General features: G+C 37.2%; 3 protein-coding genes, 4 long non-coding RNA genes and 1 pseudogene across 12 annotated transcripts in view; 3 read left to right on the top strand and 5 right to left on the bottom strand.

The window, feature by feature from the left end:
* STXBP5 (syntaxin binding protein 5) overlaps nucleotides 1-106032 on the bottom strand; it is a 184727-nt gene extending 78695 nt beyond the window's left edge. For all 3 annotated transcript variants that reach the window (XR_004029379.1, XM_003255850.4, XM_003255849.4), the window contains exons 1-9: nucleotides 105775-106032; nucleotides 104395-104492; nucleotides 74208-74289; nucleotides 70292-70392; nucleotides 46173-46307; nucleotides 44569-44632; nucleotides 39687-39770; nucleotides 28697-28820; nucleotides 16120-16198 (exon numbers count right to left, since the gene is read on the bottom strand). Coding sequence is in view for 2 of the 3 variants with exons in the window: in XM_003255850.4 (XP_003255898.1) it covers nucleotides 16120-16198; nucleotides 28697-28820; nucleotides 39687-39770; nucleotides 44569-44632; nucleotides 46173-46307; nucleotides 70292-70392; nucleotides 74208-74289; nucleotides 104395-104492; nucleotides 105775-105930 (923 nt within the window). In the remaining variant the exon portion in view is untranslated. The remainder of the gene's footprint in view (nucleotides 1-16119; nucleotides 16199-28696; nucleotides 28821-39686; nucleotides 39771-44568; nucleotides 44633-46172; nucleotides 46308-70291; nucleotides 70393-74207; nucleotides 74290-104394; nucleotides 104493-105774) is intronic.
* A 22943-nt stretch (nucleotides 106033-128975) lies between these two features.
* On the bottom strand, nucleotides 128976-150767 carry LOC115834467. Its single transcript, XR_004029385.1, has 3 exons — nucleotides 150709-150767; nucleotides 144168-144296; nucleotides 128976-129240 (listed from the first exon to the last, which is right to left on the bottom strand). It is a non-coding gene; the product is annotated as an uncharacterized LOC115834467 (long non-coding RNA).
* A 26734-nt stretch (nucleotides 150768-177501) lies between these two features.
* LOC115834466 lies at nucleotides 177502-453309 on the top strand. The gene is made up of 4 exons (XR_004029383.1): nucleotides 177502-177593; nucleotides 450806-450931; nucleotides 452588-452612; nucleotides 453125-453309. It is a non-coding gene; the product is annotated as an uncharacterized LOC115834466 (long non-coding RNA).
* LOC105739575 lies at nucleotides 308809-449752 on the top strand. Its single transcript, XR_004029384.1, has 9 exons — nucleotides 308809-308911; nucleotides 337976-338001; nucleotides 347784-347959; nucleotides 399467-399622; nucleotides 399740-399853; nucleotides 405667-405764; nucleotides 433232-433451; nucleotides 446975-447188; nucleotides 449539-449752. It is a non-coding gene; the product is annotated as an uncharacterized LOC105739575 (long non-coding RNA).
* A 1000-nt stretch (nucleotides 453310-454309) lies between the features above and the next one.
* Nucleotides 454310-483535, top strand: LOC115834465. 3 transcript variants are annotated; one of them, XR_004029382.1, is made up of 8 exons: nucleotides 454310-454423; nucleotides 459567-459632; nucleotides 460187-460400; nucleotides 460495-460693; nucleotides 469857-469950; nucleotides 470087-470261; nucleotides 473404-473495; nucleotides 483232-483535. It is a non-coding gene; the product is annotated as an uncharacterized LOC115834465 (long non-coding RNA). The 3 variants fall into 3 exon arrangements; XR_004029380.1 differs by having other exon boundaries at nucleotides 483189-483535; XR_004029381.1 differs by lacking the exon at nucleotides 459567-459632 and having other exon boundaries at nucleotides 483189-483535.
* Nucleotides 483536-493019: 9484 nt separating this feature from the next.
* Nucleotides 493020-691365, bottom strand: ADGB (androglobin). Of its 2 annotated transcripts, none has more exons than XM_030809809.1 (36): nucleotides 691228-691365; nucleotides 674536-674698; nucleotides 665267-665359; nucleotides 656273-656344; nucleotides 653529-653738; nucleotides 646113-646252; nucleotides 643555-643641; nucleotides 637980-638227; nucleotides 633658-633786; nucleotides 625414-625508; nucleotides 615948-616122; nucleotides 614433-614523; nucleotides 605678-605807; nucleotides 591419-591452; nucleotides 590083-590269; nucleotides 589557-589620; nucleotides 585654-585756; nucleotides 582799-582940; nucleotides 580926-581040; nucleotides 578348-578515; nucleotides 573754-573889; nucleotides 573002-573139; nucleotides 570422-570515; nucleotides 566475-566609; nucleotides 565800-565953; nucleotides 560979-561166; nucleotides 554408-554592; nucleotides 543956-544155; nucleotides 539047-539158; nucleotides 526027-526202; nucleotides 523440-523616; nucleotides 522525-522627; nucleotides 519846-520067; nucleotides 513024-513114; nucleotides 512311-512494; nucleotides 493020-493445 (listed from the first exon to the last, which is right to left on the bottom strand). In XM_030809809.1, the coding sequence occupies exons 1-36, from the start codon at nucleotides 691299-691301 to the stop codon at nucleotides 493263-493265; spliced, it is 4998 nt and encodes a 1665-aa protein (XP_030665669.1). In that variant the 5' UTR covers nucleotides 691302-691365; the 3' UTR covers nucleotides 493020-493262. The 2 variants fall into 2 exon arrangements, with proteins under 2 accessions (XP_030665669.1, XP_003255896.2); XM_003255848.2 differs by lacking the exon at nucleotides 493020-493445 and adding an exon at nucleotides 507940-508122 and having other exon boundaries at nucleotides 691228-691301.
* Nucleotides 670251-670374, bottom strand: LOC115834512 (annotated as a pseudogene).
* A 40388-nt stretch (nucleotides 691366-731753) lies between the features above and the next one.
* On the bottom strand, nucleotides 731754-747461 carry RAB32 (RAB32, member RAS oncogene family). The gene is made up of 3 exons (XM_003255847.3): nucleotides 747038-747461; nucleotides 736945-737222; nucleotides 731754-732252 (listed from the first exon to the last, which is right to left on the bottom strand). The coding sequence occupies exons 1-3, from the start codon at nucleotides 747285-747287 to the stop codon at nucleotides 732103-732105; spliced, it is 678 nt and encodes a 225-aa protein (XP_003255895.1). The 5' UTR covers nucleotides 747288-747461; the 3' UTR covers nucleotides 731754-732102.
* Between the last annotated feature and the right edge of the window lie 106355 nt (nucleotides 747462-853816).

Genomic DNA, 853816 nt, shown 5'->3' with positions numbered 1-853816 from the left:
TTTACTTGATTAAGTAGAATTTTAGTAAAATCCCTTTTAATGATATTGGGTGTTAACCAAGACCCTTCTCATTTTGGAAGACAGCCAGGTTAGAAAGACATCAGTTTGGAAGCCTTCTAGTTTGATTAGATTTTTTTAAGAAACTAGACACTTGATGGAGTAAACATGCTTTCTGCCAATGATTACCTTCCCAGGCCTGCCTTAACAATAATTTCAGCTGAAGCTGTTTCCATATGATGCCTTCTTCAAAAAGTGCCACTTCTATCCAAAAAGCCATTTGTATAACTAATTAGTTAAACTCAGTTCCATACTACTACATATTCATTCACTGAAGTATTTTTAGGACCTGTGTTCCAGGGAATAAAGCAGTGCTCCTACGTCTAGTCTAGGCAGACAACACACTGTGATAGGTATTAATATTATGAAGATGAATACAAGGCTTAGTGGTAGGCTGACTGTGAGGGCAGGGCCACAGGAGCGATGGTGAGACAGCATGACAAGGACAGACCCCAGAAGGGATGGCAGTTGGGCTGGGACCTAAATGAAAAGGAGCCAGCCATTCAAAGAACTGGGTTTGTGGAAGGAGGTCTACTCTAGTCAGCAGGAGTAGCCACCGCAAAGACCAGAGGTCAGAAACGAGCTGGCTGTACCTGAGGAACTAACAGGCCAGTGGGGCTGCAGGACAGTGAGTAAGCCAGGACATGATAATGGGTGAAAGGACTCCAAATCATGCAGACACATCCTGTTTACTCCATTAGGATCTCTAGAATGTGTCTCCTCCTTTTCATCTCCACAATTACTTTTGTATGATAGCATTCACTTGAGTTGTTCATTGACAGATGTACTTTTCCTCGTTTTCTGTTTAGTCAGTTCCTGTTCCTCCTTCAAAACTCATTCCAATCATCATCTCCTTAGAGAAACCTTTCCCAGCCCAGCCACCCTGACAGAGTTGGGGGCCCCCTCCATGTTCCTAGCTACCTTCTGCATACCTCTACTCAGCATTACCACACTTCACTGTCATTGTTTATCTGCTTTGCATGTTTTAGTTTTGCATCCCCAAAACCACAGCTAGGTACCCCAAGGTGCTTGTCAAAGAAATACTTAAAATACCACTAACCCTACAGCTGAGCTGATCACTGCCTCACCAGACTTAATGGACTGGAAATGCTGGAGCATGGGGCCCAGCATTTCAGATGCTTCCCACACATGGCCAGATTTGGGGAACATACCTACAGCAGGGTGAAATTTAATTGCTGTGCCATTTTAATAACTGTTCTGCATAATTAGTACCTATATTATTCAATATCTCCATGTATTTAAAAAATTGGGATTTAAGCTCTAGTCAATCTCATATGACATTGTCTACACTACTAATTGTCTGCATTACTGATTTTACCAAACCCTCAACAATTTTTTTTCAAATGGAAATGTACAATTCCATTTTAGAGGGAACACTTAATAACTATATATTTGGTAAGCAGAATTATACCTTAGCTCTTGAGAGCTACCTGGTAACTAATACCTAAACTTTACCACTCTATTCCTAGTGCTTAGCAGAAAGTCCAGAGACATATGTATTTACTAAATGAATAAATAATTATTGATTTTACAAGACCCTATATCAAATTCCTAAAATTCCGAACTCAAATTTCAAATATAAACTATTAATACCTAATTTGAGAAGTCTAATAGAAATTCACACTCTCCTATTCGGTATTATTTTTCACACAAAATAAAAAAGTTTAGATTTATTTTGCAGATTATATGTCAATTAAAATAGGTTCATATGCATAAATTGTTAGAGTAAAAACCAAACTTGTGAAGGACACTCAAAAAATATTAATAATTTTTTTCTACTAAGTTTTTTAATCTATCAAATCAAAATGAAATGATCCAAAACAACATTTTCAAAAATCTCTCTAATAGAAGGGCTGAGAGGAAAAAAGAAATAAAATTGAAAATATCAGAAGATGAATTTGAAGTACTTGTCTAAATACATGCTGTCTTGAACACTGCTTTCCAAACTGTGGTCAAGAAGTATTTAAATTTTTTTTAAAATTTGTTGAAAAGCTATGCTTTTGTAAAACAAACAAACACAAACTGTGAATGTGCATGTAAATGCTGCAACAAGGTCAAGTGGCACTCAAGTGTCTACATTCAGTCTTGATTTCTGTACTTATCTTGTTTCAGATCATTTAGCACACGCGAACTCTTTACAGCCATAATTTGAGCAACACTAGCCTAGCACAAAAGTTGAGACTTCTAATACTATTACTTGACTTATTCTATCACTGTGGGTTTGTGGGAGGAATGTGAGGATGCTATTGAGGATCTCAATCCAAGCCTCATACCCCCTCACACTCTGGATGTAATCTGAAACCACATAACTCTAGCTAGATACGATGGGGATACAGGCATTGGGTAAATTCCAATTTCTCCCATTCCAAATGGGAGAAATTGGCCAAAATTAAGGGGCTACAGGCCCCATGCAAATCCAAAATCCAAAAGGGCCATCATTAAACCTTAAATTTCCAAAATGACCCCCTTTGACTTCATCTCTCACATCCAGGTCACTCTGATGGAAGAAGTGGGTTCTCATGGTCTTGACAGCTCTGCCCCTGTGGCTTTGCAAGGTACAGACCCCGGTACAGATACCTCCTGGTTGCTTTCATGGGTTGGCGTTGAGTGTCTGCAGCTTGTCCAAATGCACGGTGCAAGCTGTCAGTGGATCTACCATTCTGGGGTCTGGAGGATGGTGGCCCTCTTCTCACAGCCCTACTAGGCAGTGTTCCACTGGGGGCTCTGTGTGGAGGCACCGACTCCACATTTCCCGTCCACACTGCCCTAGTGGAGGTTCTCCACAAGGCTTTCACCCCTGCAGCAAACTTCTGCCTGGACATCCAGGGATTTCCAAACATGCTCTGAAATCTAGGTGGAGGTTCCCAAATCTCAATTCTTGACCTTTGAGTATTTGCAGACCCAACACCACATATAAGCTGCCAAGGCTTGGGGCTTGCACCCTCTGAAGCAATGGCCTGAGCTCTATGTTGACCCCTTTTAGCCATGGCTGGGACATAGGGCACCAGGTCCAGAGACTGCACAAAGCAGCAAGACCTTGGATCTGGCCCTTGAAAACATTTTTTCTCCTAGGCCTCTGGGCCTGTGATGGAAGGGACTGCTGTGAAGGTTTCTGACATGGCCCAGAGGCATTTACCCTATTGTCTTGTTGATTAACATTCAACTCCTCATTACTTGTGCAAATTTCTACAGCAGGCTTGAATTTCTTCCCAGAAAATGGGTTTTTCTCCCCTAGCACATCATCAGGCTGCAAAGTTTCCAAACTTTTATGCTCTGCTTCCTCTTGAACATTTTGCCACTTAGAAATTTCTTCCACCAGATACCCCAAATAATCCCTCTCAAGTTCAAAGTTCCACAGATCTCTAGGACAGAGGCAAAAAGCCACCAGTCTCTTTGCTAAAGCACAGTAAGACTCACCATAGATCCAGTTTCCAACAAGTCCCTCAGCTCCATCTGAGACCACCTCAGCCTGGACTTCATTGTCCGTATGACTATCAGCATTTTGGTCAAACCCATTCAACAAGTCTCTAGGAAGTTCGAAACTTTCCCATATCTTTCGGTCTTCTGAGTCCTTCAAGTCTCTAGGAAGTTGCAAACTTGCCTACATCTTTCTGTCTTTTTCCGAACCCTCCAAACTGTTCCAACTTCTGCGTGTTACCCAGTTCCATAGTCACTTCCACATTTTTGGATATCTTTTCAGCAGCACCCCACTCCTGGTGCCAATTTACTGTATTAGTTAGTTCTCATGCTGCTAATAAAGACATATCTGAGACTGAGTAATTCACAAAGAAAAGAGGTTTAATTGACTCACAGTTCAGCATGGCTGGGGAGGCCTCAGGGAACTTACCATCATGGTGGAAGATGCAGCAAATATGTCCTTCTTTGCATGACAGAGAGCCAAGCAAAGGGGGGAAGCCTCTTACAAAACTATCAGATCTCATGAGAACTTACTCTCTATCAAGAGAATAGCATGAGGGATCCACCCTCATGATTTAATTACCTCCCACCAAATCCCTCCCACTTCACATGGGGATTAAGGGAACTACAACTCAAGATGAGATGTGGGTGAGGACACAGTCAAACCGTATCAGTATTGACAAAATAAAACAAAAATCATCCTATACTGATCAGATTATTTATGACATTGGTATATTTTATACTCACTTCTTTAAAGTATACACAGATACTACTGAAAAGCAACATGGCAATTTGTTAAGAGCCACAGAAAAACCTCTTTCCTTCAAAATTTCACCATGGGAAATTCATTATAATGAAATAATTCAACAAAAGATTTTCATTACTGTATTATCTATGACATCAAAAAGGAAAGCATACTCACTCCTATATTTGTATTTACTGTGTAAAAAACCTGATTATAAAAATCAATAAAGACATAATTGATACCTGTATCTCACCAAATACACGTTACACGCCAGTATGCATTTTCCCTTGTGAATCCACCAATTTGGAGTGCAATGGCACCATCTTGTCTCACTGTAACCTCCGCCTCCTGGGTTCAAGTGATTCTCCTGCCTCAGCCTCCTGAGTAGCTGGGATTACAGGTACATGCCACCATGCCTGGCTAATTTCTCCATTTTTAGGAGAGTCAGGGTTTCACCATATTGGCCAGGCTGGTCTCGAACTCCTGACCTCATGATCCGCCCACCTAGGCCTCCCAAAGTGCTGGGATTACAGGCATGAGGCACCATGCCCGGCCTTGTTTTTCTTTCTTTTAATGTCCCTACATCCTGGCTTGTGTTGGAAATGATGCTAATAAGGCACTCTCACAAATTAATCCTTCCTACAATATATCTCCTGGCCTTCCTTCTGTTATCATTCTCATCAATTGTTCTGTAGCCCCAAACTATCAAACCAAACTATCTTAGCCTCAGAGCGTATTATGCTGGCTTTCTTTTTGTATGTGTGTGCCTGTTCAGAATCTCCTAGTCCTCTTTTCTACTTGTTTATTTTGGTGTCTTTCAAGATAAAATACCAGTGTTGGGAGTTTTGACTCTAAAGGGTTTGGAACTGGCAGGAAATCATTCTGTAGGTGCTAACAGTAGGCATATAACAGTAGGCTTCATTATATATGTAATATCAGTTTAAATTCAACAGTGATGAATTAAAAAACAAATATAGGGAATATCCTAAAAATAGAGGGGCAAGGATTTTAGCACTTCAAATTGAGTCATGGATAAGCCCAATCTTGGGCATATACTTACACAGCTACTAAAAGAGGTGTTCTTGTGTCAAAAGACAGAGTTATCAATCTAGTAGACATAATTTTCTGGCAATACGGGATTGTAACACAAAGCTGTAATAGTCACCTTTCCCCAGACAAGTGATTAAAAATACAGCAGTAGCAGGTCTGAAGTCACAAGAACACAAAGTAGTGTGGTAATCTCACCATGTGAGCTGGCTTGATTGCTCCCTGTATTTGACCACTTACTACAGGTAGAATTAGCCACTAGTTTATTATACAGTGTAGGGAGAAGACTTCAGAATTGTGCTAAGCAAATGAAAGTCAAAATGTTATCTTAAAAACAAGAAAGTGAATGGCAGTTTATCATAGTTAGGTGTGAGATTTGGGGATTAAGACTGGGAGAAAATATTCTAGTTTTGAGAGAATAAAGATAATATAGATAAATTTGGGCTGGGTTGTAGAATGACTATTTCTGAAGACAGTGATAAAGTAAAAATCAATCATTTAAGGTTAAAACTTTTTGACTGACATACCAAAAGTAACATGAAAAAGGGTTAGGTTAACTGATGAGGCACTTCAAATTGTAAAAGTCCATAGACTCAAAGAGATCTTCACTCATTAGATGAAATTACATACAAATATGCCTGTGGACTTTTTCTTAACAGATGTAAGACCAAGTGCCATAATCACAAAGGGAACATGGGAGTGCAGATATTGCTTCAACATACTGATTTCATTTCCCTCAGATATGTACCAAGTAATGACACTGTTGGATCATATAGTAGTTCTATTTTTAACTTTTTGGGGAACCTCCATATGATTTTCCATAATGGCTTCACTAATTTACATTCCATCAATTGTATGTATAGGTTCCCTTTTCTCCATATACTAACACTTTTATCTTTTGTCTTGTTTGATAACTGCCATTCTAATCAGAGTGAGGTGATATCTTATTGTGGTATTATTTGTATTTCCCTGATGATTAGTGATGTTGAACATTTCTTCATATGCCTGGTTGGTCATTTGTATTTCTTCTTTTGAAGAATGTCTGTTAAAGGTTTTCTGCCCATTTTTATCAGATTTTTTTTTTTTTTGGCTATTGAACTGAGTTCCTTATATATTCTGTATATTAATCTTTAGTTAGATGTATAGTTTACAAATATTTTCTCCCATTCTGCAGACTGTCTCTTCACTCGGTTGACTGTTTCCTTTGCTCTGAAGAAACTTTTTAATTGGATGTAATTCCATTTTTCTATTTTGGCTTTTGTTACCTACACTTTTGAGGTTCTATCCAAAAAAATCTTTGCCCAGTCCCATATAGTGAAGCATTTCCCATGTATTCTTCCAGTAGTTTCATACTTTCAGGTCTTACATTTAAGTCTTTAACACATTTTTTAGCAGATTTTTGTATTTGGTGAAAGGGGTGTGGTTTTAGTCTTATGCATGTGGATATCCTATTTTCCCAGCAGCATTTATTGAAAAGCATGTCCTTCCAATTTTTGTTCTTCATATCTTTCTTGGAAATCAACTGGCTACAGATACATAGATTTATTTCTGGGCTCTCTATTCCGCACCATTGGTCTATGCATCTCTTTTTATGCCAATACCATGCTGTTTTGATTACCACAGTTTTATAGTATATTTTGAAGTCTGGTAGTGTGATGTCTTCAGCTCCGTGTTTTGTGTTTACTTGTTTGGATAAATATTACTTTCACTATTCACATTTTTTGTGGTTTCATATAAATTTTAGAAAGTTTCCTATTTTTATCAACAATGTCATTGGTTTTTGATAGGAAATACATGGAATCTGTAGCTCACTTTGGTTAGTATGGACATTTTAAAAATATAATTCTTCCAATCCATGAAAAAGATACACTTCCATTTGTGCTCTTCAATTTCTTTCCTCAATGTTTTATAGTTATCAGTGTAGAGATCTTTTATCTCCTTTGTTAAATTTAATCCTAGCTATCTTTTTTCAGTAGCTATTGTAAATGAGATTTTCTTGACTTCTTTTTCAGTTAGTTCACTATTAGCATATAGAAATGTTACTGACTACCGTACGTTTTCTATCCTGCAACTTTACTAAATTCACTTATTAGTTTTGACAGTTTTTCAGTTGAGTCTTTAGGATTTTCTATATAAATAAAACGTCATTCTGTTTGCAAAGAGGGATAATTTGACTCTCTCCTTTCCAATCTGGATGTCTTTGTCTTGCTTAATTGCTCTGGCTAAGACTTCCAGTACTATGTTGGATAGAACTGGTGAAAGTGCACAAGAAATTCCCTAGGATGAATCCCACTTGATTGTGGTACATGATCTTTTTAATGTACTGTTTAATTCAGTTTGCTAGTACTTTGTTAAAAATTTCTGCATCTATGTTGGTCAGAGAGGTACTGTTGATAGTTTTCTTTTTTTGTTGTGTGTTACTGGGTTTTGTTATCAGGGTGATGCTGGCCTCATAGAATGAGCTAGGGAGAATTCTCTTCTCTTCAATTTTTTAGAATAGTTTCAGGAATTAGTATTGGTATGAGAATAATGTTGGTTTCATATAATGAGTTTGGAAGAATTCCCTTCTCTTCAATTTTTTGAAACAGTTTGAGGTGGGCTGATATTCTTCTTTGTATGTTTACTAAAACTCAGCACTGAATATGTCCGGGTCTGGGCTTTTCTTTACTGGGAGACTACTTTTATTACTGATTCAATTCCCTCACTTGTTATTGGTCTGTTGAAATTTTCCATTTCTTCCTAAGTCAATCTTGGTAGGCTGTATGTGCCCAGAACTTTATACACTTTTTTTTTAGATTACTCAATTTGTTGGCATATAATTATTCATCATAGTTTCTTGTGATTGTTTCTATTGTACGGGTCGTAATGTTTCCTTTTTCATCTCTGAATTTATTAATTTGAGTCATCTTTTTTTCTTAATCTTACTAAAGGTTTGATTTTGTTTAACTTCAAAAAACAAACTGTGTTTCATTGATATTTGGTATTTTTATTTAGTCTCTATTTTGTACAAATTGTGTTTCATTGCTACTTCGTATTTTTATTTAGTCTCTATTTTGTATATTTCGGCTCTGATAATTATTATTTCTTTCTTCCTACCAATTTTGGGTTTGTTCACTTTTTTCTAGTTCCTTGAGGTGCAGTGTTAGGTTGTCTGTTTGAGATTATTCTGCTTTTCTGATGTAAGCATTTATTGCTATAAATTTTCCTCTTAGGACTGCTTTTGCTGTATTCCATAGGCCTCAGTATATTGTGTTTTCCCATGTTGTCTCAAGAATCATTTATTTTCCATTTTCAACGTCTTTATTGACTCATTGGCTATTCACAGCATGATGTGTAATGTCCACGTATTTTTAGTTTCCAAAGTTTCTCTTGTTATTCATTTCTAGTTTTATACCACTGTGGCCAAAAAAGCTACTTGATACGATCTCTATCTTCTCATATGTGTTAATACTTGCTCTTGACCTAACATATGATCTCTCCTCAAGAATGTTCCATGCACAGTGGAGAAGAATATGCATCTGCAGCTATTGGATGGAATATTCTGTAAATGTATGTTAGATCCACTTGGTCGACATTGCAATTTAAATCCATTGTTTCTTTGTTGATTTTCTGCCTGGATAATATGTCTATTGCTGAAAGTAGGGTGTTGAATTCCTCTACTACTTACGTATTGCAGTTTATCTCTCCCTTTAGATGTAGTAATAATTTCTGTGCTCTAGTGTTCAATGCATATATATTTATAATTCTTATATCCTCATGCTAAATTGATCCCTTCGTTGTTACATAATGACTTTTTTGGTCATTTTTTACAGTTTTTGATTTAACGTCTATTTTATCTGATATTTTATAAACCTGCTCATTTTTGGTTTCGGTTTGCATGAAATATCTTTTTCCATACTTTCACTTTCAGTCTATGTGTATCTGTACAAGTGACGTGAGTCTATAGTAGGTAGCATAAAGTTTTTCTTTTTACATTCACACTATATCTTTTATAATTGGGAAATTTAATCCATTTACATTCAAGGTAATTACTGACAGGTAAAACTTACTCTTGCCATTTCGTTAACCACTTTCTTGTTTTTCTGTATCCTTTGTTATATTCTTCCTTTCTTGTTGTTTGGCTTTGTGGTTTGATGGTTTTTGTATGGTACTAAGCTTTGATTCCTTTCTCCTTCTTGTTTGTGCATCTGCTGTGATTTCTTTCTTGATGGTTATCATGAGTGTAACATAAATAATCAAGTGGTTATAACAGAGTATTTTAAGCTGGTAACAACTTAACTTTAGCTGCATAATAATATTCTAGACTTTTACCCTTCTCTCAACATTTCTCAACCCTTCTCTCAACAAAGTAACATTTTTGTTATATATCTCCTTATTTATTGGGTGCTCCTTAACAACTACTTGTGGCTGTAGTTATTACTGACTATTTTGACTTTTAACCTTCATAGTTGAGGTTTGAAAGATTTACATAGCATCATCATAGTATTGGAATATTATGAGTTTGATTACAAATTTATCTCTGCCTGTGAGTTTTATAATTTCTGATGTTTTCATGACAGTAATTACCTGCTTTTCACTTCTTGCTGTAAGACTCAGCGTAATCATTTCTTGTTAGGCCAATCTAGTGGTGATGCATTATCTCAGCTTTTGCTTGTCTGGGAAAGAGTTTATTTCATGTTCATTTCTGAAGGATAGCTTTGCTGGGTATAGTATTCTTAGCTGACAGGTTTTGTTCTTTCAGCATTTTGAATATATCATCCATTCTCTACTGACCTGCAAGGTTTCTGCTGAGAAATCGTTGATAATCTAATGAAGATATCCTTACATGTGACAAGACACTTTTCTCTTTCTGCTTTTAGAATTCTCTTTGACTTCTGACAGTTTGATTATAATGTGTCTTGGAGAGGACCTTTTGAATTTAATCTATTTGAAACTCTCGAGCTTCCTGGATCTGAATATACATCTCTATCCCAACTTGAGCAATTTTCAGCTACTATTTCATTAAATATGTTTTCTGTGCCTTTCCTCCATCTCTTCTCACCCTCTACAATTATGTGAATATTTGTATATTTAAATGCAACTCTCAAGTTCCATAGGTTTGCTTCATTCTTTTTTATTCTTTTTTTTTCCACCCTCTGGCTGGATTATTTCAAAAGACCTACCTTCAAATTCAGAAATTCTTTCTTTTGCTTGATGTAGTCTGTTGCTGAAACTCTCAATTGTATTTTTCATTTAAGTTCTTCAGTTCCAAGATTTCTGTTTGCACTTTTCAAAAATGCTAACTTTGTTGAATTGCCTTTTTCTGATTTTGTTGAATTGTTTATCTGTATTCTCTTGTATCTTGCTGAGTTTTGTTTTTAATAAACCATTATTTTGAATTTCTTTATGGGCATATTGTAAATTTCCTCTTCTTTGGATTCTGTCACTGGAGAATTATTGTGTTCCTCTGGGGATGTCATGTTTCCTTGCTTTTTCATATTTGTGTTCCTACACTGAATCTACACATTTGGTTGAACAGTCACCTGTTCCAATTTTATGGAGTAGCTTTTTAGGGAAAGATTTATTCCTGCATATGGGTCTTATGCTAGTTGGGTAGGGTGTGTTGGTTTTGGTGCTGGGTGGAGACATCATGTAGTCTCCATGCAATTTCTTCAGCTGTAATCCATGTCAGCAATGTCTGTGAATGCCTTAGTGGCTTAGGCTGCAGATGTCTGTGGCAAGAGTGGTACAGCTTAGCCAGGTTTAGGCTTGATGGGCTGATTTTCAGGTTGACTTGGGGGGTGAACCTACTAAAGGCAGGTTTGCTGAGCTTTTTTTTTTCCTACTGAAGGCACAGGTTCATGCCAGTTCAACTGGTTCAGGCACTGATCTGCCAGGTGAGGGTCTGCTGGGCTGTTTTTCCAGTGAGGAGCAAGGACATGTAGTACTGCAGCCAGCCCAGGGCTGTCTCCCTCATTGTACAGGACCATCTGTTTTTTTGGGGGGTAGCATGCTGCATAGGTGTGGGCACCAGAGCCACAACTGTTCCTGGCCACAGGCACTGAACAGCTGGGATCATGGCATTGTAGTCACCCATGTGAGCATGGTGGAATGACAGTGGAGCCTGAAGAGTGGACAAATGAAGTGGCTACTGGTCCCCTGAGGAGACCACTCAAGCACTGGCTCCAATTTCAAGATGGCACCATACTATAGCAGCTTGGATCATGGGGTGGTGAGGGTACACACATTGTTCATTCTCTGGAGCAATGCAGCTTCATGGAAATTCCTTGAGGCTCTACAAACTGGGCTCAGGGCCTATGAGTACTGTAGAATTCTATCAGAGAAGGACTGCATGTGCCTGCAGTGGTAACAGGGACTGTTGGGGGCCTATGGCTTACGTTTTCCCCATAAGGGGAAGTGCCTCCTGGCTCAAAGTGGGAGACAGGGCAGCAGAGTCAGGGTGTTTTGCTCCCCCTCTATGCTGTCATCCTGGGTTGCCATACTCCACGGGGAATTGGCCACTCACTTTCTGCGCTCCATCACTTTTCTTCAGAGGCTCTAGTCAAATTTTAGTTGTCTGATCTTTTTGGTCCTTTTGTGTGTGCGTGTATTGGGGGGATGGTGATTAACACCGGGCACCTCTAGTCAGACGTCTTGCTCAAGGATCCAATATTCGCTTTTAGGTTCCATAATAAAGAGGTGCTTCTCCCAAAGCTGGTAATTATTTGAATGGTGATCATTTTTGAATGATCTTCTAATGCTCTGTAGCTCAAAACTCGAGAGTTCATCTGAGTACCTATTTGAACCCATCCAAAGTTGTTTCTTGTTGAAAATCTGGCCCCACTGACAACTTCTTATATAGTCTACTAGTGAAAAGAAAAGTGTAGAAGTAGAAATGAAAAGAAACTAGAGTTTAACAAACACCTATAATGTGCCAGACACATATTATTTCATTTAGTCCTTCATGAAGAATTTCATAAAGTGGGAATTACTGTCTCTGTTTTATTAAGGTAAGGTAAAAAGGTCAGCGAGGTTAGGTAACCTACCAAAGATAATACAGTTAGTAAGTGGCAGAACTGGGATTTGGACCCCAGTCTAATAATCCAAATCGTCAATTATTTCTACTAAATCAGGGACTTTCAAATATTTTAATAATGCCCCATAGGAAGAAGTGCATTTTACTTCATAATGCAGTATACAGACAAATATATACCACTGAATAAAAGTTTCAGGAATCAATACTTACCCTTAAAGTATGCAGTGCTATTTCCTATTCTAGTTTATAAGTTAGAAATTGATGGTCACAACTGGCAAAACTATTTTCACAACCCACTAATGAACCATCATATGTAATATCTAAAAATTTTTTTTGACATCAAAAAGGACTAAAATATTTTTTTACATCACAGCCTTTCTCTTTCAGATAAATATGATTCTCAATTTAGGAAGGAATACTAGATTCTTCAGTTATAAAATTTAGTTAACCTTGCCACTTGTACACTTGCTTTGTGGAAGCACGATAAGTGAACAACTGCATTTTAGGTGTTTGTCAGAGGTAATCAAACATCTGGGACAACCAGTATGTGTGAGACATATACCAGTGGTGTATGTGAGACAACTGGTATAAACAGCACGTTACAAGTGCTTTATATATTTATCTAATTTTTTAACAACTCAATGAGGTAGACAATATTATTATTCCCATCTTACAGATAAAGCAACAAGCAGAGAAGGCTTATTTGGTTTGCCTAAGATTACACAATGAGTAAACACCTGAGGTGGGATTCAGACCCAGGTAGTCTGACTCCAGAGTTCACACAACACTGTGCTGACTGCCATTCACCATGGGACTTCATACCTGATTCACATTAGTTTCTCAAAGAAACAACTTCAATGGAATTGACTTAACATTTAACTTCTGACTTCTTATAAAGAAAGAACTGGTTCCATAATAAAACTGCTACTAAAATACTTTATTTCCCTATGCTAGAGAACATCTGGTTTCTCTAGATCTAAGTTTTATTTGCTTTATTTCATCAGAAAATAAAAGCTATGTAACATCTCAATTCCATTTTTTGTCAGAATTTGCCTTTACCTCAGAGTTAAGGTAAGCATTTTTAATAGTTAGCGCTTTATCACTATCTTTTCAATACACCTGCCTATCTTCTTCTTCACATTCAGCACCACCATGCTTTCATTGAGGTGAATGTTTAATGTGGGTGACATATATTCAATAAATAATTTCATTACTAACGATACGTATGGGTTGTAGAAAGAAAAAGTACTGGATGTTTTCAGAGTATATTATTGGAGGACCTAACCTGGCCAATGAGGCTAGAGTATCTTTAAGGTTGCATATTTTTGCTGAGCCACAAAGGATGATAGGGAATCCACCTCAAATTATTTCTAAGCAAAGAGAAGAAAATGTAGAAGACCCTGCGAATAAAAGGATGGCTTTTTATAAAATTTGGTAACTTGCCAACAGGAACTGTACAATACATTCTGTTGGCATCTTCTTATGATACCTGATAGGAACAGGAAAAAGATGAGTGCTGCCCAGCTTAATGAATAGAGGCTGATTCTGCTCTAGGTGGAGTGGGTAGCACAGTTCTCGATTTTGGTTGCATAGTATAATGTGGAAAGCTATTTCAAGGAAAGAGGCCAGGGACTGACAGAAAAGAAGAATATGTTGAATTTACTGAATTTCCCATCTTAGGTGACAAAAGAAATTGAGAAAGTAGAGAACACTGTTACGAAATGGTGATCTTACTGATCCAGTTAACAGTATAACTATGTCATTTAACGACAAAGGATACCTTCTGAGGAATGCATCATTGGACAATTTTGTCATTGTATGAATATCATAGAGTGTAACTTACACAAATCTCGATGATATACCACATATCTAGGCTATATTGTATAGCCTATTACTCCTAGGTTACAAACCTATATAGCGTATTACTGTACTAAGTATTGTAGGCAACTGTAACACAATGGTAAGTATTTGTGTATATAAACATAGAAAAGGTACAGTAAAATACAATATTATAATTTATTGGGACCATCATTGTATATACAGTCCACCACTGATCATGACGCTGTTAGGCAGTGGATGACTGTATTTACAAATGCCTACAAAAGAGCAACATTTTAAATTTCCATTTCTAATTCTATGAAAGGAAAAGTATTACTGCCATCTTGAAGAAACCTGAACTCATAAATATTAACATTATTTAGGAGTAAAAACTGGAACAGGTGAAGCACAGAGGAAAAAATCTTCCCTGAACTGTTGCCTTTGTTGCCAGTCAATATTTGTTAAAATAACTAGATAAGAATAGAACTTAATTAGTCACTATTAATTTAAATATTTAGCCAATTCATTTTGTATTATAATCATAGATTTTTTTTCAGGTTTTCTTCCTGTTTTTCTTCCTTTGCTACCATGCTTTTCCTATTTTAATTCCTTTGCCATAGGACAAATGTAACAAATAAAAATCAATTGGTGGCAGGGGATTTCCTTAGAAATAGAGTTTATTATATACCAGGAACTGCTTGAAATGTTTTACATACATTATCATCTCAATTAGTCACAACTAATGTCTGATATTTTATCCATCTATGTCATAAGTGAGGAAAATGAAGCACAAAGAAGTCAGATAACTATGCTACAGGTCACACAATGAAGGATGCAAGAGTCAAACAGATGCTACACCTCTTAGAATTCACTTAATCTATTGTTGGAATACAGCTATTGTTGGAATATATCTGTTGGATCTCAACAAAGGCTAAAAAGAAGGAAGGAAAAGATAACGACATTTTTATATATATTTTAGCCTGGTACCTTTACTCAAATGAGTTGAATTGAAATGGGAGGGGAGATTAAAAAGTGAGTGGGCCAGATGTAACAACCAGTGGTTATAAACTGGTATACAAAAAATACGCCAGTGTTTCTAAATGTTAGAGTGCATCAGCATTTCTTGTAGGTCTAGTTAAAACACAGATTGCTGAGTCCCAACCCCAGAGTTTCTGATTCAGTAGGTCTAGGGTGGAATCTGAGAATTTGCATTTCAAACAAGTTCTCAGCTAATGCTGTTGGCCAAGGGACCACAATTTCAGAACCTCTGCACTATACTATATATATTCCCTGTCCAACTTAGCTATAGCAAATAAAAGCCATAGTAAATAAAACCATATACTTTTCCTGGGGAACTAGAACATAAATAAAAGGGTTTCTTTTAGAAGTTAAAGAGATGTGGAATTTTCAGATATTTTTTTCTTTATATTTTTTAATCTAACATTTGACACAAAAATATATGTAAAATATATAAATGTTGAAGCAATCCAATTTTCATACATAATTCATATAGTTACAATCAATGTCTTCAACTACAACCAACAAACTCCCTTTAATATTAAACTGTATTTATTTTCATAATTGGCAGATACTCATATGAGATTTAATTTCTGAAGAATACATATAACTTTCATAACACATATAGTAAAAATAAGTTCAATTTTAAATCTTTTTTTCTTCATTGCTTACTCCACAATGATCACTAGTGAATAAACATTACTGCTACTGAAGACTGATCTAGAGAAGGTACAAAGTTTAACAGGAAAAATAATTCAAACTTTCCAAGATAATGTGTAAAAGTACTAAAGACAAGAACACAAAAAAGTATTTTATCCTAAATTTACCAATTTTACTCCTTTTGTTAAATAAAAAAAAGCATAAAATTTAAGAATGGTGTAGACCATTCTAAAATAGGCTTTCAAAATTAATGATAAAATAGCCTTCCATGCTATTTGAGGAATTATATACAATGAACATTGGCAATGAAGTAAAATCTTACCCAGATCTAGTCGTTTTGAATTCCACCTTGAGGATAGGTTTGCATGGTTCTGGCTTCTTCCCATCCTTTAACTGTTTTCCTAAAATATATTTTCCTGCATTAAATTCTAAAATTCTAAGTTACTCTACATTCTTACATTGATAGTTTATAAAATCAAAGTGAAATATAATGAAATCCACCATGAAACACTTTAAAGTGATTCTGAAAGAGGCATTTAATACACAGTAAGATATTTTTTAAACGATCAAGCAAAGTTACCATTTGAAATTCAGTGCTAAAAAGCAAATATAATTAATAACTTGGTAAGAACATTTATGTGACAAAATTCTAGCAGGAGAAACTGATAGTTTTTCCAATGTTCTTAATTGCAGATAAGCAAAATAGAATTTCAACTTGCTAAATGAATTCATTTTAAAACAGCAAGATTTGAGAAAAATAAATCTACATCACATTTTCACCTCAGTGTAACAGGCTGTAATATTAAGCCTTAGGCTAATAAAATCATTTATATTTATTCTCCTTAAGTAAATACATCCACTGTAATACCCAAAAGACTGCTAAAATACACCAACCTCTATAAAATGTGTCAGAGACTCATTTTGTCAAAGAATTCTAATTATTTCTTAAAATGTTGATTTCAGTTATCTATTTCTACATTCACTGCAGAAACTATGGAAAAGTAAAAATTGAAGAAAATAAAACATTTATTTCCCCTATTTCAGAGATTAACCACTGTCCACATTATAATATTTCTTCTGGCAAATCAACTAACTTGGGAATGGTCTGAGGAATTCCTGACACTCACCCCTAACCTAACACTTCTTACCCTCTTTCACAGCTTTACTTTTTCTCCATAGCACTTGTCACATTCTAGTATCCTTTATATTTAATTTCTTTGTTTACTGTTTGCCTAACTGGCATGTATGTAAATTCTAGGCAAGCAAATTTTTTTTTTCTTTTTTTTGAGACAAGGTCTCACTCCTGTAGCCCAGGATGGAGTACAGTGGCATGATCATGGCTCACTTCAGCCTCAACCTCCTGGGCTTAAGTGAGCCTCCCATCTCAGCCTCTCAAGTAATTAGACCACGGGTGCATACTACCACGTCTGGATACATTTTTAAAAATTTTTTGTAGAGATGACAGATGGGGTTTTACCATGTTACCCAGGCTGGTCTCGAACTCTGGGCTCAAGGGAGCTGCCCGCCTCAGTCTCCTGAAGTGCTGGGATTACAGGCATGAGCCACCGCAACCAGCCAGGAAAGTGAACTTTTTTAGTGTATTTGTTTTCTGTTGTGGTATCCCTGGTGACAAACATTGTTTAGCATATAGTATATCTGGGTAAAGTTTTATTCTAAAGAGGTTGTGCCAATTTATATTTCTATCAGCAGCGTAAGACCGTATTTTGCCATATCCTCCCCTAGCAATGTTTTTTTTTTTCATTTTGCTGATTGTTAAATAAAAAGGGTAACTTACTTTAATCTGATGTGTTTGGATCCCTAACTGGTCTTGTATACTTCTTTTAAAAAATAGCTTGCTGTTCTTTATCAATGCTTCCATGTCATCTTCCTTGTATTAGAAAATAAATTTTATATTCCAGGTTTATTAACATTCTGTCAATCCTGTATGTTGCAAATATTTTCCCTAATGAATTCTTACAAATTAAAAAAAATTGTACAGAAATACACATCTAAATAATCGTCTATCAGCCTTAATATGTTGCAATTTAAGAAAATATGAAATCCTAAAATATCGATTCTTCCAAAATTAATTTATAAATTTAATGTAATTAGAATCTCAACAGCTTTTCTTGAATTTGGACAAAATGATCTTAAAGTTCACCTGGTAGACTAAATGCCTATGAATGGCTAAGTAAACTACCAAAAAGATCAACTTCCAAGATGATACAGTGAATACTATAGGTAGGCAGACAGGCATGAGTGGGGCAGGAGAGGGCTCTAGAAATGTCGGGTGATGGTTCGACAATTATCACACTGCCTCACTAAAAGTGATAAATTGGCAGTCGGCGCGAGGGAGAACCCATTTCTTGATGGTCCACACCTGCTGCACTAAAGCGTTAACTGAATGCAAGCGCCAGGGAGACGCAACTTCCCAGGCATGGGCAGTAAGTAACAAAATGGTGGAGTATGACCTTCGTGGGGGCACTCCACTGGAAAACAGAGGAAAGCCTCAGACGGACATGTGTACGAATTCTTAAACACACTGCACGTGTTCACCTACCATGGGTAAGAAGGGCACCACACATACAGCCCACCCTAAGGGAAGAATCAGGGGAAAGGGGCAAGCCTATGAAGTCCTAGGGTCAGAGTTAAACACTGCGCTTGTTCTCCAAGTTGCCCACCTGGATCTCTTTCAAGCGTTTCTTCCCTGTTCTAAAGACTTTTTAATAAACTTCCACTCCTGCTCTGAAACTTGCCTTGGTCTCTTTTTCTGCTTTATGCCCCTCAGTTGAATTCTTTCTTCTGAGGAAGCAAGAATTGAGGTTACTGCAGACCCATACAGATACACTACTGGTAACTCAGATATATGCCACCAGTAACAGGAGGACCTCGATGAACTTGCTCTCCCACAAAAATGAAAGTACTATTAAAACAACTAAAGTTAAACACTTTAAAACTCTGGAGAATGACCAAGCCACTAACAAGATGAAAAATCATCTACCCAATAGAAACTACTGAACTTCAGTAACATGAGGGGTTCAGGGACAGGGAACTGTGATATTTTTAAGGAAGGTCTATTTCTATCCCCTGGCTACCCAGCTCAGTGGTAGGCTAGCCATGAAAATGCAGTAGTATCAGCCAACAGAGAGGACTGAAGTTTTCTTGGAGCTCTGTTAAAACTACTTTTGCTACAGCACAATCAACATTTTGTGTGAACTTGCAGCTCCCTGGAAAACTCTATTCCCAAAGTGCTGTGGCTATCTCACTTGACACAGACCTCAAATATGGGAGACAAAAATCCCTACCCCCAGGGCATTCCAGAATAATAGCAATCTGTTGGAAGTATTACAGCTGCCTAAGGCTATAGTTTCAGTTGAGGCAAATGGAACTCAGGCAGAACTTTAAAATAAAAGCTCTGAGAAATAGACACATTCATGGGGGTCTAAAAGGCTGCCTGCCCAGGAAAGAGTGAGGAAAGGAGAAGGCCCCAGTCACTCATTTCTGGCCAACTTTGAGATCCTGAGCAAATAGGAACTTAAAAAAAAAAAAAAGTAAAATGACTTATAACACCTATTACTGGCAAGGACATTGGAAAAGGGATACTCATACATGGCTGGTAGAAATCTGAAGGATATAGCTTCTTTGAAAAATGGTTTGAGAACATTTATTAGAAATAATAAAACTTCAATATTTAGGGGTGGAAACTGTACTCTGAACCATTTATTCCATAGAAACAAAAGGACCAATTCCTATGGCATATGTACAAAGATGGTAGCTGCAGTATAATTTGCAATGTTTAAGAAATGAAAACAAAGGGAATGCCCATTAATTTGAAATAGCTGAATAAGTTGTGATATAAACAACTGGCTCTTACACAGCCATTAACATAAAAGAAATGCCAGAACATTTGGAGGAATCTTCCTAAAGTACAGTGATTAAGATGCAAAAAAGGAGTTACAAACAATCCAGTTCCACTCTTTAAAAGTTATTTTAAAATGTACAATTATTACTGAACTATAGTCACCCTATTGTAACTCAAAGGATAAATGTTTGAGGGGATTAATACCCCATTCTCTATGATGTGCTTATTTCACACTGTATGCCTGTATCAAAATATCTCATGTACCTCATAAATATATATACCTATTATATACTCACAAAAATTTAAAAACAATTTAAAGATGCAAAAAGACTAACATAATCCTAATTTTTGTAAAACAATGATCAGAAAAATAATCTCATGTTTATTTGTGTGTATGTGTTAATATACATGATTTTAGAAATATCTATATTTTAGAAGAATATCTGTAAGATTTTTGACATAGCTTACCTGGCGGGATAAGAAAGGAGATTGGGCTGCTAACATGGGAAAAGGCTGAGGGAGAAGGAACTGGTATGATAGGATCTCATTTATGTATAACGATACATGTGTATAAAAAAACTATCAGTCTTTCTGGTCACTCCCCTCTTTGGTTTTATGCTTGGAAAGTTCTTCCCTACACCAAAATCACATAAATCTGCTTTCTATTATAATTTTGAATAGATTCATTTATTACATTATTTTCTGATGTGTATTTTGATACAAGGAAGACATTTTCCTCTTAATAAGCTATCAATCATCTGAGTGCCAGTTTAATAGCTCTACTGAGCTATAACTGCTAAACACATATTTAAAGTGTACAATCAGATGAGTTTTGACATAAATATTTACTTGCCAGCTCAATTTATTGAACCATCATTCTCTCCTCACTAGTATGAAATATCACCCATATTAAATTTTTATAAATATATACCTGTACACTAACTGGTAATGGAACATTTAATCCTGTCTTAATTTAAGATCCTAGAGAATAATCCCTTTCCCCTCCTTATGAAGAAATGATTGTACATGGAATCTTGAATCTCTAGCAGCCCAATTTACAAAAACCAAGAAGTACAGAAGTGACCAAGGAACTGGAAAGAACTGCCAGGAGAAAGGAAAGGATTGTTGAGGTGGAGAGAGAATTGCAAGGAAAATAAAAGGTATCAAAAAAAGGAGGCTTAAATCTGAAAAGTAGTCCCTTGTGTTATACAAGGAATAAATTAAGAACTTCAACCTCTATTCCAATCTATATAGAGACGTATATGACCTTTCGGTAAAAAATTTAAATGTTTGCTCTGAAGAAGGTCAGCTGGCTTTTATCCTCTTTCTACCATGCAGAGTTCTAGCGGGAGAGTCAGGCTGACAGAATTTAGGATTATAGACACAAATTTTACATTTAGGTTCAAACATGATTTTGTTTTATGAAGTGAAACAATTATTCAGAAATAACTCCTTGAACTTATTTCAATATTCAACATCAATCTTTCAGAGGTTGGAACAAATTCTAAAGGACATTTGATGGTATTTGCTAAACCCTTCCAAGTCTGAGCTTCTATATCTTGCAAAAAACCTGGCTAGGTACAAAATTCTTAACTTTCTTCTTGCTCAATAGTCCTTTGATATTGCTCTATTGTGTTCTAACATTCAGACTTCTAAGTCAGTCTGATTTCTATTCCTTTATAAGTTAACTTTTATTTCTGTCCCTCTGAGAGGATGCTAATAGAGTAGTTTCATTTTCTCTGTAAATGAAAAATGTTGCAGTGTTTAGAGTGATCATCCTGTATTAATTCTGCTTGAAAAAAACAACAAATCCTTGATCTGCATATTCTGATATCTTTCCAACTAAGATGTTTTAAATAATGTCCCTAATTACTGCTTATGGTCTAGATAGGTTTATTCATCTATAATTCTAGGCTAAGCATTTTCTAAATCAACTCAAATAATAAGGTACTACCCATGATTTTAAGCACATATAAATGGAAAGACATTTAGAGGATTTCACCACTAGGTGTCATTTTACTTCTTAAATGCTATGCCACCAGAGGGACAAAAATATGCTTGTTCTTTTAACTATCCGTGAACTACCTTGACCAGTCAGTTAAAAGATCTGATTAATTATAAAACCTAACTTAGTAACTCACATAAACTTCCATGCCACATCTGATTTCTCCTTCTTACTATGACCTATTTCCCCACCCCTCAAACTACCAAGCCACAAATAATTGGTTTAAGTCTTATTGATTCTAATTCCAGAATTTCATTCATACATGTCCATTTCTTCCCATTTCCTCTAATGAAATTTCCATTATTTATTAATGCAATAGCTTCCTAATTAGCCACCCTCTTCTGCCTCCAGCCCACCTGATGTACTATCATTAAAGTGATATTTTTAAGATGTAAACTTAATGCTTCTCACTATAAACTCAATTACTAGGTCTCCAAACTTTTTATCATACTTTGATATATAATCTTGCCTCTGTACATGGTTCTGTTTTCATTTCCTGCTCCTTGCCCAAATGTGTTTTAAACTCTGGTCATATTAAACTATTAGCAGTTTTCCAAGAACACCCCACTTTTGTTTATGTCTTTGTACCTTTGTGCCTTCTAAGATAACTTTGCCCTGCTCTTTGCTATCTTATACCACCACTACCATCCTTTAAGACCAACTTCATATACACTGAATTTGTGAAATAGTCCAACACCTTTTACCCAAAACCAGTCACCACTTATTTGTTTCCATATCATGTTATATATGCCTTTATCAGTACTTATCGCAATGCATTATATTTATCAGTTTATAGATCATTTTTATTCACTTGACGATGAGCTCTTCAGGACATATCAGTATTTAATCTCTGGTAGGTGGGAGGTGCTCAATAAATGTTTATTCAATGTATAAAGATTTATTAAAAATGAATAAAGATTACTGATAAAAACAGTTGCTTTCTAAAGTTTTAATTTTGCCAGTTAGGATGAGGAACATATTTTAAGTGTTACGCTTGTTACACTGCAGTTATGTTCTCAGTCTAGCGTGGCTATCCAATAGGGTAGCCATAAGTCTACCATGCACTTAAAATGCATGGACAGCGGGGCACTTAAAATGTAGCTAGTCCAAGTTAAGATGTGCTAAATACACATTAGATTTCAAAGATTTAGTACAAAAAAGAATAAAATATCTCAATTTTATACGTTGATTACATGATGAACTAATATTTTGCATATTTGGGATTAAAGAACATGTTATTAAAATTAGTTTTACCTGTTTCTTATTACTGTTTTTTAATATGGTTCCTAGTAAATTTAGAATTACACACGCAGCTCATGTTACCTTTCTATTGGACAGTGATGTTCTAGAAAATAAAAAGACAAACTGAAGAATCGCATTGCTAATAATACTAGTCTGAAATGGGGAGGAGGGTTGTTCCCTCCTAAATGAGCGTACAAAGTTGATTTACGGCTGGACTTGGACCCCTGAATATCTGTTTTTTTACTTTTGGCCAAGAAAAGGACAGTGGGATTTATGATGTGTTGTTCAAGGCCCAAAACTTCCCTGGTAACCACCAGTGTATAGTTTTGCTGAAGGTTGGCAACCAGCCTAGTTGATTTATTAGCAAGACTGGCTTGATCATTACAAGGGCCTTCCTGAGAGTTTCTCTGGAGCTCTTCAGAAGCCAGATCTTGGTGACTTGAGGTGGACTCAGCACAATCCTCGTGTGTAAGTGCTCACTGGGAGCTCCTATAGGGGAGGGATGTTTCAGTGTACCTGCCTGCATTCTCTTTCTCCTCCTGTATCATATCCTTCGCCTTTAAATCATGGTCTTGTTTGAGTATGCTCTGTGGAGTCTGGTAAGTCTTTTCAAATACATAAACTGGGGAAAGGTTTGTGATGAATCATAAGGAACTGAGGTATAATTTTATTATTTACTGAATGTTTTAGGTTTCGGGTGAATCTTAAAAGCAGATTAATGAAATTCTTTGCACGTCTCATCCTTAACATATTAAGCTGACGTACTTAGGTGAATTTGAATTTTATTTTTCCCTCAGTGACCTTCAACAGAATAAAAGTTCCCCAATCTTGGTTTACTTTTTGATAAGTAGATTGATTGCATTGATGAATAAGCTTCAGAAACTAAATTTAAAATATCATTTCCTATAATAAAAATCTATGGATTTTGACTGTCTAGCACAAGCTTGTCCAACCCACGGCCTGCAGGCTACATGTAGCCCAGGACAGCTTTGAATGTGGCCCAACACAAATTGGTAAATTTTCTTAAAACATTATGAGATTTTTTTTTTTTTTTTTTTTTTTGTAGCTCATCAGCTATCATTAGTGTTAGTGTATTTTATGCGTGGTCCTAGACAATTCCCCTCCTTCTAATGTGGCCCAGGGAAGGCACCCCTGGTCTAGCATCTCCATTTCCTTAGGAAACCATCTCATTCTGGTAAAGCTGACAATCACAGAAAATCTTACTCTGCAACACATCACCCCCAACCCTGCGCTACAGGGGAGGTCCTGTGAGGCCCTGGCCCAGCAAATTACAAAACCAAGATGAGTGCTTCAGGGTAAGAATGTGAGCCACGCCAATACTGCCGAAGTTATTCCCTCCTAAGTAATGAAACCCTATCTGCCATGGGAGAGAAACAAGCCAAAAGAGAAACAGCTTACTCCTAGACGTACCATACAGAGATGCAGAATCTATGGCCCACTGAAAGGAAATAACTGCAGAGTCGTTATATGGAACCAAATCCTGCTTAATTTTCACATATTCACTAAACTTTGTAGCTTAAAAATCCTATTCAATCTTGCCATTTTACAAATAATAAAGCTTAAGTCTCAGAGAAAAGGAATCTCCACAAAGTATTTCACACATAGCACTTACAATTAGATTACAGGTTGTCTGACTGCCAGGGAAATGTTTGAGACTCACAAAAGTGAGATTAAAGGGACCTATCACTTTCTGTTTGTTTTTGGTAGTCAAAAATAACCTGTTGAGTCTTAAAGTGAAGAAAAGTGCTCATCTTTAATTCAGTATTTCTAAAACTTCTTTCACTATGACATACCTTTTCCACCAAACAAATCATCAATATAAGAAAAACTGGTCTTTGTGGAATATACTTTGGGGGTTCACTAATCTATTCTACCAAGTAAATAACAAGTTCCATACACACATTTCCTAGAGCCGTATATGAATAGCACATCATAATTTCTGGGTAATTTCACTTACATTTTGATTATCTGAGCCACAGCTAAGAAAAGTGCCTATCACACAGTAGAACCAATAAATATTTGTAGAATGAGTAAATACAATCCTCACAACAACTGTATGAGACTAGGTCAAGTTTCATTATTATTTGTATTCATGGATGAGAATATTAAGGCTCAGAAATGTTAAATGACTTCCTAAAGGTCACAGAGCCAGAAACTATGGAATTAGGGCTTAACTACGACTCTTCTGGCTTCAAAATCCCATGTTATATAAATGCAACATAATATCTTCTGAACAGATTCTTCAAGGATATATTAACCTATTTTTAACACTAAACACCCTAACACTAAAACTCATCGTAACGTACTGGTAGGAGTCTTAAATTATAATCAGCTCTTGACAATCAAACTGTAACTGTTTGGTTAGAAATTAAGAGCAAGAAACCATAACAGACAATAGTAATGGGAAAGTAGAACAAAATTTCAATCCATCAAAACAGTTAACATAACGAAAATGATATACCACAAATGTCATCTCTATGGAATAGATGATACCCTTGTTATGGTATGCAGAATGTAGCTTTGTACTTTAATGTATAAAAATGTACTCAGCTGGCCAGGCGTGGTGGCTCATGCCTGTAATCCCAGCACTTTGGGAGGCTGAGGCGGGTGGATCACCTGAGGTCAGGAGTTCGAGACCAGCCTGGACAACATGGTGAAACCCCGTCTCTACTAAAAATACAAACAATTAGCCAGGCATGGTGGCGGGCGCCTGTAATCCCAGCCCCTCAGGAGGCTGGGGCAGGAGAATCGCTTGAACCTGGGAAGCAGAGGTAGCAGTGTGCCAACATCGCGCCACTGCACTCCAGCCTGGGTGACAAGAGCAAGACTCTCTCAAAAAAAAAAAAAAAAAAAAAAAAAAAAATACTCAGCTTTGTCATGAATTCAGTTGTAGAGTCAACATGAATTTAGCTTTGGTTAGTTACCTGTCACTTGGTAGTTTTTACTGCCAAAAAGAAAGCTGGAAACCCTATTACACTTGAAAGGAATTCAGATTTTCTACATGTAGTTTATATAAAATAAATATGCCTTGCTTTATATAAAATTCTGGCCATCTACTATTAGACTGCTACACTATACACATATACCATCCTAATTTTTAAAACCAGCCACAGAAAAAAATCCATTTTATTTACATTTCATTTGGATTTTAATTTTGAGAAAACATTAAGTCATATAGTGTCTTTTTTTATTTAAAAATAATTTTAGCTAGTGACCCTTTTCTGCTAAGACAATATAAACACTGTAGAAACTAACTTATACCACTTCCTAGAGTCTGCTCTCAATGACCAAAGCTTGTAAAATAAAAAAAGATTAAGACCAGCTAGACAATCATTATTTGGCAACCACCACAGTAATAGTGAATTCAGCTAAGAAACCTCAACAGATGCTAAAACTAGAGGGGAAAAGTTTGATGAAGTATAATATGTTCATAGAGTCTTGGGGAACTTCCTTCAAATCAAAATACTTAACAATTATAAATACACATAAAATTTATTTCTCAATTTCAAAAGTAAAAAGAAAACCTTTTTAATAATGGAGAAAACTAGCAGAAGATAGAACTTTAACCAAAGGATCAGGATATGAGATACCACCAATATGGGACAAATCAAAAACGAGTTCCACTTGAGAGGATGCAAAAAGAACACCTCAATCCTTTTGGGATACTCCTGCTAAAAACGTGCAATCTAAATCTCATCGTGAATAAACATGAGACAAAACCATACTGAGGCACTTTCTATAAAATAACTGACCTATAATCTTTGTAATTTACCATATATGAAAGTCAAAACGTTCAGGAACTGTTCCAGTTTCAAAAAGAAACATGACAACCAAATCTAATCCACATAAAACTCTTTTGAATAAAGGCAAAACTTGGTTACATAGAAAAATGTCCTAATTAAAAAAAAAAAAAGACCATGCAATATTTGCGAGTGAATCAGCACCATATTGACAACTTAATCTCAAACAGATCAAAAGAAAAAAAGACCCTTTGTACTATTCTCACAAAACAAGATAAAAACAGATAATCTTCAAGCTGCAAAACTAGCATTATATATTTCTATCATCTTTGACATGAGTTTCATTTTCTTCTGGATTTGAAACGAAAGATTTTTGAACTAACCACACCTTATTGGTACTTTTTTGTTTATCTGGATTCGTAGGTTCCAGCAGGGTTGGGAGATTCTAAGATTATGGGAATTTTTAGGAGTGTCGAGATGAGGAATCTAGATACTAATAGAAGGAAGGAACAAAATATAGTAAGAAAAACTTGAACCTACTATCATAAGAAATATCCTCTAGATACACTCATAAATAGATGTGTAGGGAATTTAAAGTAAGTGCTTTCCAAGAAGATGATTGCTGTCACAAAGCAGTGGTAAAGTATTTCACAATATGTGGTTTTGAGAACTGTTATTTTTCCCAGAAAACAAACAAGCCTAAAATCCCATATGCCACAGATAGATAAAACTTGTTTTTAATTTTACTGTTTCTTTCATTTCTATATTGTAGTAAGTCAAAATATATCAACTTTTTAAAAAAGTAGGTATTCAAATTTTAAAGCAAACAATGAAATATTAGCAATAGCTACAAAGATACTCTTGAATATACTATCAATTTATAGAACAGTTCCTTTAATATGAGTTCTCTAAACTTGCCAGGAAGGATTCTCTTGGGGTGATGGTGGAGAATGCAGATTAATAAAGAAATACAAATTCTAAAACAAAAAAGGTGGCCTTCGTAATCTGTTTTTAATAAATATTCTAATAAAAGTTTCTTATAAGTTTTGTAAGTACTACTTATACAGAAAATCGTTAACACAGCAGGTCTGCAACTGCTATCCCTACAAAGATCTGCTTACAAGGTTGGCCTTTGGCTGATGTCTAGGAACTTGGTTTTCAAGAAAACGCTCATTATTCCCTGAGGAGGGTGATTTACTCTGCCTAATTGGTTTGTACAAAGAATATAGTTTATGCTAAACCCCTGTCTTGCTTCTGGGAGTCTAGAATTGTGGTATTTGCTAAAGCAGAGGATGCCTGCATGACTGACCCCAATAAAAACCCTGGACTCCAAGGCTCAGGTGAGCTTCTCTGGTAGACAATATTTCACACATGTGATAACAATCCCTTGCTAGTGGAATTAAGCATATCCTGTGTGACTCCCTAAGGAAATAACTCTGAAAAGCTTGAGCCTGGTTTCCTCTAGACTTCATGTGTCTTCTTCCTTTGCAGATTCTGCTTTATGCCTTTTTGTTGTAATAAATCACAGCAATGAATATGACTATATGCTGAGTCCTGTGAGTCTTCCTAGTGAATCATTAAACCTGGGGTGATTCTGAGGACTCCTGACACCGTATTTTAATATATAAAATTACCTTCTACAGGGTTCCAAGTATTTCAAGTTCACTGTTATTTATATATTAACAACAGGCAACTGATAGCTTTGAGATGGAAAAGAATGTAAATCTTGCATCATTTTCATTCACAAAACTATTATTTTTTGGACTACTGGAGATATGACATTCAGAAAGTAACATAACATTTTCTAAAATTTCAAATTTGCAATTTCAACTGTTAAATATGCTTAATCTGAAATTTTATTAACTGGTTGTTAGATACTATTTCTATAAGTGTAAATATTTTTAATTCCCTAAAAATGAAAGGAAACCCACCCTTATCCTAAAAATCAAACAAATCAGAATGCAAAGTCAAACAAAACAGTTTACTGTACATTACAATTAGGTGGTATTTAAAATTGTTGCATTCTTACCATGTGGAGTGATTGTCTGTACAGGTTTAGCAGGGGACCTTACATTCCATATAGTCAAGGTGCCATCTGAATGACTGCAGATAAATTGTTTTCCTTCATGATGCCAAGCAACAGAGTGGATAGCCTATAGAAGGATGAAAAATACCATTTAAAAAATCTATTTAAATAGCAAACTATTTGTAAATGATCTCATAATCTACTAATTTTCATTTTTAACTTTTCTTTATTTCCTAAGGTTAATATGTGAACTTAATATTTCCATAATAATTTGGCCCTCTTGTAATACAAATGAGATTTTTCTTCATACTAACACTGTTTTAATTCTCTGTACTTACTTTACTCCTTAAATCAGCATAAAGAAGGCATGATAGTGACATCTACGGACAAGTTCAGTAAAACAAAATGTTTTCTTGCATTATTTTTAGCATAAACAATACCTAAACATAAATTACCAAATTATTACAACCAATGTCCCAATGGAAAAACTAGTTGCAATGACAAGATTAGAATAAAATGTGTTAATTGACCACACTCCTAAGAGCCAAAATATGGATCTGGAATTAAGATCAATACAAATGCTTCAGGTTGAGCTACAAGACATGCTCCTCATCTCTCACAGTAATTACTGAGGCAATTTTGATCTCAGGGGACCCTCTTCTGATAAGAAATTTATTTTGTACTTCTGGGTCACTTAAAAACTATTTGGAAAATATTTTTATATCACCAAAGTATGATACCCCTCATTTTTTTGCTCTAATATTATTTAAATTTTGGTATGTAAAAAAAAAATTTTAAATCACTCTCCCATGCGTCCTTTGAATTATTTCTTTTCAACTCAAGTTGATACAATTTTAGTTCTTAATGGTCAACTGACTTAAAGCTACCCTACTGGAATGCAAGAATTGCAGAGTATAGCGCAAAAATCATATAACTGAAACTCAAAACTTCTGTCACATATAAAGTCAACATTTTCTATCATGTCATCTATTTATTTGGGTTCTTTCTATACTTAAAAATTTAAGCTAAATATTATAAAATATCTTAGCATAAAATCAGACAGATACAGATAATCAGCTATACTTCTGAATGCCAATATTTAATACAATGTTTTCTATTCAGAGTACAGATGGTCCTCAATTTACGATGAAGTTATACCCTGATAAACTCATCATAAGTCAAAAATATCATAAGTCAAAAATGCATTTAATGCTACCAACACAGCAGATGATCCCTTACTTACAATGGTTCAATATGCAATTTTTCAGCTTTAAGATGGTACAAAAGCAATATACATTCAGCAGAAACCATAATTGCATTCTAATTCCTAAGGAGCTCCTTTCCTTTTTATGTCTTGATAAACCAACTGTAAAGTCAAAAAAATCATAAGTCGAAATATTGTAAGTCAGGGACCATCTGCATCTCTTACAAAATTCTAAATAAAATCTTAAAACGATAATAAACTGACATATACATATGACATTTTGAAAACTCAATTTTAAAATAAGCAATCCCTTAGTAGCCTTTACAAGTAAAATTATTTCTGCAAAAACATGAGCAGCGCTAAAAAGCTTTTAAACGTTTTTTAAAAAATTGATAAGGGAAAATACAAAAGAGGTCTACAGTGCTATCTGGAACCTATAGATAAAAACATCTTAATAGTATCATGTATAAATGTATATCATGTATATAAATATGTATCATATGTAGAGAAATATTTCTACTTTGCTAAAGAAAACAATGTGTATCTTTGTTTAAAAGTGCCTTCTATTTATAAAATATTATTAAATTATTAGGCATTCCAAAAACAAATACTATCTAATTACTGAAACCAATGATTCACAATTATTTTGGACAATAGAAACAAATAACAGAAAACACCCCACAAAAAAGCAAAGAAATAACCAAATATGGACATGCAACAAACATGCACTATTTATTTATACAATTTTCTATATGCAAATCCAACTTGATACAAGATGCATTTTCTTTCTAATACTAAGTATATATGTAGAACATATGTAGTATCACGAGTATTGAAAAATATGTATACAGTATCTACCATGTATAAAACATACAATTTATACTTTTTCTTTAGTCTTCTTGAGAAAATGACATAGAAATTTACATAAAGTGAGAAAATCAAATCTCACCAGCAAATCTGACACATGCTCAAAATCAGAAGCAAGGTGGGTTAGGAGCAAATCTGAATAATTCATGGGAGAAGATATGAGATATAATGTAGGAAACATAAATTGGGGTTGATAAATTTTGTGTGTAAATTGGCTTATCTGTTTTTCCAAGGAGAAGATATAAAATTTCCAGGTGATTAAGAATATTTACTTGTTTATGGCCGGGCACAGTGGCTCAGGCCTGTAATCCCAGCACTTTGGGAGGCCAAGGTGGGCGGATCATGAGGTCAGGAGATCAAGACCATCCTGGCTAACACGGTGAAACCCCGTTTCTACCAAAAAATACAAAAAATTAGCCAGGTGTGCTGGTGGGGCGCCTGTAGTCCCAGCTACTTGGGAGGCTGAGGCAGAAGAATGGTGTGAACCCGGGAGGTGGAGCTTGCAGTGAGCTGAGATTGCGCCACTGCACTCCAGCCTGGGCGACGGAGCGAGACTCCATCTCAAAAAAAAAAAAAAAAGAATATTTACTTGTTTAAAAAAACCTGAAAATTATACATATATATGAATAACGGGATCATGTTAGAAAGAGGAATAAAGGACAGATGAATGGAAAATAGAACACAATAAATAGAAGACATACAAAAGTCATGGAGGGCAAGATGAATCCAGGGTAGAGAAAAAAAAGTGAAGACAGAACGAACGCAGATGATATAGCTGTTCACATAATCCACAAAACAACAGTGCATGCAATTCTAAAAGCTCTTTAAAAGATGTAGTATCTGACAAAAATCATAACTATAAAAAGGTTCATGAAGATAATTAAGAGTCTGACATCAGTATTTTCATTTTTGATAAAATTAAAGAAAAATCAAAAGCACTGCCTACTGTGACACATTTTTCAAAAGCAGTAATATTTAATTATTAGGCTTTCACAAAAGTAGTACTATGATGCTTCTGCTATTCTTATTAGACAAGACAGCATCTTGTAGAATAATTTTCTAGGAAGACAAAACAGGCTAACTGCTTACCTATCAAATTTTACATTCACTAACTCAAAACTGTATGGAAACTGAATAAATTCTCTACTTACTGGTTTTGCAAACAAATCAGTATTGTCAGAATCATTTCACAGTAAATGTATATATTAATAAATCCTAATCCAGCTGCTCTTACATTACACATATACTAATTAATATTTTTAATTTTATTTTAAAATAATTTTTCTTATAGATGTTATTTTAACATTCTATTTAAAAGCTGCATTGATCCCCAATGTAACTATCTATTATTGTCAAAGCCCTCAGAAAAATGCCAAAAAATGACAAAAGAAAATGTATAATATAGACTTTCATTTAAAATTACATTTGCAAATACTTGAAAATACTCTGTAGTTTTATTATTATTATATAATCAAATAAAGTACATGCTTATAGCCCGTATGATTTCTTACATGTATGAATAATACATTAAATTGTACAGCTTTTGTCCTAGTATTTTAAACTTGTGAACTTTTCAACATTAGTTACACCATAGACGGGAGACAACCATAATACTATATAATTAAATGAGACAATTATTGAATCATACATTTTGTAAGGTAGTTGATAAAAGTTATTATACATTGGACATTAAATGATTTATAGCTTTGTTTCCTTTCTCTCTAAAGATTATAAACAGTTATAAACTGAAACCACTGCCCTTTCCATTAAAAATAACCTCCCCCAACCCCATTGCACTCCAGCTTGGGCAAAAGAGTAAGACTGCCTCTAAAGATGAATGAATGAATGAATGAATGAATGAACACATAATCCAAGTGGAACTTTCTTCCATTATTTTGAAAATGTGACCAAATTATTCATTGTTTTAAGTACTGTTTTACCTTTAGGAAAGTGTATTTGTGTGTGTGCATGTGTATGTCTGTAAAAATAAGCAGAAAATAAGCTGACTTAAAAGCACCAGTCTAAATATGGGAGAAAAAAACCCTTAAGGGAATAAATGGTTCCATGAATATACATAGTGCAAAAAAATAATTCATTTAAAGCTGTTATGATTCCTGTGCTGTGAGTTGCAAACATATTATTTCAACTTTTTTTTTTTTTTGACAGAGTCTTGCTCTGTCGCCTAGGCTGGAGTGCAGTGGTGCGATCTCATCTCACTGCAAGCTCTGTCTCCCGGGTTCATGCCATTCTTCTGCCTCAGCCTCCCGAGTAGCTGGGACTACAGGTGCCCACCACCACGCCCGGCTAGTTTTTTCGTATTTTTAGTAGAGACGGGGTTTCACCCTGTTTGCCAGGATGGTCTCGATCTCCTGAAATCATGATCTGCCCGCCTTGGCCTCCCAAAGTGCTGGGATTACAGGAGTGAGCCACCACGCCCGGCCTCAACGTTTTTTTTTTTTAAAAGGTTTCTGATGGTCTTGAGACTTCAGTGTGCCTAGAGAGCTAGCAAAACACAAATTATTGTTTCTTCGTATTATACTACCAATATTTCTGATGCTTCTCAATCTACCAGGAAAAACCAACATGAAACCCAAATACAAAAGTCACTGATAGATGATGCTAGACATATGACAAAGAATAATCATAAAATAAAGAAGTTCATAAGTATTATTGTCTTAAAATATCAGTAATACTGCATTTCTTTCCTGCCACACTGATTACTACAAAAGGAATATTGATACTTTATTTTCAGAAACAGGGTCTTGCTCCATCACCAGGGCTGGAATGCGGTGTCGTGATCAGAGCTCACTGCAGCCTTGAACTCTGGGGCTTAACCTATCCTCCCACTTCAGCTTCTTAAGTAGCTAGGACTACAGGTACATGCTACCAGGCCTAGCTAATTTTTTTTTTTTTTTTTACTTTTTGTAGAGGCAGGGTCTTGCTATGTTGCCCATGCCGATCTCAATCTCCTGGCCTCAAGTGATCCTCCTACCCCTGCCTCTCAAAGAGCTGGGATTACAGACATGTGCCTTTGCACCTGGCCAATACTTCATATTTTAATACATTATAGCTTAAAAAAATGGAATGTCCACTAAAGAGATAAAATTTTATATAGATGAAGCATCATCTGTAGAAAGTATCTGTAAAATATTAAGAACGCTATTCAAGCACACTCAAAATCTATCACTGAGACACAACCAGGGGAGAGTAGAGTTTGTCAATTAAAAAAATAATAACTATGGTTACAAAGCAACAAAAGCTCAAGAGTGCAAAGATACATTTCTGTTCCCATTACTCCCACCCATGTGAATCACCCTCAAGAGATTAAATGAACAATTAAAGCTGTACTGAGTAGAACTTTAATTATATTAGAAATGTTCTAAATTGTTATGTCATTTAATACATTTGTGCCTGTGTAATAAAAATGAATTTGAATACAGTAATATACCATTGAATAGAACATAAATATTAGGGGAGGGGAAAGGTAGTATTTTGTCAAAATCTTAAATTTTTAACCCTCACTAGTGAGGAAGAATTATGCCTATAATAATTTGAGTATCTGAAATTGTACACCTGGCAAAAACGGCACTGAGAATCAAATTCTATGACAGAATAGCATAAACTCATGGAAACAAAGCCAGAAATTTTTACTCAGTTTACATTACAACAAGTTAATTTAGAAGTTAGAATTTATACCTAACTAAGCACCACTGTCATTTAAAACACATGATTTTCATTTTGTATATTAATATGTGTTAAGAATAAGTTTTATGACAGGCATCTGTGTTCACCAAGGATACTGGTCTGTAGTCTCCTTATAATTTTTTTTTCCAGTTTTGTTAAAGGGTAATGCTTGCCTCATGAAGTGAGTTGCAAAGTGTGCCCTTCTCTTCTATTTTTAAGAAGAGTCTGAGTACAACAGGTATTATTTGGTAAAATTCACCAGCAAGCTTTCTGAGCCTGGTGTTTTCTTTGTGGGAAACATTTTCATTACAACTTTGATTCTTAAATTACAGAGCTACTTAGGTTAAGTATTTGTTTCAGAGTGAGCTTCGGAACTTCCAAGAAATTTGGGATCTTTCAAGGAAATTCTCCATTTCAACTAAATTGCTGGATTTATTGGCATTAAGTACATATTTCGTTATCAGTCCCTCTGTATTTCTGTAGAAACTGGAATGATATCCTTTTTCACCTCTACAATGGGTAATCTGTGCCTTTTTTTTCCTCACCACTCTGACTACATGTTTATTAATTTTATTGATCTTCACAAAAATCCAGCTTTTAATTTTATCACTTTTCTCTATTTTTCTGTTAGCTATTTCGTTGATTTCGGCTCTTTATTATTTCAGTTCTTCAGCTTACTATAGATTTAATCTGCTCTTTTTCTTCTAGTTTCTTGTGGTGAAAGCTGAGGCCACTCACTTGAAACCATTCTTGTTTTCTAATACAAAGCATTTAATGCTATAATGGATAATTTAGCTGTATCCTACAGGACTTGGTAAATCTTTTTTTCTTTTTTTTCAGTTCAAAATAATTTTCCTTATGTTTTCTTCTTTGACTCATGGGTTATTTAGAAGTATGTTGCTTCCCTTTTCAATATTTACAGATTTTTCCATCTATGTAACTGATTTCTAATTTATAGTATAGTAAAACAACATTTTATATGAGTTTAATCTTTTAAAATTTATTGAGATTGATTTTATGACATTAAATATAGTATGTCTTGGTGATGTTCCGTGTACAGCTGAAAAGAATGTGTACTCTGTTGGTGGGTGAAACACTCTGATACCTACTTGTTTGATATTAATATAGTCATTTCGGCTTCCTTTTGATTACTGCTAATATTACTTTTTCCATCTATCTTTTTTTCCAACATATCTGTATCTTTAAAAGGGGGTTTCTTACAGACAGTATGTGGTTACATCTTGCTTTTTTATCCAATATGATAATCGCTGTCTTTTAATGGGGTGTTTAAACTATTAATCTGATTATTGACATAGCTAGATTTAAATCTACCATCTTGCTGTTTGTTCACTGTTGCTTCCATCTATTCTTTGTTCCCTTCTACCTTCCTCTGGATTGAATATTTTTAAAATCTCAATTTATTTCCTACTTAGCTTAACTTTCTGAGTTGCTGCTGTTGCTTTGGTATTTCCTTTAGGATTTACAATACATATCTTTACCATAGTCTACCATCATATAATATTACACTACTTTATGTATAAAATAATAATCTATTAATGGTCCTCTGTCTTCTGACCATGTCTTCTGACCATTGTGCTACTGTTGTCTGTTTGTTAACTCTATGTATGTCAAAAATCCTACATTTTTATTATATTTGGCTTGGATAATTAATGATCTCTTAGATTTAGAAAATAAGAAAGTTTTTATATCTATCACATATTTGCCATGTCCAGAGTCTTTCATTCTTTGAGTAGATCCAAATTTCCATCTCATAACATTTGTCTTCTGCATGCAGGACTTCTTTTAACATATCTTATAGTTGAGGTCTGCAAGTGATTCTTTCTTTCAATTTTTATGTCTATAAAAGTCTTTATTTTGCCTTTATTTTTGAAAAAAAAAATTTCACCAGGTATAAAATTCTAGGTTGACAAATTTTTCTTTCAGTACTGTGAAGGTGGTGTTCCACTGTGTTCTCGCTTACATTGTATCTAAGAAAACAAAATTTGCTGTAATTTTTTTTTTTGACAGAGTCTCGCTCTGTCACCCAGGCAGGAGTGCAGTGGTGTGATCTCAGTTCACTGCAAGCTCTGTCTCCCAGGTTCACGCCATTCTCCTGCCTCAACCTCCAGAGTAGCTGGGACTACAGGCGCCCATCACCATGCCCAGCTAATTTTTTGTATTTTTTAGTAGAGACGAGGTTTCACCATGTTAGCCAGGATGGTCTCGATTTCCTGACCTCGTGATCCACCCGCCTTGGCCTCCCAAAGTGCTGGGATTACAGGCATGAGCCACCGCACCCAGCCTCTGCTGTCATTTTTATCTTTGCTCCCCTGTATTTAATGTGGCTTTTAAAATTCCTCTAATTGTTCTCACAATCTTCTCTATTACTAGTTTCTAGGAATTGAAAATTGTGCTTTTATGTAGTTTGTTTCGTGTTTCTTCTGCCTAGAGTTCATTCAACTCTTAAAATCTCTGAGTATATAGTTTTAATCAAATTTGAAACTTTTGATCATTGTTTCTTCAAACATACTTTCTCTCCACTCTCCTCCTAGGATTCAAAATACACATATTAGTCTGCTTGAAGCTGTACCACAGTTCACTAATGATCTGTCCTTTCTTCCTCCATTCTTTCACAACAAGTTGTTTCTACTGCTATTTCCTGAAGCTTATTAATCCTTTGGCAGTACTGTTCAGAGTATTTTTCACCTTATTTTATTTTTCATCTGTAAAAAATCCACTTGTGTGATTTTTGCCTTCCATGTATTTCTTCAACATGTTCATGCTTTCATCTACCTTCTTAAGCATATGGAGTCTATTTAATAATACTTGTTTTAATATCCTTGATGCCAATGGTATCATCTTTGTCATTTCTGAGTCTGTTCTATTTTCATTTTCTTCTCATTACAGGTTGTATATCCTGGCTTTCTGCATATTTCATATATTTCTATTTGGATGCTAGACATTGTAAAATTTATATCGGGCTACTATTCATACTCTTCTGAATGTTTTTGGGTGTTTTTCCTAGGATGTAGTTACGTACTTAAAAACAGTTTAGTCCTTTCAGTCCTTTCAAAGTTTGCATTCAAGATTTGTTAGGATAAACTAAGCCAGCCTTTAGTATAGGCTAGTTTAGTTCCACCACTGAAACAATAGCCTTCTGAATACTCTTTCTTATACCCTGTGTATTACAAAGTTTCTCTACTCTGTTGGGAATGTGAACTATTCCCAGTCCTGTCTGTACTACAGAAATGGTTCTACTGTTTCCTTTTTGGTGGATGTTATCCAAGCCTTATACCCATGCAATAATCATATTCAACTGACGACTCAGGGCAGGGGTCCTTTTGTAGACTTCTACAACTCTCTTTCTAAGCTCTTTGCTCTCTAACACCTTGCCTTCTAAGCTGAAGACGTCTTAGTTTCCCCAATTTCCCAACTCTGACTTTTCAACTCAGGGAGACTTCTCAGTTTCCACCTAGGTTCCCTCTTCCTGTTCCAAGAACTGGAAAATCTCTTCAGGCCATTAGCTAAAGCAATTGAGGGGTTTACCTTCTTTGTTTCTCCTCTCTAAAAAATACTGTTCTACATGACCTGCTGTCTAACTGCTGAAAACTGTTGTTTCATATATCCTGTCCAGTTTCTTTGTTTAAAGCAAGAAGGTAAACTAGTCCCTGTGACTCCATAGTAGCTCAAGCCTAGATCACTATTTAAAATAATAAGCAAAACCAAAATGTCCAATTTTTAAAATCTGCTTTCATCTGCAGACCACAACTATGGATCACAACTACACAGAAATGACAGGAACTCTATTTATTCAAAACATGTTTGTTTAATTTGAAGATCCTGACTAGTGAGCAGCAAAAAGTATACAGTCATAAAAACAAAGGGAATTCCCTTTCAGTCATGCCTAAAAACATAATGTACAAACATGTGCAAAGTATTCAAGTGTTGCTATAATTACTCAATAGACTCTGATGTTTCAGTAACTGAACATACCAATATGATTATCATTAAGATTATGATGTATTTTATCTTAAACGACCACTTACACATTTCCTAGATATAGCTCTACTCACTGAATTGGAAACCATGAACATTCCTGATGTCTAAATTATGGCCACCAGACATGGCACTGAAAGAAGTCATAGTTTCATAGAAAAATACCTTGTTCTAAATTTGATTCAGAAATATACAGATTAGTAGGGAGGAGGTACACTGACCAAAGTTAGGATAATGTGAAAAGCAACAATAACTTCAGTGGACTGAAGTATATCAAGTATGTTTAAGTTGTTGAGCACATAGTGAAACTAAAAGTAAGAATAAATTGGTCATCATGGAAACTATTAGAGAACAACCCCTTAGGATGAATACTAAAACAAAGGGAAAGAATCACATATTTATCCTGCCTTTGCTATATGAGCTGTCCTATTATATAAACAAATAGCAGATAAGAGGAACGTTCTCTTTACTGAAGTGACCTACATAATAAGTAGAGAAGGAAAGGCAGAATTAGAATGTCTCCTATTTTGCAACTACTATACAGTAACAGATCTCGGCCTCAACCACCGCTGGCTTCCAACATCTGAAATAGACACTAAGGTTCCACCAGCTAAATGAGTATCAGTATCATCTATGAAGTAGTCTTGCCAAAAATGAAAAATAAACCTGCATTTGATCAAGCTTCAGTAAAGTATCCAATTTATAGGAAATCTGAGGGCAAAAACAAAAAAACACGTTAAAGACAATGGGGATGCAGCCAGAAAAAGCCAGCATCTGGAAGACTCTATCTTCAACAAATAAATGCCAAAAAAGGAGAGGTAAGGTAAGGAAGGGAAGTGAGGAGCAAATGGAGAGAAAAGACTTATCTGTCAATCACAATTAATCCTTACTGGTTCTTAAAGTAAGTGGATTATAAATGTCTATAGTATACTATCATTCGTACAAAAGAAAAAATAGAATATATTTATGAATTTGCTTGTAAATGCACAGAGTCTCTTTGGAAGAACATGAGAGAAACTGGTAACATGCTACCTGTAAGGAAACTAGATAACCAAATGGCAGGTGGGAAGAAGATTTTGGTTATCTTTTGAATTGTGTGAACATATTATCTATTGTAAAAAATAAATTGTGTGTTACTGCAATTACAAAGCTTGCCTAAACTAAAATTACCAATTAAGTTTTTAGAGAAACTGCTTTATATTAGAGAAATGACCATAGCTTTTACTCGAAAAATAATATTACCTCATCATATGTGTATCTGTAGTCGGCTTTCTTTGATTTGAGGTCCCACAAAACTACTGTTCCAGATTCAAAGCCAATCAAAAGCTGTGATAAAAGAAAAAGGCACATTACCTAGGAATGATATCAATTATAAAACATTTGCTGGCAATGAAAATAACTACTATCATTCAAATGCGTTGAGTACAAATGTATAATATAAACAAACATCTGCATTGCTAATTAGTAATCACGTAAATGACAAATGAGAATACTGCATGGCATATTTATATGTCTTTGATGATTAGGGATTCAACATACAACTGACTTTTAAAAACAAAAACAGTACATTTTGAAGTCTTCAAAACTTTTGAATGTATTTTCAAGTTTACAAACTTTTCAAACTCTACACATTATGAGGTAATCTCATCTATTCCATCTATATGTTCATTAGTTCCAAATCATATCCAGCCTACATCCCTCTGGTGAGATTCAGACACATAATTCCAGTGGCCACATCTCCACTTACCTACACAAAAGCCTCAAAGTAAATGTACCCCAAATTGAATTAATTACATTCTTCTCTAATCTGCTTCTCTGGAATTCCCTGTTGCAGTGTCTCTCACCATTCCTTATCACGTCTATTCAGTGGCACCAGCTAGAAACCTGGAGGTCATTCTTAACTAGTCTCTCCTCCAGCAGGTAAAATCACCATGTAAATTTAAATTACATTCTATTATCTAATTTACTTCTCTCCATCTCTGGTGCCTCTTCTCTGGTTCAAGACACAAAGATTCCCTTTCGGGTCTCCTTGACTCCAGTCTTGCTCCTATTTTAACCCATTTCTTATTGTAGCTAGAGTAAGAGTTCTAGAATACAAACCGAATGGGGTAATGTATGCTTCTGTTTAAAACTTTCAAATGCCACACCATTATTTTTAGGATAAATTGCAAATTCAGTAATATGACCTACAAGATCCATCATGGTATGACGTCTGTTTACCTCTCCAGTTCCATCCCTTACCACACCATGGCCACTCAATACACTACAGTATATTCTTAAGTTCATACTCTCTCTCACCTTTGAGTCTTTGTACATGCTGCCTCGCTACCTGGGCCACTCCATTTGAATGTCATCCTTTTTGCCTGACTAGTCCTACTTATCTTTCAGATGTCATTTTAGTGATCATTTCCTCTGGGAAGCCTTCTGTGACCTACCAAATGTAAGTCAATACCCTTCCTATGTGCTCCAATAACACTTTACTTTTTTTTTTTTAATTTGAAGGACCACCACACAATATACTAATGGACTTTTCCTTATTTGAATTATTGTGCAGTCTGTAAAATTGGTATATCTGGGCAAGGATTAGTTTTTATCTTGTTTACCACAATACCTCTAACATAACACACAGGGCCAGGTATGTTGTAAATACTTCTTATGAAATGCATCTGTTTCAGAATGGAATACATGTTCCTGCCTCACAAACTACGTACACTGCCCACAGTGTACCACAGTGTACCCCCAGGCCCCACCTCAGTATTTTCCAAATCTCAGTATGAGATTTCCTCTGCTTAAAACCTCCTCTCCTTTCATTCAATAAGCAATCCTCTACTAATATTTTAAGCCTACATTCAGTGTTGCTTCCTGGTTAAGTCTACCCAGTTCCTCTAGACAAATTAAGATGCTCCTTTTCTTAAGCTAGTACCATGCATTTTCATCTATATGTCTCTAATATCTAATACACTTCCTAATACATAGTAGACACACAATAAATATTTGTTTAATAATCAGAAAAATGATTAGTCTATATCTGTTTGGGTAATCTGGGGATATAAACAAAATTTGGGCAGAACCAGTAATTTTAATAGGACAAATTTAGAAGATTCCAGAGTACAGGGGCAGCTGGAGGGGCTAGCTATCAAAACTAACAAAATAAGTTTTCCTACTTTAGTACAGAATACAGTCAATTTTTCTAACTTTCCTCTTCTTTCCTAGGCAATCTGAGATACATACATCTTTTGGAAAAAAATGGTATTTGTTTCCTCTCTCTTTTCCCAGTCTTTTCAAATATCTTGGACATGTGATACAGAATTTGAGAATAAGGAAAGAGAAGAAAAAGAATAAAATGTAAGGGTTGATGTACACTGTAAACAGCACTGCACTGCTTAGAACCTAAGTAACCTGAGTTCTAGTATTAAATCTGCCACTTAATAGCCATATAACTTTAAGGAAATAATTTTATCTATCCAGACCTTAATAACTTAAGAGGGTTAAACTTTAACCTCTCTAGCCAGCTCTAGTATTCTAAGGATATTAGAAATATGTGACAACAGGTTAGAGTTTTATGCCCATAATCTTCTAGCTTTTCAATTCCTTTCTCTACAAAAGCAAGAGAATAATAAATATTTAAAAATAGAAAACTAGAGTACTTAATTAAAATTGGAAATTCTTCAATGCTTATTCCTACTAGAATCTTTTATAACCCACAGAGATGTTAATTAGCTTACATACTAATGACTAATTCCCGTCTAATTTTTCTCTTTGAAAAAGCATTAGTGTGTATGTGGAATATGAATACATTTCTCTATAACATATATAACCAATCTATATCTAGAAAGAAAGCTTAGCATAACAGAGAGTACTCCTGGGTTGAAATTAAAGAAATTGGTCTTCGAATCTCAGATCCGCCAAAGTCTAGCTCTGTATCTATGGAACACACAATGTCACCCAGTCTCTGCTTTATAATTTGTAAACTAAGGGAAATTGCTAATTTACAATTTGTTGAAAAGATCAAATGAAATCGTGTATATAAAGTGGCCAGCACAGTGCTTGACACATAGAATTAAATAAATGGTAGCTATTCCTATCATAAGTCTAACCTATCTAATGTCTAACTTTCCTTGGGCCAAGACCTTCACTTAATGTGGCAGTATCCACCTGTAAGGCTAGCATTGAAGGAAATTGCCCTGTCACCTTACATCACTTTTCAATGACAAAATGTCTAGGAGTTCTTTGCAAACAGGAAAGAGTCTAAAAGAAACCAAAGTTTAGATAATATAGTTTATTCTAGCACCCTAATATTTTTAAATTTTATATATATACATATATATATAACTTATTTACTCCATCCTCATTATTTATGGAATGAATTATATATATAATTCATATAATTGTATATCGAGTAGTTGGTATTTTTATTATAAGTTAGATGCTATGGAAAATAGAAACCCGTATAAACATTACCTTTGTGCTCAAGGAGTCTTTCAAATTCAGGGGAGGTGAGATACGCACACATTTCTAATACAAAGCATTATGTGATAAATACCACAAAATTTCATAACTAAAGTACTAATAAATGTGAAAGAAAGAAAAAGCATTTTCTGTCAGGATTATCAGGGAAGAAATCACAAACGAAAAATATTTAATCTGGGTCTTAAAGTGTGGGTAGGAATTCAACAGAGAGATGGAAAGAGAATTCCAAACAGAAGGACTCACATAAACAAAAGTATGGAAACATCAAAGAGCACTTCATAACTGAAAATATAACTATTTGCTTCAGCACAACATTCAGGTAAAGATATCCTGAAAAATAAGGAAATCTAGGGCTATATTTCAAGAAAAACTGATTTTATTTGTTAGATACTACAGACCCACTGAAAGCTTTGAAACAGTAGAACAGTAAGATTAAAATGGCACTCTAAGCCAGGCACAGTGGCTTGTGCTTATCATCCCAGCAGTTTGGGATTACAAGGCAGGAGGATCACTTGAGCCCAGGTGTTCAAGACCGGCTTGGGCAACATAGTGAGACTTTTAGGAAAATTAAAAAATTAAAAAAAAAAAAAAAAGAAAGAAAAAGAAAAGCAAAAAGCACAGGAAGAATTAAAATGACTTGATGACCAATTAGAGGTGGAAAGGAAGTTTTGAATCCTCCTACCATGCCTCCCATTCAAAGACTTGGCTTTTAAATAAGTATCTTGTATAAAAAGAAGATAAAGTAAGATCTAAGTTACTTTATATTTGCTTTATGTAAAGTTTCTTTCAAAGCATACAATGCTATAATTATGACCTAACTCCAAATGGTCTAATTATCCTTTTGTTTACCCAATGGCAAACTGAGAGAACAGTGTTAAACAATATGTCAGCTCAACCTCTCCCACAATTGAGGAAATGAAAAACCTGGTTAAACTCCTGCACAAAATCCAGAGGTTTCACTTTACTGATTTCTGATAGCAATAAACTTCCTGGTATTTACTTAGCTTAAGATCATAAAATTATACAGGTAGAAAAATATCATTAAATAGAACTACCTGAAAGACCGGTTTGAAATAGAAAATAAATATTCATCCAAAAACATTTATTGTTTTAAAAGATTTAAATAATCTAAATTAACAATAGCTAGATAGTGATTACATGAAACTGGTTTCAGAGTATTAAAAATTAAATAACATTAAAAAAACTCTACATTATTAATTAGAACTATTTATGACAAAAAAATTTAGGGGAGATGAGATATCAAGACAACTATAACATAAGGCAATCTGTGATTAGTGCTACAAAAATTGTACAAAGCATTCAAAAGAGGCCAAAAACCAAAAGAAAACGTTTTACCAGGATTAACAGAAAATCAGGGAAAACAGTCTGAATAAGCCAAATAGAAATTAATAACCTGTAATTATATGCATTAAGTTTGACTTATGTTTTAAGGTTTTTTTTGTCCTTTAAAATTGTAAATGATTCTAATGCTTTCATTTGTTCTTCATAATTAATAATAAGCATTAAGTGTATATGACATACAACCTTCAATGGTAATCTCAATTTGTAATAAGTGTGATCCTGAAATAGTATGTTTATTGAAAAACACTAAAATTTGTGCATTTAATATATAATTTTTTACAAAAAATTCTACCTTTCCCTCGTCCATTGGATTATCACTTATATGGACCACAGGTCCTGGGTGAGATTTAGATGACCTGAAAAAGAAAAAGTTAGTAAGATTTTCTCTTCAATTAAAAATTTTAATATGGCTACATATTTTATTCCAATAAAAATAAATAGAAAATAAGTTATATTTATAAGGAAAGAAAGGATTTCAGCAAGTGATAAATAATAGGCACATAGTTCTTAATATGGATCAAAACAGGGATCAGGGAAGAAGTGGTGACTCATATAAATAAGCAAAATTCACAATTAAGTACACCTTCTGCATAGGAAAGAATCTTCAATTTAGTCAAAGATTTGAGTACAGGAAATCTATTGTCAAGGCAGAATTCTCAAAATTACTGTTTTTGAATAATGCAGCACCTATCTTATTTTACTCAATTCTAGCCTCCAATTTAGGCATCCCATTTAGTTTCAATAGAAATAGAAAAACATTCTATTAAAAAAAAAAGTAATGCCACTGTATCTGCTCAGTGAAAAAGAAGTTCTACAAATAAGAATATGGTTGAACTGATGCCTATAGAGTAAAAATAAGCACACCCCTAACTCAGAAACTCCCAAGTTTGACAGATCACTCCATTTCATGAGAGCCATCTGTGAAACTATACAGACACCTGCACTAGGCCTACCTACTAGATGTCATGATCAATTCAAAGAACAGACCATGAAAACCCATACTACCAAAGGACTGATATATGATAATAACATTCTTGCTACAGGAAGAAAAATCAGGATTAATACACTATTACAGCTATACTAACACATGACTTAAGAGATATGTCACAGAATTATCCTTATCTCAAAAAGAGGTAAACACCGTGGAATGCAACAATACAAGACCATTTGCTTAAAAACAAAAAGAAACATTCAAAAGGGTCTTGCCGATATCCTTAAACTTTGATTTTAGTGTTCCAGAAATGTAAGAAGAAACTTATAGAAAGAGATAAGATACAAAAAATTTAAGACAGAGTGAAGAGTTAGCACTAAAGATCCTTAGGGCCCTATAGTTTAACCTAGTTTTTGTTACTAATATTAGTAAATGAAAACAATCATTATTTATCAAATTTATCAAAAATTAAAAATTTATCAAAATTCAGTAAAATCAAAATTAATTTGATAATATATTAACTTTAGCAAACATTATATTTGATGATTATTAAAACACATCGAGTAGTAGTGTAAATCAGTGTTTTCCAAACACTGGTGGCAACTCATTTGTGGGTCATGACCATCATTTGAAAGAAAAATAATTAGAAGATAAAAGAACAGAAAAAATTAGAGTGATTTTCATTAGTAGGAATGACTGTTTCCTTAAACTAGTGTTACAGTGTACACAAATGTAAATATATACATATGTAATGTGCATATATCTCTATATACATACGCATAATTTAAATTTACAAATTGCCACGTCAAAAGAATACTCATAAAAAACTAATAAATCTGTACTTAATATTAAGAACATCTGTCACATATTTAATTCCATACAGATTTACTGATTGGCTGTGATGTAATGGTATTATTATACATAGAACTGATGCTTTCAGATACAAAATATTTGTTCAAACTCACAGTTCAATGGCTTTATTCCACATAATGACGTAGCCTGAGAGTGTGAAGGACTCCACATTGACAATATGTATATTACCTCGTTCAGTGCCCACATAGAGCCACTTACTCTGGAAAGGCAGATGGCAAAATGTAACCCTGCAAGAGAAAAATATACTCAAAAAAGAAATTTGAAAAATGGCAAATTTTACTGATTGCATTACAGGGTTGATTATGATATATAATTCAGAAACAGCAAAACTGGGATATAATCATCAGATTTATCTACTCATTGTGACTAATATTTAATTATGCTAATTCAGCTTATACATCAAACATAAGGCCTTACAGCAAATAGATAGCATGGCATGACAGAAGATGAGTTTTGAAGTCAGAATGTGTTTCAAATCTGGCTGTCCTCCACTAACTGTGTAACCTTGAGCATACCACAAATTTACCCTTTAGGCCATAAGCTATGATTTCAACATCTACATCACCCCTGAGTACTACTGTGTTTCTCAGGCATTACTAAGCACACTAATCCATCTCAGTACCTGTGCTTACTACTCCTTCCAGGCAAAATGCACCTCCTTGATATTTTTCTTCTCTTCAAAGATCCAATTCAAATACCACTTGCATTTAAACTGATGTGATACTTTTGCATCTCTATCGGGCTTGCCTTATATGATTGTCAAGGTCCATCTTTCTCATTAACCTGTGGTCCTTTTGAAGGACTGAGATCCCCTGTACTCAGCCTTAGACAATGTTTCTGAAATATATTTGAACTATTTCTTCCTATGTTCTGATGATATGGCAGGCCTTCATTAACAAATTACAATAATTTACATGCATTTGCTAAAATTTATCATTCTGACAACTGCAGACAGCTTTCATATTGGCTCATTTAATTTCAAGGTAAAGAATGAATACCATCTTGTCCTGTTTTTTTCTCTTGTCCTTTTCATAGCACTTATTTTTAGTTTAAAAAAAGATATCTTGTGAAAATCTATAATGCTTATTTTTTTTCCTACAGACCCTCCATTTCGTCTCTCAGAATAGACTTTACAATTTAAATAAATAGCACTTAAAATAACACAAATGATAATAATGACTGCCAGACTGTCAATACTAACATTAGGCACTTGGCAAAGCATACAGAGTATTTTATATTTCCATTAACACACAATTTTATTACAGAGATTTTCAAGACGAAAACACTTACCAAATAAATACACATGCAACTCACTCTCATTCTTTCTTAGAGGTAATGTTCAGTTAGATAATTACTTAAGCTTCATCTACTTGTAATTTCTGTTGAGTGTTTTATATGATAACATTCTCTTTCTAAAGAATTTATGTACGTTTAACCAAGTATAGACATGTCTACTGAATAAACAAAATCATTTGATAGTACTTTGTTACTCACAAGGCTCACTTTCTCAATATTAGCTACCATCCTAAGATTTTTTTCCTCAGTCAACTATAAAACTTACATGACTGCGATACTTTAAGCATCACTATGTTTTCCAGAAGTGAGAAGAACAAAATATTTAGTATTTAATACATTAACAAGAAACTTAAACATTCACTTAACCAGTTTGGCACCAACACTTCAATAAGGTCTCTAGAATGACTCATATATTTTTTAAAAATGTATATAAATAATGGGAGTGTATTTGTACAAAGCACCACCAAACTTAAAAATTACTCTGCTCTATAACTACTGTCATCATTTAAGTAAACTGAGGAGAGAGAAAAGTTTTATGTTTGTTAAATCACAATGAACTCAACAATTTCTTAACTGGCAAATTGTCATGGCTCTGAACATGTAGGAACAGGAAGAGTGGAAAAACTAAACTTCCAGTTGCAACCAAACAAAATAATACCATGCCAGTGATATTAGAATCGTTACCTTATGGAGGGTTTAAATGATAAAATAATTAAAGAATATGAAAGGTTTTATATAATAATAAATTAAAAAATATATTGACTACTTAAAAGGAGTAATGTGTTAGAGTACTTAAAATTATGAGTTATGGGCCGGGTGTGGTGGCTCACGCCTGTAATCCCAGCACTTTGGGAGGCCGAGGCAGGCGGATCATGAGGTCAGGAGATTGAGACCATCCTGGCTAACATGGTGAAACCCCGTCTGTACTAAAAAATACAAAGATTAGCCAGGTGAGATGGTGGGTGCCTGTAGTTCCAGCTACTTGGGAGGCTGAGGCAGGAGAATGGCGTGAACCTGGGAGGCGGAGCTTGCAGTGAGCCAAGATCCAGCCACTGCACTCCGGCCTGGGCGACAGAGCAAGACTCTGTCTCAAAAAAAAAAACAAAAAACTATGTGTTATGCATGTGCGTGTTTATACAGAGAGAGAGACAGACAAGACAGAAAGGTATTGTTATTCAATCATTTTAAGAAAGTAATCCACAAGAAATCTTTTCTTAAGGAAATGTTTGAGTCACATGCAATAGAAATCTAACATTTTTTAGTGAAAGTAGTCATGAAACAAATGGCACTGAACAGCTTTGGGACAAACAGATTTCAAACGTAGAAGATTTCAGATTACATTCCCCTCCCACACTGACTCTAGGATTGATCGTGTGGCTTGCATTGGCCAATGAATTATTAGCAGTTGTGCCACAGGCATAGTTTGAAAAGTCCTTGCAAGGAAGAGGGGCTTGGTCTCTTTTTTAATACTTTCAGAACCCAAGTGCCATGTGATGAAGCCCAGACTAGCCTGTTGGAGACCCTGGCCTGGCCCATAGCCAGAACCAACCACCAGACATATGAGTAAGGCAAGCTAGATCATCCGACCTAGTTGTGCAGCCAGATAACTACAGTTGTGTAAGTGACTTCAGGGCAGGGGAAGGCCACTCCTGCTGAGCCAACCCAGGTTGCCGACCCAACAGAACTATGAGCCAACAAAATGGCTGTTATTTTAGCCTCTAAATTTGGGGATGTTCTCCTATGCAGAAATAGAAAATTGACCTATTACTAATAAAATAAACTCAACTAAAATAAAGCTAAAAAACATATAGGAAAACAAATTCTTATAGTTCTAGAGTTAAGAAGACCCCAGCAAAACTTTTCAGGAATGCAAACAGTGTATATTTCATGAAGCTAAAATACTGCCTTGGATCAAAATCAACTCTTCACTTGTTTTTCTTAAAGATTAATTTTTTCATTGATGATAATAAATAACAATGACTTATATTTTTACGTATATCTTTTACTAATATCAAGAGACCAAGATAAGTTTTGTAGTGCTGGTGTCTATTAGTAAAACATAAAATCATACTGAAAATAGTAACATTATTTAATAATATATATAGTTGAAACCCACATGAGAAACTTTAAAACTTAGGAAACACTAATAAGCTTATTTATTTTAATATTATAAGAACAGCACATTAAATTGAGACTGAAAAGTTACCTTAAAATGGATAAGCTGAACCAAGAGAAAAGAAAACGATTGAAATAACGTAACAGAAATACACAGATAATGAAGTTGAATCCCCTCAGTATGCCACTAAATACAACTTGTATTCTTGTGGTATACTGAGGGGATTCTTGTAGAATACAACTTGTATTCTAAATCCCTATACTGCACTTGACTTAAACGTATCTTACAAATAGTGTTACTGGGAATATGACAGTTCTGTATTTGCTTAAGGAATTTAAAATATGTATAAATGTTAAGTACTAGGGAGTAACACATACATCCTATTTGCTACAATATTTAGCTGTGACAGCAGCCTGTCAAATATTATGTAGTCAAGCACCAAATTTGGAAGATTTTATTATTACCAATTTTCTTTGACAGAATATGTACAGCTTCCTAAGTAATGTTGAAATTAACCATTAGATTAACCCAACATAATAGAAAATGTCATCTCATTTATATTCTCAGCAAATATCATAGTATCTTACACCTAATGAGTATTCAGTGAGTCTTTATTAAATAAGCAAGTGAACTATACAAAACATGGGAACCTATTATAGTAATTAATAAAACAATCAGATATTCCCAGTGTACTCCTTCTCCATCCTTACGTCCTGAGCCTAATTTAAACCACTATCATTGATCGTCAAATCCATTCTAAACTGACACAAGAGTTATCTTTTTGAAGCCAAGAAAGTTCACATTATCTACTTGAAAGACTCTAATAGCTTCCTCCCTTCTACCATAATGCTTCTTAAACCATGTTTAGTGAAACCATATTTAGTGACATTTTGTGGTACCTATATCTAGAAAAAATGGGTAGAGATACACAGTGTGCAGGATTTGGTCACTTGGTACTCAGTACCAAAGTGCTGGGATTGCAGGATTTGCACTTCCTCCCATATGTCCTTCTATACTGCAGATACTGGAAAACTAAAACATACTCCTCCTTTCAGCTATGGTTCTAGATGATATTACATTTCTACTAATTGGATGTGTTTGAAATGTGTAGGCAGAAGTGAGGCAGAGACCATCTTTCTGTTGCTCTCTCTGCTGACAAGGATGTTTACAGAGATCTGAACGGTAGAAGACACTTACGGAGGAGCAGCAGTGGGGACCAAACACAGTGTTCCAAGTCTGCCCATGAGCTTCATGTGGTGAGAGGAGGTAATCATAAAAGCAGCCCTGTTTCCTATTCCCTGAATTGAAGCTATGGCAATACGTTCTAAAACTCAGTAAGTCTGTACCCTTACAAACATTTTTTTAAACAGCTAGGTTCTTGTGTTAAATCCTCTTATGTGTAAAATATCTGCAGTGGTTTCTGTTCCTGCATTGAAATACAGCAAGGAAATAATCTGCAATTTATATGATAGTCTATACTCCAAAAAATACCTGCTTATAATGTATCTTAAGATGACGTTATTAGATTAATTATTTAAAGCTGAAAAAAGGTTGAGAATCTAACTTTCTTATATTGTACAGAAGGCCTTTTCATGGCTGGGCACAGTGGCTCACATCTGTAATTCCAGCACTGTGGGAGGCCAAGGCTGGAGGATCACTTGAGCTTAGGAGTTCAAGATGAGCCCGGGCAATATAGTGAGAAACTTGTCTGTACAAGAAATGTATGGCTTGGTTTGGAGATTCATGCTTGTAGTCCCAGCTACTCAGGAGGCTGAGGCAGGAGGATTGCTTGAGGTGGGAAATTGCTTGAGCAATGAGCCATGACTGCACCACCCCTCCCTCCTAAAAAAAAAAAAAAAAAAAAAAAAAAGGAAGAAAGAAAGACTTTCATGAAGTAGACCTTTCTTGCTTTATTTGCTCTTGACTACCCACCCAGCAATGTTCCTTAAATAAGGGAGACTGCTTCATGACTTTGTGACTCTGAACATAATGGAAAGTTCCTTTGCTCTTTGTCATCTAGGAATTTCCTAGTAATCCTGAAAATCTGTTCATATTGGCTCTTTTGTAACCTTTTACCTAAAATTCACAAAACAGGATGATGCATCTTTCCTCCAGTTACCCTTTAAAATTTCACATAGAAAATTTCATTACATTCATATTATGCTTTCCACTGCATTATAATCTTCCATTTTATCTCCCTTAGTCAATAACAACTTCTATGTCTCTCCACAATTTATCACAGTATTTGCAATGACCAGAAACAAACAGGAAATAGGAAAGAAGCAGATATTATTTGGTAATTTTCTTAATTGTACCTGGTACTCTCCTGCTATGAAATGAAAATTTTAAACATGCATTAATGAACACAGATTTTAAAAAACGTATTTAAAAAAATGTTTATAAAATATGTTTTTTGGGCCAGGCGCGGTGGCTCACGCCTGTAATCCCAGCACTTTGGGAGGCTGAGGCAGGCGGATCACGAGGTCAGGATATCAAGACCATCTTGGCTAACACGGTGAAACCCTGTCTCTACTAAAAATACAAAAAAATTAGCTGGGCGTAGTGGCAGTCGCCTGTAGTCCCAGCTACTCGGGAGGCTGAGGCAGGAGAATGGTGTGAACCTGGGAGGCGGAGCTTGCAGTGAGCCGAGATAGCACCACTGCACTCCAGCCTGGGCGACAAAGCGAGACTTCATCTCAAAAAAAAAAAAAAAAAAAAAAAAATATCTTTTTTGGAATATATTTTAAAAAACAGCGGTCAAGAGAAAGCAATTTATAAATCTCTTGCAAGGATTTATTTGTAGTCCCATATATCTTTTCTGAGAAACTGTCATAGCTACTTTATAAAAATATTGATATCTATGTCACCCAGAAGTATAATATTGTTCCACAATATAAGCTTTAGAGATCTTTGAATGTTGTTTTATATTTGTACTGATTTACTATATTCCTTATTAATTATATCTTAATTTTTATAAAATAATTTAAACTTTTAGAAAGATATCCAAATAAATCACAATATTAACATTTCTTGTGAAATGAGACCTTAGCATAACAGTATTAATAACTATCAAAATAACTATCAACTTAATATCAGGTGAAACAGTGAATATCAAACAGGAAAATCCTATGTCTCAACTAAAGAAATAATTAATAACATATGAAAAAACTGTTCCCTGTTGTATAAGGGATTTCTTAAAGATGTGTTTGTAATTATCTTGGGGAATGTAAGATGCCAGGACATTTTTACATAACAAATGCTATGATAAACTGAAGTAACCTGGTATTCATCAGTGCACTGTTAAACTGTACTTTCCAATGAAAAAATCTCACTTTCTTTTTTCACTTTCATATGAAATTATCCCTCTATTGTACTTTACTGGATAGGAGTATTCAAAATGTCTTACAGTCTATGGCTTATGTTTTATTATTTAAAGTTTCTCTCTCCACACACATACACATATAAACACATCACCCTATTTGTACATATATGTAAACTTACTATCTTAAATAATTTTTGTCTTATTTTACTGTTTGCCTCTCCCTCCCCCAAAATTTACTCTCTCCATAAGTTTTATTAACAACCTGGAACATACGTTTCCACATTTTCATTTTCATAAAAAACACAAATATGATGAGAAATTCTGAGTGGGAAGAAAGTTATTTTTAAAAAGGAAGATGCATAAATTTTTCTGAATCTTGTGATCCTCCAGCCTTGGACTCCCACAGTGCTGGGATTACAGGTGTGACCCATCGTTACGTTTTCTCTTGTTCTTCTTCTTATCCATCAGTACCTGGTAGGTGGGGTTCATCTTTTAACTGTCGTAAGTATACTGCACAAAACTTTCAAATTTTAATACAAAAACTTTATCTCCCTTACATACCTTGTGCTTTGCATATATTGCTAAGCACTCCTTGCCAAGGTCTTACAGATACTCCTTACACCATTTTCTTCTATGTTTTAATTTCAGTTTTTCTGTAGATGATTCAGTTAAGTATTTAATTGGCTTGCAATTTATTTTAACTGTGAGGTAGAGGCCACTCTTCCCCATTTAGCTAAGAATTGTCATAGTGTCTTTTATTTACTGCATCATTTTCTTGCCTGCAAAGCCACCTCTATCATATATTAAATGTGTCTCTCTCTTGATATACACGTTCCTGAACACTGTACACTGTGTTTTGGCCTATTTGCCTGCCACTTGTAATCAGTAAATTATTTTAATTTCTAGAGCTTTATAAAAATTTGCAATATCAAATAAAGTAAGTCCCCCCATCTCTTACTTCTTTTGCAAAATTGTCTTGACTATTCTGGGTGTTTCTTTTTTCCACATGAATTTTAAAATCAGTTTATTAAGTCCCGTGAACAATTTAAAAGTTTTGATTGGAACACTACTAAATACTAAAAATGTTAAATTTATAAATTAATTTGGATGGAAGTGATGATTTAAAATTTGATTATTCCTTCCTGTGAAGTCATTCATCTACATTAGATATTTTTCCTCATGCTATTTGATTTTATTTTTCAAAATAATTTTAATATTTTCACCATATAGACAGTATATATTTTTTATATAATCTGTACATTTTTTCCTATTTCCTTCCATTTGCTTTCAGACTTTGCATAATTATGCTTTAAGTATATCTATTATAAGCAATTTACAGCTACGTTTTGTGGAGTATCTTTTAAGTCCAATTTGCAAATCTCAAAATTTTAAACAAATTTCATACATTTACAATGTTTTTCATTACTGATTAAGTTAACCTTTCTTTCATCTTGTTTAACTGTCCTTTTTATTTCCATCGTTTTATGTCTTTTTCTGACCATTACTGATTTATTTTCATTCTTTTTTTTTGTCCTCTAATGGTCCTAATGTTTTATATTTTCAATCCTTTTAATGGTTACTTTTAAGACACATGCTTAACTTTATAGCTTTTACTAATGTCTAAAAGGATGGGGGGGAATGCGAGTGTCAGGTAAGTGCTTTATTTTTTGAGTTCTATCAGAGATGATAATGTCGTCAGAATATAATTTGCAAAGTGTTTTTAAACCTAACAATTGGGCCAGGAGTTACATCTTTCAATGTAAAGATATTTTAGTTTTACGAAATTTTCTTCAGTTATGCCTTTGATCATTACTTCTCCTACCACTGTTTTCTCTTGCCTTCTCCACACACACACACACACACACACACACACCCTGAAAACCCTATAATTCTCAGGCTGAAATCTCTATCCTTTGTCCTTTGTGTCTATCACTGTCTCTCTCATTATATTTATTACATCACTGTGAAGCGTTTACTCTTTTTTAATTATACTTTAAGTTCTGGGATACATGTGCAGAATGTGCAGGTCTGTTACACGGGTACACACATGCCATGGTAGTTTCCTGCACCCATCAAATCATCATCTACATTAGGTATTTTTCCTAATGCTATCCCTCCCCTAGCCTCCCACCCTCTGACAGGCCTCAGCGTATGATGTTTACTTCTATGTTCTCATTGTTCAGCTCCCACTTATGAGTGAGAAAATGTGGTGTTTGGTTTTCTGTTCCTGTGTTAGTCTGCTGAGAATGATGGTTTCCAGCTTCATTCATGTCCCTGCAAAGGACATAATCTCATCCTTTTTTACGGCTGCATGGTATTCCATGGTGTATATGTGCCACATTTTCTTTATCCAGTCTTATCACTGATGGGCATTTGGGTTGGTTCCACATCTTTACTATTGTGAATAGTGCTGCAATAAACATGTGTGCATTTGTCTTTACAGTCAAATGATTTATAATCCTTTGGGTACATACCCAGTAATGGGATTGCTGGGTCAAATGGTATTTCTGGTTGTAGATCCTTCAGGAATCACCATACTGTCTTCCACAATGGTTGAACTAATTTACACTCCCACCAACAAAGTAAACGCATTCCTATTTCTCCACATCCTCTCCAGCATCCGTTGTTTTCTGACTTTTAATGATCACCATTCTAACTGGTGTGAGATGATATCTCATTGTGGTTTTGATTTGCATTTCTCTAATGACCAGTGATGATGATCTTTTTTTCATACGTTTGTTGGCTGCATAAATGTCTTCATTGGAGAAGTGTCTGTTCATATCCTTTGCCCACTTTTTGATGGGGTTGTTTTTTTCTTGTAAATTTGTTTAAGTTCTTTGTAGATTCTGGATATTAGCCCTTTGCCAGACGGATAGACTGCAAAAATCTTCTCCCATTCTGTAGGCTGCCTGTTCACTCTGATGACAGTTTCTTTTGCTCTGCAGAAGCTCTTCAGTGTGATTAGATCCCATTTGTCAATTTTGGCTTTTGTTGCCATTGCTTTTGGTGTTCTAGTCACGAAGTCTTTGCCCATGCCTATGTCCTGAATGGTTTTGAATAGGTTTTCTTCTACGGTTTTTATGGTTTTAGGTCTTACATTAAAGTCTTTAATCCATCTTGAGTTAATTTCTGTATAAGGTATAAGGAAGGGGTCCAGTTTCAGTTTTCTGCATATGGCTATCCAGTTTTCCCAACACCATTTATTAAATAGAGAATCCTTTCCCCATTGCTTGTTTTTGTCAGGTTTGTCAAAGATCAGATGGTTGTAGATGTGTGGGTTGTTTCTGAGGCCTCTGTTCTGTTACATTGGAAGATCTGTCTATGTATCTGTTTTGGTACCAGTACCATGCTATTTTGGTTACTGTAGCCTTGTAGAATAGTTTGAAGTCAGGTAGCGTGATGCCTCCAACTTTGTTCTTTTTGCTTAGGATTGTCTTGGCTATACAGGCTTTTTGGTTATAAAATTTAAAGTTTTTTTCTAATTCTGTGAAGAAAGTCAATGGTAGCTCGATGGGGACAGCACTGAATCTATAAATTACTTTGGGCAGTATGGCCATTTTCACGATATTGATTCTTCCTATCCATCAGCATGGATGTTTTCCATTTGTTTGTGTCCTCTCTTATTTCCTTGAGGAGTGGTTTGCAGTTCTCCTTGAAGAGGTCTTTCACATCCCTTGTAAGTTATATTCCTAGGTATTTTATTCTCTTTGTAGCTATGGTGAGTGGGATTTCACTTATGATTTGGCTCTCTGTTTGTCTCTATTTGTCTAGGAATGCTTATGATTTTTGCACAATGATTTTGTATCCTGAAACTTTGCTGAAGTTGCTTATCAGCTTAAGGAGATTTTGGGCTGAGACGATGGGGTTTTCTAAATATACAATCATGTCATCTACAAACAGAGACAATTTGACTTCCTCTCTTCCTATTTGAATATCCTTTATTTCTTTCTCTTGCCTGATTGCCTCAGCCAGAATTTCCAATACTATGTTGGACAGGAGTGGGGAGAGAGGGCATCCTTGTCTTGTGCTGGTTTTCAAAGGGAATGCTTCCAGCTTTTGCCCATTCAGTATGATGTTGGCTATAGGTTTCTCATATATAGCCATTATTTTGAGATACGTTCCATCAATACCTAGTTTATTGAGAGTTTTTAGCATGAAGCGGTGTTGAATTTTGTCGAAGGCCTTCTCTGCATCTATTGAGATAATCATGGTTTTTTTCATAGGTTCTGTTTGTGTGATGGATTAGTTTTATTGATTTGCGTAGGTTGAACCAGCCTTGCATCCCAGGGATGAAGCCGATTTGATCATGGTGGATAAGCTTTTTGATGTGCTGCTGGATTTGGTTTGCCAGTATTTTACTGAGGATTTTTGCATCAATTTTCATCAGGGATATTGTCTTGAAATTTTTTTTTTGTTGTGTCTCTGAAAGGTTGTGGTATCAGGGTGATGGCTGGCCTCATAAAATGAGTTAGAGAGGAGTCCCTCTTTTTCTATTGTTTGGAATAGTTGCAGAAGGAAAGGTACTAGCTTCTCTTTGTATCTCTGGTAGAATTCGGCTGTGAATCCACTTGGTCCTGGGCTTTCTTTGTTTGGTAGGCTATTAATTACTGCCTCAATTTCAGAACTTGTTATTGGTGAATCTGACAATTATGTGTCTTGGGGTTGCACTTCTCGAGGAGTATCTTTGTGGTGTTCTCTGAATTTCCTGAATTTGAATGTTGGCCTGTCTTGCTAGGTTGGGGAAGTTCTTCTGGATAATATCCTGAAGAGTGTTTTTCCACTTGGTTCCATTCTCCCCATCACTTTTAGGTACACCAATCAAACACAGGTTTGGTCTTTTCACATAGTCCCACATTTCTTAGAGGCTTTGTTCATTCCTTTTCATTCTTTTTTCTCTAATCTTGTCTTCTTGCTTTATTTCTTTAAGTTGATCTTCAATCCCTGATATCCTTTCTTCTACTTGATCGATTTGGCTATTGATACTTGTATACGCTTCATGAAGTTCTCATGCTGTGCTTTTCAGCTCTATCAGGTCATTTATGTTCTTCTCTTAACTGGTTATTCTAGTTAGCAATTCCTCTAACCTTTTTTCAAGGTTCTTAGCTTCCTTGCATTGGGTTAGAACATGCTCCTTTAGCTCTGAGAAGTTTGTTATTACACACCTTCTGAAATCTACTTCTGTCAATTCGTCAAACTCATTCTCTGTCCAGTTTTGTTCCCTTGCTGGCAAGGAGTTGTGATCCTTTGAAAGAGAAGGGACATTTTGGTTTTTGGAATTTTCAGCCTTTTTGCGCTGGTTTTTCCTCATCTTTGTTGATTTATCTACCTTTGGTCTTTGATGTTGGTAATTTTAAGATGGTGTTTCTGTGTGGATGCCCTTTTTGTTGATGTTGATGCTATTCCTTTCTGTTTGTTAGTTTTCCTTCTAACAGTCAGGCTGCAGGGCTGCTGGAGTTTGCTGGAGGTCCACTCCAGACCCTGTTTGCCTGGGTATCACCAGCAGAGGCTGAAGACCAGCAAAGATTACTGCCTGTTCCTTCCTCTGGATGCTTCATCCCAGAAGGGGCACCCGCCGGATGCCAGCCAGAGCTCTCCTATATGAGGAGTCTGTCGACCCCTGCTGGGAGGTGTCTCCCAGTAAGGATACATGGGGGTCAGGGATCCACTTGAGGAGGCAGTCTGTCCCTTAGCAGAACTTGAGCACTGTGCTAGGAGATCTGCTGCTCTCTTCAGAGCCGGCAGGCAGGAATGTTTAAGTCTGCTGAAGCTGCACCCACAGCCGCTCCTTTCCCCAGGTGCTCTGTCACAGGGAGATGGGAGTTTCATCTATAAGCCCCTGACTGGGGCTGCAGCCTTCCTTTCAGAGATGCCCTGCCCAGAGAGGAGAAATCCAGAGAGGCAGTCTGGCTGGGCTCTGTGGGGATGGGATCTGCTGAGCTAGACCACTTGGCTCCCTGGCTTCAGCCCCCTTTCCAGGGGAGTGAACGGTTCTGTCTCACTGGCATTTCAGGTGCCACTGGGGTATGAAAAAAAACTCCTGTAGCTAGCTCGGTATCTGCCCAAACAGCTGGCCAGTTTTGTGCTGGAAACCCAAGGCCCTGGTGGTATAGGCACCCATGGGAATCTCCTGGTCTGTGGGTTGTGAATACTGTGGGAAAAGCATAGTATCTGGGCTGAAATGCACCGTCCCTCATGGCACCATACCTCATGGCTTCCCGTGGCTAGGGGAGGGAGTTTCCCGATCCTTTCCGCTTCTGGGTGAGGCAACGCCACACCCTGCTTCAGCTCACTCTCTGTGGGCTGCACCCACTGTCTAACCAATCCCAATGAGATGAGCTGGTACCTCTGTTGGAAATGCAGAAATCATTTCCCTTCTGTGTTGATCTTGCTGGGAGCTGCAGATTGGAGCTGTTTCTATTCGGCCTTTTTTTTTTTTTGAGACAGGATTTCACTCTTGTTGCCCAGGCTGGAGTGCAGTGATGTGATCTCAGCTTGCTGCAACCTCCACCTCCCAGGTTCAAGCAATTCTCCTAAAGCATTTATTCTTAAGCAAATAAATGAATTTTGATTTTAAATACAAGAAGTAGGGAGAAGAATAGATATAAAAATTGATATTAATAAATTAGATACCAATAAAAGAGTAGAACTGTCATGATACATCCAACAATGGAATACGATTTTTCTATTAATTTCTCTGTCCTGGAGTAACCAAAGAAAAAAATTATCTGCTCCCAAACACACCCAGCATGCAGAGGTGGGATGGATATAGGTTACTGGTTACAGTTCTCCCTTGGTATCCATGGGGGATTGGTTCCAGGAGCCCCATGAATACCAAAATGCAAAGACATTCAAGTCCCTCATATAAAATGGTATAATATTTACATATAACCTACACAAATCTTCCTATATACTTTAAATCATTTCTAGATTACTTATAATGCCAATACAATGTAAGTGCAATGCAAATATACTAAGTTTTTTTAATTTGTATTTTTCCCCAAATATTTTCAAGCCATAGTTGGTTGAGTCCAGGGATACACAACCTACAGATATGAAAGGCTGACTGTATACAAATTCCCATTGAAACTGAGAGAAAGTGGAAGGTAAAAAGGAGTTTATTAGTCCATAACAGTCTTGAAATTTGTTTTGGCAAATGGTGGATTTTTCTTAGGATTCAAGGCCAGGGAATAATTCTCTGTGGGTCTAAGCTCTACTCTCTTAATCATTGTTCCTTTTTCATGTAAGTTACCACTTATTTGCAGCTGAGTTCTTTTATCAGCCTGCTTCTGGCTACAGCTTCCTTTTATTTTGTACTCTCTCTGTCCTTTTCAGTCCAAGCTGGCAATGTTTCTACTGATGCAACCTTCTCAAGAAACTTGCAGGTCTTAAATATATTTTATTGGGTTTTACTCCATTAGACAAAAGTCACACTCACAAATCTTTTTTCGGATAACCCTTTCTCTATTTTGGCTCCTGCTGAAATGCCTGTGGGATGATACTTTTAAAAACTTTCTAGATGCTCTGGTTTCTTGAAAAGATCTGTGGAGTACACTGTTAATCTCTTAAAAAGGGCCCTCTGTGTGACTGAATGCTCTGACCTTTTGGTCTTTAAGGGGTTTTTAGTGAAAAATTATACAGGTGCACTCTCACATTTTTCTCTGTGCCACACTTTTAGAAACAATCTCTCTTTCGCCAGCTGCATCACAGTAGGAATTCCCCAAATTGTCAAGTCCTGGTTCCTTTAAAACTTCTTCACTCAATTTCTCTCTCCTCTTGCATTTTATTATAAAGCAGCAAGAAGAATTGGCTCGCACCCTCAATACTTTCCTTGGAAATCTCTTCAGCTAAATATCCAAGTTAATCACTTACATACTGTATAGGGGACAATTCTGTTAAGCATTCTGTTCTCCCACTATACAACAAGGAACCACTTTCTCCAGCCTCTCCCTAGCAAAAGACTTAAGTACTGAGTCCTACAAACAGCTTGTTTTGGGCAATATGTGCTTTTCTATCATACTCCTTCATATTAGGTTTACTGAAGATCCTACTGAGGATCCTTCGTATTCTACTGAGGATCATCTTCAGTTCCCAACTAATTTGGGAACTGAAATACATCTGGCAAAATGCCTTCACCAAGGTAAGTGTCTGATTAATTAACAAGGAATAGGTATGTGCACATCAAAGGGTAGATACCTTGGGGCCCATCTTAGACTTCTGCCTACCACAGGTATATGTTTAGGAGTAAAATTGCTGGGTCATGGAGGATGTGAATACTGCCCAAGAAACTTCTGAAATGACTACAACACTTAAAACTCACATAGTAAGTTATGAGAAGCTCCGGCTGCATCACAATCTAACTAACATTTTAGCCATTCTGATGAGTAGTTGTCGTTTTAGTCTGCATTTTCCTGATGACTGACTTGTGTCTTCTTTAAAAAAAAAAAACTCAATTATTTCATCATATGTTTTCATATAAACCTCTAAAATAACATTCACTCATATTGTAATACACATTTGCAGCTCTACTTTAATGTAAGCTATTCATGCATTAATAAAAAGCTCATCCTGTTTATTGGTTCATTGGCAGAGCTAAGTAGTTTTTTTTTTTTTGAGATGGAGTCTCACTTTGCCGCCCAGGCTGGAGTGCAGTGGTGTGATCTCACCTCATTGCAACCTCTGCTTCCCGGGTTCAAGCAATTCTCCCGCCTCAGCCTCCCGAGTAGCTGGGATTACAGGCGTCCACTTCCACGCCTGGCTAATTTTTGTATTTTTAGTAGAGACGGGGTTTCGCCATGTTGGCCAGTCTGATCTTGAACTCCTGACCTCAGGTGATCTGCCCACCTTGGCCTCCCAAAGTTCTGGGATTACAGGCTTCAGCCACCGCACCCGGCCAAGCTAAGTACTCTTATATTCGCCTTTGGTTATATACCTCCTCCTTCCATATAATCTTTTAATGTCTTTTTATATAATCTTTTTATACCTTTAATACATTGTAAGGCCCTTTTGGAACTAGAACAGTCTCTTTAAATATATCTCCCCTTTTCCTTGACAGAAGAAATTCCTGTCAGGAAGTTGTAAGAGAGTGTTTTGCTGAGTACCAGCCCCTAAAAATCTATATAAGTATAACAAAGATTTTAAATTAACTGCACATGTTAAACAAGGACAAAATTAATCACAATATTGAAACAAATTAAAAGATGCAAAATTGTAGGAGAAATTCTGACAAGGAAAAGGGTAGAGGTATTAAAAGAGGCTCCTTACTATGGATAATTTTATTCTAGGAGGTGATCCAATACTGCCTGAACATCTTTCCTTTAACGGTTTCAAATTTATCAAATCATAACTGTCTTTCCTCTGAATATTAAGAGAATTTTTCTTTTATTTTAAAATTGTGCTTGAATACGTGATACTCTATACCTAGAATTTCCAAGATGACTCATCATTTCCATGTCACCAACCAATTCTCTTTGTAGATCAGAATTAGGTCCAGGGTAGTAGATCCCCCCGTCTTCCCAACAGGATTGGGCACCATAACATGCCTATGTTCTAGTCCTTAATTTCATCCCATCAAATCACTCTCATTTCTAATGCCTGTACACTTTTCATTAAGCTGTTTTCAAAGAAAAGTATTTTGATAATATTATGCGACTACCAGAGAAACTATAATTCTGGGTCTTTGTTTCAACACTGTGATTAATTTTTTCCTTGTTCAACATGTACAATTAGTTAATTCAAAATCTTATTAAGACCTGTATAGATATTTTGGGGGCTGGTACTCAGCCAAACACTCTTTTACAACTGTCTAAGGTTATGCCCTATTTATGTGGATACTGAGCAAATTACAAGCTTTATAAATATGCAAAGCACAGTACTGTAATAAAATAATAAGGGTATAATGTAATAAATGAGTTTTTGTTTCTATATACATTTATTTACGATACTGGGAAAATCTGATGCTAGGGTGTCAACTCATTGCTACAGTACATTATAAGCACCAAATCTCCCCTCACTATGCTGGAATCTGAACAGATTAACTTCATTTGTCATACAGTTGTTTTTTTTCCATGAGAGGACTTTGAACATGAATTCTCCATTGATATTTAAGTTATAAAATCTTGATTATTAATGTATTTCATATAATAATTTTCCTTCCGTTTCATTACTTTAGAATGAAAGCACACTTATGTTATTCTCTAAACAATGATGCATCTATCATCAAATAATAAAAATCATATAGAAACTGTAAATCAGCGTATTAGAATAAAGAAAAAACATGTCTTTAGAAATATATTAACTTTAATATCAAGATTCAGCTTTTCAGGTGTTTAACATACTTACAGGGGAAAATATTCTATAAAATTTCATTAAGGGAAATTTTAACCCCTGAGAATAAATAATTATTTATGTGAAAAGGTTTTACAAACAATAAAGCATTATATAAATCAAGAGGTATAAATATTAGACAATAATATTAGGTCCTAAAAAAGTCCACATATAATTTAGTTTTCAGTCTTAAAATGCTTCACATATCGTTAGTTATAAACTTATGCAAAAACTTAACGTGATTGAGAATACTGGTCATACTAACTCATGGTGATGAAAAAAGACTAGAAGACAGTTGTAGCTTCTTATCAACCCATGACTTGCTCCTATTTAAACTTCTTTAAAGGAAAAAACAACGTATAAGCTAAATGGAACATATTCTGATACTGCAACTTATCTATTTTACTTATCAAATTCTCAGTTTCTATGGGAGCAAAGAACCTCTCTTTCGCATGTATAAACCTAATGGCACATATTAACAAGGCTCACCAATATCAAGGAAGAGAAACAAAGGTGATATGTGTTTCCTAGAGCTGCTAAAACAAATCACCACAGCATGGGTGGCTTAAAACAACAGGAATTGATTCTCTCACAGTTCTGGAGGCTAGAAGTCTGAGATCAAGGTGTCAGCAGGGCGCTGCCGTCTCTGAGGACTCTAGGGGAGAATCTGTTACATGCCTCTCCCCTGGTTGCTGGTATTGGCAGCTATCCTTTGCATTCCTTGGCTTATAGCTGCATCACTCAGTTTCTACCTCCTTCATCACGTGGTATTCTCTGAGTTTCTGTGTCTGTGTCTCTTCACCTCTTCTTATGTGGACACCAGATTAGTCTCCACCTTAATAATCTCATATTAACTTGACTACATCTGCCAAGACCCCGTTTCTAACTAAGGTCACATTCATAGGTACCAGAGGTTAGGACTTCAAGATTATCTTTTTTGGGAAAACAATTCAATCTGTAACAGAGGATGGGTAAGTAAAGTACACACCTCTAGTATTCTACTATGACATACTGCTGCTACCAATTCCTTTCAGGCTACAGAAGATTGAGATGCTGTAGCTACTACTATCGGCAAATTTGTCCCTGTGATAAAAATTATACAGCAGACAAATTCCTGAGCTGAATCTGGCAATTGGTATAATAAGCTACATGCTAATTAAGGAGGATATTTAAAATTGTATGTTTTTCCTCAACTTTCCAAGTATATTTACTTTTTCTTTTGTTTGCTGATTTAAAAAAATTCCATCTTGCATCCTGGTTGGTTTTAGCCTACTTGTCTTTTACAGCTTAATTGTGTGCTGCCCTCCTCAATTATATGGTGAAGTCCTAACCTCCAGAACCCAATGTGACAGTATTTAGAGATAGTGCCTTCAATTCAAACAAAAATTAGCCGGGCGTGGTGGTGGGCACCTGTAATCCCAGCTACTCGTGAGGCTCAGAAGAATCACCTGAACCCAGGAGGCAGAGGTTGCAGTGAGCCAAGATCACGCCACTGAACTCCAGCCTGGGCAACAGACCAGGATTCCCTCTCAAAAAAAAAAAAAAAAGGCAGCTCAGCAAACCTCAAGCAGTATAAATATGAAGAAAATAATAGCTACGCATATCATTGTCGAAGTGCTAAAAACCAAAGATAAAGTGATAATTTTGAAAGCAGCCAGAGAAACAGGACTCATTTCACACACGGGAGTAAAAATTCAAATAACCACTAATTTCTCATACAAACAAAAAGGAGGGCAGAAAATCGTGGGATAGCAACTTCAAAGTGTTGAAGGAAAACCACTGGTAGGTCATAAAACTCATAATCAGAAAGTCCACTACAAATGCTTCAAATTAATTACAAACTGTCATTTCATGTAATTTCAAAATCACCAAATACTATATTTCACTGATTCTAAATGCTATTGACTCTAGGGTATGCCATTATTTTTATTTAGTATTAATAAAATTCACAAAACATTTTCAATTAATCATAAGACACCATTCATTAATAAAAACATTGCAATTTCAGAGACGTAAAAATGTTAAAAGTACAAAACAAGTAAATGCTAAATAAAGTCAATAGTCCTCTTTCAAAAAGCCAAATCAAAATCCCAGCAAGCTATTGTGTGGATATTGACAAACTGATTCTAAAGTTTATATGAAAAGGCATAAAACCCGCAATAGTCAACATCATACTGAACAAGAAGACTAAAGTTGGAGGGCTGACACTACCCATCTTCAAGACTTGCTATAAAAATACAGTAATCAAGTCGATCAGTCATCCCTTCATATCTGTGGGGGATTGGTTACAGAAGCCCCTCAGATACCAAAATCCAATAACGCTCAAGTCCCTTATATAAAACTGTATCGTATCTGCATATAGCCTATGCACATCCTATGCACATTAAATAATCTCTTGATTACTCCTAATATTTAATACAATTTAAATGCTAAGTAAATGATTGTTATCTTGTATTTTTATTTTTATTATCTTTTTATTTTTCTCCCAAATATTTTCAGTCTGCTGATGGTTGAATCCAGATGTGGGTCCCATAGATACAAAAAGCTGATTGTATTAGAAAAATAACAGACAAATAGATCAATTGATCTATCTTAAACAGAATAGAGAACCAGAAACAGATCTACTTAAATACAGTAAATTGCTCTCTGATAAAGGAGCAAATACAATTCAATGGGAAACAGATAATCTTTTCAACAAATGGTGCTGGAACAACTGGACAATCATAAGCAAAAAAAAAAAAAAAAAAGAAAAAAGAAAAAAACTCTAGACATAGAACTTACATATTTCAAAAAATTTAAATCAACATGGATCACAGACCTACATGTAAAATGCAAAACTCTAAAACTTCTACAACATAACACAGGAGGAAATCTAGGTAGTGATGTTGAGTTTGGTGATGGATGTTTTAGATACAAACAGCAAAAGTGTAATCTCTGAAAGAAAAATTAATCAGCTAAACTTTATTAAATAGGAAATATCTGCTCTACAAAGACACTGTGCAGAGAATAAAAATAAAAGTCACAGACTAGGACAAAATATTTGTAAAATACCTATCTGGTAAAGGTACCCAAAACATACAAAGAATTATTAAAACCTATCAATAAGAAATAAACAGCCCAACTTAAAAATGGGCAAAAAATCTGGACAACTCATCAAAGCAGCACGTGAAACAAAGAAGAATATGAAAAGATAACCCATATTATGTGTCACTAGGGAACTGCAAATTAAAGTAACAATGAGGTAACACTACACACGTATTAAAATGGCTAACGTCCATAAACTGGCAATACCAAATGTTAGTAAGGATATGGAGCAAAAGGACCTCTTACTCAATACTAGTGGGAATGCAAAATAGTATAGCCATTAAGGAAGACAGCTTGGCAGTTTTCACAAAGCCAAAGATAGTCTAGCATATGATCCAGCAATAGCACTCCCAGGTATCCAACTGTGTTGAAAATGTACATCCACAAAAAAACTGCATGTGAATATTTATAACAGCTTTATTCATAATGGCCAAAAAAAGCAAAAACTAAGATATCCTTCAACAGGTGAATGGAAATACAAACTGTTACTGATAAAAAGAAATGATTTAGCAAGCCAGAAGACTAGTAACATTAAATGCATATTGCTCAGTGAAAGAAGATAGTCTAAAAAAGCTACATGCTATATGTATGATTCCAGTTACAGTCATGTGTCACTTACAGATGGCTATGTTCTAAGAAACTCATCAGCAGGTGAGTTCAACATTGCGTGAACATCATAGAGCATACGAACCTAGATGGTATAGCCTACTACACACCTAGGCTGTATAGTACAGCCTATTGCTCCTAAGCTACAAACCTGGAAAGCATGTTACTGTGTATTACATATTGAATACTGTAGGCAACTGTAACACAAAGGTTAAGTATCTGTGTATCTAAACATAAAAAGATACAGTAAAAATGTAGTATAAAAGATTAAAAAATAGTACACCCATAGAGGGCAGTTATCATGAATGGAGCTTGCAGGAATGGAAGTTGCTCTGGGTGAGTCTGTGAGTGGCAAGTGACTGTGAAGGCCTAGGACATTACTGTACCCTAGTATAGACTTCATAAATACTGGACACTTAGTCCAGACTAAATTTATTTTAAAAAATTTCTTTCTTCAATAATAAATTAACCTCAGCTTACTGTAAACTTTTTTACTTCATAAACATTTTAAATGTTTTAACTTTCTGACCCTTTTATAATAACCCTTCACTTACAAACACAATGTAAAACTATACAAAAATATTTTTTCTTTATATCTTTATTCCATAAGCTTTTTTATATTTTTAATTTATTTTTACTTTTACTTTTTAAACTTTTTTTTTTAAAAGAAAACTAAGACACAATCACACACATTAGCCTAGGCCTACACAGGATCAGGATCATCAATCTCACCGTGTCTTCCACCTCTAGATCTTGTCCCACTGGAAGGTCTTCAGGGACAGTAACACACATGGAGCGATCGTCTCCTATGATAACAATGCCTTCTGGAATATTTCCTGAAGGACCTGCCTGAGGCTGTTTTTCTTAAATAAGTAGAAGGAATAAACTCTAAAATAATAAAATGTATATTCTAATAAATATATAAGACAGTAACATAGTCATTCGTTATCATTATCAAATATTATGTACTGTACACAATTATATGTGCTATACTTTTAGACAACTGGTAGCACAATAGGTTAGTTTATACTAGCATTACTACAAACACGTGAATAATGTATTGCACTAAGATGCTATGATGTTATGACAGCCATAACATCCCTAAGCTATAGGGGTATTTCAGCTCCATTATAATCTTTTGGGACCACCATCATATATACAATTGTCACTGAGTGTAACATCATTATGCAACACATGGCTATATATATGACATTTCGGAAAAAGCAAAAACTACACAGACAGGAAACAGATAAGTGGCTGACAGGGGTTGAGGATTAGAGAAAGAGTATGGATAAACAGGTGACACATACTGGTTTTTAGGTCAGTAAAACTATTCCACATGATACTGTAATGGTAGATACATGACATTATGCACTTGTCAAAATACACAGAATTGTTCAACACAAATAGTGAACCTTATTATGTTATGAACATTAGTTAACAACAATGTATCAATTTTGGTTCATTAATTGTGACAAACTTACCACACTAATGCATGTTACTATCAGAGAACACCATGAATGGGGGGATTGAGTTGGGGGAATGAGGGTGGTATATGAGGTATATGGAAATTCTCTGTAGTATCTGCTCAATTATTCTATAAATCTAAAATTGTTCTAAAAATAAAGTCTGTTAATTTAAAAACTGTGCAAGTTAAAATTAAAGAAATGTGATATGGTTCCCTTTTTTGGATATCATAATACAGTAAGAGTTAGAAATAGAGAGACAGACCTAAGACTACAACTACAAACTTCAAGATATCCCATTTTCTGTTTAACAATCAAATACTTACTAAGTACCTACTATGTCAAAAAAGTCACCAGTCACCTCGTCATGACTTAGCTGTGATTATACCGATTTTTCCTTAGATCTCCCAACTCTCTAGTCTCTATGCTTGCTTTTTACCCTTTGCCTTATTCCAAGTTTCATTTCTCCCAAACCACGTTTCTCACTAATTCCATGAAATGTCATGAGAATCAAATAAGACAGTCTAAGATAAAGCCCTAGAACTCACAGGTTTCCTTCCTCTACTTTAAGTTCACACTTCTTACCTCTACTGTACAGTTGTTATAACTATATTGTTCTCACATTCTCTTCTCCCGCCTTTATTGTCAACAGGTTTTAATCAAAATTTTAGACATTAAACACTAAAACTTGACTGGAAAAAAGTAGCCACTTAAGAAAACAAATCAACTTTTCCTTAGAAATTAAAATACAAGAATCAAGTACTTCCCTTTTGGTATTCCTACAAGATTCAAAATTTTAAAAATTTCCTCAAAATATATATTAAAAAAGATTGTGCTTTTAATGCTAACTACATAAATATTATATACATACATATATACAACTACACATGTATATAAAATAAACAATATATGTCTCTAAAAACTATTGAGGGAAGGGACTATATCCTTACTCATATTTCATGCCAAAATAAGTTCCATATAAGTCAAAGATTAAGTATAAAAAATAAAACTTTAAGAGTACTACAAAGGCTAGGCTTGGTGGCTCATGCCTGTAATCCCAGCTCTTCAGGAGGCTGAGGCGGGCAGATCACTTGAGGTCAGGAGTTCAAGACCAGCCTGGCCAACATGGCGAAACTCCGTTTCTACTAAAAATACAAAAATTAGCCGGGTGTTGTGGTGCATGCTGTAGTCCCAGCTACTCAGGTGGCTGAGGCACGAGAATCGCTTGAACCTGGGGGGCAGAGGTTGCAGTGAGCCCAGATTGTGCCACCGCACTCCAGCCTGGGCGAAAGAGCAAGACTATGTCTCAGAAAAAAAAAAAAAAAAGAGTACTACAAAAACACATAGGGGACGATGGTTAAAAAATTGGGGTGAAAAAGTTTTTCCAATCAAAGCCCCAAATTCACAAGTCATATTAGAAGAGATTTCTATGACGAAGCTAACCTACTACTACAAATTTATCTTATGGATATACTTGTATATGTAGACAAAGACATATGTAACATAACATCACAACAGAGTAAAATGAACAGCAGGCTGAAAATCATTATGTGTCCACTGATGAGGACTGGCTGAATAAATCATGGCACTTATACAGAACAGAATATTATGCGGTTATGAAAATGATTCAGGAGATTTAAATGTGCTGATATGAGACAATCTATGGGATATGTTAAGTAAATACAAGTTATAGAAAGATATGTAATAGCTTCCCTTTTATGCAAAAAAAAGCAAGGGAGCTATACAGAGATTTTTTCTTTTATACATACACTGTAAATCCTTCCAGAAGGACACAAAAGAAATTTATGTGGTTGCCTGAAGAAAGTAAGATGGTTCTAAAAAAGAAGCAATCTTGCTTTTACTGTATATCCTTTGAAGTTTCTGAATCAGTTTTTAGATTGTGCATAAGGTCCATCACACACAAAAAATCAAAGACTGAAATTCAAGAAAATATAATAGTAAACATCCTATACATAAGACAACTGGGAGAATTCTTACCTTTCTCTGCAAAATTTAAGCGAATGTAGTATGGCAGGCCTCTTCTGACGTAAATTCCATAAGTGTAAGGTGTCATCAGCCAAGGCACTCACAAGAGCTCCCTTAAAAATCAAGTATAACACATTTCATATATATTTTATAAACATGAATTCTATGCAATAGTTGCCAGAAATATCTCCTTCCCAAATTTCAAAACTTTCTACCAACAGATTTAGATCTAAGAAACATTTGCCTCACTAAAATTCAAAATAGCAGATGTAAAAAGTGTACATGTATTACATGTATGTAAATATGTTAACTTCTTCAATAATTTAAAGTATAATTTAGTATCTTATAAGCCAAAAGTATACTAGAATCTAGTGGAATAGTATGGTTAAGATCTAGTTATTTAAAATTAGAGGTCAGACTGTAAGTTACTTTGTAACTATTATACATACTTCCTTGATTAGCAGAGCAAAATATGGTATGAAGTAACCTCCTCATTTCATTTGGCTTAAGACAAATTCTTATGGAAGTACTATACCCAGATCATAATTCTACTACTAGAATGGTACGGAAAATAAACATAGCATTTGGCACACTGTAACATCCATGTCTGAAGGTTTGAAATCTGACTAATTTAGAATGTTAAAATATCTGATACAACTAAATATTATTATTTATAGGGAAGAAAAGGCCTGCCAGTATTTGAGAATCATTTATGTGGCTCATTCTCACCCAAACCCAACAAATCAGAATTTCCAGAGTGCTATGGTTTAGACGTGGTTTGCAATGCCAAAACGCATCATGTTGAAATTTAATTGCCAGTGAAGTGGTGCTGAGAGGTGGTGAACCATCCCTCATTTGGGTCATAAAAGATCTGCCTCTGTGAAGGGTTTAATGCAGTCTCCAGGGAGGGAGTTTTTTCCCTCACAGGATGGATTAGTTCTTATGCTAGTGAGTTGTTATAAAGTGAGGCTGACCTCTTTGCTCTCCTGGCAGGCACCAGCTTCCCTTTCTGCTTCTCTACCACGTTATGAGGCAGCATGAGGCCCTCACCAGAAGTCAGCCAGATGCAGCTGCGCAATCTTGGACTTTCCAGCCTCCAGAATCAAAAGTTAAATAAACTTTTCTTTATAAATTACCCAGACTCAGGTATTCAGTTGTAGCAACAGAAAACGGCCAAAGACATAGAGCAAAGACCTATGGAAGTATATTTTGAAAAACCTCTGAGATGATTCTGATATAAAATTGTGAATGCAATGTGATAATTGTGAATAAAATTAAGACTCTCTAAACTAGAGCTGATTTATCAAGACATCTGAATGTTTTTCCTCAAAGGACTTAGAAATCTATCATCAATACTGAAAGAATAAGACAGGAGATGTAACATGCAGAATTTACACTAATTTCAAAAAAGATTTGCAAGACCAATCTTTCAGGGTATTGTAAGAAATTGTAAAGTCTCCCCCTTTCAAAATAAGAGTTTCTCATCTACTCAGAAGAATTAAAACAGCTGTCAGGACAAGATTTATATTAAATTATCTCTCCAACTCCTTTCCACCTTCAAAATTTTATGAGGGCTACCCTAGTGTGTAACTTCTGTTGCCAGGACAGGACAACTGGAAAGCAGAAATACATAAAGTCCACACTCTCTCCATTTCACTAAAAGCATCATCTTATCTACATCACTTTGAAGTAGAGAAACTCAAAGGATTTAGGGTGTCAAAGATTTGTACTGCTATTTCTTATTTCCATCAAATATCAGGCCATGTCATCTTCTTTCTTAATGTTTACCACATCTTAAAATCTCAAGGAAGAAGAGAAGACATACAGCCAAAATAGCAGTAACAGCTAACCTCTTCTTATGGTGGCTCCTTCATCTATACAGTATATAGTTTTCCAAATCTGAAAGCAAACAGGTGCGCCTAATTGTCAGATTTCCACTTTTTAAAACAAAAAAAAGTAACTTTATGTATTTATAATGTATTTATAATTTAACAGGTCAAAAAAAATGGCCCTTCCAAAGAAGTCTATGATCAATCTTACTGAAGAGAAAAAGAATACTTAATACGAATAAAAACAGCATAAATTTAAGATCTCTAAAATTTAGGTGTACAGTAAATGATTTGCCGTATTTTATTAACATTGGCTCAAATGTTGCTTTAAAAAATAATCTTAACACAAGTATAAAAATGAAGAACAGGCCAGGCATGGTAGCTCACATCTATAATCCCAACACTTTGGGAGACTGAGGTGGGCGGATCACGAGGTCAGGAGTTAGAGACCAGCCTGGCCAACAGAGTGAAACCCTGTCTCTACTAAAAATACAAAAATTGGCCGGTGTGGTGGCAAGCACCTGTAGTCCCAGCTACTCAGGAGGCTGAGGCAGGAGAATCATTTGAACCCAGGAGGCAGAGGTTGCAGTGAGTCAAGACCACACTATTGCATGCCAGCCTGGGTGACAGACTGAGACTCCGTCTCAAAAAAAAAAGAGAGAACAGGTTAATAGTTGCCAGGGACTGAGGGTGAGCAGGAGTTCAATTATAAAGGGATTCCCTTAGTGCTGAAGGTACTTCTTTATTTTCCCTTAGTGCTGAGGGAACTGACCTGTATCTTGATGTGGTAGTCCTTACATGCATCTGTACATGTGATAAAACTGAACTACACGCACAAACACACAGATGAGCCCATATATGAACTAGAGAATCTAAATAAAGGTCTATAGTCTAGTTAATAGTATTGTTTTGATGTCATTTTCCTGGTTTGCTATCGTACTACTGTTATATAAAATGTTACTACTGGGAGAAGCTAAAAGAAGGGTACACAGGCTCTCTGTGAAACTACTTTTAAACTTAACCATGAATATAATGATTCCATAATAAAACATTCTTTCAAGGAGGAAAAATAATCTGAGTCTTCATATATGGCTTCGACAACTTTCTACAATTAAAAAAAATTTAACATCTTAAAATGCCTAATATACAGTTCTATACAGGATACTGAAGTTTTTAAAAACACATCCTCTGACCTTGAAAAATCTAGACAACTGCAAATTATTTGGCTTACAGTTTTATGGAGGTTTTTACGTTGTCATAATTATCTTTTTACACCCGTGATGCCTTTCTTAAATCCCCTGGTATGAATAAAACATTTATCAAAAGCCAGAGGTATTCAGGAATTTATTTTCTCTTGCATACATTTGAGAAATTATTCCATGGAGCCTAAGGGTTTAGGGACTAAAATAATGTCCACAATCTATCCTCATATCTAAGGAGATCAGAGCCTTTTCTGAAGCAATTTCTCTTTCTTCCTTCTACGACTAGCTTTCCCTCTCTATCAATACTTGCAGTAAACATCTATTGTCAGAGCTGCTCCTATGTTCTTAAAATATGCAAAAACAGTGTTTCCTATGCCGATAAAATGCTGTTTTCTCTAGCTCCTTCTATACTTTCAAAAAGAAAGGCAACATCAATTACTTAAAGCAATTAAGTGACACATTTGGGTGTTATTTAAGAACTCTGGGCAGTAATCACTTTCTAATGAGTGGATGTTGGTTTCTTGGTTGTATTTCAAAGCAATTCATTAAAGAACACTCTTTGATTTGTAATAAGCTCAATCTTTGAAAAAATATTTTACTATAGATTTCTATGTTACACAGTATTCAATATCCCTAAAATTTAAATGCAGGACCTTTTACCAAAAGCATTTACCTTAGGCCATTCAATTTACAACCCTGTTTTGAGAAAACATTTTACATTATTTATGTAACTGTCCATGATGGTACCTTAAAACGAATTACTACTATTTATGATTCATTATAAATTAATGTTTGTTCAAATATTTAAATAAAATGTGAATGCATATAAGAAATCTGAAAGACTAGAAGTGGCCATATTTTAGATATAAGTAGAAATGATTAAAACAATTCACTAACCTCATTAATCAGGAACTGGAGCTGGATTACTGCAGCTCCACTGTCATGCTGGCAATAACATTCTACTCCTGGACGACCAAAGCTGTAATTAATTCCATTAAGGAATTTATGGTATTTGTTTGGTTTTGTGAAACTGGTAAGTTATATAATAGTCTGATAAATATTTCAATGACCTCATATTCAATACAGGCTATTTACTGAAGTTGAGATTTAGAGTTAGGTTTGTTACACATCAATCTAATAGTTTCTGTTGAGAAGTCTCAGAGATTACAAGTTCAAACAAAATAAGCAAATTAGAAGACAATGAATTATTAACATCAGCAACATATTAAAACAAGATAATATATAGGTAATACATTTTATGCTGGTCTAAATTATTTTCTTCATCTTAAAATAACAAAAAGACACAAAGTGGTTGGATCTATAGAACATCCAATTTTGCTGAAGTCAGCAAACAAATCTGAAAAGTAGGCAAATGTCATTTTGGAATGTTCTTTTAGGAACAGTAATGATTTTACTGTCATTTTTCATTTCTGCAGTGTAATTTTTAAGTAACACTAAAAATATAATGAAGAACCACATAACTATGTTTCTAATTGAAACATGATTTTGTTTCACCAAATGAACGTGTCTATCTTTTACAACAGGCGTGGATACTGATTAAAATGAATTGGCATACAATAATAACAGCAAATATTTATATAACATTTTCCACGGGTTAGGCATTATTACGAAAATGTTATTTCCATCAACTCATTTAATCCTCGTAACTCACGAAGAATATGTTATTTTCCCCCACTTAAACAGATAAAGAAACTGAAGTACAAAGAAATTAACCTGCCCCAAGTCATACAACTAGAAATAGCGAAAATAGAATATAAATAAGCATTCTGGCTCCGGAGTCTACACTCTAAATTAATAAAGTATGCTGAGTAAAAACATCAAAACAGAACAGAAAAACAAAAACTGTACATTTGTAGAACTCACTATGTGCCAGGCACTGTTATATGCATTTTACCTTCATAAACTTGAAATAAGAAGGTAGTCATTTTAACCGGCTGCTAAACTAATCTCATTTTGCCAGTTATTAACTAATGCCCTAAAGTAAAAAGCAAAATGTAAAAATAAAATTTGGTGGGATTTAATAAAATTATAGTTGCCGGTATATAAATTCACACTTGGGTATGGTCTGTTTCTATATTCTATTAATACATGCCACAAAGTTCTTAATGAAAAAATTGTGCCATAGGTTTAATTCCTATTGGCTATGATTTTTTCCTTTGGATTTCTAGAAATTTTCTAGATGGTATTCATTTTCAAAAGTTTTTTCTATTTATTACTAGCAATTAATTATATATTTTATAAATTAACAGGTTGAGTATGTTTAGCTCACAGTATCCTACTCTTCAAACACCTAGAATTATTGTTAGTAGTAGTAGTAGTAGTAGTAGTAGTAGTAGCAGTAGTGGTATTTTTGCTATACCAGTTGCTCAAATACAACTGCAGGAAACTAGAATTCAAATTAATAGTACTGGCAATGTGCAAATCACACTGTGACAGGCCATAAAAAAGAAAAGTCTGTATCTCTGTTCACCCATTTTTTTTTTTTTCCAGAAAAAGAAACTGCCCTTCTACCCAGTATAGTGACTCTAATTCTAATTTCTTCAGCTAAATTATTCTTTCTGACACCAATCAGCATATTTTATAATTCCCATTTTACATGAATGTTAAACCTCTCTTCTGAGACCAGATCGGAATCAATGAATAAGCTGATTTTTTTTAAAGTGAGTTACCGTAGAAAATCATAAAAATTATACTTACCATTCATATTATTTTATCACAAAACATACATAATATTGCTAATCTTTTGATATTAGGCAAAGACATTTTCTTTAAGTATGAATCTATTAACTAAAAATCAGAGTTGTTTTTCTTGAGTAAAACATAGCTATGACTATCCAGGTATACGATTTCCAGTTTAACTTCTTAAAAGGAACTTTAAAGACAATGTCAACCAATACGAGTGCAGCATTCATATACAGTCTTACTATTTCTTTTCCAGTCATTTATAGGTATGCACACCAAATCAGGAGGGAAATTTTAAGTGACTGAACTTCATGAAGTCTTTCAAATGCATTCATCTTAGATGCTTGTTTAAAAGATGCTTGTTTAAAAATCTCTCTTAGGCCGGGCGTGGTGGCTCACGCTTGTAATCCCAGCACTTTGGGAGGCCGAGGCGGGCGGATCACGAGGTCAGGAGATCGAGACCACGGTAAAACCCCGTCTCTACTAAAAATACAAAAAATTAGCCGGGCGTGGTGGCGGGCGCCTGTAGTCCCAGCTACTTGGAGAGGCTGACGCAGGAGAATGGCGTGCACATGGGAGGCGGAGCTTGCAGTGAGCCGAGATTGCGCCACTGCACTCCAGCCTGGGCGACAGAGTGAGACTCCGCCTCAAAAAAAAAAAAAAAATCTCTCTTTTGGCATTTGTACTTCATTTTATAGAATATTAAGATGATAAGATGATCTACTTGATTAGAATATCTAATATAATAGACATAAACAGATTGGGAATACAGAAAAACTGATTCTTGGTAAGTAAAGAATAAGCAACAGGTCTACTAATTTGAGCCTTCTAAGAAATAGTTTACTGGTGTTGAAATTTCAAATTGCCACGAGTGTCAATCAATGTTTTCTCCAAAGAGAATGAAAAATGTCTATAAATTCAGGAAGTCAGTTACACAGAGGTCAAGAGACGTTTTACTCTTAGGCTACGTATGACACTACTCTAAACAAAAAATGTACTTTTAAATCGATACAACATAGTTCCTTAACTTCTAGCTAACATGATAAAAATAACTTCTTAATAAACAATAAGAACCACTTACTGAGTAACTACTAAGTGGTTAGGCACTGTGCCTTAAATACATAATTGCACCTAATCATCACAGTAATTCTGAAAGGTAGTTATTATTCATGTTTTACAGGCGATATTTCTAAGGCTCAGAAAAATGATTATTTCTCAAAGTTACTTATTTCATTCCCTTTTCCTGTAAATAAGGCAGTATTATACAGCTGCAGCTAGCCCCAAGGGGTTCTACCACCAAAACTGCCCTATGGAGTGGAAGAAAAATTCATAAGTTATTACTTCATAACAAAAAATTTAAAATTAAGTTTTAAAGAATAGATAATGCCTACTTATAATCTTGAGATACTAACATAGAAAGGACACAAATTTCAGAGCAAGTAGTTCCCTATCCTGGTAGTTTATCAGAATTCTGGCCCCAATGCAAACTTGCTAAACCCAAATTTCCAGAGGAGATGCCTGGGTAGGTTGTTTGTTTGTTCAATTATTTATTATTTATTTACTTATTGTACCACAGGAACCATCTGAGGCATAATGAGACTGGAAGACCTCTACTTTCAAGTTAGTTCATATGCCAGCTCTGCAATTAGATGCTGTGATCTGGAGAGAATTATTACAGGTCTTAACTCTCTAATCTATAAAATGCATATAAAACTGCTCTAGACTAGCTTGCAGAATTGCAGTGAGGATTAAACTACATAGAGTGTACTTACCAAATGGTATCCATTATTATTTAAGACAATGTATTATTCACTACGTTGGCTAGAACTAAATGTTCCCTGACAGTGGACATACCATTATAATACAAGAAAATGTCAACATTGAATTTATTAGATCACAAAACATTCATATCTTTTCACATCTATAATTATTATTCCTTGCACACATGATTTTCCTAATACTGACATTATTGAGTTAACATTTTTATTAAAGTGTTTTTTTTGTTTTTTTTTTTTTTTTTTTTTTTGAGACGGAGTCTCGCTCTGTCACCCAGGCACCCAGGCTAGAGTGCAGTGGCGCGATCTCGGCTCACTGCAAGCTCCGCCTCCCGGGTTCACGCCATTCTCCTGCCTCAGCCTCTCCGAGTAGCTGGGACTACAGGCGCCCGCCACCACGCCCGGCTAATTTTTTTGTATTTTTAGTAGAGACGGGGTTTCACCGTGGTCTCGATCTCCTGACCTCGTGATCCACTCGCCTCGGCCTCCCAAAGTGCTGGGATTACAAGCGTGAGCCACCGCGCCCGGCTTTATTAAAGTGTTTTATAGTCAAACACTATAATGAAGATCTGCTTAGTAAGTGATTTCCACTTACTGTGGCTATGTTCACAATTAAATGAAAAAAATTAAATGTCTGAAACTAAAATGAAGAAAAACCAAAAGATTATACACTGAACATTCCTGCAAATTTATTAAGTGAGGAAATATTCACTTACTATTCTAATATTTGTTCTTTTATATATGTATGCATCAATTATAAGGGAAAGGTAAATATCTTTTTCTGTCACTGTATCTGAGCTTGTAACTCTAAACGTCAATGTATTCTTTTGAAGATAATACAATATTTCTATCTCAGATACATTTCTGCTCTCAATTTTTCTATTGCTTGACTAACAGCTATGATATCTACCTAATCCCACTAGTAATTCTTGTTTTTAAAGAAAATCAGTTAATTTATCTGACCCATGATACACGTCAGATAATTCCTGCACAGCTAGACTCATGGTCCATGTCCAGACAAGCACCATTATCACAGGCATATTTATGAAGAGAAGATGTATGAGACAAAGTTAAAACAGATCAGGAGCACAGTCTTTGAACACAAGGCTGTATTAATTTAGACATGACCCTCTATGTAAGCAACAGGAAAAAAAGAAATAATTACAGAAAAAAATAATATGATAAAACTAGCAATTAATGAATAAGCAGGAAGAGGTATACAGGACACATGAGCCAGAGAAACAAATGCCAGAGCCAGTAAACTCTTTTTTTTTTTTTTTTACAGTAGTGTATATCAAATTCAAAACAAGCATTAATCTAACTGCCTAAATGGCTTTTTCTGGTTGATTGGTTGGGAAGGGAGGAATAAATGAGGAATTGGGAGGCCTTTAAGTACGTCACCATCATCATCACCAGCATCATCACTGAAGCTGAGATTTACTGAACACTTAAGATGTGTCAAGTACAATACTACATATGTATTATCTCACAATAGTTCTCTATGATAAGCTTTGTTTTTACAAATAAGGAAACTCAGGCGCAACGTTTAAGTAACTTGCCCAAGGCCACTCACTTAGTAAAGAAGCTGAGATCTGAACCAAGGCAGTCTAATTCCAGAACCCACAGTATAAATTACCAACCCTTATAGCATACATGCAAACACACACATGCACACACACACACAGCAAAATATATTAAGAGACAATTTTCACATGTAAATGTTATTTCCTGCTTTATTGTAAATCATCTTAAAACTGGAAAAGGAACATATATTTATAATCAATGTTTCACAACTGAGTACTTAATAAACCCAGATTGGTCTAATTCTATAAAACCAGACCAAATGTAACTTGTAGTAAGTGAACATCATACACCAGTTAGATAGTAAACAATATGCTGATTTAAAGAATAATATACTAGAGTCATTTTTCATGTTAGCTGAGGGTATCACGTTTAAAAATTAATTTTAATAATGAAGCAATATGGCCCAGCAAGATAAGCAAAAAGCTAGAATTCTGTATTCTAATTCTAGTTGTAATTTTGAGACAACCTCCTTACAAATATCTCCACGTAAAAAATGATCAGCCAAAAAACATTTTAGAGCCTATAGCTACTGAGAGGAACAATACTTGGCAAAATTAAATAAGAAACAGAAATAAACAAACAATCTTATCTTTAAAAAGTATACGGGATCAACGGAATACACGACGTTAGAATACAGAGCACAACCACATATCTCAACGGGTGTAGAAAAAAAATCTGACAAAAATCAATACCCTTTTATGATAAAACTCTCAACTCAATAAAACCAGAAATAGAAGGGAATTTCCTCAACATGACAAAAGGCATCTATGAAAAACTCACAGCTAACATCCTTCCCAGTGGTGAAAGACTGAATGCTTTCCCACTAAGATAGGGAAAAAGACAGCATGTCCATTCTCATCACTCGTCTATTCAACATGGAATCTAATGTTCTAGCCATGGAAATATGCCAGAAAAAAAAGAAAGTGTTCAGAATAGAAAGAAAAAAGTAGAACTATCTTTATTCATAGGTGACATAATCTTATATATAGAAAATTCTAAGAAATCCACTAAAAAAGCTGGAATGAATAAAAAAGTTCAGCAAGGTTGCATAATACAAAACCAATATACATAAAAATAATACTCTGGCAATGAACAATCTGTAAATGCAATTAAGAAAATAATTCCACTTACGGCCGGGAGCGGTGGCTCACGCTTGTAATCCCAGCACTTTGGGAGGCCGAGGCAGGCGGATCATGAGGTTAGGAGATCGAGACCACGGTGAAACCCCGACTCTACTAAAAATACAAAAAATTAGCCGGGCGTGGTGGCGGGCGCCTGTAGTCCCAGCTATTCGGAGAGGCTGAGGCAGGAGAATGGTGTGAACCCGGGAGGCGGAGCTGGCAGTGAGCAAAGATTGCACCACTGCACTCCAGCCTGGGCAACAGAGAGAGACTCTGTCTCAAAAAAAAAAAAAAAAAAAAAAAAAAAAAAAAAAAAAAAAAAGAAAATAATTCCACTTACAACAACATCATAAGGAATAGAATATTTAAAAATAAATTTATCCAAAGAAATGCAAGACCTGTAATATTAAAAACTAGAAAGTACTGCTGAAAGAAACCCTAAATAAATGAAAAGATACCCCATATCCATGGAACAAAGACAATATTATTAAGATGGCAATAATCACCAAACTGACCTAAAAAACCTAAACAATCTCTATCAGAATCCTAGCTGTTTGTAGAAATTGACAAGCTAGTACTTCCATATCATTACATGTAAGTATATCTCACTAAAGCTGTTAAAAAAAAGAATTAGCTTGTATGAATGATAAATACTAACACCTATTATTACCTATATGAATAGGTAATAATAAAAGGCAATGAATTTAAGGCAAGCAAACACTGGAATTATTCATAAAAACAAATTAAAACATATGATAGTCTTAAATATATTTTTGTCTGAAACGTTTAAATATTTTTCATAAGCAGTGAATGAATTTAAGTATTTAGCAACCTAAATGAAATGCAGCACAGTAGGAGGAAAAACCAAGACTACGGTTTAGCATTTTTGCAAGCTACTGATTACCTTCTGTCCTGCATTTGACTTAAATTTATTTCACCCACGATTTAAAAACAAGACGTATTTAACAGATGAGAAACAACAAAGAAAATTCAATATTCTTGTGAACAAATAAGAACATTGATTATGTAACGAATTAGTATGGTTTTAGAAATACATGTAAGTAAAAGTCCCAAGAAAAATATCTTTCCCTTGTAAATTACAATCATTCGTGTTTCTCACTAATAATTTAAAAACTACATTAATTCCTAAAACATGCTGATGAAAATTTCTCAGGAAAAATTTTGGATATTATAATGACTGAAAAGTAGTGAAAAGAGGTTTTTGGTCCAAGATACCAAGCTGAACAAATTTGTATGCTGTCATTTTGTTCCAAGATCCCTTTAAAAAAGTAAAGCCAAAAAATGAAGGACCAGAAAATATAAAAGAAAAAGTAAGCAATATAAAGGATCATTTTAGAACATGTAACATCCAATAAGAGAAAGCAAAGGAAAAGAAGAAGAGAAAGGTATTAAAGAAATAATAGAAGAAAATAGATTTTACTCAGCTTCTAATGAACATGGGTCCTTAGATGGAAGTACACAAAATGATAAACAAAATTAGTCCCAACCTAAATATACCACTCTAAAATGTTCCTTAAGGCTTCCTACAGACTTCCAGGTAAAAAGAAACAAAAAAACAAACAAGTGACCACCTGCAAAGAAATGATCAAATTGCTAGTTTGCTAGCAATATTTGCTAGTTGCTAGAAAACAGTGAAATAATGTCCCTGGAGTTATAAAGACATTCAAGCAAACCCCTGACAAGATCTAATTATAGAACAAAGACTTTTAGATATTCTTATCATTCTTTTTGGAAGTCATTTAAGACTATGCTCCAATAAACTGAAAGAGTAAATCTCACACACACACACACACACACACACACACACACACACACACAAAGGCAATGACGGAAAATCTAATAAACACTGAATTCAACTCAGAAAAAAGATGAAAAAGCCCAGGAGAAAAACAGTACAGTTGACATAAACAACACTGGTCCAGCTTAGAGAAGAACAAGGAGGTATTCACTGGAGGCAGGTTCATGAGAACAAGAGGGCTCCAGAGATGTGACTCCATCCTTGAGAAGCCTCAGGCATTTAAGCATGAGATGACAGCAGCCAATGCATAAGGGAAGTGGGGGAGAAGGAAGAAAAGCAGCCGTACAAGAAAAGAAATGTACTCACAAGATATCACTTGACTGTGGAATAAAAAAGTCATCACAGGAAAAAAAAGGCATAATACGTACTGTTCACCCATTTTCAACTTTTAGAATCAAACTAAACGTTCATATTAATTACACGTGACTACAGTTGGCAAAGGAAAGGAAGAAGAAAAAGGAAACAAACATGGAAAAGTGATGGGTTAACTTTCTCATTTTATAGTGGGGAGCCAAGAGCTAGTATGCATAATTGACAGAGCAAGAAATACAGAATTAACTATAAGATACTTATTGAAATTTACAAAGGTAACAAGGAAACAAAGTAAAAATAGGGACAAGACTACAGGAGAGGGGAGATATGAGGCAAATGCTCATTTATTAAGGCAGGAAATCAACTGATAATTTCTAAAGTTGAGGAATCAAAAAACATTGGCAAGAGATTTTATTTAGAGTTAGCAACATGACCAGAAACAGTTAAATGGATCCTTCTGGGGAGCAGGGGTAGGCATGGGCAAGGTAGGGCATATACTTTTCATCACAGCCTCCACTACACTATGCTACTTAATCTTTAAACCATGTATATACCTTTGGAAAGGTGGTTATCTTTAGTGTGTTTCTAAAGTGGAGAAAAGTAGCAGTACAGAATCAGACATACAATTATTGGGTTTATTTCATTATGTTATTGTATCCCTCTAACTGACTTATACCATTAATACTAGAAAACTTGAATCAAGACCTCTCTCTAGACCCACACAAGAGAACCTTGTTTTCATTCCTCACATTCTGGAATTTTAAACCACTTACTTAGTCTCTCTCTCTTCCCCATAACCACTAGTTTCTTTCTAACCCTACCTGCTTTCATTCACTACTATACAGACTTGTGTGGCAAGAAAAATGGGCACATTAAGGGGAAACAAATCACAGCTTCTTGTACTAATGATCCTAATTAGCCTCCATGTTCACTCATTTAGTAGCTCCTAGGAGGTAAAGATAGCAAGCTATAGAATGATATTCCTTAACCATGTTTGCTTAACTCATTCAATTTTTCTTATTTGAGAACTTTAATAGGCACTGAGGGTACAAATCTCAAAAGTTTAGCAACAGAATTATAAAAGCAATATAACAGTTAAGTCTTCAGTTACTCCAAGTAGATAAGAATTTCGTAGGTAACAATATTACTTGAATATACAATATTACTTGAATATTACTTGAAAAAAACTTTTCAATTATTTTCACAAACATCAGTTCATTTGAAATTTTAGCATGCCTTATGCTATTCTTATATGTTCATGCCATTCTTTGATTTCCCTCCTTGCTCATTATAGTCATACTGAATTCTGTACCTACTTCCTTTTCCTTCAGTTGGGACCATCTTTGGCTGAATTATACAACTATGTTTGACAGCCTATGCTATACTTCCATCCTAGAGTGTGGAAGACTTTCAAACAGTCTCAGGTAATAAGAACATGGTAATCTGCTCTCTTTACTCTCAAAGGTTGGAAAACCATATGGCACATAGCAGACACTCAATGAATGAATGAGTTTTCTTAAAACCTAAGAAACATGTTTTACGTCCAGTAATATCTTTTTTTTTTTTTTTTTTGTAAGGGTATCACTCTGTCACCCAGGGTAGAGTACAGAGGCACAATCATGGCTCACTGCAGCCTCAAACTTTTGGGCTCAAGGGATCCTCCTGCCTCAGCGTCCAGAGCAGCTGGGACTACAGGCACTTGCCACTATGCCTGGCTTTTTTGTTTTGTTTGTTTGTTTCGGTAGAGCCAAGGTCTCGCTATGTTTCCTTGGCTGGTCTTGAACTTCCAGAGTTAAGCCTCCCAAAATGCTGAATTACATGCATGAGCCATCATGTCCGCTCCAGTCATACCTTCTTAGGTAAGATTAGTTCACTTTTCAGAAAACCAATAAAAAGTACACAACAGTGGAAAAATGTTCTAATCCTGTCACTATCAGGAAATTGGACTCGATTTTCTCTAGGATCCATTATAGCCCTTAAAATCCCATAAATTACATTTCCAGCCCATTCATTTTATCTTCAATGATTTTTTTAGGTTGTTATTACAATCACAACAATATTTCCTCTTATTGCTTATTCTTCCTTGTGGGATTTGTACTGTCAGCAAAGTAGAAACAAAAAATAGTAAAAGAAACAGGCCATGGGCCCCCAGTCAGTGATAAAGTCTGAGAGTATCGCTCCTGGGTAAGTTTTCACTACTGTCACTACCACTGTATATTATGAAAATGTCTGACACACATATTCTGACAACCTCTACTTTTATGAAGAATGAGACAGTATCAAAACTGGTATATTCGTTATAAATTATTAAATTTTTTAAGATTAGGTATCTTTTCAGAGAATCTGTTCATCAATTATTTTCAATGAGGAAAAAGGCAAAGAAAAGTAATATTATTCTAATCTCTACAGAAGGGACATATTCAATTTTCCAACGTAGGAATGGAAGACTAGAGTACACATAAAATAGAAAGCAACTGGAGAACTGTGATATCCTGTGAGGTTTCTGGAAATACATTTATATCTTGCAAAGTTTAAAGATAAGAATAAGGATCATGATATTTTCTATGAACTACATTTAGAAATGACAATAAATTATCCTATAATAGTGTATGTTTAATTACATATTCTGTGAAAGTAAATTTCTTTGAGCAGATATTCTCCTACTAAACCAAGAAAAAAATTTAAGGGAAAACTGTTCCTTCTTACCACAGTAAAAAAGGTAAACCCAACAGCACAATTTTAATTCATCAGAAACACTAAAGGTTAACCTCTCTTACCACTTCTTTCAGTACATTCTTTTATACTTTTGGCAAAAAGGGTAATTTAAATCTTTTTAAGTATTTTGATATGCCTTCAAAATGTTACTACTCTGAATTGCCTTACTACTCTGAATAAAAAGTCAGTAGACGATTTTTACTTTTAATGGCCCAAGTCTTGAAGAGATTTAACCATAATGTGATTATTTTTCAATAACAAAGTTAAAATCTAAATACCACTGTAATGGGACCAAAGAATATTGATGGAAGCATTTGTGAAAAGAGGGTGAGCTTTAGATTAGGACCAATACTGTCCTTTATTTTGTGTGAACATAAAAACAATTAAAAAAAATTGAGCATCATCAGAAACCTTTGATTTCTTCATCCACACTGTTATAGGGGATAAATAAAAGCAGCAGTACATGATATATTTATCCTACTAATGATAAAAATAATAAACTTTCTGTAAGTAGCAGGTTACCAGGAAAAAATGAAAACACATTAAACGATCTGTAATAACTAAAACAATCTACTGGTGCTGTAGTTTTCTCATCTGTGAAACGTCATTTGCATTCTTAACCTGATCCATGTGAGGATCACCTGCAACTTAATTTTTTTATTTTATTTTAATTTAGTTTAGTTTAGTTTGGTTTATTGTATTTTATTTATCTGGTGACACAGTCTCACTCTGTCTCCCAGGCTGAAGTTCAGTGGTGCAATCACAGTTCACTACAACCTCTGCCTCCCGGGTGTGAAAGTGATTCTAGTGCCTGGGCCTCCCAGTAGCTGGGATTACAGGCATGCACCACCACGCCCGGCAAATTTCTGTATTTTTAGTAGAGATAGGGTTTCACCATATTGGCCAGGCTGGTCTTGAACTCCTGGCCTCAAATGATCCGCCTGCCCTGGCCTCCCACAGTGCTGAGATTACAGGCATGTGCCACCGCACCTGGCCAAGCCCTGCATGTTTAAGAATAGACTTTTCAACCATAATTAGACTTCAAGGTCTTTTATATTGCTCATTCTCTTGACCAGTGATAAACTGCTAGGAAGGAAAAACACCATAACTCAAGACCTGGAACTCCAGCTCCTTTCCAAATATTTCATGTAACAGTTTCACAGCCCTGTCTCCAAAGGCAGTGGCAGAACAAAAAGGCAGTGTATTTCCTCATGGTTACACCACAGATCTCAAGATGTTATGACTGCTTTAAAACGACATCCTCTCTATATACAGTAATTAACATGTTTCTTTTCTACCATCTGCCTAAGAATACTGCTACCCAGCCTGTCAAACACTTAAACCAGTATTTCTCAATTTTGGCTCTATATCACAAGCATCCACAAAGATTTAAAACACAAAAAATTACAGATGTCATGCCCCTTGCCAGACTCACTGAATCAGAATCTCTAGAGAAGAAATCCAAGCATGTTTGGGCATTGTTTGTACATTTTGGTTTTTTCAGCTCCACAAATTATTCTAATGTATAGCCATAGTTGAGAAACACTGAGAAACCTTGTGGACATAAGTATAATTAAGCATTACTTTCCCTAAACAATCTATTTATATACATATAATCTATTAAATAACTTCTCAGATTTCCTTTTTTTCTAACTGAATAATCATGAATTCCCTGTCTCCTCCCAGGTCTCATTTTCCAAATGTTTAATAATTTCCTACTCTCATCTAAATTAGCTTCTGACTGACTTAATAGAAATATGCTCAAAACAACAGTTTAGTAAGTCTTTACCAAAGATGAACATAATGAAGAACACTTCATTTTGTATATTATGGGCTATGAATGTGCTTGCAATCCAAAGCCTTTGCCAACTGATTAATTACAGATTTAGAGTACCCCTATTCTATAGCTGCACCTACTTGATAAACGTTAGTTTTAAAACCTCTTTTTGAAGACCACGTATGTTTTCACCAATAAAAATTAATATCAACTTCTCTTTTCCAGCGTAGTGTGTAAGGAGCATGGAAATCATCATTTTATCTTAACAAGAAGTAAAAAGCTGAAGAAACTGGAAAATCAACAACTCTTTTTAAAGATCTGTAAGAGAAGTGAGACACAAGACAAACCACTGCCCCCTCAACTGGAAAGACAGACAGGTGGATACACAGAATCACAACTTGCTGAAAGCAGAAACCCATAAGCACGAACCTCTGTGAAAACCAGTGTCTGGGTAGGGAAGCAAGCACTGTAACTGAGGAATAGTTGAAGGCTCAAAATGGACAAGTCAGAAAGTCAAAAACTCCAGGGGAACCCAGTCATAGAGATGTCCCCACATCTTTGTGAATTTTACCTCTAAAGCTTGAGCAGGTTCTCGCAATGAATATTGGAGAAAATTCCCTCATGCTACCAGCAGAGGGAAGAGAAAAGGCAACCATTTTTAAACATGTAAGAGCATATTCTGTTCTTAACAAAAAGGACTGCCTTCAGAAATAACACTTTTACCAGAGCCTAACCTGCTGAGGTTTTATCAGAGACCAACTAACCTGAGAGAAGAAAAATCACTCACTCCAGTGGGCCCAAGCTTTCCAAGAAGAGGAAGAGAAGTACACAACGACAGCCCACTTTAGCCATCCTATTCCACCTAAAAGGGAGTGGGAGGAAATGTGGGAAGAAGAGATTAAGAAGCACTCCTAAAGTTCACAGTCCAAGAGCACAGACTCACTAAAAAACTGACACCTAATGACAGGACTATAGCACACTTCCCTTCCCCCCACACCATTACCAAAGGCCTATTTGCAGCAGTTCCTTTTACTTAGTGCATCATGTCCAGATAACAGGAAAAAATTAAAAGGCAAAAAATACAGTTGGAAGAGATGGAGCAAGCCTCAGAATCAGGCTTCAAAATGGCAGTAATGTTGGAATTATCAGACTGGGAATTTAAAACAACCATGATTTATATGCTAAGGGCTCTAATGGATAAAGTACACAATACCAAGTAACAGATGGGCAATATAAGCAGAAAGATGGAAATTCTAAGAACCAGTCAAAAAGAAATGCCAGAGTCCAAAAACACTTTAACAGAAGTAAAGAATGCCTTTGATAGACTCAATAGTAGTCTGGACACAGCTAAGGAAATAGTCTCTTAACCTGAGGATACCTCAACAGAAATGTCCAAAATTGAAAAGCAATGAGAAAAAAGACTGGAAAAACAGAACAGAATATCTGAGAACAGTGAGACAGCAAGAAAACGCATACATGTAACAGGAAAACCAGGAGAAGAGGGAACAGAAAGAAATATTTAAGCAATAATGACTGCGAATTTCCTCTAAATCAATGTCGGATACCAATCACAAATTCAAGAAGCTAAGAAAATACCAAGCAGAATAAATGCTAACAACAACAACAACAACAAAAGCTACACTTAGACATGTTATATTCAAATTATAGAAATCCAAAGATTAAAAAAAAATCTTGAAAGAAGCCATTGGAAAAAACACCTTACCAACAGAGGTGCAAAGATAAAAATTATTTCTGACTTCTCACAAGACACCATGCAGGCAAGAAGAGAGAGAAATAAAACATGTAAAGTGCAGAAAGTTAAAAAAAAAAAAAAACTGCAATTCTGTACATTGCAAAATTAGCCTTCAAAACTGAAGGAGTAATGAAAACTTGCTCAAACAAAAACTGACGAAATGACCTGCGCTGCAAAAAACGTCAAAGTTGTTTTTTTCTTAAAGAAAATGACATAGATCAGAAACTCAGCTCTACATAAAGGAAGACAGCATCAGAGAAATAAATAGAGGCAAAAATAAAAACTTTTCTATTTCTTAATTGATCTAGTAGTAATAGTTTGTTCAAAATAATAACAACAACAATGTATCCAGTTTATGTATGTTTATATATATAAACACATATGCCTATATATAGGTGAAATGAATGACAGCAATGACGTAAGTGATGAGAGTGAAGAATTACAATTTCTTTTTGTTATTATAAGGTACTCATATGACCTGTGAAGCAGTATAGTGTTCTTTCAAAGTAGACCCAGATTAACTGTAAATATATACTGCATATTCTAGAGCAACTATTTAAAAAAATAAAAAAAGTACAACTGATATGCTAAGAAACTGATATGCTACGAAAGGAAAGAAAATGTGGTACCATATAAAACGCTCAATTAAAACCACAAGAGGCATAAAAAGAATGGGAAACAAAAACAAGAGCGACAAATAGAGAACAGTAACAAATATGGTAGGTATTATTCGAAGTATATCAACATTCGCTTTAAACTTCAATGGTCTAAATGCACCAATTAAAAGACAGATTGTCAAAGAGGATCTAAAACTAAGACCCAGCTATACGCTGTCTGCAAGAAATTCACTCTAAATATAAAGACACGTATAGAAGTAAATAAATGAAGAAAGATATGCCATGCTATCACTAATCAAAAGAAAGCAAAGTAGCTATATTAATTTCAGACACAGACTTCAGACCAAGGAAAGTTATCAGAGATAAAGAGGGGCATTACAAAATGAAAAAAGAGTCAATTCTCCAAGAAGGCACAACAGTCCTTAAGGTGCATGCACCTAAGAACAGAGTGTCAAAATATATGAGACAAAAACTCATAAAACTGCAAGGAGAAATATATGAATCCGCTATTACAGTTGTAAAAAATCCCTCTATCAGAAATGGACAGATCCAGCAGGCAGAAAAAAAGAGCCAACAGAGCTGAACTCAATACCACCCTTTACCAACTAGATATAAGGGACATCTACAGTCTACGTTATCTAATAACAGCAAAATACACATTCTTCTCAAACTCACATGGAACATTAACCAAGACAGAATATATTCTGGGCCATAAAATATACCTCAAAAAATTTAAAAGAATAGAAACTATACAATGTCAGCTCTTGGAACACAATGGAAGTAAACTAGAAATTGGTAACAAAAAGAGAGCTGGAAAATCCCAAAATATGTGGAGATTAAACAAAACAATTCTATTAATACTTGGGTCAAAAAAGATATTGAGATAATTTTTTAAATGTTTTGAACTAAAAAATGAAAACAACTTATCAAAATTTATGCGAAACACAGAAAATAGTACTACTTAAAGGGAATTTATAGCATTGAATTCATATACATTAAAGAAGAAACAGCTAAAATCAATCACTTCCACTTTAAGAAACTACAAAAAGAAGAGGAAACTGAATCCAAAGTAAACAGAAGAAAATAAATAATAACAGTTAAGGAAGAATTCAGTGAAACTGAATATAAGAGATCAAAAGAGAAAAATCAACAAAACTAAAAGCTGCTTCTTTCAAAAAAAAAATCAATAAGCTTCTAGCCACACTAAGGAAAAAGAAGAGGGGACACAAATTACTAACATCAGAAATGAAAGACAGACATCACTTTAATTTCATGGACGTTAAAAGGATAATAAAGGAATACTAAAAACAAATCTGTGCCCACAATTTTGATGACACAGATGAAATGGACCAACTCCTTAAAAGATACAATCTACCAAAACTCCTACAAGAAGAAACAGACAATCTGAATAGGCCTGTATACATTAAAGAAACTGAATCAATTAATAGATTCCCAAAACAGAAAGTACCAGGACCACATGGGTTGACTGGTGAATTATACCAAGTGTCTAGTCTCTTTCAGAAGATAAAAGCAGAGGAAATATATCCTAACTCATTTTACGAGCCCAGCATTACACTAATATGAACACCAAAGGCATTACAAGAAAACTAACATCAATCCCTCTCATGAAGATGGATGCAAAATTCTCAATAAAATTTTTACCAAACTGAATTCAATAATGTATAAAAAGAATCACACAGCATGACCAAATGGGATTTATACCAGGTATGTAAGTCTAGTTCAACATTTGAAAACCAATTAATGTAATCCATTACATTAACAGGCTAAAAAAAGAAAAATCACATGATTATATCAACTGATGAAGAAAATCCAACACTCATTCCAGATAAACACTGTCAGTAAACTAGGAAGACAGGTGAAGTTCCTCAACTTGATAAAGAACATCTATATAAAAACTACAGCTAACACGCTTAATAGCAAAACACTCAAAGCTTCTCCACTACAATCAGAAACAAGGCAAGGATATCCCTCTTATCACACCTTTCAACACTGTAATGGGAGCACCAGCTAATGCAATGAGCAAAGGAAATAAAAGGTATACAAGATAGATTAGGAAGAAAGAAAGAAAACTTTCTTTGTTCATTGATAACATGATCAACTATGCAGCTATCAGAAAGAATTAACAGAAAAATGCCTGCAACCAATATGTGATTATAGCAAGGTGGCCAGGATATGCAAGGTTAACATACAAAACTCATTCACACCAGGCGCAGTGGCTCATGCCTGTAAACCTCAGCACTTTGGGAGGTGAGATCACTGGAGCCCAGGAGTTCAAGACAAGCCTGGCTGACATGCCAGGACCTTGTCTCTACAACAAATTTAAAAATTAGTTGGGTGTGGTGGTGTGTGCCTGTGGTCCCAGTTACTCAGGAGGCTGAGGTGGAAGGACTGCTCGAGTCCAGGAGGTCGAGGCTGCAGTGAGCTGTTTGTGCCACTGCACTCCAGCCTGGGAAACAGAGCAAGACTGTATCTAAAAAAGAAAAAAGCAACATAGTCATTCGCTTTCTTATATACCAGAAAAGAACCAGTGGAATTTGAAATAATTAATTTGAAATTATTTGAAATTTATATTAGCACCCCAAAAAATGAAATAAATATAAATCTAACAAATATGTACAAGATCTACATGAAGAACAGCACAAAACTCTGGAGAGTGAGAATATTCTGTATGATACTATAATGATGAAAGACATGTAATTATGTTTGTCTAAACATATAAAATGTACAAAGAATGAACCCTATCATAAACTATGGACTTCGGATGAAAATGATGTGTCAATGTAGATTCAATGCACCACTCTGCTGATAATGGAGGAGGCTACGAATGTTTTGGGACAGGGAGTATACATAATATCTCTGTACCTTCCACTTATTTTTGCTGTGAACCTAAAACTGCACTAAAAAATGAAGTCTATTTAGAAAATATATTAAAAATGAAGATAGCCACATCATCACGATAATAAGAGTAGGCAAAATTAATTTTTACTGCTTACTCAATGCTAATATTCTGCTAATCTCATTTAAGTAAAACTACAAAATGAACTATGTCTGCAGTAAAAATTTAACAAAATGCTAAGAATAGCCCTGAAAAATGTGTACATCAACATTTAAAACTTTAAGTCCAGACAATTTTAACATTTTACAAATGTCCAACAGTATTTGAAAATTTAGGTCGGTCAACTGCTTTTCTGTTTTAATGTGAATAAAACAAGCACCAAAACAGAAAAGTAATTGCAACATTCAGACTAATACATAATTATAGTATTCACTGGGTTGGAATAAGCCTCTAGTTACCTCCTTCCACTATTATTTTTAGTAAGAATTTTTTATTATTTGTAAACAAATTAGAGTGGTTGAAAACAATCATTCTTAATATTCACTGTTTTGGAGTTAGGACTGTTTTTGAAGAGGCAAAAATGAATTATATTTATTATCACAGGCAATTCTTTAGAACAGCTTTTGATAGATAAATATACTTTTAAAGGAACCACTTGCTCAAACTACTATTTACTATGTAGTCATAAATAATAGCGGTCTGGGTTAAATGAACAAGAAAGAATGTAAATTCTCACATATAAGTAAAAACAGCTTTTTATCCCAGCATCCATTCCCGGATGCCTAATGGCTAAGTTCTTTTCTCAAGTATGTTAAGTGAATTTTAAAAGAAAAATACAACACATTATGAAAAATACAGTACAAAGACTGAACAGATGGAAAAATCTGTTTCAACACTTTTTTTTTCCTTTTCAAAAGACAAAAAGAGACAAATGCACAAAAGGAAAACCATCTAGCAGAAAGTACTGCAACAGCTGATGCGGCCAGATTTATAGTCACCTTTGACAGAGTGCTGCTGTGAAAAAGCAGAGGTACCGCCATCACAAGAAAAGATTATGTACTTTCAAGAAAGAGCAGGATTAAGCACTCAACAAACAACTTCACAAGGAAAAGCTTCAAAGTTCCAGACTGCACTTATTTGAAAATAAAAAACAAGACCAAACACTATTATTGAAACCCCTCCAATTGTTTAAAACTTGCTGTTTAACAATAACGATCATGTAAGTTCTAGGACTCGTCATATATTTTACAGATAACAAGCTGTATAAAGCAAACCTTATTTTTCAAATGAAGATTAATGTAAAACAAAAATTATCAGCTATTTTTTATTTAAAAACCTTTCTGGGTGAATGCTCATGTTAAAATCATAGCTCCAATAAATATAAAGAAATATGCTCAGCATGTTATCATTTCATTTATTTGTCTCATATATATTTTTACATATACTTCCAAAAGAATACTAGTTGGAGAAATGGAACCAAGTAAAAATTGGCCTCATTTACTAAATAAAATTATATCTATATTTACTGCTACTGGAAAATAATGCAAAGAGTGGTCAGTGGGCAACTATAAAATATTTTCAAAAAGTAGATAAAATTTCAGTTTCCAATTAAATTACCATGTATGTTCTTTCCAACAAGAGGCATGTAATACATCTGATTCTAAAGAAAGTGGCCAAGAATCTGAATTTTATTCTAGGAGCCTTATGAATTTTTGTTTGTTTGCTTGTTTTTGAGACGGAGTCTCACTCTATCGCCCAGGCTGGAGTGCAGTGGCACAGTCTCAGCTCATGGCAACCTCCGCCTCCCAGGTTCAAGTGATTCTCCTGCCACAGCCTCCCGAGTAGCTAGGATTACAGGCACCTGCCACCACGCTCGGCTAATTTTTATATTTTTAGTAGAGACGGGGTTTCACCATGTTGGTCAGGCTGGTCTCAAACTCCTGACCTCAAGTGATCCTCCTGCCTCAGCCTCCCAAAGTGCTGGGATTACAGACATGAGCAACCGTGCCCAGCCGTGAATTTTTAAAAAATACATTATTCATTTTTCAGGTAGTTTTTTCCCAGCTATTTCTGACAAACATCTGTAACATCAAAAAAGTCACAATATTTTAATAAAATGCTTACATTCACTTTTATCTTTAAAGGCATCTATCTAAATGTACCTACACATATGTATATGATATTAAGAAAGATATTAAGAAAAAGCTACAAAGGCAAGTATATTTTTAATTAAAATTAGGAAGTCAAGCTAAACACCTCAATAATTGAGCTAATCATTAAACTACCCTCAAAGGATGCCTAATTAAGCTACCTTATTATACTAATCATAATTCAACAGAGATAACACACCTCTCACAAGATTAAAAAAAAAAACCTATAAAAATAATTTACTTTGATATATAGAATTACTACGTATTATTAAAAATTACTGATTCTTGACTGGGCGCAGTGGCTCACGCCTATAATGCAATTACTCTAGAAGGCTGAGGTGGGTGGATGGCTTGAGCTCACGAGTTCAAGACCAGCCTAGGCAACATGAGAAAACCCCCATCTCTACAAAAAAAATACAAAAATTAACCAGGCGTGGTGGCGTGTGCCTGGAGTCCCAGTTACTTGGGGGACTGAGGTGGGAGGATCTCTTGAGCCTGGGAGGCAGAAGTTGTAGTGAGCCGAGATAGCACCACTAGACTCCACCTGGGCGACACAGCCAGGCCTTGCCTCAAAAAAAAAAAAAAAAAAAAACCAAATTACTGATTCTTTTAAGACTCTTTTATTTGTGACAAAAGGTTAAATTTCAACTAGTAACAAGCGCTATTAATGAAATTTAAATATAAAAATGTATTTCTTACTGAATGTTCTTCTCTGTATATCCTTTAAAAACAAGTCAGGCTGATAAACTAAGGCAGAGATTGGAAAACTTTGGCCTGTGGGCCAAATCCAGCCAACTGCTTGATTTTATAAATAAAGTTTTACTGACACATACTTATTCGTCAGATATTGTTTATGGTTGCATTTGTGCTATATATAAGCAGAGTTGAGTAGCCGTCACAGAGACCATAAAGCCTACCATAATTTGCTATCTAGCCTTTTATAGGAAATGTTCGCTCTTTAAATGTCTGCACACACACACATACTCATCCACCCTATGATCCTTACTGAAGGACATAAAGTTGATCATTTAGGAATCTGTATGTTCCTTCATCTTTTATAATTTATACACTCCTACTGTCTAATTTCTGGACTCTTGATAAAGGAGAGGATACTGGCTGATTTTGCTGATTTGCATTACTTTGGACTGCACGGTATCTTTTCATACCCTATAACATTCTTCATAGTTTATTTTAAAAGAAAATGCCACTCCGTATTACAGCTATAATTTCCAAAAGGTCTATTTTTAGACATTTAATGTCACATATTACTTATAAAGAAATGGCAATATAGAAATCAAAATTTTAAAGGCTCAACTAAGAAAAAGATTGCTGAATAGGATGGAAGTGGGGATGGAATCAAACCAAAACATGTATCACAAAGACAAAGACACTGGGTTTTAAACATAAGAATTATTTAAACAGAGAAAAGTTTATTCTAGACTTAAGGAATCACTAAACACATGGCCACTGTGGAACACTGACTAGTAAGCAGTAAACTGTCTCAACAATTCTTACCCCTACCTCCTTCACCTCAGCTTACCTTCCACTCATGGCCAAAAGAAAAAAGATAAGTTACATGGTCAACAGAGCTAGTGTCCAAAATTTATTTAAAAGTTAATATGAGGAAAATAAGAGATTAAACCAACCAACTAGAATTGCTAAATCTGAAAGCAGATGATGGCAATATACTTAAATTATTCAGAAATATTAAAAATGATAATACAGATATACAGAAGATCATGAAAAAGTCCTTATTTTTATTGCTGCTAATAAAAATCAGAAATGTGTTCAAATTAAAGTGCAAAATAATTGTATTGTATAGAAACCTGAATGTCTCTACAGGAAGTCTGAGTAATTAAATTAGAAAGCACCGTAACTTCTCCTTAGAATAATGTGTGCTGCATATGACTAAGGGAAGAGAAATGTATCAAGTACCTTTTGGCAGTTTTTTATTATTATAGTTTTATGAACTCTTAGTTTATTTCATAAAAATCAAGTCAGTAATCACTTTGTTTTGCTTCCCAAGAACTTTTGTAGAACTATATTATGTTTAAAATCTATCTTAATTCAAATCCAAAACTAAAAGGTATTAATAGTGAAATGCCCTTTTCTTTATATCAATCTGTTATACTCTTAAACAGATAAACATCTGTTTAGGTCAAACCAAAAAACTATTTCCTTATCTGCCATCCCAAAATACCAAGTATACCTTCTGATAATGCTAATATAGCAAATCAGGTCAGGAAACTTCCATTTAAACATCGAAAACAAATACACATTCTGATTATTACTAATTATTACTGCTACACTACTGATATCCTAATTATTAATTTTCTTATTGTAGCTCGGCATAGTAGCTCATAATCTTTAATCCCAGCTTGAGCCCAGGAGACCAGCCTCAGCAACATAGTACAACCCCATCTTTGCAAAAAAGAAAAAAAAGAAAAAGAAAAAAGAAATACATATATATATATGCACACACACACACACACACACACACACACACACACACACACACAAAATTATGTGAGCCAGGTGAGGTGGCTCACATCTGTGGTCCCAACTACTTGGCAAGCTGAGGCAGGAAGATTGTTTGAGCCTGGGAGGTCTAGGCTGCAGTGAGCTGTGATTGTGCCACTGTATTTCAGAACGAAAACCTATCTCAAAAAAAAAAAAAAAATTCTTCTTGTAAGTAATTGCCTCTTCCAGTGCATAAAGGTAAAGCCAAATTGATCCAACAATTAAGCTTATCTTTTCTTTAGTGATAATCAAGCCTATAGTCTAGTTACTTACATGTACATGCCCAACAATTATTACTCCAAGTTATTATACAATACAATTACCAAATTTAGTACTCAAATTACATACTAGCAATTCAAGGGAGATAGTCTCTATAATAAATCTCTAAAGATTTTTAAGATCATGTGATTAGGAACTAAATATTCTTGTTTAAGTTAATTTATTTTAATTTTACATCCTGACATTTAACAACCAAGAAGGTAAATTTTGTTAATGGTATTAAAAAAATGGCCTGGTTTCCTATTTCATAATGAGACCTTATCTGTTATACACAGAAAATGCTACAATCCACCATCTTAGTATTCAATGTGAGCTACTGTTTCAAGGAAAGACATTTGTGTTAGTTCATTCACATGCTCTTTCCTGGTCCTTTCTGTAAACAAAGTGTAAACAAAGGTTTACACTTGTGCTTCTACTGACTTGGATTATGAATGTAGTCAATGAACACAAAGCTGAGGGAGCCACAATGGTATGGAGTCTAATACTTCATTCTCTTTAACAGGAACTCAGAGCAATCAACCAGAAGATCCCTTTACAGGAACACAGTCCAAAGAATTCCTGAATCCCCCACAGAAAAAGAAATACTAAGGTCCAAAAGTTGGAAGGATTCTTGGAAATAACACATCCCAATTTCCCCATTTTACAAGAAAGGAAACTGAAGCACAGAGATTTTAGTTCACTTATACAAAGTAAGTGTGAAGATTATTGGAAGAATCTCCTAATAATAAGGTAATTCTTCCAAAATGCCTTTACTTTTTCCTTTAGGATGGCAAAGTTAGGTTGTAATTTCAAATGAATCATACTGAAAACCAAACAGAAAACAAAGAGAATATCCAACAGAGACAAAAACTCATCTTACTTAAAGCAGAAAGGCTTACAAAGCACGGACTTGATTCTCCAACAGTTAACATATTCTTTTCAATTCCATGGTTTCTATCACATTTGTTTCCCTCCACAAGAAATCCATTGCAAAATAAACTGTTTCCAAGCAGATTCCATTTCTGGTTGTACTGAAATAAATGTGCCTATTCCTCCTGCTGCAGTAGTCCATGCTAAGAATCACAACTTATAGCTGATACAGCACTCATTCTTCCTTTTATGCAATGTCCTCTTGAATGAGGAGCTAAGAGTTGAGATATGAGCTGAGTATTTCAAGCTCCTTGTTTCTCCTGCACAACTACAATTCCAAATGACCAGAACTCTTCCATGAACAAAAAGGATGGAGGAGGAGGAAAGTGGCTATGAACAAAAATGATGGGGAGGGAGAAGAGTGGATAAAAATCTGGCGTGGTGGCTCATGCCTGTAATCTCAGCAGTTTGGGAGGTTGAACTCAGGAGTTCAAGACCAGCCTGGACAATATGGTGAAACTCGGTCTCCACCAAAAAAAAAAAACAAAATAGTGGTGGCACACACCTGTGGTCGCAAATACTTGGTAGGTCAAGGTAGGAGGATTGCTTGAGCCTAGAAGGTGGAGGTTAAAGTGAGCTATAATTCTGCCACTGCACGCCAGGGTAACAGAGTAAGACCCCGAATCAAAACAAACAAACAAACAGAAAACACTGGCTAAATTCTAAACTAATTATTTTACTTTTAACTATTTCAAATGAAAATCATTTCCATTTTTTTGCCATGGTATAATTATGTTTTATAGAATAAAATTAAGTAGCAAGTCAAAATATTCTAATGCTATCTTATAAGTACAGTACAGAAAGTCATTAATCAATTTAGCATTTGCCATATGTGAGAAACTTTTGCATACATTATTATTACATCTAAGTAGCAATTTTGAAAACTTGTGGTTGAGAAGAACACAACCATTTTTTTTTTTTTTGACACGGAGTCTTGCTCTGTTGCCCAGGCTGGAGTACGGTGGCACAATCTTGGCTCACTGCAACCTCTGCCTCCCGGGTTCAAGCGATTCTCCTACCTCAGCCTCCTGAGTAGCTGGGATTATAGGCGCGCACCACCACACCAGGCTAATTTTTGTGTTTTTAGTAGAGATGAGTTTCACCATGTTGGTCAGGCTGTTCTCAAACTCCTGACCTCGTGACCCGCCTGCCTTGGCCTCCCAAAGTGCTGGGATTACAGGCATGAGCCTCCGTGCCCAGCTGAACACAACCATTTTAAAAACAAACTCAAAGAAAAGAACAAGGCTTTTCAGTATCTTTTCCTCAAAGTTTGTTATTAGCTACAAAAATAAATGAATTGAAGGCCTTCCTACACAGTTGCCACTCAGTATTCGCTGATAGAAATGAAGGACCTGAAAATTAAAGCCACAGAAAAACTCTCATATTAATAATAATCACGTATTATAATAATGTAATAATCATGTATCCACAATATTCCTTCATGATCGTAAAAGCTACACACACACATTTTATTAGATTTAATCGTGACAATAACTTCACAAGCTAGGTAGGGTTATTATTCTTATTTAACTGGTGAAGAACTTGGGCTAAATGCAGTGGTTCTCAACCAGGGGCACCTGGAAGTGTGTTGGAGGGTCTGGGTTGCCACATTGACAGGGGAGGCAACATGGGCATTTAGTAGGTGGGAGACGGGGATATTAAATATCCTCCAATGTGCTGGACAAACTCACAGAATTATCCTGCCCAAAAAGCTACCACTTTGAGAAACACTGACAGAAAATAAATGGACAATGCCAAACAGCTACTAATGACCTTAAATATAAATTCAATAACAAAATTCTGGAAATCACCAAGGACTAGCCAAAAAAAACCAAAACAAAACAGTGAAAGTATATCAAATTCTCACATTAAAGTAAGAAGTCTAGGCTACTCTGTCAGAATGATAATACAATAAAAGTTAAAGATAACATAATTTCAAACTCAACATTTCTCTGCCACTTCTTTGCCAAGTTTTTCACTTCGCTTGTAATTGCCTCATTACTTTACTTGCAAAACTTTATCATCTTTAGTTACTCCCTAAGATTTTATACAAACAAGTCAAGCCCTTCTCCAATTCCCATTCTGCCAACCCTGTTTTGGATTCACTTTACTACTTATATGGATTAATAATTTTCTGTGAAGTTTACTTGGTCCATTCTTTTCATCTATGATACCACTACCCCACTAATCATGCTAAAAAATCACGCTTTCTTCCTGTCAGCATCTCCTATTACGTAACTATTATTCCTAACTGAACATCATGCAGATACCTCAGGTTAAAATTCAAGACCCTCAACAGCCTCCTTATTTTCTCCTGCTAACTCAATTATTCCAACCAGCCTCATTAGTATTCCTCCAAACTCGCATAATTCCCTTTTCCATGCTTTTGCCCATACTGTTTTCCTTGCCTAGAATAATTTTCTCACTCCTTCCTCCCTGTCATTCTGAATCCTTATCTACCAATGTATAGAAATGTTCATCAAATGCAACAAATTTACATGTAACCTGACTTTGTGTAATGTAAGTAGAGCCCCAAATAATTCTCAAATTTCAATTGCTTATTTAGTTCCAGTCCTTCGGTTAGAACTGCAAACTTTTTGAAAGGAAGGACCACATTTTCATTTCTTTTGTATTACTCCTCTAGAATACATAACTACTTGAAATCATAAAATTTTTCCTTGAAGAAATCATTTAATACTGCACCTTCATTTTTATAGTAAGGAAAAAAAAAACCTAATTCAAGGACATGTAATTATTTAGTGGAAAGAGAAGAACCAGAATTCAGGCCACAATTTATAATCTAATGTTGTCTGACACTCAAGTGCTTGTTAAATCAACTCTAAGGTAAAAAAATCATTTTGTAAGCCCGTCTCCAGCAACATTACTCTGCATTATAAAAGACAATCCATGCCTCACCAAACAGAGATTGTCTATTTCACTGTATTTTCCACCAGTCAAGAAGACAATGAATGAGGTTCTTCGATAATAATTTGACAATTCATTTTTAAACCTCAAATTTTTACACAAGTTCAGTAAACCTGAAATTCCATTTTTCTGCTCAGTCCTTGAAATATTCATATATAAAATGACCTCATTGTGTTTGGAAAAAAAATTTACTTTAAAAATAAGATCAGGGTAACCCATGATTACATTAAAGTATGAAGCAATTTGAAATTTTAGTAGTAAATCAGAAGTCTCGATAAAGACAATAACATTATTAAAAATACCTTCATTCTTCAATCTCATATTCTCTCCAGAAGCCAAGAAGGTTTAGCATTCAGCATATTTATATCATATGTCATTTGCTATACATTAATGTAGTAAATACATTTAATTTATTTTGCCTCATTATTTGTTATGTATTATTAAAGGATTAAGATTTTTCACTAATCCTTGTCTACAAACATTAGCTATCAGATATATCTTTCTTGTTTGGTTTTTTGGTTTTAACCCAGAGTAGATAAATCAATTTAGTACAGTCTTCTAACATTTAGGAAGATATTCATCAGTCAAATTACATACACATTTGGAATTGTAATAGCCTAATTTTACTTCTGAAAACATCGCCTACTTTTCAATCTGCAAGGAAAATACTTTATCTAGAAGTCTATTTTCTGTTGTAATGATACCTTTTAGGATAACTGTGTTACAGACTATAAGAGTCTAATATAAGAAGAGAATAAAGGATCAAAAGAAACCAATTACAATAGGAAAATATACAAAAGATCCAAGTCAAAATATACACATTTGTAGTAAATCTGCATGTTAACCAAATGTGGAGATTTGGAATTTAGGCGTCCAGTTTCAAAAATAACAAACAAAGAGACACTAACATATACCTGAAAGCACATATATGGAAAATGAGATAAAATAAAAAGGGCTTAGTCATTTTCTATAAATCAGAACCATAATAAATAAAGCTCATAAGCTCATCTGCTACTTAAACCCAACAGAAGGAATGACTAGGTGGTATTACTGGCAAGCAAGCCAATTTATCACTCTGGAATGTTCATAGAAATCTCATAAAAAGGCAAAGTAGAAAGTAATTTAGTAAATAGTTTTCCATACTTCATTCTTAGTAAGGAGGTTCTAAAAAAACTTTAGAGTATAACTGCAAACTATAATTACAGGTTCACTTTTATTCACATAATATTTAACTATAAAAAGTATACCAAAAGTTATATACAAGTGACAATTTTGGCCACCTGATCCTTGATTTTAATTGGCAATTAGCACTAGGCCTAACACTTTACACCTTTTGTGCCAACTTGCTAATTACTCAAATGCATTAGGGTAAAAGTGTCTAAGAATCTGGTTTCATAAAATCAGCCTTGCTGGTGGTACTCACTTATAATTATACTAAATTATAAAAGGGCTAGATTAGCTGTTACAAGGAAAAAAGGTTATTTATCAAAAGAATGTCGAGACCACACTGGGAAAACAATAAAACCTAAACTCATTTTACAGAAAAGCAAAATAATGGAAAAATAGCTGATTTAATTCAACTTTACTTTCCTTCTTCTAGTCCAGTTATGAAATTCTTTGTTGGGAAAAAAAAGAAACTGCTTTCAGTTCCAAAGAATGCATCTAGATCCAACGCTGTACTAGTCTCATCACTACAGAGTTTTGCTGAACACTCAGGGCCCACACTGACGAAATAACTTCATTCCCATCTTCACACAACAACCCTAAACTAGATGGTCTTGATCATTGAGTTCAGGAATAAAAATATCTAACAATTGAAGCCAAAAAATATTCTGGTCATAACTATCTAGATATTTGGGCAAGAGCACTTCAGACACACTGTATCAGAAATTAACAGATTCAGATCTAGCCTGGTCAGGTTTTGTCATTTATAAAGGTATGACTGCTTAGTATTTACTATGTATAGTAGATTTTACTTAGTAACACAGTTCAATAGTCCATCCTAAAACTTCTATTAGCATTTTGAAGAGAGCACATTAAGTCACAAATAAAACTTGAGGCATTATCTTTACATATATATATATATATATATATCTTTATATGTATCACATAAAACTTCTTTGAAATAATGACTTTAAAATGTAAGTAAAATGCCTGGCACATGTTTAACTCAAATGCAGGTTCCCTTGCTCCTTCTCAGGAACCAGAAAAATCTAAAATGTCAAGGGGTAAAGCTCCTCCCCTATCCTATATTTCTTTTTTTTTTTTTTTTTTTTTGACAATAGTAATGTCTATTGAGATCATCTAGTGATTTATTTTTTCTATTTATCACCAACATGTTACTCATTAATATGTAGGAGGTAAATATCCTACGGATGGATAAATTCAAATCTTAAAGTTTAAAAATAAGAATATATTTAGGTTAAGTATGTTTCAAAGTCACAGTAAAAGAAAACACATTTCAATATAAAAATAGAAAGTGAGTCGTCTGTACTGTTCTCACTAAAAAATTATCTTGAAAAAAATCTTTTGAAGTATTTGAAAAAAAATGCTTGATAAAACTACTATAGTTCATACATAACCAGGAAAAGTAATTACTTCTATACTAGTAGTTTAATGTATAGTAACCTAACAGTTTTTACAAATACATAACAAATGTAGACTGTGAGAGAAAAAATATATCAAGAGAAAAAATTTATCCCCATGCATTTTTCAAGAAAATGCTCTAAAAACTGGTAGAAATATTAACCATTTATAACTATTCATAGAAAATTAATTTGCTACACTTATCTTCTGCTAATTGTTTTTCTACACGGACATGCCAAAAATAACCAAATTCAGATTGAAATCCAATCTCTAATTTATTAGAATAGGTCATAATTATGTTCAATATCTACCATGCATACTATTTTTAAAAGTAATTGTCTTTAAACCTCATCCTTAACATACCCCATTCATCAGACCCATAGTATATAAGCAGATATATTTTTCCTTAGAAACTTCTATCTCCTTACAAATAAAATAGTTATTATAACAAAACTTTAGACCTCTATTTAGATATATGTTTAGCTACTATAAACTAAGAGCTGAGAAACATCACAGCAGTATATAAGCTGAATTATAATCAAGGGAAAAGCCAACACATGATTTCTCATAGTATATATCTGATCACACCAACGGGAAAATAAAATTTTCTTTGGAACTAATCAGCAACACAGAAGGACTGGGGAAAACAAAGCAGAAGTTAAAAAACTTAAAGAAAGGATACAGCCTTAAAGCACCAGTCTGAGTTCCCACTGCCAGGATCTTCTGTACAGGATCAAAGGCCAGGGCTGAGGGTTGATAGGGAAATCCATGGCGAACAGTCTAGGGATGGGCAAGTGACATCACAGCAACCAAGGCAGCAAGCGAAATTTTAAAATAGAAAAGTCAATAGAGGCGTTAGAATTTAGAACCACTACCACTGATGCAAAACACATACACATGCACTTACTGCTTTTGAAAAAATAAGTGAAACCTACATTAACAAAGTTATTCACATAGAACCTGAAACAAACAAAAATCTAGTCCAGTGATATACTTTAATTTCGCTTTTCCATAATACTGGTATTCCATAGAAGAAAATATTTTATTAATATTCTATACTATTACATCCGACAACAGATGACTAAAGTTTGCAATGGTCCAAAATTCTGTAAACCCATTAAATGCAATTCATACTTTATTTTGGCAGTATTCATTTCATCATTACTTTATTTGGATGCTAACGCAAGTACTTCTAAGGAAAAGCTGTCATATAATTACTTTAGTCAAGCATTCAGTAGAGCAATAATCAAACCTCTATCCCAACATTTTACACTTGTAACAGAACGAAGATGAGTACATGTATTTTTGCAATTTACTATTAAGGCCATAATCATTTTAGGGCATTAGACCTATATATATATATATATATATATATGCACACTTTTAAGAAACTCTGACATACAAATACATGGCTATTTATGAGAAAGGCAGGTATTAAAACCGAGGCAAGTTTGTGTTTCTCATTAAGCAGCTGGTGAGTTAATTCGCTGCATCATTCTTTCTGAATTACAGAACGCTATGGCAATTATCGTGCCATTAACAGGCAAAAATCTCGGTACTTTTTAACAAACATAATGATAAAAAGAACCCTGTGATTTCATATCTCAAGCCACTCACACCACATTTTAAGGGAAAAGTGATGAGCAAAGGCGTGGTAGAACAGGTTTGGCTTTTTGATAAACAACATTCATTAGACACCGTTTCCAAAGGAAACTTCGAAGTTGGTGAATCATATTAAAACGCTTGAATATAAAAGCTTCCAGGTTATTATTGGCAGTGTCAGAATATGAATTAAAGGTCGGATAATAGTTTGTAGCAACCTTGAACTGATTGCTGCATGTGCAAAGGGGAAAGAGAAAAATCAACGAAAAGGAGTAAGGTATCAATCTCCAAAATAACCCACAGAAGAAACGTTTGCCAGGGGAGGAGCGAGCCTTTTATTAGAGTTATTATTATTATTGGCGTTCTCTTCCCTTGCATTCCCATGTAAAGCCCGAGTTGCCCCCTTAAAACAACCCCAATTTTTCAATGACGGCGTCGCGGGGCTGCGCGCTCAGTTCACCTTGCAGAGCTGAAAGTGCTCGGACTGGAGCGTTTCCTGGATCTCCGGCTCCCGGTTCCCAGGCGGATGCTGCTGCTGTTGCTGCTGCTGCTGCGACGCCGACGACGAGCCGGCGGTCAGGCCGTCCAGCACCTTCCTGATGTTGAATTTCCTCATGGTATCGGAGGGGCTCCCCCGCAGCCCAGGAGGGGAAGCACAGGGGGTCCCCGGGCGGGGGAGACTACCCGGGGCCGAGGGCAGCTTCGACCGCGGAAACGGAGGAGTGGGAGCGTGAGGGGAAGGAGGCAGCTGTGGGTAAGCAAAAGATAATCCGAACAGGAAATACTGCGACGACAAGAGCGGCGGCCCCAAGAACCCTGGGCGGCGACCCCTCTTCCTCTGAGGCCGCCGCTGCTTGGCGCGGCTGCTGTGGCGCGGCTGCTGTGGCGCCGCTTCAGCCGCCGCCGCCTCCCCGCTCCGCGGCCCGGCAGCAGCAACAGTGGCGGCGGCGCCCGAGCCCGCTCAGCTCAGCCTCACCTGGCCGCGGGCGAACTCTGCGCCGCGCCGCCGCCCTGGCTCGCCCCCGCCGCCGCCACCGTCGCTGCTGCGTCCATGGCCCGCGGCCGCGCTGCTGCTCGCCCGCCCCGGCCCCGCAGTCCCTTGGCGCGTCCTCCGGCTCCTTCTCCTCCTGCCGGGGGTCGCCGGCTCTCTGTCCGCGGCCGCCGCTCGGCCTCCCCGCCGCTGCCCGCCCGGCCTCGCACACACGGCGCCTGGGGTGGGTCCCCGCGCCGCCTGCCTCGCTCCGCCTCGCTCCTCCGCCGCTGGACCGGCCCGCCCTCGCCGCTCTCGAGCCCGGCTGCGTTCCTCAGGCGCCGCCGCGGCCGTCGGCTCTCCCCGCCCAGCCGCTCCCCCTCGCCTGACAGGGCGCCTCGGCACACGGCACCAACGCCCACCCCGAGCAGCAGCGGCAGCCGCGGTTACAGCGCGGGCCGCGGCGGTGGCGGCAGAAGGGCCTCCCCGGAGCCGGGCTGTGGGACCTGCGCATGCGCGCCGCAGCCCCGTTCCCCCACCCTGGCCCTGCAGGCCCCCAACCCCCCAGCCGGAGCGAAGCTGGGGCTTAAATTATCTTCTGCGAAAATCCCAGACGCTGGCTAAATTTCTCCCACCCCAGTCGAGTTGCCAGAGTATGCAGCTGCTTCTCTTGCAGCTGGCATAGTAAAAATGTTGACGACTAACAAGCAGCAGGAAACCTTTCTTTCCAATTCAGTCATTACAGCAGGGCTTGATGCTTTCTCCCCGTTAATGGGGTGCACGCTCCTGGCCTCTGGCTGCAGTATTATTGTTCTTGCTTTATTGACGGGCTTTGTTTTCGTTTGATTGGATTTGAGTTTTGAAAAAGAGCGTCTAGACAACGATATGTCAGTGGCAGGAGGATGATGGACTTAGGTACCAGGAAAAGGAGAGAAACCTAGACGGGAAAAAACGAGTTCTTTTTCCTGCAGCTGTTACTGTTGGTGGAAGCTGTGTCTGGCCTTAGCAGGTAGCTGCTGGGATGGAAGAGGCTGCCAGCGGGGAACGGCTCCAGGGCCGGTGTCAGCCCCGGCCGATGACACTACCCCGCACCCAGCCGCTCGCCGGGGAGGAGCGCGGGTGGCAGGAAACGCCGCGCTGCCACTCTTTTTCAGAACTTTCAATCCGTCCTGACGCTGATGAGCCACTCAGTAATCCCCTGGGAGCTTCACTCTTGAACGGGGAAAGGGGGATAGGATGAAGTTTTTGCTCAGATCTTTCCGCTGCCGCACTGTCCATCTCGCGTGGATGCTTGGAGAAAAATGCCTGGCTCAAGTTGGAAAAGACAGAGCTTGTGCCGGGGAAACCCCCCGGAGAGTGCGTTCAACAGGACAGGTGGACGGAAGCACAGGTACTTGATTAGGAAGGATGTGGAAATAGGAAAGACGTAGGGAAGGAGGGAAGTACACGAAGACTAATCCTAATTCGGGGAGAGGGGGACAAGTTCCTGGCGAATGACTCCTCGCGCGCTCTGGTCTGCGGAAAAGCCACGGAACCGCCACAAAGGGTTTTTTTAAGTTCCAAACCTGTCAGAAGCACCCGCCCTCTTATTTGTGATTGGTCGGCTCCCTCTCCTTTAGGGAAATTTTCGTCACCCTACTGGTTAACTTAACCAGCATTCAAAAGCAGTCAACGAACCAACTACGACTGGGCCCAGGGATTTCGGGAAATGTAGTTCACTCTGCAGCTTCCGCATCCCAGGACGATGTCTTGCATTTGGAACCTACAAAATTTTGATTTGTCGTTTAATATTTATTGAATTAGTTGATTCACTGGGTGCAACGACCAAGAAAACAAATTTGAGGACATTCTTAAACTATTTCCAAGTGGCTCTGAATTTTTTATTAATTTAGTTCTCTAACATTTTGTTGTCAGGCGTTGTGCTAGGTACTAAAGACACGAAAATGCAATTCTTGCTTTCAGCAAGCTCACTACGGTCTAACGGAGACGACTTTTAACATAAATAGTAATTGTAAAACGATGTGATGAGTTCAATGATGGAATAATGAAGGAAGACGGCAGAGGGCCACTTAACTAGCCAGGAAGGCTTGGACATGGTGACGCCCACCATAGATCACGCCAGATAAGGAGGAGCAGACCTAGCTAACAGGAGGCAAAGACCATTGGAAGACAATGGGGAAGAGAGCCTCAGGATTACCTTGAGAGCTTTTTAAAAATACATGTGATTCCACAGGGGGAAATTGCAAAACAGACAGATCACAACCCCATAGAATTGTATGATCTGCCTTTTTACTTACCTAGGTCTAAAATAAATCTATTGGATAATTTTTCATCATTGGGTTATAAAACTTTCTAGAAAAAAAAGACAACTTCTTCTTGAGAGGACTTGTGCTGTAGTGGGAAAATATAGGCTTTGTTGTCAGCCAGCCATGAACTTCAGTCCAGGCCATGGTAATATGTGTAATCTTGGGCAAATTTTGAATTTTTCTAGGGATCAGATTCCTCAGGTTTAAAATGAGATTAATACCACCTTCTTCTTAGAAATTTATGAGAATGGACTGGCAGGGGAAAAGAAAGAATATGAAAAGTTTGTACTACATTGCCTAGTACTCTGTATACACTCAAAAATGTCAGTTTCCTGTTCTATCAGGGTCCTTGAGGTAAAGGGGACTTCAAAAAGTCACTAATTTAAGCCAGTTGCCTACTTCTGACTCTAGAATGTTTGTTTTTATTTCTATACTTATGTTTTCCATCAGGTTATGAACTCATTCTGACATCCTCAGAATTGCAGTTTTTAGTGGATACCTGGAATTTAAGATGGATATAGCTTACCTTTGTGAATTTGCAGTCCATCCTCTGTGCTCAGAGACATGGGGACTTATCCACAAATCCAAATGGCCAAAACCAACAATGGCCCAAAATAACGACCTTTATTATAGCAAAGGTAAAATAATCGATCCTCAAACTCACAGTAGTTCTTATAAGTCAGTTAGAATTAATCACTTTGTTTTTTCAAATTAGAACGGAAATTTTAAGAATTTTATTTGGAATTAATTAAACATTTTAAGTTTAGAATTAAATAAATTAAAATAAATAATCTATATTATTCATTTTTAAATTGAGCACAAAACAGAGAATTTTACCCATCATAATTTCTCAGAAAAGTTGTGTTTATTTACTTTATTTGAATGAATAAGTATGTTGATTTCAAGCAATTCAATAGCTTCTGCCTTTAGGTGACATTCTCCTGAATGAAATTATTTCTTACCTGTTTGAAGAATGGACCATAAGGTGATGATGTAATAGTATACCACTGACAAATTATAAATATATATCTTACATTTAACTGAGTCAAGGTGGCACTAAAAAATATTCTGCCAACACAATGAAAATAAAAAGCCAACTTTTTAAGAAAACGAAACTACACATACACTAAAAGAATGTTAGCATATGAAATTGACAGGCGCAGAAGACTAAAGACCAAGAATTCATAACATTTCTGAATCTATCAGTCCTCATTATCCAGTTTAAAGGTTACCAGACTAATGCAGGCCCTGGTACAGATCGCAAAGGTAAGCTGGATGCTGATAGAGATGGAGAAGGCAGAAACTGAAAATAAACATTTTAATGAGAAATTATTTAATGGCAAAAGCTTTCTGGAAAGTAGAACAAATCTACCTCACTTGCTAGCATTCATTTTTATTGACTTAATTTCAGTTTGTTGAGTCCCGAAGGATGAGTGCATGACAATAATTAATTCACTACATAGTTTAATAGAATATTGAATTGAAATTATTTGGAAATTGCAGCACAGATGTTAATTAGTTGGTTTGTCTAGTTCAAGCCACCTTTTCTGAATGGGTTCCCTAGCCCCTGCTAAATGACGGGTCCGGGCAACTCTGTTTTAATCAGGTCCCCCTGTTTCCTGGTCCAAACCACTAGGATCTGAGGCAGAAACCAGAAAATAAGGCAAGCCAAGAGATCATCTTCTGAGAATTTAGAATTGGATTACAAAATTACAAATTAATCTGAACGAGGAGAAAGCCATGTTGTCCTAGGGCTGGGTAGTGTGTTTTATTTCCTGCACACCACAGCTGAGTGTACCCATTCTTATACAGAGCTTGGGAGGATGGAGCAGACACAGAGATGACAGAGAGTGACCACCAGTGACCCAAGGAGGTGGAGAGTGGAATCTTGGTTTCTGACTTTCTGGTTCCTGAATCTTATTCTTTATGGAACCTTGAGACATTCTTTCCTTCTTTGTGTTAAGTAGTTTGATTATATTTCTGGTTTTTGTAATCAAATATTCTGATAGCAGTTTAGATACAACTTGCATCTAATTGTAAAAGAAAGTAGAGATCATTGTAGCCATCTGTCACTCGCCATTTTTACCTTCTACTGTCAGTTCTTCCTACAGTGAAGAGATGGCTGCAGTAATCCAGCAAGGGGTTGGTGGCTTGAACCAGAATGGTTAAAAGTGGTTGTAGTGCACAGGGGATTGGATTCGGGATTATATTTTAATGGTAGAGCCAAAAGGATTTGCTGATGGTATGGAGGTATCAGAGACAGGAGAGGTAAATATGATGCCTCGAGTTTTGGCCTGAGCACTTCAAAGTGTGGTACTACAATTTCATTTCCACAGTTGTGACTCCTGAGTAATTTCTGGTTACCATTTGTTCCTCAGTGGACTCAACAAATATCATTAGCTAAATGCACAAGACTCATCTGGGAACAAGCAGAGTCTACTATATTATGATTTTTATTTTTTTAAGATGGAGTTTCACTCTTGTTGCCCAGGCTGGAGTGCAATGGCACGATCTCAGCTCACCCCAACCTCCGCCTCCTGGGTTAAAGCAATTCTTCTGCCTCAGCCTCCTAAGTAGCTGGGATTACAGGCATGCACCACCACGCCTGGCTAATTTTTTTGTATTTATAGTAGACAGGGGGTTTCTCCATGTTGGTCAGGTTGGTCTTGAACTTTTTTATTTTTTTGTTGCCAAGTCTTGCTCTGTCACCCAGGATGGAGTGCAGTGGCGCGATCTTGGCTCACTGCAACCTCCGTCTCCCAATTGCAAGTGATTCTCATGCCTCAGCCTCCTGAGTAGCTGGGACTAGAGGCATGTGCCACCACACCTGGCTAATCTTTGTATTTTTAGTAGAGATGGGGTTTCACCGTGTTAGCCAGGCTGGTCTTGAACTCCTGACCTGAAGTGATCTGCCCACCTTGGCCTCCCAAAGTGCTGGGATTACAGGTGTGAGCCACCACGCCCGGCCCATTGTGACATTTTATAAGCTCTGGCCTTTGTACAAAAACATATCAGGCAGATGTTAGTGAGCCTTCACTATTGCAGAGATTACCTCTGTAATTTAATATTTAATATTATTTGTAAGGGTATAATTAAACTATAGACGAAAATGTCTAGACAAAGGTCAGAAAGTCCGAGTGAAGAGAAAATTCCAGAAGTGCAAAACAAAACTAATAGAACCAAATGTACAGTTAAATGTAAATTAGTAGGCATTAATATATAATATTAGTGAAAAATAACGTCAAATTCTAAAAACCTAGATCCTGATTGGGCAATCAGAAATTGCTTGATACATCCTCATATTTCGAGTGCTATTCCTACAATGGGAACGGTATTTCTAAAATGGGAACAGTATCTGAGGTAAGAAATAATGCTCCCACTATTCTTAATTTTAATATTTTAGGATTTGAATGTTATTGTAAATACATTGAACATTTTGCTAAATTTTTCCCAAAGGGTTCGCTTTTCTTTTCAAATAACTCATTAAAATTTGATTTGTGGACTGAAGAGCAAGCAATAAAGCTTGTTCCTTATGGAATTACTCACAGCTAATATACTGTGGTAATGGAAGAAGCTTGAAACAGCAGTATAAGTTAATATTTTGTTCCTTCTTCACCTTAACTGCCTCTTTCCACTGCATCCCGCATTCCACCCCTGGATTCAAACCCATATATATATATTTAGACAGCAACTAATCGTATATCATATTACTTCTGAAAAGTATTCTCAAAGGGAAGGCCAAGCACACCAAGTGTGATTCTGAGGGCTCTCGCCCAGGCTGGAGTGCAGTGGCCCGATCTCAGCTCATTGCAACCTCCGCCTCCCTGGTTCAAGCGATTCTCCTGTCTAAGCCTCCTGAGAAGCTGGGATTACAGGCGCCCGCCACCATGCTCGGCTAATTTTTGGATTTTTAGTAGAGATGGGATTTCACCACATTGGCCAGGCTGCTCTTGAACTCCTGACCTCAAGCGATCCTCCCAACTTGGCCTCCCAAGGTGCTAGGATTACAGGCATGAGCCACAGCGCCTGGCTATCTTTTTTTTTTTTTAATTAAAAACTATGCAGCATGCAAAGTAGTACTCTTCATCTGAAAAATAGGTCAGTAACTAAATACTGGCACACTAATAGAAAACTGTCCGCTTTTTCCCCTCAGAGAGAGTTGCCTGACAGGGCAGCCTAGTGAGACAGTGTGAGATCGATGTAACAGTGCTTGCCATCGTAGGCTCTGGGGCTGTGTCACCCCTCTTAGTCACTGAACTGTGGAACATTTAGATGCAAACTCTTTTCTTTCTGGTCAACCCTAAAGATTACCACATAAGAAATCAAAAAGGACCAAAACAAAAACCTTAACATAAGAAGAGTGGGAACACTTCCTCTAAAGACCCATCAGAGCCAAGAGAATCATATTAATACTAACAATGAAAACATGCAAAGATGCTAATTAACTCTTAGAAGTTTTTTGCAGAAGGTAGGAAAGCATAGTCTGTGTCCATGGGATGGAGTTCCTCCAAATAGGACTAGGTATGTAGTTTTAAACTCAGAATGGATTTTTAAAAATATGTTTGTAGGAAACACTACACACTTTGTCCAAAGATAATGTGCCTACAGACCTAAAACTGGAGTACCTGCTTCCCCCAGCCCGGGTCAAACAGCTTCCATTTTGGGGTAAATTTCTGGCCTCCTAACTACCTTTAGGCTTCAGGATCAGCTGCTCTTTTTTATGGCATTCTATTATTCTATTTTCACACTTCTCTAGTCCCAATTCTACCTTTAGTATCCATTACACTGTTCCTGATCCTATGACCAATGGCACAAACTAAGTTCCTTTAGGAATGCAATTTTTTTTATAAAAATCCCCATTAAATTACCTGGTAACATGTTAGTAAACCAAAATGTTAGTAAAATGAATATAAAAAATATGGACTATACCCCAAATAAAACTGGGCCTTTTAATTCTCAGCATACTCTTTTTCTCTCTTTCATACACACACACACACACACACACACACACACACACACCCCTAGCTCCAAAGCCTTGGAGAACAATTTAGATATTGTTTTAATTTGTTAAGGCCACTTTTGAAGGAAGATGAAACACTTAGCATAGAAAAACATCTCTGAATTCTCTTCACCGTTTTATCAGCTTCCCCACCACCTTCTACCCCAACTCAAGGCAGTTTTTCAAATACTCCCCCGCCATCCCCATGTCCCTCTCTCCTCAGAAAGCCCAGCCTTTGCTGTATGGCTTACTTGCTGTCTCCAAATACCCCCTCATCTCACCTCCTAGACTGTTCCGTTCCACATATTTTCTTATGTAGCACTATCTACTCCCTTCTCCCTGACACTCAGCTAATAGCCTTAGCTAATCAGGAAGGGAAAAAAAGGTGAATAGGTCAGAAGCACAAAGAATGAATATTCTTTACAAAGGAAGGACAAGCAATGTAACTACTTACACTTTGGTATTTTAGTTCCAATCTATTCCTGGCCCATAAATAAATCCAGAGAAAAAAATAATCATGATGTTGGGGACACAAAATGATTAAAGTCTATACAGCGAGGGAGGGACGGAAGGTAATAGTGCAATTTCCAAGACAGAGGATCAAAAGTCTGAATCTTAGTGTTTGTTTACCTGCCAGCAGGGTGAGCATTAGTATTTCATCCCACAAACATTAACTGCGGGCCTACTATGTGACAGGTATCTTGCTGTATGTTGTGGGGAATACAAACCTGATTCAACTTGGTTTTGGTAACCAATAGGATGGCAATTTAGTGGTAGGGAAGCAGAATCCCCGAAAGGTAAGACAAACCCAATGTCAAAGGCATGTTTTTGTTCTCCTGAGGATAATTACTCTGTCTCATTTCACACTCTGTAGAAACACTCTCCCACTGGGCACATACTCATCACCACGGTACTTGGTCCCAGAGCACGGGCCTCCAAGGATAAAACTCTTAGGGTTGGAAAATGTGGAGGGTGGAGGAGGCAGGTCCCTGAAATCATTCAGTCCTTGTTACTCATTCAGAACCTCTGACTACTCCCACTAAATTTCATCCAGGTCAGCATGACCCAAATATTTCTACCAAGACTTAATCTCCTTGTTCAACAGCCCCCCAGTACAACTTCCCTTCCTTGGTTTCCTCATAACCGTAATGATGGTGTAACTTCAAGGTGTGGCTTCATAATTAAAGTAAATGGGGGTTTTCACATTTACATACAAGATAGTCACTATTCACCCTTCAGCATGGAGTGCCATGCCTCTTTCGATTTTTGTTGTGATAAAATAAGCAATGATCCTTTCATTCCAAGAGTATAGGAAGAAAAAGAAAGGGGATACCAGGCTGTTTCTTTGCTTTACATCATTTTTTAGCAGCTAGATAGGACTGCACTTTTGAGAAGAAGTGAAAACAAAGTAGTCTGAGACTATCAGTCAACCAAAAACATTTTTGATTAGGGCCAATAGATTTGTGAGGGTAAAGGCAACACCGTGAAGATTTTAGTGACACTGTGGGTTACGTCTATTGATGAGTCACATTCTCTGCCCTGTATTATTTCAAATGATTCATATTTACTTTTCAGTCATGAAGTTTGTTTTTTCTAACTTAATATAGGATGTGTCCAGTGACTATAAGAGCATCCAAATTTAGTAATCTGTAGTTTGCCTAAAATGTGCGTATCATTGATACATAAATTCCTAGGCAGTGGCTGCCTCTTAAGCTAGAAATGTTCTGCTTATTCATGATGAGAGGGTTTGTTAAATTCAGGAAATTGAGGAGGAAGTTCCATGAGAACATTATCATAGTTTACCAGTCTAGTGGTTTCCTTAAAGAGGTGTCTCACTGCGATTGAGACATAGAGGAGAGGTACCCACCCGGTGACAATATTGGTGGCAATGTGCTACCTACTTCAGTATTTGTTTTTTTGTTCAACTATTCAAATATTTGCTACTGATGCTCACTCTTTTGTATTTCTGTTTCTTATGTCATGACATAACAGTGAGGTCTCAGACCGCTAAGGCAGACATACCTAGATCCTGTTGTTAGCAGTGGTGAGTCTGTATGGGTCTGCAGCAGCTCGGTTCTTGCTTCTTCAGAGGAAAGAATTCAACTGAGGGGCATAAAACAGATAGACTGAGGCAAGTTTTTGAGCAGGAGTTCATTAAGAAGTTTTGGGCCAGGTACGGTGGCTATCTCAGCACTTTGGGAGGCTGAGGTGGGTGGATCACCTGAGGTCAGGAGTTCGAGACCAGCCTAGCCAACATGGTGAAACCTCATCTCTACTAAAAATACAAAAATTAGCTGGGCATGGTGGGGCATGCCTGTAATTCCAGCTACTCAGGAGGCTGAGACAGTAGAATCGCTTGAACCTGGGAGGTGGAGGTTGCAGTGAGCCGAGATCACGCCACTGCACTCCAGCCTTGGCAACAGAGTGAGACACTGTCTCAAAAAAAAAAAAAAAAAAAAAAAAAAAAAAGAAGTTTTAGAGCAGGAATAAAAGGAAGTAAAGAACACTTGGAAGAGGGTCAAACAGGCAACTTGAGAGATCCAGGTGCCCAGTTTGACCTTTGACTTGAGCTTATACACGTTAACAGGGTTCTGGGCTTTTGAATCTCCCTGCTCTTGATTTTTCCATGAGGCAGGCTGTCCGCGTGTACAGTGGCCTGCCAGCACTTGGGAGGTGAGCATGCTCAGTGTGTTTACTGAAGTTGTGCACATGCTCATCTGAGACGTTTTTCCCTTACCAGTTGAGGGTTCCTAAAGGAACGTCATATACCATAGACCACTTAAACATTGCTATTTTGCCTCTTACTGTGAATGTTTGAGCCCACTCAACCAACTGAGATCTTTTGGGAAGCTGCTGATCACTGTCTTCAGGTGTTTTCTATCTGTTGGGATGTGGCCTTTCCTTAGCACCGGCTGCAATCAATTATTATTATAGAGAGACAGTTTAACAATTTGCCTGACCATCACCTGACATTCCTGGAAGGAAGGTTAGGTTGGGTTGGGGTCGAGGCGGGAGGCCTCTCCCGCTCTGCTTATGTCTGCCTACTGCCTACTCTAACATTTCACTAGCTAAGTAGAGTCAGACAAGTCACTTCATACTTTTCATTTCCTCATGTGTAAAATGAGCATACAAATACCTAAGTAAAGTGTTGTAAGATTACATAGTATAAAGTTCCTAGCTCAAAACTTGTCACATGTATTAAGTGGTAACTAATAAAATCATTCTCTTTAATGTCTATAACCATTCTCTAGGTGACTTAAGATATTAAGATGACTTAAATATTATCCAAACATTGATGACTCCCAGATTTGTATGTTTACTTCAAACTTCTTCCCTGGACTCCAGATTTGATTTGTGTATGCTTTTGATTTATATAAGAAGCTTATATCCAAAAGACATGTAAAATTTAATGTCCAAATTAAATTCTTCACTTCCAACTTCAATCTATACCTTACACCTCCCAAAATCTTCCTATGTCTGTTAATGGTGATTCTACCCTCTCAGATGTTCAGGCTCACATCAGTAACCTCTGATCACCTGCTCCCCTCACTTCTCACCCCTGGCCATCACACACATACCTCTATTTTAAGTCCGTTGGCAAATCCTGTCAGCTCTATCTTTACAATATATTCAGAATTCAACAAGTTCTCACAGTCTCCACCCTCATACTTTGGTTCAGGCCAGAATCATTTTTCATCTGGGTGATTGCAGTATGTGTTAAACAAACCCCCTTTCACCTAGTCAAGTTTTTGTTGTTGTGGTTTTTAAAATTTGAGACAGGGTCTCACTCTATAGTGCAGTGGTGTGATTATATCTCATTGCAACTTTGAACTCCTGGGTTTAAGCAATCCTCCTGCCTCAGTCTCCTGAGTAGCTGGGACTACAGGCATGCACCACCACAGCTAACTTTTATATTTTCTCTAGAGATGAGGTCTGTCTATGTTGTGCAGGCTCATGGCCTCAAGCCTCCCAAAGGACTGAGATTACAGGCTTGAGGCACCATCCCTAGACCCATGTCATCTACTCTAAAGTGTGTGATGAAGTTAAAATATGTCATGTCAGTCCTGTACTCAGCATCCTTATCTCCCTCTAAGTAAAAGTCAAAGTTCTTTACAATGACCTGTAAAGGTGCTATAGGATCCAGTCCCCACTCTCTACTCTGTCTGTCCTTATCTCCTCTCCCTCTCCCCTTGCCCATCCCAACATAGCCACGCTTGCTTTCTTGCTGTTCCTTGATGATATCAAGCAGCCTCAGGGCTTTGCATTTGTTGTTGCCTCTGTGTAAACCAGCAGTCAGCAAACCTTTTCTTTAATGAGCTAGATAGTAAATATTTTCGGTTTTGTGGGCCACATACAGCCCAAGTTGCAACCACATTGCAACAGTGCCAGTGTTGCACAAACTGTGCAAATACAGCCGTAGATAATATGTAAACAACTGTGCTTGGCTGTGTTCCGGTGAAACTTTATTTACAAAAACAGGTAGTGGGCTGGATAATCCCTGGCCTATACTTCTCTTCCCCCAGATATTTGCAGGATCCATTTCCACATTTTATTCTCATCCTTGACCATTTGTGACAAATTGATGATGTGAGAAACCGACATTGATGTCACCTCATCAATATAGCACTCCTTGACTTTTTCTCATAAACTAGGAGTAATTTCTGATATGGTTTGGCTGTGCCCCCACCCAAATCTCACTTTGAATTGTAATAATCCCCATGTGTCAAGGGTAGAGCCAGGTGGAGATAATTAAATCACGGGGGTGGGTTTTCTCCATACTGTTCTTGTTGTAGTGAATAAATCCCACGAGATCGGATGGTTTTATAAATGGGAGTTACCCTACACAAGCTCACTTGCCTTCCAGTAAGATGTGGCTTTGCTTCTTCTTTGCCTTCCGCCATAATTGTGAGGCCTCCCCAGCCATGTGGAACGGTGAGTCCATTAAACCTCTTTTCTTTATAAATTACCCAGTCTTGGGTTTGTCTTTATTAGCAGCATAAGAACAGACTAATACAATTTCCCTTCCCCCGACATACACACATAGGCACTTCCCATGTTCACCCCAGTCCTCCTGCCTGTACTTATTTTTCCCCTTAGCTCTAACCACTACCTAAGGCACCATACGTTTATGTGTAAAGGACTTGGTTTTCTTCTCTGTGGCATCCCTGAGGCAGAGGACAGTTGATCAAGGAAAAATGAATCAATAGACTCTGGACCAGAAGGCAGGAGTTCCTTTTAGCTCCAGTGTAGACAACATAGCACTTACCACGTAATTTAACCCCTCCATTTACAAACATCTCTTTGTAAAATGGAGGAAAGTAAGACATGCTGTAGAAATCAAACAGTAAATGCCAAAAAAGTCCTATTGAAAAGTAATCAAAATGTAAACTTTGTTAGTTGTTATACCCTAATTAGGAAAACTATAAATACTCTTCAAATCAAAGAGCTTTGAATAAATCTTTGATTTGAAGAACTGACTTATTTAAAGTTCTAAATAACCAGAGTAATTTTCTCTTTATGGTAATGTTCTCTACTTCAAACTTTAGAGAAAAAATGTAAATCTTCAGGAGTAATTTGAAGATCCAATGTAATTGTGTTCTCATTTTCCCAAACATCCTTTAATAATCTAAGCATCCACTGCACAGGTCAGGCACATGTGATCATCTGGACCTCCATTTTATAATTTCATAACTAAAAGTTGTTTAATTTTAGTTAATTAAACCTAAAGTCTTATCACTGAGCCACCTGTTTCTCTCACTGATTTGACTTGCAAGCTACGATTTATATTATCTCTAAAGTGGAAATATATGCCAGAATATTATTGTCTAATGTTTATGACTTCTAGTTTCTTGTGAATTGATTATCATATTAACTCTTATTCTAAAGTGAACAAGTTTCAGAAAAATACAAAGCTCTGTCCAACTGCAAACCCTCATCTTCCACAGAAAGCCTTGGCATCTCCAGATATAGTGCAATGAGCATTCCCTATGCCTGGGTGGAGAATCGGGATGCTATTGGCTAGGAAGATACTTCAGGGATCAGAGAACTGGGAGTGTGACTAACCCAAAAATGCAAGCCAAAACAATTCTGGCAGAGTGAAGCCCATTTTACTGGTTGCCCCTGAGCATGAATTGCTGTGTCCAATTAGCAAACACAGGATCTGAGATTTTCTTGGCTGCCACACAACTCAGATCGCTGCTTTAGTGGCAGCCAAATGATTATCCAGGAGCAAATTACGGAGAAGGACAGAGATCCCCCAAACAGCCTGTTTGAAACATTATTATAGCAGCAGGCACAAAGTTCGCAGCATGCAGGTGAAACTTCCTTCACTTTCAAATGCTAAAATTAATTTCTAACTTGAAGGCTACTCCTCATTTTTTTTAACCTGTTGTAGAAAAATTAGACTCATCATATCAGGTAAGCTAAGGGATTTTTTAGCCATTCCCAGTTTTAAACTCAGTCATTTCAAGATGTTTGCTTCTTGCCTTTCTCACAGTGCTGCCATGGAGGTGAATGGAAATGTATCGACTTCTTAGCCTTGGTTCATCCTGCCAGGTTCTCAGCACAGGTTATGAACCTCCACCTTTCAAGGTCAGGGATGGTCTTGGGAAGTTTACTCAACTCTGCAGCTGAGATTTGGCTGAGATGAAGCCATGGACTCAGATTTCTAGTGGGGAACGCCCATCCCATAGCCATCTAATATGATACTTTATCTGATTTTAAGACCCACACTAGGGCCAAGAAGCCTTTCTCCAATCCTCTCCTCTCTACTGTAGTGCTATGTTCTGACTTTATTGGCCACGCCAACTGAGTGGAGTGGGTAATTTCTTCTCTGGGAAGCTGATAACTTCCTAGAACAGAAGACATAGGTTTGTTACTCTTAGATCACCAAAATGAAAGGGGGCACAGACAAAGAAGATACTTGAAGAGATAGATATTGTTATGGACTGAATGTTTATGTTCATAAATTCATATGTTGAAATCCTAACCCCTAATGTGATGGTGGAACCTTGGAAGGAAATGAGGTCCTGAGGGTGAAGCTTTCATGAATAGGGTTAGTGTCCTTATAAAAAGGACCCCAGAGATGTCTGTCTCTTTCAACCAGTCTGCAGTCTGGAAGAGGGCCTTTGCCAGAACTCGACCATGCTGGCATCCTGATCTTGACTTCCAGCTTCCAGAACAGTGAGCAATAAATGTCTGTTGTCTATAGGCTACTCTGTCTATGGTACTTTGTTATAGTAGCCAGAGCTAAGACAGATATGTTTGTGAGGTGCCCTTCGTCAACTCTCCATCCACCTGTGGAGGGAGCTTGAGGTATAGAGCTCCCCACACTTGCACCTAACATTTCAACTTTTCCCTTCCTTTCTTCATTGCTCATATTTGCCCAGAGAGGGCAGAAAGAGCAGACTATTCTTTTTTTTTTTTCCCCCTCAATTGCATTTGTCTGCTTCCTAAATCTTTCCATTTTAAATTAAGGATTGAAAATTAAGACGTTGCCCCTTTTGTTTGCCAGCAAAGTTTTCATGATCTCCAAGTGGGCCAAAAAGGGACCTGCTTCTCTGAGCCCAAAAGCAAGGAGGGTCATTGGAGGGATGGACAATAAGTGAGAGAAAAATCATGCTCCTTACTACCTATTTCCTTATCCTACCATATTACATTATATTCAACATTCTTGTAACATTCTCATTCTTATTTTACTGTGACATAAATTTATAAAACTCTTAAAAAGAAGGAACTCATTGATTTTAGTTTAAAATATTATAAAGATCCTAAGAGTTAGTTATCCACATTCAGCTTGGCTTTTTCCTTTATACTTCCATAAGTACCACACTTTTTCTCCTTTTAAAGGGGAAAAACATGTCATGCAGGTAGTCTGAAGTCATGAATTCACATAAGGCAAGTGATGCTGTCAGCAGGATAACATCTCACTTTTTTTTTTTTTTTTTTTTTTTTTTTTTGAGACAGAGTCTTGCTCTGTTTCCTAGCCTGGAGTACAGTGGCACAATCTCAGCTCACCACAACCTCTGCCCTCCCAGGTTCAAGTGAGTCTCCTGCATCAGCCTCCTGAGTAGCTGGGACTACAGGTGCCTACCACCACGCCTGGCTAACTTTTGTAGTTTTAGTAGAGACGGGGTTTCACTATGTTGGTCAGGCTGGTCTTGAACTCCTGACCTCAGGTGATCTGCCCGCCTCGGCCTCCCGAAGTGCTGGGATTACAGGCATGAGCCACCGTGCCCAGCCTAACATCTCACTTCTTAACATTATCAGACCGAGCCCCTCTGACATAAATGACCAAACACATACCCCTTGAATTGACAGTGCAGTCATTTTTGTGTGAGCACCCAGCTCCTCCACACAGCAATGACCTTCCAAAGAACTGAAGTCACTCACCTCTCCAGGGCCTTATTATTCCCCTCTCATTTTGCCTAGGAAAAGGGGTAAGTAGGGATAAATCTCAGAATGTATGGCAGGTAAGCATTATTTATTTTTCTCCACATTTCAATTTCAATCTTCCATTCCATTTTTAAAAAATTATTTAAAGTATTCTAAAGCATTTTGTAAAATTTTTGTTTGTAGCTTTGTGGAAATGGTTAGAATTTAGGGATATACCTTATTAATGAAAATTTCAAGATTCTGAATCAAGGTTATAGATAGTATCAATAGCAAATATTCTATTAATTCAGTTTGACTTTGTCTTTCCTCCTAGGTTTAATTAAGCACTCACCAGAGATTAGTTTTCTTCCCTTCCAGTTTTCATTGTATTTCATTTTGTTTCACTTGTCCAAGACTTCAGTTGATTTTCTACCTAAGTACTGGAATACATATAATTCCTCCTAACATTATCTCTGCCTTTGTGACTTTTTTTGCTGTTGGCACTGAATTTTTGCCTGCTTTTTGATCAGTGACTTTTCTAAATCAATAACTTTGAAAATGTTATGTAGATTCCCATTGCTTATAATCCAGACAGTCAGAAAACTTAACTGACTCTAACAATCCTAAGACTCAGCATCATCTGGTGGTAATAGTAATGTTGCTGTCACAGTGGCCGAGGCTGACATCCCCAAAGAACCCTCTTAATAAATCTACGCTGAGCGTCAGCACAGCAAACCAAAACTTTATATTAGGCTGATGTCCTACCAGCTGTCAGACCTTAACCTCATTGGCTCTGTTCCTTTGTCCTCTTTCACTCCATTTTATGAAACCTGTTCTACCCTTAGAATTACTAGTGGTGAAAGTTGTCTGGTTGCAGTTACAAACATGCTCATTGTACTAACATTTTGTAGCAGAAATATTGTAATGAAGGAAATGAATGTAATTTCCTTCTTCAGGAGTTCATCATGCAGCTTATTTCTTTCACCTGAAATAGAAATGTATTTTTCCTAAAATACGCAAGCTTAAGTACATTGTCATTATACTTGAAAATTGGAAACTTACAATAGAAGTCACAACACTCCAATGAAGCCTGAGAAGACTGCGTAATAAAGCTGATGTAATTCAAAATTTACTTCTGTTTAATAAGGCATAATATGGGGTGGTTTCACATGTGCTCCTAACTTACATAGTTGGATTGCAATTTCTAATATTGAGTGCAGACAATAAATCCATAGTAGCAGTTATCAAAATGCCTTCCCATTGAGAGTTGCAACTATGATCCCCACTCTCTACCTCGAAGATCCAACATGTTCCCTCTCCCTAAGCAAATTAACACAATTCTCCCTCTATCAGGTTATCTTACACCTTCCTACAAGCCATTACCAGGCTACTTTTTTTAATGTGGAAAGTTCTATTCCCAGAAACCCAGACTCATCATTGTACAAATAGCAAAAGTATTGTCCTCAATGATACTTTTCTTAGTAGATTGACAAGGAAATGACTATTTCTTCATATATATGTATTTGTTTGCCTCCGTGTTTTACTCTGAGCTGGCCATTTCTCACACTACGTACTTTGATATTTGTGTTTGTTGATGTTGAGTCACTTTAGCCTGAGGGTGGTTGTTCATGTTGGTTTATCATTTTACAATTGAAGTACTGTTCTCTAAATTCTATTGGATGATGGACAGAGTTTAATGATTTTTATGGAATGCCTACCAGGGAGTTTCATCTAAATATATTCTTAATAAATGTGCTTTTGATACTGGTATAGCAAGGTAGGTGGTACTTATTTCTTTTTTCTAATTAGATGTTTTCAAATGCTAACTGTACACCTACCTGGCTTCATCCATATTCTTTGCAAATATGAGGACACAAGCTAAACATCCTCCCGATCAGAGAGAAGATACGTGCTCTATCCTGCCAGCATTTTCCAGAAAATCAGCCTGACAGCAAAGGATGAATGCGTTAGAAGAGAGTAAGTAAGCTCAGTGCTCACCTTGGTCAGGGCTAGCATCAGTCTTCCCCACTCCCTTGGTGAAAGTTAGCCCTGAGCTGCCAGGCCACTTCCCTCTGCAAGTTGCATGGTTCCCTGACATGTGTCATGTACAAATATAGGGGGGCTATATTGATCCTGAAGTCACCAGTTCTTCAGTGAAAGGGAAGTGAGATTTAAACAGCCCGTTGTCATGTGGACATTTTCACATGAATGCCATCTAGGCACTAAGTCAACATGTCTAAAACTAGGCTGCTCATCTCTTCCCTTGAACATGTTGCTTTTCTTATGTTCTCTCCTTCGGAGAAGACTACCACTATTTGTCTCTCACCATCACATTCATTAGTCACTAAGCCCCAGGACTCTTACTCCTCAATAGCTCAGGGTCCGTTTCCTCTTCTTCTCCCCACTGTACCACTTGTCCTAGTTTGAGCCTTCATTATTTTCACTTAGATTATTGCAATATTGACTTCCTTATCTTCCTTTCTCTAGTATGGAATCTCTCCTTGCTACCCAGGGATTATTTATGCAATGTAAAAATCTAATCAGGGCTGGCGCAGTGGCTCATGCCTGTAATCCCAGGACTTTGGGAGGCCGAGTCAGGCAGATCACCTGAGGTCAGGAGTTCAAGACTAGCCTGGCCAATATGGGTCACCCCATCTCTACTAAAACTACATAAATTATCCAGACATGGTGGTGGGTACCTGTAATCCCAGCTACTCAGGAGGCTGAGGCAGGAGAATGGCTTAAACCCGGGAGGTGGAGGTTGCAGTGAGCCAAGATCATGCCACTGTACTCTAGCCTGGGCAACAGAGAAAGACTCTGTCTCAAAAAAACAAAACAAACAAAAATCTAATCAGGTCATGTCTGTATTCAAAACTCTTCACATCTCTTCACTCCCTGCCTCTGGGATACAACTTTTACTCTCTATATCCTCACCACCTGGTCCCTGCATGCTCCTCTAGTTTATCTTGGGTCACTACTCACCTTGCATATTACTTTCTAGAAATATTTAAATCTGTCTTCCCCAGCCCTGATTTTGCTAGTGCTGGAACATGTCTTCTTTCTTAACATTCTATTAATCTCAAGTCCTATCTCATCTGATACGCGATGCCTCTGTCATTTCCTTAAAGACTGGGTGCCTACTTATCGATGTCCCCATAGCCCACTCTTTTTATTTTGTAACTTTTATAGGACTTCTGAGCAACTCCAAGTAATAGCATTCATTCCCTAGTATATAAAGTAGATGCCTCCCCACCCCCAACCCCCAGAGTTAATACAGCACACAGCATCTATGTGAGTAGAGGGTACTCCTGTTTGCATGCCTGTGTCTCTGATAGGCTGCAATCTCTTAAAGTACAAGAATTTACCTTTAGTTGTTTTTATTGTTAGTAGCTAGCACCAGTGTCCAACCAGGTGTTCTGTTAAATGCATAGTGAATATATATATACACACACACATATGTATCTATGTATCTCTTATCCATCTGTCAATCATCTGTCCATGCATAGGCACATGCATATAAACATTCCCCTAAAAATAATTTTCCCTCCTAAGGAATGTAAGCATACAATATATGCGCACATATTAAAATTCCAATTCACTTCAATCCAATTGGATCAAATCTAATCCAAATTAAGTTAATCCAATTAAATCTCTTCAATGATTTCATAGCTTAAAGTTGGAATGATTAGAGAATTGTGTTAGAGTTTATAGGAAAATTCCATTTTCACTTTAAAAAATTGTTTTTTAATTAATGAACTATGTTTTTAAGAGTAGTTTTAGGTTCACAGACAAATTGAGCAGAAAGTACAGAGCTCTGATATATCCTCTTCTCCCCACCACCATGCAAAGACCTTTCCTGCTATCAGCATCTGGCGCTAGAGTGGTCCATTTGTTACTATCACTGAGACTACATTGACACATTATCCCCTAGAGTCCATGGTTTACATGAGGGTTCACTCTTAATGTTTGGTTTATAGATTTTGACACATGTATAATGACATGTATCTACCATTGTAGTAGTATCTTGAATCACTTCACTGCCCTGTTTTATTTATTTTAAATTTCTTTATTCAAATACATTACTTTTGATTTTCTTTTTCCTGGATCTTTTTATAAATGGTGGATATATTCTACTTTCCCTAAAGTGGTTTTTTTTTTTTCTATTTCTTAGAAGATGGCACCAGTGGTGTCCTTGAAAACCTGTGTGAATGTAGCTGTGAAATGAACAATTCCTCCCAAACCCCCAAATCCCTTTTTTATAGAACTCACAAGGTGGAAACTCTCTTGTAGAGAGAGAGTGGAACTCTCTCCACTGCCTGCCTTATTTGGTGACTGCAGGCAACGAGAAACTAGTCTCCCAAGTAAGTACCTTTCTTATGTTGGCTTATCTATTTTTCTTCTTACCTTTTCAAAAGCTACATGTAATTTTCTTTTTAATGGTTCTTATTGGCTTTTTAAAAATTACAAAAGTAACTGCAACTAACATGGGAAAGTTTGGAAAATAAAGACAAGATACACAAATGTAAGCCAAAGTCACCTGGGATACCCAACAATAAACATATTAACATTTTGATTCATTTCCTTCTGTTTTTCCTATATATACTTGCACAGATGTACATGTCTATAGATATGTATATTTGAGTCACGCTATCTAATCTTGCATTCTCCTGTTTTTAACGCAACATTGTATAAGAAGCATTTTCTTAACATTCTCTGAAAATATTCTATTGTATGTACCATGGTTTATTCAATCTCTATTATTTGAAATTTAGGTTGTTTGAAGTATATTTTTGCCAGTATGAATAATATTTTTGTGGACAAACTTTGATATGCAATGATAACTATTTTTTAGGAATAGATTTCTAGAAGAGCACTCTTGGGTAAGAGGCTAGCCACATTGACTAGTATTACCTCTACTCCTTTATGGAGTGTTTGCAGTCTTGAAGGTCTTTATGTCATTCACATGTAAGTAAGAAGGACAAAGACAAGTAGGCACTATTTTTGTGAATAGGAGCCACTGGGTTCAAGTCCCAGTTCAAATCCTTATAGGGTGTGTGGACAAGTTTTTCAATATCTTTCTGCTTTAGTTTCCTTATATGTAAAATTGGGGTAAAAATGATTTCTTTGTAGAGTTCTTGCTAGGAATATAAATATACTAAATATATGTGATATGTTTTAAAATTCATTTAGTGACTGGTGTAGTTGAATTATAACGCTAAGGCCAGAGTACTCCATTAAGAATTCTTTTGCATTCCATGTTAGCTATAGCAGTTGTGTCCTGAGGATGAAACTGCCCCAAGATATTGTCATGCCTATAGCATATTTTTAGCTTATTTAGGATCACATTTAGTATCCTAAAACATAACTTTTAGATCTGGACTTCTACTTTTCTTTCTCTTTGAAATTCCATTATTGAAAGCTGACTATGTAGGTGATTACTGGATGATGGTCCGATCACCTTGGTTGGTACAAGTTAAAACATAAATTATATCGAACAACAACCAGGTTAAAGTAAACAAGAGTTTAAAATCTTTTCCATTCTTTAAATTTGTACATAGCAGATGGAAGTTGCTAGAATAATAGATTATGGATTTATTATTTTTCATTGGAAGTATTTACCAGACTCGGGAAACAAGCTATTGCTAACTACTGGGGTCAGATTCAAAACTTTCTATTTTTAGTTTCTAATTTTAACATCTTTTACTTACAGAAAGATTGCAAAAAATATTATAAAGACCTCTATATCCTCTTCCCAGACTCAGCAGTTCTTAATATTTTGCCCCATTTAGCACGTGTTTCTTTCTCTTGGTGTCTTCTCTTTTGCACAAATACTTCTGTATGTATTTCCTAAATACTGTCTTACATAACCAAAGTACCTCCTTCGAAACCAGGACAGCTAGAATTGATAAAAATATTGTTATGTGATTCATAGATTCATAGTTGTTTTTTTTTTTTTTTTTTTTTTTTCTCTCGAGATGGAGTCTCGCTCTGTCACCAGGCTGGAGTACAGTGGCGCAAACTTGGCTCACTGCAACCTCCACCTCCTGAGTTCAATTATCCTGCCTCAGCCTCCTTAGTGGCTGGGACTACAGGCATGCGCCACCACACCCAGATAATTTTTGTATTTTTAGTAGAGATGGGGTTTCACCATGTTATCCAGAATGATCTCGATCTCTTGACCTCGTGATCCACCTGCCTCAGCCTCCCAAAGTGCTGGGATTACAGGTGTGAGCCACCGTGCCCAGCCATGGTTCATAGTTTTTACCCAAATTTCACAAATTCTTATAATATCTTTTTTTGATTCTGGATACAAGTAGAATAAGACTGTGTTAGTCGTCATGTCTTTTTAGTTTCCTTGAACTTGAAATGGTTCCTCAGCCTTTCTTTTTCTTTCATGATTGTGCTTTTGAAGAGTAAAGCCAGTAACTTTGTAGGATGTCCTTCAGTTTGGATTTCTTTGTTTCCTTACACTATCTTCAGGTTTGTATTGGTTGACTAAGGAAAAACACCAAGCTTTTAAAGAATTAAAGTTGGTTTCATTCAAATATCTTACTGATGCCTATACCCTGGGAACAGCACTTTAGAGAGGTTTTATCAGACTTCTCCAGCACAGGGTTTCAGCCCACTACTTAGACACAGGTGCTGGGGGTTCAGTACATGCAAAATCACATCAAACTTCCTCAGAAGTTACGTTAATGCAGAATCACATGAAGGTCTGGGTGTAAAGGTTATAGAATACAGAGGTACAATCACTAACCCTATCAGACATTATCTCATGTGTAGGAAGAGGCAAGGACTAGCGTCATTTGTATCTTAAGGAATACAGTGATTCAGGCAAGAGACACGGGGGGTCTTGTGATCTATTCTTTTTTGTCTTCAAAGCGTCTTTTCAGAGAGCTGCACATCCCAGAGTCAGGGGCTTTGTGAAGTTATCTTGGCAAGCAAAAATGAACAAATGTGACTTTTTACGTTTGCTACTTTGTCTCATGTATTTTTCATATTTTATTTTTTTTAGACAAAGTCTTGCTCTGTCGCCCAGGCTGGAGTTAGTGGCATGTTGCAACCTCCATCTCCCAGGTTCAAGCTATTCTGCTGCCTCAGCCTCCCGAGTAGCTGGGACTACAGGCGTGCACCACCACGCCCAGCTAATTTTTGTATTTCTAGTGGAGATGGGTTTCACCACGTTGGCCAGGATGGTCTCGATATCTTGACCTCGTGATCTTCCCTCCTCAGCCTCCCAAAGTGCTGTGATTACAGGCATGAGCCACTGGGCTCAGCCTAAAATGTCAATTTGTTTAATTATTAGTGACATTAACTTTGATTATTTAAATTTGTTTGCTAAGTCTACTGTAAAGTTACTATTTTTCTCTGTAATTAATAATTTATAAGAGATTACTCTGAAACTATATAAATATCTTCTTGCTCATCAAACATGATTTCATCCACCAGTTTTAATATCCATTAAACTGGATTCTGTATATTTTTTTTAACATGTCCCCATTATTGTTTTAATACTTTCTGCACAATAAAATGTTCCAGGCACTTTTTACAGTTTCCAAGCCCCAGCCCTAAATGTGGCCATTTCTTTACGGATCCCAGATCCCTTCTAGTGAAAAATGGTATTTAGAAATAGATCTGAGTGTTTGATGTGCTCATTGCTATTGTGTTGTTTTTGCTAAGAAATGTACACACACACACACGTTTATAACTCTATCAAATACATATTTGTAGTATGTAATATGTAATTATGCATAATGAATTCATACTGATACCTCAAATTCCAGTTCAATACCATAAGGATCACAACATTTTAAAAAGTTAGAATGAATGGGACTTGACATTAATTGGATGTGGTGGGAAGGCAGAAGTCAAATGTGATTGTAAGTTGTAAATATGAGAATGGCATGCCTAAGAGCTGAGTATACAATGTTTTGTGTACCATTGGTTTTTGTCGTATGTGCTAACAATTTAATAAAGCCTAAGACTGCTTTACTTTCTTAGCAATTGTATCATAGTGTTCTTGAATATTGATCTTGTGGTTAAATAAAACTCAAGGTCTTTTCGTATTAACTGTTGAGCAAGATCTTCTATCTCTTATGAATTCAGATTTTTAAAACTATACAGCACGTATGCCTAGGAAATTTTATCTTGTTAATATTAAACCATCATTCTTTTCAGACCCCTATAATCCTGGTTTAGCCAATCTACTAGTTGTCTCTACAAATCATCTGTTATGCAAAGGTTTTATAATATGCTTTCTATGTGCTTCAGCTGATCTCCTCAGTAGATAAAGCAGAAGGTCAGGAAGGCAAAGCTGCAGCATGCTGTTAGTGGTGGGGGTGATAATCCTGGAAATATAACTGGAATTGGGGTCATTTCTCACCACAGTATTATATGTTATGAAATAGACAATTGGAAGTCATGTCACCAAAAGCTCAAGAAAAAAGCAAGGTAAGAAATATGTCTCCTGAAGTTTTAAAGAGATGAGGGAATCTAGAATCCAAATGATGTCTCTCATGTAGCCTGAAAAGGACTAATAAGATACATGAGTTATGTCCTTGTCCTTTTCTTCTCAGTTTACTCATTCTTCCTAGGTTATCTAATCCACACTTCCCTGGCTTTAACCTCCCCAGCTACTGTCCTATAGCAAGGATTGCTAGAAATTCCTTTTTCCATGATAGAATTTTAGCTGATTTGTATCAAGCAAGCTAGGGAATACATTTCCTGACCCCACTGCAGTAGACATAGACACCTGGTGGTTCTCACATATAGGATATGATTAGGACTATGTGCAACTTCTCCCTCACTTAAGAGGAAACCTTTGGCCTCAAACTTCTATGCTATTCTCCAAGCAGAGACACGAGAGAGCTATGGATAGGTATATTGAAATACCTGTAGTTTTTTCAAGATGCCAAACTATTTCATACATCTTTATGCATGTTAATTCCTTTGTGTGAAACTCCTTGTTTCATTGTCTTTTCCTTTTTACCCATTCATCTTTCAAATCTCAGCTCCTATGTTACCTCCTTTAGAAACTTTACATGATGGTCTCTGATGTGGCTTAAATGTATGTTCTGTGTATTTCCAGAAATCCTGTGTTTTTCTTTATCGTGGTAACTAGGATAATGTTTGATAAACGTTAACAGTAGACATGTTTTTGGTGTTTGCCTGGCTCATATTCTTTTCTTTGGGTATTATCCTGACTTAATGGGCTTTAGTGGCATTACTTATATAAATCTTTCACCATGATTATCACATCTGATTAGAACATGCCCAAAGACTAGGCTGAGACTAGTTGGTATGTCTTGAAAATTTCAATGAAGAGACAAAATTATGGCTGGTAAATATGGGTGCTAGACTTGTAAAGCATGGAAATTTGGGTCCAGAGTCCATGCCTTAGGAGGGAAAAAAGACAAAAAAAAATAAGCTTACACATACAAAATCGGACAGAATATAGAAAAAACAGGAACAATAAAAGTGAATCTTCAAAGAGAAGCGTAGAACTGATGCTTGGAGAGAAACGGAACAAACCATTCAACCTAACTGAGCAAGAAGCAGCTGTTTTATGAATTTGAGCTTGGATTGATTCACTTCAGTACAGAAGTCTTTGTAGATGTCAGAGAAAAGAAAGTTTATATCATACTTTAACTTTCTTTTTAACTATAATTTTTATAATAACCCAAATGATACTGATTAATAAAGTAACCATTGGAATTGTGGTGCTGGTCTTTTGCACATTTTTATCTTCAAAAATTAAAAATAACAAATTGATTTTCCTTTTTGGCTCAGATGAAGATTTTCATATACAGTCCAGAATACAATGACTGATAACTAATGATCATACGCAAATCAATTCTTTCTGCAGTCAGCATAGAATGGCAAAAATAAGCTGAAAAAGTGTTCTGTGTCTCAAATAATGTTATTAAATAAATTATAAATCAAGGAACTAGGGGCCAGGCATGGTGGCTCATGCTTGTAATTTCAGCACTTTGGGAGGCTGAGGTGGGTGGGTCACCTGAGGTCAGAAGTTCAAGACCAGCCTGGCCAACATGGTGAAACACTCTTTCCTAAAAATACAAAAACTAGCCAGGCATAGTGGCATGCCTGTAATCCCAGCTACTTGGGATGCTGAGGCACAAGAATTGCTTGAGTCTGGGAGATGGAGGTTGCAGTGAGCTGACATTACACCACTGCACTCCAGCTTGGGTGACAGAGCGAGACTCCCTCTTAAAAAAAAAAAAAAAAATCAAGGAACTTAGCAACTAGCCTTCTGAAGGTCAGCCTTACAATTTTTTGAGGACTCAAGCCTAGTATTTCAGAAAATGTTTTCTTTTATGTTTATGATGTGGTTTAAAGCTCATATTTTTGCTTTGTTTCTCTACCTTTTCCTTTCAGCTCAGTTTTGTATTCCATATAGATATATATTTCTAGAAAAATTCATAAAAGTTCTAAGACATAGGAACTGAAGGACTAGAAATTAAAGTGTTATTTGAAGGGGATTCTGCTAGAAAACGTTAGATGAGTCATCAGAAGGCCAAGGTTCTAGACTCAGTTCTGCTATTTAGTTATATAATCTTGTGTAAGTCAATTGACTGGCATTCTCCCTTCAGTTATCTCATTCCTAAAGTAAGGATCATAATCTCTTTCATGCCTATCTTGGAGTTGTAACAATCAAATGTACAGTTTGAAAATGCTGGGGATTTATATGTAAGAAACCCTTATCAATATCTGACAGTAGAATTATTGGCAAGGGTTGACTGCAGTGAGTTCTCATTCCAAAGATATTATATCGCTGGTGGTTGGTTTTGTCTACACAAGGAAGGATGCTTCCAGTTATATGCCACGGTCCTCAAAAGCATAGGATCTTAGTTTTCTCAACTGTAAAATTGGATTTAATAATTATACAAGCAAATGGTACTGTAAAGAGCTTAGCACAACTCCTGGCACAAAATAAGGGCTCAAAGAAAATTAGATATAGAAGTAAATGTTAGCTCTGTTCTTTGACCCAGAATGGGCTTTGGAGAAGGGAACTGCTGATAAGAAGTGTGAAGCTGACCAGGTGTAAAATGTGGTCCCAGGTGTAGAGTTTCACAGCAAGTCATTTCTTTGCATAACACCCCAGGTATGAAAGAACCTGGTTCCTTGCATTTTTCTCCTGGGAGATTGGTTGTTACTGGTCATTAATTCCTGCTAAATGTCAGTGAATCAGATAGCATTTTCCTGGCCTTCATTTCCCAACAAAATTTTAGATACAGGACTTTTTAACCAATGTTTTGATGAAACCTGTAGAACCAATCAAGCACAGATTTAGGATACATTTAACCAGCCCTACCTAGTTTAAGTTCTTTCCACAAACATTTACAGAAAGCTATTATTGAAATACCACTTCTGTCCTAATATAATGGCAAAGAAAATGTAAGATGACTTTAGATATAGATATTATATTATATGACAATGTACAAGAAATACATGGGAAAGTAATAAAAACATGTATGATGAACACTACAGATACACAGTATCTTAAATGGACTACTGACATTAGTTCAGAAGAATAAATTTAACTTCTTCAGCTATTTAGACTATTAAGTTAATTTTGGCTGTTCCAAATACATTCACAATTGACTGTAAGACATCATGAGTATAGTAGAAGGCAGGGCATCTAGTTGACTACAAGGCTGTCATTGAGAAAACAACTCCAATGTGGCAATATTAAGAATCATGAACTATGAGCTACGAATACTAGAAATATAATATGCAGAGATAGTACCCCATAGCAGTAATACAAGAGCAATGTAATATTATATGCATTTTCAGAAAACAAGGAGGAATAGCACCCTTGCAATGAAACACTGGGCATGCATCCTTCAGAATTTACCAATCATTGTTTTAAATTAAAACATATAGGATTTTTTTTTTGTCTTAAAATCAAACCTGAAGAAAAACCCCAATTCACCTCTAGAGTGCATAGAGTACCAGGTTTGTACCAAAAGACACTGATGGGAAACAGTGTCCCCAGGACAAAGAAGAGTGCCAAACTTAAGCTAGAATTCTTGATTATCTGTGGACCTTCTATACTTGAAACACCATGTCCTGGTTCAATGCATTTTAAAAGCTGTCATGTTTCTAAATATGATATACAATTTAAAATCTAACCTGTATTAGTGCTTAATTTTAATTATGGTTTTTCTTTTAGGGTAATAAAAATGGTGGGATACAAAAACATTACCTTTAGACGACAATTTCTGCTATTCTTTTGGTTTGAAATGCTCTAGCATCCAAAGTCTCTTTTAAGAAACACGGCAAGATTAAAAGCTTGCTGTACTTCTGTTTTCAGCATACTAAAAGACAACTCCTTACACCCAAAATAAGCGAAATGCTTTCACTAGTTTTGTTTCTTTTTTTTTTTTTTTTTTTTTTTTGGTGAGACAGTCTCAAATAAAAAAAAAATTCTCTGTCACCCACGCTGGAGTGCAATGGTACAATCTCAGTTCACTGCAACCTCTGCCTCCCGGGTTCAAGCAATTGTCCTGCCTCAGCCTCCCAAGTAGCTGGGATTACAGGCATCCGCCACCACCCCTGGCTAACTTTCATATTTTTAGTAGAGATGGGGTTTCCCCATGTTGGCCAGGCTGGTCTCAGACTCCTGACCTCAGGTAATCCGCCCTCCTCGGCCTCCCAAAGTGCTGGGATTACAGGTGTGAGCCACCATGCCCGGCCACCTTCACTGGTTTCTAAGACTAATTATTCGGTAGTTCTCCAGGATTCAAAGCTACATGAGAAATCACTGAGGGCAAATATGTGAAAGCCCATTTGGAATGTACAGAGAAACAATTCTTTAAAGCGCTTAAGAAGTCAGGTTTGAGATTTTTAAAGTATATAATTTTTTGAGTATATTAAGTAGAAGTGTTTGTCTCTATTACCGTAATTCCACTTGTGTTAATGTACATAACAGATCCTGATCGTCAGTGGTTCTCAAACTTTAATATTTATAACCATTCCCTGAGTTCTGAATTAAAACAACATGCTCCCGAATTCTAAATCTCCTCTCCATCTTGTAGGGCTGGGCTCAGGGATCTCCAGTTTTAACAAGGCCCCGGGTGATTTTTCTGCAGGCGGTTTACCCATCATATTTGAGAAACTCTGAGAATTCTGAAATAGATATGAGAGGAAAACAGTTTATGTTCTAAATTATCCAATTTTGATATATGCCTAGCAGCTCCTAAACACATAGTACAGGATAGAAAAATTGTTTTAATCAGTTAACATTAGGTTTGAGCAATTGTGCACCCAGTTATAGATTTTGTGTAGCATTTCTTCGAGCTTTGATTCTGTTGTTAAATGTGTGTGTGTGTGTGCATGCATGTATGCAAGCATGCACATAGACTGTTATTTTTAATGTGCCTTTCCATCTTGGGAGATTCTGTGCTTCTGCATGTCTGCTTCTTGGCTTCTGGGTTGGATTTTGCATGAGCATAAGACCACTTCCTAACAGCACTTTGTGAGAGCAGAATGGAAATAAGTGTTCTTCTCAATCTTCATAAAATCAACCAGAATTATTTTTGAGAGCCCGTGATGGTCTTCTGCTTTGGAAAGAGAGAATTTGGTAGAATGAAAACGTAGGTCCTATAATTTTATGTATTTGTAGGAGTACAGGAAATAAAGTTACATAATCATTGAAGGGCAGAGCACATCTCGAGTTTCATCAGTGGGCAAATATATTTATGCTACAAAAAATGAATTTTGTGTCAGTTACTATTTACAAACTTATATGATTAAGTAAAATAGATTTAGATGTGATATGACCTTCTGTTTTCTCCATTTCTAGGCATTTAAAAAGGTTTTTGGTACCTTAAATAATTAAAACTGCCAGAATAACTTAATGTGAAAATGAACTTGGGGAAAACAGCATGGCAGCTTATATCTAGCACTAGCATCTGTCAATAAGTTTCATGCTTCAGTAACCCATAAAAGAGGAAAATAAAAGTCCTTTGATTTTTCTGCCTTGCAACTCTGAAACAGAATGTCCCTGACTTTAAAATGGATGATCTCCAAAAAGAGAAAAGCAAAAAGATAGCTTGACATGCTATTAACTCCTAGTATTTTTAGTATTTTAAAAATTCACTCTATATCTCTTCTCAGAGAAATATGCAATGATGACATTTCCAAGAAGTGATGGCATCTGGTGCTAAGGACAAAGAATGGGATTTTGCCACAGGGATCTTATTCTCCCACATGTTCTGTCTGAAGGAGAAAGTTATCTGAGGCCTTATATGGTGAGACATAAACATGTAAAATTTTGTTATTTTTCAACAACACTATGACTTGTGAATAATAGCAAATAAATATTGCTGATTTAGATATTAAGTACTATAGATCTATGTGTGTATATATATTTATATAATTGCCATGATAACTGTCATTATCTTCATCTTACAGATGCGAAACTTTGGCCTCAAAGAAATTAAATCCCTCGTCCAAGGTTACATAGCTGGTAAGTAACAGAGCTTGGATTCAAACTCATGCAACGTGACTCCATAGGCTATGTTATTAACTAGTATATAACACTACCTTTCAATGTAAAATTAGTTGTCCTGATAAACGGACATCCGGGAGGCTGTACAGTTAATCCATCTATGTTGGCATTACTGAGAACATTCTTAGATTTACTTTAATGTGATTTATTGCTGATACATTAGAAGCCAGTTCAAATACAGAGTGAAACGCCCCCCAGCAGCTGAATCTGGCACTATAAAAAGGAAGTGAGCTGTGGTAGAGACAGCCCACAGACAAGCCTGGTTTGGTCTTTGGTTTTGGCCTTTATAGTATCTTACATTTTAATTAGTTGCCAAAATAAACACAATAAAATTTAAAATCCTTGTATACGAACCTGAATTTCTGTTCTCTCCGAAAATTAGAGCCTTTACATTGGGCTTGTGTTGCCAGCTTCCCACAGTCCCCACCATCTGGTCTCCCAGAAATGGGTTGAGGGTCACTCTGATCCTGTCTACATGGGTTCCTCTTCATTTGTGTATTTTACCTGCCTGGTCACTTCAACATTTGATTTCGTGGTACTTGGACAAAACATTGTTCAAGGAGTAAATGGAAACAAAGTAATTGTTGCAACTTGTAAAAGAGAATCTCAGAAGGGGGGGCTTTTAGATTAGAAAGGCATTTATTCCTGCTGCATATCCAAGAGGAATTAAGGGATGAATGCTGAGCATTATCATGAGCAAAAAAGAACTAAGAGACAGATTAAAACATAAAACGTAAAACATTAAGACTTTTATGGGGACCATAAAAGTTAATTCTGGCCCTTTTCTAATTTTCTGTGTGCCCTCAAGCAAGTTTCTCAGCTTTCATGGAGAACAGTGTAATTTCTAAGTTCTGGGTTCTATTATTCACACTATACAATAATAAAAAGAAATATTTTCATCTGTGTACTGTTCCAGGGAAGATCAAAATGTTAGCAGAATGAAGAGAAAAAAGATTCCGTAGCAATATCACAAATCCCTCTTTCTCCCAAGGATGAAAAATTACTGATTCTCCAAAAAAAAAAAAAAATAGTATCCATCAGAGTAATCATGAGAATAGACACTAATTTCATAATGTCTGCTGGACAAGAAATGGGCAAACTTGTTTCTCTAATGTGCTGCTGCTATTTTTACCATGATTAGAAATGTGCTCAGTGGCTGGGCACAGTGGCTCATGCTTGTAATCCCAAAACTTTGGGAGGCTAAAGCGGGTGGATTGCTTGAGCTCACAAGTTCGAGACAAGCCTGGCCAAAATGCAAAAACCCATCTCTACAAAAAAATGCAAAAATTAACTGGGTGCGGTGACGCTATCCTGTAGTCCCAGCTACTTGGGAGGCCGAAGTGGGAGGATCACTTGAGCACCAGGAAGCTGACATTGCATTGAGCCAAGATAGCGCCACTGCACTCCAGCCTGGACAACAGATTGGGATCCTGTCTCAAAACAGAAGCTTGTTCACCAAGAGCTATCCCATGCAGAATTCCATAACCAAATATGCTTTGGACTGTAACTTTAAAATGTTTACCTTTGTCCAGGATATATACAAAGTACTTTATGCTTTTAAAACATTTGCACCGTTAGGATCTGTGGAGTCATATACCCAAACCTCCGGGTATTTAGTTGTTGGTTCATTCATATATTCACTATCAAGGTATTTACCCAGCCTGTACCACATGCCAGGTTCTCAGCTCATTATTGCAACTTATAACCTGACTGGGGATATGATTAAAACAATGAGGGATTTTCAACATTACTATGGAGAACCCTCTCTGTGCTCATTGTTGTATTTAGAAGTTTGAATCAGGTTCTTGATATTAATGAAGAAATGTTTCCTCACATTTGAGTTCCAAAGTGATTAGCAAAGTAGCAAGTATCCTAAATTTATGTTGCCTTCAATGTTGTTTGTGACCCATGCTAGGAAAATGTCTCCACAGCAGTTTAGTATCAGTCTGCCGGCACCAAAGGGGAAGTGATGGCAATATTTTAATGAAATGATTATCTTCTTCATGAAAAATTGCCAATTTGCTTTTCCCCCTCTATTATTCCTCAAAGTCTGTCTCAGACCCTTTGAAGCTCTGTTGCATTCTGTTTGGCCAATTGGTGCATGTCCCCTTGGCCTAGCGGCTTTCTCTTCCTTGCAACTTGACTTTTAGTGTGTCAATTTAGAGAAGTGTTTTAAAGTCGAGTATACCAAAGCTTCCTTCACACAATATACAGATGATGTCCTCGGTTAAGGTTTTATAATATCTTCAATTATTTCATCTAATACCAAAAAAGGAAATCTGTGATACTACTTAGATCTCTTAAATTTTCAGAATTACAATTCAGACAGAACCATTCAGCGATTATTTATAAGCCTGCTTCCTTTCCTTCCAAATGTTAAACCACAGTTAACAGCACCTTGGTCACTTGTAAGTGAGTGGCTACAACCAGTTCCAATTGAGATTACCAGCCAGAAGTCCATTAACGGCCTAATGAGAACAATTTATTTGTTTTTTTTTTTTTCTTTTTTTTTTTGCGGCGGGGATCGAATTTCACTCTTGTAGCCCAGGCTGGAGTGCAGTCGCACAATCTCTGCTCACTGCAACCTCCGTCTCCCAGGTTCAAGCAGTTTTCCTGCCTCAGCTTTCCAAGTAGCTTGGATTACAGGTGCCTGCCACCACGCCCAGCTAATGTTTGTATTTTTAGTAAAGATGGTGTTTTGCCATGTTGGCCAGGCTGGTCTGGAGCTCCTGACCTCAGGTGATCTGCCCACCTCAGCCTCCCAAAGTGCTGGGATTACAGGTGTGAGCCACAGGGCCCGGCCTAATGAGAACAATTTGTATCAACTAAATAACACTGAAGACACAAGAGGGAAAAGGTTAACACTGCCATATGGGGGTCTTAGTGAGTTAAATGAAAACTATGGTTCACTCTTTCCTCTAGCATCCGGGGTGAAAATTAGAAATATAAGCTATGTTGACTAGAAGTATTTTTGCATTTTTTCTTTTCACTTTATGGCTCAGCACATATTCATTTGAAAACTATTCTCTGCTTTTATTTCACAATCAAAAAGTTTCTTCTGTGATTCAAATGTACTTGGATGGAGTGAGTAAGATGCCCATGTATGCATGTGGGGGTTGGAGGAGGTGGGACTGGAATCCCAAAGAGAAGGAAATCAAAATAGCTCCAAATGTGTCTTTTTTCAGCCAGTTCAACCAGTGAAACACATGTTTTATTGCATATTTAACAGACTCCCAGACTGGTATCTAATAGGTTCAGCCCTGTCAAAAATCTATATAGCTGGAATTCTTACAAGGTGGAAACATTTTTTGTAGGGATTTATTTTCTTTTCCCTGAGAAAGAAAAGTGCAGGTAATTCACAACATACTATCATCTTCAACATTTGTGAGCATATTTGCATAAATATATTGTTCTAGGTCTTGGAGATACATGAATACATGAGAGTGTAAGGCATCATTTGTTTATGTTTTGCTTTTCAGCCACCCAGGAGCTTACAATTTATGTGAGGAAACAGACTGTATACATATACAGATAATTAAAAATATGTATGGTAAGTGCTGTAGACAATAACAGTATAGACCACGGTGAGATCAGAAGCTGAAATGAAAAGTTCCATGGAGAATTATTAGCATTTGACATTTGCTGAGGCTTGATGCTCTAAGGCTTAATATCAACCAGAAAAAATGACTATTCAAAAAGAATGAAAGAGAATACAGTGGACAGAAAACACATTTGAGTTCCTTCCCTTCAATTTCTCTGTTAGGGATCTGACTCTTACCTTCGGTCAAACTAGCCTAAAGCTGCTCACTGTGACTCTTGACATTGTCTCCAACTAATTGCTCTAGAATAAGGGTTGGTAAACTTCTATAGAGAGCCAGATAGTAAATATTTCAGGCTTTGCAAGATATGTGGCTTTCTTTTTTCACAGCTGCTCAATTACACAAATGTAGCATAAAATCAGACATAGACAATATGTAAAAGCTGAAGAGGGTCATACACCAATGAAACTTTATGGGCACTGAAATGAGGATTTTATATAATTTTAATGCATCATGAAATATTTGATTTTTTTCCCAGTCACTTAAAAATATAAAAACCACTCTTAGCTCATGAGCTGTTCAAAAATATGTAGTAGATAGGATTTAGCTCACAGGCTATAGATTAATGACCCTGGCATTGAAAGACTTCAGCATTTACCAACCCTTACCCTCACTCCAGTCCTATTCAATTTCCTCATCTAACTGATAGAAACCAGGTCTAGGTGCTATATAAAATGTAGGTAACTTGGGATTTTCAAAGAATAAAGCCAAAATTGATGTCTTGACTTATTTGATGGTATATGATTTATTATAACTTCAGGTCAAAAGAAGTCTCTGGATAAGTTAAGCATCAGGGACTGCTGTCCAGGGAGAAGTCGAGTAGCTAGAATGTATGTTGATAGAAGCAGAGTCTATATACCCAGTAGGATATCTGAGTCTCCTTCCTCTTGGCAACTAGGCTTATGCCCTTCAATGGGAGACCAGATAATTCTTCTTTGCAGAAGAAATGGGCCAAAAGAAAAGACTTGATACTAGCACTTGTTGATTCTATAATGAAAATTCTTCAGTGCTCCATTTTATTTTGAAATGTGAAGGTAAATCCTAAAAGAAACAGCTTTAAGTGTACAACGTGGATGCCTGAGGGAGGAAAGACTTGGGGATGGAAAGAGGTGAAACAGAGAAATACTGATTTTATTTTAAGGACTGCAATAGTATTTGAATTTTAAAATCATATGTATGTATTTTTCATAAACATAAAAATTAGAAAAAAGAAAATGAAACCCTCTGGTGGCTCCCTTTGCCTACAGAATAAGTTTAAACAATTTGGCTTGCCACGCAAAACCCTCTGCAACAGAACACCTTTTTGGCTTCACTGCAGTCACTCCCCAGCACACAGGCAGGACCCTTCTATCCAATCCTCTTTTTTTTTTTTTTTAATCCCTGTGTTCTTATTCCTGTTGGTTTCTCTCTTGAGTGTCCTTTTCTCACTATCTTTTTGGTGAACTAGTTTTTTAAGTATCAGCTCAAATATTGCCTCCTCTTTGCTCCTTTCACAGACCCCATAGGAATCATTAATTGGTTCATTCTCTGTGAACTCAGCAATTTTGACACGTGGGTACCACAGCACTTAGCATGGAGGATTATTTATGATATCTCATTCTGGTTACACTGTGAGGATCTCAAAGCAGGGATCATGTCTGATTAATCTTTATATCACCATTTCCTAGCACACAGTAGTTGCTCAGGTAATGGTTTTCAACCTAAAGATGGATTTGGCAACAGTCAGCCTCTTAATGAAGGGAGAATTTACATGGTTAGTCACTAATTGGATTTAAAACATGAGAGCCCAAGTCAAAGATTATTCATTTAAATTCTTTTGAATAGCTGATAACTAGGAGACAGTGCCACTGATTGACCGAGAAGGAGGGGAGCCTCTTAGGCAAATATGAAAACTTTGGTTTTATTCTTCCTGAGCTATGGATTGATGGTGAGCTATCTAGTATTTCTTAACAGAAGTTAGAGAAGCCAGTTGAATTTCAAAAGAAACCGAAGAAAAAACATTTTGCTTTCATTAATATATCAGACTATCTGTGAATCTAAGATATTTTATGAGATTTCTGAGGTAGATCATTACATTAAACGGTCATTCTCAACTTCAGATATGCATAGAATCATCTGGAGTGCTTGTAAAAATAGAAATTCCTTGAGCTCCGCCCCCCAAGATTCTGATTCAGAAGGACTGAAATGGAGCCCACGACTGCATTTTCACAGGCACCTTTTGATGATTCTGATGTACACAGCCAAAATCAATTATTTGAGGAATATTGGCACAGTGGAAGTAGGAAGGGGTTGAAAAAATGAGCTTGGGAGAGATTTGGAAGGCTGGGAGAAGACGTGTGCTTAAGGAGAGAGGGCTAGACTGCTGCAATTTGGAAATGGCTTTGCTGCTATCTGCAGAAAATAGAAAACACTGGAATTAGCATTCACCAGTTACTTTGTCTTCAGAATGACTTTTAATTCATGGCTTGAATTTTAAAATGTCCTCATGTCACAGAGATCATAAAGAGCTTACCATAAGGACTGAGAAGATATCTGGGAACTCATGTCACTTTTCAATTTTTGACTGTTAGAATCCTGTGATTCTAAGTATCATGCTGTTTTCTTCCACTTACCAAATGCTTTTTCTGTAATTATAATTTCAGATTTAATGCCCTTTTGTTAAGAAAATTATATAAAAAGCCTTTATATATTTTTTTACTACATAAAAATCTCTTTGGTGATGACTCATCTTTATGTGCAAAAACCAAAGAATCTAAAATTGCATGAATTACTATTGAAAAGTTTGCTTTCATTGCTAACTCTGGAAATGAATGAAGCCTTGTGAATATTTTCCTTTAGCAGTCTAAATTCCATTTTTACTCTAGCCATAGCGAGTTCTACAAAGGAAACAAGTCCAACTGAAATTTGTATGATAAAATGATAAATATTAATTTATTTCAGTGAATTATAAATACATGTATATTAACCAAACATATGTTACTGTTAAATTTGCCAACTGCTTCATTGAAGTAAATGATATTAAGCATGAAAACTATCATTGCCTGCTTGTTACATGTGGAAATAAATGAAGACCAACAAATGAGAATAAGCAGGGGCTATTTATTCAGGGCTTGTTAGAGCAAAAAAAATCAGCAACCATCACTTGTGTTTTGGCAGAGACTCAAAGGGAGGCAGAGGAGTGACAGCATTGTTATGGAAGAAAGAGATATTCACTTAGCCTCTGATTGGAGGTTATTGGCATGAGGAAGCTGTCAGAGGGCTAACTAGAAGTGGGGCATCCCTGTGATTGGCAAAGGGAGCATATTTGGCTTTCTCTGATTGGTCCTAAGTTGGAAGCCAGGACAAAAATTAGGGAAGCTGTCAGTTATTAATCAACCCCTGATTGCTTTGGGCTGATTGTTAAATGGGTTATTGTTTGGCCTCTGGGGCTGGTTGCTAGATATAGTCATCTGACTTCCTACAAGTCAAACTTACAGATAGTAGAATGGCTTCCTGGTATGGTTACTGTAGATAAGAGGATGGTTTCCTGAGCTGGTTACTGAGCCAGAGTTCTGTTTTTATATATGGTCTGGCCATTGTGTATTTGTATACTGAGTCTTTCATACATAATATATATGATTTCTAAAGGAAATTTATAAAGTTGGCTAGAACTTAGACTTAAGAACAACAGAAGTTGAAAATAGACACATTTATTATGTAAAAAGAAAATAAATTAAAAACCTATCTAAACAGTACCATAGATGTTTAGCCAACATCTAATGTTTATTATGTTTAACACCATTAGATGTGAATGCATATATTTATCAGAAGGTCGGAAATGTTATGCAAAAAAAAAAAAAAAATGATGAAAAGCCCAAGAGAATCACTAGGATAATGAATGAATAATACAGTTTATTCCTACACCCAAATGCGATGCAAAGAAAGCAGGTTTTTATTTTTTTGTGGTAGTGTCCACGTGTGTGTGTGTGTGTGTGTGTGTGTGTGTGTGTGAATTTAGGATTTTTAAGATGAAGAGCCACCTCTTCAATGATTAAGAATGATACAAGAAGGAAATAAAAATGTTTCCTACTAACAGGTCCTGGGGGGTAGACAACACACCTGGAGGCCACATGCACGCTGGTCAGGGAGCTCAGGCAGGGAGAGAGAGGCAATCGTGGGCCAACACCTTTTTTAGGTCCAGCACTGTTATCCAACCATGTTTCCTGTGGAGAGTTTAATTGGTGGGTTTAAAGCAATCAGGGTCCAGTTCCAGGAGGTCACTCTGTGACTGAGAAGTGGTCACTGTGGCGTATCTGCACGGTCCATGTGGGGTGTGAGCATCAGCAGGGCCTGTCAAGGAGGCTATACCTAGCTGTCCCATAGGTATGTGATTACCAGGAGGCAGTTTTGTGTGGCAGATATCTGGATCAACCACATTGAGAAACTGGGAGGAGACGTAGATCTGGACACTGTGCGAGGAAGTCCAGCTTATATTCAAAATGGATGCAGAGGCAACATAGAATTACAATAATTCACTATGGTGAGAGATAGCCTTTACATGTGGGCAGGAACCTGAGGTGGCAAGCCAAGGCGAGTAAGCCACATTCCCTTGACATCCATATTCCAGAGAGAATTCTAAGGAGTTGGAATTCGGAATTTTTATTTCTAAATTCTAAATTTACCCTCTCGATGGCTATGATGGTATATTGTCAAGATAGGAGGATATGATGTATTTTATCAGTTTATTAGCTCACTTTATAATTTTAAACTATTCCAACATTTGGCAAGTGGCCTCCATTGTTCTACAAGTATTATGGGTAAGCCTGAGACAACCTCTACTGTTCTAGCTGGTCACCCAATCAGAACCTGTTTTTCCTTTTCCCTATCTCAAGCCATCACACAGTGAAGTCTGTCTATGGAAAACCCAGTTAGAGGGCTGGATTAAAAACAACTCTTCCCAAATACCTTATTTCTGGCTGTAAGAGAAACATACCCATCTGTGTCTAATAAGGATGATAAATTGTCCCACAGATTAAATTTCTTTAAATACTTTAACATGATTCTGTTCAGTTTTTTTGTTTTAATTCTAAATGGAAAACAGATGACTAGGAGAAAGGGCCTTTCATTATCCAATTTTGTTTCTTTTTAAAATTGGAAATAATATTATGCCTACTGAAAAGTTGAAAGTAACATACAAATAATTTTTTTCTTCACTGAACCATTTGAAAGTAAGTTACCCATACAAAGTCTCATCAACTCTAAATATTTCAATGTTTATATCCCATATCCTACAAACAAGGACATCCTTCTACATGTACGAAATACAACATACAACCATCAAAAACAGTTGCTATGGTTTAGATGTGGTTTGTTTGTCCCCCACAAAGCTCATCTGAAATTTTATCCACCATGTGACAGGGCCAGGCCTAGTGGGAGGTGTTTTGGTCATAGGGGAAGATCCCTCATGAATTAATTGGTGCCATTCTTATGGCCATGTGTGTTTTCGCTCTTGCAAGACTGGATCAGTTCCCACTGGAGTAGGTTGTTATAATGCAAGTTTCCTTCATAATAACATGTTTTCTGCCTTCTCACATGTGTCCACTTCCCCTTTGACCTTCCTGCCATGGTTTGACCTAGCACATGCCCTCACCAGAAGCGAGGCAGATGTGGCTCCATGTCTCTTATACATCCCAATCTGCAGAACCATGAGCTAAATAAGCCTCTTCTCTTTATAAATTACCAAGTCTCAGGTATTCTGTTATAGCAACAAAAAATGCATTAAGACACCACTAAATTAACATTACTACCTTCTAATCTTCAGACCCCACTCAGGTTGTGCCCATTGTCTCAATAAATAACACATAAGACCATGAATGATCTGGCCTCTGTCCATCTCACCAGCCTTATCTCCATCATCCCCGTGGCTCAGATGGCGTCTGCTACCCACAGTCTTTTCGATACCTCAAATGCATGTGGTTCTTTTGCATTGGAGGCCTTTGCATATACTGTTTTCTCTGTCTAGATGCTGACAATTCACCCACTAAATCCTACTCTTCTTCCAGTCAAACTAGTCATGCCGTTAGAGAGGCCTTCCTTAACTTCCCTAACCTAAATAACGCCCTTTCCCTCCCTTCCACGTTCTTATAAAAGCTGCACTTCTCTGTCATTGCGCTCTTCATGGTGTGGAACTATGTTCTTATTTGTGAGATTATTTGTGAAATGTCTAATTCCCCTTCTCTGTGTTCTTTGAGAACAAGGATCATAGTATTTTGCTCCTCATATTTGGAGGGTCTAACATACTGTCTAGCATCTAGATGCTCAGTAAAAATTTTGAAATGAATACATAAAATGAATAAACTGTCATTTTCTGTTCAATCTTATACAAATGAAAGTAATATTTTGATCAGGCTTACAATGACTGAATCACATTTTGGACTTCTCAAGAGAGAAAGATAATGAGAGATTGTGTCAAAAAAAACCAAATAGATTGACTTATGATCTAATATTAAATACAATTGTTCCATCAGACAACAGGGTATGCATACATGTTTCCTTTTAAATGTGCCTTTTATACATTGAAGGTGTGGTTATGTTTTATATTGCCTGCTATTATGGTTTATTTCAAAGTAATTTAAGGTGAGACTTATAATGAGCATAGATTCCGGTAAGATGACACCGAGGAGTGTTTTGGTCTTTTTGTACATGCAAAATTATTTGAGGAGCACCTTTATTATCTTAGAGACATGCTATTGTAGAAATGATCATGGTATAAGTCATAGAGGATATTTTATAATGCAGCAGAAATTATAAACTATACATGAGAAAAATATAAGCACTATACATTTTTAAAGCAAATGTTTAAAAATTTTACTGTTTTTAAATAAAAATTGAATACATTTAATGAAAATGTATTATTCAAATAATTTCTTGCTGAAAATGTCCTTTTTTATGTGCTGTGAATCTTTAAAGATTTTGACATTTCATTAAGCTCTATCCATTTAACCTAGAAAAACTGCGAATACTAACCCTGAATCACAGCAAATAGGAAGAGAATTTGATTTATTCTACTTATAAGGAGAAGATAGAAGTAATGTTTCATTCTTATTGTTTTCATGGTCATTATATGTATACTAAGAGGTTGTACTCTAGTATAAGGATATATATGGATGTATTTAGAATTTGTACTTAAAATACTAAGTAACCCAATTAAGTGTAAATTATAAAAAGTACAAGAGTAGATCTGTTGATGAATTTTATAAATATTTTCTATAATCTGAAATGAGTTATGAAGGCAGAAAAGAAATTTTTTCCCACCCTATTCCTAAAGATAAAAAAGATGGAGGTGGGTCATTACTTTCTGCTGTATTTTAGAATCATCATCATATAACATGAAAACTATCAGTGACTCATACACAATTCTTTTCGGGCAGCACTGTGTGTGCTTGTTCACATGAACTGACCCTCAACTGACAACTAACAGTAAAACATATGTCATCATGCTTTAAACGAATATGCTTTGAGAAGAGGTAGGCTTCTCTATTCCGCCCCCCACCCCACCCGGAGTAACAAACTGAGTGCATTTAGAGCAATGCACTAGTGAATTAAAATGTGGGCAACATAAATAAATCTGAATTGTTTAGTAGCTGCATTAAAATATGTAAAAAACAGGTGAAGTTAATTTTAACAATTTTATTCAGCCCACTATATAATTTCAACATGTAATGAATGTAAAAAATTATTGATATTTTATATTCCTTTTTAATAGAAATCAGGTATGTTTTTTATGCTTACCATTTATCTCAGTTTGGGTTACCCACATTGCATGTGCTCAATAGCCACAAATTGCTAGTGGCTAACATACCGCACTGTGCAGGTATAGAGTTTATACAAGAAAGAAAGGGAGGAAGGAAGAAAGGAAAGGAGGAGGGAAGAAATTAGGCTTGATTCTTTCAAGACAGTAGCAATATTTTTTTAAAGTGAAAAGTGTACATTAATTGTAGAATTAAGAGCTGAAGGCAAACAAGGAACTGTGTAGCTTTGGTTTCCTACCAATGTGTTGAGTGTCTTCCATGGAATATGGAGTATTTAAGGGCAGGGACTCTTCTTGTTCATCTCGTTACTGTCAGAGCCTAGCACATTGTCTGGCATATATTAAACACACATATTTGTTGAGCATGTGAATAAGTGAATCAATGGCACTATGATACCCTAAATATGTTTATTTTAAAGATTAAGGATACCCAGCTAGTTATTTCCATATTAGCAAGGGATTTAGGCAGAGTATGGAGGATATCAATTTCAGAGATAGGAAGAGAAGTTACAGTTGACACCTTCATCATCAATATTTGTGAAATTCACTGAAACAAACCAACAAGTATAAAAGTGAGACCATCATAATACAGCATGCTTTTAGAAAACAATCTTTTAAAAAGATGTCTCTTAGGTAGAATTTCATCATTTTACCTAATTTTAAAAGATTTTAGCCAAGTCCCATAACTAGATGACTAGATTAAATCTGTCATAATAAAATTTTATATTAAAAGACTTTCAAAAATATGCTGCTGTGTCTCTAGTTCATATATTGTTATTTCTTTCTCATTTTCTTTTTCACTTAATGTATTAATTTTGTAAGGTGTGCACTTAAATTCTGAAAAGGATTGAGTTCCTCAAGGAGAAATCAAATTCCTATTAAACTTTGTGTCTCAAAGAAAAAAATTGCTTGGGTTTCAAGAACAAGTGAAGTATGTATTTCACATTTAAAGGAAGACTTGCAATGCCCTCATCTGCTTTCTGTCAAACTAACCATATATCACTTTATTATCAAAACAATTTTGCTGAGTGTGACCCTAAGACATCTTTAAAAATAACACTTATATTTTTCTTTCTGATGTAAAAAACAACTTCTCTGCCTGATAAAACATTTGCAGAAGATTCTAAAGAAAGAAATAATAATTACCCACAATCTCATCATTCAGAGATATTTTAATATTTTAGTGTATTTTTCCAAAATCATTTTAAAGAATATAAATCTATATTAACTTTATAAAATTTGGCATATTACATCAGTTTATATCTTGTCATATAAGAATTTTCAAAATATTCTTTGAAACTAAGAATTTATTGATGACAGAAGATACCTATGAAATTTGATACATGTAATGAAGTAAAAACATGATATTCACATATTTTACTTTGGAAGAAAACATTGACAATTACTGGTAAATAGCTGCTTCTAAAACTATCCTCTCCTTCCTTCAACTTGTCAATACTTCACTTAACCTTTCCATCCATGCTTAAGCTTCAAAATTCAGAGGCTTAAATGTTAATGGTATAAAGGTTTCAATGGTGTTGATAAGTTGTTCTGAGTAGACAAGAAAGTGTGTTTTGTTGTTTTGCTCCTGAAAGGGAGGAGAAGATAGGAAGGTAAGAGGAAGCCAGTCAAATGGCAAAATGCAGTGTGGTGTGGATTTCTATCTTTTCATCTTTTCTTCTGTCAGCTCTGATGATTACTAGATTTCTACTTAACTCAGAAATGTTCGGGTGAGTGTGATTTTTATGAAAACTGGTGATAATGCTTGATGCCAAGTGTTCCTGTTTAGGTTGACATGGAGTGAAATAAACACTGTAAAGTAGATGCCTGGGCAACGGATAAAACGTTTTGAAAGGATAAGCCCTCAGGAACTACAAAATATGATGGGGAGGGTTTTGGGTCACTACCAGCCATGTTGTAGTTAGGTTCCTTGTCTTGAGTCCCATGGATTTCTCTTTGAAATGGACAGATTTATGTTTAATTTTCCTCTATTTTCCTACAGTAAGCTATCTCTTTCACACTCCTCACATTCCCATCTCTGAGATCTATCACCTTTGATCTTTCTAGCTCAGTAATTTTTGAGCCCTTTTCTTCTTGCACCAGCATTTTCTCTGCTTGGAAAAGCCTTTCTGTTGGTGGTTCCTGTCTCTACCTATCTGGCAAAGGCTCCTGGCTTTTCCAGGTTCTGACTGTAACTGGATCATGATCACATTGCTTACTGTGTTCCTTCCTGGGTTCACAACATACAACTCATCCACTTAAACAAATGGAAAGAAAACAGCAATGCTTTCCAGACCTTGTGTTTGTATTTTAGTCTTAATTCAAATTTATCATTTGTCTCTACCACACCCCCTTAACTTATTTCGTTCAAGCTGAAAATTACTCATGGTTTATCACATTTTGGAGGGTGAAGGGAAGAAAAAGAATTTACAAAGTGTCACTAGATGAATTAGTCCTACAGTTTAGTTTGAATTCCTGGTCTCAATTTTATATTTTGTCTAGAAAAAGAAGCGTTTAAGAGTTCATTTTTTTTAAGTGTTTATGGTGGAGAGTTAGAGTCTTATAAAGTGTCTATGCTACAAATACTATCAGGAGAAGAACTCATCATGCAAAAATGGTTGCACGTTTATTCTTCCTTGGAGAATTGTTCTTCACCAAAAACCCTGTTGCAAGAAGCAGTTAGGTACAGTTAAGAGCTTGTCGTGCAGAACTCAGGTTACTTCATATCCCTTTCAAGAAGCTGTGGTCTGCCTCATCAAAATGCTTTCTAACGACTGCGAACAGTAAATTTCTCCACACAACATCTTAAGAAAACTTATACTTACTTGGAAATTTGCTGTAAGAGGATTGCTGGTGTGGATTTGCTGAACAGAAACCATTTCTGGCTTCTAGAAAAAAGAAAATAATGAAGAAAATTTGCCTTAACCACACTCGGGCTTAGCTATTTTCTCTGAATGTTTCTATTTACTTTACCAGAATATGTTAAATATTTATTGAGTGGCTACCATGTTCACACACTGTGCTAGAAGCTGAAAGAAAATAAGACAAATAGATTCCTTAGGGCAAGATCATGGGATTTGTATTTATGTATATTTGCTTAGTATCTTGGTGCTATCAGCTAAGCCTTTAATTTTTTTTATACTGCATTTTCATTGCTTTACATGCTGGCTTTCACTAATAAAATGACTTGTGACTTGGCAGATTATTTGTAAATTTTCTTAGCCAGCCTGCAAAGATAATATAAAAGAAAAATTCCATTTTAGGAAACTCATTTACCTTGTGCTACTAGGATAAATTGGTCTTCCATGCTTAGACAAAAACCAAACAAACAAAAATAACAAAATGAAAAAAATAAACAGTGTAAGGCTTTTTACTTTTTCTTTCTGTGAAAATTACAGTAGGTAGTACTAAGAAAATAAGCACCACATAAGAAATAACGATTATGTCGAACAAAAGAAAATATATGATGATTTTCTAATAATGGATTTTAGGATTATTGTATAAAAGAAAACATTAAATGTAAGGCTTAGGTAGTTATGGTGTGCTACAGGAACAAAGTCCTGTATTCTTGGGTAAGAACTTTATTCTCTTGTGAATTAGTTGATTGGCTTGAAAGACTGAGCTGTATGAACTAAGCTCTATGCACAAAAAATAGAAAATAGAGTTCACTTCCTCCTATTTGCCTTTAGCTGAAATTTTACAGTTAGGCTGTCAACATTCATGATGTTAGTCCTTCAGTCAGCCAATCAGTTAGTCTTTTGGTTACATTAAATCTTATACCTAAATTGTTTTTTTAAAAATGATCAACTTATTCAGAGAATAGTTGAAATTTTGGTTTGTAGTTTGAGTATTTATGCCAATTAATCAAACATATAATCTAGCACCTATTGGGTTAGGTTGATTTATAGGTATAATCCAGATGTCAGATAGGAGAAGAAACTTTCCTGCTTTTAAAAGAAACATGTAATATTCAGAGACTTTCCCATTGCAAAGGTCTTTTGTAGTATTTAGAGAAAATAGGTAACGCTAAGCACAAAGCAGTCTTGTGTTCTTTTTCACAGGCTTTGTGTTTTTATTTTGGTAAGTTCTTGAAATATAACATCCTATCTTTATATTGCATATCATATTTTTTCAAACTTTTACATATCATCTAATATGCTCCTCACGAGAACCCTATCAGGGAGACAAGCCAATGTTCCCCCAAATTTGCCTGGCAAGTAGTAGAGTAAGTAGTAGAGCTCATGGACCTGGGCTTTAAGTTTAGAGTTCCTTAAGTAGTGTTATACAGATTGGTCCTCTACGTTGTTTTAATGCTGGAAATTTCTTCTAGTGAGACACAAGAAATAAAGAATTGATAAGCTTTGTGAGATGTACCACCAAAACACAGACCTACAGAAGATTTTCTTTTCTTACAAGCCAAACTCTTTAAGTGCCTTAAAATAGCGCAAGACATCTGAGTCAAGGTCTTAAAATAGCTGAAGAGAGGTTCCACTGGATTACAGGAATCTCCTGCCTGTAAGCCTTACCCAGGAATACCTGAAGTGACATCCAGAAAGTTCTGAAGAATGCAAAAATAATTACTCGATCAGTCCCTTCTTAACCTGTTTCTTTGGAAATGACTCCAGAATATTTATGCACTATTCCTTACTGGTGCCCTTCTGGGAACAGGACGTTCTTGCACTGGTATATGCTCATGTGGAGATCTGAGGATGATGCTAGTGGAACCAGAGAGAGAGAGTGAGTTACACTTGTGACTCATCACAGTTTGATATCACATGAGTGTTCCCAGTTTTTGCCCTCTTCCTGACCTACTCTCTGTCTCTGTCTCTGTCCTTGCGTTTATCTAGAGAGTGTTCTTTTACCTTTTGTGATGGGAGAGGAGAAGAGTGAGAAGGACTCCGAGGGTTCAGTAGTTTTGGAAAGCCTTAGGAATAGTGCTTGGGTTTGGTGAACATGGATGAAGAAAAGGAAAGGAGATTGCAGATGAGTTTGAAAGGATGCTTGGTCATCCCATCTTACTCCTCCTTAGTCCCAGTAGAGAGCCTATACACCTGGGCTGAGCTGCAGCTGAGGATGGGGCAGGTGGGCAGGTGGCTGGGTGTCAGGGGTTCTAGGCTCTACAGTTGGCTGGACAGGAAATGCCAAGTAATCTCCTCTTTGTACTGGACCACAGCTTGGAAGCTAGCACTGGAGAGTGCTGGGGTAAGGAATTAAATGCAGAGGATATTAAGAAGATTCTAATGCAGAAATCTGTATATCCTCAGGCAGAAGATCAGTATCAGCCCAAGTTGAGTTAGCCTGCTCTTTCTGGCACTGTAGGAGCTGAAAAGGGCCTTAATGGTTTGCCTGATGCCTCTCTACTCCTGATACTGTGAGGGCAGACAGAACAGGAAGCAGAGAGGCTTTTTTCTGCTCTCTGAGAGCAAAAGATGAAGACATCAGCTGGGGTTAGGAGTGGCAAAGACATGGTGAAAGAGAAAGGCCTTTATCATTCCCCTCCTCTTCCCTTTCCTGTGCCATTTATTCCCTTCTACATTCCCACTGCATTCCTAGACCTGACCTGTGCTGAGAGAAGCAGAGAAGAGAGCTGGGAGCAGTCTTTGAGTGGGGGGTGCCTCAAATGCATTATCACATTAAGTCCATCTCCAACCTTGGTGGTAGGTTTGTTTGTTCCAGACGTATATATGTGGAAATAGATTCTGGGATGCAAGGAAACCTGCACTAACCACAAAGTAGAGATACCGGATCTCCAGTACATTGATTTTGCTGTGCTTGTGGAGTGAGGTTGCTGGGGGAGAATGAGGAGAGATTCTGGTCCAAGCCAGTGGAGAAGGAAGGAGAGAGACAGGAAATTCCAAATATTGTACTGGGAGAGAGAGGAAAGTTTATTCTTTTCATTAGCCATAGATAAATTGTTTTTTGCATGTTCTGTATGTATGTATTTGGGAGTTTACCTGTGTTTATTATCTCCCTCCATTAGCCTATCAGCATCTTGAGGAACTGTGTTCCTTTTACCTTCTAGCATTACACCCTCTGTAGTGATAGAAGAATGAATATTGAACTTGAGAACTGTCCATAAATTTATTATCCCAGTGCTATCGGTACATATGGAATGAGCCAGAAAGAAAATAGCAGGCATTAGGATTCCCAAATTGCTGCACCAGGCAGTTTGTAATTGTTGCTTTTTGGAATACAAGGAGCAGGAAATAATTCTTAATGGAGGGGTTGGGAGGACAGCAGTGACAGTACTTGTTACCTCATTTAAAAATTAGCCCTACTTGAAATTTATTAATTTGGGTTATACTGAGACATAATGAACTGTCTCAGAGATGAATTAGGTAGAGATGATGTCCTCAGGTGGCGAGGCATTTATCTTTTAACAGAAAATTGTAATGAATTCAAAACTAATATTAAAAAAATGTTATTCCTGCTCCATTCAGTGTCTATTCAGTAGAAGAGAAAGGAATGAAATTACACCTGGCTCACAGTGACTTGAGTCTAACCCTTGAGTCCAAGTATTTAAGAGTAAGTATTAAGGTCAATGCCATTGATGGAGAAAATACTGAGAACTACAGTTCCTTGTCTTGTATTTGGTCCTTACGACATTGTGCATTGTATTTTTCATCATGTTTTACATGCACCTGATAGCTTTCCTGTTACACGGTAAGCAACCTGGGGTAATTCTTGTACTGTTTTTCTGTACCCCACAGTCTTTTTATATGGCACATGCCCAATATAACTACAATACAACCATCAAAATAAGGATGTTAACGATGACACATTATTGCCCTCTAATCTTCAAACCCCATTTAGGTTTTGCTAATTGTCTCAATAATGTCCTTTATATTAAAAATGTATGACACTTAAGGACATGCCTGATGTGACACCTGTTTACCTGATTTAACAGCTTCTTTCTCAATTTCCATTCTATGTGAAAACTAAACACTCCACACAAAATAAATTGCAGCTTCTAGCCAGGTGTTAGTCTTAATACAGAGGCCGTATACAAGATGTTTAACCAGGCACACCCTTAAAATTCAATCCTGTTTGTGTTTGCAATGAACACACAGGGTTGAGTCATCATGCATTAAAAAAATTTAGTAATACAGTTCAAACAATCTTCAGGATGTTCTCTTCCCAGGAAGCTTCAATTTTGAGGCTACGTGTCTACTCATGACAGTATCACAGTGCTGACTGGAGAAAATTCATCAGGCTCAAGAATAGATGGCTCCAGCTGGCTGTCAGACAACTGCACACTGATTGTCCAGGGCAGCCACTGCCTGGAGAGAAAATAAGAGTGAGTGAGAGTAGGCAGCCCTGGGGTCTGTTTTTTACCTTGCCCCTTCCCTCTGCTACATGGTATGAGGGGGATTGTGTCCTTGTCCCTAGAAAACACAGAATTGTGTTAAGATGCCTGCCTGTGTATAAAATGAGAGGTTGAACACTGGCTGCCCCAGAGTGAAGAAATTGACAGAACCATTATGGAGTGCCACTATGGGCTAAGAAGGGCCAGGCATGGTAGCAGGGTGAAATCTGGATGGAATATGAGGCAGGGTGACAGTTTATGTAACACTCTCTGTTTTAGAACACTGGAGATGACAGAATAGAGTACAACTTATCTCTCCATTGTAGTTCTGAAATACTAATACCATCTAGTCCGGCTGATTCAAGTCCAATTTTTAAATTATTCAACCAGATATCTTTTTAAACTATCTTGCTAAAAAAGAAAAACTTTTGATGGAAATGTATGTTTTTTCTTCATTGGATAATATGTACAACTGCCCTCATTTCTTTTTTTTTAAGCACCTCGGTTATGTCAGGACCATGTTCCATGCTAGGCATTCGAGGGTGAAAACAGTCCTTGTGCTCAAAAGTTCAAAGAACTTGTCATGTGTCAAGGAGAGAAGGAAGTAATTCATACAGCAGTAGAGGAATGTACATGTGTCCAGGCTGGCCTGGAGGTGGGATTTATAATTTACCAACAGTGGCAATTTTAGTTTTACATTTCAGAATAATTTTTCTTTTTTCTGCTTGCTTGTTTAGCTTATTGATCTTAAGGAGGGCGTTTACTTTATTTCTACTCTTAGAACCTAGTGTTTTCTAAATTTGGTTGGTGGCATACCTATAAATACTTGGAAGGGCCCCTTCTCTTTGTAATGTGTGTGTGTTCTTGCCTGTATAGTGAGAAAGCAGGATCACAGCACAGGCATTAGCCAGAGCATGGTGAGGGGGATGCCTGGCTGGTCTGGGAATTGGATCAACAACAGGCTTTGTACCTCTCTGGCAAGCTGCAAATTAAGCCTTTGCCCACAGGCCTCTGACTGCATGGACATGAGGATATTGGAGCTGGGGTGATATGAGGTGTGAAAACAGGAAAGGGAAGGTGAGAACGGGTGGAGGGGGTAGTAGTTTTATAGAGGAAAATCAGGTGCTTTTACACTGTTTTTAGGAGAAGGGGGAAGTGGAAAGTGAACTCCAGAGTCAGACACCTTTGGTTCAAATCCTGCTTTCTCCTTGGGCTGACCTTCTTGGACAAATTACTTGATCCTTCTGAACCTCAATTTACTTGTATGTAAAATGTGGTAGTTAGAATGTCAAATAAAATATTCACGTAAGCTCCTTAGTGGTTGTTTGCTAATGAGGAGGAGGATGAGAAGGATGATGATGAAAAAGATGATAATCACAAAAATGTGGGATTCTCATGGTGGATGAGGTAGACATGGTCTCTGCTCTCCCAAGATGTATAGACAAGCAGAGAGGTAATTACAGTGCAATAAGATAAATGCTATTGCAGGGGAAATAAAGAATGTTCTTGGAGCTCATAGGAGGGGTCTCAAATCAACATTTGGGAGATCAGGGAAAACTTCCCTGAGGAAGAGATATCCAAACAAAAATTTCAATTCCAGATAAGTAAGTGTAATCCAAACAAAGGAGAAGAGGGCAGGTTAGGGAAGAACAAAAGAGCATATGAGAAGACACAGAGGAGTGGAGAACAAAGTGATCTCAGGTATCAACGAACTAGAGGACAGCTAGAAGGCTGGAGTAGGCAAGTGCAAGATGGGGAGTGACAAGAAATGAGCCTGAAGCATGTGTAGCAAAGTACAGACTTGGTACAGACTTGGTACTATATTCTTGCAGGCTTGGGGAGCCCCTGTGAAGTTTTAAGCAAATAATAAATGACCAAATTTACATTTTTTGAAAGCTTCCTTTGATGGCAATGTGGAGAACATCCAGAGGAAGTGAACTGGAGAGTAGAAATCAACTTGGATTGTTGCAGTAATCCAAGGGAGGGATGATAGTGGCTTGAACTAGAAACTGATATCCACTATAGAAAAGGCAGACAAATAAGGAATATATTTAGAAGGTAGAATGAATGACACTTCACAGTAGACTCGTGTGGGGCAAAGAAGAGAGAGCTTAGGATGAAACAAGGTTAAGATAAGATTCTGGTTTTGACAATGGGGTCCACTAAAATGCTTTTGGCTGCAAGTAGTAAGGGAATCGTAGGTCAATTATTTACACCAGCGGTTCTCAAAGTGTGTCCCATAGTTAAGCAGCACAGCATCACCTGGGAGTAAGTTTTTCTAGAGTAAGCTCTACTCTAGAGCTACTGAATGAAAACCTCTGTGGTAGAACTGAGAAAGTTCTAAGAGGCCTTTTAAAGTGAGTGAGTCTGATGCATGCTAAGTTTGAGAGCCACTGATTTGCAACATCATTCGAAAGAAGAGTGGCCTGAGGAACAGGACTTCAATTCTGCTTCTCCACCATTCTTTGGATTCCAGTTTACGTCATATCATGTGTTTTTTTTATTAGGCAAACTCCTGCTGAAAACACAAGAAGCCCACAGCAGTTTCGGGTGTCAATCCAAGCCCAACAACATTGAAGGGCAACCAAGGAGCAAATTCTTCCTGTATCTTTTATTTAGAGCAAGACCTTTCACCAGAGCCCTCCAGCAGACTTGTGCTCACGTCTCATTCACCAGAATTGTATCACATGCTCATGAAAACCCACTTACTGGCAAGGGAAATGACTGACATTATTGGTTTAAAGTACTTTCAACCAAGCAGCACACATCAGGGCAAAAGTTTGTGGATCTTATACAGGAGGGTAGAAATCTGTACCAAACTGAGTTTTCTTCTGGGTGTGGTGGGAGGAGAAGAGGTCAAGGATGGATTTTGGATAGGTATCCAACTACATTTGCTACTGCTGTGGCGCCAGTTACTGGGATATAGAAGCAGAAGTTACGGGAATAATGACTTCAATTTTAGATGTATTGCATTTTGGACTCTATCAGACATACAAGTGAAGATGTTCAGAAAGCAGTTGATTATAGAGATGTGAAGCTCTGGAGGAAATTCTTAGCTGAAGACTATTTGAGAATCATAAATTTAGAGATAGCATTTGCAGCCAAGGGAGCAAATGAATTCATCTATGAAAAGTGTATATACAGTAAAAAGTGGAGAGTCACCAGGAGATCTAGTGAGGAAAATCAGCATTTGAGGGGAGGAATATGAGGTGAGTTTGATGAGGGGGCTCAAAACATGGTCCAGAGAAGCAGGGAAAAAAACTGAGTAAGGAGTATTAAGGAAACCAAAGAAAGAGTATTTTATAAGGCAAGAGCAGCCAACTATTTCAAATGCTACAAAAATTTCCAGTAAGATAAGGACTGAAAATTGTGAATTGATTCAGTGGAATAGGTGGGTGGAATTCATATTTCAGTGACTAGATAATGACAAATGGAGACACCAAGACAGTCCTTTACTGACATACAACCCAATGGACAACGAGTTTTTACAGATGAGAAATGAGATAGGAAGAAGTCTTGAAATTATATTTAGACAGTACAAAACCAGTGTAAAGTTAAAAAACTTTCAATTAGGAAGGTTTTATGGTTGCAGCATCATTTAGATGAATAGGGAGAAGAGTTGAGGCATTTGTTCCCTGGGAGAGAGCTAGAATGAAATGGAATGAGGCCAAGCGTACTCCATGAATAAAAGGAAATGAGTGAAGAGAAGAGGAGAGGATGATACTGAAATTTAAGAACTCTGGGAGCATATTATTAAAACATGTAATACTAATAGAAGACAATAAGATGTTTGTGTAGAAATTATTGTAATTGCAATTGGAAGTTGGTGAGATTAATGATTAATCCACTGTCTTAATAGACAACTTTTGAAAACCATGTGGTACGGTTTAGATGACAATGGTAGTCCTCTAAGTATAATCTAGGGATGACTAGATTTTACTATGACAACTTCGTAGGAAGGGCTTGGCTCTGCATATACTTCTAAATTGCCCTCTATAATGATGCACAATCATTAACTAGATGTCCTTGTTGTCTGTGCCTCCAACGTTACCAAATGAAAGTAGCCTTTAAGTACTGAATGATCCAACTGAAGGAACACTTAGTCCATGTCATTTTATGACATAATGTATCATTTAATGTAGAATTACGTTTTTTTCCCAGAATAGTTCTATTTAAGTAATCTAACTCATCAATTTCTATAAAGACAAATGTGAAAAATAAGATTTTTTTAAACCTCATTTCAGCCACAGAAGACTGAAATTAAAAATAAAACTACTTGATAGGTGAAAAAATGCAAAGATCACAATACAATAATTAGCAAATGAACTTGCTTTTCACCCTAGCATTTTCTGAGTTTGTTTTTCTGTTGGTGGTGTAGTATACTCTCAAATTTAGATGCTTCTGTGTTTTTCCATTATGAATTCATTCTCTGTAGAGAATTTTTTTTTTGTAGTGTCAGCAAGTAAAAGTACAGTCACAAAATGTTTCTTCTATCATCAATCATCCTGGATGAGAATTTAAGTACAAAGTGAATACTCTTTGTATTTAAGTACAAAGTACATTTTTGTACTTAAAATTTACAAAGTACACTCTTTGTATTTAAGTACAAAGTGAATACTCTTATGCAGCCTGTTTCTAATAAGACCATTGGCTTGCATTTTGATATATCAATTTTACAAGTAAAATTTAATATTAATTTATTAGCTGTATCTTACAATTTGTTGTCCTAATTTTAAAAATTTTGATTTTTTTAATTTAGATCTTGGAGCTACCATTTAATAGTGTTTCTTTCAAGTAGTCACCCAAGTACGTGTATGCTCATATTCAATTGTTCTTCATATTTGCAGAAGATTTTCCTGTAACGTTACCTGCAGTCATGTTTCATAGTTGAAATGTTGAAATGCCCAATTTCCTTTAGTAGTTTTTTCCTCAGTTAGCATGCAAAATTGAGTTGTCACAAAATCAGTGTCAATATTGGTGAACTGACTGTACTTTATTAGTTCAATTTTGGTAAGATTAATTTGCTACTAGTAGCGATGTGTATTAAAAATAGCATCCAAAAATATATCCCTCCATAAAAACAACAACAACAACAAAACCTGGCAAATAGAATAAACTTTTTCAGATCTTGGGAAATTAGCCAAAGGCTTGTAGTAAACCAGTAAGCATTTATTTAAGAAAAGCTGATGAATGTTGGTAAGAACAGCAAGGTTTGTGGTGTTTAAACTTACCTTAGTCTCATTTACCACTTATTAACTTAGAAACAGCCTTAAAAAAAAAAAAAAAAAAAAAAAAAAAAAGCCTGTATTCTCAGTACCAAAAGGAGCAGACTAGAGCTGGAGCTCTTTCAAAACTTCATTCCCAAAGAATTAACATTATTTGATCTTTCAATCTGTCTGCTCATTCCCTAGAAGACCCAACTGGAAAGGCATGTCCTTAATTGACCCGATTCAAGCTTGCTTAGTGCTAAAATCTTATGCCCAGAAGAGACCATTTGTTGAAAACATTTATAGGCAAGTGTTTTGACATCATGGTGCCAGAGGTGATGGCTAATACTTGGGGCAAACAATAGACTACTCAAAAGGCTTGAAAGACAAAATCGAGGAATGAGGTATCCATAGGGGCTTTGAAAATCTCTGACGTATTCTTGGGAATCTAAAAAGTCATACACGTGTTTAACGCTGAGTGCATACCCAGGAAGGATCTGAGAAGGCCCTCAGCAATTAACTCTGGCTTACCTTGAAGCTCTGCACAAGCAGAAAGTGGAAGTTAAGGCAGACTTGTAAACTAAATGTAGGAGACATGCCCCAAAATGCATACAAATCTCCTCTCTATAAAGACTGGGGGATTTATGGGTTCCAGGTACTTAAGAAATTACTGTTTACTCATTAGCTGATCACTAAGCTAACTGAGTAGAGATTGCAGTGGCTACATGTGACAAAGAATAAAGACTACTGAATTAGTCCAGAAATATCACTAAACAAACAACAGTAATAACTGGTGAATTCTACCAAATATTTAAAGAATTGGTAACACATATTCTTCATAAACATCTCCACTCCTCAAGAAAAGAGGAGAAAACACTTCTGAACTCATTATGAGACTGTTCTTACTCAGACAACAAAACCAGACAGAAAAGCAAACTATAGACCAATATATTTTATAATGTTGATGCTAATATCTTTAACAATATACTAGAAAACTGAATCTAAGATATATAAAAAGAAGTATACACCTCAACCAAGTGAGATTTTTATTCCAGAAATAAAAATGCAAGGGAGTTTCAACATATGAAAATCAATCAATGTAATACACTATATTAAGATAACAAAATACAACGTGATTATCTCAATAGACAAAAACCAAACCAAAGCAAAATAAACATTTGACAGCATCCATTTCAGGATAAAATACTCAACAATCTAGGAATTGAAGGGAACTTAATTAAGGGCATCTACCAAAAACCTACATCTAATATCATAGTCAAGGTAAAAGACTAAACGAATTCCCTCTAAGACCAAGAACAACACAAGAATGCGCTGTGATGGTTAATTTTATGTATCAACTTGACTGGATGTCAGGCTGCCCAGATATTTGGTTAAACATTATTCTAGATGTGTCTGTGAGGGTGGTTCCAGATGAGATTAACATTTGAATAGGTAGACTGAGTAAAGCAGATTGCCATCCCTGTTGTGGATGAGCCTCACCTAATCAGTTGGAACCCTGAATAGAACAAAGGATGGGGTACGGGAGAATTTAATGTCTCTACCTGTTTTTGGCTGGGACTTTGGTCTTCTCCTGCATCTGGACAGGAACGTATACTATTTGCTCTCTTGGTTCTCACACCCTTGTACTAGGACTGGAGCTATACCACTGGCTGTCCTGGGCCTCCAGCTTGAAAGACAGCAGATCATGAGATTTCTCAGCCTCTATAATCACATGAAGCTCTTCCTTTAATAAATCAGTATCTCTTTCTCTCTCCTTCTGCCTGTCTTAGAGATGAATAGAAGGTATAGATTCTTTTTCTCTGGAGAACCCTGACTAATACAAGCCCTTTCACTCCTCTGCTTGCATCACATTTTCTCTTATCCCACTGGCCAAAGCAAGGTATGCAGTAGGATCAGAGTCATCATAGGTAGGGACTCTTGAGTGCAGAGAGGGATATTAAGGCATTCATTTTGCAAAAATTTACCAAACTGGGCAAACTTCTTATGTATTCTACATGGTAAATCCCATAATTTCTGAGCAACTGTCCATGGATGGTAGTAGTGCCTCATGTTGGGTGTTTCCCTGAAAACTAGGAGCGTAACTTGAGTCGATCTTCTATATTCCTTAAATCATTTTAAAGCATGGTTGCTCCAAACATGTTAGATACCAGACTTATAAACCTTTTTCTCTGGGGAATTAGAAATGGATGAAGATGTGTTTAATTATGAAATGTGTCTGACAATGATCTGAGTTACTAAGATGGCAAACCTGTATGTTTCTAGTATCTAGGTTGCTTATAGGTTTCAGATTTAGGTTCTGAGCTACATTAGGTACCACAACTACACAAGTTGTACCATAACAACAATAACAATATTAGCAGTAGCAGCAGCAGCAACAACAGCTATCACCAATTGAATTATTGCTGTGTTTCAGGTACTATTCTAGGTGTTTGAATTGATCAGTTCAGTCTACACACAACTTTATTAGATTGGTCTTATTTTCATTTTTGAGCTGAGGAAATGGAGGCAAGGAGAAGTTATGCCAGAAGTGTGAAGTGGAAAGGACTTAATAGTGTTTTTCTTCAAGACATGGTGAAATAACGTTTTTTGCTTAGTACTTTAGTCTGTCCTAAAATCATCCCAGTTTTAATAAAAGTTCTATTAAGACTTTAATAAAAAGTGTAGATAATTGCATACTATTATTATAGAGAAAATAATTGAAATATATCAATTAGATTGCAGTTAAAAGCATAAAATGGAGACAGTTCATTTCTGTTTCATATAACTTCTGAAACACTGCTTTGAAAAGATCAAAGTCAAGATTCATCTATAAATAGAGCTCATGCTTCTTCCAAATATAAAATATAGCATTGTATTATGAAGCTCACATGAATTCAGGAGAATTAAAATAATTAAAACATTTTAAATATTTACATATTATTTACTTAGTATAAGAATGCATACCTGAATTTCTTTTTCCCTGGTAAGAAAACTCAAAGGCCAGAGTAAGTGAAGAGAGATATAACTACTTTATAATATCAAATATACAACTATGTTTGTTAAATTCCACAAGTGATGCAAAAAGTTTTTCTTCAGTTTGCTTTAAGGTAGGTCAAGAAAGAGGGAAAGTGACGGAGACTCAGATGGCACAGGTGCCAGGGCATCACTTTTTCTAAGAAGTTAGAGAAAACATTGCAGAAAGGAAGCACTAGGCCTGAGAGGAAGAGGTAGAAAGTGAGGAAAATGGAAAATATGAAAAAAAAAAAAAAAGGAACAAGAAGAGAGACCCATAAACAGAGAGGTGGAAAGGGAAGAAGATTAGATTGATAGACAGAGGAGAAAAAAGAAGAAATGATATTTGGATAGATGTATGGCAGTAAGGCCCAGATCCAGAAATGAACATGGCAACTTTGCCCTGTGGGAAAGCTGATCTCAAATTACTTTTCGTGAATGGTCAAATACATATATGATTTTATGAGTGGTCAGATACAATCTAATGAAAGAAACTGAGACGAATTAATAGAGGATTTATTTGGGCCAAGGTTGGGGACCGCAGCCTGGGAAACACCAGCAAGTGCGCTATTCAGCCTTTGTCACAAGAAGGTTTTTAAAGGCAAAAGGGGACAAGAAGTTTACTGATATAAAGGTGTTAGAAATTCTCATTGCTTTACAGAAGTAACATTGATTAGTGATTGGCTATACATTGTTGAACCATAAGGTATGCATTATGGTGTCCAGTGTAGGGCATTTTATGGCTAATTGGCATCAGTCTAGAGCTCACATAGCAAATGAAGAGGAAATTATTTTGCTTAAAGGTGGAGAGATGTTACCTGCTATCACATTTTAATGCCTCTCTGGACCTGACAATTGAAATGGGCTCACATTCCTCAGATAAAAAGTTTCTTTCTCAATTTTAATGTCTCAAGTCAAATATCATCTCCTCAGAGACCTTTCCAGACCACCCAATTAAACCTACCCTTCCAGTCACACTTATTTATCTTCTTAATAGTGCTCATTATTTTCTGAAGTGATCTCCATTTACCCATCCACATGTTTATCCCATATCTCTTTTCTCCATAACATAAGGGCTTATATCGAGGTCAGGGCCTTCCTTGTTTTCCAGTACATTTCCAATGCCTAGAAAATCAAATGTTTGTTGAGCACCCATGCTATGCCGAGAAAAGTTCCTGCCATATAGTAGGTGCTCAATTAACATTTGATGACTGTTGAGTAGGAGAAATATATATATATATATATATATATATATATATATATATATATATTTACTTTTCTTCATGAGCTCAAGACCATATACCTTAAAAACAATTATATGTACAATATCTGGAAAAATGATTCTACCTTTTACTATTCTACAGAAGTTTTACTAGTCTAAAATTTTATAGAGACACAAAGGATTGGGAAGATGATTAATTCCTTAAAGAGCCAGGATATTTATAATAAGTAAAAATACAGTAACTAGGATTTATATAGGGGAATATGGAGTGAGTAGGAAAAGTTGCGAAGTGTTATTTTCGGGAAAGAATTAATAGAACATTATTCACTATGAAAACTTTTCTTTTTTTAGAGATGAGGTCTTGGCTCTGTTACCTAGGCTGGAGTGCAGTGGCACAATCATAGCTCACTGTAACCTCGAATTACTGGGCTCCAATGTTCCTTCCACCTCAGCCTCCCAAGTAGCTGGGCACCACTACACTTGGCTAATATTTTATGTTTTGTAGAAATGAGCTCTCACCATGTTGCCCAGGCTGGCTTTGAAATCCTGGCCTCCTTCCTCAGCCTCCCAAAGTCACTACTAAATCTTAAAAGGGGTTCCTTATTCCTACTATTTCCCCAAGCCAGACACCCCTTGCCTATCATCCATCATGCTACCTTCCAGCCAATGGATGAACTCACAGCAATCCTGGACTTGACAATCTACAGATTTCTTCTCATAACAAAACAGGGACTCTCAGGCTGTATAAAAACAACAGCTGTTTTTCTCTAAACTTATTACATGTTAGATAATTTTTAAAAAACAGAAACTTCAGTTTGCTTAGCATTCTTCCACAGTGGAATGAGTATTTTTCTGTATACATCTGCATGAGATTGGGGCTTAAAGAAAATCTCCTACTCCTCAATATCACCTTTACTTTTCCCCTTTTTGGAGAGGCTTGCTCATTTCTATCATCACTTTTTCACTCCTAACACCATTTTGCTGAACAATAACATGACATAAAAAACAATGTGTCAGGAAGATAAAAATTTTAAATGTTTAAAGAGTTTAAACAGAAAGACACGGGTAATTTTGTGAATTGTCAAGAGTCAAGTAGTTTACTTGTATTAGTAACTGTATTAGAATCAAATCTGTGACATGGAGAGGAAATAAGTAGAGGATCGCTTCACCTACCAAAGATACAGCCATCTGAAGAGCGAAACCTAGAGGCTATATAGAGTTTTTTGGTTGTAGAATTTAAAAATGAAAATAAAGGAGTTCAATTAGAACTATGAAGGGATACTTTGGTGAACTGAATTCAGTTACATAAAGAACCAAACAAATTACCACAAGTAATAGTGTTTATTTTTATTTTTTATTTTGAGATGGAGTCTTACTCTGTCACTCAGGCTGGAGTGCAGTGGCGTGATCTCAGCTCATTGAAACCTCCGCCTCCCAGGTTCAATTGATTCTCCTGCCTCAGCCTCCTGAGTAGCTGGGATTACAGGTGCCCACCACCATGCCTGCCTAAGTTTTGTATTTTTAGTAGAGATGGGGTTTCACCGTATTGGCCAGGCTGGTCTTGAACTCCTGACCTAAGTGATCTGCCTGCCTCAGCCTCCCAAAATGCTGGGATTACAGGCATGAGCTTCCATGCCTGGCCAATAGCATTATTTTAACCTAAAGTTGCAAAAAAATTTTTGGAAAATGTTGCTGATTTTGAAACTTGTTTTGAATCTTGTTTTGAATCTTGCACTCAGTAGGCCCATCAAGAACCATCATGGAGTTGAATATGGACCAAGGATTGGGAAGGTAGAGGAAAGAAGGATTCCAGAGTAGTCCAGTCCTTGAATTTTCTACAAACTTCCCTAGGAGAAGTCTTTGAAAGGATCCGTATTCAGACAGCAGAATTTGATCACTTTGTATGTAAGGGTTCCTTTTAGGATAGGTCTGGTACGGTTGTGAAAATTAAGGCATTAAATGGATTACTTGGTTTATCCCAGGGCAGACACATTCCTGAGGTTAGAATGTAAAACAATCTGGCCTATCCCTTGGCCACTCAGAATGAAGGTAACCAAGGTCAAGTCAGATTTAGAGGGCTTCTAAGGGATAGAACAAAATGCCTAAGGCCAGACCTAATCTAGAGTCTCTGGATTGGCTATAGAATCAAGCCAGCTACCAGAACTGGAGGTGAGGCAATGTGTAAACAAGTATTATGAAACTATAAACTATGTTGTCACCTCATTCCATGGTGACCTAGCATCTCAAATATATATAATATTGTTTTTACATTTATTATTTATTACATTTATGGACTCAAAAAGACCCAGCAGCTTAACAGGATATAACCTCAGTTTATCAAGTCCATATGTCATTTGATAAAACCTACAATAGCAATTGACACAAATGCTATGGTTCAAAGAGTTTGAGTGCCACAAAAATATTTATCTTCCTTCTGCAAGTAACTTTTAGAACCTATAAGGAGGCGACTCAACCCAATACAAAACAAACCAACCATAGATCTCAAACTTTCAGGTACATAAATGTTTTGTAAGATGTGTGAACTATCAAATATATTAAATAACTATAAGGGACATAAATCAGGTCCACTTGCTTCTTCCATTGCTCTCAGAATACACATTCTAGGAATTTTGGCAGGGTGGAATTTTGGTTGGAAGGAATTTTCAAATCAGAGTTTCAGTCTGGACACAAGGCTAGCGCTTTTTGCCGGTCACCAAAGGAAGCCTTTTCCTACCAGTGAACAGGGCAGGAGCACTGAGCCAATCACCAAGTTATGACGCTATATACTTTACTAAGAAGGGAAAAGGGGACACTCACACTGAATACAATAATAGCACATAACCTCCAAACGTAGGTTAAAGCTGGCTCAGGATGGTATGTATGCAGAGGCATTTGGTATTGGGGGAAGGCCCACTGGGCTTTGGGATAGATGAGTTGGCTTTGAACCTTAGTTCTGCAACTTAATGGCTTTGAGCTCTTGAGAAGTGGTAACATTTCTGTCTCTCTCCTTTCATCTGTATTTCCATCTGCCCCATTTAAGTCAAGGATTATGTCACTATGTGTTTTAGGGCACTGTGAAGAAGCATAAAATTTCTAAGTTATATTATATGCATATCAGATTCTAGATATGCAAGGCCTGAGAAGATTGAGAGGGAGATTATGGTGTGTGACTCAGAGCGTGCAGAGGAAAGATGGATAGATGAGACACTCATGTGCAAACAGTTCCCTCAAGTACAATGTTACAGAGGGAGCTCAGCCACCTGGCTCTATTGTTTCTTCTCATCTCCTTGCTTGATCTTCACCTTCTTGCCCCTAAAACATAGCCTTCACAAAGCCTTCAACTCAGCAAGGTGCATTTATCTTACAGTGTTTAGTGAAGGGTAACTTTGTGGGAGCATATCAAAAACTACTATATAACTCTTAAAACCTGCATTTATTTATGTATGTCTTTCAGTTTTCCCTGTTCTAGCTTGGATTTATACCTTCACACTTTTAAAAGAATATAGTACCATATAAAATCTATGTATGATGCAGTTTACTAGCAGATTTACTTGAAAAAAAATAAAATGTGTAAATTTTAATTTCAGAAGGGAAAGAAGTAACGACAGGAGGCATTAGGTAATGTAATATCTTATTTTCATTGAAAAATCACATATGGATTTATGTTATTAGGAAGTCAGTGTAATTTGTGACTGACCTCTTTTGGTAGCTTTTCATGGGTTAAAAGGGAAAATAGTGGAGTATTTAGAGTGTTAGGAACTGCTGATTGAGTATAAAAGCCACTGACATCCACAAGATTTCTTTGTAGACAAAATGAAGTGGACGGTGAAGATCAAGTTCTAGGAGGGTCTAACTTTATTCATGTTGAATATCATTATGGACTCATAGATTTATTTTTTACCTTGGATTATAAGCCAATACTACTTTATTTTGTTGTTCAAATTTTCCAGCTTTGACCATTAGTAGGTCTTTTAGTTGGGTACTCTGTTCCTTTCCATAACCCAGAGTTGTTTCTTTCTTTCCTTTTTTTGAGCACTTCCTTACTTTCTAGCACTATAAGATGCTGTAGGCCCATATTAAATATTTTCTGCACCAATCCTAGAATCAGCCTATTCTCCAAAGAGCCCTGATTCTTTTGATTGGAAAATGGTATTAGAAAACAAGATCTGGGTGTCAGGTGTGTGCTGTTGGTAATGGGATGTTGTTGCTTCTAGGACCTCTCCACTGACAGAGGAAGGGAATACATTTGTGGATACCAACTCATTTATATATATGTATCTATAATTGCTCCCATGTATAACCATCTGTATCTGCATTAAGCTAAATATGAGTTCATACTGATGTCTCTAACTCTAATCCATGACATGGATCATTAGTAGGTTCTTTCCCTTGCTTATCTGCAGATCTCACACCAGCACTGAGAAACCTGACTGTATCATCCAGTTCTTATTTACTTAATTGTTTAATTTTAGTATATCTATATCAGTATAAGAATTGCCCATATTCCTATGAGGAACAATATTATTCCCTAGAGTACACTGCTCATGTACAATTTATTTTTCCTTTAGCCTTACACATTTCTCTCATTTCCAAAGTTACTTAGATCACCTTTCCTTCTCACCCCATTCAGTGAGTTTGTTTCATACATTTTTGTTTGTTTGTTTTTTAGATGGAGTCTCACTCTGTTGCCTAGTCTGGAGTGCAGTGGTGCGATCTCAGCTCACTACAGCCTCCGTCTCCCAGGTTCAAGCGATTCTCGTGCCTCAGCCTCCAGAGCAGCTGGGATTACAGGCATGCACCACTACGCCTGGCTAGTTTTTGTATTTTTAGTAGAGACGGGGTTTCATCATGTTGGCCAGGCTGGTCTTGAACTCCTGACCTCAGGCAATCCACCCGCCTCGGCCTCCCATAGTGCTGGGATTACAGGTGTGAGCTACCACACCTGGCCGTGTTTCATACATTTTTAATACATTAGATTTATTTTATACATTGGTAATACAGTCAGCCTTGTCACATTCTGTGTTCCATCCTGGGGTATTCGAATCTCCAAAATGGTTTTGATTTTTAAAATTTGCATACAGTAAGGTTCACAATTTATGCTGAAAAGTTCTCTGAGTTTTGACAAAAGCATCGTGTCATGTATTTATCATTACAATATCATACAGGGTGGTTTCACCACTCGAATAAATCCCCGTGCTTCATGAATTCAACCGTCACGTAACACCTCCCAAACACCTAGAAACCACTGATGATTTGCCCATTGCTATAGCTTTGACTTTTCTAAAATGTCAGATAATTGGTGTCTTTTTCTTTATCAGTATAGTTACTAGCCTATATTTATTAAGTATTCACCATGTGGCTTTTTCTATGCTATGTGTTCTTCAGGTACTATCTTATTTTAATTCTCAGACCAGCTGTTTACAGGAGGTACAATTATCATCCTTAATTTACAGAAGAGGAAACATAGAATGGCTATGTATCACTCCTAAAGTTGCATACAGCTTAGAAAAGGACTTGTCAGTTTAAAACAAGGGCCATTTGGCTTTGAAACTTGTATCCAACCTAGTATATTATACTGCAAAATTCATATTCAGAATAGAGAAATAGTGCCTGCTTCAGAATGCTCCTTCATGTGTTATATTTTGATAGTTCTGTACATAAAACAAGGGGACTTTTTACAACTCTAAAGATGTATTACTTTCATAGGAAAATATGTTAATACTAGGAAGGAAGGAAGGAAGGAGTAAGGAAGGAGAAAGTATATCAAGTGCAGGAACAGGTTCTGTCACTCTGTTAGGTTCTGCTTAAGGTCATGCATTATCTTGAGAGGGTACACAGCAGTGAACATTCTGCTGACTCAGAGCAGCCCTTGAGTTCTATCAGCCCTGGAAAAGGTAAGTCCAGAGGGGCAGATTTCATAACTTTTGCCCTAAAGAGGCTGTGGTGTTCAACACATTATATTTTATTCACATTGCCAATTGACTCGAGAACATAGTAAATTTTGAAAGTTCTAGTTCTTTACCTTCTTTGGTAATGTGGCTATTAATACAGATTGCAACTATGATTCATGCCATGTTTTTAATCTTTTCACAAAACCTCAAAGAAGGCTTTTCCACCATGCTTCCCATCAAACCCTTAAAAGTTAGCCAGTAGATGAATTATTGATTGTTGTTAAAATAAAACACTTTCTTGATATTTGAGAATGTTTTAATGTGAATTTAACCTATGAACCAATGGGTAAACAATTCATTCTGAGTATATAGATGTGTCGTGGAAGCCCAGAATAAAAAATTTAAATGATCACTTATGAATCTGGTATTAGATTTCTGATAGAAAAGTATTCTCTCCAGAAAAAAAAAAAAAACATTAGCCTTCTTTTAGCAAATGATGGCAACATATTAGGAAACACAAAACGTAATATCTATGTAAAATCATTTGCAAGTGTTCCCTGTGAGGCCATAAAATCACATCTGGAATTTCAATCATCTAGGTATTCTGTTGTGAACTGGCATGACCATGGCTTTACACACATGGCATCCTGAAAGAGGGAATTACCTTGTTCATTAGCAAGAGGCTTAGATTGGTTATAACGTTTCTCAAAGGTACTTGCATTGGTTGGCTGGGGCCGCTGCAACAAAGTACCACAAACTGGGTGGCATAAACAACAGGAATTTGTTATCTCACAGTTCCAGAGGGTAGAAGGTTGAGATTAAGGTATGGGTATGGTTGCTTCCTTCTGAGGGCTGGGAGGGAGAATCTGTTCCAGGCATCTCACCTAGCTTCTGGTGCCTTGATGGCAGTCTTTGGTGTTTTTGCCTTGAAGGTACATCACCCTGATTTCTGCCTTCATATGTACATGGCCTTCTCTTTGTGTCTCCTTCATGATTCTCCCTCTGTGTATGTTTGTGTCTGCATCCAAATTTTCCCTTTATATAAGGACATCAGTCATACTGGATTAGGATCCATCCTTGTGACCTTGTTTTAGCTTGATTATCTCTATAATGACCCTCTTTCTAAGTAAGGTCATATTCTAGGGTATTAGAGCCTAGGACTTCAATATGTCTTATATGGGGGACACAAATTAACCCATAACTCTACCACTGAGGTTTATTCTGCTAACACAGAGCCAATAGCCTGTAGCATGCCCTACTTAAGGTCCTTTTCCTCGGTCTTTCCATTTACTCTCCGTTCAAACAGCAAATTTCCTGGATGAATTTGGCCTGCAGAATGAATTGGGGGAGAATGAGGATGGGATTTACATTAGGCAAGAGGCTGAGATGGTGTGAGTGAACTAAAAACTCAAAAAACACATGATTCTGGGCAACTTATACTGAAGCTGTTCTTTGACTCTCATGAAAAGATGGAACCTCTGAAAGTTTTCGCTAGAGCATATTGGTAAAGAGGTCACACTCCGGATTTGGGCCACCTTGGTAATAACCCAAATCCACCATTTCCTTTGGCAGATTATTTAACATTTCTGCGTCTCAGTGCCCTAATTTTAAAATGGAAATATTAATATTAATATCCATTTCATAGGATTGTTTTGAGGATTAAATGGGATAATCTGTTGAAAGAGCTTAGTACAATGCCTATCACATAATTAGCACTCAATAAATGTTATTCAGTGTTATTACTGTTATTTTATTTTTCTAGTCTTATTATTTTTGTTGCCCAAAAGTAGATATGAGTTCTCCTCTTAAGGAGTTTGTATTTTATGACCTACAACTTGAATATGGATGTAAGAGTCTAAGTTCTCTTTCCTATTCTCAGTCTTTATTTCTCTCTTCTCTTTATTTTCTCTACCTTGAAAATTTCAGTTTCATCTATTTCTACCAGTTACATTTTCACCTCTTGATATGTTATTCCTAAATCCTTATCTTTGATTCCAAGCACTTTTATGACATATTTCATTTCCTATTTTGGATCGGAATTCTCTATGTATTTCTGATTATTAGGAGTCAAATGAAATAATCTTTGTATCACTCACAGTGCCTAACAGAGTGCCTGACACATAGTAGGTGCAAAACAAATATTTGGGGATAAATGTATGAGCTAATGTTTCAGAATTTAAAGTCAATCTAGATGATTCAGGACCCAAAGGGTTTTCCAGACTTAAAGGGAGAAATGATTATTTTCTCATTTCTTTTTTGTTTTGAAAAAACAACTGGTCCTTTTCTCAACTTCATGTGGATTTAGAGGTACAGCCAATTAAGGTGTCTGGTTATCACTCTGGCCATAGGCATGGGTCCATGCCCAGGCTGAGTTATTCACAGATGCCCTTATTTCTGGCACAGTGACTTTTTCTCAGATAGGTGTATGATCTGTTTAGGATTCAATCGTCTTGCCTGAGATTTCTCCATGGATAGGAAGGGAGAGAGACAATGAAAGAGAGAGAGATTCTTATTTAATTGGGGTTGCCAATCTGGTATAATATGAAGTTGAAATTATCACCAGCTTTGTCTTTATCCTACACAAATGGCTTGTCTTTAGCTATAAAGAATAAGGTAAACTCTCAAAAAAAAAAAAAAAAAGGGAGCGTGAGACTTCCATTGAATCCAGCTGTGACTGAAACCAGATCTACCCACGGACTTCCCAATTACATGAGCCAATGAATTGCCTTTCATTTTTGCCTAAGCTAATTGTAAGTTAGATTGCTCTCATTTGCAACAGAAAGAGTCTCAACTAATACAAATAATTAGTTTTATTTCTTACTGTCTTTGCTTGAAAGTTCTCATTGAAAGTCATACAAACATAAAGTTAATTATTTTCTCTATGTAGACAAGTAGCAAAATCTTATTCTATGTTTTCTTGTTCCATGGATTTTTAGTGAAACAAACAGAAGGATCTGAATCTGTAATTTCAAAGGAAGCCATAATTACACAATTAGCGATGGAAATATTTGTCTTATAAGCTACCTGAATAAGCTTTCATTGTCCTGGGACAGGACATCAATAGGTATTACTAAATACCACGTATGTATATTGTACTGCAGCAGATTCAGAAGACAGTCTCTTCCCTTAAGGAGCTCACAATCTAGCAGAGGAGATAAAGCATATGCACACAAACAAAAAAAAAATAGAACAAACAGTACAACTATCCAATCAATAATTCATGCTGGACTTAGAAGCGTGTTTAGAATTCTAAAAGGGAAGGGAAGGAGAGGTGTGGAAAAGGGATGAGGAATTTCAGTGGTGACATGGAGTAAATAAAAGCAGAGATGGAAAAGTGAAATGCTTACTTAGAGGCCAGTGATTCATCCATTTGGCTTGGGAAGGGATACCTGCAGAGGACTGATGGATCCCAAGACTGAACAGTTAGACTGTGGTCAGATTTTTAAAAGCTTGGAATTCCAGTCTAAGGAGTTAGATTTCAGGTTTAAAGGAAGGAGAGTGGCTACAGGTATTTGGGTGGAGTGAGCTGCAATGTGATCAAGCTCTCTTGTCTTAGGTGTTTCAGGATATAGGGCTATAGTGATCTGCCCTAGGAACTCTTAAGGCAGAAGCTAAAGCAGAGAGTCATGCCAGGAGCTATTGAGACACATAAGGCATGACACAATGAGAGCTCAAATATGGTTAGGGCCAAAGAGAAGGGCAGGGTGAAGACACATGAGAGAGGAAGCACATTTGGAAGAATGGACAGAAGCCAAGTCTAGACTGGAGCAGGAAGATGAGGCAATGGATTTTGAGCTGAGATGAAAGGTTGAATTTTGTGGGGCAGAGTTAGGAAATTTAGGAATTTTACTGTTTGAACACTGCTGTAATTTTATATTTATTTATGTTATCATTTGAATAATGTTCTTCTCTCATTATAGACTATACGCTCCTTTAATTTGTGGACCATTTCACTATTTGCTATAGTTTTATATCCAACGTTTAGCATGGTACCTGAAACCTAATAGTTGCTCAATAAATATTTGCTGAATGAATGTTTAGTATGGTATGTAAACTGCCATTCAGTATACACATTAAATTATTAATATATTTATTTGAGCTGAAATTGATATAGTGTTTGAATCATTTTAGAATGTTAAAGCAACTCTGTAAGAAAAGTTATAGAACCAATATTTTCCCCAGTTTTATTGAGGTATGATTGACAAAAATTGCATTTATTAGGGTATATATTGTGATGTTTTGGTATATGCATACACTAAAAAATGATTACCACAATCAACCCATGTAACATATCCATTACTGCACATTGTTAACATTTTCTTTCTGTGGCAAGAACTTTTGAGTCTACTCTCTTAGCAAATTTCAAGTTTACGGTACGTTATTAACTATACTAATTGTGTTGTACAGTAGATCCCTGGTACTTATCCATCTTATAGCTAAAAGTTGGCATCTTTTGACCAATATCTCCTCTTTTCCCCACCCCCAAACTCTCTGGTAACCATCATTCTACTTTGTGTTACTATGAGTTTGACTTTTAAGATTCCACATGTAAATGAGGACATGCAGTATTTGTCTTTCTGTGTCTAGCTTATCTCACCTAGCATAACACCCTCAAGGTTCATCCCCGTTGTTGCAAATGACATTCTATAAAATTACACTTTTTTAGGCTAAATAATCTTCCATTGTATATAAGTACCACATTTTCTTTATTCAAATGTTGACAGACACTAAGGTTGTTTTCATTATTCACTGTTGCAAATAATGCTGCAATGGATATGGGGGGGGTGCAGATATCTCTAAGATATTGATTTCATTTCCTTTGGATATATACTCAGAAGTAGGATTGCTGGATCATAGGTAGTTCTGTTTTTAATTTTTAAGGGAAACTCCCATACTGTTTTCCATAATGGTGGTTTTCCATAACATTCAAACCAATTTACCATCTCCACAGACATCACACAAGTGTTCCCATTTCTCTACATCCTTGCCAACACACTTTTTCTTTTGACTTTTTGATAACAGCCACCCTAACAAGTGTGAGATAATATCTCATTGTGGTTTTGATTTGCATTTCCCTGATGATGAGTGATGTCAAGCTTCTTTTCATATACTTGTCGGTCATTTGTATGTCTTTGGGGAAATGTCAATTCAGTTACTTTGCCCATTTTTTAATTGGGTTATTTGACTTTTGGCTATTAAATTATATGAGTTTCTTATATGTTTGGATATGAGTCTTGTATGAGCTGTACGGTTTGCAGATATTTTCTCCTATTCTGTAGGTTACCATTTTATTCTGTTGATTGTTTGCTATGCAGAAACTTGTTTATTTTTGCTTTTATAGCCTGTGCTGTTGGTGTCAAATCCAAATAATCATTGGTGAGACCAATGTCAAGGAAAATTTCCCCTATGTTTGTCTTCTAGGAATTTTACAGCTTCACATCTTATGTTTAGATCTGTAAATCATTTTGTGTTGATTTTTGTGTATGGTATAAGAATAATGGGTCTAATTTCGTTATTTTGTATGTGGATATCCAGTGAGGTAAACATCATTTATTGAAGAGTCTATCATTTTCCTATTGTACATTGTCATTTGTAACCAATAAAGAAGGAAATGTTTTCAGGTAAATATTTTCTGAATTGCTAAATGTTAAACTAACAGCAAAGTTAGTCATCAAAAGTGTTCTTGGAGTCAGCCACAGGATTATCATCTGCTTTCTGCTTCAATGAATTCTACATAAAAAGGGATTCTTGCTCAGTAAAATGATGATGCAATTTTCAATTTTGGTCACAATGAGCAACAGGGAATTATCTTTAATTTCTGTTTAAACATCATAAACATTTGGAGTTAGCCCTGACTTAAAATGCCAGCTGTGTTCTGAACTAGCCGTGTGACTTCAGGCAAGTCACTTTATCCCTCTGAGCTTCGATTTTCTTACCTGCAAAATGGGAATAATAGTACCCACTTTCCTGCTTGTATTGTTGTGAGGATTACGTCATCTAGATAATTTATGTGAAGTCTTTAGCATGGTGTCTGGCTCATGGCAGATACTCAGTAAATATTTTTAAATTGTTGTTTGCACTTTTATTGCTATAATTATTAACTCGACCTGTGAGTTTTTCATAGAAAGGATTATGTCTTAGGCATCTTATACCTTATGTCCAACATGTTGTTGTAACCCCAACACCTAGCTCAAGCATGTTTACAATTGAGCTAAGATCCTCTTGAGAATGCTAAATGAGAAGAACAAAGGAGCTGTGTAATAAATAAGTTCAGCCTTTGTAATTATTCAGCCATGTGCTTCTAATTCAGGTTAAAAAAATTTGAAGGCCAAAGAATCTTTTTAAACATATCTTACAAAGGAAGGTAGATTTAACTATTTAAATGGAGTCATTGGCAAACATGTTCTAGGAAAATAATAATGAACTTGTGCAATCAAAAGGTGATCTTTACTATTGCTTTGTTAAAAATAGTCTTCTCATCTAAAACTGTTTTTATATATGCAACTTTGTGAGATCTTTTTATAATTCTTGTAATGGAAAAGCTAAAATGACATGTTATTAGGAATTTATCATAATATATAATATATAACATTACCTGACTTATGGAATGACTAAATATGTGGAATAATTAACTATGTTATAGTGAGATTCTCTTCTTTGTGGATTACATGAATGCTTTAGAAGGTCAGTGGCATTACTATTTCTACTGGAGAACTTTCATTTTTAAATATATTATAAAAATGACTTTCAATAATGACATAAAATGTAAAACTTTTTTTATTACAGGAATTATAAAACATGTTTGCACCAACTATTATTGTAATTTGTAATGCCAGTTATTTTGCTACTTTGCTGAAGTCCCCTTTTTTGAGCCTACACTGAACCTGTAATACTTATGGAAAGAGTTACCATAGCAACCTATATTGATGTCACAAGCTCAGGCTTCTGACTTCATTGCATAATGCAGTAGCCACTGGATTTGCAGCAGAAACACTGCTACAGAACAAGTGTCTTGGTTCACAGCAAAGAGGACAAAGAAAACAGCAAGTTTTAGGGGGTTGAATCCTGGATTGTGAGTCAGATTGCCTGAGTTCTTATTTTAACCCTGCCTCTCACTTGTTGCCTTGTTTTGAGTAATTGTGTTTACATGTGTGCACTGAGGTTTGAAGCAAGAAAGCTTCCATCTCTAGGATGGACAGAGCAGAGAAAAATTCAGGATATCTAATGTTTTGCATTTGGTAGAGAGCTCAGTAAAGCTAAAACACCCTAAAAATAACTTGGCAGGAAAGGAATTACTAATGCTTTGTAGTAGGTATCTAGCTAGCTCACAAAGATAAAAAGGACACTTTGAAATTAAAAAGCATCTGGCTGGGTTTTTTATTTTTACTTTTTGAAATGGTAATGGGTAAAGGACAAGATTAATGTCCTAATCTTAATTTTAGTAAGAATATGGAGAACTTGTACATAAATATGTCACTATATCTATATAACTATATTAACATAATGGTCTATTTAATGGGTATGATGCTTCTTATGTTTATACTGTATACATTAAAAAATAAATGTGTTCTAATTGTGTCATATAAATGTTGACTCTTATTAGAAAACAACTGAATAAGTGAAATGGGCTTGCTAATTTAAGATGACATTTTAAACAAATCCTGATGATACAGTTCTTAAAAAGATCTAACCTCTTCATTGGAGCCTATAACCTGTTCATTATTTCCATTGGTCTGGCTTCTTGTTAAAGACTAGATTTTAGAAATGAGATATGAATATTTTGGGATTTGAAAAGGCTCTTAAACAAATCAATTTCCACACCAGACACTAAGGTGAAAACATGATGTCTTTTTGTTTTTATTTTCTCTAAGGTAATAAGGCTAGACATTTTGATAAGGAGAACTATGACCCTTTATAACCTTTCTATTCATATGCTTCAATCATTCCAAATTATCAGCCAAAATATCACATGATGTAAACCTCATTAGCTCAATTCAATGTTGAATAGCCCCAATGAACACACAGTTTGTTATGTCTTAGGAAATTTTTAAGTTACTGTTGAAAAATGTAGAGTGAGGTAGAAGTTGGGGGCATATTTTTGAATAAGCACATAAATGCAAGTAAGCTCCACATTATAATGCAGCACAAGCATTTGTATGAGGTGCAAAACCATCTTTTCAGAGCCAGAATTTAGTGTACAGTGTTTTATAGACTAAGAATGCAAATTATTTCTTTCATTGTAGGCATCATGCCTATCAAATTAGCTAATGTAACCTTTGTTTTTACTAGCAAAAACGTGTGTTTGTGTGAATTTAATTCAACAGATTTTTATTCACTTTATTGACATGAAAAGGTCCTGAATGTATATAGTAACATTTTGTAAAAGAACAGGTTGGCCCCCATTTTTTTTTTTCATCTTAAGTGAGTGAGCAATATTGGTAACTTTCTGGACTCTATGTAGTCCAAGTGCTAAATTCCACCATTTCCTAAATACAACTTCTACGAATAGCAGAGACTCAGCACCCACTGCAAAATCATGAATATCAAGGAATCATACATATAGAAGGAGCTTTAGTTTATGGACCAAACTGAGATCTGATAGATTTAAGTAACTTTCCCAAAGTTAATTGGTAGAAGAATCCATACCTCAGCCAAGTACTTGTTCTATCACATTAGACTGTATAGATCCTGCTGGACAGCTTCTATCCAGAATCACCTCCTTGACTAATCTTGAAAATTCTGTACTGTCCATTTCTTGAGATCTGTTCTTTTAGCGAAGCTTGTGACTATAAACTAAATTTGGCTATTGATAGTTATTCAGTTAAATTTACTCAACATTTTGAAATGTCTGTGTGTGCAGAGTTTTATAGTATATAAAAACAGCATAAGAGTATTTATAAAACTCTGGTGGGGTGATATTACTTTGAAGAGTAAATCAACCAGAAAACAAAATCAGATGCACAGTAATGCTATCAAAATCATACGCATAAGAGTTAAGGAAATTCCAGGAAAGGGAATAATCAGAGGCAATGAAACCATGGACTTAGCCAAAGAACATTTCTTAGTGGTGTAATATTTCTTACCTTTTAAACCTTCTTCTGCCCTGTCTATTGCTCCCCCTCTCACCCTGTGTTTTTTTCGTCATAGAAGTAATCCATGTTTACTGTTGAAACATTAGGTAGAAGAGTTGAGCAAAAATAAAAGGATAATTCTATGATCGAGAGATTATCTACAGCATCTTCTGCATGTCTTTTCTCAAAATGTTTTAATCTCACCTGTAGGATCAAACATTATTTTTTTTAAATGGGAGCATATTCTGCATATTACTTTGTAACTTTTTCTTCTTACATAACAATATTGTGTAACAATTTTTCTGTGATTATAATTAGAGATTTATCTGAATTTCAGTTACATAAAATTCTATATATGGCTGTACCATAATTCATTTAATCATTTTGCTATTTTTAGACTGTAGTCAATTCCCGGTTTCTTGCTGACATAATTTATATATAAATTAAAACCTATATATGGCCAGGCACAGTGGCTATAATCCCAGCACTTTGGGAGGCCGAGGCAGATCACTTGAGGCCAGGAGTTCGAGACGAGCCTGGCCAACCAGTCTCCACTAAAAAAGCAAAAAATTAGCTGGGTGGGGTGACATGAACCTGTAGTCTCAGCTACTCTGGAGGCTCAGGCAGGAGAATTGTTTGAACTTAGGAGGCGGAGGTTGCAGTGAGCCGAGATCATACCACTGCACTCTAGCCTGGGTGACACAGCAAGACTCCATCTCAAGAAAAGCAAACAAACAAAAAACCCCACCTTTATACAATCTTGAACACTTATTCAGTTTTTTATTTAATTGAAAATTATTTTGTTCAAAGTTTTTGAGATATAATTGACATACACTCAGATGTTTTCTGATTGTAAAACCATAGAAGGGGAATAGCTGAGTCAAACGGTGTAAGTTATTTTAAGAATTTTGATACATGTTGAAAAACTGATTCCTAGAAATACATCAGTTGATGATGTCGTAAGAATGAGATGTATTTCCCTGCTCCTATGCTACTACTGCATATTAGCATAATTTTTAATCATAACAAAGTGCTAGAGAAAAAATAGAACTTTAATAAAATTTGTGTTGTTTTTGTGAGATCTTCTGATGTTGAACAGCTTTTCATATTTGAATTTAATTCAATTAAAATTCAAATTTCTTCTTTTAATTGACTATGTATATTCTCTGGTTAGTTACCTCTTGGGTGCTGGTCTTTTTTTTTTATTATTAATTTAGATGGGTTACTTTTATAGTAAGGTATAATTGATTGCCACATACCATGCTAATTAGTGTTCTAGTTGGCCATTTGTCTTTTAACTATGGCTTTCATTTATTTGTTTCATGTTATTTCATATTTTTTACATATACAATGTATTAGTGTTCTCTTTTATGGTTTCTTCTTTTGGCATCAGCCTCCAAAATATCATACAAATATTTGCCCATTTTTTTCACAGCATTGATTTTCTTTTCATTTATTTCTTCTAGAATTTATTTTGACTTAAGAAGTGAAATATATTCAAATATTTATTTGAATATCTTTCCAAGTGTTTTTCCCCACCCTTCTGAAATCCAAAGTTTATATGTAATTTAAAACATTATGTTGCATGATCTAATGTCAGTATCACAGTTTTATTTAATTAATTATGTTTAATAATTAAATAATTGCTTACTTGCTTAAATAAAACAATTGTATTGTTTAAAGCTTTTGGTATCATACTTATAATAATGTTGTAAAAAGAATGATAAAACCTATGCTTTCTCCAATGGGTATACAAAAAGGGGATATGGCACTAGACTATTTCCTTTCATTTGCTCTTTGAATCCAAGACTCACAATTTTATCTTTGTTGTATCTAGTTGAAATTAATTAATTTTAACTGCTATATTATATTTTTTATTGACTATATAATAATATGTTACCTTTTCAGGAGGCGTTGATTAGTTTATTTGTATTCAGTGCTTTACACGAATCTAGTAAGATGATTTTATGGTTTTTATTCTTAAGCTGTTAGTGAAGTGAATCACACTGGTAGATTTTTCTAATGATAAACTACTTGCAGTTTTGGCATCAACTCAACATAGTCATGATAGTATCATTTTATAGACTATGGGGGTTCAACTTAGTGATATTTTTATTTAGGATTTTCACATATGTGGTCTCCAAGGAGATTTTCCTTTCTCATACTATCCCTAGTTTTGATATGAGGATCATACTTGCCTTATAGGATGAGATTGGAGCATTCCTTCTTTTTCTTTTTTCCTGGAAAGGAAATTTTGTCTGTTCCTCTATTTATGGTAGAATTTTTTGTAAAACTGTTGGATTTTGCAGTCGTTCTTGTTGTTTTTATTGCTTGTTTTGAAGAAGTGTGACTCCTTGAATTACAGTGGAATTGCCTGTAAAGCTGTGTGAACTTTTGTTGTTCTTATTCTTGTTTGTTTGGGGGAGGGATGGAAGAATATGTAATTTACTGGTTTCAGTTCCTTAGTGGTTATATAAATCTATGTATGTATGATTTTGTTTGGAAAATTTCTACTTAGTTTTGTTTGGTAAATTATATTTTTTCTAGAAATTTGTTTTATTTATTTTCAAGTATTTATTAGTTTTGTCTTTTGAATGTCTGAGAGTCATTTTTAATGTTTTATTTGTGTCTTCTCTTTTTTGTCAGTATCACTAGAGAAAATTTTTTTCAGCCTTTTCAAAAAATAAAATTTTAACTTCCCTTGGCTTAAAATAATCATGATTTTATTACAGTTCATGATTTTGTGGGTCAGAAATTCAGATAGCATTTGCCTAGGTCATTCTTTTGTGCCATGTGATATTAACTGGGTTTATCTCATGGTATTTGCTGGTGGCTAGTCTGATCTGGAGAGCCTAAAATAGCTCTACTCACATGCCTGGTGCCTTCATAAGAACAGCTGGAGGGCTGAACTCACCTCAGTTTTTCCTTCTGCCCATGCAGCACAGGGCCACACCACAAGTCCTCTCCAACAGAGTAGTCAGACTTCTTACGTTGCAGCCAGTGCTCCAAGAATGTTCTGAGAGACAGAAAGTGTAAGTTCCAAGTTTTCTTAAAGGCTAGACAAAGAACTGGCAAAGCATCACTTCTGCCATATTTTTTTTTCAAAGTAGTCATAGAATGAAGATTCAAGGGAAAGGAAGTCATGCCTCTTCCCATTGAGATTAGTAACAAAGAATCGGGGCCATCTTTACTCCATCACATTGATCCTGTGTTCTGTGAGTAATTTAGAAACATGGTTATAAAATTCTAATCACGTGTATCCTTAACAGTGTGTCTCCTTGGGACCTGGAAGACATATCCATCAATTGCAACATATGATTCTAATTTGGATCCTGACTTGAACAAACAAAAATGTGAGATAATCAGGAAAATTAAACACTGACTAGATATTTGAGACTTTTTAAATAAAGGTATATGATGATATTTTGGTTATGTTAAAAACAAAAAGTCCTTGATTCTATAAAGTTACAAACATTTATGGATGAATTTGCCTCAGAGAAATATCAATGGGAATGAGTAGGTAGATTGGCTATGAATTGAATAATTGTTGAAGCTAGCTGAAATGTACATTTGCATTCCATATACTATTTCATCTACTCCTGTAGTTGTTAGAAATTTTCATAAAAAAGTTAAACATTTATCTTATTGATAATGATTTCTAATTTAATTTCATTGTTATCAGAAAAAGTAGAATACACACTTCCTCACTCCCACAAATATGCACACACATGTACTTATATACATACATATAAATTAAATGAGACTTGCTCCTTTAGACCTTCATATGTTCAATTATTCAGTTTTGATAAATGTACTATATGTGTTGGAGAAAACTATGGAATGTCTTTAATCTATTTGTATGTACATTAAATCAAGTTTAGTAGTCCTAAATTTTCACTTTTTTATATACTTTTTCTGCTTAAACTGTTGAGAAAGGTGTGTTTAATCTTCATATTTTTATAATGATGTGTTAATTTCTATAGTTCTAGAAATGTTTTGCATTGTGTGTAATTTGAGGTTATCTTTAGCGTCATATTACATGTCTAGTTGTTATATTTCATTGAGATTTAAAGCTTTAAATAGTATCACTTCTTGCTAATAATCTATTTTATATTAGAGACTATCTTTAGAATGTTGATATAGTTTTCCCAGCTTTTGTTGAGTTATTATTTACCTGCTCTATTTTTATTTTTTATTTTTAATTTTTTAAAAAATTATTTTTAGTTTTAATGGGTACCTAGTAGGTATATATATTTAGGGGGTACACAAGATGTTTTGATATGACATGCAGTGTGTAATAATCACATTTTGGAGAATGGAGTATTTGTCCCCTCAAGCATTTATTCTTTGTGTTACAAACAATCCAATTATACTCTTTTAATTTTCTTAAAGTGCACGATTAAATAATTAATGACTACAGTCACTCTGTGAAACATACAAAAACCAGTAGCATTTCTATATGCCAATACTGAACAATCTGAAAAAAAATCATACAAGTAATCCCATTCACAATAGCCACACATAAAGTTAAATACCTAGGAATTAAAAAAAATGGAAAGATCTCTATAATAAAACTATAAAACATTGATGAAAGGAATTAAAGAATATACCAAAAAATGGAAAAATATTTCATATTCTTGGATTGGAAAAATCAATATTGTTTCATCAAAATGTCCATACCAACAAAAGCAATCTACAGATTGAATGCAAAATACCAGTGACATTCTTCACAGAAATTAAAAAAAAAAGGCAATTTAAAAATGTATATGGAACCACAAAAGACCCAGAATAGCCAAAGTTAATCTGAGCAAAAAGAACAAAACTGGAAGAATTATATTACCCGACTTTAAATTGTACTACAGAGATAGCTCTATTCTGTTCCATTGTTATATGTGTCTGTTTTTATGTCAGTACCATGAAGTTTTGGTTACTATAGCTCTGTAGTATAATTAAGGTTCTTTTGCAGTTCCATATAAATTGTAGGATTTTTTTGTTCTATTTCTGTGAAGAATGTCATTGGTATTTTGATAGGGATTACATGGAATCTGTAGATTGCTTTGGGTAGTATGAACATTTAACACTATCTTTCCATTTTTTGAGGTCCACTTCAATTTCTTTCATCAGTGTTTTGTAGTTTTTATTATTGTTATTATTGTAGAGATCTTTCAATTTCAATTGTTTAATTCCTAGGTACGTAATTTTATGTGTGACTATTGTAACTGGGATTACTTTTTTTGATTTCTTTTTCTATTGTTCACTATTGTGACATAGAAATGCTACTAATTTTTGTATGTTGATTTCGTATCCTTCGACTTTACTGAACTTGTATATCAGTTTTCTTAGGTTTTTGGTGGAGTCTTTAGGTTTTTCCTAATATAAGATTATATCATCTGCAAACAAGGATAATTTGACTTCTTCCTTTCCAATTTGGATGTCCTTTATTTCTTTCTCTTGTCTTAGACTCTCTAGATTTTCAGTACTGTGCTGAGTAACCGTGGTGAGAATGGACATATATTTAAATCATTTTCTGTCTTATTTTATGTATGTCCCTTAAATAGAGCATATAGTTGAATTTGTTTGGTTAGTTTTAATTTTTTTTGTTTTTTAAGTGACAAGCTTGGCCTATACATATAAATATTGTGATTAGTGACATGTTTTTCTTTATTTCTGTGATCTTTCGTTTGTCCTTTGCTTGTTAATTTTTGTTTCACTTACCTTTTTCCTTCCCTAAGTCTCTCAGATTTTATCTGAAAATACTAGAAATATCTTTAAATTTACTCTGAATCTTGAAGAAATCTTTTAGATATAAAATAGTAGATTAAGAATCATTTTTTAAAAATTTCCTGAAGAAATTATTCCATTTCTAGCTTCCATGGTTTCTACTGAGAAGTCTGCTTTTATTTTAATTGTCATTCCTTTATAGATGGTCTATTCTGTCTCATTAGTTTTAAGTCTTTCCTTTAAGTTGTGGGATTCTGCATTTTTCTACAATATTTGTAGGCATAGATATCCTTCGTGTATCTCTCCAGAAACTTTCGTCAATTCTGGAAAATTTTCCAGTATAATATCTTTGAATATTCTTCTCATTCATCCTTTATAGTATTCCTTTCTGAGCTCTTCTCATTTGAGTATTCATGTACGCTTATCTTTCTTCCACATGTTGCATTTTCTTTTTTCTGTCTATTCTTTCTGTAATTTCTTCAGAGAAATCTGCCAAATTCCTAATTGTCTCTTGAGTTATACCTAAACTGCTAGTTACTTCATCTAGAACATTTTATTATATTTATTTTCATTATATTTTCCATTAGGTCCCTTAACCTTTTTTAGGTCGTTTTAATATTTTTTAGGAATACAGAGTTTGTTGAACACATGGAATCAAATATTGCTTTTTTAGATTGAAAGTTCACAAATTGTGTTCTGAAAAAGAAGAATTCCGGGTGAATTTCTATTGCAAAAGTATTAAATGAGTTTAATATTATTGGCTTGATGTGGAGGGAAAACATTTAATATTACATTTATCCAAAAAGTAAAAATTATCACTTTTTTCATAGAAAACTAAATGATTTGATGAAAACTATTAGAGAAGAATGGCAATTATGAATAATACGAATGCAGTTAGGAAGAGACTAAGATTAGAGAAACCAGGTTAGAAGCTCTTTTTCAATTAACCTAGGTATGGCAAAAGGGCTGAATTGATCTGGAAAGGAAAGCTACTCTCTAAGGGACTTAAGTTTTGGTAGCATTTAAGGAGTTAAAGGTGAGAGAAGGAATCAACGTGCCAGTAATAATAATGCCGATGATGTCATTACTACTACTGGAATATTTTATTTAATATTCTTTTTATGCACTGAGAATAAATATGAAGTTGCTAAGCTTTACAGCCTAAACAAGCTATGTCTATCATTGCATTCTGTATCCAACACCTCTTATATCCCAATTCACAATCTTTCAGCTTCATATCTTTTTTGTTTCAACTGCTGCTGCAGTAACCAGCTGTGCGTGGGTTCAGAATGATTTCACTTGGAACTTGACAGTGCCTTACTTTAAGGCCAGCCATGTGCTTCTTACCTCTCAATCCAGGACTCCCCTATTGAAAATGAAGTTTGAGTAATCTTACTTAGTACAAATGCACAGTCTGGAATTTCAAGGGATTTAAGTCCCAGTGAACAAACTTTGGACTAATGACTAATAAGATAAATGATAAATACTTTCCCTTTCTTCTCAGCTATCTATGGCCTTGAGGTGCAGTTGATGTGGCTGTCCATAGGAAAGTTCTATGACATGAAGAAGGGTAAATTAGTGCTAACTAGTTTAGCAACACACTCTCCAATCAGCTTCTCTTTCTTCTCTACCTTGTTTTCTTTTACACTCACTCTTTAATAAAAAATAGTAGCACATAAATCTTTACATTATGCTGTGCTTGCTGAGGTGCTGAGGCTAAAACACCTGCCCATATCTCAGCCTGTACTGAAGGGACATGGCTATTTCCTTCACATTTTTCAGAGAAGGATTGAATAGGGATGGACATCTAACACAAAGGGTGACGTACAATTCAGCAACTAAGCTAATTATTTTACTCAATGTGTACAAGGAGATGGGAGTCTGCTTCTTTAGTTCGTCTCAGTTCCACTTAACTCATGGATTATGAGCATCTAGCTAACTGGAATGTCAATCTATGATATATAATAGATTAAATACATAGAGATTATATATACAATATGATTTTTTGAGACAATACAGATCTTAAACTCAAGCCAGCTGATTCACCCAGGACTCAACCAAAGAATCAGCAATCTGTTCCAATAATGGATGGGAAATGGCCTATGGTGGCCTTACTGAGAGACTGTTCCAGTGTTATACCTTTCAAAGGGGTTTTTAAGGGTAAATTTGATATGGGAATTTTACTTTTAATTATGACTTTAGAACCAAGATGTTACCTTTATAGAGTACAGAATTTTGGGATGTGAGGAGATCTCTGCCAAAAAGAATAAATGTTAGAATGGCTTAAGAAGAAAGAGATGTGATATTGAAGCCAATGTTATGATGGATTGCCTTAGCCCTACTTTTCTAGCATTAAGGAAGATAAACAGAGCTACTAAGATGGAAGACACAAAGTTGCTTGAGGACCCCACATTTTTAAGTAGAGAAGTTTCTTTCCCTCCCACTTAGCTCCTCATTTCTGTAGCCCAGATCTTGTTCAGGCTTCTTCACCTTGTGGTCCAGGTAAAGGCATTTGAATGCCAACCATGTTCCTTATTAAAAATCTATAACACTGGCCGGGCGCAGTGGCTCACGCTTGTAATCCCAGCACTTTGGGAGGCCGAGGCGGGCGGATCACGAGGTCAGGAGATCGAGACCACGGTGAAACCCCGTCTCTACTAAAAATACAAAAAAAATTAGCCGGGCGTGGTGGCGGGCGCCTGTAGTCCCAGCTACTCGGAGAGGCTGAGGCAGGAGAATGGCGTGAACCCGGGAGGCGGAGCTTGCAGTGAGCCGAGATTGCGCCACTGCACTCCAGCCTGGGTGGCAGAGCGAGACTCCGTCTCAAAAAAAAAAAAAAAAAAAAAAAATCTATAACACTGTCAAGAAGTAGTATTATCCCCAGTTTACAAGCGAAGCTGAGGCTCTGAAGTCTAGGTGATTTACTCAGCTAATAAGTGAAGGAGTTAGAGTTGAAATGTAGGCAAGTCTAACAATAAAGCTTGTCCTCTTTCTGGCACGCAAGACCCTGTCTTTTATGTTGCAGACTCTCTGGTCTTATCAGTTTCTTGGGGTTGACTTGGAATGCCTTTTGTAGGAAGTAGGAGAGGTCATGTATTTCCCCCCTTATATGATAAAATTTTCCTAAGAGTCCTTAAATTATAACGCTGCCATCCTTTCTTTATGGCATTGCCAAAAGTGGAATGAGGTAGTGGGACCAGAAAGGAGGCTAGAGGCCATGCCCTGCAACAGTGGCTCAGCTACACTTCCCTTGATATCTGTTTTGACTTCAGAATCCTTTGTCTTATAATTTTGGTGGCATTTAGGTAAAGCCTAAATGTGAAAGTGGATGGTTTAGTTTTCCTGATGGAAAATTTGATTTAGCTCTCCAGTATGTTGCTTGTAGCCTGTTTGTAGATATAATTGTTTACTTAATGAGGATGCATCCTTTCAAAGCACTGCCTTTAAAATGAATTTCCATAGATTTACATAAATTCCCTGGGGATCACTATAATGTGAGCAAAGAAAGAATTGCCCAGCTGTGCACTGACTTAATGGAATTATGATGCTTTAGGGCGTGGGCTCTGAAAAATATATCTGGGGGAAATAGTCACTCAAACTGTTGGAGAAATAATTCCTTAAGTGAATTTTCTCTCATTCCAATAGAAGATTTTAGAAGCCAGTATCAACCCAAGGTTTTTAAAAAAATTTGTCTTAAGAAAAGCTTGTGAAAATGCTGTTCATTTAAGAAATAATTGGTTTTATTTGAGAATGGATGTTAATATTTTGTTATAGCAATTTTCAGGTAGAGGCATTGATTTTAAAATAATCTGGTTTAAAATGAAGAGAATTAGCTAATGCCCAATATTTCATGCTGTCAAAACTTGAAACTAGCAGCATCTTCAGTACATTTACCCTTAAATGTAATGAGGGTTCCACACCTCATCAGGGCCAGAATTTATTAGTATTGATTTCTATGTCCTTCACACCTTAATCCTTGTTGGTAATGTTTAAAACTCCAGGAGGTTATCAGTTTAATGGGCTCAAGGGTTTTATCTATTCAACTTACTTTGCATCTTTCTTTAGATGGTGGTGTCTCAAACAATTATGTGGTTTTATACTCTGTGGCTGGTTCTATAGGTCAGTTACAATAATATAATAACAAGGGTAAGATCTTACGATTCCCTTGGCATTGGAACATAGTACTGTGAATTATGTCCCTTTCAAGATAATATCTCATCCTTAGCCAGCTGTCTATAAACGCATATCTTTGGTTTAAGGGGACTTATTCAAGAATATGAATTGATCAGTAATAGTTTATATCCTGTGTTGGAAAAACAACCACCAATATTGAGTCAATAGGTTCACTTTTGTGTATGAATACATAAATCCATCAATAAATATTTAGCAATATATAGAAAATTCTCTGTGGGAGAAGCAGAATATTAGATATTCTTTTCATGGCATCAAGGAGTGTTTACCATCCATACCAAAAAAAAATAACAATAATAACTAACAATAACAATAACATGAAATAACAATAATATGAAATAACAATAATATGAAATAATAATATGAAATAATAATATGAAATAACAATAATAACTGACACATATTGTACATTCATTATGAACAAAGATTTTTCTTTCATTATTTCATATAAACTTCAAAGCAACCTTATGATATAGGCATGCTGATTATCCCATTTTACAGAAGAAAATAGAGGCACAGAGAGGTTAAATTACTTGCTTCACAATTAGTGTGTAGGGTAGCTGGGCTACCAACCTTGAAACTTTGACTCTATACCTTATGTTCTTTTTAAAATTCAATTCTTACTTTTTTATAATAAAATATGCTTATCATACCATTTTAACTATTTTTAGTGTGGATTTCAATGGCATTAAGTATATTCACACTGTTTTTGCAAGCATCATCGCCATTTATCTCCAGAACTTTGCTCATCTTTCCAAATTGAAATACTGTGTCTATTGTGCAATAACTCCTAATTTCCCTCTTCCCTCCAGCCCCTGGCAAACACCATTCTACTTTCTGTCTCTACGAATTTGACTACTCAAAGTACCTCATGTAAGTGGAATCATATACTATTTGTCCTTTTGCATCTGTCTTATTTCACTTAGCAGGTCTCTGGAGTTCATCCATGTTATAGCATTTATCGGAACTTCATTCCTTTTTAAGGCATGGATAATACTACATTTGTTTATTTGTCCATCAGTGGATCCTTAGGTGGCTTCCACCTTTTGGCTGTTGTGAATAATATGCCTCTATGAACATGAGTGTTTCAATGTCTGTTTGAGTCCCTACTTTCAATTCTGTTAGATGTGTCTGTTTTCTGTTGCTGTAAAAGAATACTATAGACTGGGTAATTTATAAAGAAAAGAAACTTATTTATTACAGTTATGGAGGCTGGGAAGTCCAAGGGCATGGCACCAGCATCTGCTTGGCTTCTGGTTAGGGCCTTTTTACTCAGTCATAACACGGTAGAGGCAAAAGGACTAGAGAGGATGCAAGAAAGGCAAAAGCCAAGAAAGCTGAGGAAGCCAAGCTTGCTTTTGTAACAATCCACTCTGTGACAACTAATCCATTTCCTCAAAAACTAAACAAGTCTTTCAAGAAAGACATCAATCTACCTTAAAGACCTGATCACCTCTTAAAGGCTCCATCCCCCATCACTGTTACACTGGCAATTAAATTGCAATGTGAGTTTTGGCAGAAATGAACCACATCCAAAACACAGCAGGATATATACCCAGAAGTGGAATTGCTATATCCTGTGGTTATTCTGTTTAATTTTTTGAGGAACTGCCCTACTGTTTTTTATGGCGGCTAGAGCATTTTATATTCTCACTAGTAATGCACAAGGATTCCAAGTAATTTCTCCACATTCTGGCCAAGACTTTTTTGTTTTTATTTATAGTTTTCACCCTAATTTGTATCTTATTGTGGTTTTGATTTGTATTTCATCAAGGATTATTGACTGTTTGTAAATCTTCTTTAGAGAAAGGTCTGTTTAAGTCATTTGCTCTTTTTTTTTAATGGGGGGAGTTTTATTGTTGCTGAGTTGTAAAAATTATTTATATATTGTGGTTATTAATCCCTTATTAGATACATGATTTATAAATATCTTCTCCCATCCCATGGGTTGTGTCTTCACTCTGTTGATAGTGTTCTTTGATGCACAAAATTTTTAATTTTATAAAGTTCAATTTATTTTTTTTTATTTTCTTGCCTGTGTTCAAACCATATGCTCTTAACTACTACACTGAAGCATACAATCAAGATTGTAATGTACGAAATTATTTGGTACCAACCATATCTCCTGATGATGAAATGAGAATGAAGGTCTGCGTTGTTGAGGAATGCAATGAAGAAAGCAATGAAACCTAGTACATTATAGATGTGTTTAGGGCATGTTTCTTGGTGTGAGTTTATTTTTCCACAAGAACTGAAAAAAAAAAAGTTGATTGAACAGTATGGCACCTCCCTGTCCTTTCTTATGTGTTTCTTGGGCATTTAATAGAGGACAGAAGGGTTGGAGAAGGGGTGGGTTGCCTGGTGGTGAATAGGTAGAGTTGCCCATCTCTTAGCTGAAGATACATCGTCAGGATGTTTTCTGGTAGAGATTTTATTAAACTGAATTTAAAGCAGTAAAACAAAACCTCTCTGCAGTCTCATTCACTCCCTGCCACTGGAAGCTCACTTTTCCTTGGAGCTTAACCAAGACAGAAAGTGAAAGAGAAAAAAACAATCCTTTCTCTTGCCTTTTCTTCTCTCTCTAGAACAGCACTAAACTCTGTCCCCTGGGTATTATTGGGACAGAGGGGATAGACAGAGAACTGATCCCATATTGTGCTCCTTCGCCTGAAGAAGGTGTTGTGGGACTTCAGAGTTCTTTGCTTCTAACTACATACCCCGATTTTTGTGTTTTTTTTTCCCTCTGCTTTATAACTTAGCCCTCTTGCTCTTTTTTTTTTTTTTAATTTGTGAACTTGGGATACGTGGAAATTAAACTTTTTTTTCTTTTTCTCCCTATGTGGTTTGTAGATTATTAATTTCATGCCTCAGACTCAGAGGTTATGCACAGATGCTGTAACAATAACAATTGGCAAAGTAAATAATAAAAAACATCGTCCTTCCCACGCAAGCATAGGGCTAAGCCTCAAGTACTCACATTGTAGGCACGTGCTTTCTCTAGGCTCTTAACATTCTCTACATTTAAGGTAACCATAAAAGGGGTTTGCAAATGTAATGGTGATGGCTTCCAAGCTGTCAGGAAGTTTGCAATACGAAGAGCTCTTTTGTAAGCCTCCTGCTAAACCTCCATAGCCACAATATTAGATGTAATAGTTTCCTCTTCTTGCAATGGCTTGGGTAAGAGGGGTGAAGATTGTGATGCTGCTTGATTGAGCAGCAGAGGAGATGAAGATAGGAGAGCATAACGAGGGTCTTCTAGGCTGACCTGACTGAATTTCATATGATGATCTCCCTGCCAATATAGAGACTCAGTGGTCCAGTAAACCCAGAGTTTACTCCCTGTAAACTCAGGGTTGCAGTGTCCTGGTCATCTATGGACTCCAAATGACTTCATTTCACCTTCCAAGGTCTACTCTAGCTTGACTTCAATTATCTTACACAAGGGAACAATGAGGTCTCTGTTCCATAGCAAAGGCCAATAAGAAGATTCATTTTGAAAAATAATTTTAATAATACTATTATTCATTGTGCTAGGTGTTTAATATTTCATTAAATTCTGAGAACAACTATATAAAGATTTTATCATTCCCTTTTCCTAAGGAAATTGAGGCTGGGGAGGGAAAGGGAATTTGCTCACTGTAATTCCATCTGTGGCATGCAAAGCTTGTAGTCTGAGCAGGTCTCCCAGGTTCCACAGCACCTCCTCCTTCCCTTCTTTGCCTCTATCTCTTCCTAGTCTTCTCTCTCTGGCCTTTGACTGTTATTCCTTTCAAACTGTTGTTATAGATTCCAGAAACCAAAGGAGAAACAGGGATGCTTTATATGGGACTTGTTAACTGAAATTAGAAACAATTACTGCCTTTTGGAAGAGAGAGCTGCTGTTCCTTCAGCATTTTAGAACATAAGGTCGGATATAATCCAGACATTAGTTGATGGTCCTGTCCGCATGATAAATGAATCTAGTACACACTCCGTTTGATGTCATTGTTGTTTCATCCACTAGCACAGTTGACTAAGGAGATGTGAGATGCAGTTTTCACACTGCTTATGGAAACCACTGGGTGAAAGAATTGCTGCACAGGTGGAGATATGATCATTCAGTTGCAACTAGGGCAATTTGCAAGAGAGAATTGCTGTTGCTCATGCTGAGGCCAATGACAGGCCTTGGATTCTCACTTCATGGCAGAAACTACTTCCTGACACATTTTTTCTTTCTGCAGCTCAGTCGTTGGCTTATTCTTACTTGTTTTTATTAGAATAATGATTTTTTGTAGTGTCAGTTTCATAGCACAATTATTATTCTGCCAAATCCAGTAATCATGTCAAATTAACAGCATTATATATTGATTTTTAGAGAGAATAGGCTTATTGAGCTTTATTTGTTCTTGAATAGGCTAATTTGAAACCCCCCAAAGCCCCAGTAGGGTTAGACAATGCTACTAGTATATATAGTTATCCCAATAATTTAAAAAATGTTGTATTTTCTTAAATATAGCATAAATATCAGAGTTCTAATCATTTTTCAAATGATGCTTACCAAATAATAAGAAAAAAACTCAACTTTTTGCCTGTTGAGAATTATAGCAGAGGTGCTTGACAACTTCCTTGGCATCTTGAAAAAAAATTATAAAAAATCTTTTTCTTGAAAAAAAATTTACAACCAGGTAGAAAGTGTTTCACTTAGTAGCTGTTATCATGAGCTATTAACAGATATAAAAAGAACAACCATATCTATTTCTTAGATGGTCACTAAGTACCAGGAAAGGAGGCAGAGGACATGTCCTTAAGCTGTAAGGTATTTCTAAAGTTAGTGCTTTGGGTGGGGAGTGGGCATCATCTTCTTCGTCATCATAACAATAATAGCAAACAGATAGCATACCAAGGTAGTAGGCACTATTATGAACAATTTACATGTCCTAATTCATTTACTCCTCATGGCAAACCAAGGAGGTAGAAACTATTCATGTCCCTACCTCACAGTTGAGGATACTGAACCATGAAGAGGTTAGGTCACTTGCCCATGATTACACAGCTACTCAGGAGAGCCAAGAATAAAACAGCTTGGTTCCAGAGTTTATGCTCTTACCCACTACCCTAGATGGCAACATTTATTGAGGTCGTATTATATGTCATGTCATGCATTATGCTGGGCACTGTGAGGGGAGTGATAAAACTCATTCAAGGGATTTATAGTCGAACAAACATGTATATAATCTCTCTCCTTCCTACCTTGAGAGGTCATTTTCAAAGTTTCTGATGGTAAGGAAAAAATTTCCCCAACTACCTGTGATTTATGTGGATTTATGTTAACAAAGAAACACTGCTGTCCATGAATGAAGTGTCACGAGGATGCTCTCAAAGTTAGAATGAAGCCTTAACCATCACTGCGCCAATGACCATGTACTGAGCGCTTTCACAAAGTAGGCATTGCACTAAATACTCGTATGTAGTCTCACAGAATACCCACAACTACATGAGCCAGGACTTTAATTCGAAAGAATCACCATCTCCAGCCCCACCCCTGCATTTGTGCTTTTGGGTCAGTTTTGTTGGATGTACTTCTACGCAGTATTCTTGCAATGTGCCTTGAGTCACAGGGAAGTGAAAAATATTCTCCTGTTGGTTTCATGGTTTCAGCTGTGAGACATCTCTTCTTACATAAAACCCAGAAATCATGTCCCACATTCAAGACAGTCTGTTTTTATAAATTTTGTAGGGGGGGATAAAAGCCAGCTAATTTCTACACTCCACTGATCCTGTTATTTTCATGATCACACTTCCCTGCATTTCTAGTTTCAGTTAGGGCTGAAAACAATGTGCCAAATTGCAGGAGTGTCTATTCTCAGAGTGCTTCCCTCTCCGCAGACAGATAGGAGGTGGTTCTTCGTCTCACCCAGATCCAGAGGCTCACTGGACTTCTTGCTGTCTATTAGATATAGTAGACTCTTAGAAAATGAGCAAGCTTTAGAAACCTAGCTAGAATTTGAGGGGAGTACTTAAAATGAACTTCAAAAACATTTAAAGGTTTGCCTTCTGATGCCCTTTTCTGGCTTCAGCAGCTAGAACCATGAAATGTTAAATTGGACAACACTGGGCTATAAATATCCATGATTCATATTTGAATAGCTAAAGATTTCATCATAATACAAACAGTTCAGTTAAACTCTATGTGAAATGGTGAAAAGACCCCAATCATGAAGACTCTCTCATCTGCGAAGACCCATCTTTAGCTGTTATAAAACCCCAGTGTCAGTATTTGATAACCTTGGCCATAAAGTTTGAAGAACATTTCTTTCTTCTGCATTGCCTCCTTATATATAAAATGTCTGCACAGGTGCAAAGAATACTAGACAAACAATTGAGAGAGAGGAGCTAAGGCGAGGACACTCTTATTTTATACTTTTGTGTATTGGAATTCTTAAAAAACAAATACATTTTACTTTTGAAATTTTAAAAGTACTTTTAAAATAAAGAAGTTGCCAGGCAAGGTGGCTCATGCCTATAATCCCAGCACTTTGGGAGGCCAAGGCAGGGGGATGACTTGAGGTCGGGAGTTCGAGACCAGCCTGGCTAACATGACAAAACCCCGTCTCTGCTGAAAATGCAAACAGTAGCCAGGGGTGGTGGCAGATGCCTGTAGTCCCAGCTACTCTGTAGGCTGAGGCAGGAGAATCACTTGAACCTGGGAGGTGGAGGTTGAAGTGAGCTGAGATTGTACCACTGCACAATCCAGCCTGGACAACAGAGTGAGACTCCATCTCAAAAAACAAAACAAAACCAAAAACAAACAAAAAACCAAGTAAATTGTTTTAGATTACTCAAAAGAAAAGAAGCATATGCCTTCTTTGTTCTTTGTTGAGAATAAAAAACAATATTCTCAGGGAATGTTAGCCATTCCCTCTCATAGTCTTAACCTTCACTTGAACACATGCCTAAATTTGCATAACCAGTTACTAAAATAATTTTCACATTAAAGCAACCATTTTTAAAGGTCTTTTGTAGCTCTTTAGTTTCAGTCCAATATCACTTATTGTCTTTAGTTGTCATTTCTCTCTTAGACTCATTGAATCATGAATAGTCTCTCATTCTTTTTCTCTTTCTCACCAAAGCAATCATTATTTACCTGCCATACTACATGACAAAATAGTTTGAGTGATTTTATAATTATACGTTTCTGAAGCTGTGCTTTTCGTTGCCAAAAGTCAGAACTGCCAATCTAATGCATATTTTTATATGTAAGAAAAAACTAAAAATAGGTGATTTTTTAAAAGTTTGTCATTTTATTGCATCACCCTTAGTAAAATTATAGCTCCAGAGCAGATACTATGAAAACATTTTGATAGGGCAGTTTTCTATTAGCAGTATCATGTTCTTTTAATGTAAATATCAGAAATATCTGTATTGCCGACAGAATATAAGAGAAAAAAGTAGGCTAAAGCCTTTGGCATCTTTAAATTAAATTTGTTTCTCATGATTACAGAAATGCAAGAACACATATGATTTAAAAAAGAAAAAGCAGTTGTTATCTATAAAAAGTTCCTGGTCTTCTCTGCCAATGTTTGGAGACAGTTTTAGCTGGGAGAAAAGTGAAGTTTATCTTCACAGCATCTGTTCACCTTTCTTTTCCCTTTCCTAAGTTGCTATTTCTGTTTCTGGAATATTTATGCATCCATGCTCTCTTTTGGAATGCTTCTGATAACCTCATTTCCACTTAGATGTTCACATCTGATAGCTTGTTGTTTTCTTTCCAGGGAATATATTTTTAAGTAAAAAGATTAAATCTATAATGGTTGACTATTGAGTGTAAGTGAACAGGATAATCTGGGAGATGGTCATTTCCCAATGCCTCAGAAGTGATAAAATGAATATATATACGTATATATATACGTATATATATATAAAAATTAGAGTGTGCTTTACCTATCTTGGTATTCCAGTAAAACACACTTTGAGAGAAAGCATATGAGTTGAATACATCTTCTATGTATTAAATCCTGGTGATAAAATTGTCTTTTCTTACATTTTATTTTTGCTAATACCATTATTATCATTTTAAAGTTCAGGTTTTAGCTTACAATAATTTAGAATTACTCTGAATTTAATTTTTAAAAAAGTAGCCCAAAAAATATTTTATTTCAATACCTTTGTATTTAAAACATCCAGAAACTTGGAATGGTTAAAGCATCTATTCTGAAACATTAAATAATATTAATAATAACAAGAAAAATATTAAGAATGTACAGTGTGCCAAACACTATGCTAAATTATTCTTATGGATTATGGTTTTTAATATTTGCAGAGAACTGTAGGTTGTGGGAATTATTTTGTCTTTTCCACAGAGGAGAAACCTGAAGCTTAGAGAGTCCACGCAATTGGTTCAACTGTCAAACCAGAAAGTGGCAGAATCAGAATTTGAACCTCATTCTGTTTCCCTCCACAGCCCTTGTCTCCTAATCGTTACACTGTAGATCTAACTACATGTCTTGCCCATCCTTATTAAATGCTGCCTGTGTACCAGGCACTGACCTCAGATACTTATATACCTTTTCTTTCTCTTTAAATCATGCTTAAGTGGGCTGTCCAATTTTACACAGCTTAGGAGTAGCAGAGCCAGGGCTCAGATCCAGGTCCTATGATTTAAAGTTGAGTAGTGTTTCTACCACAGGAAGCTAACCTCTCAATCAAGCCAAGTCTGATATAAAGCATGGCGAAAGTTAGAGGTGGGATCTTCAGTGACTATCCACTCCAAAAACTTTCGGGCTACCTTTACAACAAAGGGAAGTATATAGTTCTCAATTTTGCGCTTTCTGAGCAAGGCATTAATGTAAAGTCACAACTAAACTTAATAGTTGCCATGCATAATTTCTAAGTAAAATATTATCCATTCTATATATGAAACAATTTAGGTGAGGATATTTTGTTTTTAGCTGCCAGGAACTGATTTACTCAATGTTAAAGTTTAACTGTTTAGGGTACTGTATTTCCAATAATGAATGAGGAGCAGGAATGTTTTTGTGTAATGATACAATTGATGCAGGGCAGGCAAGCCCCAAAGTGCAGCTCAGCTTGCTGAGTTCTTGGCTTTGCCCAGGACAGAATTCAAGAGCAAGCCAGAGGTAGAAGAACAGGCATTACTGAAGAGGCAGTGATCCGCCTGCCTCAGCCTCCCAAAGTGCTAGGATTACGGTGTGAGCCACCAAGCCCGGCACACATTGATTTTTAAGCAATCACACTTTCCAGGCCGGGAGCGGTAGCTCACGCCTGTAATCCCAGCACTTTGGGAGGCTGAGGCAGGTGGATCATGAGGTCAGGAGATCGAGACCATCCTGGCTAACACGGTGAAACCCTGTCTCTACTGAAAAATAGAAAAAAATTAGCCGGGCGTGGTGGCGGGCGCCTGTAGTCCCAGCTACTCGGGAGGCTGAGGCAGGAGAATGGCGTGAACCCGGGAGGCGGAGCTTGTAGTGAGCCGAGATTGTGCCACTGCACTCCAGCCTGGGCAACAGAGCGAAACTCCATCTCAAAAAAGAAAAAAAAACCCACACTTTCCAATGCAGTTTAAAATGTAATCTAATCGTCACTGTATTACATTCCTAGGGCTCCCATAACAAAGTACCAGAAATTGGATGACTTAAAACAACACAAATTCATTGTCTCACTGCTCTGGAAAACTAGAAGTTTGAGATCAATGTATTAGCAAGGCCTTGTCCTTTCTGAAGTCTCCAGGAACAAACCCTTCCTTGCCTTTTGCAGCTTCTTATGGTTCCTGGCAATCCCTGGCATTCCTTGGTTTAGAGCTGCACAACTCCAATCTCTGCCTCCATTTCCACACGGCCTTATTCCCCTTGTCTGTGTGTGTCCTCTCCTTTTCTTATGAGCATATCATCATTGGATTTTGTACCCATCTTAATCCAGTGTGACCTCGTCTTAACTAAGTACATTCTGGGGTTCCAGACATGAGTTTTGGGGTACACTAATCAACCATCTACAAAATGTTGGTGTGTGTTCAGGCACTTGTGTGGCACTCAGGACACAATGGTGAGCAAAAATCAACGTGGTTCTCATCCTCATGGATATTACAGTCTAGCATGGAAATTATACATCAAATAATTGTGATATCAAGAGTACTGAGTTTATTAAATTATTGGTATTTCTCACAGTTTATAGCATTAATAATCAGATTACACCCAAACTCTCATCTCCAAATACCATATACCACTAAAAGAAGCCAGGGGATTTTGGTGAAAGGTCTGATTCACAGTTTGGAGTAGGAAATAGACTAGATATCTATCTTGTTACAGAAAGGAGTAAGGAAATCAACAAAGACGACTGGGTTTGTATCAAAATGTCTTAGGAGCCAACTTGAAGAGGCTCCTACTGGCCAAAGATGGGACAATTTAAGCATCAACAGGAAAGCATCAAAACCACATCAAAACACATCATGTGTTAAAATTCATGAGTACAAAATGATATTTAAACTTTGGAGGATGCTACGGAACCCACTTATTATTCTAAAAACTTATTCTTTGTGAAAGGATCAAGCATTTAACTTGCTTTTCCTGAGTAACATCTTCAGAATAACCAGAGCTGGCGAAGATAGATTTCTATCCGTAGGTGTATGTGAGCTAACATATGATGAAGGGATGACAAAATAATACCATATTTTAAACCCCTCATGAGATAATAGATCTAGGCACTGATCACTAATGGCTAGTAACATCACCGAAAGACAACTGGATATGATGTGCCTCTACAAAATATTCTGTCCCAAATTTGAACCGGAATTAAGTCATGCTTCTTAGGTCTAACTACCAATTTACAGGAACACATTAAATGACACGATAGAGAGGCAGCAACAAAATCTTAGAATATTATGAACCCTGCAGAAATCAATGATCTGGTTTCCTTAACAAGTGAATTGCCAGGAAAAAAAATTAGGGAGTGAGGGCCTTTTAATGGAAAGGGATAAAAAACTGTCAAACAAATGCAATATGTGGTTGGTTTGGATTCAAATTCAAACCAGCTCAAACAAACAAACATGTATTAGACAGAGAAATTTGAACACAGTATGAATAGTTGATGATGTTAGAAAATATTACTTTCTCTTGGAGTAGCAAGGATGATGACATTTTAAGTATGTTTATTTCATTTTTTTTTAATTTTGAGACAGGATGTTGCTCTGTTTCCCAGGCTGGAGTGCAGTGGTGTGATTACAGTTCACTGCAGCCTCAACCTCCCAGGCTCAAGCAATCTCTCACTTCAGACTTCCAAGTAGCAGTGACCACAGACACACACCACTATGCCCAGCTTTTTAAAAATTTTTTAATTTTTTATTCTTTGTAGAGATAGGGTCTCACTATGTTGCCCAGGCTGGTCTCAAACTCCTGGGCTCAAGCAGTCTTCTCACACTGTTGGGATTACAAGGGTGAGACACTGTGCCTGGCCTGATATTTTGACTGTGTTTAAAAACAGAGTTCTTATCTTTTTGAGGTGCATACTGTAATATTTATGAATGAAATGGTATAACAGTGGAGATTTGCCTCAAAATATTCCACTTGTGGAAAAAGGAAGAAGCAGATGGGAGAAAAGATGAAACAAGCAGGAGCCAAGAGCTGGGTTTTGTAGCTGGGTGACAGGTGCATGGAGACATCATACTTTACTTTTTTTTTTTTTTTTGGTATTCTCTCTTTTGTCAATGAGAAGTAAAAGAAGAGAAAAAACATCAATTAGAAAATAGAAAAGAGCCCTCCCTGGTGAATTCCTGCTTCTCCTCCATGTCATCATAGGTGTTGATGGTGCTTGCCTCTGGATAATGCTGACTTCCTCTAGAGGGGTCACCAAGGTAACACTCTATTCTGTTGCGTCTTCAGGCAGGGAACATGGCAGAGTTATGAGGTCGGGCTCCCTTGAGGTCTTTTAAGTATTGAATTATGAATTACCATAGGAAACTGTGAAAGGTGATGAAGACCACAGGAAACTGTGAATAAAGCTGTCTACCTTTGATTTTTTTATTTTTATTTTTTTATTTGTTCTTTTTTTGTTTTTTCACTTACATGCTCCTTAAAGGAAATGGAATAGAGAAATCCCAGGAGAGAAAGTATATGGTACATGTGAAAATGGACACCATGTTTCTCTTTTTCCTGGGCGTGAAAAACTTAGGCTAAAAAATAAGTCAACAGTGTAAACAATAGCTACTTGATGTTTTTTAAAAAACATTGTGTAAATACTATCTTTGAGTGAACAATGTTTGCTCATAACGTTACCTATATCATTGTGAATATTCCTTCTTTTCCTGAAATTAATTGCTACTTGAAACTTAAGTCAAATTAGAGTTGAATATTTGTTTTTAAATTACTTAAGTTCTTTCTGCATTGTTTGATGACTCTATAAGAAAATTTATTATCGTAGAGTCTGTCAGAAATATCTTCTGTTGAAAAAGATTTTATTATGGGTTATATATACTGCTGTAGGCACAGGAGAAAAGACGATGAAAATATCAGTATCTACTTATTGCAATTCATTAAATACATGTGGCAATCATAAAAACAAAATCATAAACTTATTAAGATATACTATCAATAAGTATGCCTTAATAAAATATAAATTGCATCAATCAGGCAAGAAAGTAAATATGCTGACAACACCTACATGTATTCCAGCTTTAACCTTTCTCTTGTGCTCTAAAATGACAAATTGACTTTTGGACATTTCCACCTCGATGACCTTCCCACAAACAATGACAAATCAATACACTTAATTGAGTTCAATTCTGCTTTTATATATTGAACCTCTTTCAGGAGATGTGTCAGGAGCTGAAGACACAGAGATAACTAAGATCTAGCCTCTGATCTGGAGAGGTCACAAATAAAACACAATTGGTTTTTCACCAAAACTTTCACTTTCTTTTGAGCTTCCTGTCTTAATTGATGGCAGCACACAATCCCCAAAGCTAGAAACGTTTGAATCATCTTTGACACACTTTGCCTCACAAGCAGCATTCAACCCATTTCCAATTCTTTCTGATTTTGCTTGTAAAAATTATCTGATTCTATATCCTCTCTTTCAGTTCTGTTAGTGACTCACTTTGCACTTGATTATTTTTCTCCCAGACTATTGCAACAGCCTCCCAGCTGATTCCTCTGCTTTCAAACTTTTCCCTTTCCCCGCACCCATCCACTGCCCCACCAGAGTTGCTTCATGCAAACAAAGATCATACTTTATCACTCTGCCGCGATACAACCTTTCCTAAATGCATTCTGTGCATCTTTGAAATCTGCAGGAATTTCTGCAAGGGGTCACACGAAGGCCCGCAGAGGACATGCGGATGATCCTAGGGAGAGAAGAGCCCTTACTCTATTGAAAGGGACAGAACTACCCCACTCCAGCCCTGTGGCAGTGCAAGTCCAGTTTTGTCTAAATTTTTTTTTTCCATCAGAAGCTAGAAATTCTGATTTCTTATTGATATCTCTTTGTTTTAAAATGTTGGCATGTATTTTAAAAGCACTTTGTGGGCTAGTTTGTGACCCCCTGCTTTTGTGCCTGGAATCGCACATCATTTTGTAGTGTTGCAAACTTCTATTCATCTGTTCTCAGGACACAGATCAAATGTCCCTTCTCTAATCCTCATCTAAATTAATAGTTCGGTAGTTTAAACTTCTGTAAATTAAGAGAGTTTATTCTGCCAACGACTCAACAAAAAACTAGCAAAAATGGTATGTTAAATGATATGTTACTGATAAGCCAACCCAGGCATTGGATGGAGAAAAAGAGCACAGAAATGGATAAAAATATATTAATTGTCTTAATTATTTAATATAAAAGTAACTATTTTAAAAAATGATAAAACCAAAATGCTCAAAGACAAGATGTCCAGGACTGCTTTGGTTTTCTTCAGGTAACTAAGGTAGTCATGAGAATGGAAACATAGAATAATTGTTGATTTTGTTCAAAATATATAGATAAGTAAAAGTAAGCAACTAAAAAGACAAAATCTATAACTTCAAAACTAATGGAAGAAAAATGAAGAAAATAAATTATATATGCAGTGGAAGATGAAAAAAAAGATGGAAAAATCAAGAAAAAAGGGTGAACAGAAAACAAAATAGTACACATAAGTTCAAATACATTCGTATTTATAATAGATGCAAATAGATCAGAGTCTTCTATTAAAATATAGAGTTTATCAAAGTAGGTTTTAAAAAATTCAGCTATAACTTATGAGATAAACTTAATGCAAACTATATTAAAAAGGTGAAAATACAAGGATCAAAAGAGATGCATCATGAATATACTAACCTAAAAAAGTCGATACAGCAATATTAGTATCAGTCAAAAATAGAAATTTAAGGCAAGGACATTAATAGTGAAACAGAATGATTTTAAATGATGATAAAATGAACATTCCATCAAGAAGGTAGAATAACAGGCCAGACACGTGGCTCATGTTTGTAAGGACTCTCAGCACTTTGGGAGGCTGAGGGGGGAATGATAGCTTGAGGCCAAGAGTTTGAGACCAGCCTGGTCAAGATAGTGAGACTCTCATCTCTACACAAAATTTAAAAAAAAGGTAGAATCATGAACTTGTATACTTCTAATAACATAGCCTTGAGCAACCAAGTACAAATTGATTTAGAGGAGAAATGGATGAATCTGCAATCACACTGGATTATATATATCTGTATCTATATCTACGTCCATCTATGTATCTTTTATCTATCTATCCATCAGAAACAGACTAAATGTGCCAAAGGTTAATGAGGATTAGCAAATCTGAACACAATTGACAAGGTTGATCTGTATAGATTATTATACACATATGTACATAAAATCTCCCATGCAATATTAAAGAATATGCATTCTTTTTAAGTTTACATTGAATGTTTATAAAAACTGACCATGAAAAAAGTCATAGCACAAGGGAATATCTACAATTTAAAGAAATTGAATTCAAAGAGGCTAGAATCTCTAAACAATGCAGTTAGATTAAAAACAAGACAGTTTTTAAAATCTATTTTTTAAAAAAGTGCTTTGATATATTTGGAAGTAACAGCATAAAAATTGAGGTCCAGCTTTTAATTCTTTTCCAATGTGTACCAATACCATTTATGGATTAAAAATGTTACCTTTTTATGTGAACTATTTCCACGTGTATTTGGGTATTTTATTGAACTCTGTGTTAGACCCTATCAGTAAAACAGTACCAAATTAGCCTTGAAGCTCTGTGATATGTTTTAATGGGCTAATTTCACCTTATTATTCTTTGTAAGAATTTTCTGGAATGTGTGTTTTTCCTGATTACTTTAAATATTATCTTGTAAAGTTTCAGAAAAAAATTAATTGAATTTTAAAGTTGACTGCATGAGATTTTTCTATCAGTTTAGGAATAATTGCTGTTTTTACAATGCTGAACCTAACCTTTCTATTCAAAAACAAGACTTGTCTTTCAATGCATTTAAGTCATTTTTGTTCCTTAGTGGCATTTAAATGGTTTTCTTATATAGGTCTTGTGTATTTCTTGTTAACTTATTTTTAGATATTTTAATTTTTTGGTTGCTGTTATTACTGGCATCTTCCCTTTTATTACATTTTTCTTCATTTTTTTTTTTTGCATTTAGACAAACAGGAACTAATGTCTGTTGTTTTTAACTAGGTACATTATTGAATTCTCTAATTGTTTATAGTCTCTTTCAGTTGGTTCTCTTAGATGTTCCTGTCTTAACTCTTATTCGTTGCTCTTCCCTCACTGCATTAACTCATTACCGCCAGAAAACAATGGTTAAAGAAGTCAAATAGTAGTGGTGCTGGTAGGATCTTTCTTTTGCTCCTTATTTTAGTGAGAATGCTTCTACCGTTTACCACTAAACACTCCCCTTCCCAGTTAATCAATAACAAACAAACAAAAAAAGGCAGCCTTAAAAATCAGACAATATAATTTTGACCAATTAAGACCAAATTATCTGTTACATCCATACATATAAATACTATAAATTCACCTGATAAACTTAATTTTCAGATTGGATCAAAAGACCAAACTAAATACTTAATACAAAAAACAGTAATTCAAAGAGGTTAAAAAGGCAGACAAGAAAATAGAAAGTAAATGCTAAGCAATAAAAGATGGAGTTATGATATTAACATCAGACCCTCAAGGCAAAAGTATTGAGACACAGAAGTGTATTTTAAGAATAATAAAGAGGAAAATCCACAAATGGATGTGACTGTTTTAAAATGTATGCAATAAATACCAAAATGAGAAGCCAAAGCTGGCATCAGGCTCTACCATCTTTGTGAGGTGTGTATACCCTATACCATGATCAGGGAAAACAAAACCAAACCACAAAGCTTTGTCTTAGATAAACCACAAAATATAAGAACAATGAGTTTCCTCAAGAAATAAAGCCATGAGGCCCTTTCCTGTAGGTTTCTGACCCCATGGGAGACCAACTTTATCTCTGACATCTAAAGATATACAGTAATTCCTGCAGATATGATAATCATGTGAGGGAGAACATCCTTTCACCATCAAGGAGAAAAATGAACACACTATAACTTCCTGAGTATTTTTTATTGCTTTGAATATTGGCTCCTTCCTCTCTTCAGGAAACTCAGTTTTTCTGAAGGCTGGGCTCCCCTGAAAACATTACAAATAAAAATATTGTTCTTAATCATCAAATTTTTCTTTGAATTTTAACTTTTTTCTAAGAAATAGGATTTTGCTCTGTTGTCCAGGCTGCAGTATAGTGGCAGGATCATGGTTCTCTGCAGCCCTGACCTCTTGGGCTCAAGCAATCCTTCCTCCTCAGCCTCCCTAGTAGTTGGGGACCACAAGTACATGCCACTGTGCCCAACCAATTTTTTAAAAATTATTTTTTGTAGAGATGGGGTCCTACTACATTGCCCAGGTTGGTCTTGAACTTTTGGCCTCAAGCAATCCTCCCACCTAGGCCTCCCAAAGTGCTGGGATTGCAGGCATGAGCCACCACACTCAGCCCAATTTTTCTTTATTGTAACATCAAAGAATATAAAGCATGAAAAGTAGAAAATGTAAGGAGAAATGGACAAAAACAGGATGATGATGCAGTATGAACTCACCTTTTTTGACTCATGACAAATTAGGGAGATAAAAATAAATAAAGATGCATACCATTGGAAAAAGAGCATTATAGTGATATTCAAAAATATACTTTTGTTACTTATCAACTTCATCATTGTTGATTGCCCATAAGAAAGATGAAGATATTGATGGACTTCAACTGCTTTCTCCCACTAACTCCACATTTTTAGTTGTTTGTATTGCTATTGTTGAATAAGTTAAATATTGCTAAATTATTTAAATTTGGCATTTCCTTTATAACTCTATTTTGCACACATCTATTTACTGCTCATCGCTAATCCCTTGGCATGGACTCTCCAGTCATCTCTTACCTGGTTATCAAGTAGCATCCTTTTTTGCAAGAAGCACTTGTAGGTCCTCTCTCCTCTAAGTTCTCAATGGTTTGAGAGTCTCCATCTAAGGATACTGTGGTTGCTGAGAGTGTAGGGTTGGTAGAGAGGCTGCTTAGGTTTGAATCTAGCTTTGCCACTCACTATGTGACCTTGAGCAAGTAACTTCGCTTGAATTTCTTTATTCTTAAAACAAGGCTGTCTATATGTGTTCTTGTTTGTTGGCCCAGTCTGTTTCAGCCCCAGATTCACTCTCAGCCCTGCCCTACCCTATTCTATACCCTGAGGGAAGGCTGACCTCTGCTCTTGGCATCATCTGGCCTGGTTTACCCACTGGCTTCCAACTGGGTTTGGCCAATGGGAAGCACTTGCAGCGAATCAGAGGGTGGGAGGAGAGAAGTGGGCATTATTTCCCTGATTTCTCCCCACTTCAGGTGCCTGTCTTGGGGAGTAACTGTACCCCTTGTGAGGATGGTTCTTGGAGGTGACTACTTCTTCAAGGATCCAGTGCTCCTTGGGTGCTGATAACACATTAATGGTATTCCACTGTTCCTCTTCCCTGGATACCTCACCAGGCCTTCTTCCTTGAACCCTGACTAACTTTCTAAGCATTGCCTTTATTAAAGTTTCTTCATTTGAAGTATTTGGGGCAAACTGTGTTACCTGTCAGAATCCTTATTGACACAGTACTCAGGGTCAGGAATGACCTTAAAAATAGAATTCTGATAAACCCTGATTTCTCAAGGTTGCTTAATACCCTAGGCAAATTCATGGATGACCTCTATTCTTGAGAACACACAACACTAGCAGTAGGTATGTGATGTGGCATCATTATCTCTTCAGTGGTCATCCTAGTGGTGTGAGTTGGAGAGCCAGCAGAGGACAAGGCTTTGGAAAGTCACCAGACTGTTGTACCCCTGATACTGTCACAATGATGATGACACATGTTTCAGGTGGTATAAGTTACTTGACTGTGCCAGAGAGCTTGTGTAAAGATAAATATTAATATATTACTTTATCTTCAAGACAAAAGTAGAGAACCAGAAAGGTTCTGTGGAGACCTTGAGAGAATCCCTCCCTTATTGCCTATAGCTGCAGCACAGACACGAACATGGATTAGACCAAAATCGAATTATGTGGTTGCAGAATTACAACTCTAGTTAAATGCACAACTTTCAGAAATCTCTTGTGTTAAAGTTAGAACCCAGGATGAGAACAAATGAGATTCTGAGACTTAAGATAGAGACATTTGTGCAGACACAATTGTGTACAGTGGTTGCTTACTATTTGCTGAGCAGGTAAATGCCCACTGATGACTATTAACTGAGAGATACTCTAGTCTGAGTTCACCTCCAGGTCCCATTTCTTTCTACCTATTTGACCTGGGAGAATCATATCCTGAATCTTTCTCTGCTCTAGCCTCCCCACCTGTGCCTAGATGACTATAGGTCCAAGTTTCATATCCGTAAGTTTCAAATTCAGAAGGCTCCAAAAACCTTACCATTTTTGTAAATTTGGCACAAACTCATTTGGTGGGAAAAACTGACCTGATCTCAACTGATATGAATTATGTATAGAATTAATTTTTCCATCATAGTGTGAATAGTCATAGACTTCACTGCAACAATTAACATGTTTGGATACAGGGGGCTTCTTCAGGACTTGTGAATTTTATGTCGTATATAGCACATCTATCTCATTCCCTTTCTAAAAGCTGAAAAAAAATTGAATTTCAGGAAACATTTGGCTCCAAGATTTTTGAATATGGAATTGTTTACCAATAATAGTACCTAACTTATTGGGTGGTTGTGTGGACTCAATGAATTAATACATGTAAGGCTGTAGTGACAGGCACACAGTAAATAATAAATGTTCACTTTTTAAGTGAATACTTTTTAAGTATTATAAAACCTTTGCCCCGCTGATATTGTGGGAGTGAGAACTGTTTAACTCCTTTACCATCATATTTGAGACTGCTTATATCATTGAGAACTTGGCATGAAGGCTGGGTAAAGTGGGTTGTGCCTGTTTTCTGTTGCTAGAGGGGCAGGGAAGAAAAGCAGAGCTGATCAAGGCTTGGTTTGTGAATCTGATCTTTGCTTTCACTATTCCAAGTTGTACTAAAGCCCTGGCCAGAGTTTACTACAACTATCTTGAGGTCTTGTCCAAGGCTGAGGGAGATACCCAGCTTGGGGTGGAGCCTGGAAACTGGTTTGCACAGAGACAAGATGCACTTCTGCCTCTTCACGTGTGTCTCCTCAACTGCTGTTCCTACTTCCAAAAAATAGGTGAAACTTGTGGGCTGAACTCACAACATTATCATTTGCTGGGAGAGAGTAGCACTGCAACTGGGGTCGTTTGTGTTGCTTCTCACCCTGGGCCTCACACACCATCAGTGGAGTTTATTCTATTTCTCTTCTGTTCATATTTTTTGTGTGTTTGATCTTCTGTTTTGCAAGATACATATATTTTGTTGGCTATAATTAGCTGTAGGTGATTGTGAATAGACTGCATTTTGTCTGCAGCTTCGTTCTCAGCTAGGAAAAACAACAACAACAAAAGACACAAATAGCTCTGGATATTTTTTTTTACTGATTGTGGAGAGACACTGGTGGGTTTTTATGTTTCTTTTCTTTGGCTTTGGATGCCTTTAGTCTTATTCCTGCTTTGGAAGTATTACACATATGTATGTTATGCATAGGCCCAATAGCATGGACTTCCCCTTCCCAAGGCTAATCTGGCTACCACTATTGCTGAGTGTCAGACCTATCTACAGCACAAGCCAATACTGAGCTCCTAGTATGGCTCCATTCTTTAGGGGAATGAGCCAGACACTGGTTGAACATGTTGAACATGTTGGCTTCTTACCATTATGGAGGGGGAAGCTATCCTTACAAGAGTCACATTCTGGATAGAGATCATGCTTCTCACAATGTGAGCAGAAGCTGTATCTCTTCCTTTGTTTGATGACTACTGATTTTTATTTTTATTTTTATTTTTTTGAGATGGAGTCTCGCTCTGTCACTCAGACTGGAGTGCAGTGGTGCAATCTTGGCTCACTGAAACCTCCGCCTCCCAGGTTCAAACGATTCTCTTGCCTTAGCCTCCTGAGTAGCTGGGATTACAGGCTTGCGCCACCACATCCAGCTAATTTTTGTATTTTTAGTAGATACGGGGTTTCACCATGTTGGTCAGGCTAGTCTCAAACTCCTGACCTCGTGATCTGCCTGCCTTGGCCTCCCAAAATGCTACGATTACAGGTGTAAGCCACCGCGCCTGGCCCCGATTTATTTTTTATGTCTTGTTTTACCTAAAATTTGTAAGTTTCTTTAGTTGTGCTGGGAGAGAATCTGTGATGGTTTCACTCTGCCAACTTACTCTGAAAATCTCCTCTACTGCATTATCTGTTAGTAAGAAGGCATGTTGCCCTAGAGGGCAGTTTATAGGAATTCATGGATAAGTGTAATTAGACACAGGGTAGTTAAATTTGTGTGTGTGTGTGTGTGTGTGTGTGTGTGTGTGTGTGTTTGCGTGCAGAAGGAAGATGGAAGAAGTCCACAGATTTGAGCCCTGCCAAGTGGCACAGCAACTTTACCCAACTAAGATGCACCAATCATTCCTTCCATACATTCATTTATACTACTCATTTTTCTTGAGCACTTACTATAAGCTGGGGATCTGCAGATAGAGCAGAAGGATAAAAGAAACATAAATTCCTAATTTTATTTCTATTGGAAAAAATAAGCAGGCAATAAACAAATATGTACATCACGTAGCTTATTAGAAAATGTAAGAGCTATGGAGAGAAATAAATCAGGGAAGGCTGAGAATGCCACGGACAGGGGGAGGTTGCAATTTGCCCTACTTGGGGAAGTCCTCACTGAGAAGCTGATAGTTGAGAAGATTTAAGAAATAGAAGGAAGCAAATCATGCACATTTCTGGGGAGAAGAACATTCCAGGCAGAGAGAATAACAAGGTAACATTTTCTTTCTCCTCCTTTCTTCTGGATATAGCAGAAAAAAAATCCCTTTAATGATCTGAGCTGTTCAGAAAATTGTTTCAGTTCTTCACTTTACTATCCATGAATTGCATAGCCTGAAGGGGCTGCATACTTTAGAGCAATTATTTATAATAAAAATTTTAGTATGTCTTTTGGCTATACAAGAATGAGTATGCATAAATCAGTAACTGTCAATACATGTTCTAATAGATTTAACTTGGTGCTTATTTTTGAGTTACCACCTGCAGGTGGTTGGTTTGAAGCCCAGGCAGAGGAGCAGAGTGGTCCTCTGCAGAGACATGCTTTGTGAGCTTGCAGAAGATCTGCCAGATTCTTTCAAGCAAAAGTGTCTTGCTCTTTTCTGTTTGTATCTTGTTCCCTCTTTTAATGGCCAAATGGTGGTCCAGATTTGAATTGTGACTTCTTCTCTAGTCTTTGCAATGATCTGCTTTAGAAAGCAGAGGAAGATAATGGTTTGGGTGGTTTTACCGGTTGATATCAATCTGAAAGTAAATTATTCTCTGGAGAATATATGCATGTTTCTTTTTTTGAGAAGGGATTTAATAAATAACTTTCAACCTCTGTCTGGTTCTTCTTGAAAAAGACATCAATAAAACAGTATTTGGAATTTAAAATAGTGACCTAAAAATAGCTGAGAGACTATACTACCATTTGGGAAAAAATCACTATAATATTATATTTTTTCAAATCTCATTCTGAGCATTACATAAAGCAAAACCAATTCACAATAACTCAGTATATTCTCAAGTGAAATCTCTAGTCATTTCCAGCTCCAGACCCTGGAGACCTCATTATATTGGCATCCGAAACAGACCTGCCCCAAGCTGTTTGCAAGTGAGTTAAACAAGCAGCACAGAGATGGCCATGCAGATATATTCACTAGTTGCTGGTACATATATTCACATGTACAAATACATCCCATGCACCTCACTTTATGGAATACATATATTTTTGAAAAATTGTGTTCTAATTTGATTGTATCTTAAAAGTTTTACACCAATGATTCTCACAGGGCACACTCCTCGACCAAGTTTCTCAGAATCACTGGTCTTTGTGGAAATTCTAGGTTGCACTCCAGCCCTATTCTATTATATCCTTTGAGGAAGAATGTGTCTTCTCCTTCCAAACTCCTGGTTTCCACTGAGGGTAAGAATCTCCACTCTAAGGCATTACTGTTCTTGTTTGGAGAATGTGATGGGTCACAGAAATGTTGGCATGAACACAAGGTTGAAAAGTATAGTGAGGCTTCCTTCTCTGTAGTTCTACAGAATCTGGTCTGAACTTCAATCTTAAGGCACTTACCACAAGACAGTGTAATTCTTTGTTCCATATGTATAGACCCTACCTACTAGAAGCATCTTGAAGACAGAGTGGCAATTGCTCACTTTGTAATACCATTTACATAGCAACTGCTCAACAAATATTTATCAAGTAGATGAATGAATAATTTTGAAGGTACTACATTTTGACCGGGCATGGTGGCTCATGCCTGTAATCCGAGCACTTTGGGAGGCCGAGGCAGGCGGATCACCTGAGGTCAGGAGTTCGAGACCAGCCTGGCCAACATAGTGAAACGCCATTTCTACCAAAAATACAAAAATTAGCCTGGCATGGTGGCACATGCCTGTAGTCCCAGCTACTCGGGAGGCTGAGACAGGAGAATCACTTGAATCCAGGAGGAGGAGGTTGCAGTGAGCAGAGGTCATGCCACTGCACTCCAGCCTGGGTGACAGAGTGAAACTCCATCTAAAAAAAATAAATAAATAAAACCAAACAAAACCAAAACAAACACTGCATTTTGAGAAATCAAAGATTAGCTTGAGCCTTAAGGGATTTAAAATTAATTAGCAGAATTAAGCATACTTATGTACAGAGGAAAAACAAATCTTGGGTTAAAACACATCAGTTTTCTAAGAATGAATCCTACTACATGAGACACCATTTTAATTTGCTGAGCACCTTGATGTATTTGCATATGCAAATATGAGGCTGATGCTGATTTTGAGATTAAAACCTGGAAGGAATTGAATTGCTCCACCAAATAGAATTTTTTAAAAATGGGAGTTTCTAGTAGGTGTTCCAGAAGGGAAGGGGGAGGAATTGAGGATGACAGATGGGGATGGGTGAGAGCAGAGAGAAACCAACGAAGTAAAGATGGGAGCTGCAAAGTGTGAAATGGCCTGTGACACCCCCGATATAAATCCCTAGATTTTAATATCCATGTTACTCTTTTTGAATTGCTATGAAGTAGACCCTTGCTCTGTCTTCTCAGTTATTTAGTAATGACTGTTCAATCCAGATCTGTGACTACAAGGTATACACGCTCATTTGATATATGATATATGTACATATTTCTGAATCAATATGGTACAAAATAGCAACTGACTAGGCATTTTTATAACTGTGATATAAATCTCTTCTGTTTTTGAAACTTTTGGTAAAGTTTGTCATTTACACAAAAGCTTATGTGAGTGGGGTTTATTTGCTTATTTGGTTGGTTTTGTTTTGTAGACATCAGGAAAGGGGATGAGTTCCACTTCTGGATTGACCAGAGGCAGAATTAGAATAGCAGCATAATAGAAACAGCATGCATAGGAGAGGAAGATGACCTACATCTGAATTAAGTCCACAGAAGAAGGGTTTCAGAGCCAGAGATGTCTGTGAGCACAAAATTCCCCCGGGAGTTGATTGGAATCTTGTGGTATGTCAGGGACTGGCAGGAGTGGTGTTTCAGACACACTCGGATAAATCTTAATGGGTAGATAGGATCTAGCTGACATCTGAGTTACGATACATGAAAAGAAGAAATTGAAATTACAATGCAATATATTATAAGTGGCAGATAAATGGCAGATAGAATAAATAGTACAGAAGTTCAAAGTCAGGGAAGCCATTTGAGCTGAGGCAGATGGAAAGGTTGCTTGAAGGAGTTAGGACTCAATGTGAATCTTGTGAAAGAAAAGATTTCTGATAAGGGATTCTTATTCATAATATTTATTATGCTAACCCTCTTTTATTTTCTCATAAATATTTATTTGGCTTCTAGACTATGTCAGGTAGTATGCTAGACTGTCCAGATATAGAGATCATTAAGACATAATCTTTGTCCCCAAGGAACACAAAACCTAAGGGCAAAAGTGATTTCATAAGCAAGTAATGATACTATCTTAGAATAGAATGAGTCCCATACTGATATATGAGCAAAACCCTATGAAAGAACACATGGGGATAATGCTTTCTGCTTGGGTTATTTTAGGGAGGATTTCACCAAGAACTTGATCTATGAACTGGGCCTTGTGTGATGCATGGACTATGACTCATTAGAGAATAAGAAAGGGTATTTTAATCAAAAGGAATCTTGTGAGCAAATCTAGGAGACTCGAAGCATGTGGGTAGGTAAAATATGGCAAAGTCCAATGTGGCTGAAGAACAGGGAGAGTGTTAGGAGAAGACAAGGAGCTGAAAAGTTTGGCATCATTTATAGGTAGCAAGGAGTCATCACAGGTTTCTTAGTTGGAAAGCATAGTTGAATTCATTTTGGAGAAATGATTGAATGGGGACAATGGCAACAAAAGAAGATAATTTAATGGCTACCATTTGCCTGTATTTACTTGCTAAGTACATTCTAAATATTTGACACATATTAACTACTCACAGCAATGCTAAGAGGTAGATCCTATTTTTTTTAACTTTTATTTTAAGTTCAGGGGTATGTGTGCAGGTTTGTTATATAGGTAAACTTGTGTCAGATTATTTTGTTGTACAGATTATTTTGGCATCCAGGTACTAAGCCTAGTATCCAGTAGTTATTTTTTCTGCTCCTTTCCCTCCTCTCACCCTCCACCCTCAAGTAGGCCCCAGTGTCTGTTGTTCCCCACTTTGTGTCCATGAGTTGTCATCATTTAGCTTCTACTTATAAGTGAGAACACACACTATTAGGTTTTCTGTTCCTGCATTAGTTTGCTAAGGATAATGGCCTCCTGCTCCATCCATGTTCCTGCAAAGGACATGATCTCATTCTGTTTGTATGGGGGCATAGTATTCTATGGTGTAAATTTACCACCTTTTCTTTATCCAAGGTACATATTATTATTAATCTCATTTTATAGATGAGAGAGCTATACTGGTTCTGTACCAAGTAAGTGGTGGACTTAGGTTGGATTTCATCCTGTCTGATCGCAGAATATATACTCTTAAATGCTACAGTGAACTGCTTCTTAAAATTATGAAACCAAGGCAAAAGTTCAAGATGGAGATTATGAGATTTTAAACTAGAAAATTATATACAAGAATGGTAAAATGGGGATGGAGCCCAAAACCACTGCAGGGTGTGGGGGAAAGAGGTGACAAAGATGAATCAGTTTTCTTATTTGGGTTGCCAGAATATCAGGAAGATATTAACCCAAAGAGACACACCAGTTTACTAAGAAAAGATGAAAAATACAGCCTTTCAATATGTCAGTCTTTCAATTATGCCCTCAACAAGTGTCTAACCAAATGGTGGCATTGATACTACTATTTTAGTATGTATGGATAACCTCAAATTTGTGGAAAGAATACAAGGCTGATGTTACAAACCGTTGGATTAAATTTAAGTGTGTGGTACATAATGCCAAAAATTCAAGTAGAAAGGAAAGATTCAGTTAATCAATCAATCACTCCATTGTTTGGTGTCACCTAATGAGAACATCTGGAAGATCGAATGAATTTCACTTTTAATGTAGTTTCTCTGCCATTATGTAGCTGCCATATTTAAGAAATGAGGCCAACCTCAGAGATATGTATGCAAAGAAGCAGGCAATAATAGCATCTGTGTCTGTTTCTGGAATGTAAAAACATTCTTAGCCCCTGGCATGTGCATATAGATTGCTGAATTTCATGAAATAAGAAAAATAATAATGCTTCATATTGGTATAATGCTTTACATAGTTTCAACACTTTCCCAGAAAAAAAAAATACAAAAGCCAATATGCACACATATTCCAAGATGATTAGTATGAGAGCAGCATGTCTGACTAATTATTCTTTATGTGTTTCTTGAATGTCCACAGTGTATTTGGAACTGAAATAGAGGGATTAAAGGGAGTTCAGTAGAGTCAAATCACACGTTGTTTTGCTCCTTGAATATTTTCTAAACCAGCTGGGAGAATGTTAAGATGTTTTTATTTCCTACAGGCTGACCTATTTAGAAGATAACCTCCCTTTGCTGAGTCCTATGCTTATACATGCTAATATGCTTTCTACTTGTTTAGTTTTTAAATTTGCTTATTCACTTAGTGTTTGTTGAAATATTGCTTTTTTTTTTTTTTTTTTTTTTTTTTTGAGATGGAGTCTTGCTCTGTCTCCCAGGCTGGAGTGCAGTGGCGCAATCTTGGCTCATTGCAACATCCACTTCCTGGGTTCCAGTGATTCTCCTGTCTCAGCCTCCCCAGTAGCTGTGACTACAGGAATTCACCACCACACCCTGCCATTTTTTGTATTTTTGGTAGAGACGGGGTTCTGCCATGTTGGCCAGGCTCGTCTTGAACTCCTGACCTCAAATGATCCACTCTTCTCGGCCTCCCAAAGTGTTGGGATTACAGGCATGAGCCACCACGCCCGGCCGACATTTAACTATTAATTGAACATCTATAGTATGTAATTTATTGTTATAGGCACTACTGCAAGGCTTAAAAACAAAAAGAAAAAACAAGTATGGTAGCTTCTCTCCTTAAACTTAAGGCTAGTCATGCAGGCAGAAGAGTAGACCAGGGAGGAGCTCTCTGTCCCCTGGGTTTTGCTTATCCACAAGGCGTCTTTGTTCAGCTATTTTCCAGCATCTTCACTCAAAAAGTCCTAAACAAAAATTGCAAACAGTGGGTAACTCTTATAGTGTGGGAAACACTTTATAAAACTGAATTAGTGAAATCAACGTGTAATAGATATGATTAACTATTAGGGGAAGTAAACCAAGAGATTGCAAGTATAGTTACAAAAGGCAGACCAAAATAATCTGAGAGGTAGTCCCAGGGCTGAGATAATAGGATGAGAAAGTACATATAGGCTGGGCATGGTGGCTCACACCTGCAATCCCAGCACTTGGGAGGCTGAGGTGGGAGGATCGCTTGAGCTCAGGAGGTTGAGAACAGCCTGGGCAACATAGGGAGACGCTGTCTCTTAAAAAAATAAATAAATAAATACAAGAAAAGAATGTACATGTAATTGGTGGAAATTTCAAAGGTAAAAACTTGAATTTATAAAGCCCATACTTAATTTTAATTTTTCTATGAAATCTGAGGGTTTTTTTTTCATGAGTTGCCACTTTCATCAGATAGCAGAAAACTAAATTTGCTCTCATCCAGGTGAACTTGGTCAAAGTCATGACCGAGGATCTGTCAATATACTCTGTCAATTCGAGGTTTGTTTTGCTTCCCCTTATTGGGTCTTTATTGAGTTGTGTTGTGTTTGAGTTCCAGGAGGTTTATATCAGGACCACTGCATTAATGAAGTGGGAAGATCTGCTCTGTGAGCGTTCTCTGTCCCCTTTGTATGTCCTCTGGTTCTTGTGGTTGGTTGATCTGTTCCTGATTTCCCATGTTCCTGGTTGCCAGGTCCAAGTGCTCTGAAGTTTCCTCCCTTGAAATGCAAGACCCACTCTCAACCTGACGGACTTCCTCTTAGAGGACTAGGGAACTGTTTTCCTTAAAATGCTCTAGGGGTGCCAATGACTTTGCCAGTCAGCTTGTAGGCTCATCGTCTAGCTTGCTGAGTCAACAATGGACATTTTACTGTTCCTGTGCCATTGATGATGGAAAAACCAAATTCTGCCAAAATATATTTAAAGAGATTTATTCTGAGCCACCATGAGTGACCGTGGGCCAGGGATACACAATCTCAAGAGATCCTGAGAAAGTGTGCTTGTGGTGATCAGATTACAGTTTGTTTTAATACGTTTCAGGGAGACAGGAATTGCAGGTAATATCATAAATAAATACATGGAAGATATACATTGGTTTGGCCCAAAAACGCAGGACATCTCAAAGTGGGGTGAGGTGTGCTTGTAAGTTATAGGTTGGTTTTAGGGATTAGTCAGTTGATGGTTGAGAGTTAAGCTATTGTCTAAAGATTCGAAATCAGTAGAAAAGAATGCCTGATTTAAGATAATGGGGTTCTGGAGACCAAGGTTCTTATTGTGTAGATAAAGCTTCGTAAGAGGCAACCCTCAGAGAATAGATGGTAAATGTTTCTTTTCAAACTTTTGAAGGCATCAGACACTCAGTCTCTTCTAGACCCAGGAAAGTCATAGAACAGAGAAGCATGGCTGTATGAATGGAGATTCTTTACAGATGCAAATTTCCCCTACCTTAATCTTCTAGCCTTGCAACAGCCATTTCAAAATATGTTAAAAAATACGTTTTGGGGTAAAATATTTTCATTTCCTTCAGGGTCTGCTATCTGTGATGTGATGCTATACTACAGTCAGGGTGGAAAGTAAGCCACATTATATATGGCTCACAAAAATCCATCTAATGAGATTTTGTGATTTGTAGAACATGACTCCCCAGACCCCTTAGATAGGAATTTGGGCAAGAGAAAAGAAAAAGGTCAGAGTTTAGTCCTCACCATGCTGGATGGAGGGCCTCCTTCATGAATTCTGAAGCCTCTCCAGGCTATATTTTGGGAAGGGAGGCACACATCTTCTCTGTTCTGAGATACTCACAAACTTACCTGGCTTTTCTATGTTTCCATACTCTAGGCTCAGCTCTTTTTAGGGGGCCAGAGCAGGACTCTCTTTCTTGGAGAACCATGGAGCTAACTAAATTAATTTATTTTTTCCATGTCCAAAGATTTTTCTTCAGTAGCCCAGAAATCTTTTCTCTCTGACAGGTTGGAAGCACTGAAGAGACAATCATCTTTCCAACTCCACTTACAAGTCTGTCAGGGTTTTGGCTCTTTATGTTTAAAGCCAAACTTCTGGCACTTAAAAACCTTTATTCTATTTTAAAAAAGCTTGATTCTTGCAAATCAAAACCACCTTAGCTTTCAAAACTATTGTTTTTGTTCTCAGTTTCAAGATCTATTTATAGACTAAATTGGCTCATATTCTCAGATACATCTATATTTCCACTGAGGAGACAAATGCCAAGTGATTCAATATGTAAAAGGTTCTAGGACAATGGGCAAAATGCTGAAAAGAAAATGCCTGGTTTTCACAGAATTTTATTTCTGCACACTTAACTCCATGTTAAATGTCTTTCTCCCTGTGAAAAACATAGGTGAATACTCCCTTCCACCCAATTCAGGCATTATTCACTCAAGAAAATGGAATTGAAGTATCTGTCCAGCATCTCTTTTCTCCAGATGTGTACTCCCACATATGAGGGAGGGTAACTGCCCAGTGGGTTCGTTTTGCCCACTGCCCAGAAAAAGCTGATTTATGAGACAGGAGAATTGCAATAGAGAAAGAATTTAATTCACTCAGAGCCCACTGAACCAGAGAGTGGAGTTTTATTGTTCCTCAAATCAGCCTCCCTGAAAATTCCCAAGGCTACAGTTTTTCAAGGATAGCTTAGGAGGAGGAGGTGTTGCTAGGGAATGGGTGTTGCTGATTGGTTGGTGGTGCAATCATAAGGATATGGAAAATGGTCCTTGTGTGGGCTGAGTTCACTTCTGGGTGGGGCCACAGAACCAATTGTCAGGTTCAGGTGGAGCCATTGGTAGTGAGAAATGCAAAAATCTGAAAAGACATCTCAAAAGGCCAATCTTAGGTTCTTCATATGTGATGTTATCTGCAGGAGTAATTGGGGAAGTTGTAAATCTTGCGACTTTTAGAATAATGACTGGTAATCATTTAAGCTGACACCTTAGCAGGATACAAGCTCCCCTCATCCTCCTAACCTGGTGGCCTTTCTTTAGTTTTACAAATGTGGTTTAGTTTTTGAGAAGGGCTGTCATTTAAACTATAAACAATTTCTCCCAAAGTTAACTTGGCCCATGCCCAGGAACGACTGACTGCAGTTTGGAAGTTAAAGGCAAGTTGGAGGTGGGTTGGATCAGATCTCTTTCACCATCATAATTTTCTCACTGTCATAATTTTTGCAAAGGCGGTTTCAGCAGTACATGAATGTGGGATCATCTCATCTTCTGCTCCTGGCATTAAAGTGTTAGGTAGGAAACTTGGTTTTTGGGTAAAGTTGTCTCTTTTCTTAGCTAGGAGCACTATTTTTCTGAAGGGTCTCTTGATTCAAGGTTTCCTAGGTGACTCAGACATGAAGGTAAGAACAGCTTTCTTAACAGGGAAAAAGAAAAGAGGAACAGCAACTTTTACAGAAAGGTAGCACGTGACTCTCTTGGTCTTCTGCCCAAAGCCTTCCTTTCTGCAGAGTCATGGCCCCACCTTTGAGCCCCAGATTGTCAAGGTCAAGTTGGCAATGAGACATAGTCAAGTCTTGGCTCTTGAAGGAACAATTTGACCCCCTCCCTGTCCTTTTCTGATTTCTTAAAACCTCACAAGCCTACTAAGATGTGTATTATTATTCACAATATTCCTATACACAAAGCAAAAAGTGAGGATCTTGCCTTTCAAAAAATCTTAGCAGCTCTTTTACAACATTCTTCTGCCAGACTAGGCTTTGCTCAATGCTTATTGCATAAACTAGGCATGCTGGAATGGTTCAGTACTTTCCAGGGAGGAGATTTAGATTTTTTTTCTTTTTGCATTTTTAGCATTTAAGAGTATTTTTGATGCTCAGTTAAATTTAGGTTTTGCCTCACCCACTCCTTTCTATCCTCTCCTAAAGTAGAAGAGAAAGGATTATGTATTGTCAGAACATCAGGGGAGAAGGACTTGGCATCAGGGAGAGGAGTCTGGTCCACTGTGTAGGCATTCATGTACTTTGGCTTCCAGGGAGAGTTGCAGTCTCCGTTGGCCTTTGGTCATTCATATCCATCCAGGCTGGCGTCTGAGAGACGATGGTTAAGTAGTCAGACTGTGTGTCTTCTGTGTCACAACCACACTGCAATCTACACTGTTACATAACATGATATTTGCCATTTTAACAATTTTCTAGTGTTCAATTCAGTGGCATTAATTATATTCACACTATTGTGGAAGCATCACCACAATCTGCTTCTTAAACCTTGTCATCACTCCGAAAAGAAACTCTGCTGGCATCAAGCAATAACTCCCCATTACTTCCTACCCTAGGACCCAGCATCATCTGATGTCCTTTCTGTATCTATATATTTGCCTATTTTAGATATTTCTTATGAATGGAATCATAATATTTGTCCTTTTTTTATCTGGCTTCTTTCACTTAGCTTAATGTTCTCAAGGTTTATCCATGTTGTAGCATGTATCAGAACTTCATTTCTTTTTATACCTGAAAAATATTTCATATATATATATCCCATACACACACACACACACACACACACACAGATATATAACCCCCACCCCCCAAACACACACACACACATTCATCTATTGATGGTGGCCATTGGGTTGTTTCTGCCTTTGGGCTATTGTAAATAACGCTACAATGAATATCAACATACAAGTATCTGTTTGAGTTTCGGTTTTCACTTTTCAGGGGTATTGTACCTAAAACTGAATTGCTGAGTCTTATGGTAGCTCTATGTTTAACTTTTTGAGGAACTGCCAAACTACTTTCCATAGCATCTGCACTATTTTACAGTCCCACCAGCAATGTACGAGAGTTTTTATTCCTCTATATCCTCACTAACACTTGTTTTCTGTTTTTTAAACTACTGCCATGCTAGTAAATGTGAAATAGTATCTTATTGTGGTTTCAATTTTCCTTTCCCTAATGACAGAAGATGTGGAACATCTTTTCATATATTTATTGGCCTTTTGTATATCTTCTTTGGAGAAATATCTATTCAAGTCCTTTGCCCATTTTAAAATTGGGTTGTTCTTCTTTCTTTTTTTTTTTTGGTTGTGTTTTAGGAGTTTAATAAATATTCTGGATATGAACTCATTGGATATAAAATTTGAAAATATTTCCCCCATTCTGTGGGTTGTGTACATTTTCTTGATAATGTTCTTTGTTGCACAAAATTATTTTAATTTTGAGGAAGTCCAATTTACCTATTTCTGTTGTTTTCGATGTCATATCGAAGAATATTTTGCCAAACTCAGGTCATGAACATTTATCCTTATGTTTTCTTCTAAAAGTTTTATGATTTTAGCTCTTATATTTAGTTGATCCAATTTGAGTATTGTGTAATTTTTGAGTATTATATGAGATAGAACTTCATTCTTTTGCATGTAGAAAGTCAGTTGCCCCAGCATCATTTGTTGAAGAGATTATTTTTCCCATTGAATGGACTTGACACTCTTATCAAACATCAATTGGACATGAGTATATGTTTATTTCTGTACACTCCATTCTGTTCCACTGATCTATATGTCTATTCTTAAGCCATATCCTCCCAATTTTATCTCATTTTGGACAGGCAAACTGCACTTTAATCTTTCTGCTTTGTTTTCAACTCTATTGCTTATGTATAAACCTTTGCCTGCTAATTTAGATTTCGTTATTGAATTGCCAAAGCCAAACATATAAATAAATATAAATTCAATAAACTTTCCTCTCTCTTTCTCAAAAATATCTGGCTCTTTCAAATGGCAACCCCTTAAACTATACTCTCTACTGGGATTGTTTCAAAATCTATCTAGAATCTCATTTAATTTTTAAAACACCTCTGAATTAAAAATTCCTGGGTGGTCTTTTATCTATCCTTCTTTGAGGTAATGGCAGGCAATGGAGACAGTTTCAAGGGGAAGAAGAGGCCATAAGTAACTGATTGGCAGTCAGGGAAAATCTGGTAGTTATAGTGAATCTTGTACTACCACACTATCATTTGTATTGCCTTGCTGAAATGTAATATGAAAAAAAAGATCATTGCTTAGAAGAATAACTTACAAAAAAGAATGGGAATGAGGAGGGAGAAGGAACACCAGTAGAAGGGAAAGAAAAATAAGGAAGATAGAATATTATCTAGGACATCCCATGAATAACAGTGTCAAGATTTTTAACATGAATCTATACCTTAGTATTTCATCCTATGTGAAATTTAATAGGGATGAAACTTAATAGATCACTATGATAAAAAAAAAACTAGTAATGAGGAAGAGCACCCATATTTGCTTTTTCCTTTTTGGCAGAGTTTACATTCTAACAATACGACAATATGACATCTGCTTGTCTATAGAGCCTCAGCTTGCTTGTTAGCCTATAAATTATCAGTGGATTAATTAGCACCTGTGAGTCAAGGAAATGGTCCAAGGTCATATGAAAGTCTCAAGATGAAAACAGTTGAATTTTCTTGGTGCACTTTGATATATATATATATATATATATATATTATTTTTTTTTTTTTTTTTTTTTTTTGAGATGGAGTTTCGCTCTTTTTGCCCAGGCTTTAGTGCAATGGCACAATCTCAGCTCACTGCAACCTCTGCCTCCCGGGTTCAAGCAATTCTCCTGCCTCAGCCTCCCAAGTAGCTGAGATTACTGGTGCCTGCCACCACGCCCCACTAATTTTTTGTATTTTTAGTAGAGACGGGGTTTCACTATGTTGATGAGGATGATCTCGATCTCTTGACCTCGTGATCCGCCTGCCTTGGCCTCTAGAGTGCTGGGATTACAGGTGTGAGCCACCGCGCTCAGCCATTATACTTTTAAATGATAAATTGGCGGGGCACAGTGGCTCATGCCTCTAATCCCAACGCTTTGGGAGACCCAGTGGGTGGATCATCTGGGGTCAGGAGTTCAAGACCAGCCTGACCAACATGGAGAAACCCCTTCTCTATTAAAAATACAAAGTTAGCCAGGTATGGTGGCGCATGCCTGTAATCCCAGCTACTTGGGAGGCTGAGGCAGGAGAATTGCTTGAACCCAGGAGGCAGAGTTTGCAGTGAGCCGAGATCATGCCATTGCACTCCAGTCTGGGCAACAAGAGCGAAACTCCATCTCAGAAAGAAAAAAAAAAGATAAATCTGGATCCAGGGTAACACTTACTTTGCATTTTAAAAATATTTTAAGATAGCATTTAAACAACAACAAAAATGAAGATCTTTGTTATCCATGAATGATATTTACCAGGTCATTCACAATTGCCATTGTAACATCACAAACATGTTGTGTTGTCCACCCACATGGTTTCCTCCAGCTCTGATGAGACTGTGGGAGATGCCTCGGAGAATATCAATGGTAAGCAACTCTCACCTAATTTTGGAGAGTTTGACTTGTTCTTTGACTGGTCACCACTTAGAAAGAAATTGCTATAAATCTTAGACGTTTACTCTGATATCTCTGTGGATATGTATACAGGTATATTTTCAGGGGGAAGGGAATGAGGGGAAATTTGAGGAAGAAAGTGAGAAATCAAGTAGTTGTCTTGATTTAGACTTTCCCGAATTTTGTGGTTTTTCTTAGAAACACATGGTCTAGCGCAGAGGTTTTTCTCATGAGTTGACGAATCTAAAGATTAATCGACAAGCTTCAGAATTGCCAAAAAACTACCTAAAATAGTATAAAAATTTTTAGTATGAGAATAGTTTATCACATATGTGAGTTTTTCTGGATACAAGGTTCATAGACTTCACAGGTGTTCCTGATTCAAAAAAAAAAAAGCTAAGATCAAGTCTAGAGCAAAGGCGGCAGAGAGGTTTTATCTTAATCATCAAGGTAAGTTTTTAAATAGTGGATTCTTGGAGCACTATGTTGAGAATGATTTTGAGATTCAGCAGAAAAGGTTGATAAGCAATATCTGTGTTTACTATCCTTAACTTAAAGTGAATTTTTTGCTATCCTTAACTTAAAGTGAGTTTTTCCAGAATACTCAGCAATTGTCTTTGTTCTTAATTCCTAGGATCTAAGGAAAGTGCAATACAAAAGGGATATTTCAGCTTCATCTGTGGATGAATTTTAAATTTGTTTTTAAAATAATTGAGCATGGATTTAGGTTTTTAGTTTTTTTCTTTCTTGATACTTTCTGTACTGGAACCATTTGTCCTGCTTCAGCAGTATTTAAGACAGGTGCAACTATAGTATAACGTTAAGAAATATTCCATGGCAGTAAATTCAGTAGTTAAATGCATGAACACAGTTCTTGATTAATGTAATAGCAAGTGAATAGCAATGTGAGTATGCATTAAAGACCAGAGTTTGGCCATATGTGTCTACAATTTTGAGAATATGACATGGATAAACTATGAAACTCTAAAACTTGTATACAGGAGAATTCGTAATAGAAATGAAATGAGCCCTACACTTATTATTGCCTGAGTCACTCTGCTAATCATTTAGAGACCTGGGAACCATAGAAACATCCTTCTTTGTTCACTCAGTGCTTCTGGCTTCCTTGATGTCCAGAGGAACTCAGATCTTGAAAAGAAGAGGACTTTTGCCCTCCATTCTGTCTTCATAAGGAAAAGGGAGAAGTCGAGAGTGAACAAATGGAGACACAGTTTAACCTTTATCTAACTGCATGCTTCATTTAGAAAGATGCTTGCAATTTGTGTAGAACTACGGGGATTCTCTATTCTTCTCACTTCCAACTGGCAAAAGTGAGAACCTGGGAGAGGCTTTGGAAGAGGAGCACCAAGCCCTTTATATGAGGCTTCAGACAGTCAACAAATATTCACTCATCACAAATTGGGGGCAAGATATTGGGCTTGGTGCTGCGGACATGGACATGAATTAAACATGGGTCCTGCCTCCAACGCTCTTAAAATCCAGTACAAGACCTAAGATGTGTTTGCCAATCACTCCAATAGGAGGTAGAAAGCCAAAGTGCCATAGGAGAGGTGAATTGTTTCCAGAGTTCAGAGGGAGGATGATCTTAGTACATATAGGCGCCAGCCAGTCCTTCTGGTTTGCTGGCTGGCTTTTTAAGTCTGTGCATTTATGATTATGGGGCAACTCCTGGTTGGTGCTCTTTGCTTAGCTGCATGAGTAGCCAGAGTATGCATACTCACCTTCCTGGCCTTGTAAGAGAAACTGAACTCATATTTTTAAGTATTTATAAGTATCTTATATGATTTGGCTCTTTATTTAATATGAGCACTGTTGAATCTTTATGGCAGAACATTTTTTTTTTAGATGGATTTTGGCTCTTTCACCCAGGCTGGAGAGAAGTGGTGTGATCTTGGCTCACTGCAACCTCCACCCCTCAGGTTCAAGTGATTCTCCTGCTCAGCCTCCCAAGTAGCTGGGGTTATAAGCACCCGCCACCACGCCCAGCTAATTTTTATATTTTTAGTAGAGATGGGGTTTCGCCATGTTGGCCAGGCTGGTTTCAAACTCCTGACCTCAGGTGATCTGCTTGCCTCAGCCTCCCAAAGTGCTACGATTACAGATGTGAGCCACCTCGCCCAGGACATGGCAGAACATTTTCGTGATTTGTTGTCTTAGTAAAGTGTCATGTTCATTTTATTTTCAGAAGAGCCAGGAGTTTACGGGCTGCATTGACAATAAATTATCCTCTCTAAGCATAAGTCAAAGGGTAGAAAACAAAGAAAAATATTGTGGTACTGTGGTAAGTGCCTGCTGTTTATAGTTAAATACACAGTTTTTAATGTTTTTGAATATGTTATTTATCTTATAGATTCAAATTCTACCAATTGGAAGAAGGCAAATCAGAGGAAAATCAATTATTTTGTAGCTTTCTCAAAATAAAAATGTTTCCTTTAGTATGTATAAATCACTAATTAATATCAAACAGTGATCTCTAGGAGAATTGGATAATTACCATTTTCAATAGAAATCTTGTAACACGTAATTTAAAAATAGTTCTTTAAACCTATAACGATTTATTACTGAATTCAGCCAAAGCCCACTGAAGGAATTCTAGAATTCTTGAGCTTTTGAGAGGATCATACAAGGAAAAAAATTACCTACTGTGTATCTGGGATGAACCAACAGCCATCCTCCTTAAGTTATAGGACACCAAGAGAAAACCAGGACGCGAGGAGTTAATATCCACTCCAACCTCATCTGTTCCTTCATGTCATTCTTTTTCTCCTTGTCCTTCTTTTGGAAGCAATCTCCACCCATAGACTGACAACTTTCATGTAGCTGTCATTTTTGAGGAATGCAGGCAAACCAGTTTTTAGAGATTGCTAAGTATGACTCCTATCCACAATGACCTTTATGCTATACATTTATGTTGGAAAATAATTAAAATGAACAGAGTCGACAGTGTGCAAATAATGCGGTATAATTTGGTTTGGCTACATTTGACCTTCTTTGTATGCCATGTTTCATTATTTAGCTTCTTTTGCACACAGAATCTAGTCAAGCATTCATGCATGTGCATGGCAAGAAATAGATTTGCAGGATGTTTGACAGCTCAGGGAAAGTGATAAAGCAATGTTGTCAAACAGCAGCACGAAAGGCCTAAGAAACACTAAGTGAGTCGTCAATAAGTGGTAACATCACTATAAATTATCAAATCAAAACATCTTCAATGTGAAAACAATAAAGTCGTGAATTCCTAGAATTCTTAGAACTCAATCACTTAAAATCTTAAGGATTTTAACACTTCAGAGACAAAATGGAAAGTGAAATTTGGATTCTCTTTCTTTTCTTTCTTTTTTTGAGATGGAGTTTTGCTCTTGTTGCCCAGGCTGGAGTGCAATGGTGCGATATGGGCTCACTGCAACCTCTGCTTCCCAGGTTCAAGCGATTCTCCTGCCTCAGCCTCCTGAGTAGCTGCAATTACAGGTGTGCGCCACAGTGCCTGGCCAATTTTTGTATTTTTAGTAGAGATAGGGGTTTCACCATGTTGGCCAGGCTGGTCTCGAACTTCGGACCTTAAGTGATCTGCCCACCTTGGCCTCCCAGAGTGCTGGGATTCCAAGTATGAGCCACTGCACCTGGCCTAGATTCTCTTTCTATTGTTAGTAGATCCTGTGACATTGGCCAAGTTATTGAATCTCTTTTTTATTTTCCTATGCTGTAAAATGTCACTGATGATACCTGCTCTACCTACCTTTCAAAGTGGCCATGAGGGTCAAAGGAGAGGGTGTCTGGGGAAGCGCTTTGCACACTCTAAAGTGCTGTGCAAATACTAGTCATTCTATCCAGCCTCCTGCACAGAGAATGGGGGCTCAATAAATACTTGAGATGTCAATGAGCCAGGTGTGGTGGCTCCTGCCTGTAATCCTAGCACTTTGGGAGGCTGAGGTCAAAGGATTGCTTGAGCCTAGGGGTTTGAAACCAGCTGGGCAAAAAGTGAGATCCTGTCTCTACAAAAATAACAATAAGGAAATTAGCCAGGCACTGTTATTCAGGAGGCTGAGATGGGAGGATCCTTTGAACTCAGAAGTTCACGGCTGGAGTGAGCGATGATCCTGCCACTGCACTCCAGCCTGGGTGACAGAGTGAGACCCTGTCACACACAACAAAAATGAATGGACTGTGACTCTAACCCACCTTAAAGTTTTTGAAACCATTAAAAATCATGATGTCAATAATCATCATGCTAAATTTGAAAGTCAGTTTAGTATATTTTAGGGAATAAAATGAACAAGAATGGCAAAGGAATCATAGCGTAGTTTGGTTTCTCCAAACATCTGTAATTAAAGGTCATAGATGAGAATGTCATTCTGACATACAGACTTTGGATAAAAAGCATCATTTTGACTTAGCAATGTTTCAACCTAAATCCAAAAGCTTCTGGTTCCTCTGTAATCTTCATCTCATTTCCTTGTGGTTAAAAATAAAAGCAGTTTGATCCACAGTCCACACATTTCAAACAATAAACCACACGTAAGTTATTTTGCCAGGCCCTTAGAAAATATGGCTTTGGCCCATTAGAGACTGGAAGTGTCCTAAGCAAGACATTATTATTTTTTAAAGAGTGACTCAAACAATCAGCTGAGTGAGGAGATAAGGATTATAGGAGGTAATTCAGGGAAGGAGCAGCAGCATAGGTAAGGTCTGAGCTAAATTTAAGGAGCTGGGCATGTAGAGGGTTGAACAAGGGAGTATTGACTGTTTCATTTTTATACTAGTTATTTTCTGATGAAAAATTTTCAAAAGTAGGGCCGGGCACAGTGGCTCACACCTGTAATCCCAGCACTCTGGGAGGCCAAGGTGGATGGATCATGAGGTCAGGAGATTGAGACCAGCCTGGCCACCAAAAATACAAAAATTAGCCGGGTGTGGTGGTGTGCTCCTTAGTCCCGGCTACTCGGGAAGCTGAGGCAGGAGAATTGATTGAACCCAGGAGGCAGAGGTTGCAGTGAGCTGAGATCATGCCATTGCACTCCAGCCTGGGCGACAGAGCTAGACTCCACCTCAAAAAAAAAAAAAAAAAAAAAAAAAAAAAGAAATCAAAAGTATTCGGAACCTTGCCTTTTGAGAAGAGAACTATATTATGTTTCTATCAACATTTCTGTTATTTTTGTTGCCATGGCTTGTTTTCACAATAGATAACTTCTCTTTGAAACAGTAGAAATCTTGAGTCCTTGCTGAATTTCAGAGCTGACTTAAGTATTGCATTGTGATTTTTAAATCTTATTGATATTAGCATTGACCCTCTAATTGATGGCAATATTGAGATGCATATCCAACTTTTCAAAAAGCCCCCAATTTCATCTGTCCACTGCTAACTTTTACCAAGATTTTCTGTGAACATGACTTTGTTGTTTACAACTCAGCATGACCTCAGGTAGAATTCCAGAATGAGCTGTGGTGGCCCTTTCACCCCATCCTGTGCCAGATGTTCCTCTGAGATTCACTAGATGTTTTGCTACTGTTTTAAAAGCACTGGTGAAATTTTACACCATGAAAGTCCAGTTGTGTATTCATTAGCACTCTCTGAGCAAGCAAATGCAGTATGCTCTGATTCAGTTTCATGGATTCAGCTTTGACTTTGTGTAGGTTTATTCCAATTTTGAGTTGCTTTATTGAGGTAATAATACTCATTCCCCTCCCCAAATTTTGCTTCATTGGCCTGGATGATTGCAAATGGCAGCTCCCTACAGGGAATTCACACCTTACTGCCCTAGAAATCAGGAGTCTCTTAGTAATTCTAATAACTGACTGTTCTTTATATACTAAATGACATGGCACATAAACACCTTTTATTGCCAGTTTTAGGTAAATCACTACAATCAAACACCAGGGACTCATTTGGATGGAGAAGTAGTGAGCAGGAAGTAAAATGGAAAAATACAAAGAGAACCTTCAGACCTTCAGAGATTGAATCTGAAAGGGTCAGAGGCCCCATGCCAAATCAAATTCATGTTGAGGAGGTTTGTTCCAGTTTCTCGTGGTTCACAATTTGTCTCTGTTTTCTGCTGTGGTTCTTAGGAGTTGTCAAGCTTTACCTCAAATCTTTCTCTTCTCTCCTTCATGATTGCTCCTCTGAGGTTCCTGCACAGTCTAGCCTAACTTGTGGATAGGAAAAGTAATCAGCTGATTTTCCTATATTGACAATAAAACTGGTTTGAATTCTTAAATTATTACAATTTTTGATCAACATGGCCATGAGGATTATCTTTGGCAAGAGGAAGGGTTGATCCCGATCTGAGTTCTGTTCTATGTTAGCTCATTTTGGGGCCTCAGTTTCTTTATAAAGTGGAGCTAGAAATAACTTCATGGGGTTATCAGAAAGATGAAACATCCTAATGTAGGTGAAAGTGCTGTATATACTATAACATGCCGAATGAAACTTACTTTACAGTCCAAAGGAGGCAGGCTTACTGTTACAAGTAGCCATTGCTTGGAAGAGGAAGCCAGGCAGCTCCCCTGCGTTTTATTATTTACATGAGAAGAAACACAAAGGGATTTGCTGGAAACATCTTTTAATTAGGACAGAACATACTAGTTCAAATGGAACATTTCCCTGAGATGTCTCCCTGGGGCAGGCTGGTTGTGTTGTTAAGAAAGCATTGCCTATACCAGTTTCTCCTACCACAGATGGTCAAGAGACTGCAGGAGTCAAGAGACTTTACTGATAATCTCCCATCAATCTGGTTTCCTGGATACACTTGTTCAGTTCCCGTTTATGGGCATTCTCCTCTGAAGTTTGGAGGCAACTGGAGTCTGTGCAGCGTGGTTGCCCTGTTTCTCTCTTCTTGGATTTGTACCTGCCTGTTAGTGACACAGTGTTCCTTTACAAGGTGTGTGCTGGGCATGTTGATGGCTCCAACAATGGGGCACAAGGCCAGCCCCACCAGCACTTGACCTACTTTGATTTGGCTTTGATGCCAGTGTTTTACCCGTCATGCCAGCGGCATCTCAAGTATTAATGCTGTCTTAGATTCTGCTGCAGGCCCTGTTAACTTTTAAAGTTATTTTTTCTTCTTAGCTAAGCAAGCTTCTTATGGCTACAGAGTATCATTTAGTTTAGGGTGTAGAGAGTATTTATAGCTACTTATTAAATATACCTATATTTTACTTACTGCTGCAAAATCATTATGTTCAAGGGCATAGCATTTCAAGGAGTTGATTGATTTATTGGGGCTAAATATTTATTTTTTTAGGCACAAGATTCCCTCAGATACCTTCTTTACTACTAATGTTGTTTTTCAGTCGTGCTTTTGGAATCTGACTCCCTGGACTGAAATCTCAGTTCCATTTCTTACTAAGAAAACCCAAGACACAGAATACAGTGAATATACCAGTGAGGTAGACAGCTTTTTCTCTCTCATGAGAAAGAGAAAGCTTAGGTATCTCAACTTTTAGTAGTCAAAACTTTTGCACATTTTTTTGGGGGGGGGCTGTAATTTGGGATGCCCAAATGGTGTTCCAGCTGCCATTCATTAAAAATGTATTCAATGCTTTTAAGTGTTTGGTGGGCAGGAATATCTTGAAGAAGCTTATGATTTAGATTGGGTTTATGAAATGGATTCATCCAGTATGCATGGATTGAGGGCTGCTTTGTGCCTGACCAGGCACTTTGGCTCAGACATACAGAGTATAGGTGTATTAGTCTGTTCTCACTCTGCTATGAGGAAGTACCCAAGACTGGGTAATTTATAAAGAGAAGAGGTTTAATTGACTCAGGGTTCCACATGGCTGGGGCAGCCTCAGGAAACTTACAATAATGACAGAAGGCACCTCTTCACAGGGTGGCAGGAGAGAGAATGAGTACAAGCAGGGGAAATGCCCGATGCTCATAAAACCATCAGATCTTGTGAGACTCAGTATCACAAGAACAGCATCGGGGGAAACCACCCTGACGATCAGATTACCTCCACCCGGTCCCACCCTTGACAGGTGGGGACTATAATTCAACATGAGATTTTGGGTGGGGACGCAGCCAAACCATATCAATAGGACTCTCCCTATTCAAAAAGCTGCTTGCTCACATTTGAGACACATTCTCTGCTGATTTCCCTCCTTCTTCAGTGGCACCCTTTCTTTGCTGTATTTGTATGAACTTACTAGGTGGTCTCAGCTCTAAACCCTGACTACTGAAGCTACACTATTTTCACATTATGTCTTCCCTTAATCTTCAGAATGACACAACCAACCGCCATGTGCTGTGATGCTATATTATACATTTACTTAGTCACCTAGTTTCTTCCCTCATCTGGAATCTAAGGGCCGTGATGGCAGAGGTTGCCTGTTCACCTCTGCATGCTACCTAGGATATGCTATGCATCAAAGATGAACTCTCAGTAAAAAGTTTCTTAATGAAAGAATCCCTTTGTCTAGAGCTTTCCAGTGTACAGTGAGATACTGTGCTGTAACCTTTCCATATTTACTCCCCATTTCCTGGCTAACTTCTCTTACTGTGGAAACTGTCATGCCCGGTGCTTCTCCAGGTTGTTCTGGGCATGAGACCAAATGTGCAGTATGTGCACCAAGATAGCAGATTTTTAGAGACTTTCTTTGACCTGTGGGTCAGAGACTTGGGTGTGTGGAATTCTGTAGGGAGTTGTGCTTCCTCAGAAGGTTTCACTGTCTGACTTACAAAATTCTTTGCACTCAGAAATGGAGTCTTCGTGCCTTGCCATCTGGTGTCAGTGCTGGATTGTGAAGTGTGGGCTTCCAGATGGATGCTCTGTGCCTGGATGCTGACCTGAGAGTGCATCAGGAAGGGCTCCGGGGAGGAGAGGTGGACCTTGATGGATTTTTTTTTTCTATGCTCTGCCCTAAGCAGATCTTCTTTTTGATTTTGGTTGTGTTTTGCTTTCCCATCATTTTCTTCTTTATAAATGCTTAGGAATAATTTTTTATCGGGATTTCATGAAATAAAATCTTCCATTCCAATTTTTATTCTCAAGTTTTCCTGGTTCGTAGATAAGACAGCCTTGCAGAGTATAGGAAGTGAGAAATAAGCATTTGGGGAAAAATAACAGTGAACCTCCTATGACAAAATCGTCTTTTCCTCTGAATTTAATCTTCTATTAAATATAAAAATAGGTTTCAGATGGCATGTCCCTTCTACGATATTGATCACTAACATCTACGTGTGCATATTATGGGCTAGTCAGTCACTTCTAAATGTGTTAAAACATATTATCCCAGTTAATTTTCACAATAATTCTAGGAGGCAGGTTTTATTATCCCCATTTTAGAGGTGGGGAAACTATAGAGACACCAAAAGATTAAGTGCCTTCCCAAGGTTAGCTAGGTAGTAAATGGGTTTGGTGGTTCTAGATCTGTGTTCTCAGAAAGTAAAGTGTACTATGATTTCTATAGAGCTAACTGATGTTTTTATGGATTTTAGGTGAAATGTTGGTGACAAATGAACTTTTCTGGTTCTTCTGACTATAAGCACATATTTTGTGCAAAACCTTATTTAAAAGCCTTTTAAAAATTGCTCCCCTGCTTCCAGTTAAGACAAAATTTCCTAACCTGACATTTGAAGTGTTGCTCATTAAAAACCATTTTGCCTTTTTTATAATTTTATTACTTTTCCAGTCAATTTTGTCTCCTTTATTTAAGAAAGTTAATGGAAGAATTTTAAATAATACAACGTATTGGAAACAATTAAAAATTTCATAATACTGGTACTTATACTTTCTAAATGTGGCATTATTTGTAATGATAAAAATAGCAAGTATGATTTGAAGATATAATTTATGCAAAATACTCTTTATATGTGAAGCTATTCAATGTCATTTTAAAAAATGAATTAATATTTATTTCAATGTAATTCTGCCTTCGTGAATTTCTTAAGCACCTGCTCTGTACTAAGTGTTAGGTTTAGCACTCTCAGGATATTAAATAATCTATGACATGGTCCAAGCTCTGAATGAGCTTAAAGTCTTATTAGACAAAAATTTTATGGGAAATTATAAATTGCAAGTTTGTAATGAAAAACAACAAAGCAATTAAGCTACAAAAAATGAAATAAAGATGTTTTCCTTGTTTATACTCTCGAATTCCTTCAGAAAAGGATTTCAAACACTTTGGATCAATTATGCTATTTTTCATATCTCCTTCTATATTTTTTACTCATTCATCTGTTCATTCAATATTTATTGAACAAATATGTGTAGAAGATGACCATAGATTCTTTCAAGGAATCTTGACATTCTGTGGAATAGAGTTTGATAGCCATTTTGATAGATAATAAAGATATTTACCATTTGGAATATCAAACAAAATGATGGCTTCTGCTTTCATTAAATAATTTTAGGCTGGTGTCATAGATAAAATTGTTTTAAATAAATCCATTGGCACATTAGAGGACCTCTTATTTTAGAAGCTAAATTAGGCATTTGGCTTTTAAAAATACTAAGGTGCTTTTCTTGAAATCAATGAAGGGGAAAAAGGAACAATCCACAGTTGATTATAATGCAATGATGAGTGCAAAAAATAGAAGTGAGCAAAAGGTGCCATGGGGGACAGGGAGCACAGAGACCATGTAAAACAGCCCAGAGAGGTCAGGAGAGGTTTCTGGGCAGATGAAACCTTAAAGAAGAGTGAGAATAGGCAGAGACAGAATTCCAAGTCCCTGAACTGAAGGAGAGTGTGCCTTATTTAGGCTCCTTATGTGTGTGTGTGTGTGTCTGTGTGTGTGTGTGTTTGAGAGAGAGAGAGAGAGAGAGAGAGAGAGACAGACAGACACCCCACACACACAGGGGGGTGGTGGAGGAGAGAGAGAAAGAGAATGTGTTTTGAGGGAGTTGTTAAATTATTTATATTGAAGATTTAGATTGAGTTCCTCATTTTACAAAAACCGAAAATTGTTTAAGTCACTCTTTCTTAGTTCTTCCAAGGATGGTGCATACCTGAATATTCTAGATGCCAAGGAGAGAACTTAATTAGTATGCAATGGATGCCCTAGAGTAGTATGAAGACTTAATTCTCTGAGGAACTCCAGGTGAGAAAGGGCCTAAGATGAATGAAGGTGATTGTTAAATGTGACTCTTTGGTATAAAGTTTTTGAATTAAAATCACTTTTACTTTTGTTTTTATTTTTATATTTTTTCTTATTAATATTCTGAGGATTTCGGAATATTGCTTTTGAGTTGATTGCACCCCCGTCTCCCTCTCTTTTTTCCCTCTTTCCCTCTTTTTACTTTAGAAGAGTCCTCCAAAGAATTGGCCAATTAGAACTTTCTTCCCTTGCATGGGCCGAGTTTTTGTCCGAGGCCTTAATTAGTATAAAATTCTATACTGTTGTGCCAATTTCCATCCTCTGCATTAGATTTAAGAAAAATTTTCATAGCCAGAATCAAAGTTCTGGTCTCTGTCATGGTAAAGATGAAGTATTGATTGGCCCCAGAGTGGTGATTTTTAAGCTCATTTGAGAAAGGAGACTTTCTTTTCAAAGTGACTGACTGTCCAAGGTACACTTCTGTAACAATTTTCTAGGCCTGCAGAGTAAAGGAAGCTTTTTCTTTCTCCTTTATATTTTTTTCTTTTTGTAAAGGTGAATGTCTTCAAATGTCTTCCAAACAATGTGCTTTGTGTCTCTTTTTACATTTTTGCAGTTCTGGTTCACTTCTTACTTTGCTGGAGAGGGAGTTAGTGAGTGTCTCCCATAAATAAGTCATTTCTTTTGAGGGCAGATGAGATGCAGCTTCTGCCCTTCAACTCTGCCATCATGCTTTCTGCCAATCAGAAGTCTTCCTTAGAGAAAGCTTCCTGCTCTTTGTTTCAGGAGCTTCCTGGCACAGGTTAGGAGTAAGTAGTGCTAGTCCACAAAGTTTGGCCTACACGTTGGCATCGTTTTCCTTACAGTTCTGTGTACAGGCCAAGAAATAAAGCTCTTGTGACCTCCTTTTAATTGTGCCATACTGATATAAAGAGAAAAGATTCACTCTTTTAGAGAGATGCTTGTTTCTTCATCTAAGCCTTGAATATAAATTTTCCACAAAACATGCCACTATCTAGGGAACTAGAGCCCTATGATTTGTTTGAAATTTGGTTAAAGATACCAAATTTCAGACCTTGAAGAGACAGCATGGTCATCCAAGCAGGATGGTCAGTTTGATCAAAATCAGGAACAATCATGACATATTTCCAGGACTCTTGTTATGTGGATCAGACCACATATCCCTCTAATACCATTCAACTGCACTTGTTTGTTTAAGAAAAGAAGCAAAAAAGAGGAAGAAGACTTTTGCCAGTTGAGTACAGCCACTGTTAGAATAGTGACTACCGTTTTCTTTTCTTAATGATAGAGAAGCAAATGACTTGCTCACATGAAGAAACTGTTGGTCCATTATTATATGGGGAAGGCTGAGTTCACTGGATTCATCATAGAAATGCTTATGCTCCTATGTACAAGCAGTCTGGTTTTATGGGCCTCCTACATGGGTTGTAGGCCTGGCTAAATACAAAATGCAATCCCCTTGTGTTTATCCCCTTGTGTTTATCTTGACAGTTTCTGTGGCCACCATTGCTTTTAGATAAATCTCGTTGTGTGCTCTGAGCTTCTAAATGAAAAGTTCCTTTCTGCCAGCGTACTGAATAAACAGTACTCCTGCTTCTGGAATCCTTGCGAGTTATTCTGTGCATCAAACAGCTGCATCAGCTTTATCGGAAATGAGTTTGTTCCTCGGCTGGTATTTCTCATTGAAGGCCATGTTTAGCATGGCCTTCGTTTTGATAAGCAATGCAGAAAGCTTCATAAAAGCACAACTTCCCAAAGTCTTCTTTCTTTCTAAAGCATGTAAGTTAGATGCTGATTTTCCAAATATTTATAATAGTAAATTATATGCATTTCCCTTTTTGAAATTTTATGCTGCATAACTCTGTTACCATTAGAAGGACCAATCCTTATTTTGGATCTCACTTTCTTTCAAGTCATCAGGAGTTCCATATAGAAATTGAAATGAGAATCAAGGCTCTTGCTGTTAGATTAATTATTCTGAGACCCTACCTGATATATAGATATGGAGTAAATTTTAAATGAAAGACTATATTCAAACATCTCAGTGAAAATGATATTGCCACTATTTTTAATTATTAATGCATAAAAATTTCATCTTATGTTTTCCTTTAATGCATTGGCTTAAAATATGGAAATTACAAACTAAGGGTAATGTATGTTTTGGCTGTGTCTCCACTCAAATCTCATCTTGAATTGTAGTTCCCATAATCCCCACATGTCATGGGAGGGACCCTGTGGGAGGTAGTTGAATCATGGGGGCAGTTTCCCCCATGCTGTTCTCATGATAGTGAGTCAGTTCTCAGGGGATCTGATTTTTATTTTTTATTTTTTTTTTGGACAGAGTCTCGCTCTGTCACCCAGGCTGGAGTGCTCTGCCTCCTGGGTTCACGCCATTCTCCCGCCTTAGCTCCTGAATAGCTGGGACTACAGGTGCCCGCCACCACACCCCGCTAATTTGTGTGTGTGTGTGTGTGTGTGTGTGTGTGTGTGTGTGTGTGTGTGTGTTTTAATAGAAAAGGGGTTTCAGCGTGTTAGCCAGGATGGTCTCAATCTCCTGACCTTGTGATGCACCTACCTTGGCCTCCCAAAGTGCTGAGATTACAGGCTGAGCCACGGGGCCTGGCCACTCTGATGGTTTTATAAGGGACTTTTCCCCCTTTGCTTGGCACTTCTCCTTCCATGTGAAGAAGGATGTGTTTGCTTCTCCTTCTGCCATGATTGTAAGTTTCTTGAGGCCTCCCCAGCCCTGAAGAACTGTGAATCAGTTGAACCTCTTTTCTTTGTAAATTACCCCATCTCAGGTATGTCTTTATTAGCAATGTGAAAATGGACTAATATAGGTAAATTATTGTGATTTTATTTATAATAACTGGAAGCTATATATTTTTCTTTTTGTGGTTTAAAAAAATATATACAGCCCTGTGGTTCAATCAGAAGCCTGTTACTTTTACATTTCCAAATTTATAATCTACTACACTTATGTGACTCCAGCGAGCATTTATAAACAGCAAAGATCTTGTACTTAAAAGCACTGAATCATTTTTATCCACAAAAGAAACCTATTAGAGGATGTAATGAGATTTTGAAAATTAAAAAAAAAAAAGCTCAAGCCATTGACTTATAATGGTTCGCACAACAGATCACATTAGATGAAGGATGCTTGAATCTTACTTTTCAGTTTCTAGGCTATTATTTGTTCTTCCAGATTTCAGGAGGCAAAGCGAGTGAGAAGACAGGCAGGAAAGGGACACCGGGAGCTTCTGCAGAGATGACAACTCCTCTCCTCTAAAGGGCACTGTCATTCCCAAGGGCACTGCCAATCCCAAGGCTGCAGTCCCTATGGGACTATGGCTGCTTTTGTGGCACCCATGGGTGAAAACCTGGCCTCAGCTGGCATGGAGGCTCTCAGTCAGCAGCTGCTATACCTCCTCTTATTAGCCCTGCAGCCCAAACTCACCAGGCAATTTTCATGCTTTGGTTCAAGTGCACATATCAGTGTTTGAAAGCATATCAGAACCTTGACCTCTTGCTCTCTCATTCGGGTCACTCATGACTTTCAGTGGCTGAAGTGCTGCAGGATATTTCTTGGCTACTGTGCCAACTGAGGACCTTCATGGCCAGCAATGCATGCCTGTCTGGGCCTTACTTGGCCCTGGGCCTGCCACTGGAGGCACCCGACCCACTTGGCCCACCTATGTTACAGATTGTACCCATGTTTGGTGGTTCCTGAGCTCTTGTCCCACATCCAAGAAGACTGAGGTTATGCAGACAATTAGAAGGATGAGAATGAGTGGAGAAGAATTTTATTGAGCAACATAATAGCTCTCAGCAGAGAGGGGATGCAGGGTGGTTTTTCTCTCTGTGTGGCTGGGTCCAGGGCTTTTTATGGACTCAGAATGGAGAGTGTGTGCTGATTGGCTTGTGAGTATGCAAAGAAAGGCTAAAGCAAAGGCACCACTCAAAGATGGGCATGGCAGTGTAGAAAACCAATTAGAAAAGGGTAGGTATATGTAAAATAGCTGAAGAGTGGGTTTCCATCAGAGGTAAGTGTGCCAAACGGGAAGACAATTTTTTAATCTGGTACGTGGATTTGACTTGTAGCTTGGCTTTCGGGCTTTACACTGTCTTCAGCTTGGAGGTGGAGTTTCACTAGGGACCTGCCCCTATCTGCCTAGGCATTTGTCTGCCTCCTGCTGCAATCTATACTTGATGGATGGCTATTGATGAAAAAAAGATCAAGAGTTTAGTGGAGGTATTGATGAAAAAAAAAACTATTGATGAAAAAATGATCAAGAGTTTGGTGTCTAAGCATTTTCACATTCAAAGAGTGATTGAGAAGAGAAGTCTATCCTGATTTTCTTTTCTTCCTTTCTTGTATTCCCACTCAGTTTAGAGAATCCATGAGTAGTGTATAATTCTCCTTAGGATTTGTTTTAGGAAAAAGGCCAAAAATATTGGGATTGAGGTGAGCTTGTAATTGGCGCAAAATATTCTATGCCATGCAATCTGCCCTCTGCTTTTTTAGCAAAGAAAATAGTAAATAAAAATGATGATTTCCTGAATACTGATATCATGCATTGTCCTATATGTTTACTCTGCATTATCTCTTAGTTCTTGCAAGACTCCTGTGATAGCAGCTGCTATTATTATCATCCCCATTTTAGAGATGAGGAGATGAAGCTTAAGAGGGGTTAAGTAACTTGCTTAGTATCACAAAGCTAGCACATAGTTCTCTTAGGGAAAAAAAGGCCTAGTTTGTTTGGGAAGTTTCACATTAGTATATTTTCTGATTTCATTTTTATTTTGATACTTTCATGAATGTAAACTAGACCATCATTGAATATCAGTCTAGAAGAATCTGAAACTGGACAACAGCATTTGGTCAGTGTACAACTAAATACACCTGCTTGAGGTGTGATGTTACAAAAACACGTCTGTGTCCAGGAAAGCCCAATTAATTAGTCAATAATGATTGAGACACTGGGCATTTCCTAAGGGAGTATTAACCAGCTGGGAGGAGTTAATGGACCAAACCATGCTACAGGTCATTAACTACAGCAGTAATTATTCCTGGGAAATATCTTCTTTTGAAGTTGATTCTCTGGCTTGAATATGCATATTTAAAACAGTTTGATTCTTCTTATACTGCATGGACTGAAGAGGCTATAATAAGGGAAAGTCTATTAGAGGCACTGATTGTAGTTTTGTAAAGCAAAATATGAAAAAATTATGTATGTGTAAAAAGGGAAGCGTAGTTGAGTACTTCAGATTCCATATTATTTTTATATAAACTGGAGTTTATGTATCGTCTCTTTTTTTCCCCACCACTTTGGGAAACATAAGACCCTAGAAATAAGATCAAATAAGTCTGATTTACCTGTGGAGCAGCAAAGCAGTGCTACCCAAAAAGTATACAATCAGGAGAATTAAGACCAAGGGTGAGATGGGGCAGGGGAGAGGGGAAATAAACAGGGAATTGAAAATGTCAGTTTCAAAGTAAGTCAGCAGAAGGAATTGGCAAAAGGGAAGAAGTTAAGGGAAAAGAAAGAGAAGTATAGGTGACCTCACAGAGTGTTCTAGTCACTTGATTTTTTTTTGTCCTTTCTCATTTATAAGCTCCTTACACAGTTTCTATCTTCAATACCTATTGGTTTCAGGTTTCTCACAGAATCTGTCATCATCCCTTCCACTCTCTTCAAATACCCTGACCCACTCCCCATCACCAGGAACTTCATTTCCATTTCCAGTGGAGCCAAGGTTTGAGCACCCCAGGCAGGCTGGTAGCTTGGAACATTTCAGACCAGTGTTGTTTAGATTGAGGGTCCCCAATCCCTGGGCCATGGACTGGTACTGGTCTGTGGACTGTTAGGAACCAGGCCACACAGCAGGAGGTGAGTGGAGGTTGAGCAAACATTACCGCCTGCGCTCTGCCTCCTCTCAGATCAGCTGCGGCATTAGATTCTCATAGCAGCACAAACTCTATTGTGAAATGCACATGGAGGGATCTAGGTTGCACAATCCTTAAGAGAATCTAATGCTTGATGATCTCCGGTGGGACAGTTTCATCCCAAAACCATCCCCCTACCCAGTCCGTGGGAAAATTGTCTTCCACGAAACAGGTCCCTGGTGCCAAAAAGGTTGGGAACTACTGGCTTGGATAATTATTAAAGGGAAAGGAGGGACTGATCAACCTTTCTTCCATTATTTTAAGCAATTCAGCTATGGCCCCAGACGTGCACACTGCATTCTGCAAAGCAACAGCTCTGCAGATCAGCAGAGCCTCCCCTCCCCTTGTACAAAAGAAGTTTAGTAACCGATTTTGTTATTACTGTACTAATGCCTCTTATCCCTACCACCCATCAAAAACTCATCTTTGAAACAGTTACCAGAGTTAATTTTCTAAAATAAGAATTTGATCATGTTATGGTAGGCAAAAGAAATAGCATGTTTAAAGCTGTGGGTATATTAAAATCAAAACACATTTTTGGGTAACCTCAAGTAGTTGTCCATGGCTGGATATTGGGTTCTGCAGATGAGACCAGAAAGGCACTGGGGGAACTATGGGCCTTCTTGGCAGAGGGAAGAGTGTTTCACTTTTCTCCACCTCAAGAAGGAATTGAATTTGCCTTCCTACCGTGTAGAATACTGCAGTTTCTCTGTGAGAAGTTCTAGTAAAACTGATTTTCTCTAGTGACATGCTAATACCTCGTAGAGATTGGTCCCCTGAGAAGCTTTAAGCTGGCTTTCTTTATAATTTTACTAACCAAGAGGGAACTCCCTCATCTTCCATTGTCTCTTTTTTGTTTTCAACTCTACTTCCAACTCATCTATCTTTCTCTCTCATACACATTTAGAAACTTAATCCTTTAAAAGTCGATTCTAATTTGTCACCTATGCTCTTAATTTCATCATTTTCTGTATTCTCCAGAACTGTGAGTGATCAATTATAACCTCTATTTATACAAACACTGTTTATAGTCTGTAAACAGGCTCATTTTTCAAAATGAAAAACAGTGTTATTCTTTTGAGCTTGTGCCCCCATAGCCATAATCTTATCTATCTTCTTGTAAAGCCACAGTTTTGGTAACAATAATAATTCATATTGATTATTAAATATTGGCTACGTATCAAGCACTTTAACATCTATCCTTTTATAGTCATTTGTCATAATAGTCATTTGTAATTAGTGTAGTTTCTATTTTACACATGGAGAAACTGCCACCTGGAAAGGTTAATTAGGCCTCACAGAAAAGAGGTATCTGAACTAGGATTTAAAGCCAGATTTGTCTGAATCTAAAGCCTTTTAAACAATGTAGTATAGTTTCCTGACAAGCCTATGTTTGTTCTTTGCACTTCCGTATTTTCCAGAACGTGAGAGGAGAGTGACATCATCTAGTCGCCAATCCCATGGCCACTCTTCAGTCTTTATTGGTCTTAATTATTCTGCAGCATGTGGCATCCTGAAGCACTGTTTTCTTGTGGTTTCCATGACACCATTGTGTTCTGGTTATTTCTTATTTTAACCAGTTCTTCTGTCTTCTTTGCTGGCAAGTTTTACTTCTCCTGCCCCATGCATGGTAGCGTTCCTTGGGTTCCAGCTTTGACAAGGATTTCATCTGCTCTCACAGTGCCAACTCCAGCATCCAGAACTGTGGCACCAACTTAGACCTTTCACCTGAATTTCAGCATATTCTTTCTAGCTGCTTACAAGATTCTTGGCCAGACTTGGTGGCTCACGCCTGTAATCCCAGCACTTTCGGAGGCTGAGGTGGGCAGATCACGAGGTCGAGAGATTGAGACAATCCTGGCCAACATGGTGAAACCGGTCTCTATTAAAAATACAAAAATTAGCTGGGTGTGGTAGCACGTGCCTGTAGTCCCAGCTACTTGGGAGGCTGAGGCAGGAGAATCGCTTGAACCTGGGAGGTGGAGGTTGCAGTGAGCCGAGATAGAGATTGCACCACTGTACTCCAGCTGGGCGATGGAGGGAGACTCCATCTCAAAAAAAAAAAAAAAAAAAAAGAAAAGAAAAGAAAAGAAAAAAGATTCTTACACGTGGACATTTCACACAGAAACTGAAACTGAAAATGCAACAACTAGGAGGTTGAACCCATTATCTTCTTCCCAGAACTGCCTTTTTTTTTCTTTTTCTTGGTGAATGGAAATAGCATCCTCCTCTTACTACATTTTGAGCTCTGTTGGCTTCCTAGACGCCTTCTTGGTCTCCGCAACTAACAAATATGTTCCATATCTTTACTATTTTTTTCTATATCTATTTCCTTACTATATGTTTTATATCTACTAATTTTACACCCTCCTCTGTACTTTTTCAGACTTTTGTCATCTTTCTCCTGATCCATTGTTGTGGTCTTCTTCCAGAATCCTGTACCCCTTATCCCTACCACCCATCAAAAACTCACCTTTGAAACAGTTACAGAGTTAATCTTCTAAAATAAGAATTTGATCATATTATGGTAGGGAAAATAAATAGCATGTTTAAAGCTGTGGGTGTATTATAATCAAGACACATTTTGGGGTAACCTCAGGGAGTTGTCTATGGCTGGATATTGGGTTCTGCAGATGGGGCCAGAAAGGCACTGGGGGAATGGATCAAGATGTCTCCAACACCACTCTCTAAATAGGGGGTCAGCAAATATTTCCTTTTTTCTTTTTGAGACAGAGTCTTGCACTGTCGCCAGGCTGGAATGTGGTGGTGCAATCTCAGCTCACTGCCACCTCTGCCTCCCAGGTTCAAGAGATTCTCCTGCCTCAGCCTCCCAAGTAGCTGGGACTACAGGCACATGCCACCATGCCCAGGTAATTTTTGTATTTTTAGTAGAGATGGAGTTTCACCATGTTGGCCAGGGTGGTCTCGATCTCTTAACCTCGTGATCCGCCTGCCTAGGCCTTCCAAAGTGTTGGGATTACAGGCGTGAGCCACCATCCCCGGCCAGCAAATGTTTCCTTTTCAGTGGGGCTTTGTGGGCCATGTACAATTTCTATCCCATCTTATTCATCTTATTATCTCCATCCTTTGAGATGTGAGGAGCATTCTTAGCTGCACACCTTGCACAAACAGGTCATGGGCTAGATTTGGCCAGTAGGCCTTAGTTTACTAACTCCTGCTCTAGAGATTGGATATCATCTATGGTAGTTAGTAGGCAATGAAGGGTTTTTGGCAGGGAGTGCACCAATCAGAAGGGAACTGAACTTTCAGGTGAGGCAGAGTGACACAAGGCCCTGCTCTATTTGGAACACTTTACTCTTCCTCTAAAGTGGTGATAGTGGAAGCCATGGGGTGGTGACCCCTCTGGCATCTTCAGCTCCCAGCACTTTCTCCAGCCAACCCAACCCACAAGGGAAGGGAACTGGACACTGTCTTAGTATAGATGAAGAAGTTGTTGATGCTGGGAAGTTCAGGGAATGCTTCCCACTGGCAGTGAGTCATTTAGTAGAAACTTATGAGAACAAGAGTTAAGAAGTTATACAAAAGGCAGAAGTAATGGTAGTTGTAGAGGTTCGCAGGCACTAATGACCATGACTTGTCACTCTGGACTGATTTATTTTTAGCCATTTGAAACACCTAAGGAGATGCTTAATAGAATGCACCATATTGGGATGTTTTCCTGTTGGCACTGAGAGAGATCAATGAGGAATCACTATATTTGGGTGAGCATGCTATTAGACACTTCATTGGAACACACTTGCTTTTTCCTAGAGTGTGGAACTCTCAATGTTAGTATTGTAAAAGGCAAAGTAATCAAAGTAATGTCCTTGAGCTATAACAATGAATACCCTGAGCTGTAACAATGAATGAAAGCAGAGGTTCTCACACTCTGCTTTCATTGAATGGGATCTCAGTAGATATATGTTGAGTGAATAACACATAAATTCTGGAGTGGATGCTCATGGTGGATCTTGGTGTTCAGAATGCCTTGGCAGTTTGTTGCTGGGCTATGTGGATTTATTCTTCTCTAAGTTGATTCTAGTGAGTTTGAAACGTCTTGTGATGCCCCTATACCAAATATGGCACTAGGGAACCATGTTTATGAAACTCGTATTCAATGTAGTCTTCCACCCCTTTTGGTGGTTACCTTAATGAACATTTCTAATATACATATGTTATATATAGAAACTCATGCTCTATTGCTCTTATTAATATACTATCATAAAAAGATGAACTTTAAATTCTATACTGAGAATTTCTCTAAATTTTATGTGTATTTCCTTAGGGGATGCAAAGCGAAATTCTGTTTCGGGGTGTTCTGAATATGCTGGATTATCTCTCTTATTTTTTATTTATTTAAATTTTTAGAGGTAAAGTTTTGCTGTGTTGCCCAGGCTGGTCTTAAACTCTTGGCCTCGAGTGATCCTCCTGCCTCAGCCTCCTGAGTAGTTGAGACTATTAGCACATGCTACCATGCCTGGCTTATTGTTTTTTATTGAGTCATAATTTACAAACCACAAAATACATTTATGGAGTGGTTTTCCTTCAACTGATTCCTGGCAGAGTATTATTATCATATTTTTCATTTGTACTGACTTTTGTCATTTATAAACCATTTTACCCACATGGTCTCATCTGACCTTACTGCAGGTACTGTTTCATGAATCTTACATGCCATAGCTTATAAATGCACCTTTAAAAATGTACCACTATGAAAGCAAAAAATAATTCTACTTAACCATGACAAAATACTTTGAGTCACTTATAAAATTTATTTTATGCCTCTTATAAATGTGCTTTCAATCTTCCCTTCAGCCATAGATGAGTTCCCTAATTATTCCATGTGACTTATGACTGGAAGTGCCTCAAATAGGTGCATTATTATAGCAAATAGGTAAAAGAACTAGGTAATAGATCAAGCAAATTTACCTTGTTGCTACATCCCACATTAAATTCCTGAGTTCTCAGTCTGGAGGCTTCCATACCCAGGTTCAGCAGAGAGACGGCTTGAAACAAAGAGACTGTGAATATAGCTAGGAAGAACTCTGGAGGTGGTGACAGAGACATTACCAAGTTCTCACCTTAGCAATTCCTTAGCTTTATACTTCTGGAATACCAGGGCAGCCCTAAGCAGCAGCTTGGTCCCAAACACTGATGTGGAGTATTGAAAGCAACCATGCATGGTGATATGCACCTCAATTTCAGTTGCTAATATGGAAAGAGATGTGCATCTAATAACCACCAAGGTTATTACCATTGGTGGTTTTATTACCATTATGTAAATGAGGAAATCTAGTTGCAGGGGTTTTACTAGTAGCTAGAAGAGGCAGTACCAGGAATTACGGTTGCTCTTTCAGAGGTAAATTCTATGCTTATTAGACTCTGCCATAACTTCCTCATATGTTCAGGCTATTGATCTGAAAGGTAAATTCAGTTTTCAAAGAGAAGACCAATAAAATTTGCTTGGATCTTATGGAAATTCCTTGCTTTTTTCTTTTTCCCATAAATCACTCCTCAAGAAATTCTAACCTACAAGACTCAGCTTAAAACACTCAAATGGATGGGGACATGGAAAGTCATTTTCTTTGAGCCTTTTCACATCTTTCAAAACCTACTTGAACCAATGCTGTGTGCATGTGATGGTACCATCCCACAGCTAAAAACAGAGTCTATTTCAGTGATGCCTGAAATTGACAGAAAATGAAACAAAACCCCATATAATGACAACCATTTAAAAGTCTCTGTCCTCTAGGAATCAAAGGACTCAGCACATGTCACAGAGGAGGACTGAATCACAAATGAAGTAGATTTAGAGATACCTCTTTAAAGTAATGATGAAGCACTGATTTTTCTAGTGTGTCCCCCAGCACCGGTGATAGTAAGTCACTTCTAATTACCTTTTCCTTTCTGGGCTATATGTAGATAAATGCTTGTGATATTAAAATGCCTTGTGGGCTGGTTATTTAATTGCTACAGAATTGATTTCATGAAGAGAAGAAAAACAGATTAGATCCTAAGATGTAAATGTGAGACTTGACAGACTGCAGTGTGTGCTCAAGTCTATCAATAGAACTGCCAGCCCCCAGTCTCTAGCTGGCTGTGATGGATCTTTGCAGCACAACAAGAACACATTTGACAATTACAAGAGCAAATGCAACTGTCCTCCCCTCCAAAATAACAAGGAATGGTGCATTTTTGTGTTCTCATTTCTCTTGCCATCTAGTGTGTTATATACATTATCAAAATAATTTTAGATTTGAATGGCTTTCCTGTTTGCTTATGAAGCCTTAATGCTTCCCTTTTGCTCTTTTTTCTTTGTTAATTCCTTGCTTCAATATCACAGGTGGTGGTGGTATGCTCTATTTTGGACGCTAGAGAAGTAGGTTTTGTATTTTTTCTGTGTCTCATGACTACAAACTAGGAAACACACAAAATACATTTTCTCTGATCTTGCTTCAGAGAAATCTTGGCATTTCAGATGAGATACCCACATAACAGAAAACATCAGGCTTAATATTACTTTAAAATTCATTTACCTAACATTTATTTGTTTAGCAAATGTCAGTTTAGTATTTACATTGTGTCAGGCACTGCTGTGTGTGCTGTGGATTCAGTGATGCATGAGACAAAGTCTTTGCTCTCACTTTCCCTCCTCTCTAGATGGGAAACACACCAAGAGCAGAAATGTAACAAATTCCCCTCAACTTATGATGGGGCAATGTCCCAATAACCCATTGTAAGTTGAAATATAAGTAAAAATGCATTTAACGCTTACCTTGACCTACAGTTGGGCAAAATCAGCTAACACAAAACCTATTTTATTATAAAATATTGAATATCTCATGTGATTTATTGAATACTCTACTGAAAGTGAAAAACAGAATGGCTGCATGAGTACCTGATGTACAATTTCTACTGAATGTGTATTGCTTTCACTCCATTGTAAAGTTGAAAGATCTGAAGTCAAGCCGTAGTAAGTCGGAGGCAGTCTGCATTAGGTCATGACAAGTGCAATTAAGGTATATTTTATTAATATATTTTCAGGTATATTTTTCTTTATTGCAATTATGAAGGTAGGGTAGCGTATTGATCTTCCTGAACTGCCATAACAAAATATCATAAACCGAGTGGCTTAAACAACAGAAATTTATTTATCCCCATTCTGCAAGCTAAGAATTCCAAGATCAAGGTGCTGGCAAGGTGGGTTTCATTCTAAGTTTTCTTCTTTTGGCTGGTAGTTGGCTGCCTTTTCTCTGCGTTTTCTGAGAAACCCTTTTTTGTGTGCTTCCAGAGAGATAGAGAAAGAGGGAGAGAGCTCTCTAGTGTCTCTGCTTATAAGGACATTAATTCTGGCCGGGCGCGATGGCTCACGCCTGTAATCCCAGCACTTTGGGAGGCCGAGACAGGCGGATCACGAGATCAGGAGATCGAGACCATCCTGGCTAACACGGTGAAACCCCGTCTCTACTGAAAATATAAAAAATTAGCCGGGCGTGGTGGCGGGCGCCTGTAGTCCCAGCTACTCGGGAGGCTGAGGCAGGAGAATGGCGTGAATGCGGGAGGTGGAGCTTGCAGTGAGCCGAGACCGCGCCACTGCACTCCCGCCTGGGTGACAGAGCGAAACTCTGTCTCAAAAAATAAATAAATAAATAAATAACCCTGCATATGCTCATATTGTTATGGAGACAGGGTCTTGCTATGTTGCCCAGGCCAGTTTTGAACTCCTGGCTTCAAATGATCCTCTTGCTTCAGCCTCTCAAAGTGTTGAGATTACAGTCTTGAGCCACTGTGTTATGCCTATCAATATGTGGAAAGCATATGTGTAAATAGATAGCATAAAGGTAAACTTAGGATATAAACCCTTTAGCACTTCTGACAAAGTAATGTCTGAATTAACGGCATTTTCCTTAACCAATTTCTTTGCAAAGTGTTGAGATATATGCTAGTCAATCAGGTATGCTCTTTACATCTGTGCAACACCTCGTAACTACGTACTCCAAAAGAATGAGGGAGACATTGTTTTTCCCTTTCTTTTTTAGGCTATAGTAAAGTTCCACATTTTCTGCATAAATGGAGGAAATTACATGAGACTCTAAAGTGAAATTCACGGAGATGTGGGAACGGTTTCTTACAATGCCTAAAAGATGGTTAAAGATTAGGGAGAGTGACCTTGTAGGGAAAAGTTCAATGAGCACAGAGAAGTTCAATGATTCGGGAAGAGCAGTGTGGACAGAGCCCAGTGGCCTCTAAGGTCCTGCAGGCAGCTTGGCAGAAGCTGATCAGATGATCTGGATTTAGTGTGATTTTCCAGGGCTAGGAAGGGAAATGTCCACCAGCCACCCATGAAAACCAGCTAGTGCCTAAACGTACGGGAACATTTCTGGCCTAGTTTTTTTCATTGCCTAATGTGCTGGGCTTACAGTAATGTATTTCATAATACCCATGCGCCTGGGATATTTTGGGTATTAGGCATGAGGGGGATGAAAAGGTTTCTAAAGTGACTCACTTCCTTTGCTTTGTTAATATTTCTTTGGAAGTTTAACCTTAATATTTATTCAAAAATTTGTAAATGATTACCAATAAACCATATTTCTTATAGTTGATATTTAAATGCTCTCACTCTGTACTTAATTGACATCAGCTGGGCAGTTAGAATTGAAACAAAAAATCTGACTTCCTGATTTGTAGAAATTCAAATCCCATAGACAAAATTTCCATCTATCGCTATATAATGATGAATGAAATATAAATATATTTACCAAGGGCAACTATATTGTGAATGTGTTTTAAAAATTAAAAATGTTCTAATTGGTGGCCTTTTCCCTGCCAGGACTTTATATTTTGGAGTTGAAATAGTAGGTGTTATTCAATGAAATAAATATGTAAGAAGATATATTAAATATTGAGTACTTTTCTCCCCTTCAAAAATTAGATACTGCTAATACTACAGCTATAAAGCCATGGTAACCTTTGGATAAAATATTGGAATTACAGGGTTAAATGCCAGTTCTTGTGCCCCTGTAGTGTAGGGCTGCCAAAGTCTAGGCTAGGGAGTGAGACAGCCAGTTCTTGAAGAGAAAATGGGAGTAGTGGGGCTGGACGATGCTTTCAAAATTTCTCCTTAAAAACAATGGGATTGATATTTTTCTCCCTTAAGGGAGTGAAGAGGAGAAGAGAGGCCAGGAGTGCCCTATGAGGGCAGCACCCTCCATATGGAAAGAAATACTAAGGGTGGGCAGAAGCAACGTCTCCCAAGAGGAGGAAATCTTTCTGCCTGCAGTTTATGAATTGCACTTGGGCTGTGCTGAAGAGTAATGAAATTATGAGGTCATGCAGCCTTGGTGGTATTCAAAGAAACACACAATCTAACAAATGGATTCCTAACAGCAGGGATGCAGTGACTTCTCCTTGACAGAAGAATTACCTATGGAAGGCATCAAATTTTATTTCACAGAGGTTGAATCCCGATGAACAGGGAGGATACTCCAAGTACTGATGGTTTTGCCTGGAGGCCGTCATTCCAGCTTGCACAGACTTTGAATGCATCAGCTGTACCAGATGCATTTGTTTTTCGCTTGGTCATTAGATTTTATATTACTGCAGAGACAAATAAAATAAAAATCATTTCAGAAAAGCTTACTAGGCTGACATTTTTGTTATGAATAGCCTACTTTTTACTAAATATGAATTTACATCATTGTAAAAAAGAAATATTCTGGTGACTTACCATACAGGGCAAAAAGCCCTCTACTCTCCCTCTTATATTTGTTTCTAAAGGAAAGTGAACATATTTAGTTTAGGAGATAACAGCTGCAATACATTAAAGATTGATAAGTACCCTCCGTTTTTCACATTCATGACAGTGTTGATCAGGCCAGTTAGCTCAATTCTGAAGAATAGTTTTCCCCCTTATATTCACATGCTTGTGTTCTCACCATAGGTTTTATTCTCATCTCATACAGCTGTCTTAGAGTGTATCTCACTGGTCATAGGAGGATAAAAAAGGAGGAACAAGAAGGCATTATTGTGTAATAGAAAAGCATGAGACTTGGAGTTAGTTGAGAAAGGAAAGAGAAATGGACAGGTGCCCCCACACTGTGCCAAGCATCTTCCCATCATTTATCTTATTTGAAAGCATGTGAGTCTTATAGGCAGGGGTTGCTACCATTGAAGCTAAGAGGTCTCCACTGATTTGCTTTGGGCCACAGTAGGTATCAGGATCCAAATCCACCTCAGTCAGCTTCTAGAGTCAGTGCTTGTTCCACCTGCCACAGCGCATCTCAGGGGCTGAGTTCTGTTTAGTAAGCCTATGAGCATTTCTGTAAAGTAGGAATAAGTACCAACATCAGATTACTATTGTTAAAATAGTATATCATGATATATGTGTTGTGCTTTGTAAACTCTAAAATGCCAAACAATGGAGATGATGTATTGTGGATTGAAAATTTAGCATGCATGACTCTTTTTTTTTTTTTTTTTTTTTGAGACAGAGTCTGCTCTGTCACCCAGGCTGGAGTGCAGTGGCGCGATCTCGGCTCACCGCAACCTCTGCCTCCCGGGTTCAAGTGATTCTCCTGCCTCAGCCTCCTGACTATCTGGGACTACAGACACGTGCCACCACACCCAGCTATTTTTTTTTTTTTTTTTTTTTTTTTTTTTTTTTAGTAGAGACGGGATTTCACCATGTTGGTCAGGCTGGTCTTAAACTGGGGAAGGTAACTTAAAATACTTATGCCTCCAATGTGATATAGTTCACTAGAACCATCTTCATAACAAAAACAGAAAATGGTAATTAAGATGCGTATTATTGCCAATAGCAGTTTGTGCATAGAAAGCTAGAATCACTAAGAGGAGAACCTCCGAAGCAACTATGATGCTTCCAATTGACTTGAAAACCATCGTGTACACAAGTATGGTTTTCATAGGTGGGACACGTGGCCATAACATAGGAAAATATTAGTATGATTAAAATGTAGCAAGAGCAGAGAAATGTCAGTGGGTGGTGTTAGATGTAAGATTTTTTTTCTAGGTACTGTCAGGGAAAATCTTGTGCTTACTACTTTCCTAAAAAGAAAGAGGAGAGTAAGTGGGGGAAACACACACACATACTTTTACCCTTTAAAGACATATCCCTTCATTCATACATAGTAATCAGACACTACCGACTATTTCTGGCTCACAATCATTTGCAAATTGCCTGGCTACCACTCACCTTGTTTCATCCTTGCCTACACATTCGTCAGCCATCAGAACCACCTACAACGGTTTCCACTCAGAATAGCATGGTTACTAACAAATCCCCTCAAAGGGAAAATGAATGTGTGCAGTCGGGTGACACCCTTCCTTTTTCCTTCTTCTTCCCCGTGGCTGGGGCCCACTTGGCACTAAGCGTCCTTCTGTCCAGATGGTACACTCTTTTCTGCTCCTGCTTTATCACATTCTCTGCCAAAGCACCGAGTGCCAGTTTTCCGGTGAGAATCTGCTTGCAGAAAGTTAGCTGCCTAGGTTATGTCACCTTCTTTGTAGCCTACTGGGGTTACAGTGAGACAATGGCTAGGAACAGAGAAGAGAAAGGAGGTAGGCAGAGATGGAGTTTGTACAAAAAATAAAATTACTAGAGAAATGGAACGCATTCACTCACTTGTGTGAACTTTATTAAGTTATTTTGACTCTCTGGACTTCAGTTGTCTCATCTCTAAAATGAAGGAGTTGAACTGGATGATATCTATTGCTTCTCACCTCTTAACATTTTACAAGCTTGTGACTATTTAGTTTATATTGCTTCAGTTGATGCATAGGAGTGAGCTCCATTGTGCTGAAAACCTTCTACATGAAAGTGATGACTGTATTACGGCCAGCCAGCAATTTGGGGGAGGAATAAATAAGTTTCAGATAAGTGTGGGTGGTAGCTTCTTTATAGCAAAACTAGGTCTGCCTGATGAAACATTTCAGTGAGGCCCTAATTCCAGACTGTCGTGTTCTTCAATGTGGAGAAGAGTTTTCTATGCAGGTGCAGGTTTCTTGTGATGTAGACAATTAGTCTCGTGTTGCTGATGCAGGAAAGGATGATTTACTGGGTTTTACTCTAACTTTGGTTTCAGGGACATAGTGGTAAACAATTTTGAGCCTAATAGCCATACAGCAGGCTGTGCAATGGCTCACACCAGCAGACTACAAGCAGTCTTTCCACTAGAGTGCCAGATTATGGCTACCTGCCTTTCAATTATTTTTGCTGAGGTGGAGACCATTCTGAAAGGCTTTCAGAGGGGTCTGACCTCACCCTGTTTCCTACTGTGGCCATCAGAGCAGCTGTGAGAGTACTACTCAGGAGCTCTGGGCAGGTTCTGGAGCTGTACAGGATTCCAAGATTCCAGGGAAAAGTCTGCAGCATTTTTATAGGACTCCAGGCTCTCACTCAACTCCATGCTCTGCTGTGTGGCTATAAATGTTTCTATGTAGATTCTGTTATATACTATGTAGAAATAAAGAAGAATGCTTGAGGTAAAAAAGAATACTGCTGTTTTGATATTGAGCTTTCACACATCTGAATTATGAGTCATTCCTCCATCAATATGTTCTAATAACTATTTTGAATATGTAATAACTACATATTATGTGATCTCCCCACCTTTGTTTCCTATTAAAGTTTCTGCTTGGAGGGTATGGGTAGAACTTGACAGAAAAACAGAGTTTTTTTTTTTCTTTTCAAGTATGCTGTGGTTCTGCATACAATTATGTATTAAAATGGGTGGTGGTCTTTTGTTTCCTATACTTTTCATTTGATACATATTTATTTTTCCTTGTGGCACATACCCTGGTGTGCACAAGAACAACTCAGATCACAAAAATTATATATAACCCAGAGCTGGGGAAATTTTAGTATTAAAAGTATATTAGTCTGCTCAGACTGCCACAACAAAATACCATAGACTAGGTGGCTTAAATAACAGAAATTTATTTTCTCACAGTCCTGGAGGCTAAAAGTCCAAGATCAGGGTTCTAGCCAATTCCATTTCTGGTGAGGGCTCTCTTCCTGGCTTACATACAACTACCTCCTTCCTATGTCCTCATATGGCCTTTTCTCAGTGCATGCTTGTTGGAAGAGAGTGCACGCTCTGGTGTCTCTTCTTATAAGGATGCTAATCCTATTACATCACGGCCCTACCCTTATGGCCTCATTTAACCTTGATGACTTCCTTCGAGGCCCTTTCTTCAAATATAGTCATGCTGGGGGTTAAGGCTTGAATATATAAATTTTGGTGGGATGCAAACATTCAGTTCATAACAAGAAGTACACTTCTCAGGGGAAGTAGCGTAGAGTTGAAGATGATGCAGTTTAGTGGCTAAAGAGTATGGTCTTTGGAGTCAGTTACATCCTAGTTTGATTTCTTGTTTTGCCACTTACTGTGTGACCTTGAGTGAATTCATTCACCAAATACTGTTTTAGTATCTACTGGGTGTTATTTGAGGAGTTGGAATAGAGTTGTAAATACGACAGAAGTAACAATGCTGTTCATGGAAATCCTTAGAAGAGTAGATGGAGCATGGGAAGTATTCAGCAAATGCTAGTTTCCAAAATTTTTTGGTTAGTTCAGGCCTAGTAGAAATAGGTTCTATTTTGTTTCGAATCCCTTGGATTTCCCAGGAATTGAGTCAACTCCTAGTGGGACTATGCTTCAGCAAACATTGTACAGTTTCTACAAGGAGAGTGGTTATCCCTGTGGTGTATGCCTATACTTGTGTATATGAGAAGGCATGTGTTCAGGTGGGGAGAAGGAAGGCTGGTCACAGATGGCAGGGACAATAGAGCTGGATGTAAGCAGAGACTAAAAAGCCCCATTGTGCACTGACTGATGGGGCTTAGCCATTACAGATTGTGCTATAGGAGAATTTGTTCCCTGATAGTCTCTTGAAGTCACCCATTGTCTCTGAAATTGTTTCAGGTGAAAGGTGAGCCACAGGAGGTTCTTCTATTGGAGATTCTGCCTGGATTTTCCCAGTCTGTCTTAGGGAGTCTCTCCAATTCTGAGGTCATGTAGATTTCTTTTCCCACCTCGATCAACAGATGCATATGCTCATGTGCACACACTTGTGTGGACTTATTCAAATATGTACACACACACACACACACACACATTTAAAAACTTATGACAGAGGTTTTTTAGGTGTAAGAGCATTGAGGGTATAAATATTACAATCAACTTTGTTTTCTGCTAAGGGAAAGAAATGATTCAGCAGCGTCCTCTTGCTGTTTAGAATCACAGATAACATCTTTTAATTCTTTATTGATTTTAAAATTAATTTGTTATCATAACAATCTAAAGGTGTTTTAAAAGCTGTCCTCTAGAAACTAATAATACCTCAAGTACAACCACTGACTTAGAGTTTTTTCAATCACTTGAAGGTTTTCTAACCTCCAAATTAATTCTGGTGGCATCAGAATGCTGTAGAAAGGGCATCGGGCTGAGGGAGACCGGAGGAATTGGAGGGACTCTAGTCTTCCATCTGCCCCAAGCCAGGAAGGACCTTGAGAAAGTCACCAACAGATTCCCTTAGAAGCAGACTCTAGTCTTCCAGTTTAATTAATCTCCCTGGGACTTAATATTCCTATTTGCAAAATGAAGGTGTTAGAGTAGATGAGCTCAAATGCTCTTTCTGGTTGATCCTTAAAAGTGGCCAGACTGAAATGTCACAGACATTATGCTTTATGTGCATTATCACATTGGATTTCCTCATGACACTTGTCACTCACATTATCCTCATTTTGCAGACAAGGAAACCAAAGCCTAGAGAAGTTAAGAAATTTGCCCTGAGATCCTACGACAAGTAAGTGGTAGTCATCCTCAGACTGCATTCATAACCATTACATGATCTTGTTCAATAAACTAAAAGAGCCCTTGTTTGTCCAGACCTGAGCTTGGCTATAAGAGGATGCGATTAAACATAAGACAATTTTCTGCATTCTTGTGTGTCCAAGTCAGATTTGCGAAACAGAAAAGAAACAAACATACAAAAGGCATACTTGAAAGTGATTAGGTTTTTAACTGCTGTCTAAACAATAATTTGGCAAAGGAAGAGATCAATTTGGGCTTGAAGTCTTCAACATGGGCATGGGATTAGGGGGTGGTCTTCAACCGTGGGTAGGATTTGAATAAACAAGAGATTTTTAGGAGAGTGCTACAGAATGTGAACATAACAAGAGAAAAAGCGAGACAGAAGTTCTGTCTAGTACAGGTAGTAGCTGGGCTTTCTGTGAGTTATGGAGGTCTGTGTTATGAAATTAACTTGGAAAGATATAGGGCTGGTCTAGGGATGAGATGGTGGGAATCTAGGGAGATCATTCCAAGTGATGACTAAAGGACAAAAGTAGATTTAGGGACAGTTTAGTTATAGGGGATGCAAGAAAAGGAAATGTCAAAGATGACTCAAGATTTTTTCACTGGATTTCTAAGAAATGTTAATATTGCCATACTGCTGTGTGTAAGACATAAGAAAGGATTTTTGGGTGAAGAAAAAGCAGGAAGATAGACAGAACTTTCTGGGAGCTGGAACTTACAGTGGAAAGAGACATGAAGAATGGAAATATTTTATATTCTTATTTAGAGGAGTGTGTGTGGGTTGTTTGTGTGTGTGTGTGTGTGTGTTGTGTGTGTGTATGTTGCTTCTGTCTTTCCAAAACTTTTGTAAAGTCTGCTCTACATACAAAGGATTTTGGAATGCTCCTTTTTGTTTCTTTTATTTTTGTTTTTGGTGGAAATCAAGGAAAGGGGCTATATTACTCATATGGTAGATTGATATTGTGCAGAACAGGAACAGTTTGTGGAGATACTGAGTTAATTTAGGTATGGTTTAGAGCTAGATGGAGCATGAGAACCTACCGTTCCCAACCCAAATACACATCCCTACCTCACCCCTGCCCTTCTTAACGTTTGCATTAGACTTTCAATAGGATATGGAATGGGAATTAGTTCAATTTCACCTAGACCTAAGGTAAAGGATGAAGCCCTCAGCAGATGAATGTGTTAGATATGGAACTGTAATCAAGAAAAGTAGACAGGAAAGCCATATCTATGAAAAGCAATCTAAATGAAGTAAAACAGTTCTAATCCTATGAGATCCATTCATGGCATGATTATTAATAAGTTGGTTTATTTAAATGATCTTCTGTGTCCCTTTAAACAAATCCTTTGGAACTTTAAAAAGTAAAGAAGCTAGGATAAGCTCAAGGTTTTCTAATGCATATTCTGCCAGGTTTTCAGGGAAGTATATATTTGGCAGTTGACATTTATTGAGTACCAGTTACAATTAAGGCATTACACTTTGTCTTGTGGGAAGATACAAAAAAATCATGTCTCTGCTTTTGCAATCTAGGGTTTACTTCACACGTGGTGATCCTTTTCTATTGACAGAGAAGATACTAACTTGGAATTTTAAATTTTGAAAGGAAGTTAGATGACTATACTACTCTTTCCAAGTCTGCAATGCTTTTTTTTTGTTTTTAAACAAGAGATATTCCAGCAGCATCCTTTGTCCTCTGTTTCTAACTTGAATCTCAGCAAAGGTTGAGGACATTCTAGAAAAATCAGAGCTGGTAGTGCTTATAGTGACTAGAACTTGAGTGTGTGTGTGTGTGTGTGTGTGTGTGTGTATTGGGTAGAAGGAGAGGAAGGAGGGGCATAAAAAATTAGTATAGAAAATTGAGAGATGACAATTGGAATTTTCAAATAGAATGAAATATTTATAGGTCTTAAAACATTTTAAACTGATTTAGAAAACTGGAAACATTGCTAAATCAAATTTAGGTTTGCAAGTTATTGAGTTGTGTCCCATACTTAATTTTAAAACATTTTCTTGGCTGGGGGTGGTGGCTCACACCTGTAATCCCAGCACTTTGAGAGGCCGAGGCAGGCAGACCACCTGAGGTCAGGAGTTTGAGACCAACCTGGCCAACATGGTGAAACCCCATCTCTACTAAAAATACAAAAATTAGCCAGGCGTGGTGGCATGTGCCTGTAATCCCAGCTACTAAGGAGGCTGAGGCAGGAGAATCATTTGAACCCTGGAGGTGGAGGTTACAGTGAACTGAGATTGCACCATTGCACTCCAGCCTGGGCAAAAAGAGCAAGACTCCATCTCAAAAAAAAAAAAAAAATTATTTTCTCCGTCTCTATTTGTCCAAATGATACATTCAGTATAAGTCAGCTGTATAATTTCATTCACAGAATAAAAGTATCATAGACTGGCATAAAATTGTTTATCTAGTGTGACCATCATCTCTATGACTTTTTCACTCATTCTAAACCTTCAAGAAGGAGAAACTTCTCCTTCAGTGGATCCTAGGATATCATTGGAAAGCTTGGACTATGTAAAAGATCCTGAATTGAGTTGAAATTTGTCTTCCTGGAGTTTCCATTTATTTATGCCAATTGATAACTTAGAAACACAAACAAAATAAGATAACCCCGTTCATAATACAGCTATGAAAAGTTTGAAGCTCTCTACCATGTCAAACCAATCTCCATTCGCCTCTTCTGTGTGTTTCCTCTTCTCCAGGCTGAGCATCTGCATTTCATTCTTCCTTTCTTTGTCTGGTATGACTTGAAGTTCTGTCATTGACTAAAAAATATCCAATATGCCCATATTCTTGTTGGTGATCATTTAAATGATCTTTTTTGTCCCTTTAAACAAATCCTAAGGTGACCTAGGAATGCCTCACTGAGGAGATAAGTCTTAAGTAAAGACTTAGGAACATGAAGGAATGAGTTTGTGGATATTTGGAGAAAGAGAGTTCCAGACAGATGAAAGAACAAGTTCAAAAGCCTTGAGGTGGGGCAAAGCTGGTATGTTAAGAAAATGAAAACAAAATAGCAAGGAGGCTAGTGTGGTGGAAAAGGAAAAGCTAGAGCAGAATTAGGAGATGAAGTCACAGTGGGGTTAGATCATTAAGAACTTTGGCTATGAACCTGAGAGCAATGAGGAACTGTTGGAACATTTGGAGCAGAGGAGTGACTTGATATTGCTTTTAGCAGAAACACTCTGGTTGCTAGTGCTGGTGTTGATTAGATAGAAAGTGAAGCAGGAGGACCAGCTAGGAGACTACCGCAACAATGTAGGCAAGACATAATGGTGGCATGTGGACTGGCATAGCAGTGGAATCTGTGAGAAACAGTTGAATTCTGGATATAGTTTGAAGCTAGAGCTGATAAGATTTGCTAGTGAATCAGAAGTGGGTTGTGAAGGAAAAAAGTGGTGTCAAGGATAACTGCAAGACTTTCAGCCTGAGTCACCATTTACTGAGCTGAGAAGGGTGGGTATAGGGAGTGAGGAGCAGGTCGATGGGGGATGATAAGGAGTTCAGCTTTGGATCTATCAAGTTCGAGCTGCCCATCGCCACATGAGTGGAGGTCTGGGTTGGAGATAAACTTGTGAGAATTATCCGCACAGAGATGGGATTTAAATAGAGGCGCTTGAAGGTTATCACCAAAAGGGAGAGAGTGATGTAAGAGAGGAGAAGATAGTCGTGAGGGCTCCTAGGTGGTTGACCCACACAGAACTGGGCACACTGCTTCCTCTCCTCCTACGTATCCACTTGGACTAAAGCCCTTTAAGATCACTTTAGTCTTCTGGCAGCTCTACCATAGTGTGGACTTAACACTGAGCTTTCTGTTTCTGACTTGCCCAGCCTACCCTCTGAGTCTTTCTCCTGTGCGCTACTCCTAACCTGCATCCTCCGCCATCCCTCCACCTCTGGGTTATATCCACTGTGCAGGGGCTGATGGACCCCCACTAAAATTCGGTTTGGATGTCAAGACTGATAATGCTATTCTCCAACACCAAGGGTATGAAAAGGTTTATTACTTACAAAATAGAAGTCTCAGAAATCAGGATAGGCTTCTCAAGGAAAGGATACTGGCTCCATATTTATATTGTGGAAGGAGGTTGGAGCTGGGTCAAGGTACCCACGTGTGGAGAAGGGCTTGTGTGGTTTGTATCTGCTGCAAGAGCCAAAGAAGGAAACACCCAGGCTGTTTTAAAAGCTTTCCCAGAGGTGAGGCAAAAGGGAAGAGTGAGGGGTGAGGATTAAAGTATGGCAGTAGTCAAATATCAAAAAATGGTGTTAGATACATTATTATATCGTGCTTTTGTGTCATTAATATTCTGGACTTGAGTTCAGGGATCATCCATTTATCCTTATTCAACTCACTCTTGTTAAATGTAGCCCATTAACCGAAGCTCCTAAAATCCCCTTGGATCCGATTCTGTGAAAGAGTATTTTTGCAATACTACCAAGCCATTTATCATTGTAAAATGTAATGATGATAACCTTAACATTTTTAATGATTGATTTAAAAATGCTGAATATGACAAAGCTAAGAAAGCACTGCGGCACCCCACTCAACTATTTCCTCCAGGTTGACATAATCCATTAGCTACCCTTTGAATGTAGCCAGTCACTAATTTGCTACATTAAACTGGCATCCAAACCTTATTATTCCAGAGTGTCTCAGAGAAGGTTATTGTGTTAGTCTGTTCTTGTGTAGCTATAAAGAAATACTTGAGGTTGGGTAACCTATAAAGAAAAGAGTTCTCATTGGCCCACGGTTCTGCAAACGGTATGGGAAGCATGGTACTAGCCATGGCTCGGCTTCTGGGGAGCACTCGGGGAGCTCTTACTCATGGCGGAAGGTGACAGGGAGCCAGCATGTCACATGGTGAGAGCTGCAGCAAGGGGGAGGGAGGTGCCACACATTTTTAAACAACCAGATCTCACATGAACTCACTCATCACCAAGGGGATGGTGCTGAGCCATTCAAGAGGGGTCCGCCCCCATGATGCAAACACCTCCCACTAGGCCTCACCTCCAACACTAGGAATTACAGTTTAACATGATATTTTGAGGGGACAAATACCCACACCATATCAGTCATAAAAAACAATGTTAATTCTCTTACATAAATCCAGATGATTTACCAGCTTAATAGTAATAGTAGTATCAAAGGAAGAAACGTGGTTATATTTACTTTGTGATTAGCTACTCAGAATGCTGTTGGGAATCCATCACAAATATACCTCCCTGAAGCTTTCTGAGTTGAGTTTCATCTATTTTTGGTCTCCTAATACTACTGTTAGTACCCAGAGATCTAAATGGCAAACTATTTTATACTGTGTTTATAATTCATCATTATAAGGAGATATGAGTTCATTTAGAACATATAGGTGCTGTCCAATAGTCTTTACCCTCATTGGGATTCAGTTTCTTCCTAATAAAGTTCAGCTGGGGTTTTGGAGGTTGAACACCATTATCTTTATATCATCATTATATCATTAATCCAAAGTTACAGGCCTTCTTTTGCTCCATAAGTTACTTTGGTATTTTTAATCCTCCCTCCTCCTAATCTCATCTCATTTGGGACTCTAGTGACTCTGATGTCAATCTAACTTGCTCTACCATTTTCATCCTCAACGTTCATTTTTTCTTTCACTCACTTAATAATACTTTCTATTTGCTATGATCCTAGCACTGTATTAACAAGATGATGAATACAAAATACATGAATACTTTTCAATTGTATTTTTCTTTAAAAAGTATCTGAAGCTACATTTTTGTTTAGTTTTCTTTCCCCTTTCCTCCTCATTTTATCATTTAGCAATTGCTCTCAAAATTGTATTTTTGAGAACATCATAACACTTTTGAGTCATAATCTCCTTAGGAGTCTCATGCCATGAATAATGCATATCTTTTCTCTAAACATTTTGCAGACATTCATCTAGTCTAGGGTGTACAACTCGTGATGTCCAGTTTTCTTTTCCTTGGAAAAGTCAAAATTCAAGACAGCATGGTCACTTTCTTTTAGATTTCATGTTACTTTCACTTCATCAATAAGTTCCCCTTCTTGTCAGAGCTAGGTCCAAAGTGGTTGTTTCCTCTGGCTATTTCTTTGTCGTTTTAGAGATTAAATTGTCATTAATGATATTCAAGAACCTTTTACATAGTTGGCTTTTAGCTAAATAAGTTTTTTTGTCTATTCATGGCTGGTTGATGTCTTGGTTCACTGCTGATGAGAACAGGAACCTCGCCTGTCTTGTTCACCACTAATTCCTGCATCGTGGTGGGGCCATATGGCCAGTGATGCTACTACTTAGTGCTTTCTAGTGTGCTCTGCCTTCGGAAAATGGGGGTGTCTATGCAGCATTAATCTTTTCAAACTTTAACACCAGTCTGCTTCTCCACTTAAAAATCTGTTTCTTTTGAATAAGACAAATCCTTCCCTTATCGTGTTCTAATGTAGAGGGCAATCACATCACGTTTCAGAGATTCATTGTTTCATATTTTTATTGATTTAACAAATATTTATTGAGTGCCTACATAAGAATAACAGTTACATTAAAAGCTATTGTGATTGAACATCAACTGTGTGTCAGGCATTTTCTAAGGCATTCTACATGAAGTAACTAACTTGATCTTTACAATCCAACTGAGATGCAGAGATATTGAGAGAATCTTCCAAGGTTAACATTTTAAATGGAGGAATGTGACGGTATTCTAGGCACTGGTGATTGGGCAATGGACAACATGGGCAAGATTCCTCTTCTAAGGGAGTTTACATTTCAGTGAGAAGAGTAAATGATAAATGAATTTTAAAAAGATACTTTGACAGAATATGTGCTATGAAAAGAAAATCATGATTTGCTAGAGAGAAAGTGCAGAAGAAAATACCTTTTATCAGATGGCCAGGGAAGGCCTCTCTGTGGAGGCAACAGTTTAGCTATGGTTCCACCAGGATGTTTTCAGTGGCATGTAACAGAAAACTGAACACACAATAGTTTAAATAAAAAGGGAATTGTTATCTTACATAAAAAATGCCTTAAGCCAGGCATGGTGGTGCGTGCCTGTAGTCCCATCTACTTTAGAGGCAGAGGTGGGAGGATGGCTTGAGCCTAGGAGTTCGAGACCAGTCTGGGCAACAAAGAAAGATCCCATTTCTTAAGAAAACAAAAGATGTCTTAAGGTAGAAGGGCTCTGGGAATAGTTCATAGGGTAAAGATGTAAGGAAATATTTGTTCTTACATGCCTATCTCAGCATGTGGACTGGCTACCACCTTGCTCAAAAGATGGAATGACACTTCTAGACATTCTGTCCTCATCCACCTTAGGCAAAGTTCATAGGCAGAAAGAAACAGTTTCTTCCACAGGTCTCTTTTTTTATCAGCAAAAAAATTGTATTGGTCTGTTTTTCATGCTGCTGATAAAGACAGACCTGAGACTGGGTAATTTATAAAGAAAAAGAGGTTTAATGGATTCAGAGCTCCATGTGGCTGGGGAGGCCTCACAATCATGGTGGAAGGTGAAAAGCATGTCTTACATGGCAGCCAGTGAAGAGAGAATAAGAGCCAAGCAAAAGGGGTTTCCCCTTATAAAACAATCAGCTATCATGAGACTTACTCACTATCATGAGAACAGTATGGAGGAAACCATCCCCATGATTCAATTATCTCCCACGGAGTCCCTCCCACAACATGTGGAATTATGGGAGCTACAATTCAAGATGAAATTTGGGTAAGGACACAGACAAACCGTACCAGAAATCTTTGTTCCCAGGAGACTTCATATTATACCATATTGGCCAAAACTGTGTCACTTGCATGGGGAATGACGTTACCATGACAGGTGCAGAGTCTAAGTTTTAGTTAGCCTGATTGAGAGTCAGTCACTGGAGCTTGGGTTTGCATCACTTTTCCTAAGTACAAGAACAAACAGAGAAGGGTAAACAATTAAAAAATTGGGTACAAAAAAGGGGATAGATTGTTGTACAAAATGAAGTAGAGATTCATTCTTCTTCAAAGGAAATTTCCTCCCAGTCTAATTGAGAACAGATAGTAACTTCTCTTAGAAGCAAAATTTACTCAAAGACCTGTGCTAATATTCTTAAATATCTGCTAGCCATATTTGAGAAATCAATATACTCTGTGTTCTTAGCTCCCATATTTTAGCCTAGATATTTGTCCTGGCATGCCTGAACATGTCCAAGCAAGCATTAGGTCATAGCTTATTCCTCTTTCCTTATTTGGAAGTGTTTTTGCCTCTCTCACCATTCCACAAGTTACTTCCTCTTTTCCTTTGTTCTCCTCTGCCTTCGCCTCTTTTAGGAAGTTTTACATTTCTAGCTGATTGGGACAAGTACAGAATGTGAGGTCTTGTTCCAGCCAATGGAAACCAGACACAGCAGTAGGGTGGACGCGTCAGGTTATAAATGACCCTGTCTCCTTTGTTGGTGTGTGCTCTCATGACAAGATTGCTAGTGAGTGGCACCCTTTCTGCAGAAAGTAAACTAGCCTTGCTGAGAGATCCTTTGTTTCAGTGTTGATTTTTCTGAGAACCTGTCCCCAACAATTGGGATAGGCAATTGCTAGTGCCTGTAATAAGCCTCATCCTGAGAAATGAGAAGGTGTCCACCATATGAGGATCTGGGGGAAGAATTTTCAGAGAAGTAAACAACAGGTACAAGTCCTTGAGAGCAGGAAATAGCTTAACACATTCAAGGAACAGAAAGAAGAGTGTTTGTCACATAGTCACCTGGGATCACAGGAAGTAGGAAACTGGAAGAGGTGAGAAGTGAAATGTTGTGGTGTTTGAATGTGGGCTTAGGAGCTATAGTTTCTGGGTTCAAATAACAGACCTGTGTTTATTTGTCATTTCACAAATTATCTAAGTTAGCTGTGTCTCAGTTTCCTCATCATTAAAACACATATAAATAATAATATAAACTCATGAAATTGTTGAAAGATAAGAAAATAAACAATTAGAACAGGGCATAGAATATTGTAGGTGCTCAATAAATGTCAACTATCATTATTGTATCACTGGTTCAGGGTTCAGATCACATAGGATCTTGGAGGCCATAGGACAAGTGTGTCAATTTTATTTAAATTCAACCATAAAGCCGTTGAAGTGTTTTAGGCGGGCAGTGATCTAATATGATTTAGATTTTTACAGAATAGTTTTATTTTTCCTGCTATGTATAGATTAGAGTATAGGGAAGTGGGGAAAGAGTAGATGCAGGACAGTTAGTAGGATTTTACAGTAAACTAGGTCGGGGGGTTTGACTAGGGTGAAAGCACTGGGGAGGGCCAACAGAACTTAACAGCTTACACTTGAGCTTGTGGTTTAGGGAAATAAGGAATTCTGAATGTTTGACATGAAAAACTGGAAAAATCGTGATGCCCTTTATAGAGATAGGGAAGGGCCCCATAGGATTCATAAAACTGCCAAAGGGGTCTATGGAACAAAAATGTTAAGAACCCTGCTTTAAAATCCTTTGTCCGTGAATCCACTCTTCCACATTTCTTTAGAGTTTTTCTTTTATCCTTCCTGTCTTCTTGATAACTCACTTTCTCCCAATGTACAAACTTGATCTGGTGATACATAAAACAATTTGTGAAGATGATTTAGGTCAAGCTGGTTTACCATATAGCCGAAGTGAGAACACAATGAATTTAGCACTAGCTTGTTGAATATGTCCCAGAGCTTTCAAAGCCCAGCTGTTCAAGTTCAGTAAATGACTCTCATGAAAAGTGATTGGTAGTTATGTTCATTTTTATTTCTCCTATCCTTTCCTTCCAGCTGCTAAAGCCTAATGTTTACTGTAGGTCAAAATAATTTCAATTTCTTTCATTCTCAAAGTCAAGTTAAAAGCAGATAGAATAGCCATCTCAGTTTAGCCTGATTGCATTCCATTGACATAGTCCAAATGGCCTTCAGTGATGGGTAGATACATGCCTCTCTCCTACCTGTCCCTCAAAGTGTCCCGTGAGGATACAATCTATGTAGACATCCATTTTTGCATACCACATGGACTTTTTTTCCAAATGTTTTACTGAATATCAACATTTAATAAGGGAGTTCATAAAGTTCCTGCAAATAACTCAAACCTTATTGCATTTTGATGACAACAACAAAACAAAACCTTATAAATTATACTTTTTTACTGGCAAGGTCCACTCTCATGTTTGTATGGTTCTGCAAGTACTATAACTCAGAGGAGAAATTTTTTGCTATACCTAAAGATGATATCATTGACATGCCACTAGTATTTGGGCACATAAATGATCTTTCTGTAGTGATGATGAAGTGAGCTTTGAACTACCTCTTTCCACTTTTCTTCCTTATGGTAAAAATCACTATATCGCTCAGGACACTTTTTGTTGCAAATTATAGAAACCCAACTTGAGCTAGTTTTGGCAGAAAATCTAGGCATAAAGATCAAAGGAAGAGTTTTACAAGGCAAGGAACAGAGCAGTTTTGTGAGTCTCAGGAGCGAACAGGCACTGATGTTTGAACACTGCCTAGGTTCCTTTTCTTTCCATCTCTATCTCTCATCTTTTTTTTTCTCTCTCTCTCTCAGCAGAACACCTTCTTCCACTGACAGCTTTGAGGCTGTATCTTTCCAGCTTTAGTATCAGAAAGGAAAGGAGTCTATGTCTCAGCTCCAAATGGAAAAATCCTAAAAAAGCACACTGATTGGTGATGTTAGGACAGAAGCCCAACAGCCATCAAATCATTGCAACAAGAAAATGAAGGGTACATCGTAAGATAGTAGCCCTCAGATCATGACTTTAGATGAGTAAAGGGGTAGTTCCCCAACAGAGTGGGGGTTGCTGTTCTCAGAAGAGAACTCTACTCAACAAAAACAAAACAATTTTTAAAATGGCAAGTGTTTACTAAAAGAACCCATTTGCAAGATGGCTGGAAGGAATTGGCGTTCAACTCAGCAACTAGGGAATAGATTTACTGGTTCAGGCGTGGTACATGCCTCTCCTTAGTTTTCAGTCTCAGCAGTTAAACTCATCGGATAATTTTCTTAATATACTTAGATATCTAATTCAAGATCAGCACTTTTCCAGCAATCATGTCTTATTGAATTGTTTTGTTTTCTTTATGTCTCTGTTTTAATTTAAAGAAGTTTTTTTTGTTTTGTTTTGTTTTCTTTTATTCATTGCCTATCGGGTGGTCCAGGGAATTTCCTCTTCAAGAAGCCATCTAGTATATAATGAACCTAAACTGCTTTGGGGATTAATCAGTATTTTCTATATACACCAATAACTAGTTTATAGATGAGCAGAATTATTTGGACTAGATAATAACACATATTTGGAAGAAATTTTATTTATAGCTGGCATAATCCCTACATTTTACCAACCAAGTCAGATTCAGAGAAGGTAAATGATTTGCCCAAGGTCACACCTCTCTTTATGAAAAAAGCCAGCACTAAAACCCCAGGATGGCCTGATTTCTCTAGTTTTTTATCTTTTCCATTACATCAGGCTTAGTGAAGAAAAGTGAATATAAATTCAACAAGAATGCACATGAATATAAGGTTGGGTCATCCCAGTTCATGTTGATGAATACCTGCTGCCATTAGGACTTAGAACATCAAGGGCAAACAGGAGGTAACTTGTACAGAGAGAAGCTTTCCTCGCTCATGTGTGCAGGACCTTCAGTATTGGGAATATTATGGACAGCATAAAAGAACTTGCAGAGGAGATAGATTCCGTCTGTCTTCTTTTGACCCATGTCCAGCCAGGTTCTACTCACCATGTATCTCTCCAAGCAGCCTCTCCTTTGCTTTGCCACCGATGCAGCAGCTCCTTATTTTCCCTGTTTCCCAAACAGCCTCCTTCCAACCCATCATCACCATAGTGATCTGTCTAAAATGCAAATTGGATCGCATCAGGCTCCAGCTTAAAATAGTTCAATGCCTACCCCTTCCTTCAACCAGACAAGATAAAATTCATTCTCTTTGCACCATCATTCCTCTCTGCCTCTATTCTCAATTCCTGCCAAACCTGGTGTCTGATTTATTAAGATTCTATACCGACCTACTAATTAGAACTCCTAGAAATTAGGGCTATGGAACCTTATTCATCTTGACATATCTAGTAATGCACAAGTATTTATTGAACTGGATTTCTTTTGAACGAGACTAGGTCTGAAAATCAAACAAAGCTATTTACTGAATAAGTTAATGTTTTTCTGACAAAACCACAACTATAAATAATTGCTCTTATATATTACTTTTTGGTCTTCTGAAACTAGACTCATTGCTATTATAATACTATAAGCAACTGATGAAATAAATGGAATTTGAATTTTGCAATCTTGATTTGCAGCTTGAGGGAATATTATGAAACTTAATGCAAGGCTAAATCCTGACTAAATGTGGGCAAGGAATTTTTCTTATGTGGTTTTTGATACTCTGGGACTATTTAAGTTTTTTGCTCTTTTGAATCTCTTTTCATGCACTTCTGCTGCAATTTTATTTTTGAAAAAGAGTGAATGGAATTTTAAAAAGAGCAATTGCTACTAAGAGCAGAAGACTGTAAGCCCTGGTATACACAGAAATCAAACCATGCTGGAAGAAAGATGTAATTCTGTGAGGGCTATCTGGATTGCAGTTCACTGATTGCAGTGTCTGTGGACCTCCCTGAAGGTGGGAAGACCTGCTACCCTGGTCAGCTGTCAATAAGAAAGTTAAAGCTGAGGATGCGCTTTCCATTGAAAGAGTGAAGATTATTTCTGAGATTGTTAGCGAATATGTTTCTTAAGACATATGTGAAATAGGAGAAATATTTGTGTAACTTTACTACCCTCAGGTCTCCTTTAAAATAGTGTCATTAAAGATGCCTCTGAGGCCAGGCGCGGTTGCTCACGCCTGTAATCCCAGCACTTCGGGAGACCGAAGAGGGCGGATCACCAGGTCAGGAGATGGAGACCATCCTGGCTAACACAGTGAAACCCTGTCTCTACTACAAATACAAAAATTAGCCGGAAGTGGTGGCAGGCGCCTGTAGTCCCAGCTACGCTGGAGGCTGAGGCAGGAGAATGGGGTGAACCCGGGAGGCGGAGCTTGCAGTGAGCCGAGATCACACCACTGCCCTCCAGCCTGGGAGACCGAGCGAGACTCCGTATCAAAAAAAAAAAAAAAAAAAAGAAAAAGAAAAAGAAAAAAAATGCCTGTGAATGGTATTATGTAGGGACATTAAGGAGCCTAGAGAAATGTGGGCCTGATTAAGTGGCGCTAACTCAGTTAGAGGAAGGTTGAATTCAGAGAAGTTCAGCAGTAGTCGAAATTGCTGTCTTCAGGGGTAATATTTTTGTATGATCAAAATAAAGAGTGGGGATAAACTTGAAAGATAGGGGGAAAGTTTTGACTGTGGATATAACTCGGCATCAACTTCAAAACATCAGATATTAGCTTTTCCATAGCAAGACAGATTCTGGGTTCTGTCATTCTGATACTAATTGCATTGGTCTAGATTCTTTTTGGAACTGAGTGGGGCTGAGAGCTGTCATGGTCAAGCATCAGTGACTCTGGAGTAGGTAGGAAGCAAAGAACAATATCCTCATTTCCAATTCATTGACCTCTCTGTCCCCATTACCTGGACCACGTTTGGTACACAGAGGCATGTTATAGAAATTTATTACAATAAATCATCTTACCCTTTTCATCGTATATGTAGTTTAGAAAACAGATGGAGCTTGTTGTTTCAAAGAGATACTTTCTGAGACATTCTTTTTTTTAATTTTTTGAGACAAAGTTTTGCTCTGTCACCCATGCTGGAGTGCAGTGGCGCAATCTCGGCTCACTACAACCTTTGCCTCCCAGTTTCAAGCGATTCTCCTGCCTCAGCCTCCTGAGTAGCTGGGATTACAGGCACGTGCCACCACGCCCAGCTAATTTTTTGTATTTGTAGTAGAGACGGGGTTTCACCATGTTAGCCAGGCTGCTCTTGAACTCCTGACCTCGTGATCAACCCAACTCAGCCTCCCAAAGTACTGGGATTACAGGAATGAGCCACTGTGCCAAAGACATCTTCCCTGCCTCACCATTGGCCTGTGTGACCTTAATGTCTCCTGGTTATAAGCATCTATTTCCTCAATCAAGTTATTTTCCTTTGTCTAGATATCTTCTGTTCTGATGGCTTCCACACACATCAAGGCTGGTGGTACCCAGTCAACAACTCCATCCCTAAATATTCCCCACAGACACATGACATATCTCAACCAGTCTGGTGTAATTTTCATTCGACTCTCCTCTTCTTGTCCCATCCTCTACATCCCTGGACCCTGTTTCTATTTGGTTTCATGATTCTTTTCAAGGATGCAGGCTTAAAAACCTCGGAATCTTTATTTATGTTTTTTAACTCAGCAGAGGCTTACATTTCCCCATATCCAGTGAGTTAATATGACCTGCCCATCTTCCTTCAGACTCTTTCTTATGATTACTTCTTCCTTTTTACTCCTCTGCAATCACCCCCGCCCAAACCCTCTTTGCCTCATATGTAGATTATCACAGCCTCCCACAAGCTTCTCCTGTCTGCAGTCTTTGCCATCCACAAATCACCTGGCATTTTGATGTAGACAAATTTTCCCTACAGAAATTTTCTCAAGTTACCAGCTTGCTGACTTGTATGCAATTTTAGGTTGTGCTATTTTGCAAAGTGCTTTGCAAACCAGTGATCCATTGTTCCTGAAAATGTATAAAGCTCGATCCTTTTCTCATGACTTGGTTTATGACAGAGCTCTTGCCTGGAAACTCTTGCCTTTTTTCTGCTACCTGTCAGTGCTTAGTTATAACATCTCTTACCACTTAGTTAACTTTTTCTTTTTTGGGGGTATAAGGAGGTCTCATTATGGTACCCAGGCTAGAATGCAGAGGCTATTCACAGGGACCATCATTGTGCAATGCAGCTCCAAACTCCTAGGCTTAAGCCTCCTCTTGCCTCAAACTCCTGAGTAGCTGGGACTCCAGGCATGCATCACCACCCCTGGTTTCCTGTAGTGAACTTTTTTTGTAACTCTTTCAGTCTTCACTGAACTCATCCTTGGCTAATCTTCATCTTGTAGAAGCTGTGTTGTTTTGTATGGCTTCCTTTTATTTGTCTATAATAATATTATGTTGTCAGATATGTTATAAGCTCATTGATGTTAGAGACCTTGCCTCACATGTCACTGGTGGTCACCTTGGTACAAGTCTAAGTATGCACAACATTCTGTGAGCTTAATAAATATACCTTTTGCTTAAAAATATGCTGTTAGTACAATTTAGTCTCTTGTTTTTAATTGCCAAACACCAACTATTTTAAATCTCAAAAAGATAGTCAATGTTGTTTGCAGCTGTTTTGTGGTCCTTACGTTCTAGAATCTCTTGGTCAGGCTTCCCAAAGGATAATGGCTAAAGAAAGAAGAGATTCCCTCTGTATTTTAATAAAGAATTGCTGCAAGCATGCAGAGCTAATGTTAATTCCATAACGTACTTTACAGAGAAAATTTTAGTAGGAATGATTCAACATCCAGTGTTTTTATAGTCATCGCTTTTATTCTTGCATTTCTGTAATTGAAAATTAGTGAACTCTACTTACTACTCTCATATCCAGTGATTTCAATGCTCATCTTTGATCACTTAGTAGTAGCAGTAGTAGTAAATAATAGTAATAGTAAAAGTAGTAGATGTTAAGAGTATAAGTAAAAATAGCAGTAATATTTGCCATTTATGACTGTGATCCAAGCAGTGTGCTAGCTATGATGCGTAGATGATTTCATTTACCCTTATAGAACCCTATGAAGTGTTTTTGTTCACCATTATAAGGCAGGAAACTTACTCAAAGAAGATAATAAATTGCCTGGAGACTACAGGTATTTGTAGACCCGGACCCAGGCTCAAATCTGTCTAATTTCAAAGCCAGAGTTTAGAGTAATATTACTTAGCAAAATCAGTGGGAAAATTTATTATAGACTTTAAAAAATAAACTATAGGCTTTTATTTACGTTTTGTTGGTGCCTTCTCTTATGCTGTGATTATACCCTATTGTATCCTGAGTTTTTAAAGGTACTAATGTGTGGTCTACACAATCTTGGAGAGTGCATTTGAGCAATTCAGAGATCCTGTATAGGATAATCAACTCTTAAAACCCACTAACCTTTCATCAGACATTCAAGCTTGAATTCTTCAGATATTTCTATTCGTGTAAGCGGGAAATGTGATATTGCAGAATTCACCTTAATTTTGACTTTTCCAATTTTAAATAGCAAGTTTATTCAAAAAATTTTTATGAAATTCCTGGGCATTCATGATATAAATAATTTACTAGTTTTTTTGAGTCCATTAAAGACTGAGACTGTGGAACTGAAGCTATCTCCCTGAGTTAATCCTAGCAGGAATGTTATCATTCTTCATTTATTTAGGATTTCTGTCGGCACATGTTCTTCATGGTGCAGCTGCTGTGTATGTTGAAGATGTAATGTGTGAAGCTGGTCCGTAGTTGAACCAGTTGCTGTCTGGCAAGTCTTATTTGTGGTTCATTTCATAGTCCTATGTGATGTGTGCATGATTTGTTCTTGGCACTGACTCAGAAAATGAAAACTAGAAACATTTAACATATAAATAAAGAAGTGTTTTGCACTGGTCTTTTGGAAGTGTTAAAGATATTTGGCTATTTCAATAGTATATGCAGTTTATTTTTTTTCATCAGATAACACTGGTTAAGAGTTAATAGGAGTGTAGAAATAGTGTTCTCTGACTTCACATTGTAAGCCAAAAATAAAATTCTAAGCCCCCCAACTGACTGAATAGACCCCTCTCTAGGCCAACAGGATTCCAAAGAAACCAGAAAAATGAGTCCAGGCCATGATAGGCAGCGGGTAGGTAGGTCAAACAGGCCTCATTATGCCCTCTCTCTCTTGGAGTTTAGACAAGAGTGACCAGTATTAACATTAAAATAGAGATCCTAAGACTGACAGAACAGAGTCCTCTAGCAGTAAGATACCAAATTCCAACTTGACTCTAGTATAACATCACATGACAGGTAAAGAAAGAAATAAAAATATTTTACCCCCAAATATGTTTCCCTGGCGTATTTTGAAATGGCCCTGCAAAACTGTCTCTTGCAGTAGAAATCTGCATTCTCTAGAGCACCTCTTTCCCTTACTAGGTCTTTTCTGGAGTGTCTGGCGCCTCTTAAAAGTCTAAATAGAAAGTATTTGGCATCTATTGTCTCTAAAGGCAGCCACATATGAGACTTAATCTATATAATAAGATCCTTGGTCTCCACAATACCTTTTAACTCAGACACTCATGTTTACTGATTCCAAGTCTTTAGATAATAAGTTAACTCTTTCAACAGATTGCCAATCAGAAAAACTTGAAATCCACCTATGATCTGAAAGACATCCCCCACCCACACCCTACTTAGAGATATCCTGCCTTTCTAGGACAAACCCATGTTTACTTCACATGTGTTGATTGATGTCTTATGTCTCCCTAAAACATACAAAACCAAGCTGTAACCCAACTACCTTGGGCACATGTTCTCAGGACCTCCTGAGGCTGTGTCATGGGTTATGGCGTTACCAGAAAGGGGTCCCAATCCAGACCCCAAGAGAACGTTCTTGGATCTCATGCAAGAAGGAATTCAGGGAGAGTCTGTAAAGTAAAAGCAAGTTTATTAGGAAAGTAAAGGAATGAAAGAATGGCGACTCCTTAGACAGAGCAGCCTCCAGGGCTGCTGGTTGCCCATTTTTATGGTTATTTCTTGATTATATGCTAAACAAGAGGTGGATCATTCATGCCTCCCTTTTTTAGACCGTATAGGGTAACTTCCTGATGTTGCCATGGCATTTGTAAACTGCCATGGCGCTGGTGGGAGTACAGTAGTGAGGATGAGCAGAGGTCCCTGTCGTCACCATCTTGGTTTTGGTAGGTTTTAGCCGGCTTTTTTACTGCAGCTGGTTTTATTAGCAGTGTCTTTATGACCTGTGTCTTGTGCCGACCTCCTATCTCATCCTGTGCCTAAAAATGCCTTAACCATTTGGGAATGCAGCCCAGCAGGTCTCAGCCTTATTTTACCCAGCCCCTATTCAAGATGGAGTTGTTCTGGCTCAAACACCTCTGACAATGGTCCTCACATTTCACTCAGAATAAATCTCTTCAAATTTTTTTTTTTTTTTTTTTACAAAGTTTGGCTCTTTTTGGTTAACAACATCTCCCTAGGATTACACAGCTCTAGGTCCTCCTTTGAAGGAATCTCTAGTGGTGTCTCAGGATGCTGAGGAACAGTTGAGTTATGATGGTGAGAATGATTCTGGAAAACTTCTACAAATGTGTCCCTTGACATTGCCAAAACTCTACTTTGCAATATTTGTGGATGCCAAAGCCACAGCTGCAGGGAAGTCCAAAGCTGCTCTTGTCTTTGAAGGCAGATCATCTGCTGCCCAGTGTTGGGCCAGGTGTCCTACTAAATGGAAAAGCTTCCTCCTTTCTCTGGAGACACATACTTCCCAGATTCTATTCAGAGCTATTTGTGTTCCTGATGGCTGTCAGATACTTCTCTTTTATCACAATCATTTATCCTAGTTTTGAGCCAAGTTCATGGGCTCTGAGGCTGAAGACATATCTGTGTATCTGAGGAAAGGTAGAGCCTGCTTCCTTTAAGTAAATTATTTTATAGAGCTCAAGCAGCATTTAACCAACAGGACTGTTGCTTATCCTCATGGGGATGTGTTTTTCTTGTGGGGCTGTGCTCACTGGAGGATGCAATACTTGAAATTGCTTCCTCTGCTTCAGCCTGAGGGCAGATTCCTACCCAAGAGAAATTTGGGTTTGTCATGCAAATTAACCTCTGGACATGAGTTCCACAATCCAGATTTGCCTTATTTCCAAGTTAGGTCTGAGCTAATTCTACAGGTTATTGTTGGTTAGGTATTCCTGAGCCCTGTATATGTTAGCTCAAAGTGCCTTCTTTTGTGAAATACAGTAGCCATTATGTTCTAGTTAATGTAACAAGAAGCTAAAGTAGATTTGTATTAAGTGGCCTTGGCAATAACTTTCTCCTTTCTCCTGTGCCCTGTTTTCTTTATTCCTCATTCCTCCTTTGTTTTCCTCCCTCTGTCTCTTCCTTCCACCCTCTCTCTTTTCCTCCCTGTCTCCCTCTCTATCAGCTCAATTTTCCTGTTTGTGAGTGGGGTGAGTTTCAGTCAAAATTCACCTGCCTCAGTTGCAAACACAGCATTGCTGTTGTGCCCCTTCACTTTTGGATAACATTTAGTGATAACTGATATCGTTAGTGTTTCAAATCTGTAACAACTCTACTTCTCCCAGAAATACTGCCTATGCCCTGCTAGTTATTGTAGGTAAATACTGCTTTCTAGTTGAAGTGAATCTATCCTCATGTTCCATCATGGTCAGAATCACACAGCACATTATGCATTCCGGCTTTTCTCAAGTTATGATGTTTGGTATTGTGATGTGCTGCATTACACCTAATCTTCATTTCTGTCATAAAAGCAGCATTGGAAATTTGAAGAGTCAGACTTGTGGCATTTGTGAACATTTATATACAATTTTAGAATTTTTTTGACAGAAGAATTAACTGAACATTCAATATTGAGTAATGAGCAAACTTCATGCACAAAAAGAAACTGTTCATGTATTAAATGTCAACCATGTGTCAGGCACTATTCCAGATGCAGGTGTACAGTGGGGAGCAGATCAGCCCTGGTACTCCTGGAGCTTACAGTACAGTAGGAAAGACATTCATTGAGCAGGTAACCACAAGTACAGGATGCCTTGTGAGCACAGAGTTGGAGGATATAAGGGAACCATTCCCGTTGCTGTGAAATATTGAGATAAACAATGCAACAGATTAATCCAATGGCAAATATAAATATTCAGTTAGATAAGGAATATTTTAATAAAGAAAACCTTGAAATATAAGTTATTTTTATTCAAAATAAAATCTTCTAAAAGTACCTTAAGTTTTTTGTAACAATTAATCTACCCTTCTTTTTTATATATTTTTTTAACATTTATTTTAAGTTCAGGGGTACATGTGCAGGTTTGTTATATAACTAAACTGGTGTCATGGAGAATTGTTGTATGGATTATTTTGTTAACAGGTATTGAGCCTAGTACCCGTTAGTTATCCTTCCTAATCCTCTCCCTTCTCCCACCCTTCGTCATCCAGTAGGCCTCAGTATTTGTTGTTCCCCTCAAGGTGTCCATGTGTTCTCATCACTTAGCTCCCACTTTTAAGTGTTTTCTGTTGTTGCATAGGTTTGCTAAGATTAATGGCCTCCAGCTCCATCCATGTTCCTGCAAAAGACGTAAATCTTGTTCTTTTTTATGGTTGCATAGTATTCCATGGTGTATATATACCATATCTTTTTAGTTCAGTCTACCATTGGTAAGCATTTAAGTCGATTCCATGTCTTTGCTATTGTGAATAGTGCTACCAAGAACATACATACGCATGTGTCTTTATGACAGAACTATTTTGCATTCCTTTGGGTATGTATCCAATAATGGGAGTGCTAGGTTGAATGGTAGTTCTGTTTTTAGATCTTTAAGATATCACCACACTGCTTTCTACAATGGTTGAACTAATTTACACTCACACCAACAGTGTAAAAGCATTCTTTTTTCTCCACAACCTTGCCAGCATCTGTTTTTTTTTGACTTTTTAGTAGTAGCCTTTCTGACGGGTGTGAGATGGTATCTCATCATAGTTTTTATTTGTATTTTTCTTTTCTTTTTTTTATTAAGTTCTGGGGTACATGTGCAGAATGTGCAGGTTTGTTACGTAGGTATACGTGTGCCATGGTGGTTTGTTGCACCCATCAACCCATCACCTACATTAGGTATCTCTCCCAGTGCTATCCCTCCCCTAGGCCACTACCCCCTGACAGGCCCCGGTGTGTGATATTCCCCTCCCTGTGATTTGTATTTTTCTAATGATCACTGATGTTGAGCTTTTTTTTGTATAATTGTTGGCCAGATGTATGTCTTTTTTTGAAAAGTGTCTGTTTATGTCCTTTGCTTACTTTTTAATGAGGTTGTTTGTTTTTCCCTTATAAATTTGTTTAAGTTCCTTATAGATGCTGGATATTAGACCTTTGTCAGATGCATAGTTTGCAAACATTTTCTCCCATTCTGTAGGTTGTCTGTTTACTCTATTGATAGTTTCTTTTGCTTTGCAGAAACTATTTAATTTAATTAGATCCCATTTTTCAATTTTTACTTTTGTTGCAATTGCTTTTGATATCTTTGTCATGCAATTTTTGCCCATTCCTGTGTCTGGAATAGCATGGCCTATGTTGTCTTCCAGGGTTTTTATAGTTTTGGGTATTACATTTAAGTCTTTACTCTATCTTGAGTTGATTTTCGTATATGATGTAAGAGAGGGAGGACCCCAGTTTCAATTATCTGCATATGGCTAGCCAGTTATCCCAGCACCATTTATTGAATAGGGAGTCCCACAACACTGAAAACAGCAAAACATAAAAACATGAAAAAAGGAAAATAAAAGAAAACTAAACCATAGAATGAACTATGGAAAAATAGTGTTTGTAAAGGCTTGTTCCCCATCCCCACTTCCATCTTCACTGCCTACCCCAGTTCCTCTCCCAATTCCATGCTTTTTTGGTGAACTCCAAGATATACTTGAAAACTAAAACATAATTCTTAAGAGGCCTGTGATATGCACCTAATTTACAGCTAGCAAAGAAGTGAGCTTAGGCATCTATGTGTGCTCGTGTCTGGCACAGCCTGGTCAGCCTTAATGTGTAGTGTAGTTTGCCAGCCAGTTGTATTAGCCCTGGTGAAACATTTAAAATGGGCCTGGCTCTTTGGAAGGTCATAGAAGACTTGGTGGTGGTTGGGGTTGAGTATGAGAATATGCAGGAATAAAGTACTGAAAAAAAGACATTATTCTTCAGCACATTCAATATCATCATCACCGCTCAGCTTCAGACTCTTCTACTAGGAGTACTTAAATTTAAGAAAATATCCATGCAGGAAAAAGAAAATCTTTGTCTTTTTTTGGCCAAATGCCTGACTCAACAGATGGACTTTGCCTAATGCCCTAGACTTCTAGCTCATTTGTGTTTTTTGGACCAGAAGAGAAAAGATTTCATAGCTCCATTACCCTTATAGAACAAACTCTGTGTTTTATAACTCACTACCTCCAATTCTAGAAATTTCTATCAGTGGAGAGGAAGAAAAACAACAGTAAAGTCGGCAGACTCCAGGCCTAGTAGGGCCACACAGATTAAGGACAAACACCTTGATGCACACTTGGAGGAAAATCATTTTACAGGCTATGGGAGCCAGGTGTGAAGCTGATACACTAGTGGGAAATTTTCAAAGTGATTTTTGAGCAAGCTGTAAATATTTACCATGTCAATTTATTCCATTGCCATTTACATTAAATGAAAGAATAAAGATTTTGCAAGATTTTTCAAAGCAAACAGTACTAAACAAATGTCAGGTATTAGGCTTACATCCTTGTGTAGGTGGCTCATGTGGTAATTGCAACTCTGTTTATGTCTGGGAAGAAACAACCATTACTGGTCGTGAGAACTTAATCGTACCATAGTCCCACTGTGCACTTGCCTGAAAGTATCATTTCAATTGAGTTGACTCTCCTCTGCCCCTAGTTTTCTGATGCTGTGGACCATATCAATTGCAAATGACCCCAATGATAAAGTTTTTGTATCTTAGGATGGACCACATACTATTAATTTGGAGAACTAGGGAATCTCAGACAATGTGCATGTCAAGTGAATGTTTTAGATGAGGCAACTGCATCTAAGAAGCAATCATTCTCTAATCTCCTTGTTCTTTCCCTTTCTCGGGGCACAGTCAAATAGAAAATAGCTGTTTCTGGGCCCTTCCCTATCCAATGTTCTATTAAAGTATTTAATATTATTAATATATGCACTGGCTGGGAAGTCAGGGAGAATGGAGCTTGGTTCCCAAATCTTTCAATTCTTAATCATGGTCTTTTGACAAGCTGTTAACCTCTTTGGGTGAATTGTCTGACATATTTAATGAATGGGACTAAGAAGGAGCTGCCAGATGGGTAGGAGGGAAGTGAGCTTGGTATGGTGTCCCAGAAGGCTTTCTTATGGACTGTGAACTCCCTGAGAGTTCTTGAATATTGAACCCTGACTTTTCCAAGATACTAATGTCTGGTCTATACAAATTGTGTCAAATGCCACCCACTAACTGAAGAAACATCAAGCAAATGCTCAATCACTGAAAAATGAGAGAAATGAGATGCATGCTGCAGGTGGAAAAGGAGTCACAAGAAGATTTTTTTCCTTTTATGATCAGAGAAATAAGAGCTTAATTATATTGTACTGGGAATCAATAAAGAGAGGAAATAATTGATAATGCTGGAGAGAAAGGAATAAAATACTAGGCAACATCCTTGAATACATTATTGGAGATGGGGTAGATTGGATATAAAGTTCAAGAGAAAGTATAGTCTTTGCCTATATCTCCTACAATTTTCCCTCAGATAAATTGATTTTTTAAAATATAAAGCATGCCTGGAACGTTTCCAACACTCATTTTTCAAGGGTTACGAGTCCTTCAAAACCTTTATTAGTTTACCCTTTCTAATAAGGGTCACTCCAACCACACAGACAATCAAAAAAAGAGCAACAAGTGGATGCTACTGGGCACCCAAGATGATAACTAAAATTAGAAATAAATCTGAATTTGATTTCAGTTATTCGTCAGCTCAGGCAAATAGCATGTCGTATTAGTTTACATAATCTTCATTTTCTGTCGTAAGAAAGCTTTCAAATTCCATTATCTTCATTTTTAAATTAGTTAGAAGAAAATAAAATTTAAAATTCCTCAGTCAAACCAGCCACATTCCAAGTGCTTATTAGCCAAATGTGGATAGTGGCTATAGTTTTGGAGAACACTGAATGTATAACATTTCCATTAATTGAAAATAATACTGTTAGACAGCACTGGGATCAACTTCAAAATATCACACAGATATAGTTAGAATATTTCCTATATGCAATGCTTGATGCCCCACAGTGATGCACAAACAAATCATGTTCTTGCCTTCATGAAACATACAGTCCAATCCGATAGGGGAACTTGATGTGTAGACATGACGTAGACATAAATATGAATGCATAAGAACACAGAGCTGACTCAAACTAGGTAGTACCTGGAAGTTACATAGAGGAGAATACTTTTGAACAGAATCTCTGTAAGGAACAAACTTGATTGAGAAAGGAAGAACTTAGTTTTGATCGAGGTAATAGCATGAACAAAATCAGAGTGCGCATGAGGAAGTTAATATGTATGAGCATTAGGTATTATTTTGATACTACTAAGCTATATTGAGAAATAACAAGAAATGCCAAAATTTGTCTCAACTAATTAACTTTCTCTCTTGAAATTCCAAAAGGGACAAATAAAAAGCCAGATATTGTTTATTAGCTGGGTTACTGCCAATGTGCTTTGTGTTGACTTCTGATGAGGCTTGTTTGAAATGTGCAGCTTATAGCAAAGGCAATGATAATCTGTCCTGTTTTCTAAGAACAAATTCAAATTTGGGAATGTTACTACACTCAGGCAAGCTGTTTTGTAAAGTGGGCTGAAACAATGCTGAAATAGGCACACAGGTGAGGGAGGCAGATGAGTTAGATGACCCATCTCAGCCTATGGGGGAAATAGGAAGTCGATGAGTAAGTTGTACACTGGTGGATGATCTTTTACCTCCCACAGTGGCCTCATCCATAGGCAGTCCATAAGCAGTGTCTAGGTATATATATATCTTTTATATATCCAGCAACCTAGTTGAATGTTCTTTTAAATTCTATAACATCTCATCACATATACACACAGGTTTCTGGGAAGGTGATCATACAACCTGCAAACAACAACAGCAGAAGAACAATTACGATCATCCTGTTACTTTTATTGTATCATTGTATTGACTTGTCTATCCAATAAAATATATTCATGACAGAAGTAATAGAATGCAGTTAAAATAATTCTTTTATAGCTCTCTTTAAAGGGAATGCTTCTAAAGTTCCATCCTTAATAATGATTCTTGCTATAAAGATATTTGTAAATATACTTATTTAGGGTAAGACAGTTTCCTTCCAGTTGTAAGTTAACAGTTTTAAAGAAACATGAATGATTATTGAATCTTATTAAATGTTTGCACTTATAAAATGTATTTAGGTATTGCTTAATGACCTCTTGTGAAAAAAAAGTAGGTGGTAATGTGACTTTTCTCCTTTAATCTATTAATACTGTGAATTTTATTGATAGAATTTTTTTCACAAGTAAAATTGACTGTTGCATTTATTTTCTTGTAGCCAGATAGTTTCAGTATCAGAGTTTTATTGGCTTAATAAAGTAAGGTGAGTGGCTATTACTGTTTTTATTTTTCTGGAACTGCTAGTATAATATTCTCTGTTCCTTGAAGGGACTCTCTGTTCTTGGAAGGTTTGTCCGTAAAGTTTTTTGAGACAGATTCCTTGATGAGGGAATATGGGTTGTAGGGTGCTGGAAGAAAGGGAAAATTTTGGTCACTGCCTTAATTTATATATCTGGTTATTGGTATAGTTAGGTTTTCTCTATATTTTTGAGTCAGTCTTGGTAATTTGTTGACATAAATATCATTATCCCAACCCTTCTTTGGTTACTAATTTCCTGGTACATATTCTTCCTGACTCTTTAATTTTAAACATTCTGTGTCACTTTGTTTCAGTCCCAGCTCTTGCAAATAACATGTAACCAGATATGTAAAACACAATCTAAGAATATGTTTCTTTTTATCCGTGACTTTTAAGTTTCTTTTTTCTTCAAACATCTCATCCAAGATATTTGAGAGCTTCTGGAGTGTGATTTTTCCTCACTTTACCTCCTTTAGTGGCTTTTGCTAGTTAGATGTATATAGTGACATCATCTACTTGTTAGCAATATTTAACTGTAATAAAATTCCTAATGGATCAAGCGAAGCCTATTCCTTCAATTATTTTAGGTGTACTCATTTATTTATTTGTTTATATGTTTGAATGTATATTTTGCCAATCTATTTTACACGTTTCTATTCTACCTTCTCTTTGTTTTTATCCTGCATTTCTTGCCTTTGAAATACTAAATTATTAAAAATTTAGAAAACTAAATTGCCCTTAATTTCCTATACCACTCTCAAAGTTAGAAATGTGGCTTAAACACATTAACAAGAATGCCTATATTTTCCCAAGATATTCTAAAGTTAATATTTTCTTCCTCTTCCCCCAAAATACTCTTCTTAGTTTTATTTAAATTCCCTTTCCAACCCCATCGATCAAGATGTGTGAAGGGCCTTGGATTTCGCTCTACTTACAAACTAACAAGTTAGTTTGCTACAGTTCCATGGATGCTAGAATACACAACCTGGGGCAGAGATGAAGAACTTTTATTACTCAGAGTAATAGCAATAGCCAGAGTATTGGCATTGTCTTTCCCAGTTCTTGGAGCCCCAGTTCCCAAAGAGGGATACCAAGAGGGAGGGCCAGGTGATACTTGGAAACACAGTGGGTTTCATTACAAGGAGCAACACCCTGAACTTAGAAAGCTTGAATCTTTTATAAAGGGCAGTAAGCATGGATGTCCTTTTCTAGGGAGAAGATGCTCTCTCAGTCTTCCAAGGCTGTAAGGAAAACTGTCCTTTACTCAAAAGAGAGGCACTCCACGTACAAGGTAGTGTCTCTGTTACGAGACCTGCAGAAACAAAAAGAGACAGAGAATTATCTCACAACACCATTTCTTTTTCTATAATACTTGTTGTTTCAAAATACATCTGAAAATACTAATTTCATAGTTGATTGTCAACATAGTAGGTTTATCACACATTAATTATCAATTAATTTGGTCACATCTTCTAACATCTTGTTCTTTCCCATTGGGTTGATTGTTCTTGGTAAAGGATCCCCTTAGTGGTATTATCTGTGGGAACCTGTAGATAATAAGCTTTCTAGATGCTTCTTTTTTAAAAGAGGATTCTTGATTTGTCAATGAAAATGGGTATAAAATTCTAGACTGATATTTATTTTCACTTAGCGCCTTGAGTATATGACATGGTCTCTTCTGGTATCCACTGTTGCTTATAGGAGTGTTCTCTCAGTGTTATTGTTATTTCTTTTATAGGTTTGCTTTCTCTTCAGTAGCTTGTGGGAATTTTTCTTCCTCTTTGATAATCTGTAGTTTTACTACAGCTTGTTCCGATGTCTATATTTTAAAACAAACTTCATTGAACCTTGGCATTCAGTGGATTTTTAAATCTGAGAAACTGTCTTTTTTTTTCAGCTCTGTAACATTCTCAGGCACTGTCTATTTTAGTATCATCTGTTCTTTGTTTCTTCTGCTCTTTACTTTACAAAGACCTATCCGAAAAATATGAGTGATGATTTATCCTCCTTATTGTTTACATCTTTCTACATTTTTTCATTTCTTTATCTTTGCGATGCTATAGGAGACATTCTCAATTTTATCTTTTAACTTTATCTTAACCTGTATTAAGTCCATCATTTAGCCCATTTGTTGAGATTTTCATTTTAAAGGACACTATTTTATTTTCATAATTTTCATATTTTACAACAATGTGCCTTTGTTCCACGATTATCTGATTTTATGTCTCTCTTTGACCTCTTTGAAAATTTTAAACATTTTACTGTCAAAGTTCTTTTAATATTATTCTCTAATTATATTTCTTCAGATTCAGAGTTTTTTACTTATTGACTTATTGTCATTTATAGTAATGGACGACCTTTTATATTTTCTAAATCTTGCCCAGTTTTGTATTCTGGCACTTACTATGCATGCAGGTTTCAGCCTCCCCCTATTTGTGAGGTGCAAGACTTAGCTCCCAGGCCTTTTGCTTTTGTCAGTGCCCCCAAATTACAGCCCATGTGTGGTCTCAGCTTTCATGAGACTTTTTGTTTTATATTTGCTTACCTCTGTGGAATCTACCTTTGTTTATGGCACCTGGAGGCTTCTCTTTTTGGTTTTGGAACGGAATTAGGTGCATTTTATTTTTTAAAATTTCTCTACGTTTAAATATTTTGAGGAGAGTATCTTGTTTCCATGTGTGTATAATCAGCCATATGTCACTTAAATTACTCCTTAATGGTTTGCAATGAAGAAGCCTGTATGATAAAAGAAAAGTAGTTTGAGGAGAAAACTAGTAAATAAAATAATTTATAGAAAAAGAGAGGCAAATTTATTTGTGGGAAGGAGTGGTGGAGGAACCAGAGAAGGACAATTTGACAAAAGAAAAAGGAGAGAGAGAATCACTGAAGGGCTAATGGGGATGGCATCGCAGGTCTAAGGGGACTTTTGTTGCACTTAGAAGATGATGTCACAGATTTGGCATCCCTTGAAGCTGGCTGGATGCTCAGATATCACTTCAGTGAGGTCAGGCTAAGCCGTGGCTGGATTATCAGCTCTTTGGAGGAAGAACTTTATGCCAATATGGCTGCAGATCCTGTTTCTCAGGGACGAACTCTACCAATTCAACTTACAAGAGAGTTGTAAACCAGAATATCCATTTTTAAAATGAGAAGTATATTTGGCAAGAGGACTAGAATGTTTATGACTCTCTCTAGAGGAAAGTTACCTAAGAAGTCAAATTATCAAATTACCAAAAGCAGGTTGGTTGATGAGCAAAGAATCAGAATAATGAAAGTTGATGGAATCATTTTGATGCATTGAGCTATGGTAGTCCAAGGGAATCTAACTATCAAGAGACTGGCTAATTTAGATCCATTGGTCGGTAGACAGCTGTATAGTACACAGTCAAATCTGACCCTTTGAATCATTTTTCTATGCTTCACAATTGTTCTTATTTACATAGTGAAGCCAACAATGACCACAATCAGTACTATTTCTACAACTACAGATACAGCCATCATTGTTTGTTGGGACTTACTGTGTATAGGTTATGTGTAAATTCTCTAATTAAAACTTCATAATTATGTGAAGTATATACCACCAAACATTTTACAGATGAGAAAGCTGAGGCATGGAAAAGTTAGGCAAATTAAACAAAATTATACAAAGAGTAGTTTGACTGGGATTACTTAAACTAATGTCTGCCTCCAAATTTTGTCTTTATGGTTCAGTTGATTACCTGTAGTCCTAAATAGGCTAATGATTCTCCAAGAGGACACTGAGGGCACCGAGGCTGATGATTCTGAAACGCTTTGGCCTTTCATTACTGAGGGACATTTCTTGTACAGACGGCTAATCTCATTAATTACATTTCTCTCAATTTCATTCTCAGCAAGCAAACTTGAAGTTATAAGGAATACCTCGCTGACACTCCTATCTGCCTTACTAGAATATCTCTGTAAGAACAAGAGACTCAACTTCTAAAACAGGAGTCAGGAAAAAGGAAAGGAAATGGGTGAATAGTGAGGAATTTGGGAGAGAACAAGAGGGAAGCTGAGGAAGTTTCTATGCGGTCACTTCTGTGTTCTTTGTGAAGTAGTAACTAAGGTCATCTGCCTGCTCTGACAGTGAAAATTCTCTTTTTAAGGTCAATGCCTTTAGTGGTGTTAATGACTAGGTGACAATAGGGAAGGAATAGGAAAAAAGTACAGGGGAGAATAAATTTGTAAAGATCCAAGAAGCAGAGCCACACAATCTACTTTAGTAATAATCAGAAGTTGAGGAAGTAGAATATTCCAGTAAGTTTATGATGTGGAAAATGGATTTATGTTCTTGGGTTCCAAACATAGATCTGGGCTTGAAAGAATGATTTTGATAGTCATCGGTTTGACCAGTACTTGAGAACTGAAATAAATGTAATGAATGAGATGGCCCAGTCAGGGAGTGTCGACCAAGAATGCAACTGAGCAGAATGGAATCCTGGAGATGATGTAAGGTTTGGGCAGGGAAAGAGTAGCCCACAATGGAGACCGAGAAGTAGCAGCAAGAAACAAGAGGAAGACCACAAGTGGAGAGACAAGGAATCACTGTTTGAGTGTATGCAGCCTCTGTGTCTGACTCATTACCACATACACCCTGCAGATGGTATACACACATAATGAATACTGGGTGAAACAGATACATTAATGATTATATTTTCTAACAAACTCTAAGATGCTTGAAAGGCAGCCTGGTAACATAAAGAACACTGATTTTCCACTTGGGAGGCTGAAGCAGGAGGATCTCTTGAGGCCGGGAGTTTGAGACCAGCCTGAGCAACACAGTTAGATCCTGTATCTAAAAACAAAAAAAAATGCATTAAAAAATTTACCTCGCGTAATGATGTGCCTGTGGTCCTAGCAACTCAGGAGGCTGAGGCAGGAGGATACCTTGAGCCCGCAAGTTCAAGGGTACACTCAGCTGTGATCATTCTACTGCACGCCAGCCTGGGTGACAGTGAGACCTTGTCTCAAAACAACAAAAACCCACTGATTTTTATAGTTAGAAGGCATAAGCTTAGCCTTAGTTATTAAATATTCTGTGTGATTCCATCAATGTTTATGAAAATTCTTTATACATAAAAAGTCACTATACAAAAGAGGATTTTTTTTAAAGGTTGTTTAAAGTTAGAAGCTTAACTATTTATACTTAAGCTTCCTTATTTAAAAATTTAGGCTGGGCATGGTGGATCATGCCTGTAATCCCAGAATTTTGGGAGGCCAAGGTGGGAAGATCACCTGAGGTCAGGAGTTGGAGACCAGCCTGGCCAACATACTGAAACCCTGTCTCTACTAAAAAAATACAAAAATTAGCCAGGTGTGGTGGTGCATGCTCTAATCCCAGCTACTCGGGAGGCTGAGGTAGGAGAATCGCTTGAACCCGGGAGGCAGAGGTTGCAGTGAGCGGGAGATTGCATCACTGCCTTCCAGCCCAGGCAACAGAGCAAGACTCCATCTCAAAAAATAAACAGAACAAAAATTTATAATTTATGAGGGGGAAAGATTGTTTACACTCTGGTGTCAGAAGCTAATGTGTGGTGTAAATAAGATGACAGTAGAGATAATTTGTCTTAAAACCGTAACTAGGTTTCATTTCTATAAAAGTTTAACTCATATATAAATTGTTTTTAAGAGAATATTTTATTCACTTTTATCTGGGACATTTCTTTTTGCATTTCTGTCTATTTTTGTTCTATTTATTTTGTGGGTAATGCTATAAAGCGCATTCAGGATCTTCCTCCTCAGGAGTTGTCCTTTATGTTATTAAAAGTAATAGTTTTCTGTATTTCTAACATGGCTTTTGTTTAAAAATCTCTATTGCCTGATATTAATGTTGTGGACAGCTTTTACAAATACCTTTGGTTTCTTTAGTATTATCTTGGTTTATTCTTTCCTATTTATTAAATGTCATACTTCTGTAATTTGAGTATTATGTTTTATAAAACAGCTAAGAACTGTGATTTTTAAAAAATCCTATTTTAGAATCTCTGTGCTCTTAAGTTTAACCCATTTATATTTATTTTTTATTTTTTATTTTTTTTTTCTGAGACATAGTTTCACTCTTGTTGCCCAGGCTGGAGTGCAATGGCACGATCTCAGCTCACTGCAACCTCCACCTCCTGGATTCAAGTGATTCTCCTGCCTCAGCCTCCCAAGTAGCTGGGATTACAGATGCATACCACCATGCCCAATTAATTTATGTATTTTTAGTAGAGACAGGATTTTGACATGTTGGCCAGGCTGGTCTCAAACTCCTGACCTCAGGTGATCCCCTGCCTTGGCCTCCCAAAGTACTGGGATTATAGGCGTGAGCTACTGCACCTGGCCACCCGTTTATATTTCTTTTGATTACTGATTTGGAATAATTTTGACCCTCTTAGTTTACCTCTTTTGTTTACCATGGACTTTTGTTTTTGTTTGAAATCTTTCGAATAATTATTTAGCTTGTATAAAATGATACACTGACGTATATTTTTCCATTGTCTTCTGGCGTCTATTTTTACTATTGTGAAATCTGCCTATCCCTCTAATTGTCATTTCTTTATGGGTAATCTCCATTTCTCCTAGATGCTTTTAACATTTTCTTTTTGATTTGTTGTCAAGTTTCATTTAGATGTACCTTGGTGTGAATTTATGCTTTAATTCTGCTCAGCATCTGCTATACTTGTTTAAATTGTGGAACAATTTACTGTTCTGAAAACTTATCGGTTATTATCTTTCCATCTATACATTGCCAGCATTTTCTCTATTATTCTTTTGGAAACTCCTATTTGAAAATATGTTGGATTTTCTCTATTTTTTGTGTCTTTACCTGTATTCATATTTCCTATTTTGATGGCTCTGGAGTGGTACTCTTGATAATTTTTTCCAAAAAATTTTCCAGTACACTTGTCTGCTTTCTGACTGTGTTTATTTACTGTTTCACCCATTCTGTGCATTTTAGATTTTAGTGATAATTTTTAAAAAATTCTAGAATTGTTTAATCTTTTTCATAATCTGCTTTTTAAAATTGTATCATGAATTTTGTTAGTGCTTTATTTTGCATTTTAATAATTTTAATCACTGAAATATACCCAATTTGGAATATTTTCAATATATACTATTTTAAAGTTTTAATTAACATGCTAATTACCCTGTTGTATCTACTGACCCATTCTCATAGTGATTCATTTCCTTCTATGATTTATAATTTCACAGAGCTAGCTCACCTTCGCAAGCATTTATCTGAGAGTCTTGTGTGATCTGGTTTCTTATCAATTAGTTGTGTATTTTATTGCTTGTTTACTTCTGCCACAAATATTAGTTTCCATTGATCTAGGATCAATTTTCTTTTCAAATCTCATTTTGCAGATTTGAGTCTCATGCACCAGTTGGATACTGCACATTTAGATCTCACACCTAGTTAGATATACTGTTTCAGTTTTTCTTTGGAAATTTCATTTTTCCCTACCCAGTGTTTTAAATCAGCTACAGGCTTCCTTGCCACTTCTAGTCCAATTTTCATGGAAAATATGGTTGTTATTAGGGTCCTGGCTTTATTTCAATGTCTCCTGTTCCTGGATAGCTATTGAAAGCCTAACCTTTTACTGTCAAGATCTATATTGGCACCTGATGGGTTCTCTCCCTCTCAGAGATAAAGGCATCAAACCTGACATTTACTTCTTATTTATAATTCTGTTATTTCCTTTAGGATTAGTTTTGTATTTTAAAAATGTTATATTTATCAGGGGTTTCTATATATTTGAAGTGAAAGTAGAGACTGCAACAACTCAACCAGTCATATTCCCAGAAGAGACAGTATATATCAGGCTAACTTTAATATATATCTTTGAAAAAATACATCTTTCAAATATTTTACAGTTTAATGCTTTTGTTTAGGTGATTTATCTTTCCTGGCCCAATTGCTCTAAAATATAATATACCTTAACATTTTTTGGAGCAGGTCTATAGAGTAATATATACAGAGCTTTATTTTGATGGAAAAATTTGAACCTTGATAGGATGTGCTGTAAAACTTGCATTAAAACTATAGATACTTTGGAACTGAAAGGGGGAGAAGGTAAAGTTATCACCCTGCTGCTGCTTTTCAAACCTTGCCACATTGGACCTTACTGGGAATTTGACACTGCTACTTACTCCCTTTCCTCTTTTGTTCTCTAGTAACACTCAACTGATAATATTTCTTGATCTCATTCTTTGTTTCTCACCTATCTTGACTTTTGCTGTCCTTTCTTCGTCTAGCTTTTTTGTCCTGAAAACAACTGTACCTGCCTCCCATCTCGCTGCTCCGCACTACATGGTCCTCCTTCTGTAGGAAGCAGCAGACACAGCTCAGGTGCTTTCCTCTTGGAAGGCGAATGAATGAATGGAAGATGTGAGCGTGAGCAGCTGGGGTTCTCTTCGGCATTGAATTATGTTTCCCACAAAAGACAGGTTAAAGTTCTAACCCCCTAGTATCTGTAAATGTGACCTTATTTGGAAATAGGGTCTTCATAGATGTAATCAAGGTAAGATCAGGTCATTAGGGTAGGACCTAATCCAACATGACTAGTGTCTTTGTGACAAGGAGAAAACACCATGTGAAGACACAGGCAGAGACAGGAGCGATACAGCTGCGAGCCAAGAAACTCCAAGGACCAATGGCTTTTTCCAGAATCTTGGAAGAGGCAAGGAAGGATTCTCCCCTCCAGGTTTCAGAGGGATCATGGCCCTGCTGCCACCTTGATTTTGAATTTGTGGCCTCCAGTACTGTGAGACAATACCTTTCTGTTGCTTTAAGCCACGCAGTTTGTGGTATTTTATTATAGTAGCCTTAGGAGACAGATACGTGATTCTTCAGGGGGAGCCTTTGTTTTTCTCAGAAATGAGTTGTGGAATCTCTTAAGCCTTTGCACATGGTGAAAATCACAAAATCCTGACCTCAGAGATGAAAACCTTTATTTATTTATTTATTTATTTATTTATTTATTTATTTATTTAAGAGTGTCACTCTGTGCCCAGGCTGGAGTGCAGTGGTGTGATCTTGGTTCACCGCAACCTCTGCCTCCCGGGTTCAAGCGATTCTCCTGCCTCAGCCTGCCGAGCAGCTGGGACTACAGGCACGTACCACCATGCCTGGCTAATTTTTTGTATTTTTAGTAGGGATGGGGTTTCACTGTGTTAGCCAGGATGGTCTGGATCTCCTGACCTCATGATCTACCTGCCTTGGCCTCCCAAAGTGCTGGGAGTACAGGCATGAGCCACCTTTTAAGGTGAATAAGTATCAGCCTCCACTTTTGTTCTTTATTTCCCTCATACCTGATCATCTTTGCATATGCTACATGAGAATCTTCTATTTCCATGAGAAAGTGAAACAGTCACACCTGCTTTCTTCACTCAGAAGGGGTCACTGCTGAGGAGATACATTAGGCTACTGCCTGTCTCAGTATATCACTCTGCCTTCCACCCCTAGAGGTTAGCAGGAAATAAAATCCTGAAATGGTTTAAAAAAAAAAAAAAAAGTGGAAGCAGCTTGCTATTTCCTTCCTTTCAAATTTCACTTTAAGGTCTCTTCCCCCTGCATATCTGCTTCTACTATATGATGAGTTAAACAAGAATAAGCACATGAATTTTCGTTAGAATCCACTACCCCATTCTTTAAAAAAAAAAAAAAAAAAAGGATGCACTGACACTTCTGAAGCCCTTTTTATAGATAACAACTCTGTATCACTGCACTGTTCTCCGGTAGAAGTGAACCCTTTTCAATTGCTTTAAAATGGCTTGGAGTGGGAGAAAAGTGGAATCATCCTGCTCTTTTTATGAAGGTCAGAATGACTGACTGTCTCAAATGATCACACTTATTTTACTTCGTCATTTATTCCAAGCAAGTACAAATGTATCTCTGATTTCTTTTCTTTCCAGTGACCCCCATCCAACCACTTACCACCTTTTCTTCTTAGTGATTTCTCCTTGCTACTTAGCCCACCTACCTACCCTCAATCAATTTCCCAAATTGTGTGCAGAGGATGTGCCTGTTCATAAGAAGATTAAGAATTGTAGATGATGGAAACGTATGGCAGGAAATGAAAGCTGTGTGTCAGCAGGTCTTCCAGGAGCGTGGGGTGTTGAGAAGGAAGAAGAAAGTGCCCTTTTGTCTCAGAGCACAGCCCTCTCTGCTTTCATTTTGTTGTTATCTAGTGCCATGATGTGGGCTCATTGCCTCAAGATGAAAAAGTTAGCCAAGCTTCTCTACTTCTCATGTCCTCTTGTAGGTACAACTTGTTCCCAATATCCTTTTTGAGACATTCATATTAGCCCTTTGTGCTGTGCACAAGGTGGTGCTAAATGATGAATAAATTTACAAAGTCCTTCTTTCTGTTATGGGCTCAAATCCCGACTCTATTAGCTGTAAACACATTCATGAACTTTTCTGAGTCCAGTCAGTTTCTTATCTGTAAAGTAGGAATAACAACACCTATGTAGGTGAGTTGGCTGGCGGAAGGATTATATGACATAGTGTTCATTCTTGGCCTTGAACACTCACCGTGCTTGTTATTATGAATGTTGTTGGTAAAATTTAGCTCCATGCACATTTCCAGGTGACTGTCAATGTTCTATATTAGAACAGGTTTTTGTGTAGGTACTTAAAAAATATTGCTATTATGTGTGCATCAGGAAACAGAAACCTTTGACTGCATGTGAACAATTTTGTTGTTGCTCTCTGAGGTTTCTTAGGCATCCTCCACCTTGAAAAAGGAGCACTGAAGGTGTGGAAGGTAGCACAGCTCCTTTTGTCTCTGGCTTGGCTGGGAGTCCTTGTTGGAGTGGAGTCAGAGACAGCACTGGCAGGCCATCAGGACTCAGGCTGGGGTTGAGCTGGGGATAAAGGACACTGAGGCTGTAGCCATGAGAAGGCCTGGCTGAGGAGCCCTTGGCGTGTAGCAGCACAAGGACATATGGGTACCAATGCTTTAATGCCAGATCTGCAATTGCTTAGATGCCTATTAATGCATCTGTCCCCTGCTCGCAACTTCTGTCAAGTGGATATTGTATGAATTTTACAGATGGAACCCAAGGTGATGAGCTTGCCCTCTCCAAGACTAGCCAGGCAGCTAGTTGGAGGGAAAATAATACCTTAAAAGTATCTTTCATATTTCTCCATGAGGGCACCTTGCTAATGGTACCTAAATAAGTGAATCTGTCTAGGTAGCTCCAAAATTAATTTAAAATTACATAGAAATAATAACATTTTTATTTACACTGAAGGGGAAATTTCTGTCTCTTTAAATTGAAAATTAGAAAATGATAGAGTTATGGCATAGGTTTTGTATTTCTGTTTGTTAACTGATGAGGAGAAATGCCAATTTAATTAGTTTGGATGACCTATAGTTTATTATTTGGAAAGTTTTTCCTCTTTGTATATTACTTTTTTTTTTTTTTTTTTGAGACAGAGTCTTGTTCTGTCACCCAGGCTGGAGTGCAGTGGCACAATCTTGGCTCACTGCAACCTCCACCTCCCAGGTTCAAGTGATTCTCCTGCCTCAGCCTCCCAAGTAGGGATTATAGGCACATGCCACCATGCCCAGCTAATTATTTTATTTTTAGTAGAGACAGGGTTTCATCATGTTGGCCAGGCTGGTCTCTAACTCCTGACCTCAAATGATCCACCCACTTCAGCCTCCCAGATGCTGGGATTACAGGCATGAGCCACTGCACCTGCCCCTGCATTACTTAATTTTCTTCTGCTTTTTAATTTTCCATTTCTGGAAAGGATATAATTATTTTACAAAGAATTACAGAAAAATAATTCCTCTTTTTTCATCTTTGTTTTGTTTCTTTCAGGCTTATTGCTTTACATACAATAAAATTCACCAATTTTGTATCCAGTTAAATAAATTTTAACAATTTTATACAGTAGCACAACCAACCAACATCATATAGAACATTTCTGTGACACTAAAATTGCCAACTCTTTGTTTACAGTAAATTGTCTTCTTTAACCTCCTGTTCCCAGGCAACAACTGATTTGCTTAGTATCATTACAATTTTGCTTTTTCTATAATTTGATTAAAAGTGAATTCATAGAGTACACAGTCTTTGTGTTTGGCTTTTTGACTTAGAGAGGTATTCATATTGTTGTAAGTATCTGTACCTTATTCCTTTTATTGCTGAGTAGTATTCTACTGTAGGAGAAAAATCACATTTTGTTTATCTGTGCATCAAGTTAGGGGTGTTTGGATTCTTTCCATTTTTGGCTATTATGAAGGAAGCTACTATGAACATTTGCACACAAATGTTTGTGTAGACATATGCTTTATTTTCTCTTGGGTAAATGTACTTAGAAACTGCTGGGTCATAGAGTAAGTGTATATTTATCTTATAAGAAGTGTCCAAACTGTTTTCCAAAGTGCCTTATATTAATGCATTCCCATGTTCAATATGTGAGGTTTCTGGTTGCCTCATATTCTTGCAAATACCTGACAATTTCAGCCTTTTAAGTTTTATCCATTCTAGTGGGTGTGTAGTATCTCATTGTGGCTTTAATTTGCATTTCCCTAATGGTTAATTATGTTGAATATCTTTTCATGTGCTTATTTTCCATCTCTATATCTTCACTGTTGCACTCTCAATTAAAATTTATTTATTTTAAAAAGGGGATTGTTTACTTATTAAATTGTAAGAATTCCTTATATGTTCTTGATACCAGTCATTTCATAGACCTATGTTTTATAAATATTTTCTCCTAGTCTGTGAATTGTCTTTGATTTTTTTAAAAATATTTTTGTAAAGCAAAAGTTTTCACTTTCACCAAGTTCAGTTTGTCATTTCTTGGTGCTTTTTGTGTCTTGTTTAGGAAACTTGGCCTAAAAAAAGATTGACAAAGATTTTCTTCTGTTTTTCCTTCTAGAAGTTTTATAGTTATTAGTACCAAATTTGTAGGTCTATAATGCATTGTGAGGTAAATGTCAAGGTTAATTTTTTTGACATTGGATGTCCAATTGTTTAATGTTTGTTGAAAAGATTATTGTTTCCCAACTGAATTACCTTGGCACCATTGTTGAAAATCAGTTGGTCAAATAGTGTATGTCTATTTCTAAATTCTACTTGTTTCCCTTGCATGGCTCTTTTTACACCATATTATGCTGTTTTTATTGCTAGGCTTACTTTATCAGTAAATCTTGAAATAAATTTTGTATGCCCTCTAACTTTCTTCTTTTCCCAAATTTTTTGGCTGGTCTATACAAATTTTGTGATCAGATTGTCAATTTCCAGTGAGAGTTTGGATTGTATTGAATTTACATTAGTTGAGGGAAATTACTTTAAAATATTGAAACTTCTGATGCATGAACATGCTATACCTCCTCATTTTAGTGTATAGCTCTTATGTATATTTTGACAAATTTCATATTATTGATGCTATTGTAATGTTATTTTAAAATACAATATTTTTGAAACAGTTTTAGATCTACCAAAAAATAATGAAGATAGTACAGTTTTCATATATCTGCATCTAATTTCCCCCTTTTATTCACAGTTTACATTAACATGGTGTATTTATTACAGTTAAGAGACCAATATTGGTACATTATTGTTAACCAAAGCCCACACTTGATTCAGATTTCCTGTTTTTACCAAATGTTCTTTTTCTGTTCCAGAATCCCATCCAGGATATCATATTCTCTTTAGTCATCAGATCTTCTTAGGGAGGCTCTGTTTGTCTCTGATAGTTTCTCAGACTTTTCTTGTTTTTGGTGACCTTGATAGTTTTGAGGAGTATTGGTCAGGTATTTAGTAGAATATTCCTCACTTGAGATTTGTCTGATGTTTTTCCCATAATTAAATTCGGGTTATGGGTTTTGGGGAGGAAGATCACAGAACTAAAGTTCATTTTCATCACAACATTTCAAAGGTACATTCTATCAATTTGACCTGACATTGTTGATGTTTATCTTGATCACCTGACTAGAGTAGTGTTAGATTTTCCAGTAGAAAGTTATTCCCTTTTTTCCCCTTTATTGTATAATGTACGTTTCGGAAGGAAGTCACTATGCACAGGCCATATTGAAAAAGTAGGGAGTTATATTCCACATTTTTGAAGGCAGAGAACATACATATATTATTTGGAATTCTTCTGCACAGAATTGTCTCTTTTTTCTGGTTTAATTATTTATTAAGTCATTTTTTTATATCAGTGTGGACTCAGGGGTATTTGTTTTATTCTTTGGGTTATAATCCAATACTACTTTATTTTGTTGTCCAATTGTTCTAACTTATTTGGGAGCTCTTTCATTTGAGTTCCATGTTCCTTTGCATAACCCTGTCATTGTGTGGTTTTGGTTTTTTGTTTGTTCTGTTTTGAGCATTTCCTTACTTTATGGCACTATAAGACACTCGAAACTCATCTTACCCAGGCGCTAATTCCTTTTATTGAAGAATAGTATTAGAAATAAGATCTGGATATGAAGTGTGCTAGTAAATAATACATTTACAACATTTAGTTTCCATTTTTTATTAGTTTATAGGCACGCAACTGCTATTTGTGTCTTCATGTTGAATCTTGAGACATCGTAGAACTTACTTACTAAATATAGTAGCATTTTTGTAGGCTACTTGGGATTGTACACATAGACAATCATGTTGTCTGAAATACAGATATTTTTATTGCTTCCTTTCCAATTTGTGTTCCTTTTGTATCTTTTCCTTGCCTTATTGCAATATCTAGGACTTCCAGTATGATGTTTCATGAGTGTGGTGTGAGTGAACATCCTTGTCTTGTTCTTAAAGGAAACCATTATATAGTTACAGTTTTTCACTATTTAGTATAATGTTAAGTGTCTACAGATGCCCTTTTTCAGGTTGAGGAAGTTCTCTGTAATTCCTAGTTTGATAAGAGTTTTTATCATGATACATTTTAATTTTTTCCAAATTCTTCTTCAGCATTCATTAAGATGTGCATGTTTATTTTTTATACTTTTGACATAGTAAATTACATTGATATATGAATGTTGAATACATCTTGTATTTCCGGAATAAATTCTATTTGGCCATGATATAGTAAGTATCCTTTGAATATATTGTTGAATTCAATTGGCTTATAATTCATCAAGGATTTCTATGTCTATGTCCACGAGGGCCTATTGGTGTTCAGCTCTTTTTTTTTTTTTTTTTTTTTGGCTTATTTTGGTTTTCATTTGCTTTTTATCTTCATGTAAAAAACTGATTATTAATTTGATACCTTTTTAAATATTAGTGTTTAATGCTATAATATTCCAAGCATTGCTTTAGCTGTATGACACAGATTTTGATATTGTGTATTTTAGTTTTTATTCATTTCAAGATGTTTTTTATTTTTTGACTACAGATATTTATAAATATGTTGTTTAACTTCCAGATATTTAGGGAATGTTAAAAGACATCTTCCTGTTGTTTTTTAATTTAATTCCATTGTGATTAGAAACCATACTTTATGTAGTTTCAATCTTTTAAAATGTATTTAGAATTGTATTATGGCATATAACATGGCATATTTTGGTAAACATTCCATGTGCTTTTGAAATGAATACGTACTCTGCTGTTGTTTCCTGAAGTGCTCTATTAATGTCATTTTGGTTGTGTGGTTTTCTGTTGTTCATGTCTTTAAAATTAACAATTTAATGTATTTTGTTCTATTATTGAGATAGAGATTTTGAAGTGTTCAACTATAATTGTAGATTTGAAACTTCTCATGTTTTTTTCTTTATTTTGAAGCTCTGTTACTAGGTCATATACATTTAGAAATCTTATGCCATCTTGATTAATTGAATTTTGTTTTGTAATAGAGTATCCCTCTTTACCTTGGTAATATTCTTTCCTCTGCAGTTTGCATCTCTGATGTTCTTTATTGTCTTTCTTTATGTTTTATTAATATTTGCATGACATATCTTTTTCCATTCTTTTACTTTGTATATTTACATTTAAAGCAAGTATTTTTTAGAGGGCAGGTAGTTAAATTTTGCTTAAATTAAAAAAATTTTTATTAAATCTAAAAGTTTATGCCTTTCCGTTGGAATGTTTAGGCTATTTAGAGTTAATGTGATTATTGATAAAATGTTGATTAAATGTATCATATTGGTATTTATTTTCTATTTGGTACATGTGTTCCTCCCCTTCCCAGTTTCCTGCCTCCTTATGGACTTACTGAGTATTTCTGATGATTCATTTTTTTCCCCATTGTTTTCTCATTAGTTATGCCTTTTTTCAGTAGTTGTTTCTCTAGAATTTACTATGTAACTCAGCATTGTCTACTTTCAAATAATAATATCACATTTCTTGTGTCATGTAAGAAATATAAAACATTATGCTTTCATTTTATTTTTTACAGTACTTTGTGCTACTATTATCATATATTTGGCTTAGGTAATAAAGCCCACAAAAATAATTATGTTTGCTTTCAACCATCAATTATTCTTTAAAGAGGTTAATAAAATTCAGAAAAAAGTGATTTTTTACATTCACCTATACATGTACCATTTTCACTGTTATTTATTCCTTTGGGTAGATTTAAATTTTCATGTGCTGTCATTTCCTGTTGTTTGAAGAATTTCCTTTAACATTTCTTAAAGTGTCATTCTGTTAGAGATGAATTCTCTTTGCTTTTGTTTGTCTGAAAAGGTCCTTATTTCAGTTTCACTTTTGAAACATTTTTTGCCAAATGTAAAATTCTATGTGGGCATTTTTTCTTTCATTACAGTAACTATGTCCTCTGTTTTCTTCTGGCATGTATAGTTTTTGATAAGAAGTTCCCTGTAAGTTGGATTCCTAGGTATTTTATTCTCTTTGAAGCAATTCTGAATGGGAGTTCACTCATGATTTGGCTCTCTGTTTGTCTGTTATTGGTGTATAAGAATGCTTGTGATTTTTGTACATTGATATTGTATCCTGAAACTTTGCTGAAGTTGCTTATCAGCTTAAGGAGATTTTGGCTGAGACAATGGGGTTTTCTAAATATACAATCATGTCATCTGCAAACAGGGACAATTTGACTTCCTCTTTTCCTAATTGAATACCCTTTATTTCCTTCTCCTGCCCAATTGCCCTGGCCAGAACTTCCAACACTATGTTGAATAGGAGTGGTGATCCAACTTACAAGGGATTTGAAGGACCTCTTCAAGAACGACAAACCACTGCTCAATGAAATAAAAGAGGATACAAACAAATGGAAGAACATTCCATGCCCATGGGTAGGAAGAATCAATATTGTGAAAATGGCCATACTGCCCAAGGTAATTTATAGATTCAATGCCGTCCCCATCAAGCTACCAATGACTTTCTTCACAGAATTGGAAAAAAACTACTTTAAAGTTCATATGGAACCAAAAAAGAGCCCGCATCGCCAAGTCAATCCTAAGCCAAAAGAACAAAGCCGGAGGCATCATGCTACCTGACTTCAAACTATACTACAAGGCTACAGTAACCAAAACAGCATGGTACTGGTACCAAAACAGAGATATACATCAATGGAACAGAACAGAGCCCTCAGAAATAATGCCGCATATCTACAACCATCTGATCTTTGACAAACCTGACAAAAACAAGCAATGGGGAAAGGATTCCCTATTTAATAAATGGTGCTGGGAAAACTGGCTAGCCATATATAGAAAGCTGAAACTGGATCCCTTCCTTACACCTTATACAAAAATTAATTCAAGATGGATTAAAGACTTACATGTTAGACCTAAAACCATAAAACCCCTAGAAGAAAACCTAGGCAATACCATTCAGGACAAAGGCATGGGCAAGGACTTCATGTCTAAAACATCAAAAGCAATGGCAACAAAAGCCAAAATTGACAAATGGGATCTAATTAAACTAAAGAGCTTCTGCACAGCAAAAGAAACTACCATCAGAGTGAACAGGCAACCTACAGAATGGGAGAAAATTTTCACAACCTATTCATCTGGAAAGGGCTAATATCCAGAATCTACAATGAACTCAAACAAATTTACAAGAAAAAAACAATCCCATCAAAAAGTGGGTGAAGGATATGAACAGACACTTCTCAAAAGAAGGCATTTATGCAGCCAAAAAACACATGAAAAAATGCTCATCATCACTGGCCATCAGAGAAATGCAAATCAAAACCACAATGAGATACCATCTCACACCAGTTAGAATGGCCATCATTAAAAAGTCAGGAAACAACAGGTGCTGGAGAGGATGTGGAGAAACAGGAACACTTTTACACTGTTGGTGGGACTGTAAACTAGTTCCACCATTGTGGAAGTCAGTGTGGCAATTTCTCAGGGATCTAGAACTAGAAATACCATTTGACTCAGCCATCCCATTACTGGGTATATACCCAAAGGATTATAAATCATGCTGCTATAAAGACACATGCACACATATGTTTATTGTGGCACTATTCACAACAGCAAAGACTTGGAACCAACCCAAATGTCCAACAATGATAGACTGGATTAAGAAAATGTGGCACATATACACCACGGAATACTATGCAGCCATAAAAAATGATGAGTTCATGTCCTTTGTAGGGACATGGATGAAACTGGAAACCATAATTCTCAGCAAACTATCACAAGGACAAAAAACCAAACACCGCATGTTCTCACTCATAGGTGGGAATTGAACAATGAGAACACATGGACACAGGAAGGGGAACATCACACTCTGGGGACTGTTGTGGGGTGGGGGGAGGGTGGAGGGATAGCATTAGGAGATATGACGAGTTAATGGGTGCAGCACACCAACAAGGCACATGTATACATATGTAACAAACCTGCATATTGTGCGCATGTACCCTAAAACTTAAAGAATAATAATAATATTAAAAAAAAGTTCCCTGTATATGTTTTTCTGTATAATATGTCTTTTTGTCCCCTGGCTACTTTTAAAACTTTCAGTATTTTAAAAAATTGGTTATAATTTGCCACTATATGGTTTTCTTCCTGTTCCTTTTATGCTTTTTTGCTTGAGGCTCATTAAATTTTTGGATCTGTAGGTTTTACTTTTCATCAAATTTGGAAAAGATGGATCATTGTTTCCTCAATTATTTTTCTCCCTTACCGTATCTGCTTTATTTTTGGAAATAAATCTAAGTTCACATATGTCAGACTGTTAGATATTTTCCCTCATTCACTATTTATTTTTCCATTGAAAGAAATCTATGTTACATTTTGTATGGTTCCTCTTACTAAATCTTCAAATTCCCTTATCAAATTCATTTAGTGTATTTTTTTAGTTTAGGTGTTTTTAAAATATCTTTAGAAATTTGGTTTGAGTCTTTTCAAAATAACTCTTCCATTTCTTCCCTCGTATGTATAGTTTCTTGTACATTCTTGAATATATGGATTATATTTTTAATAGCCGCTCTAATATTCTTATCTGTTAATTCTATCATATGTCTTCTTTCTGAGTCTCTTTTTATTGATTGATTTTCTCCTGTTATTGGTGGTATCTTTCTGCTAGTTTGAATGACTGACACATTTTTATTAGATGCTAGACCTTGTGTGTTTTACATTATTAGGTGCTGAGTTTCATAGTATCTCTTTAAATAATGTTGGACTTTGTTTTGGGATTCAGTTATGTTTACTTGCAATCAGATCATTTCAAGCTTGCCTTTAAGGTTTGTTATGATGGATTCAGAGCAGGTTTTCTTCTTGAACTAATTTGACCCCACTACTGAGGCAATATCCATCTGAAGAATGCATCTAACGTACCCTGTACTAGGAAATCTCTCCATTCTGGCTAGTGGAAACTCACAGCGTTCCTAGGCCTGTGTGAGTTTCAGGGATTGTTTTCTCTACTCCATTCTAGTGATTCTTTTTCTGGTTCCTTTTCTCAAATATGTGTGCTGATCAGTACTTAGCTGAAGATGTGACAGGCCCCCTCTGTATATCTCTAGGGCTTTCTTTACAGTTTCCTTTTTCTTTTTTAGTATTTTGCCCTACAAAAGCTAACTTCTCTGGCCTCCCTTAACTCCAAATTCTACCCTCTCAATTCTACAAGACTGCCAGGTTCTTTTTGGGTTTCCCTCCATGGCTTGGAAATTTTTCTGAGGTTATAAGTGAGGCTACAGTAGTATTTACTTCATAGTCCTCTGTTGACTTTTCTAATGTCTAAAAGACATTGTCTTATTCCGGCCAGGCGCGGTGGCTCACGCCTGTAATCCCAGCACTTTGGGAGGCCGAAGCGGGCGGATCATGAGGTCAGGAGATCGAGACCATCCTGGCTAACACAGTGAAACCCCGTCTCTACTAAAAATACAACAACAAAAAAAAAATTAGCCGAGCGCCATGGAGGGCACCTGTAGTCCCAGCTACTTGGGAGGCTGAGGCAGGAGAATGGCGTGAACCCGGGAGGCGGAGCTTGCAGTGAGCCGAGATCGCGCCACTGCACTCCAGCCTGGGCCACAGAGCGAGACTGTCTCAAAAAAAAAAATAATAATAATAAAAAATAAAAACCACATTGTCTTATTCCAACTTCCTGGTTATTTAATGAAGATGGATAAACCTAGTCCCTATTACTTCAACATGGCCAGATGTGGCAGTTCCTATCACATAGTTTTTATATTCACTTTCTAAGTGTATTAACTTATAGCCATAAACAAATAAATAAACCTAAACCCCAGTGTCATTGTGTTTAGATTCAAATCCTGGATTTTCCACTAATACCTCTGTGATCTTGAGCAAATGAATCTACCTCCCTAGACCTTAGTGTTCTCTTTATGCAAAGAAGGATTCGAGTGTGACCCTTTCTAGATCACTTCCGTGGGGTTCTATAGCTTTTCCTAGGCAGAGCCCCCATTCGTAGGATGCAAAGGTTACTGGGCTCTATAAGACACTCCTGAGAGTCAGATGGGACAGGTTACATAGTGGCTGATGTTGGGACCTCTATAAAAGATACAGAGCAGGACACAAAGCATTTTGCTTTAATGATCTAGGTAAAGGCCAAACTCCCAGGGTCACCACTTGTCATACTTCAGCCCCAGAAGATGATAGTCACATCGACATTTATGTGTGTGTCATTTTCCTGGAGTTTTGTGACACACCCTGGTTGTAGTACATGACAGACCTAAAAACACCATGCTGCTTCAGTTAAGCAAGATAAGTATTTAGCTGGTTAGAGCTTAGGCTGTAAAACTGGAGGAAAACTATCATCTTAATATGCACATAGTTCTCTAAAATGCAACATTTTAATTTCTTTGGAGCAATCAACAACCCTGGAGAGGATCACTGAAGTGAGAGAGTTAAAGTTCAGAAGGGGCTATTCTTTGGGTGGGCTTGGGGAGATATGAAATAATTGTCTACTCCCCTGGAAGATGAAACATTCTATGAGGTTATCACAGGCCTTAGAACTAGAGCTAGATTTGGATCTTGGCTCTGTCTCTTTTTAGCTATGTGATCTTCACTCCCCTATGCCTCAGTTTCCTCATTTGTAATATGAGTATAAAATAGAACTTTCATCACATAGTTGTTATAAAGACTGCATTAATAAGTTAATACATAAAGGAATAAAGAAACACAAAAAATAAATTAATACATAAAGTGAGACTTGGAAGAGTATCTGGTGCATAGGATATTTCAAATGTTCACCATTTAATTATTTAAAAACTATTGATATCTTTTTGTTGTGTCTCTGCCAAGTTTTAGTATCAGAATGATGCTGGCCTCATAGAATAATTTAGAGATGAGTCTCTCTTCCTCAATTTTTTTTTGTGGAGGAGTAGTTTCAGTAGGAATGGTACTAGCTCGTCTTCATATGTCTGGTCAAATTTGGCCATGAGTCCATCTGGTCCAGGCCTTTTGCTGGTTGGTAGGCTTTTTGTTACCGATTAAATTACGGAACTCATTAATGGTCTGTTCAGGGTTTCAGGTTCTTCCTGGTTCAGTCTTGGGAGGTTGTATATTTCCAGGAATTTATCAATTTCTTCTAGGTTTCTAGTATGTGCGCATAGAGGTTCTTGTAATTGTCTCTGAGAGTTCTTTGTATTTCTGTGGGGTCAGTGGTAATGTCCCCTTTGTCATTTTTGATTGTGTTTCTTCAGATCTTCTCTCTTATTTTCTTTACTAATGTAGCTGGCAGTCTATCAATCTTATTCTCCCCAAGAACCAACTTTTAGTTTCATTGATCTTTTGTATGGTTCTTTGCATCTCAATTTCATTCAATTCAGCTTTGATTTTGGTTATTTATTTTCTTCCGCTAGCTTTGAGATTGGTTTGCTCTTTTCTCATTCCTCTAGGTGTTATTAAAAAGTAAAAAAAAAAAAAAAAAAAAAAAAAAAAAACAGATGCTGGCAAGATTGTGGAGAAAAATAATATCCACTGCTGGTGGGAAGGTAAATACGTTCAGCCATGGTGGAAAGCAGTTTGGAGATTTCTCAAATAACTTAAAACAGAGCTACCATTTGACTCAGCAACCCCATTGCTGAATATATACCCAAAGGAATATAAATTATTCTACCATAAAGACATGCATACATATGTTCTTGCTTATCAGTGGGAGCTAAACATTGAGTACACGTGGACACAAAGGAACAATAGACACTGGGGCCTACTTGAAGGTAGATGGTAAGAGGAGGGTGAATATAGAAAAAGTACTTATTGGGTGCTGCTTATTGGGTAGTATGTCACCTGAGCGACAAAATAATCTGTACACCAAACCCCCACAACATGCAATTTACCCATGTAATAAGCCTGCACATGTACCCTCGAACCTAAAATAAAATTTGGAAAGAAAAAAACAATTATCTTTATGGTTATATAAAAAAAGGTATTGATATCTTGTTAGGTGGACCCTGTGTAACCTCGGGAAGTAAAGAAGTTTTTCCTTGGTTACATCCCGTTTAGTTTGTTTAACTTCCATTATCTGTACCCCATTCCATAAAGCTTTGTTATCAGCTAAGCTTCCATGCTGCAAAATTGAATTCACAAAATAATCTCTCATAATTGCTTAAGATGTTTCTCCTCCCAAGAACATTTACATTTTTAAAGGAGACTCTAGAAGATACAAAAGATTCCTATTTCTAATTAATCAATTGCTTTCTCAGGCCATTCAGTCAGGGCTGACATGTTGCAAAACTTCAGGGGATGCCATACTTGACAATGAATGGGGAAATAATTTCGTATCATGGTTTTCACACCTTGCTTACTGGAACCTCTGAGATTATGGAGGGGCTAGAGAAAGAACTCAAAGGAGTCTCATTTTCTTCTACCACCCGTAGGCTTTTTAAAATCCAATTTCCATATTTTGGACATCTTCTACTTGAAAAAGACAGTTTGAAATCCACAGGTTTATGACAGGATACTTTTTCAAACCCTGTTTTTTTGTTTGTTTTTGTTTGTTTGTTTGTTTTTTAAATGAATGGATTGACAGACTACATGGGAAAGTTTCTTTTTTTTTTTTACCAGTAGGGTATCCAAATCCCTTTGACTTTGAACCCACCTGACTTGGGATAACATGTAAGATTCTCATTATCAAGTAGCCTGTTACTGTTTACAACATACACCTTCATCTCATCATTGCTGGGTAATCCGATTCTATGAGGCTCAGTGAAAACCAAGTGTCATTGTGTGCTTGACATGGTGACTGTTGAAACAGCTGAATTTCTCAAATGTTAAAGGTCTCTTAAATTTTCTATTCACAAATGTGTTTATACAACAAACTAACTGAAAGGGAGGCTGCATAAAACTATTTTTTGATTATAGAAACAAAATAGCAAAATCCCTTACATTCTCTCCAACCTCCATCCTCTATTTTTTTTTGGGCATTCACACAATGTGCATATTTTTGAACATTTAAATATTGTCATTCACTATCAGAACTGGAAGAGGTCTTAAAAAGGCCATCTCAAGCAACCTCTTACCAGGGAAGAGATTTTTCTTCATCATTTGTCATAGAATCCTACATTTTAAAATCTGTAAGTGGGAATATATTGTAAAATTTCTTTAAAACACAGAACACATCCAATAGAGACTGGCATCTGAAAATTGCTTGAGTTAAGTTACATAAAATGCCTGAGGTAGTGTAAGGTAAAGGTTGAATCCTCAAGTAAAAGTGACAGGAAATATCAGCAGTGGAAGGATTGCTGGGTGCAAAGAATGCCTATGTTACCAGCTATTTTCTTCCTGTTAAAAGCCTTATTTCCCCTCCTGTGAGTAAATCTGATCCTCACCCAGTTTTTTCAACCAGCCAATTATGATTACTTCTTCTAATATTTTCTCTGCTTCACTGGCCTCTAGTCATTATGTAGAATCATTAACACCAAACACAGTAAGCCCCATTAATTCATATCTGGGGATGGCTGGGCAAAAGAGCTGAGTAGGTTGTTGTTTGTGTTTTAAGGTGAGAAGAGATCAAGAACTAGATGCAATCCCCAAGGCTGATCAACTCTTCAAACAGATTCAAAAGGGAGTTATATAAAAAGAGTAGTTGGGGTAGTGAACTGGACTGGAGGGTGCATTTGCTTTTGGAATTTTTATTTTTTTTGTCTGTCTTGCTAAGTTTTTTTAGTAAGAGTTGGTCTTTAGGGTTCCTTATTCTTAGATAACATACTTTGGTTTAGTCAGCAGGCCCAAATGACTTAGGCAAGGCTGTGTGAGGCCTGTCACGTGGGAAGATGCCCCTTTGAATTAGACATGGCCCTGGGTTTATCTTAATAAATACGCTCCGTGGGATTACCAGCGAAAAAGCAATCCAAAGCCTGAAAAGTCAAGAGAATGAACTACATGGATACATGAGCTTTGACTATTTTCTTTCTTCACTTTAAACCTCTACCCTACAGTACAGTGTTCTAGGTTACCATTGGTCTTGACTTAAGACAGACCTCCTCCTTCTGGCACAAGAATGAGGCTATTTGCATAACCCTGAAGGTTGAACTGTGTAGTCAACATAGATTAAGTTCATATTTGTATACAAGGCACTAAGATAATGTGGAGATGGTGGAGATGTGGTAATGATGGAGATGGTGGAACTCCTTGTACTACCCTTCCCTGGTTCCTTCCTTCAGGCTCATTTCTCTTTCTGATCCACCTTTCAGGTACCCCTGTGCTCCCACACATTCTCTTTGTTGTTCTTTGCTTCTATTAGCTTAAGTCAATTATCTTTCACTCCAGGTTTACAAGTGAGTCTTGCCATGGTTGTCATACTCAGGGTGCTCACGTTTCAGCAATTCTTTGTAGCACTTTTGAAGAAAGATGAGTGTTTTATAAATTGTTAATGGGCTTTCTAAGAGGGATCTATGGTCAAACATGTTTGGCAAAGCTACATTCGACATCTCTCTGTATACATATTTTACGATTAAAAGGACCAAAACATATCTCAAACAAATTCAAGCAATAGCAGAAAGAGTAGTTAGGTAATTTCTTGGCTCAGGCAACTGGGAAATCCAGAGATAGAGCTGCCCTCAGGGACTTTGCCAAGAGCCCAAGGAATGTCATGAGGTCTTCTTTCTGTCTCTTCATTGACATTCCTACTGCAAAATGTTTTAGCTGTGCTTTTGTCTGTGAATTTTGTAATTTTCTTGTGTTGGTGACTTTCTACCATTCAATGGCGTGATGGTGGCCATGAGGTAGAGAGAAGAATGTATCACAGAAATATTAAGGCTAACATCATCTTAGTTTAGTGACCTCCTAGATGAAATAGCCTTTTCAACCAGAAAAATGCATGCAAAATCTCAGAACAGGCTCTTATTTGCCTAATTTGGATTACAATCTAAACCTGGTATGTGGTCTCATAGCCAGCATAACTGGGGTATTATGATTTGCCAGGATTTGGTTCCAAGCTATGTCTTGTGACCAGGGCGTCAGCTTATTATGATTGGAAAGTCCACCAAGATCGGATAGAAAAAGGGGAAACTCATCAGGAGAAAGAGGCTATTCTTGACAGAAGTGGGAGAAGGGATGCTGTGCACATAAAAACAGCAAATATCTCAATACTTTTGCATATTGGAATTACCTGGGGAGATTTTAAGAATACTGATATACAAGTTGACCCCCAGTGACTTTGATTTAATTCATCTGAGGTATGGCCTGGGCAATCAGGGCTTTAAAAGTTCCCCAGATGATTCTAATGTGCAGCCATCGCTGAGCGCCCATTATCTGGTTGCCTTTCAGGTCATTATTTTACACATAACCAAAGATTAATCCTTCTAAATCTCAGTCCTCTGGTCTAAACAAACCTCTGACTTTGAATGAATGCCTTCAGGACCACTGAAATTTGATTTTAACTTCCCTTTCCAATCTTATTCCACTACTATTTTATTTATACCTTGTGCTCCAGCAAATGTGGCATTCTTACTGGTGCCCAATTTATCTGTAAAACACCTGTAGTTTCCTATGGATAATTATCACATTTTTTTCAAGTTACAGAGCACGCCAACAGATTTTTTTGAAATGATGGAAATATTCTATACTGTGCAATTTGGTAGCCATTAGCCACATGTGGCTACTGAGCACTTGAAATGTGCTCAGTAGTATGACGGAATTTTTACTTTTATTTCAGCTCAAGTTAAATAGTCACATGTAGTTAATGGTTACTTTAACAGAACAGGCAGAATGTCTTATTCTGTGCATCTCAATCAACATTCTGTAAAAGTTTTCAAGGTTCATGGTGTGTAACCCACTGCCCTGAAAATTTCCAGGATGTTTCCAGCTAGAGGACTCCTCTCCTTGTTAATTACAGAGGACTTTAATTGGATCATAGATGTGACACTTATCTATACTGCCCCATATTGCTTTTCTCATTATTGCTCTTGTCTCCAGCCTTGCATCCCCAAATGTTAGAAATTTCCTGAAATCAGGAACTTATTTGAGGGCTTGTGTTTAATAAAATCTCAATAAGCATTTGTCAAATAAACGCAGGCAAAATTGTACCAAGCATAAATGTCTACAAACTTATGCACTATAGATGTACAAAGACACATACTTTACTGGACAACAGATACATACACATAGAGGTTCATATGTTCAAAAGTGTTGCTGGTTAGATGGGATGGCACATGTCGTGGCTGTGTGAGAGAAACTGGGTCAGTAGAATAGTTAGGAGAGGATGACTAATCTGTGAAATGACCACAGGGCGCTTGCCTAATTTATTTGGCTGGGAGGTAAAAATAATTGTAGCAATCAGAAGTACAAATGATTTTTATTAAAGTAAATGAGGAGGTGTGGCCACTCAGAATATACTCTAAATTAACAGTTAAGGAAGAATTCTAGGATCTGTCCTGGTAAAATGGTTATAAATTCATCCTGACTCACACTTTTTTTCCAGAATGAATTTACAAAATGATGAGCTCTCACTTCCTAAATTTTCTGCAGATGCCACTGTTGCTGGAGAAATGTCACTGCTAGAGAATAGAAGACTATTATTCCAAAGGGCATTTGAGACTGACTGAATCAGGTCTGGAACATTATTGAAATGGTGAGATAAACTCAAGTACTTTCTGGGAAGAGAAAAATCGTTTTTAGGAAACATGGTCCCTTCTGAATTATGGGCAAATGTCATTGACTTGTTTTCAATGAAACTTTATCTACTAACAGCGAGGAGATGGGACAAAGCTCTGAGCTCCCCCTGGGAGTCCTGCAGCTGAGGTTTCTTTCCCTTGAGATTGTGGGTAATGGAAACAGCTGAAGTTAGAGGTCATTAACATTTTGAGAGCACCGCAAACTGACAGTGTGTTATGTTATGACATTTCATCCCAAGACATTTAATCTCTTTTAATTAGTGTTTATGTTGGTGATAATTCACAGTTATTTCCTTTCACATAAAAATGGAACACTTAGGCATGTCATTAACATAAGACTGATTTGCTTATTACCCATAGTAATTGCTTCTAGATCTTTTTCTCCTTTCCTTCCTCCTTTCTGTGTTCTCTCCATTGATTTTGACCTTTGCTTTCATTCATGCTATTTTTGAAAATATTTCCCATTTTTTCCTTTGCTGATATTTGACCTAGCCAGTTCATTGGTTGGGGTTCTCATACCATATTCTTAGTAAACTTGAAGTGTAGAGTTTGGAAGAGAGCCCATCTCACCTCTGAAAATGCTCGTGGCCCCCTTGTTGTTGGTTAGAAACAACTTCTCTGAACGATGTTCCACGGATGACTCAGCTGCACAAAACTTCCCTCTCCCCTGCTTTCCTCCTCTCCTCAGCTTAGGATATTATTGTAAGCTTCTGGCATCTGCCTTCCTGCTTCCATTTCTCTTTCCTCTCCCTGTGCCAGGTATAGTACTTTGTTTTCCTTTAAAATTACTTAAGTTTTTCTTGACCCAAAAACCTCTTCATTAAATCCAGAAATGATGAGTGTTATTTTACATTAGAGAAATAATACATTCCTTTGCATAAAAAAGTGGATGCACATTTTATTCCATGAACTAGTGAAAATTCCATGCAATTTTCTTTACTTTTAAATAAATGAACATAATTTTTATTATAAATCTTTATTTTGCCATAGGATTAAAACCTAATCTCAGTTTAGGCAGAGTTTCTCAGCCTTGACACTGTTGAGATTCGGGGCTGGGTAATTCTTTGGGAAGCTGTGTATTGTAGAATATTTAGGAGCATCCCTGACCCATGTCTGCCAGATACCAGCAGCACCTCCCAATTGTAACAACCAGACACATCTTCAGACATTGCCAAATATCTGCTGAGAGGCAAAATAGTTCCCTGTTGAGAACGGCTAGTCTAGTGGGGTTCCCCTCCCTTTCTCTGGGTTTGTCTATAATTGAAGGCAAGGACTTAGGGAAAGAGGGAGGCTGGTCCTTGAAATCATTCTACATCCACACAGATGCATCTACAGCATCCCATTCCCACTGTGACCGTGAGCTGCTGGTGCCTTTACCTTGTTCCGACTAAGGGCTCTTGGAGCAGCTGCCTCTGCTCTGCTCTCAGGCATAAGGAAACCTCCTGTTCCTCGTGGGGCTACAAGGTGCACTGGAAGGTAGCCTTAGGCCTGTCTGTAGTGCTGTCCTAGGGAGCCAGGCTGAGGGACAGGAACACTGGGATCTTGCTGGCTCCAGACTGTCCCCTGGGGATAGGGGCCCAGTTTGGTCTGGTCTTGAATTCCTAATTCTCTGTGAGACTTTCCAACAGAATACCCAGCTCGGGAGCCTGACATCACATAAGCCCTGTTTCTACCATGAATTTCCTTGTTCCTTGCATGCCAGCCATTCTTGTATAGTTTGAGGACAAGGAAGCCTGGAGTTTCATCTAGTTTTCCAAATATAATGTTTTATGCCCTAAAAGTTATGTATTTCATAGTTGTTGACACCAAATACTAGTTGACACCAAACTAGTATTTTTCTCTGCTTTTCTGCTGCATTCTTCCTTCCCTGAGGCAATGAATTCTGCCAAGCAACGGGTGGAGAAAAGGATACAAGAAAATAAGAGAAAAAAGTTTTGGTTGAAATCAAGTTTATAACTTCCTTACCCTATTTTTAAAATTTGAGATTCCTATGCTTTTTTTAAAAAATGAGTTTCCTCTCATATGTATATTCTGCATAATATTTTTCTTGTGGTTTTAGATACAGAAAATCTCTGTGGAATCATTTTCTTTATTCACTTAAATTCTTTGTTTCAATGTGATTAAATCAATTAATTGATGTCTTTGGAGTTTTAAGATGTTCTTCCCTTACCCTAGGGCACATTACGTTCTATCTTTATAGTTTTCCTTGATTTATTTCTTTAATATATCTAAATTCCATCCTTTTATGTGGTAATAGGTGGGAATTTTTCTCCATAATGAGCAATTTTCCTATCATAAATTATGGAACCATCTGATTTGCATACCATCTTTATTATGTATTAAATTCTGGGATATAACTCTATCTCACAGAAATCCTGGTCTGTAGGTCAGCTTTGTTGCTTTTTGCATCAATATCATATCATTTTTTAGCACAATAAACTTGTAGTTATTCTTAGTAGCCGTTAGGCCAAGTTTTTATCTCCTTTGCTTATGTTAATATTATCTAGAATTATAATTCAGGGTTGCTTTTAAACAAATAAATACAGACTATCTGTTAGACTACACACCAGTTGGTGGGGTAAATAAATGGAAATGAAAGCAGTAGAAAGTGTTGAGCCTATTGCATTCTGGGCTACAGCATAAACATTGAGTAGAAATCACTATTAGACTGGGAGGAGAAACTCCAATTTTGGGGCTACAAGGGTTAAGCTGCATGATTAAGAAAGCAATTCACCTCTAGAAATTTTACAATTGGAAACCATAACAAATGAATGTAAAACTTAAGTGTTGCACAGTGTAATAGAAGCATCTAAATGCAGAATTCATGAATTGTAATATAGATCTGGAAAATTTTTATAGAATGCAGAAGGCAGAGGCCAATAGTTGGAAAATAAGAGGGGTTGATAAATATAGAAATTGAAATAATGGCAAATAGGCATCTAATGAGTATTCTAGAAGGAGAAATTTATAAAGTAATCATGAATCAATAATAATAATAATGCCCAACTTGTAGAGTAGAAACAACACAACAAAGAGCTAAATGTTTGGGAAACAACAGCAGCAAACAGTGAGGGAATCATTAGGACTACCTTAGAAGGTTCTTTTGTTCTTGGGCTGAGGGTAAGTATACTGATCACAGTTAGACTTTGCTAAGTATGCATATTAAAATTTCAAGGGTAATCACTAAGAAAAACTGAAAGTTTATATTCTAAAATTATAAAAGAAAAAAAAATAGGGGAAAAAACCCCAATCAATCTAGAACACGGCAACTGTTGAAAAATTCTTTCTTTCTTTTTTTTTTGAGACAGAGTCTCACTCTGTTGCCAGGCTGGAGTGCAGTGGTGTGATCTCGGCTCACTGCACCCTCCGCCTCCCGGGTTCAAGCGATTCTACTGCCTCCGCCTCCTGAGTAGCTAGGATTACAGGAACACGCCGCCATGCCCAGCTAATTTTTATATTTTTAGTAGGCACCAGGTTTCACCATGTTGGCCAGGATGGTCTTGATCTCCTGACCTTGTGATCCACCCACCTTGGCTTTCCAAAGTGCTGGGATTACAGGCGTGAGCCACCGTGCCCGGCCAAAACAATTCTAATTGGAGGGTCAGTAAACTGACACAGCCTCAGCATTTTAGATTTTTACATAAGCAAACCAATGCACAATATAAGCAGTACAACAAAACTAGAGACTTTACCAGTCAGAAGCCACCAACTAACCTCTTCCTAGGGATTTTCCACTCTAAGCCATCAAATAGATTTTCTTTGCCTTCCTTCCATGTCAGCCTGTCAAAGCCTGCTGCCCAGGCTACTGCAGCTGAGCTCTCTGAACCCCTTCTAGTTCTGAGTGCTGCCTCATGCATGAATCATCTTCTACTCAAATAAACTGTGTTAAATGTATTTTCTCTAAAGTTTTTTTAAAATTTAACAAGAAAAAAATCACAAAAATTGAGACAAAAAGAAAATACAAGATAAAGCAATAAGAAGAAATCCAAATATATCAGGAAACGCTATGAACTGTCATAGGTTATTGTACGGACGCTTTTAAAAGATCAAGCTACATGCTGTTTATTAGAGACATACCTAATACAAAAGCACATAGAGAAAAAAAGAGAAAACTGACAAGGCTATTGGATTGAACTCTATAAATTTGCCACTTATTAACCTAAAAAAACATCAATTTCATATTGTTCTAATGTAATAATATAAGATAACATAGACTTAAGACCTTAAGACAGAAACATTTGAGATCAACAGTATCATTATATATTAATGCAAGTTTGAATCCACTGGGAGAATATAATACTTCTTAAGAATATAATAGCAGAGATTCCTGGCTAACACGGTGAAACCCCGTCTCTACTAAAAATACAAAAAATTAGCCGGGCGTGGCGGCGGGCGCCTGCAGTCCCAGCTACTCGGGAGGCTGAGGCAGGAGAATGGCGTGAACCTGGAAGGCGGAGCTTGCAGTGAGTCGAGATCACGCCACTGCACTCCAGCCTGGGCGACAGAGTGAGACTCCGTCTCAACAACAACAACCAAAAAAAAAAAAAAAAAAAAACAGAATATAATAGCAAAGATTAAAAGCATATGAAGCAAAAAATTGACAAAATTACAGGGAAAAATAGAAATATCCAGGATCATAGTGGAAGATTTTAACACCACTCCCTGTCATTGATAATTGAACAATGCAAGTATATGAAAGATTTGAATAATACAATAAAGAAGCATAATCTAGCAGACCTGCAAAATATTTTTCTATTGGAAAATAGACATGTTTTTCAAGACCACAAAGAACATTTTTGGAAATAAATCATATTTAAAACCATAAATCAAACATCAATAAATATCAGGGGACCGGTATGATAGAGTTTTTTCACCATAGAGCAAGTAAGTCTCAACAAATTTTAATAAATCAGAATTATACAAACTATATTTCTGACCACAATACAGTTAATCAATAAATCAATATTTACAGAATAATTTTCAAAAATCCCACACTGTTAGAAATTAAAAACAATCTTTCAATAATCCATATTAAATGTTTGAAAGAGAACAATTGAACAAATTCAAAATAGAGGATAGCATATAATACAGACAGGAGTATAAGTCAATGAAAAAGGAAACATCTCTTAGAATTAATAAAAGCAAAAACTGCTTCTTTGGAAAGAAAAAAAATGAAATCATCCAAACGTTGACATAACTGATGTGCAAAAAGAAAAAAGAGTTAGATAAATAATATGAAATATAAAAAAGGTATCTCATTAGAGACAAAACAGAGTTAAAAGATAAGTGAAAACGCTGAAAAACTTTAAACTCAAAATTAAAACTGTAGGTGGAATAGACAAATCTAGGAGGAAAATGTAAAACTGATTCAAGAAGAAATAGAAATCTTGAATAGATTTATAACCATAAAAGAAATTGAATTAATAATTAAAAATCTTCCCAAAAAGAAAATACAACGCCAAGATGATTTCTGAGTGACATCTACAAAACAAATAAAACATACCAGCAATAATATATAAGTTATTCCAGAGCCTAGTAAAAAGAAGGGCACACTTTCACCACATTCTCTAAAGCTAGACAAATGGTAACAACTCCAAATGAAGACAATGCAAGAAGAATGATTACAGGCAAGCTCCATAACATGCACAGAATCATAAATGCAGCATTACCACATAAAATCTAACAGTGCATTTAGAAAGATAAGGTATCACTTTTAATTTGTATATGCATCCCAGTCATGCAAATGTACTTTAAGATTAGGTAATATAAGTACTATATTAACAGATTAAGGGGAAAATGATTAATATGTACAGCAAAACATTTTATAAAATTCATTCATAATAAGAATTCCTGAAATTTTGGAATAGAAGGCATTCTTTCTAACCTGAGAAACAGATCTATCAAAAATCTACAGTAAGCATTCATATTCAATAATGAAATACTAAAATGAGGAATGAGACAATTAGACACCATCACTGCTTCTATTTATTATTGTCCTTAGCATTGTAAGTTGTGCATTTGAGAAGGAAATCTAATCTAAAATTATTGAAAAGGAAAAAGCAAAACTATCATTACTTTTGTACATAGTAAAGCCAAAAGGATATACAGGCAAATTATTAGAAGTAATGCAAGTTTAATAAGGTTCTTGGATGTAAGATGAATATCTAAAAATAGCAATGGTGTTTAAAGGTCAATTAAAGAGATAACATTCAGCATTATACAATTAACATATACGAATAAATCAAAGATGTGCAAACCCTATTGAAAAAATTTAAACCTTGTTAAAAGACATTAAAGACCATGTATGTGTGTGCGTGTGAGCATATGTGTAAAAATGAACACAAACATATAGCATCTTCATGGTTAGTAATCAAAGTAATAAAGATGACAACACTGATCTGCAGATTAACCTAATCTATATATTAATCAAAACACCTGTTGTATTTCCCATGAAACTGTCTGAACTAAAGCTAAAATTTTATAGAAAAGTGAATATCCAAGTAAAGGGAAAATACTCTTGAAGAAGATTACAGTGTGAGAATTTGGTTTACCTGATGCCAAGATTTCCTATAAAGCTGTGTTAACTCAGTGTTGAAATGACACACAGATGGACACATAGACCAATAGAAGAGAAGAGAGCCCATAGAGAGACCTACACATGTATGAAAACTTGATACATAACAGTTGCCACACTAGATCTGGGAGGAAAAGATCGACTATCTAATAATCTTTTAGAACCAGATCAGCACACTTATTCCTAATTGATCAGATAGTAAAAGTTTTTGGCTTTGTGGACCATATGGTCACAACTATCAACTCTGTTCTTGTAATGCAAAAGTGGCATAGATATTATATAAAAGAATGGATGTGGATGTGTTTCCATACACTGTATTTACAAATGTGAGCTGCAGTTTGCTTATTGTTGTTTTAGAAGGCAATACAAGAGAATATCTGTAATCTCAGCATAGCAAAAGCAAGAAAACAGCTCATTGCTGAAAAATAAAGCATTGATAAATTCAACATTAAAAAGAAAAATCTTTATTTATCAAAAGATTTCTTCAAGAAAACTACAAAGCCCCAAACTAAGATATTTACAACACAGAAATAAATTAAGAATTAGTATTTATAATATATAAAGAAGTCCTATGAAGTAAAAAGAAAATTCAAATAACAATCCAATAGAAAATTGAGCAAAGTATATGAGCAGGTAGTTCACAGAAGGGGAAGCACAGTGGTCATTAATTATATAAAACAACAATAAACCTCATTATGGTAGTGCAATTTAAAAGTGCAGTTATTATTACACATTTGCTCTACTGATATACAAAATCTTACCATACGTAGTGATGGCAAGTATGGGAATCAAGGGAACTCTTAAATGTTGCCAGAGGGAATGTACACAAGGTATAATAATACTTTTAAAAACAAGTTTGCACTATTTTGTAAGGTTGAAAATGCATGGCCAGGCATGGTGGCTCACACCTGTAATCCTAGCACTTTGGGAGGCCGAGGTGGGCAGATCATCTGAGGTCAGGAGTTCAAGACCAGCCTGACCAACATGGAGAAACCCCATCTCTACTAAAAATACAAAATTAGCCAGGCGTGGTGGTGCATGCCTGTAATTCCAGCTACTCGAGAGGCTGAGGCAGGAGAACCACTTGAACCGGGGAGGCGGAAGTTGTGGTGAGCTGAGATCACGCCATTGCACTCCAGCCTGGGCAGCAAGAACAAAACTCTAGCTCAAAAAAAAATTCATGAACCCCATAACTGAGCAATTCTATTCCTGCATGTGTTATATATTATAAAGAAATACTTGCTCTTGTATCTAAAAATAGGTACAGGAATATTTGTATCAGCATCATATTAGCAACAAACGGGTAAAAACACAATGTTCTTAGAAAAATTGATGAATATATTATAGAATATTCATATAATGGAACATCTATTCAGCAGTGAAGATGAACTACAGCAATGTGAATCAACATGGGTGAATATTAAAAAGTAATATTGAGTGAAAAAAGCAAAACACAAGAATATAAGATATACATTTTATAAATTTCAAAAATAAGCAAAACTGAAAATATATTAAAAAGAAACGTAAAGATGTGATTAAAAATGAAAACTCAGGCTGGTAGATCCTGCTGATGAAGAGTTAGGAAGGAGGAAAGGATGATGAATAGCATTGATATTTAGTTTTTTACTTTATTTTTATGTTCATCACTTGCATATATTTTATACATTCTTTTTGCGTATTAACTACTCCAAAATATAAAATTCTGAAACATGAATCTTTTATCTCCATTAAGTTGACAAAAATTTGTCCACATGTGCTATTTTCTTTCTTTCATTTCTGTTTTTAAAGATAGAGTCTCTTGCTGTCATGTAGGCTGGAGTACAGTGGCATGGTCATAGCTCACTGCAGCCTTGACCTCCCAGGCTCAAGCGATCCTCCCATTTTAGCCTCCTGAGTAGCTAGGAATACAGGCACATGCCATCACATCCAGCTGATTAAAAAAAATTTTTTTTTGTAGAGACAAGGTTTGTCTATGTTGCCCAGGCTGGTCTTGAATTCCTGGATTCAAGCAATCCTCTCACCTCAGCCTCCCAAAATGTTGTGATTACAGGCATAAGCCACAAGCCACTGTGCCTGGTGTGTTTTTCCAATATGCTAAGATAATTTTTCTTGAAAATCACTTTCTATCCCCTTTCCCCCACCTTTTTCATTATTGTGCTTATATTCATCCAAATTAAATAGTTTGATATTATTACTTCAGTTTAATTGTTTTTAACTGTTTACTCCACTTGATGGTAAGGTCTCTGTGAAATGATTTTTCAGTTAACGCCATCCTATCCATTTTCTACACTTCTTAGCTCTGCACTATATTCTCAGAGGCCAAAGGCTGTATCACCTTGGTCTCCTTGCTCTCATATTTCTCTCTGGGTTGGCCAATGGAAAGTTCTGGTTGGAGAATGGAATGAGAGAGGAGAGAGATATTGGGATGTATCTTCCCTCAGTGTTCTTGTCTTTGAACAGTATCTCTATTCCTTGTGACTTCCAGGCAGCTCTCACTCCACGTCTGAAAATCTCATTGGGTGTACCGCTTGCCACTTTAACATCGGGTGTGGTAGTAGCTTCTCACTGTTGCTGGTCTTGGGGTCTCTCAGTTTCCCCTGTTTATTTCCTAAGCATTTTCCACCATACATAAGTAGCTCTTTCATCAAAACCATTAAATTTATAGCATCTGGGGTAAATTTTTATTCCTGCCAGAATCTTGTTATATTCTTGGTCTGTTTTATTCACTGCTGTTTCCTCAACATCTAGAATAATACCCAACAGAGTAGGAACTTAAAAAAAAAGGGACAAATCAATGAACTCGTGGTCACTAGCAATTACCACATGATTTTGCCCCAGGAGCAGCAGCTGATTAGGTCAAATTAAGGTTGGGAAATTGATGATGCTCTACCTCCCGGCTAGCAGGAGCCTAAGATGATCTGGCATAAGAGCTTGGCCAAAGCTAAACGATAGTGACTAACACATCAAATTCTCTTCCTTGGAGAATTTCAATGCAAAATACATATATATATATATAAAGTTGTTCCAGTTAATAGTGAAGGTTGAAGGCTGATGTTGAAAACGACGCAGAAGACAGATATCAAAGACTTTAAGATGACATTTGTCATGAAAGGCTATAAATATGTAGAGGCTGCCAGTACATTCAAGTTCAAAGTACAGACATCATGACTAAGCAGAAACTAAACAATATCCAGCAGTAGAGACTCAGAGAGGAACTGAGTCATCATATTGGCAAGAGACTGTCTAACTAGAGAGTGACAAGTTAATGTTGTTATTAAAATGACTTTGGACCCTAAATCATCTTTCCTCTCCTTTGACATCCAGACTATACCTGTTACAAGATTAGCAAAGATTGTCTTTGCTTTTTTTCCTCATATATATTTTTGTAACAAACCCCTCATTATTTCATGTTCCAGCAAATATAAAAAGCTACTGGAAAACCAAAGCTTCTGTCTTCCTGTTTGGTATTTCTTTTCTACCATATCACTGATACTGAGCTATCAATCAAATTGTAATCTTTTTTTTTTTTTTTTTTTGCTGCAAGATTTATTGCAAAGAGTGAAAGAACAAAGCTTCCACAGTGTGGAAGGGGACCCGAGTGGGTTGCCCCAGATTGTAATCTTATTTATGATTTTTTCTTATTCTAGTTTAGAGGAAGTTATAAAACCCATTATTTCATGGCTGGACCATACAATAATTGCTACCCAATTTTGTTCTTTTCTTTCACATTATGTGTGAGTTTTGGAAAACACTGACAGCAACCAGAAGGTAATCCACAGGGTAAGCTCAAAATTTGCCAAAACCCCATTGTATGTACGTTTACAAGTGATCTAAATTGTAAGTGGGAAAATAGAAACATACAAATATCTGGGGATAACAGTAAGGAGGATGACAAAAAAGATTGGTAATTTCATTCTTCTTGATATCCCAAATTTTGAGCAGAATTGCTCTGAGAACAGAATCTCAGGAGGAATGTCAGTTTGGCAGGAGAACAAGACAGAATAAAATGATAACTCATGAAGCAGGGACAGAAAGGATAGCAGCAGCTTCAGGGCTGTGCTAAGGGCAGCCTGGCAGAGGAATGCGTTCGAGACAGATTCACAAATGAGTGATTAGTATGAGAGGAATGCAGGGGTATCATTTATCTGGATTGTCCCAAGGCCCTTGACAGAATGTTTTCCTGAAGACTCTTATACAAAAAGTGAATTCAAATTGCTTTGAAAATTGGCTGATGGGTCCGAAACAAAGAAAAAAAAAGATAAATTGCAAATGTAGCCAGCTCTAGCAAAGTGCCTGAAAACGACAAAGGAATTGATGTCCATTTTAAGTCTTTATCTTACATTTTCAAAAGTTACCTGAAAGTAGTTTATTAAAAAAAATGCAGTGACTCAGACTTACTGTATATTCAATACTGAGTTAGGTACCCTGAGTGCAGTGGCCATATATGCTGAGCCAAAATGAAGAATAATTTTATGTCACTTCTGGATGCAAGAGGTAGGAACAAGCATGAGTGAGTCTTAGTAAGCATATAACTTATTGGTAGAAACAGAATGTCAACATCCCAGGAATATTAGCTGTGAGCTTTCATCCTTTAACAGATAGCTATAGGCAAGAGGAGTCTGTTTACTAGAGGTCAGTTGGCAGAACTTCTATTGTTTTGTAATTATAATTACATTATTAACAAATAATATAAAAATAATTAATGTGGTCTGAAAGAGTAAATACAACATATTCTGAAAAGCCTCCAATATTTAGGCTACAGAGGACTTGACATTGGATCACGTACTGATCTTAACTTTAGGGTATGACTATGACTTTCAGATGAACAACAGCCGTTATGTTTGTGAATCAAGATCATTTGTATAGTATTCATTTAAGACTAGGTTGACTTTTTAAAATGGTGAACTGAAGATGGTTTCTGGTGCAAATGGAATAAGTGTAAAATTCAAATAGACTTGTGAAATTCACAATAATTTACACTTTGATGCTAATGGTGTTAATGAAAATAACTTTTGCATTACAGCACATTTAAAAGGTTTTCAGGAACATTATCTCGTTTGAGCCTTGCACCCCTATGAGCTCAGTACTGTACATATAGTCATTACACTAGTTTCAAAGATGAGGAAAGTGAGGCCCCAAGAGATTAAGAGATTTTTCTAAGGCTTTACAATATTAATAGATAACTGTAACTCAAATCACATTATTTTACATTTTGTATTTCCCTATCGTAGCTTGTCATACAATAAAGTATCTTGAGCAGGAAAGCTCAGTAGGGAGCCAAGCAATGAGTTATTATTAGTTTTTTCCCTTTAACTCCATCACTGCATGATTACTACACTAAAAATGCATTTATGTCTGTACAGGTTTGTCTTTTCTACTAGACTGAGCCGCAGGAAAACAAGAGATCAGCTCCTTTTTGAATGCCAGCCCTCCTTATCTAGTGCGGGTCTGCTGACACATTAACTTGGCTGAGCTGAATTCTGAGACATGAAGCTTTATCCATTTTAAGATAAGAATATATTCTAGAAGCATGCTATATTATTTCTAAACAAAATCTGTTATTTTGTGATAATGGAAGGAAGAAGAGAACTTGGAGATTGAAAAGGGAGAATACATCTTTATAATAGAATGATTTATATTCCTTTGGGTATATACCTAGTAATGGGATTGCTGGGTTGAATGATATTTCTGCCTCTAGGTCTTTGAGAAATTGCCACACTGGCTTCCACAATGGTTGAACTAATTTACATTCCCACCAATAGTGTAAAAGTGTTCCTTTTTCCCCACAACCTCGCCAGCCTCTGTTGTTTTTTGACTTAAAAAAAAAAATTTTATTAGTTTATTAGTGTTCGGTTTTCTGTCCTTGTGACAGTTTGCTCAGAATGATGGTTTCCAGCTTCATCTATGTCCCTGCAAAGGACATGAACTCATCCTTTTCTATGGCTGCACAGTATTCCATGGTGTATATGTGCCACATTTTCTTAATCCAGTCTATCATTGATGGACATTTGGGTTGGTTCCAAGTCTTTGCTGTTGTGAATAGTGCTGCAGTAAACATACGTGTGCGTGTGTCTTTATAGTAGCGTGATTTATAATCCTTTGGGTATATACCCAGTAATGGGATCACTGGGTCAAATGGTATTTCTAGTTCTAGATCCTTGAGGAATTGCCACACTGCATTCCACAATGGTTGAACTAGTTTACACTCCCACCAACAGTGTAAAAGTGTTCTGATTTCTCCACATCCTCTCCAGCATCTGTTGTTTCCTGACTTTTTAATGATCACCATTCTAACTGGCGTGAGATGGTATCTCATTGTGGTTTTGATTTGCATTTCTCTGATGGCCGGTGATGATGAGCATTTTTTTCATGTGTCTGTTGGCTGCATAAATGTCTTCTTTTGAGAATTGTCTGTCCATATCCTTTGCCCACTTTTTGATGATGTTGTTTGTTTTTTTTCTTGTAAATTTGTTTAAGTTCTTTGTAGATTCTAGATATAAGCCCTTTGTCAGATGAGTAGATTGCAAAAATTTTCTCCCATTCTATACGTTGCCTGTTCACTTGATGGTAGTTTCTTTTGCTGTACAGAAGCTCTTTAGTTTAATTAGGTCCCATTTGTCTATTTTGACTTTTGTTGCCTTTTTAATAGCCATTCAGACTGGTGTGAGATGGTATCTCACTGTGGTATTGATTTGCATTTCTCTAATGGTCAGTGATGTTGAGCTTTTTTCCATATGATTGTTGGCCACATGTGTGTCTTCTTTTGAGAAGTGACTGTTCATATCCTTTGCCCACTTTTTAATGTTTTTTTTCTTGTATATTTGTTTAAGTTCCTTATGGATCCTAGATATTAGACCTTTGTCAGGTGGATAGATTGCAAAAATTTTCTCCCATTCTGTAGGTTGTCTATTTACTCTATTGTTTCTTTTGCTGTGCAGAAGCTCTTTAGTTTAATTAGATCCCATTTGTCAATTTTTGCTTTTGTTCCAATTGCATTTGGCATCTTTGTCGTGAAATATTTGCCTGTGCCTATGTCCTAAATGGTATTGCCTAGGTTTCCTTCTAGGATTTTTCTAGTTTTGGGTTTTACATTTAAGTTTTTAATCCATCTGGAGTTTAGTTTTGTATATGGTGTAAGTAAGAGGTCCAGTTTTAATTTTCTGCATATGACTAGCCAGTTCTCCCAGCATCATTTATTAAATAGGGAATCTTTTCCCTATTGCTTGTTTTTGTCAGGTTTGTTGAAGATCAGATGGTTGTAGGTGTGTTGTCTTATTTCTGGGTTCTCTATTTTGCTCCATTAGTCTATATGTCTGTTCTTCTACCAGTAGCATGCTGCTGTTTTAGTTACTGTAGCCCTGTAGTATAGTTTGAAGTCAGGTAATGTGAGGCCTCCAGCTTTGTTCTTTTTGCTTAGGAGTGCCTTGGATATTTGAGCTCTTTTTTGGTTCCATATAAATTTTAAAATAGTTTTTTCCTAATTTTGTGAAGAATGTCAATGGTAGTTTAAATGGGAATCACATTAAACCTATAAATTGCTTTGGGCAGTATGGCCATTTTCAAAATATTGATTCTTCCTATCTATGAGCTTGGAATGTTTTTCCATTTGTGTCATCTCTGATTTTTTTAAGCAGTGGTAAGTAGTTCTCCTTAAAGAGGTCCTTCACTTCCCTTATAAGCTGCATTTTTAAGATATTTTATTCTTTTTGTGGCAATTGTGAAAGGGAGTTCGTTCATGATTTGGCTCTCAGCTTGCCTATTGGTGTATAGGAATGCTAGTGATTTTTGTATATTTATTTTGTATTCTGAGACTTTGCTGAAGTTGCTTATCAGCTTAAGAAGCTTGGCCAGGAGCAGTGGCTCACACCTGTAATCCCAGCACTTTGGGAGGCTGAGGCAGGAGGATCACAAGGTCAGGAGTTCAAGACCAGCCTGGCCAAGATAGTGAAACCCTCTCTCTACTAAAAATACAAAAATTAGCTGGGTGTAATGGTGGGTGCCTGTAATCCCAGCTACTTGGGAGGCTGAGGCAGGAGAATTTCTTGAACTCAGGAAGTGGAGGTTGCCATGAGCCAAGATTACACCACTGCACTCTAGCCTGGGCGACCGAGCAAGACTCCATTTCAAAAAAGGAAAAAAAAGAAAAGAAAAAAAAGCAGCTTTTGGGCTGAGGCAATGGAGTTTTCTAGATATATGATCAGAGACATATGCACGTGTATGTTTATTGCAGCACTATTCATGATAGCAAAGACATGAAATCAACTTAAATGCTCATCAATGACAGACTGGATAGAGAAAATGTGGCACATATACACTATAGAATACTATGCAGCCATCAAAAGGGATGAGATTGTTTTTTGCAGGGACATGGATGGAGCTGGAGGGCATTTTCCTTAGCAAACTAACGCAGGAACAGAAAACCAAATACCTCATGTTCTCACTTATAAGTGGGAGGTGAATGATGAGAAAACATGGACACATGGTGGGGAACAACACATACTGGGGCCTGTCAAAGAGTAGTGGGTGGGAAGAGGTAAAGCATCAGGAAGAATAGCTAGTGGGTGCTGGGATAAATACCTGGGTGATGGGATGTTCTGTGCAGCAAACCACCATGGCACATGTTTACCTATGTAACAAACCTGCACATCCTGCACATGTACCCCTGAACTTAAAAGTTGGAAATAAAAAAAAGAGAAAAGGGAGGATAATACTTCAGTGTCTTTTCAAGAGAACCATGGGATATATTTCATGTTATGAAACTTATTCCTACATTCTTAGGAAAACCATTGACTTACGTTTACTTGTTAAGTCAATGGTTTATCTATTTTTAATGCAATATTTTATTCTTTGTTTCCATTAATTTCTTTATGCTGTTTGTGTGTTTTCTAACTACTTGAGTTGAATGTTCATTTGTGTTTTTTTAAATATTGAAAACATAAGGTTTTGAATTTGAATAAATATTTTATGTCAGCTATTTTTAAGTTACACATGATTTTATATATCCTTTTTTACTAATTATAAAAATCTACTCAATTCAGAAAAGCATGAACAAGAAAGTGTCACTCATGATCTTAGCAATAGAGCAGGGATCTGCAAACTATATTTCACAGGCCAAGTCCAGCTCACCGTGTTTTTGTTAAAAAAGTGTTATTGCAAACTAGCCACGCCCATTTGTTTACACAGTGTCTATGGCTGCTTTTGTGTTACCCTTGGTAGAGCAGAGCGGTTGTGACAGAGATCAGATGGCCTGCAAAGCCCCAAATGTTTACTATCTAGCCCTTTACAGATTTTTTTTTTCTGATTCCTGAATTAGAGAAAACTATCAACATTTTGGTCTCTCTTTTTATCTCAGCTCATTTATTTTTTATGTCAAAACACTGGCGTTTATCTTTTTACCTGTCTGGGGAAAATATTGTCAGTGGTCTTCCTAATGCCATTTTTCCCCCTTAATTCTTATTTAGAGAAACTTGGCTGTTTGAGGGAATGTGCCTAGGTAAAAATATTTAATTTTCTCTACTTTTCTTCAATGAAGAGTGATGTTGGGATATAATTTTGAACAATGAGGGTCCTTCAGTTTCTGATTTCTATAGGGCATACAAACTTAGTAACTTAAATAAATATTTAAAGTTTCTGGGCCTTCTGATCTGGACATGTCTCAGCTGATCGTGGCCGGGCTTATTCGCGTGTCTGTGGGTATCTGGTGAGTTGGGTAGAGGTTGGCTGGACTGGGGGGCTGCAGGTGGGACCATTCAGCTCTTCCTCATGTGTCTTTCATATCGATATAGCTGGTTCCTGGCAGTGAGAGGGAGTTCTCATGGAAGTGCCAGGAGTCCAAGAGAGAAAGCAGAAATGTGCAAGTTCATTTTCAAGTCTTTGCTTTGTTGTTTGCTACTGTCCTGGTGGTCAAATCAAGGCACATATCCAAGCTTGCAGTCACAACCAAAGGGCATAAATATAAGAGGCATGAGAAACTGGGTCCACACATGCAATCCATTTACCAGATAGACATAGGTAAAAGTGCATGAACAGGGCATCCCTTCCCAAATAAAAAGAGAAGGTATTTCTTCTGCGCAAAAGAGGTATGTGAAGTCTAGAGGTGTAGTCACCATCTTATGCCTTTGAAGTGACATATACAAGAACAAAGGCCGATCTATTTGTTATAGTGGAGCACAAAGATAGATCTTGCATTCCTGACGTTCTGTTTTAGCCTCTTGAGCAATTGTGGAATGAGTCTTTTGTAGGAGAAAAATAAACCCTTCCTGAATCACCTCCTAGCATAAGGTTTCTGCTAAATATTGCCAAGTATGTTTTTCAGTTAATAATACATTGACAGCATTTCTTATTAGTACATATAAATCTAAATTAGTACATACAAATCCCTTTTCAAAAATGGCTTATAATATATGACTCTACCAAAACTTATTTAATGAGCCTCCTCTTCAAGATATTTAGGTAGCTTCCAGATTTTCAGTATTACAAATCATGCTTCAGTGATCACCTTTGCACATGTATCTTTGCACACTTCTCCAAGTGTCTTTATAGGGTATACCTCTGTTAGAGAAATTTTGAAGAATGAACATATTTATGTGGTTAAACATATGGCAAGAAAATTCTGCAAAAAATTGGTAAAATTGACTCTCCTATCAATAATTTATGAATATACTTATTGTCCCAAAACTGCTCCAAATTTGGGTTTTGAAAATCTTTAAAGATTTTGCCAATCTATTTGAAAAATATATATCCCATATTTGTTTTAGTTGATAATGCTTTGATTTTTAGTAAGATTGGCCCCTTTCCACATATTTGTTATTTACATTTTTAAATGAACTTTCTGCTTATAACTTTGACTCATTTTTCTGCTTGTTTGCCTGTCTTTTTCTTGCTACATTGTATTTGCTTTCTACATACTGTAATATGATTGATTGTTTGTATATGCTTCATGTGTTGTATACATGTTCTCCTAGTTTATTGTCTTTTTCCTTGTTAATGTATATTTTCCATGAAGAACCTCATTTTTGTTCAGAAAAACCTACTAGCTTTTAAAAAATAATGTTTCTGGGTCTTGTCTATGCTTATAAATCCCTTTCTTAAAACTACAAAAAAATTCTAAATTTTCTTTCTATTACTTTTGTGGTTTTAAAATATATCTAAGTCTTCAATCCATTTGAAATTTTTATATGTGTATAATGTGGGAAGAAATATAACAATTTTCTTTCAAATAAATGACTATTAGTAAAAGTGATCTTTGTTGTATGTGTGTTTGTGTGTGTGTGTATACACATCTTTGTCAGGTTATGAGTCTTATTTTGGCTTTGAAAAAGATAATAGGAAGATTTTTATCTTTACATGATCTGGAAATATTTAAATAACCTAAGAATATTTTTAAAAGGCTTGCAAAGATTTCTTATAAAAACTGGCAATTTTGGGGAATAACTTTATTTCATTTGTTATTTTTGGTCTGTTTATGTTTTCTATATTTTCTGGAATTTCTTTTGATAATTTATATTTTCTTAGAAAACTATCAGTGGTTAGCTAGTACTTTGTTTTGTTAAAATATTTTTCTACCCATTTGCAGACAATTTACTTTCACATATATTTACCTATTCCAATTTCTATTTTCTAATTCATTAATTTCTAGTTCTTCTTTATTCATTCTTTCATTTTGCCTTTCTTAGGGATTTTCTTGTTGCTGTTGTTCTTGAAATGAATACTTTATTCAGTACCTTATTGTTCAGTGCCGTAAGTGTTTCAGGCTACCAATTTTCCTCTCTGTACAGCTTTGACCATATGTCTTAGTTTTCAAGTTTCAATACTTGAAAATTAAGTATTTTCATTTTTATTATTTTGTAATTATTCTTTTGACTTATTTCAAGAATACATTTTCTGAGAAGGAGTTTACATTTTTAAGAGATTGGGTTGTTTTTGCTACATTTCAATTCTGCTATTACTTGCTAGTTTACAGAATTCTAGATGAAAATTAATATAAATTACTTGTACTTTTGGTATCTATTAATGTTTTCCGTGAGGGTTAATATACAATCACATTTTCTAAATGATCTAATGATCTACAGGTGCTTAATGGTGAATTCCCCATTTTTATGGCAATATATAAAGTATCTAATGACATATATATGTTGTATTTTGCCATTAAATAGACATAAACATGTATTAGTATTTTATATTATTATGTTACTCAGCGTAATCCTTCAATTCCATTTTCCTACAGCCCCTGTGATGCTGTTAAAGCAGATTCCTGGGCACCATTCCTAAAGACTCCGATTGGGTGAGTCTAAAATCCAAAGAAAAGCCCTACTACAGTGAGCATGCTCTTTGCTGCATGGGAGATAGGAGTGGCTGAGGGAAGCCCTGTACATTCAGATCTTTTGTTTGACAATTTGTGTTTATTTATTCAGCTCAGCTGACTCTGTTTAGCAGCAATACAATTAACTACTTCTTTATCTCCTTCCCCTTTTTGATCTCCAGATCATTTCTTAGGGTTAGAAGTATTATGATATATTGGCACTCTGTGCTCTATCTCAATTTTGTTAAAAACTTATTGTTTGGATTGTAGCCATTTCCTAGTTTCATTGAGCATGGAATTTGCTCTCTCATATTATTTTGCTCCTCTGGTGGTTTTAAAGAGAGATCATTTGCAAGAGAAGTTTTTTTTATGTATTTTTTCTTTAGTTCTGCTATTTCTTTTATTCATCTCAATCTGTAATCTTATCTATTGCTTTGCAAAGTCTATGTTTCCCTTAATTTTCTGAAGTGCAAAGCATTTTCTGCCTAAAAAAATATTCCAGAGTCAAACTTCTTAATCTAGTTTCAATGTACTACATGTATATTCTCATTTTGAAATATTCTTCTTGCATAGTTTCTCCATCTTCTTTTCTATTTTATTTCAATAACACAGGCTTATGTATGTTTGATCTCCCTTCTCCCCAGCGATAGTGTGGTTGTATTCTTGGGGTCACTACCTATTTTCCAGGGAATTATTAAGATCCTTCCTTTAAAGTCCATGTTGGACAATTTAGCTAATTCCATATTTCAGTTATTCAGCAGCCTGAGCATGATAGACAGTTTAGTACCTTGTCAGTCACAACTGGGTAATTAGGTAAAATTTTGTGAAACATTTCTTGATGTTTGAAAAATGGTAATAGAGTCTAGTTTGAGAAGATAGAGATAATCCTTTCCTGCCCAGAGATGTAGACATCTGTTCTGGAGTCACCTTCTTCAGGGACAACTTGTCACGCTAGTTTGACAGTGCTTGGGGGAAATGTTCCATGGTCTACGGACTTTCTGTCTCAGAAGGTGAATATGTTTTCTCCACCATGGATCACTGCCCTTGGTGCTATTGATTGGGAGCTGTGAAAATGTCAGAAATTCAGTCTTTCTCTCATGCCTTATCTTCATCTTCAGCTTTGCCCCTTTAGTACATATTTTGATAGCAATACAATGAACCACAATGCTCTTTGCAGATAAGGAAACTAAGGCATAGAGATGTTAAGTAAATCAATCAGCCCCAAGTTTAGAGATAAAATGTGAACACAGGTGACCTAACAGCCTGGCTCTTTACCACTATGCTATCCCTTCTTTCTACCAATATTTATTGAAGGCCGATGATACAAGGCCCTTAGCTGGTAGGGCATCATAATATGATTTCATGGGAGAGCTTGAGATTTTAGATCTACAGATAATACGTAAGCCTTGTTTAGGCAAAGTACTCACTGTCTCTTCAATTTATGTGTCTTTCAATTTATATGCTTGCTGATGTCTCTTTCTGCCAATTCTCTCCTGGAAATGCACACAGACACTATAATAGCTAAAAGGCATTCAGCCTGAGAGAGCAGAAGGAGAATAGAGGTACAAACCATCTGCAAATGCAATAATCAACCTCTGGATAATTGAAAACTCATTAAACAGTATTATGATTATTTTTCTAGGAGATTTGTCCAAGGCTTTCTAATAATAATCCAAAACACGGTAGTTGTTTTGTAACTTGTGATAGGCCTACTCTTTCAGGTGTCTGCTAAAGATATGATTAAGATGAATTCATTAATTAATCAAACATTCTGTTCAGTTCTTCTTTTTTTTTTCCTTCTAACTGCAGTTGATATTTTTCCAGGGTACAGGAAGTATCATGATTCAATTGGCTGAGGGAAACAAATAGCATTTTTCGATAACAACTCAGTCAGAGGTCAGTTGCCAGGATTTTATTGTTCATCCCCACACAGTAAGATGATTTATTTTCTCTTGTCTTTAGCTTGACACCAGTATGAGGCAGCCTAAGTTTCCTCTGCTATGTTTGGTGATTATTTTTTGTAGCCAGGGAAGCATCCTTTCACTGCATGAAGACCTGGGTCTACCAGGGCTTCTGCAGGGAACTGCTGGAGCACAAAGTATTCATCTAAAAGTTTGTTTTAGAGAGACTTGGGAAATTGTAAAAGCTTACCGAGGCAGTACAGCAAATGCAGCCTAATATTAATACCATAGACTACCAGGAATAGCAAGTCTGGAGCAAGTAACCCTGCTTCCCACATCTAGGCTGGCAAAGCTCATTGGTCAGGTTCTCTAAACTATACTCTGCCCATATCCACCTTTACATTCTTTCCAATATTCCAGAAGCTAATATACTCCATAAGGCTAAGAACAAATAATCCAAGTTAATAAAAGCAAGTAAGTAAACGAACACCTATCTGACAGCCTTGCATAGAGCAACAAACCATCTAGGTAGTCCTTACAGTTCTGAAGTTTTCCTCTCACATTCAGCAGAGCTCTCAACCATCCTTCTGGATTTTGCCATATTTTTTAGCTCTTTCCCTTAACAAACAAATGAGAAAACTTAAATAATATTTGTAATTATGTAGGTTATTCTACTTCTCAATAGAAGTATGATGCAGGGTATTTTGGTCTGTCTTGAACTAGGCTCCCTTGTTTTTGTAGAATCACGGACTGATTTCCTTCATGCCATTTGGATTTTTTTAGCCTCTGGGTTCTTCTCCTCAACTCTACTGTAAGAGCCAGTAGTGTTTATTGAAAGAATGCTATGTTTCTAGGCATTTTACATCATTACGTTTAATCCTCCCAAGAACCCTAGCAGGCATCTATACTAATTCTGTTTCACAAAGAAAGAAATTGAGTTTGAACTAGTAAGTCGTGGAACCTCTGTCTGAGCCTGAGACTCGACTCAGGATTCTCTCATTCAAAGTAACCATAGAAATTTCAGTTTATATGAAAAGGAGAATCTTTATGCCAATACAAGTTTTCAGGGTTTGAGGAAGATATCAATGAAACCACCACGAACTGGTTCACTTTATTATTTCTCACAAAACGTAGTTGTTGTAAGCTTTTTTGCTTAGATTTTGCTTTGTGCACAGTCTGTTTCTATGTAGCACGGCATGAAAGGAAGAGAAATTATTCAAAATCCAGTAACTTCTGTGTTGATAAATATGGATATCAAATCCAGATGATACAGATTCTTGTTTTTGGAAAGGAGAAATAAAGAGGCAAGGTTTATGTAAAGAGGATTAAAGAAACTTCTCCAAAATCCAACAGCACAAAGGGATTTTTATTAGCTTTACAAACAAGAATAGAAATTTGAACAGTTCATAAACTCTAAGTCAGTCTGACCCTTTCCCAGGAAACACGAATTCTCTTTCCAGTGGGTAACAATCAGTGTTGGCTTAGTCAGCACCTGTCCCTCTTCTTCCCCATTTCATTTGTTTCTGCTAAGAAACTGGCAATTATTTGCATTTAAGGTCTTCCATATTGATGATATTTGAAACTGTGAACTGGATTTGCTGTCTGAGGTAGGAGGTAAATAGAGATAAAAGGAAATTAACACTAGCAGCAGGTGAAGAAGATACCAGCAGTTTTGGAAAGGTGAAAGAACTACAATGCAATAGCCTTACCCCTCCAAAATCAAGGGCAGAAAGCTATTTAAGAAGGGGTCATCAGTAGAGTCGGATGCTATGTAGAGTTCAAGAATGACAAAAACTGATCAAGGGGCCATTAGTTTGAATGATTAAGGGAGCAATAATTTCTTTTCATAATGCTATTTTAGTTTTCAGTGGCAGGGACAAAAGCTTTAAAAAGGGAGAAGTAAAAGGGCCACATCCATGTGGGCTACTGTTATATTTATTCTATTATTTAATTGTCCTGATAGTCTTTCCTAGTAATCCAACCTAAATGCTAATCAAAAATTGACTTATGTATGTATGTAGTTATTAACACTGAAGTGATTTAAAATAAATTTTAAAAATGCCAAAGGCTAATTTTTCTCTCCTGGAAGCTGAAAGGACTGCACTATTAGGACCATTTTGAGCAGAGAATTTATTATACAAGGTGCAATCTCACTGGGTATGCTGCCCAAGTAACCTTGTTTAGAAGGAGATATATGTTTTTGGTTTAGTTTAAAAGAGGTGACTAGGAGAAGAGAAAACAGCAAATTACAAATAAGATGCAATGCCTACTTTGGGTTTTTAAATTTTTTCCCTGCTCCCAAGTCTATACAGCTCAATGAGCCATAATGAGCATAATATAATAAGGTGTTCATGGTTTCCCTTTACAGACTTTCAGGCAGACCAGCCCTAGAAGTTCTGTAGCTGTACACTGATGCTCTAACACAAGGGAGGCTGCATTTCTATAGGTGCTACCACTGATCACACCACCTGAAAATGCTGAGTGAATTGCTTTAAAGAACGTGGCTGTCAGACCTCCATAGCGTCAAGTGTGTATTCATTTAGTTAGAACTAGGAGCCAACAACAGAGAAATGACAATGACTAAAATCAAGAGTCTCTGATGACCAGGGAAATTGTTACAAATGTCCAGGGTATATTGATTCTAAATCAGGGTATTTTGAATCAGGGTATGATGCAGGGTATTTTGGTTTGTCTTGAACTAGGGTTCAAGGCCCCATGGTGTTGTTTGTGTGATTATGAACAAGTTATTTAACCTCTTGATGTGTGTCCTCCTTGTATAAAAGAATAATGACATAATGACATCTGGACCACAAACTGTCCTGCAAAGTCATAGAGAGAGGGCCAATGTAAACCCTCAAGCAACTACATGTGAAAGTTATTAGTGTTGTTAGCATTTCTGTTTTGATTCCCCCAATGCTTGATTTTACATTTGGCATTAGAAATATTTTCTGGACAGATCTGCCAAGGTAGAAAATGTTAGCAATTGAGAACTATTTTGAAATGATCCTTTTATTTTGTATCTAAAAATCAAAACCCCCAAATCCAACAAATAAACAGCATTACCAACCTACAAGCAAACTGAACTACTGAGAGAAGTAATTTTCTCAACATTGTCCAAGTAGTGAGTGGAAATCCCTAGAAAAAAACACATTCTTGGACTTCCAGATTTTTATGTCTTCATGCAGCATGATAAACACAAGTACTCAATAATTAGGTGTTTTAATGAGAAAATAAAAATAAGAGACATCTTTTTCTAATGAATCAGTTGCATCTTTCTGTGAAATAAACCCAGCTTCTAACATTTTCTTCAGGGTAGTTGTGCCTCTCCACCTCTCTCTATCAGGCTGTAGCAGGAAAAGCTGTATTATACCCTTACTCTGCCCCTTGGAATGAGGCCATGGCGGAATGGTCCAGAAATGGGCACCTGCCCCTAGGAAATGCTCTGGGAATTTTCTGTCTCTGGATTCTGAGGGTATAAGTTGTGAAACTTGGCAGCTGTCAGTGGCCTTGTTTGCTGTATGAATTTCTGGAGTCCTAGAGAGGTGGTTTGGAGGGAGGAGAAGAAAGGAGTAAAGAGAAGAAGAAGGGTTGGGGGAGAAGAGGGAAGAGGAGAAAGCTCTTGTATAGAGTGGAAAAGACACCAGTATGAAGCCCAAGTATTTTCAATCTTAGTTTCAGGCTAGACCATTTATTTCAGCAGGCTAGTGTTTCTCTCTGGATCCTTTGACAGACACACTGGTGAGCATATGGACTTTGGGGTCAGCGGAACTGAGCTTGAATCCTAGAGTCACATTTACTGGCTGTGTGACCTTAGGAAAGTTATTTAAATTCTAGAGTCTCAGTTCCTTAATCTATATAAGAGGATAAAAAGTTCCCATCTTGTAAAGTTTTTCTAAAGCTTAAATAAGATATTGTGTGCAAAATGCTTAATTCAAGCCGTGCACAAATTAGATACCTAGTAAAATGCAGCCATTAGAATCATAGATTTTTGGAATTAGGGAATGCTAGGGCAGAAAGAATTATTGGAAACCATCTGGCTCATTGAGTCTCATAAGACCCTTCAGAGTCTTAAGTGCTCTCTAAAGACAGACAATATAGGAATAAAACAGGATCTCTGCACCTCAACTCTTACTTCACACGGAAAGCCTCTATTTTTGTCATATTTTGGAATTTCTAGTTTAAAAAGTAATATAAGGGAAGACTTTTGCAAAAGGAAAGTTTGAAAAAAAGATATTCTAGTGCAACTTACTAACTTTATAAATGAAGAAACTGAGACACAGGAAGTCAAGTGATTTGCTTCTTTGCCCATCTTGTCAGGGAATTCTGGGGGTATACACACTCTTCATTAATATCAGCAAGCCCAATGCCGGTATATTCAGCCATTGGCTCTCCTTCCATGGTAGCTTCCCCAGATTCAAGGCTACAGTCAAGAGTGGCTCCAGTCTGCTTTGCCCATTCTAGGCACCAGGTTCTGATTGAAATTACAGAGGGAGGCTCTGATCAGATTAATTATCTAAAACTATTTCTGAAGACAGTGAACAGACAATTAAAAAAATGAGATTTCTAAACCCATGCTGTGGAATAAAAACTCTATACTGTTCTCTCAAGTTATTTAGTCAAAATTAAAAACAAGGAACTCTGAAGAATATAAAGTAGACTTTGAGATGAACTTCTGACTCTTACTGGAAATTGGTAAAGTCTTTAGTCATGTATCATTAAGGGAATTGTCTTGGTTATGGTCCAGTCTAGATGTCTCTTCATCATTCATGTTCTGCTGATACAGTTCATATCCCGCCCCAGACTGGGATGACATTTTCACTTTCTTCAATCAAGCTTTATTCATGATTACTGTGAAATTTTTAGTCTCTGCATCTGCAATTGCTCAAAAATGATACTGTAAGTCAACTGATTTCTAAGAAAGCTTCAATTCTGAAAAATGCCTGTTGCCAGTTAGCAACTCATAATGATTAAAATGACATTAATGGACAATGTTTATTGAGCACTGCAGTGCTTCAGCCGGGTCACAGATTGACAGGAAGACCCCCCTCACCCAGCACACACACACGTACTGCAAGGTTAGATTAGGTTCCTGATCTAATTAGCCAAGGATGCAAACCTAATCAGAAGGGAGGTGGCTACACAGGAGAAGAGCAGATGCTGCGAATCTCAGCATAGCTTCCTGGGCTGCCCCCAAAATCTAACGGGAGCCCACAGCTTCCAGAGGCTCTGTCCATACAAGGTGCACAAAGGGTCTTTCTTGACATGGCACTGCCCTTTAATATTCAGGGTGTCCATCATTTTCTGATGGAATTGTCTAACAACCTATTTGCCTCTTGAACCCAATTCAGTGTCTGCAACATCTCATCTTCAGCAGGGGAGTAAGCAGTGTCAGGGCCTGGATGTTCCAGAATCAAATCTCTGCTTTCAGATTTTCAGGGTCCTGGGAAAAACTCAATTTTCCATTCACCAAGTCCCCTGGCTCTCACGCATCATCTCATTGAATCCCTGGGAAGAGCTATTACAGGTTCACAATAATTATCCAAAACCCTCAGGGTCATATAAATTTTTCAATTCAGAACTTTCAGATTTCAGTCAAGCTGTGTAGTGCATGTACCATATATTTAATTTGTACCACCTCCAGTGGAGTCTGAGGCAGCACCCCATAAATAATCATTTTATAAGAGGAATAAATAAAGGCTATGAATTGACTTATCTTAGTTCGGTCAGGATCTGCTGCCAAACGTGCCAAATGCTTTTGTGCCAAAAGTCTTTTGGCTCTAAGAACATTTTGGACATTGCAATGCAGATTACATTTGTTGACCTACATTATTATCTTCATCTTGCAATGGAGGAAGCGGAGGCTTAGAGACAGACCTTAAGAACCTTGCCCAAGGCAACAGCCAGTAAGTGGTGGGATTAACATTCAGAGTTAGGCCTGTCTAAATTCCAAGCTCATATCTTTAATCACTCACCATAACCTAGCTGTGGCTCCCTTTCAATTTGAGAGAGGTTTAAAGGTTCGGTCTCCCTCTAAGAGGAACTTGACTAGGGGGAGGATAGTGAGACACCTTGGGTGCAAAAGGAAGGGGACATCCAAATCTCAGTAGTCAAGACAAATCAATTTTAACATAATATACTTACAATTAAAATTAATGCAAAAAAATCCTCAGTTTAAAAAATATCAAAAATTTAAATCAGGATGGGATCAGCATTACTGACTTTTAATTTTGCCTCAAATGCCCATATGGCTGTCTAAGAGCTGTGTGTGTACTGCTGTATCTAGTCTCTGCTTTCCCTGCAATAAGAAAAGGTATGATACCGCATTCCTTTTGGCAAGAAGGGTGACTCCAGAGTGGGTCCCAAAGGAAGTGGTTCTTCAGTGTACAGAATTCATGAACACTACCATGCTTCCTGATTACCAGGGTTAAACATCCCTTCTGGCTACAGAAACCCAATATTATTGTTGAACTGTTTCATTCCAGCCTCAATTATACCAAGAGAAGAAAGGTTATGTTTTGTAGACACTTCAACAAAGTTAAGGGATTGGAATGGAAATGTTTAAGATGCTCTACTATCAAGTTCACAATTGTATCCGTGAGGCCTAGTGAGAAATGGAATCCACTCCAATGAAGAGAGTTTAATGAAGGAATTACTTATGGGGTGAGGAAACAGAAAGGATATTAGGACACTCAGAGAGGAGCAATAGTAGGTTGCTGATACTGCCCACTAGCCCAAAGGGGAGCAGGGGAAAATGGTGGTCCTAGAATCCGAGAACTGATTGGTGAAAAGGAGCTGTGAAGCGGAAGCTATGGTTGTAGAGCAGCACTGCCCCAAAGCAGGGAGGGAGAGGGGAAAAATCCCCCAGCCTCTTGCTCCCTTACTTTATCCAATCTCATGCCAGAGCCTCCCATGGGCTGGACCCATAGGAAATAGCCAAAAGTGGGCCTGGCTGGTGCTGTGAACACAGGTCAGTGTGGAACACAGAGAAAGGCATCAGAAGGTGGAGAAAGGATCTGGGGCAGGGAGAAACTGAAGGGAAACCACAAAAGTTTTGTTCATTGATTTTTACAAGCTCACCATCAAGTACACAGCCTATTTCATGACACAGTGAAAGCAGAAGGAATACAAAGACAGTTACTTTAGCTAACTATTTCACTATCACTTAAAATGAAATTATTGTATGCAAAAATCACTATTGAGTATTATTATGTTGGTGCAAAATTGATTGCCATTAAATGGCAAAACTGCAATCAATTTTGCACCAACCCAAAATTCCCATTGTGCAGAAAAGAGACTGATTTTATTTTCCTTTTTAATAAAAGAAACATTTATATAGAAAAGAAGATGGTTCATGTTAATGTGAGTCTCTGGCAATATGACGCAGATTTCCTTATTATCCCATTCAAAACAATAAGAGAAAGATAGGAGATAAGGCATTGAAGATTTTAAACCCTAAATAATCCGTCTGAATCAGCATTCAAAGACAAAAAAAGGACTCAATGGGGATTTAAGTAAAGTGGCTATTTTTGTACATCATTTTAAGAGCATGGTTAAAAAGTGATGGCCATTGATTTGGTATGACTCATGGCCACTGACGTGGATATGTTCTCTAAATATATGAGACGTCTATCCTGGGGTAATTACAGGTTTCTTTTCCATATAAGTGACTACGTTGGGATATTATTTAGGCTTCTGATAAGTAAGGAGGATAAGGAGAATGAGAGCAAGATGCTCTACCTGTCCCTGAGGACCACCAAGGAAAAAGATGCTACTTAGGCCACAGAACTCTTAATGCTAGTGTCTTTTCACATCTTTATGATTTCATGCCAAAATTTAAGACCAAATTGCTTGTTTCTGTCTTCTAGCACCAAATTCCTTTAGCTGCTGCTTGGCTCAGTTCTCGATGGGTCATCTGGATCTTAACAATGTCTTAAATATTAACTTTTCACATTCCCCTTTGGTATAGTTGGGTAAAGTACTTGAAGCCAATATAAGTCACTGTTAGAAAATACGATTAGAATTTTTCTCCTACAAATTATATCAGATAAAGAACATACAAAATTTTAGAAGTATTTTTCAGGCTAACTGTCTTATTGGTTGAATCTAGTTTATGCTGATAGCACTCTTTCCTCCTTAGTGTGGATGCTTAACCACACTTTGAATATTCAGTTCATTTTTCTGTCTCAGCTTTTCCCTTCCCACTTGAACAAAATTAAATATCTACTTTTTAACTTTTGTCTTTCAGAGACCCACAAAGGAAGAGATACTGAGGTAAGTTTTCAGAATAAATTAGATTTTGGAAAATGCCTATTAATTAAGTTATATATAGTCAATGTTTACTGTTTATTCTTTATATAACATTGGGTTATATGCTGGGAATTTAAAGATAAGTAAGGCTTACTCCCTTATTTTCAGAAATATCAAATCTAATAAGGAAAGCAAACAGGTAAAGATGATTTCATTTAATATGCTAAAGATAATAACAGAAGTATAAATAATTTTTTCTGGATACAGGCATTCTGAGCCCACTCATAAATTACTGGCAAAATAAATTCAAATACTTATTCTTTCGATCGTAGAATGTTGCCCAAAGCCTTTATTTGTAAAGCTACATGTTTTTTGACTTGCTTTATCAGTTGTATAGAGTAGGATAGCAGTGAATCTTTATATTATAAACATTCATGCTGACAGCAAAACGGTGTGTCACTTTTGTTGCATAGAGATAAACATGTGATTGCAGTGTGCACTTGAAAGATGAAACTTTATAAATATGACTACTTTGGCATTTAACTTAGAGGTCATGTAGATAAATGCATATGTTTGGAAAGTCTGAGAGTCCTGGATTTGACTTTTGGTTCTGCCATTTACTAGTTGTGTGAAAGGTTACATGAAACCATTTGAAAATAAAAATATTAATTTTTAAAGCAGGGATGAAATACCCATCTAAGAGCATGGTGGTGATAACTTAATCATATAACATGCATTTGGAAAACATAATTCCCATCAAAATCATCCAATAAATGGTAGTTATTATTATTACTTAATGACTCCAAAAATTGCCTGTATTATATAATCCTTGCTTATAAAATTTTCTGTTAAGGGATCACAAGGATCATCATTGCTCAACAAATTAGCTTATAAATTATAATTTCAATGTTTTTAAGTATACAACTATAGAATAATTTTTTTAATGATAAAACTGACCCTCACTCACTTTCAAGATAATAATACTGAGATTTAGAGGGCTTTAGTAACTTGCCCAAGTCACTGAGGTGTTTAGAGAATAAAACAGCTATTAACCCCAAGCAGTGCCTTGCACTTCAGAGTTTACTTGTCCTCCCTGCTCACTTCATCCCCTCTCTCCCTGTAGTTTCCATCTGCATTACAAATATTCCTTTTCTCATGAATATTTCTGATTCATGCTCCTTTGACAGGGAAGCTAAGCTATTCTATCATTGATGAGGTGCGAATGAGTTGCTGTTATTAATACAAACAGAGGCACCCTCTGGGTATTATGCATTTATCAGATCAAGCATCAAAATATGAAACTACAGAAACAACTAATGAAAACAAAATGAATATTGTTAGCTAAATTAATGCTATCATCTTCCTCAAGTGTGTCTTCAAAATGAAATGGTCCAAAGGCAAAAATAGAACAAGCTGAGAACACTTAGTTCCACAGTGTAGAGGGTTTGAAACACAGACTTAATTTCTAACGTGTTAAATTGCTCAAGTGTCAGTGGTGATAAGTATCAGCATATGAAGACCCACCCCCAGATTCAATATTCTCCTTCTCAGCAGATCTAATAGAATTATAACATAACACAACAACAGCCATGTCAACAAAACGAATCTGCAGTTTGAAGCCTGACCCAGAGATCCCCTCTCTGCTTCCTGCTGTAGGCGTTTTAAAGCCATTGCCACTGTTCCTTTCTATTGCCAAAATACTTGTTTTAGTGGCCTCTACAAATGATTCAGATGGAGCAGGGATACCAAATCAAGGGACCATGTTACTATGCATGTTTATTTGTTGAAACTATGTAATGCTCTTGAGGTTAGTGCAATTAGCATCTGTACCTGTTAAACTCATTTTCACTCCTTTTCGAGTCAGTGCCATTCTTTAAGTGGTTTAGCCCTTTGTGATCAATGCTTATAAAAGAAATGCATTAGAGGCTGTATGTGCTGGGAGCATGGTGGTTGGTCAAGCTTCCTTGGTCACCTGAAGAGTTGCCTTGACTTGAGGACGGCAGTGATTTGAATAGCATTGGTTCAAGGTAGTTTTGTCATTTAAAATAATATGTGGGAAAGGGGCTGCTTATGATTCCTTTATGTTTTCTGCGTATCTCAGTGAGGATGAGATTCGGCTTGAGGAACTCACTCTAGGTAAGAACAGGTAGGATGATTCCACTTTGAGGAAAGGTACTTTGTTATTAACATTGGTAAGACAGCTTCTGCTATAAATGCTCTTCACAATCCACATGTAGAGAATTCTGGACAACAGTATCAGCCCAGATACCAGAAAATGCACAGTAAGCATGACATGCTCATCGGCTGAGGCATTCTGACTGCAGCTGAGGACGCAATGATATTTTACTTGAGATTCAGGAATGCAGAGGATAGATTCTGTGGGAGAAAGAAAAGCTTTGTTTAAGTAACTGATCTAAAGACATTACAGCGTTAGCTGCTTTCACTCCTTCAAATCCCAAATATTGCTTAATATTTGATTTGCTTTGCATTGAGAATTTGGAAGTAAATAAGATATAGTCTCTGGCATCCAGAGGGTCACAGTCAAATAGGAAAGGTATGGATGGATATTACCAAAAAATATGAGAGATTCTTTAAGTTCGGAAAACTTAAAGGAAAAGGCAGATTGATTCTCTAGTGCTGGCTGCAACGGGCGATTCCTCAGAGAAGGCAGGAGAATGATTGGCACCTGAGCTAATCCTTGAAGAACACATAGAAATTCTCTGGACAAGATGCAAAAGTATTAGAAACGGAGAATATAATATATGCAAGGAATGGTACTGATGGAAGCTGTGATAAAAATGGCCATTTTGAGGGCTTTTTTAAAAGTGTCAGATTATCCATTTAGCTTCCTTGCATTCATTTTATTTTACCTGGAAGAAAATAAATTAGTAGCACATGAAAAATAAGAAAAACAGGCCGAGGCGGGCGGATCACGAGGTCAGGAGATCGAGACCATGCTGGATAACACAGTGAAACCCTGTCTCTACTAAAAATACAAAAAAATAGGTGGGCGTGGTGGCAGGCACCTGTAGTCCCAGCTACTCAGGAGGCTGAGGCAGGAGAATGGCGTGAACCCGGGAGGCACAGTTTGCAGTGAGCCAAGATCGCGCCACTGCACTCCAGCCTGGGCGACAGAGCGAGACTCCGTCTCAAAAAAAAGAAAGAAAAATAAGAAAAACAAACAAAGCGTATGTTCTTGTTAGTCTTGAGGACCTAAATATATATCATAAAATTTTTACATACAGACCATTCTCAAACTGTGGCTATTTTTGTGAAACTGTTGAAATATTGCAGGTACCCCACTGACCACTACCATTCAGTGATGATTGGAGGTTAAAATTTATAAAGAGACTTTTATATTCTGATAAAATGATAGATGTTTATGCTATTCCACAACTGCACCACCTTTTCAAATACCATTCCATTACTATTGCTTCTTAGATGACTTGATGCTGGATCACATTGGATATGATATTTCATGCTGAAACTCCCTAATATGCTCCTCAATCTGACATTTGAATTGCCTTAGGGGAAATTTCTAGTCAAAAGCTTGCATAACTTCATGTCACAGAAATTAAAGGAGTAGCTATTTACACAAATAATATTTTTAACATGCAGGAAAGAATTCTCTTTTGAGTCAGTAGAGTATGGGAAATAATAAATTCTTGGAAATCTGTTAAGGTATAGATGCCCAGGCTTAGAAAGTTTTACCAATAAGCAACTTATAAATTCAAAGACATAAAGTGTAGGTGCTACACAAATAACGGCCATATTGAGAATGTTTCCTATTCAGAAATTCTTAGCATGAAGCCTAGAAATGAGGTCACTAAACTACTTACATATCTTGGCATCGAATGTCCTGGTCATTGCAGAGAAACCTTAAACTACTAACAGCACTGGGAATGTTGAGGTGTTAGTGAAAGCATTCGTATATAGCATGAGTGTAAGGGAAGCCAATATTAAGTATGGTATATCATTAATTGATAAAGATGCCTTTTGTGATATTTTTCAAACTATTTGCCGATAATATTGAAAGAACTATGTGTTCTCTAGCAATGTGACACTTAAAGAATAATGAACACTTTTAAATTTTCTTACTATGTGTTAGGTATGGCATTAGCATTCTGCAATGCAAAAGATGAAAGCAACCAGTCATTGTCCTGGTAGAAGGCAAAGTGTACATGGTTGCTGTGGCTGGAAGCTGTGTTGCTTTCTTCACAACCAAGCTTACCGCGTCAAAACAAATGAGCCAGGAAAAAACCTTTTCTTGAGGGAAAAACCTCACAGAATCTAAACACTTTAACTGTGATTCTGATCTATTTATTTCTCCTCTCCTTCCTTACACTCTGTTATGTCTGGAACCCAGCAATGATTAGAGTCACAGGACAGAGAAGAACTGTTGGGGGCAGAGTTTGTAGATAGATCATGTAGAACCTTCTAGACCATGGCAGGATTTTTGAATATTACTTTGAATGACATGGAAAATCATTAAAGAGATTGAGGCAAAGAGCATGGTATATCTAAAAGGATTATTCTGAGTACTGTAGAGTAAGAAGAGATCATAAGGTATAAGGAGTAAAGCAAGGAATCTAAATGGGAGGTTATAGGAATAATCCAGGCAAGGGATAACAGACACAGACTAGCCTGCCAGCAATAGATGTAAAAAGTTTTCAGATTCTGGATATATTTTGAAGACAAAGCCAGTAGGATTTGCTGAAAAATTGAATTCAGGATGTAAGAGAAATGATTCAAATATAAAACCACAGATTTGGGTTTCATAATTTGGAAGAATGGAGTTGCTACTAACTGAGATGGAGATGACTTCAGGCAGAGCAGTTTTGATGGTGGATATTGGCCATCTTATTGGTCATGTTAATTTGAGATGTCTGGTATACATGTAGAGATGTGACATGAACAACTGCATATAGGTCTGTGTTTCAAGAAAGAGGTCTGGCTGGGCAAATAACTGCCAGCTGACAATATGTAGTTGGTAGTTAAAGCCACAGGACTGAAAGAGATCACCAAGGAACTAAAAATTACAGCATTCCAGTATTCAGAAATTGTGGATATAAGATCCCAACAGATAAATTTCATAGGCAGAATTGAAGTCTATGTGCATAACTATGTCAACTACTGTCAAGTCAAAGAAATAAAAGACAAGGTCAGCACGGTGGCTCATTCCTGTAATGCCAGCACTTTGAGAGGCTGAAGGAGGAGAATTCCTTGAGCCCAGGAGTTTTAGACCAGCCTGGGCAACATAGTGCAACCTCATCTCTACCAAAAATTAAGAAATTAGCCAGGCACAGTGGTATGGTGTACACCTCTAATCCTAGCTACTTGAGGAGCTGAGGCAGGAGGATTTAAAAAAAATAGTATGACAGCATATCCTATGTCAGGAGACTTGGAATAAATCTTAAAAAGCAACTGTTTTTCTTGAGAATTGACCATATAGGAACTTTTGGATTTTGATAGTTGTATTAGTTTATTCTCCACACTGCTATAAAGAAATACCTGAGACTAGGTAATGTATAAAGAAAAGAGGTTTAATTGGTTCATGGTTCTATGGGCTGTGCAGGAAGCATAGCACCTTCTGCTCTGGGGAGGCCTCAGGAAACAAACACTCATAGTGGAAGGCAAAGGGGAAGCAGGCACATCTTACATGGTGAGAGAGAGAGAGACAGAGAGAGCATGAGAGAGAGTGCTACACACTTTTAAATGACCAGATTTCAGGAGAACTTACTCACTGTTGCAAGGACAATACTGTAGGGGAAATCTGCCCCCATGATCCAATCACCTTCCACCAGATCCCACCTCCAACATTGAGGATTGCAATTCGACCTGAGATTTGGAGAGAGACACAGATCCAAACCATATCATTCAACCTCTGGCACCTCCAAAATCTCATGTCTTTCTCATATTTCAAAATACAATCATACCTTCTCAACAGTTTCCCAAAGTCTTAGCTCATTTCATCATTAACTCTAAAGTCAAAACTCTCTTCTGAGACAAGGCAAGTCCCTTCTGCCTATGAGCCTGTAAAATCAAAAACAAGTTAGTTACTTCCAAGATACAATGAGGGTACAGGCATTTGGTAAATACCCCCATTCCAAAAGGGAGAAATCAGCCAAAATAAAGGGGTTACAGGCCCTATGCAGTCTGAAACCTCAGGAGGGCAGTCATTAAATTTTAAAGCTCAAAAATAATCTCCTTCGATTCCATGTCTCACATCCAGGGCACACTGGTGAAAGGAGTGGGCTCCCCGAGCCTTGGGCAGCTCTGTCACTGTGGCTTTGCAGGGTTCAGCCCTGAAGCTGCTCTTAAGGGCTGTTGAGCACCTGTGGCTTTTTCAGGCACAGTGAAAGCTGTCAGTGAATCTACCATTCTGAGGTCTGGAGGATGGTGATCCTTTGTACTCAGCTCCACCAGGCAGTGCCCCAGGGGGGATTCTGTGTGGGACCTCCAACCCCACATTTCTCTGCATTACCCCAGTAGAGGCTCTTTCTAAAGCCTCCACTCCTGCAGCAGGCTGGACATCCAAGCTTTTCCATACATCCTCTGAAATCTAGGCAGAGGCTCCCAAGTCTCAACTCTTGGATTCTATGCAACCACAGGCTTAACACCACATGGAAGCTGCCAAGCTTATGGCTTGCACCCTTTGAAGCAGCAGCCTGAGTATGTGGGCCCCTTTGAGCCATGGCTGGAGCTGGAGCAGCCTGAATGCAGGCAGCAGTGTTCCAAGGGCATGCAGGACAGTGGAGGCCTGGGTCTGGCCCACAAAACCATTCTGTCTTCCTAGGCCTCCCAGCGTGTGATGGGAAGGGCTTCTGCAAAGGACTCTGAAATGCCTTTGAGGCCTTTTCTCCATTGCCTTGAATATTAACACTTGGCTCCTTTTTTATTATGCAAATTTCTGCAGCCTGATTAAATTCCACCCTGAAAATTGACTTTTTTTTTTTTTCTACCACATGGCCAGGAGGCAAATTTTCCCAACATTTATGCTCTGCTTCCCTTTTAAATACGTTTCAGTTTGGGGTTTTTTTTGTTTGTTTGTTTTTTTTTTTTTTTTTTTTTTTTTTTGAGTGTATGCTGTTAGATGCAGGCAGGCTATACTTGAATGCTTTGCTTCTTATAAATTTTTTCAATAAGATACCCCAAATCATCACTCTTAAGTTCAAAGTTCCACAGATCCCTAGAGCAGGGGCACAATGCAGCCAGGTGCTTTGCTAAAGCATAACAAGAGTAACTTTACTCCATTTCCCAATAAGTTCCTCATTTCCATCTGAGACCTCCTCAGCCTGGACTTCATTTTCTATATCACTATTACCATTTTGGTCACCACCATTCAACAAGTCTCTAGGAAATTCCAAACTTTCCCTCAGCTTCCTCTCTTCTTCTGAGCCCTCCAAATTCTTCCAACTTCCAGTTACCCAATTCCAAAGCTTCTTTCACATTTTCAAGTATCTTTATAGCAATACCCCACTCCTTGGTACTGATTTTGTGTATTAGTCTGTATTCACACTAAAGAAATACCTGAGACTTGGCAATGTATAAACAAAAGAGGTTTAATTGGCTCACAGTTCTGCAGGCTGTATATGAAGTAGAGTGGATTTTGCTTCTGAAGAGGCCTCAGAAAACTTATAATCATTGTAGAAAGTGAAGGGAAGCTTAGGAAACAATCATGGCAGAAAGTGAAGGGGAACAGGCATGTCTTACCTGGCTGGAGCAGGAGCAAGAGCGTGAGAAAGGGGAGGTGCTATACGCTTTTAAATGACCAGATCCCTGGAGAACTCACTATTGTGAGGATAGTACCAAGGGGAAAAACCCATCCCCATGATACAATCAACTCCCACTAGGCCCCACCTCCAATGTTGGGGATTACAATTTGACATGAATTTTGGGTGGGGACACAGGTCCAAACCATACCAATAGTCTTATTCTGAGAGTACCTGAAAATCTCCTGAGACCCATTATCAATCTCAGGACTACAAAAAATCAAAGTCCTGTATTCATTCATGAAAATCAGTCATCAAATACTGTTTTATAAGAAGTAGTCATTTAATTTGATCAAGCTTAAAGAGTTCTCAGGGAGGAATCTTAGGCAGAATGTCACCGTTGCATCTCTTCATCTGAAGAAAAAGATTGGTTTAAGAATGTAGTACAGACACTACAGCTGCCATAAAATGGAGTGGTCCAAATTTACCAGGTTTCTTTCTACCCTCAGTGGTAGGAAGCAGTCCGTTTAGTAGATTTTCTTGTAGAGCCATGTCTCCAAATATGCCACAACTACCTGTATCTAGATTGAGCTTAGCTTTGGTAAAAGAAACAAGACCTAATTCTGATGAACTTGTTCTTCTATGCATTCTAACCGCAAAACAGCTGGGACTCAATGTTGAAATATAGTAGTTTAAAACTTCCATTGACTTAGAGGGAATGTTGGTCGACATAGTTTATAGAAATAATAATGATAAAAATCACTCCCCAAATTAAAGCCAACCTGGATTATTTCAAAGTTTATTTCTTTATTGTTTCACTGCTACCCAACTCCAAAGCAGTGATAAGAATTTGAGATAATCTGAGGTCTTAACTTATGCCTGACTTGTTTGCCACATAATAAATTTTAGGTATTAAATATATTGCTATTGTTTTGGGGGCATGATCAGTCTTTACACTTTCTAAACAGTCACAGATGCTTATGGATGTGGATACCATGTGAAGAGTTCATCTCATTTCTCATAGTTTCAAGGAAGACTGTCTTACCTGGGACATACCCAGAGAAATTCCCATAGCCTTAGTGACTAACCTGATTTCTCTTGAAAATAAAATCTCTGATGATAGGAAAAGCTCCCCCATTGTTGATCTCTCATAAAAGCTCCAGTTGCATCCACCCCACCCTCAGTGTACTTCTGATGAGGTGGTTGAGATGGTGCAATAAAGATCAAAGGCATTAGGCCACATTTCTAAGAGAGCCATTTGTTTTTGGCACTTTGTAGGATTTGCTTATTTTTACTTACAGGAAATTTTATATCACTAAATTTATGTGGTCATGTTATTTTTAAGAATATATATAAAAAGAATTACATAACTTTAAAAATATACTCTGCTTTTGTACCACCTAAAGTCATCTTGCATAATGGAAAATAGACCTAGAAAGTGTCAGTTCAGCCATGTCCTCAGTGCATTGATCTCCTTTGCAGATTAGCTGTGGATTATCAGGTTAGTTCAGTGCATTGATTTCCTTTGTAGGTTAGCCCCACTAGGGCTGTATCTCAAACATCAATGTCTTAGCTGTAAAGTGAGGATGTTAGGTCAGACTAAATACTAAAGTCATGTTCAGGCTGGGCGCGGTGGCTCACGCTTGTAATCCCAGCACTTTGGGAGGCCGAGGCGGGCGGATCACGAGGTCAGGAGATCGAGACCACGGTGAAACCCCCGTTTCTACTAAAAAATACAAAAAATTAGCCGGGCGTGGTGGCGGGCGCCTGTAGTCCCAGCTACTCGGAGAGGCTGAGGTAGGACAATGGCGTGAACCCAGGAGGCGAAGCTTGCAGTGAGCCGAGATTGCGCCACTGCACTCCAGCCTGGGCGGCAGAGCGAGACTCCATCTCAAAAAAAAAAAAAAATAAAGTCATGTTCATCAATAAAATTGTCAGGTTTCTGTGTAGTTCAGTCTTGACTCAACACAGAGTTCAGCAGGCCTGGCAGGCATTTGCACCTGTCTGAATACCATTACATACCTTCTCTTTAGCCTTCCCTCTTCTAGACTGGATGTCCCAGTTCATACTTCCCTTTGTGTTTTTCATGTACAGTAATTCAGCATTTCCAGTGACACCTTTCTGGCTGTGCTTCAAAGGGAAGATGACGCTAGAGCTGGCAGCACGACCAGCACTGTGTAAATCACCCAGACAGACAACAACACAACATCCATGAATAGACGGCAGAGTTAGCAAGAAAAAATAGCTTGGAGGATGGAAAAACCCCAAAGGTGTGAAATCTCTGGCTTTTTTTCCATTTTATTTAGCTTTGCTTATCATTATTTTTCTTTTCTTTCCTACCCATTTGCCTTTATGTTCTAAGATGTAGTAGGAATCTTTAGTAGTTATGGATCATAATTTTTGAGTCCACAAGCAGACATTATCTGATTTAATAAAAAATTGGAAAGGTGGACCTTAGCCATTCAGAACAACTTCTTATTAGCAAATCAAAACTCTGAGCAAGAGTCTTAGAGCAGGGCCAATAAAATGAGAAGGGCCATGTATTAGAAAGTTAGCTCAGACCTCCAGAGGCAGCCTCACCTACACTTCTGACTTAGGCCAGGCTACAGGTAAGCAGGATAAACAGGAACATCTAGTTCTTTGTTTTATTCATAAACTACTTGGATAGGAAGTTGTCTTGTTAGAACATGCCCCATGTTTCCATCATCTTCTCTTAATATTGATTACACCCAACAAAAAAGACAGTAGCACTCACAAGTTTTCAGCATAATAGAGAAAATGGGGTGTCACCATTGTAATGGATCTGATGCATAGCTGGCCAAGTGTTAACACTGCCTGGGGGATATATTTCCCCATGGACCAGGCATACTGCATGCTTTTCCCCATTTCTAATCAAGGGGATGTCTGTGATCATTAGATCTAAGTAGATAAACATATTGTCCTCAGATGCAGAGTTTCATGTCCTTCCTGGACTCATTTCTGCCCTTGTGTAAATTTACACAAAATGGTCTCCTTGGTTACTGCAGCTTGCTGTATGTAAGGTTTTTCAGTGACTGCAAATCTTTGGGATTTTTCAACATTTAGGTAATTACAGATTCTTCTATAAAGGGGATGTGTTCACTTAATTTTTTTTTGTATTCAACTTTAAGAGGTACATGTGCAATTTTATTACATGCATAGATTTTATAGTGGTTAAAGTCAGAGTATGTAGGGTATCCATCACCTGAGTAAAACACATTGTACCCATTAACAACTTATCTTCATCCTCCCACCAAACCCTTACCCTTCTGAGTCTCCAGTGTCTATCACTCCACTCTACATCCACGTGAACAAATTTTTTTAGCTCCTACTTATGAGTGAGAACATGCAATGTTTGTCTTGCTGTGCCTGGCTTGTTTCATTTAAGATAATGACCTCCAGTTCCATCCATGTTGCTGCAAACAACATGATTTCATCCAGTTATGGCTGAATACTATTCCATTGTGTATATACACCACATTCTGTTTATCTATTCATCCACTGATGAACACTTAGGTTGATTCTGTATCTTTGCTATTGTGAATAGCACTGCAATACACATGCAATTGCAGGTGTCTTTTTGATATATTGATTTCTTTTCCCTTGGTTAGATACCCAGTAGTGGAATTGCTAGATCAAATGGTAGTTCTATTTTTAGTTATTTAAAAAATCTCCATACCTTTTTCCATAGAGGCTGTACTAATTTACATTATCACCAATGGTGTAAAAGAGGTCAGAAGTATTTTCTTTAAATCCTGGCCATCTAGCTACTGTGTAGGCCTAATTGACGTTTTCTCTTGATCCAAAATATATCCATCTTTATATTGCTTTGCTACTAACTTAAAAAGGAGGAAAATAATCTCACGCTTATTTCTAGATAATTTATTTATTCATTTTTTAACAATGAATGCGTATTTTGTAAAGACCTCTTCTGTAATCCAGGCGCTGTTCTATGTGTTGGGGATGCAGTGGTAAGCAGAAATAACCATTCCTTACTTGTGAGGCTTAACATTTTAGTTGGGGTCTCATGCTATGAACTTACTGTTCTGCATATTGCAATTATGTTGGTCTTCAGTGATTTGTAAACACAATAATCTGTGAGAATATTAATGGACACTGATTATTCAGAAAATAATTGGTTATCATGCTGAATGCCATTATTTATAATAATTATTGTTATTTATAAACTCCTAGTGTATGTGTGCATGTATCTGAGCATGTTTAAAAAGAACTGAACTGTGTGGCATGTGTTGTCAAGTACATTCACAGGAGTATGAATTTAGGTGAGGATTTTGTACAGTTATTAATTGCTAATGAATTCATCTCAGAAGTACAAATGATGCAATGCATATGTTTATATATATATGAGAACCATTAAGAGTTACATGAGTAACTTAATTAATTGAGAAAAACAGTGGCTTGTAAATAATGGGTGAAGTGAAAATTAGCCAGCAAGAGTGCTAAAATAGAAATTCTGTCTGTTTAGCTTCAACTTTATTATAAGAAACCAAGAACTCAGGTTGCACAGTTTTCCTTCATAACTTCATTGGAATAATGGTTGGAGTCACTTGTGTCTTTTGCCATCCCAAGGGGAAGTCATTTTGCAGATGATAAAGTTATATTTAGACACTATGTAAATTTCTTCAAATTTTAGAGAAAAGGAAATTACTACCAGCCCAATGTAAAATAAAATGCCTTGACTGCTTTTATTTCTTGGGGAATGTCAAGTGGACTCTGAAACTGTAAATATCCACTGGCTGAACTTGGTAATTTAGCAAAACCACCCAGATAGATTTGTGTTAAAAACACCTTTCTTAAACAAAAAAACTGACTAGAATCACATTTATTCATGAATGTTATCACTAACTACTAATTCCTGCATTAACTTGTCTTGTGTGCACTGTGAAAAGTGCAACCTTAAAGGAAAAAAGGAAATTTCTGGCTTTTATATGCATATGAGACAGTTGTTTAAAGGAGAAACATGTAAGCATCAGTGAGATTTTTTAATAAAATGGCTAAGTTTGAGAATGTTTTCTTATGTCTCAATTGAAAATATAAAGCCCGCTTTGACTAAGCAGAGGCAAGGTCATGCAATCCTATGGGCTATAACCATTTAAATGTGGACTAGAATAGAATATTTGTCTGAAATGAGTTATATAACAGAATATGTGATTGCAATTTTGATCCTTCTAAAATCTGTGCTTTTGGAGAAAGGTGATTGTCAGAGTGAGTGCAGTAACTCTCTACCTGTTATCCCAAGTTTCAAGGAAATAGGTTGATAAGATTCAGTGATATTACAGGGGAAAGATCTGGTAGCTGTGATAATTATCCTGGCCATGCCCTTTGAAGATTAGGATGGCAATGGCAGCAACCATCAAATGAAAGGCTGGCAAAATTAAAATTGATGACCACATTACACTGAAGCTCATATATTATACTCAGTGAAAGGAACCATGCCATACAAATAAGAAAGCCGCAATTTCTGCTCATTCCTAATTATATCTCTTTTTTCCATCTGTTTCTATTCCAGCACCTTAACTCATTCTAGTAGAGAAAGAAATACGTTTCTTTAGGATTTAGGAGCCAATTTTAGTGCTTTTTAATGTAAAAAATGTAATACAAATGTGAAATAAATTCTACCATTTTTGACTGAAGGGTCACAAGGCCACTGGAAATATAAGAGGTTGTGAAGGTTAGTGCCATATATGGAGAAAATGTGGTTCTTGATCCAAGACACTGATGTGAGATTTCAGACTTTGATACGCCAAACACTGTCCCTAGGCACTGACAGGTTTGGGGTCCACAAGAAATTAACCCTTTATTCAAGGTTGGAAACATGAAGTCAAATGGTTTCACCTCAGGAAGGAACCGTATTTTTTTCCAAGTCCAAAGCCAATAAATAGATGGATAGACAAGGTGCTTTCAAGTTGTAATCAACAGGATTACACAGTGGAAAGTACTTACTGGGGAAGTGAGGGCCACTTTAGTCTGAGGTCAGTGAAAGTAAGCCTGTGATGAACTAGTATCAGGGAAAATGAGAAACTCAATACATTGTCATTGGTTGATGCTATAACAGAATGTGTTGCTACAGAGACCTGCCTGTGGAAGATCAGGGTGTTGTGTGTGCTGTTTACTATGATTTTCCATAGAGCAGTGCTCAGTTCTTAACCTCCATTCAACAAACATTTGCCCCACAAACATACATACTTATTTTATACATTTTGATGGTTGTTTTCTATTTCTAGTCCTCATTTCTCTTTTCCTTCTGGGATTTTTAAACTATCAAACCTGGCCTCTTTAGCTTCCCTTTCCAATAAAGCCTATATTAGTTGCATGTATTACTGCAGAATAACCTCATGGTTTTTGCTTGGAATACTTCTTGCAACCTGATATATCAAGACTTCCCTGATTGGTTTAGTTAGGACATGGCCACCTTCCCTCTAGACTGCCACAACTCTTTGCCAACTCCTCTGTTATGGCACTTAACACAATTGGTTGAAATTCTCTGTTTACATTCCTGTTTCTCTAACTAGACTATAAACCCTTTGAGAGTAGGGATCTTCTCACCAATGCCTGGTTCAGTAGTATGTAGTGGGTTCTAAATAAATATTAACTATGTACTGACTAAAATTTTTATATTCACTGAATAAAAGAATGAATGACTATAAGAAAGGTTGATTGTATGACAGCACTAGGGCTATGCTGATTAACCTAATTAGCTGAACTCCCTTAGAGCTAGGATATTCATAAGGAATTGATAGCACATTTTTCAAGCATGTAATCTGCTTAGAAAAGCTGAGGAATAAAAGCAACAAATCAATACTTGAGAAGAGTCCGAAGGCTAATATTTTCTGATGCTTAAATGCATAAAAACCTGAGTCAGAAGAAAAATTAGAAAATTACAGAATGGAAGTGACCTTAGAAAACATTTGGACAAACTTCCAGAAAGAATATAAATTAACTATCCTAAGGCCTCACGTGTGGTTATTGGCAGAGGGCCAAAATTCCAGTCTCTAAACTCCCAATCCTGGGCAGTTTTCTCTATTCTGACTGCTGTGACAACTCCATTTCAAATGGTTTTGCATCCAGCATGAAATGCAGATAATGTGTTTCTCTTGATTTTTGCTCTCATTGAATAATTTTCAGCAGCTCCTCCGATTGCTTTTTCTTTTTTGCTGTATCCTGCTGTGTTCACCCTTAAAGAGGACATCTGGTCATGTAGCAAAGAGAATTATTCAGTACTTTTTTCCAATATCCCCTCAGTCAATCAGTCAACAAGTTATTTATTGAGCACTTGCTGATGTGAGCAACACAGGGCTAATATGATAGAGTTGGCTGCTTTTAAACTCACTGCATCAATTAAATAGCACTTTGCATGATTTTGACTTGGCACACCTCAAAGGACAATATTTTTCAAGGCCACTGTGAACTCTGTAATGGGAAGCTCACCCAGTAATTTCACATAGAATCATGCATTTTGGCCTCATCCCCAGCGTAAGCTTAAAGGCTGTCAGATACAAAGCATCCAAGACCAAATTCTGTCCTCAGATGTTCAAAGACCTTGTTCATCTGGTTTTTACATATTATGACTGAGAATGAACACCCAGAAAGCAGTAGAATGAGAAGGACATTTCTTTTGTCAACATGAAGTTTTGAATGTTTTCATAAATTTTGGATTAGAGACCAGGATACAGTGGGAGTAAGAATGACCACTGGGAGTTTGTGACAATGTTTGCTGATACTTTGTCGTCCAAATACCCTACCTTCTGTGACTCAGGCTTCAATGGACATATAAAGAGATTAATTAAACCTTTTGGAAAGAGGTGTTTCCAGTAACTCAACTCATTAAATCACACTGCTCAGTGCACTGGGCCTGAGGAGGTGGTTGGCTTGGGAGGAGTGGTGATGTAGGGCCATGACCACATCACAAGCCGCAGGTGACTCTGGAATCTGAATAATTCTTGGGGTTACCCTGGCATTTGACTCAAGATGGGAAAGCCAAATTTTCACGTGGGTGTTCTCTTCCAGTTCAGTGGACAACATTTGAGAATGAACTCAACCCAGGATAGTGTTGCCGGATAAAATATAAGACACTCAGTGAAATTTGAATTTCAGGTAAACAACAAATAATTTCTTAGTCTAAGTATGTCTAAAATATTGCATCAGACATATGTATTTTTTAAAATTATGTTAAAATTTAGGCTTACTTGTAATTCAGATTTACCTGGGTATCTTGCATTTTTTATTTGCTAAATTTGGCAATCTTAAATCAGAACTTTCTCTCTGTCAGTTACATTATAAGCAAGAAGCAGCTTAGGGTGTTACTGTGAGACTTTCTGTGGATTCCATCTTGCATAGCTCTGTAAATTAGTCATAACTCATCTGGCAGTACAAGTTTAGCAAGGGCAGCTCTTGATCAACACTTGGATGGGACACTACCTGGAAAAAGCTTTAGGGGCATTACTGCACACTGGTTAATAATGTGAGTTTGGAGTCAAGTGACATGAGTTTGAAACCTGACTTTGCACTGCTAGTTATGTAACTTAGGGCCAATTACTTAACCTTCCTGTACCTCAGCTGCTTCATCTGTGAAATGGGGATAATGGTATCTAACCTGAAGTTGTAAGGATTAATGGAGAAGTACACATAAAGTGCTTGGCAATATCACAAAAACTGTGTAAATATTAATTATTTTTGCTTATGAGATCCAGATAAACTTCTGGATATATTTTTACTTATTGTAAAAGTTAAATTTAGACTGCTTATATGTAGCATTAAACTCAAGTCACCAATTTTAAATTAATTCATTGCATAAAAGGGTTTAACTTAATCATATGTTCCTGAGTATCTGCTTAATCAAACCATGCTGTAACTATTTTAATTGCATGACTCTGTACACAGAACCACTAGAGTCTCCATGTTATTCAGGTTTGTCAATTTCTACTGTAATATCACACCAGGGGAATAAGAATGTTCCATGAAAAAGATCCAAGGAAAATTAAAAACTTTTAAAATTATTTTTAACATAAGTAAAGCAATATCAAAAGTAAATGTCTCCATGAAGTCCAGGTACAGTTTATATTAAATAAGTCTGTTCTGAAAAGAGCAATCTCCTGAAATCATGAAGAAAATGTGTGATGACTCTATCAATATGAGATCAGAAAATAGAAAATATGAGATAATGAGTTCAAGAGCTTTTAAGGAGGAAAATAGACTAAAAATTTGCTGAGCAAGAAAACTAGACATTTTAGATAATGTCTCAATATAATCATGCCATTAAATGGCAAAGTATAAATATAATTTAGAATTCCATCTTTGGTCTATGAAAGAAGACTCATTCCACCCAATCTTTTTGTTTTTAATCAGCCATAGTAAATTTTTTCAGCTTCAATTGAAACATAAATGAAAATATAATACCATTTACATATAAATGAAATTATATCCAGTTATAGAGTAACTGCTACTTGAAATTGGAGAAAACAATAACATATTTCAAAAGGTCTGGAAAAGGGAATTTTGAAGAAGACCTACTCAGAATTGAAAATCCATCAACCAGTGCCAGCTGCGTCTATAGGCCTGGTGTCCAGTGCCTACAGGGTTCATGTTGCTTTTCTGGACTTGGCCCCTTGTGAGTCTGTGGGTGCACTATTCCCAGGGAAACTTCAGTTCTTACACACATCTTTTCAGCAATGGCATTTGCAAAGGGCCTCTCAGAGCCATGAGAGGGGCATATTCAAGCCCTGACACCCAGGGGAGAATCCCTAGTGTAATGATTCTTCTGGGATGGGGCTAGGTTTCCTGGTGCTACTGTAAGAGCTTCCAGGGAAATATACAGAGACCCTGGGGTAGTCCTTCAACTCTTGCAGAGGAGCCTTCAAATGCTAGCCTCATTGCTGATGAGCAAAGAAGCAGAGTTGCTAGGATGAGGTCAGGAGATCGAGACCATCCTGGCTAACACAGTGAAACCTCATCTCTACTAAAAAATACAAAAAACTAGCCGGGCGTGGTGGCAGGCGCCTGTAGTCCCAGCTACTCAGGAGGCTGAGGCAGGAGAATGGCTGAATCTGGGAGGCGGAGCTTGTAGTGAGCGGAGATCGCGCCACTGCACTCCAGCCTGGGTGACAGAGTGAGACTCCGTCTCAAAAAAAAAAAAAAAAAAAAAAGGATACAATTGAGATAAATACATATAACGTACATAGCATCACATAGAAGGACTCATTGAGCGTTTGCCTGTTCGCATGGCTGGGCAGAATTCTTGCTCTTAATCAGGTCTCAGGGCCTTTGTCCTGTACTCCACAGAGGGATTGTGCAGGCCTTTGTTTTCCATTGGAATTGATTTGAATTATTTACTTAAGTGGTACCTGATATGCTTCAACCCAGTTCTTGAAAACAAAACAAACGTGTATGTAAAGCTTCTTTGGACCTTTGAGTAAGAAATTTGGCCTATTTTTACGTGCCAAGAGGGAAAAAGATGAATACTTAATGGATTCCATGGCTTTTTGTGAGTTGTGTTGTTTGGAATAAATTGAAAAAAGTTTTAAGCAAGCTGTTATGGCTTATAACTGGATAAATGTAGCAATCTAATATCCTGTTTTATCCAGGTTCATAGGAAGTGAAGATGGTTTCCTATCTGCTGATACTCTCTGGAAAACTCAAACCACTTTATTATTAATTTTTCCAAGGCAGCTATACATATACTTGCTTGTGATCCTGTACTTAAGCCTAGTCTTTGGTAAGCAGGTATGCGAAGATGACTAAAGTAAGTGGCAAATACTGCAGGTGAGAAAGCTAGAACAAGAGCAGTGTGGACTAGCAGAGAATCCAGGAAGAACTAAAGCTTACATGGATGTCCGTAGCGAAAAGCCGTAGGAGATGGCCACCTGAACCCAATGCATCTCTTATAATTAATTTCAAATAAGAGTGTTAGAAAACATATTTCTTTCTGTTCTCTGGAACAATGCTATATTGGACCAAGCTATCCAACAAATCTGTTAATAATTATAAAATATCTGAAGCACTTTGTATTTGCAATAAAACATATAAAAGTGCTTTGTATTATTTTAACCAATAAAAAGGAAAGAATTTAAGTAGATTTTTATGTACCCTGATATTTAAACCTACTCACACTGCTAATTTGGACCTCAAATTTCGACTTGAAACTCAGTCTTCATTTTTTCTTTTTTGACCTCTATGTAACTTCCTCTTTGGTCCACATCTCTCGTGGTTTATGAGGCAGAGTTTCAGACAGATGACCTGAGTTGGAAGATCTACTTAATGTGGTCCTGTAAGGTGGGGACTTTATATTAAGGGACTGTGGAGTAAAAGATAATTAGGAGGAATTGCTTAGCAACTGGGAATAGAGGTGAGTGCAACCTCATCTGACAGATGAGGGAACTTAGAGCAATTTCAATCAAAATGCCAAAGGGAAATTTTGGGTTTGTTTGTTTGGTCTCAAAGTGATCGTGGATTTAAAAAAAAAAAGAAAAAATAGTGAAAACAGCCAATTTTTTTTTAAATGCCAGGATTTCCACTGTCATATATTAAAACATATAATAAAATTTTAATGAAGACTGTGACATTGACCTAAGAAAAGACAGAACAATGGAACAGAATAGAAAGCCTAGAGCCTGATGTTTATGAAATGTTACTGTATGATAAATATGAGTTGCTAAACAATGACAGAATGACACATCATTAATACATGGTACTGTGAGAATTAATTACCATTCAGAGAATAATTAATTCTAAAACCTCATGTCATATACCAAAATACAATCCAAATGAAAAATTGACTCAAAAATAGTAAAAATATAAGCAAATGAAAAAAATAGCTGGATATTTTTGGGATAAAGTATATATCCACCCTTTCCAAAAAAAAATAGATGATTTCTCCCTGAAGTTTCATAAGACAATAGCTGCCATACATAAAATAAAAAGATCTCTTTAACGCATAGATTTTGTAAAGTAATGAGAAAATAAATATAATTTTCCATAAAGGCAGAAACCAATAAGCTATCTGTTTCTCAGGCCTCCCCCCACCTCCACAATGTTCTTTTTCCTCAATCTAGCCCACTGTCTGGCACATTATAAACACTCAATATAAATGTGTTGAATGAACAAATGAATTATTGAAAAAGATAAATATCCCACTAGAAAAAAGTTTGAAGAGCAGTTACAAAAGAAGAAATATAATAATTCATAAATATAAGAATCTCTAACCTCACTAGTAACCAAAGAAGTGCAAATTAAAATGCAATAAGATAGCATTGCCTGCCCTTCAAATTAGTAAATGTTCATACAGTTTAATGCTCAGTGTTTGAAGAGAATGATAAAACAGATGGCAAAATTATAAACTATTATCAGCTTTTTAGAGGTTTAATTATATATATCAAAAACTGTAAAGTATCTTTATCTTTTGATTAAGAAATGTATTTAATGTAATTATTAGAGCTATTCAAGAAGGTTTGGGAGTAAAGTTATGCATTGCTTTATTATTTTTTGAAGATTGTACTTGATCTGTATGTCCATAATGTAGGGTTATTTAAAATAATTGCAATGCATGAATAATGAAATAATAAGCAGCCATTAAAATTGAGTTTTAGAGATTATTTAGTGTTATGAGGAAATGATTAGGGCAGATAATGCAAAAATAGCAAGTTAAAAATAAATTCTAATTCTCGAATGTTGTTTTCATTGTGTTGACTACATCATAAAATTATAATAATGAGTGGATTCAGTTCCGTGAATTCCATGGAATTCCAGGGAATTCCGGGGAATTCCGTGAATTCCCTGAGATCCAAGGGAGGCAATATGTACAACCTTGCCCTATCCGTTTTTAAAAAGTATGTTTCATAGAGAAAGATTGTTTAGGCATATGTATACACAGTAAGAGTGGTTACCTTTATGAAATGGGGCCAATGCGGATTTTATCTATTTAATATTCTGATGTATTTTTTAAAAAATCATCTTATAATAAGTTGAATTACCTTTATATTCAGAAAAAAAGCATATTTTAAATTAAAAATTGAGTTCCTCCAGGTTGTTTAAATGCTCAGTGGAAGGTTGAAGAATCTTCCAGAAAGAAGAAAGGAGCCTCAGAGACAGAGACAGAGACCTGTCTCCCCAGAGGAGGTGGAGACGGGGTGGAGCCTGACCGTCTGGAGTCGTTCTGCTGAGAGAAAGCCTGGTTGCTGTGGCGTATGCGTGGCAGGCTGGAAATGATACCCTGGGGGTATGGTGCTCTGTTCTGCATTAATTCAGGCTCCAGTCTCCAGGCTCCCTACATCTCCTGTAAGGACCAGGGGAGCTGGCAGCTGCAGGAGAAGGGGGATGCGGGGGGCCATGGAAATACAAATTTTCATAGCAGCCGAGCCCAGGCAGAGAAACCCTCCCTGTGAAGTGAGTTGAATAGTGTCCTTCCCCCCTACCCCCCAAAAACTGAGGTTCCACTTGGAACCTCAGAATGAGACCTTACTGGGAAATACGGATTTTTGCAGATGTAATGATTTGAGGATGTCAGGGTTAAAATGATCAGACTGGTGTCTTTATAAGAGGAAAATGAGGAAGGTTTGGACACAGAGGAACACAGCATAGAAGGCCAGGTGAAGATGGTGGCAGAGGTTGGAGTGATGATGCTGCCTCAAGCTAAGGGACACCGGGAGCCACTTGAAACCGGAAGAGGCAAGGCAGGATTCCCCGCTAGAGCTTTCAGAGGAGGCGTGACCCTGCCAACACCTTGATTTCAGAATTCTGGCCTCCAAAATTGTGAGAGAATAACTTTCTGTTTTGTTAAAGTCGTCCAAGCTGTGATAATTTGTTTAGACACACGCAGGAAACTAATACAGCCTGGTGAGATGGTAAGGCTGGGTAAAGTCCAGGAAACAGAGGCTTTCCAGTGCTTTTTAGTGGCAAAGTTCCTCATCACTGTGGTTGTGAAACAGGATAGCTCTATCCAGGAAACTTGCTCTGACTTCCTGTCTGGTGTTGGTAGCAGGTGATTGATATCGTCCTTGTAAGTAATGAGTCTTAAATTGAGTGGTGCCTCCATTTAAGAAAAGGTTAATGCATGTTTCTGAGTGCATGCTTCTTGAATGAATTTGAGAGATATTCACTAGAGACATTGAAGTAGGTACTAGGCACAGACAGTGACCTCATGGCGTTTTAGCAAAAGGAAAACCAGTTCTCCTGTGAATTTTGGTAAAGTGCTTTTATGTGGCCTGTTGGAAAAGGCAAAGGAGAAATCTCTGAGATTTTTTTTTTTTTTTTTTTTTTACCAAACTGGGCTGTGAAATCCAAGTCTGAGATTCACTGGCCTCTTGTGAAGCTCTCTGACAAGGCATGGAGGTTTCCAAGAGGAAAAAACCCTCCCTCCTCCTATGTTAGAAGATGACTTTCCATGCAATTCTTAGTAATTTAGACAGAAGAGAGGCTGTGGAGGAATTCTTTCTCTGGCGCTGTTCTTGCCATCTCTCACAGGTAAATTCCCAAAGAAGACCTGATGTGTATGTTGGATGATAAACAATTCAAGCAAAATGAGATTTCAGAAAATTCTGATGTCCATATTTAAGGTTCATCACCTTTAAAAAAATTCTTAGTGATGAACACTGTTTATAGTGTATCAGGGAACAGTGTGAACCTGTAGCTTTGTAGGGGTATTCACTGATGCCAAATGAATCCTGTGGCTGGTAGCTTATTTATGGCTGTGCTATCATCTTAAGCAGAACACAGAGAAGCAGCTATTGCACAAAGGGTTAGGAGCTTCTAGGGCATTATTCATTGACAATAATCCACAGCCTGCTATGAACAATGCTGCATGCTGTGCAAATATAGCAAGAGTGCCTTCATAAATAATGCCAGAAACACTAGTGGTGCCAAGGCAGATAGAATATATCGACGGCAAGTTAATGTGTTAGGCCCCTGGGTTTGCTTAATTATATAGGCTGATTTACCATAGGCAAATGAAGAAAATTGCCTTAGCTAAACGCAGATTTGGGAGTCCATAATCCTGTCTCTCTTCCCTACCCCCAGGCTTAAGATAGATCCTTCTAATAATGATGCAATTTGCTTGGCTCCCCTGAATTCTGTATTCTTACAAGACACAGTGCCGTTGTTCTCATTTTGATGATGAGAATGGAATGTGTTTTCTCTTCTTGTAATTATCTTCTACAAGCAACCAAAATGTATTTTGAGCTTGTCCAAAGATGTCAACATCTGCTTATTTTCAGGCTGTTTGTCTGCATAGGAGGTAGTAGTCTAAATCTATTTCTCAATTTATGCAAAATTGCATCACCCACACATTCAGGCCATATTCCTGAGATGGGAAAATGGGAGATAAGTTTACTTGTAGGGAATTTCTCTCTAGAATGTGATCATGTATCACATGTTTGAAAGATAAGAGAGAGAGTTTTCATGGGGTTACATAAGACAAAGGTGAATTGTTCTCAGAATCATACCAATGACAAGGTGGTAGGCAGAATAATGGCCCCCTACAGATGTTCACATCCTAATCCCTGGAGCCTGTGAATATGTTATGTTACATCACAAATGACATTTTGCAGGTGTTATTAAATTCAGTATCTTGACATGGAGAGGTTATCCCGGATTATCTGGATGAGACCAGTATAATTATAATGGTCTTTATAAATAGAAGAGGGAGGCAGGCCAGTTAGTGTTAGACTGATGCACCATGAGACTCAACTGGCCATTGCCGAGTTTGAAGGTGGGTACGAGGCTACAACACAAGGAATGTGGGCAGCCTATAGAAGCTAAAAAAGGCAATGTATCTTGGCTGACACTTTGATTTTAGCTGAGTGAGACTCACGTCAGACTTCTGACCATCAGAACTGTCTGATAATAAATGTGTGTTGTTTTAAGCCATCAAATTTGTATTTTTTTTACAGCAGGATTGGAACTAATACAGAAAATAATAAGTAACTCATACCATCACCTCTGTCTTAGTCTGTTTAGTGTTGCCATAAAGAAATACCTGAGGCTAGATAATCTATAAAGAAAAGAGGTTTCTTTGGCTCATGGCTCTGCGGGCTGTGTGAGAAGCTTGGCACTTTACAAGAGGCATCTGCTTCTGGAGAGGGCCTCAGGCTGCTTCCACATATGGCAGAAGATGAAGGGGGAGCCAGTGTATGCACAGATCACATGACAAGAGAGGAAGCACCTCCACCTCTGAATGGGAGGTACCAGACTCTTTAACAATTAGCTCTTTCAGGAACTAATAAAGTAAGAACTCACCCCCAGGGGAAGGCATCAATCTATTCATGAGGGATCTGCTCCCATGACCCAATTACCTCCCCTTGAGTCCCACTTCCAACACTGAGGATCAATTTCAGCATGAGGTTTGGGAGACAAACATCTAAACCTTAGTAACCACTATGAAGAAGATGATCTGGTTGAGTTATTCAGTTACGTTAAGGGATTTTTTAACTAAATGATTACTACATACCAAGCATTGTGCTTTTGCATTGGTGATGTATCAGCAAATGACATATGAACATTCCTTTATTCTCAAAATATAGTATTGAGTTTCTACCATTTGCAAGGCACTGTTTCAGGAGAAACGTGCGTAAGATAAGATGAGAAAGATGAGATTTCTGCCCTTACTTAGCTTATGCTCTTGTATAGGAGAAAACAAATAATAAGCAAGTGAATAAATAAGGTAATTGCAAGTTGTGTTTAGGGCTATAGAGAAAATTACACAAGGCTAGGTGATAGAGGTTAATTGAAGGAAATCTCCCTTAGGTTAGTGGCATAGGGAAAGCCTCTATGAGAAGAAGAAGTGAAGGGCAAGAAGGAGGCAGCCCTAATAAGCTCAGATGTGGAATGTCCCAGGCTTAAGGGAAAGAAAGGAAAGGCAAAAGCCTAGAGATGAGCATGAGCTTAGGGAACATGAAGAACTGAAGGTCAGTGTGAAAGGGGAGTAGTGTGCATCGTGGAGAGACTGGTAAAAGATCACTCAGGGCCATGTTAAGGACTCTGGCCTACGAAGAATAAAAATGATTCTAAGAGAAATGGGAAGGCAATGGAGGCATTTAAGCAGAGTGGCATGATGCAATTGATGTTACACTGTATTGGGTGGCCTTGAAATAATTTAAAGTGCTTTTATGGTATTATTTGAATTTTGAACCTAAAGTGAATTTAGATATCATTAGCTACATTATTTTTTTCTTAATGGAAACTGGTGCCCACATTGGTTGATTCACTTTGTAGCACGCAGATCTCTTTGTGTGTATCTCTAGTTGCTACTGTTTTTATTGTGCTGCCTGCCCAACATGTGTGCTCAGTTTCACTAATTTTTCTTTAGTATTGGTTCTTCTCTCTTTTTTCCCCCTTTTTAAATAAAATCAGTTGGGAACCAAGATCTGCTTTAGAGGGACTAAAGAATTTCACAACTACTGGAACTGGACTCGAATTAGAAAGAAAGAGTCTGTGAGAAATAGAATCTCTACTGGGCTCTTTGTGAACTTATACTCATGAATGGCTTACTGTAGTTCATTCATACTGTTTTATGAAATAAGTTATTTCTAGTAACAACCTGCATAACCTTTTGATTTTTTTTCTTTTTATTTGGCGAAGAGAGAAAAGGATAGCACTGAAAATTGGAGGGTTGGCTGTTGCTAGGCACCAAGCTGACATTTGGGAAGTGGAAACGAAACCCAAGAAGATTTAAAAAATAAACAAGCATTTTAATCTTTAACTGCAACTCCAATGATTCAAATTAAGTTATCTGATTACTAGTATTTCCCAGACTTTTAACAAGAGAATTGGGATGCTATTTTTGAACTATCAGTACTCTGTCTGTTGTATTTATCAGCACAGTTATTTTTGCTCCTAATATGTTTGTCAGAGTCACTGAAATTTATAATTTTTAGGTTTAGTGGTTAGAGGAGTAGACAGTTGTTTGCAAGACAAAGTCAAATTTATGTCATTTAAATTTCAATAGAGTTGGCTTGAATATTTTCCTAAAGAGACCTTTGAAATATAGGTAAAATTGAATAAACAATTGACTCATTCCATGATCATTGGGGTTTTTGTCCACCTCCATAAAGAGCTTCATACCTTTGACCTCTGAAATAATTGATTCAGACCCTGAGAGATGTCACCAATTGCATTTCCTTTCCTCCGAAACATTCCCTTTTCATTCATGGCTGTTCTGAAAGAAAGGCATGGCCTCTCTCCTAAGCTCTGTGGAGCCTTAGTAATCTCTGTGATAGATGATGCCAGCTTTGTGTACTGATGTGTTTATAGTCATAATGCCAATAATAAATGAGGTAGGCCTAACTCTACCAAGAGAAGCAAAAACTGGACACTGTGTAACTTTGCAGAATTAGCAACATGGGCCCGTTACACATGGCAGCACTGTGCAGTTGTTGGAAGTGCAGCCTTCAAAGCCAACTGCTTGTATTGGAATCTTGCTCTTCCATTTACAAGCTGTGTGACCTTAGGTCAGTCACTTATCTTCTCTGTGCCTATGTCTTCATCTTTAAGAGGGGAAATTAATAATAGCTACCTTATTGTTATTAAGATGATTAAATGAGATGGTATCTGTAAAGCTCTTAGAAAAATGACTGACATGATAAATACTAAATAAATGATTTGATAAATGAAATAACATACAAAGACATACATGTGACTAATCTGTCACCAGATCATAGTATTTTCTTCCACTTTTCTCTCCTATTTTCTTAAACTACACCTAGAAAAAGGAGCGATTTAAATGTTTCCAAAAGACAGTCTTTATGAATAAATAAATACACACATCATTCCTATTTATAGAAAACCAGTCCTTGCTTTGCATGGTTCTCAAATACATGAATTTAAGTTGCTACAGTTTGTTAAGATGGTCCTCCAACAACGTGGCTCCAATGACAGTTACCATGGTATATTAACTGGATAATTACATAAAGTACAAACTTCCTGTTAGCTCTTCTGTCTACACCCATTGTACAAATGACAGATGTGCATCATGATCACTGACCAATTTTGTCACTTCTTTCAAAACTTGTCAGTGATTGATTACTGAAAATCTGTTTTCAGATCACATACAGACAGCAAAGTGTGTAGTTGTGTTGCGTTTTACACAAATGGATTATCAACAGAGTAAACTGACCAACAAAAGTGAAAGTGTAACAAAGAAACAAAATTTGGGAGTGAACTGAATGAACATAAATGGAGCTAAGAAGAAATAGTTGTTACTGGCCCCCATTTGAGACATTCTAGATCTGCAGCCAGAGGGCCTTAATGAAGGTGAATTTATCTCCCTAAATGAAGAAAGAGGTCGTGGCAAAAAGAATAAAGCTGTTATAGATGACATGACATTTTTACATTAAAAGAACTCTCAGAGGTATTTCATGACATTGAGAGCACAAAGGATGACATGTTTGAAGCTGATCAAAACTTAGAAAGCAGAGTAATTCCCCACAGCAGGAAAAATGCTCCCTCTGTATCCTAAGTTACACATTGATGAGAAAGAGAAGGCAAACACTGTTCAAATGACTTTTGATGAAAGTATGAAGAAATAATTTCAACTCACTGTGGCTTTAATATATTAATATAAAATTTCCAAATCAATATATGTCAATAATATCAAATGATCTACCAAAGTAATATCAAAATGTAATATCAATATATTTCTGTTGTACTAAATAAATTTTAGTTTTACTATTTGTTGCATTTTCTATACATTTATAAACTATGGTAAGAGTTTTTAATTTTTGAGAAAATTTAAAGGTCATGGAACAGTTGTAGTTTTTTTTAAATAGATTATTAAGATCTCTTTGTATGGTTTCAGCTTGCAGGATCATTATAATGGCCCTGCACAACCATGAAAAGTTAGGACTACTTGTACTATTTTACAGGCAATGCTATCCCAATGGGAGGAGTGGAAAGATCATCCGAGGAAAATAGCTGTGCTGGTTGGGGAAGTGGCTGGCTGGTTCAAGGCTGTGCTGCCTTGAAAACAATAAAGGTTTCACTTGAACAAATGGTAAATTTTCCTGTCCTTGGGATATTTTTTTATGCCACTTTTAATCACTAAATTGTGTCAGAAAACATCATTCATTTGGATTGCCCAAAATCAGAGATTCTCCACATAGATCAATTTACCTGCAGTCAGCATTCTCATTTCCTGATCCTGTATTTTTCATGGGAATAAATAGAAAGTGTCTTTCTTTTTCCTTCAGCAGTTCCAGAGAGCATATTATTAGACATAAAGTATATGCTCAATATAGTTATGAATGTGTAAAATCCCATGATAAAGGGCACTGAATGCCAATGTTCCTCTGAATGAACAGAGAGAATATTGCCATTTTATCCAACTTTAGAAGGAATACACAAACAAATCCCTGGGCAAGATGGCTGAATAGGAACAGCTCCAGTCTGAGGCTCCCAGTGAGACCAACGCAGAAGGCAGATGAGTTCTGCATTTCTGACTGAGGTACCCAGTTCATCTCAATGGGACTGTTAGACAGTGGGTGCAGCCCACAGAGGGTGAGCCGAAGCAGATTGAGGCATTGCCTCACCCAGGAAGTGCAAAGGGTCGGGGAACTCCCTCCCCTAGACAAGGGAAGCCGTGAGGGACTGTGCTCTGAGGGATGGTGCTATCCAGCTCAGATACTACGCTTTTCCCACAGTCTTTGCAACTCACAGACTAGGAGATTCCCTCAGATGCCTACACCGCAAGGGCCCTGGGTTTCAAGCACAAAACAGGGTGGCCATTTGGGCAGACACCGAGCTAGCTGCAGGAGTTTTTTTTTTTTTTCATACCCCAGTGGTACCAGGAACACCAGTGAGACAGAACCATTCACTCCCCAGGAAAGGGGGCTGAAGCCAGGGAGCCAAGTGGTCTTGCTCAGCAGATCCCAGCCCCACAGAGACCAGCAAGCTAAGATCTACTGGCTTGAAATTCTCGCTGCCAGCACAGCAGTCTGAAGTCAATCTGGGATGCTCAAGCTTGGGGTAAGGGTGGGGGTGGGGGGCGTCTGCCATTACTGAGGCTTGAGTAGGTGGTTTTCCTCTCACAGTGTAAAAAAAGCCACCAGGAAGTTCAGACTGGGTATAGCCCACCACAGGGCCACAAAGCCACTGTAGCCAGACTGGCTCTCTAGATTCCTCCTCTCTGGGCAAGACATCTCTGAAAGAAAGGCAGCAGCCCCAGTAAGGGGCTTATAGGTGTAACTCCCATCTCCCTGGGACAGAGTACCTGGGGGAAAGGGCAGCTGTGGGTGCAGCTTCAGCAGACTTAAACGTTTCTGCCTGCCAGCTCTGAAGAGAGCAGCAGATGTCCCAGCACAGCGCTCAAGCTCTGCTAAGGGACAGACTGCCTCCTCAAGTGGATCCCTGACCCCCATGTATCCTGACTGGGAGACACCTCATACATGAGAGCTCTGGCTGGCATCTGGCGGGTGCGCCTCTGGGACAAAGCTTCCAGAGGAAGGAGCAGGCAGCAGTCTTTGCTGTTCCGCAGCCTCTGCTAGTGATACCCAGGCAAACAGGGTCTGGAGTGGACCCCCAGCAAACTCCAGTAGACCTGCAGAAGAGGGGTCTGACTGTTAGAAGGAAAATTAACAGAAAGTAATAGCATCAACATCAACAAAAAGGACTACCATGCAAAAGCTCCATCTGAAGATCAACAACAGCACAGACCAAAGGTAGATAAATCCACAAAGATGAGGAAAATCCAGCACAAAAGCTGAAAGTTCAAAAACCAGAATGCCTCTTCTTCTCCAAAGGATCACAACTCCTTGCCAGCAAGGGAACAAAATTGGGTGGAGAATGAATTTGACGAATTGACAGATATAGGTTTCAGAAGGTAGATAATAACAAACTCCTCTGAGCTAAAGTAGCATGTTCTAACCCAATGCAAGGAAGTTAAGAACCTTGATAAAAGGTTAGAGGAATTGCTAACTAGAATAACCAGTTTAGAGAATAACATGAATAACCTGATGGAGCTGAAAAATGCATCACGAGAACTTCGTGAAACATACACAAGTATCAATAGCTGAATTGGTCAAGGGGAAGAAAGGATATCAGAGATATCTAAAATCACCCACATAATTGGAAGTAAAACACTCCTCAGCAAGTGCAAAAGAATGGAAATCATAACAGTCTCTCAGACCACAGTGCAATCAAATTAGAACTCAAGATTAAGAAACTCACTAAAAACTGCACGACTACGTGGAAACTGAACAACCTGCTCCTGAATAACTACTGGGTAAATAAATAAATTAAGGCAGAAATAAATAAGTTCTTGGAAACCAATGAGAAAAAAGACACAACATACTAGAATCTCTGGGACATGGCTAAAGCAGTGTTTAGAGGGAAATTTATAGCACTAAATGCACACATGAGAAAGTGGGAAAGATCTAAAATTGATGCCCTAACATCACAATTAAAAGAACTAGAGAAGCAAGAGCAAACAAATTCAAAAGCTAGCAGAAGACAAGAAATAGATTAGAGCAGGACTGAAGGAGATACAGACACAAAAACACCTTCAAAAAATCAGTGAATCCAGGAGCTGATTTTTTAAAAAAGATTAGCAAAATAGACTGCTAGCCAGACTAATAAAGAAGAAAAGAGAGAAGAATCAAATAGACACAATAAAAAATGATAAAGGGGATATCGCCACTGATCCCACAGAAATACAAACTATCAGAGAAAATTATAAACACCTCTATGCAAATAAACTAGAAAATCTAGAAGAAATGGGTAAATTCCTGGACATATACACCTTCCCAAGACTAAACAAGGAAGAAGTCGAATCCCTGAGTAGACCAATAACAAGTTCTGAAATTGAGGCAGTAATTAATAGCCTACCAACCAAAAAAAGCCCAGGACCAGAGAGATTCACAGCCGCATTTCTACCAGAGGTACAACAATGAGCTGGTGCCATTCCTTCTAAAACTATTCCAACCAATAGAAAAAGAGGGACTCCTCCCTAACTCATTTTATGAGGCCAGCATCATCCTGATACCAAAATCTGGCAGAGACACAACAACAAAAGAAAATTTCAGGACAATATCCCTGATGAACATCAATGTGAAAATCCTCAGTAAAGTACTGGCAAACCAAATCCAGCAGCACAACAAAAACTTATCCACCACAATCAAGTCAGGTTCATCCCTAGCACAATCAAGTCAGGTTCATCCCTAGGATGCAAGGCTGGTTCAACATATGCAAATGAATAAATATAATCCATCACATAAACAGAACCAGTGGCAAAAACCGCATGATTATCTCAATAGATGCAGGAAAGGCCTTCGATAAAATTCAACACCTCTTCATGCTAGAAACACTCAATAAACTAGGTTTTGATGGAACTTCTATCAAAATAATAAGAGCTATTTATGACAAACCCACAGCCAATATCATACTGAATGGGCAAAAGCTGGAAGCATTCCCTTTGAAAATCAGCACAGGTCAAGGATTCCCTCTCTCACCACTCTTATTCAACAGAGTATTGGACATTCTGACCAGGGCAATCAGGCAAGAGAAAGAAATAAAGAGTATTCAAATAAGAAAAGAGTAAGTCAAATTATCTGTGTTTGCAGACGACATGATTGTATATTTAGAAAACCCCATCATCTCAGCCCAAAACTCCTTAAGCTGATAAGCAACTTCAGCAATGTGTCAGGATACAAAATCAATGTGCAAAAATCACAAGCATTCCTATACACCAATAATGGACAAACAGAGAGCCAAATCATGAGCAAACTCCCATTCACAATTGCTACAAAGAGAATAAAATACCTAGGAATACAACTTATAAGGGATGTGAAGGACCTCTTCAAGGAGAACTACAAACCACTGCTCAAGGAAATAAGAGAGGACACAAACAAATGGAAAAACATTCCATGCTCATGGATGGGAAAAACATTTCACACTCATGTGAAAATGGCCATACTGCCCAAAGTAATTTGTAGATTCAATGGTATTCCCATGAAGCTACCAATGACTTTCTTCACAGGATTAGAAAATACTACTTTAAATTTCATATGGAACCAAAAAAGAGCCCATATAGCCAAGACAATCCTAAGCCAAAAGAACAAAGCTGGAGGCATTACGCTACCTGACTTCAAACGATACTACAAGGCTGCAGTAACCAAAACAGCACAGTACTGGTACCAAAACATATATAGACCAATGGAACAGAACAGAGGCCTCAGGAATAATACACACATCTACAACCATCTGATCTTTGACAAACCTGACAAAAGCAATGGGGAAAGGATTCCCTATTTAATAAATGGTGTTGGGAAAACTGGCTAGCCATATACAGAAAACTGAAACTGGGCCCCTTCCTTACACCTTATACAAAAATCAACTCAAGAGGGATTAAAGACTTAAATGTAAGACCTAAAACCATAAAAACCCTAGAAGAAAACTTAAGCAATACCATTCAGGACATAGGCCTGCGCAAAGACTTCATGACGAAAACACCAGTAGCAATTGCTACAAAGGCCAAAATTGACAAATGGGATCTAATTAAACTAATGATCTTCTGCACAGAAAAAGAAACTATCATCAGAGTGAACAGGCAGCCTACAGAATGGGAGAAAATTTTTGCAATCTATCCATCTGACAAAGAGCTAATAACCAGAATCTACAAGGAACTTAAATTTATAAGAAAAAAAAAATCCCATCAGAAAGTGGGCAAATGATATAAACAGACATTTCTCGAAAGAAGACATTTATGTGGCCAAGAAACATATGAAAAAAAGCTTATCACTGGTCATTAGAGAAGTGCAAATCAAAACCACAATGAGATGCCATGTCACGCCAGTTAGAGTGGTGATTATTAAGAAGTCAGCAAACAACAGATGCTGGAGAGGATGTGGAGAAATAGGAACGCTTTTACACTGTTGGTGGGAGGGTAAATTAGTTCAACCATTGTGGAAGACAGTGTGGCGATTCCTCAAGGATCTAGAACCAGAAATACCGTTTGACCCAGCAGTCCCATTACTGGGTATATGCTAAGAGGATTATAAATCATTCTGCTATAAAGACGCATGCACACATACATTTATTGCAGCACTATTCACAATAGCAAAGACTTGGAACCAACCCAAATGTCCATCACTGTTAGACTGGATAAAGAAAATGTGGCACATATACACCATAGAGTACTATGGCCATAAAAAAGAATGAGTTCATGTCCTTTGTAGGAACATGGATGAAGCTGGAAGCCATCATTCTCAACAAACTAACACAAGAACAGAAAACCAAACACCACATGTTCTCACTCATAAATGGGAGTTGATCAATGAGAATACATGGGCACAGGGAGGGGAACATCATACACCAGGGCCTATCATGGGGTGGGGGGCTAGGGGAGGGATAGCATTAGGAGAAATACCTAATGTAGATGATGGGTTGATGAGTGCAGCAAACCACCATGGCACATGTATACCTATGTAGCAAATCTGCACGTTCTGCACATGTATCCCAGAACTTAAAGTATAATTTTAAAAAAAGAAGGAACACACAATTTAGGAGTGTCAAAGTAAGTATCAATATTATTTTGATGTTTATATTCTCAATGTTTTTACATTGAAAGTAGACCTAAATAGTTTTGTCATCTGTTTCTCATCCATTTCTAATATTTAAATAAATTCTAATTGAAAACATGTAAAAAGAAGTTTCCTCACATTGGAATGACTGGTCATTTGGGAAAAGATGATATTAACTCTGCTGTGATAAAACTGAGCAAAGACTGAGTTTTAATCCTTTGAAAATTATCTGTAAAGTCCTAGATAAAAGTTATCTTGAGAATATTATGCAAAGATAAAACTATCTTTCATAAATGAAACTTCTCACTAGAAGTTTAAGAGTTCAGAAAGCCAAGGTCCTGCTTTAATAATTTTTAAAAAATTACTTCATTTATCCACTGTAGCCTTGTTGACATAAGCTCAGTGAATAACTACTTGAGTTTTGGTGACTTGTCTAAGTATAAAAGATTAGGAGGAAAGAGCACTCATTCCAGAAATCTCTAATCAAAGAATGACTTCTGCTACATCCCTTGGAATGGAGCTACTGCTTCTGTATCCTCCCTTAACAGGGAGAGAAAGAGATAGTACTAGAATCATAAGAAGGTCTTTATGATTATTCTTCAATCTGCATATGGTCAAAACAAAATTTAGAAGAATTAGAACATTTAATAGGGTCTGGGGCTTCACGGCTCTGGTTATTGGCTCTTGTTGCCCAACATTATCTTTTCCTGATTTCTTTCCCTTGGGAAGATTCTCAAAATTGGTTTCAGCCCTACTTTGGCTTTGTGCTACTTTTAAGTCAGTTAAACGTTACTAGAAAACATATAAAAACACACAGGAAACAGCTGTAATTGCAAATTGTTCATGTTTATAAAATGTTCATTTCTACTTGGAGGAAGAGAAATGCAATGAAGTATATATCATCTCTTTAATTGGCAAAGTCAATAGGTTGATATTATGTCCTGTTAATGGTTGTGGGGGAAACAGTGACCTTCAGTTGTTTGCTTCTGGGAGTGTAATTTGGTATATATGTCTGTATAGAGGCATGTAAACTAGTATAAACATCGATTTGGCAATATCCATCAAAAATAAAAATGGGGACTTTCTACCATTAATTAATTCTAGTTGATCTTATCTAACAACTTGAACATGTATGAAATAATGTATGTATGAGAACATTCACTGCAGAATCATTTGTAATAGTAAACAACAAAATACCATCAATTGGTTTTTAAAAATAAAATTTCTAAAATGTCAATCAAGGGAATTTTAGATACTAAATAACCATAACACAGATCTCTATGTTCAGGGGTTACCAGGGAAATGTTATGGAAATGGTTTTGTGACTCTTGGACCTATCAGCCCAGATAAAGAATGATAAGGAAGGGTTAGAGATTGGAGAGAGGATCTATAAGGGTTATGGTTATTTTTGAGAGGGAGAAGCAGCGAGATGATAGCACTTGAGGTTGGCTGTTGCTGGAGAGGATCACTCAGAAATGTGTTCCTTGAAGTTGAGTGTTTCCGACAACTTGGTGCTGGGTCATGCTCAAGAAATCTCAAGTGCCCGTGACAGTCCATAAGGTATCTGCATTGACATCAGTGGCACTACATTTGTCAGAGCAAGTAAGGCATGGTTATTGGCTATCTGTGCATAGGTTATGAGTAACCTTTGCACAGATAGCCAGTGTAACAGTAACCTGTGTACAGATAGACATAAGCTTCCTGTGCACAGATATAACTGACTGGATAGTGGGTATAGTAGGCAAGATCACAACCTCCCAAGATATCCATATCCTGATTCCTGGAGCCTGTGAATGTAAGTTACATGGCAAAGGGAATTAAAGTTGCAGGCAGAATAAAGTTGGTAACTAGCCAACTTTGAGGTGGAGAGATTGTCCTTGGCCCCATGTAATCACAAGGGTCCTTGTAAGTGAAAGGTGGCAAGAGAGTTAGTGTCCGTAGGATGCAGCATGAAAATGACTCAGTTGGCCATTGTTAGTTTTAAAGATGGAAGGAAACGTGAGCCAAGGAATGCAGAGAGCCTCTGGAAGCTAGAAAAGTCAAGGTCATAGGTTCTCTGCTAGAGCCCCCAGAAGCAACATAGCCCTGCAGACACCTGATTAGCCCTGTGTTACCCATGTCAGACTTCTGACTTCTAGAACTGTAAGATACTCCATTTGTGTTGTTTCAAGCCACTGAGTTTGTGGTACATTGTTGGAGCAGCAGGGAAATTAATACAGAAGTTCTGCGTAGCCCCTGGACTAGGAAACATGATAGCAAGGAAGGTGGACAAGGAAGGAGTCAGAAGCTGTTGCCAGTAGCTATACCCAGGACTCAGATCTGCCTCAGTCAAAAGAAATGCAAGAGACAGTTTTCCACCAGTGGTTCTCTGGGGAACTCAGGGAAGCATTCATCAAAAGAAAGAGTCTGCTTTAATCCTTCTGTAAGTATCAGATAATGAGGAAGAGTATCCCTGCCCCAGCGGGAAAGGAGCAGCTAGAAACACCCACCATAACCTCTGCTTCAGTGCAGCCAGGCAGCCACCAAAATCATGCCTTGGCATGAGAGCCTAACCTTTGAATGCAGATTCAAGCATTTGAATAATACCTTGGACTGGGCATTCTTTCTGTATTGAGACTTAAGTTATCAAAGGCATATAAATCAAGTCATGTGCTCTGTTCAAGCCTTACATGGGGGCAGAAGATGATTATTCTCATGGCATAAGTATCAAAGTATCAAAGACATCCCATAAATTGTGTGTAACATATTGATTACCCGCACAATATAATATGAGGATAATGGTTGTATAATGTTAGCCAGATTATGTACACTGGTGTGAACTACCCCCAAGATTCATCAATAAGTGAAAAAAGCAAGATGCATATATATATATTTATACAGATGCCTATTTACATAAAACTATTACACTTGGATATGAATAGAATATCTCTGGAAAGATACCTAAGTAATGTGGGAGTGGTTGCCCCTGCCGAGGAGAAAAGGAACTAGGTGACTAGGAGCAGCAGTGAGCGGGGGGATTGTAAAATTCACTGGACATTCTTTTATTTATATATTGCCTACATAACATTCGTTAAAATACCAACAAGAAAGATAAAAATATTCTTAAAAAAAGAACAAAACTTAGACTGGGAATAAAAGAATAATTCCAGAACTGGAGATAAAGTTACTAGTTGAAAAATGAAAGGAAGGAAACAGTACAGAGAAGAGGGCCCCTCCCAAGTGGTTATGAGGGTTGCTGTTGACCAAGTGGAAAGTGAGTTAGAGTTTCAAAGGCAAGGTGGGAGGGAGGGAGGGGGAATGAAGTGCCCAGCAGGAGAGCCGTTTCTCCCAACACTCACTGAAACCCTCAAAAAATGAGGTTGTACATACAGCCAGTACACATGTAGTGGAGCCTCGTTATTTCTGATACTCAAAATTGCATACGCACTGAATTTTGTAACCCCCAAGTCAATACTCTGCTACTTTTATGGACATTTTTGGGCATACGCAGGGTGATGAAAAATTTGTCACGCAATGTGCGCATGTTCCCAGCTTATGTGGAACAAGGTGACTCTCTGCCCTCTGCTTTCTCGTTTCATTTCTCACAGTGTAAATAAGGGTTCTTTCTCTTCATGGTATGTTCACTAGCACCTTTTTGCATGTTTGTATTTTTTGTTGGTGATTTTGCTTTTCAAACGGCCCCCAAGCATAGTGGTGAAGTGCTGTCTAGCATTCCTCAGTGCAAGAAAGCTGTGGTGTGTTTCCCAGAAGAAGTACATGAGTGTAGGCTTGAGTTATTGTGCTATTGACTGTTAGATCAATGTTAATGAATCAGTAATATATATTAATTAAGTTGTTTTTACAGAAATGCACATAAAACAAGGTTATATATTGATCACTTGATAAAAATGTCACTAGAGGCTCACATGAAACTAATTCTGTATTTCCCCTAGGAGCAATAATTCAGTATTTGCTAATTCAGGGATCGATGTAACTTTCTAGAACATAACTACTATAAATAAGACTCAACTGTATCTGTGTGTGTGTGTGTGTGTGTGTGTGTGTATTCTTGTGAAAGTGTTAAGTTACCACAAATCTGAAATTATACAATCTAGAAATTATACAATTTTCTAATTGTGTTGTAGAATTCTAGGGTCAAATATACCCAAGAAAAGGAAGAGAGGTGCTATTTGACTATAGGGAAAATGCTTCTTTTATGAGGAACAGGAGTTTCCTGTAGGAAATAACTTATCCTAATGTAACAAAAAGACTAGGTCTAAGAGTATGCTGAAAACAATGGGTCTCTCAGAAGGCATGGGGAGTCTGGGATATGCCTGGGTGTATTACTCAGATTATCAAAACCCTCAACTACAGAAATTTGTGTTAGAACTTGGAAAAGAGGAGAAAGTAACACCCCCACACAGCTGGTCATGGGTGAAAGTCTTTCCTCTGCTTCAGCAAAGTGACTGTTCTCTATCAAGGAGACACAGCAGGAAAGCAGCAGGTGACATCAGAGTGGGCAGGAGCCAGAGAGATATGGAACCCTGGGTAGTGTGCCCACAACAGGGGAGTGGAGGTTTGGGGTTGGCAATCTGGGACTGTGACACCATAGATGGGAGCAGCAGAATGGAAGGCAGGATGCTAAAGCTTCGACAATAGTGCTCCTGGCCACGACAAAGGAGCACTATTGCCCACCAGGAAATGAAGGAACTCATTCACCCATATGTTCAGAAGCACAAGTGTGAGGCCCATCAGGGCTTCCTTAATGAGTTTGGGGAAAGTTGGAGTGGATGGAAGACAGGTTATGGCTCTCTGAAATTCTACTGAAAGTGACTGAGTCAGAAAAATACTTTCTCCTTTTCTTTTTTTTTTTTTTTTTTTTTTGAGACAGAGTCTTACTCTTGTCATTCAGGCTGGAGTGCAATGGTGTGATCTTGGCTCACTGCAACTTCCACCTCCCAGGTTCAAGCGATTTTCCTGCCTCAGCTTCCTGAATAGCTAGGATTACAGGCATCTACCACCACACCTGGCTGATTTTTGTATTTTTAGTAGAGGCAGGGTTTTGCCACGTTGGCCGGGCTGGTCTCGAACTCCTGACCTCAGGTGATCCACCTGCCTTGGCCTCCCAAAGTGCTGGGATTACAGGCGTAAGCCACCGTCCCTGGCTGTTTTTTTTTCTTAATAACTTTGAGCATTCTTCAGCTCTTATTTAGTGTGATCTCGAAAAGTATGGATTAAATTACACGAAAACCAACTCATATTTTAGAATTCTAACCCATTTTTTACTTCTGTCTTTTCTATCAAAAGAAATGATTTTCACATTAGGAAAAGTAGGGTCACTGTGGTTAAGAAAAAAGTCAAATACCAGCATAGGTAAGGAGATGATTATAGCATATTTCTCTTATAATGAAGAAGTTGCTAATACAATTGTAGAACTATTATAAATTATCTTAAAAATATGGAAAGTAGAAGAGGTTTATAAGATATTTTTTCTATGTTTTCTAAGCAGAAAAGGTCATTCTGGGATTATAAATGTGATTTCAATGCTTAATGTACTTCCAAAAAGGAATATGAGGATTTTTAAATCACAAATAGCTAACATGAACTTATCAAGAACGTGTAATATTATTTAGATACTCTTGAGTCTCTAAATTTCATCAGGAGTGAAATGGAGAAATATGACTTTGATGACGGTAATATGGCAGCAGCCGTCAAAGTATGTGGCCCTGTCCTTTTCAACTTTATCAATAACTTGAATGAAGACAAAGATGGCCAGCTTATCCAATTTCCAATTTCTGAATGATAACAGACATAGGATTCTGAAAGATGAAAATTCTCAACAAGGTGAAATTGTGAATAAAATATTAATGAAATGCAATTCAACAGAAATGAGTATAAATAACCATATCTATGTTTAAAACATTAAATGCAAAATACAGATTTTGGAAACTTTAACTTAATGGAAATTAGTATAAGGTTTTAGTTGGCCAGCACAACATAGTGGATGTGAATGATGAAAAGGCTTCCAATATCTTTTGTGTAAATGGAAGTTTAGTGCCCAGAACAAAGAATGTAAAAGCCCATTATTCTCTGAACAGAACAGACCATATTGAAATCTTGTATTCAGCTTTATCAGGTTTTACCAAAGACATGGACAGAGTGGGACTTAATTATTGATGAATGACCAGAATTGAAGCAACTGATTAAACTGAATAATAAACTTAGGTTGTACACAATAGCTGTACTTAAATATTTGAGAGATGATCATGAGGAAGAAGTGTTAGGTTTGCTCTCTAGATGTTCAGTGACAAAAAATGCAACATGGTGGTAAATAGACTGCTGCAACCTTAGGGGTGAGAGAGGAGGCTGGAGGGTGGAAAGGATCCAAGGCACGAATGGGTAAGCCATGTTAAGGAGGGTGGACAACAAAAAACCAGAAGGGCTGTGAGTAGCACAGCAGCAGGGACACACTTGAATTTCAGGAGGATCTATTGGGCTGAGCTGGGAAAGCAGAGTCTACCATCCAAAGATGTTGTAAAGAGGATGCTCCCAGTGGGTGGGGGTCTGGTTGGGGTAACCTTCAAAACTGTGGATTTTAACTACACATACATAACTTTGGAGAAAATCAAAATACTGCTTACTTGCTTTTTCAGTTCCTCTTATAATTAACAGAAAGTCAAGATTTACATTTGCTTGAGAGAATTTCAAAATTCTAGAGATAGCTCATACAGAAATAAAATGAATAATAAAAGGGAACACCATTATAAATTATAAACTGGAATTTAGTTAGCAGGGAAAGCTAAGCATAAAACAATTCAAAATTCATTTCTGTGAGACAGCCTTTAGTTTCTGAAGCTCTAGAAAATAACCTTACTTATACATGGAGAAAACTTGGAATTGAGATATTGTTACCATCATACCATAATCATCAATAACAACACAAACTCCAAAACCTCCATGAATGCTACCAATATGGTATAATTTTTTCTTTCAAATATATGACAATAAAAATGGAAGAGATTGTGGATTCAGAATAACTAAGTTTGTGTTTTGGCAAAGGATGCGTCTGTTTATTACTGCTGTCAGGACGACTAAGTAGCAAATTTAAGTAGGGTCTACACTTCGTTTCTTAACTGGACTCACTTATTGGCTTGAACTAATATCATTTTATTTATTAGCTTTATTAGTGCCATCAGTGAATGCCTACATGTATGTGATATTTTTCTAAGCTTTTCATTTTATAGCAAGAACCTGTGGTTAGCACATATTTTTATGTCCCCTTCTTTGTGCACATGAAATAAACTACTGAGCTAACAGACTGGAGATATCACGGCATAGTAAAATTACGGCTAGATTACCAGAAGCCCTAATTGAATGGAGTCATGGTTAAACATGGGTACTTTGCCACCAGTTTGAGTATATTTCAAATTTTGATTCTGCTATTTACAAAGCAATATGATGTGTGAATTACAAGTCTTTCTGTGTGACTTTCTAGTGAACTAGCTCATAGAATTGTTGAAAGAATAAATTAAGTTGAAATTAGTAGTCTTATACTGCCCCTGGTGCCTGGTAGATAGTCAAATTATGTTAGCTGTTCCTCTTAGTCCTGGCTCTGGCTCTACTAGATATTATACAGATCAAGATCGTCAACTTCCTTGGGATTAAATTTCCTCGTCTCTAAAATGAAGACATTAGACTAAATATTGGCAAATGATCCTTCCAGGTCTCCTTAGTCAATATAGTCATTATTTGTTTTAGTATCTTCATCTATTAGTTATATGTTGACAGTCTGTGGTGTATAAGGAATTATGCCTTGGATTAATAGTTTAAATAGGTATTTCATTGGCCTTCAAGAGTTTACAAAGTATCAAGGAGATAAGACAGATAAATATAACCTGGAGGTAGGCTCTATGGGACAACTTTTGTGCACTCCATACTGTGTATAAGGTTCACAGTGGGCAAGAGAGTAGGAAATAAAGGAGAGGGGCCCTGGGGCAGAGGTAATACAGAGAAAAAATGCATGAAAGTAGGAAAGAACAACATTTATTTAGGAACAGAGCATATATCAGTTTAACATGGTGGAGGGTTCCTATAGTAGGAATAGAAGACCAGGTTGGAAAGGGAAGTTGGGCCACATTAGAAAGCATACTGAATGCCTGCCAGAGAAGTGTGGATCATTCCCTAAATAAAAGGAAGCTGCTGATGATTTCAGAGCAGTGTCATAATCCTGATATGAGGAGAGGGAAGGGAGTGCTGGATAAAGGAGAGTGAGAAGATCCTAGATAACAGTTAACCACAATTCACCCTTGACCTGGGGATTGTCATCCTTCTTGAGGACTTCCTTGGCATTCACCAACTCCTTGGATCTCTATTCAATATGGTTCCTATGCATATCCTGTCTCCTACCCTCTGATGTTACAGCTGAGTAGGTCCTTTCCAAGAACATTCTACCATTCTATTTCCTTTAATGATGCTAGAAAGAATTGGGAAGACTGGCTGCCTGTAACTGTTGCTGCAGCTCTCTCTTCTTTGGTCACGTACATTAAGGAAACTTCACCTCTTTAAGACTTGTGCCTTATCCAGCCACCTACATTTGTGCTTAGGTGCTAATATGAATCCATCTGGACTCTTTTTCCTACCTGGGGCTTTTGCTTTAAACCTTTTCTGCTCTTCTGTCCTGGAGTACTCTACTGAGCAGTGTAGGAACCTCAAGATCCTTTCTCCTTTCCTTTAAAGCCTTATTATGTATAGTCAAGTCTTAAATATCCCTCTTTGCTTTGTCCTCTCTGCTCTCCTGACACCGGTCAGATCTCCAGAGCTGAAGACACATGGCAACAAAAGTAACACCTTGCTCCAAGGCAAAGAGCATTCAGGAGAAGGAAGAAAGCTTTGCTAATTCTCCCTATTCTTCCTCTTCTAAGTTTCCACTAGCTAGGCCTAAATAAGGGTTTGCTGGGGCATTGCTGAAGGAGGCTTTTTTAGATCCTCGATGGAACTCTCTTATCTGTATTTCCTAAGGAGGTTAGAGTGAAAAAGGCAGGGAAAATGGAGCAAATGATACTCTAGAAAGAGCATGAACTTGAGAATCATACCTGTCTCAATTCAGATTCTAGGTCTTCCACTTACTGGTGGCAGATACTTCTGTAGACTTCCGTTTTCTCAATTGTAAGTGGGCATAACATCAGGTAGATTTATTTTGAAAATACAATTAAAAGATATAAGCAAAAAACTACCACATAGGAGGAACTCATTAAATGCGATGTCTCCTGCCACTTCCTGTAGTGAGGCCCTTCTCCCCCATTTTTCATGACATTTAGTGCCTTCTGGTTGGTTTGTCATCTACTCAAACTTGTCACAGAAAAGAATCTATTATCGGTTATTTTGACAATTCCATTATACTACCTCATTTTGAAATATGTTATCTTTAGTAGTAAAGTAAAATGTTTTGCTACTTATTTAAAATACTTCAATCATTTTGTTGTTTGAATGCTCCAGAAATCAAAACATCACAATAGCCGCCTACCGTAACCCATTTTCTGCCTGGCGATCTTTTGTCCATTCCTTAGGAGCTACCTCCTCAGATATGTCTCTTCTCTGACCTTTCTCCCTACCCTGGTGAAGTCGATCAGGGTTTTTTCAGACCTTCTCTGAACTGTGCACACATCTTTATGAGAACACATGCTTCATTATAGTATAATGAGGTGACGCGTCTACCTACATCCCCAGAGTGAGAACTCTGTGGGATGTCTATTGACCATTGACTTTTTCTCTTGGGCTCATTATTCCCTCTTCCTCCCCAGTTTAAGCATTCAGTGTTCTCATAGCATCCCCCTTTTTTCCGAGGGCACCTTTATACCAGCCCACATGCAGTCCTGACCTTCTAGAAGGTTTTCTATGCTTTTGATCAATCTACACTCATTCCCTTCAAAATATTTCTATCCTGTGACCCAATCCTAATAGCCAAGCTATGTTAACTAGTAACTAGTTAATCCAATGAAATAATTCATGCTAAAATGTTATCAGGCAATGGTTTGAAATGTATGTCATATGTAATACTGATACATGCTGATATTTGCCTTAAAATGTAACTATTGAAATATATATCAGACATTGCACCTGGCTAATGAGTATCTTTTGGAGCAGAAAAATAGCCTTTCTCTCTTAAATATCATGATATATTATAGGGCTAGCTCTGGAGCCAAATTGTGTCATGTTATTACATTGGTACAAAAGTAATTGTGGTTCTTGCCATTGAAAGTAATGGCAAAACCCGCAATTACTTTTGCACCAACCTAATAAATCCCTGTCACTTTCTCAACTTGGGCGCTATTTAACTTTTGTGTTTCTTATATAAAGCAAATTTCCTCATAATAATGGATATGAGGATCCATTATTATGGATTATAATAATGGATATGAGGATATCCATTATTATGAGGATGATAACAGAGTGGATGATAACAGAAGGTTACTTTCTAGGATTATCCTGAGGATTAGTTAATTTAATACATGTATTGTGGTAAGACAGGACCCGCCATGTAATTGGCCCTGTATAATTATAAAGCCTACTCTTTTCCTTGTACATCAGCCACCTGATGATGGAGTCATAATCTAATATAGTGAGAGATTTCACTTGAGAAAATGTAAACCAGCGTTTTCACATTTGGTGTAAACCCACAATTTCATGACCATGTGCGACAGAAAACTTGAAAGGGAATACGTGTTTGTGTGTGTTGCATTTGAAAGAGCACTGGATTAGGAGTTAGATGTTTCATGTTTATTCCACCACTTACCGGCTGTACAAACGTGAGATCTTGGTGTTCTAGCTGATCTCTAGAAAAATAGCACATTACCTGCCTCCTTAATACACAGGATGTTGTTAGAATCAAATGGGTTAAAAAACAATCCCTTGGTAAATTGTAAGGCGCATGCAAATAGGAGTCCTACCATTAGACTGTGACCTTTTCCAGCGAAGGAACAGCTCTTGTTACAGTGTCTGTCAGACAGTAAATGCTTACTGTGCGCAAATGACTTCTTAAGGAGAGCATTTTTGCATTAAATATTGCTAGGATGATATTTTAAAACTTTAAAAACTATTATAAAATAAAACAATATTTTATAATTTCATAATCTTATGGAGCTGTAAGACTTGAGAAATGTGAGGGATTTTATGCATTCTTTCATTTCCATGATTTTTGAAAATTGTTTTCAAGCCTGCGAAGTGTTTTAAGGGGAGCTTTTGCTTACAATATTACCTTAGTAATTTGCTGGAGTTACATGAGTGCTGCTCCCTGTTCCCTTTATGGAGGGCTCTGGATCTCACTCACTTCAAACCACTGTGGTGCCCAAGGGAGAGCAAAACTCAGCACATGCTGGTTGAACAAATGAATGAAGGGGTGAGTGAATATTTTCTATATTTACTCAAAAGAACAGCACTTAAAGTATTCGTAACTTTCCTGCGACACTAACTATTCATATTTTAAGGGCTTTTTGTTTGTTTTGATTTTTTGCTTGGAGTAGAGTGGCATGGAAACAGTGTCTTTCTTTACAATGATTGTCATGAAAATTATCATATATCAATTGCCCTGTTAACAAATTCACAATGTTAATTTCATTGCCGTGGTTTATTTACTGCTGTGAAATCACAGCATATCATATTCTTGTCTGCCTTAGTCCCCTGACAATGTTCACTAGAGAAATGTAGAGGATTAGATGCTACCTCAGAGATAGGTTCACATAGACCTTAGTTAATTGAGGAGAGAAAAACATGCGTTAGTCCAGTTTCATTTTGAAAGCAAAAGAATAAAACTATAGATGACATAAAATACATCTGATTTAATCAGCATTGATCATTTTCAAATTCAGAAGATCAGTTCATCTTCCTAAAGTCAATAGAAAATCTACGTACAATGTATATAGATAATTGCTTCCCATTATAAATTTACTTGAACTTAGTGTCGTGTTAAAAATTGTGGCAGAGAGCTTCATGGGTCTTACCTAAAATAGATTTCGTGCACAGACATTTGGGACTAAATTTAAGTGTCATTTTAGATCTGATAAAATAAAAACTTTGGCCAAATTAAATTTAAAAGAGTTTAATTGATTAATGAAGGATTCACAAATCAGGCAGCCCCCAGAATCACAGCAGATTCACAGACACTCCAGGGGTGCCTCGTGGTTAGAACAAATTTATAGGCCAAAAAAAGTGACGTAGATGAACAAGAAGTGAGGTATAGAAAGAGTGAGACTGGTTATAGCTCAGGAATTGCCTTATTTGAATGCAGTTTGAACATTACACAGTCTATGAGTGGTTGAAGTATAGCCACTGGGATTGGCCAACACTCAGCTATTTTTATGGGTACATACTAATAAGTTAGGTTTTTAATTTTGTCTATTAAGCTAGGTTACAGTTCATCCACAAGGACTCAACTATAGAAGTATAGAGTCCTTCTCAGACCATATTTAGTTTGCTCTGACAATTCTCCCCTTTTGGTCATTTTCTCAACATTGAGAGACTGACCAAAACCTTAGTCATTGACGTTACTATCACTATTGTAAATGTGCTTATATGGTTTTGAAACTCCCTGGGAAACAGTAGAACAATGAGTTTTACAAAGAGGGAATAAGGACTGAATAGAGGGTACCTCCTTATGCTGGAACATTCTGTTAACAGGAGAAAAACAAAACCTGGTCTGTTCATGCTAGCATCTATGTGTTTTCTTAAAGGCTTAGCTTGACTATGTCACATTTAGCATGAGTGACTCTATTTTAGTTTGGTTTGTTGGGGCCTATTGCATGAGCTCAGTCCAAAATAATGGCCTCCCATAATTTTGTTTTAAAAAAATTCCTGTTTTTTGGCCAGGTTCTCACTTAGGTGAGAGTATGACTAAAACTTATGATGTTAGCACCACTCTCAGTTAGGATCATCTTGGGTTTCCGATTTCAGCATGTCATTCATGGGTTACAGTGTCCTCATGGTCACACATTTCTTTCAGCTTTTGTCATTCCTGTTGAAGGGAGACTATGTGAGGTTCTAGAGATGGCTTCATGCAAATATTTAAAAACTTTGAGAAAATACAGCACATCAGGGAGGCTATTATTATGACTATTGGGAGGATAAAACCAAGAGTTTGGAATATGCTCCATACCCAGGGTCCCCATAATCCAAACCACCTAAAATTAAGTAGATAAAAGAATGAACTAGATGAAGAGTCTACTCACTTGACTAAACGTCTTTTCATTAATCCCCTACAACGGAATTTTTATAATCTACATTTGATGTATTTCTCCATAGGCCACAAGTGTCAGCAGCTGCACAGGTAATTTTATGTTTAGCTAATTCTATTTTTCAGCATAACTTTTACAAGATAATTTAAAGCCTGTTGTGTAATGATAGCCTTTAAAGTAGAATTTGCGTAGAGCCTATTATGAAGGAGACATTTCTAATTATTGCATCTTTTATTGTAAAACATGGAAAATGATGTCCTTCTAGGACAGCGAAGGCCTCCTGGCAATGCTCACTTTAATCCATGTTGTGGTTAAGAGGAGTTTTGACTGAGTCTGAGGCAACGTATATACCACTAAAATTTCTCACCTACGTTGGGCCTTCAACTTTTTTCTATTAAAAGTTATTCATGTATAAGGCTGGCTGCAAAATCCTTCACAAATAAAAGGATACCTTATAAGTGCACATAATAGATCCCCTTTTCATTTCTGTTGTTCATAGGGGCATAAACAAGGAAAAATATTCAAAGATAAGAATCTCGTGATAGTAGAAGTCTTGATCTGTGATCTTGGGAAAAGCTGTTCACATCAAGGATGCCATCTTTTTCTGGGGAGAAACTTTCCTGGTTAGTTTTACCTTAAGGGTCCCAATGGGTATACAGTTCCAGGAGTGTGGAGGGACCCTTCTCAGTTGTGAGATTATGAACCCAAGGTTCCAGTCTTCAAAATTTGCTGTAGTTTGGATGGCAAAGACAGTCTTTCTCTGATGTTCTCAGAAGATCCAATCTTCGGGTTTTAGATTGTGAAGGGATTGTCCTCAATGAACCATAAAAAGCTTTCTGTACCTGGTGGAAATACACCGTAGCATAGTAATCTACTGTTATAAGATTGGCCCTCTTACATGGGAAAGTTTTCATACAACCAGAATCCCAGCACTTTGGGAGGCCGAGGTAGGTGGATCACTTGAGGGTCAGGAGTTTGAGACCAGCCTAGCCAACATGGTGAAACCCCGTCTCTACCAAAAATACAAAAAATTAGCTAGGAGTGGCATGTGCCTGTAATCCCAGCTACTCAGGAGGCTGAGTCAGGAGAATTGCTAGAACCTGATAAGCTGAGATCATGCCACTGCACTTCAGCCTAGGCAACAGAGCAAGACTCGTCAAAAAAAGAAAAAAATTGAAAATGACAATTGAGTGAAATCCCTTTATAAATCTTTATAAATGTTTAAATGACCCATCAGGTAGCCAAATGTACCTGAAGCTTTGATTGTCTTCCCAGGAATATGGTACCATTAAATTTTGTCTGTTAAGCTAGTTTACAGTTAATCCACAAGGACTCAACTATAGAAATACAGAGTCCTTCTCAGGCCATATTTAGTTTGTTTTAACAGATCAAGAATACAGCATAAATTGAAGTAATATTTATTTTCTCACACGGGTAAGGTACTGCTGATAAAATTTCACCCCATATGAGGTTCATTTGGGGCTTAGAAATGACAGCCTGCAGTAGCCTATTCATTTTAAATCTTGATACGTAGAGAATGTGAATGTGATTAGTTTTGGGGCTGATGTTCTTTGAATCTACCCTGAGGCTTTCTCTCAGTGCTGCATTCTCCTTTCCATTCCCAAGGAACAGCAGGGCACTGCAGGATTGTCCTGTCTTGTTTGTCCTAAACTTTCCGATAAAAAGCCAAATAGTTTTTATCGGATCAAGATTCCAAAATTTCTGTTTGACTGTGCCACTTCCATGCTCAGAAACTTTCCTTGACTCTCCAACTGCTTCCGGAATAAAAATCCAAACCCCTTTCCTTGGAATGCAAAGTGTTGTATGGTTATGACATTATCTATTTTTGAAGCCTAAACCTAGCCCTAAAAGTCTCTGAAATGAATCCAATGAGATGGTCCAATTATACCCACTTCCCAAGCATATACACTTTTTTACTTAATATTATTCCATGTCATTCCTCCATATTAGAATGACTGTATATCTGCCTAGTGAAACCCTTTACCTATAAGTTAACTCTCAGATTCTTCATAGCTCTATTCTCAACCATAATATTCAGAAAAATATCTTTCCTCTTAAAATTCTTGTGAGTCTTTGTTGGAATGATTTTTATTATTTTGTAATTATTGAGCAGTGTTCCCCATGTCTCTATTTTATTAAAAAATTATGTACAATGGAATTATTTCACCTTTAAACATTTGATACAATATTGTGAAGTTATCCAGACCTATTTTTTTTTGTGTGTGTAGGGGGAGGATTTTAAATTAAGGTTAAATTTCTCTAATAAATACAGGGCTATTTGGATTTTCTGTTTTCTTTTTTCAGCTTTGGCAATTTGTGTTTTTGAAGGAATTTTCCCACTTCATCTAAAGTAATGGATTTATTGGTCTAAATCTGTTAGTGTGTTTCTCTTTAAAGTCTATTTTCTGCCTTTAAGTTCACTGATCTCTTTTTCTGAGGCATCTAATCTGCTTTTAAGCTGATCCAGTGAATTTTTAATTTCAAATATTGCATTTTTCAGCTCTAGACATACAATTTGGTTCTTTTTTAAGGTTTAATTTTCTTATTTTGTTCATGATTGCCTTTAAATCCTTGAACGTATTTATAATAGCTTAAATACCTATTTTAATAGTTAAAGAGCTAGCTTGTTGATTCATCCTCTCATAATATCTGGGTCTATTTCTTTTCTTTTCTATTTTTTTTTTTTTTTTTTTTTTTTTTTTTGAGATGGAGTCTCACTCTGTCACTCAGGTTGGAGTGCAGTGGCACAATCTCTCCTCACTACAACCTCTGCCTCCCAGGTTCAGGCAATTCTCCTGCCTTAGCCACTCAAGTAGCTGGGATTACAGGTGCCTGCCACCACACCTAGCTGATTTTTGTATTTTTAGTAGAGACGGAGTTTCACCATGTTGGCCAGGCTGGTCTCGAATTCCTGACCTCAAGCGATCTGCCTGCCTCGGCCTCCCAAAGTGCTGGGATTATAGGCGTGAGCCACTGCGCCCAACCTATCTGGGTTTATTTCTATTGGCTGATTTTTCTTGTAATTATAGGTTATTATTTCCTACTTAGTTGCATGTGAAATAAATTTTTATTGGATGCTGGACATGTTTGATGTTTCATTGCTGACTGTCTGGGTTTTATTGTCTTTTAAAGAGTATTAAGTTTATTTTGGTCAGAAAGCAACTTACTTGGGGATCAGCTTGATCTTTTCAGTGTTTGTTTTTAAGCTTAGTTAGGGCTGTTATAGAGGATCTTTTATTGTTTTGTTAGGTTAGGCCTTTTCCTAAGTCATGGCTATTCTCTAATCTCTACTGAATATCAGAGTGTACGTCAAGTTCTCTTCACTCTGGTTGGCTGGAGCGTGAATGCAGTCCAGCTCTGTGCAAGCTCCACTGGTTGTTGAATTTATAGTTCCTTGGCAGTTACTTCAGTCTTAAGTGTCCCTTGTCACGGGCAGCTTTATTCCACCACTCAAGGTTAGCCCTGTGAAGGTTTCTGGAGTGCTTGCTCTGTGTACTCCCTTCTCTTCATTTCTGTTCTGCTCTTCCAAATACCTCACACTCTCCAAGCTCTAATGAGGGATATCTTTATGCTTTGCCTAGGTTCCTCCTTCTGCCTCTCTCAGAAAGCTTGGGTGATCACAGGGCTCATCTTTCTTTATTTCTCTTCTTCAGAGATCACTGCCTTGTGCTGCCTATTTTCCAGTGTCTGAAAACATTATTTTACATATTTTGTCTAGCTTTCTAACTGTATACAACAGGAGCGTTAGTCCAGTATCAATTGCTCCACGAAGGCCAAAAGTGGGGGCTCATATTCCCAAAATACAATTACTTTAATCGGAATTTTTTTTAACTGGAAGGAATTTTCTTCTAGAAAATACAATTTATAAATCAATTGTCTATGTAGCATATGCAAATGCTTTCTCATTCTAAAACAAACTTATTCTAATGAATAAGTTATTTCTATGTAATTTTTAGAATTGATGACATGATCATTGATAAGATTGGTGCATATTAAATTTTACTGGTCATAGCCTCTGCAATTTACCATACTAATTTGCTCTGGCAGTTTACCAGTGGCATAATTATGGCCAAAGACGATGTTATCATTCAGTCCTTATCTTATTTAATTTTGAAATTGATTTTTTCCCATCCCTTCTGAATCATGACTCCCTCCTGGTAGTCCTCCTTCCTACTTAAAATTCTCCTTTGCTAATTTCTCTTCTTCTAATGATAACTTAGGTGTTTGAGTTCTCCAGGAGTCTGTTATTGAGACTTTTTTTTTTCCTTACAAGCTGTCTCCAGGCAAGCTTATTACTCTCTGGGTTTCAACAGTCACCTATGCTGACGACTTGTAAATCTGACAAATATTTTTACCCAGCTCAAGCCTCTCCTGAACTCAAGACTTACCTGTCTCAACTTTCTACCATTGAGATGCATCTCAGATGCTTCACATGTCCTAAGCCGACATCATCTTCCACAAACCTACTTTTCCTTCCGCAGTCCTAGTTTTAGAAATTCACCAAGCTATTCATGACACAAAGCCAGGAGCCACACTAGACTTGTGTTTTTTCTTTTTTTTTTTCAATCCTGTTGTCTAATCGTCACTAAGTCCTGAAAATTACATCACTAAGTTCTTAAACTCCACCTCTCTAGTCAGGCCCTCCTCATCTCTCATTTCGTTCTGCTGATGGTCTTCTAACGCATGTGGGTCTACAGTTTCACACCCTCCCACGACACCCTTCACATTGCTGCCGTTGTGAGTTTCTGAGGAAGTTTGATAATAAGTGACCCTCATCTGTTCAAAATGACCAGTTTTCCCATTTACCTATGGATAAAGGACAAAATCCATCTTCCAAAACCCATGTTCCAGAGTATAGCAAAGAAAGCCATCTGAATCCTGCCTCCATCTATATTAGCTGCGACCCTCTTCCTAGGCTGCAGGGAAACCAAGGCAGTCACCATGAATGGCAGGATCCTGACATTTCCTTAACATTTCTTTAATTTTTTTGCTTCTTACTATACTCTCACTCTCAACAAATATGCATAGTACAGGCACACAGTGGGTATGTTGGGTGAACAAATGAGTGAATAAACACTATAGTAGAATTACTGTGAAAATTCAGAATAGGCAGTGAAAAGCTTTTATGGTTCATTTTATATGAATATAAACATCATAATATTCTTAAATTTTGCTTATATTTTAATAGTAGTTGTACATCTTTACTCTCAATATGGCCCAATAAAGTCATTTTGACAATTGAAACAAACCTAGAATATTTTCATTTACTATAAACATTATTTTGCTGCATCTGGTTGGTTTTAGAACAGAATAAGAATCATTGATCGTACATTGCTCCTTTGTCTCTTTATTTTATATGTATTATATATAATATATATACATTATCATTTCTAATGAACATTTTTCATTGCTAGTTTATTTACAGTTCTTAGGATCATTTTAGAATCCTTGTTTTTCATTATTTATTTATTTTTTGGCATTTTATTTTTTTTAACAGAGTAACAAGTAAATTTGAATTTACTCAGTGAATCATATTGTGAATTTCATAGTGATGCCTGAATTTAGCAGGCTTAGTGTCTTCAAGTGTCTATGTGTCTATGTCTTCAAATTATTTTTAATAGCTTTAGGGTTACAAGTAGCTTTTGGTTACATGGATGAATTATAAAATGGTAAAGCTTGGGCTTTGGGTGTACCCATCACACAAAAAGTCGGGCACATTGTACCCAACAGGTGATTTTTCATCCCTAACTTCCCTCCCACCCTCCTCCCTTCTGAGTTTCCTGTGTCCATTATACCACACTGTATGCCTTTGCATATCCACAGCTTAGCTTCCACTTCTAAGTGAGAACATGGCAGTATTTGTTTTTCCATTCTTGAGTTACTTTACTTATGTTAATGGTCTCCAGTTCCATCCAACTTGCTGAAAAATACATAATTTCATTATTTTTATGGCTGAGTAGTATTCCATGGTATATATACACCAGATATTCTTTATTCACTCATATTTTGATGGGCACTTAGGTTAACTTTATATATTGGCAATTGTGAATTGTGCTGTGATAAACGTAAACGTGCAGGTGTCCTTTTGATATAATGACTTCTTTTCTTTTGAGTAGATACCCAGTGGTGGGATTGCTGGATCAAATGGTAGATCTACTTTTAGTTCCCTGAGAAATCTTTAAACTGTTTTCCATAGGAATTGTACTAATTTACATTCCTACCGGCAGCGTATAAGCATTTCCTTTTCAGTACATCTGCGCCAACATCTATTGTTTTTTGACTTTTTAATAATGGCCATTCTGGCTCAGGTAAGTTGGTATCGCATTATGGCTTTAATCTGCATTTCTCCGATGATTAAAACTGAATAAAATGCAAAATCTGCACTGATGGTGTGAAATCTTTGTTGCAGTAAGCAAACTGATATTATATAACTTCATTCTATACAATTTGGCAGAGAATTTGATCAGAGGTTTTAGAAGAACATTTTAAACATAACTTTCTCTTCCCTATCTTCCTTTTGTCTTCATTTATTTATAGGCATATTTTTACTTTCTCAGAAATGCTTTTAGAATAAATATCTGCATTTCTCAACATGAAGTTTAAGACCTGCATTTCAGAAGCTGCAACATATGCTAGGAGAAGAAGCTGGCTTAAATATCAAATAATTTTTTTAAATTAAAAGCTTCCCTCCTACTTATCCTCAGATTAAACATAAAGAAAAATCTTAACGAGGAAAATATACAGAGATGCATAGGGGATAGATAATATCAAGGAATATGAGTATTCATCATCAGAAAACAGGTGAAAGGAAACTTATTGAAATACATGGGTCAACTGCTTACTTCTTGCTAGGAACATATTGGCTATTCTAAGATCAAATGTGAAAAGAAGTGTACTCTCACGGGTTGGTTTGAGTCATCTGGAGAATCACTGATGTGCCCTTAGCACACCGGTGAATTATAATTCCAGCTGGTTATATAAATAAAAAGGGAGTTGGAGAACAAGGGTGGAAGATAAAGAGACAGGGAAATGCTCACCTCCATTTAGTTATATAAGAAGGATATTTGAGCATTTGGTTCTAGTCTGCAGTCGTGTGAAGGATTGGAAAAGGAATGAAGAGGTTTTGGCATGCGGATCATTCTACCACATTAGCTTAACTCTAAATTTAATACGAAATGATTGTTGCTGAGATATGACACTCATTAATACAGTCTGCAGGATGAAATTGGTAAAATTGTGAGAGGAATTTTTAGGGCAAATCTAGTGAACTTGGATAGAAGGCAGGGAAAGAGAGCAGAGTACTGGGCCCCTTCCTTCTAAACTGTTGATTTTTTTTCAAAGCCACACATGCAATAACAGCAGGGCACTTTCTGAAATGAACAAAAAGGCAACTTTGTATGACAGATTAGGTTACCCCTGGATGAGCAATGTAATTCTATGCTAAAAACGAATAAAATTCATGATGCTAAATCAGATTTTTTACAGCAGTGTTTTGTTTCTCAAATAGGCCTTCATGTTACCAATCGCCATGTTCCTGCAGGTGGGATAATATTTTCAAAACACTCGCTGTAAGAAAAAATACAAAATAAAAAAATATGAAAGTGAGGCTGTAACTTTGACAAGAATCACCTTGACAAGAACCTGGGTCTGACCATGCATGACCCTCCCTGGCTTCATCTTTTAAAGCAGATTCGCTGTTCAGATATCTCAGTGGGACAGAGCCTCTAACATAAAGAATAACTGTTACACTACCTTATTAATCATACATCCAATGATTTATCATGATAATTATGGTCATTGTAAATCCTTTGCTTTTGGGAGGAAATGAGAAAAGAAGAAAAATGAACAGGACTACAAAACTAGCAGAATTTAGTGCAGTCCTGGAGTCATATAAACATTTGTTAACTATGGTTAGTGGGGAGAACAAAATCTATTATAACTTTGTAACAGAAATAATTTGTATTAATTGAATCTACATAGTAAGCAACTGGATTAAGTACTTTGCATATCTTATTGCCTTTACTAAAGGTAGATAATGTTATATAGGCTTTACGCATGAATTAACAGGTTCAGAGAAGCAACCAAGCCTAGAGATATTGGTCAAATTATATAAGCAAGTATTTACAATAAACAATTATATTAATTACACTTCAGCATGATTATAAAATCAAAGATAAAATTCTGAGGTCTAGCAAAACTAATGCTTTATTAATATAGTATTTTACAGTTTCTGAAACAGTTTTTAAAAACTGATTTATATTAAAATATTTCATAATTACTGGAACATTTTTACAAACCTTAGATCATTTGATAATATCCTAGTGAGATGATGGGCAGAGCCATTATTTTCTCTGCTCTACAGATGAAGTAACTGGAACTCAGAGACATCAGGTGATTTTTCTGTGGTTCCAAAACTTGCAAACTGAGATTTGGATGCAAGCCTTAGGTTCTCAGTCTCACATGCCTTCCAGTTTTTCTGGTGTCCTGGATAGTACAGTAATCTAGTAGTGGCTACTAGTACAGATTCACTTGAAGATTTAAGTTTTACTATGAATTCCTTCAAATAGTATGAAGGTTTTAGAGTGTACAGGGCCCGTTCAGTATGTTTATGTTTTCTAAGGCTTAACCAATCCATTTTTCTTCAAAGCCTAAATTTCAGCCTACATAATAAGTTATAGTAACCAAAATTATTAATAATTATAACTAATTGCTGACATCTAGAAAGTGTCACCTGAAAGGCATGAGTGCTTTATCTCCAACAAACATAGAGTCATTCAAGGGCAAACTACCAATGACTCTGGTATTTTTGAATGCCCTCAGAAGAGTTCAGGGCATCCTTATTCTGAAGGATGTTTCTCCGACATAAGTAAATGGCTAACTCAACAAGAGGGTATATTCTACTTTAGCTGGTAAAATGCAACTGCTTAGAATATTGTAGGCACTCAGCAGTACCTGGATTTTGACAGCATTAATGAATAGATGTTAAAGCATCCTGATCCATTGAAATCACTTCCTGTAACGTTCTTAGAGGTTTTTATTTTCTGATGAAGAAATTTGCTACAGTTTAAATCTGATCAGAAGTCAGTACATTAATGAAGCTGTGTGTATGCCTATGTACAGAGTAAGTTAAGTAAATGGAAGATGTCAATCATTCATATTTTTGTGAGAATATTGGTTACATGTAAAATTGTGGGAGGCAGAAGTTGAAAATGAACTATCAAAATATATGACAACCTAAATAATGTGAGAAAAATTATCTAGAAATTCCTTTACTTAAAATAGGATAATAAAGAAGCAACACACACAAAAAAAGCTGGGCATGGTGGTGCACGCCTGTAATCCCAGCTACTCGGGAGGCTGAGGCAGGAGAATCGCTTGAACCTGGGAGGTGGAGGTTTCAGTGAGCCGAGATTGCACCACTGTACTCCAGCCTAGGCAGCAGAGCAAGACTCCATCTCAAAAAAAAAAAAAGAAAAAAAAAGAAAAAGAAAAAAGAAACATTCACTGATGTGAAAATACACAAAACGAGGTCACAACGTTGTTGTTGTTGTTTTTCTCCAGCCCAGTACTTTTATGAGACAGACACATTCTGCTGATAACGTTGACTAACACATGTGAAGGGGATTGGGGAGGAGAGGGTAATGGGAGATGTGCTTGAGCAGGTCGCTCAGGTAATCCTGATGGGCTTCTCTTCCCTGACTCCTCCCATTGAGAATTACTTGTCTATATTTCACTGTACTCAAAAGTATAGATGCACTAATGGAAAATTTTGCCGGTGATAACCTGTTGTAATTTTATAACAAATAAAGATGTTAGTTAATTGACATCCGCCTGAAATACTTGAATATGATATGTGCATAAATTACAGTCGCGTCTTTATTAGTTGGAAATGATGTAAATAACATACAGGATTAAAGCCTACCTGGAACTGAATCCCAATTTTGAGGAAGTAACAGAACTTCCTTGGTTCTCGGTGTCTAGAACAATGGGGATAGTTCCACATCTCATATGATTCTTAAGGACATTCAGTGAGGAAATAGAAGAAGAGTTCCTGTTATTATATCTGGCAGATAGTACTTGCTCTTTTCCTCATCTCGGTCAGTCATCCATAGTTAAACTTGAGTAACTCTTATTGAGCAGGCTGTTTTATTTGTTATATTTCTGCAGTTGGTTTTCCTTTTAAAATCTGGACTGGAGCTGTGGATTCCTGAACAGAGCTCGACCACAGCTCTAGTGTGGTACTCTGATAGGAGCAAGAGCCTTTTGGGAACAATACATTCACTGAAGGTGGACACAGATGGTCACAGGTGAACATTTGGAGGGCAAGGTCAGAGAGGCCAATGCTTCCAGAGCAAAGCTAGGGGCCTATCCTGTGCTCTCTTACTGCCATCTCTTCCACATTTTTCTAATCTTCACCTTTATTATCTTTTTCTTTTCACATATTCTGACAAAAATGCTCTCAATCCATGATAATTTTCTTGGCTTTTTTTTTTTTTTTTTTTGCATATGAGAAACATGCTGCCATGCTGACCATTTTGGTGCTAATCATCGACTGCTGCTCACCCACTTGAGATATGGTTAAATACTTACAATGGACTGAATTAGCCCTTTCAGTTTATTGTTGGGGAAGAACAGATAATTTCATTCCTTTGCTATCTCAGTCATTTACTAGCAGGAAATATATGTTAAGGTCAACTTTTCAGAATTTTGTTCAAAATGATTACTTTGAGTCAAATACTACTTTTTCAGTGGAACTGCTTCTTGGTTTTTCACTGGAACCCACATCTACTCTTCCATCTTCAAATAACAGGACAATGGAAATCTGTTCCTGTTGCATTCTTCACCCTCAGTATTCATCTGTTGAGCTGGGTCATCCAATTTTCTATTCTTCCCTTCCCCAAAAGAAGTGGCATAATCCAGTGTATGTCTAACTTAACACACAAAGACAGAGAAAAATGGGTTCTAGTTTATTCCTTGGTTGTTGGGAGGTGGAGGAGTTTGACTTGCTCTATGACTCACTTTTCTCATCTGTGTAATGGGGATAGTCATTCTAACATAACTTCCTCCATTTCAACGTCCTGCCTGGACACTTTTGTTGGAGGCTGAATGCCACAGACATTCTCACTGAGATGCCACAGCTCTGGAGACTTCTCATAGATGTTGTTTGGAACACTCCAGGCTTGGAGATGGGCGTTTAGACACTGCCTGTAGTACTGCTTAGCGACAGCTCTACAGACATAAAGAGATTGCAGTGACTGTTCCCTCCTGGCTCCATCATTCAACAAGAGCTCCACAGGTAATCTGATGACCGTGATTGTAGCAATAAGGCTCTATGGCTTACAGTCTTGGCTCTGGAGCACTTTAAAAGATAGAATCGGAATTTAGTTGTTTGGGCTCAAATAAAATATGACTTTCCAGAGTACTGAAAATAAAAGAAAATGTTTATTTCTAGTATTTTTATTGTAAAGTGGGAAAAACTGTCTCAAGATAGTTGTAGGTGCTGAAGTGATCAAGGAAGTCACTAGTTATAAGAAGATTATAAAAAACTAAACCTATGATAGCCAACCTTTGATTCTCTGTATCTCAAAGTGACCTCTCTCTCAGGACATTAATTTGAATCTCACTCTGGTGTGATGGAAAAAGAAATTCTCATTTTCATTTTGCTTTGTAAGGAATTTCTTTACCCTTTCCTATGCTTATCAGCATATCGTTTTCAAAATCAGCTTAGCAGACCGACTGTGACCTTTCCAATTGAAATGAAACATCTTCCTTTTTATCAACCGAAGGTTGTGGCTTTTGGCATGAAATTACCCAGATGGATTTATTAATTTTAGCCTCTTAACACAGACTCACTCAGACTCACCTAACTGATGAGTTTCCAGATAATAAAGAAAAAGACTATTTTAGAGTGAAAATAACAACTCAGAGTCTGAACTGAATTTGCCTGGAGAATTTTCATTGGTTCATACCGGATGACTCACTTTACAGTAAATTACAAGTCTGTGGCCAGAAAATTTGTGAGTCTGAGTCAGATAGACAAGAACCTTAATAAAACAGGAGCCAGTGGCCCTGGCATTCCGCTCAGCAGTGACATGAAAACACAGGCACTAATAAACTGCTTTGTGAATTGTCTTTCTGGGAATATCTGTATGTTGCAGAAGGCTCGTTCTTCCTGCAGAAGCCTCTATGCTCTCCTGTGAGAGGGCTGGGAAGCAGGACTTGCTGTGCTCTTGTTCTTTAATCACTTGTGAGGCAACACGGGGTAATATTATTGTATCATCTTGCCAGCTGACAAGAAGAGATTAAAAATTATTTCAACAGCAATACATTAAAACTCCAAAGTAGTCCAGGGCACTGCGGTGACCTCCAACGAACCCTTGCTATATGACTCAGAAGCAAGATGCAGCCAAGTTGGGGCCAAGATGGATTTTGAGAAAAGGCAAATTCTGACTTTTCTGCCTCATTGGATTCAGCATCTCCTGCTTACCCAGAGCTGTCTGACACAGCACGAGAAACTAGCGGAGTCTCATAAAGTGTGTTACTAAAAAAGCTTAGAGGACATTTATTTTAAATGAGAAGAATTACTGCTCATGGTGGTTTAAAATCCTGATGGTCACTGTGGGTCTCCTCTGAATACCAAATCTCCTTGTTGAGCACTTGCTGTGTGCTTCTCGACAAAAATGGAAACCCGAGTCAAAAGGATAGCCTTGAAGTCTCTTTCCTCCTTTGTCCCCTCCACGTGGCAGAGCGTATTTTTGTAGTTTGAGATCAAGTCTGCCAACTTGCATTAGCATATCATCCGCCTGGTTACCAAGAAAATGTGCCTGAAGAAGAAAAACAGGAGCGTGTTCACGGTCATTAGGCTCACATCATGAGCATGAATCAGCAGTTTGGAATTTGCAAGGCTGGGGCTGAAGTAGGCTGGGGAGCCAGTAGAGTCAGCAGAGTGGGCAGGAAAACTCCAGGCTGCCTGACTGCCCCTTGCCTCCTCCTCAAGTGCAGAGCAGCCACCCCTGGTTAAGGAAAAGGCTGAGAGACCCATGATGCAAGGATGTCCTAATTCCTGCATGTCTGTGTTTTCCTGACTTCTTTAACAAATGTTGACCAACTGTAAAGGCAAAAAAAAATACCTTTGATAGTAGTTATATATGAATCTTTGTATTTGAAAGACACAGAAATTAATGCAAAAATTAATTTACTCTGATTTGCTTTGGACATTTTCTATCATTGGTGTTTGAAAGCAATACTAGTATGCAGATACTAGTACGGCTGATTTATGCCATGCACAATAAATATACAAGAGATGAAAGATAATTTTAAACTCCTGTAATGCTAGCAGTAATGTAGATAATTGACAATCTGTCTTTTCGCTCCTACGCCTCCTGTGCATAAAACAATGCCCACCTTGCAATAAACACTCAGGAAATGATTAATAAATGAAGTCTGTCTTTTGTCTTCCCTACATCCTTGTGTGACAACATCTCTTTGTGTGTTTGTTCCACAAAGTGTCTAAATGAAGTCATAGCTACATTTTTAAAGCACCGTACCTTTTCATTATCTTACTGAGCTCTCACAAAACACCCTTTAAATCTTCATTTATCCGTTGAGAAAACTAAGGCACAGGCAGGTCAAGTGACTTACCCAGAGTGAGGGGAGTTACTTGACAGTAGAGGCAGGACTTTAACCCAGATCTCCTGGCTTTTCAGGGCTTTCATGCTCTCCCACAATGAACGAGGCTATCAGTCAAAAACTCTCTCCTCGTTATTGTGACTTTGGGTGAAGACTTTGGGCTACAGTGTTGCATCTCGAAGGAAGTCTGTGATCGAGGCAATTGATCATTTGACCCTATTATCAGTCATGAACGCTGCAGAAAGCTTCGTTTTATCAGACTGCTTTTAAAGAAGCAGAAGGTTTAGAGCAGTTGCCTTCAGAAGCAGCACTTCCAGGAGACAGGGAGGGCTGGAGCAGAGACAGGGTGGTGTTCAGGATTGGGCACCAGGAACGTGTAGATGCAGAACCCCTGGGTGTTCACAAGAAGGGCAGCTAGGAAAGGACATGGGCAACGCTTGGGCCAGACCACACTTCCTTCTCTGTTCTGCCTGTGTCATCTTCTCTTCCTAATCTGTGTGGGTTGCCATCATTCCATGGCTCTCCTGGGTGATTCTCTAGGGCCCATGACTTAATGCTGATGGGATTAATTTTAATGGCTCTACACAAAGTCAGAATGCTCTTTTAATAATATACTATTGATTTTCTCCATGCATTGGGTGTAAGCTTATTTCTGCATGGGGTTCTGTGGAGCAATAAGAGTTTACTTTTATATTCAAATCTGGCAGCCATATGTCAGGTCTCCTCTCAGGATGAGCACAGACCGCTGAGGTGCACCACTATGAATCTGTATAATGAAAACTGCCTTTGCTACTTTCCTTTTTCATTTTAGAAGAAGGAAATATATTTTGTATACATCAATGAAATTATTAGAATACCCTCTGATACAGAGCTCAGCTCTCTTAGGAAACCAGACCTCTTATGGGTGAAGAGAGAAATAAAATATTAGGAAGCTAAATCATATGTATCTTTATCTTGGCTCTTAGCAGCAAGGCAACTTTATAAAATGTGATTATGAATTATTGAAAATTTTCTTAAAGACAGAAAACTATAAATAAAAGTCATCCAAAGGAAAAACATTGCCGTGATTTATGTGCATTCTTTAAATGATTCATCAAGAGGAAATTAGAAATATTTGTTTATATGCTTGTTTATGGGATGTTTCTGTCAAAAAGAATTTAATAGGAAATCTGTCTTTACTCAAGTCCAAATTGAAATTTCAGAAATTGGCTACCCCAATGCAGAATTCATCATCATAAATGTTAAGGATTTGGGGACTACCTATGAAGGCACCCTGTTATCGAAACTTGTGAGCACGTATGTGTGGCTGGGCGTGCCGGCTGTGGCAGCAACATGATGTCAGGTTGTGTCCTTGCTCTTCTCATCCTTTAGAGCTCTTCTCCCTCAGGATACTCCAGCTAAGAAAGTATGGACGCTTCCCGTAGTTTAGAATGCACTTCAGATGGATTGCAAGCTAGAACAAGGTCTATCTGGATGTGAAGTCATGCGACATGAACTAATGGCTAGATTTCTACTGAGGAAGCTTGGGGTCCTTGTCTATAAGGTAAAACTATCAATATTATCAACCTCTTATGATTAGTGAGGATAGAATGGCATCATGACTGTGAACATCTTTTATGAAGTAGAATGCTGGGCCGAGGTCAGTGTCTTTTCCATCTAGAGGATGCAGAGATCCTCCTGGCTTGGCGGACTACTCTGCTCTGACGGAAGTACCAATCTGGTCCAAACATGAAAGAATTCCCAACATCAGGATTGATTGAAACATGTTCAGTGGGTATGTGTGATCTTCACATATATATCTATTGGAAGTATAGCAAAAATTCTTCCACTTGTGTGGTGGTGAATGTAAAATTTGTGTAGCGGTGCATGTAAAATCAGAATGTAAAATCAGAAAATCAGAACCTGGGCTGCTCTCCGCTGTCCTCCACAAATTAGCTCTGTAAACTTGGGTAAGTCACTATACCTTTAGGCCTTATTTTTATTATTTGTGAAACATAGAATTTGGATTAGGACACATGACAAGTGTTGAAACTATGATACTAAAAGAAATATAATGAGTAGATCTTTTAAAATGGTAGCTCCTTTAATATCATTCAAGCCTTGATAAGAACCAGGGGAAAATAGTTCAACTCAGCTTCAACTTTTCAAAAATAATGATTTCCACATAAGAAAGATGACCCTCTAGGGGAGAGGGAAAAGCAGACAAGGACATGGCACCTGGCAGGGAGGACACACATTTTGTCTGAAAAGACACATGTTTTTATTCACACAGGACTCTACACCTGTGAGGAACTTACTGTGGTGAAGGTAACGTGCTCTATCCCTGAGAATCAACTTAAAAAAAGGATCCCTGAGAATCCTTGAAAAGGAACAGAACCCCCAATCAGGAAACACTGCATAGAATTTAAACATTAGAAATGAAAGTGTGGGCCCGGCGCGGTGGCTCACGCTTGTAATCCCAGCACTTTGGGAGGCCGAGACGGGCGGATCACGAGGTCAGGAGATCGAGACCACGGTGAAACCCCATCTCTAGTAAAAATACCAAAAAAAATTAGCCGGGCGTCCCAGCTACTCGGAGAGGCTGAGGCAGGAGAATGGCGTGAACCCGGGAGGCGGAGCTTGCAGTGAGCCGAGATCGCGCCACTGCACTCCAGCCTGGGCAACAGAGCAAGACTCCGTCTCAAAAAAAAAAAAAAAAAAAAAAAAAAAAAAAAAAAAAAAAGAAAAGAAAAGAAATGAAAGTGTGTGCTAAGAATGAAGCAACAATAATGATATGGGCCTTTTTTCTTACCATTCTGTTGCCTGAATTCAACATCTTCCTTTGGAAGTGATTCTTGTCTCCTGTAGCTGAACAGGTGTCTAGAATCAGGGATGGGAAGCAGTAGGCAGAGGTGTGTGGACACACATTGACATGGAGGTGCAGGAGCAGCAGTTATTAACAAACACTCCAGTCACAAGACAGGCTTGGAGACAAAGCCTTTGAGACAAAGACTTAAAGGCTAAAGGAGCTCTGGTGGTATTCATCTTGTACAGGGAAGCAGCTGTCCACACAGAACTCCATACCCATTTTGCCTTCACTCCTTGCATAATGGGAAAATATACAGTATTTTATTCGGAGCTGGTGAAATTTTTCCCTTTTGTTTTGGCTTTTCAGTGGAGGGAGGAATAGTAGAGGGCAGGAAAGAAAATGCAGTAACTCATTTAGGAAGAAGGTATATGTGCTAGAAATAGTCTTTGTGGAAAGAATATCATATTTAAAGCAAGAGGGTAAATTTTGTTGCAAGGGAAATGAGGAACAAATCGATACAGGTAAAATAGTTGCCAAATCATAGGAAAGAGTATAAACAAACATTTTTCAGACTTGTCAAAACAACTCATTATTGTACTGTCTGTGCCAAGGCCTTCAGAATCAGTACATTTATTTATGTTTGCTCCTCAGACCACTATAACTATTTGTTTTCTCTCCCAGCAGACAGGCATTGCTGACTTGATATTCTGGATTTTGTATCGGCCATCACACTTGGCCACTTAAATGCTTTACTTGGACCATGGCCCTGGCACACCTTTATCTCCAAGTTCATACTAAAAACCTTTATTATAGTGGTTTAATGGGCATTTAGTAGATTTAAACCAGCCTGAGAAATAACCACTTAACAACTTGCTTCTATTGGATGGCTTCAGAATCTATTCACTTGTGCCTCCAATAGTTGTGTGTGTTGCCCAAGCACGTCCGGAGAGGTGAACTGACAGCCAACCACTTCTTTCACATGATCACCCCGTGATATGACACAAAATATCACCACGACTTGGAAATCCCATCTTTTGACTTTCTATCTCTGGTTATTCCATGAAAGGAAAATGTTTAACAATATCTTCAGAATGTAGAACCTTAGAGCTCTGTTTCCTGAGTAGCTTAATTAAGCACAAGTAATTTCAGCCTATGCACAGGAGGACATGAGTAGTAACTGGTTACCATTTGATGGTAGGATGCATAGTTTAGCTCCCTCAGGACAATCCAATGACTATATGAGACACTAAATAAATCATCAAGGCCCGCCTTTGATTTTACAGTTGGAGGAACTATGGTTAGAGTGGTTGCTGCTTGTTCAAGGTCAAACATTAACTATGCAGAGGCAGAATTAAAGCTGATGTCTACTGACTCTGAGGACTGTGATCTTTCTTCCTCACAGTGCTGTCTGCTACAAATAAGTATTTCTAAAATACAACGGTACATAATGTGCAGATTATAAGTGGGCATCCTTTCCTCTAAGTAACTGACTTTTCGATTTGTTCTGTTCAAACTTGGTTAAAACATTTATTTTTCTAGCATTGACTTTGAGATTCTTCCAAATACTTGGAGACACCATGCACAAAGACACAGCGTGCAGTGCACTTAATGTCAAATGCACTTGCTGCCAGAATGATCAAGAGTAAAAAGAGAATTGCACACAAAGGCTGACATAGGAACCAGTCTCCAACTTGCTGTACTTCAGAAATACACTGCAGATAACTGGATGATATTCCTCTATACAAGTGTAAATGGGTAAGGTACTTCATCATCAGGCTGCCTTGTGATTTAGCAAGTCTGCATCCAAAGATATCTCTAAATGCACAAAAATGACTCAGGCTTCGTAAACCAGAGAGAATGACAGGACAGCAAGCGATCAGTCAATATCTCAGAGAGTTGGTGCCAAGGGGATGGAAGTAAAAATTGAGAGGAGCAATCTATAGCCAGGTCTGGATGTAGAAGAACATTGGTAAGGAAATAAACACTAAAATTTCAACGTGCACACTTCCACGAAGAAACCATCTTGACAGAAATGGTGTCATAAAGGGTAAATGAGAAAAGCCCCTTCTCTCTATTTGTTCTTGGTGTTACTGCATTTTTATTATAGATTGTCCCTAGGGACCTGAACTATGTATCCTAACATCAAATGGTAACCAGTTACTACTCACGTCCTCTTGTGCATAGACTGAAATTACTTGTGCTTAATTGAACTATTCTGTAGGAAATGGAATCCTCCAAATATCCTCAGCTTCCTAAAAGAGATTGCTATAAAAAAATCATAAAGTTAGTGCTCAGAATCTCAAATTTGATAAAGAGGTTTGTAGTTTTATGCTATTCATATGACACATTTTATTTTCCCTTATGTATTAGGCTTCTAGTATCTGGGGTCTAAGACCCTCCAAGAAAATACTACCTGAATTTTTTCTTTCTGTTACCAGACTATTTCCCATAGGCCTTAGATATATAGCTGACTGAAGTTGCTTTTAAAAATAATATACAGACAACGCTCTATTTGTGATGTTAGTATGATTGGCTTTTAGCTATATTTCAAAGATGACCATTGAGTAATATTTTCCCCAGGGAGCCCCAGCAGTGAAATACCCCAAGACTATTGATGTTTTTTGCAACCTGATCCAGATACCTGGTTACCCTTCAAATGACTGGGCAATTGTTCTCTGATTGCCTGTTTACACCTAATATACTCAGGATATACCTCTTTGGCCCCAAAAGAAAGGAAGTCCAGTGTCTGTAATTCCATTGCAGCTGAAGACAACAGAGTTCACATCCAACGACTGGCTACAGCTCTTAGCACTACTGAGTTCCGACAAAAGTGTTGTCCCTTCTCCAGCCAGATAAAAATGGACTTTGCTTTCTCAAAGACTCATGAGTGTTCCAAAAATTCTACTCTCCCTTCTCAAATATAAACATCAGAATCTTCCTTGGAGAGGTGAGAGACTCGAACACTTCACTCTCTTCTTTGGTTAAGGATTCTTCCCTTTCAGGAGGCTGAGGATTGGCTATAATATTTGCTTGTGTTTCATCCATTCTCTTTGAGTCTGAGTCTCTGTGTGGAGGTCTAGTTGTCTAGGGGCAAAAAGAACCCATTCTAGCTCCAATCATTGAACTAGAACATTAGTCCTTATATAAACAACTATATTAGGGAATATTACTGGTTTCTACAGGGAAAATAGATTTTCTGCTAGAATAGAAATGTGAATACTTCCTCTACTTTAAAGTACCAAAAATGTTCTATTTCACCTTTCACAATGCGAAAGCCACCTCTGTATCACTCAAAAGTATGTGTTGATTGGCCAGGCATGGTGGCTCACGCCTGTAATCCCAGCACTTTGGGAGGTTGAGGTGGGTGGATCATGAAGTCAGGAGATAGAGGCCATCCTGGCTAACATGATGAAACCTCATCTCTACTAAAAATACAAAAAATTAGCTGGGTGTGGTGGCACACGCCTGTAGTCTCAGCTACTCAGGAGGCTGAGGCAGGAGAATCACTTGAACCTGGGAGGTTGAAGTTGCAGTGAGCTGAGATTGTGCCACTGCACTCCAGCCTGGGTGACAGAGCAAGATTCTATTTCAAAAGAAAAACAAAGTATTTGTTGATAAATAAAAGTTAAACTTTAAAAAATATATTGTTTTCCCATCACTTTTATTGTCTGATTGAGGACAATTACCTCATATATGTCTCATTCAGTTCATCTTTCAACATGGGATTCTAACTATAGAAGTTGTCATGAAACCAACCAAAGTTATCAACAGAGCCCTGGCTTTAGAAGATACTGCCGTGGGTTAACAAAGAGGAGAAAAATAACCTGTGTTTAAGTGTTTAATTCTGCTTTCATAATGTATTTATTTCAAAGATTTTTAAGTGAAATATGGGACTTTGTAAAATAAGTTTTTAAAAATATCCTTAATTGTTCATGGCCAGAGGAGATGAAATTGCCAGAATAAGGATGACATGGAACACCCAGGGGTAGACTAGGAGGAATGTAAATGTGAAGATACCAAGAGATGGCATCCTTGTATCTCCATCAGTGCCTGTCATCACCAAGCTACCTTAAATGATAACATAATCTAAGGAAAATGAGTGGGCTTAGTATGCAAATGCAACTGTAAGACAATCCCCAGCTTTTCTTCCAGCATATTGTAGTCCCTGAGCTCATAGGGTAATAGAAATTCTGGAAGCTAGCATCTTCTAATCCAATAAAGCTCAATAGTAATAACAAAAACCTCTAAAGAAGTCCTGTCTCAAGCTCAAAATAACTTGTAACCTCCTCATCTCTTTCTCTGTATTGTTACTGAGTAGCAATCTTGAATTCAAGCAATTAAAAAGTGGAAAATATTTGTAATATTCATATATCAATAACACTGGCTAAACACACACACACACACACATATATATATATATAATGCACTTATATTAAGTGCATAATTTAGCACTTACTATAGGCCAAATTCTTAATTTTGTGCATTACCTCACTTGTTTCTCACAAGCACTGTGTGAAGAAGATACAATTCTTTTACCCATGTTAGTAGTTGAGAAAACAATCTCAGAGAGCAGAAATGACTTGCTGCAAGTTATACCATAAGTGACAGCTGAGAGGTTAGCACAGTCTCTCTGACAGGAACACCCTAGTTTATAACCATCATGCAACACTGCCAAAACAGTAAGGAGGTATTTGAGTTTTCAGAGTCTGCACACATGTGCAGTTGATGGCTGTTGGGAAAATAAATATGAAAATAGCTTGGCTTATGCAGGACAGAAAAATGTTTATTCTATTTCCTAGGATGTAGGCTGGTGGCAGAAAGTAGACCCTGGAGAACAGGAGCACTTGGTTTCAAATAAAATACCTGCATTAAATATTCAGCTTTCCTGCAGCTTTATGTGAGTACAGTACCAGAGGAATGGGCAAACTGGCAATGGCTCAGGCTTGGTATAAACAAATCTCTGCACTGGCCCCATTGAAGGCCTGATACTTTATCAACTAGTGAGACCCAGAAGGGGTACCAGGAACACACAATTTCCCCAGGGCCACTGCTGCAGCCTCCCTGGTTAGATCGTGGTGCCAATCAGGCCTCCAGGTTGATAGGAATTGAAGTGGATTAGTTTCACAAAGCTACTTCTCTTTAGCCCCAGTCAAATGCAGCTGTCCAGGTAACCTAATGCCAGTAATGGTCAGATAGGCATCTTTGTGGTTGCTTGGATAATAGGTATGTTTATTTCCTCTGTGATGTCTGGGCAAGTGCCAAGTTTCAGGCCTCTGGCTAAGGAAGCAGAGGGAGTCAACGGGAAATTACCAGAGGACTGGCTGTAGCTGAACATTTTTGCCAGCAGCTATTTGATCATTCCAAACATAAAGAGGACAAGGAAGAGCCAAATTCATTTTGCAACTGGAGTCCTCTGGGTGTTCAGTCTCTTTGTAATATACTGTTAATGTGATTAAAATGGAGGCATTTAGACTTAAATGGTTGTTGGAATAAATTAGGGACATCAAAATTGGCAGAGTTTAGGTTTTGAAGAACTCCATTCTGTCAGCTCTCCATGAAAGTTAATCACTCCAATATTAAGCTATTTTTTTTCACGATGTGAAATTTGGCAGTGAACAAAATCAACAGGGTCACAGCTTCAAAGAGGAATCCACTACATTTTGGCAGAGAAATGTGCCTAAGAATGCCTCTTTTAAAGGACCTAAGAGGAAGCATCTATTAATCAGAGGGGGTAGAAGAGGTGTGTGTGTGCATACAATGTAATTACATGTACACAGTATCTGAGAGCCAGTCGGTGAAACCGATTTTTTAATGCAATCTGCTGTCTTTTCAGCAGAAAAGACACTTTTCCATTCGTCTTCAAAAATAAAAAGAAGCAAAAATTCAAATAGCAAAAACACCTCTAAATGTACATGTGACACAGACATACGCATACATATATATAAACACATATACACAGATAGGTACCATGTGAAGAATAAGACGGTGAGAGATGTGTATATATTTATATGCACGCATGCACATGTGCACACTGACATTTTGGTTGCCTGGGTAGCAAGCAGAAACAGAAAGCTTCTCAGAGTAGAGCTAGCCACTTCTTGAAGATCTTGAAGATCTGACATGTCTCAGGCAGTCGTGGGTAGCTCAGAGCAAAATCTTTGAAGAAAGCAAATTTGAATGTTTCTTTATGATTGTATTTATACCTCAGACTTTTTTTTTTTTAATACTCAGACTCCTTAAGTGTATGGGGAAAGGGCTGCAAAATAGAAGGTTGGCTTTTTGGCCTGTGAATTAATGACAGTTTCTGGATCAGCTATTTCCCAGAGAACAAATCTCTTATTTCCCTCAACACACACACACACACACACACACACACACGGATACAGAATATACACATGCACTCAACATTATGAGTTCTTCTGTATATGTGTGTCTAACACATTGTTAATGGTTTTCATTTTCAGTGTTTTAAAGATTTCCCTGAAGGTTATCCAAATAGTAGCTTTGCAAAAAAATACGTAAAAGGCCACGTTCAAATTGTCTTTTGAATGATGCCCTTGCTAGTCATGAAAATAAGCTCCTTCTCATATGCCCGGGGCAGTATTAAAAAAGAACCCGGCACTAGCCGTAATGAAAATGTAGTCTGGGGACTAGGAGAAATGGAATATACTGTGCCCTTTCTCTGAGGTCATGACTCCATCCTCAAGAAGGCTATAGCAAACAATGTTTAGGGGTAGAAAGTGTCACATGTAAAATATCCACTGGGAAGAGAACTTTGGCTTACAATACTCCTGCATATGCTAGAGAAGAAAACAAAGGTTTATTTCCTGTGGTATATCAATCTTGGGCTTTTTATGTGATCAGGTAAAAGGCAGTGTGGGCTACAGGTCTGGGGACCAGTTCTCTATTTTAGGCATTGATTCTACATAGTTTGTGAACTTGGACAAATCCTGAACCCCTATTCAGAACTTATCTGTAAACTTAGGATGAATATGTCAACCTCCTCCCCATTGTGGCTGAGCAGAACAAAGATGATTCTTAGACGTCACCTGTTTGAAACTAACAAAGTGCTTTATAAATATGAGCTATGGGGATTTACATAGAGGGAAACTAACACAAGCAAGTAGGGAGTGCAGCGCTTCCTTCTGGAGAGGAAGAGACCTCAAGAGAAAGGCACCCCTGCAAAGGTGGGAGGAACTGGCTGCTATTGTCTAATGCATGTTGAATGAGTGAGCCCTCTAAGGGCCTTTATCATCTCCGTCTTCCAAGTGCCCACTTGGTTTGAATGCCTACACGGTCAATTTGAGTTGAATTTCCAGCCTGCTAATGTGTGTTGATGTTGTTGTTGCTGAGAAACTTGCATTTCCCCCATAGATTAGTTGATCTGCCTTTCTATAGAGTCTGAGTTCCTGATCTTTCCCCCACTTTAGTGCTAACGTAATAAAAATAGAATTGCTGCATAATGATCCAAAGCCCTAATTGATTCTCCAGTTACTGTAATTGTGTCTCTGATCTCCAAATCCATACTGAAGTCGGCTACTGGTGGAGCATTCTAACCAGAGCACAAGACTGGAATGCATGGTAGGAGAACCTCAAGAAAAGGAGATCTTGTTTTAATTAAAATTAGACCTTACTAACAAAAGAAGAGAGTTGTTCTCAGGCCTTGGATGCTAATAGGAGCAAGATTCCTCCTGAGGGGAGTGAACCTCAATGTTTTTTAAAAATGTTACCAGCTTTTCAAATAAGTAGGCTGCTCAGTCCCTTAACAACCTAGATAGGTAGGCTTTCTATAAATAGCTCATCCCATTACATTCCTGTTTATTCTCTGTTTATGTGGTTACTGGCTTTATTCTTGCCTATTGTGGGTAGATGCCCAGGCTCCAAGGCAACTTTGTATTTTTGTCTTTTGGCAAAGCAGAGCAAGGGGTGGGAGTGAAGAAGATGAAGATGGCGACTCTCCCCCTACACCTACCAACACAGCAACCTACATACTGTCTGTCTGAATATCGCCAAGGGCTCCAAGCAAATGACAATTTTGTCAAAAATGCAACTGAATGATTAAAAGAATATGAATGATCTCCGTAAATTATAAAGCCTAAGATATACACACCCATGTATATGCATGTGTATGTATGTATGTACATTTATATAGATATACTATGCATACATGTGCATATGTATATGCATATAGGTATATTCATACTCTTAAATATGAGCGCACTGAAACTTTGAATAAAAGGGAAGGAAGACAATGAGTGCCATCTCGTGGAGAGGAGACCTACCAGTAAATTTTGCAAATTGTTTGTACTTCTGACATTTTATTAATGACTAATCAATATTCCTCGGAGTAAATATTCCTGCCTTTCCAGGTTTTTCACCTAAATAACAATAAGTGTCCGCTACATGAACACTGTCTTGTTCCTTTGTGCCAGGACATGCTTTAAGGAATGAACTGCGTTCATGGGAGTGGGTGTTTTGGTGAATCAGAAAATGCATTCATTACTGACCCCAGCTCTGGCAAAAGTCTCAAAAGTTGTTACAATTTATAAGAAATATGACAACAGACTCAAGGACTCACTGTGGTTTAGGGCTGTGACCAGTCGATGCTGTTACAGCTGCCACTCCCGACAATGTTATCCCATCACATTGTTCACACTCTGACTGTCCATGCACAAAAGCTCAGCTGAATCCAAGGCATGTGTTTTTACTTCGACTCAATAAATTGGCATCCCAATCTACTAGCCTATCTACACATATAGTCCTAGAAGCTATAGTAATGCACTATTGGCTCAGTTGCCTGAAGTGCACACATGTACAAATATGCCTGCTCATACTCTGTTATGTGTAGATATGGACAAGAAGGAGAATTTACTTCTTCCTAGTGCAAATATCATCAAGGATAGAGGTTCATATCCCAGGGGGTGGTAGAGTCCATGGGAAAACGGAGTCCTGCTAAATATTACATGAACACAATTCACTAATAGAAGCTCATTACTCAGCACAGGGGTAGGAAGTGTGTTAATAGCTATTACACAAATAGGATTGGAAAAGGTAACAAGGTCTGAGTTTCTGAAATTGAGTAAGAAAGGGCATTGCTAGTACAAGTAGCTTACATGTATCCTTGCATGTATTCATTCACCAAATATTAGGTTGGTGCAAAAGTAATCATGGTTACTTTTAATGGCAAAAACCACAATTACTTTTCATCAACTTAATATTATTGAGTGCTTATATGGTACCCACACTAGGCATAATGCAAGAGATCAAACGGGCAAGAATGGACAAAACTCCCTGCTCTCAAAGGACTTATGTTCTAGTAGGGAAATACAATAAATAAATATACTATTTGTTGTAGGATGACAAGAATTAAGGAGAAAAATAAATAGGTAGTGGAGAGAGGCTCTTGGATAGAGAGAATGTAATTTTAGATAAGGTGGAAAGGGAAGGCCTCACAGAGAAAGGGAAACTGGGGTCAAGATTTGGAGGAGGTAAGAGAGCAAGCTTTGGAAATATCTTGGGCAGAAGCACTTCAGGCAGAAGGATCAGCAAAGCAAAGAGCCCGTGGCAGGCCTATGCCTGGCATGTCAAGAAGCAGCAATCTGTGCACCAGGCACTGGGGCAGGTTCTTCTCCACATTTAATCTCATTATAACCTCTTCACCACAGTGAGGGAGAATCTGATTAAAATCCCATTTTATAAAGAAGAAAATCACTTTAACCAAATATTCACAAGCACATATAACAAGCACACCAGGGGACTGAACAATGTGCCCAGCCTGGTCAGTGGTGAAGTTAGCTTGACCCCTGGCCTTGCCCTGGCCTTGATATTTTTGTACACTAAGTGTAGTAGCTGCGGGGCTGAACAAATAGGTCTCTCAAAAGTTGGAGAATGAGGAGATATAGTGGGCTCAGGAGGAAAGGATGTTATTAGGGGCAGATCTGGACATACCTAGAATTTTTAGAATTTTTTTTTATAAAGAACAGTTTGCCAGACTATGTTCTTTTCATAAGTCCATATATAGAATTTCAGTGTGGAATCTCTTTTGATTTTCCGTATTTTAATAAATTAGGCTTTATAATTTTTCTCCTATTTTCAAAAGCTAAGGAATAGTTATAGTTTCTGAAGTTAATGCATCAACTACTTGAAAATCATTACATTGTGCTAAAGAATCTGATTTCACCTATTGCTATTACACATTTATTCATTCACCAAATATTAGGTTGGTGCACCTCCTCTTAAGGTCTAGAAATCACATTTTGTGCTCTCTGTTTTAAAAACTGATAGATGTTGGCCGGGCATGGTGACTCATACCTGTAATCCCAGCACTTTGGGAGACCAAGGCGGGCAGATCACCTGAGGTCAGTAGTTCAAGACCAGCCTGACCAACATGGTGAAACCCCGTCTCTACTAAAAATACAAAAAATTAGCTGGATGTGGTCAGGGGTGGCGGTGGCGGGGGGCGGGGTGTGGCACCTCTAATCCCAGCTGCTCAGGAGGCTGAGGCAGGAGAATCGCTTGAACCTGGGAGGCAGAGGTTGCAGTGAGCCAAGATTGCACCACTGCACTCCAGCCTGGGCAACAAAGAGCGAGACTCCGTCTCCAAAAAAAAAAAAAAAAAAAAAATGATGTTAAATGTGTCCTGTTTCTCTTGACCTTTTTTTTTTTTTTTTTCGGTTTTCTTATCTCATTGGCTCCCTTCTATCTCTCTCTCTTTTTTTTTTTTTTTGAGATGGAGTTTCGCTCTTGTCACTCAGGCTGGAGTGCAGTGGCATGATCTGGGCTCACTGTAACCTCCACCTCCCAGGTTCAAGTTATTCTCCTGCTTCAGCCTCCTGAGTAGCTGGGATTACAGGTGCCCACTACCATGCCCGGTTAATTTTTGTATTTTTAGTAGAGATGGGGTTTCGCCATGTTGGCCAGGCTGGTCTCGAACTCCTGACCTCAGGTTATCCACCCACCTAGGCCTCCCAAAGTGCTGGGATTACAGGCATGAGCCACCGCACCCGGCCCCTTTTGTCTCTTATAAATGAAACCATCATTAAAGAATCACTACTCATTTAAAGGGCTATTCAGAATTTCAGCATGAAAGATCTGCCATGAGCATAGTTATAGCCAGATGGTTTCTATGGAGAGGTGGTGATCAAAGGGAAGATGTTTGACAGGGGTGGGATGGGGTGGGGGAGGGGCCCATGATGATACAGGGAAAATGACGGGTGACAAGGAAGGGGCAAGGGATGGGGAAGATGAGTTGTCACAGAGCTAGGAGATCCAAAAAGACTATTGTCAGTCCAAGCACCAAGTTGAAGTAGCTTCTTCTCCCTCCCCTCCTAGATGGCACGCCTTCCTGGCCTGCTCCCTGGGATCTGCTTTTCTCAGATTCTTTCCTTTCCACCTTTCTCAAAATGTTCAGATAAGAAATAACACCAGTGATAGCTACCATTATTTCTGTATGTGTGATACTTCAATACTTCCTCTTGTTCGAGCTTATAAAAATCCTACATTCAACACACATGAAAGAGATGCAGAGAGATGAAGACATTTTTCCAAGTTACATACACAACTACGAAATAGCACAGCTGGAAATTAAACCCAAATCTGATAGACACTGAGCCCATCTTTCGTATACACCGTGTGACCACTTCGTGCCTGGGGATGAACTGTCCTAGAACTGTTTGCATTTTAATCATGAGCAACATTCAAAAGGTAATGGAATGGGTTCCAAGGTCAAACTTCCAGACACTGGAGAAGGTGGGAGTAAAACAGTATTGGGTTTTAGGAATCTTCCCAGTGTTTGTCCCTGAGACAAGTCCCTGAGGTAGTGTCTTGTCAGTTCAGCTGGCATTTATGAAGCACGTACATCCACCATGCTTGATGCCTGGCTCTGGAAATAATACCGTTGTTATAAGCGATGCTTCTCTTCTCCTTCGCTTGATAACCTACCCCTCTCTTCTGGAAAGTTCAAGTTGTGGAACAATGTGCCCGGGACCTAGTTCTTTTCTTTTTCATTGAGGATAATTCTCTTCCTACATTAGCAAAATTGTATGACATCAGTTACCAGGAGTTTTTAAATTTTTTCATATCCACACCATCGGCTGTAATTTTTGAATCTAGATTTCATCTGTTTATCCGTTGAAAACAGGAAGCATTTGGGAGATGGCTTGTAGTATGCCTCATATGTAGCTTTTACTAAAATAAAGGACACTGGAGAGAGTCTAAGGTTTATCACCAAATTATACCAGTAGAAGCCTGCAAAGAGTCACCAAAAAAAAATCATATTTTTAATTGGGCAAACTGAGTCTCTTCCATGAATATACATTCAGGTTATTGAAGGCAATTTTCTTGTCCTGCAAGTTTTTAATTATTTTTAATCCTGGTGAGACATGCTGAACTTCCTCATCTGCTCCTTGGGTGAGTGAGGTGATTTTTAGGATCCTCGCCTTTTCTGTCTCTCTCTCCCACAGAGTCGTCTGCTTGGACATCATTTTTCTTATCATGTGGTGTCCAGGGTTAAAGATTTTATCTCAGATAGGGGCTCATGAGGCAGGAGTTCATGGTGCCTCCTTTTATCTGAAACCCACTTTTCTTGCTGTCTTAGATATGGTCCGCTTGTTTATCATTTCTCTCCCAGAACTGGTTTATATTGAGCTCATTCACTCCAGGTATTTCCCTCACAAATTCTTCTAAAGCCAGTTCTCTGTCCTTAAAATCAACTGAATTTAATGTAAAAGACATACATTTAAAAATGTTGAAAAGGAGACTTTTCTATTTATGCCGATAGCATATCATCTTCTTAGTATCAATATATCTTCCTGGCCTTTCTAGATGTTTCTGAATCTTGATAGGAGTGGAGGGAGGTGACAGTGCTGCTGAAACAAAACAAGTCATGTGAAGAGAATGGTTGAAATTAAATGACAAGTCCATGGGGGTCCTTTCTATTGTCCTGTCTGTTTTTGTATGGGCTTGACGTTTTCCAAAATAAAAAGTTAAAAAAAATACCTAAGCATTATCTTCTTGCATATGCTTAGCCTTAGCCATCTCATCTCACAATTTGGCAGAAAATTTACCCAGTGTTTTCCTTAGATCAAAGTACATGATTTCAAAAACATTCCTCTCAGTTAAGTGGTAAATTTATTGGAATTTCTCAAGTTAGAATTAAGCATTAACAAATTAAATGAATAGGAACATTCTGAATTTATCAGGATCTCTCTTAGTTTTGTTTCCAATCTTGGCTGTACCTGTATTACATGTAAAAATATTGCCTTGTGTTTTTAATCCCTGACACAGTATCAAAATTGGCCATTTATATATATTTTGGGACCTTAGTGATTGACAGAGCTGAATCAAAGGTTAGACAGCCGTTGGCATCAATCTGTGAGGGGAACTAAACATCACTGATTAAAGAGACATCAATGGGAATATAACAAGTATAAGAAATCATATTTACCAGAATTCCTCTAGGGAAAAGTGGTTAGAAAAATTAGTTTGATAAGACCCTACAAACAAGAGAAGAGACTTCCCAGACTCGGGCTCAGGTGGCTATGAGGAATGTCCTACCTGATTCTGAGGATGATTGGTCAGGAAAGGGCAGGCATATTTTGCAGAGTGTTAGGCACATTTGAGATCCCAACTAAATTGCTCATAACAGTTCAGCACAGCCAAGAGCAGCTCTTCTTTTCTGCCACACCCTACAGCACATATAACCTCTCTCCTTAATGCACACTGGGAAAATATTTTTAAAACATTAGTTTGAAGAGGCAACAAATTATTAACATGCTTAGGTGAGCCCTAGGTTTTAAGACTTAATTTGCAAGAATTAAAATTATAACCAGAATATTGGAAAGTAAAGAAATACTTCCACTCAAAAGATCTAACTCTAAGATGATTTTGCCCCATTTGGTCTCAAGAATTACACTGTTCCATGACCAGGCTCGGACCGTCTTAACCATTCACTATTCAAAGGAAAACATGCATGACTAAAATAAGTGAAATACCGAGGACAATTGACTGAGCTACAGCACAGGAACTCCCTGACACACCCAAAGACAAATTGTCCCTTGGAAGACTTTACCAGCCCTCTGTGGCCAGAGCTGCTACAAGGACTATTTCCAACATTTCATATAAGCACTGCAGACACAGGCACTGCAGATACAAAGAACATCAAATTCAGCCAACCAACTTCAGGTTAAGAGAAGGGCAAATATAGTCAGAACAGTGCTTAGAAATGTTTAATGAGCTTTTTTTTTGTTTTTTTTGTACCTTGAAGAAGACAGAAATGTGAAAGGCATGGCCTTGATAGACCTCCACATCTTTCTCATCAGGCTGTGGAAATTAGAGTCTCCTCTTGTTAAATAGGAAAGGTTAGCATTTAATAGTTAATGAGGCCAAGGAGAATCTGAACAGATAAGACCCGAGTCTGTACAGGCTGCATTTGGAGAATCCCAAATCCTCTTATCTTTTCTCAGAAACTCTGCTGTTTGCAAGATATTGTTTTAAGCAGAGAGGCGACAGGAACTGCAGCAGATGCAAGAACTACTACCTTTTTGAAGGCAAGCTAAAACAGAATCTATGAAGACGTACTGCTTTGCACTTTCATGGGGCACTGTGACAACACACTGTGTTTTTCCCCTAGATTCAAAACACGAATACCCTGGCAGCTGACCTTTAAAATATTTACAGCATTATGGACACCTTGTGAGCTTCCTACTTTTCTTTGCTTCTTGCATGGCTCTTTGATGTGTTTTCTTTCGCATGCAAGTTGCTTATAGTACTCCTGTGAGGAAATGTTCTGAGTTGAGTGAACCTCAGGAGGGAAGAGGGGAGCTAAACTTTCTCTTACAGTGGAACTCAACATGCCTTTGGGCTAAAGGTTATTTGAGGTCTGACCATATATAAGGTAGGCATCTTGCCCCAATCCAACTTTCTTTTCTCCCCTTTATGTCTCTTCTCCTCAGATAAATCTAACACCACCTCCCCGATTCCCTACACAGTACCATCAATACAGATCATAAATAATTCCTTTCATAGGAGCCTTTTTATATTTTTTTTGAGACAGAGTTTCACTATTGTTGCCCAGGCTGGAATGCAATGGCACAATCTTCGCTCACAACAACCTCTGCCTCCCGGGTTCAAGCAATTCTTTCTCCTGCCTCAGCCTTCCAAGTAGCTGGGATCATAGGCATGTGCCACCACACCCAACTCATTTTGTATTTTTAGCAGAAACAGGGTTTCTCCATGTTGGTTGGGCTGGTCTCGAACTCCTGACTTCAGGTGATCCATCTGCCTCTGCCTCCCAAAATGCTGGGATTACAGGTGTGAGCCACCGTGCCCAGCCCCTTTCATAGGAGATTTATCCATTGCTCCCGGACAACATTCCTTCTCCATTCACTTTCATTCACTTCCCCATGAAACTAATGCCTCCTGTCCCTCCCACTTTGGTGACAGTCCAAAACACCTGCTCCTCTTCCTCTGTCCTCTTCCATCCTTTCTTTGCAAACACTTCTTTGCTTTTTCTCCTGTTGCCCAACTTTTCACTCCCTCACTCAGAACAGTTTTCTTCTATGCCCTTTCTTATACTGTAGCTATAAATCTCCTATGCTCTCGGCTGCCTCACTGAACAATCCTTCCACATTCTTGCTTTAGCTGATTGTTCTGTCACTCGGAGGACATTGTTTCCCTCATGTGGAGGTGGCCCAATTCCTCAGCTCCAGTAACTTAGCTCAGTACACTTTTCATCTTCCAAGGTACTTCCAGGCCACGAGTCCTCCTCACGGAAGCAAAAATCCTTGCTCTTTTGAGGCTTGGGATAGCTCACTAAACCACCATCTCTCCGTGTCTCACTCCCTTACCAGATTCCTAGATCTCCTCATGCTTTGGAAGCAACGAGCCTGTAGCCTTATTCTCCTCCCCACACCTCATCTCCATCCTGGTCTACTTTTCTCTTCACATGGATCACCCATGCAACACCCTGGCTGCTTAAATTTATGATCTTCTTGGCTCCAATAACCTTTACCCTTCCCTGCTTCAGTTCTTCATTCTCATGGCCCTGCCTTCACCAAGGCCCTTCTCTGATCAGTGTCCTGCATTCTTAGCTTTCTCAGTCTATGAGGTCCACAGATCACATTCATCCACCTTGTCAAGAAGTTCAGTCCCTCCACTAGTCCTCCGTCTTTCTGTCCATCAAACCCCTTCTTCTTCTTTCTAATGGGGTTAGATCCCATGATACCCGCGGTAGGTACCTCAAGCACTTCAGTCATTCTCTTTCAGTGTTCTTGCCTGCCTATCTTCTCATTTTACTTGCCCAGCTAAACCCCAATCAATGTAGCTGTAGAGCTTCTCTGTTCCTACCTCTCACAGCTGATAATTCTGGTGAATAGTAAACAACCCAGTGTATTCATGCCATTCAGATTCTATGGTCTCCAACACCATTCTTGTCTTTTCAGTGTTGTCCTAAATATGAATTCCCTTTTCTCTGATTCCATGAAAAGTCACCCCTGCTTCTCACAGAGGCTTTTGAAGGTCTAGTGTGAGTTCAGTTCAGGTTGTTGTCTAGTGTTGAGGGCCTGGGAATCACTCTAGATCTTTAAGCTGACTTTGATACATCTGCTATAATTTATTATGGATTGATTTGTGGTTTTATACATTAGATTGATTTGTAATTACATGTTTCTCATTTTCAATTTCACAGTGACCTCTTCTCTGTAGTTCTCATCTGCCTATTTTATCATGTGTCAGAAATTATGTGAGCCATTTTGCATATGCTATGATGGAACTTATTAATTAGTGTTAATATTCATATTCTTACATATCAACAAATAGTTCTACAATCCCACGTTGGTCACTTCAAAAGGTTTTGACTTCCTACCGAATTTTCTGCTCTTTTTCTTTGTCTACTCTGAGTTTCCTTGAAGCCTCTGTTTGATCCTTGTGGGTCTGTTTGGTCCAGTCAGCCTCAACTTTATCCTAAGGAAACACAGACTCAGTTTTAAGGCTTGCTTGAGATCCCACTCATGGGATATGTGAACTTAAGTGACTTCCTTCTCTTTCTGAGTATATCTCAAAGTTAGATACTGTAGCTTCTTCAGTGTGAAGTGGAATAGTTATTACTGCAGTCAGAAGTGTTGGTTAAAGTCTTCTGACTCTAGAGGAAATTTTAACTTGAAAGGAATTTAAACATTTTATTGTTGGAACCAAATTATGACTCTCATTCATTTTATAAGAATAAATCATAAAATCTACTTTCTGTGTAACTTGATATATTCCTTTTATTTGAAACACAGAAATTAAAGTGAGTTAATAGTGCTATTTAAGAAGAAATCTTGCACTCCAACTCCATGGCTAGAGTTGAAGTTTTTCTCATTTACTAAACAAACTACACCCCTTACTTTTAAATACATGGAATAAAATATGTATCACTGAATTATAAAAGAAACTCATGAGTATCTTCACCATTATTAATTAACTTAATGGTAAGATTGATACTTCTTTTTAAGTTAATGGGCTTCAGTTTGCTTGTAGCAATTCAGAAATGATAATAGTGGTTCCTGGGCTAACCATCTTAGTCTTATCTCTTCCCAAGGAGTAGACATCATTATCCCCATTTTGATGAGTGAACTGAGAGAACATGAGAAACCAAAGATCACACAGTAAGTACTTGGGCTGAGATTTAAAAACAGGCTGAACACTGAGCATTTCCACTCACAGGAAGTAGGTTAAAAACTTCCAAATGTGATTGCCAACATTTTTCAGATACCTATGTTCCACCCCCTCTGCCTCCTGAGTCCTACTCATTCTTCATGTCCCACTGAAATAACAGATCCTTCAGGCCACATAGCTCTTTCTCACCTGAAGAATGACTTTTGGGGGTTGGGATGGGTTGGTATTTAGCAAAGCAGAGGCGAGGGCTTGGGCGATCTGCCTGTGGTGTGTGGAATGGGCTGCCTGGAGATGCATGTGGGCTGCAAACACTAGAGAAGCTCCAAACCAGACCCACCTCATAAAGAGTGAAAGGAGCTGACCAACAAGCCAGATGGGATGATAAACAGGAAGGCTGGGTCATTCTACCAGAAAAGAGGATGTTAGGCTGGCTCATAAGCATAAGACCACTAACTTGAAAGCATACTTTTGCTTAAAGTTTAGGAAGAGAAATACCATTCAATCAAAATTTATTTTGTTTTGTAACATAAGAAAAAAACCCCAAATTCCAATAAACTTGTTAATTTAATCCAGTGGTTTAGAGGTATGTCAGAATGCAATCAGGTGCCAACATTTCTCATTTAATCATAACATGCCATCCTTATATTAATGACGCAATTTTAAAACAATATTGGGGATCTTAAATTAGAACCCACAGTCACTCATAAAAGGGGCTGTAACATCATCATCTGCCTCTAAATCCTCGTACATCAAATCCCTCATCTTGCTGCTAGACTTATTTTTTAAAACACAGATCAACTTGAGTAACTTTCCTCCTCAAAAACTTGCAATGGCTTCACACTTCTTGGGAGTAGATTTCTAGCAGTGTTCTAAATTCTCCATGATGGAGCACCTTTCTGACTCTCCTGGTTCATCACCCAGAGCTTCTCTGAATTAACACTTACCTTCCCTGCCAAAGCTTGTCTCAGGCTGTTCCTGAAATTTGTTCACCTTTCCTCATCTCTCTGTATGCTAAGACCTTTTCATCCTTGATCTAACACATTCCCTCCACGAATCCTCTTCTAATAGTGCAACCCCACATACCCTGTCCCTCCAGGGAACTTCCAGGCTCTGTCATACTCGTACAGCTGCAACTTACAGCTGCAACTTAAAGCAACTCCAGAGTTTCTCATTTGGTAGTTCTGGGCCGAGTCCCAAGAATGTACACTTCCAGCAGTTTCCAGGTATTGCTGATGCTACTGGTCAGAGAACCCCTGCCCTATGTGGTCTAGCATAATGCCTTAAAGATAGCAGGCACAACATACTGGATAATTGGATAGGTCAAAGAGCCAGACATTTTGACTGAAAGTTTAGAAGGTGTTTTATTAAGACTTTCAGCAGAGTGTTGAAGAATATAAACATGATTTTCATTTTAGAATAGGAAAGAAAGTAGAATTTATATAATCTCTGAAAGTTGATGAATTTATGCTTAAGTATTGTCCAAGCTGTTCTGATCTGTATGGGACCTTTGAAAGGGGCCCATGGTGAATGAAGATCAAGCTGTAGGGAATTGGAAGGAAAGGAAATTGAAAATTTTCCTCAAGGACTCATGTCAGTCAAAGTAGTTCTTACTTAACCAACAAGGAAATGCAAACTCAGAAAAGCCACATAGCAAGGACCTGAGCTCCATCCGGGTCTGCAGTCCCCCACACTCAGTGCGCCATCTGCTAGCACTCATGACTTCTCAGAAGCGGTAGCATCTCATTTGGAACTAAACAACACAGACTGTGAAAATATTAGGTTCACGCCCAGGGCAACAACCCCCAAAAATCCCAATTTATTTTGAATGAGTTGTAATGAGTAGGTGGCAAATTTATGACACCAAGCATGTGCTGTTCTGTCACTTGGTATTCCCTAGGCGGCATTCATTTCATGCCTCCTAAGCCATGACACGGAAGGCTGGCCTTCTGTTTTTGTCTGGTCAAGACCTAGAGCTCTGTGGGAACATTTTTTTTTTCTTCTTTTTTTTTTACATGGCCCTTTTCTGCTCTTTGGGGAAATGGGAGAGATTAGAGCTGCTGGTAGAATACGTCAATGGAATGGATGAGTTAGCAGGGAATGAGTCTATACCTACATGTAGGAAGCGAGGTTTTCATGAATCTCTAAATGCCATTTATCTACTTTCAGAGATAAACAAACAAATAGATCTAAGCCTTTTCTGTGACAGTCAAATAGGTTATTCCTGAGGCCAGACGACCCTCTAATGTAGATGCAGTGCAGTGTACAGTGTGACCTAGGAACATCAGCATCGCTGGGGAACTTCGTAGAGCTGCAAGTTCTTAGGCTCTACACCAGCCCACTGAGCCAGAAAATCTGGCGGGTGGGGCCCAGTAACCTGTATTTTAACAAGCCCTCCTGGTGACTCTGGTGCAGACTAAAGTTTAAGAATTACTGCTAGCATTTAGTTATCAAGAAATAGGCAATTCTAAAAACTTCAAGTCTCTTTTCAAGGACTGTCACTAAATCATAAGCAATTAGTGCCAAAATTCTGTAGTTATGCTAAAGTGTTTTTTGACATCAAAGGTCTTAATTTTTGAAGAAGTTTCAGAAGAATGCAAAAAATTGGTTGTTGTTTTTTTCTTTTGTTTTTTGTTATTTAAAAATTTTTTTGGTATTGAATGTATATTTGAGGACAGACATTTATGTCATGGTATGGAAAAAGACCCTGCCACAGATGTTTAGAGTTGAAAGGTCACCTGAAGTATCATCAGGCTTAATTCTTTTGTAGAGTTGAAGAAAGAGGCTCAAAGGTTGACATGACTCCCTGGGATCCCAGCACCTTGCTTTCCATGTGGTACCCCACTTTCACTGGGTTTGTGGATAAGAAAGGGGGGCATAAATAATAGCAAGTAAGAAAAACTAAATGGTCTCTTTCATTTACCCTGGCCGTCATTTACCATAGCTCTGTAAGACAGTACCCAAGTAAACTACCTCCATATAGTAATTCAGAATGTCTCTCTTGGGCCTCTTTAAGATTATAAATTTTATTCAAGTTTATAGATGTATTGAGGTTATAAACTATACTTTGATACTCTGATAACATTTAAGAATCTTATTTCTGAAATATTCTCTTCATCTAATACAGATATGTGTATGCACATGCACATATACACCCACACATACACACTTGATGTGATTCTGCTTCCAATTGCAGAATTATCGCCCTTGGACTCTGTCCGTGAACTCTCAGAGGTCCCATGGAGTTGAGGTTAAGAATTTCTTCTTTAAGAAGAGTCATTTACCATAAAGGAGGAAGAAGCATCTTTCCCAGATTATTCTTTCCATCTAGAGATTTTCTTTGGGAAAGTTTTTTGCTCCTCCATGAATGAAATGTAAGTAATAGTCAAGCTTTGGTTTCCTCCCCCTCCCCTCCATTGCCCCCAATTTAGCCCTGCATTGGCAAATGCCGAGCAGTGGTGTCCAAGGGGTAGATCCTCCAGTTTGTTCTCCACAGACCTTCTATGTCCTCCTCCACGAGGACTGCTGCCCTGCCACACTGCACTGGCATTGTGAATATTATTGGATGGGGGAAGGAATCTCTAGAGGCAATTTTAATATGCTGCATTGTACCAGAGATAAGCAGAACATACAACTCACTGTTGCATGCTGGTCATACAGATGCAGCAGAAACTTTATGCACATTTGGAAAGCTTGCTTATTTCAGGATTTTGTTCAGAAGTGAGTCACTGGAGCTTCTCTTTCTCACTCGCTTTCTCCTTTGTGACTGTCTCTCAGAATGATAAAATTCCCAACTAGCAGCCTCAATGTGAAGAAGCTCATCCAGTGACAGTGCCAAGGGACCATCACGGCAGAGTTACACTTTCCACAATAAATAAAGGACTGAAGAAGCCCAAAGGGAGGGTTTGGAGAAGAACATAAAGTAGGCTCTGGGGTGATGAGAGCTGAGGGAGCCACAGTCTGGAGAGACCAGGAGATAGTTACAGTGCCTAAAATCTGTTATGTCCACAGACATAATGCTGTTAGGAGGCCCATGGTAAAAATGTGGTGATGTGACCTAGGTGTAGGAACTCTAGAATCCAGTCACATACATTAGTTGATGGGTCACATAAATCAGAAAGCAAAATTTAAATGATTCATCATGGATACAGATATTTGCATTGGGGTGTGTTAGGGTGGTGAAGTGGGGGCCAGCTGACTGGCAGGCTGAGCTGAGAGAAGCATACCAGGACTTAAGAGGTCTGATGAGTGGTTAGAGCTCCATAAATCAGATTTTAAAGTTTATTTTTTAATATTCCCATTTTTTTGAAATCTGATTCAAGAAGAAAAGGCCATTACTAGCTGGATTGAAAAAAAGGTCTGATTTTGTTTGAAACCCTTTTGTACAATACTCAGAATGACCCTGGCAGGCCGTGAGTGACTATGTAAAAAGGAAGCCTAAATAAATAGTTCAGAGTTTAAAATATTAAAATTATCTTAAAATCCTATTTAAGCCTAGTAGACCATTTTCCAAAAGGGCTACCTTTTAAATTGAACCATCGTGTAGTAAAATGTCACAGGTTTCATAGTCATAAGCTTTACTACATATGTTTGGAGTAAGGAAGTACCGTATGGCTAGTGTGTTCATTCTTCATGACAATTTTATATGGACCATTTTGCTCTTCATTCTTTATAGACATTAGCTAATTTATGCAGTAGGCACTAGAGAGTGCAGTGTTATTTCTGCTATTGGGCAGGCAGAGGAATTAATGCACAAGGTGAAGGGCCTTGATTCTCCTAGGTCCCATTTCTGAACACTGATGCAGCTGAAATATCGAAGACACAATGACAACTTTCTGTTGACTGTAAGCCACAGAAAGATAAAATATTTGCCAGTTTGATTGGAAAGTGTTGTCATTTACCCTGCAAATCACTTACTCTGCAAGGCTTAAATGAAGCAGAGATTTCCAAGCAATTAAGAACCCATACGCATTTCCACTTTAATATTGCAATTATAATGCCAGACTCTTTGCTACCTACAATAGCACCAAGGAGTGCCTCAGGTCCTTCTCTCTAGGGGGAAGGAGGCAGCTTTGCTTTTCTTAGAGTTCTGTGTTCTCTTTCTGCAGCAGTTATAATGGGACCTTCTCAAAGTGAGCATTTGCGCCATCAGGCAGGTTTAGAATGCTCTCTCTCCCAGGCAAACAACTTTTAGTCATTCTGTCCCTGACCTTTGTGAATTTCTTTTGGTCAAATATATTCACTGCCAGGGAGAATTGCTGGCTAGCTTCTCAATGTCCTAGGTCCGGGAAAACTCCACTACCCATTTTTTTGGCAATCATTTTGACATTATTACTTGGTTCTGTCAGAGGCGTTCGAACCAGAGCAACTCCATTTTGAATAGGGGCTGGGTAAAATAAGGCTGAGACCTGCGGGGCTGCATTCCTAGGAAGTTAGGCATTCTAAGTCACAGAATGAGATATGAGGTCAGCACAAAATACAGGTCAAAGACCTTCCTGATAAAACAGGTTGTGGTAAAGAAACTGGCCAAAATCCACTAAAACCAAAATGGCAATGAAAGTGAAACTGACCTCTGGTCGTCCTCACTGCTCATTATATGCTAATTGTAATGTATTTGCATGTGAGAAGACACTCCCACCAGTGCCATGACAGTTTACAAATGCCATGGCAACATCAGGAAGTTACCCTAGGTGGTCTAAAAAGAGGAGGAACCCTCAATTCTGGGGATTGTCCACCCCTTTCCTGGAAAACTTATGAATAATCTGCCCCATGTTTAGCATATAATCAAGAAATAACCATAAAAATAGGTAACCAGCAGCCCTTGGGGCTGCTCGGCCTAGTGTAGCCGTTCTTTTATTCCTTTACTTTCTTAATAAACTTGCTTTCACTTTACTCTATGAACTCACCCTGAATTCTTTCTTACATGAGACTCAAGAACCCTCTCTTGGGGTCAAGATCAAAACTCCTTTCTGGTAACAGTCCCCCTAAAAGTAGTACTGATGAAATTAACTAGAAATTAATTTTGGAGGATCTCATTGAGCCCTAGATAGAACGTTAAGATTGTGTAACTCTTGATCCCTTTTGGACCTAAATATTTCTTTTGGCATTTTCCTGTAGGCTGTGCAGATTTGCATGGTTCCACTAATTATTATATAAATTTGGAAATTTGGGCAAATTGTTTTGTCTCTTTAAGTTTTAGTTTCCTTTTCTATAAAACAGGGGTGATCCAAGTGAAATACTTAAGTAATGCCTCATTCATAACAAGCATTACAGAGTTGTCAACAATTATTCATTATTTCATAGGAATCGCAGTTTGATAATTAAATATATTAAAAGAAGGTGAATCTTTTCATCAGGCTAATGCATTCCTTTGAGATTTTTTGGAAAAAATTCCAAATTTCTTTTAGTTTCTACTTTTACAAAGAAAGTAAAGAAAATATAACCTTTATAAGAACAAAAAATAGCTTGGCGAAGGTTTCCTAGAACGATTTGAATTTTGTTACTAACAGCAAACCAGTATCTCTCCAGCTTTGTGCTACATCTGCCTATTCTTTTTCTGAAATTCCTCTGGAAAAACCACCAACATTTCTCTATGTCTTTCCTCCAATTTTTCAGTCATCCCTCTGACTCAACTGGGACTTTGTCACCACTCTTTTTTCTGCCATTTCCTTATTGTCCACATAATTTCTGAAAAATAGAGGTAGGCAAAAATGGAATATGTCTGCCCACAAGAGATTCTCACAATGAAGAGAAGAAGAGGGGCATGGAGGGGAGAGATCGTTCATTTTGATCCTGGCAGAAAACAGAAGATCCTCACAAGAGCAGCACCTTACATTTCATTTGTTTCTCCTTGGCTCTTCTTTTCCTCTGAGGAACAGTCATTGCTGTAGTTGTTTCTCTCAAGACAGTGTCAATAGAGAGGCTCAGCAGTAGAGAAACTTTTATTAACCCTGGCACCAGCCTGTTCACAGGGCAGGGAGCTCTTTCACAGCCAGAAAGCAGTCAGTGTTGGAGAAAATAGACATACGAGAATTAGCAGGGAGGAGAGGTGGGCAGGAGGTATGAACAGGCTGCAGGTAGCAACGATGAGAACATCTTGGGGTAGCATCTTTCAGGTTTGTGCAGACAAAACCAGGGACCTTGTTCCTTTTCTGGAGCTTGCTCTTACGTGACAAGGGGATAGAGTAGTGTGACAAGGACCCCATTTTTAGCTGAACAAAGGAGAAAGTCCTACAACAGCAGCCTATTGGAAAATCTTCCATGCTTTCTTACATTTTGAAACAGAATACAGAGATTGGCATTGTTGTTCTCAATTTCAAAGCAGTAAAAGATTGTGTGTGAAATGAACTAGATGTCCCATGGTCTGATGTCCAAGGACTGGACAGTATAAAAGAGAAAGCTGAAGTAAGTGGCTGCTTTGGGAAAGTTGGTTGTTGGGAGAACAGCTCCTGTTTGGGGAACATTTTGGCAGTATCACTTGCATAAAATATATCTAATATTTAACACCCACAAACATTTCCTTAGATGAACATACAAATTTTAAAACATGCATAGATGTTGCCCAAAGTTCTGCCATTTTTTTCTGAATTATAGTCTTTGTGATAAAGAAAAAAATCTGCTCAAAAAATAACTAATCTTATAAACCATTCTAAAAATATTTATAATATCAAGGCAGCTATTACAAATTCTTCTATTTTTTTTAATGACTTTATTTTCTCTTATGTTAAATCAGGTTTTGGTCTGATTTGGGAGTGTTTGTTATCCCTCTCTTCTTACAAGAACCTGTATTGATTCTTTCAACGGTAGAAAATAATTCATTTAGTTTGATACTGCTTCCCAAATATCTATATTTACTCTTAAATATCTCTATGAAAAGCTGCCCTTTCTCTTATTCTCTTTAGACATGCAAAGGTCACTTTTTCTATAAAAAGGAATAACTCCATATATAGTCCTAAACTAATGACTGTAAATCTGAAATCCAACACTTCGATCATCCTTACTGAGACTGTCAGCCTCTCACCACCCCTGATGAGCAATTCCAGTTAACGTTTTACCTCCATGAAAACTCAAAGGCAGAGAAGCCTAGGTCTGAACTTATTGTAGGGCTTTAGGCTAACTCATTGGTTTTTCTGGGCCTGCTCTAAGATGTTATGTAATAAGAATTTCCTCCCTAGTCCTCCTCAGAAGGCTTGGAAGGAATTGGAAACTAAAGGCCTAACCAAACCTTTACCATGTATAATTTTAGAACTTTGGCTGAGTATGGAAGACACATAGGAAGGCACAGCTGAGTTACGTGTGAGGGCTGGGGAGTGTTGAATTTATTTCTATAAAAATATGCGAGGAAATTAATCTTTTTGTTCATAAGAGCATGAATACGGAGGAGCTGGGATGAGTGAGGCTGGAAACATGGGGCAAGACAAATGACTTTTAATGACAAAAAATGGCTAATAATCTAAATTTTTGGTGAAGAGGAGCCGTAAGGCTTTTCTGTCCTTTAACATCTCTACAAGACTTCAGTGAAGTCCGCTGCCCACATAGAGGCTCTTTTATGTATAGAGAAATCAAAGAAAAACCCTGAGCTAAGCATCTGGGTTAGTGCAGAACAGGCAACACTCATTCATCAGAGCCAGGAAGGTGGAGCCATGAGGAGCCATGAGGATCTATGAAATGTAATCCAGGAGACGTTACAGAAATCTTAAGAAAAGCAATGGATGCTCTCTGGGTTTGTTATAGGAATGAGGGCCCACCTTACCGTGAGCTTAACATGGCAGTATTGTCCCTCCTCTCTCCTTAGTTCAGCTAAAGATGAGGTCCTTGCTCACAGCCACAAAAAATTAGGCTTGCAGACAATTTGAAGGGTGAGAATAATGAAATTTATTTGACAAAAAGGAGAAAAAGGGGGAAATAAGGACTCTCCACAGAGTGAGAATCCTGCTAGTACAGACTTCCTGCCTTGCAGCTTGAATTCCAAGTTCCACCCAGGAAGAGGAGGGCCCAGGCTCCTCCCCACTGCAATAGGCAGGAACTTCTGTGGCTCCACCCCAGTGTGCACCCCTCCCAGTGCACAGATCAGTTGGAGGCTCTGCCAGGGAGCCCTTCCCACCTGACTGTCTCAGTATGACCCCAAATGGCAGCTGATGATCAGTCTGAGACTCTGACCAGGTTTGAAGCCAGACTAGACCATGCTCTAGCTAATTAATATGGGGAAGGTACAAATTGGAGCCTAAGTTTCCTTATCAGTAACTGCCAATGTAATAATTGATTCAGGGTCACCAATGGATGTCAAAATAGGTAAAATATTGTTGAAGAAAGGAATAATCTCAAAGTAAAACTCCTTGTATTACTTTCGAATTATAAGAGAAAATACATTCTTCCAATTGAGAAATTAGGCAGATACTACCTTATCTGAGTAATTAAACTTAACATCAATAATGAGACTGATGATGGTACATAGATTTTTGCGGAAAAGCATCCTTGTTTCTAAGAGATAGATACTGAAGTATTTATAGGTGATATATCATGATGTTTACAACTTTAAAATGTACTGTCTATTTCTATTTAGAGAGAAAGCCAAGAAGCAGCATAGTAATAATCAGTGAATATAGGTGAAGAGTATGTAAATTTTTATTGCATTATTATTTCAACTTATAAGTAAAATACCTAGCATCACATCAGGTTATGCTAGTCTGTGCTTGTTGCACGTTGAGTACCTCTTCCTCTTCCTTCCTTTTTCCTGTGCTAGACTTTTTCACTTTTCCTCTATCATGATAAGCACTCATTAATGGTTATTTAAATATACCTTGGGTATAGTTACATTGCCCTCAAAAAAAGTAGACTCTGAAAAAAACAGAAAGCACCAAAAGGGCAGAGTGTTGTAGAAATGCCAGGAAAGGCAATAATTGGCAGCTCTGCGAGGTTGTCCTGTTCTCCAAGGGGCATCCCATAGTGTGACATATTAGATATTTTGTAGAATTAAGAGGAAGAAATTAGTAGCTTGGCGAAAACAATGCCCAGAATATTAATTTCTTAATAAATATGGTCATAGAACAGACATTTATTTCAGAGTGCAGATTTAGTAATGAAAAACCATGATTTTCTTTTCTTAGAACATTTGCCCCCAAGGTAATAGGTTTTAATGCCTGTGGAAATGATGAGCATTTATTTGGAAGTTGCCCCAGGGGTCTGAATTGTGCACGCAGCTGATAATATACCATGGAAAGATATTTCTGCCAAAGCAGCTGGTCAGTTTCACTGGTGGCCAGTGCCTATCTTGATTTTTAGGATAAACACTCCAGGGTTCTGGGATATTTTTTCTCTTGCTGTGCCTACTTCACATCTTTAAAGGTGAAATGGAAATAGAGAAGAGATGAAGGAATGTGCTTCCCTTTGGCTGTCTCTGGGGACCATGATTCTCCTAAATTCCTCTTCTTCTCTTTGTGACCTTGTAAAATGAGATTTTTTATAGTTTTATCATTAATCCTCAAAGCTCTCCCTGTAGAGGTCAGTGAGTAGTAAATTAGTTATCTTCACAACTTGTAAGGCAAGAAAACAGAAGCATTCATTGGGAAATTATTTTCCAAAATCATGTATCGAAAACTGAGTTTATCAATCTTTCATTCCATGTGTACAAAGCATTATGTGGCATATAGAAAGATGTGGGGAAGAAAAGAGTTTAGGACATAGTTTCTTCTACGTAAATGATAAAAATAATATAAGGTAGTGTGTGTGTGTGTGTGTGTGTGTGTGTGTGTGTGCATGTGCACGTAAAATTGCCATACAAACTGTAAACTTCTGCCCAAATGTAAGCTGTTCTTATTATTGTATTCTTCCAAGTTATCATCCTCCTCCTCCTCATCCTCTGTGTTTATAACTGTGAAGTTCTAAGGGATTGAGAAGGAAGAAAAATGATTTACTGTTTGGAAAAACTCATTGTAGGTAAATCTTGAGTGAAAGCCATCATGCTGAAGATTACAGGCAAGGATCAGGGCACATGTGTTCAGATGGAAAATGCAGTATGTGTGATAAGAGAGAAAGGATAACAAAACTTCCTGATTGCATCAGAATGGTAAATTAATAGGAGATATGGCAGTTGGGTCCAAACAAATGTGGCAGGATAGGAAATCCAGTAGCTGGAAAGCAATAAAGCCCATGGTCTAGATTTTAGTTGGATTTAGGAAGCAATAAAGAGTAACTGTAGGATCCTAAGAAAGGAAATATCATGACAAAGTGATGCTTTCCAGTGTTTTGAATAGACTGTGAGCAACTGAAACCAGAAGAGGAAGGAGGCTTTTAAAACAGAGCAGATTCAGGGAAATAAAGACCTTGCTTTGGTTGTGATGTTAAGACAAAGACAATGGCTGTTTTGGGAGCACCCCGCTGGGTCCTGTGCCTGAGAAGGAAGGCTTTGCTAGGTGTTCACCATGTGGGAACCAAAGAAGGCTAAAATGATCTAAAATCAGAGAAGGTTCCCACTGGGGAAAGAATGTGAGAGAGGAAACACTAACTTGGAAAGATGGTTCTATTATAGTCTGAAGAGTGTTAGGTGAGACTGGAAATCAGATTAGCATTAAAAACTAGTGTTCTTTTAAGCGCTTGTCACTCTCAGTCACCTTTGGAAAACAGCTGATCACTGATGTCTACTCTCCAGTTTTTCTCCTTCTTTCCAGACCTGTTGTGGAAACATCATCTCTCCATCTCTGAGCTGCCGGGACTCTGGGTGCCTGTTTGTGGCCTGTCTTTGTAGGTTGGAAGGGAGTTGGTGCCACAGTGGTGGCGGTGCTTGTCAGCTTGCTGAGGCATGTATTTTAGGTATTGCTGTTGTTGTTTCTTTGTTGTTGTTTTATTTTAGAGAATTTCGAATAACAAGTGAATCCAAAAATTTATCGTTGATGTAATCCCTGCATTGCTAGCTCTTGTCCTTTTCTTACAAAGAAAAGATTGCATTCCCTGCAATGTTCCCCCTCAACCCAAATGTGCTGTGTGGCACAGTCAAATGCATTTTATGTGAAGAAGGAGAACAGGGTTGCTGTACCTGCCTGGAACTGCTGTCTTTCCATGGGGCTCCCACTATCCACACAAAGTTTACCTAACCATAGTTTACCCTCTCTGCTGCTCAGTGTCTTGGAAAGAAAAAACAATTCTAGTCCTCTTTTTTTTTTTTAATACTCAAATGAGCAGGATATTTGAACAGAACTCTTTTGCCATCAGATCATATATTTATCATGAAAATGACTGTTACATAAGTTTGTAAGGACCAGGGCTGGAAGAACAATCTGTGTATTGTGCAGAACTCACTGTGCTTATATGGAATCTTTGGAAAGAAAGGATGTCAAGGGCTGTGTCCCCAAACCTTTAACCTCCCCATCTCATATGTGAACCCCTGGGACCCCTGACTTCTTGTGGATGCAAGTAAGAAAGACTCAAGGTGTAATGGGGCTGGGTAAGGGGCCATGTCCTGTTTGGCCTTCTGTCTTGTTGTCTCTGCTTCCCTTTGCTGTCACATGGCTGTTCCCAGACTAAACCGAGGGCCGGGCTGCTTATTTTCGTAGCCCAATAACAAGATAACAAGATGCAGATGAACCGGGGAAGAAGGGAGTTTATTTCTATAACCGGGTACAGGGAGAAGGCCTGGAAAATATCACAAGACCAACACAAAATTACAGAGTTTTCCAGAGCCTTATATACCTTCTAAGCTTTATGTCTACGTGTAATTGTGCACTCATCTATAGACATAAGTGACTAACTTCTTCTAACCTGTAACTAAAATCTGAGTCCTGAAGACCTTCCTCTGGAGTCTCAGTCAGTTTACTTAATCTAAGTGGGTCTGAGTGCTGAGATGATTACCCTTATCTTGTCTTGGGCTAAATCATGGAGGTTTGGGAAGTTTCTTCAGAGCCCCAATAAACTTGTTTGTCCTGAATCGGTCCTTTTAAGAATTCCTTCGTTATCTTGTCATGCCCAGGAAAGGCCTAGGCAAAACTCTTGGTGGACTTTTGTTACATTCCAGCCTTTGTAGAAGGGTACTGGCTCTTTCCACTTTTAATATTTGACTTACCCCCTCTGTCAGTGCTGAGAGAGTTGTTATGGAGGCCTGTATTAGTGAGACCTGGCCTGCCACATGACCAGTCCTCAAATTCAAAGGTAGTTGGTATAAAGAATTTGTCTAAGTGCTCTGACCTCTTCTGAGCGGAGACTGTCATGCCTGGACAGCATAACCTTAGTCATAATTAGTTTGGGTTCCTTTTGGATCCCTTATCTCCCTGTCCACACCCCACTCCCCACCCCCACCAAAAAAAGGCTGGGCTGGGGATTCTTTAGCAGAGGCTGTGGGCGAGATAGTTTCAGCACGCAGAGGTCTCTAAGTATGGCAGCCCTATGACCTGCATATCCCAAACACCTCCATTCCAGCCAATGTATGTACTCACTGCACCCCAAACCCATCTTTGTATTTTGCTACTGCTTTTATTCTCTGGTGTATGCCTTTTCCACCATTGGTAGTGTTTCTTCCCCCACTTTAATTGCCCCAATCCTATCTACCCTTAAAACACAATTGAAACTGTCCAAGAAGTCTTTCATCCTTATCTCAGGGGGAGGTGAATGCTATCTGATTATGCTCTCGCATGACATTTTAATTCATGTATCATTTGTTTAGCATCACTCTTTATTACTTTCTAGTATCTATGCACATGTGTATTTCTCATCTCCTCAACTACGTTACATACGCTTTGAGGCTAAAGAATAGGTACTTAATAAAGGCCTATTAATTGAGAGTCAATTCTAAAATCTTGGGGAACTCAATGGGGTCTTGATTATCTCTTGTAAATCAATGCTGTAAAGAGCTTCCCCATTCCCTTGTGGTACTAGTGTTATGGAAGTGTACTAAGGGGAAGGAAAACACATATCCAATAAAGAGACAAGTCTCAGAGGAGGCGCTGACAAGGAGATACAGTAACCTTGATTACTTAATTTTAGAGTAGCAAGCATTTCAGATTCCCAGAATCTAACCTATTCCAAGTAACACCACCAAAAGACAATGGAGCCAGATTGGTGGATTATCAGAACTTTTTTCCACTAAGGTTATTCCACCCTGCCAACAAATATAGAAGAGAAGATTCATGAACTGGAACATTAATTTAGAATCTAGAGGAAAGCCAAAGGCTGTGATAGTTTGACCTTTAGCAACAGTCTATTTCAGACTAAATTTTATTATGGAAGCACATTCCACAATATGCTTGTAGTGAGAAATAGAACCTAATCAGAGCTGACAGCAGCTCTTAGCCTCAGCAAAACTAATACAGTGTGAGTAAGAACCTGGTTTTGTGGGAATCTGAAAGCAAAATACATTGGTACCATAAGAGGACAGTGTGCCCAGGGTAACCCAGGGAGTGGCTGCTGCACACCCAGTAGTTACATGGATTTGATCAGTAAAGGTCAAAGTTAAATAACTCACTGCATTAAATGCTGTTTGTGCAGCTTGTCAACAAAAACTCAAATAAGAAGAGAAGTAGCTAAAGTATTGTATATTGACTTAAATCAGAGAAAATACAAGAGAAAGAAATGATTTACAAAATTAGTTCTTTGAATTAAGATGATTGACATTAAGATATTCTACTCTGTTTCTAAGCCTCCCAAATAAAGAAACAATTTTTAGGATTATGAAACATGTTTGCTAAAAAAAAAAAAAAAAGAAGTGCAATTCTGTGGTTTATCTTTCAGCATTACATTTGATTTGTAAAGAAGATAGATGTCTTAGGTCACTGTACAAAGAGAAAGATATAAAAGTTTAAAAAGATACAATGACTTTCCCATAGCTAACAAGGAGCCAACATGGGTCCAAGTTTTGGCATCGATTTGGGGAAAATGCTTTCAAACTCTAAAATCCTATAAAGATGGAGAAAATAATTACTAATAAAGGCCTACTACTGCCTTTTATATGGTAACACTCATGGTGTTGAATTGACTGTACACAGGAAATTGTTTTATGTTTTTTCATTCTTTTTCTAGATTTTTTTCTTTCTTGAATTATTTAATTAACTTTTTTTGGTCTGGATAACATCTGCACATGTTATAAATTAACAAGTTTTCCTATTTTTATCCCTATATTAGCCACTTTTGTTGGTTTCTTATGGATCCCTTTAGGGTTATTCTATGCACTGATAAACATACATGTGCAAATAGAATTATATTTTGCACATTATTCTGAACATGGTTTTATAATTAAGACTTGTACCATATGAACTTCCACATATTTATCTGCCTTACCATTCTTAAATGCTGAGTATTTTATTGTACATATTTATAAGTTAAAGATACAGATTTAAGAGCCTTCTGCTGGTACACATTAGGGCTTTTTTGTATTACCGGAAGTGCTTCAATTAATATCTTTGCTCAAATACATTTTGCATGAGTATGAGTATATCAATAGAATCAATTCCTAAAAATGAAACTTGGTGGGTTAATGGTAGGGTGCATCTGTAATTTTGATGGATATGGCCAACTGCTGTCTGTAGACCTTCTGCCAGCTTATATTCCAGCAACAGTGGATAGGAGTGACAGTTTTTCCAAACCCTGATCAATAAACATGTTAACTTTTTTAAAAAAGTCATTGCCAGTTTTATCCGTGTGTAATGTTATCGCAATGTTTTACTTTTTCTCTCTTTTACTTTGAATGAGAATGAACATTTTATCATATTTAAGGGTCACTGATACTTGTTTCATTGAATAGCCAGAATCAGTTTTCAAAAGTATCTCATTTTATTTTAAATTAATGAGTAATTAAATTAATTAAAAATTATAAACAGTGCTTTAAAATATATTAATAATTTCTCTTAGTGACAGTTGACACATTAACACTTGACCTCCTATAGTTTCCTTTGAGCCTTCTCATTTTTCTCATCTAAAAGTGGAGGAGTGCATGTGTGTGTGTGTGCACGCGTGAGTGTGTGTGTGTGAAGTGGATTATCACCAACGTGGCTTTTATTCAGCATATCACTTACATCATTCCTTTGGCAAGCTTATGTATCTGTTCTTGTTAATATCATTCAATGTCCAAATATTCATGAGTAGAGTTTGGGCACATATGCCAATAAATGACTAGATTGACACCAATGAGGGAAAATGAATAAAGAATAAAGGTGAGGCTTATTCATTTTTTTCCCTTGAAAACAATTCTAAAAAGATTATTAAAAATTTTCCCTTGTGATGAACACATTCTGCATTTTGCAAATTCTTTCCGTAACTTAAATTTGCGGTCAAACCTAACTTCCCTATTTCATCTTAGAAATTCTTCTCTTCACAGGATTGGGGGTGAGATAAGTTATCTAAATCATTTAGGAGGCTCTGAGGTCAGCACAGGAAGCCTCATGACAAAGGAGATGACTTTTACCAGAAACAGGGACTTACTTTGTCTTTGAATACACAAATAAAGTCTGCACTATCAATGAAAATGCCCTATGGGAGACCTTCTGGAATGATTGATGCCATCCCTCATGTCTGTTGAAAACCTCCCTGGGCTTGCACAGGCCACATTTCTCTAACCTTATTTCCATGAAAACTCCAGGGGAGAGTGACAGCCTCTATCTGGCAATACTCGACTGTGTCACATGACTCAGCAGGGCAGATCAGAGTTGGACAAAGCAACTGTGCTGGTCTCTGTTGTCAATTTTATTGACAGAAAAATGAGTCATTAAAAAAGGGCATCTGAAATTATAGACCTAATTTAGTTCCTGTGTATTAACCAGCAATTCAATAAAGCTGAAGAGCAGTTTTCATGCATCTGAAATAGCTGAGTGTTACGGGTTTAAACATCTGTTTAGTCCCTGAAAAAATCAGAGATCTGCTGACTTATCCCCCCTTCTCCAAAACATACTGTCTGCAGCCGTGGAAAGTATTCAGTGCTCTGCAAGATGGTGAAAGCATTTCACAACCTTCTCATCCCTGCCTCTCTCTTTAGGCACACTTTTGGGAGAAAAAAAAATATTTCTTCTCATTTGTGTTCTAATTTGAGGATTTGGTTTTATGCTTTAAAATGTTTCATTAAAGTCTTTCATTTTCTTAAACTTTGTTACTACTGTAGGAAAAGATTTGCTTACGAGAGCCATTCATTTGACTCTAATCCTATGTCTTCATTGCCATAGCAAACATCATTGGTAAAATTACGATTGAATGTGGAAATAACTAGGGGAAATTTGACAGAGAGATTTATTAAAAACCAAAATGCCTGTAAATTAGAAAGTACTCTGAATATTTCAGCCTGTATATCTTTGTTTTCAAAGAATGCATCTTAGTAAACTTTTTAGATGTGACAGCTAAAATCAAATTGAGAAAATTCAGAGAACATTCTGTGATTCTTCCAAAAGTATTCCCTTATACAAATATTTTTTTAAAAATAAGGAGCCACTCAAATAATTAGGAATTATTCTTTCTGTTTATACTGCATATTCCAAGACAGTAACAGAGCAATATTTTCCTCCATAGTTAGTGTCTTTACAGACAGAATATGACAAACAAATTTTATGGTCTGATAGCTGTCTGGAAATAAAGTATTTATAGTTTTTAAGCCAATAATAATCATATAGAAAATTGTAAATAATAATCATATAGAAAATATAATAGGAAAAATATAGCATTAAAAATAGCAACAAATATGACAAATATCTAGGAATTACCTGAAAAGAAATATTTACCTATATGGAGAAAACTACTAAACTTCATTGAAAGGCACATGGATGATTTGAATAAGTACATTCCAAGTGGGAAAACAAAAATATTCTGTTGATGTCAATATTCTGTTGATGTTAAAATGATGTTTATGTTTAATGCAATCTCAAATCTTCAAACATTTGAATTTTTGAGAAATTTTCTAAAATTTATCTAAAGGAATAAACTGGTAGGAATTAAAATTTTTGAAAAAAGTAATATGGAACTTGCATTATCAAAGATTAGAACATATTAAAAATCTATAAAACATGAAACAGTGTGGTATTAGTGTCAGGATGGACATTCAGATCAATGAAACAGGGTAGAAATACTAGGAAAATACCCACATAGAGAAGTTTTAATTACATGAATAAAATGACATTTCAAATAAGTGGGGGAAGGAATCAAATTGTTCAATAACTTAGATGGTTGGTTACTTATATTTTAAAAGGTCATGTCTTCACTTGCCTCATACCAGAAGTGCCACAGCACAATGGCTTGCTGAGACTTGGTTACAGATGAGCTAGGATGTGATCATCTTAGTTGCCCAGGTGGCTGATAAACCCTGGCTGTGAACAGCCTCATTTGTTTACCCCAGAGTGCCATGAAAACGTGTATTTTTCTATGTGCACTGTGATGCAAAATATGCTAGAGAGTATTGTCTTTTACTATACACTAAAATTAATTAGAAATTGTTTTAAAAATTAAATGCAAATGAAACAATAAGAAAACTTTGAGAAAATATGAACAAATATCTTGGGTCCAGGAAGGCTTTGGAAAAATAAAATAAAAAATAGAAATTATAAAGGTAAACAAAACAGATTTGGCGAGCTAAAATGAGTATTTCTGAACCTCAATAACAAGATTCTCAGAACTAAAGGACAAGTCACAAATTGGGGAAAAATGTGTCAGGCAAAGTGTCACATGAGTGGAAGGATTCTACAGATCGACAGGGAAAAGATGGATACCTACGTATTTTGAAAAGGAAAAGGCAATGAACAGGCAATTAATACAAATGATTTTTTAAACTATCAATCTTATGAAAAATGTTAAAGATCATTAATAACAAATACATGCAAATTAAAACAGTGAGATTCTCTTATCATGTATCAAATTGGTAGAGCTAAAATGATTCATAATTCCCCAGGTTGGCTGGAGTGTGAGATATTGAGAATTTTCTTTTTTTTTTTTGAGATGGCATATTACTCCGTTGCCCAGGCTGGAGTGCAGTGGCACAATCTCTGCTCACTGCAACCTCCACCTCCCAGATTCAAGTGATTCTCCTGTCTCAACCTCCCAAGTATTTAAGACTACAGGCACATGCCACCATGCCCGGCTAACTTTTGTATTTTTAGTAGAGATGGGGTTTCATCATGTTGGCCAGGCTGGTCTCGAACTCCTGACCTCATGCTGGGATTACAGGAGTAAGCCACCGCGCTTGGCCATTGAGAACTTTCATACAGTGCTGAATAAATTAAACTTCTAAAGGGAAATTGAAAACAGATTTCCTAGGCCTTATGATTCCTATATAAAGCAGTTGTAGGGATGTATCCTAAGTAAATACTTAAAGATGGGGCCAAAGTTCAACATAAAAGGATACTCCTTTCAGCATACTCTATAAAACAGACAATTCAAAGGAATCTAAACGTGATTATAAAAGTTCTTACGTATATACTACAGCATCAGATCTAGTCACTGAAAGTGTTACAGAAAATACTTATATATGGATAAGAGACAATATTCACAATACAGAGCCAAATAACAAAATGCAAGTTGTGAGAGTACAATACTATTTCTTTAAAACAATATACAAACAAACCAACAAACAAAAATAGTAGAAGGGCACATAGCAAAATATAAATGATGATTATGTATCAAGGCTAGATCATAGGTAACCCTTGCTTCTTCCGTAGTTTTTCTGTTTTTAAAATTATCTGCACTGAACATACATTCCTTTTGTGACTATTTTAAAAAGATGTTATTAAAATACAAAAAATAAAAATGTTATAGTTTATTCAATTTCAACTATGCTTATACAAGCATGATTGAAACTTCAGCCTCATATCAGGGCTAACATTGTCAGAAAATTCAGTCTTCTGATTATTGATTTGCTGCAATCATAAATGATTGGTACATTTTAGAAGATGACAAGACAAAATAGGATCAAAATATTCAGAGGGCCTGGTGCACTGCCAAAACTTCACAATTCTAGCCTTGTCATCGACTGAGATGGCATCACATGAATAAGAAATACCTTGTGCCCGGCTGATAAATACTTGATAATTTTTGATAAATTTTGATAATTTAAAAAAATTTCTACTCTGCTTACATTACTGAACACATTGCATAATTTATTATGAAAAAAAGAAATAAAAAATTTAAAACTATCTTTAATGTTTACATTATGAAAATTTCTATCTCTTCAATACTATACTTTAATCTCATATGTTAGTGAAGGATTTGTTTTCAAGATTATAAATAAAAGAGGCATCCTTAATCTAACCTGTCTTTGTGGCATTCTCTGAAGTGGGATGTGGCCTTAAGTGTTCATAGCTTTGGGAATTTAACAAAATGTAATGATCTGCTGAGATGTATTTATTTTTATCAGATGTAGAATATGGAAATCTGACATTTTCATGAGCATAATTACAAGGACAATGCATATTTTTATTTGAAGTTTTAAAATGTAGATGCAAATAATTAGGTTTAAAGAAGAGGAGAGAGAGTGTGTGCTAGGGAGTACACACTGTCTTAAATACTTAGGAGTATTCAAATATGCCTTATAACTTAAGGGATTCATTGGAATAAAACTGATCCAGGATGATGTGCAACTTGTGATATCTTTTTATTCATTCTGGGAAAAGTCTGATGAGTTGCCTTTATTTTGGAGAGCCCCCTCACTCTCCAAGTGAGTTGTGGCTGCACTTGCACCTAGAATGCACACGTGGAGGGCCCTCTTGACAAAAGTCCAAGAAGCCCCTTAATGGATCATGTTTAGTGTTCCACAGTGTGAGTCACTGGCATTTCAAAGCAGCATCAATTTGGCCATAATATGTTTCCATGGTTTCCACAGTTATCACTGTCTGCCTGGATAATGAGCACCAATAAAATATGACCTGACTGGATTATAGCAGGGGAAGAATCTGAAGAACACTTTTTTTATAGTTTCTTTTCTTATAAACCACTTGACTGACTCCCTTTCAAAGGCTATCCTAGAATTTACTGTACTGTGCAGTATGAGGTAATTGGCTTTCAGGATTTCGGGAGGGTTCTATGCTGCAATCGGATCAATATTGTGTGCTTTGCCTGTGTTCTCAGAAGAAAAGAGTATCTGTTTAGGAACTGGAGTAAGGGGGAGAAAACCCAGAAAACATTAACTGATTAAGAGTGGCATAAACAAGAAAATGCCCATTGCTGCCAATGTCCATAAAATGCATAAAATGTACAAAAATTTGCATCTGTTATGGATTAGTAACAGATGGAACTGTTAGGTAATAGTAAAAAAAAAAAAAATCAATTGTAATACAAGTGATCTACATTGGAGCAACTTGGAAAGTAGACACACTGCATTCAACCCTCAGCTGCTCAGGGCAAGGGTAGGTGATAGAAGGAGAAGGGGCAGCTTTTCATGCCACAATAGTTTAAGAGTCACTCAGTCAGCAGGGCATGGTGACTCACGCCTGTAATCCTGGCACTTTGGGAAGCCAAAGTGGGTAGATAACTTGAGGTCAGGAGTTTCAGACCAGCCTGGCCAACATGGTGAAACCCTGTCTCTACTAAAAATACAAAAATTAGCTGGGCGTGATGGCACGTGCCTGTAATCTCAGCTACTCAGGAGGCTGAGGCAGGAGAATCGCTTGAACCTGGGAAGCGGTGGTTGCAGTGAGCCAAGATTGTGCTACTGTGCTCCAGCCTGGGTGACAGAGTGAGACTCCGTCTCAAAAAAAGAGTCACTCAGTCACATGTTGGGCCATGTAAGTGGCTCAACAACTACTTATGTTTTCTGTGCCACTTACATGGCCTTGTCATTGATAGGAATTCCTATTCTGAATTTCCTTTTCACAAAAAGGGAAATTCCCCATGATTGGAAGAAGGGGCCTATTCCCTGAAACACCTACCCAGGTGCCGCCTTCTCCAATGCATCCCCCTCTCATTCTCTGCTCTCCTGCACCTGACTTGACTAGCTGCTGCCCCTTGGCTTCTCTTGTTGGGAAGGGGTTGTACCAGTGGATTTTTTGGTGCCTGTCCTGGCAGGTGAAAGTGACATAATTTTGTTGTCACAAAGGACAGTGAAACCTCAAGCACTGAGCAGGGCAGTACAGCAAGCCCGGCCCCTGCTCCTCCAAGGGGCAGTGTAGCCTGGCAGCAGACACCCTTACTGCTTGAGCTTTTACTGCTGATGAGGCCTAAGTCATGCATAGAAAGTCCCTGACAAAAAGCAACAGGGATGTGTTTTTCCGAGTATTGGGAAAGCCCCCCTAGTGACCACTGATGACAGTTGGAGGAAGCCAAGTTTATTATTTTTTTTTCAAAGAGAGAGACAGGCAGAGAGAGAGAAAAGAGAAAAAAGAGGAGAGAAGAGAGAGAAAAGATATCAAGATTTAAGAACTGAGCAGAGAGTGCGATGGCTCACACCTGTAATCCCAGCACTTTGGGAGGCCAAAGCAGGAGGATTACTTGAGCCCAGGAGTTTGAGACCAGCCTGGACAACATAGTGAGACCACATTTCTACAAATAAAAAATTAGCTGGGCATGTTGGCACACACCTGAGGTCCCAGCTACTTGGGAGCTTGAGATGGAAGGATCACTTAAGCCTAGGAGGTTGAGTGCAGTAAGCCATGATCATGCCACTGCACTCCAGCCTGGGCAACAGAGTCAGACCCCATCTCACAAACAAAAAACAAAACTGAACCGAGGTTGCACAGTGACCATGAAAACTCTTGTCTACTTCTATATTCATATTCAGAAATCCTAGAGAGCAAAGGCAGAGAGTCCCAGAATAGGGACGCCATCTTGATCTGAAATTTTCCAAACATTTATATCTAGATAGAGAGCTCTGGTGATGGCCAAATTATTTTATCACTTGCTAGTTGTGAACATTGAGCAACTTACTTGGCACCTTTCAATTACAGTTTCTCATCTGTACAATGGGAATAACAATGATTCCTACCACACAGTGAAGCTTAAACAAGATAACACATCTGATATGTGGCGTAAGATAGAAACTCAATAAGTGTCATTTATCAATACTACGATTTCAGGGAAACAGAATATTTTTTAATTACTACACATTTTCTGGCTGTTATATGGATAGGCTGCTTTTATTCAGAAAAAAATAACCTTCATGAAGTGCTTTTATTTCTCTAGGGGCTATTAAAATGTCTAATCCTATTATAAAGACTTTTGCTTTCAGCCTAACAGACACACTCAGAAATGGAATGGACTCTCAGGCAGATAGGACTATGGATTTAATGACATCAGGTACCTAATGAAGCCCACTTTGGGCTGATCGGAAAATACCCTCTGCCCTGTCTAAACCACATGGCAAGTCCAAATCAAGCAAGCTACGCAGCCAAGAAATGATTTGTGGGCTCTTGGGTCTGTTTTCATTAAGTCTTTATCAATAATGTATAGAGTATTTATTGAGTTCCATATGGGAAATGTTACATGCTAGCTGCTTTGGGACTGTATAAACATACACAGTGTGGTGATCCCCAGGGGCATACGTATAGTAAGAAAAATAATACATGCAAAAATAACCACAATAAAAGTAAACGTGAAAACTGCTACAAGAGTTTTGTGAACACAGGAGCTCAAACACTTTCACTTTTTCCCACAAAAGATGTGTGGATTTTTGCTGGATAATTATGCATTGAAGAAAAAGGACCTCAAGGAGAAGCCGATGGCATAAACAAAAGTGTAAAGATGCTAAAATTAATTTCAGTAATAATAAAAATAACCGACTTACATTTTATACTATGTGCTGGGTAAAATGTGTATGCATCAGATCAAATGGACAAAGCATAGATAAGTGCTAGGTAAAATACATGCATATTATATATATATGCAAATATAAATATATATTTCTATCAAATGGATGCTAGAGAATGTGTTGTAAGGTAGGCAAGGGATTAAGCCACAAAGTAAGCTGTGGTTAAAAAAAAAAAAAAAAAAAAATGGATTTCAAAGTCTTCTGTGATGTCAGAACTCCCTACCGGGAATAAAGAGTTCTCTGGAATGGAACAGGGTGACCTTCTGGCTGTGGCACCTGGTGGCTGGTCTGGGATTAAGTAGTTTACAACCATCCTCTGAGGGAGGTAGTGAGTGCATTGTTATGTCCACTTTGCAGGTGATCAGAAGGAGGCACAAGAGTTGTGAGTGATGAAACCGGGATGTTTAGTCCATTTCAGAGCTGGAATTAGTATACAAATCATGCTTGGCTGACTTCCAGTGCTGTTCCATTCTCATATCCAGGTTCTTACCCTGTGGCTCTGCAATACCTCATGTTGTTGATTTTCGAATGAAAGAGACAAAACTTTTATGTCCAAAGATCACTGTAACAGGTTAGAGTAAGTGGCAGCAAGCCCAGTATGCTTTGGCTACTTGAACTGCATGTAAATTGCAGAATTGATAGTGGTTGAGGTTGTCTAATATTTACTTGCAAGGAGTAATAGGGGTTGCTTTAAAGGACTTGGAAGAATCCAGGAATCTGAGTGTTCATAATTCATCAGATGTATAATTCTAAAAGTGGGAGAAGATTTGAGACCATCTTATTTCTTTATTTTACTAGTGAGGAAACCAAAACTCAAAGAGATTAGATGAATGGCCAAAGCAATACAGAGAGTGAATGGGGCAGGCCCATGTCTCTTTACCCTTAGGCCAATGGAGCCTACAGGTCTGGGCAATTGGTCTTCTAGAAGAAGCACTCAAAGTCACAACAGATGAGATGAGAACTGGAAGGGTGGGTTAAGCACGACCCTCTGTGTGCAGAGGGGAAGCTGGTTCTATAAACAAACTCCAGAACATTTGCTAGAATAGGGATACAAATATAAAATCATAAAGTATCCTACCTCCCCTCTGAGATACTGCCTCTAATTTTATAAAACTCCTCTCTCAGTGAGGAAGTAGAAAATGGCAAATAGCCTTCAGTGTGCTTGATTTTTCAACCCAGCGTGATAGAGACATCAACAAAATTTATTAGGTTTAAATGGGATTGACTGGATTAAGTTCTCTACCTAAGAAAAATGGGGGTTCTGTGTCATATGTTCCAATTTGGCTTCAGGAAGAATGAGATCACGTCCTTTACAGGAACATGGATGGAGCTGAAGGCCATCATCCTTAGCAAACTAATGCAGAAACAGAAAACCAAATATTGCGTGTTCTCATTTATAAGTGGGAGCTAAATGGTGAGAACACAGGGACACAAAGAGGGGAACAACAGACACTGGGGCCTACTTGAGGATGAGGGATGGGCGGAGGGAGAGGATCAGAAAAAAGTAACTGTTGGGTACTGGGTTTAGTATCTGGGTGAAAAAATAGTCTGCACAACAGACGCCTGTGACACAAGTTTACCTATATAACAAACCTGCACATGCACCCCTGAACCTAGCATAATATTTAAAAAATAAATAAAACTTGCTTTTAGAAAGTAAGATTATGGCTCAAGGACACCTGAGAATATGATAGTAAAAGTTCATACTTGTAAAACATAGGGAATAAAAAGGATTCCGACGCTAAAGAAAAGCTTTAAAAACTTCTGATCTATTAAACTGGTAAGTTAGAAAATTCCTAGTCTACTCTTAATGGAGAAAATAAATGATTTTTCTCAGGTTACAACACAATAACAGAGTCTAGAGCAAAGGCATGATCCAGAGATATCTCCACCCTTCACTTTAAGAAATCTGTGCAAAGCAAAAGAATGCCAGGTGTCACTGGGCATTGAGTGGAGTAGGATCCTTTCCAAGTGTACTGTCTTCTATGATGAGGTTTCTTGGAGTGGGGATTCTTGATTCTGCATAGGGTGATCCAAAGCTTGGTGATACCTAGGTAGGTTGAAGAGACACTTCACTGTTCTGGGAAAGGAATAGACCAGGACCTTCTGCTACTTGAAGGCTTCCCTCTCTGTGCCCTAAAAAAAAAAAAAAAAAAAACAAAAAAAATGGTGTGGAATCCTTGGGGCTTCAGGGAAGCAAGGAACCGACGGCTGAACTTTGTGTTTGAAGTTAGGATAGTTTGTATCTGGATGACTTAAAGATCCGTTGGCAAGAATGGAAACCAAGTCTCCCAAGGAGAAACCTACAAGAAGGAATGGGGTCAATTGCCCGGGTGACTTTGGTGCAACCAAAAGCCTATGAGTGTTAGCCAGGGAGGGCTGGTTCAGATTCTGCAGATCCAGTTTCTAGCAGTAGAGCCTGGTGTCAGCATCAGTAACTAGTGCACTGACCAGACTTTCCAGTTTTTTCTCTCTTCAACCAGCTGCCTAGCATTCTTGTACAGAATGAACCCTTTGGAATGAGTAAGTCCATAGTGTTCTTGGACAAGACAGTAAGAGGGAACCTGAATAGGTTATACTGGATATTTTTCTAAAAACCAAACTGTGGGAACTGAAAAATTAATTGAGAGGGGAGGCATACAAGAGAAAGAGATGTGATTTTATTTAAACTACGAGCTGAAAAACGTGACCCATCCTGGCTACCTATGAATATCATTAGTTTGATTAATCTGTGGATATATTATGAGATTCTCTAATTCAATATTTGGAAGTGCTTATGGACTTGAAATGTCTTGGTCAATGCTGCGCTGAAATGGGCGGCCTGAGAAGAATACTATGGGAGAAATGCAAGGATCTCTGTGACTCTCCAGGGAGCAGCCTCTGGAGGGGAACTCTTGCTCCTTTTCTACAGATACCGGCATATTTTAGAGGAGTCTGTTTTCAAACAAAAACAGCAGAAAGGACCCCTTTGTAACATGAGCATTTCTTTCAGGCAAATAAGCCTCCCTGTGACCTAGGAGTTAAGAGCTGCCTTTATGTTGATTTTCCCTGGACTTCACAAATGACACCCCTTTTCAGTGGTTCAGTTTGAGTGTTAACAGAAACCTATGTGTGAGTAACACGTATCCACAAATATCATGTTGTCTAGTTGGAAGATAAATATATGCAAGGTAATTTTGGTCACAGGGGAAATGTAATAAAAGTCCAATTATTTTGGCAAATATGTTACATCTAAACATGCATTTGCTTTTTATACTCTATGGTTTAGGCCCCATAAAGATGATTTAGGGTGTCGTCTCTTCCTTGGCTAATTTACGTGCCCAGAGAATATGCATCTACTCTGACCTCACCTGCTAACTTGCTAAGTGGCTTTTCTGTTCCCAGAAGTTCATAGCTGTGTGCAGAACAGCCTTTGTGACTTAGAGGTAGATAAACAAAGTTTGTTTTCTTCACTCCCATATTAAGCTTCTGCTCAGCACTTTCTAGAGGCGCTGCCTAAAAGTCTAAGATAACTAAAGATGTAACTGATAGGTTTTCTCTGTTCTTTCTTAAATAATCACCTTTTTGGTGACTGTATTTGTTCATAACTTAGAACCACTCAATAGGTTAAGTGAATGTGTGGGGGTAAATGAAATCTCATTCATGGAAATAAACTTGAAACATTGAAATATTAAATTGATGATGCATGTGGCTAGACAAAAACACTTTGCAGACCAACTAAAGTTTTGAGCTTCTCATTGAATAGATCCATTTCATTTTAACTGTGCTTTTCATGCCAATGGCTGTTAGCTGGGTTTCTGACAGATGTCAGCAATGCAACTAAATCCAAATGCCTGAATGATCCTTCCTCCTGGGTGTGATGCAAACTGTATCAAGTTTCTGATGCCCAGACCAGAATACTTATGAATCTCCAAACACAGTTCTTTTATGCCCTCCATGACCTGTCCTGTGTCATTTCGTTTAACACATATATTTATATTCAGAAAATTTAGCTATATATGCTGTGACTCCTTAGAAGACCTGATGACCCTTACAACCTAAAAAGGCACTAAACACTGCTATGTTGTAGAGTGCAGGATCTGCAGTGACAGGCAAGTCCCAGGTTACCTTCTGTGACATAAATTTTGAACTTTGTCCCATATATGGCTATGCCTCATGTCAAATTTGGGGCTCTGAAGGTCAGCTCCATCCTCTGGTCAGCCTCAGGACCATGTCACAGGATGATGTAGCCAAGACATACGTGAGGACCACCAGCTACCACACTGTTGGCTCTGCACACTCATGCTACACCATTGAAATAAAACACAGAAATTCATCCCCTCTTCCTAGGAGTTGAAATTCTGCAGCTGGCAGAGACTCCCTGCATGTTTTCTGGGAAGAGCTCAGGGACATAAGAATTCATTCTGTGGAGCATAACCAGGCTTTTAGCCTCCGTCCCACACACAGCTACACATGCTGTAGTAGGGGAGGGGCCAGGGACGTTGTCTGGAAAGGTGTAAGGCCAACCACAGAGTTCCCCGGGCCGTGTCCTGGACCCAGGCTAATCATTCCACCCCCAAGTAATTGTGGGATAATGTGTTCCCTTCTTCATAGGCAAAGCAGGTTATGGAAATTATTTTATGAAAAGTACCTGGGAGTGTTGCCAAGCTCATTTTTGGTTCATTATACCATCTATTATTAATACATTATCACATAATGATTGCATGGTCTGATCTTTCCCTCATGCATACTATGGTGGTTTTTTTCTGTGTGTGTGTGTGTGCAGACAGTGTAACTGGATCTTGGTTCATGCTGAGCTTAAAATTTGATCTTCTGAATATCAGCAGAAAGACTCTTTCTGGTGAATACAGATCTTCCAAGCAATTATCGACTGACTTTGTCATTAGACTGCCCTTTCAGAAGGTACAAAAAAAGAAAAAGAAAATTACTATTGTGAAGTCTGAGCAACTGGGAAGAAATGCAAGGTGAAATGAAATGGTAAAGGTAAATGAACGGGAAGAACCTGGGGAGACGGTAACCATGTTAATCATAGTAAACTGGGATGAAAAGACAGAGAATAACACAATATAGAGGGTTTTTTTTTTTAATTATTAGAGGAAAAGATGGTCCAATAGCATGACTAGAGGCTTTGAAAAGTAAAGACAGCTCAAAAGGAACGAAATTCTCAAAGCATTGTAATTGTACAATCCTAGCTCACCTTCATGAGAGGAAAGTTTAAGAAATGGGCAGCAGGAGGGGGCTTGCTGTCTATTTTTAGAAAGATTTTGGCCAAAAAAAGGAAGTGTTAGCACAAAAAGAGGAGTCAGTTTTTATAGACACATGAAGGGTAGTGTTTTCCAAAAAGACCGAAACGTGGCACAATTTTATTCACCTTTGTAACTCCAGCACCCACTATAAGGGCTAGGCCCCCCAAATGTCTTCCATTGATTTTGTCGTTTGGAGAATTTGCTCTCCGGTTCATATGAGAAGGTATGGCTGACATTGTATGGTATGTGGGATTTGCTTCAAAACAATCCAGGGAGGAGAAAGACACGGTGAGGGTAATGATGAAATAAGATTGACCGGCCGGGTGCAGTGGCTCACACCTGTGATCCCAGCACTCTGGGAGGCCGAGGCAGGTGGATCACGAGGTCAGGAGATTGAGACCATCCTGGCTAACACAGTGAAACCCCGTCTCTAATGAAAAATAGAAAAAATTAGCCAGGCGTAGTGGCGGGCACCTGTAGTCCCAGCTACTCGGGAGGCTGAGGCAGGAGAATGGCGTGAACCCAGGAGGCAGAGGTTGCAGTGAGCCAAGATCGTGCCACTGCACTCCAGCACTCCAGCCTGGGCGACAGAGCGAGACTCCATCTCAAAAAAAAAAAAAAGATTGACCACAATTTGATATATTTACAGCTGGGTGACAAATACTAAGGCATTCATTACTGTATTATATCTACTCTTGTATGTTTGAAATTTTCCACAATAAAAATAAAGATCAAACCGTATCTCTCAATTTAAAATAAAATGTTGTAGTTTGCTTAAAAAAAAATTCCACTTGAAATATACAAATGCAGATCTTTAAAAAAGAAACTCACGGAACAGAAACAGTGAAAGCCTTAGGAAAAGGCTAATTGAATTGAAACACCGGTCACACATTTGATTTGCAATGGAGCAAAGGGACAAATCTGGGACTCTGGAAAGTTACTCCGGTGCTCTATTTTATGGCTGACTTTGAGTCAAAGGGCATGGGTGTCAGAGGGAGCTCAGTGTTTTCTGGGTCGCTAAAGGGGAACCGATCAACCAAAGTTATACAACAGAATATATTTACTGAAAATAACAAAAACTTTTCCTTCAGTTGGGGCTCTTGAACTATACAAAGGGCTGTTCTCAAGGTTTTAGACAGACCAGGTGTGGATGAATACACTAGTAGAAGTTTGATGGCCACCTGATAGGGATGCTGCAAAGAGAATTTCTGTATCACTCGGAGGCTGGACTAAATGACCTTGAAGCTCCCTTCCCACTGGATGATGCTCTAATTCTGCAATGAGATTATCCTTCCTGTTTAGGCACATAACTTGTAACTCTTGCAGGAAGCATGCCATTTGTCACACATCATGAGTACCTGATTTGAAAGAAAGAAAAAAAAATACTTGATTTTCAAATAAAAACTTAGTCTTTCACCAGCTAAAACGTAAAGATTCAAATTATTGATGCGAAATAACTAGTTTTAGTAAGTTGGGCTTTAATCCATGTGTATTGAATTCCTAGAAAGTGTAAGGTGTTTGGATAGTAAAGGAGGCCAGGACCTTTGCAAGTGCTGAGTGCTTGGATGGGTTTGGTGCCTCCAGCCTCTCTCCTCCTTTCTTGGGAGCTGCCCATGACATGCTGCTCTTGAGTTGTTCTTCTTGCATGGAGAACAGCTGCAAAGGTTTGGATACCCACCTTGCAGAGCCATTTTTTAACTTAAAGCAACATGTCACCCATCCCAGTGATTTTTCTTTAAGCTTTATTTCTAACTGCAGTGCAAAGATTTATTTTTCTCAAAAAAAAAAAAAAAGAATTATTGTGTCAACAAACAAATGGGCTAAGGGTTGAGGTCAGCATTCTGAAATGACACAGTATAACCAGTGCAGCTATTCTGGTGCTTCCAGAGGGAAACTAAGCACAGTTTGGTCTATATCAGGGTAGGTCAGCAGCCTCTTGGCCTCAGACTGAAGATGCCCACTCTTCAGGACCTTAGTTAGCCTTGCAATAAATGATTGGGAAGGATATGGCGCTAGCCCTCCAAAGATCTGGAAGGGACTCCATTCTGTCCCATGATATTATTATCCTTTCTCTGTTTCTTCTCCAGTTGTCAGTGACATGAATCTTTGCTCCCTTCTTCATGGAATATTTCTGATCTAATAGCCCCTACGTTTCAAAAGATGGATATAAACATCAGATGAATATCACAGGAAAGCTGGATTGCTCTGCAGTGAGTGAAACATGGAAAGGCCTTTCCCCACCAAGCAGTAGGCCAAACTGTAAAAGTAAGATGTATTTGAAATAAAATGGTTCATAGATCAGAGGTGATCCTGTCTTTTTTAAAGCGTGAAAGTGTTCCTTCTGCAGAATGAGGCTCAAAAGAGGAACATGAATAATTTGGTATTTATTATGTTATGATCTGCTTTAATCCATTATATATATGAAATTGTGTGTGTATATATATATATATGTATAGATGATACAGAAATATGATTCTTTAAAAGGCTACATATTTAATATGCTTTCACTCTTAGCCCAGAGCAAAGCTGGTTTCTTCCTGCAGATAAATCATCCCCAGCTCTGGAGTTCTATACAGTTGACTTTAAATAGTCACTTGGTCGCATATTTTGCTGGATTTCCAGTGTGATAGATGAAAGGATGCTGCACTTCTTACTCAACTACGTCTCCTCTTTTACATTTCAGGCCATACATTTCCATTAATTAATGCACACTGTCGTCAGCTCAGTCTTCTATCTTCTTTAATCATTTCAGCACCTGATTCACAATTTTGCTTCCCACACCACCTCTGACAACATCCTTGTATTGGTCAAGTTTATGAGCATTCTGGCACCTTACCATTTAACACATAACACCCTGTGTTGGTAAATATATTTTTATCTCCCTGCACATTGAAGTACGACTTGGCATTTCCCATACAGAAACCATGATGCACTGCAAATAACTCAAGCTTCACAAATATTTGCTCTGACCCAATGTGTAATAGGGCAATTTTAATCCCGGATTCACCATCCTTACCATTCCCACCACCTTTAATCCTCTCTAGAGTCCAGCATCTACCGAGGCTGTGCTAGTAGAAGAGGGCTTTTGAAATGTAATCAGGTTGGGAAGAAAATGCACTTTTATTTTAGGAAAATTCAGGAGAAATTGGCAGGAAGCTAATCTCAGTGCAACACGTCTGCTCATCCCTTTTTCTCTCCTGCAGAGGCCAGAACACTATGAGGGCTCTGCTGTCCTTGCCAGCCTTCAAGCAATCAACGGCTCTTGTCCAGCAGTGGCTCAAACTCCTGGCCATTCACCCCAGGGACAGAAGCCAGTGGAGGGAGCAGTCATTGTTATTTACTTCTCATTGGCAGGTGGTGACCAGATGGATATAAACGGGCTGTGGAAAAAGAGAATGCATGGCCAAAACTGGTGGTGCTCTCTGTCCAAAAACTAAGGCCCTATGACCATGAATGAAGCCAGAGGGCAGGTAGGAACAGGTAAGAGAATTTATTTCCAAATCACCGTCCCCCTTTAGATGTTGAATGTTTTGAGTGTTTCATTAGTGTTACAAGTCCTCTAAGATTCCACATAAACGTTTAGCCAGCCAACAGTTAAGTCTGTACCTCGCAGGGCAAGTGATGAATGTTGAGATTATAATTGTGAATGGCACAATCTCAAGGTCTAGGTGAAGTACAACGTTGAACGGAAAAGGACTAAAAGAGGAAAAGAAGACATTTCCAGAAGAAGGTGCCAAAGTAGGGCTCCAGGCCAATTTGTTGAAAGCCAATTTGTTAAAATTAACTTGATGAATGACCAATTTACTGATTCATTGAGGATTTTGGCTTATGTTTTAGTTTAATTCCTACCCCTGCTTCTGAACATGACCCTGCCTCTGTAACAAAATAGTCTGGGCCAACTTCACAGACAGGGACAGGGAAAGTATAGGGTGAAGATGAAAAGAAAACCTTCTAAACATCCTTACAATCGCACAAATTGGACATTTGGCAAATTGTTTTTCAGTCAATTGACTTGCTTCCCCAAAGCACAGCTATCTTCTAATTGTCTCTGTTTTCTAGCACAGGTTCCTGCTGCTTTCACATGCAGTTAAAATAAGGAGGGATGACATTCCCAAGAGCACACACATATGCACACCACAAGGTGACATGTGCACACCTATATCCACAACCCACTTACTGGGTTTCTGTACAAGGTGAAGAACGCCTTCTCAGAAGTCATCCCCTTCCTTCATGCTACAATATTGCCTTATGTTAGGCTACCTGGGTAAAAAACATCACCAGAATTCTGGTGCTCAGTAGGTCTTTTAGTCATCATAATTGAGTAATCAGATTGAAGACTAATTCCAACCTGGATCCCCTCTCTAATTTTCTTGGCTGTAAATCTATTCAGGCTGCTGTAAAAACAAAACAAAACATACATTGGGTGGCTTATAAACAACAGAAAGTTATTTCTCACGGATCTGGAGGCTGGAAAGTTTAAAATGAAGGTGCTGGCAGAATTGATGTCAGGTGAGGGCTCACTTCCTGGCTCATAGACAGCTGTCTTCTCACTGTGTCCTCAGCCAGTAGCTGGCAAGGGAGCACTTGGGGGCCTCTTTTAGAAGGGCACTAATCCCATTCATGGGGGCTCCACTCTTGTGACCTAATTACTTCCCAGCCTTACCTCCTGGTACCATCACATTGAAGATTAGATTTCAACGTATGGATTTTGGGAGAACCCAGACAGTCCACTGCAGGTCGGGAGTGCCTGTAAAAGCATCGGTCTATGCAAGGGATATTGTTTCATCAAGTCTTCAATATTTTCAATGCTACACTCTACCGCTACAGTTCCTTGGTTTCTTTAGCTGTTACTCACTCTTATTCTTCATTGCTTATATCAAAACTGAAGACCTTTGGAAAGATCCTTAAAGGAGTCTGAAAAATTCAAGAGAAAAAGACACAGGAATGCAAATTAGAACAACAATAAAATACTATTTGCAACCTATAACATTGTCAAAGCACATGAAAAGGAACTCTACTGGTATTGGCTCCTAACCATTGGTGAAAATACAAATTGGCTCAGTGCTTCTGGAAGAACATTTGCAAATACATGCTGAGTAGCTTTAAAGATACACTGATCTTTAATTTTTCTTCTAGGGGTTTTTCCCAAGGAAATAGAAATGTACGTAAAAGTTATTATCCTAGTGATGTTTACAATAGTAAAATAGAAAAAGTAGTGAAAATAGCTTTAATATCCATCCTTATTAAATTAACTGAATATATTTTGTTACATTTATATGACATATAATAATTATGCAAATATTTAAAATTATCAAAATATTTTAAGTAAAGAAAACAATAGATTGTTTATGTATAATACTATAACACTTTCTAGTATAGCATATAGAATGTTAGAAAAAGATCCTTACTTGATATACTAAATTAAATAACAATTATCACTTGGCTAAGAGATTGTAAGTGCAGTTTATGCTTTTTCTTCTAGATCTATATTTTCCAGATTTTTAAGTTAACATGTCTTCAGTGAAGGAAGCCTGGTTTTGAATTCTTATAATTCTTTTAAAAATAATTTCATAATTTTTCTTATAACAAAATTAAGAAAGCAAAGGGATTAAAAAAGCAGCCTTATTTTCCTACCAGAAATAATCCCATTGTACATTTTCTCTCCCTGTTAAGCACAAATCTTCTCTAGAATACAGAAATATTCTAGAGATCACTGACGCATTTGAGGGAAATCAAAAACAAAACAAAACAGAACAAACAGAAGCCTTAAACAGTAAAATAACAGCAAGATGAAACTGATTTAAGACAATCAAATAACATCGTTTCCTGTTCATTCTCTAAACACAAGCTTTCTCTCGCTTTGATAGGTAGAATGAATCTGGGAAGGGATTGGTGTCCTCTCCTCTTCCCTCCTTCCGTCCCTTTCTCCCTGGCTCCCTTTTAAAAGCTAGTTGCATTGAATACAGCAGGGAGGTCTGATGGGAGACACTGGTGGGGCTCCTTGCTGCAGGATGAGAGGATGAAACACACACAGCAGGGGAACATACACAATGAGCATCAAACCCCTAGCACCGGGAAGGCATAGAGGGGCTGTTGAGGAAAGGGTGCCTATGATGACTATTATTATTTAGTCTTAAAAAAACAAAAATCAGGGCAGCCCCTTTTGTAAACAAACAGAAGCACTGAACCAGTGTCACTGGGTTCACAGGCAGCTGCCAGCTGCACGCAGCGGCAAGTCAACCAGAAACTCAACTAAGCAGTTTCCAGGATTTCATGGGAAGGATGACGATTCCTGAGAGTCCGTGCTCCCCCCTGGGGAAATGGGCCACTTGGGCCCAGATGTGCGGGTCTTTTCCGGACTCAGGCCTGCGTCAGCATCCCTGGCCCGCGAGCCTGCGCCCTCATCGTTGCATAAGAGTCGGTGCGGCCTCGCAGCCCGCGCGCTTGTCATTGGCGCCTCCTGCTGGACACACAGAGAAATGGCGCCTTCGCAGCCATCTCCTTGCCCCAGGCTGTCTCCACTTTTAGGACATTATTTTCTCCCTGTGCCACCATGAGAGGGGAATTTTCTACAGAGAAGGAAAAGAAATAAACCTTACCGCCGGAGCACAAAGCATACCCTGGAGCCCCAGCCAATATATGATTTCCATGGGAGGAAGGGCTGATTCCCAGCAGTTTATTCACACGGGCTCCAGTCCTTTCCTTACACCCGTGCACCTGCAGGACAGAGAGGCCAGGCCTCAGCCTGACGAAGCAGAGAAGGGACCAAATAGGATTTCTCAGTGCGTGGAGGAATGTGAAGGGGCGAGGCGTGCAGTCTTCTCATGCTTTTAACTCTACATCCTGTCACAGAAGCAGAAAGACCCGGAGAAGGCCGAGATGTCCTCAATTTCCTTCTTTTCTACTTACTCCTTTAAACATCTCAGCAACTGCCTGTCATGTCTCCAGAATTACATCGGCCTCCCTTGAAGTGTAAGCTGTTACCCTCACCTAACCATACAAATTTTATTTTATTTTATTTTTTATTACTGTACTTTAAGTTTTAGGGTGTATGTGCAGAACGTGAAGGTTTGTTACATAGGTGTATGCATGTGCCATATTGGTTTGCTGTACCCATCAACTCATCATTTACATTACATCATTTACATTACATTACATGTTTCTCCTAACGCTATCCCTCCCCCAGTCCCCCACCCCCCAACAGGCCCTGGTGTGCGATGTTCCCTTCCCTGTGTCCATGTGTTCTCATTGTTCAATTCCCACTTATGAGTGAGAATATGCGGTGTTTGGTTTTCTGTCCTTGTGATATTTTGCTAAGAATGATGGTTTCCAGCTTCATCCACGTCCCTGCAAAGGACATGAACTCATCCTTTTTTATAGCCATACAAATTTTAGAGATATTTAGACCTGCCTCAAAATCTTCTCTGCCCAAGTGTTAGGACTCCTGAGCTTGGGTGGGCGGCAGCCCCACAGTTTCTCAAACCACCATGCACACTCCCTAGAGAAAGGTGGTACAATTATTGTTCAGCTGAGAGAAAGTTCGTCATGCTACCGTCTTCTCTTTGCTCACTTTGAGTCAGATGTGCCACATCTCTCGCCTGAGCAGTTGGCTAAATTTGTGGTCAATGGGGCTGAGCAGAGATGGAAGGGCTATCAGTCCTGTGCAGGCCAAGGGCGCAGGCCTGCTGGGAGGCTTTCCTGAGAGCAGTCGCTCTGAAGTGTTCAGGGTAGCCTTGCCTTTTAATTTTAGTCCATGTTATTCATGCCCTCATCTTCTCATGGTTCTCAGTCTTAGCTGCACTTTCACATCACCCAGGGAGCTTTTAAAAATCACCGATGCTCAGGAGCTGCCCCAGACTCATTCATTTGGAATTTCTGGAGATGGGGCCAGGGCACTGCATCTTTTTTTTTCTTTTTCGAAGATTCTCAGATGACTATAATCACAAGCCAAGACTGAGAACTACTGCCTTCATCTGTGTCTCCCCCAGCTTGTAGGTTGTGACCTTAAACAAAGTAGGAACTCAGTAATGGATTCTGATGAATGAATGAGTGAGTGACTATATGAATGGATGAATGAAGACTGAGAAGGGAAAAAAACAGATGAATAATCCTTTATCACAAATATGGAAACAAATTGTGATTAATGAGTTAATCACTAACTAAAAGTTAGCCATACAATAAAAGCAGTCACCAAACTAGAGGTGGACCATTCAGTGGATAGGCTGAAGGGGATGAGCCAAGGTATCTAACATTGATGGGAAAATGCTTCAAAGGGACCTGTGTTTATTGTTGGAACTGGTCTGGTAAAATTCTTCCTTTGGAAGACAGTAGGACAGGGAGGAGGCAGAGAGTGGGGAAGTAGTTGAACTCATGTAACTGTCTAAGAGGAGGATGGCGGTGTTGCCCCTGTTTCAGGGAGTCAGGCCTACAGAGGCCCTTTCTGTGCACACAGAGCATATGGAACTCAGAGTTCCCTGGGGTGACTGAGGCAGAGACTTGCATAAAGCAGGACACAAACCCACCGAAGAGGCTCAGGAACAAGAATACATATGTGAGAAGTCTAGGCAAGTCCAGTCTCTCACTCTAACTAGAAGGTGAACTCTTTGAGACCAGAAATAATACCTTTCTCAGACCTTTTCTGAAAAGTTTCTATTTCTCCAAGTACATGGGAAGGGACTGGCTTCTAAAATAAGTGTAAGCAAGAAGGGAACCAACAGAAAAATTAAGGACAGTGTATTAATCAGGATTCTCTAGAGGGACAGGACTAATAGGATAGATGTATATATGAACGGGAGCTTATTAAGGAGTATTGACTCACATGATCACAAGGTGAAGTCCCACAGTAGGCCATCTGCAAGCTGAGGAGCAAGGAAGCCAGTCCGAGTCCCAAAACCTCAAAAGTAGGGAAGCCTGCAGTGCAGCCTTCAGTCTGTGGCCAAAGGCCTTAGAGTCCCTGGCAAACGACTGGTGTAAGTCTAAGAGTCCAAAAGCTGAAGAACTTGGAGTCCAGTGTTCGAGGGTAGGAAGCATCCAGCATGGGAGAAAAATGGCCAAAAGACTCAGCAAGTCAAGTCCTTCCACGTTCCTCTGTCTGCTTTTATCCTAGCCATGCTGGCAGCTGATTAGATGGTGCCCACCCAGATTGAGGGTGAGTCGGCCTCTCCCAGTCCACTGACTCAAATGTTAATTTCCTTTGGCAACACCCTCACAGACACACCCAGGAACAATACTTTGTATCCTTCAATCCAATCAAGTTGACACTCAAATATTAACCAACACAGATAGAATGCAAATTCAATGAGTTTGCAAATTGGTATAAGATTCATACAGTGAAACGTGGTAACCATCTGGGCCAGGATATGGCTAGAAAGAAGCCAAGTGGTTAAGTCATGCCCAGAAGGAAAATCAGTCACAGGGTAGGACTAGGTTGGCTCTCAAGGAATTCTATCTCCAGGGTTTCAACTCATCAATTTTCACAAACAACTAGCATGGTTTCTTTCCTCATTATTAGAGTCTCCATATTCAAAATAGAATTAATAACAGAGTTTCCCTCCAAAGCTGGCACAAAGCAATGTATTTTATTGCCCACTAAACAAAGGTTTGCTTTCTAATTCTAAAGATCCAAATCTCTCCCTAGCTAACGTTTCAAATACAGCTGGTTTACTTACTGCTTTGGATTTGTCAGATAAAAGCTAAAGTTCTGGGTGACAGTTATTTTTCTACCCTGGGGGACGCTGGGGACTTTTGGTGAGGTCTTAGATACTCACACATATCCTTTAATTTACCATAAATTATTAGCCTGGTTCAGTCTAATTATTACATAATTCTTCTATGTTATAATATAAATTCTGAATGCTCATATGATGCAAAGCTTCTTCCTTCCCCTATCATTGGCTTAACCAGGCCCAAGAGACCAGGGGGAGGTTGGAAGCACAGTTGGCTTTCTCCCTACTTCCTGGCTACACATCTTTCCTAACTTGCTGGTTACTATTTAAAAATTCCTCTGGAATTAGGTCCAGAGTGACAGATGAATCTGGAGAAAGGGTGAAGGGTTAGAGGCTGGTACACATGCCATCCAGTCCTGGTGCCCTCTAGCCAACTAGATGGTCAAAGCTTTCCTGTGGGATGTTGGTTGTGAATCTTTGCTGGCCCTTGACCTGCAGCTCCCTGGAAGTGGGAAAGGTGTGTTTCCTGTCATCTGGCAAGTTGGGTATGATGCCCAGCTCAGCCGTTGGACTCACGGTACTCCACCCATCTCTTAACAGTTGCTATGGACTACATGTCTGTGTTCCCCAAGAATCATATATGGAAGCCTAAATCTCCCCAGTCTGATGGTATCTGCAGGTGGGGCTTTGGGGAAGAAATTAGGTCATGAAGGTAGACTCCTCATGAATGGCATTAGTGCCCTCATAAAAGAGATGAATGAATGAATGAAGAAAATGTGCAAGCATGCTCTCTCTCTCCATATATATGTATATAATGCATTGTATATATGTAATAGACTATTATTCAGCCTTACAAAAGAAGAAAATCCTGGCATTTGATGACATGGATGAACCTGGAAAATATGCTAAGTAAAAGATACAGAAAGACAAAAACTGTATAGTCTCCTCATACATTGAATCTAAAAAAGTCAAACTTACAGAAACAGAAAGCTGAAGGGTGGTTGCCAGGAATGCTGGGGGTCTGGAGGAAATGAGGAGATGTCTGTTAAAGGGTACACATTTTTTTCAGTTATAAGATGAATAAGTTCTAGAGGCCTAATGTGTACCATGGTGACTATAGTTAATGTATAATTGAAATTTTCTAAGAAAGTAGATCTTAAGTATTCTCATCACAAATTATAAAAAGGTAACCAAGAGAGGTGATGGATATGTTAATTCAGTTCATTGTGACAATCACTTGGTGATGTGGTTTGTATCTGTATCCCTACCAAATCTCATGTTGAATTGTGGTTCCCAATGTTAGAGGTGGAACCTGGTGGGAGGTAATTGGATCATGGGGGCAGATTCTCATAAATGGTTTAGCACCATCCCCTTGGTGCTGTTCTTGTGGTGGTGTATTAGTCTGTTCTCATGCTGCTAATAAAGACATGCCAGAGACTGGGTAATTTATAAGGGAAAGAGGTTTAATGGACCCATAGTTCCACATGGCTGGGGAGGTCTCACAATGATAGCAGAAGATGAGGGAAGAGCAAAGTCATGTCTTACATGGTGGCAGGACAAAGAGTTGTGCAGGGGAACTTTCATTTATAAAACCATCTGATCATATGATACTTATTCACTACCCTGAGAACAGTATGGGGGAAACTGATGATCAATTATCATCCCCATGATCAATTATCACCACCTGGCCCCACCCTTCATATGTGGGGATTATTATAATTCAAGGTGAGATTTGGGTGGGGACACAGCAAAACCCTATCAGATGGTGAGTGAGTTCTCACGAGATCTGTCTGTTTAAAAGTGTGCAGCACTTCCCACCTCTCTCTCTCTCTTGCTCCTGCTCCTGCCATGTGAGGTGCCTTGCTCCCCTTTGCCTTCCACCATGACTGGAAGTTTCCTGAGGCTTCCCCAGCAGCAGAAGCTGCCATGCTTCCTGTACAGCCCACAGAACCATGAGTCAATTAAACTTCTTTTTTTTTCTATAAATTACCCAGTCTGTTATTTCTTTATAGCAATGAGAGAACAGACTAATACACTAGGCAATGTACATGTATGTCAAAACATCACATTGTACACCTTAAATGTATACAATGTTTGTTTGCCAATGATAACTCAGTAAAGCTGGAAAAAATAAAATGTGAATGAAGTCAAATGAATAGAGAGGTAAAAGGAGTAGACACAAGAGAGCTTGCCTCCTTGCTCTCCCTCTCTACTCTCCGCCGTGTGAGGATACAATGAAAAGATGGCCATCTGAAAACCAGAAAGCAGGTCCTCACCAACATCTGATCTGCTGACACCTCCATCATCTTGGTTTCTCAGCATCTAGGACTGGGAGAAATAAATTTCTGTGGTTCAAGCCACACAGTCTATGTGGTATTTTGTTATAGCCGCCCAAGCTGACTAAGGCAGGGTCATATAGTGGCTTCAGGCTGAGTGAGTCTTTTTTCCAGATGATGTCAAGTCAACTCCTCACTGTGTTCACACTTCTGAAAATCTCCGTCCTTTTCCCTGCTGAGGTGAGAGGAAGCTTGCTCTTTAATGCTCTCATTCTGCTATGTGGGGCTTGTGCACATGACCTCTCACCTTTTGACTTTTCAGATATCTCTCAGAATTTAGTCCATATGTTCTCCGTATTCTAGAACATACAGGCCAAACTCTCTCAAGAGTTTCCTTCAAACCCCTCTCACTTGGGCTTAAGCAGTGAGGTGGGGGCAAATGCACTCATCCCTTCCCCTATGTTGCGAGGATTCAGACAACACAAAAACTAACTTCAGATAAGTTCTCCAGACCTTTCCACCTAACTTCTCATACAAGTTGCAAGTGAGGTCTAGCACCTCACTTTAGAATATCAAGGGTGCTTGGCACCTGCTGTAATTTAAAAATATTTCTATAACTTTTTTAAACTCCTCCCTTTAAGAAGTCGAGTCTAATTCCCTTAACTTTGAGTATAGACTGGTCTCGGTAAATTGCTTTTAGCAAACAGAATACAAAGGAAATGATGTATGAGACTTCTAAAATTAGCTGGTAAAAGGCCTTTTGACTTCTTGCTTGCTCTCTTTTTCTATCTTAGATCATTTGCTCCAGGAGAAGCTGGTTGCCATGTCTTGAGGACAGTAAACCCTCTGGGGAGGTTCCCGTGGTAAGGAGCCAGGGGTCCTGGCAATAGCCTCCGAGTGAGCCACCTTGAGAATGGATTGTCCAGCCCCAGTCAAGCTTTCAGATGACTGTAGCCCCTGCCAATGTCTTCACCACAACCTCATGAGATCCCAAGCTACAACCACTCAGTTAAGTTATTCCAAAATTCCTGACTCACAGAAATTGAGATACAGGAGAGGTCATAGTTAAGATCTTGATGTTCTATCTTGACCCATAATATAGGAACTTCACCTTTTGAGAAGCACCAGGGACAGATACCTGTGCCTGGCAGAAGCTGTCCATGCCCCACTGATACCCCACAGTACTTCCTGTTCTGCTCAGTACTCCTGCTTCTTTCTATAAACAACTGTGATTCTCCACCTGGGAGCTTCCTCTGGCCACAGGAGCCTGCTCACCTGATTGGGACACCACAGCAGTACTGGTGAGTTATAGCTTCCAGGAGCAGCTCTCTTCCAGCAAAGGAAAGGGTTGGCAGAAAAGTACTTCAGCTGCCTCTGCTAGTGTGTGGGGCAATGATAAGACATGCTCCACACAGTAACGCAGGGGTCCCAGCAAGATGGAGCCCCACTTGTCCACAGTAGTAACTTGCCCGTAGATGCCTGCAATGACTTTCTTCCCTGCTGTGCCTTTCTTTCCACTCCCCTGCCAGTGCTTCCTGGAATCATCTCCTCATCAATCATTTGTTCCCAAATTCTGTCTGAGTCTGTTTCTGAGGAAACCCAACCTGAGTCATCGTCCCTCTTCCCCCCCTCACATTCTCTTCACTGGGGGAGGATGGATTGAGTTGACTGGCAAATTCGGGAGAAGGAGTTTGCATTGGAGTGCGTGACTCAGCTGAGGCTGGGCTCTGTTTCTTCAGAATGAAGTGCATTCAGATTTGATGTGTATCCTGTCTCCGGGAAGCCCCACGCTCTGCCCATCTTAGCATGATTACTAAGGTACACTCTGCCCTTGCAAGGGGAAGGCCTGAGATTTGCCATTGGCAAGCTCAGTGGGAGTTGGATGTTTTATGTAACCTGATTGTGGATATAGATCAATCCATGCTTTTCAATTCAGTCCTCTCTCTAATAAACTGCTGTCATGAGCCCCATTTGTCTAATTATTATCTATTTTCTTAAGTTGTTTTAGTGCTCAGTAAAGAAAAGTTTTTTTTTTCATTTTGTGACCTAAAACTTCATGTACATGTAAAACATAGGAGGAACAAAAAGTCTAATGTATAAGCAATTTCAAATGACCTACCAAATTCATTGTAGAACATTATGCCAATTAGCAGTTTTTTGCTTATAAAAGGAAAACTCAATAATCTTCAGTAAAGGATCATGTTAACTGTCTCAGGTAACCAAGTCCTATAAAAAACTGAAAGGGGAAACTCACTAACATGGCAAGAAACAAGTGTGTAAGTCATGCACATTTGCATCTAATGCTGTTAGCAGAACCCTAGTTCATAGTTCTGGGATGATGTCAGGATTTTTAGCTTCATGAAATGAAACATTTCTTTTCTTGGTGTGAATTTTTTTTTTTTTCCTCACAAAGAAAAGTCCTTAGTCACAAGCTTCTGAGTATTTTTTAGTCAAGATGGTGTTTAGCATTTACTTTTTAGCTGCATTAAGCTAAATTCTACTGCACTCCCACACATCCCCACTACCATTTCCTCCCGATCACCAAATAATTAGGAATGATAGATAAATGGATAAGAAGTTTATTAAAATAAAAAGAATGTTTCCCACTCAAAATTTATATTTTCTTTTGAAGAAATGGAACAGAAATGCACAGTAGAAACTAGAGCGGAATCTGTGGACATATTGGTTTAGAGGAACAGAAACAAGCATTTTAGTTCTGTGGCATGATAGAGACCAAATACACCCTGCAGAGGTAGGGAATATAAGCCAAAGTCATTGTGCCAAGTTAGAGGCTGGGGTGGAATTCTTCCTCCTATAAAAGACGCCTTCATCCGACATCTTACTAGGCTGAGACAGGAGCCTGCTCACTGTCGAGGGCTATGACTTGTGGAAGCTGTAAGGTATGGAGGAAGAATGTGGTACAACCAGTACCTGGGACAAGCCACTTGCCCCCTCCAAGCACAGACCTCTGATCTCTCTGGTTTAATTTCTGGATAGGAACACTAAGCTGACAGGATAAGACCTGGGACCACTTAGAAGGAAACTGTAAAACAGCCGTGCCACACAGGGAATAGTGAAGGCAGAGAGAGGGCGAAAGTATTTACATTCAAGTTAAGCCTGCAAACTAAAGTTCTACGGCTATCAAGGAAAAATATTGCTAAGAAAGGCATCCAACAAAATCAACATGGAAACCTGACAATTTATTGTCAATGAGATGCAAGTAATAGAACACTCTGAATAATGTTAAAACATAATTTGGGGCCAGGTACGGTGGCTCACGCCTGTAATCCCAACACTTTGGGAGGCTGAAGCAGGCGGATCACCTGAGGTCAGGAGTTCCAGATCACCCTGGCCAACACTGTGAAGCCCCGTCTCTACTAAAAATACAAAATTAGCTGGGCGTGGTGGCGCATGCCTGTAATCCTAGCTACTCGGGAGGTTGAGACAGGAGAATCACTTGAACCCAGGGGGCAGAGGTCTCAGTGAGCCAAGATTGCACCACTGCACTCCAGTCTGGGCAACAGAGCGAGACTCTGTCTCAAATAATAATAATGATAATAATTGTGTTTAATATATAGACATTGTTTTAAGAACTTTACATGTATCATATCATTTGATAAAAGCAATAGCACTATAAAGTAGCTACTATTACCTTCATCTCACAAATGAGGATACAGGGCAGAGAAGTTAGGGAACTAACTCTAGGGCTCACAACTTGTCACTGTGAGTGCAGAAATAACATATGCAACAAGATCAAGAAGTTATAAACAAGAACAAGAAAGTATGAAATTAAAATATGAAATTCTGAAATTAATAGAAAGACAATAACAATAGGTGCATATAGAAAAGAACTAATTGTAAATCATGTAAATATTTTGAAATGATGGTCAAGAAAATATCCTCAAGAGAGGATAAACTTCAACTAGACGTAACTGAAGGACAATTTAGTGAAGTAGTAATGAGTAATTTACTTAGAAAGAGGGGCTCCAACATGTGTCTCAGAAATTCAGACATGAGACACTTGAGAGAATGCCTAAGAAATCACTATTTGAAGAGGTATCAGCTGAGAAATTTCCAGAAGCAGATTTCTAATTTCGTAGATTAAAAGCACATACTGAGTGCTGATCAGGATAAACAGAAATGCTCTCACACCTATACATATTGGAATGAAACTGCAGAACAAGGATGAAGGTAATATCTTAAAAGCAGCCAGAGAGAGAGAAAAAAATCATGTTATATACAAAACAATCAAGATTAGACTGACATCAGGCGTCTTATCAGCAAAAATGGATGGCAAAAGTCAATGAAGTAATATCCTCAAAAGGCCATAGGAATTCAAACATCTCCCCAGATTTCCCTTTGTGGTCAAACTCTCCTTCAAGGGTGATAAAAGGTCTGAGGAAGCTTGCAACTGTGGACTCTCACTGAAATCATTAGTGAAGGGTGTACTTATTAAATACTAATATAAGAAAAAAAGCCCAGAGAAAATAAGCAGAATTCCAGACAATGCAGTGAGCAGGGAAATTGTTTAAACATATCAGGAGAAGCTGAGCTGTATGTATTCATGAGCCTTGCTACTCTATTAAAATGCTGATATATAACAGTCTTCAATTATACATCCCCACAGGTTTTTCTGAGAGATGAAAGTCAGTTATTTTGGTTAAGATTTACAATAAAGACTGTATTAGGAGCAAGAGTGACAGAGAAATACAAGTGTGGTTATGCTACTGTTTTTGAGGAAAAAGAATAGTTTTGTACTAGAGTAGTGCCAATTTGTCCTAGAATATGAAAGAGCTTAGTGAAGAAAAATCTTGGAAAGTAAATTTTACTTGCCTTGTTGTATAATACCTAAGTCAAAAAGAAGTCATAATATAGTTTAAAATTTTGGCAAACTAAAATTTTGGATGAACTGAAGCTAATGAAATCTCTGCATATCAGCATACCTACAACATACATCTAAGTGAAAAAAATGATTTTGTAGGATATATAATGACACCATATATATTTAGTTTTAAAACCATGGTAAACATGGGTAAAACTCATATAATCATCACTTAACTCAAAAATAGATTAATACCATCATCTCAAATTTCTACTTTTATTCCCCGAGAAACTCTCTAATTCCGAAATGTAAGCACTATTGTATTCTAACACAATGGTTTTGTTTTCAAATTTCATATTAATGAAATCATCCAATATGCATTCTGTGGTGTCTTCATTTTGTTCAGCATTAAATCCATGATATTAATGTTTTTGGTTTGGGTTCAACTATCTTTGGAAGAAAGTGCTATCTCACTATCTGTCTGTCTGTCTGTCTATCAACTGTTTATTTTGAAGTCATATTTTATTAAATTAGCCAGGATACATGAAGCCTATCTTAATAACAAAAGGTTAGTAAAACAGCTGGAAGATCTCAGTGAATAAACACAAATTGTTTATTTTCCATTTATACAAAATCCTTGTAGGTCAGGTGAATCTTCATAGTTATTGGCCTCCAAATGTGATTTGGAGATCCACACTGCTTGGATCTCATAGTTCTGACATTTCAATACGTGGTCTCCACATTTCCTGCCAATGGAGAAGCAAAGTGATATGGTTTGGCTGTGTACCGACCCAAATCTCATCTTTAATTGTAGTTCTCATAATCCCCGCATGTTGTGGGAGGGACCCAGTGGAGATAATTGAATCATGGGGGTAGTTTCCCACATGTTGTTCTCATGATGGTGAGTTAGTTCTCATGAGATCTGATGGTTTCATAAGAAGCTTCCCTGTTAGCTGGACATTTATTTTCCTTTCTGCTGCCATGTGAAGAAGGACATGTTTGCTTTCCTTTCCACTATAACTGTAAGTTTCCTGAGCCCTCCTAGCCATGCTGAACTGTGTGAGGTTTAAATCTCTTTCCTTTATAAATTACCTAGTCTTGCATATGTCTGTATTAGCAGCATGAGAATGGACTAATACAGTAAATTGGCACCAGTAGAGTGGGTTGCTGCTGTAAAGATACCCTAAAATGTGGAAGTGATTTGGGAACTGGGTAACAGGCAGAGGTTGGAACAGTTTGGAGGGCTCAGAAGAAGACAGGAAAATGCGGGAAAGTTTGGAACTTCTTAGAGACTTGTTGAATGGCTTTGACCAAAATGCTGATAGTCATATGGACAATAAAGTCCAGGCTGAAGTGGTCTTGGATGGAGATGAGGAACTTGTTGAAAACTGAAGTAAAGGTGACTGTTGTTATGCTTTAGCAAAGAGACTGATGGCATTTTGCCCCTGCCCTAGAGATCTATGGAACTTTGAACTTCACAGAGATGATTTAGGGTATCTGGCAGAAGAAATTTCTAAGCAGCAAAGCATTTAAGAGGAAGCAAAGCATAAAAATTTGAAAAATTTGCAGGTTGACAATGCAGTAGTAAAGAAAAACCCATTTTCTGAGGAGAAATTCAAGCCAGCAGCAGAAATTTGCATAAGTAACATGAAGCCAAACACTAATTGCCAGGACGATGGGGAAAATGTCTCCAGGGCATGCCAGAGAACTTCATGGCATCCCCTTCCATCACAGGCCAAAAGGCCTAGGAGGGAAAAATGGTTTCCTGGGCCAGGTCTGGGGCCCCCTGCTATGTGCAGCCTGGGGACTTGGTGCCCTGCATCCCAGACACTCCAGCTGTGGCTAAAAGCGGCCAAGGTACAGCTTGTGCTGTGGCTTCAGAGGGTGCAGGCCCCAAGCCTTGGCAGCTTACACATGATGTTGGGCCTGTGGCTGCACAGAAGTCAAGAATTAAGGTTTGGAAACATCCATCCAGATTTCTGAGGAGGTATGGAAACACCTGCATGTCTAGGCAGATGTGTGCTGCAGGGGCAGAGCCCTCAAGGAGAACCTCTGCGAGGGCAGTATGGAAGGGAGATGTGGGATTGGAGCCCCCACACAGAGTCACCACTGGGGTACTGCCTAGTAGAGCTGTGAGAAGAGGGTCACTGTCTTCCAGATCCCAGAATGGTAGATCCATTGACAGCTTGCACTGTGCACCTAAAAAAGCCATAGACACTCAATGCCAGCTTGAGACAGAAGCCAGGATGGGGGGCTATACCCTGTAAAACCACAGGGGTGGAGCTGCCCAAGGCTGTGGGAGCCCACCTCTTGCATCAGCATACCCTGGATGTAAGACCTGGAGTCAAAGGAAATCATTTTGGAACCTCAAGGTTTAATGACTGCCCTATTGGATTTTGGACTTGCTTGGGGCCTGTCACCCCTTGGTTTTCACCAATTTCTCCCATTTGGAATTTTGGTATTTACCCAATGCCTGTACTTTCACTGTATCTAGAAAGTAACCATCTTGCTTTTGATTTTACAGGCTCATAGGTGGAAGGGACTTGCCTTGTTGCTGATGAGACTTTGGACTTGGACTTTTGAGTCAATGCTGGAATGAGTTAAGACTTTGGGGGACTGTTGGAAGGGCATGATTGTGTTTTGAATTGTGAGGACATGAGATTTTGAAGAGGCTAGGGGCAGTGTCCCCACCTAAATCTCATCTTGAATTGTAGTGCCCATAAGTCCCACGTGTCATGGGGTGGACCCGGTGGAGACCATTGAACCATGGGAACACTTTCCCCCATGCTGTTATTGTGATTGTGAGTTCTCACGAGATCTGATGGTTTTATAAAGGGTTTCCCTCTTCACTGGGCACTCATTTTTCTCCTTCCTGCCACCATGTGAAGAAGGACATGCTTGCTTCTCCTTCTGCCATGATTGTAAGTTTCCTGAGGCCTCCCCAGCCATGCTGAACTGTGAGTCAACTGAACCTCTTTCCTTTATAAATTGCCTAAGTCTTGGATATGTGTTTATTAGCAGTGTGAGACAGGACTAATACACAAAGGATATGAAATCACAAAGGAGCTGTTTTCTGCTCCATCATGGAAATCTCACATGCATCACATCTATCCACATCCATTTGCCACAACTAGACAAAAAGTCCTTTTTTTAATCTGCCTAGAGATCAGGAAGTATTATCTCTGGATGCCTAGGCAGGAGAGGTGAATCAGATATTGGTGGGCACTAGTGTGTTCTATGATACATACCTTAATAAAAATAAATTTCAGATAAATCTAAATATACATTAGAATACTGTAACCACAGTAGAAAAAAATATTGGCTACCTTTTGTGATAAACTAATGATGGTAAATGCACCCTATTTAAGCAAGAAAAGAAACTGATCTGCCATAAAGAAAACAATGACATATTTAAACTACAAAATATGTTACAAAATATTAATATCCCTAATGGACAAATGAGCTCCAATAAATGGGTAACAAAAAACCAATAAGCCTGTAGAAAAATGGAGAAAATATATTTGCAGAATATTTATACAGGTGGGAATGAAATTGACAATGATGTTTATCATCAGCAGTAAACAGGAAAAAGTTTCACCCACCAGGACTATAGAAATATTTCAAATGGATAATTTTCGGAACCAACAAAGTTATAGAAAAGTAGGCACCAGTTGCACATACCATTGGAGAAAATGTAAAATATAGTTACCTTTTGGAAAGTAATCTGATGTAATATATTAAAATTTTATCCATGTATGTCCTATAATTCAGCTACTCGGGAGGCTGAGGTAGGAGAATGAGGAGAATGGTGTTAACCTGGGAGGTGGCGGTCGCAGTGAGCCAAGATCACACCACTGCACTCCAGCCTGGGTGACAACAGCGAAACTCCATCTAAAAAAAAAAAAAAGAAAGCACACATTTCAACATTGTCTGCAATGGTATAAAATCATGCTAATTTAAAAATCCATTAATAAGGACTGGTTAAACAGTTTATAGTTTATTCACTGTATGTAATTCTATAAGTTACCAAAATCATAGACTTACTGTAAAATGATTTTTCAGTTAGTAACTTTTCACCATAACTTTTTTTGGGTAATTTATACCACTTTTTGGATGACTCTTCCTGTTTATGCTTTCACATGAAAACATACAAAAATATAATCTAAAAATAATATTTTTTATTTTAGACAAGAACACACTCAGGAGTTTTCTCAACACAATTTCTATGCAGAGAAGAGATGTGGGACAGATTTGTATTGCTGTCATATTTGTCTGAACCCAGGACATTTTCCAAGACCAAGAGGGATAAAGACAGCAATTTCTATGACTCTGGCATTTTACGTACATGCACTGTTTCCAAGTGTTCTTGTGTTCTGTGCCTTAAACTTGCTGTGTTGCAGCTTTATGAATTGAATTAAAGATAATCCCAAGCCCACAATTGTCTCAAAAAGTGAAAAAGTAAATGTTATAGAAAGAAAAGCGGGAAAAAACTTTAAGCATGAAATAAAAGATGGTTGTGATAAAAGAGGACTGAAGAGGGAAAAGGAAAGAAAGGTTCTGCCGTCCTTCATGGCAGCCCACTCCACTTGGTATGAGATACTGTCCCCCCTGGCCGAAAGTTAACTGCTGTACTCCCTCCGCTTTCTATAAATGACTCCCTGTGCCTTTCCTTCACCACACAACTCACACTCTCTTCCTTCCCAGTGAGTCCACTAAGCCTTCATTGCATTATTACATTTATTTCATTTATGAGAAACTGACTTTATTTTCCTTCAAATTGTTTTTTATTGTTTATATGAGCTTGGTTTTATTATTCTATTTTTCTCCATGAAAATTGAGAAAAATAGGGTCGAAAGGTTAGGTTGGGTGGAAAGGAATTATATCTTTTCCTACTAAAATTGATGTAAATATTGTTTTCAATTGAATTATTTTACACAGTGACACAGTTTCAGGTATGTTGCTAAGCAGGAAAGTTGTTAAGCAAAGCATAAATGTATTAAGGAGATGTATGCAGAATGACATGCAAGGTTATCTATGATTGCTGAGTGAGAAAGAGCAAGTTGCTGAGTATTATATAAGTATGATCTCACTTTTGTGAAAAAAAAAAAAAAAAAAAAAAAAAGAAAGGCCTGGAGTGATCTGAAATGACCCTATTAATAGTGATTATGTCCAGGTTTGTATCCCTGTCATTCATTACAGGATCTTGAGACACAATGCAAAGGATCACATCGCAGCTCTGTAACTTGTTAAGTATAAGATTTTGAGCAACATAACACCTTAATCCTTAAAATTGCTTAAAAAAAATCTGAACATCAGGTATATTCTACTTCACAGGGTCATTGTGATAATTAAATGCAGTAATCAATGACATTAGTGCCAGATACAGTAGATAGCCTACACTTTGCAGCTATTATTTCTATCTATCTATCATCTATCTACTAATATATATCATCTATCTTTAACTTATCATCTATCTTGTTCAGGTTTTAAAAATGAACATGTATTAACTTTGTAAAAAATTAAGGCTATAAGATGTGCTGAGCTTTTGGAACAGATTTCCCTGTACTATATATGACTGCCAGTGGGAGAATTTGAATAAATGTGTAAATTTGACTAAATCTGAATAAATGTTCATTTGACAGGACCATTGATTTGGGGGTCTAGCACTAGCTCTGTTTCTACACTCCTGCTGCTGCCTGACAGAGATGCCTCTCTCATTTTGCACTCCAAGGTAAAGTAAGCCTTTTCATTTTGTGCATCGTAATTTAAAATGACAAATGGAATCTATTTTTTTCTCCATCTAACGCATATATAGCTACCATTTATTAATTCTTATTTCCTTCTTATGTTGCTCTTTGTTGTTATTTTTAAGGGAAGAAGAGACTGGGTCACGGGAATGCTTTAATGTAGAAACCCTGAATTCATTCCACACATCTGCCTTCTGGGGACACAGGTAAATGAGGCTGAGTAGTGAAGCGGGAAGTTCCTGAAAATGTGACAGCAAGCCCCTGTCCGCTGCCAGACCGAAGACAGGGAGGCGCTCATTGGTAAATTAATGGATGTTAAAGGGAAGCAAAATAACACCAAGATAGACTTAGATGAACTACCCAGTGGCAACACTCTTTGGTAGAGTGCAGTCTAATTAAGTATTCAAAGAGCACAGAGTGAACAGACCTTCCTTCCTTGAGATATACGCAGGTGTATGTCTTCTAGCATTTGTGAGGAGATGGATAGAAGGTGAAAAGTAAAAGGAAGAATATGGGAGAACTAAGGGAAGGATATTGAATCACTGCAGATTTATACAAACAGCTCTTATTTTCTGTTTTGCTAATGAAAAAATTTACATAATGAAATTTAATTTTGCTGGGAATTGAAGTAAATTAATTTGCCACATCAAACTTTTTTCTCCTTGGGTTTCTTTGGTTTTAAGTCTTTACAGATGATGATTATTCTGGGTGCTCCATTACTCAGCATTACATCTGAGGCCTGGGAATCATTTCACACCTCAACAGATCTTTAAATGTAGCATCAAGCGATTTCATAATTAACTTGTCTTCACTCTGTGTCTTAACACAAAAAATTCCAGCCAAATTAAAGTGTAACAGATGGGAAAAGTCACTTGGAAAGGAATGCTAATTAAGTAGTTTTAATTTCCTTTGAAAGCCAGGATTAATATACTGATTTCAAATAATTGAGGATGTGTTTCATATGCTTGGTATGTGGGTTGAGAATTCAAGGAGCAATCAGTGCTTCTTTTGAGCCTTTAAGGAAAATCTCGCCATTCCAAGTGTTTATCATCCTCATGGTTTATCGTCACCCTCCTAAGTTCTTGTTTGTGCCTTGAACTTATTGTGAGAGCAGCGGAGACTACTGACAACCTTGTGGTTGCTATAATTCAATTCATACCAAGGGATAAAGCAAGCAAAACATAGCTGGTCAGGGCAAATCTCAATAGAGCCCAAGCCCCTCAGGGACAGAGCCAGTCAGCATTCTGCTATAGTATAATGTCACAACCAGGATATTGACATTGATACAATCCTTCCATAATATTCAGATTTCCACAGTTTTAGTTGAACTCATTTGTGTGGGTTTATTTAGCTCAATACAATTTTATCATCTACGTAGGTTTGTGTATCGACCACCACAGTCAATATACTGTGCACTTCCAACACGACGAGGGTACCTTGTGTGGACCTTTATGACTAAACCACACACCTTCTTCCAAACCCTGGCAACCGCTAATCTGTCCTCCATTTCTAAAATTTTGTCATTTCAACAATGTTATATAAATTGGGTGATACTGTCTGTAACCCTTTGTGATTGGCTTTTTTCACTCAAAATAATTCCTAGAAGATTTATCCAACTTGTGGCATGTATCAATTGTTCATCCTATTTCATTGCTGAGTACTATTCCATGTTGTGTGTGTATGTGTCTATGTATCTATCTCCATCCATCCATCCATCCATCCATCCATCCATCCATCCATCCACACACATATGTACACTACAGTTTGTTTAGTCATTTAGCTATTGGAATACATTTGAGTTGATTCTTATTTTGGGCAATTACAAATAAAGCAACTATGAACATTCTTGTAAAAGTGTTTGTGGGAACATAAGTTTTTATTTCTCTGGGATAAGTACCCAAATGTTCAATTACTGGGTCATATGGTAGTTGTAGGCTTAGTTTTTTTAAGGAACTACCAAATTGTTTTTCAGAGTGGTTTTACCATTTCATATTACCACCATCAATATATGAATGATTTAGCTTCTTTGTGTCCTCACAGCATTTGGTATTGTCGCTATATTTTATTTAGACCTTCTGACAGGTAAGTAGTGATATCACATTGTGATTTAAATGTGCATTTCCCTAATTGCTAATAATGATGACCATCTTTTTTGGGCTTACCATCCCATATCTTCTTCAGTAATGTCTGTTCATGTCATTTGCCAATTTTCTAATTGTATTGATGGTTGTTGAGTTTTGAGAATTCTTTGTGTATTCTAGATACTAGTCCTTTGTCAGATATGTAGTTTGCAAATATTTTCTCCTAGTGCAGCTTGACTTTTCATCCTCTCTGCATGTTTCACAGAGCAAATTTTTAATTATGATGATGCCCAATTCATCGATATTTTTCCTTTTATGAATTGTGATTTTTGGTATCAAATCTAAGAATCATGTCTAATCCAAATACTATATTCTGTTTTTTTCTAAAAGTTTTGTAGTTTTACAAGTTCAGTCTGTGATCCATTTTGAGTTAAATATTGTCTAAATTGTGAGGTTTAGGTTGAGGTTATTTTCTCTTTTTATTTTTTCCCATGGATGTTCACTTTTTCTGGAACCATTTACTGAAAGGCTATTTTTCCTGCATTGAAATGGCTTTGTATCTTTGTCAAAAATTAATTGGGCATGTTTGTGTGGGTATATTTCTGGATTTACTATTCTGTTCCATTGATCCATTGTCTATCATTCTGCCAATAGCCCACTGTTTTGATTGTAATAGCTAGATGATAAGACTTAATGTTGAGTAGAGTACTTCCCCCTACTTTATTGTCCTTTATCAGTATTGCTTTAGATATTCTAGGGTTTGTGCCTTCCCACATAAATTTTAGAATAAGCTGGTGTATATCTATGAAAAAACTTAGGTGAAATTTTAATAGTGATTATCTTAAAACTCTAGATAAGACTGGGGAGAACTGACATCTTTTCTGAGTCCTCCAATTTATAAACAGTGTGTCTTCATTTTGTTGGATCTTCTTTAATTTCTTTTGTCATCAATTTATAAATTTCAGCATACAGGTCCTGTACATAATTTGCTAAAGATACATCTAAGTATTTTGTTTTCTGGGGAATGGATTATAAACAGTATTGTGTTGTTAATTTAGGTTTCTATATGTTCACTGTTAGTATATGGAAATGTAGTTAATTTTTGCATGTTAATCTTATATCTTGTGACTTTTCTCAACTCATGCATTAGTTTCTTCAAGGTTTGGTTGGTAGATTTCTTGAGATTTCCTACATTAGTAATCATGTCACCTTCAAATAAAGATTTCCCTTCCCTTCCCTTTCCTTCCTTCCTTCCTTCCTTCCTTCCTTCCTTCCTTCCTTCCTCCCTTCCTCCTTTCCCTCCTTCCTTCCTTCCTCTCTCTGTCTCTTTCTTTCGTGTGTTTTTCTATTTTTTATTGCAGTAGCTAGAACTTACAGTATGTAGAATAAAAGTCGTGAAAGCCAACATCAGTATTTGTTCCTGATCTTGGATGGAAAGCATTGTCTTTCACTAGTAAGTATGACATTAGCTATAGGCTTTTTGGAGATATGTTTAGTCAAGCTGAACATTTTCCTCTATTTTTATGATTCTGAGAGTTTTTATCATAAATGTGTGTTGAATATTGCTCATTGTTTTTTCTACATTGATTTATACGATCACGTAAATTTTCTTCTTGTATTCTGTTGGTGTGGTGGATTACACTGATTTACGATGAATCAGCCTTGCATACCTGGAATAATTCCCATTTCATCATGGGGCTTAATTTTTTAAATATACATTGTTGTATTTTGTTTGCTACTATTTTGTAATGGATTTTTGTGTCTCAGTTCATGAGAGATATTGGTCTTTAGTTTTCCTTGGTTATACTGGCTATTATCTGGAAGAGATCATGTACAATTTTTGGTTATCCTTTATTAAATGTTTGAAAGATTTCATCAGTGAAACCATCTGGGCCTGAGATCTCTTTCTTAGGAGCTTTTAAATTATAAGTTATATTTCATTTATCATCATAGGGCTATTTAGATAGTAATTTAATCTTGGTTGAGTTTGGTAGTTGCTGTCATCGAGGAATTAGTTCATTTGTTCTAAGCTGTAAAATATGTGAGCATAAAAGTATTCATAAATTATATTTTTCTTCTTTTTTCTTTGATGATTCCAGGATCTACTTTATTCCTGTTGGTGATTGTGTTTCTTATTTTTGTCAGTCTTGCTAGAGATTTATCAACTTATTTTTTGAAGATTAACCTTGCTATTTAATTGGTTTTCTTTATTATTTTTCTATTTTTAACTTTATTGATTTTTTCTCTTATATTTATTATTTTTGTTTGTTCTGGGTTTTTTCTTCTTATAAGCTCTCTATATTATTTTATTTCAATGGAGATATCCGCTTTGACCTATACATTATTTAATTATTTTAAACTGTGTTTAATTTTCACATATTTACTTTTCTGATTTTCTTTCTGTTACTGATTTATACTTTGACTCCATTATTGTTAGAGAACACTCTTATAATTTCAAGTTTTTTAAATTTGTCAAGGTTTATTTTATAACCCAGAATATAATTTATCTTGGTGAATTTTCATGGGCACTCAAAAAAAATTTTGTATTCTGCTGTTGATCAGTGCAGTGTTCTATATAGGTTTTATATTTCTAATCTAAGATCCCAAATCCAAAATGCTCTGCAATCCAAAACTTTTTGAGCACCAACATAATGCTCAAAAGAAATACTCATTGAAACATTTTAAATTTCAGTTTTTATTCTTTTAATTAGCGATGCTCAATCAGTAAGTATAATGCAGGTATTTAAAAAATCCAGAAATATCAAAATCTGAAACAGATCTCGTCCCAAGCATTTTGGATAAAGGGTACTCAACCTGTATGTGTCACTTAGATCCTATTGATAGTGTTGTTAAGATATCCTATGTCCTTGCTAATTTTCTTCTTAGGTGTTCTATCAATTTCTGGGGGAGGCTATGGAAATCTAGTATGTTTGTGCTTATTTCTCCTTTCAGTTCTATCAATTTTTGTTTGATATGTGTTGAAACTCTGTTAGTTGGTACATATGCATTTAGGCTTGCTATGTCTTCCTAGTGGGTTAATCCCTTTATTATTATGTAATATCGCTCTTTGTCTCTAGTTTCTTTGCTATATTAATATAGCCTTTCATGCTTTTTAAATACTAATATTTGCATGATTTTGCCCACTTTTACCTTTCTACCCATGTTGCTAAATTTAAAATAAGTTTCTTGTAATCACTACAGTTGAACTGTGCTTTTCTATCTACTTTGCCAATATATCTTTTTTTGATTGGTCTATTAGATAATTTACATTTAGTAATTATTGATACGTAAGCACTTAAGTCTGCCATTTTATTATTTACTTACTACTGGTTTGTTCTGGTTTTGTTTCTCTGTTTCTTTTGTCTTTCCTGTGAGATACTTGAAGAGCTATTTTTAAGATGTTATCTTGATTTTATTTTTAGAGTTTTTGAGTGTATATCTTTGTATAATTTGTTGTGGTTGCTCTAGGTATATATATATATAGTATATATACACATATATAACATATATTTATATATAGTATATGTACACATATATAACATATATTTATATATACATATATAACATATTTCTATATATACACATATAACATATATTTATATATATACATATATATATAAAAACAGTCTACTGGTACCAACATTTTACCACTTTGAGTGAGGTATAGAAGCCTCACTTCCGGCCGGGCGCGGTGGCTCACGCTTGTAATCCCAGCACTTTGGGAGGCCGAGGCAGGCGGATCACAAGGTCAGGAGATCGAGACCACGGTGAAACCCCGTCTCTACTAAAAATACAAAAAATTAGCCGGGCGTGGTGGCGGGCGCCTGTAGTGCCAGCTACTCGGAGAGGCTGAGGCAGGAGAATGGCGTGAACCCGGAGGCGGAGCTTGCAGTGAGCTGAGATCGCGCCACTGCACTCCAGCGTGGGTGACAGAGCGAGACTCCGTCTCAAAAAAAAGAAAAAAAAAAAAAAAAAGAAGCCTCACTTCCATTTGAGTTCCTTTACCTTTCCAAACTTTAAATATTATCATCTTGGATACAAGATGCTGTGCTAATTTTTAATTTTAATAAGTTTATAAAGCTCATGAGGAAAATGCTCTGTTATTCCTTCTTCCTTCCTGATGCTGCAAGATTACTTCTTTTATCCTTTTCTTTCTTTTTGAGAATTTCCTTTAACCACCATATCTCTGATAATGCTTTTAGTTTTCCTTCTTGTGAGAATGTTTTTATTTTCCTTCCATTTATGAAGGATAGTTTCACCAGAATTCTGGGTTGACGGTTGTTTTATTTATTTATTTATTTTTCTTTCAGCATTTGAAAATATTGTGCCACTTTCTTCCTGGCTTCTGTGGTTTCAGATGAGAAATCTATTATCCTTTAAGTGAGTGTTCCCATATAGATAATGTATCATTTCTCTCTGGCTGGTTTCGAGACATTTTCCTTATTTTTACTATTCAAAACTTTAATTAGGTATTTTGACATAGGTTTCTTTGAGTTTATCCTGTTTGGGATTCACTCAGCTTCTTGGATCCGTAGGTTTGTGTCTTGTGTCTTGTGTCAGCCATTATTTCTTCAAACACTCTTTCAGCCCCATTTTTTCTCCTTTCCTTCTGGGACTCTGCTGACATGAATGATGGATTTTTTTGTTATCATTTTACAGGTCCCTGATTAAGGAATCTGTTTTCTTCCTATTGTTCACAATGGTTCTTGTTATAAGAGTGAATTTGATTATTCTGCTTCAAATTCATTGATTCTATACTTCGTCATCTCCACTCTACCAATGAGCCCTTCCATCAGATTATTTCTTTTATTGTATTTTTAGTTCTATAATTTCCATTTGTCTCTTTTTAATAACTCCTATTTTAATAACTCTTTTTAATAACAAATTATAATTTGTTTCAAGAGAATTTATAATTGATATCTGAAGCATTTTTATGATAACTACTATAAAATCTTTGTGAGATAATTCCAACATCTGATTTATCTCAGTGTTGATATCAACTCCTTTTCTCATTCAAGTTGTGATTTTCTGGTTCTTGTTATGAAAGGTTATTTTAAATTTCATTCTAGACTTTCCCCCCTATTTTGTCAGGAAACACTGAGTCTTATTTTAATCTTTTATTTTAGAAGATTGTCTCACTGCTTAGTTTTAGCATACAGGTCTTTGCTTATTTTTGTAGGTTGTAGTTATAATGGCATTTTGATTGTCAGAGCCTTTGTGGTATTATTTTCATCCACCTGGTTTATCTAGTGCTTCTGGAGTTCACGTTGGTTTCTACTGGTGCTCCCTAAGGGATAAAATAGGGTTTATTTAGGCCAGCTGCTGGATGTCTCTGAATGGGAATGGGGCATGGTGGGATTCCCCTACCAGTGCCTTCTGCCTTCTCTATTATCTCTGGCCAGGGGAGCAGACTTTCCTGCTGCAGGCACAAAAAGACTTCCTATATAGGGCTACTTGCTATAAACTGAGTTCTTTGTTTCCCTGCCTGGTATCTGTATCTCTAGGTGGGAGAAGAATCTTGAGTTCATGGGGACAAATAAGCTTCCTTGACCAGGCACCAGCCATAGCTTGGTAACTTCTGCCAGCTCCGTTGACCTGCTCAGTACCTCTCAGTGGAAAAAGGGAGTCTCAGGATAGGCAGGGAAGGTTAATGTTTCCATTGGCTGCCTGTTTATGGCAAGGCTCTCAATTGACCACCATTACCAGTGGTGTCTGTTCACCTGATGTTGTCAGAAGGACTCATATTCTAAGCAGGAGAAAACAAAACCTACCTTGGCTTCCTTCTTTTGCTATTTTGCTGGTCAGAAAACAATAGGTCTGGGTAGCATTTGTCTGTTGGGTGGGTGGCAGGGGGAAGGCAAGCCTCCCTGCTGCTGTGCTTTTCCCCCAGCCATGAGGTCTAAAATCAGCTCACCTTCTTACCACTTTTCAGAGTTCTACTTTGGTTTTCTGCTGCATCATTTCCAGAATTTACAATTGTGATTTGTGGGGAGGCTAAAAAATCAGATTGGAAGTCAGTCTATCAAATAGATTTTTGGAAAAGCAAATAGATAAGTGTAAACCAAAAATAAAATTCTAAGCCCCCCAACTGATTGAATGGACTCCCCTTGGCCAAAGGAATGCCAAAGAAACCTGAAAAAACTAATTCAGGCTATGACAGGAAAGGGGGGCAGTTGGACATGCCTGTTATAACCTCTCCATTTGGAGTTTAGGCACAACAGGCCAGCATTAACAATAAAATAGAGATCATAAGACTGATAAAGTAGACTGTTTGTAGCAATAAGATACCAAAGTCCGACCTGACTGATATAGCATCACAGGACACATAGGAGATCCTGAAGCAATTCAAAGTATTTTATCCCCAAATATATTTTCTTTTACATAATTTGATATGGCTCTGCAAAGTCATCTCTTGTAAGGAAAATTGTAGAGAATCTTCTTCCCTTTCTAGGTCTTTTCCTAATCCAGGAGAGATTTAACTGAGAATCTAACACCTTTTATGGTCCAAGAAAAGACATTTACCATTGATTTTCTCTGAAGCCTACTACCTGAGGCTTCATCTACATAACAAAACCCTGGCTTCCACAACTCCCTTATCTTAATTCAGGCATTTCTTTCTGCTCTTACTTCAACTTCTTAGGCAAAACTTCACTCTTTCGACCAATTGCCAATCAGAAAATCTTTGAATCCACCTATGACTTGTAAGCTCCTTCACCCTTTAGATGTCCCAATGACCCACTTTCCAAGCTGAACCAATATATACCTTTCATGAACTGACTTAGGTCTTTACGTGTAACTTCTGTTACCACTGTAAACCCACCACCTCTGTAACTCAACCAGTTGAGGCACATGTTCTCCAGACCTCTTGAAGCTGGGCTATGGGCCATGGTCACTCTTATTTGACTCATAATAAATCTTTTCAAATATTTTAGACTTTGGCTTTTTTCATCAAGGTAAGAAACTTGTTATTTAAATATAAAAGGTGAACTGGTATATCAAGAGCCACACTTGACCCTTTATGCAGGATTGAACAGGAATTTTACTTGGAAAATGTGTGTTATATCCCCAATTAACCAATGTTCTTGTACTTTATTAAAGTGTTTATTTTTTTTTCTTTTTTTCCTTTACCAAAAATAGAGTCTGGGCTAAATTCCAGTTTGAAATAAGTATACTGAACTTCCAAATTCTCTTGGCAGTGTAAATCACATTTAGTTTTCTTCATGTTCTGTCTTTAACTTGTGGAACAGAACATTTGCGTACATTGAGATAGATGGTGAGTTCTACCAAAAGCTGCCTGGAGAGAAAACACCTTTCAATTAATTATTCCACCAGATTTACAAGAACACCAAAGCCTGCGAAGTTGTGTATTTGAGTAAGCACTCTATTTTTCTCCCGGATTGAAACACGCTTATTTTTCTTGCCATAGTGTTTGGATCTGTTTAACACTTTTGTAAACATAAAAAGGTTTGTTTGCTAAACAACAAGCAAAAATTCATGTTGACGTTCACAAATGCAACATTTGGGTGGTGTACTAATTCAAGCCAATGAATCTTTACTCACCTCAGTTCTCTAACCTCCCACATGACAGTTCTACTGCAGAAAGAGAGAGTCTCCACCTTTACTTCTCAATTGAAACTTCCCAGCTAAACACCTGTGGAGGCCAAAGCAACTCTATTTTGGTTGCTAATCTGTCATGTTGCCTTCTGTTTAATGACATTTCTGGGAAGGCCTTTAAGATTTCCAGTTCATCTATTATTCTTTGTGTAAGGGTATGTACTTACCTAAATGTACTGCCCTTACATCAAAACAACCTTGATGTTATTGTACATCAATTCTCCTACATATCCCTTCTGAATCACATATTCTTTCTCTATGGCAAATAAACTCTGAATTGGGTGGGTAATGGTGCAGGAATCCACTATCTTGTCTTGCTGCCATCTGAGACACAGACATGGTTTCTGTTTGTAAATCCTTATTAAATGTTTTCTTCTGAGAAACTGGATATGTCAGTCTCTTTCTTCAGCTTCTCAGCTGCCTTGGACTTGGAGGTAGGTTTGCATAGACCTGCTCACTGTAGAACATCTCTTTGCTCATATTCCCTTCTTAAAACCTGCTGGCCTAGAGCTCTGACATGATAAATTATTTTGGATTTAAATATCATCCTATTTTTGTTCACAATATGAAATCTTGAAGCATAGGGCTGGAAAGTATTCAAAATTCCCAAGATAACCAACTCAGTCTTTTCAAGGAGGACAAATTTAAACCAAAGAATTTACATTATATTTCAGGACCTTCAGAGAAATAAATTTCATAATATCTTTTGTAGATATGTAAACCAAAAATATCTGAGACAGATCTCAATTAATTTAGAAGTTTATTTTGCCAAAGTTAAGATGTGCCCATGACACAGACTCAAGAGGTCCTGAGAACATGTGCCCAAGGTTGGGCTATAGCTTGGTTTTATGTGTTTTAGAAAGACACAAGACATCAATCAATACATGTAAGATGTATGTTGGTTTAGTCTGGGAAGGTGGAAAGACTCAAAGAGGGACTGGTTGATGGGCTTCCAGGTCATGGGTGAATTTGAAGATTTCCTGATTGGCCATTGGTTGAAAGTGTTTCTCTTAAGACCTGTAATCAATAGAAGGGAGTGTCTGGGTTAAGATAGGAAATTGTGGAGATGGAGGCTTTTATTATGTAGATGAAGTCTCCAGGTAGCGGGCTTCAGGGAGAATTGATTGCAAATGTTTCTTATCAGACTTAAAAAGGTGACAGACTCTTAGTTAATTCTTTTCTGGAAAAAGACCTGGAAAGGGAAGAAGATTCACTACAGAATTTAGATTTTCCTCACAAGAGGCAGCTTTGCAGGGCCATTTCAAAATATACCAAAGAAATATATTTTGGGGTAAAATACTTTGATTTCTTTTAGGACCTGCTATCTGTCATGTTGGCATCTTATTGCTACAAAGAGTTGACTTTGTAAGTCTTAACGTCTCTGTTTTAATGTAAATGCTAGTCAGCTGTGCCTGAATTCCAATGGGAGGAGAGTATAATGAGGTATGTCTGATCCCCACATCCCCTCATGGCCTGAACTAGCTTTTTAGGTTAACTTAATGCCTGGGCAGCAGAGCAAGACTCCGTCTCAAAAACAACAACAACAACAAAAAAAAACCTAACATTATGATATAGTTCTTTCTCACACTCGAGATTATAGCCCATTAAAGTGAAATCTTATACAAAGTATTATAAAAATGGTCTTTAGTGTGACAATCTAGTTAAATAATAATGACACAATTGAAAAAATAAAACTTATCAGCCAATATTATGGCACCCAGAGTACTGAAGACTAAAGGCTACTGAAATCTGCAAATGACTTGTGAGCAGCTCATTAGGAATGTGAACTTCTTTCAAGAAAGTGTGTATCATATCTGCAAATTACAAATTCAGCCCTTTGAATTTTCCCATGTTTTCTTCATCTTTGTCTTTATGGAACCAGAAATAACTAATGAGGTGACTTAAATGTTGATAAATGAAAAAGGAAAAGTAAACATAAAGAATCTGTATGATTCATAAATTGGAAATTAGTCTTTACATTCTAGTTGACTATTCTAACAACTATTTTCATGGTATCTAATATCAACAATTTAATGGCTTTAGATGATGTGCTAAAGAAATGATGGTTCTTAGAAAAGCTTTAATATTATTTTCCAAAGGTTGTTTTGCATACATCATATTATAAAACATGCAGACTTTGGGCACGTGCTACACCAGAAGTAACTGAGCTAAAAATTAGCTAAATTCATAGAGAAATATACAAATACTTCAGAGTTCCCTTAGAATAAATTCATAGCAACCATTTTGTATTATTAATGTAATGGTTATTGATCAGGTTGTTTCTAATATGGTTTTGGACATTTGCACAAGTTTAAACTTTCTGGTGAAAATAGCATGTTTTTCCAAGCTCTTTAAAATGTTATAGTGATGTTAACAAAGTTAGCCCGTTTTCACCAATGAGCCATAGTCATGACTTAAATTATTTAGTCATTTAAATGTTAACTGATTAGTCTTTATTATGTGACATATTTATTTAGAGTGTTTCCACAAAGTCAAACAGCTTTTTATGAGGTTTCTTTGTATCTGTCTGACTATATCAGTCACCTACAATGGAATGAAAGATGCCCAGATGCTATCTGAATTGATGATTCTGAAATGAACAGCGTGATTAACAGTGACAATAAAGAGTATCATTATGTTATATACCAGATGGAAAAGGTATTTACAGATTAGATAAGTGAATTTTCATAATTAGCAAAATAAATTAAAAATGCTTGGTTTATTTGAATTTAGAATTGTTTAAAGTTATGAAAATATACATATGCATAGTAGGGTTGTTTGTTATATAAGTTCACTTCAAAAATAAATCATACATGTGGTAATGCTGCCATCTGTGCCTGTCCAAAAAAGTAAAAAACAAGGATGTTTAGCTTAAAGTTCTAAGCACATTCAATAGGTAATGAAGCTATTCCATAAAAACACATCTGTGGTTGGAAACTATTTTATGTAAATTAAAATGACTAAAGTCTGTTTTATAATTGATTAGACAAAACACTTTATGACAATTTGAACAAAGTTTCTTCATAATGTTACTTTCAGAGATATTCTATAAAGGTTACTGAAAGCTTTTATTAACCTGGTATAAATAAACCCACCCAGGGCAGGGCCCAAGCCAGGGGATGGAGCTGGCAAGACGCGTGTGAAACTGCCTTTGCAAAATTATAACAGTAAGAGAAGTCTAACACAACTGACTCTACCTTGCTTCTAACCTCAAGCTACCTGCCTTTTCTCATTCCTGTATGTAGGCCAAGCCAACTATGGGAAGAATTCAGCTTATAGTTCAAAGCAAGGATGATAATAGTTCCCGTCCCAAAACTACCCGCCTCCTTATTTGGGGACTGAAAGTGACTATATCAGACTAATGAAAGACCACAAGGTTACAATTATGTTGGGGGCTTGAATTCTGCTAAGATATAGGCATAAACAATAGCTGGTCATTGCTCCCTAGCTTGCTTTTTTATAATTGCTTACTGCTCAGGATTCTTGTACCCAATGCTCACAAATTTTATAACTTCACCAATTGCTCTTACAGGTAACTTGTGAAACTTGAGGCTGGTCTTTCAAATATTTTTCAGACTTTGCACTCTGGTAGACCAACTGATGCCACCCAGACCCATGACCCATACCAAAGAACTGATTCAGCTGGTTCTGTGACTCCCACCCATGAAGTCACTCAGGACATGAAGACAGTTTTGACACTCCTGTGATTTCATCCCTGACCAAATCAATCAGCAGTTCCCATTCCTTAGCACCCCCCACACACCAAATCATCCTTAAAAACCCTCACCTCCAAATTCATGGGGAGGCAGATTTGAGAGATGTTGCCCATCCTCCCCACTCAGCGGCCCTGCAATTATTAAAATATTAAAATTCTTTCTTTGCTGCAACATCTACTGTCTCAGTGTATTGGTGTTTTCCATGCAGTGGGCAAGAAGAACCTCACTGGGCCATAACATGTGTTTTGTTTCTCTGAGAAAAGTTCTATCATATACATATGTGTGTGTGTGTGTATGTGTATGTGTGTGTATATATATATATATATATATATATACACATACATACATACATAGCCAATTCTCCCTTTATTTCCCTGTTTTTCAAGGGGCAATGAATGCAAGGGTTTGTTTTGAATGAGACAGAAACACAAGATAAATATCAGTTAACAGATCAGAGTTTACACACATATTTTTTTGTGTGAAAACAAACTAAATATGAGAGGCTCTAGGACTAGAATTCAATGTTTTGTTTGAAAACTTGGTGTCTAGAAGTCAGTTAAAAGTTTATTAAAGCTATCAGCAGTTTTTAGATTCATTTAAATGAAGACAGTTACATTTCCAAAAACACTTTAGTGGGCACTTTGATTGTGGAAAAGGGGAAGCTACAATCTATTTTTTAGTGCAGTTGTTGGATGCAATGAGGAGTTAAATTACTCCATATAATGGTGCTTCATTATCACCAGAATTGTGTCTCAGGGATTATTTCTATCATCTCAAAGGCAGGCCTATGTCTGCAGAACAAGAACACTGTTTTCTCTGCCCTTATACCAGCCCAGAGAAGGGACAGCTTGATCTTGAAGTACTTGAAGGGCTGAAAAGAGGTAGATGGTAGGAGACTAAAGAGAAAGAAACCGAATGGGGGGGGTGAGATATTTTGCCAAAGACAATGGCCTATGGATTGTAGGGACTGTACATGCTTTATAGACATACCCTGGTTTACTCAATATGATTGCACATGTGTATATTGGCAATGTATTCCAATAGTCATTTATTAACTGTGATCCATAGACATTACTATCTCAGCTTCTCAGCATTCTACTATTCTTCTACATGGGAATAATGTTCTCCATGGAGACAGTGCCTCTTCTAGGAAATATTTAGGAAACACATGGGGACATTTGTGGTTGTCCCAATAATAAGAGAGAACTGCTATTTAGTGGTCGAAGACCAAGAATATTAGACATCCTGTCATTTTGAATTTTAATAATTGCAGGGCCGCTGGGTGGGGAGGATGGGCAATATCTCTCAAATCTGCCTCCCCATGAATTTGGAGATTAGGGTTTTTAAGGATAATTTGGCGTTTGGGGGGCTAAGGAATGGGAACTGCTGATTGATTTGGTCAGGGATGAAATCACAGGGGTGTTAAAACTGTCTTCAAAATGCATTTTGAGTCACATGGAACAGAGAATTGTTTTACCTTCTATTTGATTTGAATGGTCCACCATTCATATAGTTGAAAAGCAAGTTAGTAATCAAAGAATCTAATTCTGTGAGACATATAAAGTCAAAGTATTTTTTTGTACAATTTTAATGTTCATTGAATATTTCAGAAATAAAATCATTGCATTGTTGGGGGTCAGAAAATGATACCCCATAATATGGCACCTTAACATACTGAACTGAAGCCACAAGATCTCTCTGAGCTTCATTCTCCCACTACGAAGTACTCCCCAACCTGCACTCATCTCTCAATCCTGTGTCTCTAATTAAATGTTAGTTAATTAAATATTAAGTATTTAATTAGAATATTATTCCACTAACATTTAAATTTAATCTTATGTTTAACATATAGATTGATGTGTTTTGTCAGTTAACTACTTTTTGATGACTTTACAGCTTCATAATTGTCTCCTAAACTACTATAATCTGCTATTAAACTTAATTATTGAGTTATTAAATCCAGTAATATTTTGTTTCAACTTTTCCATTGATCATTTTATCATGTAAACTTTTTATTGAAAGATACATAAACACAGATATGTAAATAAATTTTAAATTTACTGCTCCATAAATATTTACAAAGAAGGCCAGGCGCTCACACCTGTAATCCCAGCACTTTGGGAGGCCAAGGTGGGCAGATCACTTGAGGTCAGGAATTCGAGACCAGCCTGGCTAACATGGTGAAACCTTGTCTCTACTAAAAATACAAAAATTAGCTGGGTGTGGTGGTAGGCACCTGTAATTTCAGCTACTCGGGGGGAGGCTGAGGCATGAGAATCACTTGAACCTGGGAGATGGAGGTTGCAGTGACCCGAGATCATGCCATTGTACTCCAGCCTGTGAGACAGAGTGAGATTTCATCTAAAAAAATAAAAAAAATTTTTTTTTTTTTTTTACAAAGTAAACTACCTGTGTTACAGTCCTTCATATCAATATTGAGATTATCAGCATCTAGAATGGCCTGTAATGACAATTCCTGATACCATTTACTCCTTAAATTTAACCATTATTATGACTTTTTTTTTTTTTTTTTCTTGAGATGGAGTCTCGCTCTGTTGCCCAGGCTGGAGTGCAGTGGCACAATCTTGGCTCACTGCAAGCTCCGCCTCCCGGGTTCATGCCATTCTCCCGCCTCAGCCTCTCCGAGTAGCTGGGACTACAGGCGCCCGCCACCACGCCCGGCTAATTTTTTTGTATTTTTTAGTAGAGACGAGGTTTCACCGCAGTCTCAATCTCCTGACCTCGTGATCCGCCCCCCTCGGCCTCCCAAAGTGCTGGGATTACAAGCGTGAGCCACCGCGCCCGGCCTATTTAACACCACAGATCAGCTTTCCTAGGTGTTGAAATCTAAATGCATAAAATATTTATTAAAATCATCCATGGTATGGAGCATAGCAGTGGTTCCTTTATTCTGATTATTGCATAGTATTTAATCATATAAAAACACCATGATTTGTTGATGTGCTCATTTTACTATGAATGGAAATTTAAGTTTTCCCCAATTTTGGACTATTATAAATTGTGCTGCCATGAATATTCTTCTACATGTCTCTGCTGGAGCTACAATAGTCATTTTGTGATGATGAAGGAAAGGCAATATTACCACAGAGATATTTGCTCTAGATTTTGAGATGCTAACTTTTTATTAAGTTAGATAAATATCCTCCTATTTAATTGAGCAAAGGTAAGTGACTTTTTTTTTTTTTTGCCCAGGCTGGAGTGCAATGGCATGATCTCGGCTCACCACAACCTCTGCCTCCTAGGTTCAAGCAATTCTGCCTCAGCCTCCTGAGTAGCTGGATTACAGGCATGTGCCACACACGCCCAGCTAATTTTGTATTTTTAGTAGAGACGGGGTTTCTTCATGTTGGTCAGGCTGGTCTCGAACTCCTGACCGCCCACCTCGGCCTCCCAAAGTGCTAGGATTACAGGCATGAGACACCTGGCTGTAACTGACCTTTTTGTTACTTTTAGCTTAATATATTTTTAAATGATAGCACAGCTGAAAGCATAAAGATTATTCGAATACAAAAAAATAAGAAAAAATATTGTTGAATTCTACAACATACTTCTGAGAACTAGACAAATGAAGTGGATTAAAACTAAAAAAAGAGAGTAATTAAATAATGAATAGATTTGACTAAAACTTGAAAAACATTATATATAATTTTCCATAAAACTACATAGAGGGTTAAATTTTGGAAATGAGGCTTTTCTAAAATTAAAATTTGCATTCTTTTCAAGCAATTCTTTTTACATATATATGCAAAGTTTACGATCATCCTACACATTTATGTAATTTAAACCTCTACTTAGTTACGTAGAAAGTCTTCATAAATTTTTTAGAAGTAAAGATTCTAGGGATCATGTAGTCTGATTATAAGCAAATAAAATTATAAATAAGTAACACACTTCTAGTGGCAGGATAATGATGTGTCATATTTTTGCTTTTCCCCAAAACTACTCCTGAAAACTATAAATACAATTGTGATGTCAAAGCAAGTACACATACACACCCAAGAAAAAACGAAACTCAGATAAATTGCTAGCAAAATTAGATGACAAGAAATTCCCATGAACAAGAGTGGTATTGAGAGTGGCAGGAGGCAGCCAAATGCCTAGGCAGATAGGGGCGGGCGCCTGGTGAAACCCCACCTTGAAGCCAAAGACAGCTTAAAGCCTGAAAGCCAAGCTGCAGGTTAAATCCTCAAACCGGACTGAGAATTTGTCCACCCGTCAGCATGGTTTCCTCTGACTGGGCCCCACCCTTCACCTATTTTACATATACCTACCCTTTCCTAATTGGTTTTCTACACTGTCATGCCCACCTTTGAGTGATGTCTTCGCTTTAACCTTTTTTGCATATTCACAAATCAATCAGTACCCACTCCCCATTCTGAGTCCATAAGAGGCCCCAGAGCCAGCAACAGGGGAGGGATTTTCCTGCCCTCAGATAGGGGAACCACCCCTATATCCCCTCTCCGCTAAAAGCTGTTTCATCGTTCAACAAAATTCTTTTCCACCCTCCTCACCCTTCAATGTACAGTGCATCTTCATTCTTCTTGGGCGCAGTACAAGATTTTGGGAACCACAGAACATAAGCACAAGCTATAACACAGGTGAGCTGGGGCACAGTAGCATCCCCGAGAGCGGCCCAGGTAGGGAATCACTGGCTAGGGGTCCCTGGCTTGCAAAGTGACCGAGAAAAAAAAATCCTGCATCTGTAGTTGTGGCCCAAATACAGACAATCAGCAGGATTATCTCAGCATTCAGATCTGTATGGTTGGCACTGGTGAGAACACATAAAACTACCAACGAACCCTAAAATCCATGAAATTCCACTTGAAACTCTAAGAAATATCCAGAAGAACATGCCTTAAAGTAAGAGAACACTGTTTGAAGAAGTAAGCAAACTGAGAAATGCTGGAGAAAGGGGAGAAAGAATGTTGAGACCAAGGGGTCACGGATTCAGATTACTGCAAGAGAAAAAACACCTAAATACAGAACTCTGTCTTGAAAACCAAGTTCCACAGAAATCTAGGAAACAGGAGCTTAGAGGTAAAAAATTCAGAATCTGTCATAAAGCAGGATTATCTCTGAGACAGAGAAATGGGTAATCAGGCCATATTTTGATGATTACAACTCTAAAGGAAAATAAAAATCTCAGATCCCCCAAACTCGTTACGCCAAAGAGAAAGATAAGCCTGGAGAGCCTGGAGGCTGAGTCATGCAACACTGCCATTCTTTTCCCAAATGAATAGCTGTTCTTCACAAGCTCCTGTCAAAGCATTTGTACATTTGTCAGACCCCATAGAAAGGCAAAAAGCTTCACTGTCCAAGCTGTTCCCAGGTAAGTTCTTTGCTGGCCTGGAAACCTTTCAAAAATGTGTACCTTCCCATAAAACAAGGGCATGTCAATGAAAACTTTAGATCTGCAATCCAAGACCAGCACCTAAAACTAAAGTCCGTTAGATTTCACACTGACAATGTCGATAACAAGTTTGTCTTCCCAGGTGCAGAACATACAAGGGATCAATCATTCCTCCACCTAACCTGAGATGTCTGCATGGTTGATTCTTCCTTTACTCCCTTGTTCTTGGAATGTTCACCTTATCTGATATAAAATGTGCATTTAATGGGCACTGATTAAAATCTCACAAAAATGTAACCATTTGCCTCACTACCTACCTGCCTCTTCCTATATGCCTTCCCCCTTTTAAAGAAATGTATAAACATTAAACTTCCTGACAACCCCTTCAGAGAACACAAGCACAGATGTTTCTGTGACTCGTGCTTTTGTTTGTTTTTTTTGGGGGGGCACCCCCTCAAGCTCTAGCTTAACAAATCTCCACTGATGAAACTCTTGCTTCAGTCTCTCATTGTGGGGCGTCCTCCGTCCATAAAGCTGGGAGAGTTCCTTTAGATTCTTCGTCATTTACAGGAACCTGCTTCTAATAGCTTGTAAAATTCAATCTCTTAAATGGGAAAAATCTGTTATTAAAGATAATGAGATAAAATGAAACAAATAATACTTAGACAGAAAATGAAAACATCCCAGAGAAGTGTGCTTTGATCAGAAGAAAAATGTAACCTAATGATTCAAAATAAGCTACAAAAAAACTATCAGAGCTTTGGAAAAATAGCAAAAATCAGAAATAGAAAAAGCTGAAAGAGTAATGGTTTAAAAAACACAGCAGGCTGGGCACTGTGGCTCACACCTGTAATCCCAGCACTTTGGGAGCCCAAGGCAGGCGGATCATGAGGTCAGGAGTTCGAGATCAGCCTGACGAACAAGGTGAAACCCCGTCTCTACCAAAAATAAAAAAAAATTAGCCAGGCGTGGTGGCGCACACCTGTAATCCCAGCTACTTAGGAGGCTGAGGGAGGAAAATCACTTGAACCTGGGAGGTGGAGGTTGCAGTGAGCTGAGATCCCACCATTGAACGCCAGCCTGGGAGACAGAGGGAGACTCCATCTCAAAAAAAAAAAAAGAAAAAGCACAGCAAGAAAAGTAAAGAAGAAAGCGAGTGAAAACTATCAAATAATAGCAAAAAATATCTGAAAGAAAGTAATTGATCAAAGATACATCATTTAAATTGTAATGACAAATTGTTTGCAGATGAATTTTTATCTAACTTAAGGAGAATATATAATATTAATGTTACTACTTGAATATCCTGAATATATATATACACACACTACCTGAATATCCTGAATGTATATATATACACTCACACATATGTATATATAAAATTCATAAATTTATACATGAATAAATTATGGTATATTTGTACCATGGAATATTACATAGCAATTAAGAACAATAAATTACCAGTGACTTGAAGAGATTCTGTGTTGTTTGGTGAGAAAAAGCAAGACACATTGTATTATGCTTTAAAAAAGGCCATTTTGTAAAACAAACCAGGATACAATATAAATTATTGAGGTGTGAGCATATGAGATGAATGAAAAATATGGAAACATTCAAAATAGGTTGTTTCTATGTATGTATTTTGGGAGCTGGGGATCATAAGGTTGTGAAGCTAAGAGTAGGCAAAGGATAATGTAAAAATGCACATTTGCATTTATTAAATTAAGTAACATTACATATACAAGTGGGCAGATGGATAAAATATTAACTTTTTCTTGTAAACTTTAAAAAATTTTTAGAAACATAAACATTGTATATTTTCAAAGTATACCACATGATGGTTTGATATATGTATACACTGAATAATGATTAATATAATCAATTTAATTACTACTACTGATTCTGATGGCACCATCCATTCTGTACCTGAGATACACAGAATTTGTCAGCTTATTACTAAATGTTTGTACTCTTTGACCAACATCTCCCCATTTCTCTCACCCCTAAGTCTCTGGTAACCACTGTCCTAGACTTCTATGAGTTCAAGTTTTAAAATTGCACATGTGTGTGAGATTATGCATTATTTTTCTTTCAGTTTCTGGCATATTTCACTTAGCATAAGGCCTACAAGTTCATCTATGTTGTTGCAAATGGCAGGATTTCCTTCTATTTTATGGTTAAATTATATTCCATTATTTATATATATATACGTACCACATTTTCTTTATTAATTCATCCATTGATGGACACTTGGGCTGTCTCCGTATCACCACTGTAAATAATGCTGCCATGAACAGAGGGTTGCAGTCCTCTCATAGACATACTGATTTCATTTCCTTTTAATATATACCCAGGAATGGGATTCTGGATCATATGGTAGCTCTAGTTTTAACTTTCTGAGAAACTTCCATACTGTTTTCTGTAATGGCTGTTCCAATTTACATTCTCACCAAGTGTGTACAGGGTTCCCTTTCTCCACACCCTCCCCAACACTTATCTCTTGTCTTTATGATAAAAGCCATCTTAACAGGTGTGAGGTGATACCTCATTGTTTTGATTTGCATTTCTCTAATGATTAATGATGCTGAGTACCTTTGTATATACCTGTTGGTCACTCCTGTATCTTCTTTGGATAGGTGTTTATTCAAGTCCTTTGCCCATTTTTAAAACCAGGTTATTTGCTTTTTTTGCTATTGAGTTATATGAGTTTTTTAATATATTTTAAATATTAGCCCCTTATCAGAAATACCGTTTACAAGTATTTTCTCCCATTCTATAGATTGTCTTTTCATTTTGTCGTTTCCTTTGTTGTGCAGTAGCTTTTTATTTTTCTGTAGTCCTACTTGTTTATGTTTGCTTTTGTTGCCTGTGCTTTTGGTGTCATCTCCAAAAGAAATTGCCAAGACCAATGTCAAGGAGATTTTTCTGTATGCAATCTTCTAAGCGTTTTATGAGTTCCAATGTTACATTTAAATCTTTAATCTATTTAATTTTTTTATATAGCATAGGGCAATGGTCCTATTTTATTCTTTTGCATGTGGATATTTAGTTTTCCCAACATCGTTTTTGAAAAGATTTTCTTTCATCATGTGTATTTTTGGCATCCTTGTCAAAAATTAGTTGACCATTTATGGGAGTATTATTTTTAAGCTGGGCGTGGTGGTTTATGCCTGTAATTCCAGCATTTTGGGAAGCAAGCCGGCATGGGTGGATCTCTTGAACTCAGCAGTTTGAGAACAGCCTGGGAGACATGGCGAAACCCTGTCTCTACAAAACAACACAGAAATTGGCCGGGTGCCATGGCTCCAGCCTGTAATCCCAGCATTTTAGGAGGCCGAGGTGGGTGGATCACCTGAGGTCAGGAGTTCAAGACCAGCCTGGTGGACCTGCTGAAACCCCAGTCTCTACTAAAAATACAAAATTAGCTGGCCGTGGTGGCTGCACCACTAATCCCAGCTACTCAGGAGGCTGAGGCAAGAGAATCACTTGAACTCAGGAGGGAGAGGTTGCAGTGAGATGAGATTGTGCCATTGCACTCTAGCCTAGGCAACAAGTGTTAGGAAAAAGCTGAGTGTTGGGACAAAAACTGAGGCAGGGCTTGCGTGTCTGACATAATGTCCTGTGGAATGTGTCTAGACTTGCTGGCTCCTTGCTTCTAGCCCTCCTAGGCTGCTGTTCCCATTATCTCAAGTAGCAGAACATGTTCCATATAAATGCTAAGCCCTCACAGCTGTAGATCATGCGCCTGCCCTTTTGACCTCCACATTCTCACCACCTGTTTCTTTGTTGGATTACCAATAAATAGCGTGGGCTCCCACAGCGGAAGGCCTTCGCGGCCTCCATGCTCACTAGTGGCTCACTCCGTCCCAGCTTTCTCTCTCAAACTGTCTTTTTCTCAATCCTTTGACTCTGCCAGACTCTGTCACCCCCACGACCTGGTGTTGGGTCTGATCACCCCAACAACAAGAGTGAAACTCCATCTCAAAAGAAAAAAAAATTAGGAGGATAGCTTCGGTCCAGGAGGTGGAGGTTGCAGTGAGCTGAGATTATACCACTGCACTCCAGCCTGGGCAACAGAGTGAGACTCAGTCTCAAAAAAAAAAAAAAAGAAAAACATAATTCTAAAGCATAGTTATTAGTATTTTTAAACTCTTAAAGTTTAAGACTAAATTTCTTCTAAGAACAAAAGCCCCTTTTCTCATTGCTGAAATTTTCAAAGATAATCCTGTTGCTTAATTTATGGACTTGTTTCACTTCTAATTAAAAATGCAGGCAGTTTAGAGTGTCAAATGTATTACATTTTAAATATTTGGAAGCTATTTTATTGAAATTAGAGCATTTTAACTCGAATGGTTTCAAATACTAGGTTTCAGAGGAAAACAAGTTAGCATTAAAATATTTCTAAGAAAGAACAATTTCTATTTTCAGTTGGCCCAATGTCTTATCAGCAGGTAGTTATAGATCATTACAAATAGATTTGTTTCTCTCCAGAAGCAGGGTAGTATTGGACATCCCCTGGTCACTTTTTCTTTCCTTTCTTTCTTTTCTGTGTGTCGGGAGCCACGGTCTTTTCTGTCTCCAGCTTCACAGCAGCTTCCTGAGCAGCCAGAGCTTCCAGCTTTAGGCGCTCAGCTTCCAGCAATTTGTTTCTGTACTCTTCCCGGATGTCGAAAATTTTCTGTCGGGCTTCATCTAAGGAGTCCTGTTCCAAAGCAAAACCCCAAACAAAGTTCCACTGGTAAAGGCTTATGTTCCCAGAAAGAAAAAATGAAATTCCTTTATCCTGTCCTTTATGCCCATACATTCATAGGCAAAATGAAGATTAGTGTATGGTCTCAAAAGCTTATCAATAGACAAAACAGAGCAACAAAGGGTTCCTGAGATTTTAACACAGTATGGCAAAATAAAAACATTTGTAGAAAAAATAGTCAAAGGTAATGAAAACATACATTTTTTCCCCAAAGGTATTCTGTTTAAATTATTTCAAATATAACCTATATGAGATATTAATAAGCCCAATGTCTCTTGCAAAGTAACTCTGCTCAAGAAATTACTAGTTCCCCACATGTGTGCTATCCCTGACAAAATATAGCTGAGCTATACTTGATGACGAAGCTCCAAATAGTATGGCCAAATCCGTTGGTTACTTTGTTGTTGTCAGCTTGACTTTCATTCTCACCACTTCAGCAAAACTATTCAAGGATACCAAAGCCTTCTATGTAGCTAAATCCAAGATCATTTACTGTTCTTATTCTTGCTTTAACCACACGCTCTCCTCCTGGATCAACTGATTTCACTTAGCTCTTAGATTGTCTTCTCTCACCAGCTGCTCCTATTCAGTCACCTTTGCTGATTTCTCTTTTTCCCCTTCATCTCTTAAAAGGGAAGTGGCCAAATTAATTGCTTACTGTTTCAAAAATAATATAATCAAAGAATAAGTATATTAAAGCACAGATGCTAGCCTGAAAAGACTTCTAGAAATGACTGCTTTGTCTTCGTCCTTGAATTTATCAAGACATCTTCCATGTGTTTTGCACCCGGCTTAATCTTATTGAGATGTTGGGAAAAGCTGGATGTCAGAATCGGACTTCCTGAAGTTTTTACAAAAGATAGTACTGTAGCTACCATAATAAAACTGGATTGACTAAGCCAATTGCAGAAGTACAAGATGATAGTAGTGACATATTAAAGAGAGCAAGAGAATGAGCAGGACAGAGATTTTAAGGAGTGTGTAAATAAGTTTAATATGCATCAGTAATCCCTTGAGGAATGAGTATAAAACATTCATTCTCCTATCTGATAAGAAATGTTATTGATCATGTTTCTCTTAAAATGGCTTCAATCAAAACTCGGGCTCTCTGTGCCTCACACATAAATGGGTGTGAACTCAAAGCTGTCTATTTTTTCCCCATTTCCTCTCTATCTGCTGCATTTACTTGGTTATTACACACAAAAACCACAAACTGCAATCCTCAAATTCCCTTTTGTTTTCTAATCTAATCTAAAGTATTTCCCACATGGTAAATTGAACTTACACAATTTTAATATCCATTCATGGATTTACTGATTCATTAATTAAACTTTGTGCAAAGCAGACCTTCCTCTGAAGCTCTGGGGACACAACAGTGAATCTAAACAGAATATCTGTCCATATATAGTCTGTACTCTAGCAGAGAACATAAAAAATGAAAGCATAGTATTTATAATATCTACATTATCATATGCCAATAAATAAATGCACATGCAAAGTGACTGAGGAAAAAAAAATCCTGCATCTGTAGTTGTGGCCCAAATACAGACAATCAGCAGGATTATCTCAGCATTTTAGATCTGTATGGTTGGCACTGGTGAAAACACAAAAAACCACCAATGGACCCGAAAATCCAAGAAATTCCACTTGAAACTCTAAGAAATATCCAGAAGAACATGCCTTAAAGTAAGAGAACACTGTTTGAAGAAGTAAGCAAACAGAAATGCTGGAGAAAGGGGACAAAGAATGTTGAGACCAACGGGTCTCGGATTCAGATTACTGCAAGAGAAAAAATATCTAAACATAGAATTCTGTCTTGAAAACCAAGGTCCACAGAAATCTAGGAAACAGAGACTTAGAAGCAAAAACTCAATCTGTCATAAAGCAGGATTTTCTCTGAGAGACAGAGAAATGGGCAATCAGGCCATATTTTGATGATTACAACTCTAAAGGAAAATAAAAATCTCAGATCCCCCAAACTCGTTATGCCAAAGGGAAAGATAAGCCTGGAGAGCCTGGAGGCTGAGTCATGCAACACTGCCATTCTTTTCCCAAATGAATAGCTGTTCTTCACAACCTCGTGTCAAAGCATTTGTACACTTGTCAGACCCCATAGAAAGGCAAAAAGCTTCACTGTCCAAGCTGTTCCCAGGTTAGTTCTCTGCTGGCCTGGAAACCTTTCAAAAATGTGTACCTTCCCATAAAACAAGTGTATGTCAATGAAAACTTTAGATCTGCAATCCAAGTCCAGCACCTAAAACTAAAGTCCGTTAGATTTCACACTGACAATGTCGATAACAAGTTTGTCTTCCCAGGTGCAGAACATACAAGGGATCAATCATTCCTCCACCTAACCTGAGATGTCTGCATGGTTGATTCTTCCTTTACTCCCTTGTTCTTGGAATGTTCACCTTATCTGATATAAAATGTGCATTTAATGGGCACTGATTAAAATCTCACAAAAATGTAACCATTTGCCTCACTACCTACCTGCCTCTTCCTATATGCCTTCCCCCCTTTAAAGAAATGTATAAACATTGAACTTCCTGACAACCCCTTCAGAGAACACAAGCACAGATGTTTCTGTGACTCGTGCTTTTGTTTGTTTTTTTGGGGGGGGGCACCCCCTCAAGCTCTAGCTTAACAAATCTCCACTGATGAAACTCTTGCCTCAGTCTCTCATTGTGGGGCGTCCTCCATCCATAAAGCTGGGAGAGTTCCTTTAGATTCTTCGTCATTTACAGGAACTTGCTTCTAATAGTTTGTAAAATTCAATCTCTTAAATAATGGGGAAAAATCTGTTATTAAAGATAATGAGATAAAATGAAACAAATAATACTTAGACAGAAAATGAAAACATCCCAGAGAAGTGTGCTTTGATCAGAAGAAAAATGTAACCTAATGATTCAAAATAAGCTACAAAAAAACTATCAGAGCTTTGGAAAAATAGCAAAAATCAGAAATAGAAAAAGCTGAAAGAGTAATGGTTTAAAAAACACAGCAGTCTGGGCGCTGTGGCTCACACCTGTAATCCCAGCACTTTCGGAGGCCAAGGCAGGTGGATCATGAGGCCAGGAGTTCAAGATCAGCCTGACCAACATGGTGAAACCCCGTCTCTACTGAAAATAAAAAAAAAATTAGCCAGGCGTGGTGGTGCACACCTGTAATCCCAGCTACTTAAGAGGCTGAGGCAGGAAAATCACTTGAACCTGGGAGGTGGAGGTTGCAGTGAGCTGAGATCCCACCATTGCATGCCAGCCTGGGAGACAGAGGGAGACTCCATCTCAAAAAAAAAAAAAAAAAAACACAGCAAGAAAAGTAAAGAAGAAAGCGAGTGAAAACTATCAAATAATAGCAAAAAATATCTGAAAGAAAGTAATTGATCAAAGATACATCATTTAAATTGTAATGACAAATTGTTTGCAGATGAATTTTTATCTAACTTAAGGAGAATATATAATATTAATGTTACTACTTGAATATCCTGAATATATATATACACACACTACCTGAATATCTTGAATGTATATATATACACTCACACATATGTATATATAAAATTCATAAATTTATACATGAATAAATTATGGTATATTTGTACCATGGAATATTACATAGCAATTAAGAACAATAAATTACCAGTGACTTGAAGAGATTCTGTGTTGTTTGGTGAGAAAAAGCAAGACACATTGTATTATGCTTTAAAAAAGGCCATTTTGTAAAACAAACCAGGATATAATATAAATTATTGAGGTGTGAGCATATGAGATGAATGAAAAATATGGAAACATTCAAAATAGATTGTTTCTATGTATGTATTTTGGGAGCTGGGGATCATAAGGTTGTGAAGCTAAGAGTAGGCAAAGGATAATGTAAAAATGCACATTTGCATTTATTAAATTAAGTAACATTACATATACAAGTGGGCAGATGTATAAAATATTAACTTTAATGTAAACTTTAAAAAATTTTTAGAAACATAAACATTGTATATTTTCAAAGTATACCACATGATGGTTTGATATATGTATACACTGAATAATGATTAATATAATCAATTTAATTACTACTACTGATTCTGATGGCACCATCCATTCTGTACCTGAGATACACAGAATTTGTCAGCTTATTACTAAATGTTTGTACTCTTTGACCAACATCTCCCCATTTCTCTCACCCCTAAGTCTCCGGTAACCACTGTCCTAGACTTCTATGAGTTCAAGTTTTAAAATTGCACATGTGTGTGAGATTATGCATTATTTTTCTTTCAGTTTCTGGCATATTTCACTTAGCATAAGGCCTACAAGTTCATCTATGTTGTTGCAAATGGCAGGATTTCCTTCTATTTTATGGTTAAATTATATTCCATTATTTATATATATATACGTACCACATTTTCTTTATTAATTCATCCATTGATGGACACTTGGGCTGTTTCCGTATCACCACTGTAAATAATGCTGCCATGAACAGAGGGTTGCAGTCCTCTCATAGACATACTGATTTCATTTCCTTTTAATATATACCCAGGAATGGGATTCTGGATCATATGGTAGCTCTAGTTTTAACTTTCTGAGAAACTTCCATACTGTTTTCTGTAATGGCTGTTCCAATTTACATTCTCACCAAGTGTGTACAGGGTTCCCTTTCTCCACACCCTCCCCAACACTTATCTCTTGTCTTTATGATAAAAGCCATCTTAACAGGTGTGAGGTGATACCTCATTGTTTTGATTTGCATTTCTCTAATGATTAATGATGCTGAGTACCTTTGTATATACCTGTTGGTCACTCCTGTGTCTTCTTTGGATAGGTGTTTATTCAAGTCCTTTGCCCATTTTTAAAACCAGGTTATTTGCTTTTTTTGCTATTGAGTTATATGAGTTTTTTAATATATTTTAAATATTAGCCCCTTATCAGAAATACCGTTTACAAGTATTTTCTCCCATTCTATAGATTGTCTTTTCATTTTGTTGTTTCCTTTGTTGTGCAGTAGCTTTTTATTTTTCTGTAGTCCTACTTGTTTATGTTTGCTTTTGTTGCCTGTGCTTTTGGTGTCATCTCCAAAAGAAATTGCCAAGACCAATGTCAAGGAGATTTTTCTGTATGCAATCTTCTAAGCGTTTTATGAGTTCCAATGTTACATTTAAATCTTTAATCTATTTAATTTTTTTATATAGCATAGGGCAATGGTCCTATTTTATTCTTTTGCATGTGGATATTTAGTTTTCCCAACATCGTTTTTGAAAAGATTTTCTTTCATCATGTGTATTTTTGGCATCCTTGTCAAAAATTAGTTGACCATTTATGGGAGTATTATTTTTAAGCTGGGCGTGGTGGTTTATGCCTGTAATTCCAGCATTTTGGGAAGCAAGCCGGCATGGGTGGATCTCTTGAACTCAGCAGTTTGAGAACAGCCTGGGAGACATGGCGAAACCCTGTCTCTACAAAACAATACAGAAATTGGCCGGGTGCCATGGCTCCAGCCTGTAATCCCAGCATTTTAGGAGGCCGAGGTAGGTGCATCACCTGAGGTCAGGAGTTCAAGACCAGCCTGGTCGACCCGGTGAAACCCCAGTCTCTACTAAAAATACAAAATTAGCCGGGCGTGGTGGCTGCACCACTAATCTCAGCTAATCAGGAGGCTGAGGCAAGAGAATCACTTGAACTCAGGAGGCAGAGGTTGCAGTGAGATGAGATTGTGCCATTGCACTCTAGCCTAGGCAACAAGTGTTAGGAAAAAGCTGAGTGTTGGGACAAAAACTGAGGCAGGGCTTGTGTGTCTGACATAATGTCCTGTGGAATGTGTCTAGACTTGCTGGCTCCTTGCTTCTAGCCCTCCTAGGCTGCTGTTCCCATTATCTCAAGTAGCAGAACATGTTCCATATAAATGCTAAGCCCTCACAGCTGTAGATCATGCGCCTGCCCTTTTGACCTCCACATTCTCACCACCTGTTTCTTTGTTGGATTACCAATAAATAGCGTGGGCTCCCACAGCACAAGGCCTTCGCGGCCTCCATGCTCACTAGTGGCTCACTCCGTCCCAGCTTTCTCTCTCAAGCTGTCTTTTTCTCAATCCTTTGACTCTGCCAGACTCTGTCACCCCCCACGACCTGGTGTTGGGTCTGATCACCCCAACAACAAGAGTGAAACTCCATCTCAAAAGAAAAAAAAATTAGGAGGGATGGCTTCAGTCCAGGAGGTGGAGGTTGCAGTGAGCTGAGATTATACCACTGCACTCCAGCCTGGGCAACAGAGTGAGACTCAGTCTCAAGAAGAAAAGCATGATTCTGAAGCATAGTTATTAGTATTTTTAAACTTTTAAAGTTTAAGACTAAATTTCTTCTAAGAACAAAAGCCACTTTTTCATTGCTGAAATTTTCAAAGATAATCCTGTTGCTTAATTTATGAAGTTGTTTCACTTCTAACTAAAAATGCAGGCAGTTTAGAGTGTCAAACATATTTTATTACATTTTAAATATTTTGAAGCTATTTTATTGAAATTAGAGCACTTTGAACTCGAATGGCTTCAAATACTAGCTTTCTGAGGAAAACAAGTTAGCATTAAAATACTTCTAAGAATTTCTATTTTCAGTTGGCCCAATATCTTGTTTTATCAGCAGGCAGTTATAGATCATTACAAATAGATTTTTTTTCTCTCCAGAAGCAGGGTAGTACTGGACATCCCCTGGTTACTTTTTCTTTCCTTTTTTTTCTGTGTGTGAGAAGCTGGGGTCTTCTTTTCTGTCTCCAGCTTCATTGTGGCTTCCTGAGCAGCCAGAGCTTCCAGCTTTAGGCGCTCAGCTTCCAGCAATTTGTTTCTGTGCTCTTCCCGGGTGTCGAAAATCTTCTGTCGGGCTTCATCTAAGGAGTCCTGTTCCAAAGCAAAACCCCAAACAAAGTTCCTGTGGTAAAGGCTTATGTTCCCATGAAAGAATAAATGAAATTCCTTTACCCTGTCCTTTACGCCCATACCTTCATAGGCAAAATGATTGAAGATGAAAATTAGTGTATGGTCTCAAGCTTATCAATACACAACATAGCAACAAAGTGTTCATGAGATTTTAACACAGTATGGCAAAATAAAAACATTTGTAGAAAAAGTCAAAGGTAAAGAAAACATACTTTTTTTTCCCAAAGGTATTCTGTTTAAATTATTTCAATGTATATGAGACATTAATAAGCCCAATGTCTCTTGCAAAGTAACTCTGCTCAAATTACTAGTTCCCCACATGTGTGCTATCCCTGACAAAATATGTCTGAGCTATACTTGATGAAGCTCCAAATAGTATGGCCAAATCCATTGGTTACTCTGTTCTTGTCACCTTGACTTTCATTCTCACCACTTTAGCAAAACTGTATTCATCAAGGATACCAAGGCTTTCTATGTAGCTAAATCCAAGATCATTTATTGTTCTTATTCTTGCTTTAACCACACGCTCTCCTCCTGGATCAACTGATTTCACTTAGCTCTTAGATTGTCTTGTCTCACCAGCTGCTCCTATTCAGTCACCTTTGCTGATTTCTCCTTTTCCCCTTCCTCTCTTAAAAGGGAAGTGGCCAAATTAATTGCTTACTGTTCCAAAAATAATATAATCAAAGAATAAGTATTAAAGCACAGATGCTAGCCTGAAAAGACTCTTCTAGAGATGACTGCTTTGTCTTCATCTTTGAATTTATCAAGACATCTTCCATGTTTTTTGCAACCAGCTTAATTTTATTGAGATGTTGGAAAAGCTGGATGTCAGAATCAGACTTCCTGAAGTTTTTACAAAAGACAGTACTGTAGCTACCATGATAAAACTGGATTGACTAAGCCTATTGCACAAGTACAAGATGATAGTAGTTACTTATTGGAGAGAGAAACAGCAAGAGAATGAGCAGGAGAGACATTTTAAGGAGTGTGTGTAAATAAGTTTAATATGCATCAGTAATCCCTTGAGGAATGAGTATAAAACATATTCTATCTGATAAATGTTATTGATCATGTTTCTCTTAAAATGGCTTCAATAAAAACTCGGGCTTTCTCTGTGCCTCACATATAAATGAATGGGTGTGAACTCAAAGCTGTCTTAGTATTTTTTCCCCATTTCCTCTCTATCTGCTGCATTTACTTGGTTATGACATACAAAAACCACAAACTGCAATCCTCAAATTCCCTTTTGTTTTCTAATCTAAATTATTTCCCACATGGTAATTTGAACTTACACAATTTTAATATCCATTCATGGATTTACTGATTCATTAATTAAACTTTTGTGAAGCAGACATTCCTCTGAAGCTCTGGGGACACAACAGTGAATCTAAACAGAATATCTGTCCATATATAGTCTATATTCTAGCAGAGAACACAAAAAATGAAAGCATAGTATTTTAATATATCTACATTTTCATATGCCAATAAATGCACATGCAAAGTGACCGAGGAAAAAAAAACCTGCATCTGTAGTTGTGGCCCAAATACAATCAGCAGGATTATCTCAGCATTTAGATCTGTATGGTTGGCACTGGTGAAAACACAAAAACCACCAACGGACCCTAAAATTCATGAAATTCCACTTGAAACTCTAAGAAATATCCAGAAGAACATGCCTTAAAGTAAGAGAACACCGTTTGAAGAAGTAAGCAAACTGAGAAATGCTGGAGAAAGGGGAAAAAGAATGTTGAGACCAAGGGGTCACAGATTCAGATTACTGCAAGAGAAAAAATATCTAAAGATAGAACTCTGTCTTGAAAACCAAGGTCCACAGAAATCTAGGAGAGGCTTAGAGGCAAAAGACTCAATCTGTCATAAAGCAGGATTTTCTCTGAGAGACAGAGAAATGGGTAATCAGGCCATATTTTGATGATTACAACTCTAAAGGAAAATAAAAATCTCAGATCCTCCAAACTCATTACGCCAAAGGGAAAGATAAGCCTGGAGAGCCTGGAGGCTGAGTCATGCAACACTGCCATTCTTTTCCCAAATGAATAGCTGTTCTTCACAACCTCGTGTCAAAGCATTTGTACATTTGTCAGACCCCATAGAAAGGCAAAAAGCTTCACTGTCCAAGCTGTTCCCAGGTTAGTTCTCTGCTGGCCTGGAAACCTTTCAAAAATGTGTACCTTCCCATAAAACAAGTGTATGTCAGTGAAAACTTTAGATCTGCAATCCAAGTCTAGCACCTAAAACTAAAGTCCGTTAGATTTCACACTGACAATGTCGATAACAAGTTTGTCTTCCCAGGTGCAGAACATACAAGGGATCAATCATTCCTCCACCTAACCTGAGATGTCTGCATGGTTGATTCTTCCTTTACTCCCTTGTTCTTAGAATGTTCACCTTATCTGATATAAAATGTGCATTTAATGGGCACTGATTAAAATCTCTCAAAAATGTAACCATTTGCCTCACTACCTACCTGCCTCTTCCTATATGCCTTCCCCCCTTTAAAGAAATGTATAAACATTGAACTTCCTGACAACCCCTTCAGAGAACACAAGCACAGATGTTTGTGACTCGTGTTATTTTTTTTTTTGGGGGGGGCACCCCCTCAAGCTCTAGCTTAACAAATCTCCACTGATGAAACTCTTGCCTCAGTCTCTCATTGTGGGGCGTCCTCCATCCATAAAGCTGGGAGAGTTCCTTTAGATTCTTCGTCATTTACAGGAACTTGCTTCTAGTAGTTTGTAAAATTCAATCTCTTAAATAATGGGGAAAAATGTGTTATTAAAGATGAGATAAAATGAAACATAATACTTAGAACATGATCAGAAGAAAAGTAACATAATGATTCAAAATAAGCTACAAAAAAACTATCAGAGCTTTGGAAAAATAGCAAAAATCAGAAATAGAAAAAGCTTAAAGAGTAATAGTTTAAAAAACACAGCAGGCTGTGCGCGATGGCTCACACCTGTAATCTCAGCACTTTGGGAGGCCAAGGCAGGCGGATCATGAGGTCAGGAGTTCGAGATCAGACTGACCAACATGGTGAAACCCCATCTCTACTAAAAATAAAAAAAAAATAGCCAGGCATGGTGGCACACATCTGTAATCCCAGCTACTTAGGAGGCTGAGGCAGGAAAATCACTTGAACCTGGGAGGTGGAGGTTGCAGTGAGCTGAGATCGCACCATTGCACTCCAGCCTGGGAGACAGGGAGACTCCATCTCAAAAAAAAAAAAAAAAAAAAAAAAAAAAAGCAAGTGAAAACTATCAAACAAATAATAGCAAAAAATATCTGAAAGTAATTGATCAAAGATACATTTAAATTATGACAAATTGTTTGCAGATGAATTTTTATCTAACTTAATATGTTACTACTTGAATATCCTGAATATATATATGCACACACTACCTGAATATCCTGAATATATATATATACAGACACACATATATGTATATATAAAATTCATAAATTTATACATGAATAAATCATGGTATATTTGTACCATGGAATATTACATAGCAATTAAAAAGAATAAATTACCAGTGACTTGAAGAGATTGTGTTGTTTGGTGAGAAAGCAAGACACATTGTATTATGCTTTAAAAAATGCCATTTTGTTAAACCAGGATATAATATAAAATATTGAGGTGTGAGCATATGAGATGAATGAAAAATATGGAAACATTCAAAATAGGTTGTTTCTATGTATGTATTTTGGGAGCTGGGGATCATAAGGTTGTGAAGCTAAGAGTAGGCAAAGGATAATGTAAAAATGCACATTTGCATTTATTAAATTAAGTAACATTACATATACAAGTGGGCAGATGGATAAAATATTAACTTTTTCTTGTAAACTTTAAAAAATTTTTAGAAACATAAACATTGTATATTTTCAAAGTATACCACATGATGGTTTGATATATGTATACACTGAATAATGATTAATATAATCAATTTAATTACTACTATTGATTCTGATGGCACCATCCATTCTGTACCTGAGATACACAGAATTTGTCAGCTTATTACTAAATATTTGTACTCTTTGACCAACATCTCCCCATTTCTCTCACCCCTAAGTCTCTGGTAACCACTGTCCTAGACTTCTATGAGTTCAAGTTTTAAAATTCCACATATGAGTGAGATTATGCATTATTTTTCTTTGTTTCTGGCATATTTCACTTAGCATAATGCCCTACAGGTTCATCTATATTGTTGCAAATGGCAGGATTTCCTTCTATTTTATGGTTAAATTATATTCCATTATATATATATATGTATATATATATATACCACTTTTTTTTTAGGTTTTAGGGTACGTGTGCACAATGTGCAGGTTTGTTACATATGTATCCATGTGCCATGTTGATTTCCTGCACCCATTAACTTGTCATTTAGCATTAGGTATATCTCCAGATGCTGTCCCTCCCCGCTCCCCCAACCCCACAACAGTCCCCGGAGTGTGATGTTCCCCTTCCTGTGTCCATGAGTTCTCATTGTTCAATTCCCACCTATGAGTGAGAACATGCAGTATACACCACATTTTCTTTATTAATTCATCCATTGATGGACACTTGGGCTGTTTCCATATCACCACTGTAAATAATGCTGCCATGAACAGAGGGTTGCAGGCCTCTCATAGACATACTGATTTCATTTCCTTTAATATATACCCAGGAATGGGATTCTGGATCATATGGTAGCTCTAGTTTTAGTTTTTTGAGAAACTTCCATACTGTTTTCTGTAATGGCTGTTCCAATTTACATTCTCACCAACAGTGTGTACAGGGTTCCCTTTCTCCACACCCTCCCCAACACTTATCTCTTGTCTTTATGATAAAAGCCATCTTAGCAGGTGTGAGGTGATACCTCATTGTTTTGATTTGCATTTCTCTAATGATTAATGATGCTGAGTACCTTTGCATATACCTGTTGGTCACTCCTGTATCTTCTTTGGATAGGTGTTTATTCAAGTCCTGTGCCCATTTTTAAAACCGGGTTATTTGCTTTTTTTGCTATTGAGTTATATGAGTTTTTTAATATATTTTAAATATTAGCCCCTTATCAGATATACGGTTCACAAGTATTTTCTCCCATTCTATAGATTGTCTTTTCATTTTGTCGTTTCCTTTGTTGTGCAGTAGCTTTTTATTTTTCTGTAGTCCTACTTGTTTATGTTTGCTTTTGTTGCCTGTGCTTTTGGTGTCATCTCCAAAAGAAATTGCCAAGACCAATGTCAAGGAGATTTTTCTGTATGCAATCTTCTAAGCATTTTATGAGTTCCAATGTTACATTTAAATCTTTAATCTATTTAATTTTTTTTATATAGCATAGGGCAATGGTCCTATTTTATTCTTTTGCATGTGGATATTTAGTTTTCCCAACATTTTTTGAAAATATTTTCTTTCATGTGTAGTTTTGGCATCCTTGTCAAAAATTAGTTGACTATTTATGGGAGTATTAAATATTTTTAAGCTGGGCGTGGTGGTTTATGCCTGTAATTCCAGCATGTTGGGAAGCAAGCCGGCATGGGTGGATCTCTTGAACTCAGGAGTTTGAGAACAGCCTGGGAGACATGGTGAAACCCTGTCTCTACAAAACAATACAGAAATTGGCCGGGTGCCATGGCTCCAGCCTGTAATCCCAGCATTTTAGGAGGCCCAGGGGTGTGGACCACCTGAGGTCAGGAGTTCAAGACCAGCCTGGTCGACCCGGTGAAACCCCCCATCTCTACTAAAAACACAAAATTAGCCGGCCGTGGTGGCTGCACCACTAATCCCAGCTAATCAGGAGGCTGAGGCAAGAGAATCACTTGAACTCAGGAGGCAGAGGTTGCAGTGAGATGAGATTGTGCCATTGCACTCTAGCCTAGGCAACAAGTGTTAGGAAAAAGCTGAGTGTTGGGACAAAAACTGAGGCAGGGCTTGCGTGTCTGACACAATGTCCTCTGGAATGTGTCTAGACTTGCTGGCTCCTTGCTTCTAGCCCTCCTAGGCTCCTGTTCCCATTATCTCAAGTAGCAGAACATGTTCCATATAAATGCTAAGCCCTCACAGCTGTAGATCATGCGCCTGCCCTTTTGACCCTCCACATTCTCACCACCTGTTCCTTTGTTAGATTACCAATAAATAGCGTGGGCTCCCACAGCGTAAGGCCTTCGTGGCCTCCACGCTCGCTAGTGGTCACTTGGTCCCAGCTTTCTCTCTCAAGCTGTCTCTTTTTCTCTCAAGCTGTCTTTTTCTTAGTCCTTTAACTCTGCCAGAGTTTGTCACCCCCGCGACCTGGTGTTGGGTCTGATCACCCCAACAACAAGAGGGAAACTCCATCTCAAAAAAAAAAAAAAAAAAAAAATTAGGAGGATGGCTTTAGTCCAGGAGGTGGTTACAGTGAGCTGAGATTGTGCCACTGCACCCCAGCCTGGACAGCAGAGGCGAACCATGTCTCAATAAACATATTTTAAATAACGATTAACATAAAGGATAAGCAAAATCACCTGCCAAAGTGAAACCGCTTTGACTGGTTTAAAAAATTGTTTGAGATAGTCATGAATTAGAAGTGTGTTTTGGAGAAAGTCAGTTTCCTGCTATGTGCCTCAATCCACTCATTGCATTGTTCTAAGACTAAGGGTTTAACAACTTCATCTGTGTCTTACAGAAAACACCACACTGGTGAGCACGAAAAGTGATGTTTCAGATCACACTCTCTCTACACCCAGGTTACCATGATGCGTTGCTAGGATCCAGAGTCCTAACACTTTGGGTGGGCTGAGCCAGGGTAGTTCTTGGTCAATGAAGGAGGTTACTTGAAGCTCAGTTTTTAAAAATGGTATATTTTGGCCCAACGCGGTGGATCACGCCTGTATTCTCAGCACTTTGGGAGGCCGAGGCAGGCAGATCACTTGAGGTTAGCAGTTCGTGACCAGCCTGGCCAACATGGTGAAACTCTGTCTCTACTAAAAATACAAAAGTTAGCAGGGGTGGTGGCAGGTGCCTGTAATCATGGCTACTCAGGAAGCTGAGGCAGGAGAATCTCTTGAACCTGGGAGGCAGAGGTTGCAGTGAGCTGAGATTATACCACTGCACTCCAGCCTGGGCAACAAAGTGAGACAGTCTCTTTTGAAAAGCATAATTCTGAAGCATAGTTATTAGTATTTTTAAACTTTAAAGTTTAAATTTCTAAGAACAAAAGCCACTTTTCTCATTGCTGAAATTTTCAAAGATAATCCTGTTGCTTAATTTATGAACTTGTTTCACTTCTAATTAAAAATGCAGGCAGTTTAGAGTGTCAAACATTTTATTACATTTTAATTATTTGGAAGATATTTTATTGAAATTAGAGCATTTTAAACTTGAATGGCTTCAAATACTAGCTTTCTGAGGAAAACTAACAAGTTAGCATTAAAATATTTCTAAGAACAATTTCTATTTTCAGTTGGCCCAATATCTTGTTTTATCAGCAGGCAGTTATAGATCATTACATTTTTTCTCTCCAGAAGCAGGGTAGTGTTGGACATCCCCTGGTTACTTTTTCTTTCCTTTCTTTCTTTTCTGTGTGTCGGGAGCCACGGTCTTTTCTGTCTCCAGCTTCACAGCAGCTTCCTGAGCAGCCAGAGCTTCCAGCTTTAGGCGCTCAGCTTCCAGCAATTTGTTTCTGTACTCTTCCCGGATGTCGAAAATTTTCTGTCGGGCTTCATCTAAGGAGTCCTGTTCCAAAGTAAAACCCCAAACAGTAAGTTCCACTGGTGTAAAGGCTTATGTTCCCAGAAAGAAAAAATAAAATTCCTTTACCCTGTCCTTTATGCCCATACATTCATAGGCAAAATGATTGAAAATGAAAATTAGTGTATGGTCGGCCGGGCGCGGTGGCTCACGCTTGTAATCCTAGCACTTTGGGAGGCTGAGGCGGGCGGATCACGAGGTCAGGAGATCGAGACCATGGTGAAACCCCGTCTCTACTACAAATACAAAGAAAATTAGCTGGGCGTGGTGGCGGGCGCCTGTAGTCCCAGCTACTCGGAGGCTGAGGCAGGAGAACGGCGTGAACCCGGGAGGTGGAGCCTGCAGTGAGCCGAGATTGCGCCACTGCACTCCAGCCTGGGCGACAAAGTGAGACTCCATCTCAAAAAAAAAATATTAGTGTATGGTCTCAAAAGCTTATCAATACACAAAACATACCAACAAAGGGTTCCTGAGATTTTAACACAGTATGGCAAAATAAAAACATTTGTAGAAAAAATAGTCCAAGGTAAAGAAAACATACTTTTTTCCCCAAAGGCATTCTGTTTAAATTATTTCAAATGTAATCTATATGAGATAATAAGCCCAATGTCTCTTGCAAAGTAACTCTGCTCAAGAAATTACCAGTTCCCCACATGTGTGCTATTCCTGACAAAATATAGCTGAGCTATACTTGATGACGAAGCTCCAAGTAGTATGGCCAAATCCGTTGGTTACTTTGTTCTTGTCACCTTGACTTTCATTCTCACCACTTCAGCAAAACTATTCATCAAGGATACCAAAGCCTTCTATGTAGCTAAATCCAAGATCATTTACTGTTCTTATTCTTGTTTAACCACACGCTCTCCGCCTGGATCAACTGATTTCACTTAGCTCTTAGATTGTCTTCTGTCTCACCAGCTGCTCCTATTCAGTCACCTTTGCTGATTTCTCCTTTTCCCCTTCCTCTCTTAAAAGAGAAGTGGCCAAATTAATTGCTTACTGTTTCAAAGATAATATAATCAAAGAATAAGGACAAAGCATAGCTGCTAGCCTGAAAAGACTCTTCTAGAAATGGCTGCTTTGTCTTTGTCCTTGAACTTATCAAGACATCTTCCATGTTTTTTGCAACCAGCTTAATCTTATTGAGATTTTGGGAAAAGCTGGATGTCAGAATCGGACTTCCTGAAGTTTTTACAAAAGATAGTACTGTAGCTACCATGATAAAACTGGATTGACTAAGCCTATTGCACAAGTACAAGATGATAGTAGTTACTTATTGGAGAGAGAAACAGCAAGAGAATGAGCAGGAGAGACATTTTAAGGAGTGTGTGTAAATAAGTTTAATATGCATCAGTAATCCCTTGAGGAATGAGTATAAAACATATTCATTCTCCTATCTGATAAATATGTTATTGATCATGTTTCTCTTAAAATAGCTTCAATCAAAACTAGGGCTCTCTCTGTGCCTCTCACATAAATGAATGGGAGTGAACTCAAAGCTGTCTTAGAGAGGAAATGGGGAAAAAATACTATCTGCTGCATTTATTTGGTTATTACACACAAAAACCACAAACAGCAATCCTGAAATTCCCTTTTGTTTTCTAATCTAAATTATTTCCCACATGGTAAATTGAACTTACACAATTTTGATATCCATTCATTGATTTACTGATTCATTAATTAAACAAACTTGCAAAACAGACATTCCTCTGAAGCTCTGGGGACACAACAGTGAATCTAAACAGAATATCTGTCCACATATGGGCTATATTGTAGCAGAGAACAATCAAAAATGAAAGCATAGTATTTACAATATATCTACATTTTCATATGCCAATAAATAAATGCACATGCAGGGTAAGTGCCCTCAAGAAAAGTAAGGCTAGGCACGGTTACACAAATTTTGAGGGTACTAATTTTGGAAGAGCAGCTGGTGAAGATCTCTCTAATAAGTGACCATAGATAAGAGATCTCATAAAAGGAAAGTTTTACATTTTACACTTTGGGAAAAGAATATTCCAGGAAGAGAGAGGAGTGAGGTCAAAGGCCAGAGGTGGGAACATGCCTTGCTATTAGTGGAAAGGAAAAGTCACCTAGGCAAAAAGTCGACAAAAAGATCAGAGAGGAAAGCTCTGGAGGTCATACAAGATTTTAGCTTGTTAATGAAATGTAAAGCCATTAGGGAAGTGAAATGATTCCACCTTCATTTTAAATATGCGTTATGATAACCATTAGTGTAATTCACAAAATATTGCTGGTTATCTTCCAGGTACCTGGTAGCATTGCCCTCCCTCTTGATTAGCTTGCTGGGGCTGCTGTAACAAAGAACCACAAATTGGGTTTAGACAACAGAAATGCATTGCCTCGCAGTGCTTGATACTATAAGTTTGGCATCAAGGTGTCACCAAGGTAGGTTCCTTCTTTGAAGTTGTAAGTGACCATATGACTTGCTCGGGTCAGTGAAATGTGAGTGCAAATGAATGTGGCATTTCTGGGTAGAAATAGTCACAGCCAATGTGCGATTCCCCATGTTCTCTTCCCCTGTTGTAATAATCATGGTAGAAGTGTCTCTATGGAACCTCCTTCAGCCAGGGGGTCTTGATAAGTAGAAGGTTGCTCTATTGAACCGCATTGGACACATAGCTAGAATGAGAAATACTGTTTTACTGTTTTTAGCCAGAGTTGATGAACTAAGGCCTGTAAAGTAAATCTGGCTTATTGCTTATTTTTCTAAGTAAAGTTTTATTTATTTTGCCATTATCCTATTAATTTAGGTATTATCTGTGATTTTGTGTAAAAAATTGTAATGTTGAGTAGATGCAACATAAATATTTACTGTTTGGGCCTTTACAGAAAATAAGTCTGCCAAACACTATGTTAGGCCATTGTGATATTGGGGGTTTTGTTACCACAGGATAAGCCTAGTTTGTCGTGATTGGTAGAATTGTTTTGGTGGCAAAGCAGAGACCACATTGTGGAGGGGCAAAGATGGAAGCAGTTAGATCAGTAACTGGGCTATAGCAATCCTCTGAATAAGAAAGAATGACAGGTTAGGCTAGTGTGGTGATATATAGGATATATTTTCAAGGTAGAGTTGAGAGGTTCTGACAATTGATCGCACATGAGGAGTGAGAGAAGTCAAAGATGTTTCCATAGTCTCTGCTTGGGCAACTGAAAGAATGCAATTGGTATTGACCGAGATGGAGAATCTTGGTGGGGTGACATATTTGTGCTGAGATGGGAAGGAGGGCAAGCATTCTTGAATTTGGATTTAGAGAGGTTCTGTTTGAGGTGCCTATTGGACAAACAAGAAGAGATGTTAAGTTGGGCACATTCCTCACATGAGCCATTACTGGAAATGACAGTCTCACTGTAGCTAAAATATTTAGAATTTCCTATAGGCTTTAGTGTCTTTGGGGATGTGTAGGAGTTATGTGCGTGTGTGTTGCAGGGAGGAGGGAGAAAAAAAGATTCTCACTATCTGTAGTAGGAAGTTATCCATATACATTTATTGAATTTCCCCTTTTCTAGTATGATACTCCCATTTTCAATAAAGTATAGTCTTCCACAATGTAGAAATTCTTTTTTCATTTGTTGTCATCTCTAACTAAAGGACACCTATTCTTCTACTGGGGTGAACGGATGACAATAATCTGGATGCAAAAAGTTGAAGTGGTGATCTGCAATTCCTAAATAGCCTTAAGCTGAACAAACCCAACTATTTTCGTCTTCCTCCTACTTCACTTTTACTTCCTAACATATCTGGTGCCACCAATTGCTGAGCTTTTTTGGGGATTCTGTAGGAATTCTGAGGAGCTAATTGGCTTGTTAAGACTTTTCCCACTGACAGTTTAGGATTTGTGTGTCTCAAGCTAGTTAACGTGATCTTCGTCCAGTTATTTTCCAACTTGAACAAATAATTTTGTTGTTTTCTCTCCTATTCTTTCCATCTTTAAGGATAGATTCCCAATACTGCATTTTAGGGGATTTTAGGGAGGGAGTGAGATCAGATGTATAGAATCAAATTTGTGATGTTTTCCTAGAAGTTGCGAATAATAGAAACCTATGTTTTCAAGACTTATTTCTATGAAATATTATTTAATTATATAATTTCTTTTTAATGTTACGAAAGAATTTGCCAACTATAATCTATGTATGTGCTTTTAGACTCACCCGCATTTCCTTATACATATCCAGGACTTCATCCTTTAATTTCAACCGTTCTTCTTGGTCAATGTTTCGAATGCTAAGGACTCTGGTCCTATACTGTCGAAACTGATGAATTTCTTCCGCCTTTTGCATTGCCTGCTGCTGATTCAATTCATCTGTTTGCAGCAGAGGATCTGCGTCTGTTTTCCTTGATACAAAAATCATCAAAAGATACAAATTTCATTTGGGAACTCTGGAATAAGCTTCACTTTAGACAGCAAATAATTTTAAATCATATCAACAGTGTGGTGGTCTGAGTCAAATAAAACATTAGGGATAGAAAAAACAAATGCTTGTTTTCTAGATATGCTATGCTCCATTTATTGTCACTGATATTTTAGGAAAATATTTTGGAGAATATCAGTAAATTTGGATTCACCACTTGAGGTGATTGTGAAACTTGTGTTCAAAACTATGAGAATATCTTGTAGGTTTTCCTTTTGAATTTATGCAGCTAGTAATTTTGATGTTTTCAAACTTATAAATATGCTTAATATATTTCTATCTAGTTATTAAAAATTGAATCTAATTAATGCAGCAGGTGTGATAGAAATTTTTTGTAGCTCATCTCACCTTAATCAGGCCTCAAATTATTTAAATGTTTTCTGTAAAAATTTATTTTAATAATCGATTTAACAAAACAGTTGTCTGTATCAATCATGTTTATGAAAACTTACCGAACATATTGACTTAAATCCATAAATTCTAGTGCTTTTCGAATAAGTCGTGGAGATGTTTCCAAAATTGATCGTGTTTGAGGTCCTGTTGCTTTAAAAAAAAAAAAAACAAAAAAAAAACACAAAAACCTAGGCTTTAAAAAATAATGACTAACCAAATGACTATATCTCATTTTAATTGAAAATAGTTTCTGTTGAAAAACAACCATTCATTGGACTTGTCTTATATAATGTTAACAATATATAATTATATGCTTATATTTTGTTTATTCTCTAGCTGGTGTTACCATGCTTTTAGTTAAATGAAGGAGATGACAAAAATGAAAAATTTAAAAAATGCTATTCTAATCACAGTTAAAGGAAAGAGGATTAGTCTCCATTAATAAGAACAAGTCTTAAGTTACAAAATTTCATTACAGACAAGTTAAATGGCCCAGTATTTAATGAGATTGGGCTTTACCTGAATGCTACACTAAGTACTACCTGGCTTGGGATATAAATAGATTTTTTACATATTTATACTGAATACTGAAAACGGTATTTTACCTTCAATAAACTTGTAGTCCAGTGGAGTAGGCAATATATAAAAGATAAACACTGAAAATCAAATTAGCAGCAGCTTTTTAATCCATAGACCAGTAGCGAGCCCACAAGAACAGATTTAAAAGACTTGAGTCTAGGATATTAACTTTTCAGCATTTCCAGACCACTGATTCTTTTTAAAAAAACTAAAGTCTAATTTACATACAAAAAATTCAACCATTTTGAGGTTCTAATTCAATACTTCTTAGTAAATTTACCAAATTGTGTGACCATCAACAAAATCCAGTTTTAAAACATTTTCATCATCCAAATAAGATCTCTCTTGTGTCCTATAATAGTCACTTTGTGTTCTCACCACAAACTCCGTGCAATCATTAATCTACTTATGTCTCTACAGATTTGTCTTTCCTGGATATTTTATGTAAGTAAGAGTGGATTACTGGGTCATATGGTAAAATTCTTCAACTTTCAAAGAAAGTGTCAAACCATGGTGTTTTGATCATTATTTTTAACTTTATGACCAATTTTGAAATTACATAGTAAAAATCTCCCCGCTTGGTTCCTTTTTTTTTAAAGTTTATTTTTAAGAGCAGTTTTAGGGCCAGGTGCAGTGGCTCACGCCTATAATCCCAACACTTTGGGATTAACCTTTTTAACATACACAACCAGTTCTGTCTACCCAGCCAAGGCATATTCTTCTTATGTGGAGCTTCAACCTATATCTGCCTCCCTACCAACTGGACAGGCACCTGCACCTTAGTCTTCCTAATTCCCAACATTAACATTGCCCCAGGAAATCAGACCCTACCAGTGCCCCTCAAAGCTCAAATCTGTCAGCGCAGGGCCATACAACTAATACCCCTACGTATAGGGTTAGGAATGGCCACTGCCACAGGAACCAGAATAGCCAGTTTATCTACTTCATTATCCTACTACTACACACTCTCAAAGGATTTCTCAGACAGTTTGCAAGAAATAACAAAATCTATCCTTACTCTACAATCCCAAATAGACTCTTTGGCAGCAGTGACTCTCCAAAACCGCCGAGGCCTAGATCTCCTCACTGCTGAGAAAGAAGGACTTTGCACCACCTTAGGGGAAGAGTGTTGCTTTTACACTAACCAGTCAGGGATAATACAAGACGCTGCCCGGCATTTACAGGAAAAGGCTTCTGAAATCAGACAACACCTTTCAAACTCTTATACCAACTTCTGGAGTTGGGTGACATGGCTTCTCCCCTTTCTAGTTCCCATGACAGCCATCTTGCTATTACTCGCCTTCAGGCCCTGTATTTTTAACCTCCTTGTCAAATTTATTTCCTCCAGGATCAAGGCCATCAAGCTACAGATGGTCTTACAAATGGAACCCCAACTGAGCTCAACTCACAACTTCTACCAAGGACCCCTGGGCCAACCCACTGGCCCTTTGACTGGCCTAGAGAGCTCCTCTCTGGAGGACACTACAACTGCAGGGCCCCTTCTTTGCCCCCATCCAGCAGGAAGTAGCTAGAGTGATCATCACCCCATTCCCAACAGCAGTTGGGGTGTCCTGTTTAGTGGGGGGATTGAGAGGTGAAGCCAGATTGACTTCCTGGGTCACGTGGGGACTTGGAGAACTTTTCTCTTACAAGAGGATTGTAAAATGCACCAATCAGCACTCTGTAGCTAGCAAAGGGATTGTGTAAAATGCACCAATCAGCACTCTGCAAAACACACCACTCAGTGCTCTGTAAAATGCACCAATCATCACGAGTCTAAAAGTAGCCAATCGTGGGGAGGATTGAAAAAAGGGCTATCTGATAGGACAGAAACAGAACATGGGAGGGGACAAATAACAGAATAAAAGCTGGCTACCCCAGCCCGAAGAGCAACCTGCTTGGGTCCCCTTCCATGCTGTGGAAGCTTTGTTCTTTTGCTCTTCACAATAAACCTTGCTACCACTCACTCTTTGGGTCCATGCCATCTTTAAGAGCTGTAACACTCACTGTGAAGGTCTGTGGCTTCACTCTTGAAGTCAGCGAGACCAGGAATCCACTGGAAGGAACCAACTCCAGACACAATGGGATGCAAACATTAAAATGATAATAAATGTTTTCAAGTGTTTGAGAAATGTCTTGAAGACATTCTGTGCTTGGAGATAGGCTGCTTGGTCTAGGTCCTCCTTTCCTGCTGACTTTTATCTTTCCTCCCTGTTCTTATTTTCTCTATGCAAAAGTATACCCGTTCACAACTACCTAGACTTTATTGCAAATGTCCAAAGACTCTGATGGCCAAAGGTGTGAAGAAATTAGGAGCAGATGAGCTGAAACTGGGGTGGCATGAGCTTCCATGCCTTACAACACTGGTCTGGGACTCTGGGTTTTTAAAAAAAAAAAAAAAAAAAAAAAAAAAAAAAAAAAAAAAAGTCTGTGCTGTGACTGCTCCTGGGCTGGTATAAAATGATGAATCATGATTATAGTCAATTTTCTCAATTTAAAGATTACCTTATTAGTTTCAGAGCACAGTGCAGACTGCATGGGTGGAGGTTGGTGCAGCCTTGGAGAAAACATTGATGAAAAAAATTGAAGGTGACATAAACAAATAGAAAAAAATCCTGTGTTCATAGACTGGAAGAATTAATGTTAAAATGTCCATACCACTCAAAGCAATCCACAAATTCAATGCAATCCCTACCAAAATTCTAATGTCGTTCTTCAGTGAAGTAGACAAAAAGATTCCTAAAATTCGTATGGAACCCCAAAAGGCATCATATATTCAAAGCCATCTGGACCAAAAATAATGAGGGAGGCATCACCAGACTTCAAAACATATTACAAAGCTATACTAATCAAAACAACATGGTACTGGCATAAAAACATCAACATAATGGAATAGAGGCTGAGTATGGTGGCTCACGCCTGTCATCTTAGCACTTTGGGAGGCCAAGGTGGGAGGATAGCTTGAGCCCAGGAATTCAAGAACAGCCTGGGCAATATGGTAAGACTGCATCTCTACAAAAAAAAAATAGCAAGGTGCGGTGGCACGTGCCTGTAGTCTCAGCTACTTAGGAAGCTGAGGTGGAGAATTGCTTGAGCCCAGGAGGTTGAGGCTGCAGTGAGCTGTTATATTGTGCCACTGAACTCCAGTTCGGGTGACCGAGCAAGGCCCTGTCTCAAAATAAAAACTAAACTGAAAACAAGTGGAACAGAACACACAATGGGAAAGGGAAATCTCTTCAATAAATGGTGTTTGGAAAACCTGATATTCACATACAAAATAAATAAAACGGACCCTTATGTAAGAATCAGCTTAGGCGAGAGTGGCTCATGCCTGTAAACCCAGAACTTTAGGAGGCTGAGGCTGGAGGATTCCTTGAGCCCAGAAGTTTGAGACTAGCCTGAGCAACATAGTGAGACCTCATCTCTATAAAAAAAATATTCACCAGAAATGGTGGCACACGCTTATAGTCTCAGCTACTCAGGAGGCTGAGGTGGGCAGATCACTTGAGTCTGGGAGGTTGAGGCTGCAGCGAGCCATGATTGAGCCACTGTACTCCAACCTCTCTAAAAACAAAACAAAAACCTAAAATAGATTAAAAACTTAAACATAAGTCCAGAAAGTATAAAACTACTAGAAGAAAAACAGGAGAAACAGTCCATGATATTAGTGTGGGCAATATTTTCTTTGAATATGATCCTAAGAGCACAGAAACAAAAGTAAAAATAGACAAGTGGGACTGTACCAAACTAAAAACCTTTGCTGTGCAAATGAAACAATGAAAAGTGATGAGTCAACCCATGGGTTGAGATAAAATATTTGCAAACCATACATTGGATAAGAGGCTAATATTCAATACATACAAGGAACTTAAGCTACTCAATAATAAGAAAGCAAATAACTAGATTAAAAAATGGGTAAAGAACCTGAATAGATATTACTCAAAAGAAGAGACACAAATGACCCACACACATATAAAAAGATGATTAACATCTCCAGTCATCAGAAAAATGCACATTAAAACCACAATGAGATACTACCTCATACCTGTTACATTGGCTATTATAAAAAAAAGATGAGAGATAACAAGCATTGGTGAGAGTGTGGATAAAAGGGAACTCAGGTACACATCGGTGGTACTGGGAATTATTACAAGCCATTTGAAACACCAGTATGGAAGTTATTCAAAAACTAAAAGTAGAATTACCACATGATCCAGCAACACTGCCTGTGGGTATATATCCAAAGGAATTAAAATAAGCACGTGAAAGAGGTGTCTGTACTTGTATGTGCATTACGTTATTCACAACAGCCAATATATGGAAAGGACCAAAGTACCCATCAATAGAGGAATGGATTTTTTAAAATGTGGTATGTAGACACAATGGAATACTCTTCAGCCTTTAACAAACAAAAAATTCTGTCATTTGCAACATTATAGACAAACCTGGAGGACAAGATGCTAAGTAAAAAAGCCAGCCACAGAGAGACAAATGCGGCATGATCTCATTTATATATGGAATCTAAAAATGTTGAACTTGTAGATATAGATATTAGGATGGTGGTTACCAGAGGCTGGGGGGGTCATAGTGTAGTGGACAAGGAAAGGGAAAATGTTGGTCAAAGGGTACAGTCAGCTTCAGTTAGCTAGGAGGAATAGGTTCTGGTGTTCTACTGCACAGCTTGGTGAACACAGCTAACAATGTACTGGACGTTTCAAAATAGCTAAAAGAGTGGATATTAAATGATCTCACTCCAAGGAAATAATAAGTATTTGAGGTAATGAATATATTTCTTAGCCTGATTTGATCATTCCATAACCTATACACGTATCAAAACATCCCATTGTACCCCATAAATATATATAATTATTTGTTAATTAAAAATTCAAAAAGGATTACTTAGCACATAAGTAAATAATTTGATATCAGAATTTAAGTTGCATTGTTTTGGCTACGTTTTTCTATTTTATAGATCTTTAACTAAGGATGGGGAAAAGTTTGTGTTCAGTTTGAGATCACAGTATATGGAGACCAAAGAGCTGGGTTTAAGTCCAAGTTCTACCCAAACTGCATCAGTTTCCTGCCCTTGGGTGAGTTATTTGCCAATTCTGTCGTTTTAGAAGTGGAGATAGCAATATATGCTTTCTCTAATTCCTGGAATCTCAAGTAAGATAAGAGTGGAAAAATTACTCTACAAATTAAATGTTAATACTAAATGAAATGTGTTCTAATGAGTTTTACTGCTACCATCATGTGAGCTATTACCTATTGAATGGGCATGTACTTTCAAAATATTGGTTTAAAAAATATCAGAATCTCTTGCATAGTAAAAGATTCCTTTTAATTTTGGAATTTTCCTGCCAGTATGGAAATCACTTAAGGACATGCTTTAGCTTTAAACACTTCTTAATTTAAAAATTCAGAATTGTTTGGCAATTCTGAGAAAAGAACCATTGTTGGCTTTTCTGAGAATGCTTCTAAGATTTCTTTCTTTGCTGCCTGGGTTCAAAACAAGTAGAAAAATAGAGAGTAAGATCATACTATTGATCCAGGTTTAATCGGAGGATGTAGCTTGATGTGAGAGACAAATGGGCCATGATCACCTGAAGCTGACTGTTCCAGCACAGTCTAGGTAGTGCTCACACCTGAGGGAGAAGCAGTGCTTCCATGGGCAGCCTCATGCATTCTCTCCAAATGCATTAAAAGGACATCTAGTTTCCTTTAAGACAGAAGAAGGAGTTGAGGAGTTGCTTAGGAATTCATAGAAACCAGGAGTGTGGAAAGGCATTTTCCTTTAATCAGGGATTTAGTTCAGTTTAGTGAACAGATATGAATCCATATAGAAATGAATCAAGTCAGGGTGACTTGTGCACCACTGAAAATTGCTCTTTTTCAACATTTAAAAAATGACATTCTTAAAATTTGCTGTGAAAGGTAAAAAGGAAATCTATCATGTAGCATACTACAGATAACACAAAAAAATCTGTGTTTAACGACAAGTGTGTGTGTGAATGCTGGCATTTTATTTCTAGCATTTGTAGACACAAAACCTATACACAGAAAAAATATACCTGCAAATCTGGGGAGGGGGGGGGCTTTTGCCCACTTTTATCTTTTGGTTAATATTTAGTAATCAGGTCCTTGAGCAAATTCCCAACTCTGTTAAGTAAAATGAATATATATTGGAAAGACATCGCTTCTACTTTTATAGCCCTAGCCATCACTTATGTTTAAGTTAAAATCTTTTCCACAATTTTTATTTGAAAATACGTGTTTATCTTACCAGTGACAGCAATACTTACGAATGTTTTCCTTCCGCGTGCTCTGCTCGCGCTCTTCCTTCCCTGGTGAAGACGCTCCTCCACTTTCGCTGCTTGTGGATTTTGCCACATCCCTCAAGCCTTTGGTCAATTGCCACTTCTTCCATGCCACACTCCCTGATCCTGTTTGTGTCATCTCTTTGCTCTCTGAACCTGCAGAATTCTTTGAGTTTGGCTCTTTTACACCACGTGCAGCTGTTTCTACTACAACATGACATGTGCATTACTGAAAAAGCTTGCATTCCATGAAATCACATGCAAAAAGTAACAGGGCTTGATGATGGGAGCACAGATTTAGAGCAGATGACTCAAAAGCTCTATAACTTCTAACCAGAGCACTAGCAAAAGTAATGACTGTCACCCTAGAAGGCTGACCCAGGCAGGAAGTGTGTCTGAAAACTGCCTCCATATATTAAAATGTCACATAAAAATAGAGGCTTTTAGAAGTTGGGACAGCATAAATGGAAATGGGATATTTGAATTATTGGGGATGTTGTGAAGGTTGGCCCTAGAGGAAGTACAACTAGCCCTATGCTGACAATGCTTCATAATAGATAGGGTGTTCCTCTCTGCAGGGGGATCCCTGTATGCAGACATTTATTTAAAATTGTCTTAAAATAGAGCTGAACAGAGCTCTTCCTTATGATGTCATAAAGCTGGGAAGTCTTTTCTTGATACTGAGTCTATTCAGTGTTCCGGATCCCTAGCCTAGGAAAAACTATGTAAAACCTACCATAATTTCCTCATTATATATAGACATTATTTTCCTATTTATCAATTGCAGGTGACCAAATTCATGTTATGTTCTGCATTGAATGAAGGGTGGCAATAGGAAAGTACTTAAGAGCATGAAGAAATGTTGAAATAAGAGGCAGATATTCGGTAGTCAAAAGTTGATTCCTTAAAAATATTATTAAAGTTGATGTATCCCTAGAGCAAGCCTGATAGAGGGGAAAAAAAAAAAGGTAAAAAGGAAACTTATTCCAGTAAGTTGAACCTACATAAAATAGACAAACTTCTTATAAAATGCAGCTTACTATTCCAGGCACAGTAAGAAATAAAATAAATAGTGAGACATACGGGGTACATATGAGTCTAAATTGAAGTTCAAGAATAGGCAAAATTATTTGATGGTGATGGGGGTCAACTAGTTGTTACCTTGAGGGAGAAAATGACTTGGAAACAAACGAGGAGGACTTTAGTATTTGGTGTTTCCAATCTTGATCTAAACAGTGGCTACTGAGTATTCACATGCAAAAATTAATTGAGCTGTACAGTTACAATTTGTGGCTTTTATTGTGTGTGTGTTCTATGACAGGGTCAGGGTCTCTGAGCCCTGTTCTCCACTAGGCCTTGTCCTTGGCCTGCTGACCCCAGTTTTAGCAAAAAATCCTGCTAAGTCAGTTTATCCAGAATCCTTCCCCACTTGATATGAAATCAAGTTCCTCTTTCCTGACCCTTGACATCTAACCAAGTTCCTCTTAGTAATTTACCATCTACTCCCTCACCTGGACTGTTGGTTTTAATTCCCCACTTATTCCTTGTTGTATCTACAGTTGAATTCAATTTTTCTCCCCTACTTCAGTAGTCTGGAATAGTCTTTTAGTCATTTTTAATGTATTCAGTGTAATATTTTATACACATACATTAAAACAAAATATAAAAAATAATCTATAGCCTAAAGGACAAGAACTGAATCCTATTCACCTTTGTTTTCCTAGCATTACATTAGATTCTATTAGAAGAGTGAGTACTTGAGTTAGAAATATTTCAAATCCCAGCTTCATCACTTTTGAGATGGATGACTTAGGAAGAATTAAGGTGGCTCTCTGAGCTTTGGTCTCTTTATCTCTAAGATGAGTAGAGTAAGTAATACATACCTCATAGTTGCTATAGGTTAAAGTGAGATAATGTAAAATGCTTTGCCTATCCCAGGATAACAGAATTAGGATGGTATTTGCTATTCACACTGTTCATATGAAAAGTTAAGAGATATTATTTTTATAACAATTATTGAATTGCATTCCTGAATATATAAAAATGGAAAAGCATGATTTGGGATGGGAACACCTTCTGCCTCCATGGACACCTCAGTGTGGCAATAGATGTAATCGGTCAAGTAGCTATGAGAAGACACTGGCATTATGAAGGGCCTGTCTGCAGGCCAATTCTGTCTCTGGCTCTGAACTTAGAATATTACTGAGGGTCTCTGGTGCCTGTGTCCTTATTGATAAACTGGAATAATATTATAATATATACTTGGGTTGATGTATGACTTCTTTTTGTTATTGTTTATTATTATTAGAAAGGGTACCAGACTTATAGTAGTAGACCTACCTTCAAGTTTTATACTGCTACTTTCTAACTAGGTTGCATCATTCTTTCTGGTTTTATCATTTGTTAAATGGAGAAAATCACATCTCCTTGCACAGCGTGTGAGAGGGGGGAGATGTAGGACTTAAATGGGAAAATGTGTGAAAGTGATTTGAAAATTGAAGCACTATTCATATAGTTATCTGAAATTGTGCGACTTTTTATAATCCTCAAGAAACGAGATTCTGAAATGTCTCCTTTTCACCAAGCACAACCCGCTGATTATGTTTTTAAGAAGTGCAAGTCACAGCTCTGTGCTCTGAGGCAGCTGGGGTAGGATTCACTCACCTTCTTCCTTTGGTTTAGTTTGGCTTTCAGATATAGGCAGACTCTCAGCATCAGATGTTTTCTTAATGAACCCGCTAAGGTAATGCAAACGAGCCTGAGAAGCCTAAAGAACAAACATGAGCAGCTTTTTAAAAGCTCTTGAAAAGCAACAACCAGTACAGGTAATACATATTAATGGTATTCTATCGAAAATGCAACAGGAAAATGTGAATTAAATAGGGCAGTCTAAATGAAGCAGACCAGCTCTTCATTATCAGATAAACTCAAATTCTGAATCATCCATGATTTTGAGTTATTTTTGAGAATAGATGAAGAAGCAGCCCTAAAAAGAATACGTTTCTGGGCGTACTATCTTAGATGCAGTGGTTCCTGAATCTTTTTCATCTGCCCAATAACCCTGAATTGTCACATGAGGCACTTAAATGGTAATAGTGTCACTATGGCAATCACTCTTACAGGAAATAGGTCAGAGACTCTCTAGGGGTCTCTAGACTCTAGAGACTAGGTGTGTATATTCCACAAGCGGGCAGCACATGGTTTTTAATCCACCTAAGGCTGCGCAAAGTGTAGTAAAGCACATACTAAATATGTGAATGCTTTCTTACTTGGGGGTGTTAAGAGCAGACGTGCAGATAGCCAGGGCTATGTGAAAGAATGAGGTAACCCATAGTGTGGGCCTATAATTGGTACCACCATGTGCTTTGTTTTTGCACAGTCCTTTGGGTAATCAGGAGGGTAACATTTTACAATGTGTCCAAAGGTGGTCCTAACGTAGTTATTCAATGCCTGTCTGATAAAATTTCAGATACCATTACTAAAGGACAGGCTATATGGTTTTTATCAGCATGGCCATTTTTTTCAGAGCATGCCTAAGGAGGAAAAGTAAAAGATGACAGCTTTTCGAAGTCAGGTGACCTTGATTGCTCTTCCTGGCTCAGTTGTCTCCCAGGCTTGTTTCATGGCTCGGATTTCATCTGCCCGTTCTGTATCCTTTTTCACTTCAAATAATTCTGATTCATTGTGTTCAGTGACCAACCTCAAAATCCAGTAGGGTTTATTTGGGTCTTCTTGTTGAGGGTGAACAGTGGATATCTGATAAAATAAAATAAAAACCTTTGGGTTGCATGCTTTCCTCCTTTCAAAAGGGTCTAGATTTTACCATATGATATATAATTTCACTATTAGGTATTTACTAGAGATAAATGCAAACATATATTCACAAAAGACTTGTACAAAAATGTTCATTGCAGTCTTATTCATAATACACACAAAAAACCAACATATATGTCTATCAATCGAGGAATGGATAAACAAATTGTCATATAGTCATATAATTGAGCTCTGCTTAATATTAAAAAGTAATAAACTACTGATATACACCACAGACAGATATTATACTTTGATAAAGAAGTCAAGCACAAAAGGATACATTGTCTTGTATGTCATTAGTATGAAATTCCAGAGCAATTTAGGCAAAACTAATCTATGGTGTTACCAGGAGATGAGGTGTGAGAATTAGAAAATTGAATGCAAAGAAGTTTGAGATAATTCCCGAGTTTATGGAAATAATCTATAATTTATATCTTGATAGGGGCATGGATTACATGGTGAATACATTGATCAAAACTCACTGAATGTTATAACTGATTTGTGCATTTCATGTATGCAAATTTTACTTAAAACTGTACACATTAAATTATGTTCACTCATAGCATCTCTTCACAAAAATGAGAGCAGGATAATTGATCATTTCCAGGTCTGTATATACTTGCTATATATTCATTATGAAAATTAACAATATTTTACTGTCTCATGGGATCACCTGCATGTATCATAGGCTGGGAGACAATTTTTACGTAGGTGAGGCTCATAGGTGGCAATTGGGTAGGAAAAGAGGATTGAAACTAATGTGGTTACATAGCACTTTACATAAGGTCGAGGCTATATCAATTATCACTGATAAATAATACAGTTGGGAAGAGTGGATTGATATAATCACCGAAGACAGTTTCCACCTGCAGTTTGGTTTTAGTGTTACCAAATGACCTTGCTTTTCTACAATACTTCCCTAATATTCTGATGAGAATTGACTTTCACAATGGGAAATTATTTTATTTTCTCCTTTTAACACAGGGTATATTAGCTTTTATTTTTTAAACTGCTTGATACATGAATTTATCAGAGACTTTTTTGGGATCAAATTTTGATCAGGAAAGGGAGCACTGTGAAGGTACTAAGGGAAGTCTTGTAGGAATCTATGGATTGGGTTAATCTTATTTACTTCTAAGGGTAGACTTCAGCTAAGAAATGAAATCTTTGAAATCTGTATGAACCATTCCTGGAGTCTGAAACAACAAGTCATCATCTCTTCTTACTTGCTAATTTTCCTTTATTGTCTATTTTCCTAATGGTACTGACATCCTACTTAGCTATTCCTGCTGGAAACCTGAGAGATACACTTTGTTCCTTCTTGTTCCTTCTTGTTCCTGAACACCCACTTTGGATTAATAGCTGCACCCCACCTTTTGTTTTCTAGATAGTTCTTGATCTGTCCCATCCTTCCTTTCCTTTTTCCTGTTCCTGACACACTTTGCACTCTTTTGCTTAGATTACTGAAGTATTTTCTTGAATTCTCTTCCTCTCCAGTCTTTCCTCCTTTAAGTGCACACCCTTAAAAGCCACGAGGGTATCTGAAATGTAAATCTGATCATGTTAATGTGCTTCTTAAATACCCCAAGTTCCAGTCCTGCTTAACCTAGGCATAAAATGGTGGGAAGATTTTGTACTCATAGGTATTTTGTTTAGAGTGCACTGTTTTTAGGTAACTTGAAAATCTTTAGGCCTGTGCTTGCACTCCTCAAGTTTGCCATCCACATCCTCTTCCTTACCCCTAATCATTGCAGTTTTCTAACTGACCCTGAAGGAGCTTAGACTCATAACCTCTGGACTGTATATACAGTCCCAGCCTTCCAATGACGCTTTAAGGCCCTTTACTAGCTGACCCTTACTGATCCCTCCAGCCTCATCTCTCATACTTTAATACTTAAAAAAACCAGATCGAGTTTTCGCCTCATCATGTCTTTGCTTATTAACTCGGTTCAGAACTCAGTTCCTCCTGGAAGGGGCTGTATTAGAACCTATCCTTTCTACCACTGCACATACAACACTCAACATTATAATTCTCAGTTTACCTTCAGTCTCCTCCATTATTAGACTGTGAATTCTTTTAGGGTTAGTACTGAGTCATATTTATCTTAGAAACGCAAGTGCCATGAATAGTGTTCTACATACTAAAGGTTTAATTGATGGTTTTTGATACTGAACTAGAAAAGGGAGCTTGAGGAAGGTGTCCAAGGAATGTCCTCGAGGTATCTAGATGGTTTCTGGAATCAGGGAAAAGGAATGTTTCACAGTTTTGTCCTCAGATGAGATAGGCAAGTAGGAATCCAATGAACCTAAAATCATTAAGTGACTCAAATAAAAAAAAAAATTCCACACCCACCTGAGGCTCAAAGCGAGGTGCTTGTTTTTCTTTGGCTGTCTTTTCTTTCTCAGAAGATTTTTCTTTGCCTTTCCTTGTTATTTTGGAAGTTACTGAAGATTTATGTCCCTCACTACTAATAGTGTGGGAGTCTGGGCTTCCTAAGGTAATTAACTCCTCGTGTCTTTCACCATAAGCTAGAGAGACATAAAAATAAAAACTGGTGAGTCATAACAATAAAATGGTTTCACAGGGGACAAGGAAATCAACTCAGGGAAATATGGTTAAGCTAATAAATTTGTATTTTTTTAATCACACAGATTTTTATAAAGGCCTGTTTGACTCGTTTTCATAAAATCTATATATAATTCGTATTACCAAACACTCACCATTGATGTGGATGAACCCGTGGGCTTTGGTACATTTATAAGACTGTGTAACCATCACCACTATACAATTTATTTCCAATATAGATGCCATTTATTTCATTTATTGCACAATTGTGTTGGCTAGTACTTGTAATACAATATTGAACTCATTTACTTCTGCTGTAATCTTTATTATTCCCTTACTTCTGATTGGTTTAGACACAGTTATCTCTTCTTTTTCTAGTTTTCTAGTTTTTTAAGATGGAACATAAGTTATTGATTTGTGATCTTACGTCTTTGTAATACAAGCATTTGTAGCTATTTATTTCTCTCAACACTACTTTTACTGCATCCTCGGTTTATTTTTAATTCATTTCTAAGAATTTCTTAATTTCTCTTGTGATTTCTTCTCTGATCCATTGGTTAAGAGAGTATGTTGTCTAATTTTCACGTATTTGTGAAATTCTCCAATTTCTTTCTTTCTTGGTTTTTTCTTTTGAGATGGAGTCTCACTCTGTCACCCAGGCTGGAGTGCAGTGGCACGATCTCGGCTCACTGCAAGCTCCACCTCCCGGGTTCACACCATTCTTCTGCCTCAGCCTCCCGAGTAGCTGGGACTACAGGCGCCTGCTGCCACACCTGGCTAATTTTTTTTTTTTTTTTTTTTTTTTTTTGTATTTTTAGTGGAGACGGGTTTTCACCGTGTTAGCCAGGATGGTCTTGATCTCCTGAGCTCATGATCCGCCTGCCTCGGCCTCCTGAAGTGCTGGGATTACAGGCGTGAGCCACGGTGCCTGGCCTCCAATTTATTTCTTATTGCTTCTACTTCCTTTCAATTGTGACCTGAAAACATTTGTATAATTTCCATAGTTTTATTTAGACTTGTTTTATTGATTTATATGTGGTCTATATTGCAGAATGTTCCATACGCCCTTGAGAAGAATGTGTATTCTGCTGTTGTTGAGTGGAGTATTCTATAGGTATCTGTTAGGTCAAATTGGTTTACAGAGTTGTTCAAGCCTTCTATTTCCTTGCTAATTTCCTGTTTAGTTTGTCTACTCATTATTAAAATTGGGGTATTAAACTTTCCAATGATTATTGTTGAATTGTCTATTTCTTCTTTCAATTCTGTCCGTTTTTGCTTCATGTATTTTGAATTCTGTTGTTAGGTTTATGTATGTTTATAATTGCTCTATTGCTTGACGAAGTACCCTTTTACCATTTTAAAGTATCCTTTTTTGTCTCTATTAACATTTTTCATCTTAGACCCTATTTTGTCTGGTGTTAGTATAGCCACTCCAAGTCTCTTTTGGTTCTTCTTTTTATGGTATTGTTTTTTCCATATTTTTGCTCTCAAACTATTTGTATTTTTGAAACTGAAGTATGTTGTTTACAGAGAGCATAGAATTAGGTCTTGTGTTTGTTAGCCATTCAGCCATTCTCTGCCTTTTAACTTCAGAGTTTACTTAACTTACATTTAAAATAATTATGAATGATAAGATTTATGTCTGCCTTTTTATTATTTCTTATACACTATACCTTGGTTTTTTAATTTCTCAATTCCTCCACTACTGTTTACTGCTGTACCATTTTAATTCCCTTGTTTTTTGTTTGTATAGATTTTTGAGTTAGTTTCTTAGTGGTTGCTGGGGATTATAATTAAAATCTTAATTTATAACCATCTAGTTTGAATTAATACCAATTTAATTTCAATAGTATACAAAAACTTTGTTCACATATTTCTGTCCCCCTTTATGTTATCACAAATTTCATCTTTATACGTATGTATATGTATAAAGCCCATCAACACAGATTTATGATCATTGCTTTAAGCTGTTTTCTTTTAAATCAGGAGAATACAAAGAGTGATAAGCAAAAAAAAATACATTTATATTGACTTTCATATTTATGTAGTTTTGCTGGTGCACTTTATTTCTTTACGTAGCTTCAAGTTACTGCCTAGTGTCTTTTTTTTTTTTTTTTTTTTTTTTTTTTTTTTTTTTAGCTGGAAGACTTTCCTGTAGTACTTTTGTAGGGCAGGTTTGCTTTCAAAGCAAACTGCTTTGGTTTGTTTTCAAAATAAAATTGAAAAATATTTTCAGTTGTTGTTTTTCTGGGATATCTTAATTTCTCCTTTATTTTTGAATGACAGCTTTTCTGGGTAGAAAATTCTTGGTTGATAATTTTCTTTGCAGTTCTTTGAATATGTCTTCCCACTGGCTTCTGGTCTCCCTAGAAGTTGATGTAAAATTTTGCTGTTAATATTATCGAGAATCCCTTGTATGTGATGAGCCACTTCTCCCTTTCTGCTTTTAAGATTCCTTGTCTTCAGAGAGTTTAATTATGAGGTGTCTAGCTCTGGGTCTCTTTGAATTTGTCCCACATAGAGTTTAACTTCTTGAATGTGCCAATTGTTTCTCATCAAATCTGGACATTTTCAGCCATTATTAGTTCAAATAGCCTTTCTGCCACTTTCTCTTTTCCTTCTCCCTCTGGAGTTCCCATTATGTACATGCTGGTATGTGTGATGGTGTTCCACAAGTCTCTGAAGGTCTCTTCCTTTTTCTTCATTCTATATCCTCAGACGGCATAATCTCCAGACTACCATTTTGTGGAGAAAGCTCTGCACAATCAGTAGTTTTGATTCAGCTTTGTAAGTGGAGTCTTCCAGGAAATCATCAGACAAGTCAAATAATGATAAGTCTTTGGGAATAAGACCTTGAAATAAATCCAACTCCATTTTACTTCTTCTGGCATCTGCCAATATGTGCCAGGAATATTGCCTGTTTTTTTTTTTTCCCCAAAGCTACTGCTGAGCTGAGGAATGGGACAAGTTAAAATGCCATAAAGTTTCCTATTCTTACAGAAATCCAGCTGTTTTTTCCTTGAACAAACAATCCTCAGTTGCTGCAGACTTTTATAAGTTTCCAGAGTTCTGAAAAAGTTGACTGTCATAATTTTTCGCCAGGTTTTTCATTGCTTTTATGGAGTTACTAATTTTTGGAGTTCTTACCCTGCCATTTTCACTGCCATTCTCCAGGATTTATTTTCTATCCAAACCTTCTGAGGATCTGTGCATGCTGTTTTTCTGAGATAGGGTCCTGGGACAGTGGAAAAATTCATTTAGCCTGGAGACCTTGTCACAAGTGCATGAAATTACAGAGCACTCTGTGGAGGAAGGTGAGATTACATTCCAAGCAGTTCAGCTCTTGCTTGTGATGGGTAGGAAAAATGAATATTGACTGATTTAAAAGTGAGTAAAAAGTTCACAGAAAGAGAATAAGGTTGTTTAAATGAGAGGAAGGATAAGGCTTAAAATTAGAGATTTAGAAACATCTTAGAGAAGAAGAAAAAAAGAAATAAAAACAAAGATTTTTATAGAAAACCACATATTAAAATCAACTTCTCTCAGAAACCCAAGATAGAAAGTAGGAGAGACCACAGAGGACACCTTTTCTCCTACATTGTTTCACATCTTTTGTCAGCCATAAACTTTGGGGTGGCAGAAACACTGCCTTCACAGAAAAGCAAACTCAGTGCTGCTTCTTTTCAGTCTCTTCTGGCCTCCCCTTCCTCCAGGTGTTGCAGTACCAGCCCTTCATCCTAACCCAAATATGAGGTAACCAGGCTTCAACCACCCTCACGGGCCACAGCTACCACTTCAGCTTCTGGTCCTAAGAAAATCCAGGTCCTAGAGCTCTCAATGCCAATAGAGTGTGGGATTAACAGAATTTTAGAGCTCCCTTTGTGGCCCACTTTAGATAAGCCAATCTTACAAAAACTGAGCTAGAATAACTCATTATTTTCCCTTTGTGCTGCCAGACAAGTCTGTGTCTAAATAATGCTGTGTTTGTTGTCACAAAATATCGCTGCTAATGCTGTGCTTATTGTAACACAACAATTCACAATTTTGGCGAGTGTAGAAATCATACAGATAACATGTAAAATGTACATCTTGAGGCCCACCTCTCAGATTCCAACTCTGTAGTCTGGTGAGGGGCACAGAAAACTACAGTTTAAAATGGACCTCACGTGATTCTGATGCAAGTGGCCTGTAGGTTGTACTTTGAGAAACACTGCCTTAAGAAGTCTGTACAGTTTTCCCTTTTGTCAGAGAAGTGCTGCAAAGGGATGGGCTGAAGGGAAGAATGCCAATGACTTAGGATTCAAAGAAGCTGAAGGTACCCTCACAAGAGTGGTTCTCAAACTTTAGCCTGTGTCAGAATCACTTGAAGGGCTTACCATAGAACAGATTTCTGGGCACCAACCCTAAAGTTTCTGATTTGCTAGGTCTGTGATAGGGCCTCAAAATGTACATTTTTCACAAGTTTCCAGATGGTGCTGAGGCAGCTGATCCAAGGATCGCACTTTGAGAACCACTGGTTTACTTTTAGAAGAGTATAATTACCTTTCCCCAACATGAAGGACATGAGCCTTATGCTTTTTTAACCTTTTCTAACAATTAAATATGGAAGTGGTGAGGGGAAAATATTTAAATAATTTATTATTTAAAATAATATTTATTGAATCTTTACTGTGTTTCCTTCTCTTTTAAGTCTCAAGCATCCCAGCAGGGTATATTCAGAGAAGTTATATAATTTACTCAAGTCTCCCAACTGATAAGAGTTGAATCTGTATTCAAATACAAGTTCAAAGAACCTGTTAGTCCCTTTCAAAACTGGAGTCTCATGTAAGTCACCCCATTAGCAATGTAAAGTAATAATTGTAAATAACCCATATTTATAAATTACTTGGTGCCCAGTTATTAGCTACTTTCAAATTGGGGGACAAACCACCCTACCAGACTTCAAAGGGACTGTAAGCAGTCTATAAGAGTGGAAACTTGCCCTTCTACCAACAATCTCAGCTGCTGAGAAGTCTTGCTGTGGGGAAAATCCTTTGGTCCAATAGTCAAATGACCTGGAGGTGAATTCCGGCTCAGCCGCTAAATAGGTTAACTTTTGTAGGTTTATTACATCCTTTGAGTCTAAGTTTCCTTCTTTGTGTAATGGAGATACTAGCACCATGCCCAGAGAGCTTAAAATAATCAATATAGAGCATTTAAAATAGGATCATATCTGGTATCATACACCCACTGGGTTTTTTAAATGCTTAACAAATGTCAGCTGAAATTGAATCTCAAGCTGCCCCATGAAGCATTTCTGGGGCTTTCTTGTCTTACTACACATAGTTTTTAGTGTTTGAGTAATACATTTAGGTGTATTTGATTCCACTGAAGTTAACACATATATGCAAGTTTACATATACAAAATACCTACTAAAATGTCAGGCACACAGCAGGTATGTGCCATCCTTCTTCTTTACATTCTTAATATACAGAATAAAATAATTTCCAAAATTTTTAAAGGCATAATTTAGGGTAACCTTTTCTCATATAAATTTTAAGTTCTTTGAAGGCCAGAACATCATTATATGCCTCATTTTAAATTCCTAATTTAATCTAGTATAATGTTGAACTAATAATATATACTCATTATCAGATTGTTTAATATGTAAAGGTTTACAGGAAATACGTATGTGTTGGGAGTACATATAGTTGTAAGATGCAAGAAAAAAACATTCTACGAATCCAAGAATTATGAAACATGTTACTTCACATTGCATATTTATGTAATCAGAAGACCTCTAAAGGAAATGACCATTGGAATAAATTAATATACCCCTGGAAGAGAGGAGGTGCTCAGGGAGTATTTTGTTGATGAAATGAGCTCAAAAGGCCATTAGCTTTATGCCTTTAGGTCTCCTCTTACAGTATCCTCCATATATCCAGAACACACTACACAGAAATCTTCAGTGGATAACAAAACATATAAAAATTGTAAAAATTCAGTTTTGTTTTTATGATTAAAATTCAGTGCTTAGGTTTATATATCAGAAATAAAATCTGGTTGGAATTTGAAAATTTACATATTTCTAAGCTAGAATACTTGTTTAGAACAAAGTATACATTTATCAAGTACAGTCATATTTGATAAATATAAACAGAAAAGTCTATATATATAAATAATATACATATAACATGTATTTAATAATGTTTGGTTTCCTCAAAGACCTTGAATTGGCTATATCATGCATTGTGCCAAATAAAGAACAGTATAATATTAATTAGAGTTAAAGGAATAGTGTTATAATACTGCTAATTGAATGAGACTTGAAACCAAATATTTTTGAGAATGAGAGGTTTATATTTGTTTTTGCAAATAGATTACAACTTCAAAGACCCAGGCCAGCAACACAAAAATGTAACATATTGGCAAAAGGAATTTAAAATCACAACACCAGTAATTATACATGAAGGCAGGTGACATCACTAAGTACTATCTGCTCAAGGTTCTCTAGCCTTCTGTTTTCTTAAGTGACCATGAACCATCTCAGTAAGCGATTTTTACCAAAACTTAGGTATAAAATATACTAAAGGTGGCACTGTTGCCTCATGTTAACCAGAGGCCAAGCTTTCTAAACATTCATAATAGAAATATCCTAAGTTGTACATAGCCATATTTCAGGCCTTATTCTTTCTTATCATGGGTTATAAAGACATGAATTTTTGAAAAAAAAATTATATATTGTATTTTTCATATAAATTAAATGTTGAGTTTAAATAAGTGGGTCAACATTGACTTCAGGATGAATATCAGATTTAACTTAGGTCACCAGTGTACCAATAAAAAACAACAATAGAAAACCCTTAACCAATTTCTTCTTGATATAAAATTTTATATTTTAAAAGTAAGCTGGCTGAGCATGGTGGCTCATGCCTGTAATCCCAGCAACTTGGGGAGGCCGAAGCGTTGAGATCAGCCTGGCCAACATGGTGAAACCCCATCTCTACTGAAAATACAAAAATTAGCCAGGCATGGTGGCGCATGTCTGTAATCCCAGCTACTTGGGAGGGTGAGGCATGAGAATCCCTTCAGTCCAGAAGGAGGAGGTTGCAAAAAAACCAAAGTAAGCTAAGTGGATAAATTAAAGACATTAGTAACTAAATTTTTCTATGTATGTAATTTTTTCTATGTACGGAGTAACTGATGTGCGAAATATATCACACATTTCAAATTAGAGCAGTTAGATTTTAAGTCATATATATAATTGATACACAGCAGCTGACATATTGACATGCTTTAATCAAATTGACTAAATATAAGCATGACATTAAAGACTTAATTACTCTGAATTTGAAAGCTGCTTGACTTTCAAGAAGATTGCCCAACAAAATATTCTTTCAAACAGCAAATTTTCCTACTTCATTTTAAATACAATTTAATTCTGAATTTCTTTGCTGCTTTTCAGCAACAAACATACTATATAATCCAAAGTGTAATTTAATTTTAGCAGCTGGTCATTCACACATAAAATTTTCAACTGTGATATCAGGAAATAAAACCTAATTATTTCTGAAGACTTATTTTTTCTTTGGAATACATAATAATGGTAATACCATTTTGTTGAGTGTTCGCTCATATTATTAATTTTGTACCATTACCCAATTCTACATATTTACATTATTGTATTTCATGAATTAAAATACTATGTTCGCTTCAGATATTAATGTTTTTATCTAGTTTTCCACTAGAATCTTAATAGTTACCCATTAATATAGGGAAAAACAATATGGGTCATATAAATCTGATAGATGTCTTTATCAATATTACTTTTGTGTTCACTAAAGTAATATAAAGACATCGCTCAGAGACACCGTAAAGATATGAAACCAGTACTACTGTATATTATTATTTTTCTCCATTCAAAGCCCTAGACGGAGTTTAATTTCCATTAGATTCTTAGCTGTGCCAGTCACTAGCTGTGTGACTGAGGGCAAGTTTCTTAAACTGTCTGTATCCCAGTTCCCTCATCTGTAAAATGACAACACTGTAGTAATAACACCTATCTCATAAGTTTATTGGGAAGATTAATTGGGTCAATATATGTAAAGCCCTTCTTGGACATAAATGTTAGCAGTTACTACCAGTACCATCAGTATCACCACTACCACCAGTATTATTATGACAATACAACTTGTTAGAGTATCTAAAGAGCTTACAAGATACGTTGGAAGATTCTGGGCTTTGGAGTAAATCAGACTTATGTTAGAACCTTCACTCTGCTCCTTCCTACCTATGCAAACTGAGGCAAATTATTCATAGCATCTAAGGCTCATTTCTTCATTTGTAAAACTGGGATGGTAATAACTACTTCCCAGAGTTTTTGTGAGAATTGAGAAGAATGAATGAAAACTACTAAGTTGAGTAAGATGGACATAATAGCACTCAAACAATTATAATTAAATAATTAAACTTCTAGGTCTCTCCAGAGTTTCTTTCTTGTTTATAAAATTAAATGTACCATATTTTTCCTGATTAAAATTGTATGTGCTCATTTAAAACTTCCCATTTATATATTTTTCATTAAAACTTGTTTTTAGATATTAAAATACAAGTGATAAAGTAAAATTACTAATAATTTCAACACCCAGAACTAATTAATTGGTATGTACAATCTTTAATTTTTTTCTCTATGTATGCCTTTTCTTCTTCTACCCACTTATGTATTTTTGAAGAGAGGTGGTAATTTAGGGTCACTAATGTCTAACGTTATGAAGTCTTAGTAATTATGAATTTCTGTGACCTAAAGTGAGAAGAAACATTTCTGAATCTTTCCTCCCCACCATTTCTGATGTGGAAGGAAACGGGAATGGCCTTGAATAGTGAGCTATGTGCAGAGAGCTCTCCTTGTTGCTCTGTCCCTCATGTTGTGTTCTCTGGCAGGAATCAGTCCCTCTTTAGGCACATGTGATGCCCAGTAAGTGCTCCTGTGAGTGAAGTGAGTCCAGCACTGGCTCCTGGGTATAGCCTGAGACACATTCTCCTTCTCGCTACTTCTACTTCCACAGCAAAGCTTTATTTCTCATGCTTGGTATTCTTCGAGACTTTCTTGTATAATGCGAACTATTTCACCCTCACTTCCTCCACACATTTCAAGGTGTCATTTCTTTTTTTTTCTAAATATCCCAAATTTACAAAATTTTACATAACACACTCAACATATAAATACTGAAACCAAATTTCTAATTATCACAGAAAATATACACAAATATTTAAATTATGTATATATTGTTTTATATATAATAAATAAATTTAGGCAAATATATTTCATATGATATAATAAATATATAATATATAATAAATATATATTATATAATTACATATTAATATAGGGGAAAAAACATAATACAGCCCTCTATCAGAGACACAAGTAAAGACATGAAACCAGTACTACTGTATATTATTTTCCCCATTCAAATGCCCTTGATGGAATTTAATTTCCATTAGAATTCCTAGCTGTGCCAGCAACCAGCTGTGTGATATATATATAATAAATATAATATATATTTAACTAAATTTAATAGTATTTTGAGATATTTTTCTTTTGCACCATATTAGACATTAGCTTAGAGAATTGGGAGAAAGCAATTCTAGTCAATAGCATTGTACTATGTGATGCTATTTTTCCCTGAAAAGCTTAAAATTTTTTCACAAATACCTCCTCCTTATGATTGCACATTTTTATGAATCTCATTCAAACATTATTCAGAAACAGGTTTTCCTTGTGAGCAAGATCTTCAATTGAATTCAGCAAGGTTGTTCTGTATTTTTCCTTTTATGATTTATGATGAGATTATTTGTTTTGTCATATGGATCTGGGTTTATAATTTATAATTGCTATAAACAACAGTAGCATGACTATTTTGAGCTTATTGAGACAGGTGTAGCACACTATTATAATACAGAAATCAGAATTATAAAGAGTTACAGGCAACTCATGAAAAAGCCCACACTGTCCAAAACAAAAAAACAAAACAAAACAAATCAAAACCGGCTGTCATTCTCTGATCCATTGAAAGTCTTAATCCTCAGAAATGTAATGTAAAATCTACCAGTCCTATAAATTATCCTTGCAGAACAAAGCGGAAATGAGAACAGCTTTGGTGAACACACAAGCTCACACAAAACTGTGCTGTTTCTTTATTCTTCCATTTCTATAATTGTGCATATTTTATTTACACTTAAATCTTTAGCATAAAATATTTAATTCCACTGGTATTAGGCATATACTCTATCTACTTCTTTGCAGTAGGGGAACATAAAATTACCACATGATTTGTACCATCCATTATTTCAAACAGGTTTCTGTTAATTGACAGAGAAAAAGGAGAGAGAGAATTTGGTGGGGGCCAGGGGCGGGGGCACAGTATGAGCTAAGAGATTTTGCTTTGAACCACAGGGGAAGTAGGGATAGGGTAATGGTTACTTTGAGAACAAAAGTGGCAACCTGAAGGGAAAAACAAATAGAGAAAGAGAACACGGTAGCATGCAAACAGAAATAAACATAAACAACTGATAGATTTTTTTCATTTATTTTCCATTAGAACTTGGTGGGTGTGGGTGGTCAATTGCAAAATAATCAAAGGGCTCAAATTCGCAGCAGTAGATAATCCATAACACAGGGTTAGGCAACGTTAGGTGGGGCCCGGAAACCTTCACAGCTGAAGACCCAGAGAAGGGAATTGGGCCGGAAACACAGCCTCCGGGAGCAAGCTGCAAGGAAGTGATTGCCAAAGCCAACTGCCTGTGCAACCACAACAAGGGAATCAACAGGCGTATTTGGGCGTATTCAGCTTGAGACGTGGCCTGCAAGGAATTTTCAGCTTCCGTATGACGTTTACTCACAGAATAATTGTGTTCTCTTCTAGTAGGCAAGAATATGTGATCGAAGCCTTGTCTGCTATTTCAGACGTTGTCAGTGTGCTGGGCTATGGGGGTGTTGGCTTTGGGAGGGGAGGTTGAAGTAGAATGGGCAGATGTTTTAGCAAAATTCTTATTCCATGACTATCCAGGGAATGTGCAAAAGTGTTTTTATGTATAACGCTATGGAGCAGCAGCACAGCCACTTGTTCAAAAAACAATGTTTGAACACCCCAGTGTCTGCTCTGGCGTTATCCACATAACACACATGAACAGCAAAGAGGCGGTGACTCTGTGACTCCTGTGCTACCACTTTCTCTTCCTGTGTCTATGTGGAACATCGATAAAAGATCGCAAAAGTTTCTCGTTGAGCCTGAACACAGTCTCAGAATCTTGCCCACACAGCAGGCCAGGATGCCATTAGGATTTACACATACCTGAGGTCACTGGTGTGGCATGTTCATGCATTCATTCATTAAACACTTACTGACATCTCCCACTAGTGCTAGAGATGCAATGATGAGACCGAGGAAGAACACATCCCTGCCCAATGAGAGAGGAACCTCAGAGGAGGCCGCACAGTGCGATGCCATTGGAATTTCCTCAGTGCGATGTGTTGCTATGGAAGCACACTCAATACATTTGAGTGGAAATGGGAACTCTTGGTGTCATATATTTTTATAGCTTTTCTTTGAATTTTAAGACACATACTAGAATCTATACCTTCTAATAAAGTAAGCCTGGCAATAACAATTTTCTCTTAACTTCTATACACACAAACCTCTTTAAGCTCTTTCTTGATCAGGTCCAGGCAGATAATAGAAGCAAGCAAACACCTGAACAGAGTTGTTGGCAATTAATAAATAAGGGTAATAATAATAGGAGTAGCTTACATGTGTCCTATCATTTACTCATTCAGCTAATATTGTGGGGTGCTTACTGTGCATATGGGATCTAACTAGGGATAATGCAAGGGACGAAACAGGCAAAAATGGACAAAACTCCTCATTCTTCAGGGGCTTGCATTCTAATAGAGGAATATAAATAATAGATAAAATTTACTGTTTCTTAGAGGACGAAAAGGACTAAGAGTGTATGTCTTATCATAAGTGTGTTGTATGTATACTGAAAATTTTGAATGATGACAAAGCCCACTTTGGTGGTGGCCACCATCAAGTGTTTGAACTCAAGTTAATGGGGCCCAGGAAGAAATGGAGGCTTTTACATTTTATGTTATGCCCTTTTGTATTGCATGGGTTTATTTTATTTTAAAAATAACATGCATATATTATTTTTATGATTAGGCAATCTAGCTTAAATTTGAAAAAGAACATAAATAGAAAATACACATTCTTTCAGATTCAATTATTAGATTGCCTAATGGGATATAAAGCTGTTGGAGGTTTCCCTTTGATTCTCTTTTTTGAAAGCAACAAGCTTCCTGGCCAGGAATACTAAGAGTAGTTTAGATTTTGAAAAAATAAATCAGAGTACTCTTTCACTAGGAAATTATTCTTCTAGAATTGAAGAATTTGTGAAATATTTTAAAAGCTTGTATTTAATGCTATATATTCTCAACAAATATGGGCAAATATAATTTTTTAAATAGAAAAATTTCTTATACATTATTGAAATGTTCAAAAGTATAATCAATTAGTAATTTTTATTAACTAGACAAAATATGCTTACATTACATCTAATCATATTTTTTTCTTATAAAACAGGCAGTAAAAATTTTGAAACATAATCAATTAACACAACAGGAAATGTCACAGGGTATAGAGTACAAATTATAATGTATAATTAAACATACAATGATATTTTCATGACTAAATAATAAATTTATTAAATATTTAAATATCAACTTATTCAAATGTAAAGTGCATGTTTAAACATTTAGGGTGACATACCTTTGGTATTGTTTTTCTTTAAGTCTTTCAGTGCTTGAACAAATTTCAGCTGGCTTTCAGTGAGAGGCCAACTGTTACACAACACCGAACACTGTATAATATACTTGTAATTCTGTGAAATAAAATGCAGGGTTAAAAGTGATAAGAACATACATGGTATGTGCCTAATGTCATTTATTATGCTACGTACATGATAAATGCAGAATTTTCCAGATCAGACAGTCATAATTTAGTTAAATAATGCTGGATGTTCTCCAAAACTCTGTAACGCTACAGTTTATAAAAGTTTAATAGCCTCACATCCCCACCAACACCTGCCATTACCCAACTTTATAATTTTTGCGAGTGCGGGGGGGTATAAAGAGAAATCTCACTGCTATTGTATTTTGCGTTTTTAAGATTACTATAGTTTTTTTCAAAGCTGTTGGCCTTTAGGGTTTTCTCTTCTTTGTGATCATGACACAGAAATAGTCTCCTACATTATTTATTATGATTTTTATCGATTAAAATTTTACAATTAAATGTTCACTATATCTGGAATTCGCCTTTATGTGTGATGTTAGCTAGTGATCTAGTTTTATTTCTCTCCATGGAGATGTAATTTTCCTAGTACAACCTAATCAATAGTCCATCTTTTCTTCATTAGTTTATGGTGTTGCCTCTATTCTATATGAAATTTTCATAAAAATATGGATCTGTTTCTATCTTTCTCTTATTGCTCCATTTACCTATGTATGCATTAATTAATACTATTTTTACTGCTATATCTTTTTGTCTTTGGAAATACTAAGACACACTTTGCTCTTTTTTCCCCAAGTTTCGTTAGCTATTTGGGAATTGTTATTCATTCCTATGAATTTTGAAGTATCTTTAGAAAATTTTGGAAAAATACAGTGGGAATTTTGATTGGGATTGCATTGAATTTAAAGGCAGATTGAGGATAACATATCTTTATACTGTTATGCCATCTTGCTGAAAAGCGTGAAATGCTTCTCTATTTATTCAAGTCATCTGTGTCCATCAGTGGATTGGATTACTTTCTATAGCCTTTATTCAAGTGTTAAGCTTTTCTATGTGGAAAACTGATATATTTTTGGTTAATTCCTGGGTCTCTTGTGATTTTGTTGCTGCTGTTATTAAAGGCATCATATTCTGATGTCTAATGCATAGTGCCAGTGTAGAGGAACGCTACTGATTAAGTTGTAGTGGCAGAACAACATCGTGATTAAGGGCATGACCTCATGAGCTGGAGCTGTCTGGGTTGAAGTCCTGCTTTAGCACAAACCAGCTGTTTGGCCTTGAGGAAGTCACTTAAGCTTCCTGTCCTCCAGGTTCCTTGACTGTGAAATACAGATAATAAGAATACTTACTTCAAGAGGCTGAGGCGGGCGGGTCACCAGAGGTCAGGGGTTCAGGACCAGCCTGGCCAACATGGTAGAGAACCCCTTTGTCTACTAAAAATACAAAAAATATTAGCCGGGTGTGGGGGCATGTGCCTATAATCCCAGCTACTCCAGAGGCTGAGACGAAAGAATCACTTGAACCCCGCAGGCAGAGGTTGCAGTGAGCTGAGATCACGCCATTGCCTGGACGATGGAGTGAGACTCCGTCTCAAAAAAGAAAAAAAAAAGTTGATGGGGAGAATTCAAGATCTATGTGTGAAGTACATAGTATCAGGTGCATAGCAAGTAATAAGTCAATATATTATTACTATTGATGTCTTTGGCAATCTTGCTAAAATCTCTTAGTTCTAGAGTTTGTTTATTCTGTTTTTTCTTGGGCATATGATTATATTATCTGCCAATAATTCAATGATTATTTAGAATAATCTTAATTATTTTGTTCTTTGTATCATTGTGGCTTTCCATTATAATAATATTTCAGTATCATTGAATACTAACAATGATAGCAAGCATTCTTTTCTTATTCCAATTTTAATAGGAACACACTTACACTTCCCACATTAGTATAATGGTTTTGTATATGAGATTTGGCCATTAAGTGTAAAATTTTTGCCATGTGACATTTATGATGAAGAAGTTCTCTCCTATGCCTAGTTTGCTAAGAGCACATTTTAGAAATCCATAAATAGGTGTTAAACTTTGTGAAGTGTTTCAGGATTATACGATCGTTCTCATCTAGTCTATTACTGTAGTGACTAATATTGATAGATTTTCTAATGGTAAAAGATTTCTGAATTTCTGATAATTCTGTCTGATTGCTTAATACACTGCTAGAATTGGATATCTATTATGTTATTTGCAAGTTATCACCTATATTTATAGATACATTTTATTCCTTTTTGTGTTACCTTTATCTGGTTTTGAAATCAGGATTACATTAATTTCTTAAAAAGGATTGGAAAGTTATATTGTTTTGTTTTCTGTAACAAATTACTTTTTAAAAGTCTATTGGACCTATCCTATAAAGCCAAAAGGGCCCATGGTTTTTTGGAAAGGGAAGACTTAGAGGACTTTGAATTATCATTTCAATTTTATTATTCTTTACTGTTTTATTCAGATTTTCTATTTTCTTATGAATCAACTCTGCGATTTCTCCTCTCCCCCACCCTCAGGAAGTTACGTGTTTCCCCCTCACCCCCAGGTTTAATTTAATTTAATTTAATTTTACTGAGACAGAGCCTCGCTCTGTCGCCCAGCCTGGAATGCAGTGGTGCCAGCTCGGCTGACTGCAACCTCCGCCTCCCAGGTTCAAGCGGTTCTCATGCCTCAGCCTCTGGAATAGCTGGGATTATAGACACCTGCCACCATGCCTGGCTAATTTTTTGTATTTTTAATAAAGAAAGGGTTTCTCTACCATGCTGGCCAGGCTGGTCTCGAACTTCTCGTCTCAAGTGATCTACCAGCCTCAGCCTTCCAAAGTGCTGGAATTATAGGGGTGAGCCACTGCGCTCGCCGCCCCCCTCACCCCTACCACCCTGTAGGTTTTAAATTTGCTAGCACAGAGCTGTTTCTAATACTCTTATTTTTTTAACCCATTGTCTGTCGTTACACCTCCACCCTAACTTTTTGTTCTGTATTTGGTTAATTTATACCTTCTCTCTTTTTCTTTTTCTTAATTGGTCTTACTAGAAGTATGTGTATTTTATTAATCTTTAAAAGTAGCTTGGGTTTTATTAATCTTTATTTTTTACTCAACATTTCACTGATTTCTGCTCTCATCATTATTAAAATCCTTTCTTTTATCTTTGAGTTACTTTTCTGTTCTTTTTTTATTTCAATAGCTTAGCTCATTTGTTTTTAATCATCCCTGCTTCCTAATGAATTAATCTAGAAGCTGCATTGTATTTTTACTACTAAAAATAGTAGTAGTAATCAAATGCTATTTTAGATGTTGTTTACAAATTTGGATTGTTATTGGATCTTATGTATTTCATAATTTATTTTCTAATATTCTTTTAAAGAATTATTTAGTATATTTAGTATATTTTATTTAGTTTTGTCATTTATAAGATTTAAAACTTCTTGTTATTAGTTTCTATTTTATTGCATTATGTTCAGATAACATACTATACGATAGGGATAGTTTGGATTTTATTGAGGCTTCCATTTATTGTCTATTACATGATATTTAAAAAACTCGTGTGTGCTAAAAAAGTATATTCTGTTTATTGGGTAAAGTGTTCCATGTAGATATCTAAATGATTAAGCTTATATTTAGATTTTTTTTCAAATTCTCACAATTCTATTTACTTATTTTGTTTTTCAGCTTGAACTGTCAGTTTCCACGAGGCATGGGTTAAAAATCTTCAATTATTCATGATTTACTTATCTTTGTATCTCTGTAGTTCTAATAGTTATTGCTTTTTATTTGTTGTGTCTAGATAATTAGGTGCCCATATATTAGTTATGGCCATATCTACTTGATTTATTCTACCTTTTATTTTTATATAATGTTTCTATATGTATTAAGATATTAAAACTATCATCAGGCCAGGCACGGTGGCTTGAGCCTGTAATCCCAGCTCTTTGGGAGGCCACAGCAGGCGGATCATGAGGTCAGGCGTTCAAGACCAGCCTGGCCAACACGGTGAAACCCTGTCTCTACTAAAAATACAAAAAATTAGTCAGGTGTGGTGGCAGGCACCTGAAATCCCAGTTACTCAGGAGGCTGAGGCAGGAGAATCGCTTGAACCCAGGAGGCAGAGGTTGCAGTGAGCCGAGATCACGCCATTGCATTCCAGCCTGGGCAACAGTGCGAGACTCCATCTCAAAAAACAAACAAACAAAAAACTATCATCACAGCTCTCTCTTAGCTCGTATTTGCCAGGTATGTTTTTATATCATTCTATCATGAAACCTTCTACAGCAGTTTGTTTAAAATAGTTAGATCTTATTTTTATATAACTTTAAAATTTTAGCATTTTAGTTGATTAACTTGATCTATTTGGATTTATTGTAATTTCTGTGATATTAACATTTATTTCTGGCATTTTATTTTCTTTTCTATTCCTTTAATTTATTTTAAACTTATTTTACTTTTTGGTTTCCAGTGGCTAGGTCATGCCTTTTGTCTGCTGTTTTATAAATATACGCATTATCCTTTTTCCCTTTAATTGTAAGCACATACAAATTAAGTTTTATTAATATATGAACTTTAATGTGTGACATTTATTAATATGTGACCCACAAAGTTATATAGCTTCTTATAACCCAACTATAAAATTAGATAATTACGGGTGCATTATAGAGTTCATGTACGTATTAAATTTGCCATGTATTTAAAGTTCTTGGCACAGAGAAACTGTTCAAGATTCTCTAATTCTCCAATTCTGGCTATACGTTGGCAGCACCGCACATTGTATATTGACTATTTTTAGGGAAAAGATTGTTTTGTTTTATGTTAGGGTTTTAGGAACAGTCCAATTGAACAATTGTTTTTAATATACCTGCGTTGGTGTGCTGGAACTGTCTTCTGTAGTGGGTGTACTGGTAGTTTCCTCCTCCAAAAGGGGTAGACCAATGTCTTGTATTGCACTTATAGCTCTACCCTTGGGGGATTTCTGAATTCCCTGAGCAGCTTTCTTCTTAACATACACTTCTTGCTCTTTCTTGGATGCAGAGTGAAATGAAAGAATGTGCTTGCTAGCTGAATAGGAGAGATACTAAGTTAAAGTTAAAATATGTGATATACACAGTTATTACTCACTAAGTTAGATTCCTTTATAAAACACTCAAAGGAATAGGTCAATTCTTTTTGTTTTAATGAGATAAAAAGCAGTATGACTGGTTTATTGATCTTAAAGAAATCTACTATAATAGTATGTGACATGCACAGAACAATGTATATTCTCAGTAACCACTTATTTCTAAAAGTATATACAACAGTTCAACAATTTCTCATTTATTTTGTGCCACTTGAATGACCCTAAGCTAACACCACTCTGATTTTCTCTGTGTTTAATGCCACATATGTATATTATCACACTTATAAAAGACTTTCTCTTTAATTTTCAATTTTCAATTATTTTCTAATTAACAGATAACATAAGTACTGCTGATAGGTTTAAAAATGGAAATGTGTTGAATGTTATTAATTAATTCATCAAACACGTATTGAAAAAACATAAATGACTGACACAGGGATATTCTAATTCCAGCCATGACATTGGGCTTATTCTCCTACCACAAAAAAATGATAAAAATGGACAAAATGTATAAAGCAACTGTTTTTAGCCACTGGAAAATATACAGCCCAGGATTGTGATCCTTGAGACAAGGGAAACATACAAAGTGATCTCTTGATTTCCAGAGATTTCTGCCTGCAAGCACCTTCCCAACTGTATACAGGGAAGTACAGCCCAAAGTAGTGAACAGCAGTGCTGCTAGGTTTGAGAAACAAAGATGGGTGAGTGGGGCTCCTGCGACAACTAAAATTTGAGGTAGGATACCAGAAGGGAGTATACGAGCAGTAAAGGAGCTCAGAAATAGACATGGGGTCCACTTCAGTCTTTAGCTGAATTCTAAACTTCATTTGTGCAAACACTCAACAATACCAGGCAGACAATAACTACTGGGGGGTTGTGAGCTTAATGAAGATTCTGGTAGTTGCACAGTGTTGAGAGACATTGAAATTCTGATGGGAATTCAGTGAATATGCAGAGCATTCAGTTGAGACCCAAGAAAGGCCAAGCTTTAAGAGTAGAGCCACCCTAACACTAGAGTCATGGCAACTCTAGAACTGACTTAATAAGCTCAGGACCAGGATCAAGCTACCAATAAATTAACTGCCCGCCAGAACATGATTCAACACTCTTTCAATTAAAAGAGCATAATCTAGACTCTTAGCCGTGTAGCACACACAATATACAGCACACAATCAATTTGATATATGAAGAAGCAGAAAATGTGACCATAACTTGAGAAAATAGTCAATAGAAATAGATACAAAGCTGATAAAAATGTTGGACTCATCAAACAAGGACTTTAAAATAGCTATTTAAAATGTGCTTAAAGATTTATGGAAAAAGATGAACATACTGAGTGAACAAATGGTGAGTATCACAGAAAAATGAAATATATGAAGAATCAAAATGAAATTCCAGATCTGACTATATCTGAAATAAAAAATATCTGGATAGACTTAAACAACATTTTGTCAAATTCAGAAGAAAAGATTAGTAAACTTGAATATAAGCAATAGAAATGATTGAAATAGAACCACAGAGTGAAAAAACTTCAAAAGAGGATAAGTAATTCATGGTATGATATTATGGGATGTGAAATAGTGACTCCCCCCACCCCCCCAAAAAAGATAGGTCCACCCAATAACTTAGAATGTGACCTTATTTGACCTAAGGGTGTTTGCAGTTCTAATTAAGAAAAAGATCCTAAGAAGACATCAACCTGGATTAGGATGAGCCCTAAATCCAGTGATGGGTGTCCTTAAAGGAGACAGAAAAATGGTAAAACACAGAGACATACAAATAAGAGGGTCAAGTGAAGATGTTGGCAGAGATAGGCAGAGTTAAGTTGTCTCAAGACAAGGAATACCAGGATCCACCAAAAGCTAGAAGAAAGGAAGAAAGATTCTCCCCTAGAGCTTTCAATGGCAGTATGACCTAGACAATACGTTGATTTCAGACTTCTGCCTTCCAGAACTGTAAGGGAATGAATGTTCATTTGATTAAGCCATCCACTTTATGTAATTTGCCATGGCAGTCCTGGAGAATGAATATAGATATTAAATTGCATAAAGTATGTATTTTTAGTCCTAGGTAGAGCACCACTAAAAATAAAAAACTTAAATATGAAAATAGTAAAGTATATGCCCAATCTACTGACTCACAATATAAATGTTGCTGACAGAAATTGAAGATAAAATTGAGGGATGTACTGTGTTCATGGACCAGAAAGCTCAGTTTTGTTAAGAAGTTAGTGCTTCCCAAGTTCAGTGCAATCCAAATCCAATTGAAAGCTACAATTTTGAAGAAAATGCAGTGTTGGAGGAAGAGTAGTTATTTAGATCAATTGATCCAGAGTCCAAAAGTAGACCCATACACACAAGGTTAAGTGACTTTTGACTAAAATGTCAAGGTAATTCAATGGAGAAAATATCTTTCCAATACACAGTGCCAGAAAAACTGGATATCTACATAGCAATAAAAATAATTTCGACTGCCTACTTTAAACCATACATAAATATTATTTCAAGATGCATCATTAAAGTAAACATGCATGCTAAGATTATAAAACTTTTAGAATAAAACATGAAAGAAAATATTCATGATCCTAGATTAGGTAAATATTTCTTAGATGAAATACAAATAGCACTAATTTTTTTAAAAACTCCAATTTTAGAAAAATTAAAATTTTGCTCTTCTAAAGTTGCTGTTAAGGAAGTGAAAAGACAAACTTAGACTAAAAGATCATATTGGCAAAGCATACATTTGATGAAGAACTTGTATCCAGAAGATACAGAATATATGAAGAACAGGTTAATAATAATAAAGACAACTCATTAAAAATGTGGGTATAATGTGTGAATAAATCCTTCAGTCAATAAGTTATACACATGGTCAGTAAGCACACATAAGATGCTCAACATCATTAGTCATAAGGGAAATGCAAATTAAACTACAAAGAAATAGTACAATATATAAACTAGAATGATGGATTAAAAACATTGACAACAATAAATGTTAGAAAAAATGTGAGAAACCAGAACATTTATACCTTGTTGGGAATGTAAAGTGATACAATCCATTTGATAAACTGTTTACCATTTTAAAATAAATGTATACATATGTCAAACTCTGACATACTAATTCAATTCCTGAATATTGATCCAAGTGAAATGAAAATGTAAGTCCAAAAAAGGATTTGTACAAGCATGTCCTTATCAGCTTGAGTCACCATATCAAAAAACTCCAATAAACCCATATGTCCAATAGGAGAATGGGTAGACAAAGTGTGGTATCTCCATATAATGGAATTAATATTCAGAAACAGAAATAGAATAGTGTTATATGCAATAACATGGATATAACTTAAAAACATTATGCTGAGCAAAAGAAGCCAGTGTCAAAAGATAAATACTATATGGTTCCAATTTTATGAAGTTCTAGAACAGGCAAAGCTAGTCTATTGTGATGGAAATGTGAACGGTGATTGCCCCTTTGAGGGTGAGGAAATTGAATGAAAATGGCCTGAAGTATCTTCTGGGTAACAGAAATATTTGATATCTTGTTAGGGGTGTGGGTCACACTAAAGTATGTACTTATCAAAACATTGATTTATACTTTTTGCTGTATATAAATTATACCTTAATAAAAAATTAAAAATGTATGACACAAAGGCTCTGTCCTTTACTTCCTTCCATCCGTTAGTCATTAATTCATAACTCATTTTTTTACAAAAACATTAGAAACACATAGGTAAAAGGGCAAATTTCCCTAAGGTATGAGACTCTACAAATCAGCTAGAAAAAAATAGCTAACTTCAATTAAAAAACAGGAAAGCAAAGAAGGTATACAAAAAGAGGAAATATAACACATAAAAACTTGTTCAAACCTCACTAAAGACAAATGAAATATAAATTAATATTTGTAGCATTCAGATGACAAAAGCCAAGAAATATAACTCTGTCAAGTCAGGGGAGCATGAATAAAGGAGGATAAATTTACTCAAACTCCAGTAGAGGGCAACTGGACAATGTATAAGAAAATAACAATGCATGTACCCATTCATTGACCTAGTAGTTCTACTTCTAAACATTTATTTAATATATATGCATGTACACATTCAGAAAATTAGATACACAGGTTATTTGTTAAAATCCATCCTTGAATTTTAAAGATTGGGCATATCACAGATCATTCTCTGTAGGAGCCTTATATAACCATATGAAATAAAATATTGTATTATTCCTAGTCTATAGGGCTTCCTCAAATACTCAGTTATCTAGAATGTAAATTTTATGGAAAATTATAAATTTCCCAAATTAAAAATTTTAAAATTAGAAATTTTACAAAATATTCAAAATTACAAATTTTATATTGATCTTATACCATAAGTATTAGTATAAGATTTTGTTATTGAAACATTATAAGATATACAGATATTCTGTAAATTCCTATGATATGATACAAAACAGATATAAAGAAGTCTGTATATAAGATCTGTGACTGTCTCACTTTGAACTTCTGCATCCTTGCAATGAAGTTTTGTCTTTCCTTTAGCATGTGGTAAGAGTGTTTGTGTACAGGATACCTATCAAGGTAGTGTGTACCTTGATATCCTGTAAAGACACACACACAGATTTTTTGCAACTATTAGTATTTATGTGGGGGTACTCCAGAAATACATACAGTAAAGGATATGTAAATAGATTTGTTTCCAAGAGAAGCCAAGGAAAAGTGTTTATTTTTAAATTCAGTGTCTTTTATATCACTCATAGACACAAATTAATAGCATCAATTTAAAAACAATACCCTGTTTGAAGTCTAAATGAAGAAATTATCTAATGCACAAAAATAGTTCTATCATGTGGAGAAATCTTTTAATCTTTTCTGTGAAACATAGGTCATAAATAAATGGAAATAGACTTTCCTTGCATGCAAATTTGATACTGTAACAATGTCAGTTTCCTTAAATTATAGTATCTATATATTCAAGGCAGTCAGAAGAAAAAATGATTTCTGTGTGTTTTGAGAAAACTTGAAAAATTGTATTAAAGTTCATCTGGAAATACTAATGGTAAAATAGAAATATCATGTAAAATAAGAGCCATTATAGATGTTGGCTCTACTTTTGGATCAGTTTCTGATCTCTGACCCAGTTACCCTTCCACTCAATTTTTCTGTATCTTTCTTGGCCAGAAGTAAACCTATAAAAATTGGTTTTAAATACTTATGTATACTTCTCTTGTAATGTGGCACATATACACAATGGAATACTATGCAGCCATAAAAAATGATGAGTTCATGTCCTTTGTAGGGACATGGATGAAACTGGAAACCATCATTCTCAGTAAACTATCGCAAGGACAAAAAACCAAACACCGCATGTTCTCACTCATAGGTGGGAATTGAACAATGAGAACACATGGACACAGGAAGAGGAATATCACACTCTGGGGACTGTTGTGGGGTGGGGGGAGGGGGAGGGGGGAGGGACAGCATTAGGAGACATACCTAATGCTAAAGGACGAGTTAATGGGTGCAGCACACCAACATGGCACATGGATACATATGTAACAAACCTGCACATTGTGCTCATGTACCCTAAAACTTAAAGTATAATAATATAAAAAAAATTCCCAATAAAATAATTGTAAACCAAATCTACTACTATTGAAACACCACAATCAACTAGGTTTTATTCTAAAATAGCAAATATTATTGAATATTGAAAATATTTATATAATTTATTATAACTATAAATCAAATGGGGAAATCCAAATTGTAAAAAACATTTGATAAAAGTAAATATGTTTTATAAATTAAATTTTGTAAATGGTGCAACATATAATACAAAGAGTTTTCTTTAACAAATTCCCTCAATCATATTTGTTGATGTACTGTGGGTAAATCATTACAGGCATTCAAAATAAATCTAGGAACAGTGGCTCACACCTGTAATCCCAGCACTTGGGGAAGCTGATGCAGGTGGATCACTTGAGGTCAGGAGTTTGAGACCAGCATGGCCAACATAATGAAATCCTGTCTCTACTAAAATACAAAAATTAGTCGGGTGTGGTGTCACACACCTGTAATCCCAGCTACTTGGGAGGCTAAGGCACGAGAATCACTTGAATCCAGGAGGTGGAGGTTGCAGTGATCTGAGATCACTACAGCCTGGGTGACAGAGTGAGACTCCATCTTAAAAAAAAAAAAAATCTAGGAACAAAATAATGATCAATACATTGATGTCGAGTGGGTAGTACTATTTATTGGGGCATTTAGAAGGGAAATATATCGGTACAGTGGGAGGATGGAAATTATGTTTAGCGAGCACAATTACAATGAGTTATGCAATAAAATCAGAAGAAACTGAAGTCAGACTAGAAATATGGAAAGAATGAAATAGGGAGAAAATAATCAGAGGTGTGTATATGTAATATTTTACATTCTATAAATCATAATAATGAGATAAATAAAAAACACAGATTTCAAATAAGCAGTGTTAAAATCTTGATTAAGGTCACAGCCCAAACTGTACTCCTTGTCTCCCTGGAAATGGATTCTTACCCGACGTTAGTGATCAAAACCAGAAACTGATTTAGGAAACAACACTCAGAAGTAGAGCTACACGTGGCAAGGTCTATCTTGCAGAAAGCTCTGGGGAGAATGATAGGAAGGATTTGTATTAGAGACTGAGTGCCTCCAGTCAAGTTAGTGTAAATAATAAATCCTTCAGTAGTACCCTTCATCCCACTAGCTAGGAGCAGTTCCTGGATAGAACACTGGACTGGGAAAAGACAGAGGCTCACACTACTGAAGCCTGTGTAAGATGATGGGATATCAAACAATTTGCAGTGACCTGTTGCTCAGCTTATACTCCCTAACTTGCCAGTAGTTGTTAGAGAGGGACAGGGAGTCAAAAGTCAGTGTCACCACTAGAATCTGTATTGCTCTGGAATGCCCACCTATATAACTAAAACAAAACAAACAAACAAAATACAGATATTAGGTAGAAAAGGGATATAAAGATTTTTACATATAGAAAAATGAGTTATTTCTAGTAACTTGCTTGTAGGTTTAATCAAAATAAACACTATTGGGGAAAAAGTTCAGGAAGGGTGCTGATTGTGAAATAGCTTTGCAAAGGTCAACTAGACGACGTAATCAATTAAGAAATATAATGTGATGGAATAATTCAAAAAAAGCATACACATCAAAATTAATGTTAAATGGACTGCAGTCCCCCATTTTAGAGACAAGAATCTTGCATTTTATATTAGTCTGTCCTCACACTGCTAAAAATAACTGCCCAACTAGATAATTTATAAAGGAAAGAGGTTTAACACACAGTTCCGCATGGCTGAAGAGACCTGAGGGAACTTTACAGTCATGGCAGAAGAGGAAGGGGAAGCAAACACATCCTTTTTCATATGGTGACAGGAGAGAGAAGTGCAGAGTGAAGGGGGAAAAAAACCCCTTATAAAACCATCAGATTTTGTGAGAACTCACTATCACGAAAATAGCATGTGGGAATAGCATCCCATGGTCTAATCACCTCCCACGAGGTCCCTCTCCCAGTATGCGGAGATTACAATTCGGATTATAAATCGAGATGAGATTTGGGCAGGGCACAAAGCCAGTCCATATATTATTGTGTAGAAAAAATATCCATTTACAGGAGAAAGACTCACAGCAAAAACATGTAGAGGATGGAAAGCTAAACAGATGAACAGTATCAACAGGCAAATAATAACAAAAGGAAGAATAACAAAAGGAAGAATCAGTGATAAGAAATCCTGTTAAAGTTAAGAGAAGGTTGCTTTATGTTTATTTTAAAAATAAACATGAAAAATATAAAGCAAATATGAAACTTATATAACTAGCAACATAGCATATAAATATGTAAAACTAAACATATTAGAGTTAGAGATGCTATCACACATTTAAAAATAAAAATAGGTGATCTTAATACACATCACTAAGAAATTTACACACCAATTAAAGTATAAATGACAATCTTGACATTTTAAATATCATAATTAGCAAGTTTGACTTTTATGAAATTGTATGTGTGCATTTAGACATCAGACTACCTCCAAAATTAGAGTTTTTTTAAACCTCAGTGGGACAGTAATCAAACTTGATTTGAATCAGGAAACTGGAAAAACACCAATCAAATCCTCAAAGTAGAAAATATATCTACACTTTCTAACTCCACAGAATTCAATTAGAAATTAACAGAAATAGGCTAAATAAAGCAATTTTATTATTTAGGAATTCTAAAAATGTTATAAATGCTAAGGTGAAAGAAAAAGTAAAAAATAAATCATAGCCCATGGCTAACATAACACTACATAAAAATTTTATAGCATTCTAAGATATAAAATATAATGAAACATATGTAGCCAGAGTTAGAAAAATGTATAGCATTAAGTATATTCATTTAAAAACAAGATTTAAAACATGAACTAAAATTGCAACTGGCAAAGCTAGAAGAAAAAAACATTTGACTAAATTTTAAAAGTAGAGAAAGGGTTTTAAAAGATAAATATAAATATTGATGAAGTAGATTATAAATCTAAAAGAGCCATTCGGGTTTGAATAATAAATCCAATTCTTTCTAAGAAAAGACCAATAATACAGAGTAAATTCAAAAAAAGTCTGATTAGGAATAAATTAAAAATAAATAAAGAATACATTATATTTATACAAACCTATTGAGAAGATATTTAAAAATTTTAAAAATCCTTATGCAAATTTATGCAGATAAATTGGAAAATCTAAATGAATCTGTACTTTTCACTAAAAATATATTCTATAAAAATTAAAGGCAGTTAAAAAATAACCTTTGAAGTTATTTTCTTAAATAGTAAAAAAACAAATAAATGTCTCTCCCCTAAAAACATCAGATTTAGAAAGTTTTGAGGACAAATCTAATAAATTTTTTAAAAAGAAATGAATCCTGGAGAATTTAAAAGACTGAAAAATAGAAAAACTGAAAAGTTCTCAAATTAATTTCAAGTATTCATTATAATTTTAGCTTGAGAACTAGAAAAGAATAATGTACGGGTGCACATAGAGAAAAAAACTCTCATAGAGATACAAAGTTTTGATTATGATCCAGCAAACTGAGTAAAATTATATATTCTAAACATAGGAGTATGTTAAAACATCATGGCCAAATAGGTTTTATTCTAAGAATGCAAGAGCGATTCAAAATTCAAACTAAATTTATTAAACTCAAAGGAGTAAAATTTGATGATTTCTATAAACAACAACAAAAAATAATAATGTTCCGAACCCATTCAATATTAAAATTCACAGCTATCAATAGAAGGAACTTTCTCAAGTTTCATAAAGTCTAATTATTAGAAGCCACCAAAAAAGATAATAAATGATAAATGTCCCAAGTGTTCCGCCTTAAGAAAAGGAAATACATCATCATCACTTATTTAACCTTGGTTTGGAGGTCCCAGCCAAGGCCACAAAAAATAAATAAAGTTATTATTTTAAGAAAGAAGAAATAGCAATGGGCAAAATAGGTAAGAACTGTTTTGCTTAAAATCTAAATGCAAAAATGGAGAATGAAGGCATACAAGCCAAAATATTTCGTGTGTTTTGGCAAAAAAGGTAAAATATTAACTTTTTTTTCCTGAGTAGCACGATTATAAGGCATTTCTTGTTCCCTTGTTTTTAATTTTCTATTTTTCCAAATATGCTACATTGGTAATGTGTGATTTTTACAGTCAGAATCAAGTTACTAACACAACTAAGTAATACACTTCAGAGTAGCACTGCTAACGATTATTTCCAAAATTATTTTATTTATTTAATAACTCATTGAGAATAGTATATTGAAAGTAATAACTTTAGTTTTTGTTAATTTTAGTAAGTAGAATATTTTCTGAAAATAATGAATTAGGAATTTAAAAAAGTAAAAATATTCTTTCGAAATAATAAAATTTGACTTCTTATTAAGAAGGCTCATGTAATAGGAAAGCAAATTTTTCTCCAAGGTGAAAAGGCTTTAAAATAAACCTATATTGATTTTCAGAGCCTAATTTGACATGCAAATGCTATACTTATAATATTTTACTGTACTATCAAGTTTCATAATTTAAGTGGTTACTTGCTACTTTATTTTCATTTTTAAAGTGTCATGAAAACATAAATATCCATTTATGAATCTAACTATCCTGTTCATAAAGGTACACTTACACTGGGAGCTCAAACCTTTCTCACTCTTCAAGAAGTGAAATGCTGGGATTATAGCTTGGCCTTTTCCAGTGGAGCTCACCATAGTTTCTTCATTTTCTAGGACCTGCAGCTTGATGAATGCATCTGGTTTGGATGTGCGTACCTGTATTGTAGCAGGTTGTGGTGTTAGAACTTTAACTGAATATCTGTAAAGAAAAAAAAGTTAACGTTATAAGCAAGTATGTTGGTCTTTCTCTCAGGTCAGTAAGTGAGATAGTTTGGATATATGTCCCTGCCCAAATCTCCTGTCAAATTGTGACCCTCACTGTTGGAGGTGGGGCCTGGTGAGAGGTAATTGGATCTTGGAGACAGGTTTCTCACGAATAGTTTAGCACCATCTACTTGGTGCCATTCACATGACAGTGAGTGAGTTGTCATGAGATCTGGTTGTTTAAACATGTGTATCCCCCTCCCCCTTTCTCTCTCTCTTACTCCTGCTCTGGCCATGTGATGTGCCTGCTCCCCATTCCTCTTCTGCCATGATTGGAAGCTTCCTGAGGCCTCCCTAGATGCTGAGCAGATGCCAGCATTATGCTTCCTGTACGGCCCGTAGAACAGTGAGCCAATTAAACCTCTTTTCTTCAGAAATTACCCAGGTATTTCTTTATAGCAGTGCAAGACCAGACTAGTACAGTAAGGAAAACTGCCTAATTTTCTGATATGATAACCTAAAACTAAAACTACTTTGTAAAGTTCACTAACATACTGAAAATACTGGAGTTATTATAGACTTTGGCAAAGGCTCCCAATATAGTACTGTAAAACAAAAGGAAATAGAACTTTTATTATCATAAAATCCTAGATTTAAAAAATATAACTTTTTATTTAGATGTAATAAGCAGTCACTTATAAAACTTGATAGCCCTACAAAGCATATAAACAGACACTTCTCAAAAAAATGACATACATGTGGCCAACAAACACATAAAAGATAGCTAAACATCACTGATCATTACAGAAATGTGATTCAAAACCACAATGAGATACCATCTCATGCCAGTCAGAATGATGATTATTAAGGTCAGGAAACGATACATGCCGGTGAGGTTGCAGAGAAATAGAAACTCTTTTACACTGTTGGTGAGAATGTAAATTAGTTCAATCATTGTGGAAGACAGTGTGGTGATCCTCAAAGATTTAGAACCAGAAATACCATTTGACCCAGCAATCCCATTACTGGGTATATATCCAGAGAAATGTAAATCATTCTATTATAAAGATACATGCATGCATATGTTCACTGCAGCACTATTCACAATAGCAAAGACAAGGAATTAACCCAAACGCACATCAATGATAGACTGGATAAAGAAAATATAGTACATATGCACCATGGAATACTATGCAGCCATAAAAAGGAATGAGATCATGTCCTTTGCAGGGACATAGATGAAGCTGGAAGCCATTATCCTCAGCAAACTAATGCGGGAACAGAAAACCAAACACTGCATATTCTCACTTATAAGTGGGAGCTGAACAATGAGAACACATGGACACAGGGAGGGGAACAACACTGACTAGGGCATGTTGGGGGAGGGTAGGGGGTGGGAGAGCATCAGGGAAAAGAGCTAATGCATGCTGAGCTTAATACCTAGGTGATGGGTTGATAGGTGCAGCAAACCACCACGGCACATGTTTACCTATGTAACAAACCTGCACATCTTGCACAGGTACACCAGAACTTAATAAAAATAAACAAATATAAAACTTGATAGCCCTAAAAGCCACCAAACCTGTTAATAGATCTGCAAACTACTGCCACGTCAACCTTTTCTATTACACAAAAAGCATTCCTGGCAGAAGCCTTTGGAGCTTCACTGATAATAGCATTTTCTGTGATTCACAAAAATACAGAGAAATTAAAGTAGTACCCACAGCCTCCACCTTCACCCCTCACCAATAGTTTGGAAACCTCTTGCAAAAAGACTTGAAACATGCAGTCTAATCTATTCTTTCCCGCTCCCCTTTTAATGCAATTAAAGAGTTGGCTTTTTGTTCTCATTTTAGGTGATTCCTCACAAATGCTCAGGACACTATCAACTTTTAATTTCTCTAGAAATTTGCTTTTCTGAGTATCATGTCTCTCATATATATGACGATACTAAAAGACAACACTTTTTTCTCTCTATATATATATGGAAAAGGTCACACAGGCTGGAGTGCAATGGTGCAATCATGACTCACTGCACCTCGAACTCCTGGACTCAAATGATATTTATGCCTCAGACTCCAATATAGCTGGGACTACAGGTATGCACCACCATGCTCAACTAAATTTTTTTGTAGAGACAGGATCTCACTATGTTACCCAGGCTATTCTTGAACTCCGGGGATCAAGCAATCCTCCTGCCTCAGCCTTGTAAACTACTGGGATTACAGGCATGAGCCACTGTGCCTGGCCCCTCTCCTGTGTCTTAAATAAACCCCACTCTTTATTCCTCCTTGAAATTAGCTTGTGCATAAGTACAGTTCTCTCCTATCTTTAAAACAGATTAAAACAAAGCAAAAAACAAAGCAACACAACTTTCAGCCCACCTTGCAGGCCAGCCTCTACTGCATTTCCAGCTTCCTAGCTCAGCACCTAAGGAGAGTTGTCTGCTTCCACTCTTCTCATCTTACCACTTTCCACGTGCATACTCCACCACCAACACCGGTGATACAGTTTGACTCTGTGTCCCCACCCAAATCTCATGTTGAATTATGATAATCAGGGTTGGAGGAGCAGCCTGGTGTAGGAGGTGATTGGGTCATGGGGACGGAATTCCCCTTGCTGTCCTCATGATCGTGAGTGAGTTCTCATGAGATCTGGTTGTTTGAAAGTGTATAGCACTTCCCCCTTCTCTCTCTCTCTCTCTCTCCTGCTCTGCCATGTGAAGACTCTTCCTGCTTTCTTTTCGTCTTCTGCTATGATTGTAAGATTCCTGAGGCTTCTCCAGCCATGCCTCCTGTACATACTGTAGAACTGTGAGTCGATTAAACCTCTTTTCTCCGTAAATTACTGAGTCTCAGGTATGTCTTTATAGCAGTGTGAGAATGGAATAACACACCAGGTGCTAAACCTACTCCTGCCAAGGTTTCAAGGAGTTTGTCACCATCCTATCGAAACTTCGGTTCTCATCTTCTTTTACCTCTCAGGAGAACTTGACAGTGTTGACTGGACCTTGATTTCCTCCTCCTTTAAAAACTCTTCCACTATGAGCACAGCAACTTTTATACTTTTCCTCCTATTTGTGGGCTGCTTTGCTTCCATTGACAGACATTCCCACAAACATCAGAGAGTCTTCATGTTCTGTCCTAGGTCTGATTCTCATTTTACAAACTTTCCTGGGCACTTCGATGAGCAGCAACAGAATAATGACTCCCAAATCAATGTCTGCAGTGGAACTACCTATGCAGTATTGCTTGGCTATTTCACTAGACCACCACATTTAAAAACTAAAAAGGAATCAGCTGTCTTCCTATGGCCCACCTTGCAAATGAGCTTCTCCCCTCCATCTAAGTAAATGACATCATCCAAACATTTCCCAAGTCAAACCCTAGAACTCCAGCAAGGCTGTCAATTTTACCTCAATATCTTAAAATCCTTTTTCTTCTCTTCAGATTCACTGTCACTGCCTGTTATGGGTTGAATTGTGCCCCTTCCTACCACCAAAGATCTGTTGGAGTGCTAACCCCCAGTGCTTCACAATGTCACCTATTTTGGAGATAGGGTCTTTTGCAGAGAATCAAGTTAAAATTAAGTCATTAGAGTGGACTCTACTCCAGTATGAAGGGTGTCCTCATAAAAAAAGGGAAATTTAGGACTGAGCATTGTGGCTCATGCCTGTAAACCCAACACTTTGGGAGGCCAAGAGTTTGAGACCAGCCTGGTCAACATAGCAAGACTCTGTCTCTACAAAAAATTTAAAAAATAATTAGCTGGGCATGGTGGCATGTGCCCGTAGTACCAGCTATGGTGAGGTGAGAGGATTGCTTGAGGCAGGAGTTAAGGAGTTTTTAGTGAGCCATGATTGCACCACTGAATTCCAGCTGGGTGACAAAGTGAGACTGTCTCTAAAGAAAAAGGGAAATTTGGAAACAGAGGCACACGGGAAAATACCACGAGAAGATGATGGCAGAGATAGATGTGATGCCTCTAAAAGCTAAGGATAACCAAAGATTACCAGCAAACCACAAGAAGCCAGGAGAAAGTCATGAAACAGGTTATCTCCCACAGCCTCAGTTGGAACCAACCCTGCTGACACTTTGATCTCACACTTCTGTTAATAGTTTCCACAGCTCTGCAACAATAAATGTCTATTGCATCAGTCACCCACCCAGTGTGTGGACTTCTGTTACGGAAGTCCTCACAGGTCAATATGCTGCCCTACTTCAGACTGCCATAATCTCACTTCTGGGTTGTTTCAAAGCTTTTACCTGGTTTCCCTCCCTCCGGTTATGCTCCACTTCCATTCATTCAACACACTGCTGCCTTGAGTGAAGTTTTTTTTTTCATATTCCATGTCTTTTATGATTAAATATAATTTTAAAATAATATAGTTCTAACATCTTTTCTGTTATAAAATATAATTAATGGGCTGGGTGCAGTTGCTCACGTCTGTAATCCCAGGACTTTGGGAGGCTGAGGCAGGTGGATCACTTGAGGCCAGGAGTTTGAGACTAGCCTGGACAACATGGTGAGACCTAATCTCTACAAAAAATACAAAAATTAACCAGGCTTGGTGGCATGCACCTGTAATCCCAGCTACTTGGGAGGCTGAGGCATGAGAATCACTTGAACCCAGGAGGCAGAGGTTGCAATGAGCCAAGATCGTGCCACTGTACTACAGCCTGGGTGACAGAGTGAGACTCTGTCTCAAAAATTATATATATATGTAAATATATATATATAATGTATTTTTAAAAATTCATGCTATGCAGACATAATTTTTAACACGTCTGATAATGTAATCTTTCTTAAAATCCTTTAAAGTGTCTGCTTGCTCCTAATGTAAAAATTCATCCTTGTCCAGTGAGGCTCTTCTCAGAAAGTTTTTGCTGAATTTCTGGTATTACTACTTAACTATAGCATGCCGAAACCCAACTGTGCAAACAAAAAACAATGTCTTGAGTTTCCAGAAAAGTTGTATATCCTTTAATTTATGAATTTTCATTTATGCTACCTAAGCAGCTCCCTCTTCACCTTCCTCACCACTCAGCTTGATGACTTTAATACCAGCTTCTGGGATAATTTAGGTAGTAGGTTAAATGTCACTTTTTAGTCTATTAGTGGCCCTGCCATGTGATACAATGGTTTTCTATCATAGTAGTTAAGATATTTTATCACAATTGCGATTTTTAGTTATTGGTGTGTTTCTTTCCTTCTTGGGAATACACATATTTTCCAAATTTTCTGTGCAGAGAAGTGTATATTAAAAAGAGAAGATAAGTATTCTAACAACTCGTTGAATAACAACACATTGTTAATGGAGGCCAATTATGTATCAGGCACTGTGTTAGGTCCTCTATTGAAAATAAATGATTCTTGCCTTCAATCATTGTTGATTCTCATAGTGGCCAATGTGAAATTAACTAGATAGAATTTGATATGTCACAGTCTCAGAGAGAACAAAGAACTTTAGGAACATGACCAGAGCCAACTAATTATATTTGAAGGTTTAAGCACAAAGAATTTTACTATTGAAAATTATCATTAAAGGTGATGATTTTTTTTTAAGTGGAGAGGTGGGGACAGGACACATGAGACAAGAGGAAACGCTTGAGCAAAATAAAATTTCTGGGCATGTATATCAGGAGGTGGTCGTTAGTTCCATCAGGAGAGCGCACTGTGTTAGGCATCTGTTCAAGAATGCTAAATAACATGCTATGTGCTTCGGAGTTTATTTGTAGCCAATGGAACGTTATCAAAGGTTTTAAAGCAGGAGAATCACATATTCAAATATGTGTGGTTGAAAGGCAATTACTGTGGAAGTAAAGGATGAGTATGTAAAAGGATATGGAGAATGAGGAAAAACTGATTAAGTGCAGAAAAGGGAATATAGTAGAGTCATGGATTCCAGAAACAAAACAATTGTATAGACTGAAGATAATGAGGGCTGGAAATAGTGCAGGGACATTGAAGACTGATTAAGGAAAGAGAGTGGAATCCGTGATTAGGCTATTTAAGGAGAACACTGCACATAGATGAGCATAAAAAGAAGGCTGAGTTGGTTGATAAACCCTCACAAAATACTAGTCAGAGATGGAGCAGAAGAAGAAGAACACAAAGAGGAAGCCATGTCATGAAGAATCTTTAATCAAAGTCAAGTAGGATGAAGACCTAGGGACATCTCTCTACCATTATACGTAGCCATACAGGCTTAATCTTATGTAACACCCACATAATCACATTACACTCAATTAATTGTTTCCAAAAAGAATATAGAATTTGAAATTCAAAACCGACTCAGGATTTTACTGCAGAATTTATTTTTATCCTAAAATATTAATATTTTTTAAAAAATGCCTTTCCCCTTCTGTCATATACTTGTACCTGAATAAAATTTTCTTATCATTGGGTATGTAGTAATCTCGGATTTCCTTTATGGCAAAGGTATTGCATGGAGAGTCTCGAGAGAGGCATGGCAGTGGAGCAGAAGAACCAATGAGACGCAGTTTCCATCGTGAGGCTGCTACATATGTGCCACCTGTAAATGCTTCCACCACGAAAGTGTATCCCTTCTATAAGAAAGATAAATTACACAGAAATGAATTACATCGTCATTATTTTCTCAAATGTACAATATCTAATAGTACTAAATGTCTTATTATGATATACCTATAGGTCCCAAGATCTCTTAATAAACATAGAATCACTAGGATTATGTTTGGAGTTTCTCTCAGAAAGCACTATCCTACAAAGTTTTCAGGAAAACAATAAACTGTGATATTTTCCTTTGTGTGGTTCCTTAACTATAAAATAAAGTGCTTAACTACAATAGATGATTACTATATCCTCTTCTAATTCTTCTAATGCCTCCCATGGTAGATTTTTATCATTGCACCATCCCAGAGTAGCCCAAAAGCTACCGTCTCCCAGATCTATCTTTCTGGAACAGTGAAGAGTAAGAAAAAGCAGAAGAGTTCAAAGAAATGTATTCTGTTGACATGACAGGTAAAACTGTAAAATTAATAGCTGATTTGATTCCACAGAACCCAGATGTGTGATTGAGGATGAGCTCTTTAGATTGCAGAAAAGGGGCAGCTCAAGACCCTGGGAATGGCTTACTTTACGATGGGGAAGAGCTTGGTTTAACATAATTGGATAGCTGGCTAAGAAGTCAGTGAATCAAAAGCATGATATCATAATAGATGCAAATGTTTGAAGTAATTGTGAGATTATAATTCCAGATGCCCCTAATAAAGAATAAAAAGATAGATTTGTCTTCCAGCTGTACTCTGTCCACAGATAGCTCTCTGGTATGTTTAGATTTCTAGAAGTAAAAATTAGATATATATAAGCCAGAATGAATTTTTAAAAAGTTTCATATGCATCTAGAATATTAGCTGGAATTCCAATCCCCATAATGAGATGAGAATTGCAACACCAATAAGGGCTTTATGACATCATGTTTGGGGCAAGTAAAAAAATGTATAATAAAGCATTTTTATTTGCAAAGTGGAATGCACATATGTATTGATATTTTTATTATTATTTGAGTTCATTGTACTAATGAATTAAAGAGGCAAAGCAAAATTATTTTGTTTTTGCTTAGACTCAGAATAATTATAAAGGAAAAAGTTATTAAATGGTGGGATAGATATTGGTAAGTGAAAATCCAAAGCTAAATCAGTGATAGGATTACAGGACAGAACTTGGTTATTCTAAATGGATTCAGTAGTAAAAGAGTTATATAATCGAGTACTGAGTATTGAGGAATCCCATAGACTAGTATTCTGAATTACAGTGTATGGTCTTGAGTATTTATGAAAAAAAATAGAGCAAAAAATTCTGATTTTTCAAACTTAAGAAGAATATATACTCTGCAAACCACAGATTAGTAAGTTTAATAATAGTGCTTCTCAAAGTTCTGCTGCAGCTCATAAAAAGGATGTCTCATGTGAACCTCAAAGATAAAACCTATTCTTAAAGCCAGCATGAGTTTATTGGAAACAAAACTTATTTAATTTTTTCATAAGATTAGAAGACATAACATCAGGTAAAAGTTGCAGACATGGTGTTTATGAATTTCAGGCAGGCATATGTCAAGGCCTCTGGTGAATTTCATATGGGCCAGGATGCCTCTGGATGAGCCTGCTGTGGGCAGAATTAGCCACAAAATTCCCACCTAAGATTGCTAGTTATATAACTGCTTAATAGAGTTTTAGACATTATCCAGCCAGCCAAAGATGTTCTCTCTTGAGGTGTCTCCTGAATCCACCATATCAACATGCCTTGTAGGTACCCAAAGACTGGTGCAATCACAGGGTACAAAACAATGGAGCAATGATCCTGTTTATGTTTTGTGGGTCAGAATTACTTTCAGAGGCAGCTTTCAGTTCTGGGAACCACATTTTAGCAGGAGCAAAGGTTGTTTGGATAAATGTTCAAAGATCAAGAATTATGAAGAGAGGAAAACTGCAGCACAAAAGAGTCCACTGAAGCTATTTTTCTATTCATACAACTTGACATTCTCCTCAGCAATTTCTCCACTTTTAACTTTTTTTCTTTTTGGAGATGTCTTTTCTTCTTGTCACCCAGGCTGGAAAGCAGTGGCATTATCATGGCTCACTGCAACCTCCGTCTTCTGGGTTCAAGTGATTCTCCTGCCTCTGCCTCCCTAGTAGCTGGGACTATGAGCGCACGCCACCACGCCTGGCTAATTTTTGTATTATTAGTAGAGACGGGCTTTTGCCATGTTGGCCAGGCTGGTCTCGAACTCCTGACCTCAGGTGATCCACCCATCTTGGCCTACCAAAGTGCTGGGATTATGGGCATGAGCCACTGTGCCCAGCCTTAACTTTTTTTCTAAACAGAGCTGGCTAGAATGAGAGGGCTGAAGAGATAAAATATGAGACAGGAAATATGTTTGCTGCAATCTCAATTTACAACTTAAAAATAATAGTTAAGTGGAGCTAGAATGTTCTTCTGAACGTTGACTAAAAATCACCTATCTGAAAAATTCAAGCTTAATCTAGAGAGGGAGGTCTACAATGGAGTTTCTAAAACAAAAACCAAACCCATCCCAGCCCAAGGAAGTATGCTAGATGTAAATAATAATCAGATTCGTACTTGGTTCAACCAAATATTCTTTAAAGAAGGTCTCTTCAAAAATGAAGTATTCAAGACTAGCATTAGTATATTTATCTAGTAATACAGAATTCATTGCTAGAATTTGATGACATCTATAACCTTGATAGAGTCTCCCTTTAAATCATCTTCTTCCTCTTAATCTTTGTGACTTTTGAATTCTAATCACAAATTAAATAAACTGTTTCTATTGAAAAGGAAGTCTAACTCAAACTTTAAAAACAAACATTCAAAAAATAATCTACTGGTGTGTGGACAAATTTGTTCGTGAAGAACTAGCTCTGTAGTTTGGTTTAACCCAAGGCATTCTGCTGCAGAAAGGTCAGGTTTAGAGGAGGGGTGTTCAATCTTTTGGCTTCCCTGGGCCACAGTGGAAGAATTATCTTGGGCCATGCATAAAATACACTAACACTAACTAAACTGAGGAGCTTAAAAAAAAAAGAATCACAAAAGTATTTCATAGTGTTTTAAGAAAGTTTACGAATTTGTGTTGGGATATATTTAAAGTCTTCCTGGGCAGCATGCAGCCTATGGGCCACGGGTTGGACAAGGTTGGTTTAGAGATATCATTTATTAGGACATGGGGAAGAATAAATATAGTATAAAAGGAAATTTTGTGGGTCAAATAAAGTTTGTAAATACATGTTTGATGTACAGGAATTGAATTTTTATTAGCAAAGTATTCTGTTTTTAAGTGATATGTAAATGCCCTTTCAAGGTAATTAACAAGAACAATAAGTAAAAATAATATACTGATTCATTGACTTTAATCAAGTGAGTTTTTAAAAATTATGTTTAGGTGTATAATTCCAAACATAGATAACTGCACACAAAAATATTGATGTTTATCAGATTTGCTTATAAAATGTAAATGTTAAATTTGCCAAATTTAACGCAAAATAAAAATAAGCCCAAGTTACAATTTGATAATATCATCAAATTTAATAAAATCTGATTGCAATATAAAAAATCTCTTATTAAAAATGATAGAAAAACATGCTAAGGGTTTAGTGAAACATATACAACTTTTAAATTATAATAAAATGGTAAAAAAATTTCAAGAAAGCAGATTATATATGTATATAATATACACATATACACACATATGTATCAATGGGGTTAAGTAGTTTCATCAAAAATTTAATTGTCCTTATTTTTAAAATGTTTCCTAAAATCTCTAAGACACCATGAAAGAGCTGTTAGGATTTTTATGGAGTTAATACATTTTTAAATGTATTCTTCATTTACACAAAAGCAGTATTCATGAGATAAGTATGTTTTAATTTACACAAAATAATGTATAGAATCATAGGCTGAAATGAATCTCAGAAGTCAAGTACAGACATAACTCAAAAAGAAAAATGAAGAGGTTCAAAGACATAAAGCTGCAGAATGGAAGATCAGAGCTAAAACAGCCCTCTTCATAGCCAGCTAGGTATACATTATCATTTGTTGTGGTTCTCTCTTAGAGGAAATGACTGAAAAGACAAAATATGAGATTTAAATAAACAGAGAAGCAATGTGGTTTGAGTGAAGGTCAGAGATCAGGGTCTATAGTTTAGCCACAGTAAGGTCCCCAAGTGCCTCTGGCTGGTAAAGGAATTTATGTAGCCCTCACAATGAGGTGGTGATGGTTGGTGGCTTATGTGACTACAATTTTCTGAAATATACAGGAGTAGAATAAAAACCCAGTGGGAAAGTGGGAAACAAAGATAATCATCTGATTTGGTTTTGGGATAAGGCTAAAGGAGCTCTTTAGATTCATTTCTATTTTAAGCATTTATATGATTCTTAAATTTCAATAATTAGAATTTCTAATGATTTCTTTTGTCATATTTTCTTTCGGAAGAAGAAGAAAGAGCGTTGAGAGGTAAAGAATGCTTTAGCATTTACATTAAATATCTCCTACTGTTAAATATATGGGACTTCTATAGTGAAAGATCGGGGCCTTGTTTGCCTGTTAAGTAAATTAAAAACAACTCTGCCCTCCCTTCAGGACCCTCTACAAGCTGGTGGCTTTTCACTGCCTTTCTATTATATGTGGAGAATAAATTTTATACCTACCTTATTCTTGGTATAAAGATAAGGCACCACTTTTTGGAACACCTTTGGCACTTGCTCCATTGTGTCATTATTAACAACGTGTAGGATACAGATTGGAAGTGTAGTATATATTTTGGGAACCAAAATCATATCTTGAGGAACCAAAAATGTTTCTCTGCAATTACAAAAGCATGAACTTTCCCTTGACATGAATCTTAAAGGCAGTTAGAAATTTGCATTAATGCCAAGAAATTTTTTTAAAAATCCAAAGTTCCAAATAACTAAAAGGCACACATATTATTTTAAAAATTACTATTAATATGTTATTTTGTCAAGTAAATGCAAGCTCTATTAAAAAATCAATTTTATAAGTAATTTGTGACTTTTACCAAATATGCTATTGCTTAGAAATTAAAGGATCTTTTTCTATACTAAAAGCATATTAATTTGTTATAGTATTTTTATCATGAACATAAAAGGTTCTAATAATTACTAAACATTCTTCATATTTTGATGAAAAGAATAGATAAAAATTTCTATAATATCTCATTTAAAATGCCAAGTGTGGAAGAATTTTAACTAACTTATGAAGGCAACCCAGAAGCTAATACCTTTACTACTATCATAAATAAGTATTCATAAATACAGATATTGCAAGCCATTTAGAGACATATTTGTCATTATATAACAACTCACCTGAATACTATAAACCAAGAATTTGGTGGCTGTTCTTGATAAGTCACAGTATAATCTGCAAAAGCAATCTTAGTCTCTTCATCTTGATAGCATGGATAAGATTCCAAAGACTTGCACTTGCTTTTAAACATTAGTCTAGAAATATAAAAATAAATTATGTATCAATGGCAAAAGCCACTTTAAAGATAAACTCTATTTACAAAAAGAAATGACAAAAAATAGTGTAAGATATTGCAAGTCATTGTTGGCTAGATTGAGATCTTGATCAAAGGGGGTCTGTGTAGTCCCTGACACATGGTGCCAAGGGAAGGGGGACCCATTCTAGGTCAATCACAAAAGATGTCTGTCAAAGGTGCCCAAAGTTATCTGAGGCTCTCAAAGGAGAGCATGATTCATGATTGAGGGAGTAAAGTTTACAGGTGGGAAACCAGAACCAAAGTTGAAGCTATAAGGATAGAAAAACTAGAAGCAAGCAAACCAGCAACAAAACTGGGTGAGAGTCACCGAAGGGCCTGGAATTAAAGTAGAGAAAATGGAGACTGAAATGGAGTTTAAAGTGAGAAATACGTTTGGAAAAATAGATTTTAAAAATCTAAGGCCATGTGCAAGTGGAGAGGGCTGGCTTTCCTCCTGCATAATTTCTGAGTGTATAAGGGAGTAGAGTATACACTGCTAAACTAATTATGGAGCTGAGGTTTCTCCACGTTTTCCCCCTGGAAGGCTGTGATATATTACAGAACATAATGGGAGTGATGATGTGATGGATTTTCTGGGTCTTATCCCTCCTATTCTGCAAGAAACTGGATGTGCCCTTAGTAGCACTGGGAATATAAAGCCCTTTATACGATGTCTCAGGTATTAGCTGAGATGGAAGCATTATGGCCATAGCACATGATTCTCTTTTAGAGGTCTAGACAGAACCAGAGGTGTTCTTATCTTCCAGAAGGCAGATGTTTTCATTGATTGTCAGTGGAAAGCAAAGCCATGGTGGTCCTCATGGAAGACAAAAGTCACATACTCCATTTCATCATTGGTTTTTGTTAGGTTTTTGTTGATCATAGGCTTTTGGTAGGAGGAAACTAACAGGATTATACTTGGAAGGGGTTTAAAAGGCCTTTTAAAATGGTAAAAAGGACAAATAATAGGGTAACCATATATCCTGGCTTGCCTGGGATAGCTGTGGTTTATACTTACAGTCCTGGCCTAATTATTAACAGTTCTCCATCTTTTTTTGTCAATGTCCTAGTTTGGAAGATCAATGGTATGATAATTCTAACTAGGAGCTATAAAGTGCAGGTCTGTCAATGCAGGACATCCCTGTAAATCACACAGGGCTGGCCTAATCTATACAAGGATGTTGGCTCAACCAACATAGGAATTAAGCTCGTCGCAGTGGGAATTGACTGTAACGGGACCTGTCACCATTCTAAAATGAGGGTGTGATTTCTGGTCTTCCCAGACTGTCACTGTTCCCCTTAAACATTCTACCCTTTTAATGAATGTAGGGCCATCAAAATCCTGATGAACTATATAGAATATTTTGAATGACCCAGGGTGATATACCTGAGTTGGAAGATTTAGTCTTAATTAAGAATTGGTTTCAATTTAGTCAGATTTTTATCTGATACGATGCCTCATAGGGGAGTTTGTTTTTTAGACATCATTTGCAAGAAAATTGGGTGCAAGATCTGACCCACAGATTTTCCTATGATAGGCCCCACAATGCAGAAGCAACTTGTACAAGAGGGTCTGTTCTCTCTGTGTGCATCCACACAATTGGATTGAACTGTTAAGATGAGATGGGATTCAGCTGGGCGTGGTGGTTCACGCCTGTAATCCCAGCACTTTGAGAGGCCAAGGCAGGTGGATCACAAGGTCAGGAGATCGAGACCATCCTGGCTAACACGGTGAAACCCCGTCTCTACTAAAAATACAAAAAGTTAGCTGGGCGTGGTGGTGGGTACCTATAGTCCCAGCTACTCAGGAGGCTGAGGCAGGAGAATGGCGTGAACCCAGGAGGCGGAGCTCACAGTGAGCCCAGTTCGCGCCACTGCACTCCAGCCCGGGCGACAGAGCGAGACTCCATCTAAATAATAATAAAAGATGAAATGGGATTCAATCTTAAGAGTAAATCATAAATTGGTAAACTCAGTCTTCCCCAAGTTGACTTGGGGGAAGTTCTTCCCCTTCAGAGTTGAGAATGAAAGGCTAGGCTTCAGAACCTCAAAGTTCCACATGTAGCAGTAATGACAATACCAACGTTTACAATGGCTACTTTTTTGTAATGATTCAATCTGTGGCATTGTGCTAAGTACTTTTCCTGTCTACCTTAATTTATCTTTACAGATTTAAGAGGGAATAGTACTATACAGTAAATATTATTATCCCTATGCTACATATAAAAATTAAGTTTAGAGAGGATAAGAATCTTATCTTAGATAACAATAATTAGTAGAGCTGGGGTTAGCTTCAGGTCTTGTGTCAAATTATGTGCTCTTAACCATAGAATTAATGCCTGTTAGGATAAGGTAGCTTTGGATGCCACTGGCATTTGAGTTTAAATAACAGACTTTTTGGTTTTATCTGTCCAAGAAATGTGTATGTAAAACTCAAAGCATTGAAAGAGCATGGGCTCTGTATCAGATATGAGCTGAGATTCCATGAAATGGTCTTGGCTGTAGTGGGAAGATCACATGGAGAAGAACGACAATCCCCTGAAGGTATTATGCTAGTGTTTCAAATACACCTACCTGGTGTACTGATCCTATTCCCTAATAGGAACACTAACTTTTTAGCACATCGTTTTCATGAAAATTAGGTGTAGGTTCTGACCTAGAGATCTCCTCCTGGTAGCCCCAAAATACAAAAGCAGGTTGGAAAAGAGGGTTTGTGCTCCTTATGTGCATTCATACAATTAAAACTTTAGGCAAAAGTGTAACCCTTTCAGGAAATGGGTTCTGGAGTAAAGGTTAATCAAGTAATTTGCATGGGGTCTGCAGAGTCTCCTGAAAATGTAAATTGATGTCTTTTATCAGTTCTGGAAAGTTCTCACCTGTTATCTTTGTACCTTCTGTCATTCCAATTACTTACACACTAAGCTTTCTGAGAATGCCTCACAAGTCCCTTATGCTATTTTCCACTCATTTTCTCTTAGCTTCACTTGAGATACTTTTTATTGACATATTACCCAGTTCACTAAGTTCTTCTTCTACTATGCCTAATCTGTGGTTAAATTCATGGAGTTCCTAATTTTGGTTATTAAAATGTTCATTGATGTACTTTCCATTTGTCTGTGTTTTATTAAATTCTCAAACTTTTAATCTATTTTCTCTTTTTTATTATTTATTTTCTTGCTCATTTTCATAACAGTCATGTTTAGAGGTTTGTTTTTTCTGTCACCTCTGAAATCTAAATCACCAGAGGGTATGGTTCCACATATTTTCCATAATGTACTGTGTGTATATATATTGGTGGGGAGGTGAGTGGGTGTGTAATTTTTTTCTGTTTTTTTCAGGTTAGCTTGACTGTTGGACATGAGTTATGGCTAGAATGCAGTTTTTCTAAGGTTCAATCTACCTCTGCCTTCTCCCTGTTTAGAAAGTGTTGTCCTCCAAGGATTTCATCTGACTATTTGTTGACTGGGATTTCATCTGCTATCAGGTCCTAAACTTTAATTTTTGTCTTCTCAGTACCATAAGATTTAAGGAAACTTTGTTCTGCTCCTAGAGGTTTTCTGCTTAGAATTTTAGTTCCGTGCAATTAAAACATAAACAAAAAGTAGCAAGTACCATAGAAATGTTTCAGATAAAATATTGTGGAAGGTCCGAAGTAATGGTGTGGTTCTAGCTGCAGTGCCTGGGGAGCTCTGAACAAATATGGTAGTATTCAAACTGGACTTTGAGAAAAGGACAATATACTGCGATAAAAATATCATTTGACTGCTTTACCTTAAGAGAGAAACTGCATACTGTTCTAAATTCATTTCCAATATAGCCCAAACTTTTTGAAGAGTATCTGCAACACTGATATTTTCTTTTGTGTCTAAAAATAATAATAATAACAACGTTAAGCTTTAAGATGCCTGAAAGATCATCTTGTCCAAAGCCTTCATTTCCACAAATGAAGTTGAAACTCACAAGTAAGATGGTATCCAAAGTCATAGCCTTCATTAGCAGAAAAATCAGGTTTAAAATATGAGCTACAAACTTCTAGTCAAGAGCTCTGCTCACCGTATTATGCTGTTTCCCTTCATCTTTAATTTAAAGTCTTAAAATATTGCTTGACCTAATTTAAGATAGTCATCAAAGTGTTTACATAAGGAGACCTCTGTCACACTAAAACTTTTTTTGTGACAGATCTTATCTCAGAAAAAGTAATCCATCCAATTTTTCTAAAGAACAATGGCTAATAGGATTTTATTAGAGCTCAATCTACTGCATTATCTGCAAATGGTTTAAAAGTAGATAATTTGCCAAGAAAATGTGAATCCTTATTAAGAGCCTCAAATTTACTGTATCAGAAACTAACATTCTTTTTCTAATTATCCTATCTTAATTTCTTCATAGTATTTACCAGCATCTGAAATTAATATCTTCATATATTTACTTGTCTATTATATGCTTACTGTCACTAAAATACAAGATTAATCAGAGTAGAAACCTTGTCTGTTTTATTGACTGCTATAAGGCCAAAATATGTAACACTGCCGTTGCAATCGAGAGTTATTCAATAAATATATGTTGAGTGAAAAAAATGCAAACACTATTAAAAAGACATTTTGAATAGTTGAACACAAACTCTATGAAGTACATTACTAAATTGCCCGTATTTTCAGTCTCTAAAAAGGGAAGTAAAATCATTATATGAAAATTTTTACAACATATATGGATGATAAAAGCATATTTTACCATATGCATGTGTTTGAATATATTTCCCAAACTTTATGTGTTAGAAACTTAATTCCCAAAGTAACAGCATTGAGAAGTGGAACCTTTAAGAGGTGATTAGCTCATGAGGGCTATGCCCTTATGAATGAATTAACGTGATTATTAAAAGAGTGCGTTAGTTATCTCAGAAGTGGCTTCCTGATAAAAAGATGAGTTCTGGCTCTCTCTATCCCTCCTTTATCTCTCTCTTTCTCTTTCTCTGTCTCTCTCTCTTTCATGAATGTGCTCTCTCGCCCTGCCACCTTCCTCATGGGATAAAGGCTCTGTCCAGTTGCAAACCCCTTGATTTTGGATTTTCCAGCCTTCAGAACTGTAAGAAATAAATCTCTGTTCTTTATAAATAACCTAGTCTTTGGTATTCCATTATAGCAGCACAAAATAAAGCAAGACATCCTATATTGAGTTTGATGAATGCATATGTTTTGTAATGGGGAAAAAAAACCCCATTAAATTAGACAACTATCATTAAACTATGTAATTTACGGTTTTTAAACTGTTGCGTATCTGATGTTTTCACTGCTAAAACATTTTAAATATTATCATTAAATGTTTTAAATAGGTCCTTTTTTTTCACAAGAAAATGTTTCAATATATGTAAAGAATTCTATTGGAGGTAAGGCTTCTCCTATCAAAATGTCAGCAAAAACCACAGAATGAAAATAATTGAATATACATTTTTTGTTTTTCGTTTTTTTGAGACAAGATCACACCCTGTCACCCAGGCTAGAGTGTAGTGCTGTGATCTCGGCTCAGGCTCACTGCAACTATCACCTCCTGGGCTCAAGTAATCCTCTCACCTCTGCCTCCCAAGTAGCTGGGACTACAGGCACATGCCACCATGCCTGGCTAATTTTTATATTTTTTGTAGAGGCATGGTTTCCCCATGTTGCCCAGGCTGGTCTTGAACTCCAGAGCTCAAGCGATCTGCCCACCTCAGCCTCCCAAAGTGCTTGAATATAAGTTTTGCATCTGCCATGTTTTATTTTAAGCTAATAAAATTGACCTTTTAGCAAGAAGATTTTATTTCATATACACAGATGTATCTGATTTAATACATTTAAGAACACATTTACAATGCATTTTATGTCTTCTAGATGTATGTCACTATGGACATACATAGTGGCTTCTTTATTATGCATTAGTTTATTCATTCACTTATTCATTCATTTGTTTGAAAAATCATCTGCAAATGTGAAAATATCTACGACTTAGCTGAGGCTGACTGAGGTAGCACAGTGCTAGGTACTTGAGATATATACAGAAAAAGACCAGTTCCCTGTTTTAAAAGAACTTGCAATAGATTGGGAAAACAAAACTGATCATTCATTCATTTTTTCATTCGTTCTTTCAGCAAGTATTTATTGTGTGCTTATGATGCGCCAGACACTGTGCCAATCCGGGGAACAAGACACTCAGTACATTGGACATGCTTCCTGATTTCAAATAATTTCATTATTTAGAGGACTGAAATTAATTAGCTGAGCCATAAAATGGGGTGACTCTAAAATACTTTCATTAATGCACATAAATATTTATTCTCATACAAACAAGTTCATTTTATAAATGTTTGGACAGTCATACCTGGTATTCTGGCTTTCATAAGCAATCTAACATAAGTTCCTCTCCACATGGCTTGAATTTTAATTGCTGCTGCTACTTCCTCAGGAGAATACTCTTTATCACTTGTGGGCATACAATATTTAACGTCCAGCCATTCCACTGGAAAGGGAAAAACAAACTTTGAACTGAAAGTTATATTTAATCCCTTCCCTAAGTTTCAATGCCTTTAGCTGCCAAAGCCCTCCAACGTATAAAATTCTACATTGCAAGAGTTAGCATCATATTTAATATCGCCAGCTCTAGGTGGTTCTTGTTAGAATGTAAATATTCTGCAGGAGGGAAAACACACAAAATAGGGACATCTTGGTGAACTACTATTGATTCCTGTGTGAATATAGCCAGAGATTTCTCTCAAAAATAAAAGACATGTTAAAATGATGGGAGCAGAGCATGGGAAGAAGAGAGAAAAGTAGGGTTACTTGGGTCAGAGGATCTTGCCAGAATTCTTCAAATCAAACCATGTAGATTAGTGACTTCCATATTTTTAAGGTTAGGAGTAAATAAAACAGGGAAATTCTCCCCTGTAAAACACTTCCCTAGAAGTGTATGTGGGTGGGGATGAGGAGTAGGGGATCCACAGCAGGTCCTTGGAGCCCCTTGAGCTCTTAGAGCATTGCTTGAACTCCATGACACTCCACAAACATATTTCTCAAATTATTTATCTTACTTACAACTAGGAATTCCTTGATTAAATATATACAATTAATGGATACCTAAAGAAACCTCTTCCAAGGAGGAATTGAGTAACTCCAAGTCCAAAACCATAGCCCGAAATGCAAATTTGAAGTTTGGAGGAGGTTTTGTTATTTGAACTTTTTTCATTAAACGCCATAAGGAAAGATGAAAAACCTGAAACAGATAAAGTACATTAATTTTTTTTATAGCAAGAAAATACCATCATCTGGCCAGAAAAGCTCTAAAAATCTTTTAGATACTCTAAAAATAAAAAAATAAAAACCATTTCTCAGATACACACACAACCTAACAGAAGATTCTTTGAAGTCTCACTCGCCCAGTAAGAGACCAAAATTATCATTTGATTATTTCTAATTTAATAAAATGTAATCACTACAGCAATGTTTATAACACAGACTCAATTAAAATACAGTATTAAACTGGTAGAGGAGGTAAAGAATAAGGTAAAAAAAAAGTAGCATTATCCTTGTGCTTAAGCAAGTTACATAGCTTATTTTATTGATTCTAAGATGCCATCCATTGTAAGACACACTATTATTTCATATGCTACATAAAATGAAAATATGTTTCTTAGAGTTTTTTTAGTCACTTAGTAGTACTAGCCTCATTATGAAAAAACCTCTTTTAGACTTATTTAGACAAAATTTTTTCATCATATGTCACATAGTTGTGTAATTATCAAAGTATAAGATGGAGATTTTTATTTTTTATTTTTATTTTTTTACCAAAGTAGCTTCCTTTTGCATAAGTGATTCATTCACCAAGACCCCTTACATATTAAATCAGGGCCAGCTACATCGGGCTCATGCGGAGTAATCTTGGTAGCACGAAATGGTGAACCAATCACCTGGGGTCTCTTTCATCCAGGCTCAGTCATCTAATCTATCAGCAGCAGAAACTGACTCTGGTCTTTGATATGGTACCATCCCCTGAGAAGTCCGGCCAGTCACTTGGGGGCAAGTTGCTCTCAGTGGACTAGACGTCCATTAGCTGGGTCACTGATTCCTTACAAGAATTGACTCCTGCCTCAGCTATGAGTTTGCTTTCTGTGTCCTTGGTACCTTGGCCAGCATCATTATCCAAGAGGTTATAGAAAATCTGGTTTACAAACATGGGATTCAGCTAACATACCTGTGGATCAAGAGTTGCATTATAGAGTAAAGATTTAATCATTGGGAATAGTCTGGAATATGTTGGTCCTAACATATACCATACATAGAATCGATAAAATTCCTGGTAGATTGCAATGACACATAGAAGGCTCAGTTAAAAAGCCAGCCTGGAGATGTCACTTGAAGTACGCACATATGGAACCAAAGACCAATATCTGGTGCTGTATCCACATAGTTAAAACGCACAGGCCTGAGATTCAAAAGTTGCAAGTAAGATTGGCCTCTCTCCCCATCATCTGACATGACCCATTTGCAGACTCTGTGCCCAATTCCCCCACAATAACGGGTTTGCTAGATTTCAGAACACATTTCTTGAGGGAAGGAAACAAGGGGTAATTCCACCAGGGAATATGGTATTATTTATGATAAAACTAAATTATGACATATGTGTGGTTGCTTTGGGCCTCTCATCTTGGTGGAGAAGCAGAAAAAAAGGAGTTAATATAACAGGATAGGAGGAGAATTCACATTGATTTTCATGAGGTATTAGGGTTTCTGCTACATTGAGGGAGCAGGGAGAATTTGGTCTGAAATTTGCTGGGACACTTCTTGATGCTTCCATAGTAAACGAGTAATTGCAGCAACCATGGCCTGGCTACAGTAAGGTAGCCAAGATCCTGCACCCATCAGGATGGAGAATCTGGATCACGCACCAGGTGAACAACTAGAAGAACTGGCTGCAAGACAAGGCAATCTAGAATGGGTGGTAGAGGAGAGAGCTGTTGAATACTGATTGTGGCCTCAAGGCTGGTGGTAGCTGTAGAGACTACAGCTTTTTTTGTCATATGGTGATTTAATTATTTATTTGTTTAATTTTAGACCTTGTGACCAGCTACCAACTTGAAGAATGGATGAGAGTTTACTTAAGGGTGGGGGCACTATCAGACTTGTTCTACAGGTGAATTATGGCAAATATTTCTTGTATATTACTCTCATGCTGTAGGTGAGTAGTTCTCAACTGGAGTTGATCTGCCCCTCAGGCAGCATTGCCAAATTAAATACATTACACTGTAAGGGGAAGTACAAATTAAAAAATAAGAGGCTTAATCACTCCCTATGAAAAATAAGGAAAGAGGTTGCTCCCCCCACATCCTTTGCCTTAGAGCATTTACATTTAGGACACTTGTAATGATAAGTTCTCTCTCTCTCTTCCTCTTCCCTCTCTCTCTCTCTTTCTCTCTCTCTCTCTCTCTCTCGGAAATGTATGTAAATCTTATTTGTTTGTTTGTTTATTTATTTATTTATTTTTGAGATGGAGTTTTGCTCCTGTTGCCCAAGCTGGAGTGCAGTGGTGCAATCTCGGCTTACTGCAACCTCTGCCTCCCAGGTTCAAGTAATTCTCCTGCCTCTATCTCCCAAGCAGCTGGGATTACAGGCGCCCACCAGCACACCACACCTGGCTAATTTTTCTATTTTTAGTAGAGATGGAGTTTCACCACGTTGGCCAGTAAATCTTTCTAAAAAGCTAAATAAACCTCTTGCCCATTTAACAGCCCAGGAATGTTTTTCTCTAGGACCTGAGAACCATTTCTTTGAAATGTTAATCATCATGGAAGATAGCACCCATATTTTATTTCCCAGTTTTCTTTGGGAGAGTAGGAGACTACCATTGGTAGGTACCTTGCTGATACGAAGGTGTTACAAGTGTATTTTTCTTTTAGATAAAGCTAATTACCTAACACAGATGGTCATCCCCATACCAAGTGAATTTGGGATGAACTATGTTGTGTGGCAAGAGGTGCTGTGGAGTCTTTTTCCTGGAGGACTACATATTGTTTATCTTGACAGTACGTGTGAAATGGGCTGTATCTGCTTGGGGTAAGATTTTTTTGTTTGTTTTTGTCTTGGCAGTCTCTTAGCAGATTGCCTGTGATGTGCACCATCTTCTGGCTTAAACTTCATTCAACAATAAATTGTTTTCCTTCTCTTCTGCCTTGTGAACAGGTCACCTAGGTTGGGAGATTTTATTTCTAATTATATTTCCTCAAGAACCCCAAACACAAAGTCAACTTTGAATAATGGATAAAATACATTTTATATAAGTAATTATGTAAGTGATTTTATAAGTACACTAGGACAGTAGTATATTTCTGTCCTAAATATTGCACATATGGTTTGTTTACATACAAAATAGAATTTAACTGGGTGTCCTGTATTTGTATTTGCTAAATCTGGCAATGCTACCCCTCCCTGAAGAGGTATCTGGCAATGTCTGAAGTCTTTTTCAGTTATCACAACTGGAGTCTACTGGTTTTTAAAGGGTGGAGACCAGAGATGCTATTAAATATTCTACAGGGCATTACAAATGAACTGCAGAAATACAAAGAATCGTAAGAATCTACTATGTAAAATTATATGCCAACAAGTTGGATAACCCAGAAGTAAAGGACAAATTCCTAGACATGTACAGGTTATATTAAATTAGCAATAACAAGTATCTCATGTTGGCGAGGTGCAATGCTCATGCCTCTAACCCCAGAACTTTAAGCCAGGAGGGTTGCTTGAAGCCAGGAGTTTAAGACCAGTGTAGGCAATATAGTGAGACTGCCCCCCTCCCCAAATTTTTTTGTTTGTTTTTAGTTAGCCAGGTGTAGTGGTCCATGCCTATAGTCCTATCTTCTTGGGAGGGTAAGACAGGAGGATCACTTGAGCCCAGGAGTTCAAGGCTGCAATAAGCTATGATCATGCTTCTGCAAGCCAACCTGGGTGTCAGAGCAAAATCCCATCTCTTGAAAACAGAGAAAGTCTCCCATCAAATAAAAGTGCATGAACTGATGGCTTTACTGCTGAATTTTACAAAACATTTGAAGAAGAACTTATACAAATCCTTCTAAATCTCTTCCAAAAAAATTGAAGAAAGAGAATAATAATTATTTGACCCAAATTGTCAATAGTGTGAGGGTTAAAAAGCCAGACCTAAGCCCACCTGGTTTTGGTGCAGCTGCAGTGGACGGGTCCATATGTGCCTTGTGAAGGGGTTACCAGAAAGTCTCTTTGCTTCACTACCTCAAGGCTGCCTGTGAAGCCAGAATGCTACTCAGCCTGGCAGAGGCACACGTTGTAAGTGTGAAGAAGTCAAAGCCCTCGAGAGCAGCCACCGAACAGTGGGGAAAAGAGTTGGTGGAGAAGTACCACCATCTTGCCCTCCTTGAGTGGGAACTTTTAAAGGGATGTCCCACATATTTCCTCAGGACACCCTGCACAGCTGATTCCCAGTAAGCCACAGCAGTAATTGTCATATCCTTTAACCAATTTCTTTCTCTTTCTCATTTCATTCTTTTTACTCCCTCATTTCTGCTTTCTGAAATCACTTCCCAAATATATTATCTCCATCCAAAATATTTTCTCTGGCTCTGATTCGAGAGGTCACCTAATGGGAGATATACCACTTCGAAAAGAAAGTTTCCTCTTCTGAACATCGTATCCCAAACAAGCTTACCCTGAAGTGCTGTGCAGTTAGTTCTTTATCATGGAAGGGGACAGGGTAGTGAGCTGTTTGCAGATCCTTCAAAGCTGCAGAGAGTTTACCCTTATCTTTGAAATTAGCAATCACGTTTCCAATAGCTTTCATAATCAACAGAGACTGTTCCGTAAATCGGCAGCTCTCCTGTGAAGACAAAGCATGGCAGCCATCCTCACTCATCCTTAAGTGTCATCTAGTTTATACAAATTAATTTCTGTTAAAATATGAAATCTCTGCTATATGGCTGATTCAATAATTCTTTATAGAGGATTTGCTATCAAGGCAGTTTTACTAAATTCTGCAGTCTCAGAGATAAAAAACAAGGAACGCAATTCCTACCTGAGTGGGAACCTGTAGGAGGAATATTCACCTCATATTGGGGATCATGTAAAATTTCCCCACCGTATTAATAACCAGACCTAGTTCTGAGGACATTTAGGATTAGTCTGACAAAAAACTGTGTGGAGTTTGAGGACTGACAGAGATTTCAGGGAGAAAGCCAGAAAGATAAAAAAGACAAGAGGGTGACCTAGCATGGGCTGGTGGCTCTCTCCTGCTATCAACTCTTAAAAAAATCATGAAGCAAGAAGGAGACAGGAATTTCAGGAGGTAACTAATTTTTAAAAATCAGAGAAAACTGTGAGGTGTTTAGAGCTGTTGTGGTTGGTGTATGGTGGGTGGTCCTGGAGTTGCCTGGCAGCAGCATGAAAAAAGTAAAATTGGAAAAAACAAAACAAAACAAAACAACTTTTTCCCCTTAGAGGGCACCATGGTACAATCATGATTCCTGACTCTGTCCTGAAATTTTGAGGAATGGCCCAGCAAGTGCACCTGAAGCACAGATGCCTTGCTAGGGTGAGAAACTGATGGAAGCAGATGCAACTGACTCGTTACTGGAACACACTGACTTAGAATCCTCACAAAGCCTACAGATAGCTTCATCTCAGTGGTGTTTCTCCCTAAGGTGAAACCATGACCAGAAAAGTTCTCTGGTCAAATATTAGATAGGGATCAATTATGGTTCTAAGTAGCGTTAGTCTGTCTGCCCTTGGGTCAGTGCATTCTCTTTTGCTTCTTGGACTTGATCTCCAACAATCTTTTCAACACCAGGAAGTGATATCTCCAGGGAAATGTGAGCTCACAGACCAAAATAAATAAACACCCGGGGAGATAAATTATCTAAAGGAAGACAACAAACTGACAATGTATACCATATAAAGCAGAATTATTTTCTTAAAAAGACCATTTGAAATAAGCAAGATAAACATAGGTAGGGAAATAAGTGACATTTGTGTCTAAGTGAACTTGCTGTGCTGTGTGATCTTGCTGTGGCTGTTGAGCAAGACAGAAAGAGAACTGGTGAGAGATGGCACAGCAAACAGAGGAGGCAGCCCTGGGAACTCTTGCACAGCCACTGCTCAGACAAGGAAGAATGCATGAGTGTGACGTGTGGGAGCCATCTGCTTGCCACGAATTTTTGATGGCTGGCTTAGAGAATCCCATCAATACAAGGTTGTGCTATTTGGAATTGTTTTTTGTTTGTTTCTTTTTTCTTTTTTTTTTGGTAGGAAAGAGTTAGAGCTGAGGAAACATCAGGAATTATGCAGTGGGAAGGCCGTCTGCAAATATTCTCCCAAATGCACGTGCACAAAGGGCATCGAAAACCAAGGGAAGATTTCAGGGGGCATACTGGTCCCATTGACCTCGTCTCTTCTTTCAGACCCCGTCAGAACAGAGGAGCAAGAGAAACCAAGGAGAAGAGACCAAGAAGAGTGAGAGGAGACGAAGGTGAAGAGACAGAACCTTGTGAGCTACTCCTTCCCTGCTAAATCCCAGAGACACATGCTCCAAATTCCTTAGGCAAAGGAAGAAATGAAAGGAGAGAAAGAGACCAAAATTTTAAACTGTGTTAAAAAGGACTGCACTGATCTTTTGTATCCCAAAGAACCAATGATGCCACAGGATCTTACTAAGATATTAACAGATATGAAAAGAGATTCAATAGAGTAGAGGTGAGAGCAGTTGTTGGAGAAAAGTATACATATTTCACTTGTATACCTACAGGGTTCAGACTTCATTATAGACTTCATGGTTGCATGTGGGGATTTCTTGCAGAGTATACTTAATAGTTTTAAAAGGTAAAAAATGAATAAGTTGAATATAAAATAAAAATGTGTTTAGTTCAAAATCTTTGAAAATAAAGCACATAAAAATTGCAGTTGTGGCTGGGCGCAGTGGCTCATGCCTGTGATCCCAGCACTTTGGGAGGCTGAGGTGGGCAGATTACGAAGTCAGGAGTTTGAGACTAGCCTGGCCAACATAGTGAAACCCCGTCTCTATTAAAAATACAACAAAATGTGTAGGGTATGGTGGTGCACACCTGTAATCCCAGCTACTTGGGAGGCTGAGGCAAGGCGAATTGCTTGAACCTGGAAGGCAGAGGTTGCAGTGAGCCGAGATCATGCCATGGCAACAGTGTGCACTCCAGCCCTGGCAACAGTGTGAGACTCCATCTCTAAATAAATAAATAACTTGCTATTGCAAAAATACTTACTGGTTCAAAGTTGGGCAGCACAACATGTTCATCCCCAACGACAAATGAGACCATGCTGTAGATGTGTATGGAGTGTCCTACTGGGGAGTATGCGTTGAAGAGTAGCATGTGTCTCCTAAAGAGAAGGGATGCTGGATGAGAACCGAGTGCTTCCTGGGTGGTGGCATTTGACCTGTGAGTTGCTTGTTCACATTTTGGAACCCAAATGAAGTCAAAGGTTAGTGAAGAGTTCAATTTTTAACACAGATGAGATAAGGATCTCTGAATTTGCACTCTATAAGAACCCTACGGGATCATGAAATCTACACTTTACTTATTATGTAGGATAAAAATAGTTAGGCTAAATGCCAAACTTCTTTCCAGTACATGCTAGAGTGACCTCCCACACACTGCAGTCATGGTGTGAAGACTAGTCTTGATTTCTCCCTAACAACAAGAAAAACTCATGCGGGTATAGGGCTGTGCAGGCTTCATAGTCTTTTTCTCACAAATGCATCATTTCATATACGTTAATCGTGTCTCCTCTACCAGGTTGTCGTATTGTGAGAGCAGGGATATTCACGGTCCTCCAGTTATTGAGCATTTAGAGCAGCAGTCCCTAATCTTTTTGGCACCAAGGACTGGTTTCACAGAAGACAATATTTCCATGGACTTGGTTTGGGGATGGTTTCAGGATGAAACTGTTCCACCTCAGATCATCAGGCATTAGATTCTTATAAGGAGTGTCCAACCTGGATCCCTTGCATGTGCAGTTCACAATAGGATTCCTGCTCCTATGAGAATCCAATGCTGCTGCTGATCTTACAGGAGGCAGAGCTCAGACACCGCTCACCTCCTGCTGTGTGGCCCAGTTCCTAACAGGCCTCGGACCAGGACCAGTCCATGGCCCTGGGGTTGGGGACTGCAGATTTAGAGCATCTTCAAAACATGCATGCTGATGGTTTAGATTCTGTGGGGGAAAAAGCGGATATAAGAAGATTCTTTATTAAATTCCTTGTCCTTGATTGTCTCAATGAATAAGCACTCAGACAGAGTAATCTGATTTGCTGGAGTATAAAGGGGAGATGTGAGAAATGTCAAAGTTTCAAAATGTAGTATTTGCTAGCAGTACTAGATGCTTGACACAATTATTTTAGCATTTGTTGCTGAGACTTTGCTTTTTGCATTAGAGCCATAGCTTTTCATTGATCACATAAAATTAGCATGATTGATCTTGGGAAAAAAGTAAAAGCTAGTGAAAATGTTTATTTCAAAGCCTAGTGAAAGTATTTCTTTCATCTGAAATTTGAGGTAATATTTTGAATTTTATTCATCAAAATAAAAAATTTTTCCATCATATGTATTTTCTTTAAAATTGAAACTAATGTGTTTAACCAGCTTTATCTGAATTAAAAGTAATATCTAACAAAAATAAGCCACAGGAAAATGTAGATTGGTAGGGGAAAATGCATATTTCTCAATTTGCGTTTAAATAAAATCAAGGTTTTTGCTAAGTATTATAATATTGGTGAGAAAACTTATAAGAAATATTTGAGAAAATCCATAATAAAGTGTTATAAATGTTATGTGTATAATATTTATAAATTAATTTTAGAAAATGCTGGATTAAACAAGCTTAAGCAGTATTGTTGACTAAATATATTTCCAGAATCTTTGACAATTATGAATCTCTCAAAGGGGTATTGTACAGTATTTTTCAATGTAGTTTTTTTTGGAATTATTTTTCTCAAGAATAATAATGATGGACCTATGCCTTGAGAAATTGCTTTAAGAAACAATGTCTTGGAGTCCATATTGTTTACTTCTTTGGTAACCAACAATTTGCAAGCCTTCAAACAATTTTTATTATGGGTAAAATGAAGTCACTTCATACCCAACAGGCAGATGAACCACTGTAGCCTTGGTAGCATATGTGTGAATCTTCAGAACAAGACTGCCTGGTTTCAGGGATTTCCAAGAAAACGTTTCAGCTGTGAGAAGTCCAGGCTCTATGGGAGGACTGTCTTTTGTTAAGGCTTTAAGATAAGTAAAAAGGTATTAAAGTTTGATTGTGAAAGTGTAGTTGGCATTCACTAGTACTGTTTTTTTAATTAAGTAACAACATAAATAACAATAATCAAGCATTAGAAATATTACTAAAATGTTCATAAAACATTAGAAATTACTCCAGGTAAATTACTAGAAATAACACTTAGGTCTTCTTCCCTGTTCAATATTCTTCCTCATAACAATCCTCTCAAGTGAAGAGACCAGGAATAGGAAAATTAGAAGCAGGAGGACATTTTTCACTGTAGTATAGCATCGCGTTTATTATCTCTATGGTAATAACTACAATATCCTTCTAGATGCAATTTTAAAGGAATTAAACACATTACATCTTGAAAAATAAAAGATTTCTCTAAAATAGTGTAAAAAATAAGTCCAAATATCCCACTGTTTATCAAAAATGATTATTTTTTTTTTAAAGATGGATTGTCACTCTGTCACCCAAGCTGAAGTGCAGTGGTGCGATCTCGGTTTACTGCAACCTCCACCTCCTGGGTTCAAGCAATTCTCCTGCCTCAGTCTCTGGAGTACCTGGCATTACAGGCACCTGACACCATCCCTGGCTAATTTTTGTATTTTTAGTAGAGACAGGGTTTCACCATGTTGGCCCAGGCTGGTCTTGGACTCCTGACCTCAGGTGATCTGCCCGCCTCAGCCTCCCAAAGTGCTGGGATTACAGGAGTGAGCCACCATGCCCAACCTGTTTATCAAAATTTTTACCTTTGATTCAGTCTTTGACATTATGTAGAAATAGCAAGCAATTAACAAAGTTTAAATTTAATATCAAGTTTTTCGTTAAAAATGGATAAATAATATGGGCTAATTGTTCATCAATGACTGAGGGCAAAATACTCCCCCCTCTATTTCCAGAAAACACTGGAGTTGAGGATATAAGGTCACAACATTACCTGAAATGCCTTCATGCCTATAGAATTTAAATGTTCTGGGACATGGTGTGGCTTCAGAGCTTTTGGTTTGGTAGATGCACTAAACTTAGATCACTATATTTTGGAAAGTTTATTATACAACAAGTATTTTCTAGCCACCTGCTCTATGTTAGACACCATTCAAAATATTGATGATACTTCAGTTTAAAAAAAATCCCTGCCCTACATGTTGACAAAATATTCAGTATTAAGCGTTTGGGAAATACTTACTGTACATTTACAGAGCCATGTACTGTTAATTTGGGCTAAAGAAAAATTCTTTAACAAAACAGGCCAAAGAATAAAAGAACGAAGTTTCCTGAGTGTGTGCCTGTGTGTGCATGTGTATGCAAGGGTATGGCTTTGCAGAGGAGCAGAGATTGTCTATCCATTAGAACAGAAGGAAGGTGGCCCAGATTTTGAGAGAGTTCATTGTGGGAAAAGGAGGTAGAAATTCTGAAAGCAGAAATCATTTCTGATTTCTTCTGTCTCTTTAGTGAGATCAGCAGCAAGGTCATCATCTGAACATGAGTGAGAGTAACAGTAGGTGTTGAAGATTTGAAGAGAGAGAGAATGTTTGAGGGTTTGCAATAGGTCATCTACAGGAATAAATAAGAGTGGGAGAATAAATGAACGAGAGAAGTACTGGCAGTGCCTAAGGCCTTGTTGAGATTTGTGCTCCTCAAATTTAAGCAGGGCTAGCCAGTTTGTTTTTCTCCCCTGCAATCACATTCAGCTGCTCTCTTGAAACTGTGGGTTGGATATGCATCAAGTTTAACCAATAGTGAAGTTTTTCCAGGAAAGTAAGATGAGGGGGTAAAAAGAGCAAATGTGTGGAGGCTATCTCTGTGATGGACAGAGAAAAAAGTGGCAGGGTAGATAATAATGAAAGTCCCAATGGCTTCCAAAATTGTAGGAGTGGGAGTTCTGTAGAGTGAACTCTAGAGAGTCAAGCAGTGAGCGGGGAGTGGGGTGCTTGAAATTGAGATGATTGAGATGATGCACAAATTGGTAAACTTAAAGTCTACAAGGTAACCATGAAAGTAGGGTACCAAGGTCGTGGGATAGAGGAAAAGATTGTTGGAATGTCAAATCAATGAAAAAGTTTGTTTTTCAATAGATCTTGAAATAATTAAGAATGATGACATTTATAGGTCAACAACTACAACAATAACAGATTGAGTAAGTACACCAAAAAGGTGAACAGATTAGTACAACCAGAAGAGGTGCGGGTGGCAGCAGTGAGCATAATCCCTGGTGTCTGTTGAGTAAGAGCATCAGAGGAGGTGGTGTAGGTGGTCCTGTGGGACTCTGGAGAAACTCTGGAAAGGGAGGAAGTTCCTCCATCCATGGTCTTCTAAAAATCTTTTTAAAAGTTTTTTATTTTTTTTGAGAGAGAGTTTCGCTCTTGTTGCCAAGGTTGGAGTGCAATGGCGTGATCTCGGCTCACTGCAAACTCCGCCTCACGGGTTCAAGCGATTCTCCTGCCTCAGCCTCCTGAATAGCTGGGATTACAGGCGCATGCCATCATGCCTGGCTAATTTTGGTATTTTTAGTAGAGGCGAGGTTTCACCACGTTTGCCAGGCTGGCCTAGGACCCCCGACTTTAGGTGATCCACCCACCTCAGCCTCTCAAAGTGCTGGGATTACAAGTGTTAGCCACCATGCCTGGCCTCTAAAAATCTTATTATTGCATGTTCCCTAGCCTGAACATGATCTGGGCTTTAAGGCTATCATTTTCTCAGAGCCCTCTTACCTCCATACTCCCCCCAGCGTACCAATGCAGAAAAGCAAACCAGTAGTTCAATAGGTTTTAGACTATCTACAAATAGATAGTAGGACACTCGTTCTTCTGAGAACTGCAAGAAATTAGACCAGTTGTCATACTTAATATCAGTTCATCAATGCTATTATTTTCACTTTTAATGGAAACATAGTATAAAATCTAAGATTTACAGGAAACTTACTGTGTTTTAGGCACCATAATAAATACTTTATGAATCTAATTATATGAAGAAAATTATACTGGGTGAATGTTGGCAACCGTCTGTGGAAACTGGGTCTGCAGCAGCTGTGTTAGACTAGCCACCATATCAGAGAGAGGCAGAGCTCTCCTCTATGAGGAAAGAAAAGGGATATGCTTGTTCCAGAAATGAAAAAGAGAAGAGGCCGAGCCCAGGGCAGAGTAGTACTCAAGCATGGGTCTTTGATGGGCAGGAAGGCCACAGAGTAAGTAACTTTGGCAGAGAATGGGAATGGCCAGTTGGATGTCTTATTTTACAGGGTGGTATGTGAAATAAGCTCTCTCTTCCTTCTTTCCACGGGAGCTTCAGATATATACCTGCCGTGGTTTGGCTCTGTGTTTCCACCCAAATCTCCTGTCAGATTGTAATCCCCACATGTTGAAGGAGGGGCCTGGTGGGAGGTGGCTGAATCATGGGAGCAGACTTGTCCCTTGCTTTTCTAGCGATGGAGTTCTCAGGAGATCTGGTTGTTTGAAAGTGTGTGGCACTTTCCCCTTTGCTGTCTCTCTCTCTCTCCTGTTCTGCCATGGTAAGACGTGTTTGCTTCCCCATAGCCTTCCACCATGACTGTAAATTTCCTGAGGCCTCCCAGCCATGCTTTCTGTACAGCCTGTGGAACTATGAGTCAATTAAACCTCTTTTCTACATAAATTACCCAGTCTCAGGTAGTTCTTTGTAACAGTGTGAGAATGGCCTAACTCAATACCCATTGCTTGCTGATACAGCAGGCTGTGGGGTTTTGTTTTGGAGATGGAATAAAGTGCTTAGTAAAATCAAAACTTTCCTTAAAGGATAGTTACATAAACATACATGTATATAATTTTGGTTCATCCTATATGGGTACTATTAATGTACCTAATTATACATTAACAGTACTTATTAATAATAATAATTAATATAAATAGATACATTAATGTATATAATTACACAGAAAGGGTAAGCTATTTACCAAAGGTCACAGAGTTTGTAGTAGCAAAGATGAGAGAAAAAAGTAGGTAGAGCCATCTGCCTGACTCTAAGGCTGGTACTCTTGACTAATGCATTATTATTGCCTTTCAAGTTCTCAGTGCTTCAACATAATTGTGAGGGATGGCACATGTAAATGTGTTCAATTAACTGAATTGAATTATACTATACTTTAAAAGTTTTTCACATTATTCTACCACAATATTAAAAAAAGTTAATACATGAAAAATATGTAGCAATGCTATGAAAAAGGAAGCCTTGTTATTTAATCAAGTATAACAAAGATTGCTAGAAATGCTTGATACAATGCAATCATGACTAAAATGATTACTCCTCCCCCTATTTTCCATTTGCTTTCATTTGATACTTTATTTTATTTGCTTCCTGTCAGCTGTGACATGATGATATAGAGAGTTGTTTCAAATATTCACTATCTGAAAATATAAAGGACCCTTGGACTTGTGAGCCTGGCATGCATACCTAAGGAGGAGTTTCTGCCCAGAGCTCATTTTCTGTCATTTTCAAGGGTCTGAGAATTGAGGGGTGGGGTGTTCCTGAAGGCCACAAAGGGCCTCTGCCCTGGTGCCAGCACATGGCACCTTTGAAATGACCCTGCTCTAACCTCACACTGAGCACCAAGGGAACATCTGTGGATTGTGCTGAGGACAGGCCTCGGGCTCTGTGTCTCCAACTCAGCAGGCCACTAAGGTCTAGAGTGTCTGGCCTCAGACCACAGCTGATCCTTCCTTTCAGGCCATACTAAATGCCATTAAGATTATATTCCAGTGCCTTCCAAGAAAGTTATTTTCTCACACCATTAATTTAAAAAAAATCAAGGAAATAAAAGGAATGTCATAATTTTATTTCACCAAGCTGAGACTTTTAAAACAAAAAAAATTTTGTGCTTATCCATCACTTCATAAGATCAGAATAAAGAACAGTTGACCAGTTCACATACACTTTTAAATTAGGATGCTTATGTGTACCAAAAGCTTCTATGCAACTGTCTTTAGTAAATGGCAGCCAGCATTTATTATCACTTACTAATAGGCATTCTTCTAAGTGTTTTACATATGTTATTTCACATTTGATCTGCTTCATTTTCCTTAGATGTAAAATGATGGTAATAGTATCTCTTTCACAGGGTTTGCTATGAGGAGTGAATGCAATAAAGAACCTAAGGGCCTGCAACATCTATAAACCATTGCCATTTTATCACTGGCAATAGTTTAAATACGGAAATATGCCTAAATAAACTCTAAACTGTACATTATGCTGATATCATACTCTGGGTTCAACTATTTCCAATTAATTACTGTGTTATCTCTATAAAGTCAAAGTATTCCTCTAGGTGTTTTCACATACTCCAGGACTAGGTGAAGGATTTCTTTCCCCCAGTCACTATTCTTATTTCCAGAGTAGGCAGCCAGCAACAAAGCAGCTCTTGAGGTCTGCTCAAAAGGTTTTCTCTGCCTGTTTTCATCTGTTACAAGGGCAATGGAAAAGTTTCAAGGACTCTTTACTTCCCTCAACTCTGCGTACTGCTCATGGAGGTGTGGGATTATCATTAGGGGCTTGGGTGGCCTTGTCCTACGACAGGACAACATGTAAATGTTAGTATAGTTTAGTTTCCCAGAATATGTGTCATAGCTTTTCTTAAAATTCTGCTCAATATGTGGTTTGTTAATTACCTTAATCGACAATTTTTAAATTGAGTTCCTACCTCATGACAGGAATGTTCTTATAAGTGGTAAACAAAAGGATACCGCTCTCTAAAGATGCTAACAGTAAGCAGGGGGAAGAACGGGCATAGGGAAGCAATCAAAGTTGGGAGGGTGGGAGGCAAATGCCAGGCAAATATAGAGCATACAGAGGACATGAAGCTAAGCCTCTTTTCTTTTTCTTTCTTTTTTTTTGTTTTGAGATAGAATCTCACTCTGTTGCCCAGGCTGGAGTGCAGTGGCACAATCTTGGCTCACTGCAACCTCCACCTCCCAGGTTCAAGCAATTCTCCTGCCTCAGCCTCCTGAGTAGCTGAGATTACAGGTGCATGCCACCACACCTGGCTATTTTTTGTATTTTTAGTAGAGATGGGGTTTCACCATGTTGGTCAGGCTGGTGAAGCTGAGACTCTTAACACAGACTCCATGGCTAGGGAAGGGAAGCCTCACAGTGTCAAGGGCATGTATGCTATTCTGAAGGATTTCTAGGCATTAGCTGAACAACAGCAATGAGGATAACAGGGATGAAAGGGTAGAAACTCCAGGCAGAGGGATGATATGGGGGAAAAAATTGCAGGCATAATGGTGGAGTGTCCTTATGTTTTAGGAAACATACACTATTCAGTAAATACTAATCGAAACCAAATCTAGTGAATTTATTTGTGCGTATCCTTCATTTTTTCATAAATCAAATTTTTCTTAATGTGAATTTGTATAATAATTCAGGCCAGGATTCAACATAGTTGGATGGATCACATTCGTGGTTATGAGCTAGTGGAATTTTGCTTATTGCTTGGATAAGGATTAGCGAAAGACTCTAAAAATTAAATTTTAAAAATATAATTATGTTACAAGGTTAGAAATGTTTTGAGAAATTTGAAGATGTTTTCTACTGGTACAATTCTACCAAAAATTTAAAGAGAATAGAAGAGATTCTAACATATTTACCTTAAATTCTGATTTTTGAAAGTTAAGGCAATATGAACTTGGCTTGTGGAAAATATATATATTTCTGAAAGAAAGACATTTTTAACAGGTTATTGTCATTATAGGCAAAGACTAGTACTACATGTTAAGTTTCTTATAATCAAATTGTTGTAGGAGGAAAGTTAAAAAATAACAACAGTATTGGGTCAGTTGCCCTAAAGGGACAAGAATGATTCTAGTGAATAAGATTTCTTCATTTTAATTAAGAAACAAGCCTTTGAGGAGAAGCTGAAACTGGCCTAAGATTGGTTTGGCTATTAATGTGTTATATGGATAATTAATATATTTATTTTCCATTTTATAAATTTTATGTGATATTATATCAACACCAGGCTATTATTGGCTTATTATGGATGATGGTAAGAATTAATAGGTTATATAACCACTATATTAAATATGCAAAAATCAATCTTAATGTGACTTTGTATACTAATGCAGCTCAGGGTTTAACCACTACGACATAGATTGATCCCATTGGGATACTTACTGAAAGCATACACAGAAATCTTCAAAATTTAACCATATTTCTTTAGAAACACTATTATTTGTTGTTGGAAGTTCTTCCTGTGACTTTTCCTGTGTTGCTGTGGTCTGGCTGACTATATCTCTTTCCAAGTTTAATCTATCACTCTGATGGGCATCACCCAATCCAAAGTCTGTTTGTTCATCGGTGCCTAGAAGACACACATGTCAAACACATCTTATATTGTTAAATAACAAGTTATTGAAATATGTAAGATGATAAAGGGAAACTTAAATATCAAAGTCTATTTTGGGGAAAATATTTATGAGATAATCCAGGCTTCATACATTTATCGAGGTCCACACAGGGACACATTTCATACACATAGGAGAATTTAATCATAATTTCTATGCATATTAGGGTGTTCAAAAATTTCAAAATTACTTTGACAAATTTGTTCACAGATTCTTTAGAGATTGTGAAGTTACAACACAAATTCGCTAGATTCTTTACTGAAAATCTACTATAGATGGACATATTCTTATAGGAGGGGGTGGCTCAGACAACAGAAAGGGAAATAAAAACTTGAAAGACCTAGTGTAACAAATGTGTTTCAGTAACACATTTAATCACTCCCCACAGTCAGTGGTTCTAGAGCCTTATTTTATATTTACCAAGTAATGTGGCATACCATTTTTTTCTTTTTTTTTTTTTTTTGAGACGGAGTCCAGGCTGGAGCGCAGTGGCACGTTCTCGGCTCACTGCAACCTCTGACTCCCTGGTTCAAGCGATTCTCCTGCCTCAGCCTCCCGAGTAGCTGGGATTACAGGCACACACCACCATGCCCAGCTGATTTTTATATTTTTAGTAGAGACAGGGTTTCACCATGTTGGCCAGGATGGTCTCGATCTCCTGACCTTGTGATCTGTCTGCCTCAGCCTCCCAAAGTGCTGAGATTACAGGCGTGAACCACTGCACCTGGCCGGCATAGCATTCTTATAGACTTCTGGATCCAAAATTATATATATAATTTTGAATTCAAGTCTTGGCCAAGTCTTTTATTTAGGAACTAAGGAATTTGCAGTGGTTTCAGTGTTTTGATCACAGGGTGCAGCATTAAAACACATGAACTTTATTTGTGGGTCTTTAATCAGATTCTCTTTTATTTTTATTTTTAGCTTCAATTTAACAATTGAAATTATCTCTTTTTTTAAAGCCCAGAGCAGACTAGACTCAGCAAATCAAAGGAGACACTGAAGAAAGTCTGCTGAGAGCCAGAAGGGAAGCTGTCAAGAAGCAGAGATGCCCCTCTGTATCTTGATGTACATTGAAAAAAGTCACAGGAAAATTATTAATTTACCTTTTCCAAGTATAACTGGTGAAGCAGTATTTCCCTATGAATTAAAAGAAATACATTTTGAAACCATTTTGAATTCAACAAAACATTACAGCTATCCAAAGCACCAAAGTTACTAAAAGAGCTAATATAGTTTTTTTAAACCTTGAAGAAATAGGTTTTTGTGAAAATTTACTAAAACCTACCCAAAAAATTTGTTTTTAACGTTAAATGTCAAAGGACATGTATGGAATTAAATAACTGACTGAGTATTTAAGCTTGTCACATTAAGACACAGAATATGTTAATTTATTAAATGATTGAATCTTGTAACAAGAGTTAAATTAAGACAGTAATATCCCTAAGTAGACATATTACTTGGCACAAGGTACCTGCTACTAATATAGATAAATTAATAAGATTATGACTGAAAGTAATGTACAGAACCTAAAAAGGCTGATTTCAATTATAAAAATGGCTCCTGAAAATTTTAAGGAATTTAAGTTGAATTCATGTGTATAAATTTTGTTTTAATTATTTAATATCAAATAATTGTTTTCTGGAACACAAAAATAAATATAAAAACTAAAATGGTATAACCTCATACAGGCTAATTACAGATAATGTCAACAATATTTTAAAAATTATGTAAAGTGGGTGGAAGAGATAGCAGAGTAGAGATAGTTAAATACTAAGTGCAAAGCAAAGTCTATCCATGCCTTAGGACCTCAGAAGCAATTAGCAGGTATCTGAGGAGGAGAGAATGAGATATGGGCTGAAAACACCGACATGGGTTGAATGTCTATACAAGGATTTCCACTTCTTCTCCCTAATCTTTCTGGTTCAGCATCCAATCTTCTTCTGCCTAAACAGCACACTTGAAATTGCTTCAAGTGGAGAAATTAAAAAAGTTTCTTAATCTGAACTCACAGATAATCTGGAAGTAGTAGAGTCTACTGTACAGACAACAGAGGAATTAAGTGAAAGTCCACAAGCTAAGTGCTGAGATTCTCAGCTTCTCTGTGCTGCTCGACCTTCACGGATGGACAAGTATATACCATTCCCTGTGATCAACCTTAGAGGACCATTAACTGGAGAAACTCACCAGAGTCAGGGAAAAAAAAAAAGATGCACATTGGGAGCCAGCCCCATCTCCAAATAAAACTCACTCATCCTCAATTATCCTAAGTTAGAGCCAACAGTTGATAAGCTCTGGCCATGCCATTGAGCTGCTTCTAATCAGCAACTCTTTGGTGCCTTAAATTTCTTAAATATATATGTACAACAAAGTACTGGCAAACAATTGAGGAGAGATCCTTATATGAAAGAAAGAAGCTAACAATTGTGGGTGGCAAGTTTCGTAGAAAACAGAAACAATATTATGAGGAGCAATTTTTAAAAGATTAGTAATATTGGAAAAATAAGAGGATACTCATCTATCAAATAAGAAACTTCTACAAAAAACAATAAAGAACAAGAGAGAGCTCTTAGAAGCTAAAAAATAGAATAAGTGGAATAAACAATACAAGCTTTAGGCACTGAAGCGGATACAGACAGAGACAAACTATAAAACTCTTAGAAGAAAACATAGAAGGAAGCTTCATGACACTGGATTTGGCAATTATTTCTTAGATATGACTCCAAAAGCACAGGCAACAAAAGTAAAAAATAGGTAAGTTGAGCATCAAAATAAAAAAAAAGAAAACTTCTGCACATCAAAGGACACAATCAACAGAGTGAGAATGCAACCTACAAACTGGGAGAAAATATTTGCAAATTATATGTCTGATAAGGCGAAAATACAAGAATATACATAAAATTTCTAAAAAGAAGAAAAACAACAAAATAACCCAAACAATGCAATTAAAAAATGGGCAAAGAATTTGAATAGACCCTTCTAAGAAGACATACAAATGGCCAACAGCACATGAAAATATTCTCAATATCATGATCATTAGAGAAATACAAACCAAAATTACAATGAGACACCATTTCACGCCCATTAGGGTGGCTACCATAAACAATACATACAGAAAATAATAAATGTTGGTAAGGATGTAGAGAAATTTGAGAGGCACTGTTGAGAATGTAAAATGGTGTGGTCACTATGAAAAACAGTGTGGTGGTTCCTCAAATGATTACCATATCCAGCAATTCCACTCTTAGGTATATTCCCAAAAGCATTGAAAGCAGAGTCTCAAGGAGATAGGTGTATGCCCAAATTCATAGTAGCATTACTCATGATAGCTAAAAGGTTGATGCAACCCAATATCTATTGATGAATGACTGGATAAACAGAATGTGACATATATATATACAATGGAATATCATTCAGTCTTCAACAGGGAAGAAATCTTGACACACATACAAACATGGGTGAAACTTGAGAACATTAACATTATGCCAGATGAAATAAATCAATCACAAAAACAGAAATACTTTATTATTCCACTTATGTGAAGTACCCAGAATAGTCAAAGTTATAGAAACAGAAAGTGGAATGGTGGTTTTCATGGGCTGGGGGGAGGGGAGAATAAGAAGCTTTTAAATGCATGTAGAGTTTTACTTTTGCAAGATGAAAAGAATTCTGGAGATTGGTCATACAATAGTGAAAATGTATTCAATACCACTGTACTGCACACTTAAAAATGGTTAAGATGGCAAATGTTGTATTTTACTACAACTAAACAGTTTTAAAATATTTAAAATAAGGATAAATATATTAAAATAAATGAGAAAAAAATAAAGTACATTAGAGAATAAATTGGGAGAAAGGTAGTGTAATAGAAGATCCACAAAGCAGAGAAAATGAGAAGAGAAAATTATCGAAGAAGTGGTATAAGAAAATTCTCCAGAACTAAATAATTTGACTTCAGGTTGAAGTGGTTTGTGGAGTATGCAGCACAATTCATGTAAAAAAAAAAAAAAAAAAAAAGACCCAGGGCTGGGCATGATGGCTCACGCCTGTAATCTCAACACTTTGGGAGGCCGAGGTGGGTGGATCACCTGAGGTTAAGAGTTTAAGACCAGCCTGGCCAACATGGTGAAACCCCATCTCTACTAAAAATACAAAAAAATTAGCCAGGTGTGGTGACACGTGCCTGTAGTCCCAGCTACTTGGGAGGCTGAGGCAGGAGAATCACTTGAACCTGGGAGGCGGAGGTTTCAGTGAGCCAAGATTATGCCACTGCACTCCAGCCTGGGCAACAGAGTGAGACTCTGTCTCAAACAAAACAAAACAAAATCCATACCAAGGCCACTGATAGTGAAATTTCATAATGCTAAGAATGGAAAGAAGGTCCTAAAAGAGTCACATATAAAAGATCAAGAATCAGAATATCAGAATGTCATTTTTTTTTTTTTTGACAGGATCTGGCTCTGTTGCCCAAGCTGGAGTTCAGTAGCATGATCTTATTTCCCTCCAACCTCAAACTCCTGGGTTCAAGCCATCCTGCTGCCTCAGCCTCCCACGTAGCTGGGACAACAGGCATGCACCGCTATGCCTGACTAATGTTTGTAGGGTTTTTGTTGTTGTTATTTGTTTGTCTGTTTGTTTTTGTAGAGATGGGGTTTCACTGTCTTGCGCAGGCTGCCTCAAACTCCTGTGCTAAAGCAATCCACCTGCTTCGGCCTACCAACATGCTGGGATTACAGGTGTGAGCCACCATGCCCAGCCCTTGATCCTAAATCAAGAGCGATGCTTAAAATTAGAAGACAAGGGATTAAATAAGACCTATAAAATTTTGAGGAAATGACTTCCAAATTGGAATTTTATATCCTGCCAAAATATAAATTAGGTGAGAGAATGGAATGTAGGCATCTTCAAGCATGCAAGTGCTCATAAATTTTACTTCCTGTACATCTTTTCTTAGGAAGTATTGGAAGATGTGCTACACTAAAATTAGGGTTTAAACCATGAAAGAAGAGAGACCAAAAATAGGAAGTCATCAGAGGAGAGAGACAAAAGGAAGTCTAAAGGTACCAGGAGCAAAATTCTCTCAGTTTGCACTGAAGCAAGACAGCAAAGGAGTGCATGGGGTGCTTTCAAAAAAAAAAAAAAAGAACTGGCATTTATAAAATATTTGATGTATTTGACTATGTAGAAAATGATGGATAGAGAGGTTATAATTTTTGTAGTGTTTGGAAAGACCTACTAATGCTTCATATAGTAAAGTGAGCAAAGGAAAAAGTGCAGTAATTTGCTTGTATAAAACCTTGTGTAAGAAATGTTATCATATTTGCTTCAGCAGTAATAATCCTTACAAAACAGGAATGTTGATTCAACCAAAAATTACGAAATGACAAAATCTTGAAGACAGGAGAAAGTGTAGATATGGGATAGTAAGTGAGTTCAGGTGTGCTAAATCTTTATCTCCCATAACAGGAAGTCAAGAGATAACATCTAAATTAACAGATCAAGATATAATAGCATGTAGTCATTCAACAAATATGTCATGGTGTTTGCTATATGCTAGGCATTTTCACAGGTGCTGAGGGAGAAACAAAATATAATAAAATAAATATCTCTGCCCTCATGAAGCCTACTATTTAGAATTATGGAGATATATATCAGAAGAAACAGTTAAATAAAAGTGGGTGACTCTGGAGAAGACTGAAAAATGAGGAGGTGTAGGGCATGCTGGCTATTTTTTATGATTATCTTCTGGATAATCTTTGTCTCTTTAAAACTAATACAATCAATAATTTAAATTTTAAAAAAACCTTCAAAAAATGTTGACAGATATTCATTCTCCTAAATCACCTATTAATCTCTGCTTTCTAATTAACACTAATAGATTTGTTCATCTGTATGTGCTGATGTGCCCTCCAGAGTATCTTATACCATCACATAAACTACCACATTCAACAAATAAAAGCCAAACCAATTAAAGAGGAGTTTTTCAAAGTTCCATTATGATTTGGAACATCAGTTTATGGATACCTTCCATCTCTAAGAATCTATTGTTAAAATTTAGAACTACATTTACAAGCATTATCATATTGCAATGGCTCGAAATTTTATTATAATGTTTGAAAGTTGCATAAGAATTCCTCTAAAAACAATTGTGTATCTATATGGGAAAACAAAATTGGTCTCATCATTTTATATCATACACAAAAATCAGTTCCCAATTAATCGGATTTTATAAAAGTAAAACTATAACATTTTAGAAGATGATTAGAAAAATAGTTTTATGACCTAAAAATAGGGCAAATTTCTTAAACCAGACACAGAAATCTCAATCATATATAATCATAATATGATTTTATATATATGTAATATGATTATATATGATTGAGATTTCTGTATCTGGCTTAAAGAACCAGATTTATATATGAATATATAAATAAATTCAACCACATTAAAAATAAAAAAATTGTTTATACAACGACACAATATTCAGGAGCTCTTAGCAGTCATATGGCAGAATAAGACTTTCCTGTATTTGCCTCCTGCAAAAACATCAATTTGAAAAATAATCCACATAAGAAAATATCTTCATAAGAGCTAAAGAAACTTGGTGAAAGGTTATAGCAACTGAATGTAGCACAGAAATAAGACACATTGAAGGAAGGTAGTAAGGACAGTTTTGCATTACACACATCACTCCCAATCCCAGGCAAAGAGAGATACCCTCTATTTGGGAAAAGGAAAAGGAAGTAAGGACTGGAGTTTGCCTTGGACCTAAACACAGGCTGGACCAGTAAAGCAGTAAAGTAGATCCCTACCAGGCCTAGGGTCCAGGCCCACCCAATAGACCCTGGTGGCTGGCTGGTCCCCATAAACTGAGGCCCCAGGCCCACCCTTGCAGAAGCTGCTACTCTAGGTCTATGCCAGCATCAGTCTAGCCTCTGTGGAACCAGATTTCAGGCTTGTTTCCAAGGACACACATTCTAGACCCAATCCTGCAGACGCAAGTGCCAGGGTTGCCCACCTGCTGATCTAGGCACTAGACCAGCCTGTTCAAGGAATACAGTAACAAACCTGCCTGTGGGCAACCTGCCAGGAATCTCTAGATGATCTGACTGGTGAAGGGCTTTCCCAGACAAGGCCAGTCTGCAAATATTAGAATAATTTACTACTCTTAAGTTTACAGACACCAACCCATGGTTACAAGGATCAAGAACAGTAATGGAAACATGACCCCACCAAAAGAACAAAATAAAGCACCAAAAGCCAGCTCTAATGAAATAGAGATTTATAATCTGCCTGACAAAGAATGTGAAATGATTGTTTTAAGGAAACTCAGTGAACTTCAAAAATAGCAAAACACAATTAAGTGCTATCTGGAAAACAATGAACAAGTAAGGCAAGAAATTTAACAAAGAGGTTGGAATTATTTTAATAAACAGAAATTCTAGAGGTGAAAATTACAATGGAGGAAATGAAATTAAAAATGCAAGAGAAGGTTGACAGCAGAATTAATCAAGCAGACAAGCAAAAGAAAGAAACTGTGAAATTGAAGACAGGCTATTGGAAAATATGCACTCAAAGGAGGAAAAAAGAAAAGGAATGAAAAAGGACTACGTGGTTTATGGGGCAGTATCAAAAGAGCAAATATTTGAGTGATAGGAGTTCACAAAAGACAAGAGAGAGACAAAGGAGTAGAAACTTACTTAAAGAAATAATAGCAGGAAACTTCTCAAATCTGGGGAAAGTTATATATATCCAGGTAGAGGAAGGTAGAAGGTCTTCAAAATCAGATTTAATCCAAATAAGACTATGCACCAAGACATACTGTAATCGAACTGTAAAAAATCAAACACAAAGAGAGGGTTCTGAAAGCAGCAAGAGAAATGAAGCAAATAAGGAGTTACAATTTCTCAGCAAATTTCTTAGTAGACACCTCACAGGCCTGAAGAGAATGGAATAATATATTCAAGGTACTGAAGAAAAATAATACTAAGAAAGAATACTGAACTTAAAAAATATGTCCTTCAAAACTGAAGTGGAGATAAAAACTTCCCAAGCAAACAAAAGCTGAGGGTATTCATCATCACAAGATCTATTTTACAAGAAATACTATAGGGAATTCTTCAAGCTGAAAGAAAAGAATGGTAATCAGTAACATTAAAAAATGAGAGTATAAAACTCACTGGTAAAAGTAAGTACATAGTCAAATTCAGAATACTCGAATACTGTAATGGTGATGTTTAAATCACTTATATCTTTAGTATGAAGGTTAAAATTACTAAAATAATAGTAATTGCAATAATTTGTCAAGGGGTATACAATATAAGAGATTGTAAATTGTTACATCAAAAACATAAACCATAAGAGAGACAGAGTAAAAGTGTAGAGTTTTTGTATGTGATCAAAGTTAAGTTGCTATCAGCTTAGAATATGCTGTTACAGCCATAAGATGTTTTAGGTAAGCCTCATGGTATTCATAAAGTTACAAACTATAGTAGATACACAAAATCAAAGCAAACCACTAAAAACATAACCTAATCACAAAGGAAAACAGAAGAGAAGAAACAAAGGATCTACAAAACAACCAGAAAAACATTAATGAAATAACAGTAGTAACTGCTTACCTACCAATAATCATCTTGAATGTAAATGGATTAGATTCTCCAATCAAAAGGCATAGAGTGGCAGAATGTATTTAAAAAACAAAGACTCAACTATATACTGCCTACAGGAGACTTACTTCACCTTTAAGACACATATAGACTGAAAATAAAAAGATGGGAAAGGATATTCCATGCAAATGTAAGGCAAAAGAGAGCAGGGATAGCTATATTTATATCAAATAAAATAGACTTTAAGTCAAAAATGGTAAAAAAAGAGACAAATAAGGTTATTTCATAATGATAAAGGTGTCAATTTCTTAACAGGATACAATAATTATAAATATGTATGCATCCAACATCAGAGCACCTAAATGTATAAAGCAATATTAATAGATCTAAAGGGGGAGAGAGACTGCAATACAATCATAGTTGGAGTCTTCAGTACTCCTCTTTCATCAAAGGATAGCTCATCCAGACAAAAAATCAAAAGAAAACATAAGACTTAAACTATACTTTAGATCAAATGGACCTAACAGATATATACAGAACATTGCATCTAGCAGCAGTGGAATACACATTCTTCTCAAGCTCACAAGGAACATTCTCCAGGATATTCATATATTAGGCCACAAAGCAAGTCTTAACAAATTAAAGAAGATTGAAATCATATAACTACCTTTTATAACTACAATGGAATGAGTCTAAAAATCAACAACAGGAGGCATTTCAGAAAATTCACAAATACATGGAAACTAAACAATGTGCTTCTGAGCAAGATATTAAGAAGGAAATTTTTAGAATATCTTGAGACAAATGAAAATTGACACAGTAACATATCAAAATTTATAGGATGCAGTAAATGAAGCTCTAAGAGGGAAATTTAAAGAAGAATTTCAAATTTAAAACCTAATGTTACACCTCAGGGAACTAGAAAAAAAGAAAGCAAACTAAACCCAAAATTAGTAGAAGAAAGGAAATAATAAAGCTCAGAACAGAAATAAACAAGTAAAAACAAAAACAAAAACAAAAAAACACTAAGTTGATTTTTGAAAAGATAAACAAAACTGACAAACCTTTTGCTAGACTAATTAAGAAAAAGGAGAAAAGACTCAAACAAAATCAGAAATAAAAAAGGAAGCATTACAAATGATGCTGCAGAAATACAAAGAATCCTAAGAAACTACTATGTATAATTATATGACAACCAATTGGATAACCTAGAAGAAACAAATTTCTAGACATATACAAATTACCAAGACTGAATCATAAAAAATATAAAATCTGAACAGAACGCTGTGAGAAAGGGGATTACATTAGTAATAAAAACTGTGGCTTATGTCTGTAATCCCAGCACTTTGGGAGGCTGAGGCAGGTGGATGACGAGGTCAAGAGATCAAAACCATCCTGGCCAACATGGTGAAATCCCGTCTCTACTAAAAATACAAAAATTAGCTGGGTGTGGTGGCATGCGCTTGTAGCCCCAACTACTCGAGAGGCTGAGGCAGGAGAATCACTTGAACCCAGGAGGCAGAGGTTGCAGTGACCCGAGATGGCGCCACTGCACTCCAGCCTGGCCACAGAGCAAGACTCTATCTGAAAAAAAACCAAAAAACCGTCCCATGTTGGCCAGGTGCAATGCTTATGCCTGTAATTACAGAACTTTGGGAGGCCAAGGTAGGAGGATTGAAGCCAAGAGTTTGAGACTAGCCTAGGCAACATAGCAAGACCCCATTTGTAATTTTTTTTTTTAATTAACCAAGTGTGGTGGTGCATGCCTGTAGTAACAGCTACCTGGGGGAGGGTAAGGCAGGAAGATTGCTTGAGTCCAGGAGTTCAAGGCTGCAGTTAAGTTATGATCATGCCACTGCACTCCAGCCTTGGCAACAGGGAAAGACCCTATATCTTAAAATAAAAAGTCTCCTACCAAAGAAAAGTCCAGGACCTTATGGCTTCACTGCTGAATTCTACCAAACATTTAAAGAATAATTAATACTATCCTTCTAAAACTCTTCCAAAAAATCTGACAAAGAGAAAATACTTTCAAACTAATTATACAGGGCAAGCATTATCCTGATACCAAAGCTGGACAAGGGCACTATAAGAAAATAAACCTTAGGTCAATATCCCTGATGAACATACTTGCAAAAATCCTTAACAAAATACTAGTAAACATAATTCAACAGCACATTAAAAAGATCATTTACCATGATTAAGTGGGATTTTTCCCAGAGATGTAAGCATGGTTTGACATATGCAAATCTACAAGTATGATATACCACATTAAAAGAATAAAAGACAAAAACCATGCAATCATGTGAATAGATGTAAAAACAGCATTTCACAAAATTCAACATCCTTTTATGATAAAAAACCTCTCAACTGACAACTAATATAAAGAATGTACTTCAACACAATAAAGGCCATATATGACAAACTCATAGCTAACATACTCAACAGTGAAAAGTTGAAAGCTTTACTTCTAAGATCAGGAGTAAGACAAGGAAAATAACCACTTCTATTCAACATATCACCTAAAGTCCTAGCTAGAGCAATTAGGCAAAATAAAGAAAAGGCACTCAAATTGGAAAGAAAGAAGCTAAATTTCTCCTCTTTTCAGATAATACAATCATATATAGAACCCCTTAAAACTCCATTAAAAATCCTGTTATATCTAATATATAAACTCAGTAAAGTTTCAGGATACAAAATCGACATACGAAAAACAAAAATAGAAATCAGTAAGATAATTCCATTTACAATAGCTACCAAAACATATTTAGGAATAAATTGAACTAAGGAGGTACCTACATTCTGAATACTATAAAATAAAACATTGATGAAATAAAATAAGACTCAAATAAATGGAAAGATGTCCCATGTTCATGAATTGAAAGAATTCATATTGTTAAAATGGCTGTACTAGCCAAAGCAATGTACAGATTCAATGTAATCTATCAACATTCTGATGAGATTTTTCACAGATACATTAAAAACATCCTAAAATCCACATGAAACCACAAAAGACCCTAAATAGCTAAAGCAAAAGAACAAAGCGGGAGGCATCACACTACCTGACTTCAAAATACACTACAAAGCTATAGTAACCCAAACAGCATGTACCACCATAAAAATAGACCAATGGAACAGAGTAGAGAGTCAAAAATAAATTCAAGCTATTATGGTTGTAAAAGATTGACAAGAACACACAATGGAAGAAAGGAGAGTCTCTTCAGTAAATGATGTTGGGATATCCATTTACAAAAGAGGAAAGTCACCTCATACTATATACAAAAATTAACTCAAAATGATTAAGAACTTAACTGTAAGACCTGAATGTATGCTGAATGTATGCAACTATTAGAAGAAAACATAATGGCTAAGCTCCAAGAACTTGGCCTGGGCAACAAGTTTTAAGAAATAATCCCTAAAGCATATGCAACAATTGCAAACAGACAGAAGGAATTACATCAAACTAATTTTTTTTTTTTTGCACAGCAAAGGAAACAATTATAAGGAGACAATCTATAGAATGGGAGAAAATATTTGTAAATCATACATCTGATAAGAGGTTAATATTCAAAACATATAAGGAACTCAAACAACTCATCAGCAAGGAAACAACCCAATTGAAAATAAGCAAAGAATCTGAACAGGCATTTCTCAGGAGAAGACAGACAAATGGCCAACATACATGTTTTAAAAAATGCTCAACATCACTAATCATCAGAGGAACATAAATTAAGACCACAATGAGATATCACTTCACACCTGTTAAAATGGCTGTTCTCGAGAAGACAAAGATAAGTGTTAGTAAGAATGTGGAAATAAGGGAAACCTTGTATATTGCTGGTGAGAAGGTAGAATGGTGCAGCCACTGTGGAAAACAGTATGGAGGTTGAAAAAAAAAAAAGAAACTAAAAATAGGGTAATCGTGATCCAGCAATCCTACTTCTGAGTGTGTATCCAAAGGAAATGAAATCAGTATGTCAAAGAACAAAGAGATACCTGCCTTCCCATCTTCGTTATAGCATTATTCACAAAGCCAAAATATGAAATCAAACTAATTGTCCATCCACAGATGAATGAATAAGGAAAATATGGTATATATACAAAATAGAATACTATTCAGCCTTTAAAAAGAAGGAAACTTTATCATTTGCAATAACTAGGATAAACCTGGAGGACGTTATGTGAAGTTAAATAAGCCAGACACAGAAAAATAGATACCACATAATCTCACTTACATGTGGAATCTAACACAGTTGAACTCATAGAAGGGGAGAGTAGAATGGTAGTCACCAGGAGCTGGGTGTGGGTGATTGGGAAAATACTGGTCAAAGGATGCAAAGTTTCAGTTAGTAGAGATAAATTCAAGAGATCTGATTTACAACATGGGGCCTATAGTTAATGTATTCTTGAAAATTGCTAAGACGGAAGATTTTAGTGTTCTCACAACAAAAAGTGAAAGGAACGTGAAGTAAGACATAATTAGCTCAATTTAGTTATTCAGCTATATATATATTTCAAAACATCATGTTTTACACTATAAATATATACAATTTTTTGTCAATTAAAAATAAATTTAAAAACAAGATTGAAAAGATAAACTTAGAATATATGAAATACATGTCTAATAAAGAATAAGTCTCCATATTTCACAAAGAATATCTATGAATTGGTAAAACAGGAACATACAACCCAAATGGAAATTAGGCAAAAGACATAAGCAGGCATTGCACACAGCAGCACAAACAGAAATGGCAGTAAATTTATACAAAGATGTTCAGTCACAATAACAATCATTTCAGTGGAAAAGCAAAATGAACTACTTTTTCTTACCAATCTGATTGGCAAAATTTTTAAAAAACCTCTACACACTCCATGTAGCTATAAGGAAACATTCATACAACATGAGTGTAATCTTACCAGGTATATTTAGCGATAATTATTTTAAAATTCCAGTAGAATTTTGTTGACCAAACAATCCCACTACACATACAAATTCGTTCATAGCAGTATTATTTATAATAGCAAAAGATTAAAATCAACCCAAGATTCCATCTATAGAGATTGATAGAAATAAACTATGGTTCATTTACATAATAAAAAATTATGAAGCTTTAAGAATGAACAGACTCTTTAGGTATAGATTGAAATTATCTCCAGCATATATTAAGTATTTTTAAGATTATTTAATTTTAAGTAGAAAAAAAGGAAGTTGTGAAATATTGTGTGTGTGTTTCTTTGCATTTACATTAAAAAATCCTGAAAGTCTCCTACAGAGGGCAGAATGGTGAAAATGGGATGGAGAGATACATAAAAGGAGGCAAAATATCTTTACATTTGTTTTACATTGGAAGGCTAAGCATCCTACTGATCAAGGTCATTGTCAAGGTCTGATTTTTCAAATTCCAAAAATTGCAACCTCAGGCATCTATGGGTTAATATATCAATAAATTATGCATTTATAATAAACAATAAAATACAATTTTATACCCACCACATTAGCAAACACCATACAGTACCAAATGCTGTCATAAAGAAAACTCTTGGTGTTGACAGGTGTGGGTATTACTACACCCATTTGGAAAATGGTTTGGCATTTTATGGTAAGGTCAAGCAGGTGAGTGAATGCCCTATTAACTAGACTCCTAGATTCATATCCTACAACAGGGTTTCCTAATATGATATCCAATGAAGCTCATAGTTAAATTTCACAAATCCATTAACGTGGATGGTTAGAAAGACATTACATGTTTGACTGACACTCAGCATTTTTTTTTCAATTACCAATATGTCAATACAAGCAAGTAGTCACAATGTTGAGAGCAATAACTGTGACCCTATCTACAAAATGTCACAATATTTCACATTATATTATAGTTGTTGCAAATATCTTACAAGAATATGTAAGCTGATTACTCCTTTGAAATTACAGCAAGTATTAGACCTACTGCTGTATTTCATGTGGTCATATCTCCCCGTCTACAGATACTCCTGTGACCTATATAGCTAGGTAACTATAGCAACTATGCTTAGTAGTCATTCAACCACCAAATAGTGAAGTTGTATGTTCTCTCACAGTGCTAATTATGTTCCTTATCAATAATTCTCAGTTAATTAATATGGAGAAAACGATGAGTTGTTTTCAACGTGTTAGAGTTTTAAAAAATTGTTAAGGGGAGCCATAGCACGTATAGGGTTACGAACCCTGAAACTAAAGAAACTCTTGTACCTGTTTCAAGGGACATTTGAGGAAAATCATAGTACCACTGCTTACAATAGTAAGAAACAAGAAGCAATAATAGTAGGTAAGAGTATTTCTTACAATAGCAAGAAGCAAGAAGCAACTAATATAGCCACTAACACTGTGATAGATTAAAAACCATTTGTAGCATAATATTATACAATAAATACCATTGGTTAGTGAAATGAACCGGACATGAAACAAAAGGGAGGAATCTCACAAACAAGATGTTATGTTATAATTGGCAAAATGAGAAAAGTCTGAAGTTGTTTAATACCCAAATCTGAGTGGCAGACAGAAAATACAACCAAGAAGAAACACATGGGACTTCTATAGCAGATGACGATTCCATTTTCTAACTTAGGTGATAGATACAGAAGATATTTATTTTAACACTATTCTTTGTACTGTTCAGATCCTTGTTATACATTCTTTTGTATGTATAGTATGTTTCACAATGTAAGGAAAAAATCTTGTATCATTAAGAGTTGGGCCAACAGTAAGAGTAACATAGTCACCTGAGATGTAGCTTTTGTTATTTGACTCAAGTCTGTCTGGCTATGTGTTGCAGTTTCATCAGTTTCACTGACGGAAGATAAATCAGATCCTGGACGTATTCCTTTCTTAATTAAAGAGCGCACAAAATGCCTAAAAGGAAAACAAAACCCCAAACTTCTGTTATTTTGATTTTCTGTTTAAAGTTATTAATAAATAACTGCATTTTTGTCAACAATAGAAAGTTCTGATTGTGTTCTATTTGTCATTCTTATTCTTTTACTACCAGTAATGTCTTTTACCTCATGTTAAAACATTGAATGACTTTCTATGCTACTAAAGATATTGTATATTAGTCAACAAATTGATGTAAAAATTCTAGAACACTATTTGTTTTAAGGCTTTGATGGTCATCTTTGGATTTTGATGATCAAAACAGAAATTTGATATGTGGAATTGATTTAATTAAATATCAGAGTGATGTATCAGTGAAACAGAACTAAGAGTCAGAAATTTAATTATGAGTCTTGAGCACTTAAGTTTATAACTGTGACATTCATACCAGCTACCCAAGCATATAGTCTTCCTTTCAAATAATTGGTTGATATGACTCAAAATTGCCCTTGCCATCGCTAGAATTGTATAGGTTTGTAAAGACATTTTTGTAGCATATGTATTTTTTAAGTAAGTGTGTTTCAAAGATAAAATTAAATTCCATGTATATAGACTTCATCAACTTGGATATTTTTTCCAGTTAGTGTTCTGTAAAAATTCACTCGTAACTAAACTTCTCTGATTTACACAAAACTGCCACTAGAGGGTAGCACAAACTTGGTTGTGAGTCTCCAATTCTACCAGACATGGCCAGGAGCCAAGAATGGGTAAACCTGGAGTGTTGCTACAAAGACAGTGTTCCTACGATAGAAAGTTGTGATAGCAGTCACTTTCAAAGGCTCACTAAAAAACAGGCTTGCTCTTATGTTGACCTGAGACAGCAAAGCAGGACAAGGGGCATATCTATCACGTAGGATGAAATGCCATTCACATATCTCTGATTTGGCTCTGTCAGAGATGAATATGTAAATGAACTAATAACAGATTCAAGCAGTGAATAGATTAGTCGAATCTAATCAGGTGATGAAGCCACCTGTATCTGGGTATTAGAATTTCATGTACTTTAATCAAGTAATACAGCTGAAAGAAGATAAAAGGGAAACGTAAGTAACTCAGGGAATTTAGGTTATGAAACTAACCCATTTGGGGTCCCTATTGGCATAGAGATTCTAAAAGGCTGGCTATGACTATTCAAATTATACGAAAATTTGTCCTTGAGGTCTGCAGTTCTATTTCTTACAACCCACAAAATCTCTGATATGCAAACTCAACTAGCTGAGAGATAAACAAAAATTATTTTGAATAACAAAATCATCATCTTAGTGAGTGTGGTGGTTAATTGGCACCTAAGTGCCATCTTGACTGGCTTGAGGGCTGCCTAGGTGACTAGTAAAACATCATTTCTTGGTGTGTCTGTGAAAGTGCTTCCAGAGGAGATTGGTGTGTGAGTCGGTGGATTGACAGAAGATCCACCCTCAATGTAGATGGGTGCCATCAAATTACGTGGAGACCTGGGCAGAAGAAAATGGCAGAGGAAAGGTGAATTCACTTTCTGTCCTGGAACTGGGATGCCCTTCTTCTCCCACCCTTAGACATCAGAAGTCCAGGGCTTCTGCCCTTCGGACTCTGGGACTTGCACCAACAATTCCCTGGGTTCTCGTACCTTTGTCTTCAGACTGAGAGTTACACCATCAGCTTCCTGGGCTCTGAGGCCTTTAGATTTGGACTGAACCACACGCTACTGACCTCCCTGGTTCCCCAGCTTGCAGACAGCTTATCTTGAGTCTTCTCAGCTTCCATAACCAGTGAGCCGATTCCTTTAATGAACCTCCTGTCATATATCTATATTTGTATCTTTATCTATATCTATGTCGATGTCTATATTCCACATTCATTCAGTCTCTCTGGAGAACCCTGACTAAAACAGTGGGTAGCTTAAGCATAATATTAATCAGAAATCATGAAGCACTAACATTTTTATGTGAAGTTTAGAAAAATTCTTTGTGTGACTAAATGTTTGTGTTCCTCCAAAATTCGTACGTTGAAACCTGATCACCAATGTGATGGTATTTGGAGGTTGAGGGTAGAGCCCTCATGACTGGCATTACAATCCTTACAAAAGAGACCACAGAGAGAGATCTTTTGCCCTTTCCACCCTGTGAGGCTATAGAGGAAAAGGAAGCCATCTATGAAAGTGAGCCCACACCAGACACCAAATCTGCCAGTGCCTTGATCTTGGACTTCCAGTCTTCAGAACTGTGAGAAATAAATTTCCGTTGTTTATAAGCCGCCCAGTCTATGGTATTTTTGTTATAGCAGCCCAAACAGACCAAGATACTATGTGTGAGTTTTTATAATATATGAAATAATTTAGCATGTTATATAATCTACAAATTAGGCCTTTAAATATATAGCTTAATATTTAATTTCAGCTATATGCTTAAGTTAAAAGGCATTGGAAAATTTTGGTTTGTAAACACAGAAAGTATGCATAGGAAAAATTAAATGTCTACAAAAACATGATTTTGATTATTTGACTTTTTGTAATGATTTAAATACTTGTGAAGACTTTTTTTGCTATCATTTTTGCCTTTTAAAATGCTTGAAGAGAAAACAAACTAGTAAAGTTGTAAATGCAATGTAAAATATTTAAATAAATCTAGCTAATTTATTTTAAGTGTTTATAGAGATTACTACATTGATTTATTAGAAATTACAACACAAATTTTATGCTGGGCATGGTGGAACATGTCTGTAGTCCCAACTACTCGGGAGACTGAGGCAAGAGGCACCACTTGAACTCAGGAGTTTGAGACCAGCGGGGTAACAGAGCAAGACCCCATCTCAAAAAACAAAACAAAACAAAACCCCAAAAGTTTGAGGAAAAAACTAGATTTATTAATTTGCAACAATAACAAAATTTTAAAACGAAAGTAGCAGGAAATTTTTTTTCTGGTTATAAAGCTGTCCTGCATGGCTTGACACTGCCAATTGCCAATATTTGTCTGGTAGTACTGTGCAGTGCTCCTTCCCTACCCACTTTTCAATGTTCAGTTGTCGATACATAGAACTGACAAAGCCTTAAAGGTAAAATATTTGAAGAGTATCTCTAGTATTATAAACTTAAATAGAATAAATAAAAGTGTAAATTAACTGCTTGTGATGTAAAGAGTATCTAAAAGTAGGAAAACACAATGAACACGGTACAGATCTAAATTTTGACTGCTTTTCTCTTATCAGCTTATATTCCTATCATAGATTATAGTCTATCCAAGAGAAGGCTAAAACCATATTTAATGGCCATTATATGTGTGACCGATGGCACAGACCATTCAATAATTTTAATAAAGTTTTATTGAAGCTTAAAATACATGTTTAAATGTTCTTAAACGATGAATGTACACTTGCTGAAATATCACAAAGTAAACATGGTCATATCACCATTATTCAGATCAAGCGTTTTTCATGTTATTAGCAATCCACAAACCCTGCCAGAGGCATGTCCCAATCATGGCCAAGACTCCTCACCACAGATAATCACATTGGTTGCGTCCAACACCATATATTGCTTTTTAAAATTTTTCATTTCTTACTGTATATTAATAGGATAACTGAAAACTAACCATGTAATTTGTGTACCAGACTTCTTTGGTCTAAATTTTGTGAGCGTATGTGCGATTCATCCATATTGCTTTGTATAGCAGTCTTTATTTCACTTTTATTGCATTATATTATTGCATTATATTTGTCTTTGGTTTTACTATGATGTGTCTAGCTGCAGTTTTCTTTGTGTTTATATTACTTAGTCTTTTTAGGACTTCCTGAATCTTGACTTAAACTTTTCCCTTTAGGGATTCTTTTGGCCATTAAGATTTGATTTTTTAATTATTTCCAAATCTCTTTATCTTCTACTTCTGAGAACCACTGGCAAGTACATTGGTGATGTTCAATGTGTCTCATAGGTCTTAACTGTACTTTTTTTTTCGCATTTTTTTGTCTCCATGCTTTAGTCTGGATATTATCTTCTAATCTATTTTCAACTTTGCTTATTCTCCTTTAGTCTGTGTCTAATGTGTTCTTAAGCACATCTATTGAGTTCTGGGTCTTAGTCATTATACTCCTTGCTTCTAGAATTTCTATTTTATTTTTTAAACCATTTTACATACTTTCTTTTTTATATTTTTACCACTCCATTGAAGGATAATTGAAGTACAATTAACTGCACAAATTCAAAGTGTAAATTTGCTAGTCTTTGATATATGTGTATAGCCATGTATTAGGCACTTATTGATGCGTTAAAAATTACCACAATTTTAATGACAACCATCATACCCTGCACTCATATCATCCAATACACCAGTTATTGCTATTTGTAAAGCTCATGGTCACTTCTGATTCAGTGAAAACTTCAGACCCAACTTCACAGTCTTTCTTTCTATCCCTATGGTCACGTTCAAATATTAGTGAATTTGGGTTCCTCTTCCTCCTCCTTCCCCCTTTCTCTTCATTGTTCTTCATTGTCTTTTCTGTTGTATTTAGTCTTTTTTTTTTCCCTAAGAGTGACACACCCGTTTTTCCATGTTTCTATGACAATCATTTAATCTTGTAATTTAATTAGCTGGTAATAACTGAAAATATTCATCAGTGCTAATGATTAAAGTAGGTAATGATTAAAGATGCTTTTTTGTTGTTCTGAAACAGTAGCCAAATCTGTAAAGCCAGACAGATTTTCCCATCAGCATAATTACTAGAAACAAGAAAAAAAATTAGAGTAGTTCTAAATGTGAAATACACCAAGCCTCTCTGGCTCTCTTCTGTCTCCAGGCAATATCTCAACTTCTTATCACCACCTTTAATCTCTCACCAGCTTGCACTCTTATATTGTCTACTCCTTTTAGGAACATAATTTGAGCAGCTGTGACATCTCACCAAAGCAGTAAAACAGACAATGTGAAAGATAAAAGTGAGGGCATTTTTCAATAGTATCTTTGTTTTACATATAATATTTTCATATCACTTTATTTTTGCAGTCAGAGTTTTCATTGATTAATAAACTTTTCCTCACAAAAACAGTGCCCTTGCTAGTTAATCCTCTGTGTCCCTTCAATCCTTTATTTAAATATCCTTGGGATAAGGGGGCTCATTTAATTTATTTTTTTAAGTTTTATGATGGTAAAGAACATTTGAAGTAGGCCTTATTTCAACCAATTCAAAATTTATCTTAAAATAAGTATTTCTGGCTGGACACTGTGGCTCACACCTGTAATCCCAGCACATTGGGAGGCCAAGGCGGGTGGATCATTTGAGGTCAGGAGATAGAGACCAGCCTGGCCAACATGGTTAAACCCCATCTTGACAAAAAATACAAAAATTAGCTGGGTGTGGTGGCACACACCTGTAATCCCAGCTACTTGGGAGGCTGATGCAGGAGAATCTTGAACCTGGGAGGCAGAGGTTGCAGTGAGCCAAGATTGCTCTACTGCACTCTAGCCTGGGCAGCAGAGCAGACTCCATCTCGGGAAAAAAAAAAAAAAATATTTCTTACTATAAAAGGGAACTTAAGAAATACTGCTTTTGAATAATCACTGCAATGACACAAATTTTAGTATATTTGTCATCAAAGCATACATTTTTATTAAATAAAATTTATTTAAAAGGTTGAAATGCTTTAACTATCATATTAGGACAATTACATTCAACTGGTCTTCTCAATAGGGCAAAGAAAATGCCACTTAGTTATGTTGTATTATATAAATGGATGAGCTTTTCATTTTAATCTATGAATAGTAATATAGGTTAAAACAATAAAAACTAAAAATAATATAATAATACTGTTATAGTAAAATGCTATAATTATGGACAGGTCACTTGTTCCTTTTAATATTTAGAAATAACTTATGCAATGATGAAAATGTTCACTTAGAACATTTCACTACAGAGAACGTAAAGTGTTGCTAATGCAACTAAGGAAATTAATTTTTAATTTTATATAATATTAATTAACCTAAAAAATTTTACATAGCCACATGTGCCTAGTGCCTACCATACAGGAAAGAACATAATTTTAAATACTGAATAACTTAGGTGCTTCAAAATATTTTCAATTCAATTAATATTTACTTAATACCTATGATTTCCAAGTTACTATGTTAAATATCTAATTGTTACAATGTAGATACAAAGCCCATATGCTAACCGTTAATGTCTTTATTATAAGTATATACAAGCCAATGTTAACTAATTCAAAAAATTTGGTGGTTACTCATTACACCCAGAAAATTAGAAACAAATTTGGAGAAGGGAAGGCTATTGGAAGCAGACAATATTAAGAACTGATAAAGACATCATTAGTACTATGAAAGCAAAATTAAAACTACAACTAAGCCAATCACTGAAACAAAGCCCTGGAAAAGCCAGTAGTCTCAGGTCATTGAATGTTAGGGTCATTGTTCCTCAAAGTCCTTGAGGTCCCTCTGTTAGAAGACAGTATAGTAATAATGCTAAGTATGATTCATCCAGGAAGCAAGGAAGCCTTTGAGTATGCTCTGCTTAAGAAGGAAAGACATTATTTAATATATTAATAATGTGTATATTACAAGTGGTTAATATAGTCCAAATTTTGACTAAATTAATGACACTGTTGATAACATTGCCTTGCATTTCTATTATATTGCAGTATCAGTTAGGACAGTTTGTGTCCAAGTGACAGAAGGCTAATTCATAGTAGCTTTAATAAGAATAGAAATTCCATTGGCTTTTGTAACTGAAATGTCCAGTGGGACTGGAAAATAACTTACATAGTATTCTTTTACACATCTAGAAACCTAAAAATAAGAGAACGGAGTGGTGCATATATAATTGTTGTCAAGTATTTGAAGATTTTTCATGTAGATAGGGAATAAAAAAAGCTGCAATGTATTATTTTAGGAGCTTTATATATTATTCCTTTTAGGGGAAGAACTGGATTAATTTCCAAAACACATCGACAGAACACACTACTTGCTAGATGAAGGGGAAGGAAGGTGCTATGGTCTGAAGGTGTGTATACACTTCCCCCATCAAATTTATATGTTGAGATCCTGAACCCTGAAATAATGGTATTAAGAGGTGAGGCCTTTGGGAGGTGACTCAGCCAGCATGCATGGCATTAGTGTCCTTGTAAAAGGCACCCCAGAGGGCTCATTCACCCCTTCCACTAGGTGAGTACACAGTGAGAAGATGCCATGCATGAGGAAGCAGATCCTTGCCAGAAATTGATTCTGTTGGCATGCAGTTCTTGGACTTCCCAGCCTCTAGAAGCAGGAGAGATAAATTTTTTGTTGTTTACAAGCCACAAGTCTATGGTATTTTGTTATAGCAGCCCAAACAGGCTAAGACAGAAAATGGATGCTAACAAGTGGGATTGCTGCTATAATAACTACCTAAAAGTGTGGAAGCAGCTTTGGAACTGGGTAATAAAGGCTGGAAGAGTTTTGAGGTACATGCTAAAGAAAGCCTACATTGCCATGAATGGACCTTTAAAGATGATTCTGGAAAGGGCCCAAAAAGGAAAGAGGAGAGCTAAAGAGAAAGCCTCAATCTTCTTAGAAAATACATACGTGTCTGTGAACTGAATTCTGGTAGAAATATGGATAGTAAAGGCCATTTTGATGAGGTCTGAAATGGAAATGAGGAACACGTTATTGGGCCATGGAGGAAAAGCCACCCTTGTTAGGCAAAGACTTTGGCTGAATTTTCTGTGTTCCAGTGTTTTGCAGAAGGTGGAACTTGTGAGCGGTGAAATTAAATATTGGATTGAGGAAATTTCTAAGCAAAGTGTTGAAAGCGTGGCATGGCTTCTCTTGACTCCTTATAGTAAAATGCTAGAAAAAAGAAATAGATTTGGACAATTCTCAGCCTATCCATTTTGGGAAAAATGAGAAAGCCTATTGGAAAGAGAACAAGGAAGATGTGGAAACCACTTCCACACTTTCAGATATTTGTTACAGCCGCACCCTACTTCTCTGTACCAAAGTCCGTATTTGTTTGCTTGGGCTGCCATAACAAAATACCACAGGCTAGGTGGCTTCCATAGGAGAAATCTATTTTCTCACATTTCCGGAGACCGGAAGTCTGAGACCAGTCAGGATGGGTGCCAGCAGGGTTTGTTTCTTATGAAGACTCTCCTTCCTGCCTGCCAACAGCTGCCTTCTCTGTGTGCTCACGTAGCCTTTCCACTGTGTATGTGCCTGGAGAGAGAGAGAGAGAGAGAGAGACTGAGAGAGAGAGAGAACTCTCTGCTGTCTCTCCTCACAAGGTCACTAATCCTCTCAGATCAGTACCCCTACTCATTTCACCTTAATTGCTTTCTTAGAGGCCTTACCTCCAAATGCAGCCACACTGGCAAGTCAGAACTTTAACATATGAATTTGGTGGGCATACAAACATTCAGCTCATAACACACACAAGAAATTAGTAAAAACTATTTGTTAATTAAGTGGATTAATGTGACTACAAGCTATAAAAGGTCAAGAAAATGTCCTTTTAAAGTTTTTACATGTATTTGGCCTTATTTTAAAATTACTATTCTTCAAAATGCTCCCATTTGGTGTTATCTTTAACCAGACACATCACAAAATATTTAGTAACAAGGCACATTTGTGAGGAAGAATGTTATGTACTTACGTTTCTGTTGGAATTGTAAATGGAGTCATTCTATAATTCAAAAATGGACTTGAAATCTCAAGGAACTGTTCAGGCTTCTTTACTATTAACTCTAAAAAGTAGCAGTTAGAAAGTATGATGTACATTTAAAAAAGTCTTTCAGGATTGCATACAGAATTTAACATTTAATACAGTACTGGCCAGATTAACTATTTACTCAGCGAATTTCAATAGTGTGAAATAGGAATGTAAAACCATACATAAAGCTTTTATTGAAAGAGTCTATAGATCTTTCCAGTATTCAATTTCTTGTGTCTACTCTTCGATTTCTTTCCAGATTATGTGAAACAAGTCTCAACGGAGAAAGTTAGCAATGTCTTATAGAATTATTACTTGGTATTTGCTGCTATTTCAAGTACAGGAATGAGTTTCTATAAAAGTCTTTTACTAAAAAAAAAGTTCCCTTAGTTAACCTCTGTAACACAATTGCTTAGGATATAAGGAGGAAATGTGAACTAACATATGAATATGGCAGTGGAAGAACAAAAACTGTAGCAAAGGTCATGAGGTAAAAAGAAAGCAGCAGATCAGGAGAGGATTTGTGGATATTCCTAAAGGAGTCTGAGGCTGATCTAGAAGAAAGAAATTCTCAATGAATAAAGGACACAGCACGTGCATTACTATGGTGAACAATGAAATTAAACATTAGGGGTGATTATTAGGAAAAAGAAAAGAGACTAGGACATGGAATACATAAATTTTCTTTGACTGTTCTGTGCCCATTTTCTGTTAATTTTTAATTTAGAAAGACAATTATGTGAAGAGCCTCTAGGTAGGACACTGACATTACAGCATCTTACCAATTGTTATATTTTTAACCCCAGTTTATAAAAGAGTGTTTACTTACATAGAATTACACAGCAATCAGTAGCAAAATCAGAAATTACCTACATGTTCACTATTTTTCCTTTCATTCAACTATTCCTTGATGCCCTGAATGAATAATTGTTTTAAGAAGCTCTGCAAATTTAAACAAAATATGACATTTTAAAATAAAGGATTTTGTTTTCCTTTCAAGTGTCAAATGGATGCTGGTCTTTGGTTCAAAAAACAATAAAAGAGAAGATAGAAGGAAGGGAGGGAAGGAGACAAGGAAGGAAGGAGGGACAGAGAGAGGGATGGAGGGAGGAAGAAGGAAGGAAGGAAAAAGCAAACAAACAAAAAACTGGGAAGTTTTTGTAACCCTAAAAGCAGTGCACTTTGCTACAAACTACTTTTCTATCACACTAAAAATAACTGCCATAACTCAAAGAATGACCTTGATATATGTGGTCAAGTCAGATATTAAACAAACTTCTTAGCTTCTGAGATGTGAAGAATTAATCCTTTAAAGACATAAAATTTTGGCATAAAATTAAACATAGGCTTTAGAAGCAATGTTGGGTGATTTACCTTGACATATATCTTTCACCACAAATGAAACTGTTAGACTTTCATACATTAATTAGAAGGATTTGAAGATGATGCGATACATACCTTGAGCTTCATCTGTTATAACAGTTTCCTTTTTTTGACGAATGAGTTTCCAGGGAGGTACAGGAGGTGGTTTTGGTGGTGCTACCAGAGGACAAGACCTACTTCTAGTCACCAGCACAGGATGGCTACAGATGTGGGAAAGCCCATATTCTCTAAGTTTCTCAGCAGAATCTGCCTAAAACATGGAAAGTAGATTGAAAAGCCTTATCCTCCGTTTAAAACAATGCCTTTTCCAATATAAAAATACTATCGCCAACAGAGCAATATGGTGGTAGTAAGAAAAAAAATCACCCAATATCTCTACCTCTATTAATATAAGCATTATCATTTGTATTTCTTTCCATCTTTTAAATTTTCTGGAGCCCTGTTTCTTTATTTACAAAATGAGAGATTGGAACTAGAATACACTTTTCAGTTCTAAAAGCTTAAGGTTGAATGAGATTGCACAAAATCTTAGCACACAAGTTAGTCCAAAATTAATCAGCCAGTATTTTTACACGTTAATGCTTTAACACTAGTGCTTAACATGTAAATTTAAAAAAACTAGCCATTGCTACCTAATTTTTTTGAAGGCTCCTTTCTTGAGTGTGTTCAGTGGTTAAGTGGCTGTCTTGTCTACACTTTACCCCTCTTCCTCTAACAACGTGTTCCTCCAGAGAAGATACCCATGATTACACATGATTACAATCAAGGAGTTGCCCAGGCAGATACTTCTCATATTCTAATGCTAGATCTCCTGAAGCCTGTCTGCTTTGGAATAATTCAGAATAATAGCTAAGTAGAACTTATGTTACTGATTTATGGCTGAACCATGACAAAGGAAATAAAAAAGTATGTGAATGTTAAAGTGATATATACTATAGCCAAATTCTGACATTCACAGCTTACTTTAACATTTAAAGTAAAATAAAATGAAATATTAACTACAATCAAATCAATTTTGATTGATTTTGGCAATAACTATTTTTCTTCCTAATTATGTTGTCTCAGTGATTTCTACACAATAGTCACAATCCAGATTGCAAATTTACAAAACAGACACTTAAATTAGAACTTATCAGCCTATTCCAAATTATTACTTCAATTGGAAACTGCCTTGCTCTCATGACTCTGCTGTAGAGCTCATTCTTCCCCGAGGTAGGAGACCCATGAGATAGGAGAGTCTTCCCAAGATCAGGATAATAATTTTAAGAAGGAGTTAATCAGTGCACTAGTGAGTCCAGCAGAGTGGCTTAAAATATTGTAAATATTCAAAATACAGACAACAGTGATGCAATAGTTGTTAAGTCACCAAATTAAGAAATGGAGGAAACTGTCGTTTTCTTTTTATCCCTTTGGTATATTTTAGCAACTTACTAAAAAATTTCAGAAAACTCTGGAATTACGTCTTAGAGTGCCTCAAAAAACTTTTTCATAGATGTTCTAACATCTAAATCTTTTTCTATAACTTGAACCCTGTCAAGTTTTAAGTTTCCATGAGTCAAGCCAAGACCTGAAACTAATTCTTTCAATGGAAAGAAAATGCACTGGTATAGTAGTTATAAAAGGTGAATTACTGTAAAAGTTACATTTGAATAATATCCCAAATAGAAGTCAAACTCAAAGTAGTATTTAAAAGTTGAATAAGTTCAAGATATTTTACTAGTCATAATTTTTGGTCTACATATGTTAATTTCTTCCTGCCATTGCAACAAATTTTAGTCTAAAAACACTTTTTTTAAAAAAAAACTGTAGAGCATTAGAAAATAAAATGATTTAAAGCATTTGGAAATGTAAAGGACTGGTCCAAATAACAAATTCCAGTATTAGCACCTATTTATAATTTGAATAATCTGCCAAAGTACTAATATGATTTTAGTGCAAGAAATTTAAACACAATTCTACATACTTCGTTTTATTTTCAATGCACTACACAATACTTCTGATTCATGTAAAGTAATGCTATTAATAATAGTTACAGTTCGATGCTGAGAAAGTTTGTTCAAGGATTTCAAAGTTCCTTGGGTTACAATTAGGGGAAGAGGGAGATTTACAATAGTGCCTGAAACACTGAGTTTTTCATAGGCACTCAATATACATACACTGCATAATTCATGCGTAAGACTTAAATTAGAATTTTCCTTTCCTAAGACCCTTTCACTCTTTTTACTTCAGCTCATTTCAAACATTCTAAAAGATGCAAGAGTTGGATTTGGGCAGGTGAAAGAGGCTTTATTAAAACTCCCAGATCTATATAAAACTAAAACCATTAGAATACCCAAAAGGAGAAAGAATTTGGATAATGTGATTTATAACATCTTGCTCCTTCCCGAGTTTTGTTCTTGATTTTCTTGTATTTTTTACCACTTCTTTAAATAAATGTAAGTTCTCAGTTTTATTTTACCTGCTGATCTTACTGTCTTTGAGGCTGTAACTTTTAGCAATGTACTCCATTTAACAAAATTTCATTAAGAATGTGTCCCAGATATCCTGGTATGTTGTGTCTTTGTTCTCATTGGTTTCAAAGAACGTCTTTATTTCTGCCTTCATTTCGTTATGTACCCAGTAGTCGTTCAGGAGCAGGTTGTTCAGTTTCCATGTAGTTGAGCGCTTTTGAGTGAGTTTCTTCATCCTGAGTTCTAGTTTGATTGCACTGTGGTCTGAGAGACAGTTTGTTATAATTTCTGTTCTTTTACATTTGCTGAGGAGTGCTTTACTTCTGACTGTGTGGTCAATTTTGGAATAGGTGTGGTGTGGTGCTGAAAAAAATGTATATTCTGTTGATTTGGGGTGAAGAGTTCTGTAGATATCTATCAGGTCCGCTTGGTGCAGAGCTGAGTTCAATTCCTGGGTATCCTTGTTAACTTTCTGTCTCGTTGATCTGTCTAATGTTGACAGTGGGGTGTTAAAGTCTCCCATTATTACTGTGTGGGAGTCTAAGTCTTTTTGTAGGTCACTCAGGACTTGCTTTATGAATCTGGGTGCTCCTGTGTTGGGTGCATATATACTTAGGATAGTTAGCTCTTCTTATTGAATTGATCCCTTTACCATTATGTAATGGCCTTCTTTGTCTCTTTCAATTTTTGTTGGTTTAAAGTCTGTTTTATCAGAGACTAGGATTGCAACCTCTGCCTTTTTTTGTTTTCCATTTGCTTGGTAGATCTTCCTCCATCCCTTTATTCTGAGCCTATGTGTGTCTCTGCACATAAGATGGGTTTCCTGAATACAGCACACTGATGGGTCTTGACTCTTTATCCAATTTGCCAGTCTGTGTCTTTTAATTGGAGCATTTAAAGTAGGAGAGATCCAAAATTGACACCCTAACATCACAATTAAAAGAACTAGAAAAGCCAGAGCAAACACATTCAAAAGCTAGCAGAAGGCTAGAAATAACTAAAATCAGAGCAGAACTGAAGGAAATAGAGACAGAAAAAACCCTTCAAAAAAGTTAATGAATCCAGGTGCTGGTTTTTTGAAAAGATCAACAAAACTGATAGACTGCTAGCAAGACTAATAAAGGAGAAAAGAGAGAAGAATTAAATAGATGCAATAAAAAATGATAAAGGGGATATCACCACCAATCCCACAGAAATACAAACTATCATCAGAGAATACTACAAACACCTCTACACAAATAAACTAGAAAATCTAGAAGAAATGGATAAATTCCTCGACACATACACCCTCCCAGGACTAAACCAGGAAGAAGTTGAATCTCTGAATAGACCAATAATAGGTTCTGAAATTGTGGCAATAATCGATAGCTTACCAACCAAAAAGAGTCCAGGACCAGATGGATTCACAACCGAATTCTACCAGAGGTACAAAGAGGAACTGGTGCCATTCCTTCTGAAACTATTCCAATCAATAGAAAAAGAGGGAATCCTCCCTAACTCATTTTATGAGGCCAGCATCATCCTGATACCAAAGCCTGGCAGAGACACAACCAAAAAAGAGAATTTTAGACCAATATCCTTGATGAACATTGATGCAAAAATCCTCAATAAAATACGGGCAAACTGATTCCAGCAGCGCATCAAAAAGCTTATTCACCATGATCAAGTGGGCTTCATCCCTGGGATGCAAGGCTGGTTTAACATATGCAAATCAATAAATGTAATCCAGCATATAAACAGAACCAAAGACAAAAACCACTTGATTATCTCAATAGATGCAGAAAAGGCCTTTGACAAAATTCAACAACCCTTCATGCTAAAAACTCTCAATAAATTAGGTATTGATGGGACATATCTCAAAATAATAAGAGCTGTCTATGACAAACCCACAGCCAATATCATACTGAATGGGCAAAAACTGGAAGCATTCCCTTTGAAAAATGGCACAAGACAGGGACGCCCTCTCTCACTACTCCTATTCAACATAGTGTTGGAAGTTCTGGCCAGGGCAATTAGGCAGGAGAAGGAAATAAAGGGTATTCAATTAGGAAAAGAGGAAGTCAAATTGTCCCTGTTTGCAGATGACATGATTGTATATCTAGAAAACCCCATTGTCTCAGCCCAAAATCTCCTTAAGCTGATAAGCAACTTCAGCAAAGTCTCAGGATACAAAATCAATGTACAAAAACCACAAGCATTCTTATACACCAATAACAGACAAACAGAGAGCCAAATCATGAGTGAACTCCCATTCACAATTGCTTCAAAGAGAATAAAATACCTAGGAATCCAACTTACAAGGGATGTGAAGGACCTCTTCAAGGAGAACTACAAACCACTGCTCAATGAAATAAAAGAGGATACAAACAAATGGAAGAACATTCCATGCTCATGGGTTGGAAGAATCAATATCGTGAAAATGGCCATACTGCCCAAGGTAATTTATAGATTCAATGCCATCCCCATCAAGCTACCAATGACTTTCTTCACAGAATTGGAAAAAACTACTTTAAAGTTCATATGGAAACAAAAAAGAGCCCACATCGCCAAGTCAATCCTAAGCCAAAAGAACAAAGCTGGAGGCATCATGCTACCTGACTTCAAACTATACTACAAGGCTACAGTAACCAAAACAGCATGGTACTGGTACCGGAAATAGAGATATAGATCAATGGAACAGAACAGAGCCCTCAGAAATAATGCCGCATATCTACAACTATCTGATCTTTGACAAACCTGACAAAAACAAGCAATGGGGAAAGGATTCCCTATTTAATAAATGGTGCTGGGAAAACTGGCTAGCCATATGTAGAAAGCTGAAACTGGATCCCTTCCTTACACCTCATACAAAAATTAATTCAAGACGGATTAAAGACTTACATGTTAGACCTAAAACCATAAAAACCCTAGAGGAAAACCTAGGCAATACCACTCAGGACATAGGCATGGGCAAGGACTTCATGTCTAAAACACCAAAAGCAATGGCAACAAAAGCCAGTATTGACAAATGGGATCTAATTAAACAAAAGAGCTTCTGCACAGCAAAAGAAACTACCATCAGAGTGAACAGGCACCCAACAAAATGGGAGAAAATTTTCACAACCTACTCATCTGACAAAGGGCTAATATCCAGAATCTACAATGAACTCAAACAAATTTACAAGAAAATGCAACCCCATCAACAAGTGGGCGAAGGATATGAACAGACACTTCTCCAAGAAGACATTTATGCAGCCAAAAAATACATGAAAAAATGCTCATCATCACTGGCCATCAGAGAAATGCAAATCAAAACCACAATGAGATACCATCTCACACCAGTTAGAATGGCGATCATTAAAAAGTCAGGAAACAACAGATGCTGGAGAGGATGTGGAGAAATAGGAACACTTTTACACTGTTGGTGGGACAGTGTAATTAGTTCAACCATTGTGGAAGTCAGTGTGGTGATTCCTCAGGGATCTAGAACTAGAAATATCATTTGACCCAGCCATCCCATTACTGGGTATATACCCAAAGGACTATAAATCATGCTGCTGTAAAGACACATGCACAGGTATGTTTATTGCGGCACTATTCACAATAGCAAAGAGTTGGAACCAAGCCAAATGTCCAACAACAATAGACTGGATTAAGAAAATGTGTCACATATACACCATGGAATACTATGCAGCCATAAAAATGATGAGTTCATGTCCTTTGTAGGGACATGGATGAAACTGGAAATCATCATTCTCAGTAAACTATCACAAGGACAAAAAACCAAACACCGCATGTTGTCACTCATAGGTGGGAATTGAACAATGAGAACACATGAACACAGGAAGGGGAACATCACACTCTGGGGACTGTTGTGGGGTGGGGGGAGGGGGGAGGGATAGCATTAGGAGATATACTTAATGCTAAATGACGAGTTAATGGGTGCAGCACACCAACACGTCACATGGATACATATGTAACAAACCTACACATTATGCACATGTACCCTAAAACTTAAAGTATAATAATAATAAAATAAAAGAAAAAAAGAAAAAAAGAATAAAATGCTCTTTTTGTTTTGGGTTTAGGAACACACACACAAAAAATTTCATTAAGACAGAAATTATTTCCTATAAGTATATTCTTAAGACGTTATATCTCTATTATATTCTGATATTTACCAGGGAAACCAGATCACCCTCACAGGATGCTAACCTAAAAGAATCAGCAGGCAAAACAGGAAGATGGTGACACACTAGTCAGTTCATTACAGCTTTCGAAGTCACTTACTGTTCCAGTCACTGGGCTAATTCCAGAACCTCTGGGCACCTTAAGCCTTAAACTTCCCCAAAGGGAGGATTTATAATAATCTTTATGCCTTGACTCTCACCCATGCCTCGACTCTCACCCATGCCTCAAGCTGCCTTTAAGTCTTCTCCCATTATAATCTCGATATCTAGTAGTTCCTTGAACCCAGTGGAAAATCTTCTTCATCTCCAAACTTTCCAATGTAAGATTCCCTCTGCTTTGAACACACTTTATCCCATTTACTTGCCTAACTTCTTTAAGGTCTCAGCTTAAACAGTTCTTCCTTAGGGAGGACTTCCCTGGCTACCCATTAGAAAGGATGGCATGTTTCTGTTAATGTCTTTCATTCATTTTTTTAAATTCATTTAACCGTATGTTCACTTGGTTACTCCTCCAACAAATATTAATTCACCTACACCTACTATGTGGCAGGCACCTTATATACCTTCTGTTCTAATTGTATTATTGCAGTTCACTCAGTTGTCTGACTTCCTCATTAGACTCTAAGCTTTGTGGATAGGACCTTGTCAATCTTGCTTATCATCATATCTTCAGAACATAGCATATTGTTTAGCATATAATAGTATATCATAGATAATTCATAAAATCTGTTGAATTAACCAATGAATAAACAGATGTGAGTTTTTAGTCTTTAGTCTTGGTTTTTTAACTTAAAAATGAACAGTATTTAAATTTTAGTTTCTCAGTAGCACTACCAAAAGTTCAAAAGGATTATTTTGCACCCCATTCTTTTTAATAATCTTTTATCCTCTGCTTACACTTTGTGGTTTTAAAGGGGGTTTGAATACTTCTCAGACATGAGACTGTGGCACTCCATAAAGCATTGCTGATATTCTTTTTTATTTTATTTCTTCTAAAAAAAAACCAAACAGGATACATGTGCAGAATGTGCAGGCTTGTTACATAGTTATATGTGTGCCATGGTGGTTTGCTGCACCTATTGACCCATTCTCTAAGTTCCTTCCCCTCAACTCCATCCCACAACAGGCCGTTGTGTATTGTTCCCCTCTCTGTGTCCATATGTTCTCAGTGTTCAGCTCCCACTTATGAGTGTTTGATTTTCTGTTCTTGTGTTAGTTTGCTGAGGATAATGGCTTCCGGCTTCATCCATGTCCCTGCAAAGGACATGATCTCATTCCTTTTTATGGCTGCATAGTATTCCATTGTGCATATGTACCATATTTTCTTTATTCAGTCTATCATTGACGGGGCATTGCTGGTATTCTTCAGCAGTCCAACGAGTTACAGCATTTGCTTGCTAGCATATCTGAGACAGCACATAGGCCAGTAGCATGCAAAGATGTTAAAAGAAAGGCAGGCGTGAGAAGGTCAGCCCTAATCTTAGCAAGAGGCTTGACTTGGGAGAGGCTTTAGAAGTACATTTAGATTGTTGAATGTTGCTGGTTTTTAGATTCAGTCCAAATTGCTGTTTCTGCTATTTAACCATGGCTAATGTTTTCTAACTTTGGATTAAAAATAGTGAAACTGCCATATTCAGGATGGCACATAATCCTCTTACAATATGAACACTGTTATATAGTAAAATTTTTCTGGGAGGAATTATTTTTATCTAAAAAAGTGGAGAAGAAAGAATGGGAAGAAAGAGAAGCAGAAAAATGTTAGCAACATGCCCCCCAGGCATAATCTAAAAGACAAATGTAATGCACATAGTAAAGTATAATGATCATTCAAATGGAATATTTATGTTTCAAGCTAATTTCCATTAAAGTTTTAAAACATAGCTCTTTCTAGCTAACTAAATGAACATTCACATGTAATCATATTGCTGCATCATGCAGTTTATACTTTAGTGACTTCAGACTATGAAATCCTAGTAATAAAGTGTTAGATGTTTAGAGTTCCCAAACAGAGTTGGGATTCAAAAACCCCAAAAGCAGTAGGGCATTTGTTTAAATAGATTGTTAATAACTTGATGGACTTCACCATCACAAGGGAAAGAGAAGAGTTGTTTTTCTGTCCAAGAACAATAGAGAGCTTAAAAATTATGAAAATGCATAAATACTATGCAAGCACTAAACATATTGATTAAAATTTAACATCATGAAAAAATGTTAATATCTTATTAAGTGAAAAGGTGGTTGCCAAATGTAATATGAAGTGTGAGTCCAGTAAAAAAAGGTATGCACATACAAACACAGAATAGAGTATAGAAGAAAAATCAAAGTATATATGCCAAAATGTTAATAAGGCCTATGCCTTACCATTTATACTATAAATATTTTAATTGTATTTCCTTTCACTACATTTTCTAAATTTTCTACAATTTGTTAAATGTATAAGAAAACAATTAGCATTTATTTTGTATTATTTTATGATACAAGAAAGATCATAGCAGTCTCTCTCCAGCCTGAGGGTGAATTCACTAATATCATCTTATTTTAAGAAAACATATGTGACCTATTTATGGCAAGGTCATTAATTATTATCTAGGAATAATTTCTATGATTTTCACTGAAATACATAAATTCTGTATCTTTCTTTTTGATTATAACAGAAGGATCTATAAAAATTAAATGTGACTATATATTTTTTTCTTTTCCTTTTTTATAATTAGTCAGAGCTGTTGCAATCATCTAAGATAATTTTGGATGTGTCAGATCCCTTAGGTTGAGTATCTAATTTTGAAGATAAGGAAACTGACATCCACAGATAGAATTTTAATTAAATTTTCATGTGCCTTCTACCACGGCAAGTAATCACACACACACGTGCACCCACACACACAAAATAAATAATACGGTTTCCTAAGCTTGAATGCTTACCATCTTCTCTAATGAAAAGATCTTGTTTTCAAACAAGTAAAGAGGTGTAAATGTCGCATATACAACCATATGAGAGGTCTGTATTGCAGAAGAACCTGTAAAACAAACATATATTATGTCATGAAAATTCTAGTTAAAATCAGTCTGTCAGTTGCTCACTCCAATAGTTCAATTGCCTTAATGAATTTATCTTTGGGCTGGTGAAAAAATACATAAAGGATGCAAAATGAATTTAACAGATGTTAAATCTCAAAGATGTATCTATTTTGTAGCCTGCCTCATTCCTTTTAAGTTCACATTATTACTATTTAATAATTTAAGACCTTATTATACCTCATGACGAAGAGTTATTATATAAATATATTCTAGTTATTCATCAGTGCAACATAGAATGGTCCACAAATGAGAATGTTCAAAAGGAATTATTTTTAAATTGAAGCATTTCTTTTCTTTCACAGATAGAATCTTTATTCTATGTTGAACTTATAGAAAGTCCAGGAGTTTCTATGTCATTTTGTCACTTCAAAAAGAAAACATAAGTAAAATGAATTTTTTCACGAAGATGTAAGGCATAAATAATTTAGTTTCAAATGTTTAATGATGGTAGAATTTGCTTTTGGGCATTGCTTATTTGTTTGTTATGTTTTTCTTATCATTGAAATTATTCTATTTGATTATTTTATTCAGTATTTTTTGGTCCTGCAAATATTTTGGACAAATAAATAGAAGTCAATTTACTTTAGCCTCTTTTTATTTTTAATTAGATTTTTTTACAAACTTACATACTGACATTTAACTATATTTGATACTGTTTACAAAAGAATAATATCTTTAAGACCACAGAACATAAATTAGTTGTCAGCCCAGTATATCTCTAGAATGGAGATATGAAAATCTGCCAAACTTAGAGAAACACACTTTTACATTTCAAAATTGAAATTTATACATTTCTCATACACCTTGCCAACACATATTGATTGCTTTTTCCCTACATTGCTCATTTATCTATGCTACATTTGTTTGATGATGTTAGTTATCATCTAATATCCACGGATGCTGTCTCCCCAACTAACTTTTAATCCAAAGTTAGTTGGATTAACTAACTCTGCAGAGGCTTGGTTAATAATTTGGTTTACCCCTTGTGGAGTACAAGGTACTGTGTATTGTGTGATAACTTGTATGAAATAATATGTTTTTAAATATGACTAATCATCTTAAGTTTAAGGATGCAGCAAAATAATTATTCCTTTTAAAAAGAATGAATGTTAATGAAAATACTTTTCATGCACTCCTATCATCAGATAAAACCATTTGAGATACCCACATTGACCAGAATGGCCTTCAGCAGTGACCAGTAATTTACAGTCCAGTTACTTTTCTCACTGATCAATCTAATCGAAGCCCTCCAATAAGTCCTCTAATCAAAAGAAAGATTGTGAAATGTCTTTAGGTGTCAGTTGAGAGTTGAAGGCTAGTTATGGAGAGGAAGTTCCTGACAGTGATGACTGCTAAATATTAAAATGGATAAAATTTTAAAAATCAATTTTTTTATCTATCTGCAGAACTTTCTGCTCAAGGAAGAGGATGAGATTAAATGTACTTTCCAGGTTCAAGGTTAAGCAGTTGGCTGTCTACACCTTAGGAAAGCATGAAGCATGAGAGGTGGAGGGAAGAAGAGTGAGGTTTCCTCTCTGAGCCTGGCTACTGAGCAAGATTGGGCTTCTTTATAAAAGTCAGCTGAGTTTCCAGATGTTAAACATACACCTTACATAAAGTTTGACCAAATGTCTGGGCACCCCATGGCTCATTCAGGTTGATCTATTTCATTAACTCTTTTCTAAATCTTGTTTTAAAAATCATAACATGTAAAAGTATTTTGGTCCACATTATATCCCACATTTGTACATTATGCATTAGAAATTTTGATGTCTTCCCTAAAATTTTCTAAAGCTTAATATTTAATATTATCACATTAAGTACTTTGTCCTTGATCTTTAATAAGTCTTTTGAACTTTTATTTTCCTTATGATATTAAAAATAAAGTTTGTGATACAGGTATTTTGAAAAAAATTCTCATTTATTTTATGACATTATGTAATAAAATATATGGAAACCTGGGAATTCCAGGTGAGGTCTTAGAAAAACATAACTTTAGAAACTTGGAGTAAAGAATGTGGTCTTGACATATTATAGAAATGATGTTGATGACAAAAAAATTTGCTCCAAATTTTAGGATAATTACACATTTTACATGTGATTGTAATATTTAATGTTGAAATATTAAAAAATAACACAAGTGTTTAGTCAAGGGTGAAGTTTTAAATATTTAATAAGTGGTATAGCATAGGCACAGGTTAATTAGACTAGAAGCTGATTATGAATATTGGTATCACTATACTGATGCTATTAGCTAAATATCAATCTGTAAAAGCTAGATAGGAATATGCTATTAAATAGAGATTTTCAAACTAAGTTTTATACATCTTATAAATGAGATCCAGGGGCCCAGAACTCGGTGAACTATTATGTAACACTGCAGATTTGTGTGCACACTAACTGCTTTAGTCTGTTTTGTACTGCTAAAATGAAATACCTGAGACTGGGTAACTTATAAAGAACAGAAGTTTATTTCCCCACAGTTCTGGAGGCTGGGAAGTCCAAGATCACGGTGCTGGCATCTGGTGAGGAACTTTTTGCTGTCTCACCCCATGGCTAAATAAGCATGTCATCCCATAGCCAAACTCGCCCTTTTATAACAAACTCACACCCAGGATACCTAACCACTCCCATGATAATGGCATTAATCCACTCCCTCTGTCCTCATGGCTTAATTACCTCTCATTAGGCCCCACCTCCCAACATGGTTGCATTGGGGATCAAAATTCTAGCACATGGACTCTAGAAGACACATTCAACCAAGACTATGAAGGATTTGAAAAAAAAAAAAAAAAAGAAGGTTCGTAATTTTCGTAAGATTTTCAAAAAAGTTTATTAGCCAAGAAAATATAAGAATTATTTGTAAAGGGTCTAAAGGGCCTTAGATAATTCCTATTTGTTCTATTATCTCTCTGTAAATACGTTGTGTGATTCTGCAATATTGGAACACTAATAATGCTTTTTGATTTTATTATATATCAATAAAACTGCTTTTAGAATATCTTAAAGGCAAATGTTTAAATCTAGGGGCTCTATAATTTCTTTCAGTGAACTATCAATGGTACAAACCACGAAATTTCCTTATCTTTCCAGTTGTTGAAGTAACTTTGTATTGAATTAGCACAGCTGCATATAATAATGCTTAATAATTGAGGAAGAAATTTAAGAAAAAATATACTCTTGAATGATGAGATGAAATTTAACATCCTAGTCTCTAAAACTGCTTTAAAATGTTTTGTACAGTAATTATGAGTCTTATATGGCCTACAACTGCCATACTAATTATATGTATTTTATTGCCCAAAAGAAGCTTTTGCTACATTTGTATGATTTAAATGTTTTATTTTACATGCGATACAGCTTTTTTTGCTTTCTATAAGCATATTTCAGAAGACTGCTATAAAATATGTAAGATTACTTAAATACCACTTCTATCATTGATTTCATTTTATGTTGAACATTTACTGTCTGAACCTATAAAAATTTCAGCCTGAAATTTTGAGTCCCACTGAGATGAACCCCAAATTACTATAAGTCCATTAGAAGTGTTTGTTAAAGATTATATATGATTTTTTTCAGATGTGATATTTAGTTAATTTAGAATAGCTAACCTTCAGTGAATGCCTACTCTATGCTAAGGCCTAAGTATTTCATATGAGTCAGTTCACATAAACCCTATGAAATAAATTCTATTTTTAACAGTATTTTTCAGGCAAGTAAGCTGAGTTACAGATAGGTTAAGCAACATGTCAAGTACACAATTGAGAAGTGTGAAGTGTAAAGTAGTCCCTGGTCTTTCTGGCAATTTTTTATTGTCTATTATTCTATGTGGCAATATCTAAAGAGGATGACTCGAATGTGTTCCGACCCACTTCCTACCAGACAATGTTTGCAGGTCCAATATTTGATGCAAAGCTGAAAAATAAAAGGCCTTTTATACCAGGCCCATAATTTCTTAATACAAGTTTTTAAAAAATATATATTAGTGGGCTTCTAATCTATTTGTTTCATCAGTTCCACATGTTCATAGTCTTTCTTGAGCGTAATTCCCAAGGCTAATTTACTTCTTTGCTTCTTTGCTTCATAGAGGCTACTTGGAAGATAGCTGCAACAAAGAGGTTGCAGTCTTAATCTTTGACACAACCAGGTGTGTTGTTTAAGTTTTACTGGACTGTATTAGGCCATACTTGCATGGCTATAAAGAGATACCTGAGACTGGATAATTTATAAAGAAAAGAGGTTTAATTGGCTCACAGTTCTGCAGGGTGTACAGGAAGCCTAGATCTGGTATCTGTTTCTGGGGAGGCCTCAGGGAGCTTTTACTCATGGCAGAAGGCAAAAGGGGGAGCAGGTGTCTCACTCGGTGAGAATGGGAGCAAGAAGAGAGTAGGGGGAGATGCTACACAGTTTTAAATGACCAGATCTTGCAAGAACTTACTGTCATGAAGACAGCACCAAGCCATGAGGGATCTGCCCTCAGGTCCACTCCCACCAGGCTCCACCTCCAGCACTGGGGATTACAATTCAAAATGAGGTTTGGGCGAGGACAAATATCCAAAATATATCATGGACCTTTGTTGTTAAATACTCAGGTATGGCCATTAAATTGAATTGTCTTCAATAGAATGAGACCAGAAGTGATAAACAATACAGCTTGTTTTTACTTCAAACACCTTTGCACCTGCAATCCTCCAAGCTCTTTTACTTCCCACTGTTATAGAACTTTAGAATTCACATGCTAGAGTATAGGAGGTATAAAAAGGGAGGAACATGGCTGTCTTCAACACCAGCCTTTTCTCCAATTAATTGTGGTAAAGAAAGAGCCTTCTTTTTCAATTTTGTATGTTCTGTGATCTCAGAAATTTCTCTATTTTTTCCCATTTATTTTGGAAAAACAGACAATTCTTCCCTGAACTCATTTCTTATTTGAAATATCTTGCTAACAGTAGATATTACAAACTTAACACTGCCTAGATTAGTAGATTTTCAACCACTTATTTTAGAGACTCAGGTTCACTGAGTACATGGCTAACTTCTAAATTGTCACAGGTTCCAGTTTTACCAAATATTTTGCTGTGTGAGGTGGATCCCCAGGTTTCCTCATGAGAGATGGGAGTGGATACATATGGGTGTATCTGTAAGCACGTGTGTGCAGGTACATGACTTGGAGATCCTGGATATTTTAACTAGATGAAATTACTAGATAATAATTTGGGCTGGGACTCTTGGTAAGTATTGAACATATATGTGAGAAGAAGAGTGAAATGGGTATCTGGTGATCATAAAAGTGGAATGTGGTAAAGATTGATCATTGTTCACCAAATGGTTTCCTCTTTCTCCTGAAATGATCAATCTTTAGCGCATGTCACATTCCGTATTTCCAACTCCTCTTAAAGTCAGGTGTGGCCATTGGACTGAATTGTCTTCAACAGAATGAGACCAGAAGTGATATACAATACAGCTTGTTTTGATTTCAGACATCTTGCTCCTGCAATCCTCCAAGCTCTTTTTCTTCCCCCTGGTATAGAACTTTAGAATGCTAGAGGTATAAGAGGCATAAAATGGAAGGAGCCTGGGTCTCTTCAATGCCATTTGGAAAATAACTTCCTGCCAGTGATTAACACTAGTCTTTTTATTTTAATTGAGAAAGAAATATATATGACATTAGAATCATTTGTTAGGCATACCAGCTAGTGTACCTAAATGAATACACTTATTTTGAAAATAACAAAATGAAATCTTAAATGTCAAGTCATTATTAGGGTATGCATCGGATAATATTAGATGACATGTAAGTATATATAAATCTCTACATGTCTTCTGCCATTATAAAACTATATCTCCTATGGCATTTAAAACTATGAGCCCCATTTTATTTTAATGACCGTTGTGATAAATATGCTACTTTGAAAAAATTAATAAAACAGGGGTTCTTTATATTATATTTTCAGTGACTTATCAGAATTAACTACAACACATCTAATATCAAATCAAACATAAACAATATAGGCCGAGAGTGGTGGCACATGCCTATAGTCCCAGCACTTTGGGAGGCCAAGGTGGGTGGATCACTTGAGGTCAGGAGTTTGAGACCAGCCTGGCCAACATGATGAAGCTCGTCTCTACTAAAAATACAAGAATTAGCCGGGTGTAATTTCATGTGCCTGCAGTCCCAGCTACTTGGGAGGTTGAGGCACGAGACTTGCTTGAATCTGGGAGGTGGAGATTGCAGTGAGCTGAGATTGTGCCACTGCACTCCAGCCTGGGCGACACAGCAAGACTCTGTGTCAAATAAATAAATAAACAAACAAACAATATAAATGTCATGTTATTTTTTCCATATGAGTTTGAATTGTAACTCAATTACCTCTTGAACGCTTACTGTCTACCCATTATCTCCTTTACAAGTGAAACCAAAGCAGCTGATTGAAGGAAATGAATTATAACACCATCAGAAATGCACTTAGATTTAACTCTGTGGGAGAAGGAAGTTCCCATGGCCACCCTCTTATTTATGCCAGATAAAGTACTCCTATAGAGTTTATTCTAACACCGTATCTTTAGCACAAGTAAGAATTAACAAAGGCTTTTGCAATAAGTACGCTAAAATGTAGCTCTACCAACAAGTGCTAAGCACTTTACCTGGATTCAACACTTGATTCTCACAAGGACCCTCACCAAAACAATAATGCTGATTTATACAGATCCTGAGTTTAAAGAGGTTCTATCACTTGCCTGATACTTATACACTCAGTGTTGGAGCAGATATTGAACTCAAGCAGCTTGACTCCACAGTCCAAACTGAACCACATTCTATGTGTTGGAATGACCTTAACTACAAGTTCAGCAGGAGAAAGAAGGCATCATTACTTTTATTTTCATAAAGAAAGATCTCAGAGAAAGTTTTAGCCATTTTCACAAAGATGAAGAACCATCAGTAAATCTGCTAATGTAATGTTTCTCACTATCAAAAAATATTGCTTAAGGCATCAGTATAAGAAAACGATTTTTAATGTAGAATTAAAAACACAATAGTGATTTTTTTCTATCCACATCACTAGACATGTTTCAGTAAAAATAAAAAGCCATAATTATTAAAATGTCCCCATACAAATCATCATAATATATTAAGAAAAAAGATAAAAATTTATTAATAAAGCACACTACTAGAGGTAAAAACACATATTTTTGACTAGCTAATAAAGGATGAGGTGAAAATGATAACCTACACTCTGGAAGCACCAAGATAGATGAGCCAAAGCTGAGACTCAAAAGAGACGCTCTAGTCTTCCTCCTGATAACCTCCTGAATAGGTTGAGGTATCATTTTTTTACAGCATGTTTTCTTTCAACCTGATACAATTTGTTTAAAGGCTACTATACCTAGACTGTTTTAGCTGGTACAGAGGACAAAAGTGCAGTAGCTAAGGGGTCTTTAGAGATAATTTGTAAGTCCAAATTGGAAAGATATTAATTAAAATGAAAGATCTCCAATGTGATTTTAAGTGAGAGAGAAACCCTAGCATTTTCACAAAAATAGTCGACCTTTATACAACGAGGCTATTATAAATAGATCTTGTACATCCACCCAGTCACAGTGCGATACACAAAAAGTGTGGTTGTCAGTGTCGTGATATAAACAATGACTTCTAGAGTCTCCGGCCTCACAGTTATTTTCTAAAACACAGTAAAAGAGCTGGAGGTCCACTGCGAGCAAGGAGCCAGATGTAGGCTTTTGTTTCATTTGGTGGCTGGCATCTAACCACGCAAACAAGTAACTTTGAATTTCTTTAATTTGGATGATGAGTATTTTTTAGAGCAATACCTGAAAGCGACCAGCAGAAGCCTGTCCCATATGTGGATACTTCTTCTGTGACAATTGCACTGTAACTTGGATAAGAGGCTTCTGTCTCATTGGTAGGACTTTGGACCAACACACCCACCCATCTGAGAACCCAATATTTATGGCAACCTTGAATAAGTTTATTTAGTTATTTCAAAAGAAAAAATGTATTTCTATGTTCCAAGGTTTTCCAGCATTTTAAGAAACAACTAAAATAGTTATTATTCTAAGAAATTAGGAGCTTACAATCTGATAGGGACTGCACAGAGTACTGCACTTCTGATGAGGATCTTGAACCATGAAGTGAGAATTTGAATTTTTCCTTTTCTACATCTTTGCTTCTCTTCTTTCCGATGTCTCTTGCATCTGCTTTCTCTAACATATGAAAAAATCACAATAAATATTTTAACTAGACAATCTCAAACTATATTTCTTATTCAGTCGTTGTCTGAAAGAAAAAAGGCCAAAATAATAGTATTATTTAATGTAAAATTATGCCATAATTTCTCCAAAACATGATCCCCTCTAATTAGAAACATCATGATAAAGCCAGGGAGAACTTTGAAAATTGAGATATATCATGAAATAAATGCAGCATTGCTTTTTATCTACTGCATAAAATTTTGTTTCATGAAGATAATTATTTGAATATATTTTATTTATATAAGATAGAATCAAGGTAATTTTCTCATTTTAAAAATAAAAACAAAACACGGCAAAGCCTGTACTGAAAGTTAAGTCCTAAATGTAGAGCCCTCTCAGATTTTTCTTATCTGGGTCCTCCACTTACAGGAAACACAGTTTTCTGACTCCAAAATATTTTCTTGTGGAGCCCAGATTCCGACCAAAGTCCCAAACCAGCATCTTATTGCCTACATGGCTTGGGTAATAAAACTCTTGCATCCAGAACTATTCCCACCATTTGAATGCTCATTCATATACTCAATCCATAAAACATATTCTTCTTCAACCTAAAATACTTTTCTCGAAGATTTTGTTAATTCCCTAACAAATCTGTCTCAATTCTGAGACAGAAATTGTAGATTTCTGTCATTTCATTCTCTGCATCATCTGTTAAGTTTGTAATCATCATTGATCAGGTTGCTCATCTTTAAAATTTTCATAAATAAAAACTGTGACATTATCTACTTTTAATGTTTCTGAACATCCAAAATAGACATGTTTCATATCTTAGCTTTTTTTTTTTTTCTTTTTGACAGGCTTTCACTTTGCAGCCCAGGCTGGTGTGCAGTGGCAAGGTCTTAGCTCACTGCAGCATTGACCTCCCATGCTCAAGCAATTCTCCCACCTCAGCCTCCTGGATAGCTGGGACTACAGGTGTGCACCATCACACCTTGCTAATTTTTCTTTTTCTTTTCTTTTTATTTTTCTTTTTTATAGAGACAGGGTTTCACCATGTTGTCTAGGCTGGTCTTGAACTCCTGAGCTCAAGTGATCTGCCAGCATCAGCCTCTCAAAGTGCTGGGAATACAGGTGTGAGCAACTATGCCCGGCCCATATCTTAGCTTTTTCAGTAGATTTAACACTTAAATTAGATATAAAAGTAAAGATAACTATAACTTCAATCACAGGATAAAACATTTAACCAGGAAGTTTAGGTCTTTAAAAAGTTTATTATCAGAATTTTATTTGTGAATTTTCTATATATATTACCTTAATTCAATAAATCTAATTTTAGGAAGTGATATTTGAGTGCATGTATAATTTTCAAATAGGACTTTAAGAGCTTTCAAACTTCTATTCAGAATTTGTGACTTAAAAATAATACATAATAAAAACTATAAATAGAAAAAAAATCAAACTGTTTCACATAGAAATTTGGATAGTATACAACAGTGCTCACCAAAATGTGTTTTTGCCAATACCCTAAATAAGGATTGCTCCTCTGTCATTTCATCCCACCCATCTGGCAAAACCCCACTCTGAATAAACTTGGCAGCTGAGTCCCACTAGAGATGATCCTCCCATAGTTCTGCAAACCTTGCCACATCTATTTTAAATCTCTGTGAGAATCTACATCTTCCACCTCCACCTCACTTTCAGCTCATAGCTAGGCTGTGTATAAACAAAAAGTAGAAGTCTTTGGTCTGAAGTCTTCATCTTCTCCTACCAAACCCGTTACCCACCTACACCTGTATTCACTCCCCCATGACCTGTGCCCACCTATGAGAATGGAGGAGCCATTGCTCTCCCCGGGTTGGCCCAATCCCCTTCTAGCTGGGGTGTGGAACTTGCTCCTTCTTCTCGGAAAATGTATACTACTATTGGCCTGGCGCGGTGGCTCACGCTTGTAATCCCAGCACTTTGGGAGGCCGAGGCGGGCAGATCACGAGGTCAGGAGATCGAGACCACGATGAAACCCCATCTCTACTAAAAATACAAAAAAATTAGCTGGGCGTGGTGGCGGGCACCTGTAGTCCCAGCTACTGGGAGAGGCTGAGGCAGGAGAATGGCGTGAACCCGGGAGGCGGAGCTTGCAGTGAGCCGAGATTGCGCCACTGTACTCCAGCCTGGGCGACAGAGCGAGACTCCATCTCAAAAAAAAAAACACACACACAAAAAAAGAAAATGTATACTACTGCAGTCATCTCAGTGTGATCTTTCCAGTCATCACTTAAAAAAAACCCAATTTTCCTTCACTACATCCACAAATACATATTCTCTCTGCATCCCACATTCTTCCCTATCAGCTTCCACTTTGCAGTTTCCTGTTCTTCAAGGCCAAGCTTCTCACAGGGTTGTTTATACATTCTTTTACTTCCCACTTCCTTCTTACTCCCTCCAATGTATCTTCTACTTCTATCACTCACAAGTGCGCAATGACCTCTATATCACAAAATGTAATTGAGAAATTTAAATTTTCATCATAGTTCATCTTCCCATCTTCCCAGAATATTTAACATAATCTCTGGTTCTTGGAACACCTTTTCCTTTGGCCCCAGTGACAGAATGCTCTGCTGATGTTGTCCCTGCTCCCCTGGCTGGTCCTTACTCTTCATTCAGCAGTTCATCATTTTGTGCCAACCTCTTAGATGTTCCGCTTCTACAGGTCTCAGTCTCAGCCTCCCTCATCTGCTCACTCTATACTGTCTCCTTGGGAAATATCATTCCTGGTTTAATTTTGCAGGCATTTGTCAATGACTCCCAAGTGTATATCACCAGCCTAGGAGTCTTGACATGAAAAATCGACTCGGTTGTCTTCAAGTCACCTCAATTTCAATATATTCAAAATCATTTTGTGATCTCTCCTAAACGGTACAACCATCTATCCTGCTTTGCAGCTTGGAATTCTACCAGTCATCATTGTCAAGTTCTGCCACTTTTTACTTTTTAAATAGGAGAAATACATGTTTAATGGAAATTGAAAGCTTAATCTATCTTCCTAAATTAATACTAGATTAATTTGGTAGCATCAAAGTAGAGAATTGCTTTTGATTTTCAAAGAAAGCAAAATGTGGAATAATAATTAGCATATAGTAAACACCGTTATAAGTCCTAAAGTCCTAGAAAAGAAAGATCTTAATTACATGGCTGTTGTCACAAAAACTTAAGAAAGGATAACGACAACAAAGATGCATTTCTTAGGGAAGCAGGAGCCTCAGAGGCCTTGAGAAACCCCATTTTAAGTTCAGCTCCATCTTAAGACTAACAAGGCATATTTCTTGCCAATCATGACCCACAGTCATTACATGTTTATAGCTGGAGATACAGCCTAACGATACCTGCAAGGGACACACTCTTACAACAGCAGAATGTCCAGATGTCTGAATACCCATAGCAATATGTCCATATGTCCCAATGCCTGTAAAAAGTATGCTTTCAAGATAATTATTGTTATGCTTTGATGTACTTAATGCACTAAAATGCCAAGTATAACTTTCTTTAAATCAACAGAATACTACATTTTGTCATGCTGTCAAGACAGCTGAGCTTAACTTGGCTTTTACATAGATAAGACTCCTATATAAGAAAAACTGGGCTGGGTGCAGTGGCTCACACCCGTAATCCCAACACTTTGGGATGCTGAGGTGGGTGGATCGCCTGAGGTCAGGAGTTCAAGACCAGCATGGCCAACATGGTGAAACCCTGTCTCTACTAAAAACACAAAAATTAACTGGGCATGGTGGTGCGTGCCTGTAATCCCAGCTACTTGGGAGGCTGAGGCAGGAGAATCACTTGATCCTGGGAGATGAAGGTTGCAGTGAGCCGAGATTGTGCCACTGGACTCCAGCCTGGGCAACAAGAGTGCAACTACATCCCAAAAAGAAAAAAAAAAAAAAAACAAAAGGAAGAAAAACTGAAAACAAAGACAGCACCTTTCTTTGCTTGCTGAAGATGCCCTACTCTGTAACTGAGGAGGTTTCAATAAACTCTCTCTTCTTACTCCACTCTGTGACTTGCCTTGAATTCCCTACTGCATGAGATCCAAGAACCCTGTCTTGGGGTCTGGATCAAAACCACTATTTCTAGCAACACATCAAATACAATTGTAAGGCATTTATGTGCAATGTCCATACTGAATCACATTTTGATGTAAAATATCTTACCCTTTGGAACTTTGTCGCTTTTCTCAGGAGCCTTTAGTGTTGTCAAAGAACTTTCAGGTTTGAATTCCTTCACGTCTTTTACTTCCTTTCCATCCTTTATTTCTTTTCCCTCCTTCCCTTCTTTGCCTGGTTCTTTTAATTTAGAATCTAACATTGCTATTTTGCTTTCAGAGCTGGCCTCATCTGACAGCTTAAACTCAGGCAATATTTCTTTCAGAAGCTCCCAGACTTTGTCCATGTATCCCGGGCTAAGAGAAAAGACAATATTAATTTCCAAACAATGTTTTTTTTTCCTTGAACTTCGTAAGAAATTACTGACAGAAAAATCAACTTGCTATTTAATGAATAATTTCAATTGTTAACTCAAATTTTTAGTTAAAAGAAACAGTATTATATATTAGACATTCAAAAAGCTTTCATTGCATGCCTACTGTGTGCTGGGCTTTGCTGATACAAAGCGACCAAAATCACGGTGTTATCTCAGAGATCACTCGCCCTGGCAGGGAAGCTAATCACGTTAACAACCAGGAGAGGGAAAGAACATGTCCTTGAGCATCTATTAAGTGGCAGACATTTCTGCATGCATGATCACTTACGCAGAAAGTCCTTAACTTACTAGGCTTCTCTGTGGAATGTGACAGTGTTGTTTCTTGCTTTTAACTCTTCCCTGAGGCTTCCATAACGTCCCTCTTTCCTGGTTTTCTTTCAGTTGTGATAGAAATGACTTGCAGCCTCCTTTGAACGCTCCCTTTCTTCTGCTCACTGTTGACAATTTAATTCTTTTCCCACAGCTCTCCTCTTGGTGTTCTTGCCATTTTACATAGTATGTCCTCATATTTTGAGTTTATCCATAAATGTGTGTAACCTCTAAATCACTAGTTCCAGCTCAAACCTCTCTCCTGATATCCAGACTCACACATACAACCACCTAATAGGTATTTGTCCCAAATAAAAAAGAAAGTAAACAAAAACGTCCTGCATCACCTTCTACTTAGTACTCAAAGCAGAAAATTGACAATGACCAAGATCTCTCTTTAAAATCCTCTTCAAATAAAACACAGTGTCAGTTGGATCCTACCTTTTCTCAGTGCAGTGGATCACCTTTTCTCCATTCTCATCACCACTTCCTTGGCAGAAATCCTCAGAAGACCCCCCCAAGAATACTGCACAAGCCAGTCTCGCTGTTCCACTCCTGCCATTTGCTGTCCTAAGGCTCTGAGCAATCTTTCAAAATCATGAGTCTGATACAGTCATCCTCCTGTCTGTAATCCCTTAGTGACATCTGATCATTTTAAGGAGGTTGTAAAAGTGTCTTAGCATGGCATAAAAGGCCTCTCTATCTGTCTAGATCCTATTTACCTTTCCATTCCCACATCCTATTCCTCCTCTAGAATTCCATAGCATATAATGCAGAACCACGTGTTTTTCTGGGATGCACCCTGCTTTCTTCTATTTCCTTGATATATTTTCTTCTGTGAGTTGGATTCCCCGCCTCAATCAGCTTCATTCATTTCAACTAATAACCTTTGAGATAAATTCAAGTATTACCTTCTGCAGGAATTAAACTATAGGTTTCTGTTCTGAGTTCCCAAAGAATCTTTTACACTCTCCTAGTATTCTAGTATAGCCTTTAAAATTTTTTTAAAAATTCTCATTTTGCACAATTCATTGAGCACATACTGTATCCCAGTCATTCTGTGTCACTGTTCTAAACACAGAAGGCACTACATTGAGCAAAACAAAAGAGGGTCCCTGTTCTCGTGGACAATTTTACATCCAATGGATGGATACAACAGAGAGAGAGATAGAGAATAACAACAGTGATAACTTCCATGATGAAAATAAAATAAGGGAAGCTGAAATGTGGCATAACTTGGGGAAGGAATAACTTAGATTGGATGCTCAACTAGGCCTGTCTAAGGAGTTGATGGTTAAGCTTGGTGAGACCCAAAAGTTGTGACATACCCAGCTAAGTGAATAATCTGATGAAAGGTCATTCCAGGCAGAAAAAAAAATAAGAGTAGCCCATGTAAGGACTGTAAGATAGAGTGAGTTTCATATATTTCAGAAACAGAAAGAAGACTTGGGTGACCAGTAAATGGTTGCCAAGACATCGATGTGTTCAGTGATGAGGTCAGAGATTGTGTGTATCAGACAGTGTAGATCTCTGAGGATCATGGTCAAGACTGTAAAACTTCATTCAAGTGTAACAGTTAAACACTGAAAGGTTTTAAGCAAGGAGAACGACATGATCTGATTTATACTTTAGAAAATTATTCTGATTGCCAACTTAACTAGAGGAGGGTAAAATAGACTCTAGGAGACCAGTTATAAGTCTATTACATGTGACCAGTGGTTGAACTAGGATGGTAATAATGGAGATGTAGAGAAACAAATAGCTTCAGAGTAAGTAGAGAATGTACTATTGACTGAGCTTAGTGAGAGATTTTATGTGAGAGGCAAAGAAAATGAGAATGAAGGATGACTTCTAGTTTTTTTCTTTAGCTTAAATAAATAGGTGGACGGTAGTGAAATTCACTGAGATGATGCATTCTAGGGAAGGTGCAATTTAGGAGGTTGAGAATCAAGAGTTCCTTTCTGGATATTCTGAGTTTAAGATACACTTTTGACATCCACATAGCTATGTAACTTAGGCAGTTGTAGATAAATACAGTCTAGAGTTCGGGCAATGGTGACCAGGCATAAACTCGAAAATCATTGTCAAACAGTTTGTTATTTAAAGTTACAGGACAGGAGCCCTGCTACATACCATCACTTAGTAGCTGTACCGTGGTTGAGGAACTATCCAAGAAGGCTGAGAAAGAGCAGAAAATAAGGAGAAAAACCCAGAAAGTGTGTTGCTGTGGAAACCAAGGGAAGCAAGCGTTGCAAAAGGAAATAACTTGTTTAAGAGGGTCACATACTGGGATGCAAGTAAATGAGGCAGGAGAGGTGACCACTTGACTTGACAATGTTAAGGTCTTTGTTGACCTTAAGAAGAGCCATTTTACTGGTGTGGTGGAGAGAGAAGGTCAAAGAGTCAGATGAGAAGAAACGGGGAGTTGAGGAGATGAAGACAGTGTGTACAAACCACTCATTTATTAAGATTTTTTTTTTCTGAGGAAAACAAGAGAAATGAACTGGTGGCTGGAAAGTAATAATTGGTTTCCCTGTGCATCTCTGATCTGCTCGACTCCCTGAACTGCCTCCTATTCATCCCTGGATCTCCACTACCCAGTAGAGTGGCCTTTAGCACATTTTATATATTTTTTTCATTTGATCCCATGACAGCTCTGGAACATAGGTTATACAGTCTTAACTGACGCTTAAGAGGTTGTTAAGTTATATGGCATCACACAACCAGCAAATAATTGAGTCAGGATAGGAACAGACCTTTCTGAATCCAAAATCTAGGATGTATTTCCCATCTACCATATAAAATATACTACACTATGAAAAAGACCTATTCAAACACCACGGAATGAGACCATATAACTTCTTGGACCATTAGGTTTAAAGACAGGGTGGCAGAGTGCTATACTCACAGACAGACCATGCATCAGAGACACGTGCCAACAAGAGTCCTTTGAAGTGGTTGGATTTCTAATTCCCACTCAGACGTGTCACTGACTCTGCTTCTATTATTACATGGAAAATTGAAGATATTCTGTTCTGATTTTCCGAGGTAAAATTTTATGAATTTTCTAGTTGTGAATTATTCTGATCTCTTGTTTCTTTACCATCCTCTGGTAGAATTCTGATGATTTCCTGTCTCTGGTATCTCTACTGACTACTGCACAGAGAAAATTGCACAGGAAAAACTGTACGCTTTCCATCAACACTAAGTATAAAAATTTAGAGAGCTCCATACTTTTAAAATCTCATTTTCTCTCTACTTCTCTTACTAACATTGTACACATTATGTCAGGAAGTCATTTAGATAATAGGAAAAGGTTTTCCAAAAGAAGTTATAAAAGAGTGCTATCTTGGCCTTTCCTAAGATTAAAACAAGATCAGCTCCTACCCTCCAGTTTTTTTTCCCTGAAAATGCTTTTATTTGAACAAAGCAACACCTAGTTTATTCTGCTGAAAATATGGTGAAGATGGCAGAATCCAAGTTACTAGGGCCTGTCTTCAACCTCCTCTAATCTCTATCGACCCTGGGGAATTGCAGCTTTCTATTACCAGTCAAAGATCAGAGATGGTCCAGGTTGATAACTGTACTGTGGATTTAATCATCTTGTAAAAGTCAGTATCTGAATTGATGGTACATTCAAATCTATTGTTATAATTCTTTTCTATGCACCTTATCTTTATTTGTTTCCAAATGTCAATGGTAAAATGATAAAACAGTGCATCTATATTCCTTATGTATTAAATAAAACGATCGTGAAATTATAAGTCAGCACTAAGTTGAACAATGTCTCTATTCTATTCTTTACCTAATAGCTATTTTTGGACATAAAGAAGCAATTTCTATATATCTAGAATCATATGAAAGAAAGACTGTGGGTTTTGGACCAGCAAGACTTACATGTTCCTAGTTTGGGGGAATTCAACCTCTGAGAGCTTTAGTTTACTCATTTGAAATGATGTACACCTAGTTGATGGGGTCATATGGATGATTAAATGAGACTATCCTTTCAGGACTGTGATTTTTAAATGAGAAGTAATATACTAAAATACTTGATGCAAAATAGCTGTCTTATGATTATTTCCATATAGATGTGGCCAATTAAAAGTTGCTTTTATGTTTCTATGTTGAAGTAAGTATGATAGGTTTATAAGTGTAAAGGGAAGTTTGCAAATGTTTTACCATAATAAATAATTACCATAGTTTTAAAATTTGTACATCAGATATTTAAAGATTAAATTCATAGTATATATATATATATATATAAGTGTGGGAGACCTGCACATGCCACCCCAAAATATGAAGGACTGCTGAGCTACAGGCAATTATGAAGCAGATACACGGAAACTCTTGTTTTCCCTCTATTTGCCTAAAAGCAAGACATAGATTTACAAAAACCAGGAAGTATCCTCCCCCTCACTCCCTTGTGCCAGAGAGAACAGATGTTAACCACTGAAGACAGCTTTGGACCCTTACTGGCCTGAAAATTGTACCAGAGGAATGTATATGAACAAGCTTTCGTAACTAACCTTTATCTATCATTTTATTTGCCTTCCCACAAGTTGCCACCTGTAGAAGCTCAAAGTCATTTTCTTTTGTCTTGTCACTTCTGTAAAAATTGACTGTTCTTTGTTGTAGATTTCCCATGGAAATCTACGTGGTAATAAACTTCTGTGTGTTTTTCTCTTGTTAATGTGTCTTCTGTTACAGGAGTCAGTTCCAACAAAGAACCTATGGGGGTCATTCTTCTCCTACATAAGGAAATAGAATTTACCCTGAAATTCCCAAGGAACTTTATATAATACTATAAAATGATATTTTCCCCCAAATTTTGCAAAACATGACCTTTCTTGAAATTTTGTTAAAGGCTAGGAATATTTTAAAGAAATCTTGGGAAGAAAGAAAAAAAATAGATATGAGCAATTTAATAGTCAAACGTACTGAAGAGAAATGACTTCTGGAAACCACCCTGTGAGCGCATGAATAACCGTGAACTCCCCCAGCTCTCTCCTGTCTGCTACATGAATGCTAAAAAAGAAAATGCATAATGTTATAGGTAGCAAAATTTGAAAACACATAAAGATATATAAGAACTAGGAATCATTAATAAACAGCAATATATTCTGATTATTCATTACAGACTGTATTAAAAAGTACTATCCCAGAAGCCAAATTATTTGTTAAAACACTGAAGTAGGATTTATAATATAATTAATTTCATTTGTATTTGCAAGGCATGTTTATATGCTTTATTTTTTAAGATCTAAAAGTAACATTAATGCTATATACATAAAATATATTCACATTATATATTATGAAATATATAATTAGTGTATAATCCATTTTTGTATACTTCTTTTTAAAACAGAACAGTCTCTTTCATCATTCTGATTTCAGTAATTATTTTAAGATGTCTTTGAAGCTGTGTGTTAGATCAGTCTCATCTATGGCAAGTCAAGATGGGCATCAGAAATCCTTAGATAACTGTGGAGAAACCAGAAACATCTGTTCTGTCCTGTACAGAAGAGTGGATCTGTCAGCTTAGCATAAAGTAAAATGAGGATATGATTAACCAAGTATCACTATTCTCATTTAGATCTCTTATTTTTTTTCCCTGAGGTTATTAGTCTATTTACATTTACACACAAAAATGCCATATCTCCCTTCTGCCCGGGAGTCATGGCTTCAGCTGACTATCCGTCAATGGTGGTGTTAATGGCATTACCAACACATGTGTGCTTTTCTTCAGAAAGATATCTTACTATCTTAGTCACATATGCCATTATTTTAAAATGTGCACTGTTTTGTTGTTTATGGATTACAAATTTCTATATGTCTACCTATTTCAAAGATAATAAGTGTCTATTGGGATAGACCCCAGACTAGTCTAAACTCCTCATTGGATAAATTTATGAAGTGACTTTGCAAATCAAATAATGCTCTTTTCTTTGCATATCTCACATTGACATTGAAATTACTATGTGTTAATTTGGAAAATGTAATAAGCTAAACCTCATATAAAAGCAATCACTATGTACTGTAAAAATCTGAAAAAAATCATGGAAAAATATAAATTGTACCATGTAGGGCAACTTTCCACTAGAATTCCCAAGAAATGTATTACACTTAGCTTGTTGCTTTATTTACTAATTGGATTTTTTTAAAACAATAATAATAACCCTAATACTTATGTTGCTATAAAGTTCTACTGAACTATAGCTTGAAGAAAGATAAAATACCACTCCAATTATCCAGGTCATGTATTCAATGCCTCACTGTGCTAGCAGCTCTGATTTTCAGAACTTCAAGTTATGTCTGAGAACTAGAAACATTCAGAACATTTTTTTTTCCCAAATAAATGAACATACCACCAGTATGAATACTTAGTGCTATTCAGCTACTTACAAAGATCTGGGCTGAGTTTTTGTAAAAATCATTGCAATTAAGTGCTAAAAGCTGGGTGAAACTAATTCCCAAAGGAAAACTGAGGGCTGGTAAGAAAAAAACAGGAATGAAGAGGATGGCAGTAGGAATGGTTGTTTTTGTTTTGTAGCCTTGGGAGAGAAAAATGAAGCTGTGCCTAAAGAAAATCCACACAAGGCAGACCTGACTTCTGACTAACATTGCAATGTTTATAGAAGGGGAGGGGGCTGAGCTGTGAGCAAATCTCTAACATGTACTGTTCAAGCATGTGGGTGTGTTCTGTTAAATATTGAGAATCTTTGACAAACTGCAGGAGGTGGACGTGTATAAAATCCCAGCCTGTTCAATGTATGTGAGCATCTTCCAGTGAGCAATGAGGCAAAATTGCCATGCATTTCCAACCCAATCATCAAAGCTTTTTTGCACTCTTAGGGCCAGGATGGCATGACTCCTTTTCTCTGGAAGTGTAAGCTGAGAGAATAGAACATAGCAGATGTGTCTCATATATGTTGGTACACAAGTCAGGCAGGAATGTAAGAAACCAATTTTGTAAGAATACTGAAGAAAATATGAGTAATTTTCATCATGAGTGTATCAAAAGTGACCAATGTTACCAAAATCATGAAGTGCACATTGACATCTTTCAGAAAAGTTCAGGTTTTTCAAGATTAGTAAATTATTGCTGCATATACAGAACCTAAAACTTTAACTAGATTTCAGGATATATTATTTAGTATTTAAATGAACCAATATTTTTCTCCCACAAAACAATTTTTTCTCCTATTAAACAAAACATCATTTTCCATGATCGACTTTCCATTCATAGTAAGACAGCATTGAACATAGAATAATTCTTGCGTATTTTTTTCTTGGAGGAATTTTGCATTATTGTTAACCTAATAAAACAAATCCGTGGCTTTGGCATATTTGATTTTATACTAGAGCATTTACATTGTTTAGGGAAAAAAGCTCTCTTTTAACTAATTTGTAAAAAATAAATTATGCAATACGAATGTATAGTTAATGTTTTTGTTTGCTTTTTTTATTCATGTGAGTGATAATGTGTCATTACATACTCGATATTTGCCAGCTTGATAATAGCTTTAGACAAAAGCATTGGCCACAGTTCAAATTCATAAGTTGTAGCTGGAAGCAATAGATTGTTATCTTCATCAAAAGGCAAAAAATCATCAATTGTTATCTTTCTCCAGCAACCCTAAAAATAAGATGAAAGAAATGTAATACCATCAATGGCTTACAGACTTTTCTCTCGTAAATGATTGCACATGGCTGACGTTACTATTTACTGTTTTCCAGTTTTATTTTAGCATCTTACACTGAAAGACTGAGATACTGAATTTCAATACTACTCTGGCTGAATATTTTAGCTTATTGCTTTATGTAGCATAATCACAGCACACCCATGTCTATATCAATATTGTCTTTCTTTATGAGGTCTTGTGAACAAAGTCTTGGGAGTCCCTTACTGCATAATGCAGTAAATTGAGGTGTTTCAAGTGGCAGAACCAAAACATTATACAACCATGGATAAGCTTGGACATAATCAAATAACTTAATATAGTCAAAATACAAATTCTCCAAATATAACTTTAGTAACTATTGCTTATCTTGATATATCCTCACTGATCTTACACTTCCAATTCTCATATTATTCCTCCTCCTAATTAATTTCTTGATCAACAAGAAACCACAGAGAAATAAGCCAGATGAAAAAGGATAAATACTGTATGGTTACTGAACATGTATATCTATATTGAACATATCTATCCTGAACATATAAAAAATACATTTTTGTGCATGTGTGTATACATACAGAATGTTTCTCCCCAAAATTCATGTGTTGAAATCCTAATGCCCAAAGTGATAGAATTAGGTAAAAAGGAGGGTAAAGCCCTCATGAATGGGATTTGTGCCCTTTTAAGAAGTTGAAGAAACCAAAGTTTTCCTCTTCCACCATATAAGTTTATGGCAAGAAAATGGCCAGCCATTTATGAACCAGAGAGCAGGGCTTTGCCAGACACCAAATTTACAGTGCCTTGATCTTGCACTTCCCAGACTCCAGAAATATAAAAAATAAATTTTTTTGTTTATAAGACACCAGTCTATGGTATTCTGGTATAGTAGCCTTAGTTGTTACAAGACGAATATTATTAAGATTATATATACATATATATATTCTTAATATTATATATATATATAAAATTATATATATTTATATAATTACATATAATTATATAATTATATATTTATTATATTTTATAATATAATCACATACTTATATAATTATATAAACATATGACGTTAATAATAAGATTATTATGATCCATATTATTAAGATTATATATAATTATCAAGATATATATTATTAAGATTAAGATATATATTATATACATTATAACATATATATTTATGTGTAATATATAACATTATTAAGTTATACATATATTATATATAAGAAGATTGTGGGATGAAGTCTTATTATCTGGGTAGCAAACAAAAGTGGCCGACCAGAATAGTACATCAGAGGCTTTATAAACTAAGTTGGCATTTGAGACACAGCCAATAAATGTGAGCCAGGATGTGCCTTCTGAATCTAAACATGTTGACTACTTGCTAAAATATAAAACTAATTAGCAATCAGAGTTGTAAAACATAACACTACAAATATTCAGGAAACTGTATAAAATTACCTATCATACCAAAACCCAGAAAAGTCTCGATTTCAATGGGAAAATATAATCAACAGACCACAAAACCAAAATGACAAAGAAATTAGAATTATTAAATAGGAAATCTACAGCAATTCTCATAAAAATGTTCCAACAAGCAATTATGAACACTCTTGAAACAAATTCAAAAATAGAAACTCTCAGCAAAGAAATGGAAGATATAAAGGCATAAAAATAGAAATTTTAGTCTTAAAATTAAACTAAAAAGCAACTCTCAGTTGATGAAATCAATAGCAGAATGCAGATAGCATAGAAAATAGTAAACTGGGCATTAGATCAATAGAAATTATGAATAACAGGAAAATATAGTATCAACAATCATGTAAGGCTCAGGGACCTATGTGGATAATGCAAAAAGATATAATATTCATGTCATTGTTGTCACTGAAAAAAAGAAAAAAAAGAGAGTGGGGCTAAAAATATAGTTGAAGGAATAATGGCTGAAAACTCTCCCAAATTGTCATAGGACATAAACCTACAAATTCAAGGAACTCAGACTAAACCATATAGGATAAACTCAAAGAATTCTACAGCCAGACAGATCAAATTCCAACTTCTTAAAAGTTAAGACAAAAGAAAAAAAGCTTGAAAGCCAGCAGCAAGAAAAGAACCGTTAGAGGGGAAGGACAGATTGCTCACCAGGAGCCAGAGAGGCCAGAATAATAATTCTGGCTGGCCTGCAGGATAATTCTGGAAGGCTGGAAAATTAATAGCACACTAAATATCAAATGCTGGAAGAAAATTGCTGCTAACCCAGGATCATATCACTAGGGAAAATATTCTTTAGGAATAAGAGTAAAATAAACACATTCTCAGACAAAGGAAAGATAATTTGTCATCATCAGACTGACTCAAAAGGAATGGCGAAAGAAAATTTTTCAGAAATAAAAAGAAAGGAGAATGAAAGGAAAAATGGAACATCAAGAATGAGAAAGCAAAAGGAAAAATTTTACATGCCAGTTAAAATATTTACTTAAAATTAAAAAATAAAAAATGAACATATGACTAAATGTGGTACTCTTCAAGTTTTTTATATTGTGTTTGAATTTAAAAGCAAAATTTATGATGAGGTTTTCAATATATGCACAGGAAATGTTTAAGAAAACTATATCAGTGGTTGGGTGTGGTGGCTCACACCTGTAATCCCAACACTTTGGGAGGCTGAGACAGGAAGATCACTTGAGGTCAGGAGTTCAAGACCAGCCTGCACAACATAGTGAGACCTTGTCTCTACAAAAGATAAAATTAGTCAGGTGTGATGATGGCGTGCCTGTAGTGCTGGCTAGTTGGGAGGCTGAGGCAGGAGGATCACTGGATCCCAGGTGTGGAGGCTGCAGTGAGCTGTAATTGTGCCACTACACTCCAGCCTGAGCGACAGAGTCAGACCCTGTCTCCAAAAAAAAAAAAAAAAAAAAAAGAAAAGGAAAAAAAAAAGTAAAGGAAAAAAAGAAAAGAAAGCTATATTGTAAGAGGAGGAATATAAAGGAGACTAATTGGTGGTAAAGTATTTGTATTCCAATTTAAGTGATAAAATGCTGATACTAGTTGACTGTGATAAGCTATGCAAGTATATTTTAATTCATAGAGTGAAGTGATTTGCTTGAAAGCACTATAGGTCAATCAAAATGGAATTCTAAGGAATGCCCAAGAAACATACAGGAGTAAAGGAAAGGGGATTAAGAATGCAATAAGTACGAAGTAACACACACAAAATAAGAAAGGTAACAAAGAATAAACAAAGAATAAAATCACAGACTTCAATTCCAATTACATCAAATATAAATGTTCTATACAGTCAAATTAAAATACAAGACTAACTTGAATATACTTATCAAAAATTAAGAATTTGCAAATATTTTGATGGAATAATTCCATATGGTAGAAATCCCAGAAAAAGAAGTCCATACAAATGGGCAAAGACTATACATAAAGATGAAATTTTACAGCATTGTTTGTTTTGGTAAAACACTGGTCCTAACCTAAAGGTTTACCAATATCAAATTAGCAATATATATTATATTGACATATCTCACACAATGGAATACAAAGTAGATCAATATATATTAGCATAGAAAATGCCTATGTGTAGGGAAAAGAATAGTTTACAGAATAATACATTTCTATGACCCTATTGTTATAAATTATGTACAATAGTTTTATATTTTATGTATTTTATTATGTACAATAGTTTTATGTATGTTTATAAGAATAGAAGAAAGCTTAGGAGGATATACATAAATCATTTGCTGTGATTAAATATGGTAAAATTACAGGGAACTTTCACTGCATACTTTGAACATTTTAACAGTATTTGAATTTCCTTTTTTAAAAGCATGTATAATATTACAAATAATGAAATAAAGCATTTCCGTTTTGGAACAAAGTAATTGAATGATAGAAAAATAATTTTGTCATAGTTTATATCTTGCAAACATTGTTCCTCAAATTTAATGAACAAAAATGTCACTGGATGAGAGAGTTTACTTATAATGCAGGATTGCAGGCTCTACCCTGGAAATTCAAACTCATGAGGTCTGGAGTGGGGCACGGGAAGTAGATGTTTAAGAAGTACAACAGCTAGTTTGACGTTGGGGGGTTTCTGTACCCCAAAGTTAGGAAACTCTGAATTCTAGAATAACATTGTGGTTAAGCAGTATAAGGCTCAATCAGAAATAAAGCAAATGCATTTTTATATAAACATATTGATGGCAACTGGGAAAAATTATTGGTCCTAATGTGTGTGTTTTCTCTGTTTATCAGAGGCAAATGAAAGCACAGAGACACTCAGAGAAAAGCTGCCATCAGCAATAAATATTTCAAGCGGAGAGCAACGGCTAACCTGCTTCTTTCGGAGACCCAAAGGAATTCTGCCATTGGAAGGCACTTGACGAGATGATATGTGTCCCAGCATTAGTATCGTCATTCCCAGGTGAAAGACTGGAGAGAGCTGCTCTGTGTCATAACCCCGTTCTTAATGCTGCTCAATAAATTTCTATCTGGCTGAGGTCAAAGAACCTTGATGCAATTTACTTAGAATCCAAACTGGAAATAATAAAAATACTTTCATACAAAAAATGATAACCTGGTGGAAAATCAGAATTTTAAATGTCATGCCGAGAGGCTCTGAGAGTTTGGTTTGCCTCAAAGAAGTGATAAAGGTAAATGCTTTACAGGACAAAGTGAATGAGGGAGAAGAATATTTGTGATAAGGCAGAGAAGAAAAATCAATTTCCAATAAGAAAAAGGTAAGAAAGCTTTAAGAAACTAAAGAAGAAAAACAGTGAGAAGAAGGCTCATCATGTCTCACAAGATGGGAAACGGGAAAGAAAATAAATATAGGCTATAAGATGAATCTGTAGTGTATTGTACTGAATCAAGAAGTAGAAGTAATAATGCATATTTTATAAACATGTTTCCCAAATACTTGCAGAGAGAAGCAAATGACAGACATGTACAAATGCTGAACTAGAATTGGAAGAGAAAAAAATCAAAATCAAATTGAGTGTGTCTGGAAAGGGAAGAAAGGAAAAACCAACCACATAGGATTTTCATGTAAGAAAGAATTGACTCTAACTTCTTACTAATGTTAATATGTACACAGATATTGACTCAGCCCTATCAGCTGGGGATCAGGTAGAAAGAAATAAAAGTTTCTGCCCCAAGCCTAGAGATAACAGATTCCACTAATCAGAAAACCAGGCAGCTGCCTCTCTATCACATGCCTACCAAAATAATTCGTAGGGAACAGGTATGTCAGTGCTTACAGCATCCTCTATAGGCATTCCTCTGATGAGACCACTGAGGAAACAGAGGGAGCCAGTGGAGCTGAGGTCCAGTCTCTACCACATCGTTCCTTAAAGGGCTAAATTATCTAGAGATGGGCTAAATGACTGGACCAGACTGAGATTTCCAAAGTGGGCTCAATACATTTTTAAAGAAATTTCTGAACCAAGTGGAGTTGAGCTTGTGAATAATCAGTATGATTAAGGAGAAATAAGTCACATTTTCTTTGCAAAATGGAAAGTGATGTTAATGAATGTTAACTCCTGTGCAGGAGCAAATTCAAAAACCAAGGAGGGATGTCAGGAAGCAGAAAGAAAGAATGAGAAATAAGTCAACAGGGTTGGTTCAATGTTTTAAAATACTTCATAGTTTTGGCCTTCCTCCAACAGGGTTGGTTCAATGTTTTAAAATACTTCATAGTTTTGACCTTCCTCTCACCTCAAGTTTAGACAAATGTGGGACAGGAACCCAGGCATTTTACCTCCTCACTTTTCGTCTGCGTACCTTCTTTCTATACTCCCTCAACACTATCCACTAGATTTTTCACCTTTTTAATACCACACCCTTCTGCATGCTCGCTCCTCTGTACAGATTTAAAACTCTAAAGTCTAGTCTAGAAAATAGTCCTCTTGATTGGTAAATAAATAAGATAAAGTAACTTAGAAAGTTATTTTCTCTTCTAACAAAATTTCAAGGCCAACTGTCTTGCTGTGAATGTTTAAAAAACAAAAATCTAATTTTGGATATTAGAAGCTATATTACCTTTTTCCCTTTTCCCTTCCCATTGTAATTATCCTAATAATTTCTCATTATTGGCCCTTCAACATTCCCCATCCCAGGAAGATAGATGGCTCAGGCCTATGAAAGAAGAAGTTACATTTTCATAAATATATAATGGAATTATTAACTTTTAATACTTTCCCATTCCTTTAAATATTCAAGGAGAACATTCTTTTCCAGTGACAAGGGCCAAGAAAAACCCAAAGGAGTTTGATATGATCTAGCACTGCTAATTTAGTGTGAGTCTGCTTTGCCATATTTTTAATGCGTTTTGGATCCTCTGTTTGTACTTCCTGCTATTCTATTTGCTTTCCTTTTAGGCAGAGGTAACATCTTCCTGTCTCAGAGTAAGATTTATTCACATGAAAACAAATCTCAAGTTCAGGACAAAGAACTGATGCGATCAAGCCCCTCAGCTACAGCAAAAGCCAGAAGAGGACTGGACCATGGGCTAGCACTGCCTCCTGCCCATGATCCTGACACCACATCAGAGAAGAAAGAGGAAGGCGGAAGCCCCGTGCATCCACCTGCCTGCCCCACTCGCCTCAGCATGAGAGTGCAGGGGCAGCGGCAGGACCAGCATCTACAAGGAGTGGCCGTACCTCAGTGGTCTAGGCAGAACCCATTTAAAGTGCCCATGGGACTGGCATCACAGGAGAAGCAACTATGTTTCTCATTAATCACAAATTACATATGCAGGACAGTTTCTCTCTGTAGCTACACAACTGATAGCCTATAAAAACTGCATTATCTTGTACTAGCCTAAGTAATGGTGTGCAAGGCAACCTTCCTTTCTTCCTTTCTTCCCTCTCTTTGTGTTTCTTTCTTTTGTTTTTTTGGAGTTTCGCTCTTGTTGCCCAGGCTGGAGTGCAATGGTGTGAACTTAACTCACTCAACCTCTGCCTCCTGGGTTCAAGCAATTCTCCCACCTCAGCCTCTGGAGTAGGTGGGATTACAGGCACCCACCACCATACCGGGCTAATTTTTTGTCTTTTTAGTAGCAACAGCGTTTCACCATGTTGCCCAGGCTGGTCGCGAACTCCTGATCTCAGGTGATCCACCCGCCTTGGCCTTTGCCTCGCAAAGTGCTGAGATTACAGGCATGAGCCACCATGCCAGGCCAAGTATATTTCAATATGAAAGACTCATGAATTTTTATGCACATGAAAATGAACTTACCATCCAGTAAAGTTTCACAACATACTTTCCATAGCTATTGAACAAAGGCATATGACCCTTCACAGCCTTGCACAGAGAGTATATGTGTTCCCAGGGCTTCCAGGGGAGAAGAGGAGGTTCCCCTGAAGTCCTCTTAAAATAATTGCTCAAAATTCCTCCATTGAAGATCTTCCACACTGCGTAGATTTCACTGATAATCCATCTCATCAGCTAGAGATAAAAAACATTAGTGTTAATTGGTTATTTTTCAGTTGTAGGTACTGTAATTTAGGGAGAAATACAGTAAAAAAATCCACTTCCAAGAATGATATTAAATTATGCATGTAATGTATTCCATACTTTCATTTCTGATCTACAGAATAAAATTATAGGTCATGCTTTTGTTTTCGGAAAATACAGTCACAATACAAACTAAAATGTCTCATACTAAACATACTCAGCTAAGAAAGCTGTCTGCTGAATTAAACTGGGTGATTTGGCATCGACTTCTATTTGACACTGACATTTATATCAGTGGTGTGTGTGTGTGTGAGAGAGAGAAAGCTTCTGATAATTGTGACAAATGAGTGAGCTACTCCTTTGTAAATGATAGATATTTCAGAAGGATATTATCTCTTGTATGTCAAAAGGACAAATTAGAGAAGGAATGAGATATGAAAGAATTAAAATGGGGTAGACACATAAATATACTGTAAAGCCCATATTTCATGGGTTGATCTGTAGCTGTTGAAATGCTCTAAGTAGAACGTCCCCTTGCAGTGTTTTTAACAGGCAGCAAGGCCCAGTGGGTCGATGGACTTAAGAGTGGAAACAGAGACCAGGATTTGAATCTGCTTTCAGATCTTCACAGCCTTCTGCTGTTGGGAAAGTTGCTTCCACCTCTCTAAGTTGCAATTCCTCATCTGTAGAATGTAGATAATAGTAGCTATTTTTCAGCATTTTTTTTGTGAGGACTAGAAACAGTATGTAAGAAATCTCTAGGTCACATTGGGTGTTCAATAAAGCCATTGTTACCTCAGTAGTATCTGATTTTCTGAAACATTCATCTCATGTTTAACTGCCTGGTTTATGAGGAAATTAAATATTTAATATTGACCTTGTAAGATTTATGTTTCTCTTAATTTGAGTTATCTAGGAAATTCTTAATGTTTGGTAAAGTAGAAAAAGACAAAGCAGATATCCTCCTGTATATCTGGAAAATTTATTGTAGAATATTTTATACTTGCCTTCCCTTGAAAAATGAAAAGCTAAAGTCTAAGTGGGATTAGGATTCATAAAATACGTGTATTTTATGCTATAAAATAAAAAGATTTAGAGATAATTTTATACTAATATGTATAACTGGTTGAAGAAATACAAATATTTTGATTTTAATGTTGGTCAAGATATTGAAGATAAGAAAAAGTATTTTAATCAATATTGACTATGCCCCACTCCTCTGAGTCTTAGGAGAAAATAATTTTTAAAAGTTCTTGTTTCTGATTTAATTAACTTAGAGGAGTGGAACAGGCCTGCTTGTGATGGATAAAACCCAACCCAACATGGGGTGGGGAGGTGGGGAGATGAGTTCCCACAGGAAGTAGGACAGTTGTGCTGAAAACCTTGCTGGTTTGGAAGAGGTATTGCAATCCAAGTACACCCCAATTTCCCTTGCACTATCACATCATACATCATCACTGTACCCTCCTCTTGACGTGGCATAGGGCAAGATGGGCAGCCGCTTCATGTCCATTGCTGGTCATGTGGATCCCAAGGGGAAAAGCCCAGAGGGAGAGAATACAGCTACTTTGAGACCAGGAGCAGGAGAACAGAGGCTCAGTAAAGTCAGTTAAAGAGACTTCATTTCCCTTTTGAATGTTGGTGTGTAAAATACTGTTACCTTAAGTGAAATAAGCCAAACAAAGACAAATAACTGCATGATTTCACATATATGTGGAATCTAAAAATACAAAAGTCTGAGAAACAGATAGAGAAGTAGTGGTTACCAGGGTCTGGAAGGAGGGGGATATGGGGAGATGTTGGTAAGGGGTACAAAGTTTTACTTCTGAAAGATAAGTTATGGAGATCTACTTGCAACGATGCAGCTGTAGTTAACAATCTTGTATTGTATACCTGAAATTTGCTCAGAGAATAGATTTTCAGTGTTCTTAACACACATATATACACACACACAATAATACACAATAGTAACTGACACACACAATAATAACTGAGTTGATGATTATGTTGATTAGCTTAATTGTGATGAATATTTAACAATGTATATCAAATCATCAAGTTGTATACCTTAAATATATACAATTTTTGGCCAGGAACAGGGGCTGATGCTTGTAATCCCAGCACTTTCGGAGGCCGTGTGGGAAGATTGCTTGAGCCCAGGAGTTCAAGACCAGCCTGGGCAATGTGGTGCGATCTCATCTCTACCAAAAAATTTAAAATTAGCTGGGGATGATGGCACATCCCTGTAGTCCCAGCTACAAGGAATCTGAGGTGGGAGGATTATTTTTAGCCCGGGAGGTTGAGACTGCACTGAGCTGTGTTCACACCACTGCACTCTAGCCTGAGCAATAGAGCAAGACTGTCTCAAACCAAATATATACATAATATTATGTATATATTATATATATATAATACCAAAACTTAAAGGTGAGCAAGGGCGAGTTGAAATTGACTGTCTGGGAATGGTTTAAGCAGTACTGGAAGGCATTTCATAATGAGACTTTAGTTTATATTTCTGTACATACCTCACTGCAGAGTAAATGTTCATTTGCTGAAAATAAGTCAAACATGATTTCATTTTTCACAACTACTGGAGTCTGAAAAAAATATATATGTATATATTACTTCATAAGAAAAATAATAAAGTAATTTAATGAAACAGTTTTAATCCATTTATGCCTGAGGTTGCAATTTTTTGAATTTTTGCAATCAGACCTTGGCAATGACCTTGAGCAGTAGGATATAAATAACTCCCACATGCTTAGCGTTCCAATAATGGAACACTAGGCATAAATCGATTGGTGCTGGAAATAGGTCACCCTGATTTCAGTTCTCACAACCAGAGAAATAAGAAATAAACACATTATTCCTTAACATCCACCCTCCATGCTCCAATAGGCTCCAGTGTGTGTTGTTCTCTTCTATGTGTCCATGTATTCTCATCATTGAGCTCCCACTTATAAGTGAGAACATGTGATACTTGGTTTTCCATTCCTTATGCAGATAAACTTAGCATGAATAGACACACAAACTGAGAGATTAAAAAGTACTTTAAAACAGTGGCCCCCAATGTTTTTGGCACCAGGGACCTGTCGAGTGGAAGACAATATTTCCAAGAACCAAGGAGTCGAGAGTGGTTGGGGATGATTCAAGCACATTACTTTTATTGTGCACTTAATTCTACTGTTATTCCATTGTAATATGTAATGAAATAATTATACAACTCACCATAATGTAGCATCAGTGGTTGTTTTCCTGCAAATAGATGGTCCCATCTTGGGATGACTGGAGACAGTGACAGATCATTAGGCATTAGATTCTCATAAGGAGCATGCAACCTAGATTCCTCATATGCACACGCAGTTCACAGTAAGTTTCACACTGTTATGAGAATCTAATGCTGCTGCTCTGACAGGAGGCAGAGCTCAGGTGATAATGCAAGTAATGTGGAGTGGCTATGAGTACAGATGAAGCTTTGCTTGTTCGCCCGCCGCTCACCTCCTGCTGTGTGGTCTGGTTCCTAACAGGCCACAGATTGGTACTGGTCCATGGACCAGGGTTGGGGACCATGGCTTTAAAATCTAAATCAACCACTAAAGCTAAAACTGAAAACTTAGTTAACATCTGATAGCAGGGAAAATATCTTCATCTTGGATGACTAATACTAGCCATGATAGCTTTTCTCCCATTTAATGATTATTGTCTATTTTGTTAGTGTTAAATTTTTGTTTGAGATTGTGATAGCTTTTTAAAATCTTGTTCAAGTTAACATCTTGTTAGATTAAAAAATTATTTTAATGGTCATTATTTAATTAGTACACATCTAAATCAGGTACCAATAAATAATAATAAAATAAAACTAACAGGGAAATATGAATTGTAACTTTTAAAAAATGAGCTATAATTCATATCAAGTATATATATTTAACATACCAAATTAACGTGAAAATGGTTTTGATTAGAGAATCAGGTTTTTAGGGAAGGTAACACCATCAATTACTTTCACTTATCCATATACAAGTAGCATCTTGAAAAGTTAATAAAAAAATGTTAGAGAAAAATTTACCTAAAACTACCTTAAAGGCTTGAATTGACTCTGCAGATCATCAATTATAAACATAGTTTCTTCTGGCTTGACTGACTGTGATGGAACGCTTCTAAAATGCCCCTATACTTCAGTGATTACCAAAGTTGATAAGCTATACATTAATAAGTATTAGGTACCTAAAGTTTGAAGTATTAGTCTTGATAGCCTCCTGCTGACAAGTGAAGAGTAGAAATTAAGTTTGTAAAAGATAACAAATATTAAGGCAGAGGTCTCTACAATGGCATTTTCACACTTCTACTGCCTATACCTGTACCTGGGGCAGGATAAATCTTCAGACATTCTAATCTATTCAACACATTCAATGCTCAAGGGTCTGGGCCACTCATTTCTAGTTCTCAGAAATAAACAGGTCTGGTAAGTTACTCTGTGATCAGAACTTGTTAACCTTTTTGGTTGGAAGGGCTCATGTTTATTCTGCTATCCTAAATTCAGGATTTTAAGGTGTTTTATAACAGTGTAATCGAGTAGCTTAGCTTCAAAATGCATTTTGAGACTTTTTGTTCCTTTCTTGCTGTTAGCCATAAAATATACTGTAAAACTTAGTTTCCCTCCTTTCCCACCAGGCATCTCAATGCAGTGCTCACTTATCTAATTATGTGTTTGCTTAAAAATCCCAGGGGCTACTTTTGAAATCAACCAGGCATTGAGACCCAGCTGCAGAATTCTCCTGCTTAAGTGGAGTTATGAACGATTAGTCTACCATTATCAGGCCAAAGTCAAGATGCTATCAATGATATCAACCAGAGCTGCGGATGGGCAAATATTCAAGATAGCCATTGGAGGAGATTTGCAGACCTGCATCCTCCTGAACCACTGGTACCTGTTTTGCCTACCACGTTTTCCTTCTTAAACTCCCTCAATTAGCCCCCAAAGCAAAAATTGTCTTTTAAGGTCATAAGCCTGGCCATTCCCCAACTTCTAGCATTTGAATAAAGTTACTTTCCTTTCACCACATCTTGTTTCTCATGTTCTGGTCTCTGGGCAGTGAGCGGCCAAATTTGAGTCACTTATGAATTTGGTGCCCTTTGTGAGAAACTGTGTTTCAAGTGACTCAGCCTGTATGCCTGGTTTCCAATGAGTGGAGCAATTGCCTGCAGCAGTGTGCCAGGGATTATTTGTTAATGCTACCAGGCAGGGCAGGGGCCACTTGCAAATGCCAGCAGCTCATGGCTAGTTGTCCCCATACCTGGGACCAGCAGCTACCAAGATTGCCTTTGTCTCAGGGAATTTCCCTTCCCTCCCTTTCATGGCATCAGCTCTTGCTATCATTCTCTGTCGGTGTGAGGAAGGCAACATCTGGGAAGTCAACCGGCTGCAAGAACTGGCTAAGTCAACTGGAATGCACCTGAAAATCCTCTGTTGCTGCCATCTGGTTTCTCTAGCTGTCTAGACCTAGTATAGGTCATCTGTGCTGCTGTGTTGGCCTCTGTGACATCTGGACTTAATGCAGGACAATTAAACTGTGGTGCTGTCAGCATTTGAGACAAGGTCTCAGGACGTTTCTCCAGTAACCCCTTTCAGGGATTAGTTTGGAGCGCTCCGTCTGTGTCAGATCCATTCGCGTTTGTGTCTGTTTAGTCTTGCCCCTACCTCTGAGGGTGCTTTGAAATGGTCTCAATTGCACCAGCCAAGACCAGGTCCATCTGATTGTCAGAATGCAGCAAAACAGGCTTCTCCTCTCCTCACTAGGAGAGAAACTATTTCCAAAATCCTCGCCCCTGATTTTTTTTTTTTTTTTTTTGGTGGGAGGGACTCAGGAGTATTTATTGTATCTGTGTCAAGCTTTGTGCAGGAAAAAAAAAAAGTGAATTATTTTCTAGTCTACCTGGGACTCCAGCTGGTTACATATCGTGGCTTGTTTGTGTGAAAATTTTAAAACTGATGGGCAAATTACAATAAAAAATATCAGAGCTCAAATACTTAACCTGCAACTATAGAGTTAAGGAGAGTCTTCTAAAGCTCTCTATTTCTCTTTTCTTTTCTGCCTGTTTTGAATCTGCTGTTATTAAGCTACTGGTGTGGAGATAAAACTTATGATTTCAAGGTTATTCGGACATTTTATTTTTCTTATACAGTTCATCCAGTTTCGGCTAAAATGTAAACATTGGAAACTCATTTAAAACCGAAGACAAAAGGATAAAACATGTTTTTAAAAATGAAAACGGCTTTACCCAAAATTTTGGTCCACAGCTATTATAGGATTATCTATCGGGGCAAACAAAGTTCAGCCACGTGGACAGGTCCCAACCTTCTCAAAAATAACATGGATCCAGCCATCTTTTATAGGGTAGTGAGTTTTTGATGCTGTCTCGTGGCTAGAGTTCTTAGATAAAAATTATTGGATCTTTGTGTGTGTGTATATATATAATACATATACATGTTTAGATATGTTTATGTATATGTGCATGTATTATGCTGTTTGTTGTGTCCAACATACTACCAAACTGGCTTATGAGTAAATGAGTATTCATAAAATAAGTCCAAATTCTTTTCAAGTTCATATGAATCTTTGGTAAATAAAACTTGTTTTAAAATTATTAGTACAATAAAGCCAGGCATGGTGGCTCACACCTGTAATTCCAACACTATGGGAGGCGAAGGTGGGCAGATTGCTTGAACCTAGGAACTAAGAGACCAGCCTGGAAAACATGGCAAAATTCTGTCTCTACAAAAAATAGAAAAATTAGCTGGGCATGGTGGTGTCTGTCTATGGTCCCAGCAACTTGGGAGGCTAAGGTGGAAGGACCACCTGAGCCCAGGAGACTGAGGCTGCCATGAGCTGTGATCATGCCACTGCACTCCAGCCTGGGCAACAGTGAGACCCCGTCTCAAAAAAAAATTAGTAAAATAAAAATAAAAATGTCTTCAGAATCATCAGCATACATTTTTGTCTAGATAAGTCTTATGTTTGCCTTTGCTAGTTATTTTAAGGTGTCAGAGTTTGACACAAATATTGTGAGACTATCAACCCAGCCAAAAACAAAACAATCTTTGTGTGACTTTTTTTTTAAACAAATAAGACTAACTTAATATTGTTGTTTCAATAAAAATGGCTAAATCTTCTGAGTTATCAGCAAAATGCCCATGTATTTCACTTAAGATTCTTATTTAGGTGAATACCCAATGTTCACAGACTTGATAAATGGTTAGCAAAAAAAAAAAACAAAACAAAACACAAAAAACAAAAAACAAAACAAAACAAAACAAAAAAACTTTAAATAATGACTACCTTTGTTTAATACCTCAGTTTTCAAAAGTAATCTATTATACACTGTTAAAAATAAAAAATTGAGTACATAAAAATGAGATAAATGCTTATAGGAAGACTTTTTGTGTAATTTAAAATCTTAAAATTATTTTGGATGCTCGTTGGATATCTGGGTCATTTCCAACTAAAAATGGGTTTAATATAAAAATATGTGTTTCTAAAATTTGTAAAATGGTTTCATTTATAAAATGCTAACATCTGATAAACAGTTAAGGATTTCTTGCTGCTTAGGTTTTCATGAAAATTTAACATTACTAAAAATATAAATTTTAGTTAATATATAATTCTATAAATTGTGTTCTTATTTAAAATAATTTTATATAATTTAGGGGTTATTTAAAAGTTTTTTATTTAAAAGGTGGCTTATATGGTTTGGCTCTGTGTCCCCACCCAAATCTAATGTTGAATTGTAATTCCAAATGTTGGGGGAGGAGTCCATTGGAAGGTGACTGGATCATGGGGGCAGATTTCTTCCTTGCTATTCTCATGATCGTGAGTGAGTTCTCATGAGATTTGATGGTATAAAAGTATATGCACTTCTCCCTTTACTCTCCCTCTCTCCTGTCACCATGTGAAGAAGTGCTTGCTTCCCCTTTACCTTCTGCCATGATTGTAAGTTTCCTGAGGCCTCCCCAGCCATGCCTCCTGTACAGCCTGTGGAACTGTGAGTCAATTAAACTGCTTTTCTCCATAAATGACTCAGTCTCAGGTATGTCTTTATAGTAGTGTGAGAATGGACTAATACAGTGACTGAACACAGTGGCCAATGTTTGTAATCCTAGCACTTTGGGAGACCAAGGCAGGAGGATCACTTGAGTGCACGAGTTCAAGACCAGCCTGGGCAACATAGTGAGATCCTATCTCTAAAAATAAAATAAAGTAAAAAAAAGTAAATAAAAGAGAGATTTATATAAATATGAAAGTATATTTTTGGTTAAAAAAGGTTATAAAAATAATAATTTTGTGTAAAAAACTTAGATGGTAAATGTTTGGCCTAAAATAAAATGACTTATTATTTAAAACAGAAGACCACATAAAACAAGAAAGTCCAAACATGTCATATATGGTCTGTGTAAGTTGTGACAATGTTCATAAACGGAAATTTATTTTTAAAAACTTTGTATGTGATAAAGTTGACTATATATATTTTTAAATTATTTTCTAGAGTCTTTCTAAAATTGGACCGTATGTTAAAGAAAGGTTTTCTTAAGGTACTTATTTTCTTTCAATAAAATTACTATAAGTTTTTATTTAAATTCTATTATTTGTTTCTTTTAAAAACTTATCAGAATCATATTCAAAAATTCAACTTTGTTGTGTTTTGCTGCTTTCAACTCTTTCTCCCCTTCAGAAAGACTAAGATGTTAACTTTCTCCTTCAGCTTTTTCACTGGATCCTGTAATTTTTTCATCTGGTTCTAGTTGTTGTTGTGGCCTGATGCTAAAATGTTTTATCTTAAAAATAAAATGAAAGTAATAAAGTATAAAATAAAGGCAATGTTTTCCCACACTATAACTTGATTCTCTGCTCTTGGCTTTTTAAATATGTCTAAATTTTTCAATGAAATCAGAAAACCTCTCATGCAGTTACTAAAAAGTATGTATTCCCCTACTATACTCATAACCTTGAACATACTCTTCCTGTGTCAGATTCAATTCAGGTATTTTTTTTCATCACTTTTGACTTCTAGGTTATCTAAATGGGCTTTCTGTAAGGAAAATCAATCACACTAAAAAAGATTTCTCTTTGCTTTTTTGGGTAACCAGCTTTAAAATAAACAAGATTTTATATTTTATCAAGATAATTCCTATATTATTATTATTAGGTTTTTGATTGCTTAAAACCCTGAGACTAAAAAGAGTTAAGGTTTTTACATCCATGTAACCTTATATATTGTCTTTAAAGTCTTTTAACTATCAGACCCAGGAATCTGTTTTTTTTGTTTGTTGTTTTTTTTTTTGAGACAGGGTCTCACTCTGTCACCCAGGCTGGAGTGCAGTGGTGCAATCTTGACTCACTGAAAATTCTACCTCCCAGGTTCAAGTGATTCACATGCCTCAGCCTCCTGGGTAGCTGGGATTACAGGCATGCATTACCATGCCTGAATAATTTTTGTATTTTTAGTGGAGATAGAATTTTGCCATGTTGGCCAGGCTGGTCTCAAACTCCTGGCCTTAAATGATCCACCTGCCTCAGCCTCTCAAAGTGCTGTACAGGCATGAGCCACCATAGCCAGCCTGTGATTCCATTTTGATCAAATATTTTGAGCCCTTTAACATCTTTGACAAATGTCATCAGAAGTTAAATTCTTATAAATTCAGCCTCTGATTTGTTGCTGAAACTTATCAGAATTATAAAAATTAATCACTACAAGGTTGTAAAATATTTTTTACAACTTCCAGTCAGGTCATGGACTCTAGTATCACTACCTTCACCCCACTGAAAGGTTTCTTATCAGATGCTATTAACTAATCCTTCTACTGTTAAGTTACAGAGTCTTGACTCCTGGGCACACAGATGCCTAAACAGCTGATAGCTCAACACATAAAACTTACAGACAGATCAGTTTTGTAACCTTGCTTTTTGACTTTAGTTTTGGGCTCTTATATTACTTAAGAGGGCTTTACTATTTAATAACCACCTGCCTACCTCTATTCCTATCTTGCCTAAAGTGGTTAATTGGCTGTAAGTCTTTTGACTCTAAGTCCCTTGGCTATAGGGGTGTTACCAAGGAACATGATGGCCTGGCACAGGTAGCCACACCAGCCTGACGTTAATATGAGCCAAAATAAAACCTTGACCATTGATACTGCCTCTGGCATATCTTGCCCAAAAAGGAAAGGGGGAATATATACTAAAAAGTAACATCCTAAGGCCACCCCAAATTACCGGGCAGACCCACCTCCTTGACCAAGGGAACCTCAGGGAAAAAACTTTTCTACTTATCCAAATTTACAACATCATCATCTTGTGGAATTCATACCCTTTATTTGTATGAGATGTAAACCATGTACTTATATTGAGCAGAGACTGAATATTGTAGTAACACATTAATATTAAGTACATTCTATTAATGTCACCAAATTCATATTCTTCATGTCAATGTTATCTAATACTATAAGTAACTTAAAAGCATGGCTCATATATATTCTATTCATTTTATTTCAAATATCTTATAAGTAGGCATTCAAAAAATACTCTGGCAGATAGGATATTATTTTTGTATCTTATTTAATCTTTGAATTTAGATTCATCTGATTTACTCAACTAGTAAGAGTACTTGAAAAATATGGTGGATATATTATATTTTCTTGAATTAGTAGCAGTTCTAATGAGGGTAAAACTTTTAGGAATAAAGTACATTTCATATAGATACATAGCTTTAATGGATTCCACAAATGTACAGAACAATCAGCTTTATTACAACAATTTGACTACTTCTAAATAATTTAGCCCACTGGTTTCCTATGCATTAGGTGAAAATAATAGCAGATTCAAGGAAGAAAAAATGCATTAGTCGTAATTAAACCCTTGGAAAATCTAAATGTATTCAAACTAACATATAGCTGTTATGAAGATAGACCAGTGTGTCTAAAGATTTAATTTCTATAAGTGCTATTTAAAAATGAAAGTCTATTGAGTGATATTCCAGTCAATATGATTCACGTAGTTGGGCATGAGATCCAGAAATAAAAGTGTTCTCTGGAAAATGCTTCAAGAATCCCTGAAATGGAGTATCTATGTGCAAAACTCTTGGGCTGGAAAATTAATGCTAATAAACGCCAGAGAAAACAGACTTCCATGCTATGAATGTTCATGCAAAGAAGCAGAAAGAAGTGTGTCAATTAGAAATTAAGGAATAACTTCATACAACATTTTAAGTTATAAGTTAACATTTTGGAGGGAAGAAGAAAAATCAAGGTTCTAAACAAAAATTCAATAATCTCTTAGACACCAGTACAAGAAACATTAAACTATATTAATAAACATTTAGTTTTGATTAGTTGCCAAAAAGCAATTACTTTTTTACTGAATACCAAAAGAGAAAATTACCCTAAATCATTACAAAAAATGCAAATTTTTATCAGTAGGATAATACATCCACATAGTAAGTATTTTATTTAATAGAAAAAACTTTCTTACCCGACTAAATAAAATATCTTGTGGACGTTTCCAGGAATAAATTTTCAAGGATGGTGGTAACTCAATCTTTCCTTCAGGGTCCTCAAAAAAATGCTATATAAAAATAAATTGAGTTTTTTCTCCATATTCTTTTATTAAAATAAAAAAAACAATTTTAATAAAAAAGAAATAAGTGCATAGATTTGGTCAATCAATAAGCCTTTACAAAGCAGTCTGTGTCCTTGTTGTAAGAGCTAATTCATGGAGTATTTAAAGAATACTGAATTTAACAATACTGTATATAATTAACATATACTCATTGATTACATGTAATATGCTCATTGATTGTTGAGTAACGTTTTGATTGTATAGGAGGTAGCCTAAACAAGCATGAGATGCTGTGGAAAGTATATTAGATATGGCAGGAAAGCAATTTATGATGGGCCGGATATGGCCACATTCTCCATTGAAAAAAATTTTTTTTACCTGAATGGAGAAGATTTAAAAATATTTATTTAATTTTCAACTGTTAGAATCATAAACAAGATTATATGTAAATAAAACTTGGATGTTTGACCTGATTTTCATTTATTTATTTTTAAAATTAATTTCTTTCCTTTAAGATAATTATAGATTCATATACAACTGTATGAAATAATACAATAGGTTCTTATATGCCATTTACCGAATTTCTCCAATTGTACCATCTTGTGAAACTGTAATACAGTATCACAACCAGGATCTTGGCATTGACAGTCAAGATAGAGAACAGTTTTATTACCACAAGTACCATTCCTATGCTTTTTCATAGCCATACCTATGCTTCCACTCCCCATCCCATACTCCATCCCTGACACCTGGCAACAACTTCTCTGATCTCTATTTCTATAATTTTGTCATTCTGTACTGAATGTCTATATAACATTCAGTAATGTTATATAGATGAAATCCCACCATTTGTAGTATAATTGTAAGGAAGTATGAAATCTTTTGGATTGGCTTTTCTTCTGCCAGTATAATTCTCTGGAGATTTATCCAAGTTGTTTCAGGTATCAATAGTTTGTTCTTGTTTATTGCTGTGTAGTATTTCATGTAAAGACATTTGTTTGTTCATCAATTGTTTATTGAAGAACATCTGGGATGTTTCCAGGGTTGGGCTATTACCAATAAAGCTGCTGTGAACATCTGTACAACATAAGTTTCCATTTATCTGGGATAAATGCCCAAGAATGCAATTAATTCATTAATTTTTGAACTCTTATTATGGGTCAATTAGTGAGCTCTGGAGAAAGAATAATATCCAAATGTGTTCTCTCAAATGCTAGCAATCTAGTAAGTTAGAAATGCTTCAGGTAAGTACTATGTAAGAGTTCTAAGAATTTAAAAGGTCCTTACAAAAAAAAACATTAAAATTGTCAGGGTATAAATGAAATGCCTGAGGAATATAAACATCTGCATAGGAAAAAGAGCGACTAAGTTTCACCTGAGTTAATAAGGACAGGAAGACATAAGTACTGTTTTGTGATTTTCATAGTAATCACGTTTTTACCCTAAGGCTGGTGTGGCCTGAGAAACAGGTTTTATTTGAGGGCATTGTGTATAGTTTGAACATTATAAGTATATATGTTTATCTGGAAGATGTAGTTTACTGTCACCTTTAAGATACTGGAATAATTTGAATGAAGACAAAGTGTACGCCAACATCCAGTCAAGATTCTCAAAAAGCGAGTCATCGAAAAATTGATTGAATTTCCAGGAACTTCTGGGGTTTCCTCACATCATTTTCCCCTCCTTTATTGCAAATATTTAGTTGTTTTAAAGTCCTATATCTAACAATGCCAAAATCTAAGATGTTCATGGATCAATTTCTATTGGTTTTCAGTCGCTTGATTCTGTTTCTTTTCATGTCTGGTAATTTAAAAAAAAACCCTTTAATTTTATAATTGAGGGTGCATGAGAAGGTTTGTTATACAGGTAAACTCATGTCACAGGGGTTTGTAGTACAGATTATTTCATCACCCAGGTATTAAGCCCAGTACCCAATAGTTATCTTTACTGCTCCTCTCTTTCTTCCTAGCCTTCCTAATCAAGTAGATCCCAGTGTCTGTTGTTTCCTTCTTTGTGTTCATAAGTTCTTATGATTTAGCTCCCACTTAGAAGTGAGAACGTGTGGTATTTGGTTTTTTGTTCCTGCATTAGTTTGCTAAAGATAATAGCCTCCAGCTCCATCCATGTTCCCGCAAAAGACATGATCTTGTTCTTTTTTATGGTTTCATAGTATATACCTACCACATGGTATATATGTATCCATGGTGTATATGTACCACATTTTCTTTATTCATTCTGTCATTGATGGGTATTCAGGTTGCTTCCATGTTTTTGCTATTGTGAATAGTGCTGCAATGAACACTCACATGCATGAGTCTCTGGTAGAATGATTTATGTTCCCCTGGGTATATAGCCAGTAATAGGATTGCTGGGTCAAATAGTGGTTCTAGTTATACCTCTTTGAGGAACTGACATAGTGCTTTCCACAATGGTTGAACTAATTTACACTCCCACCAACAGTGTATAAGCATTCCTTTTTCTCTGCAACCTCACCAGCATCTGTTCTTTTTTGGCTTTTTAATAATACCCATTCTGATAGGTGTGAAATGGTATTTCTAATAATAAGTAATATTGAGCTTTTTTCATGTGCTTGTTGGCTGCACGTATGAATTCTTTTGAGAAGTTCATGTCTATTCATGTCATTTGCCCACTTTTAAATGTGGTTGTTTGTTTTTCTCTTGTAAATGTGTTTAAGTTCCTTATAAATACTGGATATTAGACCTTGGTCAGATGTACAGTTTGCAAATAGTTTCTCCCATTCTGTGATTTGTCTGTTTACTCTGTTGATAGTTTCTTTTGCTGTGCAGAAACTCTTAAGTTTAATTAGATCCACTTGTCAATTTTTGCTTTTGTTGTAATTGCTTTTGGTGGCTTCGTCATGAAATCTTTGCCCATTTCTATGTCCAGGATGGTATTGCCTAGGTTGTTTTTCAGGGTTTTTATAGTTTTGGGTTTTACATTTAAGTCTTTATTCCATCTTGAGTTGATTTTTGTGTATGGTGTAAGAACAGGGTCTAGCTTCAATCTTCTGCATATGGCTAGTCAGCTATCTTAGCACCATTTATTGAATGGGGAGTCTTTTCCTCATTGCTTGTTTTTGTCAGTTTTGTCAAAGATCAGATGGCCATAGATGTGTGGCCTTACTTATGGGCTCTCTACTCTGCCTCATTCGTCTATGTGCCTGTTTTCGTATCAGTACCATGCTGCTTTGGTTACTATAGCCTTGTATAATAGTATAGTTTGACGTCAGGTCGCGCGATTCCTCCAGCTTTTTTTTTTTTTTTTTTCCCGTAGGATTGCCTTGGCTATTCAGGTTCTTTTTTGGCTCCACATGAACTTTAAAATAGTTTTTTCTAGTTCTGTGAAGAATGTCATTGGTAGTTTGATAAGAATAGCATTGAATCTGTAAATTGCTTTGGGCAGTATAGCCTTTTCAATGATACTGATTCTTACTATCTATGAGCATGGAATGTTTTCCCGGGTGAGCAGTTTTGTAGTTCTCCTTGTATAGATGTTTCACCTCCCTGGTTAGCTGAATTCCTAGGTATTTTCTTCCTTTTGTGGCAATTGTGAATGGATTGCCTTTCTGATTTGGCTCTCATTTTGGCTATTGTTGGTGTATAGGAATACTAGTGGTTTTTATACATTGAATTTGTATCCTGCAACTTTGCTGAAGTTGTTTATCAGCTGCAGGAGCTTTTTGGACAAGGCTATGGGGTTTTCTAGATATAGAATTATGTCGTCTTCACACAGAGATAGTTTGACTTCTTCTCTTCCTATTTGGATGTGATTTATTTCTTTCTCTAGCCTGATTGCTCTGGCTAGGACTTCCAATACTATGTTAAATAGAAGTGGTGAGAGAGGGCATCCTTGTCTTATGGTGGTTTTCAAAGGAGAATGCTTCTGGCTTTTGCCCATTCAATAATGTTGGCTGTGAGTTTATCATAGATGGTTCTTATTATTTTGAGGTATGATCCTTCAATACCTAGTTTATTAAGAGGTTTTTACATGAAGCAGTGTCAAATTTTATCAAAAGCCTTTTCTGCATTTATATAGATATCCACGTGGTTTTTGTCTTTAGTTTTATGTGATGAATCACATTTATTGATTTGCATATGTTGAGCCAATCTTGCATGCTGGGGATGAAGCCTACTTGATCATGTTGGATTAGCTTTTTGATGTGCTACTGGATTCGATTTGCAAGTATCTTGTTGAGGAATTTTGCATTGATGTTCATCAAGAATATTGGGCTGAAGTTTTCATTTTTTGTTGTGTCTCTGCCAGGTTTTGTTATCAAGATGTTGCTGGCTTCATAGAATCACTTGGGGAGGAGTCCCTCCTTCTCAATTTTTTAGAAGAGTTTCAGTAGAAATGGTACCAGCTAGTCTTTCTACATCTGGTAGAATTCAGCTGTTAATCCATCAGGTCCCGGGCTTTTGTTTGGTTGGTAGGCCCTTTATTACTGATTCCATTTCAGAGCTTGTTATTGGTCTGTTCAGGAAAACAGTTTCTTCCTGGCTCAGTCTTAGGAGGGTGTATGTGTCCAGGAATTTATCCATCTCTTCTAGGTTTTGTAGTGTGCATAGAGGAGTTTGTAGTAGTTTCTGATAGCTGTTTTTATTTCTGTGGGGTCAGTAGTAACATTCCCTTCGTCATTTCTAATTGTGTTTATTTGGATCTTCTTTCTTTTCTTCATTATTAGTCTAGCTAGTGGCCTATTTTATTAATTTTTTCAAAAAAACAACTCCTGGATTTGTTGATCTTTGAAATTGTTTTTCATGTGTCAATTTCCTTCAGTTCAGCTCTAATTTTCATTATTTCTTGTCTTCTGCTAGCATTGGGATTAATCTGTTCTAGCTTCTCTAATTATTTCAATTGTGAAGTTAGATTTTTAATTAAAAATATGTACCTCTTCACGAATTTGTGTGCCATGCTTGTGCAGGAGGCATGCTTGTGCAGGGGCCATGCTAATCTTTTCTGTATCATTCCAATTTTAGTATATGCACTGCTGAAGTGAGCACTGTATACTGATTTTGCATCCTGAAAGTTTGCTGCAGTTGTTTACCATCTGAAAAAGCTTTTGGTCTGAGACTATGGGGTTTTCTAGATATAAAATCATGTCATCTGCAAACAGGGATAGTTTGACTTCCTCTCTTCCTATTTGGGTGCCCTTTATTCCTTTTTCTTACCCGATTTCTCTGGATGACTTCCAATACTGTGTTGAATAAGAGCGGTGAGAGAGGGCATCTTTGTCATGTGCCAGTTTTCAAGAGGAATGCTTCCAGTTCTTGCCATTCAGTATAATGTTCACTGTGGGTTTTTCATAGATGGCTCTTTTTATTTTGAGGTATGTTCCTTCATACCTAGTTTGTTGAGAGTTTTTAACCATTTCCCATTTGCACCCAAGAATACTCACCAGCAGTGCTTGCAGTTGCAGTGTTTATCCCAAGATAAAACACGTTTGGTATAAGAAATTCTTTCGCCACCTCTAAATATCAAAGCACTGAATTCCTACATCCTGTTCAAGAAGGACAATCCTGAGCACATGATTAGCCATTTAAACCTCAGATTCCTGTTGATTAAAAAAATGCTGGAAAAGCATCACAAGCCAGGGCAGCAACATCTTCAAGGTCACCCTGTTCTGGTGATGCCACACCTCTTCACCTGTCTGGAAATCATTTTGCCCAAAAGCCTATTACCAATATCAGGGAAATGAAATGAAATCCAAGTAGTCACTGCTAAGTTTGAGGCTTGCACAACAGCAAGGATGGCAAGACCATCTGGAGAGAAATGCATTTTTTTTTTTTTTTTTTTTGCAGAAGGTGATGCTCCACTTTGTGTTGTGCTGTGCTTTGAAATTTATCACATGATGAAAATTATTAAACTGATCATCATATACATTTCTGTTACATTAAGATTAGAGACAAGTTCTGTTGTTCTGTTTAGAAATAACTCTAAGAACAGCTTTTTAAAATTATACTTTAAGTTTTAGGGTACATGTGCACAACGTGCAGGTTAGTTACATATGTATACATGTGTCTTGTTGGTGTGCTGCACCCAGTAACTCAGCATTTAACATTAAGTATATCTCCAAACGCTATCCCTCTCCCTCCCCCTTCCCCCCACCCCACAACAGGCCCCGGTATGTGATGTTCCCCTTCCTGTGTCCATGTGTTCTCATTGTTCAATTCCCACCTATGAGTGAGAACACGTGGTGTTTGCTTTTTTGTCCTTGCGACAGTTTGCTGAGAATGATGGTTTCCAGCTTCATCCATGTCCCTACAAAGGACGTGAACTCATCGTTTTTTATGGCTGCATAGTATTCCATGGGGGTATCTGTGCCACATTTTCTTAATCCAGTCTATCATTGTTGGACATTTGGGTTGGTTCCAAGTCTTTGCTGTAAGAACAGCTTTTTATGTTTTATTTTCACATTGAAAATCAGTCAGATTTGCATCAGCCTCAAAGAGTATGTTTATGTAAAATTAAATGAATGCTGGAAGTGAGCTGCACTTTTTTGCAAATGGGAAAAAGGTTAACATCAAGGGGTATTGAATTTTATCAAAAGTTGTTTCTGCATCTATTGAGATAATCAGGTGGTTTTTGTCTTTAGTTGTGTTTATGTGATAAATCACATTTATTGTGAATCAACCTTGCATCCTGGGAGTGAAGCCTACTTGATCATGGTGGATTAGCTTTTTGATGTGCTGCTGGATTTGGTTGGCAAGTATTTTGTTGAGGATTTTTGAATCGATGTTCATCAATGATAGTGGCCTGAAGTTTTTTTTTGTTGTTGTGACTCTGTCATGCTTGTTATCAGGATGATGATGTTCTCATGGAATGAGTTGGGGAGGAGTGTCTCCTCAATTTTTTGGAATAGTTTCAGTAAGAATGGTAGAAGCTTGTCTTTGTACATCTGGTAGAATTCACATGCTTAATAATTTTTAATGAATAATACACACTGAGTATAAAAATTAATATGGGCTCTAGATAATGATGTGTTATTCCAGAGAGGAGAATTTATTTCCTTTTGGCAGGCAGAGTACAAGATGTACCTGACTCAGTCAACACTGGGTTTCAGGATTTGGTAGGGCTGGTGTAACTTTGGTTTTCCCTTACTTTATACAGAATGCTGTAACTGGTCTGGTGCACTGTCTAAAAAAGCTGGAGTGTTTATTGGGGTCCCTTTAGCTTGATGTTCCTAAATTTCTCTCCAAAGTACCATTAAATCGTTTTTTATTTTGCCTTCAAGCTGCTGCTGTTTACTCATTTGCTCCATAGCTTATCCTTCATACATAGTTTAGGAGTTGAGTATATATCTTAAAATAAAATTATATGCAAAATTTTGAGATTGTTTCTCTGCCATTAGCCCTGGGGTTTTGGTTCGAGTTTGGATTGCTTTAGCAGCCCTAGGCAATATCCTTTGTCTCTCCAGCTCAAGAAACTGATACAGGTCCCAGGACACTACTTTGTGCTTGATCCCTAATCTTCATGCCTTGAATTAATAAATGTACTTGAGAGAGGAAAAAATAAATAAACAAAGAACAAGGTGAATGTGGAACTGATCTTGTTGTGGTTCCCTTTCCCCAGGATTTGGGCCTCCCTCATTAAGAAGTTAAGGGTAATCTTTCCACATTATTTTTCTCATCTGTGTCCCTTATAATAACCTTACAGTACTGCATAATATATTCACAATTTGATTCACCCATCACATCCTTTAGTTCTCATCATTTAGCTAAAGAAGTGAGACCTTTCTCTGAACTTAGAGGGAAGGGTGAATTCATCTGAGGCTGATTTCCTGATGACTAGCCTCATATCTAGGGAAGCGGCCTTCTGCAAAACTCCCAGGATACTTGTTATAGTTGGATGCTTAAGGAAATTAATCTTAATAAAATATGGATGCTGCAAATCAGGGCTAAGAGCTACCATGCAACCATTTCATGCAGATGCAATCACAAGGCTTGGACACTGTCCACCACTCACTCCAGTGAAGAAGCTACTACTTCAAGAGCCATGGATGAGATTGTGACAGACTGGAAGTGGAAAGTAAGGTTCTATCCTAGGTTTTACCACACCCACACACACCCATGCCCACACACACCCACACACACACTCTCTCTCTCTTTCTCTCTCTCCATAAGTTTTGAATCACTGAAAAAAATACATAGAATATGCCAATTTTCATTTGAACCCAGAGAATTCAAAGCCCTCTGCATCTAGAAGTTCCATAATCATTTTAGATGTGGTGCAAAGAATTTGCTCCCTTACCTGTTGCTAATTTGGAAATTGTTTAGGTGCTAACAGAGTCAGCAATACCTTTCTTGAGTACCTTTTGTTAACAAATTGACCAATATGAATCATGCAATTTGTGATACAATATTTTGTGAACAAAACGTCATGCTAAGGTTTACTATTTCCGAATGCTTTATGTAAAGTTCAACTAAACCCTTCTGGCACTTATGTTTATGTCTTGAAAATTATATTGTTTTCTATAAATATTTTTAAATGAATTGTTGCACCCAATAAATAGGTCATATTTTAAATGAAAGTCAGACCCATAGCCTCAACTTCAAAGTCTTTAGAAATAAACATTTTTAAATAGGCAAAATAACATAAAGTAATATAATTGGAAAACGCAGAAATTCTACATTTTAGCGCCAATATCAGGGACATGCCATGTTTATGTGACAAAAAGTAAACGAAGAGCAGTGAGGATCTTTATTCACATATCTTGAGGAGATACGAGGAGGAATCCAGTTTTCATCTCACAGTTAACATTTCTTTTAAAAAATTATCTTTCCTATTATCTCCCGGTCACAGCTTCCGAGTCCACTGTGGATTTTCATTTTCTTAACTACTCTTTATAAATGCCTGTTTCCAAACTCTGTCCAAGGTTGACTGGCTAACCTGCCCTATCTCTTAATTTTTCCTTTATTTCATTATGATTCTTTGGTAATATCTCTTTCTTCCAATTTACCCAAATATGATTCACCAAAGATCAGGACTAAGGCTTGGAAAGACAAAGTGGGAGTGTTGGGAGGTGGGGCCGATACGCAAATAAAAAATTTCCCTTTTGAATGCAGATTATGGAGAAGAATGAATACCTATTTATGTTTACAAATCTCATTCCATTATAAAATTAAAAACCAAAATGAAACCTAGTCACATTCACATCTACTTACAAATACAGGGCTTTTTCCTGTTTTCTCCTTTTCTTTTGCACCTTTGCCTGCATCCCACTTTTCTGAATTTATGTCAGCTTCACTCCACTCTGGCCAGATTGGGAATTTCCCCTTCTTTTGTTCAATCGAACCAGATTGTACATTACTGCCAAAAGGATAGAAACTAGACAGAGACAGAGAGTGGGTGGGTTAGGTTTAATTAAAATCTCTGAGATCAAATATTGGATTAACTGCACAACATAAATTTGTCTTCTCAGCTGAGTCATACTAACTACATTTTTAATACAATCATACTTGTAGCTAGGCAGCTTCTACATATTAAGTTTCTAAAGACTAAAATAAACCCAAAGAGTTTATTTCATAAGCTAAAGTGGAGCCTTAGTCCCTACTTACTGATGTAAGAATTTTAAAAAAAGATATACAGTATTATCAAATGTCATGAACACAAACAACATATAGTTGATAAATAGCTGTATTCTCAGACTGATATATAGAATCCCATCTATATATCTATCAGTCTACATATATTTTTTCAAAAATTAAATCATTTTGCATATACTTTGTATAAACTGCTTTTTACCACTTCATCAGCACATTGTTAATATTTCTCAAGTTTTAAATATTTATCTAAATACTAATTTAGGATTGTATAAGATCCTCTTGTACAAATATACCTTATTTCATTTAACTAAGCTTCTATATTTGGAAATTTGGAGGGGGGTCGATTTTTAAAATTTTTAAATTTTTCACTTTCATAAACAAGACTATGGTGGTTGTTCTTATTGCAAAATCTTTGTGTACATTCACATTATTTTGTTACAATAGATTTTAATGAGGAGCCTTCCTATACCAAAGTGTATGCATATTTAAGGTTTGTGATAGATTTTGACTATTTTTCTACTGAAAAGTTGGGCTTGTTTCCTACTTTAAATATATGTGTATTACAATTCCCATATTGCTAAACCTTGAATGCTACTTTTTGTTCATTTTCATGATTTTTAAAGTGTAAAATGGGTATATTATTTAATGTTCAAGTTTTTAACGACTTGTGAGGCTAAAACCCTGCCTATAGAGAGTGGGTGGGATAAGCAGTTAAAAAAAAGACAGACTAAAATCTCTATACAGCTTATATCCCAGTGGTTTCTAGATACAAATTAAATATCATAATTTAAGTAAAATATACAGTATACAGTAACACACTGCTTATCAACAAGGATACATTCTAAGATATCCATTGTTAGGCAATTTTGTTGTTCTTCAAACAACAGCGTGTGCTTACACAAACCTAGTAAGCACACTACACAACTGGTATAGCCTGCAACACAGCTAGGCTAGATGGTACAGTCTATTGCTCCTAGGCTATAAACATGTACAGCTGTTACTGTCCTGAATATTGCAGGCAACTGTAACACAATGGTAAGCACCTGTGTATCCAAACACATCTAAACATAGAAAAATACAGTAAAAACACGGTATAAAAATTAAAACAGAATGGTACACCTGTATAGCACACTTACCATGAGTGGAGCTTGCAGGAAGTTGCTTTTAATGAGTCAGTGATTTGAGAGTGACTGTGAAGGCCTGGGAGATTACTGTACACTACTGAAGACCTTATAAATATTGTACACTTAGGCTACATTAAATTTGTAAAAACAATTTCTTTCTTCAATAATAAATTAGCCTTAGTTTACTAGATGACCACTCTCATATATGAGGCTCATCAGTGGCCAAAGAGTTGTTATGAGGTATGTGATTGTATTCAAACAGGAAACTCCTAAAGGGAAATATAACACAGTACAGGGGAACTGATGAGTTAAGGTACTCAGTTTTTAAAACAATGGTTAAGGAAAATGTCTATAGTAAGGCAATATTTAAATAATAAAAGAAAGTGAGGGATCAAGCTATGTGACTATCCATCAAAGAATGCTCCAGATACAGGAAGGAAGAGTATTCCAGGTGCAGAGGACATCCTGACTTAGTTTAAGAATAATACGGAGGTCAGTGTGCCTTAAGCTGTGTGAATGGGAGGAAAAGCAATGGAAGTTGATTGATCTAAGGCGGGGGGAGGGTCTTTATTCTGAGTGAGATAAGAAGCCAAAGGAGGGTTCTGAGCAGGGGTCTAAAATGGTATTATTAGAATTTGATGATCATTCTTGCTGCTATGTTGAAAAAGACCAGAGGAAGAAGGGAGACAATGTAAAATGCTTTGAATTAGGAGGAGAGAACTAATGGGGGTTTGGACTGGCTTGGTGACTGAAGAGAAGGCAAGAAATAGATTCTGCATGTACTTTAAGATAGAGAAAGCAGATAAGTTGATATTTCCTTATCAACAGAAGACCGTGGTATGAAGAAAAATTGAGGCAGGGGGCATAAAGCAGCAGTGCACTGATAAATAAGATTGTGCTTTAGATGCCAAAAATACAGCCTTGAGGATACTGAGTAGGTAATTAGATGTCAGATTCTGAAGTTTGGGAGAAAAAATTGGACAACAACTGAAACTCTGAGAGTCATCAGCATCTAGGTGGTATTTAAAGTCTTAAGACTGGATGAAATCATCAAGAAAATAACTACTTAAGGAAGGGGCACACCCAGGGATGCTAGCAGCTGGTATAGATTGAGCAAGAACAATTCTAAATGGACCCTGACCACAATGCTGGGTCAGTGTCTTCAAAGCCTCCAACTAAGCCAGACATTTATTCTGTATTTTATGTAGCAGGAACAAAGCTTTAAAGTCCTCAGGGAAAGTCAGGGACCTAGGGCAAAAGGCAGAAATGTCTGGAACTCAAGAGTTATTGGTAATTTTTAAGACTACTTACCGAGAAATATAAAAATATTTCAATACTCTAGTAATCAACAGAGCTGTATTTCTGCCCTGGTACTCTATATGTAAGGGTCAGAGAGATTAGGAGGAAATAACTGTGAACACTAAGAAAAGAAAGCAGTCACTGAATGTGGCAGACAGAATAACCACCAACCCCTACTTCAAATACATACCCATCTTAGTCCCTGGAAGCTGTGGATATGTTACCCTCCATGGAAAACGGAAGCTTGTAGATGTGATTAAGTACCTTGAGATGGAGAGATTATCCTGGATTATCTGGGGATCCCAGAGTAACCCCAAGAGTGCTCAAAAGTGGAAGAAGGAGTCGGAGGAGGTTAGAGGGAAAAGTGACTACTGAAGAAAGCAAAAAGGGAAAATTGCTGGGTTTGGAAGACAGAGAAAAGTGGCCACAAGCAGAGGAAAGTGGTCAAGTTCCAGAAGCTGGAAAGGCAAGGAAGTGGATTTTCTCCTAGAGCCTACAGAAAGGAAGGCAGCCTTGCTGAAACCTTGTTGGTAGCTCAGTGAGACCCATTTTGGACTTGTGACCTCGAGAATTCCAAATGAATTTGTCAGTGAATGTATGTGGTTTGAAGCCATTAAGTTTGTGATATTTTATTCTAGCAGCCATAAGAAACTAATACACTGAGGTATGAAAAACACAGTGGAAGGCGATAACTTGGAAACCAAGTGAAGTATTTTTTTTTTTTTTTTTAATGAGGACATGAGCAGGAGACCTAAATGCAGCTAACAGATCAAGCATGATAAAGTGAAAACAAGTAAATGTTGAATTTAGCAACAAGGAAACATCTCTCAAATATCACTTCCTGGAGGTGAGGGCTGGAGGAGGACTTTCCTGAACACCCTATTATAGCAAGGCACTTCTCTGCATCATTTCATATTGCTTCATTTTTATACTACTCAATACTCTCACTAATCGTTTATTTATGTGCTCACGGTGTGCCTCCGCAGGTAGGATTTTGTAAATTCCACCGTGGTAGGAACATTGGATTTTTTGTTCATTTCCTCCATCTCCAGTAACTGGGATGGTACCTGGACAAAGTAATAAATTGATCTCTCTATCATCTATTTATATGAAATGAAACAATGAATGCCTATAATTTACATTTCTGATAATATCTAATTGAATCTCTGTCAAATTTTTATATGTAGGTAGAGATTGACCAGAGGCCTACCGATCCTGTTTCCATTTCTTTTGCAGTTTGGCTAGCACTACGTTATGTTGTATTCCAGCTTTGGGTTCATAAACATTCTGTGAGATACTTCTCCCTCTCTTCCTGCTCAATGTCTGTCTGAGTCCTATAAGGACACCTTACAAAATGGTTATAACACAAAATGAAAGGAGTCAGGAACTCTTATTCAGCACATGCAAAGCCAACACTACATACCTGGTCACACTCTGGTATGAATGAGAAATATTCTTTGTAGTGTTAAGTCACTGAGATTTGGTTTTTTGATACTATAGCATTGGCTCAAATAGAGAGTGCAATTATACTCTTAGGATTTGGATTTCCTCTTTCATATCTTTAATCATAAGCACTTGTATGCTATATTACAGATTATTCTTCTATTGTCTTAAATTTTCAACTTTTGATTCTCTTGTTTGTTATGACTTTTGCCAATAGTTTGTATATTCTTTAATTATGACCTTATCAGGGTTTTCTTCTCCTCCAATCCTCTTCCTCCAAGGTAATCTTGTGTTGAGAAGATGTTCTTTCAATATAACATTGAGTTTTCTTCTGTCAGAAATCCCAAATGAATAAGCCATCCAGGAACCCACAGATAATGTAAAAGCAAGTCACAAATGCACGCAAGTCTCAGGGAAAAGTTATCTTTCTTATAATCTTTCTGTGCTTAGGTGGATTTTCTCATTCATCTCTTTAAAGAGAATTAAACTCTTGGAAAGCCATATTTTCATCTAAGGTTGGAATACTTCCTTTCCTCCTTTGGGCACAAGACCATGTCCTGTATATATTGAAACAAAAGATTCCAATTTTTTAAGACTGATGAGGACTTCCCTCAGAGCCATAGCACTCTGATCATCAATTTTTCTCTTCACTTCTGGATCCTGAAGATCCTTATTCTTTTTTTGTTTGTTTGTTTGTTTTTTAAGATGCAGGGTCTCACTATGTTGCCCAGGCTGGCCTCTAAGTCCTGAGCACAAATGATGCTCCTACCTCAGCCTCCCAAGTAGCAGGGAGTGTCAACATGCCTGGATTTTATTCTTTATATACACATTTATAAGAATTTGTATTCTCTTCTTTTTTTATGGCCTTACTATTTTGTCAGGCTGGCCTCTAACTCCCGGGCACAAATGATCCTTCCACCTTGGCCTCCCAAGTAGATAGGACTACAAGCATGTGCAATCCTGCCCAGCTTTCTTTCTTTCTTTTATTTTTATTTTTATTTTTTGATGGAGTTTCACTCTTGTTGCCCAGGCTGGAGTGCAATGGCGTGATCTCAGCTCACTGCAACCTCCGCCTCCTGGGTTCAAGTGATTCCCCTGCTTCAGCCTCCTGAGTATCTGGGACTACAAGCGCCTGCCACCATGCCCAGCTAATTTTTGTATTTTTAGTACAGGTGGAGTTTCATCATGTTGGCCAGGCTGGTCTCGAATTCCTGACCTCAGATAATCCACCTGCCTCTGCCTCCCAAAGTGCTGGGATTATAGGCACGAGCCACAGCGCCTAGCCAGCTTTTTTCTTTATACACACATTTATAGGTGTTGTTATTCTTTTAAAATATTAATCTAATATCATCCTAGAAAAGAAAGTCTGAAAATTTATACATTGTTAAAGAGGGTTCCTAAGTAGCATGTAAGAATGTATTATAAAGGAGTAAGGATGACTAGAATAGTTTTCAGGGAAAAATGAAGCTTTTTTCATAGTATTAATGGAAAAATCAAGGCATAAATTAGCATATTACAACATCTCTGTTTTATAGAGTATTGATACAAGCCTACAGATAAAAATAAATTGGTGATTTTGTCCATCAAAACCAGCATAAAATTACTTCATTCGGAAAGCTAAAAATCTGAAAATCTATTTATTTAAAGGAAGATATCATTTCGTAAATATAAGGGCTTTACTAAGATTATGTTTTGCTTCTTCACTGTCAGGTGTAAGTAAATCTTCCAGCTCCCTCCTTGAAGCTATTAAGCTTTATCTCTAATTGGCCTACTTTCCTTGTAACGCATCAAATACGTGTCCATCTACATTGAAGATGACTTAAAAAGACTCTCATTAGAGGTGTCTCGTACTAGCCCAATAGATCACCTACAGTGTTATACACACAACATAAACAAAGCTGAAATGCAGCTCAAGGTGAAGTGGACTTCAAATGACCACGTAAACTCTTGCTTTTGAAACTCTCAGCACCGTTGCCTTTGAAGTCCACTGGCAGAATACACCCACTGCTCTAGCATAGTTGAGATCTTTTAAGTATTCAGAGTACATTATTCTGATCTCATTAATTCTGAGAATAAGATGATTTTTCAATATTTAAATATTTCAATATTTAAACTCACTGTATGTGGAAGGGCCTTTAACCTTATACTTTTATAATATATTATTTTTGAACGTTTTAATACAATTTGCAATTTTAATGAATTAAATAATTTACTAGTATCTGGGCATATTGCTATGTAAATAAATTAACTTTGTGAGTAACTCTGATTTTCCAGTTATTTCAGGTTTGAATTTTCTTAAATTTGGTAACATTTATTTTCCCGTATTGCCAGTTCCTAAATCTTTCTGAATTTTTTAGGAATGCAAACATGTAGACAGATAATTTCAATATGAAATGGTGTGTGCAGAGATGGATGCTTTCCCAGGTGATAAAGAAGGGGGCATTGTGCCCAGTGTGAGGCAATTCAGAGAAACTTCTTACAGAAAATAGCATCTGACATGCCTCGAAGGATAACTACAAATTTTCCAAGTTAAAAAAGGAAGAAAGGGCATCACTAAGAGAAAAGAACAGCATACGAGACGGTGCAGAGGCAAGAAACAGCCGAATAGGTGCAGAGTTCTATAAGCTGTTCACTACTATGCAAGCTTATAGTATAACGCAGGGAAGAGGAAATAAGGTTAAAGAAAAACAAAAGGTAGGCAGGAAGCTCCTCACTGAGGGCCTTGCTGAGGAGTTTGAACTTTGTTTTCTAGTCAGTGTTGACTTTGCTCGTTATATAGAGATAAACATTTTATTCTTAGATATATATTATTTAATATTTACGGTGTTTCCAAATGTAAAGCTTGAGGAACACTGAAGTTGAAATACAACTTAAAAATGAGCACAATAATGATAATAATTTAAAAAATTTAAGGTCATTTTCATCAGATCTGAAAGTTGCACTCTTCTAATGAAAATTCTTATATGGAGATGTTTCTAATAAAGAAAAAATAATTTTAAAAAATATAATATACAATGCCAATTATATTCAATTTGAGATTCCATATTTAATAAAAAACTTCTATCCAAACGTGTGATATATTATTTGTGAATACATGCTTGTAAATATGACTTTAAAATCTATCATCTTAATATTTAAAAACAAATATAAAATTTAAACAATAAGCCTGAGGAATATCACTTCCATCTTAGTTAGAGTCACAAGGACTGGATTTTTGTCACCTAAGACAACCCAAAATCTGGACAAAATACAGGAAATTGATTTTAAAGACATGGTCATGAAATGATGCAAGTCATTGGTCCCTGAAAGATGAGAAACAAATGACGTGAGCCCTTTAACGACCACAACATATGGCCTTGAGAGAGTTTTCAGATTGCAAGGTAGCACAGGCAAATCCCAGCATATTTCTTGCATACAGAAGGAGATGAGTGTTTGGGGGACAGCAAGGTAGACTTTCAAGGACAGGATCCTAAAAAAGAGAGTTTCACAGATAAAACTCCTGAGATCTTAATAGAGTCACCTACGAATATTTAGCAAAGTACTTGTTAGCACATGTGCATGAGGAAGCTACCCAAAGCCAGGGGAAAAAAAGTACCTGAGAGAATCTGAGGACTCACGCTGAACCAGAACTAGTATTACTGTGCCCAGCCCCATACGATACTGGGAAAAGTATCTTGCTTCACCTAGAGAGGCAGAAGTATCTTGCCTCACTCAGAGAATGATTGGCCCTACATTAAACATGGCTCTGGTTCCACGTAAAAAATCTTAAAAGCAAGATATCAAAGAATCAGACTGTTTCTAAGCAACTAAATGTACCCTAGCACAAAACTCAAGAATATTTATAAGGCTACAAAAATATCCAGCATCCAATAAGATAAAATCATAATGTCTGTCATAAAATAAAAAATTACCAGGCATAAAAATATAAGAACATATGACTAATGGAGAGAAACAATGACAACAAAAATGATTGACTTAAACACATAACTGACACAGGTGTTAGAATTAACTAACAATCATACTAATATAGTTATTATATTTAGTTGGTGCAAAAAGTAGTTGCTGTGGCAAAAACAGCAATTACTTTTGCACCAAACTAATATCTGAATTCCATATTTTCAAAATGTTAAGTAGAGACAAGGAAGATAAAAAAAAATGATTGAAATACCTTAAATAAAAACTAAAATGAGACGACAGAAAACACACAACAAGAGTATTAATGGTGGATTAGACATTGTAGGTGATTAATGAATTTTAGAAGATAAAAAATAAAAGAAAAAAATTGGAAATAAGCAGAGCATCAGTACATTCTGACATAACTTAAAGTAGTCGAATATAAGTGTAATTATTGTCACCAAGAAGGGATTAAAGACAGAAAATACTACTTGAAGAAATAATGGTCATTAAAAATTTATGAAAACTATAAACCTACAGATTTAAGAGTTTCAATAAAACTCAAACTCGAGAAATATTGAAAAAAACCATGCCAAGTTACAATACAAGGAAGTAACTTAAAAACAGTGGTAAAAAGAAAATTTTAAAAGCAGTTAAAGGTAAAAATAAACATTATATGCAGAGGAAAAAAGAAAAGAACAGCAAAGTTCTCATTAAAACACAATGTAAATGAAAAGATAATGGGCAACATCTTTAAAGAACTGAAAGAAAAGAAGAAATCTGTCATACTAAAAGTCTACACCTATTGAAAATGTCTATTAGAAGTAAAAGGGACGTAAGTGCTTTTTTTCTGACATGAAAAAGCTAAAAGCATTCATCAGCAGAAAATAGTCAACACAATAAAAACATAAAAGGAGGCCTCAAGCAGAAGAAAAATAATAGCAGATGGAAATATGGATCTGCCAAACAAATAAAGATAATTTTACATAGTAAATACATGGCAAAACATACAAGTTATTTTATTTAAAAGTATCTTTATAATATAATTAACTGCTTACATAAACGGATGATGTAATACGAGGTTTATAATATACATAACATCAAATATATGATGACAATAGCAGAGTGCTTGGAGTTGATAAGTATACTATTATGTTTTTTATATTCTATGTGAGTTGATATAACATCACAAGAGGGTAGAGTGTGATAAGTGATGTATTATAAACTGTACAGAAATACCCAAAATAACAAAACAAATAGATACAGCAAAAAAACAATATAGGAGATAAGTAGAATTTTTAAAATATAATTTATCCAAAATATAGCAGAGGAATAAAACGATAAGAACACAAGAAAGAGAGAAAAAAAGAAAACAAATAGCAAAATGATAAATTTAAACAGTTTTAGCAATATTAATAATCACATTAAATGTGATTTAACCCAATATATGGAACAGAATGTCAAATTGATTAAAAAAAACAAGATCTAACTGTATTAGTCCATTATTGCATTGCTAGGAACACACACTGAAGACGGGGTAATTTATAAAGAAAAGCGGTTTAACTGGTTAATGTTTCTGTAGGCTGTATAGGAAGCGTGGTGCTGGCATCTGTTTGGCTTCTGGAAGCTTTAACTCATGGCAGAAGGCAAAGCAGTATCAGGCATGTCAGATGGCAAGAGAGGGAGCGAGAAAGGGGGGGAACCACACTTTTAAAAACAACCATATTGCATGTGAACTCAGAGCAAGAACTCACTTATTAACGCAAAGAAGGCACCATGAAACTCACGAAAGACCCACTCCCATGACCCAAACACCTCACATTTCAACATGATATTGGGAAAGGACAAATGTCCAAACCATACCACCAACTACGTGTTATCTCCAGGAAATCTACTTTATAAAGATATCAATAATAAAAGAATGAAAAAATATATGCCATGTTAACACTAAACAAAAGAAACATAAAAAGTAGATTTCAGAAGAAAAGAATATTACCAGTAATAAAAGAATGTGATTTCATAATGACAAAAAGGAAAATTCACTGGGTGCATATAACAATCCTAAACCTTCTTGAATTTAGTAACAGAGCTTGTTAACACATGAAGCAACAACAGAAGTACAACAATTTTTATGAAATATATAATATAAAATATATATTCAGGCCCTGGAGAGAATGCAAAATAAATAAGGCGAGGCCTTCAGAAATCTGTCACTGCATCTTATTTACACACTGTTTATTTTCTTTTTCAGACAGGATGGCATCCTGGTCTGGACATCATCATCATATATTAAAACTGCAACTGGAGACTGGAAATTTGGCTTGTATAGTCTTTGACCACAATCACCTTACAGATCTGCTGTGCACAGTGCACACTCACATCACTTTTGATATGTTCCTCACTATCATCAGGAGGACCAAGAATCACGCATTCTCCCATTATCTCAGACCATCACTATTTCTTGCTACCTTGATTCCTAATCCAGCATAAATTCCATGCAATTGTCAAATTATACATCATAAATCACCATTTTGATATTTGAAACCATTTGTATTTCCCCACTACATATAGTTTGAATTCCTTAATCTATCCCTGTCATTCTGCTGGATACTCATCTTAGATGCTTTATGATTCAACTTGGATGACCTGTGCCCCACATTCCTGCTGCCTGCACTAACTGCCCCACTAACATGTGCCTTTTGAAATTGAAGAGGGGCTATTAGACAGAGGCAATGAAAAACCAGCCCCAGCTGGAAGTGTTCTTCCTCTCCTCTAACTCCTACAGCCCTCATTTTAGGAGTCTCGTGATTTCTCTACTTTACCCCCACACCAATGCATGATTCCTTCTATGACTTCTACAAGTTTCTCCTGTCAAATGTGGCATTACTCTATATTTCCTAGTTACTTCTATATGAATCCTCCCTTCCCTGGCCCCAGAGTATAAATCCCTTGACAGAAAGCATCATGTTTCAGAATTCCTTATTCTCTAGGGCCTACCAGTGAGTTAAGCATGGGCAATTCTCAATAAATAATTGGGAAATAAGCATAAAGAATAAGCTATTCTCTGGGAAAGTTTCTGTCACTGAAGTTGACCTTTTTTTTTTTTTCATTTTTAAGGTGCACTTTTATTCAACTAGTCTAAAGTCAGTGTACAGGTAAGCCCTGGCTGCCTCCACCCACTCCCAGGGAGACCAAAAGCCTTCATACATCCTAAGCTGGGGGACAAAAAAGGGGAGCCACAAAGGCTGATCATTCAAAATAAAACAAAATACAAAAGTATTAAGGCGAAGATTTAAAAAATTTTCATTACATAATTTACACAAAAGCAATGCTATCACCTCCCCTTTGTGGACGTGGGAGAGGACTGGGCCATTCTCCTTAGAGAGAAGTGGGGTAGCTTTTAGGAGGGCAAGGGGCTTCCTGTAACAATGCATCTCACAATATTTGGAATGACTATTAAAAAAAGAACAATGTACAATCAAAGTCCTCGGCCACATTGTAGAACTTTGGGGGATGCTTGCTCCAACCGACCTTTTAAATCTGTTAATTGACTATAGTTGTTGAGCTCCACACAGGTCACCTGGGGAAATCACTCAGTTGACCCCTGGGTTGTTGACAGTTTCACCTCTTACCTCTGCCTTCTGGTGTGAGCTATGTGAACTGGACCTGGGGTTACAGAGAGCACCTCCCTAATGTGTCCTGCTGACTCTGGGGAGGTTTCTTTTCTGAACGCTGCAGGTAGAGGAACATATTACTTACCAACCTCTGTTGCATAGTTTCATTGGATCATCTCTCTTTTGGGCCTCAGACAACCAAGAAAGAATTCACTTAATCTAATAGACAGCAAGATATTTATTCCTTTATTTTATGTTGTTTTCGTTGTATTAAATCTTGAATTCAGCTTTTGTAATAGTATCATTTTCAAATTTCATATAGAGAGACATGTTGATCATTTTTGAAAATTCTATAAAATTTAGATGTTTGTTTTAGTCGTAAGTTAGATTAACTTGAAAATTATGAAATATATTTCATTCTGTTTTTGAAAGAGGCTTAATATTATTTTATAATTACAAATCTGCAAGGCTATATGGTTCCTGTTAGTTTAACAGATTACCTGTTTTTCAATCTTGGTCTGAATGTCCTTTTGAAAGTGAAAAAAATTTTATGAGTATAAATATCAAATTGTGTCCCTATCTCAAACTTCCCATTAAGGTTCCAAGTATTTTAGTGTATAAAGTGTATGCATTAATGCTGTCAGTACTTAAACTGCATGACTTCTTTTGTCTCTGTTGTCTTGTCTATGATATACACAAAGAATTATATTTAGTACTTCCCAGAAGATCAAATTTTTGTCTTGATATCACTACAAATCCTTCCAGTGGCATCTAATTGGTGAATGAATCTTTGTAGCACCTATTAGATTTCAAATCAATTAGATTGATCAATTAATTTAAATTTGTTTATAATTGCTAATTGTTATTAGTTTATATCACAGAGTGCATATCTGTGTCTCCTCTCCCAAAATACACATCTTAAAATTTTAATTCTCAATGGAATGGTATTAGGACATGGGGCCCTTGGGAGGTAATTAGGTTATAAGGGTGGGACCTCATGATGGGATTATGGTCCTCATAAGAAAAGTAACAGAACTAACTAGCCTTCTCTCTCTAGCATGTGAGGACACAAGAAGACGGATATCTGTGAATTAAGTAGAGCAGCTATCCCCAAACTTTTTGGCACCAGGGACCAGTTTCGTGGAAGACAATTTTTCCATGGATGGAGAGGGGGATGCATTAGATTCTTGTAAAGATCACACCACCTAGATCCCTTGTGTGCACAGTTTGCAAGAGGATTTGCGCTCCTATGAGAATTTAATGCCGCTGATGATCTGACAGGATGGGGAGCTCAGGCGGAAATGTTGACTCCCCTGCCTCTCACCTCCTGCTGCGCAGCCCAGGTCCTTACAGGCCATGGACTGGTACTGGTCTGCAGCCCCAGCGGGTGGGGACCCCTGAAGTAGAGAGCCTTCCCCAAACCTGACCATGCTGGCACCCTGCTTGTTGACTTCTAACCTCCAGAACTGTGAGAAACAAATGTTTGTTGTGTAAGCTACCCAGTCTATGGTATTCTGTTACAGCAGCTCAAACTAAGATACCGACAAGGAGTTATAATCTGTGACAGTTGTGATGTTATGTTAAAGTTATCTTATGTTAAAAATTGTTATGTTAAAAGATGATAACAGAACAATCAGTTAAATCATGGTTTTAAACATTTTACTATAACAAAATCCCCTCACTTATTATGGACCCAGTGAAGTTAAAAAATATATCTGATAGAATCATGGAAGTTTAGAACTGGAGGAATACATAAAGCAGGGAAGGGAGAACAGGACATGCTGGGGTAAGAGCAATTTTAATTAAAGGACCCTCCCTTTAAAGAAGTGAAAACTAAATGTCAGAATAGAAAATGGCTTGTCCATTGTCCAAAAATTGATGCCCGAGTGAATCCTAGAATAGTGATTTCATACTGGCTGATACAGAGAACTAGGAAATAGATAAAATAGAAATTGTTTAATCTAATATAAAAATTTACAGCTTAGTTACCTGGAATAATTTTTCTTGGTGATTCAAAGTTATATTTACTTATGAATATGAACATAGATGATTCTACCATAATCAGTTGTAACATCTCAGTTTTTGAACTTTGCCAAGAGCAGATCAAATAGGAAAGAGAAGGAGAATTGGGCTTCAATCAAATTCAGAAGGAATGAAAACCAAGGTGGATAACAAAACTATGAGCTCATTTAATAAACACATGGTGACTTTTTAAATGTGCTAGTTGCCATTTGGGGCAAAAGCCAAACATGGCACTTATTCCCAGTCTGACACATAATTTTAGGGCAAAAGAGAGCTGTCAGAGATGGCATCTCTAGGAGAGTAAGATTCTATTGCATAGCCATTTTCAAGGCTCTGAAGACTTTTTCTTTTATTTCTGTATCCAGGACCATGTTAGAGTTGGTCGCATTTATTGGATACGTAAACACAAGGTGTGGTAAAATGACATGAAAACTTACTCTAAATCTCCCAGTGTATTTTAAATAACAATCATACTAGGGCCTTGCTAGACTTTGATCCCTATGCCTCAAACTGAACAACACTTTGTCCTACATCTATGGGTTAGCTTAGGTTCTGTGATTAGTTTTTCAGTTAAACTTAGAGGATAGACTTGATTTATAATGAACTTAACATCCAATCACTTAATGCTGCAGAAAAATCTAATGATTTTGTGTTTGATGCTCAATAGTATCTAATAAATCTTAGCTTTTTAAAAATAACTCTTTGCCCTTCCTCTTCTATTTTCATAAATGTATGCATACACTTTTATTGATATAATTCAGATATTTTCTAGAAAAAAACATGTTAGACATTTATTACCATCTCAAAAAGAAATAGGAAGTCTTAGGAAGAAGAGAATTTGCATCTTACCAGTGGGGATCTAATTTCTATTGTGTAATACAACCATCACAGGATCAGGGCAAGTAATGTGTTTTATGGTGTCTGGTTTGATAAGTTTCTTTATGGGAGTTAACAGTCACATCTCTTTCAGGATACAAACTCATTAAAGTCCAAGATTTTCCCGAAGCTCCTAAAGAGTGGTGAGCCTTCAATGTGCATTACTTGTAACCATCAGTGACTTAGTTATTTGTGTGTGTGTGTGTGTGTGTGTGTATGTGTGTGTGTGCGTGGTGGGGGTGTATTCAAAATTCTTTTGCAATCCTTTAATATCTCCTAGTTAAGAGAGTCATTCATTCATTCACTAAACCCTTTAGAGTGCCTACTATGTATGACCTTGGAACTACTCTAAGTACTAAGAATTCAACAGTATGTAAAATAGAAAAGGAAAATCCCTGCCTTCCCTATTGGGAAGACAAATGAAAAAAAAAATGTAGTGTTTAAAAAGTGAAATATATAGCATGTTAAATGAGCAAAAAAAAAAGTAAATGAAAAAAATAAAACAGTGAAGGAAGACAGGGAGCTTCATTTTGTTTTGTTTTATTTTGGCAGAGAAGTAGAGGTTGTAATTTTAAATCAGGTGGCCAAAGAAGCTAACAGGAGAAAATGACATTTAGGTAAACTCCTGAAGGAGGGGAGAGGGAAAACCATATGGATATTTGAGCAGAAAAGCTTTCCAGTAGGGGAAACAGCAAGTGCAAAGGCCCTGCGGTGGGAACAATCCTGAGATGACTCAGGGAGTGGAGAGAAGGCTAGTGGAAGGTAACGTTAGAGAAGTAATAGAGGCCTGATTCTGAAGGGCCTCCTCGGCCTTGGACCTAGAGGAATGGAAGCCATTAGACAACGCTGAAAAGACCTGACTTTGGTACACAGAAGTAAAGCAATCCTATTAAAATTACATATGTAATATCCATATAAAATTATATATGTAATATAACTTACATATGTAATATCTAAAATTTAAGCTAGTAAAAGGAATGGATTATCTGCTGGGTAACTGGAAACCTGCTTATGAGAGAGGTTAGAACTGAGGGACTAGAGATTCACAGACATGGGAATGAGTCTGGGAGAAGAATTCACAAAGAAAAAGAGTTTAAATCCTAGGGATCAGTGAATCATAGGGATCAGTCCAATGTGGAATTCTTCAGCCAGGGAAGGAAATTGAGAAACAGGCATCAACGATGTAAGAATTCAATTTGAAATGATTGATTGCATCGCCCTCCCCATCAGACAGAGCATGAAGAACATGAATGCTCCCACTGAAGCAGGGCTGGCAGCTGGGATTCTCTCACAGTGGGAATGAACATTAGAAATGGTGTAAGTTCAAACAACAGCCCCAGTCCTATGCTTTGGATAACTGGATATCTCTAGGGAAACAGACCAAAGAAAATAATAATCATGGGGAAGTACATCCTAAGACACAACACCTAACACCAGCCCAGGACAAAGGCACCATAAAAATTCCCTGAGCGAGGGTCTGTTTACTTTCTCAGAGTAAACGTTAGTAATATGAACTATACATTTATACTGTTTTAAGGTTTTGAAGCCGCTTTATGTCTGATTATATCTGATCAAAGGTCGTAGTCGTTGGACTGGGCAGATGCAAACTAGCAAGTCACCATGAAGGTGAAATGTGTCCACGTCTGTCTGTGCTTCGCTGTCTGTATCATTTCCGGGGCCATGCAGATGTGGCTTTAACCAGAAGTATTTGAGATATGCCTCTTTCTTAGGAAAGCTATGGCCTTTCTAACTGCCTGAGAGGGCTATGAAGAAGAGGAGGGGTGGCAGATTCACCCATGGGAGCCCAACGCCCAAAGCAAGAAAATCAGGGGCGCTGGGAAAGGAAGTGAGTCAAGACAGGCAAGAGAGAAGGATGAGAGCGAGCACCTCCAGGATCTGGTTTACCAGAGAAGACAAGCTGCGAGGAGGCCACTAAACTTCTGCCCTGGCAGAGTCTGCTACAGGGAGGCAGCCCCAGAACTAGTGGTGATGCTGACGGGGTAGGCCAGGGGAGGGATGGGCAGGCAGAGGTCCCTTACTCTTTCGATTTATCCGATCCGTGAGCCGAGTTGATACGATGCACCTCTTTCTTTTTGGTTTGTTTGGAGGCCATGGCAGAAGCCGATCTATGTAGGGCTGAGCTCTGAGCAAAGAGCCTGCGGGCGCGCTGAGGCTCCGCGTCTGCGTTGCCAGGAGACGGCGTCCCGCGTCTAGCGTCCCGGAGAGCGAGGGGGCGGGTCCCTGGAGACGGGCTCTGCGGCCTGTGGCTGCAGAGGGACGCAAGCGCCTAAACTCAAATCCCACATCCCCGTGGAGGATCTTGCAGTTGGTGTCTGGGGAGAAATCGAGGTTCTGGGGCATGGGTTTGACATTAGGATTACTGGGCAGCCCTGATTAATTGGCATTCTTCTGCAGGACCTACTCTGCCTGGCTTTGCCCTTCGGAACCACAGACATATATCGACTCTTGAGTATTCAGCTATCTGAACGTAGATATTATGCTAGTATCACCCCAGGTATTCTCTTGGCTAAATATAACAAGTTCCTTCAATAATTACTAAGGAGACATTATAGACACGCTGAATTTGTCAACGGCTTGAAAACCTGGGGTCCAGAAATTAACACAGTGGGTATAAGGAAGGCAAAATAATGACACCTTGAGTCGCTGAGGGCTAGGTGATGATGATATCTGTAATAAAACCAATAAGGTGTCTTGTTGTTCGAATGAAAGAGTGAGTCCAAGTCGTGGGCTCGAGTGGTCCTTTATAGATTTCCAGAAAAGGCCCAGGGGCCAGATGACACAGACAGAACCAAGTAAAATGAAACTTATTAGGGTGCAGGCTTAAGGCTCAGTCATCAGTGGTGATATTTGTTAGTTATCTTGTCTTGGGCTGGTTTTTCCCTTTGAGCCTCAGTTTACTCCTATTTATAAATAGGAGATGCTAATATCTAACTCACAGTTCTGTTTTGAGGATAAGATGCAAAGTGCAGCAAATAGGAGCCACTCTTTCAGAGATGACAGACCACCTGGTTTCAAGGAGCAGCAGACCATGTAAATGAATGAAGTTGGCCAGCTAAATACAGAATAGTGGATACTATGCTTGACTGAGACATGCTTAGACTGCAAAAGCTTGCAAATTCATCAAAACAAAACAAAATATTGTGTTGGTTCAATATAACCTCACTTCAAAGATATCTGACACACAGCCCTTAGGCTTAGGACCCCTAGTACTGGTTGGTGTCTTTCATGAGCCTAGAAACAGTTAAGTATCTTTAAATAAAATAAATCCCCTCCACTCATGGGACTGGGCACATGCTCACAGTTCCACCTGTGCAGGCAAGAGGCAGCTTCCTGCAAAGAAAATCTTTCAGCTTCTCTGACAAATGAATGCCCGGCCCTCTCCACTCAGCATAGCCTATGGTTTGTCAGACTATCCCAATCTTATTACTATTGGATTACTATTGGGGGTTACCTAGATGACAGACAGCCCCTTCATTGTATTTCTGTATGCAAAATAAATGAATTCCAAGTGAGCACTGTTAATGTTATGACTGCAAGACTGCCCTGCAAACATCTCCTATATATGTAAAGACAATGAACACATCATGAAGATTCTGCTTTGTTTATACCATAATTCAAACTTCCAGAGAACTCTCTGGAATGAAAGTAGAGGACTAAATGGTGAGAAAAGTTATTTACTACCAAATTTTGTCAGAGTAATCAAATTTATAGCTATAAGTATATACAAAGACTTTTGGCTGAAAACAGCACAACTTTAAGCAGCCAACCCCATAGAGAGGTGAGTTTCTTCTTGAAAAAGGGCTATCCTGCAGCCATTGTTAATGGCTGCAAGATGCCAAAACAATTAGAGAAGATAAGCCTTAGAAATCAAAAGATCTACATCCCACCCGTATTTTATGGACAAATAACTCCAGGCCAAGACAAGCAAAATGTCTTGCCAAAAGTTGCTGGGTTATTTATTGATGGAATTTGGACTAAACACATTAAAGTCAGCACTGCCAGTTTAAGCCAAACATATCACTACTCCACTCAGAGCTTGCTTTTTAAACATCTATTAAATTAGGATAAAGTAAGGGGGTTGTCATCAGAATGGAATAAGATAATCATAAAAGATGTGACGAGTATAAGTTGCCTATTAATTCCTACGCCACTGTTCTTTCTCCTTTATTATATTAAGAGTGCAGCATGTATAAATGGAATTTCTCTTCTTTCTGGAGCTAAGGTTCTGGTCAGGCTACAATTATAAGAGCAAATCTGTTCCTCTGTAAGATAGTTCTAGCTACAAAGCTTAACATGATATTTATTGTAGCAGTGCAAAAAAGACAATAGGTCCTACTGCTGTTTTTATTTTTCTTATAACTGTGGCCTTATAACTGTGGTCAATGTCACTTTGGAATAATAATATTAATAGCTGTGATTTATTGAGTACCTACTACATGCAAGGTTTAGGGAAGGGTGCTAGCTCCTTTAGAGATGAACTTGAATTTAAATCCTGACTCTTGTTGGGTAATTATGGGTAAGTTATTTAACTTCCATTTTCTTTATTTGTGAAAAGGGAAGAATAATACCTCAAATATGCTTGACTCATCCCAAGCACTCAGAGAATTATAGCTAATGTTATTATTCCACAGGTAAAGAACTGAAATGCAGACAGGAAATGGGACTTGCCTGACATGGAGCAGATGGTAGGTGGCAGAGGAAGATTGGCCACTCCATAGCCTGTGCTCTCTCCAATTCTCTGGACTAATTGTCCATGCAGATGATTGCCCTGGGACTGAGCTTAGGGATTTCCAAACTCTTGCTATTTAACAACTTTCAAAGACTGAGAAACAGGGCTTATATTTTATTCAAGCTACCCAGAGTAGGGCCTCTCTCTAATCTATACTTCCTTTTTGGGGAAGAGATATTTGGCTTCAGGCAGCAGTAGCGCCTGCTCCCTAGGGAAGTGGTTAGAGGTACCTACTTCCCCATATCAGCAGAAACAAAACAGGCAGGAGTCTCTCTGCTTGAGGATCTGCCTAAATAGGGAAGTGAGAATTGGAAACCACTTCTCCCTCCACCAATGGGAATCCTAGATGAAGGGAACTGGGTGGGAGATGGCAGGGGTGGGCAGAATGGCAGCATTTCTGTTTCTTAAATCCATAACTCCAGGCATCTTCAGACACTTGATTCCACAGCCATAGGGAATTATATATATGGTGCTGCTCAGCTACCTCTTTGCAATTAGGTCAATTATAAAATTACTTGGAATTTAACCAGCCAAATGAGAAAGTATGCATTCTACATGTTCTGTGTAAGGTTGAATTTAACTGTCACTTCAAATTCTGTTCTTTTCACGTTTCCATGGAAATTTACACTCTTCTCCTTTATTTCCCACAGAACTTTATTTGTTCATCTTTTAAAATTCCTATAATATTCTGTCTTGTTTTTATTAATACTTATGCCTTGTTTTTTCTCCTTTCCTAGACTGTAGGGTCACTCAAAGCAAAAATTCTTCTTCCACCAAATTCATTCACACTTTTGAAGCCCCTAAACCCTTAATAATAAGAGCTCACATTTGTTGAGCACTCGCTATGTGCTTGACCTTCTTCTAAGCTATTTTTCTGTATTAATTCACTTAATCCTTACAAACACCCTAGGGATTTGCTATTATAATCTCTCTTTTATAAATAGGAACATAGGCAAAGAGTGGTTAAATTAAGTTAGTAAGTAATCAGGCATGATTCAAACTCATGGCTCTAGACCCATGCTCTTTATAACCGCATTATTCTGCCTCTGACACCTTCAATGATCACAACCCTATGAAGTATGAAACTCTGCCCATTTTATAGGGAAGAAAACGAGCTTTAGAAAGGCAAAGCAACTTGCCCAAAGTCCAGAGCACAGGGGGAGTGGAGTCAGAATGCATAGGTGACTACTTTGGTTTCAGAGTGCAGGCTCCTAAACTCTCTGCTACACACTGCCTACTTAAGAGTTCAAAACGTATTTACTTCAGATCATTGAAAATGGTATTAAAAATCACAACTGACGTTCTGTTGTGTCCAGTAATATTCAGTCTCTACACCTGTTAAGGAGAAGTTGGATCCTGCGGATATGAAACCTGCTGGCCCTGCCACAGAAAGCCCCGTTATTCTGGGCAAAATTGAATTTATAGTTTTAATGATCTGTGAAAGGAAATTCTGAATAGAGATTCTTTAAAAAATGGGGCATATGGAAATAAGTTATTAGTTGAAAAGCAATTTCCATTTTGATAAGCTGCTTCAAGAAGAAGCAATGACTAACTAAACGCTTCATCAGGATGCAAACAAACCTACTTTTGTACAATGCTGCAATTATCCATGCAGCAGATGGGTGGTTCTGTTTCCCCTTCCGGACAGAGACACTCACCCTTTGTTGCATACTTGCACTGAGAGCTACGAGCGTCCCACTAGTTTATGTAAGAAGGGGATATAAATGGGGCAACTCTGAGAGGTGCTTCTCTCTCCAGAACTTCCCTTATGACCCATAAAGGCTTCTGTTACAACTGCGTGGCAGTTTAACTTCTCCTTCTCCCCAATCCTGCTTCCCCTACAGATGTTATTGAGAATACTCACTAATAAACCTGATGCATGCACATCTCAGAGTGCCAGAGTCTGCTTCCTGGGAGCTAGCTTGGAACAGTGTTAGTAATAGGGATGATCCTAGGAAGCAGACTCTAAAATGGGATTTGGGAAGAGTTCCACTTCCAAGCAAGATGAAGTAACAGAGAATTTACCTTCTCTCATGAAATAACTAATAAACTAAAGAAAATATATGAGGATATTGACTGTCAGACAATGAAAGAGAGTGTTACCTGAGAGATGGAAACCAAAAAAACTGAGCCTTTTAATTGTCCCATCTTACTGCTAGGTTGTGGCACAGAGAAGGGGAACCTAGGCAGAGCCCGATGGTGGCCCTGATTAGAAGGGACAGAGCTGAGGTCCAGGGAGACTGGGCAGCCAGCATTTACAGAATGGAGTGCCAGAAAGTAGAAGTTGCACAGACAGAGTATGGAGACGATAGAACTGCACAGAGAAGAGATCTTCAGAGAGAAGGACTCAGTATTCATGACCGCTTAACTGTTCCTTCATGTGAGGAAATTCCCTGAGGCCAGGGGAAAAAACCACCTAAAAAGATTAGAAGGAGCAGCCTTCTTTGAGCTTACAGTAGGCTGGGAATGGTGCCTGTTACCATCTGCCTGATTGGAAAAAAACTCATAATTCACAGGGTATGGACTAGAATACAAAGAGAGTTTTGCCCTTAAGAGTGAACAATTCATTCTAGATGAAATGCTCCACTAGTCTCAACCAACACATCTGAAAAGCAGGACCTGAAAGTATCAAACTATTTCCAAATAATAGCATCACAGAAAAAAAATCTTAAGAATATTTTTTAGGAATACAAAAATATCCAAGTAAACAAGAATTTTACCTTGTTTACTTGCCAACAAAGTAAAATTCTCAATGAACAATATGCAATAAAAATTAACAGGTCTGAAAAGAATAAGAAAAATATGTCTCCTTAAAATAAAAATATCAACTAATTGAAAGTAACTCAGAAAAAAATAAGAGAATTATTAGAGAGGACATTAAAACAGTTATTAAAACTGAACTCCGTGTGTTCAAGAATCTAGAAGGAAGAATATGATAAGTTGATTTTAGGAACTTCTAGAAATGCAAAGTACAATATCTACATTGAAAATACACTGTGGCCAGGCGCGGTGGCTCACACCTGTAATCCCAGCAATTTGGGAAGCCAAGGTGGTTGGATCACCTGAGGTCAGGAGTTTGAGACCAGCCTAGCCAACATGGTGAAACCCCGTCTCTACTAAAAAAAAAAAAAAAAAAAAAAAAAAAAAAAAAACAAACCACAAAAAAATAGCTGGGCACGGTGGCAGGTGCCTGTAATCTCAGCCACGCGGGAGGCTGAGGCAGGAGAATCATGTGAACCTGGGAGGTGGAAGTTGCAGTGAGCTGAGATCGCGCCATCGCACTGCAGCCTGGGGGACAAGAGCAAGACTTCGTCTCCAAAAAAAAGAAAAGAAAAGAAAAGGAAAGAAAAATACACAGTATGGAACTAACAACAGATTACACATTGCAGAAAAACAGATTAGCCAATTTGAAGACACATCAATAGCAATTGTCTAAAGTGAAATATAGAGAAAAAAACTGTTGAACAAATGAATAGAGCATTTGGATACTGTGGAACAACTTCAAATTGTCTAATAAAGATTAGTTGGAGTCCCTGAATGGTGAGGGCTGGGGTCAGGGATGGCACAGTGAATACAGAAAAAATTATATGAAAAAATGATTGAAATTTTCCAAATTGTATAAAAACTATAAATCCATAGATCAAAGAAACTTAATAAACTTCAAGCAGAATAAACATGATAAAACTACACCAGGGGCATCACAACCAAATGGATTAAAGCCACAGTTAAAGCAAACATTGTAAAATGGGTCAGCTTTGGAGCTGACCAACAAGTAATAAGGAGTTCCTCATTAGTGCAGGATTGTAGTGCAACTGTTAAATTTTGACCTGTGGTAAATTACAACAAGATAATAGTGGAAGAGAATGCACCAACGGGTACAATATCTCAGGCCTGTGAGAGGTTTTGAGAAATAGTAATTATAAGGATTAAGAAACTGGATGGCTGTTGCCACTCTAAAAATAAGAGATATAGTTATAATAATTGATTTCTTGTTCTTGTCTATTAACTAACATCTATGTCATTTCTGGGTCAGGTTCAGTTGAATTATCTTTCCTCCTAATAGGACATGTTTTCCTCATTTGCTCTATTTTTTATTAGCTACAGGACATGTTGAATTTTACCTTCCTGGATGCTTGTTCCATCTGTTAAGGCTATTCATTTTTCTTTAATGTAATTGTGTTTATCTGGATGTTTAGTTTATCTGGAGGTTAATTTTATGCCTTGTGCATTTCTAAAAAGATGACTAAGATTTGATTTTTATCCCCAAAGAACTCATAATCTTGGGGGTTATGAACCTACAAGGAACTAGGACTGATATTTACAAAATGACACAATGAATTCTATAGAATAGCTGTCAATCCTGATGAAGGACATCAAAGGGGTCATACAGCACATTGTGACTGGAAACAAACCTCTAGCTGAGATTAGACACGTGGGCATAAGCACAGGACAGATACATGGTGAGAGGGTGGGAGTGACATTTCAGATCTGGATCATGAAGCAGTCCTAGGTGACTTGCTGCAGCAAGAAGTTCTAGATAGTGAAAGGTGATGTTTTGAGAGTTTCAGCATGAGTACAAGAGCAGATGAAAGAACACTAGACAAACTTCTCCATTTTCTCACTTATGCAATATGTCACCAAGTTAATTTAGAAGATTCTATTTAGGCAGTATACAGGTAGATTCTAATTGTAGCATTGAGTTTACTGGCATTTAGACTTGGATTTCAACTTAGCTCCATTATTTGTAAGATATATGATAATAGGCAAGCTATTTAGACTCTCTGACCTTAATTTTACTCATCTAAAAAATGGTTATAAACTTCATTCCTCATCTGATTGTTGTGACAATTGAGATTCATATTTTAAACAAAAGTGAAACAACATAAGACTTAACACAATCATTCTTATATGAGATACCATTATGTAGTCTATATGAAAGTTCAAAAATAGCTTGGCATAAACTGAAGTTGCAAAGAAGAGACTAACAGAATTTTGTGTTGAGATGATCTATAAAGATTTCAAATAATTCCAAAAACTTTTAAAAGGATAGAAAATTAATTTGAAGCATAATTTTAAATGAGAATTAAAAAGAAAAAATAGAGCTTCATGATTATCATAAGGTATACTAATCTCCCCAAAGAATCTTCACCTTATATACCTTGTGAAGGTTGTTAGATACCATTCTGTCTTTTGACTTAATTGCTAGTAATTCTTTACATTTATGAAGCTTATTCAATTTTCCACATATTTAAATCTCATATCTTACACATGCTATTTATACAAAAAATTAACATTTAAAAATATATTCTAGTGTTTAAAAATGCAGACAAAGTTAATCAGGAGCATGGAGCAGAAGAAAAGTTAGATTTTTTTATTATAAAAGTGTTGATTTTGGAAATATGCAAGTATAAGGACAAGTAAAAAAAATCTGTAATCCTAACTTCCAGAAATAACCACTGACAATATTTTGATGTTACAGAGGCTTCCCATTATATACACAATTATTTTATAAATTGAGATTATATTATTTGACTTTTTTCACTTAACTATTGTTAACATTTACTAAGGTCACTTAATTGTTTTCTACATGATAAAAATTTTAATAGCTGTGTAGTAAGCCATCACATGGATGTACTTAGCCATTGCCCTCTTACTGGACTTTTAGGTTATTCCTATATTTAACTAATGTGAATGGAAATACAGTACAGGACAGATGAACAGGCATGGGGAAATGGAGGCCTGGACTGGCTTTGCATGAGTCATTTCATCTTTCCAAATTCTAGTTTCCTTACTTAGAAAATTGTCAGGTAAGCTGGGTATGGTGGCTCATGCCTGTAATTCCAGCACTTTGGGAGCTGAAGCAGGAGGATCACTTGAGCCCGAGAGGTGGAGGCTGCAGTGAGCTATGGTTGCACCATGGCACTCCAGCCTGGGCGACAGACCCAGGCCTTGTCTCAAAAAAAAAAAAAAGAGAGAATTGTCAGATGAACTAGATGACGTTCCAGATCCTCGTTAGTGCTAGTATAGACACCAGCACTTCCAGAATTAAGGAATACTTTGGTGAGGAATGTCTTGAGTAAGGCATCGCTATGGGAAACTGAACAATTAGAGGGTAGTGTAAGGACATATGCATGGTGGGCTGTTTGCCGAATTAAAACAGCAATAAGTGAGCAGTGGCAGAAGCCTGGGAAACAAAGTAGAAAGGCGTCAAAGTATCTCTAATTCTGCCAATCCTTTCCCCTCTAAAAAGGGGAATGATAAAAAGGATTGACATCCAACCTTGTCATCCCTCCTGACATGAGGCATGTGTTGGTCACTCAGAGAATGATGCTTTCAAATGTGATTAGGCATTTTACAATGTTCGCGTTTGAGCATATTTTCAGCTTCATAACCAAGTTTAAAACACAGTTTTATAATATGCATTAATTTAAAGGCAACTAATTTAAGATAAGTTTGCTTTATCAAGGAGTCTAAAAAATGGAGCTAAAGTTAAAGGCTATAAGAGGAAGAAGAGCACTGGATAATAAAAGCTTCATCTAATAAACAGTCTTATCCATTCTTTGATTTAACACAAATTTATTGAACATCTGCTATGTTCAAAGTCCAATTCTAGGGTCTGGAAGGGTTCAAAACAGACAAAACCCTAGTTCTTGTGAACTTACATTCTAGTACAGGGAGAAAGATAATAAACACATAATAAGCATGTTGTTATAGTATGTCAAAAGTGGGTAAGTACTAAATAGGAAAGGGAAATAGGGTAGAGAAAGTAGGAAATGGAAAAATTGAGGAGGAAATTGCTATTAATTGCATCAAGGGCATGGGAATGGCCACTCCGATAATGGGACATTTGAAGAAAGATTTGAAGTGGGAAAGAGACCAAGCCACCCATACCTCTGAAGTTAAGAGCATTCTGGGCAAGGCCAGTAGCAAGTGAAATTTTGAGATAGGAGGGTACATGACGTATACTATGCCTTCATGAAAAGAACAAACAGAGCACGGGGAAAAGTAGTAAAAGATGAATTTAGAGAGGCAGCAGGATGGCAGATCCTATACCCCCCCTATCAGGAACATGGCCTTTATCCTGAATCAGAGGAAAGCAATTGGAAAATTTGGGGCAAAGAAGTGACATGATCTAACTTAGGCTTTAAAATGATCTTTCTGGATGATTTGTTGAAAGTAGACATAGGCGGCTCCTCAGGATGAGAAGGGCAGAAGCTACAGAAAGTAAGTTAAAATGCTATTGCAGTAATTCAGAGAAATGCAATGTTGGCTACGCTAGGGGAAAAGTATAGGAGGGTGAGGACTGGCCTGATTCTTGGTGTATTTTGAAGGTATAGCTAATAGGATTTGCTGATAGGTTGGATGTCAGGTATGAGATAAAATGAGATAAAAGAAGAGTCAGGGTGACAGCAAGGATTTTGGCCTGAGCAACTGAAAGAATGCAGTTGCCATCCACTGAAATGAGAGACTTTGAGAGCATAGGCTATGGCAGAAAATGAGGAGTTTAGATTTTAACATTTTAGTTTTGAGATGCCTATTAGTAACCCAAGCAGAAATCTCATGAAGGTAGTTGGATATATGAGCCTGGAGTTCAGGGCATAGATCTGAGCTAGAGATGGAAATTTGGGGATTATCATCATAAATTAAATTCCCTAAATAACTTTACCCATGCTATAAAATATATTTTTTAATTTTATAAGAACCTGGGGGAAAATTCAAGTCAGAAAATGATTAATAGGCATTTATGCTTAATTTCTTCATGCAAGTAAAGACACTGTGATTATTATTTTTAAATCAATCCTTGCTGCTTAGATGAAATTACACTTTAGAACAATGTCTTTTATTGCTTTAGATGATTACTCTAGCTTATTAAAAACATTGCTCTAATATTCTCCCTCTACACAGAGCAACTGTTAAATGAAATTTGTCCTCGAAAGGAAGAAGCTTTCATAAGCAATTATTGGATTTTAGACTTACGATCTCATTTCATCTAGGACCTCATTACAAACAAGGGGAAAAGAAAACAGAAGTTCAAAAGGTGAAGTGACTTGCCCAAAGTCATACAACTAGTGGACTTATTAATTATTTAATGCAACAGTTATTTACTGAGTACTATGTGTGGGGTCATGTTCTAAATGTTGGAAATAAAGCAGTTAACAATAAAGACTGCCACATGGAATTTACAATCCCTTTGAAAGAGGGGAAACTAGAAATAAAAAACCATGCAAATGTATAATATGACAGTTAGTTGATAAGTGTCATGAAGAAAAATGAATCAGGATAAAGGAAGGGTGATAGGTAATTTATTGTCTAAGTTACCTATTGTCTAATTAGGGACATGTTTTTAGAACAAAAGGAACTGAAAACTAGACGGGATGCCAGGTCAGCAGGCATAAGCTGGGACATCCTGTACAAACTTAAATGTAAGTTCACCCAGATAAACTGGATGATGGAAGGGGGTACAGAGGAGATGACTTAAGTTTATTTCATATAAAGTGGTCAGAAGTAAGAGGCATAGTGACATTTGTGGAGAGACCTGAAGACAGTGATAAAAGGGGACATGTATATATTTGGGGTAGACCTTTATAGGCGAAGGAGGTAACAGTGACAAGTTAAACACCTAATGAAGCAGTGGCCATTACTCTTGAATGTTTGTCAGTGTCAAGTAGGGTGTCAGACAGGTGAAAATGTGTCCATTCAGTTACAGCATGTTCTTATTTGCTACATGTCCCACTCATCAACATGACCAACAGCAGTCCCAGTTCTATCATCAGATGGTTGGCCATGGTAGCTACCCTAGGCAACACCTTCCCATAGACCTCTCCATGAACTTACTCTTCTTGGTCCTACTACAGTCACTGGATGTGCTTGGTTTCTCAGATTCCCCTGAAGGATCTTACTTGTCCACCTGCACCAACATTTCAGGTAAACTCATTAGTGACTCTGATCCAACAACCCTCCCATTTACTCCATCTACTCTCACTTGAGTATAAAATGTAATGCATTTAATAAATCCCTTATTCTAATAACACTCACTGAAGCTCTGCTTCCCTGACCAAGCCTTGATTACTATATTTACTGGCACCTCATCTGTACTTGAATCTGATTTAGAGAACTAGATCCTAGACTTTGAGTCTGATGCCATTATTGATATGAAACTGGAATGAGGGTGATCATATTTTTCATGTGAGAATAACAAAAGCAATTTGTGGTCAAAGAGAAGACTGCAAAAAGGCCTCACATACTTCCTATCTCCATAGCAATGTTCCTGCCCAATGGGACTTTTCAGTTCCTCCTATAAAGATGGAGTCTATTTCTACACCTTCTAAATATGTTCTTAGTCACATGACTTTCTTTGGCTACTGAGACACTAGCAAACATAACCCAAGTAGAGATATAAAAAATGAAAATGTACTAGAGCTTGCCTTTTCTTGCTGATTTTGTAAGCTAGCTAGCATGTAGATGAGCCCTGCTAGCTTCTGAAATACACAAGGTCAAGTCATGACCATCATTTCACTTAATAATGAGGTAAACCATCAAATATACAAGTGAGGCTAGCCTTGGCCATTCAGCTCCAATGAACTGGCTAGATCAGTGTTATTTTATGGAAGAGATTTATTATGAAACATAAACTAACCAATATAAATATCTATGTTGGAGAGGATGCCAAGCAACTGCAACTCTTATCCTACTGGTGATGGAAAACTGTTTAGTAGTTACTTGTAAAGTTAAGCACACACGTACCCTAAGATCCAGCAATTCCAGTCTTAGGTATTTACCTAAGAAAACTGGTAACATATGCTCATACAAAGATTTGTACAAGTCAGTTCACAGCAGCTTTATTTATAGCAAAAATTGGAAATAACCCAAGTGTCAATCAACAAACAGGAGAATAAACAAATTGTGATATATTCAGCAGTACCATTCAGGAACAAAACAACTACAGATACATACATGGATAAATTATAAAAACATTAGGTGGAGTGAATGAAGCAAGACAAGAATACTTATTCTGTGTGTTGGTCAGGGGTCTCCAAAGAAACAGAATCAACAGGACACATATAGATATATAAGAGGGGATATACTATGAAAATTTTCTCATGTGGTTATGGAGGCGTCAAAGTCCCATGGTATGTCATTAGTAAGCTGTGGAACCAGGAAAGCTAGTGGTGTGATTCAGTTAGTCTGAAGGCCTGAGAACTGGGGTGTTGGCAGGGGTATGCTGTGTAGGCCTCAGAGTCTGAAGTCTTGAGAAATAGGAACTTGAATATCTGAGGCTAGGAGAAGATGGGTGTGGCAGCCAAAGAAGATGGATGTCCTCTGACTTTTTGTTCTATATAGTCAAGCCCTTAATGGAGTGGACAATGCCCGCCTACATTGGGGATGGCCATCTGCCTTAGTCAGTTCAACAATTCAAATGCTAATCTCTTCCAGAAATTCCCTCACAGACACATCCAGAAATATTGTTTTACCAGCTATCTGGACATCCCTTAGCCCAGTCGAGTTGACATATGAAATTAACCATAGCATTATGTAGTCACGTCATTTCCCAGGGGAAATATATAAGGAAAGAGAAGCAAGGGAGAAATGGTATAAGCAAGGTTATGGTTAAAAGGATAAGCTAAGGAATCTAAGTTGGTTGTGGAGAAAAACTAAGGACATGAGGGACTGATGAATGGTAAATTGGAGGTAGGATCTATATGTTATAGGTTCTGGATGGATTAAAATAGAGCTAGGACAAGAAGAGGCTTCAGTGCCTGAAATTGTCACCTAATTTTTTGTAACAACTGAAGAATCACAAGATCTATAAACTTGGAGAGCTTTATTTCTTATGAAGAGTTGCAGCCTCCAGGGTGGCCATTCTGACAGGCTTGGAAGCATAGCCTGAAGCAGAGACAGAAAGCAGGCACTTCAGAGAAAAAAAAGTGACAGGCTGAGATTTATGCCCTATGAATTGGTGAGGTATACATATTTAACAAGTTATAGGTGAAAATGAATATTCATGAAGGGGAGAGATGCATGAAAATGCAGTAAGCAAACATGCATGTTACATGTGTCCCATGCTCAATGCTTGGGGTGGAGACCTAGCATTTAAATTAATTACAGTTACGTCCTATATGTGCAAAGGTGGACCCAAGACACAAAGGCACTGCGTTCAACCACTGTAAAGTGGTCAGCACCAATCCATGGTCAGTGTCTCTTATCAGGAGAAAGTTATTGAAATCAATCTCCTGTTCAATGAAAGCTGTAGTTACGGCTTGTGGATCACGTGGCTCAGTTAGCATATGGTGGTCAGTGAGCTGCAATTGTTTGAATGTTGCTTATCTTGAGGCCAGTGCTTCAGTGCTTGTTTAGCTACTGGAGAAAAAGAGAAAAACAAACAAACAAAAACTTTGTGCATACTTTATTCCTTTTTTTTGAGACAGAGTCTTGTTCTGCCACCCAGGCTGGAGTACAGTGGTGCGATCTCGGCTCACTGCAACCTCCATCTCCCGGATTCAAACAATTCTCCTGCCTCAGCCTCCCAAGTGGCTGGGATTACAGGCGTGAGCCACCGTGCCTGGATTATTTTTGTATTTTTAGTAGAGACGGGGTTTCACCATGTTGGCCAGGCCGGTCTCAAACTCTGGGCCTTGTGACCCGTCCACCTCGGCCTCCCAAAGTGCAGGGATTATAGGCATGAGCTGCCACACCCGGCCAGAACATACTTTATTCTTTAAGAGTAGGGGTGTGTGACCTAACCCTTGCCTGGTATGGCCTTAGGTCTTGTTTATAGTTTGGTATCTTATTGCCACAAAGAGTCTGTTCTGTCAGTCTTATGATCTCTGTTTCAACATCTGTATAATTAATCTTTTATCATCTCTCCCCAATAGTTCTGCCATGGTTTATGCTCCAACTAAATATCAGTTAACTTCGGAGGCCTTATCAATAAAGCAAGCAGACACCACAATTGACCAAATGATCAACTTTGGACCTCAGAAAAGTGTAATAAAATAATTTTCAAAATTGGCAGAAAAAACACAAAATTACTAACAGCAAAATTATTAAGAACGACAATACAATTATTTTAGCTTAAAAAGCCTTCTCCATAAATATCCCTTGTATATATGATCATTTATTTTGAAGAACAATCCTTCCATGTAAACAGGACAAGAAGAGTTATTTTTTTTTCTTGAGTCATATATTGAGGCAAGTGTGTTGACAACTTGCTCAAAATAACATAGCTAGTAGTTTTTTCTCAAAGCTTCCCCCAGAAGACAGGTTTCCTAACTGTTTCTCAGTGAAGTTGATTGAAAAACTTGTTTAATCAACCCACAGAAGCACATGTTTACATGTAACTCAACCCTAAGATCTGAGATAAAACCCAACAAACTAACAATGACAAACCAATGCAATTTAATATCACTGATTCATTGTGACCAAATATGGATAGAAATATTCAGGCACCTAATACCACAACTAACTCAACATATAGAGGTTTCTATTTATAGTTTATTGAAGCTAAGAAACCTTTTTAGGGTGACTAGGCTTGTTGTCTTTTGGAGTTTTTCTTTTTGCTTTTTTTTGTTTTGTTTTAATCTATTTAAAAACATATCGATGAGAACATAAAAGCTTAATGTCAAAATATTTAAATTCTTGGCATTCTTCTGTTCTCATTAAAAACAGACAATCTTTACTAAGGTAAGGTTCTAAATACAGTTGATCCTTCAACAAAACAGAATTGAATTGCACAGGTCAACTTAGACATGGACTGTTTTCAACCAACCGCTTATCAAAAATATGGTATTTGTGAGATGTGAAACCTGCGTATGGGAAGGGATGACTTTTCATATAGGTGGGCTCCACGGGGCTGTTACCTAGCAATCAATGCCCATAGAGACTAATACAATGGCACTGACTTTTGTGAAAAGAAAAGCTTTATTGCAAGTTGACTAGCAAGGAGACAGGAGGAAATGCTCTAATCTATTTCCCTGAGCTGGAGGCTAGGGCAGATTTTATAAGCATAGGTTAATGAGGCATGATCTAATTGGATCTTGCAATGAGGTGAGGCAGGGAGGCAAGATCTCTGACTGGATCCTGTCATGGGGGTGACACCACAGCTCAATTTGATTGGATCCTGGATTCTGCCATATGGTGTTTACTTATTAATTCATTCAGTTCCCACTCCTCAGTCTGAGCACTTATGTTCCCCATATGGTTGCACCTTGGTTCATCTGGGCATGCTTAGGTTATGTGACCTTCAACCTGGGGTCCATGGCAACTGAAAAACAACCAACAACTTTATTACATAAAAATTAACACAGCTTGGCCTGATGTGGTTACAAGGTCACTGTAGAACTTGAGTATGTGTGGAGTTTGCCATACCGGGGGTCCTGGAACCAATCTCCCACATATACCAAGGGTCAAAAGTAAAAGTATTGTTTCCACTTTTGAAGTTTAGGAATGAGATAGGATTTCAATTTGTTAAATTGGAGATATTTATAGATCTTTCACATACTTTTTGTACAAGACCCAGTGAAATATAAATTTCATTTTAGGAAGATCGGGTCCAAAGGAAGTTTATTGAATTGTTAAAACTCCTTCAAGGAAGTTCTGAGAAGACCATTACACTGCAGGCCCAACTGTTGCTATAGATCAAATTTGCTAATTTTCTATTCATTCTGTCATCTATAATACTTAGCTTTTAACAAAACTTAACATAATCTTTATGCAAGATGCACATTTTGATTAGCTGTTGCTCTATCACAAAGCGGCCAAAAGTTAACAGCTTAAAGCAATCATTTTATTATTCTCCACCGTTCTGTGTGTTGACTGGAATCACCTGGGAAGTTTTAGTCCTGTGATGCCACCTGGAACCACAGTAAGCATCTGGGAGCATCTGGAGGCTCTGTTTGGCTGAATATCCCACGTGGCTCACTCACATGGCTGTCTGTTGATGCCGAATGAAGGCTGGGGGCTCTCGGTGGGGCTCATGTCCACAGCACCTACACCTGCTTTCACAGCTTGACAGCAGGGTATCCAGAGGGCAGAAGCAAAGGCTGCCAGTCAGTCTTCTAAACAGCTAAGCCTAGAACTGGCAAAGTGCCACTTTTGCTGCAATCTATTGCTTAAGCAGCCACAGGGCCAGATTAGATTCTAGCTAAGGGAAAATAAATATCACTTCCCAAAAAGCAGAGTTAAAAGAAATTGTGGCCATCTTTAATCCACTGCCATGGACTTAATTGTGTCCTCACAAAATTCATATGAAATTCTAACTCCTAATATTATGGCATTTGGAGATGGTGCTTTTGGGAGGCAATTAGGTTTAGATGAAGTCATAAGGTGGGGCCCTTATGGTGTGATTAGTGCCTTTATAAGAAGAAACACCAGAATGGGCACTCTCTGTCTCCCCTGCATGTGAGGACAGAGTGAGGACACAGCAAGAAGGTGATCATCTACAAGCCAAGAAGAGGGCTGTCACCAGAATCCTATAATGCTGGCACCCTGATATTTGACTTTCCAGCTTCCATAAATGTGAGAAATAAATGTCTAGGCCACCCAGTCTATAGTATTTTGTTATCTTGAACTGACTAATACACCCTCCAAATTTTTTATCAATTAACAAAGCTATGGATTTCATACAAATTGCTTTTGGGAAAAATATAGTTTATGTCTTTAATTTCTTCAATGTTTATCTCAGTAACAAATGACAAATGATTCCACAGGTATGACTGGATTGTAAGAAATCCACATTCTATGCTTTTCTTTAATGGTAATTATTTACTTCTTTCTGTAGGGTACAACTTTAAAAGTAAAACTTCACCAACCATATTTGTTGCTTCATGACAAGTTTTTTTTTTCCCATTTACTTATGTGAAATTAAAGTCAGAGCTGACAGAATTTCTTTCAAATCATAAAGCAACACCTCTCTACCACCAGGTCATGTTTTCCTCTCCAATCATCAGCTACATCCCACACAGAGCATTAAATGTGAACCAGAATGACCTCTTTCATTATTTATTCCCAATTTCTAGCCTCTGCATGGTAAAATTATAACTGAGTGGGAAGCAATTTCTGCTCAGTTCAAGAATCTGTTGAAGTCATTCAGGTAACTTACCCATAGCAACAGACTGAAGCTACATGTAATATTTGCAGTTTAATACTGAGCTCTGCAAATTGCAAAAAAAAAATAATAACCTTCTTTTCTATAAAAATGAGAGGTTCAAGTCTCAGAGTAGGTATATTCCTAGATGAGCCAACTTTCTTTTTCACATATTATGAAAGTTCATTTCACATCCTGCTCAAATAAGATGATTTCAGAATATTTTTAGTAGAATTTTAGTAGATGTAGATTGGTGCCATTAGGTAAATGTTTATTGCTAATATTTTCTTGCATTCCCACTTTACATTATTATTTGAAAAAAAATTATCCTTAAACTATGAACCTGGAAATGGACCAATGAGTAATATGCTTTAAGATAATAAAATTTTCAATTAATTTTTATCTGCATTTCAGTTAACATTGGTTTTTCAACAAAATGAGCATTTTCTCTGGATTTGATCAAATAATGTTATAATAAATATCATGTAAAAAATATAGTCACGATCAGGCATATTAGCTCAGTTACCTCATCAGTTTTCAGCCAACTAATTGCATCATCTGCAAGCAATTATTGGTTATTAACATATCTCATGTTACTTAATAATTAAGATTTTTTTTTCTTCATTCGCATTCCCTTTTCACACATAGTATCTTCTTTCCTACTTTGCTTGAATATCTCTTATATGTTCAGAACCGGCAGTCCCAGATCTCTTTTAAGTCATATGGTTTGTTTTCCACTAAAGAGAAGTGATTTTATCACTTTATCACTTCTCTTTCCTCACAGTTTTTCTGCCTCTAGCAAGTAAATATTATTTTACTCAGGGCTATAATTACTTTCTGCATGTAAGAAGTGTTAACAAAATGCTGAACCTTTCATAGCCCCCAACATACTTGTTTTATTGTCAACGATAATTTCATGTCACTTTTCTTTACAGTTTTCTGTTCTCTAAATATGTCTTCAGTCCTTTCATCATGTTGGTTTCTTGGTGAGACCCAGAAATCTCTGTGCTAGTAAGTGAAACAGAAGGATACTGAATTTATTATTAACATGCCGTGCTGTCAAACATTGTTTCTGCATGTCCAAATGCCTGAAACACGAGACTCAGAGTAGTACACTTAATATCACAAATATGTTTTTTAAAGTTTTGCAAAGCAGAATATAAGTCAAGGAAAAATTATTTTTCAGTAGTGTCTTCTAAAAGGAATTTTTATAGTATTCTCTGATTGTAGTTTGTATTTTGGTGGTATCAGTGGTGATATCCCCGTTGTCATTTTTATTATGTCTATTTGATTCTTCTCTCTTTTCTTCTTTATTATTCTCTAGCTAGCAGTCTATCTATTTTGTCAATATTTTCAAAAAACCAGCTCCTGGATTCATTGATTTTTTGAAGGGTTTTTTTGTGTCTCTATCTCCTTCAGTTCTGCTCTGATCTTAGCTATTTATTTTCCTCTGCTAGCTTTAGAATTTGTTTGCTCTTGCTTCTCTAATTCTTTCAATTGTGATGTTAGGGGGTCGATTTTAGATCTTTCCCACTTTCTCCTGTAGGCATTCAGAGTGAACAGGCAACCTACAGAGTGGGAGAAAATTTTTGCAATCTATCCATCTGACAAACAGCTAATATCCTGAATCTACAAAGAACTCCAACAAATTTACAAGAAAAAAGCAAACAACCCCATCAAAAAGTGGGCAAAGGATATGAACAGACACTTCGCAAAAGAAGACATTAATGTGGCCAAAAAATACGAAAAAAGACCTCATCATCACTGCTCATTAGAGAAATGCAAATCAAAATCACAATGAAATACCATCTCATGCCAGTTAGAATGGCGATCATTAAAAAGTCAGGAAACAGATGCTGGAGAGGATGTGGAGAAATAGGAGCACTTTTACACTTGTTGGTGGGAGTGCAAATTTGTTCAACCACTGTGGAAGACAGTGTGGCAATTCCTCAAGGATCTAGAAACAGAAATACCATTTGACCCAGCCATTCCATTACTGGGTATATACCCAAAGGACTATAAATCATTCTATTATAAAGACACATGCACACGTATGTTTATTGCAGCACTATTCACAATATCAAAGACTTGGAACCAACCCAAATGCCCAACAATGATAGACTGGATAAAGAAAATGTGGCACATATACACCATGGAATACTATGCAGCCATAAAAAGAGTGAGTTCATGTCCTTTGTAGGGACATGGATGAAGCTGGAAACCATCATTCTTGGCAAACTGACACAGGAACAGAAAACCAAACACCACATGTTCTCACTCTTAAGTGGGAGCTGAACAATGAGAACACATGGACACAGGGAAGGGAACATCACACACCGGGCCTGTTGGGGGGTGGCGGGGTTGGGGAGGGATAGCTTTAGGAGAAATGCCTAATGTAGATGATGGGTTGACAGGTGCAGCAAACCACCACGGCAGGTGTACACCTATGTAACAAACCTGTACTTTCTGCACATGTATCCCAGAACTTATCATATAACAATAAATAAATAAATAAAAGGATTTTCTTGCTACAATGCATAGCTTGAAAACTTTAAAAATTTATCTTCTTGAATTACTGAAAATGGTGGAATCTCATAGCAATCTTCAGATTATCCTTTAAATTATGTTTCCACAACTCAAAACTAGACCAATTGTCTTGTTAGAAATGTAACATGGCATTCTAGCCAAGACTTTGGTTGAGAAGTTTAATTAAAAATAGTGTTACGAATACTTAATTTTTCTCTAAAACTTTTTTTATTATTATTTAGATTATTATGTCTGGCTTGAAGATTATCTATCACAGATGTTGTTTTATAAGATTGTAGAGTCTGTTGTGTTACTCCATTAAGAGGCAAAATTAACATTCTCATTTTAATTTACTTAAGATTTGAAAATTTCCCAAATGAGACTTTTTTTGAAATACCCTTTTACTAAATTGAATCAAACAACTAAAATTGAAATTCAGCTTTTAAAGAATAATTGGTTAATGTTATGAACACTAACTAGTTCATTAAATAATTCTCCAATCATTAGGAATTTGAATTTGTGAAGTCACTTCTACTATTAACTATGTTCTTGGGTTCAGACAAATCATGAAAGAAAATAGGTTTTATTTGGCATCAAGCTTGTCTAACTTTAAGACAAGTAACAACACAGAATGCTTACAAAAGCATTGCAGTGGTCTTGTAATTCCCAGGTACAGTTTTCAACACCCTAGTCACTCAGTACTCACAGGGTCCTGAGAGAGGTGGCTGATTTTTGTCCTTGTGATAGTTTGCTAAGAATGATGTTTTCCAGCTTCATCCATGTCCCTACAAAGGACATGAACTCATCATTTGTTATGGCTGCATAGTATTCCATGGTGTATATGTGCCACATTTTCTTAATCCAGTCTATCATTGTTGGACATTTGGGTTGGTTCCAAAAAACTAAACACGGCATTTTCTCACTCATAGGTGGGAATTGAACAATGAGGACACATGGACACAGGAAGGGGAACATCACACACCAGGGATGGTTGTGGGGTGGGAGGAGGGGGGAGGGATAGCATTAGGAGATATACCTAATGCTAAATGACGAGTTAATGGGTGCAGCATACCAACATGGCACATGTACACATATGTAACAAACCTGCAAGTTGTGCACATGTACCCTAAAACTTAAAGTATAACAATAATAAAATAAAATAAAAAAGAAAGGTGGCTGAGTGGGTAAGCACCATCTTGCCTGATACAGCTCCTTCAGTTTTGATTCACACCATGTCATGTGGCCCTTTTATGTGCTTTACATAGGCTCTAGCCCAAGCTTGAATGACGCTGCTACATCAATGCTTGTTGTTCCTTACTTCCTGAAGAATATGGACAATGACGTACAGTTGCTTGGTTTAGTGCATTAGTCCTCAGCCTGATTCTGACTCATCTTGGATCTGGTATAGGGGCACTCCTAAATAATTTCCTGTGTTAGTGTTTTAAGGAGTATTTGACAAAGGATGAATTGAAGTGTCACTAAGGCTGGAAAAAAAGGCTACCAAAGAAATTGTACCTTTGCTTCCAACAATCCAGTCGGTCTTATATTTAATTTTGATAAACTTTATATTAATAATTATTCTGCCTTACAAACAGAATAAATAATTATTCTGCCATTTCTATAAATACTTGTTATTTTAAAAAGGACTGCTTATATCTAGTCTCCTAATATTTGTATTAATGGTCAATCTATTTCTATATTTAAGCAAAGGATATTTACTAACAACTGTTTTTGTACATAAAATTGTTTTCACAATAATTAGTTATGAGATATTCTTGAAAAGATAAAAATAGAAGCAAGTATATACTAAAAAAAAGGAGCTGAATAAAAACCATAAACATTCTTAACTGGTATATAACCTAGCTTTTGTTAATAATCTATGGTTGTTTGCAGAAAATGTAGTTTAGCTTGACAAGTCCTACTTGTCTATTTTGGTTTTGTTGCCTGCACTTTTGTGTCAAATTCAAGAAATTGTTGCCAACACTAATGTCAACACCCTTTTCCCCTATTTTTTGAGTAGTTTTAGAGTGTCAGGTCTTCTATTTAAGTCTCTAATTGATTTTCAGTTGATTTTTTAAAATGGTGTAAGAGAAGGGTCCAATTTTATTCTTTTGCGTGTGGATATACAATTTTACCAACACCACGCATTGAAGACACTATCTTTTCTCCATTGTGTGTTCTTGACACCCTTGTCAAAGATCGGTTGACTGTATATGCATAGGTTTATTTCTGGGCTACTAAGTAAATTGATTTATTTATTGTTTTAATTGACATATTGTAACTGCACATATTTATGGGGCATGTGATGTTTTTATACATATTAATGTTGTATAATAATCCATCAGGGTAGTTGGTATATCCATCACCTCCTGCATTTATCATTTATTTGGAGTGAGAACATTCAAAAGCCTCTCTAACTATTTTGTAATATACACTATTTTACTGTTAACCATAGTCACCCTACTGAGCACTAGCATATTAGAATTTGTTTCTGTCTAATTATAACCAACAGGACTCCCAATTCTCCCCTCCTCTCTCCTCTCTTCAGTCTCTGGTAACCACTGTTCTACTCTCTGCTTCTAGTATATCAATGTATTATTTTTTAGATTCCACATGTGAGTGATATCATGTGATATGTACTACAGGCTCATCCATGTTATTGCAAATGATGAACTTTTATTATTTTACAGCTGAATAGTATTTCATTGTATATATATACCACATTTTCTGTAACCATTCATCTGTCGTTGGACGCAGGTTGATTCTAGGTCTTGCTTAGTGTAAATACTGCTGCAATAAACATGGGAGTGCAGTTATCTCTTCTATATACTGATTTCATTTCTTTTAAATACATACCAATTAGTGGGATGGCTGATATAGTAGTTACTTAATTTCTAAAAGAAACTCAATACTGTTTTCCATATGGTTTTACTAGTTTACAATCCCACTAGCAGTATGTAAGGGTTTCTTTTTCTCTGCATCTTCACCAACATTGTTTCCTTTTGTCTTTTTGAAAATAGCCATTCTAATTGAGGTGAGGTTGTATCTCCTCATGGTTTTGATTTACATTTTTCTGATAATTAATGATGTTGAACATTTTTTCATATACCTGTTGGCCATTTATATGTCATCTCCAAAATGTCTAATAATGTCTTCCATCCATTTCTAAAATCAGGTTATTTCGTTGTCGTTGTTAAGTTCTTTATCTATTCTGGATATTAACCCCTTGTCAGACGTATAGTTTGCAAATATTTTTTTCTCATTCTGTAAGCTGTCTCTTCACTTGATTAATGGATTCATTTTCTATGAAAACTTTTTTTAGTTTGATGTAATTCAACTTGTCTATTTTTGCTTTTGTTGCCAGTAAGCACAAAAATTAAGATAGTCAGAAATAACCCTAACTAAGGAGGTGAATGATATGTACACTAAAAATTATAAAATTTTGATGCAAGAAATTGAAGAGGACACAAATAAGTGGAAAGATAACTTTATATGCATGGATTCTAAGAACTAATATTATTAAAACAGCCATAGTAGACAAAGAGATCTACAGATTTAATGCAATCTGTATCAAAATACCAATGACATTCTTCACAGAAATAGAAATAAAAACAATTTTAATTCATATAGAGCCCCTAAAAACTTCAAATACAAAAGCAATACTGAGCAAAAAGAACAAAGCTGGAGGCATCACACTACCTGATTTCAAAATATGGTACAAAACACTTGTAATCAAAATAGTATGGAACTGGCATAAAAACAGACACACAGACCAATGGAACAGAATACAGAGCCCAGGAATATGTATTATTTAAACATTCTTGGCTGGGCATGGTGGCTCACACCTGTAATCCCAGAACTTTTGGGAGGCCAAGGCAGGTGGATCGCTTCAACACAGGAGTTAGAGACCAGCCTGAGCAACATGACGAAATCCTGTCTCTAATAAAAATACAAAAAATTTGCCAGGGGTGGTGGCATGTAACTGTAGTCCCAAATACTTGGGAGGCTGAGGCAGGAGGATCATCTGAGCCTGAGAAGTCGAGGCTGCAGCAAGCCATGATTGTTCCACTACACTCCAGCTTAGGCAACAGGAGTGAGATCCTGTCTCAAAAATAAATAAATAAAAAAAAATTGTTGACCAACCCAATATCACGAAGTGTTTCACCTAGTTTTCTTGTGGTAGTTTCATATTTTCAAGTTTCTCATTTAAGTCTTTAATTCATTTGGGGTTGATTTTTATATATGGTGAGAGATAGAGGTCTAGTCTCATTCATCTGCATGTGGATATCCAATTTTACCAGCACCATTTATTGAAGAGACTGCCTTTTCCCCAATGTGTGCTCTTGGCACCTTTGTGAAAAATGAGTTGGCTACAGGTGCATACATTTGTTTCTGGGGTCTCCATTCTGTTCCATTGGCCTATTTTTCTGTTTTTATTCCAGTACCCTACTGTTTTGGTTACTATAGCTTTGACATATATTTTGAAGTCAGGTAGTGTGATGCCTCCAGCTTTATTCTTTTTGCTCAGTATTTCTTGGATATTTGGAGTTTAATGGTTCCATATGAATTAAATTTAGGATTGCTTTTTTCTATTTCTGTGAAGAATGTCATTGGTATTTTGATGGAGATTACATTAAATCTGTAGATTTATTTGGCTACTATGGCCATATTAACAATATTAATTCTTTCACTCCATCAGTTTGGGATATCTTTTCATTTATTTGTGTCCTCTTCAGTTTCTTTCATCAAAGTTTTATAGTTTTCACCTCCTTTGTTGAGTTTATTCCTAGTTATCTTTTATATAGGTATTATAAATGTAATTTATCTTTTTTATTTCTTTTTCAAATGGTTCACTATTAGCATATAGAAACACTATTAATGTTTTTAAAATTCTTTTTAATATTTTAAAAAAAATTCGGTAGAGATGGGGTATCGCTATGTTGCCCAGGCCGGTCTCAAATTCCTGGCCTCAAGTCATCCTCCCATCTTGGCCTCACAAAGTGCTGGGATTACAGGAATAAGCCACTGCACCTGGCTAATAATTTTTGAATGTTGATTTTGTATACTGCAACTTTACTAAATTCATTTATTAGTTTTAACAGTTTTTGGTAGATTCTTTAAAGTTCTCTATATTTAAGGTAACATAATCTGCAAACAGGGACAATTTGACTTTCTGATTTTCAATTTGGATGCCTTTATTTCTTTCTCTTGCCTAACTGCTCTGGCTAGAACTTCCATTAATATGTTGAATAAAAGTGGTAAAAGTGGGCATTCTTTTGTTCCTCATCCTAGAAAAAATGCTTTCAGCTTTCTCCTGTTCAATGTAATGTTAGTGGTGGGTTTTTTCGTATATGGCATTTATTGTGTTGAGTTACAAACCATCTATATCTAATTTGTTAAGAGTTTTTATCATGAAGAGACGTTGAATTTTGTCAAGTGCTTTTGTTTCATATATTGAATTGATCATATGGTTTTGGTCTTTCTTTCTGTTAATGTGGTTTATCACATTTATTGATTTGTATGTATTCAAACATCCTTGCATCTCTGGAATGAATCCCGTTTGATCATAGTAAATGATCTTTTTAATGTACTGTTATATTCAACTTGCTAGGTCTTATCCAGAATTTCTGCGTCTATGTTCATCAGGGATATTGGCCTGTAGTTTTTCTTTTTCATTGTGTCCTCATCCAGTTTTGAAATAAAGTTAATTCTGGCCTCATAAAATAAGTTTGGAAATATTACCTCCTCTTAAATAATCTGGAATGGTTTGAGAAGAATGGATATTAGTTCTTTTTTAAATGTTTGGTAGAATTAAGCTGTGAAGCTATTAGGTCCTGGGCTTTTCTTTGATGGAAGACTTTTTATTAATGATTCAATTTCGTCACTCGTTATTACTTCGTTCAGTTTTTCTATTGCTTCATAATTTAATCTTGGTAGTCTGTATGTGTCCAGGAATTTATTCATTTCTTCTGTTATCAAATTTGTTGGTATATAGTCATATATAAGACTCTTATGATCCTCTGTATTTCTGTGCTATGAGTTGTAATGTCTCCTTTTTATCTCTGATTTTATTTATTTGCGTTTCTCTCTTTTTTTTCCTTAGTCTAGGTAAACGTTTGTCAATTTGCTTTGTCTTTTCAAAAAAACCTATCTCTTCATTTCATTGATTTTTGAATTGTTTTTTGTCTCTATTTTGTTTATTTCTTCTCTGAGCTTTTTTTTTTTTTTAATACTACCAACATTAGATTTAGTTTGCTGTTGTTTTTCTGGTTTCTTGAGGTACACTGCTAGGTTGCTTATTAAAATATAGATAGATAGATAGATAGATAGACAGACGTAGGCATTTATTGCTGTAAACTTCTCTCTTAAAACTGCTTTTGTTGTCTCATAAGTTTGGGTATAATTTGTTTCCAGAGTTTTCTATCTCAAGGAAATTTTTAACTTATCTTTTATTTTTTTCATTGACCCATAGGTTGTTTAGTAGCCATGTTGTTTAATTTCCGTGTATTTGTAAAATTTCCAAAATTGTTATTGTTGCTGATTTCTAGTTTTATGTCATTGTGGTCATAAAAGATATTTGATACAATCTCTATTTTCTTAAACTTGTAAAGATTTGCTTTGTGGCCTAACACGTGATCTAACATGGAGAATGTTGATGTGCAGTTGATAAAAATGTGTATTCTGCAGCGGTTGGAGGAAATGCTACGTAAATGTCTGTTGGGTCCATTTAATCTAGAGTGCAGTTTAACTCTGATGTTTCGTAGCTGACATTTTGTCTAGGTGATCTGTCTGTCCATTGTTAAAGTAGGGTCTCAAAGTCCCATGCTATTATTGTATTGCAGTCTATCTCTCCTTTTAGATCTAATAATATTTGCTTTATATATCTGGGTCCTCCAGTATAGAGTACATATATGTTTTCACAATTGTTATATCCTCTTGTTGAATTGATCCTTTTATATAAGGTCATTATCGTTATATAATGACCTTGTCTCTTTTTACAGTTTTGACTTCGAGTCTGTTTTATCTCATGAAAGTATGGCTACCCTTGCTCACTTTTTGTTTACATTTGCATGGAATATCTTTTTCCATCCCTTCACTTTAAGTCTTTAATGTTTGTCTTTAATGACAAACACTCTATATCTTTTAATTGTACAATCACTCTATATCTTTTAATTGTACAATTTAATTCATTTACCTGAGGTAATTTTTGATAGGTAAAGATTTACTCCTGTTATTTTAAAAATTGTTTCCTGGCTGTCTTATAGATCAATTGTTCCTTCTTTTCTTGTTAAGCTCTGAGGCTTGGTGGTTTTCTGTGCTGCTATGCTTTCTTTCCTCTTTCTGGTTTGTTGCTGTAATTTCTTTCTTTATGATTGCCATGAGGTTAACATAAAGACTCCTGTAGTTATACTAGACTATTTTAAGCTGATCGCTGCTTAATTTTTGTATCATAAAAATACGTAGAGTTTTTACTACCCCCACAATATATATTTTTCTTATCTTAATTTGTTTATTATGAATTCTTTAGCCACTAATTGTAGCTAGTGTTATTTTTGACCATTTTGACTTTAAACCTTCATACTAGAGGATTGAGAGATTTACATAGCACCATTATATCACTGGTGTATTATCAGTTTGATTTATTAATTTGCCACTCATGGTGAATTTTATACTTTTACATGTTTTTTTTTTTATTCCAGAACCTGTAACATACTTTTCACATGCTTTAATGATAGTAATTATCATTCTTTTGTTTCCATTTGTACACTTCCTTAAGTATTTATTGAAAGGCCAGTCTATTGGTGATGAATTCCCTCAGATTCACTTGTCTGCGAATGTCTATTTTTCCTCCATTTCCGAAGAATAGCTTTGTTGAATATAATATCTTAGCTGACAGTTTTTTTTTATTTTCAGCACTTTGAATATACCATCCTGTCCTCTATTCTGCTCAGAAATCTGCTAATAGTCCACTGAAAATTCCCTTAAAGGTGACTTGACACTTTTTCAGCTTTTAAAATTCTGTCTTTGACTTTTGACAGTTTTATTATAATGGGCCTTAGAAGGGTTTTTTTGAAATTGAATTTAATTGGGGACCCTTGAGATTTCTGAATATGAATGTTCACATCTCTCTCAATACTTGGAAAGTTTTTAGCTATTATTTCATTAAAAAGGTCTTCTGTGACTTTCCCTGTCTCTTCTCTGTCTGGAAATGCTATACTGCAAAATTTATTTGCATAATGATGTCTCATAAGTCCCACAGGTTTTCTTTATTATTTTTATTTCTACTTCTTTTTGTTTCTCTAAATTATTTCAAAAGATGGTCTTCAAGTTCAAAAATTATTTATTTTGCTTGATGTAGTCTGTTGAAACTCTCAGATGTATTTTTTTATTTCATTCATTAAATTATTTGGCCCCCAGATTTCTGTTTGGCTCTTTGTTTTCAATATCTATCTCTGTTGAATGTCTCACTCAGATCATGTTTTCCTTATTTTATTGAATTGCTTGTGTTCTCTTGTAGCTCACTTAGCTTACTTAAAATTATTATTTAGAATTGTTTTTCAGACATTTGGTAAATGTTCTTTTCTTTGGGGTCTGTTACTTGAGACTTGTTTCTTTGGGGGTGTCATGTTTCCTTGCTTTTTTATGTTTCTTATGCTTCTATGTAGATATCTGCATATCTAGTGGAATAGTCACTCTTACTAATTTTATAGTGTAGTTTTCATGGGGAGAGACTTTTTTTTTTTTTTGTAGGTGGGACCTTGAGTGTTGGTTTAATATGGTGTAATGGCTTCGTTTTTGGGTGTATAATGTGTTTTCCATGCATTTTTCTTCCACTGCAATCCCTGTCAGTAAGGTCTGCAATTGCCTCAGTGGTCTAGGCTGTAGGAATTTTTGATGACAGTAGAGGGGTTTTGCTGGGACAGAGGCTCTGGGCCCATTGTCAGGCTGGTTGCATGTGGGCACAGAAGACTGACTGGTCTTCCACTGGACTCTCTGGAGAGTTGGTGGCTGCTGCCAGATGCCTGTCAGGCTATGCCTGGGGGCACAAGGATGTGGCCAACTGGGATGCTGTGTGGTTCTTTCTCCAAAGAGGCAAGGCTGCAGCTAGACTGGATGTCAGGCTAGGTATGCATAGGCATGGCAGTGCTGGGAGGCTCTGTGGCAAATTGTTTGGGGGCAGGTCTTCCATAGGACCAGCTGTTGGGCCAGGTACAGGGGCATACATTCTTGGCAGGCCATCTGGCTGTGGGTCATGGGTGTGTACGGACAAAGTAGCTGACCTGCTGTTTGGGGGCTCCCATACTGTGCAGGTTTGCCTGTTCCTTGGAGACAAGGTATATCACATGGGTTTGGATACCGAGGTCTTTATTATTCCTTCTGGCCTGGGTTCTGGACAGCTGGGGCCATGGTGCTGTGGGCACCTGTGTAAACATGGTGGAATGATGGTAGGGCCTCAGGGGTAGAAAAAAATCAGTTGCTACCAGCCCCTAAAAAAAGGTGCACTTTAGTAATGGGTACAGTTTTAGGATGGCACCAAGCTATAGAAGCTTAGGTCACAAGGGTGATGAGTGCCCAATGTAGGCTTCTATTCTGAGACAATGTACCTGCCTGAGCTCCTGGTTAATCTGCAAACTGGATTTGGTGCCTGTGAAGATTGGGGGACTTTAACAAGGATAGCTGGTGTTTGGTGGCAATGGGGGCTGCCAGGCATCCACGGATCAACTTTTCCCAGTAAGAACTCCCTCCTGACACTAAGTGATTCTGGTGGGAGAGAGAGTGAGGCAGGGGCAGGAGGCCTCACTCTCCTATCTCTGGTGCTATCCTGGGCTTCTGTGCTCCACAGAAAATTTGACACTCCCCTGGTGCTCTCCAGCATACTTCTTCAACCATTCGAGTCAAAATGTAATTGTTTGTTTGTTACTTCAGTTTCTTTTTGTGAGGAGAGTGAGTCCTGGCTAACTCTAGGTTGCCATCTTGCTGACTTCATTGAGGCTGCTGATTCTGTTCCATTGGTCTATGTGTCTGTCTTTATCCCAGTACCATGCTGTTTTAATTTTGAAATCAGAAAAAATGCTATCTCCAGCTTTGTTCTTATTTCTCAAGATTTATTTCGCTATTTGGGATGTTTCAGAGTTCCAATGAATTTTAGGATTGTTATTTCTACTTCTTTAAAAAAATAAAAGCCATTGTAATTTTGATAGAGATTGCATTGAATCTGTCAATTGCTTTGTCTAGTATGAACATTTTTTTTTAGCAATATTGTTTCATGCCATGAACATGAGATATCTTTCCATTTATTGATGCCTGCTTAAATTTCTTTCATCAGTGTTTTTAATTTTTAAAAACTTTTTATTATACTTAAAGTTCTGGGATACATGTGCAGAACATGCAGGTTTGTTACATACATATACATGTGCCATGGTACTTTGCTGCACCCATCCACCCGTCATCTACATTAGGTATTTCTCCTAATGCTATCCCTCCCCTTACCCCACCCCCCGACAGGCCCCAGTATGTAATGTTTCCTTCCCTGTGCACATGTGTTCTCATTGTTCAACTCCCAGTTATGATGAGAACATGCAGTGTTTGGTTTTCTGTTCCTGTGTTAGTTTGCTGAGAATGATCATTTCCAGCTTCATCCATGTCCCTGCAAAGGACATGAACTCATTCTTTTTTTATGGCTGCATAGTATTCCATGATGCATGTGTGCCACATTTTCGTTATCCAGTCTGTCATTGATGGGCATTTGGGTTGGTTCCAAGTCTTTGCTATTGTGTCCGGAATTGGTGGGTTCTTGGTCTCACTGACTTCAAGAATGAAGCCGCGGACCCTCGCGGTGAGTGTTACAGTTCTAAAGGCGGCGTGTCCAGAGTTTGCTCCTTCTGATGTTCGGATGTGTTCAGAGTTTCTTCCTTCTGGTGGGTTCGTGATCTCACTGGCTCAGGAGTGAAGCTGCAGACCTTCACAGTGAGTGTTACAGCTCTTAAGGTGGCACGTCTGGAGTTGTTCGTTCCTCCCGTTGGGCTCGTGGGCTCGCTAGCTTCAGGAGTGAAGCTGCAGACCTTCGTGGTGAGTGTTACAGCTCATAAAAGCAGTGTGGACCCAAAGAGTGAGCAGTAGCAAGACTTATTGCAAAGAGCGAAAGAACAAAGCTTCCACAGTCTGGAAGGGGACCCAAGTGGGTTGCCCCTGCTGGCTCGGACAGCCTGCTTTTATTCTCTTATCTGGCCCCATCCACGTCCTGCTGATTGGTAGAGCCGAGTGGTCTGTTTTGACAGGGTGCTGATTGGTGCGTTTACGATCCCTGAGCTAGACATAAAGGCTCTCCATGTCCCCATCAGATCAGTTAGATACAGAGTATCGACACAAAGGTTCTCCAAGGCCCCACCAGAGCAGCTAGATACAGAGTGTCGATTGGTGCACCCACAAACCCTGAGCTAGACACAGGGTGCTGATTGGTGTGTTTGCAAACCTTGAGCTAGATATAGAGTGCTGATTGGTGTATTTACAATCCCTGAGCTAGACATAAAGGTTCTCCAAGGCCCCACCAGAGCAGCTAGATACAGAATGTCGATTGGTGCACTCACAAACCCTGAGCTAGGCACAGGGTGCTGATTAGTGTGTTTACAATCCCTGAGCTAGACATAAAGGTTCTCCACATCTCCACCAGACTCCGGAGCCCAGCTGGCTTCACCCAGTGGATCCTGCACCAGGGCTGCAGGTGGAGCTGTCTGCCAGTCCCGCGCCGTGCACTCGCACTCCCCAGCCCTTGGGTGGTCGATGGGACTGGGCGCCGTGGAGCAGGGGGTGGTGCTCCTCGGGGAGGCTCGGACTGCACAGGAGCCCATGGAGGGGCTGGGAGGCTCAGGCATGGCGGGCTGCAGGTCCTGAGCCCTGCCCCGCGGGAAGGTAGCTAAGGCCTGGTGAGAAATTGAGCACAGCGCTGGTGGGCTGGCACTGCTGGGGGACCCAGTACACCCTCCGCAGCTGCTGGTCCAGGTGCTAAGCCCCTCATTGCCCGGGGCCAGCAGGACCAGCCAGCTGCTCCGAGTGCAGGGCCTGCCAAGCCCATGCCCACCCAGAACTCCAGCTGGCCCACAAGCGCCGCATGCAGCCCTGGTTCCCGTTCGCGCCTCTCTCTCCACACCTCCCTGCCAGCTGAGGGAGCCAGCTCCCACCTTGGCCAGCCCAGAAAGGGGCTCCCACGGTGCAGTGGTGGGCTGAAGGGCTCCTCAAGTGCTGCCAAAGTGGGAGCCCAGGCAGAGGAGGCGCCGAGAGCAAGTGATGGCTGTGAGGACTGTCAGCACGCTATCACCTCTCACTATCTTCCTTGTTTGATATTTGTGCTTTTTTTTTTTTTTGGTTTGTTTGCATTGTGCTACTGTCTTTTTCATCTGTTTCAGTTTGTTTTCTGCTGCTGCAATAGAATACCACAGACTGGGTAATTTATAAACAATAGAAGTTTATTTGGCTCAGAGTTTTAAAGGGTGGGAAGCCTATGAGCATGGCAAGCATTATCCCATGGCCAAAGGGTGGAAGACAGAAGCAAGTGTGTGTGTGCGTGAGAGAGAGAGAGAGAAAGAGAAGCATCATCACATGGCCAAAGGGTGGAAAGGAGAAGTGAGTCCGTGTGTGTGTGTGTGTGTGTGTGTGTGTGTGAGAGAGAGAGTGAAGCATCATCACATGGCCAAAGGGTGGAAAGGAGGAGTCTGTGTGTGTGTGTGTGTGTGTGTGTGAGAGAGAGAGAGAGAGAGAGAGAGAGAAGCATCATCACATGGCCAAAGGGTGGAAAGGAGGAGTCCGTGTGTATGTGTGTGTGAGAGAGAGAGAGAGAGAGAGAGGAGAAATCAGGACAAACTCTCTTCTATAACAAACTTAGTGTTGCAATAACTAACCCATCCTGTAATGATGACAAGCCGTCATGACTTAATCACCTCTTAAAGGCCTCACCTCCCAATACAGTTACATTGGGAATTAAATTTCAATGTTAATGTTGGAGGAGACATTCAAACTACAGCACCATTCTATCTATATCACTTACTGTGTTTTCAATAGTCTATTCTCTTTTGTACTGCTTCTAATTTAACCTTAGTTTTTGTGATATATTTTTCCACTTCAACATTTTTCCTGAACTATAAAAGAAGCAGAGCTGGTGTTGGGGATGTATTCATTCTCTAGGGCTACTGCAACAAAGTATCAAAACAGAAATGTATTGTCTCACAGTTCTGGAGGTTGGAAGTCCAAGACAAAGGGTATCAGCAAGACCAGGCTTCCCCAAAAATCTGCAGAAAATTTTATCCTTGCCTTTTCTTAGGTTATGGTGGTTTGTCAGCAATCTGTGTTCATTGGTTTGTTGCTGAATCACCCTAATCCTCTGTCTTCACATGTTCTCCCTATCTATGTCTTCAAATAGCCACCTTGTAGTAAGGACATCAGTCATATTATATTAGGAGGCCAAGCTACATGAGTATGACCCCATCTTATCTAATTACATCTGCAACCACCCCATTTTCTTTTTTTCTGGGGGGTCTACTAACACTGTAATTTATTTATTTCTTTATTTTTATTATACTTTAAGTTCTAGGATACATATGCACAATGTGCAGGTTTGTTACATATGTATACATGTGCCATGTTGGTGTGCTGCACCCATTAACTTGTCATTTTCGTTAGGTATATCTCCTAATGCTATCCCTCCCCCTCTCCCCACCCCACAACAGGCCCCAGTGTGTGATGTTCTCCATCCTGTGCCCAAGTGTTCTCATTGTTCAATTCCCACCTGTGAGTGAGAACATGCGGTGTTTGGTTTTCTGTCCTTGGGATAGTTTGCTCAGAATGATGGTTTCCAGCTTCATCCATATCCCTACAAAGGACATGAATACATCCTTTTTTATGGCTGCATAGTATTCCATGGTGTTTATGTGTCACATTTTCTTAATCCAGTCTATCATTGATGGACTTTTGGGTTGGTTCCAAGTCTTTGCTATTGTGAATGGTGCCACAATAAACGTACATGTGCATGTGTCTTTATAGCAGCATGATTTATAATCCTTTGGGTATATACCCTGTAATGGGATCGCTGGGTCAAATGGTATTTCTAGTTCTAGATCCTTGAGGAATCACCACACTGTCTTCCACAATGGTTGAACTAGTTTACAGTCCCACCAACAGTGTAAAAATGTTCCTATTTCTCCACATCCTCTCCAGCACGTGTTGTTTCATGACATCACTGGCCATCAGAGAAATGCAAATCAAAACCACACCAGTTAGAATGGCGATCATTAAAAAACCACCCTATTTTCAAATAAGATCACATTCTGAGGTACTGGGGGTTGGGACTTTGTATTAGTCTGTTTTCATGCTGCTGAGAAAGACAAGTCCAAGACTGGGTGATCTATAAAGAAATAATGCACTCAGTTCCACATGGCTGGGGAGGCCTCACAATCATGGTGAAAGGCAAAACGCACCTGTTACATGGCAGCAGGCAGGACAGAATTAAAATCAAGCGAGACGGGTTTCCTCTTATAAAATCATCAGATCTTGTGAGACTTATTCACTACCACGAAAACAGTATGGGGGAAACCACTCCCATGATTCAATTATCTCCCACAGGGTACCTCCCACAACACATGGGAATTATGGGAACTACAATTCAAGATGAGATTTGGGTGGGGGCACAGCCAAACCATATCAGACTTCAACATGTCTTTTAGGGGAACACAATTCAACCCATAACAAGGTGGATCTGCTCTATGCTCGTGATTCTGGTAAGTCTCCTTTTTAAATAATTGTTTCATTAAAACAATTCAATCTTCAGAGGTTGTATGTTTCCAGGAATTTATCAATTTCCTCTAGGTTTTCTAGTTTGTGTGTAGATATACTCACAGTAGTCTCTAATGATCTTTTCTATTTCTGTAGTATCAGTTGTAATGTCAGCTTTATCATTTCTAATTGTGCTTATTTAAATCTTCTTTTTGTTCAGTCTAGCTAGTGATCTATCAATTTTATTATTTCAAAAAACTAAATTTTTGTTTTGATCCTGTGCATTGGTTTTTGTGGGTTTTTTGGCATCCTGAACAGACCATATTGAAGGTATATAGTAATTACTATAGTTTGAATGTTTGTCATCTCCAAAATTCATGTTGAAATTTAATCCCCAAGGTGTTAGTATTGAGAGATGGGCCTTTAAGAGGTGATTCATGGATTAATGTATTAATGAGTTATCACAGGAGTGGGACTGGTGGCTTTATAAGAAGAGGAAGAGAGGCCTGGAATAGCATGCTCAGCTCCCTTGCTATGTGATGTCCTTCACTACTACAGGATCCCACAGAGTCCTCGCTAGCAAGAAGACCCGAACCAGATGCAGCCCCTTGATCCTGGACTTCCCAGACTCCAGAATTGTAAGTAATATTTTTTTTCTTATAAATTACCCAGTTTAGGGTATTTTGTTATAAGCTAGAAGAAAATCGACTAAGATACCAATTCTGTTTTAGAAATACTGAGTTCCCACATTTTAAAGTGACACCTAAGACAAAGGTTAGAGAAGAATTAACCAGCCATGACATATTGGATATTTCACTTACAACATTCGGGCTGGGAAGAGAATGAAAAATTGCATCTAAGTACTTAGTGGGATCTGACTAAAATTTTCTAACATAAGCAACCTGAGTGGGTGACACTTATAGACAACTTCATTTGACAGATGATGTTTCTTTTTACCTTCAAGTTCATGATTAACCTTGATTTTAAAAGAACAAGAGGGCTTCAAACATGTACTTACAAATATGTCATTTAGTAAAGGTTAAAAGACAGACTCTCATTATATGCAGTTCCAAAAATACCACTACTAGAGGTAGTCATTTGGAAGCTTGTCCAGCTCATTAATGAGAAAAGAAGGTATTAACTTCTCTTCTTTCTCTATTGATTTCATTTATTGCATGGTGAATTAAAGGAGAAAATAAAACTTTAGTTGCCTTCTCTGAATTACAAGTACAGCATTTGGGTGCTGATATTTCAGTGGTAGTTCGTGTCCATGAACGTCCACAGCTTTGAAGAGAAGTTATCACATCAGACTCTGTCTGCACTCACAAGTCAGGACAGCAATAAATAACAGTGAATTACAGGAGCTGGGTATAGCAATGGATTGCATGTACTCAGGATTCAGCTTAACCCATTCCATCTAGGGCTATCTTAAAATATACATGGAGTAAATTCATCTTCGAAGACTTTCACTAAGTTGTGAAATACCTGAAAAGTCTGCTACAGAGTGAAGTATTTATTTTATGCTTCCTTTGTAGTTAAAAATGTAGAGTTGGGAAAAATGAATATTTTAATACACAAATGCATGAAAAATATTGGAATATATTAAACTTAGCATTGATTCGCAATCAGCCTTAAATTTTTTTTTTTTTTTTGGGACGGAGTCTTGCTCTGTTGCCCAGGCTGGAGTGCAGTGGCGCCATCTCTTCTCACTGCAACATCCGCCTCCCAGATTCTGGGTTCAAGCGATTCTCCTGCCTCAGCCTCCTAAGTAGCTGGGACTACAGGTGCACACCACCGCACCTGGCTAATTTCTGTATTTTTAGTAGAGACAGCGTTTCACCGTGTTGGCCAGGATGGTCTCGATCTCCCGACCTCATGTCCCACCCACCTTGGCTTCCCAAAGTGCTGGGATTACAGGCGGGAGCCACCACGCCTAGCCTAATCAACCTTAATCTTATACTGAAATGTTTCTTTAAATGTTTGAACATAAGCTTATTTTGGGGTAGCAGTGACCATTACTTGAGAATGTCATATGCTTAGCATTGTGTGTACCTGGGGACTGGCTTACATATGAATCCTGTCATCAAATTTCTATTTTAACCGTAACTGCTTTCTGGATAAGGTCAATTACTGCACATATTCTACATTGTTAGCAAAGTGTATTGAATTTATCATTAAATCATCATCCTGTTAAACAGGATTGGATAGAAATATTCTCAGGTGGTACCACAAACAGCCTAGAGTATATATTCAATTTTTAAAGGTGTTGTTATGCTATGAAAAATTAGATTCTACACCAAGCTATTAAAATTATTCTGAGTCACCAGCACAGGAGTACTATGGTACTTTACAGCACAAAATTTCTATAAGAGAAAAGTTTTTGGAGATTATCTAAAAGCTTATAATCAATAAAATAAAGAAATCCACGGGTATTGTTCTTTAACCCCAGATGACAAATGAAACAGTATGTTGAATTAAAACTGAAGCAAGAGTCCACCAACATTATTATAAGACTTTATCTAAAACACTTGCTTTATTCCTTTAAAGTTTTGTAGGCTCCCAAGTCACAATTTAACAGCAGGACTAATGATATACTAAAGACTCAAAATCAAAGTTTATATAAAGGGAGGGAAATGGCAGCTATAAACTTAATGTGGTTCAAAAAATTCAGCAAAATAATTATACCATTAAAATATACCATTATATGTTATCTTGGAGTGAATAGAATAATAATTTATTTAAATTATAATATATAAACACTTAATCCTCTAGGGAATATTTAGCAGTGGGAAGATCTAAAGATAATGGATTTGATTTGGAAAATGCTGATGGACTTGTGGAACAATACTAGGTGGTGTTCAAGTGACTTTTCAGAGGCAGCAGATTGAATAACTAATATATAAAAAGTATCAGCAATAATTTATATGTAACTCTAAACTCTATCATCCATACTCCTACTTCCTTCTCCTCCTTCCACATATACACATTGGTTGATGAATTAGAAATAAGAAGAATCATGCTGTTATATGCTCATCTTTCAAAACAGAAATCTATGTAAAAGAAATGGGTAGTATACATATATGTATACATATGTATATATGCATATAAAATATATATGTAACCCAATTTATATGTACGTATACAAATTATATAGATATAATTAGAACATTGGTAAATTTATGATGCCTGAGACACATGCAAAAAAATCCCTTTAATTAATGAGGTATTCTGTACTTTTTGCCAGCGTCTCATCCAGTGTGTGTTTTTATGTGTATCTGTGTGTGTATATATACATATACACACATGTATATGCAATTGATTTTTCAAAGCCAGTAAGAGTATTCTCTTCTTTCTTTTGGCTATTTATGCAGCTCACCCTAAATTCAAATTTTATGTTTAAGTTATAAAAACAAATTGTGGCAAGACTTTTAAAGTAATGTGAAATAGTTACTCAGTTTTATTTCTAAGCTGTAGGAAATGGTAAATACACTATCTCACACAAAAAAGAATCTAAGTGTTTACAAAAAGCAATTTATTTAAGGTATTACCAATACTTAAAATTACCCTGAGAAGTTAATAACAATTGTAAAGATGGGCAATGAAAGGGTAATAGTCCTGATTTTGAATGTACTGTTAAGGGAATTTAAACACAATGGATTTCTTGTAAAAATGAAAATTAATATATAAAAAAGAAAATTCCAAGCAGATTACAATCTTTTCGGAAACTACTTAGGATAAGCTTTATATTTCTAACATTTGAGTTAAGCACCATTTCATACTTAATACCATTGGACTTTGAAATATAAAAAAGGTTGAAAAGTTGTACCTAGAGTAGAAAAAAACTAAGGAGTATGAAACATATTTTAGAAAGAAAGAGTTAATTCAATATTTAAAAAAATAAACAGGTGTTATAGTCATTAAATGATATATACTACTTAAACAGGGTCTTTTACATTTTCACTTCAGAAAATCTGATGCTATGTAGATATGTAGTATACATATCCAAAGAGGTCAAAAGGGTTTTTTTCTTACTTAAATATATAATGTATAAACATATATGTGATTTCTAGGCAAAACTTAGGTTTAATGAAAAGAGAGCTACATTTTATGGTCCCTGACAACTATTATTTATTCCCAGAACACAGCTGTCAAAGCAAATGCACTTCTTGCTGTGTTTTTCAGTGTTTTGTTTTTGTTTTTGATTTTTGTAGAGACAAGGTCTCTCTATGTTGCTAGGGCTGGTCTTCAACTCCTGGGCTCAAGAGATTCTCCCGCCTTGACTTACCAAAGTGTTGGGATTAGATCTTGCCAAGCTTAGGCTTTTGTTTTGTTTTTGTTCTCAATAAATTAATGAATCCTTCCTATCCAAGTTCACTTAATGTATAAAACAAATTTGGTCAAGGCCTCATTTTGCATTAGCTTAGGATTGTGTCACAAAACTCTTAAAATTTTATTTGAAAGAAATAAGTTTGGACCTTTCTTAAATCAGTAAGTTGGATGTGATATAAGTAAGTCCCTTAAAAACAAAAGGCAAAAGTGAACAAAGTTTTCTAAGGCAGAAAAGTGCATCCCATATTACCTTTCTATTATAGAACTATACTAATTCAAAAGTAAGACTTCAGTCAAAATATTTATTATTTTCCTTAATTGGCTTAAATGGTAATGCAAATATTGTGAGTCTGCCTTAAGTTTCTTAGATATTATACCTTAAATGTCCCAACTCTTATATAAAACCATACATGACCTAGTGTCTTTCACAATTCATACTATAGAAGCTCAGATTTAATTGTATATGCATTGAAATACATTCTCTCCTTGGCCATTGCTATCACAGACTTCAGAAAGAATTGCAACCATCGTATCACTTAGGCCCTCGGTTATGAACATAAACACACAGGAAGAAGAGAAGAGAGAAAGGACTAAGGAGAGAGAAGAAGAAATGCTGATTTATATAGTTTCCAAGGCGTAGTAACCATATCCAGAAGGAAACATCCATAATACAGATGTGCTGTGAGTACTTTTTCAGTCATTAAGAAGGTCATTTTAATGTATTTAAGAAGAGTCACCACATGCCACACCAGCTATGAATGGTTAAGTTATATGTAAGGAAAATAATTTTACACGAAGTTTCAAAAGATTTGTTTGTTTGTTTTGCTTTGTTTTAAGAAAGAGGTTCTCACTCTGTTGCTCAGGCTGGAGTGCCATGGTGCAATCATAGCTCACTGTGACCTCAAACTTCTGGGCTCAAGTGATCTTCCTGCCTCACCTTCTTAAAGTGCTGGGATTACAGGCATGAGCCACCACACCTGGCCTTTCCAAAGTTTTGAATAGAAAATTGCTGAAGAGAAATCTCAAGCCTTTGTGGCTAATAGAATCTAAAAACCCCCCTAAAAAGTGAGGATGCAATAAGATGGCAAAAATATAGACTCAAAACGACCATAAGACTGGAGGTAACATTTTATTACCACCCCAGCACTTACACTGAAAGCTACAGCTTGGAAGGCTTACCAAATCCTGAGGAACTGTCATATAAAAAGATGTTTAAAAGGATGTAAACATTATCTTCCATATGATGGCCACAATGACAAAAGCCTAATTGTTATCTGTTAAGTTACAGAGCCACTAGCAGGGATACTTCTCCCAAAGTTCCATTTTCAAATAAGTGCAGGCGCCCAGTGGTGCTGCCTTTTGAAGTGCCACCTGTGGGAAGACTCACAGCTAACATGACATCCGTAACCCATTCTCAGGAACTTCTTCAGAGCTGAGGCACACACAAGAGAAGCAGAAGCCGTATCAGCAACACTGGGATTTGCTCTCTGCTCTCAAGTTCTCTTGATCTAGCTTAATTTTGTCCACATCGTTTTCTTCATTAGGAAAGCTTTGGTGGTTTGCAAGAATCTTCTCCACTAGGAACCGGGCAGCTTCCTCTATGTTTATGTTATCCTGTAATGCAGAAATGAAGAACAGGATTAATTTTTAGGATTAATTCTTAGAATAAGGCATTAAGAGTATGAATGCGACCAGGAAAATTTGTTACAGGTGGCATTGCAAGGGCACAGCTACTTTCCTCTAATACTAAAGTGTGTGCCCACTTAGAGTTGAATGTTAAAGGATAATGTGGTGATGGAAAGAACCCCCGTATTTTTATGAAGGACACCTTTTCTGATGTTCCTATCTTAAACCTTTGCCACTGAGGTTCAATGAGCTATCTTAATGCTTGAAAAATGAATCTTTGCTCTGGGCTGCAATTCATATAATAAAGCCATTCCAAATAAAAAAAATTCCTGCCCTTGAATATCTAATTCAAGCAGTCAGGATACACTGTGAAAAAAATTGAAAGGGCTCAAACCACATTAAAATATGATAAAGGTATCATGTTATTTCTCCATCTCTAAGTACAAATTATTCCTTTTAGTTGTCATGCATAAATTAGCCTGAAACAATGCTGTCAGTGCAATGTCCATTAACGACACCCCAAGGAATTATTAGCTGTCACAGCATTTGTGTGGCTGAATTATAAGTTATCATTAAATACACGGTAGGTAACACATTGCAAAAACTGTGCTTATTTTTAAAAATATTTAACTGTTCATTTTTAAATAATTTCAGATTTACAAAAACATTGCCAAGAAAGTAAACATTCCTACCATTCACACATATTTCTCCAATGTTAACATCTTAGATAACCAGAATACAACTATCAAAATCAGGAAATTACATAGTAGTGTTGTATCAGTGTTAGTCTAACAAGCTTACTCAAATTGCATCAATTATCTCAATGCCCTATTTCAGATCCAGGATCATAAGCTGTATTTCACTGTTGTTGCCCTGGTCTCTTTTACTCTGGAACAGTTCCTCAGTCTCCTTGCTTTTCATGACCTTGACACTCTCAGTGAGCACTGGCTGGTGAATATACCTCCATCTGTGATGTTCAATGTTTCCTTATCATTAAATTCAACTTATGTATTTTTGGCAGAAATAAAACACAAGTGATGTACCCTGCACAGTTTATCAGGAAGCATACTGCTTAAAGTTGTTTTTGCCAGGTTTCTCCACAGGAAAGTTATTATTTTTCCCTTTGTACTTAGTGCAAATATGTAAATATCCTGTTTCACACCACACTTTCCCCCACTAATGTTAGCATCAATTAATTTCTCCCTACAACAATCATCACTGTGGTGTTTAATGGTGACTTTTTTATTTCTGCCATTCCTTCTACATTTATTAGCTGGAATTCTACTGTTAGAAAGAGGTTCCACACATGTATACATATGTAACTAACCTGCACGTTGTGCACATGTACCCTAAAACTTAAAAGTATAATAAAAAAATAAAAAGAAAAAAAGTTTCCCTTCTCCCCCATTTATTTATTCATTTATTCATTTCTATCATGGATTATTAGTTTACTCTGTAAGTTGAACCCATTACAGTAATTATTTAGTTTGTTGCTCAAATTGTCTCACATGTTTGGAGCTTGTATGGCAGTATCCTGTATCTTTGTCCCATGTCCCCATCATTTCGTGAGCATTTCGTTAGTTTCTTGCACAACAAAATATCTCAGGCACATCTTTACTTGACTTGTCCCACCCGTCCTAAAATCAGGCATTTCTCCAGGGATTCCCATTCTTTTTACTGAAGAATGATATTTAAAAACTGAATTTTGAGCACGAGGTAAGTTAATTGGTTCTGTGGTGTCATTCCTTTTAAGCCCTCTCAGCAGGTATGGCTAGTAAATAAATGTATGTATACACACATGCATCTGTATCAACTTCTTTATCTGTTTACACATATGTGTGTGTACATACATATATCTATACACACTCACATATATATATGCATATATTCTTACACACACACATATGAAACCTGAAGCTCATATTAATCTCTAATCCAATCCAATGCTACAAGGTTCATTATAGCCTTTTTCCTTATTTGTAAAGCCTTTCTCAGACAACAAGAAACCTAAAACAGCTGTGCTATTTACAGGCATCTTTCATAGCACTGAAACAAGCTTTTTATTTATGTTTTACCTCCACTCCCAAGATAAGTGTTAACTTTAATTCAAGTATTGATCTTTTGAATGTCCAAGTGACATTCAGTCCCAGCTATCCCCATTATAGCAAATAATTATAAAATTCTCTAACTGTATTTGGAGACAGTTGGTTAAAATTCCAATGTTAGTGTAATTAGTCACATGTTAATGTAATTCCCATATGTTAATATTATTAAAGTTTCATATTAGAAATCCATTATTTGCCATAAAGGTGAAATGATGAAATTTATTTGCAAAAGTTATCTTTTGCCTATGTTTCTAGTGAAAGTCAGATGACTGCAATTCAAGCAAAAGTCAGATCTGAAGTTAGCTGCTGGCCAGCTCAGAATTGTACCTATTAGTGACATTTAGGCAGTACTTTAAGCCTTAACTCTAAGATTTTTAACCTAAATTTTTTTATTACTGTTATTCTCTTGGAACATGCCTGGTTTACTGCTAAGGAAATTCTACAGAAGCTGCTTCTATTATATTTGTAGGGAAGCACAGAGAAAACTTGAAACTTTTACTCTTAACCAGTGTTTCACCTTTCACCTCTGCGTGTAATCCTATCCATACATAAAATGAAACCGATGACTTACATAGTCACAAGCTACTAGTCACATGACGTCTTACATCTGGGGGCAAATCTGGATTTATTATCTGAAAGATTAAATAGAGCCTAAAGGGGAATTTTGTCTATCATTTATAAAACTCCTCCACCAAAACGCACACTCGCATAAGCAGTTATATTTACTGCCTTTTTTTTTTTTTGTCTTTTTACAGCAAAGCTGGCAAGTAGAGCAAATCACCCAATAGGCATACAGAGCAGAGGGCATGAGTGTCCAGAAGAACACACCTGTAATCCTAGTGCTTTGGAAGGCTGAGGCGGGCGGATCGCTCCAGCTCAGGAGTTTGAGTCCAGCCTGCGCAACATGGCAAAACTCTGTCTCTACTAAAAATACAAAAAGTAGCTGGGCATGGTGGCACACGCCTGTGGTCCTAGCTCCTTGGGAGAATGAGGTGACTTCTCTATAAGAAGGCTTTCTTTCTGTGATTTTCTCCTTCATGTCAGGTTAAGTGCTCACATAGCACTCCTGGGCTTCATCTTTCTTCTATCACTATGTTTTATTTATGAAAGGAAATTTTAAGATGCTATATTTATTCAAACAATTAGCCTCTAGCTTAGGAGTGTACATTTCCGCCTGCAGTAGACAGTCTTTTTTTTCCCAGTGACTCCATCACTGCGCAATATTTTTGGAGCAGTCTCCTTTTGTGCAGTCTCTCATTGCTTTGCTTTGATCCTGCAGATCATCATTGGCATCAAGTAGTTTTTCACTCTAAGGGTAAGTTTCTAGTAGAGCTAAACCCAATCTGATAGTAAATATCCAGAATGAGGTGGGTGATTTGGAGGAACAATGATACATACATACATATATAAAAACACACATAAACACACACACGAAATCCACAGAACATAAACTAAAAGCTAGAACTGTGTTAAGATTTCAACAAATTTATGGTATAATGTTTATCTGTCATCACAGAATTTTTCAAACATTTCATCATTCTTACATAAATCTGATTGTCACTAACCCCCTTAAGTGAAACTTCCAATGCACGTAACTCCCCCCAAACATTTTATATATGTATAATTTTCACCTTTTTTCTATATCTAGACTGTTAAGATTTTTTTTTTTTTAAGATGGGGTCTCACTTTGTCACCCAGGCTGGAGTGCAGTGGCGTGATCTCAGCTCACTGCAACCTCTGCCTCCCAGACACAAGTGATCCTCCCGCCTCAGCCTCCTGAGAAGCTAGGACCACAGGCATGCACCACCATGCTCAGCTACTTTGTGTATTTTTGGTAGAGATGGGGTTTCACCACGTTGCCCAGGCTGGTCTCGAACTCCCAGTTCAAGCGATCTGCCCGATCCATCTGCCTTGGCCTCCCAGAGTGCTAGGATTACAGGCATGAGCCACCGTGCCTGGTCACTAGACTGTTAAGATTTTTGAAAGCCAACTTAGTGTTTTATTTTTTCCTTCAGAAAATATTTTATTCAGCTTTCCATAATAGACAAAAGAAAAAATTCTCACTCTACTGTTTATGAAGCATACCACAAATGTTGATACTTTCCGGCTGTTTCAAATCTTTTATACACAGTTAACCTAAAACTCTTCAAACATCATCTGAATAAATCTCTCTGATCTTTTCACATGGTCCTGCATGTGACACACATCTTCACCAGAGGCATCTTCCTATTCACTCAGCCTTTTGTAAAAACCAAAAATTCTTGTGCTTGACAATACCCCCATCCACTCTAGTTGCATGAGAAGTTAAAAACTCAAACTCACAGAAAATGTCATTTGCTTTTTGCTCTAAATAACTCTTTTTGTTTTGATGGAAAATCTGCCCTTCTATTAGCCATTAGCCAATTTGGAAAGCAGTCCTGTTGTGGACTGAAAGAAGCTATAACACATCCATGCTACATTTCTCATTTTCCAGACTTTCAAACACCACTCACATAAATACATCTAAATACTTTACAGTTACAGCTCAGATTTATGAGCCAGAAAGCAAAAGATGCATAAGCAAAGCAGATCTCACCTTTGCAGAGGTTTCAAACCATCCGGCAAAGCCATGTTCTTTGCAGAATTGGTCCATCTGGGAAGGACTCTGGCTACTGTCCTTGTTCTGGTCACATTTGTTAGCCAAGAGGACAGCAGGGATAGGGCTGCCATTTGGAAGATGAACTTTACTATCCAGATCACTTTTCCATTTTAAGACTGCCTCAAATGTGGAACTTCTTGATATATCAAAGACTACAAAAGCACCAACAGCTTCCTTGTAGTATACTCGGGTCATGTTGCCAAATCGCTCCTGCCCTAGACATAAATATAAGAAAAAATTAAAAACTTGTAATTCAGACAGAGTCTACATTTAGGTATAACCCCTTTAACCCCAAGAGCAATACTATGAACAAATATCTTCCATTCCACAGCAACATAACCTGGTGTGATCAAGGCTATCCATACAGACCATGACCCATAGAGCAGATGTGTCTGATAATTTGGTTTAAGTACATAATGAATTAGTTTTATGTTCTGTACAACATATTCTCCATAAAAACCAATATGACAATATTTAAAGCTACAAAGTCTGTCATTTATTCCAATTCCTCTCTCCTTAGTCTAAGAGAAGAGAGGCACTAAAGGAAAACACAAAGCTGGAAGTAGAGGAAGAAGAGACAAGAATAGAAGAAATGAAGCCTGCAGGAAGGAGATAAGTGCAGTGGGTAACATGCTAGTCAAACAGATTACGGCTGGACATGAGATAAAGTAGTTCATGTTCTCAAATCATCTCTCCTTCTTATCTCTAGCCCATACCCACTTCTGACTCAATATGCAAGATTTCACCCCTGTAAGTAGTAGACACATGAAAATCCATTTCAGAACAAAAAGCACAATTGGTTGTGTTGTTACAAGAAGAATCAATTCCAGGGTTCTTCAGATATCATTGTACTTTTCAAATAATTTAACTTATGTCAAACACTTTTGGAAAAATCTTCTTTGTACATTATATAGGACTTTGCAAAGCATTCTCTTACTATCTGCTATTGTACTAATCTTTGGCATAGGAAAGACCCTTCTTTTCATCTGACAGATGTAACAACAGGAAAATGGATGCTTGGCCAGGATTATAGTGGCACTGACTAAAGAAGACAGGACTAGAATCCAGGTCTTCTGACTTCCACACACCTATAGAAGTGGGATGCTAGCCTTTCTGAACTATCTTGCAGTTGCCTTGACTTAGTTACTGACTACAGTGTGAAGGAAAAATGATTGGCAATCAATGCACATCTAAGACGTATCATTCTGTTCTATGATAAAGACACTTTTCTCTTGAAACACATGAGCAACAGGCTTTATCTACATTTTATTGATACATTTTCTCTGCACAGATGCAAAGATACCCCAAAATATAAAATTCTTCCTTCTTCAAACTCTACAATGCAATATAATTTTATATATTGTTTTAGGGAATAATGGAAGAAGAATAAAACAATGGTCAAATGTGAATGGATAATTTAAGGTTTGTTTTGTGATGACTCCTTATATGGTTTAACTGAAGCTGTACTGTAATAGTCCAAAGGTCTAAAGTTTACTGTAACAAATGGTCACATATGAAACCCTACTATTATGTTCATATTTTATTGTAATGTAAATCTGACCATTATATAGTTCACTGGCTCATAATGCTGACATTTATAAAAACTTAGATGATATGCCAACTGTTCAAAATCGCTATTCTGCAGAAAGACTATATGCATTGAAATGATTCAGACTCCAATTTCAAATGCAGTGCACACATTACCAACCACTTCCATTTTTATATATTTTAATTATTGAATATGAAAAGACTAAGCAACAAGATATGATAGTCTTAAATTAGGAAATTGAAAAAGTAAGATTTCAAGATAATTACATTTATATTTACATTTCTCCAGTGAGTCATGATGTTGAACATCTTTTCCTGTGCTTATTTTTTCATCACGTACATTTTTTGGTAAACTGTCTGTTCCAATCTTTTGCTTACATTATTAATTTTTTTATCTTCTTCTTTGGGAGTCTTGAGATTTTTATATATTCTGGGTACAAGCCCTTTGTCAGATAAACAAAAGGTAATAAAGTATTCCTTTGGACTATATCTTTAATTTAGAAAAGAGAGTGGGGTGCCAAATGAGTAAAAGAACAGTCAGAAACCTAGAAGTTAACAAAGAGCTGTTAAACTTTAGTGACTGTTGCTTTTTTTTATTTTGTGAATCATCTGTAAATTTCAGTATTTCCTTTTATTAGTGAGTCTTATTTAAATATTTACTCATATAACCTTTCCGGTAAGCACAAGAAAATCAGAAATGTTTATGACAAGTAATTTAGAAGAAGATCCTGTGGCTTAAAAATATTAATTCATTTTCTTTAGTTCCCAAGATTAGGATTCAAAATTCGGTGGCAGTCCTGACATCAGAGTGTACTTTTTAAACAACCACACTATAGGGCAAATTAAAAGTATCAATTACATGGTTAAGTAAGTGAAAACAAAAGGCAATGGCTAGGAGAAAAAATGCAAACTGTTTATCTGACAAAGGGCTTGTACCCAGAATATATAAAAATCTCAAGACTCACAAAGAAGAAGATAAAAAAATTAATAATGTAAGCAAAAGATTGGAACAGACAGTTTACCAAAAAACGTATGTGATGAAAAAATAAGCACAGGAAAAGATGTTCAACATCATGACTCACTGGAGAAATGTAAATATAAATCACAATGACACTTCACACCCACAAGAATGGCTAAAATTAAGAAGTCCGAATACACCAAGTGTTGACCAGGATGTGGACAACTGGAACTCTCAAAGTCACGTTATGTTCACACATGCCAAATAAAATGTCAATCGACAGATTAATGGATAAACTATCGTCTAGTTATACAACGAAATACAGCTCAACAATAGAAAGGAAAGGAACAAAACCATGGATACAAGCAACAACATGGATGTATTTCAAAATCATTATGCTTTATAAAAGAAGCCAGGTCAGAGTGCAGGTGGGTAATGTTACATGAATTCATTCATATCAAATTGAAAAAAGTGCAAACTATGCCAATATGGTAAAAGAAAGCAGATAAATGGTTGCCTTGGGAAAGGCAGGGTATATATATTCCAAAGGGGCAAGAGAAAAACACTTTTGCGATGATGAAAATATTTGAAATATTGACTATAATGATGTAAAAACTTTTCAAATTGTACTGCTTATTGTATGTCAATTATACCTCCATAAAAGTATACAAAATAATACCTACATTCGAGGGTCACTGAGAGGGTTAAACTTAGTCCCTGCCTAAGACTTCCAGGGCAGTTTGATGAACTACAGCCAATGGCATAATCCACCTAAAAAAAGTTTTACTGGAATTCAGTCACCCTTATTTGTTTACATATTGTCTATGTCTGTTTTTGACCTACAATGGCAGGGTTGAGTAGTAGCCACATAGATGAAATGGCCTACAAAACCTAAAACACTTGTCAGGCCCTTTATAGAAAACGTAGCTGACTTCTGTTTTAGGAGGCTAAGAATATTCTATATCTTGAAGTGGAGATGGTATATAAAAATTCATAAATGTATCCACTTAGGGTCTATGCATGTTAAGTTATACTTCAAGTTCAAAACAGTGTAAAATGCCAGGTAAGCCCTGCATAAACGTCAGCTATTATTAAGTGCTCCACAAGTTTATTGCATGATGAAAGCCTGAGTATGCTTTTTAAAAATGGCACATTAAACATATGAAAGCTTTAAACTATTAGCTCGTTATGTGCTATACCTTGTAATGGTAAAAATGGTTTGCAGAGAAAAACAAACTTGATAAAAGTCCAACTATACCAGAGATTCAGAATGCCAAGCACCCAAATTCAAGCAACCTCAGGCAAGAAACTTTTTTGGCTTAACTATGCCAACTGGTCTCAGGGATCTTTAGGGATCACTAAGTCCTCCTGGCTCTAACATTGATATTTTAGGTTCCCGTATTATAACTTGAATGTTATACCGATTTTCTATATATTCTACAATCACTGAATCCAGATGGCAATGGGAATAAAATGTAAATAACCTAGCATCAAAAGGCCAAGACCATGTATTTAGGGAAATAGTTTATTTTCTAAAATAATAGTAAAATATACTTTCTATTTTAATGAATTTGTAATCTCTTTTTAAGAAATTCTTAACTAATTCATTAGTGCTTCAGAGATGGTAAAGCAAGTTAAAAAACAAAAATTTCCAAAACACATGAAGTTTAATTAGGGAGTGGGAAAAGATAGGATGAATTTAAAATAATAATTGTAACATAAAATTAAGGGTTGCTCTCCAAAAACCTAAGTAGGTGTAACCTATATTTAACTATGTTGCTTCAAAGATTTACAACACATAGATATGCTAAGTTCCTCCAGTTGTAAAACTAACTTAAATCACGTACAAAGTATCATTTTTGCTCATCTACCACCTTTTGAAACTGAGATTAAATAAATCTGTAAAGTAAAAGAGTAACAAAACTGAATGAAAAAGTAGAAAAACCACTACAGATGATGCTTAAGAAAAATATCTGGATAGAAGTGAGCGAAAATAATGGGGAAGAGGAGAATACATGGGCATCTGTTAATTAGAAAGACTGTTAGAGCCTTAAACTAAACCCTTGCCATCCATTTATTTTCATCTGGGTCTGTCTTTCTCAAGATCAGTAAAAGAACAGTGAAAAGACTAGATATTTGCAGCCTACTCAACTATTAAAAAGCACAAAAAAACTTTTGAAAATATAATTGAATAACAGAATTCTAAAGCAACTTTACCTTGTTCTTTTTTCTCACCCTCCAGAAGTCTCCCCAAATTTATATCTATGCACTTCTTTCACCATCCAAGAGAAGATCTCTACAAACTTAAGATAACTTCAACTTGTGGACGTAGCCCACTCTCTATTACTTAAGTGTTGATTTAGTGTGAAATCCTCATTATTTTAAGGAAATGCTATTCCTAGGCTATAAATCTGAGACCTTCAAATTTTCCTTCTTTGGAAGAGTACTTTAATCTCTCAATCTTTAGTCAGTGCCTAGGAATATGTATTAATTGTGCTTTGTTTTTCTGTATTTTATGATGTTTTGACAACTTGGGGCACTGTGGGCCTGGGGTGGGACTGACCCAACCACGGTTAGCGGTTAGCTAATTTCTAGAGAGAGCAAAGGAGCTATCTTAGAGCACACCTTTGATATGTACACCGTATCAGTCAGCCCATCAATCCTAAATCCATACCTCCCACCTGTCTCCTTGCACCAGGCTCCTGCAGTCTGGGACACTATCCCCTATCCCAAATCACCCCAGGGCCCGATACTTGACAACTAGAGACCACTCCTATCACCCAGAGTACACCAAAATTATTCCAACTAGCCAATCCTCAACTTGCTCAGCTTACCTACCCTACCTCACTGGTTCCTTCCTGCAAAAGCCACAGTAAAAGCTCCAGCCCACGCATTTTCCTTGCTCCTTCTTTCTCATGACCAACCCTGCTGCTTTTCCCTGTGATCTTGTGTGGTGTGGCATAATGTGCCCCCACTCTTAGGAACTGTAATAAACTATCTTTCAAATGGCAATCCATCTCCTGATCTGATGTCCCCATCATATCTGACTAAAAGCAAAATCCTGGGTACATTTATAACAGAATAAGACTCACTGAAATTTTCATATCAAAAGCTTAAGAAAATTGGAAGGTCAAGACAACATATACATGACTAATTTCATGATAACCAGAACATTTGAAAATTTCGAAAAGTATTTGTGCTGCTGTTTTGACATCAATAAACCAAAATTATGCTATCCTTTTAAAAGCGTATTGCTTTCATATCTGAGTCATGAAACCTGTCTCCATACAAGTTACTATACCTCTCTGTGTTTAGATTACAGGACCACTAAAACCTACAATTCATTCAGCTCAAAAGGTAGAATGGCAAATGGCTGAGAGCAAAGGAAAGTTGTAGAACTTCCTATCTGTGCTCCACTATCTCTACTGCTAACCTGAGCACCTTTTAGCTTATGAGGGCTAATTGAGGCAGTGAAGAATGGTAACATATTCAAAACGGAAGGGCAACAGGACTACCATTATCAGGGGAATTTCCATGTGCAGTAATACAAATATGTTATTATGCTGACCAGCTGCCTGCCTGGACAATTGTGAATGGATAGCCCAGACTGTGGCACTCAAAGGTGTCTCAGGACTCAGGAATAGTGAAAGATTTACAGATGTAAATGAGCCAGTAGGCTTTGCTTATAATTCAGCACAGCAATTGAGCTTGAATAAGGCTGAGGATGGCAAGATAGTACAAGAGCCAGATTACCCATATGTAACAAAGATTTTAAAAAGCCTTGTAAATGACTTGGTATGTAATCAGCCACCAATAAACACTGGAAACTTAACTGCAGGATCTGTGTTTAAGATGGAGACTACAAATAATTACACAGACTAATTCCTCAAAGCATGGCTTCTTTATAATTAGAAATATGTGTATATCTGACTGAAAACTACCTTTAAAATCAGGAAAGTGTCAGAGGTAATATTCTAGATTCTTGCTCATGAAGGATGATAGGAGAGTTATGAAAAAAAAGACAAAGGGAGATTACTAGGTATACTAATTGACAAAGTATAAGATGGAGCAAGGCAATCAGGATCCACATTCTATTTTGGATGGGAATTAAAACAATGTAAAATAAGTTTAGGCATAAATTATATAGTTTATATCTTCTAAGCATGCATTTTATGCTTGGGTAAATATCATTTATATGAACTTCAGAGCAGACTGTTCTCAATTTGTCCTTTGGCCCAAAGGAGAGTTACTCATTCAGATTTTTATTAAAAAATGTTGATCCTAAACTCAGTCAATACATGAAGGCTAAAGTATACTAGACCTAAATGGACAAACTTGTTTTTTAAGATTTAACCTAGACCAGTCTTTCAATTTGCCTGAAAAATTCTATGGTGACTAATAGGCAATAAGTACATAATAGTAAACCAAATACTACTTTACCTATACTGAGCATTAAAAGGAAGATCAGAGACATCTCTTGCTATATCTTGAGTATGCATTTATTAAGATCTCTGTAAAGTGTTATCAAAGACTTCTAGATTTTAGTATATTTCAGTTATGTTTTGAGCAGCAGTCCCAAAGTACGTGTGAGTTAAGAGATCGCAATTGTCTAACACAAAAACTGCACTAAACTGCATCTGTATTTTAAAGCCAGATTCCTTCAATGCCATAAGAACAGATTCATGTATCTGAGGATCACAATGGTTCTTAACTTGAAGAGTTCAGCTGAATCTGCTTGGCTACATGTGTAGAAAACATTTGACAATTCTAGCCTATCATACTTGCCAAAGCTTTCAAGGATGGAGATTTGTCATAATTTCTTTACTACTTTGCCCTCTCACTAAAGCAACCAAAAAAAAAAAAAAAAAAAAACCTAACTAGTAAGAACACCACACCTTAACTTAGTTATGGCAAGTAGCTGGCTCTACTTACTATTTTGCAATCAAAGACTATTTCTATTATTTGAGAATTAAATATGATCCAACTTTGTTACTACATAAGGCAAGTATGCTTAGCCATGGGGGAAGTTTGTGGAGCAGCCTTCAGTTTGCTTTCATTACATCATCATTACTTAATTCAAATGGTATGAGCTGAGATTCACTAGTAGCTCAAATATTCAAATCAAACAGTTAGTAATGTAGTTCTCCAAACTTTAGGCTAAAGATTTTTTGTTTTGTTTTGCTTTTTTTGGTCTCTAAAACAGTTTTTTTTTTTTTTTTTTGGTCTCTCACTAAGCTATTTTTCTCCCTCACTTTCCTTATATTAAAATTCTATCTCTGAAAATCTTACTTATAATGTAAGCCTAATAATTTCTATAAATTTACCTCTAATTTTGTAAATTGCTGGTCTGTACTTGCTGTATGGGACAACAATACCTGTTGAAACAATATCTAACATCCAGAAATCCCTTTTGGAGATCTTAAACTTCTGTTTTCCTCCCTGGTAAAACTCAAGCTTTGGATTTAGTGAAAAGTACAAGGATATCCCATCTAGGCAGATGTGTATCAGAGTCTGATAAAAACTAGATATGACCCCTTCCTGTCATTCGAGGTCTGTGATTAATAAAAAAAGAAGAGGTGATACCAGAAAGAAAATTTATATCTTACTCCTGCTTTTACTTTCTCAAGTTTCTAACTACAAACACTTAAAAATCTAGTTACTCATACTAATTTAGCAGCAGTAGGACCCAATCGTAATTTAATAACAAAATGCCATAATTTACATAAAGAGTAAGGCAAGGTCGATCACCCTTGTAAGCAAGGTTTTAAAACCATCTTTGTGAAAATCCTCAGCTATGTTGCAGATTCCTGGAGAATGACTGTCACATGGTAAGGCAACCTTTAGAATCCATGACTTTGTCAAGAAGCAGAAATACTGCTCATTAGGGTTCTGTGCAACGGCAGGAAGTGTTTCGAAAAAACCTCTGCCTTCAAAGATGACTTTTCAAACGAACTTTTGGTTTTTGGTAACAAAAAACAACAACAAAAAGCTGAGTCCCTGGCTGATTACTCCTTTTTTCTGAGGGACTGAGTTGCATACATTTATTCTCCTATCTGAGGGACAGAAACGTGCTCTTAAATGAATGAGTTATAGGTTACAATTATTTAATACTCTTTCTTATGTAACAAGCTATAAATGACAAGAGCACTACCTGGCAGACAGACAGTAGACCTGTGATCCGCCCCCCCCCAACCACTCTGCTACCAGCCAGGTAGCTGTACCCTCTATGGGCTTCAGTGTAGGGACTGTAGAATGAAAGGTGGCCTCAGGTGTCCTCTAACCCTAAACCAGCTCCCATTCTAATGCTGTACTGCAGACTGTGCTTCTTAACACCTGTAATGATTGAACAGAGTAATTTTCGTACTTTTTTTTTTTTCTGAGATAGGGTCTCACTCTGTTGACCAGGCTGGAGTACAGTGGTGAGAACACAGCTCACTGAAGCCTTGACCTCTCCTAGGCTCAAGTGATCCTCCTGCCTCAGGCTGCTGAGTAGCTGGGACTACAGGCACACACGACCACACCTGGCTAATTTTTTGTATGTACGTATGTATATATGTATGTATGTATTTTGTAGAGACAGGATCTCACTAACAGCCCAGGCTGGTCTCGAACTCCTGTGCTCATGCGATCCTCCAGTCTAGGCCTTCCAAAGTACTGGGATTACAGGCGTGAGCCACTGGTGCTTGGCTTGGTACCATTTCTATGAACTTTCCAATAGTTAACATCATCTTAAAACGCCCACTCCCAACCACCACACCAGGCAAAGTTCAAGTGTTCATAAATCAGAGCAGAGGGAAATGTACCCCCTCAAACAGAACAAATGAAAGCAAATGGCAGAGAAACAGTGTATTGAGGAGTGGGGGGGCGGGGGGGGGGGCGAGGGCACCAGGGATGGGACTAGGTGTTGGTTTAGCAAGAGAGGAAGGAGTGAGTGTAAAGTTTCAGAAAAGCTTTCCCAAATCTTCACGGAGTGTCTGTCCTGGGCTTCCGATGAGAGCAAAGTATTTGAGGAATGGAGTTTCCCTCACAAAGGCCAGTCTCAGAGCCAAGGCAGGTGGTGGAAAATGATCTGGAAAGGAACCTGGCTTTTGGTCTTGGTGGTGTCACTAACTAGGAGTGCAGCTTCGGGTAAGTCACCCAATCCCTCTGAACTTGAGTTGAGGCTGAGAGGCGCCGGCCCGCTCCAAAGCAGCCTTCTCAACTAGTCCTGGTGTATGTATGATACACTTGCATTATTCAGAGTTCAAACTTCTGGAAAAGGCCCCCTGGCCTCCTCGCCTCCCTTCAGGAGAGCGAGCTCTGGCGTGCAGGACCTGCACCAACTCCTACTGCCCATCCCATCCTCCGGGCCCCACCGAGTCCAGCCGACCGCGTCCATCGCATCTCGCCCTTGGATTGGGCCTCTCTCTTCTCCTAAATGTACCCAGGCAGACGAGTTCAGGCAGAGAAGAAAAAGAAAAGAGGCAGAGAGGAGCCAGGCGGCCCGGCGGGGCTCTGGAGTGGGAAACTCGCGGCCGCGCTTACCCGCGATGTCCCACAGCTGCAGACGCACCAGAGTCCTGCTATCCCAGTTGAGGACCTTGAGGGCGAAGTCCACCCCGATGGTGGCCCGGTAGTGCTGGGAGAAGAGCTGGTGCACGTAGCGCTTGATAATGCTGGTCTTGCCTACGCCAAGCTCGCCGATCACCAGCACCTTGAAGAGGTGCTCGCGGGTCTCGGGCGCCGGGGCGGCGGCCGCCCCCAGGCCGGGGTCCCCGGCTCCGCCGCCCGCCATGAGCGCTGCGGCTGTCGGGCGCGCCTGGGCTCCGAGTCTGGCCCCCTGCCCGGCCTCGCGCTCTGCCGCCGCGCCCCCGGCGGCCGCGGAAACTCCCCCGAGGCCGGCCCGCCCTCCGCCGCGCCCGCTGACGCCGCCTGACCGGTCACAGGACCCGGAACCCGCCAGTGCTCGCGGCCCGGGCGGGGCCGGACGAGGGCAGGGCCTGGCGCCGGCCTGGGGAAGACCCTGCGCGAGGCGGCTCCCGCCCTGCGCCCCTCAAGCCCGGCCGGGCCCAACTGGACTTCCTCTCCCGGGCGGCGCCTCCTGGCGGTCGCTGCGTGGAGGGAGGTCCAGACGCCCGCTGGTGGGCCCCCGGGGAGCCGGCCTGGAGCCTTCATGGGCCCCGGAGGTTCACTGGGGGCCTGAGTAGGCGCCGAGGTCGTTGAGCCCCCTCCGGGGCCGGGGTCGGCCTGGGGGGTCAGCCTGGGTTCCGGGCCCAGCCGGGAAGCCTCTGGCCTGGAAATCCACCTCCTGTCCTACTCTGACCGCAGGGAGAGCCACACCTGCGAGCCTTGCCTTGGGTCGCCAGCAGTCCCCTTTAGATGGGAAAGGAAGTGGCACCTGACCAGGCCAGGCCTGGTAGTTCTGTTTTTAACTTTTTGAGTGAACCTCCGTAGGGTTTTCCATAATGGCTGTTCCAGTGCACATTCCCACCACCAGTGTACAAGGTTCCCTTTGCTCCGCACATCACCGACACTTATTATCGCTTATCTTTTTTATAACAGTCATCCTAGCAGGTGTGAGGAGATACCTAGTGGCTTTTCCCTGTTCATTAGTGATTTTGGGCGCCTTTTCTTATACCTGTTGGCCATTCGTACTTCGTCTGAAAAGAAAAGTCCATTCAGATCCTTTGCCCATTAGTTAACTGGGTGTTTTATTTATTTATTTTGGCTGAGTTCTGTGAACTTAATGTATTTTGGATATTAACCCCGTATCAGATATATGGCTCACAAATATTTTCTCCCAATCTGTAGGCTGTTTTTTTTTCATTTTGTTGATTATTTCCTATGCGGTGCAGAAGCATTTTAGTTGGATGAAGTCCCATTTATCTAGGTTTGCTTTGGTTGCCTGGGCTTTTGGTGTGATGTTGCAAAAATCGTTGCTAAAGCCAGTGACCCAGCCATCCTTCTGGTTGTATACCCAAAGGAAATGAAATCAGGATCTCATAGAAATCACTCTCGAGTTCATGCAGCATTATTCACAGTTGCGAAGATTTGGAAACAACCAAAGTGTCTGTTAACGATGAATGGATAAAGAAATTGTGATACATATATATGCATGCACGCGCGCATATACACGGACGCACACACACACACACAATGGAATATCATTCAGCCTTTAGAAGGCGATCCATTTGCAACAACATGGATAAACCTGGAGGACATTATGCTAAGTGAAATAAGCCAGACAAAAAGAAAGATAGAAAGATACTGTGCAATATCACTTATATGTGAAATCTTACACACACACACACACACACACACACACACGGAATACATGGAAAGAGTGGTGGTTACCAGGGGCAGGGAAGAAACGGAATGATGCAGGTCAAAGTGTACAAAGTTGAAGTTATATAGGATGAATAAGTCCTAAGATCTAATGTAGCATGAGCGTTATAGTTAATAATATTGTATTGTAAACTCGAAATTTGCTCAGAGAGTAGATTGTAAGTGCTGTTACCATAAAAAAAAAAAAAAATTGCAGCCAGGTGTGGTGGCACCCACCTGTAGTCCCAGCTACTCAGGAGGCTGAGGTGGGCTGATTACCTGAGCCTGGGAGGTCCAGGCTTCAGTGAGCTTAATCGCACTACTGTATTCCACCTGGGCGACAGAGTGAGACCATCTCAAAAAAAAAAAAAAAAAAAAAAAGAAAAAAGAAAAGAAAAAATTGTGTAACTATGTGAGATGATGGACATGTTAATTTGTTAATTTGCTTAACTCTAGTAACTATTTCACTATGTATATGAAAACATCATGCCGTATACCTTAGAGAGAGATATATATATGTATACATATATACACACACACACACAACAAAATAGTCTATTAAAAACCTTATCATGCTTTAGCATTTAAATTATGGAAGGAGTTTGCGAAAGAAGACGCAGGGACTCTGAAGCCATCTTACTTTACTTCCCTAACAATCCTTTTTCAGCCTTCATCTGGTAGTGTTTGGATTAGATGTAAATGCGCTAAGATAAATCACAGGAAATTGATTGGAAAGTAGTAGCCTCGTGGGTTTTTAAAGAAGAAACATAGGGGACAGCCCCTTGCTTTCTCTATAAAGTTGAGGGATGTACCCCATCACCTTAATATTTAGAAACACCTGGAGCTGACATCGCCTGGAAGCTTCCTTAAATAAACTAAAGCAGCTGCTTGCCCTACTATCCTCACTCTAATTGACAATTATTGAAAAGTGTTTTCCAGAGATGGAGGTGTTTTAAAATTTAGAAGTCAAGGTGGGAGTAAAACCTTTTTCTAGAATAGTTATTGAAAAACCACAGATGTGGAAGTACAGCCAACCAGTACATGGCTTTTATGTTCACCCAATTAGAGAGCCCTTCCAAACCCATGTACAGTTTGGGAAAAAAAGGAAATCCCCCAATTTTTGGACAAAGTGCAGCATTTTGCTCCGTACATATGTAATACCATAGATTTTTTTTTATATTCGTCCTTCTCTAGCCCTCCTGAATTTCCACTGACTTTAGAGGCAGAATTGTGGTGGTGCTTAAAATTAGAAAAGGTCACTGCTAAAGGCAGGATAAAGTTGTGGATCAATGATTCAAAGACAGGATAAGGGTTTAGATGAGTGGTTTTCAAACTTGAGAGTTCTGGGTTTGTTAAAACAGAGGGGTTCTGATTCAGATCTAGGGTGAGGCAAATAATTTGCATTTCTAACAAGTTCCCAGGAGATGTTGCTGATAAGTGTCTAGGAGCACAGCGGTTTGGATCAGAATTCGCTTCTTGAACTTAAAAGTTCTTATGTATCTAGTAATACATACCACTTTTTTTAATCCATTTATCCTTCCGTAGATATTTAGATTGCTTCCACACTTTGACTATTGTCAATTGTGCTGTATTGAACATTTGGGTGCTAATATCTCTTCAAGATTCTGATTTTCATTCTTTTGGAGAATACCTGGAAGTGGGATTGCTGGATCATATGGTGGTTCCATTTTTAATTTTTTGAGAAATCTCCATATTGTTTTCTATAGTGGCTGCACCATTTTGCATTCTCACCACCACTATACAAGCATTCAATTTTCTCTACATCTCTACCAACACTTGTTGTCTTTTAAAAAATATAATAGCCATCCTTATACAATGGAATATTATTCCACCTTAAAAATAAGGAATTCCCACAATATGCAACAACATGGATGAACCTCAAAGATGTTATGCTGAGTGAAATAAGCCAGTCACAATAGGAAGAATTCTGCATGATTCCACTTATATAAGGTATCTCAAATAGCCAAACTCAGAAAATCAGGAAGGAGAATGGTGATTTTCAGGGTCTGGAGTAAGGGAGAAAAGGGAAATTACTAATTTCAATTATGCAAGATGAGTAAGTTCTAGAGATCTGCTGCACCACATCGTGCTTACAGTTAACAATAGTCTTGCACACTTAAACATTTAAGAAAGTAAATTTTATGTTGTGTTCTTACTACAATACAATTATTAAAGTTCACATAAATTATGTAGGATCTTATAAAAGTTTAAATTCTGATTCAGCATATCTGGGATGGAACCTGAAATTCAAAATTTCTAACGAGTTTCTAGGTGATGTCAATGCTGTTGGTAGACCACACTTTTGTTAGCAAGGTGTGATGGTTAATATTGAATGTCAACTTGATTGGATTGAAGGATGCAAAGTATTGTTCATGGGTGTGTCTGTGAGGATGTTGCCAAAGGAGATTAACATTTGAGTCTGGACTGGGAGAGGCAGACCCACCCTCAACCTCGATGGGCACCATCTATTCAGCTGCCAGTGTGGCTAGAATTAAAGCAGGCAGAGGAATGTGGAAGGCCTGGTCTTCCAGTCTTCATCTTTCTCCTGTGCTGGATACTTCCTGTCCTTGAACATCAGACTCCAAGTTCTTCAGCTTTTGGACTCTTGGACTTACACCAGTGGTTTGCCAGGGGCTCTTAGGCCTTCAGCCACAGATTGGCAGCTGCACTGTTGGCTTCCCTACTTTTGAGGTTCGAGGACTCAGACTGGCTTCCTTTTTCTTCATCTTGCAGATGGCCTACTGTGGGACTTCACCTTGTGATCTTGTGAATGAATACTCCTTAATAAACTCCCCTTTATATATATGTATCTATCCTATTAGTCCTGTCCCTCTAGAGAACCCTAATACACACGGGTTCAGATTAGAGTTCAGTAGTTCCTACATTTGCTGTGTATCTGACTTACCTAGGGAGCTAGCTAGTTAATTAGCCCAGACCTTCTGTTTTAATGTTTTAGAAGGGGATCCCAGGAATCTGTATTAAAACACAAACAAACCTAGATAAGCATGGTGCACACACTAAAGAAACCAGACGTACATAATACCAAGTACTGTAAGTAAGTGTTGGACAATACCTACGTGTATAGCCCTGAACTGGAGAAGGTTGGGGGAGAATGGATAAGTGTTAGAATCCTGAACTGATATTTTAGAGGAAAACAAGTTTTCTTTCCACACATAAAATAAAGAGAACATAATACAAGTAATCTGAGACTTGTCACTGAATAAATATGACTGCCTTTGTTTTAAACAGACATTTCCATTTACTACATATAAAAATAGCCCACTCAGAAAGTTACCCTGTGATGTTTCCCTACACATTTATTATGCTTTCTGCATTTGCTATGCCTTTTATCTAGAATGTTCCAAACCATTACCCCATCCCAGGCTCTCAAATAAACTGTCCTCATCCTTCCTGCGATAGATCAAAGGATTATGTTATTTTCACTCCTTGTTTTCCTGGCAGATTTGTATATTCATTTATTTATTCAAAAGCTTATAATTATACCTTGAAGTATTTTATATATTTTAGCTACAATGATTAGCAGCATAGATAAATTCTTGTTCTCAGGGACTTTATATTGTAGTGGGAACAGGAAAAATAACTAAAAAGCAATCAAATAAATGAGATAATTTGAGATAGTTATACAGTTCATGAAAAATAAAATAGGAAAATGGTATTTAACGATAATCGTTGAATGATAAATATAAACCACACTAACCAGCAGGCCTACCCCAAAAGAAATATGAAAAGCAAATGTCAGGTTTCATTTGGTTCCCAGGTGGTCAACTGATTGACTCAGGACTATTGACTCAGACGATTCACAGAAAAGACCATCCTTTTTCTATTCCTCCAACGTGCCACCTTTGTCCTAATTCAAGTGGTCCTGTAAGAATGGATCTGTTTCTGCTGTCTCTTGTCTTCATTAGTCTGTGGTCTTGTACCAATTCTTATTTAGTGATTGTAACTATGGTATAAGTCTTTTCTAGTAAATCAAATTTTATCTCATTCTGTAATTCTTCAAGTTTCCCTTAACCATTCTGGTTCCTTTATGTTTCGATACAATTTTAGTCTCAGCATCTCAATTTTCAGAAACACACCTGCTGGGACTTTTGTTGTTATTACATTGAATTTATAGATCACTTTGAGAAGAAATGGAAATTATACAACATTGAGTCTTCAAAAATATTGACATGGTATATCCATCATTTATGTAGGTCTTAATATATTTCAATAATTTTGAGACATCTTAAAATTTCTGTAGCTGGTATGTAAAATTAAAATTAAATTAATTTGTGTATAATGAATTGATTCAATGGCCCTGATAATTCTAAAGGTTTATTTACAGAATTACATTTTCTATGTATACATTATTTTTAAAAAAAACTTTTCTACCCTTATTTTATTCCTTTCTCATAACTTATTTCACTGGCTTGGGCTTCTAATATAATTCTGAATAAAAATGGAGACACTGGAGATGCCAGTTTTAGAGGTAAAAATGTCAACATATCACCATTAATTTATTTTAATAAAATTCTCATTTTAAAATTGTGTTAGGTTTACAGAAAAGTTGCAAGGATAGTACAGAGAGTTCCTATGTACTTACATCTAGTTTCCCCTGTTGTTGACATCTTAAATTAGTATGTAAAATTTGTTATAATTAATGAACTGATATTTATACCATTAAATAAAGTCTATGCTTTATTCAGATTTCCTTAGTTTTGATCTACTGACCTTTTTCTGTTCCAGGGTCCCATTCAGGATAATCATTACTCTTAGCTGACATGTCTCCTTAGGCTCTTTTTGGTTGTGACAGTTCTCAGAGTACAGGCTAAGTATTCTGTAGAATGTGCCTCAGTGGGGATTATCTGATGCTTTCCTCCAAATTATACTAGAACTTTGAGGTTTGGGGAGAAAGACCACACAGGTAAAGTGCCATTCTCTATAAATTACATGAAAGGTACATGCCATCAATATGACTTGTCATTATTTATGTTAATCTTGATTGCTTGACTAAGGTAATGTTTGTTAGATTTCTGCACTGTAAAGTCACTTGTTTTCCCCTTTTCCATATTGTTTTCTTTAGAATGAAGTCACTGTCCGCAGCCAATATTTAAGTACCTGGGTTAATACTCTCTCTCTATGAAAGATAATCTCTCATAAGATGTTTTGAATTCTGCATGGTAGATTTAGATTTCCTCCCCTATTCATTTATATATCCAAACATTTGCTGATGCTAGTATGAACTCATTGATACTTCTTTTCTGCTTCAGCTTACACCCCAATATAACTTTATTTTGTTGCTCATATTGTTCCAGCTTTGGCCACTGGAAGCTCTTTCAGTTGGCTCCAATGTCTCTTTGATATTTCCCTGTCACTGTGGGTTTTGTGGGTTTTATTTGAGTTTTTTCTTACTTTCTGGCACTACAAGATGCTGCAAGATCATTATTTCATGCCACAGACCCAAATTGGTCATTTGTGCAATGAGTCTGGCATCCTTTCATTGGAGAATGGAATCAAAAACTAATATCTTTGAGCTAGGTGTGCTCACTGGTACTGTCTTGTTGCTCAAGACCGCCTCAGCTGAAAGAACAAGGAAGTATGTGTGTGTACTAACTCATGTATACATGCATATTTATAAATTTTTCTATATGTATCTAAGAGTATTTATTTTAAGCTAAACATGAGTTCATACTCTTGTCTCCCATTCTGATCAATGATCACATGGATCCTTTTGGCATTCCCCACCTGTTTATGTGTAACCTGTCACTCCAACAGTAAGAAACCTGGCTTCTGTCATCAGCCAGCTGTTTACTTAATTGTGCAATTCCAATATACAGGTATAGTAATTGCAGAATTATTGACCCATATCCCTGTGGGAAACAAGTTTATCAACTAGAATACAGAGTTTATGTAAGGTTCCATTTATCTTCGGTGTTATAAACTCTACTTATTTCTAAATATACTAACCAAGTATCTTTTCTCCACCCTCTTTAGCAAGATTATTTCATACATTTGTAATACAGTTGTTTTTTTAAAAAAATCATAGCCTGCATCTCATCCTAGGATCCTCTTATCTCCTAAATGTTTGTTTAATTTGCAAACATTAAGCTCCACTCTTCATGCTGTAAAGTTCTATGGTTTTCAGAAATGTAGAGAATCATATATCTGCCAGTATGTATCATACCCAACAGTTTCACCACTCTAAAAAATCCTGTGTGCTTCATGTATTTACTACTCCACCTCAGAATTCCCTAGCCGCCATTGATCTGTTTATAGTTTTGACTTTTTAATGGAATGTTGTTTTAATTTATATTTCCCTAACAAAAAATGGAAATGAGCAGCTTTTCATACACTTATTTAGTCACTTGTATGACATATATTCACTTGTATGTCAATATCTGTCACTTTTATGACATATATTCTTTGGTGAGGTGTCTGTTCAGATCTTCTACTCATTTTTATTTTGTTTTTTGTTTTCTTGTTGGCTTTTAAGGTTTTTTTGTATATTGCATATTTCGGATATAATTCCTTTATTATATAGCTGTCCTGCAAGTATTTTTTTCCAATCTGTGTCTTATCTTTTCATTCTTTTAACAATGTCTTTTGTAGGACCGATTTTAATATGTATAAAGTTCAACCTATTCATTTTTCATGTATTTTGCTACTCTTGTTGTATTTAAATATTCATTCTTAAATCCAAACTCATCTAGATCTTACCCTGTTTTCTTCAATAAGTTTTATAATTTCTGTATTTTTATTTATGTCTATGATTTATTTTGAGATTCTTGTGAAAGGCATAATGTCTGTGTGTAAGTTCACTTTTTGCATGGATGTCCAATTGTTCTAGTACCATTTGTGTGAAAGACTGACTATTTTTTACTCAGTTGAATAGCCTTTACTCTTTTATCAAAGATTCTTTTTTATGTTTGTGTGGGTCTATTAATGGACTCTCCATTCTCTTTTCTCATCCATATACTTATTCTTTTGCTAATACCATGCTATCTTGATTACTGTATCTTTACAATAAATATTGAAGTTATGTAGTGTCAGCCCTCTGACTTTCTTTCTTTCATATTGTGTTGGCTATTTTGAGTCTTTTGTCTTTCCATATAAATTGTAGAATCTGTTCATCAATATCTAAAAACATACATTGCTGGAATTTTCATTGGGATTGCATTGAGTCTATATATTAGAACAGACAGTTTAACAATATCGAGTCTTCCAATGGATAAACCGAGAACATCATTCCCTTTGTTTAGATCTTCCTTTATTTCCTCATCAGTGTTTTGTAATATTCTACGTAAAGATTCTGTATATATTTTGTTAGATTTACACCCCACCTTTAAAATTTGTTAGTGTTATTGTAAATGATATTGCTTTTTAAAATTTAAATTCCCATTGTTTATTGCCGAGATATAGAAAAGCAATTGATTTTTGCATGTTGACCTTGTGTATTGAGAGCGGGTTATACTATATATTAGTATATACTAAGTGTATTACTGTGTGTGTGTGTATGTATTAGTTCTAGGAGTTTTTAAATAGGTATTTTGGAGCATTCTACATAGAAAATTATGTCATCTGTGAATATGATCCTTTTCTTTTTTAATAATCTCCATAATTTTTCTTTTTTATGTTTTATTGCACTATCTAGGACTTTGAATAAACTTTTTAATACAAGAGGAGAATCTTGCCTTATGTCCAGTTTCTTACAATTAAGATGTTGGCTGTAGATTTATAGATGTTCTTTATTGGGTTGAGAGTTTCCTTTTATTCCTAATTCTCTGAGAGCTTTTATCATGCATGGATTCTAAATTTTGTTAAATGCTTTTTCTGCATCAATTGATATATCATATGATTTTTCTTATTTAGTGTTTTGATGTGATGAATTACACTGATTGATTTTTAAATTTTGAATGAGCCTTGAGTACCTGAAATAAATCCCATTCAGCCATGGTGTATAATTCCTGTTATACTTGTTGGGTTCCATTTGTTAATATTTTGGTGAGGATTCCTGTGTCTATGTTCATGAGAGGTATTGGAATGTAGTTTTTGTTTCTTGCAAGGTCTTTCTCTGGAATTGATATTAGGGTAATGCTGGCCTTATAAAATAATATAGACAGTGTTTTCACGGCTTCCATTTTCTTGAAGAAATTGTGGAAACTTGGTATTATTTTTTCCTTAAATGTTTAGTGAATTTACCAGTGAAATCATTTGAGTCTGATGCTTTATTTTTCTGTAAGTTTATTAAATAGTGATCAAATTTCTATAATAAATAAATGGATAGTCAGTTTATCTATTTCTCCTTGTATGAGTTTCAGCAGTCTCTTTTAAGTATCTGACCTATTTCAGCCAGACCTAAGTGGCTTTTCTTACTCTAGTTTCTTAAGGTGGAGGGTGAAGTTTTAGATTTTTCTTCTTTTTGAACGCATGAATTTAATGCTAAACATTTTAATCTAAGCACTGCTATCACTGCATCACACAAATTTTGATACATTTTATTTTTCCTTCTATTTGGTTCAAAAAATTTTAAATTTATCTTGATACTTTTTTGACCCTGGATAATTTAGAAGTGTGCTACTTTCCAAATATTTTGGAATTTCCCAGCTATCTTTCTGTTACTGATTTCTAGTTTAATTATATTGTGGTCTGAGAATATAATTGAATGATTTTTATCTAATATGTTGGCCTCTAGTGATTTAAATTAATTTAAATTGCTACTAGCAATTGCCACATATAGCAATGTAAATTTAAATTAATTAAAATCAAATAAAAATGTTAAAGTATTTCCTCAGTCACACTAGCCATACCTTAAGTGCTCAGTAGCAACTTGCATCTAGTGGCTATGATGTAGGTTAGCACAGATATAAAATTTGTCTATTATTGCAGAAATTAGTAACAGAGTGCTGTTATAGAACATGACATAGGAGGATATATTTATGATTTTAAGATAAGTTAGAACATTTAAAACAGTCACAGAAACCATAAGCTATAAAGGAAATATGCAAAATTAGACAATACAACTTAGACATTTCTCCCTCAAAAAAAGCTGACAAGAAAATAGAAGCCAAGTTAACAGACTAGGGAAATCTATCTGCAACACATACAAAAACAAAAAGCTCAAATTTGGAATATATAAATAACTTGTAAAACTCAATAAGAAAATACATACAACAAAATAGAATGAGAGAACAAGTTGTGAAAAGATATTTTACAAAAGAGGATATCCCCATTGCCCACAAACATGTAAATATGATCAACCTCATTGTCATCAAAGAAATGCTAATGTAAGCCACAAATCAGTGTTTTTTTCATACTTTCTAGATTGGCTAAAATTAAAAAGTGCTGACAATACCAATTGTTGACAAAGATGTGGAGCCATTAGAGCTGACATGCACTACACGTAGGGGTATAAATCCGTGTACCCAACTGGAGAACTGCCATTATCCTCCAAAGTTGAAGACATACATTTACATTCCTAGGCATATACTTATGCACACTGAAAAGCATGCATTAAAAAGTTTATAATGGCATCATATTTTAATAAACACAAAGTAGATAAATTATTGCATAGTCATGCAATGAACTATTATGCAGCAGTGAAAATTACTACAGCTATATGCTACAACATGGACTACTCTCACAAACATATTGAGGAAAAGAAACTAGACACAATATATTCTGTATAGTTTGATTCCACTTACTTGAAGTGGCAAGAATAATCTATGATGTTATCATTCAGGATAGTGTTTCTCTTTGTGGAAAAAAGAGGATGTAGTGTTTGGAAGGGGACCTGCTTGGATGTTGTAGAGTTCCAGCAATGTTAGATTTTTGGATGTAAGATCTAGGTGCTAGATGATGGTTATATTGGAGGTGTTTATTTTGTAATACTTTATCAAGTTGTACACTGATGACTTGTATGCTTTTCTCTATGTAAATTACGCACTAATGAAAATTTTTTTTAGAAAAATAATAAAATGGGAATTTCCTAGAAGTATGTATATGAATGGTCAAATGAATATACGAAAAATTTTTAAACCAACTAGTAATCATAATGAAAAAATACAAATTAAAATGAGAAAATATTTCACAACTATCACATTGGTCCAAAATATTATACTGTTACAAAATTACATTCTGGTGACAATGTGGAGAAATGATGGGAATATAAAAATCCTGCAATGTTTTATACATTTTGCCAATATCTAGTGAAATCGTATGTGCACATATCTGATGTATTAGTCAGCATCTCCAGAGAAAGAAGTGACAGGGTGTGTGTGTGTGTGTGTGTGTGTGTGTGTGTGTGTCCTATTGGTTTTATATACATCCTATTGGAAGGGAGAGAGAGAGATTTTAAGGAATTGGCTCATGTAATTGTAGAGGCTAGCAACTCCAAAATCTGCAGGTCCAGAATCTGCAATGCGGATTGGCAGGCTGGAACCCAGGAAAAAAAAGTGGATGTTATAGCTCAAGGCTGAAGGCAGTTGGCTGGCAGAAATCTGTCTTCTTCATGGGAAGTCCATCTTTTCCTTATGGCTTTCAGCTGATTAAATGATGCCCACCCACATTATGAAGGGTAATTTACTTTACTCAAAGTTTTCTGATTTAAATATTACTATAATTTGAATGTTTGTCCCCTCAAAATCTCATGTTGAAATTTAATTGCCATTGACAGTATTAAGGAGTGGGAACTTTAAGAGGTGATTAAGGCATGAAGGCTCTGGCCTCATTAGTGAGATTAATGTGATTATAGAAGGATAAGTATTGTCCCCTCTTGCTCTCTTGCTATCTCACCTTCTGCCGTGGGATAATGCAGCAAGAAGGCCCTCATCAGATGCTTTGATATTGGACTTCTCAGCCAGCAGAACTGTGAGCCAAGATATTTCTGTTGATTATAAATTACCCAGTTTGAGGTATTATATTATGGCAGCACAAAATGGATTAAGACAAATGTTAATCTCATCTTAAAATTACCTTGACAGCAACATCCAAAAGTGTTTGACCAAATATCCGATTACCTTGGACCAACCAAGTTAAAACACAAAATTACCATCGCACTCAATAATTCAATATCTACACTAAAAACAAAACCAACCTCTTATAATTGTTCACAAGAAGTCATGTATTAATTGCATTATTGATTGTAATAGGGAAAAAGCAGAAACTTGATCATTCCTCGGTCAAGAGGAATGAAGAAACTGATTTATTTATATAGTGAGATAATATACGGAAGGTAAAATTAGTGAAATACCATGTTTTTGTGGAGATATTCTTCCTACAGCCTTTCAGTGTCCTACTCTAATTGGGACTGAAAGCTCTTAGGCTGGCTTACGCAGCTATTGTTCTGGATATTTTCTTACCCATCACTCCAGGTTTTTCTTCACTTCTCTTCTGGATTTCTGACTTCTTGGATCTCCAGTCTATCTCATCTTACTAGAGCATGTTCTTTAATAACTTCCTGAGAAAATATGCTTTGAAAGTAAATATTTTTGAGTCCTTATATGCTTGAAAATACCATTACTCCACCTTCACATTTGACTTAACTTTTGAATAGCTATATAATTTTATATCAGAATTTTTTATGCTCTCAATTTTAATTTCAAAGACATTTATTTATTAATTTTTTGCTTTCAGCATTGTTCTCATAAGTCCAATGCCATTCTGATCATATTTTTTCTAGAAGAAGGTTTTATCCTTCTTTACCCTTGATATTCTGAAATTCCATAAGATATACCTTGGTGTGTATCTTTTTGTAATTGCTGGACTCCTTGAATATGGAAATTTATGTCACCCAATTCTGAAGGTTTTTCTTATATTATTTCTTTCATAAATTCTTCCCCTTAATTTTCTTGATGCTTTCTTTCTGAAACTTATATTAGCCGGTTGTTTCAACTTCTGGGTTGCTTCTTTTTATTTGTTTAGGATTCCTATTTTTTGTCTTAAATTAGGTGTTATTAAAATAATGCTGTATAAGAAACCTCTCTCAAGCTCAGTGTCATGCAATAACATGCGTTTATTTTCTTGCTCATCAGTCTGCACTTGGTTGCAGCTCTGCAAAGATTGGCTAGAGTCAGCTGAACTTGGCTGATCAGAGACAGTTCCTCCTTGTCTTTGTCTTCTTTCTTGGGTCACTGGCTTCTTGAATGACAGATGTTTAATTAAGCCAACAGAAACTTGCGTGCCTCTTATGACTTTGGTTTATAACCAGCACATTGTCCTTTCTACACACAAGTAGAGCTTGGTGGCCCTAGCCCATCCTCAATTTAGTAAGAAAATATCCTCCACCTTTCAGGGAAAAGGAATAAATATTTTCTGAAAAATTATGGAATTTATTTCAGCTATGTTACTTTTTTTTTCCTTTTTTTCCCCATTTTCGGCTTCTATCTAGATGATTGTCTGTTGATTTTTCATTTTTGCAATCTTATTTTTTTATTTCTAAGAACTCTTCTTTGTTCTTTGATAGTTCTTTTTTCAAATAGTGTGTTTTATTTTAAACAAAGAAATATTTTCTCATATTTAACTGAACCATTGATTGCTTTCCCTTTCTCTCTTTTTAAAGTTTTTTGTTCTGCTTTCTATGCTTCTCTGTTTCTTGGAGTTTTTTTCTCTTTATTATTCCTCTATCTTATATATGGGAGGCTATCCTTAAATGCCAAATACTACGTTGATTCAAGAGTGAAGCACTATCATTAACTGAAAGTTCTGTAAGCATGGCAAGGGATTATTGACTGGTAAGTTTCACTGTAGGATAACTGGAAGGGAGACCCGGCTATGTTGTTGCCCCACTCCATGTCAGTATCTATAGATCTTTTAGATCTTTTCTCTTTGGCTGCTCATTTTCTCCAGGAAAGAATCTAAGAGTCTCCTATATGAGAGAAATAAGCCTGGTGTCTAGCTAGAGGGCATGGAATTCTCAATGTTCAGTACACAGCCTTTCACCCACTAACCCTCTATCAGTATGGTACTTTGCCCTTCATTGCACCCTACTTGATGTCCTCTTCAGTGTAATTCCCCCTGATAATAACCTCATGTATATTTTAGGAGTATAAATCGGTAGTAGTCTGTTGTACCAGAATGCAGAAAAGGTCTCAGCAAGTAATTGAACTTAATAGTGACTTTAAACTAACTCTAAACTGTTGAGAGTCCACCTTACAGTCTCCATTTGCCTTCATTAGAATCTGTACATTCAGTTCCTGAGCTTTTCTAGGTTTGTACTATAAATTCCTGATTTGGTTTGGCTGTGTCTCCACCCAAATCTCACCTTGAATTGTAATAATCCACACATGTCAAGGGTGGGGCCAGATGGAGATAATTGAATCATAGGGGCAGGTTTTTCCCATGCTGTCCTCATGATAGTGAATAAGTCTCACGAGATCTTATGGTTTTATAAATGGGAGCTCCCGTGCACAAGCTCTCTTGCCTGCTTCCATGTAAGATGTGACTTTGCTCCTCATTTGCCTTCTGCCATGATTGTGAGGCCTCCCCAGGCATGTGGAACTGTGAGTCAATTAAACCTCTTTCCTTTATAAGTTATCCATTCTCAGGTATGTCTTTATTAGTAGTGTGATAACAGAAAAATACAATTCTGTTGTTTCTTATAAGTGTCCCCCTCATGAATGCCTAGACTTCTGCAGTCTCATCTGTGTGTCAGTTACCACTATCTGTATGCTTTCCACCTTGAAAGTATGTGTAGCTATTTCTCATTTCCTGTTGTTCCATCTCCTGGCCTAATTTGATCTTTAGAGTTTGCAACTTTTAAAATTAATCTCTTGTCATGTTACTGGAATTTTCAAAGCAAATGATGATAAACACATGTGTTCAACTTGCCATACTTAACAGAAATCAGAATAATATTTATAAAATTAAAATCAAATCGTGCCTCAACCCTGTTTAAATCTTCTCAGTGACAGAAGATCTCTAGACATATTTATCTTGTACAACTGAGACTTTATACTCACTGAACAACAACTTTCCATTTTTCCATACCCCAGCTCATAGCAACCACCATTCTACTCTCTGAATCTATTAATTTGATTATTTCATATACCTCATATAAGTAGAATCATGCAGTATTTGTCCTTCTGTGACTGTGTTATGTCACCCACCATGGTGTCCTCTAAGTTCATCCATGTTATTGTAAATGGTAGGATTTTCTTCTTTATCTTTTTTTTTAAATGTCTATGCTTTAACTGCAGTTAAAAATATGCCCTGATTTCTGCACAAAGTGATATATAGGTAATATTTGTAAACATGAAGATGTGTAAAATATGCAAAAATTAATCTTACTTTAGGAAGCTATTGAGTACTTACTGTGTGCCCTGCAGAGTTCATTGCTGTGTATGTTTGCGTTTTCTCAATATCTTCTGTTTGAATTATCAACTTCTCATTTTTCTTAGGTTTCTATAGTAATGTGATTAAGAACAAAAGCAGAAAATGCCCCATTAGTAACATGATTTTAAGTAATTATAAATACCTTAAATATATCAGGCAATTACATTTTACAATAATTTTTTATAGGTTATGTATTCTTACCTATTTCCATTGTAATTCTATGTTTATTTCATATAATTTGCTACAATTAATGTAGAAAAGCTTGGCAAAATATAAATGAAATTCTAGCCAGTATGGACAATTCTGTTTATTGCCTTCTGTTTCTAAATTGTGCAGGAGAATCTTATATTCATGATATCAGAGAGACAAGTATGATTATAATCTCTTTTCAGTTTAGGATATTATATTTTATATTGCATGCTCTTTGGGGAGGCCCCACGGTGGTGTGCAGGCAGGATGCATTTTTAAAAAATTATTTATTCACAGAGGTAGTTCACCAAATCTTCCAGAGAATGCACAAAAGTCAATTTTACAACTTATTCTTATATTGATTTGAATATACTTTTTGGATCTGCCAAAGGCCATTTTTGAATAAGTTTATTTTATTTATCTGCAATATGATTTTCATGTCTAAACAAGTCATTGCAAAGTTTATTCGATTGCCTGGAAATTTTGAAAGGAAATAGAAAAAATGGGAGAAAGAATATTTAATAAATGCCTCTTTTCTCTCTAAATCATTCAAGAACATAATTTGACATGTGAATATTTACACATCTTAAGACTGTCATGTATAAATGTCTTCATGGCTTTATGGAGTCTTGTATAGAATTATATGACTTGGAAGGCACATTTCAACACAGATTATAATCATGTGTTGAAACTTTTAATTTTATCTGTTTCAAATACATTTTGAAACGTTAGTTGATAAACATATAGCCCCTTTAAGAATAGCAACTGCTGGGCGTGGTGGTACGCACCTGTAGTCACAGCTACTTGGGAGGCTGAGGCAGGAGAATGCTTGAACCTGGGAGGTAGAGGTTGCGGTGAGCCGAGTTCGCGCCACTGCACTCCAACCTGGTGACAGAGTAAGACTTCGTCTCAACAACAACAACAAAAAAAAGAATAGCAGCTGCTTGTCTAGTTAATATAGCCCTATGAATAAATCATGTCTAGATGCTAGTTTAGTGTCACTGTACATAATATTAGTTCATTTTATTTAAACGCTTGTGTGGTAAATATTATTTTAAACACTGTACATGTATTAATACACTTAATTGAACATCACTGTAACATGGGTACTTTTATTATTCATATTTTATGGATAACGAAAAGGAAGTTCATGATTATACTGACAAGAGGTAGTAACTCCCGGACACAAACCCAGACATCCTGTTCTAGAGTCCTTGCTCTTCACCAGTCTGCAATGCCACAGATTCTGGCCCTCATCAGTCAGTAGCTTTAAAGAGATATGTAAACTAATCTCTATTATCCAGGCATAACAATTTATAAATTGGAACTGTTTGGCCTCAAGAGGGCAAGCTTTGCAAATGCAAGCCTGCTGAGTAGTGACAGCAAATGTCCTGGAACTCATAACTAATTTACCTAGGAATTTCCTTGCAGCAAAAGAACATGAAGTGTCCACAGTGTATTGTCCAGTGTATGTGGTTATGGCATTTTGGGTCAGTGAGAAGATCAAGGAGGTTTCAAGATTTGATACACATTATTTAAATGTGTGTTGAAGGATTATACATCACAAAATGTCATAGTCAAAATTTCCAGGCTCTGACCTTTTGAAAACAAAACTATTACCAAGTCGGTCTAGGTCGAGGTCCTGTTGCTTGCTGCACAGTCTCGGTACTGTTGCTTGCTGCACAGAAAGCCAGTCACTGAGACAAGTGTTGCCAGGAAAGAAGGCTTTAATCAGGTGCTGTAGTTAAGGAGACGGGAGATCAGTCTCAAATCCATCTCCCTGACTGACTAAAATTGGGGGTTTATGTTGTAGGGAAGAATTGTAAGCATGTGTGGGAAAACAGGAATTAGGAAGGGGTAAGGAAGAGGAGCTGGTTAACAGGAATCAAGTAGTCAGGCAATCATGATGGGTAAGGCACCTGTCCTTTCATTGTCGAGATGCAGTGATCTGGTAAGTTTCAGTTCCTTGATACGATATGGGAGGCCTGATGGTTGGTTCCTGAGATAGGAACTCAGATAAGACAAATGTAACTTTCTCAAGTTTCAAGAGTGGGAGGATCAATTTTTATGCTTATTCAAAATAAACCATAAACATCAGATCCATGGGACACTTGGGCCAGTTTTAAAACCATGAGGCCAGACCCAGCATACTAGTCATAATTGGACAGATATATTCTGAAAAGAAAAAGAAAACTGAGTTAATAATTCCCTTTTCCTTTTACCAATTTGGTACTAAAATATTTCTGAACACCTATTCTATCCCAGGAATTGTTCAACTAGAGTATAAAGTGCTGAATACAACCAAAATTGTTGTCCCTTTAAGGTGATATAGTAATCAGATAAATCTACATTAAACTTCATTAACAAACAATCCTCAAATTACAGTTGCTTAACCTGGAAAAGGTTTATTTTCAGTCTTGTGAAATCTAGTATAGGTTTGGGCACATCTCTAGGCAGCTGTGTACCGTGTGATGGTGTGGAATCCAGGCCACCTCCATCCTGCGATGTCACCGTCTCAACTGCAGTGTCTATAATCACTAAGCCAGGGCAAGAGAGGACTGGACAGGTTGCACCAGCCATCAAGTGCTTTGGCCCAGAAATAATGCACATCACTTAAATATGCAAGACACTGATTAAAACTAGTCATGAAGATCTGTCTACATATATGGGGTATAGGGATGTATAAGTTTACTGTGGGCCTGGAAGGAGAGGAAACCCGGTGTCTCCATATATAGGTTACTGTTGGCTAAACAGAGTAAGAAAATACATTTATATTGCGAAAGATAAGGTGCTACTTTAATGGTTACAAGTAAATTAATATGAGGACCCCTGTTTACATACAAAAAAGCTAAAACTCAGTTAATTGTCTAGTGGCAAATATACTAATGAAAATGTTTTACCTATCATATATTTTTAAGTTTGAGCCAGGGTTTCTCAACGTTGCAACCACTGACAATTTGAGCCAGATAATTCTTTGTTGTGTGGTGCTTTGCTGTGCATTGCATGATGTATAGTACACATATGGCATGGCTGGTCCCTATCCACTAGATGCTAGTATCCAACCCCTCCTCCAACAGATATGACAACCAAACATGTCTCCTGACATTGCCGAATATCTCCTGGGGGGCAAAATTGCTCTAGATTGAGAACCATTTCCCATAACATTTTCTACAGCAAACCTTTGAGTTAACACAGTAACATAGGCATGCATGTATACCTTATAATATATAAAGCATTTTACACAGCTTCATCTCAATTAATAAAATTATTGGAAGAGAAAGTTATTATTATATTCAACAAATGAGGAAATTGCAGGGCGTCAACTCAATCTGAGTCCTCTTGCTCCAGATTCTTACATTTACTCTGTAAGTGTTTATTGAGTACCTCCTGTGAGATAGGCACTGTTCTGGTTATAGAGGATACAAGGATAAAAGATCCAGTTTCTGCTCTTAGGGGACTCCTGGTCTAGTGGATAAAAGACACAAATTAACATAAAATTACATAGCAGATAATTAAACTAAGTGCTCTTATAGAAAAACCTACAGTGCTTCAGAGAGAGGGACTTCACCATGGAACTTTGAGCAACACAATAGAAGCACAATACAAAGGAAGAAAGACAGCAGAACAAAGACAGCTGAATTTTATTTCTGAGTCGTCACAGGAAAAAACGAACTGAAATATAGGGAACTACAGGATCAAGAGGAAAGAGGAGAATTCTATTTTGAGCTGTGAGAAGCAAGAATTGTGAAAAACACTGCTAAGCTATAAACATATAGGCAAGTGCTGTCTGAAGAGTTGCCGGTGACCGAAACACCGTTACTTATCGGCATTCTATCATGTTGATTCCAAAGAAGCTCATCTAACTGAAAGGAGAAATCATACTACAGAAAATCATTAATTTTTTTGAAAGCTCAAACTGTGTGTCTCTGAAGCAGGAAAAAAAGCAAATGATTAAGAATAGGAGTAAAGAAGGTAATCTTTCATATAAATGATAAGCAATACAATGTCTTTTTTTTTTTTTTTTTTTTTTTTTTTGAGATGGAGTATTGCTCTGTTGCCAGGCTGGAGTACAGTGGCGTGATCTCAGCTCACTGCAACCTCCGCTTTCTGGGTTCAAGTCATTCTCCTGCCTCAGCCTCCCTAGTAGCTGGGACTACAGGCGCACACCACCATGCCCAGTTAATTTTTGTATTTTTAGTAGAGATGGGGTTTGACCGTGTTAGCCAGGGTGGTCTCAATCTCTTGACCTCATGATCTGCCCGAGTTGGCCTCCCAAAGTGCTGAGATTACAGGCGTGAGCCACTGCACCCGGCCATGCAATACAATTTCTTAACATGTAGCCTGCCTGGAAGCTCAATGTGCTGCTCATTTGTTCAAGTTTTGAAATGAGGTCACTTGGAACTGACTTGTTTTGCCTTTTGCCTTTTGATGGGACTCTGTCTTAATATTTAAATACCTCAATTATTTTTCAGTTCAAGAAAGGTTTTTGTAAAGTAGAGATTCATTAGTGTGTGATTCTCTGTCAATGTATGATTTAATAATGTAACCAATTAAATGACTGAGGACTACACAAAGTGTTCCAGATGTGTTTTGCTCTTTGAACTTCCTCCTGTGTCACTGTGAATCATTTTGGGAAAATGTTTTAAATTCCTTGTTTGGACACTAGAGAAGGTGCAAAGAACACTCTCTCAAACACAAGCATCTTGGCCTCCAGTGCTCTTTAATATTGGTCTGTTCACTTCACTCTTAGCTTTATTCATATCATGCCATTCCCTCTATCATCAACCTTCACATCCAGCGATCTCCACATCCTTTTATCTGTCCCTGTGTTATCTCATTACTCCAGGCTCGCTCTACCCTCTAAGGCTCCCATCACCCAGTCTGAAATCCTCTGCTTTTGTTGTCAGATCAAACCTTCCCTTCATCCAACCTTTCCTGATCTGAGGTATCAAAATTAGCCCTCATGTTCTCCATCCTCTCTAGGCAGTTATGGGCAGTGACTGCACTTCTTATATTGGTCAACGACACTGATTCCTCACTTCCCTTCACTTCCCGTTCTTATTGTCCACTTGCCTTTGTAAAGAAAAACATACAGTGGGAGAGGAGCATCTGCCTACTCAATCTGACAAATATTGCAAGAGTAAAATTTGAAAAACTTAAGGATAACGGATAGGCTGGAGGAACAACATAAACAGAATGTGACAATTTGGGGAAAGAGAGGCGGGAAGAAAGTTTCAGTTTCTTTTTGACTTGGAGTAGGGACGAGCCAGAAGTATGTGCCCAAGAGGGACTACATCCTCTGGGTTGAATTGCCCAGAGGTTCTCTCTTGTGTGCCTGGGATGTCCCCAGGGGACAGGCCTCCCTGTGGCAGAGAAGAGGAACCTTGGGCTATGGGAATGAAGGTGGAAAGGACAGGCTATAGCTTACTGATATAAGGGTTTGGAAACTTCTCTAAGAAACAGAAAGAGGAAAGAGATGAAGGGGTGGCATCAGGATCAGCGAAAATAACTTGGGAAAGCAAAGGGGTTCAGTGAGCTTTGAGGGCCCTGACTCAACAAGACCTTCATATCTGAAAGGTGGATTATAACATCTGGTTAGGAGTACAGTCCAGGCTGGAAAGCTCAGCTCTGCCACTACTGACTATGCTATTGTGAATAATTAACTTATACGCTAAGCCTTGTTAAGTCTATGCCATGAAGTTTTGTGAGCATCTAATAAAATAAAACGTGATGAGCAATTGCACAATGCTTGGCACAGGGTAAGCACCCAATAAATGACAAGCTCTTCCTGTTTCTCACAATGGCAGGGAGCATATGGCTGTGGGGTGTTGCTAGGGCAACTTACACAGTGGATAAAATCATAGACTTTAGGTCAGATAAAACTAGACTCAACTGTGTTTTGATTTGGACCTTGACTAGATTCAGACCTGCTCTTTGCCAATGTGGGGTTTTGATAATGCTTGATAATCTTGATGAGCCTCAGTTTTCTCACTTTTTTTTGTTTTTTGGGTTAAGAAATAAGTTTTTATTTACAACACCATGAGCACAAAAATCAAAGGAACAATAGATAAACTCAACTACATAAACATTAAAAACTTGTTTGCTGCCAAGAATACCACCAGGAAAGTAAAAAGACAACCCAGAGAATGAGAAAAAAAATATTTGCAAATCATCTATCTGACAAATATCTAGTGTCTGAAAAATATAAACATCTTACAGCCAACAACAGCAAGACAAATAACCCATTTGAAAAATGACAATGAATTTAAACAGATATTAATCCAAAAGACATACAGACAAATGGCCAATAATCACATTAACAGATGCTCAATATCATTAACCATGAGTTTTGTGAGAATCAAAAACACTGTGAAAGATGAATTCACATCTACCAGGATGATAACATTTAAAAAGCCAGCAATAACATCAATAAAATGTGTTGGCGAGGCTGTGGAGAAGTTGGAATATTCATACATTACTGGGGGGCACATAAAATGGCACAACTGTTTTGAAAAATAACATTTTGGTTTTAAAATGTTAAATATAGATTTACCTTATGACCTAGTAATTTCTTTTTTTTTTTCCCAGATTCAATGATTTATTGTCTCCAAGTTTTCACAGAAGTGGATTCCTGATTTTTTTTTATTATTATTACACTTTAAGTTTTAGGGTACATGTGCACAACGTGCAGGTTTGTTACATATGTATCCATGTGCCATGTTGGTGTGCTGCACCCATTAACTCATCATTTAGCATTAGGTATATCTCCTAATGCTGTCCCTCCCCGCTCCCCCTACCCCAAAACAGTCCCCGGAGTGTAATGTTCCCCTTCCTGTGTCCAAGTGTTCTCATTGATCAATTCCCACATATGAGTGAGAAGATTCAATGCTTGGTTTTTTGTCCTTGTGATAGTTTGCTGAGAATGATGGCTTCCAGCTTCATCCATGTCCCTACAAAGGACATGAACTCATTATTTTTTATGGCTGTGTAGTATTCCATGGTGTATATGTGCCACGTTTTCTTAATCCAGTCTTTCATTGTTGGACATTTAGGTTGGTTCCAAGTCTTTGCTATTGTGAATAGTGCCGCCATAAACATATGTGTGCATGTATCTTTATAGCAGCATGATTTATAGTCCTTTGGGTATATACCCAGTAATGGGATGGCTGGGTGAAATGGTATTTCTAGTTCTAGATCCCTGAGGAATCGCCACACTGACTTCCACAATGGTTGAACTAGTTTACAGTCCCACCAACAGTGTAAAAGTGTTCCTATTTCTCCACATCCTCTCCAGCACCTGTTGTTTCCTGACTTTTTAATGATGGCCATTCTAACTGGTGTGAGATGGTATCTCATTGTGGTTTTGATTTGCATTTCTCTGATGGCCAGTGATGATAAGCGTATTTTCATGTGTTTTTTGGCTGCATAAATGTCTTCTTTTGAGAAGTGTCTGTTCATGTCCTTCGCCCACTTGTTGATGGGGCTGTTTTTTTCTTGTAAATTTGTTTGAGTTCATTGTAGATTCTGGATATTAGCCCTTTGTCAGATGAGTAGGTTGCGAAAATTTTCTCCCATTTTGTAGGTTGCCTGTTCACTCTGATGGTAGTTTCTTTTGCTGTGCAGAAGCTCTTTAGTTTCATGAGATCCCATTCATCAATTTTGGCTTTTGTTGCCATTGCTTTTGATGTTTTAGACATGAAGTCCTTGCCCGTGCCTGTGTCCTGAATGGTATTGTCTAGGTTTTCTTCTAGGGTTTTTATGGTTTTAGGTCTAACATGTAAGTCTTTAATCCATCTTGAATTAATTTTTGTATAAGGTGTAAGGAAGGGATCCAGTCTCAGCTTTCTACATATGGCTAGCCAGTTTTCCCAGCACCATTTATTAAATAGGGAATCCTTTCCCCATTTCTTGTTTTTGTCAGGTTTGTCAAAGATCAGATAGTTGTAGATATGTGGCATTATTTCTCAGGGTTCTGTTCTGTTCCATTGATCTATGTCTCCGTTTTGGTACCAGTACCATGCTGTGTTGGTTACTGTAGCCTTGTAGTATAGTTTGAAGTCAGGTAGCGTGATGCCTCCAGCTTTGTTCTTTTGGCTTAGGATTGAATTGGCGATGTGGGCTCTTTTTTGGTTCCATATGAACTTTAAAGTAGTTTTTTCCAATTCTGTGAAGAAAGTCATTGGTAGCTTGATGGGGATGGCATTGAATCTATAAATTACCTTGGGCAGTATGGCCATTTTCATGATATTGATTCTTCCAACCCATGAGCATGGAATGTTCTTCCATTTGTTTGTATCCTCTTTTATTTCGTTGAGCAGTGGTTTATAGTTCTCCTTGAAGAGGTCCTTCACATCCCTTGTAAGTTGGATTCTTAGTTATTTTATTCTCTTTGAAGCAATTGTGAATGAGAGTTCACTCATGATATGGCTCTCTGTTTGTCTTTTATTGGTGTACAAGAATGCTTGTGATTTTTGTACATTGATTTTGTATCCTGAGACTTTGCTGAAGTTGCTTATCAGCATGAGGAGATTTTGGGCTGATACAATGGGGTTTTCTAGATATACAATCATGTCATCTGCAAACAGGGACAATTTGACTTCTTCTTTTCCTAATTGAATACCCTTTATTTCCTTCTCCTGCCTGATTGCCCTGGCCAGAACTTCCAACACTATGTTGAATAGGAGTGGTGAGAGAGGGCATCCCTGTCTTGTGCCAGTTTTCAAAGGCAACGCTTCCAGTTTTTGCCCGTTCAGTATGATATTGGCTGTGGGTTTGTCATAGATAGCTCTTATTATTTTGAGATATATCCCATCAATACCTAATTTATTGAGAGTTTTTAGCATGAAGCATTGTTGAATTTTGTCAAAGGCCTTTTCTGCATCTATTGAGATAATCATGTGGTTCTTGTCTTTGGTTCTGTTTATATGCTGGATTACATTTATTGATTTGCATATGTTGAACCAGCCTTGCATCCCAGGGATGAAGCCCACTTGATCATGGTGTATAAGCTTTTTGATGTGCTGCTGGATTCGGTTTGCCAGTATTTTATTGAGGATTTTTGCATCAATGTTCATCAAGGATATTGGTCTGAAATTCTCTTTTTTGGTTGTGTCTCTGACAGGCTTTGGTCTCAGGATGATGCTGGCCTCATAAAATGTATTAGGGATGATTCCCTCTTTTTCTATTGATTGGAATAGTTTCAGAAGGAATGGTACCAGTTCCTCCTTGTACCTCTGGTAGAATTCGGCTGTGAATCCATCAGGTCCTGGACTCTTTTTGGTTGGTAAGCTATTGATTATTGCCACAATTTCAGAGCCTGTTATTGGTCTATTCAGAGATTCAACTTCTTCCTGGTTTAGTCTTGGGAGGGTGTATTTGTCGAGGAATTTATCCATTTCTTCTAGATTTTCTAGTTTATTTGCATAGAGGTGTTTATAGTATTCTCTGATTGTAGATTGTATTTCTGTGGGATCAGTGGTGATATCCCCTTTATCATTTTTTATTGCATCTATTTGATTCTTCTCTCTTTTCTTCTTTATTAGTCTTGCTAGCGGTCTATCAATTTTGTTGATCTTTTCAAAAAACCAGCTCCTGGATTCATTGATTTTTTGAAGGGTTTTTTGTGTCTCTGTTTCCTTCAGTTCTGCTCTGATTTTGGTTATTTCTTGCCTTCTGCTAGCTTTTCAATGTGTTTGCTCTTGCTTTTCTAGTTCTTTTAATTGTGGTGTTAGGGTGTCAATTTTGGATCTTTCCTGCTTTCATTTGTGGGCATTTAGTGCTATAAATTTACCTCTACACACTGCTTTGAATGTGTCCCAGAGATTCTGGTATGTTGTGTCTTTGTTCTCATTGGTTTCAAAGAACATCTTTATTTCTGCCTTCATTTCGTTATGTACACAGTAGTCATTCAGGAGCAGGTTGTTCAGTTTCCATGTAGTTGAGCGGTTTTGAGTGAGTTTCTTAATCCTGAGTTTTAGTTTGATTGCAGTGTGGTCTGAGAGACAGTTTGTTATAATTTCTGTTCTTTTACATTTGCTGAGGAGTGCTTTACTTCCAACTATGTGGTCAATTTTGGAACAGGTGTGGTGTGGTGTTGAAAAAATATATATTCTGTTGATTTGGGGTGGAGAATTCTGTAGATGTCTATTAGGTCCGCTTGGTGCAGAGCTGAGTTCAATTCCTGGGTATCCTTGTTAACTTTCTGTCTCGTTGATCTGTCTAATGTTGACAGTGGGGTGTTAAAATCTCCCATTATTATTGTGTGGGAGTCTAAGTCGCTTTGTAGGTCACTCAAGAATTGCTTTATGAATCTGGGTGCTCCTGTATTGGGTGCATATATATTTAGGATAGTTAGCTCTTCTTGTTGAATTGATCCCTTTACCATTATGTAATGTCCTTCTTTGTCTCTTTTGATCTTTGTTGGTTTAAAGTCTGTTTTATCAGAGACTAGGATTGCAACCCCTGCCTTTTTTGTTTTCCATTTGCTTGGTAGATCTCCCTCCATCCCTTTATTTTGAGTCTATATGTGTCTCTGCATGTGAGATGGGTTTCCTGAATACAGCACACTGATGGGTCTTGACTCTTTATCCAATTTGCCAGTCTGTGTCTTTTAATTGGAGCATTTAGCCCATTTACATTTAAAGTTAATATTGTTATGTGTGAATTTGATCCTGTCATTATGATGTTAGCTGGTTATTTTGCTCATTAGTTGATGCAGTTTCTTCCTAGCCTCGATGGTCTTTACAATTTGGCATGTTTTTGCAGTGGCTGGTACCGGGTGTTCCTTTCCATGTTTAGTGCTTCCTTCAGGAGCCCTTTTAGGGCAGGCCTGGTGGTGGCAAAATCACTCAGCATTTGCTTGTCTCTAAAGTATTTTATTTCTTCTTCACTTATGAAGCTTAGTTTGGGTGGATATGAAATTCTGGGTTGAAAATTATTTTCTTAAGAATGTTCAATATTGGCCCCCACTCTCTTCTGGCTTGTAGAGTTTCTGCCAAGAGATCAGCTGTTAGTCTGATGGGCTTCCCTTTGTGGGTAACCCGACCTTTCTCTCTGGCTGCCCTTAACATTTTTTCCTTCATTTCAACTTTGGTGAATCTGACAATTATGTGTCTTGGAGTTGCTCTTCTTGAGGAGTATCTTTGTGGCGTTCTCTGTGTTTCCTGAATCTGAATATTAGCCTGCCTTGCTAGATTGGGGAAGTTCTCTTGGATAATATCTTGCAGAGTGTTTTCCAAGTTGGTTCCATTCTCCCCGTCACTTTCAGGTACACCAGTCAGATGTAGGTTTGGTCTTTTCACATAGTCCCATATTTCTTGGAGGCTTTGTTCATTTCTTTTTATTTTATTTTTTCTCTAAACTTCCCTTCTCACTTCATTTCATTCATTTCATCTTCCATCACTGATACCCTTTCTTCCAGTTGATCGCATCGGCTACTGAGGCTTCTGCATTCTTCACATAGTTCTCGAAACTTGGCTTTCAGCTCCATCAGCTCCATTAAGCACTTCTCTGTATTGGTTATTTTAGTTAAACATTCATCTAATTTTTTTTCAAAGTTTTTAACTTCTTTGCCATTGGTTTGAATTTCCTCCTGTAGCTCGGAGTACTTTGATCATCTGCAGCCCTCTTCTCTCAACTCGTCAAAGTCATTCTCCGTCTAGCTTTGTTCCATTGCTGGTGAGGAACTGTGTTCCTTTGGAGGAGGAGAGGTGCTCTGCTTTTTAGAGTTTCCAGTTTTTCTGCTCTGTTTTCTCCCCATCTTTGTAGTTTTTTCTACTTTTGGTCTTTGATGATGGTGATGTACAGATGGGTTTTTGGTGTGGGTGTCCTTTCTGTTTGTTAGTTTTCCTTCCAATGGACAGGACCCTCAGCTGCAGGTCTGTTGGAGTTTGCTAGAGGTCCACTCCAGACCCTGTTTGGCTGGGTGTCAGCAGCGGTGGCTGCAGAACGGCAGATTTTCATGAACTGCAAATTCAGCTGTCTGATAGTTCCTCTGGAAGTTTTGTCTCAGAGGAGTACCTGGCTGAGTGAGGTGTCAGTCTGTCCCTACTGGGGGGTGCCTCCCAGTTAGGCTGCTCGGGGGTCAGGGACCCACTTTAGGAGGCAGTCTGCCCATTCTGAGATCTCCAGCTGCATGCTGGGAGAACCACTACTTTCTTCAAAGCTGTCAGACAGGGACATTTAAGTATGCAGAGGTTACTGCTGACTTTTTGTTTGTCTGTGCTCTGCCCCTAGAGGTGGAGCCTACAGAGGCAGGCAGGCCTCCTTGAGCTGTGGTGGGCTCCACCCAGTTCCAGCTTCCTGGCTGCTTTGTTAACCTAAGCAAGCCTGGGCAATGGCGGGCATCCCTCCCCCAGCCTCACTGCCGCCTTGCAGTTTGATCTCAGACTGCTGTGCTAGCAATCAGGGAGACTCCGGGGGCATAGGACCCTCCAAGCCAGGTGCAGGACACAATCTCCTGGTGTGCTGTTTTCCCAAGCCTGTTGGAAAAGCGCAGTATTAGGGTGGGAGTGACCCGATTTTCCAGGTGCCCTCTGTCACCCCTTTGTTTGACTAGGAAAGGGAACTCCGTGACCCCTCGCACTTTCCGAGTGAGGCAATGCCTCGCCCTGCTTCGGCTGGTGCACGGTGCACTGCACCGACTGTCCTGCACCCACTGTTTGGCACTCCATAGTGAGATGAACCCGGTACCTCAGAAGGAAATGCAGAAATCACCCGTCTTCTGCGTCGCTCACGCTGGGAGCTGTAGACCGGAGCTGTTCCTATTCGGCCACCTTGGCTCCACCTCAGTTTTCTCACTTTTAAAAGATGCTTAGTATTTGATTCTTCTCTCTTTTTTCTTTATTAGTCTTGCTAGCGGTCTATCAATTTTGTTGATATTTTCAAAAAACGAGCTCCTGGATTCATTGATTTTTTGAAGGGTTTTTTTGTGTCTCTATCTCCTTCAGTTCTGCTCTGATCTTAGTTATTTCTTGCCTTCTGCTAGCTTTTGAATGTGTTTGCTCTTGCTTCTCTAATTCTTTTAATTGTGATGTTGGGTGTCAATTTTAGATCTTTCCTGCTTTCTCTTGTGGATATTTAGTGCTATAAATTTCCCTCTACACACTGCTTTAAATGTGTCCCAGAGAGTCTGGTATGTTGTGTCTTTGTTCTCATTGGTTTCAAAGAACATCTTTATTTCTGCCTTCATTTCATTATGTACCCAGTAGTCATTCAGGAGCAGGTTGTTCAGTTTCCATGTAGTTGAGCGGTTTTGAGTGAGTTTCTTAATCCTGAGTTCTAGTTTGATTGCACTGTGGTCTGAGAGACAGTTTGTTATAATTTCTGTTCTTTTACATTTGCTGAGGAGTGCTTTACTTCCAACTATGTGGTCAATTTTGGAATAAGTATGATGTGGTGCTGAGAAGAAAGTATATTCTGTTGATTTGGGGTGGAGAGTTCTGTAGATATCTATTAGATCCACTTGGTGCAGAGCTGAGTTCAATTCCTGGATAACATCAGAGAATACTATAAACACCTCTATGCAAATAAACTAGAAAATCTAGAAGAAATGGATGAATTCCTTGACACATACACTCTCCCAAGACTAACCAGAAAGAAGTTGAATCTCTGGATAGACCAATAACAGTCTCTGAAATTGAGGCAATAATTAATAGCTTACCAACCAAAAAAAAGTTCAGGACCAGACAGATTCACAGCTGAATTCAACCAGAGGTACAAGGAGGAGCTGGTACCATTCCTTCTGAAACCATTCCAATCAATAGAAAAGGAGGAAATCCTCCCTAACTCATTTTATGAGGCCAGCATCATCCTGATACCAAACCCTGGCAGAGACATGACAAAAAAAGAGAATTTTAGACCAATATCCCTGATGAACATCGATGAAAAATCCTCAGTAAAATACTGGCAAACAAAATCCAGCAGCACATCAAAAAGCTTATCCACCATGATCAAGTGGGCTTCATCCCTGGGATGCAGGGCTGGTTCAACATATGCAAACCAATAAATGTAATCCAGCATATAAACAGAACCAAAGACAAAAATCACATGATTATCTCAATAGATGCAGAAAAGGCCTTTGAGAAAATTCAACATTGCTTCCTGCTAAAAACTCTCAATAAATCAGGTATTGATGGGATGTATCTCAAAATAATAAGAGCTATTTATGACAAACCCACAGCCAATATCATATTGAATGGACAAAAACTGGAAGCATTCCCTTTGAAAAATGGAACAAGACAGGGATGCCCTCTCTCACCACTCCTATTCAACATAGTGTTGGAAACTCTGGCCAGGGCAATCAGGCAGGAGAAAGAAATAAAGAGTATTCAATTAGGAAAAGAGGAAGTCAAATTGTCCCTGTTTGCAGATGACATGATTGTATATCTAGAAAACCCCATCGTCTCAGCCCAAATTCTCCTCAAGCTGATAAGCAACTTCAGCAAAGTCTCAGGATACAAAATCAATGTGCAAAAATCAGAAGCATTCTTATACACCAATAACAGACAAACAGAGATCCAAATCATGAGAGAACTCCCATTCACAATTGCTTCAAAGAGAATAAAATACCTAAGAATCCAACTTACAAGGGTTGTGAAGGACCTCTTCAAAGAGAACTACAAACCACTGCTCAACGAAATAAAAGAGGATACAAACAAATGGAAGAACATTCCATGCTCATGGATAAGAAGAATCAATATCGTGAAAATGGCCATACTGCCCAAGGTAATTTATAGATTCAATGCCATCCCCATCAAGCTACCAATGACTTTCTTCACAGAATTGGAAAAAATTCCTTTAAAGTTCATATGGAAAAAAAAAGAGCCTGCATTGCCAAGTCAATCCTAAGCCAAAAGAACAAAGCTGGAGGCATCACGCTACCTGACTTCAAACTATACTACAAGGCTACAGTCACCAAAACAGCATGGTACTGGTACCAAAACAGAGCTATAGACCAATGGAGCAGAACAGAGCCCTCACAAATAATACCGCACATCTACAACTATCTGATCTTTGACAAACATGACAAAAACAAGAAATGGGGAAAGGATTCCCTATTTAATAAATAGTGTTGGGAAAACTGGCTAGCCATATGTAGAAATCTGAGACTGGATCCCTTCCTTACACCTTATACAAAAATTAATTCAAGATGGATTAAAGACTTAAATATTAGACCTAAAACCATAAAAACCCTAGAAGGAAACCTAGGCAATACCATTCAGGACATAGGAATGGGCAAATACTTCATGTCTAAAACAACAAAAGCAATGGCAACAAAAGCCAAAATTGACAAATGGGATCTAATTAAACTAAAGAGCTTCTGCACAGCAAAAGAAACTACCATCAGAGTGAACAGGCAACCTACAAAATGGGAGAAAATTTTTGCAATCTACTCATCTGACAAAGGGCTAATATCCAGAATCTACAAAGAACTCAAACAAATTTACAAGAAAAAAAACAAACAACCCCATCAACAAGTGGGTGAAGGGTATGAACAGACACTTCTCAAAAGAAGACATTTATGCAGCCAACAGACACCTGAAAAAATGCTCATCATCACTGGCCATCAGAGAAATGCAAATCAAAACCACAATGAGATACCATCTCACACCAGTTAGAATGGTGATCATTAAAGTCAGGAAACAACAGGTGCTGGAGAGGATGAGGAGAAATAGGAACACTTTTACACTGTTGGTGGGACTGTAAACGGGTTCAACCATTGTGGAAGTCAGTGTGGTGATTCCTCAGGGATCTAGGACTAGAAATACCATTTGATCCAGCCATCCCATTACTGGGTATATGCCCAACGGAATATAAATCATGCTGCTATAAAGACACATGCACACATATGTTTATTGCGGCACTATTCACAATAGCAAAGACTTGGAACCAACCTAAATGTCCAACAATGAAAGACTGGATTAAGAAAACGTGGCACATATACACCATGGAATACTACACAGCCATAAAAAATAATGAATTCATGTCCTTTGTAGGGACATGGATGAAGCTGGAAGCCATCATTCTCAGCAAACTATCACAAGGACAAAAAACCAAGCATTGAATCTTCTCACTCATATGTGGGAATTGATCAATGGGAACACTTGGACACAGCAAGGGGGACATCACACACCAGGGCCTGTGGTGTGGTGGCGGAGAGGGGAGGGATAGCATTAGGAGATATACCTAATGTAAATGACGAGTTAATGGGTACAGCACACCAACATGGCACATGTATACGTATGTAACAAACCTGCACATTGTGCACATGTACCTTAGAACTTAAAGTATAATAAATAAAAGAAAAAAAAAGATGCTTAGTAAAATATATCTCAAAGGGGATGTTATAGGGTTTAAAGTAATTATTAGATGTACTTTATAAGTAGCTTTTAGCATAGTTCCTGGCATAGATTAATAAATTCTATCCAACATTACTGGGACCCCAACAACTATGTAGACTTTTTGTCCTTGATTGAGCTTTCTCAGGCTGATGATCAATGAAACAATTCAGTTCTACAAAACTATATTACACTCTTATGGGTATGGCACTTGGCTAGACACTAAGGGGATTTAAAGCATCGGAAGATATAATAGCTATCTTCAAAGTGTTCACAATCTGATGGGGTGAGCAGATATATACATATCGTGGTAAAATAGTTCAGTTGCAAAAATATGGAAGGAGGGATTAATGCTCATTGGAGAAACCCACAAGTTCCCTGGAAACTGAATCTTGAAGGATAAGTAGCATTTCAACAGCAGAGAATTGGAGGAAGGGTGCTTTGAAAGTTAGAATGGCTATGCAGAAACACTAGACATAAAAATGCTTATTTGGAGGATAATTGTGTGTGTGTGTTTGTGTGTGTGTGTGTGGTGTGTTGGGTATTGGGATTGCTATAAATAATTGTATACTTATTGTTTTGGGATTTTCCTTCTAAAAGGACAGGAATTATTTCTCATTCAATTGTACATTTCACACAACTCCTGATGGTGCATTGAGCAAGGTAAGCTTGAGTGAAACAAATTAAATTGAAATGTTTCTCATTAGATATAAATTTCCCAAATATCTTAAGGTTTATTGCTTTCTTTGCATGATGAGTTTATTTGATAGAGCCATCCCAATTAACATGCTTAGGGGTCCTTCTGCTAGAGTTTCAGAAATAATAGTGTGAATTTTTAAGTTATTGTAGCAATTTACTTGCCTTTAAGTAATTCATCCTTCACACTAGATTTAGCAAAACCATGCAAGAATTTAACCACCTCCCAAGATTTTGATTCTAGCTGATAATTATGAGGTTTCTCTCTGTCAAGGAGTAGTAATAAAGAAATATTCCTCTGCCTGTTTGAGTGTAAGGACCTTGAGGTGGAGGTCTGGAGAAGAGGCCATTGCCCCAGCAAAGGGAGGCAGCTGCTCCAGAGATACACAAGTGCTAAAAGAGAAACTGAAGGAAAGACTGGCAGCCAGTGTCCTTACCAAATGAACTCAGATGGATCGTTCATTTCTGACCTATGTATTAATAAGGGAGGAAGAGGAAGGAGAAAGACAAGATAATGCAGTTAGTTTTAAGTTTGCGCAGGCAAGAACATACTTTAGAATTAGGGGTATTGCTGGAGGGATCCAATCCTCAAATGTATTTGAAGTCAATTTTATTTCAGTGATAAGTAAGTAAAACAGAATAATGAGATTTGAAGGATTATCATTTCAATATTTACTTTGTATTATGCATGAACTACTGTGTTGTCAGCTGTCGCTGTCTTTTTATCTGAATCTCTCAGATTGTCAGGTTTTCCCTCATGATTGGACAATTCCCTTGACCTGTCCTCCTATTCAGTTACCCTCTCTTTTTTTTTCTCCATTGGCAAAAAACAAATCTTCAAAATATGTTCTCTGCTTAATTCTCCTATTTTTTCTTCTCCCATTCTCTGTTGTAAAGATAACAATAATCTTTTCTTGGTCAACTCTGAGATCTCGCCTCTCACTGCACTGGCATCCCTCGGGAGCCCTCCTGACAGATGCATCCCCTTCTCTTCCTCCTGGGGCATCCTTCTCTGGTTCTCCTCCTCCCTCTCTGATTGCTTTTTGTTTCAGACTTCTTTTGTGGGGCTCCATCATCTATGCTACCATGATACATTGGTGTTCCTCAGGGATCCTGGTTCTCTCCTTCATTTACATTAGTCCCTGGGTGAAATCAGCCAGTCTTGCAGTTTTATATGAATATATTTGCATTTTGAAGACCCCCAAATGTTCGTCTCTAATCCTGACCTGTCCCCTGAATTCGAGACCTACCTCCCTGCTTACCATGGCAAAAACCAAACTCTCCATTCCTACCCCAAAACGTGTTCCTCCTCAATTTTCATTATCTCAACAAGTGTTATCTCCACTTTTCTGTCATGCAGGCCAGTTGAAACTCTCCTTGACTCCATTTTTTCTCTTACTCCCTATATCTAATATGCCAGCCATTTTCTTCACTCAGTATTTTAAAAATAATTATTAGCACCCACTGTGTTCCTGGTACTGTTCTGGAAGCTTCAGATACAGAAGAGAATAAAGCAGATCAAATCCTTACTCTTAGGTTCTTGTGACTTTAAAATAGATCCACAATCAAGCAATCTTTCATCGCCTCCCCACCCACACTACTACGGCCCTAAATTATTGCAGTAGCACCTCTGCTTCCACCCTTATCACCTATAGTCTTTTCTCTCCATACTAGCCAGAGTGATCATTTTAAAATATAAATCAGATCATGCCATTTCTTGCTCCTAACCCTCCAAAGGCTTCTCATCTCACTCAGAGCAAATCCAAAATCCTTACCAGAGCCCACAAGGCTCTATATGACCTGGGCCCTGATGTTGCCCTGATATCCCCTCTATCACCTTCCCTTCCCTGACTCTGCTCCAGTCACACCAGCTTCCTGGCCCTTCCCCAGCAACAGTTGGCAACACATGACCTTAGCTCTTGCTGTTTGATATATTCCTACATTTCAGGTCTTCCCTAAAATGTCACCTGACTGAGGAGGGCTTCCCTAATCTTTTTTTTTTTTTTTTTTTTTTTTTTTGAGACGAGTCTCGCTCTGTCGCCCAGCTGGAGTGCAGTGGCGCAATCTCGCTCACTGCAAGCTCCCCTCCCGGTTCACGCCATTCTCCTGCTCAGCCTCTCCGATAGCTGGACTACAGGCCCCCACCACGCCCGCTAATTTTTTTTTTTTGTGAGACGGTTTCACCATGTCTCATCTCCTGACCTCGTGATCCCCCCCTCGCCTCCCAAGTGCTGGATACAAGCGTAGCCACCGCCCCCGGCTTCCCTAATCTTGAACATAAAACAGTCTCCATACCTTCATCACTCTATTGTCTTTACCCCATTTCACGTATACACATATGTAATGTATGTATGTATGTACATATGCATGTATGTATGTGTGTGTGCACATCCTGGAGGCCTCCTGCATCTAGAACCTACACCTTTGAGAGCTAGGATTTCATTTTGCTCACTGCTGTATCTCCATCTCTTAGAGCACTGCCTGACAAATATGCAGTCAATTAAGATTAATTGAGCTGTCTTCAATCCTGGGATTTATGATTTTGTTATTTATAAACGTGCTTACATGAAGCCCTTTTTGATTAAGGGTCTGCATTTGTGAGTCAGCTAATTCTAGATAAGCGTGGCATTGATGGCTTCGAAGCAAGGAAACTCTACTTCCCTGTGACCTTATCAACTTTCTATTCTAGCCAAATTAGGTGTGTGAACTTTCAAATCTAAAAATTAAGTATCCCATCTCTTTGTTGTGACTAGTTTGCAATACCTGCTAAACTATTACACAGAAACCCTGTACAAATATGCAGTTACAAAGCCCCTTGGAGGTGGTGTAAGTAATCAGCATTTAGTGGCTTACAGCAATGTCAAATTAACCATCTCATAATTAGGCATTTTAGATCAACTGTAAAGTCAGGTGAGCTATATAGAAGAGAAACAATTACATTCACTTTAATCCTTAGATAGTGAACTACATAGGAAACCATTTCAAACTATCATATAGAACTATAATAGTTGATACATTGTGGCTAAAAAGAGTCCATATACAAATATTCTCAGAAAAAAATCGCTTGGATGCCATAAAGTAATAATTTAAATAAAAGACAATATCCATGCAGGAAGAGCACTGGTCTCTTATTTAGCTACCATTTCCTGACACCTGCAACCTGAGCTCCAGCCATGTGGAACATTTTGTCATTCATTCTTTGATATCTCTGAACTTTTGCATGTACTTTCATCTGCTTGGTCTGTCCTTATCCCATAACCTATAGATAGCAAATTCCATCAATAAGGTTCAGTTGAAATATCACCTTCTTGGTAAACTCTTTCCTGAATTCTTTGATAGATTTTGTTGCTTTTCCTCCTCTGTTGCCATATTCATTTGTACATGTGTATACTACAGAGTCTCACTGTATGAATTTGCTTGTGACTTTCTTCCTAATCTCTGTTGGTTCCTTAAGAATAAGAGATCTTGTGTCTCTTCTAAGATGGCTGAATAGGAGCAGCTCTGGTCTGCAGCTCCCAGCGAGATCAACGCAGAAGATGGGTGATTTCTGCATTGCCAACTGAGGTACCTGGTTCATCTCACTGGGACTGGTTAGACAGTGGGTGCAGCCCAAGGAAGGCAAGCCAAAGCAGGGCAGGGCATCACCTCACCCAGGAAGCACAAGGGGCTGGTGGATTTCCCTTTCCTAACCAAGGGAAGCCATGATAGAATGTACCTGGAAAAACAGTACACTTGCGCCCAAATACTGCAATTTTCAACAGTCTTAGCAACCAGCAGACCAGGATATTCCCTCCTGTGCCTGGCTCAGCAGGTCCCACGCCCATGGAGCCTTGCTCACTGCTAGTGCAGCAGTCTGAGATTGACCTGCGAGGCTGCAGCCTGGTGGGGAGAGGGGTGTCCGCCATTGCTGAGGCTTGAGTAGGTAAAGAAAGCGCTGGAAGCTCGATCTTGGTGGATCCCACTGCAGCTCAGCAAGGCCTACTGCCTCTATAGACTCCACCTCTGTGGACAGGGCATAGTGGAACAAAAGGCAGCAGACAACTTCTGCAGACTTAAACATCCCTGTCTGACAGCTCTGAAGAAAGCAGTGGTTCTCCCAGCATGGCATTTAAGCTCTAAGAATGGACACACAGCCTCCTCAAGTGGGTCCCTGAACCCCGTGTAGCCTGACAGGAAGACACCTCCCAGTAGGGGCTGACAGACACTTCATACAGGTGGGTGTCCCTCTGGGATGAAGCTTCCAGAGGAAGGATCAGGCAGCAGTATTTCCTGTTCTTCAATATTTGCTGTTCTGCAGCCTCTGCTGGTGATATCCAGGCAAACAGCGTCTGGAGTGGACCTCCAGCAAACTCCAACAGACCTGCAGCTGAGGGGCATGACTATTAGAAGAAAAACTAACAAACAGAAAGGAATAGCATCAACATCAACCAAAAGGATATCTACACCAAAACCCCATCTGTAGATCACAACATCAAAGACCAAAGGTAGCTAAAACCACAAAGATGGGGAGAAACCAGAGCAGAAAAGCTGGAAATTCCAAAAGCGACAGCACCTCTTCTCCTCCAAAGGATCACAGCTCCTTGCCAGCAACGGAACAAAACTGGACGGAGAATGACTTTAATGAGTTGAAGGAAGTAGGCTTCAGAAGGTCGGTAATAATAAACTTCTCTGAGCTAAAGGAGCATGTTCTAACCCATTGCAAGGAAGCTAAAAACCTTGAAAAAAGGTTAGATGAATGGCTAATTAGAATACACAGTGTAGAGAAGACCTTAAATGACCTGATGGAGCTGAAAACCACAGCACAAGAACTTCGTGACGCATGCACAAGCTTCAGTAGCCGATTCAATCAAGTGGAAGAAAGGATATCAGCGATTAAAGATCAAATTAATGAAATAAAGCAAGATGACCAGATTAGAGAAAAAAAAAAGTGAAAAGAAAAGAACAAAGCCTCCAAGAAATATGGGACAATGTGAAAAGACCAAATCTACGTTTGATTGGTGTACCTGAAAGTGACAGGGAGAATGGAACCAAGTTAGAAAACACTCTTCAGGATATTATCCAGGAGAACTTCCCCAACGTAGCAAGGCAGGCCAACATTCAAATTCAGGAAATACAGAGAACACCACAAAGATACTCATCGAGAAGAGCAACCCCAAGACACATAATTGTCAGATTCACCAAGGTTGAAATGAAGGAAAAAATTTTAAAGGCAGCCAGAGAGAAAGGTTGGGTTACCCACAAAGGGAAGCCCATCAGACTAACAGCTGATCTCTTGGCAGAAACCCTACAAGCCAGAAGAGAATGGGGGCCAATATTCAACATTCTTAAAGAAAATAATTTTCAACCCAGAATTTCATATCCACCCAAACTAAGTTTCATAAGTGAAGGAGAAATAAAATCCTTTACAGACAAGCAAATGCTGAGATTTTGTCACCACCAAGGCTGCCTTACAAGAGCTCCTGTAGGAAGCACGAAACATGGAAAGGAATGACCAGTACCACCCATTTCCAAAACATGCCAAATTGTAAAGACCATCAATGCCATGAGGAAACTGCATCAACTAATGGGCAAAATAACCAGCTAACATAATAATGACAGGATAAAATTCACACATAACAATATTAATGTTAAATGTAAATGGGCTAAATGCCCCAATTAAGAGACACAGACTGGCAAATTGGATAAAGAATCAAGACCCATCAGTGTGCTGTATTCAGGAGACCCATCTCACGTGCAGAGACACACATAGGCTCAAAATAAAGGGATGGAGGAAGATCTACCAAGCAAGTGGAAAGCAAAAACAAGCAGGGGTTGCAATCCTAGTCTCTGATAAAACAGACTTAAAACCAACAAAGATCAAAAGAGACAAGAAGGCCATTACATAATGGTAAAGGGATCAATTCAACAAGAAGGGCTAACTATCCTAAATATATATGCACCCAATACAGGAGCAACCAGATTCATAAAGCAAGTCCTTAGAGACCTACAAACAGACTTAGACTCCCACACAATAATAATGGGAGACTTTAACACCCCACTGTCAATATTACGCAGATGAACAAGACAAAAGATTTACAAGTATATCCAGGATTTGAACTCAGCTCTGCACCAAGCAGACCTAATAGACATCTACAGAACTCTCCCCCAAAATCAACAGAATATACATTCTTCTCAGCACCACATTGCACTTATTGTAAAATTGACCACATAATTGGAAGTAAAACACTCCTCAGCAAATGTAAAAGAACAGAAATTATAACAAACTGTCTCTCAGACCACAGTGCAATCAAATTAGAACTCAAGATTAAGAAACTCACTCAAAACTGCACAACTACATGGAAACTGAACAATCTTCTCCTGAATGACTACTGGGTAAATAATGAAATGAAGGCAAAAATAAAGATGTTCTTTGAAACCAATGAGAACAAAGAAACAACGTACCAGAATCTCTGGGACACATTTAAAGCAGTGTGTAGAGGGAAATTTATAGCACTAAATGCCCACAAGAGAAAGCAAGAAAGATCTAAAATCAACACCCCAACATCACAATTAAAAGAACTAGAGAAGCAAGAGCCAACAAATTCAATGGCTAGCAGAAAGGAAGAAATAACTAAGATCAGAGCAGGACTGAAGGAGATAGAGACACAAAAAATCCTTCAAAAAATCAGTGAATCCAGGAGCTGGTTTTTTGAAAACATCAACAAAATAGACCGCTAGCAAAACTAATACAGAAGAAAAGAGACAAGAATCAAATAGACATAATAAAAAATGATAAAGGCAATATCACCACCGATCCCACAGAAATACAAACTACCATCAGAGAATACTATAAACACCTCTGGGCAAATAAAGTAGAAAATCTAGAAGAAATAGGTAAATTCCTCGACACATACACCCTCCCAAGACTAAATCAGGAAGAAGCTGAATCTCTGAATAGACCAATAACAGGTTCTGAAATTGAGGCAACAATTAATAGCCTACCAACAAAAAAAGTCCAGGACCAGAAGGATTCACAGCTGAATTCTAACCAGAGGTACAAAGAGGAGCTGGTACCATTCCTTCTGAAAGTATTCCAATCAATAGAAAAAGAAGGAATCCTTCCTAACTCATTTTATGAGGCCAGCATCATCCTGATACCAAAGCCTGGCAGAGACAAAACAAAAAAAGAGAATTTTAGACCAATATCCCTGATGAACATGGTTGTGAAAATCCTCAATAAAATACTGGCAAACCGAATCCAGCAGCACATTAAAAAGTTTATCCACCACGATCAAGTTGGCTTCATCCCTGGGATACAAAGCTGGTTCAACATACACAAATCAATACATGTAATCCCTCACATAGAACCAATGACAAAAACCACATGATTATCTCGATAGATGCAGGAAAGGCCTTTGACAAAATTCAACAGCCCTTCATGCTAAAAACTCTCAATAAACTAGGTATCAGTGGAATATATCTCAAAATAATAAGAGCTATTTATGACAAACCCACAGCCAATATCATACTGAATGGGCAAAAACTGGAAGCATTCCCTTTGAAAACCAGCACAAGACTAGGATGCCCTCTCTCACCACTCCTATTCAACATAGTGTTGGAAGTTCTGGCCAGGGCAAACAGGCAAGAAAAAGAAATAAAGTGTATTCAGTTAGGAAAAGAGGAGGTCAAATTGTCCCTGTTTGCAGATGACATGATCGTTTATTTAGAAAACCCCATCGTCTCAGCCCAAAATCTCCTTAAGCTGATAAGCAACTTCAGCAAAGTCTCAGGATACAAAATCAATGTGCAAAAATCATAAGCATTCTTATACACCAATAACAGATGAACAGAGAGCCAAATCATGAGTAAACTCCCATTCACGATTGCTACAAAGAGAATAAAATACCTAGGAATCCATCTTACAAAGATATTAGACCAATATCCCTGATGAAAATGGATGTGAAAATCCTCAATAAAATACTGGCAAACCGAATCCAGCAGCACATCAAAAAGCTTATCCACCACGATCAAGTCGGCTTCATCCCTGGGATGCGAGGCTGATTCAACAAGGGATGTGACTTTGTTGGACCTTATAAGTCTAGACCTTACAAGGGATGTGAAAAACATCTTCAAGGAAAACTACAAACCACTGTTCAACAAAATAAAAGAGGACACAAACAAATGGAAGAACATTCCATGCTCATGGTTAGGAATAATCAATAACATGAAAATGGCTATACTGCCCAAGGTAATTTATGGATTCAATGCTATCCCCATCAAGTTACCAATGACTTTCTTCACAGAATTGGAAAAAACTACTCTAAAGTTCATATGGAACCAAAAAAGAGCCCACATAGCCAAGACAATCCTAAGCAAAAAGAACAAAGCTGGAGGCATCATGCTACTTGACTTCAAACTATACTACAAGGCTACAGTAACCAAAACAGCATGGTACTGGTACCAAAACGGATATATAGACCAATGGACCAGAACAGAGGCCTCAGAAATAACACCACACTTCTACAACCATCTGATCTTTGACAAACCTGACAAAAACCGGCAATGGGGAAAGGATTCCCTATTTAATAAATGGTGCTGGGAATACTGGCTAGCCATATGTAGAAAGCTGAGACTGGATCCCTTCCTTACACCTTATACAAAAATTAACTCAAGATGGATTAAAGACTTTAATGTAAGACCTAAAACCATACAAACCCTAGAAGAAAACCTAGGCAATACCATTCAGGACATAGGCATGGACAAAGATTCAATGACTAAAACACCAAAAGCAATGGCAACAAAAGCCAAAATAGACAAACAGGATCTAATTAAACTAAAAATCTTCTGCACAGCAAAATAAACTATCATCAGAGTGAATAGGCGACCTAGAGAATGGGAGAAAATTTTTGTAATCTACCCATGTGACAAAGGGCTAACATCCAGAATCTACAAAGAACTCAAAAAAATTTACAAGAAAAAAAAACACCAAAAAGTGGGCAAAGGATATAAACAGATGCTTCTCAAAAGAAGACATTTATGCAGCCAACAGACACATGAAAAAATACTCATCATCACTGATCATCAGAGAAATGCAAATCAAAATCACAATGAGACACCATCTCAGGCCAATTAGAATGGTGATCATTAAAAAGTCAGGAAACAACAGATGCTGGAGAGGATGTGGAGAAATGTTGGTGGGAGTGTAAATTAGTTCAACCATTGTGGAAGACAATGTGGGGATTCCTCAAGGATCTAGAACTAGAAATACCATTTGACCCAGCGATCCCATTACTGGGTATATACCCAAAGGATTATAAATCATGCTACTATAAAGACACATGCACATGTATGTTTATTGTGGCACTATTCACAATAGCAAAGACTTGGAACCAACTCAAATGTCCATCAGTGATAGACTAGATTAAAAAAATATGGCACATACACACCATGGATTACTATGCAGCCATAAAAAAGGATGAGTTCATGTCATTTGCAGGGATATTGATGAAGCTGGAAACCATTATTCTTAGCAAACTATCACAAGGATAGAAAACCAAACATTGCATGTTCTCACTCATAGGTGGGAACTGAACAATGAGAACACATGGACACAGGGCAGGGAACATCACACGCTGGGGCCTGTCAGGGGATTGGGGGCTGGGGGAGGGATAGCATTAGGAGAAATACCTAATGTAAATGACGAGTTGATGGGTGCAACCAGCCAACATGGCACATGTATACCTATGTAACAAACCTGCATGTTGTGCACATGTACCCTAGAACATAAAGTATAATAATAAAAAAGAATAAGAGATCTCTTAATTATTGTCATGCTTCCAGCACCTAACCCAATGTCTTCCTAAGTGTCTTCTCATAATTTTACTTATATTGAAAATTTATAATCTATTGAAATTAACAAAAGAGCCTTAAGTATTATACCCTCTATAAAGTGTATTTTAAACTTCCAAAGATCCTAGGACCTCACATAATGCAAACTTGTTCATATATAACAGTATAGGGTGGAAGAAGAGTGGTAATCGAAAGAGTTCCTATTAGGTCCTATGCTTATTACCTAAGTAACAAAATAATCTGTACACCAAACTCCCATGACACACAATTTACCTATATAACAAATGTGCATGTGTACCCCGGAACCTAAAATAAAAATTAAAAATATAAAATAAATCAGAATACATCAGAACAACCTATTTTCCTATCTTAGATACTAGTATAACATAACGTTTTTTTTAAATGTTAGTGCTCCTTTAAAGCTAGTTGTTTAATGAAAGGATCAATAATAATGTGTTTCATCCCTCTTTGTGCTAAAGATATCAAAACACCATATTGGCATCAATTTAGTCATCCTCATAAGATTCTTCATTCCATCTTATGTTGAATTTATAGATGAGAGGACTAAAGCACAGAATGTGGGCTGGCTTACTCATTTATCCACTATGATATAACTAGAAAATAACAGATCTATTCAATTTTGCTTCTATTTCCCTTTTAGACCTACATTCCTAGTTTTTGTACCACTCTTGGCAATATGTAGGTATTGAAAAAAAATTTAATTCCAAACTTGGTGATTTTTCACGAATTGTTCCTCAAATATCTTAGAAGAAATCTTTCTCTTGTTTTTTTCCCAATTGTGTGGCTTGTTTCTTCTACTTAATCTTAAATAACAATCAAATTATGTTTTGTGTTATTATTTTTACTAGATTATCAACTCTTAGTATCTACCTGGCCTTATTGTTAGATGTTTGCTGACTCTGCCCCTAAAAGAAACATTCTTTTGGTAAATCCCTGATCTTAGAAAGTGCTTAACCCTTGCAATTCCTGTGTGCAAGACCATCCTTAGATTCTTTTGGTTCTTGATGAGATAGACATTGCAGGGCATAAAAAGAGAAACCAAAGACTTATACTCTCACTTTATTTCCGGTTAACCACAATGTTGAGTATTCCACCTTTGTAGTGTTTCCAGTCCTTTACTGCAGGTGAGATTCTTCAATACTCATAAGCTTCTGCACCTCAGGGTTGGTGGAGCCGCCTTAGGAAAGACAGAGTCATTCTGCCCTGAGCCTACAGTCAAACCCCACAGGGGGGCCCCACATGTATTTCCAGCAGGGAGAGGGTGTTCTCATCATTTCTATTTATGTTCTCCTGAATAGAATCTGGGTGTCCATGGTAGCATCCAGTTATAATTTCGTATTGCCTTATTTGGGATGCAAAGGGATAGGCTTTTCCCAATATTTCTAGAAGCATGGAATACTGGCAAGCATGATTTCTCAGCAAAGGTCTTTAAAAAGCTTTGCCAACATTTCTTTTCCTTCCCTTACTGCAGGTAGGCAATTCAGCTGTAGGATGGGGCACATGAGCAATGCCTGTTAACCTCCTGGTCCTATGAGAAGAGACATTATTACATGGCCCATGAGAGAGGTCTCAGGACCCGTGCACAGGATTTCCCACAGCATTTCCCTAATACGGCACTTGGTGAATATTGATTGAAGTATTAATCTTTGCATGCCCTTGTTCTTTCTGCTTCTCAGCTTGCCACACTACATAGCTCAAGTTCTTAAGGATATTTGCCAAATAGAATTGAGTTAACATCCTCTGAAGAGCTTCTGAAATTAATTACTGGAATGTACATTTTATGCATCTTTTTTACATGTATAATGCATTAGCTACCGACTTTACTGCGATTTACTTTGTAGCCTATGCAAAATGTAACCCATTCTTTTCCCAACAGATTCAGTTCCCCAACAAGGTAAAGATGTGTGCCAAGGCTTCTATTCCTCCCCTGGAGATCCACATTCTCTTGCCAAAATATCTGGATACATTTTGCTCAACTTATGACCTTTTGATTTTGCCCTAGTGTCCTACAGCAGATATAGCTGTGCTTGTAGCCAGACTCCAAACCTTAGTGTGGTCTGGAGATTAGGTGACAGAAAATAACTCTTATCTCATGGGCCATACTTCTAGGAAAGCTGGGTTAATTTTTAAACCGTCAAAATTTTCACTGGATTCACCATTGAACAGAATTTGATGTCATTTCTTGGGACAAGTACTCAAGACTGTATGAGTTAGCCCCTCTCTACTCACCAGAATCCATGAGGAGGTCATCTTGGGTTGCATGGAAAATGGCCATGTCCCCAAAGCTTAACTCTTCACATAGTGCTTCCTGAACCTGTTTGTACTTATAATTGTACTGTTGAAATGCAACTATTGGGATAACTAGTGAGTGAGTTTATCACATTCTGACATTGACTTACTGCTCTCTGACGATCTTGGAAATTCTGATTTAATGCTTTGCAAGAAGAGCACCTTACTCATTTTTTGCTATCAGATCAATGATTTAAAAATCCGTCTTCAGTGTTTGGGGAAGTATGGGTCTCTTCCTTCCTATACAAAATAATAATAATACTAAGGAGAGTTCCTCTATATCAAATTTGTATCTTAAGACAATATAAAATGAATAATGACTACTTGAAAGATGTTTTGGAACAGCTGCCACAATATTCAGAGTATATTTTTGGTTAGAAAGTTTCAAACCACAGATTGCAATTGATGTATAAATTTGGGGGAGCTTATGTTTCTCATTTTTAAAATCCTAAGACAATTCCTCCTTAAAGTCAAATGTTGTTCACTTGGATGGAAAAGGCTACTCTTTTCTGCACGTTTCTGAACTGTGAAATTTAATTTTGTGAAGATTATTTTAACTTGGAAAATTATCTGAATTGCATTAACTCTAAAAATTATCTTGATAAATATCATCTGAATTAGTTCCCTTGAAAGAATTCAGAAATTGACACCTAGGCACTTCCAGCTCTAGGCTCCAACATCTCATGCCACTTGCCAAAATAATCTCATTTATTTTATTGATTTGGTTCAGGCCTGATGAACAATGGTTGGTGCTCTTTATTTAAAGCTTAATTTAGAATTACCCACAAGGAACATACGGGGAATATTGCAGTTTCTCAACTGCCTTAATGTGATGAAAAGCTGAGGGCTTTGTTTCGTGGTTCTTTGCTGATAACCCTGGCTGGGGTATATTTAGGCTGTTCCTGCTTCTCAGAAGGTATGAAGCTAAGTCACAGGGCAAACTTTTTGTTTGCTTCTTATGATACTGACATTAGCAGACTGTTCATAATGGAACTACACCTTTCCCAATTGCTCTGTTTTTCCTATTTACAAGAATAAATTGTGGTTTAATCAGGATATAATCCTATGCAATTCCCCTGGATGCTATTTTTTAATTTTAAGAATCATTTTAGATTGTGCTTTCTTAATTTTAAACTTTCCAAGGGCCATTCTCTGAGAATCTCTTCAATATCTTTGTTTCTGATGCTCATTCATTTTGACAGACAAAATGGGAGACAATTGGACTGAAGCATGTTTTTTATATCAACTCTTGCAGTCATTTTTTATCTCTCTCCCTCACTGATTCTTATGTTTCAAATCTCAGCTGCAAACATTCCACTCCCTCTGCTATAGCACTGTTCAGAGTGTATTACTCATTGTTTGTCTCAGGAGTCATTATTTTTAGTAGCTTAGTCAGGAGTTTAGGGATACAGCTTGAACATATGCTATAATTCAAATAGAGAAAACCCTAAGTCTCTCAGGATCCTGGGCTTCTAATACTGCAGCTGCGAGGCAGGTGAGAACACAGGCAATTCAAATCTCATCATCATTTATGGCGTATGACAAGAAGGGCTTCCGTATCTCCTATATTATCTCCTATTTTACTGGATCTTAAATGTCACTTCTCATAAGAGTGTTCTGGTACAGGCCCCTTGCCTCATTTACTCTACAGGGGGTTGGGTTGACCACTCCTCATGAGAAATAGCTCCAGAATAGAAAAATCCTTAGTACAGAGGGTTTTCTCACACAACTATCTCCTAGAAACATGTGAAGGCAGTAGGAGGAGTAGATTTGCCTTCAAAACAGCAGCTTGTCAGAAGGAATATCATAGAGCTAACAAAAACTTCTTTTTCTTACTGCTTTTTCTTTTAAAATAGAAGCATTTCTTCTGGTAACCTATTATAACCTACTCCAGGGATTCCCCTGAATCTTCTATTTAAGCAAATGGATAGCAAGTGGAGCACAGGTGATGTGGGGGGATGGAGGGGAAGAGCAAGGCGACTACCTCTTACTTCTTTAGGAAAGATAAATGCACAATCCACACTCTGACACTCAGTGGCTATGAGGGAATTTGCTGAAAATAAGAAAGTTCATAGATTATGAAATCTCAGCATTATTCCTGGAGCTATTATATGGCTTGATACCAGTATGACAGTGTGTAAATTCTCTCTCCCTGTATAAAACACATACACACACACACACACACCCCACAGGACTTTCTATCCAGAAGATGTCTTTAGTGGTGAACTCCTTGCTTAAAGGCAAGATATAACCAGCTTTGTTGAACAGTTTTCTTTTCCCTGTTTATGACACATCTCCTATTGTGAATCTTGCTGAGAGGAATGCCCTTTATGTTTCATCCATGTAATTGTGCCTGACATTTTTGCAGCAACCGATCTAGTGATGATTTTGCTGTGTGGCCATGTACAAATTTTAATACAGAATAACATTCATCCTTCACCCACCCTGTTCAGATTAATTGGACCACAGAAATGACAGACTATAATCCAACCCCAGGTCAGATTTGAATATAGAATGTACAATCACTATAACATCATAGAATCTAGCGAGGGTTATAAATAAAAGGCAGTAAATTGTTGAGTTGCTCATTACACATCAAATGTTTCTGGCTATAAAACTATAAAAACAAGTTAACAAAATGTTAGTTTTTATATAATTGTTATAATTGATCAAATATAGATATTCAGTTTAGTAGGTGAGCTGAAGGAAAGTATGCAATTTTGAAGACACATTGACGATTATCACTCTTTTTTTTTTTTTCAAGATGGAGTCTTGCTCTGTCGCCCAGGCTGGAGTGCAGTGGCGTGATCTTGGCTCACTGCAAGCTCTGCCTCCCGGGTTCACGCCATTGTCCTGCCTCAGCCTCCCGAGTAGCTGGGACTACAGGCGCCCACCACCAGGCCCCGCTAATTTTTTGTATTTTTTTTTTTTTTTTTTTTTAGTAGAGACGGGGTTTCACCCTGTTAGCCAGGATGGTCTTGATCTCCTGATCTTGTGATCTGCCTGCCTCGGCTTCCCAAAGTGCTGGGATTACAGGCTTGAGCCACCATACCCAGCCAATTATCCCTCTTTTAAAATTAACTAATTAAGATGTATCTAGCATCTTGATGCACACCTTACCATTTTTAGCATGATTTTCCCTCTAATTAATAGATTGAATCATTCTCTTTCTTTCCCTCTTTCTTTCTTTCTTTCTTTCTTTCTTTCTTTCTTTCTCTTTCTTTCTTTCTAGATCTCTTTGCACAGTAACAATGAGATGATACAATCATTTGTCTTGCTAATTATTTCAACAGAAAATGAAAAAATATATTTCATTTAAAAAGGATATTTATAATTATCTCTTGCCACTCGTTCAATGTTGAGGCCCAAAATATCTAGACAGGCTACTGTATGCATGGGAATAGGCAAATAGTAAGATGGGAGAATTGTTGAAGGCTTCTTTCAAAATATACCACAAATATTATATTATATTTCAAAATTAAAGTATTTCAAATTATAGGAATGTTTGGATATTTATGCACATGAATGCATTTTCAAAAGATCTAGGCAGTCTATATTTTTAAGTTGGTATACATTTTTATGGGATACAATTATCCTTTTCACCATGCATTTGATTTTTACCTATGCCCACTAGTAATGTCTATGTCCTTTAAAGTTATATCTAGCATTGTTTTCTTATGAATATTTGCCATTTTAACCAAACATGAGGAAATTCTTAATGGACAAACATTTACCAAGTGCCTCTTCTGTGCCTGGTACTTCACTTCTCAAATGAAAAATGATTTAAGGAACTGGGAATGCCTAGCCTATAAAAGACCAGATTGATGCAGAACTATATAACATTGTTCACACAACTGACTGTAGATAAGAGATTCATTTTACACAGTGCAGCTCCAGAGGCAATAATGCCTATTTTTATTCAGCAGACATTTATCAAGAATCTTCCGTGTGCCAGTCATTGCCATGAATCCTAGACATACCACAGTGCATAAGACATTTCTCTGCTCTCAAGAAACAAACTATCTATTGCAACTCAAATAGGTCAAAGCCTCAGGGAAGATAATTTCAGATCAACCCAAAGACAGACTCTCTAACAATTAGAACTCTCCAAGAATGTAATAGGCTGTCTTGTGAGCACTAAGTTTGCATGTGATACTCCAGGATATGACAGAGGAGAGGCAGAGCCCAAGGCAATGAACTTAGTAGTGGTTTAATGCTAGACTGGAGTGGCTGCCAAAGGCATCATCAGAATGCAGACATCAGGCCATGGTCAGTAATGGGATAGCAAGTGGTTGCTGGGAATAAAGTAAGGGGAAACCTAGAAGCTAAATCAGAGCAATGAAGCTAGATGTGGATCAGGAAGTGCATGGTGAAGTTTGTTGGCAAACATGGCTACCTTTCATGCCTGTGGGAGATGCCTGTTTAGTATGACTAAAGGAACCTGCAAGGTCCCTGACAAGGGCCAAGCAAATGTCAAAGTTAATAGCATAGCCATATTCAGCAGATGAAAATACAAAGCAGTCTATTAAATTTTAATTTCAGATAAGTAACAAATACTTGTTTTGGTATAAGTATGTCCTATATGTTGCATGGAGCATATATTTACTATCATTTTTCATTGCTTATCTGAAATTCAAAGTTAACTGGGGAAATTTTATTTTATCTGGCCACTTTAACCAAAGTAGCATCAGCCAGGATGTTTAAAGGGGATCCATTCATAGGATCAAGTTAAAATCATTCTTCAGTATTTACGGGTACTTGATATAAGCTAGATGCTGTGCTCAACATTGGGAATACAAGAGTGAAAAAGGAAGCCATGACTTTTCTACTCCATGATATTACTTCTAGTGGAAAGAAAAGATCATTCTGCAGGTGCTACGATGCAGGAAGCATGGTGTGTTATGCAACCACATAGTATGGTTTTCAACACGTTTCAGAGGGATCAGGAAATCTCTTAATCTCTTAAGATATGACTGTAGCTTTTTTTTGTAAACAGCTTTATTGAGTTAAATGCTATATCAAACGTACATATTTAATCTGTACAATTTGATGAATTTGGACACATGCAAACACTTATGATACTATCACCACAATGAAGGTAATAGACCCCCATCACTTCCCAAACTTTCCTTGTTTCCCTTCGGTTTGTTTTTTACTTCTTGTAGTAATGATACTTTACATGATCTATTCTCTTAACAGATTTTAAAATTTACAATTTCTTATTGTTAACTATATGCACTGTGTTGTACACCAGATCTCTAGAACATACTCATCTAGCATAATTGAAATTTTATACCCATGGAATGCCAGCTCCAATTATTAAGACCTGATGCATTTATAGGATTTAGTCAGAGGTAGGAATAGGGTGAGCATTACTGGCAGAAAAAACAGCAGATGGATGAGATTGAGTACAGACCCCTCAAAAGATGCAAATAGTTCACAGACTTCAGTTTAAATTGCAATTTGGGATTTACAAAATATAAGTTTGAAGCAAGGACTAGATTTTGAAGTGCCGCAGATCCTGGTAGACTGAACAAAGGAGGATGAATGTGGGAATAAAGACAAAGGCAAAAAAGTATGTTTGGAAGCAGGAGTCAGGGGGCTCCTTGCTTCTAGTGAACAAGGGCCCTGAGCTTCTAGAGCCCTTTGTATTTATTGAGTAAAGGAGATAGGGAGAAGGGGTGGTTGTCGGTCAGCTGCTTGACGTAGTACAGGCCTGCATGACTGCATTCTTTGAACAGTAGGCTCCAGATGTCCCAGTAGATAACCTCAAGGAGCACGGTGCCAGGGAGTGACTGCCCTCAGCATACCTTCTGGCAGCAGGTGCAGATGCGAGTTTGCCCACATTCTGCATTCATGAAAAACAGCCTGCTGTTTAATCATATAGCCTCCAGTGGAATGCTGAGTTGGTCATGACCCTCAGGCTTTCAGCTCCCAACATTGAAAGGTTTTGGAAGCAGGACATTTGGATGCTACCCTAAAAGAAATGGGTATCTCCAGAAGGCTCAGTAGGTACCAGGTGTAGAAAAGGTCATGTGATCAAATTGACATAAGAGATATAAGTAGTGGGGAAGCACAGAAGTAGATAAATTTTAGAAATATTTAGAAAGTTGGATGGACAGGATAAGTGATTGTTTTGATGTGTGGTAAAAGACAATAGGAATCAAAAATAGTCCCCAGGTTTCTGGCTTGTGCAAACAGAACATTGATAATGACATTGCCAGATGCCTCGAAAGTGAACACTGGAGGAAAATAATCTCATTTTGCATAAGAAGCAACTAGAGTTGGAAGTCTTATGACAAGGGAAGAAGTCTCATATGCATCTGTATTTATTGGCCTAGAGCTAGGTACTCAGTACCTATCAACATGGAGATTGAAAGCAAGGCAGATGTAGACGGAAATTGAAACCAAGGCAAAGGAAGGGAATGCCCAAAGTAGTTGGCAAAATGAGGCAGGCCTTAGGATAAAGCCCTGGGGGACATCAACAATTACAATGGAAATGAAAAGTGAGAGTCTGGAGAGCTAGTCCGTTTGGTGACGTTTGACACATATCCATCAACCTCAGGCCTCAGTTTTATCATTTATAAATTGAGTGATACAATATAGGATTGTTGTGAGGATTCCATGCGATTAGACAGTGCCTGACATGCAGTAGATACTCAATGTATTTAGTTTTATAGTCTGTGCATAGCCATTCACACCTGCTGTATATATAAAATTTGGTTTATTTTATACAGCAGTGGTTCTTAACATTTTTTATTTTGGTTGAGTTCTTTTGAAAACCTTATGCAAGTGTTCCCTCTTTCCAGAAAAATGGATATGAACTATGCAAAATAATTCCAGTGCCTGACAGAGTGCTCCGTATATAATAGACACATTGTAAATTTAATGAATAAACTTATTATGAGTAAATTATATTGCAATTGTATTAAATAAAAGGATGCAACTTATTTTTTTTTTAATTGCATACCACTCAAGGAGCTTGTGGACCCTCCAAAGAGACTCCATCTCTGCAGCATTATCTGAAGGAAGGGGACATATAGATTGTGCATGCCTCGTTATTCTCTTGGGGTTTGGGTGTCTATATTTAAATCTATTCCAGGTATGTGGGCTATGGCACAGCCATAGGGGTTCTTAGCTTCAAGACAGAAGTAGGTACCTCTGTCTTGGGGGCTGATTTATTCTAATAGTGATCAGAGTATTTTTAAAAGATAAATGTCCCTCCATATCCTCTTCTTTCAGGACTCTATTTTGGAAATTAGTGACTGCTGTCTCATAGCTCTTTCCAGATTGTATTTTTCATTTATCAGTAAAACCAGTAACTTTATGGCATATGGTAAGGAATGACCTTGAGGTTTTTTAATAGAAGTGCAGTCTCCACTTATAAAATTATATTAACTTGTCTGCATATTTTTAAGCCTGTTGACTTTGCTTCTGTCATCAGAAGCCATGTTCAGGGAACAATAAAGACTGTCATTTTAAACTGTGTGTACACATATCACTGGTAGTGTGCATCAAGCTATCTGCTCTGACCTGGAGATTTTTATTTTTCTATACATATCCTAACTGTGAAAAGAGTTTAAGATGATAATGTCATGCTACCCATTTCCTGTGCTATGATTCTCATTACCTTGACTTAGGAAAAGATGACTACTGATGACATAAGTGCAAAATTCTGGCAGTAGATTGGTCCTTTCACTTCTACATATCACTTGTCATTTAAACCAGTAGATGTTTTTCAAATGTTAGAAAATCTCTCCTGAGTAAAAGCAAATCCTGGCTTCGTTGTCTGTTTTCCCCTTGTCCCTCACATTTTTCTTCCTCTGTTCTTCTATTCCCGATTATTAATCAGAAATAAATGAACCATGGTACAAAATTTCAATCACTAACTTTTGTATAGAAGGATAACATTCACTCTCAACATGACATCAACATTTATTTGATAGTAGAAAGCAACATTTTTCTTCTCTCAAGTTCTTTGAATAATTCTGTTCACAACTGAGTCACTTTTGGAAGTTCCTTCTTTCCTTTCTGACATCCCACAGGGAAAGAACTATATCAAGAACTGTGTAACTTCCTGTAAGGCTCACCGAGATCATTCATATGTGCTGAAATTGAAATCCAAAGATGATTGGGTAGGGCTGCCATCTCAGTATTAGGGCATATTCAGAAAGGTCTATTCTTTTGTTCCCAACCTTTGAAAAAAAATTACATATCTAGCTGAGCATGGTGGTTCACGCCTGTAATCCCAGCACTTTGGGAGGCCAAGGCAGGTGGACCACTTGAGCTCAGGAGTTCAAGACCAGCCTGGCCAACATGATAAAAACCCGTCTCTGCTAAAAATACAAAATGTAGCTGGGCGTGGTGGCATGTGCCTGTAGTCCCAGCTACTCGGGAGGCTGAGGAATGAATCACTTGAACCAGGGAGTCGGAGGTTGCAGTGAGCCGAGATCATGCCACTGCACTCCAGCCTGGGTGACAGAAAGAAACCCTGTCTCAAAAAAAAAAAAAAAAAAAAATTACGTATCTATCATCCAGGTACTGAAACAGGAAAAAGTTGTTTTATTTCAAACACTGAATATCAGAACACTTGAGTTATGTTAGAATCCATGTTTTCTATATGAAGCAGATTTGCCAAAGCTAGTGACTTTTAGAATTCATTGGCAATGAGTTTCTAGAAGTTTCTAAATCCTGTGGATCCTGCAACACCTATAGTAAGGATGAAAGAACAACACTTGGGATGTGAAGTCAGGGGTCGCTGGAGATGGGGAAGCCTGACCCTCTACTATCCTTGATCTCACTTATTTCTCTTTCTCTCCAACTTCCTGCATCTGTCAAAACCTCTTCCCTGGGGTAGAAATTATTATAATATTAACACAGTTGTTCAAATATGTCACTAAGCAAAAGATTTAACCCAGCATAGGATTCTTTGCATCACTGAAGAGGAGCTTCTATAATCAAAAGCTATTTTCAAGAATGTCCTTGGAAGGAATTGAACTTTCACTGTAAATCCACTGACCATCCACGCCCTGGCATGACTGTGAAAAGGGTTTCCAATAAACAGAATAAAGCCCAAGGAGGGTGGTGTTTCTGAGTTAAGGTTGCTCCTATGATACTTTCTTTTCACCCTAAATACTAAGGTTCTTGACATATAAATTAATGAACCACTTGTAGACACACATTTTCTGGAGAATGCAGCACTGCATTTTACGACAAAGTTAAAAGAGGATTCCCTATAATTTTTAAATTCTCTTTTGATGAAGTCACAGGCTGAAGAGGTAGTAGAAGTCACTTCTGTCTTCTCACTGCTCCATTCATAATGATGATGAACAGAAGGAAACTAATATGCTAGATGCTTTATATGATACTTCCTTTAGTTCTTACAGCAACCACATCAATAGTCCCTAGGGTCACCTCATTTTATAAAGGAAGACATTAAGTTCAGAGAATTTAGGTAATTTTCTCAAGATTCCTTAGAGACAAAGGGACCAACACAAGTGAGCTGCCATAGCCTGAGCCAGTCATGCCTGAGAGTGCCCAAAACAACAGAATTACATTGCATCTTATCATTCATAAGATTGACTTTATTTTAAAGAGAGACTTCATTTTTAAATGCTAATCCATCATGTGACCCTTGACTAACCTTAAGTCCAGGAATACCTCCAGGATGTCTGGTTGATTTATTAGTCTTTATGTAGAAACACCTATTCACTATAAGTTTTGTCTTTCATCCAAAACAAACCTTCATGTTGTTGCAGAAATCATAGGTTGTGATGTCTGCAGCATTCTCTCAACCACCTACACATTCTTTTCAAAGCTTGGATACTTTTTTCCCAAAATATAAGCCCTGGTCATGGGGTTGCAGCACGAAGATCTACCTGTCTTGTAGCCACCTGAGACTATGCTTCTGTCTGTAAGGTCCCCCCAGTAGATCACCTCCTACTGACAAACTGGGCTTGTCTGCCTCATTCTTCCATTTCTTGGCTCCTTTGGCATTTTGGGACTGCTTTGCATATAGGGCCTTTCATGGAATAATGATTTATACAAGCAGTAGCTGGCTGTGACTTTTTTTGACACACTAATTAATTTCCTTCATGTTACAGATAAGGGTAGAGACAGTGAGCACACAGCAGAATGCCAGGCTCAAGATAAAGCCCAGATTGCTTCATATGTCAGATTCAATGGCCAAGAGTCTCATTTTCCATTTTTCTATAGGGTCCAGGGAATTCTGAAACCCTGAACTATAAGAACCTGAAATTTCAGAGGCTCACTGAGAAATTTGAAATAATTGGACTAAAAATTATTTCCTCTACATTCGCTTTGATGGAGCAAGGCTGCCTGGGTTCATGCCCTGATTCCATCACTTATTGTTGTATGACTTTGGGTAGGTTGCTTGATCTCTATATACCTCAGTTTCTTTATCTGTGAAATGGGAATGATATTAGCAGTCTACTTCATACATTATTGTAAGGATTAGATAAATTAATAAAATCTACCAAGAACTGACACATAAGGTAGAATTGGCAAATATGTTAAAACAAATGCCTGTAAATGCATTCTTTGTGTTCAAAAAGTTAAGTAGAAACATGATGACTAAATGCAATGTACTGTACCAAGACAGAAAAAGACATTAGATAAAACTAAGGATATCGGAAAAGTGTATGGATCTTTAGTGAATAATAATGTATCAGTGTTGGTTTGTTAATTGCAATGAATGTGTCACACTAATGCAAGATGTTAACAACAAGGGAAACTGGCTGTGACATATATGGGATTCCCTGTACTGTGTTCCCAATGTTTCTCTAATCTAAAACCATTCTAAAAATAAAGTTTATTTAAAAAATAAATTAGATATTTTAATAAAAATACTAATTTCCTACCCTCACCTTCTCCCCTTTTTTTCTCCAAAAATCCCCAGGGGTTGAGGAAAAACAGGTTATACTATTTCATGTTGTTAGAGGAGTAGTTGATCTGTATAATGCTGTTCTCTGTTGCGGCCTTGAACATCCAGTTAAGCCATCGCAACTCGCTCTTCTATCCTTGTCTTATTCCATATTGTTCCTAGAGCTAAAGGTCTCCGACAATATTAATCTGTTTTCAAACTGCTGTAAAGCACTACCTAAGTCTGGGTAATTTTTAAAGAAAAGAGATTTAATTGAGTCACAGTTCTGCATGGCTAGGGAGGCCCCAGGAAACCTACAATCATGGCAGCAGGCGAAGGGAAATCGAGACATATCTTACATGGTGGCAGGAGAGAAAGAAAACGAAGAAGGAAGTGCCACCCACAGGCTTTCAAACAACCAGATCTCCTGAGAACTCACTATCAGGAGAACAGCAAGGGGGACGTCTACCCCTGTGATTCAGTCACCTCCCACCAGTCCCCTCCCCAGCACATGGGAATTACAATTTGAGATGAGATTTTGGTGGCAACACAGAGCCAAGCAATATCACCGACTAAAGATTGTATGGCTCATTTTTCAATGAGTTCCCCCTGAACACACTATAGTATCATTCTAGTCTGTTGTGGCCACCCCATGTAACCACTCTGTACTCCGAGAATATCAGATGGTGAGTAAGATACCACCCCCTTTCTTTGGTTTGGCTTTTTTCCTTGCTGTATTTCTTGTTTCTTTTTGTTGTTCGTTTATTTGTTTGATTTTTACCTTCATTCAGAATCAGCCTGGCCAGATGAATGGTGCTCCTAGCAAATTTATATTTTTAGGTTCAGGCTGTTTGTCCTCTGATCACCTAAAAAAATTATATAAATTAGGCATTTAAGTGGTACACTCCTATAGTACTCTGAGACCAACCTGATTCTGCATTTAGAAAACTCTTCTTCAGAGGATGACCACCAGTCTGCATCCTTCTTCTGAGTTGCCTCATTGTAAATGTCACACACACACACACACACACACACACACACACACACTTTCTGTTCTCCAGTAACTTCAAATGACTAGTTATGTCCAGAACATGCCATGGTCTATGAAGACAGGGTGGTTTTCATACATCATTCTCTCTCTCTCTTCTCTCTCTCTCTCATTCTCAATCTCTCTCTCATTTCTCTCTCTTTCTGAATTCCCAAGCTAGAATCCCCACTTACGTATTAATGATCTACTTTTAAGCTTCCTTTAAGATCCAGCTCTGGGGAATCTTTACCTCCATAATCTCTCCTCCTGTAAAGATATGTCATTACTTTTTTACATGTGTCTCCCAGGCATGTGAGATCTTGGAAAGTAGAAACCCTGAGAATACATTGCTATGCTAGATTTGGCAAGTATATGTGTGTGCATGTGTGTTGAAGAGATTTATGTGTTTGAAGATGCTTGTTGGCTAGGACCAGTCTATGTGAGTAGAAATAAGAAAACAAAAGATAGTCATTTCTCTGTGTAGTAGAGAAATAAGTATTTGGGGATTCTCTACTGGCTGTCAGAGAGAAAGGGTTTGGAAGATGATAGAGTGGCATTGGGAGAAAGGAAGCAGTACAGGAGGAAATCAGGCCTGAGGAGAACAACCAGAAAGCCATGCAACTTTTGTGAATGGTGACGTCTAATACTTGTTTTAAAATATTGTTCTGTGCAATGCGATTGCCAAATCTTCAGTAAAACTTATGTGGGTTGTATGTTCTGAACTGAATGTGACCCCTCTAAATTCACATGTTGAAATCTAATGCCCAGTGTAATGGTATTTGGAGGCAAGGCCTTTGGGCGAGAATTCAGTGGTGATGATAGGACCTTTGTAAATAGGAGTCGCACCCTTGGAGAAGAGGCCAGAGAGCTAGCTAGCTTTCTTTCTACCATATGAGGACACAAGAAGTCAGTCATCTGCAAGCCAGCGGAGAATCTTCACCAGAACCCAGCCATGCTGCACCCTGATCTCAGACTCTGTGCCTCCAGAACTGTAAGAAATCACTGTCTGTTGCTCATAAGCCATCCTGCCTATGGTAGTTGTTTTACCAGACTGGACTAAGACATGTTGCCTTGAGAAAAGAGGAAAAGGCTAGATGATTAATTTAGGTAAAGCTCTGCAGACAGGAGAGCAGGATAGATGAGGTGAATGCTGAAGAATCTTATTAAAAATTCATCAAGGGCAATAATAAAAGTGTGTTGTGTCCAAGAGAATCTAAAGACTTCCTGGAAGTTTTTGGAGACTTTAAGGATGGTGAAAAAGTTTTCACAGAAGTTGAGCTGAAGTAACAAACAATTTGATTGAGTGAAAGGAAAAGATAACCCTGAGGTGTTGAGGGATTTGAGGAGATTTTAATAATTCAACGTTTAGACGAGTTTAGCATTGACATTAGAAAATAATATATTAAATTCCATTTTCAGTTATGTCAATACATCATGCTTTGCAAACTGCAATGTTTTCTCCACCTAAGAAATAAGAGGGTGGTGTTTCCATGTGTTTGAGAATAACATATAAACTACAGCACTTCTAGAAAGGAGCAGGTCTTATTCAGGCATATGATGCAAGATGAGGCCTTTCTAGTCTATGTATTTGGGACATTTGAACCTCTAATAAATAAATTCAGCAATATTGAGAGGATTATCTACTCTGGGATTTATGATAACAAGAAAATCATTTCAGAATAAACATATCCATGGTATGACAAGAACAAAAGTCACTAAACATTTATTTCAAAATATGTACACACATATATATTTGAATAGATACACATCTGAATATATATTTGGATACATATTTGAATATATATATAAATTTATATATGTATTTGTATATATATATATATGTGTATTGTATGTTTGTGTATTTTTTAAGAATGTAAAATCCATATAAAGAAGCCCATTATTATATAGCTAGTATTAATTTGGGACCTCTGAAACCTGGCTGGCCAGGTATGGTTAAAGTAAATATGCCTTCCAGCTCCTTTTCAGTTTTTTTTCTTTCATCATTTTCATGTCTATGAGAATTCCAATTCTTTAACATCATTTCATTTTAGTAGTTGTGCAGTGATTGATCTTCATTCTGGTAGGTGTTTGGTGATATTTCTCTGTGGTGTGAATTTGCATTTCCATGATGACTATTAAAGTTGAGCACTTTTTTCCATGTTTAGGGCCAAATACAGCCTCCTGTGAAATGCCTGTTCAATGTTTTGCTGTTTTTTTCTATTGAATTGCCTGATTTCTGCAGTTGTTTATATACGCTGGACAGAAGTGCTTTTTTAGTTATACAGGTTATCTTAATAATACTTTGTTAGTGTTAACCAGCTTTAATTTGTTTAGTGTTTGCATGTTACATATTTTAATGTCTTTTTTAAGCTTTATATCTTCTTATATTTATATTGTGTCTTTTATCCAGTCTGAAAATTTTGCTGCATTTTTTCAATGTTGGTGATAAGTACTTATTTTCTAATATTACCCTGATTAGAATATAAAGTAGTTTTGTTTAATTTTTAAAACCCTTTGTGAATAACGTTGGTTTTGAAGTCACTCACTACCTTCTAAAAGTAAGATCTTATTAATGTGAGGCCCCAGGAAAAGTTTCCCCCAAAACATGCATATTCTAGGTAAGTAGACAAGTGCTTACTTTAATAGCAGTGAAAATGTCAAAGTTTGTATTTATTGAATATCATTTATATAAATACCACATTTTAATAAGCTTAAACTAAGTGAAACCAAATACCTAAAATAAATACCTAAAACTGCTTCGAAAATGCCAAAAAGCCTGGCATGTAACTGATGAGAAAGGATTTTTAATGTGTGATTCCTCAAACTGTTGATTGAGCCTTGGGATCCAGAGTAATTGCAAGAAGTCTAGATATGTGGACCAATCTCTACATCATAATTTATTAGCTGTATATAAATAATCAACCCACTTCCTTCATGTTTATTTTGGTCCCATTGTGATTTATATACTATAAGTCTATACTCCATTATCATCACTATATATTTTCTCAGTCAAGCAATGTAACACTTATAACCATTATTATAGAGTGACGTGATATTTTTATGTCCTTGATAGGGTTCTTACAAGGGAAAAGTCTTGGAGATCACTCATATATTGAAAAATATTGTTTTTTCTCCCAGGGACTAAGTTTTTTCAACTGCTAATGGAGATTTTAACATCTACCATGTAGAAATTTCGTAGATGTTGAAGTATTTAAAAACTGTTAATGTCTCTATCTGTCCTTCCCCACATGTATTAAAAGCATGGTTTTGCTTTGTAAAATAAAATGTCAAATTAAAATCAAATTTATTGATTCTCAATTTCTCACATTTCTGATTTCTTTTAAAAATTAATATAGAGAAAATTAATAGAAAAATCAAACTGTTTAGCCGAAATTACTATTGGAGATGAGTATAAGAATAACAATGATAGTTCAGTAATAAAACTGGTGGTCATAACACTAAACCTATGCATTAAAAGAGGTCGTTTAAACAAGTTAATTTATGTTTCTTTCTACTAAAAAAAACCCTGTCAGCCACAAAAAGTAAGAGTTTAAGTGTTTTACACATGTTACTTTCTTTAATCCTTACAACAAACTTTTCCGTTGTAAGCGTATGCTAGTATTATTCTCATTTTATAGATGAGGAAACTGAGATGCAAAGATGTTAAGAACTTTCCTCAAGGTTACAGAGCAAGTATGTTGTAAAGCTGGTTTTAACTACACATTCTCTCATTAAGGAAACCTTGCCCAAATCTAATATGAGAGATCGTCTTTGAATTGATTCCGATGCATTCTGGGTAAGTATATGACCTGTTGTGAGGGTGGGAGGAGGCAAGGAACTCACTCCTCTCCTCCTTCATCCCAAGAAAGCATGCCTATTCTTTCCCTGTTCATTGAACATTAGCATTGAGCTTTTTCTCTCCCTCTCCTTCACAGTGAGCAGCTTCCTCTAAATTCCTCTGAGCCCTATTATTGTGTGAATCTTCCCATTTCTAGAGACTACAAATTAGGGTAGCCTGGCTGATTCTGATTTTTCTGATATCAAACAGCCTTAAAACATCTCTCCTAGGAAATAATTATTTTAGGATAGTAGAGTGAAATTTCCTAGACGTGTAGAGAGAAATAAGATTCCTGAGGCACATTTGCCAGGATAACTCTCTGAAGTAAAAAAAATCGTATCTATAACAGAGCACTGAAATAAAGTGTCGATAGCATTGCTAATTCCCCTAGGGAATGTCAGTGGCACACCCTGGTCTGTGAAAAACGTTTACAGTTAAAATTACTGAAGCCTAAGCTTTTACTTTTTTCTTCATTGATTACCAGCTTAGCTGGTTTGTTATGGTTGAATAGGTATACACAAGGATAGAAGAGTATTTGACTGATGTGAGTCTTAATGAACTATTTTAATAGCACACACCTCTCTTGAGAAAATTACTGCTACTTGGAGCCAAATTTTGCTATTCTTGTGAGCAGTGATTAAATACTTAGTAAGCATGAATATACAACACTTTACTGAATAAATTGATGACTGGGCATAAACATATATTTACACAGGCAGAGAATTTCAGGAAGAATTACACTCTGAAACCACAGCTACTAATGCAGAGAAACCTTTGAGAGAATGAGTCATCCAGAGTTATCTTTGTTGATTAATAACTGCTCCTGTCTCCTCTCTCCATTTTACTTTGCATGAGTGTTAAGTACTTAACATTAAATAATACTATCAATACTGTGGATGTAGTCAATATTTTTTGTTATTGTTTGGGAAATGATTTGGCTACATTGTACAAAACACATTTAGAGTAACCATTACTGGTGTATATATGGCTCATTTCTACTTTTCTATTGTGATATACTTTAGAAAAAAGTCCTTCATTATATAGGTCTAAACTCCCCCCTGCCCCCCACCTTTTTCCTCTCAAAGAAGAAAGGAAAGAGAGAAGGCTGAAAAGACAGAGAGAGCTAGAGAGAGAGATGGATTCACAGATTCCATCTATTATTCCCTTCTTTAATTTCTGTAACTGAGTGTAGGAGAATAAGTGTTGTTCAAGTCCCTCCTGCTAAATGGGCATCGTAGTTTAAGAGTATTTTGGAATTTTCAGGACCCTCATGCTCTGATATAAACTTGAATATGCAAAGGCCATGACGTAGGGAAAGAAGAGGTTCAAGAAGAGACTAGAGGATATAAAATATATTGACAAAATATAAAAGCCAACAGGTGAAGTGGAGCAGACAACTGCTGGTATCCATGGGGAAATAAGCTGTGAATGACTCAACAGGAGGCCAAGATTCCAGTTACATCTCAAGGAGAGAAACGGGATTTTAAAATAGTGGGCCCAGCCCTTGACCTCACCTACCCCATCCAGCCACATGCTTGGCTGATCTGGCCTCTGGTGAGACCCCGTCACTCCCTTCCTAGAGTGAGTGCTCCCACCGAGTGCAGATTTTTCTTCAACAGTGGAAGTACCCACACCTTAGTGCTCTGTTTCACTGCCAAACACAAACTACTTTTTTAAATTACTTTTTCCAAAGACAACTACAACTCTGTCAGTTTTTTATACAATAAGTAGTGTGAAACAGGAAGAATCTATTATTTCCCTTATGAGTTTATCAGTAGAAAAGATATAAAGCAATCCAGCTGTGCAGAAAAGGGCATAATCTGTTAATATCACCCTGAGTGAGAAAAATATATGCCATGATACCAAAAATGTGTTTGCCATTTCCCTAGTCTTGTACATAGTATAGGAGACTGGATTATCTGTAAATAATCTCTGAGTCTGAATTTGTTAGAGCCCACTGGGTCATGCTTGAACAATCTTGCAATCCTAGAAGCTTGTCTATTGCTTCTTGTAAATCAAGATAAATAGAATATCCATATTTCTTAGAGACAGGAAGTTTTGTTTTTAGACTCAGCCATAAAGTACATAGACAATAAACAGTACTTTGGAAGAATACAAATAAGTATTTAAGTGGCATGAATGGTAGGGTAGAAGAAAAATATTGCTGTGTCAATTTTCATCCCAGAAAGATCAATAGGTAATTAAGGCTGCATCTCAGCTCCTTATAAAAACACATAATTCATTTAGTGCCTCTAATTCTCAATGTTCTACTGGTTGCTCTGGAGAATGAAATTCTCTCTTTGAACTTGAAATTAAGAAACTAGAAACAAATCATAGTTTTTATTAAAGTATGACCTGGATAGAATTCCTTGGGGGTCGTGTTAAAAATGCAGACTCCTGGGTCTTGCCCTCCTTCCCTCCCCACCCAAAAATAATTCAATGGCAGAAACTAACTTATAAAGGAAGAGATGACAATATCTAACATAAGCTTCCTTAGACACAATATTCCTTGAATAGTCCTTAATGAGACTGATCTCATTAATTTATTCATTCAGCAAATATTTATTGAGTATATAGTAAATTCGAGGTATTTTTAATCCTGGGATTTAAATGGTTCCTGCTCTATAGAACCTCAGAGTTTCTTGATAAGGAGACAGTTCAAATTAGTGCCATAAGTAGTAAAATGGAAATGTCCCCCAGGCTAAGCTGGACCCAGAGTAGTGGTGGATAAAGAAGAGATGTCAGCTTGATGGAGGAAGATACATATCTCCAGTAAAAGAAAAAGTTAAATTGAAGGAAAATCAAAGGCAGAAAGGCCAGTCAGGAGATCATGAGAATTAATCAGGGGAGATGTGGGCATTGAGAAGAGGAGACACATTTATTTTCTTTTTCATTTCAAAATAGATGTCATCATTCCTTACTGAAATTGCTCCCTGCTTTCTTCCTCCAAACACACATACATACACACAGGCCACCATCACTCACAGTACACTGTCATCCTGGCCCAGCCAAGGGTCCAAGTTCTGAGCCCATGACCATTTTTGTTACCTATCCCTCCGAGTTTCAGTGGACCAGAACCATGTTATAACAAAAAATGTGAGAGAAACCACATAATAATCAAAAGATGAAACCAAAACAATTTTATAGAAGCAGAATGTTCAACAAAAGCAAGACCTAACAGTAATTTTTGGAATATAGTAACAATGCAAGATAAGCAGCAATGGAAACCATGGCCAAATCAAGACCATTCTGTTAATGTTTCATTGTTCCTTTCTTCCTTCTTTCACCTTCTTTTTCCTCTCTCTCATGCCCTTGCTTCCTTTCTTGACACAAGCAGAACAAGTAATGGTGGGCGGAGCCAGGATGGGGGTCAGAGATGGGAGATGAGGGAAGTCTGATAAGCTGAGACATGGGCAACATAGGAGATTGAGAAAATAAGCAAAGAGGTTGAAGATGTTGGGGCTAGGCTTCTCACCAATCTTCATTGGAGCGAATATAAGTATGGAATAAAGGAAGATCTGAGTGAACTTAAACTCTGTAGTGTAGACTGCAAGAAGAGATTTAATAGAAAATCTAAATAAAAGGTACAAGTCAAGCAGCGAGACCCCGTATCAATTAACATACCTCGCACCCAGACCTTGATTTTTAGATAGTACTCTTCATTTAAAAAACCAAACCTTCATAGAGAGATGCTTTATGCAGGGCTGAGTAAGTAAAGTAGAAAATATTCTTGAAACATCTTGTTGTACCACAAAGGAAGAAAGTGCTGGAAGAATGAAGGAAATATTTCAAAGATATCTTATCTAGTCCAAACAGTTGCCACTGTCCAAACCTGGGGAAATTAGAGCATACAAATATTTATATTACTGTATCTATGTTGAATATAAACCATTAAATGGTTTATATTAAATATATTTAAATACATTAAATATAAATAAATGTATATAAGAGAAACTACTTTTATGCTTGGATATATAATAAATATAGAAATGCTGACATAACTTAAAATCTCCACTTACTACTCATTATGCTAATAATTAATTCAGTAAATGCTAAATCTAGTAGATGAAAATGGGATGAGGAACGGGACATTGGATGGGCCTGAAATTTCTCCACAAAATCTACTTATTAACTCCAAAGTAATGTTACAGAAGAGAATCCTGGTAAATACCATTTTTATCAAGTGATCAAATAAACACCATTAATAATAGACCAAACTGGCAGTATGTACCACCTGATAGGATGCAACTGTGTAATGTCGGTGTCTTTGGGAGGAAATATCAGACAGACCTACATGGAGAACGACTACAGAATGAATGTCCTGCAACTCCAGAAATGTCAAAATCATGAAGGTCAAGGAAAGACTGAGAAGTTGTTCCAGAGTGAAGGAAACTAGAGAGAGATAACAAGTGGGTACCATGCGAAATACTCATGTGGATGCTTTTCTCATAAAGGACATGGTTAGAACAACTGGCAAAACTCTAAAGGGATGCCTGGGCAAAAGGTATATTGGTATTCCTGTATATTAATCTTGTTATTTTTCATATGTATACTATCTCACACTTTCAAAAAAATCCATTTAAAAAGTGAAAAAAAAAAGCAATTCTTACCCAAATTGCCATTATCTCTGGTTATCTCCTTGTGTACCTGAAGAGGCAGCTGGGCACTATTGTAACATGATTCTCGCTGTGCTTGCTTAGTTGTATGCCACTTCAAATAGTCACAGAAATTGGAAATGGGATATTTGATGAGACATACTAAGTGTGGATAGATCAACATAATAATAGAATAGCTTATTTGTCTCAAGCATTTACTGTGTTCTCATTTAATTTATGTACCAGCTCCAAGACTTAATATTATTATTCTCATTTTCCAGATGAGAAAACTAACATTCAGCTAGGTTTAAGTGATGGTTTTAGTAAATTATGGAGCAGAGATTTGAACGTAGCCAGTCTGATGCTATAGCCTACACTATTAGCCACTTTGGTATGCCATTTCTCATAGGTAAGGTCAAACTCTTGAAAGGCAAGGCTGGCGTCAGGGATAGAAGCCATTGTGAGAGATCTATTGTTTGCTTTGGATATGACCGTCTACAAGTGGGCCACTTGTAGGGCAAAACTCTACTCTTAGCCCCTTCCTTTGGCCAAGACAGAGTAGGCAAGGGCACAAAGGCACATTTCAAAAAGATAGGAGGAAAAGGAACTCTCATTTTCCCAAGGGGCCAGAGCACTAGGCAGGAAGGGCAGGGCAGAGTATAGACTGGACCCAAAGGCCATAGCTGAGACCCAGACTCCATACCAAATGAAACCCAGATCTTTAGCCTGACTGGGGACAGCCATGTAAACTTAGGATGTAGGAGCACAATAGTTGTGCTGGGACCTATAGAACTCAACATGGATGACTCAATCACACGTCCCAGTGGACAGGGACTGTGGAAGTGCCTGCTGCATGCCTTCGCTCTTCTAAGATTGGCTCAGGGATTGGGAGGCCTTGAGGCTGTATCTGCATGCTTGCTTGCTCCAAGCTGCTGTGTAAAGCACAGACTAGTGTAGCTGAGCCTGAGTCACAAAATGACTTACAGTCATCTTATTACAAAATTCACTCCCCCAGTGAGAGCAGCTGGGACCCCTAATTTGTCTCAAGTACACAGAACTATTTCCTCTTGGCGTTCTTGCTCTTGGGACCCTAAGGGATAGAGCAATGAAATCCTAGAGCATTTTGCTTATTTTGTTTTACAGCACAGTCATCAAGTTTCTCTTGAATGTTTAATTTTGCTTTTGCCCCAGAAATAATAGTTTTCATAGATAAGGCAGCATTTAGGGCTCCCTATTTAACATTCTCATTTCTCACAATTCACAAGCAGATTCACTCTGTTTGATGGGCTTTCCCATTGAGACAAACTGACTAATAATCCTGAGGCCAGCATTAGCCTCTATGGCAGCCACTTCCTTCCCACATACTTTTTCCACAACATCTAAATGATTCCCCTGTTTCCAGGTTTCAGATCCAAAGTCAAAACAAAAAGAAATGATAAACCTAAAATGTTTCTGAAGGGCAAAGTCACTGGAGCTCAGTAGCATGGATCCTGTACTTGTTGCTCATGATAATTCCGCTAGTGCAGGTTAACCAAAAAAGATGTGCAGCAGGCATCATGTCAGTAGGAAAAAGTGTGTCCAGGTGGGTTTGTGGTCTGGCTGACTTCAAGAATGAAGCTGCAGACCTTTTCAGTGAGTGTTACAGCTCTTAAAGATGGCACAGACCCAAAGAGTGTGTGGTAGCAAGGTTTACCGTGAAGAGAGAAAGGACAAAGCTTTCACAGCACGGAAAGTGACCCAAGCGGGCTGCCACTGCTGGCTGCCACTGCTGGCTGGGGTGGTCAGCTTTTATTTCCTTATTTTCCCCTCCATGTTCCGTTTCTGTCCTATTAGAATGCCCTTTTTCCAATCCTCCCTGTGATTGGCTACTTTTAGAATCCTGCTGATTGGTGCATTTTACAGAGTGCTGATTGGTGTGTTTTACAGAGCACTGATTGGTGCATTTTACAATCCTCTTGTAAGACAGGAAAGTTCCCCAAGTCCCCACTCAACCCAGGAAGTCCTGCTGGCCTCACCTCTCAAAAGTACAAATCTAGATGAAAAGCCTTGTTGTTAAGGCTCATTTTTCAAATATTTGTAACCAAGATTCTACAGTTTGAAATTTCCCCCAAATTTCACATGTTGGAAACTTAATCCCCAAATTCATATGTTGATGATCTTTGGAGAGAGCACATTTGGGAAGTAATTAGGAGTAGATAAGTTCCTCAGAGTGGAATCCCCACAAAGGGAGTTGTGGCTTTACAAGATGAAGAAGAGACAGAGCTGGCCTATTTTTTGCCCTCCCACCATGAGATGCCCTCTTCCATGTTATGATGCAGCACAAACAGCCCTCACCAGATGCCAGAATCATGCTCAGAGACTCCCCAGCCTACAGAACCATGAGCTAAATAAACTTTTTTTAAAATAAATTACTCAATCTGTGGTATTCAGTTATAGCACCAGAAAATGAAGTAAGATGCAAGATAAAATCTGGACAGATAAGTTTTGCAGAGAATTGAAATGATGTCTATAAAGACCTATTTAGATTTGAAGTGTAATGGTCAATTGTGTGACAACAACTTAAAATGTAAAAACACAAGTTAATAATTCCTGGAATACCTTTCAAGAGAAAAGAAAACTAAGGGTATGAAAGAAAGCCATGCAGGCTGGGTGCAGTAAAATTTCAAAAAAAAAATAGAGAAGAATAAATGTAGAGGAGAATAAATTGCCTATTTTTAGGCAGCTAAAGCACAATAAAAAACACAAACATCCGAGCATGGTTCTGTGTACCTATACTTCCAACTACTCAGGAGCCTGAGGCAGGTGGATCACTTGAGACCGAAGTTTGAGGCTATAGTCCACTGATTGTGCTTGTGAATAGCCACTGCACTCTAGGCTGGACAACATAGTGAGACTTCTTCTCTAAAAGGTTTATCATCCCAGTTATTCAGGAGGCTGAGGCAGGAGTACCACCTGAACCCAGGAGTTTCAGGTCAACCTGGACAACCTGCAAGACCCCTTTTCAAAAGTAATAAAAAAAAAAGAAAGCAATGCAAAATAAAATAAATAAAACAGAATTTTACTCTAAATCAGCCTTCAGTTTTAATTCTCTTGACAGGTATTACTCAGATAATATTCTTGCATGGTACCAATATTATCAGACAGGATGAACGGAGGACTTTAAGATATTATTTGCCTATGTTCCTCAAGTTTTTTTCTGCTCAGAAAGAATCCTTACAAACTATCTGCATCCTCTTTATTGGAATCAACCACCTTGTTGATGGCATCAACCTATAGATGGCATCAACCACCTGTTTGCTATAATAAGCAAACAGAATGACATCAAGGACACTAGCTAATCAACTTGTTTGTGATATTTTTCATCTGAGCTTAGTGAGACAGCTGTCCAACTCAGTATACTGGGAACTTTAGAATGTTATAAGAGGCTGTGGCTAGCTAGTCTTGGGAGAAATGACTGCATTTTACTCAACAGATTATTTGTCTCTAAGAAAGTCACATTGTTTCAGATCACATTTGGTTTTAGTCACTATTAATTTATTTGCATTTCTGGACACAGTCACAAACATAGAAGCTGGCTAAAACTGCATTTCTAATGTCTCAGAAGACAACCATATTGGTATTGGCCACAAATGGCATGCACCAACATCAGATAATAACAGAAGAAAGTTTTCATATGGAAAAGATAAACACACTTTAAAATTTATTTACAACCAAGTTTAAAAGCTACTGATAAGGATATCCATCACTAAACTAGCTTTGATTGAAAGGTATAGGTCTTTTAGAATAATGATTTATAAAAGTCTATGTATAGACCCATTTAGCTTCACAAGGTATCTAATAGTATGTAGTAAAATACATCAAATATAAGCAGGATAATAAATTTATCATAGATTAATTTTCTTTCTTTTTTTCATGGTCTTTATATTATGAAATACCAATAAAAATGGTATGGGAATCATTTTTTTGGTTTTGTTTTTATTTTTGTTTTTCTTTTGGAGATGAAGTCTGACTATGTTGCCCAGGCTAGAGTGTAGTGGCTATTCACAAGAACAATCAGTGGACTATTCCCTGAAACTTCTGGTCTCAAGCAATCCTCCTGCCTCAGACTCCCAAGTAGTTGGAAGTATAGGTACACAGTATCATGCCAGGCTGTTTGTGTTTTTTTGTTTTAAATTGTTTTAACTGCCTAAAAATAGGCAATTTATTCTCTTCTGTATTTATTCTCTTGTATTTTCTTCGAAATTTTACTTGTCTACAGAATCTTCAAGTTTGGAAGCCACTTAGCTCTGAAATTCCTAACAAGCCTTTTGAGATCAGCTGATCCCTTTGCTCTCCACGCTGAGGCAGCCCCATTTCAGCACACATACACACTCACATGCCCCATGATCTTACACAGCCTTGCAAACAATGGGCTGGAACAAGTTGCCTCTCTCCAGGTATTACATTTGCAGTTCTAGCATTGACTATCAGAAGGGTGGCTTGTCATCTAGGGTAGCAGACCAAAGTAGATGATGACCTCGGCCAGGGAGAGAGAATCTGTGTCTGTCATTATGAAAGGACAAAATTATCTTAATTCTTATTATTTCGCTTAATTCTTGCATCCCATAATAGAAATCAAAAAACTTTTATGTAGTTCATCTACAATCGCCCAACTAGGGGTGGACCCAGAATTCATAAATAAAAAGTTTTTAACTCTTCTGAATTTCAAGTGACCTCAACTTATTTTTTTTTTGAGATTAAGAGCAGAGATTTAATAGGCAAAAGAAAGAGAAAGGAGAACAGCTGTCTCTCCTGTGAGACATTCTCCTGAGTGGGACCTCCCAACAGCATAAATATTATTTGTGAGACATAATCCTGATATAATATTCCATAAAATGAACCTTGGTTCACCATGCGGTGAAATGTTTTGTGTTCTTTTGCAACTTGTTATTCTGCTGGAGATAAACACATTCTAGTCTGTCTACTGAGTTTCACATGGTTAAATAAATCTTTCAGTTCATAGCTATATTTTAATTAAAGTGAACGCACGATCTCCTCTTGATATGATTCTCAACACTGAGGAAAGTCATCTAAACAAATCAGGGGAAAATTACCCCTCAAAACTAAGAGCTTTGTTATGGCATTTTTTTTCTAATGATATTACGTTTGTCAGTTCTGTGGAGAATGGACCTCAGCTAGCTTTTCCAATAAAGAGGATGCAGATAGTTTGTAAGGATTCTTTCTGAGCAGAAAAAAAATTGAGGAGCATAGGCAAATAATATCTTAAAGTCCTCCGTTCATCCTGTCTGATAATATTGGTACCATGCAAGAATATTATCTGAGTAATACCTGTCAAGAGAATTAAAACCGAAGGCTGATTTAGAATAAAATTCTACTTATTTTATTTTGCATTGCTTTCTTTTTCTTTATTACTTTTTAAAAGGGGTCTTGCCAGGCTGTCCAGGTTGACCTGAAACTCCTGGGTTCAGGTGGTACTCCTGCCTCAGCCTCCTGAATAACTGGGATGATAAACCTTTTAGAGAAGAAGTCTCACTATGTTGTCCAGCCTAGAGTGCAGTGGCTATTCACAAGCACAATCAGTGGACTATAGCCTCAAACTTCTGGTCTCAAGTGATCCACCTGCCTTGATGCCATCTCTGTCTTCTTATTATAAGATTGCTGTACAAATGACATATGCTGCAAGCTAGGTTCAAAGCATTACTTCCTTTCTATGACTGCGTAAATGAAAAACAAAATAAGAGAGATAAAAATGAGAAATAATACTTTTACAGAACTACAAAATAAACCTCCTATAAAAAGATTTCCTTTAGAAGATAGATGCAAGTGAAGAAACAGATGAATCTTAATTACTATACTAGACTATCAATAGCATGGAAACCAATCTGAACTCTCCAAAAAGTAAAATGGGGATTGACAGACATCCCCAGATGATAACGTGTATCAGGATTATGATAACTTTAACATTTTATATGTAACACAGCTTTGAAATTTCTTTCTTATTGTAAGGATAAGGTATAATATCATAATTATATATATAATAAAAATTAAATATGAGACTGATGAAATTCAGGTATTGGGATCAAAGTTGAATGGTGCTTAATGAAAATAATTTTTTAAATTTAGTTATTTAATACCCTGCTGTTTTTCTTTTTTCCTTCAAACCATACATCATTTTGTAAATACTCAATAATATATGACAATTTCCTTGTAAACATTCTGAAATTATGCCTACTTATGCTAATTACTTATGGTCATTACTCACACTAATTACTTTCCGTTTTTTTCTTTCTTTTCTTTCTTTTTTTTTTTTTTAAGAGACAGCGTTTCACTCTGTCACCCAGGCTGGAGTGCAGTGGTGCAATCACAGCTCACTGCAGCCTCGACCTCCTGGGCCCAAGCAATTTTTCCACCTCAGCCTCCCGAGTAGCCAGAATTTTAGGAGTACTCCACCATGTGCAGTTAACATTTTAATTTTTGTAGAGATAGAGTTTCACTATGTTGCCCAGGCTGGTATCAATCTCCTGGATTCAAGTGATCCTCCTGCCTCCTCCCAAAGTGCTAGGATTATAAGCATAACACACAATGCCTGGCTGCTGATTACTTTTAAAAGACAAGTCCTAAATGCTGCAATAGAGAACAAATCTATTTATTACCTGTCAATCATGTCCAGTTTCACATGAAGATTATAATTTAATGTCACTGAATAGCATGTAATACTTTTCATTTTTTCTCTTACTTCAACTCGTGTCAGTGGTTTATCTGCATTGTATTCTATTCAGTTGAAGAGTTTATAATTGTACAAAATACTTAGGAATTATTAAATAAAATTAAAAACTTTTAAGCAGAGACTATGGGGTTTTCTAGATATAGAATCATGTCATCTACAAGCAGGGATAGTTTGACTTTATCTCTTCCTATTTGGATCTGATAAACAGCTTTAGCAAAGTTTCAGGATACAAAAGCAATGTACAAGAATCAGTAGCATTCCTATACACCAATATCCAAACCAAGAACCAAATCAAGAATGCAATACCATTCACAATTGCCACTAAAATAATAAAATACCTAGGAATACAACTAATCAGGGAGGTGAAAGACATCTACAAAAAAGAATTACAAAACGCTGCTCAAAGATATCAGAGATGACAAAAACAAATAGGAAAACCTTCCATTCTCCTGGGTAGGAAGAATCAATATCATTAAAATGGCCATATTGCCAAAAGCAATTTACAGATTCAATGCTATTCCTATCAAACTACCAATGCTATTCTCCACAGAATCATAAAAAAAAAAACTTTTAAAATCCACATGGAACCAAAAAGAGCCCAAATAGCAAAAAGAAGAAAGCAAGCAAAAAGAACAAAGCTACAGGCATCACATAGCCTGACATCAAACTATACTACAAGGCTACAGTAACCAAAACAGCATGGTACCGGTACACAAACAAACACATGGATGAATGGAACAGAATAGAGAGCCTAGACATACTGCCACACACCTACAACTATCTAATCTTCGATAAAGCTAACATAAACAAGCAATGCGGAAAGGACTCCTGTATTAGTCTGTTTTCATGCTGCTGATAAAGATATACCTGAGACTGGGCAATTTACAAAAGAAAGAGGTTTATTGGACTTACAGTTCCACATGGCTGGGGAGGCCTCACAATCATGGCAGAAGGTGAAAGGCAAGGAGAAGCAAGTCACCATCTTACATGGAAGGTGGCAAGCAAAAAGAGAGAGCTTGTGCAGCAAAACTCCTGTTTTTAAAACTATCAGATCTTATGAGACTCATTCACTATCAGGATAACAGTGAAGGAAAGACCCAGCCCCATAATTCAATCACTTCCCACCAAGTTCCTCCCATGAAATGTGGGAATTGTGAGAGTTACAATTCAAGATGAGGTTTGGGTGGGGACACAGCCAAACCATATCAACACCCTATTCGATAAATGGTGCTGGGATAGCAGACAAGCCATATGCAGAAGATTGAAACTTGATTCCTGTTCTTATACAAAAATGTACTCAAGTAGGATTAAAGACTTAAATATAAAACCTAAATCTATAAAAACTCTGGAAGATAACCTAGGAAATACCATTCTGGGTGTATGACCTGGCAAAGATTCCATGACAAAGATGACAAAAACAATTGCAACAAAAATCAAAATTTACAAATGGGACCTAATTTTATTAAATAGTCTTTGCGTGGAAAAAGAACCTATCAACAGAGTAAACAGAGCACCTATAGAATGGGAGAAATTATTTGCAAACTATGCATCTTGCAAAAGTCTAATATTCAGAATCTATAAGGTTCTTAAATTTACAAGCAAAACACAAACAACCTTATTAAAAAGTGGGCAAAGGACATGAACAGGCACTTTTCACAAGAAGAAATGCATACAGCCAACAAGCATATGGAAAAAAAAATGCTCAATATCACTAATCATTAGAGAAACGCAAATCAAAACCACAATGAGATACTATTTCACACCAGTCAGAATGGATATCATTAAAAAGTCAAAAAATAACAGGTGCTGGTGAGGTTATGGGGAAAGGGAATGCTTATACACTGGTGATAGGAGTGTAAATTAGTTCAGCCATTGTGGAAAGAAGTGAGGCAACTCCTCAAAGAACTTAAAACGGAAATACCATTTGGCCCAGCAATCCCATTAGTGGATATATATCAGAAGGAATGTAAATCATTCTACCATAAAGGTACATGCACGCATATGTTTATTGCTGTAATATTTATAACCTCAAAGACATGAAATCAACCTAAATGCCCATCAACAGTAACTAGGTAAAGAAAAAGTGGTACATATACACCATGAAATACTACGCAGCCATAAAAAAGAACAAGATCATGTCCTTTGCTGCAACATGGATGGAGCTGGAGGCCATTATGCTAGGCAAACTAATGCAAGTATAGAAAACAAAATACCACATGTTATCACTTATAAGTGGGAGCTAAACAATGAGAACACATGGACACAAAGAGGGGAACAACAGACACTGAGGCCTACTTGAGTGGAAGGTGGGAGGAGGGAAAGGATCAGAAAAAATACCCATCGGGTACTATGCTTATTACCTGGGTGACAAAATAATATGTATATCAAACCCCATGACACACAGTTTACCTATATAACAAACCTGTACATGTACTCTTGAATCTAAATAAAAGTAAGAAAAAAACTTAAAACTTAATTAGCCACTAACCAAGAAGAAAATATGGAATGTCAAATTTGAAGTATTTTCACAATAAAATGAACTTTAAAACAATGCAATAAAATCATTTTAAATTCTAATTTTTTAAATTAAGTAATAAACCATATTATCTCATAAAATTAATAGGCATTATGATAAGACAGTTTGCCCCATCAGAGAGCTAAGAATGCCAGGGGAAAGGCCTGTTGACTCATTGCCACAGTATTATTTCAAAAAGCAATATGGAATTAAACTTGAATTTTTATGAAAAAAAAAAAAACACTGCTAATGCAAAACCAATTCCACTAAGCCAATTTCATTTCTTTGCATACTGCCCTCATAAACAAAAGAACTGTATTTTAGTTGAGAACTCAAGAACTGAACGCTGAAACAATATCATGAACTACAATTTGTAAAATGTGTTAAAGTCTGTTGTTTTGATAGTATGTACATACCAATAGCTACGTTGACTTTTGCTTCTAAGCTTCCATAAGTGTTTCTTCAACCCCAGTTGTGTTTCTGGGCTTCAATTCCTTATTCCAATTTCACTTTCCTACCATCATCTTAAAATCAATATACCTAATGTTGAATTTGTTTTACTTTTTTTTGAGATGGAGTCTCACTCTGTCACCCAGGCTGGAGTGCCCCGGCACAATCTCGGCTCACTGCAACCTCCACCTCCCAGGTTCAAGCGATTCTCATGGCTCAGCCTCCCGAGTAGCTGAGATTACAGGTGCACACCACCATGCCTGGCTAATTTTTGTATTTTCAGTAGACACGGGGTTTCACCATGTTGGCCAGGCTGGTCTCAAACTCCTGACCTCAAGTGATCCGCCTTCCTCGGCCTCCCAAAGTGTTAATGTTGAATTTTTTAACCTTCCATCTAGATCTGCTTGTTTTCCCAATGTGCTTTCTAAAGGTTCTGTGTCAGCCAAACATTGTAACCTGTCATTTAAGAACCTCAACACTATAACCCAACCTATTTCTATTTCCTTAGTGCAATTTTCTACTGTTACTATGTTCTATTTTCTGTTAATTTTTGTTTATTTTGTTTTGTTTTTGTTACAATTACCTTTAAGAATCTGTAGACATTTTTCTCCAGGAAAATACCCATGTATCTATAAACCCAACATTCTTTATGCTACTTTAGGGGGTTCAAGAATATTTAACAACTCACAAATAAACCTCTATGAGTTGTATTAGTTGGTGCAAAACATTATATTTTCCAGGTTAGGCATCCCTTTTTTCTTCATGTAAAATCCTAGGCCATTTAATATTTTCTGCATATTTATTGTATTTTCTTCACCCTGAGCTCTGATTTTGTTGATCCCTTCATCAGCAAACTCCCTCTGCTATGCACACACATTCTTCAAAGCCTATCTCAAATGCTCACATCTCTACATTTTGGGGGGGATTTTGACTATCCAGAATATATCCTCTTTATGCTGATAATATTATATTTATTTTCATTGAAAAACTTACCCCTTTCTTATGTGGTCCACATTTGCCTTCCAGGAGCAATTCCTGATTAATTTAAACCAACAAGTAGATTCAAGCTGTTGGACTTAGAGATTGGTTGATATATAGGCACATGACTGAGATGCTAGCAGAGTTTTGGTTGCTCCTTGAAAAGTAGCTTCATTACTCTTCAGTGTATATACTATTTTTCTTTGAGATTTCAGAAAGCAAGTATATAATCTTTCTGCCGCTGCCAATGCCGTCTTGTAACTTCAAGTAAAGCAAATTTAGGCTTCTGAAGGAAACAAAGGAAATGAAAAGAAACTAGGTCTTGAGTGACATTGTTGAGCTACTAGAGCATGACTGACAAGAAGCCTAAATTTTCTGGATTTTACATTTATATTAGTCAAAAAGTTTTCCATATTATTTGAGCTAGTTTGAGTCCAGTTTTCTGTTTTTCACAAACAACCCTGTTTTTCCTTTTTAGTGCATTATAAAATTTATGGGTTCAATTATTATTTAACATCTCTTAATCTATGTTGCAATGGTATATGTGTCTTATTTCCTATCAGTTCAGAAGTTCAGAGCCTGCAAAACTCTACATCGAGTATGTTTTTCACATCCATTTGATCTTCAACAGGACCTTGCTTATCCATAATTTCTTTATACATTACATTTTCACATCAACATCAGGCTGCTGCCCATGCACCAAGACTCCAAGACAGTTCCCGCAGACCCAGGATTCTGGCCTGCGCTGGTATACTCAGGCTGAAGACCCCACTCAGTACCAGATAGGTCCAGGTTCCAGGTTGCCCCTCAGGTACCCAGACTCCAGGCCTACCTCTGCAGATCCAGGGTCCATGCTTATCCCATGGATATAGTCACCATGCCCACCCCAGTGGACCTCACTACCAGATCCATCTACCCATTGACCCCAAACCTACGACAACCAGCCTGAGGACTCCAGCAGCCAGCCTTCCTAAGGACCCCAACAGCTGGCCTGCCCAGAATCTCTGGATGGGCTGACTGATGAAGAGCTTTTCCTGTTAAGGTTAGACTGAAAAGACTGGAAGAGGTGTCTACTTCTTCAAATGTGCAGACACTAACACAAGTCCACAAGAATCACAAACAATCAGGAAAACATGAAACCCCTAAAGGAATAAAATAAAGCACTAGTAAGTGATCCTAGAGAAATGGAGATCTATGAACTGCTTGCAAAATAATTGTAAAGCATCTCAACTAAGGAAGCTTAAAGAAGTTCAGTGAAAACAAAGCAGAGAGACAATTAAACAAAACCAGAAAATGCATGAACAAAATTAAAAGTTCAACAAAAAATAGCAACTCTAACAAAGAACCAAACAAAAACTTTAGAGTTAGAAAAAATTATTGAACTAAAAAATTTTATAAATAGCTTAAATAGAAGACTCACGTTGAAGGAAAATCAGTGAGCTTGAAGACAGGTCACGTAAAATTACCTAGTCAGAGAAAAGAAAAGAAAAAAAATTTAAAGAGTGAAGAAAGCTTATGGGACTTATAGGACATCATGAAGCAAGTGAACATGTGCACTCTGGGAGACTCAGAAGGAGCAGAGAGACAGAAATTGACAGAAAGCTTATTTAAAGAAATAATGACAGAAAACATTCCAAATTTGTCGAGGGAAATAAACATCCAGATGTTTGAAGCCCAAAGAACCTCAAATAGATTAAACACAAAGAGATCTTCACTGAGACACATAATCAAATTCTCAAAAGTCAAGACAAAGTATTTTGAAAGCAGCAAGAGAAAAGCAACTTGGAACATACAAGGGAACTTCTATAAAACCATCACAGGTTTCTCAGCAGAAACTGTAGTCCAGGAGAGACTGGGATGATATATATAGATAGATAGAGGGAGAGAGAGAGAGAGAGTGAGAGACAGAGTTATGGAGTACATTGTGGTTCTAAAAAGTTATATTTAAATCGCTAACCCTCACTATGACTGTATTTTGTGTTGAGACCTTTAGGAAAGTAGTTAATGTTAAATGAGGTAAAAAAGGTGAGGTCCCAATCCAATAGAAGTGGTGTGCTTCCTAAGAAAAGGAAAAGACACAGGATCTCTCTCTCTCTTTCTCTCTCTCTCTCTGTCTCTCATTCTCCATGCACACACAGCAGGGCCATGTGAGGACTCAGTAGGAAGGTAGCCATCTACAAGCTAGGAAGAGAGGCTTCACCAGAAACCATCCCTAATGGCACCTTGATCTTGGATGTCTAGCCTCAAGAACTGTGAAAAAAAAAGTTTACCATTTAAACCACCCAGTCTCAGGTATTTAGCCTTTTGCAGACTAAAGTAGGTAGGCAGGCAGATAGATGATAGATAGATAGATAGATAGACAGACAGACATGTCCTAGTCAGACTTTGCCTTGTAGGGAGGTCAGAGAAAGGCTGTCATGCTGCATAACTCCAAGAGATCTTATCCACATAAAACACAGTGTGAATTATGTCCCCTGGAGCCATGCAATGCTGCAGCTCTGGGTGATGGCAGGAGTTACTGAGAAGTAGAAGTTTGAATTGATGCTAGAAGTATAAATTAGTCATATTCATTGAAAGACAAGGGAAGAAGGGTATTCCAGGCAGAAGGCACACTTTGTGAAAGGTTATAGGCAAATGAAATAAACATGGTCTTCTTAAGAAACTTCAAGATGTAAGAACTTCTAAGGTAAGAGTAGAAGACACATAGGAGCGTGTGTGCAATAAAATCTTTGAACAAAACTGAGCTACCTGTTGCTGTTATTGTTGTGGCCTTTGCCTAGTTTTGCTTAAAACAAAACAAACAAAAAATCTTGAAGTAAGACAAATTTTTATCTTATTTTCACTTTATGCTCAGTTGGTCCCCAAGACCTAGTATTTTTTAGTTTTGAATATCTACCACTTTATCTTGTCACTGTCTATTCCCACTAGCACGTTTTACTCACTGTTGGAAAATCGTCTAACTGCTAAGTAGACAGTACTTCTTCCTATTCTGTTCCCACCGGTGAGCCCTGTTTAGAGAATGTAATTGGTTTGCTTGGATATTTTAAAAAGTTAGTGACTTGGCAATATGTTATTACTGACTTTTATGTGGATTGATCAAAGTGAAAATCCGTCTTTAAGGCCCTGAATGTGGAGTGAGTTTACAAGCAGAAGAAGGATTAAGTGGCTGCTTTTAAGAAAAGAATTACATTTAGTAGCAGAAGATGTTGATTTAGCTGTAGGATACTTAAGAATTGGTGTGCTACAGATGTATCTAATTGTATGTTCTTTTGGTTCCTCTTTGGGGAAATATTGCCCTGAATATTTACTATTATATATTCTGAGCAATACCAAAACCCCAATCCAGTGATCAAGCTATTGTCTCTCAGCAAAGTGCTCTCCCGTCTGTACTCTACACTCTGTCTTGTTTTGCTGGGACTGTGGCTCTGCAAGCCTTATTTTTTCCTTCCCAGCTAGATCCTTGTTAGCTTCCAACAATAGGGAGCACTAGATGAAAAATGCAAGGCTGCAGGAGAAAGAAAGGACACCCTCCTTCCTGTTTTTTTCCTACCTGGCAGCTTGTAGTTCCTGTGAGCATCGCCTTTCTTTGCTTCTTCACTCTGGCAGAGCAGTACCTTCCTGGAGCAGTGGCAGGAGGCAATTTGCAGTTTTCCGCGTTTTCTCTGAACCGGTGTTACAGTGACTACTCAGAAAAACCAGCATCAGCTGGTTATCCCTATCTGCTCAGAGAACTGTCCTAGGCCCACAGGCTCTGTCCTCTAAATTTCTAAGTTTTAGTAATTCCACTTTCTGTCTTTGCACCCTAAACATTAGGGGTGGTGTCTGATTCCTCCAGTTGCTAACTCTGTAATATACCTCAGAGTTCTAATTTACTCTTTCAGTTAGTAAATAACTTTTTACCTACTTAACAATTAGTTATATTAAATTCTCATTATTCAAATAGCTTGTATATGGGTCATAATTCAACCAAAGAAGCAGAATCAGTAGAATCAGTAGAATCTCTGTCTATCTATCTAATCTATGCATGCATATGTATATAGGTATACCTACACATATGTATCTACATATATACCATATATATGTGTGTGTGTGTGTATATATATATATATGACTGTGGGGGCAGGCTAGGCATGTCTGAAATCCATAGGGCAGGCCATCAGGAATGCAGTGCTGGAACTCTTGGGCATGGGCTAAACCTGCTGTCCACAGTTGGGATTTCGTCTTTATCAGGGAAGTCTCAGCTCTGCTTTTAGGTCTTTCCGTTTATTGAATCAGGCGCACCCAGATTATCTAGGATAATTTTCTGTATGTCAAGTCAACTGATGATGGACCTTAGTCATATCTACGACATACCTTCCCAGCAACACTTAGATTAGTGTTTGGTTGAATAAATGGGAACCGCAGCCTAGCCAAGTTGACAGTCAAATACCTTCACAGTTGGTGTGGTTTCTGTCTCTTTCCTGGGGTCCGACTTGTACAGACCATCATCTGTAGGTAGAGTGCTGGATTTTCTAGCTGAACAAATGATAGGAAAGAAGAATCAGTGGGAGGAGCTCTCTTTCTAATTTCTCTAAGACATTACAAAACGAGATCACTTGTAAATCTAAAGTGCAGGCTCCAGCTCTTTGTCTTTAAACATTTTTAAGAGTGATGTATATTTAGGAAACTTGCTTCTATTCCTGCCCTTGGCTTCTTATGTTTGATTTTACCCATAAATTATGAAGAATGCGTCTTAAAATTTTATTGAACAAAAAGAATATATTTTTACTAGAACAGTGCATTAAATAAAGTCTTCTTGATTGATAGGACATTAATAAACCTGAATCTAACATACCTTTGTCTATTTGAATATTTGCATCAGATGCCTACATGTTAGAAATGCTGTAAAATGTTATTTTTTTTCCTATTCTATTTACTTAAATTGTTTTTATCTCAGGCAAAACACTTGGTGAGTTCTCTGACCTTGAGCCACTTTCCTGTTTATTTTCTGAATTATTGTGAGGTTCAAGTGGGATAATGTATAGGAAGATGCTTTGTCCACGCTGTGAGGCATTCTTTTTGCTTTAGGAACATCAACTGTGATTTCAAAGATATGAGCACCTAGCAGTTCTGTTTTCTCAGCTCTAATATTTTAACTCATTTTTCTCTTTCCATTTTGAAAAGCTTTAGTGCCTCTCTGGATTTATTTGTTGAACTTACTATTTCAATAAAATTCATTTAGGAAATAGTTTTCTTTGGAAGGCACTTAAAAAGAGATTTATGACTTTGATTTTCTAGATTCATTTTTCAGAATCATAGACACTACATGGAGAGATTGTTTAGCTTCCACTAAGTACCTAGTGTTCCTAAGGTAGCTTTTATGGAGCTGGTTAGCCAAACTTAGACCCAAGAGACCAAAGGGAGATCTAACCTTCACTCCATTCCGTTCTTTTCTAAAGCTCTGAAAATAAATGTAGTTGGATCCTGGTTTTGTTCCATCTGGTCCTCATGCTAACATGATTGCAGTCTCTGGGATATAGCCTTGAGAATAATTTCCCACCTGCTGAGAACACAGTGTCAGAGAAGGTGGAATATGGATCTGTTGAATATTTCCTTCTGGAAAAACTATTCTATGCTCTTGTAAGGTTTGTTTCTGAAATGTCCAACTCAGTTGGCTGGAAACACCGTGTAGAGGATGAATATTCTTTCTTGACAATAGCCATCCATTTTTATGTACCCAGGAATGATAGGATATTAAAATGAGAAATTAAGGAAGGGACAGTTTTGATATGCACATGTATTAGCTTGCTAGGGATGCTATAACAAAATAACACAAACTTGGTGGCTTAAACAAATAAATTTATTTTCTCACGGTTCTAGAGACTAGAATTCCAAGATCAAAATGTCAGCAGATTTCGTTCTTTTTGCAGCTTGCAGGTGGCTGCCTTCTGGCCATGTCCTCACATGGTTTCACCTCTGTGCACACTCATCTCTGATATCTCTGTGTGTTCAAATCTCCTCATAAAAACATCATCTAGAATGGATTAGGGCCTGCCCTAGTGACCTTACTGTAACTGAGTCACATCTATATGCAGTCACATTCTGAGGTAGAAGGACTTAAATCTATGAGTTTTGAGGGTGATGCAATTCAGCCCATAAACAGCTTGCAAATACCTCAGTACTAGGTATGGTGATAAGGCATTTTGTCATTTAATTTTTAAAGCAAGTTATCAAAATAGGCTGTATTATTTTCTCCACTGTGCGTGTGAGAAAATTCATACTAAGTGAAGTTAAGATGGTTGATGTTGGTAAGTTGGTGGTGTTGAGGTCTTGTGAATGGGAAAATGGTCCCTGGCATCAAAAGAAATGTGAGAAAATCATAAACCCGAGGAAGCTTCTGTCCATGAATTGCATAACATTTCAAGAAGGTAAGGAAACAGGTTGGACTTCAATTTCACATTAGTGTAGTGAGACCTTTCCTATACTTTTGAGTTTTCCAGGATCTCACTCCAGAAAATCTGAGTATGCCAGAACGTATCCAGAAAAGTCTCCTCTAATTCAGACTTAACTTTGTCAGTGCTTTGCATTTAATGGGTCTTCTTCAGAGGACTGGCCTTGGGCTACTGGACTCATTTCTAGGTCTCACAGATAGTAAGAGTACCTGGGAGTAAATGTTCCCTCCACCCAGGGTTGCTCACCTGGCAATGGCTGACTGGAGCATAATCAGGAGGACAAGCTCCTCAGTGTAACTTCCCTTGGAAATTCCCCTGGGAATCAGAATGAAGCTGGGATTTTGCTGGAAATTTCACCCTTGCTTGGTTTCTTCTCCTTTCCTGCTCTGCTCCCTGGTCCCTGTCAGTTTCCCTTTGTGGCATATTCTTAGTAAATTACTTGCACATAAATCTTTGACTCAGGGACTAATTCTGGGTAACTGAACCTAAGACACTTTCTGTGGCTAAATCTTATTCTAATTTGCTTGAATTCTTTCAAGAAAACCAAGGATTAAATCAAATCTCAATACAGTGATGGAAAAGAACAGAAAACCTGGGTTTAATTACTGGCTCTGCCATGTAACGGCTTAGTGATTGGATCCTTCATCACTCATTCCAGTGCAAAACACTGAAAATCAAATCAGTCAGACTTAAAAAAAAATACAAAGGAGTTTGTTCATTTATCTAACTTCAAATCCAGGAGTAGCTCTGACTTTCAGTGTGACTGATGTTAATAGAATTTTGTTTCATCCCTTTTGACTTCCTGCATTGCAGCAAGATGGGCACCATGAGCTCCAGTTTTCACCTTAGTAGTTCAGCACCCTCCACAGAATGAGGGCACCTAGTCTCCCAAATCAGTCCTGAGATTTATTCTGATTGGTCCAGTTTAGGAAATGTGCCTTTGCTTGAACCAATGAATGTTTCTAGTTGGCCAGGTGGGACAGATTTCCTTCTCTGGAGCCAGGGTAGAATCAGCCCCAACTTAACTATAATAACTGAGGGTGGGGAAGAAGTGATAGGTTTCTTAAGGCAAAACTGAGGTAATAGAAGAAAGATAAATGGATACTGAGCAGACAAAATTAACTCGTGCATACATGGAGCTTGAATGAGATAATTAACGTTTATAAATCACTCTATCCTTACTGCTAATTGGAAATATAGTCCTTATTGTATAGGGTTGTTATGATGATTAAAATGAGGTGATGTAGAAAGAGTTATCAGCACAGTGCCTGATGCATAACAGTTGCTCAATAAATGATAGCTATTAATACACTAGTGATAGAATTACGCTTGGTTATCTCAAGGTCCCTTCTGTCTGAAGCATTTTATTATTCTAAGTTTTTCAGTGATGAACTCCGATGTGAGGGAATAAACTAAGACAGAACCCATATCCTATGGACACGTGCCTAGAATGGCAAAAGCTTCCAGGAGCAAGTCAAGTCGTGCTTAACGTTATAACAAGGCAATTCTAATCTGAAACTCTATTGTAAATATCATCGTGATGATTTCGCTGTAAAGATTATTTTGGGTGGGGGATATTGGGAAGCGGAAATAATTAGGGAAGTAGAGAAGCATTGAGTATTTGTATTTCTTTTCTACTCACAATACCTGTTAAATTGCTAAGAAAATAATAGGAAAATACAAGATGTATGTAATTTTTTTCTGAGTTTTGTGTAGGTGGCTATGAGATGACAAAAAGAATCATCTGTGGCCCTTGGTAGAAAAAATAAATTTTTTTTATTACTTTATAGTGAAGCTCTATTTTATCATTTCACATAGCTATGTGCTAGGCAATAGTAAAACAGACTTCTCCATATGTATTATTTCTGGTTTAATGACTAAGTGTCACTCAATCATTTTCCCAATTCAATGTAAATATATCCAAATTATACAGTACAAATTGCCTTTACAGTTAAACATTTAGCCTTTTTTCTTGGAAATAAACTTAATAATTACATTTTTAATATTCAGTGGTCCTTGCTACCTTAGAAGAACACAGAAGAAAAGAAAAAGTTAAATGAGAATATTAGCTTTATCTTCATTATTTTGGCTTCATACCTCTAAAATTTCATTCTGAAAGTCATTTTGTACTTACAATTTTCTGGATAATACAAACTCTTCCTTTTAAATTGATCTTTAAATTTAGGATTGTATCCTTTTCAACTTGAGAAAAACATATTTTCTTCTCTGAAAACATTTCTCTTCTTGTCACTGGGTAATAACATTATTTCATTCATTTTGAAAAGAAAGAAATATTTTATCAGATACGCAGACATACCCATGTATTCAGTGTTCTGTATGGGACAGTGAAGACCTGGAAGGGATAAAAATGTACAGTTTTCTCATTAGTGATTGGGCTTATAGCTTTAACAAGGCTTCTTTCCCTTTGCCTTGATCATGCATGCATCATTGGAGAAGAGAGAAAAAAAATGTTTCCAATCATTTTTTTAAACCCAGAAACCATTTTCTTTATCATGAATATGAACAGATAAAACAATGCTCATTAAAACTATTTAAGAGATGGAATCACATCTAAACATTAAGAAGTATGAAGCACCTCTACATATAATATTACCTAAGTCTCCAAGATAAGTAAAAAAGCAAAGTCCAAAAAGGAAAAAAAATACGGTAACACAAATAGAATTTATAAATTATTTAAACATAGAATAACTCTGAAAACGTAAAAAGACCCCAATAAAATTGACTACATTCAGGGAAAACTGTAACTCAACTTGAGTTTTATTGTGTACCTTTATTCTTGTTGTTAAAATGTCTCCACATGAAAGTAGAGAGATAGTATAATAATCCTCCACAGAGTCATCATCCATATTCAACAGTGTTCAGAATTTTCCACACTTGCTTCTTGTTTCTTATTTAAATTTTATTTTTGAAGCATTTTAAATGCATGTCCTGAACATTACATCATTTTTTCCAGTGTACATCTCTAAAAATATACAGGTATTTACTTGTATAAGCACAATACCATTATCACCCCTAACGCAATTGCAATGAACTAAGTGTTTTTGTTTCACCCACTGCCATCAAATTCATATATAGAAGTCTTAATCCCAATGTGATGGTATCTGGAGGTAGTGCCTTTGAATGGTAATTAGGTCATAAAGGTAGAGTTCTCATGAATAAAATTAGTACCTTTATAAGAACAAGCCAGACAGCTACCTAGCTCTTTTTGCAACAAGTGAGGATACCAGGATATCTGCAAATCAGGAACTTGACCTTCACCACCAAACACTGGATACTGGCACCTTGATCTTGAGCTACTCAGCCTCTCAATATTTTGAGAAACAAATGTTTGTTGTTTAAGCCACCTATTCAATGGTACATTGTTATGGCAGTTTGAACTAAGACAACAATTAACAATAACTTTTGATTTTGTGATATATCCAGTCCATTTTACAATGTCTTCAACTATCAAAAAAAGTCTTTGAAAAGGATCGCATATTTTTTTAATTGTAATGACCATAACATTAAGTCATTCTTATCATTATGACATTTTAATTTAGAGTAGTATCTTCTATCTTTTTATTTGTCATGCCATTAACTTGTTGAAAAAAACTAAGTCAATTTCCTGAAGAATATCTTACAACCTAGATTTCTGTTTGTTACTTCATGATTTCTTTTAATTTGTTCCTCTATCCCCTCTCCATTATTCCTGAAAAAAAAAGCAAAATCTTGATTAGATTGAAATATGTTCATTGCTAACATTAAAACTAAATGGGATTTTGGCCAGCGCGGTAGCTCACGCCTGTAATCCCAGCACTTTGGGAGGCCGAGGTGGGTGGATCACTAAGTCAGGAGATCTAGACCATCCTGGCTAACACAGTGAAACCCCGTCTCTACTAAAAATACAAAAAAAAAAAAAAAAAAAATTAGCCAGGCGTGGTCTCAGGCCTCTGTAGTCCCAGCTACTCCGCAGGAGAGTGGCGTGAACACGGGAGGCGGAGCTTGCAGTGAGCCGAGATCGCACCACTGCACTCCAGCCTGGGCTACGGAGGGAGACTCCGTCTCAAAAAAAAAAACAAAAAAAAAACTAAATGGGATTTTAACAACATTATTTCAACAAGACCCTTTATGGATTTATTAAAGGTCCAGCTCTGATCCTGGTTCTGTTAGATGCATACTCAAATGCCCAGCATTCTCAAAATGCTCCCCAACATTTCCTCTTCTTGCAGGAAATTGCTTGTGAATGAATATAAGTATTTGGAAAAGTTTGGTAGTACCAGCTGGTCTTTAATAGCAACAAAAAGACCTGGTCTTTGACATATAGGGGGACTTTGAAGGTCTGAAAGCCCTATTTCTAATAGATGCCTTGGGTAGTTATGAAATTCCTAGAAAATATTAGATATGAAACTTAAATATGTAGATATTAAACTCCTAGAAAATATCAGAAATAACAAGGCTTAACACTTTTTCACTTATTTGTAGCCTGGCTGATTTTTTACTTTGCAAGTCTTAATGCTTTACATGCCCTCGGGTTTGCTTAATAAATTAGATTCTTTGGAAAGCCCACTAAATTTAAAAAAATCATTTTTCATTCATTTAATCAGATATTCATTTATGAATAATCAATGAATCCCCACTTGGAGCCTGGCACTATTCTAGAAATTGGAACAAAGATGTAAAAACTCTACAGTCATTTTTATGCGTTCCAATTGAGTTAAAAGTATTCCTCATTTAGTATGTGTGTATGTAATATACAAAGCATGAACAAGGCTTTACTATGATAGAAAGATAAATCAGACAGATCACCTGCCCTCTTGATATCTTAGTGTGGTGGTGGGGAAAAACATACCCACATCCTGCTGGACCAAACTGTGCTACACTTGAAAGGCAGATAAAATTCTATTGATATAAAGAATGATCAAGATTGTTTCTAACTAAAGGCTCTGAAGTTTTATTTTATTAAAGTCCTCATTTAATGGCAAAATAATACTAGAAACAACTGGATTGATATGTGTTTTATTCATATGCCTTAAAAAGTCACATTTGGTTTGTATTCAAATGGAATTTATCATGAATTCATGAGCATTTTTTTATTATGAATGGTTGGTTGCTTTTTTAGTGATGTTTTATCATTCACTAGCAAAAAGGCACTTGAGAACTGAGTGATGTACATTCCTATTTATTATTTGTTTGTTTTGCATTTTTATTATTTGAAGATCTTCTTCCTCCCATCCCCATCTTATTCCTGAACCGTGTTCTGTGAGAGGTAGCAGATTGAGTGGTCCTACGGGAAACGGGTACGTGTCAAGTCAAAGCCATCACCAGAAACTCATTATCCAAGCAAACATTGTTGTGGTTTTTCACAGAAGCCTGACCAGGGACAACTCATTCATGAATAATGAAAGTGCAGAAAGAAGAAAAATAGAAAGATTCGAATCCTAGATTTCTATTTTTTGTTAACATGGAACTCTGGGCTTCAGAAGCAGGCCTTGCTTTGCCACCCTGACATAATTAGGCAAAGGTAGCGACAAATGTAGCTCCCCACTTTATTCTCATTAGCTGGCACTACCTGACACTAGGTTCAAGCAATCACACTTTGTACCATCTGACTTGGAGCATGGTGTGATAGAAATAGCCTTTAATATATCAGAAGGAAAGTGTTTTAGACTTGGATCAGCCACTTACTAGCTATGCAATCATCGGTGAGTTGTTTCTTTAACTTTTCTTAACTTCACTTTAATTTGGATGCAAAATGGGGTTTAAAATACTTTAAGGGCTTTTGTGAGAATCACATGTGATCATGAAAGTAACAACTCTGAAGGCTATGCAAAAAAAGAATCACAATCCAACTTCTTGGTAATATGTTTTGAACAACTTTTTTTTTCCAAATAGAGATTTTATTGTTTGTTTTTGTGTCAAGAAACAATTCACTTACCAGGAATTCAAATGGATATAGACTCTTCTCTTTAGCTGATTTTAATGTAAAGGACATAAATGTAGGTGGTGTTGATAAGGCTGTATGCTGAATTAAAGTAATCACAGGTGTGGGGACTCATCTAGGAAGTGGTAAAGGGTTAATGAGTTTGGAAATTTGGCTTGGCTTAACCTCTAGCAAATAAGGGAGTTATAAATGATCAAGTTAGAGTTTAGAATCTGTAAGAAATTTTGAGGAAAGAATATACATTTGATGAAAAGGAAAATAGAATTTGGCTGCAGTAAAAGAGCAGAGAGAAGAGCAGAGGAGGAGAGTTTGAATGGTAGGAGAAATGGGAGAGGCAGAGGGAAAAGGAAGGAAAGGAGAAGAGGAAGGGAAGTAGTGAGAACAAAGAAAGAGGCTTGCCTAGGACTTCCAATGAATTTGGAATTTTGAATACCTTCCCAGAGGTCAAGGACAAAGAGAGGATCCTAAAAACGCAAGAGAATAAAAGCAAATTATATATAAAGGAGCTCTAATTCTTCTGGCCATGGACTTCACAGCAGAAACCATACAGGCCAGGAGGGAATGGGAGGACATATTCAAAGTGCTAAAGGAAAAAAAATAAAAAACAAATAACAAAAAAAACCCCTACCAACTGAAAATATTGTATCCAGCAAAGCTATCCAAAAAACATGAAGGAGACATACATAAGATATTTTAAACAAACAAAAGCAGAGGAAATGTATGACCACCAGACATGTCATATAAGAAATACTAAAGGGAATTCATCAATCTATAAGAAATGGGTGATAACATGAAGTAAGAAAATCGTCTGAAGATTCTCACTGGTAAAAGTACACAGAAAAATTCAAATATTCTAATATTATTATTGTATTGTGTAAACTACCCATATCTCTAGTCTGACAATGAAAAGACAAATATTTGAATAATAATAATAATTACAACGATTTGTTCACTGGACATACAAAATGATGTAAATCAAAACATCAAAAAATTAAAATGTGGGAGGATAAATTACAAATGTTTTAGCTTTTTGTTTCTTTGTGTCAATGTTGTTGTCTGTTCAAAATAAATTGTTATAACTATAATATGTTTTTTGTAAGCTCAAAATAGTTACAGAAAACCTATAATGGATACACTAAAAATATAAAACAAGGAATTAAGATACACCATCAGAGAAAAAGGAAGACAGTAAGAAAAAAAATAGGTGAAATGAATTGCAAAACAGTCATAAAACAAAAAAAAAACCAAATTGGCAGTAGTAACTTCCTACCTATCAATAATAACATTTGAACAAAAATGGAGTAAATTATCCACATAAAAGACAGAGTGGCTGAGGTGGATTGAAATAAAAAAAAAGGGCCTAAATATATGTTGCCTACAAGCAACCTACTTCACCTATACTAAAAAGGCACACAAACCAAAAGTGAAGAGATTAAAAAAAAAAAAATTCTACCAAATGGAGTAGCTATACTTATATGAGACAAAGTAGACTTCAAGTTAAAAACTGTAAAAGATACAAAGGAGGTCATTATATAATGATTAAGGGGTCAGTTTGGCAAGAGGATATAAGAATTGTAAATATACATGCACCAAACACTAGAGCACCACAATATAGAATGCAAATATTAATAGATCTAAAGGGGAAAAACAGACTGAGATGCTATAATAGTAGGGGACTTCAACACCCCACTTTCAGTAATGGACAGATTATTGAGGGAGAAAATAAAAAAAAGAAACATTGGAGTTAAACTACACTCTAGACTAAATGGACCTAACTGACATTTACAGAATGCTTTGTTCAGCAGCTGCAGAATACATGTTCTTCTTATCAGCACATGGAGCATTTTTCAACATAGAGAATATATTAGGCCACAAAACAAGTCTCAACAAGTTAAAAAAATCAAAGTTATATCACGTATTCTTTTTGACCCACAATAAAATAAACATAGAAATCAATAACAGGAGGAATTTTGGAAATTGTAAAAATACGTGGAAATGGAACAACATGCAGGTCATCCTATATGACCAACGGATCAATCAAGAAATTAAGAAGAACATTCAAAAATTTATTGAAAAAAATAAAAAAGGGAACCCAAAATACTAAAAACTATGGGATACAGCAAAAATAGTACTAAGAAGGAAGTTTATAGTAATAAACACCTACACTGGAAAAGTAGAAAGGCTTCAAGTAAACAACCTAACAATTCACCTCAGGGAACAAGAAAAGTAAGAGCAAGCAAAACCCAAAATTAGTAGAAGGAAAGAAACTATAAAGACCAGAGTAGAAATAAATGAAATGGAGACAAAAAAAATCAACAAAATGAAAAGTGAGTTTTTTGAAAAGACAAACCAAACTGACAAAGTTTTAGCTTGACCAACAAAAAGGAGAGCAGACCTAAATAGATAAACTCCAAGGTGAAAAAAGAAACATTAAAGTTGTTACTAAATAAAAACAAAAGATCATTAGAGACATTTATGAACAACAACTACACACCAACAAACTGGAAAACCTGGAATAAGTGGATACATTTCTGGGGAAAAAAACACATACAGCCTACTAAAATTGAGCCATGAAGAAACTGATAATCTGAACAGAACAATAGTGAGTAAAGAGATTGAAATGGTAATTTAAAAGTCTCCCATCAAAGAAAAGCCCTGGATCTGACAACTTCACTGCTAAACTTTAGCAAAGACTTAAAATAAACTGATACCCATTCTACTCAAACTCTTCACAAAAATTGAAGAGGAAGGAATACTTCCAAACTCATTCTATGAAGCCAGTATTATCCTTATACCAAAACTAGTCAAGGACACAATGAAAAAAAGAAAAGTATAGGTCAATATCACTGCAAAAATCCTCAATAAAATACTAGCAAATAGAATTCAACAACAGATTAAAAAGATCATTCACCATGATCAAGTGAGGTTCATCCCAGGAATGCAAGGATGGTTTAATATATGCAAATCAAAAAACCTGATACATCACATTAACAGAACCAAGGGCAAAGCTATATAATCATTTTAATGGATGCTCATAAAGCATTTGATAAAATTTAACATCCCTTCATGAGAAAACCTCTCTGCAAACTGAGTATAAAAGGAACATACTTAAAACAATAAAGGCCACAACTAACATAAAACTGAATGGGGAAAACTGAAAGCCTTTTCTTTAAACTATGGCAGAGGACAAGAATACCCACTTTTACAACTTTTATTCAACATACTACTTGAAGTCCTAGCCAGAGCAATTAAACAAGAGAAAGAAAGAAAGGGCCTACAAATTGTAAAGGAAGAAATCAAATTATCTTTGTTTGCAGAAGACATGACCTTATATTTAGAAAAACCTAGAGACTGTACCAAAACACTGTTAGCACTAATAAAAAATTCAGTAAATTTGCAGGATCAACATACAAATAAACATACAAAAGTCAGTAACATTTATGTAAACTAACAATGAATAATTAGAAAAAAATGAAGAAAGAAATCCCATTACATTAGTTTCCAAAATGATACCCAGGAATAAATTTAAACAAAGAAGTAAAATATCTCTACAATGAAAACTATAAAATACTCATAAAAGAAATTAAAGAGAACACATACAGACACACAAAATGAAAAGACATTCTATGCTTATAGATTGGAAGAATTAATATTGTTAAAAATGTCCATATTGACCAAAGTGACCTACAAATTCATTGCAATCTCTATCAAAGTACCAGTGATGTTCTTCACAGAAATTGAAAAAACAGTCCTATAATTTGTATGGAATGACAAAAAATTCTGAATAGCCAAATCACTCCTGAGCAAAAAGAACAAAGCTGGAGGCATCATACTGCCTGACTTCAAAATGTCCTACAAATCCATTATAACCAAAACAACATTGTATTGGCATAAAAGTAGACACATAGATCAATGGAACAGAATAAAGAACCCATACATGAATTCATTCATTTAAGCCAACTCATTTTTTACAATAGTGCCAAGAACGTACATTGGGGAAAGGAAAGTATTTTCAATAAATGGTGCAGAAAAAACTGGATTACCATATGCAGAGGGATGAAATTAGACCCCCTCCATCTTACTATACAAAAATCAAATCAAAATGAGTTAAAGACTTAAGTTTAAAACCTGAAACTACTAGAAGAAAACCTTGTCGAAATGCTGAGGATATTGGTCTGGGCAATGATTTCTGGGGTAGGTCCTCTAAACAGGTAACAAATCAAAAATAGGCAAATAAAATCACATCAAATTATAAAACTTGTGCTCAGCAAACAATTAACAAAGTGAAGAGATAAGTTCCAGAATGGGAGAAAATACTGGAAACTATCCAGTATCCAGTGTATAAGGGACTCAAACAACTTAACAGAAAAAAAAAAATCAATTAAAAAATAGGCAAAGAACATGAATAGACATTCTCAAACGAGGACACACAAATGGCCAATAGTTATATGAAAAAATACATAATATCACTAATCATTAGGGAAATGCAAGTCAAAACCACAATGTGACATCATCTCACCCCAATTAGAGTTGCTATTACTAAAAGGACAAAAGATAAGTGTTTGCAGCCATTTGGAGAAGGGAGAAATCTTATACACTGTGGGTGGGAATGTAAATTAGTACAGCCATTATGGAAAACGGTATGGAACTTCCTCACAAAACTAAAAATAGAACCACTGTGTGATTCAGCAATCTCACTTTTGGGTAGGTATTCAAAAGAAAGGAAATAAATATATTGAAGAGATATCTGCACTCCCAAGTTTATAATAGTACTATTCACAATAGCCAAGATATGGAATCAAACTAAATGTCCATCGATAGAAATGAAAATATGATACATATTCACAATTAAATATTGCTCAGCCCTAAAAAGAATGAAACACTGTCATTTGCAGCAACATAGACAAAACTGGAGGTTATCATGTTATGCTAAATAAGTCAGGTACAGAAAGACAAATATTACATATCTTTACTTACATGTGGGAGCTAAAAAAATTGATCTCATTAAGGTATAAAGTAGAATGATGATTATCAGAGGCTGAGAAGGGTAGGAGGATGGGGAGATAAAGAAAAATTGGCTTTGGATATGGAAATACAGTTTGAAAGAATAAGTTCTTTTTTTCCATAGTGTAGTAGGTGACTATAATTAACAATAATTTATTGTATATTTCAAAATAGCTAGAACAGGAGATTTTGAATGTTTCTAACACAAAGAAATGATAAATGCTCAAATTGATGAATATCTCAAATACCCTGATTTGATTATTACATGTTATATGCATGTCACAAAATAACATATGTACATGAGAAATTTGTATAATTACTAGTATCAGTTAAAAAACAATAATAGTACCTAAATTCAAAGAGTTGTTGTGAAGGATTAAATTAAATGAGATTAAAATAATAAATATAATTAGTGATTTAAATTAAATGACGTCATTTATATAATATTCCATACATACAGTTCCCAGTGTTGGTGGGTTTCTTTCTTTTTTATCTTTGTGGCCTAAAAAGTACCTATTACAGACCTTATGTTAAACACACATGCACAACTATGATCCTGGCAATATTTTTTTCTTTCAAAACAGTAAGAAAATCCATAATTTATAAGTGGGTGTCAGGATTGAAATTCAGCATTTGTTATTCATTTATTGATTGGATATTTGCTGGGTAACTAATATGTGCAAGGTACTCTGGGAGATACAAAAATTGATAAGATGTGGTCTACTTATGGACTCACTGTGGTACCTCTTGCTGCACAACTCTCTTACTTCTGGGCTGTCAGAAAGGCTTATGAGGCAGCAGATGCTGGCAGGAGCTGTCGCTGGTTGAGCAGAGGGAAGGCTGTGAATAGCACCAGAGCTGGCCACTCTCACCTTTGTGTTCCTGGGCATTTTGTATATGTGTCTATTTTTTTAATCAGCTGTGGACTCAGAGAAGAGCACAATGCCTGACCCTCAGCAGATCTTTTATAATTGGCTACTTGATGAATTAAATATAGGATTTAATGTTGTTTGGCTCTGTGTTCCCACCCAAATCTCATCTTGTAGCTCCCATAATTCCCACATGTTGTGGGAGGAACCCAGTGGGAGATGATTGAATCATGAGGGCAGGTCTTTCCTGTGCTGTTCTCATGATAATGAATGGGTTTCATGAAATCTGATGGTTTTAAAAATGGGAGTTTCTCTGCACAAGCTCTCTCTTTGCCCGCTGCCTTCCACATAAGATGTGACTTGCTCCTCCTTGCCTTTTGCCATGATTGTGAGGCCTCCTCAGCCATGTGGGACTGTAAGTCCAATAAGAAAGACTGTAAGTCTTTCTTTTTTAAATTGCCCAGTCTCAGGTATGTTTTTATCAGCATTGTGAAAGCAGATTAATATAGTAAATTGGTACCAGGAGTGGGGCATTGCTGAAAAGATACCCCCAAATATGGAAGCAACTTTGGAACTGGGTAACAGGCAGAGGGTGGAACAGTTTGGAGGGGTCAGAAGAAGACAGGAAAATGTGGGAAAGTTTAAAACTTCCTAGAGACTTGTTGAATGGGTTTGACCAAAAGCCTGAGAGCGATATGGACAGTAAGGTCCAGGTTGAGGTGGTCTCAGATGGAGATGAGGAACTTGTTGGGAAGTGGAGCAAAGGTGACACTTGTTATATTTTAGCAAAGAGACTGTCAGTATTTTGCTACTGCTCTAGAGATTTGTGGAACTTTGAACTTGAGAGAGATGATTCAGGGTATCTGATGGAAGAAATTTCTAAGTGCCAAACCATTCAACAGGTGACTTGGGTGCTGTTAAGGCCATTCAGTTTTATAAGGGAAGAAGAGCATAAAAGTTTGGACAATTTGCAGCCTGACAATGTGACAGAGAAGAAAAACCCATTTTGTGAGGAGAAATTCAAGCTGGTTGCAGAAACTTGCATAAGTAATGAGTTGAATGTTAATCCCCCAGACAATGAGGAAAATGTCTCCAGGACATGTCAGAAGTCATCATGGCAGCCCCTGCCATCACAGGCCTGGAGGCATAGGGGAAAATGGTTTTATGGGCTGGGCCCAGGGTCCCTGTGCTGTGTGCAGCCTAGGGACTTGGTGCCCTGTGTCCCAGCTGCTCCAGCCATGGCTGAAAGGGGCCAATGTAAAGCTCAGGCAGTGGCTTCAGAGGGTACAAGCCCCAAGCCTTGGCAGCTTCCATGTGGTGTTGAGCCTGCAAGTGCACAGAAGTCAAGAATTGGGGTTTAGGAACCTCTGCCTAGATTTCAGAAGAGCAGAAGTTTGCTGCAGGGGCAAGGTGCTTATGGAGAACCTCTGCTAGGGCAGTGCAGAAGGGAAATGTGGGGCTGGAGCTCCCACACAGAGTCCCTACTGGGGCATGCCTAGTGGAGCTATGAGAAGAAGGCCATGCTCCAGACCCCAGAATGGTAGATCCACCAATGGCTTGCACCATTCTCCTTAAAAAGCAGCAGACACTCATTGCCAGCCCATGAAAGCAGCAGGCAGAGAAGCTGTGCCCTGCAAAGCCACAGGGCTGGAGCTGCCCCAAACCATTAGAATCTACCTCTTGCACCAGTGTGACCTGGGTAGGAGACATGGAGTCAAAGGAGATCATTTTGGAGCTCTAAGATTTGACTGCCCCACTGGATTTTGGACTTGCATGGGGCCTATAGCCCCTTTGTTTTTGCCAATTTCTCCCATTTGGAATGGCTGTATTTACCCAATGCTTGTATCCCCATTGTATCTAGGAAGTAAGTTGCTGTTGATTTTACAGGCTCATAGGCGGGAGAGACTTGCCTTGTCTCAGATGAGACTTTGCACTGTGGACTTTTGAGTTAATGCTGATATGAGTTGAGACTTTGGGGGACTGTTGGGAAGACATGATTGGTTGTGAAATGTGAAGGTATGAGATTTGGGAGAGGCCAGGGGTGCAATGATATGGTTTGGCTCTGTGTACCCACCCAAATCTCATCTTGTGGCTCTCATAATTCCCATGTGCTGTGGGAGGGACCCGGTTGGAGTTGATTGAATCATGGGGCTGGGTCTTTCCTGTGCTGTTCTCATGATACTGAATGGGTCTCATGAGATCTGATGGTTTTAAAAATGGGAGTTTCTCTGCACAAGCTCTCTCTTTGCCTGCTACCATCCATGTAAGATGTGACTTGCTCCTACTTGCCTTCCACCATGATTGTGAAGCTTCCCCAGCCATGTGGAACTGTAAGTCCAATAAATCTCTTTCTTTTATAAATTGCCCAGCCTTGGGTATGTCTTTATCAGCAGTGTAAAAATAGACTAATACAGGATTCTTCAAGAACCAAGGGGATTTTGATGGAATAGAGATTAATTTAATAGAAAAGTGTGTCCATGTCTACATGAAGAGGGAAATGTAACAAATAAAACTGATGGTTTTGTGATTGTGTTTGTTGGGGGCATACAGAGTTCATATCAGACATTGTCTCTCACATTCCCACCCTGCCCCATTTGGTACTGAGTACAAAACCAACTCTTATTGGAGGATACTGGTCTGGTTGGGAAATGAAGAGAATGAGGAGGAGGAAAGAAAGCTCTTCATCTCCTTAGGAGTTGTTTTTTAATGCTTAATGTAGCATTTCTTCCTCCCTCTGGCTGATTCTGTTGGGAGCCTCTGGGGCCATGGATGAGCTCTCAGCTTGTTATACAAAATGTGAGCCAGGATTACAGGTAGGAATGTAAAAATTTTCAAAAGTAGACTTTTCTACAACTCTTAGGGATTTTTTTAAATTCAATGTCTCTACTCATACTTTTGAGACAATAATTCTCCATCCTGGAGAACTTTCTGTAGAAAGTAGAAAAACCTGGAACACTTTCTGAAAGATATGGATACATAGGCTGTATTTCTTTTTTTTTTTGAGACGGAGTCTTGCTGTCGCCCAGGCTGGAGTGCAGAGGCGTGATCTCCCCTCACTGCAGGCTCTGCCCCCCAGGGTTCATGCCATTCTCCTGCCTCAGCCTCCTGCGAACCTGGCACTACAGGCGCCCGCCACCTCGCCTGGCTAATTTTTTTTTTCTGTATTTTTAGTAGAGACGGGGTTTCACCACGTAAGCCAGGATGGTCTCGATCTCCTGACCTCATAATCCGCCCGCCTCGGCCTCCCAAAGTGCTGGGATTACAGGCGTGAGGCACTGCATCTGGCCCATAGGCTGTAGTTCTAAAGGCTGCAAATTGTCTGAGAGGTTGGACTCAGGTATCAGTTTTGATTTTTTGCTACTTTGGTGCTCTAACATACAGTCCAGATTAAGAACCATGGCCTTAGAAGGACTCCATTAAATTTCCACGGTTATTAACTAATTCATTGGTTATTATTGTTAGAGGATTTATCGAAATGTTGGGGGCTGAAAAGACTCCTATGATACTGGTTGGCTAGCTGTTTCCAACAATAAGAATTTCTTCTAGTAGAAGAAGCATAGTCACAAACCACTAGATCATGAGGGTCCTACCCTAACTGGTGACTCTCACCAACAAATTATGAATTGTGTCAAATACTGTGGATTTTTGTACCTTAAAGGTCAGGAAAGAAAACAATTCTAGTGCCTTTGGCCAGGTGACACATAATTGGTGACACAATAAATACCTATTGACCTTTTTATTTAAAACCTTTGGAAGAAACTTTAATAACTCCCTGAGCTGTTACATGGTCAAATTGTGCAATGGTATAGACAAAATATCATTTTCTAACTTCAATTTTGAATATAAGGGACAATGGTATTTGCTAGGAAATAAATCTCCAATATTCAGGCTTTTTTCCCAATATGCTGATTGATGCTGCGATTTGTGGTTTCCAAAATGTGAAATAGTTCCCTCTCCTTCCTTTAACGTTAGCAATGGGTGCAAAGTTTTTTTAAGATTCAGATGTGGTTCAGGACTCTTTCTAGACTACAGTTTAAGAAGAACCAATTTGAAAATAATATTTTAAAAGATTTAAATATACAGAGATGGTGTTTCTTAAACTTTGCATAAACATTTTGAGACAAAATTAAAACCTGTCACATATTTGTGTTGGTTTTAAGGAAGTGGAATATAGATAACATTTGTTTTTAAGTGAAACTGCTTTATATATTATGCATAATGCTCTGCAATTAACATAAACAAGAGGAAGAGTAAAACGATGTTTGTCATTCAATTTTACCTGCATATGCCAACAGAAATGGTAAACAGAAAGATGATAATCAGGGAAAACTAAATCTTTCATGAGTACATTTTTCCTTTTAGCTTAGCCTTTATATTTCAGGCAAATTTAGAATGGTTTAATAGGAAAAGGGAAGGTAGATAATATTTACAGTCTCTAGGATTTCAGGCCTCAGATCTAGAGATTTAAACATAGGGATTAAAAAAAGAAGAAATGAGGATCAACAGTCTTTCTGAAGGTAAAACAGGCTGAAGCTCTACAACACTGGATTGGTATTTTATAACCTGTTATAATGGGTAGGAAATATCTTGACACCATTGCAGCAAGCTGATGGGAGGCATAAGTGTAAATAATGCTGTAAATTACATCCTCCTCATATCTTGGGAATAACCATGTCTTCAGGTCACTTGGTATTGCTAATGTGGGTCATCGGTCAGAGCTTCTTCATTACTCACATCTCTTTGGATCTCAGACCCTGCACCTCTGAGGCTCTCGGCTGCCAGGCATTACAGTCATTCTTCCACAAAGCGTATGCTTTGTACAGGAGAAATAGAAGGTATCTCCTCAAGTAGTAAATTATACATATTTCTACAGAGAAATAGATTGCATTTCATCAAGAAAAATATCACCCTGAATGAGCAGAAACCACTCGTTAATTATAAGTCCTCTCCCCTAGAAAAGTATTTTCATTTTATCACTAAGGTTCTACTATAACCCTGCAGGTGTAAGAATAATTTGATCCCTACCCTATATTTTTATATTTTTTAACTAGTTATTTTAAACATTGGGCAAAAATTAATTTGTATTGATTAAAAATTATTTTAAAAATTAAAAACTCAACTGATGCCTTCAATCATTGAAAAAACACTTCTCCCCATGACCACTACTTATAGTAAATTAAATACAGTATTCCAATATGAGAGGATTTAGGTTATTTTAAGATATATCTGTTTACTAGTTACTTGGGGTGGACTTGATGTAAGTCTTCACAATCAGACTGAGTTTTGATAAATAGAAAGAACTGGTTACAAAAGTCTGTGCTAAAAATTTCTGCCATGTGCTCATCTGTGTGGCTACATGGAAACAGATTATACATTGTAGCAAAGAACCGAAAAAGGAAAAACAAATCAAAAGAATTTGTGCTATCAATTGCTCTGTTTTCTGGGTGCAGTCATGGTGGTGACAATACTGAAAATGGAAGGAGACTTAGAGGTTTGCATAATTTAGAGGTTAGTTAAAGTAAGCTCTGGATTCTTTTGATCCTGTGTCTCTCATAGTCATCACTTATTAACTGTGTGACCCTAGGCAAACTACTTAGTATATCTAAGCCCCAGTCTTTTTATATATAGATTGGGTCAAATAACTATGGCAGAGGCAGTGAACTGTGTTCACCATTTATGGTGTTAAGACATTAGGGCGACTATATTTCTTAGCCTCCCTTATCGTTAAGTTTCAGGAGACACATGACTGAGCTCCACCCAGGGAGTGTGGGCGGAAGTGAAGTGAAGCCATCCACTGCCAGTTCTGGTCTTTACAAGCATCCTGCACAAGCCTCCAGCTCATGCAATTGCCCAGTGTAGTGACTTAGGAACTGCAGAGTCCAGCTAGGGTTGCTGCTGGCATGAAAGAAGGTAGCTCAACCTGCATGTAACTTTATGTAAGCATGAAATAAACGTTATTTTATGAAGGCACTGAGATCCCCTCCCCTCCCCTCCCCTCCCCTCCCCTCCCCCTCCCCTTCCCTTTTGTCTTCCCTCTCTCCTAGCTTAGTCTATTCTGTTAATACAGCACTTCATACCTACTTCACTCAGCTCTGTGGATTAAACATCAAAGATATAATGCTAGAGACATAGGGACACGTAATAAGTCCTGAATGCATTTATTATTATTTTACATAATCAATTCATTATTTTAGAGATAAAAATGCTGAGGATTAAAGGAGTCAAGTGATTACCCACCACCAAACAGCTAACTTTTCCTACAGCTAAATATTTCTAACCTAGGTTTCTTTTATTATAGATTTTCCCCTTAAATCAGATGTATGGCCATAGTGAATGAAATATTTAGACATGCTAATTCTGAGTGAGATTAGTCTATAAAAAATAAGAACTGTGTTTATTTTTAAAATATAGCCAATACGTTGAGGGTTTACTGACACACACACAATGTTGGTCTCAATTTTACAATTGTTGGGTGGTTCTCAGTAGGAATTTAGCTGACTATTTTTACATTAACTTACGAATAGCTTCACATTTTTGAGGATAGAGTAATTTCTTCTCTAACTTTTTTTTTTTTTTTACTTTGAAATTCTTTAGTAAATACTTTGGAAGTAATAATGACCTTTTTTTTAAAATGTTACTTTTAGAATGGCATATGTTATTAAATTGCAGAACAATAAGATAATTACTATAAATCTTATTTCAAGTATTTTTCTAATATATCTATAAATTACCACAATTAAACTGTGATGCAAAGGTAGAATTGGGCTTTCTTGTGGTAGCCTTCCACGGCAAGTCAATGTGTGGTGGTAATTCTACTTGTGTAGTTAGATGAACTTCCCCAATTCCATAGAATCTTGAAGCCCCTGGGGAGATAATTCATACCCACTTTCCAACTGGTGATTCTACAGTCAGCAGTATAACATTTCCATTATTTTGCTATTCAAACTAAGTGTGTTTATTTGTATCAAGAGCTTTCAGAATAGCGTTTTTAGCATAGCTTTTCAGCATAGTATGGTGGTTCAGAGTGGGGGCTTTGCAATCCAGTGGATATACTTCACTAGCCTTGTGATCTTAGGCAAGTTTATATTTTTGAGCCTCAGTTTTCATATTTATAAAATAAGTCCTATCTCAAAGGATTTTACCAAGTCAATTGTGATCTAAAAATATATTGTTTGACAGTAAAAATAATAATTATTACTAAATAATTGATAAACTAATAATCTCAGAAACTAGCCTAAAAATATTATACACAGAAAAATATTTTGACATGAAATAATTTCTCATACTAATTACAGAATTCAGAAAACTATAATAATCAAAATGTCTAGAAATAGGGAAATGATTAAATACATTAAAATATATTCACATAATGAAGTTTATGGAGTATTTTTGTTAATGTCAGTAAGAAACACCTTCAATGCTTTACCTTTTAACTGATGAATACTAAGCAAGTCACTTTCATGATTTACCCAAAACTCGTATGTGCCACATGGCAAAGCCCATGGCATGTCCCAGTTGTGCTGGGTCTTTGGATAAGGGAGAATGTTGCCCTTCATATAATTTGCGTACTGCCTGCATCTCTGCCATCTTTGTTTCAGCTGCTAATTTTATGCTCTGTTTTGGCTCTTGCCTGTAGACACTTTATTGCTCCTATGGTTGTTCCATGCATCTATCCACAGCCACCTAGCTATCTATTCCTGGCTTGAGCTGCCCATGAGGTAGTGCTTACACAGCATTGACATCTTATGTCCTATGAGATTCTCTTCCTTGCTTTCATTAAGAGCTCAGGTACTCAGGTACCCTCTGCTTCCGATTTCTGTTATTGACACCCCATGATACGTTCTTACTGTTGAGCCACACAGCCTTCTCTGTTGCTGAGTGTGGTAGATTCTGATGGGTTTAATCCCTGCTCCAGGATCTAATGGGTTTAATTATTGCTCCCATCCACCCACCACCCAAGCCTTGTTGCTGATTTTCGCCCAAATGTCATGCGTTCTTCTCCCTCTCCTTCTTCCCCTTCCCTTCCCTTCCCTTCCCTTCCCCTTCCCCCTTCCCTTCCCTTCCCTCCCCTCCCTCTCCCTCCCCTCCCCCTCCCTCCCCCTCCCTCTCCCTCCCTCCCCTCTCCTTCCCCCTCCCCCTCCCCTCCCCCTCCCCTCTCCTCCCCTCCCCCTCCCCTCCCCCTCCCCTCCCCCTTTCCCTCCCCCTCCCCTCCCATCCCCTCCTCTCCCCTCCCCTCCCCTTCCTTTCCCTTCCCTTCCCTTCCCTTTCCCCTGTCCCCTTTCCCCTTTCCTCTTTTGGGTCTTATCCTGTAGTTGCACTTAGGCTGCAGTGTAGTGGTATGATCATGGCTCACTGCAGCCTCATACTCCTGGGACTCAATGGATCCTCCCATGTCAGCCTCCAGAGTAGCTGGGACTATAGGTGTGCTACCACGCCTAGCTAATTTTTTTTTTTTTTTAGAAATGGGATCTCTCATTTATTTCTCATGATTCTTTTTTTCTCCTTCTTTGACACCATCTGTTGCCCTCCCCATAACCTGGTTTCCCCAGGACACTACTGCCTATTGGCTATGGTGCTATACATTTGAACCTCAGTTAGGAACCAGGTATGAATTATTTCCCAAAGCTTTCCTGGATTCTGTGGGAGAGGGAGATTTGTCTAACTCCGTAAACGGGTGATTCCTCAGATCTAATCAAGTGGAAACTCCTGCTGTAGGTCGCAATGCTAAATGAAAAAAAAAAAGAGCAGGAAACCCAATTATCAGGTTGGTGCCAAGGTAATTGGGTTTTACCATTAAAAGTAATAGCAAAAACTGCAAACTGCAATTACCTTTGCATCAACCTAATATAAATGAAAGCTGATTCTAACTCTGTTGAAATGAAACTTATATGAAAGTCACTGGAAGGAAAAATAAAATCTACAATGTCAATGTTTGGATCATGTGACTATAGGTTTTTCTTTAATTCCCAATTTTCTACAATGCATTTTATTATTTTTGTGATAGAATAATGACTAAATTTAAGGAATCATTGCATGGAAGTAATCCAGAATCTAACAACACACTTATTTAAAGCAAGCTTTCACTTTAATTTTCTTTTGTGATTTTCCTTGCTATGAATAAATAGTTTCTATGGGTGATTCTAGAAGTGGCTGTTCCCACTACAAATGTTTAGATATACCTTTGCTTTGACTTCTTCAGGTCTTTGTTTTTACGTCTTTATCTGTAGTGTTATCTATGTCTGTGGAAATATCCTCCCACTTTCTCTCTTTCTCTCTCTCTCTCTCTGCACTCCCCCACCTCCACCTTTCTTTCTCTCCATAATCACATCTGTAGCTAGTACACTATTGTTCTGACCACGTCCCCTTGGTGCCTACCTTCCTCACACAAACCAACATTAAAATGTCCAACCTCCAGCATCTGCAACTCTTTGCCTGAGGGCTTTCTCTGGAGACAGGAGCCTGTACTTGGGACACACAGGGAGTAACTAGAAATTGACATGTACCTCCCTCCCCAGCAATGTTCAGCCATGATTGACAGGAATTGCTCCAATTGCTACCCTCAATTCTGTTGCCCCATGGGGAGTGGGGGAGTGGGGGAGTGGGGACACTTGTGAGGCATGTCCTCCACTGTCTCCCAGAGTTCCCAGAAGGACTGAACTCCTGTTTCCCACAGCGGCAACCCTGCATGGTAATGTCCCTTTATTGCCTGCATATTGTTTGCTGCCTTTCTTGCCCACTCTTCTACCAGAGCTTCCAGGGATCACTTCCCCAATACACAACTAGTGGGCCAGTCCTCCTCTCAGGGTCTCTTTCTGGAGAAATTCAACTTAAGAAAAGATTCATATTCATATCCAATTATTGCAATTCATATAAAAATGGCTTCAGGGTTATAGCTGGCTCTGAGCTAAGTGTGAGCTCAAAATGTGGCAAGACTGCGAATAAAGTAACGTAAATTTAGGCAGAAATAGGAGAATAATGATTAAAGAGAGTCAAAGTATATGTGTGGTATTGTGTCCAGTTGTGGATACAATATGTTCTTAAAGCATATTCAAAAATTGAGGTATGATCATGGCCTGATTAGGGGGTTAGGAAGACAATAACAAAGGTAACAATGGAAAGAAGTGAAGCTATTTGGCTTGGAGCATAAACTGCTTAAAGAATGATGTAATCACTGTATTCAAGTAGCTGAAGGGAAGTCACGTGCACAGTGGACTAAATTTGTTCAGTGTTTTTCTAAAAGGCAGAACTCAGGAAAAATTAGAGAAAAGCAATATTCACCTCAGGAAAGGAAAGAATTTTCTAACAAGTAAAGCTTTCCCTTATCAAATATAAGATTCTAGTCTCCAGTAATACTTAGGCAGAGGTGAAAAAAAGTCACCTAAATCTATCCTGACCCTTAAAATAAACTCTGGTTACATATGTAATCCTCTGAAAAGCTCATTTTTGTCACCAGCATTTTATCTGCAGAATTTCATAGCTTACCACCCTGTTGCCTGCCTTGATGATTTTTGCTTGTAGATTCCCTGGTTCCTGTCATGCCTCTATTCTGGATTTGGGCTTGAGTTCTGTTCTCTGACCAGCATTCTGGTTTAACAATGTGGTTTTGGACTTCTTCTCTCAGTGTCTAAGGCTCTCTGCCTTCTCCTTTGGCACAGCAACTGCAGGTAGTTGGCCCTGTACCCAGCCCAACCCATCAGTGGTGGCTTCTCGCTCTCTAGGAAGAGGAATAGAACACAGGAGAATGGAATCCTAAACAGGGTGAAAGTTTATTTTAAATGACTTCTAAGTTTACTTCCAACTCTAAGCCTCTGTCACTATTTTCCTCTTTGATTTTTGTGATCTTCATTCTTAAGCTTTGTTTCTCTTGTTTATTAACTAATAAGTCTTTCTTCCCAAGCTGCCCTGGGAAAATCAAACCCCAAATCAAGGTTTCTGGTGTTATTAGTTCAAGTCCCTACCTAAGCTCTTCCTCTCCCTCATATTTCTCCAACTCTTGGTAACTGGTTTTGTTTGCCTGTGTCTGAAGACACATATTTCTTTAAGAAAGGAAACCTGCCCCTGCTTTTCCCATGGGTGATTTATGTTGCCCTCATTTAAACTGATGTCCCACTTCCATAGTTTATGTCTTACCTGCAGTTCTTCTTCAGAGGACGCTGTCTTCCATACCCAGCACTGATCTCTGGCTGGGCTCAATGGACACTGCAGGAAAGGGGGACCTGCTGACCATGGGCCGGCTCTTTCTGATGCCAAAAGGAGAGCTTGCTTTCATGATGAAAGCATGTGTTGTTCCAGCTGGCAGAGTTAGAATTAGTAGGTGGAAATATAGAGCTCTGGACCCCATAAGGATCTTGGAATAAATCTTCAGGGAATTGAGCTGGGGAAACTATATGGTATTATAACATTCATTTTCCATAATACTTTCTCAACAATCTTTATTGAATATGTGCTTTGCCCTGAACTCAGAAAGCAGAAAGAAAAAGTGATCGCAAGCAAAAAGGAACTAGGTCCTTCATTCTTCCCCGGGCTCTGGAGAGGAACATGACTTCACAGGCTCTATATTGGATGAAAATGAGGATTGAAGCCCTGTTGGGCTACTTACTAGCTGAGAAATTTGAGGTGGGTTAGTTCAGTTATCTAAAGTTTCTATATGACAGCAGTAGTGGAAAGGTTAAATGAGAATGAATTCAAATAACCTAGCACACAATGTCTGGCACACAGCAGGTTATAAAAGTGTTGTTTCCCTTCTCTTTGATTCCCTCACAGGGCATTCTCTGTAGAAATCATGGGGCCGTTACTCATACATCATTTACAGCATCTGGACCCTAATCCTTGCCTCTCCAAATGCCTTCCTTATGGTCCAAGTAAAGCTTCTGGACTCTCTCCAAATGGAGTCCTTTGTGACCTATCATGACATTTGCGTATGTCTTTGGACTATGTATCTTAAACATTTTTCTTTTTCTTCTCTATCACTTTTCTTCATTTTTTTCTTTCCTGTTTTTGTTTCTCATTCTTTCTCCTATAACTTTTCCTCTTG

This window comes from Nomascus leucogenys, chromosome 3 (assembly GCF_006542625.1).
Source record: "Nomascus leucogenys isolate Asia chromosome 3, Asia_NLE_v1, whole genome shotgun sequence".
NCBI lineage: Eukaryota > Metazoa > Chordata > Mammalia > Primates > Hylobatidae > Nomascus > Nomascus leucogenys.
Note: the sequence above shows the minus strand (reverse complement) of the source record. Positions and strands in the feature narration are given on the sequence as shown.

Excerpts from the sequence above, each read along its gene's own strand:
- RAB32 (XM_003255847.3), bottom strand. The coding sequence starts at position 747,287 with ATGGCGGGCGGCGGAGCCGGGGACCCCGGCCTGGGGGCGGCCGCCGCC. Across the intron at positions 737,223-747,037 it reads GCAGCTGTGGGACATCGCGG|GGCAGGAGCGATTTGGCAAC; the intron begins GTAAGCGCGGCC and ends ATTTATGTCTAG. Across the intron at positions 732,253-736,944 it reads GGTTTGAAACCTCTGCAAAG|GATAACATAAACATAGAGGA; the intron begins GTGAGATCTGCT and ends TCTGCATTACAG.
- ADGB (XM_030809809.1), bottom strand. The coding sequence starts at position 691,301 with ATGGCCTCCAAACAAACCAAAAAGAAAGAGGTGCATCGTATCAACTCG. Across the intron at positions 625,509-633,657 it reads TGTGCAGTCCCTATCAGATT|GTTCTTCTGCAATACAGACC; the intron begins GTAAGCTCCTAA and ends TTTGTTTTACAG. Across the intron at positions 539,159-543,955 it reads GTTCCAGCACACCAACGCAG|AATTACAAGTATATTATACA; the intron begins GTATATTAAAAA and ends TTTATTTCACAG.